General features: G+C 41.7%; 35 protein-coding genes, 2 long non-coding RNA genes, 5 other non-coding genes and 1 pseudogene across 91 annotated transcripts; 27 read left to right on the top strand and 16 right to left on the bottom strand.

Moving 5' to 3' along the window:
• Positions 1 to 4,687: 4,687 nt before the first annotated feature.
• LOC109628126 (filamin-A-interacting protein 1-like) lies at positions 4,688 to 28,269 on the top strand. 2 transcript variants are annotated; one of them, XM_020085058.2, is made up of 6 exons: positions 4,688 to 5,766; positions 15,903 to 16,197; positions 16,970 to 17,143; positions 17,599 to 17,777; positions 23,562 to 26,358; positions 26,839 to 28,269. In XM_020085058.2, the coding sequence occupies exons 2-6, from the start codon at positions 15,910 to 15,912 to the stop codon at positions 27,043 to 27,045; spliced, it is 3,645 nt and encodes a 1,214-aa protein (XP_019940617.2). In that variant the 5' UTR covers positions 4,688 to 5,766; positions 15,903 to 15,909; the 3' UTR covers positions 27,046 to 28,269. The 2 variants fall into 2 exon arrangements, with proteins under 2 accessions (XP_019940617.2, XP_019940616.2); XM_020085057.2 differs by having other exon boundaries at positions 15,882 to 16,197.
• Positions 28,173 to 34,495, top strand: LOC109628127 (cell cycle control protein 50A-like). The gene is made up of 7 exons (XM_020085059.2): positions 28,173 to 28,425; positions 30,016 to 30,135; positions 30,605 to 30,703; positions 30,796 to 30,883; positions 31,020 to 31,163; positions 31,755 to 31,964; positions 33,317 to 34,495. Exons 1-7 carry the CDS (start codon positions 28,177 to 28,179, stop codon positions 33,508 to 33,510), a joined length of 1,104 nt encoding a protein of 367 aa, XP_019940618.2. The 5' UTR covers positions 28,173 to 28,176; the 3' UTR covers positions 33,511 to 34,495.
• Positions 34,496 to 36,217: 1,722 nt separating this feature from the next.
• Positions 36,218 to 89,226, top strand: col12a1a (collagen, type XII, alpha 1a). Of its 4 annotated transcripts, none has more exons than XM_020085022.2 (66): positions 36,218 to 36,358; positions 37,779 to 37,884; positions 41,666 to 41,782; positions 41,890 to 42,033; positions 42,317 to 42,370; positions 43,679 to 43,942; positions 44,246 to 44,410; positions 44,680 to 44,853; positions 45,002 to 45,292; positions 45,422 to 46,024; positions 46,802 to 47,080; positions 47,169 to 47,444; positions 47,544 to 47,816; positions 52,332 to 52,601; positions 54,137 to 54,403; positions 54,600 to 54,792; positions 54,881 to 55,005; positions 56,485 to 56,634; positions 56,718 to 56,837; positions 56,933 to 57,097; positions 57,195 to 57,341; positions 58,049 to 58,185; positions 58,873 to 59,002; positions 59,571 to 59,716; positions 60,191 to 60,320; positions 60,463 to 60,599; positions 61,757 to 61,886; positions 62,225 to 62,364; positions 62,543 to 62,675; positions 62,865 to 62,888; positions 63,671 to 63,810; positions 66,784 to 66,913; positions 67,018 to 67,157; positions 67,248 to 67,377; positions 69,101 to 69,243; positions 70,587 to 70,716; positions 70,841 to 70,983; positions 71,095 to 71,224; positions 71,809 to 71,928; positions 72,014 to 72,160; positions 72,313 to 72,429; positions 72,542 to 72,694; positions 72,826 to 72,900; positions 73,006 to 73,145; positions 73,245 to 73,368; positions 73,467 to 73,610; positions 73,746 to 73,910; positions 74,093 to 74,131; positions 74,267 to 74,405; positions 75,127 to 75,269; positions 75,560 to 75,669; positions 79,800 to 79,958; positions 80,220 to 80,297; positions 81,099 to 81,185; positions 81,682 to 81,735; positions 82,180 to 82,275; positions 82,624 to 82,677; positions 83,591 to 83,644; positions 83,934 to 83,987; positions 84,510 to 84,581; positions 84,695 to 84,730; positions 84,828 to 84,894; positions 85,009 to 85,191; positions 85,348 to 85,425; positions 86,499 to 86,669; positions 88,357 to 89,226. In XM_020085022.2, exons 2-66 carry the CDS (start codon positions 37,815 to 37,817, stop codon positions 88,497 to 88,499), a joined length of 9,342 nt encoding a protein of 3,113 aa, XP_019940581.2. In that variant the 5' UTR covers positions 36,218 to 36,358; positions 37,779 to 37,814; the 3' UTR covers positions 88,500 to 89,226. The 4 variants fall into 4 exon arrangements, with proteins under 4 accessions (XP_019940581.2, XP_019940583.2, XP_069392475.1 ...); XM_020085024.2 differs by having other exon boundaries at positions 87,468 to 89,226; XM_069536374.1 differs by lacking the exon at positions 62,865 to 62,888.
• A 20,200-nt stretch (positions 89,227 to 109,426) lies between these two features.
• LOC138412451 (uncharacterized) lies at positions 109,427 to 137,410 on the bottom strand. 3 transcript variants are annotated; one of them, XR_011244822.1, is made up of 3 exons: positions 137,318 to 137,410; positions 136,615 to 136,765; positions 109,427 to 110,098 (listed from the first exon to the last, which is right to left on the bottom strand). It is a non-coding gene; the product is annotated as an uncharacterized lncRNA (long non-coding RNA). The 3 variants fall into 3 exon arrangements; XR_011244820.1 differs by lacking the exon at positions 109,427 to 110,098 and adding an exon at positions 110,105 to 111,849; XR_011244821.1 differs by lacking the exon at positions 109,427 to 110,098 and adding an exon at positions 120,804 to 121,782.
• Positions 137,411 to 158,067: 20,657 nt separating this feature from the next.
• LOC109627885 (CD109 antigen-like) lies at positions 158,068 to 173,405 on the bottom strand. Of its 4 annotated transcripts, none has more exons than XM_069536237.1 (32): positions 173,192 to 173,405; positions 172,916 to 173,067; positions 172,799 to 172,827; positions 172,434 to 172,667; positions 172,195 to 172,317; positions 172,055 to 172,094; positions 171,088 to 171,172; positions 170,889 to 170,994; positions 170,620 to 170,740; positions 170,426 to 170,535; positions 170,145 to 170,345; positions 169,838 to 169,942; positions 169,671 to 169,733; positions 168,844 to 169,014; positions 168,598 to 168,753; positions 167,186 to 167,255; positions 166,397 to 166,493; positions 166,179 to 166,296; positions 165,342 to 165,455; positions 165,001 to 165,219; positions 164,732 to 164,873; positions 163,583 to 163,759; positions 163,356 to 163,437; positions 162,628 to 162,859; positions 162,368 to 162,539; positions 161,340 to 161,530; positions 160,804 to 160,959; positions 160,627 to 160,692; positions 159,907 to 160,046; positions 159,599 to 159,755; positions 159,128 to 159,230; positions 158,068 to 158,624 (listed from the first exon to the last, which is right to left on the bottom strand). In XM_069536237.1, the coding sequence occupies exons 1-32, from the start codon at positions 173,269 to 173,271 to the stop codon at positions 158,419 to 158,421; spliced, it is 4,218 nt and encodes a 1,405-aa protein (XP_069392338.1). In that variant the 5' UTR covers positions 173,272 to 173,405; the 3' UTR covers positions 158,068 to 158,418. The 4 variants fall into 4 exon arrangements, with proteins under 4 accessions (XP_069392338.1, XP_069392339.1, XP_019940264.2 ...); XM_069536238.1 differs by having other exon boundaries at positions 166,397 to 166,490; XM_020084705.2 differs by having other exon boundaries at positions 166,397 to 166,478.
• An 813-nt stretch (positions 173,406 to 174,218) lies between these two features.
• Positions 174,219 to 191,067, bottom strand: LOC109627781 (cytospin-A). The gene is made up of 12 exons (XM_020084553.2): positions 190,746 to 191,067; positions 190,105 to 190,229; positions 186,960 to 187,589; positions 186,688 to 186,740; positions 179,011 to 179,555; positions 178,579 to 178,672; positions 178,417 to 178,483; positions 177,359 to 177,419; positions 177,024 to 177,120; positions 176,448 to 176,564; positions 176,308 to 176,367; positions 174,219 to 176,185 (listed from the first exon to the last, which is right to left on the bottom strand). Exons 2-12 carry the CDS (start codon positions 190,142 to 190,144, stop codon positions 176,096 to 176,098), a joined length of 1,854 nt encoding a protein of 617 aa, XP_019940112.2. The 5' UTR covers positions 190,145 to 190,229; positions 190,746 to 191,067; the 3' UTR covers positions 174,219 to 176,095.
• Positions 191,068 to 192,525: 1,458 nt separating this feature from the next.
• Positions 192,526 to 196,471, bottom strand: LOC138412299 (uncharacterized). The gene is made up of 2 exons (XM_069535858.1): positions 196,238 to 196,471; positions 192,526 to 195,100 (listed from the first exon to the last, which is right to left on the bottom strand). Exons 1-2 carry the CDS (start codon positions 196,286 to 196,288, stop codon positions 194,822 to 194,824), a joined length of 330 nt encoding a protein of 109 aa, XP_069391959.1. The 5' UTR covers positions 196,289 to 196,471; the 3' UTR covers positions 192,526 to 194,821.
• Positions 196,472 to 199,339: 2,868 nt separating this feature from the next.
• erich1 (glutamate rich 1) lies at positions 199,340 to 207,660 on the bottom strand. 3 transcript variants are annotated; one of them, XM_069535797.1, is made up of 6 exons: positions 207,046 to 207,660; positions 205,811 to 205,951; positions 205,486 to 205,560; positions 202,027 to 202,404; positions 200,868 to 201,273; positions 199,340 to 199,574 (listed from the first exon to the last, which is right to left on the bottom strand). In XM_069535797.1, exons 1-6 carry the CDS (start codon positions 207,062 to 207,064, stop codon positions 199,439 to 199,441), a joined length of 1,155 nt encoding a protein of 384 aa, XP_069391898.1. In that variant the 5' UTR covers positions 207,065 to 207,660; the 3' UTR covers positions 199,340 to 199,438. The 3 variants fall into 3 exon arrangements, with proteins under 3 accessions (XP_069391898.1, XP_069391897.1, XP_019940339.2); XM_069535796.1 differs by having other exon boundaries at positions 205,486 to 205,632; positions 207,046 to 207,572; XM_020084780.2 differs by having other exon boundaries at positions 201,076 to 201,273; positions 205,486 to 205,632; positions 207,046 to 207,337.
• Positions 207,661 to 207,802: 142 nt separating this feature from the next.
• Positions 207,803 to 374,893, top strand: dlgap2a (discs, large (Drosophila) homolog-associated protein 2a). Of its 10 annotated transcripts, none has more exons than XM_069535791.1 (14): positions 207,819 to 207,981; positions 219,346 to 219,400; positions 316,770 to 317,917; positions 329,235 to 329,449; positions 339,637 to 339,705; positions 340,865 to 341,024; positions 341,849 to 342,065; positions 349,514 to 349,573; positions 357,398 to 357,783; positions 364,207 to 364,295; positions 364,390 to 364,829; positions 364,908 to 364,999; positions 368,037 to 368,189; positions 368,698 to 374,890. In XM_069535791.1, exons 1-14 carry the CDS (start codon positions 207,964 to 207,966, stop codon positions 368,902 to 368,904), a joined length of 3,309 nt encoding a protein of 1,102 aa, XP_069391892.1. In that variant the 5' UTR covers positions 207,819 to 207,963; the 3' UTR covers positions 368,905 to 374,890. The 10 variants fall into 10 exon arrangements, with proteins under 10 accessions (XP_069391889.1, XP_069391892.1, XP_019940348.2 ...); XM_020084789.2 differs by having other exon boundaries at positions 368,037 to 368,210; XM_069535793.1 differs by lacking the exon at positions 339,637 to 339,705 and having other exon boundaries at positions 368,037 to 368,210; positions 368,698 to 374,892.
• Positions 374,894 to 377,889: 2,996 nt separating this feature from the next.
• Positions 377,890 to 382,212, top strand: cln8 (CLN8 transmembrane ER and ERGIC protein). Its single transcript, XM_020085183.2, has 3 exons — positions 377,890 to 378,003; positions 378,301 to 378,966; positions 379,429 to 382,212. Exons 2-3 carry the CDS (start codon positions 378,424 to 378,426, stop codon positions 379,753 to 379,755), a joined length of 870 nt encoding a protein of 289 aa, XP_019940742.1. The 5' UTR covers positions 377,890 to 378,003; positions 378,301 to 378,423; the 3' UTR covers positions 379,756 to 382,212.
• Positions 382,213 to 382,708: 496 nt separating this feature from the next.
• Positions 382,709 to 442,671, top strand: arhgef10 (Rho guanine nucleotide exchange factor (GEF) 10). Of its 2 annotated transcripts, XM_020085134.2 has the most exons (30): positions 382,709 to 382,892; positions 397,272 to 397,381; positions 401,438 to 401,821; positions 402,545 to 402,889; positions 404,155 to 404,191; positions 404,649 to 404,737; positions 405,021 to 405,077; positions 405,881 to 406,068; positions 407,063 to 407,179; positions 408,352 to 408,463; positions 409,106 to 409,218; positions 409,292 to 409,369; positions 409,451 to 409,630; positions 409,976 to 410,092; positions 410,358 to 410,450; positions 410,876 to 411,046; positions 411,946 to 412,091; positions 412,592 to 412,776; positions 418,914 to 419,029; positions 419,932 to 420,059; positions 421,453 to 421,553; positions 421,885 to 422,006; positions 423,438 to 423,524; positions 424,813 to 425,039; positions 425,819 to 425,976; positions 429,534 to 429,676; positions 432,461 to 432,635; positions 440,177 to 440,299; positions 441,172 to 441,697; positions 441,782 to 442,671. In XM_020085134.2, the coding sequence occupies exons 2-29, from the start codon at positions 397,345 to 397,347 to the stop codon at positions 441,675 to 441,677; spliced, it is 4,335 nt and encodes a 1,444-aa protein (XP_019940693.2). In that variant the 5' UTR covers positions 382,709 to 382,892; positions 397,272 to 397,344; the 3' UTR covers positions 441,678 to 441,697; positions 441,782 to 442,671. The 2 variants fall into 2 exon arrangements, with proteins under 2 accessions (XP_019940693.2, XP_019940694.2); XM_020085135.2 differs by lacking the exon at positions 407,063 to 407,179.
• On the top strand, positions 397,479 to 397,552 carry trnai-aau (transfer RNA isoleucine (anticodon AAU)). The gene has a single exon. It is a non-coding gene; the product is annotated as a tRNA-Ile (tRNA).
• Positions 400,024 to 400,096, bottom strand: trnaf-gaa (transfer RNA phenylalanine (anticodon GAA)). Its single transcript has one exon. It is a non-coding gene; the product is annotated as a tRNA-Phe (tRNA).
• trnai-aau (transfer RNA isoleucine (anticodon AAU)) lies at positions 422,095 to 422,168 on the top strand. Its single transcript has one exon. It is a non-coding gene; the product is annotated as a tRNA-Ile (tRNA).
• Positions 429,845 to 429,918, top strand: trnai-aau (transfer RNA isoleucine (anticodon AAU)). Its single transcript has one exon. It is a non-coding gene; the product is annotated as a tRNA-Ile (tRNA).
• On the top strand, positions 431,841 to 431,914 carry trnai-aau (transfer RNA isoleucine (anticodon AAU)). The gene has a single exon. It is a non-coding gene; the product is annotated as a tRNA-Ile (tRNA).
• Positions 442,672 to 444,005: 1,334 nt separating the features above from the next.
• On the top strand, positions 444,006 to 449,681 carry LOC109627840 (kelch repeat and BTB domain-containing protein 11). The gene is made up of 2 exons (XM_020084658.2): positions 444,006 to 444,928; positions 446,055 to 449,681. Exon 2 carries the CDS (start codon positions 446,132 to 446,134, stop codon positions 448,034 to 448,036), a length of 1,905 nt encoding a protein of 634 aa, XP_019940217.2. The 5' UTR covers positions 444,006 to 444,928; positions 446,055 to 446,131; the 3' UTR covers positions 448,037 to 449,681.
• A 1,181-nt stretch (positions 449,682 to 450,862) lies between these two features.
• On the top strand, positions 450,863 to 655,259 carry LOC109627887 (AT-rich interactive domain-containing protein 1B-like). 7 transcript variants are annotated; one of them, XM_069536161.1, is made up of 24 exons: positions 450,863 to 451,146; positions 455,547 to 455,711; positions 480,936 to 481,059; positions 509,590 to 509,793; positions 527,325 to 527,546; positions 542,706 to 542,810; positions 601,339 to 601,642; positions 613,824 to 613,910; positions 617,034 to 617,213; positions 626,401 to 626,722; positions 627,763 to 627,924; positions 634,185 to 634,318; positions 637,209 to 637,312; positions 639,125 to 639,325; positions 639,913 to 640,128; positions 641,459 to 641,690; positions 646,560 to 646,701; positions 648,325 to 648,494; positions 649,216 to 649,348; positions 649,460 to 649,579; positions 649,673 to 649,748; positions 650,400 to 651,135; positions 651,336 to 651,466; positions 652,066 to 655,259. In XM_069536161.1, exons 4-24 carry the CDS (start codon positions 509,599 to 509,601, stop codon positions 653,893 to 653,895), a joined length of 5,802 nt encoding a protein of 1,933 aa, XP_069392262.1. In that variant the 5' UTR covers positions 450,863 to 451,146; positions 455,547 to 455,711; positions 480,936 to 481,059; positions 509,590 to 509,598; the 3' UTR covers positions 653,896 to 655,259. The 7 variants fall into 7 exon arrangements, with proteins under 7 accessions (XP_069392262.1, XP_069392261.1, XP_069392258.1 ...); XM_069536160.1 differs by lacking the exon at positions 450,863 to 451,146 and having other exon boundaries at positions 455,533 to 455,711; XM_069536157.1 differs by lacking the exons at positions 450,863 to 451,146; positions 455,547 to 455,711; positions 480,936 to 481,059 and adding an exon at positions 485,135 to 487,112 and having other exon boundaries at positions 527,328 to 527,546.
• A 6,792-nt stretch (positions 655,260 to 662,051) lies between these two features.
• Positions 662,052 to 713,301, top strand: LOC109628131 (zinc finger DHHC-type palmitoyltransferase 14). Of its 3 annotated transcripts, none has more exons than XM_069536163.1 (10): positions 662,052 to 662,554; positions 663,156 to 663,450; positions 678,287 to 678,447; positions 688,330 to 688,482; positions 692,675 to 692,812; positions 695,956 to 696,004; positions 697,952 to 698,054; positions 698,620 to 698,729; positions 700,520 to 700,625; positions 712,250 to 713,301. In XM_069536163.1, the coding sequence occupies exons 2-10, from the start codon at positions 663,209 to 663,211 to the stop codon at positions 712,259 to 712,261; spliced, it is 1,074 nt and encodes a 357-aa protein (XP_069392264.1). In that variant the 5' UTR covers positions 662,052 to 662,554; positions 663,156 to 663,208; the 3' UTR covers positions 712,262 to 713,301. The 3 variants fall into 3 exon arrangements, with proteins under 3 accessions (XP_069392264.1, XP_069392263.1, XP_019940636.2); XM_069536162.1 differs by lacking the exon at positions 712,250 to 713,301 and adding an exon at positions 706,650 to 707,790; XM_020085077.2 differs by lacking the exon at positions 712,250 to 713,301 and adding an exon at positions 706,605 to 707,790.
• Positions 696,012 to 697,838, top strand: LOC138412393 (uncharacterized). Its single transcript, XR_011244792.1, has 2 exons — positions 696,012 to 697,578; positions 697,713 to 697,838. It is a non-coding gene; the product is annotated as an uncharacterized lncRNA (long non-coding RNA).
• On the bottom strand, positions 708,454 to 714,435 carry LOC109628187 (galectin-8-like). Of its 2 annotated transcripts, XM_020085163.2 has the most exons (8): positions 713,863 to 714,435; positions 713,534 to 713,622; positions 712,272 to 712,482; positions 712,053 to 712,172; positions 711,911 to 711,937; positions 710,744 to 710,832; positions 710,432 to 710,597; positions 708,454 to 710,142 (listed from the first exon to the last, which is right to left on the bottom strand). In XM_020085163.2, exons 1-8 carry the CDS (start codon positions 713,899 to 713,901, stop codon positions 709,993 to 709,995), a joined length of 891 nt encoding a protein of 296 aa, XP_019940722.1. In that variant the 5' UTR covers positions 713,902 to 714,435; the 3' UTR covers positions 708,454 to 709,992. The 2 variants fall into 2 exon arrangements, with proteins under 2 accessions (XP_019940722.1, XP_019940723.1); XM_020085164.2 differs by lacking the exon at positions 712,053 to 712,172.
• A 1,632-nt stretch (positions 714,436 to 716,067) lies between these two features.
• Positions 716,068 to 717,734, top strand: LOC138412390 (interferon alpha-inducible protein 27-like protein 2A). Its single transcript, XM_069536164.1, has 4 exons — positions 716,068 to 716,682; positions 716,835 to 716,858; positions 716,954 to 717,121; positions 717,577 to 717,734. The coding sequence occupies exons 1-4, from the start codon at positions 716,673 to 716,675 to the stop codon at positions 717,657 to 717,659; spliced, it is 285 nt and encodes a 94-aa protein (XP_069392265.1). The 5' UTR covers positions 716,068 to 716,672; the 3' UTR covers positions 717,660 to 717,734.
• Positions 717,735 to 718,589: 855 nt separating this feature from the next.
• Positions 718,590 to 721,154, top strand: LOC138412391 (interferon alpha-inducible protein 27-like protein 2A). Its single transcript, XM_069536165.1, has 5 exons — positions 718,590 to 718,731; positions 719,883 to 720,009; positions 720,162 to 720,185; positions 720,281 to 720,448; positions 720,907 to 721,154. The coding sequence occupies exons 2-5, from the start codon at positions 720,000 to 720,002 to the stop codon at positions 720,987 to 720,989; spliced, it is 285 nt and encodes a 94-aa protein (XP_069392266.1). The 5' UTR covers positions 718,590 to 718,731; positions 719,883 to 719,999; the 3' UTR covers positions 720,990 to 721,154.
• Positions 721,155 to 721,590: 436 nt separating this feature from the next.
• On the top strand, positions 721,591 to 730,705 carry LOC109628188 (interferon alpha-inducible protein 27-like protein 2). Of its 5 annotated transcripts, none has more exons than XM_069536170.1 (10): positions 721,591 to 722,197; positions 722,491 to 722,883; positions 723,575 to 723,617; positions 724,771 to 724,897; positions 725,050 to 725,073; positions 725,169 to 725,336; positions 725,794 to 727,633; positions 727,770 to 727,793; positions 727,886 to 728,044; positions 728,472 to 728,707. In XM_069536170.1, the coding sequence occupies exons 4-7, from the start codon at positions 724,888 to 724,890 to the stop codon at positions 725,820 to 725,822; spliced, it is 231 nt and encodes a 76-aa protein (XP_069392271.1). In that variant the 5' UTR covers positions 721,591 to 722,197; positions 722,491 to 722,883; positions 723,575 to 723,617; positions 724,771 to 724,887; the 3' UTR covers positions 725,823 to 727,633; positions 727,770 to 727,793; positions 727,886 to 728,044; positions 728,472 to 728,707. The 5 variants fall into 5 exon arrangements, with proteins under 5 accessions (XP_069392271.1, XP_069392270.1, XP_069392269.1 ...); XM_069536169.1 differs by having other exon boundaries at positions 722,491 to 722,981; XM_069536168.1 differs by having other exon boundaries at positions 722,491 to 723,010.
• Positions 730,706 to 733,344: 2,639 nt separating this feature from the next.
• Positions 733,345 to 739,859, bottom strand: LOC109627962 (cytosolic 5'-nucleotidase 1A-like). Of its 2 annotated transcripts, XM_069536131.1 has the most exons (7): positions 739,739 to 739,859; positions 738,865 to 739,609; positions 737,691 to 737,858; positions 737,183 to 737,312; positions 735,994 to 736,116; positions 735,679 to 735,863; positions 733,345 to 735,313 (listed from the first exon to the last, which is right to left on the bottom strand). In XM_069536131.1, exons 2-7 carry the CDS (start codon positions 739,012 to 739,014, stop codon positions 734,948 to 734,950), a joined length of 1,122 nt encoding a protein of 373 aa, XP_069392232.1. In that variant the 5' UTR covers positions 739,015 to 739,609; positions 739,739 to 739,859; the 3' UTR covers positions 733,345 to 734,947. The 2 variants fall into 2 exon arrangements, with proteins under 2 accessions (XP_069392232.1, XP_019940359.1); XM_020084800.2 differs by having other exon boundaries at positions 738,865 to 739,815.
• A 12,517-nt stretch (positions 739,860 to 752,376) lies between these two features.
• On the bottom strand, positions 752,377 to 755,844 carry LOC109628205 (protein L-Myc-1b-like). Its single transcript, XM_020085196.2, has 3 exons — positions 755,560 to 755,844; positions 754,418 to 755,034; positions 752,377 to 753,761 (listed from the first exon to the last, which is right to left on the bottom strand). The coding sequence occupies exons 2-3, from the start codon at positions 754,950 to 754,952 to the stop codon at positions 753,145 to 753,147; spliced, it is 1,152 nt and encodes a 383-aa protein (XP_019940755.2). The 5' UTR covers positions 754,953 to 755,034; positions 755,560 to 755,844; the 3' UTR covers positions 752,377 to 753,144.
• Positions 755,845 to 768,865: 13,021 nt separating this feature from the next.
• LOC109628072 (sodium-dependent lysophosphatidylcholine symporter 1-B-like) lies at positions 768,866 to 781,672 on the top strand. 2 transcript variants are annotated; one of them, XM_069536337.1, is made up of 15 exons: positions 769,005 to 769,143; positions 770,398 to 770,503; positions 770,825 to 770,953; positions 771,614 to 771,738; positions 774,188 to 774,311; positions 774,394 to 774,472; positions 774,561 to 774,727; positions 774,827 to 774,917; positions 775,316 to 775,431; positions 775,720 to 775,803; positions 777,482 to 777,565; positions 777,658 to 777,770; positions 778,148 to 778,291; positions 778,656 to 778,832; positions 779,421 to 781,672. In XM_069536337.1, the coding sequence occupies exons 2-15, from the start codon at positions 770,435 to 770,437 to the stop codon at positions 779,470 to 779,472; spliced, it is 1,554 nt and encodes a 517-aa protein (XP_069392438.1). In that variant the 5' UTR covers positions 769,005 to 769,143; positions 770,398 to 770,434; the 3' UTR covers positions 779,473 to 781,672. The 2 variants fall into 2 exon arrangements, with proteins under 2 accessions (XP_019940520.2, XP_069392438.1); XM_020084961.2 differs by lacking the exon at positions 770,398 to 770,503 and having other exon boundaries at positions 768,866 to 769,143.
• A 50-nt stretch (positions 781,673 to 781,722) lies between these two features.
• LOC109628071 (zona pellucida sperm-binding protein 3) lies at positions 781,723 to 784,935 on the top strand. The gene is made up of 8 exons (XM_020084960.2): positions 781,723 to 782,294; positions 782,377 to 782,489; positions 782,567 to 782,673; positions 783,323 to 783,497; positions 783,589 to 783,703; positions 783,778 to 783,857; positions 783,940 to 784,028; positions 784,165 to 784,935. The coding sequence occupies exons 1-8, from the start codon at positions 781,827 to 781,829 to the stop codon at positions 784,848 to 784,850; spliced, it is 1,833 nt and encodes a 610-aa protein (XP_019940519.2). The 5' UTR covers positions 781,723 to 781,826; the 3' UTR covers positions 784,851 to 784,935.
• A 268-nt stretch (positions 784,936 to 785,203) lies between these two features.
• On the bottom strand, positions 785,204 to 816,910 carry LOC109627888 (NHS-like protein 3). 5 transcript variants are annotated; one of them, XM_069536334.1, is made up of 8 exons: positions 816,563 to 816,910; positions 807,047 to 807,365; positions 792,686 to 792,829; positions 792,458 to 792,501; positions 792,229 to 792,364; positions 791,965 to 792,060; positions 787,474 to 791,565; positions 785,204 to 786,229 (listed from the first exon to the last, which is right to left on the bottom strand). In XM_069536334.1, exons 2-8 carry the CDS (start codon positions 807,339 to 807,341, stop codon positions 786,165 to 786,167), a joined length of 4,872 nt encoding a protein of 1,623 aa, XP_069392435.1. In that variant the 5' UTR covers positions 807,342 to 807,365; positions 816,563 to 816,910; the 3' UTR covers positions 785,204 to 786,164. The 5 variants fall into 5 exon arrangements, with proteins under 5 accessions (XP_069392435.1, XP_069392432.1, XP_069392433.1 ...); XM_069536331.1 differs by having other exon boundaries at positions 786,032 to 786,229; positions 787,468 to 791,565; XM_069536332.1 differs by lacking the exon at positions 816,563 to 816,910 and adding an exon at positions 812,694 to 812,818 and having other exon boundaries at positions 786,032 to 786,229; positions 787,468 to 791,565.
• Positions 816,911 to 818,255: 1,345 nt separating this feature from the next.
• On the top strand, positions 818,256 to 820,468 carry LOC109643463 (syncoilin-like). Its single transcript, XM_020108586.2, has 5 exons — positions 818,256 to 818,384; positions 818,631 to 819,129; positions 819,576 to 819,986; positions 820,057 to 820,181; positions 820,267 to 820,468. Exons 2-5 carry the CDS (start codon positions 818,665 to 818,667, stop codon positions 820,310 to 820,312), a joined length of 1,047 nt encoding a protein of 348 aa, XP_019964145.2. The 5' UTR covers positions 818,256 to 818,384; positions 818,631 to 818,664; the 3' UTR covers positions 820,313 to 820,468.
• Positions 820,469 to 820,814: 346 nt separating this feature from the next.
• On the bottom strand, positions 820,815 to 826,099 carry LOC109643464 (histone-binding protein RBBP4). 3 transcript variants are annotated; one of them, XM_069536338.1, is made up of 11 exons: positions 825,940 to 826,099; positions 824,860 to 825,007; positions 824,613 to 824,758; positions 824,107 to 824,280; positions 823,903 to 824,018; positions 823,653 to 823,813; positions 823,416 to 823,542; positions 823,217 to 823,294; positions 822,116 to 822,250; positions 821,899 to 822,009; positions 820,815 to 821,411 (listed from the first exon to the last, which is right to left on the bottom strand). In XM_069536338.1, the coding sequence occupies exons 1-11, from the start codon at positions 826,067 to 826,069 to the stop codon at positions 821,349 to 821,351; spliced, it is 1,389 nt and encodes a 462-aa protein (XP_069392439.1). In that variant the 5' UTR covers positions 826,070 to 826,099; the 3' UTR covers positions 820,815 to 821,348. The 3 variants fall into 3 exon arrangements, with proteins under 3 accessions (XP_069392439.1, XP_069392440.1, XP_069392441.1); XM_069536339.1 differs by having other exon boundaries at positions 824,860 to 825,036; positions 825,940 to 826,088; XM_069536340.1 differs by lacking the exon at positions 825,940 to 826,099 and adding an exon at positions 825,540 to 825,559.
• A 25-nt stretch (positions 826,100 to 826,124) lies between these two features.
• Positions 826,125 to 829,048, top strand: zbtb8os (zinc finger and BTB domain containing 8 opposite strand). The gene is made up of 7 exons (XM_020110009.2): positions 826,125 to 826,310; positions 826,864 to 826,888; positions 826,985 to 827,106; positions 827,206 to 827,288; positions 827,838 to 827,890; positions 828,472 to 828,508; positions 828,604 to 829,048. Exons 1-7 carry the CDS (start codon positions 826,229 to 826,231, stop codon positions 828,688 to 828,690), a joined length of 489 nt encoding a protein of 162 aa, XP_019965568.1. The 5' UTR covers positions 826,125 to 826,228; the 3' UTR covers positions 828,691 to 829,048.
• An 840-nt stretch (positions 829,049 to 829,888) lies between these two features.
• On the top strand, positions 829,889 to 835,463 carry khdrbs1a (KH domain containing, RNA binding, signal transduction associated 1a). Of its 2 annotated transcripts, XR_011244825.1 has the most exons (11): positions 829,889 to 830,292; positions 830,852 to 830,979; positions 831,524 to 831,640; positions 831,747 to 831,893; positions 832,002 to 832,126; positions 832,321 to 832,588; positions 832,708 to 832,784; positions 832,880 to 832,941; positions 833,078 to 833,252; positions 835,012 to 835,076; positions 835,164 to 835,463. XR_011244825.1 is itself a non-coding variant. In XM_020110010.2 (9 exons), exons 1-9 carry the CDS (start codon positions 830,127 to 830,129, stop codon positions 833,185 to 833,187), a joined length of 1,200 nt encoding a protein of 399 aa, XP_019965569.1. In that variant the 5' UTR covers positions 829,889 to 830,126; the 3' UTR covers positions 833,188 to 834,058. The 2 variants fall into 2 exon arrangements, 1 of the variants encoding a protein (XP_019965569.1); XM_020110010.2 differs by lacking the exons at positions 835,012 to 835,076; positions 835,164 to 835,463 and having other exon boundaries at positions 833,078 to 834,058.
• A 997-nt stretch (positions 835,464 to 836,460) lies between these two features.
• On the top strand, positions 836,461 to 841,301 carry tmem39b (transmembrane protein 39B). The gene is made up of 9 exons (XM_020110007.2): positions 836,461 to 836,643; positions 837,995 to 838,199; positions 838,302 to 838,521; positions 838,755 to 838,838; positions 839,094 to 839,248; positions 839,443 to 839,767; positions 839,864 to 840,051; positions 840,131 to 840,251; positions 840,927 to 841,301. The coding sequence occupies exons 2-9, from the start codon at positions 838,069 to 838,071 to the stop codon at positions 841,158 to 841,160; spliced, it is 1,458 nt and encodes a 485-aa protein (XP_019965566.1). The 5' UTR covers positions 836,461 to 836,643; positions 837,995 to 838,068; the 3' UTR covers positions 841,161 to 841,301.
• Positions 841,302 to 842,618: 1,317 nt separating this feature from the next.
• Positions 842,619 to 847,639, top strand: ccdc28b (coiled-coil domain containing 28B). The gene is made up of 6 exons (XM_020109024.2): positions 842,619 to 842,832; positions 843,905 to 844,323; positions 844,960 to 845,129; positions 845,360 to 845,514; positions 846,964 to 846,986; positions 847,120 to 847,639. Exons 2-6 carry the CDS (start codon positions 844,088 to 844,090, stop codon positions 847,172 to 847,174), a joined length of 639 nt encoding a protein of 212 aa, XP_019964583.1. The 5' UTR covers positions 842,619 to 842,832; positions 843,905 to 844,087; the 3' UTR covers positions 847,175 to 847,639.
• Positions 847,640 to 849,754: 2,115 nt separating this feature from the next.
• On the bottom strand, positions 849,755 to 866,290 carry LOC109643793 (TOG array regulator of axonemal microtubules protein 1). Its single transcript, XM_020109023.2, has 22 exons — positions 865,765 to 866,290; positions 862,903 to 863,994; positions 860,513 to 860,579; positions 858,912 to 859,040; positions 858,543 to 858,797; positions 858,144 to 858,424; positions 857,779 to 857,996; positions 857,364 to 857,452; positions 857,127 to 857,285; positions 856,975 to 857,040; positions 856,510 to 856,676; positions 856,226 to 856,391; positions 855,316 to 855,616; positions 854,987 to 855,092; positions 854,636 to 854,871; positions 854,361 to 854,519; positions 853,771 to 853,897; positions 853,580 to 853,680; positions 852,866 to 853,037; positions 852,526 to 852,745; positions 852,337 to 852,423; positions 849,755 to 852,239 (listed from the first exon to the last, which is right to left on the bottom strand). Exons 1-22 carry the CDS (start codon positions 866,161 to 866,163, stop codon positions 852,001 to 852,003), a joined length of 4,836 nt encoding a protein of 1,611 aa, XP_019964582.2. The 5' UTR covers positions 866,164 to 866,290; the 3' UTR covers positions 849,755 to 852,000.
• A 1,993-nt stretch (positions 866,291 to 868,283) lies between these two features.
• Positions 868,284 to 876,748, top strand: LOC109644371 (kelch-like protein 28). Of its 2 annotated transcripts, none has more exons than XM_020109727.2 (6): positions 868,284 to 868,455; positions 869,245 to 869,505; positions 869,583 to 870,220; positions 870,347 to 870,790; positions 872,979 to 873,187; positions 873,320 to 876,748. In XM_020109727.2, exons 2-6 carry the CDS (start codon positions 869,245 to 869,247, stop codon positions 873,481 to 873,483), a joined length of 1,716 nt encoding a protein of 571 aa, XP_019965286.1. In that variant the 5' UTR covers positions 868,284 to 868,455; the 3' UTR covers positions 873,484 to 876,748. The 2 variants fall into 2 exon arrangements, with proteins under 2 accessions (XP_019965286.1, XP_069391806.1); XM_069535705.1 differs by having other exon boundaries at positions 868,331 to 868,465.
• Positions 876,749 to 876,825: 77 nt separating this feature from the next.
• Positions 876,826 to 881,351, bottom strand: c12h14orf28 (chromosome 12 C14orf28 homolog). Its single transcript, XM_020109728.2, has 5 exons — positions 881,068 to 881,351; positions 880,285 to 880,809; positions 879,568 to 879,657; positions 879,346 to 879,480; positions 876,826 to 877,893 (listed from the first exon to the last, which is right to left on the bottom strand). The coding sequence occupies exons 1-5, from the start codon at positions 881,256 to 881,258 to the stop codon at positions 877,710 to 877,712; spliced, it is 1,125 nt and encodes a 374-aa protein (XP_019965287.1). The 5' UTR covers positions 881,259 to 881,351; the 3' UTR covers positions 876,826 to 877,709.
• A 956-nt stretch (positions 881,352 to 882,307) lies between these two features.
• LOC109627889 (C-1-tetrahydrofolate synthase, cytoplasmic-like) lies at positions 882,308 to 894,684 on the top strand. Its single transcript, XM_069535357.1, has 27 exons — positions 882,308 to 882,562; positions 884,405 to 884,489; positions 884,628 to 884,687; positions 884,793 to 884,846; positions 884,926 to 885,062; positions 885,250 to 885,350; positions 885,492 to 885,628; positions 886,613 to 886,724; positions 886,816 to 886,943; positions 887,505 to 887,602; positions 887,780 to 887,953; positions 888,185 to 888,321; positions 888,423 to 888,469; positions 888,562 to 888,669; positions 888,752 to 888,826; positions 888,901 to 889,003; positions 889,236 to 889,312; positions 890,030 to 890,170; positions 890,269 to 890,337; positions 890,571 to 890,682; positions 890,831 to 890,970; positions 891,310 to 891,351; positions 891,500 to 891,600; positions 892,221 to 892,398; positions 892,635 to 892,742; positions 892,917 to 893,069; positions 894,010 to 894,684. Exons 1-27 carry the CDS (start codon positions 882,525 to 882,527, stop codon positions 894,097 to 894,099), a joined length of 2,805 nt encoding a protein of 934 aa, XP_069391458.1. The 5' UTR covers positions 882,308 to 882,524; the 3' UTR covers positions 894,100 to 894,684.
• A 773-nt stretch (positions 894,685 to 895,457) lies between these two features.
• LOC109628255 (neurofilament light polypeptide-like) lies at positions 895,458 to 904,206 on the bottom strand. Of its 2 annotated transcripts, none has more exons than XM_069535360.1 (6): positions 904,081 to 904,206; positions 896,511 to 896,556; positions 895,992 to 896,014; positions 895,849 to 895,911; positions 895,746 to 895,766; positions 895,458 to 895,655 (listed from the first exon to the last, which is right to left on the bottom strand). In XM_069535360.1, the coding sequence occupies exons 1-6, from the start codon at positions 904,189 to 904,191 to the stop codon at positions 895,542 to 895,544; spliced, it is 378 nt and encodes a 125-aa protein (XP_069391461.1). In that variant the 5' UTR covers positions 904,192 to 904,206; the 3' UTR covers positions 895,458 to 895,541. The 2 variants fall into 2 exon arrangements, with proteins under 2 accessions (XP_069391461.1, XP_019940835.2); XM_020085276.2 differs by having other exon boundaries at positions 895,992 to 896,002.
• On the bottom strand, positions 898,526 to 899,295 carry LOC109628254 (TATA box-binding protein-like 1 pseudogene; annotated as a pseudogene).
• ccdc9b (coiled-coil domain containing 9B) lies at positions 901,669 to 919,138 on the top strand. Of its 5 annotated transcripts, none has more exons than XM_020085273.2 (13): positions 901,669 to 901,728; positions 907,105 to 907,212; positions 907,327 to 907,431; positions 907,566 to 907,721; positions 908,801 to 908,959; positions 914,030 to 914,208; positions 915,382 to 915,431; positions 915,537 to 915,587; positions 916,168 to 916,264; positions 917,545 to 917,578; positions 917,686 to 918,274; positions 918,362 to 918,444; positions 918,738 to 918,910. In XM_020085273.2, exons 1-13 carry the CDS (start codon positions 901,684 to 901,686, stop codon positions 918,762 to 918,764), a joined length of 1,683 nt encoding a protein of 560 aa, XP_019940832.1. In that variant the 5' UTR covers positions 901,669 to 901,683; the 3' UTR covers positions 918,765 to 918,910. The 5 variants fall into 5 exon arrangements, with proteins under 5 accessions (XP_019940832.1, XP_019940831.1, XP_019940834.1 ...); XM_020085272.2 differs by having other exon boundaries at positions 907,563 to 907,721; XM_020085275.2 differs by lacking the exon at positions 901,669 to 901,728 and adding an exon at positions 903,602 to 903,776 and having other exon boundaries at positions 918,738 to 919,138.
• Positions 919,139 to 925,264: 6,126 nt separating this feature from the next.
• On the bottom strand, positions 925,265 to 927,140 carry LOC109627966 (uncharacterized). The gene has a single exon (XM_020084803.2). It carries the CDS (start codon positions 926,703 to 926,705, stop codon positions 925,992 to 925,994), a length of 714 nt encoding a protein of 237 aa, XP_019940362.1. The 5' UTR covers positions 926,706 to 927,140; the 3' UTR covers positions 925,265 to 925,991.
• Positions 927,141 to 1,041,117: the final 113,977 nt, after the last annotated feature.

Raw genomic sequence — 1,041,117 nt, 5'->3', positions numbered from 1 at the left:
TTCCACTGTTGTTGTTAGGCCATACATTCAGCTTTAGATGTCATCATCATGTCAAACTAATTGAAACCGAGTTCAGTGTGACTGCAGGCCTGCATCTCCACAATCTACTGCTGGCCACAGATTCATTGCTCAAGTATTTGTCCTGCAGGGGGATGCACAGCTGTTGAGTGGAATGAACCTTGTGGCCCTGAGGTCATCTGGCTCAGCTCAGGCTCAATGCTAGGTCACGGGTGTTGGGACTGGAAATACCCTCCTCCTCCTCTGAGGTTTGGCAGATGAGTGGCAGCTCTGTCTCCTGGTGCGGCTGCTCTAAGCAGAACACTCTCAGAAATAAAAATACTGGAGGTCAAGGGTAAGGATCATCCTGGGCCTCCTCCTGTGGAGAAGTTTATGCAAAGTCACCTTCTCAGATGTTTCATTACACAGTAATGAGACCAAGCTATTGTTGTAGTTAACAAAGTCATGAATAGATCTTCAGAATATCAAGATTCATCACCTGGAATTCTGATCAATAACTGTTAAAATATATTGGCTGTCATGGTTGTCATCGTTCGGTGGTGATATGGAACACATACGTTTCAAATACACCGATGAAGGAACAATTTCACATACTCACAAAGTCCCACATCTTTCTCTAAACAGGCTTTATACAGTACAGGAGGATTTCATGTGACTGTTTCACCATCTTACCAGAGGAAGGCGTCAGAGAGTCACTTCCTCAGTGCAGCTCCACAGTGTGTGATCAGCAAAAACAGGAAATGAACCGTAAGTAATCAACATTTCTGAGATGGTAAGTCATCACTATAACTGAAACACCAGAAGGAAAACAAAGACTGAAATACTTAAGTGTATATAATTTAGACTTACATCAACAAATATAACAAAACCACACAGGATGTGATGTCTACAGTGAGGTCAGCAACTACTCATGTTGTGATGATCATTCCGCGTTGAGTGGGTTTAATGTTTCACTGCATGGATGTGTTACTGATGCTGAAATTCAACAAGGTTCACTGCATAAATACTGACACTAGTTGGATACTTTTATGAATCCAGTCATTTGGATTAGTTGTTTCAAGTATTTACTATACTGCTTATTCTACGGAAAGCAAAACTATTGTAATTAACTGGTGAAATAATCCATAATCTTTATTCTAATCTAATACAAGTCAGGGAATGTGATGTATATTATTATATTAGGTTTCAGTGTCACAGTAGTGGGAGTAGTAGTAGTTTTATGTTCTAATGTTCTAATGTTTTTTTTAAATAATTTTCCTTCAATAATACTTTTGACAAAAAAAAATGACTATATTAAACTATATTAGACAAAAATATATAACAAAACAAACAGCAACACTAAAGGAAAAAATAAAGAAATTAATATAAAACTCATCTGCACATCCAACAACCAAGCTGAACCTCTGTATCTTCATAACTAATCAACTAAAATTCACCAGCAGAACTTTAATCCCAACACCACCCTTTATATTAAACAACATTATAACATAAAGTTATAAGAAATCAGATTCTCTTTCATGGTTTATAATCTTTGGTTCAAATAGCCTAGGGTTGAGTCAGAGCTGAGCTTAGTTAAAATGTTGTATAATGTAATTTTCCTTTTATAAAAAAATAAATTATGTTCATTTTTCATTTTGGACAGGACACTATTACTGTGTACGGAAGTGGAAAATCCAAACCCTAATTAGACACACTTGTCTGTCAACCTAGGGCACAGCACCACATAAAAGACGCTGTGGTACTTCAGCACTGGCATTCCTGTGGCCATCATTGTGTTCCTGTGATACATGCGCTGTGGTGTTTTTGTGGTACTGTGAGATTGGCTGGCACGTTGAGGAGAATTTACTATAAGACGTTTAGTGTTCTGTGGAACTGCTGTGTTATACGAGCGCTGACATGGTACTTACTGTGAACCGGGGGACAAAAAAAAACTGCAAATAAAAATAGTGTTTCATGACAAACAAAACAAATGTCTCAGGGAAAATTATCTAAGGTCTGAAAGTTCTGGTGACAAATAATCCAGGTGATTCTGCTGATGCTGATCCTTCGTCTCCACCTACTCAGACTATCCACAATTGAAGCCAAAATATCCCGAGCATGAGCGCCACCATCTTGTGCATTTGGAGCTAGAGTCTGCACAGTAGCGATCAGGAGGTGGAGCTGCTGTAGTGAGGTCCCAACACACATGCTCAACCAATTACGAGTCAGTCTCAGCTGTCAATCATGATCAAATAACTAATAAATACCAAACCTACCAGGAAAATTTGAACTTGAACATAAGTCACTGTGATAAGAACTTACGAAAATAACACAAACAATCTTAAAGAAAAATACATTTGATTTGTACTTTGTATAGTTTGGTCCCATCCACAAACATGGAGGAGGTGGGATTTATGACCTATACGAGATGCTTTGGCTTCACTTTGGGGAGCATCATGTGGCCCATCTTTAAGTAAAGTCTATGGTTTCCCCTTGCTTTCAATCTTAATGCTTAGCGAAGCTAACTGGCTGCTGCTTCTAGCTACATATTTACATGATCTTATCCACTCTCTGCAGGAAAAAAAGCAATAAGTTTTCCTTTAAAACAACACGCTTTACAGAAGTGACCACAAGAATAAACAAGGATATAAAGATCTCTTGTCCTGTGACTCCCTGACTTTTCTTCATCATTTTTCTTTGGCCTGCATCTCTTCTGCTTAAAACCTCTGCAGTCCCTTCGTGGCTCTGGACCAGGAACAACATGTTCCCTGTTGTCTGGTCTAATCTCACGGTGCTTGGACAGCTCTGGTTGCTAATGTTGCAGGCTGGAACGTTTTGAATGGGACTTCTGTCGTTAACTTGCTTTCCTTCCACGCAAGTCCCACGGCAACACTCTATCATCCATCTTGTGTTCATTAAATCTGAGTGCTCCTCATTCTGATCGCATCTCATAAGTGTGGGAATGGCAGCAACTTCAACCGACCCACATTTCTACCATGATTCCCAACAACCGCAGCCCCAATGGGCCCGGACAGCACCAGCACCGTCCTGTGGGCATTATATATACAGAGTGAAATCATAACAAACCTCATCCTAAACTGGATCCCCACCACATGACTTCATTCTGGGTGTGGGAATCGTGGTGTTCAATCAAAATACACTGCTCATGACCTCAGTTTGGACAGATCTTCCTCTTTTGATACCACATGACTTCATATGTGGGGAGGAAGGGGTCTGTCAAACAAATGCGCTTTGTATTTTAGAGTTTATCTTCGCTAAGAATCACTCTGAGTGTCACACACAGGACAAGTAAAAAAGGTAAAAAAAAAAGAAAAAAAGTCTTTCAGGTTGTTCCAAAGCTAGAGAACTCTTGGATGACCTGATATCAGGTGCTTGGGAAAGTCAATTAACAAATGAGGTGAAGGAATGAAAAGAGACAGAAACTGTCCTTCATCTTTCTTCATGCTGATCTCTTGATGTATTTGTGTCTGCTGAAGTGTGTTTTCATTTTAGTGAAACATTACGTCAGACCCGCACCCTCATAATTCAGCAGCGGCTGAATGTGTGAATAAAAGCTGCTCTTAGGTTAGACGTGCGTTCACTGCAACACAAAAGACCTAACAGAAGAGGGAGGGAATGTGTCCGTCTGACATAATTCCTTTGTGAGTTTATCTGTGTCTTTTTGTTTGCTTTGGTTTCCACCTAGTGATAAGCGTCATTATGTTCGCCAGGCGTCTCCCTGGGGTGACCAGACAAGACTTTCTCTATAAGGATAAAAATATACTGGCGTTGAGTTGAAATCCCATGACTGCATCATATATAAACTATATAAATATCAGCAGACTGAAACCGTCGTAATCATGAGATGATAAACATGAAGCAGAAACGCAGAACGGGGTCAAGCTGGAAACGCTGAGATTTGACACGCTCTTTTTTTTTTGCTTTAGTATTTTTTAAGACCATGTCCACTTGGCCACATAATAAATCTATTAGAGAAAAGGGCATAGGATGTAAAAGGATGTAGAGAATGATTTTACCTTGAACATAAAACTCATGATGTTGTCGATTAAACTGTAAATCTCATTACTTATTTGACTTCATGTGTTCATGTCTGAAAGTGGATTAACAAAGGTTAGCATGCTAACAGGGTAAGGTTGACGTAGTACATGGTAAACCATTATACCTGCATCAGCTTGTCACTATTGACACTCTGAGCATGTTAGCATGCTTACTCAGTATGTCAGTATGTCTTTGACCTCTTTTGGACCCTGGAGGCTCAAACATTCGATGATGACTTGATGACCATAAATCCCTTTGACCTTTGGTCCTGTTCTGACCTGTAACTTCCAACCTGAGTGATCTGTTCGCCAGTGGACAGCTCCAAGTTACTGGTGTGACCAAGTTCAATGCGCATTGGCGACGCATTTGAGATCCAATCACTCAGACCATATTCGGAAGGAGTAGCCTGATACATCCCTGAAACACAAACTCAAACACAGAAGCAATTCTACTCCTCTGCTATGTCTACTCTTAAAGGTGCAATATGTTTTCTGCAGAGGTGAACCTGAGCCAGATTGCAAGTTATACTGCACATTCTGGGGTTTTATGGCCACTAAGGATGGGGTTGTCAGTCATGGTCTTAATTCTAATTTCTTTTAAGGGCCATTAAAGTAAATTTACCTTGTGCTGTACACAATAACAATATTTTAGTTTGCCTTAACATGATCCCAAAAGTAAAAAGGTAAACCAAGGTTAAGCGTGTTTACTTCCCCTCAAATTCCTGCATGTCCTGTGCCAACAGTACCTTGGCAGCAGCTATTCCAATTGATGCAGGGCACAATTACTGCACCTCAGCTTTAGCTCCCCGACCTGATTTAGATTGTTTTCTACAAGCAGGGCCAAAAAGCCAGTCTAGTACCCAAGGTCCCAGGGAATTTGACCACTCGCACTCCTAAGTCAGCAACTGGTGGTTCCATGTACCACTGTTATAGGGCTTGAGTGGCTGCTGTCACCGGACTTTCCCAGCATGAGAAAATGGTACGGTAGGGTTCAGCTGTCACCAAGGGGTCAGCAGCAGCAAGGGAGAATTAGTTGTGCAGCATGAGAGCCAAGACATCTAGCATTCAGCTAGCCTCAGCTGCTAACAGCACCCCGCGTTGGCAGGAGTGGACAAGTTAAATATAGGGCCATACTTTTAGTCTCTGTGTGACTCTGGTCAAAAGGAGTCGGGAGGGAGTATGGAGGATGCAGCTGAGTGAAAAGATCTGGCCCCGTGACAAGATTGGACATCACACCGCACCTCTGCTCTTCCACCGGGTAACAGCCCCCTTTCAACTGCTGAGAGGCTGTGTAACAGTTTTTTCTTTTTTATTCTCATACTCTGGTCCACTGGCTTCTGGGAAGGATAGAGGGAGGAAAGAAAACGAGAGGTGTGTTTTAGAGTAAGAGTGCTGGGCAGAGGAGAACTGGATAGGCTGTGGGAGTGAAAGACGAAGAGGCAGGGTGAGAGAGAGGGAAGTTACAGTGCTGTGTTAGTGCTCTCTACCATTCCCTCCCTGACCCGAAGAACTGATAGAGGACAGACAGAGAGAGAGAGAAAGAGAGAGAAAGAGAGATGGCTCTTGGCACCACTCAGTAGCAGACGCCACAAGTGGACCACACAAGCAAGAGGATATTAGTGGACACTCAACTCCTCCGAGTGCCTTTTTTTTTCTTGGATTACTTGGTGTGGCTGCTAATTGCTTAAACCTGGGAACAGCACAACGGCAGGTAAGTCAGCTTCTCCTGAGTTTCTTTGATGATGCTCCTGTTCCTCTTGGTCTTGTGGGATATTTCCGGACACGACAATGTGCTTCTATCCATCTGGTCTTCTTTACGGGAAAAGGGCTCAGGTACAGGTGCTGCTGTGGCCGAACTGTCATCAGTTTTACAAACCCAACGAAATGCAACCTCCTGGCTCCACTTGAGCTGAATTTAAACCATGTGAATGAAACAAGTCATCCCCGGGAGCGTGTAATCAATTCAGCCCATTTTAATATATTCAAATAGTATGGATTTCTACATTTTGAATTAATTACTCAGCCACAAGAAGACAAGGGACTACTCTTAGTGCTGTCAATGGCAATACAGATTTGGCATTGTGGCTATGAATGCATAAAAGACAGTGGTATGAATCACATGTTATATCGCTGTATGAATAAGACAGTTTAGTGTGAGGGCTTTTGTGCGTTGCATGTGGGAAGAGAAACCCACGTCTCCAGAGAACATGGGTTATGGTGCACTGAAATGATATGATACTTAGCTTATAGGTTGGTTGATGTTTGGAAATCATATGCACACACGCACTCATGCAACCTTTGTCCTCCCACATCCGCCAACTCCGACAGCACCATGCACCTCTCACTGTTGCACTTACTGCACACACACACACATACACTAGAGTGCGAAGACACACACCACTGCTTACCATTAGGAGGCATTCACAGACTGCAGCGGGATGACATCTTTCATCCTGAATATTTATGGGCTGTTATGACGCCAAAAATGAATTCCATTTCATTCACATGAGGTCATCACCCTTTCATGGAGGCACATGGCTCCTGCTGTAGACGCTGACCATTTGTCAAGGCGCACATCACCTTATACTTCAATAAGAAGAAGAGAAAGAAAATGTGAAATGTGTCTAACTCACAAAATGGGAATGTAGTGCAGGTGTGGTTCAGGCTGCTGTCAGTGTCCAGAGCCTCACCCTTCCTCTCCCCCGCTGCCTCCCACCCTGTCCAGCTGATGTGGCCTCTGTGCACCCGGTGATATCACTGCCGAAACAAGACGAAGAGGGCTGGTGCAGAGATATCACTCATTAACATTGTTGTGCAAGCTCCAGCTTTATCTGAACACATCCTCTCTGGCCACCGCGAAGTCTGCGGTGGAGCTCAGTCAGTGAAATAGCCACTTGAAAAAGACAGATATGTGAGTGTTGACTGGGCAGTTTGTCAGTCTCAATATGTACATGTATCAGTTGTACTGTAAATCAATATTACAGCCCCTGTTTAAACTGAAACCAAGTGAGCATGAGTGTTTGCCAAAGCGGCATTGATTTGAGATGCGTTAAATTTCTCACTGGTTACTTCATCACATGACTATAGCTCTGTGTCGCCTGACTTGTTTGCTAATGCAGATGGTGACATAGTTTATCTTTCAGGGGTAGCATTACCTCATCAACGTGTGCATGATGTTATAAACCCAATATTAACCTTAAATTCAATATTCATGTATCATGTTGTATTTTAACTGTGTTTAAAATCAGAAGTACTATTTTGTGTCTGTGGGACTTCTGTGGATCTTTTAATGGGGGGGGGGGTTCAATATAGTTACATATACCTTTTTATAGTTATTTGGGAAAATTAAAGTATATACAGAAATAAACAAAACACAAAAAGTAGATATTTCTTTGCACACCATAGACTATATTTAAAATTGGACACATGACAGCTCCCCAAAAGTGAAGCCTAAGTGTCTCAGTTGCCCCCTAGTGGCTGTCTGCAGCATAGGTCTTAAATTTGGTATTTTCCAATACGTTGTTGATGATGAAAAATGGGGTAAAACGACATGAGCTGACACTGACTCGCGATTGGTTGAATGCGTGTATCAGTGACACCTCAATATCTTGACTCTATCCCCAGATGGCTACTACAAAGACTCTGGTCACAAATGCACAAGATGGCATTGTTCATATCCAGGATATTTAAGATTAGTGAATAGTCTCGATAGTGGGAGGAAGTGGACACATGTTGCTTATCTTTATAAATATAGTTTATGGTAGTTATGGTAGCCTATAAAAGGTTGCAATATGACTGCTTCATCATTTGAACTGCAACAACCCATGTGTGTTGCACAAAGAAGGGGAATGAACGTGTAATTGAACCTTTGTTTTGAGGAAATGCTCACCTCTTAAGACAAAGCTTTGGACAATATACAAAAGAATATAAGCAGATATAAAAATATAAAAATTCTAATGTCGGTATTTTAGTGGGCTAATGCAATGGCGAAGAGAATCTTTCCTTTAAAAATTATTTTTCAACATACACATTAACCCCATTCCTTTCTTATGACTCTATGCATTTGTGTTGTATGCAGGTGTCTGTGTGTGCATATAGGCCACTTCATCCAAGGATATCTCTATGTGCATGCACAGAGATGCACTATAATGGGAGGTGGAGCTGCATTGCTGCCAGCATAGTCAGTGTCTTTCCCATACGTCTGGTGGGCCTCAACAACAGCTGTCACTGACATATGCACAGCTCCAGTCGTATGCAGGCCTCTGGTCTTGAATTCTAAAAATGCAGTTTAGACACATTTGGATGTTTCGCAGAACTGCGGCGCGTATAACTCATGCTCTCCTGGGTTTAAAAATAAGTCCTCAAAGTCCATAGCAACCCAAGATCTTCTTAAGACCATTTGATATGTGATGTGAGATACTGGCTATAAACAGTAGATTGATTGTTAATTGGAACTTGACATGGAGTAAATTTAGAAGTAGTGCGGTCATTCACCAAGTTCCTGTGTAGTAATATTACGTGTGTTGCAAATGCTTCAAATACATTGAAGGTTGTATGTATTTTTTTAAAGTATTTTCCGTATACAGTCTGGCTATCTCGTAGAAGAAAGGTTTGAGGTAGATTCAACAAGAGGAAATATTATTTGAATTCATTCCCACCCTTTCTATCCAACACATGCTTTCCTTCTCTCAGCCATGTTTTTTTTCTCTGGGGAAATGACATAATGTGTGATGATGACAGCTACCCAGAGACCTCATCTGTCCAGTGATAACTCAGAGTATGAGAAAGTAAACCAGCATTTTTCTACTAAAAGAACAGTAACAGTTGATCTCTGTGGTTGATTGTTAGTTTGTGGTGCAGATTCAACACCACACTGTTATTTCAAACAACTGTCAGCAGAAGTCCCTATTTCTATTCTACTTTGTTTTTGTTCCACCTTAAACTATGCACTTCATTGTTTGTACGATAACTAGTTTTTGTCCAATGAGGAAAAGGTAAACAACCCGAGACAAAAGATGAGAGTCACAATACCAACACCAAACAATAAGAGTTTAAGATTTGAAATATTGCATTACCAAGAAGTCCTTATAGGTTCTCATGAATTATCATTCAAGCACAAAATGTTTACTGGTTGAGCAATAATTTGTTTTAAGGTTACATAATATTTTGAAAGTGGCAAAAGAGTTTGACATTTGACAAGGTCACAATTGGAGCTGAGTTGTTGTTCTCACTCACATTTTTCATTGCATATTTATGGATATTGAGATACTTCAGTCTGGAGGACTAACCAAAACTGACACTGACAAACCCATCCCAGCATGGGTGCCTGCTGTTAGTAGTGGTGTAATGACAGGAGTGAGACTGAACCATATACATTTTGGCACCAATACGTGTAAAATTATAATGAGCTTTGGGCTCAGTGGTTAGGTTTTACTGAGACAGCAGCAGACACAGCCAGTATTTTGTTAGTTAAACCTTCTGTATATGCTTTTCCTCCTGTGACATCTCAAACTGTCTGCTGTGAAAGTGAACTATTATCTGTTGGTTCATCGCCAGCTCTTGTAAAACATTTGATAATATAATTCTGTGTCCATAAAAATAATACAGTATCACGAGGGAAGAGAGTTCCATCGAATTTAGATGCAGCAGATTAGTTTTATTTCTTCCTAATAGGGCCTGTATGGCCGTAAGCAGAAACTTTTCTCCACACTTATCAGAAATTAAGGAAGTGAAACCACAAAGTGATAAGATCCCGTGACAAAAGTCCAGTTAACCCTTGGATTGTCACAGTGACAGAGATGTTGTCTCAATCTATGATCTCTAAATGCAGGTAAATGGCTGTAATGTAGCTGTGGCATGGGCATAATATTAAGTAATATTCCACAATGTGTCATGAAGTCTACAGGACTTTCCAGTCAAAAAACTGCTCTTGATTGAAAAGCGTCATCAACCATAAGCTAAACTATCCAAAAAGTCACAAAAACATTTGACTTCTATCTGTGAGCCAACATAGGATTTATTTAGCTAGCAAAGGAAGTACACTCAGTGGAATTCCGATCATGTAGACGTTGAGACAAGAGAGTTAAGACAAGAGGCTCCCCCCATGACATTGAACCATATCTCAGTCTGTTTCATCCATATGTTGTCTTGCTGCTTCTATTCATAGAAACAACCAGAACTTGATCTCATACTTGATCTGCATGCTGTGAAGACGATATCCACTCATGCCGTTTAGTCCAGAAAGGATCTTCATAAGTCAGTTTTGGTTTATGGGCCCTCCAGATAGATTGGATAAACGCTGTTGCTATGGGAACCTGCTCCCTATTCTGAGGCCACAACTTGTTCAACTCTTACAAATAACGGATGCGTTCATGTTTCCCATTATGTATGGCCCACTGTATATGAAACTAATTTTGACAGATGGGGGTGACTCATGTATTCCAGCAGCTGCAGCAATCCATATGCTCGGTGACAGAGTGGCGCTTTAAGAATAATGGCGTTTGCATGTTTGTGCGACTGAAGTCACACATGCACTCCAATGTTCATAATTCACTATCGCTCTCATGACAAAATCCTATCCCCTAGCCCCTTACCCTAAACCTAACACTCAAAGTAAATATTTAACAAACTGCAACCAGCACAACTGTCATTAAATATGTCATAATTATTAGTTACTGATTCAGGAACTAATCGAGAGGCTATATGAGGCAAAGATGTTTTTTTTGCTTACAGCATTATTTGAGTAATTGCATGTGGAGAATTACTGACCTTCCTCCGAGTTCGCTCATTAGGGAAACCTTAACTGCTGAAACTCCAGTGAGAGGATCAGGTTCATTTGACATCAGGAGAATACTACAAGATGAAACCCACCACCTCTGCTGACATTTTGCTCCAGTCTGCTATGTCATGTTTGAGGTATTGTCGCCATGAGGTATTTATAGAAGCCTTCAACAAGCTGTAAATTCTTAGTTTCTGTCCATGAATACTCTTTGACAGTTCAATTAGGTATAACTGGAGCAAATTAGGTCCTGAGAAGTTCAATCCTGAGGGAATGTGTGCATGTCTCGGTTGGGATCAGGACAGAAAACACTCTCCTGTCATCCTGTCATCCTCCGCCGTTTGTATTTTCCTCAAACATGGCTGACCTCAGAAGTCCTCAGCCATTGAGTTTGAGTTTGTCCGTCACAGTCCTGGAACAGTCTGCAGCTTTGTACCCGTGCATGGGAAATAGATGTCTCAGAAAACGTTCAATATCCAGACAGATTGTCTTGTAGCTTTGGAATCTCATCTGCAGCTACAGCTTTGATTGAAATTCCCATATCTTGGCGGCCGCGAGTGTTTTTCTTGTAAGGACGGAAGAGCCTCTCGAGCGTAAAACCACACTTTATCAGTGTCCTCTGGCTGAGCGGGCTGCCAAACGCTTGCATGCAAAGAACATTTCTAACACCTTGTTTGGTCACATTAGGTCTGCAGTTTGAATACGTGAAAGCTCGCTGAATCAAACTAATCATTTTTTTTCCCTGTGGCACGTTGTTGCTTTATTTGCAGCTGCAGTTCTCATCTTTCATCTCTGGCAAATGAATATGGCTGCATGCCAAAATATTAAGTCCTGACCTCCCCTGTTACTCACGTCCTCTCTCTACATGAACTTCACAGACGTGGACTCGAGATTCCAGACCCATCATGCTACAGTATGATAAGATGAGATAGTATTTTACATTATCTTCAGTTTTTTTTATGGCTGTGAAAATTAAACAGACACATGATTTAAATTCAGACGATGCACACAAGTATACATTAGTCCTTAACTTGCACAATTGAAGTCTGAAACACATAAACCTATTAATCATCTAGTTACTGAATCAACAAAAAGATAGGAATCAACACCTTTGATAATCTCCTAAATCCCAAGGTGACATATTCAGATGAGCAACAATCCAAAACAGTATTCAGTATCCAACAGTATTATATAATGAAGATAATGTTATCCATTAATATTAATCAAGTGCCACTAAGTTTCTCACAATCTAATGTTTTTTCACCAAGATCAATGAATTACTCTCTGAGAATATGATAAAAAAAAAATCTATCTCCACATTTTAAAGATAGATGGATCCACCCCCTGATCAAGACGACACCAAATATGAATGGGTTCTTTCACAAGTTCCGTGGAAATACATCCAGTTGCTTTTGTGTACACTTTTTACAAACAAACAAACCAACGGACAGGGGTGAAAACATAACCTCCATAGTGGCGAAGTCAGTTGATATTTGCATCTTGATTAAATACTGTAACCACTTGCTAATTAATCTTCTGTTTATCGACTAATCAATTAATTGACCAATTGCTTCCGTTCTAAAGAGGCGGTCTGTCACCGAAAATATGAGAGCTATCTGCCACATGTTCCTGTTGACTTGCTGACCAATGACAAAATTTTATAGCCCCTTCTTTCCCGCTGAGGAATGGAGGCATATGTTTTTGGTGAGGCCTATAAATACTCATATATGTGATGTGACAGCTGGACTAGACCAAACCTTGGGATAGATTTAGGGTCCTACTTTAAATTTAGACTTAGGCTTTGACTGGGGTCTCGTCGGGTATTAGGCCACCCTTTCATATTAGAAGACATCAAGGTATTAGACGGTGGGCGGTCGCATTGTGCCAATGGTTCAGATGCCATGAATATGTGTAGGCATTGTGGCAGGCATAGGGGCAGAGCTTTGTGTATTGGCTCATTGTCTCCCGGCTCTCCTTAATTTTCCATAAAGACAACTGCGTATGTAGCGTGTCAGACTGAAATTCTGGACGCATGGCTCAGGAATCCTCAAAGGCACTATATCTATATCAATAGGCTGTGATTACAGATAAAATAAACTAAATCTCATCATCCATAGAGCCCATTAAACTGGAGTGATTGTTACCACCTCCCACAGCTGTCCAGGAAATGTCCTGTGTGACATGTGTCAATATGTGCAACTCAGGAAGGGTAGAGAATATGAAAAAATTTTGAGGCTTCTATAATGAGGATTTTTATTTTAGTAATGCATCAACTGAGTGAAAAATTCACACAATTGAATCCCATATATGCAGTTTCCCTCAGTTTACAGAGTGTTTCAGTATCTCTCAGCTTATTGTTAAGGTCTGTCTTAGAGTCCGATGTTGATATTTTGTGACATTAAGGAGTAAAAAATTCCAATACAGATATATCGGCCAATATACAGATATAAACATGTTTGACAATGATTCCTAAGATCTTGTTATAAAACCATTAAGACAAAGGAATGTAATTGAGGCTAGATATTTTTTATTATAACTATAGCTCTGCAATTAATCACATTGTCATAATATATTCATTTATAATATATCACCTGTGTTTGATTTGATTTCTATTTTGAAATAATTCTTATATTCATATAGCTCTCAACTGTATCGTTTGCACCACAACGAGATGAGCTGAAAACGAGATGAGCTGTTACAGTAGATTCTCTGGATTTTCATGGCATCAGCCCAGAATTTAAAAATAAACCGTGGAGTGCCTAACTAAGTGTCAACCATTTTGTCAGCTGTATTCCGTCACAGTCATCTACAGTATGTTTCTAAGTTTCGTCACTGCCGTGCCCTCAGTGGTGCCCATTTTAATATCCCTCCAGGCCTGCTTGTCATTCAGACTCGCTGGCACTGTTTGAATGGTGGCATGTAAATTGTAGCCATTCTGTACCACAACATTAGACTCTGTGACAGTGAGCAGCACAGCTGAAACTAACAGTTATAGGCAGGAAAGAAGGCACCAGTTGAGAACCAGATCTCCTTGGAACCAGCGTGCACTCACTGAACTCCAAGCGCTAAGATAAGGAATGAACCTGATCTGTCGTTTTCTTAGATTTTACTCTTTTTTGGTTTGAACCATGAGATGCAGTGTTATCGTCCACTCTTCTCTCTCATGTTTTCCTGGAAACAGGTGGGATTCAAACAGATGGTTTCAAGCATCATTAGAATCTGCTTCAGTCTTAACTGTGTTGACGGCTATTACAGAAGAAGATAAAAAACAATTTGAAGCGAAACCTTTGATAGACTCACATTCAAGCCTCTCCACATTGCACATATAGAGAGTCTCATTCCTCTTCTGTAACAGTCATTTCACTTCTGTCACGTAGCTGATCCCAGATTGCAGTCTGAATGTTTGGCGGACTTGCTCAGGATGCCTCAAAGCATGAATCAGAGGTGAGGGTGCTATGACATCAGCAGGGTGCTATGGAGGGGATTTCAGGGGCGTGGGGGTGTTTCTCTGTTTGTAATTAACAAGCGTGTTGATGTCATATCTGAAACTGATCAAGTGCAGTCTCAAGGCTCTCGTCGAAAATGTTGAAACACACATGCTCGCACACACGCCCGCGCACACACACACACAAGAAGATACAGATGTAGAACGTAATGACCTACACTGTAACTTTGACCAGGGCGACATGGAAAGACAATAAAATAGCTCTGCTAAAACGGTGTATTACAAGTATTTTCATATGTCTGGATAACAGAATGACAAATTGATGTGATGCCGACCATTACTATTTGTCATTAGTGAATTCATAAGCTGATGAAGTCATCTGTTACTTACTTGCATCAGCTGTAACATTTGACACTGAGAGTTGCTAGTTATCAAGCAAGCAGTGAAATTTAAACAGAGAGATAAAGATAGTGGATAAATAGTTAGTTTAAAGTACTTGACCTCAGGTTTATAAAATATTTTGCTGTTCATCAAGTGTTTGTCATCTCTGCTCATAAAGAGGAGTTTCAAACTAAAACCTTCACTCAGGAGCAAAAAGAAGTCTTTAGATTTTTAAAAGAATTAATAATGTGACATTAATCATGATAATTATTTATATCAACTGATAGGAACATGTTTATCTTGATATCATTTTTGGTTTTACTGTCCTGCCCTATGTTAAAGCATGGATTGTGTTATTTTAAGTCACCACTCATAACCAAAGGTTAGTTAGGTTACTCATTTTAACCTAAATGTATCAACTGTATGGACAGTAATATATATTAACATCCATCCACATCTGCAATACAGTTAGTGTTGAATAACATATCATTTCAAATGCACACAATTGGAACATAATACATGTGAGAGGTACAGAGCCCAACTGAAGGCTGTGTAGGGCCCTTCAAGTTACTTAAAATTGGAACCAGTGATGTATTAAGTACAAGTGAAGAGTACATGTATGCACTGCTGTAGCTCCTCTGTGTTATTCTCCCAGCTCACTGTGTGTTTAAGTAATCAGGTTTACAGTATAAGCTGCAGGCCACCTCAACAGGACCTGTGATGTTATAAGTGATTCATGCGGTGTAATTAAATTCAGAGTCTGCCATCAACAGATTTATAGTTAGGATCTGGATAAAATGTTTGAGTCAGGCTTTTTTAATGTGAGCAAAAAAGGTTAGAGCACTCAGGGGTGCCACAAATGTGCCTCCAGACCATCAACCCTCAGCATCAGATACACAGCGCCCGTGAGGGGACGGGACGTGTCAGGAATGCACACACACACTCCCACACCCCCAACCAGACACACAGTGCTATGGATATTCATTCAGGAATGTCACACAGGTCAATATCATGGGTGCAGTATGTTTGTGTCTGTGTGAATGTATTGGATAAAAGTATATGTCGGTAAAGCAGAGAGTAAAACTCTCTATCATGGGTAACCATGCATTAACACAATCTGAAGTGTTACAAAATACAGATGCCAAACTTTCAACTGAAACAAATTGTGCCATAAAAAAGAACTGAACTATTCTCTAAAAATAAAAATAAAAACCTCCTCCAGTCTCCTCTGTCCTTGGTGCAGGTAGAGGATGCGGTCCAAAAACAGCGGGGTGGAGAGAGAAGACAACGGCGTCCTCGGGGTTCCACAGGACGACCACGACATCAGCCAGGAACAGGAAGTGGTTTTGCCTGTGAAGAGCCTGAAGGCCAAAGTTCAGCAGAATGAAAGCAACGATAAGTTGGAGGTGGAGGTGATCACAGATAAAGAGAAGCTGCTGTTTGACTCCTCTGAGGCCAGAGAGAAAAGAAGAGACATCATGGATCTGTCCAGAGAGGATCTGCTCAAACTGCTGGGGATCATGGAGGGAGAGGTTCAGGTGGGTTTGAATCTCTTTATATACAGTCTATGGTTTGAATGTTACTGTCACTTTCATGTGACCTTTGACCTGCTGTAATTTGTATATGGTAAGAAAACTTACCTGTGAGAGGCATCCAGGAGGAATACAAAAGCAGTTTGTAGTGCATCCCTATACTTTAGATTGACTTTAAGTAGAATTTCTTGCACAACAGCTCTATCTTGTGGTTGAAATTGGCAACATGCAAGCATTTTCAGGCAGGTTTGCAATGTGTATGTGACAATATCGGGGGAATTAAGAGGCTAGTCCCTTTAAACAGATGCCCAGTTGGAATGAGTACAAACTCCTCCTTCTCCATCCAATATGTTGTACGAGAGGTTTTCAGAGAGGGCGGTGGGCCTCTTCAGGGGGGCTCCACGCAGTTCAGTGAATGGAAGTAAACATATATCACAAAGTACAATCAAGTTTAATTAATATAGCACTTATCTAAACAAGGTTTCAAAGTGCTTTAGAAATACACAAGAATACAACATCAGAAATTGAAATATATGTGTGATTTTATCCAAGATAGTTCAGAAATTCAGTGGTTTATAAAACAGACCTTTTGTGTTTATATGTTTGGTGCAGTCTGAAGATGCTGCCTTTGCTCAACTGTTGATGCTGGTTTAGACAAACTTGACAAGTAAACTAATGTGGGGTGAGGAGGGCACTTTTTTTGTCTGAGTGGAGGTCCACAGCCTCAGGCCCCTGTTCTACACCATTTATAGGTCTTTTTATGTCTATGTGATTTCAGGCCAGAGAGGATGTCATCGGCATGTTAAAGTCCAAACAGACGGAGCCGGAGGCCCTTGAATCACGTTACGGCTCTGCAGTCCCCGACTCGGCCCTCCAGGCCCTGCAGAGAGACAGCTTCCTCACTGGCACTGAGCCACACAACCACAGTGTCTACCAAAAGCCTATGGCTGAGGTCAGTGTGCTGCTCTGAGTAATAGCAAGACTTCTGCTGTCAGCAAACACATTAAGTCGAAATGTTACAGATGATGAGGAGTTTATTTTTCATTGACAGGTTTATGGACCCTTGATTTGCCAGACTGTGTAAACGGACAAAAGATAAAATCAAGTAAAGTCAAAAGAGAAACAATAAAAAAGGGTTATCTGCTCTAAAAATATATAACATAGTATATATAGAGTCAGTGATACTTTTATAATTGGAAAAAAGTCTAAATTAGTTGGAGATGTAATTCAAAGATTTCTTTCAAATTAGTTACATTGCAAAAATAATATACATGTTTATATGTTTCAGAGGACAAAAACTTGAATGTGACATTCCTGAACATTTTGTTGCAAGAAAAGTGTCAAATTAAATCACAGCAAAAAAAAAAAAGTGTGTGTGTCTGTGGTTCTTGTGTTTGTGTGTGTCAGCTGGACCGTCTGCAGGAGAAGCACAGGGACACGTACCGGAGGATGCTGGGCCAGCTGCTGCTCGCTGAAAAGTGCCACCGCCGCACTGTTCACGAGCTGGACTCAGAGAAACGCAAACATGTGGACTACATGAACAAGAGCGATGACTTCACCAACCTGTTGGAGCAAGAGAGAGAGAGGTGAGAAGGGAAGAAAAGGAGTGTGGGAACTGGGGCTTAGAACTGCTTAATGATATGGTCTTATTATTTAAATGATAGTATTTAATCTGAGATGGTCATTGTCATTTCAAAGATGTACCGAAGCAAGGAAAAACAAGAAAACAGGGCTTTTACACAGCAGAATAACTATTTTTTTCATTAAAAGTTTTGTAACTTACATCGATATGTGTTAAAATACAAAGAAATAGCATGTTTTGGAGTAATGACATACATTTTCATCATGGATTGGATATGTGTTGAGTGGAAAAACACAAACATTACTTTTTATGTACAGATTAAATGGTACTACACAATTTAAAGTGTAAATATAACTTTATTTGCTATACTGATACAAACAAAATTTGTTTTTCATATGGAAAGTTTGTTCGCACCACAGACTGGTAAATTAAGTTTTAGGAGAAACAATGAAATGGAAGCTGGTGAAAGCAGTAGAGGAGGAGAGGAGTGGTGAGGGAGAGGAGTGAGGAAGTGAAAAAACATGATTTAGAGCCACCATGGTTTATGAAAGCAGTGTGGAACATATAAAGAGGAGAGGGGTGATGGAATGCATCAACTTTAGGGAATGTGTAAAAAACGGCCTCATCAACCTGGTGAGAGAGGAGGAGAGGACGAGCGTGGAGGGAGCTGGCTAGTGAAGTAATAACCTCACATACCTTGACAGGGAGAGGTGCATATACTGTAGATCGGGGATGGGAGGAGGGAGGCGGAGTGGAAAACTGTAGCCGAGGAAAGGATCAGGGTGTGTATAGAGGATGTGAGGAGGAGTGTCGGGATGAAGGCCATTTCACTGGAGCTGGTCTCCCATGACATCCTCTGTAGAGTGAAGTCATCGCCGTGGGTGTGCGTCAGGGCTTGTTGGTCAACAGGGGATGGAGGGATGAGAGGTTGGATGAAGTTAAAAGTGGGGAGGCGGGTGCACACACTGATGGATGCATCTCGTGTGCGTGTGTGTGTGTGTGTGTGTAGAGGGCCTCAGGGAGATGAAACAGACTTGTGAAGTGGATGTGTGCTGAATGTCTATGAGAGAGTTGGAGGCCATTCTAATTAAAGTCCTCACACATGAAAGACTTTAATTGGCTGCTGCTTGATGGGGAATGTATTTCGTTTCGATTCCCAGTGATTAACACATCACTGCCCATTCTCACTCAATAACCTCGAGAGGTGGGGATACTGTGTGCATCACATGCTCTAATGTAAGTGAATATGCGTTTCTCTGGTGAGGTTGCACATGTGAATGAGGTAGAGAGCAACCTGCAGTAGCGTACAGTACAGTGTATACAGCACCAGTCAAAGGTAAAGCAGACTGGAAACCACTTACATGCCGCATTTCATGAACTGTCTAAACTTCAAACAGCTCATTTCACAGCACTGACCAAGCCGACACACACACACACACACACATATTGCTTCTATACCTTGGGCTTTTACTGCAGGACACAGGAAACAGACCATGGAAGTTAAATCACAGACATGACAGTTGAGCTGCCATCAGACGCTGAGGGAGACGGTGGGGAAATGAGCAGCAGACTTTCAGCTTCAGTGTTCCGGCTTCTCCTCAGGCTGGTTTCATTGGACGGGGGGAAGAGGGCAGTTATGATTTAAAACGTTTCAATAAAGAATTTGTTCTTGAGTGTAAATCAGTGAGCGCACAGGCCTAAATTAACATGTCTTTAGAGCGAAGGTGGGTGTTTTATGATTTCAACAAACTTGCTGTGTGTGGAATTGATACCATTTGGATTTTGTTTGAGAGAACACAAATTATGTTCTAGTCAGGAGTTGGTTTGACTGACATCCTAATGAACTTTTACTTCCAAACACATCTATCCCGGAGCAAAATGTGTGCATGAATGAGTGCAGAGAAGTTGAGCTGAGATAAAATCACAGGATGAAAGTCAAGCCGTGGGTTTTTGCTTTGATGTGCAAGTAAATTAGTGCAGTCTAGCATCTTTTCAAATGTTGTTTTGACAGTACAGGAGGGCGTTTGGGAAGCTGTGAGGAGAAACATGACAGCAGCTCAGTGAGGGTGTTTTCAGGCACATTGCTGCTTTCTGTTTAAATTATTACGATCTATAGGGGGAAACCATAGATAAAGTATATAAAATATATACTGTATATAAAGATGGACTACACTTCTCCACCTCCTCCCACTATCCAGACATGAAAACAAAATATCATAAAACACTGCCATGTTGATTCTGTGCTGTAGCAATCGGAAGATAAAACTGCTTTACACACCCTTAACCAATTGTAAATCAGGAGTCTTCTGTTCATTCTCTGTGTAAACTTTGTTCACATTTGTGCATGTATTCTTAAATGAGATCATGATAAAAACCTATAAACATGGGTGACATTCAGCCTTAACTACAGTTTGAAGCATATGGCACAAATCACGCACATCATGAAACCCCACTTCACTTTCACTTGACTCTCATGCAAGCTAGTAAGAGCTGACCTCCTTCTAATGCCAGGTAGTTTCCAACAGGTTCTTTGGCTCACGCATAGGTCGGCCTCTGTCACCATGGAGAGAGGAAAGGGGGTGATCTCTCTCTCTCTCCCAGGTTCTTCTATTTGTTGCCGTAAAAGGATACAAAACTGTCCTGGAGAGTCGTGAGAATGAGGGTTGTGGAAGGAGAACAAACAGAAGACAGAAAGAGAAAGAGTCTCTCAAACCATGTTTCAACTGTAGGAACTTCCTGAAAGTAGGAACCTTTGCAGGAACTCGTTTCCACTGCAGGGACCAAGTCCATGGGGAAAAAAACTGTTATTTGCTTGAAAATGTCAGCGGCTAACAGACAAATCCACCAGGCACCGCTCTGTTTTGACATTCAGTTTCTCAGGTGAGATGGAGGCATGTCATCGTCTCGTCCTTATCAATGTGTATCTCCTCTGGCCATCTGGGCGAGAGTGAAGAGAGAAAAGTCAGAGGTCTTGTGCCAAACAGCTGCAGGAATGCACAGAAAGTCAGACAGACAGCCACCAGCCATTAACACCTTCTCAGACAACAGAGCAATTTAAGCGTCAGGAAGTTTAAATATTTGAGTGGCATGGTGGTATGTGTCACGATTGAGAGAAGAAATGGCTGCCATTCGTGAGAGGAGTTTCAAAGACAGTATACAGTCACGCACACAAAATGAAAAGGTCTGAATGACTGTTTTCTTTGTCATTTAAAACGAAACTACACATTATTCAAGAATCCGTTGGCAGATTTTGAGCACAGGGCAGTGTGTAGACCTACGGTGGATGCCGGCCTCTGATTTCTCTCTTTTCGCACCATATCAGTCTTGCATACTGTACATTATCACCGACTCTCTTGCTCAACACTTAATGCTTTTTCTCTGTCAAGAAAGATCATTACTGCATTGACAGCCTTTTGGCAGCTCGTGTCTCCTTCAGTCCTCAGCCTCCTTACATGGGGGCTTGGCTGCAGTGCCTCTGAGCACATTCCCAAGGAAACATGGGATGAAATGTTGTTCCATGATGAAAAAAAAAGCCCCCTTGTAGATTTTGGGCCTGGCTTGTACATCACACCTGCGTAAGAAATGTGTTTATGTTTCTAAAGCACAGTGTGTAGTTGTCTAAGAAGCTGACAACCTCATTCAAACTATTTCTTAAACCTGAAATGTTCTTCAAACAAGAATGGTGCTCATTTATGGATATCAGCTCCCTCAATGTACCTGTTTCCCATCAAGACAGATGAATTATTCTTTGGGGAAAAATTTAAAAAAATAAAAATCGCAGAATGTTAACTTTCCACCAACTCATCTAGTAGATTTTGCACAATCTTTCTTACAAACGGATGAAGAAATATCTTCTGCAGATATCTTCTCACAAATCCAAGCATTTGTATCTGCCACTGGATGCAGCCACTTAATCCATAGTTATTTCTAAATGAAACTAAAGTTCTTACATTGCCTGACCATTGGTGCCAAATCCCCCTGACATCATGACTTTGACCTTTGCAGGAAAGTAATTTTAGATTGCCAATTACTTGGGTATCAGTGACATCTGACTGTGTAAGTATGAATTTTAAGAGCTGGATGTCTCCTTTGTACAGTAGCCAGACATGCCTGCTAATGCTACTTGGCAATGAATCCTGCAGTAAATCATTGTTGGATGTTTACTGCCACGTGTAAACTGAGAAACAACAGGATTTCAATTTTAATTCATCTGCAGAGCTTTGAGAAACATTGCATCATTTCATGGCAACAGTCTTGGCAGATAGCACTTCATGAACCTATCGCCATGGATACGCTCAATCCTCCCAGATCTTCTCCACCACACGGGATACATTAGACTCATCCATTTCTGTTTTTCTCATCACACATAAACTTCGCAGGGATCCCCGTTCAGGTACAGTTTCCCCTGGAGTGGAACTACAGCAGACATTCTCCCCTGTCATACCAGTGAGAATATGCAGATGCAATGTTCAGCATGTGCAGTTTGGAAACTGGAGATATAATTTGATTCGCACCAATCGTGAACCAAACCAGATTTTGTCTGAAAGAAATGTTAATATTTATCTTTCTCTCTCGTATATTTGTAAACCTTCAGGATTAAAATAACTGTCCATAGTTGTTTTCCATTAAACAAGCCATGTTTTATGAAAGCTTGAAAATTGGAGAGTGGGAGTTTTGCCAAAACCCTCCCCTTGTGGCAAGGCTTCCCACCCCCTTCACAGTGTCCAAACCCGAACAGCACAAACGCTCCCATACACACATTTCTACCTTATATGGATGAGGTGACATCACACAAGAGGTCTACTTGTGCTCCACTGTATTTATTCACCTCTCATTGTCTTGATAACATGCTTGGAATGTGACAGTGGAAGGTCTGTGGAAAAGGAGGCTCCTGGTGCTTCTTAAGCATTCTGTGGATTTTATCTAACAGCAGAAATGTCCACGTGGTTGTTAATAGAGCATCAATAGAGGGTAAGTTTAAGATTCATTTGTTTCTGTGTTGTCAAACAAACCCCATTTGAGGTGGCAGTACACTATGTATGCACCTGCATCCTTGTTGTCCTGGTGCACACTCATTTGGTTTATTTTGCAATGCAAAATGTTCTGATTGAATATTGCATTAGTCTGAGTGTGCAAGGAGCCCATGCAGCTTTGCATTCAATCTGCTTTGCATGTATTATGTCAGAGCAGGAGATGAGAATGTGCATGAGCAGCATAGAAAGAAGCTAATAGAAAAGAGGACCACTTGGTGAGGGGGTGTTTAACTTCCACGAGCAGTTTGTCTTCTTAGATTCTATCCCATCAATGAAAACAATGTTTGGGTTTTGCTGTGGTGTAGATCCTTGCTAGTTTACCTTTGTTTGTTTTGCATAGTAACACAGCATATAAGATATTTTCTGCACAACATGCAATATATTTATAACGAAATTGTCTTTTTGTCTTGGATGGATTAAAATGAATTCAGGTACTGGATGCAATTTCAGCATCCTGAATTTCTATGAAAAATAGTTGTAATATGTATGAAATTTTGTATCTTGGGTTTGTGTCTTACAGTGGTGTGATTTGAGATTATAACTTCCATAAAGAGAAAACACTTTGATCTTCAAACTATTCTGAAAAGAGTCAGTAGGATCATTCACATGATGGAAACAATAACTGGAATAAAACATTACATTCTGGGGTACAAATAATTCATGTTTCCATGACACAGATGGCTAACACAGACAGAAGTAACTGATTTTGACAAACACCAAACTAAAGCATTGCACCTTTCTCCTCCTACTTTTAGACTGAAGAGGTTGCTTGAAAACGAAAAAGCCTACCAGGTCAAAAAGGAGAAGGAGCACTCTAAACGTCTGGCCAAGGTGCAAGAAGAGCTGGTTAAACTGAAGTCCTTTGCCCTGATGTTGGTCAATGAGCGCCAGCAGCACCTGGAGCAAATGGACCAACAGAGCCAGCGGGTCCAGGAACTCAGCCAGCAGCTGCAACAGCGGGAGCAGGCACTGAGTGAGGCCAGGGAGCATGCCCAGGAAGATGGCCACAGGTTGCTGAGCCTGGAGGCTGAGCTTAAAGAAAAATCCACTAAACTCACCCAACAACACGAAGAGATGAGTGCCAAGCTTGCCAGTCAGGAGAGCCACAACCGTCAACTCAACGCCAAACTTTTGGGGCTGACGCATAAAGTGGAGGAGCTGGAGGAGAGCAACAGGGCCCTGAGGAAATCAGAGGAGGAACTGCAGGAGCTCAGAGAGAAGATTGGCAAAGGGGAGTGTGGCAACTCCAACTTGATTGCTGAGTTGGAAAACTTGCGGAAGCAGGTGCTGGAAATGGAAGGAAAGGATGAGGAGATTACCAAGACTGAAAATCAATGTAAGGAGCTGAGAAAGAGGCTTCAAGAGGAGGACAATAAAAGCAAAGACCTTAGGCTAGAAGTGGAGAAGCTCCAGAAAAGGATGATGGAGTTAGAGAAGCTTGAGGATGCATTTAGTATCAGCAAGTCTGAGTGTGCGCAGTTACACACTGCTTTAGAGAGAGAAAATGGCCTGAGCAAAGAGCTCTCAGATGAAGTTGTAACCCTCAGGATCCGTATGAAAGAGCTAGAGTCTTCAGAACTCAAGTTGGAAAAGTCAGAACTAAGTCTTAAGGATGACTTAAGTAAGCTGAAGTCACTGACAGTTGCTTTGATGGAAGAACGAAAGACCCTGATGGAAAGAATGAAGTCAGATGAGAAGAAACAGGAGGATTTGAGTACAATGGTCAAGGTTGAGGAGAGTAAGGTCATGGAGGTGACTGAGAAACTGATAGAAGAAAGCAAAAAGCTCCTGAAGTTAAAATCAGAGATGGAAAACAAAGTAGAAACTCTAACCATAGAAAAGGGGGAGCTAAGCAATAAACTAGCTTATGAAATAGATAAATCTAAGGATCTTAATTCTAAAGTCAGCCAAATGAAAAAGAGGTTAGATGGGTTTGAGCAAGCAGAAAAGCTATCAGTGAACAATTTGATGAAATGTGACCCAGGGCGAACGCCTGACCCCATAAGAAGAGAAGACAACAAAATTAAGGAACTGACTTTTGAAATTGAGCGCCTGAAAAATCGCCTCAAACAACTTGAAGTGGTAGAAGGAGATTTGATCAAGACGGAGGATCAGTACGACATGTTGGAAAAACGGTTCATGACTGAGCAGGACAAAGCCAACATTCTCTCCCAGCAGGTGGAGGACATGAGAAATCAGATTGCTCGGAACAAAGCCATTGAGAAAGGAGAGGAGGAAAGCCAGGAAGAAGGCCTCCGACAACGATGCAAGAGAGAGGAGGTCAAAACCAGGGAACTGCAGGCTGATGTGGCTGCCCTCAAAGAGAAGATCCATGAACTGATGCACAAAGAGGACCAGCTCTCTCAGCTGCAAGTAGACTACTCCGTCCTGCAGCAGAGGTTCCTAGAAGAGGAAGAGAAAGCAAAGAACATGAGAACCGAAGTTTTCCACCTCACCAAAGAGCTGGAGATAGCAAAGCGCCACAGTCGAGCACTAAGGCCCAGCTTGAATGGGAGGAGAATGGTGGACGCGGCTGTGACTTCCACTGGAGTACAGACAGAGGCATCGTCATCTGGGCCAGCAGAGGAGGATACCCCAGCTGTGTTTATCAGGAAATCTGTTCAAGAAGAAAATCACATCATGAACAACCTCAGACAAAAGTGCCTGAAGAAGTCAGAAAAGTCAATTGAGCGTTGTCCTTCAACAAGCAGCGACATGGGCTTGAAGAAATCCTGGATACCCTGGATGAGGAAAAAGGACAACCCCCCTCAAGAGACCAGCTTGGAAAAGCCTCTGCACATTAATGGAGACCATCTGCCCTCTGAACTGACCATGTCCCCAAAGCATGGGCAGCCTCTACACATCCGAGTAACACCAGACCATCACAACAACATGGCCACTCTTGAGATCAGCAGCCCCACTACTGAGAGCGTTTTCTCTAGCTCAGCTCCTCTCAGCCCCAACCCATCTCAACCGAAATCAAGAATCACAATCATTCCCACCTACTCTGCTCCAACCCCCAAAAGAAAGCCCACCACTGGACATCAGGGTCTTGAAAGAGCAAAGTCTCCAGTCACCATCACAGCTATATCCAGAGCCAAGTCTCCTGAGAGCAATCGACCTTGCTCCACTGCTTCAGGAAGGCCACTGTCCCCCGTCTCCATTATGACAGTCAGCACTTCTGTTGTGTCTGAAGCCTCCACCTCCCCAGAGCCGCAGGAGATGACTATGGGCCGAGCTGTGTTCAAGGTTACCCCAGAGAAGCAGATGGTTCCGGTGGCCATTCGGAAGGGTCACAACACAACCAGCATCATCACCACTGAAGATAATAAGATCCATATTCACCTAGGCAACAGCATGACCCCAAAGATGGTTGTCAGGCCAGTGGCTGCTGTGACAGAGAGCAAGGAGATGACCTTATCAACTGGGACAGTTTTGCGCTCGCCCCGCCAAATCACCACCACTGCTACCAGGAGCTCACAGAGCAAAGTGATGAGCAGTATCACGATTTCCCCTGTTACATCCTCCACTTCCAGGCCAGCACAAACCATGGTAAGTTTTATTTAGAGGTTATCCTCATTATGAAATAATGTTTTCCTCCATAGAAAGCCCCTTTGTAAAATTTCAGGGAAATGTCCAGACTTCAGTGTAGGCTATGTCTGAACCCTGCTTCAGTCATGCTGTAATTTATAGTTGTTACACAGTGTTTACATTCACAAACAGCCATGCAGGGCCCGGTGCCCTCTGGCTGACACAAAACAGAACTACACCAGGAAGGGCACGCCAAAACTTGGCATGGACAAGAGCTCACCCACTAGGATTTAGTGAAAGAATGGATAAATATTTACATTTTTCCTTCACACAGTTCCTATAGTGCAGATGAACAGTTAAATTGTTTGGAAATTCTTGCTTTTTTCTCTTCCTGTAATGGGGTTTTCCTTTATTTCTTCATTATGTTCGCCTCAAGTGCTCTGTGTCTTTATTCCCCTGCCTAAGAAACTGTACTCTTTCCCTCTCTCTCTCTTTTGTCAGACTGGGCATGATGCCCAGCCACCTCGCACAGGGCTGACCCGCATCCCAATGTCAAAGAGCCTGAAGACGGGGAAAGCTGTGCTGGGATCCCTGGGCATCTCGGGTGGAGTGAAGCTTGAGTCGCGAGCCGAGACACAGTCTATGAGGATAGAAGTGAAGAAATCCACTGTGAACAGCAGTGCTTTACAAAATGGAGGAAAAGCCTGATTGACACAATAATAGTCTGCACATAAAATGTTCAAATATACATTATCTAAATTTTGAGCTTCACAGGGATTAAGACAACACTCACAATAAGAAAAAAAGCTCTGATGTCTCTATACAACTCTTTCTGTAACCAAGCCATTTATTTTTGTAAAGTATTTTATACTTGTCAGTCTCCTGTCTATTTCTGTGATATGGATGGATTCATATTCTTTGTATTTACAGTGTGTATTGTGATGGGCATTTGGGTTAAATATCAGACTGTGCTGCTACTAACTGCCTCTTGCTTTGAGTGTTTGAGTGACATTGTGGATATATTTTATATGGAACCATCATAGACCAGAATACTTTACTCATGTAAATTATGTTAATTTTTTTCTGTGAAAGATTTGTACTTAATATGTATTTTGAAATAAATATGAGTTCTAAGGGTTGTGACTTGATTATTTGTACAGAAAAATAAAAAAACCCATAAATGCAGCAAATACAGATAATAAAAGATATAGTAAAGTTAAATAAACAGACATATGGATGAAGATATACCTGTTAGAACAGTGTAGACATACATTATGTCAAAAAAATATATGTAACATACATATAAAGGAGAAAAAATAAAATAAAGTGGAACAGTTTCATATTGTTTATTGATCATTTTGTAGAGACTTGATATATTCTTTAAATCACATGTAAATCCTGTGAAATTAAGGGTACTGTTGCCATTCTGCATTTATTCATGTGAGGATCATTAAGTTTATATGAAGTGATAATTCTCATCTTTGAAAATGTGTAATAACATGTCAAAACGTGTAATAACCTTTTTAAACTAATATTAATATTAATACACAATACACCGGTGTGCAGAAAGGGAGTCTGCTCTACGATGACGTAACTGCTACGTGTCAACACGCTATAGGCTCGGAAGCTTCCGGCTTCTTCCTCCGGGGTTCAGATTGTGCAGTCTCTGGATTAACCGGACAGATCAAGACAACAACAAGTGGAGATTTGAACCAGCCTGTGAGGGTTTCGCTCCTCAGACAGCTTCACCGTCTACCTTATCGTGCCGTCCCAGGTTTCACCGAGGAGCCGTCGCCCGTCGGGTAGAGTGGATCACTGTGCTCGGAGTGGATCGCAGCCATGATGGCGTCCAGCTACAACGCCAAGGAGGAGGACGGGCAGCTATCCGGCGCCGTGGGTCACAGCGGAGCGGCGGAGGCGAAGAGCAAGAAACCGGACAACACGGCGTTCAAGCAGCAGAGGTTACCGGCCTGGCAGCCCATCCTGACGGCGGGCACCGTGCTGCCAGCCTTCTTCGTTATCGGCCTCATCTTCATCCCCATCGGCATCGGCCTCTTCGTCACATCCAACAACATCAAGGAGTTCGAGGTACAGTAACTGTCATGTCTGCCGGGGACATTTAACGGCTGTTAACTCCGAGAAGAAGGTTTGTTCACCGCTGCCTCAGGCCATTTAAAGTCACTGTTAGCAAACTGCAGCTCCGCCACAAACCACGTAGACCTGTTGAAATACACGAGAACATAAACCACCAGAGACATCTCGTCATGTTTCTGATCCTGTCTGTCCTGCTCAGCTGACTTAAGCTAGCTAGCTAGCTACTAACTTATAAACCAATAAGTTGCTGAAAACGAGGGGTCTAAAAAAGTTTTGTTAATTCTCTGCATTTATAGTTTCTTCTTTTCCGCACTTTTAAATGTATTTGGGCTCTTACTCATAAACTGAATATATACTTAATGTGTTTATATTAACACTTTACATTTACATTAACATTAACCCAGCTTGTCATTTGTTAGAGTCTTACATGTTGAGATTACCTCTTCTTAGTCACTGACTTAAGTGACTGTAACTCCAACTCCCAAAATGCACTTTGTTCACCAGCATTTCATGCCGATTGTAGTATTTTCATATGTTGCGACGTCTGTACAGTGTAGCTAGCTAGCTACTAGCTAGAGCAAACTAAGAATTAAACAGCAGTGTAAGGGCAAATACAAGCGCTCAGATCGTGTTGAGGCAACTTCACGGACATTTGAGACTGTGATTTTTATATTCAGACGATTATCAGGATGTTCTTCATCCGTTTAACGCATATGATCAAATAGATAGATATTGATCAAATCAAAGGGTTAGCAGAAAAGGGCAAATACACTTAACACAACAAAAATAGACAGACAATAGGCAAACTAAAAAAGTAAGTGTAGACTCAAAGACAAACTAAGCTAAGTCACAAACTAAGTCATTTCACAGTGGCTGGATTGTTAGATATATTTCTTATGTGGTACCAAGTTCTCGAAATCTGAGGCTGAGAAGTAAGAGTAAACTCTGACATGGTTAACTTAGTCATCAGGATTAGAAGAACCGCCTTGACACAACTGGTGAAGCTGTACACCACACAGACCAGGAGGAAACTAGTACATTTGAAATACGAGGCACCCCCAGCAAAGACAAATATTTACAAGCATTATTTTGTTCCATTTCCTGTCATTTTGCTCAAAAAAGAGCTGTCGATACTTTAGCACCTTTATCTAAAATCTTAACCACCACAGGCTCATTTGATTGTATTAACTGCACTTATTTATAATTCTTTTTTTCGGTCGGTGAACTTTATTTGTCGTGTGCTAGGTTCACCAGTGTTATCACACCATGGAGTCAGCTTTGAAAACAAATGTGCACACAAGTGGACAAAACCGATTTCTATTAAAGTGTAACACCCAGCTTGTATCAATGGGTCCTACAAGAAATTGGGAAAATAAATGTATGTACAATACAGTTCAACAGCATCAAATAACAGCTTTCAGTGTCAAGTTAAAGTTGAATCATTGCCTCAGTTATAATCTCTACATAAAAATACAATGTGCTACATGGAAGTTTATAACACAGAATCATCATTTCATCTACTTATACTGGATTAACTTTCTGTTATTGTGTCTAAATGTAGTTTTTCAACCCCTCTTTTTTCAGATTGATTACACCGGTGTGAACGCTGACAGTCCCTGCTACAGCTGCGCCAATAACGTCAGCTGGAACAACACGACACCATGTCTCTGCTCTGTGGATTTCACGCTGGATCAGCCATTTGAGGCGAGTCAGACACCAGTTCACAGTATGCGGATCCTATGAATAATGCATGGCTTCTAATATTGACAATGTGGCTTGTGTAATAAAAGGGAAAAAAACTGCTCTCCTGACACGTAACATCCATTAAGATCTATTTTGAGTCTAGAGAAAGGCAAACTCAGGGTTTGTTTGGAGCCTTCGTTGTCATTGATTATTCCTGTCTGAAAATGTGCAGTCCAGTAACTTTTAAAAGGCTTTTATTGATCAGTTATTAAGAGCTCACACCCAGTTGTATTTCAGTCTCAACAGATTTCAGATAAGACACATCACAATTACTCACCAAAGTTAAAAGGTTCCTTACATTATACATTTGCATTAATGGGTGCATCAAAGATGAAACTGGGGTGAAACAACATCTGTTTGATCTAATAACATACAGGCACCAATATTTATTATATATCCAGTCTATAACACTGTCTCTCTTCCCCTGCAGAGCAATGTCTATATGTACTACGGCTTATCCAACTTCTATCAGAACCACAGACGCTATGTGAAGTCCAGGGACGACAGCCAGTTGTATGGTGCTCAGTCGGTATGATACTGACAACATTGTGTGTTTATATCGTGCAAAGATTTTAGATTGAAAGCCTCTTGCTTCAGTTCAACCTTCTCTGTTGTTTATAGAGCCCCAGCAAAGAATGTGAGCCGTACCGTACGAGTGATGGACTGCCCATCGCTCCATGTGGGGCCATAGCTAACAGCCTTTTCAACGGTAAGTGAGATATGGTGAACACACATTTTTGCTGCTCATCTTTTCAACAAAAACTCTGACGTTAGTTTGCAGAAGTTAAACTTATCGCCCGTTCTTGCTGTGTGCTGATATTGAACGTAATACTTCTTCTTTTCAGACACTCTGGAGCTGTATCATATTGAATCCAATGGCACCAGAAATACAATTCCTCTGGTGAAGAAAGGAATTGCTTGGTGGACAGACAAGCATGTGAAGTTCAGGAATCCTGGTGAAAACAAAAACCTCACCGTTGCCTTCCAAGGTGATTTCAGCAAACTTTTCTATGAAACTTTTTTTGTACCAGAAAATTGCAGCTTCTAAATGACATGATTGTACTCATAGGGAGAATGACGCCATTATAATTCCCAGTCCTCACCCCAGCACCTGTTGCTACTTTATGTAACTTTAGTGAGTAGGTACGATCTCCTGTGAGTGTGTCTGATAGTCGCAGTTTGATTTGCCAGAATCAGGCCAAGCAAGTTCATGAATAATGCTGAACTGTAGATCAGTTAAAATACTTAAAAGTCAACAAGAATTACAAGAATCTATCTCCAACATTCAGCGAGGGAACTTTATAATATCAAGGATTATAAACACAGTTTGGTTTATTTGTTACAGCATTAGCTCTTTTAGTAAAGGAAGCCAAGGATCATGGGTAACGTTCCCTATTCATTTGTGTTTCACTTCAGTGGGTGGGACTATCTAGTCAACAGATTGATAGGCTTTGTTTTCTTCTCCATATTAAAACTACTTCTCAGAATTAGTCCCCACATTTGGCTGCAGGGGGCGCTGTTGCTCAGTAAATGTTACAGTCTTACAGTGTCCAGCTTGGTTTTGTCTCTTTCTTTCTCAGGTACAACTAAGCCGGTGAACTGGAGGAAGCCAGTGTACGAGTTGGACCCTTCAGATCCTGACAACAATGGCTTCATCAACGAGGACTTCATTGTGTGGATGCGCACGGCTGCGTTGCCCACCTTCCGCAAGCTGTACCGCATCATCCAGAAGAAGTCCAGCACCACCCCCACTCTACCCAGTGGCAACTACGTCTTGGACATTACTTACAGTATCCTTTTGAATTATGGCTTGAAACACTGCTGCACTATCAAAACTAAAGATGGCTTTAAGCTCTAGGGTCGGCTTGTATGAATTTAATTTCCTCGTGGAAAGCTTCACAATTTGAAAATTATTCTTAGATAATCATTAATCACATAGATTTCCCAAATCCTGTCTACACGGAAGCACAGTAAACACATTAACAACATCGAGTAAATATCCTGTGCTCTGAGCAAACACCAGTACACTCACTGGGACTCCAGAACTATTTGATTAATGTCCACACCAGGGTGAGTTATCTTAAAAGGTTTGCTGAGGAAAATAAAGGAACACAAAATGTTATATCAACATATGTTCCAGAGCAGAGAGGTTTCTGGGTTTACTCTGCAGAGTTATTCACACACCTCAGATTGAGAAGCATGTGACTGATGAGGTGTGCTGATACATACTTCTTTGAAAAGCAAGTCCAGTTCTATAGAACTGAACTGAAATTGTGTCACCCACACAAAGAGTTATTCAGGCTTATGTTTTACATACATGAGCAGTTTAATCTCATGTAATGGCTTACAGTGGAATACAAATATTACAAATAACGAACACTCAACGTGTCTGTGGTAAATACGATCAATCCCTCTTTTTATACAGTCTGTTATGATACCTACTGTCTCTGCCTGTAGTTTGAAACATAATGGAGCATTTCGACGGTTGTTCTCAATGAGTCTACTTCACCTTATCTTCAATTATAGGCAAGTTTAAGTAATTCTTTGATATTCCTTCATATGACTGACATAGGGCTTGACTAAGTAATGTTATGTATTTTTGCTTCAAAAATGGAGGATGCTATCAAGCAAATCCATCCTGAGCTGACACCAAAGTGTCTGAGAAGCGGCTTGTGGAAGTGTTTTGTAGTGTACATCGCAGACATCAAAGTAACAGTTAAAAGTCAGACTGTTTATCGACTTTACGCCACGCTGCTGACTTACTCTTCATCCACAACAAGTCTTCATGCTCATGTCTTTCCACTCAGCTGAAGCAGCCGAGGACTTCATGCGTGTGGTGGTGGGGCATTTGAATACATGAGAGCAAATTGCGTGTCATGGCAAATTCGTTTTAACTGGATATTTGGAAAGTATTTACAGGATTGGTTCAGCAAACAGGATTTTCCTGTTTACTGATAGAACAAGTGCAATGTTTGGATAATGACTCATCTGCTGTGAAACAGCCCAGTTCAGCTTTAGTATTAACTTCTTAATGTCTACAAATGTGTTACTGCTTTTGCTGTAGATTACTTCTAAATCCTGTATTGTCAATTTCTTTCAGTCCAGACGCTGCAGTTGTTTTTCTTTAACCATTTGAAATCAGATTACCCAGTGACCAGCTTTGATGGTCGCAAACGAATGATCCTGAGCACCATCTCCTGGATGGGGGGAAAGAACCCTTTCCTGGGTATCGCCTACATCACGGTGGGCTCCATCTGCTTCTTCCTCGGTGTGGTTCTGCTCATCATCCACCATAAATATGACACTCGCAACCACAGTGCAGATATCCCAAACTAAACGGTTCTTCGGTTCTCTCTGCATGTGGGACCCTGTGGGGTCTGTTCAGGACTGCTTGTTGAAATCTTTTTTTTTTTAGCGTGAATACACTGGTTCTCTGTGATTGTCTGCCGTGTGTTTTTGGAAAGACAGAAGATTCTTCCATCTTATCAAAAGCCGTTTTTATACATAGGATGTTTATTTTAAAAAGAAGATGCTAGAGTCTGTGTCTCTGTGCATTTAGCTTTAAGTTGGCCCCTGCAATCGTCAATTGCCCGTCTTCAACTTTTTCTTTATCCTCTTATTTATCTATAAAGTATCTATTTTAGCATCGCTTTGCAAATGGCTTTATTATTGAAGGATGTATGTATTTTTAAAGTAATTGTCCCTACTATTTACTGTAATATGTCCTGCTGATGAATGTACCGTTATATTTCATTGACATACCTCTGATGTGACCTTGAATAGAGGATGGGATGAACGTTGCTCGCATGCTGGTAACTATGATACGCATTAATGTTTAACAAGACCCACTTTACCCTTGCAGGGTCAGAGAACATTTATAATTAATACCTACCAATCTACTCTCTGCTGTGACTGGTCGTATAAAGAGAATGTGCCCGTCATATTCTGTATTTAATCATTAAAAATACTCAGACATGATCTAATTCTTATTAATGAAGGAAATATGATCCTATAACCCTACGCATCCAGTATTCTTCTTTCTAAGACTTTTGTAAGCACCTCCGGCTGATTAGAGCACAACATTCTATTTTGGATTTACACTTAAGTGAAAAGTAAAAATATCCTGCGTTCTCCAATGTTGACCAAATGATACTGAATGCACTTTAAAAGTATCACATCTGTTAGTTTTCCTCTTGTTTTCACTCCATCTTCTGTCGCACTGTTACGTTGTTGATTAGTTTATGATTCGTACACTGTTTGAAATTGACAGTTATTCGTTTTTATAAGGTTTATAGGGTCCAATTAAACAACTTGTTAAATGCGCTGGTGTCATTTGTGATTCTTTTTTGCACATCAGCCACCACCTCCCTACTGCTGCTTTCATCATTAATCTATTTATTATCAAATAAGACATAAATAATGAATCAAAATTCCTCAAGAGGCCAGGATTCTGCATATATTTCTGGTTGTGCATGCAGTCCAAATTTTGTAAGATAAACCACACTGAATAATATCGAACATGACAGAAGGGAGTTGATCTCTTTGGCTCACTGTCTTTTGTTCTATCATTTGGTTAAAGTGCAATGCAGATGATTGGCCAGAAGATGTCACTATTTTGTCAATCAAATATGGAGCTATTGTTTTATCACGCTAAACTGGTTTATTTCCCTTTTTATATAAAGTCTATATTTATTTCAGTTTGAGCTTAACAGTCAGAAACTTTTCCATTTTCATGTCAATGAATACCCATGTGTATCCGCCATCACACTTTAATCTAAAAGTCTCTACAAAGTCACAGTGACTCTCAGTGTGTTTGGTATTCCAGCATTCATGTGAGATTTGATGAGTCAGATGTCTGTTTATTTTTTTCTTTTTGGATAAAACACATTCTTGTCCCTAATGCTATTACTGAAAATGAATAAAAGTGATGACGAATCATAAAGAAATAGTTTAAAGTCATGGTCATTGGCCTGCAGCTCTGTCTCGGACCCATCTGTTATAGTTGATGTCTTCACGGAGGGGCAATGAGCTGTTAACTGCTGCAGCGTCCGGGAAGACACAGTTAAACAGGACTGTTCAATAAGACTTTATTATTATTATTATTATATTTGTGCAAGATGCTATTTCATCAACTCTCTGCTTGTACTTTGGGAAAGTATTTGTCCTATCAATGATAATAAATTGTTATTTATTGATAGAACAAATAATGAGCTGCAAATACAAATAGAAACACATCTCATTAAGTTGTGACATTTTTTAAAAACCTGATTCCTGCTATAGATGTTTGGTAAATGTTGCTTTATATGGAGTTGATCTGTTTTTTAGTCTATACCCAGAGTTTGAGTTTAGTGGGAGACTAGTGCGTTTTCTTACTGATGTGATTTGAACCAGGTTAGATCCGATCTCTGTCACCATCCTCAACATGTATATAGTGTAGGTCTGAACTGTGACCATCAGGGAGCAGTAGAAACCAGTCAGTCAGGAGCTGTGGTTGTGAGGAGCAAGATAAATCTGCTGCTGAAATCCTTTTTCATATCCCAACAAAAGTTCATGATAAACAAACGTGAAGTAAATGGTTTCACATGACTACTCTGTTATTGTGAATTTAAGTATTTAAACTCTTTCCAGAGAGAATAAACATGCTCTAAGATTACGCTAGGTAATTTCAGTTTACAAATCCAAATATTGAACTTTTTATTCCAGTTGAAATGAACAGTAATACATTTAAATTTAAAGCTGCCTGTTGCACATATGAAACACTTCCTCCTGTCAGTGTTGTCTGTGCCCACTGCTGTGAAGTCACACTGGAAACTCTTTCGATCCACCAGAGGAGTGCAAGAGGAAAGAAAAAGTAAAGTTTCCAAACAGTGGGTAAGTATTTGAAGGGGGGGGGGGGGGGGGGCACTTAGTGACAGGCAGGTTTCGTAGGAAGCCCATCCATGGTAAATTGAGAGCTGGGAACTGCCCCCCTTGTTAAGTAGCTGGTGGTGGAAAGATTCTTCCCACTTGGAGGCTTTTCCTTGTCGGACATCTGCTGGCGGAACTTCCCAGCAGCCTCAGACACAGAGGAGAGGAGACCTGGGTTCTGCCTCAGTCTGTTACTCACTCTCACAGGAGGAGGCTTCAAACAGGCTGCTCTCAACATTTTGTGTGTTCATGGTTTTTGTCAGGGGGGGTTTAATTGGTGAGTAGACTAACTTTTCATTCACTGAAAATTACGAGTTACTGTGGCATTTTAAAGAGAAGAAATTTGTGATTTTATCATTTTTGTATTAAATTTGGGAGATTTTTTTTCTAACTTTTTTTGTCAGATTTGTGCCGCAGTGCATTTTGCAATAATTATATATATATATGGACTTTAAATGTGTAATTTAACATCAACTCTATAACTTTTCAACAATCTTTTTTTGACACAGTCATTTCACAGAAGTAGATTGAATAATAAATCAAGAAGAGAGAGAAGCCATCGGTTTAAAATACGCTTCAGAAACAATTTAGAATCATGTAAGTAATGTTGTGTATAAGCTGGAATTTATGTGTAATGTAGTAATTTAAAAAAAAGTCTTATTAGTCCCTTACCGATTTCTTTAGGCTTCTGCCACTGCAGTTTTCTTGTTTATGCACCAGGCGGGGCGCAAAGCCTGTGGTTAAAGGTTAGAGAAGCTGAGATCAGACTAGAGTACAATTTAACATTTAAAGCTAAAAGACCCCTCAAATTGTTTTTTTTTTTTACTTATTTGTAATTTACTAAAAAAAAATTGACTAAGTAAAAAAGAAATACATGTCGAATTATATTTTTTATGATATGCTGCACACAAGTGAATACATTTTTACTGAAGAGGCTGCGGTGAGGGCGTCCCAATATATTTCATACATTCAGATGCATGAAGTGATATCACAGTTTTTCATGCAGACTCCATCCCTACAGGGCTAAAGTGAGTGAACCATAGATAATGACAGTGAGCTTCAGTGTGATAGTTAACTTTGTGAAAATAAACTTTATCCTTAAGAGGCAAAGTGCTTAACATAAAGAAAAATAGAGATTCAAAATGTACAACAAACAAAACAATAGCCAATTCTCAAAAGAGATGGTATTAAAATGAAGTGACACACCAAGTCAAATACAGTATATGTCAAACATTCATAAAAGCCTTGCAGTTAAAGAAAAGCTAGAAAACACTGGCTCTCCATTTAAGTTGAAGCAGATGAAAGAGTTTTTTTCTCCCTATTTAAGTCCAACAGCTGTTAGTACAAGTGTCTACCTTTGGGTGTGTGCGTCAGCTGGAGGCAACAAGGTGTGGCCCTTGTGTAAGCAAGTCTAGATGGAGCTTGCTCTTTTTGTTATTTCGGTGGAACAAAGATGAAATAATGAGAGACATCAATCTGGATTCCTCATTCAAAAAACATTCCAGCAGAGTGTTTATCTCCACTGTGCATGTTGCATATACTGTAAATACAATGTAATCTAAGTTAAAGGCAAACTGTCCATTCTGTGTGATTCTGACCGACTGCGGTGTTTGTCCCGTGCATGTGGTTTAGCGGTCACGGCCCCACACTGAGGTGCGGATCTGCAGCTCGAACTCATTGTATCTCTTTGTCCTCAGAGTGATTGATGAGCTACTGACCCTCAGAGGCCAAACATGAAGATAGGGCTGTCACTGGCCACTGCGGCCATCCTCGCAGCCTTGTTATCCTCCATAGATGCTCAAGGTAAATGAAACCACCTGGCCTCCGCCTACATACATATCTACTACATCACCCTGTCTCTACATCTCCTCCCTCTCTTCTTTCACCTATTATCTCCACTGGTTGATTGCATTGTGATTAGTTTGTTACTTTAATGTCAGAGTCATCATGTGGAAACATTTGTATAGATAAACTGAATAAAATTATTCTTATGTTATGTGTATGGTATTTGACTATGTGACTTTTGAATTGACTGCTGTTTGATTCTTTGATGACTGTCATGACCTTATCCCTCATTTGTAGCGTCAGGTTGATCTCGTCACAGGCTTTGATGTAAACTCCAAATCCACTTTACTCGTATTCAAGCTGCAATTCAAATAGTTTAAACCACTTCTACAACTGCACTTATCTCATTTACATTTGGCAAATACAGAAGAGAACCAAGCTCACTAACATTTTTCGTTTCAATTATCTGATTAAATGTATTAAACACACTAAGAGTAGAACAAAACTCATTTCATGCTGTAATGTTTCCCTCAGAAATGTTTTAACAGGTCTGTTGAGCTTGTAGTAGATTACTGGTTTCAGCACCAAGTCACCAAGTATTTCAAGTCATTAAATCACTTATGCAACAATAGTGGAAGTGGAGCGCAGTGATTTAAATCATGTACTCAATAGGCACTTGAAAAAGATTTATTTTGCCATAATTATCAAAAGTGAAAGTTGAAGTTCATAATTGTCCTTTTTTACAGTGTCTCATTATGGGTCCAGTGTTTTATCCATAATTCAATACTGGATTCATAATGTAACTTTATTGGTAGAACACTTGGAAACATCTTAGGAAAATGCATTAACTTAAAAAAGACATTTACTTGCATAACCGTGTTACTTTCCAGCTCTGATCTGTGCTCATACGTTACTGTTTTAGTGGTAATTAAATACATTTTCTGTGTCACAGTAGCCAGCAGCACACTGTTAACAATCTGTCACTAGATTTGACAGAAAATGACTCAAAGTAATTTCATATGCAAACATTTCAGTCCGGATAATGACAATTATGGAAATATTGTATGGAAACCTTCTGACACCCCCCCCCCCCCTTTGAAAGCTCCTTGGCCGGGCGAGAGGAGTCGAACGTCAATTCTCACATATCTCCACTAACCGAATGGAAAGATGAAATACGAGAAGAGCAAATTAATCCTCAGACAGCCCGAAGACAAAGAGCCTTTCTCGGGCTTCTTTGCGGGCACCCACCAAAATGCTGAGTTGCAATACATATGGAAAGTTAATATGTAGTAATGTTTAATGTCAGCACATGTTGTGGAATTACTTTGGCATCTGTCCTGCCTCTTTTGGGAAAGTCGGAGCTCTTTCCTCCTCCGTTTTGGTCTCTCCTCCTGGCAGGAGCTGCAGGCCAGGAGAGCTGGCTGGATGAAGACAGAGGTTACTAACAGAACAGTATTCAGAGTCTGGCCCCTCGGAGCCCGGAGGGACCTTTATTATGTCCTGATGGACAGACATTTGTATAACAATAGCAACCACAAGATCCAAATATCAAACCAGATAGTTTTATCCATATATATCTTTCTTCTTCTTTTTTTTTGACAAAAACCTCCTTTGTTCCTCGGAATCTTTTAAAACCAGAAGCACATGTGGTCAAGGAAATGATAACAAATTAAACCACACACACACACACACACACACACACACACACACACACACACACACACACACCTTACCATTTGGTGTTGGAGATGAGTACTAAAGAAGAGTTCAGGGGGAACACGGTCCATCGAGTTGATATGCCAGGTTGGTGATCCTCCAAATCCCAGTGTTTTCAATTATTCAGTTATTTTAAGTTGTCATCTGCCTGTGCATTCAGTGTGTCCAAAGCTGTGGCTTCATCCTCCGAAGTGTATTTTACAATGATATTCCTTCACTCCCACTGCTTTTCTCCTTCTACTTTACAGCCAAAGCTCTATGCTCACACGTCTCCTGCATGGACTGGTACTCCTGGTGCCACTGTGGATTAACCTCCTAGTGTTTAAGTCAGTGCAGATAACATCATTCAGCAGCTAATATCATTCACGGCTATAACATTCTCACTTAACTAAATTAATTTACTGCTTCCTCACTACTTTTGCTTTTCAGGACAATTTTTGTCCTCAAACACCAATTTTCCAGGGGCGGATCTAGGTACAGGACCAGGGGGGCACTAGCCCCAGCTGAGATCTGATTGGCCCCTGAGGTGCCCTTGTCCTTAGAGTAGTCTTTAAAAAAACTAAAAGAACAACAACAATAATAATAATAAATATGATAAATTGTTACAAATATTTATTTTTCGATGATAGTACACAATATGCTTGAAAATAAAAAACTTTCAATTTCATCAATTCAGTTAGGTGTGGCTTTTCCATGAATGACTGAATCAGGAATTATGCAGGAATGTTGGATATATAATTGGCCCCTCTGTGTAAATTGTGGCCCCTTTATGGCTCCTGATTTAGATAAATCCTAGATCCACCACTGCAATTTTATCAGTTTGAATTAATTTTTTTTCAGCAGAATTGCATGTAAAATATCAAGAATTTAGTTGAATTGTTAAACTGTGCATATGACAGCAGATTATTTAAGAAAAACTTAATTTAGCACTTTTAGAGTCACTTCGATGTGACTTTCATGCATGTAAAGTAGTGTAAATATAGTGCTAAATGCTAACACACTTTCCGCTAACTAACATGAGCTCCCAGCTGCTGAAGCTTTGAGCCAGAAAGAATATCATTTTAAAATATGTTTGTCATCTCTGTCTGTGTGGTCCCAACTGTACATGGAAACTACTGTCCAGTCAATCAAAGTTGTTATACCAAACAACTTTCTCATGTACATGATGCATGACGCTGCGATCACGTCAGCTCGGCGTGAAGCCGTGTGGTCTTGTCACACTGTTTATGTTTTTCTTGTGTTTATCGTAAGGTACACACTTCCTCTATTATAGCACATCTGGAGAAATATTGATCTCTCATACCTTCTTTTGCATTATGCTGCCAATGAAAAAGTACACAAGAGTCTAAGGTGACAAATTGTGTATTCTTTTTAAAAGGTTTGCAATGGATGTGTGCCACTCACATGTGTCTCAGCCAAATAAGCTTCAAAAACACTTTTTTTGTCTCCGAAATATGTTTATATACAACGTATATATAACATATGGTGTTCAATTATTTCAAGTGTTACTTCAACAACTACATGGCAACCTTGATTCCATTGTATAATCAGTGACTGAAGAATGAAGTATGTGTTGTGTTTTTTAATTCTGAGAACAGCTCCATCATGAAAGCAGTTTAGTGTGTGTGGTTGGAGCATGCGTTGTAATGACTGCACTCAGCATGTGTTGGATGGTTTACTCAGTGTTTGCACTTTGGTTTGGTTAGTTTGTATGGAGTCGTGCACATGTCGGCATACACACACACAACGTGTATGCTGGTGCTTGAGTTGCTGGCCAATCTTGGTCGGGCAACTCAAACAAATGTCATTTTGTTCCAAAATGGCTTCTCACCCAGTTTTATTTGTTATTTTTATGTTGTTACGTGTGTTTTTCTACTCTGTCATCCTCACAAATGGGCGTCGGTGTTGTGTGTCTGTCCCCAACAACGAACAAAGTCCACTTCAGTCCTGAAGTGTTTGTCGTTGGGATCAATGTGAATGCTTGATTTAAAACTGTTTGATTTGATCACGACATATAGAATCATCACTATACACAAGCATCACGTTTGTTGTGATATAACGCTGTGTCATCTCTTCATTGCAGTGGAACCTCCCTCAGACTTGAAATTTAAAATTCTAAATGAAAACACAGTGGATATGTCATGGGTGAGACCCTCGTCAAGGATACAGGGCTTCAGAATACAAGTTGTGTCTGATGCAGGTTAGTATGGAGTCGATGTACACTGTATAAATATATACATATATGCACACAGAAAATACACATGCTGCAACCCGAGAGCTGATGTACCACTTGATTTCTTCTCCCAGATGAACCATCAAGAGACTTTACCCTCGATGCCTATGCCACTAAAACCTCAATCACTGACCTGACCCCTGATCTGGACTACTCTGTGTCCATTATCTCATTTTATGGGTCAGAAGAGAGTATTCCCATCTTTGGGCAACTGACCAGTAAGTACAAACTTCACATTAGGTCAATGTAGGTAATTCTTGAAAAAAATTAACTATATGGAATTTTAAGTTATTTTCTTTGGGAGGAAAGAGTCTGTTTACGGTCTCTTCAATTGCTCAGTTCACAGCTAATGCAGCATAAAGAAATGTGTTGTTGTGTGCATGTGTTTTTGATCCCTTTACGAAGTGTTAATTTTCTTCCCCCCCTTTCCGCTGTGAAAAAGCACACAGTGAGTGTCAATGTATGAATGTGCAAACTCACCAAGTGTTTCCTGTGTTTCAGTCCAGTCCAGTAACACCAGCACACGAGTCAGGAAGCCACAGTCAGATGCCCTCAGTGAGTATGTTTACTGTGGTGTCAACCCAAATCTGAACAGAGACGGCTTTCCTATTTTTTTAAATATATATTTCTTTCCCCTCATATTTTGGAATAATATTTTTAGAGTGGATAATTTCCCTTCTGTCGGGGTGGTCACATGGTGAGCAGGCAGTGTTGTGACAGTGACTGGGAAGTCACACGTCAAGCTCTTTTAATTGAAACCATCTGGAACACCAAGAAAACATATGGAGACAGGGGTTCTGTTATGCGTCACAGAGAAGAGGGGAACAGGAGGGTGGGTTACCAGGCATTAACATCTTCATTGTGCCACTTATAGACACAAGTTCTGTCCCTTAAACCATAGGTTCTCAATTTTTTTCTAAGCCAAGAAAACATTCCTGAGACCCCCACATGGATGCCCCTTGGAATACCTTGACATAGCCTACTTGCTTTACACATCTACCAAGCAACAACATGAGACTTAGAAAGACATGAGAATGAGGACAGAAGATCCATATATCATGATAGTTTTAACAGATACATTTTTTCAAGGACCCCTGGCAGTGTGCCCTGGACCCCTGGCGGTCCACAGACCTTAATCTGTCAAAACATGTGGCAAAGTCAGGTGTCTCCTTTTCAAACTGTCCTCAGCTCATGTCATGAGACTTATCTGTAGTCATTGACAGGAGGACATGATCACTCATCTGATGATAGGGCCCTGGAACCTCCCTTCCTCTGCTTGGAGGCCATATTTATTATCCCAGGGAAAGTTAAGAAACAAAGACTCCTTTTTTAGGCTGAGATGTGAGTTAATGAGACCAACAGGAATCAAAATACATCCGTATAGGCCTAGCCAATTATTTCAACAGAGTTAGAATCTTAAATGTTTCATAGAATTGTATCTGCGATATAAAGCTCCATACGGTTTGAAAGTATAAAAGTGAACTTTACAAGTCTATAAAGCCACATTTTTGACTGCTGGAATGGCTTTACAGCTCGATTTCTTTGGCACTGGTTGATGTTATCTTTGATGTCAGAATGCATATCCATCTGTCAAGGATCTGATTTCATTCAAACAGACAGGAGAAGATATGGACCAGCGTGAAAATATTGTTCCAAGATCGAGCTATTGCTGCTATACCTTAAGTGGCACATTTCTGGCTTGAAAGTCCTATTAACTTGAGCCATGAGGGATGTGCACGTTAGGAAAACCCAAACTGTTCCTAATCTAAATCAGTCAAAATGTGTTGCATAACTTCTAAATGCTTCTATTGGCTTCTTCTGACTGACTATCTAATTTCTCCAATATCAATATCTGTTTTGCAGAGTGCTCGGTCAGTGCAATAGCAGATTTGGTTTTTCTGGTGGACGGCTCATGGAGCGTTGGCAGGGAAAACTTTAAGCACATCCGCAGGTTCATCGGCGCCCTGGCTGGGGCTTTCGACATTGGCGAGGACAAGACACGGGTGGGTGTGGTCCAGTACAGCACAGACACCCGCACAGAGTTCCCCCTCACCCGTTACACCAGGAGAGGTGACCTTCTGCAAGCCATCAGCTCCCTGCCCTACAAGGGAGGAAATACAATGACAGGTAAGGCGCTTGATATTACCTTAAAGTTGTTTAACTATAAATGACATCATGACGTCCCAAATGGTTGACTCTACCTACGTAAGCGTTGGACCTACAAGGTCCAAGATGGTTCGAAACATTAGGTTGCATTATAAGCCATGTTCAACCCATAAATGTAGATCTTTTCAAATCAATTTGGTAACATGATTGTAACATATTGATGTATTTTAACAGAGAACAGTCATATAATTTAGTTTACAACTGAAATAAAAACAAATTAATTGTGCAGTATCTCTTTTAAAACACAAACATTTCTGTCTTCAGGGGATGCCATAGATTACCTGCTGAGGAACATCTTCACGGAGGCAGCTGGATCAAGAAAAGCTTTTCCAAAGGTAGCCATGATCATCACCGATGGAAAATCCCAGGACTCAGTGGAGGAGCATGCTAAAAGACTTAGGAACATCGGAGTGGAAATATTTGTCCTAGGTATGGTTTATTATTCAGTGTTTTCTTGAACTGTGCTCCACCATGTGAAAGTCAGCCTGTCCTTGGCAGCCATTTGATTTTCCACTGATTGTTCTCTGTGAGATATTTAAAAGTGAGGAACTTTTGTTTTATCTATCATACACAATGCTCTAAAACTGTCTGTCAATGGTCCTCCACATCTGTGATGCAGACGGTGAAATGAAACAAAAAGAAAAAAAGTTTTATAAAAAGTAAGTTGACATTGTTGTACTTTACATTTTCCCACTCAGGTATCAAAGGAGCAGATGAGGATGAGCTCAGGGAAATGGCCTCCACACCTCACAACAAACATGTGTACAATGTTCCCAACTTTGACCTGATCCAAGAGGTGCAGAAAAAGATCATCACAGAGGTGTGCTCCGGCGTCGACGACCAGCTCAGTTCAGCTCTCAGCGGAGAAGAAAGTGAGTCAAATGATCTTCATTGAACGTGTGTTACAATATATGGAGTTTTTCCATGAAATGCTCCTACTGTAGTTTTTATCTTATCCAACCAATTATATATATATATATATATATATATTATATAAATATTTTGTCATTTTCCTCTCAGTGGTGGAGCCAGCCGCGAATCTTCAAGTCACAGAAATTGCGTCTAAGTCAATGAGAGTGACGTGGGATCCCTCCCTGGGTGAAGTCACAGGCTACAAGCTCACACTCAGCCCCATGTTACCTGGATTGAAACGCCAGGAACTGTACATAGGATCAACTCAGACATCCATCAACGTCCGTGACCTTTCTGCAGACACTGAGTATGAGATCAACTTGTACGCCCTAAAAGGTCTGACTCCCAGTGAACCCATCATGGCGATGGAAAAGACCCAACCTGTCAAGGTGTCAACAGGTAAGATGAAGTGGTCATTTCTTATCGATTCTTAGGTTAGATTTACTTGAAGTACTTCAGTCACCTTGTTTCATTATGTAAGCCATACAAAGCCTTTAATTAACCCACGCTTTCTTGTATTTCTTGTAGAGTGCTCCCTGGGAGTAGATGTGCAGGCCGATGTGGTCCTTCTTGTTGATGGTTCATACAGTATTGGATTACAAAACTTTGCCAAAGTTCGTGCCTTCTTGGAGGTTCTGGTCAACTCCTTTGACATTGGCCCCAACAAGGTCCAGCTTAGCTTGGTCCAGTACAGTCGCGATCCACACACTGAGTTCGCCCTCAACACCCACCATCACATAAGCACAGTTGTGAAAGCTGTGCGTGCCTTCCCCTACCGCGGAGGCTCCACTAACACCGGCAAGGCCATGACCTACGTCAGGGAGAAGATCTTTATCCCTGCGCGTGGTGCAAGGCAAAATGTTCCCCGTGTCATGGTCCTGATCACAGACGGAAAGTCATCAGACTCTTTTAAGGATGCGGCCACCAACCTGAGGAATATCGATGTGGAGATCTTTGCCGTCGGTGTGAAGGATGCAGTGAGGTCTGAGTTGGAGGCCATTGCTAATCCCCCATCAGAATCTCACGTCTTTGAGGTGGAGGACTTTGATGCCTTCCAGAGGATTTCCAAGGAGCTGACTCAGTCCATCTGTCTGAGGATTGAACAGGAGCTACTCAACATCAAAAAGAGAAGTAAGAATGAGGATGGAAACTCTTAACATGCTAAGTGTTACCAGCCACATGATATGCCAATAACTTCTTGACATATATTTTGGATGACTACCATTTGCTAAGTTTGTATGTAGCTCCATGTCAGTCAAAACTGTCCTTATTAGAAACTGCACCATTTGGCTGTCTGTTGGTGGCGAAGAGCCAATGCAATCAAGAAAAAAGTAAAACACAGCATTATAATTCAGTGTAAATTGCTTTCAGGCAAGGCACCAGCAAAATTTAATCAATTCCCCCCACAAGTAAACATACCACAAAACCACAAGCATGCTATTGGAATGATTACTATCACACCATTTGTTATCACTTACAGTTCCAAAAAACAGCAGTGAATAGAAAAGCTGTGTTTTTTTTTAACTTTACTATGATTATGACTCAGAAGCCCCCCCATCAGCTCTGAGAGAGAATGGAGCTGTGGTCCCACACAGTGGTAAACTCCCATCACACTGCTTATTCATACTTGTAGTCCCAAAACACACACCAATTACTAAGTGTACCATTCTGTGCCTGATTGAAAATATTTTTTTCAAACTGCCATCTGCAACAATACTTTTTTCCATTAATTGAAGGCCATGCCCACGTCCGAGGCTATGGAAAGAGAGGAATGCGAATACTAGTCAGCTACAGTAGTAGTAGGAGTAGATTTATAGCACAATATGATTATGGTAGAGTGACTTGCAGAGTGACTTGCATAAGATTAGGGTCTATACACTGCATATTTAATACGTTTTTATTTTTCAGGTTTGCTTCCACCCAGAGATTTGGGTTTCTCTGAAATCACCTCCAGAAGCTTCCGTACCACTTGGACAGCCCCTACTACCAATGTCTTGTCTTACTTGGTCCGTTTCCGTAAGGCTGAGGATGTCACAGGAGACTACATTTCCATGGCAGTGCCTGGTGACACCACCACGGCCGTTCTTCCCCACCTTTATCCTGTCACTGCCTACGAAGTCAACGTCTTCGCCCAGTATGAAAAAGGAGACAGTTTTCCTTTGACTGGCGAAGAGACCACTCTTCCAGGTATGAGAGATTTACTCGGCTTTTACCTGATATAGCTGAAATAATCAAAACAAGAATATTAACAACTGTAATATGATTTTATTTTTAGAGCAAGGGACAGTACGAAATCTACGAGTTTCAGAAGAGACAACAAACAGTTTTAGGGTGTCTTGGATAAGTGCGCCGGGTTCAGTGATCAGGTACCACCTCACCTACGTTCCACTGAGTGGTGGTGGGGAGGCTCTGCAGGCGCAGACCATTGGACCAGAGACAACCATAGTCCTCCAGGAGCTTTTCCCCATCACCACCTACCGTGTGTCCGTGGCTGCTGAGTATGCTGCTGGTGTAGGGGACGAGATGCAAGTGGATGGTACCACTAAGGAAGGTGAGTCAGAAAAGCTTCTGGTTTTGAAATCATTTGTTTACAGCAAGTGCTGAACAATCATGTGAAACTTGTGTCTGATCAGTTTTTGTTTCTCCTCAGTCCGTGGCTCTCCTCGTGACCTCCGTGTTTTTAATGAGACCATATCTACAATGAGGCTGGCTTGGCAGGCTGCTCCAGGAAATGTCCTTCAGTACCGCATCGCCTTCAAACCTGCTGATGGGGGCGAGAGGAAAGAGATATCTGTCAAAGGAGATACTACCCAGGCTATGCTGAAGAACCTCCAACCGGCCACTGAATATGAGCTGTTCGTCAGCGCTCGCTACTCTTCTGGTTTGGGCGATCCTCTTCTTGGCACTGGAACAACCTTAGAAGGTAGGGGAGAAAGTCACAGTGCTAATGTGTAACTTGGAACCTTTGAAGCATGATGTGTGACAAAAGTGTGAAGCATGCTTTATGGCTGTGGGCTCAGTAAGTGGAACATCTGAATAGACAAATGTATTATTGTGTTCAGCTTCTTTTCAAGCGCCAAGAAACCTCAGAGATTTAGGCATGTATGTTTAGGGAAACTTTGCCATTGATTAGTATTTATGATTTTAAGTGCTGCATGGTGTAAAACGGCTGAAATTAGGTCATTTGTCTCCCACTAAGTCCTTAGAAGAATGTAGTGTCTGGTATTTCTCAAAGGCGACTACATCAGAATTACTTTGCGAGCTTGGTCGAGAATATGGGATGTTAGAAGGGAAAAGACAGGAATGAGGCACTTAATGTAATTTTTTTTGGCAGAGATTGTAGGTTAGGGTGGTTCTACTGCCCATGAAGGCAGTGAGGTCGAAATGGGTGGGGGATGCTTGTAAACTTGGAAAAGCATGGAATAGCTTGGAACAGATGTCCATATGCCTGCCTAGTAAGAGCTTTACATCTTGGCCCGCTTGGGACATATGATTTGTAGTTTTACAGTGGTTTATAAGACATGTGGGGTAATAATTATTATGTAAATAATTGTCAACTCCACTCGTGGCTGCAAAACCAGTACATTTTGTGTGAAATAAAAAGAGTTCACTTATGTAGGCAATTAATTATAAGGTGGGAGTTTCACCCAATATGATCTGCCTCTGAATCTGACTCTCCATTAGAATGGGGGTCAGATGAGTCTAAAGAGGCCAAAACATACGTGGACATTTTGTATTGTGTCCAGTCCAGTCGCCAGTCAATCCAAAGGCATCGAGGACAAATTAAGCTTGGAGGGTATTAGTTATGACCTCTCTATTGTCTTAAAAATCAGTCAGTTACTGTGTTTTATTTATCTTTTTGTGCGCCAAGATAGAAACGGCACAGTTGCAGTCTTAGCTGGCCTTGAATTGGACTCCTTTCTGAAAGCAGTTTGAAGCCACAGACCCATCCATAGACTTTCTATTCATCATAATGTGTGTTGAGAAGAATGAGTAGAAACAGTGTGTTCCTATTCAACGATTTATTGCTGACCACATGGACCTGTGCTCTAGGTTGCATAATAGGACATTTAGGACATCATACTGTGTACTTTAGAATTGACGAAATTTTAAATTTCAACTCACAACCAGTACAATGTATCTTTGTTTACATTTTGATGAGTGCGAGTATCTGAAAGAAAGGGATTTTCTTTTCCCACATTGACCAAAGGGCTTGGGTATGATTACACAGTTAATTTCCGCTGGTCAACTCTGTGCTGTCATCGGCCACACACCCCCGCAGGAAAAAAAGAAGCTCCATGACAAAGCACTTTGTTTAGCCAGCTCTGTCAATCTGTCATGACATCAGCAGGCTTCAACACTGATCTCATTGTTTAGAGTGCCACTCATGTTGAGTGACCCCCCCCCCGTGAAGTCCATGTAGGCGAGAACCAGTAGACAGTGGCTCACACAAAGCCCTCCGTTGTGGCTATGGTGGTGGATGGTCGCCAGTCCAGAAGCATTGAGTGGGACAGGATTAAAACATCCTGAAATGACTCAGAAGGAGGACAGAGAAGGTGTTATGGTGAATGCTTGGATGAACATCCCAATATTATACACAAACATAGCCAAAGTTATTTACTTAGGAAGAAGCCGTTTTATCCGACATGTGGAAGATGTTACCTACGAGGACCTTGAAAAGGCTTGTGAGCTGTCTGTCTGGGCTCGGGGAGAGCTGTCTGGTTGTCTTCCTCCAGGGTGGGGCAGAGGACAGGCAGAGGCAGAGAGAGGGTGAGGACGAATAGAAAAAAAAGGCCTTTTAAAAATGTGAACCGGGTTGCTGCAGGGTGGCTTGGCGAGTGAAGCTCAGCCAATGAACCAATCCCCCCGAAGGAGCCATTGTACCCATCTCTCTAATAACTAATTACTTAAATTGCACTGCAAATGTTTTCCCATGTGCCAGAGGCACCTAGTCTTTTTTTTTTTACTGTCTAACTCGCAGAGCAGCACAACACCAGGTGAAAATGTAGCATCTTGGTTTGATTTCCTCTCAAAGTCATGCATTTGCGAACTTTTAAGCTGTGCCAGGCTCCCTCAGTGCTACTGCCAGACTATTTTTTTCTCCTTGGCTCTGAAGGTCTTCTGAGGTAAAAAGCCAGAGATGGGCAACCCTGGCATGGAGACACTGAAGGCTTCATTTTTGTGGCTCAGATGTACAGTATTAGAACCAAGAGCAATACAGTAAGGGAAAACTGAAGTGGGATGCCAGTGCTGAGATGGCAGTTTGAGTGAGCAGTGCATTTCCTGCAGTGATTTGGGGGTTTACAGAATAAAACCTGAATAAACCCGGGTAAACCTCACTTTTTAAATTCAGCATTTTCGTACTGAGATCCAAATAAGGCTTCAGGCATCTTCGGCTGCAGACCTGTATGTTATGTCAGCACATGCTCTGCACTAAATCTCCTTGATGATTTTCAGTTGTGTCATATGTGGTTTTCTCAAGACATGGGCGAGGCTTTCGTGTGAATTTGTGATCAGGCCTAATCCAAGGTCTTAATTTGAGAGTGGCCCTCTCCTTGAAGCGCAGATGCAGTTAAGGGGTCCTTGAGAAATAAACTTAGACAAGGAGATTCAGCAATTTTATTTTTGTATTTTCCTTATGCACATAGTACATGGGGGCATCACGGTGGTTCAGTGGTTAGCACTGTTGCCTCAAAGCAAGAAGGCTCCAGGTGCAGCCGGGGTCTCTCCATGTAGAGTTTGCTTGTTCTCCCTGGGGACACTTGGGTTTCCAGCTTCCTCCCACAATCCAAAGACATGCAGTTGGAGGGGTTAGGTTAATTGTAGACTCTATATTGAATGAGGGTGTGAATGTGAGTGTGAAAGGTTGTTTGCACTGCTATACGCTGGTGGCCTGTCCAGGGTGTTCCCCGCCTCTCATTCAAGGGAATGGTGGGATTGGGTCCAACTTCCCCCGCGACCCTCAAAGGATAAGCGGCATAGATAATGGGAAGATAAATATACTACATGCAAGCTTTTGTCTGCAGGCATTGATGAAAAGGGAGCCAGTGCCTGCAGAAGTCATTTTCTTCTGATCCTTTTGTCCTTGGTTCTCACACAGTTGTAAAAGTCAGTCAAGTTCATCCTGTGCAGTTGGCAGTTAGAACCTTTTAAACAGAATGATCTGGGTATTTATTAGTGGTCCTCACTGTTTTCATGGTGCTCCAATATCTGGAACTCTTCATCAGTCTGATTTCGCGGCCATCACTCTTCCTATCTGGCCTTTGCTCTGAAGGATCAGTCTGCTCTGCTTGGCTGGCTGCTGCTCTGATTTCTGTTCAGATGAGTTTCCAGTTCCTCTGTGATGGACTGATGCTGATGCGGACTCACAGGGTGACAGATGGACACAGTGGCTGCCTTTTGTGCTCAGACTTCTCTTAAATTTTCCGAACAATCATCTGTGGGACTTGTGGAAGATTTGTGGTGCATCTCAATCTCTGCATTTGGCTTTAAAAAAAAAAGAAAGAAATTACTTATATCTGTCAAACCTCAGTCATATTAATAGGGTTTGACAGAGACCACCCAGCCGCTCCGCTCCGCTCAGCCTGTGATTATTTTGTCATTAGGTGCTGGCATGTAGGGCCTGAGGGGCTCGAGCAAGGATCACAATCTCAGTGGTTGTGTAGGAGGATACGTGCGGCGCAGCCCATCTTTCTGTGGTGGATACAGCTCCTCTATATGGCAGCCAGACGGTTGGGAGTCCATCTCAACATGGGCATCCCTCTCAGCCAAGCATGTGCTGGCTGCTCTATACGAAACACTACCGCAAAATCCCCCTCCACCCTATATTTTATGCCTGTCTCCTTTCATGACGATCTATCAGGAAAAGTGAGCGAAGGAGGGAAAGGAGAGAGGGAGCGCACCATCTGCATTTGTAGCAAGCACACTTTCGTGGCTCTGGTTTCCTCTGTTTCAATGGAAAATTAAAGTGCTGCTGGGAGAGGCACTGGGGTGGATATGCGATTTGTGATTGGTTTTGCAGATATTTTTCCAGCGGTTTCTGATCAAGAAGGGAGAGAATCAGGTTGTTGAAACAGATCCTGAGGGGTTAGGGATGAGTAACTGTTGGTGGCTTATCGCTGGGGTTCGTTCAATTTGCCAACCCTTGTGTTCCTCCAACCTACAATATTTCTATATCCGCATAATAAATCAACACCACCTGGATAAATCCCTCGCTGAGCTGGGGAGGGGTTGGGTTATTTTTGTAGTTCAGCACTAACACCACCATCTTAGTTCAACTATTATCCATTGCAATAAATCAAAACAAAGAAAATCCTGAGAAATTTGTTTAGGGAAACTAGATTAAACCTGCAACACTACCAACTTTCTGTATCCAGTTTGTATGGCAGATTTAAGACCTCTACTTCTGCTAATGTTTTTCCTTTGTATTTATCCACAGAGCTCGGTTCACCCAGAGACTTGGTGACCAAAGACGTCACAGACACCAGTTTTGCCGTGTCTTGGGTAGCGGCTCCCGGCAACGTTCGTCATTACCGGATCAGGTGGAAGTCTCTGTTCACCGAGGAGGCCGGGGAGAAGACAATAGCAGGAGACACCACCGCCACAGTTCTGGACGGCCTCACCCCGGAGACACGCTATCAGGTGTCTGTGTTTGCTGGCTATGGCCACGGAGAGGGCCAGCCTCTGGTCGGAGAGGAAACCACGGATGGTAAGTCACTTAAGATGCTGGATCTCCTGCACCATAAACTCACTCCTTCACTTAATCGTTCCATTTTCATCTTTTCTCACTCCCGTCATCTGCCTCATTCGTATTTTTTATATCTGTCTTTTTAGTTGTCTCTTCCTGAGGCTCCTCCTTTCTCATTTCACATTTCTGAGTTTCTGAATGTCGCAATATGAAAGTGTCAAGTTGTGTTCATCCAATTTCACTCTGTGACCATAAAAGCCATTAAAAACCTCACTGACCACAAAGGGACAGCTAAACAGTTTTTCATGGGTAACTGTCACAGTAATCGTTTTAAAAGCCAAGAGTCCAGGTCTAGACTTTCTTGTCATTAACACATCTTGTACCTTAAAGTTTTATTTATCCTTCCTAGTCACTTATAGACTTTAGAGGATCATCATCGAGGAATCTGGTTAAAAAATTCTTCATGAAATTCAATTTAGCTGTAGAAGACGTTTCTGGCTCTTATGTAGATCTGTCAGAGACACATATTCTGTTAACGCCTTGGCTGAGTCATCAAGATGTTAGAGACTTTGCATGCCCATCTTTAAGACTGTGCATGTGTATGTACAGAGGTGATGTAATGTCTAGCGCACCTGCACCCTGTTTTCCTGGGATATGCAGGACAGATAGACGTCGGCCTCTCCCCCTTGTTAGACTGAACTTGTGCTTGGATGAGAAAAGCACATTGAGCGGAAACTCGCAACATTCAGGGAGGGATATTGTCACCACTTAGTGAGATGGAATGTGGTCTAGGGGAAAAAAATTATTTCCAACCATCGTTAGTGTTTATTGATTCTGGCGAACGAGAACAGTGGCAAACACGCCACACACAACCCAGAGGTGGCTTTGGGCTTAAATGTTCACTATGCTCATTCCTTCCATCACACTGCACCCGCTATCTGTGGCTCTCTTTTCATGTGCTCTTCACAAATCACAGGTCTCTGGGGGCTGAGCCACACACAGCAAACTTGGATGAGCTGCTTTTTTCCGTTAATAAAAATGAGCGCTCAGAATATTTTCCTTTGCTCGTTTTGAATCCTTTGACAATTCACACTTGCCCTCCCTGCTCCAAAAATAAAATAGAAAAAACACTATAGACACTCAAAGGAAAAAAATAAAACTATGGGGTTTGCTTAAATTCACATGGCATCTATGTCTGGCTCCCAAAAGCCACCGACTAAACACAATCAATCATGTAAATTTGGGCCTGTTTAATGTATCCCTCTGAAAATCAGAAATATTTGGGTGTGTTTGTGTTCACACGCATGTGGAAACTGAGCAGATATCCAGATAAAAGACTGTGAGGTAGCCAAGCGTGTTACTGTTTAGTTTACTTACCAGCAGGAAAGCCATGCTGCTTATATTTCCACAGGTATATTGGAAGTATAGGCAGCTAAGCACACATTTAGCACAGATTCCCATCTGAACGAAGCCCAAAGTCCACATTTCCCCCCCCGACCTGTCATTCATCATTTCTCCTCCTTTAACCTTTTTCACCCTTCCCCCCTTCTATGCAGTCTCCGCCGCAGGCAGAGCGATTGTAGTTTCTGAGGAGACGGAGAAGACCATGAAGGTGGCGTGGCAGGCGGCACCTGGAAATGTGCTCAACTACCGTGTTACCTACAAACCTCAAGTTGGAGGGCGCCAGGTTGCAGCTAAGGTGCCTGGTGGCACTACCACCACTGTGCTGCGACGCCTTACTCCCCTCACCACATACGACATCACTGTTCTGCCCGTCTACCGTTTCGGAGAGGGCAGAGCGAGGCAAGGAGAGGGAACAACACGTACGTCAGTCTATTATTAATCACACCAACACTAATGGTGCTCTGTCTGCCTCTGTTTGCCTCAATCCTGTTCTCATCCCAGTCATAACCATCTCATACTAAAAGTCAATATTAAAGTATATGTTAGTATTTAGTTTAACTTGAATATTCCTGTTGCTCATTTAGTCATTCAACTAAACTATACTCTTTTCTCCAGTGTCACCATTCAAAGGTCCTAGGAACCTCCAAACATCTGAGCCTTCCAAGACCAGCTTCCGTGTCACTTGGGATCATGCTCCCGGCGACGTTAAGGGCTACAAGGTCACTTTCCACCCTTCAGGGGAGGATATCGACCTGGGAGAACTCCAAGTCGGCCCCTACGACAATACTGTGGTGCTGGAGGAGCTGAGGTGTGTCCTCATTTTCATTCCCTTCATCTTACAAACAATGTTTTCTGATATATCATGTAAAAATCATTGGTTTTTTTTGGGTTTGCAGAGCTGGTACCAAATACACAGTGAATGTGTTTGGTATGTTTGATGGAGGAGAGAGTATGCCGTTGGCTGGAGAGGAGAAAACCACTCTTAGTGACGAACCCGACCCTCCACCTTATGTGCCAACAGGTGAAGTTTTCCGTCAAAATAATGTACTTTATTATGAAAGTGAGAACAGAAAACATTATTCTCAAGCCAACAAGAACATGAACTACTGTAATTTATTCATTCTTTATTCTGCTATCAGTTATTCAATTGCTATGCCTGTTATTACCATTAAGGTAGTTTCTCCCGTTTGAATCACATTGTAAATTATTTCTTTGGAAAAAATGCTCTCTATAGCCATGCCCCATAAAAGCTAAGGAGTTTCTCTGAATGCCTTTCCTCTTAGCATTTTGTCTCACAAAATAACAGATGTAATGGCAATTCCATCTGTCTGCCCCTCTGGCCCATCTTTACTGTGTCACTTTGGGCTTCCGCTTTTTATTTCCAGCCAGTGTAGAATCGAGCCATTTGCTTATAATCTGTTTGCAGTAAGAAAATGTTTTACTACCTTGTGAGTTGGTGCAGTTAGTGAGAGGAGGAAAATGTTCGTGATTGCATGGGAGGAACTGGAAAAGGTCAGCTCGACCGCTGCAGCTGCAGGCCTAGTCTTAATAGGGAGGGAGATGCACATTCACGTGCAAAAAATTAATCTTCCTGTACTGTCTATTGGCTACAGTACAGTTCTCAGACAGAAGACAGTTGTGGGTGTGGCAAAAATCTTAAATTTAGTTTTTTGTCCTAATTTCACTAATACAGAGAATAAATTGAGAATATGGGACATGAGAGCCACATTCAGACTGACACAGATTTCTGGAATAAATAGATGGATAAGAAAATCATCTTGACACCACATCGTAACTTTGTGTAATTTGTCCCCTTTTTAATTTTAATTCAACCCAACGTACCTCTACACGCTCTCTCTGTAAGCTTGACAGCTGGTCCTCTTTTGCAGCGACTATACTTTGGATTTTCTGTCTAAGCAAACCAATGTGTAAATCAAATATATAACCTGTTTTCAGTTGCAGACAGTGGCAGTTAGTGCAACATCTATCCCCGTTGCACATCTGCAGCCGTCTTTTAGGTGCTGAGGATCAGATGCCTACCATGTCGCCGCGCAGCTGTGTGTTGGAAAACAGGATCTGAATATTACCCTGCAGCTCTGGAGAACACACTCATCCGCTCTCCAGTGGAGGCCCTGTGATATGTCATGGGGCACTAAGGGCGTATTATTCCTGATCTGCCCTCTGGGATGAAAGAGAGAAATACTGTCTCCACATGCCACAAGACAAGAAGATAATAATCATGACAAATTCCTCTGAGAGGAAGAAAATTAGATGATTACTGCTTATTCCTGGAGATGAGTGTTTAAGATTGTAGAAATAGTTTTGATGTCCTTGTCCTTTTTGGTGTCATGAACTTTTCTTTCCCTCTTTCCCTTTACTCTCACATTTCTTTGAACATCTTCCACACCATTATAATTCAGACCACACCTATTGTGCACATGACAGTTGAACTACATCTTTCCCCTCTGCACATGATGACACATTCACTTCTGCCACTCAGATGTGACGTGCAAGACCACTGCACAGGCCGATATTGTGCTGCTGGTGGATGGTTCATGGAGTATTGGACGCCTCAACTTCAAGACTATTCGTGCCTTCATCTCCCGTATGGTGGGAGTCTTTGATATCGGCCCAGAGAGGGTCCAAATTGGTGGGTGTATTGGTCAACTGCTTACAACCAATAATATGAAAATTGGTCTTTTTGAATTGGTCTAACAGCTGTTGTGTCTACAGGTCTTGCACAGTACAGTGGAGACCCCAAGACTGAATGGCACTTGAATGCTCACAGTACTCGGGACTCCCTCCTGGATGCTGTGGCTAACCTGCCCTACAAAGGCGGAAACACCTTAACTGGTACTTCAATCTATTCAGTCTAATAGTGGCAGCACCACAGCTTCTCTGTCTCACTTTGGAATCAGTGTGATGAGTGCCTGTTGTCTCCATTGCAGGTCTGGCTTTGAACTACATCCTCCAGAACAATTTCAAAGAGAACGTCGGGATGCGACCCAACGCTCGAAGGATCGGCGTGTTGATCACTGACGGCAAATCCCAGGACGACGTCATCGTCAACTCTCAGAACTTGCGTGATGAAGCCATTGAGCTTTATGCCGTCGGTAATTCACTTCCCTTTATTTGCAGACTAATAATATGATCTAAGATTTCCATGTGGTGCAAGCTACTAATGCTATCGACTTTATCACTGCGGTTTAGGTGTGAAGAATGCTGATGAGAACGAGTTGAGGTCCATTGCCACTGATCCGGATGAAATTCACATGTACAACGTAGCTGACTTCTCCTTCCTGTTGGACATTGTGGACAATCTTACAGAGAACCTCTGTAACAGTGTCAAGGGACCAGGTATGGATGGGTTTAAATTGTGAATAATATCAATAACTTCACACAGGATCATCCACACCAACTGCTCTGCTCCCAGACAGTTTGATATGCAGTATAAACATAGAGTAGATCATCCCAAACCCACAGACAGTTAATGTCTGGCCCACCATGGAAGGCAACACTAAAAGCTAAGAACCAGCTGAGCTCTTGAAAATGATTGCAGATCTGTTATTTTCTTCATCCACTATTATTCCTGCCTCTGTGGAATAGGACTTAATCAAATCAAAGAGCTCCTATTGGGGAACCTCTTGGGGGACGCAGCTTTAATCTTATTCCATAATTTGATGTGGACATGGTTCCTTTAGAACTTTTTACCAAATCAAAGTTTTATCTGTGGCCACATTTTATTTGTTTTCGCTCTTTCATGATTAAAGGAGACATATTTTTCTCATATTCAGAAATTTTAATTTGTGTTAATACTTGAAATGATTTACATGCTCTAACGTTCAGAAAACAAATCACTTTCCCTGACTTTCCATTGCTGCAGTTCCTCCTGTCAGCCTCTGTGACATCACATGATATCACAATGATGTGTAACTATTGGCTGGCCTACTGACGAGGGGTTTCTGGTGATTTCCAAAGAAATCCAACGACTAACAATGTATAATAATCACTGTGATGGCCCATATTTTAGTTTCTATCTTTCTGTACATACACCTGAATTGGAGGAGCACCAGGTTCTCCTACTGATCTTGTGACATCCGAAGTGACGCACCAGTCCTTCAGAGCCTCCTGGACCGCTCCTGATGGCCCAGTGGAGAGGTACCGAGTGGAGTACATGACTGCGTCAGGACAGCCACTGCAGGTAAATCTTATGCCATAATGTGCTACAACTCCAAAAAATGTCTTCCATTCCAATCACACAAAAATTAGCAGTATGCGTAGCTCATCTTCCTGTGTGGGTATAAATGGGAATCTCCATTCGCACGTCTATCCTGTTTGTGTTGGCGTCTCGCTGTGTGAGTGTCTTATTACATTACGATCTGACTCGGGGCAAGGAAACAAAAACACACACAGCTCTTAGTTTAGAAGATTAGAACGCAAATAATGGCCACATGAGTGGTAGCCCTGTTGGCCAGCAGGGTCTTGGCTCCACAACGTGTGGCAAGATACGTTTTTGGTGTCTGAATCTCATTACACACAGTAGATGTTTGTTTTTGTCCAGCTCCCATGGTTTTAATAGTGAACACAGTTGTTGAGGTTTTATTATTGTTTATGCATCTGGGATTGAGGCACATGTTGAGATTTAGGTCAGTAGAAATTTGTCAAAGGGCTTTCTGGTTTTAATTGGAAGCTTGTAGTAAATCTGGTAAACAGATAGAGCTTTTGATTATTTTGCTCCTAAATGAATTAGAGCTTCCCCAACAACCCCCCCCCCTTTTATTTTGAGAAAATATCTACAGACATGTAAACTTTATCAAAAAGGTTTGACTCTTTAAACTACAGCTCGCTACTGCAGCTACATTCATCTAACTCCTTCCTTTGTCAATAGCTGCTCGTGGACGGCACTGAGACCACGGTGGTCCTCCAGCAACTCAACCCTCTGACCCAGTACCTGGTCAACGTCTATGCCCTGGTCGGAGAAGAGAGCAGCGAGCCTCTTAAAGGAACTGAGACAACATGTATGTCTTCTCTTCCTGAGTTTTTTTGACTTACTTCTCAACCTGTATCATTTATATAATATAAACTACCTCAAATAAACTATGTAACAATTACAATTTCACCTGAATGCAGTCACCCGTCAATGCCAAACAGTTCCCTGGAATTCAATCGAGCAATATTTTTTTCAACATCCTAGAATTTATCGAAAGGCTCTTTCGCACTTCAGCCTTTACTTTTATGAGTCTTTTCTCTTTGGGTCTGCTGCCTCTGAATCCCTCTGACTTAGCCACATATATATATACATATATCTTAAACTTTAAGTAAATGCAAAGTTGGAGGCAGTTTACATGGTAACACTGGTGTCTAACTCTGACTTCCTTCTTTATGCTGTTTTACTGGTGCTCTCTCAAGTAGCAGAGATTTAATAGTGTTACATAGCAGCTATAAAAGCACAAATAAAACAGCATTGATAAGTCTGAGAAATTGTCTGAAATAAAAGAAAACAAGGAAACAGAAATATGACTATCTACAGTTTGTATTCCTGTGAGCACATGTGTGTATGTTTAACATAATTGCTTTTTTCTCCAGTGCCCCTGAGTGCCGTGAGGAGGATGGACATTTACGATGAACAGATCACTACCATGCGGGTGAGGTGGGAGCAGGCAGCCGGCGCCACGGGCTACATGCTACTCTACAGCGCCATCAACGCCACAGAGCCCACCGTTGAGCAGGAGGTAAGAATGCGCGCAGCCAATCAGCTATGGATATGATGTGTTTACGTGTGGGGGAAAAAAACATGTGGGGGAAAAAATGCATGCATTCGTAAACACGCTGCTAAACGCTACATGGGACCAAACGCAACCTGCTGTCAGCAGTTTTTTGACAAAACACAGAAGTCACACACTGAAATACCACATTACAAAGTGGCCAGTGTTTGCCTCACCATTCAGCAGACAAGGCAGAAGGGATAACACAGAGGAACACTGTTAGTCACGAAGGGGTGGGCGAACCATGAGCTCACTCTGACAAGGGAACATCATCATTTGTTCATGAGGTGTCAAACCCAGTGGGTCACAACCAGATTCAGCAACAGATCATTTATCTCAATGTTCTTGTCCAAATGTTTCTCTCCATGACAATGAGCGGTCCCTGTCATCCAGCTCCCCTCTGACCTCATGTTGTCTTTTTTGTCTGCTTCCCCTTTCCAGATCAGAGTGGGAGGAGACACAACTGATGTCCAGCTGGAGAGGTTGCTCCCCAACACGGCCTACACGCTGTCCCTCTTTGCCCTGCACGGAGAATCAGCCAGCGAACCACTGACCAAGCAGGGAGTCACACGTATGTGGTCATTCAATCATGAGTTGATTTCGATAATGTAGATGCACTGGGGCCACTGTGAACTCAGGACTGTCTTTAACATTCATTCATTTAAATATCAACCTGTCTAGAGACTAACACTGACTTTCTGCTCCTCGTTCAGTGCCCCTACCACCTGCAGGCGAACTCAGGGTTCGTGATGTCACCCACAGCACCATGTGGCTTTACTGGGATGCTGCTCCTGGTCTTGTTCGCAAGTACCTCATCTCCTACAAGCCTGAGGATGGAGAAGCTAAAGAGGTAAGTTTAGTTCCACCACTGTGTTGCTTCCCTTTCCCCACGTCCTGAAACCCATTAAAACAAAAAAAAATTTAAACAGGCTTTTAGCAGCCAATGTTTTACCAATCCATTTCCTACATAACCTACACTACACTGAGACTGTTCTAATGTCTGTTTGAGCCATTTGGTTTGATGGTGATAAACTTCTTTAGATATTATTTTGATTGATCCTTCAAAGTTTTGGCTTGGACCACATAATGGAGACTGCAGCTGGCAGGGGGGTGGGGGCGTCAGGGAATATTCTGGAGTCCAGAATAGATCATGAAACTATCCAAACTTGGTCCCTCATGGTGAGGGATTAAAGGGTGTTTTTGGTGGTTGTAGAGATTGAGGATTGGGGTACGGCAGCAAACTCTTAAGATCTCTCATTTGCCATTTCCTTAGCTATAAATCAGATTGAGGCGATCCTCAAAACCCCTTTGGTGGAAACACACATGTGAAAGTGACTCATGGGCTGAGGATGTGATCGTCAGTAGTTGCCAAGAGAGTGGTAAAACGTCATGTCTGACCTTTATATTAAGTGATAGAGCCTAATAAGTGACAGTGTGCCCCTCACAGCACAAGCTGCAGGACATATCCCCACCAGCTGAAGCCCTCTGCATGCTTTTTTGGTACTTAGAGACTAATAAAGTGTCTGTTTATAATGAAAATGAGAGTGCAAACAATCACACATCCATACAGCAGCTGGTATTGGTATCGAAAATGTTTCCCTCTAGTTTTATTTCTTGAGGCTAAGCTAATAAAACCTAATGGAATCTAGAGCAGTAAAAGCAGTGTGGTATTTCCTGTAAGTATTCCTGGTGTTCAGTCAAATTCTGCAGCTTGTTATTGTTTGTTGAGTGTCTATTTGTTTCCCATTTTCCTCTGGATCAAGCACAGTTTTATACCTTCTCGTCAAGTTTCCAACCAAGTGTTATTAGGTGAATATTACCACTGTCGCCAAAGCTCCTGGAAACGCACACTCAGAGCGGAATTGAAGTTTCACAAGATCTGGCAAACATCTGTCTGAAGAGGAAAACATATGGAGTCTTTTCTACTTTCAAATTGCATAAAGAAACTCTGTGTATTTGTATTGATTTGATAACATTTTTACAACAAACATGTTTAAATGTTAACAGCTGGAAGTTGGAGGAGATGTGACCACCAAACAACTGGACAACCTGATGTCACAGACCGAGTATGCTTTGGCTGTTACTCCGATCTATGACGAGACCACTGGACAGCCAATGCTGGGAGACGCAATCACAGGTAAAAGTGAAAATGATTATAACTAGTGCAGTGTCCGTTCTGAACTTGCCTGTTTGGAATGGGCTGTTTGCGTAGGCTGTGGTAATGCTAGTTGCAGATTTATTGTTGAAGCAGCGCACAAAGACGTATTGTGTGTCCAAATCGCACTAAATCTGACATTGTACTTCGTTGGGCGTTTAAAAGTATACATGCCAAGTATGAAGCCGATAAAATGAACAGTTCTTGAGACATGTGAGACACATACAGACAAACAGACAAAGATATGTTGTATTATATGATGGCAAAGTGGATGTGGACTTGCAGTCATTTTAACTAACTTCCCTCCCTCTTCTCTGCAGATGTGGTTCCTGCTCCAAAGAACCTACGATTCTCAGAGGTTACCCAGACAAGCTTCAGGGCCACCTGGGACCACGGAGCCCCCGATGTTGCTCTGTATCGCATTGGCTGGACAAAGAAGGGAGAGAACAACTTCCAATATGTAAGAGAAAAGCAGCTGTCCTCAGTCCTCAAAACGATGAGTCCCACAGAAAAAAAACAGACTGCTGCACCAAACAAATTACAATCACTTTAAAATGGAATTTGTGTCCTTTGTTTGTATTGGATTAAGTTGTAGTCAAGCACCTTCCCACGTGATCTGTTAATGTTTTCTTCATCAGTCCATTCTGAACAACGATGAGACTACCCACGTCCTGGAGAACCTGGAGCCAGACACGCCCTATGACGTGACGGTCACTGCCATCTACCCAGATGAATCAGAGAGCGAGGATCTGATGGGCACTGAGAGAACATGTAAGATCTAGCAGCTCTGTGACGACTATATCCAGTTTTAATACCTCAGCTGTTTGATAGACTCAGTGTTGGCTCTTGAACCAAGGCAATACACTGATTTAACTTTTGATTTAACCTTCTGGAAATATGCTGAGTGACATGTTCAGTGAACGGTATGGCCATTATACCTTTCTATTTCTGCCTCTTTAGTGTCCAGACAAGGTGATAGCGCAGGTAAGTATATTTGTGGTAAAGCAAGAAGATGCTTTTCCTTCCAAGCAAAGAAAGCATGTGTTATCATCCATGTGGTCATAAGCTATGTTGTTCATTGGATAAGCATCATTTCATCATCAAGCCATACCCTTAACCCATCCACTGCTCCAATGATGCTACAGCTGAAACATCTGGTTTCATCGCGTGTTTGTCTGTCCTCATCCGTTTGTCCCAATGTCCATGCCATTCAACCCACGGCTGTTGATGACTCAGAAAACTGGATTTCAATTGTGCATGCCTTGCAAAACAGAGATTTGCATCCCTGTTTTTGCAGCCCATTCCATCATCCATCATCTGTTCCACCATCCATCCATCAATCCATTCATTGCCTTCATTCATGCATTAATCAGTCCATCCATCCATCCATCAATCCATTCATTGCCTTCATTCATGCATTAATCAGTCCATCCATCCTTCCATCAATCCATGGCTGTTCAACAGAATCCATCCATGCTTCAGAAAAGACAAAACCCCAGAGGTGGATTGTCTTTTCTTCTCTTAAAGCCACAGTCCTTGATACAAATGAGACAGACCTGTTTGTTATAGTATGAGAAGTAAATTAACTGATATGTCAATGAAGTGAATCATTCAAGCCTAAGAATACACAGTTGAACATAGACTGACTAAAATATCAAGGACAGTGTCTTTAAAAGACATTTTTATGTAAATCCATGGAGTGAATGTGCTTATGACTGATTAACAAGGTTGTAATTACGATATTGGTTTATGTGTGCATTTCCCAGCCCCCAATGCACCTCCCACCAACCTTGTTGTGTTCAACGAAACCACCACCAGTATGAACACCAGGTGGAATCCAGCTCCAGGTCGCGTCCAGAACTACAGGATCACGTATGTCCCCACAGCTGGAGGCAGGACCCAGACAGTAAGTATGGAATTGTATATCTACTTTAATGTGAAATGTCAGAAAATCTGATCTGGTAAATGCTGAAACGTTTGCACATCTCGATTAAATCTTTCCGTCATTAGCCACCAGTAAGCTTTACTTACTCCTCCGTCTTACTCCTTGTCGTCTTCACTGGACTTCAGTCTTGCATTACTTGGCCTGACAAAGATGCTTACTCAGTCAGTGGATTTGTTTCTTCCACCAGAGCAGCTTTGCCTCCAAGAAATATACACTTAACTAAACATCTGCTACTAGTATTGCATTATTTTAGTTTACTCTGAGTAAAATCTCTTAATCTGTTGTTTGGAAATAGTGGCATTAATGTGGACAAAACCCCTTCCTAGTATTTCCTGATGCTTGAGTCTCCTGCTGGTCATGCATTTTTGGCTGCCTCTCTGAATATGCAAAAGTCTTTTTTGGAAAGAACAGCTGAATGTTTGGTTTCAATTTGCTGTCAGACATTTCTCATCGCTTCTACGAGCAAGACTTAAAATCGAGACTCCAGAGTGCTGTAAGGCATTTTTACACACTCTTAAACAAGGTTGCAGCCTGATAGTCACAATGACAAGCTGTGAAACAACCACTTAAATTAATGTTGAATGTTCCAACAACTTTAGCAGCTATATTTCACCCTTAATGTGAGGAGATGAGATACAATTGTAACATCTGATAATTTAACAGCTTGGTTGGGAGACTTATGAGATCAAACATTTCTCTGCACTGGGCTGTAATGGTCCACATGCAGTGTGTGCTATTTGATCAGCTGTGGAAAGCTTGGACATGGAGTACATGTGCCAAGTCAGGTCAGTGTATGTTTAGTGAGAATTGTGTTTAAAGAGCTGCACAAAGCCACTGTGCTGACAAACCTCTTTCTTTGTTGTTTCTTTTTTAATAAAGCCCAGATGGAAGCCAACATATGTTATAGTGGAGGAGGCAGGTAAAATTTAAAGCACCAGTGAGTAGGATTCGTAGGGATCTATTAAAAATGAACAGAGCCATGTAGTTTTGCCATGTTTCTATAGTAACCAAGAACAGAATAATCTCTATAACCAGATTCTGCATGTGAATATGCAGAATTTTTAGGTGAAGGACAAGATTAGGGGGCTGGAAGGTTTTTCTAATTCATGGATTCTAGTTAGACCAATCATGTTCGAGCAGGCTCTGTTTGCTTGCAGGGAGAGAGAAAAAGAGGTGATACACATTTTCCGAAATGTATCTGCTCTGCATTCATATGCAGGTAGCTGATAATAGAGATTAGATAACCTGTTGTCTGGACCTAAAACACCTACAAAAAGTATTACTGCTCATATTTTGTGTGGAGAAACCTTTGACTCCTGTGATAAAGAAAGTAGTTAGACTGTGAGTAGTGTATGGCAAAGGGAGGAAGCTGTCTTGGCTCAGATATCCAGTGTCTACACAGGAAGCCCCAAAATATTGGCTGTTGCCCCCAGAGACTAATTTGTCATCAGAAGTTAGGGGCGATGGGCTCAAAGACTGAGAACAGACAAACCAAACACTGGTTTCTGCGAGGGCCATTACCAGATGGTCACCATAGGTTAGGGAAGAGGTACTCAATTAGATTCATGCCACAAAATTGTAAATCGTACACCCTGGCCCATTGAGCTTTTTCTGTCCCTATTATTCACAGTCAGATTTTTTATGCAATATTCAGCTTTATCTTGTTGGCAGTTAGCTTCGCTTTCAACACAAAATGGAATTTTTTCCACTTCAGTACTTGATGAAATGTAAAAGTGTTGATTGTATGGCTGATATCAGAGTGAAAGGTGGATGGAAAACTGGAGGATAACAAGCTAATATTAGCCAAATCTTCTCGGTTCACTGTCAGGATTAAAACAAGGGCAGCTAGCCCAGGCTGTTTTGCATTACTTTGTCTGTTTTTGGGAATTTCTGACGCACATGTTGCACATGTTGTGAACAAGAAAACTATCGGACCAAAGGATCAAACGTCTGTCTTTGCGCTTTCTATTTCATTGCTGTTAAAAAGAATAAATCGGTTGATTGAGAAAGCTTAAGAGAGCTGTATCATGCAAACACACTCTCAAATCTCTTTTTGAATTATATCTGCAGTCCTTATAGCTCAAGCCAAAAGCAATGTTGTAAATTCATCACCAGTCATGGCTCCTAATGACAAGACATCCTGCTGTTTTAGCCATCAGCATACACATTTACCTTGGCCAGTGTGCTGGTGGCTCACCCTGTCCAAAAACACTCAAAGCATTCCTCCTCTGATATGTTGACAGTCCGGTAGTTTTCCGGTAGAATTCTTTCCATCAAGTTAGTGACATCAATTCAACAAACACATGGAGAGTTGTTTAACTTTTTATCTCTGTGTCAAAACAAATCAAAAAATGTTTCCCTAATAGCTGCAGATGGTCGATGGAGCTACAGTCAGTGAAGGAAATTTTAAAAAGCTTGAGAAAGAACAGCTAACTGACCAACTAAACTAGTTAACTATTGTTTAAGTATCTAAATCCATTATGTCTCCATTCATTGTCTTCACCAAGTGTTCACATCCATTTTACAGCATCGTCAACATAACGCAACAGTCCTCTCATGAAACCACATTTAAATTCACCATAGATCCAGCCCACACTGATTGATATCAATTCCCTAATAATTGTTATCAAGATCCATATATTACTCTGTGGGAAATCAGTGAAAATGCAAAAAAAAAAGATTGAGTTGAGGAAAATGATCAAACTTTCGCCCCTTTGTCCAGATCCACTCCAAAATGTAATGGTTTCTTCCTTGGCCCATACCCCACCCTTCCATAAAGTTAAAAAAAAAATCTGTTCTACAGTTTTTTGCCTTGTCCAGGTAACAGTCAAATAAACAAACAATCTGAATGAAAACAAAGCCTCCTTGGCAACGGTAATGATTGATTTTCGAGTTATCAGCCAATGAGGCTAACATGTACTCTTCACCAACTAGACCCAGGTTGGAGGGAAGAAGACCACTGTCCTGCTTCCCAAGCTGACCCCGGACACCGAATATGCCATCACTGTGGTGGCTGTCTACGCCCGAGGAGTCAGCGAAGAGCTTAACGGTGTCGGAAAGACCAGTAAGTTGTCTTTCACCAAAGATTCTCCCCCAATGAAAAGTGATAAAAGCTTTGGTATCTTATGTCCCCAATATTAACTGTATCATACCTTTATATTACCTTAGAACCTTTGGGTGGCGTTAGGAACCTGCAGGTCACTGACCCCACCACCAGCACCCTGAATGTCCAGTGGGAGGCTGCTGAGGGCAACGTTCGTCAGTATCGGGTCTTCTATGTTCCTGCAGCTGGGGGAGAGGAGGAGATGGTGAGCTGGGAAAAGAGCTCTCCACCATGCATAGAGCTTTCTTTGGGCTCAAACACAAACTGATGCACATCTTGTTGTTGCTCTATCTAGGTGCAGGTATCAGGCAGCACTTACAGCACTGTGCTGAAGAACCTACAGTCCGATACTGTCTACACCGCATCTGTGGTTCCTGTCTACTCCGCTGGCGAGGGACAACGCATGTCGGAAAACGGCAAAACATGTAAGCACTGCATGCATATGGTTAACTGATGTAGATAAGAAGTTAGTAAAGTGACATTTAGATGCAGTGGAGACGACCTTAGAAGACAGATTTCACGGTTTAGAAGAGATTGACAGTGGCGTGGTTTTTTTCAACTGTCAGGATCAATTCATGTCTGTCCAGAATGAACTCACTGACCTCGGCTGCTGGCTTTGCTGTTCCTCAGACACCTAAACACAAAAGGCAGCCAGTCATTTATTATTTATTTCATAAAATCATCCAAGGCTTTTTTAAATCTGTGATCAAACGCAGTTCGTGCACACTCAATCTACACCTTACATGTAAAACGTAACATACAACATATGTAATAACGACAGCGCTAAGCTCCATCAGCTGCAGTGAGTTTAAACAGCAGCATTTTTTTTTTCATTTTTCTCCCACCGTTTCAAACCACCAACCTCTGCCGGGAGTGAGTCAGCATTTTGCGGGGGCGATTGCGTAGGAAGGAATTCCTCCGGGTTGGCGGCACTATAATGGTGTCTCCTTTCTTTTTACCATAATGTTCTCCATTTATAGGTTGCAGCGGAGGGTCGTGGTTGGGATAATGGGGGGAGGGGGACACATTGAGGAATTGGCTCCCCTTTGGGAAAAAGAAACGGGGGGGGGGGGGATGAATGAAGAGCATTATATGTTTGATGGCTCTCAACTCGCTTGGCTGGGGTCATGCTCCATGGCTGCTACTGTTACCCCCACTTTCCCTTCCATGGCAATGGTGCCTCATGTTTATTGGTCTTTTCCCGGACGCATTACCCAACAACTGTTATACAGTATGTACAGTATATCAGAGCCTATTGACCTCATAGCATTGTTTCCTCTGTTGAAAATTACATTTATCTTATCCTCTTTAATGTAGGATCACTTGAGCTCTACCATCGCAAAATTGCTGATGGTTAATTATGCCTCCAAGTTCAAAGCAGCCCCTCGGGCAACAGTGAAACTTTAACAGTGAGGAAGCTCACTGCGTTTTCCCCCCCCTTTGAATTTATAGGTTTATAATGGGGAGCGGCATAAAGCCTCTAAACATCTGCTTTGGCTTTTTTAGAAGGCGAGCTTCACACGGGGCCACACATATGCCTTGTGTTCCCTTTTCATTAACCTTGAGAGCGTTGACAGGAAGTGTCCTGTTAATAGCTGTATTGTTAAATAAAGCCTTAAACTCGTCTGTCGGTTGCTAAGAGTATTGTTCTTGTTTTTATTGAAACATTCTCATGTATTCATTGGGCCATTGGCTGTCTGCACAACTAGACCATGTTTTTTCAGTTGAGACAAAGAATGGCAGCACTGCTATTCAGGAGATTCACAAAGGTTACATGTAGAGTCTTGTAAGTGTCTGCTAAGAAGCTTTACAGGATAAAAAAGCATCAATAATAAAGCAAAACTAGGAATAAGTGTATCTGTATAGTGGTATTATAAGTGTTTTTGAGTACCTAACTAAAAAAATCTCTCTGTTTCTGTCTCCTGTCTGTGATCTCATCCGTCTATCTGTCCAATCTGCACAAACCACTCATGTCACCAACCTTTCACCTCACCTTGTCATCACTGTTTCCTCTCTGTCCACCTTCCTTGTCATCACGCTTCTCACCACTTTCCACCCTATTTTTTCCCCTTTTACCTTACCCTGACCCTCACCCCGACCTTTCACTTCCTCACCATTACGTCTGCCTCTACATTCCTGGCTTGGCAGTGGAGCGCAGCCCCGTCAGGAACATCCAGGTCTTCAACCCCACCACCAACACTCTGAACGTTCGCTGGGAGGCTGCCACGGGCCCGGTCCAGCAGTACCGGGTGGTCTACGCACCTCTGACTGGCGCCAGACCCTCTGAGTCGGTGAGTTTCCATCCGCTGTGTGGGCAGAAGTGTAGTTTAGCATATATTGTATGCATTAAATCATATAATATGCACACACAAACACTGAGGGATCCATGAGGAAAGCGGGTGGAGGTGTAAGCACATGTTGCACAAAGAGGAACCCACTTTTACAGTTCACCATGTGTCATTAAGAAGAGCCTCATCCTGAGCTATTAAAAGCAAATCATCAGTCTATTCACCAAATGGTGCATGTGTGCTGCTGAATTCTTTTCATTAACAGACGGATACAGTTCTAAACGAAAGCATTAAACCATTAATTAGAGCAGAGATTCCTTAATTACAACTCCTGTTTTTGACACGGTATGAGGCATCTGGCACCAGTGTGCCCACATCTTTACATGTGAAGGACTTCTGGTTCAACAACTTTTGAAGTTTTGCCAGTGAGACTGCACCATTAGGAACAGTTTCTACATTGGGACCCTAATAACATGGTCTTTGAAGAGTGAGGCATACTCCAGTTTATTGATAGAGACCTGCTCTCTGCCTCTGTCCCTATTGCTTTGCACATTTATGGCAGACTCAAACCTTTTCCATGCCCGGAGCCACTGATACGCATCAATGGCAATGTGGCATTTGTCGGTCAGCGCCATCAAATTTAACACCAGATGGAGATCAGCAGCATGAATTACCAACTTAGTTTTATACCGAGACTCTCATGCACATGAGTATGTTTTTAATCAGGAAAGATGGCAGCAGATATAAAGTTATGCTATCAAAAGAGAACTGAAATAGACGGCCAGATATCGATTCATTCACATGAGAACATGCATGAACAGATTCATCCACCAGTCTGCAGGTCTGACACACATATGGCGCAATCCCTCAAATGCAACCCCCTTCTGTGCACAAGTTCTCCCTTTTTCTGTTGAAATCTTCAGCACAACTGTTCACCCCCCCCCAAGAGGTTACAAGGTTACAGCACCAGAACAGACGTTACTACCGCCGCAAACTAACCCCTACACACACAACAACACACACACACAAACACACACACACACACAGAGGGACTGAGGAGGAGATGCAACCAGTTGTCCTGACTGTCAAACACCCCCCACCCCCACTACCACCAACACAACCTCAAACATCAAAGGAATATCTGCCTCTTCCTTTCACTTTCTGCTGACAGTAAGAAGCTGCTGGGAAACAGGCAGGTGTTAGAGGGAGTGTGCAACACAAGCAGCTTTTAGAGGAAAGGGACGGAGGATCGTTCCCATTATCTTTGTCTAATTTTACTGATCTGAAGTGGTTTACAAATACATACAACTGTGTTAGTTCCTGACACGTTTGGTGCCTATGTGCAGGTTTTGGTACCAGGAACCACCACCACAGCCTTGCTACTGGAGCTGATCCCAGACACAGACTACAATGTCGGGGTGGTTGCCCTGTACAGCGATGGCGAAGGACCCACCATCAGTGACAGTGGAAAGACAAGTAAGAACCTGAGCTGATACCATCTAAATACCCTGTGTATCATGCTTCCTATAGAGCATAAATGCAGAATAAATGTTTGAATTTACAACTCAGAGGCAAACTTTTTTCTTCTTCCCACACTCAGGGCCCCGCAGTGGCCCAAGGAACATGCGTGTGTTCGACCCCACCACCACAACTCTCTCTGTGAGCTGGGAACATGCCGACGGCCCTGTCACCCAATACCGCATCACCTATGCACAGATCACAGGAGACCCCATTGACGAATTTGTGAGCATTTGTATAATCAATGGTTTTACTGACCATAGTCCAAAGTGATGACCCTAACAATAACCCCCATATGCTCTTGATTCTTAACGTGGCTTGTCTTTTCTATTTTAGACCACGGTGCCAGGAAACAGAAACAACGTGGTCCTGCAGAACCTGGACCCAGACACACCTTACAACATCAAAGTGACCGCGATCTATTCTGATGGACCAGGAGGAGAGCTGGAAGGAGATGGACGCACAGGTACAAACTGCTCCATCCTCACAACCTCATGAGTGTTGCCTATGTGCATCTTTTAAACTGATGCAGATTCTATTTAAATACATGAAATCAAGCATAAAGGACTAATGCTTATTAAAGATATCACACACACACACACACAGCAGTGCTGAAAAATCTGAATAGACTGATCCATTGATCAGGATCTTGAGTTATTGTAGCTGAAATGGAATAAGTGAAATTCTTGTGGTTTGCCAGAGAATCATAAAATGGCTGCGTTCCACTCAGGGATAACTCATACTTAGAGTGCCGGCCAGTGTCTTACTCAATTTTGCCTTTCGAACCACAAGAAATCCTATTAAATATCGTAATGCCGCTCCACTCCTTGAGGCCCCCCCCCCCCACACACACAATGTCTATGATGTGTTTAAGTGTTATCACCCTCTTGATCACACACTGATATATTTTACCCATAATTCAAAAGCCATAAAAACACTCTGATACAGTAATTACCCTGTTGACAGCTCAATAGCAACAAATAAAGTGAAATTCAAAGGAACCTGCAGCACATTCCAGTAAACCAAAGCTTTGTTTACTGTTTCTCACAGTCGGCATGCTCGGCCCCAGGAACCTCCGCGTTTCTGATGAGTGGTACACCCGCTTCAGGGTGGCCTGGGATCCCGCCCCATCCAGGGTCAGCGGATACAAGCTTATCTACCAGCCTGAGGGTACGAACGTGTTTTAACGTAGATGAAATAATCATAATTTATAAGCTGTTACCTGTAATGATTAAATATTTATACCTCTTTCCAGGCTCTGATAACTCCATGGAGGTGTTTGTTGGAGACGTGACCTCCCATCAACTGAACAACCTGAAGCCTGGAACCACCTACGACCTGAAAGTGCTGGCACAGTACAGCACAGGCCTCAGTGGACCTTTGATTGGTCAAGGCACCACATGTAAGTTGATGATATCATCTCTTTTTCAACAGACGTAATTGTAATCAGTGTGATACATGTCAGGAGCTATTCTCATGTAAATAAAGGGGTTTAATTGGCCAAAGGAGAAATACATGTATGTGCTAATGGACACCTTGCATGTTTCCCTTTAGTGTACCTGAACGTGACAGACCTGACCACCTACAACGTTGGCTACGACAATTTCTGCATCCGCTGGGCCCCTCACAGAGCAGCGACCTCCTACAGACTCAAAGTCAATCCTTTTGACGGTAAGCGTAAAACTCAATGACATTTTGAAGAGGCCATGTTGATTCAGATAATAAATATGCTGGATTACTGCAAGATGGATCTGTCTGACGTGGATTTTCTCCTCTCCTCCAGCCTCCAAGAGAGGAGCTCAGGAAATCACTGTTAGGGGCTCCGAGAGCAGCTACTGCTTCGACGGCTTGTCCCCCGACACCCTCTACAATGCCACTGTGTACACCCAAACCCCCAACATGGAAGGACCTGGAGTGAGCGTCAAGGAGAGGACATGTAAGATTACATTTTCTAGTAACACTAATGTATGAGAGAATGGTAAAAGTACTATATGAATATCTCCTCACTTGTTGCAGTATACTACGTCCCTCTCAGTCTTCTGCATTTGTCTGTATTTTATTTTGCAGTGGTCAAACCCACAGAGGTGCCAACCGAGCCTCCCACTCCCCCTGCTCCAGTTACAGTCCCCCCTGCGCTCGACGGTGAGTAGAACTTTGACATTTGCATCCTGCGTACTAACATATAATAACTCTTACATCTTAACTGAAATGAGTCTTCATATTAATACCATTGTATCTGTGCCACAGTGTGCAAAGGTGCCAAGGCAGACCTGGTCTTCCTCATCGACGGCTCCTGGAGTATTGGAGACGAAAGCTTCAACAAGGTCATCCAGTTTGTCATGAGCATGACCGGAGCGTTTGACGTCATCAGCCCTACTGGAATGCAGGTCAGCATGAATCTCATCTTTTCCTTCCCAGTAATATTTGTCTCACCAGATTTTTTTCTAAATTTTTTTAAATTCATCTTTTGTTTGTTTTTTGAACAGGTCTCATTTGCGCAGTTCAGCGATGATGCCAAGACAGAGTTCAAACTGAATACTTACCACGACAAGGGCGTTGCGCTGTCAGCTCTGCAGAATGTCCGCTACCGAGGAGGAAACACCAAGACAGGTACACCCTGATGTGTTGGCACCTCTGACTCAACATTTCCATCTTTATTGGTCTGTTCCCTGATGTCTCTCTCCCTCTGGTCCCTTATTTTCATGCAGGCATTGCTCTGAAGCACGTTTATGAGAAGGTGTTCACATCGGACAGTGGCATGAGGAGGAACGTCCCCAAGGTGCTGGTGGTGGTCACAGATGGACGCTCCCAGGATGATGTCAAGAAGAGCGCAGAGAAACTGCAGCATGCAGGTCTGTGTTCATCATTATCATGTGTGTTTTGCTTTGAGCCAAACGTTGTGGTGGATTTAAAAAACTTTAAAAACAGCCAGCGGTTATTGGAAGTAGTACAATGGTCTTTATTTATTTGTTGTGTTTCCCCCACAGGCTACAGTGTGTTTGTGGTCGGAGTGGCTGATGTCGACATGACAGAGTTGAGACTTATCGGCAGCAAGCCCAGCGAGAGACATGTGTTCGTGGTGGACGACTACGACGCCTTTGCCAAGATCCAGGACAACCTGATCACTTTCATCTGTGAAACGGCCACTTCTAGTAAGACAGAGATCCATCTACCATTGAAACACCTTTACAGTTTTCATATTTCTGCATAAGTGCATCTGCAGAAGTAAGCCAATAATTTATCTATTGCCAGAGGAAATGCAAGAAGTTAAATTAATCAAATTCCTTAAACCATTATCAGTTCCAACTCCTAATAATGTCTCGTCCTGTTTCAGCTTGCCCTCTGATCTACATCAATGGATTCACCACACCTGGTAAGCATAAAACATCTCCATAAAACATACACATACACTTGTCCTGCACATAGTTTGCTGGTACTTCTAAATTACACTTATAATCTTCTGTTCAGGGTCAACATGGCTCATGTTTCTTTATCTTAATCCCTCCAGGCTTCAGGATGCTGGAGGCTTTCAACATCACAGACCGGTCGTTCGCCGGCATTAAAGGCCTGTCCATGGAGCCGGGTTCCTTCAACAGCTACATTGCCTACAGAATACACAAGGATTCCTTCTTGAACCAGCCCACCAAGTAAGAGTTGAGGCTGAGTAATATATGCGTGTGTGTTTGTGTCTGTGTGAGTCTCACCTTACGCATATTCCCAGCCTATTGGCCTCATCTCCTGAGCACGATAATGGTGCTTAACCCACAGTCATTATTCATAATCATGTTCAATTGCCTCTGTAGTCAGAGGGGTTTCCCTTCTGCCCTTTGGCACTGAGCCAGCTGCTATTTGTTGTTGAAGCATGCGGAATATTAGGTGCTAGCAGTGAGAAAGATTTGGTCATAGCATTTAAAAGTGTCCTGGACCAGGCACTCCTTCCATCTATGGGAGCCAACAAAGCACCCCTGGGTGAGGAGTTCTGTCTCTTTGTTAGACCACCATTTAGGCTGAGTATCCAAAGCCCTTCTGCATATTTTGTTAATATGTTTGTAATGATGCGTATTTTGCGTGCGTGCGCACAGCCGTTGAGTTGATGTGCACAAATGGAAACACTTCGAACTGCAGCAAAAAAAGGAGAGGGGACAGAAAATACTTTCAATATGTGGTCAATTTCTGCAAGGCCACACGGAAAACTGGCAATCAGTTCCAGCTTCTGCAGCCAGCGTGACAATGGCTGCTGTATCACTGTGCCGAGACTTAATAGACGTGGTATTAATTTCTAACAGATGATGTTCCGACTGCAAGCGTAATGAGGGCACAGCTCGGTCTCATGACACCTCACGATGTATGTTTTTTTAACACTAACAGGGAGATCCATCCGGAGGGTCTTCCCCCATCGTACACCATCATCCTGCTCTTCCGCCTGCTGCCCGACACAGGCTCCGAGCCTTTTGATATCTGGCAGATTGCAGACAAAAACAACAACCCTGAGGTCGGGGTCACCGTCAACCGTAAGCCTCCCGTCGTGTTTCAGTGCTCAGCTGAAGTGTATTGACCTGTCAGATTTTAAAGGCAGGACATAGAAAGCCTGCATTTGTAACTTCTTCTTTTCATACATTTCTAACACACATGGTAATGCATGAACATAATCACGGCCATGGACCTAATCCCTCCAGGCCTCATCTTCCTCCCTCTCCTCCCTCCACAACCATGTGTTCTCTGCTGTTCCGTCCCTGCTTTGCGTGCCACCGCGTCGTAACGCGCTGTCAGGGATTCATCAAGGACTCCTCTCTCTTTTCAGCTTCCAGCAAAACAATCACGTTTTACAACAAGGACACCCGAGGAGAGATCCAGAAAGCCACGTTTAATGAAGAGCAAGTGAAGCAGGTTTTCCATGGGAGCTTCCACAAGGTAAACACAGAGCATGATTTTCTAAAGAGAAGGGGTGCTGTGTGCACCGCATAGTGATATTATTAAAGTTTGGCTTGGACAGGACAGACTGATCTGATTGTACTTGATAGATCCTTTTGTACACAGTGTGTTGTTTTGACTCTTTGTACTTCCTTTCACATATATTGCTTTTAAATCTCTGTGAGTGACTTCTATAGCTAATTTGATTCGGCTGCATTATCTTTTATATGGGTTATTTTCTTATCTTTATTCAAAAGCGTGGTCCTGGTCCTGCTGATTCGACGTTCAGATTTGCTAATGCTTTCACTCAAAATTCTGCGCTTGCACTCAAAAAGTAAATATAATAATAAAATCTGAATGTTAAATCAATAGGTACTGCTCTATAAATGAAAGACCACGCTCTTGAATAAAGAAAATACCCCCATACTTTTAATGCCATGTTGCTGCAGCGTGTTACCTGTCAGAAGTTTCCTGTGCTCCGACTCAGACTGCGGTCAAACCGGTCCTTGCACCTTTTCTGTGATATGACATTAAACTAAAATTATTGTAAGGTGAGGTAGGAGGGATATGCTGATACCTCAGCCACCCAGCTTAATGTGAAAACTGTTACAGTTAACCACAGAGCTCTGAGTTGGTTCAAGAATGGCCTGTGGCATTTTCAAGAAACAGGTCGCCATATTTTTCATGAAATAAGCATATTTTATTATATTGTCTTTACACTCATGGTAAGAAATGTAGATTAAACTGTCTCAGGGGAGAGCCGACTAAAAGATGAATTATCTGCTCCTCTCAAAATCTCTAATCTAATTTAAAAGAACCACCCACAATGGTTTCATTGTTTTGCGAGCTCTTCGTTTCTCCCAAGTGCCTTAACCACCACATCAAGCCCACATTGCCAAGCTTGAAACTGTGATAAACAGCATTTGTATGGTATGGATTCCCCTGGGGCCGCAGTGAGAGGTAAGAAGAGACATCCAATGCCTTCAAATCCAACTCAAAGCAGCTGAGAATATAAAACATCCTCTGTTGTGTTCCACCACAGCAGGGTGTAGTGAGCAGAACAATGAGGGACAGTATATTTTCATACCGAGCTGGATCGACTTCAGATGCTAGATTCATCACTGGAGGAGAAGTGGCTGGTTCCAATGTACTCTTAAGTCACGTTGCATTGGATTGCAGTTTGTTACCAAGCACAGTGTGCTCCTTATGTACTACACAGGTTCATTTTCTTCAAGTAATCCGAATGAATGACCCTTTTCAATGCAGCAGGGTCTTATCCGATATCAAAGTGCCCCCACTTCCTGACATTACAAATTGCAGATTTTTTGGGACTGATGAGAGTGATAAATTGGCTTGTAGATCAGAGCGTGCTGTAAATGGATTTTTAGTTTGAGCATTTAGCATCCACACAAGTAATTGTAGGGTAACTTCACAGATGAATGAGACCGTGGAAAATGTTGGGTCAGGTCTGGATGTACTGTAAATGACATCACTGCTGGTATAGTTGGATAGCAGCATGATCTGTGCGTGTGTGTGTGTGTCTGTCTGTGTGTGTTCTGTCAGACTGTGGCCATAGTGGAGACTGCAGTCTCAATGTACACTGGGTGACTAGTTTGTGGTGAGGCAGTTGGTGTTTCATGAGCTGGCTTGTCCGCAGCGGTCTACCTAGCTGCTCATTTGCTGGTCTGCTGAGTGAGTGCCACTGCTGTGCTGGTGTGTTTACATGTTGTCGAAGGTTTCCCAACACTTTGTCCATGGCTATTACACAGTGACAACAGTGTGTGTGTGTGTGTGGCTAGTCACTAACGACATTTGGGCTCAGTGTCCATGTGTGAAGACAAGAACACATGTTGACCTTTAACCTTCAGGTGAACCATGTTACACATTATTTTCTAAATGATTTGATTCATTCCTTTGTCTATATATAATAGTAAAACATCACATGTTCCCGATGCTGACATCTTCAGATGTATTGTTTTGAATGAACGAAAGACCAAAACCTAATAATATTCTGTATATTACCACAGAAATAATAAATATGTAAATTATTATATTTTTATTTGAAAATAAAATATTCACCTTTGAGAAGTTGTTACAAATTGTTTAGCAGTTTTCCTTGAAAAAAGTCACAAAAAAATCATTTAGGTTCTGGTCACTGTCCTGTCCTACTTGATCGTTTCATTGATTTTGAAATTTGCCTGATGCTTGATAGAAGTTAATTTGTAATTTAAAGATTCATTAACTATTTGTAATACACTGTTAGACACTAATGTGTCAGCTTGCAGATTTAGCTTCTCTACAGAGTAACTGCAGAGGTCGAGGTCCTGACAAACATGTGGGAAAGCTCTCAGTGATGACTTGAGCAGATGCTGTAGCCGCTCACTATCCCACTTGGGAATCCCATCCCACACTGGATGGGTGGGAGTCTGTGGCAGGAACCTTCCTGTTAACCGAAGTGAAGAAGACATTTTCCATAAGCCACAGTGACTAGTTATATGATGGAGTTGTTGTACAGTCACTGCTTCAATTTCCGTACTGAAAAATGGACAACCCTGACTGTTCCTCGAGAAGTCTTGAACTCCGTCCTTCAAACTTTCCTTTCAGAGGCTTAGCAGGGCGGCCTGTGCCAGTATATGCACACACTAATTAAGATGGAGGGGCGGGGGTGGGTGAATGAGGTTCTCCACAAAGCCAAAGCTCTCCTTGATGCTGGTCTTAAGGATGGTTTGCCAAAATGTCCAGTGACTGCTCTCTTTGTTCATCTGACATGCTGAAGTCTTTTCTCTGTGTCCCGGACAAGTGGACTTAGTGACCCTAAATAAAAGCCCACTGGAAATACAGGAAATTATGAATTAACTTAATAAACAGACAATGTCTGCTCACTCAATCTGTTTTAAAGAGAGGTCTGACACCTGCTTATTAGTTCGTGCATGAAATTAAGACCATCAGGCAGTCAAGGCTGAGGTTTATGTAAATGGAGGAAAAGGCCAAGAAAAATAAAATAGAATCTGATAGAAATCATTGAAATGTGACAAGTGCATTAGAGTCAAGAGCCTGAAATCATATGTAGTGTTGACACAGGGAAGAACTGCTCTGTGTTAAGAATTGATGAATGGAAATCTACAATCTGTCAGCACCTCGCTGCAGAGGGACAAGATCACTCGACACCACATATCATCATGTGAAGGAGCAGTAGACACGCAAGAGATCCTGAAGTCTTATTTTCCAGTGACTGAAGTGTTTTGTATTGTGTTTACTTATTGGTCAGTGATGTAATATGCATACATGCTCATTATTTGCCCTCCGAGAGGTTCCTCCAATGTTTTTTCAGTAAGCCCTCAAGAGCATCATGGTGTAATATATCCACGTCAGGACCCTGGGATAAACGACACCCCTCTCCTCTTTGTGGTTCACCAGATAGTTTGTTCTGTTGCCAAGGAAGTCAAATGTAATTTTGTGATTGGTTGCCAAGAACTACGGCCTAGTCTGCGGTTGGTACGGGCTTTGTAGAGAGGAATGGTAGCTTGCGTTTCCTGACATAAAGAAAGCTTGTCTAACTGATGAGCGGGGGGGGGGGCTGGATTTGCCACTGTGAAGGGGAAAGTATGGAAAGTGTAGGACTTGTGTGATGGCACGCCGCAAAATGATATTGTTTCAAGATGTGGAGCCGGGTCCTCTGGACAGGAAACCTCACAGTCTGGCACTTTGTCATCCCCTGTTGTTATACAATCACTGACTGCAGCTTTAATGTTACACTGAAAAGCCAACTCTTGTATATTTACTCTTTTTTTTTCATGGTCATTCATCTGCAGAGGGATCAAACGGCAACTGTTTGCCAAATCAGTAACCGCTCAGCATCTATAAGTAACATGGGTCTGCAAAGACTAAACAGAACTGAAATCTTGCAATTATGTGGAATAAATGATCAGCACCTTTTCTCAGACAACATGGTTTAAAAAGGTTCAGTGGTTTCCAGTCTTCTGGTTGCACAATCATGCCCCTTCCTAATAAAGACAAAAGCCAAATCTTTTCCAAAGCTCTTGTGGTCTTACAAGTATTTGCCTAGTCATTGTTTTGTGTTTCATTAACTGTGCCCTCTCTCTCTATCCTCTCCTCTCTTTCTCGTGCAGCTCCACATCAGCGTCTCTCCTGAGAAAGTCAAGCTCAACTTGGACTGCCAGGAAGTGGCAGAGAAGCCGATCAAGGAGGCCAACAACATCACACTCGACGGCTATGAAGTGCTTGGCAAGTTGGTCAAGTCTGGAGGCGGGAAGAGGCAGTCTGCAACAGTAAGTGAAAAAAAAAAAAAACACTTGGAAAACCAAGTTTGGAAAAGCATCTCACAACTTTCCAAATAGCGAATGTCCAAAAATCTCTTGTGCGTAGATGCACAATTTGGTTATAACTGCTTCCAGTGACTGTAGGAAGGATGAGGCCCTCCATCATTCTGTCTCTCTGAGGGCCTCGTTGTTCTCTGCTCTCAACATTGACTTTCATTTGTGAATGGGAGCCATTTGTAACACCTCTCCATGTTTTCTTCTGTTGTGTAGTTCCAGCTCCAGATGTTCGATATTATCTGCAGCTTGAGCTGGATCAGCCGAGACAAATGCTGCGACCTGCCCGCCACAGTAAGAACAAGTGTCACTGTAAAGTAATTTAATACTGAAGTCAAGAGGTCATTTACAGGTGCAGGACTGGAGAATCTTGCCAGTTCTTAGAGAAACAGGATAATTAGTTCTTGGCTGAAAGAATTAGCCATTCCTATTATATATAATACATGCGTAACATCTCAGGGCTTCACCGTCTGTGTTGTCTTTAAAATAGAATGTGGCCCTCGAGTGAAACTCATGGCTGATTACTTCTTGCATCAGCCGAACTGAATAGAACCTTGTATCCTGTGTATTTGTGCTGATTGGACTGTTGCCGGTACAACTTCCCTGAAACACATGAAAACAAGCGCTCCTCTAGATCACAGAGTAGACAGTGAATCATATTTATTTGGATACATCATGTTAAATACCGGATGCAGGCACATTTATCCAATTAGAGGTAATTTGTCTATAATTTGCATCAGATATTAATACGTCACATCAATGAGCGCCGTCTTATATAATTTGCACAATGCCAGAGACTCTTTTTTTGCAGCCGTCTCTGAGTATTTGGTCTTGAAGCCTGAGCGCAGCTTTGCTGATTCCAGTCACATGTCAGCGTGAGCCACTGTTCCACCGTGACCTTTGCAGGGTTTCCGAACTGTCTCCTCTTCTTAAATGACGAGGGCACAGACGCAGCTCGCCAGGATACTGTCACAAAATTACATCAGGGATTTTTTGTTTTTGTTTCACTCTGCAGAGTAGGATGTGATCTCTTTTATTAATGGCTATGAAAAGGGAGTCTTTTCTAATTTCTGTCTTCTCTGTCTTTCTTCCCAGAGAGATGAGGCCAAGTGCCCATCCCTACCCCACTCGTGCACATGCACACAGGACAGTATCGGCCCTCAGGGACCCCCTGGACCTTCGGTAAAGACACTATCCAGACACATCCTATCACTGTACTGTGCCTTCTTGTCTTTCTTTCCCTGATATTTTTTTCTTGTTTTGATTATAATGATAAAGCCTCCTTCCTATGCTGATCCACACAGAAGGTTTTAGCATTATAATGACCATATCAGCTATAACTACACTCTTGACATTGGCCTGCTACAGTCTGAACTTCAGTAGACCGAGGTGGTCCCTCAAATCAGGAATGGTATTTTTTTTTCCTCTGGAAAGAGCAGTAGAGGATGAGACCAGTGGCATGCACAGAAAAAATAGGTAAAGGGAGAAGTGTCAAAAGATAAATGCCTGTTGGAAAAACAACAGGGAAATGTCTCGGGGAGAAGTCTGGAATATGTGTGCTTGGTAACCTCCCTAAGCCCCAGCAAGGGTTTCATAGGGCTTGGGGGTTTTGGGGGCTTTTGGAATCTGCTCCTGTTGTTACACTCACTCAGCCTTTTTTGGATCTTTGCTTTTCCAGGGTAGCCCGGGTTCTAAGGGACCACGAGGAGACAGAGGAGAACGCGGCAATGTTGTGAGTTTAACTTTACGTCACTTTAAGCATGGAAAGTATTTTCAGTGTTTTTTTTATTTTACAGGCTGTGATTTATTTTACTGTAAATTAAGTGCTAAACAAATAATCTGACGCTGTTCATAGCTAATGAAGCTTGCTGACATTATCAATAATAGTAAATACACACATAATAAACCTCAACATCTCATCACCATGGAATTTCAGAAGCTATAATTACTCTGCGAGGAAATTGCACACATCTGAATTCAGTTATCAAACGCTGCTGTATATTTTTCCTCAACTTGATTTAAAGGGAGCCCCCCGAAGGGCTCATTTGCCCACACTGCTAACTTTTCATTTTCAGTATCGGTGGAGTTAAAAGGCTCATTAGGGTTTGTCTTGGGGTTGTTTTCCAAGTGAGCGGCTATGTAACGGCCTTTATGTTGTGTCTGGGTAATGCTTCAGGGTGCAATGGGTCCACGCGGTGAAGCAGGACCCCCAGGATCAATGGGACCACCGGGTCCACAAGGCCCTAACGGACTGTCTCTACCTGGAGAACCTGTGAGTTTACCTCCACTACAAAGCATTCATATATATTAGGAACACAAAAAAAAGATGACAAGGGATAAATGGATTTTAATGTATACGACAGAAACTGTCATGTATGATTAGTGCAGTTTATTTCAATAGTTGAAATAACCGCAGATCCACCAGCAAGTAGGATTTACAGCGACAGCCAAAACACATTACATTCCCGTCTACAGGCAGCTAGACTGCTTCTTTATTTTCTTACCAGCAGATGTTCTTGTCAAAACATGAAATCAATCACAACTGAAGCCTGAAAAAAGGTATAAAACAAAGACTGAAGCATCTCACAAACCTCTCTTTTCGTCTCTCCTCTGACATCAGGGTCGCCAGGGACCAAAGGGAGATGCTGGAGACCCGGGCCTGGCTGGTCTGCAAGTGAGTACTCCCCTCGCCTCTTGTGGTTTAGGAACAGGAAACAGGAGACTGTCCACAGAGAGCGGTGCTGCTGCTACTGGAGCCTGGATTCAGTCCATACAGCAAGATTGAAACCACACTTTGAGTGGGAGGTTTACCATGCCATCCTCAAGGGGGGAGACCCACACGCTCAAATCAGCCTGTTGATTGACAGACAGTAGAGGTTCCAGTGATGCAGTTAAACTATTATGAAGCGTGGACTCATGTTACCAGAGGGGAAATAGGGAATGGAACATGTTCTTCTGCATTGTAACTGAAGACTTAAATGAAGTTTGAGTATCTTTGACTTACAGTAGTTTTCATTTGGGGGAAACTTCTTGGATGAAAGTTCAAAGTAACCCTGAGCTTCTTCAGATTGTCGATCCCACAGCTCAAGTCTGAGAACAGATTTCAATTTTACATCACATGAGAACTTTATTGGCGAAAGTGCATTTTTGAGTGGGCTGGCATTACGCAGCCATCTCTTGGCTGAGCAAGTGTTCATTCATCCAGCTGAGGTCATCCGAGTCAACTCCCACCATATTACTGGAGAGAACATCAGCAGTGGGTATTCTGGCCTCTGAATAAACAGTCAGACATGGGAGAAAGTCCCATTCTGAGATATTCAGAGCCTTTTGGCAGCATTGTGTTGGTTACTTCACACAATAAAGCTTATTATAACAGCACAGCTCAAGTCTATGTGATGTGTTGACTGACGGGGGAGCGATTGTTCCAATTTAGAGTAATAGGGTGATAACTAATCTTTGGCCTAATAACTGGGAAACTGTTGTTTTTTTTTCTGTAAATTCTACTTCAACAGAGGCATAAGGGAGCTGTATAAAAATGTTGTTCCTGATCATTAGTATTTGATAAAGTGTGTCTGTTTTTTTCCCAGGGTCCTCCTGGGCAACGTGGTCCTCTTGGCCCTGTCGGACCGAGCGGAGTGCGGGTAAGTTCTCACTCTAAGCCTGCTCAGTGTATACTAAGCATACAAATGGATCCAACACTCACTTTACACACACTTTGCATGTGATCACCAGCTCAGCGTATATATATATACAGAAGTCCTGCCATTACGCTGCATGTTCTCATTTTCGCCAAAATAATACCTGAGAATGTAATTTCAAACGACAGACTAGAGGCTGAAGCCAATAGAAAGTCATGACACTGATGTATTACATGAACAGGGTCCCTGGAGAGTTATAACACACGTGTTATTGTGTGTTGTTTCCACATAGGGGCCACCAGGAAAGGAGGGACCATCTGGACCCAGAGGCCCATCAGGACCCATGGTGAGTGTGTTTGTGTTTGCGCCTTTGTCTTGAGCAGAAAAGAGCCAAATGAATATCCCTCGAGTTTGTTTTACCTCCTGGTATATCGACAACAATCACTGCTCTGGCTCCACAGTTGCACTCTGCTGGAACAGCGCGCTAACTGTAGTCTCTCGGCCCCTCCATTGTTACGAGGATGGTGCAAGCATCTCATTTTCTTCCTCTGTGATTTTTGTGGAGGTCTGACTCGACTTAATTCAGCCACCATGCCAACAGGCAACACGCCAGCATAGAATTCACATGCACTATACCATCCAGGGTGCTCTCTGTTTCCATCTCCTCTTTAGTGCTCTTGGCAGCTTGTGCCACCAATTCCAACCACACCTACCACCCCCCAGCAGCAAAGATCCCCACTTAATGCATGTCATGTTACACAACCATTAATACAGAGCAGGAGTGAAATTATGCAATCTCTTAATGTGCAGCTATTTTCAAATTAACACTATTCACTCTCAACTCGGTGCGCTCTTTTTTCTCTCTCAGGGAAGCCCTGGAAATCCAGGTGTACCAGGAATCACTGGGAAAAATGGGAAACAAGGAGATACAGGAAATCCAGTATGTATTGAAATAACAAGGCTCAAAGTGATGGTTACATGACAAGATTTAGGGAAGGACAAGTTTAAGGACATTGTCACTGCTTAGTCTAACTTTGTTCCTGTCTTTGTCAGGGACCTGTTGGCCTTAAAGGAGAGAAGGGAGAGAGGGTATGTATAGTTTTTCATTGACTGAATCATACAAATGTTTTATCCGGCAACGATAGAGACCGACGCCATCTTTTCATGAAAATGTCTTTTTTTCCAGGGTGACTTTGCATCCCAGAGCATGATGCGCTCCATTGCCAGACAAGTTTGTGAACAGCTTGTGAACAGTGAGCAAAACCTTTCTTGTTCCTGAGGGTTATTCTAATGATGCCAAGGGTAGAACTTTGATAGTCCTCAAAATATTTATATCTTATCCAGTTGATTTTTTCCTTCTTTTACAGGTCAAATGAGCAGAATCGACATGATGCTCAACCAGATTCCTTCTGGATATCGTAGCAACAGTCCAGGGCCAGCCGGTCCTCCTGGACCCCCTGGCAACCAGGGATCCCGCGGAGAGCCTGGGCAGCCGGGCCGAACTGGTTTCCCTGGAGGCCCAGGTGTACCTGGAAATCAAGGAGAGAGAGGTACTTTATTTTTCCACTTTTAAAGAAAATACGCCTGAATACTGAAATATTCACTTTTCCCCTGTGTTTCATACATGCTTTTTATAAATACGCTCATTTAAAACCTGCTTTCTTGATGTAAAATATGATTTGTGGTCTTTTCCATTGTTTATGTAGGTTTGCCAGGAGAGAAGGGAGAGAGAGGATCTACAGGAACTGGTATCAGAGGACAAAGAGGACCAAGTGGTCCACCAGGTAACACAGGCTACCCTGTCTTTAGCTTGTTTTAGTTTAATCTGCCGCCACAGTAAACCAGGAACCATCGAATGATCCCATTCCAGAAACAGTTTGCTGGTGGGCCACTGTTCTCTTACAACAGATTCACCGTGACAGCACAGAGTATTCCTGTATTCCTATTAAAATGACAAATTGCTACCAGAGGCCAAAGTTTACCTACAGTATATGTGATTCAGGCACTGACGTTTGAGCAGCTGCACCACGTGACTCCTTTGGAAAGACCCCAAACACAATCCCAGTTCTTTCCTCTCTTGAGGATTTACAGTATGTCTTGTGTATACTGAGCTTCTCCAAACACTGTGCACATGTGGAATATTAAACAGTAAAGGTAGGAAGGTATTTACATCCAACATTAAGGAGACAATTTGTGTGTCTAGAGTTTAGACAATCTCCAGTGAAGGTCATGATGTAGTCTTAGAAACATTTACTACAAAATGTTATTATAGACTTATTATCAGATTTTAAAAAAAAAATGTCATGGCCTTTTCTCAGTTGTAATTGAACTGTAAACAGCTTCAGAAGATTTCCGTTCCGCAGGGAAGGTATTGCAATACAATAGGAACTTTCTATTGATGTCTACCCCACAACATTAAACACTGTTTGTGAATGAAGTGAGAAACAACTGAGGACCAGAAGGAGGAAGTCCACGCTGATGACTCATTTGTGTGTATGTGTGTAGTTGGATTGTTATACAATGAGCTTTCTTTGGTGGCTTCATTGACAACACATGGGCTCACTTAAGGCAGAGAAAAATAGAAGGGGGGAAATTTCCATCCTGAGTTTTTACCGTCTAGACACATGGGGCCAGGGGGTAACTCCACACTGCTCCAGACTTTTCTCTTTTTTTTTTCTTTTGAGTCCAGCTTTTTAATTGAGCCATTGAAAAATTTAAATTACAGTGCTTCAGCTCCATGTTACCCCCACCTTTCCAACTGAAAATTTACAGGGGGATGTCTGTTGGTTTCTTTGCTGAGCTCCAGAGACTCCCTTTTTCAAACCACTCTCACTCACCTTCTCTTTCCTACTTGCAGGGCCACCAGGCGAATCAAGAACGGGACCCCCAGGTACTTCTGGCTCCGTTGGGCCTCGTGGCCCTACAGGTCGCCAGGGCAATGCCGGGGTGAGGGGACCACCAGGACCCGCTGGATACTGCGACTCTTCTCAGTGTGTTGGCATTCCTTACAATGGACAAGGATACACAGGTACACACAATACTAGCTAGGTCCTGCATGGTACTTCATAAGATTAAGGACTAAGTGTATGCAGACTAATGACATTTGCAACTCAGTGCACTACTCATTTCTTTGATAATGTATGGAGGTATGGATGTTCCACAGTTACACATTTAACAGAAGGCTGTTGTAACGCATTTCCATATGAATTTCATTCACTAAGCTCTGCTTCCTTAGTTACAGTTACCATGCCTGTCAGGCTTTTCATTAAACAGTGGGTCAGGTAGAGCTCTGACTGTTTAGTCCCACTCACTGAACTGAAAGACAACTGAATGGTGGATATTACCCAGGATCCTCTGCTTCCTGAACCAGAAGAGCTGCCACTGTGAACAATACACCAAACTCTCTTCAGAATTATTCATATTTTAAAAGTTCACTCACTCACTCACAAAGAAAATACTTCTGAGTCATTTTATCTGATCTACAGTTCAGTATTGCTCTTAACTTGCTGGGCGTGCTTCTGACAATTTAAACTGTCAGTTACACAATTCACTTCTCACAGGAGATTAACATTAACATTCACTGACAAGTTAGCATATTTCCTCCGGGGAAGACTTTTTCGACTGTGAAACGTCAAAACGTCTGCTGTGAAAGACGCTGTTTGGAGACGGGCATCCAATACCTCCATACATTTGATGTACGATTTTAAAACTGGCATGTACATTGCATTCTAGCTAGTGGTGTATGATGACTTGCATTAAATCGCGTAATTTGCTAAATACTTTGTTCCACAGAGAAAACTCACACGCTCTTTTAAACCATTTTCAGGTTTGGCATAGTAAACGTTCTGTCAGCTGTGCCGCTTACACTTTGAAGCCAAGTTTCTGAGATGTTTGCCCACTTGCTATGGGGCATGTAAGGATAATCACCATGGACATAATTATTGAACATTAAGAAAAAAACATTACAAAAGCCCAAAAAATACGCAGAAAGGAGCAGCACTAACATCATCTCACAGCTACAAGCTACAGCGATGGCAACCTGCTGGCCTGTTTGCATCTTGAACCACAAACCCTTGGGAAGTAAAAAAAAAAAAACAGACTGAGCATTTCTACGAAGGAAGGAGCATGTACAAAACACCATCCAAAACAACTACTAACAAAAAGGATTTCTTGCTGAAAGCAATTTTGATGTAGCGGTGATATGTGTAAATAAACCTAAAGTTTGTTTTGTTTGCCTTGTAAATGATTGTGGGAACCAGGACATTTCACTAAAAATCAAGTTAACATCTATTTTGAGCTTGTGCCTCATAACCCTCTGCTTACTTACTACCAGCATAACCTTTGTTTATGGCGCATTAGGTGACTTAAGCAGCTCTGGTACAGACTTAAGCATGTTCCATTTGTACTTTTAATCATCATGCTTTTTGGTCAGTCCTACATGTCACTCCCCTGCCATTTCCATGTGTCGTTTGTAGTTTCAGCTGCTTATTTTTACTTATCTTATTATCCAAAAGCTTGATGGATTTTATTGTAAATGTGTAAACTGTTTTTTTTTTTAATATTTAGCTTTTTTTGGTACTTTTAGAAGCAATAGTTTGACACGCAAGGCATTTTCTGAAAGTCTATTGTGCAATATAACTTAAATTTTGCATGTAAAAAGTTGTAAGAGAGAAAAAAACCTTTTATTTGATTGGCCGTCCCGATAACTTTTCTAGCCAACCGCTACCCACCCGAAGCTGAGGTAGCGTCTATACCTGTGGAGCCGGCTGGAGAGTTTGAGACAATACAATCACCCGGTTACTCACGGAACCAACGCGGAAAGAGATCACTAACAAGAGACAATACAGACACATCATAGCTTCAAGAAAGAATTCTCAGAAAGCGTAAGATTGAAATGACTTCCACGATCACTTAATGTGAGGATCATGAGATATTATGAGATCAAAACTAGTACTTATATGGGTTTGATACCCCTGGTTATATTGAACATATATATTTTTTTGACATGAGAAAGTTTAGCAAGATGACTACAAACCTACGTGTTCATTCATTACAAACCTGTGTGCTTGCTAAGTGCTACCCTTTTAAGTGTCTGCTTGTAAAGTAACTGTAAGTGTTTATCAGAGTCCATTGTGTAAAGCACTAATCATGTGAAAACCAGTGGAAAGTGTGGCGAAGGAAGAATACCCATGTTTTTTTCGTCTAATTTCAATGTGTAAAGCTGTTTCAGAGACGCCAACAATTAATTCGGAATATTAATTTGATCCCCAAAGATTTGTTCATTGTGATGTTTTATATGACTTGTAAACCAAATGATAATCTGATTTATTGTAACAAACCAAACTTTTTTTCTGTTACCAAAGGTGGAATTGCATGTTTGTGTTGTATATTTACTGAGGATTTCTAAGTCAGAATATAGTTGTTGTTTTCTATCAATGCAGTTTGGATTTGGTTGCAAGACTATTGACATAGAATTTGCCTTTCTCATGTTTTAACTGCACATTTTGTGAATTCCACACAGCCTTATTTTCTTATTTATTTCTGAAACAGAAGAGGCATTTTTCAATAAAACTACTGAAAATGTAGCATTTGTCTTGGATTCCCACTCATTTTTGTCATTGATCTTCTGTACAGAACATTTTGTATACAGCCAAAAATATCGCTCAGAGCTGTAAATCTAAAGTTACCAACTTCCTTTTTCTACTAAAATCCTCTGAATGAAGGAAAACTCTTCTGTTCTAGAGTGACAAAACCTTTTCTCCCCAACATTAGGCCTTAAGGAGTACACATTGGAGTTTCAGCCTTTATTTATGTTGACAACCAAATGCGTTCGGGGCCGTCCAGAATGTCAGATCAACAAGAAGAGCAAGGAGGGAGTGTGAAAGCAAGCGGTCCAAAATACCTAACTTTTCCCCCATTTTTTACATGCACCCAGTTTGGCTTAAGTCCTATCAGGTTGTAATGATTATACTTACATGAGGAAACAATAAAAATGTCACTGGGCAGATGGCGGACCTGGAAAGACTTACAGATTTCCACCCATTAAACGTATCTAACGACGAAACAAGAGATGCATGAAGTAAGGAACAATTGACGCCATTTCCCTTATCGTGCTGAAATGAAGGCAGGTCTGAGGAGGAGCTCTGAACAAATGCCAGAGATCAACGAGTTGGATGGCTGTAGGGAAATGAGGATAATCAAGGTCAACATCACCAACACACAAGAGGCAAGAAATCCTGTTTAGAAACCCTTTCATTTGTTTCCTTGATTTTCTGATGCGAATAAGTAGCCTTGGGGCACGTTTGGATTACTTCAAATTGGACATTTATATTTTATGAGAGCTGGAAATTCTCGCAGGTTACGCATTGTGTGTGTCTGAACAGCTAGTAAACTGAGGCCATAAAAGAGGTGGGGTGGGGGTGTGAAAGTACATACACAAAAGATCTTACGTGAGAACACATGTCAAAAAAAAGGACGGGCCACTGTGTAAATCTCCATTTAGCAGTGTATGGTAGAACTTAAAACCCACAGCGATGGTCTCAGTGCACATTTGATTTCTGACTCCTCTAAAAACACCAGCTGAGAGACGACCACACGTTCTCACCTCTTTACGCTATGTCTCAACATTAGGCTCTGAATTTTGTTTAGACGTCGTCCGGTGACACTGTCCAACACAACATCGAAGCCTTTAAAGATCCTCCCTCCTTTTTTGTTTCCACCAAAACCAATTGCACTGTTTCCCTCCAAACAGAAAGTCATGCCTGTTTACCATTCTCGTTGTAACCCAGTCTGCAATCTGTCATCTGATTTCTTTGACTTTGTTGACAATCCAGCATCCAGCTGTGTTCACTTAGTGGCAAAGAGTTGTAACAATGCTGCTCCAGTTTGTGATTGTTACATATTTTAACTAACTCCTGTTCTATCTCCAGTTGTCCTGTTAAATTAACTCCTGAGGTTTTATTAGAATATGTGGGTGGGCGCATTGTATATCAAGCAGTCTTGTCAAAGATGAGCTGTCACCACAATCCATGATCAGGTTCCATCATCACGATCCTCCAATACACCATTATGAGCCACGATCAGCTGCCTCCATGATCACGACTGACCGCCACCATCCACCATCACGATCTCTGATCACCGTCATGATCTGTGGTCCAGGATCACAATCTACATTTGCTTTCTTGACGAGAGATAGATGGCTTAGCTCTGTCAAAATGTGTGTTAAAGGTGCTGGTTGGTGGATTTTATCACCTTTAGTCTTTGTGCTAAGCAACTGAAGATTACATTAAAGTTTAAAGAGCTGAATGGCTTCATTCTTGCATCTTTTTGATCTGATTGACATTCATCTCATCCCATCTAAACCAAACAGGCTGAATTCTTGAGTTTTTTTAAACATTTAATGCTATGAGAGTGAATCTGTGCATGGGCGCTGGGCAGCACATGAATTAGATTGGCACTGAAATGTTCAGTAACTGAAAAATTCAAATGGTTGGTTTTTGAGGAGTGCCATGAAAGCATGCGAGTTGGGGTAAGAGATGAAATAATAGATATCATAATGGATATCACATGTAGTGGAACGTGTGGCAATTTTTCATATTTTAATTAAAACACGTTAAGCTCTGCTTATAATGTAACATGACTGTACAGTACATTCATCGTTACAATGCAAGCCTAGATAGAGATAGAGAACAGATATGAAACCTCCTCCCGGCATTGGACAGCAAATATAAATACATGCTTCTCTAATGTATCTACATTGAATCATTTATCATTTCCAGTGTGGACAGTCGCAGTTGGAAAGATTGTTGGAATATCTAAAATACAGACTTTATTGTGATATCAATCTTAACATCTAAATCTCCTCAAGAAAACAAACCATACTAGTGCAAGGAAACCCAAATATTACACAAGGTCACTTCATCAGAGTGGAAACTTGATCTTTACAGCGTTTGAATGATGGGACCCTGAGTCAAACTAGCATATCGCATGTAGGAGCCAAGGTTTTAAGCCCTAGAGACGCTGACCAATTCGGGTTTTAGAAGACCAATAACAACAAAGACTTTTATTAGATGGCCTTTGCAACAAGCCAGTTTTCTGTTTTTCAGTTGCAAAAATGCCCCGAGTTCTACCTTTGGCAGGGTAGACGAGCCTCTGAAACTACATTTCCACCCTGCAACACTCCAGCGAAATGCAGTACAACAATTTATTATCGCAAATACTTTTGTGGCATTTCATCAAAAACATAAAGACATATATTTTTAAGTCACAACCTTCCTGCCAACGATACTAGCACATTATACTGAATGTAATCTCATCTTGGCTTTAATATCGCAATCAGGGGAATCACTGCACAAAGTCAACCAGACACAATTCTATATTAATTGCTTTACTTGAAGCAGGAATGAAGTTGTCCCTTTGAACATGAAGGAGGATTGACTCCTGCAAGGGCAAATATTCAGTCAGCCTGCAGACAGTAGGTTTCCACTGACGTGAGATGCCAAAATCAACAGTGGAGCAGCACTCCAACTTTGGATATAGGAAGAGGAGAGTCAGCAGCTCGCCAGCTGTCCTTGTAAAAAGGAGCTTTGATTGTGAATTATTCCTCTTAAAACAACCATGTCCTGGTTTGCCCCATTACCTGTCACCAAATGCATCCCAAACGGGAAACAAAACAAGGAACTATGCAGTGTGTTTTATACATAAAGTCTCCCTTGATTCTCCTGGACTTTGCCTATAGTATCATATAACTTAAATGAAAGACACATGTAAAATGTTTCAAAACTAGAGGCCAAACATGGATGAGCTTGTTGATATTTCATTCTTGGTTGATTTGGCAGCACCCATGGTGACTGGAGACAACGGCATGTAAGGTTCAACACTTACTAAGCAGCTACTTTGTCAGGAATAGAACACACGTATGTGTTTACAGAGTAGAAAATTAACCTCATGTTGTTTCAATAAAGGAGGAAGCCAAGAATAATTCTTCCTGCTAACTGATGTTATTATGCTCACTCACTAGATGTTTTCCACGCCACAGCAGGCCAATGTAAGGAGCTTCAAGTCTGTAAGTCTTTCTTTCAAAACAGAAAAATGATCCACTGATGGAAACAAAAATACTGTATCTTAGACTCAACTCTGATTTTGTTGTGGGAGACTGAACAGTAAACAATGCAGCTGATTTCAACTGAATAAAATTGATAACATTAATGCTAAAGTGTTCCCTATGAATGCCTTGTCAGTAGTTAGGCAATCTGAATCCAGCGTAGCACTGGCAGCCTTCAGAAGTAACAATAAAGTAACAATAAATGCACAGATAATTATGCATATATGTATATCTATGTTAATATATTGAGTGGCTGTTGCTGAATTCAGAAATAATACTCGTTTGCAAGTTCATAAGGTTTTTAATTTGGGAATTTCTTAGTATAGGTTAAATTCTATAATTTTTTTAATATACATTATTTGTGCCATTTTATACATTGCTGCTCTTCACCCATTGTCTGTTATGCTCAGTGTTGCCCAAAACAATCTCACCAGAAGTAGCTATTGGCTCTCTGAAATGTAGCTAAAAGTTACATGTTATGTAGATACGTCTAATTTGCATACGTCGTGCTGCCGACCAACGTCCCATTCTCTTGCAGGTTGGATATTTTGTTTGGTCGTTGATTATATTTGTGGTGGAGTGTGGGTGGGGAAAACGTGTGGGGGAGGATGAAGGGGTGATTTTTGTTGGCAACACCGGTTATGCTTGGTTTTGTCCACCTCAAGAAACACCTAGCCTGCTCTGATTGGTCACCTGGCCTTTTGTGATTGGTTAACTGCCAGCTTTTCGTATCAGTTGTAAACACCTTCGTATCTACAGTAACAGTAACTGGAGCAGGATCTTTCAGGTTCATTTTCAATTTGTAGTTGTTATATTGCATATAAATCATCAAAATTGTGTAATCTGTCTAGTCACAGTTAAAACTATATGTAAGTGGGCATTTTACTTGATGGGATACTTTATCAGATACTTACTACGACTACTACGAGAAAAGGCATATAAAGAACGTGTGTCAGACACTTTAGAGGAGATTTCTATGGGAGGGAAGGACTCCATTTCCATGGACTTTGGGCTTTTTAACTAAGCAGAACTTTTGATAGCACTAAACAGCCACATGTCACACTAAAAGAAAGAAACCCCCCTGAAAAACATAATAAAGGCACTTTATCCACAAAATCTAAAGGATTATAACTTTTTGGGATTTAGGGAACCCTTCTTCATTCCACCCAGTTCAGCGGACGATAGACACTGTGCACAGGGAGCACAGCTGTGGAGATCACTGATAATTAAAGCCAGCAAGTGTTTTGATTCCCTCGACTATCCCAACAACAGTTGCACTGATGTTTATGAACTGTCTGACCTTTTTGCAGAATGAGCTGTGATGGTGTATTTACTCAGAGATGACGGGTGGTCTTAGATCCTTTGTGGTTCTCAGGGATTACTCATCCAGAGGATCTTTGTGAAGAGAAGATAATGGTCGACTGATGCTGTTAGGAAATGTTAACATTCTATTTTACTGTATTTGCAATTCATGTATGAATGCAGGAATGGACGGATCTGTCAATAACATTACATGGTACCCAATAACCTGACTAATTCAACATTGTCCTACACCTGTTAAGTATTCAGATATATTGAAAGTCATCTTAACTATTGACATGGTCAATATGCTTCTGGTTCTGGTTTTGGTTTTGCAGGGGATTATGTACCAAACTGTTTCTTTCAGTGGAAGGTGGAAGTGACCATCTGGAGTGTTACATCACCGTGGGTTACCTGTGAGAAATATAGCAGGAGTTGTTACCAGGCTTTTGTTGAAGAAGGACTGAGCCATGCCAGCTGCTTCTACCTCTTTCCAGTCCAAGTAATATGGTACACAAACAATCTTTTGAACAGCAGTTGATATTTAATAAATCTGGTAGTTATTGGTTCGAGGCCTTTCTGTTGCATGATTGAGATAGGTTAAGTGGAGACTCCAAATTCACTGTGATGGGCTGACAGCCAGTACAGTTTGTTCCCCACCTCTTGCCCAATATCAGCTGGGATACCCCACCCCTTGCGACCCTCAAGGGATAAGTGATATCGATAATGGATGGATGGATGGGTATTAAAAGAGCCAACTGCTTACTTGAGGGACTTTTGGGCGCCTGAATGGTTTAAAACATTCACCAAGAAATTTTTTGAAAAGTAAGAAGATTTTCTAAAGCTGATGCTTTTTGTTAAAACATTAATGCTTTAATATTCTGATGACCACTCAGATATATCATGAGGCAGCATGGTTGGTCCCCTCCTGAGGTTGGAAACCACAAAATGATAGGGGGCCTAGTGGAAACCATAAAATAAGTGCTAGCTAGTTACATTTCACAATAGCTACAACAGAGCTCCCCATTGTGACACTGAGTCTGTTTAGATATTTATGTGGGTGATAGTGTGGGGGCCTGTCTGTGTAGGCTCGGTCAGTCAGTGCCTCACCCCCCCAAGGGGCTGTGAGAATAAAAACTCTTACTGAGGGTCAGCGTAGTGTTGTGTCATTCTTTCCTTCCTCACAGAGAGAATCCTCTTCAATTTCCCCTCCAGGCTGCAGCAGCAGCTGGCAGAGCAGCTACTCTGAATCTCCCAACGGAGAAAGAGTCTCTGTGACTCAGGTCCCAGAGGTGTCTGTGAATGTCAGTGAGAGGAGGAAAAGATCCTGCTGTTCTGGGAAAGTCTGACAAAAATATGTTTAAATATGGATTAGGTTTTCAAAAATTCCTTTTTTGGATGAAAGGATACTTGCAAAAAAATTACATTCATGTTTTGAGTGAGACAAACGTCAAAAGTGGCTTGTAAGAGAAGAGAGCTATTATAATGTTCTCATAGCATATATAGCTGTGAAATATTTTGTAGTAGGATTCCCACGTTTTAATATGGCCTTTACTAATTTAATGTCATTCATGGAACTTACAAGGATGAATTGAATATTTTTGTATCATGACCCACCTAAAATTTCAGCACACATTTCCGTGACACATTTTTAATTTGGGTCGGCTGTTGATAGATCGATTGAGATTATATCACTTCAGTAAATCGTTTTGATGGAGAGGATGTCGCAAACAGACATCTTGTGAAACAGGTATTTTTGTTTAATTGGTACTCGGAACTGACCAGAACGGGGTCAACGGAAACATTTGGAGTCCTCCTCTGGGGGTCACTAACATCAGACACCTTCCATTAACAACAAATGGAATGGAAATCCAGACATTCTGTGATGTCTCGGAACAAAAGCTGGAATTTAATGGAGTGACCATAATGGAAAGGTTTCATCTTCCATAAATCTTCTCACTAAATTTCCTTGCAGTCTAGTTGTCATTTGATATTTGGGGCTTGACGGTGGAGCTCCAAATATAAAATAAAAAATGTGTTTTCTGTTGCTCACAAATGATGGTAAGAGAGAAATCAAGATTGACAGATAGATCAATGGCACATCAGTCGACACCTATTTGGTAAAGACCAAAATCATGGAGCAGTAAATACAAATTGATGAAATGAGTTTCCTTTGTAAGTCTCGATAGAGACACAGGATACAACATAAGACATCATGGAACCACTGTTCTTTTCTAAAAACTCCTATTCAGGTGGTTCGGGCTCCTGATTACTTTGACCCTAGCACCTCAGGGTATACCCAGAACACACCAGAGAGGTAACTTTTCCCAAAGTGCTAGGAATGCATTGGGACCCCCAGCGAGAGCAGGATGACAATGCAGGGGAGAAGGTGGGGGCCATAGAGGCCTCAATTCTTAGCTTTCTGTCGTAATATCCATGGATGGTTGGCTGTTGTGAGAGGAAAGTTCATGCAGACAACAAAAGAATGATTTCTCCCTCGGGATTTATGAAACCGACAGTAGATTTTAGGCTATTAATTTTGTCATGTGCCAAATTAGTGAAGAGGAAACAGAGGGTCTCTAAATCAGTAGAATTGATAAAGTGGGAATTAAGCATAGCTATTGTCATGGTTCACTGATTTTGAAATTAGAGTAAGTGTTAGATAGAACATGTTACCTGCCAAGATCATTGGCTAAACCAAAAGTCTAGCTGGGTAAACATCCCAGAGGTTCTTTTACTTTCAGACTCTAAGTCTTTCAGTTTGAATCATATATTTGATGCTAATTCATCCAAATCCAAAATTGTCACTTGTTTCTCATCACTTCAACATCTCATGAAGTGAACTTCTGACAACATGACAGATTATAGAATTGATTTGTTTTGAGTCTATAGTCCAGGAAGCAGCAGTTCCCGTCCACAAACGTTCACACCAGAATACTTTGTTAGAAAACAGGCCTAATTCCATCCATACTGCTGCAGTTAACAAGAACAGCCAACAGAACCAAACTGCATAACATCCGTCCCTCACTGGTCATTTGGAGGCTTTTTACAACTTCACACTGCAGTCACTGTTGAACCTCTTGGTGCAACATGTTATTTTACAGAACATACAGTTCACACTCGACTCCGTGCGTCATATCATGAATTAAACGCCTAAAATTACAACATGATTTATTGTGTTTGTTCCCTCTTTTGAGCTCTCCCCACAGGAGGACATTAATTTATTTTTCAGACTTTGGATGGGGGGGTGCTATGAGGCCTGATGGTCTTCATCCGTGTGGGAGGCACATTCCAAGTGGATGATAGTGGAGGTTTTCTTTTTTATAATCCCACTCCTATCAGTGATGGATTTCACAGACGTCTGCTTCTCTGCTGTGTGGTTACAGACGAACCGGATGACAACTGGAAGGGTTGTGGTCCTCCTACATCCACCCCACCCCCTCCCCCTGATGAAGAGTGGCAGTAATTTAAACCTTCAGACACTTACTAATCCTCATTATGTTGTGTCATCACTGACAACTGTTTACATGTAGAACACTGCACTGTGGGACTTCTAGCTGTAGGCTGTAGTGTACATGCCACAGACTTTTTCACTCTATTATGGATTTTTAGGGCATTAAGTAATGGACATATACACACTCGGACTTTGGATAGTCTGCATAATGTTTCTTTAAATTTTTTGCTCTTGAACCTTTGGTTTTTGAAAAGACCATAGACTGTATCTAAAGATGGACAACATGACAGCTCCCCACAAATGGAGCCAAAACGTTTTGATCCTACTGGTGACTGCTTGCACTATAGGTCATAAAACCCACCTTATCCATGTTGGTGGATGGGAAATAAGCCAAACTTAGAAGTCAAAATAGAGATTGAAAAAACTTTTCTCTCATTTTAGGAAGTACTATTGCAATGATTTGCAAGTGCTAATTTTTCAAGTAGGTTTTTATGACATATTTGATGCTATTAATCAGAGTGAAATGTCATGATATGCAGACAAGACTAACTTGAAATTGGTCAAGAGTATCTGTCTCCATTTACTGCACAGGATCCAAATGTGCCAGATGGCATCGTTGTTTCCAGGATATTTGACTGCATTTCTGGATAGTAGGACATACATCGTCCTTTAAATACAGTCTATGTCACTAGCGTTCAAAATCAACTGCTGAGTCTCATTCTATTTACCGCCCCAGATGTTGCTTCAACATGTGGAGAAATCACTAACTGACCTGCCATGCCTAGTTACATTTGCTAAGCTATGATTGGACAATCACTGTTCAGGGGAGGTGTGTCCAAATGGTTAATTACCAAATGTATGTACCTATAAAGTTAGATGTATGAATTATGATCCAATAAAGTTGTATTTGACTCCAGTCATGTGACATGCTGTTCTTCACTTGTTTTGGTATGAGGTGAACAGTGATACCAAAACTAGGCATAATATCCCTGCAATTTAATCTAACTGCTGCAATTAGGGCCAGGCCTTTCTGAAACAAGATTCATCTTTAAGCTTTACTGGTCTGATAAATCTTCATCTTAGTAACATGCTATTAGTTTGGAAATGACAACCTGAGATCTGGATCTTAGGGATTGACACACAGATCCAGGTCTTTTAAAATGATCTGCAGTTATGTACATAGACCAAAGATTAATCTGAACCAGTCTGATGAATAAGATGCTGCTATAGTCATGTAGTCATATAAAGCTAACATTCTGTCTTGTATTTGCATTAAAGCCTTATGTTTCTCTTCACATTGTCTTTCAACTTAATGCGCAGTGCTTCATTTTTTTTAAGTGAATCACATGCTGACATTTTCTTCATGATTCTGGGGAAAATGCCGCCTAGTCATCTCATGGAACTCCTTCGCTGGTTTAAACGAATTATGTCTGAGAGCCTTGTGTCATTCACTGGCAGTTTGACCATTTTGCCAGGGTTAATCACATTTTCTGTTTGCGCTGCTGGTAAATAAAATAGTCACATCATTGTGTGATCTCATGATCCTTGAGAGTGAATCGTGGATGGGAGGTTTTGATGTCTGATGAAGTTTGTAATTTGTCTCTCAACCTTAGCGCTACATGTCAGCTGACTGGTGATTAAGAGGCTGTGTGGCAGCTCTGGTTTTGCCCTCAAATGTTTTCATATGGCACCACTCAGGAAAACATTATACTGTAAAATGAATGTCTCTGACTGTCTTCAGAATTTGAAAGTCTGCATCAACGTGACTATCAACAATGTGCTTATACTAGACTTACTTAGAGGAGGGAATTTACATTTTGAAATCATTATTGACCCAAAACGTCCAATAGAATGTCAATATTCTTCCTTTATTTATTTATTTTTTCCAAAATTCCAAAAGACCAAGACTAACAATGTATTAATCCCAAAAAAGGATTGCCTGTGTAGCCACAGCCTGTTATAGGGTTATTGCTCCATGCCAAACAGAATGAGTCACACAACTTTTTTTCTTCATTACCATGAACATGAGAATTGTAGTTTATTTTGACTCAGTCCCAAAAACATCTTTCAGCTACACTTAAAACGAATGAGTATCAGGTAGTTCTAGATTTTGGAATGGCTAGCAAGACCTTACCATAAGATCTTAGAGTGCGTCCTGGTTCAAAGAGAGATAAAAGGTCTGAGATACAGGGAGGGGTCAGTCATGCCTGGCTTTAAAAGTAATTAAAAGAATTTTGAAATAAACAGGCAGCCGGTGCAAGGATGGTAAATTTTTCTGGATTGTGTTAAAAGCTGAGCAGCAGCATTCTGGACAAACTGTAGACGGTGGATTGATTTCTGAGTAAGACCACTATAAAGGGAGTTACAGTAAGCAAGGCGAGAGGAAATGACGGCGTGAATGATTTCGAATGATGAAGGCCTGTATGTGAGATGATGATGTTTATAACGCGCAACATCTGCAAAATTAAAAAAAAAAAAACTAAAACAATGCAAATATCTCTGGATGAAAAAGAGGTGTCATACATGTAGAAGATGCAGACAAAGATGTCAACTTGGAAAAGAAAACAAGATTAGAGAGCTTTCGGTAAAAAGGTCTGCCACCAGTGTCACTGTGCTGTAAACAAAAATGTGTTTGCACGTTATTTCCTGCCTCCTACCCTGGCACCACCTCTCACCTGAATGTTCCAGACATTTGCCTGTTGTTGTGAACGTGTCTGACATAGATGTAGACATCTCATGCTGCTTTCTTCATAAATGAAAAAACTCTAAATTTCCCTGGCATTTTTTTTCATTGTCTGACAACAACTAGACAGACATTCACAATCAATTCATGCAATTATCACTTGTAGCATAATCTGGTTTAAATTAGGATAATCAGTCTTTCCAGAGCATCTTCACTCACTGGAAAGTGACACGTAATATGATGTGAAGGACTTGAAACCCTCATGGGCTCTTCGATTGTTCTGTCAACATTCATCTATTTTCTCTTTGCATTAGCTTACTTTAGGCCAAACTACACTGTGGGGGTGTTTGGGTTCATGGAGCTAATTCATTGTCTCCTGTATAGATTTTGACACTGTCCTCATACTTTTGGAATTCAAAAACCGAATCTTTCCTCTGCTCAGGCAGAATTTAGTTACAGGCAGGAGACACCAGAGACTCCCAAAAGTGGAGGTGATTTTCTTGTCTGCAAACCACCTATTTTCCTTGTTTTGCTTATGTGTTTAACACTTCTGGGCTGTCTTTATATCTCAGAGGCTTTTTACATAACTTGCCCACTGAAACTGATCCTGAATCTTCACCTTGTCCTGGTACTTTGTGGTTTAAACAGTGCCCTATGTAAAAATATGGCTCTGAGCCAGTGTCTTAATCCTTCTTGTTTCCAGGGTTTTTACCTGCATAGAGAATTGCGAGGCAAGCCTCCGTCAAATTTTGTGCCACCTTCACTTACCAATAAAATCCTGGTACAGTGGAAACCGCATACAGTAATCACATTTGTCCTGGGCCATATTCATCATTATAACCAGTTGAGAACTATGAAAGAATTGCATAGCTTCTGTATGATAGTTCCAGAACTTGAGGTAAAGGTAATTGGGCACGCACACACACACGCCATATTTAAAACAATAATTACATTATATATATATACATTATATATATTTCTGCTTAGGCTAACATGACTTAGATTTGGGCTTTGTTTTGTTTCCATTGTCAGCTAAAACAATGCAGATTGCGCCTTAAGCTATGGCTTCATGTAGTGAATCCTTTTGTCATGTTTGCTTCCCTTATCAACAAAATAACACGCTCCTTCCCTGTGTGTACTCCACTCCAAGAAAGGGGAGAACAGAGTGTTTCTAGTTGTAGTATTCCAGTGTTTTGACTGAAGGATCCGGCCAGGTTTCAGCAGATGTCTTTGGTTTTGTTCCCCCCACACCTCCCAACTCTAGAGGGTTTACTGTGCATAACAGCTCGGATTAGATTGGAAAGTGTGCTGTTGGAGCATTCAGCGTTTCCCTCTCCCGTCTGGCTTCATTTAGGCCCCTGTGCAGTCAGATAATAATCACGTTTTCCCAGACTGATGACGGATGTGGACAATAACTCTTGCGTGAGTCTAAGGTGGTTCCGGGCTTATCTTGGGGATTCCTCTGAGGTAACCCCCTAATTTTATTTCACAAGAGCACCTGCACACAGGATTTCATTTTCCTGTCTGCATATTAAAAAATTATCATGATAAAACTGTTCCTACAATTCTATGGCAATTTACTCATCAACACAGAAAAACAACACTGTTGTGTTGTCAGGTTTTCTCGGCTGGAGAGATGAACATGTGCCTCGTGTTTGAATACCGGGAGTCTTACTTTTGCAGACCAGTGGCAGCATCTATCAAAAATCCATTTTAAGCAATGACATGATGCATCGTGATTTCATAAATGTTGGCAAACTGTGATCCACAGATTTGTGTCTTCCTCCAATTTAAAGCAGACACCATCTATGTTGCATTTTCTATGTACATAACATCTACGCTTGAAGTTCATAAAAACATTTCTCACAGTAATCAAAATAATATCCTGATAATGACACTGAGGCTCATTCAGTTATTAATCATTAGGGAGAGTTAATTGATAACAAATGTTTGAATTGTATTGTTCTACCAAGATTTTTTGGCAGCTACGAGGCAGTAATTTGACGGCACATTATGGATAATTTGATCCTAAAAATAATGTTAGTAGTAGTGATTGATGTTATACAACAAACAGTACTGAAAGTCCATTCAGAATGAGTCACAGTGATCTCTCTGTACGTAAGTCTGAAAGAACCAAAAGTGTGGCCCTTGGATGTCCTACACCATCCAGGACATGTGTAATCCCTGAGAGGAGTAGTTTAGTGATGGATGTAGAGAAATCCTTTGGTTAGGTTAGTCTTGGAGTCAAGGCTGTGGGTTTGTTGTGTCGTACTGCAGTGAGTCAGCAGGTGGACATCCACCAGAGTGTGAGGTCCTCTGACTGCAAACCACTACGGCCAAGTTAATGCTGACCACTGAGGCGCTGCTTGTTAGAGGAACAGTGCTGCCTCCAAGCGTCTGGGAAAGTCCTGTCATCCAGTGTGTGTGTGTGTGTGTGTGTGTGTGTGTGTGTGTGTGTGAGAGCAGGTAGTTTTTGTGTGTGTGTGTGGAGGGGCATAGTCAGACATGGAAATTCATAACACATTAGGTGTGCTGCCTCTCATCCAGACTGTCAGCTCTCTTTAAGATCACTGCAAAGCCTGTAATGTGAAAGTCAATGCAAAACATTGAAGACTCTAAACTACATAGTAACACCAGATATTATGAACAGTATTAGTAAGTAATATCACATGGCTACTTGAATAATGTATTTCTGGTATTTGTCAATGTGCTTACAAGCAGGTACAGGTTTATCGGAGCTCACCAGGACGCACTGCAGACTAACGTAATTAAAGTCCATATATTTTTTAGAACAAATAAGTCATTTCGAACCTAAAAATGATCTGTGGGTAAAATCTGGAGAATTGGCAACACAGTTTACCCAGAGTTTTCTTTCACACATGTACAACACAGCAAGAGGTTCTCTGCACAGACACGTTCACAACAGCAACCGTTCACAACAGCAACAATCCTCCTTGTTATTCAGGCGGGTGCAGCAGGCAGAGGCAGGAAAAGACCCATGCCAAGCCAGTTATCGAACAGGTAACCTCCTTAGTAAGTAACACAACACTGTGCTGCCCTTTCTTCATAACGTCAACCCAAAATAATGCTTAATATGTTGCACAGTCACAATACAGCAGCTACTATAGTCTATGAAAGACACAGTAATGAATCATTACACTGTTGAGAAGACTGTACAAGGTTTACACTGTGATGAGAATGATGGAAAGACGTAATGATGATAAAAAAACAGATTACTGAGAGAAATGAAAGGCCAAGCTCGGAAAAACAAACTTGGCTATGAGGTAATGAAGGGAAGATTTGTAAAGAGACACAAGAGTCATGTATTCTCACTACCCACAATCTAATGTGCCTGTTGGTTTGCCAGATAATGACCCGTCAGGCCACATAAATAGCAGAGATGTTCTCACAGGGCCCTTCTTCTTGTCAGTCGAAAGTAATGCCTGCTTTCTGTTGAACAAGGAGGCCGTGAAGACTCTGCCTTGGCCCTCTGCGGCGGTTTTACACCTTTAGGTTGTTATTGATTTATTTATTCATGGCCTGAGAGTCGGCCGTGCCTGCTGTGAAGTATGTACAGAAAATGGGATCCTTGTCTGTGCAGTCAGGGACTGTCTGCTTCAATTAGAAATGTTCAGACCATAGCCGGAAATTTTTCCACTGTTTGCTCTTCATCCACTCACATTTTCCATCTGCTGAGAGACTTTAAGCTCCAGTGTTCGGGAGCACAGAGTTCTTTCTTCTTTTGCTTTATTTGCTTTATTTAAGGACGAAGCAGGAAAAAGGGGCCGGGGAATCTGTCAGTGGACATAATGATGCTTTATACACCTTCACATATCAGCCTCAATGTAAATATGTGTTGAGAAGGCATAGTGTTCAATTATCATTTGTAAAAAGCTGGTGAAAAGTTAGGAGCATGTTCTGATTCTTGGCCCGAACTCACGTTCATGAATACAGGGTACAGCTGCATGGCTCACTTTTTATAGCATCTGCCCCTTCTTTACACTCCCAACCTCTTCTAACTGGCCAGTCATCCCTACTTTGTAATTACCATCACATTATGCATCAGAGAAAAATCACGAATCACTGGAAACCCTTTAAGACCCTCTCTTCAGCAATTTTCCTCAATCATTCAATTAAAAAGCTCTTTTTTGGGAAACCAGAAATAGCAGAGGAGTGAGTGTGTCTTTGGCATCTATCTTACATCGTGATGTCGGGGTGCTTGGTTGCAAATGAACCGTTGGGAGAACAGCATCCATTCATTCTACTCCCTTTGGTGTCTTTAACCATCGCTCTCATGTGGAAATCTCTCACACAACAGAGAACCTTTTGTTAATTCCCGGCATGGTTTGGTTGCAGATTTGGCAAACTTGTGGTTTAAATTGAACAATTTCTCTCAGAGACACTTGGGTCAAAATGCCTGGGACTATTTGCTGCATAAATGGTTATATACACTTCTATTTGGGAGAAATGATGTGCACGCACTTTTGTGTAGCTTTTACACTGTTATCATTGTTCTGGTAAATGCTCCAATGCACTGTTTGACCTGTGCAGGCTATGATTAATGATGTACTCAAACGTCTGGGAAAATGGCAATGATGCAAAATAGGAGAGAGACTTCAAATTTCCCGTGTGTAATTACATGCTTACCAATTCCTGTTTAACCCGATGACCCCTGACATTTAAGAAATAATTCTTTGAAAATGACAAGGTGCATCCCAGCGTTACACCATAAACGACAGGGATACAGTACCCACACTCCCAGAATCCCTGCCAGGAATCAGGATTATGTTTTCTTTTTGTTTCAAGCCATAATGCTCTCACTATTCTCCTTCGAAAATTAGCCGAAGCAGTATTGAACAGAGGGTGAACGATCGCCCTCTGCCAAACCAATACCATTCAGTGGCTGCACACAGGAGCAGGAGACGACCAGAATTTTTTCCTAATTACTCGAAACCTCTTTTTGAAGGATGACGCAGACAGGGATTGCGGTTTCCCTCTGACAAGATCTGGCGCTGCTGAAAGCTTTTTAGGAGAGGACGAGGACAGAGGACAGAGGGACCACCACCTCCAGAAAAGATAGTAATAATTTTTTTTTTCTTCGAGCTGAGGTTTAATGCTGGGCTCGCATGCGTTGGTTCCTCCAATAAAACAGACAGCACCTGTATTAAAAAAGTCCTAACACATAATTTGAGGCTCGTAAAACTGTTATTCACACAGGGTGAGGACCAGGGTCATCTGAGTTTATGACAAACTCAATACATGAGAGCAGAATCCAGGGAACTGTATTCACGCTAAATGTTTTTTTTTGCGACGGATTAAATGAATATGTGACATGTGAAAACTTATAACGATGAACCCACCGTCGATTATCACAGGACTCTAGCAGTTCCACTCAGCTTAAACCCACTGCACTCGATCAGTTCAGGATTAACTGGTGAACATAGTAGAACCTTAAAGCGTCAGATACTTCTGTCAGGAGCTAAAAGAAACACCCATATTATAATCTTCATTTATCTGAGTAGGTAATCATAGTCCATGATCAGCAGGCCCCACGATCAGGATACTCATAATAAAGTCAGGTAAAACAGAGTGGGCCTACTGGCCAATCAGAGCGGACTTGGCTTCATCTGGAGAGGAGGGCCATAGAGAGACTAGTAGCTAAAACTGCAGAAATGACAATATGGGGAAAGTGATGCTTTTTCTGAAAATTAAGAGCATTCAAAAGTTTTTCAGTTATTCATTAATAACACAAATTCTATACTAATTACTGCTCATCTAAAATGCTGCAACAATCTGCTAAAAGAGAGCATAATAGTCAGATTTGAGCTTTTCTTGACTGGCTTCCAGTGAATTTTGGAATTGGTTTTTGATGTTATTGCTCACTCTTAAGGCTTGTTCTGGACTTGCACTTCCAAAGAGTGGGAGTCCTGACAGAAAGGCACGGTCAACTTTGATCCTCAGCTGGGACAGTGGAATGGTGAGCAGGACCTTCGCTGAAGACCTCAGATTATAAACGGGCACATGGTGTCAAAAATCCAAAATGTACTCATTGCAAGTCAAGAACAGGCATTCAAATTCAGCAACATAATTTTAAAATAAATTTTAAAATATACTGGAAGCCAGAGAAGACAAGCTGAACTCAGAATAATATGTGCTTCTTTGGCTCTCTCTAATTCTTTACCATAAATGCCAGCTATAAATAGCCTCAGAGATACTATGTATGGTTTGATTAAAAAATCCTAAAGCAATATTACTTCCAAATAAGTGTAAATACATGAAACTGTTTAATTGAAAATAAATACCCCTCCACTATCACATAAATAAGATTGCTCCTCAACTGAATGACGATTAATTTATCATAAAAATTTAATATTACTATCAGTAATATAGGGAGAGTGAAACTAGTCAGTTTTATTTACAGTGTAAATAGAAATGCATGTACGACTAGCTAATTATATGTCATTTAGCTGACGCTTCTATCCAAAGCGACTTACAATCAGTGCATCATCATCTATGAGGGGCCATTTGGGGTTTAGCATCTTGCCCAAGGACACTTTAGCATGGGCTGGGATTCAAGCCATCAACCCTCTGGTTGGAGGACTACTCTACCCTTCAGCCACAGCACATATTTTTAGAAGAATTACTACATTTCTGCCACAGGTTACAAGTATTATTTAGTGCTCAATCTTTCCACACAGTCATTTCATGAGCTTGAACATTTTAACAACACAAATATCTGTCACAAATGTAATTACGGGCTGTTGCAGCTGCAGTTCACAATGAGTCAGTGTACCTCAGACAGAGGAATCCCTGGTGTTTTGGCTCCGACACAGTGAGTGATAAACATGACCAACCCTCCTTTTTTACCACAACCACAAATGTGCCACTCGGCAACATGTGAGCCCCAGGGCAGCCGTAGCTCATTTTCAGGGGTTTAAGGGTTATGGTAGCCACAGAGGTTAGTCAGCGGGAACAAAGACGACCACATGCTGTGCTGCTGCTCGGAGCCTAATTCTTCTTTGACCTTTCGCCACTCTCGTCTTTTTGCTTCCTGTAGTTTCACCTCCTGACATCGCTAAATAAGGTTAAGGCCTACTTTCTAGAGCCTCTGAGAAGTCTTGAAAATCGGAGATACAGTTCTGTAACACCGGGAAAGTTGGATGATGCACAAAGGGGTAACTTGATCAAATGACATGTGATCTCTCTGTTTAAGTGACCAGCATGAGAAACCATGCAATTGTGGGTTTAGTAAAAATGTCAGCACCTCATTGCACTTACATTCTGTGACAAGGATAAAGATTTTGCACTCTGCGCCACAAGTTCTGGGGTCTGAGAGATCTCTTGCAGTACTGTACATGTCACAGGCAGTAAAATCTAATACCTCCTCCTGTTATCACGATTATGCAGGATTACAGTGTCTTGCAATTGTGGTTTTCATGCATGAACGACCCAAATGACTGAATGTTTCGTGTGCTCGAAGGCTGTAGGAGCAGTGTTCGAGCATCGAATAGGCTTATTGCTGTATCAGTCCGTACTTGACATCATGTGTAGATTCAGAGTGTGGTTTGCAGTCTGCTGGCTTTTAGTCAGCTACAGCGCCGGGGGAATGCTTCTCATTACCCCGTGTAGTACATCCTGACTCACTCTTTAATTTAACTCTAGGAAGCTGCGAAGCTGAAAATAGCACAGAACAGTCAAATGTTTGAGGGCAAACACACTCAGCTTCCTTGTCCCTGAGTTGAGGTTTGAGGAATGTTCAGGCCTGATTTCTTAATTGGAGTTTCACGCAGTCTGCTGTTTGAATGTTGTGCCGAAGCCAGCGCTAAATGTTTAGTTGTGTAATCTGGGAAATGGAGTTTAAAGAAAAGAAAAATCAGTCTGCAGGGATCAGTGTATTTTCTTCTAATTGCTGTATTCATTAAGTTATTGGTGAAACCTTTGACTCCATCGTCTTTGTCTCCCCACATAAATATAACTGTTTTGGCCCAGATTTCCCCAAGCTGTCACACTACTTCTACACGTATTGCTCCTGTTTGCCAGATCTGGGTTATAAGTAAGCCATAGCAAAGTGTTTAATGACATCAATGTTCAGCGCAAACAATAATAATGGCCCAATTAATTCTTTGGGGAGCTCTGGGAAAAAATTAACAGGATGTTGTTTCCAAACTCGATCGTTAAAACAAGAAGACAAAATAAATAAAGTAATTACATGAAGAGGATGATTAATGAGAGCTGCCACAGTTGCTCTCACTGCTAAAGGATGATTTCACTTTGTGTAGATGACAACTTTCTCTAGTGGCCTAATATCAGGCTTTAATGACTCATGGGAATATATTTTTTCCGAACACACAGTCATGTCTTTCATTACAAGAAAAAGAAATTCATATGAACCATTGTCTAACTTCTCATAGCGACAGACTTTCCCAGAAATTCCTTGTGGCCTTAAATAACAGTCTTGTAACAATGTAAATGCTTTAACACATGAAAGTTAAAAGGAATTTCTTTCATTGGTCATCATTGCGAATTAACATTTCGCTCCACTTCGGTCAGCTTTCCATGTGTGCAGCCTTGTAAAGTCTCATATTCCACTGATTCATTGACTCCAAACAATTCTTTTGTTTCCTAGAACTTGATTTTTACAGATGGAAAGTGTTTCAAGAAAAAAATAATGTAATGAGACCTGGTGCACGAATGGCTCATTATAGTGTTGTCTGGTATTAACTTTATGATGTCCACTTTCCAGTCTTTATCCCGACAGTTAACATATAAAACACACACACACACACACACACACACACACACACACACACACACACACACACACAGCTTGTAACAACTTAAAAAAATATTTTGCTATTAATGCTTACATATTTGAAATGTAACTTGGATTGTATGGGATATTGAGTAATAAAGTAAATAAAGTCATATCATTAATGCACTGGCTGATTGATATTTCACCACATTAATGAACAATAAATGATTATTAAAATTCCATGAATCAAGAACTTTGATTGAACAAAGAATCTCTCCAGATGTCCAAAACGTTTCCAGGATAAAATTCCTTCGAAGTGTTCTGTACAACCAAAGCTGCAGTAAAACTAAAGGCACCTTTGTTGACCCTGCACTGTTGTCCTTTCAAATGAACCACAAAACCACACTTTCCATGGTGCCGGTCTCCCAGACAGCCAGTCCTGCACGCTGCCGGCCCCACTACCTGTAGAGGAAGGATCTGAGGGCCGTCTGTGCTCCATGACTCATAATATCCACACTTGAGATGCCTTCCACACACATTCATAGCCGCAGCAGTAAATCATTATGCACATGCTTTACACTACCTATGGTACAATGCCTTATAGCTGATGTTTATTTATCCAGACAGCTTGGACATATGGTTTGTGCAGCACAGGACGACATAAACATATATGGTATACCACATCTACGACAAACTCCACAACAGAATTACATTTTAAATAACTAATTAGTTGAAGATGGTACACAACAAAGTCAGTCGTATCTGTTGTGTCTTCAAACAAACCACATATTCCATGATGCCAATCATCCAGGCAGTGATTGCACTGCTTATACTAGTGTTGACGAGACTACTGAAGTACAGTTTGTTTACTGCCAAAGTAAAGAAAATGCAAGTAAAATATTTCTTGGTGTTATTTAAACAAAACAAATGCTAGTTTAGCTCGAATCCAAGAGGAACCTTTTGGATAAAATGTTTGACAGTGAACAAGCTTGATATGAGAGTACCAAAATTTAAACAATACTTCCATTTTATGTAGTTCTTATCACACTGATGTATGTCCAAGTGTTGGTGCCACCTGTATCCTGGATAGTATAGTCTACTTCTTCTTTTTTTTTTTTTCCAAGTGGGAGGAAGTGGGGATGCGCCATCTTTATTTACATCTTGGGCTGTAACAAATCAGATGATAATTTCTAAATCAATGTGTGGCAGTGGTTCCAAACCAGTGACAATCTGAGGTCACAGTAGACACTAGTAGACACTTTATAATAAAGAACTGAGAGCTCAAATAAATCCACTGGTAAAAGGTACACTCATTTATCTTCAGGTAACTAGATCAACAAATCTTACAGAATGCTGCTTCTTTTATACTGACGTATTATAAATAAGAACATAGAAAATTCACAATAAAATCTGGTAGAGATCCTGTTGATGCTGCTTGACTTTGAAGTCATGCTGCAATTACAGAATCTTTGTAAACAACCCATTTTCAAGATGCAATGGTTTACATCTCCATAACGTTGGTAAACCATACGGCCCTGAGCTCCAAGAAGTGGAAAGAAAAAGAAATGCATGACAGATTCTCGCACCAGTGGAAAAAGTTCTCTAAGCATTGCCACATGTCCATGTAGACATCAAGCAACCATCATGTAAGAGGAAAAATGCAGACAAGCACAGATAGTTTCTGCTTTGCGGTTCGCCATAAGATTCAGAAATGAAATTACAATACTGCTCCCAGCAATTGGTTGGGTGGATATTCTGTGTTATAGCCACGGAGGAAAGCAGCGAAGGAGAAGTCTGGGATGGTCAACAGTCATTTCGTGCATGCTGTGTTTATGTGCTCCCTTCTGTGTGAACATCTGACCTGTGTGAGGTGGATCTTCCTGAACATAAATGTCACATAAACACATAAAATGTAACTGCAAATGGGAATGAAGAAATGCACGGATAAGTTTTACTTGTATTCATATGGAGTAGTTTCACTCACAGATTTACTATAAATCACAAAGTGGGGGATGAGCCTCCCAAGTGGGACTCCAGACAGTTTCAGAGGAGGCTCAGTGAATGGAAACGAAAACATGTTTTTTGTTGTTTTTACATTGGTTATCAAAAGGAGATCACGTCAAATACTCCAGATGTGTATGTGTATTTTGTGGAATTTATTTTCACCGAGCCAGAAACCAAATGTCTTATACAACATTTGGTGTTGGCTGGATGTCAGATAGAAATACAGGATTGGATTATCCACGCTGAATTGTTGAGTCTCTGTGGGGCAAAATAATACATAATTATAATTGCATTAGTATCCAGAAACTGAGGGAAACTCAGGGAGTAAAGGAAGGTAGGGGTGAGGGGGTGCTTCCTCTCTAGGATTTGTCTGGAGTAGTGCAAGGTTATAGGCCTTGCTCAAGGGCATTTAAATCTCCATAACAAGGGACCAGCAAACTTCTGGGTACTAGCCAAAGATGGGAGTTTTTTAATTATGTATTAAAGATATGATATGTTACAATTCTCCAAAACAAGACCTATATTTATTTATTATCTGTAACAACCTCAGACACGAATGCTGGTGGGCTCAAAATGCACGACTCAATGAAAGTAGCGAATGTAACAAAGATTTATTTCTCGATAAAAAGGTGCACAAACAAAAGGCGCTCTCTAGGAGGATCAAAAGTAACAAAATAAACACTTACAAAACTGCGAATCAAAGAAAAGATCATAAACTTGATAGAGAACACAAACTTGGCTTGACGGCGATACTCCCATAAACACTCACGCACAGGACAAGACAAACTGGCACGGGACAAAGGGAGACGAGGACTATTTATACATGAGGAAAGGGAAAACAGGTGTAACCAATCAGGGGCGGGGAAGACGGTCACCAAGGCGGGAAAATCACACAAAGGGAGGAAGTCAGGGGCTGAAACGAGAGAGAAAAGGTGAGTACAAAATAAAGCAGGAAGTGCTCGACGAGACTAGATATGAGTGAAGTTTAACTTAACATAGAGTGCTCAAAACACACATGACTAGACATGAACTAAACTCAGGAATGACATTACTCTAAACATGAACATGAATAAACTAAACACAATTGACGAGACATAACATTATCTCGGGTTATGTACTATGTATTACCCAAAGTGTTTCTAACAATGTTAAAACCCAGACAAATCCCCAATATTATTCAAGGTAATGTTCCTTTTGGTTGCCTTTTAATTGCCTCATATCCAATTCCCCCACACTGCTAGCTAGTTAGCGCCTACTGCTGTTTGTGTTGGTCACTCGTAACAGATCTTGATTATTCCTTACTGTTTCCCGTGTAACGCGATTCAAACTGCAACACATTACATTGTCTGTGGACATGATTTGTGCCTGAGTCACGTCACAACAACTCCCATCATCCTACACTGTTTTCATCATCAAACTAGGTCTTTTGTAAATGTTTTTGATTGAGAGATTGCTTAACATATTGTGTGTTTAAATATTTGTACATGTTGATTCAATTTAAAATCCATCAATGATGTGAGATCTCACACGTCTTTATTTAAGTTGGACAAATATAAGTAAAAGAAGTATCCTGCCCTGACTCGGCCAATTATAACATGGTTACGTAAATGTTATACTGAGAATTTCAGTCAAATGAATTTTTTTTCTATATAGTTTTATTCACATGCTTCATCGTAAAAATATGGCTGCATGTGTATTGATATTGTACGGATATAAAAAAAAATCCCCACTCGCCATGTGGGCGGTCTGGAGTTTCCTCCTTCGAGCTCTGGTCCTCCTCAGTTGTCTGGCTGTAGTTACCATTTATCTTTTCTCTGTGTGTAAATTAGACAGATCCTGACATGCAGTACTTTAAAAGTGCTGATTCAGTAACAGCAGGTGTCAGGAGGGACTATCATGTTGTGACAGCTGCAGAGACCATTTAAAACAATCACATAAGTCACCTACTCATTTGTGCATCTCACAACATGGTCATAAAACTGCCACTGAAGTTTCAAAGACACCCCATCTCACATCACCTCAGTGGCTTGCAGATTATTGGATTGAGTGGAAACACATGCTATGTGGAGCTTTTACAGCAGGAAAAGCTTGTGATGGCTCACAAGTAAATAAAATAACAACCATTAACAGGTTAGCTGGATGGGGATCAGAGCTAAGCTGAGGCGGTTTATGTAAACTAAAGTCAAATAAAAAGACAAGGAGTTTAGAGTTTATTTGGAGAGATCTCTTCTCTTCAGACGCTGATGTACCCTAACAGCATTGATAATCACGTGTTGATGTCATGGTGGTATCACTGCTACTGACCTATTTCTCTCTCTGATCACCAGCAGTCAGGTTTGGAACTGGGAGTGTTTTTACACCATAACTGGACACAGACTTTCCACTCAGATCTGTCAGCGGGGATGAGTGAAAGTCTGCTTGGGCCACGTCCATCGGAGGAAGACTCCAGATTACGTGTGCAGCCAGCAGGATAATTCACAACACATGTGAATAAAAGAGGAAGAAGAGGAGGGGAGGAAGTGGAGGGGCTGGAGAGACGGAGACTAATGCGGCTACTGTTTTTAATCCTGCTTCACAAAGTCAAGATTAAACTTTTTACCGCAGTAGGGCATCCTGGTGGAATGGCACGTGTGACAAGTGTTCAAAAGTAGCTGCACATCACGATAGCTGTGTTCCAATTCAGGGCCGCCTCTTTCGAAGGTCTGGCCGCCCGTAGAATGGAAAGGCTTGACCGAAATGAGATCATTTTGGATTTTCAGCTTGTCCCGCCCTCCTGTCGCCTTGCAACTATGCTGCAGTTGGTCAAGAAAGTATTATGCCCTTTGGTTTTTAATCATGTGTACCGTTAGCTTGTTAGTTAGTTTGAGTTGAGGCTAATTTGAAAGTGTAAGCATTTGATATCTCGTTGCTTGCCAAACACCATTATCGCTTTGAAAACAGTTATTCACTGAAACACAATGAATCCTGGCAAATGTTGGATAGAAAAGGATCCACCCATTACTGAGGCTTTGCTGCTCTGGGATGGAATTTGTTTGGCGTATTGGAAGAGCCTTCGAAATGGGAAAGCCAAGTCATGCTGCTGTGATGCAATCTACCTAAAAATGCAGCCTCTGAAGTAGGTGGTCCCTGAATTGGGACACAGCCGACATCTTCATCATCTCCTTAGTCTTCATTACTTTAAAAAAAAAAAAAATTCCTATCAAGTTAAAATCTGACACGTGCAAAGTTTCTGAGACTTCAATCCTGTTTAAATTTGCAACTGTTGTCATTATTGAAAAATGCTTCATTTCAACATTGACATCATCCTGCAGACACCATGTCAACAACAACTGTGTCTTGTAGTCGATAGTCGAAGTCATAGATTATAATGTAACAGTTGCAAATGATTTATTTCCTCCAGCATTAGCAGGGCTGAAGTCTGGCCGCAGCTGACAGTCTAAATTACAGCCTCCTGGCTATCTGCTAATCTGTCAGACAGGGTGGTCACTCTGCGTGCAGCTCATCCTCTGCAGAACATCTGAAGCCTCAAAGCAAACTTTCAGTGTTGTGAAGGGGATTTGAGAGTTAAGTCAGTGGCTCTTTTCTTTTCACTGCTTGAAGGCAGAAATCCCTCACATGTTGCTGGGACTGTCAGAAGTGTTGATTCAGCCATTTTCGTGTTTGCCAAGTTTTGAAACTTGCAACCATGATGTAAGCAGGAGCTACTGTAAATCACAACTCACTCACACAAAGTAAAGTCATTTAAAATTTTGGGGTTCGCAGTTCGGACTTCAGAAAGTTGCTGCCTGAATACATGTGGAACAAACAAAACAGAAATGAGAGTCTCCTAAAAACATATGCAAGACATGAAGAGACTCATGAGCAATGACTCTCAACAGACTATCTGCTTATCAAGAAGCAAACAGACTTACATTTACTGCAGACCTATATATAATTTAATTTAGGGTATATTTCTTTTCATGTGTTTTTTTCAAGAATACAGAAAACGGTATGTTGCCAAAATGCTTTCCATCTGTAACCAAAGTTTGTGCACTCAAGTGTTCTTGGTTTCAAGAGGTCTCACATTTCCTGGACAGCATGTAGTGCAGAAACACGTGAGCAGAAACACGTGAAGTTACAATACTTTCTTACATTTCAAATATTTTAGTGGAAGTCTGTTTGTTTGTTGAAAACTTAAGCAATCCTGGAAGAAAATTAATATACATGTATATGTAGCTTTTTGCCAAGTGGTGCTCAGTGTGGATGAGTGGAAGTGATGCACTGCTGTCTGTCAATGTCTTTGTATGTAAAATGGGTGAAACACCATGACTGACAGCTAAGAGTGAATCGCAAATGGTCAAGTGCGTGTATCGGCAGGGTTTTGCTACCGTGACTCCATCTACTGATCGCTACTGCACAGACTGTGGTTTCATTTATGGATAATGAGAAGAAGTATGTGTCGACCATCTTTTTTAACATTCTATGGTTTTCCTGGACCAGCAACCAAGTAAGTATAATGGAAAAGACTGACGATAGGACAAAAACATTAGAGTCCTGGTAGACGTCATAATATTCTATCCCTCCTGTAACAAAGTCTTTTATTTCCTTGTCTGTCTTGTCTCATTGTTGTAGAAACAAACAAAAGTGTGATGTTGGGCCCAACATGTACACTGACCATGAAATTCAGAGACAAACTGAGCTCACCACAAAACCCATTTTGACAAGCATTTCCTTCGTCTTGAATTATCCTTGAGAAAAATGACTAAAAGACCCTGGATATTTGTAATGACCTTGCTACAATCAAAGAATATTAGCTGTTCGTCTTGAGTTGTTTTGTGCCAGATATGACATCATGTACAATGCATAAAGCAGAGATATAGTCTGGAAACAGAATACACATAAGGAACAAATCTGGAGAGCAATCACATTAGCTACAAATGAGATGCAGGTTTTTGGAGAGAACTTTTGCAGGTACTTGATAAAAATGGCCTGCTCTTTAACTACAAAGATGTTTAATGTCTGGGAATGGAAAGTGCATGACTGGTCTATTTTTACCAATGAACGGAAGAATACTGGAGGATAGGGTGCAGTAATCACAAAACATCAAATCGCCTTAACTGTTTTTTTGGAATAATTTGTTGTGGATGGACTTTACTAATTCATATCCTCATTACGTTCAGAGCTCTTTCCACACATCATGCAATACTGTAGGTTCCACTATGGTTCAATGATGGTGGGATCTAAAGCAAAACACACGCCTCTCCACACCCAGCTGTAATTATGAGTGTGGTCAAATGGGACACTGTACGATGTGAGCCAGATTTTGACTTGATGTCTTTGAAGTTTAAAGAGGCGGGCCTTGAGGCTTGGTGTTGCAGTTAGTTGGCGCTGTAGCTGTAACTCGCTAGCCGCCTGGGAACATAGCTCTATGAATTTTTCTAATTGTGTATGTATTGTGTTTACTCCACTCTGTCATTTTGTTTCCCACATTGTGCATCATTTAATTCAATAAAAAGGTTACAGAGAAAGACTAAATTTCTGAATTTGCTTGGTTGCTGACTGGAATCTTGTTTCCCTGACTCTTACCTCCTCACTGCAAATCATTTCTCTATTTCGAACATTATAAATCAACACAGGAAGGTTAAATAAATATTAATGTTAAATGTAAATGTTCAACGAAATAGCAAAGACTTACTTTGATTCTACAATGTAATCCAGTGTGTGCACTCCATATATACTGTACTGGACTTTGGAGCCTCGATTCACAGACATTGGAAAATGTGTTTTATATTAAATACCTATTTGACTTTTGTCTTTCACAAATTGCATCGTCTGACAGCTTTGCCTCAGTGGTCATCACTCAGATCAGACATGTAGTGTTTTTTTTTGTTTCTTTGCCAACATTGTGTTCACCATTACTTTGAAGAGCGATGTTCATCATGCTCTGGAATCTCTCTTGCACAGAAGGGAGCCTGTGGGTTGGATGTGGTCATATCTGTGATGTCTGGTGTGAAAAAATGGAATCTACCCATTTTGTTTTAGGCAGCAGTATGAACAAGTCCTTTTCGAAAGATATACCAAAATACCAAGGCGCGCACACACATAAACTAAATGAATGTGGACAGACAGTGGGGCTGGACCAGAACCTATGCTCATGTACTCCCACTCAGTCGTGCATTTGGCCATATTGTTACCCTCCACTCTCCAAATGGATATTAATGATGATAATAGAGGAGAGTAGAATTTCCCTACTTCACTGGGATGTGGTGGCCATGAAGATTACATACTCAATTTAAATTTAAGAGACCGAATCACACGGGAAAGGTTTTTGTTCATCCTGGTCCAACAAGGATCTCTCCCAATGCTGGGGATTTATAAGAGCCATTACCAGATGTCTGTTTGTTTATTACATTTTAATTTGTTACATTTTAAAGCTGCATAGGGGGAATCAAAGACATTTGGATGTGTCTTCTGCACCCTGTCAATGATTTAAACATTACCTCATACTTTAAAATAACAAAGAAATCACAGTTCGTCTGTTAAATTTAAATTGGCATTACTCAAATTCCCCCTCTGAAAAAAGGAAAAGCTATGCTCAGCCTTTTTAAAAGTCCACTACCAGAAGTAGCAACGCAAGCGGATGCAGCAATTTTAACGTTTACCCTGTGCGTGGTTTTCGGCGAGAGCTTGTCTACAGTGTGTTCGGATTTTCTTGTGTGTGCATGCGAACATGGAGGATATCAGAGGACATTTGGGCTTAAAAAATTTTGTAAATGATTATGTAAAATGTGATTTTTCAATTTGAATGTTGATGACAACACGAGCAGTATGGAGGCATGTTTTTTCTGTTGTTTTCTTTCTTTCGAAGGAGTCAACAGTTACTTCAACTGTATTGTATTTGGCTGCAACACTGTTTAACCCTTGAAACTCCAAAAGTGTTTTGTGGACTCAAACACTTCACCCACCCCTTCATTGGCATAGTGGTGAGTAGGTAATGAGTGGATTTTCATTTTTCAGTGAACTATCCCTTTAACAATTAACGCATTAGGTAGCTACCCTTCTGCTCGCAATTGTACAGCTATAATTAAAGTATAAACATTATTACAAATGCTTAGTCAACATGTCTTAAAAGTAGCTAGTGTTAGCATTATTTTCTTTTAATGTCCAATTATATTTGAGGTCAAACCACAGACTTTATATAAAGATGAAGGACATGATGGCTCCCGAAAGGTGAAGCCAGTGCATTAAGCTCCTTGGTGGCTGACTGCAGTATGGGTCAATTCAATTAAGTATGTATTTATAGTTTCCAGATAGTGGAGACGTTTTGTACATCTTTATATACAGTATAGGGGTCTCAAGTATATATTACTGTCTGAGCCTCTCTCAATCTCAAGCTTGTCATGTGCTGAAACATTTTCTTAAGTTTTCTGTCCTGTGGTTTATGAAAAAGCTTGCATTTCCAGGAGATTTGTTAAAGGCCAGGAACAAACACTGGAAACACCTCAACTGGATTTGAAATGAGGTTGGAGCCTAATCAGAGACCGGTGGGCAAATCAGCAGAAAGTTCCACCTACCAGAGGTTAAAAAATAGGCAGAGGAGAAAGGAAAAGGATGTGTAGGCGCCACAAAGAATGCGAGATCCTATCACAATCTTACAAACTGATCCATTAACATTTTTGGTTTTGTGGATTTTATCCGCACTAATAAAAACACAAGATCATAAATTCTTGGCCTTTTTAAACAATTTTGTTCTTGAATCATCATACAGACTATGTGGCATATATTGAGTTATTGTCACAGATCACACCCTCTACCATTACTCTGATAATGCCAATAGAAAGTTTCCTGTGCCTTTACAGCCAATGGCACTTTTTGTTGTTTATATTCCTCAAATATTTATTGAGCATCTCTTAATTTCAACCCAGATGCCACTGTAAACAAACTGGAAGGATTATTTAAAGGATTTGCTGCTATAGCAGGCCCTGTTTATGTGTTCTGCCAGAATGGTAGGAAAGAGTTCCTCTGAGTCGTCCAAGGTAAACAGGAACATTTAATGATCTTCCCAGGTAAGTCTTTTTTCTTGACTGTATTGTGAAAACAGCCCAGCTTAAAAGCAAAGTAACGTCATGGCTTTCCTGGCTTGAAGCCTCATCTTTTGAATGGTCTACCTGGGGGCCCGAGTTTAAACCCCACTCATATATCTATGTGTGTATTTGAATTTAAGCTAGTTATAAATTTCAGGAATGACGAAAAGCGTGTTTTTGTCATCTAACTACAGCATTAAAAGACAGAACACAAGAATGTTGCTCTATTCACTTTTACAGATGATATGCAACAGGTTAGGTTAGTAGATTTTATTAAAAACCGAGGAGATAATTGTTAAAGTTAAACCTGCTGGACATTGTCTCTAAAATGTTTATTTTTGTACTTCAGAATTTGTTTTGGAACTGAACTGTTTAATGAAATTCAGACTGGGCTTCATCACAAATCAGCACTTGTTCAGCCTCCTGGACCCGTCACATGTCTGCATGTTTTTATTTATTTCATGCTTGCAGCGACTGTTTCTGGTTTGGTTTCTCTGTTTTTTCCAGTTATTCTCCAGCACAAGAGCATAAACTTAATAAGAGCTAATGGCTGCATCTTCAGGCAGCACGTTTGCTCAAACAAGCTTTGTTTAAATCTCAGGATGTAGCTGTAGAACTGATTGGAATCAGTGGGATATTATTATCCTAATTTTGATTTATCCTCATCAGTGGATTATGGTGATCATATCAGACATTATATGTCCAGTCAGCTCTAGTATAACACAACTAGATGGCTTCAGCCTCAGTGCTTGGGGGACTCCCGGGACTTCCAAAATGCTTGGTGCGTGAGTGTCTTTAAGAGTTTCTGCAGATGTGTAAGATATATAATCCGTCATAGGCTTTTTGCATCATGTCACCTACCTCCTATCAAAACACCCGCTGCACCTTAACACACATTCAGCCAGCAGTCAGAGCTGATCCTGACCAGAATGGAGTGCACCAAACTCCCTTGACCGTTTTCACACATTGTCATCCGGCTGAGATCACTCAGTCTGCAGAGGATGAAAAAGCTGTGAGAGAAAATAACCCCCCTGCTGATTTGTTCTCACTGCTGCAAGGCTGTTGGAGAAAAGGCAGCCTCATTCTCAATCTTGTAAAAAACAATAACAATCTCTTCAATTCTACCGTGTAAGACACAGCTAGAGCGCATGCAAATTCACTTAGTATAAATACAAACTATGTCAACATCTCAACTCTGTCAGTAAATTATCCATGTTTCAAAGACGTGAAGAGTCATCTCTTGCGAGAACAAATAAAGGAGAAGAATGATGTTTTCAACAGATTTTCATGTGGACTGCTGAGAGTTGCAGATGTTCTTAATCCCTCTCCTTTTTTCCCCGTGTGACTGTCTATTACAATTTATGTGTGTCTTAGCAACACGTGTCTGTGTCGTGGGTGTGAACAGCGAGCAGAGTTAGCTTGATGGGAGCAATTTGTCAGCTTGATCCTGTTCAACCTAATTCACGGTTTTAGCAGCTAATGCTGGTGCAAAGCTTTCTCCATTCATTGAGTCTCTCTGATGTAGACAGTAACGCTGTTCAGCTCGCATCTTCAAGCAGAAATAAGTGCAGCCACCAAGTGATAAACAGGGAGTTTGACGGCTGTTGCTTATTATCACTGAGGCCTGGTAACTGCTGCACCGTGGGTCTGTGCGTAAGTCAACATTCTTCAGGCATGGAAGACGTTTCTATTTCATACCACAGGCAGCTTGAAGTGTTTCCAGAATTCATAAAATCCATACTGACTTTTTATTTCAAATAAATCATCACCAAACACCGTCTTTTTCCTTTGGAATTTAAATAAATTGAACACACATTTGATCTGAGCATTTTATTGGGGATAAACTGTACCATTCAACGTAACAATGAATAAGGTCCTGGAGGCCTCAACTGAACCCACACAGCAAAGTTTGCCTTGAAACAAAACATTTTCATCATAGTACCAGATGCCAACCAGTATTTCTACACTGCAATACAACTCTGAGCCTGTCCCAATCCCTCTCCCTTGGCCTTACTCCTATGAAGTGCCCTTTGCTGGGAGTCTGCCTAGTCTAAATCTTCCCCTAGGAATTGGGACAGCACTCGCCACGTCATCAGCTGACAACCAACATTATTACAGTGAAAAACAATATCAACTAACATTATTATATTAACAACCATTATCAACCAACTGCAGGACACAAAGGATAGATTGATCTATTCATCAAGAAGCAGTCAGTCAGCGTGTTTGCATCGGTAAAAATGAACGTTACAACTTACTCTCACTCAGACTGGTTTACATGCTTGTTTTGACAGCATGAATAGCAATTTTCCTGAAATGCTTGTCACAGCAATTCAATGATATTTGTATTTGCTACTGGATTAAAATAAGATATTGGTTGGATTGAAATTTTTTTTTCATGTTTTTCTGCAGGATTTCATGCTCACATTTATGAGCCATGTTGACTCGCTTTGTCCATTCGTAAAGCATTCAGGAATTTCCGTCTAGCCCTTTGTTTAAAGGGGGGTCCTGAATACACTACGGTTGAAGGGGCGTTTGAAGAGCTGGATGAGACAAGCCAAAAAACTGTCTTTTTTTTTTACAAGTGAAACTCCTACACAAATTAAACAACTGGAATATGTTACACTAACTTTAAAGGGATAGTTCACAGAAAAATGAAAATCACTCCTTATATCTTACCACTATGCTGATCGAGGGGTAGGTGAAGTGTTTATGTCCACAAAACACTTAAGGAGTTTTAGGGGTAAACAGCATTGCAGCCACATCCAATTCAATTGAAGTAACTGGTGATCATTTTTTAAACAAACAAAAGAAAGAAAAAAAAAACATTAAATGCCTCCATATTTCTCTTGTGATGTCATTAAACATGATTCTAATTCTGACCCTACAACTGTTTTTCTGTTCAGAATAAAGAAAGTTCTAAAAAGCTCAAGAGGGACTCAAGATTCTCATATCACCAAACACATCAAATTACCATAAAATAACTGACATACTACATGGGGCCTTCAGTGGCCCATGGAGTCCATGGCAGTTGCTTGCTAACTGCTAATATATTAATGATTTTTAACCCAAACTGGATAATTACATGGAACTTTAAGGCTTAGAAGAATGTTGAAAAAAAAAAACAATTACTTAAAACGTTTTTGTAGTAATAGTTTGTTCCAGGAAATTGTAAAAGCTGCCAAGTGAGGAAATCTACAATTAAAGTCGTTCAGGTATTTTAGGCACTGACATGCAGCACTGTCATAACACAGTAAAAGAGGTAGAATTGTTTTCAGGTCTGCTCTTGTCAGGCCAGCCAGCATTCATTTTCCTTTCTGTTGAAATATGTGCTATAAAAGACTCTGCGTTCATCTGCAGCCTCTGCAGGAAATAAAAAGTATTGCCGACAATAGAGAATCAGATAGGGAAGTGCAGCAAAGGTGTTTCCACAGAAGGGATTTCCTCCATCAAAATGCTGACATGTGTTGATGTTTCACAACTTCTAGGAGTCCTGGCACAGACACCACAGAGGTCAAAACCAAGATGGAGGAATGTTATAGAAGTTGCTTGCTTTTATTGCTCAGTTGTATGAATGCCATTGCATTTGCATTTTACTGTCTTCTCTTAAAGGAATGAAGTGGACAAAAAATCTGTTGGCAAGGTTAAAAAGTAGATAGAAGTTCACTTTGGAAGGTGAATATCAGGACACATGGAGGGATGTATGTTGGAAGTGAAAGATATAGGCCGGTGGGTGGCTGTGGCACAGGAGGTAGAGATGGTTGTCCACTAACAAGAAGGTTAGTAGCTTGTTCACCTGTTCTCCACTCTACATGCTGAAAACACTGAGACACTGAACCCTAATGTGCATCAGAGTGTGAATGATGTGTGATAGAAAGTGTTGTATGAACCAGGGAATGTGACTTTTAATCTAAAGAGCATTGAGGGGTTGCTAAAACTAGAATGACGCTCAATGAACATTTAGCATTTACTTGGTTGATGCTCGTGAAACTACACAGAGCCTCAAATTAAAGCCTTATTGGTTTCTTTGATTTTTCTTTTCCGATCCTTATTGTGTAGAGAGCTTTCCTCCCTTCAGCTGTGCTTTATTTATGGCATCAGTTCCAAAACTGGGGCCATCGTGTTCTCTGCTGATTGCTGGCTGTCAATCATCTCCTAAGGTTAACGTCTTGTCATTGGGATGTAAAGCCTCCCACAATAAAGGCTGCTCTGCCTGTGAAGCTGAGATGCATTAGTACATGAGCTGGGAGTCAACCTGAACAAATGATTACTGTGATGTTTGCTGATTACAGTGTGCAAAGTTCTCAACATGGACCCCAAAATGTGTATGTTTGATTACTCTACCTCTAACATTAACATTTTCCCATTTTAAACTTCAAATGATGAGTGTAAATTTAGAAAAGTAGTACTTGTGCATTTTGGGGCAACTTAAAATAACAAAGTGACCACAACATTCAAATTTAAGAACATATGTACATTTGTATTAACTAAATGGACTAAAAACTTTGTCATAGAAGGAGTAGTTCTAGATATCTGGAATAAATACACAAATTCATGCTAATAGTTAGTAATTAAGATTGCACTTGTCTGTGAGGAAAATGCCAAACCTAGCTATTTAGCTTCTCTATTTCTGGAACGGTGCTAGCCAACCACCCAAAGTTCTGTTTAATTAATACAAAAAAGTAAATATCTTTTATACAACAATTTGTAATAAGCACATCTTCAAATAGTAAAACTATTATGGCAAGATTTAGTGTGTTAACATGCAAATGCCACATACAGTATGAACAATATTTTTGGTAGTGCTATTTAGCATTATACTTGTAGATCAGCCATATAATATTAACTGACATATTGGAGAGAAAAAATCATGGCATCCTATATCATTCTCAGAGGTTTTGGACACTGCTCTGCAATTATAGTCTCTCTGGCATCAGAACATCACTCTCTTCCGCTGCCAGTGGAGTGGAGAGCATGTAAGAAATGGGCCTTAACCAGAAAGGAAAAACATTTTAAATGTATAAATTTAATCCACATGCCATACAGTACATTCACTGCAGGCCTAATTCAATCCTAGAATAACTGTGAACAGTGCCAATATGATCCTAAATAAAATTGTGTGGTTGAGTAAGTTCATGTTGAAACTTTAGTGTATTATTTTAATTCTAAGAATTAGAAGCCATGTGACAAATGAAGCAATTGTGGGCCGTTTCTGGTGTAATTTATGACTGTGGTAAGAATTTTATGTCATTTTCTCTCACTACTGTTTGTGTAGCGTGTATTTCTCAGTTTAGTTTTTTCTTCATTATTAATTACCCTCAGTATATTTGACATACATTACTTGCTTAAGCAATCACAGCTCTCTTCTTTTAGGGACTTGCTGATTTTCTCTTTTAATATCTGCATCTTACTTTAGCTGAGTGGAAAGCAATAGCGTCTCTCATCTACTCCTTGCTCTATCTTGCTCAGGTCTTATGTTCCTCTGCCTTCTGGTACTCATAATACATGAGTGTAATAGCCATTTTTGAGTCCACAATAATGGACTACACGGACAAATTTGAGTCTGTGTCTATCAAAGCTGTGTGTCAATATAATGGAGGACAGCTAGCTCAACTTTTTTCCAACTGATGGTCATGTGGATAGTGCAGAGGCCTCATTGTGTATAACACTCAACTCCTCTGAACAAGAAGGTAGTGAATCAGAGGAGGCTGCAGTATGACTCACAAGTCGCAGAAGTTGGACAGAAAAATATAGCCCAGCCTGGGAAGACAGCATACAAAGCCCTCCATAAAAAGTCCTATTATTTATCATTAATAGAGACAAAATCTCTGTTCTTTTCAACGCTGTAGCCAAGGAAGAGCCATAGCTCTTTTCTATTCCATTCGCCAACTCAATAGTAATGACTTCATGTGCTTTTCTTACACATAAAATTGAAACCATTACTACTACTTCTCACAACTGGAACAAATACAGTACAGTTGCCTTAGAAAAAACTGTGATGCCTTATTTACAAATAGATAGTAAATGATCTGTATTAATATAGCACTTTCCTAGTGTTGATGGCCACTCAGAGCTCTTTGCAGTACAGTTTTGCCATTCACCCATTCACACACATTCATAAAGTGAATCTATGTGTGCAGAACTTTCTGTATTATATATCACTCATACACTGCACAGCCGTCAGGGGCAATCTGGGGTTAAGTATTTTGCCCAAGGCCACTTGCAGAATGGGGGAGACAGAGATTGAACTGTCAACCTTCTGGTTAGTGGACAACCCGCTCTATCCCCTGAGCCCCATTGATTTCTTCATTAAATTATTGATGAAGATGGCCAGCCATCCTTGGTCTTCTTCAACTACAGGTTTCTTCCTGTTGGAAGGAACTTTTTTCTCAGTCACCAAGCGTTTGCTTGTCGTGGAAAGTGTTTGGTACTGAACATTCTCCACCTCAACAAATCATACACTTAGATGAGGTATGTCGTGCTTCGGCACTGCATAAAATGTTATTGAATTATGCTTAATGAAACCATCCTTTACTTTCATTTCACATTGTGCAAGATCTGCTGAACCAAGTCCAAATCATCACTTGAAGAAATGTAGAATTACCACTGAGTGTGCAGATGTGCAGATTTCACATTTCTCTGCAGGCATTACTGGACGACAGTAATATTTTTTCAAACTGGCCACCTATCTACATCTGCGCTGCATAAGTCAACTCTAATGTGCTGTTCCAAGGAGGATCCTGGAAATGGCGTACCAGGAACAGACAGATCACAATTTGGTCCCTTTAGAAGGTTTTGCTCCAGCCATTGAGTGGAAAAATCTTCCAAAATGTGTTGAGACACTCAGACAGACAAATTACGATTGCAGCTTTTAATTTTAAACAGCTTGTAAGCTGGTAACTATACTAAGTCTCATATATGCTACATAAGACTATACGAGTTTGGTCACCTCTCAGGATCTTTCCCCCAGACAGATCTGACGTGAGAGGTCATATTTTAAAAAGCCATTAGGGCCCACATTCTTTCTATGAAATGAAAATGATTTCCTCTTGTCTGTGACAAGTTCATTACTATCCAAACGACTCTCGCATAATATTTGTCCAACACAAACCATCATAAATAACTTTAGATGGCACTGTTATGTCATCAAAACCTCCCTTATTCTCAATACGGTCTGGAATTACTCAACTTGTTATGCAATGGCATAAAGAGAATGGCTCCAAATTTCCAGCTGTATAAAGCTTTCAACAGAACACGTCGTACTATTCCTCCTCTCCAGTCCACACTTGGCTCTGTTTAAAATAATGTGTTCTTTGTCTTTTTCTTGTTTAATACACATAACGCGCTGAGTAATCGCAGATTTGAGGAACAATACAGACTTCTCTCTCTGCTTTCTTAGTTGCCATTGTGGAAGAAGCTATAAAAGAGGCCACAAATATATATTTTTAATTTGAAAACAACTTTTAAGAGTAAGAAATAATTTCCTAGAATTGGGGGCTTTGTAGTTTATAGCATTAACTGCTCAGACTGGAATAACCACTACTTTTCAGCTTAGTGCTCCAGCTCGACTTTACATGATTTATTCGAATTAAACAAGATGCTGTGTTCAGCGTAATGAAAAATGCTTCACTGAGTGTGGTAGTGTGCTGATTTATGTGTTTTAACAGTTTTTGGGCAACAATTGAGGACTTTGGCTCTGCAGACAATGCTGGCTTTATCTGGTCCTCGGTTCACAATAAGAAAAATCTGGAATATCCCTCGCCTGTCCCTTTAAAAGAAACCAACAGCTCAGGATAATATTAACAATAATAATACAAGGACTGGTCAAGGACTTGTAGAGAACACAGCAGTTTGCTTATGCATTTGTATTCGGAGTAATTCTCCTAGCATTAATTACTCTATAAATTTACATTGCGCAGTCTGTGTGGCTGCTATGCCATGAAGATTCATGGCTGGACTCAGAGTTTGTTTTTCTTTGGCATAGTTATGGATTGATTAATGACCTGCCCACAGGCTTTATAAGGAAATACTGCTGAATCTCAACATTAAAATTACAACAGGACACTACTACATTACAAGACATGGGTGTTTTTTTTCTCCTGTAGGATTATCACATATTCACAATGTCATATAAAGATTTATAGTGTTTTTTAGGCGGTTAGTGTAGATTTGATTTTGGGGTCTGGGACTTTAAATACCACGTGCTTGCATCACAGGTATTTTCAATTCAAATCCTGTTTACAGAAAAGGACAAAATAAACATTGTGGACATGGTGCTAATTACATCCAGATCAGTTCAGGAATAATAAAGTTTGACTGATTGATTGATTCATTGTTGTAAGATTTGCATGTGGAAAGTATTTCAAGTTTCTCTCAAAGTAAAATCTCTTTTGCCTTTGAGGAGGGTGGAGAAGCTGTTTACAGCCGTTCACAGTTTATTTTATAACTTTGACATAAAAGTGTTAATGAACTCCGTATGTTTGCATGTTTCGGATGAATATTCTGTTCAAAATCAAAAGCTTGTGTGCCTTGAGACTACTCAAATGAGCTTTACTACAGTTGAGTGATCTTGTAAATGAATGGACTGCATTTAGGCTCAGTGCTTTCCTAGTGTTATCCACCAGTGTTATCCAGACACTCAAGTCTGCTGTAGTGAACATCTGATTAGCAGTCAACCCCTCGCTTGAGAGATTATTTTATGGTTCCTAATCAAAGGAGAATTAGTGAAAGTCATGTCACCAACACTCCTACTTGCTAATTATCCTTGTGCTTTACTGAAGTCACCCAGAAAACCTCACCTATCAAATAATTCCTGAAATTTCTGTCTGTCCGTCTTTCAGACATACACTGAACTCCGGAGATTCTCCAGAGTTTCTCCAGAGGAGGTGTGTGAACGCAAATTGAATAAGGGCCTCCAGAGTTTCAGCAGTCTTACTTTGCCTGGCTCCCTAGTATAAAGTCCACAAACTACAGTGTGTGTGCCAATACAGCTGGAGATGACCCACAGGATTCACCACAAGCGATTGGGGGGGTTGATGATGGTTCTAACACGCAACAGACGCAAAAATGAAAAAAAAAAAAAAAAACATCTCAGGAAGAAAAAGTGTAGTCACAAACAACGGACAAGTCAAGTTAGTGGTATTAACAGTTGACACTGGTATCTAAGTGCTGTAAATACAAACATGTGATCCCCGCTGTGGAATCCACAAAAGTGGACAGAATCATGTAAGACCTGCACTTTCTGACCGGACCAGCTGATACAGAGTTCAGTCCAGATGGTTTTTAAACGGCGACATCTGCACAGCTAAAAATATATGACAACTGTACAGCTGCAGCACATGTACAAATACAATATTGTATTGCCAGTTATTAAATTGAGGACAAATGGTGAGAAGGGGAATAATGAACTAATTTCTCTTCTACCCTTCAAACCAACATTATCAAAAGTATTCTCTGATGCTCAGCTCCAACAAATGTAAAAAGACCAGTTGTTCTTAAATCTGCTCACCATTTTCTCCAAGGAGCAGTTTTCAATTTTTGAAACATAAACATGTCTCTCGCTGGTGTAATGAAGCACAGATGAAACTGTCTATGCTTCCGATCAGAGTTTGTTTTCTCTTTCATGAGCAACAAAAACCTGTTTTGAATTCATAACTGAGGCTACATCCACATTTACTAATAGATTTTGGTTTCAAAACTGAAAACGTGAAATTGTAGGACCTCGGTTAAAGAACTGTTTAGGGTGAACTGCTTAAAATGTATGAGGTTTATGCTTTTTACACTGTCATTGTAGACATTACAACACAATTTGCAACAATTTAAAGATATTTAATGATATTTTGAGTTCTGGTACTGGGATTTTTGGGTTTGTTTTTTCTTGCTGTGGGGCTAGTTTTGATTGAGCATTTGGCTGCTATTGTCATGCTGACCTGGCACCCCTGAACCTATTTAAGGAAGAAATATGGCTTTTAGAAAAGGGAGCAAGGGAAGAATTTTTACTGCCATGTACATCTTAACTCTAGGAGTTCATGTATTTTAACAGGGGCTTCTATCCAGGGGTTAGATGACGGGATGTGCATTCAAGTCATTTTACACTGTTGACATGTCCTCCATTCGGTCCTTGTATAAACGAGAAGAGTTCAAAACAGATTAAAAGATGAGGGTTGGGGGACATCTCTGACCAACTACCAATAAGGATGAAGTGGAACCATGTGGTCCTTTTTACATTCTAACATTATCCCATCCAGTGCTGACAGTGGTTATATGCTAGCATACAATTATGGCAGCAGTAATGGAAATCACACGATGGGATAGAGGTCTGATTGTGGAGATGGTCTATTCAGCTTTATTTCTTGTGACGAGGCAACTGCTTGCTGTGTAAATTGTTGAACGTGATACAAAGAACATAAAGAGTAAGGGAGGTGTTCAAAAATGTACATATTATCATGTGTCTGCTTCCATTATCATCTCTCTTGACTCTAAACTCTCTTTTCAATACAAAGATAACTATACCAACCGGTGCAGTTTTAGTCTACATACAGTTTGTCTCCAGACTCCTAAGGTCACTGTGACCTTTGACCACTGAAATCTAATCAGTCCAAGTGACAACTGGTCTACTTTGACAACTTTGAAGAAATTCTATAAGGGCAGACTGGAGATATGTTCAAGAGGTCTGAAACATGTGTAGTGAGGTCACCATGACCTTTTACCATTAAAATGTAATCTGTTAATTTGAGAGTCTGAGTGAAAGATTTGTACCAAATATGCAGCTATTCTCACAATCGATGACACATCGATGGGGCAAAAAAGTGTTTTGTGAGGTCACAGTAATCTTGACGTTTGACATTTGACCAGCAAATTCTAGTCAGTTTACCTGTGAGTCCAGATGAATGTTTGTGCCAGATGTAATAAGAAATGTACCAATGAGTGTTATAATCATGAGGTTTCCAAGACCTCAATGTTTGATTTCTGACCTTGAAATTCGAATTAGTTCATCTATGAGTCCAACTGTGTTTATACCAAATTTAAATTTTGGTATTTGCATATTTTATACTCGAGTATCTGACTGATGGAAAGACGCACAGTCCCAAGAATGCTCCCGGACACTCGCAGATATTAGCTGCTGATGCTTTCGTATCCTTTATATACAGTCTATGGTCGTATCTCCTTTATGCATGTATAAACTTAGCTGAGTCAACATTTTTACTAAGTGGAGATTTATACATCACTGATTGAAAAGGCTGACTGAAACAACCCACCACAACCTAACATTAATTGCTTATGTGACCTATGACCCTTTTATACTGAGGTGAAAAAACATTATTTGGTATGTTTGACAAAAATGACCTGAACATTATATGGTGTTTAATCATAATGGAATTAACCAAGTAACGTTTCACAAAAGTAACACAACATATACTAGCCTAAAATAGATATTTTTGAATAGTTTTGCTGATTATGTTTCGCTAAATGACCAAATAACGCTAGCAAGGACAGCAGATACTTCCCACTCATTTAAAACTGCATTACTACCACATATTTCTCCATTGCGAATACCAGCATTTAAAAGTTCAATGGAAGTACTGCCAATGTGCTGGATTATTTTGTTACAAGCACATTCGAAAACTAAATATTAACTTTGATTCTATTTCAGAGGAATTTTTCCTCTGGTGCTTTTTTAAATGTTTTCTTATTTTAAAACAATACATGAATAGAGCTTCTTCCTTTGACCGAGCCTTCACTCTCTGCTGTGCTGTCAACAAGTGTGAATATCTGACGGTAAACTGGGGTGAAATAGCCAAATTAGTTCATCCAAAATTACCATATCGTCCTCCCACGTACGTTCTCCTCAAGTGACTCTTTTCGGTGCTAACCCAAATGACCTATTCCCACAATAACAGCTCTTGAAGTGCCTTACATCTGTTCTGCACAATGGCCTGTGACCAGTGGGGAATCTGCAGTGTGAGTACAAGGTACAAAGGGAATACATTTTTGCGCTTCTGATTATCATTTAAAAGTGAATAACTGGCTGAAGGCATGATACAGATCAATAACAGGAAACAGGAAGTTCCTCAGTTGCATATTTGGATTTGAGGCTATTCTTAAAATTGAATATTTTAAAGTGCAGAGGTTTTTTTTGATATGCTGTCAAGATCTCTTTTTCTTCATGTTGCTTATGTGTTTGACTCCCACACTGTGATGAAACGCTTTGGCTTTGACTGACGGGTTCGACCACACCAGCTCCAAACATTTGGTGCATTTTATCTCAAGAGCTTAGAAATCAAGCCTCACAATTTCTCATAATACATCATGACACTTGTATCTGTATCTGCTGAGTGATTGGGCATAATCCGCTCACTTTGCATTGTAGTTTCACCGCAGTCTTTTGCCTGACCGTGTGCCCAGATGTGATCAATTACAATAAATGATGTTTATTGTTCTTAAGAGTGAGCACTCAAGTATGTTTGACCCTTTAGCAAACAAGTATTCATTATGTTTAATTTGCCATGAACAAGGTCTTTCCGTGTCACAGTCCTTAGGTAACTGCTAGTAAACACTTCCAATGGGGCAGTGTGTGATATTAATGAAAACCATAACAGTATAAAAGTGACAATACATTTTTAAAAGCCCTGTTAGTTGTAGTGACAGTTACTGAACAGTGCAAGTAGTTTGTAATTTAGTATGCTGCTGTTTGGTTCAAGCATAGAGAGGTGAAATGATTTGAAACGCTGAGGAGAACTGCATTCTTTTGATATGCTATCATTACAAGTGATGTCTTTCACATTATGTTATCATACAATCCAGAACCACTGCAAGAAATACAGATTATAGCAGCTATAAACATGTCTATTAATCTAACCAATCAAATCTAGAAGTAAATTCTTAATTTAGAGCTTGAATCACTCATACTGCTTTAAGACATGATGTGAAGTATGTATCAGGGAACGCGCCTCCTTGTCAGTAGCGCAGGACATTTCCGCAAGTTTTCCTGCCAGCCCCTCAGTGACATCTGAGAATACAGCAGTAAAATATCCCCTGCTAATTCCACTGACACGTGTGGATTATGTTTCTAACGTGCAACTGACACAAACACAGAAACCCACCACCCCCAAAAATACAAAAATCGAAGGAATAAAAAGTATCATCTACGCAAAAGAAGCCAATTGGAAAGACAGATTTTAGGGCAAACACCAGTGTTGATGTGCTGTAAACTAATACACAGGATTTCTGCAGCCTAATTTAAAAGTCATCTCAAATTCTATCCAGACACCACACCTGAAAGACATTTTCCTGTTGTGAACACATTTGACACAGACGTTGTTCCTGTGTGAAAGGTTAACTTGTGTCAAAAAATTGCTATCTACTAAAAAGTGCACTCAGCATCTTTTGTTACATTAAACAACCTCATTAAGTTTGAATGGAGCTAATGGCTAAATTTAGACCTTGAGGTTTGCCTTGGAATTATAAAATAACCACAAATAAAACTGATTGCGATTGTTAAACTTCAGGATTTCACATGATTCTGTGAAAATGAGCTCGACTTTCATATTGGTACGTGCTGCTGGTACTTACCAGGAAAAAGAGCAGCTGGATCTGCTATATTCAGAGGAACGGAAAATCTCTCCTTCCAACCAGACCTCAAGCCCGACCTGAATCAACTTACATACATACAAGACACAAACTGGTCCGAGGGCAATTTAAAGGAACAAGTTCTTTCACTTCAGTAACTTAACAGAACAATAAGAGTTTAATTCTGGATCTGAGTCAATGCCCGCAGAGCATCTGCAACAATCAAATAAGAAATTGCTGAGAAAGACATAGATGATGTAAATCTCAGGGTTTGTCTACACTGCAAGGATAGGGGATCCACTAAAACCTCATCTACTGCCACAACTGACAGCTGGGTGGCCGGTTCGGTTACTTCCGTGGATTGATGTCCCCTATATAGAAGCCACTAAAGACGAGAGCGAGGGTTTCCATTTGGCCATTATTATAGAGTTTGGTAAATAGAGGGCGTTTAAGTGGAAGTTGTTGAAACTGGTGTTCGGTGTCATGAATCAACATTGAGAGGGTGTTGTGGTGACCAAATTGTCTTAACAGTGGCACGCTCCCATGGGAAACGGTGTGGCGATGACCACTGGAATTAAACAAGGAATTTATTTTCCTCAGAATTTTCGCTCATACTTTAACGGTACAGTGTGTAGAATTCTGTGATATCTAGTGTCACCCTCCCCTTCCAAACATGAAAAAGAACCTGTGGTAGCCTTTTCAAAAGGTGTTTAGTTTGTCAAGTCTGGACTAATGTAAAAAACATGGCGGCCTCCGTAGAGAGGGTTCCCTCGATGTAAATATAAAGTATTTAAATATAAAGGGTCTTTTCTGGTGTAAGGAAAACTACGATTCATACAATTCAAATGAAACGAACTAGTGAAAACATCATGAGGATTCTTCTATATTAAATTTCTGCCAATAGATCCCTTTCACCTAAATCTTACACACTAGACCTTTAAGAGGAGTTGCTGATGCAATTCTGTTTGGGAGAAAAAGGTGAAGATGTCTCATTCGAGTTCTGGATAATGTTAAATTACATTTTAACACAACAGCCTCTTTTCTCTGCCTCATGCTTTAAGATTAATCAACACACACACACAGGTTTGCACAGCTACCCTTATTGGGGTTGCATTTACATTCATTCATTGTGGCCGTGTAACAGAAACCTAGTTCCTAACCTTAACCAAACACAATTCATATCTCACTTTAACTAGGAGCTCACAAATGACATGTTGCTATAAGGATTTTAGTCCCCATTAGGTCTATTAGACCAGACAAGATCAGAGTTTACGCTGGAAAAGGACCTAAGGATCAAAAACAAGTGCACGCACACACACATACTATGACTCAGCCCGATGAATTGACCATTGTAGCTGTGTTCAATCATTAAGTAACCCACTGATTTCCCTTCATGTTCAGGCATGCTATCTTGAAACTCGATAACATGCTGGTGAGCCCTCTGGTGCAAGCCCCCTACTCAAAGAGATGGCCAATTAAGTGCCATTAGAAGGCTTTAAACTTATCACAGGACTATTTTGGAGGCTTTATCCAAGCTTTAGTCACAATAAGCCCAAAGGTATGTCTGGAATCTGGAGTCAAGGATTCTTCTCTCCTCAGGCAGCTTGAGATTGAATCCCTGTTTTGAGTTTGACAATTATATAAGAAATAAAAAAAGAAAATCAGAAATGGGATTCTAGAAAAAAACGGACATTTCATTATTTGAGACAGAAAGAAGAGGAAAAAGTCCCTAGAAGTGGGGACGTTTTACAAGAATGTCCAAAGAATTACATTAAAACAAACTGTCCACATTTACCCAAGCCACAGGTAGCATATAAGGAGATGCACATATTGTGTGTGTGTGTGTGTGTGTTCACAAGTACATGCTTTTGTGCTTAAGCATCTGTACGTGTGGCTTTGAAACACTGTGTGCATGTTTGTTTGTGTATCCCACAGCATCCAGATGCCCCAGATGTGTTTCAAGGGCACCATGCTTCATGTGGCCTGATTTCTTGGTGCCTGCAAGGGTGATGATGAGAAGACACTCATCTGTTCACCCCATCTTTAGAAAGCACAAAGAGAAGGGCCTCAGGGCTTCACATGCGGAAACCCACAAAGACCAGATGATTAGGTAAACAATCGATAAAAGGCCTTAAATCCTAGAGAACAAATGATACAAGACTTATTATCCAAGGAGAGTTTTGAGGTGTATGATGAATAAACAAGAAACAATTGTGTGGCATCAATACGTGATCAAAAGACTTCCTTGTCTGCATATAAACAGAGCCCTAAATGCCCAGAGTGATGGTGAAAATGATTCATCTAAAAGGTGATCACATCTGGATTCAAGTCCAATCCAGAACAATAGACTTTGCAAATCTCTGAAATGAACCCACAATCATCATTCAGGGCCAATGAATTGTTGTCACAATGGATACAAACACAATATGTGTTTGGGAGAACTTTGTATCAGCAGGTTGCAATTACAAATGTGTCCTGAGTATTTCAAAGATCTAATAATCTTCACATCAATAGGTCAAAGAACAGTGGACGTTTAATTAATAACATTACATCAGTAAATGAACTACAATGATACTCAGTAGAGTGAAAACATCCACCAAGGCCCAATAGTCCACTTAAATTTAATCAAGTCGTATACTAGATAGATAGATAGATAGATAGATAGATAGATAGATAGATGCTTTATTGATACCTAAGGAAATTCAAGAACTTGCACACACTCATAGATATTAGTTCCTGTAATTTATCAGATTTTTTTCATCAAGTTCCATTTATCTTTTGGAATAGAACAAAAGTGTAAATGTTGAAATATGTCCATCTCGCAATGTTAAAGAAACTAAATAAAAAATGAAGAATCCTGGATCCACACCAAAATGTAAAGGGGGGTTCCCTGAACCATACCACATCCTTCCACTGGCTTTCATGGAATTCTGTATCAATTGTTTTTGTGTAATCTTGAACAAACAATTGGACAGAGATGAAACATAACCTTCTTGTAAGAGGTAATATCATCTACTGTAGAGAAGTTTAACATTGTCTATTGTTTTCTCTGGTGTGCCATAATATGTCACGTAACAGGAATTTACTTGGATTTCATTGTCATTTTTATGAGATGGAATTAAAGTGATGGTGTGAAACAGCAGTTGGTCGAGGAGTCGTAAACCTTCATGATTTTATTGTGTGTAATAAAATGCTGTCAATTTACAATCAAATTAAACTGAATGACATAACTACCTCAGAAATGTTGGGAAGACTGAATGAGTTACTGCTGAAGTGTTTATAACCCATAATACTTTTCTATTAACAGGAATAAATGTGTAGTTTAAAATAGCTGCTCTCATCTGTCATCTGTCTGCAGAGAAAGAACTTGTGTCAGCTTTAAAAACAGAAACACAACTGTGGTCGCTCGTGTGCGATGGAGAAACACCCTGAACAGAGTGATTACAGGGGGACGAGACCAAAATGACCTCCCTGCTCAGTCAGGAATGGCTTCACTTTTATCTTTAAATACATGGGAGGTTAAATTTACTGTACATACATCTGTTTTTGAGAAGAGGTCTCAAGGTCTCTGTAACCATGTCTTTGTGTCACTCTATTCCAGCAATCAATTTACTATTATTTAGGACTCTAACAAAAACATTATATTATATTTAACTCAAGTTACAGTTATATATTAATTTCATTTTTTTGTCCAGCAAGTTTGTTCACTCTAATAATTCCTTCTATTAGAAAGAAGTAAGTACGTTCCTGCTGCTGTCTTAAAAATGTGAATGCACTGAACTTAAGTTATTTGATAATGTCATTTTGTTAAACTACTGGAGTAAATGGAACTTCAGATATCATTCAGTAAACCTGAGATGAATCTGAATCAACTGTTTCTCCACAGTTTTTTTAAAATGTCACTTCACTTTTCTGACTTTAACTCACATCTACAGCTGTTGGAGCCTTTTTTAACCAGTGTCAGTAGAAAGACAACAGACCAGGAAGGATGTCCACAATGACTAAAGTCAAAGTGCTCGGTTGTGAGGACTGAGTTCAATACTTACTTTATGTGGTCAACATGGTTTGTGTTATTATGAAAAGAAGATACACAAGTCTCCATCCCGTCCGTGAAGCATCACCGAATGATGGTCTGACTCTTTTCGCTTTTTTGACATCTCCAAACATGCTGTGACCAGTGTGAACACACCGCCCGACCTTGGAGGAGTCCAAAACAAACATTACTTCCCTTAATATCTTTATAAAAAGGACCTGTATAACCCTTTAAAGCTGTGATAATATTCAACTACATTCTTTTAGATTGTCCCTCATAAGGCTTGGCTTTTAAATGAATTTATACAAACATAAAATCCCCATCACTTTGATATGGCTATTTATCTTAACAAAATCACAAACTCTTAATAAAACACTGCATATAAACATATTCTAATTATTTGTCACTATATAAACCACATATTATCATAAACATACTGAAAAATGATTAGTGTGAACGATACAGTCTCGGAATGATCATACTACTACACATATTGTAAAACTATGCACACACGTGGTAATGAGCGACCATTTTCACCCACGTGGAACAAAGCTAAGGCTAATTGCACGTTTACCTGCTGGCCTCTTGTTAGCTTACACACACACTCACACAGTTGTGCTTAAACCATAGACTGTATATAAACTCAGCAAAACTGCCAAAGTCCGTTTTAAATTCCCTCCATGCTCGCAACAATGAGAAACGAAATACCCACAAACCTTGTGCCATTATCCGCCTGGTGCTAAACAACAAGTATGACTCCTCACTCATCTGGAAGGCACACCTGCCATTTCATCTAACGTCTCTTGTTTACCGGCACTGCCTTATCAAAATAAATGTATACTGTTTATCCTACTTTCAATACCATTTCAAAATAAAGGCATTAGATTCCAATAGTGCATCTGTTTAGACAAAATCAGTACAGAGTTCAGAAGATATCTTTAAAATACATTATAATGAAAAATGTTATTTAGGTCATTTACAGTCCACTTCCTTCAAGCTCTCAAACTGCATCCTGGGAAGTCTTTTAATTTGCAAGATTTGTTCCTTTAAAAACTTAACTGAATAAGTTAAGGGAACTGTCGGCAGTTCATTCATGCAGTCAAAAGATATGGAGGAGCTGTATGTGTGAACGTAAAAATCAGAATCAGTTGAACTGGACATTAAACACACTTTAACCTGGTAAGTTTGTGAAATTATCAATTGATTCGACATGTGATAAGAGCTGTTGTAATTTACGACAAATAAGTGATGAAGTTTCTATAATTTCTCCTGCAGGCTATACCAAAGCACCGCTCCTCTCCCCAAAAAGCTGAAAACCTCAGGTGAGTGACATGTCTAACATCAATCTCCAGTGCAGTGTGTGTAAGGGCAACTCCAGACTAACATTCAGACCTGATTTCATGGCCACAATCTGGAATTCATCTGTGACAATGGATAAAATAAGAAAGATATTCTGTCAGTTTTCACTTCTCTCTCTGAATGATCATTTTCTGTTTCTATTTCATTCTGTTCCACACAGATAAACACGTAAATGTGGGTTTTGACCATCTTTGTATACTGTATGTGGGAACAGAGTGTAGGAGAAAAGCAAACAAAAAATGAGCTGATCCAGCTGTTTTTAAATATTTTATCAATTTCGCATATTGTCCATACATGTTCCCTCTTATTCCCTCTTACAGCTTGGCCGCTGTGTGCGTTTCCACAGATGCTGCAGGTTGTTGTTTAAGATTTGGCTTCAATACAGTAATTGTCCCTTCATCCATCTTTCACGTTGTCATTTGGCTCCTGATGATGAAAAATCTCATACGATAATAATTATAGTCCTGGAATCAAGGACTTTGAATGGATTCGATTTGCTATTTTTCTTTAGTTTTTAATGTCATTTTCAATTAGTTTTTTAGGATAGTTTTAGTTGACAAAAACATCAGGATCGTTTTTTTTAACACTAGAAGACATTATGAAGGTGTTTTCACACTGTGTAGTACTGTTTTGTACTCTAAGGTAGCAAATAAATATGAATCCAAGGGGGTCACTTATGTTTATTAGGGGTCTCATAGTTGGCATTCAAAGATACGCTGATAAACCATAAGTCAAAGAGATGACAGCCACAGTTGAAAGTCTATTCATTCTGTCATTACCAACATTGTGCCAAATTTTACGCCACAGTAATATTATCCCAAAAGCATAAATAACAGTTCAAACTTCTGTCTTATATGTTTCCACCACTGCTTCAGACAGCCAGCATGTGTGGAGCCTGAGGGAAGTTAGAAAGTAGAGGTCAGAGTTCAGTCAGATACTTTCAGTGTGAAGAGCAGATCTCACAGGCTATAGCCAGAACTACAGACAGTGAGTTTCAGAGATCTGACATGTTATCTGGAGCTTTGACTCTTATCTGCAATGAGCACTCAGCATAGTTTTTTCTTATCTTCAGTGGGAGGAGGCGCTGCAGACGAACAGTGACACCTGCTGGTTAAAATTCCAACCCCAGTCCATCCACTACGTTTAGAGGCCCACCATGTGTGCGCTCCAAACCCAAATTTCACACTCATAGGCCGACATGGTAAGAAATAACTATAGGAATCGTGAGCTCTTTGAGAACTGCAGTTCAGTTAAAATATGGAAAGATTGAGCTGGAAGTGTTTTATTTTGTCCGGTATGAGAGAAATTTGCACATGCAAAACAAATTACGCTGAAATTATGACACAGGAAGTGCTTTGTTTATTTCATATCAGAACTAGGATTTAAAAAAAGAGTCCCCATGAAAACCTTATTTCGAATCAACGGTAAAAAATGCATCTGATAGCACAAATCTTTTCTACCATCTGATTTTGCCCAGTAACAAATTTCCTTCACAGACAAATACAATTCTGGTTGAACATAATCACATGTTTTCCAGAATAAGGTGCTACATCTGCGATCTGTCTGCAGTTTTCCTGCTCTATATATCCGTCCTCACAGCGGCTGGCCTGGCCGCTTGCCTGTCTTCCCTCATGACATCATCCCCTTGCCACTCTGGATCCTGTTACCAGGTCCCCCAGTGCGCTCCTCCTCCTCCTTCCCTGAGGAACCTGTGATGTCTTTTGGTCTCTGCGCGCTCAGCTGAAACTGCTAACAAGTCATTTTACTAATCAGGCAGCTACATCTCTCCCGGGGCAGCCACTTTGACCCATGACCCCTTTAAAGGTTTAATAAGCAAAGAATAACAAATAAAAGGCCTGTTAAGTAGTGCATTACTTACTGAGGCGCCCTGCCCCGCTTCTTGGTATTAGTGTAACCTTTTATATGGGACTCGGTTGGATGGAGCCACTGCTCTCTTGGCTGGGTTGGTATACACATATTGACGCCTGAAGCCCTAAAGAGAGACTGAATGTATTTGCTAAAATGTTATGTGTCCACCATGAGGTTTTAGGCACAGTTAACATACACAGAAAGGCCTCGCCCTGCTGCACTGACCCAAAGTGATGTACATACCTACTCAGATTCCATCTCCAGCTCCTGCACCCCCCCACCCTAAGACTACACTCAACATCTGTGTATTGAACTTACGAGATGCTCCATAAAAAGGCTCCGAGCAGTTCCTCTGTCTGGCTTGACCAAAAGCTTTGGTGCTTTTATTGACATCCTGCCTTAAGAAAGAAGAAAGAGCTCAGCAGCCACAGTGTGGAGGCAGGCGAGCTGCAGACAGCCGCTGGTCCCAACTTGCAAATAATGCTCCGCAGCTGAAATGATGGTGAACACACATTCTGACTCAGCAATGCTGATTGCTTTCTCATTTGCTAAATCAGAACAAACTGCTGTGGCCCTCAGATGTGGCTTTATTGAAGACTTTGTAATGGATGAAAAAGTACAATACAATTTACTGTAATTCTGAGATCCAGGTGTCTGGAGGCGGCTTTGATCGACCACTGATATTGTATTATCTATTGATGTAATCCTTCTGTCTTTTTCATAAGACAACTTCCAATAACTTCAATAAAATCTGGAAATAACATTTTATTGTCAAACCTGTGATTAAATGTTGTCATACAAATAATATTAAATTATATGGATAAAAACAATACAACTCAATAACCCAACAAACTGTTTGTGGTTACATATGTTAAATCAGACTTTTGTTGTCTGCACACAGTTTTACTTCATCTGTTTATCCATCCATCTCCATCTCTGTGTTACTGTACTTTGTGCTCATGTTGTCGGACCATAAACAGATGTCACAAAGAATAAGTTCCTCGTTGTGCGACCACATGAATGAATAAAACCAGTAGATCCACAGCAGAGCTCTGAAATTAAGACCGGATCACAGTGATGTATTTGCCTTCACCACTGTCTGTGCTTCAGAGTTTGATGAGAGGATCGATTGAGCTCTCATGCCAGTTAGCTTAGCATAGAAAAGAAGATGGAAAGAAGGGGAAACAGCTACTCCGGCTTTTCCCAATCTATGAGCATCAAAATGCACAACACATATTTTATTGTGTTGATTTAATCCATGAACTGATAAAGTGATTTTATGGGTGGTTTTGAGTCTTGAGGTCAACATATTGTTGGGACTGCAGGAAGTCACTGCACATGGCCAAGAATGCCATCTGGTTTACCCCTAAAAATAAAAAAAACCACAGCCTAATATTTTTATACTTTTTTTATGCACACCAGACCCCAATAGTCCCCAGGCTGCACCAAATTTCACACACTCGTAGATATGAGGTCATTAAATATGCCTGAATTATTCTCTGGGAAAATGGGGAAAAGGTTGAAGAATGCTCCTTCTTGCAGAGTTAAAGAAAGTGAGAAAAAAGATTCCTGGATTCGGATCCACACCTAAATTGAATGGCTTCTTCCTTGACCCATACTACATCCTTCCACCAAGTTTCATGCATATATATTTTATTGTTATCTTGCAAAAAATAATACAGAATAAACAGACAAAATCATCACACAACTCAAAGTAAAAATCCAAAGCTGAGACGCAGCTAAATCAACAGGTCAAACTTTAAATGACTTTGATTCCTAGCTAGAGCATCTCATTGATGACTGATTGGTAGAATCAGGGCAGAGAGCTAAAGGGGAGACAGGAGAGGAAACAGCAGTATCAAGCATTTGACTTGTGAGAAATGGGGCAGTGGGTGAAACGTCTGTGGAACAAATTTCTTGGGGCATGTTTTTTAAAAGTCATCATTTGCGATGACCTGCTGCTTCAGGCATCACATAACTTAAAGAAGCCATTTATGAGCTCATAATGATGGTTTTCAGCTTTATTCCAATGAGCCCGCTCTACCAGGGCTGGCCAGAGCCAAATGAGGTCATGCTTTAAGACAGAGTAATGATCAGACCCACTTCAGGCAGCACCATTTCCTACAGGAGGGTGGTTATTACACATGCAATCACTGGTGTCCCGCATTTAAAAACATTGGTCTCTGTTTAGTTTCATCACCACCGCAAACATCATCACAACTGAGTGATGAAGCTATCAGAGGGGAACCTTGATGAGAGGAACACCAACTGTGGTCAAGAGAATAAACCCCCAGAGAACAGTGATATAATGTAGAGTAAATCTGTGTGTGTGTGTGTGTGTGTGCTGCAGGTGGTGGTTCACGCAAATACACACACAGACACCTCTGAACCTTCTCAACCAACAGCCAATAAAACAGCATGGCCTGAGAAGCAGGCATACTCCCAAAATGAACGTGGGAAAACAGAGGAAGTGCTGAGTCGGCCCACTGTATTGTTTCAGAGAGAAATGTGATGACCGGAGAGACTTGCCATGCAACACCGGGGTCTGAGGGTCTGCTTTTAACGAGTGGAAAATGAAGCCTGGGAGCTGAATTTGCATGAAAGCCTTGGAAACTAATCACAGAGCTCAGTGGGCGATGAAGAAAAGACAGGATTCCTGTGTTGCCCATACAGCCGGGAGATCGAGGTTCAAATTCCAGAGATTAGCCACTTTCAACACAAAATTCATACCATGTCTTGAGGAAGAAATGATGACAAGACTTCATTAAGGGGAGCTTATTCATCACTTTGGTTTGGAAAACATGCTTCAGGCAATTTTTATCATGTGCATTATTTCCTATCAGCACCTTCCATTTACAGTTGGTTTGTTCACCATGTGTTAAATTAAAAGTATGAGGTCACTCTTTAGGCAGATGGACTGTGTCAGGGGCTGAGACTGTTAATGGGAAAGGCCACACTGAGCTGAGTCGATGTCATGACTTCATTTTTTTCCCCTTACACTTTAAAGGAAAGTAAAAGAAAATGACTGGCTGTTGAACTCATCACATTACGATCATCAGGCAAGATTTGGAGATAAGACGCAGGAATTACTCACATTGAGTAAAAGCCAAGAACAATCTGAAGTTAATGGAACAGTTAAAGGGTAATGGGTACTTGTGTAGCAATTGATTTTTATCGATTTCATTTCTGATTGTTTATTTTATTACTGCACATGTTTGTTTTTACTGCACATGTGTTAGTTTTCAAGACCAGAGTATATATTGCCACATTTTCTATTGCCACTGCATTGTTTCGCTTGTTTCATGAAGTTCTAATAAAAGAAAAAATCTGTCAAAGCATTTGGAGATTGTGGTGAGACAGAACCAGGCTTGGGACTTACAGAGTCAAATGTAAGGTCAATCTTATCTAAGTTGCAGAAGAATCCTCTCCTTTTTCCATACCAAGGCACCAGGACGTGAGCATTAGGGACAAAGACAGTGAGCCCTTGCTTGTTTTTGCATGGTGCATTTCTTGATGGTGCCTGGCGTCACTTTTTTTGACTTTCTCCATTACACGAGGCATCTATTGCACTTCTGTCCGTCCTGGGAGAGGGATCCCTCACATGTGGCTCTCTCTTAGGTTTCTACGTTCTTTTTTCCCTGTTAAAAGGGTTTTTCCTTCCTCTTGTTGAGGGTTAAGGGCAGAAGATGTCACACCTTGTTAAAGCCCTATGAGACAAATTGTGGTTTGTGAATATGGGCTATACAAATAAAATTTGATTGATTGATTGACTTCCCTGTCTACATTCCTGTTACTCAGAGGTCAGTCTCTCACTATGTCATGTTCCTGTCAGTCCACTTGCATCTGCAGCATCTCCATGCAAGGCTGGCTCTGGATTGCAAAATCAGGGGCTAGGTTTTCAGCTCGAGCATAAACTCTTGCTTGGTACGGGCCATGTTTTGGCGAAATCAACTAAAGCGGTCTGAAAGAAAAAATAAGATGTCACAGCCAGTCATTAATCACCACTGTCCACTAGAATGAATGATGAGCAGTTGTCAAAGGACAGATAGAAATATATCCAATCTCCCAAAGTATTAGTACCATAGAGATATAACATTTTAGTGGGAGTGAGGCAACTAATGATCAGCCAAAATGTTAATATCATGCAAACACTTATATAATCTTATCTGCTGATTTATTGTATTTATAATGTGTTCTATCTAAAATGATGAACTACATTCTGTCATTGTGGGCAGATGGTAAACTACACAGTGAACTGGTCTGGAAAGTGAAACGTGGAAAAGAAATGGATCATTTCCAGATCGTGGGGTTTGGAAACAGAAGAGCATGTCTGGAAAGTGTATTTAAAAAAACACTCTGATCCTTGTCAACATGCAGCCCATGCAACATTTTATGTTGTTTTCTTATTCCAGCAGTCATTTGATATATTATAATACTTCCTGTTGAGGAGAAGTCTGTTCAGTTAAGCGTAATACTGTCCCACCAGGTACTATTAACATGCTGTACTGTGGGCTGGTCAACGAATGGTGAAGCCAGTCATGATATTATGGTCTGAAGTGTGGAATTTAAATAAGGTAAATGTGGCAGGAATAATAAACCATAACAATACCAACATAGGGGATGGTGTCAATTCCATCCTCCATCTGCTAATGAAACTCATCCTGAGGTGAGGTTCCTTTCCCTAATGTTGTTTCCAAGGTTAAGAGCAACCTCTGGTTCTCAGTCTTGCTACAAATTATTGTAGTAACGCTTCACAAGTATTATTACATTATTAATAGAGTTCCTACTCTGAGTTGGGATTAGGTTGACTTTCAATTGACCATAGTTTGAATGTGACAACGAATGGCTGTTTGTCACTGTTTGTTGGCCCTGCCTGTCCAGGGTCCACCTCAAAAGAATAAGTGGTATAGATAATAGATGAATGGATTCAGAATGGATTTGTATTTGTTTTATTTGTTGATTTTACCCTTTCTTTAAAAATTACACATCACATTTATTTTTACAGCCAAATGAAATATTGTTTGATTTGACATCAAAGCAGATAAAATGTAAAATTAAACCATAGTTGGAAAAATGATGAAAGGGAAACGATTAGGCAACATTTATTCTTTTAGTGTTATCCCACGATCTGTCCACCCACCTATCATTCCAGGAAGTGACTATCTGAGGTCACTTGAGCTGTTTGTAGCGCCCACTCACGCTCTCTCTCTCTCTCTCACACACACCCACACACACCACGCACACACACACACACACACACACACACATGCACAAAGCTTGTTTCCTCAAGCCTTCTACTCTGCCTGATAGGTTCGTCCCTGTATGCTCCCAAGAAAAGATGTTAATTTGTCTGGAGTGAAAATAACCACATCATTTTACTCTGGAAATGTTGGAAATGCTTTGTGGCACTTTTATACCAAGACTAATATTGTCTCTGCTTTATTGGGGAAAAAAGTTGTCAGCTTTACAATCGGCAGCTTGATGACATTAAACGTGTCATTACTGATCTGAAATGCACATACACGTGCATCTTATTATCAACGTCCTGTTGAGTAGCTTTGAGGGTAATCCCAATTTTATGGTTAGAATTACTATTTCAGGTTGATGCAGCAGTTGCAGCATGGCACTGCTCTTTAAATGAAAAGCGTCAGTTAATTTGCCTGTGGTGAGATCTGTTAAAATTCTTACACATCTGAACGAATATATTGAGGTAAGATTCCAGTAAATTCGAGATCACAGTGAAGATATTTTTATTTGAAATTAAGTAATATATGCTCAGGAAATACTGCAGCTCTGTCTGCAGCAGGTATATCAATTTCTCCTTTCGTCTTTGCACAATAATGACATCAGCACGGACACGTGTCGTAACTCTTCTGCAGTAGTGACAGGGAGGAAATCCTTTGACATGGTGTGCATCTGTTCTACACCTCAGACCCTGAGCTAAATGAATGAACAAGTGTGTTGCTGGGGAGCCAGGACTGCTACTAAGTCTCATGGGGCCCGAGAATAGTCCACAGCAGTCAGATCTCAATGCACAAAAAGGAACTTTATTAGTGGTCAGAATCATTCTTATGTTTGCACTGCACCACTTTCTGCAGGTACGAATGAAATCCATCATCCTCCAGACATTTAGACATGTAGAGAAAACTGATCTGAGAAACAATCCTCTTGGAAACCCTTCTTCCTTGAGAACAAGTCATGTTATAGCATGAGCGCTCATAGAACAATAAACTTCCCATTTCGGTCAAGCTTTTCTTTATTGGACTGCAGTATGGTGGTGGGCCTCGCTCAAGTCCTCCGGGGTCGCAGGGTCTGCTGACTTTCATAGCGCTTCAGTGCTCAAGTCGCGTAACAACTTGGCCCGGAAGGACCCTCACCTGGGTGTTCCACCAAAAAGGAAATGTTGATGTTGAGATTGTTGAAAAGGCAGCTAAAGCGTGGCCCCTGAGAGCTCTGAATAAATGTTCTTTAGTGCTAAGAATATACTTGAGGAGGCTCATATAGGGCAGAGGGTCTCTCTAAAGAGTTTGTCAACGCTAATGCATGATGTTTGAAGGTAATATGGCCGACGTTAAAAGTTATTCTGACAGGCTACACGCAGTTATATACAGACAGTGGTAAAATAATCTAATGGTCCAGACTAAAATTAGAAACACATTACAGATATTACTGTTCTGACTAGTTCTGACCAGTCTTGGCTCTTTGTTCAGAGAAGACACCCCATCACACCAACACACAAACATCCAACCCTGCCTCCAACTGTATCCTCCATGACAAGCACGCCCACATGTGAGCCCTGTGGCTCGCAGAGGAAAAAATAACTCCAAATCAGAGAACCACAAATCACAGACTAGCTGCTCCGACAATCAGGACTAGTATTCACGTGCAGGCACATGTACACATACACACCTCTCAGACGGAGCTCTCTGGTTTATGTTCTCATCAATGCGTGGAGCTACATAGGAAAATAAAGACTAGAGAAATAGTTGAGGGGAGCGAGGCCATCCAATTAAGCAATTACTAGCTTTGGGGGCCCAGATTTTCCATGACCTAATCTCAGCAGCTTCTTGTTGTTCCTGTTGAGGCTCCGCAGCGTCTCCTGGAAAGAGGCCTGAGACAGGGAGATGGTGGTTTCTGATACAGATGGATGTCCAACCCCCACTCCCCCGGAGTTCGGTGGTCCCGTCTTCCATCATACATTAGGGGAAGTCTAGAAAGGCTCCTACTGTGATCAGGAGACACGACGGCCCCTTGACGCCTGGTGCTCAATCAATCTTCAGCCTCTTCTAAATTCTCTTGCCTCACATTTTTCTCCCACACATCCTCAGGTGTACCTTTCTCTTTTTTCTGTTCCTGCTGCTTTCTGTCACTGCCGATTGGGCTGGGCTTTTAGATTTGGGTTAGCTGGAATACAGCCTGTCTGGGCAGAGTTATGTAAGGCTTGGCATGACTGGCTCACACAAGTCTTATCCGTACTCCACACGCTGTAGCCCGCATGGCATTGAGCTTAACCCAACTGTATTTCATCCAAAGAGAAAGATAATGTCTGCTGCCGCTCACCTTGCCGCTTGATGTTTTCTGCATATGTCGGCTCCCCCAGCGGGGAAGGAGCGGCTGTAAAATCTATTTAGGTCAGAGCTATTACGTTTCAACCCTTGTTCCCTGTCTCAGCAATTTAGGGGGTTCAGAACGTCTTGACTCCATTTGTCTCCATCCAGTAGATTTTTCTGCTTTATGTATGCTACGTACTATACAGGAAACAAGGAGGACAGTCCTTCCAATGATACAACACAGTATTTTTCAGAGCAGGTTCGCTCAGCATGTGTGTTCTCTTTCAGTAACACACTCCTGATATTTGTCTTGCTACACACATTCACACTGTCTGCTTGTCACCACTTAAAAAGTTTGAAATCTGAGGTGAAGTTTATTTTAACTTCATCAAGACTTGACGAGAAAGGAAAACTATATTCTTCTCTGATATCTTTATGTTATGAACCAAGCCAGAAGCTTAGCATAGCATAAAGACGGGCTAGCCGGTTGCTATCTGAAGAAGAAAACAAATCTCTGTAACACACTTAAAGCTCACTAATGCGATAGCTTGTTTTCTTAATCTGTATATAAACAAAATAAAAAGAGACCTAATTGTTCTTTGAAGCTTCAAAGTCAATTTATGTGGTGGTTATATCTCAATAAAAAAACTCATTAGTGAACTCATTAGTTGCCGAACTGCATTGTGGTTCCATTGCTTTGCTCTGCTTGCAAACAAAAAATTAACCAATAGAAAATGTGGCAGAGAACCTGTTTTATTGTTTGTCTAGTTGTGGGGTTTGTGTATATTTCCCATTAGCATTAGCATCCTGAGCAGGAAACTATAATTAGTTGTTTTACATGTAGATGATGTAGATGTCTTTGGGCTTTTAGTAATTAAGTCAATTTTGATACTACGAAAGACAGAAATTACATCAGCGACATTACCAACATTATAAAATATTTACATGTACAGCCAAGTTTATAATACGTCACCTGATAATTCATTGCTTACGGTAACTTACGCCATGCTTCTAATACCGTCATGGATGCCTTGTACCTAAGAACTGAACTGTCATGATTTCCATTTCATTTATTCCAAATGAAATATCCTTTAAAGGTCTTCTTGTGCATGTGTATTTTTGTACGTGCGGTGAATCAGTTGTATGTGCAGGGGTGTGCTGGCCTAGATGTGTTTCCAGATACACAGGCAGCTACACAAAAAAACAGCTGCTGGACAGGATCCATGGCGGCAGATGACCGTGCGGCCTCATGTGGACCTCAGATGTTTGGAGCGAGCCTGTTGGAAAAGGAAAATTCCACAGAGTACAAACAATAACTCAACGGGGGCAGACGCTGCAGTAGCTTTACAGTGTGTGGTATGATAGGGAGTCAGCTCAGATGTCAACATGGGATGAAAAACAACATGGCTGCTTTAGTTGCATAAGGGAAAAGTTACATACAGGTCACTTCAGATGTGGAAGACGAGGGCAAAGAGAGGTTACAGTCTGACTGCAAACCTGGGATTGTCCGCGTCCTGGGAGCAGGAAGATAAATGTTCTTAATATAGGAACAAGGTCTGCCTGTCAACACCAAAGGGCTTCAGATGGAGAGTCTGAGCACAGCAGGGATCCGGTTTAAGAGCTGGCCTGTTCTCCCAATGACAGTTAAAATAACATCTAATTCTATGATAAACACTCAAATAATAATTTTATGCACTGGAGGTGGAGACAAAGCTCCTCAAAGAAGATTTTGCATTTGGAGGAAAAACAGACTATAGTTTGCAGCTCATAATGTTCCATTGGTCCGCTTGGTTTCCTTCCACTCACACATGTTGCCCTGACAAACATTCCTGTTCTGTCTGTCTGAGCTCAGCTTGTCTCCACAAAAACACCGCAAGATTGATGGGAGGGGGGGGGGGGGCTGCAGTTAAGATCAGGAGCAGATTGGGTGTGTTTCCCTGAGGTGTTTGATGTGTCAGTGGCTTCCACATGGGAGGAGTGCTTGTTCATTCATTCATACAGTACATGTACATACAGATGCTGTCTGAGGCTGGTGGAAAGAAATACAGAGGAGGTCACAAAGCAGCAGCAGCACACCTTAGTGAAATGACTGATTCAGATTTTTGCATCTGAGGCTTGATATCCACATTCAGCAATACAAAAATGTCTCTTATTAGAGACAGAGTTAATGCTGCAAAAAATAACTTTTTATGGGAGAGAAAGGAAGATTTGAGTGACCGGAGTCACTGCAAGTTTCATTAATGTTGTAAAGAGGGCTGGAGGCTCAATGAGGACCACACTGCCAATGCTTGTCACATAATCTATTTTCTAGAAAAGTTTCCTTTTCAAAGTGTCCACGGGCTAAAAGGAGCAGTGGGGCCTTCCTGACAAGGTCTGAGGCCAAGGTCCAGGTCATAAGTTTTACAAGCTCTTGAATGTGAACAATTTGAATTTCAATCTTGAACAGACTGTGTCAGGTAAATTCATTTGAGTCAGTTGGATTATACACAGATTACATGTGAGTTTATACACAGCAAATCTGCAGAGGAGGTGTTTCAAGGCTGCATGCCTTTTATGGTCTGGATTTATGGCCCGCTGACAAAATATCACATGACTGAACCCCACTCCTGAGTGTAGACCTCATAACATGTGCACACACAATACATCCATGGTCATTAATGGTAATGGGGTGGTAAGATTTCCCACCTGGAAGAGTGTAGCTTGGATTATTCTAGCCTGTGTCCACTCAGGGAGCACGCCTATAACTCACAATACGTCACTGACCATATTGTAGTGGGTCTAAAGTGGCTCACAGCCCAGTTGCAAAATGGAAATATTGTGCTTCTGAGTCTTATACCATCTGCCCTCCTGTAAAACTCCTTAAACTGTGACAGGAAATATTTAGACAACAAGATCAGCTCTGCTGAAATCACAGGACAGATGGGATTAAACAGAGCTGAGAGGCAGAGACAGAAACTGACTAATGCATCACCAGATGATTCTCAGGAAAGAGAGCTACGCTTTTAGTTCTGAAGAAGATGCACAGATATAAATCACACCACTGTGGTCCATGACTAACATAATCACTGCCTCAACAACATGTTTTATACAATACGTGGGAAACATTCTGTTTCTATATTCGAAAATATTTAGAGAACAAGATCAGCTTTGCAGAAATCACAGGACAGATGGAATTAGACAGAGCTGAGAGGCAGAGAGACAGAAACATTGTGAGGATGTTCAACTAAAAGTTATGGGTGCTTTTTACACAGACTTGTTTCACAGATGTGATCAGAGCTTTGTACTTAAAATGTTTTACTCTTTTTTTCTGTCACAAAGAAAATGGATTCAACCAGAAGCAGAAGTGTTGTTTCAGGCTTTGCTGTGTTCACAGGAGGTCGACTAATGTTTTATAGTTATAGTCCACTCTAAGAATCCTTTAAATCGCTAAAAATTAATATACATGTTACATCACAATTGTTCTTGTGTCTGGATCCGCTCCAAAATTTCATCTGACCTTGCTTGGTTCATGCCCCCATCCCTTCATGGAAATCAATTCAATAGTTTTCAGAAATCTGACTGACAAGTAAGCAAATGGGAATGAATACATGAAATCCTGTTTTAAAAACAAAAATCAGCCTATATATAAATGTAATAAAAATATTGTTATATTTACCTCCACCGGGTTATATTTTCTGCCCCGTCCGTTTGTTTGTTGATTGTTTTTATATCCTATTGATTTGATCGTGCTGATTCTTTCAATTACAAGCTGCATTTTAATGTTGTAGCTGGATAGGTAAAACAAATTCTGTGTAGTTATTTGACTTTTTTAAAATAAATGATTAAGCGATAGCGTGAAATCTTGCACCTGCAGATCCACAGTCCCTCCACATTGTGCCTCAGGTCATTGTGGGCGTGTACACTGTGCTTGAGTGACATCTCTCTAATGATGCTGACGCACTCATCCATGTTTAAGTGAATTGGAGCGAGGCACCTTTAAGTTAAATTGACATTCAGTCTGATTGAACTTTGACCTGCACGTATCCTCAGGTGATATACAACAGACTACTCTGACTGCAGGGCTGCACTGTTTGATAAGACATAAAAAATGAACCTCTGCCACACAATGAGAAACAGAAGTACATATATAATGCAGTATTTCCAGCAGCATTCAGGTCTGCTCTTGAACTCTTCATTATCATCGAGCTGTACGTCAGTGGAATAACAGAGTGGGAGTGTTTATTTGCACAGCTCCCTCCATTCATCCATCCCGTGATCGCTGCTACTGCATGACCCCTCATGTCACACCAGTTTAGCTTGGCCTCCTGACGAATCAGACTGTGCTCGGGTCCTAATCAGACTGCAGGAACTCCCTCTGATTCTGTGGTCTAGACACATAATAATCCCATGTCAGTCACAAACCTCTATTAAAACAGTGCAGCCGCTGGCTTTCACACATCTAAACAGTCTTGCTTTGACTTCCTCTCCTCTTTCTTTTGTCCTCTGTGCGCAAACAGTCGCGTATACACATACAGGAGCGGTGGCGTAAACCTTTTTCCACCTGTTTCTGATTACTGTAATTGACTGGCGAGGCAGAGGAAATGTGTGACAGCTGAATCTGGGGTAGCAAAACTGACCCCTGGTGAAAAATGAGCGGAAAACTGTGCAAGCACCAAAGTGAGGAGTCATGCGGGTATTAAGAGTCAGAGTTTGCCCCTTCGAGTGTGTGTGTGTGTGTGTGTGTGTGTGTGTGCGTGTGAGACTGATTATGTTTCGTCTGTCTACTACTTTGAATCATTCATTCTTGAGGGGGTGCCAAGTGTGAGGTCGAATAAATGGAGCTCAGAGGTGATGAGTCAAGGAACCATCGTGAGCCAAACAGAACAAATCAATCACACTCCAAGAGCTGCTATCATTGAGGCCTTTAAGAATTGATGCCCTCTCACTACAATGAAAACAGCTTCATTTGCTTGTGCTGAAACCTTAGATGGGCTGGTCATTCACTCTCACCTCGGGAAATACACAGGGTATAAGCTGTGAAATCTGTGAAGGAGAGAAATGAAGTGGTGGGAAGAAAGCCGCAAATACTTGATCCATGTGCGTTTCATGATCCTGCATGGATATCGCTGCAATTTCAGACATTACACACATGTTTGGAATCATTTTGAGTTTTTACACATTGCATTCCTGTCCAAATGTACAAATGAAGAGATTTTGTGAATAGAGTTGTAATATTACGCAAAAAAAGTCACAATGTTACGAGAGAAAGAGATGTAATTTTATAACAAATACAAAAATGGGAAAAAAGCAACAAGGAAAACCTGTGCTCGCCAGAGTTCCACTCCTTCAGGATCCAATAACGTTGTGAAACTATGAAACCTCATTAAATGTCACAGATGTAACCAACCTCACAATCAACCACTACCAAACATTTCTTCCTCGATAAAAGAGACAATTACCTTTAACTGTGTGGTTCTTTCTTCAGAATAACCTCAGTTTCATAGTATCACATCCCTGATACTAATGGTAATGTGGCGCTTATGTGACAAAATATAAAGATGTCACAGTTAGGGTTAACGAGATACTCCATACTCCTCATTTTAACACAGGCAACAAGCTGATCTTCTGATATTTGCCCTTTGAAATGACACTAGCCTAAACATGTCATTTATTCTTCTAAAATTATGACTCTAAATCTCTTATTTTTTTCCCCTTTCCCTTCAACATGGCTCTGCTACTCCGTTGTACAAATGACTGCAAACAAGTGATACAAGTAGAAACACTTCTCTGGCAGAGTGAATCCGTTTTTTTTAATGTTCCTTTACACTCCCAATGACATTTTTTTCACCCAGCTTACAGTTCATTGAATACATTTCTTACAATTCCACAAATTTGCACTTTGAATACGATCATGTTATTACTAGATCATTGACCCTGAGTCTCCAAGTTGTGGGAAACAGCCAGGAAAAGGATTATGATATACTGTGTGACTCTGGTTGCTTGGTCATGGTGTTATGTCTCACTGAGCTTGTGGCAGCTCATGCTTGTATATATATGAGTGATGCAGACAGACAGACAGTGACTCACACACACACACACACACACTCACACACTCACACACACACGATAGTCTGGCAGCATCTCCACCTGAGAGGTCCAAACCATAGTGATAAGATCAGGAAAGGCCTCGCTCATAGAAGACGACTGATTGAAGCTGCAGCCTTGCTTTTGTTCCTCAGAGTCCCCTCTGTCTGGGATGGACTCGTGTGTCTGGGCCTGTCCATGCAGGGTCGCCTGGGGGTTGTGTAAATACAACCCTCATGCTGGGTGGGATGGAAGCTCAAAGGGATTTTCCATGACTCGCCCCGCTGAATGGAGTATGACTTGCCAAACAAACGCATCATCGTCCTCCCCAGTCCCAGGCGCGGGGAGTCGTTTAGGTTTTGCATCCCTTGGGAGTTGGAAGTTTTTTTCCCACTGCGATTCATCTTTGTTGTTGCTGACACCGCTGATTTGTGTGAGGACACCAGCAGCAGTAGATTTCCATATGATGTGTCTGTGCATTGTGATTGGTGATTCTTTCCTTCCTCATCTGGAGCAGGGCCACGGGGAGCAATTCACTCTCTTTGTTTCAGGAATAAAAGTTTTACTGAAATAAAACATCAGACTCGCCTGAAGCATTTCCCAACCACATCATCCAACACTATGGTTACAAAATTCCAACTACACACAGTCTTTATCGTGCAATATATCATTACAAGACTATTATATATCATCTTTTCATTGTGGAGTATAACAATCAACAAGGCTGCTACTACTCTTAATGAAATATACACAGCACTGACATGGAGTGATTTTTATTTACAATGATATCAAGTCAAATTACAAAGACAGAAACAGAGGAGAAAAAAGTGACAAGAAGAAAAACATAGAGGCATACTAATAAACAATTCACAATTTACCAAAATAAAAGAAAAAAAACAAATTAAAAACCTTTAAAATGCAGAGTAAAAACATGTATTTACAACTTTAAAATGCCAAATAAAAAAGTAAAAAAAAATACAGTTATATAAAATAATTGCAACTGGTTTAATATCAAATTTCTAAAATGTCCAAAGCTTTGAAGTGTACTTCATTGAAGGATGTGTTTTATTTTGTTGCACTTAAAGAAGCCCACCCAACATTATTGTATTGATGCAATAAGTTCCATATGCATCACCAGATGAATCTCAGGACAGAGAGAGACGCTTTTAGTTCTGAAGAGGACGCACGGATATAAATCACACCACTGTGGTCCATGACAAACATAATCACTGCCTCAACAACAAGCTTTAAACAATACGTGGGAAATATTCTATATTGGCCTGAGTTTTTAGATTGTAAATGTGACATTTAATTTCAAATTTATGGTCAATCCAGATGCTCTTGATCATAAATGTGCTCAAATCATCTTACCTTAAAGATGCTTCCTGATGGGTGTGTTTGATAAAATCTACTCAGCATGAGACACATTTCTCTCAGTTATGCAACACCATCCATCTGCAGAACGTGCTGTCAATGAGAATTACTTATTTGATCAAAACACACAGTCCGTCTTCCCAACAGCAACACTGCATGTTTCTCTGAAGACTCGCACCAGGAGATTAAAATCATAAATAATGATCTCCGCTTTGTTTACCCCATCTGCATCCCCCAGTGAGCGGCGTGTTGCCAACGTAACTGCTCTCTCACACACACATCGATGGGAGTGATTATTAATAAATGTCTCAGACTCAGTGGACCTGATTCATGAGAACAGACCTAAGTGTCATTCTGAGCCCAATATGACCCAAAGCGTGAGCTCCAGAAACTTCTGCGAATATTCCGTCTCCATTTCTGCGGGAGCTTTGCTTTGGGAGATTTTTTACATATTGTTCTTTTTAATCTTGCTTCACATCTACATCATAATGTGATGAAAGACGGAGCCATTAATCTTTCTTCGAATGTGTTTATTATTTTCTAGAAAGGTTCCTTCAACTCATCTTAACATCTTAATACCTCGACTGCACTTAACCTAAGCTCTCTCTTAGTTAAGGAGAGTTAAGGCCACTACTTTAGACAGTTGTCGGCCCTCTGTCAAAGTAAATGCATGACATCACAACCGATGCATGCCCCTGATTTACCGAATGTTTTTGCAGCCTGACCCATAACAAAGCCCTGGTTTGTGGGGTCGTCTGTCATGACCTTAATGCCTGTGTCATTATCCACTGTGTATACACACAGAGCCACAGCACAGTTAAAGAAAACCCACAAAAGGACTTATAAGGTAGCAAATAACGTGACATCATATAGAATACAAATATTTATTTTCACAGAAAGTGCAAAGTATATCCAGTCTGCTATTATCCCCTAAGGGAAATATTATTTCATGTCCTACCAACATAAATATTTTATTTACCAGTAACAACAAAGTTATAATTAGATAAGAAATATGTTAAGTGAACAGGCAAAAGTATTTCCTGTTTGAGATGCCTTGCGATGGCCTTGAAGTCTCACTTCAGCTTTGAACCCATCACTATTATGATAGCAAGGCTGCCATCTAGTGTTTCTGAATCTGGCACTGCAGCTTTTTAGTTTATTATGACATCAATTATTTCAAAAATTACGAGAACAATAAAGAAAGTGGCATAGAAATAAACTGCACTGCATGGAAATACTTCTACCTGAGGGCAACTATATTCTTTCCATCCCTCATTTTTTGGACGCAAGTGTCTTTTTGCACTTTTAACTGGTAACCTTGTAAAACATATTAGGGTAACTTTCTCCTGTCAGGTGTTGTTGTAGGAGGCCTCTGGTGCAGATATTAAAGAATTTTTAAACTTAAACATTTAAGCAAGTTTTTAGGGAAATGTTACAATATTATAATATCAGAATTATTCAAATCTGAGGATCAACTTCACCCAACATTGTACAATTACAAGAAAGACATGACATTTAATGGAAACATTCCACACTAACTGAATATCTACATGTTCCAGACATTATGATGATCACAGAAAATATTTCAGGCATTTTCACATTGAGAGGTAAACAATAAGAGGTAAACAATAAGACCCAATGACTATGTAAATGTGACATTTATGAATTTCTAGGAAAGCTAAATGTCATTTTGTGATTTTACAACAGGGGGCTTTACAGGGTTAAGGAACCATGCTTATATAAGGTGGTGGCTTATAGCAATGACATACTGTATGTGAACACCATGGGGACAAGCAGGGCGAATAAGCACGGGACCGTTTGCTCACATATGGTCAAAATATTCACACATCTGAGTCTATACTAAAATTAGAAATCCAAACCAACTCTTCTGTGATTCTGCACCACTGGTGTAAATCTATTTCACTGAAGGACCCACTTCAGTTTAAAGGAGGGATTAAGGCAATTCTCACAGGTTGTAACCATTTATTACATTCCACCCAAGCCAAACAGTAAAGGGCCAACTGTGTAGAAGTTGCCTCTAGTATGGATTAGCGTTTTTGTGTACTATGCTTCATTCCATGTCTGTTTTTGCTTACGAACTAAAAGCTTTATTGCCCCTGGAGAGAAATTGCGTTTGCCCAATGAGCCTAGTAAAAGGTAAGACATAAAAACCAGACATGCCATTAAAACACTAAATATCAGCAGATAAAAAAAAGTCATACGGTAAGAGTGTCTTAAAAAGAGGTCAAAGATCAGGTTCAGTTACACAGCATAAATCTGTTTCTAGAGCCACGAAGGGGCAGATGTTTGGTTTCACTGTACATTGTTCTCTGGGATTTTGGGAATTCATAGCCAGTAAGATACTAAGATTGTCTCACTGACTTAATGTGAGGTTTAGGGAAGAAGTCAGCAAAAAACAGAAAGAATCAAGAGAATACATCAACCTTCACCAAGGCCCAACAGTCCCCTTATGCAACTGAAGTTCTTGAATGTTATTTGGATCTGCACCATATTGCACACACTCATAAACATCACTCCCCTAAACATGCTTGGTTTTTGTCATCAAGACCCATGAAATATACTCTGAGAAATCAATGAAAATGCCATTATCTTGTAATGCTGAAAAAAAGACTTCTGGATATATCCATTAATCTTGATCTGCACCAAAATGCCATGGGGTTCTTCCCGGACGCATAACACATCCATTCAGCAGTTTTTGCGTAATCTTGTTTACAAACAAACAAACGAACCAACCAACGAAAGGACAGGTAATTCATTTTCATGGTACTCAGTATTTCCATATTGTTATTGTTACCTTCAAAGTAAGATCCTGCCTGCGTGAGATGATTGATTACTTCAGTCAGAAAAGCAATCACATTCAAGTGAACACGCTGTGAAATGTTTGCTTTGTAGAAAATGAAATGTGCTGTGGACTGAACACAGTAGGTCCAAATCGTGGAAATCACATTCAGGATTTATGATACGTCAGCTGTGATGATTTAAACATGTGCATATGTCTGCAGGTCAGTCCACATTCCTCTGGCGTAGTGTTACGTGATGTGGCACAGGGGTAAACGTGAGGCTTTATTTCACTCCAAATCATCTTACATTGTCTTTCCCTGTGCCACATTCATGTCCCGAGTGTTTTACATCAACATGTGTAGACATATATAATACCCGAAAGTCAGACAGTTGGTGGAAACTGCAGTAGAGCTGTAGAATAAATACATGGATTTACTAGAGAATAAAAATGCTTTCATATGTTTTTTAATGTTTAAAATCAAACAATGTATACACAGTACAAATGAAATATATAGGTAGGTTTCCAAATACAGTTATTCCATATTAAACTCTTTTTAAAAATTATACAAAATAAAACACACTGTAAATAGTGGAAGGTGAGTGTGCACTAAGCAAAAGAGCAACATGCAAACAGTCTAAACGTTACAATCATTTGTCAAGAAATAAAAAATTTCGTATAGAACTTATAAATTCCATCCAGTGCATATCAATGTGTACATACTGTACTAAATGTGTCTCAGTTTATATTCATTACTTTAATGTTTTGTTTTTTTGCTTTAAAAAAAATCCACAAATTCAGACTACAATGAAAGGAAAGCAATGACTCCAAGAAATACGCAACTCAAGCTGTAGGTGGCGCTGTTTACTTTGCGAGACAAGAGGGGGGAGGGAGCTGAAACTGTAACTGTGATTCCAGGTCTGCAGAGATCACAGTCTGAACCACAGAAGAAGCAGGAATCCACGTTGTGAAGAAAGTCCGAGTTGTACATTCTTACTGCTTTTCTCTCTACGACACAGAGGAAACAATCAAAATGAAACTAGAGAGTCACACTGTGTATCACTGCAAAATCATACTGGTGTGTATATTGAGAGAGTATTGAGACGTATGCTGTCGTATCTTAGTTTTGATTGTATTAAGAATATCACCTTTACATGGAACATGAAAAACCTGATTGTTCTTATCTCTGCTAAGTAATCACAACAGTTTCCAGGTTTTTGACCATGTGACTGTGGGCGTGTCTTGATTTCTCACAATGACCTCCAATGCAACAGAATCCTGGAATCTATTGGTGCTCTCCAGGTAATATATACATGCATATTCCCAGGTTTCTCATAAACAAGATAAGATCTCATCTAGCTCTGTGCAACCAGAATAAGCCGTTTACATGTGCAAAGATCACAAGGAACTTAGAAAGTCAGATTCGGCATTTCATTTCTTTTCAGGTCTGTGGCTTGAAGAACATTTACACATAATATGAAATCACAGCAGGAATGTGAAGTTATACTCACGAGGTTCATAGTAGTCGTAAACCTGCACCACAGCGTCCTGCACACGGGCCACTTTGTGGTTTCTGATGACAGGAAGTCCGATGCAAAGCTCTGACTTGTTGAGCTGAAATGTGCCAGAAAAGTGAATGATGACGTACTCATATCTGTACACAAAATATGAGCTTATATCAGAATGTTATTTATGAATTTGTTAATGTTTGTTTAGATGACAAGTGTTTTATGAAACACAACTTTAATTTCTACATGAACTGTAAATCTGGAGTAGAGGTTGAGTTAAATCTCAGCAACAACAAATGTTGAACAACACTTAATAAGAATACTGAATGATTAAAGCATTTCATTAGTGAAAGTAGCTTGACCAATCAAATTTTTCCAGCAGCCGAACTTTAGACACAATATTTGTACAACTGTACTAAGCTTAAATGTTCCTGCAATCCTTTTAGTATGACAACAGGCCGATAAGATACTTACTGAATCCAGGTACAAGCTGATCTTCTCAGGCAGTATCTCCACCTTCCTGATGAGATCCGTCAGGGCAGCAGCTCCAGGAGACAGCTTGAAACCACTGAGCATGCCCACATCCAGTATAACCATACCTGTCTGAGATATCGCCTGATTCTCCTTTAACCTGGAGAGCACAAAAAAAAACACAAGGTCATTTAAATTCAGGGCCTGGTGTTACATTAGATTTTGACATGAATGCCAATAAAGATGGATGACCAGAATACAAAACTATAAAGTCAATTTGTATGTAAATGAATCTGTGTTGCAAGACAAACCTCATGCATACAGACAGCAGTATGTGATTGTGGTCTTTGTCCTCAGCAACGTCAACATGTAATGACAACGCGTCTTCGTCTGAGGCATGTCTGACGTTCTGGGACAACGCTGAGCTCCTCACGTTGTAAAAGACGTTCATCTGGATGGATTCATGCTCATGTTTAATAACACAGTGATGAAGAGTGCACAGTTAATATTACTGTGCTACAGCAGTCTACACTATTATTCCCCACAGTCGGAAAACTAATATCACTTATAGTCATGGAAAAGAATTGACTCTGTGTATTTGTTTATCTATTTCTACATAACAGTATTAAATGACAGATGGGTTCTGAAGAGGATATGTGGCTGAGGTTATAACCCTGAACATAGTGAAAACATTTGCATGTCACCACAGTTATCATCCTCTCAGTGATATTATCTGGATTACTACATTATGTGTTCCAGATGGTAATTGCTGAGCGTCTATTATCCCCCAACATTAGCATTTAGCTGCATTGGTTTAGCATTGGGCAGGGGGAAGGTATCATGCACAGCTGCCGCATTCAATTTATTCTAGTCACGCTCCGCTGGTGGAACTGAACTTCATGTTGAGCTGAGTAAATTGGAAGTATGGAAACAATCCTGTGCTGCAGGGGGGAGTTGGGAATTGGGGTGTGATGTTTTCCTTTAACGTGGACAGCTTTAGTAAAAAAACAAAACAATGCTGTATACTGTACCTGAAATATGGCAAATCCTCTTCCCTCCATGTATATGTTTATGTGTAGATCCTGGTCCGCATTAATCTAACAGGAAAGTAGAAAACCCAGTCTGACAATAGCTCAGGAACTACAGCATCACGTGAAATATAAAAAATAAGAAACCACACACACTTTATGCATCAACAGGTTTATTACCTCTTGGCTTTGATACATCCGATAAGTCGTAGAGTTGATGCTAAACAGAGAAACAAAGGAAGATGCTGGAGCAGATATATTAAGTCTGAGGTCGATGGCGTTGGCTCCACTGAATGCTGCGTAGTAAGACAGAGCCTGGAGGCCAACCACCGTGTCCTGAGGACGCACATCAGAAACAATCAATATAATATCATGATATATGTAAGAGGAAAACAATATTGTATAATATATATATATATATATATATATACAGTATAAACAAACATACATATGTAGATAATATATTGTATGATATACACACAGACACTCACATAAACATAAATATAAGTGTATGTCTATGTCTGTCCATTAATATGCTATTACCACAATGCTCATTATATAAATATATTTATGATGAGGGTGCAAATGAAATAGTAACAATTATACAATGTTGAATTCTCCCCACATACCTTATCATTGTCTTTTAGACTGAACCAACCTGTTACAAAGTTAAACATCATCTACCTAAGTCACAGAATGAAGGTTTCTCGTCCCACCTGTGTCGTCCCGAAGCCTCCCAGATGATTCCTCTGCTTACTCAACCACTTCATGAGTGCAATACCCTCGAGGAGACTGGCACGCCTGAAAAGAGCCAGCAGTACGTAAGAGGCCATCTCGATCTGCGCTGAGTACGGCTGCCAGTCACGAGAGTTCAGGCCAGCAGAGGACGTCCACATCATAACTCCATCTTTGGAATAAAATGGATTTATTAAATTCAAATTTATCAGGCTGCACATTGGAAAAAAAATCTACCTGAATGTCATAAGGTTTTTTTTATGTGGATGGATCTGGATATTAGGACATTTAAAACGCATAAATGTTCTAGCAACTTCTGTAAAACTAAACCAGGCTGCTTAGAGGCACATATCAAATGTTTTCTGGTTGGTAACAGAATAAGATAATACTCGTTATTCAATAACAGTTTTTGTCTTCCAGCAAAACTTTAGTTTTTTGCAACAAAAGATGGACATGGGGTTTCACTAATGCTGCAGTTTCAGAGGATTTGATGCATCTTGTGCATTTCAAATATCAGTTGGAAGTAGGACTGTTACGATATCCTGATATCGACCAAAATTGTAATATTTCTATGTATGATATCGTTTTAACAACCAATTTCAGCTCCAACATGTAATAGTTATTAGCTTCAATCATAATTTCTACCCTAGATGAAGAGCAACTTAGTTAAGTATTTAGCATTATTTTGTAGTATTTAGCATAATTCATTTGCAAAAAGTGAGTTAAAACAAACAATACACAAAGTTCACAATGAATCTAAGGGATGATATCATTTTTATCATTCTCTCTCAAAGTTATATAGATACAGCTATAATATTGGTACAGGGAATCCTAGTGGTCACAATATTCGATTAGTGTAAATCTGATATTGTGACAGCTCTGGTATGGTACGACCCTAAATAAAATACTTGTGAATCACGGTTGAATAAATATTATCCTTGCTGATAAAAGCATGAAAGTACACACATATATGTCCTCAACAGGAAACAGACAGCCTTTGTTGAATTACCTGTGTAGTCGGCTCTCCTTATGAGCTGGGACAGAGTATTGGCAGCCTCAGGACTGTTGGCCAGAGTTAAAGCGTATGTCACCAGACACAGGCTGTAGTTACTGAACACCCCACTGGACACTTTGTTTTCCAGGTACTTCGTGGCCAGGGACACGTTGGTTTTGTACATTTCCTTCACAAGGAACCAGAAGAAGAGATCATCAGTGTCTCCGCCTTTCTTCCCTCGTATACTTTACATGACACCGTCTCTACCGACATACCGCGTAGGTGTCATCCTCCAGCAGCGCAATCAGCACATAAGCGGTGAGCGCCACAGAACTGTTATCCAGTCCGCCCTGCATCTCCGTGTGGATCAACCTGCCCACCTCCCTGAACTCTCCCTGAGGCCCCTGGTGCTTCAAGAGCCAAGTAATGGCTCGAGTCAGGACACTGTAGTCCACCTGCATGTAGGGCTGAGCGTGGAGGAAGCACCGCAGCACGAAGGCCGTCAGCCTGTGACGGAAGGAAAGGCAGCAGGAGAGAGAGAGAAATTACATTTCTGTGAACTGTGGACTTTGGGGGCCCCATGCAAAGGGGACCTGTGAGGACCAACATCAAACCAAACAGGCATTGTAAGGTAATAAGCCATTCTGCCTGTCCTGTTCACTTTATATTTATATTTATATCACTTTCTTCAAATTAACAAGATAAGACATTTTTATTAACAACATTTCCAAGAGAATAATAGATTGATGAAAATAAGGCACATTTAGGGCTCTGTCTTTGAGTGTGTTGAATGTGGTGTGGCTTGATTGGAACTTTTGGGCCTTGGTGAAGATTTTTGCTGTACTGAGTTACATTCTTTTATTATTTGCACAAACCTTACTGACCCTGAGATATCAACACTACTGAGTGCCCGATTAAACCAGAAGCAAGGGAGCGCTGCTTTCACCTGAGTTACAATGAACTACCTGTCGTTTGTGTAATTTCCAGTACACTGGAAACCCACCATGTGCTGCCAGAGGTGTCGCTGTCACCAAAAGCACCGAAGGCTCCATCTTCTCGTTGGAAGGACAGTTGTCGCTGATAACCTTAAAGCAGAAAATATAACATGTTGATACAACCTGACATAAGAAGTGAAATTCAGAAACAAATCAGTGAATTTTGTTCACGATGCTCTGTAGAGCCTAACAACATGAGTAAGTGTTTCCAGTGAATCACGTAAATGCTACTCACCCTCCATCATATAACCCAGAGCCCGTTTCCTGATCTCCGCATCATCCAGAGTTGACTTGTGCAGGTACTGGAGAACATAAACGCCTGGAGCAAAGTGGATCATGTTCTGCTCCCCACAGCCCTGAGGCAGCTGGACCAGAGAGTCCAGGTTACTGAAGGACAAGGCCAAGAGATCACCTGTGTGAAGCAACACAAGAGGGAGGATTTAACTGCTGCACAACATGTTCACTAACAAGTTTCAGGTCAGACATGTCACAAACGGCCGGTGCTTCAGACTTGATGTAAGATTTGAAATGATGGCCTCACTACAGTAGTTCTGTCCTGTAAGTAACATAGACAGTACATAAAGATGGAGGCCATGCCTGTCTCCTAAAAGTGAAGCTAAATCATCTAGATTGCCCCTAAGTGGCTGGCTGTAGTATTGGTCAACAACAATACCTCCTCCATGTTAGTGGATGGGATATGGACCAAACTAAAAGCTCAAAGTTCTTATCTCACTAATTGTTTAAGCTCTGAGACTAACTCGCAATTGGTCGAAAATGGTGGGGCCTCGATATCGCGGCTCCCCTCCACCATCACCGCTTCACAAAAGCAAAAGATGGCAGCTCCAAGCCTCCATATACTTTTAAGCTTTATTTTTGTACAACGGGAGGAAGTGGAGAGTCCTTATCCATAGTCCTATACAACCTATAGAATGTACTGTAAAAGAAAACCACACTTTTGAAACACATACACAAAAACACCATCTCAAGCAGAGACAAATACTCCATCTTGCACATTTGCTCAATGTTTAATACTCAGAAACCACAAATTTGGCTCCAACTGAGGAAAATCCTGAAGCCTGCCTCTCTACCATGACGAACGCCCAACACCCCTCCATCTAAGTGGAGCAAAGTCAAACAGCCAGACAGCTGCTCTGAATCTGCCCACCAGAAACATTCCTGTTTGAGTTTCATTGTTTCCATTTCCCAACATGCAGCACCTGAATGTTTTCAGGACTTTGATGCACAAACGCCAAAGCTCTACATCCAAACACTTGGGAAAATACGAGCACATATTACCCATGCCTAATTGACCTAAAGTAAACATAACATGCACTGAGATGGAACAGCCAATGGCTCAACAGGGAAAGACAAATGATAGACGTACCAACCAGTGCCACATGGGCCTTCTGGCTGCCCGGCACCACATCTGGTGGGAAGGAGAAGGAGACAGATCTGGAGTTGTTGTTCCTCTCTGGTGCCAGCTCCAGGAACAGAGTCTGTGAGTACAACTGTTCGACTCCATCAGGCTTCAGAAACAAGAAAGTTCACTGTTATCATCGGATTAACCATATGCCACGTAGCATGATGTGTATCATACTCCATCCATCCCCCTAAACATCATCTATAATATCCCATATTTCAATCACACCCTACCTTCACATGCACTCTCCAGACCAGGCTGTCTGAGGCCTCTGCAGACACAGCATCCACAGATATTTCAATCTCACCCAGAGCTATGGGCCTGATGGGGAACCAGACTGAAGCAGAGACATGACTCCCCAAGGTGAGTTTCTGGGCATTTACTACAGAGACATCGCCCCGATTTCCCAGAACAAACTCAAAGGCGGCACTCTGTGCAAGCAGCACGATCACCTGCAGAAAGAAACATATGAAAACAAAGCAAAAACCTTTTGGACATCAAATCATACTTCATCCATCAACTATCTACTGCTCTAATCTCAGCCAGAACATCCCACAGATTTATTTGTTCAGACCTCCAAGTCCTTCTCTAAATGGTTGATGATGTCAACCTCCAGCACAATCTCCTCCCCCCTGATGAGGTACGATGGGACATTCAGAGACAAGGAGAAATCTTTGGACACACTCAGCTGTAAACAAGAGGACACAGATCAATTTTAAGCTATTGGCTGATAATAATAACACAAAAGAGAGATCACCATTCAAATATCTAGCTACAATTTATTGAAAGTAAATTTAAATGTTGAAGATAAGTTTAGTACATTTTTTAAGGCAAAGAATTTGTTTTCAGTAGGTAGCAGCTGAACAGACTTCAAGCTTTAGAGTTTCTCTGAGTGGCAGCAAGGGGAGACACTAGGACAGAGTGATCTGGCCCAAAACTTGTATCAGGATAAAATGTTCATATCAGTTGATATTGATAATTATCAGGACAATTGTCACATTATCTTTCTCTCTGTTTACGTGAAGGTTGTGGTTTCAACTTTATTTTCAGAGAAACAAACACTTGATAAACAGCAAAACAATCTGAGGTCAATCTATTATATCTTATCTACTACCTACTGTTATACCTCCTCACTGTGTTTTCACAATGCACAAGGATTATATCAGTATGTATTCAATTTTTGTTATATTGCAAATGATGAAAATTGTATTGCAATAATAGATATTTTTGAATCGCCTGGCCCTAGAAGGAACTGAAAAGTAGATACAAAATCTCTTCCTGTATCTCCTGTGCAGCACAGACAAAGCACAACTGCAAGTTTGAAAAAGAAAAGATCAACAATAGTTGGAAAATAACCCACAATTGAAAAATATCCAGAGGACACAGTGGAACATATTGAGTATTTAGTTACCTTTAGTGGCACAGGAGTGAAGCCCAAACCCAGATTACCTGACATGACCAGGGCTACAGCACCTAAAGCGGTAACACCATCTGGTACTGTGATTTTCCCACTCGTCCAATTTGCATCACTGAGGGAAATGACAGGAGAGAGAATGACACAGAATTTATATATGAACATAAATCACTCTGCTTAATCTGCCTAACCCTGCGTACTGTGTCAGTACTCACCTGACAACAGTGTCTAACCAAAGCAAGGATTCAGTGGCGTCCATCCAGGGGCTCCAGTACTTCTCCACCAATAGGATGTCGCCTTTTGAAACCCCTCCTCCCAAAAGAGAAAGAGGGGATCTGAATAAACCCAGACTATCTGTATGTATATATATATATACTGTATATACACAATAAAGACTCATTAATTCACTATGTTATTTAAGTATTATCTACAATAAACCCAGTTATTATGAATCAGTCTATGGAGCTTTTAGTCATTATGAAGCCACTCTCTGGAATTCTCTACCATTTGACTTGGTCAGCTAAACCAGTTCTTCTTTTAAAGGTAGATTATAAACATATCTTTTTTTCACAAGCTTTTGATTAGCATATTATAATTCGATTACTTTTGTCACTTTCATTTATAATTTAATATTTTTATTGTGCTCCATTTAAACATTAATGTTGCATGTCCTGTTTTTATTTTTTTTATATCTTATATAAGATGTATTGATTACTTTTAAGCCTCTGCATGGCCTGGCCCCAGGCTACATCTCTGATCTTTTAATTCCCTGTTTGGATCTGCACAGATTTACGATCTCCGGGTAAGGGTCTGATGTCACTTCCTGAATACAGGCTGTGAACTAGTGTGGAGTTTGCCGTCAGGGCCCCAATGCTCTGGAATCAGTTACCTGAGAAAATAAAGCTGTCCGTCTTTTCTTTTTCTCTGGAAGCACACTGAGCCTATGCTTGCCATATGAAATGTATGATAAATGGTAAATAAACTTGACTCGTTTATTATCCTACCATTCTGAGGTCCATCAGGCTGCTTTTGCTCATACAGTGTGGCATTGGTCAACATCCAAATATGGCATTCCTGTACCACGAAAGACACAAAAAATACAATGAAATCGATAAATCAGCTGCAAAACAATACAACTGTAAAGATCATTTTTTGATGAAGACTACCATTAACGCCATATGACAGCCATCAGATGATGCATCATTAGAGTATAAGAAAAGTAGGTCAAGTCCTGGCAGGTGATGTGAGGTGTAAAACAGTCTCAGCTCAGGCCAGAGGACATTTTGGTTTATAAACGATTTGTTTAGCAGAGACAATTTAGAGCTTTGGAGATGAGGAAAACTCAGCTTTAAGACGAGCCGCTTTGTCTCCTCTATCCTGCATTCGTCAATACCCCTCGGGCCAACACACTACAGTTACCAGCCCTTAGAGACGGCAGAGTCATGGCCTAACAAAGCACACAGATAGGTTACATCCAGACCAACTGGTTTAGTGGTCACACACTGAATACACATCGAGTGTTTCACTGGGAAAACTGTGTCTTTACAACAGATGAAGGTGAGTGTAAGACCAGTGTCTGGAACAGTTGATTAACCATCACAATTGAGTTCTGTAACACAAGTTTTTGTCATGAATATAATAATGATAGTCCTCAATTGTAACTTGGCGTCATCAGGTGTTTCAGCCTTGTAATCGCAATAACGTTAAATGCCGAACCTGAGGGTACGCTGAGGCTACAGGTAAATCTGAATGGCTACTGGCTTATATAACAGTGCTATGAAAGCCATGTGGCCGCTCAGTAGATGAAGAAGGCACAGTCACACACACTCATGCTAATGAGGAGAAACATAAAACATTCACTTCCTGTGGCAAAGCAAATCCGCAGCGTGGCTTCACATGGAGTTCAGCTTGTTAAACTCAGTCCTGCATTGTACATGTGACCATAACCTAACTCTCGTGTACCGTGACGAAACATTGTAATCTGCTTTACAGTAAGCATTGGTCACCAACTACCAGAGTCGGAGTTAGCATCTAGCTACATCTCATAATTCTCAGTGTGGACATAATGGCGTAATGTTTACTTTGTCTTGTGGTGTTCTGCTTGCTTGATGTTGGGCTGTGTAAGTTGTTGTCTAAACTATAGCATTGTTAGTCTTTTCTGTTCTGTACTTCTTCTATTTGACTTTTTACTCCAATGACAATAAATAACCCTAACCCATTGTATTTGTGCAATATTTCAGCCTTGTCAGAGGTTCTGAGTTAGCCAGTTTTCAACAAACACACATGTCTAGATGTGCGCACATGGGGAGGCTGAGACCTCACCCCAGATTTATGATAGTGAATTGCACATCCCACCTGTAGGGGGAGCCCAAGTATAGCTGGGAGAGAATCTACTAAAGCTTAAGAGTTCCCGTACCTGCTTGACGTTTAAGTCCAGGTCATCCTCTGGAGAATCGTCATCACGCGTCCCCATTACCACAATTCCTACATGAGACATGGGTTCAACAGCCGTGACGGAGAGTGAAACCTGCTCACCTGGCCGAGCCTCGTCACTGCTCCAGTTGAGAGAGACCTGCCGAAAGACAAACGTGCAATCACAGGCATGTCCAGAAGAATTGTCCACCAATTTGAAGTACAGTGACAGCACAATAATAATAAGTACATGGTTGTGTTGGCTGATGGGTACGTGGGCTGTGTCACTGGCGACCTCTCCATCAGTGAGGATGCAGTAGATGGTGATGCAGGCCTCAGGAGACCAGGCCAGTGTCGGGGTCAGAGAGAAAGAGGAGGAATTCTTTGTTCCAGCAGCAAGCACCTGACCTCTGGCACTCACCTGGAAGAACAACATTGGAAGAGGAGCTATGAGCACAGTGAATTCTCATAATGATCTATACACCAGCATCTAATGTAGCATGGTATTTGCAGGCTTCACTGTTAATAGGCTTCTGTGTGTATTTGTGTTTTTCAAAGGGTTGAACCTGAGCCAGGTGATGCAACTCTGATAACAATCATCAATTTCATACAGGGTTAGTAGCATAAAGATGTTGAAATACATAACATAAGTTGTTGTTTTTTTTTTTATGTGTATATTGGACTGGTACTTGGTATCGGCCAATATGCAAAGTCCAGGTATTGGAATCAGTATCGGGAATTGAAAAATTGTATCATAACACCCCATATCACACCATTGACATTCCATTAATGTAACACAACACAAGTACAAATAGCAGGAACTTGGCTGAATTTTGAAACTCCATACTGAACAGCAGTGTTGTGCTTTGTGCACAGATGCTTATCATTTGCTCATCCTCTGGTTATGAAAAGGTTATATGTTTGTAGGTTCTGAGATTCCCTGGGGCAGTAAGATATCGTATCCTAGATTAACGATGTAAAACGTGGACCTGTCTATGACATTCTGATCTCCTGCAGATACCAGGAATAAAAACTGATACAAATAATGCTACATTTAATACATTTGACTGAACATACCACAAAGTGAAGCGCAGTGGGTTTAAAGGTGCTCTCCACTTCTATTTGAAAAGGTGATCCAACCTGAAAGTTAAATATATTCCATTAAACACAACGTTACACAATTATCTAAGTAACAGACTTTGTGCATATATTAGCACAATGTGACAAAACACGTTTATGGTTACCTGTGCAGGTAAGGCAGTGATCGGGGTGATCTGAATATATGAACTACTAGGAGAAACGTAGTTGTTGTAGATCTTCAGAGTTTCCTCACTGGAATGGAATCTGGCCTGAATATAAACACATTATAAAAAATATGTTATATATTAATGTTACATAAATACAAACTCAAATACTAATTTCAGTCTCACCTCACTTATTAAAATGAGTTTCTGAACATCTCTAACGAAACTACTCATCTTACACACAACGAAACCGCAGAATGCCACTTTTCCCCGCAGGACCAATGTTAAAGGTGTTATAAATACTCACCCGCATAAAAAGCATCTCCACTTGAGCTGGTAACTCGAGCTTGATGTGGACATCCCCGTCCTCGGGCACTGGGGCCGCCAGAGTTGTTGACTCGAACTTGGTCGAGTTCATCGCTGACGTTCTCTGATCGACTTCAACCACAACCAAGTGTGTTCGATCCTGCGAGCTCAGGGGCTTTCGGTCGTATCTACTGATTTTAAGCTGTGGAATAAGGAAGTTTAGCTCTCAGCTTCATGAAAGCAACTGCTACATGAACAGAGTGATAATAATAATTCACTCACTTTTGTAGAGAAGTTTAAAGATGGTCTGAGGGATGATGGGAAATCATGGAAGGTGAGCTGGTATGTGTTCCTCATGAGGTGGACTTCAACCGTTTTGTTCACGTTAGATCCTAAGGTGACGAGAGGTGATATCAGTCAGAGCCTTGAAGACAGAGAATAAAATTCCACATCAATTGTTTTAAAATCTATCTCACCTGTAAAGTTGCTGGTAACACAGACAGCAACATGCACTTTTGTTTTGCTGCTACTTCCTGCCGAAGTGTGGAGGGTTTTAAGTTGATCTTTGCCGAAGAAAAACTGTGTTGAGCCATAGATCTGAAAAAGAAAAAACAAAGACCAGACGTCAGGTAATGTTATTAAGTGTGTTATTGCTTGAATTGTATAAGGTGGATAAAAACACAGGAAGTCAACTGTTGGCGTACATTGATTTCATAAATAAACTACAAGGACAATAAACCCTCACCTCTTTGGTTTGTGTCAACTTGTCCTCAGAAGCTGAAGTTATCATATCCGGTACCAGCGAGACAAAGACAGATAATGTCCCCTGTACAGGTTGTCCAGTGGGGTATCTAAAGAAACAAAAAACTTTCACATTATTAACATGTATGTAAATTGCAGATGTGATATTATTGATTATTGGCAATGATCATAATTGAACTCACAGTGCTCTGACTGATCCTGAGATGTCGTCTCCAACGAGGACCCGTGAAGGCGTCTTGAGCATCACTTCGAAATGATGACGCTCTGCTACAAAAAGTAACGATGCCGTAAAGTAAAAGTTCAGGCAGTAATTAAAAGACGCGTTTACATTTTTGTGAGTTTATCTTGAAGGAAAGATTCATGATTTTTCTTAAAGGAACAGTCAGGTCTATTTATGGACATTGGAATACATTTAGCTGTGTGTAACCAATGTTGCCTTTAAAACATGCTTCAAAATGTACTCACCACTATGCTGATGGAGGGGTGGGGGAAGTGTTTGAGTCCATAAAACATTTTTGGAGTTTCAGGGGTAAACAGTGTTGCAGCCAAATCCAACACAATTGAAGTCACAATTCACTATAATTGTATTTGATTTGGCTGCAACACTCCATTGTCATAGTGGTGAGTGGATAATGAGTGAATTTTCATTTTTGGGTAAACTATCCCTCTAAATGAAAGCAAATGGGAACAGAGTACACAGTTTTCTGTCAGTGCAGTGCGTCCATGCTGAGCTGCAAAGGACACCAACAAATAGAAGGCTTGGTTCTTTTAACTAGTTGTGGATCTGAGATTTTTCTAAATCGCGGTTCATAAAGGGGTCTTGAATATAATTAGTAAATTGTTTTTAGTTCAAACAAACTGTGTACTTCAAAACGCAGAAAATAAATAATCTTGAATTGTCATATTTATTATTAGTAGTAGGTGATGGCTGAAAGGACAGGAGCACTTCAGGGGCCAATAATAATAACTCTAGGAAGAGGTCTCATCGGTGGGAGGTGTGGGTGGGCAGCTGGCACGTATACAATGGTCAATGACCTTCTCAATGTCCAGTGCACATATGCACGTCAGTGTTATAGGAAAGACAATGTGGACCAATGCATGAAGCTTATTTTCAAAAATAATATGGCAATGAAAACAAAAGTCTGTTACCATGATGCTCCACAGAGAATTTTTTCTCTTTAGTCACCCCCTGTAGTAAAGACAACATGAGGTTAAATTGGCAGTTGTGTGTTTTTTTGGTCTTTTAAAAAGAAAATACAAAAGTAAGTAAAGAAAAAAATGTACAATACATTCACTGTTGTTGTGAACGTCCACTGTCCAAGAGGAGCCGTCTGCGTTAAACTGAACTCCTGCAACACAATTCCCAGATTCCCTGTGGACTCCCACCTGTCTACAACATCCCCACTGGGATCCTGCGTGAGACAAAGGGACATCGGTCAAACTTCCCACAGCGACACAATGCCGGGCTAAAAGGCAATCTATTCAGCTCCTGTGGCTTTGTCCTTTCACATACATGACAGAAACCTACCTGTACAGCGATATCCACTGTGCCTTTATATGGACGGTTATCCAACTGGACTGAGACAATCCTGACTCGGATGTTGTCACCTGGTTGGTAGCGTGATTTGTCCATTTGGATAAAGATGGAGACGTTCCTCAGGTTGAAGCTGAGGGTGGTGGTGTTGGTGAAAATTACACTGTCACCCCTGTAGCCACTCACAGTCAGGTTAAAGAGGGAATTGTGGGATATAGAGCCAGGAACCTGGAGCGAGGGTATAAGAATTATTAGAAATCTGTGACGTTACACTTAGAAATCATTACTGGCATCTTGGAAAGAATTACCAGAGATTTTCTGAGAGAAGAAAGAATAAGGTAAAGAAGAAATATACTCACTGGAGGCAGTGTGAGGATTCTGGTCAGACCTTTAAAAACAGAATGAAACTTTAGCTCTCAGAGAAGTTAAAAATCATTTTGTCTATCAACCCTAAATTTCTGTAACTGCAGTATCACCTCCTTGGAAGTCTTCTGTTTGGGCTACTCTGATGTTGCCATGTGCCAATTCAGCCGTCACCCTGCCAGGGAGGTCTGATAGAACCGTGATGGCCAGCGATGTCGGTGTCCCAGCATGCAACACATCTGGAGCTGAGATTAGAAACAACGTCCTAATCAGAAGGAGGTAAGACATCGATTAGTCCGACAAGTTAGTTAAGCTGAAACAGTATATGAAACATGAATTCAAGTGTTCTTTGTTGTGCGATCGCTTTTACAACAAACTCCACCACTCACCTGGTTGAATCCTGAGTCAAAACTGGCGCAGCAAAATACACAACTCCCAAACACACAACCAGGGTCCAAATCCAACCCATGATTCCGCTGCCCACTTCTCTGTTGCACGTCGTCCAACTTTCGGAACTGACGGGACACCACGAGCTCGGCAAGCTCAACTGACCTGGTCTACTCCTCCTGTCCCCACACCGGTGTCCCTCAGATGCTCACACACACCAACTCATACCATCACACTTATAATTCTTTGTCACACACAATGGGGAAGTGGAGGTGGGGAGGGTGGGTGATGTTCACACAAGCACACTCTCTTTCAAGCCTTTGCCCAGAGGGGAGTATCTCATCTGTCTTTTCACAGGATGACAATTCACAGTGCACTCCACAGTACACAAAGATGCTCTGGTGTTTCCATATAGTGGAAAGAAAATACGTCAGGAACGCCAGGAGGAATCCAACTGTGACATGTGACCCAAACACCACTCAGAGTTTAATCCCTGGCATGAAAATAGATGATGCCATTTTAACCGGTGTCGTTTTCCTACTTTATAGCTCTTGCATTAAAAAAGAAATCCAATCCAATGAATATTTGACATTTTTATTGTCTTGTGGCAAACACAGGGGGGCAGGACAACAGCAATGTGGGCTGATGATGAGGCCATGCATTGGGAGAAAATGTGGATCAGTTGCTTAACTGCAGTTAACTAAGTCCCAACCTTCTCTTTGCAATATGAATGACAATTATTGGATTTTAATTCTATTAAATTAAAAAAAGGGATGCCATATCATTACATTGTAAAATGCAGGTTATGCAGAGTTTGCACTAAATACAGCAGCACAGAGGACAGCTATTGACGCAGGCTAAATGAATTGCCTGTATTAACCCACCCTCACCAGCAGAAGGCAGCAGACTCAAGGACAATTAATCGCTTTAAAACCCAGATTAAAACTGGAAGAGATGATGAGTTCAGATCACGCCAGTCTTTTCATTGTTTCTGGGAAATACATGTTGAAAAACACTCACACATGTTCATTAGTTTCATATTAATACTTTATTTCTTTGGTATCATGTTTCTTTTTTCACACTAGTTACATATAAACATGTTTTACAATAGATGGTGTATTTTGGCACGTACGACTTTGGCAACACACACGGCATTAAACATGTCATGACAGTACCTGGTGTTTAGTTTCTCAGCACTGATGAAATAAGACGTTTGGCGGATGCAGCTGTAAAGTGAAATGAAAACTCTGCCTGTGTGTGTATTTTTTTTTGCTATGTGTCACTCCTGTCATGCACATCCCTGAGCACCAATGCATCATTGGCACGCTTGTGATAACACGGAGGCATGATATTATTTATTCGATTTCGATCACTGCCAAACACTCACAGTGTTTTCCTACAGACTGGTCTGCAGCCTTGACACTGAATGCTTTTCACACAGATCTGTACTGTACATTACATTCTTACACCAACAAAAAAAAAAAGTGCGGACAAAGTGCATATTTACAGAGTGCTAAAAAGGTCCAGGAAAAAAGAGTCACATACAAGGGTAAAAAGGCAAGGTTGAACATATCTGATGAAAGTCACAATGTGATAAAGTTTCTGCCAGTGTGGAGACGTTTACAGCACCTCGTTCTCTTTACACAACCTTTCTCCAAGAGCTACTATCAAAAAAGATCCACATATTTTCTATAATGGTGGTCAATGAGAAGCTTTATCTTGAAAGCTGCAATATGCAACTCTTTGCATTATGCTCATCTCAAAACGTTTCACTCAAATGGATAAACTGCGCACGTGTGGGAAATGTCAGCTGATTAAGGAGATGAAACATACAGGCAGGTAAACAACAACAAATATTGAAAAATTGACTGTGGAGTCGATGTCACTTCCACTGCCTCGACCTGGTCAGAGACATAGACATCATAAAGATGGACGACGTGTCTCCACTTCCTCCCATTATCCATAAAATAGGGGAAAATATCCCAGATAGGAAGGCCACCATTTTAAACATTTGGAGTCAGAGTCTGCACAATAGTGATCAGGGGGTGGCACTGCAATAGTGAGGTCCTTTTGATAAATGCGCTCGCCATGTCAGTCTCAGCTGTCAATCACGAAGTTGAACCTCTTTAAATAGACATGATCTTTGGGAAAAGTTTTACGGGACTTTTTAGTTTTGGTTCATGTCCCATCCCCTAACATGAAAGATTTTTACCGATACTTCAGGAAGTCACCAACTGATGATAGAGATCTTTTGGATTCACTTATGGGGGAGCAGTCATGTTGTCCATCTTTAGTTTATGGTCAGGGAGCATTTCCATATGACAGCAAAGGAACCAAAGGGAACAAAATTTATATTTAAGTAATTTAAATGTTTTAACTATTATGTTGATCAGGATCAAGCTTTTATCAGGTATCTATATACCACATATCATTTTCCCAATTTACTGACAAAACAAGGATTTTCCTCATGTGTTACTAACACATCAGCTTAACTGTGAATTGTTCATATTGTACGTAAAGTCACTTATTCAGTAAATATTTGAAATCCAATGTGCTAGATTCTTCTACACCCTCTTTCTCGCCTGAGCCAGCCTTTGTAAAGTCACATTCAAAAATGAAACGACCCGAGTGGGAAAAGCTGACGTCAGTGTTTACGTCCTTTGGTTGCGATGGCTTTTTATCATAGTTATTGGTGTTTCTAAGAAATCCTGCACTGCATCTTAAACAAAATCATATTTCACGTCAAAAAGTTGCAGATTGCAGCTTTGAATGACTTTTTTTCATGCAGAGCTGTTTCACCAGTTTCCTGACACCCACCAAAGACATAGTGTAGGAATAATGGAGACATCGTCATAACAACGTGATGAGTTTCCTTTGCTGTGTCCTGTCAGTACCTCTGTCAGCAGTCACATCTCAAAGTGACGGTACATGCTCTCCACGTAGCTCAGCACCCTCTGCCAGTCAGGACCCCCTGCTCTCAGCATCTCCTCTACGGTCTGTCAAACAAAGATTTCAAATAACTTTATAAAAACCATGCTGTCATCTGTCACTGAAACAAGTCAGATGAGCCTTTGCCGGGAAACGGTTGGTTGTATTAGTAAAGTACACAGAGGCGTACCAGGGTTTGTGCAATCCCAACAGTCTCTCCTGTTTTGAATGCCAGACTGAGGTTCTCCCTCTGCAAAGAAAAAGAATGAATCGATAAGTTGAACGCCATTAATCACTCGATGGTATTCGTTTCACGGGTACAGCTCTCACCTTGTTCTCTGGTGTGAGGCTGCTGTAGGGGACGTGTGAGGGGAGGTAGGTGTGGTAGACGGCACAGAAGGCGAGGCCGTCGGCCCAACTGCTGCTGAAGTTGGTGATGTCAATATTCTGCAGGGAAAGATAGAGAGACTGAATGAGACGATATAGGAGTTGGAGTAGTTTCAGATTGAATGGTCACCACTTACTATTAAGATATAAAGTTCAAGCATTATGATCCTTTCCAGTGGCTCTGGGAAACCGGAAATCTGGCTTTTTACTTTGAATATTAAGTATTAAGCATTGAAAGAGGAATGAGACACTGAATTCCCTCCACCCTTGTTCTCTATTACAACCTACAGTCATCAGACACAGGTCTGCTCACCATCCCAGACTATAATCCCTACAAAACACTAATTTGACATATTTTCAAAGATCTTTCTTTCCCGAGACGAAACTGTCAGATATCATTTCTATAACAGGAGCAAGCGCTCTGTGCCCTTTTATTTAATCTACATAAAATAGGATTTAAAATTTACATGAAATATAATCTAGTTCATCTTTGAGAAAGACTTGTTCTGAATGATTTACCTTGTAGCCCTGGGTTCTGCTCTGACACCAGCGGAGCAGCGAGTTTCTTTTGGAGCCTCCGTGGCGACGCAGCAGCAGGTTGAAACCATCCTGGGACCTGACAACAGGACACAAACTACTGACGACCTCAGATTTTTATGTTAACCATAAAATAGATTTTGTCGTGGTATTAAAAAAACTGCTTTTGTCACATGGTTGACTCGTTTATTGAAAGAGAAACTTAATTAACACATTGATTCAAGTGGTGAAACACATGAGTAATTAGTTTTACACAGAGTGTAGCAATTAGGTTGGTGTGGGTGTGTGTGTGTGTGTGTGTGTGTGTGTGTACTCACTTGGTGGGAGGTAACTCAGTGAGGGCAGAGTTGTACTTGTTTAGAGACTCCTCACGTTTCCCTGCAAAGAGGAGCAACAATACTGCATTACCTAACACCAAGTCATGGTTATGAACAAGCTGAAAGGAGAGGCGTTAGTTAAGCAACCTGTGACCCATCGACATGCTTATATTCATTTGTTGGCCACTTGGGGGCAGTGAAACAAGCTGTAAACAATATCACTGTATAAAGAGTAATACCAAACATGTTAGATACAATCTTTTTAAATATGAGCTCTAATAAGTTACTGATTATTTTTGCTGTTCGGAGCTGAGTTTATCAGAACCTTTAGTTGTGAACCATGAAAAACCAAAACAATGAGCTAAAATGAGTAATGGCATCCCGCGGTTTTGTCACATCAAACATACTTTTTGAGTCATTGTTGATTCGATCAGCTTTGAAGAGGTGCATGATGGAGATGTCTTAAACACAAATGTGTGTTTATATTCAGTCTTTCTAAAGCTAAATGCATTGTGCACATCCTGGATCTCTACTGATATGAAAAGCTGATCGTCCAAAATATTGTACTGTTTTCGTTATTGTACTTTACTAGCAGTTCTCTTCTTCTTTGCCTTTGTGGACACAGTCACTCTATGCTTCTTTGAGCTTTACTGCCATCGCCAGCGCATTGTCCCGCTCAAGATGTTGCTCAATAGCACCTCTAGTGGCCGAAAAGTGGAGACCTTAATGGAGTGCCTTTAATTTTTAACTATTTTTGTTTCTCTCAATGAAATTTTAAAAAAATGCCTGTGATGTGATGGGAGGCGGAATGCACACCTACCCCCGCACACGCACAGGCATCGTAAATACACATAAAACATATCGATTAGGTTACTAAAGCTAAGTTATCTAGGTTGTCTAACTATGAGAAACAGAAGCAGCACACACACGTTTGCACCAGAGATGTTGTACGAAGTAGAGGCCTCTCATGATTTAGTTTACAGTAGTAGTTTAGTATCTCTACACACAATTGACATACTGTAAATCATTGCACACAATCATTTTGTACACACACACACCTATGTCAGTGCTTGACTTGCTGTCTTGCCAATCCAGATTTTTTCGGCTTCTTATTTGCCCCGAGTTCTTGAAAACAAAAAGAATTCAAATACAGTAAAATTCATGACATTCACAACAAACTGTTGCACAGACATTTTCAAGCTAAACATAAAATATCGCACCATGTTTGCGGGTCCCACTGTTGTGGCGGTATTGGACTGCGATGTGCCATTCTGCATGGAGAGGTCTGACGAGGCAGGTAATCTGGAGAGGCTTCTGTAATATGACCAAACACAGTGAGGAGAATGCACACAGTAAGTTAAACCAGATGTTTTGGGTGGCATTTTTTCCAAGACAGCTGTTTTATTCGGCTCCAGCTATAAATTCACCCGTTCAAACTGTCCTCAAGTGGCACAGTTCATGTCTGGGGATTGATTGCAACACATTCAAAAGAAGCCGCTAAACAAATTTGGTAAGTGTTTTTATAAGCTGTGTTGGAGTCAAATGATTAAGACAGGAAATAGGCTTTGGTTTGTTTTCTTTTAACTATAATGTGCTGCAGAAATACTATTTGTTTTATATATTCCCATAAAGGGTCAAATCATTTAACGCACCTTGATCTTTCTGTGGTTATCGTCCGTCCTGCCTCAGTGGATCGCGCCTCCTCTCCCCTTTTATCCTCATTGGTTACATTCCTCAGGTATCGTTTAGCCACGCCCTTACAGTCCGTCCTCGCCTCCTCGCTTACAACATTCTTCGTCAGGTCCTTCTCGCTGCGTCTCTCCATCCCTTCTCGTCCCAGCCTGTACGACGTCCTCTCCGTTCCCCTCTGGGTTCCTTCTCTGCTCTCAAAAGTGACGGTTGGTTCTGCGTTGGGCCTCTCTAGGGCCTGACCCGGAGCCCGGGCGTCAGTTTTACCTTCAGCCTGATTGAGAGTTGCCAGTCTCTGCCTGCTCTCCTTCAGCTCCCCCCTCAGGGTCACAATTTGCATATCAGCCTCCTTCTGCCTCTGCTGGGCAGCAGCCAGCTCCCTCTCCACATCTTTTTGCGCTGTTCGGAGAGCCGTCAGCTCTTCCTCTGCCTCGGCTCTCAGGCGGTCTGCTACTGACACCGCCACCTGGAGGTCAGCCTGGAACTGCAGCCACTCCCCACGCTCTGTCTGGAAAGTAAACAGTGGTTGTGTTCACAAGATGCTGTAGGAACCCAAACTGATTTTTGCAGTGGTTCACACTAGAGCTGCTCTCATGACACGCACTGAACTCTGCAGATCATCTGCATTTTCTCCAGAGGGGGTGTATGTTAGAGCCTCCTGATTATCTGCAGACTTCATCTGTCTGGCCCCCTAGAATTTCAAGTTTGTAGAAAAGCTGTAGAATTCAGTGTGAGAACACAGAAGGGGATCCCCCACTGGATTTACTGAGAGCGAGTGGAGGGGGTTGGGGAGGGGACTTCTAATGCGTGACAGACACTAAAATGAAAAAAACCCAATAAGAAAACAAATATTATAAAGTGGTGCCACACAGAAGATGCAGACTAAGATGTTAAGAGTTAAGAGTCTCTGGGGAAAAGAGCAGACAATGATATCAAAGCACTGTGAACATGATCACATGATCTCCGCAGTGGAGTTAATACGTCCCTTCCTGCCTCTGCCTGCTGCATTTGGTTGCTCCACCTCTGGCCTGAACAATGCAGAGGGTTTGGTGCTGTTGTGAATGCATCTGTGTAGAGAACCTCCCGCTGGGTTGTGCATGTGTGAAAGGTAAACTCAATTCTCCAGTTTTACCGGCAGATCACGTCTGAAAACGGCTTTAGTGTTAGATTAGTTCGTCTGCCTCTTTCTGAATGTTCTGTCTCTCATTTCACCTCACAAAACACAGCTAACCACTTTATTCAGTTCTCTACAACTATGTTCTTTGGACCATACACGTTTCACATACATATTTCATATTATTAATGGGAAACACCTCTGTACTTTAGAATGGTTTAGTTAGTTTTTACTTTATTTAGTTTCACTGCATATGTATCGTTGGCTGTCACTTTTTATTTAAAATTAAAACAATTATTCGGGGAAGTTCATATTCGAACTGCAATGACTGATTTAAACTCTAAATAAACAATGTAGACGCACATCAGATGATCTGAAATAGTTTGCCTGATGATCCAACATGATCCATGAAGTTTTTTGTTCAAACTTGATGTTTGAACAAAAATGTTTCCTTTGCTCATTTTCTACAACATCTCAACACAAAGTGATAAAGACTGGTATTTTTAAACCCAAACTGGATCTCACTGTCAAAATCAAACATGAACTGAATCCTCACAAGACAAACAAACAATTATCTCATATCCTCATTAGGAGAGTACAAGTTGAACTGAAGTGAGTGGCAAGCCTCAGCAAGCAGAGGAATGGTGCTGGCAAGTCATCTCTCAGGAGGCGTAAATTAATCATGAGCCAAAAGGTTTTGCTCATGTCATCGAAAATCAAGTAACCAAGAATGCATGTTCAATTTCTAGGGAAAATGAAAGGACCCTAACAAGCCCGGACACAGAGAGAAAACACCATGAAGCAGCTGAGCCAAGGGTGCATTGTGAAACTACTGTGGTTACTGTTCTCCATTAGAAATGAGCTGCACTGGTTAGATGAAGAAATGATTCTGCAGCAGATTGTGTTTCAAGATGAAACGTGAAATTAGCTGTTTTCATCCTTCAAGAGTATTATTGCCTGAGACAAGCACAAACACTAAGCCAGACATCTAAAGACGCACTCAGAACCAATGAAGCCAAGAGGTAAATGATGCCAGACCATTAAAAAAAGACTTTAAGAGACCATAATCATAAAATAGATAGAAGGAATATGAAAAAGCAAAAGAGAACAGGCAATAATAGTGGTTGTAATCACAGGGCGGTGGAGGAGGGTTGGTAATTAGATGAAGAATGGATAGAGAGACGAGGAGGAGGAGGCCCTGTCTGAGCCAAGTCGCCCACTCATCTGACCAGTGACTTAAGACCACAGCTGGACCAGATTACACTGGATGCGCACACGCGCACGCGCACACACACACACACACACACACACACACACACACACACACACACACACACACACACACACACACACACACACACAGTATCATATTCCCCCTTTCCTGTCCCACATGTGCACCTCTCTTATTCTTTTACCTCACCACGAACCACATTGTTAGGTTTTCTCACACACATTCAGGGTAAGCTGGAGCACACTGTCCCTGGTGGCATGTGTCAAATGATCAGCCTCTGTTGTATTTCTATATTAAATACTAAAGCCCCCGGATATGGAGGATCCTGTCATCACCGAGTCATCGCTATCTGAGTGTGGACACTCCAACTGGAGCACGTCTGTTTATGGAAACAGGAAGGGGCACTCCTCAGTTCACACTGAGATAAGGGTGTGGACTGTCAGTCTTAAGACACACACACACAGGCTCAGTCCCTCAAGACCTGACCCAGTGGCCCACTGCAAGACCAGATGTGGCGTCCAGCAGTCAAAGGCGCGCGCACACACACACACACACACACACACACACACACACACACACACACACACACACACACACACACACACACACACACACACACACACACACACACACACACACACACACACATCTGATTAACTAAGTTCCTGGAAAGCGTCCAGCACACTTGATAATTGTGTGTAGTGGGTATGTGTAGAGTGTGCATTTGAACCATCTGTCCCTAGTTCACCTCCACACCCAGTCTTTGAACACATACCTGGGGAAACATTGCTCTGTAATGTCTCCTCTCTCCAGCTTTCCCTGTGTGCAAATGGTTGAATTACACTCTTATGCCTATTGAGAGATTTTTCACTCCCTCTATAGCAGTCACACACATGTACAGTACAAATCGGCCAAAACTCCCACTGAATGGCCACTGATGAATAACTTGAGAGCCTAGAAGCTGTACAAATGCCCTCAGACATCAAAGAAGATTCCTGAAACGCTGCCATTTACTGTGCAGAGCAAATTCAACACAGTGTACACAAGGATATATGCACAAGCTCTCCAATAGGGCCCATGTTGTAGCACTATTATTAGTGTTTGTAGAGTTTTGTAAATATCTATATCCAAGTGTGTGTAATCAGCTTTGCTTATAAGGTTGTATTGTGATTTGTACACATGTAGACAAATCTGCAAATGCGTGCATGGATCTGCAAATATTTACAGAAATCTATAAATGTATAAATGCAAACAATCTCCTCCAAATGTGAATCATAAACTAAAGTTTCACTGTGCATGTGAGCAGCCTGCACATACACAGCATCTTTAAGTCTGGTTTGTTGGAGCGGCCAAGCGAGGAGAAGAGGGACAACCTGGAGATCATTCCTGGAAATCTCCGGCAGCCTTCACCTGGAACTGATTCCAGAAAAGCTGCGCAAGGAGACGGACCAAATCTCCACGACTGAGCATGAATCTGACGTGCCATCCACCATGAATGCTAGTGTTTTCACTTTTGTTGGTTGGGACGATTAAAGACTGGCGGCGAACATAAGCGCAGACAGATGCGTTGGACAACATCCTTTGCTGCATATTGGGCAATAATGTGTCTTTGTTTTTTAAATTTAGTTTTACCTACAGTACATCATCAAAACATCATGACTGCTGGGTAAACATGAAGCGTTTGGGAAAGTGTGGATCAAGATGGATGAAGAGGTGTGGGGGGAAGAGGCTGATTGAATGTGACTGGTAGAATACTGTCTACTTGAATTACATGGGAGACGAAGGTAAAAAAACACAGGTCAGAGCTGAAGAGAAGAAGAACTTGCTCAAGTTGGGGTCAACAAAAAGATAAATGGAAGTGGAAGAATGGAGTAGGTGGGGGAGGGAGTGATGGGAAGATAGAGGGAGGAAGGGGGGAGAAAGAGAGGGAGGAGTGGAGCAGTGCAGCTAAAGTTGAAGGGTAATTGTTCTGAGTTCTTGAGCCCGGAGAGGAGCGGTCAGCTCTCTAATGGAGAAAGAATGAGGGAACGGAGAGAGAGGCACAGCGAGGGTAGGAGGAGGGGATGGGAGGAGGGGGCGAGGCGTCCCTGCAAAGCAAAAAACAACTGTACTCGCCAAGACTTTCAATGCATGCGCACAGGTTTTTGTAGTGTTGTGTCCAAAGTGTAGCATGCACACACACAAACACACACACAAACACACACACACACAACAACACACGGTCAGCCAGTCACTTCAAGCTGCACTTCCACCCGCAAACCCCCCTTCACCCAACACAGCACAAAAACAAAACAAGTTTTGTCTCCCGAACAGCCGAATGTGAACCCCCCCTCCTCCGCAGTCAGAACCGCACTCCGCTTCTCCAGCTCTCTCTCCACAAACAGGCTCCAAGGACATTCATTCAGTCAGGAGCTACAGCTTCTATCGCTCTGCGGAGGGCCCGTGTAAACACAGTGTTGGGTTGCCCCTGATTTTATACCTCTCAGCACACCACAGTCCTCTCTGAGGTTTATCTGGCCCGCACAAAGGCCGACAGTTCCAAGGTCCTTGTTGAGATGTGGGAAAGTGAAGGCTAGTGGGAGAAAAGCTACACAAGGAGCAGGATATCGATTGGAGAAATCATGGAGGACAAGATGTGCATCAAATTAGAAAGCTTGCTAAAAATAATTCTAATATATGGCAGAATAAAAGAATAATGGAAGTGAGGGAAGAAAACAGATGGTTTTAAAGGACGTGTACTGCAGAAGATATTCCAGCTGTTGTAATATGTGGCAGACTTGGAGGAAGCCGGGAGCCTCCGGCTTACAATCCTCATAAGGGAGGGTCAGGAATTGGAAGCAACGACTAACAGGAAATTACCACAGAATATCACCATCCTCAGAAGAGCAAGAAACGCCCCTGCATTTGGACTGAAGTGTTTGTGGGGTTTTTTGTGAAAATGTATTATTCTTATGGCTTATCCCACTTTAGTCTTGGGACCTAATAACGGGACAGTCCTATTCATCCAGCTGCCCGTACTGTACAAGCATTTTGTTCCTGGATGCCTGGAAATAAACTTTCATTTCTTGTTGTTGTACAGAAATGATTCATTCATTCATTAACAAAACATCAGTTTGAAGTAGAAGAGTTTGGATTAAACTAATTTAAAGTGCAAAGTATATAAGTAAAATGTAATGATGGAATTAAAAAACAACAGCTGAGATACTGCCCTTGAGGATATTGTACATTTACTGAGTAACACTGATGCCTTATAGAAGTAGTGCAGTTAGAAATATATATATACTGCATATAAAGGTAGTTGAAGTGCAAACATTTGTGCAGTTTGATGCAGATGTAATTGAAAGTATCATAGTACAGTTGTACAGATGGTCACACGGGTGGGTTCACAGTTCTGATGCCCCACAGTCTGCACAGTGAGGATGACTGTTGAAAGTGTCGTGTCCAGCTCAACTGTTTTCACATCATAGCGAGGAACGAAACACAAATTAACCATGATGCTTCTCTTCAGATTGGCTCAAGCAACACAACGTATAGTTCTGTCGCTGACCCTGAAGAAGGTGTCACAGTCCTTGAGGAACGTTTTGACCTCCTTACTCGTCGGGGTGCACTGACTGCGTTTCTCAGCAATGAAATCATCAACACAGTTCTGTGTGTAGGGGAGAACAGTTGATGTGTTCTCCTCCAAATCGTCATATGCAACATGCAGCTGCAAAGAAGTCTTGCTGTGGTGGAAACTTCATTTTTAAATCTTTAACAATGAAAGCAACAGCTGTCCTGCAGCTGTTCCTAGAATTAACTTCTCCTCTCCCAAGGAGGCTCCATAGGCAACAATCTGTGATCAGCTTTGAGACACTTGAACAGAGGGTGATCTGAGAGATTTTCCTCTCTTGGACCCCTGAGCAGAATCACACGACAGGAAGGCCTCAATTTGCAAAGTTGGACCTCCCTGAAGGTCGAGTGGGGCCCATTCCAGAGTTGTTTTGGTGTCATCTCCTGGAACACTACAGTGACTTATGTATAATCGGTGTGTGACTTCCTGTTTACAGCGCTAAAATGATCCTCTTCACTCTTTCAACTGCTTTGGTTTTTCTCATGTGTGGAAAAATAGGAGCACATATGAAGAAAGGTGCATTTCAGCCAGACGTGCAAAATGAACAAGATGAGCCTCAATAGTGAAACAAATAAAAGACTTAAGTAGACTATATAACAGCCAGTCAATTCAAACCACTACTGCCTCTACTTCCTGTTGTCTGCACTAAAATGAAAGCCTCAACTAAAATGACACCAATAGGAAAAAATATATATATACAGATATATTTTTTTTGTAGTTTTGATTTGCTGAGGAAGAAGTGTTTCCCAGAGACATGGCTACAGGAAGATACTCTGGATCCCCTCGGTTACTAACAACAGTGTCAGAAGGCTCAGGCGGACAGCATGGAGCATTTCTGCAGACCAGACGCTGATCTCTTAGCTGTGGGCAGTTTTCATGCACCATCATGGACATCTGCACCTGCTGTATGCTCACATACAGAGGCCTCTGTGAGAGATTCTACCGTTTGCATCTTCTGTTGTTACACTGTTTGTTGTCGTTACACTGTACAAGAGCAGCCTCACAAGCAGAGTGTTGTTTTCACTTCGGTCTGTCTGTGTGTATCTCCAGGCGATTCACTTTCGGAGCTGATCAGTCAAAAGTCAAATATTCATCCGAAAAAGTGACATCATGAAGAAGTCACGCACAAAAAATGATTGTTGATGTATTTCTTCTATAGGACTATAGACACAAACTAAAGCTTATATAGATCAAAAAAGAATTCATGATCATATGACAATAATGATGCCATGCAGTACAGAAACCAATCATTCATCATCATCTTATGATATGATGATGTCATGATGTTGTCATTATTACAATATGAAGAAGTTAGCATTACCTGATTGGGGTGTATGCAGCACACAAGCAGGGTTTGTGTTGCCCCTCTAATGATATTTATCTTATTTTTTAACTTACTATACTTTTCAAACTGTGTGTTATGAAATTACAACAAACTTCAGGGGTCTTTAAGTTTTTCTGATTCAGTTGTCGTGCCAGTTGTTTTTTATACAAAAGCAATGGAATTAATTGGGGAGCAGGACTGTGGCCTAGTTACAGTTGCCAAGCCAAAGCTGAATAATTACTGTTCATGGGAGTGGATTCACTGACAGTCACTTACTATTAGTAGCATACAGAGAAGCCACCACAAACAAGTGGAAGAGAAGAAACTGTCCAGAATGTATTTAAGATGGAGCACACCTCACCTCCAAAGTGCTCTTCAAAGTCTTCACCTCTGCCAGGAGCTGTCTCAGTATCTCTGAGGGAAGGAAACAGAAATGTCATAAGACATCACATGCATATCAAACACTAAAAAGAAATGTCAAGGAAACTAACCTGCCCTTCTCAGAATGGGGAAACGTTAAGCCCACAATGACACGAAAAGTTTTAGTGTTCAAACAATAACTCGACAGGCCTGAATATGATTTAAAAGTGGTATTTAAATTCAAATACTAGCAGTATAACATATCACTCTTACCTTCTGTGTCCGTGGCCCGATTGTTACTGTCAGTGATACCCAGTGATGTCCGACACTCCTCCAGCAGCTTCCTCAGTTCCTCAGCCTGGCCGTCCCCAGATTCATGACCCAGCAGAAAAGACTGACTCAGACCACTGTCCCTTTCCCTCCAGGTCAGTCCTGAGGAACTGCCCACCACAGGTGAGGCACCACACACAGAAGAGGGATTTTTTGTCGGGCTGAAAAGCACAGTCTTCCCCTGGGAGCCAGGAGTCCGAGGCGTAGAGGTGGGAGGACCCCCGTTCCTTCCCACAGCAGCTGGTGCTTTAACCACAGCAGCTCCAGGCTTGTTGTTGTGCACCAGGCTGACTCCAGGGCCAGTGGCTGAGCTGTTTGAGCCGACCGGTGGGGGAGGCTTCCAATTAGGAGCGGGGATGAATTTGCTGGGAGTGGTCGGCGTGGTGGTGGAGGGGGGCTGTGATTTCTTCCCAATTGATGTGATGACCGGGACTGGAGGTGGAGGTGACAGTGGGGCAGCGAGGGGAGAGTGAGGCGTGGAGGCGTTGAGGAGTTGGGGGACGGCGGGAATGACAGGAGGAACGTCACTTTGTGGGGAAGCAGGAGGAGTGTGGAAACTCTCCACATGGGACCCTGAAGAGGAGAAACACAATTCAGACAAAATAAAAAAAGTGAATACATGTTTGAAGACCCCCTCCAGTTAAGACATGAAGATTTTACACTACACAAGTTTAACTACTCAATAAAAACTATCTCCTTCAATGAAAATCATATTTTCCTTGTATATGCACTGAAAGATTTAAATGTGACGTATGAAGCATTTTCAGTTTTTCTTTCCTGTAGTGTGTGATACAGGCTTCTAATCTCAAAGCAGGTTGTGTTTTCATTTGGTTTGTCTTGTGTTTGTTTGTTTGTTAGTTAGAAGGATTACGTGTTAAACAACTGGAAAGATTTCCACAAAACCTGGTGAAAGGAGCTTGTATGGGTCGGGAAAGACAGAAACCTGATATATGCAGATCAGAATAAATGGGCAGATGCAGGAATTCATTCATTCAATCTGAGGCGTTAGCGGGTATGCGGTTGCATGCACATGAAAGTCGCTCTCATGTGCAACAGAATCTTTGTGACACATCAAAGAGTGAAAGACAGGTCCTCATGTGAGAGAGAGAATTGCTTTGCATGCCACTTGCAGCTGAAACTTGAGATCTGACATGTGACATCACGATACCCCCACACTGGCCGTAAACAAACCTAGCTGCCCCCCTAACTAATCCTCTCTACACGCACTGGAAGCGGGTGATCGATAGCAAAGGAGCGGGCCAGCTGACATATCAGAGCAGACAGGGGTTTATCGAGTGGGTTGCCTTAAAGAGACAGGAGCCAAAACCAAGTGTTTGATACAGAGGCTGAATGGAGGAGCTGCAGCAGTTTTCTTAACAAGCTAAATTAAGAGTATGAACCCGACAATGAGCATCATGTGTCTCCTTTAAGTTTCCACAGCACCCTATATCACACTCGTCATAAACTGAGGTCTAGGGCGAGAACCTTTCCTCCTTCAGCAGATGAGAGCGAGCAAAGATTTAAGTGTCAAACTCTGCACATTCATCATCCTGCACAGTGAAGCTCAGATATCCAAGTGAAAACAATAGACAAAACCTTTTCTTTCAGTGATGTGTTCGGAGCAATTGAAAGAGACACTGACTAACTAACTAGATCATGGGCAGAATGAGTCGTGTGGTCACTCATATGGCATGTGAGGTGACCAGGACAACAGGGGCCTCATTGGCCAGCGGACATCCAGAACAGCCGTGCCCCTGAAGACGCTTTAACTGAAAAATTCCTCTTGGACTGCTCATCCTCAATGTTGCCGCGATGCTCATTCTTCAAATTTAGGAACACACTCACACTCAGAGGACAAACGTTCCATGTCCCAGCAGTGAACTGCAACTTCATCTCCAAAGTTGACACGTTAACATGATTTTTACATTTTGGCTCAGGGCTCCTTTAAACTCAGAAATGATGGGACCTAGTGGATATTACGTCTCCTTTCCTCCTTTACCTTGTTTGGACAAAACTGCTCAAAAGATGAATGTTCTTTTTTCTTAAGTGATGTAAGAGCAGCAGTCAAACATTTGCAAAGTTACGCACCACCCCTGATTTTTGTTTCTTCATTCCAAACCTTAATGTGCTTGTCCAACCATGGGTGGCAGATTGACTGAATGACCGTGTGTGTGTGTGTGTGTGTGTGTGTGTGTCAGAGAGCATTAGGCTTCCCATGATTAATCCGCTGCCCTTGTGCTGAGCCGGGGAATTCTGCCGATTCATCACAGCTGGCCCAGCGGGGCCCGAACGAATCACACAGGGACGCGAGGAGAATGACCACTGACTGAGCAACACACAGGAACCCTGCCAGGAGTCCGCCTGCCACTCAGCATGCACACACACACACACACACACACACACACACACACACACACACACACACACACACACACACACACACACACACACACACACACACACAGAGTCTTTCCGCCTGCTTCTCCTTTTGTTGCCTCATATTTCCTGAATGCCTCTTATCCAACCTCTCCTCTCTTTTTAAGGAATTTTCCTGTACTATGCTCACTTCCTGTATCCCTCCTCTTTTTCTCTCCACTATCTAATGACTACACGTATCAGAGCCTTGAGGTGTGCTGGCTTTATTCTCAAAGAATACACACACACTGTCACTGTGTGTGGTGCCAAATCTATTAGAAATCCAGTTCAGAATTCTGATGAGGAGCAAGGAACATTCAAAGGCAATGATTTGACCGGAACTAGAGAGCTTGTAACTGAATTGGGGTTCATAAGGGTACGTGTGTGAGGTCCAGGTATTTCCCATGTTGTGGAGACCTACATCTGTTTACACAGTCACATTATGGGGACTTATTATCTTTATGGGGACAAAAAGTCATCATAACATAAATAATTTAATTTTAAGCTGAAGGCATGTTTTAAGGTTAGGTTAAGGATTTGTTTAGGTTAGGTTTAGGTGACATTGAGGGTTAGGCAAGTAGTAACAATGGTTATGGTTCGAGTTAGTCTCCTGGAAATCAAGTGTGTGTGTGGGTGTGTGTGTGTGTGTGTGTGTGTGTCTGTGTCCATGTACCTGTGGGTCCATGGCCATCCTTGCTGGAGAAGTTGCCCATACTGCTACAGTGATGGGGTTTGGGCCCCAGGTGCAGCCCTGCGGGTGTTTGTTGCTTCTTTCTCTCTGTCCACACCAAAGTGGCACTGTGGAGGTTACACACACACACACACACACGCGCACACACACACACACACACACACACACACACACACACACACACAATTATTCAGTAGAGAAGTAATTCAGTGGCTGCAGCTCCTGGTTCTCATTTGAATGTTAAGAAAAACAGTGTGTTTGCACAGTGAGGCTGAAACAAGACTGAGCAGTGACCACATGTGCCAAACAAAGTGTTGTCATGTCAGGTTTAAATACATCCGAAAACTCAACAAGAGAAATGCGTCAAAATCAGCAGAGAAGCAGCAAATTACGCGCAATCTAAACCACAAAATAGTCCAAGTTAGCAAAACACATGTGATACACCTTCACATGTTTCTTTCAAAACGTCCAAAACGCTTCTGATGAAAGCGTAAAAAAGTTTTGACGCGCGATCAAACTTGCAACGCGCATAAAACATGTTTGGAAAAGTACTTTTGCGCACACTACGCTAAAGCCTGCTCCTTTAAAAAGAAGCTGAATGTTAAGAAACAGTAGGTACAAACCGCTGGAAGAAGACAAGTAAAGATCCAAACGATCCGCTGTGAGTTCGGTGAACTCTTCTTCTCCACGCTTTGCTTCCTCCGGCGCAGCTCAGCCGAGCGCACAGTGCTGCCTCTCCACTGGGGAGAGGGAGAGGAGCAGCCGGAACAGACCTGTGCTGCTGCTGCTGCTGCTTCCACTGGGGCCAAAGATTGAAAGCAGCAGCAGCCTTTAATTAAAATACATAAACACGGATCAACGCGATAAAGTCTGGTTTTAAAAGAAGGGAATGAAAAGCAAAAAGGATGAAAGATGGCTGCTGGATGTGTCCACTGGAGGGCGCAGTTACTCTGCCTCAGGAGGAACCTGTTGCCTCCTCATTAAACCTCCATCATGGAGTCTGTGAGGCTGGTGACCCTCTGACCTGCTGTTTGAATATCAACTTTTTCATATCTACACTTCATTTAAATCGAGTCCTGCTTGAGTCGATGCTGCTCTTTGATTGGATTGAATTCTGAAGGAAACAACACAAACACAGCTCCTTCCATTTCCTTTCATTAAAGCTTCTTCAGCCTGTTTTTATAAACTGATGGTCGCCCACCCTGAGCTCTGCCAGAGGTTTGTTCCCATCTCCGGTGTTCACTCTCTGTGGGAACTGTTGGGTTCCTCTCTTGAATATTGTTAAGTCTCAGTCTCACTGTGTGAAGTGCCGTGTTGTTATTTCACACATTTCAAATACACTTGATTTGAGTTCAATTAAATCTGGTTGTTCCAATCTTTGAGATCACACACATAAACTCTATATCTGCTCTCTCACAAGCTCAAACATCTGTATTAATATAAAATGTAATGAATCACTTGAACTGTGACTCCAATGCTGGTAATATTGAGAAATCTGTTTGGGGTTAGAGTCATGTTTGTTCCAACATTACTCAAAGTCTGTCTCCCACTGGCTTTGATCTCTGCCAAGGAGGTTCTGTTTTCACCCGTCTGTTTACCATTACATGTTAGTGTGGATCTGGATTAGGGGGCAGATCTTGATTCCACCTTTAAAGACTGATATTTGTGCGTGTATGAAATTCGGTGCAGCTTGATTGAAAGTGCATTTTTGGTTTACGATGATGCAAAACTGTCTATCCAACCTTGAGTTTATCCAAATAAACAAAGGCACATATTTGTATAATGTCTATCTTATGAAGTCAACAGCATCGTTATTAGTATCTGTCCCAGCTTTTTGGATGAAAAGATTCCAGCCAAACTCTGAGAGCTTGATTTCACTGCAGTAAAGGGTGCAGGGGGGGAAATCAATGGTCTCCTCCGATCCTCTGGAAAGTTTTAAGACTCTGAAAGTTTCCAAGTGTTTAAATTTTGTTTTACTGAAAAACCCCCCAAAATGCCTTAGGTACTTAATATCATGTCGATATTAATGTCAATTGTCCCCAGCTTGTTTACTTGGCTATACCTTAATTTATTTCTTTATTTGCTAGTCCCCTTAAATGAAAGTAATGTATTTTCAAATGAGGTCACAGGCATCGTGATTCTCTGCTTAGTAAGGACAAACAAAGATGTACCATGTCAAGTAACTATCAATGAAAGTTTGTACATTTGAATCCTTAAATCTACTCAGATTAAAGTGATACAATGTTCTCTCACCTCTTTGAGCGTGATTAGAGCAAAACAGCATGAAATTCTCTTTGACTGCAAACATTTATTTCTTGGTACAAAAAGAACAGCGTCATCGTGTTGCGTTTCTGTGCAGAAACAATGAGACACAGGTGTGACTGAAGTGCCACAGCAGAGAAACATGTTTGAAATGCTTTTATTTCATAAATCTCTTCCAACATCTCGTCGTTAAATATCAATCATGTTGCTAACAGAACAAATGTCTCCTCTAATGGACACAGCTTTATTGAATGTAATGGATGAGCACTGATGTGTGAAACTCTGCAAACAAAGACGAAGACTGGGCTTCCAAACGAATCCTCTGTATTTACACTAATTTCCCCCAGGGGACAATAGCGTCTCAAGTCTTTATTTCTGATGGCTGACGCGTTTGTAGACATTCGCTCTGTCGGTGCACTGTCTCGGCTGAGTGAAACAGGAAGTTTGCTGCAGTGAGCAGACACCACCTCGCTCTCTGACTGAGATCAATAGGTTTTCACAGGGGCTCTGTGCTCACTGTGCAACACTGCAGTATAGAGAGAATCCATCAAAACCAGCCTGGTGCACTACACTACCTCCAACCCATACACACACATTGATTTCACACTCGTGGGAGAGCAATGCATGGACATGAGTACCAGCATGTGTAATACCCCTAACCCTTTAGAGCAGGTGAAGCTCATGTTGAATCTGCAACGTTTTCAAAACCCTCATGTACCTTTTCCTTTCCCATCGGGTGTGTGAACACACAATCCTGATGTTTAGAGACCCTCACGTCGCCACTATGAAGTTGTTTATGGGTCTCTGTCCAGAGTGAGGCGACACATTGTTTAGCATCTGATGCCAGTATGAGCCATTAGTTCCCTCTGCTGAGCGGATTATGACAATTTTGTTGGTTCTGGATAGCCGCTACTAGGGATCTAAAAAAAACACTGGTTCAATTAGGCTGACAGATAAGAGCGGCTCCTGAGCGATGAAGAAATCTTTTTTTTATTTCAAGGTCTGGCTGACCTCTCAGTGATGAGCCACTCAACTTTCTCACCATCCTCTTTTTTCCCGCAACTTTACAGAACACTAGTAAAACCTCTTCTTGTTTATAGAGAAATAAAACTCCCCCTTTATGATGTGTCACCATCATATAAGGTTTAATTGATTTCTACACTGTCCATACTCAGCATATGGGACAGTCCATTCAAAGACAGTATGCGCTCCGCAAGGCACTGCACGCATTCTCAACCACGCTCAGTGTCTCGCCACATTTCAAATCCCTTTCAACTGCCGAACACGTGGAAACACCATAAAATAAAAAATCCACGTATGACAGTGGGATGAATGGTGGACACCGCAGGGGGAAAGGTACAAAGTTGGGATGCACAGGAACTGACTCTCATGGGTCCTTGTTTCTCTAATACCAGATTAGGTTCATGTGTGTGTGTGTGTGTGTGTGTGTGTGCGTGCGTGTGTGTGTGTGTGTGTGTGCCAGGGATGCTGGGTTAATTATACCTACTGAGAACACTGGCTAATCCAGGAGGAATCACCATCCCTACCTTGCCCGTTTGCCAGCCGCAGTGTCCCAGCAAGGTAAAATTAGGATTCATAATCCGGCACGGTGTATTTGTTTGTTTACATGTCTCAGGTCTTGATACTGAAAGTAAATAAACCTTAACACATGTTTTGTATCCTCCGCTGTTCTTTCACTACCCTGACCAAAGAACTTTTCTAAAGAAAAACTAAATTCAGACTAATTCAGCTACAACCTGGGTCTTCCACCAGAGTCTCCTGATTGACAGCCGATGCCAGACTGTGCCAGCCCACGCCAAGGCTACTTGATGGATGGTGGTCGCTCCTCCTCAGAGGAAATCAATTGAAGTCATGGACAGGGATGGGCTGCTGAAGCACTTACACATGGCTGGCTGTCTGCCTGTGGGGACGGGTGGAGGGGTTGGGGGCACAGCGAGAGGGGTTGCCAACCATCTGTGTACAGAGGAGCGCTGCCAAGTGTCAGTCCCTTATTACGGCCGGCCTGAAGGAGACACACAATGTCTCCGAATTAAACATTTAAGCTCATTCAGTCCTGAGTCTTTGGGAAGTTCCAGCATCATCACATGCTCATCCAATCATTCGCACTAATTGGTGTCCACTCAGTGCATTAAAGGCTCTAATATGAAGACTTTTTCAGGATATCCAGCGGAAGTTAAATTATATTAGCATGTGTTGCACTATTTTCAGTACTACAACATCATCTATCGCTCCCAACTTCCTGCCAACCCACAGGTTCAGTCAGAAATCCACACTAGCACATCTTCCGAGAGCACATGGGCCACATTTTTGCAACGGGCCAGCATAGCTACAATCTTAGACGCACTAAAATGCAGCAACTGAAACTCAACCAGTGACGCCGGCCGACCTCGATCCAACCCTAGAATTGCAAGTTATTTCAAGGGAACTTCTGTCCGACGAAGGACGGGGCTGGGATCTCCTGGCAGGCATTGGCCCGGCGAGTTACATCCAGGATGGGGGTCTTGTGGGCCGCTGTGCTTGCGTCGGTGTGCGTGCCAACCCACTGCAACACACGGGCAGAGGGCCGGTGGTAGAGGGCCAACTGCCTGGAGCTGTAGCCGCACATAGCGATCCCCACCGCCCCCAGCAGCACGGCCATACCAGGCATGGTCCTCTCAGCTGGGGGCACTACAGCCACATTATGAAAGGCCTGCGTCTAAAAGAGGAGGAAAAAGAGAAAACGTTTTGAGTAATAATGAAAGACAATAGCATAACTTTTTTGCCAAGAATGATCACAGAGTTAGGATTTGTTAATATCCAAAGTATGCATGGAAGGAGATCAATTTGTAGCACCGGGGGGTGACGACATGCCATGCAGCCCTTTTTCCAAACCTCGTCTGCAACAAATGAGTGAGCCACAATATGCTCACCTTGGCCCCCGCCCCATCCGACCCCCCGTCACCAATGCCCGAGAGATTTAAAACCCATCTTCTCTCATTTACCCAAACGCAGTGTCTCCGCACGGCGAAAAACAAAAACCTCGTCTATTTCGCGTCACAGACAATTTCCTCCACGGGTCCCTGACAATTATAAAGAGTGAGGAGGAACAGATAATAGAAACGTCATAGTTTCTAATGGAGCTGTGTCACAGGCAGTTAGGAAGGCTCATTCACACAGCTCCCATTTCCACTTACAGTGCAATGGACTGCCATTGGATTTCTGCATTGTTTGTGGTGAACAGCAGGAAAAAAGTGTGTTTTATGAGCTAAAACAAAATGCATCCTATAATTACGGAAACAATAGCCTGGGTGGTATGTATATAATATGCTGGATACAGACTGAGAACTGGCTGCATAATGGTAGCATATATCTTAGTTAAGCCAACCTTCTGTATGCTCTGTCCCAGCTATGAAGCTGCAAACGGTCAACATGGCCATTCTCTGAACAATCGAATTGTTTCACTTTCTTCTACTTAACAAGGACTCTCCGAGCACTGTGCAACCTTGACTTCAAGTCCAAGACGTTTAAAGGGTTTTCTGCCCTTTTCTTTTAAAGGTCTTAAATCAAAACTAACTGCCTGCTGCAGATAAATAGCAATAAAGTGCAATCCACTGCAGGCAACGTGCAATGACTCAGCACTTTAGGCCTCTGATACACAGCAGTACGGACAACTTTAGTGTCCCTATGCATCTGAGAGAAACTAAACTAACAGCCGAGGAAAATATGTCGAGGTGTTCAAAACATGCTCCTTTATGACAAAGTAGCATTCAGATATCAAACCAGAACCTCCTCTTTCTGTTTAATCAATATTAAACTAACATAGTCAGATTCATAACTTTATCAGAATCCTCACCTGCAGCAGCCTGATGTAGCCCGGGGTCAGTCTCGGAAGTCTGAAAAACATCTTGGAGCGTTCCTACTGTGGCCTTCCCGATGGAACAGGGGTGAGTCAAAGGCTGGGTGAAAGGCTCAGACTCCTCTGCCTGGACTCCTTAAAGGGGGAAACCCGCTGCTGGAGGCTCCTTCCAGGCGTGTGCGTGTTGACTGTTCAACCTGCGCTCTCCTCTCTGGATGCAGGACAGCCCCGTCACTCCTTATAACGTCCTGTCTTTACATAAGAGGCGGCATGTGGTGTGTCTAAGGGGATTACAGGAGCTGGCACACGGGGATTGAGAAGGCTGCTTGAATATCAAAGGCGAAGTGAAGCCATGCTGAATTTATAACACTTTACTGTATTATTATTATAGATTAAAAATCATTCAGTTAAAATAACTTATTAATTTAAAATGAATAACATGTCTATTTATGAATTGTTTTGTCTGATGTATTGTTTAACAATGGAACAACTGCATAAAACATAAAAGTATTTGATGTGATTTTTGTAATCTATGCAACATTTTCAACATTGTGATGATTTATACATAAAGTGATTCATTGATATATTACTATTATTATTATTTGTACACACTTAGACAGCAGATTACACTGTCCACAGTCTTTACCTTCGCCAAGGAGGTTATGTTTTCACTGCTGCTCGTTTGTCCATTAATATTACACAAAAACTACTGAACCGACTTTCTTAAAACCTGGTGGAAAGGTGGAGTAAAGGCCAAAAAAGAAAGGATTAACTTTTGGAGCTGATTTGATTAAGGGGGTGTGCCAAGGATTTTCACTTCTTTAACAATACAAGCTAAGGTGTTTTGTGAGAGTGTTTGGACTTTCTTAATAATTAATACAGAGCTCTTGATGAGTGTGGGCAATTTGGTGCAGCTTGATTGATTTTAAGGGGACTGTTAGAGGACATATGCGCCCTACTGAGGGCCTTTCTTAAAACATTTTGGTTTCTGCTCTGAACATTTCCACCTTTGATGCCTATTTCCATCTTGTTTGAAAAAGTTAGACACCACAGCAAAGTGGAGTACGATGAATAAGAAGTTGTTGATTACGAGGCAGATTCAGCACATTAGCCTCAAACAGTTTGTGAATTCAGCAGCTCCTCGAACGGCCTTCTACATTCGGTGAATCTGCCACATACTGCACATCGATTTGGATCTTTTCCAGTCGATGTTGAGAATAGCTGCTCCTGCCATGTCAGCACATTTCTCTGAGCTTTAATGTCCTGCCCGGCCTCAGGGTCCTGAGCTCAGAGCGAGGTCTTATTATTAGGTAGCTGGTAACTCTTCTTTCTTTCTTTCCATTCTCTCTGGTGAGAACAGCCAACAACGACCTTCTTAACATCTCCGGTAACAGGACCTGACTCTGCCTCCTGACTCATGCATCCATGGATAATCTCGAGCCCTGGCAACAACACTGCAAAGTCGACATGATGCCACTGAAACTTGTAATTCTGAGTGGGTTTCTCAAACAAAACCATACAAATTTTAAATTGCTACAGGAGATGATAATACTAAAATCACTCATGATGTTAGAAAAAATACAGCAGGTGATGCCGCTAACTTTTAGCAGGTATATTTATTGAACGCTGTGGTTTTAAAGCACCGTCTGGGAAACAGGAATGTTTTAAATGTTGTGCTAATCCATCCTGTAGAAGTTAACGCATTTCACTAGATGTGTGAAAAATTTCAGCTACAAGTGACAATAAAGGGAATGTCAAAGTATAACAAGGAGCCGTCAGGATTCATCCTCAGGTCAATATTCGTACCAAATTTCACAGCAATCGGTTGAATGATTATTGAGATATTTCAGATCAAAGTGATGGGCAGATCAACAGATAGGCTGATACTGCTGCCCAGGGAGCCAGCCTAGTACGGCTAGGACAGAGAAAATGAAAATAACAATCCATGAACTTTATATTAAGCCACATCAGCGTGACAGGTAATGTGCTCTGTGCCCGGATGGTCTCCTCTGGCTAACGTTTGCAGAATGAGCCCATGAACTTCCATCAGACACAGCACCTGGTGCGTCCACCCATGAATGGAGGCCGCAGATGGCTGCGACCATGCTAATTGTTCACCACTATAGCACTTTACACACACACCACACACACTCTGTGTGGCTTTGTTTCTGTGTTCACTATAACCTGCCGGTGCATCCCGGGTCTTAAGAGCCAGCAGCTCCTCTGAACCTGGTCTGTGGCCGTTAGCTCCCACACCGGTCGTCACAATGCCACCGTCCAGCTGAGATAATTCTCTAGCCTCTTCCTGAACCCAGCCTCTGGCATTGAGGTATGGGTGAAAGTATTAGAATAGATTACGTGAGCTGTAGACGGGGATAGTGATGCCGAAGGTTAAGCTACAGCCTCCCTGGGTGGTACTGTAACCCAAGGTCCATCAACAACATGCTGCGCTGCTATATCGAGTGTAGCGTTAGGTAACAGCTACAAGGGGGTTGTGGGAATAATGCAACAGGACGACTTATTGTTCTTAATCATTCAGCCTTGTAACGACTATCTGCTGAGACACCATTACCATCATCACTGTTACTTCACTGAGGTAATTAATCTAGAGCCGATAGACTGTAGGACAACAATTGTGAAAAGGCACATGGAACAGCAACAAAGTCAGATATTGATTTGTAGGGAGTGAACTGTAGATAATTGAGGAGCTATTACGTTAACAGGCAGGGTTTAAATGTCATAACATCTGCGAACAACACTGCACCTTCGGCAGAGCTGACATTTCCTTCTCCTACAATTAGAGGGTTCGATCTGGAATACGAATCTGATGGTAATACCGAACAAATGTTTGATGAATTTAAACTACAAGAAGAGCAACTATCACGAACAGAGAGAGGAAAGAATCCGCTCGGCTGATGACAACAACTTCAGGCTCTCTCGTGGTGGGCAGGCGAGCTAACAAAGCAATTTCCCTGCAGAGATCAATAAAGTTTTTATGACTCTGGGAGGAATCTCAAAGCTCAGGATTAGCTGGCCTTATGCCTTTTTACAATCTAAGGAATGAAAGTGGATTAAACAAAGGAAAAACAAGCAGACATATTTTATAATAAAAATATTTTATACAGCATCTTAAGCTTGACATTTTGCAACGCACGAAATGAGAAGAAAGTTTCAAGATGTAGCGATAGAAGTAATCCTTCAGTGGCGTCTCTGTTTCAGTGTGACTGACAGTCTCATGGGTGTGTGGTAGAAAGTCCCCTCGTCTTGTCGCCCCGCATGGGAAGGATATCTGTGATCCAGTATTGGAACAGTGAAGCGACGGCAGCGTATTCTTCTAAAACACAGAGACACAGTAAGACACATTTCAGTCACAGCTCAAGACTCCTGACAACAACGATACCACAGGAACCGTCAGAGACTTTATTTGCTGTTGCACTTTGAGCTCAAGAAATCCAAATCACTTCTCAGCGTGCAGACATTCAATCTGACACCTCTGTCTCCAGCCAAAGACTCTCTCTTTCGCTTATACTTGAAAAAAAATAAAAATCTGAATTCAATTTAATCTGAGCAGAACATAAAAAGGACGCTGTAAAAGCCAGTGTTGTTCGTGATGGGATCTCCAGGGTGCAGTGAAATCTATTTAAAGGAAATGTGCTTCAGAACTGCTCCTGCAGTCGATTGATTGCCACTGCAAGGGTAGATAGAGCACTGAACTCAGTTGAAGGACTTTTCAAAACCCGCAGGAAAGGCTCCTGCACGGAGATGGATGTGGGATTAATTAAAATGCTGATTTCACAAAGTGGATGTTCACCAAAGTTATAAAATATTACTCCACCTCAGATATATCAGGAACGTAACCTAAACCACAAAGGTTCATTCCTTCACAATGAATTCTTTGACAAGTTTTGACAGTTTGTATTTTGTCGCCCTGCTACTAGCTGCCTGCGGAGACAAACAGTGACTTGAAGCATGACTCATACAGTATGAGGTGGGTGGGGAGGGAGACTGGAAGCTTTCAGCTGAGAATTAGATACATGGAGAGGATAGGCACAAGTGTTTGTATTGCATGGCGTCATCTTGGTGACAGGAAGAGACTAGTTACACTGTGTGACCGACAGTGAATCTCCTCGCTGGTCTGTCTCGCTCCTGTTCTCACACACACACACACACACACACACACACACACACACACACACACACACACACACACACACACACACACACACACACACACACACACACACACACACACACACACACACACACACACACACACACACACACTTCTGCGCAGGACAGCAGCAAAGTCCCTACTGATCCTATTATCGTGCAGCTAGCCAAGCACGCAAATGAGTGCACGAGCACACACAGACACCAACACACACTCAGGGGACACCAGAGATGTTTTGGCAATCAACAAGTTCAAACACGTTAATTCATGGTGGAGGTCACAATGAGTGTGAGATGTAATATTATTAACTACGCTGGCTCAAGTGTTGCAAATCGAGGGCAGGTACATACAGGTAAAAGCAGATGAAGGTGAGTAAGGGCAGGTATACTCAGGTGAACAATACACATCGCTGTGAGAATGAGAGGCAGGCGCTGACAGACAGAGGCAAGTATTAACCTGCAGGGACAGGTCAGTGAGGTGCCTTGGCAGATCCGGGCAAGAGGAGGCCAGTGTAGACGCAGATAAATCCTCGGAACAAACACGAAACAGCATTTTACACGACTAAAGCTCTTATTAGCAGCCTTATCGCAGTTTCTTTTATCGCTTGCTCTTCTTGGGAAATACAATTTACATTTTTGATGTTTTCCCAGATACCAGTACTGACCTGCAGTCATACTCGAGCTGTTGTGTAGCTCCTGCAGCGCCTTTTCCAGTTTTGCCGTCTCTTTGTGTTGAACAGAAGTCTTGAGACTATAGAGCTGCTTCAGGACAGAGTTCGGCTCACATCCGCTGGATATGTGGCTCAGAAGGTTGTCCACTGTACTGGACAGGCGAGGACTCTTGTTTTCTACATGCAATTTGGCTGGAGAAGCACAGAGGAGAAGGATGAGGTGTTATCCAACTCAAACACAAGAAATATTTCAGCTTAAAAATTAGTTTGATGGTTCACTGATATAGAATAGCACTGCTTTCATTTTCACTCCTCACCCTGAACACCTGTACTTGCTCTATGTATATCTGACTGATAGTCGCTGCTTAAATTGCCGGAATCAGACCCATCAGTAATGCTGAACTGAAGAGCAGTTAAAATGAATTATAAGTCAAATCAAAATCTAGCATTTATCTCCAATATTTAGTGAGGAAATCTAAGTTTGATGTATTTGAGCTGCTGCTCAGTAAAAGTTACACAGTGTTGCTTTAAAATGAATTTGAATAAATCAATCAAAACAGTTGTGGATGCTCACCAGTTAGAACTCACTGCAATTCTGATTTTATTCATTTATTTGATGCTATGTTTTAACATCTCTGTTAATTCATGCACTCTCACGAATTTTCCAAATAAGCACAGATGTGCTGTGGCAAAGGGTCAATACATTCTGGTCACTGGTTTTGATTAATGTGCTTTCGGCAGCATTTAATTAAGTGTTCCAGGATTACATCTTTGAATTGCACCAGCTTCGCTCATAATGACTCCCAACATGATTTTAAAAAGTTTTCAAAGTTTTAACAGCAGGGTGTTTTCCAGTCAACGAGGAACGTTTGCACTCGATTTAACAGTGACTGGAAGATTTAGTTCAGAGGTAAAAGAGCTACAAGAGCCTCTGCCAGTACTTACGATCTGACAAATAGATTTCCAGTGTTGTCCTGAGGAAGTCTGACACCTCAGCAGCTCTCCTCTCATTATCATTATCCTCCTCCTCCTCTCCCCCATCTTTTTGGTACGTAAACACCAGGGCAGCAGCTCGGGGCATCTCACCCATGGAGAGCAGCTTCTCTTTGTGCCGTTTCTTCTTCAGCTTCCTCTTCTTGTTCCTGCTAATGTGCTCTCCTCCCTCAACCACAGCCACAGTTTGACTCTGACCTGGAGCTGCACCATCTTGCCCAGAGTCTTGATGAGGACCTGGTTTCCTTTTCCTCCTTTTCCTTTTTCTTTTGTGTTCTTCTTGCTCCTTATCCTGGTCTAGCTCCTCATTGCTCTCATGCACGCTCTCTTCTGTGGGCAACAACATTGAAAGCTCTTGGTTAGAATCAAGTTCACTCTTCACATGCAACTCTACTCTTGAGGGGTCTGAATCGGATCAGGAAAAAATGGCAGATTCTTGCATTCGCATAACAGGTTTTTTCTGGTTCCCTCCAGTTGATCAATGCAACAGTTGATGCCATCAAAGAGATGCTTTGTCTTTTTCACTGGTGTTCTGTTTTCATGGAACAAGTCAACTGGCAGTAAATGAAAGTACAGTAAAATCAGTAAACTGTAAATATGACAGAATCCTGTATTCGGTGTCTCTACATTTCCCATGCTGCTTTGCAAAATTCTTTAATGTTGAATCCAGGTCTAAATCTGATGAAAAATGAAGGCGATCACTAAGCTTATGTAACATTTTTGTATTGTGCATAAATGTACACACAAAATTATCACATTCCTCCTACTCTATAGAAATCATCACTGCTGCTCCTGTAGTAATGTCATAGCTTTTATCACTGCATAGGTCTATTTCTTTAGACTTCACCAGGAATGAATGTAACTGAGATGTGAGTCCATGCAGAAACAGGGATCTTGTTAGAAGAGCAGCTCCCTCTCTGCCTCGTCACACCTCCCTTCTCCTTAACAACTCCTGAGTCATTCTGAGGTCAAAGAAAGCAGCACCCCATCGAATTCTTAGCCACTCAGCCATTCACTACAGTGAGCAGCAGCATCTGACTGGGTAGCAACATGGACATAATGCAGCTGAAGAAGTGGCAGTGCATAACCACAAGAAAAGAAGGAGTTTCAGCTCAAACAAGGTTTAGAGTGAAACGTGTACTGTACAACATGACGTGTCTCTCTGAGTGTAAATTTAGCTAAATCTGAAGGACATCTTGAACTTGCTGTCATTTTGTTCCTCTCGTGGTTTAGTCTTGCAACCATCTGCTCAGAAACAGATCCTGAACAGAGCATGGAGTGGAAGATTAAAAATTAAACAGTGTCTAACGTCAATACGTTCCTCAGAATAGAAACAGAGAGAATACTGACTTCACAGTCTCCATATAGTAAAAACCAATCAGGAACTTTATTCTAAACAACTGCACACCTGCTTATTCATGCAAGTATGAAAGTACCACGGACACAGGAAAGGAGCTTCGGTTAAAGTTAAAATATCAGGATGAGGATCAAATGGGACTGTGTGTGTATTTCTGAAACTGCAGATCTCCTGTTCTTGACAGTGGATGAAAACACCTTGCTGATGAGAGATGTCAGAACAGAACAGCCAGATTGGTTGGAGCTGACAGAAAGACTGTAACTCAGAAAAACACCACTGTGTCTACAACTGCTGTAAACACAAGATCATCTCAGAACAATCATGTTGAACCTTGAGGTGAAGAGCTACAAAATACATCAGGCTCCACTCTTGTCTGCCCGGGCCCAGGCTCACACAGACTCACCAACACAGGACAGCTACAGGCTGGAAACACATAACCAACAGAATCCTGATTTGAGTTGAGTTGATGGTAGAGTCAGCAGCATGATACAAAGTGGTGGTGGTGTACTGGTGTGGGGAGTTTTCTTGCCACACTTCGTATCAATCACACCTTGAATGCCACATACTCTCTGGGGATTGTTGCTGACCATGTGCATCCTTATATGGTCACAATTTACCATCTACCATTCTACTGGCATTTGCTGTTCTTCGTGACTACAGTTCCTGTATCTGAAGCCTTAAAACCTCTAGGATGTGGCAGAGGAAGAGTTTTGCAGCATGAATGTGCAGCTGACACATCTGCAGAAATGATGTGATATAGTTACGTCAACATGGAGCCGAGGAAAGTTTCCAACATAAGATTCATGCCACAAACCTCTGAGAGCAAAGGGAGGAACTACCCTGCATTGTTATGGCGTTCCTAACAAAGTTGTCAGTGAATGAATCAGAGGTAATGAGAAAAATGCTTCTAAACAGGCAGTAAACATCCTTGTCTAATTTGGATAGAGAAAATTGTTTTTTTCCCCTGTTCAAACTGGAACATCAAGCAGGAATCAGCTGAAAAAGCTGTGGATCAAAGATTTATTTCTTTAATTAGCATGAGTCTACAACTGCACATCAATATGGAGCTTTGCATTAGTTTTATTTCCATATCTTACTATAAAATGTTGTGAGCACAGACTTCACTGTAAACACAGCATAAAAATACATCTGGTAAATCAATGATTTAGATTTTTTACTCAGGCTGAACACATTCACCATTACCATCACATTAACTAGTTAGTGTTGGACTGTTTCTCTGATATTATATTAACTGCTTTATTGTCAGGAAACGTTTATACAGTCCAACTCAATATGACCTTATACAGGACTCTGGATCGCACCATCCATCAAGGCTCCCTGCCCACTAAATCAAAAACGTGTTAAATTAAGCAGTGTTCAGCTGCCGAGCACAATTAATCAAACTTCACCTTATAATTTATTCTGGACGCTGTAGTGTCTGAGCCGACAAATCTCTTTTATTTCACTGAGGTAAAGCAGAGGCCTGTCAGGTGGATGAAGGACTGCATCAAGGAAGATGATGATAAGTATAGAGACACGTGTAATGAGCCAGGGCTTTTATTACAGCCTGAGAATTTCATTGGTTCACAAAGATAAACAGTCTTTAAATGATGCATATCAACTGCCAAGTGTGAGACTTACTCTCCGTATCGAATTACGAGCCAACTCTGCACATCACAGGTCAAGAATATTTCATCTTGGCTTTAACACCAGCTCACAATTCAGCCTTAAAGACAGCACCACAGAGGGCTAAGCATCGCTTTGCTGGGATATATCTCACAAACAACACATTTAATAGAGCTTTCAAAGGGAAAAAAGGAAAAAGAAGAAAAGAAATCACCCGAGCTAAAACACCATCTGCACTGCGTTCAAATTCTCTGCAGTTCGGGAACACAATTGATTATCACTGTCGTTTTCCACTAACTAGAGTGGCAGGATAATCAGAAAGAGTGACTTCAGTACAGAGAGCCAACCTGGAGAAAACCCATATATATCTCTCCCAGCTTTATGGTGCATGGCACAAGTCCATAAATGTAGGATTATGGTCGTCTTACCAGCTGGGTCCTTGGCACTGTTTATACTTTCTAGTTGAGAGAGTGTGACTGATTTCTCTGGATGTGTCTTGTAATCTGCAGGAGGAGGAAGAACAGTGTAAACCCGAGGGTGGGGAATGGCTGCACTCTGCGTCTGCCCTGCATCACCTAAGACACACAAAGAAAGCTGTTAGAACCTGATGTTGAGAGCTGACAGGGATAACACTATATGATGATGTTCTAACATGTGATTGTGTCTTTTGTAAAAAAAAGAAAAGAAAAAAAAGGGAAAGTAAGAAAAATAAGTTTTTCTAAACTTTTTTTTGCTGCAAGTTTCTCAACATACCTGCAGCAGTGTCCTCTTGAGCTTTCTTTCTTTTCACAAAGGTTTTCTTGGCTAGAGCTTCTACGATGCATGGTGGGCTGGGTTCCTTGTCCAATTTGGGAGCTGCAGGAAAAAGCCTCTGCAGAACTTTTGACTGAAATACTAAGAAAGACAGAAACAGACACAAAAACAGACATGACATTATCATTGGCATTTCAAGGCACCTGACCTCTTGTATGAACAAGAAACATAATGTTTACTTTCGTGCTAAAATCTGACATTTAACAATGCAGAGTTCAGTGAGTTTAATCTGCACAGAAGGTTATAAAGCCCAATATAAGGAGAACAAAGGATGAAGTCCTTGAAGCAACCACTTCTACCATCATGTGAAAGAGTCGCTGTTTTATGGATTATGTACATACATGCAGATATTTTTTATTTCTGGCATGCCAGTACATTAGGGCCATCACTTTATTATGAGATACGTTATTATGAGACATCCCTAATTCACAAACACATACATCATCTTGTATCATATACAAGAATTTTCCCTCAGGGATCTATCTATCTATCTATACACGAAACCTGTAAAAAAGGGAAAACACACACACACACACACACAGACACACAAACACACACAGACACATAAAGACTTGATAAAGACAGTTCTTTTCTCCTCCCCCAGACTTCTACAAGATAATAAGCTAATTCATAAATTCAGCTAAAAACAATATTTGCACATCATCCAATCCACAGAATCAAAATGCTTCCATTCTACAAAACACAGCATTACAGTCTACCATAAAGGAGACAGAGGAAAACAAAACGAAACTCGTTTTCTTCAATATTTTGACAGCTCAGAGGACAGATCCACAGATGTCTCACAGCTACACTAAGAGGAAAACACTGCACTGTACCACCGACTGGTAAAACCCCCCATCATTCATTTAAATTGCAAAGCTTTTAGGAACCAGTAAGTTTGATGGGAAATCAAATAGCTCAACCTGAGCAAAACCAGATAAACTGAACTAGAGCTTGAAGCTCAACGTAACCTGCTTTTTCAACATCGCAGTGACACAGTTTTGGACAATAGTGATAGTTCGACAGTGGAACACGTGCGTTTGTTTACAACGATTACCACTTAACGCGAGACTTAGCTGCCGGTTAGCTAAGTTAGCAAGCTAGCATCAAAACATACGATACAACGTGAGGTTCTTGATTCCCCTGAGGTTGTAGTGGACACTGGCGATGCTCACCTTCTTTCCTCTGTGTCATGTCGCTGACAGGAAGCGAAGACGAAGCAAACACGAGTGTTGCTGGTGGCTAGGCAGCAAGCTAGCAAGCTAACCAGCATGCTCGCCTTCAAAATGAGGAGGAGACGGTGTCACACACGCGCACAGGAAGTAAGAGCTGTGCGACTCGTGTTCAGAAATAACTTGTTAAATTCACTTGAACTACACGAACTAAAGTAAACCAGTAAAGCTGTGAGTCGTCCAGCTCTGCATCAGCTGCTGCTCACACAATACAGGGCTGGGTGTGAGGGGGAGAACCTCTAGGCTGGGCCGAATTCCATTCAAATTAGTGGCAATGCAATTTGGATTTGGTTATTTTAAAAAGTGTCTGTATTTAACATCATGGTTTAGTACATTTTCTGGATCAGTCAAAGCCATTCTTCAATTCGGCATAGAAAGCATTGCTATTTAATGTAGCATGTAGGGTAGAACTTGTAATTATGACACTGATTGACCATGGATGGGAAGGACTAAAGGAAGGATAACTTTAAATCTCTTCAGAGTAATTCACGTCTAATGTAATCAGTGCAGGACGAATTGAACTTGACAGTTCCTCCACCATGATCTGAAGTCAGTGGAGTGATCGTGTCTTCCCGTCACAGTGATCAAGGCCAATCAATTTCAAGGCCAATTTATATGTGATGGGGTTGATGCATCAGGCTACAGCTCCCCCTGCGTTCGGATCCTGCAACTACAGTGTGTTTAGGGGCGTGAGCACACGGAACCAGCGGCTGGAGGCGAGATGAGATGAGAATATTAAGCAGGCACCTCATGGCTCAGCATCAGCACCGGGCAGAGTTAGGATTTGCGCACCCTCCAAACTTGGCTTGGGACCCCAGCATGTAAACGGGCTTTTTTTGCAGGAGGAGGATCCACCTTAGCATGTCAGCCCTGAAGAAGGTAATTCCCCCCCTCTCTTTTATTAATCCTTAAGTGCACATTCCACTACTAAAATGTGACATGAGCAAAGATTCAAACAGTGCATTTCACCACCTAACTGTAAATGAGAAGGTGCATGCAGGAGTGGATAAAATGGGTGTGTTCAAGCAGTGTTGCAGGATTTTCTTAGTTCTGCAATGCAAACAGACTTTTGCATTGAAAAAAAATGTCAATTAGTCATTATTTAAACTATGTTAAACAGCACAATGCATGGTTGTTTTACTCACTGCTGGATACCATTCCTGTACTTTCATTTATCCCAGAGGAAGAGGCTCGGATGAAGAGCATCTCATGCAGAAAAAAGCCTCTTAGCACAAGGTGAACTCCTCAAAAAGGATGTAATGTCAGTGTAGATCTTCCCGACACTCCTTTTGATGCGCACTGTCATGTAGTACTTTATGTTATCTTGCCCGACTGTAGTCTATGTAGGAGGATGGGGCTTCTCTGACTATGCAGAGCCTGACGTGCTCAGTGCTGGGCAATCCTGAATGAGTGAAGGTCCTTGAAGCTCAACAAAAGAAGGCATTGGAAGAGTTGTGGTATTTATAAGAATTAAAAAAAACTCCACAGACCTGTGTTAACATATTACATAATGCATTACAGTGGAGAAGTCATTGAGCAGCATATGCAAGCCCTCTGATTGTTCGAGTAGTGACACTTGCAGTCATGTAAATGGATGATTATTGCTCCTTTATTGTTGGCTATATTTGCAAAGAGAGGAATGTCTAACTGCTGGTTGTGCAAAAACCTCATCATCACTGTTTTGTACGCTGACACGTTGTGTTGTTTAAAATTCAATGCAATTGCGAGCATTCATGTCTCTGCTCCAATAGATTGAGCGTTACACAAAGAAGTTGTATAGGATGCCTGTCTCAGCACCGCAGCCGAATCCAAATACACAGCACTCAGCAGCACACACTGAGTGACAAAGTGCTGTCTGCCAGCGCTCACATCATTAGACATCATAATCACAGAGATGCTAAAAATAAGGGGACGATATTCATTGCAATGCTTTAGTTTAGAAGCTCAATGGTGTTATCACAGCTCACCCCTGCTGCTGTATTTGTACCCTGCTCAATAATACAAGAAGTTCTCAATTTTAGACGGTAGTGGTCAGTAGGGATGTCACGACATGAAATTTTGGTGCCACGATTATTGTCAGAGGAAATATCACAGTTTCACGATTTATTATTGATACTATAGAAGGAAAAAGACACACAACTAGGGATGTCACAATATGAAATTTTGCGATTGTCCGAGGAAATATCAGGGCGACATTGTTTTCACGATTATCGATACTATAGAAGAAAAAAGACTCACAACAAGCAATATATATAGCTCACTAAAATATGTATTACTATCACCATCTTTTTTCAGTTCGTTTTTAAAGTGTAACGTTTATCTATTTAAAAGTAATTTATGTAAGCTATTTTATTTAATTGCCTTATTGTGGAAGGTTGGTCACTAAATTTGTGTTACCTGTCATAAGCTGTGTAGTTTTATTTTGAAGGGTCAGCAATGGAAGTTCTTCTGTTATGGGAGCGATATATTGACTAGTTTTGAAAAACTGAACATGTCCTGGTTCAAGCCTCATTCTTCATGTCCTTATTATACTAATATGGTGAGGGAGGGAGGGAGGGGGAGAGAGAGAGAGCGGTCAGTAACCGAAAGTAAGCAAGTTTTTCTCCTAACTCTTCCGATGGAGTTCTTTGTCCAGCATTGGTGGAAATAAGGCCGTTAAGTCAGTTCTCTCTTCTCAACTAATGTTTCAGTGGCTCGGGCATAGTTAGATATCGTGGTTTTTACAATTCTTGCGGTTATGAAATCGTGACGTTATCAAACCGCGATTATCGTAAAACCGGTTAATCCGACATCCCTAGTGGTCAGCCAATTGTTCTTCAGTAACGTGCAGCTGCTTGGATGAGACTTTGCACACTTTGAAATAGTGTGCATCATACACAGCAGGCCATACATGAGAACTGCATTTTCTGCCATAGTAGAAAGCAGGTAAAGTGTCTCATGTTCATTCATTATGCAGATGACAAGAAGAGCTGTGGTAGCACCAAGCAGTCAGGGGCAAACGTAATTACTGTAGATCAATGACAAGAGATTTGACAGTATGTTTGTGTGTGTGTGTGTGAGGATCTGTGCCTGTACTTTACTTTGGTGTGTAATAATAAGTATTCATAACTGCAGCCTCTCTGTAGCTAACAGACAGGGAACCTGTGGGTGGGCAGGTGGCAGGTGAGAAGTGAATGTCATCTCTAAAAGTCCTTATGAGACTGAAAAATAAATTACTTGTCACTTAGCAGCTTTAGGGGGTCCCACCTTTCACCTTGCCACATAACCACCTCTGCTAATCAGACTGTCAGTGATGCCCTGGCGATTCCTATGACATGGAGAAAGGGGATATCTTTAAATAAAAAGATGAGAGCCTGATTAAAAGAGTAGAAAACTATGGCACTTGGTGTATACACAGTGTATACCTCTGCCAAGGATCCCCATTTTTATTTATCTGCACCAAATTACACACACTGGATATCAGTCCCCTAAACATGTCTGAGATCAGAAACATTTTCAATGTAAAGCAGTTCAAATGACATGCCACATAAGCCAAGGGTTCAGGATGACCATAGAGTTGAATTAACAACTTTTAGATATAGTGTCAGTAAGAGAATTCAAAAGTCTCACAAAATATTAAGCACGGCCCTGTATGAGCTGCATTATTATGTCTGAGTATTAATGAACTAATCAGAGACTGGAGAAAAAGATGCATAACCAGATCCAAAAATTAAGCCAACATTTTCTGGGTACGAACACTGCATCTTGCATCAAATCCATTTATTATTCTTTGCGAAATCAATGACAATGTCGACAAATGCCCTATCTTGCAATGTTGAAGCAAGTGAAAATGAAATCCTGCATCAGCCCCCCTGATCTAGATCTGCACCAAAATTGAGTGGGTTCTTCCCTGACCCACACAGCATCATTCCTCCAAGATTTCTACTCAGAAGTACTTTGGAATCGAAGATAGCTTGATTCCAATGCTGATGTTACCTTCTCAAGCCAACACGCACACATACAGTAGAAAGGGCATCAATGCGAAGCTTGTGTTGACTTCTTGTTTTTGGCAGTGACATGAGAAGGCTCTCATAATCTGTTTGAAGATGCATAGTGAACTTGAAATGCTGCATTTATGTGTGCGGTGATGTCGCTTTGGTCCACAGGGGTGAGGAGCAGTGGTTAATGTACTAGTCTGACTAAAAGTAAATGTTGAAACATTTAGCAGGCTCTTTTCTTTTTCTTTTTTCCCACCCACATACCGTGACAGATGTGTTTCGGCTTTCTCCCATTCTTCTTCTCCTCCTATCTTCTTCTCTGTCGGCCTGCAGTTTTATTCACCTTTTCTTTCTCTCTCTCTCCATCTTTCTCTTTTTTTGTCCCTGATGAATGCCTCCCCCAGCCTCTGAAATAGTTTGGCTTCAGTATATGGATGTAAAGGGAATGGACGGGACGGATGGGACTGAGCTTTATGAATCTAATAATGCATTAGAGCCAAGTTTGTGTATATCCTGTACAGTGTGTGGTTGTGCGTGTGTGTGTGTGTATCTCTCAGTGTGCACCAACACTACTCATTTAATCACCTTTGTGCTGTGGTGAGCACAGATCTTGCGGGCATGTGGGTGTCATTGCACTCTCCCAGTGTTACTGTGCAGTAACTGCAACATCGACCAAAGTCAGATGTGACTCATTACAAGGTCCATTAGCAATTTACTACAGTATCTGTAACCTTTCCTCTCTATTCTAATTGCACAGTCATAAATACAGACTGTCTGATCCCAGTTTGTGAAGTCATCATTTGTGATGATTTTACCTGGCAGCAGCAGCCTCTGGAAGTTTGCACTGCAGAGAGACGTGTCCCTGTGTCTCCTGTCAGGGTTGTGTGCCATTGAAAGTCTTTGACTGGAGACAAAGGTAAATCATCTCGTCATTTAAATGGAACTATAAAAGTATTTGTCCCCTAAGGTCGACTGTGTTACCAGTGTGTAGGATTAAGTGACATCTAGCAACTAAATACCTCTTCCCTGACCCTACCCTTCCATAGAAGAAACTATGGTGGCCTTGAGGTAACCTAAAATGTTTAAAGGCCCTCTTTAGAGCAAGTGTTCGGTTTGTCCTTTTTGGGCTACTGTAGAAGCATGTAAGTGCAACCATAGACTGCATCAGAGGTCTTCATGGGTCCACCCAAACCATAGGACCTGAGACCCAACCTAAGACCACATGGCTTCAGATCCTTGTGGTATGTATGTAGTGTATGTGTTGGGTCCGCGTGGGGTATCGTTCTTAAAACCTGGATGTATTTACTTTCTTATAGGATGGATTATATACATCAAACACAGGGGAGAAGGCTGCCAATGTTACATTTGGTTAGACACAGCACTGGGTTTTGACATCTCGTGAATTAACGTTAACTTGTTAAAGCAATCAGATGTGAAATCAGTTTGTGTCTCCCGGCCAGGTTAAGGTTGATTCTTTCTTGTTTCTGCACGCTTCTGGGTACGGCTATCAAATGATACACAGGTCTTTCCGGGGGTTTTCAGGACGGGGCGTGGATTTCTGGACCCCTGAGGAAGTTTAGACTGCATAAGAAAATTTACTAGACTCCAGGGGCCTCATTTATAAAACAGTGCAAAGGATTCATACTAAAAGTGTCTGTAAGCACAGAAGCTGAAAATGGCGAATGCAATAAAAAAGATCCAGATTTATAAAACCGTGCGCATACCCAGCTGAATGCAGAGTTCTCTTTATAAATCACACTCCACCTGGAAACATGCGAACGTGGATCTACCTCATATTCCGCTCTCTACACATCCAACCATAAACGATCAATGCAAAGCACCCCATGAATATTAAATTATCCTGCTGACCAATGGGTTTCTACAGTGAATCAAGGCATCACACGAAGAAGCACAACTTTCAGACAGCGACATTGAGGTGTTTGCTAGTGAGGTGGAGGTGAAGAGCAACAGATTGTTTGGTGGCCACAGCAGTGATGTCATGAATAAAAGAAAATACACTGATGCACTTCTGCTGCTGCGGATAAAACAGTGAGTGAGACTGAGTTAAATAGAAAGAACGGTGCCTGGAAAAAGAAAATATATAATTTAAAGATGGAGGCAAAAAGAAGTAACAGCTTCACATTGTCAGAATGTGATACTTGTTGTATCGTCTCTGTGTAATTTAATTATCCAAAACTGCAGTATTATTAAATTCAGAGACAGCTGTGATGTCTCCAATCTATAAAATTTAACAGAATTATATATTTAAAATGATTAAAAGAGAACTTGTGTCTAAGATGGTTTAATTCCATCAGTCTGTGGAATTGTTTTGGATTCTGCTCTTACACTGTTTACCCATGAGACTCCTAAAGTGTTTTGTGGACTCTGGTGGATGCATGCGTTCAACCGAGTGCCATTGTATTTAATATTTTGTAAACGTTTTTAATTTCGTTACTGACATTGCGTCAAAAAAATTGTGTTAATTCAGCTCTATGTTCATTATGAGCCCTTGAGTTTGTGTCGTTGCTCACTTCAACTGCATTATATTGAACGATGCTTCTGATATTTGGTCTGCTAGTTTGCTTTATCTTTGCTGGGATGAGTGGCTCCACTGCAAACCTTATCTTCTGCTAAATCTGCACAATGGAGCAGATATTGCTCGAGGCAGACAGGAGGAGCTTTGAAATATACTAGAGTGACTCCACTTCCCGTCGGTCCGCTCGGATCTCCATTAGCTCACCAAGAGTTGCACTGTAGCCCTCAGCAGCAAACGCCAAGATATCCTATTATACACTGCCACTTGTGATAATTGCCTGTACCCAGCAGTAATAGTGTTAGGAGATAGGTGGTAAGGCTCTGTGTGTGTTTATGGGACTGCAGGTATTTTCTCTCTGAGCATCCTGAAACATCACTGGGACAAGAGCCGGTCTTGTTGTCCTGCAGCCTCGGATCGTGTATCGAGCCGTTCTATGATCCTGATGCACTGGAGCCCGAGACATTGACAACTTGAACACTTAAATTCCATCTATTGACCTTACTCAGAATGAAACATTATGTCAATTACGGTGTTTACACATTTACATGTTACGGAGCATTGCTCGATTATGATTCATGTCATTACATCCACTTTGTCCAATGTTGTTCCGCCACTTTTAAAACGCCAACCTGAAATGGTTAAATGTGCAATGCTACCCTATATCATTGTCCTTATAATTTTGTAAGGCTACAACTCCTTTTTGTTTGTCTGTCTAGTTTACACCCAGGGTAGGTGTCATGGTGACTGCTTTATGTCAATACGCAAAATAATTTGAAAACCCTAATAGGATTTTATATTGCAATTAAGACTTAGATTAGAAGTACTAAGATTAGAATACTCCACATATATTAATTTGATTATTGCTCATTCTGAGTCTGACCTATTTCTGGTTAAAGTATCAGAAAATGCTGTTTACATGACAGTGTTTTATTCAGACTATTGTCTTAATTTGATAATAATAAGGAATAAGGTTGTCATTGTCACACGTCCAGTACAACTGAGTTGACTGAGGGTTCTGCATGTAGTGGTCACTGTTAAAATATAACATTGACTCAATTACTTTCTACTGTATGTGTGCTTTTGTTGTTGTAACTTTACATTTCTTAATATCTGCTTTTTCACAAGTTAAATTTTGGAGGCTGTTTTTGATCCTCACTCTCCAGTCTTATGAGTCAGACTCCAGGAAAAACAATCCCTCAGACAAATGGATGTTCAGGGGGAGAAGTAATCAGTACTTTTACATATAAGGTTGTTTTTCCCCACTAAGCTGATAGAAGTGAGAAACATGTCTCCATCAACTCAAGCAGTGTGTGACTCACCTGGTTGGTTTGATCGTTCATCTCAGCTATGGGAGTGTGCATTTGCTTGTTTGTCTTTTCCTTGGCTGCCTCAACAGTCTTCAGTGCTCGTGAAAAGAACCACATGACTTAAAATCCATTAGCCTTGTTTTTCTGATCATTCTCAGAAACAAAACAGAAACCTGAACCTCCTGAGTAACTCAATGCAGTTGTGAATTTCCATGTGATATTCTCTCTGCTTTTCTCATTTTTATTTCATGAGCTGATCTAAAATAGGCTAAAGTGGATGCGATAGTGGATATGTTAAAAGGTCATATCTTCAAGTAATGTGGGAGTTATACTCTGTCATAAAAAATTTGCTGAGCTGCAACGCAATGCTTTTGATTTACCGGTCGATCTGAGTTTGAACCCTCACCTATGGTCACAAGCTGACTGAAGAACGAGTTCGCAAATACATGCGGCTGAAATGAATATTTTCCATAGGGTGGCTGGGCTCAGCCTTAGAGATAGGATGGGGAGTTCAGACATCCATAGGGAGCTCGCAGTAGAACTGCTGCTCCTTCATGTTATAAGGAGACATAGTTCAGCCATCTAGTCCTGACAGGATGCCTCTCCATGGAGGCCTTGCTTTGGAGGTTTACCAGGCAAACCCAACCAGAAGGAGAGCCCAGTAGACCCAGTTTTCAGTGGAGGGACTAGATATGCCATTTGGCCTAAGAATGCCTCAAGATCCCCGAGGAAGAGATGGAAAGCGTGTCCAGGGAGAGGGATGTCTAGGATAACTTGGGATAAGCGGATGGATGGATGTGTAAATGGTCTCATTACTTTCCCAAGCCAGTCTGTCTGAAGCACGAATATAAAAAGTAAATAATTCAGCCCCATTCAGCACCTGCCTTTCTTGACGGTCTGCTTCATGATCTTGTGCATTTCCACATCAAATGTCATGAGAATTATAGATGGAGCAGGGTGATAAGTGGAGAGTTGAGAATCACTGGAAAAATCTACTTCCTCTACCTTCAGCTCTATTCAGTAGTGTGTAATTCAGCAGAGTGCAGTGATTTCTACACCGAATCCTTTTTCTTTCAGCCTCAGGAATATAAAAGAACAGCAACCAGTCCTGTTGGAGGAGCATGATGGCAAACTACTACAACATTGCCAAATGGAGCCTTTTATTATTTCACTGACTCAATGGGGTTTGAAGAGTCATTCACAAGATTGGGCTTCTATAGTCCTGAGGTTATTTCTTTGGATTCTCATTGAGGATCAATTTGATTTCCTCTGATGCATCTTCACTGGCTGCAACAAATAAACTGTCAGATTGAACTGCTGATCGAATGGGTTATATTTAACTAGCTTTTGATATAATGAAGGAGATGTTTTCAGGTAGATTTGGAACAGAATCAGCCTGGCCATTTAATGTCGTTGAAATAAAGTACATATTCAAATGTGTGTATAATACGAGGAAACAAATCTGTACAAATACCCAAAATACCACACCAGGATCTCGGTTGCTTTGCATTTCCACTCGTCCCAGTTACATGTGTCCATGGGATTGTCCTTGTGTATCTTCTTTATCTGTCTCGATAAAACACCGTGGCATAAATCCTCTCTTGTGCTCATCCCAAGATGAGCTTAAAAAGACAAATGGATGCCTGAGCGCGTTTTCAGATATGAAATTAGGCGCTTCACATCCGGACTCCAATCCTTTTAAAGCGTAAATGAGAGGCAAGTGACAGCTGCGTGTGTCTGAAACACTGAAGAGTGTTGCTGACAGTTCATTTTTCCACACTCCTCCAGTACGACTCCTCTGCCTGCCAGCCAGCTACCCAGCATAAATTAGAATTGTACATCATGCAGCTGTTTGAGTCATTACAAACCAATCATTGTGTCTCTAATCTCCGCAGAGCCTTCCATTTCTCTCACTCAACTTTTTTTAACACTTCTTTGTGAATGAATGGATGGAGATATAGATATCTATTAATCTGATATGACACATACAGTGAGGTGAAATGTTGTGATATATAATTACATGGTAAACTGTACAGGAACATGGTTCAGGCATAGATATATATAAGTGTATAATAAGTACAATGTACAATAACATACACAGTACTAATAGTAATAATATCTGAGTAGTATTTTTTAGAATGCAGATGAAACTGTCAACATAATAACATAATGTTTCAGTTTAAACTAAATTTGGTGATGCATGGTTTTTTCTGGACAGCAGTGTACATTTTACATTTAAACTTTTCTTTGCTCCTCAAAATTACATATTTTTTGTAATGAAAAAAAAAAAATCCCCTCACAGCCTAAAAATAGCTTAAATGTAACTACACCTTCTTTACACAATACCTGATAGGGATCTATGAATATGCTACAATGATCCCGCCCCTGCTCCCCGTCTCCCCATCCACACAGCTCACCTGCAGTTGGTTCACCTGAAACCTTTTCCAGCTTCTGAGCTCCATACACAAATGGACAGAATAGGTTTCTTATTTTTTTGACTTCACTCTTTTCTTTTAGACTGGCATTTCTTTAATGCATTGTTAAGGTGGAAATACTCAGCCATGATGCTGACTGACTATTCCACTCAGAATATTTTGACATATAAAACACACAAGGGGGACATGCTCAGACGTCTACCAATCTGCCTACATGCATTTTGGCTGAAATGTTGATGTAAACAGAAAAGCAGTTTTGTCACCTATAAGTGATTGACCATAGTCTTCAATGACCTCATCCTCATAAACAGGTGTCATCGTGCTGCAATGAGAGATTCATCACAACTTTGGTTAAGATTAATATTTGGTTATTAATATTTAGATTTCTTAAATTAAAGTCAAAAAGTAAAATACACTGTCCTTTACAAACTAAGCTTAAATGGAGTTTATGGGTTGGTCATGAATTGACTGAATTCTAAGGATAAATTTACCAACACAACTAGTGCGGAAGAGTCTATATTATCACAGTATTATCTCTCCTGGTGTGCTGCTAGTCAAGTAGAAAAAGAAGCTGGACGACAGGAGTGCCCGAGGTCTTCCTCCTGCATGAATGATGTAGTGGGTTGATATAGCTCAATGAATGTCCCCAGAGACAAGCCATTTTTTAATATCTGGTCTTTTCTCTCTTTTCAAGAGGTACCTTTATATATGTTCCAATGATTAAAACGGACATTTATCTGATCAGTCTGGTTCAGGCCCAGAGTGGATGAAAAAAAAAACAATTGGTGAGACAGAGGTCTGAGAGTTTTGAGATAACCAGCAAGTCAGGGATTTTAACACCAGAGAGAAGGAAAAGAGGTCTGACTGTTTTACAAAAGTCATTAGATTCCTTCAGGCGCCACAGTCGTGTAGCACTGACAGGGTCTGAACCGCTGTCTGATACAGTTTGCATGTTCTCCCCGTGCCTGCGTGGGTTTCCTCTGGGTACACTGGTTTCCTCCCAGAGCCCGAACACAGGGTTCAGTTAATTGCCAGTATGAGTTAATATAAGTGGGAATGGTTGTTGTCTCTATGTGTCAGCCCTGTGATAGGCTGGAGATAGGCCCAATGTCAGCAGGGGATTGGCTGCTGCAGTATTGGAACGATCAGAGACTGTGTCAGATAAATGCAAGAACAAAGATAAACCTGCTGAGCCTCTTCCATATCTCCCTCTTCAATTTGGTTCCCTGGGCTTCTTTCTCTCGGGAATCCTGCATATTTGTACCTTTTGAAAACCCGTAATCTGGTTTATTGTCACAGCAAAGTCTGATCATAGAGAGAATCTAAAACACACTTTAATTCATCAGAAAATGATTCTGCAGTGTTTCCCAAGAACATAAAGGCAGGTGATGACAGTGGAATATTAAGACATATACCTTTGGATGTATTAACTTTTTATAGAACTCTTCACCAAATGGACTGTAATCATGCATTATGATCAGTGACATCAACCTCGGGCTTGAGAGTCTTGCAGTAACTGGCTGTTGGATTTGCTGATATAACCTCTGAGGGAGCAGAGAAGGCTTCTAAACATGACCACACCACACTGACCGATGAGGTTGCTGCCCTTTCTGTCACCATACAGATATAATATTTAACAGTTCCTCTTTAAAATATAGTCTATAGCGATCTAATATATTACTGACTTATGTACTTATCCAAAATGTTTTCTGACAATGTTCAAACCCGGAGAAATCCCCAATTTTATTTATGGTAAAGAGACGTTTCATTTTGTGCGCTTTTTAATTGTATTGTGCACTTTACCCGTGACTTTGCTCGTCTCTGTTATAACTTCTGCAGTAGACATCGTATGATTATTATTCATCGCTGTTTGCTGTGCATTATGTTGTCTCCACCACCTTGTTCATCTGCTTTGAGTTGTTGTGATATTAACATCTCTCTTTCTCTCATCTCTCCTCACCCTACCCTTGTGTTGTTCTCTTCTGAAGGTGTTGCCAGGCATACTGCAGAAGCATTGCTGTATCTTACCAGACAGGAACACAGGTAAGGACCAAGCAGATGTCCCCCTCACCACCAAACACATCAGTCACACAGGAGGAGACAGTCGGTCAGCGGGAGTGATGAGTGGGTGGTGCTGCTGGGGGAATGGCTGCTCAGTGGGTGGTTCATATTTGTCTGTCTACCTGTTTTTGTGTACGTTCTGTACATCATATCTCATCTGCTGCTTATATATATTCCTACTTTCTTCCTTACAGTCTTTAAGATGAGATCAACTATTGAACCAGAGCCAGGGAAATTCTCTTGTTACAGCAGCTCTTGTTGCAGTAATATTTGTTCATTATGTATAAGGAGATATTGAAGCAAACACATATATGTATATTAGAAATTCACAACAGTATAAAATATGCTATGAAAATAAAAATGGTATATATGAATAGATCACATTAGTATGTAATATGATTATAAAAATGTAAAAATAATTTTCACAATAAGAGGCATATATATGGAATAATATAATTGATTCATGTTATACAAATACAAGTAGTGCTGGTATATAATGTCTTACTGTTTCCTTACTATTAAGCCATATGCCAATGACCACTTTATCATTATGAATCTCACAATACACTTGTTCTTCTTAGCTGCTCGCAAACAATGTTGTCTATAGTAAAATGTACATGTTACTATTGGGCCTTAAATCACATGGGGCTCTCTGCTTTCTCCACTCACGTGTCAGAGGGCGGGGAATCGCTGTGGCCAGTTGCTGCGAACTTGTGATGATGACAGGCTTCTTCACATTATTGCAGGTGTGAAGAGGTTGCTGATGAAATTGAAGAGCAGGGAGATATACTCAGGTACCTGGCTGCAGTCCTCACAATAATGACTTCTCCTACCTCTCGTTTTACACCCGGCGACTCGGCTTCTCTAACCTCTCGACTGCAACAAGGCTGCATGCACATGGGCTCACACACCATCCATCCCACTAACAAAACCTCCCTAACACCTAAGGTACCGGCCGTGTTTCGCTCATTCGTCAGACTCACAGCCATTTTGTCATCTTAACAGCATCTGCCCTGTGCGGTGAACTTTGCCCTCTGTTATGCACTTTGTTCTGCAAACAGTGCAGGACGGATGTCTGCTTTGGACAGCAGTGTATCTCGGACACCTGGAGAGAAAGCTAACTGCCCACTCCTGTGCAGGTGTGAGACACATACTGAAGAGAACAGCAAGGGCACAGCAACCTTGGTGACAAAGAGAAACTTGTCAAGATTTTGTAGGTGTCGCGGGTTGAAACTTGGAGTTAGAACTGATCACTGCAGCATCTTGCAGCGTGAAATTAATGTTTTATGGGGCATGGAGGAGAGATGATCTGCATTTAAGCAGATAAGGAACCTGTCAAACCTCTAAATCAGCAGCTTTACTCTTATATCCAGGATAAGGGTTAAGTGTAAGTTAAGTGCAAGCCTGTCTCTGGTCAAATTTGAATCCTGTCCCCTCTCTCCAGGAGTTTCTAATGCTATGGAACAGTCCTCTTTTTATGCAAAGCAAGTTAAATCAATTACAGAAAAGTGTGTTAAGAGATCTGCTAATGTAAGTTCAAGTTAGTTTGAGTATTTTCACAAGACTTCGCTCTCCCAGCAGGATCAGTTGCTGTGTGTTTAGTGGCCGACAATCGCTGTATGAATATGGAGGACCCGGGGGTGCACTTCTCAACTGGACTTAGAACAAGGTGTTCTGACAGAGTGGACACTTATTAAAATAACCTTATGAATATGGATGACTCAGGCTCTGAAACTTTTCCAGGGTGATTCTAGCAGACGCAGCCCTGGCAAAGGGACCCATAGCTGTTTATTTAGTTAATTATCTTTCTGTGTGTGTGTGTGTGTGTATAGATTAAGCCTACATTGTATACATGTAATCAGTATGGCTGCAATTGTTTGCAAATTCTATTTTAGCTTAGTTACCCTTCTCTGAAAATATCTTTACTCTGATGTATTGTGCTGTCAAGAAGACACAGTACAGTGGAAAACTCATCTGTGGTGCATCTGATTTTGGTCAAAAAATTTCTCTCAAAGTTCACACACCACCATTCAGACACACGTTCCTGATCTGAAACACAAACTCATATCCTTCTGCTGAGTAACGTTCTGCAGCTTCCACAGCTGCTGACAACCTCTGTGCCCCCCAGTAGTTTCGGTATTTATCAAGTCTACCATGGCATCCTGTTCCCATGGCAACCTCAGCTTGTTGTGTCAGTAGATGTGTCTGTGCTAAATGAGCGTTATTTCTTTCTGTCTGATCGGGCAATGCGGGGCTGTGTGTTTGCATATGTTAAACTGATGGCATAAATGAACACAGGCATTGGATGAGGACGCTCATTAGACTGTTCAGTAGTGTTGAGTCAGACCTGAGTCTGACGGAGCAGTGAGGAGGGTTCAAAGAGGTGTTTGGGAAAATGCTAAAAAGTCAGATTATATGAGACGCAACAAGACTAATGTCTTCTGCTGGTGAATACGCTGAAGATGCTGCATTGTTTGTGTATGTGTGCGTGCTGTGTGCATGTGCTCTGATCGGCTAGTCTGTCAAGTGAGGAGCGCCCTCTCCTGGCCAGTTTCCCGGCACCTGCAAATCCATCTCATCCTCTGAATCACGTCCCTTCACACTCTCCCTTTTTTCCTGTGTCTCATTTGAAAGCCTGTGCTCAGAAACTGGAGGGTTGGGGCTTATCGTAATCTTCCACTCTCTGTTATCTGTGTGTCCCTCTGCTCCTAATGCACTCCTCGAGCAGAGCCCTTTGTGCTGATGAGCACTCATCATTTCTAATGCCACAACTTCACAGACTATTCCTATTTATAGATATTAATTAGTGTGTGAATATTTCACTATTTTGTTGCCATTTCTCAAATCCATGCTGAATTTCTGGCCTCTTATTATCATATGCCCCTGACTCAGAGCCTCTGTCCTGCTCTAATATTTAGAAAAAATATACATTTCCACTTATTCAATTCCCTTGAATCTCATATTTGACTGTAGGATGACCCTGAGCTTAATGCTACTGAGTCCTGGTTCACATTCACATTCTGACTGTTGCATTGTGGGAACCTTTATTACGGTATCTGGACATTTTGTTTTTTGCATTCATGCCCTTGCATCATCATTGATTCTGTTTTCCCCTGAGTCTAACCTCTGTTTCACTTACACACACACACACACACACACACACACACACACACACACACACACACACACACACACACACACACACACACACAAACACACACACACACACACACACACACACTGCTATTACCCATTACCTCAGTTTACATTTCCCATGTGCTCTCTGTGTGCAGGTAAGTGTGTACCTGGAATTGTTTGTCCTGCATTATTCACTACAACAGGAGAGTGTCTATGAAACCAGTAAATCTTCATTCATCACTTTCATGATTTATAAATGGGACATGCAATGTCTCCAGCTGCAGTGCTCAAGGTTTGGTTCAATTTTCTATTTAAAGGTACAGTGTGTACAATTTTGTGATATCTAATGATGAAATTGCATGTTGCAGCTGAACACCCCTCATCCACCCTCCCCTTCCAATCATGAAAAAGAACCTGTGGTAGCTTCAGTTGTCATAAAAACTCAAAAGGTGTTTAGTTTGTCCAGTCTGGAGTAATGTAAAAAAACATGGCGGCCTCTGTAGAGTGGGCCCCCTCGATTTAAATATAAAGTATTTAAATATAAAGTATTTAAATATAAAAGGCCTTTTCTGGGGTAAAGGAAACGACAAATAATACAATTTGGATGAAATGAACTAGTGAAAACATGGTGGGCCACAGAACCAAAAAGCCTTTTATAGAAAGAAGAAGAAGAAGAACTGAACCCTGAACTGATAGTAAACATATGAAATGTGCAGTATTGAGGAAAATACCTAAAAAAATATAACTTCTATGGTAAACTAAGAAAGGTTTAACTGACACTGCCAAGCTCCAGTGACACTACAGTTATGAATTTTCTTGCCTCAATGTGCATTTGATCAGAGATACAGCTTCCACGACTGTGTCATTACTTATTTATTTAGCTTTTACTTGTAAAGCAGTGCTTGTCCTGACAACAGGCCACTTTGTCCTAGTGACATTTAGACAATAATAAATAATATATCTTTATAAATGTCAACAAACACAGAAGGAACCAAGCAAGTTTGCCAGAATGTACAATTTCAATCAATCAAATATAGATTGCCGGCTCGAGTGCTAAGGAAGTTGTTGGGTTACACTCACATAAATTTACTTAAATAACCCATTTCACTCTTTCAGTTTTTTTGTGTTGAGGTAAAGTGGATGGGTTTGTCTGAGGACACGTTTCCATGGAAACAAGTTGGCCAGGAGGACTCTGGGAATACAGAAGGGACGTTAGAAAGCAAGAGATGAAAATCATAACAAAATATTTGGGGAATTAAACTTTAAGTCCTCACAAGAACCTCAAAAGACTTCAAACCAGAGAAGTTACTAACTTCTAAAGTGCATCTTCAATACTCCTTGTGTCCCCAGTCGGGAAAGTTTCTGTTGTGTCCTCATCCAGATGCAGTTAAAGTCCTGAACTAAATCAGTCTTTTCTCTTTAAATTTGCCTCTGTCCAGAGTCGCAGTACGTCCATCTCAATGATTCACGTCCTGCCTCCGCGTCCCGCTGTGAATCTCAGTGACAAGGGAGCAAAGCAGAAGCTACTCTATTAGCCTGCGTAATTATTGGCAGGCTGTTGCTTTTCCTCAGAGTGTGTCCAGCCTGCTTTTGTGAATGCACGTTGTACAGAGACACACAAACACACACTACAGTCAATCAGTGCACACATGCACAATGTGTCCTCCAGCACATTTGATATCAATCTGTTGCAAAGAGAGACAACCAGGGAGAGCCTGTCTCTTTCTGATAGCTCTCAGCGGCCTTGATGCCAACTCTGCGTGCTCTTCTTACCCAGTCTTCTAAAGGAACACCCAGACAGCACAAAAGAGAGTGAATGATGGTGAGAAAAATGTTTGAAATGTTTCTCTTAATATTCATAATGAAATGATCATCTTTAGTGTATTTTCTTATATTCGTCTGAAACCCAGCGCACCAAGTGCAACACAAGTGTCTTTGCTAGTTTCAGATAGAGTAAGTTGTCGTTTTCCCCTCCCTGCTCCCATGTTGGCGAAATAGCAAATCAATTTGTGAAGTATATTGGTCTTAAAATGAGATGTGGACTATATATATATACTTGGACAACATAACAGCTTCCCAAAGGTGAAGCCAAATCATCTTGATCGCCCCCTGATGGCTGGCTGCAGTGTAGATCATATACCCGATCCTACCATTTCAGCAAATGGGTCATGGACCAAATTGAAAAGATGGTTTCTGTCATTTTAGATTATTCTTATGACACTGATGAGATGTTCAAGTGCTCAGGTTTCCGGTAAATCTGGTTTTAATTACTTATTTTCATGATTGACAGCAAAGACTATAGCACAGAATTGGTGGAGCATGTATGTGGGAGCTCGGCTCCACACCATGAACACTACTGAGCAGTCTCTGGTTCTACATAGCATCAAATCATATTTGAGAACATTCCCAATTAGATCTTCACTGTATGTGCATTCGTATTCTCTAATGGAGACAAATGAAGCTCATTTTTTTCCTCAACTATCATAGAGGTCATACACATATTGAGGTCCTTTATTGCAATTTGGATTTGTAAGATTTTGGGCACTAGGGACCCTCACATACACACAAGAAGAATAATTGGTATTCAAGCAGTACTGTGACCCTATTTACTCCAAGGTGACTTCTGTTCTGACCTCTGTTGTCCTCAGATGTCACTGTCCTGACAGCAGCACAACCAAAAAATCTGGCTTGTTTATATTGATTCATTTATTTTATTCTCTGACAAGCCACTGTAGCTCTCAGCCCACAGTGAAATGAGAAAAAGAAACATCAGCACAACAACAGGGACAACAGCAGATCTGTTTGATTGGAAATTGTATTACCAGCATCAGTGGGGAAAAAACAGAGCTTTAAAAAACCTGGGTGCACTGTGTAGTGATTTCACAAACTTCTCTGAAAGCCGGTGTGGATTGTTAGACTTGATAAAATGGAAAACTTGTCTGTTTCATGAGGTGGATGAGTAACAAGGGACACTGAAATGCTTTGCACAATGTATATACCACAATAAGGCATACTAACTTAAATTAGATAGCAGGGTTACTTATTTCTTGACTTATAGGTTGCAGAATTTAATTTATAACTACGGTATATGATGTCATTTTCTGACTATAGTGAGGTCAGGATGACGTCATGCTTGCCATATGATCATACATTACTTTTAGATCTACATAAGCTTTTAGTCATGTACATAGTAGGATGCAGAAATACCTGGGAAATGCATTTTGGAATTATCTGACTCATATTGTCTTTGTCTCTTTATTTGTGGAGATATCATAGAAAATACATTTTTTATGACCATATTTTCTTGACCTCAACCTTTGACTGATCAGCTCCCAAATGTAATCATCTGGAGATACCCTCCCCTCTAAGGAAACTATCTCACCAAGACTGATAAAGATGTGTCAATGCATTAAGTTACACACACACACACACTGAAGGGTGGAAAACAATACTCTTCTGCACAATGCTTCCTCTGCTATGCCTGCACCAGAGTAAAGATGAAAGAATGAGTGAGAGCTGTAAAGCGAGGGGACAGTGTGTTTGTGTGTGTGTGTGTGTGTGTGTGTGTGTGTGTGTGTGTGTGTGTGTGTGTGTGTGTGTGTGTGTGTGTGTGTGTGTGTGTGTGTGTGTGTGTGTGTGCGCACTGGCAGCCCTAAGGAGCTCTCCTCATGTCTTCTAAACTCTGGACTGCTGTAGCTGATAATGAGTCCTGCGCTATCTCTCCTCCTCAGCCTCCTTTACTTTCTGCTGCATCCTCGACTCTCTCCTCCCTCCTCTCTCCTCATCTACTGCAGCTCCCCCACTGAAAAGCTACACGAGTGGGTAGCTTTGAAACATGTCCTCTTCTTCCAAACCTCAGTCTGTGTGCAACCCGACTTCCATGGCACCAGATCGATTGTAAACAAATATGACAAAGAAGCATATGGATTAGAGGGGAAACTCAGCAATACGTTATGAACATCTCATGCAAAATTAGAAATCTGTATAGGACGTGCTGGTCAAGGTGCAGCTAAGCTGAATATTCGTGATGCAGAGTTTAAAGGGCATAGTCAGGCCCATAGACTGTATATAAAAATGGACTGAAGCCAATGCATCTTGATTGCCATCTGGTAGGTCATAAATATTGCCTCCTCCATATTAACAAATGGGACATGGACCAAAACTAATAGTCAAAGTACACGTTAAATACATGTGTCTCTTATTCTTGCTGTTTCTTAACACACTGTTTGGCAAAGAGCAAGTTTTTCTGGAAAGTTTGGTTTTAATTTGTTATCTGATGGGTTGAAACGCCTTGATTTTCAGCTGAGACTGACAATTGGTTGAGTACATGTATCGACGGGACCTCACTACCACAGCTCCATCCCCCTGATTGCTACTGCACTGACTCTGGCTCCAACCGTACAAATTGGTGGTGTATTTTAGTTTCATTGAAGTGGAGACATATTCTTCTTCAGATAGTCTATATGAGCAGGTCATGGGGCGATCTGTCAGAAGCCTCAGGAGGTTTATGGTGCCACAGTTTAATGCACACTGTGGGACCATAACCTCCTCTACCAAGGAGGTTATGTTTTAATGGCTGATTTCCTTGAAACGTGATGGAAGGGTGAAGTATCAGCCAAGAAAGAATCCATTACATTATGGAGTGGATTCAATTGAGGGGGTGGATCCAGGAACATTTTCCACACTTTGTTTAACTTTTCCTAATTCTCAAGAAATAATGAAGAGATCATTATTAAAAAACAGCACTAATATCTCTGAGCAGGTGACATTTGATGCAGATCTGGAAAATGATCCGGCTGTGTCTGATTTGAATCGATGTCTATGTAAAGTGGCCAATCAGCTTTGGACGAGGTGTGAGCTCTCCAAGTGCCCTTACCTGAGCAATGATTCTATACCACACGACTTTTAGCACATTTCACCATATTAATGAATTTGAATGTAAGTGAAAATATATTTGCTCATCATAGCGCCTTCCAAATGTACGGCACACACCTATTGTACCTGCCTACGTGTCTAAGTGCGTCTTGCTCACGTCCTTGAACTACACAGTGTCTGATGGGAGAACAGCAGGTCTCTGTGGATGTTCTGTCTCAGCTTGTCCCTGACAGAATGAGTGAGCGGGGAGTAAGCCTTGATTTAACGCTGAGTCACTCTGGGTTGCAAGCTGCTCATTAATAGATGAACGATGGTGGCTGAAGTGGGAGAAATGGGGGGTGGTCCCGTTTTTTGGTGCTGTGTTGACGTTTAATTCGCTTTTATCTTTACTGCTTGCATCCTGTCCGTCCTTCATCAGCACTCACAGGCACACATGCACGCACTTATGGTGGCGTACCCATCATCAGACAAGAGCCTATTATATAGAGTATGTCTCCATAACGGCAAATGTAGATGGTCCATTTCACACTGATGCTGAAGAGCTATAAACTCCATTCTGATGCTCAGAGCTATAACGTCAATCCTGCACTAATAGTGATCACTCTGTAGGAGCGAGCTGGAATGAGCAGATCCCCTCCATATGTGTTATAACAGAACTGCTGTAAAAGTAAAGAGAGATGAAAACACGAAATGAATGATTGAGCCAATAACAAGTGAGATACAGACACATGGGAAAGAAAACTGCAGGTGTTAAAGTTACATGAAACATTTTAAATCCTCACATAAGACTAAATTTATTACAAGGCAAATTCAAGAAAAATATGTCTTCTTTTATAATTATTACCTCCATCAAAAGAGGGTGGTTTGTGTTGTTTATTGGTTTATTAATTAGCAGGATTATGCAAAATCTACTGAATAAATTTCCATCCATAGTGAAGGGATGGGGCCTGTGATTGGGAATGTTACGTTTTGTGGGGAGAGGGTAAGGGAGCAGTTGGACCCAAAAAGGCAGAACAAAAGGTTTTTAACAAAAAGTGTCCTTTAATAATTGAGGCAGCGCATAATAACAAAAACAGTGAACTCAAAAATGCTCTTAAGCAAAAACAGGGGAGACACAACGAAACACTAGAGACTTACTGGAACGGCGACTGGTGGAACGACACATGGGAAGACATGGTGCGGCATCTCACAGCAACGAACTGACAAAGACCAAGGAAAGCACAAAGACTTAAATACACACTGAACTAATGAGAAACTAGAGACAGGTAGCACAGGACATACAGGTGACCCTGACAAGGGCAGGAAGTCCAGGGGGAAAACACACAAGGAGCAGAGACTACAAAATAAAACAGGAAACAGAGACGAACACAGAGGGCCACTGTGAGGAACACTGAGAGGGACACAGGGTGAAGCACAAGGTGGAACACAGAGAGGAACACAGGAGAGGGACACAGAGAGTGACAGAGTGGGACACAGGAGAGGGACACCGGGAGCAAAACTTAAAACACAATTGCAAAAAGAAAACAGTCCATAATAGAAATGAAAACTCTCTTTTATAAAAGACACAGGAGACATGACAGTGGATGTGGATTGTTTGGCCCTGGGGGAGGTTTGTGCTCCGATGAAGGCAATTCTAGATGTATCATGAAGGTAGGAATAAACAAAAATATATGTTTGGGGGATTTATGTTTTTATTGTCGATATTTCATACTGGAAAGTATTGATGTACAAGTAACTTCACCAAAAGGTCAATTTGCTGATATTCAGAAACTACTTTTACATGATTTAATTCAGCAAATGTCAACAACTGTTTTTAATGTTAAGAATTAACTTTCAATCTCAGCTAATCATCTTTTGATTAAGATTGTCTGAGTTCAAAGCTTTAGAGCCAGTTACTAAAGCAACCTCATGATGAGATTACATTATCGGCTTGGACTGCTATTTTCTGCAGTCCATGCCCCAGAGTAACCTAACCGAGCCCGACCTGAACCAGACAGGAATTTTGTTTTTTGAGTCCGAACCCAAACCAAGCCCAATATATTCCCCTATCACAGCCATGTGCAGTGTAAACAATCAAACCAAACCTGCCCTGACCCAATATCACTTCAAAATTGATGTCCGAATATAAGTCTGGTATCCACTCTCTTAATTGTCATTTTTAATATAACCCTGCATCTTGCAGGTTAAGCCATTTCATGAGAACCTTAACAACCACTTGAGGAACTGAAAATAGAATGAAACTTTTTGCCCTCTTTGCCTCTTCAGTCAGAGGTTTCTCCTTGAATTTGACTCATTTTCATCACAAAACATTGTAAATGGCTCACAATCCACTAAATGATGGTCATTTTTGGTTGTGGCCTTTGTTATCTCATTAGTGGTTAACATTGCAACCTGTATGCTGACTTTAATGTATGTGGGTGACTATGTACATTGAAGTGAAAGAAATCCCTCTGCATTTCGTTCCCTGAGGAAATTGAGGGGGAAGCAGCAGCCCACTGCCTGCATGTTAATGCCAGATCCCTCCATGGAATAGCTTGATAAAATTGAGGTTGTAAGGTGACAGTGGAGGGTGATTGTAGCAAGCTCATCTGAAATCTGAAGAGCAGCTAGATAGTCCAAACAAAGTGGGACAGTATTTGTCCATGAGTGTGTGTGTGAGGGTGACAGTGAGAAATAGCGAGCTGTCTGCGACACTCCTAAGGTCTCAAGTGTGGAAACTTAGCTCAGACTTTCTTTCAAAGTTTGTACGTTTATAGCAGAGACTGTGTGTAAAGACGTGTCTCCACTTCCTTCAGACATGATTCCAAAATATCTCAGAAACAAACGCTGCCATCTAAAGCATTTGGAGCCATGGTTGCGAGGTTCTGCTGATACATTTGCTTGACCAATTCTGAGTCAGTTTCACCTGTCAGTCATGATGTTTTTATAGCACCAAACAAGTCATTGAAACCGGCGCTTGAACACTAGCTCCCTCTAATTTAATCAATCAAGCTGCACCAAATCTCACACACTCATATTGGTTCGCTTAAAAAAACCCAATTGTTTTCATCTAGATCCATTAATTACTTCCTGGGAAATCTGTGATAATGTGCCCCTCAAAAAAAATTTAAAAATTGCAATTGTAAAGACGGTGATTAAAAAAAGATTCCTGGATTCACCCCCTGATCTGGATCCACAACAAAATGTCCCCTGACCCACACAGCATCCTTCCAGTTTAATGGTAATCCACACAATAGTTTTTGCATAAACTTGCTTATAAACAAACAAAAAGAGTTAAAGGCAGAAACCAGTATGTATGAATCCATATGTTTGTATATGTGTGACACACAACATGCTGCACCTCATCACTAATCGCGAATACATTGCCTCTTCTTTTTTTTTTTCAGTTCACGCCTCTGTCCGAATGTCATGCTTCATGCTTCACCCTCATTACAATTCTCTCCACAATTGACCAGTGCTGTACAGGAGTGACTTTGCATTGATGTAACATAGTTTGGCATTTGGAAACACTGAGCGCATATTTAAACTGAAGTGCTCGTTCTCCCTCATCTGTCAGCTGCAAGGATGAAGTCTCCACTGGAGAGTGAATCCCACTTCTGCCCCCATCACTTCTACAGTTTCAGAACAAAACGATCAAAACGCTGGTTGTCCTTCATTAGTGAGGCCCTGGATCTTGCCTCTCAGGCTACTGTCTACCTTTTACCCTTTTCTTCAAAGTGGAGGTTGTGGGATAGAATGTAGCCTATATACACTTTGCAGGGATGAAAGTCCCTTAACTCCTCTTTTTTGGGGAAAGGTTTGTTTACAAAAATATAATTCTTATAATATAATAGAACCAATCCATAGTCAAAAATAATGATGTAAAGGATACGTGGAAATAAAACATTATTTATTGAGTTCATTGCGTGCTGGGAATGGAAATGTTATTGTTTGTATAATTATATTTTTGTCAAAAGTAAATCCATTGAATATACTGCATTATGATGCAGCCATTCAATGCAGTTCTTTTTGGTACAATGTCATTAAGCAAGATAACTAATCAGAATCTATTCTTATCTAGATCACATGCAGTTATGAATGTAATTTTCAGTATTATATACAGACATCTTTTTTTAGAAGATCCCCTGACAATCTTTTGTCCTTTAAATTACGTGGAATTTGTGCTGCTGTGAAAAGCCAGTAGCAGGCAAGACACTAATATCTGTAATAATACATTTACTTGATCAGTTGCAATCAAAGCATTAGACTGAAGCAGAAAGAAGAAAACCTGTCTACCTCTAAATCAGACATATTTTGTTTGAGACAGAGATAATAATAGATTGATAATATGTACGGTATAATTACCACAGTGACATGAACCCTTTCAACCTCTTCTTTACAGATTCATCGTTTAGCCTGAGATGGAGAATTTACACCTATCCATGTATTTTTGCCATTAAATTACAAAATAAGTGTTAAAACACATAACTAATGGTTCAAAATGATGATATACTGCATACCAGAAAGCCACAGCATTAAAAAAACAGTTTCATGCTGGGGCTTATCAGTGTCACAAATCAGGCCTGGCTCCAGGATTAAGTGACTGTTAATATTTGTTAGGGGGCATTTTTTAAAAATAATTGATTTAACAATGCAATAACCTTGAAAAGCTACATAACAGTGAAATAAGGCAACTGTTTTGAAATCAAAGAAAAACAACATTAATTTAAGAAGTAGCACTATAGTGTATTATGTTTTAATTCATGAATGATTCACTGTCACACTCAGAGTTCGGCAGCTTGCAGCTCTCTATAACTGAGGGGCCTAAGACCCCTTGTAGTGCTAGATCCATTACAAGCTAAACTAAAGCATCACTCTTTCCTCTGGTGCTCCTGTAGTCCATAGTTGTTGTTACCTGGTGTTCTGAACATGTGTCTCCCACTGCAGCAATTACACGAAAAGTGACACCATTAATTTCAGCCTTCATTATTAGTGAGTACGTTGAATAGATTGTTCCCGTCTGGCAGCCTGGAGCTTCAGACGAGGAGAGTCTAACTGAGCTCCGCAGCTGTTTGTCTGAACATGCTGCAGGCAAACACTTGGTATGTCCCTTATTCTTTTTGTGTACAGCACTTTTTATTTGTCTCGTCTCTTCACATTCATCATTGTGTGGTTGTCTTTGCTGGGACACACACACATTTAGATTGTCATTGCTGCATAAAAATAAGAGAATATAGAGCTTGCAGAGGCCAATCTCAATGCAAACATTTGTCTTACTGTTTGCACTGTCAGACGTTCAAGTACTCAGAGGGAGCCGATAACTCACACTATCACTTCTCCCCGAGGAAAACATTTTCTCTGTCTGACAGCCGGCATAGTCATCTTTGTAGCACTTAGCACAGTTCAAATTTAGTTCTTTCTTTTATTTCTGTTTGTGCTAATGCTGTGACGAATAACAGTGGCCATGCCTGGTAACAGAATCCATTTGTTTTCACAGGAAGTGACATTATCTGTGGAGCGGCTGTAGCCGTCGGGCCTATGCAGCAGCCGGCTGTCTGGAGAGGCTAGCTGTGATTTGATTAACCAGGATCACAGCCAAACCAAATGCAAGGCAGGGAGTTCAATACTAACAAAATGCTTTGTTTTGATCAGGATTCTCTGTTGTGCAATGGAGAACAAAGACATGAAACATTCAGGGCTGCAACCGACAATTATTTTGTTGTAATATCAATCTGCAGTTATTTTCACGAGTTAAATCAATTGGTCAATATCCATAGAAACTCCCCAGAGCCTGAGGTGACATCTTCAAGTAACCAACAGTCTAAAAGACTAAGTTTAAATTCAAATAACATGAACCGAACAAACAGCAAATCTTGACATAGGAGAAGCTGGAACAAGCAAATATCTTTGTCTTTAAATGAAAAATAATTCACAAGCTAAATTAAAGATAGTTACTTGTGTTCATTGACTTATTGTTTAATATTATTAGGATCTGATCTAGAAAAATTCAGTGTTGTATCGTGAAGATTAAAGTTACACACGCAGTTTTGTCATGTAAGTGACACGCCTTCAGTGGTAATGGTAATATGTAATATTAGTAAATATAAACATTTTGGTACATGTACTAGATCCAACCACTTGAAGCTAACCCTAAAGTTGTTTACTTATTAAGTTATTTTTCTGATCTGCAGATCATTAGTAAATCATTTATTGACCATTCATTTTCTCATTCATTAATTTAAACCCCTAAACATTATTTCATAGAAAGCAGTAAATTAAACAATACCTTCAACAGACATGGGATTTGCTCAAAAATTGGAGAAGAAGTTTTCTGTATTTGTGTCGCCTGCCTCTGCACTCAGCCCAGCCTGTAAGTAAAACTCAAGGACATCTCCTTTCAGAGATTTCGACTGCTATTTTGAATTGATTAGATGGTTTGTTGGCTAACATACTTGATTCATCAGTGTGTGTCCAGCCGTTTTCACGAATTTTGTGCGGTATCTTTGCAGAGACAAGGTGACTGTTAGTGGATGTGTGTTTGGTATCACTGTTTATCAAGGTCAATCCAGCAGCAGAGCGATGCCGCATGATTCTCGTCAAAAAGCACTACAATACGTTTTTGTGGAGTTTGTCTGTCTTTGATCTTTCACAAAACTATATTTTATTGTAGATGCCATAAGTACTTGTCACTCTCTGTTTCTTCTTTTGCCCATCTGATCTCTCTGACCGTAAGCTTCCCTCTGAGCGTGCCTTCACCACACCTGTGATGTTTATGCCGATAGAGGGACCGTCTGACCGCTCATCCTTCAAAATAATAATCTAGAAATCCCTCACATACACATTTTTAACACTCCATTGGTTTACAGTGATAGTTCACTAATAACACACATGCGTGGACAGATACTTTAACAGTCTCTCCTTTTCAATGACAGAGAAGTGACACATCAGCTGCAGCTCTCTTTCAAGTTATGACTCACCCCATTTTAATTATAGCGTTTATATGAAAAACTCACTCATTTTTTCTTGATGTGTCATCAGTAACTCGTCTTTGTTGGGGGAATCATCGTTTCTGGAGTGACCTGGCTCTTTCTTTTAATTCACAATGCTTTACACAAATTGGCAAATTTGCCTCTTTTGTGAAATCTTCCTTTATCAAGGTTGTGTGTTGAATGGTGTGTGTGTGTGTGTGTGCGTGTGTGCGTGCGTGCGTGCGTGGGTGGGTAGGTGGGTGGACTTTTCCTTTTCCAGTATAAACACTGACCTTGACAGGACGAGTAGTACTCATGGGGACCAAAGCTTTGTCCTAATGAGGCAAAAGTTGAGTCCTAAAGTCCTGGTTAAGGTTAGGGGTCACATGTGAATTGTGCTCAGGTTAAGGTTAGGGTTTAGCTGTGAATTGGTCATGGTTAAGGTTAGCTATAAGGTTTTGGTTTAGATGTTCACAATAAATGGATGTCAATACCTAACAAGGATAAGGTGGAGAAAGTTAAGGTCAAAGTTTACAAATGTGTGGAAAAAAACAACACAAGATGTACATTTTTTAGATTTTAAATTGATCAGAAAACATCCAAAATGTCGTCAAGCATCGACGAAATTTTTTTCATTTTTTGTGCGTTTGACATGCTTTTCCTGATGTAGTATTTTTATTAGAAGAATATTTTCTCGTTTCTTTCATGCAGCACATCGATTAGTTAATTGACGCTTTGGTACAGAGCAATATGGGGAATAACCACTCTCATAGCCACTCTCACCCTTGCGGCAAGAGTCAGACCTCCAACTGGGCAGATGATCAAAGACAACCAATGTCAACCTCATTCCACAGCTCATCGGGATACTTCACTGCCCAGGGTTAAAGTTAAATGTGTGAGTTAAAGGGAAAGTGACGAGAAAGAGGGGCAGGAAGAGAGACATAGGGAAGTGTAATATTAAAAAAAGCCCAAATGCTAAGAATAAAATCTAATGTTAAGCCTTGATTTAATCATTAAACCCAGTCATGATATGAAGCAGAATTCCTGAGTTTTGAGATTTATCTTTTTGCGGCACTCTCTCAAAAGCTTGGCCATGCTTACTTAGTCGTGGAAAATGTTTCAAAGATCTTTGGTTTTATGACAAGCACCAGCCTTTTCTTGTTAGGATAAGTAGTCTTGACATTTCCCATTAGTAGGGATGTTCTCTAATCTCTTGAACACAGGAGATTAAAGATCTGAATCCAATATGGAGAGGTAGACTGAATCAAAATAATCTGAAACTCCAATTAAATGTGAATAATGAGACTATTATGAAACAGTGGGACAAAAGCCGTTTTCGTTTTTGCATCAGTCAGATGTTAGACGTGTCATAAATCCCCACCAGGTCACTCATGCTGAATCCAGCAGGGGATCCCCTGCTGTGTCTCACATCGACTTTTGAAGACTTTCTGCGGACTTTATGAAAAGGGGCTTGGTTGAGAACGTCTGCAGAAACTCTGGAGGGTCTCACGCAGACATTTGCAGTCACACATTCATCTGTGTAGTTGAGTGCATGTCTGAAAGCAGCAAGTGTTTTTGTTATATAATCTTGGATCCAGAAGACCAAAGTCGACATTAAGAATCGACAGTGTAAATGTCAAGATCATGATTTAGCACCTCGTTATAATCCTGTGGAGGACAAAGACACAAATAACACAAGACTCTGCTGCAAGCTTTCAGTGGTTCAGAGGCCACATTGAACTTAATCAAATTGCATTAGATAGTGGAGTAGCTGGCTTGATTAGTTTTTTATGCACTGGGAGAGATTATCTGGAGAATATTACAGAGCAGCAGATTCAGTTCCTTTACTGCTGTGATGTGACAGATGTTTGAATGGGCTTCCGTCCCCGACTGTCCAAACTCATATGAGACTCGGTGTGAGGGAGCCCGGCTGGGACGAGTGGATGATAGAGTAAAACATGCACTATAGTGCTCTAAATATCATGGTGTTTCAGGAAAGTAAAACAGGCATGCAGTGTAAGGAGCAGGAACATTTTGTTTCTCATACCTGAGTCACATATTCTACATAACACAAGACAAGAATAATAGCAGGTTGTGCAGGGGAGGGAAAGAGAAAGTGAATACAACAGACAGTGAACTCAAAATTGAAATAACTCTAAGGACATTATGTGAAACCAAGTTATATCTGAATATACTTCTCTATACTGCACACAACATCTACAGTTTATCTTACAATTAACATTGACCCAACATTTGTTTTGCTTCTAGCTCAAAGACATCCTAACAAGTGGAACAGCTTAAATGACAGAAATATATTAATTATTACATAATATATTAATGTGGATAGAGATTTTGAGGGCTGTTGTTTTGTTTTTCAAATTTGTTCTGGGAAGTGAAGGTAAATCCATTCAGCTCAGCTCTTTGAAATTTAAAAAAAATGATTCAGTTACAGCCTGATGAGTGACTTGATTATCAAAACTGTGGTCCGTGAGTAATATTGACATCGAAGCAATTCCCTCAGACTCCCCCTCAGATTTATGAAGAGCACAGTTGATCGCACAGACAAGCGTCTAAAACTCTTTCAGAAGCCACCAAATTCAAAGCTGTCATCCAGGTGAGAGCAAGAAGGCTGTAACAGAAATATCATGTGGCAATTACAACTGTCAGAAATTGTGAGAGTCAACCATCACTAACGTGAACTATGACAACTTCAGATTTGACCTAAATCAGCATCTTTAATTTTCAATCTGCAGGAAAAAGACTCAGAATTAACACAAGGTTAAAATAAATTTGCTCGATAGTTAATTCTATTAACAGAGGTAATTACTCACATAAATGTAGGCATGTTGTCAGTACTATATTTTATCATCATTTCTTACTGATCATGTTGTTCTGCATAGTTTTGAACAGCTTGCATTAAAGTTAACGTTACCAGTGTGAATGTTGTATGCAAGGAAAACTGTTTGCCACATCGGTAAGTTAGCTAAAAAATATATATTTATCATTGCTCTTACCTGTCTCGTAAAACTGATGTGAAAAAAGTTCACTGGTCACAAGATAAATCTCATTCCTTTGAGGTATATTGGAGGTCATGGGTATGTCACATTCACTATCCCTGGGTGAGATGCTTTACCAAGTTGGACATTGGGTATAGATGGGTTTTAAGGACTGTGTTGGCTTGTCATGAATGTCGGCTGAGTGAAATAATGTGGATTCTGTCCACCCTGACTCTTTTATAGAGCCAGAGGAGACCACCCTTAAAGGGATAGTTCACCCAAAAGTGAAAATTCACTCATTATCTACTCACCACTATGTAGATGGAGGGGTGGTTGAAGTGTTGAAGTCCACAAAATACTTTTGATGTTTCAGGGGTTAACAGCATTGCAGCCAAATTGAAGTAACTGTGGACCACTTTTTGAAACGTAAAAAAACCAGTAAGTATTGTGACACGAGATGTCGCCACTTCGAGCCCCTTGGGCATTTACCTTGCTAACTGGAAGCTAGTGTATCAATCAAACACTTAGCACTTACATCAAAGCATAATGCTAACATGTCGACTTTTGTTCATAGGCTTATATACATTGAAATTTGCCATTGAAAAGCAAAATCACTTTTTCTTTCTTTACGATAATGGTTTGGTCAGTCCTGCATGATTTGGCCCTGTTACAAATCATGCAGGACCAGACGCAGAAGCAAATATTGGTTTTCCTGGCCGAGCGTAGGGTAGAGCTTGTGAAAGCAACATTTCTCCTAAAGCAATAAAGGCTAGACAGTCATGAAGACAGATGGAGGTTATCTCTGCTATCTAGCATGTCCAACGGCGCAGGCCCAAATAAGGCCCTGCTGGTAGCGCCACAGGGGGAAACGCACACGGGTCTCTCATTAAGACGACAGTAATGGTGTTTCACCATCACACACCTGCCTCAACGAAATGCGGTGGGGCTTGAGAGGGAGAGAGACATAGTCTATTAGTGGTGATCCACAGCTTTTGTTTGCATGCTGCTCTGCATCATAGCTAATCAGTGTAGTACACTCAGTAGACATACACACTGCCATATGTCTTAAGATTATCGACAGACGAGGTTTATGCATCAGTGTGCCACTTTGTACCCAAGCAGTGGGTTTCCGCCTTGAGGAAGCATCTGCATAAAGAATGCTAATAACACCTCCCTGTTAATGGTAGCAGGTAAACGGCTCATGCATCATGACGGGGAGAACGTCCAATCAAAAGGAGTGATGGCTCTCTGTTTGAACTGCAACAGACAACCTGGCATATGGTTGTCATCATAGTCAAAAGCTAAGGTGTGAAGGATGGATGTTACTGAGGGTTGAGGTATAAATATAAATAATCACGGACTGTGTGAGCTGTCACTTAACATTCACAGCAGCTCAATCTGTCATTCAATTATCACCTCGTTGAAATAGCCTCATAATTAGGTTTTGACTTTTTTTTTTCATTGGACACACTTTTCTTTTGTGCAGTCCATGCATTCCCCTGTACTCATGAAGCATCAACATCTATTTAATTTTCTGCATCACCAGCTCCTATATTATTATGCCATTACAACTTCGGCTCTAGCCTCCTTTTAATTGGAAGGCATCATTTTTATCGCCGCCTCTATTTCCAGCCTGCATCACACAGATTATGTAATTCCACAGCCTGCCACATCCTCCGCTCTGAGATGGTTTGAACCTGCTGTTATTAAGTGACTTTGCAGCCTCGCCTCACTTTAAGCAGGAGTCAGAGCAGTTAATAATTCATGACGTTGTAGAGCTTGTGTCTTTCCTTTAAGTACAGTATGTGGGGCCGGTGCTGTCTGATGCCACCACCAACATCGTCAGCTTTGATTGTGCTTCAAAGTATAGGGACGGTAGTGGAATGAGTATCAGTATGTTAAATATGAACAGCTTGTCTGGGGATGTTGCCCAAATCGGTTATTTTAGTCTGTGAAATTCTGCTGTGGTGTTCTACAATTTACTTGAAAAAAGAAGGAGATGCATTGCGAGTGAAGTGGACGCCCAGCATCAGATAATTAGAAAATGAAACATTTACCTCAATTCTCTATCTCCTCCATCTGAGGTCATAAGTAGTGAATGCCCATTCACACTTCACTTTGCTTTGGCACAAGATTAACATTAAATCATACTGGAGTTCTCGGCTTAGATTTATGTATTACAGTATTTGTTGTGCTGTGAGCTTTATTCCTCTATATTGTCTGATTAGAGATGAATTTCTGAGTGACACCATGAGATGGTGCTATGTGCCTAAATTGGGATATTTACTAGAGAGAGAAACATTATGTTTGAACACAGGTTGCACATGAAATCACTGATCTGTAACTCATGTTCTGTAATGCTGACTATTGCCCTCAGCTCTGTGCTATGGTTTTTGCTTTGTGAACATCTGATGAAGTTGTAGATGCTTTAGCTGCATGTGGAAAAACTCTAATGGCTGGAACTGCAGATTAAAAAAACCAAAACAACTCCTTTATCCAATTCTTTCCTCCTCAGCCCTGTTCTAAGATTCACTCACACTGCTTAGCATTCACCTGTCGTGCACTGTGAGTCAGCTTATCTTTCCTCTGCACGACTGAGAGGGGTGAATCTGTAGCTGCAGCAACTCACAGGCCTTTGCAGAAGATTTACATCACTTCCTCACCGCGCGGAACACTGGGGAGGAAACTGCACTGGGTGTACGGACTAGCGGAGCGGACCCCGGACCCATGTAGCATTCAATCTGTGTGCCATCACAACGCATCAGCCTGATACTTCAGCCCATGGCACCAGGCACGCACGCAGAAGACTGTTTGGAGAGGGTTTTAGCAGTCTGCCTAAACACTGCAAAGTCAACACCAGTGGAGTAGGAGACTGAATTTAAACAGGCTTCAGGAATGATTATAATAAGGCAGGAGCTGTGACAGGTGGGCGGTATTGTACTTCTGCATCAGTTTTTAGGGTCAGCCCTGAAGACTCAAGTGCAATACTTACTCTAATGATCAGCGTTCCTACAGAATATTCACTGCCCCTTATTTATTATTCATAGTGTTTTGACCACACATTAGAAATTTCAATATTGGCGTACCTGGACCACTTGCAAAATTGTGGCTATTAATCATGGTGGGGACACCCTTTATTACTGTCAAGCGGTGTAAAGAAGTGACCCGAGTCAGCATATATTGATGAAATTCCATCTAAAAGCTTTAATTATTAATAAAGCTTCTTGCTCCTAGCTCGGGATATCCTCTAAGTGAGAAGAACAGAGGGCTGAAAGCACAGAATTCCCCCTCGTAGCATCCATGTGTCTGCATCCTCCACCGGCGTCTTTGCTCAGATTTACCTGGGAGCACAAAAACTACATTTTGTTTTCTCACTGATAAGACAAAACACGGATCTGCTCTGATTTAATCCCGCAGGCTCTTCCTGCAATCAGCTTTGTTGTGTGCCCCCCCCCCCCCCCCCCCCCCCCCCCGGTTGAGAGAATTTGGAAGATTGCTGAGGTGTGGCGTGCCATTCTAGGAGGAATAGTTTGCAGCCACACGCTTGCACATCATCTCCGAACAGTTTCCGTTATGGAACAAACCTCCATGGAGGGGGAACATGAGGATACTGGAGACGACGGTAGCTGCCATTCATCCACGTTGGCTGCCGGCCCAGAGACAGGGGGTACCAGGCATGAAAAGTGCTGGCTTGGCTCTGTGTGGGAGACAAGAGAAGAACAAGTGTCTGGCCGGGTGTTGTATATATATTTTGTATGGGAGAAATGATAAAGAAAAACATCTCTCACAGCATGATACACCTCGGTAATGTTCCAGGGGCCAAAATCCTATCATTGCTTTTTCCCAGGAACTCTTCATCTTATCTTCCTCTTGCTTTTCCCTCAGTCCCCTCTATTTCCTCCTTACCTGAATGATTTACACATATACTGCCACTCAGCTATCCCCTCTTTCCCATTTAGAGAGTTCTGCTGTGTTCCGATACACGCACTGAAAGGTCCCTGGTGCGGAGACATCTGAAATGGATCCAAGATGTTGTCAGACTCTCTGTCAGTGTTGCAGAATCTATCTCCAACACATGGCGAGGCTTCCACATGTGCAAGTCTCCTCCTTTTGTCCCTTAAACTTTCTCTTTACTCTGATGTCATTTTATGCCAACTTCTTTCCTCATGGGGGAGCTGTGATCTCTTATTCCAATCCCTGTTGGAATAAAATATTACTCTACTGGTGTCTTAGAGCTGCTATATTTGGCACCTCACACCCTGACACACTGGAGCACACACTCACATATTACATTTGACCCAGGGAGGGAAATCTTAATTGCAGGAGAGTGATCTTTTGACCGCCTCTCTTTGTTTTTTTGACAGTGCCAGCAGTGTGGGGCAGATAGAGTGGCCTGGTTATCACACACGGCTAAATATGAAATTGAAGGATTATAGTAAGTCCGAGCAGAGTGGCTGTCCTCTCCACTGCTGTGTTATAGATTTCAGTTTCCCTCTGACTTAAAGCAGGGCCAAGAGGGACGAGTCTCCACTACAGAGGTAAAGGCTGTAAATCAGTGGGTTTGGAGTTGGTTCAGGACGAAGAGTATGTGTATACACACATTTATACTGCAGGTTTTTATTCCTCCTAATGATCTAAGCTCAACCCTTTGCCCTCAGCTCCCAGGTCCATGTAAAAGACTGATCCCTCGCTTATAAACAGACAGCCAGAATTCTGACAGAAATGGTCCGCCGTGTCGTAATATTGTTGGAGTCAGGCTGTCTGGTTTGCTTGCTGCCATTTAGGCTCTGAGATGATCAGGCGGATTGGCATGAGGGCACAGGAAGGGGGGCAGACTGTGTGGAGGAAGCCAGGTCACTCAGGCTCAGCTCATGTGTGTTGGGGAACAGGTGGATACAGAGACTGAGCAGCAGTGAAAGGACACACTTCATATTTTACACAGGAAAATGGACAACCAGAGATTTTCAACTAGAGTCGGCACAAGCAGTGGGGACATTGCAGTGAGCAACACCTGGAGAAAAAGTGATATTGATAATTTATATGAGCAAGGCAATGCACTGGTTGTTGAGTTTTTTCTACATGGAACTAAAATATAGTTTGAAAGGTAGTTAGATAGATTAGATAATTGTCTGCTCTCAGCCACCTCTCACCTTCCAAGTGGTTTCAGGTTTATCAAATTGAATTCCACTCAAATATGTTTTGCACTGTTTTTACAGCTATTTCTTTATCTCTCTCTCTCTCTCTGTCTCTCTCTCTTTATATATACATGTATATATACATTTAATTTGCAAGTTTTAGTAGATACAAATACCTGTGATATTTATAGACAAACACTTAAAAAAGTAAAGTGATAAAGGCTTTAAACACAAAATATTTAAGGCACAAAACACCAAAGAGGTTGTTGAAAATCCCCCAAAAAACACCTTCCATGCTGTGAGGCAGTTGTTCAGCTGAGGAATCAGTGATGGTGGTGAGATTTTTTTTCTCCAAAAGTTTGAATCATACAGAGGACACAGAACGTTGTTTCTTTTTTAGCAGCATGAGTCTTGTGAGTAACATATTCTAATGACAGCTTTGTTTTCTGTTTTCGCCTTTATTTTCTTTCCCTGTGGTGTAGAAAGGGAATATTAAAGGTCCCCTACACTTTGAGAAATAAGCTGAATTTCAAAGACGAGCATTGACAAACTGAATAATAGATGAACACTGGCGTGGTGATATTCAGTTATTTCCTTTATTTTCTCTTGAGATTCCAGCCTGTCTAGAAGGGGCTATCATGCATCAGTGGGTAATACAGTGGATAGAGGATAATGAGTTTATACATGGACATAGGACGTGTATTTTAACTGTGTCAGATAATCACAAACATTTGATCATTTATTTGAACAGAGTTTCTTCTTTTCCACATTCCCAAAAGGGGACTAAGTGTTTCTGTCATCTTATGAAAGAACTTTATATGTCTTCTCCCCACTTTTTTATCCAGCAGTGGCTGACACAACCGCACACTAAATTCACATTTATCATCCTTGTCACCCACCCAAACAAATTTTCTGTCTCTTCTATCCCTTTTCCCCCTCTCCGCAAAATCCTCAGATTCTTTCTCAGTCCAGCTACTGACAGCAGTGAAACAACATGTTACATCATCCCTTACATTCTTTTCTCTAGTTTTCTAAGTTTGGAATCAGTGCACACTTACTTGTGGTTGTATAGTACATAGACTGTACATAAAGATGAAATCTTAACCTCTTCATACTATCCAGAAACAAAACTAAAATACAGTGGATATGAATGCCGCCATCTAGCGCAGATGCAGCTGGAGTCTGCACGGTATAGAGTGAGAGATGATGCCGCAGTATCGATGTGCACACAACTGTCACAAGTCAGTCTCAGCTGTCAATCATGAAGTCTCATAACTAATTAAAAACAAACTTATAAGAAAAATGAACACTTGAATATATATGAGTGTGATAAGAACTCCCTAAAATGACCTGGACCATCTTATTTGATGTGTCCAATCCACTAACATTGAGGAGATGGAATTTATGACCTACACTGCAGCCAGCCACAAGGTGACGATCGAAACGCTTTGGCCTCACTTTTGGGAGCAGTCAGGACCATCTTAATATAAGAAAGAGGAACGAAAGAAAGAGAAGGGCTTTGGAACTTTCTAGTGTTCCCTATGTTCATCTAACTTTTGATCGTGCTCTGTGCACATACACTTGTAGTTGTATAATACTGTAGTGGGCTTCTACTCCATCACTGTCAAACCCAGAATCACAGTAAATTAGCTCCCCTCAGCTATTATTGCTGTTGTGTACTCTAAATACCAAATAAGTCTCTTAGAAGCTTGATGACTTAGTTTTTGTTTTGCCTGAAGACTTTGAGACTCTGAGACTCAGCAGCGATTACAATCAAAACTTTTTAGGAAAGCCCCTGAGGTTATTTACAAAGCAGTAGCAATATAGCACATCCCTCTGAAAAAGACTTGTGTGTTTCAAAAGGCACAAAAGTCTGCTAGAATATGCATTCATGTTCTGATGCAGGTTGACGTCCTCACAATCTGTTGTGTTTCTAACTATGAAGATGATTTCACCACTGAGCCGGGCATTTAAAACATTTTAAACGTAAAACATAAAACGTTTGCAAGCTGAATGTGATGCCTGTTTATTAACTTATTTTTTCTTATTCTTATTTGATTGACCTTTGTTTCTAACACCTATTTACAAAGGAAAAACATTTATTACAACAAAATGTGCACTGCATCTCCATCGCTGTGTATTTGCACACTCTGAGCCCTTGCGGAGTGTCAGATCAGATAACCCACTGTTTCATGTTAACCAGCATGATCCCTATGTCAGCATGTGCTGCGCTGCTGGTAATATCCAATAAGTAGGCAAATATACACAAGATTTAAAATGATGATAGGAGGAGGGATGTTTCTGCCCATCACAGCACAGATTTTAGTTGCTCAGTCTAGACTAGGCCAAGGCCTAGTATGGAAATCCTCGTTTTTTAACTCATCGACGTTAATTTCCATTGCCAGAAGCTAAAAAGAAAAGAAATTCTATATACAATATTAACACAGATATACGTATAAACATAAATCTGGCACATGAAAAAAACATGTGTTTGTGAGTGTCTGACTATTAGCGTTGTGTCAGCTGGCGTGTTGCTGCCGTGTTTTTGTCTTTCAAAGGGCGTCGAAGGGAGCCGACTGCACAGATGCCACATATGTGCACAGTTCCGCTGCAGTAGGTCAAGCTCATTTAATTTGAACACACTTTGTTTTAATTTTCTTCAGTAAACATCGACAGACGACCCCTAATCTGTCTTTGTGTCGCAACGCCAGGTGCAGGGTTGAACTTGTGGAGGCAGCATTTTCTGCAAGAGGGGCTGTGAAATGAGTGTGAGTCACATGCAAATTGCCAGAAATTAATTACTGCTCTGATAGGAATCTTTCATCTTGTTAAATGCAACCAGGTTTGAACAAATGTAGCTTAAATCGCTTGGTTTTGTACCAGTATTGCCTGAGAGACCTGCCTTCTTCTACCAACATATTTTGTTGTGTAGACTCATGCAGTATTTTTATAGTGTATTTTTTGATCATAACGACTTTATTGGGAGATTTTCCTCACCCTAGGAATTTTGCTAATTAAGCTAGTGATAGCTTCATGGGTTACTAAGATAAAAAAATAAAATTGATTTCATTCCTTGCATTTTTGTTTTTGGAAAAGGTAAAAAGACAAACCACTCCACATGTGAAATATGTCAACGTGAAGAAAACTCAAGTTTGACAGGACCAAGCCCAATTAAGTTTGCTTCTCATTGGACAATCACTGTTTGGGGGTGGGGTTTAGCGAACTATCAGTTCCTGAGTTCTGTGGCTCTTTTGATTAGCATTTATGTTCTCAGTGACCCAGATTCTAAAAAGAATCATTGTTGTAATTCATTCAATTCATTTCATGTGGGATGTTTGGTATTACAGACTTGAGACCAGTATGGAAATTATTCAGACCGATAATAGCAAGACCCCATGTGCATAATCTCCCTGATTCCTCCTTTATTGAGCTCCGTAGTGCGCTCCCTATCTGAATGAGATAGTTCATACTCATTACAATCTCTGCAGTCCTGCTCCGGAGCCCATCTTGTGAACATGAAGTGATATTGAATTTCAGTGTAAGCACAATTCTTCTTCATCCCGTGACTTCTTTTCATTAAGTCCAGCTTTGGGTCCACAAATACTACCACATCTTGGGGCAGTGTAATAATCAGCATTGCTCACTCTGTAATGCGTCTCATTTCCCTTTTCGCTTTCCACTTTGTACCCTGCGAAATCATTTGTATCTGTCACCCTTTCCAGGAACAGAATAGCACCTTCGTGACAGAAGTTTTTGTCACCATTACAGGCGTCCTTTCCCAAGGTTTGTGTCAGATTAGGGGAAAGTAATTGGAGCCGCGGTGTCATTGAGAATGCTCATTTTGGGATTCTAGACCTACAGATGACAGAGTGGCCTTTTGAGACTTTGGACGAGCTGCAGATGGAGTTGGCATGACTACGTGTGTGCAGTGTATACAATATGTTTCCAAAAGCTGCTTAACATTATCATGGCTTAATCTTAACATCTGGACCATTGTTTTAATTAGTACGTTAACATTATCTGCTGTCTCTAGATGGTAGGAGCCATCTTTACCTGAAAATGTTGAATATTCCACATTCAAATTGAATGAGTATGATTCATAGTGATTCAAACAGCAGCCCCTCTCTTATTGGGTAGTAAAATGGTGTGTTGATCATTATGACGCCTAATTCCTCGTATGGAAAACTAGTGTCTATGTTAATATTTTTCATCAGTGCATTTGTGATTTGTTGTATATATTTAGTTTATCATCTTGTGCAATTTGTATTGTAATTTCCTGCACACTATCAAATGGAATATTTAGAGGTAGAAAGATATGAACAGAAGATGGAGGCTATAAAGAAAACAGCATTCAGACTGAGCTAAATTTCAGTTGCTAATGCTATTATAATAGCATAAAGTATATTGGCCCTCAGTTTAGTTTCTTAAACTAACATATTTATTGTATGTCCTTATTACAAAATGAGGATATGATGTAATAACATGCGGAAAAACCACATTGTGGAACATGGTAATGTATGTAATAACCATTTGCAATGTTTGAATTTTAATCTTGGACCGCAACATGTATCCGAGGTTTTATATTAGATTGGCATACACAGTTCAACAGCAGTTCAGAATATCTACAGTAATTGAAAACAAAAAAAAAATCCAACTCTGTTTCAGTTGCTGTTGATGAATAAAATGTCAGTAATGTCAAATCACACGCATTTCAACCAAATGACCATTTTTTGTTCCAGGGCCAAGAAAGACAAATGTGTTTTTCAAAGTTTTTTAAATGGCATCGATGTCTCTAGCAGCCTCGAGGGCAAGAGGGCCAACCTGACAGTCTCGCTTCAGTCTCTGCATAATGTTTGATTCAGAGAGAGCTGTAGAAAACAGAAACACAGCAAATGCAACTATAACAGGACAGTGCTGCACACTTGCCTTTATTGTTTCATTCCCTGTCATCTTTTTCTCTGAGAAGATTAAGTTGCGTGACCATTGCAGTAAAGTGGCAGTTGAATGAGAAACTTTCTGTGAATGTGCTGACTGTTTATCATACTTCTGATGATGCCACAGGGGAGTAGGGTTGCCTCCACAAGCCTTGATTTACACCTTCTACATCTCCTGGCCGTAAACATTTGTCCTCTACGGCTGGGTCTTTCAAGATCTAATGATTTAGATGAATCATAGACAAAGTGCTGAAGGTCTCCTTTCTGCTGCCACATAGTGACCTGCTGAGTCAGGACTCGAAAGTGGCAGCTCATCACAAACTGCACTAGATGCCGGCCTCAAATTGGATGTCCGGCTCTGATCATTCCTGAGCTAAACGCTGTTCATCGCTAATTTACTGTTTTCCTTCATGTGGGGAAATGTAATTGGACATGTCAGTCATCTCTGTTTTTACTTATGCACGACCAAACACAAGAAGGAAAAATGCTTTCAAGTTAGAGCAAGCTGAGAAGATTGAAACCGTGTGTATCAGTCTCATTAAGTAAACTGAGGTGGAGCGAGGAGAGACTGAAATGCAACATGTAAAAAACATTAAAACACTTTTCAAACTGCTCATCCATTAGTTTCCACCTTGTAACATCAGATTTGCATATCTGTGTGTTTTACCTGTTTATTATGCACTTGCAGCCCGGGTGCCTTCGCTCACACATTTGTCTTAGTTGTGTGTGTTATTACCTTCGGGAACATCCATCACACTGCTTAATGCAGCCGAGTAATCACCTGCTCAGAGTCATTTCTGGTGCTTTCCTAAACTGCAAACAGAGCGGCTTGGCATATTCAGCACGTTGTTTTTCTTATAGGGCCTAAGGAGTCGCATTCATCAAGCCCTGTGTTGACCCAGTCAGTGCACGATATGAATGAAGGAGTGACATTAAAAAATAAATGTGCTGTTGTTGGCTAGCCTTTGCAGTTCAGGATGGTGTGAATAGAGCAGACCCCTCCAGACAGTGCCGACACCTGACTGTATTTTTTAAAACTGCCGTGAATGATTCAAACGCTCTGCAGCTGCTTTATTCGCCCGACATGACATGGCCAGCTGAGAAGTAGATCGATGCACCACGCTGTAATGCAGACGTATTATCCGACTGTGAGGTTTGTCTGTGTGAGGAATCCTTGTGAATAATGTGGGCGATATCACCTTGAACAACTACAGCAGTGGGTTCAGTGGTTACATAATGGATACACACACACACACACACAGCATGTGTACAAACCACAAACAAAACGTAAGAGCAAATGAGATCAGAGGGAGCAGATAAACTAGGAGATCCATTATCCAGACTGCAAGCAGAGCCAGATATGCCAGGAATACAGACACAGTATTAAATTAACTCTAGATCTGATTTGTCTGATAGACTTAGACATTTCCTCTTGGATGCATTTAATGTCACAGTGGTTTAGCAGTTTTGACAGTGTGCAGGTAAAGCACACTACTATGCCACCACTGTAGTTAACATGTGCGTCAGAGAAATGCACGTCCGTACGCTTGGTTAGTTTAGGATGTTGGACATCACCGCTAGATGACTTCTAGGTTTTTAATTGTGTTCCTGACAAACTGGTGCATGTTTGTGCTGTATTCATCTGAAGAAGTGAATCCAGGTAAAAACCTGCTTCAGTTGGGGGGTCACTGTGTTAACATGACATCATTGTCAATTTATAGTCACTGCGAGCACAACTCAGTCTCTGAATAATATCTCCTGGAAGACCTTTGTCAAGTCTAACAAAATTATACAAGTGTTATTTTTACTTAGGTACATCAGCTAAGGCTTAGAGACAAGACGTGTTTAAAAGAGAACCTGTGCTATTGGCAATGGAAGGAGTCTACTATCCGTACTCTGCATTTATTTTGTCCATATGTGCACATCTTCTGAAGGATTAAAGAGATGGAAGAAACAGAGAGTAACCACCAGAGATTATGGGGGGTGCAGTGTAGCCAGTAGTTCAAGTAAGACGACCACAGGACATGAGGAAGAAATTTCAACAGTGGTGTTTGGCGGTAACTTCTCTCATTGGTGAAATCAGTGAAGAGGCTTTTACTGTCCCAATGTTGCAATGCCTTTTTGCCTCTTTAGAGGTAAATTATCACAACCGCCACCGTCACTGCATTTATTGTCGTCAGAATCTCTCTTATGTGCTGCCCTTTAGTAAATGTATTACTCAACAAGCATGTCAACATACGGATTTATCTCTTCATATGTGACGGCAGCATGTATTGTTCTTGAGCATCAAGAGGCACTGAGCTTCAAAGACATGGGTGTTTAGTTGGCAGCGATGGTTTAATAAAAGACTCAAGTTGTATTATGAAAATGTTGGATTCAAGCTTTGGAAAAGTGACAAAAAGGCTATTTCTGCATCTGCTGCAATAGTGTTGAACACTTGTCTCCAGAGGTTTTGTACAATTGAAAAGTTCCTGCTTCATTCGTCTAGTTTCAGAGAAGTGCTGGAGTGTCCTTGAGCATAAGAATGAACCCCTAATTTCTCATCAGCGTATGGATCCATGGGAGAATAACATATACATTCTGAAGCACTTCTGAGTGGTCGATTGATTAGAAAAGTGCACAGCTCTATATATATGCAGCCCATTTACCATTAAGGCAGAGCCATTTATTTAGTCAGCCCACCACTTTGATCCAGACTGAAAAATCTCAATTCTTGTATATTAAGTCCTCAAATAATGAAATACATCAATTTGTTTGTGGATTCTGTAAAACCAGGGATATATTTGGATTCTAAGTTCTCACTGTGTATTTCTTGTAATGCCGACATACTTTAAATGAAAAAGTTCTGTTAGCTCTCTTCCATAAGGACACTCAACAGCGGTTCTTGTGGGATTCTGTACGTGCATCATTAAACAAGGACATTGTAAACATTAGACAAGGAGCCGGGAGCACATCAGTCCGACACAACAAGACATGTGAGATGTCTTTTGCGCATGTTGTTTGGCCACAGCCATTCGAGAGCGACAATAAGGCCAGATAGTGAATGACTGGAATGAATAGTTAGCAGCGACTGCATCCTCATTACAAGGACAAACCACGTACAGCAGGAGGCTGATATCTCTGGCACAGCCCCATTCCGCTGTTTCCAATTTGAATAAAGAGGGGAATAATGCTTAAAGCCTTTCCCCACGTGGATATTGGTTTGTATGGGACAGCGACCCGTGAAATGAATATTTTTATGAAATGAGATTTGTTTTACACAAAGGCGAAGGCTCGCATTTTCCAGTCGACCGAGAACACACCCGGCACAGGAGAGAAGAGGTATTGTAAGATGAGCATGTGAGGAGCTCGTAAAATGATCATACCTGAGAAAAAGAGATGAGAGGAGGGATCGAGAAGAAGAGAGAGATGAAGAAAGGAGAGTAAGAGAAGAGTAAAGGGTAGAGAATTGGAAGAATATAAGAAGGTGATAAAGGTCAATGGCGAACAAGAAGATAACTGAGAGGCTGGGCTAATATAAGATTACTCAATTTGAAAGTGTTTGTTTTGTGGTTTGATGTGACTGAGCAGATCAGACCAAGCAGCTGCATTATGCTCCAGGTTTATCAGGTGTTGTGAAGCTTCTTTAGCAAGATTTTTTCTATTGCATGAAATATATATTTTTAAAATCATAATCAATTAAATCTATAAGGAATTTTATTTGATATAAATCTTGAGAAAGAATTTGTGTTGAGCAGATAAACTAAATACAAGGTAAAGGTATAGATCTGTCTCCCAAATAGCCTGGGGAAATACACCAGTTAAAAAAGATTTCAGGCTCCAAGAGGCTCATAAGTTTAGGGAATCTTCCACCCGCAGAGCTCGGTTTAGTTCAAGTATAAACTTTAACATTTGAAATTTGCGGTCTTTTTACATAGAAGAAATCAGAAACATTTTCATAGACTGTTGACCTTTGCTGTATTTTTACAGTCAAACTCCCAAAATACACAATAAAAAATATCCATAATAACCATTAAACAGCTTTACACTTAATTACCACAATTTGCATGGCATTATGGGTAAAGTGCTTCATGCAATATGTAATTTACAGTAATGTACTGTATTTTTGGAAATGCAGTAACATACCAGTTCAGATATTTGCCATAGGGCAAACATAATCAGGAAATGTTTGTCTTCAACAGCAACTCAGAACACTCAGCATATTTACCAGCTGATGATCCATGACTTGGAAGTAAGTCAGCCCTGTACCTATATTTCAAGGTAGATTTATTCGAGCTAAACGACTTTAAATAAAGATGGATTACGTCTTCACTTCCTTCCACAGAATACTCTGGATATGAATTCTACCATCCTATGCCACTGACATGATTTGCCACAGTGGCAATCAGGGGATGGAGCTGTGGTATCGAGGTCCCACAGATACATGTGCTTGATGAGATTGGGAGATTGTCTTAGCTGTCAATCATGATGTTTGAGCTCACTGTTATAGCACCAAATAACTAGTTAAAACTAAACTTACCAAGACATACATCAGTGTGATAAAAACGACCTAAAATAACAGAAATCATTTTTGCAAAAAGAAAAGAAAAGTATTCAAAGTTGCATTTTAACTTTTTTGTTTGGTCCATGCATTTCCCCTCTGCTAACATGGGGGAGGTTTATGGCCTTTACTGCAGCCAGCCAACAGGGGGCAATGGAGACACATTGGCTTCACTTTTGTTGGACTGTCATGTTGTCCTCTGGACAGTTTATGTCAATATGAGTATTGTAAATTAAGATGTTATTAAAACGTTTCAATCTAACCTTATACCCTGGGATGGTTTGACTTGTGGTTTGTGATTTGCTGTGCCTATGCCTGGTTGCCATGGTATGATTGGCAGATTTTTGCCCAGAGGCAGTGTTTCATGAATTACCCTTTTCCAACCAATAATAATAATGGTAAAAATAATGATATTGATGGTGATGATACATTATTTCTGTGGGGCTTTTCAATAATGCTAAAATGGGGCATTAAACTAAAATTATAAATTCATAGTGAATTAAATTCTTTGTGTGATTCATAACAGAAGGTAAAAATAGGGCTGTGAAAATATCATCCCACTGAGAATCACCCAATTAACTCATCTGATCTGAGCCACATCATCATTACAAACCCAGACAGCCCACCCCTTCTTTATCGTGTCTCCTTCATCTTAATTTTTTCACAGGGACCAGTATGAGTGTTACACATTTAACCCCCCCCCCAGTGAAGGGGTGGATGATTTTTTTCACTGAGATCATAAATCCCCACTCTATACCTGGTCGAGCACTGTTAGAATGCACAGTGGTTTGCTATAGCCGGCTCCCCTGGCCCGAGACTATAGATCTGGATTGACAGCTGCTCCGTCGTGTCTGCCACTGTTAATTATTGAAGGATTTGGGTTGACGGCGAGCAGCTCTGCCAAGCGACCTTGAGCCCTGCTGGGGCCGAAGGACTTCCAACTAAAAGCCTGCTCCCCTGTCACGGCAAGCAAGAGGCCCTTCAGCCAGGCTGCCCAATTGCTTCATAAGAGAGATTGATAGATAGCTGCATGTGCCACACTGCTGGAGAGTTTTCCCCTTTAGAATCCGATGTGCTTTAAATATTGATATCCACTCGTCCGCTTAGTTTTTATGCACCATGTGGATAATTATTGACCTAAATGTATGATAATTCCCTGAGGAGTGATAGACTTTTGATATCTGATACCTACGGTGGCCCTGAGAGCTCAATGCGCTACAAGAGAAAAAACCCCACTTCCAAATAGATACAACACGTGCAAATGGAGAAAACAAATACTCACAACACAACCAAACACTCACATACAAGACGTCACAACTAAAATGTTGATCAATTTTAACTTTCAAAGACACTGAGACAGTTTTCTATGCTTTTATTTCCTCACGCATTGTAACAGCCTCTTTACTTCCCTAGCACAAATATCTATCGATCGTCTCCAGACTGTACAGAACTCAGTGTCCAGACTTAGAAGTTGAAACAAAAAACCTGACCACATTGCTCCTATTCTAGCGTCTTTGGTTTCCTGTATGTTTTAGAATTGATTTTAAGATTACTTTTAAAGCTCTCAATGGCCTTTCTCCCGGCTACATATACACAAGTACATTGTGATCCTCAGGCAGAGGTCTCCTGTGTGTTTCAAAAAGATTTTGGATTAGAAACTAAATGAGATCATTCGCTGTGAGCACTCCCAAAACTCTTGAACGATCTGCCTGAGGAAGAGCCTTTTCCTGATTTTCGCAGAATTGTTTTCTATTCATTTAAAATAGTTGTATGTCTTTTAGAGTTCTTTTAAATGAATACCATCTTTTAATATTTGCCATTCCTTAATTTTTGCTGTGCCTATGATTGTATGACCTGCTGCCCTTGTAAAGGACTTTGTTACTTGGATTTTGAAATCAGCTCTATAAATAAAGTCATTATTATTATAATTACTCACAACATGAAAGGGGACACTAAAAAGTGATAAACGTGAAACTTAAAGGTCCAGTATGTAAGATTTAGGTGAAAGGGATCTACTGGCAGAAATTGAATATAAATTCATCCTAGCAATGTTTTCACTAGTGTGTTTCATCTAAATTGTTGTTTCTTTGCCCTAGAATTACCCCTTTATATTTAAAAACTTTATATTTACATCGGGAGGGGGTCCTCTCTACGGAGGCCATGTTTTTTACAGTTGTCCAGACCGGACAAACTAAACACCTTTTGAGTTTTCATAAAAATTGAAGGCTACCACAGGTTTTTTATTTTATGTTTGGAAGGGGAGAGTAAGGTGAGGGCTTTTCAGCTGCAACATGCAAATTCACCACAAAATTCTTCACACTGAACCTTTTAGCCTGCCAATTCAAATAATCTGATGAAATACACGTCATTAAATAAGAGACAGGCTAACTTCATGCTGGCTGGCAATATAAAGTGCTTTATAATAAGCTGGATCAAACAGAGTTCGAATCAACTTTTTACTGAACAAAAACTAACGAGCACTCAAGTTGACGTCACTTGACCTGCATCACTGTGACGCCGTGTCTCTTCTCTGATGCACTTTGTGTGTGTTGATTTGGACTACAGTCTGTTTGGGATTTGGTTGTTGGAAATAAATTATTTCATTTATATTCAACCCACGCACAAAAAAAAATTCAACCTGCCGCAACACTCTAAAAGAAGTCCAAGGGAAAACCGCTGACCTGGCAACCCTACATGTCAGCAAGTGTGTCTCAGCCATGTTCATCACATTTTACTGTCCCCTGGAAACACTTAATTTGTGTTGTGAGTATTTGGTAGTGTTGTAAGTATTTGGCAGTCTTGTAAGTATTTGGCAGTGTCATGAGTATTTGGCAGTGTCATGAGTATTTTGTTAGTGTTGTGAGTATTTGGCAGTGTCGTGAGTATTTTGTTAGTGTTGTGAGTATTTGGCAGTGTTGTGAGTATTTATTTTGTGTGAGTATTTATTTTGTGTGAGTATTTGCAGTGTATTTTGTATTAGTACTGCATGTGTAGTCAAATTGATGATGTGAACCCATTTGCATGTTTTGCGTCTATTTGCAATTGTAGTGAGTTGAGCTTTCAGGGCCACCGTAGATATGTTAAGTTCTAAAACTGTTTGCAGCGTGTCACACACTGGCTGAGACGGCACGAGAAAGAAAAAGGCAGACAGTGAAAAAAAATCTACGACCATTGTCAGTGGTGATGACAGCATTATACTGGGAGAAAAGAACCTACTTGGAAGAAGCTCTTGATATGAAGTGAGTTTAATAGAGTAGATAAGGAAACAGAAGAAGCTGGAGAATGATGGTGTATTATGTGTCATCCAAGTGAGGAACTGCGCTGAGATAGTGGGGAAACTCTTGCTCACTGCAGCCTCTCACTACCTCTTGCTCTTCTTCTCTCCATCACTCTCCATGTGTTGAGTCCAGGATCCAGACTCCAGTCCCCAGGTTTTCGCTCGAGCCATGCTGTTGGATCCAGCAGCAAATGCCTGTTTATCCTGCCTCTCCTCTCTCCCCTCTCCTCTCCCTCTCTCACTGTGCACTGCTCTGCTCTGCTGCAGTGGATGGTCCTCACCGTGCGCTCACAACTCGTCTCCGTGGAGGAGATCTGAGCATCTCACTGTCGTTTTCCCACCCTGCTGCTCTCCCCCCTTTTCTGCCCCTCGTTCCTTTGCCACAATACCATCAGAGGGGTCTGGATAAATGTGAGGGAAAAGTCATAGGATAGACGAGGGAGAAAGGGAAAGAGCTCAGGAAGTGTTTGATCCAACATCTCCTGCACACATGACTGTGTGATGCTCCACTGTCTCCGGATGACAGAGATGCCCAAGCTCTTAGATGCCTCCTGCGTTTAGACTCTGTTCCAGGTAAGTTTTTCCTCTGGCTTGATGATTTTTTTGTCTTATTCTGCATTTTGATGTAGAAGGTGACAGAGGAGCGACAATGGCTTATTCCCCCCTCAGGGTGTGGGAGTAACATGTTTTAATGAGGGGATGATATTTGGGCTGAGATTATGTGGTACCTTATAGAGTATCTTATGGATACAGCATATGTGTACATATGTGACAACTCTGTGATTCCATAATATTTTCTAAAGAGCTCGCCAATGAATTCTGCCACTGCAGTAACTTGAATATCATCTATTTTCAAATATTGAGGCAGGATCAGCTGTGTTTACCCGCTTGTATTGTGCACGATCTGCAGGGTCCACACACTGTCATCTACGATCCAATCTGTAATTGGGCATCAGGGAGTGGTAGTGGATGTATTAACGTGTATTGGAGTCGCTCAGAGTGTGTGTCCTGGGGTGGGCCAGTGAGTGGGTATAAAAAAAAAAGTGCAGCATTATAAATGTTACCTTTTCGTTGGGGGAAACCCTTTGGAGATGCTGTGTGTTTGGAGTGCAGCACAGCATGGATAATAACAAGGAAATTCTGTGCGTGCACGGTCGAGGGCGCACACTAACCCGTGCATGTGTGTGTGAGCGTGTGGGTGTGTGGGCAGCTGTATGCATCTAATGTAAACTCTCTCATGGAAAGATGAGCGTTCCGTGGGCGGCTTGTGCGTCGTTTATGTGTTTTATGAATGAAGTGCTTTTAGAGTGTGTTCAAGCAGAAAAAAAGTGCATGTGTGTTCACATATGTTCCTCTGTTGCGTGTGTGTGTGTGTGTGTTTCCCTCTCAAGCACTATTATCAACTGGCTCCCATCTACTTGAATGTGGTTGTGGGTTCAGACCTCAGCAGCACACACACACACACACACACACACACACACACACATCACTTTTGGGGAAACACTCCTCTACAGTAGAGTGGCGTCTCTTCATGAGGTAATGCCTGGCGTTCCACTGTGGGTGGTGACGATTTACAACCCAGGCTCGGGGGTTCTCACCACCCCTGCTGTAAATCAGCTTGACGAAGCACGGAACCACTGCAGCCAGTTTAGAGGAGATGCTCTGGACGTTCATGTTCACTGCTGCACTGCAGACAGATTCTCTCTCTCCGAAGTGTTACTCAGCCACAGACAGCGTAGGCTTGGTTAGAGAGCCTCTTCATCTATCAGTCCCTGCTATTTGAACAGATGCTCGTAATCTAAAGTAACTTCCAGCCAGACGTGTGGTATTTTTGCAGGTGCGGGCGGACCTATCTGATGGGGAATTGATGCCTGTGGGTGGCGTTGTGATTGTAATAGAACAACTGATGCCACTATGCTGACGGATCAGGTCTCTAGGTCTTAGTTGAAAAACGATTTCAGCATTAGACATATCATGGACATAGTGATAATCAATCCCCAGCACTTCTTGTGGCTCGTCTGTCTTTCTCAAGTGAAGCTCATTAATTTGAATTACAGGGCCTTCATTTACAATGGGGCTTCCCACTAAATGTATACAGTACAATTATGTACCTTATACTGAACTGTTACATCATTAAAGTAGACTGTAGTATTAGTGCTATACTGTAATAAGTGTATGTAAGGCAGTCCAATGAGAATCCTGGTTCAAGTCACAGTGACAGAAACATCTGTGCTGCTGAAGTGTTTGGAGACAGGTCGCTGTATCACACACAGCTGGGTGAATTCCTGTATAATACAAGTGCTTATGTTGATGTGTATGATTTTTATATAGTATATGTAGCATCGATTTTTCCATATTTCTTTGCTATAATATATAAAAAAAATTGATTTAAAGGAACAATGTGTAGAATTTTGTTGAAATTGCATGTGGCAGCTGAACACCCCTCACCTCACCCTCCCCTTCCAAACATGAAAAAGAAACTGTGGTAGACTTTAATTGTCATAAAAACTCAAAAGGGGTTTAGTTTGTCCAGTCTGGACTAATGTAAAAAACATGGCGGCCTCGGTAGAGAGGGTTCCTCGATGTAAATATAAAGTATTTAAATATAAAGGGCCTTTTCTGGGGTAAAGAAAACTACAATTCATACAATTTAGATGAAACAAACTGGTGAAAACATCATGAGGATTATTCTACATTAAATTTCTGCCAATAGTTCCCTTTCAACTAAATCTCAAACACTGGATCTTTAAGATTTAATTTAGTCGATACCTCTATACAGAGAAAGAAAACACTTTACATAATTCATCATATATTTTGCCAAGCTATGATTTGGTGTGGTATAATGATGTGTAAGCATGTTCTGTAATTGACTTATCTGAAAACTAAACATTATCTCATTAAACACATATGACATGATCTGGTGCATGGGTAGAAATTCAACCATTAAGTGTCTTTATCTGCATAGATGATCAAGAAGAAATGTATAAATGAAGGATGTTTATGCATGGCAAAAAATGACAACATTTTAACTTCTTCCTCCAAAGCCATTTTGTGCTGCGATTGGCACACCTGCCAAAAAAGATCAAACAAGCGGTGAGACCGAGCTTTATCCCCGCACCTTTCGATTTATACTCCACAAACTGTTTTCGCTCATGGCTTCCTGCAAGTGTGATGAAAATAGCAGGTGTGCTCAGGCAACCGCACTGATCACTGTAGCTTTGCTTTTGCAGTAGTATCCGAATTAACTGCGACATCTGCCAGCTTGGCTTGTAACTTGATGACACCACTAGACAACAATAATATTTGACTCACATTTGGCAGGTTGGTGGTTTATGTTAATTTCAAGCTCTGCACACAAACAACACACTAAGCAGTTAACCCCAGTCCTCCATCAAGCGTCAGTGAATGTACCTTATGTAGATATATGGAGTGCACATTAACCTGGCTGACAATGGCAGGCTATTGACTGACTGACAATGAATCAGTATGAACCAGGACTGAGACACATACAGCTGTTGGTCTGCTGAGTGGTGGCTGGTGGTTGCTTACATAATGGGTTTTCCTTAGGTCAATTGGCATGTTATCTGTGTGTCATGTCTGGCTATTATTATTTATTCCACTTCTGTTTGATGCCCATTGCACAACACACTTCCTGAATGAAGCAAGTGTTTCCCAAGAGTAGCAAATGAAGGACAAATTGATATTTATGTTCACACACACGCACACACACACACACATGGACCAGAGCTTTAAGTAATGCACAGATGGAAGAAGCGTTCTGAGCGTTCTTGGCAGCTCACATTGGATATCTGGGACAATGGACAGCTTTTGATAGCGACAGTCATGAACCCGACAAAAACAGCCGTCAGCCATGAACACATCACACAGAACTATAGAAACCACATTGAAGGAGAGTGTTAACATCCCTCCCCATCTCGTCATGCCGCTGTCGCTGTTAGATCACGTACAAAATATTGCCATCAGCACCTTGCAATACTAATCTACATCACTTCACATATGAATTATACGTGTGGTGGAGAAATCTGTAATGACTATGACAAGAAGCTATTCATTCAATTTGTGCAAGAGGCCTAGAGTCACACGTCTTGAAGCGAACTATAAGGAAAACGAGGGGTCTTATAAACGTTACGAGCCCGTGAAGGTTTGCAGATAGTTAATTGGTTCTTGAAGATGCGATTGACGTGGATACAGGTCTGTTTGCGTCGTCAGGGTAACAAATCCTGTTTGCAGCGCTCACTGTTTCATGGTTCACGGCCCACTCACGTTGATTTGCAAAGATTAAGGACGCATGTTGCCACAGTCCAACGAGAAGCATCTACTGGAACGATGCTGAAGTGACTCTGAAAATTGGTTCTTTATGTAAAGAGACACTAATTTGTTATTTCTCCTCTGTTGCAACGCAGCTGTAGGAACTTCGCAGTGAAGGAACGTGTTTGACTGAAATGGAGGAGAATGAGATAGAAATGGGCTGACGGCTTAATCGGAAAGAATTTAATTTGTCATGGATCATTGTGTCAGCAGCTGACATGGATGAAAGCTATGGAAGGGCATTTTCTTATTTTTGGAATGAGAATTATGTGCCACAGCTCTGGATGAGTGCATGAACTGTTGGACGCACAGATGGTGGCCTGGCTTGTTATATGAAATCCCCGGTCGGTATATGTTGTTTCATGTGTGTAATCTCGCCAGAGATTTTCAGTCGCTGGTGGCATATGTGTGTGTTTGTTGCATTGTAATATGTGTTTTATGTGAGGCTGAACAACATTTGTCTGCTGGGTTCATTTCTTTAGCCTCCAATCAGTGTCCGACTGACTCCATCAGCTTCTCTCCTTTTAGAAAACACACAAACTAGCAGAATGCTGGAGAGGCTGTGAACAGTCACCTCTTCAGAACAGGCTTCTCTCCCTACGGAGGATCTTGAACCGAACCCAAAAGAAACACAAGAGAATGAAGTCCTCTCTTCTTTTTTCCTCAGGCTTCCTCTCCCTTCCTCTCCCTCGTCTTTTCTCTTCATCTTTTTCCCCCTTTCTTCTTCTTCTCTCTCTTCCCACCTCTGGGCAGTCAGTAGGTTTCAATGCAGCCTGAGCAGGTGCCAGAGCTCAGCCTCTGAGCCACAGGTGAAGAATTAAAGCCAAATGTCTCATGCAAAGAAAACCGAACAGCCTCCTTTGCTTCCTGAAAGTTAGACTCCAATGAGCTGCGATTCTCTCTCCCTTTACTTCCACCAGCAGCTTGTTGAAATACCTTCACACCTCTGATAAGCACCAAGTCACAGGATGGTAAACTGCTGTTCGCTCGGGCACGCTACCATTCTACCGCTACCTTTTGCTGTAGTGTAAAAGGTTCAGGTGTTTTTCATTGCACTTCCTTTCTGCAGTGTTGAAACTTTGCAAAGCTTATTTCACACAATGTGGAACTATCACATACAAACCGTTCAGTCCTGTTATGTAGGAGAAATTCAACATTTAACTTACAGAGACTAGGGCGAGACAATTGATTCATCCTTACTGTCATGATGCGAAAGTTAGATTACTTATTTTGTTGTATTCATCATTTTTGTACTTTAAACATGTTGAACAATGAGCCATACCGGTTAGCCAAGCTAGTGTTTTCCATCTATTTCTAATATTTTATGGTAAGCTAAGCTTCCCAGCGTAAACTTTTACTCTAAATTTTGATTAATCAGGGGAGGATATCTGAATATTACAACCTACAATAGATTTAAAAGATCAGCAGTCAGGCTCACAAACTCTGCAAAACTTCAAACCCACAGTTCTCCATTTTCAGTCCTTGTGGGAATCCAAAAGTTTTCAAAGACAGTGAAGATATTTGGCTGAATCTGAAAGAACATATATGAAATGATGTCCAAGACAACCAGGGTATGATGCAGCTTTACAGCCACATAGATGCTTTGGTTTGATTGATTTACTCATAATTTGTTGCTTAAATGAAGAATCAGAATTCACAATAGAAAATAATTTGATAAAACTGTACAATAAGATGTTTTAATTTCTTTCTGTACCTTAAAGAAGGACACAACATTGTGTCCTACCAATACTGGTGGGTATTTTTGCATTTCCTGACACAACATTATGCATTGATGGATATTGTCATGTAGCAAGAGTGTAAAGAATAATCTCATCGCACCATCACCACTAAACACAGTTCATTTTTTTGCTATAAGGTTTCAAATCCAGCCTGTTTGACACCACATCACAGGACCTTGCTCCTTTAGTTGCCATGGAGACACCATTAGGCAGTGGTGCCATACCGATTTTTGTATTTCTTTGCATAACCCCACGCCAAACCTGCTTGTCAGGCGGCTCGGCCGTGCCAACTGCCTGCGTGGGTGTGTAGATGGGTGCACATGCACGTTTCTCTGACTGAGAGCGAGTGGGAGAGAAAAGAAAAAGAGATATCAAAACAAGGTGGGAGGGATAAAGAGAATGAACAAAAGAGCGGGGAAAAGAATGACAGGAGTGAATGATGGAGACGACGAACAGGAAACGCACACGCACGTATACTGTACACACACACACACACACACACACACACACACACACACACACACACACACACACACACACACACACACAGACACACACACACACATATACACATCCTCCAGCAGAGACGAATAGAGTACGAACAGTGAGTGAGCAGGAGTGTGGGTGGAGGGATGCCGCAACAGTGCAGCTTATTTTTCTTCAACCTTCTCTCAGGGGCTTCTCCCTGCATTACTTCAAGTTTCCTCTGAGGCCACTTCGCACAGAGTGATGCCAAATCCAGTCTCACTCTCATTATAACCACACATGAGAGTTTGATTACAACTCTTAATGATTTTCAGATCCCAGTAAAACCTATTGATTTGTTTTCTGAGAGGGCCGGGCATGAGCAATACAGTGCAATATAATTTTGAAAAACGGGTCTAATTTGTCACCTTGTTTTCACCTAATCGCCGCCACTCACTTTGCATAATCATTGTGAGTGACCCAATTTCGGTTAATCCACTGGGCTATTTGCTCCTTCACAAAACTCAAGTTACCACATTAATAGTCTGATTTCCTTTAAAGCATTTATTGGCAAATAGGATATTAGCATATTGCTCAGGGAATGATTTCTGGTATTTCTGCAAAGTAAATAAAGGTATATACATATTAACATGTATTCTGAAGTTGGTATTATATTATTCATATTATAGAATACGTTCTATTGAGTTTCACTTTATATAATTACAAAGGTTGAAAACATTATTAAACCTTTCAAAAATTACATTTAAAAATAATCGAAACAAAATCAACAGCACTGTCAGTGCTCAGACCCTAAAACAAAGAGGGTTTTATAATGTAATAGCTCCTCGGACACAGTGAAGTGCTTTGTAATGCTCCTCGGTTGCATTGTTGATTCTGGTCAGCAGATGTCACTGTCCATGTTTAGTACTGTAAATGCATTATTAATGGTGTATTAGGTGTAAACGATTTTAGGAGAAAAGAAGTAATAAACTGAAATTGCAAATAACTGAGTCAAATCCAAGTCCAAAAGCGTAACAATGAGTCCAACTAAAGATCCACTAAGAAATCAAAAAGTCATGACACTGTTCTGATGATATATATAAACTATATATAACTGTAAACTGTACATAACGATCCACAATGATGTGCAAAACAGCATGGCTTGTACCCTTTACACATATACCTATCCAGTGTGTTTAGTTTGCTTTCTAGATATATCACAGAAAGTAATTTTACTGCTCAACGGTCGTCTATCCACATGATGTAACCCTCCCTCTGTCGGGCGCCTCAGAATCATCGCTCCATCCGTACGCAGCTCTCTGGTAAAGTGACACAACATGAGCTATGATTGAGCATTGGGACCTTTACCATTTGTTTCACAAGAGGTTTGGTATATAAGGCTGGGAGTTCCATCAATTCTGCTTCACTTTACATTGCCATCACAGAGGGTAGAGAGGCTGAGACCTGAGACAAATAGTCAGGACTTCTGATGTGTGCTGTGGACACAGTGGATGCACCTGTGGGTCAAAGGCGAGACTGCGCAATCAGAGAGAAAATGGAGTGGCTGTTGCTGGTGGAGAGAATGGGGAAAAAAAGTGAGACCTGGTGAGCGAGTTTTCGCATATGTCAAGTTGCATCAGTAGACAAGTGAGTAAGATGGCAGTGGCAGCTGGAAAGGTTTTGTTTTGGTTCCTTCATCGATTGATTCAACACAATTAAACATAATCTTTTAACAAACGAATGATTCCACAAATCTATCTGTGACGTGCATATCTAAAAAAATTCATCTTATTGGCTTCACGCAGGCATGTCTATAGTAAATGGTACTGCAGTGTCAGTGAAGTGAAGGGCGATTAGCACATGCGATACATTCAAAACTTTAAATAAACAGGTGACCAGCGCTCTGTACCAGCAGTGGCTGGGACTTATTGCAACTGATTCTCCAGTTCAGGTTTCTGCATATTGAGTCGAACTTCATCGAACTTTGAATAAACAGGTGACCAGCTGTTTGTCCAGCAGCGGTGAACTCAGGGCTCCGCAGGTCACGTTTACAGTTTCAGAAAGAAAACTGCAACCAGCATCACCGCAGGCCAAACAAACAGCCCATTCCAGACAGACATGTTTACAAGGGTTACAGGCAATAGATTTGAATCATTTCATTTGCTTTTAACAGAATTTGGTGTTGGGTCTTTTGGGAACACAGTCCTCTGTGTGGGATGTTTACCGGGAGCGTTTGTCTTTGCACAAACTAAAATTCAAGCATCTGACAAAGATCCAGGATCATTCATCACAGTTGTAACTAGTTTAAATTACTAAGTAATCATTGGCAGAGCACCACAGAGAGACAGTGTATTTCTTGGTGCAGGGACTCAGGAGTTTTCAGGTGCTGATTTTTCAGACGCTTCTGCCAAATCCTCTGTTATGCCAGGACACAAACTTCTGTGTACATACAGTATGAACACACTGACCCCTGGATCTGTACTGTGGCCAAAGACCTGTCTGGAGTACTTTTGCTATTTCTCCTCCCCTAGAACACTTGTCTTCTTTTTTACCCCTCCCAATTTACTCTGTGCTTGCTCTCTCTTATCCACCCCCGTCCACTGAGGTATACGCACACATTTTCTCATCCGGATCCTGAGCCTCTCATTGCCACTTGTTTACTCAGTGTTTTTTCTTCTGCAGCATGAGCACATCCAAAGTTTAACATTGCTCCGGTCGTCTTGAAAGAATCCAGTGTGGCTTTTTTTTTTCTTGTGCTGCAAATTATCTCCGAACATCTTTCTCTCTCTCTCTCTCCCTCTTTCTCTCTCCATATACTGAAAGTGTGCAGCACCATCAGAAACTGAACTACACAAATAAACCATCCTGATCTCCTCAATGGTATTAATGTATTCTCTCACAAGTCTTGCTGGTGTCTCTCTCTCCCCATGCCTTCACACACCCCACATTATAACACAGCCAGCGCATTACAGACCATCTAAGGGCTGTTTGAAGCACCAGGGTTTTGACCAGACTCTTGCTCACTAATGAGAAGTACGGGCGCTGCGGTCACATCACTGATGATGATGCACTGACCTGTTTTGAAATTAGCAGGTACATTGTTTCAGGCAAGACATGATCAGACCTGATGTGGTGACGTTAAAGGCAAATGTGCATTGGCTGTATTTTGCCAGAGTCAAAGATCTTGCACTGCATTTGCATTAGCCTGGCACTATTGACATTATTAGCGATCAGCTGGTTTCTTATACACATTGCATATACAGCATAGGTATTATGCTTTTAAAACACTATAAGGACATAACTCACCAAAGCTTGTTTTTCATTGGCTCAGCATATTGTGAGGTTATGGTACTCTCTTGATGTTGTTTAGCATAGTCACCTTTAAAGAGCTATGTAACCATTGAAACAGCAGCATCATGAGGGGTTGAACCAGATGCTGACAGTTTTTCAGTGTTTCCAAGTTTTTTAATAAAAACGGCTGCAGGGGTTTGCAAATGAACTAATCTGCTTTTTGCATCATCCCCAGTAACTCCAACAAATTTTACTCAATACAATATTTGAGTATTGTATTTAGTTACTGTCCAGAGTTTCTAGGAAACATGGGACTCTGAAGTATTAAGCCAGCATTACCAGGTTTTATTGTGAGTTGAAGTGTGCCTGTGTGTAAACTGGAGTGCAGCTCAGCCCGCAATTTTCTGTCTGAACCACCCAAGAGCAATCGGCCAAGCCCGACCCAGACTCGGCAGGTACTGTTTTTTTTGTGTCCAAACCTGACACAAGCCTGATATTTTCTCCAGATACCGGCACGTGCAGTGTAAACAAGGCAACGTGACCAAACATCATCCGAATATCATTTCAGAATTTCTGTCCAGATCCAACTGCAGCCTGTTAGACTGGGAAAAACATTTTTCAGTGTAAACCCAAGAGCTTTACCGTACTGTGAGACTGAGCTATCCGTAGATGGTCATTAGATGAGTCCAAACTGATGCCTGGTTGATAACTGTGTGTGGAGGGATTGGATTTATTCAACAGCACCTTTGAAGGAGCTGGGTGTATTGTAATTACTAATTATTCAATTATGAGTAATTGATTGCAGAGTAACTGCAACGTGATTGCTGCATCGTATTTTTCTTTCCAGCCACCAGCAATCACTGGATAGGCTGGATAGCTGGCTTCTGTTTGTGCCCTGCAGTTCACCACACATGCACTAAATTGCTGGGTACAGTTAGTAAATCGCAGCAGATGTCTTTGTCACACTCAAAACTAAATGACTCGGAGACTTTGCTGGAGCTTTTCAGTCAGGACCAACTGGAATAGAGATAAGGATGGGGGAGTAGTAGGTGAACTGTAGGCTGATGCATCTGAGAGGCAGGTGTGTGCAGGTGCTTTATGCAAAGGGAGGAGGAGATGGGGTCGTAATTATACAAGTTTTTGTCACTTGGAAGTGTGAACCTTTTCTTACTGTAGATATTTAGTTTAAAACTGATCAGAGTAAATGTTATCCTTGAAGTGACCAAATGCCCTGCACTGAGCTACAGTAGAACATCTACTTATATTGCTCACCGCATTACACAGTCAATCATCACCAGAATGCAATTACACCCACTCCCCCCACAGCTCCTATTAATAGCTGCAGATTAATCATCAATGTGACATGTCCGTGACACGCTGCCAAATTTTTATCAAATGACTGTGGCATGAGTGTGGTTCCGAACAAAATGCATATCAAGCGCATTCAGATTCGAATGTGAAAAATGTTGAATAAACACGAGAATGCCCCTTGAGAGAAATGTGCTTAAACAAACACACCCCCTGTCAACAAGTGTAGTGTGGGGCCTTCATACACAAACATAATTTTTCACATTTGCACCTTCCCCATGTGGGCTCGCTAGCAATGTGACACCTTTGAGTTGATGTGGTGGCGAGCTAACACCTTTATCTCCAGGTCTGTGTGTGGGGAAAAAAAACACAAATCCATCCACAACTGGACCCACTCCACCCTCCTCCTTACAGGTCGATGCAGATACCTGCTGACTAATGGAAGGGAGGGTCATTAGGCCAGGTGGTGCCGCTGTGAGACCCACCGAGCAGCACATGTCTGCCATTATCACCTACAGACAGGACTATAGATTAACACACTTTGAATATGAATCATCTCCAGCAAAATGCAATCAGGACCCAACTTGCTGGAATTCCATATGTGTTTGGAGTATGCCACACAAAGAGGTAAATATTTCATTGTAGAGTGCAATACCTGTTTTCTTTATGGTGCTTTTTACAATAAAGAATCTTTAATCTTTAATCTTGATTAGGAGCGTTTGGGGGGACTGTGGGGGCCTGAGGCAATAGGGACCAAATTGGCCCCCATCCACCAAAGAAACCTGGATTCTCCATCTTAGAAATATTTATTCTGGTCTTTCTCTTTCTTTGTCGGAGGCCGAACCAAAGAAGCTGGTTTCTTCAGCAGAGAAAATTCTGTAAGGTCAATTTCACCTGAACGCTTCATATGGACTCTGAGATCTCACATTATAGTCATGTAGGAAGGGCCAATGGTTTCAAAGGGAAGGTCTCACATACCAAAACAAAGAACAGAGAGTCTTGGACTACAAAGCTTGCAGAGGAGCTGTGACTTTGCTTCTTCCTCTGCTCAGGAAACATGCACTCCACTACATCTTTACAGTAACAATGATTGTTGGCTGCTATGTGAATGTTTAAAGTGTCATGTGGTGCCAGTTTGGCTCTCAGGAGGATTGGATGGAGAGTTGTGAGACGAGGACAGCACTCAATTTGCTGTTCAAATGCGAGAGTAAAGCAGGCTCTGTGAATGACAATGGGGGATCACAGTGTCAGCTCTCCGAACTGTCTGAGTGATTTCAGGAAGCAGATGCACTGTACAGATGGGCATTGGTCTTTTTTCATTAGCAGGCATATGACGCAGGCTCTAAATGTGTTTAATGGGCTTTTAGAAAGTTTGCGATTCTATCATTCAGGCTGGAAACTTGAGCATTTAGGGCCTGCCACATCTAGTCTAGTACTGATACTCAGGCATTGTATTGGCATTAATGAAAATGTTTAACAGCTACATACTTGAAAATTACCACAAAGACTCTCTGAATTCAAATATCTATAAGGGCAGTTCTCTCATTGGGCCTCAGGCAGGAATTTCTTAATGAATAGAACAGAGACGAGATTGAATTTCATTGTGCTGTGCCTGTCAGAATAATTTGGGCATCCATGAGGTTGTGAACCCATCCCCAGGATGTTCTTTTTCTTTGTTCATCAGTTTCTTAGGTCTAAGTAGCAAGTAGTTATTACCAGAGAGTCAGGCTCATCTTAGCCATCGTGTATTACCAGAAATATCACCATAAAAAGAACATAAAACACCACTCTCACCTTTAACTTTGAGTAAAGAAACTGTGAAATAACAAAAGACAATTGGTGGTTTAGCTCCATTAAGGTTTTTGAAACAATATTAATGTCATATTAATCTTTTAAAAAATATTACAAAGCAAATCAATGGAGCACCATTTTAAAAGAAGACCAAAGTGAACGCACACCGACAACATCCTTACGCCAAACACTCCACACCTGGCGGACACACAACTGCTCACTGGTTATTAACCATTCATTAACCCTGTTTACAAGTTTTTACCCCTGTTTATTATTATTTATTATAATTAAAGAATTGGACTTTGAAAAAATGAAGCTGGCGCAGCAGAATGCCGCTCTGAAGGTGATGATGACGAGCAAAGAAAACAAATGGAACAAGGAAAAGAAGAGCAGACTCCTCCCTGCTCCAACCTTCCACCCTGTTAACCCCTTTCACATCTCCCATCCTTCCTCTCCTTCAACCATCCCCTCAGCCCTGCTCCCTTCCCCTCTTTCCCTCCTCACCCTCAATCCGAAACATGTAGATATCCATCATTCTTAGAAAAAAATAAAAACAAATATATATTTCAGTTCAAAAATTAGACAATGAACTGTAACTGTATGCAATGTGGCGTGGATACCGTGTGATTGACAGCTAGTGCTGCCCAATGGGTGCAGGCAGGTGTAATTGGGCGTGCTGTGTCCTAGAGCTCTCAGTCAGACCCCCCGCCCCCCAAAAATAGCATCAGATATGTTCCATCTTGTCTGTTCACAAATACATTGAAATCATTGTGACACAGATTACAGCAATAGAAAGGAAGGAAAATAATAAACAACCAGGTCAAAGAAAATGATCAGTAGAATGTTTCAGTGACTTTGACTTGACCTTTAAAATTGTTCAGACCCAAAATACTCACCTGACCTAAGGAAGTAAAATAAAAAAACGACTTTTAATTATTTTTAATAATATGAACATCAGACCTGAGCAGTTTTGACAAGCCCTGGATGTCAATCAAATTTTTCAATAAACCTGTGTAGTCTGCACTTATAGAAAGGCAAGTTTCCTTTTGAATAACACACACACACACACACACACACACACACACACACACACACACACACGCACACACACACACACACACACACACTGTACCATCATTTCTGCCATTGCTGCTGTTGATTAGGTCCAGGACCTCTAAGCCATTACAGCATTGATTGGAATCATATTTTGTTGCGGGGGCCACAGATGCTGATCAACAACCAAACTCCAGGCATGTTCCACATGAGAGTCGATGTGCTTGCCATTAATTAAATCACTCTGGGCCAGAAACTGCCAGTGTATGATTGCTTGACGTAAATCAGCAGCATCTTGTGAAAAATGCAAACACCTCTCAAGCAAAGTGTTGTTTGATTGGACAGTTATTCCCTACAGCTTTGTCACTATGATTTAGATTCCATTTCTCTTTTCTGCAGCCATGGATTGATAGTCACATGTCTGTATTATATGAGTCATGCCAGCTCTTTGGTTTAATCCCCTCCAGATTCACACCTCAAAGTTGTATATTATGGTCTTGCACTCAAACACCCCTGTTGTGTTAAACTCTATTACATATAAAGGTGGTTTGCCATTGCCCTAGCCACTTGTCTGAAAGTTAATATAATATCTCAGGGTCACTTTGTGAATTAGACGACAGACTCATGTATCACTGCATGTTTTCGGCCTTAACCAGCCACATCGCAGCTTCACTTTTATCCTTGGGAATTCAAGGCTGGTCCTGACACAGACAGACCGCTCCCCATAAGTTCCAGCTGTTTATTCTCGCCAGGCCATCAATCTCCGTGTGCTGTCTCCAAAGGGACGACAGACTAATGGAGATGAGACTCAACATCTTTTACGTCTTCCTCCCGGCAAAATTGATGTCTGAGCCTCTAAATGTGAACCCAAAAGTGAACCATCTGTGAAATGCTGATGCAAATCCATTTTTTACCAGGTCCTCCACCTGTTACTGAGGGTCATAAATCACGTTAAGAGAATCTACAGTAAGGACGCAGCTGCCCATTCTCTCTTTTTTTCCTCTTCACTGGTTGTCAATTTTCAAGCACAGAAAAGAAATTGTCAGACACTTTTAATCTGTTTCTCTCTTTTGGTGAGCTGATTTCAATCCTGTCATCACTGTTGCAGCCGCCTCCAGTAACCATAGCTCAGTACCTGGCCTCGCTCTTTCGCTCATACGACTTCACTTAAAAACAAAGTAATTCTACGTTGTTGACTTGTTTTTCTAGTTTCGGTAATTTGCACTGTCCTTTTATCTCCATGCAACATTGATGAAAGGATAATATTACAAATAGGAACCTCATTTTGCCTTTTTTTTAATGCTATATAAGGAAGAGAAGACAGCCATTGTTACTCTCAAATGAATATTCAGTATACGATATAATGCATTTTGCCAAGGATTACTTTAAAGTTACTATTTCCATTATCTACATACCATTCAATTCTGCTGTTATTATCTGTATTTATTGAATAAAGGATGGTTTAGTGAGTTGGGTTCTGAAACTTTTATTTATTTTATTTGTTCAAATCCTTCTTGTGTGTGAATAGCCATCAATAAGTCTTTTTTCAAATGTAGCTTGCTCTAAATAACTTCTCCATGATTACCAACCATAGCTTTAATTGGTAGATCAGAAAATAAACTGAAAGAAAAAAATCCGCAAATCCCTTACATTTGAGAAATATGTATAACAAACAAGATATAACAAATATTTCTGACAATGGCAATAATGGCAAACAAAAGCTTTTCTAGACTATTGACCTGCAATCGAAAACCAGGGTTATGTCCATTATGCGGTATGTCCTTTGACCATTTCTCAGCAAACCTAAGATGAGCGATTAGTTGACTGAAGGGTCATGCAACAGGTTGGTGAGTCACTTTGCCGCATCTTGCTGAGTAGTTGACTCACTAAGGGCTCAGGTGCTTCCACTTGCCACCAACACTTTAAATTTGCTCAGAATACGGAAATGCTCCACTGTGCTTTTACAAAAAATAAGTCCAAATTATTTTCGTAACACCAGCTACCACCCTCCGATCAGCCTGTGGCCTCTCCCTGCTGGCCTGAATGTAAAACAAAATGGCAGTGGCATTTAAAAATAAAGCAGAATAGTGTGAACACACCCTCTGGAGGTTGCAGCTGCTCGCCTATTCACCTATTAACGCTGGAGGGGACCAGAGGCGATGCCACACTGATCATTTAGGCTCATTTGGATTAGTGAATAAGTGTGAAGCATGGTAGCTCACTGTGTGTTGCATGGCAGGAACAGCATTTTCCATCCACTGTTTTAGTCTTACACAAATGATGCCGCTTGTGAGCTTGTGCAACTGTTTTTTTTTTCCGCAAGTAACATCTCACCTTAATTGCCAGTGCATTCTGTTCTATGTACAATATACTCACCCACTCCTGATTCCAGTGAATGCATATACTGATGAAATAGTGGTGCTTTACTCTCTCCTGGCTGTGGGCAGTCTGCAGCCTCAGAGAGTGGAGAGTCCCCACGAACCTGAGCTGTCCCCATCTGGAGCCAGCCACCACTTAGTCATGGGTGTTTAAAGACAGCTCTGATAGACTCCTGCACTGTCTCCCTGTTAGTTAGAGCTTGTTAACCGAGATGCTCTGAATACAAGGTCAGGGCTAATATACCCTAGTCATTTGGGGGGGCACTGAGTCTATTAGGGTGCAGAGCTTAAACTGGACTGGACTGTCGCTGTATTCAAATGCACTGAATACAATTATTTATACGCGATGGGGCATGTCAGCCACATGCATCTACAGAAGCGCCTGAATGTTCACATGACTGCACATTGCAGTGTATAAATCTGCCTAAATATGTGGGTGGACACATGCTAATGTAGGTTAGTGTACTGTATGTCTTTGAGGCTAAGGGTGCAGATGCCGATGTTATTATGTGGGTTCGGGTCATCTGAGAATCCATGCCTGGCCACGCACCACAGGGCCCGCTGATCAATGCTGACTGAACGTCTGAGGAAGCGGTGGGAATTTTTTTATAGATCAGACTCTGCATCAGTGTGCCATTCCCACATTTATCATGTGCCTGCCCCTCCTCCGCATGAGCTTTGTGCAAAACAAGGAGATTAAACCTAATAAATAGCTGCGTGAATAAGTGAGTGATTTTGTGCGGTTCTTGCGGCATAAGACTGAAACGACATAACATGCTGTGATGAATAGTAAGGGCTCTGAGGTCATCGCAACATAAAAGAGGACATCGATGTAGTATTAATCACATTTGCAAATAAACTTCTACTTCAACCCAATGACTCACAAGCATGTTTATCCAGGATGACCAAGCATGTAATATTTATTTTTCCGTCAGAGATTAACCCTTCCTCATGCCTCAACGCCTGACTTCAAGCATCATCGTCATCAGATCCTGGAGAGGGTAGAGAACATTCTCCCTCCACAGGGGCGTCTTCCTATCTGGAATGGAAGTGGGCCACATTAAATCAGTCCTGGTGGAGACGGAGGATAAGCTTTATGCATCTGCTCTAAGTAAAGAGAGTGTGAGGGAAAACACTTTGCACGCAGCGAGGAGACTCCACCAACACCTCGTTCGCCTCCTCCTCCTCTCATATCGCTATGGCAACGGGATGTCTTCAATATAGGGTGCGAGTGTGTCACATAGCTGCATTGGCTTTTTGTGGACGTTTATGATAAAGGTCTGTGTGAAAGAAATGCTCTCTCGGGATGAATGTTTTTGCTGGCTGGGTTTTGTCAGCTGTTTTTGGTCTTTTCGATCCTTCTTGTTTCTTTCTCTCCGTTTCTCACTTTCTCTGCGTCACATTCTGTCGCACATATGGGCTCCCTCTTGTTTATTTTTTTTCCCTCTCTTCTCACGTGTTGTTCCTCATTTCTGAGGCTGTTCGCTCCTGTCTTATCTTGTCATACTGCAACTGCGGTAGTTTTTCTTTCACCTGTAACATACAACACCGCAGAGCAAAATAAAAAGAGCTGTATTGTGGTTGCTAGGCTACAGAGGGACACGGAGGATCCCTGAAGATTTCCTGTTACGGATTGCCACATTGTTTGGCCTTCAGCATTGAGGAGCGTTTGAAGACATTGCATTGTGATACATAGTTAGAAAGAAAAAAAAAACTCCTCTGCTACATGCTGCACTGCAGTTGCCTGGTGTTCCCCCAGTATACGCCTCTCTCTTCTGATTTTGAGGCGGATGCAGATGAACAGGGCCAAGCCCGTGTCAGCTTTCTTGTAGCCCTTTAGGTTTCGCACTGTAAGCATTTGCCCCTGTAAGCCACCCCTGCAGCATCTAATGGTTATATCCTGTGGAGAGCAGTGGTTACATTGTATTCCCATCAAGCTGCCATGACATAAATTCAAGCACCAGTGACAGCGAGGGACAGGGGGAGGGATGATGTTACAAGCGCTGTGAGGACAAGTCAGTGGTGCTAAAATCAGCGTCTAGAGGGAAACCCAGGGTGAGAGTGTTTACATTCCATCACCAGGCGTCAGTGCGTGGGAACACGTCATTTTGCATCCAATATGGTCAAAGTAAACACCTCTCTCTGGACCATCAATAGTTATGGGAGGCTTCTTGATTCCAGCCTATCATTATTTCCCCATCCTTATCTGCCGCAGGTCATTTATTGATTTGGATCTTGTGCACCAGTGTATATGTTGTCGGTGTCGCAGCTGGTTAAGGTCACAAGACTAAAATGTCATGCCGTTGTGCTGTGAATTCATTTGTTGATGTTTAGGGCCTTGGCTCTTCTTTCAAATATTTATTTTAGCACAATGTCCTGGGGGAGTTTAAAGCTGCTCAGATCAATATTTTGTGTGTGAAAGATGGTCAACTGAAATAATGAGAATAATCATCCAACTGCAGTGCACTTCCATTCCGCTGTACGGAGCATTTTGTCATCTCGGCGGCCTCTAAAGTAATTTTTTTTATTCGCTCTTGTCAATGTCATCTCCAGCAGCAACAGATAGTTGTTATCCACAAAAATACTAATCTCTAAAGACCAACTGTTTGCTATGTCCAGCCCCAATCAGCAGGCAACTTGTTTGTCGATAAATTTGTTTGTTTTTCAGCAAGACTATGTAAAAAATACTGGATGGATTTCCACAAAACTTGGTGGAAGGTATGGGTCATGAAAGAACCCACTAAACTTCGGGCATTTTGAATAATTCATGACTCTTCATGGAAATAAACCTGGCATATTTAAAGGACTGAGAACTATGAGTGAGTCAAATTCTGTGGAGTTGGATGGAATTGAAGTGGACTGATAGGCCTGTGGGGATGATATGCACTCTACTGAGTGTCATTCTAGGTTTTAAAGGTGTTAATATAACAGTGTTATGTTCACAGCTTGCTGCACTAACACTAAGTGCACATAAATTTAGGTTTAAGATACTTTCATGTGGCAGGTCTCCAGTTATGTTTGAAAGATAAATTAACAGCCAGGACCAAACTGGAATAGTGTTTGTGTTGTTTAAGAAACAATCTTCTGTTTCCAATGGAATTACATCAGTTTCATAAGGCAAATACAAGAAGGCTATTTTAATTTGTTTAGAATCTAGAAAAACAGTTTGTTTGTCTGCAGGTAGCAGCATTTGGTTTGGATTCAAATATCACTGTAGGCAAAGTCACCCTGGCTATTCCCCCATGATGCATTTACTAGTTAACAAAGAGACAGAAGGACCCAGCACACATCCAATATGGCCACCCAGTGACATGGCCGACCAGGTGTTAGACACATTGTACGCTGCCTCTGGGCCTGCTTCGTCTGCTTTCTCCTCACGGCCCATTAGGCTCATTCCAAGAGATGGAGAATAATGCAATACCCTGGACAGTGCTTGTAAAGTACACACAAACTCACACATACAAAAACACGTGCAGTACTACATCTGTACCGTGCACCAGTCCCAGGCAAGGGCAGTCTGCCCAAAGGCAGCAGGTGTGTGGCTGGTGAAAACTGCCATGCGGTGATGCCGGATGCCAATCTTTCATCGTTGCACAGGCATCCAATCACATGGAACAATGTTGTGACATTATGGTGACAGCGAGAGAGAGGGAGAGAGAGAGAGAGAGACTGGGGGGGGGGGGTGTTCCTCAGCTGTGCCAAGTTCTCGGTTACATCTGCATCCAACACATGGGGAGTTTGGCTGTTTGATGTTTGCTTTGATTGGATCGAACTGGTGGGATGCTGGGTTTGTGGATGAGTGAACAGATGAGTGTATAGGGTGTGTGTGTGTATGTGTGTATTTGTTTACCTGACAGGATGACTCATAACTCATCTGTTCAGGTGGAAACCTCTGTAGGTTGTGAGTGAGAAAAAGAGAAATAAACTGAAATCAAAGGGTGTCACTTCGACGGTGCAAAAGTTTTACAAAGTGTGTTTCTGTCCATAGTGACAGGAAATGATGTCTTGAGAGAAATGTGGCACCATGAGTGCTGGTAGCCAGAATAGTTTTGTTTAAATATTGAGTAGTCAGGAGGCTGGTTCTTCTGTAAATGCTCTCAGTCGCTCCCACTCTCTCCTTCCCTCCCTCTCTCCGTTCATTCTCCCCCGTGTAAAATATGAGCATGGCAGCTGTGTAAATCTGGACAGGAGATAATGAGAGTTGATCCCCACTCAGTCCAGTGGGCCACCAGCCATGCTCGGTGCCAGTGACATCATCCTTAGGGAGATCAAGTAGAATGATGAGTGTGGTGACACTGTGCCATTTCTTCTGAGTCATACACACACTCACACCCTTTATGAAGTCTGTGTGTGTGTGTGTGTGTGTGCGTGCTCATGTGGTGCTGGAGGTTGGTGGTGTGATAGGATATTATTATTCTCTATCAGTGAGTGTACATGGTTGTAGATTTAATTCAGTGCAATATTGAAGCTTTAAAAAAATATGTAACAACATATTCCTTGCCTGGTTTGCTAAATGTTCCCTTCACTGACTTTATGTTTCTTCTCTGCTTACTGAGTTTGATTCCCTGACTTTTCATGTAGAAACGACAACAGATCATAGTTTTCCCCTGCACTGAAAATGTGTCATAATATGTCACAAACCCTGCCTCCTCCATGTAAGTGGATGGGACACAGACCAAACTGAAAAGTACAAGTTATTTTCATTTTCTGAGATGTTTGGTTTTAATTCGTTATTTGATTCTATAAAACTAGGGGGTAAAATGTCATGATTGATAGCTGAGACTGATTGGTTGCTTGTGTGTATCGTGGGATCTCGGTACTGCAGCTCCATCACTTGAGTCTCTGGCTCCGAATGACATTGTCGACATAGGATGGCAGTGTTCGTATCCACGATATTTTGGCTTCATTTCTGGGTAGTGGGAGCAAGTGGAGCCATCGTCCATCTTTACATACAGTCTATGGTACATGCTTACAAGGCCACGAGCATGGCTGATGGGTGCCTTGTTGATAATTTTGGTCAGTCATATTATGAGACACTGGTGATACACGGCCCTAATATGCTCTTCAAAAAATCCATCCATCTCAATGAGTCAAACTTGTCTCGCCACAGGCTCAAAAACAGTCGACAAATTCTGAACTGAGTTTCCAATTCAAACCAATTTACTTACTTCAATCAAGACTCATTTCCTTGATGCAAATGGAGTAATTTGCATCGTCTTGTTGCATAATTGAAAATTACTGAAACAAGGAAAACTCCTTCAGAAACAAATAGAGTCATTGTTTTCACTGATTTCAAAAGGCAAAAAAAAACATGCCTTCAGAGAAACCCATGCACGCACACATGCACAAATACACTCACACACATACACATATCATTTTGTGTGTTTGTGTTTTCCCCCCTCTTCTCCCACTTTGTCCTGTCTGTGTCTTATTTGCTTTGTATCCACGGAACTAAAACGTCGTAGTGAATAAAAATAACAGACAGTTGCCCCAGTACCATTGTCACTGACCTTGCTGATTACTTTTATGCCTGACAGAATATTTTCCTGCTTCTTCAGCCACTGCTGTTGAGCACAATGCCGTGCACATGTTGCAGGCAGTGAGCTGCAACAGAGGTCGACAACAATAACATGTATTGATTCATAGCAGTTACGAAACTGCGAACCCAGATTTGTATTGTGCGATTCATTACATTTGTAGTTGAGTCTTAATTGATGTGCCTGAGAAAGTGGGATATGAGGAGGAAAATGCTTTACACAAATTTGTGGTTGTTAATGTAGATCACACAAATAAAAAGTGATGATCTCCAGGTTTGCCATCAGTGCAGCTTTATTTCAGTCGAGTCATGGGGTTGACTTTTAAACACTGGGGGTGTTGTTTTACACTGGAAACTATTTAAAGAGCATATACATTCTGATTCACTGCATGACCCTTATAGGTTTGTAGCTACAACAATATTTCACCATGACATTCTTTCTAATGCTTGTATCTCCAACTTGATGTTTCTTTTATTTTGCAATGCACATATTTCCCCCTCCTCCCACCATGAGGTATCTTGAAAAACTGCTTTATCTCCCTCTGCTTTCCCATATTTTGTGTCATAAAGTGACATGATACTTGATTTAAATTTGTACCTACAGGTTAGTGTGATATGCAGTGAGACATCAGGGTAGATGTCTGACACCATCTCTGAGATTGATGTTGAAATGTTTCACATAACACAGTTTTTAGTGGGTTATATTTAATGGGAATTGACTGCAGCATAAGATGACTGACTCCCAGGTGTCAAGACAAATAACATAAAACTTGAATGGTCAGTAATTCATGATTTAAGCATGGAATGACGTCCACTTTGAGGAACTCTCTGATTTAAGTATGTTAGTAATATGACCCTGAAGGCTACTACAACTCCTGCCGCCTTCGAGACACTATGAGAAGTTACAGAAATAACTTGCTCAGTTCATGTTGTTGTGATTGTTGTCGTGCAAAAGACAACTACAGAAGGTAGTTGGGTCTAATTGGTAATTTTGTGACGTCACTCATTGATTTGTTCGGGTGTTGAACAGGTGTCAACTGGTCTTGTATTTGTTTCTTCTCTCTTTCCAAAAGTCTTCATCAGTTCCACCTAATTGGGATGTTTCAGGTACTTAGCCTGCATGGCTCATGTTTAGAGTCATTATGTAACTTTTAGCCTTCTTGTGAATATGTAAAACAGCAAACCCAAAACAAAATGTGGGCCTTTTTTGACAAATGTGGTGCTCTCAGCAAGGTGTAATCTTGATGTGAACCGAAATTGGCCAATGTGGTAAATGGTGAATTTGTCCCAAGTAGCACAAAACAAATTCAGGCCAGACTAGGCTTCTTTGGTGGACATGCTGTATTGCTAGGGCTTACTTGTGGCCCAGAACTGACAAACAGGAGCATACCATGAAGTGCCATCATTCCATGTGGTATGTGGGCCGGAGTGTGACAGTGTGACAGTGTGGGCCAAATCTGGGCCAACACAATCTTGCTATGTGGGAAGGTCGTTGGGATCCCCAATAAAGTTGTGAATGGCTGTTGATACCTTTAAGTTGTGGATCCACCTTGCTATTGTTTCATTGGGGTCACATTAGTCGGGGTGTGGATGAGTATTGAGCTGTCCGGGGGAGAACATGCCAAAGACCACCTCCTCTTCTGTCTTCTCTGGCTAAAATGTGTTCATTACAATCCCACCCATTGTTTTGTGAACTACCGTTTTGAATCCTCAAGTTTGGCATATTGGCCAACGCCATCTTGAACAATGGAGGAGCAACCTGTGATCTGCAACCATTGGATGGTAGTAGCTGTCAATCAATCTCCATGCCCCGATGAATACTGTACTTTATCGTCTATTTTACTCTGAATGGGATCATAATTTATGGAATAAACATTATGCTGTACTGAAGACTTGAAACTACCAAATGAGAACATTAAGTCATTAAGAATATATTTAGTGATATTATAAATCAGTTGAATAGGGTCATTTTCTCATAGACTTCTGTAGAAAGTCTTCTTTTTGCAACCAGTGGAGTCGCCACCTACTGGTCATTTGAGAGAGCACAGGCTTCAGGTACTTCCAAATTGGCTTCACATTCTGGACCATTTAATATAGAATCAATGCTTAGTTCTGATGTGCATCAGCATTAAAAAGAGAAAATCATGATGAGTGAACGTGTTGTTGGGAGGATGGAGTGAGCAAGAGGGGCGTGCAGATGTCGGGGAAGGAGAAGTGACGGACATGTCACTGATGGTGACACCCGATCATCCATCAACAGGTGTCAAAATGGTCATCTACAGGGCCACGAGCTACTGATATATACTCCAGCAAGACAGAGGGCTTCAGGGGTGTGGAGGAGACCATCAATATTCTCTCTTTCTCTTCGTCTGTCTCTTTCTGTTTGACCCTCCATCCGTTTGCATCCTCCCACCTCTCTTGTCCTTCTCTTTTGCACATATCCACCTCTCTTCTGCCATCCTCACTTCAACACAGTTCAGATGCATTTAATCACTCAAACACAGTTTCGGACATATACGTCAGTCCTCTGTTATATTTATATCTCCCTCTTCCTTTCAGCTCCATTCACCTACCAGGAGGTGAAAGAAACAACCCATAAATCTGGCCCAGGGCCCTTGGGGGGGTTGATGGAAAAGCGATGGGATGTTTTACCTCCTCCTTTTTTTAAAAACCCCCTTCATCCACCCAAATCCATTCCTCCATCTCTCCATCCCTACCGTTCTCAGACTCGTTCTCACCTCCTCATGTCACAGTCAGGCTATTAAATGTGGGGCTCAATGACGAAACATGAGAAACAAACTGCAAAATGAAACTTGTACCGACACCTACAGTGTGACCACAATATGTCCACTCTCACTGTGTAACTTGCGACAGTGTACATGCACACACACACACACACACACACACACACACACACACACACACACACACACACACACACACTTATTTGTGGATAGAAACCATTGGCAGCCACACATATATGAACATGCATATTATATGTCCATATATGTATGTGCTGCATATGCAGTTCCACATTCATATACTGCACTTTACATACTTGGTGCCTTAAGGTAAAGTGCACAGTAGAAAGCACATATAAATGATTAAATTCACCATATAGCTGCAATTTTCCAAACCCACTAACACACTCAAAAAGAGCTGAATAAGATACTTTGGGAGATGCTCCTATACGGATGAAAACAAACTGACCCCAGTGGTTTTAGCCTCATAGTGAAGAAAGTAAAGATTATTTCACAAAGTGCCTCACAAACAAAAAAATGTTCAAGATAACTCTGTAAGAGAGAAAACAAAAAGCATAAAGACATTAAAATAGAGACTACACATGTTGGGACTGCACAAGGTCAAACAAAGGTCAGTTTGAATACTTTTGTTTTTAAAGTCAAAAGAGGTCACAGGACTTTATGTCTGTAGGAAGAGCACTCCACAGTGTCACTGCCACAACTTCAATTCAAGCAGGAGAGAAAAATGGACAAAATTTATGGCCGCGCACAATGACAGAAGAAAGTGATGTGACATAAAAGCCAGTTTATATGGTGCTTGGACCCCTCGTGATATCATCAAGGTTAAAAGGGGGGTGGGGCAATGCTTCGTATGTGAAACACCCTGGGGTCTAGACACGTGATGGTTGATGGGATTGAGAGAAGACCATACTGAATAAAAATTTGACTGGATAACCGTTAACAACTATGGCCAGCGGAGTAGAAGAGGCAAAGAGAGAAAGTACCTGATCAAACTCACACTTAGGACCTTGGGCATTTGGAGCCAGTAGCATTTGAAAGATAATATGTGTAAAAGTCAGAAGGCTCCATCTGTTATTTCGATGTGTTGAATACATTTAATCAACTTTTAATATTTAATATTTATAAAATATATTTATTATATTATGGGGCTCGTTTTGTTTTCAGGTAGATTATTAACCCAAAGTCAATAAAACATGAGCACGTTTCAGTAAAGGTTTGTTCACATATTGAAAAATAAACTTTATAAAAGATCTTGATTCAAAATGAATAAAATGCTAAATAAATGAAAACTGCTAACACATTACTTTAGAACCCCGTTCCTGTGCAATTTATGAGAAATCCCATTAACAAGGATGTTACAGTGAGAACACGAGGAAGAGACTGCAACAGGGGGAAATAATATTGACTTATGAACACACTATTCTAACAATATGTGTTGTTGGAGGTGGAGATACAGGATGAATCGTACAGAACTAAAGAAAAGAAAACTTAGAAGAAACACTCAGCAGCTGTGTTGTGAATCTCTCATTGCATCTCAAACATCACTGGCCTCACTGCCACACGTGTACACGCACAGATTTCCTGAATAGACAGGGGATGTATCTTGACATGTGATGGCTTTTTACTCGCTGCAGAGTCAGTGTCTGTAACTGAAGGTCGCGCTTGGATCCCTGCACCCGCGTCACATAGAACCACCCACTGCTGCTGAGAGCTGACGAAAAGCTTTTTTTGTTCGTTTTTTTTAGGGGGGAGTTTGGTGCTTTGTTCTGGTTGTACCTCACACAGCGGTAAAGCTGTTTGTAGTATTCTCACGGCATCGTCATCCACAAAACCCTGACGGCTGGCTTCATTTCAAACACTCGCTGTTTGATGTCAGACGCCTGCTGTTTCCTTTCTCGAAGGAAATATTTTGATTATTCCTGACAATAAGCTCCTGATTTTTGTACTGTGCCGAGGTGTCGACTCCTTCTCTGGCCCTGCGAAGTGATATTTGGGCTCCTCAGATTAAGCAGCTTTTTAATTGGCATTTCTGCTGCTTGTATTGTGCTTTAATTACTTTCCTTCTATGTGTGGAAGATGTCTTTATCTGAGGTTTGATTCAATGAACCTCTTCTCTTCTCAAGACATTTGCACTTTAACTGCAGCGTAAATAAACGGCACAAAATAATGAATAATTTGAGGCAAATGTCGCCGCTCCAGCATGAGGCGATTTAGCAAAAATAAATTATAAGGATCAAAATTAAATAAAAATGAAATCTTCTAATCAGGCGATAATTATCTGCGACTTCTTTTACTTAATGAAAAGAAAAAAGAAAAAATACCTTTGAACACTTGGAGAAAGTATTCATGGATGATTTCAGGATGTCCATCAGTTTGAAGAACAGCTGCAGTTTAAGTACGTTAACTTACAAACACTGTTCAAAGAGATTTCTACCAATGCAACCAGCAAGTGCATATTTTCAAAAAGTTTAAGTGTGTGTTCAGGAAAATGATGATGTCAGCACTTACTATGCACATGGCCACTGTTGCTTTTTGTATTGAGCATGCAACAACAATGGCGACTATACACCAGTTGACACAAGAATAATATTAGATTTTATCGCCACTTACTGACCCAACATGCTTGTTTGAACATTTGAACTTTGTCATTCTGGACAGAGATATTTTGTAATCAGAGACGAAAATATCAAAAAAACAGTAGTGTAGACAAGCCTTAATTCTGGGAAGGTTCCATTTGTTTGTGAGCAGTCCACGTTTTGTGCATTTGATTGATTCATTATCCCCGACAAGAGTGGGTCTCTGTTCAAGTATTCTATATCATATGCTTTTAAAGACACAAATAACTACGATCAATGAATAAAGATACATTTATTTAGTAATATTGACTAATAATATCAGTCTGGATGGAGGAGGAAGTGGTTCTTCCTACTACTTCTACTGCTTCGAATCTGCAATGTTGTCAACAACATGCGTTCTGATTGGTTAGATTTGTACATGTCGGAAGTGAAACCTTGAAAAATCGTCCTTGATTTGAAAAAGCAAAAGGATGTGATGTGAAAGCTTACACTGACTGACTATTGGTGTGAGAAATATTTACAAGTTGCAAATCAACTGCACAACTGCGCATCTAGTGTGTAAAGCTCTTTTCTGTCTGCAAAACAGTGAAAAAGACGATTTCCGAAAAACATCAAAATCTGTGTTTAATGCAAACTTAAGAACTTAGTGATCCGTAAATTCTGTCTCCACAAAGCCTTATTGCTGTTGCATGCATTTATATTCATAACCAAGCGTCTTCATGTGACAGTGCAGAGCAATTAGCCCCTGAAGAGGCAGGCAGGGTTTATACTGGCAGGCTGATGAGTTCTCCTCCAGCCCTGTGCTCAGCACAGCGTCTCCTCTGAGAAGTGCTAGATCAGCTCTGTGGGGAGGCTGCATACATACACAGGGGGCCCTGCTGAAGATGGATTGTGCTACTCAAAGGGAAGGTAAACTGAAACTGGTGACCGTCCATATAGAGGAGGCTGGAAGCCGTGGGTGAGCTGGAGTGTGTTTTTGCTCTTGTTGTTTGCTTGAGTGGACTTATGTGAGTCTGTTTTTCTTTGTGCACATGTGGTCATATGTGTCAGTACACAATCATGTGACCTGTACATAGCTGTGCACTCATTGACCTTGTCCAAATACAGTGGCCTTGACTTGTGTGCTGCACAGCTCAGACCCTTAATGAGCTGCTCCATGAAGTATATCCCAAGTCGTGGATAAAACTCAACAGCTCCCTGAACAAACTTTTCATAGTCCATCTCACCTGGCTTTATATTTAACCATGTGTGTTTTATCAGAGATGCAGCGTTCTTGTGAAAAAGCCCCTGAACAATCTGAGCACGGGCTAATTAGCACCTGTACCTCTCGCACGTCGTCTGATCAGGAGTACGAGAGCGAGTGGGTGAGAGAGATTGGGGGTAAGGGAGAGATCAGTCAGTGGTGAAGGTGTGATCGAGCCGCGCTGATATGGAAATGCAGGCTTTAATTATGGATGAATACATTATCAGATCAAGGCTGAGGATTTGTACTCTGTGTATGTTTGTGTTTGGAGATTGATATCAGGGGACTCCACAGGCCCCTGTGAGATTCTGCGTTAGTTTACTCACAACCAACGAGAGGTCAGCGTTGAGTTGTGCTCCACTATTAAAGCATGCTCACTGACTGTAGCATTCTGAAATATACATTTGAATCTTAAACATCACTTATTTCTTTGCATATTGATCTGTATTATTGGTTCTATCACATGAAGTATGATAAAGACAGTGTTGTTCAACTATTCAGTACTAGGCCTGATGTAAATACATTTATTATGGTATTTACATTTCTCCCAAAATGTCTTATATTCCTGCTTCCTATCCTCTGTGACTTTTGTCTATTTTCTCCTCATGTAAAATTCTTGTGCTATTCAAGCAGTTGCTTGGAAACATTTTTTTTCAGTCTCTAGAATTTTTTGTTCTATTTGGCTTTTATTTCACAATTCACCCGAGGTCATCGGACAGCCATTATTGTTATTGTTTGCTTTTAGATGTACAACTACTTTTTATTTCCAGAGTAGTATTTGGACTTTTACTTCTTTAAAATACTCCTATACTTGACAGCAACAATCAAAGACAAATTACCTCTTGTGAAAATCTTTTCACCTCACTGCAGTGACATTTCCTCCAATATCTTGTGACATCACCCACCCACTGGGTTAGAAACAGATTCTGACTGTGAATATGCAGAATGTGTGGGCAAGGACAAATCAAATTGAGCAGGTGGTGCCTTGGTCGCCAAAAGAGGTGGAACACTTTGACCAAAATGCATTGGCTATCTGCTTTTTACATTAATTCAAATTCAGATAGCTGTTATTAGAGATGAGCTAAAATGACCTAAAACACCCACTAAAGCTCTTGCTATGTTATGTGAGAAGAAATGTTCGATGCATATATTAAAATAAAGTAGTTTTACTGTAAACTGTTTACAGATATCCACTGACTACACCAGAGGGACATTTTGATTCTGATTCATTTACTGATGATTTGGTCAATGCAGGTGTAAAGAAATATACTTGTTATAAAACCTTTATTGTTGTGAAGCGGCTTGGTGTATTTGATTGTTTGACAGGATATATTTTCATGTGTTTCCGCCTCTCTAGCCGTATGACTGTGTGGATAGTTTATCCAAAATGTGAAATATGTCAACATATTTTAGTTTGACCATAACGGAGTACAGACTTTCATGGGTGATAAATAATCATAGCTTGGGCCGTAAAACTAAACATTATCATCACTTTTCAATCCCAGCAGACAAGGATCCTGATTAATATTAAACATAACAAATATCAGTATCTTAGCATCGTCATGGTGAGATAATACACTAGTGTTAACATTTAGCTCAAATCACATCTGGTATGAATGTAGACTCTTGGATTACAAACACAGATTGACAGATTCCTTTCATTTGTCCATTCACATTTCATTGAAGGACTGAACATAATCCAGCAATGCATCCCTGAATGTCCATGACTGACTGATTCAGTGTTTGTGATGAGGTTACATCATTGGCCAGGCGGCCAAGAGTTGAGAGATTTTACCATTCCCACTTGCTCTTTCAAAATTAACAGTGTCCATCATTGAGTGGGTTTTAAAGGCAGTTTTGCCAGTTTAACGATTTTGTCGCTACATTTACTGACTTTTTACAACTTTTTACATCAAAGCACCGACTGTGTCTGATCTGTTCAACAAAAGGCAGAAAGGTGGTGTAGCAGTTTGTTTCCCAGATGGAGGCAGTGCACATCATGTAGTGCAGAGATACATAAATATAAAGTATTGAAATATAAAGGGCCCATTCTAGGGTAAAGAAAACATATATTCGTACAATTTAGATAAAACACACTTGTGAAAACATCACTTGGATTATTTTATATTCAATTTCAGCCGATAAAGCCGTTGAATCTAAATCTTACACACTGGATCTTTAAGAGTTGGGGTGTAGAAGTTAATCCCAGCTGATGAGGAACATTTTAACTCATTGTGAGAAGGTTCACACCAGATCACAGGGCCTGTATCATGGCTGTAGACAGATTCTTCTACCTCATTCTCAAAAGCAGAGAGATTATTTGTTTGCTTGATGACTAAAGGCTGGCAGCGGCTTTACACCTCCAGCTGTTACCCAAGAACAGTTTTATACTGTAAAAACTGCCTGATCGAGACTGGGAAATTCAAGAGTTTAAATTTAAACAGGCAGGACAAACTAATTGCTTTGAATCTGCGGAATTATACTGTGGGGAGAAGAAGTAAAAAAGACTAATTAAACCAGTAAATTCTCTCCAGGCGTCAGCCATCCGCCACTGCACTGCCAGCCAGGCCGCTCGCGTGTGGTTCAACCTCACAGACTCAACAGACTACCCCCACCTGCCCAGGAAAGACCCTCGAGAACAGAGGTGCAAATAAACTTATACAATGTAATTAATTCTGCAAAGTGACAATAACAGCTAGATTATCTTAAGCCGTTTTCAGACATGACCTGCGCAGTCTGCCTTTCACACATGCACAACACAGCAGGGGGTTCTCGGCATTCAGGAGAGAGTTGGCACAGCTGGGTGCAGCAGGCAGAGGCAGGAAGTGACGCTTTAACACACCCCGACACCGTCATCAGCTCTTATCACCGCAAACTCTCTTGACATCTCGGTCGGTGTCTTCTACATGTGTGTCATGGCTTTTACCCAAGGAGATATTGGTTTTCTCTTTGTTCTTTTTATTTTCGTGTCTGTCGTGTGTTAGTAGCATCATCAACCCCCACACTCGCTCACTGTGAATCCAGCGGGGAATCCCCTGCTGTGTTCACACATTCTTTTCTTTATACTAGGAGGTCAGTCTGCAGAATCTGCCGAGCCTCACACTCGGACATTTGCGTTCACACATGCACCTCCTCCAAAGAAAATACAGAGGATCTTGGAAGTTCATGTCTGAAAGCAGCTTTAGTGGAATTGGATTAACTGTCTTCTAACACTGTATGTTGTTAACAATCTCATCAATCTGTCAGTATGAGGTGTGGTGTGCAGAAAAGTCGGTCAGACGAAAAAAGAACCATATGATTTGGTGTTTTGCTCTGCCTGATGCAGCCAGGGTGCAAAGGTAAGATCCAGCAGGAAGTTTTGTGATGAGAGTGTCAGGGCTGTTACACTTTACAGCCTCTGCAGATGGACAGCTACGACAAAGCTTTAAAAGTGCCTTTTCCCTCATCTGCTGGTCTGCAGAACTGCCCTCACTGCACTCTGCCCACGAGCAAGGTCACCTGGGGAGAAGGGAGCGGAGAAATGACAGCAATTTAGTGTTATAAACATTTATGGACGTGTTTTATTGTATTTATATGCCCCATGACTGGAGGGGATTGAACTATCAAAAATAGCTGTCTCACAGTTTTTTTTCAAATCAAAATAAGAGAAGTCCTAATTCCAAGGTTGCTGCTGATCTAATTAAGCTCCTAATTAGCAGTGGTGAGAAATAGAGCCTTGACATAAAAAGGGGGAGAAAAACAAGATGGTCTCTTTTGGCTCCTGCTGCATCAGGGAACAGAGACGAACTCCGACACAGCACAGCTGTTTTGAGGCCGTCTGCAGAAACCACGGCCTGAGGACATGGCGCTCATTTTCACTGTGATTCTGTTCTTTTTGGCCTGTGTCTGTCTGCAAAGAACAAACTAATTTTATAATTTCGTTTGTTCAAAATAAACTTGGAGCTCTTATCTAAGGCTGCCTACACTCTGTGGGCTCCTGGGAAAGACTGATACTTCATTAACAGTAATGCCGATATATTGATTTAGACTTTGAGGCTTGCAGTGCAGTTTGCTGTTTGTGTTGAACGGGCTAATAAACAAAATGAAAATTGCACCTTATCTTCCATGTTTACATTAAACCCTATGATGCATGTAAAGCCTTATGTATCTTTGAATGAAAGGACTATTCCTAAAGTGAATAATAAAAATGATGGATAACATGCAATCAAAAATGACTGCCTCTTTCTGCTTTGAGTTTTAGAGTCTCACCCGGGTTTGTGACTACATATTTGTGTCCGCAGCCTCTTTTGCACGTGGCAGTGATGACTTGAAGCAATATGATTTCTCATTTTATTGTTTTTTTTCCGCCTGTTGACGCCTTTCTCTGCATCATTTGATCTTTTTATGCAGCCACATGTAGCTGATGGTCATATTATGCATGGTGGCTGGGTTTCTATTATGTTGCACATGGGTAACGCTCTGCAAGTACATTAGGAGCAAAAAAGGCTCTGTTCTCCATATTGTTTATTTAGTTTTATTGTTTTTATTTGTTTTTGCCGATGAGAGAGAGATGCTGATTTTTGAATAACTGCACTTTCACATTCATACAAGGGCAGTGACGCCAATGTTTGTCCCCACACATACACACACTCGCACAAACTTTCCCATATGTGTTGCCTCTATTAATCTGCTGTTGTCTCTCTTTGGTCCTTGTTTAGAATCACAGTGCACACTGTGTGGTGAACCAGAAGGTGAGTGGGCCTCGCCATTCCCCAAAAGCTTGTGTCATCGTCATCTCCTTGCCTTGTTTATTCGCTGTGTGGGGAGGGTGGGAGGTGGAGCGGGGGCGACGCTTTGCTGCAGACACACTGTTCTTCAGTCTTCAGCTCAGTAGAGCAACGGCACAGGCCAGGTTTTATGATCCACATAGAAAAAACACTATAAAAAGGTAACGTCCTCCTGGTTTTGATTTTATTTATTATAAAGCATTCAAACAGCGGCCCTGCACTTTTGGACCTATCGCAGGTGTAGACTAGAGAAGGTCAACAGAATGTCAACACCAGGAGACGGCTCTTACTGACCTGACTGATTGACAGTGTGAAGGCTGAGGTGCACAGCTTTAGATTGTTCTTCACTTCTGCTTCTCATCTCATTAATTGTTATTATTTGCGTGCACATGTTATTTTGTGAGTGTTTGTGCACTCATGCACATGTGTTATTATGTGATCATGGGTGCACAATGTGCTCCAGATGTATTTTAAGGCTGAGAGCTCTGGAGCCCACCACTACATTGTCAGTAATCTCAGTGCAATCCATTTCATTTGTCTCCTCATATTTCATTCCTGAAACCCAAAGTCATCCCTCTGCATGGGTAACAGTGTTTGGTTGGGCTGACCACGCGCTGCCTCCCTGAATGTCAACTAACTCAATGAAAGAGTTTGTGATGAATTTAAAACTATTGGTTGATTGGCCAAATGTTGAGATGTGCCCCCACTGCCTGTTGCTCTTACAAAATGGACAGTGTCCATCGTTGGGTTTAACCTCCGCCAAAAACAACTGAACGGATTTCCACGAAACTTGTTTTTCAGATGCCGTATGTGTCAGGGAAGAACCCATTAAATTACATTTACACATGATGAGGCGTTTATTTTTTACTTTCTTCAATACTGCTAGAGAGGGCTTTTTTTTTTTTACATTTTCACAGTTTTCCCAGGGAATCATTGGTGAATGTTGATTAAAAAAAATCAGGTGTAAAGTGTGTAAAATTAGGTGCAGCTTGATTGAAATAAAGGGGCCGTGGCCGATGTATGTGCTCTACTAAGTACTGTTCTAGTTTTGCATGTAAGTACAACTACACAGCACAGTGATGGTGTTTAACTTATGTGTAAGATGATTTTGTAAATCTATGCTTTTATTTCATCAAGATTTTAGCAGTCCAGAACAGCAGCTTATTGGAAACAGGTTGGAAGTAACTGCTGGTTAACATGCTTTCCTAATGGTAACTTTTTCGTTCTTGTTCTGTTGTCTGATGACAGAAATAAAAGAAAACCTGCAAATGAGAACAGCTTTGGAATTTTTGGCTGCATTGAAATACCCTTTATGTGTGTAAAGAGAAAAGGAAAGAAGCAAACAAATACAGTGCTGAAAGTGGCTGACACTTCACACTGCACAATGCAAATATACCGCAGCGAAGTCATGAGCATGCTAATTGGACTATTCCAGTTCCACAAAAGTTTTCAACAGCATCCTTACTTTTGCACATTAACCAATTTATGCACAGTCCAGCCATAAGATAAAACAAGATGAGATCAAACTTTATTGATCCCACACCAGGGGAATTCACATTTGCAGATTGTTGTTTCATATGGAAATCTCCCATTGCTCACAATGTACCGAAAACAAAATAGAAAGGAATTATGAATGCAAAAGGAGTTGGTAGCTTTGTTGACATTTTGCAGCGAGGAGAGTGAATCTAGAAAGAAACCATAAACATGTTCAGTGACGGACTCTGTGACAGATTAGATATTTCCCCCTGGACTTAACCTTGTCCAGGAATCAGCCATGTGCCTCTGAGCCCAATAAGCATTATTCTGTGTCTCCAAAATCAATGGCGCTCCCTCTGCTTTGCTTGATTGGATTAAGACATAATCAAATTGAGCGCGATAACTGTGTGCCTGTGACCTTCCTGTTGAGATGGACAGAGAGAGGAGGGAGGCCTGAGGGAAGGACAGGGTGTGTGTGTGTGTGTGTGTGTGTGTGTGTGTTTGTGTACAATATTTCATGTGTGTAGCTGTGTAGAAGAGAGCTCCCAAGGCATCTCCATGCTGTTTCTTCATGTTGCACATGCAGGGCCTCAGGCCTTGTGCAACAGGGAAATGCACGGTGTCCCTGAAAACCTCCAAAGGGAGACCAGCCCTGGAGAGAGAGTGTGTGGTTGGTTGACTTAGAATGATTGTGTAAAAAAAGGTATCTGGAATTATTTCCATAAATCTGAATATCTAAAACTACAAACAATCATAACTTGTGTTTAAGTTTCCTGAGAGATAATTTATTTTTCATGCCAAAAAATTGGCTTTTTGCTAAACAAACAAAAAGATTACCTTCAAAACTGTGGTTAAAAAACACTGTCTGGTTCTCCACCAACAGATTTCACTTTTAGCAGCTAAATTCTCCTGTTTACTGCTCTGAAGGTATAGTGTACAGTTATTTTTAACACTGTGTCAAAAATGTTGATAAAGATTAGTTATTTCCTTAATTTACAAAAAGAAGTGGACTACTGTTATGTGATCTTTATCCACACTGGTGTATCATATCATCACTGGTGTCTACAATAAATGAAACACGCAGCATTTCTCTCTGTGTTTGCTCTGACAGTTGTTAGAGGAGAAACAAATGCATTTACAAGGCCAACCAAGGCCTCACTGCCTGCAGGTAATTACTGTCCCGCAGGAGAGACAGAGACAGAGCAGGAGCCCATGTTATGGTGTAAGGGAGAAAGTCTGAAGTGCAAAGATGTGTTTTTGCACATCTTGTCTCTCTGTCTTTTTGCAGACTGCCGGGGGCAACTAACATGTCCTGTTGGGACCTCAACACTCATATGACATAAGACATTAAAAGATGAGTCTGCATCGTACTGGGAAATAGATACCTCTAATTTTGGGAGGTGAAAATTGATATCAGTTAAGTGTTTTCCAGTAACTGGACTGTGTAGATTTATGGGCTGTGTTTATTTAAACTTTGCGTGTTTAATTAAAGCTTGAAGTGAGTCATTTTTAGAGCTTGGGAGGCTGATTTTCAGGCGTCTGTAAACTGCAGAGAGAGAAACCAGAAGTCTGGATAATAGATATTATAGAAGAAGGACAGGGAGGACGCTTCCATAGACGGGGCGGCCTTAAATCTAAACATTATTGAAAAGACTGGGCTCACCTTGACTCTGTGGCTTCAAAGCTGAAAACTATAATTAGGAAGACTCATACCCAGAGAATACACAATATAACTGATGAAAATTCAAATAAAGTGTAGTGAAGGTCTGACATATGGTGTCAGTGTCGTTTTGCATTACTCATGTGAGATGTCAGAAGAAATCAGAGCTCTTTCTGTGTCGGAATAAGCGCCCTGTCCTTGGGCTGATGTTGGTTTACTTACAGACTGCAGGAGTGAATGTGAGAGGGAGCATTTCGTCGTTAACCGAACCTTCACAGCGACCCTGAACTTCCCTGTGGAACAGAGAAAGATAGAAAATGGCCACGAGAGGGAAGAGGGCAGAGGTGAAGTGTGAGATGGATCAGGAAGGACAGAGAAGAGAGAGAATGAAGGTGGCTAAACTTGTCTTCTACAATTTTGTTTATATAGTATTAATTTGTGTAGCCATTTATGTTTAATGCTAAATGTGACTGCTGCTCAGATTATGTTCACTAGCAGTGTGAACTGGGGTGGACGGTGCATACCAAGCTTTGATTGCTTATAAAAATGGTCGTAGACTCTGGGTATGGAGAGTGAAACCAGTGCGAAAGTATCTGAAACCTGTATTCTATCAAATGACCAGCAGAGGGTGCCTCCACTGGTTTCAGATGATTTCAATCTCTAGTTTCAAGTCTTGGTCAATACACCAAGATAATAATTTTCTATATTATGGCCCCATTTAGTGTTAAATAGATGTTAAAGGTTCAGTTCATCAAATTTAATGACACCTTAAGGTTAAGTTGTATGTTGCAGCTGAACACCCCTCACCTCACCCTCCCCTTCTAAACTTGAAAGAGAACCTGTGGTAGCTTCTGTTGTCATAAAAACTCCAGCCTCCATAGAGAGGACCCGCTCTTGATGTAAATGTAAAGTATTTAAATATAAACGGCCAATCCTAGGATAAAGAAAACAACAATTCGTACAATTTAGATAAAACACACAAGTGAAAACATCTCTGGGATTATTTTGTATTCAATTTCTGCCAATAGATTCCTCTCACCTAAATCTTACACACTGGACCTTTAATGCACGGTCTGCGCTGTGGCCTGGATATCATGTGATTGACAGCTAGTCACGCCCAATGGGTGCAGATGGCAGGCGTGTTGGTGGGCATGCAGTGTCGTCTCCTTCAAAAGTGGGGACTTTTCAAAACATCAAGATGGCTCTTGACAAAATGACAAACTCCAGGCTTCAAACCGTAGCGGTGGGTTGCCACTTGGTACCAAACGTAGAACCTTGACACTGGAGATCAGGGTTCACATCCTTAGATCGACCATTCACTTAATTTCTTTACCAAGAACACAATTTTTCCTTCTACTTTACCAAGTGCTTGAAGTGCCTACAACACCATGTCTACAGCAAGGCGAAGTCAGAGCAACACATTAGCAGTAAACACAGAAATAGACTGTCAGATCTGCATTTTAAAAGCACTCAGCCCAGCACATAATCACTGGAGTTCCTGTCACAGTTACATCACTGTAGTTAGAGGTAAGAATATGCTTTGGGTTGTGCTAATGGGAATACGAACACCAGCAGTGATGTGTCCTCTGTAGACAGCTGGACCGATGAGTGTGCCTGGACATGCAGTAAAACTCTTGCTTTAGCTGATATGTCTGAATATTTTGTTGTGTTAAATACACATGAATAAAATGCATTTTTAGCTGATACATGAAGTATTGGGGCTGAATGTTAACAACGTGTCCTCGTTGCATCGATAAAAACAAAATCTGAGCAGCATTACATCTCTATAAAAACATATTTACACCATGTTTTGGCAAACTATCAATAAGGTAGGACGTAGAGCAAATACTCAGATATGAAAAGAAAAGACATTTGTGAAGTACTCCAAAAGGCTTTCTCTGTTATGTGGAGCGCAGACTCCTCCATATTCAAGCAGTGCATGTATTCAGTGCCCCTCTAGACATTTCCCCAGGAGAGTGGGGGGTGTCTTGGAGTTATAAGTAATATCATTGTGCTCTAACGCATATTCCCCCTGAGCCCACAAACACTGTCTTGTATTAAATTGGGCAGCATGGATTTTTAATTTTCAGAAAACCATTTGCATTGTATGTTGGCTAGACGAATGGAAATCATGCCAGACCGCTGGCCAAGGTCAGTGTCCAGTATGGAGGAGGCTTGTTGGTAGGTGTGACGGGAGTACTGATGCTTTGCATTGTGAATTTTACTCAGCAGATGATGCACTCTGTTACCCTGCAGTCTCTATTTGCACTCTGTCTATGGTTAGCTGATAATGTGTTATTTTAAAGTTGAATTATTTGCTCAGGAATCACTTTAAGATATATATAGATTGAAAAAGTAAGACATAAACGTTTAGAAGCTGTATAGGGTTCCAGTTCTTACCACTTCCCAGACATTCTGTCGCTTGGCAACAAATGCCCTTAAATGTCAGTCAACCGTTATCATGAGAAACACTGAGAGACACCAGGACTTTAATGGTTTAATGTCCCTAGAAAGAAAATAAGTATGATTTGAATTAAACTTTAAGTCCCAGTACTAATCGTCAGTGGGCCTCAGAGCCTCCATAACTTCCTCTCTCTCCTTGTTAGGACTGTGTGCTGAAACAAAGCTGAAGTTTCTGTTTCCGCTGCTCAACTTGTCATATTTAGAGACCTTTTGTCTATAGCTTGACAATTCATGTCTCTTCCCGGCCATGGTGACTCGATCCGGCTGCACTCCATACACCATATTGTACGCAGCAGAGGAGCCAGGCAGCCTGACGGCCAACCAGTGCAGTGTTGGGTTCCAGGCCCTGGAAGGCCAACACAATGTTTCAGAGGATGTTTGAGAGGATGGCGAAGCAGCAGCTTTATGTCCCTAACAGCCATCTGAGAGAGAAAAAAAAACCATTTGAAGATTGCCTGAAGCTGCACAGTGAAGAGGGATTAAGAAAACATGCTATTTAAACTGCAAGCATTTTCTTTTCCTCTTCAGGCGGCAAGGAAAAGTGCAGCACGCAGTCAATCTGCTGAGCTTATCATCAAGTGACCAAAGTTGCTCTTTCAGCTTTTTGCAGTTGCAGACATGCATAGAGGAGCACACAACTACCACTTACTGTCACACAACACACTCTCCTGATGCTTTCCTCAGCCACTTTGATATTTCTACACTTAATAATACCCTTCAGTGCATCTAAAAATTATTTTTTTTATGTCTCTTCAATTCAGGTGCCCGACATTTAATTCTTATCAGGAAAACATAATGGAGGAGGCAGTGTGGACAAAATTGTGGCAGATTTGCTGGCACTGCCTCAGACATTACATGCCATCTAATCTAGCTTCAATTTGAGTGCAGGCATGACAAATGTGCGGGGATGTTTCTGTCCTGGAGATTGAAATGGAACAATCCTCTCTCAGACACACTCCGCTGCCATCGATCTGTCCACCTCTGACTCTCCAGTAACACGAAAAATCAGTGGCTGGAGTAATGAGAAGGCAGAGATACAGATGCCTCACCAGTGGGAGCTGAGACCTTCAGGAGCTTTGGCACAATTTCAAAACAGAAGGTGCTCCATCGCGATCAGGACTTTGTTTCCACAGTGTGAGAGCCCAGGCTGCAAGTCTAACAGTGACCGCACCCTTTAGAACGGCTCTGGTTCCAGAAGTTTTACAATATTTTAGCTTTTGGCAAGTTTATTCTGGCTGATAATCAAACTCTCTTTTTACTTCTGGAAAACAAACTGTTGAGCTCTATAGGAGCTTCGTTGTATGTGTGTCTCTAGGTGTGTTTCCCAGGTGAGCAGCTGTCCAGGTCGGGCTGTAATGGCTGCAGGGGAGCGCATACGGCGCAGCTCTGCTTAGAGTATCCTGGGAATAGCGAGGGGACAAGCTTGACATCACTCCAGGCGATAGACTGATGAGCAGCAGGAACATCGGGGGGGAAGTTTGAACTAACTCAGACGGGAATATCTTGAATAAGCTTTTTGTGCACGCTCCCATTTATGACTCATTTAAAAAGACACTGCAATAGCATGTTTGCCAAAAAAAACAAAACTCATCAAGATGACTCACATGAATATATCTCCAAATACTTGTGTTGTTATCGCCCATAAGCATCATGTTCTGAGGCAGAATACAGTCAATAAAATGATAGTGTTACTTTTGAATTCATCGCTGTCTCAAACCTCACTGTAGCTCATGTGGTTTTATTAGGCTCTGGGGGTGATAACAAGAGCAACTGACCGTCTGCATGCAAATAGTCTCATTACGAGGAAAGCTCCCCGGGGCTCTGGTATAAATTGGCCAGGGGAGGTGTCATCACTCTGCTCCTGGTGCACACATCATTCAGCTCCCGTTTCATGATGGCGGTTAAATACCAATCACTCCACTTGATCATTTGGATGAGTGAAAGTATCGCGGCGAGAACAAACTTGGCGTAACGTAGCTATTGTTTAGTTAAAACTAGAAAAAAAATAAAGATGAATAAAATTGTAATAATCAAACAACACGAACAACATTAGCATCAGCTTGACATCATTTGCACTTTCCCTCAGATGTTTACATATACCTCTCTCACACCCCAGTACACGAACACACATCTCGCTGCAGGGAGTTTCTTTGCATGAAAATCAAAGAAACTCCAAACGTTAACCCAGGATGTGCGCTAATAGTTGCTGCTTAAATGTGATATACAGTTGATCGATATTATATAGTTGGGATCATATCCCAACATATCAAAACTTTGTCAATATCAACATTGAGCCGATCCAGTGGGAGCCACTACACTGAAGTGCACAGCTACAGTTTCTGTTATCAGTTATATTCATTTAGTCACAGTATACAGCTCAATGTATACAGTTACAGTTTAATGAAGGTGGATTGATACGGGATCAATGAGGCAACTAAAGCCGGTGGATGTTAAAGTTTGATGGAGAATAAGACAAAACATTTTTTTTTGCATCAAAGCACCTCTTGTCCTGATGGCTTTACCTTCACCATACTTACCTGCTGTTGTTCCACCTGTACCCTGTAGTGTCGCCCCTATTGTTTGTACTCAATAAGATAAGTCAGCGTGTTCAAAACCATTTTTCACAAATATGTATGCACTAATATAAAAGCGCATCATTTTAATTCTGTATGTGCAGTGCATTATGTTAGGCTCACAAACAGGATGAAAGGGCTCATACAGGAATCAAGTATTATGAACTATATCTAAACATTTATTCCATATACTGTAAAAGTGGAACAAAGGGTCAATGTCAACTCAGACCAACCATTAACATTTAGATTCAGAGAGTTATGCTTAACGTCACACTAGTCCTTTATGATTATGATACCTTGCATCATGTCTCTAAAGTTGGCACATCATTTTGTACATTGCAATATACATGTAGGGAAAGTTGAAAGTTGATGTGCAACATGTTTATACTGCATTCAAATTCCAAACTCTTCTTGTTTTATAGTTTTTTGCAGTTTGTTAAATGCATCACTACATTATATTGCATAGTATTTCAGTTTCAACTTTGTCTAATTGCTGGTAAATACCTCAGCATTGTCTTCTTAATAAAACCAGGAATAGTGTAACATCCACTAATGTCTTCAGTGAATTGAGACTAAAGTAAAAAGAATTGGTCTCCACAAATACACAGAATCCTCCAGACTATGAGGCCTCATTGTCTCTGCTTCACATCCATCTCTCCTGCCTTTACCCTCTCTAATGTGAGTGGGTCCACTGCCCCTCGCTGCTGTGGTCGTCAGTGCCGAGGTCTTCTCCCCCCCAGGGGAACTGTCTCTTTCTTCAGAGCCACTTATTAAAACCCCAAACCTGGCCTCTGGGAGCCTCTTACTCTCTTTCTCCTTCACCACCTCTTCCTCGGTCTCTCCTCTTTAAACACACACACACACACACTGGGGCAAAGGTGCAAGTTTCTCTCCAGTTTGTTCCACCCAGTCAGGCGTGAGCAACAAGAACCAATTACTGTAATATGACTCATAAAATTCTCTCCCTCCTCCTGAACCACCAATGTCATCATTTCACACCACTTCTCTGCCGGCCCTTTCATTTTCAGACAGCCGTGGCCTGTATGATCAAGAGCCCCAAAGAAATTAATCATCGCTTTGCAAAGCGATGGCACCTCGGAGATGCTAGTGATTACAGAGCAATGCAAACTCACCATATTTAAGCCCTGCATCATTTTTTGATTGGAATCAAAAGTTTACTGCCACATTTTTATTCATAAAGTCTCCACAGATGCATCACTTGGCCAGCCAAGCGTTAGGCAGGCCCAGAGATATCGGATGATGCACTGACTCGCTGCTGAATCGCAAGCACACTGTTGCTATGTGTATGCTCACAGTGCTGAGAAGAATGGATCAGGAGAGTAGAAGACTGATGGCTACTGTCAGGTTGCAGCACGGGTGAATCATGAACACCCCTATTTTCACCCGAGTTTCCACATAATGTTCCGCTCCTCGTTGTCTCCTTTTCGCTGGCCCTATATTTTTATATGATTGTGCCCAGTCGGGAAATAAGCTCAGATTCTTTTTCATTTCAAGCGAAATGTCGTCACTGACATTTTGACAATGTGCTTCCAGAGGACAGCTCATAAAAACGAGGGGGAAGGATGTAGCTCGGTGACACGGCGCTCATCAGTTCATTGTGGCGCATTGTTTACAAGTTGATAAGCTCAAACAGCTTGAGGTCACGGAGAAGCACAATCCCCTTTACGTAACAGGGGAGACTCAGTCCTCCGTGCCATATGACAGACAGATAAGTCTTTCGGGGACCCTGAATCACCATGACGAGGGAGATAATGAATACGACTTGCATCCTACAACAGAACATAAGGGCTTTTTTTTTCATGGATGTGCTGGTTTCATTGCCAAACTCTATCTCTCACTTCAGGTTATTCCTCTCTTGTTCATGCACCAAAATCAAATTATTATGCTCAGCAGCCTCTTCATTTAGGCAGATATTTGGATCAGGAGTGCTGGGAAAAGACAACTCTTTTTTCTGCCAGAATACCTTGCAGTCTTTGTGAAAAGCCAAAATGTCATCTAATGTTCCATGCACAATGTTTTTAATAAAGTGTGTTAGGGTACATGCACATCCACCATGTTGCAACTTAGCAACGACTCTATCTGTGGCTCTATTAGCTATTAACTTCAGTGCAATTCAGGTGAGCAAGTCAGACAGATTTCCCAGTGGCCCAGAATTCATTGACTCCGCTCGGGCTCAGACATTGTAGCAACATAACACACAAATGCTCGACGGACCAAAAGTTTAGTGAGGAAAATTGAACGATGCCAATGAAACAACATGGCCATTACAGCTGGAACATGGCCGGGTCCCGCTGTATTAAACCTTTCATAATAATTCAGGTCGATAACTGACTGCTGTCTCTAGTTTTCTCATCACTGTGCCTCATGAGCTGCTCCGCAGGCTTTCAAGCAACACATGTTCCTTTTTTAAATAATTAAAAGCTGTCTCTTCTTTTTAACAGGGAGCACTGGAAACACAAAACTGTACCACGTGTGTGTCCCTCCGAGGTTCAGTTCTAGAGCTGGAGACTCTTTGTTGCCAAAAATTATTACATCTTCCCCCATTCTGTTTTCCAGAAGGAAACAAACTCAAAGAGGGGAACTAAACAAAAGTCAGAGGGACAGTGCTCACAGCTTGAGCTGCTGAAAGGGACGGTCATTATTTTCCATCAACAATTATGACAAACCTGCGCTGCTGTGAAGTTGGGCCGACTCCTCCGCCTCTCCTCCCAGCCCCTGCCACATCAGGGAACATTTGAATCATCCACGAGTGAGGCCGATTTGCTCACAAATGATTCTTCCTCCCACACACGTTTTTGGAAGTGTTATGTCATCGTTTGGAAATAATTTATCGGAAATGCAATATAGAAATTCTCCCGGGAACAACCATGGAGGGGATTGTTGGATTTGGAATTGAATACGAGCCTCTGATGATGATGATGATGATGAGTGTCATAGCTCCACTGATTACCTCAAACTTCTTTGTCTGGGAAATTCACTCTGTGCTGAAAAAGAAGAATGAGTGCAGCCCTTTTTGTTGTAGCCAACTGTGTTCAATCACAGCACCTCCTGTGGCAAACCTAACCTCAGGCCCAATAGTCGGCCCTTCTTGCCCTGGTCTGTGTGTGATAACCAGCATCAGACTGACGTGGCAATAATCCAAGATCAGTGGGGTTAATAGTGTGTACTGTGTCCTCACCCTACAGGCCGCTCACTTCCCCTGAGGGGTTTTCATAATGACTCTGTGCCTGGGTCCAGTGGACCTTTGAAACATTAATTCCTCACCCGGCCTCAGTAGAGGTCACTCTGGGTTAATCTTAGTGGCAGGAAGCTGGGCAGTGGAGCCGAGGATGATGGATGCATGCCACAGCTCGTGGTCCTCCATCGGATATGTGTCGCTGCAATGTAATGCACCCTGTTTCCTGAGCGTCAATAATCACATGGAGGTGGAATTAAACCTGTTTAGCATTTTTGTGAATTTAAAATAAGGCAGTAGTGAAGTTCTTATATCTGCAGCAGGACATTACCTTTGAAACCTGCTAAAGTGCTTTCAAAGAGCTTACTAGATACTTAATTTTTTCGTTCACCATGCTTCACAGGGACAGCCAGGCTCACTTAGCCTTCATTTAAAAAAAGCTAACAATCCATCACTGTCGGCCACCTGGGCTCTTCTGTAGAGGTAATCCAACCTGTGGTATTTTCCCCTGGCGCCCTGAAGAGCCTTCTAACCTGTTGAAAATCTAGCCCGCACCGACACTTATCTGCCCCGTGTCTACGAAACATTTTGATGACTAAACGAGACCTTCTGTCTGAATGTCTCTGTATCTCTCTTTTGCTGTGATTCGTTGGGTTTGATTTATGTGGTTTTAGATGTGGGACGACACAAGCTGCAAGGCGGCAGTGACAACAGCTTGACAGAAGCTGGTTTATTATTGTTTGTCATCAACCGGAGGAGGTGAGGAGGTGGGTAGATAACATCCATGTGTTCCTGCCTTACAGTGAGTGTAATCGTGACAGTAGCTTCACTTTGGCTTTGACGGTGAATATGATGGGGCAAATAATTCATTCATTACCTTTATATTTGATTCATTCATCGTTGATGAGAGAAGTTAAAAATATACAAAAAATAATCCAGTGTTATATTTTAACAGATTGACACAGTATTTTGACTCCGCCCATCATGGTCGTCATATGTCTGCAGTCCCAACTAATCTTCAGGAGGCTCACGTTCTCCTCGATGATTGGATAGATTGTCATGAAATTTTGGGATGCAGTGGTTAGCACCGTCACTTCAGAGCAAGGAGGTATCTGGGTTCGAACTTGCCAGCCGACCAGGGTCTTCTTCTGTGGAGGTTGCATGGTCTCCCTGTGTCTGTGTTGGTTTTCTGTGGGCTGCACTCACTGTGATGCACTCCCGCCTCTCACCCAATGTCCACTGGGATTGGCTCCAGCCTCAGTACGACCCTCAAAGGACAAATGGTATGAATAATAGTTGGATGGATATTCAGGTTGAATAACGACCTGAATATCCATCTAATGGATGTCCTAATGATCATCCAGCATCATCATTAGGACATAAATTTTTATGACAATTGATCCTTGGTTTGGCCTCATCACATGCAAAGGGAACAACATTCTCATATGTTGCTGCTTTAGTTTTTGTTCAGCTCTAATTTGCGTATGCAGAATAAAGATGATGGACATTGCTGTGCATACATACAGCCTGAACACTGTATGAAAAGATGGAAGACATGAAGGCTCCAGAAAACAAAAGTGGAGCCAAGTCATCTTAAATGCCATCTTGTGGCTGGCTACAGTATAGGTCATAAACTCAGACTCCTCCATGTTAGCAGATGGGACATGGACCAAACTAAAAAGTCAAAGTAAACGTCAATAAAATTGGCAACAAATAACACATCATCACCGAAAAATGGGTTTTTGTATCCAGGATATTTTGGCTTCATTTCTGAATAATGGGATGAATTGGAGATGCATCGTCCATCTTTTTATACAGTCTATGATACAGCCTCACAGTGCTGCTCTAACTCTAAGTATTTAAAACCTAAACAGCTTAGTGTGAGGCTGAAACCAGGTGTTTTTTACTTGATGTTGCATTTGAAAGATCAACCGTAACATGTTGTGAATGAATTAGTTTCACTAAATCAGGGCATAGTAAATTTGTGTGTGCTGTGCAGGAGGTGGTAGTATTATTTTTTTATACAGAAGAATGTTTAAGTTTGAAATTTTCTAAAATAACTATTTTGTAAGTAATTGGAGGAGATTATTCACTGCAACACTGATTTTACGATTTTTCTTATCCCCTGAATAGTTCTTGCAAATTAGGAGATAGGGTACTGTTTAAATTCAATTGTACCCCTGGTCATATACCATCTTACTGATGATTCATTACTACATACAAAATTGTGATAGCAATTTAAAGAGATCTCAAAGTTCAGAGCTCAATCTCAGACTAACAAAACCTTAAATGTACATTTTGTATTGGAGAGTAAAACAGCAGCAGTTGAGATATAAACATTGTGACCTTTGCTATCGACTCAGTCCTCACTTATCTGGTGACCTTAGAGTACATCTTCAATCTCATTGGAAAACCCATAAACACTTTAATTAGTCCTAGTGTCATTTAACTTTATATACTCATATAATGCAGCTCTGCCCCGCCTGTGACTGTAATAGAGACACAGCCAGCGTTTTCCAATTCATCCCTCCTGATCGGGTCATCGTCACAGACGCATCCCAGTAGAGCCTCAGTGAGCGACGCCCTGCACATTGTGAGCATACGCAGCATCAATAACTCAAGGTAATGAGTTAGTATCTATTTCCTTTATCAGACCGACAAAGTCTATGAACAAGGGGAGCAGCATCAATTAATTCACCTCCTCTCACTGTTCATGTACAGGCGACATTAAAGTATGACAAGTAAAACATAATTAGGTATTAAATTGTATTAAATTGACCATTGAGTGAACCAGATTCACAGCATGTTTCATATATTCCCTGTTAGTTCATGCAAAACAGCATTAATCCATCATAAGCATGCCTTGCTGCATGCTTCATCTTGACTCACCTTGTCCTATGTTAATTCATGCTCTGCTTCGGCTCCATCTCTCTCCCCCTGTGCTGCGTTTCTGCCTTTTCTGAAGACAAAAATGATGTAAGACAGCCCAACGTTTGTTCTCATTTACAACAGGATCACAAAGGCTTACACAGACTTCCTAACTAACCGCAGCGCTTTGTTGATTTTAAAACCACACCTGCAAATATTGAATTCTTTGTGATTCACCTTTTCCCAAAGAAGATGAATCCGCTACGTTACCCAAACTGCTCTGTTCTTCTTTTTCTCTGTGATCCTCAGCTCAGACAGTGAAGCAGTTGTTGCGGGCTCATTTGTTTGCATCGTGCGCTCACATCACGTAAAGGAATTTTTCAAAGCTCAGGCCTCAAGGACAAGCATTAGAGGCCAATCAGGAAGCAGTGTGATGCAACGATGCGGCCATTACCCTCAGGGGTTCGCCTTGTTGGAAATGGAGATGAGAGTGGGAGCGGCCACTTAAATTGATTTCAGCCAAGGGACAGACCACCCATATGTCGTGCAATTTCAATATTCATACAGATGAATATTTCATTGTCCACATTTACAGCGCATTTTGTTGTGCGAGCGTTTTACTGCATAATTCAAAAATGATGGCAACAATGAGGCAAACCGTCATTACCAACCTACAGTGGCATAATTGCCAGAGAGGGGACTGAGAGCAGATTTAATTGGTCTTCTCCTCTCACGACAAAGAGCTTGCACACCCAGAGCTTGTTCTGCCTCGTCCTTTTGATTTGAATTTCCAACTATAATCTGTCCTTTTGGTACTAGCTGTGCCGTTGTATATATTTCCAGTACTCATGTAGAATACTTGATAAATTGAAATTCTGCTTGTGTCTTGCCTCATTGTCTATTAATAATTTTGTCAATTAATTGATAAATAGTTTTGTAAATTAAGTCTCCCATCACAACTTCACATTTTTTTTCATTCATCAAGTATTGACATTTGTGAAATGAGAATCTGTCCGTTTGTGGCATTTCTATGCCTCCATGCCGTCAACAGCCATTAGCCGGAGACAGTATTTTTTCCAGTTGTCTCTCTGTCTCTCTGTCCATCCCCACTCTTGTGAACAAGATATCTCTAAAACACCTGTAGGGAATTTCGTCAATGTTTGTTGAATCAATTTCATGGTAAAAGGTCAAGTTCATTGTGACCTCACAAAGCCTATTCATGCCTTGTGATTGTGTTATCTAAAGAAGGCCTTGAGAGAATCCTTTCAGATTTGGTACAACTGTTCACTTACACTCACAGATTAAGTGATTCAATTTCAGTGGTCAAAGGTCAAAGTCCCAGTGGGGCTTCAAAAAACATGTTTTGGCCTCTTTAACATGATATCTCGAGTCTGCCTAAAGGGGATTTCTTCAAAGTCATTCGATTTTGTGGTTACCTTAAATGAGGATGGAAAAAGATATACGTAGATTGAAATTGCTGTTTGGTGGAGTAATGATACCGCAGTGCAGTAGTTCTTGGTTCATCAACATTATTTCTGTCTTTTTTTGCACCTTTTTTATTTTGTCTTATTGGTGAGATATATTCATACATATATCTTTTGATCTTCAAATTTGTGCACAGGATGCAAGATTTCTAAGAGCCTCTCAAATAGGATGAGCATTGTTGGCCTGTTAAAACATACTTGTTCTAAAATATACGGACATTGGAGGGTGAGGCCCTTGAGTTGAGATACAGCTAGCAGCTGTTACGACTGTCGCATCTCCCTCGTGCACTGTACGTGGCCCCGGGCTATGACTATCACTCTGGTCTGTGATGTGCTCAAGCTTTGTTTCTAAGCATCATCCAGATCAAAGCTAGGAGGTAATGAACAAGAGACAGTCGCTGTGGAGTCTTGATGGTGTGGGAGGATGGATGGAGAGATGGAGGGATGGGTGTAGTGGTTCCATTTAAAGGGTTTTGATTCAGTAAGATGTCAGAGATTGCTGTATCAGCAGCTTTGCACTTCAGCAGGATCTTGAGGTATCTAACTTTTGAGCCATGGCGGAAGTCTTGGTATCGACAAACATATTATCTGTTGTTCATAAATGTTATTTTCCAGGCTTGTTTTGCCAAGCAGTTAGAGTGAGTGATATAATGAAAGGTATCTTGTTTGTTATTTGCCAGAAAGCTTTCCCTCTGCGGGATGATCTGCATTGCAGCCTGTGTTATTTATCATAACACTGTGTTTTCCCTGGTGCTGTTTGGTATTGCAGCAGCAGAAAATAATCCCAAGAGCACAGTTAAACTTTACCTCAGAGTCAAATTGTTTTGTCACCTCCATTTCTTTGACCCTGTGAGTGTTACTGACAAACTTTGCTTTGTTGTAGCTGAACGCTGCCCTGTCTTTCACCCCCCGACACTCTTGTTCACCCGCTCCCTCAATGTGACAGCACACTGATTTCCACACACAAATACATATGTGCTAAACAGTCTGACATTACAAATTGCTCCCGGTCACGTCACAGGGATTCCAAAATGGCTTGTGGAAGAGGCTGCTGCAAGACCCATGGGAATTTGAGAAAAAAAGAGAGTGAACTGCAAATATCAACCAAAAATGGGAAACATGTTTGACCCGTCACCGATCAATCTCTTGCTCTTGAGTTGTTTTCACTGTCTTTCTGTTACACACTTCAACGAGCAGGTGACAGCTCGAGCTTTTAACAACGAGTAAATCCAATCCAACACGTCTGTTCTCGTAGCCTATAGCCTTGTTTTCCACATCGCCTCTTATCCCATTACAGCTTCTTGTATTGGATCTTGGGATGGTGGGGGGTGGAGGGATGGGCACTACATCAGCTCCCTCACTCCATTGAATTATTACTATAATCACTACCTGGGGGAAGCAAATGGAAGCAAACTTGCCCCCTCAGGAGTTCTTTGGCGCAGATGTTGACGTTTGTGAAGGTACATGCGGTTTCTGATCTGCATTACTCTTTTAAGTCACACAGGAACATGTGCTGCAGGCGGGAGAACACTGAAGTAGCTGAGAAGTAGCTTTTACCAAAACCTGTTATGGTAAATGGTTTGTATTTATATAGCGCTTTAGAATGTCCTTATTCACTGTCACTGCCGCATACCCGACATACAGTATATGTGTAGTGCAGTAGTTATTATGCAAATTGTGAAGCAGCCCAGTTTCTTATGACCTCTGTGTCCATGGACTCTTTCTCCCCCATTGGTCTATTATTGGTTTTGATGTTTTTTCCATTTCTCTGGGTAGTTTTTGGCATCATCTTGTTTTTTCTAAGAAGCATCTCTGGTGAACTGAATCTAGCACAATATCAATCAATACAAAGGATCTGAATTCCCTTTGAGTAAATTTTATAGAATTGTTTTCTCTGCTTTAAATTTACAGAAACTAATTTCTTTGTTTTACTGACATCATTTATGACCATTTCTATACAGATGATTATCTAATGAGTGTGTACACAGTTAGTCAGTGGTAAATTTGTGAATCTGTTTCGTCTCCACCCGTAGCAAAGACTTCTCATTGAGCTAGACATTTTAGAATAGACCCATTATAACCATTTCAGCTTTTATTGGTGAATTAAAAGCACTTTTAATGGACATTTTGTGGACTGTCACAGTTGCCCCATAAGATTACATTGTAGCCACTGCCGCTGTGTTGCAGCTGCTGTCGGAGGCGACCTGCTGTACCAATGCCAAACATTTTTGTTAGTCACAATTATAAACATACGGCCCAGGTTGAAAAATTCAGAAATTCCCCTTTTATAGGAGTCCTACTTGTGTTAAGTTTTGATTTATATTTGAACATTACCCGTTGATTTCACCTCCTTCACGTTAGATTTGTGTGTTGCATAAAATCAGGCAGTATCATGTCTTATACTCCCCACAGTAATTGCGTTTACGTTCCTTCATTTATTTTGTGGCACAGAGTAACAGTGAGCTACGCACATGTAGATTTATAGTTGCAAACGGATAAGTTACGACATCGTTTCACTGTGTCTCATTACTGGACTACAGCCTTGCAATTGCTGTGTGTGCATTCATTCATTTATGCAGAGTGGCAACTGCTGTGAGCAGAAGCTTTGCAAGTGTACGCTCTGCATGAAATGTATGTTAGTGAAAATGAGAGGAGGACTGAGAGTCTATCCTTAACTTCTTTAGTGTTGTTTTCACTCTCCACTCATATTAAACCCAAGCAGGGAAAACACAAACAGATAATCACAGTTCTTGTGGGTAGGTTTTCATCTGCGTTTCTTTGTTTTGTTTGTCTGTTGGCAGGATTACACAAAAGCTACTGAACAGATTACCACAATTTTGGTTTGGATCCATATCAGGGGACAGGTCCTGTCTTTAATATTGTGGGATAGGGCGTTTATTTAGTTTGATGAATTTTCATATTTAGGATTGTGCGCGATTAGGTGCAGATCAAAATAAAAAATAATGATCTTGTGAATTCAAATGTGGTTTCATATGGTATGTGCTCTACTGACTTTCATTCTAGTTGAGCTTGCACATGTCAGCTATGGCGTAGCCCACTGTATAACCTCAGAGCCTAACATATAGCCCTTAATGCAGAAGTAGAAATCTAACTTTAGCTGCAGCCTTAAAACTATGATGTTTACGCTGTAACATTATCAACATGTGTGAGATAAATGCTATTATGTAGCAATAACACAAAACTACAGCTACATTAATGATAATAGTGGTGGCTGTCAGCAGTACATCACTCAATAGGTTAATTGTATAAAGCTTCATGTAGTGGCAGGAGCTGCTGTTTTGCTGCTCCATCACTGGCTGGTGAATGTGTCCTTTTTGGATGATGCGTTTAAAGTGCAGCCGAGGCTTTGTCAATAGCACTTATTTCATTTTACTGCTCTGAAATTAGGCCAGTAAAACACTAGGAGAGGCACTTACGCTAATTACATTGTCAGATGTGTCCAGGTTCACCTTCGCTCCCTTGAGCAACACGCAACCTTCATCCATTCACATCAACACGTGGGTGTTGTTGTGTGCGGGGGTGTCTGTGTCAACACAACTGAGTGCTTTTGGTTTTTCATTCAGTGAAGGTTTAGTGTAGCAGTGTTTGAATTCTTCCATTCACACACACTTCCTGTGATCCTCAGGGTAATTAAGAGCATGCATACCATCAGTAGCACTTGTTTCCACTCACAGATGTTGTCAGTGCACTTAATTTTTCTGATTTTGTCCAGATTAACATCACAGCGAATCATTTAACGCGCTGATTGACTTTGCGGCGCTAATGTTCCGGCTGACTTTGGGAGGGAAAAAAAGGAGAGTGAGAGACAAGGATCTGAACTGGACTGTCTGTATCGCCTCCATCTCCAAAGAGTCATTATGGTCGGCCCCCGCCCTCCGCTCTCTGTGCTGCTGTGGTCTGCAGAGAGGAAAATTACATTAGAGGGAAAAGGATTTCAATTGTCTCCTTCAGACTGAGGACTGTGGACGCCTGCAGGGCCCGGGGGAGCTGTAGTGTTTTCAAAATAAGTTCCCTGATGGGATTGTTTCTGGGGGACTGAGGGGCCTGGTCTGGATCGCTCACTCTGCCGGGAAATATGAGCTGGGTCCTGGACAGTTAATACAGGGACAAACCTGCTGCCTGAAAGCCTCTTAAATACTCACCGCTGCCATTGATGTGTGTCTTTACGTCATCTGTGCAAATAATAACACAATGAAAAAATCAAATTATCTCTCATTTTCTCCTGAACCCCTCGGTGGCTGCAAAGCATGTGAACTTCGGTGCATGTTGCTATGGCAACCGGGAACATTTCTGAGGCTTCCTCTAACAAGTTGCCTGGTAATGCAGTCCTGGCTGTTACATAAGATGTGACTTTCTCTCTCTCTCACACACACTCACAGGGCCTTTCCAGTGGCAGAATTTCACATTCAGCATGATTAATTCATAGCTGCGCTAGATTTATGATTCCACCATGTAAATGCAAGCCCATGCAATCCACCACACTTGGCGGGAGTTTGCGCAGCGGCATTGTTGTACTCCGCGGCAGCTTCTGTGGCTGTTGTTAATAAAAGGGCTTTGAAACGATTCAGATTGAGGACGTCACTGCTCGAATAAGAAAGCGATACAAAGATACTAAGACACTTTGGCTGTTGTGATGTTGTGTGGGATGAAATTAGTAGAGCAGACAAAAGGCTGTACGTTCTCAATATAAACATTATGAAAGTCTTTTGTGCTCAATGCCGAGACACAAAAGAATAAGCTGTACAAAAGCCTTCAGCGTTGTCATTCAGGGAGGAACAAGGAACGCTGATTCCGTTAAATTTCCTCCCGTCACCTATCGTCCCGTCCTTACTTTGACTGTTAGAGAGAGAGAGGGGAGACGAGGAGGAGCGCTGAGCAAAGCACAGATAACACACTTCATCATTAGTGGCTCCACGATAAGTATTCAGACATTCAGCGGCTTCTCCTTATCTGGCCGCCAGAATCTCGCTGCAGTTAAATACTATATGGCCACCTTCAGCTCGCCACTCTGCTGGTGAAATTGGGTGTAAGAGAGGAGAAATTGCCATTTTACATTTGTTGGGACAGCCTGCCAATAGCCTAATCATTTTGAAGAGATTAGTGCCAAGGCTGATCGACTCAGAGCTCTACAGGAATATGCATATCTGCCGTTACAGCTTAGCATCCGTATGATTTTTACAGCTTTCTGTACCTGTTATCTCCCAAGACTCTGCCAAAACATGCAGCCACACACACACACACACTGCCTTCAGTTCATCATTACTGTTGCTTTAGACAATAACTCTGCAACAATCTGTCCGTCCGTCCTGACAGGCAAACCCTCACATCCTCCTGGGAGAATGATGCTGGGCTCTAGGCTTTGATCACTGAGAAGGTGACGGGGAGTTCTTTCTTTGCCCTCGCTCACATCCAGACAACACGCTCAGGTGTGTTCATGTAACTACAAGCAGTTCTGTGTAGCTTTACCCAGAGGCTGCGGTGCAATGAGCCAATCCTCCAGTGATGAACGTGTATCAGTGAAGGGTTACGACTGAATGTTTGCCAGAAGATGAGAAATGACCACACACCAGTGGATGAACCTGAGGTGTCTATGTTGGAAAAAAAGTTTGAGGGAGCATCAACTGCTGTGAGGACTTTTGTCGTCTTTTAGTTTTTGTTACTTCTGTGCGGCACTGAGGGTTCATCCAGTGCAGAAGTGCACACTTTTGATACTTTCTGAGGGAATAAATGTTCATCATTATTTTAGAAATATTATTTCCTTGTTATTATTTCCTTATTTTTTATATATATGGGTGATAATTACATTCTAATTTGTCATTCTGTACAGTTTTAGCAGGAGAATAGTCCACCAACAAAAGAAATTCACAATATTTTGATATATTTCTGCCAATATACTCACCTCTATACTGTCGCTCCACCTCCTGACCACTTGTATCCAGTATATTTTGGCTAAATTTCTGGATAGTGAGAGGAGACATGTTGTCCATCTTAACATGTCTGTAGTACACTCTGTAAAAATCTTGGCTACCAACAAGGACTATAGATTTAAAAACACTGTAGGTGTGTATACATGTGTGCTACACTTGATTTTGAGATCTGTCAGCAGTGTGTCTGTCAAGCCTGTGTTTCACTGGAGCGAGTGTTTAGGCTGCTGGTCTTTTTTAATAGAGTGAATCATCACGTTACACTGGATACTCTCGAAATGAATTCTCAGTTTGCCAGTTAGATTTGTGACCATTTGTGAGAGCAAGTCCTTCCCCATCGTGTAAGCGTGTGAGCCTCCATGTGAGCGTATAGCTGTCCATATGTGACAAATGCAGAGTTGACTCAGCAAATATAAAAGCCTTTGTGTTTTTTATCTCATGTCTCGATGTCAGTCACAGCATCGAATATGAAAGGAACAGTCTTTTATCCTCACATTCGTGGTGTCTCACTCAGCCAGAGACGGATGATGTCTGTGGAAAAATGTCAGTGACAAGTAATTGGCTCCCAACTGCTGTGGCAGGTTGAAACAGCTCAGTTAGTTGAGTCTTGCATTAGCAACTGAAATGCTGCAGGTTCATGTTCCGTTCACGGCCGACACTCCAAATGCATGCATTACTCGTGCAGCGCTGTCACTTAGATGGACAGGTGAGCGGGATATCTGCCAAAGCTGGAAACCGAGGCCTTATTTTGATCAGAGTGGCTATGAGTTGCTGATATGATCGGGCTTGCAAAGCTGATGGACTTGCTGCTACTTTTCCTCTTTGTCCATTCACTCCTCCTTAAATCTAATAGCTCAGACCATTGCTGATTTACCCCTAAGTTTGAGGACACAATTCCTCTTCCTTTGATTTTCTAAGGAAAGGCCAGAATTCTAAGGAGAGTGCATTTAACCTTTGGGAGATGGATAAGAAAGCTGCTCGATCGATTTGATTTGCTCAGGAAAAAAGGGCGTGTGGCTTAGCTCTGGCCAATTTGAAAGGGAGGCTGCCTAAGCAGCAAGACAAGGCTTTTTTGTAGGAAAATATATTTATAACTTATTTTGTTGCTGCGCCTAAAATGGTATCCAAAAAGATTTGTTGCACAATATCAAGTGGCACCCACCCAAGTCTTAAGCTCTTGGCTTTTTATCCAGCACCATCTTGTTTTTATTTAAACCAGCAGTAACCATGTTAGAAACTGCATTGGTCTCACTCTGTAGACCTGCAGGCTACGTCCATTTTATATACAGTCTACACACAATGTGTATTCATTCAATTCATTTGAAAGCCTATTGGATCAAATGAGCATATAATACATTTGTTTGTGCAGCACCCTTCAAGAGCAAACATCACAAATTGTCTCTATAAAAATTATGATTTAGAAATGACAAATAATTTCTGGTATGCAACACAATAAAGGCTTTGCCCTCAACACTGGGTCAGTAGCTTTTATCCTTATCTTCCCTTAAACACATCTGAGGCTGCTGCTAGCCACCATGCTAACCACAGCCAAGTCTGAAGGTCGAATGCTTCTGATCTCTCAGTTTAGTCCGGAGCTTTATTATCTTTTAACTTTGTTTTCAACTCCAGTTAGGGTCTGAGGCAGTGGAAGAGTGGGAGCTGTCAGTGATACTCAGGGCAGATATAATGCTATTTAAATGCTAATGTGTTAAGAGGAGCAAGACGACCTTTACTCACACTCTGCACGCAGATGGAGCAGAAGCACAAATCAGAAGCCCTCAGTAAATGAGCATCTTCCTTTGACTCTGACTCCCTTCCCTGCACGCCCTGTGTCAGATATAAGGTGTGTTTATCACAGTCGAGCCCAGGGGGCTCTGTCAACATTATAGAGCTGAGTTCAGTTCAGGTGTTATGTCAGACATGATTGGATGGTTGCAGAATGTGCAGAATGTTAAGTCAAATGTGATTGGTTTATTTTTTTCGGGGGGAAATGTCTGCTCAAGGTAGCGCTTCTCTTCACTGCAGTGAAAACGTTGGTGTTGTGTATTCCTGCCTTTTTCCTTCTTATTACAGATATCATATGCTTCTTGTCTTTATGTACCCCAACATTAGAACTGCATGACTTCCTGCATCCCATACAAAGTAGGAATACTGCCATCTTGTGCATTTAGAGCCAAACTCTTCTCAGTAGAGATCAGTGGATGTCGCTGATGTAGCAAGGTCCCATTGATGCACACTCTCAACCAATCAGAAGTCAATCTCAGTTGTCAATCATGACGTTTCACCCCATTTTTATAGCCAAAATGGAACATGAGCATTTGAACAAGCATCACTGTGAGAAAAACTGCCTAGCATGACAGAGACCATCTTTGAGAAAAAAATATTTTACGTGTGCTTTTGAGTTTTTAGTTTGGTCCCTACAAAATCTGCTAACATGGAGGAGGTGAACCTTTTAACCTAGATTGCAGCAAGCTAGCAGGAGGCGACACTTTGGCTTTACTGTAGGGGAGCAGTCATGTCATCCATCTTTATACAAACTCCTCAAAACCTACATAGGCTTTTATCCCCTGTCTAGGATTTCCACTATTATTTTCTGTCCTTGTTATTTTTATTCTCGTTTTGAACTCTGTAATGGGGCCTTGGGTACCTTCTATAAGTGTGTTGGGCTGAAATTTAGTTGCCCTCTATCGAAGCACTTGGCACCTCAGCCAGGAAGCCGATAATGTGATGGCAGGTGCTTGTATCAGTGTAAAAAAAAAGGAAAAGTCCTCTCCCTGTCCACAGATGTCACAGATACTTGTCTCCCTGTTTTCAGAGCACTTGCCAGATGGATAGAGCCACTTTCTCCCCAGTCTTTAAATACATAAATATTAAATAACCACCGGAATGCTTTGTAGTGTTTACTCTTTGAATGCGTCTTTTCTCTTTGCTTTTAACTAAAGTACAATTCTGTATCAGCGGAGGAAGAGGAGAAGGAGAGATGGAGGACGGATGAGTCTGTCATCTGTCTTATAATCACATGAAATACCATAACTCTGCTGGTAGATCATTTATTCAGTGCAGCTCTCTGAGATACCTTGAGGAATGGTTGGGCCTTTGAATGAGACAGTGACATAACTTCAGACAGAAAAGTAGCATCAGTCATCTGTCAATAATCCACCTTCATCCTTCTGCTGCAATTACCAGCGAGCAGTGATAGCAGCTGACTCAGGACAAGCACGTTCACCTGGTTTAACCTGTTGAATTGTTTTCAGTAGAAATATTCCTTCATTTTTAGCTTAGTTATGTGCAGCCTGACAAAAACAGTTCTCCCTGAGGGGAAAAACGCTGTATCTTTTTTTTTTTTTTGCACTCTCAGAGCCTGGATTAATTTTACATCAGGCTGCCAAGTAGGCGTCATCATGTAAGACTGGTAAACAGCAAGAATTTGTTTTCATCTCGACAGATGGGGGGCGACAGCAACAGAAGAGCACGGCTGCACCTCGGGGGTTGAGATCTTAGACCTCATTAAAACTAAGTTTGAAAGGAATACATTTTTATCTCATTTGAAAGATGAAAAGGAAGCTTCCACCCTCAGTAACAATTCACTGACAGCACAGCGAGCCATTGTCTGTGTGTGTGTGTGTGTGTGTGTGTGTGTGTGTGTGTGTGTGTGTGTGTGTGTGTGTGTGTGTGTGTGAGAGAGAGAGAGAGAGATTTCACAGCTCTTGTCAATAGAGTAAAATCCTCAATACAGCCGTGATAAACATCAGTAACAGCTCTCAGGGGACGTTAACAGAACACACACTGGCTTCTTCTACTACAGTGAAGCTTACACTAGTATTTGACTACAGAGGCATCCAATTACTATCAGGACATCCCAAATATTCAGTTTTAAACTCATAGGGTAATTACAGGAAAGGTCGGGAGTGTGACTCTATATACATATATCAATATCACTGATTTTTCAGGTAAAATATGGCAGCTTTTCCTTGAAAATCTGTACATGTCTCAGCTCTTGGGATGTGCGAGTATTACGTTCATTTAAAATAAAGTCACGCTATTATGAGAATAAAGTCGTAATTTTAGGCTACATGTCATAGAGGGAGAATGTCAGAAGATCAGCTTGTTGCCTGTGTTAAAATGAGAAATAGTATAAATACTTAATATTATGCTTCATCTGCTCCATATTCTTACTATCAAGTGTCTGGACTTTGAAAAGAAAACTGAGTCTATTCCAAAGAAAGAACCATCAAGTCTTGGTGGATGTATTTGTGGAGAAGGAAATGTTAGAAGTAAAATCTGTATGATATTCAAAGGGTTTTGTTGTACACACACACACACACACATAAACTCACTACTCTAAACGATTTAATCCCTATCTCCAATTCCTGATTGCACTTTAATCATTTTACCATCATTATGGAACCTTTTTCCTTTGTGATGGGGCTGAAATCTGAGACTGACTCTTCACTCAAAAGGTTAATAAAAATGACATAATATTCCTCATTTCATTCTTTCTTTATGGTAGAACTTTTGACCTCCTGACAGCCGAAGTTTGGTAAGAAATGCATTTAAAATTTTCCCCAAGCTATCTGAGATCAGTAGGACCTGATAAGTATAATAATTGTGTTTTAACAGGAAGCAGTTGTTAAAAGAAAATAATGTCCTGATATGAGAATATTGGAATAATAATCATCAGAACCAGACAAAAAAAGAAAAGTGGATGGAATATTTCATTGTGCTGCAGCAATTTAGATCCTTTGTATGATACTGTATATTATACTTATATTTATTTAACTCTGACAGTTTAAAGCACACTAAAATCCAACAGTACACTCATATGAGAAACTAGCTTACTTACTGACACAGAACAGAGAGTCATGTTCAATGTGATGATAGGTTTTTGGGTAAGACACATTTTTCATTAGTAACGTGGAAAAGGAACACCAAACAGGAAGCAGTTTTCTGAAGAAGAACAGTGGTACTAAGACAACTGTCATTGTTTGAAACATGTTTTTATAGGAAAGACCATTCATACCTGATTTTGTTTACTTTCAACTTTTTTAAAGTTGTGGTTCTTATTTTTGTTTTGTCTTGTTTTATTCTGTGCAGTTTCCTTTCCATGTATTCCATGCTATCAAAATAAAGTTTTATTATTATCATTGTTATTATCATCATCATGAGCAGGACATTAACATTCAGTCTGAACTCCGTCCTAAGCAGCATCACAGATGTGATGGTCTGCTGGTTTACACTTATTGTTACCTGGGGATCTGAATAAGCTAAGTCATGGTGTTTTAACTCCACAGTTTTCAAGTTTACTTTCAGTATTCATTTCACTGTATCAGAATGAAGTTGATGATAATATTTAGAGAGTTTATTGACATGTTACTAAATAGAAATATTTGAAAAGAGCTCGGCCTACATGTCCTCTCTGTCTATCTCTAACCCCGGTGACTCATAAAATCTCTCCTTCGTTTCATGGGGTTACAATGAGAGTGAAAGTGCATGTGGTTTATGAGGCGTATCATTGGCAGGAAAGTGAGATGGATATGGTTATTCTTTGTTTGTCTTCTGGGTTTTTTCTTGCTTTGGTGTTTTGTTTCCTGTTTCACAAGACAGGGTGGAGATGATTTTTTCTTAGCTTATCATTTAGGAGCAGGTAATGAGTAAAATAAAGTGAGAGACAAAATGAGTAGGGTTTTATAAAATACATTAAACTTGTGCTCCCAATTAATTAGATTGAATGTTTTAATTAGCATAATTTAATTAAGAGTCATTAGCTATTTCAAAACTCATAAATTAAAAATAAAACACTACTGGAGACCCCCAGACTAGCATTTATCTGATACTGGGATCAGCTGAACTTTGTTGTTTCCAAGATAACGCCATGTTAAGATCAAGTATCATATTCCTGGTGTCATTAATAACATAGCACATGTGTAACCCTTGCATTTTAACCCCAATAGTCCTCACATTATTTAAAGGCTGGGCACTGTAATTACAGTGAAGGCAGCTGGCAGTGAAGATAAAGTAAAGGTTTCCTCTGATTAAGTTAAATACAATTGTATCACGTGCTGAGACGTCTGCCCTTGGTGACCAATCACACAGAACTGGGTGTTAATCTACAACTACATGGCCAATGCTAAGAGAAGGAGGGAGCGTTCTGTGATCACCTCCCAAGGACGCTTATCCGGCCATACCGCTCACAAGCGCTCTCCTCAGGGCTTTGATGGATGACACCAGCAGCACAAAGTGATAGGCTATTACTTCACTTTGCATTGGATGAATGGCAATGCCGGCTCCTACCTGTCGCCTGTCCTTCTCTCTTGTTTCCCTGTCTCGACACCAGTGTGCCATCCTGAACAGAGCGTGAAAAATGGAAGGGGAGATTTTGTCTGGGCAATCTGTTGATTTTTTCCACATTTCAGATTGAGTTTTTTGTGTGCTTTGTAGTCAAGGTGGAATGTGTATAAGCGGCGTCTAGTAACCAGCCTGTTTGAAAAAGACATGTGATTTGGTACTAGGCTTTTTTCGCGCTTATCATTATGTGTTGAATGCATTTCTGCTAAAATGTTTTTTCTCGGAGAGATTCATATTCTCTCTCGCTCTCTCTTGCTTTCAGACCAGCAGTATTCATGGTCGCCCTCGCAGTACTTCGATGAGGACAGCTACTCCCCTCCACCCAGGAACATGAAGGGTCTCTCTGGTGGCCGCCCTGCCCAGCTGCAGCTCACCTCTCCCACCTCAGCTCACACCTGCGGCCTGGCAGAGTGCGACCATTCCTTGGATCACCACTTATATCATGGCGACTCAAGGTCACCCTCCTACCTCCTTAGCCCCACTGAGAGCTGCCCCCTTGAGGGTCACCACCGCTGCTCCCCGCGGAGCTCCATTCACTCTGAGTGCATGGTGATGCCGGTGTCCATGTCAGCCACTGACCACTCCATCTCAAGTAGCACTTTCCCCCGCATGCACTATGGCAGTGCTTCACGGGACAGCGGTGGAAACACGTCTGGTGGCAGGGACTCCCGAGATGATGGTGGCTCCTCCTCACACGGCGGCAGCGGCAAAATGAATCGAATCCCAGCAAACCTCCTGGACCAATTTGAAAAGCAGATGCCGCTGCACCGGGATGGCTTCCACACGTTGCAGTACCAACGCACCTCCACCACAACCACGACCACAGAGCAGCGCAATGAAAGTCCTGGGCGAATACGCCACTTAGTTCACTCCGTACAGAAGCTTTTCACAAAGTCACACTCTCTAGAAGGATCCTCCAAGATGAATGGCACCAAAGGCGACTCGCACCGGGATGGCTCACACCACCACCATAACCACCACCAAGGCCACCACAAACACAGCAAACGCAGTAAGAGCAAAGACCGAAAATCTGATGGTGGTGGCAAGCAACGCTCAGGAGGATGGTGGAGCTCAGACGACAACCTGGATAGCGACAGCACATACAGGACGCCAAGCATCATGTCGCGACATCCCGTGGACTACATCAGCCACTGCTACCCTGACTCCATGCACAGCCACCTGGCAGGAGACCTGTCGCTAAAGGCCTCCAAGAGCAACAACGACGTCAAGTGCTCGGCTTGCGAGAGCATAAGCATGGCACCAGAGGGCAAATTCATGAAGAGGAGCTCCTGGTCAACGCTAACGGTCAGCCAGGCCAAGGAGGCCTACAGGAAGTCCTCACTCAACCTGGAGAAGCCCATGACCCCCACTGACCTCAAGCCTAACCTCAGGCCCTGTCACTATCTACAGGTGAGTTTGGCTGACTATGCGGTGCTTCCAATTTCACTGATTAACAAAAATTGCAGGCACATTACTCTTGATGCAACTTGATTGGGGGAATTTACAGGCTGCGAAACAAATTTTGTTTATTTAAATTAATGGATGTGAGGATGGCTATAATGAAGGGTATTTGGAGGATGTGTTGAGAGCAGAAGATGGTTCTTTCTCTTCACGTCTAAATAGCCATCTTATAAAAGTTGTCTGGGAAAACAAATCTGTCTGTGGCCCTCATAGGACTGTGACAAACATGACCACTCATTTCATTCACTGGCGTACCTGTCTGTCACTAACCGACCTGCCTGGCTGTCATCCTCTAGCAGTTGTCAGGCAGTAAGCGTACATGTGTTTTGGGGGTGTGGCTTTGATTAGAGGGTCGATGGGACGTATTTGTTTCGTGTTTTCAAAGTGCAACCTGAAGTTTCCACAGTGATTAAGGATCCAATATAAAAGTATTAAGTACTTTAAAGTAGTTGGGACCTGCAACACAGAGAAAAACGTTATTCACCCGAACATAAGCTGTGCATTGTACAACACACACCGGTCTTTTCTATAGGCGCCGATCCAGGAAGAAAAGCTGCTCATCACAGCTGAATTACTGATTGATCTGAAAACCAGTGTTTTGTTTGTTGCTGGATATGACAATGTCAACCTGTCCTGTGGCTCAGCGTGTCGCTCGCAGCAGAGAGAACTATCACAGCAGGACGAATCAATTAACTCCATACAACAAATGGTCTGCACTGGAAGGGAAGAGTCAGCAGTGTGAGGATAGAAGAGGAAGAGATCGATGCAGATTTCTTTTACCACGTCGTTTGCTTCGATTTTGCATAGGTTTTAGCTCTGGAAAAAAGATTAGCATTTAGCTCAGGCCCTATGATCAGGCTCTGCATGAGACCGCCTCCCATAACACCATGGGGATCAATTCAAAATGAGTCAGCGCTTTTCACAGAAGTGTTTCACAGGTTTTTTATATGCATGCTGAAGGGTATGCTATGTGGAAAGAAGAAAGAAAGCATGTTCTGAAATCGAAAATTGCAAATCTAAGCAGCGAAAAAATTGACTTTGGAACAAGGCTGCTCAGTAAACAACAATGTGGTATGTGATAGCATCATGTTCGTACCGCCTGTGGCCAAAATAAAGTGAGCACTTCAGCACATTGGGAAAGGGGTACTCTAAGCAGAGAGTGTGTTGTATGGATTAGAGGCTGTAATCAGAAAGCCAATCAAATCAGCCAATGGAGTTAAAGTGAGCAAACTTTACGTCAGCCAAATATATTTCAGGTGGCTAATTTTAGACGTGTGTGCTATTAAACATAACTGATGACCGTTTTCAACCGGACATTTTTTACAATCCCTCTAAGTGCAGTAATCTGCCGACGAGACAGCCACAGTGTATGGTGCCACCCCTCCACCCTTTCCTTTCTTCCATTTGGTCATTCAGCTGAGGTAGTGTCCAAGTCATTGCACTATAAACACTTCTAAAAATATCCTCCTGCTTCCTGCCGCAGGGCTATATTTAGCCCGGCGTTATCAATCCAATCCATGCAGGGTGACACGTCTTCGCTCCCCGGAGGAGAATCAATGCCCTTTTCGGAGAGAGCGGGGAAGATGTATCGAAGAGGAGAGGGGCGGGGGAAAGTTCGAGATGCATACATCTGAGGCCTGTTCCTCTGTGCATGCAGAGATCCTCCAGGAAGCAGAGAGAGTGGAGGAGAAACACGACAAAAGGGATGGCTATTTTTGCTCCCTCACGGCTAATGTTGTTGCTCATCAGCAGGAGCAGTCAGGCAGAGAGATAGAGCCAATAGTCAGAAATGGTGCTCACACAGAGGGGTCACATTGAGAGGTTTTTCACTTCCTGCTGCTGCTGATTTGGATTTATCCCACAACTGTCTGCACTGTACTGAATGTGTGTTCATGTGTGAATGTGCGAGACAGGGTGATTTTTTTCTTTTTCTTTTTATCATTCACCAGATGGTTTGGTGATGTGCTAGTCACCTTGTTTGCGTCCTTGGTTGATGACAGAGGGAAGGAAAAAAACTTTCTGAAGTGTGCTAGAAGTGCGGGAAGACAAACACACAGATGTGCTGTGTTTGTATGTTAATGCATGAGCTTCAGTTAGTGTGTGTGAGACACTGTGAGAGAGTGGGTTATAGTGCATGTGTACGTATAAGAGATTGATTAACTGGACAGTGGGGGAGACAGAGATAGATTCATTTTGGCTGCTCTTTCTCTGAAAGCCATCGCTCTCTGTCTCTGGCTAAGTCATTTCACAAATTGACCACAATTAGCCTCCTGAAGACACACACAAACACACATTTTGCTATTCCTTTATGAGTATGATCATGAACTTGATTTTAATTAAAGGAGATGATTGTGGACACAAACATCCAATGTCATATCTCTTTTACACCAAAACTAGCGAGTATATATGTTTTTTTAAATGCCCGAAGAGGCGATTTGACGCCTTTACCTTTACCAGTACAGGGGTTTACCTTTCTGTTTCCAACCAACACTTGGGAAGTGGGAAACACAACACACATCTGAAGAAACCACTATAGAGACCAGTGACAATATAACACCTTTTAGTTCAGTTCCTCTTTTCTTGCATTATACAAAAAGAAAGAATCACTGCTGCACGTCGCTCCCAAGATGTAAACAAAATGTATACAAAAGTTCATGGCCATTTATGTGCCAATGGCTGAAAGTTCAATGCGTGTTATAATTTGCGCTGTAAAAGGTGCAAATGCGTTCACCTGCATTTCATGTTTCCATCACTGTCTATCAGGGCCAGAGCCATTAAAAACCATAAGTCATTTGACCTGGGAGTTAATGCCGACTGTATCCATTCCGATTATAGTGACCAGTGAAACAAGGGCTTAAGCGAGGAGGAATTTCAATGTGCACACAGGTTTGTGTTCGCCATCTTTCTGTTGCACTTTCACACACTGATGTACACATGGACAGATGGTAGAGCTCCTATCTCTACCACATTCCTTATGCCCAAACCTGTAAATTGCCAGCACAATAACTTTGGCGTACTGGCAGCTCTCAGACCTGTTTAATAAGTCAGCTGCTCTAGCAAACGCTACTCTGTTCTCTCCTAGCACACAGTAACCGTGCTACAAAGGGAGGATTAGCCTATGATAGTTTTGCTGATGGGGCATTGCAGAGGGACTTAATAAGCCAATTAATTGCCATGATGGCTTGCCAAAGGTGGAGCTTGAGAAGCAGAAAGGCTGATGATTAAAACACAAAAGTGAAGTGCAAAGCAGCAGAAACAAAACTGGCACTGTGACGGAAAGCTACTGTAACCTCCGCACATACACACCCCTACACAGGGGTTCCCTAACTTTTTCATTAAGGAGTTTCCAGATAGCTATCATGCCATGAACCATTACTTAATATTTTATACGATTTTGTCCCAGGATCAGACAGCAGCTTGTAGATAAATGTTACTCGTCTGTTGCCCGAGGCGACAGGGTTGCTTCGTGGTTACCACCATGTTGGCAAGCATCTGCTCATACTTCTGTTTTGTTGTTAACCTGTTGTTATCTAAATCCTCAAGTTTCATTTTATTCTACAAGGACATTGTCAGACCAATTAAAGTAGCAATTAAAAGTCTATTGTTCAGCACATTTTTGTTACTGCTTCTCAAATACAAATCAATAATAATAGCAAACAATTCCTGTGGGGTTTAATAAGCATATTTGCAGCTTGATCAGCATTATCTCGCTTGGATTTTTTCACTGTATGTGACTCATTTGGTGCAAACAATCAATTTGACCTTGTAGTGTCTCATCTGTCATGAATCTTCCCTTGAGACATTTTGAAGATACTGTTATGGACCCTTTGAAACAGTTTTGATATGTCTGTAGATATATGTATGAATTTTGATTTATTTTCATGAAAGTCTGTGTTGAATGTTAAATGGTTTGTATTTATATAACGCTTTTCTAGTCTTGATGACCACTCAACCATTCACATACACATTCATACAGTGCATCTATGAGCAGCACTTTTATTGTTTTGTTCTATGAGGGGTACTTCAGGGTTTAGCATCATCTTGCCCAAGGACACTTTGGCACGCAGATGGGGAACACTGGGGATCGAACTGCCAACCTTCTGGTCGGTGGACGGCCGCCCAAATTGAATTGGTGGAAGTTTTGATTTTGAATGTGGAGGTAGTGAATACTCTTAAGTCTCCGATAGGCACCTATTTCCCACTAAAGCCACTATAAGGTATTTTTCCTGCAGCAGACAAAAGACACAAAGTTGCAGCAACTTGTGAAGAAAGTCAGACAACATTTTGGATAATCTCTATTAACAGCTGTCTGCATATGAATGCAGATAAAATAAGAAGATGATAGCCGATGCATTTCGGTCAATGTGTTCTGTTACTTTTGCTCTTCACACAGACTGTTTACCTGCAGGCAACCATAGCCTGCTCAAATGTGATTGGTCAAACTAGAAATGCTTATCCAGATGTTTCCATCCCAGAAATTTCTCCCAATTAATGCAAATGTTCTCCCCCTTAATGGTCAGAAATGAATCAGAGTTGCAAGATATAAATGAAGATTCTCCTCCTTTAAACTGATGAAAATGTAGTTAGCATTCAGTCATTTTTTGTCCCACTAAGACTACACTCCTTGGATCTAGCAAGCAAATGTGGATTGTCACAGACGCTCTCAGGGTTTGCAATAGAAAGGAAGTCTGCACAGGAGGATTTGTTCTGAAGATGTAAACTGTATTAAGTCAATAGATAATTGGGGTGTGCAGATAGGAAACATCGGCAATGAAAGAACTCTGTGAATGTGTGAGCTGTGTGTTGTGGAGGTGTTAAAGGTGCAAAGGAAGATGATGCAGAGTTGATGCCAGCTGAAGGGAGACAGGCCGAGCGGATCACATGGGTAAGCTTTTTATAATGATGAGCTGACAACCCTCCACTGTCAGCCAGTTGCCTGCTGAGCTTGACAAGGATAGACCTCAAGGCAGTGGGAGGTGATTTGTAATGAATATTACACTGCCAATGGTCAGCCAGTGATGTACCACCCATGACAGCCTGTTATTTGAAAAGTTTAATAAAAGAGAAACTGGGAAATATCACGAGTTACCACAGGAATATTGTACTGCATCAATTTGGACTTTGGCTACCACTTCCTTTTTCTCTGTGTTTTTCCTCCTGCTACTTCAGGGGAGAACTGCCAAGCCTTCTGGGAGATCTGTTCCCTCCAGTTGGTCTGGTCTGGCTGTGGCTGGACATGTCCAATCTGCTTGCTCTTCTCATAGTGGAGAAAGACAATATTGACTTTTTAAGAACTCCTTGTTAAGAAAACTTACCCTGGCCACTTATTCTAAAATATCTGTTTTTGGTCACCACCCAAATTTAATTCAGGTAAAATTAAGATTTACCAGTAAATCAAATGCTTTACTTTAAAACTCCTCACTCTATAGAACCACTTTGACTAATGGATTGTTGCCATTTAACTTAAGTCACATAAATGCATGTCTGACACGACTCTCACTGCCTCTCTGTTTTTGTCTTTGTCTCTCTGTCTGTGTTAATGGGCGACTACAATTTACAATTTAACAACGTCCCCAGCTGGTAGAAAAAGCTATTAATTCAACAGCTCACTTAACTGAACAATAAGATATGTGGTGTAGGTAGGACAGAGTTCAGTCCTATTTGGAATGGATGGATTAGTGAAAGTGTGGTGGTGGTTATTGCTTGGGCTACAATCTAAGGTGACTCAAAAAGTGGGTTTGTGTCTGATGTTGGTGAAGTTGGAGTGACAATGATAGTAAGACAGACATTTAGTGTGTTCAGTCGACTGTAGAGCAAGTGAAGAAACTATCTTTACTACATTGGATTTATCATTGTTCAGTGTCAGAAATATTGTAGAACCACTGGAAATATCCCACAGACACATCACATCTAAATCCACCCATTTATACACAGGGATAAGAAAACTATGCCACCAAAAGCAAGTTCCCTGGTTCAACACTTTGGTCCACACTGACAAATCTCCAAATCTGTTGAATAAACTATATTTACACATTTTACAGACATTCATGGTGTCCCATGGACGAATCCTAATGGATTTAGTGATGCTAACTTTCCTCTATTATCCCCATGTGGTTGATATTTGTGGCCTCAGCTATATTTTCTGTTTAGTGCTTATTAGCAAATGTTGGGATAGCTAAAAAAGTATTAAACTAAGGTTTTTAACATGTTAACATTTGGAGCTTGTTAATAAGCTAAAGTTAGAATTTAGCTCCAAACACTGCAGGGCCTGAGCGTCACAGAGCCACTATCATAGCTGCAGACTCTTGAGGCTGGACATTGAGACTATATGGATACCTGACCCGAGCCTGGTGGGACTCATCGGTACCGAACAGGTTGGGCTGAGTTCGGACGAAAATGTTGCAACAAGATTCATGTTCTTTCTCATTGGCTGGGCTAGCTGCTCGATTTAATACACTGCAAGTGCCCGTAATCTGGAAAAACATCGGGCTTCGGTTGGGTTCCGACACTTAAAGCAGAATGCCTGTTGGGTTTGGCTGCAGTGAGTTTTCTCTCTGGCTTGGATGGTTTAGATGGAAAACTGTGGACTGAGCTACACTCTATTTGAGACTAGATATTTTTGATGAACCTCAGATATCGTATATATGTTTATTCTAGTCACCATACAGACTTCAAGATGCTGCATATGTGGGCATTTATGCATGAAAGAGAGAGTACGAGAGGAGAAGGGTGGGAGGTGGGTATGTGTTCAGTCAGTTGGGTGTCAGGTAAAATTTCCGTTTCCCCAGTGTGGCAGAGAGAGGAGACGCAGAGAGAGAGAGAAAAAAAGGAAAAGAGCACCCTTTCTGTCATACACAGCACATCCATGCAATCTTGTGGGAGGAAATGAGGGGCTGGAGCCTGTTGGGTGGGATTACCAATGACTGAAGCTTGAAGAGCCCCTCGAACTCTCCCCCTTCCTTCCCCTCTCTCTCAGCCACTCAGTCTTTCTGCAATAACTCCCTTCCATCCTGCCTCTCTCTATCTCTCTCCCTCTCTGTCTATACAACTCTATTTCTTTACTTAATAGCAGTGACTTATGTTTCTTAGTGGGAAAGGCGCTGTGTATAGATAGAGCCGAGTTAATCAATGAAATGCACTGCTGCACTGCAGGAGCATGAGCTGGAGCCTACACACACACACACACACACACACACTCTCTGCATATTCCTGTTATGAGGTCTTTATGAGCCATTTCAGCAATGCCTTTTGAGGTTAAATGTTGAAGTCCTAAAGCAGCAGTGTAAACAAGATGCGAGTTGTTGTAATACCCCAGTTTGCAACAAGAAAACTCTCATCATAGCATGTGACAAAAAATAATTTCCCCCAAGTCATGTCTGTTCTTTACTCAGCAGAATCTAGTTCATTAAAAGGTCAGAACCATCAAAACATCCCAGAAAAAAACGTAAAATGGTTTTATGGCAGTGAGCCTGTGGGTGCATGATAACCTCTGAACCCAATGTTTTCCCTCAGAGGGATTTTTAGGTCAAGATCTATTTTAGATCTTTATTCAGGAATATAAAGATGGACAGTGAGTCTCTCTATGTCCTCCCAATATACAAAATTAACCCAAAGTAGCCCCGATACGAGTTGTGTCATCTTACATCATAACATCGTTTGAAGTCAGAGTCTGCACAGTAGTGATTGTGTTGTGGAGCTGTGGTACTGAGGTCCTGCTGATATATACACTTGACTAATCAAACCAAAAAATCGGGCTTTTTAGTTTGGTCCTTGTCCCATCTGTTAACATGGAGGAGGTTTATGATCTAAACTGCAGCCAGCCACCGGGGGGCGATCCGGACTCTTTGGCTCCACAGGATTATGTTCTACACTGCACTAACCTGCATGAAAGGTGCAACACAGTTACATTTGATTGATTGATTGATGGTGAAAGCCCATGTTGAAAAGTGTCCATACTGCTAAGCATGCTGGGACATCATGGTGTGTTTCCACAACAGTCAATGCAATCTCACTTTTTTTATCTTCTCTGGGAGACACCCTGCAATCTATCCGGTTTATCAACAAATCCAAATTAAACAAATCTCACCACAGCTTGCGCCTGTCCTCCAGCGTTCCGTTCATTAATTAGACGTCTAAAAATACCAAACCCCTCCAAGACTTAATTAACCCATCGACTCCATTTGGAAGCTGCTGCAAAGCCTGTCTTTGCAGGGGAGATGAATGACTGTTATCAGGATGTGTGTTTGAGTGTGTTTGCATCATATGGGATAAGAATCAGTGGATCCTTGTCCGTGTCTGTGCATGTTCTGGATAGAGGACGACACAATGAGCTTGTCTATGATTAATTTATATGTGAATGTCTTTTTCTGCAAGAGTGTGTGTTCAAGTATGATTTTTGCTGCACAAGGGTTTTTGTGCCACATACGTATCGACCAACACCTCAGCTTTTCTCTGAGCTCTGCTCCTGAGCTTTAAGGACTGAGAGGACACTTCATAATCCCCCATCAGTCATGCCCCCCCTCCATCCTAACTACAGATCATACATGAAACATGAGAGTCAGAGGCTGCTTCAATCTCTGCGATCTACTACCCGAGTCGTTCTGATTAGACGTGACACTTTTTAGCATGGTAATTGTGGGTGGGCGTGTGCTAATGCCAGAGGTCAGTAGAATTAGTGTCACCTGGAAATGAATAAATACAATTAACAGATGGTTTTAGAGCTGTAAATGAATGAACGACTCATCAGTGTCACAAGTTGGACTAATTTGTTGTTTCATACATTTCCTATTTGAAAAGATCAGCAGCTTTTCTTTGCCTTAACACCAGCGATAGCCAGCGGCTGGAGGCATGATGTTTTCAAGTTGTCCATCCGTCCCAGGCCTGTGAACATGATATTTCAAGAACACCTTAAGATAATTCCTTAAATTCGGTGCAAACCTTTACTTGGACTGATTAGAATTTGGTGGTAAAAGGTATAGATCACTGCAACCTCACAAAACACGTTTTTGTTCATCTCAGGAACACCTTGAGGGAATACCTTCAAATTTGCTAAAAATGTTCACTTTGGCTCAGAAAGGGAGTGGTTGGAAAATAGAAGGGCAACGTCATAGTGACCTCATCCAGCACAAAAATTTACTTGTACTCAAGAATGACCTGATTAGGATTTGGAGATCAAAAGTCAATGTCACTGTGACCTCACAAAACCCCTTTTGCCTTGTAAATGTGTTATCTTTACGTCATGACAAGATCCTTTCAACCTTGGCACAAATGTTCACTTAGACCATCAGATGAACAGATTCAATTTCACTTCAAACAGTCAAAGGTTATGGTGACCTCAAATGAATCTGGAAATACATTTATGTAGACTGAAACCGCACTGGTTGGAGGAGGCCTACAACTAAGATGTGGTAATTCTAGTTTACCTTTTGAATAACAATCACGGTTCAATTGGAATTTTCCCATGAGCTGACATTTGTCTCAGAGAGTAATTAGAGTCATGTGTTTGACACATTAGGATGCCACCTATCTCCTCCTGACATTTGCCACTGCCAGTCAACTGACTCCAGTTCATTGTGAGTAATGACTGACTCATTCACTGGTACAAGAATGTGTCGAAAGAAAAACACGGAATCTGTTTTATCCATCTAATCACACAGTTATGCTGGGTTTTAATAATTAATGGTTATTGTGGGGAGCGGGGGTTTACAACTTGTCTTGACGGCATGAATGGCTTTAAAGTCAACGAAATATGGACCCGAGTCAGATTTAACTTAATGAAATCCAGGGCTGGGTGGACTGGCACCGTGCCGAGGCCGGTCCCGCTGCCAGAATGTTAAAGTGACGGATGGCTACAGCATTGGAGAAACCTTCAACTTCCACATAGAGTTTAATGATTACTGACAATGTCATATTTTGTGAGTGCAGCCCATTGACCATGTAAATGAGTGTCCAACTAAAGCTTCTGACCATTGCACACGGTCAACAGAGTTCAACAAGGTAAATCTGGACAGGAGGAAACAGAGAAGGAGACATAGGGGACGTCTGTAGAGGATCCTTGCTTGTGTGTATTTAAGTGTGTGTGTGTGTGTGTGTGTGTGTGTGTGTGTGTGTGTGTGTGTGTGTGTGTGTGTGTGTGTGTGTGTGTGTGAGTGTTTGTAAGTACTTGTATCTTTGTGAGAACCATTTTTAGCATAGACCTTACAGAGTGAAGACATTTTGGTCGGTCAGAACTCTTTCCAAAGGATGTTTAAGGGTAAAAACATGCTTTTAGGCTTAGGCAAAATCAAGTCCCTTTTCATTTTAGTTTCATTTTAATTTAAAGATATATTTTAAGGTTAGGTTTAGGTTCAGCTTAAGGTGTAACGTAATGTAATGTTGTGTGTATGTGTGTGTCTGTGTGTGTCTGTGTGTGTATTGTGTTTAACGCGCATGAGCAATCATCATCAGTTCATTATGTGAATCTACATGATGTGAATCGAATCTAATGACAAAAACGTTTGACCAAAGCATGAAAGACTAACATGGACATGAACCTACATTTAATACTGTGCTGCCAGATTGCCTGTACATATGCTCTGTTTTTTTTAACAGCAACCTTGTTGCTGCTTGTTCAGTGTGTAATATTCACTCCATATGCAGAGGAGATAGACAGGCAGCGAGTGCAAGTTCTCACTCTGAATGGGAAAATGGTGAAGATAACGTCTGTGTTCTCAATTACCTGCTTTAACGAATGGAAGAAAATTGCAGCATGTGAGCAGCCTGGCTGGTTTTAACGGAAGGTTTCCTCACAGGATAGAAACCACATGCTGAGCAACGTCAGCTCCTGTTTCCTGAGATTTCTTTTGAACAGCGTATCAGTTGAGGTTTTGTGGAAGTTGAGGTTTTGTGGAAGCTGTGTGTGTTTGATGTGTGATGACTCACACCTGTGTCGCTCAGTGGATGGGAAGTGATTTTCCCGCAGTTTTATTTGGGTGAAACTAATACACTTAAAATGAAAAACTAATATACATGTTCAGCAGTATCAGAGGCATTTCCAATACTGGTATTGATATTGAAATATAATAAGAGCATGTTGTACCCAAGGAAACAGACACGACTTAGATTAAATAACTTTCCGTGAAGTAATTATATATCATATAAAATAGCTTCCCCTATGCCATCAAAAGTATATACATCACTTCTACTCAGATAGCATCATCATCAAAGTATCACATATACCTGTAGAAACCAGTATTTGTGTGTTCTTATCCCTCGCTGTTCCACACAGGTGCCCCAGGATGAGTGGGCGGGTTACCCTGGCGGCGGGAAGGATGACGAGATCCCCTGTCGTCGAATGCGGAGCAGCAGCTACGTTAAAGCCATGGGGGATGAGGAGAGTGGCGAGTCGGATTCCAGCCCCAAGACTTCGCCTCAGAAGTTGGTGCGGCCAGACGCCCTGGTCAAGGCCATTATCAGACCCAGGGAACTGCTGGATTCTCAGAGGTACGACACACTCAACTTCAATAGTTCAAAGTGTTTTACTCTTCATTAAGTTTTTTTTTTTTTTGGCGTGTTCTTGTTTGTGTATTTGCACAGCTTCTGGTAAAGATAGAACAAAGCAAAATGTCATGTGTAGGATAGGTAGGTGATTACATCAGTTGTCAGTTTTCTTTGTTTATGTTGTATAAAAACATATTGCAGCTTATTTATTTTCTTCTTATTTATTTATTTTCAACCACAGACGATATATATAGCCTGTATGCAGGATAATTTTGCTTAATTGTTGAACTATGAGAGGAAGTGAAGACGCATCGTCCATCTTTATGATGTTCCAGCTCATACATTTTTGATACAACCACTATGCAAATACGAAACTTTTCAAATTCTACGTTTAAGAAAGTTTAAGTAAATGATTCCTCCTTTGGCATGAGATAGTCTGCCTTTCATGCTTTCTTACTTTTTTTTAAATATCCACAAATTATATAACGTATAAACGATTTGATTTGGTGAAATTAAATTGAAAGTACATTGGGATGTCCTGTGTGACTAAGATATACTTATTTCTGTATTGTGGTTGTTAAGTGTGCACCTTCCTATAGTTCTAATCTGTTGATGTTCTGATCGAGACCACACTTGTTATTTATTTGCTCATTTACATTCCCTCCAGCAGTGCTGCCAGTTCTCTTGTTGTCTGGGCCCACCGCTGCAGCAGTGTCAAACACTTGATAGCTGAACTCTGTTCTCATTAAAATCCCTTTATGGATATTCATATCAATGTCTACGACTGTAAGAAAGTGTTGTAGCACGTTCTTCTGGGATGTGTCCTATTAAACGCAGAGGAAATAGAGGGCTTTTGTTTTTGGTGGCTCGGCGGTGGAGGAAAATGCTCATAAGAGGATTACATGATGAGACAAGCTGGAGACAATGTCACAGGAAAATAAACACGAGAAACTATGTTATGGAGAGATGGAAGAAAAGTTGCTTTGATTAGAGCATTAACAAATCCATTAGATTAAAATGAAAATGGATAACAGAGGAGTCGGATCAATGAAGAAGAGTGATGAAGCCTCACCTGCAGTAATGTTGTAGCTGAGAGAGAATTAAGTAACCGCTTTTCTCCCACAGGGATTTTCGTGTTGTGTTATCATCAACATAAATATGAAAATGATCTCGCTCTCTTAATATTCATACGCGAACGTAATTATAGCTGAACAAGATACAGTGATGATACACTGCAGGTTACTGTAAAGCTGTGTTCGGTCAGAGGAGGATTCCCTTGTCTATTCTGTTCCTTTCCCAGTGTGTTGCATGTTCTAATAATCACCTACCTTTTGTGCTTTCTCCATCTGTACTTCATTCATTTCTTGCCCAGCTCACTTCTACACAAAAACACAGTTGTGGGAATACATTTAAAAATGTTTTCTCCACCTATCAAACTCAGAGTTTGTTCAGCGGTTCATTTTTCAATTATGAATCCATAAGTGAAACTATTTCGATGTTGCTTATCGTCTTATTTAACTACCTTTTGTGGTTTTTAAATTGTATTGTTACAGTATTTTAAATGGTTGCATTGTGCATGGACAGATTCATCTTTTCCAGAGTCATATTTTTCAAGGTGGCAACAGAAGAAAGCGAATTCACTTCCTCTCCCTATTCAAAGGGTTCTTTTCCTCTTTGTTAGCAGCAGAATGTAAAAGCAGTAATTACAGCTGAGATAGGGATTTTAATAATGTGATGATTTAAAAAAAAGTATTCGAGACCTGCTCTTTTAAAATACAACCTTTTTTATGCTCTGATTTGAAGCTGTGTATGTTGAGTGAATTTATCAGCGAAGGTTTGATTTCCCCGACATTTTTTAAACTAAATAATTTACAAAGCATGAACATCCCAGAGCTTGTATTTGTGTTTATCAGAGCAGTAAGACAAAAATCATAGGCAGAATTACAGACAACTGATACCAACTAGTTAGTAGTTTGAACTAACTTGAAAGGTATTGAATATAAGTTAAAGCGATGATGATTCACCAAAAAATGAAAATTCACTCATCTACTCACCACTATGCAGATGGATGGGTTTAAGTGTTTAAGTTCACAAAACACTTTTGGAGTTTCAGGGGTAAAGTCAGGGTTGCAGCCAAATCCAATACAATGGAAATAACTGTGTAAACACTTCTTCAAAAGGAAAAACACAACAGGAAAAATATAAAATGCCTCCATCCTGCTCCTGTGGTGTCATCCAAGTGTCCTTAAGCCCAGACATTCAAATTCGAAACAGTGTCATTTACACCAGAAGTAGCGATGCTACAGCGCACCCGTGCAGTGCAGTGTGGGCAGTGTGCGCAGCTCCAGAGGATATCAGAGGACAAGAAATAAAAATAAACAGAAAATAAACAATAGAAGACAAAAATTGAAATCAGAGGACTCGTGTCAGAGGTGTTTTGCGGTGACCTCAGTTATTTTGATAATATCAATAATATCAACGTTATCCAGGTATTCATGCAAATATTGGGGGACTTGGGAGTTGCAGAAATAATTAAATGACTGCAGTACTATTAATATAAAAAGGCTGCCTTATTTGTGCTTTTTTAATTAGAATATTGGTGCAAACAGCGAAAATGTGTTTCCGTCCTTGAATCTCTGCTGCCAGTGTCATGATAGAACGGCTTATACAACACAGCTTACACAGCTCAGTGCACACCGACACTATAATCTAACACTTTCTTCTATTGTTAATTGGTTAAGCTGGTATTAACATTTTTCTATAAATATCAGACATAATATCAGGATTGTCTTTTAATTAAATATGATGAAATGTTTGGATTGAAAGAGATGGAGAAAGGAATATAGGAATAGTTGTACTGTTTGCTGTTGTTATACAATCACAAATGGCTGAAACAATGTGTTATTGTGAAAATGGACGATGTAACAACAAAGTAACACAATGTGAGAGCAGCCTGTTTGATGTCTCTTCCATGCAGAGCAGTTTATGCAGACAGGATTGTTCAACTGTGAAGACAGACTCTAATAAACCACTCCACTCTGTCTGTCTGTCTGCTCTGTTTCCGGTCTCCACAAACCCAGAGGAGAATAATGGGACATAAATTATAGATATTATGCAAATCCCACCTTGTTTCTGAACTCTGTGTCGTGTCTGACCTGTGACTGACACACAGCTTTAGTATGTCACAGACAGACATAGAAGAAACCTGTGATACACATACTGAGTAGCGCTTGTGATTCCCTCACTCGTATTGTCACATCCTCGTCTTTCACATAGCTGACCTCATGCTCAGTGCCATTCAGCAGAGATTTTTAAATTGCCCCTTTCATGTGTAAAATACTTTTTACTTGGAAGCCCCTAAACCACAGCGAGCAACAACCATTCAATTTGCTTTGAGATTTGAGCAAGTAAACATACAGGCAGAATTAATAAAGAGCATTGTGACATGCAGAGGTGGCAAAGTACACACATCGTTTACTCAAGTAGAAGCACAGATACTTGTGTTAAAAGTGACTCCAGTAAAAGTATAATTACATTGATACAACTTCTTTACTGAAGTGAAGTATAAAAATATGGGATCGTAATGTAGTCACAATATAAAAGTAAAAAGTTCCCTATCTGAAGGTCAAAGAAAATTTCACTTTCAAATAAAATAAAACACAATATACTACAAACTGCAACAGAAGATCTTTGAACATTATTGAAAATTATTCAGGAGAAAATGTGTACAATGTACTGAATGGAATATTCTTAATTTAAATTAGACCAGGAATGAGGAATGTTTTGATGCTCTGCTTGTTGTTGATGTTGTCGACATTATCAGCATGTTGTTGGTCCTTGTCACAGACATGTCCCGCCTCTCCCTTTCTTGTCCTTTATGCTGTCTTACATTTGTTGTGTGTGATGTGCACCGATAAACCAAGAATTGTCTTTTCGATGTTTCTCTGTCTCGATGTTGGGAAGCTGCACTCGATGATATAAAAACAAATAATTCTCCTGAAATACACAAAAGTAATGCTCCTGTTTTGAAAAGAGTAGACAGTACAGATATTTTGTTAAAATGTGGGGAGTAAAAGTAAAAAGGAAAGCAAAATAAAGTAAACTAACAAAAGAATCGACTGAAGTACTGTAAGTATTTCTACTTTGTTAAAGTATTTCTACTTTGTTACTTTCAACCTCTAGTGACATATGTCTGCAGGATGGCAGAGCAGAGATCCACATCCAGCTTCTACTACTGCCTCTGTATAGTAGAAGAACAGTGTAATCTCAGTGGATATACAGTATAATGATAAATCGAACGTTATGGATTGAGATCAGGCAGCGTGATAATGACATTCAGTCACAGAAGATGCAGTCGTTTGGCCATTGTAGCTGCTCTTTCACATTATTTATTTAGGGAAGTATGCTCCCTTTTTTTTGACGTCTTCCAAAGACTCCCAGTGACAATTCATTTTGAATTGCTGCAAACAGTGAATGATTTATGAGGATGCAGCAGCAAGAAGGGCTATCAGTTGCAGTTATTGTACTCCAAGGCCCGTCTGAATAATGGCTCTCTCAGTGGTTCTGCTGAAAGGACCAGCATGGATCAGGCTATGTGGCCTGCATCGGAATCCATTGACTGCAGTGGCATTATCACTGAGTCAGGGGGAGAAGGCTTGTTGTGTGTCCCCGAGGGTGACATTACTGAAGAGTCTCGATACTCCTCTGAACCCACTCTAAGAACGCAATAATATGGTGTCTTTCCTCTTGGATTAAGATAGAGACATATTTGGTCTCTTCCTCTGCTTTTGTTGCGTCTCAGAGACCCAGTGGGTGTTTTTCTTCTGATTGGGACAACTTGAGATTGATTTGCTGCCGCTCCAGACCAATAAATCAGCCACGTCGATATTAGACAGTTTATTAGCTAATGGAGTAAAACAGTATCTGTTAGTTCATCTTCCTCCGACTATCCAGAATGGAAGTAAAAATATAAAAATGTGAAGCCAAAATAGAAATAATCGCTTCCATCTCTTCCGACTTCGGGTACATGTGTACCTAAAGTCTGCAAAGTAAGGACTTGGGATGGAGCTGGGGGAGCGAGGTCTCACTGGTTGACACTTGACCAATCGTGACTCAGTCTCAGCTGTAAATCATGATTTTGAAGCTCATATTTACAGCATCAAATAACTAATTAAAACCAACTTTACTGGAAAAAATATTCCCATCCATTAACATAGAGGAGGAAGGATTTATAACTTATTCTGCAGCCAGCCACCAGGGGTCAATCAAGATGCTTTTCCTCCACTTTGTTTGAGTTAATATTCATGTTTTTATTGAGTACTTTCCATTAAAAAAGTATATCAACGATTATATTTGTTAAATTTTTATGCACTCACATATCACAATAAGAATCTCTATGTATCACTCAGGCTGTAGTTCAGTGTAACAGGAACATTTTACTTCAATAGAGATTTATTTTTGATAAAAGTGAGCACAGCAAGAGGTGAATCTCTGAATAGATTAAACTGCAGACCACATAAATCAGTTTATATGAAAAAACACAGTCATGTTTGTCAAATCTGGCTGCTCTGTGATCCTTTTACCAAAGTAACAGGAAATCACAAAGTGGTGAGGTCGCAGCGTTTGTTGACAACTGTTGTTTTACACTTTATGATTCATATAGAATTCCTGTACAGTAATTGTTTACTTGTTTTATATGTGTATGATTAGATTAAATTAGATAAGATTAGATTGTGGATGGTAATAATAAGTACATATGTTTGTTGTGATTTGTTGCAATCAAATAAAATTTAATTGAATAGAATTTGATTAGGTTAGAGGATTATTCTCCATTCAACTTCTGCCAATAGATCCCTTTCACCTAAATCTTACACATGGACCTTTAAGGTTAATCACAGATGCTAAATTGACCCTAGGTTGTTGTTTGTTTCTGTATATTTGTCCTATGAAATGCTAATGACCTCTTCCCCAAAGTCAGCTGGGATTGGTTCCAGCTCCCGACTGGTATAGATAATGGATGGACAGATTAGATTGTCTGCAGAAAACCCGACTATCTTGTCATTTGAAGTTGGACTATTTTTATTCTTGGCACCACAGCACTATGGGCCATATCCAGCTCTGTTTCCAGTCCACACATTAGAGCCAATGCGAATGCAGGTGACACTTGGCATAAGAGCTCTCATACTATTATGGTTCAACTGGCTTTTGGGGATGGAATTAGATTGGATTTAAGACAGGTGTGGCGTTGGGTTTTCTCTGCACTTGCTGGGGCATTGAGATGGGCCAAACACAAATTTGACAGCAGCAGGTCCCTGAAGCAAATCACGTTAAAGTGAGAACAGGCTGTCAGGTCGTGTCACCTCCATCTTTCTCTCTTTCAGGCATTCTTGTGTTGTCGCGGTTGACAGGGTTGTCTGTTTGTTCGTCTCATCAATAAAGAACAAGGCTCGGAGCCCGCTGAGCCCAAACATCCTTCACACTGGAAAGTTGGATGATGATTGTTTTAATTAATAATCAATTACAGCCCCCAACCCCTACATGACAAAGACCCCATAAGATACAAGATATTGCAAGGACCCACTCATGTATCCCCCTTGGAATAATTTTACAGGGCCTATTGTTTTACACTTCTACTTAATTATGTGGAAGGACAGCACAACTCCACTTTCAGACATGAACTGCGGAGAATGGAGATTCTCCACTCAGACTTCACAACAACATAGAAATTCTTCAGGTGAGGCGGGGCGAGAATGTAAAGGATGTAAGCTATTAAAGCATTAAATCCATGTTTTTGTTAATGCAAAGATACCTGCGTCAGTCTGTGTCTTCTACATGTTTGTCACCACTTTTCATCCGGAGATGTTTGTATACTGTTTGTTTAATTGTTTTGCTGGCCGGGGTAACTCCAAAGAGAATGTCAGGAATTCAGTGAAGTTCATTTTGAAACCAGCTTTAGAAAGATATTATACATGTATTAATAGCATTTTGCTGTGTCAACACAGAGTATATAATGACAGTACTTTTCAAAGACCCCTAGCAGTGTGCCGCCGACCCACGAGGGCCCCCCCATTTGAGGACCACTGCCATAGAGCCAATATGATGAAGGAGAAATGAGTCAGCTTTATTGTTGTTAAATATGTTTCACGGGTGTATTGATGATGATTGTATCTGAATGACATCAGTCTCTTTAAATGACTGTGGCCCCGGTATTTCAGCACCACAAGCAATTCAATCACACCCATTTCTGGCAGTTTCTAAAATAACTCATGTTTGTTTGCCTCCCATCCATGATTAGCTTCTTGAATCACTATAATTAATCAAAGTTAACACCGGCAAAGCGTTCAATAATAATTGATTTGACATAATGTAATTACTCATTCAAACATCACGGGGTATGAGCATTTCTCTCTCACACGTCAAGGTCAAAGCAGGATTCTATTCCAATGATTTGTGGCAGTGTGGAACGTGTCCAGCATAGATAGGCTAATTTTCATTCCACCACCGTAAAAAAAGTCAATGTTTGTCTCAATTTACTTCATTTTTTGTTTCAAAAACTTTGCAACCGTTTGCAAATGACTCCTGATTTGCTTGTTTTGGCACTGACACAAAGTCAGTTACTTAAAAAGAAAGTGTTTTTTCGTAAGAGAGAGCAGGTTAGAGCACTTTCACACCTACCCGATTTAGTCCGAACCTACATTACAAGTGTGAAAGGTGTCTCGGACCACGGTCTGGACCAAGGGACCACAAAATGTGTCAAATCAAAAGAGGTGGTCTTAGTACGGATCAAATTGAAACATGGTGCGATTTGATTATAATGCAAAAAGTTTGGACTTTTAGACCAATGGCATTAAGTTGAAACAGCATTAAACAACTGAAGAAGAAAAAGAAGCGGCTCTCAGGATTGCTTCTATTCTTCGTCTCCAATGGAATAATGTTTGAACAATGAGGACGTTCATCAAGGGCATTCAAACTAGTGTCAAGTCCTGTACCTGAAGTTGATGATAGTAATACCATAATGATTTTACAGTGGCAACAAAATTAAGGGGTACAGGTTCATTCATTTTTCTCCAAAGATAACCAGCCGTCTACAAACCAATCAATGTCCTGCAAAGGTAGAAGCAGCCCACATCGGCAACAGGACGGACACGTTACACATCTTACAATGTGACAGCCTTAAGTGTTTTGATAAACATATGTTTTAGTCTGGGTGAAATAAAGACATTTTAGTCTTGTTTATCTCATTTTCGTCTTCAGGGTATTTTGAGTCTATGGCTGTCACTATCTTTCTGCGCAGTTACCATGGTTACAGGTGTAACACAGACTGAATCACGTCAATAAATCCAGTTAGCATTTCAGACCGCTGTCTGTTTGAACAGGATCTAATCTAGAGGAGTCTCTCCTACTAACCCAGGATAACTGCAGATACTTGTTCCCTTCATAGCAGTGAGTTACTCAGAAGCAGGATTCACTGAGATACTGTTCATTTAGTTTGAGAGGATAGACGATATCGTCACCTAACATCAATAGTGTGAACTTTATATTGTGAGCATCAAGAGGATGATGGACTCTCAAAATTACTCCTGGAATTTACTCCCTCCTCCTGAGAGTAAGACCAAAGCAAGCTGACTGAAAGTAACATTCATGTTACAATTGCCCAAAGGTTGTCTTTTCAGCTGTTCTGTTGCTTTGTGCTTCATTTTAGATTTATTTAGTCCAGAGTTAGTCTCGTCCAAGAAGAGGTTACGTCATTATTACGAAAAGACTTGTAACTTAGCAAAGCGATTCTTATGCAACATGTCAAGTAGTTGAATCATCTGAGCAATGGATATTTTGAACAGCGGAGGTTGTAGAACAAGACTTTGCATAAAACTTGACGGTTGACCATCTTTCACATGACATCTCATTATATTACTTGTTTTTGATTTTTATTTAATTGTATTTTTGTCTGTATTATTATAAGACGATATCTTAACCCTTTTTGTAAATATTTCTCTTCTTCAGCAGAGTTGGTGTCTGTCCTTGTTTTGTTCAATACAGCATGATTTGTTCAACCAAATTACTTATAACGAACCTTTCTCCTCAGAAATGAGCACACAGTATGACTTGACACACTTTGACAGCATGTAAAGCAGTAAATGTAATATTCCCGTCATTCCCTGCTGTAACATTGCCAAGATATTTTAATTCATATTTTCAAATTATAAGAGAATGACATTTTAATGTAAACCGTGACTTCAGTACTGCTAGTTTAACATGGAAAATCAGGTTACATTATTGTATGTATTTTAATGAATTAACTGTCATACAGCTTGTGCATCTTTCATTTTTATAAGGAATACCTAAGGGCTATATATATATATATGTGAAAACGAAAATGCTTGGGGTTATCATAATAACATACACAGTATATATTCTATTATATTTATATATTATCTACTATACTACTACTATTATCTACTATACAATATGTAGTATAAAACCAAAACATTTGAAAAGTTGTTACACTTTTGTAGAATTACATTTTCATTATTATTTTATCATCGACCCCCGTAGGCTTCCATAGACATAAGAGACATTTTGATTTAATAAAGGAGCGAGTTCTTCTCCAAACAGCCTCACTTCCTTCAGCCGTGGGTTAAATATGCCTCAGCACTTATATCTGATTTTGTCAGCTAAAAGCTCGACTAAATTCATTGCTTGGGGAAGGACATGAGGTGTTTTCTTTGTTTTAACTCTCATTTGGCTCAATTAACCAAAACTAATTAGCCACACAGGGAAACAATGGGTGGTGTGTGATGTCCTGTTACTGTTTTTCATGTACAGCTTTTCATCATCAAGTGCTTTGTTATCATTTTTGGTTGGTTCGGATGGGCAGTGTGTATGTGCATGAGTGCGCTTCTTCATAATTCACTCCTCATTCCCTGTGTGTATACGTGCGTGTGCTTCAGTCAGACGATCTGGCCTCGACCAGCTGATGCTCTCCGCTTTGTTAATGTAACCGCAACATTTCCCACTTTTGTTGGTCACATGGTATCGCCCTTATGTTTGCAGCACTTTGGTGAAAACCCCCCAAAGCAAACATTCAGTGCACCACAAATAGCCCGCTCCATTGGAGGTGGTCCCGGTGACGTCACATCCATCCGACTTCCACCTGTGGGACCCAGTAACGCTGTTTTCTTCTCTACCCACAGCTCTTACCGTCTGGATAGAATCAACAGTGACATGCGTAACTACATCACCAATTTTGCTGCAGACTTAAGGTGAATACAGGCCCACCATCTCCCCCCCCATCCCCTCACCTCCCTGTTGCTGCCATGTTGCAGTGGTCAGACTCGGACTTGGGCGCCAGCTGGCTCGGTGCCCTGCCGACACATTCGATGTGGACGTCTCACAAAGCAAAACACTCAAGACCAGTCAGTGAGAGGTCACCTGGGGCAATCTGCACATACGAAGCAAAGCATATGGCACTGCTAAGCACATTATAGATATGATAACACTGCTGCTCATTCCAGCAGCATGGTAGTTAATGACTTTCACATATTAACAATGAAAGCATCACTGTTAGATTGTGTGTTTTGAGAGATTAACCACATAATTTAAAAAAGGATTTCTTCCCATTTACAATCTTAATCTCTGGATATTTCTGCTCTAGGACGTCTTTGGGTGTTTAGAAGGTTGATATTGCTTTGCAAATAACGCACAGCCTCGCTACAGCATGACAAGATGGATTGAGGGACTTTTAATCACGCTGGCATTTTCCTCGCTGCCAAACACCAGCGTTTATCTCTATAAAAAGCCCCGAAAACTGCTTACTCATCCCCGCCTGCCATCACAAATAGATTTGACTGAGGGAATCTCACTTTGGTCGTCCTAAACGTGACTCACATAGTATTCTTCAGTTTACTTAAAGCACATTTCTCCCTCTGTGTCATTCCGTTCATTTTCTCTCCAGCGGATTTCTACCCAGTCACGGGTCTCTGAGCATCTCTCCCGCCCCTGCATGCTGGGGTAGCACATTTATTTGACCTGGCTGACACCGGAGTGCTCTCTGAAGTGCTTGCTCGTTAACTAGCTCCCGATTTGCATTTCTTTCATTTCCAAGCATTGATTAGATGTTGCAGCACCGCAGAAATCGAAAATACCTTTTTAAGGTCACTGGCGGCGGAGGGGAACAGAAAGAGGAAGGCACCCTTGTTGGGGGACACAATGTCATAACCAAGTCTCCATCTTGAGTTCAGGTTACCCAGAGGACACCCACTTTGTTTAATAGCACTTGATTGTTTTTGTCAACATGTTGCACCTCTCAGCTACTTATCAAACAATACTTGTTTATAAGTTCAATTATATCTAGTTTAAGAAATCATCAGCATTGCTGTCGTCCCACTCCCCATCTGCTTCTCTTCCTCTCTCTCTGTTCAGTCAGAGCTACCACCTGCAAGCCACCAGGGACATGCACCCGAGCATTGCCCTGGATCCCTCAGCCAACTACAACTCGCCCAAGTTTCGCTCCAGGAACCAGAGCTACATGCGGGCTGTCAGCACCCTCAGTCAGGCTAGCTGCGTTAGCCAAGTGAGCCAGGTGAGTGTACACCCTTTCAATTAGGAACGATTCCCGTCTCCATCTCAAATCCATGTAAGGAAGAGCAGTGGTTCTTACACCGCAGAGTGCAGAGGGGCCCAGAGGGGCCCAGAGGAGGCCCCAGGGAATCTCCAGAGAAAATGAATCAAATGATTCCACCACTTCATTTAAAGTGGAACACTTAAGTCCCTCACTGCAACACTTAAGTATTTCATAGATATGTTTCTAAAACCCACATATTATTTTTTTCCGTCTGCTTTTCACTCATGCCTTATTTACATGATAGATCATTGCACAATGTTTAGCTGTACGAATTATAGAACTCCAGCTGTGTTTGTTGAGACATTTATCTCCCTTAAATGAGAGCAGTATTGATTTGTTCAGTCTGAAAAACCCAAATAAACTCCCACTAATTCCAAACCTCAGTAGAACAAGATGTTTATCTTTGATTCTTGATTTCGCCAAATGGAAATGAAATGATAATCATCAAACAGCTTTCTGCTCATACGAACATATCACAGAAATACATCACATAGATCTGAAACAAATCTTTTTTTAACAAACTCATGAATTCTAACATCACATTGTTGGGGGGTTTTCTAGTAGTGTGGAAATGGACTTTCCAAGCAAAACTCCTAAATTCTATTTTGTGACATCAAAAACATTTGTCTTTGATTTCTCTGCTTTATTTTGCACAATTTAATTGAGTTTTAATCAAAAGGAAATATACAGGGAACACAGTCAGGTTTTACAACTAAGCAATATATAACAAAGAAATATTCCCATTGGTTTGAAAACATGCTACTGGCTTTTGTTTCTCGCAGGTGAGTGAAACAGAAGTGAATGGCCAGTTTGAGTCGGTGTGCGAGTCGGTGTTCAGTGAGGTAGAATCCCAGGCCATGGAGGCCTTGGACCTCCCTGGCTGCTTCCGCACCCGCAGTCACAGCTACCTGCGAGCCATCCAGGCCGGCTACTCCCAGGACGATGACTGCATCCCCCCCATGGCCTCCACTGTCACCTCCACCATCAGATCCACCACAGGTAAGGACAGATTAACCTACCTTTAAATTTAAACAATACAACATATAACATCCTGGATGTTGGCATTTGTTTGCTTGAGTCGAAGTGACAAACACACCAAAAGCTTACACATGGCATTGATGTGTGGTAATGGATGAATATAGAACAGTTAGTTGCAAACCGGTTGTGCTGTCAAACAGCTTTGTATCTTTGCATGAATCACTCCTGTATGTTTCCATTGTTTTTGATGGAGGTCTACCGTAGCTATCACTTGTGAGCTGTACCAGTTCATCCTACTGTATTTTGGATACAGTGCTTCATCTGCTCATCCATTGGATGCATCAGAGAGTAAAGCAATGAACCCTATTGAAAATCACAGTTGGACATTATCTGAACTATCAGGTCAGAATATGGACATGACTACTTTTTCTGCTATATTTTGGCAATGTGATTTTTTTTTTTATGAGGCCACATGGTGACACTTGTTAACGTACCTACAGCTTTGTTGCAAACTGGTGAAATTTCCATATGCAAAGTTTGCATTCTTTGTTTGTCTACACTGTGCTGCAGACACTCAAATATCACACCATACACTATGAAATTTGTTTGCCCAGAGATTGTTCACTTCATAAAAATGACTGTCTTATTGTAAAGCTCATGTTCACACACAATGAGATCTCATTACAAAGCTGCAAACTATTGTGTCCAAACAATAGTGTGGACAATGGACAATGTAAAGCTGGCAATGAATATATCGCTAACTGAAGTGTCCCACTGGTCAGTCACATAAATCACATATGCAAACTTTCTGCAATAAATCTAAACCTACTTAGCTGATTCATGCATTTATTTGGGGTACTGAGCCTTGATGTTAAATTGTAAGCTGGTGGTGGTTTCAACAATTCCCATGGTTGCTGGATTCACAGAGGACATGATAACGTCCGTGTGCAGATGAAGAATGTGGGAAGAAAAGAAGACAGTTTCTGGACAAGAAGTCTGAGCGGATTCCACCTCTTCCCACAGTAGATTCATGAACTAAAAACAACAGTCATCCTATAATAGGGAGGGTTAGAGGTGTGGACACCTGGAGATGTGCTTAATATCAATTCTTCATACCTATAAATGTTTGCTTACACTGCTTTCTCAGTCAACTCAAATATGTTTGCATTTTTAGGATGCAGAGTTTGGTATTTGATGGATTTTGCCCTTTTTTGGACATTGGGCAGGTAGTGCTTTGAATGAATCGATCAAACTGGACCTCATATTTTCAATAGGGTTCATACTATACTTCCTGATTTTTTGAGAAAATGTTTTGAAGCTTTGCTCATCTTTGCCTCTTTTCATTGCACAAAGTACATTTTGCTTTATCTCAAATGAAAGCAGAAGAGCATGCAAGGGTTGTTCTTACACCTCATTTATTAGAAACATTGTCCATTCTCTGTGATGTGTTCCGGAAGCTATGAGCTTCAGCTTTGTGCATTGAAAAGATGTGAAGATTGCATGCTACAAATGAAGGTTGAGAAGGCAGTGTAAACCATTGATGAAAATGAGTCAAAATGGGAGCCCTCTCTCTGTGTTACACAGGTTTTCAACACTGTGATTTATAATAGTATTACAAATAATTAAAATCTTTACTCTACATCTAAGGTATACAGATGAGTGAATTGGGGCAAAAATGATAACACTAGCACCTAACTGTTGTAGATTTCCTTTCTTATCTTATTTTGACTCATGGCATTCAGTGCATGACTTCATGTTATTGCTTTGTGGCAATTAAAAGCACATTCTCTCCAGCTGCTCACACCTTTGGCAATATCACAGATACATATTTACATTTGTCTTGCAGACAGAAATTATGTGCAGGAAGACTCTTGTTTACCTGACCAGACCAGTATACATGGGGATTTGGCAGACACAGCCCCTTTGGCTCATGATGATCTAGGCTGCCCCATCAGAAGAGACAGGCTTTACCAACAAGATGACATGGGGGCTACAGCCAAACCTCTGTCTGGACCACCTGTTTCTCCAAGCCTCTTCAGATCACCAAGATCTAGTGCCCCAGAACGACCGTCACCAAAAGCCATCCAGGCCAGTATCAAAGAGTCAGCTACCTTGGCTGCAGCTATCAGCATGCAGTGGAAGGAAGAGGTCTCGGCCATGCGTCGAGAGCTTGCTGATCTCAGGAGGGACCTTTGTAAAGAGCTCCGTGCTTTCAACAGTAATTTCAATACGTTCACGCAGCATTACAACACATGGTCTCCTCAGGGTGGCCACATGACAGGTGGAGCTGGGGTAGGTTTAGGAGGAGGGGTTGAATCTGGGACAGGAGCAAGGGCAGGGACAGGTGGAAGGGCAGGTACAGGGGCAGGAGCAGGGGTAGGGGTATGGACAGGGGTAGGGGCAGAGACAGGTGCAGGTGCAGGTGAAGGTGCAGGAGCAGCAGGGGCAGAAGGACTCAGAACCTCTTCAGTAGATAGAGGCACTGGGGGAGCTCGAGAAAAGAGACCCCAAGTATCCAAAGTGTCTGTGGGCACCCAGGCCAGAAGCAAGGTCCTCGTTCGTCAGAGCACTGCAGATGCTGCGGTCAATTGTCCAGAAGAGAATGAGGAAAAGAAAAGTGCCCGTCGAAATCTGCCAAAACAGCTCTCAATGGACCCAAGCATTCTTGCCTGTCCACAGTCAATGTATGTAGAGAGTGCCATACCACTTACTCTGGATCCAATACTTCCAGGCTCTGTTAGAACAGTCCAACTGGAGCCGTTTGACTTGACTGCTTTGCCCTCCAGAGATAAACCACAACCAAAACCAGACGTACCAGACCATGCAATTTTAAATCCAACTGACATTGTCATTAATGATCCAGTTACAACTCATGGTGCAGTGCCACTTCTGTCAGAAACAACCCCTGAAAGCCTTCAGGATTCAGGCACAGTGGAACAAGAAATACCAATCACCTCTGAACTTACAAATATAAACCCAGCTAGTGAGTCCCATTCAGATACTGAACCATCTCATCCTGATGTCATGGCATCCCCAGATATAGAACTAATTGAAAGAAATAAGATACAGCTACCATATCCAGTCCCTGTTGTTACTGTGTCTCCACCAGAGGAATATGAATATGGTATCATGTCAGATTCAGAGTCTACAGATCCTAACAATGTGGACCAGCCAGATCCAGTATTTGAAGATCCCACTACTGTATATTCAGGATTAGAAGATCCTGCCGAATCAACAGAACCCGAACCAAAACCATCAGATGTATCTGTTGGATCTTCATCTGATGTAATGAATCCAGAGCCACTCACAACCTGTGATTACCCTTCTAATCTGGCTGCTGTTAGACTATTTAATTTAGAGAGTGACATCAGATGTCCATCCATTGTGGTGTCAGAATACCTTGACGCAGACTCTCCTGGAAGTCCAACTGACAGTGACACAAATCCAGATCCAGTTGTGGTGTCGGAATACCTTGACGCAGACTCTCCTGGAAGTCCAACTGACAGTGACACAAATCCAGATCCAGTTGTGGTGTCAGAATACCTTGACACAGACTCTCCTGGAAGTCCAACTGACAGTGACACAAATCCAGATCCCATTATCACCCTTCCAGATGATCCCCTTGACCCTCCCCCAGAGCAAATGATGCTGGTTTCAACCTTTGCTTCCATTTCAGAAGAAACTCAACCAAGCACTGAGCCAGACTCCCTAGACTCGGAGTGGCCACCCCTTCCAGAACCATTGGATAACACTTCCATATATCACGCTGATCTGGTCCACTTTGACTTAGTCATGCTGACTTCCCTAGATCAAGATGATCTTGACTCAGTATTCATGGACCCTGAACCAGAGCCATTTGACCTGAGCGACGACTCTCCTTCTAATGCTGACAATTTAGACCCACTCTTATACCAGTCAGATTGTTTACCCATATCCACTGATGACCCTGCCACGCTGTGCCCATTGGATCCTCCACAGTTAACAGAATCCATCTCTTTGGATCCAGCCATGGACAATTTCCTATCTCACTTGCCTCAGGATATTGCCTTGGAGCTACACCAAGTACCACTTTCCCAGATCACTGTTACTATATCCCCTCCTAGTTCTGTATCCCCAGATATGTCACTGGAACTGGATTTTGGACCCACAAATACAGCCTCAGATCCGCTTTCAACAGATACAGATTCATCGCTGCCAGATCTTGAAGTCACATCCTCAGTGGAAGTGGCACATGAGGAGCCAGATGATATTAAAGCAGAGACACTGCATTGTATGGCTGTATACCAGGAGTGTGAGGAACAAATGGAAGAAGAGACCCCTGGTAGTCCTGAGAGATCATCGAGTGAGAGGGCCTTTCTGTGGTGCAGGTGGCAGAAGAGGGGCCATAGACGAGAATCAATGCACCGGAGTGCAAGCGTTGAACTATGGAGTGGTAGATACGAGTACAATAGTGCAGAAATTACATATGTATCTCTCACTCTTTGAGTTCGTACCTCGTTCTCAGCAGATGAAATGTAGCCCAAAATATATATACAGCTCATGGTTTGTAGCTGCGAGCAGTGTGCAGATTTAAATATCATGTGAACATTGGCAATCAAGCAAGGACTTCCAAATTCATCAATCTGCATTGATATTGTAGGTAAAAGACCATGCGTCATGGACTGCAAAACTGTGATGAACGCTCTGATGTGGTGACTGAACAATTTCAGACACATTTACTGAAAGAAAAAACTGTGAACTCCTTTAAAACAATCACTACTAATGTGTACTTCCAGGACAAAACTGCTTACATCAGAGATGTTCAGTCAGTGGATTACATCAAAGACATTTTACGCATATTTTAAGAGACTCGTCTGGAGCTCTTGTTATAGGCTACAGAGAAGATGGCCAAATGTATGCAAGGTCCAGGCAATCCTTACTTTGCTTAACTTGTTTTGGGCTCTGTGTTTATTTTCACTCCAATGTGGAGTGAAGTAAATGTTGGCAGTTATTATATAACTACTAGGACATACTGTTTACTATGTGAGCTGCTGGGAGGACTCTGCAGTTTTAAAGACAAGGGAAATGATACTGTGGAATAGTGTTTGCACAATCGACAGAATACTGTACTCTTTATTGGTGGGAAGAAAATTATTCAAATATAATTATGAACTATAAGAGTTATGGTATGTAGCCTCATAACCTCATAGTACCTTCATGCACATACACTGGACACAGACATCATTGCTGGACAATATGTATAAATACATCTATTTAAGAAATATGGAAAAAAAAATGTGATTACATGTGTCTGATTATCTGACGACAGTAATAACAGGCCTTGTTGTGAGGTGATATTGTATTTTTTATCATGATATATCATCTTAATGCTCAGGAATCAAAGATTGAGAATGTAATACAATGGGGACATACAGTAAGTGTAATGTGATTAATTGAATCGTGTTTCTTCCTGAAAAGAGGCGTACATCCTTGTGTGGCTATTTTTCAAAACGTGACGAACACTATGTTATATTGGTGCATGACAGATGGCCTCAATATTTTGTGCATTTCATACAGGGTGCCTCACTGTACGTGTTTGGTTCTATTCATGGTTTCATTTTGATAATCAGTGCAATGAATGCATCCTACATACCATCGAAAACGCAGACTTCTGTTACCAGCATTGAACCGCTAAAGTCAGGCAAATCACAAGAAGCGTATCTGTGCTCTCTGTCCAATTAATAGGCTCTGTATAGGATCCGCCACTGGAGTCTGTGCTCTAATAAAGTGCACTGGAACAAAAAGATTCTTTCAGCTGAACATCAGTGAGCTGCCAGAGAAGGACCCTCTTCCTGTGTGTTGTTTTAAATTAAATCTGCGCAGAGCACTTTATGAAAGTTTGCTAAATTGACTGAATCTGAAAGGGTTCTCAAAGGAGAGGGAAGTTAATTAGGTTGTATTGTTTTATTCTTTTCTTTACTCTTTCTCATTTTGCTGGCATAAAAAAACGCACCAGCCTTTTCTTCCCTGGGCCGCTTACACGTTTAACTTTGCGTTCGCAAAATCTTCATATAAAAGCAGCAAATTTAACCTGTACTGCAGAGATGTTGTTTCTTCATAAGTGGTTGTCTGAGAATAAATGGCGTCAGGATTTGATCATGCAATGAGCGATACTGGTATATGATAAAAAGTTTTTTTTTTCTGCTGTGAACTCTGGAACAAAGGGAAAAGTGCTGCTGAGTAGTTGAGGAGTTTCTGCCTAATTGAAGGTTTGCAGAGTAAACTTGACATGCAAGGTGTGTTTGTAATAACACGTGATTTACTGTTATATTATTAAAAGACAAATAAGCCAATGACCTCAATGACATGGTTAACTAATGAATTGCCCTTCTTCAATTTGCATAATTTCTTGATTTGCTCTCTGTGTATATCCATTGTCATTCTTTGTGAACACATTCGTAGGAGGAACAATATCAAATAATATGATCATTTCACTTTGCCCAGCCCTTTTCACATATTGAATGGTTATAGCATCTGTTATAGCCATTGTTAGCACCCATTAAGAGCACATTTTCTTGATGTAGGACGAAACTAGGCAAAGTGAAGAAGCCAAACTGTCTAATTCAGAGGCAAAATGATTGAGTACTGACCGAGAAGCATTTTAGAAAATACTCACGAGAACATTAGAATGCATTTATTATTGATATCAGTTCTTTATATATGCCTGATTATTTTAATAAAGCTCTCTGTATTATTTCTTAAGAAATTTACAAATCTTGCATGTTAAAGAAAGTTTAAAAAAATCCTGGATTAGCCCCTTTATTAAATCCACTCTGTAGTTCATGGGATCTGCCTGGGGCCATATGCCACTCTTTTACAAAAATGGACAGACAAACAACAATGAAAACATAGTATGAATCCTAATTTATATACCGCTCTGCTAATTCCATTGATGCCTGGTCAGCTGTGAAGCCACACACATCACTGCTAATCCACAGAATATATGCAGACCCTCACTTTATTGAAGTGGTTGTTAAAAATAATTTTGGAGCAGTGTCAGAGTCAGGTTGGATGTGTGTTGACCTGTTCGCAACCTGTATGCTCAAACATGTTGAACAATAAGCAACATAAGTATGGGCATAATGATCATTCAAAGACGGAAAAAACTGTACAGGGAAATAAAATCTTTATGAATGCTTATTACTGATGGTAAATCCTAACTGCAATAGTCACTCTCTGAACCAGATGTTCATTTAACGTTGTATGTTCTTAGACTTTCTAGTCAGTGTTCTGCCCTAGTGATGCCATGTTTTAGAATAGTATTTTCTCTGTTGTGATTTTGCTGTACAACCCACGGTGCAGGATGATCCACACTGCCTGCCATCTCTCCCTGGATCCACTCTTCCTTGTGTAATGTTGATAGACTGTACTGTATGTTTGGGCAGATACGCCCATTCTTCTGAACATCCACCCCGCTCCCTTGTTTTCAGGGATCCAGTTCTGCCTCCCCTCCACCTGCAGCATTGATCGGACTCCCCAGCAAACCCCAGGTAAACCTGCTACCTGGGCCATTCTCCACTGCTCCTTCTTAGGGCACGACAAATTAGCTTCATGGAACGTGAGTTGTCCTGTAGCAAGCTGCTGTAAAAACTTGAATTTTATCAAAGGCTGTATGATTAATGGACTACAAGCTACCAACACAATAGCTGTGTCACAGTTCAGGGCCACCTCTTTTGGAAGATGGTGTGTACACAGCCCACGAAGGCCAAACCGATATTCAATGATTTGGTCTTGGGAGGACTTCCACAATTTAAGTTACCAGCTTGTCCCATCCATACCAATGTTGAAGAGTGTGCAGTTGGACACGACAAGAAAGTTTTGATGCCCCTTGTTATTTTAACATTAGCTGTTCGGTTGAATTCAAGCCTGATACAGTTGAAGTGTAAAAGTGTAAGCATCATCTCATCTCTTGCCGCTTCCATTATCTCATTGAATAAAGGTAAGGTCACATATGTGAATGCAGTGTAATGTTGCGGGTCAAAGTTCACCGAAGTTTATCTCGATGCCAACCCACACTGGAGTTTTGCTTTGCCAAGGGAAGTGATTGTTTTATGAGCGGAAGGCAGTTTGTCACTGAAGCTGTTGAATCCGGGGACTGATTGGCCTTTGAAGGCTCCACCCATAGCCATCATTTCATGGGTGTGAAAGTACTAGTTATTTAATATTTGTCTGCCATATTTTGAGGATTCTTCGAAATGGAACAGCCTAGTGTTCAAGCCTCAGGATATGGCCCCTGAATTGGGACACAACTGATGTGATACTTTTATTTGCAAATGGCGGACCTCTGTATTGGTGCAACTTGACCAGTTGTCAGTATCTTCCCCCGAGTTCTTTGTTGATTCATGAAGCACTTGACCCTACAGTAGCTGGATTGACTGGAAAACACAGTTGCTCCACTGCAGCTAAATCACCTGGCTCTTTTGATTGAGGGAGAGACCACAGTCTTGACAGACTCTCAATTGTTGAGAGTGCCTCCTCTGTTGTTGCCTGACATATTTACGATTGCATCACATTTTCAAACCTGCCCTTTCTCAAAAATCCGGCAGCAGAACATGAGCACAGACCCGCATGTACACATCAACCTCTGAATGCTTCTATTATTAGCTTCCATCTGGTGTTTTAGTGATCCATCTAGTTGACAAGAAGCCAGTTTGTTTTTCTTAAAAGGGTTAGGGTTAGGACCACAGGGACATGCATCTCCGGTGTGACGTGCAGATGCTGCTCAGCGTGCCACCAGGAGCTTAAGCAGAGATTTGCTCCCTAACAGACGGCAGCAGCCATTACGTAAAGACAGAGTCGGCAGTGTGACTTTCATAAACAGCAGGACGACATCAGAGGCAATAGAGGCAAGCCCAAAAAAAAGGAAAACTAGCTATGAAGTGACTATATTTGCTGCAGCTGGGTTGGTTGTTCTCAGGGTTCCATTTCAACGCAACTTTTAAACTTCAACAAACTCACTTGCACTCACGTAGTCTTGTTTTTACTCTCTATTGTTTCTATTTTTATATTAATTTCTTTATTGTTTCTGTGTGCAACACGGTGACGGCGCCAATAATTGATCTCACCATCCATCTTCCGTTCCTCCCCTCCCTCCCTTGATCTCATCATTTGCATATCCTTAAAAGCCTGCTGCAAAACAAACTCTGCTGCATTTACAGTGATAAATCCAATCGGGGAGAAAGACTCTTAATGACACGTCACTCAACTGCACTCTGCCATCCCCCCCTTTGCCAGCCCCACCCTCATGTTAGCATAGAAGCCAGTTCCTGATAGATAGAGAGGTCCTAACAGAGATGGAGTGGTGGAATCACTACCTTTGTGTCTTGCGTTAATCAACACAGGCACAGTCTGTGTGTGTGTGTGTATGTGAGGGAGAGATTAAGTCGACTATTTGCACCAGGTACATTTAGCAACCTCTGAGCAACCTCTCATTCAAACTTCCCCTGCACACAAGGAGACATTTTGTTCATCTTGCTGTCAGGGAGATGTTTGGTACATCTGCAGTTGTAGGTGTTGTTTTCTTGCATGCTACAGAGTATCATATTTGGGGGTTTCCCTCTACTGCACTTGTACTCCGTTTACTACTTGTTCTACCTTGGCCCAGACTTCATGTGCGAATTAATTTCAGGTTAATTTTGTTGAGGAATATGCACAATGTGAGCAAAATATGAAACACTGGTTCACAAACATTTTTACATCAAGCATCCTCTGATAGCCAAAAATGTTCTTGGTGAGTTTGGCAACTGAACACGCTCTGGGGAAGCCAATGTTAACCCACAGTGACATCACACATTGGTTTTCGAACTGCCCATCTGAAACCTTGAGTTTGGCATTTTGGCCGACGCCATCTTGGTTTTTTAAAAGCACAAGTAACCATATTTGGCAGTAGACACCTGCGATCTGCACCCATTGGATGCTACTAGGTGTCAATGACACAGTATTTTTGCCCCAATACATATCTATTTGACTCTAAATGGGACCATATTTTATATATGGAACATGATGCTGAACTGAAGACTTGAAACTAGTGATTAAAACCATAAACTCTGTATGAAAATGTTTACTAACGTTATAAATGATGAGAAGTATGGTCATTTTCTATATATGCAACAAATTGTAACCAGCTGAGTAGCATTCTGCTGTCCATTTTAGAGAATACATGTTTCAGGCACTTTCAGGCATTGGCTTCACTTTCCTGAGTGTACGTCCATTTTTATAAAGAGTCTTTATATTGTCTTTGGTTGTGACATGATGATTCTAATTGGATTTTATTGACGTGACAAAAAGGACAAGAATCTTATTTTTCTTTTAATTTCTCATGACATATGGCAAGAGAGCAAGATCATCTTTGACATATTTCAGATTTGACAGACAAATTTGTTTGGAGAGCGCTATTCTTTCTGACAATCTTTTACTTCACTTGTCAGTTTTCTAATGGAATTCATCTGAATACTGGTCGCTTTGCTACCTTCAAAACAAGCCAATTGATCCTTCATAAATCTGATTAATTCAACCTTAGATGTGTGACATGTTTCCCACTCCCCCGAGTCAAGAGTTGTCTGAACTGACGAGTATGTCTTGCAATATTACATCGACCAGTTTGACAACCAGTTTGTGGGCATGGAGGTGGAGGAGAGAGCACCTCCACCTGTACCAGAGGATCAATCAGTGCAGCTAAGGGCTGTTAGCTGATCGATCCTCATGTTTAAAAGGCAGCAGCAGAGCTGCCAGAGAGAGACACAGGGACGCGCATGGGAAGGAGAGAAGCACGACAGACGCATAGAAAAGATTGAGCTGAGCTACCAGGCCAGCATGAAATAGCTCGACCCTTTAAGTTGAGTTGAGTTTGAATTTATGTTTGGTGAAAAGAAAATAAAGAATATTAAAAAGTGATTGGTTCGTCTCTGGCTGCTCTGGGAAGACCCTGGTGGCGATGTCTATTACCACACAGTTATACAAAGTTCATGAAATGAAGTTTAGACTTTGACATATTTATATTTGCAACAGATCTTCGGAGTTCTTCAAATTGAAAGACAAATTGCATCGTTTGTATTTGTCCTTCAGAACAACAAACAAAGCATTTTCTGATTTGATGCTCTTGTACCAACAGGACAAAGATATTTCCATGTTTGCTGTGGATTGCCTGCTGAATTAATGTGCACAAATACAAAGAATGAGAAGCACACACTGCTTTGCTTGAAGATTCAACTCTCCCTTACTGCCAACATTACTGCAACAACCCGCTGGTGTAGATACATGCTGCACAACATCAGGAGAATAGGTTCTAGTCCAGGCTCTGGTCATCTCACGCCTAGACTACTGCAACTCCTTCCTGACTGGTCTACCCGCTAGTGCTATCCGACCACTGCAGCTCACCCACAATGCAGCAGCTCGACTGGTCTTTAACTTACCCAAATTAACTCCCACTACTCCACTCCTCCGGTCCCTTCATTGGTTACCAGTGGCTGCCCACATCCGTTTCAAAACACTAGTACTTGCGTACCGTGCTGTGAATGGATCGGGTCCAGTTTTCATCCAGGAAATGGTCAAACCATACACCCCAGCCCATCCACTCTGCATCTGCCAGTCGACTTGCTGCTCCCTCACTGTGAGCAAACCACCAAACAAAATCACAACTATTTGCTATTTCATTGCACTTACTTACTTGATTCTTGTTGTTCTGGGTTTGATCCCTCATGGTCGATGCACTTCTTGTAAGTTGCTTTGGATAAAAGCTAAATGAAATGAAATGTAAAAGATTAACACAATTATATTGATCAATAGGGGATACAGCTCAGCAAATTGGTGAGAATCGATTAACCCAAGTAATACAGTGTTGTACTGAAGCTTTGTTGTATTCATGAAGAAATTAGATGCACAGAGATTGGCTAAAATCTTTGCTGGAAAAAGAACCAGTTTTTTTCTTCCACAAACCCTAAGACCAAATGTAAGTAATGCACATGTTTGAGGTAATGTTTGATAAGACACAGTAAACCATGGACTTAGACCTTTTCTATAACCTTCTAACCATAGATACGGACTATAAACTATATTTCTAAATTTCATTCCACATCACCTGATGAGTTGTCCTCTAGGAAGGTTTTGCATTTTGTCTTATTTAAATGATAAATTAACATCTGTCACATTTTCCACTACAAATCACCACTGCTAATGTGAAACCATTTTCTGATCTGACACAGTTATAAGCAAGGTTGGTACATGCAAAGTACATGTTTAAGAAAGCTCCTGAAACTCCTGAAACACTACTTCTGTATCATTGTGATGTCACATGATGTCACAATGTATCATATTTGCATTACACAGTCCAAGCAGCAAGTCTGGCACAGCCCCTAACAAAGCCAAGTAAAGCAAGAGAGGATGCAAACATGTCCTACTCACGCTGGAAGCAGTTGTCCAATCACAACAGAGTGGACCAGCTGGTCAATCAAGACAGACTGGGCTTTATCGGGAGGGGGGGGGCTTAAAAAGACAGGAGCTAAAACCAAGTATTTCAGACAGAGGCTGAAAAGAGGAGCTGCAGCAATGGACAGTTTGAGGAAAGTGATTCTGTTTTTGTGTCTAAACCAGACCTGCAACCAGATGCATTAACGTCTTACCCTGTCGCGGACTTTAATTGTTAATACTCGTTTCCCCCGAAACCTGTGCAGTGCATTAAATCTGTCAAGCTAAGGAGAGTCAACGAACCCAAAAATCATGTCAAAATCTTAACCTAAACTTGCCTGGTCTGTCGGGCTTGGTTTGGGTCGGGTCGGGTATCCATAGTCTTAACACACAAACGTGGATCACGTCACGTGGATTTATATTTTTTGGAGGCTTTTGTGCACTAATGCCTCTAATTTTCATTTTGTTCATGTCACAGTGGTGCATTTATCACAGAACGTTGTTCAGTGAGTGAGTGAGCAGGTTGAATAAATGCTGAGAAGGGCACAGGAATAATGACTCCCCCATGCTCCACTGGCTGGAGCTAATAATAGCTCTATTTTGGTCGTTCTGCTGAATCATGCCCCCTGAATGGGTCATCTCTCTCTCCTCCTGATCTCTCCTCTCTCTCCTCCACACACAAACACAAAATCCCTCCCCCTCGCTATTCCTGTCTGCACAGATCCGCCCTCCTTCCCACTCTTTCTCTCTCTCTTACCTCTGCATTTCTGTGCTCTCTCACCTCATCTACCCCACTAATGCATCCCCTCATCTATGAGGAAGCAAATTTTCTGAATGGACGGCAGTGTGCGTCATTTAGCACCCGGAGCAGCAGAATGCTTTACATAGACCAGACGTCTCTAACTATTTATAAACAGACAGAGATGGGCTAATAGATGTTTGAGGTGAAGCTCAGGGTTTTGTTTTGATCCAAACGGATGCTCTTTCAAAAATGGGTTGCAAACAAAAGAAAATACATCCCTATGTTTTCTCTGTAATTGTGTTGTTCAGGCTACAATTCAATTAGAGTGAAATGCTATTAATTCAATGCCCTAACTTCTTGCAGCTCATTAGAACTCAAAGTAGACCATTTTCAGTCTCATAAGGACTTCCTTAATTGCCTTGTGTGATGTAAGCATTTGTAAGACAGGAACGGAAGCAGAGTTCAACAGCGTTCACCTCTCTGTCAGGGAAAAGGATAACCCATAACTTAACCCGCAGCGTGACTCACTGTTATTCTTCCCCCCCTCTCTTTCTCTCTCTCTTCTTGGCTCAGAGTAACCTGGCACACTCTCAGCTTTGATCGCAACATTTGAAACACAGCTTTCACCTCAGATGTTTCGGCCGGTAACCCACGCCGAGCGAGCTTTCCTCTCAAAGCCTGGCTCTGAAAATAAAGACGCGTCAAAGCCTAGAAGGCATCCGTGACCCGTTCCTCAATCCACCTCTCTGCGGATTAGGTCCATATTCTCATTTGCACTTGAAAGGGAGTAATCTCCCCTCTGTCTGCCATTAAATGGACGGAATAAGAAGATGAGAGTTGTCAGCCATGCTCGGGCGTCACAAGCACTGTTGATTACTTCTAGTTTTTCTCTATCGTCCACGTCTGATGAGAGTCTCGTGTCCCGAATGCTTTGATGTTCTCTCTTACTTTATAGACTTTACTCCATTATTTATCTGTCCTTGCCCTTTGTTCTCACTGACAGAGAACAAAAGAGGAAAGAGGTTTCTGCAGCGGACTAGTGAAGAGGCAAAACACACCTCTCAAACACAAAGTACTCACTCAGCCCCCGAGCTCAGATCAACAACATGATCGGGAACAATAGAGAATTTTAAATGATGAACTCACCTTTTATTATGTGCCATAAGTTAATACTTACACACAGAAACAAATAGTGTTTTCGCTTCATGTCCCAACATCATATTCACCATCCTCTATCAGCTCGAATGAGGTCATTAATTAATGATGGTGCATTCATTAAGCAGTAATATGGAGTGATAGAGAAATATTTATCCCAGTCATCTTTTCTTGTAACAGCTGATGATGTCTGTACTGCATATTATGGGATGCAACATATTTTGGAATAACAACACACAGTTTGTGTCATGGTGAAGGGAAATCATGGTGAAAGGAAAAACATGTTAAATAATCAGCTGGTGGAGCTGAATTTACCAAATGAATCTGCTGATGTTCCATGATTTTATCATTTCAACCAACAAGTGTGATTCTTCTCCAAACTGTTGAAACACATCACTGAGTCACACCAGCATTTCCCCTATAATAGGCCTTAACTTAAAATTTTTACAACAAAATGAAATGTTTCCCAAAACTTCCATACATGATGTTTAGGTGAAACATTCTGCAATCAAAGGAAGACAAATGCAACAATAGACCATACCCACTGTGTTCATGATGTGTTTGTAAAGGTCAGAGGTCACAGCTTATTTTTATGCAATTAAATATTTCGGGAATTGTTTTTAATGAGATTGAAGTTTTTTGCTCGCTGCTGTGTGTTTCTCGTGATGCTCTGTGCACCTCACAGTTTGGGGTTTTATTGGTGACTATCACTGAGCCTGTCTCAGGGACATGGCACACTTACACTTTACAATATGTTCCTTTGTTACGATTAATACGGGTACGGACTTCTGAGTCGATTCCAAAAATAACTTTCTGCTTGTGTAAAACTAACTTGAGCATAAATGTGTGTTAATCCGCAGCAAATGTGCAGTCACTCTCATTACAGGTGCTTTAAACTCTTGTTTAATTGGCTTAAGAAAAATTACTAAAACCTTTAATCTGCAAAATCTACTGTCACAAATCAAGGCTGTTTTGTTACTTGTCTTTAATCAGAGTGTCTTTCCTCATTTTCCAGCCATCACCTACACACCCAACTACAAGAAGACCCCCCCTCCGGTCCCCCCGCGCACCACCTCCAAACCCCTCATCTCCATCACAGCCCAGAGCAGCACCGAGTCCACCCAGGACGCGTACCACGATGGGAGGCACCCTCACGGTGGGATGTGGGCCCCTGACGGTCTCAGCCTGGGGCTTAGTCCAGGCCGGGGTCTCTACAACTCCACCGACAGCCTGGACAGCGCTAAAGCTGTGACCATAGCCATGGAGGCAGCCGGGGTCATGGTGGGAAAGAGACACCCGTCCACAGACAGCCACAGCTCTGTGCTCACCTGCGACAAGGCCATCCTGGTGTCCAAGGCCGAGGAGTACCTGAAGACACCTCGATCGTCTATAGGGATACAGGTTAGTCTCTGCACGGAGGCTACATCCTCACTGCTACGTTGCAGTTGTTGAAAATGATGATGCTGAAAAGTTTTATGATTCACACCTTATTGGCTCACCTGAAAACGCATATCACGTGACAACTCACGTACGCTGGGCACACACATACATGTGGGTGCCAATGTAAACAGGAAGGCACGCGTGTCAAGCGGGACACAGGTATTGACGTGGATAGTTTGTCCCCTTAAGCATGTGAGCAGTTATCACCAGGATCAGCAACGCTTGTAATTGATAATCCATGATGCTTTCTACACTGGTAGCTGTGGCTGATGCAGGCTGTTTTCTCCTGGAAGGGGGGTCATGTGATAGAAGCCTGACGAAGCGGTGAAGGCCACCAGGTGACCAAAAGACCCAGTCAGCAAGTGGTTGTGAGAGTCTACGTAATACTTTCCAACTTTTTCCTGTTCCTGCCCGTCCAGACTAAAATGCAGCCTCAGAGTTTTCAAGCTAAAATGAGGCCAGCAGCGTCTCCAAACCTCTCCGTTTTAGCGGCTCTGACACTCCAGAGCAGTGTGGACGCCAGGCGTATTTGTTGATGCTTGTGTATGATCCCACATGAGACTACAGGAGCACTAAACACAAACCTGTGTGTGGTTGTGTAATGATGTGATACTCACACACACATACATTCAGCTCAGAGACAGTGCTCTCGTTTCAGCCGCTAAAAATAGCAAGAATGACTCATATCACTGCAATCCATCATTTAAGATTCAACTCGTGCTGGAGAAGGTTTTAGTGAATATAGTTCACACCACGGTTCATTCACTCCTACTCCACTTACACCACCTGTGTCTTCTCCTATCCAGTCTCATTCTTGCTTCCTCTCTCACCTCCTCTATTCCTCTTCCCTCGCTTCTTCATGTCTCTCTCCACCTCCCACACTCTGTGATCCTACCTTGGGTTTGTCCTTGTCATTCTTTGATATTATATGAGTCTCCAGTGTTGTTGATCTCATGTTACGGTCTAAAGGTCACAGAATAGAGAGACTGGAGTCTGTGGCAACTCACATCATCAATTCAGGGCCATTTATAGTATTATAGCAAAGCAGAACGTCGAAGTTATCCTCTGAATTTGAGTCTTTAAAAGTCATTCTCTGTCTCCTCTTCATTTCCCTTCCTCTATACTCACTCAATTTTTCTTCTCTTTCCCACGCATAAATCTATACATTCTCACGCTCGCTCACTTCTCTGCTGACTGTCCAATTTTCTTAGACAGGTGCAAAGGTGAACTCGAGAACCTTTCAGATGTTTGAGGGGAGAAAGAAAGCCGACCACTTCATTAATCTCATCCTGGGAGTGTTTGAATGTCGCGGGTTACTGTAGAATAAATCAAGCACACCTTAAAGGGTAATTGCTGTGGGGTTTTTCTTTTTTTCAGCCGGTGTTAAGAAAGTTGGCTGTTGGCTGGAGAATCGGTCTAACACCCAAATTACACCAAAGCCGCAGACTGTCAGATGTTGGCATTGAGGAGTCGGCCAGCAAATAAGTGATTCCAAGAAAGTCAATTGATCCAGTAACACTCGCTGCCTTGTATCACATTAGGGAGGGTCCAGTACCACGTTTCACCCCCAAGACCTTACATTTCTCTATTACGTGGAAATGTAAGTAATTAAAAAATGGCATCCAACAGATTAGTTCTTAAACTTTAATACTGCTGTGACTGGAGAACTTTAGAATGAAAAGAAAAACTCAACTTCAGCACAGGACACAGACTCTATACTGATGAAAAATAAAGTGCAGGATTCAACAGAAATGTGTAAAAGTCAAACTCTGCAGGGAGCATCACTGGGCCTGGAGATATTTTCACACCTCATATATATATATATATATATATATATATATATATCCTGCGGTTGGTCACCAGATTCAAACTCTGGGTAGGTTAATATTTTTACAGCTTGTCCAGCCGTCAACCCTAAACTGTTAAAAATGATTTGTTTCTTACCCCATCACTTGCTTTGCTTGTCTTCAGAAGATATTTGTTTGGCACCTCTTAAACTCAGGCTTTCCCAAAATAATTAGAGTAATCAACCTTGAAAACCATACACAATACTTAAATTCAAAGTGCAACTAAGGTAAAGTAAATATATTTTAATAAGCCTCCTTCTCTCGACTAAACAGCGGAGTGTTTGCACAAAAAACCATTAAACCCCTGAGCAGAGGCTGCATGATTGTAGTGTATACGTGATCCATTTTTAAATCAACGGAAAGGTTTCACAGTTACCAGGTTACATTCATTTCCTGCCTCATGTAAACAAGCAAATCTCCTACTCATCGAGTTTTCATTAATTTTCTCACTGTCTTACTTCACCAATCATTTAATGAGCAGGTAACTCTTACATCTGTCTCTTCAGTCCCTCACTCACACAATATACCTTGAGTCTGTTTCCTGTGAATGAGGCTCAGCATCACTGATCATTATCAATAGCAGGACTGCCACATCAAAACCACATGGGTAAAACACAGTTAATGCACCATCAGGAAGCTTTTGATAAGTGACTAAATAGGGATAGCTCACCCAAAAATGAAAATTCACTCGTTATCTACTGACCACTACGATGATGGAGAGGTTCACAAAATACTTTTGGAGTTTCAGGGGTAAACAGCACAGCAGCTAAATCAAAAACAATTGAAGTAACTGGGGACTACTTCTTTAAATATAAAAAAACGACCTATTGTTTTTTTTTTTCATTTTCGGTTGAACTATCCCTTTAAATGGTTTTGTCAATGAGGTAGAGGAGGATTTGATTCTAGTCATGAGGTGCAGTGGTTGGTATCGTAGCCTCACAGCGATAAAGTTTGGGGCAGGGGTCTTTCTGTTTGGAGTTTGCATGTTCTGTGTATGTGTGGGTTTTTCCCTCCCACAGTCCAAAGACGCGCAGGTTGGGGTTGGTTTGATTTAAGATTCTAAATTGACCGGAGGAATTCGTTTAGTAGATGATGAATCACTGATTCAGAAAATAATTATTTGGGGTTGACAGACTCAGACACTTTTCTACAAACAATGTAGCATTAAGTGCTTTAAGGAATATAAACAATAAAAACAATCTCCACCCCATTCCATGCACATAATAAAGCAATATGAACAGGAACAGAGGAAACTTGTAAATCTGATAAATTTGAAATGAGGAAACCAAAGGCTGGTAAATAAAGATAGATAAAATAATCAAATACCAAAAGAGATGAGAAAAAGATAGAAAGAAACTGAAAATATTAAACATCAAATAATAATGGTTCCCTTCTTTTTCCATGCAGGAGCAGCTCTGTCTGACTTTAGGTTGACATTTCACTAGATGAGATGACAATAATATGCTACAGCAAGCGACCCTATAGGGACTTATCAAGTATTGATTTATCTTCACTGCAGATAGCTTCAGTTGACCTCATCATATCAGTCAATCTGCTTCACCTGCTGCAGGAAGGACTGTATAATTAACTTCAATTAACCTGCCTCTGTATTGATCTGCAGTTTTTTTTCTTTCAACACCTTTTAACCTTTGATCCCTGCACGTGTCTCCTCTTGACTAATCCTTGGAGAGCACTTCACAGCTGTTTTTTTAAATCAACGAACTTGTTTGTTCTCCGAGGCTCTGATTGATTTATTGTACGAAATTAGTTTTAATTGTAGCCATAATAAGCTTGTGTGAAGAAGAAGTCAAAGCTTTTAACCTCAAACGCAGTCACTGGCTGACAAAAGTCACAAGGTGGTGTTTTGTTGTGCGTTGGAGACAAAAAGCACGGTGGCTCTATTCGGATTTCCGCTGATGCTCGATGTTTTCACACCTGTGCTGATGCTGTGACTGTAATTACTGATGTTGCATGTATTTATATATATGTGTGTGTGTGTGTGCGTGTGTTGGTGTGTGTGTGTGTGTGTGTGTGTGTGTGTGTGTGTGTGTGTGTGTGTGTTCTCTTGTACAGCTACCTTTGTGAGGACCAGTTTGAGCCTACAACCAACAGTGTGAGGACGTTTTGGCCGGTCCTCACTTTTGACCTGCCTTTAATGGATTGTTTGGGGGTTAAGACTTTGTTTTAAGGTTAGGGTTAGAATAAGGTTAGGTTAGGTTAAGGGTTAGGCATTTAGTTTGGATGGTTAGGGTAAGGGGCTAGGGAATGCATTATGCCAATGAGTATCCTCACTAAGGTAGAAGTACAAACGTGTGTGTGTGTGTGTGTGTGTGTGTGTGTGTGTACATGCATGCCACCATATCCCAGTGTGCGTACACCACTGCATCGTCAGGGTGGGAAAACCTATTGGACATAAATCTCCCAGCCTCCTGGATGTTTTGTCTTCCATCAGCCCTCATCCATCACAAACAAGAAACTCATTCTTTTCTCATGTTGTGGACTCCTCGCTCTGCCTCGAACACAAAGTAATGGAGGTCGCCTCGCTGAGCGGCTCCGCACTCATTTCCTCGCCGCTAACAGGTTCCCCCCAGCGGCCTGACAGAATACAAAATGGCTCCCCCAAAAAAGTCACTTCCCCCAGCTTTAGCACTGACTGCTCCACACCAAAGATAGAGTTGACATTTCTCAGTAACAGAAACATGTCCTACTTTCAACTGGTGCCTTTGACTCACTCTCTTAGTCATAAAACCGCACTGAGCTGAAGATTTATAAACGTCAGCCGCTCTAAAGGCCTCATGCAGACTTTTCTGGATGTCGTCTGCAGTCATTCTGGTGAAAAAGGCGTTATGCTCCCTGTATGACAGAAAAACACTGCTTTCTTTGTTATTACACCCCATGCTATTAAAAAATTACATCAAAAAATATGTATAAGTATTTTCAGGGGAGCCACTTTCAAAATAAAAGAAACTGCACATGGCTCCCTACCAGCTAGCATTTCAGCCCTATGAAGTTTTTGATTTGCAAAGTGTTTGTGATATAGTCAAATTGATAAAAGGCTCAGTGGGCACAAAAGAGGAAAAACTGAAGTGAGGAAAAAGACGAAGAGAGGCTTAAGACAGCAAAGATTGTGACAGTAAGCAGCAGGAAACTGTGAACGCTAAACAAAGAGCGTATGTGAGAGCAAAGAAACTAAAACAGACAGTGATGAGCAAATGGAGAAACAAGGAAATAACAAGTCTGAAAAGCAAAGTCAAACTGTTGAGCAGTGACAGGGTTTCCACAAAACCACGGGTCGGGCTCCAGGGAGCGGAGCGGGGGAGATTAACAGTCTGTGAGTCTGGGGCTGCTGGGTCAGGAGCTCTACCATGGAGCACCACAGAGGGTCCAATCCTTTTACTGTTGCATTCTCTTTTTAGGCCAAGGTGCAAACACAACCTGTGGAGATTCTCACTCATCCAGGTTTAACTCAACCAAGTCTAGTTGACCTGTTTTTTAGCACTTGGATACACAGTGAGCAGACACCTCATCTGTAGCACTCAATGTGAAGTGATGTTTCTGGATCCTTGCCTCCTTGGTCAAACTCTCTGCCAAATCAAGTCCAATGTTGACGCCCTATCTTACAAAGAAGAAAGTGAAAAAAAATCCTAGATCAGCTCCTTGATCCGAATCCACACCAACATTTATTGGGTTCTTTCCTGACCCATACCCCATCCTTTAGGTTTTGGGGAGATCCAAACAAACCAACACACAAACAAAGGGACACCTTGCCAGAGATAAACAATATTGCATTGGTTGAGTGGTATTTGGATCTGCACCAAATTGACAATCATGAATATCAGTACCCTAAACAAAACCAGTGAAGTCTCAGGCTATGAGCTGAGAGATGCTACGAAGTTCCATAAAGCTAACAAGAGCTGCAGGGTCAGGTGATAATTCTGTGGATTTATTATTACAAGTGTAAAAATAACCACATATTTATCTGATCCATTGTTCATATTAAAATTGTGACTAGTACAACTTAGACCCTTGGGCCCTGTGGAACACATTCAACAATTAAAACTGTATCAACAACAAAATTATTCTCCCCTTATTTTTGCTTCTTGTGTTTTCGATGTAAAAAAAAAATCATTGACCTTAATTATAGACTAATAACATTTGCAGCACTGTAGCACAAACAGAGCAATGAGCAAAAGTCTGAAAATTGTGAAACAAGAATAAGAATTACAGAAGTCACAGTCAGCCTTAGATATTCAGAACTGTTTTTTAGATTTTATATACAGTGCAGTGTAGCATGAAGCTCTTCCTCCATCATTTTAATATAAATTATACTGTAGAAACCTGAAATCCTCTGCAGGAAACCTCTTCCATCTTGTTGCCTTTGCAGCCTCCATAAATCATGTAGTGTTTGTACTTTCTGACAGCCTCTGTACAGTTAAGGTGCTCTGTCCAGTCCCAAACCAATAAACCCAGTAACACCAGGGAATGGTAGCGCACATAATGAGAAGCACTGTTGCTTTGTATCATTTCTTCATATTAGGTGGAAGCAGCCACCGACTCTGAATCTGAAAGCAAAGGCTGCCCGGAGTACCACTCTGTTGGGATCCAGGTAGAAGATGATAAGAAAGGGTGAGAAAATCATTTAAACCTTGTTAGAGAAGCTGAATGTTTGTTGTTTACCCAATTGCCGCTGCCATTATCTCTCATCTGTATCTCTTTGCAGACAGGGCAGGTTCAAACGCTCCAACAGTGTGACTGCAGCTGTGCAGGCTGACATGGAGCTGGAGGGCTTCCCCACCATGGAGGACAAAGGCCTGCAGTTCGGCGGTGGATTCCAGCGCCACTCGGAGCCCAGCACTCCCACACAGTACGGGGCGGTGCGAACCGTCCGCACCCAGGGACTCTTCAGCTACCGCGAGGACTACCGTACCCCCACTGAACCCCCCAGCCCCAGGGAGACGACCAGCGAGGCCACCTGGCAGCTGGAACCCCCCTCCCAGCGGGAGAGCGCAGTCTCGTCAGTAGAGTCGGGCAGGGCGTCCCCCTCGCTGCGGAGGGACGGGAGCTGGTTCATGCAACTGCTGCACACGGAGACCAAGAGGATGGAGGGGTGGTGTAAAGAGATGGAGGCTGAGGCTGAAGAGAACGACCTGTCAGAGGAAAGTGAGTGGTCTCCTGAAAATTTCATCTATTTGTGTGTGTGTGTTGCACAATATTTGACATGCTGTGTGTGTCTTTCAGTCCTAGGGAAGATCCGAAGTGCTGTGGGAAGCGCTCAGCTGCTCATGTCTCAGAAATTCCAGCAGTTCTATTGGCTGTGTCAGCAAAACTTGGTGAGAAACCAACCACAGAGTGTGTGAGAATATTCCGTCTGAACCGATTTGTCTCCAACAACCTCCCTGAAGTATCTTACAATTATTGACCGTCATGCTGTCACCGCCAAGTTGTGGTCAGGATTACCAAGTCAGCCGTCTCACCTGATTACAGAGAATGTGTTTGTTTCTTTTTTTATATCTCGATCTTTAATGTGTATTTATCTCTAATCAAATACATCAGTAACAGCAGAAAATGTGTTGCCTGGCACCATCACATCTGCATTACACAAACTCAAACAAGGGTCAGTAAGTTGTGAAAATCAATAATAATAGTTATCATGATTTATCAATAAAAAATGTATTTATCTGGTTCTTTTCCAAGCCCGTCACAAGGTGCTTAACAGGTTAATGAAGAATTGTAGGCAAACAAGAGGAACAACTAGAGCACAATGTTACAGATGAGAAAAGAGTGACTACTAAATTAAATCAAACATGATGAAATGATTATTAATCATCAAAATAGTCAGTAAGAACTAGATTAAAAGTAATTAAATAAGAATAATAAATTCAGACTGTAAGTCTTGAGAAATCCCACATACAAACGTGAAGTATAAAAGAATAAGGAGTCCGACAGGCGGATCTTCTCAGGGAGGAGGAGCCCTGACACAAAGGACCCAGTTACCTCTGGTCCACATGACTGAGGACCTCAGGTTAGAAAAAACAAAAAGCGAAGCACACAAGAAAAAGAAAAGAAGTTTAAAGATATTTGATCTTATACATGATTTTATCTCTCTATCAATGTAAAAAGAATTTATCAGAATAAGTAGAAAAGTTTAAATAAAGTTACTCCATTTCTGAATTTCAAGTGATGAGAAGAGATATTTGTTTTTATTGGCTGCAATGTGAGGAAAACTGTCGAGATGAATGATATGCATGTGTTACGAAATTCCACTTTTGTCTGTGTCTTTAACAAACCAAATCAAAACTCCCTGAATATATCATTGATTGTGGAAAGATGCACTACTGAGAATCGATATCTCGCACTTTTATAAGTGACCTGGACATTGTTTTGAAAATGAACAATACCTGAGCATGTGTGTGTGTGTGTGTGTGTGTGTGTGTGTGTGTGTGTGTGTGTTGGGGGGGGAGAAGAAGAAGCGAGGGCTGAGCCAAACCTGGGTTTTAAATAGAACTAAATATCCAGGCGGCAGCTGCTCTAGGAAACACATACAGGGGGATGTTCTGCCTCATTTTTATTGCACTATTCACCATCTCGTTTTATTGATCCCAGCCGAATGCCCAATATTTCACATTAGGTCGGTGCGGAGTTATGAGGTATAGTGATTCCGTTTTCACATCAGAAACTGCTCATTCAGGGGGAGTGGGAAATGCACAGGGATTAGATAAAGTGAAGGAGCCTTTTAAACTGAGTCAAGCCCTCTGCTAGTTCACTAAAACAACTTTTTCAATCCAAACAGATGCAACATTTTTCCACATAACAAACACACTGAAACATTTCTGAAATTAATTTTCATAAACCAGCAGCTTAAAAACATGCGTTTCATCACCCGGCTTCTCTCGACCTCTTGGATCAACTTAACATGAAGTTTGACTTCAGCGCTGGTTTAAAAACAGTCTGTGTGGAGGTCTTCTCTGGGAGGAGCTCCAGGATTAGAAGCACACGACATTGACATCAGCCGCAGCTTAAAACTTAGACTCCTCCTGAATCTGTCACCTCCGGTGGATGTTCAGAGCGTTATGACTTTTGAGAACAGTTTGCAGAACATCACGAGTTTGAGTGTTAGAATAACACTGAACCAGTGCGGAGGCAGTGCTACGGTAATTACAGGGAGCAGAAATATATTTTCATTGTCCCTTATTTTCCCTTAAATGATGGATATTACGATGGGCCTATTTAATAACTTGTGGCTATAGGCAGTTTGTTCAAATAGAGTCGACACGCTCATCATACATGTTGAACGTGACAGACAGCAATTCTCCTGACTTGAGACATCTGAAATAAATCAAACAGACATTAAACACCGTGTGATTACTGCTGTGTTTCTTAGTAACAGTGAAAGAAATCATGTACTCCTCTTAATTGTCCATGGTTTATACAGAATGTAAGGTTGTGACATTTGTATTATAACCATTGTTGCACAATCTGTGTTTCACATCAGAGTTGTATCATAGATCAGTACCAGCCACAGTGTCTCTTTGTATATTAAATGAGAAAGGGAACAAAGCCCCATGTTATAACTGCACACATTAAACTAATTACTGATTTTACAGATGAAATATTTGATGATGAGAGATTAATGGGTGCAGCGCAGAGCAAAATGTAAACCACAGACTTCAGTTTCTGGATAAACTGAAATTCCTGTTTGGAAACTTTAAGCTTTGTGTATTAGTTTCAGGCCATAAAGCTACTGGGTGTTTTAGTTTTTCTAATTACATTCATAGCAATATCTTTATATTCATTAACCACAGTGAGCATGTACAGATGTTGCTAGGTGTTGGTGTATTGTATTGTCTTTGGGATCGTCTGATTGTCCCTATTTTGTTTGGGTTTATAAACAATGGAACATCAAGTTTCATGGAAATCCGTCCAGTTGTTTTTGTGTAATACTGCTTCCAAACAAACAAACCAACAGCCAAATGGACACAGGTGAAAATATGAGGTGCTCTTCAATCTGAAGTTCATTTCATTTCAGCAGTTGAGTGATGAATAAGACCAAACTGACAAAAGCAGTTTATTACCTCTGAGCTCATCTGAGAAAATATTTTCGTTACCCTTCATTTCAAGCCAAAGCCTCCAACCTTGCGTATCCATGCCTACTTTGATGAGTCTGATAAGGACATCTAGTGGATCTAAGGCGAAGTGCAGTCCTGACTTAATCCACATACTCTAGGAGCATGTGTTTCTATGCGTACAAGTGTACCATTGCCGACTGTGTTTTTTTATTCAGGCTACAGGCACTGAACCATTAATGCAACCACAGACACTGGTACCATCTTTTTGTACAGTATCTGCTCTCACCTGTATCTCTTGCAGGACCCCAGTGCCATGCCACGGCCCACCTCTCAGGACCTGGCCGGCTTCTGGGACCTGCTGCAGCTCTCCGTCGACGACGTCACCATGAAGTTTGACCAGCTGCAGCACATCAAGAACAACAACTGGAGGCCCGTCGACAGCCCGGAGAAGAAGGTGAGGAGCCTCCCTGGAACGGTGAGCCCTGAACCCAGGCAACTTTCAAACACATTGCAGGATGTGTTACTGCCCTGTCAGCTGCATGTGTGTTGTACAGTGATCCTGACCAAAATATAAAGACTGAACTGATTCAATGTTATTTATTCTTATTATTTAAACCGATTAATGGAGGAAACAGTCAGTATTTTGTATGTTTTTTATGTAAACTTGAGGGAACATTTTTGATCAGGGTGCCAGAGGGACAGTTGTTGTTGTTGTTATAATAATAATAATATTTTATTTTGTATCTATATTTATTACTATTTGGGGTATTTATTTTATTCAAAATGATATTTCCCCCCCAAAAAATATTATAAGCCCTCTGGAAGGATTCAAAAGATTAAATAAACATTCAATTTTGTGACCTTCCACACACAAAGGGTTTGCATACAGTTTCTTAGAAAAAAAGAAATTCTAAAAAAGTGTACAACCACTTTAATGTTATTTTCTATTCTTCTTCATAAAGCCACCAGCTCCAGTACCAAAGAAGACAGTTCGACAGAGGAGTTTGGTGACAAGGGAGAAATCCTTGGACCTCCCAGACAGGCACCGACAGGAGGCCCGTCGACGGCTCATGGCAGCCAAGCGAGCGGCCTCCTTCCGGCAGAACTCGGCCTCGGAGCGAGCGGACAGCATCGAGATCTATATTCCCGAGGCTCAGACTAGACTTTGAGAAGATAGGGTCAGGGGCCAACGTGTCTCCCTGCTCCACACATTTAAACAACTTTAAAACTAGCCTTTTTCTAGACTGCTACTCTCTCTCCTCTTCCTTTATCCATCTGTAGCCATCCTCAATATCCATCACCATCGGTCTGTAGGATGAGCCGAGCCTCCTCTCCCATTGCCAGAGTGTGTGTTAGCAGGAATAAATGTCTGACATGGGTCGGTTGGGTTTCTCCGTGGTTTGCTGGTGATCGCGATGCCCAGCCTACAAGCGCTCTCTCTCATCCAAAGCCCTGGATGGGTACATCTGTAGTTTTTCAGCATTTGCAAAGTGCCATTCAAAAAGTGCAGCTTTGAAAACCTACCAGCAACCAGGCCTTTGAGCTAAAATGAGTAAATGAGAGAAATTCTATTTATTTCAAGTTGTTCAAAAAACAGTCAAAGTTTCAGTATTTTTAGATAATTTCAAGTTAGATTGTGACTCTTGTTTCTCTGTTCTTTTTTTGGAGTAAATGTTAATAACAAGATAAATATCGCAGAATTATTGTAAGTTCAAAACTTTGAAAAGTGCCAATGCTTGAAATACCTCAACTATGTGCATGTGGCACTGATCACCCATTCAAGGTTATTCAGGCAGCCCTTATAAGCTCTGGACTGGTCAGTGTTGAAAAATGCAGCTTTCTACCCAATCTGGTTGTAGTCAAACATTGTGTCATGGTCTGGACTGGTGGAAGGACGACATCCGTCAGCTCATTAACATGCACATTTCAATCTACTTTCCTATATATCTCATGCTCCTGTTGCCAACTTTTAAATACGGACATTTACTTGAAGCAGAAAACATGCAAGACTCGTGCCAACATCTTCATCACATCAGTGCAGTAGGAAAAAAAACTATGAAGATTTGTGTAAATCCTTAGTTAAAAAATGTGTAGACAAATGCACTTATGCACTTATTACAATTCTCTCTATTTCCAAGGGAAATGTACATACCCAAGTTCACAATAGTACTGTTGTATTTTTGAATTGTGAGCGGGAAGAATATTCATTGTGTTTATTTTTCCCTAAATATCCGCTGCTTGGATCTGTTGCAGCTTCATCAGACACATGCAGACACACACACACAAATTACTTTTTTGTTCATTGAATATACTTCTCTCAGGCCCTTCCAACTATTGCCCCCAGTCACAGTTAATGAGGAGTGATAGAAAAATACAATCAAAACATAAACAAAATATCTGCAATGCTAGTTTCTTTAATTAAAGAACTTTGCAATGTTCGTATTTCTTGAAAAGGTTTTGTGTTGCTCAAAGTCAAATGAAGCAGAATTATATCTGTGCTGACTCAATCAAAAAAAACACTGAGAAGTAATGAAAAGGAATTGGGGCAAGGGACTCCAGAGGGATGGAAGACTTGCATATCTCCTGTTGAAAGGAAACACACAAGTCACAGTCTGTAGCTGTGCAGACCCATGTGTGATATCTAAACATTTAAATATCATAAACTATGATGTAGTTTATCTAGATATTATTTGCCATTGATTACCATGGTAATGCTGAGTTTGGCTCTGGTTGCACCAGCTCTTTGTAAATTTGACCTAATCACAAGTGTTAGATGAAGTGGACATTTCCACATATGTTACAAATGGTTGCATTCTGCAAACAAGTTCATATGAAGAGGAATTTGCCACAAAATATTGAATTACACCTACTATCTGCCAAGTGTAACTGCAACGTAGCGCATTGTACCAACTGACAAGCTAATGTTAGCTTGCTATACTTGACAAGTTGAGATTTAAGCGTTAATTAACCTGAAATGTATTCAATATATACTGTATCTGACCTGAAACTTGACAAAATGGTAAAAGTTCAGTGAGACTTAAATTTTAATATCATACTTAAAATTGGAGTATATCAGGCTAAATGGCTAAATTTGTTTCAGTAAGCCTAGCATAACTGGACTAATTCTAACCTGCATGCATACTACATGAGTCGGTGCCGATTATCTGCCCAAATAATCCTGAAGTGTGGGGGGTTTACGTAATAATCTTAACGCTACTGATTGAGTCAGAGCCCCCCAATCTTGTTGTGTGCTCGTTCTCATGATTTCATCTATTTTCTTTCTTTTGTTTTTCGCTGCAAAACAGAAGCCAAGACGTCGGTCATTGTGTCCTCTACCAGGCTTAAAGGGATTTCTTTTGTGATAGCTTTTGAATTTACCATGCTAGTTACTTTTCTTAGAAACATAAAGGCCTGAGGAGACACGTTTTTTTGTGCTACAACTCGATTTAGTAAATCCCCAGTTTGAAATCACCCCCATAGATTATAAAAACTCAGGAGGGACATGAGGGACATGGTGATGGATTTGCAAATTCCTGGTGCAACTCATATCCTAGTATGTGACACAGTAGTATGAAAAACAACATTAAAGTTGTGGGGCCTTGAATTAAAGTGTCCCCACTGGTCATGGAGTTTACTCCCAGGTATAGAGTATAAGCTAGTCTTAAGCAAAAGCCAAAACTCTGCTGCTCTTTCTTCCGTATCGCTGAGCTAAAGACTGAAGTCTGTTGGTAAAAACTTTGAATAATCAATCAACTAAATGATGCTGCTTTTTATTTAATCAATACAGTGTTAGACAAACAATCAATGCAACACAGTGTCCTGTTAGCAGATCAATACGTCACTTAAAACTCTATTTTTATGACTATTTTGGGTTGATTAATTGTGCCAGTGTGGCTGGCATCATTAAGCATTGGACCAGGGAGATTCATCATAGAGCATTAACAAGAAAAGTACACTTCTGTGAATTGTAGCTCACGCAGAGATACAAATAGTCCCTGTGTCATCAGCACTCTGTTGAAACATATTTTAGATACCATAGCATATAATTTAACTTTTTGTGCTACAGATTGTATTTTTGATAAATACAATCCTAATTTTTTAACCGTATAGGCTTTTTGGTAAATTTAAGAAGACACAAAACAAAAAAGGCTCTGAATCCATCACGTGTCTGCTCCAATTTGTTTCCAGAGTTTAAACCGACTTTTTCAACCATTTTCAGTTGCCCTTGATTCAACTTTGACCAGGATGACTGAAAATCTCATCAACTCTTCACTGCATCAGAATGCATTGTTCACTTTTGATTTTTCATAAACTCTTGTAGCAGAACTCAGAGAACTTAGAAGTATTCTCAGTCTAACATAATTGCCACGTAACCAAAGTCATCAGTAGAGTGTTTCTGATATGTCATGCCATTCTTCAGTTAAAAAAAACACACACACATCTACAGTTCTGCCCCTTTTTCCATACAGAGGTAGGGACCTTTAACAGTATGACAGCAGGTTTCTGGAAAGGGCCTGCGTGTGTGATGCCAGGCAGTTGGCAGAGCTGAGACGTTCCCCTGCTGTTGCCACAGTGGCAGGCAGACGGGGTAGAGACAGACTCGGCCTGACATATGCTGGCTTAGAGGAGACGAGAGCTCTGCACTGAGCCCCAAACCGCTGGTGTTGTGTAGCTGCGAGGCTGTTTCTGTGTGAAGCGCTGGGCGCTGGGCTGGGTATTTTTTTCAGCCTGCCTTTGACTAAGCAAAGCAGCTTATGTAAGATTTTGGGGTCCTTGGTGAGATCAAGCAAACAGCCTCCGAGGCCCTTCAAAGCTTATGTTGATAGATGTTTTGCTGAATAGTGGCCTACACTGTAAAACTTAAGTATCAGCACTGTACAAAATTAAATCTCTGTGGGGCGAGTTTCACTGAGGGCTGTCATCGCAACATCAGAGGCGTTTTTCTCTCATATGCAAATCAGTCAGGGTTGTCGAAAAAAACGAACTGTATCCACCGCCTTGGTTCGGGTTAAAGCATTTCTCTCGCTTCTCCAAGAGGCTTTCTCTGCTCATAGCTGCGATGAGACCATTTTTCTAGTTAGACCATGACTGAACCAAGAAGTCAGGGGGGAGCGGAAAATGTTGAAAAGGATTTGTGCAATAGAGACACAGGCTTTGGTAAATTTGCAGCGATACAGTCAGAAGTAAGGCAGATATCATATGTTAAGTTTCAGATCAATTTCCTTTTCAGTAAAAAGAACTATCTTGGTACCTTGAATCACTCTCAGAGTTGTTTTCTGAGCTGGGAACGACATCTCTCGTCTGTAATGATTATAAGTCAGAGGAAGTGTTTTTTACGCTTTCACTCATTTCTGTCCAAACAGGTATGATCATGTAGGTGGACAGCTATAATGGCCTCTGATTGACGAAGTGATTTTGTATTTTCTTGCAGTGCGCCTGTATGTATTTTTTTTTCTTCTTCTTATCTTTATTCCAGACAGTGGTTTTTGGTTTGAGAACAGGACTTATTGATTTCACGTTCAGATTTTGTAAATCTCTCACTCAAAACCCTTCGCTCGCACTAAATACAAGCTGCTTGTGCTTAGATTTTTTTTTGTGCAACAAGTCTGTCAAAACTCCCCACCCAGTAGAATGCCCATAATGGAAATATCTGGACTCCTGCTCCATAAAGGTGTCGTAGTTTTTTTCTTCAAAAACACAGAGGGATTGCCGGTGTAAGCCGTGAGTGCATGAACCCGGTAAACTTCACCACCCACACAGGACTCTCAAAGACATTAAGCTAACACACCCTCAAGTAGGGTAGGACAATTTCGCTTGTCATCACTACATCTGCCTTTCTATTGGTTGGGGATTTTAGACAGACGTGTTGCACATAAAAATGCAGAAGTAAAAAAAACCAAGCTCAGAGACTGTAAGTACGAGTAGTAGAGTTCAAGCTGAAGTGCAGGAAATCTAAGCGCAAACAGAGTACTTTTTGAGTGAAAGCACTGCAAAATCTAAATGCCAAGCCCTGTTTTAAAACTGAAAGACCAAGCTCTTGTAAAGACAGGGGAAAAAACATATGGATGTTTATACCTTTGGTTGTTGTACACTTATGTTGTGCATATGGTGCTGTGAGCACTGGAGGATCCCTCTCTTGGCAGAAAGAAGCTGTAATGATTTTTTTAGATTAAAGATCATGGTACTCAAACATGTCATCTCCCGAAAACCCAGAGGGCAGAAAATGCCATCAATGTCCCATTTAATATTATGAGGGCAGCAAATAACTATAAGTGGCATCTTTATCCAGCATACTGTAAAATCATGACTCCACACACGCCGCATATCCATCAGTTTTGTGTAAGAGGACCATTCCAACCATCTCCCTCTGTATTTCTATAATTTCCACCCATATCTTGACATTCTGTGGCCTCTCTTCCAGTATGTGACTGTCTGTCCACTTCTGACTCTTGAACCCATGATGTGAAACGTTTCAAGGGGACTATTTTTCATGCCGTGGGAAAGAGCGTCAGACTCACTTGGAGATATTAGCCTGATATACAACACTTCCTTGAACCTGGAATGTGAGACAACTCTATAATTACAAGATAAAATGGAAAAAATGTAGTTGTTTAGCTAAAACTATTTTCATCTCTTGTATATCATATCTATAGTGAGGATGAATATAATTCCAAATATTCATTATTTGTAAAGAAATATATATATAGATATATAAATATATAATATATGCTTCATTGAAAACATGACTATTTTCTGCTCTTGCTCATGTTTTGTTGTCATTTTTATTTTATTATGGTTATTTTATAAGCTGATATGATGGCATGCGAAATACTGATTCTGAATGTAGGCTTTTGTTTTTGTCAGAGACGACCACACTGCCCCACTGATGTACATTTGTTATGTATTATTTCAGTCGACAACATATGCATTTTCTCAGTGTGTGTTTTTTCAGTGCGAGTTACTGCATCACAGGATTACTTTTGTATTATTTGCAACAACATATGCATTTCCCTCCATTCTTTCCTAGCTGAGCTATTGAAAGACTTTTGAGTAGTTTGATCATTGCTGAGGTCATCACATGTAAATATTTCAGCGATTAAATTTTTTGAGAAAAAGTTTGGAAACGTTTGTCTGTGTCGTTGCTTTGAAAAAACCTCAGTCGGCTGCTTTTATGGCAAAATATGAAAATTGGTCAAATGATTTGAGTTATAATAAACCCCTTAAAGATTTAATTTCATATTGTCAGACTCAACAGCTATTTATTGCCTCAGCTAATAACAGTATTCTCAGTGGTCTTAGCTCACAGGAGGAAGGCTCAGTGAGTTGATAAAATTGTTTTTGTTATTCCATGTGTTTTCTATCTGCTAAACACATTAGCAGTGAGATAAAGATGAAGGGGAGCTTTGCAGCATCAAAGAAATGATAATTACACCTATCAGCCATAACATTAACTAAGATAACTGGTATTTCTTGACTTAGTCGAGCCATGAAGCCTCAGAGGAAGACAGGGTTTAATGCTGATTGGGATGGAATATACTATCCTTTCATATGTGCTGCTATTTTGTTCATTTTGGTAAGTATGAGTCAACTCACCTGTGTGCGTAATTCATTAAAAGATAATATGGTCTTGGAACCCCCCAGGGTCCTTCAGTGGTTTCCAGGGGTGTTCCTGGCAAAAAGGGAAATTATTTATACTTTCACATTTGGTGCAATGTCCATTGTGAACATGTCTGTTTGGAATGGACTGCCTGCTTCGCCTGTGTTAATGCTCTTTGAAGCTTTCTTACCTGCAGTCCACAGAAACCTGAAGCTGTGCCTCCTCTGCTGCACAAAGAGCTGGTCAGCTGTTTATTCTGAAAAGTTCGGTAGCTCAACGCAGTACGAAGAACTCCTGTTTACCCAAAGTTTATTAATAATGAATGTATCACGTGTCCAAATCGCAAGATATTTCACTCTGCACTTCTCTGAGCCCTTAACAATACACAGAGCAGTTCTCGAGACATGTGAGCCCCATACAGACAGACAGAATGTATGACTATACTGGTCCTGAATTTACAGCTCTCCCTGTAATAAAACATCGAAAAGCATCAAAATCTAGTAAAATGGGGGTCTGAGGTCTAATTTGTGTCAGTTTGGGGTCCCTGACCCCCAAACCTGAACCACTGTCATATCCATCATGATCTGTCCGACTGGCAACACTGCTGCAGACAGTGACATGTTGTTTTGTAATGCAGTTTTGTTACTATAGTTTTCACACATCCTGGTGTGATGGTAATCTGATTCAGGACAAGACGAGTAGGTTCCTGTGCCATACCCATGATTCCACTGTCAGCTTTGTCACATTTGGTTTAGTTGTCATATCCAATTGTCATATATTAATTTAAACACAGATTTCCTTTTATAAAATGTGGATAATTGATGCTTTCAACATTTCTGCAGGTAGTCGGGGATCTGAACATATATCAGGACTCTGACTTCAACTTTAAAAATCCAAACTTTCCAAGTCATTAGACTAAACCTCCTCTATCTCTAAAGTTAGGCCAGGCTATGCTTTGAATTTCCAAACACTGTGTGCAAATGAGAATGATAAAGGTGTAAGTATTGCAGCAAAAGTTCTCTGACTCTGAACACTACAATTTGCAAACCCCCAAAAGTTTTAATATATGCAACAATTTGGCCTGTTAGGTGTTTGTCAGGAAAACAAAAAGGTGTCATTTGTCCCACTCAACGAAGCGAACAGGAGAGTTAGGAAGATGTCAATCCTTTAAATGCACGTCTGAAAATTTGTTTTATTTATGCATTTACTTAAACTAAACTTCTGATTGTTCCTAATTAAGTCTTGTAAGTAATAGTTTTGGAAATGTCACAAAACATCGGACTTTCAGCATCCATCATTTAATAAAATGCTACATTCATAGTACTCAACTAAACCCATTTGCCCTGTCGCACACGTATGAGGTAATGTTGCTATCTGCTGGACAAAGAGAGAATTGCATGATTTGTTCAAATAAATGATATTGCGACTGGAATTCTAAACAAATGTCTTTCTTACTTTATAACAAAATCAAAAACCAATTTGAATTATGTATTGGATCACAGACATTGCTATGATTATAATAATGATAATTATAATATGAACTCTCTTTTCTACTATTAGTCCAAGAGGTTAAATCAGTTCTAAACAGAAGTTCTGACCCTGAAATAGTACAAATAGGTAGTAAATTACTGAACCAGGAAATATTGTTAGCTTACAACAATAGTACTCCTAATGAAACCACATTTAAATTCACTAGATCCACATTTTCATTTTGATCTGCACCAAATTATACACACTCATAAATATCAGCCCTCAAGTATTGTTTTCATCAATATCCATGAATTATTTCCTGAGAGATCAATGAAGATGTTGAAAAAAAGTCCTTTCTCACAATGTTAAAGAAAGTGAAAAAAAAATATGCCCCCTGATCCGGATCTGCATCAAAATGTAATGAGTTCTTTCCTGACCCATACCACATCCTTTCATAGAAATCTGTGTTAACTTTTGCATAAAAACCTGAACTGGGGAAATGAAATGGGATTTCATAAGGGAACTGTTGGGCCTTGATGGAGGTAGGCTCTCTCTGACTGTCATTCTAGTGTAATTGTAAATACCCACACAAAACTCTTTCTTGTACCAGTCCAAAGTATGTGCAAACATATTTAATATTAATTCCAAATCTCTCTAATGCATTTTGTTTTTACTTGATTAATTAGGTGCAAAAGTTTGAAATAAATCTCTTTTAGATTATAACTGAGATCAAATCTGTCCCTAACATGCCAAAAAGATAGATAGATGCATAGATGGATGGATGGATGAATGGAAGGAAGGATGGATGGGTGGATAGATAGATAGATAGATAGATAGATAGATAGATAGATACTTTATTGAAATATTTTTTATAAAATGATATTGTAGATTTATTTTTACTTGTAATATTCATGTTATTCCAAATGCAGCAATGAGTAACTTAGGCCTCATCCCTGCACCTTTGTACAGTCTATGTTCCTGCAGCACTGGAATGACCTGATGGTTACAGAGACAACACTCAACCAATAGGATTCGGTCTCCCTTCAGTGTTGGCCAATGGGAGCACCGGAAGTCGAACAGAGGCGTGACTTCCTGTTCGGAGGTCATATGACCAAATTGAAGTCGTGTGACGTGAGTAGTGTTTGTGTTGTCAGAGGAATCGAACCTGTACAGAATGTGCACAGTGGCTCGCTCGTGTTCGGTGAGTTAATATCGCTTCATCTGACTTCCTGGTGTTTTCTGTAGCTTCAGCTTCATGTTCGTGCTAATGTGCTAACGACTCACTTAACTTCGACTCTGACTCATCATGTGCTAAAAGTTTGCCTCTTTACTTTTGATTGTTGCACAGCTGCTTGGTTTCATTAGTACACATGGAGTCACTGCTAAACGCTTGCTTTAAATGGTTGTTCTTAAATCAGACAGAGTTAAACATGTAGCATAACTAAGCTAGCTGTCTGTGGGCATAGTGTTCATGTTCAGTGTGTCATGTCATCTTCAGTTGTTCCACACGTGACCCACACGCCATGCACGTGCCACGCTCTGATCACACACCCACCCGCAGCTGAGCCCCCCCCCCTCAATTCACCTTAAAGCTCCAGCGTCCCCCCCCCTCACCACCATCATGGATCCAGACCTGCAGCCCAGCCCTCCTCTCTCCCAGCCCGGTGCAGAGTACTTCCAATGGGACCACCGCCTCCAGCTCATCGGCCTGGGATTCAGCTTCTTTTCAGCAGTCTTCCTCCTCTCTCACCTCCTGTCCACGGCTCTGTCTCGCACCTACAATGCCCTCCTCACCAAGGAGAAGGTTTTCTGGAACCTTGCAGCCACCCGGGCGGTGTTCGGCATCCAGAGCACCGTGGCCGGTCTGCGGGCCTTGACTGAGGACTCCATGTTGACCAGAGACAAAGTGAGAGGTCAAGAGGACTGGTCTTGGTTTAATGTCCTCACAGCCACGGGGTTCTTCATGTTTGAGAATGCTGCACTACACACCTCCAGTGTGGTCTTCAGGTCATTTGACCTCCCTCTGGCGACGCACCATTTCTTCGCCCTGTCAGGGTATGCAGGGTTGGTGGTGTGGGATTCCCATGGCCACTTCCTGCCGATGGTTACGCTGCTGCTGGAGATAAGCACACCATTCACCTGCATATCCTGGATGTTACTGAAGGTAGAGGCCTGAAATCATATTGTCATGAGTTAAACCACTCTTCATCACTTTGCTCCATACATATCTTGCACATTGCAAATACCTTATATTTCTATTACAAGTGCAGGTACTATGCCACCATCTTAGGGCTGTAGTTGCATCTGGTACTATTTATTTATCATCTTTGACCATTGATTTTAGTTAAGTACCCTATAATTTACATAAACTTCATCAGGTTTCACTTCCTCTTCGGTTTTGTGCACCTTATGACCGTATGACCGAAATAGAGTTGAGCCTCCCTCTACAGAGGAAGTTCCTTTAAAAAAGGACTAGATCAGTACTTGAACTTTTACTCTCCCTCCAGAAACATGTGACCCTAAACACAAAAAGTTACACAAATGTAAAGTACATGAAAAATGTCATGGTGTAAAAACAAGCTTTCGACAATGCAATGAACATTTCTGTTTTTTTTCCCCTACACAGGCCGGCTGGGCACGCACCCTGATCTGGAGAGCAAACCAGTGGGTGATGATCCACATGTTCCACTGTCGCATGGTGCTCACCTACTACCTCTGGTGGGTAACCTTTACCCACTGGAGGGAGATGAACACCCACATGGCCCTGCCCCCGCGCCTGCTTTTCTACATTGGCCTCGCTCTGCTCACGCTCATCATCAACCCCATCTGGACACACAAGAAGACCATGCAGCTGCTCAACCCTGTGGACTGGAACTTTGGCAACGAGCCGGCTACCTTAAACGGTGCCGCGGACAGCCAGCCTGGGGTTTCCGTCAAACCTCATGCCAGCTAAGGGCAACCGAGGAGGTCATTTAACTGATGCCAAATTTGCTTTTACTTATTATTTTTTAATTATGGATGTTTGAAGTTACTTTTAACATTAGGATAGTATTAAGGATATTTTTTCTTTTGGTGTAGGACTTTTTTTTTCACATTGAGACCTTTTTAAAGCAACACAATGTAGTTAATAAAACGGCTTTAACATCATTTACGATCTTACAATTTGGAGATAGGCCTCTCTCTCCTGCAACGCCTGGAAATGTAACTCTGGTGTATCGTGCAGAAACAATTGCAACAGGCTTTATGACATAAGAGAAAGTGACCAGTGTAAGAAACCGGACCAGAGTGATTATAAGCTAAAAGACAAAAGGAGGTAGGACACATAACGACTGTTAATAATCTGGACAGTGTCTCCGGATGAATAACCTGTGAAGCTAACTGGCTGTTTTGGGCGTGAGGGAAGACACACACATCTGGAATCCTGCTTACCTGCAGAGGACAGTTAAATTACATTTAGGCATTTACTCCGGTGCTGCCGATAGTTTGTGTGAGAAAGAGAGTAAGCGACAGCAGTGTAAAAACTACTCTCAAATAATGGTGTAATTGGTTTGCTCCGCTGTCAACTTGTGTTTACGACACTGATAAAAGTGCAATTCTTACATTGTGTTGCTTTTAGTCCCTGGTCTGGTACCCACCTAAACAAACATTGCCTCCCATCAGGCTTTACTTTCTGGCAGTTTACATGTCGGTCTATCTTTTTGTAATCTTAAGAAAAGACTATTATTTTACATCAGGTTGGCTCTTCAAATGTTTTTGTGGTTGTGTAAGGCAGTGGAATGGGTCCCTGCTTGAATGTGGCACCTTCAGACTCTGGATTGTGAAAGATCCATTCCACCAGTTTAAGAACAGTTTATTCAGATATATAAGATACCACATCTTGCAAGAGCCATTCAAAAGCGAAAACATAAAAAAAGACCGCCCACAGAGTTAACTGATTAGACTTCTTTTATCATGATGGAAGAAATAATAAGCTCAAAAAGAAATGTAAGTGTTGCCGGACTGTTTGAAGCTACTGTACACTTACAGCTTTTTGAGATTTACGTCCTGTCGTGTTTGAGGAGGTGTTGCACTGTAAATCTCTTTGCAGCCACAGCTGCTTCTGGTTGTCTGCGGTTTAAAGATGATCCTGTTATGCTAAAAGACGACTAGTAGTAACACGTTATCTGCTCGAGGGAGACGATTTGAGAGAGAGAGGAGAGGTTATGCTCCTTCTCAGTAGTCATCAAACGACTCAGCCATAAAGTCACGTCAAGAATGTGGCCTTTGTCATCCGGAGATTTTACAACAGATATTCACCACTTACTGGGCAGCGTAGGCTAGAAAACTGAATTATGCTTAAAGCATTAGGTTCTGAAGGTTATTCATTAGCGCTAGTGGATACTAAGTATAAATTGACATCAGTCAAATCATGATTCTCAGAGAGAACTATTTATTGTGGCCATGAGAGAAAAAGCCTTTAACTGAATCTTCTTTACGGGTGGAGGAAAACTCAGGACTGGTTCACTTCACAAAGGCTCTATTGTTAATAATGGGGATGTAATGTGACTAAATTGCTACAGTATTGATGCAGAATAACCAAGCAAGTGAATTGTTCCTGGTTTCACATGGACAATAATTTAAATTAGAAATGTTTTGATTTAGTAAAAGCTTATTCCTACTCAACCCGCATCAATATTTCATTATGTGTTTTGTTTTTCTTCTACACAATGGATTAATTGTTCTTGGCCTTGAGTGTTTGATGTCTCTGTCACAGAAAATCAGCATTTAAATTTCAAACTTTCACATCTTTTTTCCATCTGTCACATATCTCACTGCGTTGCCTGAATTAGTGTTGTTACTGTACCTCAAAACTAATTGTTAATAAGCTTTCCAAATTAGATCAATTTATAGCTAATATTTTCATCAGTTCGTTATACTCAAATGTGAAATAATAATTTGTATGTGTGAGCCTAACAGACAATATTGTATTTCCACTCAGTATTTGCATTTGTTTTTATGATGGCTTAGATATAGTGTACTGTTTTATAATAGGATGTCTGGGTGGTGGTCTAAGCTCCATAGCATTCAACATCCTGTTTGTGTTTTAATTTGAGTTGCACACCTAAGTGTCTACTCTCCCACAGAATTGTTTCCATGGGCATTGACCATACTTGGAATGTATCAAGGTTGTGTAGCTGCCTGTAGGTGGCAGTCTGACAGAAAATATGCATCCTAGATTTTGGTTTGACCACATGAGTTTGACACATTTTTTCCACTTCAGGGTTTATTGACTCCAAAGCACCAACACAGTGGATTTAACAGGCTTATTTAAAAGGTTTTTTATTAAAGTTGACTGATGAAGTTGATGAAAAGTTTTTTTTTCTGTTTCAGTAACATTCAATAAACCAAGTAATATACTAGAAAAAAGAAATTGCAGTGTATTTTTCCCCCCAGAAAAATCTTGGTCATGTTTTATATTCAAGCCTATTGTGTTTTTATGAAATGTTTGCAGTATGTAGGTTTATTTACATACACACATGCAGGTTTGAGCAACAGTTGTCATAAGGACTTTGCATTGACATCCATTCAATGTGGACAGCCTAATCAAAATCTTACACCTTACCTTTACCTCACCACAATTCACATCTTACCATTAACCTTAACCATAGTTAAAGTTAGGGGTAACACACACACACACACACACACACACACACACTCACTTCTACTACTCTTGAACACATCAGTCTCAGGACAGCTGTTTTCGAGTGGGGGGGGGCTCACACGTCACGTGAGCACTGAGGAACTCCTACGGTCCGGTCCCGTCGGAGAAGGCGTCAGAGGCTTGACTGACGTCCTGGACAACCAATCAGAGCTTCCTTCAATCCACCCTGCGGCCAATCGGCTGCCAGGAGGAGGGGCAGTGCGCATGGATGGAGTCAGCTCGGTACGCAGGGAGAGAAGTGAGCAGAGGGACAGTGGAGGACAACTGGATGTTTGGATGTAGTTTTTATGTCTTCAGTCGTGTCTCAGTCAGAAATGCACCAGGTTTGACATTTACACGGTGTCACAGGAAGGAATACGAGCTTTCGTGTGGGGAAAAGTTATTTAATGGTGAGTTGAGGACTTTTTCTTTTTAACGTTTCTGAGAAAGTTGGAAACATCCTAACTTTTCTGCTAGCTGTTCGCTTTGAATAGAAACAGGCGCCATTATCCGGCTTAATTCATTGATAAAAAGTGAACTTGAAGTGTTCGTGTTGAGTGTGAAACGTGTGACCTGCGTGGATTTAGTGTGGAGAGCAGTGTGTTGGGACATGGCTATAACGTGGCGCCTCAGATTCACTGTCAGGTTGCCAACAAGCTGAGATACCTGCCACAACAAAGACAGCCAGTGCTGTTTAACCACGCTTCGATTTGAATCAACACAGAAATAAAGTGTTGTAAGGAGTTTGAATGTCCCAGCTCAGCCTTTCCTGTGTAGAAGAGTGAACAGGATACTAACACGTTTCCTCCAGGGGCTGACTCTGTCATTAACATCATGAGAGTCAGGGTTAGGCGATACGGGCCAAAGTTATATCAAGATACATATATTCCAATCAGTCGATATCGATATTTATCACCATGTATCACGTTATGATTTCAAAGTTCAAGTGTGTTTTGTGGTTTTAAACTCTTCTTTATGAGCAAAGTGACAAACACTTGATAAACAGCAAAACGTTTAACAAGTGTGAGGTAGAATAATTGTGTGTTTTTGACAAAAGGTGACTTCTGTTATTGCTATTGATGAAAATAATAACTCGTACTTTTCTGAACCCACTGTCTGTCTTCAACGATGCGTATGCAGGTGCAAGATAGCCTTTTGCCTTTTATAACACGGATTTCAAAGCATGTCAAGTTTGTCATCTTGACTTTTAAACCACTTCGTTCATATGGGAAAAAAATAAGAATTTCCGCTGCTTTAAACACTTGCATGAACTAATGTATGAGTGAGGAAGTGTTCCTGAGCTGCAGCAGTTATCCCATCTACAAATTCAAGTAGTCATGCATAGCATTCCTCAGTGAAAAGGCCGCACAGCTCCAGTCAACTGGAAGATCAGTGCAAAAGGGTAGTAAAACCATAATCCGTGAGTCCAAGGCCCAGCTGTCCTCCTATGAAACCACTATTAAATTTAATAGATTAATAGATTTTTATTTGTGGTGTAAAACCGTTCCTGGAGCCTCTCCTTGATGAAGACCTGCCCCAAAATTTCCTCAGTTCTCCCCTGACCTACACCTTATCCTTCCAGTAAATTTTGTGGTAATCCCTTATCTAGATTTTCTCTAATGTTGCCGGTTGGTTTGCATGTTTGTGGACCAAACAAACAGACAGAGGTGAAAACTTAACCTCCTAGGCAGAGGTAATTAAACAATTTACTTGCCTCTTGCACAAAAAAAGCAAAGCACCTCAAAAGATTTTAAAAGCTTAGCTCTTAAGGTTTGAATACAAAGAGTAGCTTCGTCTTTATTTGTATTGTCTGCTATCACACACACATGTATGTACACAAAGTCTGCACTGGTCATTTGTTTAGCAAATAACCACAGTGGCCTGGCTGCAAATACAGATGCTTAACACCCAGAGCTGCTGTAACAACACCTGAGGAAAGCTGTCAATGGAGCACAGATCAGTTTTTCCTTCCTGAAATTCACACAGTTTCCTAATGTAAGCACGCAAGTGAGACATGTAGACACTGGGCTCTTTATGTGCGACACATCCTCATCAAACCACAGCTGCTTTGACGGAGAATGCTCTGGGGAACCTCTGGGGGGGAAAAGTGTTTTTTGGTGAAAGGCATGTTCACTGTCAACGGTATTTGGTGCGTGTGTAGACGCTTTAAGGGACAGTGTTTCAACATCCTATCAAGCCTTTTGTCATCAGCACAAAAACACAGCATAGCCTGAAACTGCAGTGTTTTTTGTCAACGTTAACACAGATGTACAATCATTCAGCGGAGAAAACTGCTAATTGCTAAAGTAATCGTGACAAGTCCGTAACACGACGTTTTACCAGTTGCGGCTCATGGAAATGCCCTTTGTTTACCATGACTAAGCTTGGGGTTGCCTGAGTACACAGTGGCTGATCGGAGGAACATACCATTCATTTTTAGAGACGCAGTTATGGAGTCACCGTCCATCCACTACCCCACCGGCCATCCGCTGAGATAAGCTGTGGATTAGCAACACAATTCTTTAACAGCTGGGAAAGAAGGGCACTGCTCTTTTGCAGGTGGATGTGAGAAATCGCTCACATACCAAACACTTGTTTAGCAGCTGGGAACGTGTGTCAGTGAAATTTCGAGCTGGAATTGAACTCGGAACATCAATTATGTAAAGTCCAGTATGTGGTGGGCATCAACAAATCCTGCTATGACCAAGACAGTTGATCTGTTATGAACTGGTCAGGGAAGTCAGGACCCAGTTGCAGAGTTCAACAAAAAAAGTTTATTTAACAAAAGGAGGGAGGACAGTTCCTCAGGAAAATACTCAAAAAACAAAGTAGCAACTGAAAATCTCCATAGAAATGGGAAAAAGGCTCAGGAACAAAAGTACAACTGAAACAGTGTCGAGGCACAAAACTCACAACACAAAGGGACATAGAAGAACAGCTCGAGGCGAGGCGATCAGCTGGAGTCACACGAGGCACTGGCGTGGCACTGCAATGCAAATGAATCATCCGGCACAGGAGACAAAGGGAGAGTGGCTTAAGAAGCCAACCAATGAGGGCATGATGAGCTGCAGGTGTGCCCGGTGCTCTGTGCTCCAGGAGATTGCCCCGCCCCTTGGAGCACACTCTGTATGAGGGAGAGAGAGAGAGATGTTAACACAAACCAAAACATGATCCTCAAAAATCGAACCACAACAGTACCCTCCCCTCAAGGGGCGCCACCTGGCGTCCTACCAGGTTTACCTGGAAACCTGATGTAAAAATCCCGCAGCAGTTGCGGGTCGAGGATGAGGGAGCGGCTGACCCAGGAGCGCTCCTCGGGGCCGTATCCCTCCCAGTCGACCAAATACTGGTAGCCCCTACCCCGTCTGCGCACATTCAGAATCTGGTTGACCGTGTAGGCTGGGTGGCCGTCGACGAGACGCGGGGGAGGCGGTGGAGGTGCAGGAGGCTGGAGAGGGCTTTCGGTGACTGGCTTTAGGAGGGAGACGTGGAACACAGGGTGGATGTTTAAGGAGGCTGGGAGGCGGAGGCGGACAGCGCTGGGGTTTATTATCCTCTCCACAGGATAAGGGCCAATGTACCTGGGGGAGAGTTTTCGGGAGTCGGTCTGGAGGGGGAGGTCTCGGGAGGAGAGCCACACTTGCTGACCCACCTGGTAGTTGGGTGAGGGAACCCGAAGTCGGTCCGCCAGACGTCGGTTGCGCTCAGCCGTTCTGCCTAATGCTGCGCGGGTCTCTCGCCACACGCGTCTGACCCGGCGGAACTGAGCATGGACAGAGGGAACTGCTGCGTCGGACTCTTGGTTAGGGAATAAGGGGGGCTGGTAACCGGTGTTGATCATGAATGGTGAGAACCCGGTGGCTGAGCTGATGAGGGAGTTGTGGGCATATTCCACCCAGGGCAGGTGTGTAGCCCAGGATGATGGGAGGCGGGAGGCGACGCAGCGCAGAGAGGACTCTAGGCTTTGGTTGGCCCGTTCCGTTTGCCCATTAGACTGGGGATGAAAGCCGGAGGTGAGGCTGGAGGTGGTTCCCAGGGCCCGGCAGAAAGCCTTCCATACCCGCGAGGTGAACTGAGGTCCGCGGTCCGACACAATGTCCTGTGGAATCCCGTGCAACCTGAAGACATGTGTCACTAGTAGATTAGCAGTCTCCAAGGCGGTGGGGAGTTTAGGGAGGGGGACAAAATGAACCGCCTTGGAGAAACGGTCAACCACTGTGAGGATGGTGTCGTTACCTTCGGAGGGGGGCAGTCCAGTAACAAAGTCCACTGCAATGTGTGACCAGGGACGTGGAGGAATGGGCAGAGGTTGTAGGAGCCCTGCCGGGGGTCGATGGGAAGACTTGTTGCGGGCGCACTCTGTGCATGCAGCGATGAAGACCCGAATGTCAGAGATCATGGATGGCCACCAGAAACGCTGCTGGATGAGAGCCAGCGTGCGGTGGACCCCTGGGTGGCAGGCTATCCTCGACGTATGCCCCCAGGTGAGCACTGATGACCTGGCAGACGGTGGCACGAACAACCGACCCGGCGGGCAACCGTCTGGAACCGTCTGGCCCTGCAGAGCTTCCTGAACCTCCTGTTCAACCTGCCAGCGAACCGCCCCCAGCACACACTCGGGATCCAGGATGGTCTCCTTAATGGGCCCCCCTCCCTTCAGGGTGAACTGACGGGAGAGTGCGTCCGGCTTGATGTTCCGAGACCCGGGGCGGTAGGTGAGGGTGAACTGGAAACGACCCAGGAACAGGGCCCAGCGGGCCTGGCGGGTGTTCAGGCGGCGAGCTGTGCGGAGGTAGGCGAGGTTTTTGTGATCTGTCCACACGATGAAGGGCTGAGCTGCCCCCTCCAGCCAGTGTCTCCACTCCTGCAAGGCCAGGACCACCGCCAAGAGCTCTCGGTTCCCCACATCGTAATTTCTTTCGGCAGGGGTGAGTCGACGTGAGAAGAAGGCGCAGGGGTGGAGCTTATTGTCAGTGAGTTGGCGCTGGGAGAGGACGGCCCCGACCCCGGAATCCGAGGCGTCAACCTCGACCACGAACTGCCGCTCAGGATCTGGGTGCACAAGAACAGGGGCGTTAACAAACATGTCTTTTAGTTTCACAAAGGCAGATTGTTCTACAGGAGACCAGGTAAAACTGAGTTTCGTAGAAGTGAGACGAGTAAGAGGGGCCGCCAGGCGGCTGTAGTTCTTTATGAACCTACGATAGAAGTTGGCAAACCCCAGGAAGCGCTGCAGCTGCTTGCGGGTGGTGGGAGTGGGCCATTCTTTCACTGCTTCCACCTTGGAGGGATCCGCCCGCAGCCGCCCCTTCTCCACCACATAACCCAGGAAGCTCACAGTCGACACATGAAATTCACATTTTTCAGCTTTTACATACAACTTGTTCTCCATAAGCCTTTTCAACACATCTCTAACATGAGTAACGTGTTCTTCCATGGAGCTAGAGAAAATCAAAATGTCATCGAGGTATACAAACACAGTTTTGTTAAGCAGATCCCTTAACACATCGTTCACTAGGCTTTGGAATACAGCGGGGGCATTAGTGAGTCCAAAAGGCATGACCAGATACTCGAAGTGACCTAAGTGGGTGTTGAATGCTGTCTTCCACTCATCCCCCTCCTTAATCCTGATGAGGTGGTAGGCGTCCCTAAGGTCTAGCTTTGAGAAGACGCGGGCCGAATGTAAGGGGCTGAAGGCGGAGTCAATCAGGGGGAGTGGGTACTTGTTCTTTATGGTTATGTCATTCAACCCGGTGTAGTCAATGCAAGGCCGCAGGGTTTTATCTTTTTTCTCCACGAAGAAAAAACCCGCCCCCACCGGAGAAGAGGAGGGGCGGATGAGGCCTGCTGCCACGGACTCTGTGATATATTTTTCCATGGCCTCTCGCTCGGGTTTGGACAACTTGTACAGCCTCTTAGTGGGAAGAGGGGCCCCTGGCAACAAGTTAATAGCACAGTCGTAGGGTCTATGTGGGGGCAGTGAGGTGGCAGAAGTTTTGCTAAAAACTTGGCTGAGGTCATGGTAGTCAGGGGGTACATTTGTTAACTCAATTACCTCGACTGCTGGAGCTGGATCTGCAGGCCTGGCGGGCAGAGCGGAACGGAGGCAGTGGGCGTGGCAGTGGAGACTCCAGTTACGAATTGTGGCGGTGGACCAATCAACGTGGGGATTGTGAAGCTTTAACCAAGGGAATCCCAGAATGACAGAATTCAGAGGTGAGGAGATTACAAACAGTTCCAAATGCTCATGATGGTTACTGGAGAGGACCAATTTCAATGGTTCAGTTTTATGAGTCACAAGTTCTATGAGCTTGCCGTCTACTGCGTGTACCTTTATGGGAGAGGACAGCTCATAAAAAGGAATGTTGTTGCTCTTCATAAAATTTCTGTCAATGAAATTGTCATCGGCACCGGAGTCTACCAGCACTTGGACTGGAAACGAGTGTTCAGGTCCGTGGATCATACCTGAAACCTGAATTCTCGACGCGTGAGAGGAAGAGATGTGGCTCACCAGAGTCCTCTCTATTACTGGTGAGCCCGGTCTTTTAGCAATTCCGGGCAGCAGGAAACGAAGTGGCCGCCTTGTCCACAGTAGAGGCACAGCTTGTCACGCATCCTGCGTTGTCTCTCGGCTGGGGTGAGGCGCGCCCGACCCAATTGCATGGGCTCGTCGACTGGTGACGGTCGTAGCTCTCGAGCGTAGTGGGTGGTGTCGGGCAATCCCGGAGCGGAGCCTGGTGAGCTGGGTTGCGTGCCGGAGATGAGCCGCCTGCTCCCCGTCCTCTGCCGTTCCCTAGCTCTTTCCCTCATTCTATTGTCGAGGCGGATAGCTAAGTCAACAAGGGAGTTGAACGAGTTACATTCCTCCCGAACCGCCAACTCATCCTTTAATTCCCCTGCCAACCCCTTAAAAAATATGGCTTGAAGAGCCGAATCATTCCACCCACTCTCTGCCGCTAAAATGCGAAAACTCACGGCGTATTCTGACACCGAAGAGCTACCCTGTTTGAGATCGAGTAACTGGCTTGTCGCCTGTCTGCCCTTTACCGGGTGGTCAAATACTCGTCTCATTTCCTCAGTGAAACGGTGAAAATCATTAACCAACTCGTGTTGTTGTGACGATATCGCTAAGGACCAGGCAGCCGCCTGTCCTGTGAGCAAACTCATTATGAAGGCTATCTTAGCTTGAGGCGTAGCATAGGTATGGGGTTGTTGGCTAAATACTAGCTGGCACTGATGTAAAAATAGCGAACAGGTACCTAAATCTCCTGAATACCTGATTGGTATGGGGATGTACGGCTCGCGGGCTTGCGGGGCAGGGCTGGGAGGAGGATCGTCGGCTGGGGGGTGAGCGGCGGCTCCGGGAGAGGAGACGAGCTGGTCCTGCAGGGCGGCCAACTGACCGCCCAGTTGTGAGACGCTGGCACCGAGCTGCTGCAGGTGTTCCATCACCAGCCGCAGGGAGGACTCGTTCTGGTTGATTTTGGTGGCTTGCGACGAGAGTGCTCGTCCGTAGTCGTCCAGCTCTGCTGGGTCCATGCTTGTCCGGATGATTCTGTTATGAACTGGTCAGGGAAGTCAGGACCCAGTTGCAGAGTTCAACAAAAAAAGTTTATTTAACAAAAGGAGGGAGGACAGTTCCTCAGGAAAATACTCAAAAAACAAAGTAGCAACTGAAAATCTCCATAGAAATGGGAAAAAGGCTCAGGAACAAAAGTACAACTGAAACAGTGTCGAGGCACAAAACTCACAACACAAAGGGACATAGAAGAACAGCTCGAGGCGAGGCGATCAGCTGGAGTCACACGAGGCACTGGCGTGGCACTGCAATGCAAATGAATCATCCGGCACAGGAGACAAAGGGAGAGTGGCTTAAGAAGCCAACCAATGAGGGCATGATGAGCTGCAGGTGTGCCCGGTGCTCTGTGCTCCAGGAGATTGCCCCGCCCCTTGGAGCACACTCTGTATGAGGGAGAGAGAGAGAGATGTTAACACAAACCAAAACATGATCCTCAAAAATCGAACCACAACATGATCCTTCTATTCAAATGCCTGTTTTAGTGCCACACTCTGTGAATTGAGATGTACAGCCGGCAAGGATAAGTAAAGTCGTAGCATTGTCTCCACACTTTGAAGTCAGTGCAAAGACCAGTACGCTGATGATTTGAAGTATCTTGGTTTCCAGTGCTTGCTCATTTTAATCTGAATGAGTTGCTCTGTTCATCTTAAAATTCCTCCAGAGCTTAAATCTAGACAGTCAACAAAAGCTCTTCGCAGCGGCCGCTTATCCACTCCTCACCAAACACTATGTAGTGTTCTTCTGGTGACACGTTGGGCTCTCAAAGCTTTGGTGTGGCTCAGTGGGTGGGTGGAGACCAGTTAGGAGTGACAGCCAAGACTGTGGTTGCCTCTGTTTTCAAATGGACACCACATTTGATATATTATGCAGCCCTAGTCTTTCATTTCGTCCTGTGAGTCCCAAACAGACCCATTTCACTAGTTTGTCTCTTGAACTGAAAACAGACGGTGCCTCCCAAGTAAAGGTCAGTGTAAAATGAAATAAAGATAACTGTAATGTAAAAATGTCACACAGCTGTTATATGTTGTGTGATGCATCATAATAGTCATTTCACTTTCACAACATCAGGAAAATCTAAATTCCTGTTGACATCATGATGTGTTTTGCTAACAGCACATCAACAATGGCTTTGGGCCTTTCATCAAAATCTCTCAAATCCCATTGTCTTTCCAAGTTGACGTCTTTGTCAATGTCTTCTATGTGTATGGTACCTCTTTTTCATCTTGGGATATTTTTTTATTTTTTATTATTTTTTTGGCCGTCACGTTAGAAACATCACTGCTGCCTGCTATATTCTCAAATGGGCTAACTCAGACAATTTTTTTTTACAATTTTACTAGGATGCTGGCAGGACAATTTCCGGAAAATGTCTATACCAACTGAGGTGGACATTTGAGTTGTCATATACAGCCGCTCTGTAACATTTCAGGAATATATCCAGACTTAATAACAAAATGGACTGTAACATGAAGGATGACACCATGCATGTTGCTTAGCAATTACCACATTTGGTTTATAAACATGGCTGTTTTGCTTGTGGCTAACATGCAGTCCCCTCACATGTCAAATGGCTCACACCTCTCACATCAGATAAAACCTGCTTATTTAAATGTATTTCTAAAATCCACACCCATCAGACTCATAATTATAACTCCTATCTGATAGCCAATACTACACTGAGTAGGGGGATTTAATGCATGAGACAACTTTTGCTGCTATAAGAACAAAAGTTGAGGTATTTATGAGGGAGATTGGTTGCTAATCTGTGGTTGATCGGGATATCTGTGTCTGGGAATATGCTTCCAGTTTGACTGCTGATCGCAAGAGTAATTGCTACTTTTAAAAGTCAGCTATTTTGTGCCTGTTTGTGAGCGTCCCCACCCCTTTTGAGGTCAGGGGGGGTGGGTGAAGTGTGGTATGTTGTCAAGGCGGGTTGGCCCAGATACTGTGATATTGTGAAGTTTGCTGTGTTGATCCATATGAACTGCAGAGTGGTACGTTTTCGGTACAGTAGAAACAAGGAACAGAAAACATTAAACTGACTTTTTAATTAAACCCTGGTTAACTATGTTTGGTAAAGGCTGTGTCTTTCTAACCTTAGTGACATTTACAAAAGTAAAATAACAACATTTACAACTAAATAATTAAATCTATTTAGGTGCAGAAAATTAACTGTACTTTAACTGCACCATTATTGTATTGTATGATCATCATTATCATCACTCTGGTGATGCCATTTCAAACGAGTTGGCATGTTCGATGTGCTACGAGCTACATATTGGATAGCAGTTGCGCAATGTCGGCTTTCGTACAGTCCATTTGTCTTTGTACACGTGCGTACAGAAAAGGTTTTTAAAGGTGTTTAGCTCAGATACTCTGTGTGTTTTTACTGATGCCAGGATAGTACTGATTATGAAGAGACTAGAACGAGGTACCTTTTCTCCTTTTTAGTATGCAGCAGGGCACTGCCCTGTCCTTCCCTGAGTCTCCCCACAAATACATTACAGCACATTGTTAAGCCTGTCCGTCCACTCTTTGTAAGCCTGGGATCTGCTGTTTTCAGTCGAAGCCTGATTACTGTAAGCCTGGTGGAAGGAGAAGATTTGGACACAACGCTCACTACAACAGTCGGCCAAAGAACTCTGAAGCCAAAGACAGACACCACAGCAGACTACAAGTCTCTCTCTCTCCCTCTCTTTCACCACACTTTCCTCCAGGCTTTTGTTTATGGCCTTCAGCCCATGTGTGGAATTCCACTTGTCATTAAGTGTGCTACAGAAAACTCGACTGAAGAATCAAAAGCCCTTATCACAACGGGGTGTTTGGCACAAACAGCTGCATGCAACTCACACAATTAATTCCTAACAAATTGCTGCTTGATGTAAAAGGAAATGCAGATCAGGAATGTTGTTATTTTTTACTACTGAGGAAATTTTAAATAAATCTGTGATTTAATGGATGGCCAAATGTTTACCTTTTCCCTTGGTGTCATATGCTGTCCCACCCTCTCTGCAAATTCCACCATTTCTTGATTTTCTTTTTTATTTAGATCTGTTGTAAAGCACTTTGATGTTCGTATTGAAAAGTGCTTACAAATAAAGTGATTATTATGATTACTGATTTATATTTAGATGATGTTATAATTTGTGGATAATTATGGATTTAGAGAACAAAATATATTGCTCTGGCATCATTAATAAAGGATACTTAAAATAAAATGAACTAATACTCCTATTGGTGTATGTGGGACATGCCTTGTGCATGTAAGTGTCAGTCTCAAGAATCTTGCAGTTAACATTTAAGGTCCACTATACACAGCTCTAGAATTGTCTTTATGACTGAACATAGGTAGCATGTAATGCTCCACACCATGAAGCACAACACATACTGTATGTACCATACACACTGTCAACATGGTTTTGATCTTTTCGTTGTCTGTTCTGTCACATTGGTTATTAAGAATACACAGGTGAGCAAATTGTCTGCATTACACCGGCAGGCCCAGATGACTGTTTTCCTGTCTGCCGAGCCCAGCTCAGCCTTCCCAGCATGTAATGACATGCTCAGCTGAGTCTGTCATCAACGACAGAGCTGATTTTACCTCTCTGGTGTCTTCTGCTTTGTCCTTAAACATTGCTCTCAGATTTGACTGTAATTCAGAACCTTTTTATTAGAACACTGCAGATTAGCAGAGATATCATAAGTGAATTGTGTGGAATGTTTTCTGTGAGGATTCACAATCCTTTTTTCAGACGTGATCTCTGGAAAATAATATGCATGAAATTGGGTCTGGACAGTTTACCTCTCACATAAGATATGAGATAGATGGATTCCTTATTGATCCAGAGGGACATTTAGGGTTATATGAAGAAAGCAGTTGAGGATTGTCCTGGTGTGATCTGTTAACAGCTACAGGAAACTTAATCAAGATTCAGTAGTTTACTCTGGTGTCTGGGTTGAGCATGCAGTGGGCAGGACATATATGTTCCAACCAAGTTTCTTACCGTCCTTGCAACTTGTTTGAGAATTTTGGCATCAGAATGCTCTTGAATCTCTTTCTCTTCAAAGTTGACATCTTTGTCAACATCTGTGTATGGCACATATTTTTCATCCTGAGATATTTTTAGCCTTTCAGTTTTGCGGCTGTCGTGTGTTAGGGATGTCAACAACTTGCGCATTCCGCTTGTTGTGTGTCCACTGTATTCTCACTTGAGCTCACTTGGACATTTTCCAGACATTTTACGAGGGGGCTGGTAAGAAAAGCAACTGACTTAGACATTTGCATTCTCGCTTACACCCCTCTTTCAAGAAAATGTCCGGGCTTTAGTGCATATCTTAAATCAGCTGTACTGACTCACTTTTCTTCCCATAGTGGATCACAATTATCAGCGCCGCAGTACAGACAGGTTGCTACAAATGTAGGTAGGGATACTTTCTGCTGAGCTGGTCACCTCCATGGGGTGAGCCAGATGCTTGTACGTTTGCACACCACACCTGAAGTCACACCACACCTTGCAGGATGTCATTTGTGCAAAGGTGCATTTAGTTTAGTTTAGTTTTCTCCAAGTAGCAAGTAAAAAGAGGAAAATCAGACTAATTACAGGCGAGGGAGGATTGGAGGAATTTGCAGACAGGTTTCAGAGCAAAGGTGAGAAAGGCCATTGTTGCCTCTCAATCAAACCCCTGAGGCAGCTCCTCTAAGGAGACAATATGTTGAATCATGTTTGCTGATCACATATTAAAACTTGATGTGGTTCCTCTCCTTTGCGCTTCAGCGTCAAGAGAAGCATACCTGAGTGTTTTCCTCTTTTACTTTCCCTCCCTTCCTTCCTTCCTTCCTATTCCTGCTGTCATAGACCTTGAAGAGTGCTTTTGAAGGAAGAGATGAGTCACCCTCCAAAGCTCCTGTCAGGACACGGCTCTTAACTGTTCTTAATCCAAAATGTGCTGGTCAGTTTACATCCATGTTTGTCACATGATTACTTTTTCCACACACAATAGATAACTTTTCTCAGATGATGCAGAATACAACCTAATGAATGCATCATCATCATCAGTCTTACTTTATAACAATGTAGCTGCTTTTGTTTGTCTCTGTTGTGTTGTTATTTCTCCTCAGGCTATGCATACTCCACCTGCCTCTGTTAGCACCAGCATTATCTGTCAGCCGCACTGTATTCAGCAGACACTGGCCCTGTGTTCACATCCACTGTTCTGGCCTTGTGCCCTGCCAATAGGGTGGAGGACAAAGAAGCCAAGGATTTCACATTATTTGCAGACAAAACAAGCTTTGAGACCGAGTCATCCTCTGGCTCTTGTTTGCTGCCACACTGTTGTGTATGTTTTCCTTAGTGAGAAGTGCACTGTTGTAAACTTATGTTGTGGTTTGTGTTGAACTATTGAGATTGCATAGAATCGGGACATGCATGCCACAACAATGGTTGCTTTTTTGCTGCAGCATGATGTCACGACTCTGTCATCTGTTCGTGTGGATACCAGCAGGCTGAAGAAGTCTGGAAATAGCACAGTTTTTTTTTTCTAGAGGAAGCCTTTGACAGAAACTGTCACCTCTGGATACGAATTGTACATCTTCAAACAAAGGCTGTGCTGCAGAGGAATGTAATGTCTCACATGCTCATGCAGGTCCAAAGGACTCTCCTGCTACAACATGCTAATGACATATCCCTGGGTCAAAATGTATGGTTGCTATTGAGTCCATGTGTCATATTGAGCTCCACTCCCTAAATGAATTTGAAAACTCTGGTACTGGATTTTAGTCTGTATGGGCGGGAACAGAAATGTTTGCAAACAATGATGTATCACAACTGCTTGCATCACATGACCCCCTCCTAGTAGAGAACCGGCGTTAGCTTCCGCAACTATTGTAGAACACAACGTGGATAATCAATTACATGCATTGCTGACCCTGTAGTCTTTGCTAACAGCTGTTGTACAGTTAAATATAGTTAGATATAACTTTTCCTTGAAAGAAATAAAAGACATGTTCGATATAACATAGATAGAACAGGAATGAGAGAAAGAATGGGTTGGGAAGTGACGCCCCATTTATCCATGAACATAAATATGAATTCAACAGGTTTTTTATAAAGATCAGTACTACGTGCGAGTAATTAGAAAACATCAGAGGAGCAGAATGTTGACCTTGTTGACCTGCACAGAGTTATGATATATATTCATATCGACTGATATGAAAAACATTATTATGATAAGATTTTTTTCCATATCACCCAGCCCTATGTTCTTGGCTTTTAGTCTACGTTTTCAAAGATTTCCCGGCCTGTGGGAAAAATGTATCTTTTTGATAGTTAAACATAACAAAGGATTTTTTTTCCTGGGCTTGAATAATGAGTGTGAGATGTAGTGTTTTTCTTTAGCTGTGTTATTTATCTAATCTAAATTAGATTGTGTTTTATCTCTTATCCTGGAAAAAGTGTGCAAATTGTATAATGTTACTAAAACTGTTCCTCTTTAGGTCATGCACACATGCTCCACAAAACTCAATGGAAATAACTTATTTTTAAATAACTTCCTTAAGTACTTGTGGTAAACCAATTCAGATCTCTGGTAAATGTTTTATTTTTGATAAAGGCAGACTTGCATAAGCTAATAGAGGAATGTATGTTTATTGTTGACTGCCTTGCCTTTTTCCCTTCATCATCACAATAAACAAAAGTTAAAAACTGAGCATGAAGCTGCTGTGAATACCAACAGAATAGCTACAGAAACCCCTCCCCTCTGCCTTTATGTCTCATAGTGATTACTCCACAGGGTATGGGCCGTCCGTTTTGATGCTGGCCAAGCCCATTTATACCCATGACGTGACTCACGCCCACAATTAGCAAATGAGAATGTTGTTTACACTTAAACCATGCGCTAGTGTCAATAGTCCTTAGGTCTGCACTAAAAGAGTGTCTTTTGTTTTCATTCATTTGTCTGAATTAGCCATGGTAAAGATTCTGGTGTTGACACTAAAGACATCAGACCGTGACCACAACACAGCCACGCTCCTCCACTGTGATTAATTACATGGAACAACAAGCGTGGTCAGGCTTTCTGAGACTGAGTGGCTTACATATGCCAACCCAGAATTGTCCAACTCATGGAAACATTCTTGAGTGCTAACTTTAATTGTAATGACTGTTTTTATCAACCCACCTATTTTTTCTGTTTTATTTATTTTTTCCTTTAGGAATGTTTGTCGGCGTAGTTGATGCCCTGCATGCAGCTGTCTGAAGAGCTTCGGCAGTAGAGGAGCAGCAAGCATGGACGTGGAAGACTTTCCTCCCCCACCTCCTGAAAGTAAAGTCAACAAAGTCACTCACGCTTGTATGACCTTTGCCTCTAACCTCTTAGATAAAAGTGTGGTACAGGCTTAACCTTTGGTGATGTGCATGTGGGTCGGTTAGCTCAGTTGGTTAGAGCGTGGTGCTAATAACGCCAAGGTCGCGGGTTCGATCCCCGTACTGACCACAGGTTTTATCCACAGACTGGGGAACAGAACAAAGTAAATATAGAGGAACCGATGATAGTGCTGGACTTCAGAAGTAATAATACAGTGCTCATCACCCTTATACAAATTTCACAGCAAGTAGTCTTGAAGAGAGCACAACAAATGATCAACATTAGCCTTTGTTAGTTTATTGAGAGAAACAAATAGTGAGAATTGTTTATATTGCTGTGATCAGTCTTTTCTGTCAAATAGTTATTTAATTCATTTATTTGTTTTGGCACTTTATGCTCTGCTTTTAATTAAATGTGACACTGAACTTAAGAAATGGTGATGGACATTATTTACTGTTATTTGAAATTTTACAGGACATCCATTTTATTGATTAAAGGTAAATCATTGGCAGAGCATTGGGAAATTATATGAATCATAGATTGCAGCTCTTATAAGACATTTAGTGATACTATTGGACTTAGCTGGAGATGTTTGCAGTGTTTGACGGATAGTAGCCCCTGCTAGTTGCTGTTGATCATCTCTTAGTCAGATCACTTCCTTGAGGGCTGCTGAAGCTGGACAGCAAGAGTAAACAACACAGATTCCTCTCCTCCGCTGCTGCGCTGCTTTGGAGCGTGTGGGCAGAGGAGCGAGGGAGTAAGGCGGGTAAAATGTGCTGTGCTGCTGTGAATACCAGACAATGTGCCTCAGTATTAGACTGAACACTGCTGCAGCACACACACACATCCACGCACACACACTCACTCACACAGCCTCCGGGGATAGACACAGGCCAGAGAATTGCTTCGTCTCCTGCTGGCCAGTCAGTAGCTTTGTTGCCAGGGGTGATGCTGGAGCAGATCGTAACCCAGTGACTCATTTGAGTGGACCATTATATGGCAGTGTGGAGATAAGCCCACGGAACAGAATCCATATTGTGGTTATGAATTGACAATGGGAACCTCAGCTAGGCCATGATTGTGTGTCATTGTGCGTTCGCATGCACTTGCATGTATATGCCTCCATGATGAGGTTTGCATTCTTGCAAGAATAGAAAGAAGAGAAACTCTTCAGTGCCGACACTTTAATTGTCAGGACTGGGGTATACACAAATAAAGGAGGTGGTCAAAGTCACTGATGGCGTGGTTGACTATACTGGTCCTATTTGCTGATATATGAAGTGGAGTACAAATAGAAAGTACCAAAAATAAATCAACTTTAGTGAAGTACAGATACATGAAAAATATTTACAGTAGTGAAGTAAATGTTACTTTCCACACCTGACAATCATCACAAATGTGGTTATATATACTTGTGTGTTCACATGTGTGTGTGGTTGCACTGTAAGTTCACCATCCCAGCACAGTCTCTGTAATTAGTTAGCTGGCATTCATACCCACACAGCAGCCAACTATCAGTGGCCTCATGTGCTTGTAGTTGCAGATGTACTATTGAATGGATGGTTGTGATTCATCATCTGGCCAAATCCAATCAGTCAAGTCCTTCACTGTTCTGGCACAGTCAAGCGTTTCACATTGACACCACAGAGAGAGAGAGGAGGGTGACCTGAGTGCGTATTAGGACGTGTATTGACATATGATTTACATCCCACAGTCCTGGAATACCACAGTCCACTTTTACACTGAAATTAGCGGTAACACACAGGTTTTTTAAATGCAGGTATCCACAAGAAAGGGATTTACTTCTTTCCTTATTTCTAGTAGAGGAGTTTCTGTTATTTTTCCCAAGTTTGACGTTATGAATAAACCATAAAGATGTACACGCTCACTAGGGTGTCTCGTTTACATCACTGCCAGGGAGCAGGAGCTGATTAAAATACATGCATACTGCAGAGTGGTTTAATGATGCATTGCAGACAAAAGCCAAATGTTAGCGGGTCTTTTTGATCAATGGAAAAGGAGCTTTAGTCAGCTAACTGTGCCTTATCTCTGAGGCCCACACCATTCATCATTGCACAGATGGAAAAAAGGACAGATAGCATCTCTGTTCCCAGTTTTGCCCTTTACACTTGTCTTTTTCTTAAACCTTTAGTCATGGGTGCAGATGGACGTTGGGTCAAGCTTCTGACCTGAAACGTTAGTCACAGACCGTTTCCTCACGCACAGACTGCAGGGTGGAACAGCTACCTGTCGCAGCCTGAGGGACTCATTCCTGGTGATTTAGAGCTGTGTACATTGTTGTAAGGAACTTCAAAGTTATTGGTTTTTTGCCACAGGGAGTTTCTTTTAGATAATATTTACTTGCAGTCTGGCCTGGAGGCAGAACAGAGCTTGTTACAACAGTGAATGTGGTTCGTTTAGTGGTAACTGTGTGGATAGAAACACCATAAATGTACGAAATGACCTAACTAGGCAGGAAGTTGAAAATTAAATAGATATTGGTTTGTTTAAAGCAAAAGGAACTAAGTGATAGGGAAAGTTTTATATGGACATTTCTCTGTGAGCAAGAGGTGACTGGCTGGGGGAGGGAGAGGTCAAAATGCCGAAACCCGGGATCGAACCAGGGACCTTTAGATCTTCAGTCTAACGCTCTCCCAACTGAGCTATTTCGGCATGTGTTGCAATGGAAACTTCATCTCGCCATACTGGAAATGAACTTAGAGTTTTCTGTTTTCTTTGTGAGTACATTCAGGATATGAGGCTGTGAGCTAATAAAATCAAGCTGTGGCTACTGATGAAAGTTCTTGCAAAGAATTCATGGTATGCTTGTGTGAGCAAAGCTTTAGCAATGTTAGAATACCAGTCCCAAGAACGTAAAGGTACCCATCTCTTAACATTTGACCCCCTAAAGGGAAAATCAGCTGCACTTTGGAAGAGCTTCAGGGTTTGTAGGTGGTAATGAGTTTCTTCTACTGTCAGGTTGTGGCTCAGTTTTCCACAGTGTTGAATTCTGGATCACGTTACACTTTTTTTGATCTCACTACAGCACTGAATGAAAACTGTATTACTGTCTTACTCTTTACACATTTAGCTCTAGGGGCTAGAAACATGACACCATGAAACTGCTGAAGGTTGAGCCTGTGCATTCCTTATCTTTTGACTCGCTCCTGCTCCTTATCAAGACCTAGGGGGCGTGCTCTGTTCATCAGATCAGAAATAATGCATAAACTCAGACTGTACGATTCACTGACGGGAGTAACAGCTCTCTTTCCTGCTGCCCTAATTGCAGTGTGGAAACTGGAAATTCATTTGTTGCTCCCTTCCTGTGAGCGCTCTGATGTGAACGTGACGCCTCTCAGTTCTAACTATAAACCTGTAGCGTGGCTCTACCTTGTTTTTGCTTTAAAGGAGAGCTGTTTTTGTGGAAAACCTTGATGTGAGGATTTCTGTAAGAAAACATACTGCTGTAGTAGACCCCACCCTTAATTATAAGTCTGCATTTGGCTCAGTCTTTTAAATTAGAACAGCCCAAGGACTTGAACAGCCTTCCACATTGTATGTTTTAACAGTGTGTTTGCTAACATCTCTAAAATAATATCGAGTAAAATTATATTAATTTATCAAATCCTGTGCCATGATTATTTAATAATAATTTGTAATAATACAAATAGCAAATGGACAGGGGTGTAAACACAACAGACTCCCTGGCAGAGGTTAATATGGTGTTAGACTGGTTTAAATAAATCCCCCCTTCAATATTTTAGTTGAATATACAGCAATATGTGTGCATATACATATATATATATAATTATTTTAAAATTCCTGGAAATTTGGTTGAGATAATGTTTATTGGTGACATAAAAATCATAAGTACAATATTGTCTGTGTCTTAATATACCCAGGAATACAAATGGATAACTAACTTTGTGGAGATAAAATCTCAGCCCTTATTGTCTCATGGTATATATTTATATATATTTACTCAACATCTCTTCATCCTATCTCTGTTTTCAGTGTTGGCAGACAGTGCCCCTTTTGCAGATGAAGATGAGGGGGAAGCCTTTGACTTTGATGACAGTGGTGATGATGTCCCTGAGGCTGAGCGCCCTCCCCCTTCACCTCCAGCCCCTTCAGTCACCAGCTGCAAGGATCAGAGCCAGGAGAATCTGGTAGCCTGTCACCCTGAGGGCCAGCTCCCCGACCTGGACCCCCCAGCACCTTCCCTCACATCCGACACACCTCCTTTATCAGCAGACACCACTGTCGCCACTGGCGAAGCCTCCAAGGCAGTCGGAGGAACAGGAGAAGAAGAGGGGACTGTTGATACAGAGTCAGATTTACCTCCACCCCCACCCCCTCCTCTTCATGACGACACAGAGACAGATCCTGGGACAACAGGTTTGATATTTTAATGTTGACTGTAGTGGAGTGAAAGTATTTGAGCCCATTTAGTCTTTCCTCAGTGCAGAGACTCGTCCATACGGAAGTTGCTCTTGGACATTGGTTGCCCGCAAATAATGCCTTGAGTGTTCGTGATGTTTCTTGTCCGTGGACAGACATTCTCCACATTCTTCTGCCATGTTTTTTTGGTGCTTTATCTGGCTCATATCCAGCTCCTGTAGCTAAAGTGGGTCAGTCTTTCTCTCATGACACCTTGTATCTCTAGCTGCCCTATGCAGCAGCTTGTTTGCCTTTTATCACTTAAAGTTGTGACAGCAGCAGCTGCAAACAGTGTTTGGCTCTGTATATTCTCACTCGCTTAATAACATGATATCTCACGTCTGCCTTTAGGGAATTTCTGTGGACTCAAAGATTAATTTCAGTGGTCAAAGGTCAAGGTCACAATGACCTCATTGTGAATGCAATATGTCAGGTACACCTGGAGGGATCAACACTGCCCTTAAACTAAAACAAAACTAATAACACTTGGACACACATCTACCTAAAACACCAAAAAATCATCTTTGGTAAACATTATTGTCATGTACTTTCATTCTTTTAGTTTGGTTCATTATCACTCAAACATGGAGGGGCGTTTTTTATTTTACTTTGATGCATCTTTGCTCAGTTCTTAAACTATATGTGCATAACAAAATATGTTTACTGTATTTCTGTCACCAGGCAGAGATGTCCAGGATCCATCCATCGATGACTCTCACCCTCCCCAGGCCGTCGCTAGGACCTCCTCCCAGAGCAAAGTCAACCCTTACTCTGTCATTGACATCACCCCTCTGCAGCTACAGCAGCTCGAGCAACAACTTGGGCCCTCCTCTTCCACTTCCTCACTTATGGAGCCCAAAGGAGGAGAGGATGATGCCCAAGATGTCCACACGAGCCCCGTTGGCATCACCTCGGGATACTCAGTCCCAGTGCCTTGTGGCTACGCAACCCCCTCTGGTGTACCACTCCTCACACCAGCGTACACCACACCCGTCATCTTTCGACACCTCTCCGTGGATGAGGATGGTAAAGTAGAGGCTAATTCTACAAAAACCTTGACATACAATTCTGTGGAAACGAGGGTTTCCCCGATTGAAGCCAGCCAGGTTCCCTTGTTGCTGTCACTCCACACCTCTCTATCCCCTCATATCCTGTTATTTCTTCACTTTCTTAACTAAACATCCTAAATAGACTTGTTTATTCTGGACTTTCAGGACAATTTTCCTACTATCTCACAGGCTCATAAATGCAGTGTCAGCCACTTTTATTTTGTCTCCTTTTGTCTTTCTCTTGTTTTTCCTAAAGCCTTGCCACAAGGAAGTAGGGCCTAAATTTAGCCCTCCCCAAAGTTCTGTGTTGGCCGTAAGGATTTTCCGGTTTCCCTGAAACCTCACGGTAGCTTGTGTCCAAGCCTGTGGCCTGGCACTGTGAGGAGTCAGATTACACTGTAATTATCTCAGCCAGGTCACAGTGAAAAGAGTTTTAAAAACAGATAGTTTGGTGTGAAAATGTACAAAATTATTTACATTCAGTGTCCTGTTGGCCATGATATGCTCAGCAAGGTAATTTTACTTAAGTTATCACTTTATTTTGTAATTTCTTTTTTTTTTTTTATTAGATGCATCAGATTAGTGAAATCCTTGAAAGCACATTTTCAGGTGTCATAGCTTAATTATTTTAACCATACTGTAGTATCTGCAGGAGGCAGACACTTATCAGTGACACCTAGTGGTGGCATATGAAAAAGTTTGTTCTTAAATCAGGATTCACACGAAAGTGACTGGTTTGAAATGTCACAGTGTAAAAACAATAACTGTCTTCAACTTCAGTTGAAACTGTTGTTAGGTGTTAATAGGCCAAGGAGACAAGAATTTCCTCTTGCGGATGAATAAAGTATGTCTATCTATCTATCTATCTATCTATCTATCTATCTATCTATCTATCTATCTATCTATATGTTATAAAATACAACAACTATTACCAATGTGATTATTATTTCAAATAGGTTTATATTACTTTATTTCATAAAACATATATATGTTTTACAATTATATCTCCAGATTTGCAACCTGTTTTTACATTTACAACTTTCATAATACTTCACTGAGCATGTTGGTGGTTTTATAATGAAAACAAAACACATCATTTCCAAAATTGGGTTTTGTTTCCTGTGAGTTTATAAACAAAAAATCCAAACCAATAATAAAACGGCCTAAATCTTTGAATTAGAAATGTGCAGTGTGCTGATTTCATAAATAAATGTAAAAGGTTTTCTCTTTTTCCTCCTCCAGTCACGGTGGTCGGGACTGGAAACACCTCTGGTGACAGGTAAGTGGCAGCTATTAGTCCGTTTTAACGCAGTAACTCATAAACTCATAAAATCATTGTACCCTACTCCTTACTTACTTAGAGGTTTTAGTTTTTAGTTTAGTTTAGTTTGAACTTAGTTTAGTTTATTTGTCTTATGTAAGTTAACAAGGTCAACGGTACAAAGAAAATGTTGACATGTTCAATGTTATAAAGACATAAAGTAAGAAAAAGGAAACTGAATTATCAATAATCCATCAAATACAATTTAATAGAAATGAAATAAAATAGTGCTTATTATATACAAATCAGACAATTACATAAAATACTATAATCCAGTTACATCTGTAGTTATTATATATGACTGCTACCATCATGACATGGAGCAATATCACAATCTGTTCTTTATTTTCGGACATTACAGTGACATTGAACATTTATAGTTGTTTAAGTAAATGTTTGTTTCCATGTTTTTAAGTGTGTTTATTGAAGAGTATCCACCAATTAGAGAAGAGGATGCTTTGGCTAAATGGGCATCAGATCCTGCCAACACTGCATGGATGGAAAGTAAGGAATGACATGAAGGAAGATGCATGTGTAATCAACATGGAGAGAATACTGGTTCTACTTATTTCACTTCTTTTCTGTGCTTTCCTTTGCATAAACTGTGTGTTCCTTCTGTCACAGCTGCAGTCCCAGACACTTCCTTCCCTGTTCTTTTGAGGAAGCAGGCATTTGTGTGTTAGCCTGTCTTTTAGATCCCCCTCACATTACATCCTGTTTAGTGTAGCACAGTCTGACATAAGAAACTGTGCATTACCTCTTTTGAATGTTTATTTTTGTGGTTCAGATCCAGATGAGGTGATTTATGATGATGTACCCAGAGAGAACTCTGACTCTAACACAGGTATTGAACATTTCATTTCATTCTTTCATTTCACAAATTTAGCCTTTCAGAGCTGCTCACTTTCTCTGATAGTTTCCTCAATTTTTTAAAAGTGACATATTTGATACTGGGGGACACTCACTCTTCTGTTGTAACATTGATTATGATGAGTATTGTCATTTATAATCCAAAATGATAGATTTTGCTGTGCTTTCATTTTTGTTCAAGGTTTTAATAAAATAACAGAAACACTTTAAGGTATAATGCAATTTTGTAAATTGGCATCAAAAATGACTTCATAAAATCGGCACATTTCTGCAGATATTGAGGATTTTAAGCTTTTCAAATCAATATTTTTCTCATGGCTATTCAATTTGAGTGCAGTATATTATTACTGTGTTTATTTCCATAGTTTCAATCTTTGCCTATCATGTGACAGAATAACTGTATATTGCTCCACTGCCACAAAGACAGATACAGGAAGTCTTTCCTGCCCACAGCAATGAGATCGTTTCTATCTATCTCGGATTACTCCTGCAAAAACTGGGATTTTATTTTTTTTGCACATATGATATTCACATGTTCATATGTATATTAATTTATTTATTTAAGTCATTTTTCAAACAAATAATGCAATTTTGCACACTTGTTTTCCAAAAAAGTTTTCCAAATTGGTATCAGTAAAGTACATCTATCTATCTATCCATCTATCAATCTAATTATCTATCTATCTATCTATCTTTACAGTTTGGCCATCATTTACATGAAGATAACAAATTAAATATAGTATTTCTAAATCTATTTCCTTCACCTTTTTTATACAGACCCAGATGAGATGATCTATGACGACGTGGAGCTTGGTGAGGAGGGCGGCTGCAGCAGCTCCCTTGACAATGGATGGAGCTCTAGCGAGTTTGAAAGCTATGACGAGGCCAGCGATGGCGAGGGTCCCCCTGAGAACGGCCTGCCCCACGCCTTCATGAGAGGGAAGCCACCCCAGAAGAAAACCCATGTGTGTAACAAACTCAATACCATTTCTCTCTCTGGATTACAGCCAAAAAACAACTCTGTGTCTGTGTTATCATACTGCACATCTTCTGGTGGGCGGATGACAGCAGTGGATAAAACAGGAACTTAATTTTATTTGTAACTAGATTTTTTATAAAAGGGTTTATGTTGTATCTTCCACATATCCACTTTAACATAGGCTGTCACACCAGAGGTCGTATTTGTTTCGCATAAAGTTGTAGTTGAAGTTTTTCAGTTGAGCAAATCCTCTTATCCTGCTTGTTCTTAGCTTTGATCTAAGTTTTCAGTGAAACACCATCCATGTGTGTGTTTCATGTGCAATCATATGTCTATTTGCTTCTGCAGATCTGAGCGAGAACATTCTGACTCATAGTCAGATGGCTGCACTTTGTATGTATTGGTTTGTGGTTTTGAGAATTCAACTCTCATTGTACCACTGACAGACATTAATTGAGCAAGAATTTTACACACTCCTAGATTTTTCATTAAGATCCATGAATTTTTGCCTGGTAAAATGGTTCCAAATCTCACAATGTTAAAGAAAGAAAATAAATCCTGGATCCACCCCTTGATCTGCATCCACACCAAAATGAATTCAGTTCATTACCCATACCACATCCTTCCACCATCATGATAATCTGCTCACTTGTTTTGGTGTAATCTTGCTTACAGCCAAAAAATGCATAGGGGTAAAAACAACCTCCTTGGCAGAGATAATAATTGGATAACTCTTTTAATAAGCATTTTTACATTTTATGTGTTGATTTGATGAATACATTTTTATACATTTATGTAAATATTGTCAAATGGCATGCCCTCTTTTAATAAATCTGAATTAATTTAAATGGATTGAGCAATAAGCCATTTGTGTTGTCAGAGATAGCAACAAAAAAAATCTTAGTCAGTTTCATATGGAATCTAAGGTGCTGGCTCATTCCAAAACCATAACCAGTAACCCTTGCTTTGCTTTTGTTTAGCTCTCTCAAGATCTGACTCGCTTGAAAGAACACTATGAGAAAAAGATGAAAGATCTAATGGCAAATACAGTGGGAACGGTAGAGCTGCAGCAGTTAAAACAGAAACACGAGCAGAAGGTAAACTACCTGAGGCTCACTTCACCTGCCTGTGCTCGACAAAGTAGTCCCAACCCTTTACTCTGAGTCTCGCTAACCCCTCTGGTACATTTGACACTTAACTTGGTACCTTCATACTACTCTGATGTGAATGACTTGTGGTGGGGGTACTGGTGATGGGTTTGCATACATTTATCTCCCTGTCTGCTGTATTGATATTTCCCATTATATGTTGATGCACTTGAAGTTGTAAAGCTTGGGATATATATTTAGGAACAGTTTTTAGATACATATCTAGTGCAGTGTCCGTCCTAATCCTGCCTGTTTGAAATGGATTGTTTGTTTGGCCTGTCGTGATGCTGGCTGCAACTTTTCTTTCGGAAACTGTAAAAGTGACCCCTAGCGAGTAAAGACCGGCTGCAGGTCCACAGCCCCATATACGCAAATGTGGAACGAATATGGCGGGCCAAATTTCACCAAAGTTGAACTTCATGTAAAGCCATTCTGCGATATGCCTCACCACAGGAAGCAAATGTTTTTTTCACCTCCTTAATCACACAGATTGGAAGGTTTTACTCTGCTACATTTGCATATGTGTGACCGATTTACAAAGTCACTTACGTTGATTAGTCCCAGCCGCTGCTGCTACAGAGCGCTGGTCGCCTGTTTTTTTTTTTCTTTATAAGTATATTCAAATTTAACTTGCACCAATCTCGACACTGCACTTCCTTTGGCCCTTAACAATAAACATGCCAAGTATGAGGCTGACAGAGAGATGTATCTGGAATTAGTAGATAGATTCAGGGAAAACAGAAACACCAGTAATTGAATGAATTTCAGTTGTTCTCAGAGTAGCTTGAAAACTGTAACATAAAGAAAATATTAGTGGCTTTTACAGCATCTCTTACAATGTAAACCTGTCTTAATGTATCTAAACACTGTGTTTCTTTCAGCTGACGTCTCAGTTACTGTCATTCTCTCATCAGCTCTGCTGTATGAAACCATCTTCTGTTTACATTCATCCCTGCTCTAACACTACTTCTGTCCTGCTTAGCTCGGTCCAGTGGCTTTTTAACAATAGGCTTAGATGAAGTAAAACTAAACTTCACCTTGGATTAAAATTCTCAGATTCTGTTAAAATATTGTGTTATTTTTGCCATATAAATAATTTAATGTATTTGATCTTATCCAAGATGCAAAAGCTGGTGAAGGCAGCTAAGGAGGGAACCAAAGATGGGCTTGAGAAAACGAAAGCTGCAGTGAAAAAGGGACGCTCTTTCATCAAAACCAAGTCGTTCTGTCACGGTATGTGCTTCTTAAAAAGATCTCTTCCTCTTCTATTCAAAAAGCAACACTGTGCAACTTTTACTGAGCAGTAGTGCCCACTGCAGCTACACATGGTGGTGAATTATGTTGGGCACCAAGTCAGAGCGATTAAATAAACAAAGTCTTTCAAGCTCTGACTGTGGAGTCCCACTCATTGAACTGAAACACAACTGAGCGGTGGATACTACCCATGATCCCCGGCTTCCAGAACCAGAAGAGCTGCTACTTTAACAAATATTCAAACTGTTATAAATTATTGATTTTTTAAAAAGTTTCCTGGGTAAATATTGGAGATAAACACAGCATTATTCTTGAACTTGCTGGACCTGATCCTGACAATTTAAACTGTGACAGTTAAACACTTCTCACAGGAGATCCTACCCACTCACCAAAGTTACAGTTCAGGGTGAAGAATGAAAGCGGCACTTTTCTCTCTATTTCAACTCAATGTATCATCAAACTAATGTTGAAGCTGTAATTTTAGGGTTAAAGAGTTAAATAGTGTTGCTTTAAGTCAATGTTTATGTGAAAGTTTTGGTATTTTACTAAAAACTAAGGACTGTCCCTTCAACATGTTTACTTGATTGCAGCTTTTCTCCCTTTGTCTTCTTAATCTTTTAGAGAGGAAGTCAGTGGGTTTTGAAGATGAGGAGTCTGAACTCTTCATCGAAGTGGACTGTTTCAATGTTGAGCCAGTGCTGTGTCTCGCACCAGAAGGTCTTTCTCAGCAACAGGTAATGAACATGCCCTTCTATATATATCTTTAATAAACGCAACCCTTTGCAACCACCTTATTTTCCTCTATAGCTGGTGAGAAGATGCATATTGGGATCTATTTTGGAGAGTGAGAAGAACTATCTTGATGCGTTGAAGAGGATACTGGAGGTATGAAAGAATGGCTGCAGCAAATGCCTAAATCCACTTTTAAGTGTTTGTTATTACAGTGTGCACTGTCTGCTTTATCAGCAATATGAGAAGCCCCTGTCCCAGATTGAGCCAAGGCTGCTGAGCGACAGGAAACTGAAGATGACTTTCTATCGGGTGCGTGAGATCCTGCAGTGCCACTTCCTGTTCCAGATTGCCCTGGCGAGTCGCGTGGCTGAGTGGGACAGCCTGGAGATGATCGGGGACGTCTTTGTGGCATCGGTAAGCTGGGACTCTAATTAAAAGGCCTTTATACAAGAATTGCACCACTAAAATAAAATAAGAAAATGTACTGAAATGCATTCATATGCAGATAGCCGTTAATAGAGAATAGCCAAAATGTCATCTGGACCTACAAGTAGTGTGTTTTGTGTGGAGAAAGGTTTACAGTCTGTAAACAGTGTACAGCGAGCAGAAGATAGAGTCTTGACCCGAATATCTGCTGTCTTCACCGGAAGCCCTGAAATATTACCCCCAGAGGCTAATGGCTTGTCAGGCAATGCAATGTATTTGAGATTCCTGGTGTCCCTCAGACCCAAGACATAAAATCTGTGTGTTTCTCAACAGTTCTCAAAGTCTATGGTGCTGGATGCCTACAGTGAGTATGTGAACAACTTCAGCAATGCAATGGCGGTGGTGAGGAAGACGTGCGCATCCAAACCTGGCTTCCTGGAGTTCCTCAAGGTTTGACAGCAACACTGAAATGCTCAGAATAACATTTTTTAATAATTGTCACAAATAATGTTCCTTTTTCAGAAAAACACACATATGTATTCTCTGTTTATCCTTTTTCTACTCTGGTGCATTTAGTGGAAAGCACACAAAAAAAAAACCGAAGCATGTTTTGAACAACTATAACATAAATTATGTTCATGTGTTGTAGTCCTACTCCTAAAATCAGTTTGACTGGTTCCTCACTAACCGCACTAACCAGTATTCTCACCTGCAGCATAGCCAGGAGACCAGCAGTGACAGAATGACTTTGTATGGCCTGATGATGAAACCTATCCAGAGGTTCCCACAGTTCATTTTACTCCTTCAGGTATTATGAAGTCTTATTTTTAGCTCCTTGTGTAATATGTACATTGACCAGCAGGGGGAGAGCTATGCACATAAGTCACACACTGGGTTTTTCCAAGTGCATAACTCAAGGTGCGTTCTAAAGGGAAATGGTTTCCTTAGATCTCTTTAAATCCCTTTTATTTATTTGTTTCACTGATTTTTAATTTGCCTCTTGCTTTTTTTAAAGTATATATATGTACATGCTATAAACGCCAATCAGAATAGCTTGTATATTCATGATAATAGGATTTGAAATATGCATTGATTCTATTATCAAATCCTCTGCTTTCTAAGTGTAGAAAGAGAGCATCAAATTCTCAAAAAGGGGTTTTATTAGATTAATGACGATTAATGAGCAATTGTCCTAATCAACAAACGGCAGACTAATGTGTCGCTCCTCATCAGGACATGCTGAAGAACACACCGGTGGGTCATGCGGACCGCCTGGCCCTTCAGATGGCGCTGACCGAACTGGAGACGCTGGCGGAAAAGCTCAATGAGAAGAAAAGGGAAGCTGATCAGCGTTGTGAGATCCGCCACATTGCAAAGGCCATGAACGAACGCTACCTCAACAAGGTCTGTCTCTTTCTCTTGTGTGCTGGCATGTGTTCTGTAGTTTGAGATCACATTTTGTTTTTCCACATTTTCATTGATTTCTCAGAAAAAAATTCATGGATAGAAATCTGTCATATTTAGGTAACTAATATCTATGAGTGGGTACAATTTGGTGCAGCTTGAATGAATTTCAAGGGGAATGTTGGGCCTCGGCGATGGTATGCGCTCTACTTAGTGCCATTCTAAGTTAATCGCCTAGTAATGGCCTACGTTTGCTTGTTTCAGCAAACTCTGACGCATTTCCCTCTGTCCCAGTGTGGGCAGCCATCAGGCACTTTGAGCTCCACATTTTCTACCAACTATTCTCCTGACTGAATGCCATATTTTTAGCCCGTTGCTCAGCACAACATGTGCCCACAACACCAGCTTTCCCTAAGGTATAATTATTTGTCTAACTGCAGCCACCCCCTCTATGTAGCATCTGTGTAGGAACAAGTGTTTACAGGATACCCCACATGAGGCAGAGGAGTTTTGCTCTTCATAGCCTTTAATTGTTCAGAGTCATCGTTGAAAGTATATGCTGTTATCCAGAATAGGTGGTTTCACAGTGGAGGGACAGGAAACAAGTGAGACGGAAGAGCAGGATGAAATTTGACTAAAGCTCACTGTATTTTTCCTGGATACTCTGAGTTTGAAAACATATGGCAGTGTTCATTTTAAGATTTTATCCAAGGCTCTATTGGCTGAAATGCTTTAGAATTATTTCCTTGTGTAACCAAATAAAACCTGTTGAAATGTATGTAGGTAATTTTGGTCTCTGAAGAAGGTTATGTTAACTAAACAAAGACCTAATTCAGAAATCCAAACACCCACTTTACGTCAACATTGTATCACTCTGACTAATCTACCCTGTCCTTTAGCTTCTGAGTAGCGGCAGCCGCTACCTGATTCGCTCAGACGACATGGTGGAGACGGTCTACAATGAGCGTGGTGAAATCATTAAAACCAAGGAGCGCCGCCTCTTCCTGCTCAATGATGTTCTCATGTGTGCCACCGCCAATATTCGGTAAGAGCGACAAACCAGACCTGCTCTTAATCTCACCATTAAATTGAACCTTCTCCTGTGATCTCGATATAATCTTAGGAAGAAATGTCTCTTTTTTGTTTTGGTCATGACATTTGCATATGTCACTTTCCCTACTAAGAAAGATGGTTAGCATTGTATGTAACTGTGAGCCTGGGGGTGACTTTTGACCATACAGCCGCACTATGGCTTATTTTTTAACCAAGAGACATGCAGAGCCCTGTTCCCAGACTTTTCAGCTTCTGTCCTGTACTGTAACATGCAGGTCACCACATGCTGCCTCTGGGAAATGCATGCAGACTTGTACAAAAAATGTTTTTTCTCAATGAGTGAGAATCACCCCCTCTCTTTTGCACATGGCATGTTCTCCTGATCCCACCTTCAGCGTTTCTTCCACCCCTACACCCATACAGTATATTCTCCACTAACAAGATGCTAACACCATGAAACCAAGTGCCACTTTACCCCCTTCTTCTGTCCAGATGTCAGGATGGCAGCGGGAGTGGCAGTGGAAATGCTCCACTTGACCAGAAGTTCCTCCTGAAGTGGAGCGTACCATTGAGCTTCGTCGAGGTACTGGAGTTTGGATCCAGCGAGGACATGGTCGACAGCAGCCGCTACCAGGCGCCTCATTCTGGGGAGAAGGTGGTCATCAACGCAAAGCCAAGTAAGAACCATAGTGTTGCATTCTGTTGCTTTGAATCATCACATCCCATTTGTCTGTTTGTCCGTGCCTTTGTTTCCTTCTCTTCACACTGAGCTCCGGAAGTAAAGGTGCAATGAGCTGATGTGATTAGAGAGTATCAGGTAGTTGAGGATTGATCCCTGTATAGTCCTTGTGGATTTGAGACTCTGGGATCAGAGCCAATAATTGTCTCTCAGGTAACTGCCTGTGCTTGGTGTGTGGTTCATTAAGTTCTCAGTTGTGACTAAAATATCTCCATCTATCTGTCCTAGCTGGAGTCATTTGACAGAACAAATTGACCCGTTGACTTGTCCCAATTTAATGAACCAACAGACCTTGTCTTCTACATAAATACATAGAATAAAGGCTGGATTGTACTCACTGTTCCCATCATTTCTACTGGTGCAACTTTTAACTTGGCGCCCGCTCTGCGCTGATAGCCTATACACAAACTGGGATCATCTGAAAGCAAAAAACTACTAACAAGTTCGTCTCTACAGACAGATCAGTATTCTCCCTCATGAGAGAGCAAAGAGATTCTCAGATGCCCCCTAGACTGCAGTTTCTGTTTGGAGGCATTCTACAGCAAACTATGGAAAAAAACTCTGTGGCTTTCCTGGAGGAAACAAGCCGATGCCAAAACGGTTTTATTTTTGTTAAGTCATCTTTGCATTTTTCCGGTGGTGTTGTATTTTTCTCAGCGACAGAACCGAGCTGCACCGAGCTGCACCGAGCTGCACCATTTTAAAAAGTGAAAGGTGTCGCGTTGATGTCACAGTTGGCATAGGCAACGACCGTTACGCATAAATGCATCTTAATTGATTGTTGTTTCCTGCTGGGCTCTTGCAGAGATTTTTAAAATGGTGTTTCATCCTGCACTGACATACAGCCACCAGCTGTTATTTTTTCCTTCTGGTCTGTTGGCTGGTGAGTCCAATGATTTCAGCCTTTCCACTGGGTTATCCCCCTGTCACACACAGCTGCTCAGCCACTTTGAAAGAACCCCAGATTAGACAAACAAGGAGCACAGCGACAGCGTGTGATTTTGTGGTCACAGTGCTACAGCTTTTATTCTGGGATCTAGATATTTCTGTGTGCGTGTGTTTGTGCACGTTGCTGGACTGGTGAATGGTTTTGATGCTGTGTTATCCCTGGTTTGTCAAAGGTTATATGTATTCAAGCTTAGGTCAGAGGTCCATGTTTTCAGTTGCCAGTGGTAATGCACTGGAATTACTACCATGGAGCTCATCCACTCTCTCATGCTCTCACTCAGTGTGCTTCTCCCTCTATTCCATCATCTGTAATTCACTTACATAAGGCTCAGTCCTTTGCTGCTTTGTGTCACATTTATTTCATAATAAATCCTGTGATGTTTTTTTTGTTGATGCTGCAGCATTTAGTCCACCATCTATGCTGGAAAAAAAACGATTATCAACCAGGATGTATTTAATCCAAGTGCACATGGTATAACTGTAACAACTGTGTAACTGTTGTGCAGATGTCGCACGTGAAGTAGATGCTCAATATTGACCTCTTCTGCATTACATATATACACACCAATTTCGAGTTTCTACGGGTCACAGGGAGAATTTCTTTCCAAATAATTTTTGCCCTCCAAGGATATATGTTTTGCATTACTCTGCAATAGTTTCCCGCTCCATCGTCCAACATCATCATTTCATTTTACGTGCACAAGTGTCAATCAGTCAATCAAATTTTACTTGTATAGGGCATTCTCACGATTCCCAACTTGTCTCATAGGGTTTAACGAGGTCACCACTATCCACGCTCAGCTGCCGGCATGATCACAGTCCATGATCAGGGTGCCATCACGATCCCTGATCGCAGGAATAGGTGAAAAGTATAAAGATACCGCAAAAATATTGTGAGCGTTTTTAAAATCATGTTCCTTTCACCTCTGTTCAAGCAGCATTTGGTGCCTCTTTTTTACCATCCTGTCAGACCACCTGTCTGCTGATGCTTCACTGATATGAGCCACTGCATTGGGTTTATATGTAACAGATGGCAAAGACAAGCCTAACATCTGGTCCGACTGACAGGTTTTTACTAGAGCTGCAACTGACACAGTGTCATCTTAAAGCTTTGATCCAAGTGTATAGTGTGGATTTGAAGGCTTGAGGATGTCAAGGTTGGGGCGAGGATGGGTCTCAGTGTTACGGGCTTGTACTTTTAAAACTGTTTATTGAATTAGATGTTTTGGAAGTTAATTTTGACCACAGTGCTTCAAAAAGATCTGACAGAACTGAATTATTGTATGAGTCAACAATACCAGGCCTTCACTGGGTTACCTCACTCCAATTTACTTATTTTCGAACCAACTTCACTTCTGTGTGTGTCTTTGTTTGTGTGTGTGTCTGTGCATGCATACAAATGTGCCCAGGAATGTATAACTAGTTGAAACAAAAGACAAAAAGTCTCTCAGTCCACTGCATTCAGCCAAAAACAGCTCAGTGACCAGGCTGCTCGAAGCCAATGAAAAGACTCTTCAGCACATGATGTCATCTCTCTGGTTTGTTCATCTCTCCGCTCTGCTGCATGGAAATCAGATGCAAGACCACCACACAGACTGGTAGTTTAAAGAAACATTCCCCTGCTGCGCTCACAGCCCGTTTATCATTTGTTGAAAAGTTGTCTTTGTGTGTGTGTGAGATGTGTAATTGCTCGGGTGGCTGGCCTGCTGCTGGAGATGCTCCCGGGCCTGTTATGTGAGAAAGGTCTTGGTATTTGGCGCGCTCACAAAACACCATTCAGGAAGTTGGATGGGACTTGAAAAGGGTTGCACAGTGCCTGTGTAATCTATGGGAACGGTCTGTCCAGTGAAGGTGCAATTCTATTCCTCCTTGTGTCTTATTATTCATCATATATTTAATTCTATTCCTCCTTGTGTCTTATTTAGCATATATATTCCTTCTTGTGATTTATGATGTATTATATATTTATAATATTTATATAATATATTATCAAATACAGGTAATAAATAGCAAAAGGTTTATTTTAATAGTACATCTATTTATTTCAAGGAGAGTTTAGACAGATCACAGTTACTAACATACATCATTCGTCAATGTCAAAGTAATTTTAAAACATAGTTTTAATATAGAGATATATTTTATGTTACAGTAAACTGCAGTAGCTGCATTTGCTCATAATATGACACATCAAGGATGGAGGGTTTATGCAGCATTTCTGCCCTGACCTGGTTTCAACTCACTGTCTCTCAGCCTTTTACTGAAACCAATGAGCCATGAAGATGGCAAATAACTCCTTACGACAAGGAAATTAGTTGAGTCAACAGTGACGTGGTCAGAAAAGAGCAGAAGACACTCCTCAAGTCATTACCTCCACTGAGGAAGTAATGTTTTCTCCCCTGTAAGTTTGTTTGTTTGTTTGTAAGCAGGATTACCCACAAACAACTCATAAGATTTCCATGAAATTTTGGGGCAAGTCATTGCATGTTCCAAGGAAGAACCCATAAATGTTTGGTGTTGATTTTAACATTGCTCGGGCTTTTCCATAGATTTCCCAGTGAGTAATTCCAAGGATCTTGTTTCTAGTTTCTCATTTGTGCTTCGTAACATTTTAAGTGAATAAACATAGTGTGTGTTGTAGGGTGGCTATGATTTGATCCAGTGACTTGAACACAATAAAGTAGGAGGTCATTGACCACATCAGTGAGATCCAAATCCATGCAACAATGCAGCTACAGTAGACCTGTTGTGCAGTGCGTGTGCTTCAGTAAGCAGGGCTGCAAGCCCATGCACGAGGCCAACTGAGTTTCTCAGTGTGTGAGCCGCCTCTTGTGTACAAACTCACAGGGAGGCATTCTCTGGGAGACCACCTACTAATGCGTTTCTGGGGTAAAGTCTCCCCTGAATGCCTGCTCCGCGAGGCCTTCAAGAGAGAACCGGCCTGGGTTGCCATGGAGTTGGAGCCGCAGACAGACTTTGGTGACAATTGGAGAAGACGAGGAGGAGGAGATGGAAGGAAAGGAAGAATAGAAAGTAGAAGTGCAGAAGCAAACAGAGCTGAAGGTGCCAAGGAATTGAAAGGCAGTTTTAGTCTATTTTAGTTTTACCCTCGATACACACTCTGAAGAGTTAATATAGAAAAGAATGCACATTCAAATATTTGTTGTTAGGTTCCGAAATAAAAGAGTCCTGTACTCGTTAATTGAGTCTTTTGATCAAATTACCTTAATAATTTGTCAGTTAGGAGTTTTGGCCAACTCAGAGGCCTAAACGCTGTTCTCCGTGCGTGCTTTTCTTCATGACTATAGTCATAATTATCTGTGTGTGTGTGTGCTTGCATGTTTGTGTTAGTGTGTTTGAGTGTCTGAGAGATTTTCGATGAGCCTGGCTCTGTTTTCTGTGCAGCAATGGTTTGTGGCCACACACAATGTTTGCCATTGTTTCGTTGTTGGTACAGAACAGCGCAGTAACGGTAAAGATCACTGAACCGTTCATGTAATTCAATGATCATTAGGTTTATTAATTTGAGCAAGAAAGCAAATAGCTCGTAGCAGCACAGATACAGTAGGTACATAAAGCTTTTGTCCCTATTTAGTCATTTATTTGGGTTTTTATTATGCGGTATAACAGTCGCCATTGTTAAAGTAGTTGTTATTATCGATTTTACTATTGTCATTGCAGATTATCTTTCAGATCTGACTTCAGTAAAATCTAACAAAACCAGTTGAAACATACAGTAGGTACACAAGTGGAGAACAGAGAGGATGATATACATTTACTTGACAAAGCAAACACAGTATTCAGTGTTTGGCCTCTGAAACCTGACTGATTATAAATCCTGACCTGATTATATAACACTTTCAAGTCAGCACACTGGTCAGAGTCACTGCCAAGTTTGCAGAGCGGCCTCTGCTCCTGTGGGAAACTGATTGATTGTCCCTTATTGATCTTTGTCTTCGTCTCTACAATGTAACGGCTTCTCTCATCAGACTGGCCTCACTCATTACTGTGTGTGAGAACTGTTGGAGACATGGGACTTTAGCGTTCACCTCAGTTTCTTTGCTTTATTTTGAGTGTTTTTTGTTTGTTTTTGTTCCAGCTCAAGGATGCTGCTTTTTATATGGGACAGAAGTCATTACAATTTATGAGCTGATGGGATGACTGTTGCTTGTAGCTGTACCCCAAACAAAGCTTAGTAATTTTCTAGTAACACAAAATTTTGACTTTTAGTAACTAAACAGCCATCTTAAACAGGTAGGGGTTAGGGTTAGGGGTCAGCTGATGAGAACGTGCATCCTGCACGTGCCCTTGGGTGAGAGTGTGTGCGTTTTTTTTCAGTGTGTTCATGATAACGTGAACACAGGAGGATATCAGAGGACATTTAGGCTTAATAAATGGTGTAAATGACACTGTTTCAAGTCCAATATGAATGTTGGGGCTTGCGGACACTTGGATGACACCACACGAGCAGTATGGAGGCATGTACTGTTGTTTTTTTACATCTGAAGAAGAGGTCACAATTTACTTCAATTGTATTTGATTTGGCTGCAACACTGTTTACTCCTGAGACTCCAAAAGTGTTTTGTGGCATCAAACGCTTCACCCACCCCTCCATCGGCAAAGTGGTGAGTGGATATTGGGTGAATTTTCATTTTTCTGTGAAGTAAACCTTTAACTTCACATTTATTATAATCTTTTTGAGTTTTTATGCCTCAGCAACAGAGACATTATTCTTTATTTGTCCTTCCTATTCTTGTGAACACACTATCTGAGGAATGCCTTGAGGGGATTTCTTCAAATTTGGTACAAACATTCTCTTGGACTCAAAGATAAATTGATTAGAATTTGGTGGTTGAAGTGTGTGGTCACTTTGACTTCAGACAGGATATTTTTTAACTTGTGAATGCAATATCTCAGAAACACCTCCAGGGAATCCTTTCAAAGTTGGTACAAATGTTCACTCGGACTCATGGATAACTGATTCGAATTTGATGGTCAAACGTCAAATGTCATGGTGACCTCATATGACTCCAGGGGGAAAAAAATGGGGGCTTACACTCGCAGGGTGGTTGAGAACAAGAAACTTCTCTCTTTGTCTAAATATTTTTATTCTTGTGTGTTCCTGTGCAGACAAACTCTACATGGGTCCTGGTCAGTTGTACCAAGATCTGCAAAATCTAATCCATGACCTCAGCCTAGTCAACCAGATCTCCAGCATGATCAGCAGCCTCAAAGGAAACTACCAGGTACTGTGCAACTTCACTCATCACAATCACAAGAAAAATCGAATCATATTAAATCCTGATAAGGTCATTGATTAATAAAGTTTGAAAGAGAATCAGTAACAGAAAAAAACACGCACACAGCTGTTGGTGCTGCTGATTTGGATGTTCAGTTAGCAGAGCACAGCGTGAGAGTTTGAGGCTGTTTTTGTGCTGCGCTGGTCGGTCTGTCAGAAGCAGAGTGGGAGGCAGAGTAACAGAGAGGTTCTCAGAGAGACACGTGTCCCAGAGATGGAGGGAGGGAAACACTGATGAGGAGGGGTCAGGTAAGGCTAAAATGTGAGCTGTATTCGGCCAAGCACTTTCACAATATTGAATTTAATATTCTTAATGATAATAACAGTAATATTGTTCTTAAGGAGGTCATGGCTCTGGTGGTAGAGCAGGTTTGCTGCTGTATCATTGGTTGGTAGTTTGATCCCTGGTCGCCTCTCTTATGCACAGTACAAACCAGTGGTCATCTCTCATGGGACTAACTGAACAAACAGTAACTCACAGTTATACAGTTGTTACACATGTGCTGTATATTAATTTTCCTCATTGTGGATATTAGAATAATTCAACTTTAGCCGAAGACTCTTATAGTTACTTTATGCAACTGAATTGTTTTATTTGATTGCATTCAAGTCAAGTGACGTAATGTTTCTTTTTTTATCTCAAGTTGTTCGAGTGTCTCTATATATAGTGGTAATTTATCAATGTTAAATGATATGACATACAAATTATGACTTGTTTCCTTCTCCTTTTCCTCTCCATTGTTTTCTTACTTTAATGACAATGAAATGCTTATAAACAACTAATGGATCACTTCCTTCTCCTCTTTTTTTTATTGTTCCTTTCTATCTGTCCCATTTTCCTGTGCACAGAATGTGAACCCCACCGTGGCCCAGGACTGGGTATCAGGTCTCCAGAGGTTGATACTGAAGAAGGAAGAGGAGATCAGGGCAGCTGACCGCTGCAGGATCCAACTCCAGCTGCCAGGAAAACAAGACAAGTCTGGTTTTTTTTTTTACCCACACATTTACACACCTCTTTAGCATTAATTGCTTTTTAATACAGAGAGCACATATAACACTGTCACAGCCTCCAGTCTCAGCCCCCCACCCTTGTCTTGTTTATCCTAGGTTTGTCTTTATCCCCTTTTACCCTGCTTTCTCCTTCCATCGAGGAGCTTTGGTATTAGAGTATTAGAGCACATTTGGATATTTTGGATAAACAAGTTTCTCCAGCAGCTCTAATCTGAGGCATGAATCTCAGGGGAGGAAAACTGCATCAGTGTTTGCAGCTGCTGGTGAACCCGGACGCTCATGTCACACATTTACACACTCTATTATAATCGGCACATGATTCCCCCGGGGTGAACTTCATTTTTGACTTTGTTACATTCTCTCTCTCTTTTGCTTCCTCACTCCGTCCCTCACCCCTGCTGCATTCAGCTGGTGAGATTATCCACGGGTATGTTTAGAAACACAGCTGTGCCTCTGTTATTCCTTCCTTGATCCCTGTGTTGCAAAACACACACACAACACAACACGTCTCACCATCAGCCAGTGACAGGAGGGATGCGCGCGCGCACACACACAAACACACACACACAAACACACACACACACACACACACACACACACCATGTCTATATGAGCTGCTGATAGAAGCGGTAATTGACATTGACTCCTATCGCATTTCTGTCACTGTCTGTCTAGTCAGTCAGTGATAAATAGCTAGAATCAATTGACCCTTTTGCTGGGATTCAGCCCAAACTGAGCTGACTTCATTTCATCTTATTACGTATTATACTCTAAAAGACCCAAATCATCGGACTGGTGTGTCGACAATAATATCCAAACGCCGACATGACTGCTCAGAAAAAAAGTACAACCTAATTCAGGCCCTCTGGCTGCAAGAGATGTTCACATGTCTTGTAAAAACATAAATCATTGAGTACATCTCTGATGTTTGGCTCATAAAAGCTCTCGTATTTTAACTCCCGCTGCAATATGAGACTTTTTTAAAGCTCTGTTGACATTAACATGTTAAAATATTAACTTTTATCTATTTTTGTAATTTCAAAATGCCTGATCTAATCTGATCTCTGAAGGCCAGTTCATGTTTTCTGCTTTAAATTAGAACCCCATGCAGAATGATATTTGTTTTCTTTTAATTAAAATGACCAGGAAATATCAAAACAACATTTTCACTATTCTGCCTGCGTTCCTTGATCCACCACAGTCTACAAACACCAGACAACACACAGTAGTTAACTGTCAGTTCCCCTGACACACACTGATCGTATCCTGTATTTTGTGATATAGATATGATCATATCCAATGTTGGAATGTTCCTTTTGTTTGTAATCACTGTTTGTGTTTTGTTGTCTCTGTTTGCAGATCTGGTAAACCCACGTACTTCAGTGCAGTGTTCAATACTTTGAGCCCAGCCATCAAACAGTCATGGATCAGTAACTTGCAAATGGCGAAACTGGCTCTAGGTACTGTACTCTGTCTGCCTCTACACTACACTACACTGAACATGCATTTATACAGTGTATATATACTGTATTTATATATGTATCTATCCCTTTATTCAGTTGCCTATGATTAACCAATTACTTATATCAAACATCTTCCCCATGTAAGGTTAATTAATACTACGAATGCAATGAGAAATTGAAATCTGTAGCAGAATGTTTAAAATGTATTAAAATAAGAGAGTAATTGAAGTTTTACAGTGTAACTTTGGGATTCTGTCTGTAAAAACACACTGCGTGCTGTACACTATTGAATCAATAACATATTTGCTTGTGGATGTTTTTACATCAGAAGAGGACAACCTGCAGGGATGGTTCTTTGCAGAGGATGATGGGAACCAGATCAAAAAGCAGAAACACCCCCTCTTGCTACGACAAATGCCTGTGGTCATGTCCAAACTACAGGAGTTCAAGGTGGGAACCTCTGATGTTATCTTTAAACAGTGTTAGTATTTGTGAGTGCGTGTGCGTTCTTAGTGTAGTGTGAAAATAGTCTTCACAAGGCCGGTTAGCTCAGTTGGTTAGAGCGTGGTGCTAATAACGCCAAGGTCGCGGGTTCGATCCCCGTACGGGCCACTCTGTTTTGATTGGACAGTGAAATGAGGCCAGTTTAGCTCCTAAAGTTACAATTTGATTAAACCATATGTAATGGTAATACTGTAAAGTACTGTTATATGTGATATATATATGATAACATCCTACAGAAACTCTTGATAAATACTTTCTTCACTGCCAGTGTACATGGACTCGTGTTTGTTCACATGCTCTATACTATCTCAACCCTTCAGTATTATCAGGCTGGTGCATGCCAAGTAAACAAATAACTAGTGAAATAAAAGTGCGGGGGTTGTTTTTTGTTATGTTTTTGTTTGTGGCAATCCCCAGGAATTATTTTGACCACATATCAGGTAGTAAGTTAGTTTATACATGCTTATTTTATTAATGATAGTTTAAGTTTTTCCATCTTAAAGCAACTGTCCGATCGTCCTAGTCTTTCTTCTTCTTGCTGTGTGGATCTCTCAAATGTCACACTCTCCTTTGTATGTCACACAGTCATGTTTCCACCAGCATCGACTGACCCTGCGTGACAAAAATAGCTGACATGTGTGGCTCAGTTGGTTGAAGCATGGTGCTAATTACAGTACGGTCGATGGTGTGATCCCTGTACATGTCACAATTTAGATTAGACTGACATGTTAAAGCACTTTAAATTTGCATATGATTCGATGGAAGCTTATGAAATGGGGGGGGGGGTAAATCACAACATTCTCTACAGACAAATTATCTTTCGATTCAGATGTTTGTTTTTTTATTTGGCCTGACACTGTTACATGATACTGATTTGTTGACTGCAGTCAGATAACAACATGCAAATGTGTTGAGACAGCATTGATTGAGTAAAAAAATAAAAAGGGAGGGGTCTTATTAATGTGTGTTTTGGGCCAGTTAGCTGTGTTGGTTAGAGCGTAGCTTTAATAGCGCCGAGGGTGTATGGAGAAAATGAAGTTGTCTTAGGCCGTTGAAGAGTAGCAAGCAGTCTTTGATGGCTTTATTGTTTCTCTACCATATTTCTTTCTTTTCTGCAGCTCAGCAGCTCGTCTACTCCTATCAGTGCTGACAAAGTTCAAAAATGGCCGCTAATAAAAACTTCATGGCCAGTTGAGATTATTTACTTCAACATGGCTGAACCACAGATCTTTGACAATTCTACCTTCACGCTGATAAACACTCATTTGCACGGCAATAAAGACAACCTTGAACCCTTGACACTAGTATTGCATCTGTTTTATTGACTCTATCTGTTGACCTTACTGTTCTCTCTTGCTTCCTCCTGTCCTGTCCCAGGTGGAGTGTGCTGTTCATAACCCAGAGCCCCATGTCAACAGAGAGAGCACAGCAGACACTCCTGTCATGGGCCATGGATGCGTCTGGGTGAGACATTTTTTTTCCCATCATCCCCTGGAAAAGAAGCAGTGTTAGCTCAGATCTAAACAAATACACAAAACAAGATCTTATTCCACGGTTTACAGTGGCTGCCGACAGTAATGAGGCTCTTTTCTACCCAGAGGAAGAACTACATTTGTAGCTCTGTAGGAACACATTCATGTGCCTCAACTTTGAATTCAAAATTTGGTCAGAGCATAAAATATAAATTATCTGCCTTTTTTCTTATTTTATATTGAGAAATGTTGTTTTAAATGGGGGTATTGCACATCGGCAGTCTCTTACGTGTACAGATGCAAATTAATGTTGACGGCCGATGCTGTCAAAATGCTGTTAACGCTGCCTGACAGCTATAGATAATTTATTCAACGTCTGGTGTTAGGTCCTTGTGAGAGATGAACATGAAATTTGAAAGTGACAAAAGTGTAACATTTGACAAGATGACAGTAGCTGTTGACTATTCAGAGCTTGTAAAATTATGTAAATTGTGTTTTTAAGCGATTACTTCAGCAACTCATCAACGAGTAATGAAGGAGAAATTTCAGCGACTCAGCGAGTTGTTTTCCCGACTTGAGATCGCGTTCACATGAATTCTCCCAGTTAGGAACTCTTTTTTATAATAATTCCGACACCACATTAACTCATGAGTCTTGGACTAGAAGTGTGTTGAGTAGCTTATCAAATGTTTGTTGGCAAATGTGCAGTTTGCTTATATTCAGCAGCTAACACTATTAATACATGACAGTATTCTATCATCAAGTCCAGCTCTTCGTTTTTCAAGGAGACTGATTTTCCCAAAAACCGCCTCAGCAGAGCAGATGGTTCATTTTTGCTGTTTATTTATTTAAGTGTCTAATGTGCCCTTGAGAAAGACACTTAGGGTTTAAAAGTTATTGCTTCAGTATTTAAGTTGTTCTCAAAATACACAATGAATTTCATAACCAAAGCTAAGGCGGTGCTGCTTGGATCTGTTAGATATATAAACATATCTTCAGTTGCTTATGTTCATGGTGAGGTGACATAAGAAATGTTGCTGAAAGATGTTAAACTGAGAGAGGAGATTTTTAAATTGTCCGTCATGTTTTGATGTGCACTCACTAATGTAATTAAACTTTGCTCTGGGTGGAGACATTTGTTTTTACTCATGCATTACATTGGAAATACTTTTGTATTGTTTGCTATCTTCTTTCACATTCTGCATTGGAACGATGTTCACTCAGGCTTTGGCTCCTCAAATTGTTAAATTCATCTGTAAAACTGATATTTTTTTGTCCAGGTGGCAAGTTGCACTAACCAGATGGGCCAGATAGCCATTGTGGCCATGCAGAACTCCAGTCCTAAGGTGACAGAGTGTTTCAATGTGGAGTCCCGTATCCTGTGCATGGCCTTTGTCTCAACTGAGCAACCCCAGGAAAATGGCGAGAAGGTCCCAGAAAACAACCACGTCCCTGCAGCGAAGGCCAGCGATTCTCCCAGTGTCTGTCTGGGCATGGAGGAGGGCAGGTACACATGGTTAAACAGTGTGTGTGTGTCTTAAAGTCTATCTGTAGCAACCATAAACATTTTTGTGAAAGTTGTGTTGTTCTAGACCCCTTCATTTGACACCAGAGTTTATCAGTAACACAGAGAAAGATCCTTCATGGTGGCCAGCTGCACTTCAGTGACCATAACTCAATGCAGAATTTAATACTATCGTTGCTAAGACCATCTTTATGTACTGCATGCAATAGGTCGAGAAATGCTGTTACTAAAAAAGAATTTGGAATTACTTTAAATGAACTTTGGAAAAGCAGCTTCATAGAAAGTGAGGACACTTAAGGGCGCTCTGAGAGCTCATACCTCCACCAAGGCTAATGCCCTCTCTCCCCTCCCTTAATGCAGCATTTCCTATTCATTATCTAGACCTCGTGGCCGACCATATTCTAATTTGTTCCACCACAGTTTCACGATATGCCAAAAGATTTTCGTTACACTTCTCATAATAACATAACAACACTCACACACAAGGGATTTTGATCCATTGCGGTTTGCGATCTTGTGCTATTTGTTGTTGCTAGTTTAGCTCATTAAGTTATATTTATGTCAAATATAACACATAATGCGTCTTGAGAATGTTTTTTTTTTTTTAGATTTCTGTTTTCCTCGGATGTAAAGACAGAAATCATACATACTGCATCTACAGCCAATATCTTACTGATGATATGCAGATATGAGTGCATGTTAAAGTATGTTTCTGTATTAAGTTCTGTACTAATGGTAACTAATCTCTCTGCCCTGCTCAGTATCATCGTGTATAAGAGCAGCCAGCGGTCCAAGAAAGTACGTCTGCAGCATTTCTTCACACCAGACAAGTCCACTGTCACCAGCCTGGTCTATAAGAAACCCTGTCTGTACGCCGGCCTGGTCAGCGGCTCTGTGGCCATTTACTCCAGATCACAAGGTGTGTGTGTTAGCGCGTGTGGGTCTGTAAATGTGTGTATCTGTTACATTCACAGAGTTCTGCTTTCATAGTGTTTGTTGATACTCTTAAATAGCCATAATTAGGGTGATTACGAGGTTAAATCACTGTTATTGTGCAAAACAGAAATCCATCCACTGAGTTAATTTGATTTTTTGAGTGTGGACTCTGCCATTGTTTTCTTAGATATTTAGTCTGTGCCTGCCCAGAGTTTTGTAATTTGTGCGTGGATAAGAGCACTTGTTGCCGACTTTACTACTTGACTTTTTGGATTCAGCAACTTTAGACACAGCTCTGCTGTCACTTTTTACGTTAAGCAACATACCTGGTGACATCTTCAATCAATAGGCGGATAATTAATGTCTTAAAATGCTGAAAAGTTTGGGGCTAAAATAACTCAGCTACACATTTGTCCTCACTGAATGAAAGGGGTTATTTTCAGAGATGTTGTTTTATGGTCCACTCCAACTGCTTTTTTTCTCTGAGGTTGCCGTTACTGTTTAAGTCAGAGGTTCTTTGTGAAAGCTCGGGGGGGCTCTTCTGCTGTGCGCCGAGGTTCTGTTTCCGTTTGCTCCGTTGTCTGGGAGAAGCCAATTCGTTAGTGGTGACCTATTTAAAATCTGCTCCTCTCAGACGAGCACAGACAGCAAAGAGAAGGATCTGGGCTGCTCTCATCCTTCAGTCCTTGACATTCTCCGTTTTGTTTTATCTCTTATTAGTTTTCATAGCAGTGCAAACAGACGGTCTCGGAGCCTCTCACACATTCCCTTTCTTTGTTTTCTCCGTTCTTGTCCGATTCCTCTGCATGTCACGCTGTATTGGTTAAGATGAATTCATATTTTGGAACATGGAGAAACATAATCCTTGCAGAGAACTTTTACATTTAAGGATAATGCTTGTGTGTGCAAAACAGAGAGAAAGAGAGTCAGAGAGAATATGGATGATGGCCTGAGGATAAAAAAGAGGAAAACTCCTCCCACAGTCAAGCTACAATTTGCCTGGAAGAAACATGCAGCATATGTAACCGTTCAGGAATGTTTTCTGGGCCACTCATGTCTTTTTTTCCTCCACACACGTCTTATTAGACAGTGGCACAGTGTGTGCCAGTGTAACTGAATGTTGGAGCTGTAGTTGCTTTTCATCATTTGTCACAACAAGTGTGTCAAATCACTTCCCAGAAGAAAATTCCTGGCGCCTAAAACTCTAATTTGTTATAATTTCCACCCATCTCCAGCGCTGTCACTGAGATACAAAGCTCGGTGCTGAAATCATGAGTCATCCTGCATAGTTTGGTAGGGAAACTGTGCCCTGCATGCCGATTATGAGACTGCTCAAGTACTTTGTCACTGCGGCTGCCTGTACACCATTAGCATATAAACTAGACCCACGGTTTAAATTGTAGAGAAGAAAGCCGGCAGAAGTAGGAAAAATGATCAGCTTATATTCCTTGACATTGCACTGTCATCTGATCAAAGCATCACAGCGAAGTGATATGGAAGACACTGAGCCTTCAGTGCTGAGTTTATTGTTGTCGCTGCAGAGAAATGCTCCTCTGCTGCTGATGCAGTGTGTCTGATGCCGAGGCTCGCTCAGCCTCATTCTGCCACGCTCGCTATTTCCTCTGTGACTGACTGTATTATGAGGGATGGAGAAAGAGAGAGGCAGTGATTCGGCAAAGGTCGCACGTCACATACAGACACTCAGATCATAAACTCCGTCCTGCCGTTCTGTGTCACGCCTCTGCTGTTTCCTTTTGAGAATAGTTTACATATTTTTTTGTTAAAGAAATAAACTAGAGCAGTGCCGGTTCTAAACCTGATTGTTCTCTTGGCCTGTGTTCATTCTGTGGAGCTACTACTGAATTATTCCATTAGTGAGTCCTCCTCAAACAGTTCTACAATAAACTGTCACTTTTGATTGTTTGTGTGCTGGACGTCGTGTGCAGAGTGAAGTTAGAAAACTTGTTGTGTTCATCCTACCTGGTTTGTCTGCACTGAAGCCGTAATAAGATAATCCTTTATTAGTCCCACTGTGGGGAAATTAACAATATTACAGCAGCAAGAATCAATGTGTCCATGATCAACTAGAATCAGGTTTTATTTCACTCTGATACTATCTACTAAGTTCTTTCTTTAAATGAAACTGAATTTGCTTGATTACTGTTCATGTGTGTGGCTGTCTGCTACAATCTACAAGTTCACAGTTTCTCAAAATTACAAAAAACAAAAAAAAACAAATCACCAAAAACTCTGGTGGTGTTTTTGACCCAGTTGTCGACCACTGATGTAGTTTATCGGACGACGTAGAAGAAGACGGTAGATATGGTACTCTATACACACATACACTACTATCCAATTCTCTTGCGTATAAAGTACATGCTTACTTATTTTTTTTAAATGTTTTTGACTGTCCTCTTTTTCCCCATCGTGGAACTAATGAAGGACTATCTTATCTCATCTTATCTTGTTACACTGCGATAAGAAGCTTGTTGCAGCTGACACTGACATGAAGGAATGCTATGGTTGAAAATGTGAGATATGTGGGCAGACTCGCTTCAGCAGAGACGACTTACATAAGCCTCCAACTTGGCACTCGTGTCATTTTCTTCCTCTTCCTCCACTGCTCCTTTCCTTTTCTTATTTTCTCTTTTCTTTCTCATGTGCATTCACCTGCACAGTATGATCATTACAGCAATATAAAAAGGGCACTGCTGGAATGCTAATCCCACCTAGCTCCTTTATTTGGGAGATTACCCTTACTTCCCCAGTCATAACTGTACCTCTGAAAGCACACCTCTCTGTCTCTGTGTGGCTTCCTTCAATAGCCGCCTTTGTGCCGTTTCTTAAACAAACACTGCTGGTCGGGCAACATTCACTTCCTGGGCTAGATTAGCTCAGGGAATGTGGTATCTGGAGGAAATGAACTTGGTATTTAACACAGGGCTCTTCTAGCTCAAAGCCATTTTACTGATGCACTGTCCAGTTTTTTCAAAAATAGAACTTAGATTTTCTCTTATTTTAGGAAAACACTGATTGAAATCCAAACCAGAACAGTTGCAGAAACGCAACACGCTGATATTTATAAAGGCACTCCATGTGGTGTTTCATCGCTGGCGCTGTAGGTGCCCGGGCACATGTAGAGCAGAGTGTGTAGGAGGTGTGTGTGGGATTCGGCTCTGAGTAAAGCCTGGCAGCCCATCTATATTCATAGTGAGGGCTGTGAAACCCATCAATGGCCACTCTGCAGAGCTGCAGATCACCTTTACAGACGACATATATAAAGACAGATTGACTGTTAAATTGTCCTCAGTGAGCCGCTCCCTTCTAACTATTACATGAAAAATTGCAAAAGAAGAAAATAATATTAAAGAGCTGATGTACAGTACTGCACTGTAACTTATATTTCAACATATACACAACTTATCCCAGCTCGATGTACTGTCTATGTATTCTGTGTTTGAGCACATTTGGGAAATTATTTATTTATTTTTTTTAACTTATTTGTTCATTGATTTTACAACACTGTGTTTGTCCTTCCAGACGGTTTGTGGTGCAGTGACAAGCCCAAGGTGCTGAAGCTGGGAGTCCTCCCAGTCAAGGCCATGCTGGCGGTGGAGGAGCATCTCTGGGCATCATCGGGGGGCCAGGTCTTCATCATCAGCACCCACACACATTCTGTGGAGGTATGAAGCCTCACTCACCCTGATACTGTTTTCAGGCTGTCATAAATACGTGTCGTGTGTGTGTGTCTATGTGTCTCACAAAAGCAACCCCTTCTATATCATACAACACTTACTGTAGTATGTACATAGTACGTCCAAAAAAAAGTAGGTAGGAGTGTGCGTAAACAAGGCCGGTTAGCTCAGTTGGTTAGAGCGTGGTGCTAATAACGCCAAGGTCGCGGGTTCGATCCCCGTACGGGCCAGGTTGTTTTGATCGGATGGGATAGTGAAGTGAGGCCAGTTTAGCTCACAAACTTACAACTTGATTAACCATAAGTAAAGGTAATACTGTAAAGTACTCTTGTTGCTAATATGATAACATCCAAAACCAAACAGGCTCCAGAGAAACCGGATCATTAGTGTGTTAATCATCCTCATGTTTTTGTCAAGTCTCTGAGAAAACCTGTGTCAGGTCAGCACAAAAAGACAGTTTGGAATCTGTTTTGTTTACTTGAAGGTAATTTATTGAGTATTTCAGACAAGTACTATAGAGCATCCAGAGTTCAGTAGAGAGGCAGAGTGATTTTCTTTTTATACAAATTATTGGGTTGTGAACCTTCATAAGGAAAGTAAAGAGGAAACTTTTGAGTTTAGATACGTACACCATTGCTTATTGTTTAATGTTTTAGGCATGAACTCCGGGAAATGTCTGGAAAATTGAGTCCAGGCGTTTCAGGGATTTCACATGAAGAACGCAGAAGGAGATTGTTCTGGTCAGACCTGTTGACAACAGGAAAAGAAAATACCCTTATCTTTCCAAGTTGACCTCTTCGTCAGCGTCTTCTACTCGTATGGCAAATCTTTCTCGTCTGTCACCTCTTAGGAACATCACAAACACACCTACTCACTCGCTATGACTTTTTCCTGCTGTATTTTCACATGGGGTGAGAGATATGTCAGACGGGGTTGACAGTGACAGTATGGAGAATCTCCAAAGAAGCTCACTTGTACATTTGCATTTTTACATACAGCCCCTCCGGAAAATATCTGAAAGCAGCTTTGAAGTATAAAAGGCATCTACTAGATCAGGGTGCCTCACTTCTCTTCGCTCTCTACTTACTCTTCCTGCTCCCATTTTCCTGGAATATGGACGTTATTCCCTTTGTGTGTGTTCTGGCCTGGTTTAGGGATTGGAGGCACCTGCCTTGGGTCCAGGAATAGTAACGTTCCTCTGACATGCACTCACTCATAATCTGTTTAGCCTCATTAAGCTCATTATGTTGCACCACCTGCCTGTCGCTCTCTCTCTTCCTCAGTGAGGGCTTACAGTTTGTCCACAGTAGTGACTCTAAGTCCAACAGATGAGGGAAGCATGACTGGATATTTTAATAGATACTTAGTCATTTGAATTAATAGATCTAATATAAATTACAAGGGTTTACACTTAAAATAAAATGTGCGATACAGTACTTGATTGTTTCAAATTTGATCAGAACCATGTACTGAGACACTTGTGAACCACCTACACATAGAGCAATGTGTGGTGAGATTATGTAACCAGTGGTGATGGAGTGAGGCTTCTCTGGAAGTTTACATGTTAGGAGATCAAAATTACAAACTGATTCTGATTAAATCTAATGAATGAATTGTAACTTGAGATTTTGATTTAATTTGAGATTTATAAACCAAATCTTCTTCATGTACTTCTAGTTTTTTTCACCTGACTCTCGTTATTGACATCACCTCTGAATAAATATCTTTTAAACGTTTGGCCATGAAAAACCCCATTGTATCATATTCTGCTTTGCACTGTGGAAATGCGATTCTTCATTTTGATCCGAGACATAACAACCACTCACAATGCATGGGCAGCTGCAGTCTAAACTGACTTTCTGTGGGTTGATTCTCCAGTTCATAGCCACCAACAGCCAGAGATTCTCCTCGAGAACATTTAGTTTAAGTTACAAATATAATACTATTGTGTGCTGTTGGTGCAAAAACCTGTTAGAATTCCTTCACGGAGTCTATCGTTCGCCAGTGTTCAGGTTTTACACATTATTCTACTAAAATGAAAGTGAAAATGCATTTATGGTGATGTAGATGGACGGTTTATAATCCTACAGGTTGTATACACTGACACATGTAACTGAACGTTGAAAAAAGTAGGTAGTACTTTGTTAATCAAGGCCGGTTAGCTCAGTTGGTTAGAGCGTGGTGCTAATAACGCCAAGGTCGCGGGTTCGATCCCCGTACGGGCCACTCTGTTTTGATTGGACAATGAAATGAGGCCAGTTTAGCTCATAAAGTTACAATTTGATTAAATCGTATGTAAAGGTAATAATGTAAAGTACTGTTGTTGCCAATATGATAACATCTTAAATGAACTCTTTATAAATACTTTCTCCACTGCCAGTGTACATGGAACACATGTCTCTTCACACACTCTTTATTATGGATCTCAACCCTCCAGTATTATCAGGCTGGTGCATGCCAAAATAGAAAAATAATTTTTTTTTTGTATGTTTTTGTTTGTGGCAATCCTTCTCGGCACATGTCTTCTTATCTTTGTACCTGTCCCAGTCGGCCTGTGTAAAATGCGTTTATGGTGATGTAGATGTTAATGAGAATTATGGTTTATAATCCTACAGGTTGTATACACTGACATATTAATATCTGTATATCAATTGAATTATTTAATTGTTTATTTTTATGTGAGAGGCTTCGTCCCTCAGTCTGAATTTTTTGTCAGCGTGCAGTGGTAGTTGATGACTTACTCCTGTCACTTGCCCTGTCCTCCTGATCCAGAGGCAGCTGGAGGCCCACCAGGAGGAGGGCATGGTGGTGTCCCACATGGTGGTGGCCGGGGTGGGCATTTGGATCGCCTTCAGTTCGGGTTCCACACTCCGCCTTTTCCACACGGAGACCTTGGAGCACCTGCAGGACATAAACATCGCTACACCAGTCCACAATATACTACCTGGTAATACATCATTTTCATTTTGTCTGATCTAACATCTCATGGACACTTAGATATATATGAACTCAGTAAACCTAGCCAGGGTCAACTACTCTGTCAATAACCTTTTCTGTGAAAGATTTAGTAACATAAAAGTTTGTAGTTCAGATATTCAGCCTCAAGGACAATTTCATCCATAGACAACATTGCTGAAATCCTTTCTTTTTCATGAATGTTCTTCTTATTGCCTCTTCGTCTACTCATGTTTTATTTTCACATTTTCAGAAGATAAATTGTTCTTTGGATCAACTCATTCCTTCTCCAAAGTAACTACAATTACTGGCATGAATGTATTTTTTTAACGTTAAATGTAAAAGTAAAAAAAAAACACGTATAAATCACAGCTATTTAAAAACATTCATTGCCTGCAGGTGGTGCTAATGCCAAACATCTAGTGGCTTGCCTGTAGGGGGTGGTATTGGCATGGCGACATCTTTCTGTTTAAACCGCTGATGCTACGACTTTTTACCCAGGCCAAGAAGGATTACGTTTTCACCCCCTGGCCATTTGTTTGTTAGTTTGTAAGCAGGATTACACAAAAACTACCAGACAGATCACCATGAAACTTGGTGGAAGGATGTGGTATGAGACAGGGAAGAAGGTGCTGATATGGATCTGCTCCCTGAGTTTTTTTCCACTTTCTTTAAATTGTGAAATAGAAGGTTTTTCAGGGGTTATGGTACTTTCATCAATCAGAAAAATCAGACAAATTTAAGGAACTGATATGAGTGTGGTAGCTTGATTGAACTAAAGGGACTGTTGGACTCTAAGTGCTCTTGCAGGTGGTTCAATCTTCTATGATTTATGCTACACAATAACCAACACCACCACCCTTCTCGTCTAGCGGCCCTCACAGGATAAACAGTATAGATAAAAGATGGATTGACTTATTCAAGTGTTTTCTCACCTTGTAGAAGTCCTTGGCCTGTGTACAGTCGTGTGGTTTGAGATTGATTCATAGCGATTCTGCGGTCTCACCACTGTACCCACCACCATCACTCTCGGTTCTCTTTGCCTTCTCTCAAGTGTCACTCAGTAATGTGATCCGCACGCCTGGCGGGGCCTGAAACCCTTTAGCGAGTGTCAAACTGTCCAACAAAGAACAGCAAAGCATAGGTGGTCTCCTTTTTGATCATCTCGTCCACTGTGCTTATCAAATACGGCTCTGCAACTGTGGTTGGCGTTGCATGTCCCTTGACCTCACATGTCAAAAATGCTGTCTTACTTGGTGCCTGTCAGCAATTAAATGACATCAGTGTCATTGTTAATCCAGACAGCTGTTGTTATGGCAGCTCTGTCACGCTCTCGTTCTCTTCTAAACAGTGGATCTGGGACCTCTCATTTTGTCTCTATTCATAGTGTTGCGTAAAAACAAATCTTTTGACCTCCTCAAAAAGTAATTTTATGGCAACGTAGTGAGTTTTGCAAAGGTGCTGTGAAAGGAAAATCCAGCTCAAAGTTGAGCACAAACACAAACTTTTATAACTGACCAAATATAGTCATGAAATGACATCAACTTGAAATACAGTGCAGAATTACAGCTGAGCTACTTTAATATATCAGCGTAGATTAACAGTCCTCAGCCTCATGAAACATGAGTGAAATGAATCACTTAAAAAGAATAAACAACCCCTTCTCCAATAATTAATCAAAATGTAATGGTGGCAAGCTTTCTTTAAATTTATTGAACCATAAAAATAAAACAGATCAAAACAGAAACAACTAGAACTCCTTCCACCAAGTTTAATGGAAATTGTTCCAGTGGTTTTTGTGGAACCCTCGTAACAAATGGACAGAGGTGAAAACATAACCTCTTTGTTGTAGATAACAATGTAGGAGTATTTGCGGGTTGTGTTTAACCTTGAACAGATCTAATGTAGCGTTACAAGTGAGTGCAGGGATTCTGATCACAGAGGTTTTTCTCTGCTTTGAAAGGCATTTTAATTACATCATTCCACCGCCGTGGCTCACCCTTGATCCGTGATGTTGTAAGGCGCTGCTGCTGTAAACCTGTCATTAGCAGGTTGTAACAAATACTGAGGCAAACTAAATGAGCCATCGCTCACAGACAGTTTGATTCCAGATGAGTTTCTTTCAGATGAGCTAATATTTGTTTTAGAGGCTCCGGAGACGTTAACCCCATGATGCACTGTGCAATGCCCGAAACTGAGGAATGTATTGCATTGTATTACACCGTAACACTGTTTTCAGCTCCTGCCTGTGTCCTTTAGATTTGGTTTAGTTTCTATGGTCAAACTGTTTTTAGCGGGGTGTGACATAAGGAGAACTTCTAGCCAAACATTGTTGCTGAGGATGTTCAGATCAGATCAGATGACTGTTACAGTGACAGTGAACCCGGGCTGAAGTCATCACAGTAGCTTTGGATCTTGTAATCTGTTGTGTTACGTCAGCGTGACCCAAAAACAGAGTGGTGTGTTCTGTTACTGAGAGGAGATTGCTGCCGTTGGTATGAGGTCTGGATTTGTGCAGTTCAGTAACTGCTGATTTCATCCATGCAGAGTAATGAAGACAGCTGCGGGTTGGTCAGAGTATACAGAAGAGTCTCCTAGCAAAGTTTTCTTTCAAGCTGCTTTCCAACATTCACTGAAGTCTCGATATTACCTGAAGTGGCTGGAAATGAGAACGCAAATGTCAGAGTCAGCTGCTGTGGGCATTTTCCATAAATTATTCTACGTACCATACACGCTGAAGACGGCAATGACAGTGAGATTTGACAGCTGATGCCAGTGTCGAGGTGCTGTAAGCAATAACAGCAAGATGTATTCATCATGTCCTCCCTCCTCCATGCTCTCACAGACGCCACACCTCACATGAATTTTCGGGAAATTTTTCTGTTGTTGTGAACGTGTCTGACTGTGTCCTGCTGGTTTCTTCATATGTCAATGGCAAATACCGAAAAATGTCCAGACCCTGTTTTCCAGAATTTTCAATTCTTCGGTCCTTTACAAACTGGAATGTACATCTGGTATAATCTTGGTTCTTTTGTGTTTTGATACCTGAACCTAGATTTTGAATCTGTGTTTGGTGTGTTATGATCTTCAGATATTAACTGGCCCTGTAGCCTTACTTCCTCATTACCAATACTGTCATTACCCTAGTTTAGCATAGAAAGTGTGTAAAGTGATTCCCCCGAGGGATTTCTCTGTTATTGCTATGAGGTAGAAATAACATTCAGTGAGGCATCGGGAGTATTTAGGTACAAAATGTCAGAAGCGGGTTTGCGTGTGAGTCGTGGTAAATCTGCTAAATCTGGATGGTAGCTCCTTTCATCAGACTCTTCTCCTTACTTCAAGCGACATTAGTTAATCAGCAGAATGTCAGATCCCTTGTAATTGGGTTTAGGGAGATGGTTTAAAATGTCACTCATTCATTAGAGCAGCTTTGAAGCCAAAATCCAGTTCTGCAAATGTTTAAAAAACAAACTGCAACAAAGAACCATTCTCTCATGTCCTATTGTAACCATGGTTACAGGTTTTTCACCGTGGCTCCATGATGAACAGCCCTTCTGCAGCGTCATGCTTCTGACTGTAGAGAAAAACAGATTAATGTTCAGTACTGTCAGCTCTGAATTTCCTTGAGGAAACTTCAAATTGCAAGCAAAAGATAAGAGACCTGCTCCGAGTGCCTGGATCCTCTTGAGTTGGTGAGAGAATCTCTCTGTGATGCCCGGTGTTTGGAGTTACGGGGAAGGCCTCTTGGTCACACAGATGTGAATGATAAAAGCTTCCTGCTCTGGGACCTCGCTGCTCGTACTGGCTAATAGGATCCATGCAACCGCAGAGGAAGCCGTATCTGGGACAGACCACCACACATGAAAGCTTTCATCCTCTGGGCTTCGCCATCGAAAAAGTTCACTTCCTCTGATAACTGCAAGGGCTCCTTGGACTCTTGTCAGTCAGCAAAGAAATCAAAAGTTCGTTTTAATCCATGATCAAGGCTGTGGAGATGAGAGTTTTTATGTTTTAATGAAGCAGTTGCATTAAATCCACCTGTCCACTGGTTCTGCCTGTCGTCTGTTTTGATCTGCTCCACAGTGTTCCACCGTGGCATTAACTGCTGCTGGGGAACAGGCCGAGACCAAAAAATGGGCTGTTTCTGCACAATCTCTGGCGTAATTGGATTTGCCAGCCAAACTGTTTGAGACAGAGAGGGACCGTCCGCCATCGATGTGTGTGAGGCCAAGAGTGACGGGTCCTTCATCTACCGTGCTTCGCTCTATTTACACTTGTTTACAGAGACACGAGATAGAAATAAAAAGCAATGAAATTAGATCATTTTTTTATATTTTAATCTCCAGGAAGTTCACATCATTATGAAGGAATATCACATTACAGACCCTAATGCGGATGTGGTTTGTCTACAGAAAACACAGTCAGGCTCAGGACTGATCCAGTGAGCTGTATCTCCTCAAGAAAAAAACACAGGGCGTTGTCTTCTGTGTGAATGGCATCGATGAATGGTGCAGTGTTAAATGCAGGAGGTGCTGTAGGTGGGGTTATCCTTCTCATGTTCAAGCATGTTGGAGCAATTTCTGCTAACTCCCGTCTTTGGAGACAGCACTTCCTTGTCCAAGCACTGAACACACAGCGGGTTAATATGCTGTAATAGCCGTCATTATCACTGTAACTCAAAGCTCGTGTTTATTAAAGAATCTTATACAGTTTATGTTTTAGAGTAATTTAGTGGTATCAGTAGCTGATTGGATGTCGTGTTGATGGAATACTTTTTCTATATGTTCCCAAATACTGAGTGTAGATTTTCTTATTACCTCCACCAATGAGGTTGTAGTTTTCACCCCTGTCCATGTGTCAGGGAAGAACCCATGACATTTTAGTCTGGATTGGTGGATCCAGGATGAAAAAGTTTTCTCTTTCTTTAACATTACGATATATAGGACACTTTTTGACGTTTTCACCCAGAGAATAATTCATGGATCTTGATTCAAATAATCAGACGTATTATGGGAACTGATTTATGAGTGTGTGAAAATTTGGGCCTCGGTGGAGGCATGCGTTCTACTTAGTGTTATTCTAGAGTGTTGGTTGGTTTGTATGTTTTTTTTGTTAGCAAGATTACACAAAAACTACTTGACCACAATTCCACAAAACTTGGTGCAAGGATGCAATATGGGTCATGAAAGAACCCATTACATTGGGCGTGGATCCAGGATTTTGGACATTTTCATTGATTTCCTAGCGAATCATTCATGGACATCTTGATTTAAAAAGAGCCATATTAAGGGTTCTTATTTAGGGTTCTTGTGGATGTGAATTTATTTTATTGAACCTCTGTGGGACCAGGGTGAATCTTTTTCAGGACAAAGAATCTACAAAAGCTGTAAAACAGTCATAAAATACCCAAATTAAAGGAAAAATTTGGGGAAATCATTGTGTTAAATGTAAATAAGTTTAAAATGTAATTCAAGACTAAGTTCTGATGAGGCACTTCAAAAGGCTTCCATCAAAGCAAGACTGTACTGATGTCTCAGAGGATGGTGGCTGACTGGCTGCTGTGCTGAGGGTCTCGGCTCTCTCCCTATGCCGCTCTGTGACCTATAAAGGCAGCCATGCGTGGTGTAATGGGAGACAAACATCGGGGGGGGTCAGTAAATAACACCTCCAGCTTCTCTTTGTTTGTACGCCACCATTGTTGCACAACTCCCAACACAGATAACACGCTTATTCCTGAATGAGCATTCACTCACAAGCGCTGACTCAACATGATAGCATTCCATAGCAGCACTGTGATGGAGCTGCAGCTAAAACTGAGAATCTTTTAAAATGATTAAAGTTGTGTAGTATTTTGTATTCCTTGTAACACCATGGTTCTGGTTCAGACTTAAATATCTCAACAGCTTCTGGATAGATTTCTATGTAAATGTATACAGTGATTCGTGGTCCTCAGAGGATGAACCATACTCACTTCAGCGATCTATATGGCACATTAGGCTGGTATTTGGGTTTTCAATCATGTCATGTTGATGAAATTTATAGCATCAAATATAAGTAAAACCAAACTTTCCTGAAAAACATATTGCGGTCAGCCACCAGGGGGCGATCAAGAACATGTTTTACAATAGTAGTAATAAAGAATGAGGGTGTAACTTCCAGCTCTAGAGCCTGTGATCCAATGATTCCTCACATGCTGCTGATCTGTTATTCCCGCACTAACAGAACGACTGATACAGTGTATGATTGTAAAGTTTGGGATTTGCTCCTTCCGCCTGCTGGTGCTTGTCAGGACTAAGTGTAGATCAAAGTGGTGCTGTGGTGTGGGATCAGAGCCAGAGCTGGTCCGTGTTGATGCTCACTCTGGGTTTATTTTAGTTCACCCTCTGGATGGGGAACTCCAAATATTATGAAAAGAGGAAGTTGGGCAAGGCCCCCCTCCGACCAGCAGGCCGTGTGTTTCTGCTCGCTCTGGATCTCATTAGAAGCACATGTGAGCCCCGTCCTCCGCTGTACCTGCCCGTCTATCTGGCAGGATTCCTGGAAGTGTGGCAGGGTGGCGTACGTGTGCCCCGAGCAAGGGGTCAGCTCCAGCGAGGGGGGCGGGGGGGTCAGGCTGCAGAGACTGGCAGTAATTTTTCCTTAAACCCAAGAGGATTACTTTTAGGGAGGAAATTCAAGTCAAGCTGTTGCAGCAGTAATGACTCATGACAGTCTCGCCTCCCACATAGCAGCACTGAAATGACTGTTTTTTCCAAACCCCAGATTCTTCACACAATCATAAGAAATGATGATTAAAATGTACAAATTGATTCAGTACAAATAACCAGATACCGTTTCTTACTCTTGTTCCTGACCATGCTCCCGTGCGGGGACGGTCCGAGCCGAGCGCCAAATTCCACATCACAAGTCACCTTACAGTTTGTCAGCGAGCCTGAAAGCTGCTGTTAACTTCACAAAGGCGGCTTTTAAAGTCCAAAGTAGCATCACAGTGATTTTTCTAACCAGGAGGCAAAATGAAAGGTCGGCTCAGATTGTCCCTTTGTAGCTGCCGTAAGCTTTCTCAATAGAGGCAGCGCTCCCTGCTTAATTACTCCAATCTGTTACATAACACTTTTGTGTTTGCTTGTCTGACTCAAAGCCCACAACAGATCTGCGTTTTTCTGCGTTCAGACTCTTGAAAAGAGCTCGCTCTTACCCAGACTCCTCTCCTCTACGTTGCCCTGGAGACAAATAACCGTTGAACATCATCGCTGCGGAAATGCCCCCACTCGCTAAAAAAGATATATCTCCTCCCTCCCTCCCACACACCACACTGTTTTCAAGCTGAAGTGGCCCATTAGATATGCACTTCTCTGATTTTCCAGGAGACTCAAGTGTGCACGGTGCGTCTGTGTGAGGTCCAACAGTTCACACCTGACACTTAAACCATAGAAGATGTCTCAGACAGGAGCCATTTAACTCTGACGACTTCAAATGTCACTGGATTGACTTCAGAACATGAAAGCCATGTTGTGTGTCTGTTTTGCTCTGTAGGGAACCAGAGAGTGTCAGTGAGCAGCCTGCTGGTCTGTCATGGTCTGCTGCTGGTGGGGACCAACCTGGGGGTGACTGTGGCCCTCTCTGTCCCCAGACTGCAGGGGATCCCCAAGGTCACAGGTAACACTGAAACATCACTGTGTACTATTTCAAATGTGCTATTGTCGGATCAAGACTTTAAAGGTCCAGTGTGTAAGATGTAGGTGAAAGGAAAGAATAATTCTCATGAAGTTTTCACTAGTTCGTTTCATCTAAATCGTATGAATTGTAGTTTTCTTTACCCCAGAAAAAGTCCTTTATATTGTAATACTTTATATTTACATAGAGGGGACCCTCTCTACGGAGGCCGCCATGTTTTTTCATCACCAGTAGAGCGTGTTTTCCCCCAGGTGCGCCGTGTTTGTCTTCACAAAGGCACCGGAAACCAACGCATCAGAATCAAACACAATATAAGGAAAACAATCACTGTTGTACGTTGTTCTCAAGATGTAAAAAACAATAAGTACACAAACGTTCTTGGATATTTACTGGCTGCCAAAATAAAGAAGGAGGATAAATGAGCATGTGAGCCAAAATACACTTGTGTCTCCTACACAGTCATTTGAGTTGTTTGACCTGGGAGTGAATGCCGACTGTATTCATTTCCATTGCAGACTAACAGTTTTACACAGCATGGCCATGCAATGACATTTAAAGATTTTATTTAAAGAGTAGATTTTGCATTGAGGAGTCAGTGCTTTGCTGTTTTAATTACTAAGAAGTTATTTGTGGTTTGTTTTGCTTCTGATAGGTTCCAACATTACTCATGTTAGGTGAGGGGGATTATATTCTATAGTTATTGGCACAAAAAGTGGCAAATCAAACATGTGATATAGTTGCAGGTAATTCATTTCAGTTCTCAGATATGTTTATTGATGATAAACATTAACAAACAAATACTAAGTGTGTGAAACAAGCAGGATGAAGGCTCATGTGTCTGTGCTCGTCTTCAGGTCGGGGCATGGTGTCCTTACACGCTCACAGCGGATCAGTCAAGTTCCTCACTGTGGCTGCCGCAGTCTGCAATCGCTCCACGGGCCCAGCATCCTCCACCCCTCCCACCTCAGTCCAGCCAGCAGAGCCTGAGGATGCGGAGAACAACCCCGCGCCCTCTGATTCAACGCTGACTCCTCCTCAGGGACGAGGCGTGTGGCTGGGAGAGGCGGGCTGCACCACCATGGCTCTACGAGACTCTGCGTCCTCCTCCTCCTGCGGCTCCCTCGCGCAATCCCAGGGTTCGCTGGAGCACGGGCCCGAGGACGGGGCCCTTTACGACGTGCTCCACGACCCGGCCCACCAGCGGAGGGGTCGCCGCTCGAGCAAGGTGGACGTGAGCTCGCTGCTGGTGGTGTCCGGAGGTCTGGGCCACCGCAGGGTGAACAAAAAGACCAAACCGTCTCGCCATGAGGACACAACCTCCACTATCATGATCTGGCAGATTCCTTTACTGAACATGTGACACCAAAAACTCATTGATGGGTCAGTAAAACAGCATTTTATCAAGTAGGAAATATGTTGTGTGCATTCCTTTCACCAATATTTCTCTTTTTCTGTCTGTTGCAGGTTTGAGGTTCCACAGGATTGTCACAGGGAGACAATGTTACACTTCACAGAATATTATTTGAATGGAAACAACTAAACGTGTTATTTAAAGCACAACTGCATCATCGACCCCTGCCATAAAACACAAAGGATCAATAAAACCACTCCAACCATGACGCCTGATACAAACATCCTCCTACAGACCGGTCAAAGGATATTCTCTACTTGTTAAGGATGTATTTAAAAAACACTAAAAGGTCTTTTCATTTCACCCCCTGATAAAAGTGTTCTGTAACATGGCTAATACATTCCATTACGTTCCAGTGTTTGTGCCGTACAGTTGACTGTAAAGGACTGCAGTGTTTAAACCAGTGTTGAAAAGGAAACGGGACTCAAACAACAACACTGTCCCGCTCACAAGTCTCGAAACGACAGAGCTTTGAAAGTGTTACGGAAAAGTTTCTCGTAGGATTATTAGGATTAGGATTTCACATCGTCTGTCAAGGCCCGAGTTGTAAATATGACATGTAGCAACTCAGGATTACATGTGCAGCAGATCCGGGGTCAGAGGAAGTTTTACAATGGAATCAGATTTTTTTTTTACTATTGGAGCTGCAACTATACTGTAAACAGAGCAAAGAAAGGGATATAAAGAAAAAAAGGTGAAATATGGATGACTGAATTAGTTTGAGAGGGTTTGAGGAGAATCCCTGGCTGGCCAGGTTTCTATTCCTAAAGGGAAGAAAGAGTCTTTATCACCACAAGAGAGTTATTGTTTCCCCCTAATGCATATTTGTTTCTCACGTAAGGATATTTTAAAAAAGGATAAAAAGCTTTATACTTTGTCATGATTTGACTGTATATCTATTATGTGCATTAACAAATCCATAAACATTGTTTTGTTGAGCAAACTTGTGTATTTCCTTCCTTTTTTTTTTTTTTTATCCAGTTTACTTTTTTTTCTACCCATCGTGTCTTTCAGGGAAATCCACGTCGACCTTATGGAAAACAGATTTTTATCATATTTAAGTGGAGATAAAAGGAAGAAATGGTGTCAGTGTGACTACTTTCTTCAATCTAACCTTGTACTTCTCCTCCGCTCCGACTGTGTGCAGTCATCAGTACATGCAGGGACTAGCAATGTGCCTGAGGGGCTGCAGGAACTGAGCCTGATGCAGCTCTTCCTGGATTTTGCTGCTCATTTCTCCCACTGCCGAGCAGAAAGGGTCAAGACTTTTCCTCTCTCATGATGCTCGCGCCCACTCTCGCACAACCAGGTTTCACTATCATGTCGGTTCTAACAAAAATAGACGAGATGACTCTTATGGTCGGAGTTTTTACCAACTTGAATTTAAGATAATGTTTAACTCCTGTAGTTGAATAGTGTCTTGTATTTATTAACTAGAAGTAGAACATGGCAACACCTCAGTTTCGGTGTAAGTAAGTAACTGGGTTATCAGTGTCTGGCTGGGTGTTGTCATTGCTCACATATCAAGACAGTGCTGTGCCGCGAAGTCCTTTTGTTTTCCCTTTGACCCTGATGTTTCCATGGAGACACTCACATCCTGTGTGTGTGTTTGTGTATGTGGGTGGGTGTGTGTGTGTCCGTCAGTCCTCCGCGAGTCTTTGTTCTCAGAATATCTGGCATTAAACCCTCCCAGCTGAACACCGTCTAATCTCACAGGGCCGATAGTTGTGTGATGCCCTCGTGCCGGCTCTCGTCTATTTTTGTATTTGAAGGCCAGTTGTTAAGACGCCGCAGAATCTCCAGGGAGGAGAGGTTGTGGACCCCTGGATTTACAAAAAAGAAAATTGTGCTCCTGCAGCTGCTGCTCTTTGATGATGCTCCTTGTCACATTGAACCCAGATAGAAATAGTGTTGCATCATCAGCAAAAGGAAAATGTGACCTGTGGCAGGGTTAAAACTGTATTTATTTATTACCTCCACCAAGGAGCTAATGTTCTCATCAGTGTGTTTGTTTGATTATTCAAAAACTACTGGATGGATTAACATATTACACGATGGAAGGCTGTGGTATGGCTCAAGGAAGAACCCATTACTTTTTGGTGTGGATCCGGATCAGATGTGGATCCAGGTGGGTTTTTTGTTGATTTCTCAAAAATGTTCAGGGTACTGATATTTATGAGTGTGTGGAATTTGGTGCAGAACCAATTAAAAAAATCCGGATCTAGTTTATTTAAATGTGGTTTCATGAGAACAATCACTCGAACATAAAGTCATGCACACACAGGTGGAGTCCTCTGGAACATTTATGTATTTCTTTAAATAGAGTCATTGCAACATTAAATCCACATGTGAAGGTTTAAGGACGGCTGCATCATATTATAACATATATCCAACCAATATCGATGTAATATTCCAACGGGCGATAGATCTTATTGGGTTATTGTAAGTGTTTGATAGCACTTTTTGTGAGTGTTATGTTGCTGTACCAGTGTGTGCACAGGCATGAGAGGAGGGAGGGGTGTCCCATATATTTAAATCCCCATGCAGACCCACCCTCCTGCTGCCACGCATCGTGGTACCCAGCTCAGGGATGATGCGTAAAGGAATGTCGCATCTCATGGATGCGTCCAGAGCGCGCGCACACGACAGATGGAGCCTCGTGCTTTTCTGAGTGTAGGGTTAATACCGACTGGAGGGGGCGTGGCTTAGATCAATAATAACCGCCTCACTGTAGTGAACTGTAAAAAGAGAGAGAGAGAGGGAGAGAGGAGGAGAAGAGAGAGAGATGAGAGAGGAATCAGTGGGAACTCGCCACACAGACACTGAATGTGCTCAGCAGCGTCACATCGGAGGAGATCACCGATCAGAAGGAGGTGCGACCTGGAATGACTGGTTGATCGTCCCCTCCGTCCTCCCTGCCTCCTCCTCCACCTCCTCCTCCTCCTCTTTCTCCTGCTGCCGCCGCCCGAGTACGGATCTCAGTGCAGGTCGGGAGCGGACAGAACCACCGGTCCGGAGGCTGCGCCGTCTGGAGAAAAAGCGGGGATCGGAGAGGAACAAAGCGGCTGGAAATTGTGGGGTGAAGTGATCCAGTGGAGCCACAGGAGAGTGAGGCTGCTTCATCAGGACTTACGTAACTGAGCTGTGAGGAGGGACTGGCAGCAGAGACAGACACTGCTGCTGTTTAATCACAACCGCAGGTAGGACACATTCAACTGGGGCTGGTCGTATATCATTATATAGAGATTAGAATGAGGTGAGAACGCCTCATGCTCCCTCAGGACTCAGGACTGGGTGAACTGGTTCATCATGCTTTCATGGACACAGTCACGGTGGAATGTCTCACAGTAGTTATTGATCCAACTCAATCGTCTCTTTCTCTTCATGTTAGAGATTAATTCCTCCATCAGCGCAACACCCTGTGCGCATGCGCCCTGAACGTCTCCAGATTACCACGAATAACGGACAGACAGTGTTGCACATACGTCCAGCACTTTAAGATCAAAGCTACATGTAGGAGTGGCTTTGATTTCATGTGCGAACTGCAGATGTTGCATCTAAAATCCGCCATGAATAGATTGACATGATGCCACATTACTAGAGTGGTGAGTCGTAGAGCAAACCTGGCAACAGCAGGAGAGCAAAGTAATATTTTCCTTAAAAATTCACTGGGTCCGACCTGTTTTTACTAGAGAAATAGCGCCCCTCAGAGATCTAAGGCCATTTTATTTATAAAGCACATTTCATACACAGAGGTAGATTCAAGGTGCTGTACATTAAAAACAGCACAGAGACAAAATGAAAAGAGAAATCAATTAAAAAGCAGATAGCACAGAAAGGGTCAAAGAAATTCCAAGGATAAAATCTGTGAAGGAGTAATATAATAAAATAATTCAAATAAAATGATTAAAAAACACAATGATGGTATAATAAAGGAATCTTAAACATTGTAAAATACTGTAGTTAAAGGCACTAAAAGTTTTCAGTCTGGAGTTAAAAGTGCATAGTGACTTAAAGCTGCTCCTCCATGTTTACACTGGGCCACCAGCAGACCACACCCCAGTGATCCCAGGGGTCTGATATGTTATATTTAGGGGCAGCTCCATTTAAAAAGAGCAGTTAAACTTTGAATTCAATCCCGTGTCTGTCTTTTTAGATTTGCTTCAAACTCTTGCAGATGAATTTTGGATGAGTTGTAAGTCCCTGATTGTCTTTTTAGGAAATCCTGTTAAAAGCCCTCTTTGGTCATCAGTTCTACTGGAAATTAAAGTCTGAATCTTTTTTCTTGCTCTGGTAAAATCCTCTCCTTGTTTTCCCTCCTTGTAGGTGAAGAGAGACGTTTTTCTATCCACTCATCATGATCTGCGAAGACACAGTCTCCTGTCACCAGTGAGGACGTCAACATGAATGAGGGCCACAGGCAAGGCGGAGGGGCCATCACCGTGGAGGCCGACGTCATCCTCCACGTTGCAAACCCGGACCTCGTTGCGCCCACCAACAGAGATGGGAGTTTATGTCCAGGTTACGTCGAGAGATTCCTGCCGGAGGAGAAGGACTCCAGCCTTCCTCCAGTGTTTGAGAAGGAGTACCTGTTGGATGGGAGGCTGATGGAGAATAATCATATCGATCATCAGAAAGGCAACGGCTCATACGACTCCAGAGCTGATCAGTACCATCTCTCCAATGTTAAGGCGGCTCTGGATCTCCCCCTTCATACTGACTCTGTGTCCAATCATGTTTCTGATACGCAGCAAAACTGTACAAGCAGTGAAATGTACAACGGTGCCAGAGCTAAAGTGTCTTACGATGCAGGCTCCCCTGCGTGCTCGTCTAGTCAAGGCAAAGAGGAAACTGATCAGTCAGGGCTAAAATCAAACCTTGATCAGCAAGCTGAAAATACCTCAGCTAAAAAAGAGCCTGATCTAGTCATCGAAGTTAGCGGGCAGACAATCAGTGCTCACAAATCTGTCCTTGCAGAGAAGAGCGACTACTTTAAGGCACGGCTGTCACGAGATATCCTGAAAGTGAAGGGGATGAGCTACAAGACGTTGTCTACATTGATAGACTACATTTACACTTCCAAGGTGAATGTGAGCAAGGACAATGTCGTGGACGTTATCACAGGCGCTAAAATCCTCCAGATCCCCTGCGCTGTCCAGGCTGCCATGGACTCCATGTCGGAACAAATCACCGCAGAGAACTGCTATGAGATTCTTACCATTGCCAAAAAGCAGCGGCTGAACGAACTGAAGGAGACGGCCTATGGCTACATGAGCGACAATTTCCTCAAGATCCTCAAAGACCCCTCCGTGTACGGGCGTCTGACTGGATCGGAGCGGGACCTGATTCTGAGGAAGAGAATGGAAGGGAGGAAGACGCTGATGGTCGCAGAGATAAACGATGTTTTTGATCGAGTTGGGAGCAGGCCGCCGAGTCGTTGCGGTAGCCGACCACAGAGCCCCTTGTCGGTGGGGTCTTTGGAGGAGAACCATATGATTTACTTCTTTAATGAAACGGCGAATGACTGGAGACCTTTGACGGCGATGCCTGAGGACTTAAACACTAAAGGGTGTGGGATGTGCACCTTGTACAACTACCTGTTTGTGGCAGGCGGGATCAAGGGCTACGGTGACAAAGGCAAAGTGTCGGACAAAGTCTTCTGTTACAACCCCATAACCAACCGCTGGGCTGAGGTCAGACCTCTGAACCAGGCTCGAGCCCAGCTCAAGCTCGTGTCCATGGACGGCCACTTGTACGCCATCGGCGGGGAATGTTTGTTTACAGTGGAAAAATATGACCCTCGCATGGACCGCTGGACTACTGTGGCCCCTTTGCCCAAGGGCGCCTTTGCCGTGGCCCATGAAGCCACCACCTGCAGTGGAGAACTCTACGTCTCAGGGGGCTCCCTCTTCTACCGCCTCGTCAAGTACGACCCCAAGAGGGACGAGTGGCAGGAGTGCCCCTTCAACAACAGCAGAAAGAAGTCCACAGACATGGTGGCGTTCAAGAGCTTCATCTACCGCTTCGACGTCAACCGCGAGCAGGGCATCACCGTCTTCAAGTACAACACCATAGTGAAAATGTGGCACGACTGTGCATCTCAGAGGCCCGGGAGCCACTTACCGTTCAGGTGCGCCGTCATCGGGAACTGCATCTACTGCGTGAACAAATCCCAGACGCTTCAGTTCGTAGTGGAGGAGGAGGGCGGCTACTTTGTGGAGGAGGCACTGAGGGCACCTCTAGAGGCGAAGGGCATTCTTTTTCCTTTTGTGCTCACGTTGCCAGAGAAGCCTGAAAAAGTGACATAGTGTGTGTGCTCATGTGTGCGTGTCATCCAGAATAAGACATTATACCTGGCAAAACTAGAATAAGCAGAAGACATTATATACACTCTTCAGTGTCAGCTTCTGTCCTGTGTCTCTATGGCTGCTTTGCAATGGAATGTGTGTGTTTGCATGGCAATTTAACAGGTTTACGCCTTAAAAGGAAACATTTTATTTGTCAGTGTTGAATGACTGAATGAAACCACATTTGTTTCTGACTGTAGATAATGACATCATGAAAGTGACTGTAGATTATTTTGTGTATTTCCTGTGTTAGGTTTGTTTTGGTGCAATTTAGAATAGACTTAGAACATATTAACTAGTTTACTGGTGACTTTGGTAACAAAAAGTTGTTTTGCTGGAGATTTTATTATTATAAAAAAAAGATGGAAGCAGTTGTAAGTGTGCTTTATGAATGATGTAAAGCAGGTTCTATGCAAATGAAACCGAATATAAGGACGGTCTGCTGTTGTGATATTTCATGGTTACTAGGAGCGGATTTGACTGGAACGAGTATGATGTTGCTCAAACTCTAATCTGCATTGCCTTTTATTCATCCTGTGACATATTCTCACATTAGAATGAGTGAAAAAACAAGAAACTGCTGTATTCATCTTCTAAACCACAGAAATATTCCTCCTGGTGAAGCATTTATTCACCTGTCATGACTTCAGGCGACGTTCACACAAAACAAATTTGTATTTCATCTCCTTCAAGTTAAAGCTTTAGATTTTTGCATCACAAATCAGAAACTGAAAAAGTACACGTATTCTTCTTATAGTGCCTCTTCCTGGGTGTAACAGTTCTTGCTTTTAGCACATTTGCCAAAGATGAACAAGAATTCTTTAAGGCTATAACAAACCTTCATAAATCAAACCCACAAACAGCATAATGTATTTTCACCTCTTTTTTTCCCCATTAGGTTCGTAACAAAGAAAGCACTTCTCGCCATGGTCGAGTCAAAAAGTAAAACAACAGTAGTTTGACTGGAGAAGTAAGATGTTTGCTGCTAACTGACACTTCTCTGGAAGGTTCTGGAGAAGTCGCTAGAACTCCACAGAGCTGCTATGACCTTCCCTGTATGACTTTCAGCAGCAGAACCCTGTTCACCTGGGTCCATCCCTTCAGGCCCAACATCAAATCCGACCACTGTGCTGCAGGGTCCCAGCCCCTTGCTGCCTCCCCTAAAGGCGTCCTGGTCATATGAAACTAATGAACCATGTTCTTCTTACATCGGTGTACGTGAATGCCAGTTTTTGCTCTTAACAGTCCTTGCTTTGCAATAATGCAGTGGGAGTTTTGTATGGAGGCTAACGCTGAATTATTCCTTGAACAAATAGCTTTTGATAATATTTGTAGAAGTGTATCCATGCAGTCAATGTGACGCAGACAAAATGGATGTGGTTTTGTATTTTTTTTGGCTGGCTGGCTGGCGTCTGTATTTTGTTGATTTTTTTGGTTTTGTTAGGATTTGGTAGTTTTGGATCTGCTGCTGTGATGGACAGTAAAGTGATGCTGAGGCTTCCTGTTCATGGCGTACGTACAGAGTGAGCTGACCAATAAGCTGTTGGATAATGTACATCGGTCAGAGTTAAGTGCTACAAATAAAATATCTTGTGTCTGAAAATCACCCATGGGCCTCTGAGTGTGTTTTCAACAAGATGCTTTGTTTTGGTTTGTTAAGCCTTTCACACGTGGAATCGACCTGACATCTAGTGGGCTTGGCATCTAACTGCAACCAGAACATTTAGGAGCTAGAATGTATAAGATAGATAGATTGACTGCTACACCAAATAACACAGAGACAAAGATATAAGTCTCCTAAACATGCCTGATTATTTTCATTCAGAGTCATGAATTTCAATCAAATTGATGAAAATGTCAAAAATAGGGTAATAGAAATCCTTTTGTGCAGATCCTTTTGTCTGGATCTGCCAAAAAACGTCATAAATTACTTATTGGCCTGTGTCCCATTCCTCAACATAATTTCAATAAAATAAACATAATTTCCTTGGCAGAGAGAACTAAGATGCCTGTTTTTCCTCACCAATAATGTAGGGTGATTGTTGTAATATGCACAGTATTCTATGCCAGTAAGATGTGTGGGTTAAGCCATTGTGGACATTGTTATGGAAAATGTAGATTTTAATCTGTGTTATTTTATGCAACACACTTAGTGCAGCTGCCTGTGAAATGGTTTTGTTGGAGCGATCATGCAAAATACTCTTTAGCTAAATCTATCAACATGTAACACAAAGGTGATTACTCATTTAAATCTGTTGTTCTCTAATGACATTAAGAGTTCATTCCCACAACAAGGACCTTGTATTGAGACACAGTTAAGAGGTTTGGTTAATGTGTCTTTTCTTGCAAATAATTGTTTATTGTTTGTTGTAATATCAGTATCAGCTAATATGAAAATCTTTCGGTCGGCTCCATGAGTTTCGACCAATGTGTTGGCCAAAAACACAAATCCTTCAAATCCAAATGAAGCATTTGATCATGATGTTTTTATTATTAGCTGTTCCAGTTATATGTGTTTAAATTGTTAACAGATGACACATGTCTGTGATAGAAGTGGCGACACTAGCCCTGTCTCACAGTTATGAACTTGGTATCATATGAGGCTCCTTGAAATGATGACTTGCTGATCTCATATTTTTGAGATGAATTATGATAAAACCTTCTCATGACTCCAATTTTGAGGGAGTACCTTTCAAAACTCTACCATGCAAAAATAAACTCAGATAGTTCATAATGCGTTGTAGTGAAAACAAAGGTTTATCTATTGGAAATCAAACAATGTGCAAAGTGGAAGCATTTAAATATAAGTGGGGTGTGGATTGCAGGTGAATACTGATTCTAACAATGACACATGTAGCCTGCATGTTGACAGCTATGTAGAAGGGTCAAGTGAATGAGGAGTGTTATCTTCTGCTAAACAGCGACCTCGGGTGGCAGATCCAAGGTATTGGCACCATCACGTTTCCCCTTCATTTCCCAAGATTCTCCTGGGTGTGTTTCCTCTATTACATCATCACTAGGTGACCTGGCTGATGGGATCACACGCCGGAAACAACACACACGCCTCCATGGTGAGTTTACATGTGTTTCACTGAGAGAACACAACATAGTAACACAGCTCAGATGCACTCATATCAGTTAAACAGCAACTTGAGATTGAAATCAACACTATAGACTTCAGAGGAAAATTGTGATTTGAAATTGTTTATTTGCTTCAAGAAGTCAACTTATTGAGATGTCATAGTTGGAAAACTACAAAAGCCTCACAACACATTTCATTTACACCAAGGCTTCACTACTTTAAGCACATATAGTCACTTATATAGTTCTGTTTTCTTACTTTGTAAGAAATGTAAACTCAAGGGCAATATGGCTCAAATACTGTATCAATTAAACCTCACGCTCACATTGTCAGGCATGTCAGTGTTTTCTAAAGGGACAGTGGAGGCATTGTTCTACTCCACTAAAGGAAGTCACACATTAGAGAGCAAGCGACCGTCTCAATGTCTTAACAGAGACAACCTGTGCAGAAACCTGATGGGAAATACATTTCGTCTCCTGCCAACAGCTTCAAGACAACAACACAAAACACTCATAAACTACTCACGTTAACAATCCCCTATTCTGCTCCATGATTTGCTTTCATTTTGTTCTTGCTGTTGGGTAGCAGACCCTCAGCAAATGCAATTTAGTAGAATTTAAATATAGTTGGTAACTTGTCAGCTGGCATGTCAACATGTTTTATTTTTTATCATTAATCTAAAAATGTAAGTGATTAGACAAGAATCGGTTTCCTCCTCTACAGCGATAAGAGAAGGAGGAATGGGACAGAAAACTGAAGGAGGCTGAGACTGTATTGGACAGTGAGGCTAAATTAAATGGTGGAAATATATATGTTCTACTATTTGAGCAGTGTCTACACTTAATCTTAAAGTATAGATTATAGTTAAATAACAGTAAAAGTCATTTTACCAAATGTCTGAACTCGTTCAATGTTACTAGGTATTGAAGCTGAAAATCAGCCTGTGCATCAAATCATAATTTCACACCTACACTTAGCGATGATATATTCTCAGTCTGTTTAAGACTCCTTATCTTTCCTGACATTTACATTAAACCATAGATTTAAATCCACATCACGCTTGCTGTAATATTCTACCTAGGTTGGAGAACAGCTTTACAAATCCCACCTCATCATGTTTCTGCAGGGATACGATACAAGATCTAAAAACAAACAAACCGTAAAATACAACCGTGAAAGGGCCTTAAAGAATACACTGTAAAAACTGCAACTTATATTTTTTGAGGATAAACCTAGTCTGTTGTAAAACCTCAAAACATTATTTCAAGTAAAGTTTTATACATACAAATTGTAATTAGATGCTTTTATCAGTTTCAAGTTGGAATAGTTTAATTATTACATTCAGGACTAATTATTAAAATTTGAATAATAACAATAATCATTTCTGGAATTGATATCTACAGGTACCGAAGGTCACTTTACAGAGTTGGGAAAAAATAAAATAAAAATAGAACAAACCAAGGACAGATATGATGGTAGTGATCTTGTGCCTTTGTAAACAAGTGGGTGTCTTGAACTGCCTGACTGAATGCTCTATCGCCATAGGTTTATTTTAGTCACATTAAGAATTCCTCAGAAACCCTTTTTAATCTAATGTTAAAAAGTTACATGATGGAGGCTGTTCTTTATCCCATTTTTGCTCATCATATGACAGTCACCATACCACCACCAGCTCAATAAGAGTCGATGGGACACATCTTTGACTTCAGGTGTATCCTTGGTATTTGAGGCTGAACTCAAGCTCCAACTCAAGCACAGCCAGACACTTGTCCTCAAGTCGGGGTTATTGTGGTGTTGACTGGGGAACTCTGCTTCCGTGCTGCAGCAGGTCGTCTTCGTGTTTGGCTGCATTCATCCCTCCAGTGTTCTTGTCCCAAAATGCAGGCTGGATTGTGGGACCTTTTGAAACACTGGTATTCTTTTTGTCCATGCAAGAGCTTAATTTTATGTTTTTTAAATCTCTAAAACTAAAAACGTGTTTCTAACGTTGTCATTATGGGTTATTTGGTGTAGACTGAGGACCAAAATGGCAAATTTTAATTTGCAAGAAAATCTGCAATATAATTATGTGTGCAAAAAGGGAAGGGGGGTAAATATATTCTAAATCCACTGTAAATTGGCTTGTTGCCTTGAACAATTTTGAATATGACAGGGTTTTACCCTAGGGTGTACCCTAGCATATTTTCACACTGCAAATAGATTTTTCTTCACTCTACTTTTGTTTGTTTTTTATCATTAAAAATCTGCTTCATGTCTTTTCATAGACTGCACTGGTTTCCCCACCAACCTTATCATTGTTTTGTGAGGTTTATCTACGCAGTAAGAGTTGGGTACGCCAAATTTATGAATTGCATTCATTTAGTCACTAATCCAATACAGCAACACCACACACTGCTGCCTAAATATATTACAGTCTGAATAGCTGCTGCAGAAATGAACTGTTTATTTCAGTGTTCTCATACTGACTTGTTTCACATTGTGCTGCTGTTGTGCTGCTCACTTACTATTAGCTTATTCCCTCTTTCACCACTGGAGAGCAGTATGAGTTTGATGTAAAGAATCGATGAGCCACAGCTGCACCCTCCTCTATCTGTTCCACATGAGTTCATACAGATTGTATAGCATCATATACCAGATTAGTATGGTCCATAGCTGGCACACGTGTTGGCTGGGTCAAATGACGGTGTAAGTCTTTGTTATTTCACTGATAATGACAGAACTGAGGATTGGTTTTCTAATTCCAGTCTATCAAACAATGCACCATGCCATAACCCACATTAAAGTATCTTACTTTTACTTAATTTGCCAATCTCTATTTTTGAGCGATCCAATTTTTTAATTAAAAGCATAGATTTATCCACGCTCTACATTGTGATGAATGTCAGCTGTGGAGTCTGAACATTTGACATTGTGCCTGTCATTTAACTCCGTCAGGTTTAAATAAAAACGAAACCATATGCAATTTAATTAATGATTTCAATCGAGCGGTGCACTCGCAGGTCTCGGTGAAGAAGAAAGAAAACATTGCGCTCGCTAATTGCTCCTGCGAGTTGTCACAACAATTCATAAACCTAACTCTGCCTGTTGCCATGGCGCTCCGATGATTGACAGCCCCTGACGTTTGTTTCAACCTGTTCCTCTGAAGGTCTTGTGGGATGGCTCACTCACACAAGGAGCGCACTTCTCTGTTTACCATTTCCCAAACTACCAAAATAGCTTTCAGTTATTTTAGAGATGTTACATGGAAACATATAGAAACCAATCCCAGGTGCAAGGTACGTGCTTTTTGCAAGTATTGATATAATAAGCAACATATCACAGCTGCCTGGCCCTGATCCATGTAGCTCATCAGTTAGCATTAGCCAATATCACCTGGTGGTGTTTATGTTTACACCTGAGGCTGAGTTGCAATAAAAACCTTCTAAATAGGATTCTTTAGTCAAGAAGCTAGTTTTTTTTAGCAGCAACCTGACAAAGCCTGAGAGAACTGCAATGTTGGGTTGATGTTTGAAAAGCATACAAGGGAAAATTGTGCAAAAACTAACTTGCATGGTATAAATGTGCATGCCTTTGCGTTTGTGTGTGTTGTATATACAGTAATAAGCAACATGTCATAGCATGTTTAGCCAAGCAGCTTCTAACTGCTGTGGCTAGCATTAGCTTGTTTTTATATCTGTGGCCTGAATTGCTCAAAAGAATCTTGGTTTGAGTTTTGACTTTATTTGTCACAATTAAGAAGCCATTGGTTTAACTTAGTGTCCCCACGCTAACTGCAGTAGTTGCTAACTTAGACAATGTGATGAAGCCCTATGTAACGTTAGCTTGGTCCCAAAAACAAGCATGAATGTGAAAATTGTAGGTGCCACTGAACTTAGCACAGTTTAGCTTTCTTACTGAATCATGTCACAACTAAAGAAGATAATATGCATAAATGTGCATTTATTTAATATACTATTTTACACTATTGGGTCAAGTTAGTAACACCAGGCTAACTACAGTAGCTGCTAACTAATGAAGCTTGAGAAAATGTAACATTTCCAAAAGTAGTGAGAAAATAACATAGAGGAAGCTGCTGAATTTAGCAAAGTGTATCTTTCTTATTGAAGCTCACAAATACATAGCTAAGTTAAGTGGGCTAGAATGTGCAGGTGCAATGTATCACAGCTGTCTAGCATGTTTACCTCAGCAGCTAAAGTAGTTAGCATTAGTTTGGCTAATCTTGTGTTCACACTTGACACCTGTGTGTTAAGCCACAGGGAACTTTAATTTGGTTCCCTGAACAGAAAGCTAATTTTATACTGTATATTTCATAGACTGTCATACGTTGTCTTAATATTGGCTGAATAAAGGTTTTAACAATGTTTTATTTCTGACAATCGGTTTGCGGAGGTTGGAGCTGTGAGGATCTGCTGTCCCGTTCTTCCAGCGGTGATGGCGTTTGCAATGGGTCAATGTGGTGAACCAGACTGGCTTGTCATACCAGGACAGTTTCTCCATCAGCTGTTGTTGCACAGACGTCCACCAAGATCTTGTATCATGGGGCCTTCTTTGGAGGTAAGCAGCTAGTCCCTGTGCTGCAGTTGTCTTTAGTTTTCTTTCAGAATACTAATTATGTTTGCTTAATTGGTTTTACTCATTAAAATGGGGAGCTTGTTAAATCTTTTCCCCTTGTTTTCACCTAGAGCCAAATTTAGCTAACAAGGTCTGTCTGAATCTGAACTACTTTGTTTAAAAAATGAGGCGTTAATGGTTTAGGCTTTCAGAGAGCACTGTCAACTGATCTAACATCTTGAAAGCATGAAGATGAAATTTAAAATGACTTACAGCTTCTCATGTGATAAGCTGCTGGAATGTTTTTTTTTGTGCTCTGCCGCTGAATAGCTTTGAGCTGCTTCTTTTCACGAAAATGGCAAAGAGATGTAAAAAAAAAATGACATTTTGTTTTAATTTCCAGTTGATTATCTGTGACTATGTGCTAAAACAGCAAACCTGCACCCCCTTTAGAGAAGGAGTGAAAAACGTGAAAGGCTGGAAATTAGAATAACCAGAGAAAAGTATGGCCTGGGGAGAAGCATCATGTAATGTGCTTTTCCGTATCCACCCCACACTCTCTCACTTTTACCATTTGAATATACACAGAATTATTTACACCTTCAAGGCAACTTGACTGAACTGCACATCAGTCAATTAGTAAATCAGAAATTTTCTGTGATTCCAGTTTAGCGTGGAGTCCTTGGCTCCCTCTGGTCCCCCCCTTTTAGTCTCCCATCCTGACAGTGACAAATTACTACTCTGCTTGGCGAGATTGAAAATTAAAAGCATTTAAAGTTGCTCATGCATTTATGCTAATGAGAAATTCAGATATGATTTGCATGCCAAAGAGGCTAGTCTGAGAACTCATCAGTGCCCCCACCACCTCGAGCCTTGCATTTCTTTAGGCTCTGTTTTTTTTTCCCTTTATATGTGAGCAAAGAAGAAAATGCAGTGTGTAAACAGTCTCTAAATGTGACATATTTTATGGCTGCGTGTCAGTACATACAAGAAATTGTGTTATTGCCTCCAAGAATGTATTTGTACAGTGTTTATGGTGCAACGTAACATTGGCATCCCCCCATAACCACTCAGGCAAATTGGGTCAGTGTGACTAGCATTGTCACATCACAACACAGGAAGGAGCAAATACCATGAACATTATGTTGCTGCTCTCGCTGTCATGCATTTAAGAGGAACTATTAAATACAGGACGTATTTACTAGTCTAACAGTGGAAAGGCAAAATTTAAATAATGAGATTTATTGTCTGGGCATAAGCTCCTAAAGTCTAATATTAAAATGTTTGTTTGTATGAAAAGGGCTTTGTTTCATGATAAACACGGGAAGAACACTTTGGAGCCTCAGTATTAAAACCAGTTGTTTTCCATTAAGCTCCATTCACGTCTTCCTCTCAAAATATCACAGTGCACACTTCTTTAAATTTGTTTATTCCACTGTTACTAAATGATTGTAACCTTGGAAACGCAATGCTTTAATGAAGGTGGAAAATGAAATGGGACTTTAATTTGTTTCAGTGTTCATCGGTGAGGTGAAATGGATTAGCTGTGATTGAGGTGTGAGATGAGGAAGGGAAGCGCTGACATGACACTTGTATTTGTCATCATGTCATTTCAAGGAGGATGCTGCAGCAATTATGAATATGGGTACACAGCAATTAAAAACGGTAGTATTCATTAATAATTTTTTTTTATTTTCACTGGCCTCTGAAATGATTGCCACTGCGCACAGGATTTCCAATTATGCTGCTTAATTAGAAATGTCAATATTAAGAAATAATTAAACCTGGGAATATATTAAGGTTGTCAGAAATGCTTAAAAAGTTATGACCATCACTCACATGATGTTTTCTCTAATGCACTTTGCAATGATTTGTAAATTAAAGATGAGACTTTGATCAATGTGTCTGGAAAACTTAACTGGATATTAGTAAGTTACATGATCACCTATATTTTTTAAGAGAAACTGCTATTATTAGCATGGGAATGAAAAGTATATGTACAAGAACATATATCTTATTTATTAAATTATATATGTAAAATGTGAAAGTGTGAATACTGTTTCAAATGGCAGTGTGAGACCACAACAGTTTACTGCAGATAGTTAAATTAGAACAAAATAAATGTGTGAGTGTGTATAAGAGGTTCTGCTTCTAGTTATGATGTGATTTGTGGTTCGGGTTATAAATTGGTCAGGGTTAATATCAATAGTTTAAAGTGTTCTGTAGACATAAAAAAAAATTTCCAGTTTCAAATTTGATCAAGATATTGGATAACATATCTAATTTAAAACCATTTTACAAAAAAAATGTTTTTAAATGAGGTTATTGATTAACCTCCTATGATTGACAAAGGAATGTTATTCCACAGTTGTTGAGCCCTTAGAATGTTTGATTGATTGTGTCATTTAATAAGCTTTTTTTTTTTTTACATCTGTGTTTGTGTCATTCTTTCAAACTTAGTGAACTGAATTAATCTCATAAACTAAAATGATCCTTTTTCTTAAAATAATACAATGAGTTCTACTGTATGTGCATCATAGCCTTACAGAATAAATAAATCTCATTGGTGCATTTGTATTTGCTTACCACCCTAATCTCAGACGCTCGGAGCAGTATTTGTGAACATGGGCAGCATTCTATTACAAAAGCTCAAAAACATAAAAACACTGAAATGTTATCAGAAGATGAAAGCCAGACAATCTCCAACCAAATGATTATGTCTGATGGTGAAATTCTTCTAATCACGCATTTCCAAGACTTTTTTCTATTACTGTCCCATTCACTTCCTGTGGAGATGTGTCCCTTTCTCTTGTCCCTTAATATTAAAAGCGTCAAGAAAACCTTGACTTTCTTGTTTTTTTATCCTGAGAGACAAACCCATTTTGAACTGCCTGTGATCATAGGAATACATTTTCATTCAAATAGAGATCTCACAGGTAGCTGTGTATTGATACTAGTGGATTTAAGGCAGACTAATAATCAAGTAGAGCCATCACCTGTTGACTGTAGCTGAGGCACACTGAAAGAAAGACTTGAAAGCATTTGTACCTCAAAGCGATGGCAGCCTCTAATGATAGGATCGGTTTTGGCACAGCACGTCGGCCATGTTTCCCTCAAAGCCTAGTGTGACAGTTCTTTAATTGGACTGGTCCGTTCCCTCAGTGCTGTAAAATGTTATTAGCCAGCATAGCTCGACTATGGTGTAATTATTCCACAATGTACTGTAATAAAATCAAGCAAGACAAAGATGATCTCATGGAATTCTGTACATCCATACATGAGCACAGGCCATTTCATGTTCATTTGGACTTTAATATTCATGTCTGAGGTGCACTGAATCACTTTAAACCAAGTGCTAACTTAGCGCTTATGCATCTAAGAGAAGGAGGAGCTGAGACTCCATCAGAGGATAATTGTTCAAACCATGTTAGTGTTCAGGTCAACTTAAAAAAAATATTGTTGTAGTGTAAGAACATAATTTCATCACCATCCAGCCACTGTAAATAGAAAACTGAGCTCCACGAGAGGTTGCATCCTTGACCTTTATACATTTCACATCCCGCTCTTTCTGTCTCTTCCTTGTTCTTGTTTTCCCTCTCCTGAATGAAAGAGTAAAAAGACCCTTGTGAACTAAAGCCTATATCAGCTAGATGAGAGAAGAGAGAGTCTATGTGTGTGCGAATGTGCGTCTGTATGTGTGTGTGTCTCCTCTAGCCTGCGGCTGCAGATTAGCCGTGAGAGCCAGAGGATCGCCCCCGCTCTCTGACAAATGAGAAAAGCCACAGTGGCCCTGGCCAAAGTGACAGGCCAAATGGAAGCAATTCCTCCCGAGGCGGGGGAGAGCAGCTGTGACCAGGGCCTGCTACGCCTTTCTAGACAGGACTTTTTGTGTGTGTGTGTGTGTGTGTTTGTGTATTGGCTGTAGAGACTTAACCCACGAGACAATTGGCATTTCTCTTCTGGCGGTCCCCATGAAGCGGTTTGTGTCGCTGACCTATGGGGAACCCCAACAGTCACAGATGACTGTACACCTTTACCTGTGTGGGATTTTGCCATGTTTGTTTGTTTTATCCTCCTCCATTCTGCCCTGCTCTCTGCTGGACATATTTGTGAACATTGCTTGCTGACTTTTTTATATATTAACTTGAGCCAAGGTAATGGGCCTTTGGACAAAGGGTCTCCACATGGTTGTGGGATCGCTCCCAGAGGCCACTGGATGTGTGAGTAATTAACACTGAGCCTGATAGATTAAATAGTACCCTGCTGAGATCGACTCTGTCTGCAGCTATTGGTATACTGACCTGCTAGCAGCAAGACACTGTCAGGGGGCGAGGATGGAAAGAGTGGCAAAGAGAACAACGGGGACGTAGAGAAATGTAGAGAGTTCCCAGACCACACAAATAAAAATGAATATAGTGGACGTAAAGTGTTGAAGCGAATAGGCCTAAAAAATGAGGATAAGAAGAAGGATAGCTCAGGGACGGAGACTATTCCCACTAGTGTGTAGTATTTTGCCTCCAGTTCAGTCAGGCTGTCTGTCAAGAGATATATCCAAATCCTTGTCTCCGTGCTGTCTTTCCTTCTCGTCTTTAAATCTGTTTGTTCTCCCCTCGCTCTCTCTTCTATCACCCAGGGCCAAGTGGATCAGGCTTCACTTCAACACAGCCATCATAATTACTCCACGCTGCAAGAATCAATTACAGCTAAGCACCATTGTTTCTAGAATGGAGCTAAACATTAAAGTTTAAAAATTCCAAATTATTAAAAAGTCATGCTCTCAGGGACACATACAGAATATTTACTGTTAACAAATAACTTAATAACTTCACTCCAAATTATTAATTCATGGCTCACATTGGCTCAGCATGCCGTGTCTGATGGTTAATTTCTCTGCCTTTATACATTGTTAAATATGCATTACTTCTTGACTATTCCATATGAGCAAATCAGAAAATCTGAGCTGCAGTTTTGTCTGTTGACATACTGATATAAATATTCCAACATGAACTAGTTTTTTGTTCATAGCTTGGGAAATGCACTTTCGTCCTTGCATTACACTGACTAGTGCAGTGGCCGTTCAAAACTTGCTTCTTTGATTGGCCTGTGGTAACGCTGGTTGCAGCTTTCTTTTTGAAACTGTAAAATAACCTGCAGTAATTGCAACGCAAGTAAAACCTGGTCGATCCGCAGAACCCTGAAGCTGCCGCTGCTGCACAAAGAGCTGTTCACCTGTTTATTCAAAGTTAGCTGAAGCTTGACACAGTATGCAACCCTGATTTGGAGATACAGTTGTTATTGTTGTAAATGCACCCATAGTCCTGGGTATGCTGTTGTCATGGACGTGCTGTTATTGTGATCGACAGCGTCACTTGCGTTGAGTCCCAGCCGCTCCTGCTATAGAGCGGTGGCGACCTGTTAATTCAAACTTTATCAGTATTTAACAAATCACATGTCCAAATCACTCCAAATTTAACACTGCACTTCCTTGGGCCCTTAACAATTATTCACATTCCAAGTGTTGGTAAGAGGGACGGTTCTCGACATACGCGAGCCAGAGACAGGAATTATTTGATGGATGTGGTCTGGTTGGCATATCTCGGTACATCTGATCACTTTTACTTAGAGGAATGCTGAGTGTTTAAGCAAAATATCCTTGAGTTGGCCGTGTTTGACTCATGTTTGAGCTAATGACAGGGTTCTGATTAGGGCAGCAATCATGGATCATGTTTTTTTTTTTGCTGTATCAGTCTCCTGCTGGGTGCTAACTGTTTGCTAACTAATCAGTCATGCCACTTGAATTTGATGAAGAAAATTATTTTCATGAAGAAAATTATTTTCATGAAGAAAAGATGGTAAACCCTGCAAGAGTATCGTTGGACTGTAGATTCAGCACATTTAGGTGCAGTTGAAGTAACCATAAAGAGATTTTCTAAAATAGAAAATCCTTTTTTGTTCGGTTTATTTGCTCACATAAAAACGATATCCCAGATCGTTGTGGATTTCTTGGTTTGGTGCAGATTAGCACAGTATAGAGGCCATATTCACATCTTAAGCCAATCGTTACTGACAGCACTTCTTATTCATTTCCTCTGTGTATGCATACAGAATATTACCAGTGGGATTTATTTCCTTATTGGTGTTTTATGCACAATTCAAGTTGTTGAGCTTCTTTGAGATTAATGCTATTGCTGAATTGTTGTAATAGCCAGTGTGGCAACCTGCAAACATTTTCCATCACAGGTTACACAGTATAGTCAGTGAAATGCAAATACCACTTTATATAGCCTTGTCTGTTTACAGGAGGTATGAATGGAACTAAATGGGCTGCAGGATGATTGAGAACAAGGAAATTGAAGGTACTTGCTCTTTTAGCTTCTTCCAGCTGAGTGAGCCCAAAACAATGTGGCACAACCTGAAATAGTTCGCAGCTTTGGGAAAAAAAAAAGTCCCCAGGCGCTGTAAATTGGCTCTCAGAAGAGAGGAAAAGAAACAATTGCCCTTTACCTCTGAGGTTGCATGTCATCTCTCTGAAACTCACTGCTGGGCAGATTAAGGTCAAGTAGACCCTCTCCTCCTTTTTTCCCCCTCTCCTCTGAAGGAAGCAGAGAGAGGGCGAATAAAATGATGACAGGGAGGCACTGAGAGAGAGTGAGCGAGGGTAGAAACTCAAGATTTCGGTCTTTGAAAGAGGTTTTACACTCATCCCTGGTGGTTTTCCTCTCTCACTCTAAGAACTGTGTTGATAATGGCTGCTTGTCAAGGCGGATGAGCCCACCTGCTTTTTGTAACTCTGTCCTGCTGCTTCAGCTCCTAGCCTCGACATAAATATGAAAGAAACACAACTGGGGGTTAGTAGTGATCCTGCATCGTGCTTGTCAGCTGATGTAGCAGTAAAGCATACAATATTATATGAGAGAGCACACATTTGACTGATTATTAACCAAACTGAACAGGGGTATTTAATTAAAGGAAAATTCCTCAAATAAAGGTCCATTAACATCATAATGTCCAACTAACGATATGATTCAGTGCTACAGTGATATTGAAATATTAGATGTATAAACAATAAATAAGTTGCAGTTGGGTTTTAAAATTGACTGTCAAATCAAAAAAAGTATAATGCAACAGTATATTAACAGTGTTTATTGTCCCTCTTATAAACACCCTTCATTATACTGGAGGGGTTATAATAAATTCTCTAATTTAGAATAATCTTTTGTCATGTCAAGAAAAATATAAAGTACATACAGAAAACACCCTGTCACTTTTTTTTAAAACTTTTCCCAGACTCACTTCTCACCATCTATTGTCCTTTCTCTTGTCTGTCCAAGTGTTGTCACATGAGATGATTTACAGGGCTGTTAAACCAGTTCTGTAAAGGTTAGAAAAGCTGTGCCAGTTAAGATAGAAATGCTCAGTCAACATTTTACAATTCTAAATAATTTATGGGTTAGGTCCATGTTCAGATAGAATAGTGTCTGGGTCCAAACAAGGACCGTGGTCTGCCTACCTCTGTTGTAGGCCAACTGAAATACAGTAGGTTACCCTCCTGAACCTGCTGATCTCACATCATCGAGATAATGTAGACTACTTTCTGCTAACACCATATTATGTCATTAGGTTCTTGCTCATCACAGATGATAAATCAGTGAAACTCAAGTGGCAAGCCTGCCAATTGTAATTACCGAATCATTTGACACACAATTAAGTCTTTTGTTTCAATGGATTGTCCTGTCAATCAGAAGAGAGCGCCTGCACGTTCGGTAATATGCGAGTAAATGGCATAACATTTTGCTATCCATGTCAAAGGCACAGTCACCAAGTCTGCCGGCAATTAGGAGCTATAATGTGCTGAGTTGAGCACAGCAATAAAATAGGCAGCAATTTCTTCTGCTCCTGTTGAAATTATGCTTATCAGGTACCTCGCCTCACAGAGGTGAAGGGTCGACCCGATCAGGCAGGCAGCATTTCTCCACATAATTGAGAGAAGTTTGGATTTAATTGTATAATTAATCTTTTTGAATTAAGTTACACAGAAGTCCGACCCCTAAATTAGGCAGTCTGGAATATTTTAAATTGCCTTAATGTGAAATCTGGCTCTGGAATTCACTTTGGTCTCTTCTGACGGTATGAGGTAAGTTTTTAGGCCTGATGAACATGGCATGCTGTAATAACCTGTTAGCAGTTCTTATCACGTTGTTCCTGCATATGATTCATTTCCTCAAAAAGTAATTGCATTTTCAAAAGGAGGCTTGTTGCATTATATAGCTTTCTATGGGTCTGTGAAAATATATAGATGGAATTTATGGTGTTGCCCATCCAACTGAATTTGCATGGAAAAAAGTCTGTGTTTTGTTAGGGCTTATTTATCTAATTTATTCTTTGTGCATTACTCTGACCTAATCTATTCTGAATGCAGTCGAGATCTATATCTGATCAATCTTCTGCCCTCTAAAATCATTCATAAGGTCTGGCACATCTGGTGCTCTTGCTCCAACAGTCCTTACAGCTTCCATGAACATCTGGCCAGTGGATGGTCAGCTCTCCTACAATTTTCTGTTTGCATTTAATAAGATTTCCTCTGTGAGCCAAGTTAATTAACTCATTTTAGGTTTATTCTGAAATTATCATAGTTGTCCTGATGGATCAGATGACAAACTGGTTATTGTGGTGGTCGTCTGTATCAAAGTCTAAGGTTTACATCTGTAAACTAGAATGGAGATCAGTTACACCAAACTTCACACACCCATGGATATAAGTCTGCTAAATATGCTTGATTTTTCTCATCAAGATCAATAAAAATGTCCTCTTGGTGAATATGTAAAAACAAATCTTGTTAAAGTTTACAGTTCCACGCCAAATCAAATGAAACCAACCAACAAACAAATGGACAGGGTCGGAAACATAACCTCCTTGGCGAAGGTAATTAGCACCAGGCACATGTGGTATTGATGGAGTAAAGTGATGCATATAATCGTTGTGTGTGTGAATAGCCTCAGTAGAGTTAGTCCAGTCCAGACTGTTTCCACTGCACCTGAGAATCCATCAGATTCTTTGTTCTAATGTGGAATCTTATTATCTCATGAATGTCTGGTATTGACTTTACAACTCGCATGCTGAAAAGTCTAACCCAAGAAAAAAATGAATGGACTACTGCTAAAACAATCAGTTGATTAATTCCTGAATTCACAACAATTTGGATAGCAAATCAATGTATCTGTTTACCATCATAAACCACTAAAGGTTGATGAAATAAATGTATATGTTTTAATTGTCCAATTGACTCCCCAGAAACGGTATTGATATGTGTGTATTATATTAGTATAATTAAATAAATTGGACTGAATTTAAGCAATTAATGTCTTAGGGTTTAAGACATTTCAAAGATTAAAATATTAATCAGTAAATCAAGAAATTAATTGGCAGACTAATATCATCAATAAACAAATTAAGAACAACCCAGGGTTCCCTTTTAATGGTAGAAATGTGCAGATTTAGCAGCTTTAACTTGGATTCCTTTATTCACAGGGATATTGGATTGCATAGCACGAGAGTACTTTGGTGTCTGTGTTGTGGTACAACCTTGTCATCAATCCAAAAGCTCAAACTCCGTCTCTAAACAAGTGAGTGCACCTCACAGTATCTCAGCCAGATAATCTTTGTTTCAAGTCACAGTTAAAGAGTGCCTCTCACCATAGTGTCTCTCTCAGCAGACTTTGCAGAGATTAGAGACACTTGAATGGAGATTGGTTTGGGAGAGAGAAGCCAGTTGAGGGTGTCACACGGGAGGGGATGAAAAGTATCAATGAACTGACAATAATCTGACGTGTTGATAACGCTAATGTGAGCAGAACCAGTTTAGATCGTCATGTAACAGTGCTCCTGGTATAAATATAAATTAAGGGTACAATACTGGTATGTGTCAAAATAAAAATCTGCTAAGCTTCTAGTGCACATTGTTTAGTGTTTAGCTTGCTGCAGATATTATCTGTATATTTTTAGCAACTGTTCGGTTGACTCAACTCTAATGACATTTCTATTTACTGCAGCGTAGAGATGAGAATGCACGTCCCATAGCCTACTGCCTAGAAAGTGGGATGCCCCAGGGGTATTTGCCTGCATAATTCTGTTCTTAACACAACGACCTTACTCTGCTGCTGTTGTCAGATTTAGTAACAGCAGATGCTTGAGAGGAGCTGGTAGGAAAAAGTCTCCTTTAGCTTGTTCGAATGCCAACTGTGTGTATGAGCTTTCAAGGGGCCCTCTTTTATGTCCGTGACGTATGACTGTTTCTGTGTATACTGCATCTCATAGAGAGATACGCAACCCCAGCACAACGCTGCTGTCACCCAGAATACAGATGGAGGATCTGCCCTTGTGCACTTTCGCTGAAGTGCATACTTGCATAGATGGCTCTATTCTGCACTGGTGTGTGTGTGTGTGTGTGTTTGTGTTGTGTACTTCCTGCAAGTGGGGAGACGTTCAGCTGCGCTAGTAGAGTATTCTGGAGTGTGATTATTTTTAGTGTCTCGGTTTTTCTCTGTCCCCTTCTCTCTCAGTTGAGACAATCATCCCTGCAATAAAGGCATTTCTGATTCGTGGCAGAATGACTAAAGGGGTCAGAGATGTGGATTTGCTGCGAGAAAATTCATTTTTTTGGTCAAGAAGAGGCGTACCTTCCTGTCCAGCGAACATAAGGACAGCATTGTTGTATGGGAAAGTCTACAATCCTGACCACTGAGACATAGAAACATTTAACCTTGATGCACCCACGATTTTTCTTTCTCTGCAAAAAAACATTGCAATATACTGTTGTGAAAATGACTCTGGCTGCTTTTTTTAGGACTTCTGTGCTTTATTTGGCTTCTTCGTCTTTTCCCAATCTGTCTTTGATTGTTCAGGGAAATCTTGTGAAATGCAAATGGAGTCATACAGAATGTAATTGCTGCTGTTTGATGATTATGAGGGAGAACAAATGATGTCCCAACACCGGGGTCAGGTAGGGTTTAATTAGAAGAGGCACAATCAGTGTCACTCTACTCTTGTGCTCTGCTGTTCCCGTTTCCTTCCTGGTCCTGTGCCAGCTCTATCTCCAAGAGATTTTCAAGAAAATGGGTTGTTACTGCTGTGAAAAGAGAGAGAGAGGGGGCAGAAATTAATGCTGCTAAGTTCTTTTGTTCACAATCGGGCTGTTTTGGAAATGGAGCCCCGTAAGAAGCATTGGCCTGTCGGCAGATAGAGGTGGGGGTTAATGAACAGAGCAGAATGGAAATGGTCACTGTGCTTCTGAAAACATTGGCCCATTGTGAGAAGAGGCTTGAGATGGGCAGGGGTCCAGATTAACTTTATACATGGGCTGCACCGGTGCGCCTAACTTTTTCATTTAGCTTCAATTTGATATGTTCGAATGTTTATTCAGTTCAGGATATTTCATTATGGTATACCAATTTCGCCACGATATTAAATAGATTCTCAGAGAGCTAAAGCTAAACAAGGGAACTTAGTGAATCAGTGCATTTTTTAAAATATTAAAGTAGGACTGTCACAATAACACATTTTGTTGGTTGATATTTTGCCACAGAAATGATTGTGCTAAATGATATTATTGTCATCATTGTGAAAATATTTTAAACCACTGGCATAATGATAATATAATAGCATAATCATGAAAGTAAATTACTTAACCCTAACCCAATTCTAAAGAATATTCAGTCTGAATCAGAATTAAGAATATTAAAATATCCTCAATTAATAAAACATAAACTACACACAACCAAAAACAATAAATAAAATGGACTCTCTGGATCTGTTAACAAAAATTGCCCTTGAATAAATATTAAACATTTGCCCCAGAATATATGTTATCAGCTCAGTAAACTGGATGGTTATGATTTCAATGAGCTTTTAAGTTTCTGTTGTATTAGGTTCGTATTACAGTAGTTCACTTACGAGTGTGTGTGTCTGTGTGTGTCTGCTTGTCACATTTTCATTGTGTTCAAATACACTGCTTCTGCTATGATTCTGAAACAGCAGTGCTTATCGTTTGGTATTAGCGGTCGCTGAAACCCTGTATTCACCCTTTTTGTCGCTGTAGTTCGACATTTACCAGCCTGTTCACATCCACTCTCATCTCTGCTTCACTGTCAGTGTGTCAGCAAGTGAGTTGGAGGGGGGGCAGCCTGTGTGTGTGAACTCCGCAGAGGAGATGAAGAAGTGGCACGACTCGCTAAAATATAAAGAGACAAATATTAGGTGCACTGGTGCGATCGAGGGTTTAACTAAACTCACAGTGAAACCTTCACTGAGCATATTATTAGGAACACTGATTAGTTTCTCGCCTTGATCTTGAAGCAACCTCCGTTCTTCATTGGTTATACAAGGTGGAAACCGTCCTCTAAGATTATACAACTTGTTGACATTTGCAGATTTGTCAGCTGCAAATTCATCAGCACTCGTGTTATATTACATCCAACAAGTGTTCTCTTGGATTCAGATCTGGTGACTGGGGAGGCCACGGAAAAACACTCAACTCACTGTCATGAAACCAGATTGAGACGACATTTGTTTAATGACATGGTGCATTATCATGCTGGGAGTAGTCATTAGAAAATGGTAAATTGTGGCCATTCATTCTGTTGATGCCAAATTGTGACCCAACCATCTGTGTCCTTCAGCAGAAATTCAGGATCACCAGACAAGGATATGTTTTCCTGTCTTCAAATGTCCGGTGTCTGTGAGTCTGTGTCCACTACAGCCTTAGATTGCTGTTGTTGACAGACCCAGTGTGGTCTGTTGCTGTTGAAACTCATCTGCCTCACGGTACGACATACTTTTGTGTTCACCACACTTCTAAAGTGGTCATCCATTTCTGTAGATTTTCTGACAGCTCCAACTAGTCTGGGCATTCTCTTCTGACCTCTCTCCTCAACAAGGTGTTTCTATAAAAAGACCTGTTGCTCACTGATGTTTTTGTACCAAACTCTAGAAACAGCAGATAAGCAGTTCCAAGAAAACTCGAGCCAACTCATGTGACACCAACAATCAGGCCACATTCAAACATATTCTAAAGCTTCTGACCTGGATTAGCATGATTTTATTCTTTGCAATGCTGCCACATGATAAGCTGATTGGGTAATTGCAGGAATGCAGGAATACAGGTGACCCTAATAAAGTGCTTGGTGATTGTTACGCTAACCTCAGCTCCAGAACAAATCATCTACCTTGCCTTTCACCAAGATCATAAATTGTTGTTAAGCAGGAATATATGTTGTGCAACTGAGCAGATTACTCAAACAAGGAGACCAGATTGGCCAGATGAGTGAGACCAGCCAAGGAGACTAACTGTGGCCAACATTCCTGATTATCAGATCAGCGCTCCAAAAACATAAATTCCATCTCGTCAATAGATAATTAAGAGGGATAATTGGCTGGCTGCGCTCCGGGCAGACAAGCAGTGCTGGTAAAGTTCCATCCCTTACCTCAGCATTACAAACACACACACACACACACACAAAGCAGAGACATCTTTCCACTGAAGGATGCTGCTACATCTGATGTAATGATGTAAATCGGAAAGCTGGTAGTACTATAGTCTTTCTGTGATCCAATTGGATTTGAGCAGGTCTTGTAAATGTTTGTGTGCTGTATTATGCACTGAACATTTTGAGTATCCTCCATGCAGATTATCTTTTGAGATCTTTTATGGACCAGTCAGCTGTTCCTCATTAGAATCGTTTCCATCTGTCCTCTGTTGTTTTTCAAGCCACTTCGAAGGATTATCTTACTTGGAAACTAAAGGCCAATTTTACAAGGCCATCACCTCACCCTATCCAAGAGCAGAAGTTTTTTTTTTTACTCTTAACCATCTTGCTCACAGCTATTCATCCCTGTTAGATCCATGAGTGTCTGTGAGGCACAGGCCAACAGATTTAACCGGACAGGGCTAGAGATTTAAAACATTGACCCGCCCGGACTCAACAGCTGTGTGCTAATCCATTCCATTGCTCTGTCCGTCCTCCTCCTTTTTTCTGCTCTGGTGAATAGCACGGTCCTTAATGTGTGAGATCAAGAGGAAAATAAGGCTCTCCAAATGGAATCAAATCACACAGAGAGGCTGCAGCAAAAGGCCTCGGCAGCATTAGGACCAGAGTAAGACAGAGCAATTGGACTGTAATTCCTTTTCCAGCTATTAGGCCGTCACAGCTTGCCGTACACTCGTTTGCTCCGTTCGCTTCTCGTCTCTCTCCCCCAACCAACCAGTCTTTGATTAATTCATTAATTCACAAACAGAGGCTGAATCACATCTCAGCACTCGGTCGACTCAAATTGGATGCAGGCTAACAATCAGTCCCTCCCACCCCAGACTGATCTGACACATAGAAAATACAGCATTACTGAGTAAATAGATCTTTGTCCATTCACCCTGATAATTTGTTGCATTTTCATGTTTTATTTATGCTCACAGAAACTGCCTGTTCTCGTATATCACAAACCCAACGAGGCAAGGCGGGTAGGGGTGTATTGATTTGGGTTGACTGTGCACCCCTCCACTCATCCCTACTCCTGCAGCCCCTGCTACGCCCTTTGCAGTTTGTATTCATCTCAAGCTTTTAGCCCTCTAGCCCTTGTGGATTGGCTCTCATTCAATGGTCCCTCTTCTTGGCTCACGCAAGGCCCAATCCCATTCCCATGCATTCAATATTCCCATTATAAGCTCATTAGTCTAGTCATTGTTTTGGGCTCATTAATAGGATATCCATCGCCTTAGACACCTCTGAATTACCATGTCACAGTGTGGCCTCTTTCAGAGCATCAACAGTGGGTGGATTTACAGAGTTGTGCGATTGTGTGCGTCCGTGTGCATCTTGCACTTGTGTGTGTGCCATGTCGACCTTGAGTTTGCTGACATGCCAGCCCCTCTAGAAAACCTGCTGACACACTTCATGTAGATACACATGCACCCACACATACACACACTGAAGTCCTGCCTCCTCAGAGTTGGTTCCCCGCCCACTCGCTCCCAGAGGCTTGTCCGTCAGTGATGCAGGAGACAGCAGAGCGAGCAGACGGGGGAGGGCTGGGGCTGGATCAGAGATTTTAACATGCGAAGCAGGTCCTCCTTGTGCGTACGTATTGATCCTCAGAGGGCTCCCAGGCCCCCTTTTCCTTTGTTTCCCCGGCAGTGGAGGCCATTCATCACCGAGGCCATGACTGGAGAGCTCAAACAGCCGTCTCTGTCAGAAAATGGGCCGCACCGGGCTGCACCGTGCCACACAGAACTGGCCTCTCTTATCAGGAAGAATGAAGCCCTGACACAGTGGCTCATGGCTCGATCTGCTCCTCTCACTCACAGGAGTCATCCATAGTGTGTTGGTCAATGCACAGTCATGCCTCTAAAGCCAAGCCTCCCTTAACTGCTCTATTGGATTGCAGTGTTCCGCTCTGACTTAACATGTTTTATCGATTTGCAGGAATGACAAAAAAAGCAGGCTGTTATACTCTCGGTGAAAGTAACTTGTCTCACTGACAAGAAAACAAGTTTTTAATAGTGGTCCCTCTAAAGGATAATGTTTTTATATCTATGCTCAAAGAGAGAAAATGAATTTTAATATCCAGGTCATGTTTATCTCTGACATCTTTCCCCTGGCTGGTGATTTATGTGAGTCACCTGCAGTCTCCCTTCCTTCCTGGCTCCTGCCACACCTAGGTCCACCCCAGCACCCTCATGTTTGATTGATAGTGACTTTAGATGCCATGGGGAGATTTGCATCCCAGCTGAGTAGCAGAGGCTGGAGATGTGGCCACAGCCTAAGTTTGGGCTATGACAAGGACGAACAGGGAGAAAGAGTGATGGAGGGAGGGAGCAGAGTGGAGCGTGGCCTCTGCATCAGAAGTGTTTTAAATAACTTTGACAGAGCAGTTTGAACCATCTCTCTGTGCTGGAGCTAATCTGATGTGAGAGGATGCCACACTGAGGCTGATAGGACATAGAGATAGAGAAGGGGGGTGAGCCAGAGGGAGACAAAGGGTAATAGAGGTGCTCACTCAGCTGGTGGGAAATCTGCCCTCTTCATCTTTTCATCTCTCCTGCCTCTCTCTTTCTCACTTTCCCCCTTCCTCTCTCGCCCAGTTATATCCATTTACCACCGAGCCCTGGCTCTTTTTTCCTGTCTCTTCTTTCTCTTTCACACTTTGCGTCACGCTCTCTCCTCCCTCATCCCTCGTCCCCTTCACTCACCATCTCCCCCACCTTGCAGCTCCCTTCCTCTGTCTTTCACAGACGATTTAGGAAGTCACAGCCTCTCCCTTCCATTTATGAAATTGCTTATGTTATTTCCTGCCCCCCCCCTACAACCTCCAGTGCCCAGTTCCTCTCTCATAAGTCTCAGCGGATGCTCCCTCTCTCGTCAGACAGTCACTACACGGCCCAATCCTCGATCCAGAAAGCCCACAGCTCAGTGTCCAATGCTCTAAAAAAAAAAAAAAAAACAAGATTTATCCGAAGGGTAATATTCTCAAACAGCACGACTAGCCCCTGACACCACGACCTCACCATAACACTGAACTTCCAATCTTAGTCCCCACTCATGGCCTCTTGTTTACCTCATTGCCCTCTAGCCAATGTGAAAAGGCACATGCTGCCCAATTTTTCTTGTGGCTGTCTCTTTTTTATGGCTTACTGCTCTGAAGCCGTTGGTGTTATGAGTGTTGTCCGAGTGCTGGTGTAGTCAGAGAGATTTACAGGGACTCAAAAAAAAATTTCCACGTAAAAGTGAAGCACTGAACCCCTTTCAGGGCTTTGGAGGAGAGCGGTGGCTAGGATATGGAATTGAAACGATTATTTAATAACAGAACAGAAATGTTCACTTTAATTTCAAGAGACCACGCCAGGGTTAGGATCAGGATTTGTTGCATTCAGCAAAAGGCTCTGCATTAATTATTTTTGCCATTGGAGGACAGTAAAAATGTACCAAATTCAGCTCCCAGTGAAGCCAAAGCATCTCAATACAGCATCTGCAGTATAGGTCATAAACACCACCTCTTCCATTTTAGTGGATAAGAAATTATCCAAACTAAATAAACTCAAAATACACATAAAGTAGTTTTTACTCAAAGATGTTTTCTTTCATTTTAGGTGGCTTTTATCACACTTATGTGTGTCCAAGTGCTGCTTTTAACTGTATGTTTGGTTTTAATTTGTTTTTAATGCTATAAAACAGGGTGAAACATCATGATTTACAGCTGAGACTGACTTTTGATTGGTTGAGCATGTGTATTGGCAGCACCTCTCTCAAGCATCTTTTTTTTCACTATGAATAGAAGTTGATGAGAGAGATGAGAATAAACCAAAACATAGTCACAGACTGCAAAACCAAAACAAGGACGTGAGATATGCTAAAACACTGCAGAGGCTGGTGATAATCCTTGGCGGGTTTTCCAGTACATGAGGCGAATCATTCATCAGTCATTATAACTAATAGATAGTATTTATAGCCTTTTGATGAGGTATATCACATTATGACCTTCCTTTTTCTCATCTTATTTTGTGGTCCTGTTAAAACAAATCTTTATTTATATTTATCACCTTTATCTTGTTACCAAGATAAAACATCCAAGTAAAACAGTTCTGAAAGTGCTGTATGATGAGGGCTTACTTTTAATATTTGTGCTTGGCTGGGCTAAACACATCCCAAAGCTAGTACATTGAATATACAAAGGTGTAATTGACATCTTCTTATCTGACTCTTGGAGAGTAAATGACTAAATAAATACATTTTCCAAAATGTCAGGACAACCTTTTAAAAACAGTGTTGCATTGTTAGTACAATCATATTCTTTTAAACCATGTAATCTTCACAAACCGCTGCCTTATTCAAAGTAATTGGATGCAGTGAAGTGAGAATAGTGCGCATGTAATCTTACACAATTTTAAAGGCCCTGGTATGAACAGTCATGCGTGGATGCATGTGTGCCTAACCTGGGACAGTGTGCACGGAAGCACACACGGATGTATTCTTTCAATTTAGAGTGTGATAGCAGAACAGACAGAGAGCCAGACAGAAGGAAGTAGGCAATGAGTGTCAAATGGGGAAAGGGAAAAAAAAAAATCCAGGGGAACCTTGATGGTGCTTGGCTTACTGTGGGCACATGAGGGATGGTGGGGTAAGGGGAGGAGGGAGATTGAGTGAAGTGTGTGAGTGTGTGGTGTGGGGGGGTAGAGTGTGGCCTGTCCTTGCGCCTCCTCCACTCCTCTTCTCTCAGGCTTTTTTCTCTCTCCTCTCAGCCTGTTTCTGGCTCATTACCCCCTCCGCCAGCAGACTTCTCCCTGGGCGGCAGCGAAAAGAACTGTCCTCTCTCGCTCTCACCGACAGCCACAGCCCGAGCGCTGCCCTGCCCTCCTGATATTAATCAACACACCCTCCTTCAAGCTCGCGCACTCACACTCCCCAGTGAGCTCCTCTGACGGACAGGCTGGTGGGCAGCCGTCTCTTCTCCTGGCCCTCACTTGCAAATGAGACATCCAACCTCTCAGCGAGGCAGGCGAGGGACAGGATATTAGAAAAGTTTCATTGGGAGGGAACTTTGTTTTATGGTCTTGTGTGACTGACTGTGGGAAGAGATGCAAAAATTAGCTTGGTGCTGTTTCCCTCATTAATTCTAAAAATAAAACTTAGTACATTTGACAAATACTTTACATCATGGAGAATCAGGTAACATATTGATCAAAGCTGACCCTTTTTTTTTGGCTAATTCATGATCTATATGTAAACAAAACAGTCACTTTCCCACCACACAAAAAACTCAATGATTGGAACTGTTTATCGCTGTTTAATTGATTGACGATGTATTTTAATGCAGGGGAATAAAATCCCAGCTGTTTCGTTACTAATATTTGCAGCAAATCTACATACCTATGTTTTTAGCCACAGGCAGTTGCGAAGCTATCAAATTAAAGATTGTTCATCTATTAATCAAACTGTTCAATTATGTGAGTATGTTTCAAAATATGTTTAAAAACATAAACTTGTATTAAAATGGATTGGGTAAAGGATGGATTCGTTAGGCTGGTCATGTTTTTATCTGCCTTGGTTGTTTGTCTATCTGATATTTAGCAGTATTACATGGATGGATTACCATGAAACTTGTGGATAGATGTGGTACCTATTCAGTTTGGTTACAGATCTGGATCAGGGGGCTGTTTGTTGCTTTATTTAACATTGTGAGATAGATCATGGATCTTGATGGAAAAAAAATCAAGCATGTTTAGGTGATTGATATTTCTGAGTGTATGTGCAGATCCAAATACAAATGTAGTGAATTTAAATGTGGTTTCTTAAGGAGACTATTGAGCCTTGGCAGAGGTATTTGCTCTACTGAGTGCCATTAGTTTGACTTTAGAATAACTAATGAATGTGTTCCTTACGGGTTATTATTCCTGAATTGTCCTTCATTTTAGTTGAGAGCTCATAAATAATCCATACAGGAGGCTGAATATGAAGTGTTTCAGTACATGATAAAGATAATTTGGATGATATTCATTATTAATATGAATTAACAATATAAACATGTTTAAGGGATGAGGTTCCCTCAAATAAAGGTTTTAATGAATTATGAAAAAGATATGTGCAAACAAAGTGGCCACACTGTTTTTAAAATACTTACAGTATATGTATTTCAACTCTGCCATTTCTTATAGTAATTTATATGTTTTGTTTATATTTTTAATATAAAATAATATTTCTAGCAGTGTAACAATATCATAATTTTTCTTAAAACTAAGTCAGGAGGCAACTGGAGATAGCTGGCTTGGTCTGCATCAGCTGTTTTGTGTTTTGTGTCTCCCTTCCCTAAACATATCTCAGCACTCCTGCCCCTCCCTGTCATACCCTCTTCGCCCTCTCTTAAAACCTGTGCCCACTGACAGTCCGCCAGGTGTGGCCAACCCAGGAGACATGCCCGGTGTCATGGAGCATAGCGGGCTCTCACCGGCTGTGAGGAGAGACGAGACACCGGCTCGGCCACAGAATAACTTTAGGGGGCGACAGAGAGGATCCCAGGCGGTGGTATTTGTGACATTAGCTGGCTTCCTTCCCTCTCCTCTCGGCAAAGCTAGCAGGCCCGAATGTGCCTTCACATGCTGACTGGTTATATGACCAGGTGTCCAAGTGACATATTCCTTGGCAGGAAGTCAGAATATGAATTGTAGGTATTATTCACGTCCTACTTTTGACATTGCTTGTTAGCTGCGCACCAGGCAGGACAGACAGAGCTACAGTCTGAAGATACCATTCATCTGAGGTATCTAAACATCAAGTCGGGAGAAATTGAGGAAATTCAGCTCTGCACATGTCTCTCATGTGTTGTTACACAGCATCATTCAAAACAATGAGCATCAAGCGAGTCTCCTCTCCTGGTTTGACTCTGTGCGAATAGCTTATAGCTGCCACTGTTATGGTGCCATCTCCTGGGTGTTCCTCAAGTCTTCCTGTTCTGAAGACAACAGCTGGACACTGGGGAGCCTTCGTCTCCATTTTCGGGCAGACTTTGCAATTTAAACCTGCCTCGGGCATGTGGATATTACTCCCCAGCGAGATGGCTGAAAATTAATGGAAATTGTTTTAGAGGAATCATTATTAACACTCTCCTTTAGATGCCCTTTTGTCATCTCAGCCCCATCACCTCTCTCGTTTTTATTCTCACATTAATTTATGCATTCGTTGACATTCCTGTCATTGTGAGAATGTGCTGGGAAATGTGAATAATCAGACCAATAATTAGTAATTGCTCTGTCACTTCAGTAGGCATATATTTTGGCATTAGAAAAATATCCATCATGCATTTATTAGTCTTTTATAGCTGTTATTTTCCCTCTTATGTTCACTATCATCATTTCTATATTTAAGCATCCTGTATGTGGTGTTTGGGATTTTCTAATGCAAAGGGACAAAGGTATTACACTTTTCTCCTCATGTCTTTCCCCTGGTGAAGAGCACTTGGTTGTAACTGTAGTGCAGCATAGCAGACTCATCTCTGGAACTAGGAAATCACATTCCCTCGCACATGCAACTCAATTTCACACCCCAAGCTGGATTAAGAGGACTCTTTGCTCCGGGCCTGTGCAGGAAACAAGGGTAAATATCACCCTTGTTCCTGGTGCCGGAAAATCCACTATTTAAATGGGGGAGTAATATAAGTGACATTTTCCAGTTCATTATGCAGCCCCTGACCTTCATGATGTACGACTTGGATACTTCTCTGGAAAAAAGCGGGGCCTAGTTTTCCCTAATGGGAGATGTTTGACCTTGTAAGGAAATAAGGGGAGGTCAGGAATGAAGGAGGCTGTAATCGGCCAAAGAGAGATGGCACGTTGTGCAGCAATGCCTACAACAATGACTAAGACCACTATAAAACACTGTACAGCACTCAATGTGGCACTGAGTGAGATCTGAAGTTAGTAAAAGCTTGAAAAACTCACAGTTTGTGGACAGGAGTGAGTAAATAATCTATTTGCGTATTTTGGAAATTGATAACACCTTTGATACATTATGTAAATTTGGGATCTGCAAGGATAAGCTATAGCTGTCGAATGTGTATTACATCATCTGGTCTTCAGATTTGTGTTTATCTCGGTTTTGTGGCCAAACTGCTCAAGCTTATCACAGATGGATTCAACTAATCTTCAACTGGCTCTTTGCCTTTATGTCCAACTGTACTTTAAAGACTCCTCAGGATTCCAGATAAATCCGTCGCTCTCGGTCACCAAACGTAATAGAAACTAATCATATCGGGAGTCTTTCACGGATTAGGGTGTTTTGAATGTGATTTATAATCTCTTCCATTTGTGTGAACTACAATGATGTGCACTGGGCGCCTGGAAGAGATAATCTTATTACCCAGTTGGCTTTTGTTTTCTACTGCCTTGCTTTTATTCTTTATTAAAACATTTTGCTGCATTAAACATGCTAATTTGTGGCTGGGCATAATTGGGGTCTTGGTTTAAAAACTTCTCCCCTGTTTGGTAGAAGATTAGAAATTTCATCTTCAGGATTATGTATAGAGTACTGTGAAAGCCCATGAAATAGTCTTGTTTTCCATTATGTTTAAAGCCACTCAAGCTTATTAATGTGAAAGAAAAATTTATTATTTGCCACATAGCGCCATTGTCATGTGACAAAAAGATGTGAGATGTAAGCTATTTTGATTGATGGGATTGTTTGACTGATTAGTCAGTCACTGTGCTTCAGGGATCATATTAATCAAACCAGTCAGATTTCAAAGAGACAGAAAAATCCTGATAATTCTCACTCAGTGTATTTTCAGGATTGTTAGAAATAGCCCCGCATTCGCTGTCAGAGGCGCTACAGCAAAGCTGTCAAATCGTCTCTACTCCTATAATCAGAAATAGAATGGCAGCAAACCTAGCTTTGGACACCAGAAGGGAGTGAAGCAGATAAAACCCAGCAACTCACCCAGGAATCCTCATTGATCATCGGTGGCTCTTTGTGAGCCTCAGATGTGGGGAGATCAGAGCTTCAATCTTACTATGAAATGATATCTCACAATGTGAAATGATTCCCAGATCTGCTTAAAAAGAGAAAAATGTCAAAGAAAGTGCAAAGAGAATATTCAGGTGTCAGTATTTCTGCCTCGTTCACCTAGGGGTCTAATAAGTGATCACACAGAAAACGGGGGAATCTCTCCCCCATAATGGTGAGCAACTTTTGATTTTGTGTCAAAACATATTTAAAATTTGAACAGTGCTGTCGTTCCTGTGGTGTGCCGCTCTCTCCATGGGGCTTGTCACAGGAGGCGTCACGGCATGTGGCTCCAGTACACGAGGCTCCTTTCATTTTTCTGTCTGACATGTTAAGTGTGATTGTACAAAGAGGTTTCATTTTAATTGTTTGGACAGATCACTCAAGGGAGAGCCGCTTTGATTTTGGGTGTTGACAGAATAGGCACAGGCTTGCTGAGTTGCTTTGGTATCTGTCTTGCCAATTCTGGCACCTCGCTGTATTGATCGTGATAGGCTGTTTACCTCAGTCCGCACTAAGGCCAAAAATTGCCCTACCTTTCATAGTTGCTTTTGTTCAGGGAGAGGTGAGGCCACTAGAAAGGGCTATGATGAAAAGATGACTTGTTATTCGTAAGCTAATATCCATTCAATCAAATCATACCTGCTGATCAATTTTTATTGAATATTCTGTTGGGAATAAGCTTTGCAGCAAGATTCATGACAAAGAAGCCTCCGATCTATAAAGATGGATCTATTCTATGTTCAATACCTTTGTTAAATAAGACAAACAAGCACTTAAGCTGTACCATGTGGGCACTTTATGAAATACAGGTATACTTTGATGAGGCAAAGCGAGCGGTGAGAAATCCCCGGTTGATGGCCCATATAATATAATAGAACATGCCTTTTGAATAGGCAGGAACCATAATGTCACACAGTCCATTAATATTCTCCTGCTGTGCCCATGTCTTGACTTTCTGCTCTGGGGAAATGATGGAGGTGACGGACGATGGGGGAATGACACAAGAAAACAACTACCACACCCCCGGTCTACTCTTCGCTACCCCCACCCTTCTTTTATTCACCTCCCCTCAACCCTTCAACACAACAGCCATAAATTACCCACTTTCCTCTCAATATTATCAGGGCTGATCGTTGGTTTCCATAATTAGAGTCTTGGTGTCATCTCGCCTCCATTACGCTAACAATAGAGCCTTGGAACAAGGCCACTTTGGGCAAATAACATGTTGAGAACACTTGACTTTTGTGAAGAGATAGTGAAAAGGCGTCTGAGGCCATCACTGATCCAAACAGCCTTGAATAGCTGTGTTGGGGAAAGCCGTGGATAGGCAGACAGTGGAATCATCCCCAATGTAGAAAACACACTGTAGAGATACATAGGATACACACACACACACACACACACACACACACACACACACACACACACACACACACACACACACACTTCTTCATGCTCAAATGGTGACAGAGTTTTCCCTCTCCGTGCCCATATTCCTTTGACAGAGACACAAATACAAATATCTTCACACTTCACACCGCAGCCTAGTGGAGCTTGTATTTCAGTCACACAGCGTTAGATAGCTTTCCGTTGAGTTTCCTTCTAGGCTACGGAGAGAGGGGGAGAGAGGGGGAGCGTGCTCTCTGTATTCTGAGCCCAGGCCCTGTTTGATCTCCGTCATCGCCCCTCTAAGACATCATTGTGTAACACTGTAAAAGCGGACGGCTTCATGGAGCGAAGGAAATATCAAGGAAGTTATTCATAAATATTAGATAATATCAAAACAGCCGGTTGCTCTAAGACTCTGAACTCCTGGGTCAAGCCATCCACATCCCTTTGATTTTTCTTCTTCCACTCAGGCTGAGCAGGGAGGATTGAGAGCGCATTGAAATTGAAGTCACCCCCCCAACTTCCTTTTAAGAACTGGAAAACAGGAAAATAGAAAAAAAACACACGTAGAGTCCAATCCTGTTACTAATAAAGCACAGATCTTCTGTTTTGTTTCTTTTCTGATCAACACTTTTCATTATTCATAATTCTTTTGTTTTGATTACCGTCCCTAACGCACAGCGTGCTGAACCTGAGGAGATTAATAGGCGGAATTCTCCAAACTCTTCCTCTTCTCCCCCGGAACTGACACAAATTGGTGAAATATCACTTTGATCATGCCTCCTGAACAACAAACAAAACACAAACCTAATTAGCCTAATTCAAAATCGTTCCAAATGCCTCTGTTTGTTATGAAAGCCTTCCGTCTCAGCACAGTTGTTAAAGATAAAACTAAGTTGGACAAGGATCAGTGTTTTACCTCTGTGTGTGTGTGAGTGTGTGAGTGTGTGAGTGAGTGAGAGAGAGAGAGTGTGTATGTCATGTGACCTTTGACCTCACAATTGATAGACAACATGGGGCACTAGTCCTCTTGCCTCATATGCCTGCTTTAAAGAAACATGAAGGCGGAGGTGCTTTTTTTATTTATATGGGCGAGCTTGCTTCGCTGATTTCTATGCTGATTTTACTCATCCCATCTGGATACAAATATTCAGTGGCAGTGGAATCTGAAGGTTGTCTAATTTATTGCACCACAGTTATTTTTCAACCAAGAGGGTAGATCTGTTGCTAATATACTTACTATTAACCATAGACTGTATGTAAGATGGCTGACGTGTTTCCATTTCCTCCTTCTATCCAGAAATGGAGCTAAAACATCCCAGATATGAAAGCTGCCATCTTGCACATTTGGAGCCAGATTCTACACAGTACTCATCGGGGGATGGAGCTGCTGTTGTAAGGTCCTGGTCCATGTTCAACCAATCGTGAGTCAGTCTCAGCTGTCAGTCATGCCGTTTCACCCAGTTGTTATAGCATCAAATAACTAATTATAAGAAAACTTATCGCAAAAAATTGCACTTGAACATACATCAGTATGAAATGAATGACCTAAAATGATAGAAACCATCTTTCAGAAAAATGCATTTGACTTTTTAGTTTGGCCCATGTCTCATGCTCTAACGCGGAGGAGGCAGGATTTATATGAGTTTATGCTACTGCACATCGGGTTCAGTTTTTATCATCGTCTTGATGATCTGATCAGTAGACTTTTATATAAGTTCATGAATATGTTAAGTCCACCACAAAATAAGCAATGTGCTCTTCTTTTGCTGCCGGTGCCTCTAATTTGCTGTAAAAGTTGATACATCGCATCGGTTTGCCAGTGGGGATTTTTTTTCCAAGGGCAGCAATGCACCAAATCTATACAGCATTTAAAGTGTTCACTTACTGCAAGCAGCGTGAAGTCTACCTTGCAATGTTAGTGGATTAGCACACGTTTCCTCGCCAACATATGCAATGACTGCTGGCGAGCTCTTCCCCATTAGGTTGGCACATCAAAGGCGGTGGGAGAAGTTCTTCACAGGCAGTTAAAAGTGGGCTCAGTGTGGATCTTGTAAATACCGTCTTTGAGTCTGTGCCTCTCGGGGGACACTTCACACACTCCTCCAGTCATGAGAAGGGGAGGGAGGGAAGGAGAGAAGTGACGGGTGGGGTGGGGGGTTTGGTTCTGAGAGCCCTCTCCCCTGTCACCATCAGGATGGGATCTGTGTGGATGAAGAAAATCACTCTCCTTTACTCTCCTCTCCCCCGTCTGCATCTCGCTCTCATCCTCTTCCTCCTCTTCACACTTCACATGATAGCTGACAGTGAAAGTGGAGCATAGCTGTTTTCCTTTTTCTTTTGAGTCATGTTTTTCATAACACATAAATAGAGCGTGCAGCGTCCTGGGAATTCTGTGATTCTGCGTTTCAGTATACAGGCGGACACAATAGCATCCACTCTTCTCAAGTGTTGTTGAAAAACATTTTATCCATCATAGCTGTTTGTAGGGCTCTGGTGAGGCCTTCCACTCTGCGAGGAGCAGAGAGGAATAAGAGATGTTTTTTTTCTTTTTTGTTACCAGCCACACAAACACACACAGACGAGCGTATACTGTATGCTCCCAAGCCCATCATTGCCTGGTTTTGCAGACTGATCAATGCAAATGCTGTTATTTACCCAAGCCTGAAATGAAAAGACTATGGATCAATTTGATGCACTTCCATAGGGTGTTTCTCACAATAGCTGGCATGGTTTCATGTCTCAGCTACACACCCCTCCTTCTACTCCTTAGCCATCCACCTCTGATCTTAAACAAGACACGTTGAACATCGCATATGCAGAATATACTACCACTCTGTCTCTCATACACACAAGCCCTAATCTATGCATTCTGTCTCTGCATGGTCTTTTTCTTTCAAACACACCCACAGAGTGACACCGAGGCTACATCCGTCTGAGCTGTGTATGTATGTGTGTGTGTGTATCTGGGTGTGCATGTGTGTGTTTTGGGCTGACCCACTTTCTGTGCTTGGCCAGGCTTGTGCTGCTGCTGCTGCTGTCTGCTGTCTGCTGTGCTGTTCTTTGCTGTGCTGCTAGGGGGAGATCCCTGCAGACTCCCCCCCAGAACAGACTCCAGCTCTTCTCCTGACAGACACTCACCGTGGCATGTTATCCCCCTGCAGATTGGAGACCTATGCCTCTCTGTCAGTGCGTGCATGTGTGACTGTGTGCTTGTGCGTGTGTGTTTCAGATACACCTTGATTCAGATGTGCGAATGAGCACAGAAATGCATGCAAAGGCTGTAACAGCATTGTTGCCAACATGCACACACACACATACACACATGCAAACACACACATCAAAGCACATACCATCCCAGATCTGTATATTTTTAATTCTATCCTCCCTCCTCCGGCTCCTCCTCCTCTCTTCCCCGTGTTTGTCTGGAGTTATTGTTTCAATCTTGCTGCATCAGGGGGCCCCTGAAGGTTATAAATTAAACATAAATGCAAATGCGCTGAGCCATTGCCCTCCTCCACCTCCCTCCTCCTTCACACACACATCCTCGCCATTCAAACAGATCAGTGTGTCTGCGAATTAATAGGAGAACAGTGGGCTTTTTTTAATGAGCGAGAGAGGGAAATTAGAGTTGCAAAGCCACAGCGTGGCACACCCAGAGCTGCAGCCGAGGCAACGGCTTGAAAAGCCGGGCGCCATCATAGAATATGCTAATGCCCGAGGTCCCCACACTGTCAGCCTCAGTGTTGCTCTAGATGAGATCGGAGCTGAGGCTTTGATCTAGGACGCTGATGGGAGCCAGAATCATCATGTGCAAAAAAAAAGTACAGAGAGCAGGAATGGTGTGGATGAGGGTTGTTTTAATCAGAAAAGGTGCACATAACCAGTGATGATGACACTTAACACATAGAAAATCCTTGATCATTTAAGGAGATGTAGTTTGGTCTATAGTCCTACACACTCCACAGCAGTTGCTTTCTGCCACCTATACGTTTTTTTCCCCTTACAGGAGGATGTAAATACAATGTCTTCTCAGGTTGTCCTATAGATAAGTAGCCATCTGTTCATGTTGATGCTATAGGCTGGGCCCGAGCATACTGAATGGTGAAGGCCATGGAGGCTTTGTAGTGTGTAGTTCTAGCTTTTATTCTCAGCCATATGGGCTCATAAAGGCAAACGGGAGGGAAGGTTTCTGGGGATATCAGTTACTTTTATTTGTCTCCAATGTGAGCTTCCATTTGGAAATATTGGATTTTGCCTCTCTAATGTGTTATGAATGTGATATGAATTTGTGAAATATTACAAAATCATACTGTGAAAAGCACAATATTACTGAAACACGAGGTGTGTTTCCGCTTACATACACATGCATAGACCTCTGTGTTTTTAATGCTCAAACTTGTACTAACAGTGTATCTCCAGCAGGGGTCTTCCCATTGTCATGGACATGGCCTCTTCCTCCACTCTACACAAAGTATGAGGCAGAGTGAGTTGTTCCTCCTTGTTTTTAAATGTGTGACATAAAGCAGCAGCTAGGTGTTAACAAATATGTCACTACACCTGTATAGTCATCAACGTCACGATGGTCACCACTACCATCTGCCACATGACATCACCAGCATCATCTTCCTCACATGTTCCCACCATCTACCCTCGTCGTCATTATCATTATCATTATCATGGCCATCCTCAGCACAACTCTCATCCCCAAATCCGTCTCTTCCCACCCCCCTACCCAAGCCCCCTCTTTCATCTGCAGCTCCCTCTGTTGATCAAATGCATCTGATCTCATCAAAGCGGACCCTCTGCTCATTCAAGTCCCAACAGACACCCCGGCTTCTTTACTAAGCACTATTTTACATTCATGTTTGAATGCCGCTGATGGGAGAGCATATCTTGTAGACTTTGTTTTTTGTGTGGTCCTACACTGCAGCCTGGGGTTGATTTTTTTTTTCCTTCTATTTTTTTTTCATTTCATTGTCATTATCACTTCAGACAAGTTTGTCTCTGACAAAGTAAATCCAAAGGAGGAAATTAAAGAATGTAGCCTTTAAAGACCCTAATGAAGAATGGCTTTAATATTCATAGGTTATTACATTCCTATGGAGACTTATAATGAACTAATCGTAATGACATTTTTATCTGCTATCATACCGAATAGTTCTAAAGAATATTATATAGTTTATAGTTTGGTTATGTCCGTGGTTTCCCTCGTATTACATGATTACTGTGCCTTGTTGAGGGGAGAACATTATTCCTTTACAGCCTGAGACGAAGTAACTGGGAGCGGATGGCGTGGTGGATGAACTCTGTGGTGCAGATATTACAACATTATAGCTGCTATAAAGTGTGATTATATTCTTATTCCGATGGCAACATTATTGCGCACAGCTTGTGGTTGCGTGTCCAACTCCTGTCAGAGCTGCAGAGAACTGGCTTGAGCCGAGGGACAGGGATGGTGGGGAGAGGGAAAATCAGGTCTGGATAACTGCGCAGAAACTCGCTTCGGCAAAGTTAAGATCTCTTGGTGCATTTATTTGCGGGAACTGTGCGGAGTGGAGCAGCAGCATCTGTGCGTAATTTGGAAATGCTTGATTTCAGGGGTTATCGGTTGTTTATAAAATAAAATTCGCCTTAAACTCACGGGAAGGAGTCATTCCCTGACCGTCTGACGTGCGATTACTGGACGAAATGTTTATGTTGGAATAAGATTGTGGACATGTATCTCATGATAAAATACAACCCCGTCGGCGTGTCGTTTTTATTCTAAAATCAAACCTTAAATCAGCGTAAAAGAAACAAGAAACAAAATGCGGCGTGCGTAATGGCTCGCTGCTCCAGTCCGGATTTTCCACGTGAGGCGCGCCGGAGCCCTGGAGGTGGATAAGCTGGTAGAGCCCGCTCTCTCTCATGCCATGCTGGGCCACAGGGGCTCCGGGAGACGCTGCTGCATATTACCGAGAACCGGGATGGAGGAGAGGCGGAGGGGGGAAGAAAAAAGTTTCGTTTAAACCTGGCAGAGAAACTCTCAACATGAAGCCTCACTGACGCACCGTTTCACCACCGCCACAGCAACGCCAGCGCTAGAACAAAGCTTGCTTTTCCACTGAACATATTTTTCACCTCCCAGCTTGTGTTTTTCTTCCCCTCTTGTGTTATTTTCTGTGAGCGACGCTGGTCGGGGCTTGCTGTCACTGCGCGCTGAGATGTCGGAGTGACCATGGCTGCGCAAGTGGCATCGGCTCCGACCAGAACTAATAACAAAAATAAGAAATTATCCAGCGGTCTGGGTCCGGAGCTCAATTCGGGGAAATCCGGAGGAGGTGGAGGAGGAGGGACCGTGCAGCGAAGTGGACCGATGCTGGGAGCCGGAGATGGGACTCTGAATAATGTAGACCATCGCCGCCGTAACGAGCTCAACATGGTCCATTCAACTTCCACGACTCACAGCGCACCGGACGGCCACGACAAGGATGGGAATAACCTCACGTCCGCGTCGGCGTCGACTAATTCAACCACTTCCTCGATGGAAGCGGGTTTGATCGCGAACCACAAGCTGAAATGTGTGGGGAGCGGAGATCCCCCTCAGTCCCAGCCGCTGCCTCAGCAGCAGCCACCGCCGCAATTCGGCCAATTTGCGCCACATCAGCAGCGACAGATCCAAAGTAACAACACCGCCAATAACAACGGCCAGGGGCCCCGTGGAGACCGGGGTATGGATCACCAGCACCACGGTGGCAAGGAGAACCTGTTGGGGGGGCAGGGGGAGCCACAGCAGCAGCACATGCCAGGTAAAGGTGAGGGGGAGCTCACCTGTAAACCCGCGGACAGGATGACGAGTACCAGGTACGATCATTCTAACTTAGGGCCAACTAGTAACAACTCCGAGTTTAACAACAACTATTACACTCCACGGCCCTGTTACGAGCAACATGGCGGACAGCAGCAACAGAGCAGTGGGATGGGGATAACGCAGTCCTCGGCACATAACAGCCTGGAGAATTCCCACGAAGCGGGGTTCCACAACAACCAGTACAACCAGTACCCGGGGTACCGGGCGAGCTACGGCGGCGGGGCCTACGGGATGATGGGCCCTTCTGGGTGCCGGCAACCTGGGAACATGATGATGGGCAGCAACTCCTCAACAAGCCACGGCAAGTCTCCCCTGGGAGCTGGTTCGGGCGGCTTCCAGAGGTTCCCGGGACAAACCCAGCAGCAGCAGCAGCAGCATCCCTCAGGGGCCACCCCGACCCTCAACCAGCTGCTTACGTCCCCCAGCCCGATGATGCGGGGTTATGGCGCGGCCTATCAAGACTACAGTGGCCCCACGGCGCAGCAGCAAGGCGGTATGGGCCTGGGGAAAGACGTGGGGCCCCAGTACGGACCCGCTTCGGCTCACGGCTGGGGAGGACAGCAAAGGAACCACCCTCACTCTATGAGCCCGGGCAACGGAGGGCAAGGCCTCGGCAGGACGCAGGTGAGCTTTGGAAACTTACGTCAGGCGCTCCGGTGCACATCAGTGAACTTGAGTTTCCTTGCACTGGGCCGCTCATAATTACCAGGTGTTTTCTGTGTGTGTTGACCACAGTCACTCTTTAGGTCCAGCAGCTTTGTGCTGGAGCTTGATTATAAAAATCAACATGGGTTTACATGTTTATCAAGTTGGTTATATGCAGGAAGAAAACATATTTACATGCACGTAATTTTATTTGGACAAATCAGACATTTGAGTTTCAGTATGACTGAAAAAAGGAAGGAGACCTTTACAAATAGCAGCTTCATTGATTTGGCTATTTTAATTACGCTGTATTGTTAAAGACTGCACCAGGGTGTGTTTCCGTCAGTACGTTCCAATAGTTACTATTACAGTTGTTCATTCTCTGTGTTCCTAAATAGTTTTTGTGATAATTTATTAAAACCAAGGTTCATGTCATGTCTTTGCCGACGTGGTGTCAGACACGTTGCGAAACGCCCTGTTTAGAGGACGTGTTGTACTCAATGCGCTTTTCTGTCAAAGTAAAAATCTCCTGTAGAGAATACAAAACGGAATCTATATATTATTCTACATTACACACGTTCTCCTGACTTTTTAGCAATCAGAAAAAAATGAATGCCATGTCCCTCTCCGTGCGCTCCCTATCGAGCTGGAGCGCGTCTGTGCGCCTCGTCTATTCCCAAGCAGCTCCGTTGAGGATTTGAATAGTGGAGGTAAACTGGATAAAAGCTCTCCGCACTCCTGGCTCACAGTTGACACCCAGTCTGCCATCTGATTGGCTCCCCGTGGCCCCACTGGGCAGACTGCACTTAGGAAAAAAAGCCTGATTCTTGCAGGGATCTTTGGCCAAGGCGCTGTGGTGATGCTGCATTTGTGTCTTGTGGGAATGCTCGCGACTTGGAGGCTGTCCAACACAATAATTGCAGTTTTATGAGGGTTTAGGTGGTTCCTGATTATTATTTTAATACTTTCAGCACAAAGAATTGATATTCAAAAACAAAGCAATGTCAGCCCTCAGTGAAAAATAGATTTTTCATATAGAGGTTCAATCTTATTTTCTTTGCATGGAGAGCATTGTCCATTTTTTTCTTCTGTTTGATATACATTTTCAATGCACACCTTTATCTTTTCAACTTCATGTTAAACTATTTGTGCATTAACTGAAATATGAGAAAATACTTTGTTTCCTGAAGCACTCTTACTCACTACCACAGTTTTACATAATAACCCCTGAAGCTGACTTTTACTGTTGAGGCACTGCTGCAGCTGGGGTTGACTGCCTTGCTCGAGGGCACTCAAGCTGCAACAGATCAGGAAAGAAATCAAGTGTTGCTAATTATTCAACTCTTCCTCCCTCTGATTCGGAGGGACTGCACTTAAGCGTCCCTCTGTGTCCATGAACTCACTGCTGAAATACTTCTTGTGTATGAAGGCACCCACGGGAGCAGGTAGCTGCCAGTCTTTCAAAATCAAAACATCACGTTTCTCCAGAAGAGCCTTTATTCAGTCGTTTTTGATGCACTAAATTATGCGCACTGCTGGATGGCACATCTGGACTACTGGGGGGCTATAGTGGTTGAGCACAGCTTATATTGTCTGCCTCTCACAAGACAAAAGTAGTTCATTAACCTACATTGTTTCAATCAAAGGCAATTTGCGTTGAATGCTGGGAAAATGAAGTGAACGTTTTAGTGTGGGAGGGTTTACTGTGGTATTGATTGTACCAAATTATGTGCTGACAAAATGGTCACCAGAAATATACACTAATCTCACTCTCACTGCAAAAATTATTAGTGACTGTGTGTATTCGGTATAAAATATGCATGTGAATCAAAGTCAACTTAATGAATGTCGGCTAGTCTACAGGAAAATACAGTTTTATGAGCCATATTCTAATCTATTCATATATTAAGTTTCTTTTAGCTCCAACAATTTCTACAAACCGGTTCCTTACACAAATCTTACGTTCAACATTTCATGTTGCAAATGTTTTTTTTTTTCCTCTTTTCAGTTTTCCAGTTTAAGAGAAAGTGTATGTGCTACTGTGTTTTTTTTTTCTTTCCTTGACTCTACCAACATTTCAGCAGCAGTATATTCACGCTACAAAAGCCCTATGTTTAATTCATATTTGGAGCAGCAGCACTGCTCTCCTGTGCACTGACAGGCTGTGTGAGAAAGGCGAGCGGTGTAGTGCATAATACTGCCTCCAAATTGGCCCCGTGATATGACTGCGCTTCACTTCAGAGTGCGTTTGGTCGGAGCACGCCTCTGTCACCTGTTGGCACAGTTTCCCTCTTTCAGATTCAATTTCCCTCCCCACTGCCTCTCTTCAGGAGTGCACCTCATTTACACCGCTGCCACCCCACCCCCCCCAACACTCACTTGTCTGGCCTCCCACCAAAATGAACACAGAGCCCCAACACAATATGTGTGTTTGTATGTGTGCGCACAGAGTTACATGAGATATGTTATTTCCATGCGTTTGTGTGAGATGAATCTGCTCTCTCATAACAATGACATTGTCCTAGTTTCTTTTAAATGACTATGGCCTATTTGATTGAGGGAGAGAACAACATTCAATGCTTTCAGTTTGTGACCTTCTGTCTGAGTGTTTGTTTGGATGCACTTCAGCTGCTTTACACAATGTGTATGTGTTTTCCCTTCTTCGCTCACAGCATGTGGTCATAAAAATCAGAGCATATATGGAATCCTAATGACTTATTTAAGTTTAAATCATAAATGAAACAGCGTTTTCTGTCTGTAACAAGGGTTCGTCCTTTATCCACTAATCAGAACTCACGCAGAGAACAATAAAAGTAATTAGTAGATAATACTGAGGGCCTAGCAAGTTGGAAACAGTGTTGTTGCTTAGATAATTACAGCAGCAACTCATTTAGAATCTGACCTATTAAAACAAAAATGAATGGATATCTACAGTTTCTACTAATTTGGCTCCATTATGCTCAGTGTTTTGCCTTTGTTTTTGTTTTGAGATTTGAAATCAAAGCTCAGTAGTTCTACATATCAAAGACGAGACCCAAACCCACTCCTGGTAACTTGCTTACCTTGAAATGATCCCCTCTTGCAGTGCTCTCCAGTGCATACTGTTTACATTTCTCTCTTATGAATTATTAGTGTGATACGAACAAAGACTTTATAATGGGAGCTATGCATCAATGTCACATTGTATTATGCGGCTATCTCAGGGAGCCTTGTGCATAGTGATGGGCCTGACTGTGGCTGCTGGAATCTAATTTATGGTACATGATCTGCATCGGACGGACAGCCCATGGGGTCTGGCCAGGAAATGGGCACGCAGGTGTGTGTGTGTGTTTTTGGGACCTTCTTGTTACTGCGGGTGTGTGTCCTTGAGCGTGTCTTTTCTCTCTGTTGGTGTGTGTGTTTACAGGCAGGAGCATTCTAAAGCCCCTTCGTCAGCACTAAGCAGTCCAACCTCAACCCAAACCCTCTCCCAATGTGCCTCTCTCTCTCTCTCTCCCTCTCTGTCTGCCGCTCTCTGCCCCCTCCCGTCAGTCGCTTGCTTACGTTGTTTTGTTTACATCTCTGTCTTGGCCAGCCAGCGCAGTGCTGATTAGCAACACCAGAGTGAAATTTTAATTTGCTCTGTTGCGTCCGATAAGGACCCTGCACAGCGTTTTTCATCTTCCTTGGATGAAACACAGAGCCTGTGTAGGTAATTGGCAGGCTGGGTTATCCCTGGTCTGCATGTTGTTTCCATTTAATTCTTAGTTTGAAAAATAAGAAAAAACAAAAAGGACACAGCTGTCCAGTTGCATCACTGCACATAAGCTCATGTATTATTAGCAGGCTAATAAAATAATTGTAGTTTTTCTGCCTGGCCCCACTGTGCACTCACAACATCCCCTGGAGTCAAAGGTTGATGTGTAAATGCCCCGAGGAAAGGATTTAATTACTGCATGCAGGCGTTGATTTGGTGTCAGCGGTTTCTCAGCTTCGTCTTATCTGATCTGTCGGTGGCAGGAGGGAGCAGAAAAATCTAAACTAACAGAAATATTGAGCAAGAACTTATGGGAGAATATGACTTATCCTTTTGAATTGATTGAATTAATCATTTGTCATTTCAGCTTCATTTCTTTACCTTTATTTAGTCTTTGTCAGCAGTGGAAGATTCTACCCAGGATGACCGTCTGCGAGCATTCTATTGTGGGAGTTATCATAGGTCTGATATATGGTGCGATGCAGCAATAGATGAGCTATAGATTTAACACTTTATAATTATTAGGAAAATACTTACTTTTAGTGTGGAGTCATTCATCTATAAAAAGCAAACCACTGTAAAAATCTCACAGCAAACATTTCACTTGGTCGGTTAAACCAAATAAACAGTTATTACTATTATTTTGTTATTATGAAATCCAATAATGAAATAGTGCCAAACCTATTATTGTTGTTTTTGAAGAGCCGGTCATATTTCATGTAGCTTTAGCCCTAGAATAACTAGAGGCTCTCTCCAGTATTGCAGCAATCATGTAATAACACATTTCACATGGATACGATAGCTTAACATTATTTATTCAAAACATAGACTTTCATTGATATTCATTTAAAAACAACAATGACCATTATCTAGTGTACTTTCTGTCTTTTTTGTGATGATTTCATTGAATCTACATTAGTCTTTATGTCTAAATAGGTCATGATTTGCATAAACACTCTTGCATGGAGACCTGAATTGCTGTCTTCCTTGTGTGAGCAGAGGCAGGGAAAGTGTGCATGTGGGAAAGCCGGAGATGTATAAATGTAGGTGATATTTGAGGTGAGTCACACGGAGCGCTGCTGACTCCTCAGGAATGGGTCTGGCCGAGTGCAGAGAGAGAGAGTAACACAGGGACAGAACTGGTATCTCAGTTCAGTAAAGCTGGCAAATGTCGGCACAAGGAAACCTCTCCCTCTGGATCTCACCCCACTGAATGATGGGAGCAAAAAAAAGGACTTATTATTTTAAGTTGTCGTCCACACTCGCATATATTGGTTTTCCTCACTTTAAAAGTGTGTGTGTGTGTGTGTGTGTGTTTGTGTGTGTGTGTGTGTGTGTGGCTGGCTGTGCGCCAGAACTCATGGCAGTGGGTTCTGTGGTGGTGCCCCAAACTTCCCCCACTACTCCACAGCTGACACCCTGACCTTCACATATGCTAATTAGCCACGTGGAGCTGCTGAATGGAGGGACCTCCTGCTCTGTCCCAGGGGAGGGGGGGGTGCTCGCTCTTTCTGTCTTTGCCAGGTAGATGAACCAAAGTTAACTGTATATGTATTAAACAGATGGTTCTTACATATTGTTTTCACTTTTTAAAGCCAGTTTTTCTGTTTTCTCTTTTATCCATCTCTCTGTCGCTGGCTCTCTGCAGCCAGCGAAGTCTCCCAAGAGATCAGCAGTCGATTCAGAGGTATTAGACAGCCAGAGTATCCTATTGAATATTAATCCTGTATAGTGAACAGATCTGAGGGCCACTACTGAAACACTGTCCTACTTTCAGTATATGCTGCCTTTTCTTTCCTCTAATGCTCTTTGGTCAGGATGCAGTAGACGAAAATGGGAAACACAAAGGTCAGTCCCTGCTAAAGATGTGCAATTCTGTGATTGCGGCAATTAACTGCAGTTCAAAGATACAGCTTGATATCCAACCAAACTCTGCAGAGCTTTCTTCTCTCCCTCTCTTTCGACAGTTCAGCTACATAAGTGAAAAGGAGAGGATAATTGGCAGATTGTCACAGGAGTTTTTTATTCCTCTATGCTGGTGACAGTCGTAGCTGCAAGGCATAGTGTTTTGGGGTTGTCAGTTTTTTCGTACTTGTTGTCTTATATACATGCATCCATCAGTCCCATTCTAGTGAATTTGATATCTTCGGAAAACGCTGATTGGAATTCCTTCAAATTTTGCAAAAACTGTCCACAAAATCCACTTGGAATTTGGTCATCATAAGTCAAAAGTCAAGGTCACTGTGACCTCACATGTTAATGACCATACCTCAAAAGTGTCTAATAGGACCAAATGATAAAGTGAAAACATTTTATATCCAAAAGGTCAAAGGTCAACTTCACTGGGCCATCGTAATGTCACAGTGTGTCTTTGTTCAACGCCAGAACTCAGGGAGGGAGATAATGACCATTTATCCTGCAATTTGACTGGAGCCAGGAGTTGATTCTAGTATTTGTTTATAAGGATTCAGAAAAAACATTTTGTGCTGCACAATATTTTCTTTTCATTGCAACTTTGTATTATTATATCTCATTAGAATTTCTGCTCATACCATCAGCGAAAACAACCAGTAACAAAAATAGATTATTTTCTTGTCTTGTAAAATTAGGCTCATTTCTTAACTGTCAGAACTCACCTGAAGATTGAAAAGTGTGTATTTGTACAGAAAGTAACAATATGTGACCCAGGTGTTACATTTTGTTTGGTACTTTTGCTCCAAAAAAGCAAATTTCAGTTAAATGATAAAAATTGGTTTACATACCCTTTTATTATTAGTCACATTCAGGACAAAATTGTGTGCTCCCATAGAAGCCTATTTTCAATCCATATAGCAAGAGTGTGTGTGTGTGTGTGTGTGTGTGTGTGTGTGTGGCTTGACATAGAAACTGCAACCATTCTCCTCCCATTCTATCACCAGCCTGTGAGAAAATCATCATCATCATCAACATGATCATCATCATCACCATCATCATCTGTCACTTGACACATCAAAGCCTCCACACTCCTGTCTCTGTTTCCAGACTGTACACTCCAGTCACGCGTCTGTTTGGTTTTAGTTGATCCTAATCAGCGCTGGCATGGTGAGACAATTTTCTCAGCTACAAAAAAACCAAAACAACAGCCAAATAACACCAGTAGGACGGTGTCTGTCGCATGTGAAGCACAGAGAGACAGAAATAGAAAAGCGATGGGACACCGACAATGATCCGAGTTTTTGTTAATGAGTTTCATGTCTTTCTTTGTGTTGTTTCATTTTCTCTGTGAGTCCCACTTCATTTTTTTCCTCTTAGTCCTTTTCTCACACACACACACACATACACAAACACACACACGCACACACTTTTCCGTTGACCAGTCAAGCATATACAGTATTTCCCCAGCCAAGGTTGAATGTGAGAGCAGAGCTGGTGTGTGTCTGCTGTTGTTGATTTATAGACACCAGTCACAGCAGAACACTAGTGGTCACTGCTGGCTCAATTCTACCTCATTAAGATCCATTTTATCACAGCAATTTAGGAAACAACTTGACACCACATCCTCTTCCAAACACACAAACACAGCGATATATACACACACACACACATACACACACACACACACATATGCATAGTTTGACACTCGTCACTGGAGAGAGTGTGTGTGTGGGAGAAGATGTTTTGTTAGTGATTTATTTCGTAATGTGTTGCACTGGGTTTGGATTGCAGATATTTATTCTTGGTATTTGTCTCATTTCTTGTATTACACACCTCTAATATGGACAGACTTAATGTTCTGCATTCCAGCCACTCCTCTGACACAAACTGGATGAACTGGATTAGATATCGACAACACAAGTGAACTTTATTTAGGTGTTTGAATGTCTTATTTCTTTAAGATGTTAATTCCTTCAAAAAGAAGATATCAATACAGTTCACGAGAGCAGATGTTTGCTGTGCACAGTTAATCTCTCTGTACAAGTGAGCCTGTGTGCACGTGCGTCTCCCTCACTCAATGAACATCCATAGTTACTGTTGGCTAAACATGCAAAGGTTACTGTAATGTCAGACGCCTGCCAGAGGGGAGTGTGGAATACCACATTACCATAATCCATAGACAACTGTCCCATTTACAAACATTGTCGTGCCACGCTGATCGCCACGGCGCTGCAGGAGCACATGACTGTTTGTGCCTCTGCTATGCCACATGAGACAGGAGAGGAGGAATCCACAACACAATGTGACTCCTCAGACGGGGGAAAGATGTTTCCAAGGAAAATGGCTGGTTGTCAGATTTATTTGCAGTCACTTGCCAGGACAAATTATGATGCTTGAGCCTGAAACATTCTTCTGCTGTACCTGAGGCAAAGACTGGCAGCAGACTGCCAGTTAGAAAATGTGAAGACATTGTTGTCTTGTCTGACCGGCCGGGTGTTTGTGAGAAAACTTGGTTGTGTACTGTAAAAACGTCTCATTATTCAGTGGGCAGTACTTGACCTGGCAACAGAGCCTTTTGTCTTTTCCTACGGTGACGGTTGAGGTAGAAGTTTGTACCACACTGCGACTTATAACAGAATGGGAAGAATATATTTGTATTAAAATGTTTGCAGGAAGTGCTGCTGCTTTTATAATTTTCTTTAGTAATAAGGTTCATTTTCATTTTTCCTTACAACAGAAATGAATACAACGCATCCACTAGACTAATATTTAAAGCTTTCACTGTTAATTAGATGTTGTATGGTAGCTAACGTGTTGCCCTCTCCCGCTGGGCGCTGACACTCGGAGTGATTGTTTAGATAATTATTATGTGTGCATAAAATGTAGAAGAGACTCTCCCCGCGTTTAAAAAAATACATTTTATATTTACAGCTCCTATTAAGTACATGAGACTGTGCTTTGAGCGTTTTTGTGAGGGATACATTGTTTTCACTCCCTTATAACTCGTATTTTAATTAGTCTGTCTTTTGAAATTTCCCCGTGTGTGTTGTGGTCTGTGTTTTGGACACCGCCGACTCCCACAGCTCGCAGACATTTCTCAACTTCTTTTACACATTGGGCACATTCCAAACAGCAGAGTCATTTGTTGAAAACGTCTGCGAATGCACGTTTACACCTTTGGTTGTTTAAAGCATAAACAACCCCTCCATCTTTCTCTACTGTTCTGTTCCGCCTCTTCTTTTTTCCCTTCCTCAATTGTTTCCAAACCTCTTTCTTTCTTTCTGTCTTTTGGATGCTAGTTGTGGGTGACCTTGGCTGGTGACGACGGTGCCTACTCATTAAGTAGTAAAGATGAATGGTTCCATTATAGCAAGGGGAAAAAAAACGAGCTGGGCCAATTAGTGGTAATTAACAGCAAAGAGGGCGAGGCGCTCTGGAGGGCATCCTGACCCCGACTCTGAAGGGGGCAGAGGGTGAGTAGGGGGCATGTGTGTATGTGTATGAGGGTATATGTATATAAAAGTGTAATTGTGTGTGTACATGGACCCACTGTATGTGATGTCATGCAGAGGTGTGTATTTTTGTGTGGTGGAGGTAAACGGTTATAGTTGTGTGATCAATATAGGGCTTCAGTATATAGATGTGTGTGTGTACTCAGTGTATGAATATGTAGAATGTGTGTATATGTGTAGTCAGTGTTTTTTCCCAAGTGAATGTTAGTATTGTGTGTTATTTTAGTGGGTGTTTTTTGGATGTTGGTGTGTGTGACACTGTCACATGTGCATTATAAGGCAAAGCTGCAGGTGTATATCTTACAGGTATTCCTGATCAATGGGGAAAACACTGTTGAGCATTTAGAGGTGATGAAGGTCAACATGTAGCAAATCCTCTCTTTGACTTTTGCCTCATCTAATGTCACCCGCTCCTCCCGCGGCCCTTCGATGGGACCAGGGAGGTTGTTATAGGCAAAGGTCTGAGAATAAAAGACCCAGAAATGCCAAGCCAATATACCGTCAGCACTAATTTTGCCATGATTTTTATTCTTAATTGGGGTTTTATTTTTGTGCTGATCTGCAATATTTTAGCATCTCGACATCAAGGAGAGATTCAAGGTTGTTCACCAAGAGAATCTTTCTTACTCTGTCTCTTTCTCAGCAGCTGCGCTTGAATTATTCACCCCGCCTACCTCCCGTTTTTTTTTTTTTGATCAGTTCCTGGGTGAAATTGTCACAGCCGTGTAATCCTTAGGGTGCCACTAGCTGGAAGACTTACACGTGTGCACATGTTCGGAGGTGTGTGTGTGTTACGAAAGGTATTTGCGGCAAGGTGTTGAAACAGTAGGCAGCACCAGATCTTGTGTCCAACAAGGAAATCTTTGCAAGTCAAAAAGGAAATGTTCAATATAGCAGGGGAACAAGGCTGTGTTGTCACTTTAACAGACATGTTAGAACTGGCAGTTAGTGAGAGAGAGAATATTTGTCAAGGCTGGAGATTTTTTTTTAAGGTATTTTGCAAAGTGATTGCAAAGTGCTGCTTTCAGGGCTCCTGAAATTGCAATGCCTGGTAAATGGATGGTTTGAGGAGTATACAATGTATTAGAAGTCAATTGTGCATGGGAGGGCCTATTTTCCATATCGCTAGTCGAACGTGTATGTATGTGTGTGTGTGTGTGTGTGTGTGTGTGTGTCTGTCTACCTTTGTGGCGAATATATACACACAATACACATACTTGCACACACATTCGGATTGTACATGCTTCCGCTCCCTCTATTCCCCTGTTGCTTCAGTGTCTCTTGGCTCCGTCTTGCGCAGGTTTGTCTGTATTGTAGGGTTGCATGAGGTGTGTGTGTGTGTGTGTGTGTGTGTGTGTGTGTGTGTGTGTGTGTGTGTGGGGGGGGGGGGGGTACATCAGAAACCATTATCCATAATGGCCTCTTTCCACACACCCAACATATCCATTCATTTTCCCTCTTGTGACATTTATTTTATGACAGCTTACATATCAAATATTTAAATAAACAGAATCAGGGGCTTCGGCTGAAGTTTGCCTGGGGAGTGGAGGGTGGGGGGGACTTGCAGGGGAGTGAGGAAGGGGATGGATGATGACATTCATTTCCGAAACAAGGAAAGAAAAAAGAGAATGGGAGAGGAAGGGGGAGAAAAAAAAATGCTTCGCTTGGCTCCAATCAAAGCGGGCGGAGGAGGGCGGCATGTTTTTTTTCCCCGCTTACCCCTGGCAGCAGTGGTGACAGACGGCTGTGCATGCACTCATATGTAGGAGCGCGAGTGTTTACGTGCGTGCGCGCATTGTCGCAGGGCTCATCCGTCAGTTTCCTGGGGATGCAGGAGGACGTGGGAGAAGGCCCTTGTGGCTCATAAAAGGGGTCTGCCGTACTGAAGCAATATCAATTGTGCAGCAACCGTCAATGAGATCAGACCACGACACAAAGTAACAAAAGATGGTAAGTCTAACGCAGGTAGAAAAAAGGAAGGACAGAAGGAGGGAAATGAAGGTGAGGGTGAGAAAGATTTATCTCTTGTTCCTCAGGAGAGGAAGATGGAGATGAGGCGGGCTAAAAGTGTGAAGGGGAGAGGTAGAGAATGAAAGGGAGAAAGAGAAAGGTGTGTGTGTGTGTGTATATATAGAGTGTATGTGGAGAGACAGAGTGGTCCTGGGGTGCGGGCGGCCAGTCATGGGCTGGCTGGCGTCGGTGGGAGGCCCATTACTGTCAGGCTAATCTTAAAATAATTAATTGCGAAGTCGACGCTTTTTAAAGAGTATTGTAATTGAATCCTAAATTAGGCTTGGGAAAGGGGACGCGTCCTGCTTTGCTGCAAGTCTGTTCCCATTCTCTAGGCAAATACACAGACACACACACACACACATACATCAGTGGGTCGTGAGCACAGGCGGGCAGAGGGAAAAAAAGACAACAGGCGAAGGAAATGCTAATGAAATGCATATTTGGGGAGAAAGGGGCCATCTATAATTTAGCTGTGCTCTTTGAATGTGAATGATGTGTGTGCAAGCGCTGTGATTTATTTTTGTTGTGCAGAGGGATAATTCTGTCAGAGTAGGCTTTTATTCTTGTAAACAAATGTGGGGAAAAGAGCAGAATAAAAGTGGAGTAATAAAGTAAACAGAATGGTTTGAATATATTTAGCTGCTGGCATGAATAATTTGAATAGGGGACGGAGGGGTTTGATGAAAGAGAAGTGACAGATAGGAGAGCCGTGATACTGCCTGATGAAATTTTGGGTTGGCTTCCAAATCACTTTTTTTCCCCTCAATGATTAGTGCTGAGGTCCTCCTCCTTTCCCACATCCGCATGAGTAGCTTTCACAAACGTGTGCACTCACCCAACATGCACCTTGACAACCCCTCAAACCCTCCAAGCCCTTATTTTGTAGTAGCCTCTGCATCGAGGTTTGCTTAGATATGAGGAGCTCAATATGCTTTCACTTACACACACACCGCTTGCCCACATGGCTGCTCCTGGATGACCCCTGCAAAACTATAGGCTATAGAACTTTCTGGATCAAAGCTCCGGGAAAAAAAGGTCTGCCCCTCCATAAACGTCGGCCCTGCTTCATAACTCTGGCAGGAGCCCGGAGAGAAAGATGGCATGGGGTGCGGGATCAGGAAGACAGATATGCAAGGCTATAATAGAAAGTAAGCAGTCAACAGATGCCTTTTTTAGAGGCTTAAAGTACAGAAAGTGGGGTAATGTGCAAGATCGTCTTGGCCTTTACTCCAAGATAGAAAAGCCTTTATTGTCATAGGTGTTTAGATTACTGTAGGTTTGGTATATTTGTATTTTTTATTATATTTTCAGATTGGTTGCGTTACAACAGCAAGGTATCAAGCACATAACACATGAAAACTTTAAGAACAAAACTATAAAAACTATAAAGAATGTATGTATAATATGTAGTATTTGTACTTATGATAATCGCCTCTGGACATGAAAAGTATTTGATTTATTTGATCAACTAAGTTTTTGCATGACCGCCTAAACACTAAGATTACTAAGTAAAGTACACATGTAGTATTCTTTGCACAGGGCCTCAATCTCACCTCCACAAACAATCAGAAACCAGTCGAACCACTCCGCCAAACATGTTGGCCTGCGCTGCTACTCACTGTGATGCACCAGGCTGTGTGTTTCAGGTTAGGCTTTATAGTCATCTGTATTAAAATCCTTGTCAGAATTGAAATACAATGAAATTCTTTAGCCCTGGCACAAGAATCTGGCTGCATCTGTATGACAAATCAAACGTTCCTCATGCTGTTTTCCAAATGTTTGAAACCTATTCAACTCCTATTTGGCCCAGATCTGACAGCTATAAACTTGGCTCAGAACATCCCATTTTCTCCTGGCTGACTGGGATGAATAACAGCAGAGAGGCCAATATTGTGGTCTAGCTGAGCACGGCTGACTCCTCTGTCTCTGTGATCCCTCTATCAATAAGGAACACAGGCCTGTCAGAAGGCCTGCCAACTGTCTGGCTGTCCACACAGCCTGCTCTCTACACAACATCTGGACACAGATGGTACACACTGATCACACATGCTTCCACACACACACACACACACACACACACGAACAAAAACATATACACGTTTCACTGATATTGGCAGACATTCACAGACTCGCGCTCTTGTGCATTTATTTATAGTTGCTCAATACAATGGTATGTGTGCATACATTCATATATAGACATGTTCTCATGTATCGTTAACTCATTGTTTTTACAATCATTTTGACTTGCTTCAGTATGTAAAACATGATCTGGTTCACGTTGCCAAATGGCTGAATACATATAATACACACACACACACACACACACACACACACACACACACACACACACACACACACACACACACTTACAGACAAGACATGCGTACATATAAAAAAACCTCTAATTTCAGGGATATTGGCAGGCATTCACAGACAAGCTGTGTCTTTATAGTTGATTAATATACTGATTTGTATGTGTGTGTGTTTACTCGTATTGTTTTCCAAAATCATTTAACAAGGAACTGTAATGTGTAAAACATACACTGGTCCGCAGGCACAGAGCCAGGGTGAATACATACAATAGACACACACACACACACACACACACACACACACACACACACACACACACACACACACACATTCTTTCACAGATTTTGACACATGGTGAAATCTGTGTGTTGCAGCCAAAGGATCTGCCGCCTCTCCAGGGAAATATGTGCGTTCCTTTAATATGTCTGGCCTTTAATAAAAACCTGAACATAAAAGGTCGGTCAAGGTTCAGTGTGTAAAACAACTCATGATCAGGGTACTTATTCTGGCCACATTGTGACTTTTTCCAGAACAGATTTTGTCGGTTACTAAATGTTGAATTTAATCACTGTAAATTTTAGCTGCTCATTAATTTTATTTTGGAAAAACAAATTAGCTAATGAAAACTCAAAGATGGAAAAGAAAATAATTACAAACGGATTGGTACCGTGCAGAGAATGTATTTGGACAGACAATTTCAATGTGATTGTTTCCAAATCTAATTACGGCCTATTAATTGCAAATATCAATCAGTTTTCTCAGTCATATGTTATTCATATAGTCTGACACACCCGCTTCACCATAAACATAGCTGCCCTGGGGCTTGGCAATAATAAGAGTGAATGGTAGAGTTCAGTGTGAGTCAGGGGTGTGAATGTGCAGTCAGACCATGCATCAGGGCTCCCACAAGCCTGGAGCCTCTCATTGATCGAACCCAGCTCCCCCACCTCAAGTTCCCGGCCAGCTTTGGTAGTGATTGATTCCCAGTCAGGGCCCAGGAGATGAAGAGGCCTGGCCCGGGCTCACAGAGCCTGGGGCCTCACGGAGGGTGACCTGCAGGGGCCGCGGGAGGAGAGAAACCCATTTCCAGGGCCCTTAACCCAGGTCGAGGAGCACCGTTTCCGGGGAAGCCTTCACAGCAAGGTGGAAGAGTGGAGGCTCACATGCATTATGGGGTAACATTGAGGCCACGACGGCTGCTGGTGCTGCGGCAGTGACTGGTACATGGAGGTGGAGAAGAGAAAGAAGGTGCAGGGGAGTTTGAGTGTATACATGCAGGAGGTGAAGAGATATTAGTGCCGTGGAGTTTGGAGGGAAAGAACAATACCATAACATGTGCTATTTCACAATCTGTCATAGCCACACAAACACACACACTTGAAAGCTGGAATAAATTTTCTGGCTTCAGTGACAATATTCGCGCCTCCAACCAGCTGTGTTCACATCCGCACTGAACATCAACAGGCCCCCCCTCTCCCGTGTCACTTCACGATGGTCGAGCTGAGGGGATAAAAAAAAAAAAATATGAAAATCAATTTTTTTTCTAATTAACTTTGTAAATTTCCCGCTGAGCTATCAGACGTGCGGGCCTCTTGTGTCGTGCCGAGTCCGATAATGAAATCAATTTGGTTCAAATTGTTTCAGGTGACTTTTAATGAGTATCTAATATCCGCCTGAGGAAGGAAGGTCAGGATATCTGTTTGCTATTTGTTTTTTTTATTTTATTTATTTATTTATTTATTTGAAGTGATGGATCACCCACAGGAGAAATATGGATGATTCCACCCTGGAGGACTGGGCAGGGCTCCAAAACAAGCAGCATGAATGTAAATCCTTGTTTTTTAGTGGGAAGCCTCTTTAACTGCACCACGGGTGTGACCTAGTTTGACAACTTTCTTTTTATAGACACAGTGCATTTGCTTTTTATTAATTACTTAAAAGACTTTGTTTTCAAGGTGGAAAGGTGGAAAGGAGCTTAATAACAGGGAGTGGGACTTATTTAGGACTTACTTTAGATGAGGCTTTCAAAATTATAATTTACTCTCCTCCCTCTCCTTCATTGGGCAGCCTCCCAGTCAGAGGAGCTTGTTAAGCTTTGCCTTACAGGGAAGACTAATGGATGGCAGAGAAAGCCCCCTCAGGACCCTTTAACATCGTTTCTGTTGGTCTGCTCGCTTAGTATTCACTTATGTATTTTCACCCTACTCTGAGCACAATATCATGAATAACCATTGCTAATTCATAAACACACTTGGTGATACGGGACCTCGTTCATAATTATCCAGGCTGTAGAAACGCAGTTCCTCTCCAATACCATTCCATTAGCAAAGGTGGTGATTTCCTTGAATAAAAGGGGGGGAATCGAGCCTGCATATTTAATATGAGCATTTTGGCTTAGCTCCGGGAGACGTGGGAAGCAAAAAGGGCAGCGCGTTTACTCAAATAGCCTGCTCTCGCTCTTTGGGGCAGATGGAGTTATTGTCATTTTCCTCCCCCGTTTTTTTCTCTCTCTCTCTCTTTCATTTGGTTGTGTAACAGCATCTCTACATGGGGTTCTGCGGGCTGGGGAAGTTTGAGAGGGAGCGCATTCCTCTCGTTCCACCACGGCCCTTAGAAGAAATGGGCTTTTTCAGCGTCTCTCCTCTGTTCCAGGGTCACGACAGGCAGGAAGCGCACATGGACTGAGAGACAAGAAAAGACTGGGAATGTAGCAAGGCTCGCACTCCGCCACATCAGTAACGGCTATTTCCTGAACGCATTTACATTTTTTGATGGGGAGACGCTGCTGGTTTGTAGCAGTTTGTCATATATGGTTTAAAGACACATGCTCAGCGTTTGTAACAGTCAGCATGTTTTGAAGAATTTTGAATTTTGATCTTTGACCAAACTTGAAAAACACAACAAATGTCGCAGTGTTTAGTCCCACTGTGTGTTTATATTTTCTGTTCGTTCATCCCTTCTACTTGTTATCCTGTGGAAATCAAAATAAATTCATTCCTCTTCAGAAAACTGCACCTTAGCAGGAGATTTTCTTGGCAAATTTGCAGCCTCTGGTCTTCCACACGTTTCCTCTGCTGTTTGCAGACAATTGCATTTTATTTGTTTTCATTCTCTAATAGCGTGTCGCCGGCATGTCAGGCACATCTCGTTTTGTCATTGAGGGTTTTTTTCTCTCTCTCTCCGCTGCTTCTTTTGCTCTGTCTCAGAGAAGGAAAAGGGCTCCGGCGAACCCGCGACCCCAATCTCACTCGAGACAGATGAAGCAGCCTCTCTCCTCCTTCTCCTCTCCCTCCTCTCCTCCCTCCCCTCCTCTACTCTCCTCTTCCCATCCCCCCACCTCCCTCTTCTCTTAAGGACGTCTTTGCGCCGGCCGTGACGAACCGAACGCCCGGCAACTTTTCCTGATGCACACGGGAGGGGGTTGGATAGGAGAGGGTGTGCGTTTCCTTGTACCATGATGTTTGTATGTGTGTTTGTGTGTGTTGTAAATATTGGTGTCAAACGCAGAGGGCACGCCGATCAACAGCTCCAAGGACAACGCCGGAGAGAGACCAATTATGTGCATTGCGCCAAGCACAAAAGCACGGTGGTCGGCTGCATAACAACAGCCTGTTATCTGGCTTCTCTGTCTGCCTTTCTTTCTCAACTCGCGGCATTATTTCCAAACGTACACTGCGCGCACCCCCCCCCCCCCCCCCCCCCCCACCCCCCCCAATCCCCTCTATGGCTGTCACTGCCTGCATGGCTCTCTCTCTCCCCTCAGATGATTTTTCATAGGTAGCCTTCATGCCTAGCTGCCCATGCCATCCAGGCATACAGGGCTGACGAAAGGCAGTTTGGCTCTACCCAGCTCCCCGCGGACCAGTCGTAGTCTTGGCGCTGTCATTCGTCACGAGCCTCTTTACTAACAAGGCGTGCGCACAGAGATGCAGGACGAGATTGTGTTTCAGGACATAATTCACTGAATTTAGTCCTCTTAGTGATGCAGCAGTCACAAGGGAGCACCAGCATGCACACAGCTCAGAGGCTTCACTACACACTTACACAACAAGTTCTGCTTTTAGGATAAATGAATAAAAAAGAAATAGGTCTATCCACGCTAACTTGTGTTTCATTGTCAGTATTTAGTATTTATGAACTTGCTTTAATACAGGCAGTGAAATGAAATGATGAACCGATAAGACAGAGGGATCTATTCCTCTTGGAGGCCGGGCAAGGAGGAGTTAACAGCGCGCGACTCCTCTCCTCTCCGCTTGATGACATCAGTATTGTCTCTGCATCCATGAAATTAATTTTTCTAATCTTAGTCAGCAGGAGCGGGGGAATTTGCACACATTAATATGGAACTCGATCTGTACTCGCCCACAGCTGCAGTCTCTCTTCTTCTCCTCTTTCTCCCTCTCTCCTCTCCCTTTTTCTCTTTTCACCCTCTATTTTTCTGCAAAACTGTAAGGCCCATATGCACAGGGTTTCAAGCCTGAAATGTAGAGCTTTGTTCTGGGGGCCCAGGCTTCGGCGGGCCCCGCAGTGTAATCGGAACTGGAGTGCTCTGCTGCATGGTATAAATAAATAACATAAAAGACAAGGCTGATAGTCCCAGCAGACCAGCCGACTCTGGCTGCAGCATGTTGATTCTCCCGAGACAAACGCGGCACTGAGGATAAAGAGGATCCGTTGACAATAATTATCCTTATTTGTTTCTCCTCACAAATACACACAGGCTAAAATGGTTTCATTACACAGGAATAAAAGCCGGGATTCTGCACTCGTCCTTTTGAGAAAATGAGAAATAATCAATACCGAAAAAAAGCATCTCGAGCCTAATTTTTATACACAATCGGGTTTGATACATCTTTTTAAAAGTGATAGTCAGGAGCATTTTTTGTAGCCTTAATATATGCCATGTTAGTGCCAAATAGGTCTTTATAAGTATTAGCTGAAAAATACGAATCCTGTTCTTTTTGCACATCACACTGAAGACTCGGGAGTATCAAGCAGTTAAATACATAGCTGTGTAGCGCCCCTGTCTAAACTATTACCGATTAGGAGAGTTAAATGACCAGGGATCATAATAGTTCACTAAATTGCTCTATCGATGTTCAAACTATTTCTGAAGTAGCCACTGCTCAATAAAACAGCCCATAAAGAACATAAGAGGGAACATCTTCTATTTCAGGGATGGTTGTATGAAGACCAACATGCTGTTTAAGTCAGAAAAAATTACTTATTGATGAGATTGTAGATTGACCTCACTGTATTATTGCTACACCGTGTGTGTGTGTGTGTGTGTGTGTGTGTTTGGAGATTGTAAATAACTGAAATGAAGGGTGGATGCAGACAGGTGATTATTTGGTCATCTAGTGTGAAGGACACAGGTAGCAATAGCCAGAGGGACAACATGTGTGTGTGTGCGTTCACCCTAGCCCTGCTACTATTCATTCACCACGGCTGATAAATCAGAATATTTTTCCAAATAATTCCCTGCATTCAAAATGAAATTGGAATAATAACCATTTACCAATATTGTTTTATGTTTGTTTGATCCCAGTGTGTGTCTCATAATCCACATATCTCGGCCCTTTTGTGTCGAGCATTTTGTCTCTTTCTGATTAACAACTTAGCACATTAAAGCGAGAAGGAGTAAAATTATTTTCGCAACATAAAAAATGCCGTCGATGGAGCTCAGAAAAGCAATTTAGCAGGTTTCACCCCACAGTAATTTCACCCATGTTCTGTTTTAATGGCTTTATTTTGCAAAAAAAAGGAGCGAGAGAAAGAGTCAGAACATTGTAGAGGAGTTCATAAATTGAATTTTAAATTTAGCTGTTGAATTACTATTGTCTCCCATGCCTCCTCCCCCACGTCCATTGAACGGCATGCCCAGATGAACAAAAGTGAAAAACACATTTGAAGAAAATAAAAAAAAACAATTTCTTTGTATACCCTCTAGTTTTTTGTTTTTTTTCTGCTGTCCCTCCTGGCAAAATACACAATTCACTTTGTGTCATATTCATAATTTTTTTTCTAAGTACAGCCATTTCTCTGAGGGGAGGGAAAAAAAATGTTTCAATTTGTCAAGAATTATTGTCATTTTTTGTGTGCCTAGTGGTGTGAGGGAAATAGTGGGCATATCTCAAGAATAAGGCTGCAGTGGGCTGAAATCTCATTTAGTGGAACTTGTCATGAGAGCAGATATGAGGCTCCATTTGGGGAGGCAGAGAATTGTCATTTTTTCTGCCTCTGTGGATAGGTGTGGATAATACCATGTGTGGAAGACGGACCAACGTGTCAGATAGCTCTATATAATTTTACCACGGCTGCTTTATTTAAGAATCCCTCACAAGTGTTAGTGTGTGTGTGTGTGTGTGTGTGTGTGTGTTTAATCAAGCATCCTCTCCTCCGCTCCCAAAACTCTGAAGTTGTTTTCCGTGTCCAGTGCCTCTCTAAGTGCAGCAGTTAACGTGCTTTTCAGGCATGTGTGTGAGGGGATTTACTTGTGTTGCACTCAGCATTTTTGGAAAACGCAGGACCTCTTGAGATGGATCCGTGAGCCAGATGTCGAATTAGGTGTGTGTGTGTGTGTGTGTGTGTGTGTGTGTGTGTGTGTGTGTGTGTGTGTGTGTGTGTGTGTGTGTGTGTGTGTGTGTTTCTGTCCCATATCACTGGTGGCACAGTGCCCTGGATTTTCAGACCCGGAGAGTGACGTCCTTTCACTGCATCGGGACCTTTGTGTGTGTGTGTGATTGTTTGTGTGTGTGTGTAAAAACATTTAAGCAGGTCATGTGCTTCCCTGCAACAAACCACCATTAACGTTACATTAGAAACATATGACCAGTGTCAGTTTTAGCACATCCAAAGCATCTTAAAACAATGTCCTCCTTTGGTGTTCACTTAGTTTAACTCGGTTTATTGCTTCATTACAATATACTGTACTTAAAGGCTAAATCTGTTTTAGCTGTTGCATCGTGAATGAAGTTATTAGGTCCCTCTCCTGGCTCTGTATCGTCTCACTGAGCTTTTAGGAGCAGAAACAAATACTCTGGCAATTCAAGGCTTTCTATTCAAAAACATATACAAGCTGTAATACATTTTAGCTCTTGAACCTAATTTTATTTCAAAAATACATACTAGTTGGTTTTTAAAAATAAAAAATGGGGGTTTATGCAAAATGACTCATAACTTTGAATATTCCCTAAAGTGCTTTACTTGATTGCTGGCAATCATTTTGTCAATTTCTTCTAGTGGTTAAATATTTCATTTTACAGTATATTAGCATGATGGTATTACTCAGTGGCTGCAGCCTCTGCAGCGTGGGGAGTGATCTACTTATTAGCAGCTTCGTACATGAATGACAAAGTAAAGAGGAGAGTACATACATTATAACACTAAAAGAAATGTCAGAAAGTTTTTTTTTGTTCCTCTTGGTGGTTGACTCTTGGTGATCCTGGTGATGTTACCCTTTGCAGTGTGACCCCCCACAACCCCCACGCTGACCCACTCCTCCACACTGCAAAATAACTTTTGGACACCCAAGAGCACTCATTCGTCTCTCTGGCTTTCTTTCTCCATCTCTCTCACTACCCAAACAGACTTTTTTTTTTTCTCTTCCTCTCACTCTCCCTCGCTCCCCTCCACGCTCTGTGAATTAGTCCAAACTACTCCACGCGCATGCCTCAGTAGACAAAACCACTTTAAAACTAGAGCACCGTAACCGTCTGCACGTAACCTGCTGAATAAAGTGCTCCCATCCCCTGACATGTCTTCTCGATATTAGCCCGGCAATATGAGGCAGCGGCAATTTCTCCTCTCCACTAGACGAGGTGATATTGAGTTGGGGAGAAGAAAGGGAACTGAGGAGGGAGCTGGTGGTGGTGGTGATGGAGATGGAAGGAGGGGAGGGGAGGTGGGGGCAGGAGGGGAGGTTAGTTGGAGATGAGAGAGGAGCAGTGAAAGTGTGTAAGTGTGTGTGTGTGTGTGAGTGTGAGAGAAGAAACAGTAGGAACAAAATGTCATAAATCACACATGATCCTACACAGCGGAGACAAAAGGGAGAAAGCATGAGAGGGGAAAGGGAAGATAGAAGAACTCCACATTATCTACCCGGCAGACAGACAAACACGCCGCTACGGGTGACGGATTAGCATTAGCCCGACGCGCTGTACCAGAATTTCGCAATGGCTGAGGACCCCAGACAACCCCTAAAAAGTCTCAGAAATACTTACAACAGAATAAATCGCCCTTGACAACTTCTCTTTCCTCTCTTGTTTTTTGTGCTCCTATAAGAAGCTACACAGTATGTAGCTCCAAAGGTGTGGCATGGAGAGAAGGTTCCTTGACTGCTCTGAAATTCCTATGGGGGATTCAAACCTACAAAGTTTGAAATGCAAATTTTGGATCCCTGCAAAACTCTCAAAATGTACCTGTTCCCTAAATTTAACTCACAAGAGCCATTAACTCAATCTGAAAACGATGCTTTCTGCCTGTTGAAGGGAGTGCTCTCCAGTGAGTATTGGCACTGTTGGACTGTGGTTGTGGGAACAAGGCCATAGCGGTTTTATTGCTATTGTTTTAAACAACATTTACAACTCTTTAAAAACCTTCCAGACATTTAAACAAAGATACAAGCTTCAGGTTTTAATTAAATCATTTTACTTTGGCCCTCCGCCAGCAAACTTTTCATCTTTGCTCATACTTGATTCCATTTATTGTTAGTTTATGACCTGTATATAGTAATTTAAGGCTTCCACTGGCTGTGCAGCTCTATAATAAATCAATGGTGGCTTTGGTTTGGAGTGTGTGCATTAAGTGGACTTCTGTCTGGGCTTCCAACTTGGCAGATGGTGGATGAATTCACTCGAACGCTTCTCAGACGAGAAGAAAGCAAAGCACCGTCATGAATGAATGTGAAATATCAGCCAAGAGAGAGGAGCTGATGACGCATCATTTATCTCTCTTTTTTTCTCCACAGGTTTCTTCCATGGACTTCATGGCTATGAAGCGTTCGCAGCTGTACGGCATGGCCAACAATCCTTACTCCACTCCACAGCAGCCAGGGGGCGGACCTTACCCCCCTAGCCAGCCATACACGTCACCTCCTCCGCACCGATATCCAATGGGCATGCAGGGGAGGGGCCAGATGAGCATGGGTGGCATGCAGTACCCTCAACAGCAGGTATGTCAACAAACCCAGAATACTGCAGCCGCAACTGCGTGTCTCACCGTGGCTCGTGAGTGAGTCAGCCCCCTCTGAAGTGCCATCCGAGATAGTGTGGCTGGTGTTGTAAGCGATATTGCGGTGGGACGTTTGCCTCTCGTCATGAACATCCTCCAGTGGGTTTACCCTGAAGGTTTCGCATGTTCAATTTGAGACGGCAGAGGCAGCACATCTCACACCCTGGCATGTGGTGGTGTCACTCCTGTTCATCACTCAGTTCTCCTCAGAGAGATGAGTTTGATGCTGTGTGTATGGGGTGTGTGAGGATGTTCATATCTCTATGCTCGGTGTTGGAATGTTTGTATCCTTTATTATTATTCCTTTGTGTGTGTGTGTGTGTGTTTGATTTTGCTGTATGCATGTGATTTTAATTGTGTATGTCTGTGAAGGGGAACGCTCACTGTGTAGTAAACATAGACCCATGTCACAGTCTCTGCAACACAATAGGCCTGTGTTAGAGACAATAGTGCTTCTGTCTGCCTTATTGAGTCCTATTTGGACTGGAAGTGTGTGTGTGTGTGTGTGTGTGTGTGTGTTAGAGAGAAAAGTATGCTGTGTATTAATCTGTGTACTGTACACTGTATGTGTTTTTGTGTCTGATGCCTGCGTCTCACATTTCCTGTGTGTGGAAGACAATTTAGCTCCATGCTGTAGTTTGTAGCGAAACTGTTGCACGGAGCACCATGGTAAGAGAAGCAGGGGGCTGGGGGGAAGCACAGTGTCCCCTGCTGTCACAGACTGCCTGCTATATTTAGTCAGCCTGGATCTGTTGGTCTGGACTGGGACACCTCTCATGGTTGCAAGCAAGCTTCCACAGAGAGAGAAAGAGTGACAGAGAGAGAAAAATAGAAAGAGAATAAAATAAAACACAGATGGACTGATACACTGAATTCCTGCATTGTCTGAAAATATTGTACAAATAGGCGTACATGCACTAGCAAAGAAAACTTCTGTGTAATCAGTGTTACTGCTGTAATAGTACAGGCCAGGCTAGAGGCCAGTAAGTGTTAATGTAACAAACTTTTTCTCTAACTAGTTACACTGTGATCTAAGAGGGAGGCCTCATGTCAGACTTTATTACCCATGCTTCACGTCTAAACCTCCTCTGACGCATTTTGATGATGTCAACACACTCCAAAATAAGCATTATTGAGCCTGCGCAGGGCTTAAGCAAGTGAAAATGCACACAGTTGGGAGCAAGCAGGGGTGTATGCAGTATGTGCAGACGTGCTGTGCAGCCAGCACATAATGACGTACAGTCACTCACAAGCACAAAAATACATCCCTGGTACTGTTTAGTGATGAAATCCTCGGACGTATTACATAGGGGAGGCAGAGCGTCAGCATAGCAATCACAGCGTAGCACTATGGAACGTAATTAGTTCAAATAGAATTAGTTGTTCACTCTGGCTATAGCCATGGGAACTGTGCTTCTAAAGTTTCTAATTATCTGGCTCTGGCTTTAAAAGCAGCACCACCGCAGTGCCTATCTGCAGCCGGTGAAATCTAGCTCACAGTAATGAGTTTGGAGGAGGAGGTTTAATTCCACACTCTCAGATGAGCATAATGAGCCTCACCTACAGAAAAGCGGTCATGGGTCTGATCAGGGAGGGAGGAGCGGGCTAAAAAAAAAATCAATGCTCCAGGTGTGTACTGCAAAATATAGCGTGCATCGAGTCGTAAAGTGACTGTTAATTACATATCAAAAGATGCACCAGGCGCAATTAAGATGGACATGATTTCAGCTGCGTTGAAAGGTGGAGAAATCAGACGCCCCACCCTCTTCCGTAACCTCAAACATAGTAAAAAAAAAAACGGCCCAGGATCAGCTGCGAGGGACAATCCCACCAACAAGGGGGAATTGTGGGTTATGTGGAGACGCAGCACGCACAATCCCCCGTGATGCATCGTGCTTCAGGGCTGCGACCTCAGCTTGTCACAGCCTAGCATGCTGGGATGTTGCCAGGCAACGTGACGTCAACAAAGATGTGCTTGTACGTCTATCTCTGTGATTTCCCTGGACTGAGTGTGTGTGTGTGTGTATAGGGGGTTTTAGCAGAGGAACAAAAGCTCCTCTTTGACTGCCTTTCATTATTATGATTAAATCCTGCTAAAATTAAGCCCTACTCCTATTAAATACGGACTCCGCAGCAATACATACATTTCATGCTGTGGTGGTATTGGATACGTGCAGGGGCTCACCTTCGTCCTTTTACTTAAGACTCTCACCGCAGCGTCAAAATTAATCTTTGTAACAGCTTTCATATATATATATACACACACATACATGGTGGATGCACTTACAACTACTGTTATTACACCTGATTAATGCAGCAATCTGGTTATTGCTAGTAAACGACACAGCTCATTTCTACCAAGTAAAAAAGATTCTCAGAATCGGTCTGGAGAATAAAGTCATAGAATCACAAGAATAAAGTTGTCATTTTAGACTGCATATAACTTAAGAGGGGGAATATCAGAAGATACCTGAACATCAGCAGTCACTTGGGTTGAAATTAAGAATGTGTTTCTTAGTTATTGTCTCTGCTTAGGAGGATGTGTTTTGATAGATTTTCATGAAACTCAGTGGAAGGATACGGTATGGGTCAGGGGAGAATCCATTCAATTTTGGTGTGGATCCGGGTCAGGGGGCTGATCCAGGAATTATCAATTTTTTCACTTTCTTTAACATTGTGAGGCATTTTTTGATGTTTTCACATATTTCCCAGGGAATAGTTCATGGATCTAGATGGAAAAAATGTGGCATATTCAGAGGAACGATATCTAGAGTGTGTGAAATTTGGTGCAGCCTGATTGAATTTAAGGGGAGTCTTTGGCCTTGGCGGAGGTATGCATATTATTTTCTTTATCTTTCTATTTCTTCTAAAAAAGTCTAGATTGTTTATCTCCAAAAGGGCACTAATACTCTGTTGGAGGACTTGTCTAATGCTTGAGATAGCTGTATAAAATTGTAAGCAGGACATGTATCTACAAATTCCAGAAATCCGTTTACAGCTTCCATATCTAAATAGTCATTCACCTTATTGGCTTCACACTTGGCAGATGTATTGTCAAGGAGCCAAGGAAGTGCAGTGTTGAATTTGTTGCAATTTGGACAAGCGATATATTCAATGATAATAATAAAGATTGAATAAACAACAGGCGGCCAGCACTGTAGCAGCTCACACTCATAACCGCAAACACAACTGATTGTCAAGTTCGGGGTTCAGCAGACTGAGTCAAGCTTCACTGAACTTTGAATAAACAGACGAACAGCTCTTCCAGACAGGCATGTTTAAAATGGGCACTTTACTTGAAGTATTTAATTTCCCATACCAGATTACCTATCACTTTTTAAAGTGATAGGGGCTTGTGTACACTCACATATCATCAACTCAGCAGATATATTATCATTTATATTGTTATTATTTCATACAATTCCTGTTTACACTGTCACTGTGCTGTTACCTTAATTCCGTTGTTCTTGCTGGATCGGTATTTGTTGTACATGTAAACATACTCACAGCATCTGTAACCCAGCGGCTCTGGCTGACCTTCGAGTCCGGGTTGAGTCATCGTTTCTGGGCAAGCGTGTTTACCTGTTCAGGCCCTCGAGCATAATGTCTGGAGCCACATATATGCTTGTGCAGACATTTTCCAGTTTACCTGTGCACAGGCTGCTGATGTGATCACACAGGCACTCTCACACACGCTCTGACACATTCTTAACCCCGCAGTTCAGCACCAATTAAGTACTCTGCTCATGGCCTCCTTTCCTTAATCCAGTCATAGGAGGCAAGCACAGACAGCGATCTTACTGTTGATGTCTCGCAGAGGAAAAAAAAAAGCCTCTCCTATTAGCCTCAAGAAAATAAGCCCAGCAAGTGCATTAGGTGTAGTTAGCTTCACGCTGCATCTGCGTGCGTGAGTGTGAGACACAGTTTGGATGTGTCAGACAGAAGTGAGAGACACAGTGTACGTTTGAAAGAATGTAACCAACAACGTGTATGGGTGGAGTGAAGGGAGCCAGAACAAATATATCAGCAAAAGAAAAAAAAAAGAGGAGGAAGAAGAGGAAGTAGAAGGAAGGAGGAGGCTGGTGTCTCGGGGATGACAGGCCACACGAGAGAAGTGTCTGTTTGGGAAGCGGAATGAAGTTGAAAGCAAAAAAAAAAAGGAAAAACCAGCGCCGCCAATTCTGAGCGTAATTTCCTGTGATGTCAAAGTTGGCAGACAGAGAGGAAAAGGAATTTGAAGGAAACATTAGTGTTTGATGTGAAAAGAGGGGAGGGGTGATGGAGTGGGAGAAAAAGCAGGAGAAAAAAAGAGATCCTGGGAAATGAAAGGGGGGGGGGAGAAAGGACGGAGTGTGTGTATGTTTGTATGTGTGTGGAGAGGGTTTGGTGTGAGGCAGAAATCATTACCCGTGTTGGCTGTTTGTTCCTCACACACTGGGCCATGTTAATAGAACCCCGAGTGTTTAAAGTCAAGTGGAAATGTGGCCGACCTGCTGCCTGTTCAGTCCATACAAACCACAATACCCCTTCACAAGCCTCCTGTCCTTCAGGGCTTCGTACACCTTTTATCCAGAGGCGCTCTCTTTGTAAAGAGGATTTGTATTCAATAATCATCATGGCAAAATAAAAAAACAGACAAATATTGGATCGGCACCTTTTGCTAAGTCTATTTTCCTTTCAATTTGGAAACAGCTGTGTACGATCCTCAATTATTTCAACATTTAAAGATTCGTCTTTGTTTTTATTCGTACTGTACACACTCAATAAAGCTTTTATTCAAATGAAGTTTTGATAATATTTTAATACACTGTCAGTAATGAGGTCTCTATTGGCCAATGGTGTGGTTGATGCAAACAACTTAGACCTCCGAATACAACTCGTGTTGCCTGTCATTAGATGTATACATGTCAAGCACAAAAGGAATTTCTACTGCTTCAACGTGATAAACTCAACAATTAAGTTTTGCTATGTTCACTACTTTGTTGTTGTGGATTATAGTGGCAGCGTTTGATTCATTCATTGTGATCATCTTTGCTTTGTGATCCTTTAATCCTATCCAGCTGTTGTTGCATATGGAATGCATGCAAATGTCTCACAATAAAAGCCCTGTTAAGAAATGAAGGGTTTCTTTCAACTGAAACGCTAGAGTGCTCTTAATTTGAAACAGTCGAACTGTTGATTTTGTATTAACTGGAGGCTGACCTATTTATGGCTTCGCAGATAACATCGGCCAAGAGCAAGAGCTTTTCACTGACATGTTGTTATCCGCGTTTATCTTTGTCGACATGTATAAAAATATATCTAATATATACAACTTTATTTCACTGAAATTTTTTTTGAAATTCTCTGTCATAATGGTTTGATAATGAAGTCTTAAGGAATCATCCACTTTTTACTATATACATATTGGCCAATACATCGGTATCGGCCTCGCACCAAAAACAACAAAGGGAATTTAAACTATATCACCTTATGTTCCCATATGCAGTTGCTGTTAATAAAGTCTCTGGTCGCTGTCTAAGGAAATACATTATATATCTGCAAAACGAATGATGGCTTTATTCCATTTTGCTGCTCCAGTTTCAGGGAGCCATTATTGTTTGAGCTACCTCAGTGTCTTAACTTACTGAGACAACTGAATAGTAAGGAGCACCTGAACTGAAGTATGGTTTAAATTCTTCCATCTCATGTTTAGTTAATAACTGCGGAATAAAATGTAAATATTTATTCATGGCCTTCGTGTCCTCTCTTGACAGTGTAGACATAATTTGATTTGACTTTTGTTATACAAAAGTGATTACAAATGATGAAATTATTCTCTATTGATCTAATTCACCCTCAGCGGTTTTCTTATTTCCCTTTCATAAACAAAGTGAAACCTTGACTTTGTCTTCTTAAATTAACTCTTATCACTTTATCATGAAGTCACAGACGGTTTTTGCTTAGAACATTACTGATGGTTGTGTCCCAGTAAACCACTGAGCCAACATGGACGATACTGACGCAGCTGAATGGATAGTATATTCAGCCATCCTTCATTCAAATATCTCCACCTGTAATTTTCCTATACTATTTTTATCTGGATTCTTAATTCGGACTGTTGAATTTGTGAACATACTTTTCATTGGCTCAAAGTACTGATGAGGCTTTTAAGTTTCCACTAAAACAAAAAGCTGTAAAAACTCTTACCAGTCCAAACATCGTCTTGTGGGATATCGACTTTAGGGAGTTAGATGGGTAATTTATGGCATTGATTGAGCCCGGCAGGGGGGTTCCTCGCCGATGGGAAGAGCGAGGGCCACTTGGAAGCACTTAGGGGCCCCGGGTGCTGGGGTTGTCTCTGGGGTTAATGCAGCCAGCGCTACAGGCTCTGACGGATGGCTGGGAAGCCCCAATAAATCAGCCCTCTCTGCCAGTAAAGATGGGGAAAGAGGAGGGGAGGGGGTACAAAGGGGACCACTCCAGCCTCATCACACCCTTCCCTCTCGTTGTGAAAGGATCTTAAAACAGCAGAGGCTCGATGTTGAAAGTACAAGACTTAAACATGAAGATACACACTCCAGACCTGCACTGCCAGCACATTAGACGTTAGTAGAGGGAGAGAGGAAGGGATGGAGGGGTTAAAAGAGGACAGTGAAAAGGACTTAAATGAAGAAGGACAACGATATAGAAAGGCTGATTAATTAAGGGGTTCCTCTGGCTGAAGAATAGATGAAGTTTCAGGATCAATTAATTAGCCCGGCTAGCCTACGCACGTCAATGACTCTAATAGCCTGCTCATTTGTAACTTTTATTACCCCGCTGCTGTAGAGTGACTCTTAGCCAATCACATACCATGTGGAGATGATGCCATACATTAACTGGAAAGGGGAAAGCAAACCCCTCCCCCTTTCACAGACAAAAGCGATGCTATCAATTATATCAGTGTAAAGTGTGTGTACGTTACAATCTAACATAAAAGAAGAGAGCACCACTGAACATCTATTAGTACATTTTTTTACCCGCTCAGGATGAGCACGGCACACACATCATAAATAAGATTAAGTTGTGATAAATAAGATATGACCCAGTGGATTGTACTTTTTTCATGTGAGCCATTAGTTAAATTACATACCCAGCTGTCTGTTAATTCATGCCGTTGCATTAGTTGTATGAGCTGCAAACTCCATTATTCTCGTTTAGGCAGGTGAAGTGATGGTGGAATTTAATATAATTTAGCGTTGAACGCAGGCAGGAGGTGTAAAACGTCACCCGGCGGATGTTTTTTTTCAATTTTTTTTAAAGATCCAGGCTCGGCACTCTGTCTGCAGCGCACTATATATGTGCCTATTGGTGAGATAAAAGAGCAGAGAGATGAAAGTGGAGCGAAACGGAGGGAGCGAGGAGGGGGGAGAGGAAAGAAAGAGATGCTTTACGTCTTTGCCGAGTTACAAGGGGATTAGTTGCTGCTTTAATTGGCTCAGCGAGAATTCATCTCAGTTTTCATCCAGATTAGAGATAGATTTCTGGGCGGGTCAAGTCTGCCCCAGCATCTCAGTTTCTGGGCGTCAGTTTTTAGAACGCAGAATTGAGGAGATGTGACACCGTCAACATTTGAGAATCTGGTATCAGAAGAAAAGGTTAAGACAGAGCCAAATTCAATGTAGGTTGAAAAAAAAATGTGTCTACACGACCTTTTTTTAGAAGACCTGTTTTACAAAACACCTCCCAGGCGGGAACACAAAAGAGTCAACAAATGAAATGCGACATTTTACATGCACACAGAAACTGGAGTCTTTCAAAATCTGTGCTTTTCAAGGTGTTTCTAAAAATCTCAGTTTTAGTGACTTCAAACTGCATTTGCATTTCGACGAGAGGTCCAAAAACTGAGGAAGGTTTTTTGCAAATCATCCGCAATATTGTGGACAGGGCTATATACCTTATTGACTGAAATATAAGTTACTTAAATTAAATTTTAAGATGACCCACTCTTTAGTAAATACAGTGTCTTGGTAAAATGCATTTCTTTAAAGAAAACAAAACAAAAAGTTAAACCCTTCAGATATTAACAGTTGCATTCAGGTAACTTCAGTTTTTCTAGAGAAAAAGAAAACAAAGTGTTAAATATATAAATGTTTCCGCATAATTTGGTTTCATTGCTGGACTTTGGGAAGAAGTGGAGCCATGTCATTCATTGTTATATACAGTCAATGATTCAGACAGGTTTATAGATCTTTTCAGTAAATATAGCAAGTTATGTGATGTGTATGTGTCCCTTTATTTGATTAAAACAAATTAAAATAAATTAAAATCAAACTAGCTATCATGTTGGAATTAATAAGTATTATTAAATATTTAATTTGATCTACAACAAACTTGGATCATGTTTACTGTGATTCTCAGTTTGTCATATTCTTGTTTCCTCTTGTCTCCAAGGTCAGAGGTCATATAATGAGGCAGAACAGACTGTACAGTCAGTTGTTGACTTAGTGAAGAACACTAATGTGTCAGCGTCTGAAAGTGCTGACCCCTCCAAAGGTGTCATGGACAACATATGCCCACCTGACTGTATACTATTCCCTCCCATCATCCCGGCACCCCCCAGCACCTGATTCATCTCCAGTGCACCGACAGCATCCACACTGACCTGAGGGACCCCGACAAACTTACCGTGTCACTGTTATTTAACATGGCAGTACGTCTGAGCGCCAGCATCCCGAGGAAGACAGCCTCTCAGCGGGGGGGATGTAAAATACAGAGGATAATCTCTCGTGATGGTGTCGACCGCTAATGGTGAACAAGCGTGTTTCAACTGGAAGCCCTCCCCACCTCCGGTTCCTCCCTGTTCCGATGTAATTGACATGACTCCTACACAAGTTCGAGCCTGTCATCACAGCGAGCGTTGAAAAACGAGCCGAGCCGCCGCCGCGCTGAAATGATTGATCTGAAAGACGTAGTGCTATTTAGTGCTGAATCGTGATGTTTACAAATGTCATGAGCCTCCGTTCCTTTCTCCTCTGCTTTGTAATTTAATGATGATTATTTTCAATCTGTCGAGGCCAAATCTAGTTTGAGTTTTTTTTTTTCCTCTTTTCCTCTTTAAATTTCTATAAACTCAGAGAAATTCTGTGTTAAACGTTCCAAGTGATCAATGATCTATTTAACACACTCTCTTACAGCGTGTTTGGGAGAACCTGCTATAACTCAACCATCTCCTCATTCAGATTTTTTTTTATTTCTCAATTTCCCCCTCTCCTCTGTCTTTCTTGGCCCCAGATTGGGGTCAGTAGTTTAGTAGGGGAAAAACATTTGGAGCTGGTGGCACCGGGCCCAGAGCTTCTTGTGGAAAAAAAAATAGAAAAAAAATAAATCGCTGTTCACACACACATTACAGAGAGCATTAACCTGCCCTGCTCTGCTTCTCCAAATGTCCATTACGACTGTGCCTGGAACAACACAGCCACCGCCAGTCGCAGCCAGCCAGCAATAAAAAAGCCTCTGCTATGAGCCGCCTCTCTGCTTTTTTCTCTTTTTCTCCATCAGTGGATGTGAGCAGAAACAGAGAATTAGAGAGAGGGAGGAATAAAGAAAGACAGACGGGGGCAGAGAGCAACATTTGGTAGTCTTCAGAACGGGATGCGAGATGAAAACATAGGGGAAAAAAAACTGCGTGTGTGTCTATCAGTCGATGGATACACTGCTCTGATCTGATCTGTTTGCTTTCACTCGCCGTCAGTGTGATGTTGATGTTGATGTTATCACCAGGCGGATAAGTTAGTGAATAGGCTTGTGTTTTCATTTGGGAATAAAAAGACCTACAGTATATGAAGTGCACCATGCTTCATACAACATATACCAGCAAACCATCTGCAGTCTGCTTTGTCTTTGTTGCCCGACTGTGTCTGCATTGCTTTATTTTTATAATTGGTTTTGGCTTGATGTGTTGTGTGTAGGTTCATGTATGAGAGTCCTGTATATCACCCCCCCACCCCCCCGTCTTTCACTCTCTCTCTCCCTCATCCAAGGGCAGCTCATTCCTGAGGTGTCAAGGGCCTCCCGATGTATGAGGAGGGGGGGAGGCGCGAGAGCCAGAGATATCGAAGAGAGAGGTATTTCGCGACGGCGAGCACCGTCACCTTGGGGAGAGGGAGAGAGATACGATGACGAGCACGGTGATGCTACCCCTCCTCCTTCCTCCTTCATTCCCTTATGTTTAATCATGAGACCGTTGATGCTCATCCTTCCCGCCGACGCCTCGCATTTCGTTAAGGGACTCACCTTCGCCTGCAATTCACAACCCAGCTCTGGCGTTCACGTCTCGTCGTGGTATTAGCTACAAGCGGCTGATCTTATCACCCCACCGAGCCGAAGAAGCTGGTTGATTTGTTTTTTGGTCCTGAGTGTAATGATAACCTCTTGTCAGCTCAGCTCAGATGTGGGAGAACTAATGTGTGTCTTTAGATGTCAACTTTGTGTGTTGCAGAAGAGGAGATGTTCATAACATCAGAGACAGCGTAGACCAATACAGTGACCAGCTTGTTGTTATATATGGACGTGTGTGTAGGGTACTAATCAAGTATTCATGTTCAAAAAGCCGTATTGTCGTATTATAACTCATTTTCTATGATTCACTGACAAACTAAGTGTGGTGGTCTAATGTTCTCACCTCTCTGACACATGTGAAGGGAATTTTAAGTTAAAGAAAAGGTAAAATTCCCAGACAACATCAGTACTGAGCTCACAGTTTGAGAGATGTAAGGTTTCGGTTCTAGGTTGTTTCAGGAATTACTGTGAAATTTCAACATCTTTACTCTACAGAACCAGAGGCTGCACAAACCGTTCGAAAGAGAAACCAAATCTCAAACACTCAAAAGAATCACCACATCAATTATTAATAGAAACAAACTCTTAATGAGACAAACGGTATACATTGAGCTGCAAGGTACACATATCTAGAGAAAAAAGTAAAATGGAAAGGATTTTTAGATGTTTTTTATAATAATAAATCTTTCTAAAAGCATTTCCTCTATCTGGTTAAGTATTTTCCACAGTGGAACGTTTGCGATAATTTCAGAAGCAAAACAATTAAATCACATTTAATCATGCATTGTTTCAAACCTTTAAATGGTCACCACCTTGTCCTGTTAAAACATATTGAAATAAACAGTCTTTCTTTGTTTCTTTGTTCAGGTAGAGTATATATTTAAAAACGCACACAAGTCAGTAAGAGGAAAAAGAAAAGAGGCAGGTCTATTAAAAAATGTTGCACCTTGATCATTGAAAAGTTTCAGCCACTTATAGAAAATCATTTGTGGAAAACTAAATGAGTAGACTGTGTCAGTTGTCTCAGTTATTTTGATAGCGGTGAACTTGTTCATTCGTTTGACTGACAGATTTGTCAACACTGCCATTTCTCCCTCACCGTCTCCCTGCTGTGCCTGCTCGCTGAAATCTCTTTTGATTATTTACCTTTAAGTTTGCTTTCAGATTTACGTACTGAGCCTGGATGAGAAGAACATCTCGTATTTCACTTTGTATTCTGTTTGTAAATGTAATTATTTTACCATTGCCGGGTTTTTTATATTCACGTCCAGCCTCTCAGTGATGCTGTGATTAGCCCAAGTGAGTGTACATCTATTTTTAAAGAGAAGCTCTGTCTGTACGTACAACAACCAAACCCTTTATACACTAATTTCCAAACATCTTGGACTCCCCTGCTACCACTATCTTATATTAGTAATTAGGAGCATTGTCAGAATTGACAGAGACTACCCTAACCCCAATAAACCAAATTATAATAATAATTATTATAAGATTATCGGTTTAAATATAAATGGATGATTTGGGGCATTTAGTGTAATGTATGTTAATTGTATCAACAGGTGTATATGGTATTAGAGCTTCCATCTGCTGATTCTCAAGATATAAATATAAAACAATATAGTACAAACTGTGTATTGTATAGTCTATTTTCATCAGTTTGCTTCAGTTGGATTATTCGATTGTTTATTGATTATTAATTTCAGTCTATATAGAGCAGGGGTTTCAAACCATAGTGTATTGGTACCAGTGGAAAGAAGACACACGTAGCCGACACTCCCATGTGACAATATGTACACTAAATCTGCTGTATTCATTTTCATGTGCACTAACTTCCAAAACGAAGTTTAGCACCATGTCCTGTACTGTTCACTTATATATAATATATTCAATGAATAGTATAGAACATAGCCCACAGCATAGTGAACAGAACTACTCTGACTACTGCTGCTGTTTTTACATTAATTCATCATATGTATCTAGTGTTTCTGATGTCTGTCTGTCCACCTGTCTCTTTCTGCTCCTCTTATGTTTTCCTCTGGTCTTTGTTCACAAACTTCTCAATCCACTGAACCCCACCACGTTTTCTTCCTCTCCCCATTCATCTTCATCACTGTACATCCTTCCTCTAAGGCTCTCCTTCCTTCCTTCCTTCGCCTGCTTCTCTCTTACACTTGTCTATGTCGCCCCTCTCTCTCCACACATATCTCTCTGTCGGCATCGCCGTCTTTATCTGTCTCTCTCTGTCTTTATCACGTGAAACATCACTTTATCCTTCCCCTTTAAGTATGTCAGTCTGTAACACCCTTCTTCTATCTGTCTATCTCCCTATCTGCCTCTCTAAACATCTTCCTTTGCTGCTGCCTCTGTATCTCTTCACACGTGTGTATTGAGCTTTTTTTTTTAAAAACTTGTTTCCTTCTGTTTCTTTTTCAGCTCACCTAGCTACTTATTCCTTATGAACCTTTCTCTCACTTTAATTTCTTTATTTCAAATTGGCACTCCTGCAGTCTTTGCTGCTAATTCCGATGCAGTGCCTGTCATGCCTGTCAGTTTGTGAATGTGTCGGGGTGGTGGCTCTGCTTAGCACTCTGGTTGGCTGAGCCCATCTGTCACTCAAAACGGGGGCGACCTGTGGTTCCGGTCGCCAGCCAGCCGTATCGCCACTTCGACAGAGTTATGAAAATTCCTGTCTATTGCTCATTGGCCCAATTGAATTACAAGCGGTGACTTGTTCCGTGCAAGGTTTTTAAACGGCTGATTTAAGGCGTGCGCGCACACGCCACTGCCTTGGATGAGGCTTTGTGTGGATATTTATTCCCTCCATTTGCAGAGCAGGAAGATATTGTCTGCTTGTTCATACGACTCTTGTTTTGATAGATTTTTGATTGAGTTTCTCTCTGTGTTTGTGTGTGTGTGCATGTTTGTGTCGTTGTGTCTTAATATGCCGCTAAGGCTTTTGTTTTCATCACACTGTTTCTGCAGTTTATGGTGAATTATTTGCTTCGCAGGACGTCTATTCTGTGTCATTTCTCCCTACAGCACTTCACATCTGTTGTCATTTCATTACAGACATTTATTTGACACCGTGCGCCTGCCAAGACACTCTGGATAAATCACACTGTTATTTTGTCTGCTTCCACACACCTTAGTGGAAGGAAAAGGCAGAAAATGGTTTTATTTTCTACTTCCAGCCGTTATTTTTATTGGTATAAGCAACAGCACAGCGAGAATGTTTATTACAAAACATATACTCAGTCAAAGAGAATCAGATTTCAGTGAGCTGCTGTTTGCTCTGTAGGTACAGTACATTCATACAGTCGGCCCCAGCGATCAAACAGAAGCTGCATTTGAATGACTTGTCTTCCCTCCCAAAGCCACAGTGACAGGTTGCTACTTGTTAGACCTCCAGTGTTTCTGCTGTCTCTGTGCTCATTTGACTTGACTGCCTGTATTTCTGTTCCTTTTTTATTTGTCTCTGTGTCTGTCTCTCTGCTTGCTTACCTGATTACCTTTCCACACTGTCACTCTTCCTAAAAAGTATTTTTTCAAGGAAAGCTTGAAATGTTCAAACTATACATTCAGTGCTGCATATTTAATTATCACCTTTGTCAATGGTACCAACAAAATCCATCAACCAAAGTGATCTGAAGTGTTCAGGTGCAGAAACAGCTTTAAACAGAACACCTGACTGTTCAGCGTTAATTGCAGTGGGTTATGGGATCTCAGTGTGGTTGTGTCTTCTGTTCTTCTGCGCCAGGAAACCAACAGGATAGTGATTGTGTGTTCTGAAAAGGGTAGAGGAATGTTAATTGCTAATGTTCTACAACTTGGCAGTGGAGTCGCTGTCGCATCCAGTTGTTTAATTATTGGGACATAAATAAGAAGGACTCACATCTTATTTCTGGGTTTCTATTTTTCTGATCTCACATGTACCATGTATTATGATCTTAGATAGTTTGCACATACAGTATTATAAAGAGTATTTCAAGATGTGGAGGAAGAGGAGGCTTTCATGTATCATGTAATCATGAGATGTGATATTAGAGCCCAACCAATTTATTGGTTAGCAGATAAATTCATCCAGGCCTTTCACAGGTATTACGATATGCGCCAATAGGAACACTTTTATTTATTATTTATTTTACAGAATAAAAGAATTCAGAAAAGATGTGCTTTACAAGTCTCACTTACATTTCGTTGTCATATAAGTTTGATAAAGACATCTTATCCGCTGATAAATTGGAAACTGGGAATGCTTTACTGCCTTATATTGGTATCAGCACCAGTCCACTGAAATCCGTATCGGTCTGGCTCTATTATGAACAGTATTCCCTGCAATGGAGAAAGGGAAGCGTTTCATGTTTCATCTAATTATGAGACGAGAGATCATCACACAAGGGAATTTAAAAATCACTATCATCTGTACTGATTTTTCATCACATTCTTCAAGGTTGAACTGTTGCTCCTCATGGTTGGAAAAGTTCAACACACCTAACTAACCTCATTCTCGGGTGCTACAGTACTAATTACATTAACAATGTCCCAGTTCTGTATAAGGGTCCCAGTTAACCGCAGCAGTTATGCACAGTGCCAGTGCTCTGGAACTGGCTAAACTAAAAGGAAAGCAGACATCATCATTAATGTTATTAGTGACGTCTCTAATGTCTGGCAAATTGTACATGAGTGGCAACATATAGTAGGAAGAGTCATTTAATTCAGGAAATAAGAATCATGTAATATGACATCATACAAGAAGCTTTACACTCATATTCTTACTCATCCAGTGTCAGTCAAATTCTCCTGATAGAAAGCAGCAGAAGTAACTCTGGTGTCTTCCAGCTCTTTCACTCCAGCGCGCTTCACAGCTACAGTATGTCCCCAGTGTATTTTTACATGTACAATCTCAGCAACTCAAATTGGCAATTTTAAAGACATTGATAGAAATTGGTGTAGTTTATTATTTATACATTAGCTCTTCTGGCTTTTGAGGGTTATTTATAGCACTAAGAGAATTTTTTGGGGGAGAAGAACGAGAACAATTCTCTTTCTGTTAAACCTTTTTTGTGTGTTTTGTCTCTCTCTGCCTTCGTCTATCTATTCCTCTGTCTGTCTGTCAGTCACTGTCTCTCCATATCTGTCTGTCTGCCCATCATTTTATTTGTCTGAGAGAGGAACCCACCCACGGTTGTCTGGTCTCGATCTCCATGGCGACCTAATCCTTACCAATCCCAGAACAGTAGTGTTCCAGTTGAGACCCACTGTGTTACACCAGCCTGTCATCAGTGATCACTGGATAGAGTTGCTTCTGTGTTATCGGAGTGGCTTTGATCCACATCTAATGACATGTTTGTCTGTGTGAATGTGAGCATGTCTGTGTGTGTGTGTGTGTGTGTGTGTGTGTGTGTGTGATAGAGGGTAAGCATTTGTTTGTCTTTCATACTTAAACAAATCTACAGACAACTTATTATCATTTGAGTATGTCGGTATGTAAGAGCTAAGTGTGTGTGCGTGTGTGTGTGTGCGTGTGTGTGAGAGTGTGTTCTGGCTGGTCGTAATGAATCCACTGGTGCTGTTGGCATGAGCGGGGCCATGCTATTAACCTCTCTGCCAGCTAGACTGATCTCACCCTGTCTGTCTGTCTCATCGGCCTAATGACACACTCTCACACAACACACACACACAGATCTGTCCTTTCTAATCAAATTTCCATTGAAGTGAAAAGTATTCTACATTGTCCAATCATATCTATTCAGAGTCAAAAAGCTTCTTCTATTGCAGAGAGAAGATTTCTTTTTTTTACCACCCACTCAAAGGAAGTTACGGATCAAAACTATTTCCAATGTATTAATCTCCACTGGCCCTTTCTGCAGCGAGATCAGATTTCACTATATTCCGCTGCAGCCATCAGCTTTAACAAGGCTTTTATGAATGGGGTTTTCTCACTCATAACAGTTACAGTTACAACTCTGGATGTGTGCTCTCTGCTTTTGATCTGACGAGCCCGTAGTGATAGTTACGTCACACTGGATTCCCCCGCAACACCATCATTTTGAGATATAAATCACTGTGAGTTTAGGAGACGTTTACTTTGCCTAGCCTGCCAAGCAAGATTTAAAGGGACATTTCAAAGTGTAGAGCTTGGGGTAAGAGCTGGGAGGTGGACTGCGAGCATTGCACGTGCCCCAAATTATAGCCTGTGTGCATGTTTAATGAGTTTGTGGCAGCACTATTGGCCATCACTGAATGAGAAAGCAGCATGACATGATGGGGAAAAAATATGACAAGAAAAGTGCTGCCATATTGCTTCACCAGTGGTCGTAAATGTTGTTTAATAGTCTGTACTTGGCTTTTGTGTGTGTGTGTGTGTGTGTGTGTGTGTGTGTGTGTGTGTGTGTGTTTGTCTGTATGTGTGTGTGAGGCTGCGTGAATGAGAAAACCCCAGCCTACATAGGAAATCCTTCGAGGAGTGAGGAGCACCTGGCGCTGTCTGCAGTCATAACAAACGACAAGAAGGGATTAAGACTACATTTGTATTGGTGCCAGCTTGTTACACGCACTCCCCTGTTCACATTCCCTCTCGTAACCGCAGCGCAATGCAGTGTCTGCTTCGCCCTCCCAACTCAGTTTCTTAACTGCACTGGTCTGGAATGCCCCTGCTCATCCGTGCGGCCCTCGTTTGGGTTCGGGCCCGGGATGGGGCCCGCAGTAATATCCAACGCACCTCATTCCATCTGTCAGCTGACCGAGATGGATAATGTTGAGAGGAGGCTGCATTTGGCAAGCCAGAGGACATAAAGTTGGAGTATTTTTCCTGCAGTGTGAGTTCATTAGGCAGAGGGCTGTGGGAGACTGGTGTCAGCCTGGTCTAAATTAAGACTTCAGCTGAGGGGCAAATGGATGAATTGGAAAATGAATAGGTCATTTAGGTTCATGTGGGATGTTTGTTTTTTTTATTGTCCAATCATTCTTGGAGGGTTGTAGGTTCAGAGACTCGCTTGCTTTTAGGTGACTGAGCACTACAGTATGTCACATATAGCTTCTGCTGTGTTAGCATACTAATTGCATCTATCGGTACCTCTCCACTACTTTTAATTTAAAGTGAAGGTTTTTCCGCAAACCTCAGCCCTGACCTAAATATCTCACTAATCAATGTCTGATTGGTTTTTTCAGCAGGTGGCGCCGTATGGCCAGCAGGTGATGGGGGGCTACGGCCAGCAGCAGCAGCAGCAGCCGCAGCAGCAGCCGCCACAGCAGCAGCCGCCACAGCAGCAGCAACAGCAGCAGCCAGGGCAGCAGCAGCAGGGAACCCCTCCATACTTCAGCCCCCCCCAGCAGACCCCCCCTGGCCCAAACCAAAGCCCCTACCTGCAGCCTCGACCACCACCACAACAGGTACGAACACACACACACATAAACGCAGACCTTGACACACAATGTATTGTTTATTGCACAGACACACACATATAGTCAGTAAAATAGTGTAATGGATATAGTAAATAGTGTAGAGTAATTTTATGAGCATAAGCAAAAATGGAAATGATTACCATAATGGATGAATGAATATGAATAAATATATCACATACTGTAGATACACAGATGCCACTTACTGGGTGTAACATCAGGAATTAAATTTGACATATTAGCAGGGAAAGAATTTAATCCAGCTCCTTTTTTTAATATTTAAGCAGTATGGAGATTTGAGAGAGCATCTTAGTGGATAGAGCGTGAGTGTGTGTTTTTGTGTGTAAACGATGGCGTGGGGTGTCGGTGGTCCAGCACGCCTGGTCTGTGGGTCGCATTATTCCAATCCATTATTCATGAGAGGTATTTTAGGTAAATCTCACTCCCTGCGTTTTTGTGTATTTTCTCCCTCTCTCATAAATTCACATATACACAACATTTACTTTACAGAAACAGGGTATTTGAATGCAAGTGAATAGTCATAGTGTAGAAAAGCATATTGTACATTTCCAAGGCACACAAGCCCGCTAGTCCAAACCCAGTTCTCAGCACAACGCAGATATGTATCCAGACTTGTCCTGCCAAGTTTCAGCATGGATGTTCTGTTGGAGTTTTCCACTGGGAAGTTGCGTTCAAGCAGTTGTTTTCAAGGGGAAAGGCTGCCCATGTGGTTCCCATCCACTTTACAGCCAGAGGGATCTATCAGCCTGCATGGAGTGACTCTGGCTAACATCCCTGCCCTGGATCCTCAACAGAGCAGAACAAAATGAAGAAACAGAGAGAGAACAGGACGAGACGGGAGAGATTACAATAGAACTGGACAGGAAAGGATAGATCTGATACTACAGAGAGAAAGAGGAGAAGACAGGAGGAATCAGAAGAGTTAAGTCAGGGCGCCTCAAGCCGTTCGACAAGATCAGTATCAGGCATATTTCAGTTCATCAATATTGACTATGTTAGTCCATATCAATTCTAACACACAAAATGATACCAAGACAAGTGAAGTGTGGAGCAGAGCAGTGGAGGAAAGCAAAATTACTCCAGATCTATACTAGTTATTGTTTTAAGTATTAGCACTTGTGTGACTTCATATTTCTCGTCCCTACATTTTAAGACGGAAACGTACTTTTAAATTGTTTTTACTTTTGATATTAGGTTTTTTAAAGATATATATATATTTATTTTTTTTGCTTTGATTGATGGGACAGTATAAGTGTGAAAAAGGGAGCGAGAGCGGGAGGAAATTCAGAAAAGGGCCGGGTCGGAGCACTCAATCATCACAATGTAACACCAAGTTCAACTTTGGGATATCAATCTGTCCATTTAGGAAGCACAAGTGATTGTGACGTCCAGACATGTCCCGACATTGTCAGGAGGGCACACAGGCACACAGAGGCCATACACACTAATATTTTGAAAGGACATAGTTTTATTGATTAGTGTTTATTTTTAAATTATCTATATACTTATATTACCATTTTGCTGGTCACACATTAAAAGTACAGTATTTCCTGCATTCTAAATATTTAAAAGACTTTAGTGTTATTGCTTCTTTTATAGAAGTGAAAGCTCTGAATATTTCTTCCAGTGCAGAGCTGCCTGATTACACGAACAGCAGCCAACACTTGCAACCCATATCCACACTGACACCTCATACACAGCAGACTGAACAGGACATAACTGTACAGAACAGTACACAGCACGGATCAGGACATTTTAAGAAGAATGTTTTACCTGATTCCCTTGGTAAAGAACATTTTCTGTAGCATTTAGAGACACAGTTGTTCGGGTTACAGCTCAGAGCTGCGTACACAACACCAGCAGCAGCATGGACAATGTTTTTTTCATTCAGCCCAGACACTGAATTGATCATTGGCAGTTCATAAATGTGACTCGACTTATTTAGCATCTGCACAAGTTGATGCTATTTGGTAATGGTGTAGCTTTGTGTGTGGAGGTAGTTATACTGCGATTTAGTGCAACATAGTTAAACTCTCTTTTCGACAGCCTTGAATATTGAGTGCACCAAGACAAACAGCCACGCAAAGAGCCATTGAGGACACAAAAGCAGGTTGTCAAAAAAGGAAATCGTTAGTCTTAACGTAGTAATTTTCACACTGAGTGAAAGTTTCCGTCAGTGGCTTTTGTCTCTCTGTGAAAAAAAAAAGCACTTACTCTTGTTTTCTCACTTAACATACTCACACACACACACAGACCGCAGCCCACTGAACAAACATTATTCACTCCAACTGCTAACGGCTGAGATCCATGGCCACGTTGACATTTTGTGACAGTAATGATGTGTTTTCATCATCGCCCATGATGTCGCGGCAATTGACCCTCGCTGACATTTATACACCAGGTAGTTCCGCCCACGCACTCTGATTGGCCAAAGCCCAGTTTCACCTGTGCTGATCCCGTATTGGTTGCCATGCCAACCGCTGAGGTGGCCAGGGAGCTGGTTTCTATGCATTTTTCATTGTTATGCATGCACGCTACTTAAGGGGGGAAGATGTCCAATCAGCACACATGCTTGTTAACGCTGCATAAAAGCCACAGTACTACGAGCAGCCGCAGCATCAACATTGCATCCCGCTGTCTTTACCCATAATCAAGAAATCCAACCTATGTGTTAGCGCTATATGGCATTTTATGTTGCAGGAACACAGCAGGTAATGGGCCAACACCTCCTTCTGGTTCCTGTCTGCTCGCCATCAGACTATAGACCTGACTATTATCACCCTCTATAAAGCTCCCATATGTTTTCACTAACAATATATTCCTATACTGTATTTTAACTTTGTAAGGAGAAATGAAACCTGGCTTTTAAGGAACAAGTACAGATTAAGGACTAGCTTTCCAACTGTCCCATTCATCTGAAACTTTGCAGACTCCACATATATATATAGTTTTGATGTAATGGCTAGACTTCTTGAATTATATGTGAGTGCACTTCTGTGCTGAACTGCAGCATTTTCATCTTGCATAACAAATGTGAAATGCAGGTATGAGGTCCACTCACTTGATTTCACTGGTTTATGTTCAAGTAATTACTGAAAATGCACAATATTGATCATTAAAAAAACATGACATTTTACACATAACAAAAAACTGCCTGTGCTGTGTCATTAAGACAAAGTTAATTGTTCATTGATTGAGTGGGAGAGCAATTTAGAGAGAAAAACAATATCAGAAAATACCAGAATTAATTTTAATAACAAAGAAAGCAGGTCTCTGTCTTTGATTTTGGATCCAAGAGTAAACATGTTTGGAAATTGTTCTTACACAGTGCAGTTGGCCAAGATTACAAACAGAGTGTGTTTGCTTTCAGCTCGGTGCCGAATTATTTTCATTCCTCTGTTTTGTGTGAGTGTGCGTCTCTCTGTCAGTTTTTGTAAATGTGTCTGTGTGTACACTAATCAGATGAGTGTGCTGCAGCAATTCCGAGCTGTGAAAAGGTCAAATGGTGACCTTTGTCTGTGATTCCAGGCTGAAATGAGACATGATGTGAGCCGCACGGAACGGATTACATGCACACACATGCACACAATTGCAAGCACACGCCAGATTAGGATGTCATTGTGGTTTTGACCCCTGTTTTTTGACCCCGCATTACTCTGAGAAATCCAAGATGAAAAGTTCTTTATTTTGTTCCTCCCGCGCTCTCCGCAGTTCCTCTCCCCCCACTCCACTCCTATTAACCCTAGCTAGAGGACATCCTCCAGCCGATGGAACCATTCCAGCTGCCTTTGACACAGAATTTGCTCTGCAACCGACCGCTATTAGTTGGTTTTGTCACAATTCGAAGTGAAAATGCCGTCTTTCTTTGAGTCTATTGCACTGCTGTGACCTCATCTGATTGCGAGGAGCAGAGCGGGCTAAAAAGACATTTCTAAGACATCAAGGTTGATACGATGAAAAGGCTGATGATATAAAAAAAAAATATATATATATATATATATTTATAATATCACATCAGGGAAGAATTGGTTTAAAAAATCCATGTGGGAGGTTTGCTGGTGTATTTGAGTGCTGTGGGTGTTTGAGAACACCAGATATTTTTAAATTGGTGATTTCTGAGAGTCGTAGCTTTCAGAAACACTGTGACACATGCTCTGCCTTAACTTAATTGATTGAAATGGCTTTTTGACCTTACACTCCACTTATTTTCCACCAAATGCTGTTGAAGGTCCGATGTGTAGGATTCAGGCAGATCTACTGGTAGACGTTACTGTTGGAATAAGTGCGTTATCACCTGAAACCAAGAATCATTTTGTGACGGAGCCTTTATTTCCATATCAAGAGAGTGTTCTCTTCCGTGGGGTCTGTCATGTTGCAGTGGTAGCAAGGAATGGACAAACCAAACATTGTTTCTAACGAGGGCATTTTTCGATGTGGGATCTCTTAGTTTTTCTAATTTAGTCTAATCTCTAGGAGGATAGAAGATACGTCTCCACTTCAGCCCACTATCCAGAAATATCAAAATATCTCAGACATGGGTGCTGCCATCTTCCTCTTTTGGAGCCAGTCTGCGCTGTAGCAATGGTAGAATGGAGCTGTGGTATCAAGGTCCCGCCTACACACACTCTCGACCAATTGCTAGTCAGTCTCAGCTGTCAATGATGATGTTAGCATTAAATAACTAATTCAAACCAAACTCACTACAAAACATTAGCACTTGAACACACATTAGTTTGGTCTCTTTTTAACATGTGCTTAAATTAAATTCTTTTTAATATGTCCTATCCACTGACATGGAGGAGGCAGGGTTTATGACCCATACTGCAGCTTACTGTATGTGGGGTTGATTGAGACATTTTGGCTTCACTTTTGAGGAGTCGTCATGTCATCCATCTTTAAAGACAGTCTGATGTGAGAGGTGAGGGGAGGGGTATTAATTTGGTTGCAATCTGCAACCTCACTGCTAGATGACACTAAATCCTCCGCGCTGAACCTTTAAAGTGATTTCTTCTGGAAGTATATTTTTAACAGACCCCATAAATATCATGACACTAATGTATTTGGTCTGGTTGTTGGCTCCAATTACGGCGCAAGACAAATCACTTAAAGGGAGAAAATCTGTGGCCTTTCCTCCTCTTCCCAGCCGTATTACACTTGACACACAACAGATGAAGTGTGTGATATTTTGTTACTGTCTAATACTTTGTACCCCATAAAAACAGAAATGAGAGAGTAGTTACTTTTATAGTAGTTTAGAGTAGTATTTCAAGAATTTGGAGATTATTTTTTATGGTGTGTTTGCTTTATTGGGTAGTATACAGTGGAGTGTGACGAGACAGAGGGAAATAGAGAGAGAGAGGGATAGAGAGACATTGGCCACCTGCCAATCTTGAACTCATAATGTTGTGAGAACATGGTAACAGCTTTGATCTGGTATTCCACTGAGCACTTGCTATTTAATTTTTCACTAGAAACAGTGTGTTAAATTTATGTTTATAGACAAATTACATTTAATAGAAAGTACTGTTGCCATACAGTAAAATATAAACTGTAAGGTGAATCCTCCACTGAGATGTACTTGAGTGATTAGAAGACTTCTGGACTATTCAAAGAAAGAAAATCATTCCTTGTCACATTCACTCTCAGTAGTAAAAAAAAAACTACTCACTCACTCCTCTGTGAAACTGATCCCACTGTGGTCGTTTCCTCTATTGGCCTTAACTATTTCCTCTTCCTGTCTGAGAGTGGGCTCTGGGGAGCGGTGCTATAGGAGAGGAGCTCTCACCTGATTGGAGGAGACAAGCTTGGTTTACAGGGACCTGCGTGGAAGGAAGGTGATTTATGGATTCAGATGCTGCACAGTGATGCTCATTAGTGCAACATCACATGTCCACTATAAAAACTATTCACAATTATCACTCTAAGGTTGGCAGGTCAAGTTTTTAACAGTAGTACTGTGCACTAAGGTATGATTATATCAGATCAATTATTGGACAATTGGTGTTTAAGGTTATGCTGTGAAAATTAAATCAATTTTTCATGAATCAAAATATATATTTTTTTATCTTTGTAGAGTGTACATAGTCCAGTGGGTTTTTAGAAGGTTTCTATCAGAAGCAGTGTTGATGGCACATAAACAGACAATTTTATAAAAAATGTAAAAAATCCAAATTTGGAGATGTGGGATTTTAAACCGTGATGTTATATTACAGTGTATAAAAGTCTGTAAGTACAGGCCATCAAAAGTTTGTCATGACAAAAATTCCTTATGACAAAGCAGTCTTACTATAAGCTCCATTTAGTGATTGTTCTGGACATTTGTATTGTATCACATGTTCCGCTCCAGCTGACTGTGTTTGTCCATTTTTCAGGAAACCTATTAAATTTCCATCTCAGCTCTCAAGAACGTTTTGTCCATGCAGTTCAAAAGTTAAGACACAAAGTTTTTTTTTAATGATGAAATGATACTGAGTTACAGCTCCCGAGAAGCTACTAAATAGACTTTGTTTATTTTATCTATATTCCTGTTGATTGAAGCTTGAAGTTTGGAAGTCACTACTGAAGACTCTATGCATAACTATAACCGGATGTTGTGCGGTTCCAAACTTCCAGTGTGTCATTTCTTGTTTCCTGTCTGTCACCCGATAAAGTCTGACCGGCTGCAGCAGCAGGCCCCCGCCCTCCGCCACCCCCGCTTTTAATCACACCGGGTTAATTAAAAGGCCGTGGAGCCTTTATGCTGCCTGGCCCCCTGGCTTTATTACCCCCTCGCTGTATACTGACTCTGCTGCCTCAATCACCATGCATGCCCTCTTACACACACACACACACACACACTAAAACTCACGCGGAAATGGGAGCTCACCTTGGCGATGGTGGGGAGGTTGAGGAGACGAGGTGGAGGAAATGAGAGTCAGGAAGGAGGCTGTGTGAAGAGAGAGAGAGTGATGCGGTGAGAGCAGAGGGGACGGCGGGCGGGTGGGTGGGGCGCCCAAAGTTCAATGTCATTAATTGGTCACCATTTGAATATTAAGTGAAGAACTCTGTTAATTAACGGGATAATAAAAGTGCTGCTGGCTGGAAAGGGGGTGGACAGAAAGAAGGAGGGAGCAAGGGATGGAGGGAGGATAGGTTGTGGAAATGGAGGGCATATGGCGAGAGAGAAAAGAGAGAGGAAGGAAAGAGATAGAGAGAGGGGCTGGGTGTGAGGTGATAAGAGGGAGAGAGAAACGTCCGTGGGTAAAGGTCTGGCAGTGGTAATTTGCAGAGAGCCGCGTTAATTGTCATAACCTTTTAAATGGCAGAGTTTATCGGAGTCCTCTAAATGTCCCTGCGTATCGCCACGGCAACCCTGGGCCTGGTGCACTCCGATTGGCCGCCGGTGACAAGCACTTAAGCTTGATGAGTTTTCAAGCAAAAACTAAAGGATAAAATTGAAAAGAAAAAAATGATGTACATACTGTATATGTCAGCCAGGTTTTGTGTGAATGAGTGTGTGTGTGTGTGTGTGATGGGGTGTCTGCATGTGTCTGAGACAATGTTTTTAATTCAGTGTGTTTTTTACCTCCACATTGACTGACACTCGCTAATTGCTCGACCAGAATTCAGCTCTGTTTTTTTCCCCTCCTATTTTTTTTTCCCTTTTTTGATTTATGTTTGTTTTTGTACAGACGAGCTGCAATTCAAATGCAAATGAACGCGAATTGGAGAGGTGTTTTTGGAACAGTTAGGACCATCATAATGGCTCAGAAAAAAAGGGTGGCAGTAGTTAGCGGCACAGCACCCTAGGGGCCTCATTTAGCTGCCATTTGTTAGGAAATGCCGCTACATTTGTTCCTGGATACAGACTTCACAGTCAGAGCGAGAAAGAGAAAACACCAAAAAAAAATGTCACAGTCAAAGTCAAGCTCGCCAACACACCACTATTGTTCTTCCATGCTTCAGCAAAAGTCATGTGGGTGTACACCAGTTTGGGTGGACGTCCGCTTAAATGTGAGCCAAGGCAATTGAAGTGAATGGGCGTAGGAATGGGGGTGGCGGTGAAGGGGACTTGCAAAGAGTGTGTGAAGTGAGGATGGTACAAAGACCGGCTCTTATTTGATTACGCTGTTTAGAGGAATGGGAATGAAAGCCCTGGCAACGGGATCTGCAGCTTACACTGTTAGCTACATCAGACATCATCCCTGAGGGACGGCCTGCAAACAAACCAGTGTGGGTGTTTGTACGTTCATGTGCATTTCTCTCTGTGTCTGTGTGCGTATGTGCGCGGTCTGTTTATATGGGCAACACTGAGTGCTTGCTCCTGACTGTGTGTGTACGAGCTGTGTGTGTGTGTGTCCTGTGTCAGAGCTCTGGTCCTCTCTCTTGTAGTCTCTTTGTGCTAAAGGTCAGGGGGATTGCTGAGATAGAATCCAATCTGAAGGACACAGCACTAGAACAGGCCCTGCTACAAATGGACCTATTAAGATAGGCTGTACACACACAAACACACACTCATGATGTGAAGGCATACACACACAGGAAATCTCGCATATGCACTTACAGCAGCTATTTACATTCTAATGGTCACCTTCCCTGTGATGATAATATTAGGCTGTATCCTGGAATAACTGCCCATCATTTACATGGAGTCTACCAAATGCACTGTTTAAAAAACCATTGTAGGAGACAAAAGTGGGTCTGCCTTATGATATACTGTATTTACAGCATATCAGAAGTAAACAGGATGAATCTGCAAGTATTCTGAAATGGATCAAAAGATTTAAATGTCAAGAAAACATGAAAGACAAGCACATCACGACCAAAGCGCTGATTTGTTACATTTTTCAGAACACGGTGTAGCTCTCTCTCTCTCTCTCTCTACTGATTGTTGCTTCAATTACGGTTCAGTCAGTCTGATTGGTGTGAGCATGTGTGCATGTCTGCAACTCTGAACCGAACCCCCCCCGCACACACACACACACATCCTCATCATCGCTGCCTCTGTCTGATGCTAAGAATCTTTTTGCACACGTCTGTTGTTTTTTTCTTTAGAGGCCTGGTCTTTCTTTCACAGCTCGGCCAAATGAAAAAACTGCCTTCGACGGTAATTACTGGCAGAGAGCAGGGTATACACACATCCGCACGTAATTACAGACGTGAAGACAAACTGTGCCGTGTAGACACACTGCCTCACTTTTTACCTCTGTCTGACCCCTCCATCTCAGGTTCTTTTCGCGGTGACTGATCCTGTATATCTGAGTGGGTGTGTGAATGTGACTGTGAGATACAGTGTGTTTGTGCTTCTCTGCGCTGTGCTCAGTGGACATCTGAAGCTGCCTGTCCTTTGGGTAATGTGGCAGGAGGTGGTGGCCAAATGCACTGGTGTTGATGGTGTGTGTACGGCATGTGTACATGTGTCTGTATGGTTAGGGAGTGTGAGTGTGTGTGTGTGTGTGTGTGGGGGGGTTGTTGGAGGGATAGGGGGCCTCTCTCCTAAAGACACGCAATTAAGCTTAATTTTTAATGAATATTAATGGCATTAGCGTCAGATTTTGTGGAGATGTGCATCTGCCAAGGTGCAGGGGAGAAAGAGGGGGGGTGACTAATTCATTTGGTAGTCATGAGGAGAGCGGCAGGAGACGAGGAGGGGAGGGGGGAGGTGGTATCGATGAAGAGTAGCAGGATGGAGAAAGGGACGGAGATGGAGGAAGGCAAGTGGGCTGGGAAGGTTGTGGTGGATGGAGGGAGTGATTGGAAAAGTGATGTATAAAGTGGAAAAGATATGTGGGAAGGATGGGAGAGGTGTGGGGAGAGCACATGATTAATGGGAGAGGGAGAGTGAGGGAGGTGGAGTGACAGATGCCGAGGGAGCAGTTAAGTCTGAGGAGAGTGAGGGGGGATTGGTGAAAAAAATAAAAGTAAATACGTCTCTGTAATAGAGAAAGGAGGAAATTCTCTGTGAACATAGAAAAGAACAAAGGATGTGAGAGGAAGTGGACTTCATAATCAAATTCAAGCAGGACACTGTAACGGTGTGTGTGACAAAAAACTGTGACTAAAATCTGCACGTAAATCTTTATAAAAGTGAGATAGCCCAGAGCAAAGAATGGCAGTGGAAAACAGGATTAATACGCAAGCATGTTAAAATTAAAAACAAATAAAGCTGAAGTATACATTAGTTTGAAGTAACACACTCTCTTTGGAAAAGAAAGGCAATCGAGAGAGAGATGTCAGCCACAGTCAGCTGAGCGTAATGGCTGTAAATCTTTCAGCTGTGGCTGCTTTCTGTTGAGTCAAGTGGTGGCATCAAATGCGCCTGCTTTCTGTCATACCCGTTTCATTGGTGATTTTCAGAGACAGACAATCAAACTCATACAAGCAGAGCACGGCAGCGTTTCACCTTGGTCCCTGCTTGAATGTAGAGTTAGAGCGTGTGGAGTGCAACCAACTAAAAACGGCCCCGAACAAACCTTAAATTAGGTGACAGCCCAAAAGAAGAAGAAATGTGTTCTTCTCTTTTGGGCCTGTGTTGTGCATGTGTGAGTTTGCCTTTCACACATGCACAACACAGGGGTTCACAACAGCAACAAATCCTCTGCATTCGAGAGGTGGAGCAGCCAGGTGCAGCAGACAGAGACAGGAAGTGACTAATAACTCCGCTGCAGAGGTAATACAGAGGTGCCTAAAACCTGCATTCTCTCAAATGACCAGTACAGGTCGACTCCCCTGGTTGCTAAAGAAGTCTGTTTCTACCATAGACTGTTTATAAAGATGGCGACATGACTGCTCCCCAAAGTGATTCTTGGCTTTTCAATCGCCACCTGGTGGCTGGCTGCCAAAGTGCACAATAAATAATTCTAAAACATGTTTTTAGGTCATTTTAGGTGGTTCTTATCACCCTGATGTATGTCCCAGTTTGTTTTTGTTATTTCATGCATTGAAACAGGATGAAATACTAAGATGGACAGCTCAGACTGACTCCCAATATGTCGAGTGCGTGTATTAACGGGACCATGATGCCACAGCTCCATCTCCCGATTACTGCAATATATGTTTTAGCTTTATTTCTGGATAGTAGGATGAAGTGGAGATGCGTCGTCCATCTGTATATCCAGTCTATGCATCGTATAGAAATCTGTGAGACCCTACTTTTCATTTTTAGTAGTTTCAAGTCTTTTTAAGTGCATCATGATGTTTATTTTGTAAATTATGGTTCCAATTGAGAGTAAGATAGACAATAAAGCACAGTATAGATTAGGGCATGGATACTGTCTGATTCACAGCTTGTACCATCCAGTGTGTGCAGGTGCAGGTGTAGGTGGGTTGGCAATGTCCTCAAGCTCTTAGTCAGGCTCACCCCCCCCAAATATCACACTCAGACTCAATACAATAGATTCAATTTAAGCCGGACTGAGTAGTTTTAGTAGCAGGATTCATCAAAAACTCTCATATTCCAAACAATTGTCGGGTGTCTAACATCTTTCTGCTTTCTCGAACATTTCACACTTGCCGACTGACTCTCGTTCCAGAGCAGCCCGGGATTAACGCGCTGCTGCAATATTGATTTATGTCCGCATAACACCTCTCCGGCTCTATATATTACACCACATTCAGCAGTCATCTATTCAATCAAATCTAATATTACACTGCCTCTCCACACAGCTGTCTAATAGCATTTAACTCACAGTTTGATTCCTGCATTCCCTGATGTACTTCAAACGCTTGCCTTCAATATCCTTCATTCGTTTCTACTATGCCAAGATGAAGTCTTTTGAAAAGCATGGAGGATGAATGAGCATGTGTGTGTGTGTGTGTGTGTGTGTGTGTGTGTGTGTGTGTGTGTGTGTGTGTGAGAGAAGACAGGATTAGCTGTGGCCTAAGGCTTAAGGTATGGAGTGGAGTGTATTTTAGAAGCTTCTAAATTAGCTGGGAAATGGGATTTTGAGACAATGGACTGGAAAAAACTCAAATGAAAGGATGCACTCGCAGCACTCCTTCATTTGCCTCTGATGTGCTCTCGCTTTTTCTCAGTCTTTCTATTTGCCTTTGTTTCTCCCTCTTCATCTCCTCTCGCTCCCTCTGCTTTTCTACCTCATTCATATCTTCTTCTCTTTTTTGCATCTCACCTTCTGTATTTCTCAGCCTCTGTCTCTCTCTATGCCCCCCCTCCTCCTTGTCTGTCTCACCTTCGCTGTCCGTATTCCAGTTGACAGTGATGATGTAAGAACGTGAGTGTAAACAGTAGTATGAGGCTAACCTCTCTTTGACCCACTTAAAACGGAAATCCCCCCGAGTACACAAACACATACTCACAAATACGCAAATACACACATACACACACACACTCTGCAGACTCATATGCCTGAATAAATATTGGACTTGGGTCAGCAGCCACTTTTCTCTTCTCAATTCACTGTGCGAGTAACTGTCTGTTCATGTGCACATTTTCTGCCTGTGAACTGAACTGTGCACGCGAGTGTGTGAAACACTTGTCCACCACATATCTCCTCTATTTTTCCTCCTCCTCCCACCCCTCTTCTTTTCTTCCTTCCCTGGGTCTTTATTTACCTGTGGAGGTGTGTACTTGTGTCTTTGCTGGGTCTCTGCTTCAAACAAAACACTTCCGAGCGTGTAATATAAGCCTGATGTTTGGCGCGCATCCAGCGATGAACACAGGGGGGGCTGTGTAGACAAACACGCTCGCCTTGGGCCCTGACGGTGAAACTGACGTGGCTTTTTGTTTCTAAAAGTTGTTTCCGATCTTTGCTGCAGTCCTGTTGTGTCTCTCAGCACACCACTTATGGAACAGTGTGTGATTCACTGATTGAGCCACATCTTGGCGAACAGGGTTTCTTTTGGCTTGAGACATTTTTTATGGTTTTTGGTTATGATCCGAATGAGGAGGCTCTTTTGTAAAGATTATGACTTGACATTCCATTTATGTTCCGTTAAGTGTTCAAATATTTTCTGTGTGATTATTATTCTAAATAAGAAATAGACAATGCATAGTTTAGCTTTGTTTTATCCGGGATGTCTAACTAAGATCAAGATCTACTTTACAACATAGGCCTTAGAAAAAATAACTGACATATATCACTTTAACACTTAAAACAGAGCAGTCATCAAACACATACAGTATTAAAACAATCACTGAAATGATAAACTGTATCTACAAGTATAACTTTAAAGTCTCTAAAAGGAATTAGTACCTTCTATTTGCCTCTGTTTGAAAATGAAGATCACCTGATTCATGAATTTCACACAAGAACTGGTATCAAGTTGAAATGATTGATGATATCACATAAATGTCTGTATATCTGATTTTCATTTACTTGGAACCTGGGCACATTTTGTATTTACTTTTTAGTGCACCAGTAGAATTTTCATAAATTAGCAAACTGACTATGTTTAAGAAAATTCAAATTGTGATAAACCATTATGCTTCATTAATTGAGCAGCAGAAGACTCATTGAAAAGAATAATCGGTCAGATTGATACATATGAAACAGATAAACAAGAACATGTTGAGGTTTGTTTCTTAACGTAGCACATTGCAGGACCAGGTTTAAAAGGGAGACATGACTTGACAGTGGGTGCAGCTTGACTAACTTAATGCTAAAAAAAGATACTTTGAGTAAGTGTCCACAAAGGTCTATTGAGATTAAACCGAATCTGACATTTCAAGAAAAATTTGGATTTTTTTCTGTAATTTTTAGAATTAGTGTTTCGGTGATTTAACCAGCTAATAATTGAAAAGTGGATTTAAAAGGACTTCTCTAGGGCATCTGAGGTCATTACATTTTCTTAATAATAGATGAATGAATACATTAACTTTTCACTGTGTGTGTGCAGATCTTAAAACTGCATGCAAACGGTGTGTGTGTGCAGAGTATATGCTGGTTTTGCATGTGCATAAGAATTTAACTTGATATCATATTTCTCGAAGAATCTAGAAAAGGACTGAAATGGTATCATTCACCCCAGAGGCACAAATTGTGTCACATTTAATGCTCTAATAATAGATCCATTTCACATGATACATCTCTTGCTGTGAAGGATAATCTTCTGCTATAAAATTATATCACCTAGCTGACAGGAATATTGCCCACCTACTACAGTATAATCACACAACAGATAAAAAATCAAACTGTGGGGAAAAAATGGATTTCAAAAGTAAAAACCTGAGGACACCCACACAGACTCTCTGTGTGTGTGTGTGTGTGTGTGTGTGTGTGTGTGTGTGTGTGTGTGTGTGTGGTGAGAGTGAGAGTTTGGCTTTGTGTACGTTGTGTCTGGTTGTGTGCGCAAGCACTCGCGTGTGATCTCTCGCCGCGTCTCGCCGATCAGTTATCGCTAATCCTACCACTCAGAGCTCTTTAACAAGTTGCCATTGTGCTGCCGACGCTTAACATGATGGAGGAACGACCTCCGTGGTGAATGAAAAGAAGAGGGAGAGGGAAGGAGGGAGAGATACAGAGGGAGGGAGAGGGCAACACCTCCGACAATGGGGAGAAAATTGGTTTACACTAGATAGGCTTGTGATTACAGAGGGAAAGAAAATGACTTAGATTGAACAATACAACTGTGTGTTGTGTGTGTGTTGTGTGTGTGTGTGTGTGTGTGTGTGTGTGTGTGTGTGTGTGTGTGTGTGTGTGTGTGTGTGTGTGTGTGTGTGTGTGTGTGTTGTGTGTGTGTGTGTTTATGTGTGTGTGTTCTGAGGATTAGTGGGTGGTTAGGCCAGGATTTGGGTAAAATGAATTGTCGGGTATGGTGTGCTGATGGGTGCTTGTTTGGATGTTTTTCAGTCTGCATGTACATCTGTGTGTGTGTCTGTGTGTGTGTGTGTGTGTGTGTATATCAAGGTCTGCTCCAGGCAACACTAATGTGAACAAAAACCAAGCTTTATATTCAGACAAAAAAATCACATGATGCAAAATACTGCAGCTCAGAATAAGTTCCCTAACAAAGACCTCATTGGTCAAAACAGTGTCTAAAAAAAACCTTTTCAATTCAGTTTGTAAACATAAACGTATGTTAATACTGCTTTTATTTGACTAATTGATCTACTTATTGAAAGGGTCTGTAAATTCTGTTCTTTTAATTTATTGATCACACACTGAGTTTGTCTCTCTCTGTCGTTCATTCAAGGAGGCCCAGCAGGAGAGCTACAACACCCGGGGTCCCGCTCCAGGGAATTCTGGGAAGGCCAACAATGAGGATGGTGTCTCCCAGGACCGCCCCTCCAGTCTGCCGGTGAGTGACAGACAGTTCTGACCACCAATAAGCACCGAACATTGCTGGATGTGACTCGTACAGTTGAATAACAGCTCTATTATACATCTCAGGATTAAAGAAAGGAGTTGTTGGTTGTAACAAGCGTCATAGAAACATTAGCTCCTTTGGTTTCCTTCATTTCTTTAATTTCCGGCATACAGTCTGATTTTCAGTTGTAATCCTTTCTGTCCAATCAAATGGCTCCGCTTGTCCTGTGACCCACCTCATTTTGACTGCTCATATCAGAGCGTATGTCTGTGTTTTCACTGCCGCCAATGCTGATTGCAAAAAGGCCAAACACAGTACACCATGATCTCAGCATCACGCACTCACACACACACACAAACACATACACCCACATTCCCACATGCACATAGAAGCATATGCACACACACAGACATTCCTGCTAAATGCATGCAGTCACACATGCGAACCCTCACGCACTGCCTCTTGGCATTTGGGCGAGCTAAAAAATCGTTAAGCAGGTTGCCTGGAGGAGGAGTAATTGAGAAGAAATTGTGAGGCCGTGGCTGATCTATGAGGGGAGAGAGAGGTGCGGGCTGCTCCATTTTTTTGGGGGCTAAACTAATCGCTTTTTTACTCTCTATGATTTCTCCCCCTTCCAGCTCCACAGCACTTTCAAGAATAGAATAAATAGACATTTGCAAAAGTTGCAAATATTGGCACCGCTTGAGGTGTGTGCCGTTTAATTTACCCGACACTTTAGAACAGCCTCAGGAGTGGAAGAATAAACTGCAAGAAAAGCTAAATCAAGTATATGAACTCAAATGAAATCTCAATATGTTCCGTACACTGATACTTTTAAAGACTATGTGCCTGGTCATCTTTCAACAAACACTGACGGCTGACTTTTCTTTCTCCCTCTTTATCTGTCAGTTTTCTAACCTGTTCTTCCACTTTCACGTTCACACAATCTTTCTATCTCTGTTTAGTTTTTCCCTTACATAACATACTACTAATAGTATGTCATCTGCTTTCTCTTGGCGTTTCTCCATTTTCTTTCATTTTCATTCAAACACACTCTTTGTCCCCCCCATTCCCTTCCCTCCTCTGTATTTCCCCCCCGTGCTGTAATGAGAAATGGCCTTGATGTATCAGTGTGTGAATCCAGAGCGAGAGAGCAAGGCGAGGCGAGGAGCCGCTGCAGTCACAGGGGCCGATCTATTTGAACCAGCGCCACTATCACCCCATATTCCCTCACCACTTTAATCCTGGCGTTTTACCCCTTGGGTTCTCCGTGTGTTTTCACATCCCATCCAAAGCGCGTTGCTCGCAGAGATCCTAATCGGCGGCAAGTTTTGATGAGAGCGAGAGAGACACACACAGAGAAGGAGAGAGGGCGCGATGGATAGATGGACGGGGAGAGAAAGAGAGAGAGAGGAGGGAGAAATTGCTCAGCGTTTGCCAGGCTTTTCCAGCAAGCTGTCACGGCAGAGATGTAACCGTTTTTTTCCCCCTCTCTCCCCCTCTTTCTTTCTCACTCTCTTGCCGGCGTTTGATGTCAGATCTAAAGCTGCTGTCATCTTTTTTTCCCCTTTCTCTCTGTCAGGAGGGAGGGAGCGCGGGTCGGCAAAGTGTCATGTTGTTGTTTTGGGACGAGGCTGCTGTGTGATGTGGCGGGATTTTTGAAGGGAGACCAAAGGGAAAAGTGCTTTAGTAACTTATCACAAACGCAACTCACAGTGGCCCTCGGTTCTTTAAAAATATAATGTATTGGAAATTTGGCATGCCTGGTGTTCCACAGTATTGTAAAGTAACTGTATTGTTATTGCTCTAATTACATGAAGACAAAGAGTAGTTTCCATGTAGCATTAGCGCTGATGCTAATTTTCATGGCATGTGATTAAGCTTTGCATTAGCATTGAATTTTGTCGCTTTTATGCCCCAGTGGTTTTTAGTGTTCATAAATGAGTGAGTGAATGGTGTTTTTCATTGAATATATTTTTAACAGCTTTATCTGCTGAAAGGAGCTTCGTCCCCTTGTAATCTGTTAAAGTAGTCGACAACAGCTTTCCATTTTAAAGTCACATTTGCATTCACAACCTGATTTTTTTAAATACGAGATCAGCATTAACACCACACTTTTCCTCCTGCCAGTTTCACAGACGTTCATATTTGCTGTTCTAGCTGAGCCTGTTCCTCCAGTTCCACACAACAGTGAAGACAGCAGCTAGTGCAAAGATTGTTTAGTGATAAGATGAACTACTTGAGAGTAAAACTTAGTAGCCACCTTATTTTTCTCCTCCTCTTACATAACTGAGATTAAGAAAAAAAACTCAAATCTAAGTGTCACATTAAGGTGTCACCAACTTAATAAATAAATAAAAATAAAAATAAATATCAGGCACCATGATGTTTGACACCACATTTACATTTTCAGTCAGCACTTCTTCGATTGCACAGAAACTTGTGCCCTTTTTACAGTACAGTGGATATTTTATCTCCATCCAGATGAGAACACAAAAACGACTACAGATGCTCAAAAAAGCATTCCGGGCAGGTAGGTGGCGAGAAAGTCTAGTAGTCCGGAGAAAATACCGGAGAAGAACGCTGTGGTCCAAGTAATGTAAGGCCGACGCCTTTGAATACTGACAAAGTGGTGCAGTACTACAAAATTGATCTGCAAACATGTAATTATATATTATATTCGCCACCAATGTTGTTGTTTCTGGCACATGCTCTCTACACAAAACAACAGTGTGCATATGCAAAGTAAGCTATGACATCACACTCTGTTTTACATGTGTTAGAAGACCTGCACTTTGAAAGACGAAAGAAAAAAACATATGTTGACAAGAGGCATAAACGCAGATGAAAAAGTTTGTATTTCTCAAATATCCATCTTGGCGTGGACAGTGCGATTAAGGAATGACGTCTCTCACCAATTACTATTGCCATGTGTGGTAATTGTGGGTCAGTAAAAGGTGATGTGTCATGTAGGTTACTGAGGGGGCGTTGCAGAGCGGGACAGCATGATTGGCACAGGATGACATGTTGACTGCTGCCTCGTTATTTCCTGCTGTGTGTGGCGGACAGGCATCCAGAAACAGAAGAAGAGTGAGAGCTGTGTTTTCTCTCTGTAGCACCCTCAGCCCGTTGCATCTCTATGCCCATAGCGTCACTAAGCCGAGCCAGTTCTTCCAGTGCCACAGTTAGGTGAGGAGCCAGGGATTTCAGTTCTTCCCCCCCCCGTTCCAGTCACTACATGTTCCCTGCTCTCCGGCACTCCCCTGACAGCCTGCCAAGCTGCCGCACAGCCTCCCATCCTCTGGGACATGGGAGAGGATGGCCAGCCATGTGGAAAGAAAGAGAGAGAGAGAGAGAGAGAGACAGAACTGAGGGTGGGAGGGTGAGGTGAGGAAGAGCTGGGGGTGCATGGCGAAGAGCAGGATGAGAAAGAGAATGACTAAGAGTTAGAGGGAGAGAGAAAGAGAGAGAGGGCGTGAAGCGGTGAAGTGAAACATGGTTATCTTTTTGTCACTTGTTCAGGGTGAGGGATGTTGAATTCAGGCTATGGGGTTCTGGCAGCGGCATGTTATTCTCACTCGCACACACACACACACACACACACACACACACACACACACATGCACGCACACACAGACACACACAAACACACGCACACACACACCCGCACAGACAAAAATATTCTTGTATGTTTTTCAGTGCTCATTTGCCCCTCCTTGACTTATTTTCTATCAGACAAAAGGGAAAATTCAGAAACACCATCTTCCTCGCTTTCTCTTCCCCTCTCACTCCTGTCCACCTTGCCCTCCTCTGTTTTCCTGAGTGTTAGGTCATGAAAGATTGACAGGGCACAGCTGGAGAGGCCTGCTCCCCTCCCCTCCGCTCTCTCTCTCTCTCTCTCTCTGAGTACAACCCCACACTCACACTCAAACAGGCTCCTTTGCTCACAAACACACACTCATCACACACTTTGATACACATTCTGTCCTCTGCGAGCCGTTTTCTCACACTAAACGTGTGTGTGTGTGTGTGTGTGTGCGTGTGGGTGTGGGTGCGTGCTCTATCAGAGCATGTCAGTCAGGCTGCCCTTACAGTATGTGCTCTCACTTTGGTTCCCCCCACTACTGTGTTTTATTTTAGAGTCCCCAGGCGAGCAGACAGGCCAGCAGGCAGCACAGAGTAATGTCATCCAGCAGGGTTAGATTCAACCTCCACATTAGTGCACGGGGGGGAGGAGGAGAGAAAAGGAGAGGAAAAAAGGAGGCAGGAGAGGAGTGGAGTGAAGGGGGGAGAGAGGGAGGGAGGGTGGAAAATGGCGTGGGAGGAAAAAGGAAAGAGGGAGTCAAGTGGAAAGACAAATATATCTTTAACATACATCAGAATGTGGTTTGAATAGTGTAGATGCAACTATTCAACATATATTTTCAGAACCATTGAAATTCCATTGAAAATGCTCCAGCATCCAGGGCCATTTTTCTTATAGGAGCATAATGTCTGTTTGTATTTTTGTATGTGTTTATGTGAGATATATACTTTAGCAGCATGTGGAGCTAGAAAGGGAGGGGAAGGTGGGGGAGAGAGGGAGGCAGTGAGAGACGAGATGTTCTCTGGACCCTGCTGCCTATTCTTAGAACAGTCAGCAGCACTGAAGGCCACAGCAGCTCCCTGCCACTGCTACGAGCTCACACAGGCTCTGAGAAATGCTAATCTGAAGCCAGTTTCACACTGAGAGGTATACGGGGGAATGCCCACGGTCACGCAAGCCTCAAACTCAGAGACCTGTTAGCTTGAATATGAATAAGAGTGACTGATTTGTATCCGTATGACCTCATATCTTACTGCATAATTTGAGATTTTTGCATCAAACTGGTTCTCGACTCAGTGTGTTCACCACAGACCCAGATATCATGACACAGCGAGTCAGACGACCCTGGGCTTCATCTAAAATGCAGACGGGCTATTTTTCCGCTTGTATGTTTTCGTTTGCCTCTCATGAATCATTTAGCACGCACACACAGTTTCATGTACACGCATGTTTTTTTTTGATCCTCAAGAGCCAGGAACATGTGTTTTTGCTGGGGCTGTACCATTTGTTCCCCTACGGCTTGAAAACACAGACGCACAGGAAGGTGAATTGAAAGCGGGGAAATTTCCCTGGGTCTTTCATGTTTGTACATCATCAACATGCCCTTCAAGCAGAAAATTCACCTGTGACAATACCCTGAAAAATAAATATAATAAATCCATAGATGTTTTCTTCTGTTTAGGCAGTTGTGTTTCCAGTTAATTGTAGCAACATTAAAATACTTGAACAACTTGAACATCAGACAGGGATTAAAGTTTATTTAGTTAGATTACTGGTAGGCCATATATAAGAAAAATATGATTTTAACTTTAGAGTGCAAAACCAAAAACTGGTTCATAGCATGTTATCTATCTTTTCGTTGTGAATTTCAGGTTGTTCATCTTTTTTCATATCATAACACGTTATGTCAGTAGGTGGCAGTAATTAGCAGTCTCTCGTTACTGGATTAATGGGTATGATGCCGTGCTGAAAGAGAAACTCGCTTAACTAACTTGCAGGTTTCTTTATGGATTTTTACCTAGTATTGGCTAGTTAGCCAGGCCACTGACACATGTAGCAAATGTTGTGTATATCATGTTTCTCTGTGAATTCAAGAGGGACAATCTGTTTAAAATGCTTTAGTTACGGCTAATTTGGTCAGTTAAAATGTTTTAATTAGTTGCATTGACTCAGCAGAAGGAATTCAAAGTGTCAATTTACCAGCTTGTTGTCCTTATGTTTCCGTTCTGTTCATCTGTTTGGAACATAGACTCTGCTCATGTCTCCCAGTGTCATAACTTGGTGGATGCTAATAATGTCCATTCATAATTGCAAACATGAGAATAAACCTAAGAAATGTTTTTCAGAAAGAGCGTATGAGGCAAAGCGAGTAAACTTGAAATGAGGGATACATTATCCAAGCTAACTAAGAATTGTCCAGGTGGGCTGGTGGACTGTACACGCTAGACTAGAAGAAATTGTGCTTTGTGCATGTTCCATGACAGAGTCAGTCAATGTTAACTTTCTAGAGTAATGGAAAAGTAGCTTGCAAATGATGAACCCAAAAACCGTTGAGAGCCACTGCCCCACAAGCAGACAGTCCCTTCAACATATCTTTGTCTTGTAGCAAGACAACCTGTGCTAGATTAATCAGGTAGGTTAAACCTCCATATTGCCAAGCATCTGCACTGTTGAAGTGTCCTTTAGCAGGACACTGAATCTGCACCTGCACTTCTCTGCAGCTGACACTGCAGTCTCCCCTGAGGAAGAGAGACACACCAAAAGAGAATTTCCCGATGGGGATCAATAAAGTCTTTTTTGCCTGAAGGCTTTTAGTTGTATCTTATGGCAAAGATTTGATGGCTACACACTGTTCTACCTACTGGGAACTGAGCTGGGCAGTGTAGGTTGTTAAAGCAAACTGGTAACACAAGGCTGAGCAGCAGTGATACAGAGACAGCAAGAGTAGTGTGTGTGTGTGTGTGTGTGTGTGTGTGTGTGTGTGTGTGTGTGTGTGTGGTGGGGGGGTTCTTCAGCTGTGGGGGAGGCCATGTTTATACCCAACCACCCCTGACAGGCAGGCTGACAGAATCCTCACACACCAGAGTGAAGGAGAGATAGGAGGACTGTGTGTGTGTATGAAAACACTCTGTCCAAGGACTACATTCACACATTTACCTACACCTATGCTTAGACTTGCGTGCCCCCTCGGTGTGTGACAGGCTCTGTCATCTCAGAGTGAGGGGGAAATGGAGAGGGATGAACTTGGTTAAGAAAACACCAGTCCGGTTCCACTGGCGCCTGTCCACCAGCCTCTCCTACAGAGGAAGAGGGGGAGATAGAGGAGGTGGTGGAGAGGGAGCGAGGACTGACCTTAGAAGGAGAAAACATTTTCCCCTCTTTTTTTATATATCTTTTGCCCATCAGTTCTCTTTCTCCAGCTGGTGTTTTCTGTCAAAGCTTATTTCTTCTAACAGACTAGTTCAGATTCAGGACAAAGGAGGACGGAGGAGGAGGCAGCTCATGGCTGTTGGTTTCCATTAAGACAGCAGCGCACGCACACGCACACGCACACGCACGCACATGCACGCACACACGCACGCACACACACAGATCTAAATTTCAATGACAAGCAGGAGTCTGCATAAACATCTTGTAAACATGGATGATATAAATTGAAAGTAGACTGTGTGTTTGTGATATATATGTATATGTACATCACTTCTGCATGTAAAACTGTTTAAATCTGATGCAACCATAAGCCAATTGTGGTGTGTGGTTTTACTTTTTTTGTTTTTAGGAGCACAAAATACTCATCAGCACATTCTAACACTCCCTGACCCACCATGACACAGACACGTGTGACCCTGTGTGAACATAAAGGCTAAATCAGTAAATGAACATGATACGCTGCGTGTTGCACCCTGTGCTGTTCTTATAATGTGATCAGGATCATTGGTATTTGATTTGCTTCAGATAAAAACTCCCATATTGATTTCAGAACACCAAACAGATCAAGTGCAGGCTTGATCCATCGATTTCATTTCCACCAGCAGTTAATGCCAGATATGCCCGTCTGGCACTAAGCCCTCCATTATAAATGGTGATTTTCTCTTACTACATTAATATTTAAATTAACTGTTAAAAATCTTTCAAATGTTATTGAGCCAATCTGAAAAGAAGATTGGAAACATCTATTTTGTATTCATTAATAGTCCCAGTTGGGGGGGAAACCTTCTCTTGTCAAATGATTCTTCAGTACATGAATCTTGAGGGATTGTTCTTCCTTGCTGAATAATAATTTGGACTGAAGTAACAAATATTTGAAGCTGAGTCATATTTGCTTCAGCTGATAGGGTTTTTTTTTCTTTTCACAATCTACCTTTTCTCCTCATTTTTTCACTCTTGACTGTAGCAGAGAGAAAATAGACTATAGTTGGGAATAATCAGTAAATCACTACATCATCCCCCTCCTTCCTCTTTCTCCTTATCTCCCTCCACTTTCCTTCCCCTTCTCCCTTATTTAGCATCCCTCCTCCCCCGTCAAGCCCCCTCCTCCATCTCTCCTGTGCCCTAACTTCAGTCAGACACTTCTAACCTTCTGGGTTTATTTTTATGTCTGGTCCTGGATGCCTGGCCTCCCAGCAGGCTGGCCAGGCAGGGGAGTGAGGGAGGGAGGAAGGAAGGAGCCAGCTGAGGAATGAAGGAGAATTAAAGTGCAGTAACTAAAGGAGGGATGGAGGGAGAAAGGAGCCGTCATGAGGAGGAATGTTCTGTCATCACCATGGCTCCCTCTGGCTGCTGGGAGGCTGAAATTACATCTGACTTTGAAGTTAAGGGCAGCAACACCGCCAGCGTTGCTATAGTGACAGGAAGAGTGTGCGTGTGTACATGTACGTGTGTGTGCGTGTGTATGTGTGTGTGTGTGTTTGTGTGTGTGTGTATAAACTCCTTGGGAGGTTTATTATGCATGATCCTCACTGTGACTAGTCCTGATGGCATTACAGTTGCTGTTAATAATCTACTCTCATAAGATACCTGTGCTTTAAACACAACAACACACATGAACATATCTGTGGACTCACGCTAAGATGCATTCACTTGCACACACACACACACACACACACACACGACCCATTTCACAGCTGGATTCAAACTTCACGTCGTGCCTTTTAAAGATTAAGATAAAGTTATTCCTCTTATTATCTTTGAGAAGGTTTAGCTGGCTGCACACTGTGCTCATAGGCAAATGCGAACACATGCACACACAGACACACACGCAGAGTTGTTCAGATTGCAGATAGCTGTGTTTTGGTTGTTTGAGCTGCTAATATTCCGCTGAGTCCTGGAATATTTATGGCTTTTGTTTAATCAAACTGTGATTGAGGAGAGGAGCATTTTCAAAGTTAATATTTACAGATGGATAGATGGATGGAAAGAAAGATAGGTGTTTTATAATCACAAATACGATAGATAGATGTTTTATAATCACAAAGAGGAAGGGAGGGAGGGATAGAAGAGACGTATATGGAGAGGAGGGATGGAGAAGGTGAAAATAATGTTCCATTAATGCAGAGCCAGGCTCTCACTGAGGGCCCAGCACCAATCTGCATCTCCCTACAGTCTGCCTGCTATACATTTTTCATGAACGCTGAGCGAGAATTAGCGACGGATTGCTCCTGCAAATCGCTTCTCCGTGGTCAGGGCCAGATGGAGAGAGAGAGAGAACGAGGGGAGGAGAGAAGGGTGAGAGTGAAAAAGGGAGAGAGCAGTGAATAAATGAGGAAAGGTGAAATGGAAAGGGAGGATGGGATGAGTATTGTATAGTATTTCACATATGCGGTGTCCCTATACCATATACAAAACCGGGACGTATACGCATTGCCCGGAAAATATGTATATATATTGATAATGGAGCTCGGTCATGTGTCTGATGTGACTTTGTACTGATGAATTTTCTATTGTTTCTATAGGGTATTGTCTTGAAAGCTTAACATGCCAAACTGTCCAAGAACAACACAACACTTCACTGAATGTGAGAAGATGTATTGTATATCATTTGGTCACTATGTAGTCATAATTAATACACACCTTGTCCACATCATGTAACATTTGTAAACTTGAACTCGAAAGATCTTTAATTTCATTTAGATGTGCCATCTTATGTTCAGTACAACTGACCTTAGTCCTGCACAGGAAGTTATGTGGAAACTTTCAGTCTACATTGAGAAACACAGTGTCACTTACAAAATTGCAAACTTTACCAACATAAAAAGACTAAAACTGACAACGAAATCAATACACAAAGTGGGAGAATTAACTTGTCTGCTGATGCAACTTTTTAAAGTGACTATATCCTTTTAGTTGCTAAAGGTCACTTTATACTTCTGCAGTGAATCAAAGCATGGCAAAGTCGCCCGCCCTCTGCTGTAGCCTGACATGCACCTCATTCTTATCTCCTATATCCTTCTTTTGTCTTCTTTTGTCTTAATCAGTTCTATTGTCGTACACATCATGTCCTCCGACGTCTCTCGTTTCTACAGTTTAGTTATTTCAGTGCAAATAACTGTTGTCCAGCATTTACGAATTCCAACTTCAAAATGATCCATTCAGTTTCAGTGGCCCCATGACTTGTAAACTCACCTTTATGTATGAAGACGGCAGAGTGCTCCTTTAAATTGTAGATCATGTGGTGTTTTCCTCTCCTCTCCTCTCCTCTCCTCTCCTCTCCTCTCCTCTCCTCTCCTCTCCTCTCCTTGGCCTGTGCTCCATATAACTCTGACCCCAATCTTAGCTAGCTCTGTCCACTCCAATATAGCCCACTTTCATTTTCTGCAGGTGGCCTTGCACTGCCATTATAGACCCTCTCTGACCGGCTGACTGGTTTACTGAGTTGTTCTCTCTATTTTCTCTGAAGAACCGTTTTTGTGGCAGTGGATGTCATTTGTAGGTGTGTGATTGCACCGTCTCTTATCAGTCATCTCACAGACTTGTCGGGCAGCCTACAAATGGATAGCAGAATTAATATTCAACTTTTTTTTCACTCTACTTTTGGATTTTGGAGTCATTTCTTTTTTTTTTAAATGTTATTTTGCATTTGATCTCAATTAAAACACATACACCATTATTATTGTGTGTGTTTTATGTCCAGATTGGAGTGTGTCTAACTTTTTTCTTTCCACTGCTACAATATTACTGCTAACCTGCTATAGAATGTACCAAATAAGGTGTATATCTGTATCGATGATAAAAAAGAGACAAGTCTTTGACAGAGGGAGAAGACGCGTGTGTGTGTGTGCATGCGTGTGCACGTGTCTATGATTGCTGCTGTAATCTGCTCTCTCCTGCCAGCCACAGTTATTACAGTTGTCGATATGGTGCTCAGGGCTTTATAGACACAAGCAACAAGACTCAGTCTGGACGCCCGCCAGAGTGTGTATGTTTGTGTGCCAAAGCGCTTTATATTTGTTTGTGCCCTTGTGGCGCACATGTGTGCGTATGATCCTTTGCTCTATGTGTATGTAATTGAGCTCTCCTCTCATAAAAGGCCGTTCAACAGTGTGTTAATTGCTTATGTTACAAATTGTTAGTCCCTACAGTCAGTGTACATGACATGTATAGTGAGAGTGTTCATTTTATCCCTGTGTGTATGTTGGTGTGTCTGTGGGCATGTGTGGAGGTTTACTTTGACTAAAGATTTAGATGCTTCAATGTTAATGAGAAGGAGCACTGTCGAAGAAGAGGGGAACAGCTTCAGTCTGAGGAACGTGTTGTAGCAGAGTCAAAAGTTGTTTTCAGACATGAGCTCTGGAAAATATCCAGAAAATGTGTTGATGCCTTTCACATGAAGAACGCAGCCGGAGATGAGTTCAAAACAACAGGAACATTTCTGGAGGATTTATATTTGGGGAGGCACCTGGGAAGTACATGCAGGAGGCAGGATGTGATATTCACATCTTTTATACAATACATATATATTTCCAACTGAGTTTCTTCCATCCCTGCAATGTGTTTGATCATTTGAGCTTCGGCCCTTATCACCAAAGGCTCAAGAATCTCTTTATCTTTCCAAGTTGACATTTTCGTCTGTATATTTAAAAAGTATATTGAAGAAAATGTGTATAGCAACAGACTCAGACTTTTGCATTTTCACATACAGCCTCTCTGGAAAATTTCAGGGAAATGTGTGGACTTCAGTGTATGTCTGAAAGCAGGGGAATGGACATAGCCAGAGACAGAAGGAGGAGGGGAAAGGGAGGTGGGGGAGAGTGATTTTTGGCCGGCAAGGAAAGCAGAGAAGGAAGGTGGCATTGAGGAGTGGAGGGATTTTCTCCTGGTGGCATTCAGCCCTGACTGATGCCTGTTGTTCAGTCCACTTCTGCTGTTTGCCGTCCTGCCAGTGTGATTACTATCAGAGCTTGGCAGAGGGCTACAATGGGACTGAAACAATGCTTGTGTAACATTTGCTGTTGTAACACTGTCATACATGCATAAGCACACGCAGAAAGACACACACCACAAGGGTCGCCGATTGCCCGTTTTCCCAGTCGCGCTGCTCTTTTGGAAGTGTTCGACCATCTGTCAGAATTGGCCAAATGATTAAACAAATCTTCCCTCTCTCTCCCTCTGTCTCTCGCTGTGTGTGCATGAGTGTGTATTTGTGTTTGTGTGCCAACAATGTGATTGGGTTCTCTACACATATGGACAACCTGTGACCTCGAGGAGGCAAAAACCCTCTTCATGGGTGTTTGTGTGTGTGTGTGTGTGTGTGTGTGTGTGTGTGTGTGTGTGTGTATGTTTTCTATTGTTTTACTGACATTAAACCCCACATCTCTAGAAGGATGAACAATTAAGAAACAACATGAATGGGGGATTCAGAGGAAACATCTTGTTTTTAATGGATTCTTTATGAGCTGAAATTTTTTGGGAAATGTTTCTGTGTGTTCTGAGTAAGGTTTACTTGTTATAATTGATTCTTATTAAGTTTTAATTCTTTTCTCTATGGACTCTATGGACTGAGCACATTTTAATTGTTTTAATTATTTCATTATGTATTCAGGGCCCCTGAGCCCACATTATCCATAAAAACCCAGTGGAAAATCTTGAAAAGTATGCAGAGGCCCATCTGAAACAAATAACTCTTGACCTCATTGTTAAGTTTCACTAGAGACAAAAGGAAAATGTTAGAAGAAGATGATTTACAATGTTGAAACAATACATTGTTCCTGTAATTTTAAGGTGCTTGTATTTCATGCTAGTCTTTACGTTTTCTCCCACTCTGTGTGTTTATGCTGTTGCTACATAGCCAACATCAGCATTAACCGCTGTTAACTTAGCAATTAGGAGAAATGCTGCGTTAGGCATCGATCTTCATTCCTTTACCCGCCAAGAGCTTTCTCCAGTGGTGGGAAGGCACGCCAATGTTAACTGCAGTTTTGCTTCTGTTTCTTTTATGTCTTTGCTGCTACTGAAGAAAGCACTCTCTTGAACATGTCAAAGATTAGTATCACTATCCCAATGCTTCACCTACTGGTTTTCTGAGGCGATCTATCCAAAGCTTAGCTGGTAGCTAAACTTTGAAGATTGCTCCTTTTACAAAGGAGGTTCTTTTTCGATATGTAAGCCAGCTAGCAAGCCATGTTAAATATTATTGCGTAATATTCAGTATATTACAAACGTGGCAATCTTCACATTGTTCTCTGGTTATATTATTTGTGGATAATTATTTACACAACTTCAAAAGACTCATACAACTAAAACTATTGTTATCATTATCAATATAATCATTGTAGTTTTCACTTGCACACATACAAACTCAGCTGGGTCCATTATGTCTTGTGATAGCTTTGCATAGCATTTGGGCTAATGGTGTGCCTTGTGCTTCCTCCCAGGTAGGCGCATCCATTTGCAGCCATATTACTGCCACGTAATTGCTTATTTGTCAGTGGGAAAAAATTACCGAGGATCCAGGACAGGAGAGAGAGTGAGAGACAGAGATAGAGAGAGAGATAGAAAAGATGACAGAAAAAAAAGATGAAGAAAGCTGTCTCAGGCAGGGCCTCTGAATTGAGTTACAGCTGTTATGATTTGTCGTCTCTCAAGTCTTTTTCTCTCTCTTCTTTTTCATTTCTTGTTTCACCCCCCTCTCTTTCACCTTCAGGGCTTCTGGAGGTTTTTATCTTTCTAATGAGCCGTTGATTCTTTTTCTTCTTCTTTTTTTTTTTTTGTTGTTACCTCATTCGCTCTGGATGGAAGGCAATATTTGTCATACTGTCAAGCCAGAGTTTGCATCTAGTGCACGTGTGAGTCTGTGTTTGGAGTCTAAGCCGGAGATAAGTGGTTCAAAGTGTTTTGGTTGGTGTTGGTGGTAGAGGCGGTTGCAGGGGTCGGAGTAGTTTGGCAAGCTGGCCAGGTCACCATGTTGTACTCGCAGGCTCACCAATATGCAGCACAGTGGGCAGTTTGCACTTGACTTGATTGCTTTAATTGGTTGGACGCAGTTACAACACACACACACACACACACACACACACACACACAGTATTATAACAGTTTCTCCCGTGCAATGTCGGCTCCAAATGTATTGTTGTTGTGATATTTTGTCTGGCAAATGTGGGACTCTGCACTCTTCAGTTCAACTTTGCATGAGTCATTCTGCTCCTACACGCTCATATGCATATTCAGTAAACACATACTCATGCGCACACACACACACACACACACGCAAACAAACAGACAGTTTGGAGTAGGAAGAAGTTTAAAGGTGATTCTCTGTTATGAGCAAAATGTATAAATATGTATAAGACAGACTGGAATGTGTGCTGTCTCTCTCTCACACACACACACACACACAAATGAACTCTCTAGTGTGTTTATGTCAGTCTCAGTTTATGTGTATCAGTGACTGAAGGTAACTCAGCAGGCTTGTGCTTACTTGCTGGCTTGGCTTGGGTCACACGAGTGGGGATACGTGTGTGCGTGTGCCCGCGTGCACGTTAAAATGATGTGGAAATCAAATTCACCTTGAAGTGTCCTTCTCTTTCCCCTCGCCCTGTATTTTTTGCCTTCATTTCTGCTTTGAACACACTGCAGCACACAGTTCAAAGCGAAACAGCCGCTTGTGTGTGTGTGTGTGTTTGTTAGGAATGACAGCAGGGTTTGAGATGGAAAGAGAGAAAGACCCCCCCCAACCCCCTTCCTTCCCCTTCAAAGAGCAGCCAGGCTTAGAGGAGCACTCGTCCTTCTCCAATCAACCCCCTCCCCAATTAAAACCAACCCGAGACGGAGGAGCAGGGGCGGAGAGGATGAGACAAGGTCAGCACAGAGAAGGAGGAGGTGACAGGGGATGGAGTGAAACACCTCAGGATGGAGAGAGTATGTTGATGTCAGATAGAGAAGGAGAGTTATAATTTCAGTTTTAATTTAGACCTCTGTGACCTTTCACCATCTTGTTGCTATTCGGGACAGAGAGAATAACAGGGTGGGCAAACAAAGAAGGTGGGAAACCTTTTAACCTTTTAGTGCTCAATTTTCCAAAGGGAACTTTTTCAGTCATTCAGTGCCTCCCTCTTTGAGCTCAAACATTTTGTGGTTAATGTTATTTTAGGAGCCTTTTATAGTTAGATCTGCATTATGATTGGGAAGTGTTGAATTTTAGCCTGAGTATATATACTGTACTTACTTATACACACACACACAAACACACATACACACATTCCTGCACCAAGACTCTCAGGATCCTATTGGAGCATTTGACCTAAAGGTCGCCCACTGGCAGCAGTTGACAGCTTTGGATTAACACTTGATATCTGATATTCACAGTTGACTTTTGCACGGGATAATCAAACATGATTAATGTATCCAGCACTTCTTGTTCAACTTCTGGGTGTCAGGGAAGACCTGAGAAAATGAAACTTCAGAGAGAATGGAAAGAAGGAAGCAAAAGACGGATGAATGTGGTGACTGAGCAAGAGAGGGAAAATAAAATAAACAAGTTTTTCTTAGGCATCAAAGAAAGAAATTAAGGAAATTTGAGAGGGTGGAATGAAAGAGGAAGAAAATGTCTGAGTTATAGTTTTACACATAATAGAGAGAAAAGACAGACGAGAGAGCAACGGACATTTGGACTGCAAGAGAAGAAATATTCAGATGGAGATTGTGGTCTGCCATCTCTCCTCTCCCTCTGTCTTTCTCTCCCTCTCCCTCCTGGGTCACACAGAGGCTGGTTTAAGGAAACAGCATGCCACAAGAGAGAAAATGTCCTGTGGCCTTCCTCGTCCTCCCTGTTTACTCCTATTTCCCTCGTAATTTCCATTATTTTTAAATTTTTCCTGCAGCTTGGTGTGAGAATAAAGAAGTCTTTCCAGCGTAGACAGAAAAAGACGTTCTGAATCTTTACACTGAAGGTGTGTTCACATACAATGGTTAGTGTGTACTTGAGGAACCCTTTATCATCGCAGCTTCTGTCCTAACTGAAAAGATTTTGGTTTGAAAGAAATACTCTCACCTGTCTCTGCAAGATCAGATATTGTCAAGCCAAAAATAAATTCAGCTTTTTCCAGCTGTTTGTTCATTTTGGTTTTATGAAATCTCTCAGAATATATGTATTTTTCCATTTTCTTCTTCCCTCTCACCTCTGTACCTTTCTATTTCTCCTCATCCTTCCTTCCTCTGCTGTGGTTTTCTCACCCTCTTTCTCATCCTGATCTTTTATTTCCTTTCGACCTCATACCCTCTTATTTCCTGTGCTCCTCCTCCCTCTCCTCCTCCTCTCCTCAAGGAGGCCTCTCCTTTTTGGAGGCTGCAGTCTCCAAAAGGTCAGTCCCGGCTGACATTTTCTGCGGAACCTCATTGATTTCCGCCCGGTGTGTTGCGATTGGCTAGCCAGAACTGTTTCCATTTCCCACCAATCCCCTTTAACCAGGAAGCCAGCCAGCCAGCTGACCCATGGGTCAGCCAGCTCCAAATAGCTTTTCTCTTGTGCACTACAGCCTTTATATTTCTCCTCTGTCTGTCTGCACACCTCCCTGCAGGCTGAGGAATGAGGGAGAGGAGAGAAGGATGGATGAAGGGGAAGGATTAAGGCTTGAAATGGAAGTTTACGAGGCCACTGGCTCTAATACTGTGGTTCATGGGCTCTTACAGGTGCTTCATGTGGCTCCAGAGGGCCCCTGGCGAAACTAGGAGTTATTTAATTTTACTTACCGAACTGTAATTCTCTAGAAATTGTTATTCTGTGAATATTTTTTCTGCATACAGTACAGACAATGAAACCCCTCTAATAAGATGTCATCAGTCTCCATGTGCACTTATCGTGGGAAAATAGTATCAGACAGGGTTTTGTGGCCCCTCAGGCTGAGAGCAGGATGCCGTACTTCAATACATCATGTAAATAGTATGTGCATATATGCATGGGAAGTTCTGGTGTGTCTCTTTGTTGCTGTTCCTCTCTTTTACACCAGTTAAATTTCAGTGTCAGATATAAAACCTGTTTTCTTTAGTATTAGCTGTGGATTTAGTTTGTTGCTGAAGCACAACTCAGCAGAGATGGTACTTCATGGTTTGATTCTTGCTCTGTTGGATTGAACTAGTATATTATCACACGAGTCAAACATCTCTCCACATAATAGTCAAACATTGATACTTTAGGAATGTGTTATGGATCCAGACGACATTTGGCTTATCTCTATTAGCAGGAATCTGCATGTGATTTTAGATAAAATAAAAAACTGAAAGCCGATGCATCTCGGTTAATGTGTTCCGCCTTTTCTGCTCTCCACACAGACTGTTTACCTGCAGGCGACCGTATCCTGCTCAAACCTGATTGGTCAAACTAGAAATGGAAACCAGAAGGCTTCCTGCCCCAAAATCATGTCCCCCGCTCAGAGATTATGCATCTTCACATGCAGAATCTGTTTATAGAGATTGCACTGTAGTTGACATTAGCGTGCAATGCTGGGGCAGTTAAGGAGAATTAACATTTTAACACAATTCACTCCTTATTCCTCTGTTGTAAAACAAGCCCGTTTCTGCTGCATACTTGATGACACGGTAAACAAGTTCCAACTGTACAAAAAGTCAAAAGGACCAGCAGCAGATGAGAATATCTTTTGCTTATGTGCCTCTGAATATTCACTGCTTGTGTACACCCTGGCTGATGCATGCACCCAGTTTTGCATAACACATATCAGAGGATTTTACTCTATCCGTCTGTGTTGTCTTCGTCCTGCCCCTCCTGCCTCCGCCACTTCCTCCTCCTGCAGAAAACAGCGTCCTCGTGAGACAGCAGTGGCGGCGCTGCTAGAAAATGTCCGAACGCAACAGCATAAACAAAGAGGCAGACAGCTCTCGGTCTTTCTCTGTGATGTGATAATGTGTTCCCTGCGCTGTTTTTGTTCTCATGCTAATGAAGTGGACCGCATCGGTAATCACTTTCAAACCCTCAGCCAGGGAAAAAAAGTAGAAACGGCAAAACAAAGGCCGGAACAAAAGGATGCGGTGCTGTTGTGAGTGTGTGGAAGTGGCTGTGTGTTTCAAGTGGGCTTTGTGTGTGTTTTCTGTAATTGTGCGAACCCACTGCTGCACTGCAGACCACCATAACCGGCTACAGGGGAAGGTCAGAGGTCACTGGATTCAGCTGATGACAAAAATACTAATTCAAATGGAGCAGAGCAAAGTCCTTGTTTATCAGTCGCAGTGGTGGGTGATTCATTTTGAGGAGGAAGTAGATGAATGAATACTCATCCTCCTCACTTCCTTGTCTGACACGGCTTCTTTCAGACATCTGAAATTATCTCAAGCGGCTGTATGTGAGGATGCAAATCACTGATTCAGTTCTTAACATGTGAAAGGCAAAGTCCACAGAAAGTCAAGAACCATTTTCTTGTCATTTTCCAGAGTCTAAAAATTGCTTTTTTCCCAGCATGCCTTTCATTCTGCAGCAGAGGTTGTGCACTTAAAATCATGTTGAGAAAACCTCTTTTGTGTGATCTCGTATGTGATGACATAATGATCACTTCTTGTTCATAAACCTGCTCATATTTGTCTGTTCTTCTAGAAGTCCTCCTCTTTCAAAGAACTGCTGCAGACACAGCCTCACTTTACTTTGTCTTCCGCCGAGAAATAAACTTAAAAGTCTAGTCAGAGTCGCTCAACAGCTGCTGTTCAGGACAGAAAACTCACTTTAACTTTCCTTAAAAAAACAATAGAATGCTGTCTACCTGTCTGAACTTGAATGTCTTCTGCAGAGTGATTTCTTACTCGATCATTCCTTGATAACTGCAATATTGTGGAATCGGGGTGGCCTGCCCTCTGACCTCTTTAGTGCCAGTCATAACATCAAGGACTTGACTTCTGCTCTTCCAGAATCTAGAAATGCTCAAAATATAAAGACATAATAGAAGCAGGTTGTGCCATGACCATAAATTAAAAGAACAGATGCAAATGCTAAAACAGGTTTTAGCCATAAAGCCCGTCTCAGCAGATGAAGGGAGAAATCTAAACTTTCATTTCCTGCTTGGTTTCTCTCTATATATTAATGGCTCCTCTCCTCCTCCTCCTCTTTCATCTCATCTAGGCTTTTCCTTTTTTCAAGTCTGCTCTTGTTTTCCTCCGGGCTGACAGAGTTTAGGCCGTAAAGCTGAAATGCTGCCACTAGAGAGGTGTTTATTTACTGGAGACCCTGGAAATTATCATGTTCCAAACAGCAAGGTACAATTAGAAAGCACATGGTTGTCAGAGATTCAGCCCGAACCTGTGTCAGTCCACTTTGCTCTTTTCTCTTGTGCTCATGGTTTGATTTGTGCTGGTTCTGCATGTACTTGTTCACATATCTGCCTGTGTGTATGTGTGTGTGTGTGTGTGTGTGTGTGTGTGTTTGTTTGTGTGCCTGTGTGTGTGTGTGTGTGTGTGCCTGTGTGTGTGCGTGTGTTTGTGTGTGTGTGTGTGTGTGTGTTTGTGTGTGTGTGTGTGTGTGTGTGTTTGTGTGCCTGTGTGTGTGTGTGTGTTTGTGTGTGTGTGTGTGTGTGTGTGTTTGTGTGCCTGTGTGTGTGTGTGTGTGTGTGCCTGTGTGTGTGCGTGTGTTTGTGTGTGTGTGTGTGTGTGTGTTTGTGTGCCTGTGTGTGTGTGTGTGTGTGTGTGTGTGTGTGTGTGTGTGTGTGTGTGTGTGTGTGTGCCTGTGTGTGTGTGTGTGTGTTTGTGTGTGTGTGTGTGTGTGTGTCAGCCCTCTTGGCGGAAGACATTAGGCCGCAGTAACAAGCTATTGATTGGACTGGGCGTGAGGCTGCTGCTGATCTCTCTTGGAAACGCTAAAACAGGGAACAAGATGCACTTATGGACTTAAGGAGTGAATACAAAATACATTAAACAATGCAGCAAAACCACATTTCTTTTTTTTTTCCTGTGGACATCTTTTTCAGTGATGTTTTTGTGCTGCATCAATCTTTAGGACTTCAATAGGAAATTCTGGAATTTTCTATAGAGGGAGTGTACTTTCTTTTCTCTGTCTGTTTGGGTTGTTGCTGCTACAGCTGTTAAAAGTCAAGCCCTCTGCTGTTCATCGTTAGGGTGCTGTCTGTATCAGTGATTAGGAACACTGTGTGGACGTACATGTATAATAAAATGCCACATTTGGAAGCTACTGCCAAAAACAAACATGTTTATACATACATGTATATATATATATATATATAAATATATATATAAAAATCAAGGTTTCTATTAACATTTCTGTTTCAAATCACATTTCAATTTGTGCCAGCAGAGACATATGTGACTCAGTCTCACTTTCTCTCTCACACACACACGCATGCACGCACACCTGCTCTTGCTGCTGGCATGTTGTTGGCGTCCCAGAGGTAATAAGATTGAGCGTGTTGCTGACTGTTCTACAACAGCTTAAATATCTTGACTGTCTCAAGTAGTGTGTGTGCGTGCTTGTGTGTGTGTGTGTGTGCGCGTGTGTGCGAGCATGCATATGTTGGTGTGTGTGTTCAGGAGATGCGCTTCTGTGTATGTGTCATCACCTGCCAGCTCAGTTGTTTTGACATCACTCTGATCTCTGTGATAGGCCTTAACAACAGGAGCATATATGATCACCCCCCCCCCCCCCCCTTCTCTCTTACACACACACGTGCACATGTAGATGAAAGACTAGACGTCTGGATTATAGAGGAGGTAACATGACAAGGCTGTTATCTACAATGCTCTTTATGAATATCACGAGATGGTCTTTAGGATAGATGGTGCAGGCTTTGATGATCGTTGTGTTACTGGAATGACATTTTGGCAGTTGTGTACCCTCGAAAACACGCCGCAACATAATGCAGTAAGCTCAAACACACACATACACGCGCACAACCGCAAATGTGGGGATTTTCATGCAAGCTGTCATCTTCTCTCTCATTTTTGGGAGAGAATCCCGCTTCATCTCTTGCTCTTTTCTTCCTAGACTTTTTTTTTTTTTTTTTTTACACATGAATACACACAGTACCCAGATCAGTGTTATAAGTTATGTGAAGCTGACAAAGGTTAGTGAGTTTGACCTGTATTAAGCCTCTTTTCCAGTCTATTGGAAAAGTAAAAACATAAAAAAGCAAACCAACTGGAGGCTGAAATCAGCTCTGTGATGGGGACGATTTTTGGAGAAGAGTGAGACAGCAACTCAGAGGAGACAGAATGCCTTCCCCCTCCACACTCAGGATTTCAGTTTAAATAGAGCTTTCTTCTTCCTGTTTATTTCTGATGGCTTTATGCAACTAGACACTAATATGAGTTTTGCTCATAAATGAACTTGAGCTCTTTTCTCTTCTAGGGCTGATTCTGCTCTTTGACCACTCACTTTTCAGTTATATATATACATATACAGTATATATACATATAGGCATGTCCTCAGTTATGTGATAGATATATATTAGAAATATTTTCATCTTCTCTAGGTAACTTTAATATTGTACTCAGCTAGTAAATTTCTGAAATGTGGAGTCTGTGTCATCAACATCCAAACAAAGGGTTCGGAAACATGAGCAGTCTGATGATCACATTTTTTTATTTCATCATTTAGAAAAGAAAGGTGGTCAGTGGTCAAATTAATAAGTTATAACTAATGGAAATGATGGCAAACAATTCAGAAGAACAATTCAGCATTGTCCTGTAATATATTGTATAATCGTCTTTTTGACACTTGAAAAGGTGCGTGTGTGTAACCTCCTACTCTTCTTTTATGGTGCAAGGAATCAAGTTCCCTGAAAAAACGTTAAGATAAAGAGTTACTTGTTCGTACACACACCTTTCAACTCTGGTCTGGTCTGTTTTAATAAGGTGCACAAGGACCTTTCTCGTGACCTTGAGTAAGGTCCTGCTGTTTTTCATTTCCTCAAGAAAGAAAGGTCCTTGTCACTGAAATGCCAACCTATTTAATAAGACAATGCAGAGGTGATAGGTGTGTGCAGGAATTAATTAAAATACAATTTTGATATCAACAATACCTGCTATGTATATCTCTTTATCATTTATACTCCTAAAATTTTAGAATTCCTACAAAAAACACATGCGAACTAGATGTGTATTGTATTGTGTGAATCAGTTTGAGCATCTGAAATACCATTTGTATTTTAATCATAGTATTTATTTGTGTATGAGAATATCACGTGTATGTACATTCAGTGCGCCAAATCCGTGCGTGTGTGTGTGTAAAATACACCAAAGCTGACTTCAAAATGGTAGATGAAGTATTTCTCTGAGCTCAATTTGGAGAAACAGAGAGATAGAGAACGGGGGATACAGCGAGAGCAGCAGCGGAAAGAAAACAAGAAAGTGGATAAAAAGGAGAGGAAAACTGCCAGGCTGTTTGGTCCCACCTGTCTTGACTTGAAAGAAGAAAGAGACAAAGACTCGCAGACGTCTGGGAAGACTTGAAAAGGGGAGCAGAAAGGAGAGAAAAAGAGGAAGAGGAGGAGAGGAAGAGGAAGAGAGCTGATATGTGCGCAGCCCCAAAAGGCACATCTGTGTTTGAAGCCGAAGCGCTGGAACAAGCAGTAGCATCGACATCATAGAGAATCCGTCCCCGGGTAAACGACTGGAGTGGAAGGAGACGTTTGATACTGGGAACGCTGGAAGGGCAGGAGCGCTCATTAGACGCATCTGCCAGCACAGAGACACACCGAACCACAGCCGCACCGCCTGTTTTATCTGAGGGATTAGGATATGTAAACAAGACGTAACGTTGTTTTTTTTAATCCATTAGAATAAATTTGTCTTCGGTTGATGTATTTTCTTATGTTTGGGAAATTAGTTGTGAAATTGATTTTTAGAACATTTTGGAGGAATATTATTCCAATATACAAATGTGTCATATGGAGATTTATTCCTAAACTTATATTCATCTTTTTGAAATAAGATTAGTTGTGCACTGTGTATTAGTACAGTGGTCTACTTCACTTTCATCGGATCTATAGGGGATATACTTTGTATTGATAATTATGTAGCTCTGCCAGATGAAAACCCCCCATCACAGCATTTTGAATATATGTTTATGTATGTATTTATTTCAGCCCTTAGCCGAGTTTATAACTGTAACTAATCCAACCTCTCCAGGTGCTGCGTTCAACACGAAAGTCTGTGTTTATCAGGGAAAATGGTGAACAGAGAGTGTGTAACAGTGACAGCCCACTTTTAAAACTGCTCTGGTTCTGGTAGTAAATTCTCCATTGACATTTCAGAAAAGTTTTTAAGAGTTAGGAAAGTGTGCATACCACAAACCAATGCATCCTTTCAAACAACTTCCAGTGCTTCTTCTTCAATTGAACCTTTTTGTAGGATTTTCACCTGTTAAGACTTTCTTCTCCTTATCTTTAAAAACTCAGAGCATGTGAGAAGAGAAATGATGGTTGATCTCTGGTAAACCAACCCTGAACCATCCGATTGTAACCAACATGATTTTTACTGTTTTTGCAAGCTCCTACCTAACACAGCCATCACTATTACCCCTGAGGATTGTGGGTAGTCCAGTGCTTCTTCTTGACATTGCAAATAAAACCTGTTTTTCTTGAAACACATCTAATATCATATGGACTTGTGGCTTCTACAGAGAACATGATTTACAGTCTTGTAGCTTGTGTTAAGTCTACCTCGCATGGCTGCTAATCAAAATCTATTTGGGAAATGAATGGGATTTTACTGGCAGAACCAGGTTGTTGAGCTGTATTCTTGTTGACCCGATAGTAACATCGTTCTGTTGAGGAGATCATGGGAGGAACCTCCAGGAAGTCGCTCCTGGTGACAGGTGATTAGGAGGAGGTGAGGATGCATCAGATAAGATCCATGACTGTTTCCGACCGTCCTCAGTTCATCAGAGTAGCAACAAGAACTGCAGAGCAGCAAAATCAACTTAGAGCTAAACCTGAGCCTTGGCAAGGGTATAGAGACGTGCACAGTGTGTTTGTGCTATGGAAGGCATACTTCAATGTTGATGTGAAGTCAAGCAGCACAACTATTGTCACAATGCCTGAAGCAAGTAAATAGTGTCGGCTGGCAGATCCAGTCAGAAGTCGCTTTATCTTGAGAGTCTTTTGAGTCATATTGAAGGTGAGGGGGTAGGTACAGTAAGTGAGCTTAATGTATGGATGTTTACCACTATACACTGTACATACACACTCACTGATCTACACACTGTTGCATTTTATCCTGTGTGTGTGTGTGCATTGCTATACCTGTGCGTACCCTCCCTTCACACCCTACCACGTCCTTCACTTTACACATCCACCGACTTATAAAAGTCATGTGTCATGTCAGGCGTTGATTGCCATGGCTGTGTGTGCTCGGGCGTGTGGGTGTGTGTCAGTGTAGCAAGGGTGTGTAAGCATCCATTTGTTCTCCCTCTCGCTCTAAGCTCCTTGGGAAATGATCCGTGAATTCGAAGACAAAAAGATCCGTCACTGTTGGAGGAGAGGCTGCACAGGATCAGGCGAGCACATAGTTATTGTAATCAGCTTTATGAGAAGAAATGTATGGTCACACAGTGTTTGCATTACGACGTGCTATCCTTCCTAATGATGTCTGACCCCTTTGCAATGGGAGCTCCACGTCTGGTTTCCAGCTTGCAGTCTTTTCTCTTCCTCTCTCACTCCTTCATTTTCTTTTTCCTCTCGCTCTAATTAAAGAAACAGACTAAATGAAAATATATCTGTGATATTGCAGCTGTCTTTAATTCCCATGTCCCATCCTTGTGTACATGAGCAGCCGTTCTCCACTTATCTTTTTGTCACTTTAAAATGGAGCCAATCAATTTTGGTATCAACAAAACCTGCTGTGTGTATCCCTTCATTGTAGATTTGTGCACTTATGTTTGCAAATATCTCAGGATTCCTAAAAAAAAACCACATGTGCCCCAGATGTGCAGCATCTCATCAGGTTTGCACTTGTAAACCACAGTGAGTGTCTGATCTAGCTTTTGTGGTTTAATCAAACTATTTATTTGTACCCTATCAGGTGGTATATGCATACAGGATGTGTCTGTGTGTGGACTTGTACAGATATCCTTGTGAGGACCATTTTGAGCCTACAACCTACAGAGTGAGGACATTTGGGCTTTTTTTAATGGTGGATTTTTATAGGTTTGGGATTGAGGGTAAGGAGGGGAGGAAAGTAGGGATGAAGGGATGGTTGAGGGAGAGGAAGGATGGCAGAGGTTAAGGGGGTTAACAGGGTGGAGGGAAGGAGTTGGGGGTTAAAGAGAACATGAAGTGAGTACTTTCTCTTTTCCTTTTCTCTCTCCTCCCTTTCCTTCTTTCTTTTCTTCATGTTTCCTCTCCCTAAATTTATTATTCAAATCAAACTGAGCTGACCTGAAGCTCAGTATTTTGCAGGATGAGGACCTTCATCTCCTCCTCCGTCTTTATGCCTTTGCTTTGTGAGTCCTCCCGAAGGTTGAGCCACTTCTCCTCAGCGTCTCTGATGTGTCTCTCCAGCTCCTTTATTTTGGTGAAGCTGGCCTCCTTCTCAGCCAGCTGAGGCCTCAGACTGTCCTCCAGAGCGTTGACCTTCAGCTTCATGTCCGTCTCGCTCTGGAGGATCTCAGACTGAATGACCCTCAGCTTGGTGTTGACCAGTGCCATGTTTTCAGTCTTGACACTATCAATGACTTCATTCTTTTCTTCATCTCGTCTTTGACCTGCTGCTGTTGGAGATGTGCTTTCAGTGACTTTACTTCTTTCTCTTTCACTGTCGAATACTTGTTCATCTCTTTGTTCTCTCTGTCCATCCCTCTCTGAACGACTTTTGCAGCCTTGAACTGACTGTCAAAGTCTGTCAGCTCCTCCTTGACCTTCTGGGTCTCAGCCTGCTGGAGGTGAAGAAGGGCGTTCAGAGACTTCACTTCCTTTTCCTTCACAATCAACCTCTCCTTCTTCTCAGACTCCCAACCTCTCGCTGGATGACTTTTGCAGTCTTCAGTTGATTGTGAAAGTCATTTTTGGTCTGAAACAAATTTGACTCTTGAGAGACAATCTTTTCTTTTTCCTTCAGCTCCTTGTTAATCTCACTCTTCTGTTTCCCACCCTCTCTGTGCCACTTGTGCAGGACTCAAGTCATTTCTGGCCTTTAAGGATGAATCAGGCTCTTCTTTTCCTTGGTCCATTAGTTTTCTTTGCTCATCATCATCATCTTCAGAGCAGCATTCTGGTGCACCAGTTCCATGTTCTCAAACTCCAATTCTGAAATTTCTCCTCAGAGAATCTTTTCATTTGATAGAACATGTTCAACTGGCTGAAAGACACAAACATACAAATAACAGGTAAGAACACAGTCCCATCCTAACTTTGGATACAGACAAAAAGACAGGAGGTCTTTCACTTTTATATTGATTCAATACTCAAAACTAAAGTGAAGGATCCTAAACAGCAGCTGCATAAAATCCACAAAAACTCAAGTCAGGCAAATTATTGTAAGATACAGACACTAAATGCTACCTCAGTCTGAATGCAACTCAACAAACGTGTAAACCCCCTCCCTCTCTAGAAAATGATTTGATGAAGTTTAAGACAAAAGAGCTGGAGAGTTGATGGAGCTGTTGACGTTTCACAGGCTTGTTTGTTTCGAGTTTTGTCGTGAAGTCCGAGCTGTTGTCCTCACACAGTCAGTGTTTCCACTGAGATCCATTAAGTAGTTGCACATGACTTGACTGATGTTGACTCTTTTGTTTCTGTTTTTTTTTTTGTATTTATTATGTGTTTTCGTGTTATATGTATATTTATGTCTTAAGTCCCCAAAACATGAGTAATGCCTAGACCATAGACACACAAACACACTACGCACACAGTGCAGGAAGGAGACACAGAGCAGACTGTGTGTGTACGTGCATGTGGGTGTTTGTTCGTTTTAAGGTCTGAGTGTGTGTGTGCTTGTTAATCAGCAGGTGTGTAATGTGTGTCCAAATTGTGCATGAGAAAAAAAAGTAAAGACGTTAATCTGTGTATGAAAGCATGTGCATTAAGTGTGTGTGTGTGTGTGTATGTGTGTGTGTGTCAGACAGTGTGACACAAGTCGACTCTGCATTTTGGTTGAGCTGTTTAAACAGGCAGCTCCTCAGTCAGCCGTGCCTTGGCTGCATAATGAAGGACCTCAGTCCATTGAGTTTCGTGCTGCGTTCAGACAGAGCAACCAACACACTGCAGTCTGCTAATACATACACAACCTCACTCCATCCTTCTCTTTCTCTCTCTCCTCTTTTTCTTTACTATTTGTCCTATTTCTGTCTCCTCCTGTCTGTAAATATCTATTTGCGATTCTCTCGTCATTTTCGTCTTTTCTTTATCACCTTTTGTTGCTCTGAATTCTACGACTAACTTCATTCTTTCTTTCTCCCGGGCCACATAGTCAAACTGAACTGGCGCTCTCTCTTCTCTTCATGATTCAGTGTGACGTTGACTCCGACAGTCAGAGCTGTCGCGTTCATGTCAGCAGATTTCTGTTCGGGAGAGAGGGTTGTTTTGTTCTGTAACCGACGAAATTGTCCTACGGACGCCATTTTCAATTGAGACAGATGCTGGTTAGTGGTAGCAGGCGTAATCGGTGGTTATTGACTTTCTTTGTTAAAAATGATATGTATGTTATTTATGTGAGTCAGCTTGCTTCACCCGTCAGATTCATGCTGTTAGCTGTTTTTCTGTCACAGTTTTTTTGGCGTTGGTACAGACAAATGACGTCCTTTGTAATTATTCCAAAATACAGTATGTTGTTATTGGCCCAGTTGTTTTTTCCATGCTTTCTCCTTTGCATTTCTGCATCATCTCTTATTATTCTCCTTCTGAAACTAATTTACCTCTGCCTGGCAACTTTTCCTCTTTTCCTCTCCACCTTTTGTTTCTCTCTCCCTCTCTCTCTCTCTCTCTCTCTCACACACTCACTCACTCTCCAGTAGACGAGAACAAGGCCGGATGGAGGAAAATGAGAGGAAGCGAGGAAAGACAATCCATCCATAATAACTTTGTCTTTGCACTTAAAAAAATGCAGAATATTTAAATTACAAACCAATGAAGGGAGGGAAGCAGCCAGCAGGGTGGAAGAAATGGAAATATAGGAGGAATGAATGACAAGACTGGAGAGAAAGAGGAGTGAGAGAATTATTAAAATGTCTTTAGGGGGATGAGAGTGGTGTATCATTTTGCTGCACAAGAGGAAGAAGACCAGCCGAACAAATGGGCAGATGCAGAAAGTCCCCTAAAAAAGAGTTTTTACCTTCCCAAAAAACGAATGCACAGGAGCTATTTTGTGTTTTAAAAAAGCTCCAAAAAAGACAGACTGCACTTTCATCTCACTCTCTTATTTTAGTGTTTCTGTGATCCCAACTCTGGAGGATTTCATTTCAGTGCGTTTGAAATCATGTTCCTGTTCCCCTCACTGCGTTGCTCAGCCTTCCTTCCTTCCTTCCTGTCACTGTGTGTGTGTGTGTGTCTGTGTCTGTGTCTGTGTGTGTGTGTGTGTGTGTCATAGGCAACCTTTGGGACTAAACTTCAGACTAAAGACCAGTTAATTGGGGGACAGCTTGTCTAATTGGACACAGAATATGTCTCTAATTCAAAAAAAAAAGTTTGGGTTGGTGGTTAAGGTTTGGGTTAGCGTTTGTGTCTGTACGTGTGAGTGCAAGAGAGAAAGAGACAGCAACACAGATGTTCTGATAGAAATCCAGAGACTAGTGGCAAAGATCTGAGGGACACACACACATTCACACGTGTGAGTACAGGGACACACACATCTCTCACCATGAGAGACTGAAGGACACATTCCTACGTCCCTTTGACTTTAGACACAGCAAAGGGACAGACTCTCTTTCTCTCACTCACTCACACAGTGAGTGTTGAGGAACCATGTGTGTGTGTGTGTGTGTGTGTGTGTGGAGAATTTACACTTGCATTGACTATTGCATCCCACTTCACTCGATTCTTCACTCGCTTTCGACCTCATTGACCTCATGGTGTTTTCTTGTTCTTTTTTTTTGCTTCTATCGTGATAAAAACACCCCTCCCTCCCTCCCTCATCCATTTTAAATCCCCCCTACTCCAATTCTAACTCACTTAAAGGGATAGAATGTTTACCTTTCACCTCTTCCCCTTTTTCGGCGCTGCTCTCCATTTCCCTTTTTAATTTCTCATGCAGGCTCCTCACCGTCGTCCTGGGTAATTAAAATGAGAGCAGGGAGATTGAAAATAGGGGAGGAGAAAGGGAGAGGGGGGAGTGCGGGCAAGGAACGGAGGAAGGTGAGGAGAGAACGGGGGAGTTTTGTAAGGCTGCGTGACAGGGATGGGATAGAAAAAGCATATTTGTGCTTGTGTGTGTGTGTGTGTGTGTGTTTTTGTGTTGAGGTAACGATGCACAGCTTTTGTTGCGCTATTGGCCAAAGTGAGCGGCTGTCATCATTACAGCCAATCAACACGCCAGACATGTTCTTTTCCCTTCTTCTTCCCTATCCTCTACCCTCTCTCATCTTTAAGCACAAATGATACAGTTTAAGTTCTTGCTAGTGTTTGTACATGTCTTCCTTTTATACGCTTTCTCTCACTTCATCCCTCCATTTCTGTGGTAATAACGCTAATTCTCATCTTTCTCGCTCCGTCATGTGCAAACACAGTCATTATAAGACTGTGAAATCTACTGTGAATCTCAAAAGCACTAATGATCCAACAACCCCTTAAATATAGCACATCTTGCGCGCACACACATACACACACATACACACACACACACACACACACACACACACACAGTCTCACACAGTAAAGTGTCATCACTGTTTGGAAACATTTCTGGGAATATATGTAATTATATGCCAAAAGCCTGTTGTAATGCAGCCATGTAAAATTAATGAATTGCATGTTTTTGCATGGAAATAATTATATGCAAATGCTATGGAATGTATGAGTAATTACAGTGATATCATAGCTCTGATCACATTATAATTATGGCCTTTCTCTCCCCCTCTATGTCTCTGTCGCTGTTGGTTTGGGCTGCGCCTTCAAAATGTAGGTAAGTGATTTTTTTGTATCTATCATCATTTTCTAGATCACTTTAATTTATTAAATGGATGAAAACAACCGAGAGGGTCACTTTAGCAGCTTTTATCATTTTAAAACACTCACATATTTCAGGAATGATTAATAACAGTTGAAAAACATGGGAAATAGTCCAGCCCAATTACATCAAGTCAGACCCTAAAGTCAACTTAGTAAGCCACAGTAATTAATCATTCCTCATTCCAGCTGTACATACACAGAGGAACATAAGTCACATCAAGTGTAGGTCGCATAATATTTCTTCATATACACCCAGAGATACCCAAGTAAAAAGACTGATGACTAAGAGATGAGATGAATAAACTTTAAGAGTCAGAATAATATGCTTCCTCTTTGTCTGTGAGGGGAAAAAGGATGAGGTGAGAAGAAAAAGAGAAAGTATAAGAAGGGGATGAAGAGAGAGTGATCCAGACGAGAGCTTTCTGTGTGAATGAGGGTTCCTCTGATCGCCACAGAAGAATGTGCCTTTTCAGATGTTCTTTCCCCCGCTCTGCTTGTCCCTCTAAGGGCCCCGTAACGGGCCTTATCTAAGAGCTCTGCATGGCTACTCATCTCTGACATACTGAATATGCACCAGGCACACACACGCTAACACACACTCTCTTAAGTCACTGTGTGTGTATGTGTGTCTCCTTATTATTCACACTAAATGCCTAAACGCTTCCGTCTCTGTGCTCTTCAGAGGCGTACGGTTGAATAGCGCAGCGATCTGACACTGAGAATGCATTGTGAGAATGTAAGAGTGGCTGTGAGGGACAGTTGCGGGAGCTGCATTAGAGATAACGCTGTCATGTGCCACCGTGCATTAAGAATGTGCTGGATTTTGGCCACTTGTCGGTGAGTGAGATGTGAGTGTGTGTTGGTGACATCCAGGGCAGAGGCATGCGAGGAAGGACTAAAGGGACTGAATGGACACTGATGTCAGTTGTCTGTAGATCATATTGTGAGAACAATGCTTATCCCTACACCTGTGCAACAGTTTCCAAGAGACAGGTACACAGACTAAAGAGTGAAAGATAAGTTCTTGCATGAGAGAGAGAACTGCATTGATGCCACATATGCAGCTGAAACTGGATGGCGAACACGTCATGGGCAATAGTGCGAGCACAGGGCAATGCAGCAGCCTACGAGCATGTGGCAAATAATGCTGCATATAGTGCTGCACACACCAGGTTAGAGATTTCTTATGTTATGATAAGTATAAAAAAGGTTTTAGTTCAATTTGAAACTGTGACAGGACAAATTAGAATATGGCGGCCCGCCACAGTCGAGATAATTAATGAGAAACACTGGGGCTTGTTTAGGGGCCATGTGTCAAAATCAGAAGTTCTGACTTTAAATACTTGTGTTTCTATTATGCTAAGGTCATACATTTTTAACCTGTTAACCTCCACGTTAGAATGGCCATGTCCATAAGTTGAGAAAATCTTTAACTCATAATTTTTTTTTACATCTCCTCCTTGACAGATGCAGCCGTGTTCGCCTGTTAAAAAACATCTTAAAAGAGAATAAATACATGAAAGCACCAGCAGTGGTAAAACAGTGAAAATATTTGCACATGTAACAATGTTTTTTGCGCTCAGCTCCGGAACAGGAGACTCTTACCTGTGTTTGAAGTCTGCAGCACGAGAAGCTATTTGTCTGTTTATTTATCTCAGGAAATCTGAGGATTTGGTGCAGCCACTTTTAGAAAAATGCGGGAGGCCTCTCTTTTGTGTCGCTGTGTTTTAAGCAGCTTGTGTTCTGTGAAATGGATGATTTTGCATAAAGGATAAGGCTGAAGCCTATATTCAATTTACGGTTAAACAAATATATATTTGTGTGAATTATTTCACTCTTTTTACTGAGTGTATTGCTGACCTTGCTTTTGGAGCCATCCCCCTCAGAGAGATCCTGTCCTAAACCCCTTCTCTCTCCCAAAATCAATGACCTAATGGAGAATGCAGGACCATGGCTGTGACTGTGTGTCAGTTTGGTAGGTTTACTGTCTCAGTGCGAGGGGGGCAGTCGTATTGGATATTTTTCCTCTGTGAAAAGGGGGATTTGGTGAGTCTTAATAGCTGAATTTCCCCCACTGCTTGCAAGTCTTTTTTTACCCTGTGAGGTGTGAAAAGAGCAAACAGCCAACCCTAGCTTTGCTGCAGTGGGAGTCACCAAACAGGACCACAGCCGCTGCTCTTTCAGACTCTGAAAGACACACACAGAAGAAACACACATACTTTTTGCTTTACAGTCAGCAGGTTCCTGTGGTGCCGTGAAAAATTTGAGATTTGGTGCTTCTCTGTGGATTCCACGTCCTTTCATGCCCACACAAATACACACACACATGCACACACACCTTCTGAGGATTTATTGCGCTGTATTAGATATTTGCTTTGTCCAACATCCTGGCAATAATACACAAGCTTTGGGAATATCTCTCTCCCATTTCTGCAATAGGTTCTATCGCTCTTTTTCACCAGAGCTGACACATTATTTTGCCCTTCTCACGCTCTCTTTCTCTCTCTCTCTCCTTCCGTCCTCCCCTCCCTCCTTGCTTCATCTCCCTCAGGCTAGCGCAGAAGTTTGGTGCCCTTTTCCTGTGTCTGGGGTCCTGGTTTAGGACAGAGAATCAGTCACAGTTACACATATTAGATTAGAGAAGAGTGGAAACCAAATTGCCCTCTCCTCTTCCTCCTCTCCTTCCCAACCTCCTCTCTTCATCCTCCTCTTCTCTGCTCCCCCGCATCGTCCTATTCCCAAAGGAGGCAGTGTGTCCTCTGCATTTCTTCTTTTTTTGTATTTCTCTATCCGCCTGTGTCTGTTGCTCAATCGGCACGTGTTGTGGTTCGAGGAACCGACACATTTATGGAGACAAGCTTGCTGTTGGTTAATGCGTTTTAAGGTCAACAAGTCAATAGCAGAGCCTGACCCATATGGATTTTTTGGGGCTGATACTGTTATTATTATATATTTATTGGAAAAAATAGCAGTGATTCCTAAGATGTAACTGAGGTTTGATATTTTACACTTCAACCATAAACTATAAAGACAACACAATTACAACCACATTTACTATGTGAAATGTTATTTTTGGCATTCTTTATTCTGTAAAATTAGTTTTGATATCTTCAAAAATATTGGACGCCAATATTGAAAGCCTACTGATAAATCGGCTCTAGTCAATAGTGTCCTTGTCTTCATTATTTTTTGGTATGCTAAAATACAAAATAGCAAAAATTTGATATTTTATTTATTTCATACTAGCTTTTCATGTCTGTCAAATTACTTCCTGGTTAATAAGCTTATCTCAGTATGGAATATGCCAACTTTTCTTTTTGTTGGATTTATTTTGGCTGTATTTTGATTAAAACTTTCTTAAATTTGCATCAGATTATTGTATTCGAGAGGCTTTAGTCTTTATCTGGGCCTCTATTGCTTCATCCATCCCTCTATTCTGCCATTTTTCTTCCTCATGCTAATCACCCAATCTCACCAGGGAAATGGGAAGCTTGACTTTGACTTTTACCTTTGGATGGCTGTACCTGACACGAGGGCAGCCTGCCAGGATATTAACTCGGATAAATGTGCTTTTCTCTTTGATCTATTGCCGTTGCAAATATTTTATCTGGCTGACTTTTGTGTTGGGAATCTGTCATTTTCAGAGTTCCTCCTCTGAAGTTTTAGTTTTGATTAAAGCCATATTTTATCCTAATAAACTATAAATACCAACTGAGAGATTGAGGAGAGAGAGGGGGAGGAACAGGAAGTCCTCCAGATGACTCCCTGTGCTCCTCTTCCTCCGCAAAGACAACTAATCCCATTATTAACCTATCACAGGGACGAGAAGGGGATCCCGACCACACACATGCACATGATGAAGTGTGTGTTACCTTTTAACTCTCTAATCTTCAGTTCACATTCTCACACACACACACACACACACACACACACACCATTACTTAAGCAGAATGCTGTGTTGCTGTTGAACTCAACACTGCGTAACTTTAACCCCAGACCATATCCATTAGCTGTCAGTCAGTCGCAACATGTTCATTAGTCGTGCTAATCCCTCCAGTCACAGTCTACATGTGCAGGAGAACACGCATGTTTCACCTCAAGAGAACATTAGACCTGGTCTTTCCACACTATGGACACCCTCTCTCTCTCTCTTGCTCGCTCTCTGGTTTCCTGTATATTGTCTTGCTAAGTTTCCGATTTTCCACCGCTGTCATGTTATCTCACGCGGCATCATCTCCAGTTCGGCTGCAGAATGTATTGAAACAGACTTTTGTTTGGTTTTCCTTCCAGGTAATGTGATTTTCCTTTGTTGTGTTTTGTAGTCCTAATTTATCAGGTCAAGAGCAGCGTTGTACCGTCTGAGGGCTGTCCTGAGGCAATTTGGGCTTCGGCCTGAGGATTTTCTCCTCCGCTGTATTTTCCTCTCATTGCTTCAAAGCGATGGTGGCAATGGCCACTGGATTTTTAATGTTAATGGAATTTGGTGCCTCTTTATTTATGAATTAGAGAAGGAAATTGGTGTCATTCTATTTTTCGGTGTTTTCATAATGCTGTTACAGATGTCAGCATGTTGGATCTCATTTTCAAAGATTTTGACTCTTTTTCCTTCATTTTGACTGTTTTTGTTTACACTCTATTCCGATAAACTTGTAGGTGAATCTCTTATGCTCCAGAGCAGTAGATTTAAGTAAATACCGATGTCTGATGTGGAACAAACATCACTTTTCATCTCTTGCTGCTGTGAATTCACTTTCTGAGTGTTTCATGTGTCTTGGAAATTGAAACTGGTTTTAATCTAGGATGGTTTCTCTCTGAGGAGGATGACCAGGCATTGAGCCATGCTAGGGGCGCCCAGAGAGAAACAAACACCAGAAGAGGGGTACTACACCCTTCTCAGCCCCATACTGTGCTTCACTGATCACAAGAAGATAGAGAGAAATAGAAGAAAAAGAAATGAGAGCGATATGAGAGGCCTAATTATGGGGTCTGATAATTTGCATCAGAGATAATGAAAGTCTTGGACAGTCTCCCAAATCTCTCCCGAGCATTTGTAACCACCCCCTTCCTCCCCTTCCTCCTATCACAGCTCCTTTCTTTTCCCCTCTTCTTTTCTTTTAATTTCGTCTAGCATATTCCCTGAACCCACCCCCTTGCTTTTCCACCACCTTCGCTTCAGCATTGAAATGCCAATACATCATTTTTAAGTAACACCTCAAAATGAAGTCATATTTCAGCATTTAGCTCCATGCTATGAAAAGTGAACTTCTTGAATGTCCTTCCGTGGCCTAATGGACCTAGAAATCATTCAGCCGTGAACATTATGCTAATACTCGCTAAGCTCGCTCTCTCTGCCTCCCTTTGTGAGTGTCTGTCATTCTACTTAGCCTGATAAACAAGTCTGATTTTCAATTATCTCTATTCAAATGAGGCCTGCGGCAGTATTTGCTTATTTGCTTTGTGTGTTTGTGTATGCGTGTTTGTGTGTGTGTGCGCATGCGCTCACATGTCCGAGTGTGTGCATGTGTGTTCATGAGCACATGTCACACTGACAGGTGTGTTTCTCAGCTCTCTCTCCCCCCTTCTATGTCCCCCCTTTTGCGATATGTGTGTTTTTGCGATATGTGTGTGTGTGTGCGTGTCTGTGTGTCTGTCCAGTGATGTAGCTACGTATGACAGTTTTTTGCACGTGTAAACACTGTGTACCTGTTCGAGGATGCATCTGGGACCTCCCTCGTTTTCACTTAGTTTTATGGCGATGCTGTAAAGCTAAGTGGCGCCCTCTTTTTACTACCCTTGGGATTTCTCTCTTTTCGTCACACACACAGCGTCAGAGAGAGAGGGTCCAGGCTGTACTCGTCATACAAACAAACTAATAAACAGATTATTGATCATGTGTCATTACTGTGAGCCAGTCAGACAGTCTGACCCAAACCAAACAGTCAGATAAGAGAAGGACATATAAAGCGGAACATGATTCATCTTCCTTCCTCTTCCTCTCTCTCTCTCTCTCTCTCTCTGTCGCGCTCTCCCTTCCCATCCTTCCATTTCTAATAGCCTCTCTCATCTGTCCTCCTTTACCTCCCCCTCCTCCCTCCCCTCTCCCTCTGTCCTCTGTTTATGAATTCCCCTTGCTTGGCATGGCGGCCGATGGAGAAGTTTTTAGTATGCAGCCTCTCTCAAGGACAGAGCCTTGTTAGAAAGCCTATTGAGCTGTGGAGCAATAGCTCGCTGTACCCCGGCAGTGGACCGAGTGCATCTCTCTTTCTCTGCATCCCTCTCTCTCTCTCTCCCACCCTCCCTCCGCCTCATTAATGATGTATTAGTTTATTAGGTGTTGGATATTGGGTCGGGGACCCTGCGACGGACTTCATCATGGCTGAGCTGTATGGAGAGGAAACACAGGGAGGAGGAGGAATAGGAATAGGGAGGCAGAGGCGCATACAGATGTTCAAAGACTCACTTGTGTGCAACACATGGTACACACGCATAAAATAAACATGCCCAAACATAATAACACATGCACACGTCTCTGTCAGTATTCATGAACACGAACTACTTACTCTGCTGTGATTTATTTGGAGTGGCTGGATTAGTAACTGTGCTCACGTTACTGTGGATGGCGACAGAAGAAAACAGTGTCCATACATAGAGGGCCCCAGTCAGTCAGAGAAACGAGGTGATATCCCATGATGCCAGTACTGCATCTTTTGGCTTTCTGCATTTTGGATCAGTCTCCTGTTTGATTCATACATTGTGTTATTGAATAAGTTACATTACATTAAGATAGATAAAAAGAAATCCTCTGGTGTTTCCATCTTTTTCGTTACCAAGAGATTTCTTTTGACTTCCCATCCCCCTTTTCCTAATATCTGTCTTTTTTACACCTTTTTATACATTTATACACTTTATTTTATAGATGATTCACACCATAGTAGAGTATTCTTTTGAATGAGGCCCCCAGCCATATTTGCATTGAGGTGAAAATTCTCCCATCACTTCCCCTGCCTTCTTTTCATCCTAATTCTAATTTCCTGCATCTCCCTTTTTATTCCTATCTTCTTTCTTTTTTTCCACAGCTTCCCTCCATCCTTTCACCCTTCCTTCAAAAGTCCATCCTTTCTCCTTGCTCTGCTTATATCTTCCCTCCTTAGTGGTCCATCTCCATCTCTCTTTTGTCTGCACGGATGATTTTGTTTACCTACTTGTCATTGCTGAAGTGCTCGCTCTCTCCATTCAGCTGTGAGGGGTGTGTATGTACACGAACACAGACTCACACACATATATAAATGTATGCTGTACACAGACACGCAAACACACACATTAGCGCTGATCCCAGCCTCAGCTTTCTGGAGACCTTGATAGTCAGCCAGCCCATCACTTTTTACCATCTTTACCCTGTGCACTTGCTCACTCTTTCTCTCTCACACACACACACATACTCTACCACACCCCAATGTTTTTTTCGTGGTGCACTATCGTTGCTATAGTGCTAACCTCCCGTGCGGAGGGAAGAAGGGTCGTATTTTAGACCTAAATGGAAAGCAGTGCACTTAGAGTTTGGCTTTGGCCTTCATCCTGATGCCAAGAGACGAGAGAAGCACTCGCTAAGTGAAGAGAGTTGACTGTGTGTGTCTGTGTGTGTGTTTATGTTTGTGTGCATTGCTGTAATGCTGTAATGGAGCATTTGCAGTTCAATGTAAATAACCCAGTTTGTGGATATTTCTAACATCAGAGGACATGATTTATTTTATGTCTGCATGATACGATGATTCATTTTTCACAGAATTCAAATTTTTTACCTGTAGTCCATTGAGACGCAGCAGTATCCTCACCATAGCAGGAAGGTCACAAATTGAAATTCTGAGGCATACAGTATATTAATGAATAAGATTTCACTTTCCTCTAACAATTGCTGTCGTGGTACCTTTGAGCAAGGTCTCTTTAAAGTGTTTACCTGATTCACACTGTAACATGCTGCAAATGAAAAACGGACAACGGATATGTTAAAGCAATTGAGAAACATTGTAGACAAGGACAAATTCAAAGCTGTAAAATCTAAAAGAAATGAAAAAGACAGTTCCTCCTTATTGTACAGGAAAAGTTTCCAAAATGTTGGATGTGTCGCAAATAGTGCATCAAGAAACATTATTGAGGTTCACACAATGACCACACTTAATATTAGTCATGGTGTTTTACCTGTGGTGTCGTCAAGCCATGCAGAGAATGTCTAGAGAAGAATAGTCACAATGAAAACTGTTGACATGTGTGTGAAAAATGTTGTTCTGTATGATTCTGCCAAATAAATCCAAAACAATCCATATGGCTAGTTAGCACCAGGGCCGTTGCAACAGGGTAGGCAAAGCAGGCAATGGCTTGGGCCTAGAGCTGAGAGGGGGCCTCAGAGGACGGCTGATTACGTTAGTCCAAAGCAATTGGAAAAAATGTCGTCTTAAGATTCAAGAACTATATTGTTGTGCAGGCACAAACAAACTTTGGCAATGTAATCCTTAAATCAAATTGTACCTGATTTACAAAAGAAATCTGCAGATATAAAAATTAAGCAACCATATAATAAAATATAAATCTTGTATTATAATGTATATTTATGCACATTATGCACTTTGAAGATTGGGATGATGTGGCTTATTATCTTGTGTTTCTTTTGAAGAAGGACAAGGTTTTGGTTTCCATTTCTAGTTTGACCAATAATGTTAAACATGGTTTTGGCTGCTCACAGGCAAACAGCCCATATGAACAGGAAAAGAAGTAGAACACCTTGATTGAAATTGATTGTATCGGCTTTCTGCTTTTTAGATTATCTGCTTTCATTCGCAGATAGATGTTCATAGAGATAGGCGAACATGTCGTCTGGACCTAAAACACCTACAAGTTGTTGTTTTTTTTTTGATTTTTGGTTTTAGCCCGGTTAAGCCCTCAACTTTTTGCCATTGCATGCAAAGCCTATTTAGTCATTGGACAATAGACAATGGGCTCAGAGATCGCAACAATTCTAAGGGTGAGGGAAATATGAGCCCAGTGTGCACACAGCCCTGAATGGAACCCTCCCATCAAGCCATTCTGCAATAGCCTTCCCTCATCTCCTAGATTAGCTGCCCTAAGCTAACATGTGGCTAACTCCATTCATTGCAAAGCATTCAAGAAAAGTTTGGATTCATGGGAGCAGTGTAGAGTGTAAGTCAGCCAGTCGGTCAGACATTTTGGCCGAGTTTTAAAAGAAATGTCTCCAGAAGTTATGTACATCACTGTTGTGGCAGCTGCTGCTCTCAGCTCTTCTTTTTCACTTGCTCTCCGCTTGTCTCAGCACCTTTCTCCCTCTCTCTTTCTTTCTCTCTCTCTCTCTGACAGTCGCTCACACAAAAACTGTCCACTCAACCTTTGTGCAATAAGGTAGCACCCTCCCCTCTCCCTCCTGTCTGGTGAGAGCGGCTTTACGGCAGCACGGCTCATGTTTGCCAATGAGCAACTGTAGCTGTACCTGCCTATAGCACTACCACCACAGAAACACTCCAGGGACATCTCACAGACACACACACACACAATCCATTCTTACACACATTAATATGCAGTCAAACATGAACTTCTGCAAAGATGTCACACACTTAGCACATCTTTAATTGCATGACTGCATTTATTTCACACACTGAAACAATGCAGCGTGTGAGTGTGTGGGCGTGTGTGGACTGCTGCAGCAAGATTAGCACACATCGTGCTCATCAAGTATTTATCGCCTTCTCTTTGGAGAGGATGAATAGTAATTTGCTTCTCGTATTAAGGCGACACTGACTGTCTATCTCCTCTTTTCTCTGTTTCTGTCATTGGACAAACGTGGAGTTTAGGCTCACACACACACACTCACACATTGTTTGCCTTTCTCTCTCTTTCTTTATTTAGTAGAGTGTGTTAACAAAAGTGTCCCAGGTCAAGGAAGATGATGCTTATTAATTTTCTTCCTTCCCAAAATAGGGGCTGACAATAGATTTGTACTGGGTTTGTTTGCTGTAGCAGGAAGAGGTGGAGTAAAGGGACCTTTCAACTTTGTGTGTGTGTGTGTGCGTGTGTGTGTGTGTGTGTGTGTTTTCAATCTTAGTGTGTCCAGATTGTACTGACTCCTTTTCCACCTGTCTTAAATCCAAACACAACATGAGTCATACATTTACATTATGCAGATACAATTTCCACATATAGTAAGTGTAATCAAATGCTTGTAAACACACAATGTCGCTCCAGAGTCAACTAGGGTTCCCATGCAATTTAACCACATAGATCATAGATTGAATATACTTTTGTATTTGAGCCAGTATTTCTGTTATAACCCACCTAAAATAATTCCAATGCAGACCTGTGAAATGATCATTCACACTTCATTCAGTTGCCCGTTCTGCAGGCAACATGTGATCTCTTTAATCTGAGCGAATCAGTTATGACCGGTCGACAGTTTGTCATTGAACGCTTAATGGTCTTAACAGTTACCAACTTGAACTGACTTGAAATGTCTACGCCGTTTTATTTATTAATGCATGCAGCACTTTGCATTTCATTATCTCTATTGTTTACTTGCATGTCCAGAGGTGGCGAACGATAACGATCGAGTACACGCGCACACGCATACTCTCTTTATCTCTCGCACTATCTATCCATCTCTAACTCTTTAATTCCCCCACAGTATCCTCTTCTTTATGTTTCACCATCTATATCGCATCCTCTGCTGTTTTTGTCTCCTGCTTTTTACTCTCTCCTTCATCCCTCCCTCTCTCATTTCAAACACTCTCTTTCAATCTGTCTTACTCCTCTCTATTCTGTTCTTCCCTGGGAGACCACGAAGGCAATAACCAGAGCTGTGAAAGGGTCAGGCAGTGTAACCTGTGCAGGTGTGTGTGTGTGTGTGTGTGTGTGTGTGTGTGTGTGTGTGTGTGTGTGTGTGTGTGTGTGTGTGTGTGTGTGTTATGAAATGTGTCCTCCAGGGCCAGTTGTCCCATCTTTAAGTGTTAAAATAGGAAAACACTCTTGTCCTTCACATGTGCTTCATGCATATGAGGTTTTTGTAAGATGCATGGTCTGGTGTGCAGGGCCGTAACTGCAAAAGGCCCATGCGTCCTCATTTTTCCAATCCGACAAAGGCGAGCTGCAGAGATAACCAGAGGCAGGTCTGAACAGCTTCCATACGTTCCAGGGTCGAGACATTAACTCAATTCACCAAAGGCTCTTAAAATGTCCACGCAAATAAAAAACAGAAAGATGGAGAAGAATATTGTCACAAGGTTTTTCACACACCTGCCAGCCAATGCATTCTTTGTATTCATGCTCCGCAGCTGCCTTGGATTCCACTTAAAGTCTAAGTATTAAATCAGTAATTGTATGTAGAATTGGTATTCGCTTGACTGTGGAAGGGGGTTTGGGGAAAAACAGGCTGAGATTGAAAATGAATGTGAACTGCATGATAGTATGCCTCCTTACTCTCTCCTATTGTTCCCTATTCTTTTTGCCTGCCTCCCTTCCCATGTCACCATCGCTCTTCCTCCTCCTCTCTCTCCTTCCTCCACTCTTTCTCTCTCCTTCCTCCACTCTTTCTCTCTCGCTCTCTTTCTTTCTCTCTCTCTCCAGAGGGATTTGACTCTAACTGGCCTTGGCGCCCGTAATGAAACCAAATCTATTTAAAGCCAAAAGCGATGCAAGTTTTAATTTCCTATTCCAGACTTAACCTTTTTGGCTGCGCTGCATTTTCACATCCACTTAATAACTTTTTACCCTCCACTCCCCCCCAATCCTCCCCCAACCCCCCTCTCATTCTTCCCATCACTCTCTGTTGCTTCCTCTCCTCCATCACACTCACCCCCTCCACCCCACGACTCTCCTCTTCCCATCCCCACAACCCTCAACCCCCCATTGCTCTCAGTGGCGAGGCACAGACTGTCTCTTCAAGGGCAATATCTGTCAAATGATTCCCCTGTGAAATTAAGACAGAGGCCATGAGAGAGGAGAGAGGTGGGAGGAAGGAGGAGGAGGACTTGGAGGGGTGGATGTAGGAGGTGGAGGGTAAGAGGAAGAGCAAGGAGAGCGTGTATATGTGTGTGTGAGAGTTGAGGGGGTGATGCAGTCAGATGGAGACCCTCTCCCCTCCTCCCTCTTCTCACCCAACTCAGTCTCGTCTGACAGAAAAAAGAATTTAAGCATTATAAACATAGATCTGGCAACAAGTCCTTCTTTTTCTTTCCTCATGAAAAAAAAGGAACGATCCATGAAATTGAAGGCTTTAGAAACAAGACAGACAGAAAGGGTGATGGCCAAATAAAAAAAAAATTGAGATTTTCTCTTGTGTTATTACCGTGGACTTGCACTGTGTGAAAACAACTTTTTTTGTAACGTGTGGGATGTGTTTACACAAAACGGTTGAATTGACATGATTTACTATGAGCATCATATAAGGCCGTTTCCAAAAAAAGTACCATTATAGGTTATTTGATGCATGCTGAACAAATATGATGGCAAACAAGTCTCCCTGGGAATATTTGAGGATGATTATATTGTTGCTATAGAACATAAAATATCCATTAAACTCCACTGAGATCACACACGTGTCCATATCAGGGGAATATCATCGTGATTTCCCTTCTTGTTTAGATATGATGTGTGGTGATAAGTGTCTGTGTCAGCAGTTTGAGTCACATTATGAAACAGTCAGTAATGTTTCCTGATCCTGCCTGCACCCTCTTCTGTTGTTCAGAGCTCCATCACATGCTCGTCTGTGTCTCACAGCAAGCACAGCGCCATCTCCTGTCTGACTCTGCGAGTACATGCAGGGAACAATGGCCACCAGCGATCACTAAATCCCCTCTATACGTTTCACCACGAGCAGCTTGTGTGAAAACACACACTTTTCTATCACTGTTCTCAAATAAAGTTTAAAGTCTTTTTACACCTTCTTTGCATTTATACTCATAATGAAATGCTTACATCTAATTATGCAGTATCTCAATTATCTGAGCTGATAGCCTCACGGTGCACCTCCAGAGTTAAATTTACAGCCCTGTTCCATAAATGTCTAAAATGAAATTAACTTTTTACAAGGTGTCATCTGTGGCTTTTAAGTGATGAAATTGGAGTCCCCCCTTCTCACACACACACGCACACACACACACACACACACACACACACACACACACACACACACACACACACACACACACACACACCTCATAATGAGAAGCCATTATTAGGCCGTGATTGGAGCCAGGGTGCTGATATTAAAAGTGGCAGGAGAGGCAATATCACCACAGTGTCTAATACCCTAGTAGATATGTCATATATTTTAAGACAGCTGCTCCGCAATTTATAATTAATAGCAATTTAGTCCCAGCAAAAATTGGAAGACAGCTAACAGAGGGATCTTGTTCCATTAAGTGCAAATTCAGAATCAATGTCAAAGTGACATTGTGCAATTTTTTTAAGTGGGTGGTCTACGCTCTGCAGGGCTTGTACAAATACCACAAAGCCCATAACGGTGTTATGTGTGTTTTATACTGAAGATGATTTCCCTTTGATTCAGTATAAAAATAAGTGCAGTGCAAACAAAAAGGAATGAAGTTGGCCTCTAAAGACACATGAATAAAAATAATCTGTCTTTATTCTCATGCCTCACAGTCATAAATCACTCCTTCCCAAATGACAGCCTCATACACGGCGTATCAGTATGGCAAATGGCTCTATCTTATAATAGCAATGTAGCACACAGCAATATTATCTGCTGTGGAGCATTGTAGTGCATGTGTCTCAGCGCTGTGCCCTGGAGCGCTAGCCAGATTACACTGGCCCAGCGACAGTCTTATAATAAGACTCGCCCATTAAATCATATCAGCACTGCTTTTTATAGGCCAACACCTCAGCTACGATACTATGAAACTGTCTGTCACAGAAATGTGTCTGAATGTGTGTGTGTGTGTGTGTGTGTGTGTGTGTGTGTGTGTGTGTGTGTGTGTGTGTGTGAGAGAGGCAGAGATAGTATGTGAGCGGAGAGGAGAATGTCTGGGAGGAGAACGCGTGTGTGTTTTACCAAACGTTGCCGGCGTTTGAGCTGCTCGCCGCAGCATCTGACAGCGTTTCATCTTCTCCTTTTATTAGATCAACCTCGCACCGCTGTCACCTCTCCTTTCCCTGTGCTTACATCACACGCGCACACACACACGCAGCCCGGGCTACCATTGGCTCACGGAGCTCCTGTGAGGGTGTTCTGGTTGGTTAGCCGGTCTCTGTTCCGTCAGGCCAGGTGGGGAGAGGGCATCCAGGACGACTCTGCGCCTCCGAATCACAGTGTGAATATGTAAACTGGTCGGCTGCCTGGTATGAATGGTGAATCTGAATGAGTGTGTGTTGTTGATGCTGTTCAGATGCCTTCTTTAGATTTCATTTGATGCTGTCATGTGCCACGATTCTTATCGTCTCACAGGGATTGGTTCACTTGGGGAGTTTAAGTGTTTTGTAATAGGACAAAACCTTCAGCAGGCAGTTACTGGCCAATTAAAATAATTAGACGGGTTTTTGGATTTCTAACGTAGAAACTACAACACAACATGTCATCAGAGAGAGCTGTGGAGAAACTGCAAGAATAGTTTTGTAACTCTTAGATGTCTTAAGGGCCCGGTTTTTGAATTTACCAATTGTTTTGAGTTGTTATGAAAATATTTAATTATAATTCAAAGATTAAATTGTCCTCTGTGGCAATTTGTTGGATTCTTGCCAAAATTGAGCACTCAAAACAATTAAAACCAAATCAGATAATTGTCTGCATGGGATATTTTTCAGCCAACAGACCTTTTTTTTCAGAGTTACAGAAGGCACCACCATCAGCAGATTTAAATATGTGGTTTTGTCTCGACAAACTTTCCCTTGTTGCACACTGTGCAAGTAGTTTTCTGTCTGTAGCCGCCGCTGCTTCACAAGCGGAGCTGTCATGTCACATTTGTCATCTCTGACGGATGACGTCGGTGTGTAGCAGCGAAGGGTTAAAGAAGATGCTCCCACTGAAAACATGTGAGAGCAGCTCAGATTCTCATAGATACAGCAGATTGACGTGTTTTTGCTCCTCGCACTTTATTCTCTGCCTTCTGAGGGACGGTTTTCTGTGCGGCTGCATGGTTGACGTGGGTTTCTCGATTGCGGCAGTGCAGCGGTGAAGTTAATTCAGAGAGTGTGTGTGTCTTCTTCTTTGTCCTTGCAGCTCTCTGATTTCTTCTCTATACCCACAAATTTTTGATTTGCTTGTGTTGTCACTTTCCATGACATCTCTCAAAGTCTCTGAGTTATTTCTTTCAAATGAAGCATCTGGATTGTGCAATTTGCTGTGTGGTTGCAACAAAATGACAATGTAAAGGCATTTTAGAAGTGGGAATTATTTAGCAAATTATATATGAGCTCACTTTACTTAGCTATAATTAATTAGATGCAACATTTCCAACATCCAGCCAACAGAGACAAACAATCCACATAGTAGAAATTAATTAAAAAATGCATAATTGCATTGTTATGCTCACTTGTTTTCATAGTAATGCACCGTTCCATACATGCACCTTCCCTGTCACATACACATACAAACTCGCAGTGCACGTCTATATCGTGTCCGCACAAATATACAGATAAAATCCACTGATTGACAGGAGGAGACACAGATGCAGAAACTCACACACAAGTGCTCATGTTGAAACGTGCTGCACACAGAGTACAAAACAATGTAATATGCACACGTAGACAGCTGAAAGGCATAGACACTCAAACACACACATTCACACAAACACATTCACACATTCACACACACAGCATCCCAAGGCCTCTCCACATCTTGGTTAATCCAAGCCGTCAGTCAGTGCTTCGGGGCCAGGATGCTGCCGTTTGATTGTAATTGCAAAAACCGGAGGCGGGCAAAGGGAGAGCCAGGGATGTCAATAGACAGGTGGAGGGATGGACGGAGGGATGGATTCCTCCTGCCTATACCCACAAGCCGCTGCTCAGTACGCTGTGTGACTTTGTGTCAGCAGTTTGTCTTGTGCATAGCTAATGACGGCTCGGTACTGAGGGGTGAACTCGAGTCCGCTGCTGCTGCTATTCTCGTTCGATCCCTCCGTCTCTCTATCCTCTGGTCTTCAGCTGAATCCTTGACAAATGAGATTTTGCCTGAGGTGGATGGGAGGATGGTATGTGGAGCGAGGCCTCTGTCTGTCTGTCTGTCTGTCTGTCTGTCTGTCTGTCTGTTTATTAAGAAATCTCACAAGCCATATAGGACCCAGAGGTTTTTACTCCTCCTAACCTCCTCATTCTTCTCCTTTTGCCCCTTCTGTATGCCTCCTCTCCTCCTCCTTTCTGTCTCCCTCATCCTGCAGCTCTGTCTGTCTTCTAATTTAAGTCAGGCCAGAATAACTCTGAGCGAAATTGTTTTAGTGAAGAAATGGGGGAAGAGAGGGAGGTGGGGAAAATGCAGGAGGAAAGAGGAGGAGGCGGAGGAGAGGGCAAGGGCACAGACTGAGCAGCAAGAAATTGGAAGGAGACAAAAAAAACAATAGACCGGTTTGAAATGAAAAAATAAAAACAACTCCTCCAATTAAGGAGCTTTTTTTGTGTTGTTTTGTTTCTTCGGTCATGGACAGTCGGTCACACTTGCTTTTTGTGGAGTGTGTGATGAATTACACCCCTCCACTCCTCTGCCTTTGTTGTGGTGAAGTTCCAGCCATTTGTACCTCCTACAATATCTTTGCGCTGAGAATTCTCCATGCCTGTTTACCAACCAGGGTTCTTTTGAACTGGCATAGAGAGAAATGGGTTTTTGAAAAGTCTCTTTGATGGTGAGCCCAATTTGTTTTCACCGCTAAAAAGTTTATTTGAAATGTGGGCTGACGTCAGGGCTGAGGCCTGTCCTGAGAGGGCCGCTGCCCCCCTCTGTGACTCCATCAGTGTGCGTCTGTGTGTGTTTTCCTAAGCAAGCTCAAATGACCTGATTCACCTGTAATGAGATATTTATTGTCTATTTGTCAGTAAATCCATTCCCCACTCCTTGTCACCACCAACAGCATGAACTGTTGACAGGACAGATGTGGTTTTCTACCCATTCCACCTCAAAGTCATACGTGTTCATTCTGAGAGGATTTAATTGTACACAGTGGTTATCCGAGTTACTGTTTTTTTGTGTATTTTACATATAATGGGAATTTACAGAGAAACCAGTCAAGAAGAAGTGTTTGACTGCAGTAGTAAGAAATTAGAAGAAAGAAAAGAAAGAAAGGAAGAAAACCAAATTAAGCAGCCTTCATCTCATGAGTCTTGAGCTCATGTGAATTTCTCACGTGAGAAATTACATTATAGATTCCATACAGTGTTTAATTCAGCACAGGGGTCTTCTGCACTGTTGGTCCACTGTGGGTCAGTGTCTGGGTAATTAGGGGTTTGATTGTAACCAGATTATTTAACATGTAGACTCATTAGATTTTTTGAGAAAGTCAGTCAGATGTTGTTCGTCAAATCGCTCTAAAAAAAAAACAAACATAGATGCTGGGGATACATTTCTCAATCACATGACAGCTCCTCACAGTTGTGGTCTGGTACAAACTGCTGTGAGGTGGTGATCAGGTTTTTCTGATTTTCTCCATCTTGATCTTGAAGTTGATGGACATAATCAGGCATTCATTTTACATGGATCACAAGCAGAATCAGAATTCCACCGATCCACGTTATTGATCGGCCACGAACGCTGATGGATTACCTTGGCAGACGTACTGACAGGCAGCACATCCAAGGGGGAAAGAGTTTTGTGTTGTGCCGACCAAAACAGACCCTCAAACCAGAACCCCCCCCACCCACCCACAAACGTCACCTCCCTATCCCTCTTTTGATCAGAGTCACTTTGACAGTGATGCATAAGTCTGTGCAGCGCAGAGCCGGCTGGCTGGCAGCAAATGCCAGAGATCCCTCGAGAGTAGAGGACTGAGGGAGACACTCCCTTTAAAAAAAATGAGTAAAAAGGAAATCAGTGTTTCCTCCCTCTGCGGATAGAGAGAGCTATTTAAGCCTGCTGCCACTTTTGTGTTTTCTGTAGTCTATTCTCTTCAAAAGAGGCTTTTGTGTTTGTGTTTAAACTCTGTTTTGTCTCAGGGTTAGCCTGGTCTGCCCCTCACCAGCAATAGACTGAAGTCCTGTGTGGATGTAAAATCGAAAACAAATCATCGCTATCATCCTCTACACTGTCCTCGCCTCCCTCCACAACCCTAACCCACCCCTTTCCAAGCTCCAACTTCCTTTCTCTATTTCTTGTCGCTTCTATCAAGGAGAAGTGAATGCCACACGTTTCATCTCTCCAAAGCGACGGTGGGCCTGAAACACAACAGAGAACATTGAACTGGATTGGGTAAATACAAAGGCATGAGGGAAAAGAAGGCAGCTGGGGAAACACAAAAGGAGGGAGCTGCATTGGGAGCTAACCTTGCCTGGGTTTCTCTGATGTTCCTTTACGCACGCACACACACACACACACACACACACACACACTCACCCCTCCACCGTGCCCATTATTGTCAACCCCTCTTTCTTTTTCCCTCTCTTTCTCTCTCAAGTGATCCTTTTATGCGTCGTGTTCAGAGGACAGCACCAAAGCATCTGAGGAATGGGAGGTTACAGTTTATTAAAGGAAATGTTGTTTCACAAAAACGGTCATTCCCCCTTTCAGCAGGAAATGCAGAGGCTACGCAGCTACCGCACTTCAAAGCTGCCCAGAAAACTTCCCATGAAACCACTTTGATTGTCTGCATCTAAAGGGACAGGCAGGGGGATTTTTTTCCCCTGGTGTCTTGGCACAGCCTTTCTACGTTGGTCTTGGCTGATCTCAACGTCAGGCTTTGTCGCTATATAAAAGGAATAGAGTTTGAATTTATTAGCTCTCATGTAAGACTTACAGGCAGGCAAAAAAAAACATGTCGCTCCACCGTGGTGATTGTTGACAGGAAACCCCACAATTTTGGAGGAAAGTTTAGTATTCCATTGCACGTGAAGAATTCATTACTGCATGTACCAAATGCTTTTAGCAAACCCATAGACAGGATTCCAGGAATGACAATAAAAAATGATTTTTACACTTGGGGTCTTGAACCCTTCAATCTTGCTTACAAAGCAGCCACACTGAAGAGGATGTCACTATTCATGGAGAGCAATTAACATTTGATAACATTTCAGAACGGATGGCATCCCAGAATGAAACCCGTCATTCATTCATGTTCCACTTTTTATACTATTGTATGTCCCCTACTCTCCCATTTTGATGAAAGATATTACACAGAAATAATGTGTTGAAGCCTCAACTGCTTCGTGCAAATTAGTGAGCAGGGGAGAACAGAGCATTAGAGGGAACCAGGGAGAAGTTAGATTGGTTGTTTGGACGTACTAGTTTGAAGTGAAGAGGCTGCAGTTGAGTGGACTGTCTCCCTGATACACACACACACACACACGCAAACATCCAACCCCGCACACAACCCCTCGCTCCTCCGATGGCCCTGTCGGTGTGCCAGGGCGGGTGATTACTAACGCTCTCCCCCAATTATGGGCTGATTATTCCGCCGCGCTCTAATTGACTGGGGAGATATGCAAATGGCTGTCATTTGGGATGATAAAGGATGCGGGTGCTGGATGCCCCCTGCATTATTTAGCCTCGGCTGTACGCAGCGTGAAGGATGTGGCGTGTGCTTTAATTGCTGAGGAGAGAGAGGTTAAGCTGAACGAGCAGCTGAATTAGAAATGAGGAATTTGGGCTCCTTATTTATTTATTTATTTTGCTTGCTCCCCTTCCACCTCTCTCTTTCTCTTACTCTCACATACACACACACGCGTGCACACACTTTATGTCATGTGTCGTCTTTTCAGTTCTCTCTTGGGTGAGTGGAGAGGTGAGGAAGGGGGTGGGTGGATGGCAGGATGTCATGCTGGAATGCCATAAATAAAAACATTAGTGGAACCAATACGTGCAGAACAAATAGGGCGAGTTTGTGTGTGTATTTGTGTGTGTGTGTGTGGGTGTGTGTGTGTCTGTGTGTGTGTGTGTGTGTGTGTGTGTGTGTGTGTGTGTGTGTGTGTGTGTGTGTGTGTGTGTTGGCGTAAGTGGTCGGCTCGTACAATAAAAACTTAAGTGTGAAGAACCTTTGCAGACTTCAGAAAAAAAGAAAAGTTTCATCAGCTGAGACAATAAGTGGGCTCAGCCTGTCTCTGCCTCTGTAAAGCTGCCATTTTAAATGAGGGCATGTTTAAATACACACCTCTGGGCAGAATACCAATGACCTAACTCGCCATGTGAATGGTCGCACTTGTGGTCCAGTTTTTGGCCTCAATACCAGGGCACGCGAAAAGGACCCACCCCCATGTTTATTAACTTACTAAAGGTGGCGTTGGATGTTTGAGACACCATACTGTGTGTGTTTGTGTGTGTGTGGGATGGGGGGTGGGGGAGTTTACTATAGCTGCCACAGCTTGGCATATTATCAGGGAGAATCACAGTGGAAGTGAACACTAATCCCTCTGGTTTGGAGACAAGCGGCACCAGATTTGGACGTCTTTAACAGCTTAGGGGTAATAGGGCCTCAAACGTCCCTCTGAAAGTGGCCCACCTCATATCTCCCAGAACGAGAGGCTTAAGAGCCGGGTCAGTTATCACTCAGTGAGCCCTCTGTCTTACAACAAGCAATAATTGTTAATGCAGTGGAGTTTCCATTAGCATTATCACCAGATCATCTGAATCTACTTGAATCCTGAGTCAGGTGTCCACAGTCCTGCATGGCTTTGGAGGCTGTTTCTTTTCTTTCTGTTCAGTGATGGTGTTAAAATAAAAAGAGAGAGCCATTCAGGAAGCTTTTGTCCCTATTTATTAAACTCTGTTTTGTCTATTGGTCAGCCAGTTTGTATGTTATCCCTGTGTCTACGTTGATTTTCTCTGGGTACTCTGGCTTCCTGGTTTGTCTCTGTATGCTGGACGACCTGTCAGGGTGTACCCTGCAATGTCAGCCGGGATTGGCTCCAGCCCCTCTCAAAGCAGTATGAGTGTTAACAATTTAGACATTATACACAGAACCTGTGCTTTCACTTACCTCAAGTAGTAGTTATGTAAAGTTACCCAATAGGGCTGTCACTTCTAGGTTCTATTGAATTTGACAAAGCACACATTCTGTTCGATTCAATAACCAATGCAGTTAGACATGGTTGAACACTTCAGATATGACCTATGTGTAAAATCACAGAGAATTGGCTGCTGATGTCATTTCAAAGTGATATGCAATAGCTTCCATATAAGTTTGTTGTGTTATGTCACAGGGTCACTGCCTTATATCTCTGAGATGCTACTGGGACAAGAAGATAGCATGCCACCTATGGCAGTCTTGAGTAGGGTTGAATGTTTGACAATTGGAAACTTAAGGCACTTGAGACGGGAACATTCATCCTACAAGCACATGGCAAAACACTGATCTGCATGGGTTGGCATGCTTACATATTTGAGTGCCTGCTGGGTACTAGCCTAAAGCCTATGTGGGCTTTGGCGAGCCTGAAGCTTGCCAAACATCTTCCATATTTTGCGACTGTCTGGATTGTGCCTCCCCTCCTCACTGAAGATTTCACTCTGAGACCCACAAGAGGTGGCAGAAAACTCTGCTCAAGAACTCTTCATCTCCCCACGCATACTCTCAGACATACAGATATCCTGGATTGCACACAAACACACACTTAATCTGACAAAGACAGACCCCATCAAGGCATGTTTGCTCATTCCTGCATACAACAAACAACTGCAGGCCACCCACGCAGGCCCCAGACCAAATTATTAAAGCAGTTTTGTGGATGTAAAGTGCTGTGTGTAAGCAGACTCGTTTGGATCAGCATTTCATAGTGTAGCGCTTAAATTGTCATCTTCTTTTTATCAATTCTCATCATCATCACCAATTATCATCATCATTCCAGCCTTAGTAGACAGACATCAAAGAGTGAAATGATGGTGTGGGTGTTGTGTTAAATCTCACTCCAGTAAGTCTCTCTCTCTTCTTCTTTCTGTACTTAATAGCACTTAGTGAAGGGTATTACAGTGTGTGCTCTACATGGGGCATCAAGTTAAAACCCTCTTTCACACACACGCAGTCGGCAGTCCATTTGGATTCATTTGCATGGCATTTCATTTGGATTTTGCCTCAATCGACGGTTTGGGGAAAGGATGAAAAAAAAAAAAACATCTTTGTGTAATAGCATTTTCATGCATTCTCCAGTGCACCATAAAGATTTAAAGCACAGCGTCCAGAGCCGATAAATGAGTGCAGCGCTGCCATAAGCAGACCTCTCCCTCAGGCCCACAAACGATGGCTATTGGAGTTAATTACAGTTTGCATCATCATATTTACACAGAGAGGAGAAATAGAGAATAAAACTGGCCTCTTTGCTCGCTGAGGTGTTATTTGTGTATAAACTGTACCACAGTGAGTCGGCGCACAATCGTCGCTGTGTGAAACATTATAATAAATTTTACTCTTGACCTATGAAAACACAGGTTCTTTATGGATACATAAAAACACGTCAGTAAAAACCATATATGCTGTATTGTAACGTAAATAGACAAATGCTATAAAAGGACAAAGTTTACATTTGTTTGTGTTCAGACTGACTTGCCAGTATTAAAATTCAAAGGCTTTACTGTCATGCACTCATCTGCTTTCAGGCATGTACTGAACACATGATCTCATACGTCCTGCCACTGCCTGCTGCACCACCCTTCACCTGAGGGCTCTGGAAATATGTGAAAGGCAAACTCAGAGTATCCTGATTTGATTGTGCAGAGATTCTCCAGAATTCATGTCTGATATTGGCTAATGTCCTTATCTGGAGCCATCAATAAATATCTAAGTAGAAAATCTAAACATCTATGTAAAAATATGTTAAAAAATAAATGTAGTTGTGGAAGTGGTTTAAGAGAATCTTGAACTCCAGAGCTGCATGATCAGGATGACAACTACAGTTATTATTATTATTATTACTATTTATCATTATCATCGCTATTATTATTATTATTATATCTCATTAATAACATCTTCACATCTGTAATTATCACTCTTATTATTTTCATTATAACAACCAGTCTGATAGAGCTGAAACATGATGGCTGCACAACTGTTCCTGTCTTTTTATCATTGCAATATTTCTCCTCTGCATACTGACCATGAAGAGATACCATCCTAAGCCTATTCCACTGTAAAAGATGGGGACCAGACCACAGTCCTCATGTGTCTAAATAAATAGGAATTCTTAAGCCAAAGCTGAAACGAGGCTTCAGCAGTCGGACATGGTCACATCAAGTGGGAATCTTCCAAAGTTACTGGCTTTTTTTTATTGCAAAATTACTCCTTTGTGTTCCCACAGCAGGGTTTCCTGGCTGAGCTGCAGTGGAGCGATAGTAACACAAAGAGGAAATTTCAGAGTAAAATGCTGCTAAAATGCTTTGGAAAATAACCACTTGATTTTGCTCACACACGCTTACATTGGACTCACATTTTGAAGGGATCTCTTCATGGCCTATATGAAGAGAAAAAAACAATTGCAGCAACAGCAGCCACTCTTTCAATGCACCTTTAGTTGTGCCAGTATTGTTTAAAGACAGATTTGGAGAAATGTAGTCCCATTCTTTTTAAACAGTACTATATACTGTGCCCCTGTAAGTATATATCCATGCTGAACATCCACTGAGAACATTCTGGGAGTACACACCACACTCAGGCCCCTGATCTTCCCTGCTGCTGTGCCAGACTCTGCGTGCTCAAGTGGGTCTGGTGACCAGTAGAATGTGTTGCAGGTGGGATGAGTGCATTATTACACCAGGGGTGCAGCGGATAAAATGTCAAACTCCTGCTGAAGTGGAGCTCGGATATGAAAAGGAGAGATCATGGTGGTAGACAGTCATTCTTTCCTATTTCATCCATTCTGTACAGATAAGGCAAGATGCTCACATCTCAGGTAAATCCCTCTTGGGTTACCTTTAAGTAAAGGAGCACAGGCACTGAGCAACATGTAGTCACCCATCAACATGTCTGATGTTCATATAGATATATATTTATGTATTAGTAACCATAAAATCCTATTTTTACTTTCATCAAAGGTTTAATTCTCAGATTTTCTACAGTACGCTTCACTTATTTGTACAACCCTCTCCAAGATGATGGAAGTGAATAGCATTTCATCGCATTTCATCATCAAAGTGATATGAACACTGTTTTTGAAAGATGTTGCTGTTGATTTTTTTAAATGTAATTTTCAAATCCTGTGAATCAAATTCAATTCACCTCCAGTGTCCAGAGGTAGTAAAAATATCTAAAACTATCTCAATGGGTAAACACCTGTAGAGTTGTGCCAGAGAAAAGTACTTAACAGGCAATGTAACCATTTACTATGTGTATTTTGGCCATTCTGCCGTATATAAGAGGGGCATTATTTTACCATAAAGTACAAATGTTTCTCGCATGTGTATGAACACAGTGATGTCATCTATATATTACCTATATTTACCATTTGTATATTTCATTCAAATGTCTTGGTGGATGTCTGTGTAGATTCTCAGTCCTCCAGCTCCTAGTTATCCAAGAAGAGTTGAATCGAGTGTGTGTGTGTTTGCGTTTGTTTTTAGGTTAAGAGTGTTTGAAGTAAGTAGTTTCTCTCATCGCTCTCCTTTCCGGTAGCCCACAGGAAGCGACAGCCATTGGCTCCTCCCTGTCTAGACAGAGAACCACTGTCAAGCACACACCCTCTCTCCCTTGCTCACTCACACACACTCTCTCTATCTTGCTCGCTTGCTTCCTCACACACACACACTCTCTCTATCTTGCTCGCTTGCTTCCTCACACACACACACACACACACTCGGTGCCGTCTACCATTACAACTTTGATTAATTCCCAGTGTGCGGTGAGAGGAGAAAACATCAGCGCCATGGTCAAGAGAAAAAGGCCCACAGTCTGCCGAATGTGACAGCTCCCTGTTACACACTGATGCCTTATACCCTGCTGGTGTGTGTGTGTGTGTGTGTGTGTGTGTGTGTGTGTGTGTGTGTGTGTGTGTGTGTGTGTGTGTGTGTGTGCCTGTGTGCGTGTGTGCGTGCATGTGAGAGAGCGAGAGCAGGGCAATAGTATGAGAGAGGAAAAGGAAGGGGTGTTATGCGTGTGGCCTCATCTGTCCCTTCGGCCGCATCAGTGCCCAAGCGTGTCTCACTCTGACAGCAGCCTGTGTGCCTGTCACACACACACACACACAAACACTCACACACACACAGACAAACACTTACACACACAGACAAACAGAGGCACACTAAACGAGAGAGTGCAGGCAGGCACCAACACCAGTGAGGTGAAGGGTCACGAGCGACTGCCTCTCCAATGTTGTGTGAAATGTGTAGATGGCAGTCTCGGCCCATTATGTGCGTATATGCGACAGCATGTGTGTGTGTGTGTGTGTCTTGAGGCGGACAGGGGGCATCTCAAAGTAACTGGTTATTATCACCTCAATATTTTTCTTATTATGACAATTACATGCTCCAGGAGCGAATTAAGCGATACAGGACGCCAAGCGGGAGTGGTTGACAGCTATTTGGAGACTCAATGCACAGAGCAATTTGCAGCCCTGAGCCAAACAAATTGGATTTGGGCCACTTTGGATTGGGGCCCCAGATTGTTGGCCGTTTGGATCCCCCGACTGCATGCCTGCCTGGCTGGTTAGCTAGCTGCCTGGCGTGGATTCTTTACGCATGACTATGTAGCAGACATTTAGCCAGGTAGCACAATGCTCCATAGCCCTTGATAAGGAGAAGTGTACATGTGGAGGAGGGGTGTATGTGTTGATAAAGGCTTTATATTGCAGGTGCATTGTGAAATGACTTTTTAACGGTATTGTTTCTGCAACCATATGTTATAACTATGGATTTATTGGGTATTTACAACTGTCATTTTTATGGTCCAGTAGTGTTAAGCTTTCCTTTACTGTGATGTTATATACTGCCACTACTTTTTTTTAGTCTTGGGCCACACAGCTGTGCTCAAGTGTACGTATAATCCAAATGAGCCTAACTGCCTCTAAACAAATTACTGGTACGCATTTTCCCACCCGTAAACTGCCACTGGAAAAGCTGGCAACAGCACCCAATTAGGTGAAATGCAATTATGCCCATCCATTCACACAATTAGCCCGTGGGTTAACAACATAGCTGCACATCCGACTAGCTCTTGGTGTTTTGGGTAAGCCATCGTCATGGTTACACATGGCTTTCATGGTTACCTCACCATGTGAAATGGCATGCACCCGGGGCGGCCAGTCGGTTGAAAATACCCTATTGGTGGAGGCAGCGCATTACATCACTGAGCGCAGAACACCAGGTGACTTGATTGGCTGAGACAGGGAGTGGTACCATGGTTGAGTAAACGCGATAGAGAGAGAGGGGACAGCAAGTGCCCCGTGTGCTCAGTCGTGCAAGGGTAGATAATGCCAGGTGACAGACTGGCAGGCTGGAAGGGCGGGTGGGCACTCACAGCAGCATGATGGAAAAACAAAGGCTTTGTGTGTCACTGCCGAGATCGCATTAACCAAAACATGCAGCCGTGGACAGATTGCCTCACTGACTTGTTGTCTGCTCCATAGAGTGGAGCCTTCCATGGATGGAGAGAAAAGATGGAGATGCGTGTCGCTGTTTTTATAGGAAATATCGTGGTGCTCGGATATTGTGGAAAAAGTACATTGTTTGCCTGCGGTTTACATGAAATTGACTATTTGACAGAGCTGCATAAATTCCAAACAAATGGCTTTTTGACAGTGTACTGCAGGGGATGGCAAATGATTGAATTTTGAATTTATTGTGGAACTTGTTGTCAGTATTAAAAAAAATATTTCACCGTGTTTTGGTTGTACCTTAAGGTGGGGGGGGGGTTGTTTCCATTGTCGCTGTTACAGTGTGACACAGTTTTCCATTAGCTTATTAACATATTACACTGACCTCCTCTTCCAGACACAAGAAGAAAAGACTGATGCATTATTGTGTTGAGTGAATTATTACCTCCGCCAATGTTTTCTACTGTGTTTTGATTGTTAGCAGGGTTGGACAAAGACTAGTGGAAAAGATTACTAAGAAACATGATGTCTGGTTCAAGAACTAACCCATTAAAGTTTGGTGCAGGAATTGTATTGCACTCTCTTTAACATTGTGAGATTTCCTAGAGAGTTAGTCATGGATTTCATTACAAATCAAATCAGGGATGTTTATGAGATTGATATTTATGAGTGGGTGGCTTGTTGGAGGCAGGTTTTCATTCTACTTCTGTATATATTAAACTGGATCTTTCTACCGTGACAATTACAATTGTGATAATATTCAAATTAAAGTTTCATAGGTGTATTTTGGTTGATTTTGACTGTAAGACACAGTAAACTCTTAGTGACAAATAGACACATGCAGTGTTTGCTTGTGGTAACAGTAATGGTTGCACACAGGGCTCAGGTGGGACAGGAGTGGAGGGTCAACACGCATGGTATAGCAGGTAGGATCAGCTGGCACACACCCGCAAATCTTCCCTTTCCCCCCAAGCGGATACCAGCTAAGAAACAGGGGTCGCTTACAGGTGACTTCCCCCATATCCAGTCACAGCTGGGGCACAGCCGCTAGTGTGTGTATCAAAATGTGTGTGATGTGTAGTTCAGGGGGGCAGCCATCACATTGCATCACATCTGGCCTCCTCTTTACTTCTGCCACTGCCTCTCTCTCACATCTCTCAATCTCTCCTCACTCCACGCGTTAATGCAGTGAGCATTTCGTCAGCAGCAGTGATGGGATTTCCCTGGAATCAATTCAGGAGGGGGAGCACCTATGAAGCACACAATCTCTTACACTCACACACAAATACACAATCTCCTCCTCACCACAGGGAATGAAAACTGTAATATGAACTCACCCTCAGTCTGAATGAGAGGCCCGTTACAATTCATTCTCACCACAGCAGCCAGTGTACACAGTCGTGGTTTCTTCTGCGGGTAATGCTTTTGCTCCTGTAGCATATTAACCACCGTCACTTTCCCAGCAGGCCACAGAAAAGTCAAACGCTGCTCATGCATGTGTAAACTTTTAACCTGTTGTGCCCCAGAAATATGTTCAGTTCTTTACATCATGTATTTTTATAGGAAATACAACCTGGTCACCCATGCTGAAATAGTTGCTGTGTTTTTCTTTTATAGGATATAATATGGAACTGTGAAGATTTAGTGTTTGCTTGTGCCACCCGCTGCACGTCACATCTCATGAAATGTTTGGGTGAACTTCGTAAATACTCAGTGTAAGTCCTTTCTTCTGTTCCAGGATCTGTCCGGCTCGATTGATGACCTCCCCACAGGAACGGAGGCTGGTCTGGGCTCGACCGTCAGCGCCGGTGGATCGTCCTCCAGCAGCAGCAGCAGTAGCCAGGGGGAGCAGGGAGGCGCCAGTAACCAGGGACAGTCCCCCTTCTCACCACACGCTTCCCCACACCTCCCCAGCCAGAGGAGCGGCCCCTCTCCCTCCCCTGTTGGCTCGCCGGCGGGCTCCACTCAGTCCCAGCACTCTCGCTCTGGCTCTGGACCCATCTCTCCTGCCAGTGGACCCTCTGCCAACAACGCCACACCAGGTAGCGCTGCCATTAGGGCCTGTCTAAAAATGATGTGTGCATAAATCTGGATAATCAGGTTTCATTTTGATGAAAGGTGCAACTTGTAAAGTAACTTTATTAGTTTGATTACTGCAAACAAACAAGCCTTTCCACGTAGAGTCAATGGACATCTCTACATCATGACATTTATATGTATTTGAAAAGGTTACACCCTCTAATGGAGGAGAAGTGACCACTTGTGATTGGGAATTTCAAAAACTCCACTCATTAAAATCTGTGTAGAAGCTAAACTCCTAAACCACCACATCATCCTCTCTTGCCCCTCGGCTGTCGCACACACACACAAACACACGCACACACACCATTTGAACCACTAGCTGCGGCCACCACCTGAGCCATCGGTTTGAATAGCTCGTGACGACCGAGGTCTTGGCTGTCAGGAAACTGTGGAGGCGAGAAGCCTTTACCTCATACGACATTTCGGTCGCAAAAATGTGTGTGTTGGAGATAACTAACTTTAGTAGGCTAGTTGAAATATCTTGTGTGTGTTATATCGGTGTGTGTGTCTGTGTGTGTGTGGTCAGGCTTGTCTCTGGGGTGAAGTTACACTTTAAATAATCCTTGGAGCATCTCTCAGGCAGTGCATTAGTAAACCTGTTGCTGCTGGAAGCATTTCACAGCCATCACACCTACATTTCTGCTTGACCTTTCCATTTAGTCTGCGATATAAAGACCTGAGCCTGATTTCATTTGTTTTTAAATATGTGCATTTAAAGAGGATTTTAAAAAGGTCATGTAGAAAACTGACCCTGGTGCAGAAAAGGCTTACATGTTTCCACAAACAATGTTTATGCCAATGTTTAAATGTAGTGTGCTGTTGCGTCACACCTCTGTAAAACCAAGTGAGCTAGTTTTTTTTTTTTACTTCTGCTTTTTCCACTAACATGATTATTCATTGCAATATCGTGCATTTAATCGATCCACTTTGCTTGAGTGTTTGGTGAGCAGGGTTTGAACTCCTTTTAGAACAACCCAGATGACCCGTAAATCAACTCCAACCCACCATATAATCCATCCAGATCAATTTTCATTCTGCCAGTTTGAACAGAGGATGAAGCCGCCATTTACACTGTGGCAGAAGACCAAATAATATCAATCCAGCTTGTCTAGACTGTGATATCTCTGCTCCATATGAAATCCTAATTCAGACCACTCAAGAATATTAGAGCTTAGTGCAGAGCGCTTCATGAAAAATGTCTCATTCATTTTCTTCACAGTTTTTGTCCCTGCATTGTGGGGATTTGTTAAGTCTTTGATCACCATGCTGTAGAAACACATCCCTAATTTAAATCATGTCCGTCTCACAGTTACCTGTGGATTGCACAAGCGTCTCCAACATTTATGTCCAGACAATATTTCTCCTCTTCAGTCTGAGTATTAATGAATTGCGACTGACTGGTAGTGGAGGAGCTCACGTCTGATTTGGGGGCTTATCTAAAATATGGCAGCCCGAACAAGACACCGACAGGATTATCAGACAATGCACGGTGTGTCTGTTTGTCTCCTGGGGCCATAGTCGAGCACATAACCATTTAGATAAACACTCAACATTATAAACAAGTGCTTATTTGATTTGCCTGTGACAGGCGTGTGAATGTGTGTGTGTGCACGCCATTCCCACCTGGCATCCCCGTCATCCTGCCACCTCTTTGCCCCCCCCCTGACTGGCTTGACCGGCGCATCAGCATGTCTCAAACCTGTCAGTCACTGTGACGAGGCGGAGCAAAATGTCTTGAGCAAGATCCCAATGCCAGCTCCTCCTCCTACTCTCCGCGCAACCGCTTACCACAGTGATTGACGCTAATGAAAAACTGGGACAGCGTTTTTTTTCAGTCGCTTGTGCCAAGAATCCGGAATGAGGCAGCGAGACGGGAAGCGAAACCGATCGCTAGGACGTGATTAATAAGAAAACATTTTTAAATATTCCCCATGCCAAATAAATGGTGATAAAGCGTGGAGCATTGAGTAACATCTGACATGTTTTAGCGGCTGTACAACAATCAGTTTGAATTAGATCAAGGAGCAGCCATCCTATGAGAGACACAGGAGAACTAATGTGGTTAGTGCTCATCTGATTACCAGCGCTCTGCTTTCTAACACTTCATCACAAGTTAGGATCACAAGTCAGGACACTTTGGTTCATGTTGTTGTCATAGTTGGGAAACAAGTCAGTGAGGAGAAGAGGGCGCAGGGGAGTTAACAAGCTGCACTGTGTGTGTCCTTGTGTGTGTGTGCTTTGTTTTTCTAAGATTTGTATCTTCAGTTCTCCCGATCTGTTATTTCTGAAGCCATTAAAAAAACACATTCATTATTTAAAGTAGTTGTGTGAACTGCAGTGTCCTCTAAGTAAACAAAATAAGACAAACATTAATAAGCTAATTAATTAGTGCACAACAACTGAAGTTTTTATCTGCAGTGGTTTGAGCTCCAGTTAAAGAAATGTCAAATTCACAATATCTTGCAGCTGCATTGTATTCCATTAAAGCTACTGTCAGTTTGGAAAGTGGAAGTTAGCAGACTCATCTCAGTTTCAGTAGTGGGACCGTGCTTCCATTAGTTTTGAAAAATATCATGAGACTTAAACAGCTGATTTGTTTCCTCTATATTTATATTTATCAAATCCAAGAAGGTAGAGGTAAGAAAGTAGATTAGTTAGTTTGTGTAAGAAGTGCTTTTGTGTGTGTGTGTGTGTGTGTGTGTGTGCATGCATGCGTGCGTGCGTGCGTATTTCTCTGGCTGCCGGTCAGCCTCACTCCGTGGAGTGATGCGACATGTCACACGGCTGAGCACTCACGGGACACGCGTTACCCTTGACAGCGGTCAGAGGAGAGCCATTTCATCATGTCATCCTTTCACCTGGCCGTCACACACACACACACACACAAAGAAACACATTACAGCACATTAATGCTCACACCTATTAACAGTTTATTTCATAGTTTCACACTTAACATGCGTATATGGTCACACAAACTGTATAAATAGCCTATATGGGGAGTGTGTGTGTGTGTGTGTGTGTATGTGTATGTGTATGTGCGTGCGTGCATGCATGCGTGTGTGTCAGACAGGGGGAGACAGATTGCCAGCCTATCATACACCCATACACTTGCACAAATCTATCTTGTCGGAGCTCCACAGCACGCCTGTGATTCTCTCGTCTCCTCTCTCTCTCTCTCTCTCTCTCTCTCTCTCTCTCTCTCTCTCTCTCTCTCTCTCTCTATGAAGCAAATCCAATACACTGTAACATTATCCGGGCCTCGCCTTGCTATTTGGATTCTCTCCCCAAGCCAAAAAGGCACACACAGGGCCAAATTGATTTTCCTGTTGCGCTAGATTTGTGACAGTCGAGCAGAAATCACATTGCTCAACTGCCAACCTCCCCCTCCTCTTCCTCCACCTCGTATGCACATACACACACATTCACAAAAACAGGCTCTCGTCGCACACACACACACACTCCTCCCTCCTCCCAGTGTCTCTGAAGCAATTCAGAGAGTCCTCAGAATATTTTTCTCCTTCCATGAGACATTGGGGACGAGGCAAGCAGAAATTCATCTCTTATCTGGATGGATGCGAGGCGGAATGGGAGCACCGGTGTTCGAGCTTCCATCACTGACGACTAGCTGTGGAGGAGAGAGGCAAAGTCATCCAGTCAAAGTGCAGAACAGAAGGCCCTGAAAAAGCTGAGGCTCAGTTAGCGTCGCCCCAAATGCAGCAGCCACAGAATCCATCAGATGCACTGATTTGCATGTGTTTCCAAAACCCTGCGTTTCCTGAATATTTGTACCTGTAGATAAGGCTGTGTTCGCTCGGTGCTTTTGAGTGTGAACATTGGCTTGTTTGACAAGTTGTCTCCGGGTTGACAACCTGTCAGTATGGCGTCACTTCCTCTCAGCCTTAGCGTGGCTGTCACAAGAAGACAAATCCATTACCAGACTGTGCCTGATACTAGATCACACTTCATGCAAACAGAGCACCGAGACTCGGTTGTCATCAGCCTGGATCACTGTGGCTGATGGGTTGGAGCCAATATGGTGCAGATTTACCTGCTTCTGTGTGAAGGGGAAAATACCAGATATCAGAAAATAAGATTTCAGTGTCAACAAAGTACCACAACAGAACGTGCTGCTCTTCTGACTCTTCTGATCCATAAGGAGTTAAAGTTCATCCAAAGAGTGGTTTGTTGCTGCAGAATGACCCACAGATGTTTAGTTGGCTTGAGCTCTTGTAACTATGGAGACCTTAAAGTGATCATCTAGTGACCCTGAAAAAAAGCGTTTTCAAGCATTAAGAAGACTATTTTGATGCTGTTATCACTGAGGGGATTTACATATACACTCAGCATTTTCAATGAAGCTTGTTTTGTTAAAAAGAAAAATACTTTTTAAATACATAGGAGATATGTAGTAACGTAATGTCTCCGTCACCATGACTAGATCTTTGCTTAATACATAAGCTGTGTCCCAATTCAGAGGCTGCATCATTCAGGGGACGTGAAGGAGGCGGTTTTCTTGGGCCGGGTACGCCGTAAAAGCTGAACTAAAATTATTTCCGCGCTCTGCGTCAACAGATCATTACGCCCTTATTGCTGTTGCCTAGCAACAGAGCTGCAGTTGGACATGACAAGCAAGTTTTGATGCCCCTTGGTTTTTAACGTGCACATTAGCTGGTCGATTGAGTTGAAGAGTGATACTTGGACGTCTGGTCGTTTGCCGACGCTAAAGCACAATGAATCCTGGGGTAGGTTGGGCCAGGAAGAGACCACTTGTTGGAGCCTTCGTTTCTCTGAGATGGAGGGACACATTTGGCGGCTGCATTTGAAGGACCATTTTAAATGTCTAGTCATAACACCGTGATGCAGTCTGTCTTCAAATGCAGCTTCTTGAAGGATGCAGCCCCAGAATTTAGACACAGGGATAGCAAGGAAACAAGATTGGAATTATGTCCCTTTTTCAGGTCTGGTCGGTGTTTGTGCATTTTTAGATCTGTGTGTGTTTGTCTGCTAATTGACTCAGACAACATCTACACTCCTCCACAGCGCAACCTCCTCTGTCTGCTACAGACAAATACTCCAATTTTATCCTCTATTTTTCCCTCTCTTGTTTTCCACTCTCCACCAAGATCCTCTGTGGTCCAGTTAACAGCGATCGTCCGCCCCCCCCCCTGTTCTATACCTCTCCTCACCCCGTCTGAGTTTTTATTTTCTTCTAAAGAGGTGATTGGAGCTCGCGGGCGAGCGCTCTGGAGAGTTTAAGCTGTTTATCTGTGCTTCGCTTCAAGTGCTTGCAGGGCCCAGAAAAGGACAGAGAGGTCAGGGCGAGTGGAGGAGGGAGAGGAGAAGGACATTATGATAGAGGGTGGGAGACAGAGAGGGAGAGAGGGCCAGACTTGTCCAGTTTGTTCGCTCAAGGGTCCGTCCCTATGAATCTCCTCCATCCTGCTTTATATCCGCTCTTGTCCTTTACATTGTCCGCTAGCCTTGCCTGTGGTTTGCACTCAGTTTATCATTTTAAGAAACACATTTCTATCTTTAATTATGTTAATGAAAACCACAGAAAGAAGAAAAACTGATCTTTTTTCCACATGGAGGTTAAAGGTCAATCATATAAGCCTGGAAGGAACAGGAGCGATGACCTCAGATCAAGCTTGCATGCGCAGAGATGGCCATTTTTAAAAAACTGTCAGTAAATGACTTCCCCAATGAGAGAAAAAAAACAAATTTGCTAGCTGCAACGTCGGGCCATGAAGACGCCACAGGGTTTGCTCATCCAAAACTTATATATTTTCCTCTGTTAGTGGTGAAAGTTATCACAAGAAAGCAGCCGAAGAGGGTGGGGGAGTTTTTATGCCAGTGTCTTTTGCAGTGTGTGGAGCCGGGCGAGTTTTCTAGTCACACCACTCCCTGAGAGGCTGCGTGGTGGGAACGCTGCCTCTGGCTGTCCTTGTCCCTCTCTCTTTCTTCTCATTATTTTTATCGTGCTCGCTTTTTCTTATGTTCCCTCTTGTGTCTCACGTTCCCTCGTCCCCACCCTTTTCCTCCCCATCTCTGTTTGTCTCTGCTGCTTTCTTCGCTCACAGCGTTGCTGTGGTACAGGCCTCCCACTGAGGAACAAGGCTGAATTTTCCATCCACATTTCTGCCTCTGTTCCTCCCTCTTATTTCCTCACATCTCTCCTCCAGCTCCCTTACTCCACTTTTGTCCTCCTTTTTTTTGTCTTCATCCCCATCCACGCATCAAACCCCCCTACCACCACCACCACAACTCTTTCCCCACCTCCCACATGCCTCTGTCTCTCCTCCTACTGATGCCTCCTCGTGTTCGAAGTGAAGCAGCAAAATGTCCTCCCCACAGGCATTATATTCACAAAGCACACCGACGGCCAAAACAGTAGAAAAAAACTGCGCCTGCTTGCTGTGTTAGCCATTTAGAGAGCTCCCATTCTAACTCTGTCCGACTGGAAAACCCTAACTGGAGCACAGTGCACAATTATTTTCTCTCCCCAACACCTATTTTCTTGCTTTCTCTCACTCACTCCATCGCATTCTCTCCCCCGCAACCTGCTCGCTGTTTTTTAGCTTAAGCTGCAGTTTTGCTTTACTTACAGTTGCTACTCAGCGTTGGAAGTAATGAGGATCTTGGGAGGGCGCTTGTTTTGCGAGCCACTGCAGGCCTGCACTTGTCCCCTATAGGGAGAGTTAACTGGCATTAGCCCCCGGCTTGGAGAGGCATTGACTCGCACCCATAGAGATCTAAACCGCCATTATTGGAGCCTGCTGTTTATCTGCCTCCTTCCCCTAAAGACGCAGCAAGTAGGGGATATTACCTTAGTGTGTGTGTGCGCATGTGCGTGCGCGCGCACGAGTTGTCGGGTGTGAGTGCAGCCTAAGGGTTGTATTAAGACATGGTGCTGAAGCAGCCCTTTCTCTGTATTCTACAACAGTCTATTAGTGCTCACTGCTGTTACCTCACTTTAGCAAAAATGGCCCCGGCTGCTCCAGGGGGTCTGTGTTTATGAGAAGTAGGGAAGGTGTGTGTGTGTGTGTGTGTGTGTGTGTGTGTGTGTTTGTGTGTGTGTGTGTGTGTGTGTGTGTGTGTGTGTGTGTGTGTGTGTGTGTGTGTGTGCAATGTAGGCGAGTGGCTGCATCGCTGCATGTCTGTGTATAGGCTACATACTCTATACCTGTACACCCTCTCTCGCATTCACACATTTCTGTTAATGCACACCCGCACCTTCCTTTCATCAGCATTTAATAAAAGTCTATTCATTGACTGTCTGGTCGACTTTTCTTCATCAACATTACACACACACACACACACACACACACACACACACACACACATACACACATAGTAGTGCCTAAGCTTAATATTACCAGGGCCCTGAAACAAAACAGAAATATGGCCACAAGTACTCTCCCTCAGCTTTGAACTTCCCCGGCATTTGCGTTTGAAACGCTGATGAAAAAAGCTTCAAAGACCACACTCCCTCGCTTCAAAGGAGACTCAGGGTTGCCTCAACAGTCCTTGTGGAAGGGAAAATTAAAATGTGTATTGGGTTTTTAGCAAGGAGCATTATCTCAGAAAAACGCAATGAACTCCCATTACTTCTGGCCCGTTGCTGCCTTGTATCATGAAGAAAGAGCAGAAAATGGATGTGCTCACTAAGTGCCTTTTATACAAAGAGGAAATTACAGTTATTTGACTTTTCAGCAGCTTCCAAAGAGCATCCTCGCTCCAGATATCTGCCGGTTCATTCTGTATGTCTTCTTGCAGCAAATCTTGTCCTTCTAAAGCTCTGCCAGCATGATCAAAACGTCAAATCTGTTCATGTAATGGTCTTTGACTGATCAGTGTTAAGGACAAACATTTGTGAGCTAAGATGTTTGTCCAGGTGCAAAAACGGAAAACACACTCGTTTTCTCTTCTTTCCTCACATTTAGCATCTGGGTATCTCCAGTGCTCTGCATGTTGTCAGTCTTAATAGCAGGTGTAAGTCTGGAAGTATTCCAATTAAAACACAAGAAAAAAAATACTGAATGAGTTAAAAATAAAAGCACTTTGCTTTTTACATGCTCTGGAACAGCTGCTCCCATTGTACTTAAGTGAGTACATGTGGATGTGTCATTGTCATTAGTGTGTATTTGTATTTGTGTATATTTACACGTGCGTGCTCAGCTGGGCACTCTGGGAAGTGTGAATTGCAAACAGTGGATAAAGATGCCAGCATAGGGACTCCAAGCTATTACCAATGCCTCTGATTGCCACATGTGCTAATTGTGTTGTAGAGCACCTATGGGAACACTCACACTGTAAGGATTACACACACAGATTTAAACACCGAACACGCACAGACACATGAAAACACACACCGTTAAAAAGAATCAAAAGAATTATAACTGGAAAAAACATAGTATAATCACAGATATTTAAACACTGTAAAAACAAAACCCACACACTTAAGTTACAGAGGGCAGTTTCACAAGAAAATGCATCAACACAAATATTAAACTGGGGACATATGCACATGAGTAAAGGAGGACAAACTGGATACAAAGCTTTTCCATACCATGTATTTGTTTTTCATTTTCATTCAGAACTATGTTTTTTTGGACAGGCGAAGATATACAGTCAGGTCCTTCTGACATTTAACTCCCTTCCTCTCTCCCCGCTCTCTCTCTCTCAGCAGCTTGTGGAGAAGAACTGCATGTCAAAGATTCAGTGTATGAATTATTAATGGTATAGATTAAACGTGCCAGGACTCACTGTGGAGCCTGTTTGTTTTATTTGGATGTAATTATTTAATGGCACCTTGTTAAAAATGATAAGGAGAGGAAAACGAGAGGAGAGGAGTGGAGAGGCTTTGTTTGGAAAAGTAATTGTTGGTGGAGTTATTACGACGTGCTCCAAGCTTCACTCATTCAGTGCAGAAAAAGAAGGAAGGAGGGATGAGGCCTTGTCTGACTCAACTATACAACTTTTTTCCTCTCCTTTTTTGTCTTTTCTCTCTCTCTCTCTCCCTCTCACTCACACACAAACACACACTCCTATGTCTTTGCATTTATCTCAAATTTTACATGGCTCTGTGAAAAGAGTAGTGGAGCATAGGGGGCACTGTTCCCTATTTATACTTTCACAGTTGCATGCACTCGCTCACATACACACACATACAGTACAAGCTGCTGTCACCACCATTCTGCCATCCAAACAAACACAGTCTGACAGCATAGCTGGTGCCTGGTATGCATCCTTGCACACACACACACACACACACACACAGACCAGCCTTTATGGTGGGGTTGACTTTCATAGTGTGAGGGTTCAGTAAACTCCTGCTAGCATGCTTCATTCTCACTACCCATCCACCCATCTAAACCCCCGCTGCAGCTAAATCTGTCCCCACGGCAACATGTGGCAATGACCCTCTCCAAGAGGCTACAGGCTTCAACAGTCAGACACCTCAGCTCATACTACACAAACAGCACAATGGAGTGTTTATATATACACTGTGCACATACATGAGAGTGTAGATCATAAGGGGCAGGATTTTCCTACATACGGCTGCACACATACAGTACAGACATACCAGTGGTGGAAAGTGATTAAAGCACGAGTTCAACATGGGTCTGTGGGAGGCATTCTTTACTTAGGGTTAGGGGTTAGGTGTTTTCATTTTATTCAATCTTTCTCCCACCATGTTTATTGGGCAGCTATTGGACAATAGTTACCAGTTACTTATTGAGATAAACATATACCATCAATATGTTCTAGATTAAACTCCCAACACAACTAGATAAAAAACATTCTGCAGCTTTGACTTCGTAAAATATGTAACAGTTAAAAAAAAAACACCTAAACCTATATATATATATATATATATATATATATATATATATATATATATATATATATATATTGATGACTGAATTTACATCATCCAAAATGTTTCCAACAATTTTTAAACCCAGACAAATTTACCAAAGGTCACGGTATGATTTTGGTTTTGAGGTCTCAGCTATAACTTCCAGGGCAAACGCATGATGAAGGAATAACACAAGGCTAGCCTGGTTAGCAAGTCACCTATTGTTCACTTGCAATGGATCAATTATGCATTGCTGTTTGCTGCATAACGTGCCGCTTGCTGCAAGACGTGAATAAAACTTTTATACATAAGGTCATCCGTGAATATATTTTTTTGTGCCTGAGTCATGTCTGGGAGATTTTGGTGGTGAAGACAACAACTCATATGATCCCACACTGCTTGAAAACATCAAACTAGGTACTTTGTTATTGTTTTGATTGAGAGACCCCTTGTGGCTGAAATTACATTTAAATGCATAGTTAATCATAATAATCCAAAAATATGATATATTTCACAATAAAACTCAAGATGCACGATCCTGCAACTGGCCATGTATTAATACATTTTAATTGAGGACCTTTAGTCGAAATGGAACATTTTCACACTTTGTTATTGCTTCTTTTACTTTCATAAAGAATCTGAGTAACTTTTTTACGAGCCAATGTTTTTAGATACCTCAGAGTCACTTCAACATTTCCTGTTCCCCCCCACCACATCATGACAGACTAACTAATCGAATATTCTCTCTTTGAAGCAGCGCCACTGGATCTATTCATGTGTGAGGCTGTGTGCATGCATGTGTGTGTGTGTGTGAATGTTTCTGCACAAAGACTGCACCTTTGTGCTCTTATGTGTTCCGTTGTGTGCTTGAGTGTTTATTTACACTTGTTTGTGCAATTACTTATACTTGGCAGAGTGGTTTGTGTGTGTGTGTGTGTGTGTGTGTGTGTGTGTGCGTGCATGCGTGCGTGTGTAGGCGGCCGGGTGGATGGAAATGTTATTTATGCAGTTTTATGCAAAGCAATTATGTTGACTTAATTGGGTTTGTTTCTGTGGAGAGTGTGCCACCCCCAGTCATGTATTACTGCTATCATAGAGTGACACATCACAGACACACACACATGCAGGCTCACTCCTCGAAACACCACTTTCTACTGCATGATTGAATAATGTGAAGTGTTTGCCTTGTTTGTGAATTAGTGAAGTTGTATTCACTGTAGCAACAAAACTGTGTTACTACAGCTGTACTTCATAACGAATCATCCTAAGTCGACCGTTACTTTTGGCACATATTCCTATTTGTAGAACGGCAAATCATATACGAAAAATGAAAATGAATAAATAAAATAAATATAGAAAAAAATATATGTACTGACAGTCATCAGTGAGCATGCACAGTTAGTTCAACATTTCTTGCATGTTCGGTCACGTTGCATGTCACATACATTATGTGGAAGCACTGAATCATCCATCTCACCCACAGAAACCACTTTTTCTCCTCCTCTCCCCCTGTGCACCGTCCCATGTCTGAATTTTGAAGATAAAAGGTTAATTTGCCATCTCTCTCCTTCCTCTCGGCCAAATCAATCCACCGTAGTCTCTGTCTGCCATTGTCCTAATCAGACCCTCAACTCGCTATTGGATTTCAATGGAACAGGCACAGCCCAAAGACCCACACAACCATCTAATCAATAATCCTCAAATGGGGGTGGTTCTCTATAGGGGATCGCTCTGGTTTTAATGCTTACACAAAGAAGTGGCACAGGCTCCAATGACTTGATACAGCATGTCCTCTGGAAGTGCATTTGTCATTTAGTTAATAACAGATCGCAAACAACTTCATGTGTAGTGATTGCACTGGGTTCTCTGTCTGGTCTCCCACCCTCTAACCCTATCGCTTGACACAGAAGAAACACAAACTCAGACTTCTGCTAAATACTGATTCCTCATTGTTTTTTCTCAATCAAAACAGCAGAAAACTTTTTGAAGCAGGTAACTTTTGTGCCATTGAAAGTAAATCAGACAGAGACAAAAGTGATCTCTCAAGGCTCAATTGTTTCAACAGTTCCCGCAGTTTCATTCAATTTTCAGGCAAGGCAGATAGGGAGCAATTATAAATCCATTTTCTATTGATCGCTTTCATGCAAATAAGCCAGTCCAATTCTTTAAATGTGACAGCTTTTATTACAAAGACAGTATTGTACCATTGTAACTCAGAAATGTGTCTGTGCCACGTAGATGTGTGAGTCCTCATGTAGTGATTCCATGTTATTCTACAGGTTCCATTGTGGCCCTGCAGAGCTCTGGAAACGGACCAGATGGAGCCCACCCACCAATCACCCGCTCACCCATGGCTCAGGAGAGAGGTATGTGTTTATGTACAGACACTGGTGTTTGACCTTGATCTTTATTTTACTGAAATTTAGTGGTTGTCTTAGAAGACCCCTTGCAAATTGTGGTTCGTTCAAGAATGTGGTCTTTCAATTTGAGTGCAGGACTTACTGGTTTTATGTTTAGATTTTGTAATGCTTTCACTCAAATAGCCCCTCCTTGTGCTTAGATTTGCTCTGCTTGTGCTCAAATTGTGCACTTACACAAATGTTGTTGTTCGGTTAGATTTTCTTCAGCTCTTCTCCTCAAGCTCACGCTGCTTCTGTACGCGTGCATAAAACATCTGCTTTTCTCCACTCTTGGATTTATTTGTGCAACAATTCTGTCAAAATTCCCCAACCAATAGAATTCCAGGAATAGACACATGAAATTCTTCCGCCCCCAAAGTGAGTGCATTAACTTTGAGAGTCGCGTCATACTTTCCCATCTGCAATCCAAACAAAACAATATCTGATTGCAACCACAGTTTGAGCAAAGGTAAGCACAAGCAGGAGATATTTGAGTGTGAGCGCAGGATTTTGAGTGAGAGCATTACAAAATCTGAAATCAATAAGTGCTGCCCTCAAAATTAAAGACCACGCTCTTCAATAAAGACAGAAAAATAAACAGAAATGCATGCACGGTAGCCTCTTTTAGTGTGGAACATAAATATTCTCCAGATTTTGCATCATATTCAGATTATTTAAGGATATATACAAAATCAAACTTGTCCAAAACACTTTGTTCCTTTAAATTCCTGCATGAAGATTAGAGACATGGGTACAGACGAGTAAACAATGTGACCTGACTGGCTTTGTGCAAGATTTCCCATTGTTTGTATGAATCTACTGTTCCAAAAAACAAGTTCCCTCAGCAAGTAAACCACCCGTGTCACACTTTTTGTATTGCTCTTCTATTTAAACTTTTTAAAAACACACAGGATCAAGTGATGGTTGTACTTTAGGCTGGGCAGGTGCACAAACAAACACGCATATGTACAAGGTCTGAGTTTTATACTTCATCACTGGGAGGAAAACTATCGTTTGGCAAAGTCAAGTTATCCTGGACTCTGTTCAAGCTAGAATGCAAACACACAAACCACATGTGTTTCACATGTGGGAAATTGTTTACAGCACTTATGGCCACTTCTCGACCATCAACTAAAAATAGCAGAATTTCTCATTTAAAGCAAATAAAAAAATCAGCATCTACACAACAGGGCGAAAAAAACAAAAAACCCAGATGGACTTGTATGTAACTTTAATGGAACGAGTGCAATGCTCCCTCTCTATCACCCACCAAAGAGCAGTTAAGTCAGACAGAGACAGAGGGAGTGGACGGATGAAGACAAAGAGGGAGAGCCAAGCGCTGTAAAAGGTTATTTCCCAACATGATGAAATCAAGCTGGAGATTTAATGCTGCTCTCTAATGCCTGTAAACCTCCAGCCCTCCCCAGCCCGGTCTAGGAAAGCACAGTGCTGGTTAACAGAGCTGGCTGTTGTTTTTTTGCTGTTTTCCAAGCTTGGATTAAGAACCCCCCCACCCAACCGCCCACCCACCCGCCCGCCCGCCTCCTGAACACACACGTTCCACTTTGCTCAAGTGGCGTCCTCCCTAAGAGCCTCGCTCCACTCTTCATTTCCATAAATCCGCTGAATGTCCCTTTTTTGTCCCCACTTTCTCTCAGGCGTGCTTTGCCGGCTGCCTGTTGTTGTTGTCGTCCAGTTGAGAGCTTCATTCGCTGTTTGAGAAAGAGAGAAAGGTTTATGTGTGTGCGAGTGTGTGGAGAGGGAGTGAAGCAGAGAGAGAGAGAAATCCTTGAATGTGTTATTTGCTTTTAGCACTGTCTGCAAAATGTTCCTCTCCCCATCCATTTTCCAGGCAATTTAAAGTGTGGTATTACACAGTGTATTTTTTTTCTCCTCCTCTCCCAGAATCCCCTTACCCTAATGGAAGCAAAACATTACAATAATGTCCTCGCTCCTTAAACCCAACACTCGCAGCCTAAGCACTTTCAGGCCCCAATCGCTCTTTCCCTCCGTTGCACTGTCTTTCCCTCCCACGCACACTTTCTTTCTTGGCCTCTGTCTCTTTCCCACACACACACACATGCATATGCACAGACACACTCACCTAGAGCATTTATATTTCTGCCGCTCTGTTATCTGCCCCCCGCAAAGAAGCATAAATATGTACATGTATGCATTTATGTGCACACAAGCATATGGTGAATACTCCTTCCTCCCCCCTCAAATTTTCTCATGCCCTTTTAGCAAAATCGAGGAATTACACTCGTCTTAACTCGTACTTTCCAAACCGGTTGTTTCCCTAAACACCAAACTCACTGAAGAGTCTGTACACTTTCACTCAACAAAGATAACTATCGGATCTAATACATAGCCGTTGTCATACAATGGCCATCCGGCAACCTCTCTGTATTCGTGGCGGTCTGGGCGAACCTTTCTGTGGGATTTTAAAAAACGAACAGGGCAGCTTAAAAGGGCGAATCTCAAGCGAGGATGGCTCCAAATGTCAATTTGAATGGTGGAGGCAAGTTTGGGCCTCAGAGGCTTTGACACATCTATTGACTGAATAGCTCAGAATAACATAGTAGCCGTGGTCAAACCACAGGCACATTCTGTGGAGAGACGAGGTGTGCTTTTAAATCAAGAAGACACATTCTTTGGTATTAGCAGGAAGACACACACATGCACTTGGTTTTTGCAGCAACATACACGTTTCAGGGGAGATGTACACCTGTACTTTTGCCAGTGATAGAGCTCACTACATCTCTTTGTGTGTGATTAATTGTGCTCAACTATCATTGTACATGCTAATACCTGGTCCATGCTATGTTACTCATGGGTTTGTATCTCTGAATAACAAGAACCAGCGAAGAAGATATATCAAATCTTGCAAAAGGAAGGGTCTCTTTACTGTAGGAAATAAAATATATATCCAAATGTGATATCCAGGTCTGTTGAGCCACAGAATGATCAAACATCCATCGCATCCATCAACATTTCATTTCACTGAGCAGTTACATTCACTGCTGAACCACTCTCTTGGATTTTAGCTAAGTGTGGACATTGTCTTTTGTCTTTATCTGTGTGTTTCAGGATTCATGTCCAACATGCAGAGGAACCAGGCCGGCTCCCAGTTTGCTTCGCCTCAGTCTGGACCCTCTATGTCCCCGCACCCTTCACCTGGGGGCCCATTGTATCCTGGAATGGTTCCCTACTCCCAGAGCGGCCCCACAGGCCATTACGGACCTCAAGGATCACAGTATGGACATCAAGGTTAGAGCCTTTGTGCCTAAATGAGCTTTTACACATTGTAACTTGTTGTGATTGGCCTTTCTAACTTTCTAAACCTTTTGAGAAGCCTGGCAGATTGATTAATCAAAAAGCTTAAGCACCAAGGTCACCTGTACATCTCTGGTAGGCCAGTGGCACTATTTCCTCATGTTAACGGTCTGGGCACAAGAAAATGTTACCCGGTGATGCAGGGAGTATTCTACTCTGCTGCTGCACTGGCAAGTTTAGTGCCAATAAGACAGGTACATGATAGTTCATGATAGTTCTATGAGCTGAAATATTAAATACTAAGGCAAGAGACAATACATCTGCTGTTGAATTGAAAAATATATTTGTACCATTGACTTCTGTCCATAACGGGCTGCAAAACATTCCTCTTTTTCAAACTAGTTAATACAGGGTTGTTTGATGCTTCTAATAAGCTACAATAGGTGCTGCCACATTGAACTCTGTGGCCACGTGGATCCAATGATGTGCTTGTCGAAGTTCACTAAGGTTGAAATTTACACACTAAAAAGATGCTTTGTATTGTGCTTGCTGAAAGGTTAGCTCAGAGCAACATGATTTCCACAAATGAAAAAAATTCAAAAGCATTTAGAAATATCCAGAATTGTTGCAAAATGAAAATTTGTAGTTTAAAATAATAAATGTCTTCGTTCCTTTGGCTTTTCGTTGGCCCCAAAAGTAATTCTGAAAGACGAGCAACAGCCCCACACAGCAAGCAGTCAGACATGTGCATGTAGGGGAATTAGGGGAACTATAACCTTTGAATGCTTCAACCAACTCTGGGGATAATGGGGCTCGCATGTCTCTTGCACCTTTATTTTGGGGCTCAGGGCTGAAAAGTTTGGGAACCTCGAGCTTAAAGCATCTGATTCAACATTCTCCTAAAGACACAAGACCTGATCTAGATTTCCACTTTTGTAATCTGATCAAAATCCATCCACCTCAAATTTGTCATGTTTCATTATCTTGATACTTAAATAACTGAGTCCTTGGAGCATAAAACATAAAATAACTCCTGTCACAATTTTGTCAAAATAGAGAATTTAACTTCCATGCCGAGAAAAAACATTCAAAACCAAAAATGATTGAATTTGATTTCCCACAATCTATGGCTGCTTTCATGTTTTCATATTAATTATTAATCATATAAACTAATAACTGGGTGTTATAGAGAAGTTTGACATCGGATGGGAAAGACACATTTGTCTTTTTTAACAAATGTTGGCCCCCATTCCACAGTCACATCAGGCCTTGACACAACAGTGTCACTGGTTTCAAAGAGATTTTGTTAATGAGGAATACAAAAGACTCATTTTAAAAGACATATCCAACTTCTGTATCTGTCTCTCAGTCTGTCACTCTTTCTACGACACATACACACACACAGATATCGTCGTCCCTCATCCCGTATGGTGGGTCACTGGGTCTCACAGCAGGCATCAAAAAACGGGCGTCTAAGGGTGTAACTCAGAATATTTATGAGACACTTGAACCCTGGAAAGACCTCTTGATTCCCCTCATGATTTGATTATGAGTTGGCTCCAGACTCACAAGGGAGACTGACACTTTTTCAGGTTATCCACTGAATGATGATAATGTCCAGTCCTGTAAATGAGCTCAATCTCTTAATATTAGCATCTCAGAAAAGGGGCCAGTCTTTTTAAAGTCTTATTAGTTTAGTTGTGGATAATTTGAAGTTCCTTCAAATACATGAAGACTTACTTATAGTCAGTGTACTGTTTGTAGAAGGATATAAAAGCAGTCGCCCATTTCCCCTAATCTTAAATCCAGGACAAACCATGGAAGTCATCTTTACAATGCAAGATGAAACAAAACTCAACAGATTCTAAACAGGTCGCATTTGACGCATTGGTCATCTGTCACTGTGACAGCAAGTGGACTTTTAAGATGAAATGGTGAGTGGAGGATTAGTCACACTATTTCAATCAGCAAAAGAGGAATAACAGAAAAGCTGGATGTATTTCATCAACTCTTTAGGTACGGAGGATGCATTAGATCCATCATGGGCACCAGGCACAGGGGATAAGGCTGTTACATTATTTAAAACACAGAGTTAGCTTGTTAATAGCAGTAACAAAATCAGTGGTGGAGTCAGTGCCAGTTTGGTTTTGAGAGGGTCTGGGTCCAAGGTTTAAGATTTAAGATGGATCTGTTTCAAGCTTGGGTCCAGCTCTGTTTAAGGCAGACCTCTAATGAGAAGAACAAGATTCACATGTTATCTCATAGACACACAACATGCAAAAATGAGGCTTCAATCTATTACAAAAACTATAAAACTTAACAACAAAAGAATCATCAAGAGTATAAAATATATTGAATCACATTTCCACATATGCATCTAAATAACAGAATATATCCAGGTATTCTTCTAGATTTTCAGCCCAGCAAACCTCTCTGCTCATTCAAACAGTCACTATAGTTGTTCCAGATATTGTTAACTATTTTAAACTCTTGTGTAGTTGATACTCAATGAAAAAATACCTTGGAAAAACAAGTCACAGATTTCAGGAAATTTGGAGGAGAAAAAAAGTTTGGATCGTTCTCTATAATTGAGCAGTCTTTGCTCACTTGTTTTTCTCCAACGTTTTCTCCAGGCCATCCAATAAACATTGACATCTGCTGTTGTACTTCGTTTTCCTGCCATTGGCAACACACCAGATGAAACATTATGGTATTTTTTGGTAAATGTGTGTTTTAATGTGTCACCTTGATAAATACGCCCAACCATGCGTGAGCTTTCCCAAAAATGCAGCCTCTCCCTCGCATTCATTAATGTTGATTAATAGCCCTAATGCATTTGGTATTTGGTCTCCCTTCTCCGCCCACTCTTATCTCTTAATGTGACTTTGGCTGGGCTGACAGCCCAGTAAGCTGAGGGAAAAAAAGGAGGAATAAAGTAAGCAGGGAGTGACAGCGAGGGGGACGAGCCTGGAAGTGGCTCTGAAGGCAGATGAGCGTGAAATCCCGCTCTGATGACAGGAAGGATGTTCCCATCGGAAACAGAAAGAACAGCTCAGGCCTGCTGTCTTCTCATCACACACATATATAGTACATATACAATACATATAAGTTATGTATGTATAATCTCATTCAAGTTTTATACATATGCAACTTACCTGCATTTGTCCTACATGTAGATATTTGGACAACAGCACAGGGAGTATATAAACTGTGTGGTTGCATGGATTTCTCTTTTCCCTCTGTCATCTCCCATTGACAACACTCATATTCATCTCTAATATAACTCAACCCAATCCTATTTTAACCTTTAGTGGACATTTAGACAAAAAAGAGTCTGAAAACAACACAATGAGTTGTATTCATAGACAGAACATGCAATACAATTAAGGCAGTACATTTTTAGAAATCCATTCATGAGTTTAAAGGCTTATTAGATGCCAAATGCAGCACACCACACCAATAATACTATGCATTTTCTACCCGGAATGTGTGTTTGCACATGATTTACAACACTGCATTACACTTTTAAACCGAATTTTTCTAGACCGATATTTTTTATTACACACTCACATTCCGAAATATGAAAACAGTGCTGTACATCATCAACCTAGTTTTCAGTACTGGAAACCATTCATATGGACTACAGGTCAGATCTGGGGCCCCAGTTCTTCAAGCGCCTGTCAGAAGCCTGTTTTCGGGCTGAACAGGACAGACTGCTGCTGGTCATTGTTCTTAATGACAGCTCCATCTGCTCGCCTTCCCTCTTCTTAGCACACTAACAAATAAGCCACATTAGCCAACACGGAAACTCGCTCCAAGTTCCTGAACTCAGGCTCTCTGTTTTCCTTGGCAGTGTCTCGGGCCTCACACGTGTGTGTGTGTGTGTGTGTGTGTGTGCGTGCGTGTGTGAGTAAGAACAAATAAAACTGTCTGATGCAGCAGCTCTTTACTCTTTTATCAGGGCCACATTAGCCTCTATTCAACAGTTATCGTGACACATGAGACTGCAGCAGGATATGGTGCTTCTCAAAACAATACTGAAATATGTTGTAGTTATTTCCATAGACCTTGGAATAGATAAGACTGCTTCCGACTGTAGCCAAAGTTTTTTTTTATTTATTTATTTTTTGATTAATGCACACTTGAACTGTGCCAACATTTTTCGCTTCTGATGTTTCTCCACTGTCTGAATAAGAGCTCTTTCAGTGATAGGACTTCCTAGTATTTCCCCCCGAATATTTAAGCTGCTAAATGTTTATGGCTGTGCTTTGAAAGCCCAGTTTATCTTAAGTAAAACTGATCTTGTACAGTGTGTTGATATCAAGCCCGTCCTCAGGACTCCAACAGCTGTTTTCAAGACATGCACTGAATGAGCGTGATACGGAGCCAGCGTGTTGAAAGCAGTGGACGCAAGACAGACGGAGGAGGAGAAGGATATCATGCCATTACAGGAAAGAGATTTAGAGTCTGTCTCTGCTCTGCTCTCTCTCCCACCCATCGCACAGTCCCCCAGAGGGGTTAAGCACTCCGCTGGTAATGACCATGCTTCAGACAGCACTTTCAGGACTTGGTGCCTTGCCGCAGCCGACGTGTAATTCGGGCCAGAAAAAAAAAAACAAGACTAGAGAGCCAGCGTCTGGGGGGAGGAGGGAGGGAGTGGAGTTTTTTGTTGGACATTGACAGTGTGTGGAGCTCGGCAGCCCCCAAGGCACAGCCTGACTCTGCCTAGGCTCAGACGCCCTGCCGGGGAAGGTGCTGAGGTGGCTGAGAGAGGATGTGGAGGCCTCAGGCAAGCAGAGATGCAGAAAAAAACTCTCCCAGTAAGTCATGTATACAGCAGAATTTTACTGGGATTTAGAACTGTACAAAGCCAAAGGAACTTTAGTGACATTACCGACAGACTTGATTCCAAAATTCTAAATTAAGTAAAATTATATTTAACTTGATATTATTGTATAACACGTGAAGTTCTGTTAGAAGGAAAAAATTGAGGCAATAGAGTCTTAAAGCAGCCATGGTTAACTCCTGACATTAAATCAATTATGTAATCAAAGTCAACTTTATTGTCAATTCTGCCATATGTACAGGACATAGACGGATTGAAATGCTGTTTCTCTCTGATACCCAGTTTAAAAATATAAGTAGACAGAACAAGACATACAAATATGCGAAAACAGAACATATAAGTATGCAACTTAATAAAGCACTCAAACCATAGTACACAGTGCTACATAGTATGCAGTCATAAGACACACGCTGGATTGGATGAGAGTACTGCAAACCGGAATAGTGAAAATGTGAAGTAGGGCATTTACGACTACTGCGTTTTAGTAGTTGTCAATTTTTCCCAATAAGTAATTAACTAGTCGATTAATCGTGGGAGACATATTTTTCTGACACTTGTCAATGTGTGTGAGAGAGGTGATGCTTGGTGTTCAGTGATAGGACATTTAAAGAAATCTCTAGATTGTCGTCTGCCTTTCTTGGCCTCTCTGTTGTCGCTTCTCTCCGCTAACTTTCCTGCTGCTAGCGTTAGCCGGAAGCAGGTGTAGCTTTAGATGGTAATGCATAGTGCTGGTATTGTTTTTGCACTTACTGACGGTTTTATATTCTCCGGTTAAGTATTTCCACACTTTAGTCGAGCATCTGAATCTGTTCGTTTCTTTCCCGCTCTTGTGGCATGTCTGCTATTTTAACACCCACACTGCAGTGTTAAAGTCACGCATGACAACTATGGCTTGTCATTATCAACAGCCCCCCCTGCTGCTTATTTGCTGTACAATACTACACTGTGCCAAACCCAAAGATGAATGACTTGTCTACAATGATACAGTGTCAACTAGTGGTTTTGATAGTAAACCTGTCTGTGAAACCTCTATTGTGGAGCAGAAGTAACAGGTTGTCTTCTCCTTGTTGATACACTACACTCCTACCATCTTCCCCCAGCCCCTACCACATCCACAGAAAAAGTAAAAGAGAAAAAATGCTGTTATTCATTTCTTTTATTTGTGTTGGGACGCATGCGGACATGGACAGCCTGCCCGTGCTCCTGTCCTTGGGAGCTCAAGCATGCAGCCATGTAATCTGCGTTCCACTCCTTATTGATGGAGTTCACAGATCCGGAGGCTGCGTTGCTGCACCCTTATACCTTACTCCACCGTAGCCGGTAAAATGACTGCCTCGGCTGTTAGCATTGGACGGTCCACTCTGCTGAGGAAGCAGTAGACGGTAATCTGCTCGGTCACACTCCAGCTCTCCCGCGGGAATGCAGGGATTAAACCTGGCGTACGATATATAGTGTTGCCAAATGCGTGACCGTGCCGGGAATTTCCGTGAAATTGTGAGCGAAGCACCATGAGTTCTCCTTCTCCTCCCCTCTATAAATACCACCAAGACTACCCAAAGGCAGAAAATCAGGCAGGAAACCAAGACTGACCCACAAGGACGCGAAGATGGGACAAATAAGAAATGACATCCTCCTTGTCCTCCTTTCCTTTTGATTGGTTTCCAGAGAAGGATGAGAAGCGTTCACAGAAGTGAGTGCAGTTGACGACACACTTCTATGCATATATAGGCCTGCTGTATGTTAATGATAACATAAGTGGCCTGTTTGAATGCCAGGGTGTGTTATTTCTTAGCACTTACACTATGTTTTTTTTCAGAGTTAACACAATAGAGAGAAAATTAATCCGGAATTAATAAAAGTTGAGTTGATGCCACCACCACCTATGCAATGGATTCTGTCAATAAGAGGCCTGTATCCGCACCTTTAGTATAATTTAATATATGCTATTTTATCTTATCTTATAGTTATCTGCATTTTGTCTTTGACCTCTGCAGTGATCCAGGGTCTAATGTAATCTGAATGGCACTTTCACAGCTTTAGAAACCATGAATGACACATTTAATTTCGGCGTGGATCTGTCAGTCATTTTAAAAAGCGGGTTAGTGCGCTATCTGTCCTTGAAGAAGTGCTCTGCCGCAGCACCAATCCTTCAGGAAGTGAATCATTCTTGTCAGGACAGAGCGGGACTCTCACAGGAAAGCTTAGCATTAACCCAGTCCCACAGCTACTCTGTCTTTCCTTTGTCAGCCAAGGCAAATGCAGCCCACAACTAGAACATTTTGAATGGTAGAGCATCCTCACTGATAAGTTCTCTCAGTGCTGCGTTACTTAATGACACTTTTCTAAACAATATTCTGTAGGATTTGGCTTCTCATCTGCTCCCCCAGTAAAGTAGAAACCAGTCTCATGAAAACTTCCAGACTCTCACTCCCACTTGTTGGAACTTTTGGCCGGTCTGCTGAAGACAGGGGGAAAAATGCAGACTGTCCAAATGGGACTGTGTGATATAAACAACTCCCAGGGAGGTGTGCTGGAGCCCCAGTCTGCCACAAGAGCCAAAAATCACAAAGTGTCCACCCAGGCCACAGAGAATGTTTGGCAGGCAGCCATGACATGGGGGCTCAACAGCTGTCCAAAGAGGGTTGAGAGAGGTCACTGAGTGGGGCCTCGTTCATCTGCAGCAAACTGTCCATGCAGCGCAAGAGGAATGGCCACCGCTCCCTGGATTTTCCACAGCGTTGTACACTGTAAGAAACATGGAAATGTATCTTTCACTGGTTGCGAGGTCTCTGACGTAATATTTATGCATTTACTCAGACAAGCAGATGGACGCACACACACAATTGTGCACAATACGTATCCTCCTGTGTTCGTTAGCAGACACCCTTTCTTCCTGAACGCTTCCCTATTATAGCCCCAAAACCCTTGACAGGTGTCAGCCTTACTCAGCTCACCGCCTCACCAAAGCCTGCCCAGAAATAATCCGCTTCTTCTCTTCCCATCTCCCACAGTAGATTTCATCACAATTTCTGGACAAATTCAACCGGAGCTGCTGACTTTTATGGGAAAGACTTTTATTTTTGATTCAATATAAATCCTATCTCGGGGGTTGAGGGGCAGGAGTTTGTTCCCCCCTCCCATTCTTCTGTCTGCCTGTCTTACTCTCTTCTTTCTGCCCCGCCCTCAGCCGCTTCCTCCTGCTCTCTCCCTCTGTCGGACTCGTGGGCTTACTATGTCATGTGGAAAGTGTCTTCACCGAAGCAGCTCGAGGACACTGAGAAGCGATTTCCATTTTCGGAGTCCCCCCCTCACACCATCCCACCCCCACCCAGTGTGGAATATTGTCATTCAACTTTCCCTCGTTTCAGCGTGCGGAAAAGCCTTCAGGTTTTAAAGGGACTTGATCCCCTTTTCCAGACATATTCTCAGAGGATTAAGCAGTGAGGCCCAACTAAAGCACCCTTAATCAAATCAAAATAAATAGCCCTCTTTACAATGGAGGATGCCACATTTTCCATTTCTATTTTGCAGGGGATTTGTCCCAGGGAGGGAATATCACAGTTGAAAAGGCCCAGTGCCTGCAGAGGCGATACAATGCGATGTGCTCTGCGTGTGAATGTGTGGTGCACTTACATGTACAGTAGGTGGGTTTCAGTGTACATGTTGTTTTTGATAGCATGGTGATTCTCTCTCAGCTCTTATTACAGTTGGTGTTGGAGGCGAGCCAGGCTTTTGGAGCCAAAATGAAGGGGTTTAAGTGTGCCTTAGGAAAGCTCCTGGCACCGGGGCCTGGTGGCACTCCGGGGCAGCAAGAAAGCATTTACTGTAGATTAGAGCTCCTCTCAAGTGTTTCACAAAGTCGGCCTTAAGCTTGGCAATTGTTCCCAGGGCCATCCAGCAATCTGCAATGTCACCAGATCACAGCCCATATAGTTTTTCTTCCTGCGTCCGCTGGAGGTTGTATAGGTGGTGAATCAGAATTTACTTCAGCACTTTGCATTCCTCATTCCTCACCTGTCAGAGCATTATTTTCTTGATGGATGAAATTGTTGTATGTGTCACTGTTGTAGGTATAAGTGTATCCGCTGATACACACTTGATAAACACTCCATTTCACTCAAATGAAATGATTCATGGCACCAATCTGCAACTACACTATTTCACAGCAGCCATTTTGTGTCATTCTTGCAAGCAATCAATCAAATTCATGTGGGAAGTAAAATGTTTCAAGTGACAACCAATGTTTTACCTTTACACTGCCATTGCATATGATATACTGCCATTTTCAATGATTTTAAGTATTTGTCAGCTTATTCGTTTGTTGTCTTTTTCCAGGTAACTACCCCCGTCCCTCTAACTACAGCGGGACGGCCAGTGCCAGCTACAGTGGCCCCGGCCCCGGCATGGCCAACAGCCTGGGAATGAATGCTACCAGCCCTATGCACGGCCAGGGTCCCGGCCAGCCCATACCTGTAGGACGTAGCCATGGCCCGGGCAACCAGAATAGAGTTTATCCGCCAATGGCTCCCAGCTCTCCCAGCATGCCTCAGCCAGCTGGGCCAGGGATGGGTCCTCCATCTTTGGGTAGCTCTAACCGCAAGGTTCAGGAGGCAGGAGCCGCTGTGGTGCTGGGATCTGCCAACTCAACACACAACAGGTAATAGCACAGCAAGGACTCAGGAGGTCGGATTCATGAAAGAAATATTGTATTTTAACTGACTAGCTATTGTTTAAATATAATTTCTTAAATTGTTTTATATGACTTTTTAGTTGTGTGTTCCTGCACCTAATCAGTCCTAAAAGTGATCTTGAATGAAGAACTGGGTAACGGTGCCACTCCAATAGAGATGGCCTAAATTCTTTGTGGGACTGAGGCTTTTATTTTACTTCACCTGGAAATAGTGGTAGGCTAAAATTAGGGGACAGCAAGCATCTCTTTCTTATATCACTTACTCCTGCCATGCTGCAGGTCGTCTCTGAGGACGTGCACTCAAAAGCACTACAGAGAGTTTCTTTGCCACAGAGTTCTTCTTTTTAGATGTGCAGGCATGAGTTGGTTCTCAGGGGTTCCACACTTCTATGAGCCATTTGCAGAACTATCCCTATTTTCACACATCTCATAAAGTGCCTGACATTTTGATAGCTGGCACTATACACCAAGTGTCGTTTGTTGCAGGAAGAGAGATATTGGCTTGTGAGTAGACTGTATGGGTTGAATACTGTCAAAACATAAAAAAGAAGAAAAAGCTAACCAAAGGTTTAACAGTGAACACACCAGAGATGGAGGTGACACCAAGCACCTCAACACAAATACAGAGCACTTTGATGCTATAAAGGTATATGAGTTAGAGATATTATTTTTCCATCAGGGTTGGAGCTTTGAATATATGAGTCTTTGTAGCGTTAGAGGCCGGGGCTGTTGTGGGATTGTGTGGGCAGTAAACTTTCGCTGAACCCCACCGGGGGGAACTTGATGAAACATGGTCGCCTTCAGAGGGGGAGGGTGGGTTTCTGCGCTTCCTCCAATCAGTGTGCGGTTTTGGCTGATGATGCATGGTGGGAGCAGGCTGAGGTAGCACATTAACATGTGTCAATGTTCATTTCTGATGATGCATGAGTCAGACTGTGAGCGAGTGATGATGTTTCAGATGAAGTTTCTCTTTTTATCATGGGGGGGGATCTTGTTGATGGCTGAAGGCGACCTTCGTATGTAAGGTCCCCAGCACAGATGCAGCCGACCCCACCCACCTCCAACCACTGGCCTGTACCCCACCCTGACTCCACCCGTCCACAACCTTCACCTCCACTCAGATCTCATCACCCATGCATCCTGCCATCCTCACACTCACAGCACCATAGGTAGGTCTGCCACCCTCATGATGCATGTTAGTATCTTAAACACAAACTGTCTATAAGTGAACGTGTTTGTGTGAATGCTTCAAGCTCAATAGAACTGAAAGTGATCATGATATTTCTCACCCGCTCCCCTCTGCGAGCAAAACAAGAGGAGTCATCGCTGTTGTCGTCGTAATTGCCATCTTCACCTTCATCATCATCACTGTAGTCATTATCATCTTCGGCATGTGTTAGTCACTGTAATAGCAACCACAAAGGAGCACATACACTATATTGTGTGCTTTGTGTCTACATTTTTCGAGGGGGGGCTGACAGTATATGTGATTAATTAACGTGTATCTGGGGGGGGCGGCAGTGCTATTAAGAGATGGCTGCGCTGTCAATAAGAAGTGGCACGACACGATCCTCACTGCTGGGACCAATCAGATCCCCTGTCAGTCTCTGCTCACAGTCACCAAGACACCAGAGAGGTGTCACTCTCTCTGTGCTGCTGCTGGAGGAGGAGGAGACGTTCTCTGTTTGTTTATGAATTTCTCTAAAATGTGTATTTTTGTATCTTCATCTATTTCTCCATCTTTACAGCGATCCATTTTGATTCACTATTTGCCGTGAAAGTGTCTGTGGGTTCCTTGTCTTTGCTGTTTTTGGGATCAGGCAGTCATAAGTTTCATAAAGACCAAGCAGCTTGTTATTTTGTATTTTCTACTGGAAGTCTCTCTTGTTTTTCTCTCTTCAGTGTTGCTGTTAATATGAGCCATTAGGAGGTTTGTTTGTTTACTTATTTTTGGGTTGAGTTAGGTGTAGAGTGAAGTGGTGGGGAAAGTCGATCCACACGGGGGGTGGGGTTAACTCCCTCTTAGTGGACAACTCGACACACCAAGCGGTTGAATAAATTGTTACAAGGTGAACGTGAAGGTGCTTGCCAATGAGATTAGGTGTAGAATTTAATAAAAGCAAGCCAGTTCAGTTCGTCGTTTAACATTGTGCTGGAGGAAAAACTAGCAGACGCTGGATATTCAGAAGACTAATATATGACTAAAAAAAAAAAAGTCTGCCAGCTGGCTGACAATATTTGTTGTCACTAATCTGAACCAAATTTCTATCTGTTTCTTTATTCAGCATTTTTTTTTTTTATTGATAATAGCTTTTACAAATAGGAGTTTTGGCAGCGAGTATTTTTACTAGTTTAAACAGAAAAAAAGCCAAAATGTTTTGTTACAATGAACACTTTTGCAGAAAACTCTAGTTTCTTTGCTGCTTGTCTCACCCTCACTGTTATTCTTGTCTGCTGTCGCTCATATTACCTCTTTCATCCCTTTCCCTTCTGCTTCTGTTCTCTCTCCTCCCACCTGTTTCACTCTTTTTTACCAACTCTCCCAACTGTATCGCCCTCTCCGTCTCTGTGCAGCTCTGTTATCCTACCCAGACTGTTTTATCTCCCTCTGTCTTTCTTCCTCCCAATTTGCTTTTTGTTCTCCGCTGTCTCCAGCACAGCCTTGTTATGTTTTTCTTCCTCAGATCCCACTTTAGAACATCTGAGGGAGATCAGGAGAAAATTGGCCTACGAAAAACCTGCAGTTAAAGGCTCCAGTACCCCGTTTGCTCTCCAGATCTCAGCGCAACATTCTGAAACATTCAGACCTAGTTCCTCTCTGTCTGCGAAACAAGTAGTTAGTCGTAGCACATGTCTAGTTTTTGCCCTTTGATGCATCAACCCTGTGTGAACTGCCTCGGCCGCCCACTCACGACCTTCTAAATCAGTGGCTAGCAGGCTGCTCGCTCCTTCTCTCCCTCTTTTTTCTTCAACACCTCCCCTTTCTCTTCTTTCCCCACCAATAATCCCTCTAAATTTCCACCTCTAATCCCCCATATCCATCCTCCCCTGACTCACACACACCCTCACACACTCGTAGACACACTTCGGCTTCATTACCCTGAGTGAAAAGAATGCCAAATGAACAGAGGAGGGCCACTTCTCGTATCCCATGGCTGCAGGCGAGGGTTGTGATTAAATCTTCATAAAGTGAGGCGTGAGGGTTTTTTCCCCTCAAGCTCTCTCAGAGTTTCTCCTCCGGCCAACCGACTGAAATCAGAAACTAATGTCCCGCTTTTATCGGTTACTCAGTTTGATTGGTTGTTGAGGGGAAACAATGTTGACCTTCAGAGTTTTGGAAACAGAGAAAAGAATCCAGTCGCTCTACTTAAAGTCAAAGCAGAGGGATCATTTTTGAAATCTAGGAATTGATGCTTCTTCTGCTGTTCTACTTACAAATAACAAATAAAAAATAAAGCATGTATATGTTATTTGTTTGTGCACTTTTACCTCATTTTAAATATAGATTCTGGTCAATCTGAAAATGAGGTTAATCAGCTTCATGTCAGCTTGTTGACATGTTGGGGGCACTATAGGCTGCCAGTTGCCAGGATGAAAAGCTGCAGCGTATGAATTTTGACATGTTATGTTCGAATAACACGCACAATGTCAGGCCTGTCAGTGTGGAGGAGGTACGAGTTTGTTTGGGAGAAAGGTGTGGAAGAAAATATTACGGGCTTGGGGATTGATGTTGGGGAATTTTTGGAAAAGAGGAGAGAACAGAAAGTATTAAAAGGTATAAGCTTTTCTTGGCAGCAGCTTCTGAGGACAGAATTGGCTTTTCAAATGACTTTCCAGCGCTGCCGGCGACACTCTACAAAAAGTTCCTGGAGCTATAGGAACGGGCGCTGTCGAAAAAATAAGCACTTAGTGGAAGAAGAGCAAAGCTCAGAGAAAGAAAAAAAAAGAGCCGTAAATCAAAGGGAAATTGAAGAGAGAAAAATGTTGGAAGAGGGAAGAAGAGAGGAGAGGAGAGTGCTCCCAGGCAAATCCTTGCCAAATAATTCATTTCTGACCTCCTTAGTAAGTAAATTTGCTAAATAAATAAGAGCAGCGCTTGAATGTCAAGAACGGAGGATGCTGCCTGTGGCGCTTTGTCGCTCGCAGTCTTGGCAGTGCTGCGGAGCGCTCTGCTTTCATTAGATGGGCAAAATAAATGGCTTCTCCTCCATCCATCCTGAGCTGTTTGATGTTTGAGAAGGAGGGGAGGGAGAAGAGTAGCTTTTCTCTGGATTTAATATGTTAAAAGCTGTCCTTTTATTTTTTTGTGGAGGACTTATTCTGGTCTCCCCTCTGTCTGTGCATGTTTGTCTGTGTGCTGAGTTGAGTCAGGAGTTTGGAGGAGCTATGAGCCCAAGCTGCCCTGAGAACAGATTGGGTCCATATATAATTCATGGCCTCCAGCCGATCCACTCCATCCTTCCATCCAGCAGCCTCTCTCTGGCTCTTTTTCTCTCACTTTCTTCTCCACACTCTTACACACACACACACACACACACACACACACACACACACACAAAGCCGAGGGATCGATAGGGAGGGCCGCTCAGCCATCACACACTCCTGCAGTCCCAGCACTTCTGCTGTCTCGTCCAGTTAGCAGCTCTGGGAGGCATCGGCGCGGCCTGTCACCACGAATGAAGGACAAAGACGCTGCCACTTCTAGAGAGACACCGTCAGCTGGTTGGCTGGCACCTCGTAACCATGGCGTCCCCTTGGCAACAGCACACACCCTGCGCATGAACACAAGGACACACTCATATACACACACATGCACGCACACACACACACACACACACACACACACACACACACACACACACACACACACTCACACACACACACACACACACCCTGCCCACGGTGTGATAGTGGCCTTCTCTGATGCCCTTCACACATGTGGACTGAATAACAAGAGGAGAGAGAGATGGTTGTGTCTGTGTGCGTGCGTGCATGTGGTGTGTGTGTGCGTGCAGTGTGTGTGTGTGTAGAATCAGGGAATAAACCGAGGGGGAATGTGAACAATAGAAAAGTAATTTTCCTTTTAAAGTATGTGACCACAGTGTGTTTAATTGATGCATTTCAAGGTGTGTGATGATGGCTTTTCTACCCTGAAAGGCCAAACAATATATATATATTTATATATATATAAATATATATATATGTTGTGATTGTCTGTGTATGATCTATAATGCTCTGTCAAAATTCTGTAACTTTTCAAGAAAACTCGGGTGAGAGTTTTCCAGTAGTTTCTTTCTCACTCTCTCCTCAGGCCACTCCTAGACAACAAACCCTGGCCTGATGTTGTTTGGATAGTGTGTGTGTGTGTGTGTGTGTGTGTGTGTGTGTGTTCACTCTGCTCATTCTCATGGAACAGCGATTACCTAGCTCTGGGGCGCTGAGCCCCCCCCCCAGCTGGTCCAACAGGGACCCATGCACACACTACTCTGGCTTCTCCGGCCCTAATTTCCCTCCCTTCGTCTTTCTCTCGTTTTTTACAAGTTCTCCACTCCCTCTGTTTCCATCCCTTCTCTTCTTTCCTCCACTTTCTCTCCCTCCTTCCCCTCACTCACTCTTTCTCTTCCTCTCTGCTGCAACAGGATGCTTTTTTCTTCCCCAGCACAAAGGTGCCTGAGAGCAAGATGAATGTGCTGTGCCGTTTTTTTTTTTCTTCCCCCGATAGCGGCACATGCATATATTAAGTGTGATTAAACGCTGTGCAGTGCCTCCATCAAGTGCTTTCTAATGGGCTTTTTTATGACATGAATTAGTCATAATGGGAGAGTGCCACAGTCGAAAACCTCCAACCACTGTTGTTGTTGTTGTTGATTTGGATGTTTCACTATTCACACGAGAGCTTGTGCTTATATTCCTCAAGGTGGGTGAGGCGTGTTTTTACATTATGGATGGATAAATGAGCTCCACAGGCATGTGGCATCTTTAAACTTATTTTTCCTTGCCGGCTTAACATTTCTGTCTTTTTGTGCGGCGTTTGCACGCAGAACACATTTCCGCTCGCAAGAGAAGGTGCAGTGATTAAAAGGTAAATTTATTTCTGTGTCTTGACTCACACAGAGCTTTTTAAGGAACATGTAGGAAGCAAATGAGGGAGTCTATACTTCCCTCATTATAGGGAAATGGGGCCAAATAAGTGTGGATTTGGTGCGAGCTTGTTCCTTTGCCATGGAGCTCCCCTGTGCACCTCGGCCCCCATAGAGGGATTACATATGTATCATCAGCCGTGCTCTATGACTAATTACATCTGTGAGATGAGATTATGGGGAGGTTTACCAAGCCGATCCCTCCTCTTAGGCTATGTGTATCGGTTCCAACATGAGGTATTATGATTTGTGTCTGTGAGTGTGTGAACGAGAGAAAGGTGCCAGTTAGGAGGTAATTGACATATAGACATAAATCCGGATAGTATTTTTCTTTTTGTCCACATGAAACTGTGCTGCAACTGTGCTGCCAGATACTCCTCATTCCTTCCTTCCTGCTCTCATTCCATCCTTTCCTTCCTTTACATTCACTCAGCTGTCATCCACATTTCCTCTCCCCTCCTCTTTTCATCCTGCTGTCTCAGGCTTCCACCTGTTTTCACTTATTTTCTTGATCTTTTAGGCCTCTCTTTCTCTCTCTGTTCATCTCTGTGTCTTTTCTCTCCATCTGTCTCCCCTTTTTTTTATATGGTTGTCCAGGAGATAATCTTGAGTCAGCAGGAGATAGACCAAATTGTTCCCAACATGGTGTTCCCTTTCAGCCTCCATGTCACAGGCTTTGGCCTGCATGGCATGCAACAATAAACTCTGCCTTCAATCACAGACACACACACACACACACACACAAATGGCTAGCATTCAGCAGGTTGCAGATAAGCCCCTCTGATGTCACTTGCATCACCATGTGATGAGCTGCCTGAGAGAGAGGGGGGAGGCTGAGGGAGAGAGATTGAGCGGGATTGATTTCTGCTGTCACCATGGCAACAAATAACATGATCCTCTCCAAAAGCACACCTTAATTAGTTAAATTATGACTTGAGGGAGAGGGAGGCAGAGGGGGAGAATGGGGGAGGGAAGGGCAGATTTGTGTAAGGGGAGAGCAAAGACGGGATTCAAATTTTTTTTTTAATGCTGCATGGTGAATCTTTTGGAAGAGCTGTTTGTTTGATCAAGGCTATGTTGCCTTTTATTGTGACTTTCAGATACACACGCCACACGGTTTTTACAGTAATGTCAGAGTACATACTGCCAGACATCTTCTCTGTACGATTTTGTGACTTCTGTTCTTCTGCAGTGTTCATTGTTACTCACTTATGTCTTTACAGCCTGCCATTACATTGTGGATCTAAATATAAATATCCACTTTCCTCTTTCTCCTCTCTGTATGGTAGGCAGGGCAGCTATCCAGGCCCCGGCATCAGCCAAGCAAGCACTATGGCCACCGCCATCCCCTACAGCCAGCCAGCAGGCAACAACAGCTCTGCTATGGGTAACGCGCAAGGTCCAGCCTACATGCCGCCTTCAGGTATTCAGCTCATGCCAACTACTTCTTGGCTAATGTTGTGCAATGGTATATTTCTTTGAAAATATGGACATGTGGCACAGGTAATGAAATATAAATCTGTGACGCTGACAACAGGTGTGGTCCCAAATGCAGACTAGACACGAGGAAAGCTCCAATAAATAGTCTTTAATTAAGGTTGCGAGCACAGGTAGGTGGTCAGACATATCCAAAAAACACAAAGGCTGAAGGGAAGGAAAGAAAAACACGGCTTGATCCTAAACTCATAAAGATCACACCAGGAACACTGACAGGGGAGGATAGGTACAGGAAACATGGGGATTGAACACATGAGTAAACAAGACGGAGGTGAAACTAATAAGGGAAGGGAAACAAGACAAAGACATTAAGTAAAGTGAGAAAGACACACAAGGAAAAAAACCTTCAAAATAAATTGGGAAATAAAGAACTCAAAGTGCAATCCAGGCTATTGTGTCAAGACAAATTAGCATCTGGGTCCACGGCCAATATTTTGGGGCTTCCAGTGACGACACCGGATATCCAGGGGAAGACTGACTGTGTATTCACATGCTCCTCGGAAGGTCCAATTTCCTGAGTTGTGTTCGGGTGTGTTCTTCAGCTTTGAAGTGGGAATGTGGAGATATCATGGACCCTGTAAACAACAGATTTGATACATTCATGTGTTTAGAGCAACAGCTTGACGCCGCTGTCCAATAAAGAAATAAGTGTGACAGGCATATTAATAATTTAAAAACAAATCATCATCATCATATAAAAATGTCTTTATTGGTTTAAAATTAATAATAGTGTTAGGCTCTTGTGAGAGATGGATATTGAGTTTGCAAGTGAAAAAAGTAACATTTGACAATTTGATATTGAAATCTACTATTTAAAGCCGATTTTAAAATGTTGTTGTTAGTAATAATGACATCATTACTCACATACCAAAATTGGCGCCAACTTTACAAGTTTTTGTTCTGAGTTGATATGATGTTCAGATGCATTTTCCCTATTGGGAATCAATTTTTTTAATTATTCCAACTACACCTGATCACACAAAATGAGTCTTCCATTCCCCATACACTGTTTACAGTCTAACTAGTTTCTTTTATCAGACTTGTCGAACATTTCTCCACACAAAACACAAACAGTGGTACTTTTTGTAGGCGTTTGGGTCCAGGTGACATTTTGGCTAATCTATAAAATGAAAAAGTCGCTAGCCATTGAATGTGTTCCACCTCTTGGTCAAACTACAAAGGTTTCCAACCCAAAATCTTGTTCCTCGCCTACAGATTCTCCATATTCACATAGTCAAAGTGCAAACACAAGAAGATTATTAGCTTGTGACATAAAAGGTCCATACAACAGAAACTCTTTCCAAAAGATCCATACCAGAAACATAATTCCAAACAAGGAATCACAAGTTCACAAAAAGGTCCAAGAAAATAAGAGACTGGGACAAAATTATGATAATAGCAAAAGAAATGTCAAAAGTGGAAGCACCCAAATATTTGGAAAGCACACACCAGACAAGGGAGAAATGTTGGATAAATGATTTCAGTTTAACTTAAACCTCATAGAAAGAAGCTGTCAGCCTCCTACAGCCACAGTCAACAGTTATATATAAAAAGAGGCTGTTACTGAGTAAATGTCGATTTGAATAGAGCCTGTTGAATAAGCAATCACGGTCCTCCGGGTTCATGTTAGACAGTATAATGGTATATTGAATATATAGCAGAAGCAGCTCAGAATAATTTCCATTCAGAGACAGAGGAATACAGAAGGGGGCAGAAGGGGTAAAAGTCAGTGGAAGGGCAAGAAATGAAGAGTTCTCTCTGATACCAGTTATTTCTCTGTGCTGTTACTTTGTCTGTAGTGCTGGTGCTCCAGTGAGCAAAGATTAATGTGGTGCATAGGTCTTTCTCTCAGCCCTTCACCCTGTTGCATTGTTGCTAAATGCACCTTGGAGTAGCACTGTGGCTCCAAAAATGAAAGGCACCTTTTATTTAAAACCAAATATCAGAATGCGTGACATTTGGAAAACTTCAAAGAAATTAGAGCGTCAAGGTTCCTCCTAACTCATCTGGTTTGCCCCTGGGCATGGGTAAAAAGCCATTAGTTTTCCTACTGTGCAGCAGCACAAGGGAAGAATAAAGAGGAGAGCCTTGTATCCAAGGACCCCCTTCTCTCTGTTGATGAGAAATATGCAGCCCGGCTCTATTAAGATTAGTCTTAACGATCTTAACTCTTCTTGAATTAGAAACCTCATGAAGGCACACAAATGTCTTTTAAAACAGAAACAAGTCTCCATGTCAGCCAGCGTCTCTTGAATGCTAACCTTCCCATTCTGTCACCACTTTTGAATGTGTGGGAACATGTATGATTTCTCCCAAACTGATGATGTGCAGCCAGTGAGAAGAGAGCACTAGCTTGCTTTTTGTGTGTAGATCTCATCTCATTCTCTTTCTATGTCTTTCCTTAAGCAGCAGTCTTTTCATATGTCCCTTTGACAATCTTCCCTTTGCAGGCTTTAGAGGGGCCTTGAGAAGAACCGAAAGAAAGAATGTAATATTTCAGCTGCAGAAAGACATTAAACCATTTCACAATGTCTGACTTTGTCTGTGGCATAATACGAACCATTATCCAGTAGCCTTCAGTGCACACAAAGAAGACACCACTCATTAGTTAAAACATGTTGAATCGACCATACTGTGAAAACATGCAAAGTTTGCCCCTTCATTCCACTGTGGTGAAAGAACACCTTTTTTTAACAAACTTATTTGGTTTATATGAGATAGGTTTGTTACAGCCAAATAGTAAAACTGCATGTTAGCATTTGTGAGACGTTTTGTACAATTATCTCCCAGTAACTGTTTTCTCATTGTTGGTGAAGGAGCCATGGCGATGTCAGGAGACGGAATCATGAGCCCGGATGGGAAACCCAAAGCAGACGTGAAAGAGGACACAGGCCCCGCCAACGAGACTCACAAACCAAAGGTACGCCTTTGACCTCTTCCCTCTTACCCTCTCTTTGTTTTATTTTCTTCTTTTTTCACCTCAATCTGCTGATGAAGCAAACCAGATGTTGTTTTCCCACCATATTTAATGATTCGTTTAACATTTAACATTCCTAATGTTTTCATCCCTTTGTTTGGCATCCGCAGTACACACATGTACATGCACACATTTAAACACAACATGGAAATGCTGTGCATACACACATACAAATACACATAAAGACAAAAAGCTGCACTGTGGCCCTTCCACTCCCTCACAAACACACACCATCCTTCTCTTAAACACTACTTTCTCAGTTTCTCCACACACACACACAGACACAGACACACGTCTCAATTCACAATGCTGACTTCTCATTTTGCCCCAAAATTGCTGCTTGGCTTGGCTCAGCTCAGCAACAACAGAACTCTGCTCTTTGCTCTTTTCTACTCCCTCCCCTTGTTTTTGTTTAACAACCTCTCTCCCACATAGACACACACACATGCACTCACACGAACACACACACACACACACACGCTTACACCTCCATCACATCCACTACACGTCGTTTCACTCCAAATCCCTGTCTTTTCTTTTGCTGATTAGGGTAGTAGGGCCTTTTGAATTATTTAAGGCAGTCAGAGCAGCCAGAAAGACCCCCAGTGCTCCCAAAAGAGATGATCTGTCTGCCAAGAGAGAGGGAGAGAGATGGGGGAGCGGGGGGGAGTGGGTTGGAGACAGAGAGAGGGAGGAGAAAGATAAGGTTTTGCTGACATGAGCATTCTGTACACAGACCAGAAGCTCTTGTCAGGCTGTCTCAGTCTCTTTCACTCTCACAGACACACTGTTTGCATCTAACTGGGTCTAGAATTTTTTTTGTAGAATTACCAGAATGTGTTGCAATACTGTGTTGCATTTCCAACGTTAAAATTTAACTTAAAGCTGAAATTTGTAACAATTCTTAGTTATAATGTTATATATTTTGTTGAACTGTGTTCTGACATTACTCAAAATGTTTCCAACAATGTTAAAACCCAGAGAATTCACATTTTCACTCAGTTGGTCACCTTTTAATTGAGCCATATCGACTAAGTCACATCAGGTAGATTTTTATTAGCAATGGTAGTGACGACAACAGCTCCCATGATCCCAAGCTGCTTCACAACGTCTTCACACTAGGGTCTTTTATTATTGTTTTTAATGCGAAATCCAAAGTGGCCAAAGTTACAATTTGTACGTTAAAACCTCTTTATATACAGTCTATGGTTAAAACATAATAAAATCACTTAATGATGCTCATCAGTCAAATACTGAAGTATCCAAACTAAAAGTATCCATCATGCAACACTGCCCTTTATTTACTGTTTTTTTAAAATTGTGTGTTAGAACTCACTCTTCAAGATGTGAGCAGAATTTTGGTTAACAGGTTTACATGGGTTGTTCATGACTTTATATACTTTTGAGTATACAAGGATATAAAAAGTGTTGGTGGTTTTATTAGATTATATTCTAAAAAAATAAAAAAAAAATAGTACAGATGTCAAAGTCTTCAAATGGAAATACTCAACAATGGAACTACCTCAGATATCTACTTAAATACAGTAATTGATTGACTAGATGTGCGTAAACAGTCCTATGACCACACACACACAAGTTAGATGAGATTGTCTGCTGTTACTGTCTCAGTACTGAACTCAACAATGTGTCACATTGATACTGAGGAAGTGGATGAAGAAAAGAACAGAGAGTAATGTTTTTGTTTAAAGATAATTAAAGTCCTTGGCTGTCTTCTTCTCTCTCTCTCTTTACCAGCTACAGGACGGCTACAGCAACAACAACAACAGCAGCGGCAGCAGCTCCCAGCAGTGTGTGTCCCAGCCAGCAACACCAGGCGGCGCCTTGCCCGTGCCCTCCCCCCTCTCACCCAGCCCGGCCAGCTTGTCCTCCTATCACGGGGACGACAGCGACAGCATCAGCAGCCCACCATGGCCACTCAAGACCCCTTCTAGTCCCGTAAGAATGAGACACTGTTGGTTGGATGAGTGACAAAAGAAGTGGAATTACATTAATATTTAGAAACAAAGACCAAACCAAGGACAATAACCACTTAGTTTGATTCATTTGTGTGCGACTAGAGGATGATTGTGTAATAATTAGATCAAAAACTGGTTGTTAGACCACAGAACTCTTTAGAAACCTGGGCTGAAGCCAGACGTCATGTGGGATGAAACTTTGTCGACCAGTTCAAACGTGAGGGACATGAATGTGCAGTAAAGGAAATTATAATAAAATAAAAAACAGACTGAAAAATGCTCGAAAGAAGTGTTTATTTTTGCTCTTTCATTCAATCCACGGCAGCCTACATCAGAATGTGTAAACATAGGATGAAGCAATAGGATACAGCAAAGAAAAACAAACCGTAGAATAGACTATATATAGAATAGAATATATAGAATACACTGTGTGAATTCATCTAATCAGCACATGTAACCTCAAGTGCTCACATTACAACATTTTCATAAATAAAAGGTCCAATTCTTAGATCAAAGTCCCAATTAGTTTGTCTCCTTTTCTTATTTCCTCTCTCCGTCCCTTCTTAGAAAGCCAACCCTAACGCCTCCTCCCTCAGTGGGGAGCGAATCGCGCGCCTTTATGAGCTGGGTGTGGAGCCAGAGAGGCGGGGCTGGGTGGAGCGATATCTGACCTTCATGGAGGAGAGGGGCACGCCCGTCACCCAGCTGCCCGCTGTGGGCAAGAAGCCGCTGGACCTGTGGAAGCTCTACATGGCTGTCCGTGAGATAGGAGGCCTCGCCATGGTAACGTATAGGCGACGTGCTTAAAGATGATGGAGATAACAGATATGGATTTAAGTATATTTAAGTATTTTTAGCTGAACACAAAGTCACATTCAATAAAGTCCTTCCACCCTGATCATTTGCATTTGCTACTCAGTATTCTACAGCATATGCACTCCTGCAGCACGGCATATGGCGAGCCTGTAAACGTTAGGAGATGCTCGAGAGAATGAGATGCATGAAATATATCTCGTAGAACCTACAGTGTGTTCCTGAAAATGTCACAACACAAAAGCTCTGAGCAAAACTCCATGGCTGTCAAAACCTGTGTGATTAAAAAAAAAGCACATACTAAACATGTAAAGCTTTATGTGCTTAAATTGGCACATTTGACAGGAAGCCAAGAGAAAACAATAGCTAACATAACGCACCAACCACAAGATTACACATCATATTCCACAACCACAGGCTTTAATCTGTGACTATAATAGCCTCCGCTCTTCCACAACAATATGGAAACTACCTGCAGGCATTTGGACCCATTCACCCATGAGAGCATCTGTTAGGTATGAGCAGCGATGTTGTGTCAGGGAATAAGTCCTGACCTCCTCCATACTGTTCTATTATTTTATGTTGTTAAATTAGGATTTCACCTAATTGGAATTCAGTATTAAAAGCATGTGGTCCTCATACCTATGTTTATATATAGTTTATTTCTTTTTGCTGTTAGACAATGCAAAAATATTTTGCATTACTCATGAGTGGCCTACAGCTCTGTGGTTTTAGTACATATAAAACTATGAAATGTACTATAGACTTGATTATCACCTCCACCAAGGAGGTTATGTTTTCGCCTGCATTTGTCCCATTGTTATTTAGCAGGATTACAAAAACACTACTGGATTGATAAACCCAAAACTTGGTGGAACGATGTGGTTCGGATCAGAAAAGAACCCAATTCGTTTTGCTGCAGATTCTTATCGAGGAATTAGTTTTAGCTTTCTTCAACATTGTGAAATAGGGCATTTTTCCAGCATTCCTGGATATTGATGACAATATTGGGCATGTTTAGTGGATTAGGTTTATGAGTTTGTGCAATTTGGTGCAGATACAAATAAAAATCTGGATGTAGTGAATTTAAATGTGGTTTCATGAGGGGACTGTTGTATGCACTCTACTTAGTGTTATTCTACTTTGGATTAAATTTAGCAGGTTGTGTTCAACTATACTCCAACCAAAATGACAAGTGTGAGGCTGATTCTACTCGGAGACATAGCCTTACCGTAAAATCTCACTGCCAGTCATTTAACAACTCCATGTCTTGTCATTCTCCCAACCCCCAACCACTCAGGTAAACAAGAACAAGAAGTGGCGTGAGCTGTCCACCACGCTGAGCGTTGGCACATCGAGCAGCTCCGCCAGCTCCCTCAAGAAGCAGTACATCCAGTATCTGTTCGCCTACGAGTGTAAGATGGAGAGGGGAGAGGAACCGCCGGCAGACAGCAGCAGCAGCAGCAGCGTCAGCAGCAGCATGGCTGGAGGGGAAAACAGGAAGCAGGTCAAGATCCAGCCGCCGTCACCTGGTAAGGCCTGATAACAGAGCGCTGCACTGGGTTTTTCCAACGACTCCAGTTACCCATCTGTCAGCAGCCAAACAACAGGTGCTGATGATCAAAATACAGGTGTCGGGAAGCGTCAGAGAAATCTGCATTCATGGCAATGTGGCTTACAACAACACTACAATAAAGGCCGTGCAGCTGTGTCCAAAAACTCTAGCATCTTGGATGACTGGGAAGTGGCAGAAATATTTATATTATAGTATTAAACTGTTTTTTATTGTTTATCAAGTGCAAATTAATAGAACATATTTGCAGGTGGAATAAACTTGTTCCTCATTGCAGTTTTAAAATACTTTTTCGTCCTAAACAAATTGTTGCGGTTCATTTTGTAACTAATCAGCTTTCAGGATAATTTAGCAAAGAAACAGAAGGTAGAGTTATTAGTTTGAGCCATGTTGTGTGAGGTGCTGTGCAGGCTTGCCAAAATCCAACTAAAAGGGTTATATTATCTTAACAGAAATCACATCATAGCTCAACCACTTCAACTCCCTGAACACACTCGAGATAGCACTAACTACAGACCTCTGTTCCCAGATCAGATTTTCTCCTGATGTCTTAATGAAATATGACATGGGAGGGAGGGTGTCATGGAGAGAGAGCGATTTTTATTATTATTTTTTATCAATATTGTTGTCATTTTTATTTGGTTCTTTAGATTAGGATTAGATACTGTTTAAGAGACAATAGAATAATGTACTGTGTATATATAGTGCTTTACAGTCTTATCGACCACTCAAAGCACTTTACAGTACAAGTTAAATTCATCCATTCACAAACACATTCATACAGCGTATCACTGGAGACAAGCAACCACTCACCCGCAGATTCAAACCTACAGTCAAGTTAAAGTTTCCAATTAACCTAATCCCAGGACTTGTCTGCACAACTGCAGATTCTATCCACACATCCTCCGTTTGACAAAACAAGGCCCGAAACACAGAGAGAAAAGTTTGCTTTGCCAATTATCCGCACTAGTGTGGACAGGGCATCAATCTGCATGTCTTTGGACTGTGGGAGGAAGCTGAAGTACCCAGAGAAAACTCAAACAGACATGGTGAGAAGACAGAAACTCCACACAATGTGGGAGCTGAATCGGAAATCTTCTTACCGGTTTAACTGTAAACATGATCGATCCATCCATCTGTGAGATTTCCTTCAGTACAATGCAAACTAATTGGATTTAGTTTGAGGCAACTGGTGATAAACCTCAACATGTACATGGTGGATACCATTAGGGCTTCTTTGTCTTTTTCCTTGAACCGTTTAATTTACTGTTCAGCCACTAAATATGAGATTCATTATTAAAAATAGCACACAGGGATGCCTTGTGATTACATGAACACAACTTAAAACCCTTAGAGATTAATGAACATTAACACTGTTTTGATGAGATGATTCTTAGTTTAATGAAGGTGAGCTGCAATACAATCACCACTTGCACCTCAAACCAGGGACTTACCTTTATTTGATTACAGTGCTTGAGAGGTTAAGTAATATTGTTTTTTTTGGCGCAGCACCGCAACACAAAGGGAGCTTTTATTTTTGTTTGTGTATATTACCCGTTCACACCATGTGTCTGGGTGCACAATTATGATGTGAGCACCGAGAGCGGAGAGTTGGAGCGATGTGGAGCAGTGAGGTCACGTCTCTAATTTGCAGCGGAGATGAGAAAAATGACCCTGGCTTTTAAATAGAACATCTGAGCACTTCACCTGCCGGAGACACTGCAGATTGCTTTTCCTGGTGGGTGGGAAAGAGCATGTGCCTTCATTTGCATTCACGCACACATACCTACAGTACACATGAGCAACACAAGCACACGGTATACTGTATATAAACACACATATATTATAATCAGGCTCCTCTCATCTACTGAAGGGGATCTAAACTACTCAGTTTGAAAGTCTCATTTTGTCCACATCAGCTGATGGAACCATGGCACAACTAGAGACAGCGTCTGCATTGTGAAATATGGAAAGGTTAATACATGTGATGTTTGGGCTGCTTTTTGGAAATGCAGCACTCAACTGTAGACTGCTTATGGTGCAACACTTGATTATAGTGATATTCTCTCTATATTTTTTGTATCATCTGCGTATGTGTGTTGGCGGTCCTCGTGACAGTTGAACCCCTTCACTTCTGTAGTACTTATCCATGTTTTCTCTATAAGCCTACTTGTTAGTAGAAATACAAAACATACCTGTATATTCAAAGGGAAATTCCTGTTACAACTTGGGTCTCACTCTCAGATTTTGCTCACTCTTCTCAACATTGTCTTCCCTGAGTTAGCTGCTTGCAAATGTAACACAGCTTTAAAATATTACCACGTGATTTACTGAGCAGGAACATCAGGAAATTATAAAAAATGGAGTTAATTGATCATTGATTAATAGTTTTAAAATAAAACTTGGCATCCCTCTTTTCCCAGGCTCCCCAGGAAAATAGTCATTAGATGTTATTAAACCCTAATTATTAAAACATTTTCACTTAAGTTTTTCCCTCCAGTTGTTTGGATTATAGCCACTGATTGCATGTATCTGACTGCTTGTGTTTCTTGCTCCAAATGACTCTGTGTTTGCAATGTTGCTTTATTGTTAAAGCAACAAACGAAACTCATTCCTAATGTAGATAAACTGTTTCATTATTTAAATGTATTTTCTTGATGCTTGTGATACATTCAAGTGATTGTATTAAATTGAATAACTACAAACTTATGATTTGTGTATAAAATTTATATCCACATATATTTCTAATAGTAGAGTTTTAAGATAATATAAATAACTTGAATGATGAGCACTTTTTGTCCTGTTTTTCGAGTAGTTACTGATACTTTCAGCTGAAACACAAGTCAACATACAAACAATCCAATTCTAAAACTTTCTGTTTATGGTCAATTAATTTATGAAGCAAGATCAACACCATAGGTTCACAAGCTAAAAAAAACATCCATTTCCTCTGTCTTGTTGTGCTCTCTGTGCTTCCCTGCTCCAAAGTGCAAACTGTCTCACTGACACCGTGCCAGCCTATATATAGACTGACAGGCCAATGATGTCACAGAGGGAGCTTGTCCAGCGGGCTGGTGGGGGTGTGTGTGTGTGTGTGTGTGTGTGTGTGTGTGTGTGTGTGTGTGTGTGTGTGTGTGTGTGTGTGTGTGTGTGTGTGTGTGTGTGTGTGTGTGTGTGTGTGTGTGTGGTGGTGGTGGTGGAGGGGTGTGTGGAGTGATTAATGAGAACTGGAATGTAGAACGTAAACAAACTCGACCTTGCCTTCACCTTTCATTCACAAACCTGGTTCAGCTGACTGACTTTTTTTTCTCCTCCCCCCCCCCCCCCTCCCCTTAACCACTACCACCCGTCTGGATTATGTCACCCGCTGACACACACACACACACACACAGGCTCTCGTGTGCACACACATCAAACATCAGCCATATGCCTCTTCCACAAGCACTTTTTTTTTCACCCTCATCGCCTCCTCTGTCATTTTTTCCCTCTTTTGTAAATATGGAACAGAGGGCACTTAAGTTCACGCTCCCCCTCTGTCTTCATGCCCCCACCCTCTCCGATATTATGCATTTGTCTGTCTGCCCTCGTGCTCTTGAGGAATTGCGAATCTCTTAACCTTGTCTAGCCCCGCCATGGTTGTGACTTTTTCACTCGTGCGTGAGCGTGTGCATTCATATTTCTCTGAAGTGGGGATGTCCCAGGAAGTGAAGAATCCTTAATGCTCCCTGGCCTCTCGATGCCCTCTCACCGTTCCCTCCTCATCGTCATGGGATAACCATCTCTCCCCATGTCTGTCTCTCTCCCGCTCTCACTTTCTCTTTCTCTCCATCTCTTATGTTATAGAGGCAGGGGGTATCATTGAATAATTCAGAATTAGCATGAATTTTTAAAGCTTAAGTCTTTCTTTTTTTCCTGTGGAAACGTGCTGTGCGCGGAAAGGCCACTGAGGCTATTCCAGAGAATGCCTTCTTAGCTAAATGCTCATTAGTATACTTTCATATTCTCTCTTTCTCCGTCTTTGTCGTCTTTTAGCCGGAACGCTCCACATTTTCCATTAAACCTGCTTCATGTATCCCTTGGTTTTATCTGGTAGGGAGGGATGGGGGGGGGGGGGTCTTTGTGTGGTGGGATCTTGTAGCTCTGCACTCCATAATTTTCTCGTCATTGAAAGTGAGAAATTCACAGATATATGGTGTCATAACAAGAGAGCACACTAACCCAGTGTTAACCTCCAGTTTGGAGTCTGTGTGAGGAGGAAGTATTTTTCCTAGGAGGAGGTCATCAGCACCAGCTTCCTCAAGGTCCTCACTCATGCAGTATTTATGGGATGTTTGCTTAGGTACTAGCCATAATACACTATTTACCATAATAGTATATAACTATATATATATATATATATATAGATATATATATATATGTACACTATATCTTCTTCAGATACATTCATGCCCCCCAGCTCAGGCCTCCACATGAACCCCTCATCCACCCGATGGCAGATGTAAATAAAAACAGCTCAAGCATCTTCAAACAGCTTCCAAATAAAGAGCTGAAGTGGGCAATTTCCCCAGAGAAATCCCTTCCTTCTCTTCTCCTCGCTGTGTCCTCCCCTCTTCCACTGCTGGCCCTTCTTTCAGAGTCCCTCCATTCCCATCTTCTCAGCCCTCATGGCAGATGTTTACCTCACTTCTCATGTCAGTGCTTTGGCCCTAAGTCCAGAGTTATCTCCCTAATACAATTGGGGGGGGGGTCTGAATGTGTTACGGTTTTTATTGTAAACTTGAATAATTGTTTCAAAGAATAAGGAGGAAACTTCTGTTCTGTTTCACAGCAAACTCAGGCGGCTCGCTCCAAGGCCCACAGACACCACAGTCGTCTGGCAGCAGCTCCACAGCAGAGGCTGCAGGGGACCTGAAACCCCCCACACCTGCGACCACCCCTCTGGGACAGGTCACACCGCTGCCCCCCAACAGGTACCACACACACGCTGCACAACTCTGCTGCTGCTGCTACTACTACAAGTATCACTGCTTCTATCACCCCTGCCCTTATAATTTATTTTTATAATTTTGTATATTTAATTTATGTTGTGTCCGTCAGCATAAATAATTTATGTACATATACTTTATGTATAACCAAGAATTCTTAGTCAATGCAGAGTATAAACCTAAGATATGAAAAATGTTTCTTAAAAAACAACTTAAGTGAAGCAAGTTTAAGTCAAAAGTAAATAACTCTGGTATGTTCCAGATACATAACCATCATCCAAACAGTTAGATGTGAGCATCCATGAAAAGGAACAGCTTTTTTTATCAGGCAATTTAGTTGAGATTAAAACGAAAGACTGTATTTTATTTTCTTGCTCTTTATATGATGATTAAAAGTCTTTTCGTTTTCAGTAAAATGTCCTTCACGGTGTCGGATGATTATAAATCATGACAGTTGTGTCTGCAGAGCTTGGCAGAGGAGACCACGTTCCGTTGTTGCTTTGTTTGTGATGTTATGTGAGAGACATACATGAAAAATAAAATGATACAGCTTGATGTACTTGTCATGTTACTTCACACTTTCGACCACATTTGAATGAATTAATAAATATTATATAATATTGTTGTTTTTACTCCGCCGTATTTGATTTAAACTACAATTACTACTTAATTATAATATCACGCTTACAAATTATATTATTAGATTCTTAAAATATAATGCATTGTTAAAGATAAAACTATTTAACAGCACAAAGTCATTAAAATCTGTTTGACTATAACAGCTATAAAAATCCTGCTAAAAGGCCGAAAGTAATGCAGCTGTCATTATATTTCAATTTTATAATATTACATTTGTTAGAGGTCAGTTTACTTTTATTTTGCTGCTGATATTTTTATTATTTTAATAAATGAAATTGTGAATGTACCACTTACAACAAACTACTTCTACTTCAACTTCTACACCTACTACTACCTATGACATCACTACTAGTACTTTTAGACATTGAAATAGTCAGAAACACAAAGTGAAAGAAGGTTGTTCAACTTTAAGTTAACAAGTTATATTATCACAATGGCAAACTTTAGAAAACACTTAATTAATTTGTGCATCACCAATTGAAGAAATTATTTGAAGTTATATATGTTTGTATTTAATATCAAGATTAAAATCTGTCATTTTAACATTTAAAAATTACTAACACTGTGTCTGAATTTACTCACTACTCACAATATAATCCACCATTGTGAAAAGTGCATCTTGAAAAGTAATTTCCAACTGATGGTCACAAGTAAAACAGAAAAGCCTTCATTGAAAAGAACTGACTGTCGTAATCTCTGTTTATTCATGTGTGTGAAAATAAACCTGGTATAATAAGAACCAACTAACATTGATATCACATGTTTTGAATGTGCAACGACAATAACGTACTTACAGGCAGAGAAAAAAAAATCAGTGAGGAGTAAATTAATTAAAGTACTGAATGTAAAAATCAAGCTCCTTCCTTCACAATTACTTCCTTCGATGTTTTCTTTCTGTCGCATCCCTGATTGGCACGTCTCTCATACGTTTCTCTCCCCTCTCCTCCCTCTCCTCCACACCTTGTCCAGGAGTAGTGTGAGCATACAGGACCCCTTCTCTGAGGTGAGCGACCCGGCCTTCGTAAAGCGTGCTGCCTCCCTGCCCCCCTCAGCTCCCTACCAGCAGGGCCTCAGCATGCCTGACATGATGATGAGGATGCAGTACGACGCCAAGGACCCCTTCGCCGGGATGAGGAAGAGTGAGTGAGGCACACGCTGTGACGCCCTTTCACCCACACGCTAAGGCCGGGACCTGTTTTGTGAATAAACTGTCATTTTCGCCCCCAAAAAACATTTTGATCATGAAAATGTCTGACGCATCCAAAAGCCATTGTTCTTTCGTCTGTCTCCTTGGTCTAATTCATTGTCTCGTCACCATGTTGTCTCACATCAGGACAGATGTGTGTGTTTTTACCACTAGAACTATGAAAGGAGCTGAGAACCGTTTGTTACACCACACTTCCCTTTATTGAAAACACACCAGCCCGTCTGATGTTCGTGTATCTTAGCCTTCGTCTCATCCTAACTTTGTTAGTTCTTTTCATCCTCCTCGTTTTCAACCTTTCATCCTCTCCACCCCGCTGAGAAGCACCTGTTTTGACCAACTCATGTGGTTTAGTTTTCAGAACAAACGGCAGTTTTAGAAAGGAATCGCAGCTCCTCTGAAGGCTGAGGCGAATGGAGTCTGAATGAATAATATGGTGGATGTTAGCTGCATAACAACGGTTAGATGTAATCATGGAACTTGGCGGATATTCATAGAGGAATGCTGCCATCTGCTGGATAGGAGACGACATAGTGTGCTGTTAAAGGAGCAAGTTGAAAAACAGGATTAAGTCTCTGTTGCATTTCATAAATATAGATACATTTTTCTCTTCAGTTTTGTTCATGATGTTGATATTTTGCCTTCTTCCTGCACAGTGGCTGGAGCCGATCCCTACATACCAGGTCAGATGCCTGGTGGTGGTATGCAGGACATGTATGGTCGACCCCCATCATCTCTGAGCATGAGCCAAAGATCACAGTATCCATACGGGCCAGGCTACGACAGGAGGTAGGTTCACCTTCCACCAGGACAGTTTTATTTAATATGTGCTTAACCATGTGTTTATAACAGTATTGTGTTTTGAGTAATATGAGGATATCACTGTTGTGTGATCCTCAGACCAGACCATGTGATGGGGATGGAGGGGAGCATGGGTCCTCCTGGGAGTCAGAACAACCTGGGGCCGTCCAACAGCGAGGGCAGCATGTACTCTGCCAGCAGATACCCTTCACAGCAGAGGTCAGCATCTGTGTTTTCACAGAATATACATTTTAAGTAATACCAGATATCTGTGAGTGATTTATATCCTCTCCCTCTTCTCCTCTATTTCAGACACGACGGCTACGGTCAGCAGTATCCCAGCATGCCATATGGGATGCATCCATCTGGGATGTACCCACAACAGCAGGTGAGAGGCAGCTCGTACCTCTGACTACTGAATACAGTAGACTTACAGTGTTCACTTCATGTATTGAAGGAACACGAGACAGCCTAGAAAAACTCAACCAATTCTGAACAGATGTAATACAATGTAGGAATTCATTTTAAATTATTTAAGTAATCAATCATATTGATCTTCCAGTAGACTTACTGAGTTGGATCATGTTCATGAAGTATAATCTACGGTCCATTGAACATTCAATGAGTGTTATCAAAGTAATAGTTGTGCGGTTCATTACTTCTTCTTAGTGTCCTGGTAAAAGCAGTGTTATTAAACTGATTGTTCCAAATAAGTATTAGAAACATTCTGAACTGAGTTCAAACCCTATTATAGTCACAACCAAATATAATTTGTCATAACTCTAAAGTCCACAACAGATGTTATGTCACTCGTTTGCTCGAGGTGCACAGTGGTAGTGTTGTACAGTTTAAGGCCTCACACAGTGTTTGTGAAATAATTTTGGGGGGGTGTTCAGACACACTAGATATAAAAATGTTTCTCAACACCTCTCATAGTTTTACTGCTTTGTTTGAATATTACACATATTATGACCAAAGCAATACACTGAGAATAAATCTACCAGATCTAACAAAAAGATATCTGCCAACTTTGCTTCAGCAGGGCTACAAACGGCCCATGGATGGTATGTACGGACCCCCACCCAAGAGACATGAGAGCGACATGTATGCCATGCAGTATGGTAACCAGCAGCAGGACATGTACAACCACTACAGTGGTGGATACTCAGGCCCTGAACACAGAGCCTTACAGGGACAGTTCTCTTACCCTTACCCCCGCGACCGTATAGGCCCCTCAGGACAGAGCCAGCACAGTTTGATGGGCGGGGGTCCTACTCCTAACCATGCTGCTGATGGGCCCAACATGTGGCCATCCAGGACAGACCTGGGCTATCCCTACCCCAACCGACAGGGGCCGCCATCTCAAATGCCACCGTACGGCTCCATTGGTAGAGATGACATGGACGGGCGGCCTGGGCAGGAGCAGTGGCACCGTCATTCTCCCTACATGTCGTCAGCAGGTGGCATGCCACCCTTGTCACGCCAGCCATCCTCTTATTCCAACTCCCCATCCATGGCCAACCACCTGCCCAGAGCACCCAGCCCAGGGGCCTTCCAGCGCTCCCTGGACTCTCGGATGTCACCCAGCAAAGTACAGTTCATGTCGCCCATGAAGATGCCTAAGCCTGGGATGGCCATGATGGGCTCACAGGGCGCTGGATCCCTGGGTCAATTTCCTCCAAACCTGAGGAGGGACCTCAACTACCCACCAGGATCAGTGGAGGCCTCCATGCCCATCCTCAAGCCCCGTCGTAAGCTCACCTCCAAGGAGACTGGTGAGTTGGATTTCTGATATGTTGTAAATTCAGTGCAGTATTTTCATGATCCAATAAAACACAATACCTTAGATCAGCAGCACAAGTTCAAATAATTCCAATGATCTATTCTCTTCAGTGTCCCTTCTGATCAAGTACAAGTCTGATCTTTTTTTTTTTCTCTCCCTGCTTCTAATACATCCCACTGTTTGAAACCCCAGGAACGCCTGAGGCCTGGCGCGTCATGATGTCTCTGAAGTCTGGGCTGCTGGCAGAGAGCACATGGGCTCTAGACACCATCAACATCCTGCTGTATGACGACAGCACTGTGGCCTCCTTCAACCTCTCTCAGGTAAAACCAATAAGATGGCTACACCTCGCTGCTGACTGACAGAGATCTGGCAGTGAAGCATGCTGGGACAGGGTGACAATGTTTCACTGCTTGACCCCAGTCAGACCTGGTATTAACATCCGTCCTGAGTCATGCAATTACAAGTGGTCAGCTCTCAGTTCAGATCTGAACACATCCTGAGAACCGATCACTCAGACCACTTCTGGAGGTGGTCTGGGACGTATGTGGCCACGTTTCTGTGAACACAAATCCGCTTTCTCTCTCTGTCTCTCTCTGTCTCAGGCCGACACAGACACAAACATTACGTATGTGATTATTTGTATGAGATCTGAACACACGTGGTCACAGGAGACACATTCAGGACACATTTTAATACCAGGTGTGAACATATAAACTTAAAGTTATCCACTCGTGATACCAGGTGTGATGAACAGGGCCTTTAAGCTCGTAGATAAATCTTTTCTATTTCTCAAAGATTATTTGAGGGGGAAATGTTTTTTCCATAGATTATACATTTTGAGTACAGTATTCACTAACACTAATCTAATGCCCCTCTGCTTAAATTGCTGACTGATGATATTCTATCTTTGTCTGACCAGTTGCCTGGATTCCTCGAGCTCATCGTGGAGCATTTCCGCCGCTGCCTGATCGAAATCTTTGGCATCCTGGAAGAGTTTGAGGTGGGAACCATAGCTCATAAAAACTTTTTGGATGCTCCTTCTAACCAGAAGGAGGAAGAACCCATCCCTGAGCAGGAAACAGACTCTGCTGTTCAGCCTGAGTCCGAGTCAGCCTCGGCAGTAGAAACGCAGGTGGAGCAAACGGGAGGCGTCACCAAGGAAGCCCCAACCGTTGCTCCAGAGCCAGAGTCTGCTGTGGTGAACGGTGAAAAGGAGGAGTGTGAGGCGAGCAGAAAGGAGGACAAGAATAAGGAAGACAGAGAGAAAGAGGGGAAAGAAAAAGAAGAGGGTGAAAAAGGCGCAGAGAGTAAAAAGGAGTCTACGGAGCAGCCTGTCACTGAGCTAGAACCTAAACCTCAACAAGCCAGCAAATACGATAAGCTCCCCATCAAGGTTGTCGACAAAGAGGACCTGATTGAAGACATGACAGAGCGCTTGGGTTACATCACTGAGTTCACCAGTGGGCTGCTCCACTGGCAGGCCGGTGGCGGAGACTCCACCGCACACATTCAGACACACTTTGAACCCCGGACTGCTCCACCTGCCAGAGAGGATGAGAAAACAAGAAAAGAGGACAAGCAGGAAAACAAGATGGAGGACGGGAAGAAACAACCACTGAAACATATCACCGCTACCATTGATGATGTTTTGTGTGCTCGTGTTGACGCTCTCTCTTACGCCCACCCTGCACGCTCCTTGCCATCCTACCCCTTCCGGGTGCACCCAGATGGGGAGCAGGACCACATCACCCTGCTGGAGGATGAGCCCCGCTGCCTGGACGAGGCTCCGCTCTCCACAATATCCGCCTGGCAGGACTCGCTGTCCAAGCGGTGCCTCTGCGTCTCCAACATCGTCAGGAGTCTGTCCTTCATCCCTGGCAACGACTTGGACATGTCACGCCACCCTGCCCTGGTTCTTCTTCTGGGCAGGCTGCTCCTGTTGCACCACCAGCACCCTGAGAGGATGAGGTTGCCCCCTAGCTTCCAGAGAGACGAACAGCAGGAGCAGGGGCTGTCGAGTAGCAAAGAAGAGTGGTGGTGGGAGTGTCTGAGTCTGCTCAGAGAGAACGCCATGGTCACACTGGCCAACCTTTCCGGACAGCTGGATCTCTCGACCTACTCAGACACCATCTGCCTCCCCATCCTGGACGGCCTCCTCCACTGGATGGTGTGCCCCTCCGCTGAGGCCCAGGACCCCTTCCCATCAGCAGCGCCCCACTCCCTGCTCACCCCTCAAAGGTTGGTGCTGGAGTGCCTCTGCAAGCTGAGTATCCAGGATGGCAACGTCGACCTCCTGCTAGCTACGCCGCCCTTCAGCCGACAGGAGAAACTGTTCACCGTCCTGCTCCGTTACGTGGGACAAAGGAAGGCGCAGGTGTACAGGGAAATGGCGGTGGCTGTCCTCTCCCACCTGGCACAAGGAGACCCCACAGCAGCACGTGCCATAGCCATGCAGAAGGGCAGTGTGGGTAATTTGGTAGGTTTCTTGGAGGATGGTGTTAGCATGGCGCAGTACCAGCAGAACCCTCACAGCTTACTGCACATGGGGCATCCTCCTTTGGACCCGCCGAGCATAAACATGATGTGCAGAGCAGCCAAAGGCCTGTTGGCCATGGCTAAAGTGGAGGAAAACAAAACGGAGTTTGCGCTGTTTGAGAGCAGATTGTTAGACATCTCCATTTCCTCGGTGCTCAGCGCTGGAGTGGCGGCCATTATTTGCCAAGTTCTCTTTCACTTGGGGAAATTATGACAGGAGGAGAGGCAGGACTCGTGTGGCAGACCCTAACAGTGTATGAGAAATTTCTGTGGTTTTCTATTTTTATTTATCAAAATGACAGAAAATGTGTGTTTTGTTTTTTTTAAAGGAGTATCCACATAAACAAAATATATATGTAAAGCGTCTGGGCCCTGTTAAAAAAGTGGGTTCAGGATTTGAAAGCTCAGTTTATTACAAATATTTAATACCTGCTGGTGTCGGATTGCTACGTTAAATTTTTTGGTTTGTTTGGCATATTTGTTTCTGTTTGTTTACTTTTTCAGCCAAAGCTGCCACCAGATGTTGGTGCTGAATTACATGGTTCCTTTTGAGTCGATGAGTCATCGAGATGTTTTTCAGTTTTATAAATGCTAATAAACTCATCAACATTTTGTTAATGGAGAGTATTTATTTAAAATGTGACACTGTACAGTAGTTTGAACTTTTTTGCCAACAGTTGCGGGGGAGAGAAATGCTGACTTTTTAAAATGAAATGTATACGTCTCCATCGCTGGAAGATAAAATTGTGCAATAGGACTCGAGCAAGTTGTCCGTTCTGAGAACCAGAAGAAAACGTAAATCTGCAGTGTGTGCTTTAGGCCATGAGGAGGCAGCATTGCACCAGCCAATCAACATGAGAGCAGAGCGTCTGTCAGAGGAAGAAGTGTCTAATTTATCAATCATAGCCTCAACAACTTTCACAGAAGAACTTTGTGTTTCCTAAGCACTTGTGTCATGTCTGTATTTTTTCATCATTGTGTATATAAACCGTTGTACAATGGACGCACATGATTCTTTCAGTCTCTATCAAGCATAGCAACAGATGGGACTTTCTGACTAATATAACAAATGCTTTTATTGTTGGTAAAATTTGTTATTGTTATTATACATATTTTGTTAATGGGGTCAAATATTTGAACATGGCAGATGTAACTGATGTTTCAATGTAAAAAAAATCCTGTATGCATTGTATTATAGCTGAGAAAACAATCGCTTTGGTAATCAAACGTGGAAGTGCCAGGGTGAGAGGATATCTAGGCGAGGTTACAGAAGCAACCTGAACACATTTCTGTTTGTTACTGTCCTCCATTCATGTCAAAGGGCATATTTTTTTCAATCTAGATAAATGCTCTAAAAGAAACGTCTGAAAAGATCATTCAAAATGTCCTGAAGCTCATTGTAAAAAAAACTTGCCTTTTTTTCGTATGACTCCATGTCTCTCTTTTATTCAGTATACACATTTATACTCTGTGCTGCACATGTCACAAAATAAATGTACGATGAACATCGTTAAACACCGGAGGCGTTGCATTATGTCCAGACAATCTTAGGCCAATAAAACAAACATCAACTGCTTACGTGACCTGCCTGTTATTGAATTTCATTCAGGATAAACTGACCACTGTCACTGCGGTGACGTTCTTCCCTTTGCACAGTTCAACAATGACTGAAACCATGTTTCACACAAGAGTCCAGAAGATTCTTGATAGGAGAACCTGACTGTTTCTGTCTGATCACATTATTTGCATCAGTGCAGATATAGGAGCCAGGAGACGTCTGTGCATGTTCAGAATTCTTTACTTTGAGCTCTGATTTCATCTCTAATGACAACGGTACGGTACCAACTTTATGAAATGATATACATCATTTTAGTTCAATGTGTTGAACAGCTGAATTAGATACTCCTACAATGAAGAATTTAGAATATTACCTCAACAGTGATGCTGACAATACTTGTATAATTATCAGCATTGCTGTTGCAGATGAACACGAGCTCTGACCAACACTAAAAAGTTTAAAACCACCCTCTCTCTTTATGTGAAAGAAAAGAAAATCCTGCATCTGCACCTTTGTCCTGGACCCACTCATTCTTAAAGGTCCAGTGTGTATGATTTAGGAAAGGGAACTATTGGCAGAAATTAAATGTAGAATAATTCTAATGATGTTTTCATAAGTTCATTTCATCTAAATTGTATGAATTGTAGTTTTCTTTACCTCAGAAAAGGCCCTTTATATTTAAATACTTTATATTTACATCGAGGGGGCCCTCTCTACGGAGCTTTTATGACAATTAAAGGCTACCACAGTTTTTCATGTTTGAGAGGGTGAGGTGAGGGGTGTTCAGTTGCAACATGCAATTTCAACACTAGATATCACTAAATTCTACACACTGTACCTCTAAACCCACTCTCTCAGATTGTTCATGAACTCTCCCTCCAGTGTAGAGACTCTTCAACGCTATGATTGAACAATCCTGTCAATATTTAGTTTCACCGTCAACAACAAGCCTTCAGACCCGTGACGTACAGCTCATCTGAACAGTGCGCAGGCGAATTGAATTTAAAAATGAGTCGTTTAACCCATTTATTCACATGACCCTGCTACATTCATGCTCATGTTGAAGTCTCCGTCTGAACTGCAGCACCTTCATCACTGTTCTCATGGGACCACGAACACAAGCATCAGTTTTCATGATGTCGTCATTCACAAAGAGGTCAGTGATCTTTCCACCCCCCCATTCTCTGCATGTGGACGGATCAATACACTTCCTCCACGTGGATTCACATCAGCCTCACTCTGAACACACTGAAAGTCCATGAGGAGGCTAGATTATGAAGAAAGAACCGTAGTAAAGAAAAGATTCAGAACATTCGACATTTGACCTAACGTCAAAAAGAATGTTGATTTTCTACATTTCTGTTCTGTGTGTTTCTCCTTTCATCTCAGTACATAATGCTAGATTCTTACATTTGTTATGTTTATTATAAATTCCGAACATGCTTCAATAGTGGGTAGTTTTATGTTGTGTTATTCATTGTCTTCATCATGTAAAAGAAAATTTGAGTCATCCAAAGTGCACTCTCATCAGTTTCCTCTTTTGTGCAGCATTTCTCCATCACTAAGTCTTAATTTCACAATATGTCACATATCTCCATGTTCAATTCTTCATTCACTTCTGTGAATTTAAGCATTTATGAATCCTCTTATAACTGTTTTTACTTTCACTCTTAGCAGGCGGGTGTATTATGATCATGGAGTTTGTTTGTCTGGAGCAGTTTTAATCCAATTTAGATTAAATTTGGCAAATCGGAGTTGAGTCGCTGCTGATTTTTTATCTTTCAAAACTGTCAAAGATCAAGGTCACAGCCTGGGATCCACGTCATCTAATGTAAAGTTAATGCATTGAAAATAGGCTGAAAGCACATATACAGAGACACATTCAAATTCTGTTATAAATGTATTAATAAATGTTTATTTTCTCCTGCAGCACTGATCTATATATATGATCAATAGTTACACCACACATATGCCCACAAAATAAATACATTACAACCATTACAATGTTGTTTTCCTGTGATATTATCAACATGTGTTATTAGTTTGCTGAGCTGTGTCCCTCTTATTATTGTCAAGTTATAATAGGTCATAACGTTTTCATCATTTCCGCAATCAGTAACATTCACCTGCACTTAAAAGTTCAAACTTTAAATTATTTTGTACATTTCCACACAGTTGAATATTTGAGAGCGGGTGCAGCTCCTCTCAGTGTGTTTCCAGTTGTTATCATATTTGATTCTAACTTGCACAGTGAGGTCCCATGACTGGATTATATTTAGCCTCAAAAACTGCAGCTTGTTTTAAATAGAAATGTTGGCTGTGCTACAAACCTCTTGATAAACTTCTCCCAATATCACATTAAAAAATAATGTTATTATGACAAATGGGTGTCACGGTGTCACATTCACTTAACACAGTGTTCTAGGAATTGAATCTGCAGTGCACTGTTTTATTATTATTATTGTTATCTTTGTTTGTTGTTGCAGTCGGCTCATCGCCCCCTCGTTTAACGAAGGCGTGCAAATTGTTGCATGTGTAAACACGGACATCAGGTAGGAACTGTAATCTGATAAATGTGTGTGATGCAGGTTCCCTTTCTGCTGCTCTCTTCAACATGAGGATGTTTTCTGGCATCATTTTGTAGTAAAGAAGAAAAAAATCCTACAACCTATTTCTGATCAGAGATAAGTGAGGATCAGTTTATCACAATCACTCTGCTACGTTTCATTCAGCTCCTCTGGATAGAGCCCTCAGTTTTTTTTTCTCAAAGTGTTGGAATTTGATGTCTCTCTCTTTCTCTCCCGTCCTTTGCCAGAGGGAAATGTGGTCAGAATATTGAGTCCTATTTTAAGCTGCCATTAATAAAAGCATTCCTGAGGTTTGACAACACAGACAATAAACAGCCTCATCACAGGATGTGTTTCAAAGAGGGATTCTCTGCAGTAACGTAGCTCGGCTGCAGATGCTCCATCAGTCATTTTCATCTCATTAAAATCTTCCTGACGCCTTCAAATGAATCACAGCAAACCAGAGAGGTGACTGACAGTTTCAACAACTTCTGTCTAATGATTCCTCGGAGGAAGCAGAAATGATTCATATTCTTAGCTGCATTGTCTTCACATGTGCGCACCTGCACATTCTGCATAGAAATGTGTAGCCCACGTACAGTGTACCCCCGCTGAGTGTTTTCAATTCCAGCCTGTCATTCAGGGTTGGGAGGGAAGTGGGCTGCTGCACTGTTTCGGTGATGGAGGATGTGTTTCACGTAGGCAGCCGACCGCAGGAGAAAACCTCCCACACTCCTGTGCCTCTGAGAAGCTGAGTCATCGAGCTCTGACAGGATAGATGTGGTGGCTGAGAAGAAGCCCGCCGTCTTCATTGGCTGCTGCTGGGCCGGCTGCTCCGCCCTGCTGCCTCTCACCGCTAAACGTAGGTAGATGAATGAGTTCTGGGTGAAAAGCGACTATGCTGACCTTTCCGGAGATGTGTTACAATGTTTTTTGGCGGTAGACTGCATACGTGATAATTGTGTCCGTAGATTGTACATCGGCCTGTTGATGAGGCTTTAATCCTCTTCTCTCTCGTCCTGTGCGACGCTCCAAACGAAACAATACAGCCTGAATGAGGCCTTGGCAGGATGTGATTCAGGCCTGTGTTGTTCTTGGATTCAGACTCAAAGTCCCTATCATGTCCGCCCGTTTCCCAACACAAACGAGCCGCCCGGGCCAGATGTCATGGCGCTATTTAACGAGCGCCATAGTTAAGGAATTAGTCTGGAGGGCTTACAGATCATTAGCATCCTTTGACAACATCCACAGCTTTCCAACGGATTAAGCACAACATGTGCCATTTGATAGCTTCACATGCCTGGGAGGCCAATCATGCTCCCGGCCAGACTCGGCTTGAACTGGGAGCTTAGAGTAGAAAATAGATGGACACACAGAGATGCTGTATTTGAAACCATTTTCAGACGAGTCCTGTGGAGGATCTCTGGACTTTTCCTTACATGCACATTGCAGCAGGAGGTCTCTCTGCTCAGACGCAACAGCAACAACTTCTGCCCAGGACTCAGGTGAGGGGTGGTGCAGCAGGCAGATGCAGGATGTACCATGTTAACTGAGCTAAAGGAGATCAGGTGATTTTATTTTATTTATCACCAATCGATCATCACTTCTCATCATCCATCCAACATCCACTTCTGCAGACTTTCTGCAGACTTTATTCAAGGGGGCCAGGAGGAGAAAGTCTGCAGAAACTCCGGAGGCTCTCACTCGGCCATTTGCGTCACATGTCTGTAAAGCAGCTATTGTGTATGTGATGCTCTATTCCAACCTGAACTCTCTCTTCTTACTTCAGAGGACAAATGCATCAGCCGAGCATGAAGCTACAGGCAGAATAAATGTCTCTTTCTCTTTTAGCGACCCTGAACAATTAAGTCCTCTCACATTACATGAAATTCAGCCAGACTTCTTTTCAGAGAAAGTGGATAATTGTGCGGCTGTGGGAGTGAACGAGCTAAACCACTCCGAACACGATGAGGAGGTGTGTGTGAGTGTGTGCATGTGCCCGTGTGTGTGTAGGTGTTAAAAGGAGGACAGATGACGGAGGAACAGTGGGCCGATGATGCAATCATCTGTGCTCATTGAGATGAATAGGAAATTGCATCACCGGAGAATTGTACTTGGCGTGTGTCTGTTTTCAGAAGAAACGCAGTTAAGAAGAAGAACTGCAACCCCATTTAAAGAACCATTTACCGTCAATTACATTTGTTGTCGCCTGACGTCCTGAATTATGTTGACTGATTCAATAATCGACTGTCAAGTCTGTGTTTCAGGGCATTTTGTTATTAACAATTCATTTTACTCACCTGTAAATGAAACATAACATGCAGGGAACTTCTTGTAGTAATGTGTTAAACTGATTTATCGTTTATGTTTCTGAGGAGTTCTGAGGTGGTTAGTTTTAAGGTCCGGATCATGGATGTACTGGACTGAAATAAACTCCTCTGAACACGACGCCTCTCTCCCTGACTCTTTTACTCCAAGACGTTTAACTGATATAATGACTCATGCAAGAACTGCAGGTTTTCTTGGTTCTGACATTAATCATTATTACAGAGAATATACACTGACTGGGTCTGAGGTCTTGGTGTCCTGTCCACAGTTTTACATGTAACCTGTGGGGGAAAATGTTTTTCGGGCTGAACAACTAATTCTGATGATACACGTCCTTTATGAGTTTCTATATGTTTTCCGTTGGTGAATAGGCTTTACCTCAACATTGTTTGATTAAAATAAAAAAATATTTTATATCCACCTTACTGTTTATTGCCAAATATGCTAAACTAAGCAAAGAACACTATTTTCAATCCTCACAAAACCAACTCCACTACTAAACATACGTATTACACTTCCATTAGTTTAACTTAGTGAATTGTTTGATTGCTACACTTCTGCTTTATTTCTTAGTGTTGGATTAAAGATCACTGGAGTCTGGAGCCATGAGTGAGGAATAATAGAACAAGAAGTATTGAGTCGTCTGATGATGTGAACGGTTGATGATGTAAATCTTTCAAATGGTTCCTGAGTATATTTAATCATATCTATATTTAATTTCCTAACATTGCATCATAAGCTTTAGCATGTAACAGGAGAAATAACTCAGGGAGGATGTCATGGCATTGGGGTAAAGCCTTGAATATGAATCTGTCCACGCATCAAAAAGTTTTACGTTTCTTTATTGTGGAGCTATGAGCCACGACTCCAGTGGAAGCACACACATTTTGACAGAAATGTCATATGTAGTTAAGGCTTCTCGTCCCTGGGGTTCTCTGAAGGCCAGGACCACGATCGTCCCAAGCCGTTTCAACTGCCAGCACAGACGGCTGGGGCTGATACAGCTAGAACTAAACTGTGTCTGAGGAGCACGATGGACCCGAGTCGTTCAAAATGCCGATGGCTGCCAGAAGTTCCAATCCTCTGCGTTATTCAGGCGAGAGGTGGAGCAGCCTGTTGCAGCAGATAGAGGCAGGAACCCACGTATTTACTCTGCTGCAGAGATCACGTGATCATGTTTACAGACCCCCGACACCAGTGTCAGCTCTTATCACCAGGAACTCTCTTGACATCTTTGTCTGTGTCTTCCAAGTGTCACCACTTTTACACCGGGAGATATTTGTTTTCTTTTTGTTTTTTAACTTTTGCATCTGCTACGCCTTAGCCTAGTTTATGCTTCTGCGTCACGTCGACAGCGTAGCTACGGCGTTGACACGGACCCCTACGCCGTAGCCTGACACGCACCTCCAAGTGACGGATCCTCTCCTGTGTTCACACATCAGCTTCTCCTGGGTTTCTACAGAACTTACACTTGCAGGTCAGGCAGAGAAAGTGTGCAGAAACTGTGGAGGGTCGCACTCGGACATTTGCGTTCACACGTGCACCTGCTCCACAGAGGACTACAGAGTTTAGTGCATTTCTGAAACCAGCCTATGTTAGCCTAAGGTCCCAGACTGTTTAAAACACTAGGTGGCGTAATGAGACACGATCCACCCAGAAAATATGGATTTAAAACATTTCTAATTTGTTAATAAACGTGATATAAAAACCAGCATTAATGTGTCTGATTGAAGAACAGCCATATAATCTGGATTAATTCAACAACATTGAAGTGTGCAGTATGATTTCTCATTGCAATGTCGCTCCGCAGTGAAACCGGCGTCACATCGGGCCCTCCAGCGGACGCCTGTAGGTCCGCGGACCACAGATTGGGACCCCCGGCAATGAGCCCGTCCTCCTCAGCAGTGAGTCGCTGCCGGGTTGAGGGGGAGGAGCCGGGGGAGGCTGAGCTCCGGTGTGGATGTTTGTTGTTTGTGAGGGGGCAGCAGTGTGTGTGGAGGGGGAGTCACGGAGGGTTGTCCACCGGCCTTCCTGCTGCAACTTTTCTGCCTCAGCACCGCGGTGGAGTGATGCTGATTCCCGGCGGCTGCTCGCTGATCGTCACCGTGACACCCTCGGACGCGGGGCTGTGAGCGGGTGTTTTCTCCCGAGCAGCAGCGGGCGCTCAGGATGCTGGAGCTCGCCTGACAGAAGCGCCCTGCCGCCGTGTGCTCGATCTCCGGATCCCCCTCTCTGGATTTTAAAAAAACAACTTCTTATCTCCGGCGACCAGCGGCTGTGCTTTAACTGTTTTTTCTCCATTTCAACTTCCAAACATGGTGTTCTTCTTCTTCGCTTCGCCCTCGGCTCGTAACAAACCCGGGTAGCGACAGGAGCAGCGACGCGACAACACCCCGACACGACGACCAGCTTTCCCCTCGGTAAGACATCGCTCCGACTGTCGCCTCGGCGGCCACAGCGGGCGAGCGCAGCCGGGATGTGGAGCCTCTGTGTCGGCGCTGGTTGACAGACAGAGCTGCACATTCAAACCTTCATTTCTCTGTTCTCCTCTGGAGCCGAGAGTCGAATAACCCGAGTGCACGGACCCGCTCGCTGTGCGGGTGAGGAGAAGCTAGCTCCTAATCACACAACTTGACCAACGCGCTAATGTTAATGAACTTGCTAGCAGCGTTAGCTCGCGCTAGCCACATTAAAGATTGCCTCAGGTGCTAGGGCGCTAACAAAGGACGCGGTGGTATGTGCGAGCTGCGGGGGAAGTTATTTGCCAAGTTAGCTAACATTATGTTAGCATAACCTGCTGCACTGCATTTATTAGCAGCTCCTCTGAACCCACTTGAGGCTAAGTGACTCCTCGGTAAACTCCTCTAATGTAACGTGGATGTCCCTGACTACAGGAAGTGGGTTCTCACTTTGGATTAACTTTTGTTTCCTTGCGCTCTGGCTCCATCGCGGACATTTGTCCTGACGGATTGTGGACTCGTCCTGTCTGCTTTACTGATTTGCATGTGTTTGTCTTCGCAGAGGCGCATCTGCCCCCGGGTTTATTCAGCTGTGGAGATTTTAATCGGCCATCGATGCATCTCGGGGTGTCTGAGTCCATGAGAGAGTGCGAGTACAGCCAGATCAGCACTCGCAGCTCCACGCCAATGGAGACCCCTTACAAGAAGAGGACCCCGAAGAAGAGGAAGTGGGAGTCCTTCCCAGGTCGGAATAAGTTTTACTGCGATGGCAGGATTATGATGGCCAAGCAGACGGGGGTCTTCTACCTCACCCTCGTCCTCATTCTAGTGACGTGTGGACTCTTCTTCACCTTTGAGTAAGTATTGCAGCTCCCGCCTGCGCGTTGCTCTTGCTCACTGACAGGGTGGATTAAGGATTTCATTTCACGAGGCTCAGCTGTCAAGAGGAGGGAGAACAAGAAGTTTCGATGTAGGTCAGTTGTGGCCTTGGCCTCCCTGCGGGGTGGGTGTATTTCCTGCGATGTCCTCGGGGCTCAGGGATATGTCAACACAACTAGACGCCTCTGTTTTTAAGAAGTATTGAAAAAGAAAGTACGAGTAAGTGGAGGTGGTGTGTTTTGCCAGAGGATGGAAACTGCTCTGTGGTTCTTCTGAAAGTGCGTGGGTTTCCTTTTTCTAATTTGGTTGTTGGTTATGTTGTATGTGGCCTTGCAGCTTGATGAGGGTGCAGGCAGTGTTCTGTGCTAGCTGAGGTGTCCTCCAGCAAGGAATTGAGTCCCGACCAGTGGCCAGCTGCAGGGTTGCTGACCTGTAGTGGACCCATGATGTTTGACAATCTCTCCTCGATATGATACTAAGTTCATAGAAGTTAAACCTCTAACCGTAATTGTAATTTGGTCCCATGATTTTCCAGACAACCAGCAGCCCCACTAGGGACGGGCAATGTTTGTGTTTTTTCCAATTATAATTTCTTGAGCAGCCATCCTCAATAAGAAATGTATTTTTATTGCTAATTGTTTTAAGTATACTTAACAAAAAAGTATAAATAAGTCCAAAACTCTTTTTGCAAAAATTAAATAAATCTTGACCCAGCTTCGATAATTTAACACCAAGTAACAGTTTGCCTGCTGCATCCCTCATCGTTTAAATGTATCCCATGTTCCTCCATTTACATGGAATTGTTGTCAAACTTTTGTTACAAGTCCTGTTGTCAGAATCCTTTGCCGTGAAATACAGTCACATTTTTGACCGTTCATTTTAAATTTAGTTGTTGAGTCAATAAGTTGAAGGTAGCTCCATAGCTAACTGTCCGCTAACATCACAAGCTGCTGGGCCACGCAGAGAGTGTGTTGCATGTAAGCACAGTAACTATTTCAAAAGGCGTGGGATCTTGGTACGAATCCCTATATTTTACTTTAGCACCATTTAGTATTTTTCTCTTTTAATTAGTGATGAATTCCTTATAGAGTAAACCAAACAGTGTCAGTGTGCCCATGTGTGCCACTTACACCCACCTTAATTACTGTCCCACTATCCCCAAAGCAGCTGCCTGTCTTTCTCCCACTGGTTGGGCTACCTGTAATCAACAGACCGCATGCTTTCCTCCATACTGTCACATCCAGTCCCTCATCTTCACCTCATCCCAGATACCTTACATTAGGTCACTGCACAATGCAGCATGTCAACCCTAACCTAAACACTTAAATCACTGGAGTGCACTGCAAGAGATGGTGCATCGGCCTCTCTATTAGTCCTGTGTATTCCTTGTGACATGTATCATGGCTCATCTATATTAGATAAGAATCCTGCTTCATCATGAAATTTGTCATTCTATTGGGCAGTCGTTATCAGGGTAAAGGGTACAGGCAGAAATACGTGCAGTGGTTGATGGCTGAGGTTCTATATCTGCACTATAAAGATAGTCCATGCACAAACATTACACACTCACTGGTAACTTTATGAGGGACACACGTGCAATCCAACACCTCTGACATGGTTTCAACCCTCTTAAATACATTTTCTAGTTTATGTCAAAAAGGTAATAATTCTACTTTATATGCAATGGGGATGGACAAAATATTACAAACACCTTCCACCTTAAATAGATAAAATAGTAAAATAAATATCCATTACTGTGCAGCATGCAGAAAATTAATTGTACTGTTCTTTTTTCCTTGTCCCACTAATGTTAGTGTTATTCCCAATGTTAGTGGACATCACTCTGGTTTCAAACAAGTCGGCAGCTACATATCTGATAGCAGTTGCGCAATGTCGGCTTTAGTATGATCCACTCATCTTTGTCCATCGTTATAGTGACTGTGAAACTGAAGTGTTCCCACACAGGACACTTATATGATGAGGGGGGGGTCTTCACACTCCTGTTTGTCTGCAGTTGCCATGACCACGAGCCTACAGCATATCTGGTCCTCTGCCAAAGTTGCCCCCCGGAATTTGAGACCCGTACACACACAAGCAAGTTACGGAAATTTCCGGTTTGGAAACATGTACCATCAAATAAAAATATTATTTTGTTTGTTGCATTTAGCAATAAAGGCTTTAAGGGGTGATTAAGGGGGTATTGATGTGACCCAATGCAAAAAAATGTTACGCCAGGACTGTGAAGTCCAGATAAATGCATCACATTTTATCAGTAGTAACCTCTGACCACTTTCACTACATTGTCTCCTCAGCAGAGATACAGATATAACCCATGACCAAAGGGCAGCCTTGAACCTCCAGCCCTCTTTAATATGGAACAGTTTATACAAATATTGAAATGGCTGGGAAACATATTTGCAGGAGTGGCTATTTGAATCTGGATGTTCCTCAGCACCCACATGGAGGATGCCAGATGCTTCCTGATGATACCTCTCCCCCCTCAAATAGCTTCATTTCCTAAACTGTGACCAATCGATGGAGCTGAGCCCAGTGCACTGTCCTCTTTCTGTTGTGACTATAGGGGACATTTTTCAGGAACACCATGTAACCACAAAGCCATGCTTCAGCTTCGTACTGTCCACCCTGCTCAGCAGTCCATGCCCCTGAGCAGACAGAGTCCTCCTGACTTTCCTCTCTCCGTCTCCCCCCGCTTGGCTCCCGTCAGCTTAAAGGAGACATTTATCGGACAGGGGGGATAGTCAGCAGACGTGCTCATTGGCTTCTGTAGTCATTAACTATAATGCGTTTCGATTAGGTGAGTTCTTCTAACCCCACTCGGCAGTCATCAACATAGTGGAGAACAGTTATGCCTTCAGTTTTTAGGGCCGTCTTTTCTTTCTATTATGTATCCTATTATGATCGCACCTGGCCTGTATCCGTCTGTGGCGTCCAGAGAGAGCCAACAGATGGTGGGTGCTCAGGGATGGAGACATGCACGGAACATTTAGCAGAGACCTTTCTACATCTCCATATTTCTTGTTGCTTGTTTTCTTTGTCTCTGTCTAAGGGGTGCTCAGCCATGCACAATAAACCCTGTTAGTGACCGGCAGACTTTGCTCTGTTTATTATTCTGTTGCTGGCTCCCTCCAGTCGTCCATGTGTGCTGCTATTGCACATGTTGCCATCTTTCCCCTTTGCCTCATAAAAGTTGACTTGGACAGATGTTTGAAGTGGTGTTATGTTACGCCATTTTCTTTAATGTAAAAATTGATCACAAGAACTTGAGCAGAGAGGACGCCAAACACTTTGGTTTTAATATTATTCTTATGTGGACAAAACCAAGATGAAATGTGCTCATCACCAGTACCGGGCTGTGAGATTAAGCATTGAATAGTTGTTACATGTGTCTTTTAAAGTGCTGAGATGAAAAGGGTGCATTTGTGTTGTACAATAAACATCTTGAATCTTGAATACTTTCTGATAGTAAATTTAATTTCTTTGGACAGATGATTAGCTAGAGCAAAAAAAAATCAGATGAAGTCACGCTAGGCTCAGAAATTATAATGAAACTGTTATCAAGAAGGTAGGCAATCCTTCGGGCAAACTTGAGCCTCTAGGATGTAATGACCATGTGATTGATTGATTAATTGAGTTTAGAATTTGATTGATCAAACATATATTTGATATACACAATGTAATATGCTCTTTTGTCCTCATTTCCATATATTTGGATCAAATACTTGATTTTAGTGTGAGCCACTGTAAACTGTTGTGTTTTCCATACAACAGGAACTGTCTAGGGTGGTAGTTACCTTGATAACATGTTGGATGTTTGAGCTCCCCCAAACTCTGCCTGTCAGCTGCAGCTCATTCCTCCTTCAATGTTCTTTCTTGAATATCATTTCTTGCAAAACCAAACAATTGCATTGTACATTGCATGCACAGATCATTTGTTACATTGTAGAAATGCTTATATTCTTCAATAAAAAACCTACTAAAACTTAAGTCTGTCAGGAGATCAAGGTAACAAATCTTCTTGATTATAGGCATGTGAAGGCTCCAGCCTGGTTCTGGCTGTGTTAGGCTTTGATTTAAGTGTCCTGCAAGTTTAGTCGCATCTGATTTATGTCCTTCAGTAAAACCTGTAACCATCTTATTTGTGCAGCTTGTTGGGAGCAGTACAGTGTTTTGGAGTGTGTGCTGCCTGCCAGGATTGATTCAGGGAGAACATTATTGTTGTCTGCAAAGGAAATGCCCAGGAACCAGTCACATTTACCCACCGAAATAAAACTTTCATCTCCAAAACCATTGGAGATAATTCTACACTCTCAAGATCTTAAATGCTTACTGGTAGTTTTTACATATCACTGCAGCTTATTGTGAAATAACGGCGCCTTCATCAACAGTTTTGATTAAAAACTACAGCAAAGTCTGCCATTTTGGCCTGGAGTATAAGGACAAGTTGAACGTGTTTAACTGTCAAATGAGTTACCCCCCTTTTTTATAACCAGGTTTAAAAACCAGGTTTCCAATTCAAGAAAAATTACACCCATGTTGTCAGCTCCAGCCGTCTTTGTTAACAAAAATGCTGTAGCGGCGCTCCTCTGTCACCGCATCAAACTCGCCCCGTTGAACATACATGGCTGTGATTGGGCAGAACATTTTCTGAACGAATAGAAATCAGTCTGAATGGGAGGGCGGCCAGACCCATGTGAACATGAGTTCGCTGATTGGTCTGCTTTCCAGGTGAACAGGTTCCTAATTTGAATATGAAAACAAGAAATCTTGCATTCACTCACATGACTAACCAGATTGAAATGGCAACGGTGTAACTTGTTCTGAGGAAAGTAGTTGTTTTGCAAGAGCAACTTCTTTTAAGTTTGGGTGTAATAGGTCGAGGGATTCTTTCTTGTGTGCTGTTGTCCCTTCATTAACCTTTAATCTTAAATATGCAGGTGAGGCAAAACATATCAGTTACGGCTTATTAGATGCCTCCCCAACTCTAAGGAGACATTAAGAGAGGAAGATAGTAGCTTTCAGACAGACCTAAAATCTAACAAGGCTTTAGAGCAATAAGACAGAGAAGAGAGAGAAACACTGTAAGAAATAACTTGTATTCTATTCTACACAACAAAGTGTGCTATCTCACTTTTATGTAGATCAGTTAAGCATCTTGTGACAAACCTCCTCCTAATCTTTAGTCTCCATTTACCTTGCAGGTAATCCTAGTAGCTCACATGCTTTAGAAGTTGATATTGAAGATATTGTATCTTAATGCAACAGTGCAACTCAAAGTTGATATAATCATGTTTGTCCACAGGTTTAATCATGTGGCCTTTTAAAGAACACTGTAAGTGGACTAGAAGACAAAGGTTAAGTTCCTATCTTCTTGTAGAAATAGAAAAGAAAACAGTAAAGAAAGACAACACTGTAACCCACGGCATGCCTGCTTCATTCTGAGAATACAATAGCTGTCACAAATATCATCTATTGGCTCTCCTGCTGTCAAATTTGATACAGTGAAATGCTGACCTTCCCTGCACATATTAGTCTACTTCTATTAGTTGAGCTAAATCTTGTGTTGAGAAGGCAAGTTATTGCGAAAGACTTGTTCTCATTTTAACGGTCATGCCCATGGTACACAAACATTCAAAGAAAAGCATTCCTCCCCACCCAAGTTGTCAATATATTTAAGATTTGAAGTACAATGCCTTGTTTGATTTGGTTTCTTGGGCTTAAAGAATAAATGGACATTACATAAAAGCATAAAATACTCTGATTTGAAATTGACTATTTCAGCCAGGAAAACAAGGACAATGAATATCATACTAGACTGTATACTAATGTGTAAATATCAGCTAGCTTGAGCTGGGTTATTCAAGAAGTGAGTATGTTTTGGATGTGAATTTAATTCCTCACAAGACATTCTGTCAGAGACTTTTATTGTCTCTGTGTGTTTTGCTGTGGAAGCAAGAAGCTGATTCGTCACTTATGCTCATTGAAACCAGGAATCATGGCAAGCTGTTTGCTTTTTGTCTGGACTGGCTACAGTCCAGTGCTTCATCCCTGAGTGAGTGAGTGATAGAGTTGAGTTAATGATGAAATAACACTATTGTTCAACTGAGTTCTATGTGACTGACTGAATTTTCATCATTGTTTGGGAATGTCCCTATTGGCTGTTGCTCTTTTAAAATGAATGCGCTTAAAGGTACAGTGTGTAGAATTTTGTGATATCTAGTGTTGAAATTTCATGTTGCAGCTAATACCCCTAACCTCACCCTCCCCTTCTACACATGGCGGCCTCTGTAGAGAGGACCCCCTCAATGTAAATATAAAGGGCCTTTTCTGGGGTAAAGAAAACTACAATTCAAAGAATTTAGATGAAACGAACTAGTAAAACATCATGAGGATTATTCTACATTAAACTTCTGCCAATAGATCCCTTTCACCTAAATCTTACACACTGGACCTTTAAGTGTCTATCACATAAGAAACAATTCTCATTGATATCTGGTGACTATCAAATTAAACAAACAGGCCCCTGGCCTAAACTCAGTCATCAGCGTAGCCAATGGGTTTACTGGTTTTTATTCTGAAATAGCAACTTGTTAACATTCTTTGAGGTTAGTCTGGTGCTTAGTCACTCACGGCAGAGAATACTAGCTCAGATGGTACTGATAGAATGCAGAGATAGGGCCTCACTAGAGTAGTTAAGTATGAAAATCCTAAGTTTCTGTTCTGTCACATCACTTAAGCAATTTTTTGAACAAACTTAAGCTACTTCCCATAGAAAGAAGTCGCCATCACTGCCCCAGGATCAGGAGGCACTTTAATCTGTTCAGTGACTGGGAGAGAGGTGAAGCAGCAGTTTATTATTCAGACTATGAACTTTGAGCTGTGCGAGAGACAAGAGCTGCCTTGACAAAAGCACTGACACCGTGAACTTTTCAGGACATTACTAGGAGGAGCTGCATGTGAGAATACACACGTCTGAGTCAGTTGAACTGGACATTTAATGGACTTTACCCAGCCAGCTCCCTATTGCAAGGTGCTCGTAATGTCCAATTGAAGTAATGTGCAAACAGATAAAGGAGGTTCCACAACGGTTCTCAACAATGTCCCAAATTTTAGCACATAGATCTTACACTGTGCAGCCGTGTAGTAGGAATTGATCTTGTCTTGTTTGTGGTGGGAATCCTCTCCCTGACTAGCTCCATGCATTCTACTGACCCTGGACCCTCTGTCACACAGCTTACCCTTGCCAGGGGTAACTGAGTGCATGGCACATGTTGGTTGGAAGGTTATGTTTGAGAATTTGGAGGCTTAGATGACCAATGCTGTGCCCAGAGGCTGTGCCGTGTACTACTGTCATATGTCCGAAAGGTGGAAGGAGATTATGATTCCACGAATTAGTCTGGACACAAATTTTACTTTGTGCAAAAAAACATCACAGTCAGTTGTTTCACTGTCAAATGAGTTAGCCTAAAGCTAAGCAGAGAGTCATGCCCTTGTCTGCCATCTAAAGTATCAAATGAAATAAAAGGTAGAGCTCACAAAGCTTGGTTTCCATGTAGCCTGATGACGAATGAGACTTAAAGGTACAGTGTGTTGAATTCAGTGATATCTAGTGTTGAAGTTGCATCTTGCAGCTGAACACCCCTCACCTCACCCTCTCCTTCCAAACATGAAAAAGAACCTTTGGTAGCCTTCAGTCGTCATAAAAAATCAAAAGGTGTTTAGTTTGTCCAGTCTGGACTGATGGACTGTAAAAAAAAAATGGCGGCCTCCCTAGAGAGGACCCCCTCAATGAAAATATAAAGTATTTAAATATAAAGGGATTTTTCTGGGGTAAAGAAAACTACAATTTATACAATTTAGATGAAATGAACAAGTGAAAACATCATGAGGATTGTCCTACATTAAATTTCTGGCAATAGATCCCTTTCACCTAAATCTTACACACTGGACCTTTAAGAATGAAAGGCCACAAAGTCAAACGCTTCAAATGCATTTTAACACAACACTTAATACATTTGAAACCCACTTACATTTTGGTAATGCATCATCGTTGAGTAAATATCTCTACATCTGGGTAAACTATGCAGATGATCTGGGGTTGAAACATTCTTTCGAAGTCACAGCATATTGATCACCTTCAAAGGTGTGTAGCTGAAGAGGAAAGTAAATCTTGGTTGAAATGACAGCCAGTCAACAGCACTGAGTGCTAGCCGTCTCACAGTCACATCAAATAGAGATGAAAGTCCCCCAAGCTTAACTCCCAGCTGAGTTTTGAAAAGCTGGTCACAAACGTAAGAGGATTTGGTGGGAAATGTGATAACGGTAATCCGGAGTGGATTATTGTTGAGATTAGCACACCCCTTTGGGAAGGAGATGAATTGGGAAAAGTCTGGAGACCATATTCAGACAAAAAGAATTACCTTTAGTTTTCAGTGGAAGTAACGAGCATGTTCCACTGGTGCTCAGTTTTTCTGCTGAAGAAGAACTATACTACCAGCTTCACCAGGGTGACTGTAAACTGATATTATAATTTTATGTTTTTTAAATATGTCGATTAGTTTAGATAATTAGCTGCTTTGTTTTGATTGCCATGCTATTTGCTAAAATGTTATAAAAACAAATAGAGCCCTGTGATATATTGAACAATAATGCTGAAATCAAATTCAGATATGTGAAACAACTCCCTGGATTAGTAGAAGGACACTTGAGTTTAAGAGAGCAGATTGAGTGGATGCTCATACACATCTGTTGTTTGAGTTGGCATCCTTACTAAACATTGATTGAGTTACACTTACTGTGCTTTCTTTGTGTCCTGTTTTAAGAGCTACAGTGCTTCCTGCTCAGAGTGAAACTTTATATTTAGCTATCATGTTACTTCATGGGGTATTACTCCTCAGCCGTTTTTAGACATGCCATGTGGATAAAGTCTGGGGAATTGCTCTTTCACAAGACAAACTGAGCTGTTGTTCTTGTGATTTTTCACAAATCCTGGGTAGTGCAGCACGCAGAGGCCGGAAGCAACGTATTAATTCCACTGTGGAGATCATGAGATATTATTTACAACACACAGACACCGGCATTGGCTCTTATCACCACAAACTATCTAGACATCTTCGTCGGTGTCTTCTACATGTATGGCGCCGCCTATTCGCACAGAAATATTTTTCTTTTCTTTTTGTTTTTTAACCCCCCCACTCTCTTGCAGTGAATCCAGGGGGGGGAACTCTGTGGTGGTAGTCAGAATTCTAACTACCACCTATTTAAACTGTGAATTTATTGATCATAATGTATGATCTTGTATGTTCAATCATAATCTAATTATAAATTTGAACCACCCACCTATAACTACCTGTCCAAGCATTATTCTGAATATTAAAAAAAATCACCCTCATCAACCATGCAATGTTTTGAGATATTTAAATGATTTGTAATAAATGTCATCATGCTGTCTACGTCTTATCTTTTATTTTCCTTCCTTGGAGGATTCAGCTTACTCGTGTGGCTGTTTCCAGGGTAACCACATTTCCTTTCGAAATTCACCATGTCTGCCATTGAATACTGTCCGTCTCCATGGCAACAATGCCCCTAAATTCCCAGTTAAATATAAGAATCGGTATGAAACTAAAAGGCAAACTAAGATTTAATTTTGCAAATGTACAATTGTTGATCTGCACTATTAACTGTCCTTTTACAGTTAATAGAAGAGGTTTGTTGAAATTACTCATGGTCTCTACCACCCATGTTCAGTGACTGATAAATATTGATTTCTGGGACATTGTTATCGGGGAATTTAAACCAGAAAAGATGTTGCCTGCCTGCAGCTTGTCCATGCATCCCTATTGATCAATGTCTATAGGACACGCAGGCTTGGTGTTGCATCCATCCTCCCTCTCTGGTGGTTTCAGCGTTTGATTTCTGTCCGTTGCTACTGAGCTGCTACTTTCTATCACAGATGACTGCCTTTTCATTATGTTCCTGATGTCTGACACATTGAGACAAGGCTTCTGAGGACAGAGGCAGCGGTTTGTGCTGCTCCCTCAGCCATCCCCATAATCTCTTGCCAACTGACAAGTTTTGAAAAATGGTAATATTTCACTGGAGGAGAACACTAGCTGCATGTTTTGGTTTTCACCTGCAGAAAGAATGAACACAGAGTGTTTTCACTTGATTCTGTCACTTGCCTTTGTGAATCTTTTTAGTGTGGCTCTTGACTTTCTTATTGACTACTTCAAAACCATTCAAATCCTGGCTTCGTCTTAATTATTACAGATGTAACACCCGCACTCAAAAGCCTGCCAAGCTTTTTACAACCATAGAGATTTCTTATTAGCCCCTCTAATTGGTAGATTCATTAATGTGATGCGTGACTAATCACACAGAATAGAAGACCAATTGAATGTGTTGATGAAAAGATGTAAAGTAATGACGTCAGACTTATAAATGTTCTGCTTTTCAGGGTCAAATGCACACAGAGAGTGGTAAACTGCAGAGTGCAGATTAATAATGTAACAATACCAAAATGGAGTAGTTAATACGATACCATGAAATTTCCACGATTCTCGATCGAATCCCATTTGCTTTAACACACACTCCTTTAATAAAACATTTTAACATACAAAAGACAACATTGTCTATGTAGCCTTCTTGAAAATGAAAAGCTAGCTCAGTGATTGTAAGAACACAGCAGAGGCTGCACATGCAATGTACTAACAAGCACACCTATATAAAGAGTGGAAGGCTGCACAGCAAGAACCTCTGACCAGTGACGTGTCCACCATCAATGTGTTAAGTGAGCACAGGTCAGTGGGGGGGAGGCAAGGAAGGAGAGTATGCGGCAGGGTAATATAGCATGGTACAAGGACACCAGACTTACATGTGTGCCTGCTCTGATCCCAAAGCGGCGGCAGCAGCCATCCTGCAGGGGCGGGTTGGTATTGGTATGCAAGTAACATGGTGTGGTGACATCCCTTCTACTTAAATCTGTCTTGGATTTGTAAAGTGAAGCTGGGCACTCAACTGTCAAATCTGTCATTTATTTTAATTGATACAACAATAAGAGCAGACCGTGGCTGTATAGACTTTGATCATTTAATGTCTGTTTGTCTTTTCTTCTCTGTACATAAAAGGAAAGCACTAAATGTTTTGGTCAATAGAAATTGTCTGTTAAAAAAAATGTCATTCCACGAGTAATTTTAAAGAGACTTATAAAATGTGTATATATATGTGTATTTAACTTACAGCTAACCGCTGTATAATTCTCATGCACGTCCAGACAAGAAACCAACAATTGAGCTCTTTTCCCACACAAGACATTTCTCAAGGAATTGTCCACTCAGCACGGCATAAATGGAAAAACATTCTGACATTCTTTTGTTATTTGTTTCCTGTTTGGATGTTGAAGCAAACTTAACATCCCAAAAGTCTATTTTCCTTGTTTATGTAAGTCACATTATTAAGACATGTACAAGGGATTTGCAAAACTAATAAGACTTAAAGGTTCAGTTTATGTAGGTGAAAAGGATCTATTGGCAGAAATTGAATATAAAATAATCCTAGTGATGTTGTCACTAGTGTGTTTCATCTAAATTGTACAAATTGTTGTTTTCTTTACCCTAGAATGGGCCCTTTATATTTAAATGTTTTTTGAGTCTTTTGAGTTTTTAGAACAACTGAAGGCGACCACAGGTTCTCTTTGGAAGGGGAGGGTGAGGTGAGGTGTATTCAGCTTCAACATGAAATTTAACCTCTAGATGTTACTAAATTCTACACAGTGATCCTTTAATGTAGTGTAATATTTACTTGGTTAGATCATCATGGCTGCTGAGTGGGTACATTAAAACTCTGACAGACTTGTTCAACTGGTGCTTGGAATGTCAACACTGAAAGTATTTTGCTTGACAGGAGCAGCAGAGCTAAAGAGTGATGTTCATATTTGGAAAATTGGAAGCAGAAAGATTGTCGGGGGCAGCCAGAAATAGAAATATGGCCTGAATTAGATTTGAATCTGAGAATGACTGGATAGTGCATCTCCACCCTGACCAGTTCAGAAGCCTGAGGCTGAGGGAGAATCATAAAGCACAGAGAACTGTAAAATTGATGTCCTCTTAGCAAGTGTCTATTGAGCGTGGACACAGTCAGTGTCCAGAATGATGACCTTGGAAGCTCCGGGCAAATGTTGAAGTGTTTGTGCAGCACAGTGTTGTCCTGCCTGGAGCTCCCTGCTGATGTCCCAGACAACCCAGTGTTCTTCAGCTCAGTTCAGTTAGTCCAGATGTAGAGAGCAGCAGGACCAGGGCATAGTCCACTCAGTCGATGGGGGTGTCGCAGCTCAAATATTGTGCAGTGATTCAGTGATTCATTTTGATCTGCTTAAGATATTTAAGAATGTAATGTTTTATTTGCCATTTGTCTCACCAATTGCCTCTTATCTGGTTGTGTTATACAGATAATGGGTTCCTCTTACAGATGAATAATGAACTCTAATGTTTCACCTTACTTGAGAATGGGACATTTTGCCAACCACATAAATTTGCTTTGTTTGTCTTCATTGCTCGGGTGTCATCCTCTCCAGCAGTTCATGTAAAAGCAGTGATACTGTGCAGTTAGCACGGATCAGCAAATATTAGTAAATGCTCCAGGTTCATATGAACATCCTCCCCATCCCCTGTCATTGGTGAAACCCAACAGGGCAACCCTAAATATAGTTTGGCTTGGTTTATCAGATTAACTGGTGTTGGCAAAGATCAGCGGATGTAACTGACCTCCCAAGGTGTTACCATCTGAAGGCTGGTGAGATGGTGATATAATGCTCTTCAAAAACCTTTGGTTAAAAATTTTAATGTATAGTGTCTTTATGAATTTCAAACAAGGTTTTAAAATAGGATTTCACATCTCTGTAAATGATCTGACATATATGAAAAACAATTAGTTGAACTCAGTAACCTCGACGGCTGACGACTGTTATTTTTGCTTAAGCCATCATTGCCACTTAAAGATCTACTTTGTTCATGATCTGCTGTCAGTTTATCTGCTTAGTTTTTCAAATAATTAATAATTTCCGTTCATGACTCATTTTTATTTAACTTTTTCCTCAAACCAAATGTGCACAACAAGGGGCCATTTTTCTCATGACCCGATGTTTTTTTTACATTCTCTTCTAATGAAAGTGTTGAGGTTTGACACCATGCGTTTTAAGTTTATTAAAAAACAAATAGATGTAAAATTGTGATTTACATAATCTGTTTGCTTTTACAGTTATTTATACAAATGAGCGAGAGCCTTTTGCATAAGCATACAAACTATTAAAAGCCTTGGCTCATTTTGCGGTACTGTTTTGAATTCCTCAACAGCATCTCTAAAAACATGGTCACCATATGTTCATGTCGTTTCCCTTGTCTGGCATGGCTTATCTTTACTGACTCCAAATCAAATCCAATAGACCAGAGACTAGCTAATGAAATGGGATTTGGCAGCCGGTGCCCAACCTCTGTAAGACTAAATGTGATTACTGTTATAAGCACCTGCACTATTGGATGTTTAATGGGATTATATTGGATTGTCTCATTAGAACAGATTACAACACAGGGGACTGACCCTCATGTGTGCCTCTGTTTGTCTTTTAAGGGGATATATACACTTAGTGGTCATTAAGCAACAAGTATTACATCGTCTTAAACTCAAGAGTTTTGTTCAATTACCATCCTGTGTATTAACACCTTTGTTTATATTAAGACGAGCAGTCTTCTGACAAGCTTATGGATGAAACTGACAAAATGGAGCACTACTACTGCAAATAGTGGCTCGCAGTGAAGCCAATAGCTCAAACAAAATGACCATAGGACACTTGGAAGAAATATCAACCATGCCGGAACTTTGTGAGTTATTAAAGCTGTTTTCAGACATGAACTGTGGGGAAAAAATCTGCAGAATTGGCTGCAGAGTTTGCCTTTCACATACATCCACAAGGCAGCGTGAGATTCTCTGCACTTATGTGTTCACAATATCAACAAATTCTCTGCATTATTCAGACGAGGGGTGGCGCAGCTGGCAGAGGCAGGAAGCCACATATTAACTCTGCTGCGGAGATCACGTGATTTTCTTTACAACACACAGACACCAGCTCTTCTCATCACAAACTCTCTAGACGTCTTTGCAGGTGTGTCTTCGTGTATGACACCACTCTTTCACCGGCAGATATTTTGTTTTCCTTTCCTTTTTTTGAGCATCTGTCGAGCATTAGATCAACCCGCAAATATAAAAAAAAAAATATTTGGAATAATTATGATAATGAATGGAAAAATATGTAACCCATTTTCCCATACATTCTCTGTTGTACTTTATTTCTCCTTTTATTAGTAATTTTTTGTGAACTTAACTTACTTGCTTTTTTGTAACAAATCCTTTGTTTATAATATGTTTTGTGGACCAAAATGAACTAAACTGAACTGAACTAATGATGTTACCGTGGACACTTTCGCCTCTTTCTCAAGAGGTGCAATACAATTAATTTTTTTCAGGAACTGTTTACTCTGCGCCACCCTCTAGTGGATTTATTGCTTAACAACCATCCCAATGTAACTAAACACATGGAGTTATGTGGGCCGTGACGGTGAAATCATTTGAAAAGGACTCTTTGTGCGCAAGGGCAGCATAAATTAGCCTTTATCCCCCAAAGCTGGCTATTTGTACATCCCTGTTTTTCTTACTCAGCTAAGCACCACCAGTCTGACAGAACCATATGTTTCTTTATTTGTTGCTTATTTGTCTTTTTCTCTCCATCTCTTCCTTTCCTGTCAGTTGTTGGTTCCTGGCGCGAGAGTTGACCCCGGCCATCCCAGTCATAGGAGGTGTGCTGTTTCTATTTGTACTGGGGACACTGCTGCGAACTAGCTTCAGTGACCCAGGGGTGCTGCCCAGGGCCACCCCAGATGAAGCAGCGGATCTTGAGAGGCAAATAGGTAAGACTATACCAAATGATTTTAAATATAATATGCATATGAAAACATTTGTTTATCTGCATTTCCATTATTTTGCTACTTTCAGTTTTTTGTCACTCTGTGGATATATGCCTTCCATCTATTATTAAATCATATTCAGTTGTGCCTTTGTTGTTTTCAAAGAGACGTCTTCTTTTGCATCTCTTTTTTGTTGGTGTTTTTGGTTTTATATGATAATCAGTAGTGAAGATGCAGACATGAAACATGGGGATAGAGAACAGGTAGGGCATATAGCAACCAGGTCCACAGCTAGAATCGAACTGTGGACTTTACAGTTATGTGGCTCATGCTGTAACCATTTGGCCAGCAGTACACTCCCTTTTTTGTATCCATCGTTTTAATTCCACCCATTCCTCCTTCTCTCTTCCTGCCTGTCAGAGTTTATGGATTCCTCTATCTTGGATACTGTATTTTTCTCTGAGTAAGCCTCTGCATGGTACTGATCCAGAGGAGCTTGAGTGGCTTTACAACCTCTGATACACAGTGCCAGATTTGGCTGATGTGTCGGCAGTTTTTGTGTGCGTAGCCAAAGAAATGAGGATCAAGCTTCAACTGACGTTTAAGTCCCTGAGTATTTAGGCACAGTTGAAGTATTGGTGCTGCTTTGACCAAATGGCTTTTGATCTGTTTTTCACTCCCAGTTTGTCCGATGGGCCCCATTTGATGTATTACCTGACTCATAAATTGCATTTTGATAACTTCAAAATCTAATTTATGATATGAAAGGTAAAACTGTTGGTGCATTAGGAACCACTTGATATGGAGTAACTGAATTACCAGCATCACAGCACTGATGATAGCTCGACATGAGTCAGGATCAAGTCTGCAGTTTGTGATGTGGATTCAGTTTGTTTCTGAAACTCACGGCTGGATACAGACCCTGTTTAGATTTTACTGATTGTGTTATTGCTGATGGGATCACAGATGGATACAAAGCTGACAAACTGTCATTCAGAGCTTCAGTTTCTGTACAAATATATCTGAGATAACTCAAGGCAGGTTTTACTTTTCATCATCATCATCATCATCAGTAAGCCCTTAAGTGTTTTCTAAAAGGGTTTTGATGGTTATGTTAAATGAAAGCTATCAAAGTCATCAAAACAAAATTCCTCAGGCAATACCAAAGTGGTGATATTTATTTTTATGAGTCGAGAAATTGTATAAGCCCATCATAAAGATTTTTGCTAAGAGTGCAGTCGTCTTAAGCACCAGGTAGCGTCATGGACAGTGTCTGTCTGTCTTTGCTATCAGCTAACATTCCCACCAACCAAGGCTAGCTTTAACCTGATGTGATTGTTGTTTGTTGTTTTTACTTGGCATTTCTTTGGGCCATTCAGAACTTTGATCTCATCTGCTATATGACAGCATCCGCAATAATTTGATGTCTGCTTGAAGACTCCCTCTATCCCCTGGTGTATTGAATGTGTCTATCAAAACTCTGGGTAATGTTAAGCTTTTATTTTTGCAGCAAACATAAAAATGAATTGTTGTCATGTATGCAGTTCAAAATTGTATTTGCTCAGGCTAAAGAAAGTAGTGTTGTTCCTGTACTGTCAGTAAATGGATTGTCACTACTTTACTCCAAGGTTTAACTTCTTAAACCATCTTTTAAAAAAGTTTTTCGTCCTCTTACTTGGAACATGGTGATTCCCTTTCCCAGCGATGGGATGGCTTTCCATGGTTCAGGCCACTTGGGGCTCATTAGATAAACTCTGAACCGGCGTAATTAATCTCATCATGGGATTTAAAACCTTCTGAAGGAGAAAGGTAAAGCACAGAGAGTTTGGAGCAATGGGCTGAAATGGCACCATACCAATGTTATATTGACATGTATTTTTTTCATAGGATAAACTAATTTGAGGCTGGAAATATGAACATTATATGAACACTCTGCCCCCTCTCTACCACCAGTTCATCCCATTTAGCTTTTGTTCCAGACATTTGTTGTTGCAAATGTCTGTTTCTGGGCTGGAATCCCTTGTTCATAGACAAGCAATTGTTGTCATGTTGTTGATTACCTGCATCGAAATCAGTGTCGTAGATGCATAGATGGTGCAGTGATAGAATGTAGTTAGTTTAAACTAGTTTTAACTGCAACAGATTTGGATCACTATTTTCGTTCCATAATTAGTGTAACTACATGGCCACAACATTGCGTTCCCCTTAAGTTTCACTTTCAAGAAAATTGCGAGCTGAACGTTAAGATTAGTTAGGTTTCCACTGTTTTAATTGTAGAGGAACATGTGGTTGTAAAGCCTCTCCATCAATCGTGGTAGTGTTTCCCTGAAACATCCACACCCAGATGGCATTTGTGATGCTGCCAAGAGCCTAATACTCTGCTTTAGAGTTCGTGCCATTATGGGCTCCATTATGTTCCATTTGAAAGAACCTGTCTTGTAATAGCACGAGGATTCTATACACACAAACACACATAATCACACACATACATGCACATGAATACTTCATGTGGTTTTTGTCGTTGAGTGAGGAATGTCAAATTTAAGATGTGAGTGAGTGGTTGAAATACATTTTTGTCACAGAGTTGCTTACTGCATTGCTCTGCTCTTTATTCCAGCTTTCCATCAGTGTCTGTCAAACAAATTCCATTCCTCTGTATTTCCAAACACCGTTCTTCCTTCACTTCTTTTCTCTGGTTGTTTTGTACCGACCTTTGTAGTGCTCGGCTGTTTGATTCCAGCTATGGCGTGGCAGCTTGACATGCAAGACATAAGTCGAACATCTGTAAGCTCTTAGCTCACTCATCCAGCCCCATCCCAAGCCCCAGCATCAACCAGCCTCACAATGTCTTCCATAAGAAAAAACTTCCCCCCCTCCACACACTCTTGCATCTTCAACCACACAGACAATTCTGTCGGACACATATTGTGCAATAGAATTTTTTTCGTGGTGTTAAAGAAACATACACGTTGCTATTTTCAGATTTCCCAGGATGCTCTCTCTCTCTCTCTCTCTCTCTCTCTCTCTCTCTCTCTCTCTCTCTCTCTCTCTCTCTTTAAAGGTAAACCTAATATTTATTGACTGCTGCGAATATCAGCTTTCTTCTTCGCTATAATGTGTGTAATCTACGTATGCATGTAGCTATCTTAATAACAACAAAATACTCAAATATTCCAGCCTTCAGCAGCCCATGGAGTTTCGTGATTCTCCAGCAGACTCATAAATAGTTGATGATGTTTTTAGGTCCCAAGTGCTACAAGTCTCAAGTTCGACACCACTCTCATTGATCTGTTGCCTAAACAAAGGAGGACCTAATGTTAGTACAATATGAGACATCTAGGTCTCTCATCCTTCCTGTACTTAGGAGAGAAAGCTGTTAGCTGATAGCTCAGACTCTGCTATCATCATCATCATGAGCAGATTTCTCTGTTGTCTGCCAAATGCTTTAGTCTGTGAAATTGAAGTTTGAGTGGGTGGCCTGGACAGTCCACCTCTAACAACATTTAATAAACATTTACGTAGGGGGAAAAAGAAAAATATTTTGCTCAATTCTGTATATGTGATCTTCATTTTCAGTATATTGTCAATATTGAAAGAGTGAAATCAAGAAAGGTAGCACAGCTTCATGTTCGGTTGAAATGGAGACAAGTTGATTTGTCCTCAGCAGGCCACGTTTGATGTCTATGCATGTCTGCCTGCCTGGCCAATATGTCAGGACTAGACAGGCTGGCATCAGTTTATCTATCACATGCCAAATCCCAAAGACTCTAATCAGAGTGAGAGATGGCCAGAGCTGCCTCGCTCCTTCCTTCCACCTAATATGGGCCAAGCTTGCTGGAGAATGTCAGGACAGCTTCTCGTTTTTTTCCAAAGCTGCCAGCCAGAGTCGAGGCCAGCAGAGGAAATAGATTTTGGAGGGTTTAGAGCTCGATCTGCAGGTGGAAGGATAGGCACATCAGTGGAGGATGCAATGACATGTAGTCTTTCGTTTCTGCAGGAGCGGTCAATATGGATGATTGAAGGTGTGGAGTAGTTTGTCTTCTTTGTCTGTATATCTGGATCAAGGTTCATGCATGTTCAGCCAGGAATATTTTCACATCTTGTGGTGTGTGATCAAAACAGGGGTTGTACATGTATGATTCACCTCACAGAGTATTATGGCCTGTAAGAGACCTCGTGCTTGGAAATGCTTGATTTCAGTAAGTCGTTTTTGCATTCGGGCTAAAAGTTCCACCCTCCTCTCTCTTTGGTTTAGAGTTGTGGTTGCCTCCCCACCACTGCTGGTAGTGTTCCCTATCTCTTTCCACTTTGCCAAAGTGAATAACTTCATAATAATCTGAAGATTGTGTAAAGTGCATAAGACAAACACCCTGCTGATGCAATTTGTGATACTTGATAGGATGATTTGATGGTGCTGTCTTTAAATGGATGGCTTTAGTCTCATGACTCATTATAAAATGCTGATGCTGCAGATTTTTCAAACTTGTTTTTGCAGTTTTTTCATTCAATTAACATCCATAAGGCACTTGAGGTTTTTAATTATCTCTGCCAAGGAGATTATTACCTTCATTTAGGATGCTATATATATTTTCACTCTGTTTCTTTGTCTGTCTATTATTTAGTAGGTTGAACCAAAAACCTCTGGGCATATTACCACAAGACTTGGGGGAGGGATGAGGTATGGGTCAGGAAAGACCCCTTAAAATGTAGGTGTGGCTCAGAATCAATGGGTGAATTCAGGAATTTTGTTTCACTTGATTCTCAGAGAATTCATGTATCTTGATTTTTAGACTCATATTTAGGGGACTGATATCTATTAGTATGTACAATTTGGTGTGGATCCAGATCAGGATCAAGTGGATTTAAATGTTGTTTCAGTGGGTTTAGACTTTTTCAACCTTTACAAGCAGGCAAATCTAGAAACATTTTCATCGCTTTCTCAATTATAATTATTGTGGGATTGGGCACACGGCAGATTTATGTGCTCTACTGATTGCAATTCTTGTAGTTCCCTGCAAAGTAATTAAAACATATTTCTTACAATAGTCTTTATAATCAGGCACCTTCTTTCATTACTTTTTGTTTATCAGTTTTTGTTGGGATTCCATTTCAGTGTCCTCGCCAGAGACTTGATTCAGATGCCGAACTTAGAACACACAGCTCAGTAACAGAGAGAGATGAGCTCCAACCATCATTTAAGATGAGAGCTACCTTAGTCACATTACACACAGCCTCCTTTCCCTCTAGTGATAAACAAACATGCTTTTCGAATTTTAACATCTTGTAGACGTACTGGTGGCATTGAATTTGCTTTGGCTGGAGACCAAATTTGACAATGTACCATAAATAAATGAAAACAGATGAAACAAGATGTTGGAGGTTGCTGCTTATTTGCAACTGCATGGGCATTTGTGTCCTTTAAATGCTGACCTTGTCACTGTTACATGCCACTAATCATCAAAAAGCTGGCACCAGTTAATAGCAATTATCAGAGGCAGTGCATTTCAAAGGGCTGTATCACTGTCGACCAGGATACAACAGTATGGTCCAGAGATTCCCTCCCAGTACCAGCCAGGTCGATCAGAAGCTGAGTCTGTTACATTTGTGTTAAAGCCCCTTTCGCCCTTGGCAAGATAATATGTGTGTGTGACATGGTGTTGTGATGTCTGTCCTGTTACAGAGAATGATAAATACCTTGTTTTGAATGACAGCCCAACTATAATTCATGCTGGTGCTACTGCTGTGATTTGCCTCCTCTCTTTCCTCTCAGTGAAGCGAACCACCTGAGGTCACATTCATGTCTGACTCCATTGTTATTGGCTGCATAATAAGTATTAGGTGTGCAGCCAGTGGAAAGAGGCTTGATTACTGAGCCACTTGACATCTCAACTTCTGCATTTGTGGATTGCTGGCACAAACATGAACAGTTCAACATGACATGTGGCAGAGAAAAAAGGCTTGGAAGTATAGTTTCCATTTTAGTTAATTTCCCTTAATCAATGATAAAGATGCCACAATGCCACAGTTTTCTGCTCCGTGCAGTAGAGCCTGACCGTATTATTATTATTCTGTAAAATCCAAATTTTCATACCAGTGTATGTATGTGTGAAAGGCTTATATCGGCTGATAAATTGGTCAGGCTCTACTGGGCAGCAGCGGAGCAGTCACATCGCAGTCTTATCACACGATGAAAGGGGAGTTTACTAACAAGGTGGAGGATTCGGTGTAAAGGAGAAAAGCAAAAATTCCAATTTGACAATATTTCAAACTTATTCTGAATGCCAAGAGGAACCCTGATAACATTATCAAGGCAATTAGCAAACTTTGTTTGATGAAAATAGTATCCTCTGGAGCTGTGTCTGAGGGAAGTGAAGCTTTTCCACTGAGCATCCAGTGCAGTGTTGTCTAACATAGTTGCAGGTTTATCCACAGCCACCACAACATAAAGCTTCTCCTACAATCCACCATTAATGTCATTTCTATTGTGTGTGTGCTGTAAAGAGACATTTTATACTCTGGAAGGGGCCTGAGGTGAAATACCTTTCTTTTCTATTCTTTCTTTCTGTCAGTCTTCCTTTATACTCAGCTAGTCCCCAGGCTTACAATGACATGGATGTGACAAAGACAGATAAAGAAATGATAGTCAGTGGATGATGGAGTGATCTCTCTCTCTCTTTCCCTTTCCCTGACACACTCTTCATCGTGATGCAATTCAGTTTTATAAAAAAACCGACAGGAAAAGTGACAGGGTTTGCTTTTGTACATGGCTCATTTTAGTTAATGATAGCTAATATTTGTTGTAATAATAATAAAGGCATCAGCATATGACTTATAACAGCTATAATGAGTGTCATCTTTGCTGCAACATTCTAGCTTCAGCTAGTACCTGATCGTGTTTTCTTCCTTGAAATCATCCTTCACTCACACAGATGTCACATCTCTGACGGTTTTCATGGTCCTAACGATAGACATGTATAAATATATATAAAGATGGATGATGCATCCCCACATTCCCATATTGTACACAATTTCAGCTAAAATATCCTGAATAAGGGTCCTGCCAGTAGAGATTGTGGTGTGCAGTCAAGAGTTCCTGCCAATACATGTGCTCAACCAATAACGTTTCTATAACAACAAATGACCATAATGAAAAACCAAATCAAAACCACATTTACCAGGAAATTGAGCACTTTTTTATCAAACAGTTAATTATGAACATCCCTTTCTCTTGTTTAAGACCAGTACACCTTGTTTTGTAGAATCACATCCCTTCACATGGACATTTAGAGTTCATATCCTTTGTAAATGAGGTCAGGATTGGCGCTGCATTTATTTCCATCACTTCCTTATAGCCGCCTTATTATCATTTTGCCTGTCGAACTGGAAGTCAGTCTGAGGTCAGTACTGTAAGCTGGTCATCATCATTGTATTTCAGTGCACTCTTCCATCTGTTAAGGTAAAGGCTCCAGTTTTCTCCTTCACATACACAGTTGGATAGCAATTAGCTTCCCTTTATACCTCACCAGGCAACGAATTTGGCTGACATTGAACCCTCATTTAACTTTGTGCCTGGAAGTGTGTGAGGATACTGTGAGTGTGAGGGAGTGAGTGACATCACTTCCCAGTCTACCTGGCCTTATTTTGTAGCTTGGCGTCCTCGGGCCTGGCCTATCTCTCTGTGGGATCTCCTACTCGACACTGGTGTAAAGCTAAGCTGTGGCTGCAATGATGGCTCAGTGTACAAATGGCTTTGCTCAGCAGAAAAGCCACTCAGACACCCCCGCTTACCCTGTGCTTTACTGCACACATCTGTGAACAAGTGTAGTGAATGTTGATGGGCTGGATGAAGTGTACTGGATTTGCAGGACACTGTATGGAAATGCTTCTGTATAGAGTCAGGAGACTGGCTGGGCTTATTTGGTTATCTCTATATAAACATATTACCTGGTCTTAATTATGTAAACTGCATTAATTGATGGACTTCAACTATAACAGCAAATGTGTGCAATATGCCAATCACACATTAACCCTGCTTACAGGTTTTAATATTGTGGCTGAGCAGTTTATGTCTGTGGTCTGTTGAAAGGGTTCATTTTGAACAATCAGTTAAGTAATTAAAACCAAAAAATGATTTTGTAGTTATTTTCTGGCTTTATGGCTTGACTAAGACAAACACACCATCATCCTCTACATTTAAACCAGACATCAGTTTAAAGGTTCAGTGTGTAGAATTTAGTGGCATCTAGTGGTGAAGTTGCATATTGCAGCTTAATACCCCTCACCTTACCCCTCACCTTACCCTCCCCTTCCAAACATGATAGAGAACCTATGGTAGCCTTCAGTTGACAAAAAACTCAAAAGGTGTATGTTTGTGAAATGAAGATTTTCCCCCACACAGCAGCTGACTCTTTTTATAATGTGACGTATCTTTGTCTACCTACCAGCATTATTTTATAGGTCCCGGAATTAGCCTGAAAATGTCTCATCTGATGCTGCAGAAGAACCGTAGGTTCTCTCAGCGCTTTTATTTCGCTTGACAGAATTGAACGTTGGTACAAACTTTATTGAAGTAGGAATACATAAACTATGGGATGTCTGCGGAAAAAATGGTTCTCAGTGGATGTCAAAGAGCACAAGAACAGTGAGATGAGAGGAAAGAGGAAAAGCATTGTATTCACTCATCACCAGAGAGAAACTCAGTAGAAAGGGGCTCGCTGCTTTTTCTCCGCCCTCCTTTTGAAATGTCAAACACCCACAAACCCCCCCAACAACACACATACCACAAAATTTACTTTGCAAGGGGCCTCTGCTTTAAATGATCTCAAATGATCTTCCTACACACACAATCCTCTCTCATCATGTGTGAGAGTGCTCAAAGCGAACTGAGCCATAATAGGATACAGGCTCTACCTTTTAAGGCTTGAAAATCACTATCATCTCTCCCATCCTCACCGTTTAGCCTGTCATCACTGCTGTCTTCCTCCACAAAGAGCCATCCAGAGCAGTTTGCAACCATTATCTTTTTTTTGGTATTATCATCGGTGGATTTTGGTGTTAAATTCCAGGCTGTGTTTAAGTTTACCTGTCGTGTTTCGCTATTTTGGGAAGTGTAACAGCTTTTTCATTCATTTCATTCAGGAGCAGTAGGCAGCGGTAAGTGGTGTTTCATCACCTGCACAAAAGGTTATTTTTGATGCAAGTCTGTTGAGCTCATGCAAAAGGTTTAAAGTAAAAGAAAAAAAAAGAGGTTTGTAGGTTGTAGTGATGTAGAATCTATCTACATTCTTGTCGTCTTGTGATTTTTCCAAATGCTTTGTCCTTTTAGTGAAGAAGTAATGGTTCCAGAATTTAATTCTTATTGGGTTTTCATACCTGTATGTTTGGTGGCAGCATGACATATATCCTAGCAAGTCTGTATTATACATTTAAATTTTCTATCCATTAGTGACCTGTAGCCTTCACAGAGTGCTGCTCTCTGTTGATTGGGCTGTCATCCAGAGAAAGATAAAGAGAATACAACCAATTGCTTCACTGTAACTTTCAAACATAAAATATTGAATTCACAGCAGTGTGAAACTTTAGTTTGTCATAAATTACATTTATCTTATTATTTACTGTGTTCTGTTAGAGCCAATCACTGGTGAGACTGTTTTCTATAGCTGCTTTCAGACATACACTGAACTCCAGATAATCTCAAATTATCTGTAGGGGCTGTATGTGAGAACACAAATGTCAGAGTCAGTTGCTGCAAGCATTCTCTGGAATTTCTCCTGCCAGCCCCCTAGAAAAAACTCTGAGAGGAAACTCTGTGCAAAAGGTGCATTCACAGTTTTGACTTTATTTCTTATATCTCTAATTTATTTTATCTCTTTTATTTCCCCCCAGATGTGGCTAATGGTAGTACAGGCTACAGACCTCCTCCCAGGACCAAGGAGGTGGTTATCAACGGCCAGACAGTCAAACTGAAGTATTGCTTCACCTGCAAGATCTTCAGACCACCACGTGCCTCCCACTGCAGCCTGTGTGACAACTGTGTGGGTGAGTGAAGATCATATTCTCTGGTTTACTGATGTTTCCTGTCAATATTCTCATTTTGTCCTCATTTTGAGTATAAAGAGTATATAACAAACACAAATGCTCCAAACCGTCCTCTGTCCATCTGTTTTTTTCATGTTTATACAGCTGAATATTTGAGTTTCTCTTCACTGTTATCTCAGTACCAGCAGTTTAAATATTTCCATATTTTTGGATTCCAAAAATTTGAATAAGGGAGAAGTAGATCTTATTCAAATGATTGTAACACAATTTAACTTTTTTTGTGAAAAGTTATTCAAAGTGAATAATATTTTTTATGTTTCTCATCAGAAATTCAAGTCATTTATTTGTATGCTCCAAAATCTATTCATGTCACTCTGTGCCCTAAAAACTTTTGTGGCACCAAAAGCCAAATGGCCTTTCCCCAAAAATGACATAACTCCATCATACACAAACACACATCTGTATGCGAGGACACCAGCCAAGCTAAATGTTGGGTTTGTGATGCAGACCTACAGGGAACGCACAGTACATAGGCTTCGAGCTATTCTCTTCCACACAGAGGAGAGGGAGGGAGTATTTGGACTCAACAGAAAGAAAACGGCAGCATAACGCAGTTTTGCTGCTCTTCACAACCACATGCTCTGTCTCACAAGGCAATTACTCAAAGATGGAGACAGATACAGAAACATGTGTCTTTATCTCTCTCATCAGGGTTTTTGTGCTGCTCATCCCCTTTTTTGATTGTCTATTTCCTCGTCAGGAGTGGGGCCATCTGAAAACCTGGGAGACAAAGATGAGGAAGTAGTAAACACAGGGGAAAAAGGATAGGGGAGGAGGCCGTAATCAAATGCTGTAGATGCTCGCTGGCAGGAACAGAGACACACTGGCAGCGTAACAAAAGATGGGGGGGGCCAATCATTCTCAGTGTGATCTAATAAATCCAATCCTTTTTTATAAGATTTAAAAACATGTTTGGATCATAGATGTAAGCAACAGATGGGAATAAAAAGAACAATTAGAAAGAGACACACAGTTGGACTCAATAATGCAGGTGGGTGGGAGTAATGATAAGTCAGTTGTAAGCCAAAGCTCCAGGGTTTAACCCAACATGGTTCCACATCCCCGGAGTGGTGTCAGTCGGTGCAGGGCTCATTATGAAACTTTATAGGTAACCTGCATGAATCACAGTACAGTGTTCATATCCGCTGGAGAAGAAAAGGGTCAATATTCATGCATATGCAGTGAGGATAATTTGTCACCACGACTTTTCCAAACAGTGGAGACCATGCTTGTTTATTTGTGATTAATAATGTTGGTGTGGTTTCTTAGTCTAATTATCAGTATTAGTAACAAATGGCACTGGCACTTGCTCTAAGACTGTATGTACGGATCACACTGGCAGTGGAAAAGTGATGAGTGTTTATAAGCGCTCAGAAGTGAGATAAACACCACTTCCTTTCCCTCACAGACATGCTCTGTGAGGAACCTTTTTCCCATCAGAGGCCATTAAAATTGGATCATCCTTCACAGGCCATACTAAATTATTATTCAGATAAACTTCACTGACTTTTTTCCACTAACATCTATAATGCAATGGCTGGAACTTTGGTGAGGCTTCTGATGTTGCACGCCTCTATCATGGTGGGGGTGATGATGATGATGATGATGATGATGATGATGATGATGGTGATGATGATGGTGATGATGCTACTCACAGCTCATCTTAGTCAAAACAAATCCTTACCTTTGGTAGAGCCAGTGTTCTGTTATGTCTACTTTTGCAACAGACCAGAGTTAGAAAAAGGAAAATGTCTTGTGTCCTTCAGTGTTTCCGTAATCCGCAGCAACACTTTGGGACAATTTAACTTTGTCTAGTTTCAGCAGCTCCACAGCAACAACAACGCTCTCCATCACAAATCGTCTTTCTGAATGAGGCTTAAGCTTCTTAGTGTTCAGCTCGCTCACCCTGGAACTTGCCTTCATAACATTGGCTCTGTCATAGAAAACCTTATCATAACATGTTTGTCACAGCAACTCATCAAGTTGAGCTGCATTCTTCTACCTGTACCAACAAATAATAATTGTTTGCCTGTTTGTCTCACAACCTTCAGTATCTAGTTTTCTTCTCTGAACAGTTGCCATGTTTGGCGTTCAGACCTTAAAACTTGTTAGTCTGCTCTTTTCTGTAATTTTCTTTTATCGTAGGAAAAGATCATTGCTGTCACTACAAGTTATTTGTGTTTATGAGTTGTCTCACTGGCCCGAACAACTGTCTGGTTTGTAGATCAACGCTATGCTATACCTCCTTATTGTGCACGGACAATCCATAAACATTACATCAACATATATCAGACTTTTATATAATGCTATTAATGAGAGTAAAAATGTATGTTTATAGAATTATTAGATAATTATTGAATTGTGTTATTGCCCAGCCAGAGATGAGGAGGTCAGAAATGTAATTTGAGAAGCTGGAACTGTAGACTCACTTCTGTCTGTATAAAGTCAGTGGATATCCTGACTCATTATTAAAACATCCTCACATGGACTCTCAAGAATAGGACACATACAGAAGAATATCACAAGTCTCTCCAGCATTGTTGGTCACTTATTATTAATGACCACCGGTAGTAGCCGCCTCTCGTCTTGTCTGACTGGAGGACGTTTCCCAAACACATTTCAACCAGGCATTGATTAATGAATACAGAAATGGGTCATTTCACCTCACTAAACAAATAATGGCTCTGATTAATTACTTAAGTAGCTACCACCGTGCACAGCTAGTACGCCACAGTCAATGATAAGACTGCGGAGTTGGGGCTGGTTAATTAACAGTGAAAAGATGAGTGTGCTGTAGTTGCTTATGGTTTCTCTTAGTGAAATACCAGTGACTCATTTTAATCTCTTGAGTAGTTGAACCTTTCAGCAGTTGAACACAATGCAGCAAGTATTTCTGCATTCCAGTCATCTCAACACTTTTTAAAGTGTTGTTCACCTTTTGTCAAGGCAGCTCAAGTCAGGGTTAACACATTGGAGAATCACAATGGTTCTTAGCTGGATGATCTCTGTTGAAGGTACGCAACGTTTTTACTTTGCTGCCTTTCTTTTATCTTCTTTTACAATTTCTCAAAACCTCCCCAAACCTTCTATATTGACATCTTAAGACTAATTTATGCTGCCTTTACGTGCGAAAGGAGATATGTCCATTACAAATTATGTAAACGTCACTGCCCACATACTTCAATACATCTTTTACATTTGCATAGTTGATAAGAAACACATTCACTAGAGTGGGTTTCTGACAGCAGCATTAGAAGAGGTTGTGATCATATTCCATATCTATATCTATCTATATATATATAACAGTGGCTGTTTGTCCCTGTGACAGGGTGAAGCAACATCATATATGATGTATCTTACCAACTCTTAAGGTGTCTCCTCAAAAAGTTCTTACGTTGAAATTTATTTCTCGTGTCCTTCGATCGTCAGGCTCTCTGCCCGTCATGGTTTCCACCGATACTGCTCCTTTTGTCTGTTTCATCCATATCCATAAGCTTCCAGAAGACATGCACAAACATGGACAAATGAACACAGAGTATGGACAGAATGCTCCATTTCTGTATATGTATCTAACATTAAGCATAAATTTGCCTTTACTGGACACACTTCATCTGCTGGTCCAGCAAAGTGCCTCATTCACCCACTCACCCATGAGCGGCTCCACTGTGATGCCATACAGAGTCATGTTGGCCAGCCTGCAACTTTTTTTGGATACTAATATAAATAGCCAGGTTGCACTATGTGAAAAATATGATAAAAATATTATGCCAAGATCCAGAGGGACATTTTTCTTTTCCCCTCTTTTCCCACAGTTCTGGATTCCTACTCTGCCTTTACATTCACTGATGTAACATGGATATTTTTTCCAAGACTTTGCTTTGTAAATGAGAAATGTGGTTTTATTGATCGGGCAACAACAACACCTGGACATCTTGTAGAGAAACATGATTTCTAAAGAATGTGTAGTGTTTCTACTGGGATTTTACATGAGTCCGTGTGCATGGCTAAGGCTTTAGACAGGGGAGTTTGTTTTATTGCTGTGTCAGCTGCAAAGAAAGGATAAACTGGTATGGTATGTGTCCTTGTATCCAAAATAAACGTCCCTGTTCTCTGTCTCTTTCTGTCCTTGCAGAGCGGTTTGACCACCACTGTCCCTGGGTGGGAAACTGCGTGGGAAGGAGGAACTACCGTTTCTTCTACATGTTCATCCTTTCGCTGTCCTTCCTCACCATCTTCATCTTTGCCTTTGTCATCACACACATCATTTTACGTAAGTAGCTGAGAGGAGGGGGGGAAAGGACATGGTGCAGACTCACACACACACACACACACACACACATTTTTTTTTTTTATTAACTTTCTTTATTAGAAGCAATTTCACAGGCAACAACATAACATTGCAGTATGACAGAGAGGACTTCCATTCTGACCTTTTTTGTTCCCTTATGTTTTTATCCCTCCCACATTGTATATCCCTTGATGTCACATTAACAAAACAGAGTGCATACAAGAAATTAATTAATTAATCAAATAAAAATAAATAAATAAATAAATAAACAAAACATATATAGATATATAGGACCAAAATGTGGCAAGCCTGGGACAGAACCAGAACATATGGGAATGGTCGGCTGGAGATTGTTTGTACCTATTACACGAGTCAGTTACATTGGGGTAAATTCGAGATAGCCTCAAATTAGTGTAATGAACTTTGTGCACAACTTTACATTGTAGAAGGCCGTGCCTCGCACAGATTGAAGAGGAGTGAACCAACCGTAAGACTTGTTGCAAATAATCATCAGGCAACGTGGTTCCCAGTTCTCGCTCCCAAGAGGGGCCGGACACTGGGCTATCAATGGTAGAGTTGATAAGACTATAAATGCTGGAAATTAGCTGCCTTTTTTCAGGATCAAGAGCCAATAAGGAGTCTACCAGAGTTTCTGGGGGACGGCTAGGGAATTTGGGGTTCTGGTTCCATATAAAATGCCTTATCTGAAAAAAAACAAATAGGTGGGAATTAGGTAAGTCAAATTTCTTTGAGAGCTCAGAAAAGGACATAAAAATCCCGTGGTTGTAAAAGTCCTTACATTTAGTTATCCCTTTGTCAAACCAGGTCCAAAAGATTAGATTGGAGCAAGAGGGCAGAAACAGGTGATTGTTTACAGTGGGGGAGAGGTCTGAGGCCCTATGAAGGCCTAGACTTTTCCTAATTTGAATCCAGATTCTAACGGAGTTAATTACCACTGGGTTTGAGGTAAAGTTAGAGACAGTCAAAGGCAGTTGAGAACATATCAGGGAATGAAGAGAGAGTTTAGATGATGCAAGTTCCATATCCACCAATGTGGGGCGCATGTCGTCTGCTGTGTTGTTAATCCAGTATAAGAGTTTATGAATATTACAGGACCAGTAATAATGTAAGAAGTTGGGCAAGGCTCGGCCACCGAGGGCTTTGGGGAGCTGTAGCACTGATCTCCTGATGCGTGGATTTTTGTTACCCCAGAGGAAAGAACATATTAATTGATCAAGTGATCTGAAGAATGACTTTTTAATAAGGATGGCGATATGTGAAAAGAGATATAAAAACTTGGGTAAAACAACCATTTTAACCAAGTTAACTCGACCTACTAGGGATAATGGGAGACTACCCCACCTATCAAAGTCTAAATTGCACCTATCAAAGAGGGGACAGAAATTTTTGGAGAAAAGTTGTTTAATTGAGTTAGTAATAAACACCCCCAAATATACCGTCAGTAGCATATTTGAAAGGGAAAAAGGTCTGGGGTATATTTTTGGTTGGGGAGTTGATGGGAAGAAGTTCGATCTTGTTGAGGTTCAGTTTATAGCCTGAATATAATCCAAATTTGTCAAAAATGCTGAGAACCACAGGGAGAGAGGCAGTCGGGTTGGACATGTATAAAAGGAGGTTGTCAGCATACAACGACAACTTATGAACCTTCCCCGCTCGGGTGATGCCCTCAAACCCAGCTTCCTGACGCAGCCAAATAGCTAGAGGTTCAATGGCTAAGGCAAATAGGAGGGGGGAAAGAGGGCAGCCCTATCTAGTTCCACGATAAAGGGGAAATGGGGCAGACTGGAGTCCATTTGTTTGGACTGAGGCGACTGGGCTAACATAAAGCAACTTAATCCAAGACATAAATTCTGAATTAAAACCAAATTTCTGCAAGACAAAAAAAAGATAGGTCCACTCCACTCTGTCGAAGGCCTTCTCCGCATCCAGTCAGGAAAGATTGAACTCGGAGAGTTAATGATATTTAAGAGCCTCCTCGTATTATGAAATGAGTGCCTTTCAAGCATGAATCCCGTCTGATCGGTTGATATTATACTTGATAGGACCCGTTGTAGGCGCTGGGCTAAAATCTTTGACAGGATCTTTAGGTCAACATTTAATAGGGAAATGGGCCTATAACTGCCACAAAGAAGAGGGTCTTTATCACTCTTAAGCAGAAGAGAAATCGAGGCCTCCGACGGGGTGGGGGGCAAGCAACCACCGTTCTTGGTGTGTTTTAAGCCAGCAGGTTGTAAGTGGGCGTTGTGAAAAGCTGCAGCGCTCTGGCTTGTTACCGTCTTTCCAGCTGGGAGCAGGCAGTGTGGACTGTTGGGCTCCCCATCAGAGTGTGCACGTGTGTGTGCATGTGTTTGCATAAATGACAGTCAGTGTATCAATGTTGCACTGGGAAAGAAATGCATGCCAACATTTGCTGCTAGAACACTGTAGTGCTGACTAAATGGTGGTGAGGTTATGCTCTTTTCTGTGATTGTAATCGTGCTGTGTTGAGACTAAGTGCTGTCAGATTGACAAACGGAATCACAGCAGTTTGAGTTCTATGATTTTTTTATTGTTTCCCCTCCCAGTGGACGTCAGACCAAGTTAGCAAACATTACTGTTGCCTAATGTTTGTTTAATGTTTTACACTCACAGTTAAGACCAATCTAACTGTCCTAAACTGTCCTGCAGTGCAACATTAAATGCCAAAATGTGCCCTTTTGGTCTCAGTATTTAATTGAATCAGTAACCAATAACATTTTCTTTGCACTATCTAAATCCATTTCTTGAAACTGACTAACCTGACTGATTGTGGTCATAGAGATATCTGCCAAATATTAAGATAGCCAATCTTTAATCTTTTTTCTTTCTTCTGGCACCTAGAAATGAAATCTTAACACAGACTAAGTGAGCACACTAAACTAGAGATGTACAAAGATTTGCATACTCACTAATTGGCTTTAAAAGGTTGTGCAACAGCTTCAGTGTGTAGAACCGCAAGTCTGACTCAATTTCTATCATTGATTTGGTTTTATTCAATTCTGATGTTCATTTCTGTGTAAGTGTGTATGTAATGATGAACACCATTGTATCATGTTCTAATGGAAACTGTCTTTCTCTGTTCACAGGCTCCCATCAAAATGGGTTCCTCACTGCACTAAAAGATAGTCCTGCCAGATATCCTTTCACTGAAATCTGACTTTCTGCCTTTATGGTAGGTGTTTTAAGTGTAAAGGTCTCATTTCTGCTCCTGTCTGTCCTAGATTCACTACATATACTTGTCTGTCTGTGGTTATTCAGTCTCTCAGCTTTGATTATTCCCTTTATGACACAGACTGAACTACACAGCGAGGGTGTTATCCTATGTGTTACTCTGTGGGTCAGGATTCATTTGCAGGACTCTTCACGGTTGCCCCCGTCACTTTCTGCAGACTTACAGTACTTGCATGGCTCGTGTGCGTCTGATTAGTCCTGTTCCATCGGGCTCACACTGCACGCAAAAGGAGCTCCACTCTCAGTCTCTGCCAATTGATTTAGTGGTTCTTTGATTTCATCTGGCTCTCACTCCCTCTGCAGAGATTTTGTGTGAGAGAGATTTGAAACTAGCGTGGGTGTCTGTCTGTGTGATAGATGCTGAGCATGTGCAAGACGTCTTAAGCTACAGCTCTTACAAATGCACTGTAAGTAGGGCTAAAATCTCATATCCTGATAGAGGTCATTTTATATCCAAATAACGACATTTCCTTGTTCGTTATTCCAACCTTTTCTCGACCGTGTAAATTGGGGCTGTGTCTTTTCAGATGTAAGTTGCAACAGCAGCTCCATGATTCTTTGCCTCATGGTCTGTCACAGGTAACTTGACTGTACCTCATCTGTAGACTCTCTAGTAGAAATGACATGTTTGACATGATTCCTACCCGGGTGATAAAAGAAGTTAGCGTGTTTGAGTTTGTTGTGAGGATGCAGCAGCATCATTTAAAAGGAAAACTTTTCTGGTCTATGTCAGATGTTACATACCCCCATACCATGTCCATGCAACAGAGGTAACTTGTCTTAACTTGTTTTCATGCAATTTTCCTGCCTTCGTCTATTTCGGCCTATTGTTTCAAGTGTTTAATTTGTTATTGCAGCACAGCCGTTGCTATTTGACCTGTGACCTTTAGCTATAAACCCAGCCAGTAAAGATAGTGCGCCACTTTCACTGTTTATGTTTCTCTCCTTTAGATAATGAAATAATCTGCACTAGGGTCCAACCATAACTAGACTGTATAGCAAGTTTGGAGAATCCTACATTATCAAATCTAAATGATACTTGATGCCATTTCTAAGTCACAAATCAAGTGGAGAGCACATGTCCCTTCTCTCTGTGGCTGAGACGTGTGTGCCGTGCCAAGCTCATAATAACTTGTGTCCTACAGGGCTTTAATAAAGGAGAATTGCAGTTGATGATATCATAGCAGAAGAGAATGAGAAGAGTAAAGGAGAAAAAAAGAGGCAGATAAAGAGAGAGAAAAAAGGAGAGTGAGGTTGTTGAGTTGATTGCACAGTTTAACACCCACTCATCTCATCACTTATCTATTAGTTTATAATATTATATAGATTTTCCAATATTGTAGTTTGTTTTATTTAATGAACAACACATTCTTTGACAGACTAAACCTTATTTTTATAAAGGCAGAAGGATCCATGTTTGTGTTTTATGTAGAGCAGAGAAAAAGAGCAGTGTCCTGCCGTCGCAGCCAAATGACCTGGTAAGTAGAAGCTATTGGCAAGAGGAGGACAGCCCAGAGGCTGTAGGTCAGTGTGTTAGTGTGAGTTCTTTTTTACTTCTTCTTCTTGCTGAGTCTGTATTTGTCCATAATGTGTGTTTCTATCTGTTTTCTAGATGAGCTCTCACATTACTGTCTGTTTCACTTGGCATGGGGGATATGGCCAAATATTACATCAAGATGAATCTTTTCATATCAGTCGATATCACGATAAATGTCATATTATTTTATAAATATTGCTATCAATGAAAATTCTAATTGCAATAATTACTGATTTTATTATATTGCCCTGCCATATGTCTCACTAAAGGTAAGAAATGAAGTAGATGAAAATTCCTTAACTTTACTGTGTCACTGTGCTGGAGGTGGTGGTGTGTTTCTTCTCCATTTGGTCCATAGTGGGCCTCTCAGGCTTCCATACCTACCTGATCAGCTCAAACCAGACCACCAATGAAGATGTAAGTATGAACATGAAATGGACACCAGTATGTCAAATCTAACACTTTCCACAGCTGCTACACACACTATATTTTTGGGTTTGGTCAAAGTTTATCATTTAAAATATTTTATTTACACAGTTCAGTTACTTTGTCGCGTTAATCATTATTAATTGTAGTCCTTGATATGTGTGGTATTTTTAAATGGACAAATTAAATATTTTCTGACTTCTAAGTAAATGTTTCTATCAGAGAAAAAAAAAAATTGTATAAACTATACTTTCTTGAGGTGGCAAAGTTTTATTTTTTTTTTCATTTGTAACCCAAGTTTCAGTTGATTGGCAGATGCTAAACAGAGGCTTGCTGATGATGTCATGTCCTCACAGCTCATGCTCACCTCAGTCAGACATGTGTGTAGTGTAGCTCAGTTGGTCAGAGTGTGCTGCAAATTATGCCACACTTGTGGGTTTGGATACTCAAGCATTTCAGCGTCACACTAGACACGGTACACAAACATAATCTGAGTGCAGTCTTGATTCGTTCATCTCTGAAATTGCAAATGATGATGTGGTGTGGTCTCCTCCAGATAAAAGGTTCATGGTCCTCTAAAAGAGGGAAGGACAACCATAATCCCTACAGCCACGGCAATATATTCACCAACTGCTGTGCAGCACTGTGTGGACCCCTGCCACCAAGGTACGATGTGTTTTTATGAGGTGATATACGTATTGTCAGATTCCCACATGATGACATTTATAAGTCTTATCCTTCAGTGCTCTGAGAATCCCACTCAGTCGTTTTTCACCTTCTCTGTAATACGTCACAGCATCTGTAACTCTCCATTTTGTCTGAAGGCTGAAATAGAATTGTTGGAGTCCTTTTGATGTGAGGAGCAGCTTTGAAACGAGCCTGCCTGCAGCTTTTTCTCTATACATAGCTACTGAGATTCTGCAGCAGCCGAAAGGATTTCAAGCCCATTTTAACCAAATTCAGATCAAAGTTGGTTAGATATATTAGATTTCACACTTCTGCTGTTCATGTGATTTAACCAAAATACAGGCCGACTGTCACAGCTGCATTCTCGTAACCATGTGACTGTAAATGTTAGCGCTCGTTCCCTCCCAGCTCCTTTCTCGTACGCATATTTGGCCAGAAATTCAGAAAGCTGTTGTTGATTGATTCCACTGACTTTACTCTTTCTTTGTCATGGTTAGAAATGTGTTCATGATTTCCCAGTGGACAGAAATCCTTCTGTCTTAAACTTTGTTTTGCATCAACTGTACAGAACAAACAGAAAGCTGATAAACATGCAGTCTGTAGTTTAGCATATGCACAGAGTGCCTCGTCAAATTATTCTTATCATAGATGCATACACACTGATACAGAGAGTAAGAAGAGCAGTGATGGAGGACGTGAGCAGCCAATATACTTGGTTGGATTGTGCTCTGGCCATCACAAGCTGTAAGTCACCGGTAATGATTCCAGTGGGTGGTAAAGGAGAGTCCTCAGTGCACAGGTGGCTGCCATCTGTGTGTGTGTGTCTCTGTGTGTGTCTGTGTGTCTGTGTGTGTGTGTGTGTGTGTGTGTGTGTGTGTGTGTGTGTGTGTGTGTGTGTGTGTGTGTGTGTGTGTGTGTGTGTGTGTGTGTGTGTGTGTGTGTGTGTGTGTGTCCAAAGGCGCAACACAGCTGGATCCACAAGTAAGGAAGGAATATTTCACCTCAGCCCTGGACTATGCATGGAACGCTGCCTCTCACACACACAAACACACACGTACGCACACACAAAAGCTCCTCTCACTTCATACCCTGACTCACATTTTCTATTGGTGTCCTACGTGTTTTGATGCTTGCTTCCTCCTAACCACATTTGCAGACGTTCCCGTATTCATTACCAGTAACACAAGCCACTGCTGTCAGCTCTCGGAGTTTGTCTCTGCGATTGTAGCAAACCGTTTCTAACTGAATCCAGCTCAGTCCCACGGGAGCTCCCTGTCAACACACAGCCTGTTAAACGCTCACCCTGCTGCTCGCTCTGTTTTAATACATCGACCAGCTTTGTTTGTTTATTGTCGATTGTTGTCTAACCAGCTGTGTCACAGTTCTGCAGCATTAATGATGGCACACAAACAGGGACGTACTCTGCTGCTCCACAGTTATTTATCACCAACTGTATGTGTGAGCCGAAACGCAAGTGTGTGCTCTCTGTGTTTTCTTAGTGGTCAAGACAAGAATACTAAGGCTTCTTTCCAAAATAAAATACTGTACCTGCACACAAGGTTACCATGGCTTTAGTTTTAAGTTCCATGTTGCAGTCAGTAAAAGGGATTGACTTGTGCTTGAAGACCTTTCAGGGCTCAATGGAATTTCTTTGGTTGCATTTCTCTCTGTTTCATTTGTCAGTTGTTAATAGAATTTTTTCTGTGTGATGTTTGTAAATTAATGGTTTTCTCCTTTACTCATCTTTCTGTTTTTCTCTCTCTCACCAGTCTAATTGACAGACGGGGTTTTATCCAATCAGACACACCACAGCTGGCACCACCCACCAATGGCATCACTATGTATGGGGCCACTCAGTCTCAGCAGAGCCACATGGTAAGACACAGATCTGACTGCATCCTGAGATACATGCTGATGGTTTAATGAATTCAAAATGAGTGACACGTCGTCATAAGTGATCTGAGATCTTCATGGTGTTGTTCACTGCCCGGTCTGTTTACAGAGACTAAAGCTGCTTTCAGACATGCCCTGAAGTCTGGACATTTTCCAAAAGGGCTGTATGTGTGAATGCATACTTCATCTGACTCAGTTGCTCTGGACATTTTCCGGAACTTTTCCTGCCAGCCCCCCTGAGCACAATGTCTGGAAAATGTCCAGAGCCCATGTGAGAATACAGCACAAAATATCCAGAAAGTTAAAAGCGAGCGAGTGTGTACGTTGATGTAATTTCTAACATGACGGACACAAAAGTGAAAGAATACAAATGTCTCAGAATGTAGGTGACATACATGTAGAAGTCGACCAACAAATTTAATTTTGGCAATAAGAGCAGATGTTGGTGCTGATGTGCTGTATAAAAAAATGCAGTTGACTTTATACGTCATTTCCTGCCTCCTGCGTGTTCTACCCAGGCGCCACTCCTCACTTGAATGTTCTAGAAATGTTCCTGTTGTTCAAACCCAGATCTGACCAATCCTGCTGCGTTCTTCATGTGTGAACGGCAAAAAGTACTAAAGTTCATGTCTGAAATCAGCTTTAGAGTAGGCAGGTCCCCTGATGGGTTAAGTGGATTTAGATCTGGCTCTCCTCTTTTCCCAAAAGCATCCAAATGTTATTTCAAAGCCAACAGACATGTAGTCGTCTAAATTCACGGGTCCTTGGTACCATGGCTGTTGTGCTTTTTTAACCCAGTCTCTAACCCGACTCCTGCTGTATCAGGCCTTGCTCAGAGTGACACACAGAGACAAAGCTTCTTTCACAGCAGTCTGACGGAGCGAATCTAGCTGTTGTCTTTTGTTAATTTACTCCCAACTCACAAATTGAGGTAGATGAACTTTGATGAACCACGTCAGTTTGAATTGAATCTACAGATGTCCAGTCGTCCTCTATTATTTTGCATTGGATAATAATGGTCAACATCGGCTGTTGGTTTAAGGGTTGAACTAGATATCATGTCCAACAACTTGACTTAATTCTCTGTTTCTAACATGCTGCAGCATCACAAACGCTGCACTCCATCAGACCCGGCAAGGTGAAGCCAGTTAGTTTTCCTCAGCCTATTCAATACTGAAACTGCTCTGGATGGCAGAGAGCGAGTCAGTGATGTTTTCAATTTTTCATGTGTTGTTCCATGTCGTCAGTAAATTAGGTCAACAGTTGCAAGGAGGTATCCTTGGTGTGCGCTAAGGCTGAGGGGCATTAAAGGCTGAGCTGTATTATTCTCACTCACTAATTTCAGCAAAGGGTTATGTGTGTGCTCGTGTGTGCTTATCACTGGGCCAACCAATAACAAACAAGCAGGAGTCAAAAAGAGGTAATATGTAATGAACAACTCATAAAAAGAAAGTACACCTCAGTCTGTAAACAGTTGTTCTCTGCGATGTCTGTCTCTGTGAAAGAACTGTCGTCACAAAGAAGACTGACCTCACTGACCAGTTTGTCTCTGGAGCCTGAATAGAAGCAACAAGTTGTCTGTTGTTCTCTTTACATGCCAGATTTAAGAGTTATTCACACAAAGCTATTGTACGTCTTCTTCCCCTCTGTGCCACAGTCATCGTGTTGTTGTCTTTCTAAACACAACCTCATTCTGCTCGTTTTCATTGAGACGTCAAACGTGAGCGTCATCCATCTCCTGGTTCTGCGTGTGTGGAGTTACTGTAAGGAAATTAGCACATGCACAAATAAAAAACATCTGTTTACAGTAGAAGTCATGATTAGCAGGTGGAGTTGTCCTATTGTGCCGGCTGCTGAACATTTGATCAGAACTGAGACACGTGTAGACTTTAAAACAGCTGCTCATTTGACCCTCAATTGTAACCAGTGGACATGTTGAGAATTTTCTAACGCAGGATGGACGCTAAATTTAAAAAAAACCAATGAAATACAAATATCTCAGGGTGTGATACACATTTAACCAAGCTGGCAACTAGAAAAGAAGAAACAAACCTTAAACTAGTCAAATGAACATCTGGTCAGTCTCAGTATTAAACTGAATGTAAAAACAGAGATCTGTGGTTGAAGGAGACATGATGTGTAGGACTGAGGGAACAGAACAACCCTTTTTATTCCGTCAGTTTTATTGTTGACTGTGTCTGTCACCTGTAAATACATAGAAGCTGCATTTCCTTTTATTTGCGCAGTCAAAAGCCCTGTTTCTTTGTGAGCTACTTTGTCTGTGATGCAGCATAAAAACCACAGCCTCGTATGCAGAAGCCTTGCAAATGGTTGCCCCGGTAACAGTGTGATATGATGTTACGTTACACCTCGATAACATAAAACCTCCATTTGGGATTTGACTTTGGGGGGATTTGATTTGATTGAAAGCAGTCATTGCTTTCTTCATGTCAGTTCACCAACATTATATAAGATGGATTCTTACACAAGCCTTTATATGTGCGCTGCCATTCGGGTTGGTGTGTTTGCCCAGGTTTTCAGATTATTTTGAAATAAGTTGTCAGTCAAGTACATCAACAGATAATGAATTTGGTATAAACTATTAATAGGTAAAAAGTCCTAAATATTCAGTTAATCTTTAAAATGTTATTTATCAAGCAAAAATACCAAACACTGTCTGCTCCCAGGTCCCGACCTGTCATGAGTCTGCTGCTTTTCTCCTTTATAGTCACTGAAAATTGAATATTTGGGTTTTGGACTGAAGTTTGGACAAAATGCAAATGCAATTTGGGGGGGAAAACACCTTGGGCTCTGGGAACATTAAAGAGTAATTTATCCCAGTTTTCTTTTACCAATGTTGTGTTATATATTATATGTTAAAGATGCTGAATGTTTGTCCGTTAACGCACATGATTTACATTTGGCCTTTTATCTATTTCTGTGGTTGGTTTCTTCCTTCCTTTTCCTCCTCTTTCTACATCCTCTTCCTTTGTATTCAAGCTATTTTTATACAAGACACACAAACACGCACACACAGGCACAGCAACTTGATCAACCACCATTTCCTGGCTGATAACTGCACAGTGAGTGATGAGGACTGACACCCCACAGCCCTGTTGTCAGTTTCACTCTTGGTTCACTGAGTAGTCAGGAAGTTTCTCTGCTTCCTTCGGAGCTGGATACAATCAATATTTACACTTTGTTTAGCCGGTTTTTAAATGATGAAGTGATCGTCGTCGCCTGTTTTTTTTCTTCTGATCAGTAAAAGCAAATGTACAACCTCAGCAACGTTGAAAGCATCAGTCACCTGCTCACAGGAGACATCGGTAATGTTGTCAGGAATAACAGACAGCTCTTATCTCTCGACTTGAAGCTGGATTCATCCACCTCGTCTCGACACTTGTTTAAAGATGGAACATAAATGGTGTCTTTCATTTTATTTGCACAAGATCATATTCATCCTCTTCATTGTTGAATTGAACTAATTGTGACTGGCCTTTGGAACTGAAGCTTAGGAAAATGCTTCAAATCTACATTTAGTGGACAATTTTGACATGGATTGCACAAAATGAATGGATGGTCGGACTGCAACTAATTATTAATTTCACTGTCTATTAACTAATTGGTGTGTGACATGTTAGAAAAGAATAGAAAATGGCAAAATTGCAATTTCTCATAGCCCATGAGTGATGTCAACAAACTGCTTCTTTTGTCCAACTGAGACTCCTCAAATATAAAGATCCTCACGTAATGAAAATCTATCTGAGAAAATGGGATGTTCACTTTTTTACTTGCTCACTCGGTGAGTGATGTTTAATTTTGTTGATTGTGTTTGTTTGTTTGTTAATTAGCAGGATTATGCATGTAGAGAGTAGGGGCACGACCCAAAGAAGAAATCTGGATATGCAGATATGGATCAGAGGGCGTTGTTTGTTGTTTCTCTTTCTTCAAAGGTCCAGTGTGTAAGATTTAGGTGAAAGGGATCTATTGGTAGTAATTGAATATAAAATAATCCTAGTGATGTTTTCACTCATCTAAATTGTATAAATTGTTGTTTGCTTTATCCTAGAATGGGCCCTTTATATTTAAATACTTTATATTTACATCGGGAGCGCCTCCTCTTAGGTCCAAACTGGAACTAAAACCTTTTGAGTTTTTATGACAGCTGAACTCTACCACACGTTCTCTTTCATGTTTGGAAGGGGAAGGTGAGGGGTGTTCAAATACAATTCAAAACAACTTTATTTGTCCCCTTAGGGCAAATTTAAGGCAAAAGCGTAAGTGCAATATACCAAAATTATGAAGTACAGGATAATGGCTGTGAAAACGGATTGTAGATAAATACTGAATGATGTGACCGGAGTGCATTGAGGTACAGTAAGTACTCAGCTGCATCATGCAACTTCTGCAACTTCACCATTAAATACTACACACTGAACCTTTAACATTGCATCATAGGTTATTTTTCATTTCCCAAAACTTTGGCTTGTTTAAGGAACTGATACTTAGGAATGTGTGTCCAAAAACAAAATCCGTATCTAGTAAATTTAAATGTGGTTTCATAAGTGGAGTGTTGTGGAGGTACGCTCTCTGAGCTCCCTTTGTTAAAGAAGGTTATTTTTGATGATTTTATTTCTCTCTCTGTAGACATGGTTTGTTGTCTTTGAAGGGCTCACTGCCTTTTCATATATATTTGACTTTTTATCAGTTAGAGAGGGATGATGCAGGTTATTGCTATGTCCTCTTCATTGTAAGGGCCAAGAACAAAGTGTAAAAATAGGATAACATTTCTATTACAGAAAAAAAATCTTTTATCCTTGTTGTGTCATCACTGTAACGTGTGAAAGCCAAACACAACAAGGCCTGTGTCATCCGTGGTTTATCAGCAGTCAATGTACATCCTGTACCTTGAGGCTTTGTGTGTGTGCTGCAGGGGACGGACAGTTCTCAGGCAGTTTTCTTACGTAGGAATGAACCATATTGTTGAAAAAAAGAAACATAAATTTTACACCCATCACAGTGCTGATGAGGTGGTTGTTTGTTAGCGTGGAGGCGGCTGAGGTTTCAGTGTCATTTCAGTCCCATAACCTTGAGTCAAGTGAGTCTTTAACAACCTGGAGAGGAGCCTGGCTTGTATGGGTGATTAGTGGAGAGCAGCTTAGGCGTGCGGCCGATAGGGGAATAGATAACACCTGGAACCACGTCTCTACCACTGTCAAAGGTAGCTGCACTTCTGTTCCAATCACATCTGTAATCTGTTCTTTTTAGGTCAATGAGATTAAGAAAGACAAATCTTTATACTTCCAATATGTCGTCAGTCGGACTGTGTGAACGGGATGCTGGGAGGCTTTAACGTCCTTGTCCTGTTTCTTCTCCTATTTTTTTTTTACATATTCCTGTCACCTCTGCACCACTCGTGCTGTTTCATCTGTGACTGCTCTCTGACACACATAATTGAGGTGGTAAAGGGCTAATGAGGTTAAAGCTAATCTCCCTGTAGCTAATGTGTGGTATTGACAACTCTTTGTGTCCTAACCCAGTTACTCTGCTCCACTTTTAGACGTGTGCTTTCCACTCGAAAGCGAAGCAGCAGAGATCAATAGGTCATGTAACAGTGACTGACTAGCCCTGAATGTTCAACTGTATCTATTGACTCTGGTTTACTGGGACGGATGCACAAGCTGGTGCAGGTTCTCTGTGTGGCTCTGATTCTAACCAGGGTACTAACAGCTTTTTCTCTTGCTTTTCTCTCCCTTATCCCATCACCGGCCCCCTTCTCTGTTGTCTTCTCACATCTTTTGTTTTCCTCGATCCCTTGTTTCCTCCTCCATCTAATTTTCCACACCGTCTCGCTCTTTATTTTTTTATTTCCATCCCTCACCTCCTGCACCTTATCTATCTCTGGCTGTCACATCCCCTCCTGTGTTGTTCTGTCTCCTGCTTCCTTCTGCTTCCTCGCAGTGTGACCAAGACCAGTGCATTCAGAGCACCAAATTCGTTTTGCAGGCCGCCACCACCCCTCTCCTCCAGCAGCAGAGCAGCGAACCAGTCATCCTGACGGCTTCTCCAGAAAACGGAGTCTCTCTACCGGGCCGCACCTCCCTCACCCTGGCCGGCCCGTGCACCTCACTCCCCCTCGGGCAGCCCACGCCTCCGACGTCGACCCCCAGCCTCAGCTGCCACGAGGCAACAGACATGTTACCAATCCACGGACACAGCCACACACACAACCACAGCCACCCCCTTCAGGAGCCTGTGGGACACCACCACTATCTCACTCCAGAAGAAATGCCCTCACCCCCAGGTATGCTGCCCTGCGGCAGCCCCCTTGGCCACAGCCACACCATGCAGGCCGGCTTCTACAACCCAGCCAGCCAGGACTCGCTACACGAGGACTCTGTCAGAGGACTGGTAAAGCTCAGCTCCGTCTGACACTGGAATATACCCCCTCCACCACCTCTCTTAAAAACATTCATCCAACCCCTGAAACTGTGCCACTTTTGAACCACATCTCCCCTCCCCATCTTCTCAGCAGGACATGAGATCCGGAGAAAAAACAGGCTGTGGTTTAAATTCAGCTGCTAGAAACTGCGGTATGTGACTAAGTGAAACCAGTTGTCCTCAGCCATTGTCTTGCCAAACCTCTCTGCTGGGACTGGGACATGGTTCCATGTGTGGTGGAGTGTATGACAACTCACACATACACATCTCTCTCTTTTTATGTGTACCTTTTAAAGTTCAAGGGATCACATCCTCCATCTTCCTGGAGACTGGACAGGGGAGTTTCGTGGCGAATGTCTGTGAGCGATGTCAAGCTAAAACAAGATGTTTTGACAGTAAATAACAGTTTTTTGGTCAGAGCTGAATTTCTGTCAGTGGATTACACGTCTGACAGATTCCTTTTTTTGTAAAACAAACTTTAGCCTATTTGCCTGTTGCTGATCAGACTTTTGTCTTCTGCCTTTTTTTCTTGGACATTCTCAGCAGTGCAATGGTTGATGTCATGTTGCATATCACCCTGCTTTTTATCCATGTTTAAAAAAAAAAAAGAATAAGAGACTGTTGTACTTTACCATGGTTATTACAGCTCCTCTACAAATTATATTTCCTGTGGATATTAATAAAACACAAACTTTTTATCAGAAAACATTTGATTAATATCGAGGTTTAGGAGGCACAGTGCAGTAAGTGCTAATGTGAGTCATGTGGTGATGGTATTTCCTTTAAAGTTCATCTTGTGACCGATGCCTGTGGTCATTGTCGTAAAATAGACGCATTTAAAAACAAGCCTGTCTGAATGTTTCCAGACATCTATGGATGCTCACAGAAGGTTAAGCTGCCTCAGGCACAAACTTGTGGACAGAGATGTTAAAACTTAAATGAAGACTCAAGTGTGGGGGCAGAACTCCTTTACCCCCCCCCCCCAAAAAGAAAGTCTGGTGTTCACTGATAGGAGGTGGTTGGGGAAGAATTCTGGGTAGTGCAAGGCGGTCTGTAAACATTTAATATTTGTATTTATATAGTGCATTTCTAGTCTTGATGACCACTCAAAGTGCGTCACAGTAGTTTTCCACTCACACAGTGCATCTATTAGCAGCACTTTTTTTGTTGGGGTTCAGCATCTTGCCCAAGGACACTTCGGCATTCAGTTGGGGAAGACTGGGGATCGAACTGCCTTCTGGTTGGAGGACTCTACCCCTCAGCCACAGCAGCCCTGCATAATACTCTTCCACCACCTTGTGGCTGAGCATGAGAACTGCAGGTAAATTCTCAATGTGAACAATCCATCACAAAAACCACGTAGACGTCAAACAGTAACACATTGATTTATTAAATCATTTATGATATAGGGAAGATATTTCATACATTTTTACAATAATTGCAACAATCGAAAAGAAAAAAATCCCAACAACACTGGAAAAGAAATATCAGATTTTTATTCTTTTTCTGAACCCAGGACTTTTTTTTATTTTGGAGCAGGAGTAGTAGAATAGTGGCACAAGTGATGGACATAGATGCAGGATTGCTTTTTAAAACTTACGTAAAGGTCGCAAAACAGCATTTGTTAGGTTATTATAAAGAGTTTTAATTGACCCTGTATTGCACTGTGCTTGAGTCCTGCTGCACTAAGACATGAATTGATTTCAATGTCAAGCACACGCGGAGTTGTGTTAAAGAATGAGGTTAAAAAATATATATTTTTTAAAAAAGAGGAAGAAAGGTAAATCAAGAACTGGGCAAAAGATTGCAGGTGAAAATGATAATGACAGGACAATACATTTTTCTCACCAAAGAAAATAGTAATCACATAAAACATTTTATTAAAAAATGATTTCTTTAACTTAGCTGTACAATAAATTGGATTTATTGAGCTTTGCTCCAAAAGAAAAAATGGGCCCAACAGTTTCATTCATTGTTTTATATTGCAGATTTTCATGACATTTAAACAAAGCCAGGATTTAAGTGCTAATTTACACCAGAGTTGTATTTATGTTCACTTACAGTGGAACAAAAATCTTTTGAGATTTTGAGAATACAGTATTGTTATGAGAATAAAGTCTTAAAATAAGGTTGCGTGTCATCATAGAGAGGGAATATCAGATGATCAACCAGTCGCCTGTGTACAAATGATGAATGTGGAACATCTTGTCAAGTCTATTTTAGTGTCGGTTTAACACATAACAAAATACTTCACCATTGATGTTTCTTATTTTCTTTTTCAAGATTTTGCATCCAGAGGGAGTGGAACTCTGAAGACCACGGGTCCTCCTTGCTGCTGATTTCCTTAATCAATTTTCTACATGCTCGTACTATTATGACTTTTTTCTCATTAAATCTCTCATTAAACTTTATTTCCGTAATATAGCATTATTCTCGAAATCTCACAAATAATTCTATATCCTCCGAATGCTCCATCCTACGTCATAATATTTACATTGAAATATTTGCTGTTTTAATTATACAGTGCACTAATGGCGTATCACAGCAGAGAGAAACTAGAGACAGTGGAAGATATGAACCAAGGCAACCCTAACTCTGTAAACGGTCATGGTGGCTCACAGCCCTGGTACTCCGGCACGGCCAACGCTCATGCATCAGTCTTCTTTTCCCAGCTGGAAAGATGGATCATGTTGTCGATGGTTGGACCTGATAATGACTGGATTAGTTTAATACCTCTTTTTTTTCTTCTTCACTTTTTTCTTTGAAAGTCGAACCAGAAGTCAGCTCAGGGTTTTTGATGTTTTTAGCATCCACCGTCTGGGTCATTGTGGCTAAGCTAATTTAGCGTCGATCACCAGGACTCGACGTGTCTGTAAAGCTGGTTTCTGTGTTGGCGTGGGCTCCCGAGTCACCACAGTTTAACATCAGTGAGCTCCAGGTCTCCCATGATCTCCAGCTGGTCGATGCTGCTCAGGTCCTGCACCCGATGTCTGAACTCGAACAAGTGCGAGCCGTTCACTGCCAGCTTGAACTGATGGGGCTGACAGAGGATGAGAATCTGAAAAAACAAACAAGTACTAATAATGAAGAATGCTCATAAATCTAAACACAACTTAAATGGCAAATTGCTCACTCATTAATATCAGTCCCCTAAACATGCCTGAATCTTTTCATCAAGATCCATAAATTATCCTGAGAAAGCAAAGGAAATGTAGAACAACATTGAATCTCACGACGTTAAAGGTAATCCCATCGTTGTGTGAGGATGTGACATCATTTACCTAAAGTGATATCCACATCCGGCACAACCTTTTCAAAGTAGAGTGAAGATGTTCGGTGGTTCCTACCTCGAAGTACTCCCCCGATGAGAAGGGAAAGAAGGGCAGCTCCCGCTCCTCCTGACCCCACGTCTCACTCAGGTACGAGTTCCTGATGAACACACCCGACTTCATGCGAGGGTTCAGGTGGAGGGCGATGTTCTCCGTCCTGCTGTTGCAGAGGTTCACTGTGAAACTGGTGGAAACGTGGATAAGAGGTAAATAATGTTAATAAAGGAAATGTCTGAGGGCCAGTGATTATCAGAGACGTGTAAAACAGTACATTAACAGACCAAAACAATCAGTGATGTACTTGATGTAAACATGTTTGTGTTCCTTTACCTGTGAGGATACATGCTGACCTGTCCTTTGATTGTGATGTGCTGCCCTGGGCTCAGTCCTTTCAGTATGCTGCCTTTGTAAGGGAGGCTCTGAAATAACAACAAAACTGCTGATAAACATTTTAATACAAATATTGTATCCATTAATCATTTGCTCTATTAAGACTGATCTATTTCCCACAATCCAAAGTTTTATTTGTTCGGGCAATAATCCAAGACGCGAAGATTATCAAATCATGCATCACAAAGCAAAGCCACAAATCATCACATTTAAGAAGCTGGAACCAACAAATGTCGCTTCGGAAAATATGATTTGAACAATGAATTAGTAAAATGGCTGCTCAGTTATCTTCCTGTCAATCCTCTAATTCATTCATCAACTCTGAGCCCTTTTTAAAAATCTGAATTTTGAACACTTCACCTCAGCTAAGGAGGTAATATTTTAACCTCAGTGTGTAGTTGGTTTTCTTGTTTGTTAGTATTTTAAGCAACATTTTGTAAAAACTACATGAAGGAGTACCACAAAACCTGGAAGAAGGATATGGTCACACCATTAATAGTCCGGGAAGAACCTATCAAATTTTGGTCCAGATCTGGATCAGGGAATGGATTGTTATTTCAAAGACATTTAGTCTAGGTTCAAATAAGGGGACTGTGGCAGAGGTATGTGCACTCTGAGTGCCACTATAGTTCAATCTTGATTTCAATATCTTTTGTCTTTGTTATTTGATTGTATTGTGTTTAATTGACAAGAGTAATATGGACTAACATTGATACATAGTAAGAAGTAATGTAACTGTTCATTTGCAGCCGTGGTCTGGTTGGACTCAGCTGAAGAAAGAAGTGGACAAGATAAAACCACATGTCTATGTATGAATGTACTTTACATGACTGTATGCTTTGACAGAATCGTCCGTAAAACTTTATTTACAACTTCCTGAAGGTTTGTTGCCCAAATAGAATTGGCTGTAACCATGTTCCCAGATCTTAGACACTACAACAGTGTCATCACTAAAATGTGACAGAGCTGGTGAAAAACCAGAGCTGTCCTTAAAAGGTCTGCTTGCCGACATGAACGGTCTACAGAGAACAGACAAAGGGATCATTTACAATGTGCCACTTTTAGCAGCATCACAAGATGGAGATGACGCAAAAAGGAAAAACTCACCAAGTCACCTGATTCTGAATATATTGCCTGAAGGAGAAAAGACACATTTGGAAATGAATAAACAGACGTTTCTATAAAAGAAGGACACATCCCACCAGCTTGTGAGAAAAAAATGAAAACAAGGGGACGGAAATGAACTCACAGAGTTTGGGATGTAGCCAATAGCGTGCACCCTGACTTTCCCCGAAATAGAAAATGTGTCGACCCTGTTCAGTGGGATTCTGTGCTTGTAGCTCAGCAGGTGAGTACCATTTACTGCCACCTATGGGTGAAGACGAACACTCTAGAACCATTTTGTTTTCCATTAATTGACTCCCTATGTGCTTGTGTTGTTTGTAGGTAGCATCGTAGGATCACTGACCTTAAAGACGTCGTCATGCACCAGGATGATGGTCTCGAAGGGGGCTCCGCGTTTGTAGGGCAGCTGATGGAGCGTCTCCTCCTTGCCCCAGGTCTCCTGCAGCAGGGAGTTGCATACCACCCGAGGCGGGCCTGTGAAGCACGGGCTAAGGTGGAAGGCCACGTCAGAGGGCGGCTTGGTGCTGCAGCCGCTCGACAGGTCGATCTGAAACCTGCAAACATGACCCACACCAAAGCTGGATTAAAGGCTGGGCGCTAAAAATTCTCAGGTTTACTGTGTGTTAGAGTTTCGTCCTATCACCACAAAGTAGTATGAGGACTTTTATTATTCGAGTTGGATGGAGCAAAATCAGGATTTCAGGAGCTTAAAAGTTTCACTGAGTCAAAGCTGGGCTAAAATGAATCCAGGCTCATCTTGAAGAGAATCGTAATGAATTATTTATAGCCATGTGTTTGACAGAGGAAGCTGATAATTTTGTAACTTAATGACAATGGAATTTTTCCTATAACACATGTTGTCAGAGGATGCTCCGCTGTGTCCTCAGAAATAAACCAGATGTTTCCAAAGACTAGAGCTGTGCAAAAATATTAATCAGCTGACAATCACTCATTTTTTCCACTTTAGCGAATTGATAGTTATCAGTAGCTTTTTCACAAAATAGCTTTTTTTGTAAATTTCCTGAAGTTTAGCTCAAGATTAACCAATGGGAGGGGCCTGAGAGAGCCCGCTGCATTCTGGGTGTAGTATTTCTACCATTTGGACAAAAGGGAATACCACAGTTTTTCTGTGTATGTTTCTATGATGTTTATTGCAAATGAATATCAGTTCCGTGTGTTGAGTGTTCAGTGACACTATGCAATGCCAACATTTTTCTCTGTTTGTTTAAAACCACAACTTTCACTGAGGAGAAAGAAAGAAATAAAACTTAGACATTTATTATGATAATTTTAATCAACTGATATGAGATTTTTTTTATATTGTTATAATTTTTGCCCATCCCTAATAAATAATCATATTTTCACATTGAGAACATGCCTATACATTAGACTCTCTCTATTAGATATCCATGGTGTCATTGATTCAAGCTGAGGAGGTTTCCAGGAGTATGGAACAGAGAATGAAGTTAAGGTTTAAAAGTTTAGTAACTAATAAAGTAAACAAGATAATGTTGTTCCTGATTCAAATATGAAATACTGTGGCTTTACCCATACGACACATGTCCATATCTCTGCAGTTCATCCTCTGGTTTGAGTCACACTCACCGGTCAGCATCTGGGGGCACGGTGCCCTGGATGATGATGATCTCCCCAGGCTGCAGGCCTCCGGGTACGGGCCCTGTGTATGGGATCACCTGAGGTGGAGAGCAGAGAGCGGTGAAGACCCGTGCACGGTGAACACAGACCCGTGCACGGTGAACACGGACCCGTGCACGGTGAACACAGACCCGTGCAGCTCGTCTCTGCACACTTGCTGTCATCACTGCAACTTGAACACAGTGTGTATCTGCACTGTGAGCTATCTGTTGATGGTCGCGTGATGCTATCAGAGCTGCTGATGAAGATGAAGATGATGAAGATAATAAGCCTCTTACCGGTTTCAGGACCGTGTGTTTCGCATTCGCCACAGACATGGAGCTCCGTGTGTCGGACTACAACCTGCAGCTGAGCTGGGGGGACGACAGGGGGAGTCTGCGGCTCTCCGCTGCTACACAGGGCCGATGGTGGCAGTGGGCATCTTGTCTGCATCACCAGCTGACCCCCACACCTTCCGTGTGCGCGTGCGCGAGACCGACCCACGTGATCGTGTCCGGAAACAGAGCGACACCTAGAGGTCGTGTGCTGCTCTGTCGTTAATGTCCCTGTGTCTCTGTAACATGTTACATCTGTAACATTCCCAACAGGTTACTCTTCTACTCATTGCGCTGCCAGTGGACATGTATATACTGCTCTCAGTTTCCACAGTTATTACAGTTGAGAATGTGCAGATTTTATCCATCAGTTCTGTTTGATTGTAAGGATACTTTTTACCTCTGCCAAGGAGGTTTTCTTTTCACCCCTCGGCTTGTTTGTTTGATCGTCTGGGAGTTTAACATCTGTTAGAATGTAAAAATGTAAGCATTATGATTTATAGAGCAAAGTATCATAGATACAGCCCATCTATGTTCAATTAGTTCTTTCGTTACCATCAGACAAGCTAAAAGTTCATTGTACACTGGTGCTTTTATGAAGAACCTCCTTCTTTTGTTTAAGAAACATTTGCTCAGCCATGCCTTGTGCCATCGTTTGTTTTGAAATGAAAATAATAAAACTGCACATTCATTCTCCATACTTTTCTTTTCAGTTGGATTTCATCAGTTTCATTTCTTCAGCAGTCCAGTAGAGACGATGTGACTCTCTGTTTCTCCCATTTATTGGATCGTACCATAGTTTCGTTTCTGAGGAAACCTTCATGAAGGGAATAAATACCAGTCCAGCTCGAGGCTGATCACAACAGAGGATAAACACAGCAGAGAGAAGAGAAGAGAAAAAACATGGACCGTTGTGAGTACCACTCTTCCTCTGACTATAGTGAAACATTCTTTTAGAAAATCAACACCTATATGTAGCATCATGTTTCTTTATTAATAATAGCATGTGATACAAGTCTGTAAAGCTCAGCTGTAATAAGATGCAATTTCTTGTCTTTCAGCTACAAGTGCAGCAGTTGGAGCAGGTAAGACATTAATAGACATACAATAACAATAACAACCATTATAATCATAATTACAATAATAATGAAGGCTCCCTTTCTGCTCTGTTCAACAGTGACGAAGGATAAGGCCCCACGTTTTCTGGGGACTGCAGGTTTCACTTCAGGTGGAATTGCAGGAGGCTCTGTGGCTTCTAAAATGATGTCAGCTTCTGCAGTGGCTAGCGGAGGTGGAGTGTCAGCAGGAAGTATGGTTTCTGCTTTTCAATCAAAAGGTAACAGTAGATGGTTCATTTTGGTCTGAACTGGGTCCTTGGTTGGATAGTTTTACATCTAAAGTGTTTATTCTTGCTCTGTTTTCACATTTTTTAATCCACTTAACATCGGTACTATAATTTACAGGCTTAATCTAATGCACAACGTTTGTATTGTTTCATTTTTTATCTTTAAAATTTACTGATCATGCAATGTGTGTAATGTCATTGTAGGTGCGTCTGGGAAGTCGAAACGCAAGTGAAGCTGACAGTGATTAAGAAGCTCAGTGATGGGTGGCAAGCCTCTTTTTCTGAATAATCAATAACTGGTTATCCTGTTAATCTAATGAAACATGTGATGAAGCAACATGTTTATGTTCTGAAATGTTTGGGAAGTTGTCTTGTTTGCATTTTCCTGACATGATGTTTGACTCTTACAACTCAGAAAATAAAAGCCACCTGGTTAAACACATTTGAAAGAGTTAACTGGTTCCTTTTTAGTTAAAGCATCTATTTATCTACAAGTGTATCATAAACCTGTTATGACTCATAAACATGAATATGTACTGTTATAATGTCTTTAAGCACTTGTGCATGTGATGGAAATCTGAAAATACAAGAAGCTGGATTACCAAATTACTGTATTTATTAGGAGCTTTCTGCAGAAAGGATCAACACAGAGAGTCACAGGGATCTCAGAGTGCTGATGGAGAACAGTCAAATGCAAGCATCTTATACAGGAGAACAAAGGCTGTTTAACTGAGCCAGTTCAGATTGGTTCTGGTGCAGTTTCAGACAGGAATTAAGACAAGGAAACATAATTATATATATAAGTTTCCTTTAAAGATAGAGCATAATCCCTTGGACAGTCAGAAAGCAATAGAAAGGTCATAAAGGTATTAGCAAGTCATAAAGGTTTCAGGTCACAAAATGTTCAGGTCATAAAAGTCTTACACAGAGACAAGGAGGTTTTCTTTTCATCCCTCGGCTTGTTTGTTTGATCATCTGGGAGATTAACATTTGTTAGAATGTAAAAATGTAAGCATTATGATTTATAGAGCAAAGTATCATCAATACAGCCCATCTATGTTAAAGTTAGTTCTTTCATTACCATCAGACAAGCTAAAAGTTCATTGTACACTGGTGCTTTTATGAAGAACCTCCTTCCTTTGTTTAAGAAACATTTGCTCAGCCATGCCTTGTGCCATCGTTTGTTTTGAAATGAAAATAATAAAACTGCACACTCATTCTCCATACTTTTCTTTCCAGTTGGATTCATCAGTTTCATTTCCTCAGCAGTCCAGTAGAGAGGATGTGACTCTCTGTCGCCCCCTGTGTTTAGATTGTACCACAGTTTCGTTTCTGAGGAAACATTCAGGAAGTAAACAAGTACCAGTCCAGCTCGAAGCTGATCACAACAGAGGATAAAAACAGCAGAGAGAAGTGCAGAGAAAAAAACATGAAGCCTAGTGAGTACCACTCTTCCTCTGACTACAGTGAAACATTCTTTTAGGAAATCAACACCTATGTGTAGCATCATGTTTCTTTATTAATAATAGCATGTGATACAAGTCTGTAAAGCTCAGCTGTAATAAGATGCAATTTCTTTCTTGTGTTTCAGCAACGGTTTTAGCAGTTGGAACAGGTTAGACATTAACAGACATACAATAACAATAACAACCATTATAATCATAATTACAATAATAATGAAGGCTCCATCTCTGTTGTGTTCTTGTCCAGGTGCAGTTGTGGCTGTGGTCGGGACCCCTCTTGCTCTGGGGGCCGCAGGCTTCACCTCAGCTGGAATTGCAGCAGGCTCCATAGCTGCTAAAGCGATGTCGTATGCTGCAGTGGCTAACGGAGGTGGAGTGGCAGCAGGAAGTGTGGTGGCTGTTTGTCAGTCAATAGGTAAACAGATTATTCATTTTGGTCTGAACTGGGTCCTTGGTTGGATAAGTTTTATATCTAAAGTGTTTATTCTTGCTCTGTTTTCACATTTTTTAATCCAATAAACATCTGTTAACATCAGCTCTTACAGGCTTAATCTAATGCACAACTTTTGTATTGTTTCATTTATTATCTTTAAATCTGTATTTATATTTTGTTTCAGTACTCAGTTACTCAGGTTTACCTTATTCTACTTCACTTACCTCAAATTTTCAATCATCTTATACTTAAAATATCTGTTTTGCCAATATCTTCATTAGAACATACAGTGACAGCTTTGTAATAGTTCTGGTGGCCAGACTATGATTACATATGATATTAATTTATAGACTTTAGTTTGATGATAGTATTGGTGATACTTTCACGTTAGCTTGAAAAAATGTACTGATCATGCAATGTGTGTAATGTCATTGTAGGTGCTGTTGGTCTGTCAGGGGCCAGTGCAGCTGTGGCTGGCGCTGGAGCAGCTGTGGGGTGGCTAGCAAGCCGCTTTTTCTGAATAATCAATATGTTATCCTGTTAATCTAATGAGCTCTTACAACTCAGAAAATAAAAGCCACCTGGTTAAAACACATTTGAAAGAGTTAACTGGTTTATTGTCCTTTTTAGTTAAAGTATCTATTTATCCACCAGTGTATCATAACACTGTTATGACCCATAAACAAGAATATGTACTGTTATATTGTATTTAAGCACTTGTGTACAATAACTTTAATATATTTGTTCAAGGTCCAGTGAGTAAGATCTAGATGAAAGGGATCTACTGGCAGAAATTGAATATAAAATGATCCTAGTGATGTTGTCACCCATGAGCCTTTTATATTTACATCAGGGGCGGGTCCTGTTTATGGAAGCTGCCATGTTTTTCACAGTGTTAACGTTCATGATGCACAGACTGTACAGAGTTTATTACACCACAGACAAAGTAGGGCAGGGGGTGGGGGGTAGCAAAAAGTTCTTTGAATGTTTTAAGAGGTTAAATGTGTTTGGCCTCGACTCATCGATACGTGTCGTCCACCACAGCTTGGAGGACATGAGAAGGCCTTCCTTTGCGATTGGCGTCCTTGTCCTTGTAGCCATCACTTGTGGGTGCCGTCTATGCAACCGATTATCTGGGGGATGTTGAACTTTTATGGCTTAATCGTATCAAGCTATCCCATGTATACGTACTGACAGAACCTTTAATGTTTTCTGGAGGTGCCACAACCTTCAGGGCCAAAACATTATTTTCTTCAGTGACAAAGAGAAACATTTGTCCTGACTGCTGTTAAAACTAAACTCTTAAACTCTTCTGATATTTACTCCTGTTATCATCAGTTAAGATGTTAATTCATATTTAAAAGGTTAGGCCCTGCTCACATTCCAAAGTCCTGGCTGAGGACCAAAGGCAGCTGGGTCTTTTCTGTCAGGGCTCCCACTCTGAGGACGTCTGTCTGTCAAATTTCTCTTTTAAATCTCTCTTAAAGACACATTTTTATAGATGGGCTTACTCCCAGTTCTGATCTTACCATCTATTTCAATACTATAGGAGAGATGACTGGAGAGGGGGAGCAAAGATGACTGAAGAGAAGGTTGGTGTAGGATCAATCAAAACCAATTTGCTAAACCTTTTGCTCAAATAACTCTACTTGTCTTCATAGATCTTTAGCAATGCATATATTTCTATTCATTGTTGAAAAACTAAACATTGTGGGCCCTAATGTGTTTGCTGTCTTATGTCTTAAGTCTAATGTATACATACTAATTTCGAGATTTGTGTATATTTTAAGTAATTTGATATACATATGTAATTGTGTTTTTAAAAATATAAAAACTGGATATATAAATTAATATAACATGTTTATATTACCAAGCACAAATTAGACTTACAATACAGTATTAAACATTGTTTTAAATAACAAAATACATACAATTTTCTCTTGTGCGTTAAGTTGTGAGATCATGACTACAGCCTTGATATTACTGCTGTTACGTGTTCATGTTTTTATTAACTTTTCTTGTTTTGTTGTCAAATCACTTTGTAAAGTCTATTTTTAGTGTTATATAAACAAAGTTTATTTTTATATAATTCTAGGTGGAGCTGGTAATTTGAGACAATTTAAATACCAAGTTGGGGAGTTGCTGTTCTATTTAGTCATAATTTCTTTCATCAGCTGACTACACCCTATAATGCATCGCGTGAGAATAATCCTTAAAGGTCCAGTGTGTAAGATTTAGGTGAAAGAGAACTATTGGCAGAAATTTAATGTAGAATAATCGTCATGATGTTTTAACTAGTTCATTTCATCTAAATTGTATGAATTGTAGTTGGCCCAGAAAAGGCCCTTTATATTTAAATACTATATATTTACATTGAGGGGACCCTCTCTACAGAGGTCACAATGTTTTTTACATTAGTCCAGACTGGACAAACTAAACACCTTTTGAGTTTGTATGACAATTAAAGGCTTCATCGGGTTCTTTTTCATGTTTGGAAGGAGAGGGTTCAGCTGCAACATGCAATTACAACACTAGATATCACAAAATTCTACACACTGGACCTTTAAATTCTCACCATATAATTGTAACATTCCTTGTTTGGCAATGGCTGCTCAGGTGTAGTCAGCTGATTAAAGGAACAATGCTGGATAATCCTTTGTTTAAGAAACATTTGTTCAGCCAGTTTCATTTCTTCAGCAGTCCATTAGAGATGATGTGACTCTCTGTCGCCCCCTGTGTTTAGATTGTACCATAGTTTCGTTTCTGAGGAAACCTTCATGAAGTGAATAAATACCAGTCCAGCTCGAGGCTGATCACAACAGAGGATAAACACAGCAGAGAGAAGTGCAGAGAAAAAACCATGGACCCTGGTGAGTACCACTCTTCCTCTGACTATAGTGAAACATTCTTTTAGAAAATCAACACCTATATGTAGCATCATGTTTCTTTATTAATAATAGCATGTGATACAAGTCTGTAAAGCTCAGCTGTAATAAGATGCAATTTTTTTCTTGTGTTTCAGTGACAGTTGCAGCAGTTGGAACAGGTTAGACATTAACAGACATACAATAACAATAACAACCATTATAATCATAATTACAATAATAATGAAGGCTCCATCTCTGTTGTGTTCTTGTCCAGGTGCAGTTGTGGCTGTAGTCGGGGCCCCTCTTGTTCTGGGGGCCGCAGGTTTCACCTCAGCTGGAATTGCAGCAGGCTCCTTAGCTGCTAAAGCGATGTCGTATGCTGCAGTGGCTAACGGAGGTGGAGTGGCAGCAGGAAGTGTGGTGGCTGTTTGTCAGTCAATAGGTAAACAGATGGTTCATTTTGGTCTGAACTGGGTCCTTGGTTGGATAAGTTTTATATCTAAAGTGTTTATTCTTGCACTGTTTTCACATTTTTTAATCCACTAAACATCTGTTAACATCAGCTCTTACAGGCTTAATCTAATGCACAACTTTTGTATTGTTTCATTTATTATCTTTAAATCTGTATTTATATTTTGTTTCAGTACTGTTACTTTTTTTTTTGTTACCTTATTCTACTTTACTTACCTCAAATTTTCAATCATCTTATATTTAAAATATCTGTTTTGCCAATATCTTCATTAGAACATACAGTGACAGCTTTGTAATAGTTCTGGTGGCCAGTCGATGATTTCATTTGATATTACTGTCTGCACTTTAGTGTCATGATAGTATTGGTGATACTTTCTCTGTAGCTTGATACAATTTACTGATCATGCAATGTGTGTAATGTCATTGTAGGTGCTGCTGGTCTGTCAGGGGCCAGTGCAGCTGTGGCCGGTGCTGGAGCAGTGGGGGGATGGGCGGCAAGCCTCTTTTTCTGAATAATCAACGACTGGTTATCCTGTTAATCTAATGAAACATGTGATGAAGCAACATGTTTATGTTCTGAAATGTTTGGGAAGTTGTCTTGTTTGCATTTTCCTGACATGATGTTACATTGTTTGACTCTTACAACTCAGAAAATAAAAGCCACCTGGTTAAACACATTTGAAAGAGTTAACTGGTTCATTGTCCTTTTTAGTTAAAGTATCTATTTATCCACCAGTGTATCATAACACTGTTATGACTCATAAACAAGAATATGTACTGTTATATTGTATTTAAGCACTTGTGTACAATAACTTTAATATATTTGTTCAGGGTCCAGTGAGTAAGATCTAGATGAAAGGGATCTACTGGCAGAAATTGAATATAAAATGATCCTAGTGATGTTGTCACCCATGAGCCTTTTATATTTACATCAGGGGCGGGTCCTGTTTATGGAAGCTGCCATGTTTTTCACAGTAGCCCAGACTGGACAAACTAAACACTTTTTGAGTTTGTATGACAATTGAAGGCCACAACAGGTTCTCTTTCACGTTGGGAACAGAGGGTGAGGGGTGTTCAGCTGCAACATGCAACTTCTCCACTAGATGTCACTGAATTCTACACACTGTGGAGTTACATGCAGAACTGAATTTCTGATCGTATAAGACAGAGTTTGGACTTTTAAAATGCATGTAAACACCGGACATTGGACATCACAAAATCGGAAAAGAACACCTCGACAATTATATCTAAATCGATTTTTGCATACTGTGCATGCTCCAGAATTTCCGCCGGGGCGTTCACCCGGAAGTGGAAGGAGAAGGCTCTGGTAATAACGCTCTTTATATACAGTCTATGGTAATAACTAGTAGTGTTGTTGCTGGAAAAGGTCAAATGACACCATAGTTTAGACGAAATCAACAACTCACTTCTGGACGAACAAGGAGACCCGGTTCATGCTTAACCAAGTACAAGGAATGAGGAACGCAGATCTATTCAAAAATATTTCCAAAACGGTGGCTTCATCAGGACACCGGAGCAGATCAGAATCAAATGGAAAAACATACGGTAGGCGTACAATGGCGCCAAGCAGAATAACTCAAGAAGTGGACCGGAACCGGTCAGTTGTTCTACGAACTTTTGGATGATCTGCTAGGGAGGTGACCTCTGTCCCAAGCCGGACAACACGGGGTGGATATCGGATTTGATGCAGCTGACCCAGGTGAGTAATTTAGCACTAGTTGCTATAATCTGTCTAAGCCAACCTAGATGCATCATGCTAGATGGCCGATTGTTCTGGAGAAAAGTACAAACGTGTTAAATATGTTGATACATGTGTGGTTAACCTCTTAAATCATTCAAAGAACTTTTTGCTACGCCAGCGGCACAGCGTGCTTTAAGAGGTTAATCATGTCCTTACTGGTCAAGAATTAAACCCACGATGAAAACAAATGATGAGCATGAAGTGTAAACTCTACCTGGATTATAACCATTCATTTTTATAACTCTCTGTAGAAGCAACAACAGAGATGGGAGGTCTCGACGAAACAATGGGCAGCACGACACAGCAGTGCGAAGATGACTCTCTCAGGTCAACTGAAAGCACAAGGAGCATTTCCCAACTGCAGAGGAACTCTGAGTTACCTGATAAGTTCTGCAATATTCTGGCTGCACCAACCAATGCTTATTTCTGTTTAAACATATACCCACGCCAGGACATGTCATATGTTTTACACCAATTATTTCTTCAGGGACAAGTGCCCAGCCGCCCGGTTGGAGGTGGCAGGGGCATACAGGAGATATTGCTCTCCTATGCCAACAGATGGGTGAAATGAGGGAGTTTTGGAGACAGCAGATGAAGCAAAGTGATGGAGCGGCAGGAGCAGTCGCCGGCCACCATTATGGAGGGCAGTAACACTATGGTTGCACTGCTTTTGGAGGGAATCAGGAGCCTGAGGCCACCTGCATCCCCATACCCCTATTTCCCACAAACCACATATTCATATGTATATATATACCCACATATTCATATATTGTAAGTTTTTAATATCTGTATTTAAGCCTTTATACCTGTTTAGAAATTCCATATAAATGTTATATGTTCATAAGATTTTTATTGCCTTGTTTATAATAAATGTTAAAAACCCACAACAAAAAATTTAAAGACTTTATTCGTGGCATGAAAGATACAAGCGTGGGCTGTACAGCAAAAAAATACAAAGCTATCCCATGTATACGTACTGACAGAACCTTTAATGTTTTCTGGAGGTGCCACAACCTTCAGGGCCAAAACATTATTTTCTTCAGTGACAAAGAGAAACATTTGTCCTGACTGCTGTTAAAACTAAACTCTTAAACTCTTCTGATATTTACTCCTGTTATCATCAGTTAAGATGTTAATTCATATTTAAAAGGTTAGGCCCTGCTCACATTCCAAAGTCCTGGCTGAGGACCAAAGGCAGCTGGGTCTTTTCTGTCAGGGCTCCCACTCTGAGGACGTCTGTCTGTCAAATTTCTCTTTTAAATCTCTCTTAAAGACACATTTTTATAGATGGGCTTACTCCCAGTTCTGATCTTACCATCTATTTCAATACTATAGGAGAGATGACTGGAGAGGGGGAGCAAAGATGACTGAAGAGAAGGTTGGTGTAGGATCAATCAAAACCAATTTGCTAAACCTTTTGCTCAAATAACTCTACTTGTCTTCATAGATCTTTAGCAATGCATATATTTCTATTCATTGTTGAAAAACTAAACATTGTGGGCCCTAATGTGTTTGCTGTCTTATGTCTTAAGTCTAATGTATACATACTAATTTCGAGATTTGTGTATATTTTAAGTAATTTGATATACATATGTAATTGTGTTTTTAAAAATATAAAAACTGGATATATAAATTAATATAACATGTTTATATTACCAAGCACAAATTAGACTTACAATACAGTATTAAACATTGTTTTAAATAACAAAATACATACAATTTTCTCTTTTGTGCGTTAAATTGTGAGATCATGACTACAGCCTTGATATTACTGCTGTTACGTGTTCATGTTTTTATTAACTTTTCTTGTTTTGTTGTCAAATCACTTTGTAAAGTCTATTTTTAGTGTTATATAAACAAAGTTTATTTTTATATAATTCTAGGTGGAGCTGGTAATTTGAGACAATTTAAATACCAAGTTGGGGAGTTGCTGTTCTATTTAGTCATAATTTCTTTCATCATCTGACTACACCCTATAATGCATCGCGTGAGAATAATCCTTAAAGGTCCAGTGTGTAAGATTTAGGTGAAAGAGAACTATTGGCAGAAATTTAATGTAGAATAATCGTCATGATGTTTTAACTAGTTCATTTCATCTAAATTGTATGAATTGTAGTTGGCCCAGAAAAGGCCCTTTATATTTAAATACTATATATTTACATTGAGGGGACCCTCTCTACAGAGGTCACAATGTTTTTTACATTAGTCCAGACTGGACAAACTAAACAGCTTTTGAGTTTTTATGACAATTAAAGGCTTCATCGGATTCTTTTTCATGTTTGGAAGGAGAGGGTTCAGCTGCAACATGCAATTACAACACTAGATATCACAAAATTCTACACACTGGACCTTTAAATTCTCACCATATAATTGTAACATTCCTTGTTTGGCAATGGCTGCTCAGGTGTAGTCAGCTGATTAAAGGAACAATGCTGGATAATCCTTTGTTTAAGAAACATTTGTTCAGCCAGTTTCATTTCTTCAGCAGTCCATTAGAGATGATGTGACTCTCTGTCGCCCCCTGTGTTTAGATTGTACCATAGTTTTGTTTCTGAGGAAACCTTCATGAAGTGAATAAATACCAGTCCAGCTCGAAGCTGATCACAACAGAGGATAAACACAGCAGAGAGAAGTGCAGAGAAAAAACCATGGACCCTGGTGAGTACCACTCTTCCTCTGACTATAGTGAAACATTCTTTTAGGAAATCAACACCTATATGTAGCATCATGTTTCTTTATTAATAATAGCATGTGATACAAGTCTGTAAAGCTCAGCTGTAATAAGATGCAATTTCTTTCTTGTGTTTCAGCAACGGTTTTAGCAGTTGGAACAGGTTAGACATTAACAGACATACAATAACAATAACAACCATTATAATCATAATTACAATAATAATGAAGGCTCCATCTCTGTTGTGTTCTTGTCCAGGTGCAGTTGTGGCTGTGGTCGGGGCCCCTCTTGTTCTGGGGGCCGCAGGCTTCACCTCAGCTGGAATTGCAGCAGGCTCCTTAGCTGCTAAAGCGATGTCGTATGCTGCAGTGGCTAACGGAAGTGGAGTGGCAGCAGGAAGTGTGGTGGCTGTTTGTCAGTCAATAGGTAAACAGATGGTTCATTTTGGTCTGAACTGGGTCCTTGGTTGGATAAGTTTTATATCTAAAGTGTTTATTCTTGCTCTGTTTTCACATTTTTTAATCCACTAAACATCTGTTAACATCAGCTCTTACAGGCTTAATCTAATGCACAACTTTTGTATTGTTTCATTTATTATCTTTAAATCTGTATTTATATTTTGTTTCAGTACTGTTACTTTTTTTTTGTTACCTTATTCTACTTTACTTACCTCAAATTTTCAATCATCTTATATTTAAAATATCTGTTTTGCCAATATCTTCATTAGAACATACAGTGACAGCTTTGTAATAGTTCTGGTGGCCAGTCGATGATTTCATTTGATATTACTGTCTGCACTTTAGTGTCATGATAGTATTGGTGATACTTTCTCTGTAGCTTGATACAATTTACTGATCATGCAATGTGTGTAATGTCATTGTAGGTGCTGCTCACTGTCAGGGGCCAGTGTAGCTGTGGCCGGTGCTGGAGCAGTGGGGGGATGCGCGGCAAGCCGCTTTTCCTGAATAATCAACGACTGGTTATCCTGTTAATCTAATGAAACATGTGATGAAGCAACATGTTTATGTTCTGAAATGTTTGGGAAGTTGTCTTGTTTGCATTTTCCTGACATGATGTTACATTGTTTGACTCTTACAACTCAGAAAATAAAAGCCACCTGGTTAAACACATTTGAAAGATTTAACTGGTTCATTGTCCTTTTTAGTTAAAGTATCTAGTTATCCACCAGTGTATCATAACACTGTTATGACTCATAAACAAGAATATGTACTGTTATATTGTATTTAAGCACTTGTGTACAATAACTTTAATATATTTGTTCAGGGTCCAGTGAGTAAGATCTAGATGAAAGGGATCTACTGGCAGAAATTGAATATAAAATGATCCTAGTGATGTTGTCACCCATGAGCCTTTTATATTTACATCAGGGGCGGGTCCTGTTTATGGAAGCTGCCATGTTTTTCACAGTAGCCCAGACTGGACAAACTAAACACCTTTTGAGTTTGTATGACAACTGAAGGCCACCACAGGTTCTCTTTCATGTTGGGAACAGAGGGTGAGGGGTGTTCAGCTGCAACATGCAACTTCTCCACTAGATGTCACTAAATTCTACACACTGAACCTTTTATATTTACTGGAGGTGCCACAACCTTCAGGGCCAAAACATTATTTTCTTCAGTGACAAAGAGAAACATTTGTCCTGACTGCTGTTAAAACAATGACAATAACATGCTGATGTTACACAGGCACAATGTTCACCATCTATCAGGCTAATGTCTACTTCTGTTTTTATGAGAACCACGGTGCAGTATGTGTGCAGTATGTAGAAATCTTCTTCTGACTGAAATGACTGTGCTTGTCTTCAGTGCAGCTGTGTAGCACAGGTCACGCTCCATTCAGACTGGCTCTTTACCAAAACTATTCCAGAGTCACTTGTTGTTTCCTCCTGATCTGAAAGCTAGAATCTAAGCAAATATTGTTGATGTGGTAACTCACGGGAGACTTCTTGCTGAACATGGGGGAAGCTTATTTTGCTGACGACCACAGTGTAGTCTCAATCACATCATCTCTCGTAGTACACAGCGCTTATTTTCTTCTTCACATCTGTAACATTCCCAACAGGTTACTCTTCTACTCATTGCGCTGCCAGTGGACATGTATATACTGCTCTCAGTTTCCACAGTTATTACAGTTGAGAATGTGCAGATGTTATCCATCAGTTCTGTTTGATTGTAAGGGTACTTTTTTACCTCTGCCAAGGAGGTTTTCTTTTCACCCCTCGGCTTGTTTGTTTGATCGTCTGGGAGTTTAACATCTGTTAGAATGTAAAAATGTAAGCATTATGATTTATAGAGCAAAGTATCATAGATACAGCCCATCTATGTTCAATTAGTTCTTTCGTTACCATCAGACAAGCTAAAAGTTCATTGTACACTGGTGCTTTTATGAAGAACCTCCTTCTTTTGTTTAAGAAACATTTGCTCAGCCATGCCTTGTGCCATCGTTTGTTTTGAAATTAAAATAATAAAACTGCACATTCATTCTCCATACTTTTATTTCCAGTTGGATTTCATCAGTTTCATTTCTTCAGCAGTCCAGTAGAGAGGGTGTGACTCTCTGTTTCTCCCATTTATTGGATCGTACCATAGTTTCATTTCTGAGGAAACCTACATGAAGTGAATAAATACCAGTCCAGCTCGAGGCTGATCACAACAGAGGATAAACACAGCAGAGAGAAGAGAAGAGAAAAAACATGGACCCTGGTGAGTACCACTCTTCCTCTGACTATAGTGAAACATTCTTTTTCTATATGTAGCATCATGTTTCTTTATTAATAATAGCATGTGATACAAGTCTGTAAAGCTCAGCTGTAATAAGATGCAATTTCTTGTCTTTCAGTGACAGGTGCAGCAGTTGGAGCAGGTAAGACATTAATAGACATACAATAACAATAACAACCATTATAATCATAATTACCATAATAATGAAGGCTCCCTTTCTGCTCTGTTCAACAGTGACGAAGGATAAGGCCCCAAGTGTTCTGGGGACCGCAGGTTTCACTTCAGATGGAATTGCAGCAGGCTCTGTGGCTGCTAAAATGATGTCAGCTTCTGCAGTGGCTAGCGGAGGTGGAGTGCCAGCAGGAAGTATGGTTTCTGCTTTTCAATCAAAAGGTAACAGTAGATGGTTCATTTTGGTCTGAACTGGGTCCTTGGTTGGATAAGTTTTATATCTAAAGTGTTTATTCTTGCTCTGTTTTCAAATTTTTTAATCCACTTAACATCGGTACTATAATTTACAGGCTTAATCTAATCTAATCTTTAAATCTGCATTTATATTTTGTTTCAGTACTTATTTAGTTTTGTTACCTTATTCTACTTTACTTACCTCAAATTTTCAATCATCCTATACTTAAAATGTCTGTTTTGCCAATATCTTCATTAGAACATAGAGTGACAGCTTTGTAATAGTTCTGGTGGCCAGTCGATGATTTCATTTGATATTACTGTCTGCACTTTAGTGTCATGATAGTATTGGTGATACTTTCTCTGTAGCTTGATAAAATTTACTGATCATGCAATGTGTGTAATGTCATTGTAGGTGCGTCGGAGGACACAAGGAAAGCTGACAAGTGATTAAGAAGCTCGTGTTGGGTGGCAAGCCTCTTTTTCTGAACAATCAACTGGTTATCCTGTTAATCTAATGAAACATGTGATGAAGCAACATGTTTATGTTCTGAAATGTTTGGGAAGTTGTCTTGTTTGCATTTTCCTGACATGATGTTACATTGTTTGACTCTTACAACTCAGAAAATAAAAGCCACCTGGTTAAACACATTTGAAAGACTTAACTGGTTCATTGTCCTTTTTAGTTAAAGTATCTATTTATCCACCAGTGTATCATAACACTGTTATGACTCATAAACATGAATATGTACTGTTATATTGTCTTTAAGCACTTGTGCATGTGATGGAAATCTGAAAATACAAGAGGCTGGATTACCAAATTACTGTATTTATTAGGAGCTTTCTGCAGAAAGGATCAACACAGAGAGTCACAGGGATCTCAGAGTGCTGATGGAGAACAGTCAAATGCAAGCATCTTATACAGGAGAACAAAGGCTGTTTAACTGAGCCAGTTCAGATTGGTTCTGGTGCAGTTTCAGACAGGAATTAAGAAAGCAATAGAAAGGTCATAAAGGTATTAGCAAGTCATAAAGGTTTCAGGTCACAAACAGTTCAGGTCATAAAAGTCTTACACAGAGACAAGGAGGTTTTCTTTTCATCCCTCAGCTTGTTTGTTTGATCATCTGGGAGATTAACATTTGTTAGAATGTAAAAATGTAATCATTATGATTTATAGAGCAAAGTATCATCGATACAGCCCATCTATGTTTAAGTTAGTTCTTTCATTACAATCAGACAAGCTAAAAGTTCATTGTACACTGGTGCTTTTATGAAGAACCTCCTTCTTTTGTTTAAGAAACATTTGCTCAGCCATGCCTTGTGCCATCGTTTGTTTTGAAATGAAAATAATAAAACTGCACATTCATTCTCCATACTTTTCTTTTCAGTTGGATTTCATCAGTTTCATTTCTTCAGCAGTCCAGTAGAGACGATGTGACTCTCTGTTTCGCCCATTTATTGGATCGTACCATAGTTTCGTTTCTGAGGAAACCTTCATGAAGGGAATAAATACCAGTCCAGCTCGAGGCTGATCACAACAGAGGATAAACACAGCAGAGAGAAGAGAAGAGAGAAAACATGGACCCTGGTGAGTATCACTCTTCCTCTGACTATAGTGAAACATTCTTTTAGAAAATCAACACCTATATGTAGCATCATGTTTCTTTATTAATAATAGCATGTGATACAAGTCTGTAAAGCTCAGCTGTAATAAGATGCAATTTCTTGTCTTTCAGTGACAGGTGCAGCAGTTGGAGCAGGTAAGACATTAATAGACATACAATAACAATAACAACCATTATAATCATAATTACAATAATAATGAAGGCTCCCTTTCTGCTCTGTTCAGCAGTGGCTGATGATAAGGCCCCAGGTTTTCTGGGGACCGCAGGTTTCACCTCAGATGGAATTGCAGCAGGCTCTGTGGCTGCTAAAATGATGTCAGCTTCTGCAGTGGCTAGCGGAGGTGGAGTGCCAGCAGGAAGTCTGGTTTCTGCTTTTCAATCAAAAGGTAACAGTAGATGGTTCATTTTGGTCTGAACTGGGTCCTTGGTTGGATAAGTTTTACATCTAAAGTGTTTATTCTTGCACCATTTTCAAATTTTTTAATCCACTTAACATCGGTACTATAATTTACAGGCTTAATATAATCTAATCTTTAAATCTGCATTTATATTTTGTTTCAGTACTTATTTAGTTTTGTTACCTTATTCTACTTTACTTATCTCGAATTTTCAATCATCTTATTCTTAAAATGTCTGTTTTGCCAATATCTTCATTAGAACATACAGTGACAGCTTTGTAATAGTTCTGGTGGCCAGTCGATGATTTCATTTGATATTACTGTCTGCACTTTAGTGTCATGATAGTATTGGTGATACTTTCTCTGTAGCTTGATAAAATTTACTGATCATGCAATGTGTGTAATGTCATTGTAGGTGCGTCGGAGGACACAAGTGAAGCTGACAGTGATTAAGAAGCTCGTGTTGGGTGGCAAGCCTCTTTTTCTGAACAATCAACTGGTTATCCTGTTAATCTAATGAAACATGTGATGAAGCAACATGTTTATGTTCTGAAATGTTTGGGAAGTTGTCTTGTTTGCATTTTCCTGACATGATGTTACATTAAAAGCCACCTGCTTAAAACACATTTGAAAGACTTAACTGGTTCATTGTCCTTTTTAGTTAAAGTATTGTAAGAGAAATGCTCAACTTCAGTAAAACACTGGAAGTTAAGAAAGACTCAGAACTCGTGGAGAAAAGTTAAAGCCAGGCGGGACTTCTTTATTTGCATGACATCAGCATACCAACAACGTCGAAACAACAACGAAACAACCCCCCGAAACAACCCCAAACACTCACTTTCACAGACCTTATATCCTCGGTGACCGCCCAGGAGTGAAAGTGAGTGTATGTTGGTGTGCTTGTGCGTGTGTGTGTGTGTGTTATGGTGTCGGGGATCCAGAGGTCCCCTTCTTCCCTGCTTATTCCTGGCAACTGTCAGGTGTCGGTGTGCCAATTCATTAGGAACAGTGGAAAATAGGAACAATGGAATACATTCCATTGCACCTATTTTGGCGAAAACACCCAGTTCTATTGGGTCATTTGCCGATATCGCTGGGTCATTGTGACCCAGCCAGTTCATCCCCATGCAAACACCAATCAACCTTTCAAACCTCCATTTCCCAACTTGGTCCTTGGCCAACTCTCTAAGCCTTGTGTAACTCACCCTATCTGGATCTCCAGTACAGAGTAATATAATACATTATCTGCCTCTACGGTATCTATTTATCCACCAATGTATAATGACACTGTTATGACTCATAAACAGAATATGTACTGTTATATGGTATTTAAGCACTTGTGTACAATAACTTTTTGTCACATGTGTCTTTTCTTCTGTACATGTGCCCCATTGTTGGAACTGCCTTAATTGTGCTGGAGGGTACCATTTGCTTATGAGCATGGGAAGGCACCAAGTATGGTAGAGTTGTAGGGTTGTTGAGGGTGTCATAGGAAAAATGCTGTTTTAACTGGTTTTGAGAAGTAATATGGATCCACAACCATGTTTGTTATCCAATTGAGAATGTTAAGATTTTTTGAGTATCAAGTGTAATCTCCCTTTTTGACAAATGATTATTAATGATCAATCAATGTTTCTTGGTAGGACCCAGCCGGTATAAAGGAGGAGGCTGGAGGTCCTGAGGGGGAGTTTGAATAGAGTTAAGCCAGGGAACCTGCAAGGGCCCAGTGGTTAAAGGGGCATTGCCTAATGCAGAGCTGAGGTTTTTATAGTGTGTTTCACCCAAGTTTTGCTTTTATTTATTTTTGTAGTTTTGTTAACAGCATTTTTAAAATTTTGTTAAACTTACACTCCAGCCCGTCCACTCTGCTCTGCATCTACCAAACAGCTTGCTGCTCCCTCGCTGTGAAGGACAGCTAGCCACTCAAGAAAATCATTACTGTTTGCTGTCCTGGTCTACCAAATGGTGGAACAAGCTCCCCATTGACATAAGGACAGCAGAAAGTCTACACACCTTCTGCCACAGGCTAAAGACACATCTCTTCCAACTACACCTTGGTTAAGAAGATGATGTCTAATAACCATCTTCAACTCTGATGTTTATACATTAAAAGATACAAATTGAGTTTAGTTGCACCTCTAAATATATTTATGAAGCACTTGTAGTTTGGCTTCTTTGAAGAAAATTGTACTTACATGATTCTTCATAATTGTGTTTGTCCCATAACTGCTTGCACCAGCCGCACAAGAACCACTGTGCTCTATGTGTGCACTATGTGTGTTACTGTAGGTGGAGATGGCAATGGGAGAAAATCAATACCAGGTTGGGGAGTTGCTGTTGTACTTAGTCACACGTCAATCACATACTTTATTTATATTTCACCAGCATTGTTCCTTTGATGACTACACCCAATCAGACATTGCAATGCGTGACACGCAACTAAAATTCCCAAAAAAGGACTGCTACAATAATATGGTGAGAATTTAAGGCTAAGGGGCCTTCTCTTTCTCACCTCTTCTTACTTTTTGGAAATTTGGTTTTCATCTCCATTGCTACAATGACAACAACCAGCTCTATAAAGTTGAAATCAGGGTTCTAACGAAACAACAACAAAAATAAGAATGAGAGGTAGGAGGTAAGTTATAAATAGGAGATGACATACAAAAGAGAGCCCTGAGGAACACCTATTTAAGTTATTGGATACCTGAGTAAGAGAAGGCCCCTTATCCTTTAATTCTCACCATATAATCATAACATTTCTTGTCTGGCAATGTTAGTTGCATGTCACGTATTGCAATGTCTGATTGGGTGTAGTGAGCTGAAGAAAAGAACAGCTATTAGTTGTATGCACAAGCGTGTTTTGTGTGGATACTCGATGATTCCTCATTGTTTTGTAATATCCAGTGGCAGTGACCGTGTGACACCAACTTTGAAAGCCTAAATTATATTTGAATAGATCATATAACTATTTTGACCATAGGCTATAAAATTCCTGATAGAGAAATACTATGATATTCATTGAACATATCAATGCACTAAAATTATAGCACTGTTACAAAGTTAATTATTTCCTTGACCTTTTGTGATATTTAGTCAGCTGCTTGCTTGAACACATGTTGGTCTTTGTCTCCCCCTAGTGTGAAGTGGAAGTATAACTTTGGCCACTGTCAGCGTACATCCTTTTGTAGTCTTTTGAGTAAACCATCAGATCTTGCTTTTCATTTCAATTCTTGACTGAGCGTAAAGATTGAGTTCTGCAACCAAATGAATAAAAACCAATCTGTTTATGGAGGGAAAAATGCACGAAGCTCTGCTTTTTGCAAACAGACATTTTTACTTTTATCTTGAAACAGAAAAGCTTGATTGCATTAACAGTCCACTACTCCCCTTCACCAGAATTCACAAGTTAGGACTCATTCAATATCAACTTGATCAAACTCATACACAAACAGTGGAGCAACAATACCAACATCAACAAAGCTGAATGACAATAATAAAACAGACATATAGGCAACAACAAGGGACACACTGAACTCTGGGCACTTCAGGGACGAGGAGCAGAATTGAAAATTGCACATGGCTGATAACAATATTACTAAATATGTTACAAATTTTATTGCACAAGAGGAAATAAAAAATGAATATTTCACCAATATTCTTCATTTGCAATCTTAAAATACATTCATAAACATTGATAAAACAGCCACATTTACCAACAACGTGCAAGGCTGACATGAACAATAAAGTAAAACAACAAGGAGAAAAAGGCACCCGTTTTAAAAAAAAAAGTTAAAACACAGGTGAGCAGTGAAGTGATAAAACCATAGAAATCTTCATGGAGATTCTGCGTGAAATGACTGAGTGCATGTCTTCGGTGCAGCTCTGTAGCACAGGTCACGCGCCATTCAGACTCGCTCTCTATCAAAAATAGTCCAGAGTCACTCGATGTTTCTTCCTGATTTGTAACCTGGCATCTAAATTTATAGATTTTCTTCTAAATATCTATGTAGTTCTGTTCAATTTTTAAGGATTCTTTATTTCAATAGAGTTTGTCTTTCAGAGGATTATACTTAATATGGGTAAATGTGTGTAAAAATATGTTATATGAGTACATAAAATAATAAAAGAAGTCACTGATGTTTCTTCCTGACCTGTAAGCTAGAATCTAAGCAAATATTGTTGAGAATATTGGTTCTGTTAGATTTTGAGGATACTTTTTAGCCTCCACAAGGAAGTTTTTTTTTTTTTTACTTTCTTTAACATTGTAAGAGTTCAAAATGTTGACCCTTTTCCCAGAGAATAAAACTCAGACACATTTAAGCAACTGGTATCTATGACTACGTGTAATTTGGTGCAGCTTGCGCTCTAATGTGCCATTCTAGTTTCAATTGAGTTTGTCTTTTAGAGGATAATACTTCATATGGCTAGAAATACTTTATATGAGTGGATATTGTAATACATGAGGCTGCTGTGAGATAAAAAGGAGGAATATTAACAAAAAGGACTTTGGCTTTACTAATTGTTAATAAACCATTCATAGAGCAATTAATGAGAACAGATATCAAGATACCAGGTTGTGAAGAATCCCTTTGGTTGATTGTTTATCTTTTATCTTTAAGAATATTGCTGTCATATAACTGGCACCCAAATATTAATTTTAGTTGATGGCTTTTCTCTCGTTTTTAAAGCTTGATTCCTCGTTTGAAGTTACTACTTTATGAACTGTGAATCTAATGGATAGAATCATGCTCTGAATGGATTATAATGTCAGAAATTTAAGATGAACGTAATTACAAAACCTCAGCTGCTGAACACCAAAATGAAATGTCCCCTCAAGCTCCTTGTCCATCACCACCATCATGTCCAGGTTACTCTGGTGCTGAAGACGTCTCTTTGTCCATGTTCTTGATTACTCTCTGAGCTATCCCGTAGGGTACATGGCATGCCACTGTCCCCATTTCTGCTGCCCCCTCCACATGAAACATCTGGTCATCAAAGAAAATATGTGGCCTGATCTTCTCAAGCATGGGGCCCTTGGGTGCCCCTGCCAGAAAGAGAGCCTCATCAATGTCCAGGCCCCATGAGCGCAGAGTTTTTAGGGCTCGGGTACCGGAGCTGGCTGCGCTGCGAGCCGTCACCAGGTATGTCCGGATGGGGCAGTCCATGCGCTGGCCCTTGGCATAAAATTTCTTTTGCAGTTTTCCTAAAGCCTCCAGGAAACCCTTCAGTGGCCCCTGCAGGAGGATGGAAGGATGGAGGGTGGTAAGTCTACAGTTTCTCCAGATGTCATTTAAATGTATTTTATTGAATCTGTACTTAATAGTGATTATATGTGGACATGGCATTCCTCTGTAAGTGACAATTAATAATAAATGACAGTTCAGATGTTCTTAATTGCAGTTTTACCAAATTAGAGATTTAATTCGCTCTGAGAGCTCATTTCTTTTCTGGTGCACATTGTTGTAGAGACGTCAACGTGTTACCAAACAAATTTCAGTTTTAGTGGCATAAACAATGGTCACAAGCACAGAACTGTCTATAATTGATAAACTACATTTCTGTTGGCAGTGTTACAGTTGTCACTATGTGTTTACTGTACATGGTCCAGAGGCTTGTTCTCGTGGGCCTTCTCGTGCTCAAAGAACTTGTCCAGTCCGTGGGCCTTGTAAATGCGCTCCGACTCATCAGAGAAGAGGACGGCATCACCGTCGAAGGCGACACGCAGCTGAGTCTCCGACACTTCCGTCATCTTCTCCGGGGTGAACATGGTGGCTGCCGCTATACCTGGTTCGTGCAAAACGTCACACACACATCCACACATCCATAAACCTTCTCAAAGACTAACTACTGTTAGATTATCATGATCTATTACTAAAGCTTCTCAATAACACAGCTTCTCTCCTATTGTACCGACCTTCCCCCAGAGCTTCTCGAACCTTGCCTGGGTCAGACGACAGGTACAGGTTGGTGTGGTAGGCCTTCAAGTAGCCCACAGGGCTGTTTCCCCCTGTCATACAGAAGCGCTCGATGAACAACTCTGCAGAGATTAGGATACAAAAAGCTCAGTGAACAGTTAACGTCAATAACATGGAATATATGCAAGAGTCATCTGATAATCAAACAAAAAATATGGTAAAGATTGAAGTCGTTACTTAAGGTTTTATTATAAAATTTGTTGACGCCCCCCACCACCTTGCCTGTATTCCGATAGCGACGGAAGTTAAATAATATCAAAGTAATTAAGGTGAATAAGATATCAGTCTTCTTTAAATCCTGAGATAGTAATGACAATAATGAAGAATCGAAGGATTGAGGGCATAACCATTTCTGTATTCTGATTGTTGTAATATTAAATGCTGACAGCATGTGGCTTTTGGAGCCAGAGCCAGAAGAGAGAGAGTGAACCTGGAGGGACATGAAAGGATGAAATGCGTGCAGATTATTCCTCTTGGTCAGACTCAATCAATGGACGCAGGATGAGGAAGAGTTAAACCCCTGTGAGGAACCATGAAGACTGCAGCTCCCCAACTCCCACCACTTATCCTTGGGGAAAACATTGTGAGGTGTTGACCATGAGAGAGATCAAACCATAACCATTAAAACCACTCTCATGACTGTATCATAAATATGCTGCAAGATGTTGGCTTAGCTTAGCATCAATAGTGGAAGCAAGGGAAATCTGTTAGCATCATCTTTGTGCTTAGCCAGTTCTATGTTAGCATCAGTTTTATGTTTGCCGTACAAACACTGGAGTGGCTTCATTTGTTTTATCTAACTGTTGGACAAAAGGTCAATCACATTTTCAAAAAGGTAAAACAATTGCCTCAAGTCTGTTTGTGTCCTCAGTGTTTGAGGAAAAAAACTGTGGCAACTTATTTGCAAAAAACAATTTCACCAAACCAACAAGTCCTCCAAAAACATACCACAGCCATATTACAACTATGATACAGAAACACTATGGCTTACAACCACAACATAGTTATATCACAGCCATATTGCAGCAACATTACAACCATTCTACAGCCACAATACAGTCATATTTCAGCCATAATAAAGCCACAGTACAGCTACAGGACAGCCATTCTTATATATTGGTAACTCACGGTGATGATTGATGGTATTGATGAGTCTCAGGCCAACGTATGCATGATTGTTGGTCATGAGCACAACATCAAACAGCTCCTCATCGTCGGGGTAAAGCTCCCTCAGTTGAATATTTACAGCCTCCAGAGCCTGGGAACACAACCAAACAAAGATTGATACGCACATATATATGTTTGTGTGTGTGTGTGTGTGTGTGTGTGTGTGTGTGTGTGTGTGTGTGTGTGTGTGTGTGTGTGTGTGTGTGTGTGTGTGTGTGTGTGAAGATTTAATATATAAGAAGAAAGGATAATACAGTTTTACTGCAGAGAAGCTGGAGGTGTGTTTGAGTGGGTTCATGTTTAAAGCTTATTAGTCATCCACCGCCTCCAGAGACACGACCCAGCACATAAAAGTGACACCAAGGAATCCCTCTGCATTGGGGTTGATATACTGTGTGTGTGTGTATAAGTGTGTGCTGGTGCCTGCTTGTGAATGTCTCTCCTCATCTTTCCACTCGTCGTCTCTGACCTTGACAAAGGAGAAGGCAGGTCCTGGGCTGAAAGGTTCCGTTTCATGCTCCACCTGATACTTGATGTAATCCTCCATGCCTTGCTGTTCATAGATCTGCTGTTCCTTCTCCATGTTGAAGAGGACTCGAGACGACACAGCGATGGTGATGGCGTTCTCTGGCTTGGGCTGGAGGATGACAGATTAAAGAAAAGTTTAGTTTCATGCAGCCTTGCCTAACGCTTCACACACACAGAGGATTGTTTCTGAATTTGAGGAGAAGTTGATGTTTTGAAATTGAGTTTAGAGTTGTATCTATTCCTTCTGCACAGACTCAGTTCATAATTCATTATCAGCAGTGTAACAATAATGAGGAAACTTTTGCTCATGTGCAGACTCTGACAGTCCCTTTCAGACAGGAACAATTTGATAAAGGCTTCATTGCCGATGCCAAACATGCTAACAAATGAGTGAGTTGAAGAGCAGTGACAGTGATATAATATACTTTCCCCTGGAAGACATAATGAATGGTTGACACCTGTTAACTCTTTGGAGGCTTCGTTGGCTGAACTCACAGATTTGACTGTTAATCAATCTAAACCCTGCAAAGTGTCCACAAGATGAAGAATTACTTCCACATTTAAAGAACATTAAACATTCTTTTTATGACATATTTGAATCAGATTTACAACTGAAACCGTCCCCTGCTTCCTGCAAGTGCCTGAAGTTGCAGTTGCTGTATATGTTTTTGTATTTTGAAATCCAAAGAAACCATGCACCTGATATAACATCCCTGTATGTGTTGCACAGATGCTGAGCCTCTGTTCCCGTATCACCCAATAACATCTCTTTCTGCAACTTTCTTTGCATTTGTCTGCAGGTTTCAAATGATGCAGCACTCGCTTGTGAACCTGGAAACAACTCTTTTTGTGTTTTCACCAGGTCAGTGCATCTGTGTTCTCTCATCTGTCTTTCATCATGTGACTGAGACAGACAGTCTCACATGGTTAAAACCAGTGTGTGCTGGCAGGCTTTAACCAGCAAGTATTGCAGCACAATTCATGTGATGACAGAAAGTTATTTTTTTAATTCACTTGTACTTAATGTGATGTGCATCATTTTTGCTGTCAAACCATTATGGAGACTGGGAAACTCACAGAAACTGAATGGATGCTGCGTAAGGAGAGATACTCACTGGTTTAGGTTTCCTGTTGGGGGTGGAGGGCTTCAAACCCATACTCCCATTTTCCCAGGGGGCTCTGCTGCTGCTGCTGCAGCTGCTGCTGCTGCCATTTCTGGTCAAATCCTGTCCACTGACGGCCAGAGTTTGACTGTTTAGACTCATTGTACCTCTTCAGCTTTCTGTTCCTCAGGACCACACTGAGTTAGTGTGTGTCTCTGATGGCTCTCTTTCCTTGCCTCTCTCTCTCTCTCTCTCTTTTGCTGGAGCTCGCAAAAAAGTCCTTACTCACTCCTATGCATTCACAATTGAATCCTGTCCTGGTGCACCCAGGAAATTCACTCCATCAGTCTGATCATGTAGCTGCAGAGGCACTCAGCTAGAGAGCAGGAGTGAGATGCAGGAAGAAGAAGGAGAGATGGAGAGAAATTCAGGAAAATGCTGGTTTGAAGCGGTTCCTCTTCTCATAGCATCACTTGTATTATGTTCCTTGCTGAGCTCCTCTGTGCTTGTCTTACTATGTGTTCCTTCTCCCTCACACACACACACTATTGACTTCAAGCCATTTGCGTCCTGCCCCCTTTTTCTTAACCCTTTCAGAGTCTGGTCCCCTGGAGCAGCAGCAGAGCATGTTAGTTAATGTATGTGACAGCAAGTTGTTGCACCCGTTGGACAGAACAGACCGGTATGTCAAAGCACGGCTGTGTCGTGATGCTTGAAATGCAATCTTCAGCTAAAAGAGAGGTGGACCTTGATAGCTCTGTGAACATATAAGAAAACCTTTTTTTTAAATCATACAGTGCTTTAATCGATCTTTAAAACCAATAGAATATCTATTATTTTGTTTTAGATGTTATAAATAAAAATAGCATCCCATGTGCTTCATTACATTACATGTTCCTGCTCAGCAGTCTGGGAAATGAAGTCCGTCCTGGGTCATTTGCTTCCTCTTGTGCATCTAATGATATTTCCTTTTGCCTCCTCCTTGTGAAAACCCCTGCAGGATGCTGCCGTGGATTGAAACACAAAGCAGCAGTCCCAGTTGCCAGGCAACAGCCAGGGAGTCAAAGGGGCTGGTACACCCGCATCCATTATCTGATTGGTTGCAGGGACATCAGACTGCATGTGTAGCTCTCCAAATATGGCATCAATCAGAGAAAGGGACAGGTGATGCAGGGGGATGACATGAAAGTGTGTGTTCCACTTTGAAGAGTATGAATGCATTATTAATAATATTAGCTAAGCATTTACGGCAATTTATCAGCTACAGATGGTTTCTGAGATGACGACGCTGAGCAGACGTCTTTGCAGGGACACGAGGAACATAAAGATAATAGAGACAGCCTGACGTGCTGCAAACCATCGCATCCAGTACCGCCATCGTCTTTATTCACTTCTCAGCATTACAGAGGCATCACATATTGACTGTTGACATCAGACATGATTGCACACAGTATGTTAGAAAAAGCACAACTGGGGTTGAACAGGAATAAAAAATAGGTAGAAAAAAATATTTCTTCAAACTGTTTTTGTGACATTTTATTTTGTTACCTATACACTTGGAGCACACTGCTCCTAGGGGCAGCACACATTAAGCCCAACATCACAAAGTGTTGCCGCACATCTAACTGACTAAGGATAATGTGTCCGGATGTGATCACACACTCTCCTGCTGCAGGCACAGTACAGTTTATTGATTAATTGAGGACGGCTGAAGGGTTGTATGAGTTTATTGTCTGGGACCATGGTCAGTATTTATGAATACAATCTTTTTTACTCTCTTAAGTGTTTATATTGTGTTTGAATTTATTGTGTGTAAGTGTGTCCCAACAATGATATAGGTACAGGACTTTTTTTTTTTTTTTTTTTACCTCTCCCGGGGAGGTTATGTTTTCACCCCTATCGGTCTGTTTTTGCAAAATCGGTCAAGATTTTGCAAAAACTACAGGTTGGATTACATAGAACTTGGTAGAAGGATGTAGTATAGGTGAGAGAATAACCCATTCAATTATGGGGCAGATCCAGATCAGGGACTTTTGTTACCATTGCAAGATGAGGAGTTTCATTACATTTTTCTTAATTTCTCAGAGAATAATTAATGAATCTTGATTTTAAAAAATCAGGCACATTTAGCAGACTGATTACATCAGTGTATGTAATTATATAATTCTGCTCTTCTTCTTTTCCCTCTCCAGCACTGAGTCCTTTTCATAGTGTCACTCATTTTTAATGTAGAGAATTTAGCAGCTTGATTAATTTTAAGGGAAATGTTGCGCCTTGGCTCAGGTTTACGCTTTACTGAGTTGCCGTAACACATTTGATTTAGTTCTGAAAATCGCCTCCTGTTTGAGCGGCTTCATTATTTTGAGGCTCTGTGTTGTGCTGGTACTGAAAGCTGTGTCAGTCACCTCTTGTATTTCGAGCTCACAGCCACTAGAGCGTAGTCAAGGATAAGCAAACCTCCATGTCCTGTTCTTGGATACCTCAACGCCTCCTTCTTTGCTCGGGGGCGTTGAAGACAAAGAGGATGTGGAAGAGAAACTCTGCTTGTAGAGGAAGTCCATCTGAAAACCTAAATACTCTGAACCTTTAGATACTTTAAAACTTGCTGTCCTGTCTACAGAAATGTTCATGTTTGTCTGTGTATTATTATGACTTGTGGTTTGAGTGGAATAATCTCTATAACTTCAAAGTTTATCAGACAATGACAGACATTCTGTTACATAAAAGAAAGCTTGGTAAAATGTGATGATTTCAAGCTTATTGTAAGGGTTGGGGTAGAGAAAATACCAAGAAATACTACGTTTCCTGTCTTTAAAAGCAGCAGTAAAAACACAACTCATATTAATTAAAGTATTCTAATCTGTTTCCTGAACTCAAATATGAAAAATAAAGACTCCACACCCTGCTGTGTCTGTGGAACACCAATGATACATTCATCATTTGTGTTGGCTAGGCCCTGAGCCTGTGTGTGTGTGCCTTTGTGTTCCAGTCTGCAGCTCTGAGGGGGTTAACAGGACGTGGAGACAGTTGGGGCCGCACCCACTGAGCTAATTTGAATAACGCCGGCATTTGGCGCGAGGCTCAGCGCAGCCAGCCTTTCTTCATACTGGCTGTGACACCACTCCCCTCGCCTAGCCTCCCCCTCCCTGTTGTACCCTGGACTGGCGGGAAATTCTAGAGAAAGAGGAGGAGAGAAAGAAACACAGAAATAGAGTGTAAAGAGGGAGAGAGGGGACTGCATGTCCTGGACTCAAGGAGCTTTTGTGCACCTATACTCTGCACCTGTAGTTGCCCTGCAAACACATTCGGTACAGAATGTACCTTGGAAAGAAAGCAGGAAGACAGAAAAAGAGAAGGAAGACAGTCAGAACAGGAAGAAAGAAAGAGAGCAGGAAGAAAGAAAGAAAGAAAGAGCAGGAAGAAAGAAAGAGAGCAGGAAGACAGAAAGAAAGAGCAGGAAGAAAGAAAGAGAGCAGGAAGACAGAACAAGAGCAGGAAGAAAGAAATAAAACAGGAAGAAAGAAGCAACACCCCTCCTCCCTGGTTTTGGCGCGAGACGGATAGAGAGATAATGCTCTCTCTCAGTGGTAGACTGTGGGAGGAGACAAAAGCAGGCATGAGTGGAGAAGGCCAGAACAAAGACAGTGTAACAGCCTGGACTACCTCTACCCCTTATCAGGCCCCACCCCCACACCCCAACCACACAGCCTGAAGCCTTGAGGCCAGGCGGATGACTATTATAACCTTAATCAGTCCTTCAAAGCAACCACCCAGCCATCTTCGCCACCACCAGGTTCTTTGTTCTCACTGGGTCTCTGCTTGGTTTTGGTCAGAATTCTTCCTGATTTACACCGTAAGCCTATAAAACTCACTACCACACACAAATCTTGTGATATAGTAGAAGCAATCTCTTCCTTTTGTTGCTGAGAGAAGGCCTGACGGTCGTTCACCTCCACGGTAAAGGTCGCACGGGAAGGTTGTTTGCTGGGGTCGCATCGCAAACCATTAGCAGCATCCACACTGTACTCAAGTGAAATAATTGAATTTATTGCTATTGGCTTTCAGAGAGATGACAGTCTCCAGTCCCCCCAGCCCCATCACCTTAATCTGTAGTGTAAGTGAGGAGGGGGTGGCACGAGCATGGAATTTACCCCTCTAACCCTAACCCATCATAGGGAAAGAAAGAGCGGACCAGTGGTTCGTCTCACTTCCTCCCTCCAGTAGGGCTCAACACAAAAACAGGAAGCCAGTGCTGCCCATGTGTTTCCTAGGCTTCATCACAGCCTCTCTGTCGCTCACACAGACACACACACACACGCACACAAAGACACACACACAGGGAAGAGGAAAGCAGGGTACTGATTATTACATAAGCTCCCCAGGCCCAGGGCGACAACAGCAGTCACATTCAGATGTGGGGCTGAAAAGAAGGAATTGTCACCACGCAGGACAAACAGAGGCATCTATACAGTATACATACTCCATCCATCAGATAACTGTGTGTGTGTGTGCATGTATGGGGACCTAAATTGGTTAACACATTATGGGGGACTTGTCTTCCTTGTGGGGACGGAAATGAAATCACCATGACGTAAATCATTCAAAAGGTGACAGGGTTAGGTTAAGAGATGCATAATATGGTTTAAATGATTTTGTGGACTCAAACCCTCCATCGGCATAGTGTTGAGTCCTCTCGAAGGATGAGCCACTTCTCCTCAGCGTCTCTGATGTGTCTCTCCAGCTCCTTTATTTTGGTGAAGCTGGCCTCCTTCTCAGCCAGCTGAAGCCTCAGACTGTCCTCCAGAGCGTTGACCTTCAGCTTCATGTCCGTCTCGCTCTGGAGGATCTCAGACTGAATGACCCTCAGCTTGGTGTTGACCAGTGCCATGTTTTCAGTCTTGACACTATCAATGACTTCATTCTTTTCTTCATCTCGTCTTTGACCTGCTGCTGTTGGAGATGTGCTTTCAGTGACTTTACTTCTTTCTCTTTCACTGTCGAATACTTGTTCATCTCTTTGTTCTCTCTGTCCATCCCTCTCTGAACGACTTTTGCAGCCTTGAACTGACTGTCAAAGTCTGTCAGCTGCTCCTTGACCTTCTGGGTCTCAGCCTGCTGGAGGTGAAGAAGGGCGTTCAGAGACTTCATTTCCTTCTTCTTCATAATCAACGTCTTGTGCATCTCCTTGTTCTTAGACTCCAACCCTCGCTGGATGACTTTAGAAGTCCACACCTTCAGAGCAGCATTCTGGTGCACCAGCTCCATGTTCTCAAACTCCAGCTCTTAAATTTCTCCACAGAGAATCTTTTCATTTGATAGAACATGTTCAACTGGCTGAAAGACACAAACATAAAAATAACAGGTAAGAACACAGTCCCATCCCAACTTGGGATACAGACAAAAAGACAGGAGGTCTTTCACCTTTATATTGATTCAATACTCAAAACTAAAGTGAAGGATCCTAAACAGCAGCTTCATAAAATCAACAAAAACTCAAGTCAGGCAAATTATTGTAAGATACAGACAAAATAAATGCTACCTCAGTCTGAATGTTTTGTTGGAGTTTAAGAAAAAGAAGATAACATCTAAGATGGACTGAACAAGGGTAACACTGAAAAAAGTGATTTTGCAGCGTTTGTTTTCTGACAGTCTGTCTTTTGGAGATCTTGTCTTCTCTGTTGGAGCTGTTGCCTTTTCACAGGCTTGTTTGTTTCAGGTTGTGTTGGAGTAGTTTTGAAGCTTGAGCTGTCAACAGTACATGTTTCCACTGAGATGTTTCACTTCCTGAAATCAATTAAGAAGTTGCACTTGACTTTGATGTTGACTCTTTTCTGTGTAACTAATTAGTCTGAGTGTGTCTACATGTTAATATACTAAATAAATAATAATGATAAACAGTGTTTAGATAACTTGTCCAAAGTGAGTAGTTGTGTGTCTGTCAGGTGCGTAATTTGTATGTGTGTGTGTATGTATGTGTTGCTCTGCATTTTAGCATTTCAATGTGCATGGAGCAAATACACTCACACTACGGTAATTGGCTTTTGATGCATGTGTGTGGGTGTGTGTGTGTGTGGGGGGGTAATTAGTGAAGGCCTGACTGATGGTGAGACAGAGTAGGGGGGGTGACAATGTTATAATGGTGGTGGTGGGCAACAACTATGAGGTCCGCGGGGGGTTAAAGTGGAAAAGGGGGAGGGGTAAAGCTCCTCTCTAGCATGGGGGGCTCAGGAGGGGGAGGGGGTTGTGGTGACGGCATTCAATGGGGCTGAATTCAAAAGATGCAGCAAGTGTCCCACCAACTTCAACTGAAGCAACCTTACACCGCCGAGCCAAACAATGGAACATCTGCTGGCTGACAAAGCTGGCAGCTCTCTGAGCGAGCAAGCACAAGAGGCTCCGGTTTAAGCTGCTACTCTGTGGAGTCCCCCCCAATCCCCCACCCCCAAACAGTAGAAACAAGTTTGAACATTTATCTGAGCTCATAGATACCTGGCATTAGATCACTTCCTTTGAAATGTTATGTCACTTTATTTTGAAAGCACAAAAAAAGGATTTTCAACGGGCTTTCAAATGTAAGGAATGCGATTCCATTGGAAATCAGCTTGGAATGAAGATGAAATCTTTGTCAGATATGGGCTTTCACTAATATACTTGTTTTCGGACATGTAAATATTATTATATTATATTATTATATATGATTTCAGAACCCTTGACAGGCCGTCATGTCACTTTTGAGAAATGTATAAATACTAATAATAAAGGGGCCCTCAGTGAGATACCAAAGTTTTTAAATTCCAAATATTGATCTACCTAAAAAAGGTTATGATTAAATCACATTTATTTATTTGTTTGTTTGTTTGCTATTTGTTGGGCCAGTGCCAACAAGCTGTAAACATATTATTATCATAAAGTTTTTGTAATGTACATAGTGAGCAACAGTCTTTTCAAGGGTGTGTGTTTGTGTCTCATTGACGAATTCCAATTCCCACTGTCACTTTATCGCCACCAATTCCTGGGGAAAACATCCAGCTCTTTAGGAGCTAACTTTGGTTGTCTGCGATACAGTTATTGTATTTACCTTGAGACGAAGAGGTTATGTTTGCCTGTTTGTTTGTTTGATTTTAAGCAAGATTGTGCTCCATCAAGCTGGTTAGATTTTCACCCTTTTTTACACAAAAACTACAGAATCAATTTCCATCAAACTTGGTAGAATGAGAGGAGAGGGGCCAAGAATGAACCCACTTTGGTTCAGATATAGGATTTTTTTTTTTTACATTTTCACTAATTTCCCATGGAATAAATCATGCATCTTGATGGAAAATTAAGAAAGTGGATAGTTAATCATCTGTTCGACCAGGTTTCATGCTCATATCCCTGGTACCAAACAAAAAAAACAAGACAAGAGAATAACTAAACTGTGCATCTTAACATACTTACTAGTTGCATACTGTCAACTTTAATGACTCACTCACAAGCTGCCTCACCCTCTCTCACCCATTCTGTCCATGTGTTTTGAGTGTGTGTTGGGGGTGGGGGTATAGTGTTGATGGGGGGGTAGGGGGGGTTGCCAGGGTGAGGGTAACACAGCAGTTGTCACTGTTGAGGTCCTTCTCCCCCTCTCTCTCCTCCTGCTTATCCATTAACCAGCACCATGGTTACATCACCACAGCTAAAGCTCCCTCATGCATCTCCAGTGGCCACAGCACCTATAGGCGCAGATCACTCATGTTTGTCTCCATATGTCTGAATACAGAATATACTTGGTCTTATTCTAGTCTGCCTGTTTTGTTATCATCATCTCAGTGTTGGCTGCGCATCAGTCTGTTTACCCTCTGACTGCTGGACTGTCCATCCTCAGCGTGATTGTGTCATACAGTAAACCCAGGTCAGAGAGTTTAGCGCGAGTCGCTGACAGCTCATGCCGTGTGATGGTTTGAAGACCTTTTGATGGGTTCATTATAATCGGAGCCGTGGTGTGTCTGGGCCCAGATGGCAGCGGTGTTTACACTAACAGGATTAGGATTAGCTCCAGATTAGACAGGCGAGTGGAAAGGCCTGCTCTGCTGACAGGACATGGCCGCCTGGCCCCGTGCAAACCCTCCCAAATTTATCTCAGATACTACTAACCTACAACAGACAAGACAGCTGATGTGGGCCAAGAAGGGTAAAGGAAGGGACGATGCAAAAATAAAAAGCGTCCTTTGTGCTGTGCTTGAAAACAGGTGTAACTCGTGATGCATCTCGTGTGTTTGTTTGGATTTTGAAGGGTGGATTTTGTTGGAGCAGCTGAGGTTTTAAAGCAAAACACTGCGTTGACACCACACCAGTCAGCTGGGGCCAGATATATCCAGAGACAGAGCAACATATACAGCCTGTTCCAATTGAATCATCACTGTTATGTAACACTGGCCTTGGGATGGGGAGGGTGAGCAAAACAGAGAGGGAGAGAGACAGAGCTCAGAAGACTGACCTAGATCAGCAAATGGTGGAGATAAGTACCTGAGGGGAGGGCAGGAGCCAGCAGACTGATTCTGGGGGGGCAGGAAAACAGGGAGTAAAAGACTGATTTCCTGAATGCCAGCATATTTATTTCATTTTCTTTTCTGCGGTGGGCCCTCAGTCTCACTATGATCTGATGGACAGTAGCTGCCACAGTCGCTGCTCAGCTCCAGTGACACAACCAGGCTGGAATGTGAGTCAGTAGGCAGCGAGATAGAGGACTGTGACCAGGGAAAGTTTCTGCCAGTATATTTGTGTGTCCATGGGAATATGTGTGTGTGATTGTGTGTGTGTTTGTGTGTGTGTCTCTTCACAAGCGTCTGTTCCCACACAGTCTTCCTTGACCGGCAGCAACTTGAAAAAATAGAAGAAGGGGAAGGGTGTGTGTTGAGTGTTGAGTAAGAGAGGGATGACAGTGAGTCCACTTCTTCTCTCTCCAGCCGACTGCCATTCCCTACAAGCTGTCAAATGCCCAAAAGTCGCCCTGCGCTGCCGACCAGAAGCAGGCTCCCTATAATGAGAGATTATTCGATTCCACCACAGCTCATACTCACACAGGAGATCTTAAAGGTTATCCTGAGATAAGCCTGTTACTCTTCCGCCTGTATTATATGCCCTATATACCCCCCCTGCAACATGTAGGTCAGGGATAAGCAGCCAGTTCAACCATGCTCTTAGAATCACAAACCAGTGCGACAAGTTTATGGTCTGTTTCCGCCTCAGCCCCCTCTGTGAAAACATGCAATGTATACACGCCATACAAACCAGGCCAGTCAGAACACCACCAGTGAACACGGTGGAAATATTGCTTAATGTGCCTGTTTGTGTGTCTGTGTGTTTTTTTCTCTCTGTTAAAGTGCAGAAGTTGGAGGTTCATTTCGTTGACTGTTGCAAAAGTTTATCCTCCCTCTTACCAGAAACCCATATGCACTTTATTTGTTGCTCAATTATAAGACCACTAAGGTAAATTTCAGTTGTCACACAAAGATGTTTTCAAATCTGCAGGTTTGCACCGGTTAGACCTCAGTGCTCGTTCATCAGTGATGAAATGCCAGAGCAGCAAGTATGACTGGTGTCGTGTCTCCTGTAAGACGTGTTCATCTGCTTTTTAGCAAACGCTCACAGCTTGAGCAGTTGGTTAGGTTAAGACAAGTTAAGACAAGTGCAAACATATTGAATATACACCATTTTGGATATAATGTGCTTCATCTGCTGTATATGATAAAGTGGATTATGTTATACACAATTTCTGGGCTTCCAGGGAACTTTCCGTCTCCCTGTTACAAAAATATGAACAGGGTTTAAAAACAATCTGCATTAATCGTGCAGTTAGCCCATTAATTATGCTGCATGGCCAACTATTCACTAAGTAGATTTCTCAAGTAGCTATACACGCTATTGCAGCATGTTCTATTAGGTCTTAATTCTAACTGGTCAGAGTTCTGTGAGGTCCAACACACATCCCTCAAGCCATATTCAGACATGATCTATGAATAAAGGTTGGAGAATTGGGTCCAGACTTTACCCACAGTTTGCTTTTCACTCAAGGCAACCTTCATCCGTATACTGTGGCTCAAACAACTAAGGACAAAATACAAAAATTACCCTTTACAGTTAGGGTTAAACTTGGTTAACCAAGCTTGGTTCAGGGTTTAGCTTTTGATTTTGCTGTCCACAATGAAGGAAAGTAAATTCAAAGTCCTCAAAAGGATATATGTGCAAACCTGTGTGTGTGTGTATAAATCAGAGAGAGGCTCTCTACTCAGCCACATCATCAATTCTTCACAGTCCCACCCCAATCACACACATCGCACACTTCTGTCTGATCACCAATAAATCTGTCATGTGCTGGGTTTTACCTCTGGAGTAGAAGTCGATCTCTATGACACAGATCTCCACTGACACACACAGCAGATAATTAGTTTGTGAATGGGACAGCAACAGACTGCAGCTGTTTGGGATTAAAGGGCTAAAATCACATGAAGCTTGCAGATGTGGGAGAACAAAGTATACATGCTTTGGAAGGAGATGGCCACGTGTGTGTGAGAGTGATCACACATGCACTTCAGAATGTGCTCTGTGTGGGTGTTGCATGAACTTGAGACTAGAAAATCAGGCCTGGCAAGTTAACCGTCAGAGCTTAACAGAGCATCCCACAGAACAAAGAGATCCTCTTACCTCATTGTTTCCCTTTAGGAAAAAAACCCAGCTCTTTTAAACACAGGAGCAGCGTATCCATTGTGTGTTTGTGGTGAACATCACAACAAATTTAGTTGCCTCTGAAAACCTCATTCTGATTTCAGTGTGAATGGAGAAAAAATATAAAAAAAACAAAACATACTAGATGCTGTTGCGTATTTTGAAAACAAGCCTGCAAATTTTTGTTCCTCAGAATGAAGCAACATGGAGTCTCTAATATTTTCATTTGCATCCTCAGACACATACTGTGATTGAAGCCCTTTGCATACCGGTGTTGGTCTGTGCATGGTCCTGAAATGACCCCTGGGCTTCAGTAACAGAACATCCCCAGGGAAAAGTCTCTGAACTTGGACTATGTTATTGAATTAATGACTGATTTCCTCATCTTGTGCTGCATCATTCAGATGAATTCTGTGATTGGAGGGAAACAGGAAAAGTATGAGGTTATGCCGACCTGGTCCAAGACCTGATATCCGAGTTTTGCTTTCACTTCCTGATGTGATCGTGCAAACAGCCCTGTGACTCTGAGAGGAATGACTGCTGTTTACTTGGACTGCACTTCATCCCAAAATCACTTAGGTTTGTATTACCTCATATGTTGATTCTTTTGTTCTCAGTTTACCAAGTAAATACAACAACTGCAGAGATATCACAGAGATTTTTCGATAAACGTTTTTTGTATTTTCTGTTCTCCATCTGGGGGTTATTTAACTCCCTCAACAGAGCCTCTTGAGAGCTAATTTATGTAAGGGAAATGTTCAGCTTCTCCAGAGATCTGTGCCCTCAGGGCTGGAAATGGGGCCCAGAGAGTGAACAGGTGAAACACCAACCAATCCCAGCCATCACAAAGGAACAGTGAGGTGTGAGACGGTTGGAGCTCGGGTGTGCCCGGCTCGTCTGTCAGGCCTGACTTGAACCCAATTGTTTCTTGAGTTTATTAAACAAATGGCTGCAGTTCAAGCCTGAGTTATCCAGACGTGCAGAGACCCGCCAGTGAGGTCATCGATAGGGCAGCAGCAGCATCAGACAGGAGCTCATTGACAAGAATTTCCCTCATGATAGGAATTTAGTTCAGTTTTATACAGAACAAGAATGATACTCAGTAGAGTGTGTTCCTCCTCCAAGGCCCAACAGCTTCACCTTTATGTCCTTTATACCCTGTAACATAATAGCTACATATCACTTCTCACTATGTAACAATGTTTGTCTAAATAACCCTTGTTAAAAAAAAGCAAAGCTGAAATAAAGAGTAGACTATATTAAGTAGAGTGCACATTTAAATTCAATAGATCCCGATTTGTATTTTGATCTGCACCAAATTGCACACTCTCATAAATATCAGTAAATTGAACATGCTTATTTTTTTCATTGATATCCGTGAATAAAATTCTGAGAACTCAATGAAAATGTAGAAAAAAACCATCCCATCTCATACTGCACAAGAGAGATCTAATAAATCCCTGGATTTGCCCCGTTTTGCATATGCACCAAAATTGAGCAGGTTTTGTTCCTGACCCAAACTATTTTCACACACCACATTTCGTGGTAACCTGTTTTTGTGTCAAATTGCTCAAATGTGGACTTGTGTTGTTTCATTGAGGTTAAAATGCAATGTTGCTCTTTGCAGGTCAACAAAGTTTGAGGATTTTCATTCCTATGTAAAGTTAATTCTCATGCATTATTATGATTATGTATTACATGAAAATAATTTCATCTATCATAAAAACAGGGTGCTCTCTGGGGGACAGCAGCTGCATGTGAAGGGTCAAACTATCAACAAAGGGCTGTAAAGGTCATGTGACGCAACAAATGTCTCATGAATGGAGACATGCAGTGAGTCTAGTCCACTAATATCGGAATCATTGGAAGATTTTGCTCTCTGACTGCATACCGGTGTTAAGAGCTGCACTGAATCCCAGCAGCAGTTCACACCTGTCTCCAAACCCCCGGGACTGTTCTAAAGATACCGATAGTATGAACGCATTTATGTGTGTTTGAGTGTGTGTAACCTACTTCAGAGCACATCAGGTGCCCAGCATGCAGCAGCCACTGCAGAGGGGAGGATCCACGACTGTATCACACACACACACACACACACACACTCTGTTCAAGGGCAAGTCTCAAGGACAAGTTCAGTCTCACCTCCTAGAAGCTGATGAACAGGACCTGCTCATTTATTTCACACATAGCACAGTGTCAATGAGCGGCAACAGTTCACCCTCATTTGCAATTGATTTGAATGTGATAGTAAGTTGTGTGTCTGGAGAGGCACTGCCACAGCTGCATGTACTGCAGACTACCAACTCTGTCAGTGTGAGGCATGCTGAATTTAATCTGTTTCATTTCTTCTTACTACCGCCTCAAACATTTCAATCTAAAAAAATTACTTTGGTGTTTTTTCTTTAAATTGACAGAGAAACTGATGGAAGTTGTGGGCTAATTTAGAAATGAGATTGACAGCAAGGTGAAAATAATCTGAGATTCTTTTTGCAGAGGATTAAACTTGTGATGTTTCCATTTTCAGACATGAACTCCGGGAAAGTGGGTCCGGACCTTTTCCAGAGTTTGCAATTAACATATGAAAAACGCAGCAGGATATTGCCTGGGTCAGGAACAAACAGCATATCTACACTGGCATTGGCCCTGATCACCAAAAAGCTGCATCTGTAGAGTGTTATCCAGATATTTTACTAGTTAACTGGCAGGAAAAGTTCTGGAAAAGAGACTCAGACATTTGTGTTCTCTGTCTCTTTCCAGACTTTAGTGGACGTCTGAAAACAGCTGTAAAATACGGTGTAGTATTTGAATAAAAACCAAAGACAGTTCTTTTTAAGCAAACATGGTATAAAAATTTAATGTTGCTGTTGATGTTAGCATGCTTTAAAAAAAAAAAAAAATCAACCAAAATCTGGAGAAGCATTGAAATCACAAAGTGACATGTGAATATAAAGTACAGCAGTGCTACTTTCTTCCTTTTTTTCATTTTTTTGTCAGTTTTCCTATTTTCTTAACAAAATAGAGGCTCCCCTGCGCCTGGTGGCCCGTTAAACAGAGGAGCTATACCCGGTGACAACTCTTGATTCCTTCTCCTTCATCAGGAGCAATAAGCTATTATTTACAAGACAATCTGTACATCACACAATCAGTCGCACAATCAGTCTCATTCAATAGTATGTACACAGAAAGGCATTCACACTTCACTCAAGTGTGCACTGAAGACCCCCCCAACCTGCTTCCACATACACACACACACCTTGAAGGATACAGGCATCACACTGGTAACTATTAACAACCATTTCTCAGTCCCCCATCAAAACATACCAGGATATATCTTGGTCATAGCTATAAAAGTAAATTAATTCAAGCCTCCGTGTTCCAAATTAACACACTGTGCAAAGAAAAATATAAAACACACAGAGATCTAACTGCTCCTCCCCGTGACAGGTTCACAGGCCAGCACTGTCAATTCAGCGGAAGCCCACAGCAATATTAACGTGTTCCACACAAAATTCATTCCATGGCTATTCACATGAGGCATGTGGTTATGAAAAAGAACTGTAGCTTTTCAAAAATGTTCTTGACTGTGACAGAGTCTCAGGAGCGCTTCAGCTCAGATAATCTGCGGAGAAGCTGCTGCTGACGGGACTTGAGGCGCTTCTTCTCCAGGAGCTGCCGCTTCTCTCTTGAGTGCAGCTCCACAAGGTACTCCGTCGCCTGTGTCAGGATGGCAACCTTAGGGGTCTTAGCTGATTCCAGGCCGGGGATTTCATCCCGCAGGGCGAGGAAACGAGAGCGGAGGTCGTTCCTCCTCTTCCTCTCTAGGAAGTTGTGGTTCCGTCTGCGGTCAGTGTCTTCTGCGTCTGAGTTTTGGGGGGACTCTGAGGGAGAGGTGGGCTGGGAGCCACGAACCTGCTGGCTGGATGCTGTGCAGGCACGCTTGCTTTGAGGCTCTTCCTCATACTCTTCTTCCTCCTCCTCATCATCATCATCATCATCGTCGTCATCATCATCATCATCGTCGTCTTCATCCTCAGGCTCACTATCTGGTGATCGGGCGGCGTAGTTGTGCTGCTGCCGGTGGACGGACATGTGGAAGCGTTTGGGGCATGGGTCGGCCCGGACCGTGATGGTGACTGGCTTTCTGACGTTGACCAGCCGCACCCGGTTCTGCTTGCTCTCCACGGTGACCACATCGATTTCCTCTTCATCATCTGTCATTACATAGAAAATTTATTCAGCAACATTTACAGGGTTTGCAAGAAAGACTTTTCTATAGCATCCTTTACAAAATACGTCAATGCTTCAGATGCCTCAGCTTAATCAAACTTTAACTAAAGTGACTACAAGGAAGTGCATTCCTTTAAAACGCGCAGATCAGTATCCCTCTGTCTGTGGAGGGTAAAGCAGGAGCTCATTGTTCATTCATGCCAAACAATCTGGACTTTAAGCCTTTGTCATTGAGCAGTGCTCTCAGTCTAATTTGGGAATGGTAAGGAGTTCCTCTCATGCTCTGTCACTTTGTATAGTAGTAGTGATAAATCACCAGGAGACCCGGTCACCCCGCCCCTCTACCGCACTCTGATTGTAATGCAGAGCTGCTGGAAGATACTGAATGAGGAGGAATTCAAGCAGAAGTGGCGAGGGCGCGGTTTTTAAAAGACCGCAGATCAAACATGTGGCGCATTGTGAGGGGGAGCGTGTAAATCCAGCTTTAAAGTGACTATGCTGCGCTTGATAACCCCGCTGCACCACACACCACAGTTATGCAACTGCAGCCCATGTTTTCCAAATTACGCATTGTTAGAGGGCAATATAATCCCGAGGCCGGGGCAGGGTGGGGCAATTTAGAGCATGACTGCTTCCTTACCAGAGGAATCAGAGCGAGACTCGGAGCCTGACGAGGCCGGCTTCCTGCAGCTGCTCGCCGGGAAGGTGAGAACAGCCGCCGGGTCGACGCAGTCTGTGGCCGAGGCGGGGAGCGGGCCACCCGTGGAGACGCACTGCGCTTTGTTGGGTCTCACGGAGATCTGCGCTACCGGGGAGGCAGCGGTGGCCGCCACTCTCCCGCTGACCTTCTCCAGCTGCTTGCTGGCGGAAAAGCTGCTCCACATACAGTCCTGGATGATGATGGAGCTGAGGTTCCCGAACAGCTTCTCCGTGTCCGGGATGAAGGGACCCTCGCACTCCTCGTCCTGCCCCAGCACCTTGGACAGCCAGCTGAGTTTGTCTCCCGGCGAGAGGTGCAGGGCAGCGCCGCTAAGAGTCCGGGTCGGAGACATGGGAGGGGTGGGCAGCAGCTCGAACTTTTTCCATATGTCCTCGCTCGGCGCGGTCGACTTGTAAAAGTCCTCCTCGGTGTCGAAATCATCCAAAAAATAGTGCTGGAAACAGTCGAACGCCATGTTTCCAGATAGTAACAAGTCTGGTAGAGTTTATTCCCAAAAAGGATCAGATATCAGCTCTGTGGAGAACGTCCTGTTCAACCTGAGGGGAACATCAGTCATTAGTAATGGTCCTTTAAAAAGTAGCTCCCATCCATCACATGATATAATAACATTTCAAGTCTCCATCATGGGTAATTAGGACATCGCATCCCCTGTCTGTGTTTCACAACAGCCTACTTTCCACAAACAGACCACATTAATAATTGATTGGATCTTGTGGATGCTCTTTGCAGACTGTCCAAGGCGCACAGGGTTATTACATAATCCACGTCTATATATATATATATATATAGTCTGTACATTAACGCCAGCTATAAGTCACAACAAGTTCTGAATGAGGTGATTTGGACACGAGGAGGCTGCACACTTTTAGTTTTACTGCGGGAAACTGCTGAACCATTAGGGCTGTGCTTCCTGAAATGAAGGCTGCGCTTTGTTCTAGCGAGCAGCCGAGAACCGGTAAAGGGAAATAAGAAAAGTGCCACACTATGTCTGCGTAAAAGCGCACAGAGAAGTCCTCGTCGGAAAGTTTCAAAAAAAGCAATCGGTATCAAACTGTACTCACCGGCTTCTCCGCAGAGAAAATCTCAACGTGAATTACGAGGGCATGAGAAACCCCCCTGCAGCAGCCAAAGAGCAAAGAGTACACGGTGATCAGACGCGTAAAGGATCCGCCAGGTCAGACTGGATTTAAAGACGTGCTGCTACTACTTTTCTTTGAGTTCTCTTTAAACCAGAAGAAAAAACAAAAGGGGCCACGCACACACGCCGGGGCTGAGACAACAGGATCTAGGTTTCAGCCCACAATGCGTAAGAGAAAGCCACACAGTGCGTTTTTCGCGCCAGTGAGATATCCTGTTATAAGGCGCAGGGAGGAGCCTGGGAAATATCTGCAGCGGTAGATCCGGGTAAGCCCCTTCGGTGCATCAGGGGCGGAGGGAGACGCACAGCTCCGCCCCGTCTACAACACCAACTATGGTCACAATCACTGTCACATATCCCATACTTAGTTTCATCAATATCATAATATATAATATTATAATAATACTCAGAAATGATGATTAAAAACAACAAAAATATTAAGAAAATATTAATAATAATACACATATCCCATACTTAGTTTCATCAATATCATAATATATAATATTATAATAATACTCAGAAATGATGATTAAAAACAACAAAAACATTAAGAAAATAATAAGAATAATTATAAAGAATAATTCAGTCAAAGATTTCTACATAATCAAATAATAATAAATTTTTCACTGTATTACTTTGAGTACATGTAACTAACAACACTTTTCAGACTTTTACATTTAAATCATTTTTCTTGCAGTAAAATGTTTTTCATTGTTTTATAGCTTCATTTATGTAACCTTGTAATTTATTTACCACTGCGTCCCAGCACGATTAACATGTCTCCCACATGGCACATCATTCATGATTAACTATAACAACACAATAGATTTGAGGCAGTCAACAACACAGTGTCTGGCTGCATCCAGAGACATGACTGTGTGATCCTCATCCTGAGGTAAAGCTGTCACGTCTCAACCTTGATGGCAAACATTAGTTTTTAGCTGATCCTCTTTTCCCTTAATCCTGTTAAAATTGGCAGACCTCAGAAGTCTTAAAGACTCCTTAATCGGTTTTTCAACAGTTTTGTCTGCATGAAAGGTTAGTTTATGTCAATTCAGTCTATTTTTCCAATAAAACTTGAAGTAAAGTCTGAGTTTATTTCAAACTGGGAGACAAAACAGCTGTGGAGCCGTTTTGCGAAGTAGCCGATTGTTGATTTGTTGAACTACATAATCAGGACTCTTTATTTGTATCACAAAAGATGAGAATTAAGTGCAAATAGTCCTTCATTTCCATATTCAGCATCCTGATACAAGTTTATACAGAAGCTAAGAGGTGCATTTAATTCCAGTGGTTGTATGGGATGTTTAAATGACCTGCAGTTTCACACAGCAACTACACAAACAGATTCGTCCTGCAGGTGGTGGTGAAGTGAGTAATCTTCTTTACAGTGAGAGAAAGCAGCTTCAGCGACACATGAGTTAAAGTCCTCAACAAACACCTCTTAGCGCATTATTTACAGGCCGCAGCAGCTGACAGGAAAAAGACCACCCTCGTAAAACACATGTGCACACAGTGACACCAACCAGGATACAACCACATTGAATCAGGCAAAGTTTAAGCAGAGATGATTTATAAACATATTGTCTTCTGTGAACAAATTCTTTATCCTCACTGGCGAGCAGAGGGTCAAAGTTCACCAACATCTCATGACCAGACAACGCCGGGTCACAATCGTAGACAACCGTGACCTTTACCTCCTCCTCCTCTGACACATTGATCAATTTGGTTCCACAGCGTGCGTCCCTTCTCCTTAACTAAGCATCTCAGTGGACGAGACAAAAAGTGCAGCATCCCCAGTCATATTTAGGCTGAGTTAATGACACTGATTAGTGTTGGACATCTGTTGTCAGTGACAGGCTTGAGGTCAAACGCACGCCCCTGACTGCACAATGCCCTCTCCACGTCTGGTGTAAGGAACAGTATGTTTTTATAAAATAGTGTCCATGGGTCAAGTCTTCATATTCCTGACAAGAGACGCCAATCAACTGCAGCCAATCACGTTGTCCCAGCAGGAGACAACACGTTTGTTAAGCTCTTGAAAACCTAATTTGACTGTTGCTGTTTGCCCACAGGCTCCATTCAGTAGCTGATCTGGAGTTTTGATCATATCACAAGATCTTCATCAGTGTATGCAGTCTGCCCAGGTGCCAGGAAACTGTGGTTGCTCATTTTCCATTTTCACAAGAACTAATCCATTCTTAATCTGTTCTTTGCCCTACGTTGTTGACATATTAGTCTCACCACAAGAACCATTTTTACATTACGTAACATTTCATTTAGCTTTTATCTAAAGCGACTTACAATAAGTGCATTCAACTATTAAGGTAGAAACCCAGAACAGCAAGCATCATGTTAGTACATTAACTTCAAATGCAAAACCACCATGTGCTACATGTAAGTGCAATGTATAAGTGCAACTAAAGTCTCTTTAGAATTTTTTTTTAAGCTGCCTTCAGACCTGCACTCAACTGTAGGTGACAACACAAATGTCCGAGTCAGTTTTTACCATCCCCCCTTGTATAGGGTCTGAAAGAGGTACAAGGGGCTCAGTGTGAGAGTACAGCAGTAAAATGTCTGGAAAATATACGTTTGGAAGTGTTGATGACATTTCTAGCATGTGATAGACCGAGAATGCCGATATCTCAGGATGAAAAAGAGAAGCCATACATGTGCAAGATGCAGACAAGGATATCAACCTGGAAAGTTGATGTCTTATGTCGCTGTACTCTAAACAAAAACATGTAATCCCTGCAGCAGAATTTATACATCATATCCTACCTCCTGCGTGATCTACTCAGGCACCACCTCTCACCTGAAAGCTCTGGAGATCTTCCTGTCTGGAGATGGTCCAAACCCAAATCTGTTTTCCCTGGGTGGGAAAACAGATTCAGTAGCTGTTTGGAGCTTTTGGTCAAGCTGATGGAGTTTGCAGTGTTTCCATTTACTTGATATTGGATTTAACTTGGCTCGGACTTAAAGATTACACCTGTGACTTCCATCACAAAACATTGTCCCATCCCTTCCTCAGTTTGATGTCACATACCCGCATTATGCTGCAGTAAGAGTCATTGTTATTGTCACAAGTCTACTGATCTATAATCACCTGTTTATGTTGTTCAGGTTTAATGCATTAACGATGCTTTATAGTGCAGCATTTTCTCGGCCAGAGACAGATTTTAATTAAGTGGCTTTTACCAGATTAAATAAATCAGGAAAAGAAAATGATCACGTCTGAACCTTGTGATATTAGTTTATGTACTGAATCTAAAATAACACGTTATTTTACCCACAAGGCAGTGAGCACAGCCTTTATATCCTATAACCTCACATCCTATAATTACACAGTGGACCAGTCCTCAATCTGCTACGCTGGTAATATTTCATCCAGGCCAAAAGGAAAGAAAGACAAAATACTGGTCCCATAAAATTCAGATGAGGCCCCCTCCTCTTCTCCTCTCTTCTGTTCCTTCATTAAAACCTGGAGCTCTTTTCCTCTGCAGGGACATTGTTACGGTAACAATGCTTAACACTAACAATAGCCAGTTCCCCAAGTCATCTTTCAACTTAACTTCAAGTACCCGCCATTGTCCTTTATTGTCCTACTAGCATATGTGTGGATGGTGAAGAGGGCAGGGCAGAGGGGGGTAGGGGGTCGAGGTCCCCATCAGCAGGGTCCTCATGATGTCTTCGACGCCCACTCAGCCGCCTGAAGAACATCAGACACAATGCAGTGGAGGTATTCGGATGGTGTTTGGGGGAACTGCCTGTAGAACGTTTTAAACAACGGGGTGTCCTCCCTTTCCCCACGACCTCCCTGACACAGGAGCCCCTCTCACACTGACCTCCGACCCTCTCCTCCTGTATAAAAACTCAATCTGTAGCAGGATTGAAAATGGGACCAGTCAACCGACACTCAGAGAAAAGCCATGCAGATGAGAGGGACAACATAAATAATTCACACAAGTGTTATTGCTCCCCAGGGATGTAAAACACCATGCTCTGTCACCCCCCACCAGAGATACCAGGAGAGGGATCAGCAGGGTGCAAACTCTACCTGCTCGCAGCTTTGACATACACCAGAGATCTATATCTGTCGAAGCATGCACCACATTAGCTTTTATTGTTGATGTCATCACTTGTCTGTTCACTTCCTTCTCAGCAAAGTGCTGCACCACTGAGACGATGGATAGATATGATCAGTTTCAGTCTCAGAATGAAAGATTATCGGTTTGGATGTTGAAATGACATCTACATCTCTGAGACCATGATATGTTCATCTCACAAATATATTGACTTCTCTCACCGCTGCAATGTTTTTGCCAGTAAAAGTGTAAAGTTTACGAACTGAGGAAGCTAATTAGTGACAGTTTATACATTTAAGTGTGAGTGAGTCTTAATTGAGACATTTATCACCTCCGCCAAGGTGGTTATGTTTTCGTCTGCATTTGTCTGTTAGTTTGCAGGATTATGCAATAATTACTGAACGGATTACCATGTAACTTGGTGGAAGGATGTGATACGGGTCAAGAAAGACATTCAGAGCCAGATCAGGGGGCAGGTCCAGGGTTTTATTTTTTGCTTTCTTTAGCATTGTGAGATTTTTTCAACATTTTGCGATTTATCAAGTACAATTGATGAATCTTGATTGAAAACTCAAGACAACGTAAGATCAGACATTAGGACACTGGTATTTATGAGTCTGTGACATTTCAAGATCCAAGTAAAAATCTGGATCTACTGAGGTTAAATGTGTTTTTTAAGGGGACTTTTGTTCCTTGCTATTCTGTGCTATTCTGGTTTATTTATCTAATTATCTATTTATCTACTTATTTATTTAAAACCTCACAACAAGAGGATGAGGATGAGAGAATTGTGTTTTGGGTCCGAGAAACCCAAGTGTGTGAACCCAAGTAAAATCAAACAGCAATAAAGGAGGAATAAACAACATAAAAATAATGATGGTTAATTGTTAAAAGTGGAGGAATTGGCAATGTAACCAATTAATCAATACTACAATAAGAATGTGGAAAATCAAAAGATTAAAATCAACTGGTATGTTACAATGGATAAAATCAGCAGTTAAACCCTGGTATTTATGCGTGTATTCCAGGTATGTGGGACACACCATCAGAAGCAGATCTTCAGGACGCTGTGTGAATTTCTGGATCCTGCAGGGCAAGCTGTGGCATTTATTTGGCAAGTCATACTCGAAGAAATGCAAACCTGTTTTGGATCAAATTTGACAAAATTGTATAGAGTCCATTCAGTAGCTGTTCTGGAGCTTTTGATCAGATCACAAGATATTCTTCCTTCCAAAACCATCGCAAGGAAGCCGGGCTGGGAGTTTGTTTTTACTGATAAACAAGAAATAATTCTGATCCTGAACATGTAAATCACAACTAGACACAAAACCTGGACTGACTGACTGAGACCTGGTGCAGCCACTGTTCAGTATACACTGCGTTATGCTGACACCTGGTGTTCAATCTGTGTAAATAATTATCTGATCTCTTTACTCTCGTGTAACTATGGAATTGTCTATTGAAAATCTCACAAAATTTTACAACAGGAAAAACCAGGTACCAAGTACAAAGAAACAAAAAACATGACATACAAAACGATGAAGATAAGTTAATAAAAATCTGAATCAGAAATACTTTACTGTTCCCCGGTGGAAATTGGAAATGAGAAAAAAAAAAGCCAAACTAAAAGGAAATTATATATTTTCTTTTTATTATTTTATTAAAGATAAAACAATAAAAAAGATGAGAAAATTATAAATACATAATGATAGAATACTAGTAGAGGAGTAAACCAGATTTAAAAAAGGGATATTAAAGTAAATCATTTAATGAAAAAAATTTAACAGAATAAAAAGATATAAAACAGTCCAGGTTGTATAAATAGACAGATACATTAATTCAATAAATTTAATTAAATTACATTAAGTAAAAGTGTGGGACTTAAGTAAAACAGAGTAAAATGATCGATTCAATTTAAATTCATAATAAATAAGGGAACGGTGAACAAATATCATCAGCAACATCCTCATCAACTTTCAAAAGTATCTTTTAGTAAATGGGTTTTATTATTATTACTGATATATGTGGAATTACCTGATTCCCAAAACCAGTCTGGGGAAAATGGGTCTTTCAGGAGGTGGGATCCACATCAGCTGGGACATGATTTGTTCTGGAGCAGCAGAAATGATGTCAAAACGATTTCAACTTACTTTGACAGAAGAATAGTGGCACAATTACAGATTAGGAGTCTCACAGATTTTCTTTTTTTTAATAGTATGTTGTGATGTTACAGTGATGTCCACTAGATGACAGCATAATGGAAGTTATAACCAACTACTCACTGTAACTACTAAGGTAATGATATTAAGAACAGTTGATGATACTTGTACATTGTGTGTTTGTGTGGGCCTATCTGAAGTTATGGGGCCAATTTTGGTTCAATACCATCATTGTGAGGACATCTTGACATTGAGAGGATGTTTTGGCTTGTCCTCACAAATTCAAAGGTCATTTGAGGGTTAAAGACTTGGTTTTAGGGTTAAGGTTAGAATTAGGTTTAGGTTAGGGTTAGGGGCTAGGGAATGCATTAAGCCAATGAGTGTCCTCACAACTATAAACAAAAGAGAAACCAAATGAAGGGAGATTGTAGTAGTCTCCCCTGGATAAAGCAGAAAGATTTTAAACACGTTTAATGTTCAAAATCAGTATTAAGTTTTACATCTCTGGAATGATAGTCCTGAGCTTAACCTATTTAACTATTAAAATCTCTTTTTATTAGGTTTTTGTTGATCTTTTTTGTTCCAACTGACTTTATAAGCTTTTCCATGAGAGGATGGACACTCTTCTTTTTGTCCATTTTGCTCTGTCCATGCAGCAATGAATTGATTGTAAATGGCTCAACAATTCAGTTTCCCTTTAGAATGACATCAGCACTGAATGTGAAAAGCTGTGTCACAGTACAGGTTGTGGGCTGGTGCATTATCAAAGTGGGCTGCACCAGTGGGCTGCTGCATGAAGCAAAAAAAGGAGAGTGGCCCACAGAGTGACGGGCCCACTGGGACTCCTCCCCCTCTCTGACAGTTGAACATTGCTTACTGGGACATGTAAACAATGCCCGGGGGTGTTTATTCAATTCAGTGTTAGAACAGGTCTTGTCTTGTGGTCCAGAAGGCACTAAAACAAGACCCATTGTTTCACTTACAGGTAGGTGTGGTGTATGTTGCTCTAGATAAGGTCAGACCTTACAGACCTACAGAGCACTGACCAACACAGCATACTTTTTCTTTTTTTTGTCTGAACCTGAAAAATATACTGTTAAAAGAAAATGTATTAGTTCCTCGTTTTGGAATCACAATGGCACGAGTGGGTCTGAGCAGCACATGGGAATGTTAGCATTAGTCAAATCTAAAAATACAGAAATCAAGACGGCAAAGGTATCAACATGTGCAGAGGATTGTAAGTTAGTTAGTTAGTTAGTTAGTTTAGCACAAGTTCAGGAACCTGATGGCCTGATGGTGGAAACTGTTCTTAAGTCTGCTGGTGCATGCAGCCCTGCTCTTATACCTTCTGCCAGATGGTAACAGGGTGAACAATCTGCGTACTGGATGGCTGTGGTCCTTTATGGTCCTTTTTCAAACTGGTGTCGGGAAAGGTGGAGCAGATGTGGGTTTTGACTAGTCGCTCTAAAGACTTCATGATGAATGATGTCAGTGCGATGGCCATCCGGCCCGGTGGTGCTTTGAGTTTAGCACAGATTTTCCGACTGACCCGGGGCTTCTGTTTGGGGAAAGTGGACAGTAGTTTTTGAAAAAACATCGTCAATGCACTTACTTATTTAACCCATGACAGAGTCTCTGTATTTGCTGATATTTCCACCAGCTGCATCCTCAAACATCCCCCAGTGACTTGTCTCAAAGCAGTCCTGCAGAGTCTCATCAGCCTCTTTGTTCCATTTGTGGATGATCCTGGAAGCGGATTTTTCCTGTCTAAGTTTCTGTGTATATGCGGACAGGAGCAGGATGGAGCAGTGAACCGCTGGGGAAGGGTTTGGGGAAGGGTTTATAACAGTCTCTGATTGGGGTGTAGCAGTTATCCAATGTTTGTTCCCCCTTGTGTTTTCCTTCTCCATTGCTTGAGTTAACTAAAGACCCAGGGGAGTACGTCGTCCTCGGCTTCAAAACACAGTTTAAAGTCAGAAGTGTGTAGGTGCACATCCTAAACATTTGAATACCTGAATATTAGCTTTTGGGTCAGTTACTGTCTGTTTACCTTTCCAAACAATCATACATTCTACATGTCACACTTCCACACAGGGGCTGGGCTGTATCACAGTGTCACACCTCCCTCCCATTGTTTTATCCGCCTTGCACTGCACTGATCGCATGTATCAGGCCTCTCTGGAATCCAATTGACCCAATCTTCCTTAGACACATCTGTATATAACCATCTATAAATTCTAGAGCCAAAACCATTAATTAGTTGGTCAATATTATCAGTTGAAAAATAACCTTTCACAGACATTTTTCTGCATTTGAGTTTGTCATTACGAAAACTGTTACATGTTAAACAAAAAGATGTGCATTTAAAAGTATGTGTTTTCTCTTTATTCAACTTTTTGGTTGTATTTGTTGTGTTTATCATTATGGATAATAAAGTTTAGGAATAAAGAGTAAAATAAGCCTCAAATACATTTTCTTGACATGAGGGTTTGATAATTACACCATGTCCCATCCTTCCACACATTTTCATGGTAGTCCATTCAGTAGTTTTTGGGTAATTCTGCTGATAAACAAACAAAAAGGTAAACAAAACATAACCTCCTTTGTGGAGGCAACCAGTGAGGGTCGGCTGAGAGTATAAACTCCAGAGTACAGAATAAAGATGCAGATAATAATAGTAACGCACATCAAAATGCACAGCTCCTAATATGAAGTTAGAAGTCTAAACTAAACTTACTAAATAACATATCTCCTCTTCTCCTCCTCTCACCATAGGACCAGAGGAATGGTTTGTCCCTGTGCAGCAAACTATGCTAAGCCATTGGTGTGCTACCTGTCAAGGTTGTCTGCCCCCTGTCAAGCTCCCTGATCATTATATTGGCAAAAAAAAGATATATTCACCAGAATTATCAAGGTATTAAAGCTTTTTAAAATTTGAGGTGGATATTGTCAACCTGCAGTGAGCAGTAATATCCTGTTGCCACTGGATGGCACTGCAACTTAATATTATCAGATAGATGTGTTCAGAATGAGACCTTTATCAGACTTGCGAAACTTTGTACAGATGCATGTGCAGGACAGTTTTTTTTATTCCATATGTGAATTTTTACATTTGTAACAAATAAAATCTGGATACATTATAGGTTACGTAAAAAAGGATACAATAGAAAAGAATTAAAGATGCAGTGTGTAAGATTTAGGTGAAAGGGATCTATTGGCAGCAATTGAATATAAAAGAACATCTACATTGTAAAAATTGTTGTTTTCTTTCTTATATTTAAACACTTTATATTTACATAGGGAGCAGGTCACCGAACAGTGCCTCAGATGTACACATACAGTGTCAGAAGTTGGTATGATAAGGAGGAAAAAAATAAGTAAATAAATTCAAGAAAAACCCTGCAACATGTTTGCATAGACCATGGGATCTTCATAATTCAAAAAGGCTTCCTAGATTTTGTAGAATTGGTCTGTTTTCATATTCAATATGCATGTAAGGCACTCTAAAAGCACCAAGTCCAGAAGCACTGTACACCAGGCCTTTTCATTAATACATTGTAGTAAAATGTTCTTCCTTGCAGCATAGGTATGGATGCAATATAATACCTTGTTGCTTTTTATGTTACCGATCTACTTGGGAGGCTGATAAGAGATACTGGGTCTATCTCCAGCTCTAAACCCAGTATTTGTTCAATTTCAGATAGAACATCAGGCCAATACCCGTGTCTACAGCATTACCAAAGACAGTGAGTTACTGTACCAGTGTCCGTTTTGCATTTAAGGCAAATGGGTGAAAGACCTGGATTAATATAATGTCTTTGTTGGGAGAAATGTGCAATCTATGTATAATCCTAAATTGCATTGGTTTAATGCGTTTAAAAACTAAAATTGATTTGGTATCCCTCAAAATATCTTCCCAGTTTTCATTGTCAATTGTGACAGAAAGTTCCTTTTCCCAGGTTCACTTAAGGATGCTCACAACCTTATAAAATAAATCATATATTACATCCTTCAAGCTGTTTCAATATCAATTTCTCACTAGGGGACATTTGTCAAGTAATATATAAAAATAACTAAAAATAAATTCAAAAACTGCAGATTTATTTGCTTTATGGTATGGCTCGAAGATAGGCTTTTTCACTATATTGGACTGACAGAGATATTATATTTGTTTAATTACATTTGTTTACGTTTTATTTTGAAAAGTTGTGAACCCGGGTCTAAAGTTTTTGTTGACTGCTTAACAGATCTCAGAAATAATCACATGTAATGTATGAAAAAATAACACCAGTTCAGTAAATCAACCAAAATGTTATGAAAATCACAAATCTTTACTGCAGATAAACCAGGTAGGGTTAACACAAAGTTTTCTTACTTCACTATGAAGTGTTTTTAAAAGGCTTTGCACACAACATCCAGAACGCGAACAATTACAGTATATTGTAGAACTGTTTGGAGAGGACTCACTAATGACAAGGAATAATTCAGAATTAGACTTCGGAGCATTTCCACAAGCAAATAGAACAGTCCATTCCAATCAGGCAATTCACTCATTCAATTGAAATCCTTAAATAAGCTTTGCCATGTCTTTTGCATGTGTCATGCACTCTGTCTGCAGAAGCCAAATGTTTTGTGTGACTCTTGGCTTCTCTCTTGCTCTTATAACAGAGATTCTGAAGTGGACTCTGAGTTGAAATCTTCAGCACTTGTGAGAAACATGTAGCAGCAGAGGACGAGCCAACTACCACCACCACCACCGCTGTTTCAAATGTTTGCACAGACTGTCAACGGATATGACCACCAGCTATGTGGACAGAGAAGTGACCACAGACACCACTGCTGCCCAAACATCATCAGCATTCATCGTCTCCCTCCAGTGGGCCACTAAGGGTCATGTGGCCCTCTAGTGGCCAACCAGTGTCATCTCATGTGTGAATCAAGAATTTTCTGTTGTCCTCTACTTGTGTGCCAATTACCCTGTTTTATTAATCCATCCATTACCTAGACATCATATCCTTTGGGCGTCTGGGGGGGCTGGAACCATTCTTAGCTGACATTAGGTGATAAGCACCGTAGACCTGACACACCTATGGCTGACACACACAAACCATTCACACCATTCAGATTCAGATTGCTTTTATTGTCATTGAACGTGATTCAACGAAATTTGGATTGCTACATGCATAGGCAATTTGAAGTAACCTAAACTGGATGTCGTACCATGGGATGGGGAAATCCCTGCACATAAGGGGGGGACATGCAAACTCTGAACCAAGGCAGTGCTAACCAGTGCACCACCATGCTACGCCTAAGATTTAAACACATATACAATATACACGTGTAGCCATCCTACGCTCTCGTGGTTACTCATTTACATAAAGTGGTGTAGTTAGAAGTGGCTGCTCCCACCTTTGCTGGGAACAAATCTGCAGGATTAAGATGTTTGAGGTTATTATGTCATAAGACCAGCTAAATTCAAAACCTCACTACCATGTGGACTTTGTTTCACTGTGGCTGAATTGGTGTACAGTGAGGGAGAAAACATAGAGTGACTTAAGCAGATCTATTCACTTTTATTAGCCACACTGAAATAAATGCAGAAAGATATTTTTATTTCCTTGATCACTCCAGTTGAATACACTGGAAACTGCATACATACAATAAAGTCTACACAAATGTTCTGAAATGAAACTGAAAACTTTTTGTTCAGTTGACACAATGATTTGTCCCTTTTGAGCTTGACATTACCTTTATATGTTAAGTCAACATTAAATAGAAATCTTAATAATCGAATAAAATGATTCTGTTAATGTAATTATATTTTCAACAACCTCGAGATTTTACTTTAAAAAAACATAAAACTCCCTGTGACATTGAATCAAATCCTCAAAAAACTAAAACAAAAAAGATGCTGTTGAACTGAAATATTTTTTTAATATCTGAATTAGTCAGAACCACCTCAGTACCGCATAGACACGTCTTTTGCAGTCCATTGTTATGAGGCTGAACGTAAACCTGAAGGTAAACCTCAACATGTGATATAGGTGGAAATCATATAATAATAATAAAATATCAAACAGAAGGCAAAGATGACGGCTTTTCCTTCTTCCTTTTTGGTGATGTGTTTGTGTGCGCAAATTGTGACGAGGGCTTGATAGATTTGGAAATTAGAAGAACAATGAATAATATTTAGAAAGTAGACCTTAAGCAGATGAGATAGTGACGCAAATACTTGATAAGCTGAATAACACTGGTAGTATCAAAATGGTCCATTAACACATTTTACTGACAAGGACAGTGAGGTATTGTGACAATGTTTATGAAAGCAGACACAGAAGATGAGCAAGAATAGGTTGGTTCAACAAAAAGATAAGGTAAGGCAAGGTCATTTTATAAAACACAAGTCACACACACAGCGCTTTTCAAAGCAGAAGTATTACAGCATTGTTCAGCTTTAAGACTAGATTCCTAATGAACCTGCTCAACTAACATTCACTAATTTACATCTGGTATTGAGAGGGAAAGAAAACTGCTTTACTGTAAACTGTCATGATTATTTTGATAGCAGAAGTGAAAGAGAAAGCAAACAGGTGGTGTCTGCTTTCAGAGAAGCTCCCAGTTTGGACTTATTAACTGTCCAAGGATAGAGGCCAAGTCCAAGAATAGAGCAGCTATCTGTCTCCACATGAGTGGCCTTTAAAGCAAATAAGAATAATGAGAAGGCTCTCACCCAGGGTTCCTGAAACGATAGATTTTTTTAAAAATGAAGTGGTTTATCTCCAGCCCTTTATGGTCCGTTTGACTAATGTTAATATTTTGGGTGATGATGATTAAATATTAAATTGTTGTGCATGGTAGTCTTCTACATGTGTGGTGCAGTGTTGATTGTTTGTGGTAGATGATTTTTCTAAGTGCTCGTGCCGCCCCCCACGTGACAGGAAAAAAATGCTGCCACTGAGGACACGGAACATGCGATCGTCACGTCATAGCGTGACGCGGCGGCGTAGTAGAATCTAATGATCCTGGACACGAGTCAGTGTCTCGTCAGAGACACGCAGTCATACAGAGACCGCAGAAGACACAGCATGTTACTGTGAAGCGGCTGTTTGAGCTTGAAAGACATCAAAGACACAAATCAAGATATATATAAAGACATTTCTTCATCATCTTGGAACCACGATGGCACGAGGCGAGGGCGCGGAGCAGTACGCAGCGAGTTTATTAACAGTCAAACCTATGAATGCAGAAATCAAGACTACAAAGGTAAGTGCCAAGAGATATTCAATATACGCACATAGTCCTTTTTATTATGATGTGATAGAAATCAAGCGAGGTTTTTGTGTCGCGTATTTTATCCATGTGCTTAACACGCGCCTATATAAACCGGACGTTGGATAAATGTGTCACTTTCGGCTTGTCGAACACTCCCCTGACTTCGTCCTCGGCATTTGAATTTCCACCTCTCCCTCTGGCAGTCCGTTTCGGGACCGCTGATTCAAGCTTGAGCTCTAGCTACCGGCTTCTGAAGAGACCTCGTCCTAATTCAATTTAAACCGACACCGTCAAACTACGTTCAATCCAGCGGTGTTTCACAGATGTGCTGCAGAAGCGTGACGTTGTGCTGCTGCTTCAGAGCGACATGATTCATGATGCACGAGCCGTTTGGACAAATTAGACACAGTTAAATTAAATCGACTTAAAGGTCCAGTGTCTAAGATTTAGGTGAAAGGGAACTATTGGCAGAAATGTAATGTAGAATAATCCTCATGATGTTTTCATCTAAATCGTATGAATTGTAGTTTTCTTTACCCCAGAGAGAGGCCCTTTATATTCTAATACTTTATATTTACATCAAGGGGACCCTCTCTACGGAGGCCGCCATGTTTTTCTACATTAGTCGAGACTGGACAAACTAAACCCCTTTTGAGTTTTTATGACAATTAAAGGCTACCACAGTTTCTTTTTCATGTTTGGAAGGAGAGGGTGAGGTGAGGGGTGTTCAACATGCAATTTCAACATGTTGGGGGTATTACAGATTAACATGCCTATTAAACCAGTCTATAAATCTTAATTCAACTCACTGTTTATGTTTAGTGGCTCCGAGATTATTCCCAAATTGGTAAATTGAATATGTTAAGCTTAGAACTGATGGTTGGACAAAACAAGATATTTAACTATAATGGGCATATTTAACAGTCTCCTTGTATTTAATAAGCCGAGAGCTTGATAGTGAAATTATAGATAAGTTGCAGCCCTAAATATCTCTCATTACATTATATTTTCTTTTACTTAGACAAGTTATTCATCCTCAAAGCTACGGGCTGCATTCCTTCATTATCAGCAGCTTGTGGTAGTTGTGCTGTTCTTGGTAGAGGAGTAACATCACTCACTCCTGTTTGTTCGGAGGAGGCAGCAGTTCGCTCCCGACATGAGGTGATGCTGCTTTTGTGTCTGTGTGGTGGATGTGAATTAAGAGTCTGTAAAAACCCTCTCGCTGACATCATCCGACCACTACAGGTGATTGGCTGTGGCTGCTGACTGTTGACTACTCAGCATGAAACCACACTACCTCCAACATCCCATCGCCAGAGCCATTGGCTGTGCTGGAGTCCTCATGATCAGTGTAAGAGAGTGTGAACTACAGTAACCTCATAGTTTCACACCACTCTCTGCTGTGTATCAACCAACACCGCATAGTTACACTAATCTGTCTCTAATCTGACATCCTGAGCAGTGGGGCGACATGAATGAGCCAATCTTAGTCCCTCACAGTCACCGGTTGTTCAACACAGCATTAGTTTTGTGGCCTAAGGGTTGGGTGAGGGTATACACCTCACCACTGCCCCATCACCACACTATAAATTACAGCTCCTTTGAGAATATGATAAATTAAATATATCTGGATCACATATCTCCTCTGCCCTCCCCTCTTCTCCTCTTCCAGCCAAAGGCACAGAGGAATCGTCTCTCCGTGTGCAGCAAACTATGCTACGCCATCGGTGGGGCTCCATACCAGATCACAGGCAGCATTCTGGGCTTCTTCCTCCAGATATACCTGCTGGATGTTGCTCAGGTAAATGACAAGAGTTACACACACTATCACACGTCATATCACAAATTTAGGCCTTATTTGTTGAACGAGAAAAACACAATTTTGTATCATTAACACTTAATTGTTTTAGACAAAGATTACTTTTGTTGTTGTGGGAATAAGGGATAAGGAATAAAAGATGTAGGAATACTTACAAAAAAAATTTAATGTTTGGGCGTTTGTTAGCTCTCTTGCTAACTCTGCATAAAAGTTGGAAACTCCCTTAACTTTGCATAGTTCCAGGAGCTAAACACACTTTCGATGTAAGGGCATATCTCGTGTTTGCTCTTCTCAGCCTCGGATCAGTTTAACAGTTTCCATCCTGCAGTGATCGGTCAAGCGCATTAATATCCACCCCTGCTGGTTTGCTTTGTCGCTCAATTTGAACATTTGACTTTTCCACTGTACACAATAGGAACTTAAATAAAGACTGTTCAGCTCAAGGGATGAGATCATTACAGTGACTTTGATGCTACTTTGTTCATACACAGGCTGCCCTATTCTAATCAGTTACACAGCCTCAAAATGTCTCCATAGGCCTGTTGGTGTTATGGCTCTTTGGATCCGTTCACATGAGGAAGAATGTGGCGTTCTCTTTGTTTTAGTTTCACGCTTCACTCCTTCTCTACTTCCTCCCTGCAGCTGGATCCCTTCTATGCCTCCATCATCCTGTTTGTGGGCCGGGCCTGGGATGCCGTCACAGACCCAACAGTGGGTTTTCTCGTGAGCCGGAGTAAATGGACCAGCATCGGCCGCATGATGCCCTGGTGAGTGTCCGAATCTCACAGTAGCATGTGTGTTTCAGGACATGTGCCAAAAGCAAAGAGGACATTAAAGGATAGGGAAATTATGAAATATGTGAAAGTGGCGTGTTGAGTTGGGGCAAGAGTGTGAGACAACAGTACTGACAAAAAGCAGCTCACGGTAGCAGTAACCATGGCAACAGGGTTGAAGTGGTTACCGAGAAAGAAGAAGTGGAAGAATGAAGTCTGTATAAAACAGTGTATATAATGTGGCTATCACCAGTCCTCATGAAGCATATTACAGCATATAGCATAGAGCATATTAGGAATACGCTTTCTGATGTGCTTCTTGATGCGCAGCTATATTGGCACAAGAAAAACTAACCCAATAGCAAGTCATTGTAGCATCCAGGCTGCTAGTGAAGAAGTCTTACTGCTCAGAGCACATATAATAACCTCTTGTCATGTTAATGCTACAATGGCTGAAGCTCCTGGCCAACCACCAGAAAACATGTTTGGCAGCAGAGAAAATTTCAGCACCTTTTAAAGGTGCCCAGTGGTGATTTCTCGTTAGCTGAGAAAACATTCAGTGCTACTCATCAGAGTTGAATCTTTGAGTCCAGACAATGTGTCAAGCCACAAATCCCACATAAATCATTAAATCATTGTCTTGCCAAGTTATCTAATTTATCCACACGTCACCTGCATGCTCATAAAGCTTGCATATTGTGCTTGACTTATACGTGCTTGGTATCGAAAAAATGTCTGGAGGTTAAAAACAGAGACACACTCATTAAAATGTTTCTCTTTATCACTACTAGTGGTAAAAAATACTACCGGGTCTACTGCACACATGCTGACCTTGTGATATAGCTCACAACTTGTGAAGGGTGTCTTGTCCTCTTGCCATATGCCTGTGAGGGCTGGCCTCAGCTCCTTGAGCAGGCTTGATATAAAATGGATTTAAACTTTAAGGATTAAAAGGCCCAACATGATGGAAAATGCAGGTTATAAAGTTAAAATCTGCTGCTTTACAGCTTCGGCAAACATATTTATTACAGCTGAGCTCACTGTGGAGGTGTGTTTGTCAAGAAGGATGACCTTGACAAGGAAAACTGCTGCAGTTTAGTTGACACAAATGAAGAAAGGGACTGGAGGCATAAAAACGTGGCGGAGACAGTGTCATGAGATTGTCTGGTTCAATGCCCACATTTTTTCACATACTACATTTTTTTTCTCACATGGTGTCACAATGGTATCTGGAGCACTGGGTGCTTGAGTCAGAATTGCCAGCTGTGCATGTGAGCACACATTCCGGGTCGGGGGAGAGGGATTTACCAGGGCTTGTGCTGCGATTGGTCCAGCCCACAACACACCATGAGCCTCAAATGAATGAGGGGTGTGTCCATCTCTCTCTCTCTCTCTCTCTCTCTCTCTCTCTCTCTCTCTCTCTCTCTCTCTCTCTCTCTCTCTCTCTCTCTCTCTCTCTCTGTGTGTGTGTGTGTGTGTGTGTGTGTGTGTGTGTGTGTGTGTGTGTGTGTGTGTGTGTGTGTGTGTGTGTGTGTGTGTGTGTGTGTGTGTGTGTGTGTGTGTGTGTGTGTGTGTGGTTTCCTTGCCTGTTTGGGAAGGGGCTTGTTCAGGAAAAGCATGTGGCTTATGTAGCGTTCTCAAATGAAACGATACATGAGAACAGTTATAATTGTATCTGTGTGTGCTAAAAGTACATCCTTCATTAAGATAGTAACTGTTTATTGAGCATCGTTTGTGAGCGTGTGTTTAGTGGATGTACATCAAGGTCGTTTCCTGTGCTTAAATGACCTGAATACAGAGGCCTGTGTTCAGGCAGCCGTATCAGTGTAGGAAGCAGCAGCCAGTTGACCTGTATTTCCACATTAAATTAGCTCTTGTTAATCTAACTAGCTCAGACATTCGAGGAAATCATGAGGGGCTTTCCTTTTTATTCGCCACATTTTCTAGTCAGACTTAGGGACTGACTGTTTCATTTCTGCGTGACGTGTTAGGGTGCATCGCTGCCAAAAAGGGATGTGTGGTTTCCCGTTAATAAAGATATTTTTGTTGTGTTGGTCTTAACTTCCTTGCAGCCATTCATAATTCCTAACAGTTTGATCACTTGACATATAGCCCGACTGTGGTCTGTTTAAAAGCATGTTGCAGAAGTGGCACCAGCTTGTCTAAATGACCCTAAGGGGCATACAAGGAGGGGGGCGAAAACGCCACTGGAACTGAGTAGGGAGGAGAGTGAGGTGGGTCAGAACAATTTTGGTGTTGGGTCAGCTCACCCCTCAGTACAAACTGAACCCTTTCTCTACACATGAGCTCCAATGTGGCTGGATTAGGGGGATTATTCACAAAGTAGTAAAGAAAAGAAGCAAATGCATGTAAGAAAAAATTAAAAGTGTACAGAAAAATGTACTGGGTTTTGTCCCCTAAACAATTACCTCTTTCTTCTCAGGATCGTTTTCTCTACACCGTTTGCAGTGTTGACGTACTTCCTGATCTGGTACGTGCCTCCATTTGAGCAGGGGAAGGTCATCTGGTACCTGATCTTTTACTGCCTCTTCCAGTCAATGCAGACGGTCAGTACTCCATGTTGACACCGCACATTGCTTTGTTCCTCACTTCTGCTGCCCATATATCTAACTGTTTGTATGTCCACAGTGCTTCCATGTGCCATATTCAGCCCTCACCATGTTCATCAGCAGCAACCAGAAAGAGAGGGATTCTGCCACTGCCTATCGTACGTCGGACTTCCTGTGCGATCCACATGAGTTTCACATATATGTTGCCATTCATGCTCTGATGCTACGTCCCTGTGTTGCCCTCAGGTATGATGGTGGAGGTGCTGGGTACAGTACTGGGCACCGCGATCCAGGGGCAGATCGTGGGCGGTGCCTCAGATTGTCCCACTGAGCTCAACGTCACTGATGGCAGAAACTCATCCAACCTGTCCGCTGCCAAAAACAACCTGTCTACTGTTTTACTGGATAACACGGTGTGATTCCTCTGCATGACATCAGATAAAAGATAATATTATCAGCTATTTGTTCCAGTGAGTGTTAATCCAAGCTAACGTTGTCTTTTCTGTCCTCAGAAACAATCTTACTTGGTGGCTTCAGGAGTCGTCTCCATCATATATGTCCTCTGTGCTGTCATCTTGTTTCTGGGTGTGAAGGAGAAAAAAGGTATGAATCTACTAGAAAATAAGTTATGTGTTTGATGACAGTGTGAAATACAGTATTTACAAAAGAGGTGTTGACTCAGATCTTCAGCTTCTGCAAAAAGAAAAACATGACTGTACAACTTGGATTTGAACACCAGTTAGTCAATTAGACTTGCACTGAATCATATCTTAGTGGGAAAACCCTCACAAAAATTCTGTTATGTTTAAAAATGTGTGCAGGACAATTTAGGTTTACATTTCCTTGACACCTCAAATTGCATGGTCTGGATTTGAAACTCAAGCCAACATTCTGACTGTTCAAGAAAATACCAGAAGATTATCTTTCATCACACTGGAGTTACTGCGCATTACATTTTGGATTTTCAGTTGGCTTATCTTCTCCCCTTTGTTGTGTTCTAGAGAGCGGTTTTAAAAAATCAAACCTGACCTTCCGCCAGGGCCTGTGGATGGTGATGAGCCACGGACCGTACGTCAAACTGGTCATCGGCTTCCTCTTCACCTCTCTGGCCTTCATGGTAATGTTGTGTTTCATTATCTGGCTCTTATTGGATTTGGAGATTATTATTGAATGTCAAGGAATAATTCAACATTTCGGGAAATGTTTTATTTGCATATTTCTTCTGCAGTTAGCTGAGTATGTTCATTCCACTCATGTCTGTGGATTAAATAGGAAGCTGTGTGTGAAGAATCAGGGAAACTGATAGTCAAGCAGAAAACCAAACAAGGATATATTTCAAAATGTTGAACTATCCCTTTAACTTTTGCTGTGGTTTATTAAAATATGATGCTTCTTCATTTCTCAGCTGCTGGAAGGAAACTTTGCCCTTTTTCTCACCTACGCCCTTGGACACAGAAAAGATTTCCAGAATATTCTGCTGGTCATCATGGTGAGTGTTTCAGTTCCTCCACTTTCTGCCTCCTTGTAAAAAGTTTTAATCAGTATGAGAGATGTGGAGGATGACAATCTGCAGCAGAAAACCCTGTCTGACAGTCCTTGGTGCACAAATCAAGCTCCCAGTGCTCGTGGGGTTTTCAGCCTTTACTCTGAGGCTGCTCCTCGCATGTGGAGACCCATGGCACGGCGGCTGAATAGGCAGATTTTCAGGGTGAGAGGAGGTGTTGTTCGGGCCCCTGGGAACCTCTCTCCCAGGGGAGAGACGGGCACACAGCGGAGCTTTTGTTGAGATGCCTCCATGGGAACTGCAACCTTTTGGGTCGTGAGTTCCATCCTTCTGCTGCTGCTTTCTGCTCTGGTCTCTCTGCCACTGATTAGGAGTGGAAACATTTCTGGCACCATGTTTCATATTTGGAGCGGTGAGAGTGGAGGGGGCAGGATGGAAATATTTCCTCCGTTGATGCTGCAAAGTTTTCAGGGACAATCTTGTTCTTGTGTGACCATTTCAAACTGGTTGACCAAGTGTGGGCAAAAGGGTCAAAGGTCTCTGTCAGGGTTAAGTCAGGACTCCAACAAAACATATTGTGGCCTTGTCCCTTTTTCTCCATCTCCTCCAGTGGGCACTTCATTCTTTCAGATTCCTACATTTCCCAAAATCCTTAGAAGTGAAGAGTACTTAAACAATATGACACAATATCTAAGTTGGATTGTCGATAGGTCTGTTGATTGACTTTTTGTTTGATTAATGTTAATTATAAGAGATAAATGGTCAGTTATAGTTTTTTTCACGGCTAAGTTTAAAGACAAACCTTTGCTCCTGAGTAAAGATTGTGGTTTACAGTTTTAAAAATATTACGTTGGACTTTTATTTTACTTTTTTTTAAAATTGTATCGCAATAATAATTTACTGACTAAGGGACTTTTCAGTTCTGCTTGATGTGTTAGGCATGTCGATGCCAAAAAGGGACGTATGGTTTCCCGTTGAGACATAGTTTTGTTGCGTTGGTCTTAACTTCCCTGTTTGATAGTTTGACAGTTTGATTGCCTGACATTTAGCCGGATTGGGGTCTGTTTAAAACCATGTTGCAGGAGTGGAGTTCAAACTAGAGGGCATACAAAGTCCAGTAGGGGAAAAAACGTCAATGGGACTTAGTAAGGGGAGAGTGAGGTGGGCCATAACCCACCCTCAACTTCACCTGGACTTGAAACTGAGCCCTTTCTCCTCACATGAGCTCCAACGAGGCTGGATTAGGGGGATTATTCACAGAGTAAAGAGGTCAAGTTTCTCTGCCACCTATCAGAGTTAAATCAGGACTCCCACAAAACATATTGTGGCCTTGTCCCTTGACCAGTGGACAGTTAATTCTTTCACATTCCTACATTTCCCACAATCCTTAATGAAGCTCAGGTAGAGTTTTAATTGGTTTTATAGAATAATGTAATTTTACAGCTAAAAAATGTTTGTATGACACATTACTGGCTGGTTGGTTCCAAAAGCAACATTATCTATAAGATGCAAATAATCTACCAAGGCTGTAATTAATACCAAGGCTTTTTCTTTGTGCTGCTTTAAATCATCCATCAACGTACATAAGGACACAGCCGGGTTGCATGTAACATTACTTATGGAGCAACAATGCTAATAATTCAGTGTCACATTTTTTCTCCAGGTGGCAGGGACTCTGAGCATCCCAGGGTGGCAGTGGTTTTTGATCCGTTTTGGGAAGAAGACAGCAGTTTACTTTGGTATCTCGGTAAGTGAAAATACTTGTTTTTTTATACAATCTTTATCAAAAGAGAACAAGTTGTTATGGAATGACTCACACCTTTCTATTTCTTTCTACAGTGGGCAGTGCCCTTCATGATCCTGATTGTCTGCATCCCGAGCAACCTGATCGTGTCTTACCTGATGTCAGTGGGGGCAGGTGTGAGTGTAGCAGCTGCTTTCCTGCTACCTTGGTAAGAACGGTTCATTCACTGAGCCCTTCCTTAGATCCTGACCATAGACTGTATAGAAAGATGGATGACATGACTGCTCCCAAGAAGTGAAGCCAAAGTGTCTCAATCGCACCTGGTGGCTGGCTGCAGTATATATGGACAGCTGAGACTGACACAATTGGTCAAGCACTGGTTCCAAATGATGTCATTAGTGCCAGATTGCAGTGTTCATATTATATTTTGGCTTCATTTCTGGATAGAGGCAGAAGGTGGAGATGCTTCTTCCATCTTTATATACAGTCTATTTTCCAATTATACATTATCATCATACACTATCATCAGTAGATAGTAGTGCTAATAAATATGTTTCTATTTAAATGTTGCGTTTGTCTGTTCAGGTCGATGCTTCCTGATGTAGTTGATGACTTCAAGGTTAAGAACCCAGATGTTCATGGTCATGAAGCCCTCTTCTACTCCTTCTATGTGTTCTTCATTAAGTTTGCCTCTGGGCTATCCCTGGGTATCTCTACCCTCAGTTTGAAGTAAGTATATTGATCCAATCTTAATTATATCCTCTGTAATGATACTCAGTAGAGCACATACCTCCACCAAGACCCAACAGTCCCCTTAAATTCAATCAAGCTGCACACACTCCGTAAGGTGCACAGGGACATATTCAAATGTAAATAGACACAAGATAAAACATATTTAATAAGGGGCAAAAGTTTGGGGTTCAAAAGGTGCTAAATGTTCCATCGAAGGGTGAGACAGGGACGTGCAGTGCGTGCTGGGACAGACTAATGGTGGTGGTCCTGACTACTAGAAATATGGGTGGGCAGGTAGAAAGATGAGAGAGCACTTTGATGAACTCCTGCTCATCAGTTCTCTCTCTGCATTTTTTTACAGATTTGCCGGCTACATAACCGGTAGCTGCTCACAACCCGAGACGGTCAGTTTAACCCTGAAGGTGCTGGTCTCTCCCGTGCCTGTGTGTCTTATTGCTGTGGGACTTCTCATATTGAGGACCTACCCTATTGATGAGGAGAGGAGGCAAGGCAACCAGAAACTACTGCAGAAAATCCTGTGAGTGAGGAGTGAAATACATGCACCTAACACACAAGTTCATACTTAATCCAGGATAACTAAACAAGGATAGACTGCTAAATGTTGTGCTGCAGGACTGCAGGCTCCTGTACTGGGGCCGACATGTCTCCCACAAACATCAATGCAAAACACAAATGCAAAATCCACAAATGCAAAAGTTACAGCACGACAGCAAAACCCACACAACTGAAAGCGAACAAGTCAGTCGCTGCTTAGGATGAGATGCTTTCTATTTGAAGTGTTATGATACAAGTGTGTTCTTCCTTTTTAGAAGCTCTAAGCCCCTTTACCTCCTCAATTAGACAAGCGTCTCATTTTAAGCGGCAGCCGTGGCTTTTATTTTATTTTTATCACTTCACTGAAACTAAATATAATTTGTGATATTCAGCTTTAGTTCGGTTTACGGGTGTTGCATCTCTTCTATTGAGCATACATAGACTACTGGACTCATAAAGAACACTTAATTCTTTTTACTCTACTCTCCCGTTTGCATGTATCACGCACCCTGTCTGCACAAGACAAATCCTTTGTGTGTGACTCTTGGCTGCTCTCTCGCTCTTTAAACAGAGATTCTGAAGCAGATTCTGAGTCTGAATCTTCACCTCTCAGCAACGTGTAGCAGCAGAAGACGAGCCAACAACAACAACCACCACCATCACTGGTTTGCATGTTTGCACAGACTGTCATGACCACCAGACTAACAGAGAAGTGACCGCAGACACCACTGCTGCACAAACATCATCAGCATCCATCGCCCTCCTCGAGTGGGCCGCACAGGGTAATGTGGCCCTCTAGTGGCCAACTAGTGCAGTGTCATTTTACATGTGAATCAAGTATTTTTCTGTTAATCTCCAGCTGTATCCCAATTACACTGCGTTCACTTTAACTAAAAAACAAACACAATGATCCACAGTGTGTGTTTCAGTTAACATAGAGCCAAAGTCTTAAGATTAATTTATGCTTTTGTTGATTTCACTTCTCATTATACTTTTTCTTTGTTTTTTTTTTTCCTTGTTTAGCTGAAACACGACACTGGGATCTGTCCTTATTTAACGTATAAAAGGGTTTACCACTGAACTGGACAGAGATGTGTTACCACCTCATCACATTTGGTGTCTGCATCCTCTAACTGTAGCTCAACTAAATGAAAAGCAGAGGCTCATGGGAGCTGTAGTCGTGTTTTAACTTGGTTGCTCAACAAGTTTTTTTTCCCAAAGATGATCACTTTATTGTTTACTGAGACGGTCCTGCAGCGACGTTACTAACCTCGACCAGTCGTAAGCAGCTCCTTCATTTCTTATGCACATTGCATTGTGGGACTCTTGCACTCCTCGACTTTTTGTCGCACCTCTGTGAATTGGGACACTGCCTGTGATTTGTAATGTTGTTTATGAAGTATTTATTTGCTGGTTTAGAAGATCGGACCTTCGCTCATGCAGACTTGAGTTTACTGAGGTCAGCACTAAGAGAGGCCTCTGAAGGAAGCGCACAGTATCAGCCTTTATTATTAAGTTCATACCATCACTATTCCACTGATATGAGTTGTTTGGAGCCATAACTATTGCTACTCTAATTTCTTGTGATTTCCAATAGGTTATTTAATTGTACTTGAATCTTCCGACAGGGAAATTGCTCCTCGGGACATGAAGTTCTGTGTGAAGATGATCTGAATCACTGCCTTACACACACATACAGTTTGTTTTATGCTTGCCTCAGATTGTTTGGTTTGTTTTTCTTTTGTGCTACTTGATAAGGGGTTTCCCCATCACACTCTCTTTGTGCGTTAACAGTGCAGCTGATCTCCATCAGGTTTAATAGACGTTTCTAAATGTGCTTTTGCATCAAAGTCATCTCCAGAATATGAAGTAATTTCATCCAGCATATTTTCACTTCCCAAGGGGAGATTAAATGCTTTATGTATCTATTTATTTGAAGTATCTAAGGGATTTAAATTTTAGCTATGAAAGCACATGTTTATAATAATTTATCAACAGTGGATGGTTATTGATGGAAATGTGATTTTCATGTCCTGTTTATCCCAACATCAAAATGGTGTTTTGCTTTTCTTTTCTGAGAAAATTATCACAAGTTGCCATTATGTGATTAAACAAGCTGCATTTACAGCATCAAAACTCAAACTGCAGCATGAGACCAGATTTTCTATTGTAAAGTCATACAGGAGACATTTGTCCTCATTTGATTTAACCTAAAATCATCTTCTACCCTTACCTGAAATGATTAGGTCATAAATATTTCAAACCTAAATCTTCTATTCAAGCACAGTCTCCTGGTTTTAGGCCTTTGAAATTGCACTAAATAGATTGAAGGAAGCACATGACATCTGTCCTCTGTGTTTATAGACTGCTGTGTGTTTGTAAATACTTTTTCTAAGTATGACTACAATGAGCAATATGCAGTGTGAAATCAGAGAAAAAGATGTGCTGTAAATTTGTTACTTTAAGTTAGTGAATAAAGTTTGTCAAAAAAAACTTTGGTTTCATTGCAGTGTCCTTAAAAACATTTATATTTACTATTTTCGTGTGTGTGTGTGTGTGTGTGTGATCACTTGAGAAATGTTTATTGTCCCCTCAACAATAAGATGAAATAGCCCCTGGCTCACTCTAATGCGCACAGGTGCCAATCATCTTGTTTACGCACGTCATTTAAGCACTTTTCTGAAGACAAGAGTTCTTTGAATCTGACGTGAAATGTTCGTACAAACAAATGTAGGAGAAATTTAGGATAAAAATACGAACATGTTCTTGCATGTGGCCCATTGTGATTTGAATAAAGACGTTTTCATGCATTACCTGTGAAAAGACTCATTGGTTCCTTCAGGACACAAGAAAACAAACTTGGTCTGTTTGGCACCAGGGTGTCAATTTACCCTCCACTAATTACCTGCAGCCGCGACTGAGCTTTGCTTTTACGCGCAGGTTGAAGGGAGAGGTGCAAACAGAGCAATCTGCTGCGATGAAAACAAAGTGGCATGTCTATATTTTGTGGAGTGTTTTGTCACTTGGCCTCATCTGCTGTGCAGCAGACACATACGAATCTGCATTTACAAGAAGGAAAAGGGGGTTTTCAAACCTGGGTAATCTAAAATCCAAACCAGTTCAAGTGTCAACAGAATTCTCCCTGAAGTTACCTGCCAGCGCTCCTCCATTGACTAAACTCAGTCCACCAACGCGTCTCCCTCCTCTGAAACCTCGATCCATGCGCCCTGCAAAGATCCAATCGGACTTTGCCGCTGTCCCGGACGTCTCTGTGACCTGCTCCACGTCTGACTTGGTCGTGCGAGTCAAACCAGCTTTCTACGGTCTGGGCGCAGAGGCAGACGAGCTGAGATTAGGAGGCACGTGCAGAAGCAACGGGGTTCTCACACCGTACGGTGACCTCCTCTTCACGTATCCGCTGACAGCGTGTGATTCAGTGCGCGAGGTAAGATGTGCCACTTGTTTCCACACTATCTCAACCTCTGTATCTTGAGTCTAGGAGTCACAGCTGTGGTCCCTCATGACAGGCTCCTCGGGGTTACCTGGTCTACAAATTCGTGCTCCATTACGCGCCATCGCCAAAACGGTTCCCAAGCAGAGCGCAAAGCATCGATGTCGACATTGAATGCCGTTATCAGAGGTTGGACCTGTAGGCTCGTTGATTTTAACATCTTGTGTTTGTGGGGCCATCGCTAACATCCTCCCACACCTGTTCAGGAACCATCACGTGTACCAACTCGCTGTGAAACCCACCTGGCAAACTGCCGTGATGCGTAAAAGGCTGCAAGGGCGACCCAGTGACTTCAAGATCGAGTTGATGGATGGTATGCTTTATAACTTGTGACTGGATCTATGTTCAAACTTCGATGAGTCTCAATCGAGTTGCTTCATGTGAAAAGGGCGTTGGGAGTAGAGGCCCTGGGGGCTACAGCACCCTCTACAGACAAGGGATGTTCCTGCAAGGATAAAAAGTTGACTTTTAAACTTTCTATTGTGAAGTTATACAGGAGACATTTGTCCTTATTTGATTTAACCTAAAGTCATCTTCTACCCTTATCTGAAATGATTAGGTCATACATATTTCAGGTTTTAAAAGTTGACTTTTAAACTTGTATTTCATTTAACTTGCTAAAGAGCAAGAAATTAGCATTTTTATAGCATTTGATACATTTTTTAAACATTCTGTGTATTTTCCATTGAGCAAATGTGCATTCTGTGTGAACTGTCCATAGCTTAACATGGTACTATGGTGCTTTGACATGCATTCAGTAAGTTGGTGTTGCCCCCTGTTTGTAACATGTTCTAAAACCAGAAATGTTAGTCATTCAAATGAATTGTGGAATCACACACTCTGCACATCTGCTCTGCAGTTAATATGATGGCATTATATAGACATTTGCTCAGCACCTCCAACTCTGAATGATTGTCAGCGTCCCTGTCATGTGATGTAATAACTTTTTATTTCATTCTGAGATTCCTGGAGCACACCAGCCAGGCCCCACGTATACCAGCTTGGCCAGACAGTAAATGTCCAGGTCTCTGCCCTGCATCTCCCCTTTGGAGGAAAACTGTACATCAGTAGCTGCTATGCAACACCATCCAGTGGCTCCAAATCATTTCTCAAATACACCATCATCAACAATTTTGGGTATGTATGATTTTTGGGGGAATGTCTTGGCTTTGCTCCCATCCTGATTTGTGATTAACTGGGATCCGTGTGATGATGCTGTCATCCATAGTTGTATGCTGGACAGCAAGAGAGACCCGGGGGCCTCTCGGTTCATCTATCGCACAGACAAGACCCTGCAGTTCTCTCTGAAGGCCTTCCACTTTACCCCTGACCCTGACACTGAGGTGAGAGTGTAGAAGCAACGGATTCTCCGCATTCACACTCTTGCAATTGTGGTATAACCCCGTCTCTGCTTTAGGTCAGCATTCACTGTGAATTATCAGTCACATCAGAGGATCCCAGTCCTACACACAAAGCTTGCACCTACAGAGGAAACAGGTGAGTCTATTCTCCTATTATAGTACTAACGTTTCAGTGTTTCCATGTGAACTAAGCATATTTTGTGCCTCTGCGATAAAAGGTGGAAGGCCCTCACTGGTGATGACTCTTTATGTGAATGCTGTGATTCACAGTGCCTGACCTCTGAACCCTGGAAGGCCATGACAGAAGGTCTGTGATAGTCTCCTCCACATAAATTACAGGATATTCATTAACCTTTTCCTACTTGGTTTTATTGAAGATATTTTAGTTGCTATAAGTCTGAGTACTCAACTCAAACATTAAAAATGAATTTTTTTCCCCCAAGGTTCTGCCAGCAGTGAGTCGCTGCTCGTCTCCGATCAGCCGTACGCAACAGAGGAGGGTTTTCTACCACTCAGTCCTTCCCTGTTCAGCGTGAGCAGAGAGGACAAGACCACAGTCAGTCGACAAATTGATGAGCAGCGCAGTCCTGAGTTTGTGTGGGAAAGTGCAGATGTAGTAGAATATGATGATTATGATGATGAAGAAGAGTACACAGAAGAGGAGCTCGGTGAAGTGGAAAGCAGGATAATCTTCGGCCTTACGACAGAACCCAAGTCAGAGAAATCAGTTTTCAGGCATGGTGTTTTAGTGGAGGAGAGGAGCGAGGCTGAAGTGAAGAATGTAAATGAGCCTGAAGTGGACGGCTCAGCGTATGACACGGAGAATGTTTTCGAGGGTGAAGAAGAGCAAGAAATATCTGAGGGAAGAGAAGATGAGACCTCTGATGCTCAGCAGATAATCCATTCGAATCAGAGGGAGGGTGAAGTGCTCCGTCACTGGGCGCAGTTGGAGCAGCTAAGAGTCGGCCTGCAGAGAGAGGTGCAGCCGCCGGTGTCTGATGGTGAGGAGGAAAAGAGGACGTACACTGGTAGAGGTGAAGAGCATGATAGGGCCTATGATGAAGAGAGGAAGAACGATGATGATCTGGCAGATGTAGATGATATGACATGGTATTTCACATGGAGGTAGTATTAGTTCAATAGATTCTCCACTTAAAGACTGTTCTAGTTCTTCATACATTTCATTTCAATAAAAACAAATATGAAAATGCAAATGAATGTTTTCGTCCTAACTTGGGCGCATGAGCCGATACAATTTTTCTTAAAATGTGAGTTTCAAAAGCATGAAATGTTAGACTAAAACAAGATAGGACAAACTGATTTGATTTTGGTCCACTTTAAGTCCAAGTGAACTTTTGTACTAAATCTGAAAAAAAAGTGTTAAGGTATTGGACAGACGGACAACCCAAAAACATATTGCCTACGGCCAGTCGTTGTCACCAGCGTGGAGACAAATAAAGCTCACATCAGTCACTGCAATAATTTAATTTGTCCATAAATCTTTATTCTTTTCATAATAAATGATCATTTTTGACATTACGATGTCTGAAAACACTTTGAAATATATTATAGTCCAACACAGAAATATCCCACTGTTAGAGCAATAATAACTGTAAGAAAGGCAAAGCCTCCATTATCAGTAACTAAAAGCAGCAGAAAACATGCTCCAAATACAAAGCGATTCCAGTATAACTTGCCATGTCCGGCTCTTTCTTTTTGTGATAGCAGTGGTCATGCGCATCGATAGCTTTGAATCATAAAAAAATTAAGTGGGATTTATTTTGAGAAAACTAATTTGTATAGGATTAAGATCAACACAAACAAACTGATTTATATGATGATATAAGGGTTGAACACAACATTGCAAAGAAGACGTTCTGTAGAGACCCTCATCTGAACGTGAACTGAACATTACAGGAAAAATAACTTAAGATAATTAATATTTTTCTTTTTAACAAATATAATTGGTGTGGGAAGTCTTTGGAGGGAAATACAGAAAAGAACTGTATAGCACTGATCCACCAGTACTGGATAATTTACATGTACAACACGTTGCTATATTTACAGATGAGTGCCCAAAAGTCCCATCGTTGCAAGTACTAACCACAAGCTCTGATTCAGCAGGACATAAGTAGTACAATCATTGTTTGGCACTAGAGGGCAGTATATTCCCATTTCTTGCAACAGTAAAACTCAGAATGCCCCCTATAACAAAAGAAAATAAATGATTCTTAGTAAAATGCAAACTGTGTACTTTAAGACCCACACCATTAACAAGACATTCAAATGATTTTCTATAAAATCCAGCATGTTTCGAAATCCAGTTTTTGAAATAAGCATCTGTCCACATCCAGTCTCATGTCTCTCACTCACAAAGATCAACTTGCAGTGAATTGGGTGTTATTATAAGTAAGTACTTCCCGGTCTCCTTCAGTCTTTACAATCATGTCGATGGTGTTTCTCCTGCTTCAGCTGCGCCTGCTGTCCCATTTGTCTTCTCTGCACCATCTGAGGTTGGAGAATAAAGGCAGAAGTAGGTTGATTGAGTGAAGAGGTGATGTGCAGTATAACAACTAATTCAAATTTTAGCCAAGCTAGCAGCATGGCTCTAAGGCTGAATATCATTCGGTTGGTCCTCCTCTCTGACACAAGGTGACTCAACAACTTACCTACTGGACGAAGTGCCATGAAATACTGATCATTAACTCATTAATTCATGACTAACTCCATCCTATTGATGCTACGTTTCCATTTCTTAAATTTGTCCAATACTTTAGTTTCTTAACCAAATGACAGATTGCATGTTAAGATTTCTGACATATCTCCACTTCCTCTCACTATCCACAAACTAAGCCAAAATATCCAGGATAAGAATGCTGCCATCTTGCACATTTGGAGCCATATTGGGGGATGGAGCCTCAATAGTGAGGTCTCGACGCTACATGCCCTCGAACAATTGTTAGTCAGCTGTCAAGAGAAACATCAGGTATGACAGCTGTCAATCCTGATATTTCTCTGCTGTATTTCATGTTTAGTTCTACTTAGCAAGGGTTTGCATGCTAACAAGTAAATATTACACAGAAAATGTTGCACTTGCTAAACCTGTATTCACACCATGTCAGGAGAACAGAAAGAAAAGGAAAACCAGGAAAATCACGATGGTAAACCCTACTATATTATATGAAGAGCCTTAATTAGCCACTTTTACTGTTAAGAGTCTGAAGCAGTTAATTGGAACCAGGTACGATGGTTCATAGCTCTTTTCTAATTAGTTTTATGGATTTTATTAAAGATTTTGTGGTTGGTTTTGGAGCCATTTTGCTAACTCGGTGAGCTAGGCTTGGCTAATATGAGGTCAATGAACTCTAGTTCAGAGTATCATTGTCAGTATTAGCATTACAGCATGTTGACATTAGCATTCAACTCGTAGAACCGATGAGCTTAAATACAACTTCACAAAATTGCTAGCATGAAGACGGTCACCCTAACCCGAACTTTATCCTTTGCCCTTCCTGTATTGGAGGTCCCTCCTTAACCTTTTATTTATTTCATCAGCTTTAATTCGTTTATATTAGGATATTAACTAATTATCATTTCAATTAGGAACATCTCAGGTGTTTTTAACACGCACTGTCCCACTGTGCCTGTGACCCTAAGAGTGCTGTGTTTTAACCCAAACCTAACTCTTATTTCAAACCAAAAAAGTCATCATGTCATCACAGTCTGATATCATTATGGATACTAACTCTTACCATGGATACTCTCTCGCTGTGCTTCCTGTCCCGCAGTTTGCTCCATCCCTTCACTGGTCTCATTCTCTTTGGTCTTCGATTTGGGTTTCTTTGCAACAGGTGGTGGCACCTTGCTCGTCGTCTTCAAAGACTCTGGTTCACTCACCACCTTTGTTACAGAGGAAACCTCCAGCTTATTCTGAACTTTTGCCTTGGCCTCTGGCACTGGTTTGGTCTCAATCACCACCTTCTTATTGCTCTTGGAGAAGATAAAACTTGCTGTGCTTGTGGGGGACTTAGGGGACCTTTGCAGGTCTATTGGTGATGTAGGTGGTTGCAGGCTGAGGCGAGATGCAGGGCTCTCTTTTGATCTGGCTGCTGTCCTCAGCCGGATGGCCTCCTGTAGTTTCATGGAAGGAGAGGCAGTCGTGGCAGGAGGAGACTTTTTCGTAGGGGAGGGTACTGGGGATGAAGATGCAGGTGGAGCCACAAGAGGCTGAAGCTTGGGTAAAGCTGGTTCTGAAGTGACATTGACAGGCGGAGAAGTGGATGTAGGAGAGGTCACTATGAGAGACCTTCTGATGGGTTTTTGAGGAGCTTCTCCATTGACAGATGAGGTTGGAACTTGATCACTGGGCTGCTGTTTTCTCATTGTGACCTCAGCCTTTGGATCCTCTTGAGCTTTAGGGGGCTCGGGACTGCTGTTGACCGACCGCAGTTTGACCATCTGTAGGAGGGAGGGGGTTACAAGGAGAGTGGATTCCTCCTGTACAACATTGGAAGGGGTCAGCTCTTGGCTTGGGGTTTCTGTGCTTACAGTACTAGACTGAAGCTTAATGGTGGTAAGACCCTGAACAGGTAAAGGTGGAGGTAAAGGAATGTTTACAGATGGAGAAGGAGCTTGTTCTTGGGGCTTTTCTGGTGAAGGAGAGGTTTCAAGACTTTGTGGGATTGAGACTTCAGATGGTGGGACCTCATGGGTTGTTGGACCAGCTAAAGCCTGAGGTTGCTCTATGGGAGGCAGCGGTGGGATACTCTCTGGGGGAGCGAGAGTACTGCTCAATGAAGCTTGATTAGTTTTAATTTCAGGTAGGATGTCTTCTTGTGGGAGATCAATATCTGACAAATGGGGCTTTAATTGTAGGGGTGGTGGAGGTGGAATACTTTGTGGTGGGTTGAGCTTGCAAACAAGTGTTTCTTCTACAGATGATTGAGAGACACTTTCTTGCGAAGACAAAAGAACAACCTTTTCAGTAGATGGAGTGAGTATCTCTGTCGAAGGGGGAACCTTGATAACCAGTGGAGGGGGGACATGTTTAACTAGAAGAGGAGGTGACTGTTTGGGTGGAGAAACCTCTTCAGGTGCTGAAGGAGAGACTTCCTTAGGTGGTGGTGGAGAGACATCCTTGGGTGGTGGGGGGGAGACTTCCTTAGGGGCTGGAGGAGAGACTTCCTTAGAGGGTGGCGGAGAGGATTCCTTAGGTGGTGGCGAAGAGGATTCTTTAGGTGGTGGCAGAGAGACTTCTTTAGGTGGTGGCGGAGAGACTTCCTTGGTTGGTGGCGGAGAGACTTCCTTGGGAGGTGGCGGAGATACTTCCTTAGGTGGTGGAGGAGAGACTTCCTTGGGTGGTGGTGGGGGAGAGACTTCCTTAGGTGGTGGAGGAGAGACTTCTTTAATTTGTGGTAGAGGAGAGAATTCTTTAGGTGGTGGGAGAAAGATCTCTCTTGGTGGCAGACAGGCCTTTTTGATTGTAGTAGGAGAGACTGATTTAATTGGCGGAGGGGGAGCTGTGTAGGGTGGTGGAGGAGGGATATTCAGTGGTGGAGGGGCAATCCCTTCGGATGAACTGGACTTCTGTGTTTCTGCCTCTGTCATCACCAATGTTACAACAGATGTAGTTGCAGAAGAGTCCCCATCAGGAGTGGACCTCTCTGGTGGCACCTGAACAGGTATGACAAACCCTGCATCACCAAACAATGGGGGAGGCAGGGGGAAATCTAGCTCATCGGGCCCTGAAACTCCCACTTGTGTTATTGGTGGAGGTGGAGGGGGCCAGGACGACTCTGGGGATACAACAGCTCGTACTGATGTGACAGAGGTAACTTCTGTGCTCTGTTTAGTGTGGGGTTGAGGTGAATGGTGTAACACTGCAGGTGAGGGGAATGGAGAAATGCGTGCTAATGAAATGGCAGGTAAGGTATCCATGTTGGTCTTTACCTCTGTTGTTTCTGTGGATTTGTCATTTGCTTCTGATTTCATTCTTTCTTCACGTTTCTCTACAGCCTTCACTAACATCACATTTATAATGTCACTTACTTTTGCTTTTTCAGTCACCTTGACGTTTCCTTTCAAATCAACATTCTGAGCCAGTCTTTCATTCATCTCTTTATGAATCTCTGCATTCAAAATCAAACTTTCTTGGACTTTCCTTCTCTCAATCGATCCATTAATGGACTCCACTGTTACAGCTGGATTCATGTGTTTTCTTTCTACCTCCAAGCTCTTCACAGACCCATCTGTAGATGCAGAGGGGGGCTGCCTCTGTTGTCTCCTGTCTTTTGGATTCTTCTTTATGATGGCATAAATGTTGTCAGGTGCCGGGGGTCCCAGCAGTAACTCAAAGCTTCGCTTGCTGTGAGCCCATACCTCTGGTGGAGGGGGTGGGGGTGCGTGGACTTTAGGTGGCGGAGGGATGTTAAAGAGTTCTCTCAACGTCCTAACAGAGGCACTGACGCCGACTGTGTCAACTGAGTCCATTTTATTGTGTTTAGTGTTTTCAGGATTCTCTGACTGTGTGAGAGGGGATGGAGCTGATCCAGCAGATGTGGACCCAGGAAACAACTTTTGAAGCTTTGCCAAGATGCCTCTCTTGTGCTTTGGAGATGAGCTGTGAGGCTGTTTAGGAAGCTGTGGGGATATTGCATCTTGGCTGGAGTAGCCACTAGACGGTGAGATTATTTTGCTAGGTTTATTCTCCTTTGGTGGATCCTGCTTCTCTTGTGAAGAATCAACCTTAACAGCTTCCTCTGCCTTTAGTGCCTGGGATCTAATGGGACTGAATGACCCTGTGGAGTCATCCAGAGAACTAGTGTCAGCATTGTAGCCAGGGCTGTCTATGATTCTGGGGGACATTGGTGAAGGTCCTGAGTTGTTTTTTTCATTTTCCTCAACTGTAGTGGAGATTCTGTGGAGGGAAGATTCACCTGGAATGACCCTAACCTCAGCCAGATCACGTGATCGCCGCTTCATCTTACTGTGGAGGGAATAGGAGCGGCTTGGAGGAGTAGGAGCCTTCTTGGACTTCATGACAGACAAGCTACGCACAAATGGTCCCTCTTTCTTGGCTGCTTCTGCTTTACCAGTGAGCACACCATTATAGTTGTATTTGAAAGTCTTGATGATTTTGCCCTCTTTAGCAGAAGCATCGCCGTCCTGCGACTTCTGCCGGGGGGTGCTGCTGCTGGAGATGGTTGAGGAGTCAGACACTAAGGTCTCTGAGGAGTCAGAGTTACTCCAACAAGAGCTGTCGGACAGATTGAGGGGGTTTTGGCGGGAGGCAGAGGTGATGGTTGAGCTTCTGGAGGAAGTGGTTCTGGATGAAGACGCTCTAGAGGAAGCACGGGAGGGGGCTGGGCTTGAGAGCAGCAGGCTGCTCTTGCTGACAGTGCGGAGGCTATTGCGACTCCGTCCACGGCTGATTTCTACCACCTCAATGGACGGTGGTAACACAGCATTGGGAATGATTTTGGACATGTAAGCAGCCTGGGGTGACATGGACATGACAGGGCTAGGTGGCTCCGGCTGGAGGCTGTTGGCAGTGGTCATCCATGGAACAGCCAGTGACCGCGGCCTCTGTCCATCTGACAAGTTAGGACCCAGGCGGTGCAACAGGGCCAGGTCATCCCTATGTCCAGCATGGGTGGCATTGAGTTGCTTGATTTGGTCCTTGTTTAGGGGATGAATGATCTTTTTGTCTTGAAGGCCGGCCCTGTTTTTTTGTGACTCTGAGGTTTGCTGTGGGCCATCAGTGGTGGGGCTGTCATCAGTCTCACCATTATAAAGCGGTTCTTCATCTAACTTTTGAGCCAGTGTCCAGCCCACTCTGTCCAACCCTAACAGAAGAAAGCAGGACTAATTAGCACAAGTTCATATTACAATTATGGGAAGAGACAATAGTCACATGGCGAGTCCAGCTCAGGGTGATAAGCTCACATTCTACTCACTGTTTGTTTTAAGCACCTTAGCATTGGACTGAGCATTTAGCATTAGATTACAAGCTTACTTCCAAGTGTAAATAGTTTTGCCCCCAGAGGTGCATTGATATTTTATTATAAAAAAATAAAAATGGCCATGTGTGAATATGGTCTATGGCCATGCAAAATTAATTCTTTCATTTTCTAAGTATAAGACAGTAACATTAACAACATGAAATGTGTGAACATAGCACATGCAATTGACAGAGTTAGTCAAGGCAAAATAGTAATGATACATTTGAAAAGGGAGCTACATACCCATCTCTCTCTGGACATGCTGTGGGATACCCACAACAGTCTTCCTGTGTCGTCTCCTTCTCGTCTTTTCTGACTTCAATGGTCTGAATGTTGATCCTGGTACGACAGATGCATGAGAGAAAAGAGAGAAAAGTTGATTCTTTGATCCTTAACACAAATAAGATTTAAACTCAATCCAATCTGTACATGTCAGCTGTTAATTGTTTGTGTGCGCATCACTATATATTTTATAGTAACCAAAAGGAGTTCTGGCGCTGAAGTTACCTTGTCTGGTGAGTCCAGAGCGGGATGATCTTGTGGACACAGATGATTGTACTGAGACAATGGAGGATGTGTCTGCAATGGTGCTGTCTGTCATAAACCCTCCACCCTCCCCGTCTGTTTGGACCGTCATTGTCGACTTGCAAAACGAGAGAAAAATCATTTTCACATTCATTTTTAGTACATTTTCATTATAAAAGCTAGAAAACAGCAAATATTTGGTGTAACTTACAATTGTGCTTTCATTATCCTGGTACTCCACTCCGTAATTGGTTTCTGCAAGGAGAGGCCCATTAAACTCAGATTTACAATGACATTTCAAATTCTTAACATACTTTGTTTCCTGTATGATGAGGTTGCTTGCTCTTGATCAATATGCAGATCATTATCAACATGTTGGCATGGGACAGCTCTGATTTAGTGCTGAGAGGTAAAGACTATAATGATGGTGTTTTTGTACCCTCGTGCTGCATCATTTTCAACCCCTCCAGGGCCTCAGTGTGAAGATCCTCCAGGTACTTGGGTCTGCTGGCCTCGATGAACACATTCTCCTGGAGCAGTGGTGGCGCCGGGGTCTTGTCATCGTCATCTCGCTTTGGTACAGCTTCAAGAAAGAGAGGAGGAGAGGGGATCAGCCTGGATCAACTCAAATCTCTGTGTTAGTGTAACAGCAGATAAGGGGGGTCCGTCCATATGGACAGGATGAGAGCATTCAGGTGTCTGCCAGGGTGATTTAAGCTCTTGAACAGTAAATAAGTTTGTGAGTGCAATCGCAAATTAAAAGGCTGAAGTCCAGTTCCACTCATGCAGGATTAAGCTCCAAGGACTCTGACAATGACAAAGAAGGGATTATCAAGTCAGAAATCTACCCTCTGCAAGTTTTTCTAGCCTAAAGGATGCTAATGAAATTGCTGTCACATCTTGTTTACTTCCGACTACATCAGTCAAAGCTTTTGTTGACTAATTATAAAATACTTGAAAAAACAGGTCATGAACTGAGGGCACCATCCAGAATTATTCTTCATTAGTAGTTGAGTCCTCCTCAAACAGTTTTACAATGTACTGTCACTTTTTATTGTTTGTGTGCTGAAGTCTTCCCCGTGCTGGAATTTGCTAAAGATGAAGTGATTCTATGAATGTTGTTGTCATGAGATCAGCACCCATAACTCCCTTGAATGTCAGCTCAGTATGCTACAGTAAAAATGATCAGATTATCAAAATGATCTGGCAGGACAGATACTGTTAGTCCCAGGCTGACAGATGCCAACAACTGCTGTAGATTACCTGAGGATGTAGAAGAAGACATGTTTAACTTGGTCCACCCCTTATGACAGCTACAGGGCACCGGTTGCTTGTTTATTCACATTTTATTAATACTGAACCTGATCGCGTTTTCAGATCACGCCAAATTTGACCCTGTACTTCCCTTGACCACTCACAGTAAACCTGCCGATAGGTCGATAAGAAGAACAGCTCGAGAGATCGAGACTTTCCACAGACAGACAGACGCTTGCAGAATTAGAAGGTAGATTAAGGTAAAACTGATTTGAATAAAAAATAAATACAAAAACTTCAGAGCACTGGAAATGTGATGAGATTTTTTTTTTTTTTAATTCAAATCAGACTATCACAACTCTTTAATACATGTGGTACCCTCACGGCTCCAGGGCACCATCTGGGATCACTGGGCTAACAACCTGCTAAGACACTTTTATGTAATGGGGACAGATGCTCTACATTTAGCCACCGACCGTACTCTACTGTCCACACTGCTGCTGTAAGACCACACTGGAATTAGCCTCGACAGCCACGTGCTCAGTGATCGCTACCAATTGTTACCACTTGTCTGTTCTGTAACACGCTACATGTGCTCTGCCGTTAAATAATCAATTATCTATAATGAGGCAAAATACAGGTTACTTGTTTTCCTGGCAGTGATTTAATAGGACCAAGACTCACAAGTTTTATAAGCAGAGTAAATATAACACACTGACAGGAGTTTTTATGATCCACAATTAATGCCCACACTTTAATTAGTTTATTGCCTGTTGATCCACCCTGAGCTGGTAATACCTGACTGGCGGAAACAGAAACGTCAACAATCAGAGCATGAGCAATCGGTCCAAGCCATGAACCAATCAGATCTATTGTCTCAAAATTACAAACTACAAGTGCCATGTGCTGCCGTCACTCACCTTTCCTCCTGAAGACAGCTAGAAAGCAGTCAATTTTAGCCGAGTCATTCGTCAGAAGCACCACCATGTTGTTTCTTATATCTTGTAAAAGTGCATCAAAACTAAATCCAAGTTATGTCAAGAAAGAACTAAAAATTTGATTTAAGAAGGTGCAGTCCGCAGTGTGTGAGTTAAATAAACATCCTGGGGGGATCAGATGAAGCCAGGATGATAATCTCACTTGTTTTCGATGAAGTTGTTGTTATTGTCAGTTCAGCACTATGAGCAGCAGTGAAGGTCTCCACAGCCAATGGCCAATCAGAGCTCAGACACTAATCCGCAGCAGCCTAATTCTTGCCATCCCTCTCTCTCTCTCCCCCACGTCACTGCTCAATGAGATACCCAGCATCCCCACTGTGGCTCCCCATCTGCAGGCATACTCCCCCTGGATTGGTCAGCGGGGACGCAGATCACACTATGGTCACACATGTAAACATTAGGAGCGAAGAGAAAGCTGTTGCCAGGGATTTGAGGTATATGAGGGTTGTCACGGTTGGCTCCCCCACAGCTTTAGCACTGTAAATAAACAACACTTACACACGCACTACACTGCTTTAGACCACACCACAGTTACAGAGCCCGAGCAACACATTTCTATTTTATTTTATTTTATTCTTTCTCGCATTAAGCATTCTTTCTTATTTCATTGTACAGTAAATCATATCATTTCTATTTTATTTATTTTACTCTTTGTAGCATTTCACGTTCTGTCTCCTTTTATTTTACAGTTGTTTGGTCATTGGGGTTGTTTTTAAATGTGCTTATAAAGAAACTTGATTTCATAAAGAGACACATAACTTTACTGTCGGGCCACAAGGGGGAGTAAGTGAATTAGAATGAAATCCCAAAACAGGATTCAAAAAATGTTTTAAGAAGAGGCCTGCAGCTCCACCGCACATGGTCACACATGTGAAAAATGTTCCTTGATGTTTGCAGCAATGTGACATTAAAATGCTACCATGCAACGAGAGTAGAAGTTGGTAGATCTTAAATTCCTCATTTAATCAAGACCTGATATCCAGACCTGAAATTTTCAATCTATAGAGGTTTGTTCAAAACCTGTTTTTCAGACAAATTTCTTTTTTACTTATTTTTAATCTCCATATAAGACACCTCAAACTAACAAGCTGCTGAGTGGTTCATTTACTTCCTGGTGTGCGGAGTGGACACAATACGGAATGTGTGACATCTGAACAAATGGGAAACATTCCCATGGTCATGATCCTGCCGACTGAGTCAGACAACAGCAATGTTGACAAATAAGAGAAGAGAAATTAGTCGCATGTGTTGCTAGTACATAGTAACAAGAAGGAACAGATTATTGCTTACACAGACGTCCCTGCTGCTGTGGTTCAGCCTGCAGATGTAAACAGAAAGTTGATATGCATGTGTAGGGTAGAGTCAGTCTGGGACAACACATAATCTAGTTACCATGACAGTACACACACACACACACACACGCATACACTTGACTGCAGAGGCCCAGTGATGGGTGGGGCATGACAGCACGTTAATGAGGGGCTCATATTATCGCTGCTCCTGTGACCACATTGTAATTGTGACATATTAAAAAGATGCCATCTGTCACGGCCGGATTGTGCAGAAGCTGGCGATATTAACACACTGGTAGTGATTACGTATGAGCCCCAAACTGATGTTTACATCTTGGATTTGGATAAAGACACTAAACCTAATGTATGCAACACTGCAAGACCAGTGTGTTCAAGTTTTGGACATCTGAAAAAACAATATGTAAAAAAGGAAATTAGCTCGAGGGGGAAGTATGATTCATTTTTTAACATGTAAATAACCGGATTTCGAGTAGACTATTTTAAATAAGCAAACATCTGTTGTTTTGGTAAAATATGGAAGCTCTGGAAACAGAGAGAGAGGAGTGTTCGGGAAATATTTTGCCTCAGCAACTAAAGTAGACAAATTACAACCAGTAAAACAGTGTTTATCATGCGTAACCATGGTGATACTTAAGTTGTAGCTGTAACTACTGGCTTTAGATTAGCAACACTGTCATTTTTACAGTAAGGTAACATTTTTACAAAGATCTGTAATTTAAGCTTTTATTTTATGAACCCGCAAATGAGGAAATATATAGAACTGCCAATAAAGTGGAGATGGTAGATCAGGGGCACAGAGTCAAGAACTGGCCATCAAAAATGAAAAACACCCTCTAAGTAATTTATCCACAAATTATCTATTTTTCCATTTCATAGTGATCATTTCACATTTAACAAGGCTGCATAATCAGATAATAATCCTTCATAATTATTTTTCTGCTTTCTCATTTAACATTTAACAAGCTGCGACTCCACACTTTATCTCTGACCATCTCCACTGTAACTTTCCATAACACACCCAACACAGTTAGTAACACTGAGGTCATTAGTCTCTAAAATTTACTTTTTTTAATGAGTTTGATTAGAAGTTATGAAAATGTTATTACATAATGTTCTCAGTGGTGTTTTTAAGATCTCTGCACTGTCAGGATTAAAGTTTGGCCACAGATTTGACCCTTTGCTGGAAGTCTTCCCTGCAGTCTCTCTCCCTTTCACACAAAATACTGTCCTGTCTAATAATAAAGACATAAAAAATAACTATAAATAAAAAAGTATTAAAAATGTGGTAGGAAAGCAATACGACTTATTTGGGCTTAAAGAGATTTCACTTAGGTCAGTTTAAAAATATTGGTGTCAGCCTGTAAAACACTATTATATATACACAATAAACAAGTGCTTTAATTGCAGACAAAACCCAACCTCTGAGAAAATATTGACAAAATGACTTCACTGTCCTGAGGAGGGGGAGGAGAGACTAAGATAAGTTGCTCAGTTCAACATTATTGTGAAAATCATTGGTTTGAGAACCAAACACAAACACATCAACAAACTGATGTTCACGTGATGTAACTCTTCCTTGAACCGCTTCATGGGAATCAAACAGATGCAAATACCCACACAAACACACCTCTCATCCCTGCCCTAACTTGTCCTCTGTCTTGTTTTTGCATCACCAGCAGACATTCTCTCAGCCTCGACGGAGCTGCCAGGTGCTAGGATCGTCACAAACCCAACTGAAAGCACTGGGATAGCAGCAGGGATAAGGGTTGAGGGGCTCAGTGTACACTGGACAAACGCATTGTGGGCAGAGGTGTGTGCGCTTCACGCTCTTGATTTTCAATGAATTAAATATAAACATCACAGCCGAGAGAGACGGAAGGAAGAAGTGTGGTGTGCCAATGACAACAACCCAGGTAACATCATCTGGCACGCAGGGATACACTCCAATTCACTGTCAGACACTGTCAGTCTGTACGCCAGCAAATCAGCACATATCAGATACCTCCAGACCCTTCAAGCACACACATTTGACAGTATAATCACAGTCACACATATATTCATAAAGCATTTTTATATGCAGTACTTTGTGTATCACACCATTCAAACATCGCAGGTTGGGGTTCCAAAAGCCAACTGATGGAGCTGGGGATCGAACTACCGACCCTGTGGACGACCTTCTCTACCTACTGAGCCTGAGTAATTAGTATGTCGTCACTTTGATTAATTGATATCATAGGATCAGGTTACAATATGAACCTCCCCACAATCTTGGAAACTTGATTTTCAATCCGCTTTGTAAATATAGTTACAATATCAATAGTACATGAGGATGAGCATTGTTTATCCCCCACCCTGTGGCCTGGACCGAGATATCCCCGATCTTTTTTTATGTGCCTGCCCACTGACAGTTGGATCATGAAAATATTTATTTTTATATTTCCATTCTTTTTTTTCTACTGCATATATACTCAAGGTTTATTAAGGCCATCCCCCCAGCAGATTCATTAAAAAATGAAAATTCTGTAAGCCCCAACATTCAAATTCGTCTCGAAGCTGCGTAATTTACACATGTTTTTAGCCTAAATATGCAGTTATCTCCTGATAGTCGTGAGTTTTTGCTGATCTAGTCTTGCGCCTCTTCGGCAAGAGCTTGTGCAGTGTGCGTGCGCGTGAATGTGAACACATAACAGTGGACATTTAGCGTAAAAACACTAAGTAAATGACTCCATTTGGAGTCTCATTTGAATATCAGGGCTTACGGAGACTTGGGTGACACCACAGGAGCAGTATGGAGGCATTTATTGTTTTTTGTCTGTTTTATTATGTTTGAAGAAGTGGTCACCAGTTACTTAATTGTATTGGTTTTGGCTGCAACGCTGTTTACCCCTGAAACTTCAAAAGTGTTTTGTGGACTCAAACACTTCAACCACCCCTCCTTCAGCATAGTAGGGAGTAGACGAGTGAATTTTCATTTTGGGTGAACTATGCCTTTAAATTTCACATAGAGACAAGGTATTTCTTAATAGCTTTAAATGTAAGCAGAAATTCAAATCCCATTAAGAACAGTGCAGGGTGAAGTAAAATATTCAGACCTGTTCGTGCCTGTTTAATGTAAGCACAACTTTGCTACAGGCTCCTATGACATGTGATTACAGACAATAAAACAGTAAGAAAAGAGGTCAGCATTCTTGGTAGCGGATGAAGTGTGAGTAGCAAATGCTAATAATAGGCTGGGTATAGCTGAGGTGAAATTCAGAGCCAGCTGATGATTGTGGGTCAAAATTGAAGAGAAAGACAAAAAAATGCAGAAGCCAAACTTTTCCATTTGTTATTCTGCGACTGCCATTAAAGGGAGTTTCCATCCGTCCATCATTGTTTGAGAGGCGGGATACACACTGGTCAGGTTGCCAGCGGATCACAGGGCCGACATACACAGACAAACAACCATTTGTCTCTGTCAGTCACTTTAAAGTGTACATTAATCTCACCCCAATCTGTACGTTTTTGAACTGTGGAAGCTGAAGTATCTAGAAAAAACATGTGGGAGAACAGAAACAGGATTCGAACCAGGAACGAGGATCAAACCACCAATGCTCTGGTTAGTGGACAACCCGCCCTGAGCTACCTCTACGCACAATGAAAAAAAAAAAAAAGTCAAACCGTGCTGCCCCAATTTAGCTTTCCATTTATTCAAAATATTCAAATAAATTAAATGATGCATGCAAACACCTCTGGACAACTAAAACCCCAGTGTGTGCTGACGTACACTGGACAAATCTATTATACACAAGCAGAGTTCAGCCTTATCACAGCTCCAGTCCGACAACAGGTCTCTGAAGAACAGCGTGTTCTCAGAGAGGGAAACTGCACCAGCCAACAGTTTACGAACTTTACTTAACGCCACAGTGGGAGGCTAAAACCAACAAAGTTATCTTCACTAACTCCACCATGAATATCTACTCTTTTACAATAAGCATCATCGCTTCAAACTGTCTTATTAAACTGCAAAAGTCACGAATGGTGACTCACAAAACTTTCCAGGCACATACATTATTTATCAGTCTCTCACCACAGTGTGTCAGCACACATTTTCCTTTCGTGACAACAGCGTGTGCAGTTGTTGAAAAGCCACAGCAGTGTATCTGCATATCTGGACCATGAAACAATGTATGATATCATGAATTTAAAACTGTTGCTGTTGGCTGTCCTGTCAGGTCTATTCCCAGACACAAAACAGGGAAGGATTGCAGAGAATAAAAGCAACTGGATGAAATGAAACTTGAGTACAATGTGGAGATGGCACTAGAGGGCAAACTGGCATTTTTTGTGAACCTCTCTCAACATCTGAATGACCTAAATATGATCTGCGCTGACATTTGGGTGTGGCGACTCTTTACCTATTGAAATAAAATCCTGGTAAATGTCCGTAAAACCCTGTAATTATAAATAAGCATTTGTGTGACTGTTTAGTATACAGAGAGTCGTAAACACAGAAATTCCCATGACGTCAGAATCAACTTGACTCTTACCCACACATAGACAACTATATATCAGTGGCATGCTTCAGAACAAGCAATGAAAGCTGTGCTTGACTGGTTAAAGCTAAAAATAGATGTCAGTTGGAACAAAACAAAAGAGGAAGTGATATCTCTCCTTACATCTCAGAACCGTACTCTGTCTCTTTAAGGATCTGATATCGCCCATTTGTAATTTATTGCCCTCTTGTGGCCGCAGTAGGCTATTGTCTCTTGAGGCTACTTTGTCCCTATCATTTCTGTCATCTTCATGAATGTTGACGTGTGCACTGTAAATGATCCTGCTAGGACAGGTGACCAGACTGTATTTAAAGATGGATGACATGACAGCACCCCAAAAGTGAGGGAAAGTCCTCTGGATTGCCCCCTGGTGGCTGGTTGCAGTGTAGGCCATAAACCCTGCCTCCTTCGTATTCGCAGATTGGAAACAGACCTGACAAAGATATATTCTTTCAATTTAAGTGGATCTTATTACAATTAGTTTCCCAGTAAGTTCGGTTTTAATTAGTTATGTCATAAAAACATAGGGAAAATGTCATCATGGACAGCTGAGGCCGCGTGTGTATCAGTGGACCTCAATACTGCAGCTCCGCTCTACCATCACTACTGCGCAGACTCTGGCTATGATTTTGTCAAAAATGCAAGATGGCAGCACCCGTTTTCAGGATATTTGGGCTTTTTGAACAATGGGGGAAGTGGAGATGTGTCGTCCATCTTTATATACAGTGTATGTGGGTGACTATAGGAGCAGAGCAGATGTGCTGGTGTGTAATTCTCTCATCTACAGAGAGGCTGGTTCTCTATGCAAGATCTGGAGTAAGTGTGAGAATTTTCCCATGGCATATTGACACAGGAAAATACAGGATTCTGTGTTTGTCACTGACAGTTAATAGCAAATATTTTAAAGATAACCAGAAGTATTTTAAATATTTATCTACTGTCTATAATGTACATGAGATGGAAGGAGGGGGTGTGTGTGTTGTGTACATGCATATGAGACTTGTTTTCAACCTGACCTCAAAAACGAATATGACTGTATGTTTAAAAGTCTGTAAAGTATCAATTAAATTGACCTCAACCTCTCTCCTCCAGTTCGTGTAATTCATCAACAAGAATCAACAAGTGCTTTTCACTCAAAAGCTAAATAATGGCAGCATCTTTCAGAGAGATCTCTCTCCTCCTCCTGAGGTAAAAAGGCTGTTAATGACTTCCTGCTATGAGAGGAAGAAAGGGAAACTCTATCTTCTCAGTTTTTTTCTCACACCTTTTCTTCAGCCCTTCATTGTTGCTGTGTCATCATCACAACACAATAAGACACCCTACGCCCCACAAACACACAAAACTAGCACTTTAAGCACTGAAATAATAATTTCTAAAACTCGTCTTTTGCCTGTATTGGGTATTGTGTAACTTGTGCCTTGTTGCCTTCATGGTAGTGTGATTGTTTACTTTCCTTTCCCTAAACAAAGCATGTGCTGCAAGTTATTTTTCTTCTGTCTTTTGCTTCTTCCTCTGCCATCCCACACACACTGCGCATTTATTAAATAATGCTACTGCTGTTAGTTCATTAAAAATATAAAACGTCTAACCTTATGATGAACCCGTTTAAGCTGCACTTATTTTATTCAGCTGTATTAAAACAGGTTTGGCAACAGTTTATCAGTTCACATAGCACCTTTACATAGCATGGTGTATTTATTCCATGATAAACTGACAGTAAAGCTACAGATCGACACAAGCCTAACAATCCAGTTTCACTGAGTCCCTGACTGAAGTTTCAACAAAGGAAGATAAATAAAACTCATATGATCTGAACTCGGCCTGCAAGCCAAACATACGCTCTCACACACAAAGGGCTCCCTATTAGCTTCCTCTCAGAAATATTTTTATAACTTTCAGGAATGTGAGGAATCTCTCAGGGAGTGTTCACAGTGAACAGGTGACCCTCCGAGAGCGCCACTGTACAGTATGACCTCATCTGTCTTCCCTTCTCCTTATTTTCAATTTAAATACACTGGGGGATTATTCTTAAAGCCCACAGGATCTGAGGGAGTTGCACAAGAGAAGAGAAGTCTGTTGTCTAGTTTGACATAAGACTGAGTAAACTGATTGTACAGCAGGGAGATAAATCTTTGTCAGACTGTCAGGTGTGACAGGATCCACATTGACTGGGTGAGGAATTAGACAAATAGAAGTTAATTAATTTGTAAAGACAGATAAGCTCTGGCTTCTGGCTCAGGATGAAACACTGTCAGAGAACATAATGAGGAGTTGGGTTGATCACACTGAAGGTTCAGGAGGCCAGAGTTTATCTCCAAAAACCTGCTGCTATGCATTTCCCTCCCTGGTCAAACTCCACAAGACTTGTTTACAAAAATACATTCCTGTAAGAGCAAAGGGCAACGTAACCCAATAAAGAGTTTGGATTTGGGTGTAGAGACCAAAGCTGAGTCAGGCCAGGTTCACACAAACATTTTGAAATGATTGGGTTTGGTCACATTAACTGTGCTATGTACGTGCCTGTAATCGGGGAAAACATTGGGATTGGGTCTGCGGACACAAAACAGTGAATATGTGTCTGGTTTGGGTCAGGCTTGGTTAGTTATCTCTTGGGTTGTCCAGGCTCGGACAGAAAACTGTGGCCTAAGCCACACTCTAGTTTGAATGCTCTTCCTGAAGGAAATTTTGCTCAACCTGCACCGTCATCCTGAAGTGAAAATTAAGAGCAAACTTGTTGGGAAATCCAAATATCTGATGTGTTAATAGAAGGTTTGTTCAATTTATTATTCCACAGAAGACATACAGAATTACACAAACACAGCAGCTAGCTAGAGCTAGAGGTCTGTTTATATATAATTTGTTGATAGTATTAAGAATGAATACATGTATGTATGTATACCATGAGGAAACTGAATTCCACGAAGTCTGTCTTGTCTGAGACTCACACATTTTTGAGCTCATGTTTTATCTTTGGAAGAACTACTGAATGACAAAATAGAGCTTTTTGCACAGAGCATTTGGAAATGTTGTTTGTTATATTGTATGTTTATCTGTTTGTCTGCATCTCTATGCATACGGCCAAAACAGTACACAGAAGAGAGGCAGAGCTGAAAACATGTGGTGAATAAAGGGTGGTGAACTGGAGGAGGGTTGTGTGGCGTGCTTTAATTTTAACAGACTTGAACTGAAACTCACGCTGATCTGCACCTCGCTGTGTTCATGTAGTCCAGCCCTGACACACCGTTCTCATACACACTCCATTTGATCCTCTGTGGGTTCCAGTGTGATGAGGAACAATGTGAGCGGAGGGGTCAGGAAAAAAGAGAACCCCTTGTTCCTCCCCCACTGTAACGGTCCTGGCAAGGCATTTAATTAACTGGCACCGTGCCCGCCATGCCAGGCATTTAGTAGGCAGGAGGCCCCTCGGGCATCACTACAGATCATCATCAGGGGCTCAGCCTGGAGGTACGCACTTTTATGAGCGAGTGTGTTACATTGCTCCTGCAGTAAACCTGGATGCATTTTGGGAATTGCAGAGTTTCTTGTTTAATCAGAGGAAGCGTCTGATGAGGAGTTCACTGTGGCTGTTGCCAGCCCCAACACAATACATTTATAGAGCATAATAACAGACAGGTCTGGTTCCAGAAGTCAATTTCCCATTAATTTCCTCCATTGACGTTTCATCAAATCCTTGTAAAAAAAAGTCTGGAACCAGGCCGACCAGCTACTAAAATGGAAAAAAGGAAGGAAGGAACCACACATCCCATAAACCATTGCAAATTATGTTTTTCCAAAGACTTTCTTTTTGAATTTAACCTTGTTATTAAAAAAGTAATGCACTGTAGTGTATAGTATAGTAAACTAAGTATGGTAACACTGACCGAAACAATCAGAGCTGACGTGATTTTTGCGGTTGTAGTAAAAATGTCCATGGTAACAGTGAGCTCAACCAATCACAGACGGCGCTATTACACTTAAGGATTGTGGGTAATGTAGTACTTGACAACGGGAATAAAGTGCATTACTATTACAACACAGTTAATATCATACAAACTCTTGGTTCCTACAGGAACATATCACATCGTTTAACAATCTTGTAGCTTGCGTTAAGTCTACGTTGGATAGTTACAATATTAGGCCTGATAATCAAAATGTCTGTTCAGAAAATGAATGGGAATTTTGCTTTCCGAATAATCCTGTTAAACTCTCAGTAGCAAGCACATATGTTAAGTGTCAGTTAGAAGTCAAGTTAAAAGTCAGTTAGAATCAAACACTGTGATTAACTTAACCTGACCTGATATACAGAGAGGCCCATTCTAGCTTTAGTCACAACAATGTGATTTAGATTTTTTCTTAAACTAATTAAGAAATTCAGTAGGGTCTCGGCTCCATGAGGGAGGCAGCCTCTCTAAGTCGACTGTGGCAGAGGAGAAACTTCTTATCTCTCATCACAGTTTACTTTCTCTTACATAACCCTGCCTGTCTGCTGCCGTAGCACAGTGCAGTGCAAGAAAGTACACTGGTACTTTTGTCTGCGTAATCATCTTCTACCAAAGTGTGTTTATACACACTCGTCTTCTGTTGTGGCTATAGTTTGACTGTGTGACTGAATGAATTTGAATCCCATGGAAATCCCCGCCCAACATCCTACAAGCTGTGGGCCTCCACCACGAAGGAACGCAGCAAAAGAAACGGGCGGAGCCGCCTGTCTGAAGGGTAATTAGCCAAGACTGCACAAGCACTGTCAGACAAACACATATAACACAGACCTAACCAAACACTGCTGGGACTTCTGTGTTTTGACATAAACCAACTCAATAAACCAAGGTTTTGCATGTCTGTGTGTTTGATGTTTTTGTCTGACTGCATCAAGGTGTGTGATTAATGAGGGCATAAAACTAAAGTTCCTACTTACACTTAGTTAACACTGAAAAAACTGGGTTAACAAAGAGGACTGCTATAGTGAAACATGCTGACATACGAGCCCACATGTGCAAGCTCCAACAAGATCTGCCGAGCGCAGCTCTGGGAAAAGTCAAGAGTGTCGCTGTTTAATTTTCTGGGAGTGTGTGAATATATTTTTAAGTGCTCACTGTGCGCGTGCGTGTCACCTATTGACAGTGTGGGTGTATGTGTGCAAAGTTAAGATGAAAGACACCTGCCCCTTAAATGCATGTTGGTGTAAATGGTGGCCATAGCACGGCACTTCACTCTCCGTGTAAACCCGATGACCAGGTAGGTAAGAGATGGTATCACAGGAGAACAGGACAGACAGAGATTTTTTCACAGCAAACAAAGTGAGCTGAGGGTCAGGAGGCGAGTGGGAAGTCAGTCTGAGCAAACACCTTTGCAGTGAACAAACACACATGCCTGGGAGGCAAGGAGCGGGATATTCTACCAGTTCCCAGCAACTTATCCTTGCTTGTCATAAATGTCATGATATTAAACTGCTCTCTGCAGAAATACTTGTACTTACAGTTCAGTATGTGTGCTTAATCAACAACAAAAATAAGGCATTATCACTATACTTTAAGTATTGTAAGTACTGAATGTACTGTGACCTCATAGCAGGAACTGGAATGGCCTTGACTGTTCCTTGGATTATGTGTGTGTGTGTGTGTGTGTGTGTGTGTGTGTGTGTGTGTGTGTGATTTGCTTAATACAACCAGTGTTTTATTATTAAATATATTATCTTAGTCATTAGTAACTTATTGTATAGAGAGAACAATGTAAATGTGGTTGTTAACACAACAATGGTGTTTGCAACTGTGTCACTGCGCAAGTGCACACATGCACCGTAATGGACGAGCTACCAGGGCAGGATTCAAGTCTTATATAAGACTCAGAATTTCCCCCAGAATGCAGTTTAGACGAGGCGTTAATCCAGGTAGATCTTGAAGCATTTCAACTCATGATCAATTCAGTTAGTAGATGAGGGGCCAGACAAAAGCCACATTCATTACACATTTGCCTCTGTTCCTTTTCCCCCTACAGTTTAATGGTTTATTTCACAAGAGTCTTTTCATATTTTTAGTATTTTGGTAAATTTGCCATGGTGAGCAACAGAAACTGATTATTTTAATAAATAATGGCGAATTGTAGAGAAGGGGCTTAACATCCTCTGACATCTGAGTCATATAGAGTTAGTTTGGGGCATTTTCTTAAAATCTTCTAGGGGGCTGTACGTGAGAATTAAAAAGTCAGAGTCTTGAGCCCCCTCGAAGAATGTATTTTCTCCCATTTTCTAACAAGTAAAAAAAACAAACAAAAGAATACAAAATCTCAGGATGAAAATTAGGGGCAATACAAATAAATGTGATTCAGGAGTTTTTGGTGATAAGGGCCGACACAGGTGTTGATGTGCTGGAGACAAAAACGTGTGATTTCCTCAGAGGAATTTCTGTCCTGTCCTGCCTCCTGCATGCTCTACCCACGCACTACTCCAAACCTGAGTGCTCCAGGTGATTTACTGAATGTGTCAGACCCGGAAAATCTCCTGCTGTGTTCTTCATATGAGAAAGGCAAACTTCAGAAAATGTCCAGACCCAATATTCCGGACATTTTCCTGACTTAATGTCTGAAAATGGCTTTTCTGTGGATATTATGGCACATGTAGAATACTGTCAACTTTACGACAGAGCTGCTCACTTAAAAAAGGTGAGATTAAACTAATGAAGTGCAGCATCCTGCGGGCTCTCACCGTGACTGTTTCCATGTGGATGTGTGTGTCGTCCCGACCTCTGCCCTCCCTTGTCTCCACCTTGTTGTGCCGATGGGTGCCCGACCAAGGCCAAGTCGAGTGCAGGACCCAAACCCAGATTCCGCCCATTAGGGCCCAGACCCTTCCTCTTCTTGCGCTGCAGCCAACCCAGAGCCCGGCCGAGGGAGTGACTGCGCTTCTTGTGGCCCCTTTTGCTGTGCTTCTCCTGGGCAAAAATCTGAACCACATCCTGGGGCAGGAGTTCCCCAAACCCCAGCGAGTCACGGTTAGACATACCACCTCACACTGGAGCTATGCCCTGAAAGAGAAAAAAAGCAAAGAAGGAACAAAGGTTAAGATAGAAATACAAATTTAAAGCACCACATGTGCTGGCACTCAACGAGAGGTAAGTACCATAGCAGGTTTTTATCGATTTACAACCTTTTCTTGCTCCCATTTGGATTTTATTAATGTCATTAGAGAATCCAACAACTTACTGAGAGACTGAGATTTGCTCTTGGTAATCCATCCGAGTGAACATAAACAATACGAACTGAGAAATACACTTTATTTTTATATCATACAGCACAGTTACCCTGCCATTGTGTTCAACCTTAAGCTGGAGCGATTATGAAAACATTAATGGAAATCACAACATCCAACATTAGAGAGTCGGCTCCGGCAAATCAAACAGCTCAAATTCAAATATGACAATATATCTGATTATCTGCCTTCCAGCTTTGATTTCCCATTAACCAAGGTCATTATGGAACGGTCACACAAACAAAAATGTTGAGCGAACATGGTGGGTCAAAATTCACTAAAGTTGAACCCCCTGTGCGACGCTGCTACAGGAAGCAAAAGTGTTATTCACCTCATCACTTGAACAGATTGGAAGCGAAGGTTCGCCACTGATACATTCGCCAATGTGTGACCGGGTTCTTATTTCTGCAGCTGATGAAGTAGATACTGGTTACTCCTTGAATGCACAGAAGCAACAAAGTTCACAGTGATGGATTACCTACGTCAAACAGGTTTCAAGTCTCAGCAGAGTGGATTTCACTTTGAAAAAAAAAGGTTATAAAAGTTTAAAATCAAACTAAAGGACATGCTATACTTTAAGGAAAGTGTGGTAGCGATGTTAACTGTATAAAACTAACAGGATTTATTAAAATTTAATGAATCCAGTTGTTTTGAAAAGAACATGTGTCCACAGTTGCACAAATGTATTCTTTAGAGGAACTCAGCTGGTATGTGTGTGCACACACTGGTTTGTATTTGTGTTTGTGCGTCTCCGTGGGCAATGCTCATTCAGCCCACAAGCTCGGCCTACACACAGACCCCCTACTGTCTCTAAACCAAACTTCACAGTTCTGCAAAGAAAGAACTGGCACCGCTCCCTTCATTCCATAACATGGAGTCATAATTCACAAAGCCGCACCCGTAGGCTCATGTACTCTTACACAGGCACAACGGCACGACTAGGAAGAGCTAAGGAACAGAATAATAAACAGTCGCCAGTGTGCAGCGAGGCAGTTTCAACCAACCGTCTACACACATGTATCAATGTGGTTCCTGTTTCTTGTTATGTTTCATTGTCGTCCTTCATCTTTTTTTTCATTGTCAGCACAGTGATCTCATCGCCTTCTCCCCGTCTCCCTCCACCCTTCACCATGCTACACTTCTTTACTCTGAGGCAGATCTCCCCTTACTCTTCTGTAGCTCACACTGGGCTTCCTCCAGCCGCGCACTTTATTACATACTTATCTGTAAATCACAGGCTAAAAGCAGGAGAGAGCTCTTGATCTGACAGAAGTCAGAGCTTGTAAAAAAGCAGAAAGACAAAGGGAAGGTGGGAGTGGACGGGATTTAAGATCCCTGGATGATGTGCCGTCGACAAAGTTCACGAAAGGTTTTTGGCTGCCATAATGTTTCTGGATCATGCAAAAATAGTGTAGTGAATTTGTAGCTTTTTTTTTTAGGTGTTTGAGCAACACGGTCTGGAGGAAAACTTTCTCGCCCCTGTGACGAGAGAGGAACCTTAACCACACAAAACTATGTTTCGTCATGTTCTCTGAGGATTACACATTTTTTCTTTTCCCAAACTGTGTCTAACCATCAAAGAGAGGCGAGGGCTGTGTGTGCGTGCGTGCGTGTGAAAGAGAGATGAGAAGATAGAGGACTATGGTTTGGATGTAACATGTGGAAAAATGTTCAAGCAGATGTGGACAATATGAAGCCAGATCCCTTACATACTAAACACTGACATTGATTCACCTTTTATCAGTTTGTAAAACCTTGTAAGGATCTGACCCCTTTATTATGACCTCCACCAAAAGTTATGTTTTCATCTGTGTTTGTTTGTCATTTAGCCGGATAATACAAAAACTACACTTTGTGGAGAGTTGGGGCATTACCCAACAATGAACTCACTTTCTTCAATTTCTTTACTATCGCAAGATTTTCCATTTCCATTGATTTCTCAGACAATAATTCACTGGTCTTGATAAAAAAACATGTTTAGGGGACTGATATTTATGAGTGTGTGTAATTTGGAGGAGATCAAAATAAATAAAAATGCAAATCTATAAGTGGTTTCATGAGAGGACTGTTGGGACAATTTCTACAATTTGTCTAAATCAGGAGCCATAAAAGTGCTACAGTTTACACAGAGGGGACGATTATATGTCCACTATCCATGCACAATTCCTGATTCAATAAGGTGTACATTTTAGTCATTCAAAACTGTTCCAAGATCAAGCTTGTGTGCTTTAAAAACAGGAGGTTATAATTCAAGGTGGTGTGAGTAGTGGAATCAATTGTATGAAGTGTTTCGCACAATCCGGTACAACACAATGACTCAGCCTCACTGCCAAAGACATGAACATAATAGGCTTCATAAAAGTAGACTTTATGGTTCCCCTCGACTCCCAGAGGAAAGGCGAGCGAGTTGTTAGTATTTACTTTCTGGGCAGCATGAATGTTTGCTATGACAATATCATCCCTAGAGCCACGCCGATGGTTTGGCTAAAAAAAACTGGAGTTACTATAAATCTGGCTCTGGTCTGTTTGTGTCCAAACTCCTGTCAGAAGAATGCAGTCCATTATGAGAGGCTTCAGCTGAGGACCTGGATGCTTTTGAAACTTTATTCATACTGTATCTGGTTCTTTTCTTATCTAAACAAGCTTTAGTTGTTATTCGCTGCAGTACATCTGACGTGGAGCTGTCGTCCTCTGAGGCATGAGCTGCAGAGAAAGGCCAATAACAAGAAAGATCTCCTCATGGAGAAAAGTACGAACCCTCTCCCTCCTCTAAGCCCTGTGTTTCTCCTGCTCCAAATTACAGTCATTTGGCCATGACTAAGATACATGCATCTGAATTGGCTACACTCGCCAACAATCAGACGCCTCACTCAGGAAAAGAAAAAGCGGGGGGTGGGTTTGATTCATTCATCTATAGCCCACAGGCTGCTCGTGTTATTTCCATCAGAGAGGCTCCAGGCCAGAGTCATGCTAAAGAGCTGTGGGATGCGGCGGGGGACCACCCAGCGGAGCACTGTCTGTGTAGTGTGGCCACAAGGAGTTGACTCACGCCGCCGTTTGTTACACTAGACAACCTGCAATTTTTAGTTTGGCAAACAAATGTGTTGATGTTAAGAATGCAGCTGAGCGTCCTTTAACATCCTCACCACTCCATAAATATGCTGTGTGTAAAGACAATGTCTGTCACAATCCACCTCTCTTGTAAATAAGGTAATTACAAAGCTGCTTAATGGTCCCAGACATTACTTAAAGGTTCAGTGTATAAGATTTAGGTGAAAGGGATCTCTTGACAATCCTTAGGATTGTTTCATATTACATTTCTGATTCATCTTCTAAATTGTATGAACTATAGTTTTCTTTACCCTAGAATAGATCTTTATATTTAAATACTTTATATTTACATCAGGAGCTGGTCCTCTCTTCGGAGGCCGCCATGTTTTTTACATTAGTCAAACTGGACAAACTAAACCCCTTTTGAGTTTTTATGACAACTGAAGGCTATCACAGGTTCTCATGTTTGGAAGGGAGGGTGAGGTGAGGGGTGTTCAGCTGCGACATACAACTTCACCACTAGATGCAACTAAATTCTACGCACTGAACCTTAACCTCCAATCACAACTTTCAATTCATAGATGCTGATAAACAAACTAAACATGGTTGCCCTGCCATGCTGTGTTTTCACATCAAATTCTCCTGACTGTTTATGGACTGTAGGGGGCCAGGCTCTCACTCGGACATTTGTGTTCAAACCTCCCCCTATTCCCGAGAAAATACAAAGGATCTGCTAAGTTCAGTTTAGGTTTTTTAAAACATATTTTTCCCAAAGGATGTCACCTATGTCACCCACACACACACCACTAAATAACTTAAGGACTGACTTAGAACAATAACCCACACACCTTATCACTGAGTACTGTGTGCTATTTATGTCTTTGCACCATTTCCTGTGTCTTAAATATGTGTTAATGTATATTTTTTGTGTATATCTTATGCTGCTCTTCCTTTTACAGCACACTTCCTGAAGAGCTGCTAAACAGACAAACAATGACTTTTCTAGAGCTTTTCCATTCATATCATTTTTACTGTAAAGATCGTAATCAAGTAATGTGCCCAAACAGACAAGAAAACTCACTCACTCCCTCACTTCACTCACTCACTCCGCAGAGGGGACATGTTCCAACATGCTGTTTACTTACCCTTCACAAAAGACGTGGGGCCATCGCGTCAGACGGGAGGCACCGCTCTAACACGGCAAAACCTCAACGCAGTGTGTCAATACCTGCAGCGCAGAGCGATTATCTGTCATTGACAGCGGTGTGTGTTTGTGTACACGTCACCATAAAGCAAATCGAGGACTGATAATAGTTTACACACTGTCAGGAAATAGACTGCGAGGCCTCTCGTATCTGGGGAACAGCATTTATTGATTACGTCCCCCTGCTAGCTGCACGTTGCGCAGCTTCAGGACACAAATTCCATGGAAAATCTGGGACTCCTGTCCTCTTTTTAGCAGGTCAACAGAGTCAAAGCAAAGCACTGACACCTATCTGGCCTGAGGCAAGGCAGCATCAGTTACTCTACAGAGCCAGACTCCTAAATCCAAGATAATGCAGCATAGATCTGTGTTTTACACTGGGCTCAATATTGTGCACCGCTGTGTCAAACTGGTGAGAGAAGAAAGAAGGAAAACCAGTTGTTGTTATATTTGAAAACCACTTTAAATCCAAGCAACAACTACAAACACACACCCTGAACAGAACTGTGTCGAAGCGGAATTGGAAAAATGTTTCAGTATTTGTTTTAAACAGACAGGCTTGAGGGCAGGATTTAAAACTCAAACTAAACTCACTCCAAACAGTTGACTGCGTTTGGGAAGGTTTTCTAGAAACAAATTGATTTATTTTGTGTGACAAGCTGCAACCATGTGGTAAAGAGAGAATTTTAAGATCTAAAAAAATAAAATTGTGACAAAAATTTGCAGCACAGTCACACAATACTCATTTTAATCTCATGTGTAATCACACTCTTATCAATGTGAACATTGTGAAGGTGGTGTGGGGAGGTGGAAGCTCCAGGAACTGCAGCTTTGATGGCGGTGACTCACCGGGAGGCTGACGGAGCAGACGCTGCCACCTCGCAGGGGGAATAAGGCGAAGCCAAGAGGGAGTGGCGCAGGCGGCAATGCAGGCAGCCACCTTTGTTTGAATTAGGACTGGCTCAGTTTTAACCAGAAGTTCATATCTGTGCGCCTGAGTGGCCGGGTTTCACAGGGTACGACGACTCAGCTGTCAGCGAGCAGAGGTTAAGGTCGGGCAGAATGTGGTTAGTCTAATAAGGAAACAACAGATTAGGAAGGTTAATAATCTGTTTTTGGAGGAAGGAAGAGAAGTTTCCAGTCTTCCTGCTGAAATCACCAGGGTAGAGGATTTACAGTAACTGCCGGCTTTGGTCAATAACAGTTTTGAAACTACACTTACAGTGACTGTGTAAGTAAATTGCAAGTGTTTAGCAGGGTATAAAACTGGTGTTACTGCACAGCACCTTTAGGCATCAACCAGGGCGTTGGCTGTCTTCTCTGGGCGTTATCAAACAAAGGAGAGCAGACTTAAGCAACCTTGTCTGGGCTAGAACGCTTCACACTCATGTGCAAATACTCAGTGCAAAAGAAATGCACTTGGATGTGGAGGCAATGCTGTGATAAAACCGGAAATAATCAATTCCATGACCAGGGACGATCTCTTTTTCTTTGTGAGTCATCAATAAAAGAAAGTGTCTCCTCCATCACAGTGAAGTTCCTTTTATAGTGATGGAGAAGATTTCAAAAAAAGGTGTCCATGATGGCCACAAGTTTCCAACAGTTTGGTTTCATACCAACACATGAGCATAAACAAACAGTGCTGAATGAAGGGCTAACTGACAGCATGTGGTCCCTTTGTTTGTTGCAGGAAGGATAAAGTGTCAGAAAAACACCGGGTAGGTAATGACAGTGATAAAAATAAACAATAATGTTGCAAATAAACCAAAATGCTGTGTAACTGAACTCACAGAGGTTGCGGACACTGTGTGTGTGTGTGTGTGTGTGTGTGTGTGTGTGTGTGTGTGTGTGTGTGAAGAGAGAGAGAGAGAGAGAGAGAGAGAGAGAGAGAGAGAGAGAGAGAGAGAGAGAGAGAGAGAGATGGTACCGTGCAGAGATCTGTGGACGGGGTAATGCGAGTTGGCGTGCTGCGAGGCCTCTGTAGCCATGCAGCGGCTTGTCTGCTAAGAGCAGCGGCTACATTCCTGAGAGATTGATAATTACCCACTGAGGAACTCTTCTCTCCAAATCTGCTTTCACCCCCCGACACACACGCACACTACCCCCCCATCCTCTGCCCATCATCCCCTGCCTCCCTCCCTCACTGCTGCCCCGACCATCCGTACCACACATCCCCCCTGACTGAGCCATGGAAGAAAAAAGGGAGGATAATGGACAGCTCATGACAGTCATTTTGAGCTAACATTGTAATATGTTGTTATCTGCACTCGCAGATATTATTGTTCAGAGAGAATGCTTTTCATAGAGGGAGTTACAAATACTCTACAGTGATGGGGACTGTACATATTTTCATATCTTTGCATATGTTTTAAGATAAAATGTGTGTTTACTCATTTTTGTTACCTCTGTAGGACCTTTTCCAGCATAAACACTGATCTTGTCGAGACCAGTAGACCTCGTCGAGACCAAAGCCAGGTTCTAATGAGGCAATACATAATTTATAAGGTCACAATTACGGGTTAGGGATAAGGTTATGGCTAGGCTGTCCACAATGAATGGAAGTTCAAAGCTGTGTGTGTGTGATTGTGTGTGTGTGCGTGTGTGTGTGTTTTAACAAGCCTCGCATCCATCTACGTTTTTGTTAAGGGTTGCAACCAATCACCTTATCCATAATTGATTATTTCCTTGATTAATTAATATTTTTTTTCATTAACGTGTCAGAAAAAATCCTGGATCTGCACCCTGATCAAGATCCGCAGCAAAATCTATTGGATTCTTCCCTGACCCATATGACATCCTTCCGCCAAATTTCAAGGAAATCCTTCCAGTTATTTTTTGTAATCTTACTTACAAACAAACCAACAAATGGCCAGTTCCAACAGTCCTGATGATCTTAGTAACCAATGTTTTTTTTTTTGTTTCTTTCCATAGAAATAGTGGGGAATGTAATGTGTCAGTGCTCTGAGATGCATCACAGACAGTGGCACGCCTCTGTAAAGTGTCATGTTTGCTTTTCTTCCAGGGGTTGCCAGGGGTCTTTGACTGGACTGCAGCCTCTGAGGAGCTTAAAGACCCTTGAACTGACAGGTCAGGAAGGGGCAAAAAAAAAAGCTGTTGCGGAGCGGGCAGTGACCAGAAGACAAACACAGCTGGAGCCAGGGGTTTAAAAATACATCCTGGCACTTTGGTGCTCTCTGTTCATGTCCCGGTCAAAACAAAAAGCTCTGACTGTAGCTGCCTCCAATTTCTTCCGGTCTGACGATAACTACTCAGTCTAAGAGTAAACAAAATTGCAGTTTGGGAATAAAAAAAGAAAACCCCCAAGTTTGAATGTAGAAGAACTGATGTGATCTCTTAAAAGACAAGAAACTGACACTAGCACATGCTTTTTTTTCTTTTACATGCCCTATACTGCACCTCACAGCTACTGATTCAGTATGGATGAGGAGCCACTGAGTTAATCATCGGCTAATCGCTTTGATTAACAAGGTGCTATTGTCCCACTCATCAGCCCCCCACACACACACCACTCATAATCATGTGTCTAACTATTACAACACTAATAGTTCCCTCTTTCCTTCACTGAGGTGCCCCTTCATCACTGATGGGTCACGAGCAAACACTGTAAAAACTCTGCAGAGCTGAACTTGAACTTTGTCGTAGAATATTTGGGACATAGCTGCACATGTGTTTGTCCCAAAAATAGAAAGCAATTTCCAAAAACCTGATTTCTCACTGTGTCTCTTCCTCAATGTTTTCTCTGTGAATCTCATGTACCAGGCTCTGCTGTGTCTCCTATAGTGCTGACATAACACACCTGTAATCTCCATGGGTACAAGCCCTGGCACGGTGAGGCTGGCTAAGGAAGGAGCACCAGTATGCGACACACCCTTTCCAAACAAATATCTGTGTCTCACCTACCAGAGAGTACAAGAGGTAAACTTGAAGCCATGGTGCCACATAAGAGAGAAAAACAAAACAACCACCATCACGGTTCTCAATAGAGTTTGGGTTTGGAGCTTGCCTTTGATTCAAAGTCCAGGAGCAGGCAAACAGAGAGGAGGGGAGAGACCCTCACCAGAGAGGTCCTGAGCTGGAGGGGGGGGGGGGGGTGTTATCTGCCTCCGGTTAATCAACAAGCAAAGTGGGTCCATTATGGAGTGCACATGGGCTGTCATTGACTGGCACAGATTAAACACAGAGTCACCATTCTGTCATCTGCTGCTGGGTCAGTGACGGGGGAATATAACACTACACTTCATTGTCACAAGCTGAGAGAAGCACTACATGTCTTAGATTACCTCTGCTCAGGATCCCTCAAGGCCAAGCTGAGCCAAACAACTAGTTTTTCATGCATGTCCATACTCAGCCACCTCCACCTCACTGTGCCTGATCACTCCTCTCAGCAAGACGGGACCATTTTCTTCATTTCGGGTGGATTTATACAGTTTTAATATGACAGAAGGTGGAGCAGACTAATCAGACAACATGATGCAACAGTTTGATCTAGAATCTGCACATGTGTTAAAGTTGACTCTGTTGATCCTGAGGTTTTTTACTATAATTTCGGACTTTCTGCAAGAATGTTAAACCATATTTCCACTGTTTAAAAAAAAGGTTTGGAGAAGTGATAAATTGAGGAATTTTAGTCCATAGTAGGAACTTTCAACTGATCAAATGAAAACAGTCACAAACAAGTAAACAAGTATCGATCATACCTTGTGAAACTTTTCTGATCCAGATGCGTAAATTCAGCCTCTCTCCATTTGAAGCGTCTCCCTGCTGCGCCCTTCCTCTCCAGATCCAAACTTTCACCGTGCGGTGGAAAACTTCAGGTGAGGCATTTCCGTGAACAAAAAAAAAAGAAAGAAAATCTCTTGAGGGAGCAAACCGGGGAGGCTCGTTCGTTTGCACCGCAGCAGCAGCGGATAGTTTTGTTTCTGATGCCCTGTTCAGTTGAACTTCTCCGCCGCTTCCTGTGTGGACGCTCCTCTGGACCACGAGAGGGGAAATGAAGAGAAGAGTCTCGGACCTGCGGATCAGATCCCACCTGCAGGAGGAGGCTGCGCGCGCTCAGGTGAGAGCCACAGGCCGCGGTCAATGTTGTGGGGACATCTAGTGGTGGGACGGAGAAACAGCAGGTCACAGCTGAGAAAGACCGGAAGAGCAGGGATTTGTTTTTTTCTCCCTTGATCATCAAAGTAGAATAGAAAACAAAGCAACACAACAGAAACAAAGATATATACAGCGACAGGAAACGTTCACACAATACGACACAGGCACGATACAACTATTAATATAAATACTAGATTAGATTAGATTGGATTAGATTAGATTAGATCAAAATAGATTAAATTAGATTAAAAGGCATCATCCACTTGAACACAGATCGTGTGCTGCTAGGCAAAATGGAACACAAAATGAACATGATAAATACTGCGGATATCAGCACCTAACGAGAAATTGGCTCCAGAAAATAGACAACCTTTTTTTTTTCCTCTTGCTTTCTGTTTTTCTGTCTCACTTCATTTTATTTTATTTGACTGTATCTTTTTTTCTATGTGTGTATACATATGTATGTAATATACATAAATAGTAATCTAAATTATTTTTATTGGTTAATTATTTTTGTTTTTATTATTATCCTATTTACCTATCTCTGTCTATATGCAATATAATATAACACAATATACAACAATTCTAAAAATATAGAATGAATCAAATATAATATTATATATAATATTCATATTAATTGAATATAGAAACTGGCCAACAATAAGATGAGGTTGTGCAGAAAAAAAACCATTTTGTTCTATAATTTTTGAAGGCAAACATATTTGTGAAGTACATGCAAAGTAAAAAAGCATAATGACTATATTCCCTCTTATGAACCTGAATGGGCCTTTTTTTGTTAGTTTTATTCTTGCAGAACAACAAAAACAAAGCAACGTACAGCACATAACACTGTAAACAAACAATATGCAGCCATGTGTTTGCCCTATCAACACCAGCAACCCCCAAGATGCTCTCATCTCTCAAATTGTTACAAAACTCCTCATCTGCATCTCAGCTTGTGTTTCTTTCCATTCGTCAGAGGGGACACTCACACTCAGCATGTAAACAAACACAGTTTATGAACTATGAAGTCTTTATGTGCAGCATGAGCTCAATATTAGAGGAAACTATCTGCACGGACCTGATAATGTTTGTGACCACTATGCCAGTCTTCTTGCACATAAAACCAGGCTGTAAAGCTGTGTAAATATAGCTCTGTGTGTGGCACCCGGGCTGGACGGGTGTTAGCTGGTGCATCCAGAGCATGTAGGCCAGTCAGACCTCAGCACTGACACAGTTTGTGGTCCCATGTGGTGGGGGTGTGAGAGAGTCTTAGATAGAGTTTCCCCCCCCCCGGGCCCAGAGTGTTATTAATAAACAGAAAGTGTGCCTATGTTTTCCTGGAGACAGACACTCTGCTGAGCTGTCCTCAACGCTTATATCAAACTGTGTCCATCGCTGTCTGGACGGTCATCTCCGAATAAAGTGAGTATAAAATATATATAACTGTAATTGATCAGTCTTTGACAATGATCTAAGGGACAGTTTTTAAGACTTGCAGCTATCAGCATTGTTAACTTGATAACATTTAAATTCAAATTCTCTGTCATGCAAATGTATCTGTAATGAACGACCAGATACTGTAGGTGGGTTTTAAACCCACAATCTCATCAGTCATTAGTTGTTTTTGATTGATTGATTAATGACAACTCTAAACTTCCTTTCTTCTAGTTCACTGCACCTCATTCACAATGAAAGGTTCCTAATGAACGGAAAAGGCATGGCATCCACTGACGACTCTCCCATGGAGGTTAGAATTGTTGGCGAGATCACAGAAAACAGCCACACTGACTCTGAAACACAGACAATTCCCTCAGATGAGCTTGCACAGCTATTTACAACACACCTGGACCAGGTTGTCATGGACAACTTGGGGCGGCTCTTTGAGCACTGCATCGAGCAGGTGTCCCGTCTGGAGAGGCAGAGAGACGAGCTGGTGCAGGAGCTCCTCCGGCTGCAGGAGCCCATGCTGCGGATGGTGGAGCACCTGAGGGGGAAGGTGGCTGAGACACAGAGGCTGCTCACGCTGGCTGAGCTGGACTACGCAGCCGTCTTTGAGGAGGAGAAGAGAGTGAAGAGGAAACTCTTCGCCACAGCCAGAGACTGCATCCAGAGCCAGCTGACGCTGGCTGCACATGAGTATGAGGTGGCTCAGTCTGCTGTTACACAGGTAGGACACAACGCCTGTGGAACTCATTTATTCTGGTGGGTCATTGTGAAGTGGTGGAAGATGAAATCATAGTTCTATGGATGATAAAAATAAAAATGAATGTCAAAATGAATGTCATCAAAGACAAATATAATTTCAAACATGAATATAGACACAGAACAATCACAAGCAAAACTGTTAGATCCTTTTAAATATGACTTAAAAATTAACAATAAACTTATTGTACAAGGAAATTAGGGTTTTTAGGAAACAGTTGAAGTATGAAACTCTAAACTCATTAATATTTAACAAAATAAAAATGTATGATCATGTGTGAATCTTGTGCTGTCCCATTGTTTACTTCTGTCATATTTTTTAGGATTAGCTCTTTTGCTGTTTATTTCCTCACAGTTCTCAGATAAATTTCAATAAAAACATGATTAATAATTCATCAATTATTTTCCTAGGAGGAGCTCAAGACCTACATCCAAACTCTGTCTCAGGAGTTGTCCCAGCTTCACAAGGCCCAAAATATCAGGCTCACCTCCCTGAGGGCCCAGGCCGCTAAGCCCTGCCGGCCCAGAGCCATGAGTGATGTCAGCCAGTGCCGCCAGGCCTCTGTTAGACTGCAGCGGCGGCTCAGCGGCAGCGTGAGGGCACTGGAGGGATGGTACGAGCCCCGACTCATGGCCCTGCTGAAGAGGAGGCAGGTCGGGGAGGATGCCCTGAGAAAGAGCAGGGAGCAGGCGAGGGACCTGAGGGCCAGCCTGGGGCCCCTGAGAGAGGACGTCCAGAGACTGGAGGTGCAGAGAGCCTGTCTGGAGCAGAGGATCTTTCTGATGGAGAGGGAGAGGGAGCAACGCATCACTCAACATAAGGTACGATGATTTGAGTGATGATGAATATAAAGACCATGTGAAACTAAGATGTTTCTCCTCTTTATTACAGGAGACTGTGGAGACACTAAGAGAGACTCTGAGAGAACTAGAGGTGGAGTTTGATGTTCAGAGACAATCTAAGAAAGGTTTGGAGGATCTTAAAGATGGACTTTTAACAGAGCTGACATTTCTCATGTAGGTCTATTCTCTTTTCACTATATGACCTTCTATAAACTGAGCATCAGGATAATAAATGACTGACCAATGTCTTGTTTTATAGAGGCAGTGATGAAGCCAGTAAAACCACCGCTGCAGAAGAGCCATAAAATTCTATTTCCAGTGAATATTGTGACACCAGACCAAACCATGGCACTGCCTTTACTTTTCTTGTTCAACAGCTAAACCTTAATAAAAGGCAGTATTATTCAATCTAAAATGTAAAAAATAATTTAACAGATGCAGGAAATTATGAGTTCCTGGGTGACAGTAACAATATACTGTATGTGTTACAAAAAAACAATATGATATCAAGATAAAAGCAAAAGATGTGACGTGAATGAGTCCAGTACATGTGTTGTAAGGCAGGTATGGTTTTACACATGTACTGACTCAACGAATGAAACATTAAATGCCTCCATAGACATGGATAGCTGAAGAACAGCACTTAAATTGTCTTATAACTGTGTTTTTGTTAGAAATGTGTTTTACGTTTTTTGCCATCTGGGCAAAGCCATTCCATCATTTAGTACCCCTCAATTTTATCAAAAATGTACCTCTGATTATTCTAACGTAATATAATGGCATGTACTAATAAACAAGGCAAACAGATTTAATGTAAATATTTTATTATGAATATACTTAAGTACACAAGAGATCAGATGTAGCACAGGAAAAATAATGCATAGAAAAAAAACATACAAGTGACGACACATAAATGTGGAAAATTGCTACTACAAATAAGCAAATAGAGGAAAACCTACAATATGTACAATTTTATTAAAAATGGATCTCTGTAAAAATGTTTTCATCACATCTAATCAAGATCAAATAAAACCATTAAAATGCAAAAGTGGATGATAACGACGACGAGTCCTGTGTAATGGTTTCATCACAATGAGCCAAAGTGGAGAACTGGGAGATTGAAAAACTGAAAGATCTAAAAATTTGACTGATACAGACTGGATTTTAAATACTTCACGACATGATGACAATGCAACATTTTATTCTTTTTTAAATTTTCTACAAAACCACTGCTGCCCAAAATGTGTTTTTTTAAAAAGACATTACTGCTTATGAACCCAACACTGGAAAAACGATCCGCTTTTAACAAGCAGGTCGAACGAAGAGATGTGGAGACTGAACTCATGCCTGGACCTCTGAGTCTGCAGCACCCTCTGGGTCCTCGTCATTGTAGATGTTTTCAGCCTGTTGGACAAACAGTACTGTTATAATAAATGTGCTTCAAAATCAAAGTCCCACCATATTATGTCTTTTATTACTGTTCTTATGATCCCCTATAATAATTCCAGATCTCTCTGTGTGTCTTAATGTGTCTCACATATCTTGAGAAGCGTTCGTCTTATCAGTGTCACACTCGGCCTGTGTATTGTGGTGGCTGGGACACATTGATTGTGACAAGCAACGGCAACTGATTCTCCAGTAAGTGTTTCCACATGCTGAGTCGAGCTTCACTAAACTTTGACTAAACAGCTTCAGAAGTCCAGCAGCCTGTCTTTACTTGTGGCAGCTCAATTACTGCAGGTCACTTTTACAGTTTCATAAAAAAAGGTTGCACCAGCATTACCACAGACCAAGCAAACAGCCCATTCCAAATAGACATGTTTAAAATAGACACTGCACTAGCGCAGTTAAATTAATATCTTACTCCCTGACTGTGTATCAAAGCTCTTACCATCTGCCAGACTTGCATGATGTTGTCCTCTGATACAGAACAGATGACCCACGGCTCATTGGGGTTCCAAGAGAAATCTGAGATCTTAGCTGTGTGTCCTCCGTGTATGAACTAAAGGCAAACAGAGTAGGAGGGGTTAACACAGTTGAACACTTGAAATTCAATTTATAAAATAAACTTTATTTGCATGAGCACACACAACCACCACAAAACTGACCAGCAGCTCAGGAGGGCCGTCCTCAGCATCCTCTGGAGACTGCTCCTCTCCGATCTTACTGAGGTCCCAGACGTTGAGCCTTCTGTCTGTGCCGCTGGAGGCCAGGATGGTTTCATTATGAGGAGACCACTGAACCTGTTGAGAGGGAGCAGATGTTACATTTCTGCCCTTAAACCTAAAAACTAAAAATAACCAGGCAACATCAACAACACTAAACGACACACACACACACACACACACACACACAGAGAAGTTTCCTCCCAGAGTTTGTCCTTTTAAGCTTTAGGTGCAGCACACACAGTCTTAACTAAACCATTGCAAATCAGAACACTGTCAACTGTCATACGTAGTTTGATTTTTGAATTGAAAACCTTATTTTGTAATTTACAGAATAATTGTAATAACAGCAACAGTCTATAATACTTTTTAAAGCACTTCCTTAATACAAACAGAGTTCATATTTGTTTGACTGATTGTATAAACTGATGAAAAAGCAGCCATGTGCAAAGAAAACTGTTGATGTGACACATTGAAATGAATCATCAATCATTCGTTGACTGCTGAATTGTAATCAGATCGAATTGTAAGGCTAGTGATGATGCACACCACTAATATGAATCAACTTTTGTTAACCTGTACAATAATTCTGCATGGGATATGCAGAGAACATTGGTATTTGTTTTTTAAGTGCATGTGCAGAGTGTTTGACTGATACAGACTGGACTGTCATCCATCGCAAAAATCCAACACCATACAGGTAAATGAAACAGTTCTAACTGTATTCTGCATTGTGACTGGAATCTAACTCAGTGTGGGAACATAAGAGTTTTACACAATTTATTTTCTGCTATGTATTTGTAAACAGATGTGAACAGAAGCCCCTTTTTATTCAGTCTTAAACCTCATCGCTGAGATTACTCACAGATTTTATTCACATTCATTTTTTATTTTTTTTTTAAATGCAAATCTTTCTGCTCATGTACATACTTGAATTTCTTTTTCGGGTTTGTTTTAAAGATTACCAAAGGTTGACAACTACAAACTTTGCAAATATTTTTATAAATCACTTTGAATGTCACTGATCAGAAGTTCACTTCTTACCTGGAAGATCTCGTCTTTATGAGACTCAAACGAGTGCAGCTTAAGCTTCAGGTTCCTCAGGTCCCAGAGAGCCACGGTCTAAAAATAAAAGAAAGGCTGCTGTCATTGATTCACCTCATTTTACAGAGAGGATAAGAATAGATTATGTATCATTGTGCAGAGGCTTGCTGTGTATAAGCTATACAGAGCATGGACCCACCTTATCTGCAGAGCCAGTGGCCAGGATGAACTCACTGTAAGGATTGAAGGAGAGGCAGTTGACCTCGGCAGTGTGGGCGTCCACCGCATGGCTGGGCTTGGATGTGTTGTTAGACCGCGTATCCCAGCTGTGCAGACAAAAGCGCTATCGTTTTAAAAAAAAGAGTTGAAACCATGCAGCAACATTGGTTTCTCAAGTCATTGCAGAATTTTTAATGTCAACATAAGAACAGCTCACATCATGAGTTTCTGGTCATCTGCGACAGATCCAAAGAGTGACTCATGGAGCAAATGCCAGGACACGTCTTCCACCACAGCAGTGTGGCCTGTGAAGATGGTCTTAGCATCTACAATCTTCCCCTCCTTGGGCACGGTGCTGATGTCCCACAGGCAGATAGTCTATCAGCGAGAGCAGAGATGGGTAAGAAATGAATAAAAACAAAAAAGCAGTGAAAGTACAGAATAGAAGAGAATGACAGGTTGCTTACATGGTCATCAGAAGCACTGAGAAGACAACCACTGAGGTTAGGGTTCCAGGAGAGGCCGTAGCCTTCTTTCTGGTGGCCTCTGAGGCGCAGATCTGGAGTGCACTCTCCTGAGGGGTCTTAAGTAACGATAATAAAATCCATTTAACATAAATTGTTTGATGAAAAGATTTACTTTCGAAGGCTCTTCTCTGGCTGTAATCTTACCGGGCTTGGAGGGGTGTTTCGTGTAGTCAAAGACCAGCACATCACTTGTGGGGGTCTTGGTGGCAATGATGCAGGGATTCTGAGGCATGTAGCGAGCTCTGTTAACCTCTCCCTCATGATTAATCTTGATCTCAATCTCTATCTTTCCACTTACAGATCCAAAACCTCCAAACTCTGAAATAAAGAATACATGATATACCATAATACACATGAGGTGGTTTTTGCAAATGTCCATGTGTAAAAAAAATAAAATTAATAAAAAAGGATTCTATTCTACAGCGCATGGTAAATGGGATATTGTATGGAAGTATGGTGATCAGAATTTATAAAAATAAAATACATACCTATGTTTTCTGAAGCATTAAAGATTTTAGAAAATTTTATTTCATTAATTCATTGAGAAGAATTGTCAACCACAACATCCTAATGTAAGAACTTTTTGACAAATTGATGACACTGAAAAACAGACAATGTCTGTGCTATAAAATAAAAGGTAATCCCCTCACCTCCTTTCTCGCTGTCATAGTGTGAGGCATCGAACTGAGCATCGTCGTTCGGGAGCTGGACGCTGGCGATCACAAGGTGGTTCTGCTCATCAGAGGTGTGTGTACCCAGAACCAGCCTGTGCACACTATAGTCTTTCCCCTCTGGCCTGTGAAGAGGAGCACAACACTGGATACATCACCCCAGGTCTTTTCTCTTGTCATGTTCTGGTGCAGGTCAGGGGCGGCAGGGAGGGAGTCAAACTCTCACCTGGTGACATCTGGCAGCCACTGGGCGGTGAGGCTGGGCCACTCCAGGGCGTGAGTCATGACCAGGTCGTAGAGGAAAGGGGTGTTCTTCTTCCAGATCTTGTACTCCTCATTGATCACCCTTTCCTCCACAGCATCGTCAAACGCAGCTAAGTGACAAAACAACAGCGACACACACCTGTCAATACAACAGCAACACACACCTGTCAAACAACAGCAACACAACAGCAATACACAGCAGTCAATACAACAGCAACACACACCTGTCAAAACAACAGCAACACACACCTGTCAAACAACAGCAACACACACCTGTACAAAACAACAGCAACACACACCTGTCAAAACAACAGCAACACACACGTGTCAAACAACAGCAACACACACCTGTCAAAACAACAGCAACACACACCTGTCAAACAACAGCAACACACAACTGTCAAAACAACAGCAACACACAACTGTCAAAACAACAGCAAAACAACAGCAACACACACCTGTCAATACAACAGCAACACACACCTGTCAAACAACAGCAACACACACCTGTCAATACAACAGCAACACACACCTGTCAAACAACAGCAACACACAACTGTCAAAACAACAGCAAAACAACAGCAACACACACCTGTCAATACAACAGCAACACACAGCAGTCAAAACAACAGCAGCACACACCTGTCAATACAAAGCTTCGACCTGAGCAGAGCTGAAGACAGTGGAGTGAAGTTCATGTACTTTCCTTGTTAAACCAACATTAACAAGCAGCACTGGTTTCTTTACTAAAAAGATAACGTTACCCCAAGTAGCAGGAGTTAGCAATAACACAAATTAAATCATAATTAGCCTGTGAGTTGGATCCTGAGCAGAACTTCAGTCAGTTACCCGACACTCGTGAATTAAAGCCCCCAGCCTGCTAGCAGTGAACCCTAGCTGCAGCTAGCTGGCTGGTCCCTAACAATGAAGGGAGATGCTGGCCCCGGCGCGCCGACAACCACCGCTCCGCCCCGGACTCTTCCTCTCTGTCACCCTGAACGGAACACACACACTCAGACAAGGATCTCAGCAACACTCCTACCGTCTTTATCTGCCATTGCGTCGCAGTTTCGCCGCTGGCGTTGCCACAGAGCCCTGTTGCGAAAACAGTGTTTTCTGGGAGGAAAGAGCTCCGGAGACAGCACGAAGGACCGCGATGGCGCCAACTCCATAGATCGCCGCCAGCCAATCAGCGCTCAGCAGAGCCGACAGGAAGTAGACACAGCGACACATTGCTACACCCGGAAGTTGCTCGCTGATTGTAGCGGCGACATGGTGACGATCGCACTTAATGTTCGCATGTTCAGACTTTAAACCAATTTACAGCCACAATGGACGACCGTCAATTAGACCTGACACAGGCTCAGACAGCCGTCAAGTCTAAATACCCACCGATCAACAAGAAGTATGAATGTAAGTCTGAATAATGGAGCCCAGCTACTTGTGTACTTGTAAACACAGTGAACGACACACGTCTAAAGTTTGTGTTTAGTTGTATTAACCGTTTGACAAACGTCACGAACAGTCTGGATGTTTTACTCTTTTGCTCTAAGTTGGTGTAATAACTTACAAATTACTTTGTTTCTCATTCAAAAACGAAACAGCACCTAAGTGCGCAGTTGAATGAAATGTCGTTGCACCTGACTGACAATACAGCAAACAGAGACAGTACAAATAGGTACAAAGTAAAATAACATGTACATTACTCACACAACTCTGTATTTATGAGTTTATTGCACATGATAAAACTGCATGTGTAATGTACACTTGCATCAACGAGGTAGAAAAAACAGCATTAAGCATACAGTGTAAATTGCTTCTGTTAACTGTAAATAGAAGTATATTGCATATAAAAACAGCTGTGGGTACATTGTACATATTGCCGATTGCATCGAGTTAGATGATAGCAATAGTGAGAAATCAACTTCCTATGTGTGATCATGTTTGCATGTGTATGATTCCACAGATTTGGATCATACAGCAGATGTACAGTGAGTGTGCTTCTGATTTCTCTTATCATATATTCATATTTCCTTTCAAGTTCTGTGGTGGTCATTCTCGTCGTAACATACATTTTCTCTTCCCAGAATTCACTCCTGGGGAAACACTCTGGAAGAGGCCTTCGAGCAGTGTGCCATGGGCATGTTCGGATACATGACAGACACAGAGACAGTGGAACCTATTGATACAGTGGATGTGGAGTCAGAGGGTGGGAATTCAAGCCTCAGTCATACTGTTTTCTATCAGTGGTGCTGTCATTAAACTGTATGTTTACCCCTCTCTCTCTCTTATTGTGTCTACTCTAAAGGTGACGATATGGAGTCTCTGCTCTTCCATTTCCTAGATGACTGGTTATACAAGTTTAGTGCAGATCTCTTCTTTGTTCCCAGGGTGAGTATGTTGACCCATGTGTCATGTATGTCAAACAGATTAGACACTGAAACCCACAATGGCAAAAGACTGTCTTAGTGTGCTTTTGGTACTGGCAACATGTGCTAGTGCAAACTACAACCAAACCTCCAGTTATTCTACACTACAGAGCATTATTTTCTAAAAACATGTAATTGGTTGTTTGTCATTGAATAAACTGTGAAAATTGAGCCAGATTGATATCAGTTATATTGATAATCACATCTCTTGATATGAGCCTTTCATAGACGTTTATGGTTGCATTCATTTTCCTCTTTAGGGTTATAAATGATCAATTTATGGTTGAACTGTAAAACATCAACCTCGATTACATTTCTTTGTCATAAGGGTTTGATAACAACTGCTAATTCTTTTTATTTTAAATCTGTATTGGCCGTTTTGTCAGATATTTTTCACTCCCTCATACTGGTATCAGCATTACCTCCCAATCCATAGTCTAGAAATTGTTTTTTTTATTTCTGTCTTAATTTTGTAGTAATTGTTTCATTCCTCTTGTTATTCTCTCAACAGGAGATCAAAGTATTGCACATAGACAGAATGCGCTTCAGGATCCGCTCCATTGGGTAAGACTGGGTACTGGTTCCTAAATAACATCAGGGCTCTTAAGAGCTTTGTTAGTCTAATTTTACTTTGCAAATTTGCATATCAGATTTCTGTTTGTCAGATTTTAACAGCTTACAAATACTATTCCCTGTCATTCAGTCTGATATGGCCCACATTGGTAACAGTGTTTATAAGTGTGACTGAAGATCGTAAGATTTTATGGTCACTATCGCTGGGTGTTTAAACCATTTTGTCTATCATCTGTAGTTCAGGTGAAAAGGATCTATTGGCAGAAATTGAATATAAACCTTTATACCTACCTTTATATTTGAATACTTTTTATTTACATCAGGAGCTGGTCCTCTCTACTGAGGCCTCCATGTTTTTTTACAGTTGACCAAACTGGACAAACTAAACACCTTTTGAGTTTGAGTGTCTCTTTGATTTATAAGAAAAGCGTCACTAATCACTCAAACACAGGACTCATTGAAGTCAATGAATTCCTTTATAGAAGGAAGTCCTAACATTTACACAGTCCATCTACTTTTAATTTCCCCCGTGGAACAGTCCTCTCACAACCTAATTTATCTTTTGTTGAAAGGTGGGGTGAAGAATTCTCTCTGGAAAAGCATCCACAGGTAAGCCGGTGAAACAGTGAAATAATTGTGTGGACTTAATGAAATGTCCATTAATTCAGTGCATCTACTTGTTATGTCCTATGTTTTCATTCCAGGGAACAGAGGTCAAAGCCATCACATACTCCGCCATGCAGATCCATGATAAAGAAAAACCAGACATATTTGTCATTATTGATATCTGACAAGAGCTGCTGAGGAAATATCACACTTCTGGTCCCATTTAACTGGAAGAGTGACACAGCCAATTTAAGTGGCTTTTTTATCCAAGGCACTGGTTATTGACTTGTAAATAGTTTTCTACATCTGGAGTGGACTGCTGAATAACTTTATCTGACAGTTTACAGATTAATTATATGACACTGATGTATATCATTTGATATATTATTTAATTATCACATAACTTTAATACAAACGGGGAAGTTTAACTTGCTGTGTTTGTGCAAATTCTAATTGATGAAAAGCTTGAAAGAAAATGTTTATTATTCGTCTGGGATTGATAACTTGGTCCCTGGGGCTTTAAAATAAAATCTCACTTTTTAACATTTTGTGGATGTGGAGTCATTTTGAGGACATATACGTAAAGAGAAGCTATAATATATGATGCTAGTTTTGAAAAAAATATTGGAAACTCACATCTTCTTGTTTCTAGGAGTCTAAGATGACAGTAGGTTTTATTGTACTCAGTGTGAATGCTGAAATGCAAACAGCATTTACAGCAACAAAGATATTAAAAGATGTTAAAAATATTAAATTAATCTGAAACAACTAAAATATATTTTTTGAAAGTAGTTTATTCATGTCATTCTCAAGTTTAATGGGAATTTGTTTTGGAGCTACTGAGCACACATCCAGTGATCTGAGGCGGCAAATATCTAATTGAAGGCTCCAGTGACATTTGACCAGCTGTAAAAGCTAGTGTTTCTACAGGTTGAATGATTCTGAATGACTTTGAAATTAAATACAATTATTCAATTTATGCATCATTATTAATGTACTCTTTTTTCCAGGTCAGCTGATGGTCTCACTGCCTGACTAAGGCAGATTGAGTTGTATTAATTCTTGATAATTATAAAGCAGTATTAAACTATTTGAGCTCACTGCGATCACTATGCTGACTAAAGTAACCCACTGATAAGAAAGTAAACAGATTATAATCAACTGTCCTTTCAGTTTTGTCTAAATGATAATAAAATAAAGGTGAAAATAAATACTTGTGTAGAAGCAGGGGTACATCAGAAGGATACGTTATAAGGTGTAAGGAAGTTATAGAAGCAGGGGTCAGGGTTTGGTTGTTTTATTGAAAAACACACATACTAAGAAATCAGGTTAATGACAATAAAATGAAATATCGGCGCCGTGTTGCTCCCCGGTGGTGACGTCACTGTCCTCGCCAGCAGCACTTCCTCTCCTCACGCTCATATGCAGCTGCGCCATCTCTCCTTTGTCCATTCACCCGAGCTGAGCGTCTTGTGACCGGGAGGCGTCCGGAGGTTTGTGCGACGAGATCCTTCATCGCCACCCGCATCTCCGTTATCTGCCCGACCGCAGCTCCGCTAGAAGACCAAGCCAACGAACCCAGCGAGGCTTCGTTCGCTCGATCTCGCCGCGCCTGTGCATTATGAACCCAGCGGATGCTAACAGTTGCATCACCGAGTCCGCCATAGAGTCAAGCCCAGCACCGAAGAAAGCCAAAATGGAAGACACCAAGTATCTGCCGGAGCTCCTGGCTGAGAAGGACAGCCTGGATTCATCGTTCACTCACGCCATGAAGCTCATTTCTGCAGGTAAAGTAAATGCAGGAGCTATTTCCAGTCGGGCTAGCTAGCGGTAGCACGTCTCGTGGCCTAGTTACTTGTTGGCCGGGGCCCTGCAGCAGACAGCGGCATGAACAATGGCGCTCAAACACGTGCATATCAGTGATGTGGGGCAAACGCTCCTCGTTCAAACGTGTCTGGTTGTGAACTCACCGGGGTTTTGACCCATTGAAGAACATTTAAAAACCTGTATTTACGTGTGCTACAGTCTCTTTTGTTACGTAACGCTCCTGCATATCATTAACACAATGGCTCATTGAATGGCTTCCCAGTTTTGCAAAGCACGATATTTCTAATCGCACATTTACTACTTGTATGATAGCATAAATACGCAAAAGACAAATACTCAGTGTGGGCTATATTTCTTCTATAATGCACACGATTTTAAACAGGCATCGTTGAGTGATTTGAAAGCTGCTCTGGTATCTGTTTTGGTCTAACACAGAATATATTATTTTTGCTGAGGAACGGGTAGCCATTGTACTTTTACATCCCCCTCCATTTCATTGAAACCATTTCTCATCTGCAGAAATTGAGAGGATCCAGAAGGGTGAAACCAAGAAGGAGCCAGAGAAGGAAACTTACCTTGACCTGTTTGCAACCAAGAATCTCAAACTGAAGGAGCGAGTACTCATTCCCACCAAGCAGTACCCCAGGGTGAGCATTTACCTTGAATTTGATTCATGTCTGTCTTCATGTCATATGGGGGGGGGGCTCCTGCACGTTTTCAGGTACACCCACCTAATTAAACTGTGTCCAGGCACATTTTTATATGGAACTACTCTGACATTAAATTTCAATCAGCAACATAATTTGTTATGCATGTATGATAAGCACTCTTTCAGCCATTAGCTTTTCTGTCTTGACTGTTCCTGTGGTGACATAAACCAGGTACTCCAACAAACCTGTGTCAACACAACCAAAACAGGGCTTCCTGGGAGTATTCCAAGTTTAGCTTGATCCACAGCTACACAAAGAGACTACTGCTGAGGGGGTTGTTGGCACATTTAAAGCTGTTTGTTTATGTGTCTGGTTTTGGAACGTTTTGCCACCACATGAGTTCGATTTTTGCAGTAGTCAAGTTTAATGTGTATTCTTGTTGAGAAGGATAGTACTTAAGCCTGCCCGTATATTTAGTTTTGCTCCTCTCCCTGTGATAATAACAAATCTCATCTAATGCTGCAATTTTTCCGCCCGACAGGTGAACTTCGTTGGTAAGCTTTTGGGACCTCAGGGTAGTACAATCAAGAGACTGCAGGAGGACACTGGTGCAAAGATTTCAGTTCTGGGTAAAGGCTCAATGAGGGACAAGAATAAGGTATTTGTTTTACTCCCTGCACAACTGTGTAGAATGTTTACACGTATTGATCCTGTGACTGATGTTTTGTGTATTCATATTAAATTGCCTTTAATGTGTTTGACAGGAGGAGGAGCTGAGGAAGGGCGGTGAGGCTAAATATGCCCACCTGAGCATGGAGCTGCATGTGTTCATTGAGGTGATGGCACCCATCCCAGAGGCCTATATGCGCATGGCACACGCCATGGAGGAGGTCAAGAAGTTCCTTATTCCTGTAAGTATTTATAACAACCTATTGGTTTACTTTCCAGATGTACAAAGTGTTTCCTCCATGACTTGTTCAGGGGAATTTCAGGAGTAATTGACACTGTCATTTCTGTAGGAACCTGGTGAGCATGACCCGTATATGGATCCTCACTTCCTGAATGGATCCCAGGATGGGTCAGGCAGGGGACGAGGTGGTCATCCTGGAAGGGGCAGAGGTGGACCCCCTGGTGCTGGACCAAGGTAGGATCCAGATTCATAAAGACAATCTGCCACAGCATGTTGTAGTAACCAACTGATAGAGATTGAATAATCTCAATAAGCCTGAATAAGCCTGTTTAATCGAGTAAAGCATCAGAAGATCTGCTCCTCAATTATATGGTGTTTATTCAGTTTTCTCCATTCGAACACATTAACACCTGGCAAACATTTCACAGGGGACGTGGAATGCCACGTGGGGGCCCCCGAGGAGCAATGCGTGGCGGAGCTCCACGGGGAGGACTCGGACGGGGCAATGCTCCTAGGGGTGCACCTTCTGGTAGGGGGGGTCCACCTTCTGCTCCTAACAGAGGAGGCTCAGCTCCCCGGTCTAGGCCACCTGCAGCTGGGGCACCAAGAATGCTCCCATCAGCTGGCATGACCCACCAGCAACACCAAGTTCCCTCTTCGGGAGCACAACCCAAAGCTGACGGCTATGAGGACTATGTAAGTTTTTTAAAATCTGCCGTTTTGTGGTTTTTATGTTAAATTGTTGCTCAATAAATGGTACTTGTCTTTTGCTCTGTGCAGTGTGCTTAACAAAGCCTTACTTTTTTTCTTTGTAGCCTTCATATGACGACTCCTACGCAGAGCCATCCTATGAAGGATATGATAATTATTACAATCAACAGTCTGCACCTGCGTAAGTGATAATAGATCTTAAATATCTAACTCCTCATTTAATCTAGTGCTATGTATATTGTATTGTGCTAACACTTCTTTGCAATCTGTGCTCAGCGATACTGAATATTTTGATTATGGACACGGGGAGGCCCAGGATTCATCCTACGAGCCTTATAGTAAGTATTTAAATTTGTCATCCAATAGAACACTCTTCGCAAGAAATGCCCATGGGTATTATTATACTTCTTGTCTACCCACACTCACATGTTTTTTTTTTTTGTTCTTCTTTTTTTTTCTTTCTTGTCTTTGCAGCTCAAGAAGATTGGGATAACTCATGGTCCAACTCCGGGGCAGGAGGCAAAGTTCCCCAATCCAGGCAGTCGAAGGGATCATATAGAGAGCACCCATATGGAAGATACTGAACGGCTACTGGTAGAGAGTTGCTTCGGCAACTGTCTCCGATTGTAAATCGCTTAACTTTTCAAAAGTAATTTTCCTCTCGTCTTTTTTATGCTTTATTTTAGTTTTTTGTTTTTAAACTCGGATGTTTTGGTGGTTGTAACATAGACTGTCAGGGGAGAAACACGAATGCAAGTTATTTTCATTGTTTATCTGCTTCCATTTAATGTTTGTTTCAGTTGCGTAGTTTCAAGTTAAGCTCCTAGTGACATAAACCTCAAAGGAACAAGTGACGTTTTAGTGATATTTGATGGTTAATTTTCAGTTTCAGTGATTGTGGCGATAAACTCTTTTCACATAGGCTGCATGTTAAAAGTCCTAATGACAGGACAAAAATGGATCATAATGCCTCAATGTAACTTAACATTAACTAGAATAGATCTATTTGCAAACTCAAACACAGCCCTGAGCCACTTGGAATAAATACAAAAGTCTTATTCGGTGTTTATACGGCAATACAAATCTATAATTGTGTGAAGATATAAACTATCCTGTTGAAATCCATTTTACAAAGAGAAATGCCTCTATTTTTTGCCATTTCTTACAATTGGTATATTAACATCTGTCAGGCTTTTCCTTGCAAAATGATCACTGATGTTACAATAGTTCTTGTAAAGCTTGAAGGATTAACAATCCTTACTCTGTGTAAGGAAGGCTGCAGCCAACTCAATACTATGTACATAATCTAAAGACAACTGTGTATGCATTAAGCCGTGCCGTCTCCAAAATGCATAATGCTTGTGTACCCTTTGGCTAAATAGGATCCTAAATATATCCCAAAATGTTTTTCTGCAGTGCGTGTTTCAATAAAGTTTCTAGTTTCTTTTTAATCAATCTAAATATGGTATTTTGCCTTTGTTGTACCAAAGGAATGCCTTCAGTTTGTGAAAGTGGTCCTCAGTGGTTTCTCAACAACTGAATAAGCTGTATGTATACACGTCAGCCTGATTTAAAATCAAAAAACAAAAAAAAGCAGTGTTTTGCTAATGAACTTATCCTCTTCGTCTGTTTTTCAAAATTATCTAAATGGCACTTGTAATGTCAGAAATAAAAATGGAGCTCTTCATTCATTGAGGTAATGTGCTGCCAAATACATGTTTGCCTTGACAATGATATAGTGCTTTAATATGTATTGTCATTAACCTTTAGTTAGTTATCTCTTCAAGCTCTCGAGAGCAATGCATCTTCAGCCACTTGAAATAACTGAATTTCAACAGTATTTCAAATCAAGCTTGCAGGGATCTTACTTGACTTTGATGCAAAGTCATGCTGGCTGGTTTTAAAAAAAGAAAAAAATCGCAATGGAGAGGATTCTAAAAGCCTAAAGATCGCCACAAGAAGGTAAAACTAACCCCAACACTCATTTGTTAGATTTTTGTATTGTTTTCTGTGCAAAACATCCAAGTAATGCAAGTCATCCAAAACATCAAAACCATTGAATTACAAAATTATGCTATTAGTAGTTATTCCGAGCAAAATAAGCCGTAAAAAAACAATCAGAAATGGTTGTGATGCAACTCTTGCTCCAATAAAACCGATAATGGTCCTTTCATTTCACTCAATACTTAATGATTTCCATCTTGATTATTTCTGTAGACTGTAGATTAATGAAAATTAGTAGTTGCACTTAAAGCGATTAAAACATCCCATTGGTGGACAAAATCGACCCTTCAGCTTGAGTTGCATGATACTTGTGTAGCGTAAAAAATAGTCTTGCATGCGTGTTGTCTATTGTGTGCATGTCGGCACTGGTTGGTCCAAGATCTCATCTCTGTTTCTCCTCTTAGGTTGTCACAGAACTTTGAAGGTGCATTTGAGGCAAAAAAGACTCCAGGTAGCCAAGATCTTTCAGGTGAGCTGGGAAGAAATTACAGATGAATTTTAATCTTGATTTTTTTTTTTTTCTGTCAAACTGATTTATATCTTCTGTTTCCAACAGGTTCATTGAAATTCCCTGGAAAGAGCAGAGGCTGGGAAGTTTGAGGCTGATCACCTCTTATCAGTACTGATCCCAAGAGGGATTTGTCTGCAGAGATTTCTCCTTCACTGAGAAAATACTCTGTTTTTATTGCTTCAGCACTGATTACAAGCTTTTTTTTTTATGAACATTGATCGTGTGCCATTTGACCCTTTTTTATTGAATGTTTCCAGATTGACAATATTTTTATACTGAAGACATTTGGTGATCTAGTATTTTGTCTGAAGAAAAGGAAAATAAAGTTGTTTTTTTCAATGTAAATTGTGTTTTCATTTACCTGTACATATGATTAGATCACAGTAAAGATGAGCAGGATGTTTTTTTTTTTTATATCAAATGAATGTTTTCTTCAGGATAAATTGGACAACTACCTATGGGATTTCAGTCCTTTCTTGGATATTGTCTATTTTATTTTTGTCAATTTTGAAGTGCAGTCGTTGGTAATGGAGTGAGATTTACCAAAGGAAACTCCTAAAGATGGGGGGGGGTTGACTAATATTCCTTATAGATCAAGGACATGGGTATTTATGTTAATTACAGTTATAGTTCTTAAAACAATGTACTGTCAGGAGATTACAGATTAGAAGCAGCTATTGATTCCCAGTAGAACTAATTAACATACCCAAACCTGGCCTTCATTTGACTATGCATTTCAATGCATTTCCAAACTTAAAACGTTTTAATACATTTCACTGGCATTTATAGTAGGCAGTATAATATAATGGATGTACTGTATATAATGAGTGAGTTAATGCTTGTCAGTACCTAAACCCTGCAGTGATACAGGGTCTTTGGACTGTCTTCAGCAGGTATTAACCCATAAATTAAAATTATATATACACACATTATAATCAATACTTAGTCTATTGTATATACTGCATTTGACTTTGGCATAAGCACAGTCCAGAGATCCTGTTACACTGCAGGGTTCAGTGTTCCCATGTGTGCAAGTGTCTTTATGTGCAGCTGAGTGGATGATAAACCTTGAGCAACAGTAAAACCTCCACTGAAAGTTTCTTTACGGGGCTTTAACGACAAACAGTGCTCAGGTGGTAACAGGCAGGTTTCCACTCACCAAAGCGGACACGTGCACACATGCACAATTTGTTTCCTGGTGTTTAAAAAAACGTTTCGATCCTGCAGCTGCATTCAAGCCAAACACGAACACGTGTAAATACATTTCCCACCATAAACACGGACTTCTTTCTCCTCCCTGTTATGGCGGATTGTTCCTTTAAATGACTCTCTCCTCCCACAGGTTGCTAACATATCCGCGCCCCCATCCAGCAGCAGCAGATACTTTCACATCAACAATGGGTGTCCTCGCCAATTTCAGTGAAAAACACGCTCCTATTTCAATGAACATGGCGGAAACTGATCGCCTTTAAACCCTCACCTATGCGACAGAGCAGCAGCTGACTGACCACAGACGCTGCCGCCGGTAAGCTCGCATTTTCTCGTCGCTTGTTTGGTCGGTTGTGTTGGACGCTAGTTAGCGTCCGTGCTAACAAGCTAGCTGGCGATGCTGCTAGCCCGCTGTTAGCCTAGGCCTCAATCTCTGTGTGTGTCGGAGCGTGGTCTCTGCGGACACCCCGGGGTCCCACAGTCATTGTACAGGCCCACGATGTGTTCCTCTGCTGCCTCATGTCTCAGATGCTAAACGGCCTGAGGAGACATTTGCATCGGGAAGTGAGCTAATGGTGTAGCACGGAAGCTAGCTTTGTAATGTCAGCTTCCGCAAACCTTGCACCATATTTGGGATTGCACACGCATTCGGTGCAAAGTTATTTAGCGCAACATGCAAGTGCTGCATATTTATGTGGGTGATGTTTGTTTCGATTCGAGGCTGAGACTTCCAGGAAGCATTGGCCTGCTTGTTTGTTTTGACTCTGTGCACCACTCCTTGTGTCACTGGCTGTGTCACATCCAACCACTGGCTCAAATGATCCTCTCAGCACTGATGCTGTGTCAGTAAAATCTACCTTACAAATTATGCATTCTCTTTAATTATGAAATGCTCGGGGCTTTCAGCAATAGTTTTTGCCAGTACCTGGATGTTCACCTGAACAATAAACCTGACTGATCATTATCAGAAGGGTCAGAGAAAACTGAATCTGCTGAGGAGAATGAGGTGATGACTGTGGTGGCATCAGCCATCTTCTTTGATCTGCTGGGGCTGCAGCATTTCAGCTCCTGACAAGAGGAGACTGGACAGACCCATTAGGAAGACCAGCTTGGTCCTGGGATACCCCCTTGGCCCAGTGTAGTTGGTGAGACAGAGGAGAATGAGAGCTAAGCTGTCTTATCTATGAGAAAGCTCATGCAGGACACCACCACAGCAAACGGGTCAGACTGGCCCAACAGTGACAGACTGATCCACCCTAAGTGTCAGACCGAGAGGTATGGCAGGACATTACTTCCTGCTGCTGTAAAACAACCAGCACTGCTCTCAGTAGACCACATGCACTTAATATATGCATAGCTCACCCAGTTTTTCAACTAATATTTCTGTGTAAATTATCATTTTTCTGCTCATGCATTTTCAATATCACAAATGTGCAATACTGTTTATATTTCTTGACACTTAACATATTTCTTTTACAGTCCCACGTGTTTGGATTGTATTTTTTATTTATTTATTACATTTACTGAGTGTTAATTTCACTATTCCCTTTTTGTCGCTTTAATATGTAAAATGTCTCCAGAGTGGGACTGATAGGACTATCTTTTCTTAATTTTTGATATTCCTTTCTGCATTTTTTGTGTCTCATCTGCTCCCTTCTTATAAATAGGAGAGAAAGAAGAGAAGAGAAACCGACTAAGTCAGACACACAGCCGAGAGAAGTGAGCTGTGGGTGTGTCTGCGATGGCTGGTGGAAGGCGAGGGGCAAACCGCACCACATACTGCAGACCACCGCTGAGCGGTGAACCAGGCTCGGTCAGTAACGGCAACCACTCCACCAGTTCCCCGGTAACTGGGGTGCGATCACGTACGAGGTAAGTCAGGCCCCTGATCACACTCATCTGGGCTGCATCATGACAATAATACTTCATAATGGCATTCATCAAGATTTTCTTTGCCCTCTGTCCCGTCTGCAGGAATGGGTCTGGAACGTGCATGTCCAGCCCACCCCTGGCCGCTCAGACAGTGGTTCCTCTGAAGCACTGCAAGATCCCAGAGTTGTCTGTGGATTGTAACGTGCTGTTCGAACTCCATCTTTTCTTCTGCCACCTCGTTGGTCTGTTTGTCCACTATGTCAACATCTACAAGACTGTGTGGTGGTACCCCCCTTCTCACCCTCCCTCACACACGTCTCTGGTGAGTGGTGTTGACTTACGGTTATTATAGCTTTGATTAATCAGTTTCTTTATACGGCCTACCAGAGAATCTGTGTAGGCCGTATCTGTGAGAATCTGTTTGTTTTGCTGTATGTTGTGTTATTATACAGTACTTATCTATGTTAATGATGTAAAGTGGCTCATATGAGAATGCTGTTTTAATGCTTGTGGACAGTAAAAGCAATAATCCTAAATCATTCTTGTTATTTACAGAATTTTCACCTCATTGACTATAACATGCTGGTGTTCACAATCATCATCCTGGCAAGGAGGTTAATTGCAGCGATTGTTAAAGAAGTAAGAATTATTTTTTTGACTATTGCAGTATTTATTGCTCCTCACAGTGTGGTTCTTGAAGCCTAATATTCAATCTCAATCTCTGTTATTAGCATATGGGAATAAAAGCTAAACAGATCTTTACACAGTGTTTGCTAGTCCACATTATCAACTCTGATTTCAGGAATTCTTGTTTTGAAAGAGTTTGCTTCTCTATGATTCATTAAGGTGTAATATGTCAAACTCCTAGCTTTTCCTTCTTCTTCTCTCCTTCAGGCATCACAGAGTGGGAAACTCTCCTTCCCCCACTCGATCTTTTTAGTGATGGCTCGGTTTGCTGTGCTAACGCTGACGGGCTGGAGCTTGTGCCGCTCCCTCATTTACCTGTTCAGAACCTATTCTGTCCTCAGCCTGCTCTTCCTCTGTTACCCGTGAGTAACTTCAGGAAAAACAAAGAAACTTTTACCGGCTCCATGATGGAAGAGGATCATTATGATTTCATGTGTTATGCTTCATGTTTGGACATTTTAGTGCAGCCTTCAGTTGAAACACTGCCTTGGGGTTATGACTTATGACTTAGTGACTGCCTTAGTTCCAGTAAAAGCTGTGTCATTGTTTCCCACAGGTTTGGTATGTATATTCCGTTCTTCCGGCTGAACTGTGATTTCCGGAGGGCAGGGCCGCTCTCGCCCATTGCAAGCATTGGCTCCAAGGAGGTGGGCCGGGGCAGGGACTATCTGACCGTGCTGAAGGAGACATGGAAGCAGCACACCAGCCAGCTGTATGGCGTCCAGGCCATGCCAACACATGCTTGCTGCCTCTCCCCGGACCTCATCCGAAAGGAGGTGGAGTACCTGAAGATGGACTTCAACTGGAGGATGAAGGAGGTGCTGGTCAGCTCAATGCTCAGCGCTTACTACGTGGCCTTTGTACCCGTCTGGTTTGTGAAGGTGAGAACCTGTGCAACGTTATCATTCAGTACACTTGAGCTGTGCGCCACTGAATGTACCAAGTGTAAATCTTCAAACCTGTATATTTTCCTTCAGAGCACACAGTACGTGGACAAGCGCTGGTCTTGTGAAATGTTCATCCTGGTGTCACTCAGCACGTCAGTAATCCTCATGAGGCACTTGTTGCCTCCTCGATACTGTGACCTGCTTCACAAAGCTGCAGCTCACCTGGGCTGCTGGCAGAAAGTAGATCCCTCACTCTGCTCCAATGTCCTTCAGCACATGTACGTACTGCTTGTTAGTTTTTACTGGATTCAATTTTTGTCAAATTCCAATCTCACTCTTCTACGATATTTCATACAGCTGGACAGAGGAGTACATGTGGCCACAGGGAGTTCTGGTCAAACATAACAAGAATGTGTACAAGGCCATGGGCCACTATAACGTTGCAGTTCCATCAGATGTGTCCCATTATCGCTTCTATGTGAGTATTCCTACATGAACAGCAACAAAGAGGTTTTCAGACATGAATCCTGGAAAATTGAGTCGGTTCATAGAGTTTGCCTTTCACGTATGAAGAATGCAGCAGGAAATTGGTCGGGATATTCAGGCGATGGGTGGTGCCCGAGTACAGCATGTAGGAGGCAGAACATGACATAAATTCTGCTGCTGCAGAAATTGCACATTTTTTGTTTAAAGAACATTGACACCACCATCAGGCTTTCTTATCAAGAATCTTGAATGTTGTCTCTCCAAATTGACATATTTGTCTTTTTCATCCTGAGATATTTGTATTGTATTTGTTTTTTTTAATCAATTTCGCATCCATCATAAGATGTTTTTTACAGGTCCACTCAATTGCTGTGAATTTTCTGGACATTTTCCTGCTGTATTCTCCCATAGGCTCACTCTGACATTTTCAGGACATTTTACTAGGGGGCTCAAAGGAATGGTTCCAGAAAGTGTTGGAAGAAACTGACGCAGACATTTACATTTTCACATATAGCCACAATTTCAGGAAAAGTGCAGAGTTGTGTGCATGTCTGCACACAGTTCCAGAAATTTCATAGTACCTGTATTCACATAGCCCATTTGTAAAATATTTATGCTGTTTTAAAGAGGAAGATATTACTGACTGCATCCTGTTTTCTTCCCTTAGTTCTTCTTCAACAAGCCTTTACGAATACTGAACATACTCATCATCCTGGAAGGGGCTATGATATTCTACCAGCTATACTCACTGATATGCTCAGAGAAGTGGCATCAGACAATATCGCTGGCTCTGATCCTTTTCAGCAACTACTACGCCTTCTTCAAACTTCTGCGAGACAGAATAGTCCTGGGAAAGGCGTACTCGTACTCGAACAGCTCATCAGACCAGAAAGTCAGTTAGACTTTAAGCTATTGTTGGTCACATTCACTTTGGAACAAGACAGACATGCCTCAGAGCTCTGTATTTTATAAACTGCATTTTGTGTCACGTTTTTGTTCAGTTCTGTCATAATAAAAAGAAATATTTTTGTATTACTTTAAAGCTTTGTTTGAGTTTTATTTGGGTCTTAAACCTGTTTCCATTGTCACCACAAGATGCCTCTGTTTTTCAAAAAAGAAATGGTAAATAGGTGTAAATTTCAGGTGACGATTGAAGACCAAATGTCTTTTCATTGCTGATTTGGTTTGGAAGTACTAAATGTTGACATTTAAATACTGAAAATATTTACTGAAATGATAGTATTTATGTATTGTACTAAAACCATCTAGCTGAATTTATATTGTTTAAAAATTGGTTTTACAATACTTTTCAATTTCAATATTTATGTAAGAAAAGTTTAGCAAAAAATAGCTAAAACTGGATTTATGATGTCAAGACAAACAAAATCAGATGTCTGTCCCATCAGGCTACACTTATTTTTATATATATTATTTCATTATTATTACTAATAATAAATTGTGTTATATGCACCTTTCATACATGAAATGCAACTCAAATGCTTCATATCAATGAATATACATTAAATTAACATAAAAACTGAAAATTGATAGTGGAAAAAAATCTGAAACAAAACCCAGTAAGTAAAACGTGAGATAACACAAGAGCAGTAAGATCAGTGGATAAACGTAATTAATTGGCAATAAAATAAAGTTAAACATGATACATAAAAAACAGTCAAATATTTTTAAACTGCAAAGCATGGAAAAATAAAGCCACCTGAAATCAGATAAAAGGTTTTTTTTAAAGCAAACAGGGCCGGATCCAGAGACAAGGCCAGGGGGGCACACTGGCCACAGCTGACATCTGGTTGGCCCCTGAAGTTCCCCTGTAATATTAGTAGTCTTTAAAAAACAACTTACAACATCCATCCATTCATCCATCATCTATACCTCTTAGGCTTTTGAGGATGGCGAGAGGAGCTGGAATAAACCCCAGCTGACTTGGGGCGAGAAGCGGGAAACACCCTCCAGTCCACCACAGTGCCAACCTACAAACACTCTGAACCCAATCTGCATGTCTTTGGACTGTGAGAGGAAGCCACACATTGTGCCTGAACAAGGAACAATTTTAATTTGCGCGTGGCTTTGCTCAAAGCTATAGAGCTAACAGCAAACAAGGACTGATTTAAATACGATCATCCTTTCTGTTCCCACAACAGGGACAAATACACAGCATCGTGTTCACTGTACACAGTCACCAGCAGCTGGTCAGAGATCAGTGATGTACAGTATCGTGTTCACTGTACACAGTCACCAGCAGCTGATCAGAGATCAGTGATACACAGCATCCTTTTCACTGTACACAGTCACCAGCAGCTGATCAGAGATCAGTGATGCACAGCATCGTGTTCGCTGCTTCCTCTCGAAGGGACACTGTCTCTTTAAGACGGATAAAGCCCTCAGCTCCGCACGAGCGGACGCATCTCTTTATATTTCACCATCCACCGCTGCTGCGACAGTTCTCCATTATTCACCGTATGTTCCAGCAAATCTTCATTTAAGTGAAGTGTCGGTGGGCATTTGAAATCCTGGATGGAGAAGCGAGACGCTGGACGCAGCCGGTTTGCTCTGTGGTGCGTAATTGATCCGGTCAGTCTTATTTGTGACATTCGTTGACGATAAATCTGCTTTACATGGTTTTTTCTCGTTACATTTAACAGAATATTGTAACAAACTGTTGCTTACGTGTTATTCTCGAACCCCACACGCCACGGTGGAGATATAACCACGTAACGAGGGAAAGATGCGTGTAAAGTTGGTTCTGTGTATGACTAGTGGCCATCTTTGGTTTGTACTTTGAACCGAGGCTGGTGCAGCGTTGAGCAGATGAGATGCTGAAGCAGTGATTTTATTCCATGCAACGGGACAAAGCGTTATTAAGACTCAACACTGACACTGTGACAGAAAGGCAGTCACTTTATAATGTATATATTATTATAACTTTATAGTAACATGGTGCAAACAACCACACTGCTGCGGGGATATGGCACTAAAATCACTGCAGGACCCTTAACAAGAAAGTGATCTAGAACTGTTACAGTGCCATGCAATACAAGTCTTGTAATACTACAGTACTTTCTATATATTGAAAGTTGTATTTGATTAATATGCATAATAAATGCGTTTCCATTTCCAGGTCACTTAGTGTAAAGAGATGAGTGTAAAGCTAAAGTACACAAAGGGTGGAGTATATTGATTTTCTCGTTCAGCCATTAATCTGTAAGTGATGCACATGAAATCCGTTATTGTATTATACCGTATGGGCTCATGTCTCATGAGGTTCTGTACTGTGTGTTTGTTTCTGTAATTCAGTCTTTCATCATGACATCAAAGCTCACTGCAGTTGTTCACTCATCACACCCTCCTTCACTTCACACATATTCTCTAATACTGCTCCACTTCAAGGCTGCTCTAAAAATATTTTTTCTAGGCTGCCGTGTCACTCCCACTTTTCACACCAGGGAGACAAGAGCAGGAAATTGCTTCCATTTTAAACTTTCATCCATTGGCAATCACATGTAGATGGAAAGATGATTAGTATTCTCCTCTGCTCTATGATTTGGATGTTTCTATACCACTGTTACAATTAGACAGGCACGGTGTTTAACTGGTTAAAGCTTCACTAAACCTTTTCTTCTTTTGCAGTGTGGAGAATCCTGAGCTGCAGCACTAACTCTGCTGCAGTCCTCCACACAGCCCTTCTCTCACAGAGGGGCAGGCTGCTGGTTTTGAGCTTCCCATCCCTTTTGTTGTTTTACTACATCCTGTGCACCAGCCAGCCAGTGAGTGAGGGATACTTCAACTTCTCTTGGAAAAAAATAAACAATAATGGAAGACAAACGCAAGAAGCGCAGCCCAAAGGTCTCCCTCCCGCAGCCTCCTCCTCCCCCCATCAACCCCCGCAAACTGTCCGTCATGCCTGCCAGCAAAAGCGCCACCTTCTCCCTCGGCCTGCCGCAGCCTCCCTCCCCCAAGAACAGAGGCAAGTACAAGAGGTCCATAGGTGCGCCGGGCCAGCCCAAAGAGGTGTTCGCAGCCGTCGTGGCTCCACCAAAGACCACCAGGTGTGTATCTATGAGTAACAATGAAATCCTCCAGAAAACATTTATATGCATTTATAAAAAAGCTTTTCAATCCTAGCATCCTTTGTCCTCCACACTAGAATGGCAGTCAGTACAGTTCATGCCTCAGCCAAGGCCCAACAGTCTCCTTATTGAACCACCATTAAATTCACTAGATCTTGATTTTTATTGGGATCTGCCCCACCAATGCATTCACTCATAGATATCAGAACATGCCTCTGTTTTTTCATCAGGATCCATGAATTATTGTCTGAGAAATTGCACCCTATCTTAATGTTTAACAAAAGGGTGGAAAAAAATATTGGATCCACATTTACATTTACATTTAGGGCAAAATGTAATGTAATGGGTTTGTCCTTGGGTCATGTCCTTGGGTCATGCCCCACCCCTCCACAAATGTTAATGTAAATTGTGTTGAGCAGTTTTTGTATAATCCTCCCAACTAACAAACGCAGATGAAAACATAACGTCCTTGGGTGGAGGTAATAATGTGAGATCATACAGTGTGGATTAGCTCTACCAAAGTTACAAAGTTGCTCTTTAAATGTCGTCACAAGCCCTGGTAAGCAGAAACAGGAGGCAGGTCACCAATGATGTTTTCTGTCTGTTTCTCCTTAGGCCCCACAAAGAGAAGCCCAGGGCCCCACAGCCAGCAGGGCCCAGTAAAGTAGTCCAGTCTTCCCCCTTGCAGCACTCCTTTCTCACAGACGTCTCAGATGTGAGAGAGATGGAGGGAGGCCTCCTCAATCTCCTCAACGACTTCCACTCAGGCAAACTGCAGGCGTTCGGTAAGCTTAGCTTGATTAGACTGGCCACCGAGGGAATATTTTGTTACAGGCTGAAAGCAAAGCCAGTTGAAAAGTGGCTTTGTTACTGAAGTCAAATAGTGGCTGTGCTATTTTTATCTGCTGCCATGGTAATACTGCTGGTAATACTTTTGACTTTGCTGTAGTCCCCCTGCAACCAAAAGTGCTATAACAAAGTCACACCTGTCTGGTCTCACTCCTCTGTTTTGTAGGTAAGGTGTGCTCTTTTGAGCAGCTGGAGCATGTGCGCGAGATGCAGGAGAAGCTGGCGCGATTGCACTTCAGCCTCGACAGCCACGTTGAGGAGCTTTCAGAGGACCAGAGGAAGTGTGCCTCCGACCACAACCTGGAACACCTGCTCAGTAACGTGAGTGCAACCACAGCAGCAGAGAGTCATCTCCATAGAACATAATCTCAGTTTTTAGCTGGTCATGAAGTTATATGAATGTCTGAATATCAAGCCTGTAAACTAATAAAAAAAGACTTTCTGCACATCAAGAAATAAGATGGTGTCTACTAAGCCACGAAAACAGCATCATGTGAGTCTCCACTGACAAACCCTTCCTTCAGTTGAAGTGGGTTCATTGTTCCTGAAAACAGAACGAACCAGGTTTTGTAAAGACTATGAAGTAAAACACTGGGGAAATTATTATGAGGAATAGTTCTTATACATGTTGCTCTGGAAGAGTTTTCAAGAAGTTTGGAAAAATAACATTGATGATGTCATCAGGATTATGTTATTGGGTAAGACTTAAATATGTTGCCAATGACAGAATATATAAAATGCACATAAATAATCTTTTCATTTCTTTCCCTGTTACCTGTGAACCTAAGTTTCCAATGAAGCAGACACGAGTGAAAGCTCATACACAGTAAACACAACACTAAAGAAACCCTGAACACACCTGGTAATAACATGTGGTTTTTGTAATCCAATCACAAGTCCACAGCTCTGAGTGCATGCATTCATGCCTGGCATACAAATGTGGCCCCACATGAATCACCTCCCCGCTCATTACAAACAAACACGTTCGTCATTTCTCTTCGTGTGTGTCTGTGTCGGCACAAGCGATTAAAAGAGAGGTAGAGAGGAGGAAGGAGAGTCTGAATGAAAAGATTGGACCAATTTAAGGACGGTATCGATCATTCTGTGATGATCAGAGTTGATATTGTGGTCACAAACAAATCAAGAGAAGAGGAAACAATCTGATCTGAGTGCGTTCACTTAGAGCTGTTCACTTAAGTTTGGATCACTGGAAACACAGGTGTAAATAGGTCAATGAATTTGTTGGACTCATGGTTAATGTTATGAGGAACACTAGAGGCGGCTGTGAAAGAGGTCTATGATGAATATATTAACATTGTTATATGCCTTACTGCACATGCACTCCCAGTGTTAATTATTATCCAGCACAATCACTGATGGGCAAAGCGATTCTATTGTTAGCGTGTTGTGTGGCTCCTAGTTACCCACGCCTGGGGCTGCTCTGCTCTCAGTGGGGAAGCTGCGGTGCTGTGTGTGAGGGAAGTGAGAAAAAGACTTCACTTGCCAGGAATAACTTGCAGCGAGTGGATAACTGTGCCTCAGAGCAGACGGGCTGTGAAGTGACTTTTCTTTGTGTAGATGAGGAAATCAGATCACAACTCTGTAGTGATGAGGAGAATTTAATTCATACCAATGCGCCACACACAGGCTGTTATGTCATATGATCATGTTTAGTGATGAGTGCCCTGTAGTGTCACTTAAGCTGCTATTTGTGGCTGTTCATATTTTCAATGCAATCTCTTATGTCATTTGTTCCATTTGTTTCCGCAGCTGGAGGAGCTCAGCACCTCCATGTATCCTTTCCTAATTGAATGTGTGTTTATTTATGGGAGTCAGCCAGCACTCCAAGGTGTGCCAACACTTGATTTAGATAATCTGTGTTCACTTCAGTCCCTCCATGTGAATCCTTAACGTGCCCGTGTTCAGACAAAAGCTCCACTTGGCTGAGAACCAGGACCTGCCCAAGACATCTGGCCCCTGACAAGAGCGAAGGTGTGGAGGGCGGCGACAGCACACTCATCTTCTCCCAATGTCTAACCGTGGCCAGGTTGCCATGGCATTGATCCAGCTGCCTTAGAAACAGAATGGAAAGACCCACAGGAGGAGGAGGAGCCATTTTCCCTCATTTGGTCAGTAAAACCAAGGGAATAATACAGTAGCTTAAAGCAGCACAGCATTAAATGTACCAAAATTATCCTCCCCTCGTTAATGAATCAGAGGGTGGACTTCACAGTTGAAGATGAACGAAACCGGTTGTTACAGTTTTGAACATTTATCAACTAACTTCAGTTAGTAGTTACATCATTTGGTAACAACTGAATCCCAGCGCGTGAAGTTGTTGCTTGTATTTTCCTTACAAAAAGCACATTTTATGAGAGCTTAAGACAATATTTTATTTATTTCATAATAAATGCAGTTTTGCTTAATTTTAGAACCTGTTCAGACCTGGTATTAACATCCATCCACAAAGATCTGATCACAACTGGTATTAAAGTGTGTCCTGTGACCACTTGGTAATGGTATCTTATATATATATATATATATATATATATATATATATATATATGATATCTTGAGCATCTTGCTCAAGGACACTTTAGCGTGCAGATGGGGAAGAAAGGGATTGAACCGCTGTCCTTCTGGTTGGAGGATGACTGCTCTACTGCTCAAGCAAAGCCGCCCTGCTCCTGATCGGATCTCGCTGCCCCTATATGCAATAAATCACGTACGTCATTTGTGTTCACGAAGCCCACATGATGTTTAAATCCAGTCTGAGTTTATAGATGTGCACAATGTGTGTGTGCCTCTGTGTGTAAGTGCGCAACATAGAAATCATTATGGGGGAATCAGTGTTGATATTGTGGCTACAAACAAATCTGTGTATGGTCAGTGAAAAGAGTACAAATTTCTTTGATTTATTGCGAAACTGTAGCGCGTCAGATACGTGGCTTTTCATATGTGAGGATTTGTGTTCATGCAACAAAACAAATGTGGCTCAGACAACCTCAGAATGGGTTTTGAGGACACATTTGTGTGGTCACACCACTTATGATCAGATCACTCAGGACGGATGTTAACACCAGGTCTGAATGTCCTTGATTGAACACGTCTGCCAGTAAAGGTGTGAATATACTTTCGTATCGAATAGCAAATGTATTTGGCCGTTTTTTGACAAAACCACTGTGGTTAACTCTGAAGTTTAGAGGAAGTTTTCACCTTTTGCTATTATTCTGAATGCACTCACTCATTTTATATATTTGCTAAAAGTTTAATACTGACTGGATTTCAACAGTATCTGGACGATCCTCTCTTTGAAAAAGGTGCATTTTAAAAGGGACAGTGTGAGGAGACCTCTGTACAAAATGTATGTCTGATTAACTTATATGTAAATGTATGTAAAATAGTTGTTTCACCGATGTGCAGTTCAGCTACTGTATTTGCTTACACTGACGGTTGAAAATAATTGAAGTAGGACAATTTTGTCAGTGCTTCTTCAGAATTGCCTTTTGGTTTTATTTTTCGTGAAGGACGGCCAATAGCAGCGTCCCTGCAAGCACAGACTAGTCCCCACTGCTACTGAGATGCTGTAAAACCCTCTTTTTGCAACCTGTAGATCTCAAAGAGAATCTGCAGTTGGACACTGTGTTGGATAATACATCCACAGAGTAATGCAGCTAGCATAAGCCTTTGAGCAGTCCTATTTCAAGATGGCAGCTACTTTCATAGTTTTAAGATTTAGGGGCTTAGATTGATTCAATTCCAAACCTGGCAGCAAAGTACCTTGGCCGGAATATATAATCCCTGACAAGACAGTTGAAGTGTGACATTAGTTTTTAATCTGAAACATTAAAGCATGTCAAAGCATTGGTGCATTTGTTAATTAAAATATAAGTCTTTTGCACTGCTTGCTAAACCTACCTCTTCTACAGGACCTTGGAACATGTGAAATCTCTCGTTTCAGTTTGTTCATCAAAGATCTTTAAGTCAGCTGTTTTCTGTTATTTCACATTTTAAGAGGGTTAATTAGCTTTACACATCATGCCATATGAATTTGACAGTTATAACAACCCAAAAACGCATGTATCCTCATGTTTATCACCAACTGTATCCATGAATAAAGGTAAATCAGGTTAAAGACAGAATGACGTGTGTTTCTTTGACAGTAAAATTAAATTTTCATCTTTAAACTAGAATTACCACCCCCCCCCCACCCCACACACGCACTCATATAAGGTCACAGTGACCTTTGACTACCATATTCTAATCAATTCATTTGTGAGTCCAAGTGAATGTTTGTAACAAATATGAAAGGATTTCTTCATGGTGCTCTTGAGATGTTGTGTTCACACGGCAGAAGATGTGTTTTGTGAGGACCAGTGACCTTGAACTTTGACCACAAACATTTTTCATTCTTGAGTCCAACTGAAAATTTGTACCGCATTTGAAGAAATATGGACAACCCAAAAGCACAGAGTTTCCAGCATCTGTCTTCCGCCCTTGCAAAGACATAAAAACTGTAAATGTAGCTTCTCCCTTAAAAATGTGAATGAGGCACCTGCTGTTTAATAGTACCTAAATAAAACACTTTATTTATATATCAGTCCATCTTTGCTCTTGTTCACAAACATAAAGTGTGATATAATTTAACAATAAATGAATGAAAAGGCTACATGAAGACTGGCACTATTCTGAGACAGAGTCAGATTGGGGGCATCACTGTTTCTCAGGCAACCGCTGGAGTAACCGCACTCCTTTATGCTTTCACGCCATCCCCATCCAGGAGCATTAGTCAGAACCCAAGTGTGATCTAATCATCAATGCGCGCACGTGGACACACACAGAGAACTGATCGCACAACACAGAGCGTCTTCCCATCTTCAACCGCCTCTCCATCTGATGACTAAACTGCTCAGACCCACAAAAAACTTTAAGTTTGCCTTTTATATATATATATATAACAAAAAATAGAAACTTTTTGATCTTGCCAGTAACTTTAGGTCATGCAAAACAAAAACAAAGAGACAAAATCACCTCATCACATCATTAATATGACTTTGAAACCATTACATGATAGATAAATTGTAAACTGTACCATCGAACAGCATACAATTAATACTGTGCAAATACACTTTAGAGCTGTACAAAGTTTTGTACTATTATTGTTAATCTCAATTCACAAACATTTAAAACAACTACAGAAGACATCTTAAAAGTATTAACATCGCATCTGGTGCAACAGCAAAAATATACACATTTCAATTCCCTGTCTTCTTCCTTGTCTTTTTGTGCATTTCATTTGTACACTCTACGATAGTGTCTCTGATTTGTCTACAGTACATGTGTTTAGATTATGGGAAAAAAGAAGCAATGACAATAATAGGATGTTATAATGTAAAAGTCATGACATTTATCATGATGATGAGTTACCTTTTCAAAGTGCAAAGAGAGCAGGTTGAGTGTGTGTTTCAGTTGTTCATGTTTCTGTATCAGAAAATCTCACTGAGATAAGAATTCTTTAAGGACTTTGTCTATTGTGATACAAAAGTGCAGGCACTGTGAGAAATGTGGAACATCTCTGTCTTCAAGTAAGATCAGTGTCTAAGAGGGGCCATCAGGGACATTATTCAGAATTACCTCTCACACACACACACACACGCGTGAAATGTTCTTACATACAATACTGAAACACTCTCACATAAACAACTGAAAAATGATTTGCACACTACTGAAATGCTCTCATATAATATACATAATATATTTCACTATAATGTGTGAGAGAATTTCAGTTAAAACGGAAGGTGTTTCAGTAAAACCGGAAGATCTTCGGTTCAACTAAAATGCCAGTTCACAGCGTGATTCACGTGTTGATCGTCAGCCACGTTGTTCGCAACACCAATGACATTTAATGAAATTTTAGTTCTTGTGAGAATTCTGCCCTGATCTGATCCACGGCGCACACAAGCCCCCACCTTGCCTGTCCCTCCTCCTCCTCCACTTAGCTCTCATAAAACCCTAAGCGTCAAACCCCTGCAGCCTGCAGGACTCCTCTGACCTGCAGCATCAGTCCCTGACATTGTTTGGTGCAAAATTAACCGCAATACTTAACATTGTAGTGCCCCTGAAAACATTATGTGGCTACATTTTTAGGCGTCAAACCCGCTAAAAACGCTTCCCTTTTCATACAAAGAGCATCCATGCATAACGCATAGCCTACACGTTTTGTACTAATGAAATCTGTGATTTCAAAGCCTTGTCCAGCTGTTTACTGACGTTTGTCATGTTTAATGAAGAGAGAGGGGGACAGACAGACACAGACAGACAATTTAAAGACAGTTTTACAAATTCTCTGTGGGGAAGAAAGACTCTCTGACCTTCTCCTGCTTGCCATTGAGCAAGACATACAAATAAAAGTGAGGTCATAAAAATCTTTCAAGAGATGGCACCAAGGCTTGAGCACCTGCCCCTAAAATGTCTGTGCATGTGCCTGCATCACATGACAGAAAGGCCTTCCTGTTTAACTGTAATTTTCATATTCACTACTGAACTGTTATAGTTCAATTACTAGTAGAATTCTATATCAGAGCATTTCAGCTGTGTATATGGGCAAATTTTACTAGTATGATGTACTAGTATGTTGTATGATGTACTAGTTGTGTGTGTGTATGAGAGCATTTCACATGTATGTATGAGAGCATTTCACATGTGTGTGTGTGAGAGGTAATTCTGAATAATGTCCCTGACGGCCCCTCATAAGTGTCAATGTTCTTCTCTTCCAACATTTGGTTGTGTTTGGATTCGGCTTAAACCTTATGAGGCCCTAAGGATCTCTTTTAAATTTTTCTGGATGTTGAAAGGCTGGGAGGCGGCACACACATTCAGACTGGACCCCATCTGGGCGTCAAGGGCTTGGCACAGTTTGGCAGTGGCAGCCCGCACGCTGCCGCCGCAACCGCTGTGGGTGGAGGTACCCAGGAGGTGCCACACTAAGGGAAGCACTTTCTGCTCCACCATCTGGGGTTTGCGATGGTAGAGCTCTGTCACAATGTCTAGAAATGAAAAAAAAGAGAAGTCAGACATACTAAATAATCAGAGAGTGGAGGTCAGAATGTATTACAGTGAACAGAATGATCCCAACAGACATACCTGCAACCTTTGCAATAAGATCCACCTTTGCTTTGCCATTTAAAAATTTTGCCTTGGTGCAGAGAGGCTGAAGGAGATGTGTATTATCTGTCATGGAAACAAAGAAAATCACAATATGAAATAAAATTCTCTAAATCAAACATGAAAATTCACCTGTAATAAAATAATCTGAAGGCTTAAAATGAGAACCGAGATTTAAGATGAGTGCATCAATGGCTCCAACAGCAGCAGAGTAGATGGCATTGCTTTTAGAGTTGAGGTGATTATCCACGATTGCAGGGATCAGGATGTTGACCACTTGGGACAGGTCCTCCTTCATCAGGAGGATAATTTTCTGCAGCGACTCGAGGGCGTGCAGGTTGACCTTAGTGTTGGACTCCAGCAGCCGGCCCTTGAAGGCATCAAACACCTGACAGTGGGGAAATGAAGGATGAACAACAAAAAGGTGAGAGATGTCTCTTTCACAGTTAGGTTATGATACAAAATAGTATGATAGTAACTGGAATCTTTGACAAATGCTCATACTAACCGGGAATATACTTTTGATGACCATGTTGGGGTTGTGCTGGCAGTCTTCCACAAGCTGGTTGATTCCCTCTATCCTCTCTCTGAAGTCTTTTGAACCCAGCTGATCTGAGATCTGCTTGATGTATTGACCCTTGTCTACAATGCTCGGAGATTTATAGCTATAATTAGACTCCCTGTAGAAGAAGCAAAATATATCAAATGGTTTACCTTTATAAACCTGTGAGTCAAGTATAAATTAGGGATGGACCTTTAGAATTTTCATTCTAATGATAACTGGGACTCTTTAATCGATTATTAACGATTTACTGACAGGATTAAAACTGTATATAATGGATTGAGCGTCTGACACATCAACAAATAGAAACATGTTTGTTTTACAAGAAGTTAATTTTCATACAAACAGCAGCATAACCAGGAGACTCACACACACAAACAACTTTTCTACTGGGGTTTTTTCAGAAATACAACATGCCCAAATGCTGCCAGTCTGGTACGCAGTCTGTGAACTATGAGACCCACAGAGGAGAATACTTGCTTGGATGGTAACAATGTCAAAAGTTTATTTTAAGAGATAAGCTGATAGTAATAATCTGTCAGAATTCATACAGTCAGCTAATAGTTAATGATGAACAGTTTGTGAAAGTTACAGCTCTGTTTAAAAGGCAAAATCAGTGTTTACAGACACCTCTGCTGTGCTGCTGATAGTCACACCCACCTGTTGGTATGGTTGAGATGCACCCTGGTGAGAGACGAGGCTCTGAATGTTCCACTGCCTGGGAGCGAGCGATTGCCCCTGGCTGACTGGGTGTTTTGACCCTAAAATAACCCACAATCTCTAGGTAAGATGACAGCGTGGTCTTTAGCAATAACATCAATCTTATAAACACAGAGGAAAGAACTGAGCACCTTTGTCTTGAGAGTGCAGACAGTATCTCTAACAGTTGGGAGGTCTTTTGTGGGGATGTATTTCTCCAGGAGCTTGTCAAAGTCAGGATGGGATGACAGGGACAGCAACATCTGACGCCCAAAGTGCCTGTGTGTTGAACCAATGTAATCACAACTCAGACACTGAAGGCCAATGTTAAGAGACTGTAGTTATGACTTTGGCCCCTCAGCCGTGCAAAAGCAGCAGTAAAAGAAAGCATGAAACCTTCTTGTGATCAAAGTACTTTTTCCAAAGTCATATTTAATCCAGGTTTCATACCATGCCACCCAGTACCAGAACAATACAGTACCACCACCACAAACTATGGCATAACAATTCACAGAGCTGAGTAAGATCTGTCTAAAACTGAGAGTGGTTCAGCATTTTATTATGCAGGATTTTCTATTATTCTGGTTTAATTTTGGTGGAAATATTCATACTGTGTTTTCCCACTATCATCTGTGATGTATTTTCTATAGTAATAATGAAAATAAAAACTTAATTAAAAATTCTTAATATGAGCAATGCAAGAGCAAATCTGTGTATAGATTTCAGAGTAATAAAAATGTACCTGACTTCCTGTGAGGAGTCTTGTGCGAGTTTTGTGACAGCAGGTAAAATCCTCTCATTGTGATCTTTACCCCCAGAGAGGAGACGGGCAGCACCAACCTTCTCCACCAGATTGGCCAGATGCTGACTGGTGCATTTTCTCACCATTGCATTGAGGTGACTGTCAGCGGAGGGAGAATGAATGCAGCAATCAAATATTTGAAATTTTGATGTAGACTGTTTGTTCCCACAGGAATTTTACAGTTGGTGAAACAACAATTTATTAAATATGCATACCTGAGTCCTCCAGTGAGTAGAGCGTTGATGCTACGAGTGGGGGTGCAGTGCTGCACCATGCAATCCAGGGCTGCATCAACATCTTGCCTGATGAAGACGTTGGTATCCCCAGCTTTCTGTAGTAAAGTTTTAACTGTCCTCTCCAGCTCCTGGTCCATCGACTTTTGCATGTGGGTGTAGAGATCACCCACTGTGCACACTGCAAACTTGGACACGCTTGATCGCAAGTTCTTCACCTGAGGATGATAGACATCATCAAGAGTATACAGGCAGTCAAAGCACAGAATATACAGCAGCACAATGACAGCATGTAAAAATCATGTGGGAGTGCTATCCAACAGGTTACGCTACCTCTTGAATGACAGAAAGGCAGACATCATGAAGCCTGGCCTGGAGTATGTCTGAGTGGTGGTGGGCCAGAGAGCGCAGGATCTTTAGGCCCTCAATCTTCTTCTCCCTATATTTAAAAGTTGGTGACAAAAATAACAGGTATTGGTCGTTGTAAAATATTATGTAGATACTGTATATATAAAGATAAATCTATAGCTTTAAGATTTTGCTGCATAAGAAATATCACAATATTTGTGATGATCGTGATTTAAAGATTTTTAAACTATTCTCAAACATATGAAAGAGCCCTAGTTTTGAGTTATTCTTATAGTGGATGGAGGGTTATTCACCAGTCCCCAGAATTCAGCAGGTCGAAGCTCTCGGTCAGTGCCAGGTTGGGTTTGGAAAGCGGACCGGGCTCCGGGCTATTTGATGGTGAAGGTTGTATCCTTCTGAGGCTGGAAGTCCTCCGGAGCTGCGAGACGTTTTTAGGGTTGGGGGGCACTGTGGGGGGGCTCGGCTGGTGGGGCGGAGTGAGGCACTTGAGGGAGCTTTGGGGTCCTGGTGGGCTGTCGGGGTGGCTGGTGCTAAGAGGGGTAGAAAGGTTGTCTGCTTTGGGGGAAGACAGTGTGCTGCCATTTAAATGCAGATCTACAACACAGAAGATCAAAATTTGTTATTTGTGTGATTTTGTGAATAAAGACAATTTAAATTTTACACTATTATCTTAAAAATATATACAGGCAAAAAGCTGAAAAATGAATAAAAGTCAATTTAACATGCTTTAAATTTGCTTTTGATCAAATATAGAAAGGAACTTAATAGTGGAAACCACCACTTTTTGTCACCACTGCTCCACATTTACCGCCTTGTTTACCGCCACTCATCTCTGCTTCACTGTCCGTGTGTGAGTGTGTGAGTGTGTGAGTGAGTGGGGGTGAGGCCAGCCCGGGCCTGTGTGAGCATAAACTCCGCAGAGGAGATGAAATGAGGGAGCGATAGGAGTCGGTCAAATACAGAAGCAAAGCAGTTAAATGTTAGGCGCACCGGTGCGACCAAGGTACATTTTTAGTAACACTGCACTGACTTGGTGGTCGCACTGTGGAATAAAAAATTTAAAATCAATATTTTTTTATCTTTATCTTTGACATGACCTTAGTTTGTTCCCTTTTTCATTTCACAATTTATCCAATAATCCAATTTCGGAAAAAATTACATTTGTTATTTGTTTGTGGTAATGAATCCAGTGTTTTCCCTCACCTTTAAAGATTAATGCTCTGTTCTCCTCAGTTGGTGAATAAGACAACATGTGTCTGACACGATGGCGGATCTTCTCTTGTGCGTTGTCCCCCTGACCACACTCGTGCTGATCCAGAGGCTGCAGCTGCATCCTGTCCTGGCTGAACCTTGTGTTGTTCACCCTCTCCTGGATATACATTCATTAAAAAAAAAAAAAAAACACACACACACACCAGGTGCTACTTTGGTAACAGGTAACATACATGGTTTAATATGATTTACCACTGGATAAAACTACAACTAACCTTATATTCATCAGGACATGGGCTGTCATCACTGTCTATCTGACTTTCATACAGAGTGTGGTTGTAGACATCAGCTGAGGGATAAGAGGAGGGTTTGGCCACAGTTTCACCCTGCTCAAGTGAAAAGACGACTCCTGGATGGCAGGACACTGCACTGCCAAACATGCCTAAGAAGCACAGAGGAGATGCAGGTAATTTAAATATATGACCGGAAAAACGTACATGACAGTCTGAAATGCTCAGTAACATCATCAGTAATATGATCCACAATCCACAGTTAATTTTAGTATCATAAAATTAGGACCATAAAAAAATTTACTAGTTTGTCTTTGTAAAAAGGACTTTTGGGAGACAGGACATGATCACTTTGAGTCTGTTGTAAAACAGTACTAATGTACAACACTTAATCATTAAGAAAGCAGAAGACAGGACAGATGTTCATCTGATGATTTATGGCACACTGACCTTTTCCAATGACTCCTTCAGGCATGTCTGTGCCCGGTGAGTTTCTGCTGCTTTGGTTCTGTGACCCTAAAGATTAATGCAGATGATTTTTGAATTAATTATGCAAGCACACTAAATACAAGCATGTAAATCCATTGTCAACGCTGGCTGACCTTTGGTAGGCTTCAGACCCCTAACTGCTTCATGAAAGTCAGGTTTGACCAAAGGAGGGGAGGTGCCTGTTGTCTCCATCTCAGTTTTGATTGTTCCATTGGAATAAGTCACTCTCTGCCCAACAACACCCACCTCAGATGACGGTTCATTTCTTAATCCTTAAAAGATCAAAAGACAAAGATGTTTCAACCCAATTCAACAGAGTGGATGAAAAACTCCTTAATCCTTTTCTATACCTTGAAGGCTACTGAAGTCCATGGACACAGAAGACCTCCGTTTTGCAGAAGGCACTCTTGCAATGCGAGGGCCTGTAGAGTTTCCAGGACTGTTGACAGATGTGACAAGTGAGAAATTATGCTGAAAATTTTCACAACACTGCCATAATACAACAACAGAAGTAGCAGTTTATTACTCCTGTGTTGTCACCTGTCAACAGGTTTGTGAGAGGTTTAAAGTTTTCCAAATGCTGCAAAAAGTGCACCAAGATCAAATCAAATGATTTAGTCTATTGGAGAAACCTACAGTAGTGTCATGATCTTAAGTTATTCTATGTCAAGTGTGAGATTAATCATAGACAGACAAAATGAGGATATATTCTCCAAGATCTTGCACCGAACATTTACAAAATGCATCAAAATGTAGGTCTTTTACCTGGTTTTGAAGCCATTACAACTGGTGTCGGCCACCGAGCTCAGACTGGAAAGACCACTTTCACTGGCTGAGCTGGTAAGCTTTGGAGAGGTGTGTGATAGTGAATCCAAATCTAATCTCACAGCAGAGTCGGGGCTGCCTGGATCTGGACTGCTAAGGCCTATTTTGACCCTCTTCTTGGCCGCACTATTGTGCAATGAGCGCAGAGAGTTCCGCATCTGTGAGGAACACACAAATGGGCACAAATGAGCATGGAAAGGAAAAACTGTTAATGGAGCCAAACTTCAACCCCTGAACAAGCAAACAGTGTCCTTATGTACTGGACTTGGAAAAGCTAAGGGTGCATAAACAGACAGTTTGCTGACCTCCTGCTTGTCCAGAGGATCCTCTTCTTGAAGATCCTGCACTGCACTGAAGCCATCAGGGTCCAGCTGAAGGCTCTTTTCTAGCTGTTGGTTCTGAAAGTTGCCTGAAGCATTGTACCTCTGGTCGTTATGAGACTGGGCCTGCTCTCCTGGAGGGACTACTGGTGAGACAGAAACGGTTGCCCTGGTGCTGCTCAGAGCCCGGCGGAAAGACGAAGTGGAAGAGGAAGTCATTAGGGTGGCAAGGAGAGGCCTGGGAGAGCATCTGCTGGAGAGGTCTCCTGGAGGGGAAGGACATGGAACAAAGACAAAAAGGTTATACAAAATAGAGGCCACAACATTTTCACATTTAGCAGAAAACTCTAATACGTATCAACTTAAGTCTTTCTCCTAATTTACCCTTTGCTGTTTCTCTCCAGGGGCTGGTGTCTTGCTGTTGAGGGCTGCTCTCCCTCTTGTTGGGCCAGGTGTTGGACATAGACAGGGAGGGATCTCCATGGCGACGGGACAGTGTTGGGGTAAGCATGCCTCCTGGGAGTGCAGCCAGTGGGTAGGAGGGCAGTAGGAATGAGCCAGATGTGGTGGGGTTAGAGGGAAGGGAAAATGTGCGCTCAACACTGGGGTTCCTCTGGAGCATGCGCCCTTTGGGTGCCACTATGAGAAAGGGTATTCACACATCAGGAACCATGAAAAACTGGGTGTAGCTGAGGGTAGTATGGTAGAGATATAGTTGATGTTTTGACTGGAGCTATTAGTCAAAATTCTTACCAACATCTGGGTCACAGAAGTTGGTGGTTTTGAAGATGTCAGGGTCTAAGTTGAGGCTTCCACTTCTCCTGAGGCGAGCAGGAGGCCTCCTTCTTCTGGAGAATTGATGCTTCTGTGGATCTAAAGAACCTAGATGGAAAGTATATTTTTCCATTTTGATTACAAATCTAACAGGCTTGCAAACTACTTATATCATAATTAACATGGCAGCAATGGTCCTCCAAAGTAAACCCATGATTTGTGAGTATGTATTATAAATGTTGGAAAAATCAATTATTTTGGCTGAGAAGTTATAGACAATCGTCATAGTCAATGAGTTTAGATTAAACTAAAAAAATAGATCATGACTGCACATTAGATTATTTATTACATTGGACTGTATTTAACTGTACTGGTAAGTACTTCTGGCAAACTTTGCAGCTGAAAAAGCTCAGAAGGTTTGAAGCCAAGTCATGCCTGTGAGCACAGACACACAGGCTGTATAGAGGGGATCAGACACAGCTACAGCTGAGTGGAAAAATATACTATGCCACACAATTTACTTTTATAGGCTACAGAAAACAACACTACAGAGAAGTATTAGGATTAGCACTAGCATGTGTCCAGACTACATAAGATATAGTAGGAGCAGTGGAAGTGAGTCTATTGCCTTTGTCAAACAGCCAATGAGTCAAGCAGATACAATCCAATTTCAGGCGGGTCATCTTTAACATGACTGCGAGAAAGCCTTGCTATAGTTAAAATAGCAATAATGCTTCACATTTTCTCTGTAATATTCTTCTCGTAATAGTCTAGGGATTTAATGGTTTCTCAGTAAATCGCGGTAAATCCTTGACGATAAATTGAACTGCTTCAATTTATAATTACTGTCATGATTTGGTTGATACTGTAACAGCATGAGCTACTAGTGCTCTGGCTATGGCTAGCAACTGTTAGCATCCACTGTCGTGACGGTTGTGTTATTTTTATACGCACATTTGATTTACTTTTTTAAGGAAGTTCTCATTGTAAAACAAAAGGCTTGTTTACGAGGCTAAAGCCTTTCTTCTTAAATGTTAATGTTGCACATTTGATATGGTGTTACATGGTGCTATATTATTTTTTATTGATAATAAATCTTAATGATATTAATTCAGTTAATCTCTCAGTACTTTTTGAACATTTTGAAAACATTTTAACAACATCGCAATAACACTGACAACCCTACTCATTTTGTCAATATAATCATGATACAACAGCAAAATGGTTTTAAAACATTCATATTCTAGAAAAACATACATGTAAGCTTAATATGGTTGAAACTATCGAGTTCTTTTCTCCTGCACAAAGTGATAATTAGATGACTAAACCACTGACACAACAGTGTCTTGGCTTCTTGTGAGACTGCTGTGACACTATTCTGCCTTACAACTGTGCTCAACGCAGGGCATCTGGTGACATGTGGCGTAGTGACTCCAATGACTCAGCATGCCAATCCAATTTACAGCCGCTCTAATTTGAGTCCAGCTGAAGTTGACCGTGACATCCATTCCACTATACTCGTCACCTCATCTGGAAATAATGTGGGTGTCAGGTTGAGAGGAGGAAACATTGGCACTTACTAAAACTGGGTATGTAGGCCTCTGGACTTAGCTTCCTGGACAGGAGAAGGAAATCCTTGGTGGCCACCTAAACATACATGGGCAGAAAATTATTTATTTTTAATAGGAACAATATAGGATAAAGTTCAGTACAACAATCATTAACCATTACAAGAGCTTCAGTGTAATTCCATCCACTGGCCTGAACAAAGGGATGTGACAGATAATTATCCAGCTCAGACATGAGACGCTGGCCTTTGAGTGGATCTTAACTTAATGTACACAATGTTTACTGTTCTCCTTTAAGTTTTTCTATCAGCGTTCAGATAAATTCATGTCACAGAGAAACAGAGAGAGGGTCATAATAGATTTTACAGCCTTTTGAAAGAGAACGAGTGTTGCAGTTGAGGCCAGTCCCCTCCCTAAACAATCACAAACACTCACTGCAGACCACTTGGTGTGATTGCAATCAACACCAGAGCAGAAAATAAGGCATGTTTTACAAGCATAAGGCTGTGATGTTGCCAATTATGCTTCACGTTCCCTTCAGTAAATGTGCTGTGATAATGAGGTTGCTGGGAAACGAGATGCTGCAGTAAACAGAAGGTCTTTTAGATTGAGGCTCTAAGCAGGATGATAGCTTCCAGAACCAATATGGTCAATTAATAGCTCTTGTAACAAAGCAACTCGATGATGTATTATTGGAACAAACACATAATTTGTGTTTGTAAGCTTTTAACATGTGATGCAGACAGTCTGCTCAACAAAGTGGGAGGCTGGCCCTGGCTTATTTTCAAGACATGCTCATCTTTGCAGCGACAGCTAATAAATGGATATTCAGTGATACAGTTTAGTCTATTGTTACCCTGCCAACACATGAAAAGAAGCCAACCATTAAGCATTATGGAAAATGTGTTCCTATGGAAATGTGCATTTTTATAATATTAAGATATTATATACAGTGAGAGATGGTTGAAGCAATACTGTTGTATACATAGATATGGAAGATATAACTGTGTCCCTCTCATTATGAAAGATTCCCCTAAACTCTCTCTAAGGACAGTGCCACCTCTACGATATTTTTAGTCTCTTTGGACCATTGCCTTTGAGTGTGACTCAGCTTGTTTGATCAACAGGGTAAAAGGCAGAAAAACTAAATTCTGAAATCATGGGAGAAACTGCAAGGATAACAGTTTTTTTACGGTGAAGTGCACCACTTATACCTACTCCTATGCTCGTTGCTATGTCTGCTGCCCCTGTATATGACCAGGGGCAAATCAACATAACTACTGTAGTATAATTTTTGGCCATCAAACCATGTCACTTATGAATGTCACTATATACCTTTAAGAATCTGCACTACAAACTAATGTGTGATTGAAACATGATTTACTACTGATTACAATAAGTTTGTGAATTTAACTACAAATCAAATCATATATTCTGTGTGTAACAAGCAGTATGAGGTGATTGTATAACTTGTGTGAAGAAATATTAATCTTTTAAAAAAGACAATCTGACCGAATTGAAACATAATGGTGTCAAATGTAAGAACAATATCTTTTAAAAATAGAAAGCTGATTGAACAAAAGATAATGGTGTCAAATGTAAGAACAATATCTTTTTAAAAATAGAAAGCTGATTGAACAAAAGATAATGGTGTCAAGAATGAGCAAAACTGTTTAAAAGTAAAATAGACATGCCTGGACATGTCTGGGCAAAACTAGTGTAAGATCACAACATGCCCAGTGTAAGTTTCCAGAGCTAGAAAAGTGACCAATGAAATGAGGACACGTGTGCCCACGATAAAACGAAAGACCAATGACCTACTGACACGTGTGTCCCCAAAATGATGATGACCAATGAAATGCCGACAGGTGTGGTCACTAAAGGGTTTATAAGACAGCACCACACGACTGTTAAGCAGAGTCCTTCTCTGGTTAAGCTCCGGCTTTCTACTGAATGCTCTCGGGTTTTTTGTCGACAATAAACTCTCGCTGCTTTTAAGTTGACATCTCCTGCTTTTTATTCGACTGGATTTTTGAACTTCTGGACCACGAGTGAAACTTAGTTTTCACCCACAACACTACCTGGCCACTGAGATGCCTGAGATTACACCCAAAATACTTTGGATGTCGAGGAATATTTTTAGAAGTCAATTAAATAAAAGAGGTGAACACTGCTTCCTGTATCAATAGCTGATTCATTAATATCAAAAACTAAGCAAAAAAAAAGGGACACAATTTCTATCTGCGATCAGAATGAACTAATCCTCAGTTTACCTACCTCATGTTTGACAGAGAATTACGAATTTAGTAGAAGCATATGCTAAATCAGGGGAGGTTCCCGGATAGATTAATTATCACAAGAGATAAGTGAGAATATAGGATTGATAAGATGAAGGACCCTACCTGTTCCGAGCACGTTCGATTAGGTGTATTGCATTTCTGGTCATTCACAGTGGATGAGAAGCTCAACATCTCCCAGGGAAGTTTGTTTTTCCCTTTGCCCGCACTGACAATCCTCCTTTGGAGTGGAAGGTCATCAGTGAGGGAGCCTAAGCTGCCATAGCCATACAATCGGTCGAAGTCCGGTTCAGTTTTGTTGCTCCTGGCACTGCTGATCCGCCCTCCATTCATCACCCAGTCCAGATCAGCTCCAGAACCGTACTGCAGTGTGCACCTCTGTCCTGGTTTGGACACAACTAAGCCATACTCCAATATTCCCTCTGAGGAGAGTTTAGGGAGGAGATGCCTTGCTCGTCTCGCCTGTACAGCTGCCATTAGACCCTCTGCATCCCCATTTAGCTCAACCATGTCGACAGCTTTCATTAGAAGCTGCTTTTTCCCTGTGTCAAGGCACGAGTCAAAAATAGCAAACAGCTCTAGGGCAGCATGTCGGACTTTCTTTTTGCTGTCTGCCAAATATGGTGCAACCTCATGACAAAGCTTAGGGATGTTGAAATCTCTCCTTGGATGAGTAAGCATAGCTACCATAATGATGTTAAGGACATCTTCCCTAACCCTTGAATTCTTGTGCTTCAATTTACTGACGAGATGATCTAATACTTGTTGCGGCGCAACAGTTTTCATCAGCCTTTGAAACGCCTTCATGTATTCAACCCTGGTGATGGTGCGAGCATCCCCAAGGGCCTTGAAGGCCACCAAGAGTAATAGTTTGAAATATTTCTCCACACTTGTGTCTAGCCTCTGAATGAGAATGTTTAAAACCTGTAAGGTGCCGAGCATCACTTGGAAATTACTGTCTTCCAGGAGTCGAGGGAGAAAATTGATCAAGTCCTCAACACTGTCAGAGGGGACTGACTTGATGTCCACCTCTGAGAGGACGCGTTTGAGTTCTTTCACACCATCTGTGCGGCTTTGGTAACTCTTTGGGTCCAGAAGCTGCTTGTGTAACTCCTGGGAGATCAATCCAGCGATCATGATTGATGGTGTGATGATGTGGTCAGAAGTCGGAATGGTTGGTGATTGAAAACCACCTGGCTGTAAATGCAAAACACAGTAAGGGCAAGTTCAAATGATGGCAGCAGTAGCTCATAAGGGCACTTCTGGTGTCAAAAGAAACTGCCATTGATATATACCAAAAAGTTCAAAGGCAGTTGCCATTGTTGCCACACTGTTCAAAGCAGATAAAAATACTTCAAAGAAACAAGTTTTAGTAACAGTAGGACCAGATACACCCTCCATTTATATTTATGTTCTTTCTATGCTGAAAAAGATGTATTCAGTGTTTTTGTGTTACAAGACAGCACCATTCCTGTTGGCCTCAGAATCTGGTTACATCACCTGGGCAGTCTTGACATGATCTGCCCCAAGACTGTTCTGTGGATTGGAAAGTACAACTGACTTAATATTTGTAAAACACTATAGGCTAACAAACCTTGAAATTGTCTCTACAGCAATACCTAAAGCTGCTAGACTAAAGACAAGTGAAGGAAAGACATTTTCTACTGATTGTGCAGATACATGGAAACTAACAATACATTCAACTGATTTGTGTATATCTGCAGAAAAAGACCAGATATTGTTGGTACAAAAGTGTAGAACTAGAACTGGCACTTAAACACTTCCACACACACTAGTGTATAGATATAGACGTGGCTCCATCAAATCTCACACCGCCTTCTCCAACACGTTTGTCCCGAGTTACATTCATCATTACGAGCTGTTGATTATATAAAAGAACTGTGAAACTTACTGATGATCCCAGAACCAGAGGGAAAATGCTTCAGATAAAAACCAATATGTCTGGATATTTAGTAGAGAAAAACATTCACAAACTAGATCAAATCTCCCTGAATAAGTCACTAATAGCGGTAGTTGCTCTTAGACAGTGTGACAGCAAAGGCAGCTGCCTCCAAACAGCGTGGCAACAGAGTCAGATGCATCCAAACAAGGTGGAGGCTGCCGCGACAGGTGCCCTAATGCAGCTTGGCAGCAGTGTGATTTCAAGTTTCAGATCAATGACACAAAACATAAGCAAAGCATTAACAGCATTTAAGCAGAATCAAAACAAATATGACAAAAAAAGCAAAGATATACGATCATGTTTCACAATAAAAGTGGTGTAATACAGATCAATTATTCTTGGTGCTCAGAACAGGAACACGCTGATAAACATTCATAAACTACGTATAAATCTCAGGGTCACAAAAAGCGGTAGTTAGCCTCAAACAGGGTGGCAGCACTGGAACCTGCTCCCAGGCTGTGGCAACTGACAACTGCCTTTACATATCTGGAAGGTGGACAAGGGTGAGTAAATGAGGGTGAGTAAATTCCTACTTGCTTGACTGTAATAAGGAGCTTGGTGACAGCGTGGGTACCAATGCTTATGAGCACTTAGACACATAACTGTGCATATTCTAACCATTTTAATTGGGATTGTGGTGCAGCTCCACCACGACATCCTGGTACATCACCACAGCAGCGAATGGACACAACCACTTGTGGCTGTCGGCAGTCATGAGCACACCGATGGAGATAACCATCACTCCTGTACGTTACACGATTCCCTGCTGTGGTGGTTAATATAAAGTGTGTTGTCGTATAAACGACACCAAACAATGTCTTTTATTAGCTTCTTAACAACACGTTAGCGCCGAGCAGCCTCATTAGTTAGCTAGCAACAACAACAAACATTTGGTAAGTACAACAGCGCTCAAGAGGTGCTAAGCTAACTCCGCTAATTGCGTTGTAGTGTTTGGTGCTGACGGACTGAGCTAGCAAAGTTAGAAAAACAGAAAGAACACATACCCCGCATTTCTCTCGGTCCTCTCCGGCGACGCTCGACGAGACTAAAACGCTACGTTGTCCGAATACCCATGTCGTACTGCGGCGGCTACGGCTCTTCTCCGTGTGCAGACATGTTTCCCCACGGTTGTTGGAGCTGGTGAACGGACTGAGGAGTGTTAAGGGAGCTGCGGGGGTTGTCAGGTCTAGAGGAGCCCACACAAACACACACATGTACACGCGTAGACACACACACACACACACACACACACACACACCGAGGAAGCAAAATGGCGAATGCACGTCGCAAACTGAGCGCTTCCATGGTGACGCGAGCTCCAGGCTCCTCCAGGCGGCATCCCCGTCACACAGCTGCGGGAGAAGAGTGAAAGAATTAAAGGCCCCATATTGTGGAAAATACATTTTGTGGACTTTTACGATGCGTCAATACTTGATGGGGGTCAGTAGGTACCTTCAAAGTATGAAAACAGTCAGTACACAGACTTTTTCACTTAGTCCGTCATTCTAAGAAAGTTCACATGCAATCATCAGAACCACACTAGGTGCAAGTTCCTTGTGAATTGATTGAGTTGAGTTGATCTGCATGTGCCCTATGGTTGAACTGGTGTGCAAAGTCTCAGTTCAGTAAAATCACAGGTTTGCATTGCACGTTAATGAGAATGCTGATTCACTCTCAAGCAACCAGCTCATCAGGGAAGCCAATATATTAGGTAAAATATCCGAAGGCAAAGAAGGGCACTGCACAGCAAAGCCAGTGAAAACAGGGTACCATAGTAAGAGACACAAATAGTTTTGATCACAACATTTATTTTTATTACAAAGTTAAGTTGCACTTTATTGACTGAAAATCAGGACCTGTCACTGTCTTATTGCAATTTTTTTTTACATTACATTTTTTACATTTCGATCAAAGTGTGTGATTGTTGCAAGTCGTTTATTTTCTGTAATAAAGTAATTTTCTACAGAACACAAGTGCCTCATATGTTTCATTTCATCAAGTGAAGTTAACATAATAACCAGTTTCTAATCTTTTTATCAGTTTCTTTTTCTGTTTTTATGCATTTTAAAAATAAATGTTATCTCCTTTTCTTTTAAACATAATTGAACCTGTTCTGTTTTATAAAATCTTCTCTTATATGAAACATTTCAACATGTTTTTATTTTGTATGTAAAGCACTTTGAGCTGCATTTTTGTATGAAAGGTTTTATACAAATAAGGTGTTCTGTCTGGAGCTCAAGAGAGAGGCAGAAGAGGGGACATGGAAATACACATTGCAGCAGTTTTTTCGAATTTAAACCACTGATATATTATTTTAGGAGTACCAATACCTCAAATTAAATCCCAGATGTCTCAAATCATATAAGAAGAACAGCACATCTAAGGTCATATAGGCTTCAGTCACAATATTAATGGAGTTATTTTGTAGTTATTATAAAATAGCCTAATATACAATCTATAAAACCTGTTCATATATTACACATGCGCATTTTTAACATTATCATTCGTATACTCATATATTAATAATTATACACATTTTCATATTTAGTATAAAAATCTTATAAAAATTTTTTTTCAAAGTAATACAGCATTTATAAAACCTATTATAGCACATATAGCGTACTCTTATCATATCCTTTCTTTCATTTAAATTTGTGCAACTTTATACATAATATATTTATTATTGTGTCAGAAAATGTAAGTGAAAATAAATTTTACATTTTACTCCAATACTTAGCATCTAGAGTAATTGATACATTTGCAAAATATATTTATTAATGCAGGTCATTACATTTATATATTTTATGTTATTATTTCGACTTTTCAAATTTTGTTCAATATAATAATACAACACGATCATAACACATATTGTATGTTCCAGTTTCATTCATATAATTGTATATAATATCAAATATTACACAGTATAAATATTTAATACAATTTTGTTTATACAGTTATAACTACTGGTATATAATATTAAATATTACAAATATGAGGTATAATATTGTCAATAATCATATATTCGTTTATTATGTAATTAAAAACAAATTGATTTAATTCCTGATAAATAATATTATATCATTAATAATATCATACCATTCATGTTGTTATTAAAAAACCTTTATGAATGAAAAGAGCAATGAAAGTAAAAGCCCACTTCCGATATCCTTTACCTTCTTTTAAACACAATACTTGTATAACTTATTATTTCTGTGTCAAATATATTTTTACTCCACTGTACAACATCTAGAGATACTGAGAAATTAGCAAATTATATAAATATTTGTATTTATCTAATTATCTTGAATATCCACTTTAAAATAAATGTGCATTTGGGACTCGTATACCATTTCACTGTTGTTGTGAATCGGGTCTTGTGGACGGTGTGTTATTCCCTCTAAAAATGAAAATACTGCTGAAGTTTGAACATTGAAACCTGATTCTGAGTGTTTCTGCGTGTCAAGCATGGAGCAGTGACTGCGTGGTTTTATTTTGAAAGCAGCGGAAGTGGGTGTGCTCCTCCGATGGCAGGTTGGTATAAAAGCTGCTCGGTAGCTCTGAGCTTAGCTTCACTTTGGTAGCTGGTTGTTTTCCTCATCGCCGCCCGGGGTCCTCACTCGTCGCCGCTGAACTCCGACACTGCAAAACCTGTCGTTACCTTTCCAGCGGCGCTAAAGACGGACCACAGGCTCCAGGTTTGTCCCTGTGCGTGTGGCGCTGTGAACATGTGAAGTGGCAGCTAGCTGTGAAGTCACGCTTAGTGTCTGTCAGCCATGTTACTGTATATCAATCAATGATGCAGCTAGCCACAGTAACCGTGTTTATTTTTAGCAGCTAACGTGCGCTCACTGCAATGCAATGGAGCAGATGTTGGCACCGTGTATTTGCTGGAGTCGGACGTTGTTGACATTATGACGGCGACATGAATGTTAATGTACACATGATGTCCGCGGGATTTTGTCCGTGCAAAAAAAGACCCAAAAAACCCGAGCTGTATGAAAGTGTGTTAGCTGCAGTAGCTGTCCGCTGATGTGAGGCTAAGGGGTAGCTAGCGAGTTGTGGACCAGCCGTGTACATAAATCAAGCCAAGGCCCCAGACAAGAAACATTTAACGGTTCTGTTTCTGGGTGTCATTAAGCAAAAATGCAACTAGGCAGTAGATTTGAGGTTAACCTGTTAGTTATTCGCTTTCTAGCCGGTGCGACTGGTTAACTTTAAGCCGCGTTAGTAGTGGATTAAAAAGATCATGCTCCTTAGAGGACAGCGAACAGAACACGTCTGATTTACCACCGTGTTACTTCAAAACATCCCCGAATGAGTCATACACGTGTTGTTGTTGTGTCATGTTGCACAGATCTGTGTTTACTTAGGGCTTGTGTTCAGGATGACAGCTGCTTAATTTCCAGCTACATGCCAGTAAATCTTAGAGATCTCACTAAATCACAATGTCAACACTGCACTGATGTGTGGACCCCTCCTCACAGATGGACCAGCCGGACCAATCCTACATGTTTGCCAGTCTCACACGGCCTCACTCGGAGCAGCTGCTGCAAGGCCTCCAGCTCCTGCGGCAGGATCATGAACTATGTGACATTGTCCTGCGTGTGGGCGATGCCAAGATCCATGCCCACAAAGTAGTGCTGGCCAGCATAAGTCCTTACTTCAAGGCCATGTTCACGGGTAACCTGTCAGAGAAGGAGACCTCAGAGGTGGAGTTCCAGTGCATCGACGAGACTGCCTTGCAGGTATGCTTGAAGCTGGCGGACATTAACTGCACTCACTGGTTTTTATTTATGTCACATGTTTACTTTTTCTGTTGCAGGCCATCGTAGAATATGCCTACACTGGCACTGTGTTTATCTCCCAGGAAACAGTGGAATCTTTGCTCCCGGCTGCTAACTTACTCCAGGTTAAGCTAGTACTTAAGGAGTGCTGTTCCTTTTTAGAGAGCCAGCTGGATGCTGGGAACTGTATAGGCATCTCCCGCTTCGCAGAGACATACGGCTGTCACGATCTGTGCCTGGCTGCAACTAAGTTCATCTGTGAGAACTTTGAGGAAGTCTGTCAGACGGAGGAGTTTTTTGAACTGACGAGGGCGGAGTTGGATGAAATTGTGTCCAATGACTGCCTTAAGGTTGTCACGGAGGAGACTGTATTTTACGCCCTGGAATCGTGGATCAAATATGATGTAACTGAGAGACAGCAGCATCTGGCACAGCTGCTGCACTGTGTTCGCCTTCCACTCCTCAGCGTCAAATTCCTCACTCGCCTATATGAAGCCAACCACCTTATACGAGATGACCACACATGCAAGCACCTGCTCAATGAGGCCCTCAAATATCATTTTATGCCAGAGCACCGACTCTCCTATCAGACAGTTTTGTCAGCACGGCCCAGGTGTGCTCCAAAAGTGCTGCTTGCAGTCGGAGGCAAGGCTGGACTGTTTGCCACGTTAGAAAGGTAATGATCAGAATGTCTGGATAATAATTTAAGCACTGTTATAAAGGTAACTTTTCAACTTCTGTATTGAGGTATACCTTTGGTTGCAAGCAACCACACTAATCAGATTCTGCCTTTCTCTTGCAGCATGGAAATGTATTTCCCTCAGACAGATTCATGGATAGGACTGGCCCCTCTCAGCGTGCCACGATATGAATTCGGTGTAGCAGTGCTGGACCACAAGGTTTACGTGGTGGGAGGCATTGCTACACACATGAGACAGGGCATCAGCTATCGGAGACACGAGAGCACAGTGGAGAGCTGGGACCCCGAAAGCAACACCTGGTCCTCAGTGGAGCGCATGGCCGAGTGCCGCAGCACCCTTGGCGTGGTGGTGCTGGCAGGAGAGCTGTATGCTCTGGGGGGCTATGACGGCCAGTATTACCTGCAGTCGGTGGAGAAATATGTCCCTAAGTTGAAGGAGTGGCAGCCAGTGGCACCCATGACAAAGTCCCGCAGCTGCTTCGCCACTGCTGTGCTGGATGGCATGGTGTATGCTATTGGAGGGTATGGCCCAGCCCACATGAACAGGTAAATCCACTGAGAATGGTTATGATACCTGTTGTTTTACCTGCTGAAATAGATGTTATCTGCTTGTGGGTTTTACGAAAATATACAGTAGGGATGTTCTTAACATTACGAGTTAAATGAACCCGTATGGAAACGATAAAGTGCCATAACCCTGTCTGTGTCTAAACTGTAAATAACACAATCCTGCAGACCCTGTACAATTTTGTAGGTTGCATGAAATATATTCTCAAAAATGAACAAGTATCTTCATATGTTATGATACACCTCTTCCACTGGAATCTCTCTACAACGTGGAGACTGTAGAACGCCACATACAATCAAAACCTGCAACTAACTGTCATTTTGTTCCTACACTTGACCTAAGTGTTGTAAGGTTGTGGTGCTCTGTCGCACCTTTTTAAAATAGACCTTGATCCCAGTGAAAAGCTTGTCACCCATCTGAGACCTCCTAACCCAACTCTCTCTCAGGGTCTCGTAGTTATTTAATGGTTATTTAATAGAACTGGCAATCAAGTGACGGATGTCAAGTGTCTCTGAGAAAATGATCAGGAACCTGTTAATGAGTGAAGAGGAGTTGGAGCGCGAGTGGTTGCCTGACTATTGTTGCTGTAGGTCTCTAGAGAGCCGTGTCTCTGTTGCTCGTTTCCTTGACTCCTGAAACTCCTCAGGAGAATGTGTTTGGACAAAGAATCTTTGGGGACTATATATTTTTTTCTTCCCAGTGGCTTATATGTCCTAGCACACTGCAAAACAACCCCATATTGCCAGGGTTTCTTTTGACTGTGTTTGTTATGAGATGATCTAAACTAAGCACTTACCCTCTACAGTCTAATGAGTAATTGCTGCTTTTTACCTACAGTAGTGCTGAAATAAACCTGTGCGTATATAGATTTACTGCTTTTAAATCTTTCGCAGGGTGTTTTTTGCTTGTCACAGCCAATTTTCTACATATTTAAACTCAAGCGCTTTTAAATGTGTGTACATGTTTTGCTTGGAGAAACTTGAAGTCAGACAATAATAGGAAGTCAGTTTACAGACAGTCTGAAGCTAGAATATTGCAGGGAGCTGTGAACTATATCAAAAACCTACTGGCCTGCAAGTTACTGAATAACCAAAGATATTAGTATCTAAGTCAAGCCTTGAATTAAAATTTGCGACTTCATTACCTTATAGTTTCTTATCTGCTATCATATATGTTGCGGGTGTGTCGCCTCACGACAAGAAGGTTCTCTCTTCAAATCCTGACTGGTTCTTCTGTGCAGAGTTAACATGTTCTCTCTGTATCCGCGTGGGGTTTCTCAGGGTACTCTGACTATCCATGGTCCAAAGACAAGCAGATTGATGTCAGGTTAATTGAAGACTTAAAATTGACTATAGCTGCGAAATGTTTTTTTGTCTCTATATGTTGGGAGATCTGTCCAGGGTGTCCCCCGCCTCTTGCACAATGTCAGCTGGGATTGGCTCCAGCTCCCCCTGTAACTCTCATAGGATATGCTGTATAGATGTATTATCTAATGGTACATGATTTGATGTGTGGCAAGGTTATTATAGTTTTGAAATTTTCATATTTTTTTATTTTTATTTAATTTTTCATTTTGCTTTTTTATTTCAGTTTAGTTTTAGTTAGTTCAACAAGTGATTTTGTAGTTTTAGTTTTTTATTTTGAGGAATCGACTAGTTTTTATTTAGTTTTAGTCTTAGTTTTAGTTTGTCCAGGTATTAAGAGAAAGCCTTGACTTGTAGAAGCTGAAAAAGGATGAAACAACGTGTGACACCAAATAGGGTTTATCAAGTCCTTTAATTTCATTCTTTAACCATCACCTGCAGGACAGGCAGTAATCGAGGGAGAAAACGAATCGAAAACGAAGCTGAATTTATCTGCAGTTTAGTTTTAGTTTTGCATTGTTCATTGTAGTAACTAAATTATTTTTTCATCTTTAGTTTTAGTCTTAGTTTTCGTTAACTATAATAACCCTGACGTGTGGTAATGCATCTGTGAGTAATGTTTGTTTGAAAACGTGTTGGTGTGTTCAAGTATAATCTGACAACAGTTAAGAGCTTTACAAATCAAGGCACATAAAACCACAACTGTCTGCACAGCTCTATACCATCAGCTGTAAGTGACATGTCTTATTCGAGTGAACTGACATTTATATTTAACCATTGTGGGGTTTTTTGTTCTACGCAGCGTGGAGCGGTACGACCCCAGCAAGGATGCCTGGGAAATGGTAGCCCCCATGGCAGATAAGAGAATCAACTTTGGAGTCGGCGTCATGCTTGGCTTCATATTTGTGGTGGGTGGTCATAATGGAGTGTCACACCTGTCCAGCATTGAGAGGTATGATCCACACCAGAATCAGTGGACAGCCTGTCGGCCGATGAACGAGCCACGCACAGGTGAGTTCATGCCTTAGTCATTCTTGTAGTATTAAACATTTGGAGGATGTAATGCATCTATTGTTAGTATTGCATCAAATAAAGGGAAAATGATGCCTCTAACTGGCCACATGTGACATCACTGTTTTACAGGTGTAGGTTCTGCCATTGTGGACAACTACCTCTATGTGGTGGGAGGTCACTCCGGGTCATCTTACCTGAACACTGTCCAGCGCTATGACCCCATCTCAGACAGCTGGTTGGACTCAAGCGGCATGTTGTACTGCCGTTGTAACTTTGGCCTGACTGCCCTTTGACCCATGGCCCAGCCGGCTAGGACCCAATAAGAGAACTTAGACACAAAGACTTTTCTTTTTTGTTGTCTCCTCCTCCGTCCCACATTCATCCTCCAGGTGCAGAGTAGCGCTGCACAGAAATGGGAACACCAGAGGAGAGATAGAGAGCCTGCTGGATGGATCAATGTGCCAGGCAAGCTGGCTGGCGAGAGGGGGACCACAGACATGGCTGCAACGGTGAAGAGCTACAAAGTTGCTTGGATGAGAAAGTAAGAGAATTGGACGGCTGTCACAGGCACAAGGAGACGACCGCTCTACTGCTGCTGGACCACAATAAGGACTCTGAGCCATTTCCCAGAGGATTGTGGGAGAAATCTTGTCACTTTTTTTCATAATTCTGTTATGTCAGCAAACATTTGTGTTTTATTTCCATTATACCATTTAACACCCACAATTGTTTTTCTTGAATTCCCCTGCTGCAAACAGAACCATATCTTCAAACTTTAGTCGAACACCGCTTGTGTACTTGTATGAAATATGTGGTTGTCGGCCATGTCGGTGTGTATGTCTGTGTGTATGCTCGAGGAGTACGTGCATGTCAGATAGGATTGTTTTGTTGCGTGTTTGTGTGCAGGACCGATGCTGGGGCTCAGCGACCCATGAGTTCTGCTTCACAAAACAGAAACGTTGGAATCTTTATATTTTCTCAAAAAGGGCTGCCTTTTTTCCTCTATTGTAAATGGTCTAAATGAAATATATAGATGAATATATCCTATAGTGCATTGCCTGTAAATGTTTTTTCTGCACTGGGTCACTAAGTGCGCGTGTGAACGTACGTATGTAGTTTGATTCCAAGGGTCAATTAAGAGGTGAATGACGAATTCTCCTCAGAGTGTTTGCCACTAGTCTCTGCTTCATTCTTGGAGCCATGTTAAAAAAAATCCCCATGTTCTTGCTTCTGTTACATCCTCTTGAGGTCGGGTCATGCACTTGCTACTCTTCACAATAGTTGTAATCGACCTTGGCCCAATGTTCACCCTTTGGTCTGTACACAATACCAACTGGTGCTATATTTAGGATTCAGGATTCAGCTGTTTGTCTGTGTTGCCTCACACAATTAGGTCAATCTCTGCTTCACTGCAACGTTACATGTTTAATCTTGATTTATGTGCATTTAAATGGGTTAAGAACCTAAATGGCCCCAACCATGCAATAAAATGAAATTGTATTGAAAGGGACGTCTGTGGTTGGACAACCACAAACTTCTGCCCTCATAATTCCCCCTTTCCCAAAAAAATCAGCACTGTTTTTTTTATTATTTATTAAATGTTTTTGTAGGCATTTATTTTTCTTCACATGATCCCTACTGCAGGATATGAGCATGCTTTGCCATTGTCTCAGTGCCTGTTGCCAGTACTATGTCACTCACTTAGCTCTGTGATCAGGTGTGTCAAGTAGTCTTCATGCTCGCCAACCTGCTACCAACCACGTGACCCACATGCAGCTATGGTCTTGCATGTAAGATCAGGTCTGAGGTCATTGGTTCACAGTTTAATGTAAAGTGCCAAAACATGCACCTTATTTTATTTTTCTCCAGAAACCACATCCCTCTTTTGCCACAATTAAAACACTTAATTATTGCTAATGTATTAGCATCATATTCTTCCATACTGTCATGGAGATGGAAGATAAAGCACCAAGTGCTGTGCTAGCCAACTCAGGCCAAGTCGTCACAGTGTCCTGGAAGAGAGACCTGACTAGCAGACTCGGACTGCTCGCCTGGGTGTGTGTTATGACCCCAGGCTGGCTGAGGGTGTCGCTGTGTGCAGCCTCGGGCTCCACTGACTGACAGGTCAAGCGACGCACAGCAATAGAGAGGGTGCCAGTATAGGAAATGACTACTCGTGGTGCGACTTTGTTGAGTCACTGTCCACGTTCAAGTCTAGTTTTGAGTTGCTTTGTGCACTGACGTTTGCACACACATAGAAACTTAAACCAAGCTCTGCATTGCACTTACCAAACTGTTTGATACATATTGTAATTTGTACATATGTTTTATAATTTAGGCTGACGGCATTTAGAAAATGCAATAAGATCATGTTTTTCTGTTCCCTGTGTGGAAGACGAGTGTGTTTTGTGTTTGTCTCTTTTAAAAAGCCAAGGCATTTCATATTGCTGAACCCCCCCCACCGCCTCACATGGCATGTCTGTCCAGCCACTTTTGGTACCATTGACTTTGCGTCATCCTACCTATCCTAGACATTTTGTGATGACTTTTTGTTGTGCATGCTGTTTAATTGTGTACAAGGCATATGTTTATTTAGCTAGAATCTAATGGCTGGCTCACAATTTAATTAATTGGTGGCCAAACTGAAGTATACACTTTAAAATAATTATTAAATCAGCAGTTTTTACCATGTACCAGTCATGTAAACGGCCCACAGGACATGTGCTCTTCCACTTTAATGACATTTGCCTTGTATGTTGGTCAGAGTGTCACTGGTGAAACTTTTTTTGTCGCAGCTTGTTCTCATCACCATGTGGAGTATAAACAAACCAATGTATGTTCCTGCATAATTACTTTATGAAGATGTGAATCACTTTTTATTTGTATTTATAATTTGTATTGTTTATGTACTGTAACCTAATATTTTTTGTCTACTGTATTAGATTTGGTTAAGGTCTCTTTATCATAGCACAAATCATGCAGGCGTGATTTATGTGCTGCCGCCATGATTCATCTAGCGTCAATGTTACGTGTAATGTCATGATTATCTGATGTGTATACTTACTACTTTTAGAGCGAGGCTGACGAAAAGCTGCAAACGTTAATCTGCAAAAGGAAGGTGTGTTTGTATATTGTATTTTTTTTGTTATGGCCTAACTAACCAATGTCATGTTTTTTTGCCACCACTCTCACCAAAGTGCTTGTTCAAAGAGAGCAGATGGACGACGACTAACACCTGGTCGGCGACGGCCTGTCACTCTTAATGTTTGTGTGAAAAAAAATCCTTTTTGAAACTGATGTCAATGTTTAGCCAAATGACCACTCTGCTTCTTTTACGTTTCCCCCCCATCGTGTGTCCGGAGTAGAGGTGATGATGATCTTGAATTTTATATCCTGTGGATTAATACTGGAAGTACAAGATAACCTTAGGTGTAGAAAAACGGTAGCTTTTCACATTTTGACCATGTTTTTGATTGAAGACATTTTACATACATTCTAGTCAGTTTGTGTGGTGCAGTTGTACCCAGTTTAAAAATAAAATGCCTGCCTTAAAAGGTAGTCTGCTGTTATGTTGCTCTTTTGACCCTCTGAACGCTGTTCATACGTGCACGTGCAACACAATAAATCGATACACATGTAGGCCAAAATATTTGTATTTTTCATTTGAAAGACAATGTCTGCATAGAAAAACTTGCCTTGTTAAAGGAATTTGCTCAACAGAGCTCACTTTCACTTACTCATTGGCAGAGGCACCGTGTGATACCAACAATACTTTTTAAAGTTATAAAAAGTAGCATATCTTCTGTGGAGGAGAATGCAGTATGTGCTGAGTCAATGCTGCCAGCTTAGTGGCCTGGAAGCCAAACAAGTAATATTTAAAAGTACTTTAACATTCACTCATCCCAAACATGGTAAGAAACAAAGCTGACCTGTTAACCTGACAGGGACTTTCACCTTGTTTCTGACCCTCACACCACAGTGTACATACAAAAAGCACCAGTTTAATTTAAGCAAGGGCTCATATGCAAAAATGTAAAGTTCAACAGACACATACAAAACTGTACAAATGTAGTACACAGCCAATGTAATGTACTTAATAGAAAATGCCCCTATTGTTGCGATGAATGTAACAGCCATGATGTTTTTAAAATCAAATCAGTCCCTTGTTTGTGGCAGATAATTCACACAATGTGCATTATTCATTGATTTGGTCATTTATGATTATCAACCCAGAACTATTATAGTCCATTATACTCTTGGATTCCAAGCATGCCCCTAAAAAAAGTTAAGTAACTTTCACTTTGCACAGTGAGCTTGCTGTAAGCATTCAGGTGAAGCACTCTCACAGCCTACAGGAAGCAAATGCTGACATGAATTACTAAAAGATTCAAATGATGATAGTTACAATCATGTAACGCCAAACATGGGGTCATATCAAAATAATGATAGGGAGGGTGATGAATGCTTTCACTCTTATGCTTAGTGCGACTCCTGCTCATCATCCTTTTTTCCGTACAGTTCACTTCTCGGAGGCACGGATGTAGACCAGAGAGGACAGCAGCAAGAGCTCCGGTGGCTTGTGTAACAAGATCAGATTGTCGCTCCTCAATCCGTCATAGTGCATCCAGCAGCCGTCAATCTGGAAGGCTGCAGAGTAGTGATGCTCCTCCTTGTTGAAGAGTGTGGCACCCTCAAGTAAGTATCTGTGAAGAGAAGAGGACACAGGAGGTTTTTCTCTTTGATGATGATAAGGGTGGCATCAAAGGCAAAGTAAAAAAAAATATATATATTTTTTCAAATCATTTGCATCTGGTCTAAAAACATTACATTCAATTGGTGAATTTACACCATTTTGGTTTGATTTTCAGGACTGAGCGTAATTTTTTCTCAAAAACAGCCTTTAACAGGAATGGAGGTACATTTTCTTTCGTTTTTTTGGGTGTGTCAGAGGTGTTGTGGTGACATGTACATAACCCTGCCATATTATAAAGGCAGTTCACACAATGGATTTGACTACAAATGTGGCAGCTGCTGCTTGGTGTTCACATAAAAAAGCATAAGCAGAGACTGTAACATTAAACATCTTTTGATGCATTCATGTATTTAAACCAATGTCATCTACCTCTGAGATTTATTCCACAAGAACCTCAGCTGCCAGAGCTGCAACACTATCACAACAGTGTTCAACACCCTTGCATCTCTTTTTCACACTTGCTAAGTGCAAAGCCAGCAGCGAAAAACTTGGTAGTTTTTTTTTTCTCAAAGGAGGTTGCACTTTAATTAGCAAGAGCTTTAATTAACCATTATTTTATCACTGTCTTTCAACTAATTTCTAAAATTAGCTTTCTTCTACTGATGCAGAGGAAGTGATCTTGCCGTGATGTTTTACTGCTGGGACTACATTCTTTCTGTAAAAGAAAAACAGGAACAATTTTAGCAGCTCTGAACTGTTTCTGATCTTTTATATCCTACTGAGGTTTTGATAAGTTAGATTTAAGATTTAAGCCCTCGATTTAGAAATTTAAGACCCAAGTCATGTACGACAGATAAGAAGGAATATCAGGGTCCCAGAATTACTTGCATGTCCCCATAACTAAAGTTTAATAAGGTGAAGTAACAATAAACCTCAAAATCCCATCTCTCAAACTACAGGCAGGTATCCATTGTAGGTATCCATAGCATTTACCACAGCCAGGCTTAGTGTACTCAGATGAATTCAGACCAGGGTGCTTTTAGACTCAGTTATTAGTTCCATGTTGGTCTTGTTTATAGTTTTAATACAGCTGTAATTGTAACTGCTAATATCTGTATAGCATTTGAGAAAGAACTACAACATCACAGAGAGATATTGCAAACTATGCATGCATAACATGCACAAATTAAGTCCATAGGAACCCCATCATATCTCTACCTTGATACAGTATTTTTACTCACTAAATTAACTTTCAATACGCATTCATTTACCATTTACTACTCTTTTTAGACTCCTAAAAAGACTCCTTTTATGAGCTTTAATTGTTTTTATATCTCTGCCTAAAAGCTGAAAACATGGCCCTTGGCCAAAGCCAAAGTACTGCAGGTCAGTGCAGTGGGAGTTCATATGATTGACTTGCACTACAGTGAGGCCCACGCATGCTGCTCCAAACCAAACATACCTGTGCTGACAGAGAGCCAAGTGGTATGGAACGTAGGACAACTCCTCTGACTTCCACCGCTGCATGTTCAGAATGACAAAGGGTGGGGGTCCGTGGCAGAAGACCCTCTGAGAGAACTCCCTCAGACCATCACACCTGTAACAAAAGACGAACAATCCGTCACAGAAGTGGAATAAGACTGAACCGAGTCAGAAGGTCACGAACATCTTCCTCGCATCTCACCCCAGTTCTGAGCAGAGCAAGAGTTTGGGGCAGAGGAACTCATCCATGGCTGACTGAATGGGGTCTCTGTGAGGCAGCTCATGAGGAGGGCTGGTGAAAAAAATGTGAGAATGACATTAAAAGAAATGTAAATCCAACAACACTCCATTCATTAGGACTTCACCTACTTGGTGAAAAGAAAATATCTCTTCTAAAAAAAAGTGAGGCAGCAGGGAATGCATCCAGGTGGAGATTATTACGGTTTAGTATGTCAAGGGGCAAAAACGAAAACCACTTGAAAGACTGACCTGCACACAGCACACCTGAACTATATGAGTCTGTGTGCAGTGTACCTGATGTTATATTGTACTGTCTTTGTACAGTGTACCTGATGTTATATTGTACTGTCTGTGTGCAGTATAACTGTTTGCAGTATACCAGATGTGTGCAGTATAACAGATGTTATATTGTACTGTCTGTGTATAGTATAACTGATGTTTGCAGTACACCTGATGTTATATTGTACTGTCTTTGTGCAGTGTACCAGATATTATATTGTACTGTCTTTGTGCAGTATAACAGATGTTATATTGTACTGTCTGTGTATAGTATAACTGATGTTTGCAGTACACCAGATGTTATATTGTACTGTCTGTGTGCAGTATAACTGAAGTTTGCAGTACACCAGATGTGTGCAGTACACCTGATGTTATATTGTACTGTCTTTGTGCAGTATACCTGATGTTGATGGTGGTCTTGATGAACTCCTGGAAGCGCGCTGGGCAGCTCCAGTTGGTGCACAGGCTCTCCTGCATGGTGGACATGAGGTTCTTCAAGTTCTTTGTGAAGTTCTCGTGCTCGTTGCCGAACAGGTCGATCTCCAACGCCGCCTGGTGGACCTCTGAGCGGTACTGTCTCTTGGACATCCTGTCCCAGATCCACAGCATCTTCACGGTGGTGTAGTCGCAGGAGTCCATCAGGTAGAGGAAACACTCCACAAACTGCTTGCCCAGGAAGACAGCCAGCTCCCGGGGGAAGCCCTGGTTGTCCCGAAGGATCACGTAGAGGATCATGAGGAAACCGTCGATGGTGCATGTGTTCTTCAGGTTGATTTTGACGTACAGGGGTGTGCATGATATGGCTTTTCGTCCCGCCTTGATGGTGAAGACGCCCCCCCAGGGGAGCACGGGCCTCCAGAAGGAGCGGTCCTCCTTGTCATTGTTGTTGATGGAGGCTCGGATTTCCTCAAACAGCGTCTTGGACCTAAAGACACGTGATGCATGAGAGTTAGCTTCAGTGCAGTGGAGCTTTAGTTTGGAGCGGCGATGTAGTCCTGGTGCAGTTTTGAGAGTGGGCGGAGCAACGTGGCACAGACTATGTGCAAACAGCTACATTGAGTTAGCTTACAGTAACAAAACAACGCCCTGGCAGAGACTAGTAACGCCCACACACCCTCCAGGAAATACACAGAGCCCCCAAAACCTCATTGTGTGACAAATTAGCATCTTGCTAACAACTTACCTCTCGGAGAGGAGGTTGTTCTCGGCGTTTCGTGTTTGCAGCTCTTCGTTGTCGCTCAGGACACAACATGTACTCTCCATAGCTCCCGGTGTTTCTTCATGTCTCACGTCGTAGTGAACGTCAGATAAACGAGTGTAGTGTTTTCTAGCTCTTTCTGATGACAGTGGCAGTGATGACACCTCCGCTGGCATCAAAACAAACCTGCAGTGAGCGTCACGTCAGGCCCAGGAACATAAACACTGCTGCTGCTGCTGACAGGTCAAAGAGGAGCTGTGTACATGCAGGGCTGCCCCCTGCTGGCTCTCTGCCTAATTACAGCCTCTCTTGTGTGAGATGGAAAGATAGAGAGGGAGAGAGCGAGGGAGGGAGAGAGAGAGAGAGAGAGAGAGAGAGGGAGATAGACATAGATAGATAGATAGAGAGAAATAAAGAGATGATAGATAAATAGAGAGAGAGAAAGATATATTTATATATATATATATATATATATATATAGAGAGAGAGAGAGAGAGAGAGAGAGAGAGAGATACATGGGTGGATGATAGATACATGCACATGAAAAAAACAGGAACCATGTTTAATTAGTTTTAAGAATATAATGAAGAATTGTGTTTCTTCCAAATTCGAATTCAAATAATGTTTTGACACTTAAACAAAACAATATGTTGGACATTTAGTTAATGTATTTATTTAGACTTTTTTATGTATTTACTTAGCTTTGCACTTCTAAATATGTTTTTACTGCTTTATGGAATGCCAACTATCCGTCTTATGAGAAAATTGATTTAAATAAAGTGAGATTATATTGCTAAAAAGTGCCAAAAAGTTATCGTCTGTTAAAAAGTGATCGCCTTTTAGTGGAAAACTGACTTATGAGCTGTCTTGTTGCCTTGAATATATTTAAACTAATACAAATAATACAATTCACTGCATGCGGTAGAATAATTGGAAAATTGCAAAGAGGTAATTGCTTTCCCTTTACTCATCTGTAAATCATGAAAAGTCTAACTTCCAAATATAAAAAGACAAACTCTTACTTTTACCCAGGTCATAAAGTTCAGTGAGTAAGTTACAGTATGTCTGATAAGGCTTCATTAACCAGGTAATACAGCTTTAAGAGGCTGTGCAGTCACTCCTCTAATGCTATTGGTCAATAGCCTCCACTGGCGGTTATTATAGATATCCGATTGGCTCTCGGGAGTTGACAGCGTTCCAAGTCCCGCCCTCCTTCTGTCGACACACTCCCAGGCGTGGGCTTACGTCCAACGCTATTCCTGAAAGTTCACACGCTAGTTTTCCTGCGGTTACACTTGACGTGTGAACGCAGCCTGCGTCACAAACGTATCGCCAGACGAAGTTTGGCGAAGTTCTCAGGACGCTTCACTTCTTCTTCTTGTCAGGCGGCGAATGAGCAGCAGGTCCCAACATCACGGAGCAACGCACTTCCTTCAAAAAAGATGTCCGCTCAAGTTATAAGTGGGAAAGAGGTTTCTGCGTAAGTACCTTGTTTTTACTGCACCTTTCCGAATGCACTGTTACACATGTAGGAAAGCAGGCGTCACATGTGTCTGTGCACGAGCTAACGTGGGAGCTAACTAAATCTTAGTTCACTCAGCAGCTGAAGTGACACACAGACGCCTCATGTGCTTTATCCAGTGTGATGCTGATTTTACACGCTGCTGCTGCGGTTTCAGACGCTGGTGCGCAGCAGACTTCAGACCTCAGTTTGAATTTGTTGGACATGGAGCTGACCACGTGAATCAAGTTTGCCACTAGTTTGCAGAGATTCACAGTGGACTCTTTATCAAGCTGCGCGAGCTCTTACAGTTGATACTGACGTGTGGCTGTCAAATTTCGTGGTGATCCATTAGGTTGTGTTGGACGAGTGAACGATTCTACAGTGTTATGTAAGATGCATTGCAGGTGTGTTATGATCTTTGCTCTATTGATCCAGTGACCTCGAGTGCTGACAATCTTCTCAGAAATCCAAGAGGAACTTAAAAAAAACTTGTTAATTTAACTTAAGTTTTCATTAAAGTTCTTTGAATGAATTCAAATATTGCCTCCTACCCAAAGATCTGTTGCAGTTGCAATTATTTTTGCCTAAAAGAAAAAAAATGAAAGTGCACGTCATTTAGTTGCATGTGCATGTCACAAGACATGGCAGCCTGCACCCTATTAACTTCCCCTCACTGTGGCCATTAGCTAAATTATTCTGTGCAACACAAATTGCCTGCACCTCTCCAGTGATCTGCAGTCTCCTAGTTTTCTCTTTCACTCAAACCCACATACAGCTGATTGTGCAGATTACAGAACAAGTGACCTTTATAGACGAGGCTGCCTTCTCTTTCAGGAACTGTAGTTTTCTACCTTCCTTCACTCAAAAGTGTTTTCTTTCAAATATAGGGGAGGGCATTGAGAAGATCTACTGCACTTTGTCTTTTATAGTATATTGGAATATAGCAGTAGTTAATCAATGACCAGCAATGCATTTATCACCTATCATTGTAATAAGGAATCGTATGATGTTTAGGACCAGTTCTATGAAGTCTGGGATTGATTTTTAGTTGTTGATTCACTCTAGAATAGCACTCAGTAGATCACATACCTCTGCCACTGTCCAACAACTGTCCTCTTTAATTCAATCAAGCTGCGCCAAATTTCACACACTCATAGATATCAGTTCTTATCAAGATCTATGAGCTGTTCTCTTGGATAACAGAGAAAATAATTTGAATCCACACCAAATTTAGAGTTGTTTTGTGTGTTCTTGTTATAAACAAACCAACAAAAAATGAACAGGGGTGAAAACTTAACCTCCTTGGTGGGGTAAATGGAGACACTAATATCGGTTTGAATGGGGGTTGTCACTGAGCACAGAATGGTCATTTGGTCTGAATTACCGAGAGGTCACTGAGGACACTGAGATTACTTTAAAGGAAGTTTAAATTGGTGTCACTCCTTCGCCTCATGCATCCATGTTCACGCTCATCATGGATTGCTAAATTCCAGTTAACCTTGAGTCACTTTTGTGTCGCTCAGTCTTCGTTTGGCTCAGCCTCATCTTTATGTTGAGTTGAAGAGATAAATCACAACCATGAACATGAATAAAGATAAAGACCAAAGATAGGACAAGTGTCCTGATCTGACTCTGACTCCTGGTTTATCATCTGCCAGGGGACTGGAAAATGATTACCAGATTCACAATACATAACCTGCTGGCTGCTATATCTGAATACAAAATCAGTAGGAAAGGGAATGTGTTGCATAGTATGTTGACCCTTTTCTTTCATGATTCAGCATGCACAGTGATGTTTCTGTTATCATGGGTTCTCAGGCAGGTGAGGCAGCGTCTGAAGGATGATGTGGCACAGATGAAGCTTCAGGACCCCAACTTCAGTCCGGGTTTAGTGGTTTTACAGGTACGTGCAAGATGGGATTCGTCATGAGTCATGTGCAGAGTGTCTCTTTTTGTAGATGGATGTGTTTATGTATCTGCATGGCAAAAGGGGCACGTTCCTTCATACGGTCAGGCAAAGTGATTCTTCATATCATTGCAGGTGGGGGACCGTGATGATTCAAATCTGTACATCAGCATGAAGTTGAAGGCAGCAACTGAGGTAATGCGAGCACTTTCTGATATTCAAGAGATTTACATGCAGCATTTATCTGTATTTACTTTCACTGTAACTTTAGGCTCAAACTCTTTAATATTTTTGATGCAGATTGGAATAAATGCCGCACATATGAAACTTCCCAAAACGGCAACGGAGGAGGAGGTGAGGTTACAGCCGTGCATAATAATGCTCCCAAGTTACTTTACGTGCACAGAGAGTGTAAAGTTCTGTCTGTCTGTAGGTTCTTCACAAAATTACAGAGGTGAATGAGAACTCGTCCATCCATGGCCTCATCGTGCAGCTGCCCTTAGACTCCATTCACAAGATCGACACAGAGAAGGTCACAAATGCCGTGGCCCCAGAGAAGGACGTAGACGGGTAAGAGCACACATGAAACTGAAGATGTAATCATCTTGAAGGTTTGCCTACTCTCCTTTATGGATCGAGTCGGTGTGTTTCCTTGCTTCCTTTCAGTGAATATGAAAGAAGGATCTGGCTCAGCTACTTTTAGACCTGTAGACCTGGATTATTTGTGATATTTTATGTATTCTTGTATGTTTTGCAGGCTAACCAGCATAAATGCAGGGAAGCTATCTCGCGGGGACCTGGGCGACTGCTTCATCCCCTGCACACCAAATGGCTGCATGGAGTTGATCAGACAGACTGGTAAACACAGACACTAAAAACATTGGATGTTTCGTGTTGTCTATCCTGTCAATAAACAGCCTGTGCTCCATCCTTCCACCAGATTTCTTGGAAATCCGTTCAGTAGTTCTGTGTGTAATCCTGCTGCCTGCATTTCTACAGGTGTGTCCGTGGCAGGGAAGAGAGCTGTAGTGATTGGCCGCAGTAAGATCGTGGGTGCGCCAATGCATGACCTGCTGCTGTGGAGCCACGCCACTGTCACCACCTGCCACTCTAAAACTGCTGATCTCCCTGAAGAGGTACAACATCAACACCCTAGTCCGACTGGGGGAGGGAAGTCAGATATCACCGTCATGAATGTCACACCAGCCAGATTATCAGTTTGGCTGGTTTCTGTTTTTTCCAAGCAAACATCTTTCTTCATTTCTCTATAGTGATGATGATGGTGAGATGACCTAACCTATAGAAGGTGGCAAATTAATCAAATTTGAAATAACAGAGAAACAGCATACTGTAGCAGTCAGTGGGGGCGAGGCAGCATGTGGTGAACATGGTCTTCTTCTGCAACTGGGTTAAACCACTGGTCTAAATCTCCACTCGGGCATTTTGATAATTTAATTATTTTTAATTCACCAACATTCATATAATTCTTGTTTGACAATTTGTCTTCAAAGCAAAAGCAAAACATTATTCGTTACTATAATGCTCTATATTGAGCTGAGCTATCAAGCTTTTATTTTGAAAAACTTGAACTTTGGTTCTAAAGATTGTGTTGATAGTTTATCAGACCTCTGAAATAGCCGACATGCAATGTATGAAAAATATCAGCAATTAAATAAACCTTCAACTTGCATATGAGCAACACGGGAACAGTAAAATAAAGCAAATTATGTCTCATTTTATGAAAAGCACAGACTCTTAAATCTTTCTTACAGATAAACCAGGTAGGATAAACTTTTCTAACTTGACTCTAAACCATTATATTGTAAACTGATTGAGGAGGATTTACTGATAACTGATAAAGTAGCTCTGGAGCACTAACACAGACCAGGCAAACAGCCCATAACAAACAGACCCGTTTACAATGGACTCTAAGCTCATATTTGCAATTTCAAATCTTTGCTGCCACCAAGTGGTTTCAACCATAATGTCATTTATTACCCTATTTAGAAAAATGATGTGTTGAGTCTTGTTAAATGTAATATACTCTATGTAAAGTGTTGCACATGATATTCTGTTTCTTATGGATCAGTTCATTTGTGTCCATCACTGTTTGTGTGTAGGTAAAAAAGGCAGACATCCTGGTTGTTGGAATCGGCCGAGCAGAGATGGTGAAAGGAGAGTGGATCAAGCCGGGAGCAGTCGTCATCGACTGTGGCATCAACCACATTCCAGGTTTGACTGTTTCTGTACTGGAGTCATCGTGGGGCTCTGAAATGAACTCAGTGGATGTCGCTGGTGATATTGAAGTTGATATACATTTCAGATGAAACTAAACCCAGTGGGAAGCGGGTGGTGGGTGACGTCCACTATTCCTCAGCTAAGGAGCAGGCTGGCTTCATCACTCCTGTACCTGGTGGAGTAGGACCCATGACTGTGGCCATGCTGATGGCGGTAAGATCCATTCATAAAATAAATCCTGTAATTAAGTTAGTAGCTTTTGATAAATGTCAAATCTCCCTGAAACTTCTGTTGCTTTTGTATATGTTGTGTTTACAACCTGCCAAATAAGTAGTGGTACTTACTGAACTACGGTTAATTGATCTTAAATTTTCCTATTTCCATTGCTATCATATTTATTGTGAAAACACAGCATATGTATTCTTTATTTATCCGTCCATTGGTTTGAAGGAAACCTTTTTATTTTACAGATAAAACTTGCAGAAAAGTACTATTGTTTACAAAAAGAAAGTTCTTCAGACAAATTCAATATATTTAGTTGTATCTGTGTTTTCTTTTTATTCATTATAATGTTTATGGTTAAAATATCAAGCTTCAATTACATTTCTTTTTCATAAGGGTTTTATCTTAGGAACCATTGCCAATTTATATGAATATATTTTTTATGTAGCTTTTATTCCCTAATATTGGCATCGTCCCTCAAAAATCCTTATCAGTTGGGCTCAATTCAATCTCTCATTGTGTGTGGTTGCATGTGTGTATGTGTGTGTGTAGAACACAGTGCTGAGTGCAAAGCGCTTCCTGGAGGGTCATCAACCAGGGAAATGGGATATTTCTCTCACCAAACTCAATCTGCAGAAGCCGGTGCCGAGGTTCGTCTCCTCATCCTCTTAGTCATGTGTGTTGGTAATTGTCACTGAGAGGCTAAATAGTTTGCTGAATTAAACAAACCGCATACGAGAGTAACCAGCAGAAAACTCTGAATGTTCTTATCTCGCTGCTTTGTCGCTGTTCCTTCCTTTACCTCAGATTGTGTGTTTCTCCTACAGCGACATTGTGATCTCTCGCTCCTGTGTGCCCAAGCCCATTGACCGTCTGGCCAAAGAGGTGGGCCTTCTCTCTGATGAGGTAGAACTCTATGGCAAGACTAAGGCCAAGGTCCAGCTGAATATCATCAAACGCCTGCAGGCTCAACCAGACGGCAAATATGTGGTTGTCACTGGGTACGCAGTCAGTATTTGTATGTTCTTCCCTGGACTATAGCATGTTTTACAGGAGTGAAGTTATATTTGTTTACTGTTTATGGGATAATGCTAATCCCATTTATCAATTTGTACGCAAAAATACAGTGTGTTGAAAATGAAAGGGTAAGTTTCCTAAAGCTATTGCTTTATGGTTACACATATCTATGTTCTGTGAACATGTTCAGTGCTGACAGTATTGTCTAACTGCAGTATTACACCGACCCCTCTGGGTGAGGGAAAGAGTACCACCACCATCGGCCTTGTGCAGGCCCTGGGAGCACACATGAACCTCAATGTTTTCGCATGTGTGCGACAACCTTCTCAGGGACCCACCTTTGGCATTAAAGGTGAGCTTTAGCATAATGCACAGTCACAGAGGTTGCACAGGTTACATGCTGCTGAAATGTGTACAGATTTATGTATCTGTAATTATATCATCTGTCAACAGGGGGTGCTGCAGGAGGTGGATATTCACAAGTCATCCCAATGGAAGAGGTACTGTTGTTTGTTGTTTAAAACTCTGCAAATGGCATAACAATACAAAGAAAGCACACAATTGAATAAATAAATACATCTGTCTCTTTTAGTTCAACCTCCATCTCACTGGTGACATTCACGCCATCACAGCTTCCAACAACTTGGTAGCTGCTGCCATCGACGCTCGCATGTTCCACGAGTCCACACAAACTGACAAGGTGTGTGTTCTGTTTTCTTCAGTTGTTTTTCAAATATAAAAATACTTATTATAAGTCAATGAATGAGTGTCATCCTTTGCAGGCTCTGTACAACCGTTTGGTGCCACTCAGTGGAGGACAGAGGAAGTTCTCCCCCATCCAGATCAACAGACTGAAGGTAAGTGATCACAGTTTGATCAAAAGCTATATATACTTTGACTCAACTCACTGTCGTTTTATGTATTTGTGTAGAAACTGGGCATAGACAAGACTGATCCCTCCACTCTGACTGAGGAGGAGATCACCTGCTTCGCCCGTCTGGACATTGAGCCGAGCTCTGTCACCTGGCACAGAGGTATGAACATCTCACATTTCTCTTAGTCCTCATCACTCTGATGTCTTTAGCTTCAGTTGGTCTGCTCTCTATTGGATTGAGCCATTTACTGTGTGTGTGTGTGTGTGTGTGTGTGTGTGTGTGTGTGTGTGTGTGTGTGTGTGTGTGTGTGTGTGTGTGTGTGTGTGTGTGTGTGTGTGTGTGTGTGTGTGTGTGTGTGTAATGTTCATATTGTGTTTGTGCTTCACTTCAGTGTTGGATACTAATGATCGATTCCTGAGGAAGATCACCATAGGCCAGTCACCAACTGAAAAGGGACACACAAGAGAGGTAAAAAGTAGTTTATCATTCATTAAGGACCACAAAGTGTAATGTAGGAAAATTATTTACTTTGGTGCCCCCTAGTGGTAGCATAAACAGAAAAACACTGGCAAATAGCATAAGCTTTTTTTCAGACATGAACGTTCTAAAAATGGGTCCGGACATTATCCAGAATTTGCCTTTTACATATGAAGAATGCAGCATTAGATTGTTTGGGTGAGTTGTGTTTATAACAACAGGAACATTTCTGGAACATTCATGCTAGGGGTGGCACCAGAGTAGAACATGGAGGAGACAGGACATGATGTATAAATTCTGCTGGGGAACGCACAGTGCAGTGTTTTTATTTTCAGAATATCATCACTGAAGTCGGCCCTTACTGGCAAAAGCTCTCGATTCTTATTGTCTCTCCAAGTTGACATCTGTGTCTTCTACGTGTATGACACCTCTGACATTTCCCAGACATTTTATTATTATTATTTCAGGAAAATGCCCAGACTTCAGTGCATTTCTGAAAGCAGTCATAAGTAGAAGTACAGAAAGAAGCTATGACCGGGGCAGTAATGCAGCGCTTTGGCTGCCAGCTGCCACAAAACCTCAAAGAAGAAGAAGAAGCTGTGATCACATACAGATTCTACACATTGGATTCAACACTTGGTCTAGCCAGAGACTGTAGTGTTCTTGATAAGGATCCATGTAATATCTGTGCCCTCCTCCATCCCACAGGCCCAGTTTGACATCACGGTGGCGAGTGAAATCATGGCAGTGCTTGCCCTCACCAGCAGCCTGGAGGACATGCGTCAGCGTCTGGCAAAGATGGTGGTGGCCACCAGCCGCAGTGGACAGCCTATCACCACAGAGGACCTGGTCAGTGTCCTGGTGTCTTCACAGCACGACCTGCTATATTTTATATATATTGGTGATACTAGGCTGCTATAATGTATTTCATTTAAATTATTGTTCAGGGTGTGAGTGGTGCTCTAACTGTGCTGATGAAAGATGCAATAAAGCCAAACCTGATGCAGACTTTGGAGGTGAGGGAACAGCACACACTAACCTATACTCAGACTTTCTTTGAGGAACATGTTTTTAAGTTACCAGACTTACCAGAAATAAACTCCTACAAGCTTCTATTTCAGTCCTTTGACACATACTGTTTTAATTGTTTTCTGTTGTTGGTCTCAAATATATATTCTTTTATGATAAAAACGTATTTTCTTAAGAGATGTGTCTTAACTTATGTTTTTTGTATCCCATAAATCCACAGGGAACTCCTGTGTTTGTACATGCGGGCCCCTTCGCCAACATCGCCCACGGCAACTCCTCCATCCTGGCTGATAAAATCGCTTTGAAGCTGGTTGGACCTGAGGGCTTTGTAGGTAAGTGGAGCAATAGTTCTACTGTTATGGATGATTTGCTTCTACTGTACATGTGATTGTGAAGCAGATGTTATATTACAGTCAGATATTCCTCTGTACTCCTCACAAATGCTTCATCATACAACTGCTGACTATTGTTTCTCAACAGTGACTGAGGCTGGTTTTGGTGCTGACATCGGCATGGAGAAGTTCTTCAACATCAAGTGCCGCTACTCAGGCCTGAGGCCACAAGTGGTGGTGTTAGTGGCGACTGTCCGAGCCCTGAAGATGCATGGAGGAGGATCAAAAGTGAGTTTTCTGCAGCATTGCAATGACAAGATGATTTGTTTTATTGGCTTTATTTTGAAATCCCACTAATGATTTTAAATTTGTGAATAATTTGACATAATAATCTCACCTCTCATCCTCATAAACACAAAAAGATTTCTTGTGCACTGAGTGTTTCACCCTCTGTCAGTGACGGTGCACTGCTGGGTGTGTCATTATATGCTCCTGAGTTGACTCTCCCTTCATTCGCTCTTCAGCTCCACGATAAATAAAAGAAACATATAGTGATCAATCTTATGTAAAGTTCATTGTGTCAGTTGTTGGAATTATCAAATGAACTAACACATACGTCTTGTTCAGGTTACTGCTGGAATGCCACTGCCAAAGGAATATGTTGAGGAGGTAATGTAGGATATGTTTTATTTTAAATGATATTCTGTCGTTCAACATTGTGTATTTATTAGTTTGTAGGAAGCATCTGAGCCACAGTGTCAGTTGTTTTAACACATATCAAGCGATTTTGTGTATGTGTCTGTGTGTGTCTGTGTAGAACCTCGAGCTCCTGGAGAAGGGCTGCAGCAACATGAGGAAGCAGATAGAGAATGCACAGCACTTTGGTGTGCCTGTGGTGGTCGCTGTCAATGCTTTCAAGTAAGTGCTGATCACATGGTAGAATAATTTCACTTACAGCTGCACCATTCAATATTTTTATACTCACAAAGGATCAAATGACACTATGAAATATGAATGGTGCCACTTACACTAACAAATCCAGAGAATTTTAGCAAAATTCAGCTAATTGTTTGGATTTGGATCAAATCTACTTTTTCTCTTCACTCTTGGAACTCATCACTGCAAAAAAAGCTAATTTAGCTGCTGGCTGCTGAACATTGTGGAGCATTTAGCAGCCGAAGGACCAGATTCTTCCCTCAAGAAATGGTGGAAATTAAAAACAGCTAAAAAAGAGGGACACTACACGTTAGTGACAAAAACTTCATATGTCTTTACAGCTTGTTTGTGCTGCTCCTAAGTGAAGGTGGTTAAATATTTTATCAAGTTTAGGTTTTCGGAGGCGGGATCGAGATTGTGCATCTGTTTTCTTACTAATTAATTTCCATAACAATTATAATACCCTCTCCTGACACATAATTTACAAAGAGATTCGATGATACATATTAATGCAAATGTTTATATTATTTATATATTGACATGTAGTAAAAAAATTGTTGTGTTTTTGACCCCTCAAGCATTTTGTGCACTGATTCCTGCAGGACAGACACTGAGGCTGAGCTGGACTTGGTCTGCAGCATGGCCAAAACTGCCGGAGCGTTTGATGCAGTGCGATGCTCCCACTGGGCAGAGGGTGGAGCGGGGGCTGTGGCCCTGGGTCAGGCCGTCCAGAGAGCCTCCGTGGTCCCCAGCAACTTTAAATTCCTTTATGATTTGGAGGTATAGGCTCTAAACCTGACTTCTGAAGTTCAGTGTTAGGTTTAAAATATAAAACTTGAATATCTAGACAGTATATTTAAGCAGTCTGTTTTACTGTTTTGAATTTGAAATCAATATTTTAAAAAGCAATGTTCTCATTCACAACCAGTCATGTATTGAAAATGCTATTGGTGTAAAGCCATGTCAACTACAGGACTGTCTTGACGGCCATATTTATATCTCTAATTCCCATTCAGCTCCCTATTGCTGACAAAATTCGAACAATTGCCCAGAAGATCTACGGTGCAGATGATATTGAGCTTCTCCCAGAGGCCCAACACAAGGTGGAGCTCTACACCAAACAGGTCAGTGAACCTCAGTGAACCTCAGAGTTGACATGTTCATGTCTTCGACCTTGTCAGGCCTGTTTTTCAACTGCTGCTGTCAGTGTAGATCAACTCTTATTGAATGGAGAATTCTTCAGTTTGCCTTTTGTAAAAATTGTAATTACATTTCCGTCTGTACCCTTCGCCCCTCAGGGTTTCGGCAATCTGCCAGTCTGCATGGCGAAGACACACCTATCGCTCTCACATGAGCCTGAGAAGAAGGGTGTGCCCACGGGGTTCATCCTGCCAATCAGAGACATCCGAGCCAGTGTGGGCGCCGGCTTTCTGTTCCCACTGGTTGGCACGGTACGCTCTCGTTTATATTGAGGACACTGTGGCTTTCCAGATTTTGGAGTGGGGGAGACAAGGGTGCCATCAAATCACATGATAATCTACACAACTTCATTTTTAACATTCATTCATTTATTTAATAAGGAGGAATACTACATGCAAATTAAGCAATCGAATAAACTGTCATCACACATTGTCAGCATATATACTCAGTAGTGATCTACGACTTTGGCAGCACACACTGTGTTTGCAGGAGGTTCATCTGCTTCTGTGAACCAGTATACGATGTCGTCTCACCACTTTTACTAATTTTTTTAATTAGTGGGTATAAAAAAAAGCAACTGACTCCTTTCCTATTGCCAGTAGAGGAGTTTGCCTTTTGTTTTTGTCTTTTCCCCCCACTGAGTCATGTTTGCTGTTACGAATGTACCGGAAACTGAGAAGCTCTTGTCTTGTCATGTCAGAGTTGCATTTTGCATGATACAAATAAAAAATGGCCTTTGCATGTTCTCAAGAATTCAAAAACACTACGTACACAAACGTTCATGACTATTTACCCGTAGAAGTTCAAGGCTTGTCATAAAGTCGTGCAGAAAAAGATTAGCGTCTACACTGTCAAAGTAAAGAAGACGTCAGTGCAGTGGGTGAAATGTTTTCTGTACTGCAGAATCATTTGACCCAGGAGTGAATGCAAATTTTATTTTATCCTATTACACACTAAAGACCACATGTCAGTGGTTGTTAGTAGTTTTTTGGACCTGTGGAAAAAGGGGGCTCAAGGTGTCATCTGAAAATTGGACGGACAGGTGTCCACATCAGTTTTTGTCAGCTTGAAGCCAAAGTTCTATTGTGTGTTTACAGTACATGATTGTAGTAAATGGCCTGATCTTTCATTGGATATTATTTTCATCAAGAATGCATCATTAAAACACACTGTCTCTGTCTTCATCCCTAGATGCCTACGATCCCCGGTCTTCCCACCAGGCCTTGCTTCTATGACATTGATCTGGATCCCGAGACTGAACAGGTCAACGGACTCTTTTAAAGGAGGACTGTACAATGGTAATGAGTTAAAAACACATATTTACATCTCATACATCTCTTGGGGGGGTTGCTGATCTCAACAGTATTTTGCTCTTTCTGTTTGCTTTATTTCTCAGTGAATAGACATAGCCCAGCCCTCAACTGAGCCTTACCAAAATGGGACGGACTAATTACTGAAAGTGTCGCTAATCTGCTAGTGTCTTTTTCTTTGTCATTTCACTCAGACAATGACATCTGTAAATAATTGATTTGCTTTTCCCAGAGGGTTGCTGATGAATTAATCAAAAAAGTTGTCTGTGATAGACAGGGTCTCAGAACTACCAAAAACTCAGTAGTGACACATCTGGATTCGAGCATTAACCACCGTATCCACTACATCAGGGGCGTCTCCTTTATCATTTTTCTCTGTTTGACTGATTTCATTACTAATGCCTGTCGAGCGTCCTGTTTTGCTGTCCCATATTTGTAACTGAATATTTCTAATACTGTCTAATATTGCTGGACCAATCTGCACTGCTGTGAAAATGAACTGTGGTAAAGTTGCATTGCTGTCAGGAAAGATCAAATAAAGTCTTCTTGATGTAAAGACATGTATCAGCAATTCTTTTTATTCTTTTTATAAACTTTTTTTTATATTCTTGTATGATGGTTTGTTGTGTAGTTATTCTGTTGTTATGTTCTTACAGTTTCAAGCCTTTTCTGAAGTTGGTTATTTCAGACCATCGGCATATTGAGCTGTCTAGAGCATCTGCCTCTTCATCGTTGTCTGTCTACAGATGTTTTTTTTTTCTTTCCTGAAGTTTTATTTTCCATATGGAGTTAACGCGGTACAGTATAATGAAATGTGTTGGACAAGAAGAAACCAGTCAGCTCAGCAGTTCAATAGATACGGTCATTGGGTTTTAGGAGAGCTGAAGCTGACATTGGAAAAGAAGCAGGATACAACCTGGACAGGTTGTCAGTCAACACCATTTACACGTTCACACCCACAGGTAATTTAGGGCTGTTGAAAACATGCACACACAACTCCAAACAAAAAAGGTCAAACCAAGGACCTTCTTGCTATGAGGCAAAGATATAGAACTGAATATTTCTCTTTTTTTAGCAAAAGTTTTGTACTTTTAATCTACCACCATAAAATGTAGCCCTCTTCCAACAAGATTATGTACAGCCAAACTGGTCATTTATGATGAGTATTGATATTTACTAGACATTTATCTTGCAACAACAACAATACTACTACTACTAATAATAATAATAATCATTAATTTATTACCACAATCAACTGAAAGATTACATCCTTTTTCATTGAATGTGTCACTGACTTATATATTTATGAGAATAAACAATAAACCAGTCTTGTCTTTTTTGGGGGTTAGTTTTATTAGAGATGTTTATATTCTTTACAATCAGTAAATCTCAGAATTTTGAATCAATGATTTCTTATTTTTGGGGGCGACCACCACCATGCCCTTTGCTCTTTTCTTCTCCTTTTCCTTTTCCTTTTCCTTTTTCTCCTCCTTGGCCTCGTCCATGGGAATGACCTTTCTTCTTTCCCTTCAAAGGACAAACATAAAATAAATAACTGAAAACACAGACAGACTAATGGCTGTATATTTTTAAATAAAAATGTTGTCTGAGTTTTACCTTTTCACCCGTTCCTTCTTCCTACAAAAGACAATGTGAGATTAACATGGGGTTCTAGAAAATGACTGAATCTTGCAACGAGTGCAGGTTAAGAAAGACTTACTCCGTCTGATTCAGACGTTCCACTAGTTTCCTCCTGTTCCTCAGGTGCTCTTTCAGGCTTTTCCTAAGACAAGAAAATGGCTTCATAAGAATATGTTTTCATGCTGTTAGTCTAAAGAAGTGTGAAGAAAGTAATAGACTCACTTGTTTGCCGTCTGTGATGGAAACAAAAAAGGAAAAAAAAGTTAAAAATTAAATTAACTGAGAAATTACACATGAATCAAACGTGTCATGAGAGTTGAAAAATATATATATTTACTGGACTGAATTTATATTCCATAATTATTGACAGTAACCACACAGGGATGATTAAATTACTAACAACTGTTTCATCCTTAGTATTTATCATTTGTTATGTCAATCAAGTTTACACATGGGTGTGCATACGCCATTATGATAATAATAAAAACAACTAATTCAAAGTGAAAAGCAATCAGTTATCATAAAAATATAATACAATTCTCAACTATACAGTCAATAACCAAATACAAGATGCAGCCAAATGTGTGCATGAAAGTGGAATAAAGTACAGTGGGTGGGGAAACATTCAGACTCCATCATTTTAGTTAATTTGTTCAATAGACATGTTTAGACATTCTGAACAGAAAAACAATACAAAGCACTTTTTGGTAAAAGATATAACAGTTTATCAAAGAGACTTACTCCCACTCATGTTGTCTTGTTGACAGCTGCAGTAGAAAATCTTTTCCTGGAGACAAAAATATTGAAACAATCGGTTTAAAACTTGAACCTGCAAAAGGCAGTAGAAAATAGTGAACAACACTCACAATCTGCCTGGTGCGAAAATCAAACTGACTGATGTTTGACGTGTGTGTTCATTCTATTTATACACAGCAGTGCTGCATGATATGATGTAGGTCTCATGTAATGAAATGTGACTGATAGTTGCAGAGCAGGTATGGGCTGGGTGTCAAAACAAATGTTTTGTGGTCCACCCCTAACATCTGCTCTGAGTCATCCAAATGCTTCAGAAAACCCCCCCCACACACGCACAACTATTTTCTGTTTATCAAGGACTGTATGAGTATGGATTCATTTATTTAATTTATTATGTGAGTTGGATGGGTTACATTTTTCCTTCATGGCATTGTCCCTTCTCACTCTGCTGCTGTTTTGATATGGTAACATGTTGAGACGCTTTAAGGGAGCCTTTATTCAACGATTGTCAGTAATTAGTCCAGGCACTGACAGAAATTTTATAATCAGGTTTCTGTGATGGATGCTTTTGAGTCGTGGCCAACCTGTTTCATGGAAACAGGTTCTGTAGGGTGCAATAGATCTAATAGTGGAAACGTATCTGTACCAGTGGCGACAGGAAATCCAGAGTTTCAAAGGAACACTTGTAGTTTAAACCAACCGCTCTTGTTTATGGAAAAAATATTGAGATCGTTTACTAAAACCAGCTGTATCACTTTTTGAAAAATACTATGTATAGATGTAAATGCAAGTGTGAAATTTGTAATTTTACTTAAGGCCACAACTGTATGAGCAGTAGAAGAGTCATATCCTTGATTTATCTGTCTGTTTGTCAGTGAGCAGGATTAGGCAAAAACTACTGAATGGATTACCATGAAACTTGATGAAGGGTTATGGTATGGGTCAAGGAAGAACCCATTACATTTTGGTGAGAATCCAGATCAGGTGGCGGATCCAGGAAACATTTTTCACATTGAGTATGTATAATTTGGTGGAGATCCAAATAAAAAAATGGGTTTCATGAGGCGACTGCATTGCGCTCTCTTGTGAATATTAATCCATGCATGAAGTTCGTCCTTAGTCGAATATAAAATATATGCAACGCTGAACCACCCTTGACTGAATCAATCCTCCTGACACTGGTTTTGTTATTTGTAACCAGTAATTATCTGTTCAAACGTCAATGATAGCGACACACATTGCCACTGTCTGGGTATTTTTTTCTATAGTTATATAGATCACGTAAGACACCTCAGGCACACCTCAGGCACACCTCAGACACACCTCAGACACACCTCAGGCACACCTCAGACACACCTCAGACACACCTGTCACTGTTTTAAAGCATTCACACTGAGCTAAATCTAAAACGTCAAGTGAGGTGCAAGGAGAGGGGCAAACAGGATAGCTGATGACCGAGGAGGGGTTGAGGAGAACACATGCATTTTTATCATGACCTGAAATGACACATGGTTTGTTCTCTCAACTGCAGGAGGCCTGTGTGTGAGCCACATGTCCTCATGTCAACTCTGTTTAATGTCAAATCAGGTGATCAAGACAAAATCAATGAAGTTTGGCATACACCTGGTGGTGTATTGGGGGAGCAGACGAGGGGGGTTGCAGCCGGGCTGGCAGGGTGGGGGGAGGGGCAGGTGCCTGATCAAACCTGTTGATAAACATGTTCTTTCTTTCTAATTTTCTAAGTTTATTTGTATAGCGCCAAATCATAATATATATTATCTCAAGGCACTTAACATAGAAGGTCAGGACCTTAAAATCAAAATATAGAGAAACCCAACAGTTCCCATAATGAGCAAGCACTTTGGCGACTGTGGAGAGGAAAAACTCCCTCATTAACAGGGATAAACCTCTAGCAACCAAAAGGTCTCATATCTGTGATGTCTAGGGAGTGAAGGCTTTGACCTTCGCCAAGCTCTCGCACTTCCCAAACACAACAGCCTGTTGCACTATGCCCCAGAGAGGACAAGAGACAATGTCTATGAAAATTCCATAACAGTTGCCATGTAGTGATATAATCAAGTAAATAATATCCACAAATAAGGTAGTTCCTCAGCCTTCTTCTGTCTTCTCAAGCATTCATTTCCTTTACTCGAGGGCTTTCTTACACTCAATCAGCAGTGGGTACACTTGCTTCACAGCCGTGGTCACAATCTGCACTGTTGGCCCTGTAATTATGAGGCTGCCACTGGAGAACAGTTGAAAAGTAGCCTTGATATTTTTGATCCTGTATGTGGCAGCCGGACAGAGCCCTGGTTTGTAACTGGCATCGGGGTGGTTGTTCTTAGTGAAGTCCATGAGGTTGACTGCAAAGGGCATGTAGCAAACTGCCAGCACATTCACGACTCGGAAGTTTGAAAATCCCACATTGAAGCCTAGTTTCTGCAGAATGCGTGCTACCCTGCGAGCACCACGTTTCGAATCATCTTCAGAATTTGTTCCACTGCACATGATTTTCCCTGAGGACCAAATTCGGGCTGTTATCTTGGGTCTAAGAAGCATCATCAGGACATGTCCACATTGTGGCTTATAAATGACGTTAAATCCCTCTAAGGCAATGGTGCGTAAATTGAGTTGACACCTGGTGCTGAAGATCGCCATCACATTGGTGACAAAGATATCGATTGGCTCATTGTTGGAATCCATGACGAAATTTGTGGTGCAGTATTAAGTGTTTTCGGTACAGTTAACGGTGGGTGGCAAGGTGCAAGGTGTATTTTTTAAGATTCAGATCAAAGGCATTCCTTTACATTCCATTCGTCCTTTACTTAATAGCCACTTTGACGTCTTTGCTTTCTCATAGTCATATTGATTCGGTATTTTATTGATAATTGATTAATTAAATGATTTATTCAATAAGTTAAAGGTACATTGTGTAGAATTTTGTGATATCTAGCGTTGAAATTGCATGTTGTAGCTGAACACCCCTCACCTCACCCTCTCCTTCCAAACATGAAAAAGAAACTGTGGTAGCCTTTAATTGTCACAAAAACTTAAAAGGTGTTTAGTTTGTCCAGTCTGGACTAATGTAAAAAACATGACGGCCTCCGTAGAGAGGGTCCCCTTGATGTAAATATTAAGTATTTGAATTCAAAGGGCCTTTTCTGGGGTAAAGAAAAGTCCAATTCATACAATTTAGATAAAAAAACTAGTGAAAACATCATGAGGATTATTCTACATAAAATTTCTGTAGTAGTTCCCTCTCACCTAAATCTTACACACTGGACCTTTAAAGAAGAAGAAGTAAGAAAAACAAAAGATTGTAGATGGCGGTGATGAACCTTGATGTTGGTTTCCACCTGCCAATAAACTGAACAAAGAGGAAGAAATTTATCATTTTTCGTGCTCAACCAATTGTGCCTCAATTGTGATCAATCTTTAACGATAAATGTTAAATCAAAAAACTATGTGAATTTGCAGCATATGTTGCATTTATACATTTTATACATTTATTTGATTGTGTTGGCAAGAGAGATAGCACACCCCATTGCCTTTTGTTTGATTGATTTTAAACTTTAATATTAACATTAAACAGGAACTCTAAAATGTATTAAAACAACCAACAAGCTCAAACATAAATTGAAACTAGGAATCAAATATTTGAATTGATTACACATTGTATCAGGAAAAGGTAACAGTCCTGTAAATTATTTAGGATATCTTAATTAGCTAGGGAATTAAAGCAACAGATGCACACTTACTAAAACTAACAAATGTAATGGAAATCAGGAAAAGAATTAGGGATTTTTTGACAGATAGAAACAAACATGGATGGCCCTATACAGGGGTGAAGTCATACAGGAATTTCTCAATCGTCTTCTCAGAAAGATTCATTTAATTTACCTTTGCCTGTGAAACATCCAATCCGTGTCAGGCTTTGGGTCAGGTATCTCATCGACCACACTTACATACTTGGAGGTCTGATCAAAAAATTAGATTAAACACTGGGGAATGCCTTAAACTCAGCATATTTTAACAGATCCAGGTCACATTACCTGCGGGTTTCTCTTTGATCAGAGGGAACTCAGAGGTGCATGGTTTTTGTCAAGTCTGCTTTGTTAGTCTAGTCCCCTCAAAACCATCTCAGTGTTATTGTCATCAGTTATGCTGCTTAGCAGTTCATTTAGCTTTTTTGTTCTATTTGTGTGCACCTTGAATAGTGTTTATTGTAAGTGGAACATTTAAGTTACCAGAACAAGCTCCTCCTCTTGAGACCATAGGAGGAGGATGAAGAACCATCCAAATTCCCTCTGTCACCTCTTCATGGGTGCCCGGGGAAGGGCTAGCATGTATCTTCAGGCCTGGATCCATTCTGCTTTACCTTGGACCCTAAGAGCTGTTCTGGTTGTTAACAGTGAGTAGAAAAATTGTAAAAATGCAAGAGTGCAAAAAGCAGTGTCTGGAGTCTGGAACTAAAGTGTAGAAACAGTAACATACAAAGTTGATTCACAGTAATTTAAAAGTGAAATAAGGTTAACTGCACAGGGTAACTGAAGGACAAGTGTGGTCTGAGTGAATAGTAAAATAACAGGACCGTACCAATGGACATCTGCAAAAGAAAGCTAATTAAAGATTTGGTCAGAGACACAATGAAGAAGAATCAACTGCAAATTACTCATAACCCCTCATGGAATATTTGTTATGAGCGTCCACATGTGACTACATTATGAATACATTGGGCTATTTTCACAGATTTTCCCTTTGATTTTCTCCGTCATTGCCAAGAAAAGAGACATCAAAGTTGTTATGATCAGTTTCCCCATGAAGATAAATATATATAAAATGATAGACTCAAACTAAAATATCGTTGTTTTTGTCATTTTTGGCCGCTACAACATCTATACCTTTTTACCGTAAAGGCACAGGTAGACGTCCAAGGGGTTTCTGGCTGTCATTTATTGCCTTTCAAACAAGCAGCTTATCGTTTGGTTTCTATTGACCCTTCACAAAAATAACACTTGGAAATGTTTGATTGATTCTTAATCTTGATTCAGATTTTATTTTCCCATTAAAAAAAACTGCGCAGTATCGTGTTTTACTCTGTCTCTGTGTGAAGCTCAACTCCTCTTCACAAAGCATTTGGCGCAGACTAGTGGACACGATGCGAAGTTGCCGTTTCTGCTCGTACCTCAACTGGAAGATGCAAGTACACTTATCACTTATCTATCTATCTATCTATCTATCTATCTATCTATATATCTATCTATCTATCTATCTGTCCATCTGTCTGTCTGTCTGTCCATCCATCCATTCATAGTTTTGATTTAAGGTAAAGGCAAAAAAGTACGTGTTCAATACAGTTAGCTTGTTGTCATCACAGCTAAAAACATAAATAATCAACAAGAAAAATGCGAATGTCATAAAATATATAATTTATAATCTCTCACTAAATCTGCTCATCCCTTGAGTTTTCATTATCAGGCCAAACTTTTCATATATGATCGTTTTCAGTAATTTAACGTCAGTTATTATCAGTTAAAGCGTTGTACTTTTCGTGTTAATAAAAAACTGTTAGCATGCTAACAGGCTAAACTAAGATTAGGAACATGCTAAACGTTACAGCTGCTAAACATCAGTATGCTAACGATGTCGATGTTAGCATGTTCGCTCGCTGGCCTTCACATTTGACTGACATTACAGTGGACTGGGCACGACTGCAGACTCTTCAAATGTTTCTATTTTATTGTTAATCTTATATAAATGACCTGAATTCCAATAGTTAAGTGTTTTGGTTTGCTTCACTACCACAACTGTACCATTTTGGAACATCACCTACCATAACCTTTGACCCTACATAAGCCTGATAGCAGGCTCATACACAAACATGGCCAGTTTTAGGCATTAACAGGTTAGAGACACTAACTTCTTACTTTTATCCTAAAATAACTCGAATATGTTCCAGACTCAAAGTGTTTGGAAAGAGCTTCAGCTCAGTAGCGGCAGTATTGATCTGTGTAGAATGTAAACTGTGTATTTTTAGGTATTTCTTAAAACTGCAGAGACTCTGCACCGACTCTCAGTGTGACATCAGTCTGCTGCTGCCTGTCAGCTCTCACACTGGGCTCTGGCAGATGCAAAATGTCCTGCATGGAGATTTGTGGGAACTTCAGCAGCCAGTACCCCCCCACCCCTTACCCACCCATCCACCCTGCAGTCTTTAGGAAGCTTCATTAGTGCTCTAAACAAGTAGTCTGCTGCTCGTAGGAGACGCAGCTGTTGTCTCATTTGTGATTTCTGCATTTATATAGTTTCATTATAGATGTGATTGAGGCCCCATGAGAAATGGAGAGAAGCTTTCAATAGTTTTTTTTGTCATTAATTCTTTTTTTTAGTTGGGACACTGGCATACGTAGCAAAAAGATCTGACCAGTCACATACACACTCAATAATGGAGTAAATACAAATATACTCATTACAAATCTGAGACAAAATGTCTTATGTTGTATATATCTTTACAATATATATAGGTGTAAACAGTATATAGGCCTGAAGTATACTTGAATGTTAAATGTAGCTCTTGATATGATATGATAATAAAATGAGATACACAAATACATGTATACATATACACACACGGAAGTTATTTAAAAAAGAGGGAAAGAATAAATGAAGAAACGGTTTTTCCAATGTTAAATGTAACTATTAAAAATTTTGACGAAAAACTATGAGGAATGATATAAATAAATGTGTGCATGTTTCTTTCTTTGGAAAAGAAGCAAATAATAAATTAACAAACAATAATCTATCTGGCGTTAAATGTAATATTTAAAAGGGATAAAGAAAAAAGTATAAGGAAAATTGTATGTACATATACTGTATATATATATACACACTGACAAAAATGTGTGTGTGTGTAGAGAGGGTGACAGGATTTAAGTCCAGCATGCTTTGAGAAGAGGATAAGTGAGGAGGGGAAAGAGCAAGTGCTTTAGAGACGGGGAGAGGGAGTGAGAGAGCATATGTGCGGTGGGAGGGTTGGAGAGAGAGAGAATGACAGAGGGTGGACGAGCGGGTGGGTGCTGTGAAATCTGTTAACAGGGGAGCTCTGTGCATTTGTTAGACGTCTTGGCTGCTTGCCCAACTTGGCTCATTGTAATCGAGGCATGATCGTCGACTCCAGGCAGCCCTCTCTGCCGCCTCGGCAGCCTCGCGCCTGGACTCAGCCCAGCTCTCCCCGCTGACATGGAAAGACCTGTGAGTGTCTCCTTTCTCTTTCCCCGCATCCTTCTCTCTCTCTGTATGAGGTTCTCTCTCTTCCTCTCCTGCTTTGTCGCAGATTGAGCTGCCATTCAGTTGTGTCTCTGGCTCTTTTCTCTCCTCCGTTGTAGCTCCTGTAGGTGGCAGGAATGCTGGTTAGGGAGGAAGCCTTGGCAGCTTTCTCTCTGCAGGCCCCCCTCCTCCCCTTTTTGCCTGCCTGTCCAGGCATGGGTACCGTCCCCTGGCAGACCCACAGCGTTTTGGTGTGTTTTGTGATCGTGTGTATATGTGCGTACGTTACCCTTGCTGCTGCACAATCAAAGAACTGGACTGCTGAACCCGGGGAGGTACCGTCCCCACACATAGTCTCCCCCACTTTGTGGAGGCCAGTGCTCACTTCAGTCTCCGCCATTGGCCTCACTGAGATTCAGAGTTAGCAGCTTGTCTCTCCCTTGCGCCTATTCTTGGTGGTATGTCCTCATGGTGTGTTGTGTTTGGATACCCTGACAACTAGAAGCTGTGAGGTAACCACTTTCCAGCCGGCCGCCTCTTTGAGTGAGTCCCAACTTTTCTCTCATGCTCTGTGACTTTACAGGTTTGAAAAAGACCCATATGGATTCAGGATGTATTCTCTTTGCCATTTTGCTTAAAGTCTGTGCTCACAACTTTAGAGCAAAAATGGGGATCTCTCTGACAGCAGGTTTGAGTGCTGTAGTTGAACCCATCCTCTTAGTGGCAGCCAGTCTCTGCTGGCGTACCAGCAGCCACAGTGAAAACAGCATGTAAGAATTTCTTGCAGTCCCAACGTGATGGTCTTTGTGCGCTTGTGAACCGTGAGTCATCATGCTAGCCAGTAATATCACACAGAAGTGGCCTCAGTGTTCTTGCCATCACTGGGGCAACAGTGGAGGATGACTGACTCGCTTTGGCACCGCTGTTTGCTGCCTCTGTGGAGAGGGTCTGACCCTTCAGAAATAATTTACACAGTGTTTGGAGAGTGGGACCTATCTAAATAAGTTGTGTTGCTTCACAGTTTCAATGAGCACCAGTGGCAACTTATTAGTCAGTTTATTGACACTTCTCTGCTGTGAGTGACAACAGAGGATGAAAACACTGGTTCTAGCTTATTGAGTTGAATGACTGTTGTTCATTGAGGATTATCTGAGCACTGTTTGTGTGCTGAATAAAATCCTTCTGAAGTTATGAAGAACATTTGTTCTGGCTTGAAATATGTAGACATCAGACAGAGGGATGGATGAAACAGCAGCAAACTCTGATAACTCTGATTCCATTGTTTCAAAGATGTGGCATGTAAGTTTGCCCGATGTGTGAAACCTGTTCTTGATGATAGAGATGTGTTGTATGTAAATGCCTCAGCTCTTTGTCTTCATATGATGGGTAGCATTTATCATGGGGCACTGAGATTCATTACAAAGTGTCATTCTCTTACTCACCATTGAGTTCTTCACTCAAAAGCAATTGGTCTCCCTTATGTGTGTACCGCCTCAGTCATTGGTGTGTATTCGATTCATGTATAAAAGCTCCCTGGCCAAAATTCCTACCTCTTCAACTTCTTTTTAAACTGGAATAATGGAAGTCATAATCTTTGTAGTATTTGCGATTTGTTGTTGCTAAAGTCCGAACTGAATATAGAGAAAGAATGCATGTAGGTTTTTGGCACCTAATGCATGGAATAATCTACAGACTGATTTTGAGCTTCAAATCCTAGTAATGCTAAAAGAGTTTAAATCTCTGGTAAGTCTCTTTAGTCCTGGTTGTCTGTATGCAAGTGCTTTAATGTTATTAATCTATTAGTTGAAACTACTTTGCTGCTATTTTTGGTCAGGTCTCCCTTATTTGTAATCTCAAAACGACTAACATAGTAAAATCAAAGATAATAACAATAATAATAATACTACCTTTTTTGTATCATCTCATTGGGACATGACAGAATATTACATTTTGGATGATGTATGAGCTGCCTTGTGACCGGCCTTTGTGGCATTTCAAGGGCACCTGTTGATAAATTCAAAGGAATGTTGAAGAAACGTTAGTGGATTAAGAGTGATGCTACAATCAGCACTTGATTAGCTTAATTTAGCATAAAGAGAGGAAACAGGGTGGAAACTGCTAACCTGGTTCTGTCCAAAGGCAACAAAATCCATCCACTAGCACATTTAAATCTCACAAATTACCTATTTTGTTTATAAAAATAAAAATGACAAATTGTGATTTTACAGGTGATCTCTGCTGCTTGCCACAGGTCTAAAGACATGGGAATGATATCAATTCACTTCTCTCTTAAGAAAGCAAATAAGCGTATTTCCAAATATGTCCAACTTGTCTTTAACAGGCTGTGCAGCTCAGCAGTTGTTGACATCTCTGATATGTCCTGAACTTCCAGTAATCGTGTCTTCAATGTTGTTTCATTTGTTCTCGTCTTCATGTTCTTCAGCGATGGCAGCTGTCTCTGTAGAGCTTTTCAGTATGAGGGCCTCTTATCGTGTGAGGAGGAATGCCCTGCTGACTGCATCAGCATATTTAGGATGCTCTGCATATGCATCCTGCCTGCATTTGTAACTGAGCTCCATAATGAATACTCCATGTGTGTTAGGTGTGAGCGCTGTGTGTTATCACAGCACATGCAATGGTGTGGACACATGACATTTTCAGTTTGTATGACCATGCATGAACTCGTTGTCACTCTGTCGATAGGTAGACTTTATTCAAATGTTTGTATTGTTTTAAATCTTGTTTTATGGGGACCTTTATTGATTCTATAGCCAGAATACATAATAATTTAATAGGGAAACATCAGCTGAGTATTGAACCTAAATGTTTTTGTACTGACCAAATTGTTTCTATAGCAACAAGTGTGCTAATCTAGCCAGCACTGAGAGTTGGCATAAAATATAAGATTGGATTTGTTGTTTACTCATTCTCTTGTCAAATGACTTCTTATTGAAATCAAAATGTTCCAGTTTTTAAAATGTTTATGTTTGCAAAGTTCTTGCACAGCTGTTTTTGACTAGATTTAAAAGAAGCTAGAGAGGTAGTGTGTCTGAGTTCACTGGGCAGAGGGTTCCAAAGAGTGGGTGTTCTGATAGCAAAACCTTGATGTCACAAGCTGGGATCTGGGAGCAACCAGCAGGACTCCATCTGCAGATATCAGCACGAGAGGGCACATATCAGCTCAATAAATATGTCATGGATGGGATTACTGCAACTAAGCTGAAAATATAAAATTCGAACATAATTTTAGCTGAATATTGGTATATTGTGAGCAAATGTTTTATTATCAATGATCTGATGTGTCTCCTCTTAGAGCCCCAGCGACATGATGCCCAAGAGGGATCAAGAAAGGGATGTGGAGCTGGACAAGAAGATTGAGGCTCTCCGCCGGAAGAATGAGGCGCTCATGAAGAGGTACAAGGTGAGAAGTATCTGTGATCTTCAGGTGTGGTTTCTTGAGTAGAAATGCAAGTCTTTGTGTGGGGGGATCTCCTTCAGGCTTCCTGATTGTTTGTTTTCATTGGGTTGCATGTAGGAGGTGGAGGAAGACAAGAAAAGGGCAGAGGAGGACGGAATGGCACTGCAGAGTCGCAAGGGCAAAGCTGATGATCTCACCATCACGATCAGCAAGTCAACCAGTGTGAGTGTCTAAAATGTGAGGTGACGGATAAGCAATAATGTTGTATAGACGATATGGTAAAGACACATTTTCTATAGAAGATGTTATAAAATCGGAATATTTTGTAACACGCTCCCCTCTTCGGTTTGAAGCAGGATAGTCGTGTTGTGCTGACAAAGCCATTCAGTGGTGGTTCACCAGCTGGAAAAGGACAGCAGGAGGCTGGGCCTGACAGGGGGGGAGAGGGCCCCTCGCAGAGCACTGCCCAGGGCCACAGGAAGCAGTTAACGGTCACCATGGCAGGCAAAACGGTAAATGCCAATTTCCACTTGAAGTGACACGGAAAAAATAAAGAACCCCAAACCCCTGTAGTTTCATTGACAATAATGAAAGATTAACACATCGTTCTAATCAGTAAGCACACCTTCCTGAAATAGTAGGATTCAGGAAGAAAACAAGTTGCATAGTGTTGCAGCTTGAATTGGACTGGTTCTTATCCAGCAATTTAACCAGCTGAGTACAGTTATTTACTGGAACTTAAATAAATCTATGTACTAATGATGTAGTCAGGTGTCAAAACAGGCTAAATATGCCTGTTTGATGCTGAGTAGTCAAAAAGAGGAGTCTGATAACATGCTTACAATCGGCTATTCAAGTGCATTGTTTTCGATGTTCAAGATCTTAGATTAGCATGTTTACATGCTAACATTTAAACATGAGGTAGACATGAGTCTGACATGAGGCTTGGATGTCATTTGTTATATGGGTGTCAGGTCACAAACCAAATGTTAAAATTTTAAAATATTGGTCTGGGGAACACCAGGTTTTTAGGTACTACATTCTATGGGCACCATTGATATCTGTACCATGTTATAGGACAACACATTTAATGTTTATACAGATATTGTTTTTCATTCTTGGGTCAGAAGTGGACACAAGTGGTGGACTGACATAGCTACCCAAAGAGACATGAAGCTAGCATGGCTTAAATGTGCAGCTGGTGGAGGTACAATATTCCATTTTCATTGCATTTCACATTTTATTCGTATAGCACCAAATCACAACATACATTATCTCTTTACGCACTTGATATATCAAGGTCGAGACCTTACAATATTATAGAGAAACCCAACAGTAATATATAATATGTAATTTTGTATGAAAAGCTTACATTTATGTTAGAGCTGTCAAGATCCTATTTATGAGTGGTCTGTATACAGACCAGCAGGAGTACATGTGTTTTGATTACTGCATATGCATGACTGTTTGAATTTTGTGTTTCCACCCTTGAAATATTGATTATGCTGAATTGGGTCCTAACCAGCAGCACTCTTGTATTTCAATGCACCTGGTGGCAGTTTGACACTAATGAGAGTAACCGTCTCTCCAGGGTAAGAGGGTGGTGAGTGAGAGGCCTGAGAAGAGGCCGGATGCCACAGACGTCAAGAGCCCTACGGAAGATGGACTGGTGAGGCGCGTGGAGTCAGCTGGGAGGGGGAAGCAACAACCTCACATGACCAAAAGAAGCACATCATCAGCAGCCTCACAGGTTTGAATCAGACACACTGAACAGTCCAGCGATCACATGCTTCAGCGTTTAAAACACGGCACGCACCCTACTGTCGGCTTTCACTCTCACACACCCCCTTTGTTTGTCCTCCATGGGCTGCACGGACGTGTTTTACATAGATGTCAGACATGTCGGCTGGCCACATCCCTCCAATGATGGAGCACAATGGTCGTGGACAGGAGGCGGGCTGGGGCTGTGGCTGACTGTTGTGGGATTAGTCAAAGGGGGGCTGCTAACAGAGCTGTGGAACAAAAATTCAAAGAATCCAGCATCTTCTGGTGACTTCTGACTTCTTTGGTGTGATCACACTCATGTCTGATAGTTATTTAGCATATTTTATCCCTCTGAGGAATCTTTTGTTGTATTTTTAGCAAAAATATAAATAACTTAGCCTTTGCATGTAGATGCCTTTGGGTGTGTGTGTACCACACACAGGAACTGTAAAGTTCACAGAGCCCCTCGAGTGCCATGAAGACTAATTGAAGACAGATAGATGCTATAGCAGCTCAACAAAAGGTTGCGATATCAGTGATATAGAAGAAATGAAAAGAATCAATAGCTTTACCATATGCTGGATGTTTGAGATCCTATGTTTAACACACATAGGCAAAGACACATGCACTACCCCCAGCAGGGATGTGAAATGCCACACTATCACTGACCTTAGCCCCCCTGGGTATGTAGAAAGTCTGAAACAGCTGCACCGCCCCAGTATGAAGCATGCGCACACACACACACACACACATACACACACTCTCGCATGCGCACACACTAGCAGACAAATCAATGAGCTGATCCACGGCACAGACAGCTGATCCTCACTACTGTAAACACAGACACAGTCCAGCCAGAGGAGGGGTCTCTGGACACAACACATAGTCTCTACTAGAGTCTCTTTCTAAATGTGTACACACACACACACACACACAGACACACACAAACCCAGTCTTAAAGGGATAGTTCACAGAAAAAAGAAGATTTGGGGGGTGGGTGTGAATGTTAACGTGGCTATGGAGGAGAATCAGAGCGGAAGTTTTGGCTAAAACAAGGTGTAAATGACACTGTTTGGAGTTGAAATTTGAAAGTAGGGGCTTAGGGACACTTTGATGACACCACAGGAGCAGCACGGAGGCATTTAATTTTTTTTTCCTGTAGTTTTTTTTACATTTGAAGAATCGGTCTCCATCTACCTCAATTGTATTGGATTTGGCTGCAACGCTGCTCACTGGCCTGTCGGAGCTAATGTGCACTAAATCTATGGGCTGAACACGCTGTTCTCTTGCCTTTTATTTCTAGCCTGTTCGGTCTGTCCCCCTTTTTTATTTATCATGTGGATTGAATCAGCAGTTGAACTGTAGCCAGCGCTTCAGTGCACCAGTGAATCCCAGAGACCTGTTTTCCACGTGGTTGCTGTTTGCATAACCATTTTCATTTAATGTGGCTTAGATGAGAGCAAAGAGGATGAATGCTGCTGAAGGGTGATACGGGAGGGGGAAATGTCATGTATCTATGCGGTCTTAAAAATGTATGTGCATGTAAAAGGTCCATGATGAACTGCAGACTACCTCTGAAATAGTTATCATCATATAAGTGTGAGCGTGTGCATCAGACATGCTGGAAATGAACAGTGACTCTGTGACAGGGGTGTGGTTGTGTGGCAGTGTCCCAGGCAGATTATAATGCCTGTAAGTGCCTCATGACTTCATCTCACACTAATAAGAACGAGAGACAGACGAAAGAAAATCCAGAATGGAAGAGTGAGAGGAAAAGTAAGGAGCAAGAAAAGAGGGTGAGAGGCTCCTTTGAACAGCCCAGTCTGTCTCCAGCCTCCATTTCTCGTCTCTGGATCCTTTAGTGATCTGTCCTGCTGTGGCACAATTGTTTCCCCATTCCCACCATCCTGAAAGGGGTCGATTTGATCTAATTAACATTCGACTGCCTTCTCGTTGTGAAAAGGCTCATTATGCTGCCACAGAGACAGGCCTGGCGAGGTGCCAGGAAAGGGTCAGAGAGTAGAGAGGAAGAAGACGTGTAAGGAAAGAAAGAAAAGAAACACAGTCTTTGTCTTTGTGGCTGCGTATGTGCTAGACCTCATTTGGGTGTGGGTAGTAGAGTGTGTTAGTGTGGGTGTGTTTGTCTGTAGTTGTACTAGACCACTCTGCCCAGCATTTATTGTCTCCCCCCCCATGGTCTGTTGATGCAAGTGTTGCTGTTACTGACAACATGACTCATGCACTGTTTTCACTCGAGCACAACTTGCAGTCAGAAATACACCAGAGCCAAAATTCACACTATTCTCTACCTGCAGTCAGGTGAGTTACATTGACATTCAACCATCTGTAACTGCACTCTGCTTCAATGACCCTTGTTGCAGAATGGACATTCAAAAAACAGACCAGTACCAGGGCATGCTGTAACCTCTTCAGTCCACTTGGGGGCAGTGTAAGACTCTTAATCTTTGATTGTGCTCTTGCTTGATTTGCTTTTACAGTTTGTTGCAGTAATTTGACTCTTTACAGCCACGTGAAATCGGTGGCAATAAGCTGTTGTGTCACCCTTGTTTTTGTTATGTGACTCTTTCATCTCTCCTCTTCGACAGGACGAGGTCATACTGGGGCAGAAGCACTCAGAGCACACAAAGATACCAACATTCAAATGAGAATATCGTTGCTGTATCTCTGAAACATCCTCTTCTCGTATTTGAGATTACCCATAAGCCAAAAGGCTGTAGTTCCAGGTTTGCACCCTCATCACGGACACCCACACACAGAGAGTCACACCCTCCTTTTCTAGCTCTTGTCCCCATCTGCCTACCCCTGGCCCACGTGGTCACATAACTGGAGTAGCTCAGAGCTGTCTCACAGATCAGGCGTGTGATATACAGGCTGATGGGAAAGGCACAGACGACAGGCTTCAAAGGCCCGCAGAATATTCCACATGACAAATGATGCCGTTCATGCCCCTCTTGCTCCCCGTTCGTCGCCTGCCCTTCAGTCTGAGCCGAGTGAGCACTAAAGGAAGTAAGGCACAGAGTTTTTTGCAGGTGTTTCGAAGCGTAACTGTTTTGGTTAACAAAATAAATTGTAAACATCTGCAGGCATATTCAGGCTGAAACAATGTGAGCTTCAAGAGGCTCAACAGGCCAGAACGAGAGCAAAATGTTTATTTATTTCCCTCGTTAGCAATTTTTACCATCTAAAAGTCCTACTGCACTGCCCATACTCTGTGTGATGTCTACTTTAAGTGTCTTGGCCCCTGACAATCCTACCTGTGAGGCCCTGTGGAGGCCACAAATTGAAAAGTGCTAATTAGCAGGGCGGCTGGGGTGGCAGCAGGAGACGGCCTGTTGGAACATGTGAGACGAAACGTCCCTTGTGTCCCCTGATGTTCTCCAGGGGCCAGAGGAGAGGAAATGGAAAACACAAGGATGAGCACAGATGCTATGTACAAAACAGAAAGGCAACATGTTTACTTGACTGTGATTGGTCCACACCTGTAGGAATAACATTACCCATCTTTTTCTTTTTTCTTTTTACTGGAACTGTTGTGTCTCTTTCTCTGAATGTTTTTTTTTCTGTAGCTTTGAGACATAATATGCAGAGAAGAAGCATGTAGATGTTTTTATTCCTTGGTAACACAGACTTAACATTTTCTCTAGACATCGATATAATCTCCCTCTTGCTGTAAAAAAAAAAAAAAAAAAAAAAAAAAAAAATGCTGACAGGCACTGTCTCTCAGAGACTGCTGTTTTTTACGTAATGTCTCTCAAAGCAGTGTGCTGTTTCTAGACCTGGTTTCCTCCAGGCCTTTGTAACGAGAACACACAGCCTCTGTCTGCTTTGATGTGTTAAAGAGCCTGCATCATATCTCCCTTCTCTCTCTTTAGTATTAGCCAACAATCCTTTCTGCTCTCATGGCACTAATCAATAAACAGGTTAAGCGGGGGAAGAAGAAGGAGGGGGACCTAATTGCATTTACAGTGCAGTACACTGCATTTTTTTGTCTGGAATATTGTCTCAGAGAGTTTGATTGTGTTGCCTCGCAGTCACCATGGTTGACGAACAAGCAACAATTTGTAATCAAATGGGAGCTCACTGGGCCCAGAGGCTGGCTTTAGTTTTTACGGTGCAGCAGTGATTTGCATTTGCACAATGCATGGAAATACGACAATACCTCTGTTTGTTCCCTTTTTGATCTGATCCAAAATTATCTGTATTGACCATACATACTGGTGCAGGTGATATAATGAAGTAAATGCCAGTGCATCCTTACGGATGAGTGGCTAGCACTGTGATATAAATCATAGGCTGTAAATAAAGATGTAAGACGCATCTCCACTTCCTTCCACTATCCAGAAACGAAGCCAAAAAGCTGGACTCTTTGCTGTAGCAATCGTGGATGGAGCTGCGAAAGGAGTTCCTGGCGATAATGGTGTTACACCCTGTTTTATTGAAAATGATCTTTTGAGCAAACATCAGTGTGATAAGAACTAGGTAAAATGACAGTTCTTTGACTTTTTAGTTTGGTTCATGTCCCTTTCATTAACATGGAGGAGACAGGATTAATGACCGGCCCCAGCCACCACTGTAATAATATATCATAGTCATAATCATATGAAATAGGTCTTCATAAATGTCTTGACATACATACACATTAAAATCAAATGTCTGTATATCTGCCTACTACATTATAGTTTGTTTAGTTAAAATTTTCTTATAAATGTCAGTGAGGGTAGTAAAAGCAGGTAAAGCTTTATCTTCTAGGTTAGTGTCCTTGAACGCCGATGGGTACAAGTAAATGACTAAATGATTAAATGTTACTATCAGCTTACTGATGTTCTTTGACTTCCATCCATTAACATGACAGAGGAGGAATTTATGACCTATACTGCAGCCAGCCACTAGGGGGCAATCAAAATGCTTTGGCTTCACTTTTCATGAGCAGTCATGTCGTCCATCTTTATATACAGTCTATGATATTTATCTACATTGAGAAAGACACTTGCTTTTATGCATTAAAACCCCACTGAAATGTTTTGTGTTCACGTAGGAGCCAGCGAGCCCTCATGCCAGCACAGACCTCGACATCCCCACACAGAAAGAAGAGCAGGAGGAGTATCTGAGGTGGAAGAGAGAGCGTGAGCAGATCGACAAGGAAAGAGTGGCTCGGCATAAAAACGCAAAGGGCCAGTGGAGAAGGGCATGGGACGTGGACAAAACTGAGAACATGTGAGACTTCTCAGAACTCACTTTTCCCAAGGCACTTTGATTTCTCACAGCTGTGATAGATGATCTCTCTCGGTTTTTGTGTCAGAGAAATCTTTTTCTATCTTTTTCCATGAAATTTCAACTGAGTAGCTTTATTCTTCTTCAGAATTGGCTTATGCAGGGACACTTGGTGGTGGTTGTTTAAGGAGAGTAGAGCTTTATTTGGTCAGTTAGGAATAGTGACAACCTTCTGGTCTTCAATCAACATCAACTCGTAAAAACATTTTAAAAAACGCTTTATCCCTTTTTATTTTATTACAGTAACTTCATTGTAGTGTGGTCTGCTAAGTGTTGGGCTTTGTTAGATAATCCGCTGCCCAGATAGCAGTTACTTTAATGAACAAAATATTGCTTCTCCCATCTTCTTTTACCTCTAAAGTCAGTGGACAGCTAAATTTAATTTTAGAGCAGATATAGATAACAAACAAACAAAACTAAGTGTGAAGAACAGCCTGTTTCTTTCTAGTGGGATGATTCAGCAGAAGCTTCTATTAGATGAGCTTTGTGGATTTTATGCCACATGATCACAAGACTATATCAAGTCACAGGATTGCATCACAAAATAATTACTGTTTAAGTGAATTGTGTCATTCTGTTATGTTACTATAACGTGTTGTAGACTATCTCTTATTTTAAAATGGGTCTACGAACAGTATGTTCGAGCCTGCCCTCACGTTCCTTTGTGAAATCACATGATAGCACCTCAAACTCACTGGAGGGAAAAAAACAACCAATTCATTTTAAACAGTTGTTGGATTTGAAACAATCTGGGCTGTAGTACAAAGGGTAAAACCCGCAGAATAAATAAATGGGCTGAGTATATGAATGTGCTGTTTAAGGAAGCTTCAAAATTTAAAGAGAGAAGGAAGGAGCCGCTATTTTTAGCCATGGCTACGGGATGGAATGCCTTGCCTTATTTGGCGACACTTAAACAAGGTCCTTGAGTCAGAATAGAGGAGGAAATGTGTTTTTGACTCAACTATTCAGGTGGTTTTAGTGGATGTAAAATACAAGGGTGTGACACGTGGGGAGAAAACACCTCCCACTGCTTCAGCATAAAGGCCTGTCATAAATGTGCAATGATGATACTCAAATAAAAATTGTGTTTCGGTCCATCTTAACCTGTGCTTTTAGGTTTTCAGACAAAACCCTGCCTGATAGAGACTGGGGGCCTTGTAGCAGAGGTAAGACTGAAAACATGAGATTAAGACGTGACAAAAATATGGATTGCAATGTTTGCTTGTATTATTTTTGTATTAATCATTCTTTTTTTAAAATTTTTATTCCAGGTGGACGAAGTGCTAGAAAAGGACAACCCAGGGCAAATGTGGACCCAAAAGGTATCCCACACTGAACTGTTATTTATTTATCAGATAAGTGCCTTATGATAATCATATCAGAAATACTTTATTGATCCCAGGGGGAAAATATATCGTACTGAATTGATATTTCCTGAAGTGCCAGTAAAACAGCTACCGGTCAGTATCTATAATTTGAATTCTGATTTAATGATGAGGAATTCTATGATGAAAACAGGATATATTGTTGGACATAATTCAAATAATAATAAATAATAATAATAATAAAATGAAATGACCTCTTATCTTATATAATTCAAATATATATGTATAATTCATGTGCATTATACATACCATCTAAACTAACTGTCTAACAAACTCACAATTTTACACTTAACAACCTAAGATTAAAGCACATCAGCCATCACTCATACGATACAACACAAATATGCATGTAAACTAAATCATGTGAGATTAATTGGAATTTCACACATGATTATGAGTTTACCCTGCCACTACTGCCCCTCTGCATTATAAACTGATTAGATTGTATTTTCGTATGTAGCAGTGGGGATAGCTATTGTGTGCTAATTGTGTCTTCCTGTATTCCCCTGTCCTACAGGTCGTGAGAAGCGAGGAAAAGACAAGGGAGCTAAAAAAGTACTGGTGATGAGCAGTAAAGCTAAAGGCAAAGATCGCTTGACTGGGAGGGCCAGGAGGTCAGTACCAGCGAAACATGATTCAGTTTAGTGCTACACAAGAAAAAAACAGCCTGCTGTTAGACTTGATTGGAGTGTCTCTCACCACAGCCTCAATGAACTGTTAAGGGAAAAACTTACTATGACTAATGAAATATGTGAATTGGCTGTGAAGGCATATTGTTTTCCCGCACTTCGCCGAAATGTACAAATTCCACTAGATGTCATGAGACATAATTTAGAAGTTGTGGCAGCTGACTAAATCACCCAGAAGGCCTCATTCATGTCTCACTGCATTCACTTTTTATTTTTCTCCTCCAGTTTTTCCTCTGTTGTGAAACAAGCCACTGTGCTGCCTGTTGACGAGGCTTTCAGGCTGCGCAGTTATACAAGTGTTGCTCATAATCTCAAAAAGTCATGCGACCACAGAAACTGATGTGTGAAAATGTAATGTCCCTGATGATATGTTGTCTCTGTGTCTGTGGTGGGGAACAACATAGAAACCAACACTCACACATCCTGACCAATTCTTGATATCAGGATGTGCTTTTGTCACAGCTGGCAGTAAATCCTGGTGCAGTGAGACGCAGCCCACAGGCCACCGATTCTACCACAGCTGAGCCCAAAGACTCAGCTGGTAGAGCAAAGCTAACGTAGCTTTTCTACTAAAGGTCGCTTCGAAGCACGAAGTCACATTCACACACATATTCATGCTGTGTGTCAACACACCGCTTTTTTTTAGTCAGACATTATTCATACACAGTCGTAACAGCCGGCATGTGCAATTTGGGTTCAGTATCTTGCCCAAGTTCACACAGAGTGGAGGAGCCGGGGATTGAACCACCGACTTCCTGGGTAGGGGACGACACTCTCTTCCTCTTGAGCCACAGCCGCTCAAAATATATATATATTTTTAATGGGGTTATGTGCGGTACAATTTATTACCAGTCATAACAACTTCTTTACTTTGTTTGCTCAAAATATATATATATATTTTTAATGGGGCTATGTGCGGTACAATTTGTTACCAGTCATAACAACTTCTTTACTTTGTTTTGTGTGAATTATACAAAGAATATCACAGATTTTCACCTTTGGGCAGGAACAGGCTAGCTGTTTCCCTCTCTTTCCAGTGTTTGTGCTAAGCTAAGCTAACTGAGTGAAGCTTCATCTTTACCTTACAGATATGGTAGTATGCTAACATGAAATAAAAGGACAATAGCATCACTATACTCACATTGTTATTGGGATACTTAATAGAAGTTGCTTCTACATAAAATGTTTACATTTTAATTTTTCAGATGGCAGGCAGGTGAAGAGGGTGAGAACGTACAGGTAAGAACTGAAACATGTGTCTGTGTCAATATGAACTGTGCATTGGTTAAGAAAGGTTATTAAAGAATCAAAAGTACCTGATTTGTTGTTCTAATCTCATCCTTTAGAGGTCTGATACAACATTGGAGGAACTCGATGCCCTCACAGATGTTGATGTAGAAGATCAGACAGGTCAGGACACAAAAACGTCACCCAGCTCAGATCCGCTGAATGTGTCTGAGGAAGTGAGTGGATCTGCAGCACCCGTGTCAGCCGCTACATCGAGAGAGGACGCCTCCTCTCAGGGGTGCCCAGAGGCCTCATCTCCCCGGAGTTCAGAGAAGAAAGTACGCTTCTCGGAGGAGCTGATCCAGGGAGCTCGTACGAGGCAAATCGCAGACTCTCAGGACTCTGCCAGCTCGGAATCTAGCTTAAAAGCTTCATCACCTAAAAAGAACAAACAGGAAGTGCAAGGTTCACAGCAGCCTCTCGAAAGTGCCAAGCAGGATGACGGAAGTCCTCAGGATCAGGGCGGTGATCCGTCTGCTCACCCTGTCGCCCAGCGGGAGTCTTATGAAATTGAATGTACTAAAAAAGACAGCAACCCCCCCACATCTCCCAACTTGTCCCTTCCTGAAAAAGCCTGTGCCTCTCCAGAGAAGGCCTCTCTCCAGCCGGTAGAGCTTGCTAAGTTCAATATCAGCAACACAAACACAGGTATGAAATGTTCTCAGTGGCCCTGACTTCTCTGACAGCACATTTGAATGACATGTAACCAAGATACTGTTGTTTTTTCTCACATAGAGGAGCTAATAGACTCCGGTCTGTCTGTCCTGAGCCTGGAGTCAGGAGAAACACACCCGACACATTGTACCAGCAGTGACAAGGTCAGTGTGACAGGATGAGAGATTGGAGGATCAAAAGATGTGTAAATGGACTGATGGAGGGAAGTGCAAATGGATGAGGAGTTAAAATGATGAAGAGAGATGGGCTGTAATATTCAATTTCAGTTTAGGTGTATATACCACCTCTGAGGCCTGTTTCGAGTTCAGGAGAAATAACATCTCATCCAGCATGGGAACAACCAGTATATAACCTTTAATCACGGGTCTGAGATGAATCAACACACTCTGCATTGTACAAATTCAATTACAGCTTATTTTATTTTGTTTTTTTACAGGCGAGAGAACACGGGAAGATTGTCTGACTGACATTTTCAGGACGGAAACACCGAAACCAAAACACAGCCACACAGAGGGACACAAAGCTCTCGTGTCTTTGTATTCGGAGGCTTCATTTCGCTTCAGGTTGCTCTTTTTCGTGATGAGAAGTTTACGGCTCACACGCAAAACTTTGGTTATTAATTTTGCTGTGGCGTGTGGCCTCCCATTGAAGTTTTCAAACATCTAAGATTTGACATAGGAATGGTGAATCCTTTCCCTGCTCAAATGATTTTGGATCAAAGCACTTTATGAATATAAAAGTATGTGTACTGACACCTTACACAGTATGTTGGTATACTGCTCAAGTGCAATATCACTGAATGTTTACATGTGGATGAACATTAAAAGGTACATATCAGGAGGCTAGCTGATCTGTTCATCGTAGGTAGCCCTCGAAAAGAAAACTTCAGCCACACTCATGCTGTCTAGTGCCTGAATCTGCCTTAGAGGCATTTTCAATAATAAGGAATAAAGTCTGTATCACAGTGTGTGATGATGCAGTTGTGACAGACCTACAGAGTAGAGTCTGTGTTTCTACACTCACATCTGAGTGAGTGAGTGGAAATTATTTGTTTACTGCTTCCAGCGTGTGTCAATGTCCTTACCTGAATTTAGAAATCAATATATTATTGAAGGGCGCATTTGAGACTTATTGTCTTCTTGGCCTCTGACCAAGACACTGGTAAGTTTTCAAAATATTACCACTGGCAGTGGTATTTGCTTTTAAGGAAATTTAAAAGGGAAGTCCACTGATTTTACTTGAGGGGCATAGTTTTGTCATCTGGGTTAGTGCAGCACAGTGTGTGAAAAAAGTCGTCTGTGGCTGTGTGAAAATCTGAAAAACTCTGAGAAAGAAAACCCCCCGATGATGTCATAGTAAAGTCCATCTCTGTTTGGAAAAAGACTAAAAGTCAAGCCTCTGCAGTACGTGTTCATATTATTCTTTCCCCAAACTTTATAGAAGTACAGATCTAAAACATTGCTGCATCCTTTTAATATAAAGTATCAAATATTACTGTTACTAATGGTCAGTTGGTGGTTACCAGCTTAAAATGTAGCAGTTTTACTGTAGAATTAAAATCTCAAACTTGCCCATAAACACATTGCTAGTGTTTCTACAGTTTCTAAGCTAAATCCCAATCATCTGTTCTTCCCCACAAATTACGTTTTATACACTTAATGAAACTGTAAAGATCTACAGATGTAAACAATGGTCAGCAGAAACATGAATGTCAAATTTTTAAATAGTTTGCTCATGTTGTTTTTAGTCTCAGAGCAGAGGGATGGAACAGAGTCAGGCTTTCCTCCTCCTGTGGGACGGACAGACTTGTTCTGTTCAAAGTGCATTATCCAGGTCCACTAGGATTTAGCCTTCAGTCCACAGACACGCTGGATTCAGCTGTAATTCCCTCCTGATACTGTTCTGCCACTAGGTCTCTTTTATAATCATAAAAAACAACTAATATTTTTAATAAGGGTTTAGCCTGCTGTCGTGCCTTGCATATTGGCTTCTTCAATACTGAAGGTGTTTCATGGTTCGTATCATAACATACTGTAGTGTTAAATGTACTGTAGTAACAGTGCAGCGTCAGTATTGATTTTATTTATTTGCCTCTCCCATCGGACAAGAGAATGTGTTAACTAGAATTGTTGCAAATCTAAAACTGTGCATTATAGTGGCTGTTTTTATTCTCTGTGACATGTATGAATTTTTATTTATTGCCAGTCTACTGTTGTGTTTTTGGTATCATTGATAGTAAGAAGAAGAACTCTCCTCAAAGAAGGTTTTTGGCTTTCGTCAATGCTACAGTTTAGTAAACGGTTATGTAATCGTAAGTAGACGAGATAGTGGATATGCTCTGAGCTGCAGGGCCCTGTCAGCCTCAACTGTGGTTACATAAAATACAAATAGTCAAGAATGTAGTAGAAGCACACTGGGAAAATGAAGAAACAGGTTACGATGAAAAGATTTATTCTGTATTATATATGGAATTCAAATATGAAATAAAAGAAACAGAAAAAGCAGGTAGGGAAGATGAGCTCTGGAATATATAAAAATCCCTGTGGGATTAAAATTAGTGACATGAATTTTCGGACCTTCAACCACACAGCAACTTGTCCTTGTTTAGTTTGTTCATTTAGTTTTCATACATCTGCATCATCAGCTCACTGAAGTGACAAATTGTAGGAGGTGTAAGTGACTCTCTTGCTTCACCACTGCTGTCCTCCATGTTTTTACAGACACACTCATGAGGAAGGAATGAATGTGTGTGTCTGTGTGACCTCAGCTCATGATAACTTAATTATAGCTTCATTTACTGTGGAACAACGTGGAAGGAACGAGCAACATCAATAAAGTTTTTCTGTATTTCAAATTCTCTAATGAAGCCTGGTGTTATTTTGTTGCACCCTCTCATATCACCACTTGCGATTACACCATAGATGCAAATGAATTCATCCTCTGGAGAGTCTGGGCACTCCAGTGAATCTCTGAGGGAACAAAAAGGTGCAGAAATTGCAGCTTTACCAGTCTATAAAGTTTGACCTTGGTTCGCTGACTCTGCCTTTATGTTGGATTTTATTAATTTCGGATGAGCTCTCCCTGCAGGGCTGTTGAATTGGAAGCAGCAGCCTCTCGGCCCTACAGGTGGGACCTCCCGTAGGTGCTACTATTTTAATTATCTCCTCCCGCGGCTGTCTCCATAGCAGCCTTCTGCCACTGAGGCTTTCAGGCTTTTGTGTGATATTGTAGAGTGCTGTCTACACCTGCCCTGTGTGAAGACAGCCCTGAGATAAGTCATGATTTGGTGCCGTATAAATTAAATTGATTTGATTTGACTTGTGACCTGTTGTACAGCAGCCTCACTCTTCTTGAAAATCCACCGAAATGTTGAGCTGTCCTTTTTTAACACAAGCCGAAAAGGTTTTCGATCCCTGCTTATGAGATTATAACACACACAGTTTCCGTCCATCACATTGCCTGTTCACTTTGGTGCAAAGCTAATAGTTTGGAGTGTCTGATGCAATAGTGCACTACAGTGGGGGTGTTGATATTATGGAAATAAGAGCTGTAGGCTGTACTAAAGGATTGAAGGGCAGTGGAGGATTATTTCAGCTGCTCTGAGCAGTGAGGGGAAGCTTCACAAGAAAAAAAAATCAAAGGACTCAACTTTTGGGCATCCTAGTGCAGGGGCCTGTTTTCATGTCTCATCAATCGACTTTTTTGTTTTTGTGCTGGGTTGGAAATGTGTGGCTTGGAGAAAGGATTCATCGACAGTAGCTTTAAATTGATATGAGGGCATTATGAACCTTCTCATCGATCTGCAAGAAAGCAAAAAGGTGTATTTCCTAAAATGTTAGAGCTCAAATCTGCATGTTGTCCCTGCAGGTTTGTGCTGCCTTATATCATCCCTGTGCCACAGACGCAGGGATGATATAAGGCAGCACAAGGTGGAGAGCTGACAGTCAAAAGCTTCTCTGTTTCATTAGCATTGATGGATGTAGGTTAAGTGCAGACAATGGGCCCGGCCATGCGACTCTGACAGCACCTCACACAGGCAGGTTGGCAGTCCCCACTGAGCGCGTGCGTCACAACTGGATGTAACAACCACGGCTCAGCAGCAGCCATGATCAGGGAGATAGTGTTCCTCCCCCTGCTTCTCACCCACCACCACCCTCCCCTTTCATCCCCTCGTCGAGGAGACAGGAGGCGGGGCTGACAAGGTGAACGTGGTCTCTGTCTGCCATATTGGTCGTGGATCGGCCCTATTTTGGTTTTTGGCCGCATCATCTAATAAATGAGGTCAGAGTGGCTATAAACAAACAATTAGCTTTTCTGACTTAGTGGAAATACTCACTCAAAAAATAATTAAGCCTAAAATGTTGACTTAATGTACTTCAATCACATTAAATAAAATTCCATGTTACTTTGTTACATAAGTTCAATGTCAAGTCAACGTCGATTTTTTGTTTCCTGGTGAAACGTGTGATTTAGTTTTTATTTCTATATCTTAAAAATGAACATGATAGTCACACTAACATATTGTAAATAGGTAACAGTTGTAAAGGGTAGTGTAGCTAATTTTAATTAGCTAAATGGGTCAGATACTTTGTCCTACAGCTTTAAAATCATTCCAATATTTCTTCCTTTTTTGACCTTGACATATATTCATCTATATTATATATATATAATATTATGAATGTTTTTAGATCCTCTACATCATATTTATTTGTTGTGTGGTGTGTTTGTTGTGAAAACTAGAAAAGGTATGCCATGAATTTTTTATTCACCGGTATAACGACAAGGTATTAGGTATTACGACAACATTATTAAACTCCCAGAAAGCTGACAACGCCGTACCTATACACACGGAGTATGACGTTTGTTTTAAAATGCATAACTCCCCCACCACTGCCCTTTTAATAATTGAAAAAGCTTTTGTTCACTGCTGTCACATTGTTCACCGGCGCTGCCAGACAATGTGCTAATATGAACATACATTTTGTAATGGTGTATTGCTCAAACAATGAAGGCCTTTAATCCCTTCAGCTTTGGTGGGAAAGGTCCCCTGGTAGTGGTGTCAACCCCTAATATGTCAAAGCTGGTGGGGGAAATAATCTACCCTCAACCCTTTAACAAAAAGATTGTGTGTGTTTTGGGGAAAGGTTTCGTTGTGTTCACATTTAAATCTGAGTTAAGAATGCTGACATGCACATTTTGTGACATCACTGGTTTGGAAGCCAAAATGCCACCTACACACAATTGATGTGTCTCAATTTTTTAGCGGAAAACATTTCCACATTCACAAATTCTTAATGTTTCAGTGACAGAGAGGGAGTAGATGTGGAATATCCTGTTAGCATGTTAATGGCTGGGTTGTTTCTGAAACACACTTTTTTGTTGAAGTCGTCTTCACGTGCAGATAGCCATCATTTTATTAAGTTGTCTCAAAAGAAAAAAGTGTCTGTGGCCCTCACATGACTGTAAAAAAACACAACCGAATGAAATGATTGGTCGGCGTGTATCGGTCAGTTCCTGTCCGTGCTGTCACCAGAGTCTTCAGCCGGTGAGACTTAGGCCGCTGAGGCAGAGACGATGAAGTTAGCGAGCTAGCCGCGGAAAAGTCTCGGAGAAGTTTCAAATTGTCGCCTGCTCTTGCTATCTTTTCCACGATTACCAACCCTGGCTTTAATCAAACCTTTGTAAAAACAAATAGGATACATTTGTATGTGTAAAAAATGTATATGGAGTGGAGCTTTAAAAATTACACACAATATTAATCACCAGCACAAGCACACCTCTGGCCTCCCTGCTTCGGACACATCTGCCACCTCCCTTCTCACTAATGTGTTGCCTTATACAGTCTATGGGTGATGTGAAAACGACCTCCCAGTGCAGCTGGTAAAGTCAGTAAAAGCACCATCACAACTAACTTTTATATATTTCTTTAATGATTTGATAAATTTACTCTTTTAAGATCTAATGTGATCTATGACCTGACTTCAGCTACAAGACAAATGAATCTCATTCTGCTTTTTAATGTATCATATGACTGATTCCCCATCAGATAATGTAATCATCTGCCTGAGTGACTAAGTTCAAGAGTCGTAAGGTCAGATCCTGAGTCGTGAGTCTGGTGCAGCTCCTAGCTGTAACTGTCAGTGCTGATTAACTCCCTCATCAATACGTCGGTCATTACTGCCACCATATATCACAAGGACCCATAAGAGGCACTGGAGCAGCATCTCTCGAAGCTGCTCTACATACACTGTGCCATGGATGCTCTGTTTTAGATTTTTCTGTTGCACACATGGGAGATGCTTGCAGCCAGCGCTGTCTCCCCTGATGAATTGACTTCCTGTTTGGCCCACCACACACATACCTTGGCTCCGGGTTCAAAACAGAACCTGTCACATTAACACGACGCGTGCATGTCCCCGCCGTATACATCACACCGGCTGCAGCGGCAGAGAGCGAGTGGGTTTTATTTGTCAGCATGATAGTAAATGATGCTCGTCACGCCAGCACAAAAACACAAACCTTTCAGAGAGAGAGAGCCAGACCAAAAATAGCAGGATGAGCAGCAGCAGCATTGTGTAATGTGTTCTTTTGTGTTGTACCGTGCACACAACAGAACCCTCGAATCAATACACCTCCCTCACATGCTGCTGAGAGAGTGCACAGGGCGGTTGGTCTTATTTCCACTTCAGACCACATGTGACTGAAGTGGTTTCAGTGAGAGCTGCAGTGAGTGAAGCTATGGCGGACTGAGAGATGAATGCCGCTCTTTCTGCAAGGGGGGGATAGTGGCCTCTGATCACACTGGACAGTGCACTTGAGCAATTAAACCCCCCCCCCCTTCAGAATTGGATTGAACGCCCATGATCACAAGACTGACCATAAACTGACTGATGTGTTTTCTGCTGGCTCCACATAGATCAAATATCATTAACATACCGGGTTATACAAAACCATAGAAGTGAGTCATTTTCTAAGGATGTTTATTTGTACCTTGTGTTATAGTTATTCCTATCATACATGTATCTTTAATAAAAATCATCTAATTACACTAAAAGTTCATCAAGGCCAAAAAAGATCTATGCCTGCCCTACATATGTACATAACCAAATCCACAGTACATTTACATGGTTACATACCTGAGCATAACTCAACAATGCAGTTTTTCTTCTACTCGGAATCCAGGTTTGATGAAAAAAAGGGAAGAGTACAGCCTATAGATACTAAAATGCTATTAGTGATTTTTAGACCAGCCCATGAATGGCAGTGATGTTAAGCGCTGCATGTTTGCATGTTCATGTCCTACAAAACAAACAAAATACAACCTCTGGAGCCTTTGTCCCATTCATTTTAACAAAATATCTAGAGCAGTCTTGTCCACACGCACAGGCAGGTTGGTGGCCTCAGAAGCTGGAGACACACACTGATTTTTAAGGCATACAAATGGCCTAAAAGGAACAAAACGCATAGTTAGTGTTGGGGGGGGGTGTCAGTGTTTACAGAAGAAGATGTCTTCTCTTTTCTCAGGCGTTAGAGCAAGAGATGAGTTCATGTGAGCAGTTCAGCATCCACAAGAGGATCTGCAAAGACCTACGTGTTATCCGACCTGCGGCTCCGAGTCTGTAAAACACTCCTCCGTGGGTCAGTGTGTGCGTGAGGGGTGATGATGGCGATGATGGGAATCAGGGCCTGATCACTCTCCTCTAATGCTCGTTGGAGGGACGGTGGCCGAATCTGCAGCCGCCTGCTCCGGGTCAGTCGCTCCATCACCCCGATCGCGCGTCACCCTCTCCTCCTCCTTCTCCTTCTCCCCTTTACCCTCTGTCTCCGCGGTTTCTGTCGGGATGTGCTGGCTCACCCGGGGTTGGGACTTGCTTGGCGTCTCTTTCCCCAAAGTGCCCGATCTCTCAGTGGATGACGCGTAGAGTCCTCCCTCCTCCTGCCGCTGCGAGTGCGCAATTTCTGCTCCGGGCGAGACGGCCACGCTCTCGGGCATGTCGTCCCACTGAAACGCCGCCGATGCGCGGCTGTGCGGGGATGCTGATGCCGAGGTAGTGCCCTGCCTGGTGGTGTGGTTCAGAGACAGCAGCAGCCCCGTCTGCGTTGAGTTCCACTCCGACACGGTGATGCTCGTGGAAACATTAGTGGAGATGTTGGCGCTGGGGGTGACCTCCTCTGGCACCCCCGGCCTCCCCGCGGAGGAGGACGCACTAGTTGGTTTCCAGATGAGGCTGTAGTAAATAGCCAGGATGATGGCTGCTAAGGACACGGACAACACATATGCAAATACGGTGGCTAGTCTCACCCACTTCTTGTTCGTCTTAGCAGCCATCTTAGCCTTTTTGTCCCCCGTGTAAGTGGCAGGTTTGCCCCTCTCCATATTGGGCATGAAGTCCCGCTCTCTCATGTTGCCCCTGTTTTTTCCTCGATGTTCCACCACCCCCTCCGTCTTGAAGGCTTCTTGTTATCCACAGTCCAAGAGAAGTCGGGAGGCTGAGGGATGAGCAGAACGGGGATGCAGGTCCACTTCGCACCGCAGGAGCGTTGTGTGCAGCCCAATTGATTTCTTGTAATTCACTGGAAGTCAAAAGCGCTGCGCCTCACACTCGACATACCCAGTGCACCATTGCGTTTCATAATGGACATCAGGCTCATCCACGGGGCTGAGTGCGCGCCTCAGCATCCGACAGCGGCGGGACGAACGTTCCCCTCGCAAGACATTTCCACGGAACAGCTGCTACAGGCCCACGGCGGATCCGCAGTATGTGGGAATTGATGTGATTTATTGAAAACGATTAAGTGAGCGCCACAGACCACAACACGCAGCTGTATGTCTCATCCAGAGAATGAAGTGGCTGGCTCAGCTAAAAATACAGGAGAGGGGGCGGGCGGTGGCTCTTAAAGAAGAAGCAGCAGCTGTGTGCAGCAGCCACACACACACACACACACACACACACACACACACACACACACACACGATGCTGTAGCTGGGATGAGGTGACGCTGGAAAGGTGGTTACCCGTCATGAAAGGCTTTTAGACCGTGTGCCATGAGCCGATAAAACAAAGTTATGACTTTTATCGGGATTTATGGATTATGTAAAGCTTGTCCAAACTGTTGATAGACTTCCACAGCCTGACTGAGCGTATGACAGATATTTGGTTTGGTTTCTGGATCAGTTCTGATCTATCTACCTGTTGGCACCGCGCGTCATTTCAGCACAAAGGACAGCGCCCGGATTTCTCACTGCGCATGTCCTGTAGGACAGTGTGGAGGTGAAGCAGGTGAAGCAGCAGGACATGTGACCTGTGATGGACACAACTCACAGCTATCAGTAAAACACACATATATATATATATACACACACCATGTTAAACATTATATTGGTATACACCAGGGGTCACCAACCTTTGAATCTGAGAGCTACTTCATGGGTACTGAGTCATATGAAGGGCTACCAGTTTGATACACTCTTCTGAAATAACAAATTTGCTCAGTTTGCCTTTAGTTATATATTATTATTAATGATAAATGATCATCTATGGGAAGACACTGATCACGTTAATTAATTCATTTATTTATAGAATTACAATGACTTAACAAGGTGGGAAACAGATAATATCTAGATTCAACACTTTATTTCTATTAATCTCAGCAATTGTTTAAATTTTCAGATGATCACTTCTACAACATTTCATAAGAAAAATGTCCCATTTTCACTAGCCACTGACCAACCCTTTTAACAAATCAAGTCAGTAGTCAACTTCAATATGAGAATAAAAATTTGACAGTATAAAAAGTAAATAATTACATTTAATTAGAAATGCATATCAAATTTTAGACGCAGCTCACTGGTTGTGTTATTTTTTGCCTGCGGCCTACTCATGTGGTCCTTGGGGGCTACCTGGTGCCTGTGGGCACAGTGTTGGTGACACCTGTTCTACAACCTTCGGAAATTGTGAAACCACCAAATCTAAAAAAAAAGTAGAAGATATTTTTGAATAACTTTTTTTCTGAAAGTCATAGAGACTTGGGCATTTTGTGATTAATAAAGGGTGGCCTGCCACGCAACCAAACCAATTTCAGCATGTTTCAAGCAAGCAGCACAGAGTTATTGACCCCATAGTGAATATGGGTTAGGGTTGCAATTAGGGTTAGGGTTGTGATTAGGGTTAGGGTTAGGGTTGCTATTAGGGTTAGGGTTAGGGATGAATACCCATTGGAGCTCAAGATATTCTTCAATAACTTTTTTTCTGTAGGTCATAGAGACTTGGAAGTTGGTTCCATCTCCACTAATGTGGCTATGCCCGATCCATTGGTACCACCCCCGAGCTTCTACGACCATTGGAAGGGGTAGGGTTAGGGTTGTGATTAGTGTTTGATTTTTTGGTTGTGATTAGGGTTAGGGTTAGGGATGAAAACCTATAGGAGTTCAAGATATTGTTCAATAACTTTTTTTCTGAAGGTCATATAGACTTGAAAGTTGGTTCCATCTCCACTAATGTGGCTCTGCCCGATCCATTGGGACCATCCCCGAGCTTCTACGACCTTCGGAAATGGTGAAACCACCAAATCTATAAAAAAAAGTACAAGATATTTTTGAATAACTTTTCTTCTGAAAGTCCTAGAGACTTGTGCATTTCATGATTAATAAAGGGTGGCCTGCCACGCAACCACACCGAATTTCAGCACGTTTCGAGCAAGCAGCGCAGAGTTATTCCAATTAATCCCTAATATGGGTTAGGGTTGCAATTAGGGTTAGGGTTAGGGTTGTGATTAGGGTTAGGGTTAGGGTTGCTATTAGGGTTAGGGTTAGGGATGAATACCCATTGGAGCTCAAGATATTCTTCAATAACTTTTTTTCTGTAGGTCATAGAGACTTGGAAGTTGGTTCCATCTCCACTAATGTGGCTATGCCCGATCCATTGGTACCACCCCCGAGCTTCTATGACCTTTGGAAGGGGTAGGGTTAGGGTTGTGATTAGTGTTTGATTTTTTGGTTGTGATTAGGGTTAGGGTTAGGGATGAAAACCTATAGGAGTTCAAGATATTGTTCAATAACTTTTTTTCTGAAGGTCATAGAGACTTGGAAGTTGGTTCCATCTCCACTAATGTGGCTCTGCCCGATCCATTGGGACCATCCCCGAGCTTCTACGACCTTCGGAAATGGTGAAACCATCAAATCTATAAAAAAAAGTACAAGATATTTTTGAATAACTTTTTTTCTGAAAGTCCTAGAGACTTGTGCATTTCATGATTAATAAAGGGTGGCCTGCCACGCAACCACACCGAATTTCAGCATGTTTTGAGCAAGCAGCGCGGAGTTATTCCAATTAATCCCTAATATGGGTTAGGGTTGCAATTAGGGTTAGGGTTAGGGTTGCAATTAGGGTTAGGGTTAGGGTTGTGATTAGGGTTAGGGTTAGGGTTGCTATTAGGGTTAGGGTTAGGGATGAATACCCATTGGAGCTCAAGATATTCTTCAATAACTTTTTTTCTGTAGGTCATAGAGACTTGGAAGTTGGTTCCATCTCCACTAATGTGGCTATGCCTGATCCATTGGTACCACCCCCGAGCTTCTACGACCTTTGGAAGGGGTAGGGTTAGGGTTGTGATTAGTGTTTGATTTTTTGGTTGTGATTAGGGTTAGGGTTAGGGATGAAAACCTATAGGAGTTCAAGATATTGTTCAATAACTTTTTTTCTGAAGGTCATAGAGACTTGGATGTTGGTTCCATCTCCACTAATGTGGCTCTGCCCGATCCATTGGGACCATCCCCGAGCTTCTACAACCTTCGGAAATGGTGAAACCACCAAATCTATAAAAAAAAGTACAAGATATTTTTGAATAACTTTTCTTCTGAAAGTCCTAGAGACTTGTGCATTTCATGATTAATAAAGGGTGGCCTGCCACGCAACCACACCGAATTTCAGCACGTTTCGAGCAAGCAGCGCAGAGTTATTCCAATTAATCCCTAATATGGGTTAGGGTTGCAATTAGGGTTAGGGTTAGGGTTGTGATTAGGGTTAGGGTTAGGGTTGCTATTAGGGTTAGGGTTAGGGATGAATACCCATTGGAGCTCAAGATATTCTTCAATAACTTTTTTTCTGTAGGTCATAGAGACTTGGAAGTTGGTTCCATCTCCACTAATGTGGCTATGCCCGATCCATTGGTACCACCCCCGAGCTTCTACGACCTTTGGAAGGGGTAGGGTTAGGGTTGTGATTAGTGTTTGATTTTTTGGTTGTGATTAGGGTTAGGGTTAGGGATGAAAACCTATAGGAGTTCAAGATATTGTTCAATAACCTTTTTTCTGAAGGTCATAGAGACTTGGAAGTTGGTTCCATCTCCACTAATGTGGCTCTGCCCGATCCATTGGGACCATCCCCGAGCTTCTACGACCTTCGGAAATGGTGAAACCACCAAATCTATAAAAAAAAGTACAAGATATTTTTGAATAACTTTTCTTCTGAAAGTCCTAGAGACTTGTGCATTTCATGATTAATAAAGGGTGGCCTGCCACGCAACCACACCGAATTTCAGCACGTTTCGAGCAAGCAGCGCAGAGTTATTCCAATTAATCCCTAATATGGGTTAGGGTTGCAATTAGGGTTAGGGTTAGGGTTGTGATTAGGGTTAGGGTTAGGGTTGCTATTAGGGTTAGGGTTAGGGATGAATACCCATTGGAGCTCAAGATATTCTTCAATAACTTTTTTTCTGTAGGTCATAGAGACTTGGAAGTTGGTTCCATCTCCACTAATGTGGCTATGCCCGATCCATTGGTACCACCCCCGAGCTTCTACGACCTTTGGAAGGGGTAGGGTTAGGGTTGTGATTAGTGTTTGATTTTTTGGTTGTGATTAGGGTTAGGGTTAGGGATGAAAACCTATAGGAGTTCAAGATATTGTTCAATAACTTTTTTTCTGAAGGTCATAGAGACTTGGAAGTTGGTTCCATCTCCACTAATGTGGCCCTGCCCGATCCATTGGGACCATCCCAGAGCTTCTACGACCTTCGGAAATGGTGAAACCACCAAATCTATAAAAAAAAGTACAAGATATTTTTGAATAACTTTTTTTCTGAAAGTCCTAGAGACTTGTGCATTTCATGATTAATAAAGGGTGGCCTGCCACGCAACCACACCGAATTTCAGCATGTTTCGAGCAAGCAGCGCAGAGTTATTCCAATTAATCCCTAATATGGGTTAGGGTTGCAATTAGGGTTAGGGTTAGGGTTGCAATTAGGGTTAGGGTTAGGGTTGTGATTAGGGTTAGGGTTAGGGTTGCTATTAGGGTTAGGGTTAGGGATGAATACCCATTGGAGCTCAAGATATTCTTCAATAACTTTTTTTCTGTAGGTCATAGAGACTTGGAAGTTGGTTCCATCTCCACTAATGTGGCTATGCCCGATCCATTGGTACCACCCCCGAGCTTCTACGACCTTTGGAAGGGGTAGGGTTAGGGTTGTGATTTGTGTTTGATTTTTTGGTTGTGATTAGGGTTAGGGTTAGGGATGAAAACCTATAGGAGTTCAAGATATTGTTCAATAACTTTTTTTCTGAAGGTCATAGAGACTTGGAAGTTGGTTCCATCTCCACTAATGTGGCTCTGCCCGATCCATTGGTACCACCCCCGAGCTTCTACGACCTTTGGAAGGGGTAGGGTTAGGGTTGTGATTAGTGTTTGATTTTTTGGTTGTGATTAGGGTTAGGGTTAGGGATGAAAACCTATAGGAGTTCAAGATATTGTTCAATAACTTTTTTTCTGAAGGTCATAGAGACTTGGAAGTTGGTTCCATCTCCACTAATGTGGCTCTGCCCGATCCATTGGGACCATCCCCGAGCTTCTACGACCTTCGGAAATGGTGAAACCACCAAATCTATAAAAAAAAGTACAAGATATTTTTGAATAACTTTTTTTCTGAAAGTCCTAGAGACTTGTGCATTTCATGATTAATAAAGGGTGGCCTGCCACGCAACCACACCGAATTTCAGCATGTTTTGAGCAAGCAGCGCGGAGTTATTCCAATTAATCCCTAATATGGGTTAGGGTTGCAATTAGGGTTAGGGTTAGGGTTGCAATTAGGGTTAGGGTTAGGGTTGTGATTAGGGTTAGGGTTAGGGTTGCTATTAGGGTTAGGGTTAGGGATGAATACCCATTGGAGCTCAAGATATTCTTCAATAACTTTTTTTCTGTAGGTCATAGAGACTTGGAAGTTGGTTCCATCTCCACTAATGTGGCTATGCCTGATCCATTGGTACCACCCCCGAGCTTCTACGACCTTTGGAAGGGGTAGGGTTAGGGTTGTGATTAGTGTTTGATTTTTTGGTTGTGATTAGGGTTAGGGTTAGGGATGAAAACCTATAGGAGTTCAAGATATTGTTCAATAACTTTTTTTCTGAAGGTCATAGAGACTTGGATGTTGGTTCCATCTCCACTAATGTGGCTCTGCCCGATCCATTGGGACCATCCCCGAGCTTCTACAACCTTCGGAAATGGTGAAACCACCAAATCTATAAAAAAAAGTACAAGATATTTTTGAATAACTTTTCTTCTGAAAGTCCTAGAGACTTGTGCATTTCATGATTAATAAAGGGTGGCCTGCCACGCAACCACACCGAATTTCAGCACGTTTCGAGCAAGCAGCGCAGAGTTATTTCAATTAATCCCTAATATGGGTTAGGGTTGCAATTAGGGTTAGGGTTAGGGTTGTGATTAGGGTTAGGGTTAGGGTTGCTATTAGGGTTAGGGTTAGGGATGAATACCCATTGGAGCTCAAGATATTCTTCAATAACTTTTTTTCTGTAGGTCATAGAGACTTGGAAGTTGGTTCCATCTCCACTAATGTGGCTATGCCCGATCCATTGGTACCACCCCCGAGCTTCTACGACCTTTGGAAGGGGTAGGGTTAGGGTTGTGATTAGTGTTTGATTTTTTGGTTGTGATTAGGGTTAGGGTTAGGGATGAAAACCTATAGGAGTTCAAGATATTGTTCAATAACCTTTTTTCTGAAGGTCATAGAGACTTGGAAGTTGGTTCCATCTCCACTAATGTGGCTCTGCCCGATCCATTGGGACCATCCCCGAGCTTCTACGACCTTCGGAAATGGTGAAACCACCAAATCTATAAAAAAAAGTACAAGATATTTTTGAATAACTTTTCTTCTGAAAGTCCTAGAGACTTGTGCATTTCATGATTAATAAAGGGTGGCCTGCCACGCAACCACACCGAATTTCAGCACGTTTCGAGCAAGCAGCGCAGAGTTATTCCAATTAATCCCTAATATGGGTTAGGGTTGCAATTAGGGTTAGGGTTAGGGTTGTGATTAGGGTTAGGGTTAGGGTTGCTATTAGGGTTAGGGTTAGGGATGAATACCCATTGGAGCTCAAGATATTCTTCAATAACTTTTTTTCTGTAGGTCATAGAGACTTGGAAGTTGGTTCCATCTCCACTAATGTGGCTATGCCCGATCCATTGGTACCACCCCCGAGCTTCTACGACCTTTGGAAGGGGTAGGGTTAGGGTTGTGATTTGTGTTTGATTTTTTGGTTGTGATTAGGGTTAGGGTTAGGGATGAAAACCTATAGGAGTTCAAGATATTGTTCAATAACTTTTTTTCTGAAGGTCATAGAGACTTGGAAGTTGGTTCCATCTCCACTAATGTGGCTCTGCCCGATCCATTGGTACCACCCCCGAGCTTCTACGACCTTTGGAAGGGGTAGGGTTAGGGTTGTGATTAGTGTTTGATTTTTTGGTTGTGATTAGGGTTAGGGTTAGGGATGAAAACCTATAGGAGTTCAAGATATTGTTCAATAACTTTTTTTCTGAAGGTCATAGAGACTTGGAAGTTGGTTCCATCTCCACTAATGTGGCTCTGCCCGATCCATTGGGACCATCCCCGAGCTTCTACGACCTTCGGAAATGGTGAAACCACCAAATCTATAAAAAAAAGTACAAGATATTTTTGAATAACTTTTTTTCTGAAAGTCCTAGAGACTTGTGCATTTCATGATTAATAAAGGGTGGCCTGCCACGCAACCACACCGAATTTCAGCATGTTTTGAGCAAGCAGCGCGGAGTTATTCCAATTAATCCCTAATATGGGTTAGGGTTGCAATTAGGGTTAGGGTTAGGGTTGCAATTAGGGTTAGGGTTAGGGTTGTGATTAGGGTTAGGGTTAGGGTTGCTATTAGGGTTAGGGTTAGGGATGAATACCCATTGGAGCTCAAGATATTCTTCAATAACTTTTTTTCTGTAGGTCATAGAGACTTGGAAGTTGGTTCCATCTCCACTAATGTGGCTATGCCTGATCCATTGGTACCACCCCCGAGCTTCTACGACCTTTGGAAGGGGTAGGGTTAGGGTTGTGATTAGTGTTTGATTTTTTGGTTGTGATTAGGGTTAGGGTTAGGGATGAAAACCTATAGGAGTTCAAGATATTGTTCAATAACTTTTTTTCTGAAGGTCATAGAGACTTGGATGTTGGTTCCATCTCCACTAATGTGGCTCTGCCCGATCCATTGGGACCATCCCCGAGCTTCTACAACCTTCGGAAATGGTGAAACCACCAAATCTATAAAAAAAAGTACAAGATATTTTTGAATAACTTTTCTTCTGAAAGTCCTAGAGACTTGTGCATTTCATGATTAATAAAGGGTGGCCTGCCACGCAACCACACCGAATTTCAGCACGTTTCGAGCAAGCAGCGCAGAGTTATTTCAATTAATCCCTAATATGGGTTAGGGTTGCAATTAGGGTTAGGGTTAGGGTTGTGATTAGGGTTAGGGTTAGGGTTGCTATTAGGGTTAGGGTTAGGGATGAATACCCATTGGAGCTCAAGATATTCTTCAATAACTTTTTTTCTGTAGGTCATAGAGACTTGGAAGTTGGTTCCATCTCCACTAATGTGGCTATGCCCGATCCATTGGTACCACCCCCGAGCTTCTACGACCTTTGGAAGGGGTAGGGTTAGGGTTGTGATTAGTGTTTGATTTTTTGGTTGTGATTAGGGTTAGGGTTAGGGATGAAAACCTATAGGAGTTCAAGATATTGTTCAATAACCTTTTTTCTGAAGGTCATAGAGACTTGGAAGTTGGTTCCATCTCCACTAATGTGGCTCTGCCCGATCCATTGGGACCATCCCCGAGCTTCTACGACCTTCGGAAATGGTGAAACCACCAAATCTATAAAAAAAAGTACAAGATATTTTTGAATAACTTTTCTTCTGAAAGTCCTAGAGACTTGTGCATTTCATGATTAATAAAGGGTGGCCTGCCACGCAACCACACCGAATTTCAGCACGTTTCGAGCAAGCAGCGCAGAGTTATTCCAATTAATCCCTAATATGGGTTAGGGTTGCAATTAGGGTTAGGGTTAGGGTTGTGATTAGGGTTAGGGTTAGGGTTGCTATTAGGGTTAGGGTTAGGGATGAATACCCATTGGAGCTCAAGATATTCTTCAATAACTTTTTTTCTGTAGGTCATAGAGACTTGGAAGTTGGTTCCATCTCCACTAATGTGGCTATGCCCGATCCATTGGTACCACCCCCGAGCTTCTACGACCTTTGGAAGGGGTAGGGTTAGGGTTGTGATTAGTGTTTGATTTTTTGGTTGTGATTAGGGTTAGGGTTAGGGATGAAAACCTATAGGAGTTCAAGATATTGTTCAATAACTTTTTTTCTGAAGGTCATAGAGACTTGGAAGTTGGTTCCATCTCCACTAATGTGGCCCTGCCCGATCCATTGGGACCATCCCCGAGCTTCTACGACCTTCGGAAATGGTGAAACCACCAAATCTATAAAAAAAAGTACAAGATATTTTTGAATAACTTTTTTTCTGAAAGTCCTAGAGACTTGTGCATTTCATGATTAATAAAGGGTGGCCTGCCACGCAACCACACCGAATTTCAGCATGTTTCGAGCAAGCAGCGCAGAGTTATTCCAATTAATCCCTAATATGGGTTAGGGTTGCAATTAGGGTTAGGGTTAGGGTTGCAATTAGGGTTAGGGTTAGGGTTGTGATTAGGGTTAGGGTTAGGGTTGCTATTAGGGTTAGGGTTAGGGATGAATACCCATTGGAGCTCAAGATATTCTTCAATAACTTTTTTTCTGTAGGTCATAGAGACTTGGAAGTTGGTTCCATCTCCACTAATGTGGCTATGCCCGATCCATTGGTACCACCCCCGAGCTTCTACGACCTTTGGAAGGGGTAGGGTTAGGGTTGTGATTTGTGTTTGATTTTTTGGTTGTGATTAGGGTTAGGGTTAGGGATGAAAACCTATAGGAGTTCAAGATATTGTTCAATAACTTTTTTTCTGAAGGTCATAGAGACTTGGAAGTTGGTTCCATCTCCACTAATGTGGCTCTGCCCGATCCATTGGTACCACCCCCGAGCTTCTACGACCTTTGGAAGGGGTAGGGTTAGGGTTGTGATTAGTGTTTGATTTTTTGGTTGTGATTAGGGTTAGGGTTAGGGATGAAAACCTATAGGAGTTCAAGATATTGTTCAATAACTTTTTTTCTGAAGGTCATAGAGACTTGGAAGTTGGTTCCATCTCCACTAATGTGGCTCTGCCCGATCCATTGGGACCATCCCCGAGCTTCTACGACCTTCGGAAATGGTGAAACCACCAAATCTATAAAAAAAAGTACAAGATATTTTTGAATAACTTTTTTTCTGAAAGTCCTAGAGACTTGTGCATTTCATGATTAATAAAGGGTGGCCTGCCACGCAACCACACCGAATTTCAGCATGTTTCGAGCAAGCAGCGCAGAGTTATTCCAATTAATCCCTAATATGGGTTAGGGTTGCAATTAGGGTTAGGGTTAGGGTTGCAATTAGGGTTAGGGTTAGGGTTGTGATTAGGGTTAGGGTTAGGGTTGCTATTAGGGTTAGGGTTAGGGATGAATACCCATTGGAGCTCAAGATATTCTTCAATAACTTTTTTTCTGTAGGTCATAGAGACTTGGAAGTTGGTTCCATCTCCACTAATGTGGCTATGCCCGATCCATTGGTACCACCCCCAAGCTTCTACGACCTTTGGAAGGGGTAGGGTTAGGGTTGTGATTTGTGTTTGATTTTTTGGTTGTGATTAGGGTTAGGGTTAGGGATGAAAACCTATAGGAGTTCAAGATATTGTTCAATAACTTTTTTTCTGAAGGTCATAGAGACTTGGAAGTTGGTTCCATCTCCACTAATGTGGCTCTGCCCGATCCATTGGGACCATCCCCGAGCTTCTACGACCTTCGGAAATGGTGAAACCACCAAATCTATAAAAAAAAGTACAAGATATTTTTGAATAACTTTTCTTCTGAAAGTCCTAGAGACTTGTGCATTTCATGATTAATAAAGGGTGGCCTGCCACGCAACCACACCGAATTTCAGCACGTTTCGAGCAAGCAGCGCAGAGTTATTCCAATTAATCCCTAATATGGGTTAGGGTTGCAATTAGGGTTAGGGTTAGGGTTGTGATTAGGGTTAGGGTTAGGGTTGCTATTAGGGTTAGGGTTAGGGATGAATACCCATTGGAGCTCAAGATATTCTTCAATAACTTTTTTTCTGTAGGTCATAGAGACTTGGAAGTTGGTTCCATCTCCACTAATGTGGCTATGCCCGATCCATTGGTACCACCCCCGAGCTTCTACGACCTTTGGAAGGGGTAGGGTTAGGGTTGTGATTAGTGTTTGATTTTTTGGTTGTGATTAGGGTTAGGGTTAGGGATGAAAACCTATAGGAGCTCAAGATATTGTTCAATAACTTTTTTTCTGAAGGTCATAGAGACTTGGAAGTTGGTTCCATCTCCACTAATGTGGCTCTGCCCGATCCATTGGGACCATCCCCGAGCTTCTACGACCTTCGGAAATGGTGAAACCACCAAATCTATAAAAAAAAGTACAAGATATTTTTGAATAACTTTTTTTCTGAAAGTCCTAGAGACTTGTGCATTTCATGATTAATAAAGGGTGGCCTGCCACGCAACCACACCGAATTTCAGCATGTTTCGAGCAAGCAGCGCGGAGTTATTCCAATTAATCCCTAATATGGGTTAGGGTTGCAATTAGGGTTAGGGTTAGGGTTGCAATTAGGGTTAGGGTTAGGGTTGTGATTAGGGTTAGGGTTAGGGTTGCTATTAGGGTTAGGGTTAGGGATGAATACCCATTGGAGCTCAAGATATTCTTCAATAACTTTTTTTCTGTAGGTCATAGAGACTTGGAAGTTGGTTCCATCTCCACTAATGTGGCTATGCCCGATCCATTGGTACCACCCCCGAGCTTCTACGACCTTTGGAAGGGGTAGGGTTAGGGTTGTGATTAGTGTTTGATTTTTTGGTTGTGATTAGGGTTAGGGTTAGGGATGAAAACCTATAGGAGTTCAAGATATTGTTCAATAACTTTTTTTCTGAAGGTCATAGAGACTTGGAAGTTGGTTCCATCTCCACTAATGTGGCTCTGCCCGATCCATTGGGACCATCCCCGAGCTTCTACGACCTTCGGAAATGGTGAAACCACCAAATCTATAAAAAAAAGTACAAGATATTTTTGAATAACTTTTTTTCTGAAAGTCCTAGAGACTTGTGCATTTCATGATTAATAAAGGGTGGCCTGCCACGCAACCACACCGAATTTCAGCATGTTTCGAGCAAGCAGCGCGGAGTTATTCCAATTAATCCCTAATATGGGTTAGGGTTGCAATTAGGGTTAGGGTTAGGGTTGCAATTAGGGTTAGGGTTAGGGTTGTGATTAGGGTTAGGGTTAGGGTTGCTATTAGGGTTAAGGTTAGGGATGAATACCCATTGGAGCTCAAGATATTCTTCAATAACTTTTTTTCTGTAGGTCATAGAGACTTGGAAGTTGGTTCCATCTCCACTAATGTGGCTATGCCCGATCCATTGGTACCACCCCCGAGCTTCTACGACCTTTGGAAGGGGTAGGGTTAGGGTTGTGATTTGTGTTTGATTTTTTGGTTGTGATTAGGGTTAGGGTTAGGGATGAAAACCTATAGGAGTTCAAGATATTGTTCAATAACTTTTTTTCTGAAGGTCATAGAGACTTGGAAGTTGGTTCCATCTCCACTAATGTGGCTCTGCCCGATCCATTGGGACCATCCCCGAGCTTCTACGACCTTCGGAAATGGTGAAACCACCAAATCTATAAAAAAAAGTACAAGATATTTTTGAATAACTTTTCTTCTGAAAGTCCTAGAGACTTGTGCATTTCATGATTAATAAAGGGTGGCCTGCCACGCAACCACACCGAATTTCAGCACGTTTCGAGCAAGCAGCGCAGAGTTATTCCAATTAATCCCTAATATGGGTTAGGGTTGCAATTAGGGTTAGGGTTAGGGTTGTGATTAGGGTTAGGGTTAGGGTTGCTATTAGGGTTAGGGTTAGGGATGAATACCCATTGGAGCTCAAGATATTCTTCAATAACTTTTTTTCTGTAGGTCATAGAGACTTGGAAGTTGGTTCCATCTCCACTAATGTGGCTATGCCTGATCCATTGGTACCACCCCCGAGCTTCTACGACCTTTGGAAGGGGTAGGGTTAGGGTTGTGATTAGTGTTTGATTTTTTGGTTGTGATTAGGGTTAGGGTTAGGGATGAAAACCTATAGGAGTTCAAGATATTGTTCAATAACTTTTTTTCTGAAGGTCATAGAGACTTGGATGTTGGTTCCATCTCCACTAATGTGGCTCTGCCCGATCCATTGGGACCATCCCCGAGCTTCTACAACCTTCGGAAATGGTGAAACCACCAAATCTATAAAAAAAAGTACAAGATATTTTTGAATAACTTTTCTTCTGAAAGTCCTAGAGACTTGTGCATTTCATGATTAATAAAGGGTGGCCTGCCACGCAACCACACCGAATTTCAGCACGTTTCGAGCAAGCAGCGCAGAGTTATTCCAATTAATCCCTAATATGGGTTAGGGTTGCAATTAGGGTTAGGGTTAGGGTTGTGATTAGGGTTAGGGTTAGGGTTGCTATTAGGGTTAGGGTTAGGGATGAATACCCATTGGAGCTCAAGATATTCTTCAATAACTTTTTTTCTGTAGGTCATAGAGATTTGGAAGTTGGTTCCATCTCCACTAATGTGGCTATGCCCGATCCATTGGTACCACCCCCGAGCTTCTACGACCTTTGGAAGGGGTAGGGTTAGGGTTGTGATTAGTGTTTGATTTTTTGGTTGTGATTAGGGTTAGGGTTAGGGATGAAAACCTATAGGAGTTCAAGATATTGTTCAATAACTTTTTTTCTGAAGGTCATAGAGACTTGGAAGTTGGTTCCATCTCCACTAATGTGGCTCTGCCCGATCCATTGGGACCATCCCCGAGCTTCTACGACCTTCGGAAATGGTGAAACCACCAAATCTATAAAAAAAAGTACAAGATATTTTTGAATAACTTTTCTTCTGAAAGTCCTAGAGACTTGTGCATTTCATGATTAATAAAGGGTGGCCTGCCACGCAACCACACCGAATTTCAGCACGTTTCGAGCAAGCAGCGCAGAGTTATTCCAATTAATCCCTAATATGGGTTAGGGTTGCAATTAGGGTTAGGGTTAGGGTTGTGATTAGGGTTAGGGTTAGGGTTGCTATTAGGGTTAGGGTTAGGGATGAATACCCATTGGAGCTCAAGATATTCTTCAATAACTTTTTTTCTGTAGGTCATAGAGACTTGGAAGTTGGTTCCATCTCCACTAATGTGGCTATGCCCGATCCATTGGTACCACCCCCGAGCTTCTATGACCTTTGGAAGGGGTAGGGTTAGGGTTGTGATTAGTGTTTGATTTTTTGGTTGTGATTAGGGTTAGGGTTAGGGATGAAAACCTATAGGAGTTCAAGATATTGTTCAATAACTTTTTTTCTGAAGGTCATAGAGACTTGGAAGTTGGTTCCATCTCCACTAATGTGGCCCTGCCCGATCCATTGGGACCATCCCCGAGCTTCTACGACCTTCGGAAATGGTGAAACCACCAAATCTATAAAAAAAAGTACAAGATATTTTTGAATAACCTTTTTTCTGAAAGTCCTAGAGACTTGTGCATTTCATGATTAATAAAGGGTGGCCTGCCACGCAACCACACCGAATTTCAGCATGTTTCGAGCAAGCAGCGCAGAGTTATTCCAATTAATCCCTAATATGGGTTAGGGTTGCAATTAGGGTTAGGGTTAGGGTTGCAATTAGGGTTAGGGTTAGGGTTGTGATTAGGGTTAGGGTTAGGGTTGCTATTAGGGTTAGGGTTAGGGTTGTGATTAGGGTTAGGGTTAGGGTTGCTATTAGGGTTAGGGTTAGGGATGAATACCCATTGGAGCTCAAGATATTCTTCAATAACTTTTTTTCTGTAGGTCATAGAGACTTGGAAGTTGGTTCCATCTCCACTAATGTGGCTATGCCCGATCCATTGGTACCACCCCCGAGCTTCTACGACCTTTGGAAGGGGTAGGGTTAGGGTTGTGATTTGTGTTTGATTTTTTGGTTGTGATTAGGGTTAGGGTTAGGGATGAAAACCTATAGGAGTTCAAGATATTGTTCAATAACTTTTTTTCTGAAGGTCATAGAGACTTGGAAGTTGGTTCCATCTCCACTAATGTGGCTCTGCCCGATCCATTGGTACCACCCCCGAGCTTCTACGACCTTTGGAAGGGGTAGGGTTAGGGTTGTGATTAGTGTTTGATTTTTTGGTTGTGATTAGGGTTAGGGTTAGGGATGAAAACCTATAGGAGTTCAAGATATTGTTCAATAACTTTTTTTCTGAAGGTCATAGAGACTTGGAAGTTGGTTCCATCTCCACTAATGTGGCTCTGCCCGATCCATTGGGACCATCCCCGAGCTTCTACGACCTTCGGAAATGGTGAAACCACCAAATCTATAAAAAAAAGTACAAGATATTTTTGAATAACTTTTTTTCTGAAAGTCCTAGAGACTTGTGCATTTCATGATTAATAAAGGGTGGCCTGCCACGCAACCACACCGAATTTCAGCATGTTTCGAGCAAGCAGCGCAGAGTTATTCCAATTAATCCCTAATATGGGTTAGGGTTGCAATTAGGGTTAGGGTTAGGGTTGCAATTAGGGTTAGGGTTAGGGTTGTGATTAGGGTTAGGGTTAGGGTTGCTATTAGGGTTAGGGTTAGGGATGAATACCCATTGGAGCTCAAGATATTCTTCAATAACTTTTTTTCTGTAGGTCATAGAGACTTGGAAGTTGGTTCCATCTCCACTAATGTGGCTATGCCCGATCCATTGGTACCACCCCCGAGCTTCTACGACCTTTGGAAGGGGTAGGGTTAGGGTTGTGATTTGTGTTTGATTTTTTGGTTGTGATTAGGGTTAGGGTTAGGGATGAAAACCTATAGGAGTTCAAGATATTGTTCAATAACTTTTTTTCTGAAGGTCATAGAGACTTGGAAGTTGGTTCCATCTCCACTAATGTGGCCCTGCCCGATCCATTGGGACCATCCCCGAGCTTCTACGACCTTCGGAAATGGTGAAACCACCAAATCTATAAAAAAAAGTACAAGATATTTTTGAATAACTTTTTTTCTGAAAGTCCTAGAGACTTGTGCATTTCATGATTAATAAAGGGTGGCCTGCCACGCAACCACACCGAATTTCAGCATGTTTCGAGCAAGCAGCGCAGAGTTATTCCAATTAATCCCTAATATGGGTTAGGGTTGCAATTAGGGTTAGGGTTAGGGTTGCAATTAGGGTTAGGGTTAGGGTTGTGATTAGGGTTAGGGTTAGGGTTGCTATTAGGGTTAGGGTTAGGGATGAATACCCATTGGAGCTCAAGATATTCTTCAATAACTTTTTTTCTGTAGGTCATAGAGACTTGGAAGTTGGTTCCATCTCCACTAATGTGGCTATGCCCGATCCATTGGTACCACCCCCGAGCTTCTACGACCTTTGGAAGGGGTAGGGTTAGGGTTGTGATTTGTGTTTGATTTTTTGGTTGTGATTAGGGTTAGGGTTAGGGATGAAAACCTATAGGAGTTCAAGATATTGTTCAATAACTTTTTTTCTGAAGGTCATAGAGACTTGGAAGTTGGTTCCATCTCCACTAATGTGGCTCTGCCCGATCCATTGGTACCACCCCCGAGCTTCTACGACCTTTGGAAGGGGTAGGGTTAGGGTTGTGATTAGTGTTTGATTTTTTGGTTGTGATTAGGGTTAGGGTTAGGGATGAAAACCTATAGGAGTTCAAGATATTGTTCAATAACTTTTTTTCTGAAGGTCATAGAGACTTGGAAGTTGGTTCCATCTCCACTAATGTGGCTCTGCCCGATCCATTGGGACCATCCCCGAGCTTCTACGACCTTCGGAAATGGTGAAACCACCAAATCTATAAAAAAAAGTACAAGATATTTTTGAATAACTTTTTTTCTGAAAGTCCTAGAGACTTGTGCATTTCATGATTAATAAAGGGTGGCCTGCCACGCAACCACACCGAATTTCAGCATGTTTCGAGCAAGCAGCGCAGAGTTATTCCAATTAATCCCTAATATGGGTTAGGGTTGCAATTAGGGTTAGGGTTAGGGTTGCAATTAGGGTTAGGGTTAGGGTTGTGATTAGGGTTAGGGTTAGGGTTGCTATTAGGGTTAGGGTTAGGGATGAATACCCATTGGAGCTCAAGATATTCTTCAATAACTTTTTTTCTGTAGGTCATAGAGACTTGGAAGTTGGTTCCATCTCCACTAATGTGGCTATGCCCGATCCATTGGTACCACCCCCGAGCTTCTACGACCTTTGGAAGGGGTAGGGTTAGGGTTGTGATTTGTGTTTGATTTTTTGGTTGTGATTAGGGTTAGGGTTAGGGATGAAAACCTATAGGAGTTCAAGATATTGTTCAATAACTTTTTTTCTGAAGGTCATAGAGACTTGGAAGTTGGTTCCATCTCCACTAATGTGGCTCTGCCCGATCCATTGGGACCATCCCCGAGCTTCTACGACCTTCGGAAATGGTGAAACCACCAAATCTATAAAAAAAAGTACAAGATATTTTTGAATAACTTTTCTTCTGAAAGTCCTAGAGACTTGTGCATTTCATGATTAATAAAGGGTGGCCTGCCACGCAACCACACCGAATTTCAGCACGTTTCGAGCAAGCAGCGCAGAGTTATTCCAATTAATCCCTAATATGGGTTAGGGTTGCAATTAGGGTTAGGGTTAGGGTTGTGATTAGGGTTAGGGTTAGGGTTGCTATTAGGGTTAGGGTTAGGGATGAATACCCATTGGAGCTCAAGATATTCTTCAATAACTTTTTTTCTGTAGGTCATAGAGACTTGGAAGTTGGTTCCATCTCCACTAATGTGGCTATGCCCGATCCATTGGTACCACCCCCGAGCTTCTACGACCTTTGGAAGGGGTAGGGTTAGGGTTGTGATTAGTGTTTGATTTTTTGGTTGTGATTAGGGTTAGGGTTAGGGATGAAAACCTATAGGAGCTCAAGATATTGTTCAATAACTTTTTTTCTGAAGGTCATAGAGACTTGGAAGTTGGTTCCATCTCCACTAATGTGGCTCTGCCCGATCCATTGGGACCATCCCCGAGCTTCTACGACCTTCGGAAATGGTGAAACCACCAAATCTATAAAAAAAAGTACAAGATATTTTTGAATAACTTTTCTTCTGAAAGTCCTAGAGACTTGTGCATTTCATGATTAATAAAGGGTGGCCTGCCACGCAACCACACCGAATTTCAGCACGTTTCGAGCAAGCAGCGCAGAGTTATTCCAATTAATCCCTAATATGGGTTAGGGTTGCAATTAGGGTTAGGGTTAGGGTTGTGATTAGGGTTAGGGTTAGGGTTGCTATTAGGGTTAGGGTTAGGGATGAATACCCATTGGAGCTCAAGATATTCTTCAATAACTTTTTTTCTGTAGGTCATAGAGACTTGGAAGTTGGTTCCATCTCCACTAATGTGGCTATGCCCGATCCATTGGTACCACCCCCGAGCTTCTACGACCTTTGGAAGGGGTAGGGTTAGGGTTGTGATTAGTGTTTGATTTTTTGGTTGTGATTAGGGTTAGGGTTAGGGATGAAAACCTATAGGAGCTCAAGATATTGTTCAATAACTTTTTTTCTGAAGGTCATAGAGACTTGGAAGTTGGTTCCATCTCCACTAATGTGGCTCTGCCCGATCCATTGGGACCATCCCCGAGCTTCTACGACCTTCGGAAATGGTGAAACCACCAAATCTATAAAAAAAAGTACAAGATATTTTTGAATAACTTTTTTTCTGAAAGTCCTAGAGACTTGTGCATTTCATGATTAATAAAGGGTGGCCTGCCACGCAACCACACCGAATTTCAGCATGTTTCGAGCAAGCAGCGCGGAGTTATTCCAATTAATCCCTAATATGGGTTAGGGTTGCAATTAGGGTTAGGGTTAGGGTTGCAATTAGGGTTAGGGTTAGGGTTGTGATTAGGGTTAGGGTTAGGGTTGCTATTAGGGTTAGGGTTAGGGATGAATACCCATTGGAGCTCAAGATATTCTTCAATAACTTTTTTTCTGTAGGTCATAGAGACTTGGAAGTTGGTTCCATCTCCACTAATGTGGCTATGCCCGATCCATTGGTACCACCCCCGAGCTTCTACGACCTTTGGAAGGGGTAGGGTTAGGGTTGTGATTAGTGTTTGATTTTTTGGTTGTGATTAGGGTTAGGGTTAGGGATGAAAACCTATAGGAGTTCAAGATATTGTTCAATAACTTTTTTTCTGAAGGTCATAGAGACTTGGAAGTTGGTTCCATCTCCACTAATGTGGCTCTGCCCGATCCATTGGGACCATCCCCGAGCTTCTACGACCTTCGGAAATGGTGAAACCACCAAATCTATAAAAAAAAGTACAAGATATTTTTGAATAACTTTTCTTCTGAAAGTCCTAGAGACTTGTGCATTTCATGATTAATAAAGGGTGGCCTGCCACGCAACCACACCGAATTTCAGCACGTTTCGAGCAAGCAGCGCAGAGTTATTCCAATTAATCCCTAATATGGGTTAGGGTTGCAATTAGGGTTAGGGTTAGGGTTGTGATTAGGGTTAGGGTTAGGGTTGCTATTAGGGTTAGGGTTAGGGATGAATACCCATTGGAGCTCAAGATATTCTTCAATAACTTTTTTTCTGTAGGTCATAGAGACTTGGAAGTTGGTTCCATCTCCACTAATGTGGCTATGCCCGATCCATTGGTACCACCCCCGAGCTTCTACGACCTTTGGAAGGGGTAGGGTTAGGGTTGTGATTAGTGTTTGATTTTTTGGTTGTGATTAGGGTTAGGGTTAGGGATGAAAACCTATAGGAGCTCAAGATATTGTTCAATAACTTTTTTTCTGAAGGTCATAGAGACTTGGAAGTTGGTTCCATCTCCACTAATGTGGCTCTGCCCGATCCATTGGGACCATCCCCGAGCTTCTACGACCTTCGGAAATGGTGAAACCACCAAATCTATAAAAAAAAGTACAAGATATTTTTGAATAACTTTTTTTCTGAAAGTCCTAGAGACTTGTGCATTTCATGATTAATAAAGGGTGGCCTGCCACGCAACCACACCGAATTTCAGCATGTTTCGAGCAAGCAGCGCGGAGTTATTCCAATTAATCCCTAATATGGGTTAGGGTTGCAATTAGGGTTAGGGTTAGGGTTGCAATTAGGGTTAGGGTTAGGGTTGTGATTAGGGTTAGGGTTAGGGTTGCTATTAGGGTTAGGGTTAGGGATGAATACCCATTGGAGCTCAAGATATTCTTCAATAACTTTTTTTCTGTAGGTCATAGAGACTTGGAAGTTGGTTCCATCTCCACTAATGTGGCTATGCCCGATCCATTGGTACCACCCCCGAGCTTCTACGACCTTTGGAAGGGGTAGGGTTAGGGTTGTGATTAGTGTTTGATTTTTTGGTTGTGATTAGGGTTAGGGTTAGGGATGAAAACCTATAGGAGTTCAAGATATTGTTCAATAACTTTTTTTCTGAAGGTCATAGAGACTTGGAAGTTGGTTCCATCTCCACTAATGTGGCTCTGCCCGATCCATTGGGACCATCCCCGAGCTTCTACGACCTTCGGAAATGGTGAAACCACCAAATCTATAAAAAAAAGTACAAGATATTTTTGAATAACTTTTCTTCTGAAAGTCCTAGAGACTTGTGCATTTCATGATTAATAAAGGGTGGCCTGCCACGCAACCACACCGAATTTCAGCACGTTTCGAGCAAGCAGCGCAGAGTTATTCCAATTAATCCCTAATATGGGTTAGGGTTGCAATTAGGGTTAGGGTTAGGGTTGTGATTAGGGTTAGGGTTAGGGTTGCTATTAGGGTTAGGGTTAGGGATGAATACCCATTGGAGCTCAAGATATTCTTCAATAACTTTTTTTCTGTAGGTCATAGAGACTTGGAAGTTGGTTCCATCTCCACTAATGTGGCTATGCCCGATCCATTGGTACCACCCCCGAGCTTCTACGACCTTTGGAAGGGGTAGGGTTAGGGTTGTGATTAGTGTTTGATTTTTTGGTTGTGATTAGGGTTAGGGTTAGGGATGAAAACCTATAGGAGTTCAAGATATTGTTCAATAACTTTTTTTCTGAAGGTCATAGAGACTTGGAAGTTGGTTCCATCTCCACTAATGTGGCTCTGCCCGATCCATTGGGACCATCCCCGAGCTTCTACGACCTTCGGAAATGGTGAAACCACCAAATCTATAAAAAAAAGTACAAGATATTTTTGAATAACTTTTCTTCTGAAAGTCCTAGAGACTTGTGCATTTCATGATTAATAAAGGGTGGCCTGCCACGCAACCACACCGAATTTCAGCACGTTTCGAGCAAGCAGCGCAGAGTTATTCCAATTAATCCCTAATATGGGTTAGGGTTGCAATTAGGGTTAGGGTTAGGGTTGTGATTAGGGTTAGGGTTAGGGTTGCTATTAGGGTTAGGGTTAGGGATGAATACCCATTGGAGCTCAAGATATTCTTCAATAACTTTTTTTCTGTAGGTCATAGAGACTTGGAAGTTGGTTCCATCTCCACTAATGTGGCTATGCCCGATCCATTGGTACCACCCCCGAGCTTCTACGACCTTTGGAAGGGGTAGGGTTAGGGTTGTGATTAGTGTTTGATTTTTTGGTTGTGATTAGGGTTAGGGTTAGGGATGAAAACCTATAGGAGCTCAAGATATTGTTCAATAACTTTTTTTCTGAAGGTCATAGAGACTTGGAAGTTGGTTCCATCTCCACTAATGTGGCTCTGCCCGATCCATTGGGACCATCCCCGAGCTTCTACGACCTTCGGAAATGGTGAAACCACCAAATCTATAAAAAAAAGTACAAGATATTTTTGAATTACTTTTTTTCTGAAAGTCCTAGAGACTTGTGCATTTCATGATTAATAAAGGGTGGCCTGCCACGCAACCACACCGAATTTCAGCATGTTTCGAGCAAGCAGCGCGGAGTTATTCCAATTAATCCCTAATATGGGTTAGGGTTGCAATTAGGGTTAGGGTTAGGGTTGCAATTAGGGTTAGGGTTAGGGTTGTGATTAGGGTTAGGGTTAGGGTTGCTATTAGGGTTAGGGTTAGGGATGAATACCCATTGGAGCTCAAGATATTCTTCAATAACTTTTTTTCTGTAGGTCATAGAGACTTGGAAGTTGGTTCCATCTCCACTAATGTGGCTATGCCCGATCCATTGGTACCACCCCCGAGCTTCTACGACCTTTGGAAGGGGTAGGGTTAGGGTTGTGATTAGTGTTTGATTTTTTGGTTGTGATTAGGGTTAGGGTTAGGGATGAAAACCTATAGGAGTTCAAGATATTGTTCAATAACTTTTTTTCTGAAGGTCATAGAGACTTGGAAGTTGGTTCCATCTCCACTAATGTGGCTCTGCCCGATCCATTGGGACCATCCCCGAGCTTCTACGACCTTCGGAAATGGTGAAACCACCAAATCTATAAAAAAAAGTACAAGATATTTTTGAATAACTTTTCTTCTGAAAGTCCTAGAGACTTGTGCATTTCATGATTAATAAAGGGTGGCCTGCCACGCAACCACACCGAATTTCAGCACGTTTCGAGCAAGCAGCGCAGAGTTATTCCAATTAATCCCTAATATGGGTTAGGGTTGCAATTAGGGTTAGGGTTAGGGTTGTGATTAGGGTTAGGGTTAGGGTTGCTATTAGGGTTAGGGTTAGGGATGAATACCCATTGGAGCTCAAGATATTCTTCAATAACTTTTTTTCTGTAGGTCATAGAGACTTGGAAGTTGGTTCCATCTCCACTAATGTGGCTATGCCCGATCCATTGGTACCACCCCCGAGCTTCTACGACCTTTGGAAGGGGTAGGGTTAGGGTTGTGATTAGTGTTTGATTTTTTGGTTGTGATTAGGGTTAGGGTTAGGGATGAAAACCTATAGGAGCTCAAGATATTGTTCAATAACTTTTTTTCTGAAGGTCATAGAGACTTGGAAGTTGGTTCCATCTCCACTAATGTGGCTCTGCCCGATCCATTGGGACCATCCCCGAGCTTCTACGACCTTCGGAAATGGTGAAACCACCAAATCTATAAAAAAAAGTACAAGATATTTTTGAATTACTTTTTTTCTGAAAGTCCTAGAGACTTGTGCATTTCATGATTAATAAAGGGTGGCCTGCCACGCAACCACACCGAATTTCAGCATGTTTCGAGCAAGCAGCGCGGAGTTATTCCAATTAATCCCTAATATGGGTTAGGGTTGCAATTAGGGTTAGGGTTAGGGTTGCAATTAGGGTTAGGGTTAGGGTTGTGATTAGGGTTAGGGTTAGGGTTGCTATTAGGGTTAGGGTTAGGGATGAATACCCATTGGAGCTCAAGATATTCTTCAATAACTTTTTTTCTGTAGGTCATAGAGACTTGGAAGTTGGTTCCATCTCCACTAATGTGGCTATGCCCGATCCATTGGTACCACCCCCGAGCTTCTACGACCTTTGGAAGGGGTAGGGTTAGGGTTGTGATTAGTGTTTGATTTTTTGGTTGTGATTAGGGTTAGGGTTAGGGATGAAAACCTATAGGAGTTCAAGATATTGTTCAATAACTTTTTTTCTGAAGGTCATAGAGACTTGGAAGTTGGTTCCATCTCCACTAATGTGGCTCTGCCCGATCCATTGGGACCATCCCCGAGCTTCTACGACCTTCGGAAATGGTGAAACCACCAAATCTATAAAAAAAAGTACAAGATATTTTTGAATAACTTTTCTTCTGAAAGTCCTAGAGACTTGTGCATTTCATGATTAATAAAGGGTGGCCTGCCACGCAACCACACCGAATTTCAGCACGTTTCGAGCAAGCAGCGCAGAGTTATTCCAATTAATCCCTAATATGGGTTAGGGTTGCAATTAGGGTTAGGGTTAGGGTTGTGATTAGGGTTAGGGTTGCTATTAGGGTTAGGGTTAGGGATGAATACCCATTGGAGCTCAAGATATTCTTCAATAACTTTTTTTCTGTAGGTCATAGAGACTTGGAAGTTGGTTCCATCTCCACTAATGTGGCTATGCCCGATCCATTGGTACCACCCCCGAGCTTCTACGACCTTTGGAAGGGGTAGGGTTAGGGTTGTGATTAGTGTTTGATTTTTTGGTTGTGATTAGGGTTAGGGTTAGGGATGAAAACCTATAGGAGTTCAAGATATTGTTCAATAACTTTTTTTCTGAAGGTCATAGAGACTTGGAAGTTGGTTCCATCTCCACTAATGTGGCTCTGCCCGATCCATTGGGACCATCCCCGAGCTTCTACGACCTTCGGAAATGGTGAAACCACCAAATCTATAAAAAAAAGTACAAGATATTTTTGAATAACTTTTTTTCTGAAAGTCCTAGAGACTTGTGCATTTCATGATTAATAAAGGGTGGCCTGCCACGCAACCACACCGAATTTCAGCATGTTTCGAGCAAGCAGCGCGGAGTTATTCCAATTAATCCCTAATATGGGTTAGGGTTGCAATTAGGGTTAGGGTTAGGGTTGCAATTAGGGTTAGGGTTAGGGTTGTGATTAGGGTTAGGGTTAGGGTTGCTATTAGGGTTAGGGTTAGGGATGAATACCCATTGGAGCTCAAGATATTCTTCAATAACTTTTTTTCTGTAGGTCATAGAGACTTGGAAGTTGGTTCCATCTCCACTAATGTGGCTATGCCCGATCCATTGGTACCACCCCCGAGCTTCTACGACCTTTGGAAGGGGTAGGGTTAGGGTTGTGATTTGTGTTTGATTTTTTGGTTGTGATTAGGGTTAGGGTTAGGGATGAAAACCTATAGGAGTTCAAGATATTGTTCAATAACTTTTTTTCTGAAGGTCATAGAGACTTGGAAGTTGGTTCCATCTCCACTAATGTGGCTCTGCCCGATCCATTGGGACCATCCCCGAGCTTCTACGACCTTCGGAAATGGTGAAACCACCAAATCTATAAAAAAAAGTACAAGATATTTTTGAATAACTTTTCTTCTGAAAGTCCTAGAGACTTGTGCATTTCATGATTAATAAAGGGTGGCCTGCCACGCAACCACACCGAATTTCAGCACGTTTCGAGCAAGCAGCGCAGAGTTATTCCAATTAATCCCTAATATGGGTTAGGGTTGCAATTAGGGTTAGGGTTAGGGTTGTGATTAGGGTTAGGGTTAGGGTTGCTATTAGGGTTAGGGTTAGGGATGAATACCCATTGGAGCTCAAGATATTCTTCAATAACTTTTTTTCTGTAGGTCATAGAGACTTGGAAGTTGGTTCCATCTCCACTAATGTGGCTATGCCCGATCCATTGGTACCACCCCCGAGCTTCTACGACCTTTGGAAGGGGTAGGGTTAGGGTTGTGATTAGTGTTTGATTTTTTGGTTGTGATTAGGGTTAGGGTTAGGGATGAAAACCTATAGGAGTTCAAGATATTGTTCAATAACTTTTTTTCTGAAGGTCATAGAGACTTGGAAGTTGGTTCCATCTCCACTAATGTGGCTCTGCCCGATCCATTGGGACCATCCCCGAGCTTCTACGACCTTCGGAAATGGTGAAACCACCAAATCTATAAAAAAAAGTACAAGATATTTTTGAATAACTTTTTTTCTGAAAGTCCTAGAGACTTGTGCATTTCATGATTAATAAAGGGTGGCCTGCCACGCAACCACACCGAATTTCAGCATGTTTCGAGCAAGCAGCGCGGAGTTATTCCAATTAATCCCTAATATGGGTTAGGGTTGCAATTAGGGTTAGGGTTAGGGTTGCAATTAGGGTTAGGGTTAGGGTTGTGATTAGGGTTAGGGTTAGGGTTGCTATTAGGGTTAGGGTTAGGGATGAATACCCATTGGAGCTCAAGATATTCTTCAATAACTTTTTTTCTGTAGGTCATAGAGACTTGGAAGTTGGTTCCATCTCCACTAATGTGGCTATGCCCGATCCATTGGTACCACCCCCGAGCTTCTACGACCTTTGGAAGGGGTAGGGTTAGGGTTGTGATTTGTGTTTGATTTTTTGGTTGTGATTAGGGTTAGGGTTAGGGATGAAAACCTATAGGAGTTCAAGATATTGTTCAATAACTTTTTTTCTGAAGGTCATAGAGACTTGGAAGTTGGTTCCATCTCCACTAATGTGGCTCTGCCCGATCCATTGGGACCATCCCCGAGCTTCTACGACCTTCGGAAATGGTGAAACCACCAAATCTATAAAAATAAGTACAAGATATTTTTGAATAACTTTTCTTCTGAAAGTCCTAGAGACTTGTGCATTTCATGATTAATAAAGGGTGGCCTGCCACGCAACCACACCGAATTTCAGCACGTTTCGAGCAAGCAGCGCAGAGTTATTCCAATTAATCCCTAATATGGGTTAGGGTTGCAATTAGGGTTAGGGTTAGGGTTGTGATTAGGGTTAGGGTTAGGGTTGCTATTAGGGTTAGGGTTAGGGATGAATACCCATTGGAGCTCAAGATATTCTTCAATAACTTTTTTTCTGTAGGTCATAGAGACTTGGAAGTTGGTTCCATCTCCACTAATGTGGCTATGCCCGATCCATTGGTACCACCCCCGAGCTTCTACGACCTTTGGAAGGGGTAGGGTTAGGGTTGTGATTAGTGTTTGATTTTTTGGTTGTGATTAGGGTTAGGGTTAGGGATGAAAACCTATAGGAGTTCAAGATATTGTTCAATAACTTTTTTTCTGAAGGTCATAGAGACTTGGAAGTTGGTTCCATCTCCACTAATGTGGCCCTGCCCGATCCATTGGGACCATCCCCGAGCTTCTACGACCTTCGGAAATGGTGAAACCACCAAATCTATAAAAAAAAGTACAAGATATTTTTGAATAACTTTTTTTCTGAAAGTCCTAGAGACTTGTGCATTTCATGATTAATAAAGGGTGGCCTGCCACGCAACCACACCGAATTTCAGCATGTTTCGAGCAAGCAGCGCGGAGTTATTCCAATTAATCCCTAATATGGGTTAGGGTTGCAATTAGGGTTAGGGTTAGGGTTGCAATTAGGGTTAGGGTTAGGGTTGTGATTAGGGTTAGGGTTAGGGTTGCTATTAGGGTTAGGGTTAGGGATGAATACCCATTGGAGCTCAAGATATTCTTCAATAACTTTTTTTCTGTAGGTCATAGAGATTTGGAAGTTGGTTCCATCTCCACTAATGTGGCTATGCCCGATCCATTGGTACCACCCCCGAGCTTCTACGACCTTTGGAAGGGGTAGGGTTAGGGTTGTGATTTGTGTTTGATTTTTTGGTTGTGATTAGGGTTAGGGTTAGGGATGAAAACCTATAGGAGTTCAAGATATTGTTCAATAACTTTTTTTCTGAAGGTCATAGAGACTTGGAAGTTGGTTCCATCTCCACTAATGTGGCTCTGCCCGATCCATTGGGACCATCCCCGAGCTTCTACGACCTTCGGAAATGGTGAAACCACCAAATCTATAAAAAAAAGTACAAGATATTTTTGAATAACTTTTCTTCTGAAAGTCCTAGAGACTTGTGCATTTCATGATTAATAAAGGGTGGCCTGCCACGCAACCACACCGAATTTCAGCACGTTTCGAGCAAGCAGCGCAGAGTTATTCCAATTAATCCCTAATATGGGTTAGGGTTGCAATTAGGGTTAGGGTTAGGGTTGTGATTAGGGTTAGGGTTAGGGTTGCTATTAGGGTTAGGGTTAGGGATGAATACCCATTGGAGCTCAAGATATTCTTCAATAACTTTTTTTCTGTAGGTCATAGAGACTTGGAAGTTGGTTCCATCTCCACTAATGTGGCTATGCCCGATCCATTGGTACCACCCCCGAGCTTCTACGACCTTTGGAAGGGGTAGGGTTAGGGTTGTGATTAGTGTTTGATTTTTTGGTTGTGATTAGGGTTAGGGTTAGGGATGAAAACCTATAGGAGTTCAAGATATTGTTCAATAACTTTTTTTCTGAAGGTCATAGAGACTTGGAAGTTGGTTCCATCTCCACTAATGTGGCCCTGCCCGATCCATTGGGACCATCCCCGAGCTTCTACGACCTTCGGAAATGGTGAAACCACCAAATCTATAAAAAAAAGTACAAGATATTTTTGAATAACTTTTTTTCTGAAAGTCCTAGAGACTTGTGCATTTCATGATTAATAAAGGGTGGCCTGCCACGCAACCAAACCGAATTTCAGCATGTTTCGAGCAAGCAGCGCGGAGTTATTCCAATTAATCCCTAATATGGGTTAGGGTTGCAATTAGGGTTAGGGTTAGGGTTGCAATTAGGGTTAGGGTTAGGGTTGTGATTAGGGTTAGGGTTAGGGTTGCTATTAGGGTTAGGGTTAGGGATGAATACCCATTGGAGCTCAAGATATTCTTCAATAACTTTTTTTCTGTAGGTCATAGAGACTTGGAAGTTGGTTCCATCTCCACTAATGTGGCTATGCCCGATCCATTGGTACCACCCCCGAGCTTCTACGACCTTTGGAAGGGGTAGGGTTAGGGTTGTGATTAGTGTTTGATTTTTTGGTTGTGATTAGGGTTAGGGTTAGGGATGAAAACCTATAGGAGTTCAAGATATTGTTCAATAACTTTTTTTCTGAAGGTCATAGAGACTTGGAAGTTGGTTCCATCTCCACTAATGTGGCTCTGCCCGATCCATTGGGACCATCCCCGAGCTTCTACGACCTTCGGAAATGGTGAAACCACCAAATCTATAAAAAAAAGTACAAGATATTTTTGAATAACTTTTTTTCTGAAAGTCCTAGAGACTTGTGCATTTCATGATTAATAAAGGGTGGCCTGCCACGCAACCACACCGAATTTCAGCATGTTTCGAGCAAGCAGCGCGGAGTTATTCCAATTAATCCCTAATATGGGTTAGGGTTGCAATTAGGGTTAGGGTTAGGGTTGCTATTAGGGTTAGGGTTAGGGATGAATACCCATTGGAGCTCAAGATATTCTTCAATAACTTTTTTTCTGTAGGTCATAGAGACTTGGAAGTTGGTTCCATCTCCACTAATGTGGCTATGCCCGATCCATTGGTACCACCCCCGAGCTTCTACGACCTTTGGAAGGGGTAGGGTTAGGGTTGTGATTAGTGTTTGATTTTTTGGTTGTGATTAGGGTTAGGGTTAGGGATGAAAACCTATAGGAGTTCAAGATATTGTTCAATAACTTTTTTTCTGAAGGTCATAGAGACTTGGAAGTTGGTTCCATCTCCACTAATGTGGCTCTGCCCGATCCATTGGGACCATCCCCGAGCTTCTACGACCTTCGGAAATGGTGAAACCACCAAATCTATAAAAAAAAGTACAAGATATTTTTGAATAACTTTTTTTCTGAAAGTCCTAGAGACTTGTGCATTTCATGATTAATAAAGGGTGGCCTGCCACGCAACCACACCGAATTTCAGCATGTTTCGAGCAAGCAGCGCGGAGTTATTCCAATTAATCCCTAATATGGGTTAGGGTTGCAATTAGGGTTAGGGTTAGGGTTGCAATTAGGGTTAGGGTTAGGGTTGTGATTAGGGTTAGGGTTAGGGTTGCTATTAGGGTTAGGGTTAGGGATGAATACCCATTGGAGCTCAAGATATTCTTCAATAACTTTTTTTCTGTAGGTCATAGAGACTTGGAAGTTGGTTCCATCTCCACTAATGTGGCTATGCCCGATCCATTGGTACCACCCCCGAGCTTCTACGACCTTTGGAAGGGGTAGGGTTAGGGTTGTGATTTGTGTTTGATTTTTTGGTTGTGATTAGGGTTAGGGTTAGGGATGAAAACCTATAGGAGTTCAAGATATTGTTCAATAACTTTTTTTCTGAAGGTCATAGAGACTTGGAAGTTGGTTCCATCTCCACTAATGTGGCTCTGCCCGATCCATTGGGACCATCCCCGAGCTTCTACGACCTTCGGAAATGGTGAAACCACCAAATCTATAAAAAAAAGTACAAGATATTTTTGAATAACTTTTCTTCTGAAAGTCCTAGAGACTTGTGCATTTCATGATTAATAAAGGGTGGCCTGCCACGCAACCACACCGAATTTCAGCACGTTTCGAGCAAGCAGCGCAGAGTTATTCCAATTAATCCCTAATATGGGTTAGGGTTGCAATTAGGGTTAGGGTTAGGGTTGTGATTAGGGTTAGGGTTAGGGTTGCTATTAGGGTTAGGGTTAGGGATGAATACCCATTGGAGCTCAAGATATTCTTCAATAACTTTTTTTCTGTAGGTCATAGAGACTTGGAAGTTGGTTCCATCTCCACTAATGTGGCTATGCCCGATCCATTGGTACCACCCCCGAGCTTCTACGACCTTTGGAAGGGGTAGGGTTAGGGTTGTGATTAGTGTTTGATTTTTTGGTTGTGATTAGGGTTAGGGTTAGGGATGAAAACCTATAGGAGTTCAAGATATTGTTCAATAACTTTTTTTCTGAAGGTCATAGAGACTTGGAAGTTGGTTCCATCTCCACTAATGTGGCTCTGCCCGATCCATTGGGACCATCCCCGAGCTTCTACGACCTTCGGAAATGGTGAAACCACCAAATCTATAAAAAAAAGTACAAGATATTTTTGAATAACTTTTTTTCTGAAAGTCCTAGAGACTTGTGCATTTCATGATTAATAAAGGGTGGCCTGCCACGCAACCACACCGAATTTCAGCATGTTTCGAGCAAGCAGCGCGGAGTTATTCCAATTAATCCCTAATATGGGTTAGGGTTGCAATTAGGGTTAGGGTTAGGGTTGCAATTAGGGTTAGGGTTAGGGTTGTGATTAGGGTTAGGGTTAGGGTTGCTATTAGGGTTAGGGTTAGGGATGAATACCCATTGGAGCTCAAGATATTCTTCAATAACTTTTTTTCTGTAGGTCATAGAGACTTGGAAGTTGGTTCCATCTCCACTAATGTGGCTATGCCCGATCCATTGGTACCACCCCCGAGCTTCTACGACCTTTGGAAGGGGTAGGGTTAGGGTTGTGATTAGTGTTTGATTTTTTGGTTGTGATTAGGGTTAGGGTTAGGGATGAAAACCTATAGGAGTTCAAGATATTGTTCAATAACTTTTTTTCTGAAGGTCATAGAGACTTGGAAGTTGGTTCCATCTCCACTAATGTGGCCCTGCCCGATCCATTGGGACCATCCCCGAGCTTCTACGACCTTCGGAAATGGTGAAACCACCAAATCTATAAAAAAAAGTACAAGATATTTTTGAATAACTTTTTTTCTGAAAGTCCTAGAGACTTGTGCATTTCATGATTAATAAAGGGTGGCCTGCCACGCAACCACACCGAATTTCAGCATGTTTCGAGCAAGCAGCGCGGAGTTATTCCAATTAATCCCTAATATGGGTTAGGGTTGCAATTAGGGTTAGGGTTAGGGTTGCAATTAGGGTTAGGGTTAGGGTTGTGATTAGGGTTAGGGTTAGGGTTGCTATTAGGGTTAGGGTTAGGGATGAATACCCATTGGAGCTCAAGATATTCTTCAATAACTTTTTTTCTGTAGGTCATAGAGACTTGGAAGTTGGTTCCATCTCCACTAATGTGGCTATGCCCGATCCATTGGTACCACCCCCGAGCTTCTACGACCTTTGGAAGGGGTAGGGTTAGGGTTGTGATTTGTGTTTGATTTTTTGGTTGTGATTAGGGTTAGGGTTAGGGATGAAAACCTATAGGAGTTCAAGATATTGTTCAATAACTTTTTTTCTGAAGGTCATAGAGACTTGGAAGTTGGTTCCATCTCCACTAATGTGGCTCTGCCCGATCCATTGGGACCATCCCCGAGCTTCTACGACCTTCGGAAATGGTGAAACCACCAAATCTATAAAAAAAAGTACAAGATATTTTTGAATAACTTTTTTTCTGAAAGTCCTAGAGACTTGTGCATTTCATGATTAATAAAGGGTGGCCTGCCACGCAACCACACCGAATTTCAGCATGTTTCGAGCAAGCAGCGCGGAGTTATTCCAATTAATCCCTAATATGGGTTAGGGTTGCAATTAGGGTTAGGGTTAGGGTTGCAATTAGGGTTAGGGTTAGGGTTGTGATTAGGGTTAGGGTTAGGGTTGCTATTAGGGTTAGGGTTAGGGATGAATACCCATTGGAGCTCAAGATATTCTTCAATAACTTTTTTTCTGTAGGTCATAGAGACTTGGAAGTTGGTTCCATCTCCACTAATGTGGCTATGCCCGATCCATTGGTACCACCCCCGAGCTTCTACGACCTTTGGAAGGGGTAGGGTTAGGGTTGTGATTTGTGTTTGATTTTTTGGTTGTGATTAGGGTTAGGGTTAGGGATGAAAACCTATAGGAGTTCAAGATATTGTTCAATAACTTTTTTTCTGAAGGTCATAGAGACTTGGAAGTTGGTTCCATCTCCACTAATGTGGCTCTGCCCGATCCATTGGGACCATCCCCGAGCTTCTACGACCTTCGGAAATGGTGAAACCACCAAATCTATAAAAAAAAGTACAAGATATTTTTGAATAACTTTTCTTCTGAAAGTCCTAGAGACTTGTGCATTTCATGATTAATAAAGGGTGGCCTGCCACGCAACCACACCGAATTTCAGCACGTTTCGAGCAAGCAGCGCAGAGTTATTCCAATTAATCCCTAATATGGGTTAGGGTTGCAATTAGGGTTAGGGTTAGGGTTGTGATTAGGGTTAGGGTTAGGGTTGCTATTAGGGTTAGGGTTAGGGATGAATACCCATTGGAGCTCAAGATATTCTTCAATAACTTTTTTTCTGTAGGTCATAGAGACTTGGAAGTTGGTTCCATCTCCACTAATGTGGCTATGCCCGATCCATTGGTACCACCCCCGAGCTTCTACGACCTTTGGAAGGGGTAGGGTTAGGGTTGTGATTAGTGTTTGATTTTTTGGTTGTGATTAGGGTTAGGGTTAGGGATGAAAACCTATAGGAGTTCAAGATATTGTTCAATAACTTTTTTTCTGAAGGTCATAGAGACTTGGAAGTTGGTTCCATCTCCACTAATGTGGCCCTGCCCGATCCATTGGGACCATCCCCGAGCTTCTACGACCTTCGGAAATGGTGAAACCACCAAATCTATAAAAAAAAGTACAAGATATTTTTGAATAACTTTTTTTCTGAAAGTCCTAGAGACTTGTGCATTTCATGATTAATAAAGGGTGGCCTGCCACGCAACCACACCGAATTTCAGCATGTTTCGAGCAAGCAGCGCGGAGTTATTCCAATTAATCCCTAATATGGGTTAGGGTTGCAATTAGGGTTAGGGTTAGGGTTGCAATTAGGGTTAGGGTTAGGGTTGTGATTAGGGTTAGGGTTAGGGTTGCTATTAGGGTTAGGGTTAGGGATGAATACCCATTGGAGCTCAAGATATTCTTCAATAACTTTTTTTCTGTAGGTCATAGAGACTTGGAAGTTGGTTCCATCTCCACTAATGTGGCTATGCCCGATCCATTGGTACCACCCCCGAGCTTCTACGACCTTTGGAAGGGGTAGGGTTAGGGTTGTGATTAGTGTTTGATTTTTTGGTTGTGATTAGGGTTAGGGTTAGGGATGAAAACCTATAGGAGTTCAAGATATTGTTCAATAACTTTTTTTCTGAAGGTCATAGAGACTTGGAAGTTGGTTCCATCTCCACTAATGTGGCCCTGCCCGATCCATTGGGACCATCCCCGAGCTTCTACGACCTTCGGAAATGGTGAAACCACCAAATCTATAAAAAAAAGTACAAGATATTTTTGAATAACTTTTTTTCTGAAAGTCCTAGAGACTTGTGCATTTCATGATTAATAAAGGGTGGCCTGCCACGCAACCACACCGAATTTCAGCATGTTTCGAGCAAGCAGCGCGGAGTTATTCCAATTAATCCCTAATATGGGTTAGGGTTGCAATTAGGGTTAGGGTTAGGGTTGCAATTAGGGTTAGGGTTAGGGTTGTGATTAGGGTTAGGGTTAGGGTTGCTATTAGGGTTAGGGTTAGGGATGAATACCCATTGGAGCTCAAGATATTCTTCAATAACTTTTTTTCTGTAGGTCATAGAGACTTGGAAGTTGGTTCCATCTCCACTAATGTGGCTATGCCCGATCCATTGGTACCACCCCCGAGCTTCTACGACCTTTGGAAGGGGTAGGGTTAGGGTTGTGATTTGTGTTTGATTTTTTGGTTGTGATTAGGGTTAGGGTTAGGGATGAAAACCTATAGGAGTTCAAGATATTGTTCAATAACTTTTTTTCTGAAGGTCATAGAGACTTGGAAGTTGGTTCCATCTCCACTAATGTGGCTCTGCCCGATCCATTGGGACCATCCCCGAGCTTCTACGACCTTCGGAAATGGTGAAACCACCAAATCTATAAAAAAAAGTACAAGATATTTTTGAATAACTTTTTTTCTGAAAGTCCTAGAGACTTGTGCATTTCATGATTAATAAAGGGTGGCCTGCCACGCAACCACACCGAATTTCAGCATGTTTCGAGCAAGCAGCGCGGAGTTATTCCAATTAATCCCTAATATGGGTTAGGGTTGTGATTAGGGTTAGGGTTAGGGTTGCTATTAGGGTTAGGGTTAGGGATGAATACCCATTGGAGCTCAAGATATTCTTCAATAACTTTTTTTCTGTAGGTCATAGAGACTTGGAAGTTGGTTCCATCTCCACTAATGTGGCTATGCCCGATCCATTGGTACCACCCCCGAGCTTCTACGACCTTTGGAAGGGGTAGGGTCAGGGTTGTGATTAGTGTTTGATTTTTTGGTTGTGATTAGGGTTAGGGTTAGGGATGAAAACCTATAGGAGTTCAAGATATTGTTCAATAACTTTTTTTCTGAAGGTCATAGAGACTTGGAAGTTGGTTCCATCTCCACTAATGTGGCTCTGCCCGATCCATTGGGACCATCCCCGAGCTTCTACGACCTTCGGAAATGGTGAAACCACCAAATCTATAAAAAAAAGTACAAGATATTTTTGAATAACTTTTTTTCTGAAAGTCCTAGAGACTTGTGCAGTTCATGATTAATAAAGGGTGGCCTGCCACGCAACCACACCGAATTTCAGCATGTTTCGAGCAAGCAGCGCGGAGTTATTCCAATTAATCCCTAATATGGGTTAGGGTTGCAATTAGGGTTAGGGTTAGGGTTGCAATTAGGGTTAGGGTTAGGGTTGTGATTAGGGTTAGGGTTAGGGTTGCTATTAGGGTTAGGGTTAGGGATGAATACCCATTGGAGCTCAAGATATTCTTCAATAACTTTTTTTCTGTAGGTCATAGAGACTTGGAAGTTGGTTCCATCTCCACTAATGTGGCTATGCCCGATCCATTGGTACCACCCCCGAGCTTCTACGACCTTTGGAAGGGGTAGGGTTAGGGTTGTGATTAGTGTTTGATTTTTTGGTTGTGATTAGGGTTAGGGTTAGGGATGAAAACCTATAGGAGTTCAAGATATTGTTCAATAACTTTTTTTCTGAAGGTCATAGAGACTTGGAAGTTGGTTCCATCTCCACTAATGTGGCTCTGCCAGATCCATTGGGACCATCCCCGAGCTTCTACGACCTTCGGAAATGGTGAAACCACCAAATCTATAAAAAAAAGTACAAGATATTTTTGAATAACTTTTCTTCTGAAAGTCCTAGAGACTTGTGCATTTCATGATTAATAAAGGGTGGCCTGCCACGCAACCACACCGAATTTCAGCACGTTTCGAGCAAGCAGCGCAGAGTTATTCCAATTAATCCCTAATATGGGTTAGGGTTGCAATTAGGGTTAGGGTTAGGGTTGTGATTAGGGTTAGGGTTAGGGTTGGTATTAGGGTTAGGGTTAGGGATGAATACCCATTGGAGCTCAAGATATTCTTCAATAACTTTTTTTCTGTAGGTCATAGAGACTTGGAAGTTGGTTCCATCTCCACTAATGTGGCTATGCCCGATCCATTGGTACCACCCCCGAGCTTCTACGACCTTTGGAAGGGGTAGGGTTAGGGTTGTGATTAGTGTTTGATTTTTTGGTTGTGATTAGGGTTAGGGTTAGGGATGAAAACCTATAGGAGTTCAAGATATTGTTCAATAACTTTTTTTCTGAAGGTCATAGAGACTTGGAAGTTGGTTCCATCTCCACTAATGTGGCTCTGCCAGATCCATTGGAACCATCCCCGAGCTTCTACGACCTTCGGAAATGGTGAAACCACCAAATCTATAAAAAAAAGTACAAGATATTTTTGAATAACTTTTTTTCTGAAAGTCCTAGAGACTTGTGCATTTCATGATTAATAAAGGGTGGCCTGCCACGCAACCACACCGAATTTCAGCATGTTTCGAGCAAGCAGCGCGGAGTTATTCCAATTAATCCCTAATATGGGTTAGGGTTGCAATTAGGGTTAGGGTTAGGGTTGCAATTAGGGTTAGGGTTAGGGTTGTGATTAGGGTTAGGGTTAGGGTTGCTATTAGGGTTAGGGTTAGGGATGAATACCCATTGGAGCTCAAGATATTCTTCAATAACTTTTTTTCTGTAGGTCATAGAGACTTGGAAGTTGGTTCCATCTCCACTAATGTGGCTATGCCCGATCCATTGGTACCACCCCCGAGCTTCTACGACCTTTGGAAGGGGTAGGGTTAGGGTTGTGATTAGTGTTTGATTTTTTGGTTGTGATTAGGGTTAGGGTTAGGGATGAAAACCTATAGGAGTTCAAGATATTGTTCAATAACTTTTTTTCTGAAGGTCATAGAGACTTGGATGTTGGTTCCATCTCCACTAATGTGGCTCTGCCCGATCCATTGGGACCATCCCCGAGCTTCTACGACCTTCAGAAATGGTGAAACCACCAAATCTATAAAAAAAAGTACAAGATATTTTTGAATAACTTTTCTTCTGAAAGTCCTAGAGACTTGTGCATTTCATGATTAATAAAGGGTGGCCTGCCACGCAACCACACCGAATTTCAGCACGTTTCGAGCAAGCAGCGCAGAGTTATTCCAATTAATCCCTAATATGGGTTAGGGTTGCAATTAGGGTTAGGGTTAGGGTTGTGATTAGGGTTAGGGTTAGGGTTGCTATTAGGGTTAGGGTTAGGGATGAATACCCATTGGAGCTCAAGATATTCTTCAATAACTTTTTTTCTGTAGGTCATAGAGACTTGGAAGTTGGTTCCATCTCCACTAATGTGGCTATGCCCGATCCATTGGTACCACCCCCGAGCTTCTACGACCTTTGGAAGGGGTAGGGTTAGGGTTGTGATTAGTGTTTGATTTTTTGGTTGTGATTAGGGTTAGGGTTAGGGATGAAAACCTATAGGAGTTCAAGATATTGTTCAATAACTTTTTTTCTGAAGGTCATAGAGACTTGGAAGTTGGTTCCATCTCCACTAATGTGGCTCTGCCCGATCCATTGGGACCATCCCCGAGCTTCTACGACCTTCGGAAATGGTGAAACCACCAAATCTATAAAAAAAAGTACAAGATATTTTTGAATAACTTTTTTTCTGAAAGTCCTAGAGACTTGTGCATTTCATGATTAATAAAGGGTGGCCTGCCACGCAACCACACCGAATTTCAGCATGTTTCGAGCAAGCAGCGCGGAGTTATTCCAATTAATCCCTAATATGGGTTAGGGTTGCAATTAGGGTTAGGGTTAGGGTTGCAATTAGGGTTAGGGTTAGGGTTGTGATTAGGGTTAGGGTTAGGGTTGCTATTAGGGTTAGGGTTAGGGATGAATACCCATTGGAGCTCAAGATATTCTTCAATAACTTTTTTCTGTAGGTCATAGAGACTTGGAAGTTGGTTCCATCTCCACTAATGTGGCTATGCCCGATCCATTGGTGCCACCCCCGAGCTTCTACGACCTTTGGAAGGGGTAGGGTTAGGGTTGTGATTTGTGTTTGATTTTTTGGTTGTGATTAGGGTTAGGGTTAGGGATGAAAACCTATAGGAGTTCAAGATATTGTTCAATAACTTTTTTTCTGAAGGTCATAGAGACTTGGAAGTTGGTTCCATCTCCACTAATGTGGCTCTGCCCGATCCATTGGGACCATCCCCGAGCTTCTATGACCTTCGGAAATGGTGAAACCACCAAATCTATAAAAAAAAGTACAAGATATTTTTGAATAACTTTTCTTCTGAAAGTCCTAGAGACTTGTGCATTTCATGATTAATAAAGGGTGGCCTGCCACGCAACCACACCGAATTTCAGCACGTTTCGAGCAAGCAGCGCAGAGTTATTCCAATTAATCCCTAATATGGGTTAGGGTTGCAATTAGGGTTAGGGTTAGGGTTGCTATTAGGGTTAGGGTTAGGGATGAATACCCATTGGAGCTCAAGATATTCTTCAATAACTTTTTTTCTGTAGGTCATAGAGACTTGGAAGTTGGTTCCATCTCCACTAATGTGGCTATGCCCGATCCATTGGTACCACCCCCGAGCTTCTACGACCTTTGGAAGGGGTAGGGTTAGGGTTGTGATTAGTGTTTGATTTTTTGGTTGTGATTAGGGTTAGGGTTAGGGATGAAAACCTATAGGAGTTCAAGATATTGTTCAATAACTTTTTTTCTGAAGGTCATAGAGACTTGGAAGTTGGTTCCATCTCAACTAATGTGGCTCTGCCCGATCCATTGGGACCATCCCCGAGCTTCTACGACCTTCGGAAATGGTGAAACCACCAAATCTATAAAAAAAAGTACAAGATATTTTTGAATAACTTTTTTTCTGAAAGTCCTAGAGACTTGTGCATTTCATGATTAATAAAGGGTGGCCTGCCATGCAACCACACCGAATTTCAGCATGTTTCGAGCAAGCAGCGCGGAGTTATTCCAATTAATCCCTAATATGGGTTAGGGTTGCAATTAGGGTTAGGGTTAGGGTTGTGATTAGGGTTAGGGTTAGGGTTGCTATTAGGGTTAGGGTTAGGGATGAATACCCATTGGAGCTCAAGATATTCTTCAATAACTTTTTTTCTGTAGGTCATAGAGACTTGGAAGTTGGTTCCATCTCCACTAATGTGGCTATGCCCGATCCATTGGTACCACCCCCGAGCTTCTACGACCTTTGGAAGGGGTAGGGTTAGGGTTGTGATTTGTGTTTGATTTTTTGGTTGTGATTAGGGTTAGGGTTAGGGATGAAAACCTATAGGAGTTCAAGATATTGTTCAATAACTTTTTTTCTGAAGGTCATAGAGACTTGGAAGTTGGTTCCATCTCCACTAATGTGGCTCTGCCCGATCCATTGGGACCATCCCCGAGCTTCTACGACCTTCGGAAATGGTGAAACCACCAAATCTATAAAAAAAAGTACAAGATATTTTTGAATAACTTTTTTTCTGAAAGTCCTAGAGACTTGTGCATTTCATGATTAATAAAGGGTGGCCTGCCACGCAACCACACCGAATTTCAGCATGTTTCGAGCAAGCAGCGCGGAGTTATACCAATTAATCCCTAATATGGGTTAGGGTTGCAATTAGGGTTAGGGTTAGGGTTGTGATTAGGGTTAGGGTTAGGGTTGCTATTAGGGTTAGGGTTAGGGATGAATACCCATTGGAGCTCAAGATATTCTTCAATAACTTTTTTTCTGTAGGTCATAGAGACTTGGAAGTTGGTTCCATCTCCACTAATGTGGCTATGCCCGATCCATTGGTACCACCCCCGAGCTTCTACGACCTTTGGAAGGGGTAGGGTTAGGGTTGTGATTTGTGTTTGATTTTTTGGTTGTGATTAGGGTTAGGGTTAGGGATGAAAACCTATAGGAGTTCAAGATATTGTTCAATAACTTTTTTTCTGAAGGTCATAGAGACTTGGAAGTTGGTTCCATCTCCACTAATGTGGCTCTGCCCGATCCATTGGGACCATCCCCGAGCTTCTACGACCTTCGGAAATGGTGAAACCACCAAATCTATAAAAAAAAGTACAAGATATTTTTGAATAACTTTTTTTCTGAAAGTCCTAGAGACTTGTGCATTTCATGATTAATAAAGGGTGGCCTGCCACGCAACCACACCGAATTTCAGCATGTTTCGAGCAAGCAGCGCGGAGTTATACCAATTAATCCCTAATATGGGTTAGGGTTGCAATTAGGGTTAGGGTTAGGGTTGCAATTAGGGTTAGGGTTAGGGTTGTGATTAGGGTTAGGGTTAGGGTTGCTATTAGGGTTAGGGTTAGGGATGAATACCCATTGGAGCTCAAGATATTCTTCAATAACTTTTTTTCTGTAGGTCATAGAGACTTGGAAGTTGGTTCCATCTCCACTAATGTGGCTATGCCCGATCCATTGGTACCACCCCCGAGCTTCTACGACCTTTGGAAGGGGTAGGGTTAGGGTTGTGATTAGTGTTTGATTTTTTGGTTGTGATTAGGGTTAGGGTTAGGGATGAAAACCTATAGGAGTTCAAGATATTGTTCAATAACTTTTTTTCTGAAGGTCATAGAGACTTGGATGTTGGTTCCATCTCCACTAATGTGGCTCTGCCCGATCCATTGGGACCATCCCCGAGCTTCTACAACCTTCGGAAATGGTGAAACCACCAAATCTATAAAAAAAAGTACAAGATATTTTTGAATAACTTTTCTTCTGAAAGTCCTAGAGACTTGTGCATTTCATGATTAATAAAGGGTGGCCTGCCACGCAACCACACCGAATTTCAGCACGTTTCGAGCAAGCAGCGCAGAGTTATTCCAATTAATCCCTAATATGGGTTAGGGTTGCAATTAGGGTTAGGGTTAGGGTTGTGATTAGGGTTAGGGTTGCTATTAGGGTTAGGGTTAGGGATGAATACCCATTGGAGCTCAAGATATTCTTCAATAACTTTTTTTCTGTAGGTCATAGAGACTTGGAAGTTGGTTCCATCTCCACTAATGTGGCTCTGCCCGATCCATTGGTACCACCCCCGAGCTTCTACGACCTTTGGAAGGGGTAGGGTTAGGGTTGTGATTAGTGTTTGATTTTTTGGTTGTGATTAGGGTTAGGGTTAGGGATGAAAACCTATAGGAGTTCAAGATATTGTTCAATAACTTTTTTTCTGAAGGTCATAGAGACTTGGAAGTTGGTTCCATCTCCACTAATGTGGCTCTGCCCGATCCATTGGGACCATCCCCGAGCTTCTACGACCTTCGGAAATGGTGAAACCACCAAATCTATAAAAAAAAGTACAAGATATTTTTGAATAACTTTTTTTCTGAAAGTCCTAGAGACTTGTGCATTTCATGATTAATAAAGGGTGGCCTGCCATGCAACCACACCGAATTTCAGCATGTTTCGAGCAAGCAGCGCAGAGTTATTCCAATTAATCCCTAATATGGGTTAGGGTTGCAATTAGGGTTAGGGTTAGGGTTGTGATTAGGGTTAGGGTTAGGGTTGCTATTAGGGTTAGGGTTAGGGATGAATACCCATTGGAGCTCAAGATATTCTTCAATAACTTTTTTTCTGTAGGTCATAGAGACTTGGAAGTTGGTTCCATCTCCACTAATGTGGCTATGCCCGATCCATTGGTACCACCCCCGAGCTTCTACGACCTTTGGAAGGGGTAGGGTTAGGGTTGTGATTTGTGTTTGATTTTTTGGTTGTGATTAGGGTTAGGGTTAGGGATGAAAACCTATAGGAGTTCAAGATATTGTTCAATAACTTTTTTTCTGAAGGTCATAGAGACTTGGAAGTTGGTTCCATCTCCACTAATGTGGCTCTGCCCGATCCATTGGGACCATCCCCGAGCTTCTACGACCTTCGGAAATGGTGAAACCACCAAATCTATAAAAAAAAGTACAAGATATTTTTGAATAACTTTTTTTCTGAAAGTCCTAGAGACTTGTGCATTTCATGATTAATAAAGGGTGGCCTGCCACGCAACCACACCGAATTTCAGCATGTTTCGAGCAAGCAGCGCGGAGTTATACCAATTAATCCCTAATATGGGTTAGGGTTGCAATTAGGGTTAGGGTTAGGGTTGCAATTAGGGTTAGGGTTAGGGTTGTGATTAGGGTTAGGGTTAGGGTTGCTATTAGGGTTAGGGTTAGGGATGAATACCCATTGGAGCTCAAGATATTCTTCAATAACTTTTTTTCTGAAGGTCATAGAGACTTGGAAGTTGGTTCCATCTCCACTAATGTGGCTCTGCCCGATCCATTGGGACCATCCCCGAGCTTCTACGACCTTCGGAAATGGTGAAACCACCAAATCTATAAAAAAAAGTACAAGATATTTTTGAATAACTTTTCTTCTGAAAGTCCTAGAGACTTGTGCATTTCATGATTAATAAAGGGTGGCCTGCCATGCAACCACACCGAATTTCAGCATGTTTCGAGCAAGCAGCGCGGAGTTATTCCAATTAATCCCTAATATGGGTTAGGGTTGCAATTAGGGTTAGGGTTAGGGTTGTGATTAGGGTTAGGGTTAGGGTTGCTATTAGGGTTAGGGTTAGGGATGAATACCCATTGGAGCTCAAGATATTCTTCAATAACTTTTTTTCTGTAGGTCATAGAGACTTGGAAGTTGGTTCCATCTCCACTAATGTGGCTATGCCCGATCCATTGGTACCACCCCCGAGCTTCTACGACCTTTGGAAGGGGTAGGGTTAGGGTTGTGATTTGTGTTTGATTTTTTGGTTGTGATTAGGGTTAGGGTTAGGGATGAAAACCTATAGGAGTTCAAGATATTGTTCAATAACTTTTTTTCTGAAGGTCATAGAGACTTGGAAGTTGGTTCCATCTCCACTAATGTGGCTCTGCCCGATCCATTGGGACCATCCCCGAGCTTCTACGACCTTCGGAAATGGTGAAACCACCAAATCTATAAAAAAAAGTACAAGATATTTTTGAATAACTTTTTTTCTGAAAGTCCTAGAGACTTGTGCATTTCATGATTAATAAAGGGTGGCCTGCCACGCAACCACACCGAATTTCAGCATGTTTCGAGCAAGCAGCGCGGAGTTATACCAATTAATCCCTAATATGGGTTAGGGTTGCAATTAGGGTTAGGGTTAGGGTTGCAATTAGGGTTAGGGTTAGGGTTGTGATTAGGGTTAGGGTTAGGGTTGCTATTAGGGTTAGGGTTAGGGATGAATACCCATTGGAGCTCAAGATATTCTTCAATAACTTTTTTTCTGTAGGTCATAGAGACTTGGAAGTTGGTTCCATCTCCACTAATGTGGCTATGCCCGATCCATTGGTACCACCCCCGAGCTTCTACGACCTTTGGAAGGGGTAGGGTTAGGGTTGTGATTAGTGTTTGATTTTTTGGTTGTGATTAGGGTTAGGGTTAGGGATGAAAACCTATAGGAGTTCAAGATATTGTTCAATAACTTTTTTTCTGAAGGTCATAGAGACTTGGATGTTGGTTCCATCTCCACTAATGTGGCTCTGCCCGATCCATTGGGACCATCCCCGAGCTTCTACAACCTTCGGAAATGGTGAAACCACCAAATCTATAAAAAAAAGTACAAGATATTTTTGAATAACTTTTCTTCTGAAAGTCCTAGAGACTTGTGCATTTCATGATTAATAAAGGGTGGCCTGCCACGCAACCACACCGAATTTCAGCACGTTTCGAGCAAGCAGCGCAGAGTTATTCCAATTAATCCCTAATATGGGTTAGGGTTGCAATTAGGGTTAGGGTTAGGGTTGTGATTAGGGTTAGGGTTAGGGTTGCTATTAGGGTTAGGGTTAGGGATGAATACCCATTGGAGCTCAAGATATTCTTCAATAACTTTTTTTCTGTAGGTCATAGAGACTTGGAAGTTGGTTCCATCTCCACTAATGTGGCTATGCCCGATCCATTGGTACCACCCCCGAGCTTCTACGACCTTTGGAAGGGGTAGGGTTAGGGTTGTGATTTGTGTTTGATTTTTTGGTTGTGATTAGGGTTAGGGTTAGGGATGAAAACCTATAGGAGTTCAAGATATTGTTCAATAACTTTTTTTCTGAAGGTCATAGAGACTTGGAAGTTGGTTCCATCTCCACTAATGTGGCTCTGCCCGATCCATTGGGACCATCCCCGAGCTTCTACGACCTTCGGAAATGGTGAAACCACCAAATCTATAAAAAAAAGTACAAGATATTTTTGAATAACTTTTTTTCTGAAAGTCCTAGAGACTTGTGCATTTCATGATTAATAAAGGGTGGCCTGCCACGCAACCACACCGAATTTCAGCATGTTTCGAGCAAGCAGCGCGGAGTTATACCAATTAATCCCTAATATGGGTTAGGGTTGCAATTAGGGTTAGGGTTAGGGTTGCAATTAGGGTTAGGGTTAGGGTTGTGATTAGGGTTAGGGTTAGGGTTGCTATTAGGGTTAGGGTTAGGGATGAATACCCATTGGAGCTCAAGATATTCTTCAATAACTTTTTTTCTGTAGGTCATAGAGACTTGGAAGTTGGTTCCATCTCCACTAATGTGGCTCTGCCCGATCCATTGGTACCACCCCCGAGCTTCTACGACCTTTGGAAGGGGTAGGGTTAGGGTTGTGATTAGTGTTTGATTTTTTGGTTGTGATTAGGGTTAGGGTTAGGGATGAAAACCTATAGGAGTTCAAGATATTGTTCAATAACTTTTTTTCTGAAGGTCATAGAGACTTGGAAGTTGGTTCCATCTCCACTAATGTGGCTCTGCCCGATCCATTGGGACCATCCCCGAGCTTCTACGACCTTCGGAAATGGTGAAACCACCAAATCTATAAAAAAAAGTACAAGATATTTTTGAATAACTTTTTTTCTGAAAGTCCTAGAGACTTGTGCATTTCATGATTAATAAAGGGTGGCCTGCCACGCAACCACACCGAATTTCAGCATGTTTCGAGCAAGCAGCGCGGAGTTATACCAATTAATCCCTAATATGGGTTAGGGTTGCAATTAGGGTTAGGGTTAGGGTTGCAATTAGGGTTAGGGTTAGGGTTGTGATTAGGGTTAGGGTTAGGGTTGCTATTAGGGTTAGGGTTAGGGATGAATACCCATTGGAGCTCAAGATATTCTTCAATAACTTTTTTTCTGTAGGTCATAGAGACTTGGAAGTTGGTTCCATCTCCACTAATGTGGCTATGCCCGATCCATTGGTACCACCCCCGAGCTTCTACGACCTTTGGAAGGGGTAGGGTTAGGGTTGTGATTAGTGTTTGATTTTTTGGTTGTGATTAGGGTTAGGGTTAGGGATGAAAACCTATAGGAGTTCAAGATATTGTTCAATAACTTTTTTTCTGAAGGTCATAGAGACTTGGATGTTGGTTCCATCTCCACTAATGTGGCTCTGCCCGATCCATTGGGACCATCCCCGAGCTTCTACAACCTTCGGAAATGGTGAAACCACCAAATCTATAAAAAAAAGTACAAGATATTTTTGAATAACTTTTCTTCTGAAAGTCCTAGAGACTTGTGCATTTCATGATTAATAAAGGGTGGCCTGCCACGCAACCACACCGAATTTCAGCACGTTTCGAGCAAGCAGCGCAGAGTTATTCCAATTAATCCCTAATATGGGTTAGGGTTGCAATTAGGGTTAGGGTTAGGGTTGTGATTAGGGTTAGGGTTAGGGTTGCTATTAGGGTTAGGGTTAGGGATGAATACCCATTGGAGCTCAAGATATTCTTCAATAACTTTTTTTCTGTAGGTCATAGAGACTTGGAAGTTGGTTCCATCTCCACTAATGTGGCTATGCCCGATCCATTGGTACCACCCCCGAGCTTCTACGACCTTTGGAAGGGGTAGGGTTAGGGTTGTGATTTGTGTTTGATTTTTTGGTTGTGATTAGGGTTAGGGTTAGGGATGAAAACCTATAGGAGTTCAAGATATTGTTCAATAACTTTTTTTCTGAAGGTCATAGAGACTTGGAAGTTGGTTCCATCTCCACTAATGTGGCTCTGCCCGATCCATTGGGACCATCCCCGAGCTTCTACGACCTTCGGAAATGGTGAAACCACCAAATCTATAAAAAAAAGTACAAGATATTTTTGAATAACTTTTTTTCTGAAAGTCCTAGAGACTTGTGCATTTCATGATTAATAAAGGGTGGCCTGCCACGCAACCACACCGAATTTCAGCATGTTTCGAGCAAGCAGCGCGGAGTTATACCAATTAATCCCTAATATGGGTTAGGGTTGCAATTAGGGTTAGGGTTAGGGTTGCAATTAGGGTTAGGGTTAGGGTTGTGATTAGGGTTAGGGTTAGGGTTGCTATTAGGGTTAGGGTTAGGGATGAATACCCATTGGAGCTCAAGATATTCTTCAATAACTTTTTTTCTGTAGGTCATAGAGACTTGGAAGTTGGTTCCATCTCCACTAATGTGGCTCTGCCCGATCCATTGGTACCACCCCCGAGCTTCTACGACCTTTGGAAGGGGTAGGGTTAGGGTTGTGATTAGTGTTTGATTTTTTGGTTGTGATTAGGGTTAGGGTTAGGGATGAAAACCTATAGGAGTTCAAGATATTGTTCAATAACTTTTTTTCTGAAGGTCATAGAGACTTGGAAGTTGGTTCCATCTCCACTAATGTGGCTCTGCCCGATCCATTGGGACCATCCCCGAGCTTCTACAACCTTCGGAAATGGTGAAACCACCAAATCTATAAAAAAAAGTACAAGATATTTTTGAATAACTTTTCTTCTGAAAGTCCTAGAGACTTGTGCATTTCATGATTAATAAAGGGTGGCCTGCCACGCAACCACACCGAATTTCAGCACGTTTCGAGCAAGCAGCGCAGAGTTATTCCAATTAATCCCTAATATGGGTTAGGGTTGCAATTAGGGTTAGGGTTAGGGTTGTGATTAGGGTTAGGGTTAGGGTTGCTATTAGGGTTAGGGTTAGGGATGAATACCCATTGGAGCTCAAGATATTCTTCAATAACTTTTTTTCTGTAGGTCATAGAGACTTGGAAGTTGGTTCCATCTCCACTAATGTGGCTATGCCCGATCCATTGGTACCACCCCCGAGCTTCTACGACCTTTGGAAGGGGTAGGGTTAGGGTTGTGATTTGTGTTTGATTTTTTGGTTGTGATTAGGGTTAGGGTTAGGGATGAAAACCTATAGGAGTTCAAGATATTGTTCAATAACTTTTTTTCTGAAGGTCATAGAGACTTGGAAGTTGGTTCCATCTCCACTAATGTGGCTCTGCCCGATCCATTGGGACCATCCCCGAGCTTCTACGACCTTCGGAAATGGTGAAACCACCAAATCTATAAAAAAAAGTACAAGATATTTTTGAATAACTTTTTTTCTGAAAGTCCTAGAGACTTGTGCATTTCATGATTAATAAAGGGTGGCCTGCCACGCAACCACACCGAATTTCAGCATGTTTCGAGCAAGCAGCGCGGAGTTATACCAATTAATCCCTAATATGGGTTAGGGTTGCAATTAGGGTTAGGGTTAGGGTTGCAATTAGGGTTAGGGTTAGGGTTGTGATTAGGGTTAGGGTTAGGGTTGCTATTAGGGTTAGGGTTAGGGATGAATACCCATTGGAGCTCAAGATATTCTTCAATAACTTTTTTTCTGTAGGTCATAGAGACTTGGAAGTTGGTTCCATCTCCACTAATGTGGCTCTGCCCGATCCATTGGTACCACCCCCGAGCTTCTACGACCTTTGGAAGGGGTAGGGTTAGGGTTGTGATTAGTGTTTGATTTTTTGGTTGTGATTAGGGTTAGGGTTAGGGATGAAAACCTATAGGAGTTCAAGATATTGTTCAATAACTTTTTTTCTGAAGGTCATAGAGACTTGGAAGTTGGTTCCATCTCCACTAATGTGGCTCTGCCCGATCCATTGGGACCATCCCCGAGCTTCTACGACCTTCGGAAATGGTGAAACCACCAAATCTATAAAAAAAAGTACAAGATATTTTTGAATAACTTTTTTTCTGAAAGTCCTAGAGACTTGTGCATTTCATGATTAATAAAGGGTGGCCTGCCACGCAACCACACCGAATTTCAGCATGTTTCGAGCAAGCAGCGCGGAGTTATTCCAATTAATCCCTAATATGGGTTAGGGTTGCAATTAGGGTTAGGGTTAGGGTTGCAATTAGGGTTAGGGTTAGGGTTGTGATTAGGGTTAGGGTTAGGGTTGCTATTAGGGTTAGGGTTAGGGATGAATACCCATTGGAGCTCAAGATATTCTTCAATAACTTTTTTTCTGTAGGTCATAGAGACTTGGAAGTTGGTTCCATCTCAACTAATGTGGCTATGCCCGATCCATTGGTGCCACCCCCGAGCTTCTACGACCTTTGGAAGGGGTAGGGTTAGGGTTGTGATTTGTGTTTGATTTTTTGGTTGTGATTAGGGTTAGGGTTAGGGATGAAAACCTATAGGAGTTCAAGATATTGTTCAATAACTTTTTTTCTGAAGGTCATAGAGACTTGGAAGTTGGTTCCATCTCCACTAATGTGGCTCTGCCCGATCCATTGGGACCATCCCCGAGCTTCTATGACCTTCGGAAATGGTGAAACCACCAAATCTATAAAAAAAAGTACAAGATATTTTTGAATAACTTTTCTTCTGAAAGTCCTAGAGACTTGTGCATTTCATGATTAATAAAGGGTGGCCTGCCACGCAACCACACCGAATTTCAGCATGTTTCGAGCAAGCAGCGCGGAGTTATTCCAATTAATCCCTAATATGGGTTAGGGTTGCAATTAGGGTTAGGGTTAGGGTTGCAATTAGGGTTAGGGTTAGGGTTGTGATTAGGGTTAGGGTTAGGGTTGCTATTAGGGTTAGGGTTAGGGATGAATACCCATTGGAGCTCAAGATATTCTTCAATAACTTTTTTTCTGTAGGTCATAGAGACTTGGAAGTTGGTTCCATCTCCACTAATGTGGCTATGCCCGATCCATTGGTGCCACCCCCGAGCTTCTACGACCTTTGGAAGGGGTAGGGTTAGGGTTGTGATTTGTGTTTGATTTTTTGGTTGTGATTAGGGTTAGGGTTAGGGATGAAAACCTATAGGAGTTCAAGATATTGTTCAATAACTTTTTTTCTGAAGGTCATAGAGACTTGGAAGTTGGTTCCATCTCCACTAATGTGGCTCTGCCCGATCCATTGGGACCATCCCCGAGCTTCTATGACCTTCGGAAATGGTGAAACCACCAAATCTATAAAAAAAAGTACAAGATATTTTTGAATAACTTTTCTTCTGAAAGTCCTAGAGACTTGTGCATTTCATGATTAATAAAGGGTGGCCTGCCACGCAACCACACCGAATTTCAGCATGTTTCGAGCAAGCAGCGCGGAGTTATTCCAATTAATCCCTAATATGGGTTAGGGTTGCAATTAGGGTTAGGGTTAGGGTTGTGATTAGGGTTAGGGTTAGGGTTGCTATTAGGGTTAGGGTTAGGGATGAATACCCATTGGAGCTCAAGATATTCTTCAATAACTTTTTTTCTGTAGGTCATAGAGACTTGGAAGTTGGTTCCATCTCCACTAATGTGGCTATGCCCGATCCATTGGTACCACCCCCGAGCTTCTACGACCTTTGGAAGGGGTAGGGTTAGGGTTGTGATTAGTGTTTGATTTTTTGGTTGTGATTAGGGTTAGGGTTAGGGATGAAAACCTATAGGAGTTCAAGATATTGTTCAATAACTTTTTTTCTGAAGGTCATAGAGACTTGGAAGTTGGTTCCATCTCCACTAATGTGGCTCTGCCCGATCCATTGGGACCATCCCCGAGCTTCTACGACCTTCGGAAATGGTGAAACCACCAAATCTATAAAAAAAAGTACAAGATATTTTTGAATAACTTTTTTTCTGAAAGTCCTAGAGACTTGTGCATTTCATGATTAATAAAGGGTGGCCTGCCATGCAACCACACCGAATTTCAGCATGTTTCGAGCAAGCAGCGCGGAGTTATTCCAATTAATCCCTAATATGGGTTAGGGTTGCAATTAGGGTTAGGGTTAGGGTTGTGATTAGGGTTAGGGTTAGGGTTGCTATTAGGGTTAGGGTTAGGGATGAATACCCATTGGAGCTCAAGATATTCTTCAATAACTTTTTTTCTGAAGGTCATAGAGACTTGGAAGTTGGTTCCATCTCCACTAATGTGGCTCTGCCCGATCCATTGGGACCATCCCCGAGCTTCTACGACCTTCGGAAATGGTGAAACCACCAAATCTATAAAAAAAAGTACAAGATATTTTTGAATAACTTTTCTTCTGAAAGTCCTAGAGACTTGTGCATTTCATGATTAATAAAGGGTGGCCTGCCACGCAACCACACCGAATTTCAGCATGTTTCGAGCAAGCAGCGTGGAGTTATTCCAATTAATCCCTAATATGGGTTAGGGTTGCAATTAGGGTTAGGGTTAGGGTTGCAATTAGGGTTAGGGTTAGGGTTGTGATTAGGGTTAGGGTTAGGGTTGCTATTAGGGTTAGGGTTAGGGATGAATACCCATTGGAGCTCAAGATATTCTTCAATAACTTTTTTTCTGTAGGTCATAGAGACTTGGAAGTTGGTTCCATCTCCACTAATGTGGCTATGCCCGATCCATTGGTACCACCCCCGAGCTTCTACGACCTTTGGAAGGGGTAGGGTTAGGGTTGTGATTTGTGTTTGATTTTTTGGTTGTGATTAGGGTTAGGGTTAGGGATGAAAACCTATAGGAGTTCAAGATATTGTTCAATAACTTTTTTTCTGAAGGTCATAGAGACTTGGAAGTTGGTTCCATCTCCACTAATGTGGCTCTGCCCGATCCATTGGGACCATCCCCGAGCTTCTACGACCTTCGGAAATGGTGAAACCACCAAATCTATAAAAAAAAGTACAAGATATTTTTGAATAACTTTTCTTCTGAAAGTCCTAGAGACTTGTGCATTTCATGATTAATAAAGGGTGGCCTGCCACGCAACCACACCGAATTTCAGCACGTTTCGAGCAAGCAGCGAAGAGTTATTCCAATTAATCCCTAATATGGGTTAGGGTTGCAATTAGGGTTAGGGTTAGGGTTGTGATTAGGGTTAGGGTTAGGGTTGCTATTAGGGTTAGGGTTAGGGATGAATACCCATTGGAGCTCAAGATATTCTTCAATAACTTTTTTTCTGTAGGTCATAGAGACTTGGAAGTTGGTTCCATCTCCACTAATGTGGCTATGCCCGATCCATTGGTACCACCCCCGAGCTTCTACGACCTTTGGAAGGGGTAGGGTTAGGGTTGTGATTAGTGTTTGATTTTTTGGTTGTGATTAGGGTTAGGGTTAGGGATGAAAACCTATAGGAGTTCAAGATATTGTTCAATAACTTTTTTTCTGAAGGTCATAGAGACTTGGAAGTTGGTTCCATCTCCACTAATGTGGCTCTGCCCGATCCATTGGGACCATCCCCGAGCTTCTACGACCTTCGGAAATGGTGAAACCACCAAATCTATAAAAAAAAGTACAAGATATTTTTGAATAACTTTTTTTCTGAAAGTCCTAGAGACTTGTGCATTTCATGATTAATAAAGGGTGGCCTGCCACGCAACCACACCGAATTTCAGCATGTTTCGAGCAAGCAGCGCGGAGTTATTCCAATTAATCCCTAATATGGGTTAGGGTTGCAATTAGGGTTAGGGTTAGGGTTGCAATTAGGGTTAGGGTTAGGGTTGTGATTAGGGTTAGGGTTAGGGTTGCTATTAGGGTTAGGGTTAGGGATGAATACCCATTGGAGCTCAAGATATTCTTCAATAACTTTTTTTCTGTAGGTCATAGAGACTTGGAAGTTGGTTCCATCTCCACTAATGTGGCTATGCCCGATCCATTGGTACCACCCCCGAGCTTCTACGACCTTTGGAAGGGGTAGGGTTAGGGTTGTGATTAGTGTTTGATTTTTTGGTTGTGATTAGGGTTAGGGTTAGGGATGAAAACCTATAGGAGTTCAAGATATTGTTCAATAACTTTTTTTCTGAAGGTCATAGAGACTTGGAAGTTGGTTCCATCTCCACTAATGTGGCTCTGCCCGATCCATTGGGACCATCCCCGAGCTTCTACGACCTTCGGAAATGGTGAAACCACCAAATCTATAAAAAAAAGTACAAGATATTTTTGAATAGCTTTTTTTCTGAAAGTCCTAGAGACTTGTGCATTTCATGATTAATAAAGGGTGGCCTGCCACGCAACCACACCGAATTTCAGCATGTTTCGAGCAAGCAGCGCGGAGTTATTCCAATTAATCCCTAATATGGGTTAGGGTTGCAATTAGGGTTAGGGTTAGGGTTGCAATTAGGGTTAGGGTTAGGGTTGTGATTAGGGTTAGGGTTAGGGTTGCTATTAGGGTTAGGGTTAGGGATGAATACCCATTGGAGCTCAAGATATTCTTCAATAACTTTTTTTCTGTAGGTCATAGAGACTTGGAAGTTGGTTCCATCTCCACTAATGTGGCTATGCCCGATCCATTGGTACCACCCCCGAGCTTCTACGACCTTTGGAAGGGGTAGGGTTAGGGTTGTGATTAGTGTTTGATTTTTTGGTTGTGATTAGGGTTAGGGTTAGGGATGAAAACCTATAGGAGTTCAAGATATTGTTCAATAACTTTTTTTCTGAAGGTCATAGAGACTTGGAAGTTGGTTCCATCTCCACTAATGTGGCTCTGCCCGATCCATTGGGACCATCCCCGAGCTTCTACGACCTTCGGAAATGGTGAAACCACCAAATCTATAAAAAAAAGTACAAGATATTTTTGAATAACTTTTTTTCTGAAAGTCCTAGAGACTTGTGCATTTCATGATTAATAAAGGGTGGCCTGCCACGCAACCACACCGAATTTCAGCATGTTTCGAGCAAGCAGCGCGGAGTTATTCCAATTAATCCCTAATATGGGTTAGGGTTGCAATTAGGGTTAGGGTTAGGGTTGCAATTAGGGTTAGGGTTAGGGTTGTGATTAGGGTTAGGGTTAGGGTTGCTATTAGGGTTAGGGTTAGGGATGAATACCCATTGGAGCTCAAGATATTCTTCAATAACTTTTTTTCTGTAGGTCATAGAGACTTGGAAGTTGGTTCCATCTCCACTAATGTGACTATGCCCGATCCATTGGTACCACCCCCGAGCTTCTACGACCTTTGGAAGGGGTAGGGTTAGGGTTGTGATTAGTGTTTGATTTTTTGGTTGTGATTAGGGTTAGGGTTAGGGATGAAAACCTATAGGAGTTCAAGATATTGTTCAATAACTTTTTTTCTGAAGGTCATAGAGACTTGGAAGTTGGTTCCATCTCCACTAATGTGGCTCTGCCCGATCCATTGGGACCATCCACGAGCTTCTACGACCTTCGGAAATGGTGAAACCACCAAATCTATAAAAAAAAGTACAAGATATTTTTGAATAACTTTTCTTCTGAAAGTCCTAGAGACTTGTGCATTTCATGATTAATAAAGGGTGGCCTGCCACACAACCACACCAAATTTCAGCACGTTTCGAGCAAGCAGCGCAGAGTTATTTCAATTAATCCCTAATATGGGTTAGGGTTGCAATTAGGGTTAGGGTTAGGGTTGTGATTAGGGTTAGGGTTAGGGTTGCTATTAGGGTTAGGGTTAGGGATGAATACCCATTGGAGCTCAAGATATTCTTCAATAACTTTTTTTCTGTAGGTCATAGAGACTTGGAAGTTGGTTCCATCTCCACTAATGTGGCTATGCCCGATCCATTGGTACCACCCCCGAGCTTCTACGACCTTTGGAAGGGGTAGGGTTAGGGTTGTGATTAGTGTTTGATTTTTTGGTTGTGATTAGGGTTAGGGTTAGGGATGAAAACCTATAGGAGTTCAAGATATTGTTCAATAACTTTTTTTCTGAAGGTCTTAGAGACTTGGAAGTTGGTTCCATCTCCACTAATGTGGCTCTGCCCGATCCATTGGGACCATCCCTGAGCTTCTACAACCTTCGGAAATGGTGAAACCACCAAATCTATAAAAAAAAGTACAAGATATTTTTGAATAACTTTTTTTCTGAAAGTCCTAGAGACTTGTGCATTTCATGATTAATAAAGGGTGGCTTGCCACGCAACCACACCGAATTTCAGCATGTTTCAAGCAAGCAGCGCGGAGTTATTCCAATTAATCCCTAATATGGGTTAGGGTTAGGGTTAGGGTTGCAATTAGGGTTAGGGTTAGGGTTGTGATTAGGGTTAGGGTTAGGGTTGCTATTAGGGTTAGGGTTAGGGATGAATACCCATTGGAGCTCAAGATATTCTTCAATAACTTTTTTTCTGTAGGTCATAGAGACTTGGAAGTTGGTTCCATCTCCACTAATGTGGCTATGCCCGATCCATTGGTACCACCCCCGAGCTTCTACGACCTTTGGAAGGGGTAGGGTTAGGGTTGTGATTTGTGTTTGATTTTTTGGTTGTGATTAGGGTTAGGGTTAGGGATGAAAACCTATAGGAGTTCAAGATATTGTTCAATAACCTTTTTTCTGAAGGTCATAGAGACTTGGAAGTTGGTTCCATCTCCACTAATGTGGCTCTGCCCGATCCATTGGGACCATCCCCGAGCTTCTACGACCTTCGGAAATGGTGAAACCACCAAATCTATAAAAAAAAGTACAAGATATTTTTGAATAGCTTTTTTTCTGAAAGTCCTAGAGACTTGTGCATTTCATGATTAATAAAGGGTGGCCTGCCACGCAACCACACCGAATTTCAGCATGTTTCGAGCAAGCAGCGCGGAGTTATTCCAATTAATCCCTAATATGGGTTAGGGTTGCAATTAGGGTTAGGGTTAGGGTTGTGATTAGGGTTAGGGTTAGGGTTGTGATTAGGGTTAGGGTTAGGGTTGCTATTAGGGTTAGGGTTAGGGATGAATACCCATTGGAGCTCAAGATATTCTTCAATAACTTTTTTTCTGTAGGTCATAGAGACTTGGAAGTTGGTTCCATCTCCACTAATGTGGCTATGCCCGATCCATTGGTACCACCCCCGAGCTTCTACGACCTTTGGAAGGGGTAGGGTTAGGGTTGTGATTAGTGTTTGATTTTTTGGTTGTGATTAGGGTTAGGGTTAGGGATGAAAACCTATAGGAGTTCAAGATATTGTTCAATAACTTTTTTTCTGAAGGTCATAGAGACTTGGAAGTTGGTTCCATCTCCACTAATGTGGCTCTGCCCGATCCATTGGGACCATCCCCGAGCTTCTACGACCTTCGGAAATGGTGAAACCACCAAATCTATAAAAAAAAGTACAAGATATTTTTGAATAACTTTTTTTCTGAAAGTCCTAGAGACTTGTGCATTTCATGATTAATAAAGGGTGGCCTGCCACGCAACCACACCGAATTTCAGCATGTTTCGAGCAAGCAGCGCGGAGTTATTCCAATTAATCCCTAATATGGGTTAGGGTTGCAATTAGGGTTAGGGTTAGGGTTGCAATTAGGGTTAGGGTTAGGGTTGTGATTAGGGTTAGGGTTAGGGTTGCTATTAGGGTTAGGGTTAGGGATGAATACCCATTGGAGCTCAAGATATTCTTCAATAACTTTTTTTCTGTAGGTCATAGAGACTTGGAAGTTGGTTCCATCTCCACTAATGTGGCTATGCCCGATCCATTGGTACCACCCCCGAGCTTCTACGACCTTTGGAAGGGGTAGGGTTAGGGTTGTGATTAGTGTTTGATTTTTTGGTTGTGATTAGGGTTAGGGTTAGGGATGAAAACCTATAGGAGTTCAAGATATTGTTCAATAACTTTTTTTCTGAAGGTCATAGAGACTTGGAAGTTGGTTCCATCTCCACTAATGTGGCTCTGCCCGATCCATTGGGACCATCCCCGAGCTTCTACGACCTTCGGAAATGGTGAAACCACCAAATCTATAAAAAAAAGTACAAGATATTTTTGAATAGCTTTTTTTCTGAAAGTCCTAGAGACTTGTGCATTTCATGATTAATAAAGGGTGGCCTGCCACGCAACCACACCGAATTTCAGCATGTTTCGAGCAAGCAGCGCGGAGTTATTCCAATTAATCCCTAATATGGGTTAGGGTTGCAATTAGGGTTAGGGTTAGGGTTGCAATTAGGGTTAGGGTTAGGGTTGTGATTAGGGTTAGGGTTAGGGTTGCTATTAGGGTTAGGGTTAGGGATGAATACCCATTGGAGCTCAAGATATTCTTCAATAACTTTTTTTCTGTAGGTCATAGAGACTTGGAAGTTGGTTCCATCTCCACTAATGTGGCTATGCCCGATCCATTGGTACCACCCCCGAGCTTCTACGGCCTTTGGAAGGGGTAGGGTTAGGGTTGTGATTAGTGTTTGATTTTTTGGTTGTGATTAGGGTTAGGGTTAGGGATGAAAACCTATAGGAGTTCAAGATATTGTTCAATAACTTTTTTTCTGAAGGTCTTAGAGACTTGGAAGTTGGTTCCATCTCCACTAATGTGGCTCTGCCCGATCCATTGGGACCATCCCTGAGCTTCTACAACCTTCGGAAATGGTGAAACCACCAAATCTATAAAAAAAAGTACAAGATATTTTTGAATAACTTTTTTTCTGAAAGTCCTAGAGACTTGTGCATTTCATGATTAATAAAGGGTGGCTTGCCACGCAACCACACCGAATTTCAGCATGTTTCAAGCAAGCAGCGCGGAGTTATTCCAATTAATCCCTAATATGGGTTAGGGTTAGGGTTAGGGTTGCAATTAGGGTTAGGGTTAGGGTTGTGATTAGGGTTAGGGTTAGGGTTGCTATTAGGGTTAGGGTTAGGGATGAATACCCATTGGAGCTCAAGATATTCTTCAATAACTTTTTTTCTGTAGGTCATAGAGACTTGGAAGTTGGTTCCATCTCCACTAATGTGGCTATGCCCGATCCATTGGTACCACCCCCGAGCTTCTACGACCTTTGGAAGGGGTAGGGTTAGGGTTGTGATTTGTGTTTGATTTTTTGGTTGTGATTAGGGTTAGGGTTAGGGATGAAAACCTATAGGAGTTCAAGATATTGTTCAATAACTTTTTTTCTGAAGGTCATAGAGACTTGGAAGTTGGTTCCATCTCCACTAATGTGGCTCTGCCCGATCCATTGGGACCATCCCCGAGCTTCTACGACCTTCGGAAATGGTGAAACCACCAAATCTATAAAAAAAAGTACAAGATATTTTTGAATAGCTTTTTTTCTGAAAGTCCTAGAGACTTGTGCATTTCATGATTAATAAAGGGTGGCCTGCCACGCAACCACACCGAATTTCAGCATGTTTCGAGCAAGCAGCGCGGAGTTATTCCAATTAATCCCTAATATGGGTTAGGGTTGCAATTAGGGTTAGGGTTAGGGTTGTGATTAGGGTTAGGGTTAGGGTTGTGATTAGGGTTAGGGTTAGGGTTGCTATTAGGGTTAGGGTTAGGGATGAATACCCATTGGAGCTCAAGATATTCTTCAATAACTTTTTTTCTGTAGGTCATAGAGACTTGGAAGTTGGTTCCATCTCCACTAATGTGGCTATGCCCGATCCATTGGTACCACCCCCGAGCTTCTACGACCTTTGGAAGGGGTAGGGTTAGGGTTGTGATTAGTGTTTGATTTTTTGGTTGTGATTAGGGTTAGGGTTAGGGATGAAAACCTATAGGAGTTCAAGATATTGTTCAATAACTTTTTTTCTGAAGGTCATAGAGACTTGGAAGTTGGTTCCATCTCCACTAATGTGGCTCTGCCCGATCCATTGGGACCATCCCCGAGCTTCTACGACCTTCGGAAATGGTGAAACCACCAAATCTATAAAAAAAAGTACAAGATATTTTTGAATAACTTTTTTTCTGAAAGTCCTAGAGACTTGTGCATTTCATGATTAATAAAGGGTGGCCTGCCACGCAACCACACCGAATTTCAGCATGTTTCGAGCAAGCAGCGCGGAGTTATTCCAATTAATCCCTAATATGGGTTAGGGTTGCAATTAGGGTTAGGGTTAGGGTTGCAATTAGGGTTAGGGTTAGGGTTGTGATTAGGGTTAGGGTTAGGGTTGCTATTAGGGTTAGGGTTAGGGATGAATACCCATTGGAGCTCAAGATATTCTTCAATAACTTTTTTTCTGTAGGTCATAGAGACTTGGAAGTTGGTTCCATCTCCACTAATGTGGCTATGCCCGATCCATTGGTACCACCCCCGAGCTTCTACGACCTTTGGAAGGGGTAGGGTTAGGGTTGTGATTAGTGTTTGATTTTTTGGTTGTGATTAGGGTTAGGGTTAGGGATGAAAACCTATAGGAGTTCAAGATATTGTTCAATAACTTTTTTTCTGAAGGTCATAGAGACTTGGAAGTTGGTTCCATCTCCACTAATGTGGCTCTGCCCGATCCATTGGGACCATCCCCGAGCTTCTACGACCTTCGGAAATGGTGAAACCACCAAATCTATAAAAAAAAGTACAAGATATTTTTGAATAGCTTTTTTTCTGAAAGTCCTAGAGACTTGTGCATTTCATGATTAATAAAGGGTGGCCTGCCACGCAACCACACCGAATTTCAGCATGTTTCGAGCAAGCAGCGCGGAGTTATTCCAATTAATCCCTAATATGGGTTAGGGTTGCAATTAGGGTTAGGGTTAGGGTTGCAATTAGGGTTAGGGTTAGGGTTGTGATTAGGGTTAGGGTTAGGGTTGCTATTAGGGTTAGGGTTAGGGATGAATACCCATTGGAGCTCAAGATATTCTTCAATAACTTTTTTTCTGTAGGTCATAGAGACTTGGAAGTTGGTTCCATCTCCACTAATGTGGCTATGCCCGATCCATTGGTACCACCCCCGAGCTTCTACGACCTTTGGAAGGGGTAGGGTTAGGGTTGTGATTAGTGTTTGATTTTTTGGTTGTGATTAGGGTTAGGGTTAGGGATGAAAACCTATAGGAGTTCAAGATATTGTTCAATAACTTTTTTTCTGAAGGTCATAGAGACTTGGAAGTTGGTTCCATCTCCACTAATGTGGCTCTGCCCGATCCATTGGGACCATCCCCGAGCTTCTACGACCTTCGGAAATGGTGAAACCACCAAATCTATAAAAAAAAGTACAAGATATTTTTGAATAACTTTTTTTCTGAAAGTCCTAGAGACTTGTGCATTTCATGATTAATAAAGGGTGGCCTGCCACGCAACCACACCGAATTTCAGCATGTTTCGAGCAAGCAGCGCGGAGTTATTCCAATTAATCCCTAATATGGGTTAGGGTTGCAATTAGGGTTAGGGTTAGGGTTGCAATTAGGGTTAGGGTTAGGGTTGTGATTAGGGTTAGGGTTAGGGTTGCTATTAGGGTTAGGGTTAGGGATGAATACCCATTGGAGCTCAAGATATTCTTCAATAACTTTTTTTCTGTAGGTCATAGAGACTTGGAAGTTGGTTCCATCTCCACTAATGTGGCTATGCCCGATCCATTGGTACCACCCCCGAGCTTCTACGACCTTTGGAAGGGGTAGGGTTAGGGTTGTGATTAGTGTTTGATTTTTTGGTTGTGATTAGGGTTAGGGTTAGGGATGAAAACCTATAGGAGTTCAAGATATTGTTCAATAACTTTTTTTCTGAAGGTCATAGAGACTTGGAAGTTGGTTCCATCTCCACTAATGTGGCTCTGCCCGATCCATTGGGACCATCCCCGAGCTTCTACGACCTTCGGAAATGGTGAAACCACCAAATCTATAAAAAAAAGTACAAGATATTTTTGAATAACTTTTTTTCTGAAAGTCCTAGAGACTTGTGCATTTCATGATTAATAAAGGGTGGCCTGCCACGCAACCACACCGAATTTCAGCATGTTTCGAGCAAGCAGCGCGGAGTTATTCCAATTAATCCCTAATATGGGTTAGGGTTGCAATTAGGGTTAGGGTTAGGGTTGCAATTAGGGTTAGGGTTAGGGTTGTGATTAGGGTTAGGGTTAGGGTTGCTATTAGGGTTAGGGTTAGGGATGAATACCCATTGGAGCTCAAGATATTCTTCAATAACTTTTTTTCTGTAGGTCATAGAGACTTGGAAGTTGGTTCCATCTCCACTAATGTGACTATGCCCGATCCATTGGTACCACCCCCGAGCTTCTACGACCTTTGGAAGGGGTAGGGTTAGGGTTGTGATTAGTGTTTGATTTTTTGGTTGTGATTAGGGTTAGGGTTAGGGATGAAAACCTATAGGAGTTCAAGATATTGTTCAATAACTTTTTTTCTGAAGGTCATAGAGACTTGGAAGTTGGTTCCATCTCCACTAATGTGGCTCTGCCCGATCCATTGGGACCATCCACGAGCTTCTACGACCTTCGGAAATGGTGAAACCACCAAATCTATAAAAAAAAGTACAAGATATTTTTGAATAACTTTTCTTCTGAAAGTCCTAGAGACTTGTGCATTTCATGATTAATAAAGGGTGGCCTGCCACACAACCACACCAAATTTCAGCACGTTTCGAGCAAGCAGCGCAGAGTTATTTCAATTAATCCCTAATATGGGTTAGGGTTGCAATTAGGGTTAGGGTTAGGGTTGTGATTAGGGTTAGGGTTAGGGTTGCTATTAGGGTTAGGGTTAGGGATGAATACCCATTGGAGCTCAAGATATTCTTCAATAACTTTTTTTCTGTAGGTCATAGAGACTTGGAAGTTGGTTCCATCTCCACTAATGTGGCTATGCCCGATCCATTGGTACCACCCCCGAGCTTCTACGACCTTTGGAAGGGGTAGGGTTAGGGTTGTGATTAGTGTTTGATTTTTTGGTTGTGATTAGGGTTAGGGTTAGGGATGAAAACCTATAGGAGTTCAAGATATTGTTCAATAACTTTTTTTCTGAAGGTCTTAGAGACTTGGAAGTTGGTTCCATCTCCACTAATGTGGCTCTGCCCGATCCATTGGGACCATCCCTGAGCTTCTACAACCTTCGGAAATGGTGAAACCACCAAATCTATAAAAAAAAGTACAAGATATTTTTGAATAACTTTTTTTCTGAAAGTCCTAGAGACTTGTGCATTTCATGATTAATAAAGGGTGGCTTGCCACGCAACCACACCGAATTTCAGCATGTTTCAAGCAAGCAGCGCGGAGTTATTCCAATTAATCCCTAATATGGGTTAGGGTTAGGGTTAGGGTTGCAATTAGGGTTAGGGTTAGGGTTGTGATTAGGGTTAGGGTTAGGGTTGCTATTAGGGTTAGGGTTAGGGATGAATACCCATTGGAGCTCAAGATATTCTTCAATAACTTTTTTTCTGTAGGTCATAGAGACTTGGAAGTTGGTTCCATCTCCACTAATGTGGCTATGCCCGATCCATTGGTACCACCCCCGAGCTTCTACGACCTTTGGAAGGGGTAGGGTTAGGGTTGTGATTTGTGTTTGATTTTTTGGTTGTGATTAGGGTTAGGGTTAGGGATGAAAACCTATAGGAGTTCAAGATATTGTTCAATAACCTTTTTTCTGAAGGTCATAGAGACTTGGAAGTTGGTTCCATCTCCACTAATGTGGCTCTGCCCGATCCATTGGGACCATCCCCGAGCTTCTACGACCTTCGGAAATGGTGAAACCACCAAATCTATAAAAAAAAGTACAAGATATTTTTGAATAGCTTTTTTTCTGAAAGTCCTAGAGACTTGTGCATTTCATGATTAATAAAGGGTGGCCTGCCACGCAACCACACCGAATTTCAGCATGTTTCGAGCAAGCAGCGTGGAGTTATTCCAATTAATCCCTAATATGGGTTAGGGTTGCAATTAGGGTTAGGGTTAGGGTTGTGATTAGGGTTAGGGTTAGGGTTGTGATTAGGGTTAGGGTTAGGGTTGCTATTAGGGTTAGGGTTAGGGATGAATACCCATTGGAGCTCAAGATATTCTTCAATAACTTTTTTTCTGTAGGTCATAGAGACTTGGAAGTTGGTTCCATCTCCACTAATGTGGCTATGCCCGATCCATTGGTACCACCCCCGAGCTTCTACGACCTTTGGAAGGGGTAGGGTTAGGGTTGTGATTAGTGTTTGATTTTTTGGTTGTGATTAGGGTTAGGGTTAGGGATGAAAACCTATAGGAGTTCAAGATATTGTTCAATAACTTTTTTTCTGAAGGTCATAGAGACTTGGAAGTTGGTTCCATCTCCACTAATGTGGCTCTGCCCGATCCATTGGGACCATCCCCGAGCTTCTACGACCTTCGGAAATGGTGAAACCACCAAATCTATAAAAAAAAGTACAAGATATTTTTGAATAACTTTTTTTCTGAAAGTCCTAGAGACTTGTGCATTTCATGATTAATAAAGGGTGGCCTGCCACGCAACCACACCGAATTTCAGCATGTTTCGAGCAAGCAGCGCGGAGTTATTCCAATTAATCCCTAATATGGGTTAGGGTTGCAATTAGGGTTAGGGTTAGGGTTGCAATTAGGGTTAGGGTTAGGGTTGTGATTAGGGTTAGGGTTAGGGTTGCTATTAGGGTTAGGGTTAGGGATGAATACCCATTGGAGCTCAAGATATTCTTCAATAACTTTTTTTCTGTAGGTCATAGAGACTTGGAAGTTGGTTCCATCTCCACTAATGTGGCTATGCCCGATCCATTGGTACCACCCCCGAGCTTCTACGACCTTTGGAAGGGGTAGGGTTAGGGTTGTGATTAGTGTTTGATTTTTTGGTTGTGATTAGGGTTAGGGTTAGGGATGAAAACCTATAGGAGTTCAAGATATTGTTCAATAACTTTTTTTCTGAAGGTCATAGAGACTTGGAAGTTGGTTCCATCTCCACTAATGTGGCTCTGCCCGATCCATTGGGACCATCCCCGAGCTTCTACGACCTTCGGAAATGGTGAAACCACCAAATCTATAAAAAAAAGTACAAGATATTTTTGAATAGCTTTTTTTCTGAAAGTCCTAGAGACTTGTGCATTTCATGATTAATAAAGGGTGGCCTGCCACGCAACCACACCGAATTTCAGCATGTTTCGAGCAAGCAGCGCGGAGTTATTCCAATTAATCCCTAATATGGGTTAGGGTTGCAATTAGGGTTAGGGTTAGGGTTGCAATTAGGGTTAGGGTTAGGGTTGTGATTAGGGTTAGGGTTAGGGTTGCTATTAGGGTTAGGGTTAGGGATGAATACCCATTGGAGCTCAAGATATTCTTCAATAACTTTTTTTCTGTAGGTCATAGAGACTTGGAAGTTGGTTCCATCTCCACTAATGTGGCTATGCCCGATCCATTGGTACCACCCCCGAGCTTCTACGGCCTTTGGAAGGGGTAGGGTTAGGGTTGTGATTAGTGTTTGATTTTTTGGTTGTGATTAGGGTTAGGGTTAGGGATGAAAACCTATAGGAGTTCAAGATATTGTTCAATAACTTTTTTTCTGAAGGTCTTAGAGACTTGGAAGTTGGTTCCATCTCCACTAATGTGGCTCTGCCCGATCCATTGGGACCATCCCTGAGCTTCTACAACCTTCGGAAATGGTGAAACCACCAAATCTATAAAAAAAAGTACAAGATATTTTTGAATAACTTTTTTTCTGAAAGTCCTAGAGACTTGTGCATTTCATGATTAATAAAGGGTGGCTTGCCACGCAACCACACCGAATTTCAGCATGTTTCAAGCAAGCAGCGCGGAGTTATTCCAATTAATCCCTAATATGGGTTAGGGTTAGGGTTAGGGTTGCAATTAGGGTTAGGGTTAGGGTTGTGATTAGGGTTAGGGTTAGGGTTGCTATTAGGGTTAGGGTTAGGGATGAATACCCATTGGAGCTCAAGATATTCTTCAATAACTTTTTTTCTGTAGGTCATAGAGACTTGGAAGTTGGTTCCATCTCCACTAATGTGGCTATGCCCGATCCATTGGTACCACCCCCGAGCTTCTACGACCTTTGGAAGGGGTAGGGTTAGGGTTGTGATTTGTGTTTGATTTTTTGGTTGTGATTAGGGTTAGGGTTAGGGATGAAAACCTATAGGAGTTCAAGATATTGTTCAATAACTTTTTTTCTGAAGGTCATAGAGACTTGGAAGTTGGTTCCATCTCCACTAATGTGGCTCTGCCCGATCCATTGGGACCATCCCCGAGCTTCTACGACCTTCGGAAATGGTGAAACCACCAAATCTATAAAAAAAAGTACAAGATATTTTTGAATAGCTTTTTTTCTGAAAGTCCTAGAGACTTGTGCATTTCATGATTAATAAAGGGTGGCCTGCCACGCAACCACACCGAATTTCAGCATGTTTCGAGCAAGCAGCGCGGAGTTATTCCAATTAATCCCTAATATGGGTTAGGGTTGCAATTAGGGTTAGGGTTAGGGTTGTGATTAGGGTTAGGGTTAGGGTTGTGATTAGGGTTAGGGTTAGGGTTGCTATTAGGGTTAGGGTTAGGGATGAATACCCATTGGAGCTCAAGATATTCTTCAATAACTTTTTTTCTGTAGGTCATAGAGACTTGGAAGTTGGTTCCATCTCCACTAATGTGGCTATGCCCGATCCATTGGTACCACCCCCGAGCTTCTACGACCTTTGGAAGGGGTAGGGTTAGGGTTGTGATTAGTGTTTGATTTTTTGGTTGTGATTAGGGTTAGGGTTAGGGATGAAAACCTATAGGAGTTCAAGATATTGTTCAATAACTTTTTTTCTGAAGGTCATAGAGACTTGGAAGTTGGTTCCATCTCCACTAATGTGGCTCTGCCCGATCCATTGGGACCATCCCCGAGCTTCTACGACCTTCGGAAATGGTGAAACCACCAAATCTATAAAAAAAAGTACAAGATATTTTTGAATAACTTCCGAGCTTCTACGACCTTTGGAAGGGGTAGGGTTAGGGTTGTGATTAGTGTTTGATTTTTTGGTTGTGATTAGGGTTAGGGTTAGGGATGAAAACCTATAGGAGTTCAAGATATTGTTCAATAACTTTTTTTCTGAAGGTCTTAGAGACTTGGAAGTTGGTTCCATCTCCACTAATGTGGCTCTGCCCGATCCATTGGGACCATCCCTGAGCTTCTACAACCTTCGGAAATGGTGAAACCACCAAATCTATAAAAAAAAGTACAAGATATTTTTGAATAACTTTTTTTCTGAAAGTCCTAGAGACTTGTGCATTTCATGATTAATAAAGGGTGGCTTGCCACGCAACCACACCGAATTTCAGCATGTTTCAAGCAAGCAGCGCGGAGTTATTCCAATTAATCCCTAATATGGGTTAGGGTTAGGGTTAGGGTTGCAATTAGGGTTAGGGTTAGGGTTGTGATTAGGGTTAGGGTTAGGGTTGCTATTAGGGTTAGGGTTAGGGATGAATACCCATTGGAGCTCAAGATATTCTTCAATAACTTTTTTTCTGTAGGTCATAGAGACTTGGAAGTTGGTTCCATCTCCACTAATGTGGCTATGCCCGATCCATTGGTACCACCCCCGAGCTTCTACGACCTTTGGAAGGGGTAGGGTTAGGGTTGTGATTTGTGTTTGATTTTTTGGTTGTGATTAGGGTTAGGGTTAGGGATGAAAACCTATAGGAGTTCAAGATATTGTTCAATAACTTTTTTTCTGAAGGTCATAGAGACTTGGAAGTTGGTTCCATCTCCACTAATGTGGCTCTGCCCGATCCATTGGGACCATCCCCGAGCTTCTACGACCTTCGGAAATGGTGAAACCACCAAATCTATAAAAAAAAGTACAAGATATTTTTGAATAGCTTTTTTTCTGAAAGTCCTAGAGACTTGTGCATTTCATGATTAATAAAGGGTGGCCTGCCACGCAACCACACCGAATTTCAGCATGTTTCGAGCAAGCAGCGCGGAGTTATTCCAATTAATCCCTAATATGGGTTAGGGTTGCAATTAGGGTTAGGGTTAGGGTTGTGATTAGGGTTAGGGTTAGGGTTGTGATTAGGGTTAGGGTTAGGGTTGCTATTAGGGTTAGGGTTAGGGATGAATACCCATTGGAGCTCAAGATATTCTTCAATAACTTTTTTTCTGTAGGTCATAGAGACTTGGAAGTTGGTTCCATCTCCACTAATGTGGCTATGCCCGATCCATTGGTACCACCCCCGAGCTTCTACGACCTTTGGAAGGGGTAGGGTTAGGGTTGTGATTAGTGTTTGATTTTTTGGTTGTGATTAGGGTTAGGGTTAGGGATGAAAACCTATAGGAGTTCAAGATATTGTTCAATAACTTTTTTTCTGAAGGTCATAGAGACTTGGAAGTTGGTTCCATCTCCACTAATGTGGCTCTGCCCGATCCATTGGGACCATCCCCGAGCTTCTACGACCTTCGGAAATGGTGAAACCACCAAATCTATAAAAAAAAGTACAAGATATTTTTGAATAGCTTTTTTTCTGAAAGTCCTAGAGACTTGTGCATTTCATGATTAATAAAGGGTGGCCTGCCACGCAACCACACCGAATTTCAGCATGTTTCGAGCAAGCAGCACGGAGTTATTCCAATTAATCCCTAATATGGGTTAGGGTTGCAATTAGGGTTAGGGTTAGGGTTGCAATTAGGGTTAGGGTTAGGGTTGTGATTAGGGTTAGGGTTAGGGTTGCTATTAGGGTTAGGGTTAGGGATGAATACCCATTGGAGCTCAAGATATTCTTCAATAACTTTTTTTCTGTAGGTCATAGAGACTTGGAAGTTGGTTCCATCTCCACTAATGTGGCTATGCCCGATCCATTGGTACCACCCCCGAGCTTCTACGACCTTTGGAAGGGGTAGGGTTAGGGTTGTGATTAGTGTTTGATTTTTTGGTTGTGATTAGGGTTAGGGTTAGGGATGAAAACCTATAGGAGTTCAAGATATTGTTCAATAACTTTTTTTCTGAAGGTCATAGAGACTTGGAAGTTGGTTCCATCTCCACTAATGTGGCTCTGCCCGATCCATTGGGACCATCCCCGAGCTTCTACGACCTTCGGAAATGGTGAAACCACCAAATCTATAAAAAAAAGTACAAGATATTTTTGAATAGCTTTTCTTCTGAAAGTCCTAGAGACTTGTGCATTTCATGATTAATAAAGGGTGGCCTGCCACACAACCACACCAAATTTCAGCATGTTTCGAGCAAGCAGCGCAGAGTTATTCCAATTAATCCCTAATATGGGTTAGGGTTGCAATTAGGGTTAGGGTTAGGGTTGTGATTAGGGTTAGGGTTAGGGTTGCTATTAGGGTTAGGGTTAGGGATGAATACCCATTGGAGCTCAAGATATTCTTCAATAACTTTTTTTCTGTAGGTCATAGAGACTTGGAAGTTGGTTCCATCTCCACTAATGTGGCTATGCCCGATCCATTGGTACCACCCCCGAGCTTCTACGACCTTTGGAAGGGGTAGGGTTAGGGTTGTGATTAGTGTTTGATTTTTTGGTTGTGATTAGGGTTAGGGTTAGGGATGAAAACCTATAGGAGTTCAAGATATTGTTCAATAACTTTTTTTCTGAAGGTCTTAGAGACTTGGAAGTTGGTTCCATCTCCACTAATGTGGCTCTGCCCGATCCATTGGGACCATCCCTGAGCTTCTACAACCTTCGGAAATGGTGAAACCACCAAATCTATAAAAAAAAGTACAAGATATTTTTGAATAACTTTTTTTCTGAAAGTCCTAGAGACTTGTGCATTTCATGATTAATAAAGGGTGGCTTGCCACGCAACCACACCGAATTTCAGCATGTTTCAAGCAAGCAGCGCGGAGTTATTCCAATTAATCCCTAATATGGGTTAGGGTTAGGGTTAGGGTTGCAATTAGGGTTAGGGTTAGGGTTGTGATTAGGGTTAGGGTTAGGGTTGCTATTAGGGTTAGGGTTAGGGATGAATACCCATTGGAGCTCAAGATATTCTTCAATAACTTTTTTTCTGTAGGTCATAGAGACTTGGAAGTTGGTTCCATCTCCACTAATGTGGCTATGCCCGATCCATTGGTACCACCCCCGAGCTTCTATGACCTTTGGAAGGGGTAGGGTTAGGGTTGTGATTTGTGTTTGATTTTTTGGTTGTGATTAGGGTTAGGGTTAGGGATGAAAACCTATAGGAGTTCAAGATATTGTTCAATAACTTTTTTTCTGAAGGTCATAGAGACTTGGAAGTTGGTTCCATCTCCACTAATGTGGCTCTGCCCGATCCATTGGGACCATCCCCGAGCTTCTACGACCTTCGGAAATGGTGAAACCACCAAATCTATAAAAAAAAGTACAAGATATTTTTGAATAGCTTTTTTTCTGAAAGTCCTAGAGACTTGTGCATTTCATGATTAATAAAGGGTGGCCTGCCACGCAACCACACCAAATTTCAGCATGTTTCGAGCAAGCAGCGCGGAGTTATTCCAATTAATCCCTAATATGGGTTAGGGTTGCAATTAGGGTTAGGGTTAGGGTTGTGATTAGGGTTAGGGTTAGGGTTGTGATTAGGGTTAGGGTTAGGGTTGCTATTAGGGTTAGGGTTAGGGATGAATACCCATTGGAGCTCAAGATATTCTTCAATAACTTTTTTTCTGTAGGTCATAGAGACTTGGAAGTTGGTTCCATCTCCACTAATGTGGCTATGCCCGATCCATTGGTACCACCCCCGAGCTTCTACGACCTTTGGAAGGGGTAGGGTTAGGGTTGTGATTAGTGTTTGATTTTTTGGTTGTGATTAGGGTTAGGGTTAGGGATGAAAACCTATAGGAGTTCAAGATATTGTTCAATAACTTTTTTTCTGAAGGTCATAGAGACTTGGAAGTTGGTTCCATCTCCACTAATGTGGCTCTGCCCGATCCATTGGGACCATCCCCGAGCTTCTACGACCTTCGGAAATGGTGAAACCACCAAATCTATAAAAAAAAGTACAAGATATTTTTGAATAACTTTTTTTCTGAAAGTCCTAGAGACTTGTGCATTTCATGATTAATAAAGGGTGGCCTGCCACGCAACCACACCGAATTTCAGCATGTTTCGAGCAAGCAGCGCGGAGTTATTCCAATTAATCCCTAATATGGGTTAGGGTTGCAATTAGGGTTAGGGTTAGGGTTGTGATTAGGGTTAGGGTTAGGGTTGCTATTAGGGTTAGGGTTAGGGATGAATACCCATTGGAGCTCAAGATATTCTTCAATAACTTTTTTTCTGTAGGTCATAGAGACTTGGAAGTTGGTTCCATCTCCACTAATGTGGCTATGCCCGATCCATTGGTACCACCCCCGAGCTTCTACGACCTTTGGAAGGGGTAGGGTTAGGGTTGTGATTTGTGTTTGATTTTTTGGTTGTGATTAGGGTTAGGGTTAGGGATGAAAACCTATAGGAGTTCAAGATATTGTTCAATAACTTTTTTTCTGAAGGTCATAGAGACTTGGAAGTTGGTTCCATCTCCACTAATGTGGCTCTGCCCGATCCATTGGGACCATCCCCGAGCTTCTACGACCTTCGGAAATGGTGAAACCACCAAATCTATAAAAAAAAGTACAAGATATTTTTGAATAGCTTTTTTTCTGAAAGTCCTAGAGACTTGTGCATTTCATGATTAATAAAGGGTGGCCTGCCACGCAACCACACCGAATTTCAGCATGTTTCGAGCAAGCAGCGCGGAGTTATTCCAATTAATCCCTAATATGGGTTAGGGTTGCAATTAGGGTTAGGGTTAGGGTTGTGATTAGGGTTAGGGTTAGGGTTGCTATTAGGGTTAGGGTTAGGGATGAATACCCATTGGAGCTCAAGATATTCTTCAATAACTTTTTTTCTGTAGGTCATAGAGACTTGGAAGTTGGTTCCATCTCCACTAATGTGGCTATGCCCGATCCATTGGTACCACCCCCGAGCTTCTACGACCTTTGGAAGGGGTAGGGTTAGGGTTGTGATTAGTGTTTGATTTTTTGGTTGTGATTAGGGTTAGGGTTAGGGATGAAAACCTATAGGAGTTCAAGATATTGTTCAATAACTTTTTTTCTGAAGGTCATAGAGACTTGGAAGTTGGTTCCATCTCCACTAATGTGGCTCTGCCCGATCCATTGGGACCATCCCCGAGCTTCTACGACCTTCGGAAATGGTGAAACCACCAAATCTATAAAAAAAAGTACAAGATATTTTTGAATAGCTTTTTTTCTGAAAGTCCTAGAGACTTGTGCATTTCATGATTAATAAAGGGTGGCCTGCCACGCAACCACACCGAATTTCAGCATGTTTCGAGCAAGCAGCGCGGAGTTATTCCAATTAATCCCTAATATGGGTTAGGGTTGCAATTAGGGTTAGGGTTAGGGTTGCAATTAGGGTTAGGGTTAGGGTTGTGATTAGGGTTAGGGTTAGGGTTGCTATTAGGGTTAGGGTTAGGGATGAATACCCATTGGAGCTCAAGATATTCTTCAATAACTTTTTTTCTGTAGGTCATAGAGACTTGGAAGTTGGTTCCATCTCCACTAATGTGGCTATGCCCGATCCATTGGTACCACCCCCGAGCTTCTACGACCTTTGGAAGGGGTAGGGTTAGGGTTGTGATTAGTGTTTGATTTTTTGGTTGTGATTAGGGTTAGGGTTAGGGATGAAAACCTATAGGAGTTCAAGATATTGTTCAATAACTTTTTTTCTGAAGGTCATAGAGACTTGGAAGTTGGTTCCATCTCCACTAATGTGGCTCTGCCCGATCCATTGGGACCATCCCCGAGCTTCTACGACCTTCGGAAATGGTGAAACCACCAAATCTATAAAAAAAAGTACAAGATATTTTTGAATAGCTTTTCTTCTGAAAGTCCTAGAGACTTGTGCATTTCATGATTAATAAAGGGTGGCCTGCCACACAACCACACCAAATTTCAGCACGTTTCGAGCAAGCAGCGCAGAGTTTTTCCAATTAATCCCTAATATGGGTTAGGGTTGCAATTAGGGTTAGGGTTAGGGTTGTGATTAGGGTTAGGGTTAGGGTTGCTATTAGGGTTAGGGTTAGGGATGAATACCCATTGGAGCTCAAGATATTCTTCAATAACTTTTTTTCTGTAGGTCATAGAGACTTGGAAGTTGGTTCCATCTCCACTAATGTGGCTATGCCCGATCCATTGGTACCACCCCCGAGCTTCTACGACCTTTGGAAGGGGTAGGGTTAGGGTTGTGATTAGTGTTTGATTTTTTGGTTGTGATTAGGGTTAGGGTTAGGGATGAAAACCTATAGGAGTTCAAGATATTGTTCAATAACTTTTTTTCTGAAGGTCTTAGAGACTTGGAAGTTGGTTCCATCTCCACTAATGTGGCTCTGCCCGATCCATTGGGACCATCCCTGAGCTTCTACAACCTTCGGAAATGGTGAAACCACCAAATCTATAAAAAAAAGTACAAGATATTTTTGAATAACTTTTTTTCTGAAAGTCCTAGAGACTTGTGCATTTCATGATTAATAAAGGGTGGCTTGCCACGCAACCACACCGAATTTCAGCATGTTTCAAGCAAGCAGCGCGGAGTTATTCCAATTAATCCCTAATATGGGTTAGGGTTAGGGTTAGGGTTGCAATTAGGGTTAGGGTTAGGGTTGTGATTAGGGTTAGGGTTAGGGTTGCTATTAGGGTTAGGGTTAGGGATGAATACCCATTGGAGCTCAAGATATTCTTCAATAACTTTTTTTCTGTAGGTCATAGAGACTTGGAAGTTGGTTCCATCTCCACTAATGTGGCTATGCCCGATCCATTGGTACCACCCCCGAGCTTCTACGACCTTTGGAAGGGGTAGGGTTAGGGTTGTGATTAGTGTTTGATTTTTTGGTTGTGATTAGGGTTAGGGTTAGGGATGAAAACCTATAGGAGTTCAAGATATTGTTCAATAACTTTTTTTCTGAAGGTCATAGAGACTTGGAAGTTGGTTCCATCTCCACTAATGTGGCTCTGCCCGATCCATTGGGACCATCCCCGAGCTTCTACGACCTTCGGAAATGGTGAAACCACCAAATCTATAAAAAAAAGTACAAGATATTTTTGAATAGCTTTTTTTCTGAAAGTCCTAGAGACTTGTGCATTTCATGATTAATAAAGGGTGGCCTGCCACGCAACCACACCGAATTTCAGCATGTTTCGAGCAAGCAGCGCGGAGTTATTCCAATTAATCCCTAATATGGGTTAGGGTTGCAATTAGGGTTAGGGTTAGGGTTGCAATTAGGGTTAGGGTTAGGGTTGTGATTAGGGTTAGGGTTAGGGTTGCTATTAGGGTTAGGGTTAGGGATGAATACCCATTGGAGCTCAAGATATTCTTCAATAACTTTTTTTCTGTAGGTCATAGAGACTTGGAAGTTGGTTCCATCTCCACTAATGTGGCTATGCCCGATCCATTGGTACCACCCCCGAGCTTCTACGACCTTTGGAAGGGGTAGGGTTAGGGTTGTGATTAGTGTTTGATTTTTTGGTTGTGATTAGGGTTAGGGTTAGGGATGAAAACCTATAGGAGTTCAAGATATTGTTCAATAACTTTTTTTCTGAAGGTCATAGAGACTTGGAAGTTGGTTCCATCTCCACTAATGTGGCTCTGCCCGATCCATTGGGACCATCCCCGAGCTTCTACGACCTTCGGAAATGGTGAAACCACCAAATCTATAAAAAAAAGTACAAGATATTTTTGAATAGCTTTTCTTCTGAAAGTCCTAGAGACTTGTGCATTTCATGATTAATAAAGGGTGGCCTGCCACACAACCACACCAAATTTCAGCACGTTTCGAGCAAGCAGCGCAGAGTTATTCCAATTAATCCCTAATATGGGTTAGGGTTGCAATTAGGGTTAGGGTTAGGGTTGTGATTAGGGTTAGGGTTAGGGTTGCTATTAGGGTTAGGGTTAGGGATGAATACCCATTGGAGCTCAAGATATTCTTCAATAACTTTTTTTCTGTAGGTCATAGAGACTTGGAAGTTGGTTCCATCTCCACTAATGTGGCTATGCCCGATCCATTGGTACCACCCCCGAGCTTCTACGACCTTTGGAAGGGGTAGGGTTAGGGTTGTGATTAGTGTTTGATTTTTTGGTTGTGATTAGGGTTAGGGTTAGGGATGAAAACCTATAGGAGTTCAAGATATTGTTCAATAACTTTTTTTCTGAAGGTCTTAGAGACTTGGAAGTTGGTTCCATCTCCACTAATGTGGCTCTGCCCGATCCATTGGGACCATCCCTGAGCTTCTACAACCTTCGGAAATGGTGAAACCACCAAATCTATAAAAAAAAGTACAAGATATTTTTGAATAACTTTTTTTCTGAAAGTCCTAGAGACTTGTGCATTTCATGATTAATAAAGGGTGGCTTGCCACGCAACCACACCGAATTTCAGCATGTTTCAAGCAAGCAGCGCGGAGTTATTCCAATTAATCCCTAATATGGGTTAGGGTTAGGGTTAGGGTTGCAATTAGGGTTAGGGTTAGGGTTGTGATTAGGGTTAGGGTTAGGGTTGCTATTAGGGTTAGGGTTAGGGATGAATACCCATTGGAGCTCAAGATATTCTTCAATAACTTTTTTTCTGTAGGTCATAGAGACTTGGAAGTTGGTTCCATCTCCACTAATGTGGCTATGCCCGATCCATTGGTACCACCCCCGAGCTTCTACGACCTTTGGAAGGGGTAGGGTTAGGGTTGTGATTAGTGTTTGATTTTTTGGTTGTGATTAGGGTTAGGGTTAGGGATGAAAACCTATAGGAGTTCAAGATATTGTTCAATAACTTTTTTTCTGAAGGTCATAGAGACTTGGAAGTTGGTTCCATCTCCACTAATGTGGCTCTGCCCGATCCATTGGGACCATCCCCGAGCTTCTACGACCTTCGGAAATGGTGAAACCACCAAATCTATAAAAAAAAGTACAAGATATTTTTGAATAACTTTTTTTCTGAAAGTCCTAGAGACTTGTGCATTTCATGATTAATAAAGGGTGGCCTGCCACGCAACCACACCGAATTTCAGCATGTTTCGAGCAAGCAGCGCGGAGTTATTCCAATTAATCCCTAATATGGGTTAGGGTTGCAATTAGGGTTAGGGTTAGGGTTGCAATTAGGGTTAGGGTTAGGGTTGTGATTAGGGTTAGGGTTAGGGTTGCTATTAGGGTTAGGGTTAGGGATGAATACCCATTGGAGCTCAAGATATTCTTCAATAACTTTTTTTCTGTAGGTCATAGAGACTTGGAAGTTGGTTCCATCTCCACTAATGTGGCTATGCCCGATCCATTGGTACCACCCCCGAGCTTCTACGACCTTTGGAAGGGGTAGGGTTAGGGTTGTGATTAGTGTTTGATTTTTTGGTTGTGATTAGGGTTAGGGTTAGGGATGAAAACCTATAGGAGTTCAAGATATTGTTCAATAACTTTTTTTCTGAAGGTCATAGAGACTTGGAAGTTGGTTCCATCTCCACTAATGTGGCTCTGCCCGATCCATTGGGACCATCCCCGAGCTTCTACGACCTTCAGAAATGGTGAAACCACCAAATCTATAAAAAAAAGTACAAGATATTTTTGAATAACTTTTTTTCTGAAAGTCCTAGAGACTTGTGCATTTCATGATTAATAAAGGGTGGCCTGCCACGCAACCACACCGAATTTCAGCATGTTTCGAGCAAGCAGCGCGGAGTTATTCCAATTAATCCCTAATATGGGTTAGGGTTGCAATTAGGGTTAGGGTTAGGGTTGCAATTAGGGTTAGGGTTAGGGTTGTGATTAGGGTTAGGGTTAGGGTTGCTATTAGGGTTAGGGTTAGGGATGAATACCCATTGGAGCTCAAGATATTCTTCAATAACTTTTTTTCTGTAGGTCATAGAGACTTGGAAGTTGGTTCCATCTCCACTAATGTGGCTATGCCCGATCCATTGGTACCACCCCCGAGCTTCTACGACCTTTGGAAGGGGTAGGGTTAGGGTTGTGATTAGTGTTTGATTTTTTGGTTGTGATTAGGGTTAGGGTTAGGGATGAAAACCTATAGGAGTTCAAGATATTGTTCAATAACTTTTTTTCTGAAGGTCATAGAGACTTGGAAGTTGGTTCCATCTCCACTAATGTGGCTCTGCCCGATCCATTGGGACCATCCCCGAGCTTCTACGACCTTCGGAAATGGTGAAACCACCAAATCTATAAAAAAAAGTACAAGATATTTTTGAATAACTTTTCTTCTGAAAGTCCTAGAGACTTGTGCATTTCATGATTAATAAAGGGTGGCCTGCCACGCAACCACACCGAATTTCAGCACGTTTCGAGCAAGCAGCGAAGAGTTATTCCAATTAATCCCTAATATGGGTTAGGGTTGCAATTAGGGTTAGGGTTAGGGTTGTGATTAGGGTTAGGGTTAGGGTTGCTATTAGGGTTAGGGTTAGGGATGAATACCCATTGGAGCTCAAGATATTCTTCAATAACTTTTTTTCTGTAGGTCATAGAGACTTGGAAGTTGGTTCCATCTCCACTAATGTGGCTATGCCCGATCCATTGGTACCACCCCCGAGCTTCTACGACCTTTGGAAGGGGTAGGGTTAGGGTTGTGATTAGTGTTTGATTTTTTGGTTGTGATTAGGGTTAGGGTTAGGGATGAAAACCTATAGGAGTTCAAGATATTGTTCAATAACTTTTTTTCTGAAGGTCATAGAGACTTGGAAGTTGGTTCCATCTCCACTAATGTGGCTCTGCCCGATCCATTGGGACCATCCCCGAGCTTCTACGACCTTCAGAAATGGTGAAACCACCAAATCTATAAAAAAAAGTACAAGATATTTTTGAATAACTTTTCTTCTGAAAGTCCTAGAGACTTGTGCATTTCATGATTAATAAAGGGTGGCCTGCCACGCAACCACACCGAATTTCAGCACGTTTCGAGCAAGCAGCGCAGAGTTATTCCAATTAATCCCTAATATGGGTTAGGGTTGCAATTAGGGTTAGGGTTAGGGTTGTGATTAGGGTTAGGGTTAGGGTTGCTATTAGGGTTAGGGTTAGGGATGAATACCCATTGGAGCTCAAGATATTCTTCAATAACTTTTTTTCTGTAGGTCATAGAGACTTGGAAGTTGGTTCCATCTCCACTAATGTGGCTATGCCCGATCCATTGGTACCACCCCCGAGCTTCTACGACCTTTGGAAGGGGTAGGGTTAGGGTTGTGATTAGTGTTTGATTTTTTGGTTGTGATTAGGGTTAGGGTTAGGGATGAAAACCTATAGGAGTTCAAGATATTGTTCAATAACTTTTTTTCTGAAGGTCATAGAGACTTGGAAGTTGGTTCCATCTCCACTAATGTGGCTCTGCCCGATCCATTGGGACCATCCCCGAGCTTCTACGACCTTCGGAAATGGTGAAACCACCAAATCTATAAAAAAAAGTACAAGATATTTTTGAATAGCTTTTTTTCTGAAAGTCCTAGAGACTTGTGCATTTCATGATTAATAAAGGGTGGCCTGCCACGCAACCACACCGAATTTCAGCATGTTTCGAGCAAGCAGCGCGGAGTTATTCCAATTAATCCCTAATATGGGTTAGGGTTGCAATTAGGGTTAGGGTTAGGGTTGCAATTAGGGTTAGGGTTAGGGTTGTGATTAGGGTTAGGGTTAGGGTTGCTATTAGGGTTAGGGTTAGGGATGAATACCCATTGGAGCTCAAGATATTCTTCAATAACTTTTTTTCTGTAGGTCATAGAGACTTGGAAGTTGGTTCCATCTCCACTAATGTGGCTATGCCCGATCCATTGGTACCACCCCCGAGCTTCTACGACCTTTGGAAGGGGTAGGGTTAGGGTTGTGATTAGTGTTTGATTTTTTGGTTGTGATTAGGGTTAGGGTTAGGGATGAAAACCTATAGGAGTTCAAGATATTGTTCAATAACTTTTTTTCTGAAGGTCATAGAGACTTGGAAGTTGGTTCCATCTCCACTAATGTGGCTCTGCCCGATCCATTGGGACCATCCCCGAGCTTCTACGACCTTCGGAAATGGTGAAACCACCAAATCTATAAAAAAAAGTACAAGATATTTTTGAATAGCTTTTTTTCTGAAAGTCCTAGAGACTTGTGCATTTCATGATTAATAAAGGGTGGCCTGCCACGCAACCACACCGAATTTCAGCATGTTTCGAGCAAGCAGCGCGGAGTTATTCCAATTAATCCCTAATATGGGTTAGGGTTGCAATTAGGGTTAGGGTTAGGGTTGCAATTAGGGTTAGGGTTAGGGTTGTGATTAGGGTTAGGGTTAGGGTTGCTATTAGGGTTAGGGTTAGGGATGAATACCCATTGGAGCTCAAGATATTCTTCAATAACTTTTTTTCTGTAGGTCATAGAGACTTGGAAGTTGGTTCCATCTCCACTAATGTGGCTATGCCCGATCCATTGGTACCACCCCCGAGCTTCTACGACCTTTGGAAGGGGTAGGGTTAGGGTTGTGATTAGTGTTTGATTTTTTGGTTGTGATTAGGGTTAGGGTTAGGGATGAAAACCTATAGGAGTTCAAGATATTGTTCAATAACTTTTTTTCTGAAGGTCATAGAGACTTGGAAGTTGGTTCCATCTCCACTAATGTGGCTCTGCCCGATCCATTGGGACCATCCCCGAGCTTCTACGACCTTCGGAAATGGTGAAACCACCAAATCTATAAAAAAAAGTACAAGATATTTTTGAATAGCTTTTTTTCTGAAAGTCCTAGAGACTTGTGCATTTCATGATTAATAAAGGGTGGCCTGCCACGCAACCACACCGAATTTCAGCATGTTTCGAGCAAGCAGCGCGGAGTTATTCCAATTAATCCCTAATATGGGTTAGGGTTGCAATTAGGGTTAGGGTTAGGGTTGCAATTAGGGTTAGGGTTAGGGTTGTGATTAGGGTTAGGGTTAGGGTTGCTATTAGGGTTAGGGTTAGGGATGAATACCCATTGGAGCTCAAGATATTCTTCAATAACTTTTTTTCTGTAGGTCATAGAGACTTGGAAGTTGGTTCCATCTCCACTAATGTGGCTATGCCCGATCCATTGGTACCACCCCCGAGCTTCTACGACCTTTGGAAGGGGTAGGGTTAGGGTTGTGATTAGTGTTTGATTTTTTGGTTGTGATTAGGGTTAGGGTTAGGGATGAAAACCTATAGGAGTTCAAGATATTGTTCAATAACTTTTTTTCTGAAGGTCATAGAGACTTGGAAGTTGGTTCCATCTCCACTAATGTGGCTCTGCCCGATCCATTGGGACCATCCACGAGCTTCTACGACCTTCGGAAATGGTGAAACCACCAAATCTATAAAAAAAAGTACAAGATATTTTTGAATAACTTTTCTTCTGAAAGTCCTAGAGACTTGTGCATTTCATGATTAATAAAGGGTGGCCTGCCACACAACCACACCAAATTTCAGCACGTTTCGAGCAAGCAGCGCAGAGTTATTTCAATTAATCCCTAATATGGGTTAGGGTTGCAATTAGGGTTAGGGTTAGGGTTGTGATTAGGGTTAGGGTTAGGGTTGCTATTAGGGTTAGGGTTAGGGATGAATACCCATTGGAGCTCAAGATATTCTTCAATAACTTTTTTTCTGTAGGTCATAGAGACTTGGAAGTTGGTTCCATCTCCACTAATGTGGCTATGCCCGATCCATTGGTACCACCCCCGAGCTTCTACGACCTTTGGAAGGGGTAGGGTTAGGGTTGTGATTAGTGTTTGATTTTTTGGTTGTGATTAGGGTTAGGGTTAGGGATGAAAACCTATAGGAGTTCAAGATATTGTTCAATAACTTTTTTTCTGAAGGTCTTAGAGACTTGGAAGTTGGTTCCATCTCCACTAATGTGGCTCTGCCCGATCCATTGGGACCATCCCTGAGCTTCTACAACCTTCGGAAATGGTGAAACCACCAAATCTATAAAAAAAAGTACAAGATATTTTTGAATAACTTTTTTTCTGAAAGTCCTAGAGACTTGTGCATTTCATGATTAATAAAGGGTGGCCTGCCACGCAACCACACCGAATTTCAGCATGTTTCGAGCAAGCAGCGCGGAGTTATTCCAATTAATCCCTAATATGGGTTAGGGTTGCAATTAGGGTTAGGGTTAGGGTTGCAATTAGGGTTAGGGTTAGGGTTGTGATTAGGGTTAGGGTTAGGGTTGCTATTAGGGTTAGGGTTAGGGATGAATACCCATTGGAGCTCAAGATATTCTTCAATAACTTTTTTTCTGTAGGTCATAGAGACTTGGAAGTTGGTTCCATCTCCACTAATGTGGCTATGCCCGATCCATTGGTACCACCCCCGAGCTTCTACGACCTTTGGAAGGGGTAGGGTTAGGGTTGTGATTAGTGTTTGATTTTTTGGTTGTGATTAGGGTTAGGGTTAGGGATGAAAACCTATAGGAGTTCAAGATATTGTTCAATAACTTTTTTTCTGAAGGTCATAGAGACTTGGAAGTTGGTTCCATCTCCACTAATGTGGCTCTGCCCGATCCATTGGGACCATCCCCGAGCTTCTACGACCTTCGGAAATGGTGAAACCACCAAATCTATAAAAAAAAGTACAAGATATTTTTGAATAACTTTTCTTCTGAAAGTCCTAGAGACTTGGGCATTTCATGATTAATAAAGGGTGGCCTGCCACGCAACCACACCGAATTTCAGCACGTTTCGAGCAAGCAGCACAGAGTTATTCCAATTAATCCCTAATATGGGTTAGGGTTGCAATTAGGGTTAGGGTTAGGGTTGTGATTAGGGTTAGGGTTAGGGTTGCTATTAGGGTTAGGGTTAGGGATGAATACCCATTGGAGCTCAAGATATTCTTCAATAACTTTTTTTCTGTAGGTCATAGAGACTTGGAAGTTGGTTCCATCTCCACTAATGTGGCTATGCCCGATCCATTGGTACCACCCCCGAGCTTCTACGACCTTTGGAAGGGGTAGGGTTAGGGTTGTGATTAGTGTTTGATTTTTTGGTTGTGATTAGGGTTAGGGTTAGGGATGAAAACCTATAGGAGTTCAAGATATTGTTCAATAACTTTTTTTCTGAAGGTCATAGAGACTTGGAAGTTGGTTCCATCTCCACTAATGTGGCTCTGCCCGATCCATTGGGACCATCCCCGAGCTTCTACGACCTTCAGAAATGGTGAAACCACCAAATCTATAAAAAAAAGTACAAGATATTTTTGAATAACTTTTTTTCTGAAAGTCCTAGAGACTTGTGCATTTCATGATTAATAAAGGGTGGCCTGCCACGCAACCACACCGAATTTCAGCATGTTTCGAGCAAGCAGCGCGGAGTTATTCCAATTAATCCCTAATATGGGTTAGGGTTGCAATTAGGGTTAGGGTTAGGGTTGCAATTAGGGTTAGGGTTAGGGTTGTGATTAGGGTTAGGGTTAGGGTTGCTATTAGGGTTAGGGTTAGGGATGAATACCCATTGGAGCTCAAGATATTCTTCAATAACTTTTTTTCTGTAGGTCATAGAGACTTGGAAGTTGGTTCCATCTCCACTAATGTGGCTATGCCCGATCCATTGGTACCACCCCCGAGCTTCTACGACCTTTGGAAGGGGTAGGGTTAGGGTTGTGATTAGTGTTTGATTTTTTGGTTGTGATTAGGGTTAGGGTTAGGGATGAAAACCTATAGGAGTTCAAGATATTGTTCAATAACTTTTTTTCTGAAGGTCATAGAGACTTGGAAGTTGGTTCCATCTCCACTAATGTGGCTCTGCCCGATCCATTGGGACCATCCCCGAGCTTCTACGACCTTCAGAAATGGTGAAACCACCAAATCTATAAAAAAAAGTACAAGATATTTTTGAATAACTTTTTTTCTGAAAGTCCTAGAGACTTGTGCATTTCATGATTAATAAAGGGTGGCCTGCCACGCAACCACACCGAATTTCAGCATGTTTCGAGCAAGCAGCGCGGAGTTATTCCAATTAATCCCTAATATGGGTTAGGGTTGCAATTAGGGTTAGGGTTAGGGTTGCAATTAGGGTTAGGGTTAGGGTTGTGATTAGGGTTAGGGTTAGGGTTGCTATTAGGGTTAGGGTTAGGGATGAATACCCATTGGAGCTCAAGATATTCTTCAATAACTTTTTTTCTGTAGGTCATAGAGACTTGGAAGTTGGTTCCATCTCCACTAATGTGGCTATGCCCGATCCATTGGTACCACCCCCGAGCTTCTACGACCTTTGGAAGGGGTAGGGTTAGGGTTGTGATTTGTGTTTGATTTTTTGGTTGTGATTAGGGTTAGGGTTAGGGATGAAAACCTATAGGAGTTCAAGATATTGTTCAATAACTTTTTTTCTGAAGGTCATAGAGACTTGGAAGTTGGTTCCATCTCCACTAATGTGGCTCTGCCCGATCCATTGGGACCATCCCCGAGGTTCTACGACCTTCGGAAATGGTGAAACCACCAAATCTATAAAAAAAAGTACAAGATATTTTTGAATAACTTTTCTTCTGAAAGTCCTAGAGACTTGTGCATTTCATGATTAATAAAGGGTGGCCTGCCACGCAACCACACCGAATTTCAGCACGTTTCGAGCAAGCAGCGCAGAGTTATTCCAATTAATCCCTAATATGGGTTAGGGTTGCAATTAGGGTTAGGGTTAGGGTTGTGATTAGGGTTAGGGTTAGGGTTGCTATTAGGGTTAGGGTTAGGGATGAATACCCATTGGAGCTCAAGATATTCTTCAATAACTTTTTTTCTGTAGGTCATAGAGACTTGGAAGTTGGTTCCATCTCCACTAATGTGGCTATGCCCGATCCATTGGTACCACCCCCGAGCTTCTACGACCTTTGGAAGGGGTAGGGTTAGGGTTGTGATTAGTGTTTGATTTTTTGGTTGTGATTAGGGTTAGGGTTAGGGATGAAAACCTATAGGAGTTCAAGATATTGTTCAATAACTTTTTTTCTGAAGGTCATAGAGACTTGGAAGTTGGTTCCATCTCCACTAATGTGGCTCTGCCCGATCCATTGGGACCATCCCCGAGCTTCTACGACCTTCGGAAATGGTGAAACCACCAAATCTATAAAAAAAAGTACAAGATATTTTTGAATAGCTTTTTTTCTGAAAGTCCTAGAGACTTGTGCATTTCATGATTAATAAAGGGTGGCCTGCCACGCAACCACACCGAATTTCAGCATGTTTCGAGCAAGCAGCGCGGAGTTATTCCAATTAATCCCTAATATGGGTTAGGGTTGCAATTAGGGTTAGGGTTAGGGTTGCAATTAGGGTTAGGGTTAGGGTTGTGATTAGGGTTAGGGTTAGGGTTGCTATTAGGGTTAGGGTTAGGGATGAATACCCATTGGAGCTCAAGATATTCTTCAATAACTTTTTTTCTGTAGGTCATAGAGACTTGGAAGTTGGTTCCATCTCCACTAATGTGGCTATGCCCGATCCATTGGTACCACCCCCGAGCTTCTACGACCTTTGGAAGGGGTAGGGTTAGGGTTGTGATTAGTGTTTGATTTTTTGGTTGTGATTAGGGTTAGGGTTAGGGATGAAAACCTATAGGAGTTCAAGATATTGTTCAATAACTTTTTTTCTGAAGGTCATAGAGACTTGGAAGTTGGTTCCATCTCCACTAATGTGGCTCTGCCCGATCCATTGGGACCATCCCCGAGCTTCTACGACCTTCGGAAATGGTGAAACCACCAAATCTATAAAAAAAAGTACAAGATATTTTTGAATAGCTTTTTTTCTGAAAGTCCTAGAGACTTGTGCATTTCATGATTAATAAAGGGTGGCCTGCCACGCAACCACACCGAATTTCAGCATGTTTCGAGCAAGCAGCGCGGAGTTATTCCAATTAATCCCTAATATGGGTTAGGGTTGCAATTAGGGTTAGGGTTAGGGTTGCAATTAGGGTTAGGGTTAGGGTTGTGATTAGGGTTAGGGTTAGGGTTGCTATTAGGGTTAGGGTTAGGGATGAATACCCATTGGAGCTCAAGATATTCTTCAATAACTTTTTTTCTGTAGGTCATAGAGACTTGGAAGTTGGTTCCATCTCCACTAATGTGGCTATGCCCGATCCATTGGTACCACCCCCGAGCTTCTACGACCTTTGGAAGGGGTAGGGTTAGGGTTGTGATTAGTGTTTGATTTTTTGGTTGTGATTAGGGTTAGGGTTAGGGATGAAAACCTATAGGAGTTCAAGATATTGTTCAATAACTTTTTTTCTGAAGGTCATAGAGACTTGGAAGTTGGTTCCATCTCCACTAATGTGGCTCTGCCCGATCCATTGGGACCATCCACGAGCTTCTACGACCTTCGGAAATGGTGAAACCACCAAATCTATAAAAAAAAGTACAAGATATTTTTGAATAACTTTTCTTCTGAAAGTCCTAGAGACTTGTGCATTTCATGATTAATAAAGGGTGGCCTGCCACACAACCACACCAAATTTCAGCACGTTTCGAGCAAGCAGCGCAGAGTTATTTCAATTAATCCCTAATATGGGTTAGGGTTGCAATTAGGGTTAGGGTTAGGGTTGTGATTAGGGTTAGGGTTAGGGTTGCTATTAGGGTTAGGGTTAGGGATGAATACCCATTGGAGCTCAAGATATTCTTCAATAACTTTTTTTCTGTAGGTCATAGAGACTTGGAAGTTGGTTCCATCTCCACTAATGTGGCTATGCCCGATCCATTGGTACCACCCCCGAGCTTCTACGACCTTTGGAAGGGGTAGGGTTAGGGTTGTGATTAGTGTTTGATTTTTTGGTTGTGATTAGGGTTAGGGTTAGGGATGAAAACCTATAGGAGTTCAAGATATTGTTCAATAACTTTTTTTCTGAAGGTCTTAGAGACTTGGAAGTTGGTTCCATCTCCACTAATGTGGCTCTGCCCGATCCATTGGGACCATCCCTGAGCTTCTACAACCTTCGGAAATGGTGAAACCACCAAATCTATAAAAAAAAGTACAAGATATTTTTGAATAACTTTTTTTCTGAAAGTCCTAGAGACTTGTGCATTTCATGATTAATAAAGGGTGGCCTGCCACGCAACCACACCGAATTTCAGCATGTTTCGAGCAAGCAGCGCAGAGTTATTCCAATTAATCCCTAATATGGGTTAGGGTTGCAATTAGGGTTAGGGTTAGGGTTGCAATTAGGGTTAGGGTTAGGGTTGTGATTAGGGTTAGGGTTAGGGTTGCTATTAGGGTTAGGGTTAGGGATGAATACCCATTGGAGCTCAAGATATTCTTCAATAACTTTTTTTCTGTAGGTCATAGAGACTTGGAAGTTGGTTCCATCTCCACTAATGTGGCTATGCCCGATCCATTGGTACCACCCCCGAGCTTCTACGACCTTTGGAAGGGGTAGGGTTAGGGTTGTGATTAGTGTTTGATTTTTTGGTTGTGATTAGGGTTAGGGTTAGGGATGAAAACCTATAGGAGTTCAAGATATTGTTCAATAACTTTTTTTCTGAAGGTCATAGAGACTTGGAAGTTGGTTCCATCTCCACTAATGTGGCTCTGCCCGATCCATTGGGACCATCCCCGAGCTTCTACGACCTTCGGAAATGGTGAAACCACCAAATCTATAAAAAAAAGTACAAGATATTTTTGAATAACTTTTCTTCTGAAAGTCCTAGAGACTTGGGCATTTCATGATTAATAAAGGGTGGCCTGCCACGCAACCACACCGAATTTCAGCACGTTTCGAGCAAGCAGCACAGAGTTATTCCAATTAATCCCTAATATGGGTTAGGGTTGCAATTAGGGTTAGGGTTAGGGTTGTGATTAGGGTTAGGGTTAGGGTTGCTATTAGGGTTAGGGTTAGGGATGAATACCCATTGGAGCTCAAGATATTCTTCAATAACTTTTTTTCTGTAGGTCATAGAGACTTGGAAGTTGGTTCCATCTCCACTAATGTGGCTATGCCCGATCCATTGGTACCACCCCCGAGCTTCTACGACCTTTGGAAGGGGTAGGGTTAGGGTTGTGATTAGTGTTTGATTTTTTGGTTGTGATTAGGGTTAGGGTTAGGGATGAAAACCTATAGGAGTTCAAGATATTGTTCAATAACTTTTTTTCTGAAGGTCATAGAGACTTGGAAGTTGGTTCCATCTCCACTAATGTGGCTCTGCCCGATCCATTGGGACCATCCCCGAGCTTCTACGACCTTCAGAAATGGTGAAACCACCAAATCTATAAAAAAAAGTACAAGATATTTTTGAATAACTTTTTTTCTGAAAGTCCTAGAGACTTGTGCATTTCATGATTAATAAAGGGTGGCCTGCCACGCAACCACACCGAATTTCAGCATGTTTCGAGCAAGCAGCGCGGAGTTATTCCAATTAATCCCTAATATGGGTTAGGGTTGCAATTAGGGTTAGGGTTAGGGTTGCAATTAGGGTTAGGGTTAGGGTTGTGATTAGGGTTAGGGTTAGGGTTGCTATTAGGGTTAGGGTTAGGGATGAATACCCATTGGAGCTCAAGATATTCTTCAATAACTTTTTTTCTGTAGGTCATAGAGACTTGGAAGTTGGTTCCATCTCCACTAATGTGGCTATGCCCGATCCATTGGTACCACCCCCGAGCTTCTACGACCTTTGGAAGGGGTAGGGTTAGGGTTGTGATTAGTGTTTGATTTTTTGGTTGTGATTAGGGTTAGGGTTAGGGATGAAAACCTATAGGAGTTCAAGATATTGTTCAATAACTTTTTTTCTGAAGGTCATAGAGACTTGGAAGTTGGTTCCATCTCCACTAATGTGGCTCTGCCCGATCCATTGGGACCATCCCCGAGCTTCTACGACCTTCAGAAATGGTGAAACCACCAAATCTATAAAAAAAAGTACAAGATATTTTTGAATAACTTTTTTTCTGAAAGTCCTAGAGACTTGTGCATTTCATGATTAATAAAGGGTGGCCTGCCACGCAACCACACCGAATTTCAGCATGTTTCGAGCAAGCAGCGCGGAGTTATTCCAATTAATCCCTAATATGGGTTAGGGTTGCAATTAGGGTTAGGGTTAGGGTTGCAATTAGGGTTAGGGTTAGGGTTGTGATTAGGGTTAGGGTTAGGGTTGCTATTAGGGTTAGGGTTAGGGATGAATACCCATTGGAGCTCAAGATATTCTTCAATAACTTTTTTTCTGTAGGTCATAGAGACTTGGAAGTTGGTTCCATCTCCACTAATGTGGCTATGCCCGATCCATTGGTACCACCCCCGAGCTTCTACGACCTTTGGAAGGGGTAGGGTTAGGGTTGTGATTTGTGTTTGATTTTTTGGTTGTGATTAGGGTTAGGGTTAGGGATGAAAACCTATAGGAGTTCAAGATATTGTTCAATAACTTTTTTTCTGAAGGTCATAGAGACTTGGAAGTTGGTTCCATCTCCACTAATGTGGCTCTGCCCGATCCATTGGGACCATCCCCGAGGTTCTACGACCTTCGGAAATGGTGAAACCACCAAATCTATAAAAAAAAGTACAAGATATTTTTGAATAACTTTTCTTCTGAAAGTCCTAGAGACTTGTGCATTTCATGATTAATAAAGGGTGGCCTGCCACGCAACCACACCGAATTTCAGCACGTTTCGAGCAAGCAGCGCAGAGTTATTCCAATTAATCCCTAATATGGGTTAGGGTTGCAATTAGGGTTAGGGTTAGGGTTGTGATTAGGGTTAGGGTTAGGGTTGCTATTAGGGTTAGGGTTAGGGATGAATACCCATTGGAGCTCAAGATATTCTTCAATAACTTTTTTTCTGTAGGTCATAGAGACTTGGAAGTTGGTTCCATCTCCACTAATGTGGCTATGCCCGATCCATTGGTACCACCCCCGAGCTTCTACGACCTTTGGAAGGGGTAGGGTTAGGGTTGTGATTAGTGTTTGATTTTTTGGTTGTGATTAGGGTTAGGGTTAGGGATGAAAACCTATAGGAGTTCAAGATATTGTTCAATAACTTTTTTTCTGAAGGTCATAGAGACTTGGAAGTTGGTTCCATCTCCACTAATGTGGCTCTGCCCGATCCATTGGGACCATCCCCGAGCTTCTACGACCTTCGGAAATGGTGAAACCACCAAATCTATAAAAAAAAGTACAAGATATTTTTGAATAGCTTTTTTTCTGAAAGTCCTAGAGACTTGTGCATTTCATGATTAATAAAGGGTGGCCTGCCACGCAACCACACCGAATTTCAGCATGTTTCGAGCAAGCAGCGCGGAGTTATTCCAATTAATCCCTAATATGGGTTAGGGTTGCAATTAGGGTTAGGGTTAGGGTTGCAATTAGGGTTAGGGTTAGGGTTGTGATTAGGGTTAGGGTTAGGGTTGCTATTAGGGTTAGGGTTAGGGATGAATACCCATTGGAGCTCAAGATATTCTTCAATAACTTTTTTTCTGTAGGTCATAGAGACTTGGAAGTTGGTTCCATCTCCACTAATGTGGCTATGCCCGATCCATTGGTACCACCCCCGAGCTTCTACGACCTTTGGAAGGGGTAGGGTTAGGGTTGTGATTAGTGTTTGATTTTTTGGTTGTGATTAGGGTTAGGGTTAGGGATGAAAACCTATAGGAGTTCAAGATATTGTTCAATAACTTTTTTTCTGAAGGTCATAGAGACTTGGAAGTTGGTTCCATCTCCACTAATGTGGCTCTGCCCGATCCATTGGGACCATCCCCGAGCTTCTACGACCTTCGGAAATGGTGAAACCACCAAATCTATAAAAAAAAGTACAAGATATTTTTGAATAGCTTTTTTTCTGAAAGTCCTAGAGACTTGTGCATTTCATGATTAATAAAGGGTGGCCTGCCACGCAACCACACCGAATTTCAGCATGTTTCGAGCAAGCAGCGCGGAGTTATTCCAATTAATCCCTAATATGGGTTAGGGTTGCAATTAGGGTTAGGGTTAGGGTTGCAATTAGGGTTAGGGTTAGGGTTGTGATTAGGGTTAGGGTTAGGGTTGCTATTAGGGTTAGGGTTAGGGATGAATACCCATTGGAGCTCAAGATATTCTTCAATAACTTTTTTTCTGTAGGTCATAGAGACTTGGAAGTTGGTTCCATCTCCACTAATGTGGCTATGCCCGATCCATTGGTACCACCCCCGAGCTTCTACGACCTTTGGAAGGGGTAGGGTTAGGGTTGTGATTAGTGTTTGATTTTTTGGTTGTGATTAGGGTTAGGGTTAGGGATGAAAACCTATAGGAGTTCAAGATATTGTTCAATAACTTTTTTTCTGAAGGTCATAGAGACTTGGAAGTTGGTTCCATCTCCACTAATGTGGCTCTGCCCGATCCATTGGGACCATCCACGAGCTTCTACGACCTTCGGAAATGGTGAAACCACCAAATCTATAAAAAAAAGTACAAGATATTTTTGAATAACTTTTCTTCTGAAAGTCCTAGAGACTTGTGCATTTCATGATTAATAAAGGGTGGCCTGCCACACAACCACACCAAATTTCAGCACGTTTCGAGCAAGCAGCGCAGAGTTATTTCAATTAATCCCTAATATGGGTTAGGGTTGCAATTAGGGTTAGGGTTAGGGTTGTGATTAGGGTTAGGGTTAGGGTTGCTATTAGGGTTAGGGTTAGGGATGAATACCCATTGGAGCTCAAGATATTCTTCAATAACTTTTTTTCTGTAGGTCATAGAGACTTGGAAGTTGGTTCCATCTCCACTAATGTGGCTATGCCCGATCCATTGGTACCACCCCCGAGCTTCTACGACCTTTGGAAGGGGTAGGGTTAGGGTTGTGATTAGTGTTTGATTTTTTGGTTGTGATTAGGGTTAGGGTTAGGGATGAAAACCTATAGGAGTTCAAGATATTGTTCAATAACTTTTTTTCTGAAGGTCTTAGAGACTTGGAAGTTGGTTCCATCTCCACTAATGTGGCTCTGCCCGATCCATTGGGACCATCCCTGAGCTTCTACAACCTTCGGAAATGGTGAAACCACCAAATCTATAAAAAAAAGTACAAGATATTTTTGAATAACTTTTTTTCTGAAAGTCCTAGAGACTTGTGCATTTCATGATTAATAAAGGGTGGCTTGCCACGCAACCACACCGAATTTCAGCATGTTTCAAGCAAGCAGCGCGGAGTTATTCCAATTAATCCCTAATATGGGTTAGGGTTAGGGTTAGGGTTGCAATTAGGGTTAGGGTTAGGGTTGTGATTAGGGTTAGGGTTAGGGTTGCTATTAGGGTTAGGGTTAGGGATGAATACCCATTGGAGCTCAAGATATTCTTCAATAACTTTTTTTCTGTAGGTCATAGAGACTTGGAAGTTGGTTCCATCTCCACTAATGTGGCTATGCCCGATCCATTGGTACCACCCCCGAGCTTCTACGACCTTTGGAAGGGGTAGGGTTAGGGTTGTGATTTGTGTTTGATTTTTTGGTTGTGATTAGGGTTAGGGTTAGGGATGAAAACCTATAGGAGTTCAAGATATTGTTCAATAACTTTTTTTCTGAAGGTCATAGAGACTTGGAAGTTGGTTCCATCTCCACTAATGTGGCTCTGCCCGATCCATTGGGACCATCCCCGAGCTTCTACGACCTTCGGAAATGGTGAAACCACCAAATCTATAAAAAAAAGTACAAGATATTTTTGAATAGCTTTTTTTCTGAAAGTCCTAGAGACTTGTGCATTTCATGATTAATAAAGGGTGGCCTGCCACGCAACCACACCGAATTTCAGCATGTTTCGAGCAAGCAGCGCGGAGTTATTCCAATTAATCCCTAATATGGGTTAGGGTTGCAATTAGGGTTAGGGTTAGGGTTGCAATTAGGGTTAGGGTTAGGGTTGTGATTAGGGTTAGGGTTAGGGTTGCTATTAGGGTTAGGGTTAGGGATGAATACCCATTGGAGCTCAAGATATTCTTCAATAACTTTTTTTCTGTAGGTCATAGAGACTTGGAAGTTGGTTCCATCTCCACTAATGTGGCTATGCCCGATCCATTGGTACCACCCCCGAGCTTCTACGACCTTTGGAAGGGGTAGGGTTAGGGTTGTGATTAGTGTTTGATTTTTTGGTTGTGATTAGGGTTAGGGTTAGGGATGAAAACCTATAGGAGTTCAAGATATTGTTCAATAACTTTTTTTCTGAAGGTCATAGAGACTTGGAAGTTGGTTCCATCTCCACTAATGTGGCTCTGCCCGATCCATTGGGACCATCCCCGAGCTTCTACGACCTTCGGAAATGGTGAAACCACCAAATCTATAAAAAAAAGTACAAGATATTTTTGAATAGCTTTTTTTCTGAAAGTCCTAGAGACTTGTGCATTTCATGATTAATAAAGGGTGGCCTGCCACGCAACCACACCGAATTTCAGCATGTTTCGAGCAAGCAGCGCGGAGTTATTCCAATTAATCCCTAATATGGGTTAGGGTTGCAATTAGGGTTAGGGTTAGGGTTGCAATTAGGGTTAGGGTTAGGGTTGTGATTAGGGTTAGGGTTAGGGTTGCTATTAGGGTTAGGGTTAGGGATGAATACCCATTGGAGCTCAAGATATTCTTCAATAACTTTTTTTCTGTAGGTCATAGAGACTTGGAAGTTGGTTCCATCTCCACTAATGTGGCTATGCCCGATCCATTGGTACCACCCCCGAGCTTCTACGACCTTTGGAAGGGGTAGGGTTAGGGTTGTGATTAGTGTTTGATTTTTTGGTTGTGATTAGGGTTAGGGTTAGGGATGAAAACCTATAGGAGTTCAAGATATTGTTCAATAACTTTTTTTCTGAAGGTCATAGAGACTTGGAAGTTGGTTCCATCTCCACTAATGTGGCTCTGCCCGATCCATTGGGACCATCCACGAGCTTCTACGACCTTCGGAAATGGTGAAACCACCAAATCTATAAAAAAAAGTACAAGATATTTTTGAATAACTTTTCTTCTGAAAGTCCTAGAGACTTGTGCATTTCATGATTAATAAAGGGTGGCCTGCCACACAACCACACCAAATTTCAGCACGTTTCGAGCAAGCAGCGCAGAGTTATTTCAATTAATCCCTAATATGGGTTAGGGTTGCAATTAGGGTTAGGGTTAGGGTTGTGATTAGGGTTAGGGTTAGGGTTGCTATTAGGGTTAGGGTTAGGGATGAATACCCATTGGAGCTCAAGATATTCTTCAATAACTTTTTTTCTGTAGGTCATAGAGACTTGGAAGTTGGTTCCATCTCCACTAATGTGGCTATGCCCGATCCATTGGTACCACCCCCGAGCTTCTACGACCTTTGGAAGGGGTAGGGTTAGGGTTGTGATTAGTGTTTGATTTTTTGGTTGTGATTAGGGTTAGGGTTAGGGATGAAAACCTATAGGAGTTCAAGATATTGTTCAATAACTTTTTTTCTGAAGGTCTTAGAGACTTGGAAGTTGGTTCCATCTCCACTAATGTGGCTCTGCCCGATCCATTGGGACCATCCCTGAGCTTCTACAACCTTCGGAAATGGTGAAACCACCAAATCTATAAAAAAAAGTACAAGATATTTTTGAATAACTTTTTTTCTGAAAGTCCTAGAGACTTGTGCATTTCATGATTAATAAAGGGTGGCTTGCCACGCAACCACACCGAATTTCAGCATGTTTCAAGCAAGCAGCGCGGAGTTATTCCAATTAATCCCTAATATGGGTTAGGGTTAGGGTTAGGGTTGCAATTAGGGTTAGGGTTAGGGTTGTGATTAGGGTTAGGGTTAGGGTTGCTATTAGGGTTAGGGTTAGGGATGAATACCCATTGGAGCTCAAGATATTCTTCAATAACTTTTTTTCTGTAGGTCATAGAGACTTGGAAGTTGGTTCCATCTCCACTAATGTGGCTATGCCCGATCCATTGGTACCACCCCCGAGCTTCTACGACCTTTGGAAGGGGTAGGGTTAGGGTTGTGATTTGTGTTTGATTTTTTGGTTGTGATTAGGGTTAGGGTTAGGGATGAAAACCTATAGGAGTTCAAGATATTGTTCAATAACTTTTTTTCTGAAGGTCATAGAGACTTGGAAGTTGGTTCCATCTCCACTAATGTGGCTCTGCCCGATCCATTGGGACCATCCCCGAGCTTCTACGACCTTCGGAAATGGTGAAACCACCAAATCTATAAAAAAAAGTACAAGATATTTTTGAATAGCTTTTTTTCTGAAAGTCCTAGAGACTTGTGCATTTCATGATTAATAAAGGGTGGCCTGCCACGCAACCACACCGAATTTCAGCATGTTTCGAGCAAGCAGCGCGGAGTTATTCCAATTAATCCCTAATATGGGTTAGGGTTGCAATTAGGGTTAGGGTTAGGGTTGCAATTAGGGTTAGGGTTAGGGTTGTGATTAGGGTTAGGGTTAGGGTTGCTATTAGGGTTAGGGTTAGGGATGCATACCCATTGGAGCTCAAGATATTCTTCAATAACTTTTTTTCTGTAGGTCATAGAGACTTGGAAGTTGGTTCCATCTCCACTAATGTGGCTATGCCCGATCCATTGGTACCACCCCCGAGCTTCTACGACCTTTGGAAGGGGTAGGGTTAGGGTTGTGATTAGTGTTTGATTTTTTGGTTGTGATTAGGTTTAGGGTTAGGGATGAAAACCTATAGGAGTTCAAGATATTGTTCAATAACTTTTTTTCTGAAGGTCTTAGAGACTTGGAAGTTGGTTCCATCTCCACTAATGTGGCTCTGCCCGATCCATTGGGACCATCCACGAGCTTCTACGACCTTCGGAAATGGTGAAACCACCAAATCTATAAAAAAAAGTACAAGATATTTTTGAATAACTTTTCTTCTGAAAGTCCTAGAGACTTGTGCATTTCATGATTAATAAAGGGTGGCCTGCCACACAACCACACCAAATTTCAGCACGTTTCGAGCAAGCAGCGCAGAGTTATTTCAATTAATCCCTAATATGGGTTAGGGTTGCAATTAGGGTTAGGGTTAGGGTTGTGATTAGGGTTAGGGTTAGGGTTGCTATTAGGGTTAGGGTTAGGGATGAATACCCATTGGAGCTCAAGATATTCTTCAATAACTTTTTTTCTGTAGGTCATAGAGACTTGGAAGTTGGTTCCATCTCCACTAATGTGACTATGCCCGATCCATTGGTACCACCCCCGAGCTTCTACGACCTTTGGAAGGGGTAGGGTTAGGGTTGTGATTAGTGTTTGATTTTTTGGTTGTGATTAGGGTTAGGGTTAGGGATGAAAACCTATAGGAGTTCAAGATATTGTTCAATAACTTTTTTTCTGAAGGTCATAGAGACTTGGAAGTTGGTTCCATCTCCACTAATGTGGCTCTGCCCGATCCATTGGGACCATCCCCGAGCTTCTACGACCTTCGGAAATGGTGAAACCACCAAATCTATAAAAAAAAGTACAAGATATTTTTGAATAGCTTTTTTTCTGAAAGTCCTAGAGACTTGTGCATTTCATGATTAATAAAGGGTGGCCTGCCACGCAACCACACCGAATTTCAGCATGTTTCGAGCAAGCAGCGCGGAGTTATTCCAATTAATCCCTAATATGGGTTAGGGTTGCAATTAGGGTTAGGGTTAGGGTTGCAATGAGGGTTAGGGTTAGGGTTGTGATTAGGGTTAGGGTTAGGGTTGCTATTAGGGTTAGGGTTAGGGATGAATACCCATTGGAGCTCAAGATATTCTTCAATAACTTTTTTTCTGTAGGTCATAGAGACTTGGAAGTTGGTTCCATCTCCACTAATGTGGCTATGCCCGATCCATTGGTACCACCCCCGAGCTTCTACGACCTTTGGAAGGGGTAGGGTTAGGGTTGTGATTAGTGTTTGATTTTTTGGTTGTGATTAGGGTTAGGGTTAGGGATGAAAACCTATAGGAGTTCAAGATATTGTTCAATAACTTTTTTTCTGAAGGTCATAGAGACTTGGAAGTTGGTTCCATCTCCACTAATGTGGCTCTGCCCGATCCATTGGGACCATCCCCGAGCTTCTACGACCTTCGGAAATGGTGAAACCACCAAATCTATAAAAAAAAGTACAAGATATTTTTGAATAGCTTTTCTTCTGAAAGTCCTAGAGACTTGTGCATTTCATGATTAATAAAGGGTGGCCTGCCATGCAACCACACCAAATTTCAGCACGTTTCGAGCAAGCAGCGCAGAGTTATTCCAATTAATCCCTAATATGGGTTAGGGTTGCAATTAGGGTTAGGGTTAGGGTTGTGATTAGGGTTAGGGTTAGGGTTGCTATTAGGGTTAGGGTTAGGGATGAATACCCATTGGAGCTCAAGATATTCTTCAATAACTTTTTTTCTGTAGGTCATAGAGACTTGGAAGTTGGTTCCATCTCCACTAATGTGGCTATGCCCGATCCATTGGTACCACCCCCGAGCTTCTACGACCTTTGGAAGGGGTAGGGTTAGGGTTGTGATTAGTGTTTGATTTTTTGGTTGTGATTAGGGTTAGGGTTAGGGATGAAAACCTATAGGAGTTCAAGATATTGTTCAATAACTTTTTTTCTGAAGGTCTTAGAGACTTGGAAGTTGGTTCCATCTCCACTAATGTGGCTCTGCCCGATCCATTGGGACCATCCCTGAGCTTCTACAACCTTCGGAAATGGTGAAACCACCAAATCTATAAAAAAAAGTACAAGATATTTTTGAATAGCTTTTCTTCTGAAAGTCCTAGAGACTTGTGCATTTCATGATTAATAAAGGGTGGCCTGCCATGCAACCACACCAAATTTCAGCACGTTTCGAGCAAGCAGCGCAGAGTTATTCCAATTAATCCCTAATATGGGTTAGGGTTGCAATTAGGGTTAGGGTTAGGGTTGTGATTAGGGTTAGGGTTAGGGTTGCTATTAGGGTTAGGGTTAGGGATGAATACCCATTGGAGCTCAAGATATTCTTCAATAACTTTTTTTCTGTAGGTCATAGAGACTTGGAAGTTGGTTCCATCTCCACTAATGTGGCTATGCCCGATCCATTGGTACCACCCCCGAGCTTCTACGACCTTTGGAAGGGGTAGGGTTAGGGTTGTGATTAGTGTTTGATTTTTTGGTTGTGATTAGGGTTAGGGTTAGGGATGAAAACCTATAGGAGTTCAAGATATTGTTCAATAACTTTTTTTCTGAAGGTCTTAGAGACTTGGAAGTTGGTTCCATCTCCACTAATGTGGCTCTGCCCGATCCATTGGGACCATCCCTGAGCTTCTACAACCTTCGGAAATGGTGAAACCACCAAATCTATAAAAAAAAGTACAAGATATTTTTGAATAACTTTTTTTCTGAAAGTCCTAGAGACTTGTGCATTTCATGATTAATAAAGGGTGGCTTGCCACACAACCACACCAAATTTCAGCACGTTTCGAGCAAGCAGCGCAGAGTTATTCCAATTAATCCCTAATATGGGTTAGGGTTGCAATTAGGGTTAGGGTTAGGGTTGTGATTAGGGTTAGGGTTAGGGTTGCTATTAGGGTTAGGGTTAGGGATGAATACCCATTGGAGCTCAAGATATTCTTCAATAACTTTTTTTCTGTAGGTCATAGAGACTTGGAAGTTGGTTCCATCTCCACTAATGTGGCTATGCCCGATCCATTGGTACCACCCCCGAGCTTCTACGACCTTTGGAAGGGGTAGGGTTAGGGTTGTGATTAGTGTTTGATTTTTTGGTTGTGATTAGGGTTAGGGTTAGGGATGAAAACCTATAGGAGTTCAAGATATTGTTCAATAACTTTTTTTCTGAAGGTCTTAGAGACTTGGAAGTTGGTTCCATCTCCACTAATGTGGCTCTGCCCGATCCATTGGGACCATCCCTGAGCTTCTACAACCTTCGGAAATGGTGAAACCACCAAATCTATAAAAAAAAGTACAAGATATTTTTGAATAACTTTTTTTCTGAAAGTCCTAGAGACTTGTGCATTTCATGATTAATAAAGGGTGGCTTGCCACGCAACCACACCGAATTTCAGCATGTTTCAAGCAAGCAGCGCGGAGTTATTCCAATTAATCCCTAATATGGGTTAGGGTTAGGGTTAGGGTTGCAATTAGGGTTAGGGTTAGGGTTGTGATTAGGGTTAGGGTTAGGGTTGCTATTAGGGTTAGGGTTAGGGATGAATACCCATTGGAGCTCAAGATATTCTTCAATAACTTTTTTTCTGTAGGTCATAGAGACTTGGAAGTTGGTTCCATCTCCACTAATGTGGCTATGCCCGATCCATTGGTACCACCCCCGAGCTTCTACGACCTTTGGAAGGGGTAGGGTTAGGGTTGTGATTAGTGTTTGATTTTTTGGTTGTGATTAGGGTTAGGGTTAGGGATGAAAACCTATAGGAGTTCAAGATATTGTTCAATAACTTTTTTTCTGAAGGTCATAGAGACTTGGAAGTTGGTTCCATCTCCACTAATGTGGCTCTGCCCGATCCATTGGGACCATCCCCGAGCTTCTACGACCTTCGGAAATGGTGAAACCACCAAATCTATAAAAAAAAGTACAAGATATTTTTGAATAGCTTTTCTTCTGAAAGTCCTAGAGACTTGTGCATTTCATGATTAATAAAGGGTGGCCTGCCACACAACCACACCAAATTTCAGCACGTTTTGAGCAAGCAGCGCAGAGTTATTCCAATTAATCCCTAATATGGGTTAGGGTTGCAATTAGGGTTAGGGTTAGGGTTGTGATTAGGGTTAGGGTTAGGGTTGCTATTAGGGTTAGGGTTAGGGATGAATACCCATTGGAGCTCAAGATATTCTTCAATAACTTTTTTTCTGTAGGTCATAGAGACTTGGAAGTTGGTTCCATCTCCACTAATGTGGCTATGCCCGATCCATTGGTACCACCCCCGAGCTTCTACGACCTTTGGAAGGGGTAGGGTTAGGGTTGTGATTAGTGTTTGATTTTTTGGTTGTGATTAGGGTTAGGGTTAGGGATGAAAACCTATAGGAGTTCAAGATATTGTTCAATAACTTTTTTTCTGAAGGTCTTAGAGACTTGGAAGTTGGTTCCATCTCCACTAATGTGGCTCTGCCCGATCCATTGGGACCATCCCTGAGCTTCTACAACCTTCGGAAATGGTGAAACCACCAAATCTATAAAAAAAAGTACAAGATATTTTTGAATAACTTTTTTTCTGAAAGTCCTAGAGACTTGTGCATTTCATGATTAATAAAGGGTGGCTTGCCACACAACCACACCAAATTTCAGCACGTTTCGAGCAAGCAGCGCAGAGTTATTCCAATTAATCCCTAATATGGGTTAGGGTTGCAATTAGGGTTAGGGTTAGGGTTGTGATTAGGGTTAGGGTTAGGGTTGCTATTAGGGTTAGGGTTAGGGATGAATACCCATTGGAGCTCAAGATATTCTTCAATAACTTTTTTTCTGTAGGTCATAGAGACTTGGAAGTTGGTTCCATCTCCACTAATGTGGCTATGCCCGATCCATTGGTACCACCCCCGAGCTTCTACGACCTTTGGAAGGGGTAGGGTTAGGGTTGTGATTAGTGTTTGATTTTTTGGTTGTGATTAGGGTTAGGGTTAGGGATGAAAACCTATAGGAGTTCAAGATATTGTTCAATAACTTTTTTTCTGAAGGTCTTAGAGACTTGGAAGTTGGTTCCATCTCCACTAATGTGGCTCTGCCCGATCCATTGGGACCATCCCTGAGCTTCTACAACCTTCGGAAATGGTGAAACCACCAAATCTATAAAAAAAAGTACAAGATATTTTTGAATAACTTTTTTTCTGAAAGTCCTAGAGACTTGTGCATTTCATGATTAATAAAGGGTGGCTTGCCACGCAACCACACCGAATTTCAGCATGTTTCAAGCAAGCAGCGCGGAGTTATTCCAATTAATCCCTAATATGGGTTAGGGTTAGGGTTAGGGTTGCAATTAGGGTTAGGGTTAGGGTTGTGATTAGGGTTAGGGTTAGGGTTGCTATTAGGGTTAGGGTTAGGGATGAATACCCATTGGAGCTCAAGATATTCTTCAATAACTTTTTTTCTGTAGGTCATAGAGACTTGGAAGTTGGTTCCATCTCCACTAATGTGGCTATGCCCGATCCATTGGTACCACCCCCGAGCTTCTACGACCTTTGGAAGGGGTAGGGTTAGGGTTGTGATTAGTGTTTGATTTTTTGGTTGTGATTAGGGTTAGGGTTAGGGATGAAAACCTATAGGAGTTCAAGATATTGTTCAATAACTTTTTTTCTGAAGGTCATAGAGACTTGGAAGTTGGTTCCATCTCCACTAATGTGGCTCTGCCCGATCCATTGGGACCATCCCCGAGCTTCTACGACCTTCGGAAATGGTGAAACCACCAAATCTATAAAAAAAAGTACAAGATATTTTTGAATAGCTTTTTTTCTGAAAGTCCTAGAGACTTGTGCATTTCATGATTAATAAAGGGTGGCCTGCCACGCAACCACACCGAATTTCAGCATGTTTCGAGCAAGCAGCGCGGAGTTATTCCAATTAATCCCTAATATGGGTTAGGGTTGCAATTAGGGTTAGGGTTAGGGTTGTGATTAGGGTTAGGGTTAGGGTTGTGATTAGGGTTAGGGTTAGGGTTGCTATTAGGGTTAGGGTTAGGGATGAATACCCATTGGAGCTCAAGATATTCTTCAATAACTTTTTTTCTGTAGGTCATAGAGACTTGGAAGTTGGTTCCATCTCCACTAATGTGGCTATGCCCGATCCATTGGTACCACCCCCGAGCTTCTACGACCTTTGGAAGGGGTAGGGTTAGGGTTGTGATTAGTGTTTGATTTTTTGGTTGTGATTAGGGTTAGGGTTAGGGATGAAAACCTATAGGAGTTCAAGATATTGTTCAATAACTTTTTTTCTGAAGGTCATAGAGACTTGGAAGTTGGTTCCATCTCCACTAATGTGGCTCTGCCCGATCCATTGGGACCATCCCCGAGCTTCTACGACCTTCGGAAATGGTGAAACCACCAAATCTATAAAAAAAAGTACAAGATATTTTTGAATAACTTTTTTTCTGAAAGTCCTAGAGACTTGTGCATTTCATGATTAATAAAGGGTGGCCTGCCACGCAACCACACCGAATTTCAGCATGTTTCGAGCAAGCAGCGCGGAGTTATTCCAATTAATCCCTAATATGGGTTAGGGTTGCAATTAGGGTTAGGGTTAGGGTTGCAATTAGGGTTAGGGTTAGGGTTGTGATTAGGGTTAGGGTTAGGGTTGCTATTAGGGTTAGGGTTAGGGATGAATACCCATTGGAGCTCAAGATATTCTTCAATAACTTTTTTTCTGTAGGTCATAGAGACTTGGAAGTTGGTTCCATCTCCACTAATGTGGCTATGCCCGATCCATTGGTACCACCCCCGAGCTTCTACGACCTTTGGAAGGGGTAGGGTTAGGGTTGTGATTAGTGTTTGATTTTTTGGTTGTGATTAGGGTTAGGGTTAGGGATGAAAACCTATAGGAGTTCAAGATATTGTTCAATAACTTTTTTTCTGAAGGTCATAGAGACTTGGAAGTTGGTTCCATCTCCACTAATGTGGCTCTGCCCGATCCATTGGGACCATCCCCGAGCTTCTACGACCTTCGGAAATGGTGAAACCACCAAATCTATAAAAAAAAGTACAAGATATTTTTGAATAACTTTTCTTCTGAAAGTCCTAGAGACTTGTGCATTTCATGATTAATAAAGGGTGGCCTGCCACACAACCACACCAAATTTCAGCACGTTTCGAGCAAGCAGCGCAGAGTTATTCCAATTAATCCCTAATATGGGTTAGGGTTGCAATTAGGGTTAGGGTTAGGGTTGTGATTAGGGTTAGGGTTAGGGTTGCTATTAGGGTTAGGGTTAGGGATGAATACCCATTGGAGCTCAAGATATTCTTCAATAACTTTTTTTCTGTAGGTCATAGAGACTTGGAAGTTGGTTCCATCTCCACTAATGTGGCTATGCCCGATCCATTGGTACCACCCCCGAGCTTCTACGACCTTTGGAAGGGGTAGGGTTAGGGTTGTGATTAGTGTTTGATTTTTTGGTTGTGATTAGGGTTAGGGTTAGGGATGAAAACCTATAGGAGTTCAAGATATTGTTCAATAACTTTTTTTCTGAAGGTCATAGAGACTTGGAAGTTGGTTCCATCTCCACTAATGTGGCTCTGCCCGATCCTTTGGAACCATCCCCGAGCTTCTACGACCTTCGGAAATGGTGAAACCACCAAATCTATAAAAAAAAGTACAAGATATTTTTGAATAGCTTTTTTTCTGAAAGTCCTAGAGACTTGTGCATTTCATGATTAATAAAGGGTGGCCTGCCACGCAACCACACCGAATTTCAGCATGTTTCGAGCAAGCAGCGCAGAGTTATTCCAATTAATCCCTAATATGGGTTAGGGTTGCAATTAGGGTTAGGGTTAGGGTTGCAATTAGGGTTAGGGTTAGGGTTGTGATTAGGGTTAGGGTTAGGGTTGCTATTAGGGTTAGGGTTAGGGATGAATACCCATTGGAGCTCAAGATATTCTTCAATAACGTTTTTTCTGTAGGTCATAGAGACTTGGAAGTTGGTTCCATCTCCACTAATGTGGCTATGCCCGATCCATTGGTACCACCCCCGAGCTTCTACGACCTTTGGAAGGGGTAGGGTTAGGGTTGTGATTAGTGTTTGATTTTTTGGTTGTGATTAGGGTTAGGGTTAGGGATGAAAACCTATAGGAGTTCAAGATATTGTTCAATAACTTTTTTTCTGAAGGTCATAGAGACTTGGAAGTTGGTTCCATCTCCACTAATGTGGCTCTGCCCGATCCATTGGGACCATCCCCGAGCTTCTACGACCTTCGGAAATGGTGAAACCACCAAATCTATAAAAAAAAGTACAAGATATTTTTGAATAACTTTTCTTCTGAAGGTCCTAGAGACTTGTGCATTTCATGATTAATAAAGGGTGGCCTGCCACACAACCACACCAAATTTCAGCACGTTTCGAGCAAGCAGCGCAGAGTTATTCCAATTAATCCCTAATATGGGTTAGGGTTGCAATTAGGGTTAGGGTTAGGGTTGTGATTAGGGTTAGGGTTAGGGTTGCTATTAGGGTTAGGGTTAGGGATGAATACCCATTGGAGCTCAAGATATTCTTCAATAACGTTTTTTCTGTAGGTCATAGAGACTTGGAAGTTGGTTCCATCTCCACTAATGTGGCTATGCCCGATCCATTGGTACCACCCCCGAGCTTCTACGACCTTTGGAAGGGGTAGGGTTAGGGTTGTGATTTGTGTTTGATTTTTTGGTTGAGATTAGGGTTACGGTTAGGGATGAAAACCTATAGGAGTTCAAGATATTGTTCAATAACTTTTTTTCTGAAGGTCATAGAGACTTGGAAGTTGGTTCCATCTCCACTAATGTGGCTCTGCCCGATCCTTTGGAACCATCCCCGAGCTTCTACGACCTTCGGAAATGGTGAAACCACCAAATCTATAAAAAAAAGTACAAGATATTTTTGAATAGCTTTTTTTCTGAAAGTCCTAGAGACTTGTGCATTTCATGATTAATAAAGGGTGGCTTGCCACGCAACCACACCGAATTTCAGCATGTTTCAAGCAAGCAGCGCGGAGTTATTCCAATTAATCCCTAATATGGGTTAGGGTTAGGGTTAGGGTTGCAATTAGGGTTAGGGTTAGGGTTGTGATTAGGGTTAGGGTTAGGGTTGCTATTAGGGTTAGGGTTAGGGATGAATACCCATTGGAGCTCAAGATATTCTTCAATAACTTTTTTTCTGTAGGTCATAGAGACTTGGAAGTTGGTTCCATCTCCACTAATGTGGCTATGCCCGATCCATTGGTACCACCCCCGAGCTTCTACGACCTTTGGAAGGGGTAGGGTTAGGGTTGTGATTTGTGTTTGATTTTTTGGTTGTGATTAGGGTTAGGGTTAGGGATGAAAACCTATAGGAGTTCAAGATATTGTTCAATAACTTTTTTTCTGAAGGTCATAGAGACTTGGAAGTTGGTTCCATCTCCACTAATGTGGCTCTGCCCGATCCATTGGGACCATCCCCGAGCTACTACGACCTTCGGAAATGGTGAAACCACCAAATCTATAAAAAAAAGTACAAGATATTTTTGAATAGCTTTTTTTCTGAAAGTCCTAGAGACTTGTGCATTTCATGATTAATAAAGGGTGGCCTGCCACGCAACCACACCGAATTTCAGCATGTTTCGAGCAAGCAGCGCGGAGTTATTCCAATTAATCCCTAATATGGGTTAGGGTTGCAATTAGGGTTAGGGTTAGGGTTGTGATTAGGGTTAGGGTTAGGGTTGTGATTAGGGTTAGGGTTAGGGTTGCTATTAGGGTTAGGGTTAGGGATGAATACCCATTGGAGCTCAAGATATTCTTCAATAACTTTTTTTCTGTAGGTCATAGAGACTTGGAAGTTGGTTCCATCTCCACTAATGTGGCTCTGCCCGATCCATTGGGACCATCCCCGAGCTTCTACGACCTTCGGAAATGGTGAAACCACCAAATCTATAAAAAAAAGTACAAGATATTTTTGAATAACTTTTCTTCTGAAAGTCCTAGAGACTTGTGCATTTCATGATTAATAAAGGGTGGCCTGCCACACAACCACACCAAATTTCAGCACGTTTCGAGCAAGCAGCGCAGAGTTATTCCAATTAATCCCTAATATGGGTTAGGGTTGCAATTAGGGTTAGGGTTAGGGTTGTGATTAGGGTTAGGGTTAGGGTTGCTATTAGGGTTAGGGTTAGGGATGAATACCCATTGGAGCTCAAGATATTCTTCAATAACTTTTTTTCTGTAGGTCATAGAGACTTGGAAGTTGGTTCCATCTCCACTAATGTGGCTATGCCCGATCCATTGGTACCACCCCCGAGCTTCTACGACCTTTGGAAGGGGTAGGGTTAGGGTTGTGATTAGTGTTTGATTTTTTGGTTGTGATTAGGGTTAGGGTTAGGGATGAAAACCTATAGGAGTTCAAGATATTGTTCAATAACTTTTTTTCTGAAGGTCATAGAGACTTGGAAGTTGGTTCCATCTCCACTAATGTGGCTCTGCCCGATCCATTGGGACCATCCCCGAGCTTCTACGACCTTCGGAAATGGTGAAACCACCAAATCTATAAAAAAAAGTACAAGATATTTTTGAATAACTTTTTTTCTGAAAGTCCTAGAGACTTGTGCATTTCATGATTAATAAAGGGTGGCCTGCCACGCAACCACACCGAATTTCAGCATGTTTCGAGCAAGCAGCGCGGAGTTATTCCAATTAATCCCTAATATGGGTTAGGGTTGCAATTAGGGTTAGGGTTAGGGTTGCAATTAGGGTTAGGGTTAGGGTTGTGATTAGGGTTAGGGTTAGGGTTGCTATTAGGGTTAGGGTTAGGGATGAATACCCATTGGAGCTCAAGATATTCTTCAATAACTTTTTTTCTGTAGGTCATAGAGACTTGGAAGTTGGTTCCATCTCCACTAATGTGGCTATGCCCGATCCATTGGTACCACCCCCGAGCTTCTACGACCTTTGGAAGGGGTAGGGTTAGGGTTGTGATTAGTGTTTGATTTTTTGGTTGTGATTAGGGTTAGGGTTAGGGATGAAAACCTATAGGAGTTCAAGATATTGTTCAATAACTTTTTTTCTGAAGGTCATAGAGACTTGGAAGTTGGTTCCATCTCCACTAATGTGGCTCTGCCCGATCCATTGGGACCATCCCCGAGCTTCTACGACCTTCGGAAATGGTGAAACCACCAAATCTATAAAAAAAAGTACAAGATATTTTTGAATAGCTTTTTTTCTGAAAGTCCTAGAGACTTGTGCATTTCATGATTAATAAAGGGTGGCCTGCCACGCAACCACACCGAATTTCAGCATGTTTCGAGCAAGCAGCGCGGAGTTATTCCAATTAATCCCTAATATGGGTTAGGGTTGCAATTAGGGTTAGGGTTAGGGTTGCAATTAGGGTTAGGGTTAGGGTTGTGATTAGGGTTAGGGTTAGGGTTGCTATTAGGGTTAGGGTTAGGGATGAATACCCATTGGAGCTCAAGATATTCTTCAATAACTTTTTTTCTGTAGGTCATAGAGACTTGGAAGTTGGTTCCATCTCCACTAATGTGGCTATGCCCGATCCATTGGTACCACCCCCGAGCTTCTACGACCTTTGGAAGGGGTAGGGTTAGGGTTGTGATTAGTGTTTGATTTTTTGGTTGTGATTAGGGTTAGGGTTAGGGATGAAAACCTATAGGAGTTCAAGATATTGTTCAATAACTTTTTTTCTGAAGGTCATAGAGACTTGGAAGTTGGTTCCATCTCCACTAATGTGGCTCTGCCCGATCCATTGGGACCATCCCTGAGCTTCTACGACCTTCGGAAATGGTGAAACCACCAAATCTATAAAAAAAAGTACAAGATATTTTTGAATAACTTTTCTTCTGAAAGTCCTAGAGACTTGTGCATTTCATGATTAATAAAGGGTGGCCTGCCACACAACCACACCAAATTTCAGCACGTTTCGAGCAAGCAGCGCAGAGTTATTCCAATTAATCCCTAATATGGGTTAGGGTTGCAATTAGGGTTAGGGTTAGGGTTGTGATTAGGGTTAGGGTTAGGGTTGCTATTAGGGTTAGGGTTAGGGATGAATACCCATTGGAGCTCAAGATATTCTTCAATAACTTTTTTTCTGTAGGTCATAGAGACTTGGAAGTTGGTTCCATCTCCACTAATGTGGCTATGCCCGATCCATTGGTACCACCCCCGAGCTTCTACGACCTTTGGAAGGGGTAGGGTTAGGGTTGTGATTAGTGTTTGATTTTTTGGTTGTGATTAGGGTTAGGGTTAGGGATGAAAACCTATAGGAGTTCAAGATATTGTTCAATAACTTTTTTTCTGAAGGTCTTAGAGACTTGGAAGTTGGTTCCATCTCCACTAATGTGGCTCTGCCCGATCCATTGGGACCATCCCTGAGCTTCTACAACCTTCGGAAATGGTGAAACCACCAAATCTATAAAAAAAAGTACAAGATATTTTTGAATAACTTTTTTTCTGAAAGTCCTAGAGACTTGTGCATTTCATGATTAATAAAGGGTGGCTTGCCACGCAACCACACCGAATTTCAGCATGTTTCAAGCAAGCAGCGCGGAGTTATTCCAATTAATCCCTAATATGGGTTAGGGTTAGGGTTAGGGTTGCAATTAGGGTTAGGGTTAGGGTTGTGATTAGGGTTAGGGTTAGGGTTGCTATTAGGGTTAGGGTTAGGGATGAATACCCATTGGAGCTCAAGATATTCTTCAATAACTTTTTTTCTGTAGGTCATAGAGACTTGGAAGTTGGTTCCATCTCCACTAATGTGGCTATGCCCGATCCATTGGTACCACCCCCGAGCTTCTACGACCTTTGGAAGGGGTAGGGTTAGGGTTGTGATTTGTGTTTGATTTTTTGGTTGAGATTAGGGTTAGGGTTAGGGATGAAAACCTATAGGAGTTCAAGATATTGTTCAATAACTTTTTTTCTGAAGGTCATAGAGACTTGGAAGTTGGTTCCATCTCCACTAATGTGGCTCTGCCCGATCCATTGGAACCATCCCCGAGCTTCTACGACCTTCGGAAATGGTGAAACCACCAAATCTATAAAAAAAAGTACAAGATATTTTTGAATAACTTTTCTTCTGAAAGTCCTAGAGACTTGTGCATTTCATGATTAATAAAGGGTGGCCTGCCACGCAACCACACCAAATTTCAGCACGATTCGAGCAAGCAGCGCAGAGTTATTCCAATTAATCCCTAATATGGGTTAGGGTTGCAATTAGGGTTAGGGTTAGGGTTGTGATTAGGGTTAGGGTTAGGGTTGCTATTAGGGTTAGGGTTAGGGATGAATACCCATTGGAGCTCAAGATATTCTTCAATAACTTTTTTTCTGTAGGTCATAGAGACTTGGAAGTTGGTTCCATCTCCACTAATGTGGCTATGCCCGATCCATTGGTACCACCCCCGAGCTTCTACGACCTTTGGAAGGGGTAGGGTTAGGGTTGTGATTTGTGTTTGATTTTTTGGTTGAGATTAGGGTTAGGGTTAGGGATGAAAACCTATAGGAGTTCAAGATATTGTTCAATAACTTTTTTTCTGAAGGTCATAGAGACTTGGAAGTTGGTTCCATCTCCACTAATGTGGCTCTGCCCGATCCATTGGAACCATCCCCGAGCTTCTACGACCTTCGGAAATGGTGAAACCACCAAATCTATAAAAAAAAGTACAAGATATTTTTGAATAACTTTTCTTCTGAAAGTCCTAGAGACTTGTGCATTTCATGATTAATAAAGGGTGGCCTGCCACGCAACCACACCAAATTTCAGCACGTTTCGAGCAAGCAGCGCAGAGTTATTCCAATTAATCCCTAATATGGGTTAGGGTTGCAATTAGGGTTAGGGTTAGGGTTGTGATTAGGGTTAGGGTTAGGGTTGCTATTAGGGTTAGGGATGAATACCCATTGGAGCTCAAGATATTCTTCAATAACTTTTTTTCTGTAGGTCATAGAGACTTGGAAGTTGGTTCCATCGCCACTAATGTGGCTATGCCCGATCCATTGGTACCACCCCCGAGCTTCTACGACCTTTGGAAGGGGTAGGGTTAGGGTTGTGATTTGTGTTTGATTTTTTGGTTGAGATTAGGGTTAGGGTTAGGGATGAAAACCTATAGGAGTTCAAGATATTGTTCAATAACTTTTTTTCTGAAGGTCATAGAGACTTGGAAGTTGGTTCCATCTCCACTAATGTGGCTCTGCCCGATCCATTGGAACCATCCCCGAGCTTCTACGACCTTCGGAAATGGTGAAACCACCAAATCTATAAAAAAAAGTACAAGATATTTTTGAATAACTTTTCTTCTGAAAGTCCTAGAGACTTGTGCATTTCATGATTAATAAAGGGTGGCCTGCCACGCAACCACACCAAATTTCAGCACGTTTCGAGCAAGCAGCGCAGAGTTATTCCAATTAATCCCTAATATGGGTTAGGGTTGCAATTAGGGTTAGGGTTAGGGTTGTGATTAGGGTTAGGGTTAGGGTTGCTATTAGGGTTAGGGATGAATACCCATTGGAGCTCAAGATATTCTTCAATAACTTTTTTTCTGTAGGTCATAGAGACTTGGAAGTTGGTTCCATCTCCACTAATGTGGCTATGCCCGATCCATTGGTACCACCCCCGAGCTTCTACGACCTTTGGAAGGGGTAGGGTTAGGGTTGTGATTAGTGTTTGATTTTTTGGTTGTGATTAGGGTTAGGGTTAGGGATGAAAACCTATAGGAGTTCAAGATATTGTTCAATAACTTTTTTTCTGAAGGTCATAGAGACTTGGAAGTTGGTTCCATCTCCACTAATGTGGCTATGCCCGATCCATTGGTACCACCCCCGAGCTTCTACGACCTTTGGAAGGGGTAGGGTTAGGGTTGTGATTTGTGTTTGATTTTTTGGTTGTGATTAGGGTTAGGGTTAGGGATGAAAACCTATAGGAGTTCAAGATATTGTTCAATAACTTTTTTTCTGAAGGTCATAGAGACTTGGAAGTTGGTTCCATCTCCACTAATGTGGCTCTGCCCGATCCATTGGGACCATCCCCGAGCTTCTACGACCTTCGGAAATGGTGAAACCACCAAATCTATAAAAAAAAGTACAAGATATTTTTGAATAGCTTTTTTTCTGAAAGTCCTAGAGACTTGTGCATTTCATGATTAATAAAGGGTGGCCTGCCACGCAACCACACCGAATTTCAGCATGTTTCGAGCAAGCAGCGCGGAGTTATTCCAATTAATCCCTAATATGGGTTAGGGTTGCAATTAGGGTTAGGGTTAGGGTTGTGATTACGGTTAGGGTTAGGGTTGCTATTAGGGTTAGGGTTAGGGATGAATACCCATTGGAGCTCAAGATATTCTTCAATAACTTTTTTTCTGTAGGTCATAGAGACTTGGAAGTTGGTTCCATCTCCACTAATGTGGCTATGCCCGATCCATTGGTACCACCCCCGAGCTTCTACGACCTTTGGAAGGGGTAGGGTTAGGGTTGTGATTTGTGTTTGATTTTTTGGTTGAGATTAGGGTTAGGGTTAGGGATGAAAACCTATAGGAGTTCAAGATATTGTTCAATAACTTTTTTTCTGAAGGTCATAGAGACTTGGAAGTTGGTTCCATCTCCACTAATGTGGCTCTGCCCGATCCATTGGAACCATCCCCGAGCTTCTACGACCTTCGGAAATGGTGAAACCACCAAATCTATAAAAAAAAGTACAAGATATTTTTGAATAACTTTTCTTCTGAAAGTCCTAGAGACTTGTGCATTTCATGATTAATAAAGGGTGGCCTGCCACGCAACCACACCAAATTTCAGCACGTTTCGAGCAAGCAGCGCAGAGTTATTCCAATTAATCCCTAATATGGGTTAGGGTTGCAATTAGGGTTAGGGTTAGGGTTGTGATTAGGGTTAGGGTTAGGGTTGCTATTAGGGTTAGGGATGAATACCCATTGGAGCTCAAGATATTCTTCAATAACTTTTTTTCTGTAGGTCATAGAGACTTGGAAGTTGGTTCCATCGCCACTAATGTGGCTATGCCCGATCCATTGGTACCACCCCCGAGCTTCTACGACCTTTGGAAGGGGTAGGGTTAGGGTTGTGATTTGTGTTTGATTTTTTGGTTGAGATTAGGGTTAGGGTTAGGGATGAAAACCTATAGGAGTTCAAGATATTGTTCAATAACTTTTTTTCTGAAGGTCATAGAGACTTGGAAGTTGGTTCCATCTCCACTAATGTGGCTCTGCCCGATCCATTGGAACCATCCCCGAGCTTCTACGACCTTCGGAAATGGTGAAACCACCAAATCTATAAAAAAAAGTACAAGATATTTTTGAATAACTTTTCTTCTGAAAGTCCTAGAGACTTGTGCATTTCATGATTAATAAAGGGTGGCCTGCCACGCAACCACACCAAATTTCAGCACGTTTCGAGCAAGCAGCGCAGAGTTATTCCAATTAATCCCTAATATGGGTTAGGGTTGCAATTAGGGTTAGGGTTAGGGTTGTGATTAGGGTTAGGGTTAGGGTTGCTATTAGGGTTAGGGATGAATACCCATTGGAGCTCAAGATATTCTTCAATAACTTTTTTTCTGTAGGTCATAGAGACTTGGAAGTTGGTTCCATCTCCACTAATGTGGCTATGCCCGATCCATTGGTACCACCCCCGAGCTTCTACGACCTTTGGAAGGGGTAGGGTTAGGGTTGTGATTAGTGTTTGATTTTTTGGTTGTGATTAGGGTTAGGGTTAGGGATGAAAACCTATAGGAGTTCAAGATATTGTTCAATAACTTTTTTTCTGAAGGTCATAGAGACTTGGAAGTTGGTTCCATCTCCACTAATGTGGCTATGCCCGATCCATTGGTACCACCCCCGAGCTTCTACGACCTTTGGAAGGGGTAGGGTTAGGGTTGTGATTTGTGTTTGATTTTTTGGTTGTGATTAGGGTTAGGGTTAGGGATGAAAACCTATAGGAGTTCAAGATATTGTTCAATAACTTTTTTTCTGAAGGTCATAGAGACTTGGAAGTTGGTTCCATCTCCACTAATGTGGCTCTGCCCGATCCATTGGGACCATCCCCGAGCTTCTACGACCTTCGGAAATGGTGAAACCACCAAATCTATAAAAAAAAGTACAAGATATTTTTGAATAGCTTTTTTTCTGAAAGTCCTAGAGACTTGTGCATTTCATGATTAATAAAGGGTGGCCTGCCACGCAACCACACCGAATTTCAGCATGTTTCGAGCAAGCAGCGCGGAGTTATTCCAATTAATCCCTAATATGGGTTAGGGTTGCAATTAGGGTTAGGGTTAGGGTTGTGATTACGGTTAGGGTTAGGGTTGCTATTAGGGTTAGGGTTAGGGATGAATACCCATTGGAGCTCAAGATATTCTTCAATAACTTTTTTTCTGTAGGTCATAGAGACTTGGAAGTTGGTTCCATCTCCACTAATGTGGCTATGCCCGATCCATTGGTACCACCCCCGAGCTTCTACGACCTTTGGAAGGGGTAGGGTTAGGGTTGTGATTAGTGTTTGATTTTTTGGTTGTGATTAGGGTTAGGGTTAGGGATGAAAACCTATAGGAGTTCAAGATATTGTTCAATAACTTTTTTTCTGAAGGTCATAGAGACTTGGAAGTTGGTTCCATCTCCACTAATGTGGCTCTGCCCAATCCATTGGGACCATCGCCGAGCTTCTATGACCTTTGGAAATGGTGAAACCACCAAATCTATAAAAAAAAGTACAAGATATTTTTGAATAACTTTTTTTCTGAAAGTCCTCGAGACTTGTGCATTTCATGATTAATAAAGGGTGGCCTGCCACGCAACCACACCGAAGTTCAGCATGTTTCGAGCAAGCAGCGCGGAGTTATTCCAATTAATCCCTAATATGGGTTAGGGTTGCAATTAGGGTTAGGGTTAGGGTTGTGATTAGGGTTAGGGTTAGGGTTGCTATTAGGGTTAGGGTTAGGGATGAATACCCATTGGAGCTCAAGATATTCTTCAATAACTTTTTTTCTGTAGGTCATAGAGACTTGGAAGTTGGTTCCATCTCCACTAATGTGTCTATGCCCGATCCATTGGTACCACCCCCGAGCTTCTACGACCTTTGGAAGGGGTAGGGTTAGGGTTGTGATTAGTGTTTGATTTTTTGGTTGTGATTAGGGTTAGGGTTAGGGATGAAAACCTATAGGAGTTCAAGATATTGTTCAATAACTTTTTTTCTGAAGGTCATAGAGACTTGGAAGTTGGTTCCATCTCCACTAATGTGGCTCTGCCCGATCCATTGGGACCATCCCCGAGCTTCTACGACCTTCGGAAATGGTGAAACCACCAAATCTATAAAAAAAAGTACAAGATATTTTTGAATAACTTTTTTTCTGAAAGTCCTAGAGACTTGTGCATTTCATGATTAATAAAGGGTGGCCTGCCACGCAACCACACCGAATTTCAGCATGTTTCGAGCAAGCAGCGCGGAGTTATTCCAATTAATCCCTAATATGGGTTAGGGTTGCAATTAGGGTTAGGGTTGCAATTAGGGTTAGGGTTAGGGTTGTGATTAGGGTTAGGGTTAGGGATGAATACCCATTGGAGCTCAAGATATTCTTCAATAACTTTTTTTCTGTAGGTCATAGAGACTTGGAAGTTGGTTCCATCTCCACTAATGTGTCTATGCCCGATCCATTGGTACCACCCCCGAGCTTCTACGACCTTTGGAAGGGGTAGGGTTAGGGTTGTGATTAGTGTTTGATTTTTTGGTTGTGATTAGGGTTAGGGTTAGGGATGAAAACCTATAGAAGTTCAAGATATTGTTCAATAACTTTTTTTCTGAAGGTCATAGAGACTTGGAAGTTGGTTCCATCTCCACTAATGTGGCTCTGCCCGATCCATTGGGACCATCCCCGAGCTTCTACGACCTTCGGAAATGGTGAAACCACCAAATCTATAAAAAAAAGTACAAGATATTTTTGAATAACTTTTTTTCTGAAAGTCCTAGAGACTTGTGCATTTCATGATTAATAAAGGGTGGCCTGCCACGCAACCACACCGAATTTCAGCATGTTTCGAGCAAGCAGCGCGGAGTTATTCCAATTAATCCCTAATATGGGTTAGGGTTGCAATTAGGGTTAGGGTTGCAATTAGGGTTAGGGTTAGGGTTGCTATTAGGGTTAGGGTTAGGGATGAATACCCATTGGAGCTCAAGATATTCTTCAATAACTTTTTTTCTGTAGGTCATAGAGACTTGGAAGTTGGTTCCATCTCCACTAATGTGGCTATGCCCGATCCATTGGTACCACCCCCGAGCTTCTACGACCTTTGGAAGGGGTAGGGTTAGGGTTGTGATTAGTGTTTGATTTTTTGGTTGTGATTAGGGTTAGGGTTAGGGATGAAAACCTATAGGAGTTCAAGATATTGTTCAATAACTTTTTTTCTGAAGGTCATAGAGACTTGGAAGTTGGTTCCATCTCCACTAATGTGGCTCTGCCCGATCCATTGGGACCATCCCCGAGCTTCTACGACCTTCGGAAATGGTGAAACCACCAAATCTATAAAAAAAAGTACAAGATATTTTTGAATAACTTTTTTTCTGAAAGTCCTAGAGACTTGTGCATTTCATGATTAATAAAGGGTGGCCTGCCACGCAACCACATCGAATTTCAGCATGTTTCGAGCAAGCAGCGCAGAGTTATTCCAATTAATCCCTAATATGGGTTAGGGTTGCAATTAGGGTTAGGGTTGTGATTAGGGTTAGGGTAAGGGTTGTGATTAGTGTTTGATTTTTTGGTTGTGATTAGGGTTAGGGTTAGGGATGAAAACCTATAGGAGTTCAAGATATTGTTCAATAACTTTTTTTCTGAAGGTCATAGAGACTTGGAAGTTGGTTCCATCTCCACTAATGTGGCTCTGCCCGATCCATTGGGACCATCCCCGAGCTTCTACGACCTTCGGAAATGGTGAAACCACCAAATCTATAAAAAAAAGTACAAGATATTTTTGAATAACTTTTTTTCTGAAAGTCCTAGAGACTTGTGCATTTCATGATTAATAAAGGGTGGCCTGCCACGCAACCACACCGAATTTCAGCATGTTTCGAGCAAGCAGCGCGGAGTTATTCCAATTAATCCCTAATATGGGTTAGGGTTGCAATTAGGGTTAGGGTTAGGGTTGCAATTAGGGTTAGGGTTAGGGTTGCAATTAGGGTTAGGGTTAGGGTTGCAATTAGGGTTAGGGTTAGGGATGAATACCCATTGGAGCTCAAGATATTCTTCAATAACTTTTTTTCTGTAGGTCATAGAGACTTGGAAGTTGGTTCCATCTCCACTAATGTGGCTATGCCCGATCCATTGGTACCACCCCCGAGCTTCTACGACCTTTGGAAGGGGTAGGGTTAGGGTTGTGATTAGTGTTTGATTTTTTGGTTGTGATTAGGGTTAGGGTTAGGGATGAAAACCTATAGGAGTTCAAGATATTGTTCAATAACTTTTTTTCTGAAGGTCATAGAGACTTGGAAGTTGGTTCCATCTCCACTAATGTGGCTCTGCCCGATCCATTGGGACCATCCCCGAGCTTCTACGACCTTCGGAAATGGTGAAACCACCAAATCTATAAAAAAAAAGTACAAGATATTTTTCAATAACTTTTCTTCTGAAAGTCCTAGAGACTTGTGCATTTCATGATTAATAAAGGGTGGCCTGCCACGCAACCACACCGAATTTCAGCATGTTTCGAGCAAGCAGCAAAGAGTTATTCACCCCATAGTGAATATGGGTTAGGGTTGCAATTAGGGTTAGGGTTAGGGTTGTGATTAGGGTTAGGGATGAAAGCCCATTGGAGATCAAGATATTCTTCAATTACTTTTTTTCTGAAGGTCAAAGAGACTTGGAAGTTGGTTCCATCTCCACTAATGTGACTATGCCCGATCCATTGGTACCACCCCCGAGCTTCTACAGCCTTTGGAAGGGGTAGGGTTAGGGTTGTGATTAGTGTTTGGTTTTTGGCCTGTGATTAGGGTTAGGGATGAAAACCTATTGGAGATCAATATATTCTTCAGTAACTTTTTTTCTGAAGGTCATAGAGACTTGGAAGTTGGTTCCATCTCCACTAATGTGACTATGCCCGATCCATTGGGACCATCCCTGAGCTTCTACGACCTTCGGAAATTGTGACACCACCAAAAAGTAGAAGATATTTTTGAATAACTTTTTTTCTGAAAGTCATAGAGACTTGGGCATTTCGTGATTAATAAAGGGTAGCCTGCCACACAACCACACCGAATTTCAGCATGTTTCGAGCCAGCAGCGCAGAGTTATTCACCCCATAGTGAATATGGGTTCGGTTTGCAATTAGGGTTAGGGTTGTGATTAGGGATGAAAACTATTGGAGATCAAGATATTCTTGAATAACTATTTTTTCGAGCTTCTACGACTGGGGTCACCAACGTTTTGAAAACTGAGAGCTACTTCGTTGAGGGCATGGTCACGAAACAGAAAAATTCTGATGCCACAAATCTGATCTGAATAATCCTCCATATTTAAATGGCTTATACAAGTGATAGGTTTGCAGAATTATTGCTTATTGATAATAGGTATTTATCATTTATTTACCACAGTTATAATCCTCTCAATAGTCTACTCTTCAGTACAAGTGCATTATGTCAAACCTATACACTACATAACATCTACCTATATCTACTTACCTACCTACCTACCTACCTACCTACCTACCTACCTACCTAGTTACCTATCTACCTATGCCTACATGTTCGGGGAGATGGGAGGTAAACAGTGATATGGTGTGATTTGTTTTTCTGTTATCTCTAAATGACAGTGTATTCATATTAAACCATGACTGTGTTAAATGACTGTAGCCTGTGGTTGTTCACCAGATGTCTCTCCTCTGGTCCCTGCCCGTCTGAAGTTTTGCATTAGATAGGGAATGGTCTTAGTTTTTCTTTGAATGTTATCCAAATGACCAGGAGTGTTCTTTTGAAAGAGCAGCCAGGAGCCTGCTCACAGTAATAAATGACACTGTTTTATGACCACAGACAGGCGGCTGTGGCATTGTTTGATAAAAATAAAAAGCTGATGAGACCTCCAATTCCTGGTGATTTGCTGTTATTGTAAATGATAATGTGTAAGGAGCTGAGAGTGACCATTTAGTTACACTAAACAAGGAAACAAATGAGGTAAATGAATGCTCACATCAGCTGGTGATAAATAAAAATCACTTATCAAAGGGTCAGTTCACCCTAAAAACCTCTTCTCACTTACAACCTGTGGTCATTCTTTTACTTTTGGTGGTAGTTGCCAAAGTTTTAGTCTGAGATTTCTGCTTCTTCTCCAACACAGTGGAATGAACTGAATTATTATTCCACCAAATTTGATTATATATTTAAAATTATATTTAAAATGATATTATTGCGGTTAAACCCCA

Source organism: Paralichthys olivaceus, chromosome 12, assembly GCF_024713975.1.
Source record: "Paralichthys olivaceus isolate ysfri-2021 chromosome 12, ASM2471397v2, whole genome shotgun sequence".
Classification (NCBI taxonomy): domain Eukaryota; kingdom Metazoa; phylum Chordata; class Actinopteri; order Pleuronectiformes; family Paralichthyidae; genus Paralichthys; species Paralichthys olivaceus.
The sequence above is the reverse complement of the archived record's forward strand: the minus strand, read 5'-3'. Positions and strand labels throughout refer to the sequence as shown.

Excerpts from the sequence above, each read along its gene's own strand:
- LOC109628126 (XM_020085058.2), top strand. The coding sequence starts at position 15,910 with ATGCGGTCCAAAAACAGCGGGGTGGAGAGAGAAGACAACGGCGTCCTC. Across the intron at positions 17,144-17,598 it reads ACCAAAAGCCTATGGCTGAG|CTGGACCGTCTGCAGGAGAA; the intron begins GTCAGTGTGCTG and ends TGTGTGTGTCAG. Across the intron at positions 26,359-26,838 it reads CCAGGCCAGCACAAACCATG|ACTGGGCATGATGCCCAGCC; the intron begins GTAAGTTTTATT and ends CTCTTTTGTCAG.
- LOC109628127 (XM_020085059.2), top strand. The coding sequence starts at position 28,177 with ATGATGGCGTCCAGCTACAACGCCAAGGAGGAGGACGGGCAGCTATCC. Across the intron at positions 30,704-30,795 it reads AGTTGTATGGTGCTCAGTCG|AGCCCCAGCAAAGAATGTGA; the intron begins GTATGATACTGA and ends TGTTGTTTATAG. Across the intron at positions 30,884-31,019 it reads AGCTAACAGCCTTTTCAACG|ACACTCTGGAGCTGTATCAT; the intron begins GTAAGTGAGATA and ends TCTTCTTTTCAG.
- col12a1a (XM_020085022.2), top strand. The coding sequence starts at position 37,815 with ATGAAGATAGGGCTGTCACTGGCCACTGCGGCCATCCTCGCAGCCTTG. Across the intron at positions 67,158-67,247 it reads CTGGGGGAGAGGAGGAGATG|GTGCAGGTATCAGGCAGCAC; the intron begins GTGAGCTGGGAA and ends TGCTCTATCTAG. Across the intron at positions 84,895-85,008 it reads TTGTGAACAGCTTGTGAACA|GTCAAATGAGCAGAATCGAC; the intron begins GTGAGCAAAACC and ends CTTCTTTTACAG.
- LOC109627885 (XM_069536237.1), bottom strand. The coding sequence starts at position 173,271 with ATGGGTTGGATTTGGACCCTGGTTGTGTGTTTGGGAGTTGTGTATTTT. Across the intron at positions 168,754-168,843 it reads CCATCAGCCAACACAACCAT|GTCTCTCTCAACTGGAGCAG; the intron begins GTACTTATTATT and ends GTCTTTCGGCAG. Across the intron at positions 160,047-160,626 it reads GAGGATTTGCCATATTTCAG|ATGAACGTCTTTTACAACGT; the intron begins GTACAGTATACA and ends GAATCCATCCAG.
- LOC109627781 (XM_020084553.2), bottom strand. The coding sequence starts at position 190,144 with ATGGGCAACTTCTCCAGCAAGGATGGCCATGGACCCACAG. Across the intron at positions 178,673-179,010 it reads ATAACCACAGAAAGATCAAG|AAGCCTCTCCAGATTACCTG; the intron begins GTGCGTTAAATG and ends GTCATATTACAG. Across the intron at positions 178,484-178,578 it reads CAGTGGGACCCGCAAACATG|AACTCGGGGCAAATAAGAAG; the intron begins GTGCGATATTTT and ends TTTGTTTTCAAG.
- LOC138412299 (XM_069535858.1), bottom strand. The coding sequence starts at position 196,288 with ATGTTTTTCAGACTTCCGAGACTGACCCCGGGCTACATCAGGCTGCTG. Across the intron at positions 195,101-196,237 it reads GCTACATCAGGCTGCTGCAG|ACGCAGGCCTTTCATAATGT; the intron begins GTGAGGATTCTG and ends CTCCTCTTTTAG.
- erich1 (XM_069535796.1), bottom strand. Across the intron at positions 201,274-202,026 it reads GGAAATCTATTTGTCAGATC|CCAAATTGCATGTAGAAAAC; the intron begins GTAAGTACTGGC and ends GTGCTTCTCCAG. Across the intron at positions 199,575-200,867 it reads TCACTGACCTGTCCCTGCAG|AAGAATACGCTGCCGTCGCT; the intron begins GTTAATACTTGC and ends TCTGTGTTTTAG.
- dlgap2a (XM_069535787.1), top strand. Across the intron at positions 329,450-339,636 it reads GAACTGCTGGATTCTCAGAG|CTCTTACCGTCTGGATAGAA; the intron begins GTACGACACACT and ends CTCTACCCACAG. Across the intron at positions 339,706-340,864 it reads AATTTTGCTGCAGACTTAAG|TCAGAGCTACCACCTGCAAG; the intron begins GTGAATACAGGC and ends CTCTCTGTTCAG.
- cln8 (XM_020085183.2), top strand. The coding sequence starts at position 378,424 with ATGGATCCAGACCTGCAGCCCAGCCCTCCTCTCTCCCAGCCCGGTGCA. Across the intron at positions 378,967-379,428 it reads TATCCTGGATGTTACTGAAG|GCCGGCTGGGCACGCACCCT; the intron begins GTAGAGGCCTGA and ends TCCCCTACACAG.
- arhgef10 (XM_020085134.2), top strand. The coding sequence starts at position 397,345 with ATGGACGTGGAAGACTTTCCTCCCCCACCTCCTGAAA. Across the intron at positions 421,554-421,884 it reads AATGGCGAAACTGGCTCTAG|AAGAGGACAACCTGCAGGGA; the intron begins GTACTGTACTCT and ends TTTTTACATCAG. Across the intron at positions 422,007-423,437 it reads CCAAACTACAGGAGTTCAAG|GTGGAGTGTGCTGTTCATAA; the intron begins GTGGGAACCTCT and ends GTCCTGTCCCAG.
- LOC109627840 (XM_020084658.2), top strand. The coding sequence starts at position 446,132 with ATGAATGAGGGCCACAGGCAAGGCGGAGGGGCCATCACCGTGGAGGCC.
- LOC109627887 (XM_069536155.1), top strand. The coding sequence starts at position 485,856 with ATGGCTGCGCAAGTGGCATCGGCTCCGACCAGAACTAATAACAAAAAT. Across the intron at positions 542,811-601,338 it reads ACCGCCCCTCCAGTCTGCCG|GATCTGTCCGGCTCGATTGA; the intron begins GTGAGTGACAGA and ends CTTCTGTTCCAG. Across the intron at positions 639,326-639,912 it reads TCAAGACCCCTTCTAGTCCC|AAAGCCAACCCTAACGCCTC; the intron begins GTAAGAATGAGA and ends GTCCCTTCTTAG.
- LOC109628131 (XM_020085077.2), top strand. The coding sequence starts at position 663,209 with ATGCATCTCGGGGTGTCTGAGTCCATGAGAGAGTGCGAGTACAGCCAG. Across the intron at positions 663,451-678,286 it reads GGACTCTTCTTCACCTTTGA|TTGTTGGTTCCTGGCGCGAG; the intron begins GTAAGTATTGCA and ends CTTTCCTGTCAG. Across the intron at positions 688,483-692,674 it reads CCTGTGTGACAACTGTGTGG|AGCGGTTTGACCACCACTGT; the intron begins GTGAGTGAAGAT and ends CTGTCCTTGCAG.
- LOC109628187 (XM_020085163.2), bottom strand. The coding sequence starts at position 713,901 with ATGTCTGTGGCGAATGCGAAACACACGGTCCTGAAACCG. Across the intron at positions 713,623-713,862 it reads AACACACGGTCCTGAAACCG|GTGATCCCATACACAGGGCC; the intron begins GTAAGAGGCTTA and ends TCTCCACCTCAG. Across the intron at positions 711,938-712,052 it reads TTGGCTACATCCCAAACTCT|GCAATATATTCAGAATCAGG; the intron begins GTGAGTTCATTT and ends TTTCTCCTTCAG.
- LOC138412390 (XM_069536164.1), top strand. Across the intron at positions 716,859-716,953 it reads GGTTTTAGCAGTTGGAACAG|GTGCAGTTGTGGCTGTGGTC; the intron begins GTTAGACATTAA and ends GTTCTTGTCCAG. Across the intron at positions 717,122-717,576 it reads GGCTGTTTGTCAGTCAATAG|GTGCTGTTGGTCTGTCAGGG; the intron begins GTAAACAGATTA and ends ATGTCATTGTAG.
- LOC138412391 (XM_069536165.1), top strand. Across the intron at positions 720,186-720,280 it reads AGTTGCAGCAGTTGGAACAG|GTGCAGTTGTGGCTGTAGTC; the intron begins GTTAGACATTAA and ends GTTCTTGTCCAG. Across the intron at positions 720,449-720,906 it reads GGCTGTTTGTCAGTCAATAG|GTGCTGCTGGTCTGTCAGGG; the intron begins GTAAACAGATGG and ends ATGTCATTGTAG.
- LOC109628188 (XM_069536166.1), top strand. Across the intron at positions 729,817-729,905 it reads AGGTGCAGCAGTTGGAGCAG|CAGTGGCTGATGATAAGGCC; the intron begins GTAAGACATTAA and ends TGCTCTGTTCAG. Across the intron at positions 730,068-730,494 it reads TTCTGCTTTTCAATCAAAAG|GTGCGTCGGAGGACACAAGT; the intron begins GTAACAGTAGAT and ends ATGTCATTGTAG.
- LOC109627962 (XM_069536131.1), bottom strand. The coding sequence starts at position 739,014 with ATGAGTCTAAACAGTCAAACTCTGGCCGTCAGTGGACAGGATTTGACC. Across the intron at positions 735,864-735,993 it reads TCGAGAAGCTCTGGGGGAAG|GTATAGCGGCAGCCACCATG; the intron begins GTCGGTACAATA and ends TGCACGAACCAG. Across the intron at positions 735,314-735,678 it reads AGAACAAGCCTCTGGACCAT|GGGCCACTGAAGGGTTTCCT; the intron begins GTACAGTAAACA and ends ATCCTCCTGCAG.
- LOC109628205 (XM_020085196.2), bottom strand. The coding sequence starts at position 754,952 with ATGGCGTTCGACTGTTTCCAGCACTATTTTTTGGATGATTTCGACACC. Across the intron at positions 753,762-754,417 it reads GTCTCGCTCTGATTCCTCTG|ATGATGAAGAGGAAATCGAT; the intron begins GTAAGGAAGCAG and ends ATGTAATGACAG.
- LOC109628072 (XM_020084961.2), top strand. The coding sequence starts at position 769,060 with ATGGCACGAGGCGAGGGCGCGGAGCAGTACGCAGCGAGTTTATTAACA. Across the intron at positions 774,918-775,315 it reads GGGTGTGAAGGAGAAAAAAG|AGAGCGGTTTTAAAAAATCA; the intron begins GTATGAATCTAC and ends GTTGTGTTCTAG. Across the intron at positions 777,771-778,147 it reads GCTGCTTTCCTGCTACCTTG|GTCGATGCTTCCTGATGTAG; the intron begins GTAAGAACGGTT and ends TTGTCTGTTCAG.
- LOC109628071 (XM_020084960.2), top strand. The coding sequence starts at position 781,827 with ATGAAAACAAAGTGGCATGTCTATATTTTGTGGAGTGTTTTGTCACTT. Across the intron at positions 782,490-782,566 it reads ATTGAATGCCGTTATCAGAG|GAACCATCACGTGTACCAAC; the intron begins GTTGGACCTGTA and ends ACACCTGTTCAG. Across the intron at positions 783,498-783,588 it reads ACCATCATCAACAATTTTGG|TTGTATGCTGGACAGCAAGA; the intron begins GTATGTATGATT and ends TGTCATCCATAG.
- LOC109627888 (XM_069536331.1), bottom strand. The coding sequence starts at position 807,341 with ATGTCTAACCGTGACTCGCTGGGGTTTGGGGAACTCCTGCCCCAGGAT. Across the intron at positions 792,502-792,685 it reads GAAAATGATGCAGCACGAGG|AAACCAATTACGGAGTGGAG; the intron begins GTACAAAAACAC and ends CTCTCCTTGCAG. Across the intron at positions 791,566-791,964 it reads GCATGTCCAGAGAGAGATGG|GGTTGGACAGAGTGGGCTGG; the intron begins GTATGTAGCTCC and ends TTCTTCTGTTAG.
- LOC109643463 (XM_020108586.2), top strand. The coding sequence starts at position 818,665 with ATGAACGGAAAAGGCATGGCATCCACTGACGACTCTCCCATGGAGGTT. Across the intron at positions 819,130-819,575 it reads CTCAGTCTGCTGTTACACAG|GAGGAGCTCAAGACCTACAT; the intron begins GTAGGACACAAC and ends TTATTTTCCTAG. Across the intron at positions 819,987-820,056 it reads AACGCATCACTCAACATAAG|GAGACTGTGGAGACACTAAG; the intron begins GTACGATGATTT and ends TCTTTATTACAG.
- LOC109643464 (XM_069536338.1), bottom strand. The coding sequence starts at position 826,069 with ATGGAGTTGGCGCCATCGCGGTCCTTCGTGCTGTCTCCGGAGCTCTTT. Across the intron at positions 824,759-824,859 it reads TGGCTGCCAGATGTCACCAG|GCCAGAGGGGAAAGACTATA; the intron begins GTGAGAGTTTGA and ends TCCTCTTCACAG. Across the intron at positions 823,814-823,902 it reads TCAGTGCTTCTGATGACCAT|ACTATCTGCCTGTGGGACAT; the intron begins GTAAGCAACCTG and ends TCTCGCTGATAG.
- zbtb8os (XM_020110009.2), top strand. The coding sequence starts at position 826,229 with ATGGACGACCGTCAATTAGACCTGACACAGGCTCAGACAGCCGTCAAG. Across the intron at positions 827,107-827,205 it reads AGTGGATGTGGAGTCAGAGG|GTGACGATATGGAGTCTCTG; the intron begins GTGGGAATTCAA and ends TCTACTCTAAAG. Across the intron at positions 827,891-828,471 it reads TTCAGGATCCGCTCCATTGG|GTGGGGTGAAGAATTCTCTC; the intron begins GTAAGACTGGGT and ends TTTTGTTGAAAG.
- khdrbs1a (XM_020110010.2), top strand. The coding sequence starts at position 830,127 with ATGAACCCAGCGGATGCTAACAGTTGCATCACCGAGTCCGCCATAGAG. Across the intron at positions 831,641-831,746 it reads CAATGAGGGACAAGAATAAG|GAGGAGGAGCTGAGGAAGGG; the intron begins GTATTTGTTTTA and ends TGTGTTTGACAG. Across the intron at positions 831,894-832,001 it reads TCAAGAAGTTCCTTATTCCT|GAACCTGGTGAGCATGACCC; the intron begins GTAAGTATTTAT and ends TCATTTCTGTAG.
- tmem39b (XM_020110007.2), top strand. The coding sequence starts at position 838,069 with ATGGCTGGTGGAAGGCGAGGGGCAAACCGCACCACATACTGCAGACCA. Across the intron at positions 838,200-838,301 it reads GGGGTGCGATCACGTACGAG|GAATGGGTCTGGAACGTGCA; the intron begins GTAAGTCAGGCC and ends TCCCGTCTGCAG. Across the intron at positions 839,249-839,442 it reads CTGCTCTTCCTCTGTTACCC|GTTTGGTATGTATATTCCGT; the intron begins GTGAGTAACTTC and ends TGTTTCCCACAG.
- ccdc28b (XM_020109024.2), top strand. The coding sequence starts at position 844,088 with ATGGAAGACAAACGCAAGAAGCGCAGCCCAAAGGTCTCCCTCCCGCAG. Across the intron at positions 845,515-846,963 it reads TGGAACACCTGCTCAGTAAC|CTGGAGGAGCTCAGCACCTC; the intron begins GTGAGTGCAACC and ends TTGTTTCCGCAG. Across the intron at positions 846,987-847,119 it reads GAGGAGCTCAGCACCTCCAT|ACAAAAGCTCCACTTGGCTG; the intron begins GTATCCTTTCCT and ends GCCCGTGTTCAG.
- LOC109643793 (XM_020109023.2), bottom strand. The coding sequence starts at position 866,163 with ATGTATTTTCCACAATATGGGGCCTTTAATTCTTTCACTCTTCTCCCG. Across the intron at positions 859,041-860,512 it reads GGCCTACATACCCAGTTTTA|GTTCTTTAGATCCACAGAAG; the intron begins GTAAGTGCCAAT and ends CTTTCCATCTAG. Across the intron at positions 852,746-852,865 it reads TCATCAAAAGTATATTCCCG|GTGTTTGATGCCTTCAAGGG; the intron begins GTTAGTATGAGC and ends CCCCACTGTCAG.
- LOC109644371 (XM_020109727.2), top strand. The coding sequence starts at position 869,245 with ATGGACCAGCCGGACCAATCCTACATGTTTGCCAGTCTCACACGGCCT. Across the intron at positions 870,221-870,346 it reads CTGTTTGCCACGTTAGAAAG|CATGGAAATGTATTTCCCTC; the intron begins GTAATGATCAGA and ends TTTCTCTTGCAG. Across the intron at positions 870,791-872,978 it reads GGCCCAGCCCACATGAACAG|CGTGGAGCGGTACGACCCCA; the intron begins GTAAATCCACTG and ends TGTTCTACGCAG.
- c12h14orf28 (XM_020109728.2), bottom strand. The coding sequence starts at position 881,258 with ATGCCAGCGGAGGTGTCATCACTGCCACTGTCATCAGAAAGAGCTAGA. Across the intron at positions 880,810-881,067 it reads AACAACCTCCTCTCCGAGAG|GTCCAAGACGCTGTTTGAGG; the intron begins GTAAGTTGTTAG and ends ACGTGTCTTTAG. Across the intron at positions 879,481-879,567 it reads TTGCTCTGCTCAGAACTGGG|GTGTGATGGTCTGAGGGAGT; the intron begins GTGAGATGCGAG and ends CTTTTGTTACAG.
- LOC109627889 (XM_069535357.1), top strand. The coding sequence starts at position 882,525 with ATGTCCGCTCAAGTTATAAGTGGGAAAGAGGTTTCTGC. Across the intron at positions 887,954-888,184 it reads AAATATGTGGTTGTCACTGG|TATTACACCGACCCCTCTGG; the intron begins GTACGCAGTCAG and ends GTCTAACTGCAG. Across the intron at positions 893,070-894,009 it reads TGTTCCCACTGGTTGGCACG|ATGCCTACGATCCCCGGTCT; the intron begins GTACGCTCTCGT and ends CTTCATCCCTAG.
- ccdc9b (XM_020085272.2), top strand. The coding sequence starts at position 901,684 with ATGCGAAGTTGCCGTTTCTGCTCGTACCTCAACTGGAAGATGCAA. Across the intron at positions 907,213-907,326 it reads CGCTCATGAAGAGGTACAAG|GAGGTGGAGGAAGACAAGAA; the intron begins GTGAGAAGTATC and ends GGTTGCATGTAG. Across the intron at positions 907,722-908,800 it reads TCACCATGGCAGGCAAAACG|GGTAAGAGGGTGGTGAGTGA; the intron begins GTAAATGCCAAT and ends CCGTCTCTCCAG.
- LOC109628255 (XM_069535360.1), bottom strand. The coding sequence starts at position 904,191 with ATGGCGGAGACTGAAGTGAGCACTGGCCTCCACAAAGTGGGGGAGACT. Across the intron at positions 896,015-896,510 it reads ACAAGACAACATGAGTGGGA|TTTCCATCACAGACGGCAAA; the intron begins GTAAGTCTCTTT and ends TTTCCTTTTTTG. Across the intron at positions 895,912-895,991 it reads CCATCACAGACGGCAAACAA|GAAAAGCCTGAAAGAGCACC; the intron begins GTGAGTCTATTA and ends TTCTTGTCTTAG.
- LOC109627966 (XM_020084803.2), bottom strand. The coding sequence starts at position 926,705 with ATGAGAGAGCGGGACTTCATGCCCAATATGGAGAGGGGCAAACCTGCC.